The sequence below is a fragment of the Cygnus atratus genome, chromosome 6 (assembly GCF_013377495.2).
Source record: "Cygnus atratus isolate AKBS03 ecotype Queensland, Australia chromosome 6, CAtr_DNAZoo_HiC_assembly, whole genome shotgun sequence".
NCBI lineage: Eukaryota > Metazoa > Chordata > Aves > Anseriformes > Anatidae > Cygnus > Cygnus atratus.
This window is the reverse complement of record NC_066367.1, coordinates 23891998-24822500: the sequence shown is the minus strand read 5'-3', so window position 1 is coordinate 24822500 and position 930503 is coordinate 23891998. Positions and strand designations below refer to the sequence as shown.

Here is a 930503-nt window from a genome sequence, read left to right as displayed (position 1 = left end):
ACCTGAAATGAAAACGCATGTTAAGGTACCAAGTTTCCCTCATATTCTTGGTTTTCTTTGACAGACATTGTCTGAATATTAGCTAGTGGTGAAAAGATGCTGATCTGTTTCCTTTGACATAAGAAGTTTGCTCCAGTCATCTAAATTAACTACACAAAATCAGAATGAGTAAGGAATAGCAAGACAGAGCCAGGATATTTCTCATCAATCAGACTCGCTGAGCAATGCTGGAAGCAAGGGACTGTTCTGGGCTTACCCTCACAGCTGAGGCATAGCACTGCAAAAACATCTTTAGCAAGTCATTTGATGAGGCTTACAGCTAACTTCCCCAGTGTTTAATCTGTTGTGAATTGTCTACAAAGGTAAAAGTTGAAAAGGAGTCTACTACACATATTCTGACTCCATAGATCACTGAAAGAATATAGTTAAACTTATTCCCTTATTATTAAGAAAAAAAAAATAAAAAATTTCCAACTGACAAGAACCAACGGCTGGGTTAGTCAGTGAGGCTGTTAAAATTCATTATTATTCTGTCTCCAATTTTAACACAGACATTAACTCAAAATCACAATATACAACAAAGTGTGAATAAGGTTACCATTTCAATCAGATTACATGCCAGGGCTAAAAACTGCAGCCACTCATTTTCTTCGGTAAAAAAGTCCAATATTCATCACATTTGCAAGTAAGACTTCTGAGAGATTCAGTGCTTCCCACTGGAAATAAGCACAAATAAAATTCACTGCAGAAGAACGCACGCTATTTTGCCTCCATTCAGTTCCAGGAATCCAAAATTAGACCCGAATACTTTTTTTTTTTCTTTTTTTTTTTTTGAAGTGTACTGTGATGTGGTTAGGGATTAGATATATAGGGAGCATCGGTGATATCAGAGACTAACTGTATGCCTGAAGCACACATTTGGTGCATACAGTTAGGAAAGATTATAGCAAAAGTGCTACATAAAGAAGGGGTGGGGGAGTGGAAGCACATAATAATTGCAAGTTATAAAAATAGAGGTAAAATTAACAGTGTGAGTACAGCAAATAATTGCTTCTGTAACATCTGGAAGGAAGTTAATTTCACAGAAGTGTGTCCTGACTGTAATTTTATTTTTTTTCGTGGACATTTATTCATGCTCAGACTTTCTTTGGCTACATTGGTATGACTTGGGTGAGCAAGTGATCTGAGTATGAAAACCATCAGTCTTCAGAGCCAAAGGAAGCACAGCTGAAGAAATAATCTACTTTCTGCTATATAGAAACAGACAATTCATTAGTATTCACCATATCCATTATATTTTTATTAACTCTGTAGAATATTTATGGACATGGGGAAAGAAGATTATTCAAACTGAAAATGTAGTCAGTGTAACAATACTGATGGAATAATAAATATAACAGAAAGCCTACGGATGTAAATTACCAGTCTCTCATATATTTGCCCCAGAAGCAGGGAAGATGTGTCTTGCTCTTTGATGCAGGACTTTTAAGAGCTCTGCTGTGACATCTTTCCATTCTGACCAAGGCATGCCTTCCTGAGGCCTGGCTTTCTCAGGGAATATCACCACAGGCCACAGCGGGTGTTCAATAATGCAGGCTTATGGCATCAAACTTGAGGTGTCAAAATAAGGAAGGCAGGCCTAGAAGTCACCCGGTCTCTTCTTCTGCCCCAAAGCTGGGTCAGTGGTGTGCCCTTCCTGACAGGAGTTGGTCTAACTTGCTATGGAAGGCCTCCAGCCTTCCCACATGGAGTTCTACATGCCACGGCCTTGAAGGCATCAGTGGCCTGAATGGCCCTGGCCACTGTCCCCTGGGGCCTCAGCCACCCCTACCTCGCTGTTGGTGGCAGGACAGGCCCTGGCTGGTGAGGCCCTGCCCTGCCAGCTGTGGCATGGCACTTGGCTGCTGGCTTCCCACACCAGGGGAGCAGCTGGGCCTCATTCTGCCTTGGTGCTACTGCTCCCCTGAGCAATCTGCCTCAGTGCTTCACTGTGAGAAAGTCTGTCCTGTTCCCACCTTAAGTCCTTCTTGCTGTATTTTAGCCTACTGTTTTATTTTCTATTCTCCATGAACTTCATGACCATCGCTTGCCTTTCTTTGCAGTAGTGTTTGAAAGATTTGCAGACAATCACCACGTCACCTTTGTTTTTCTCTTTTCTGTTGTAAACAGCCTGAGAGTGCTCAGGCCTGCTTTGCGTGTGTTATGTTTCATAAAATTGTAGTTACTCTCGCCCGGAGCCTTCAGCTGATCTTTCTTGAAATACAATGCCCAAAACTGGACAAAACACTCCAGCTGAGACCTTACCAATGCTAAAAATAGCAGAAGGGTTACATCAGTTGGCTGTAAACGATCTCCATGTTTATACTGCCCAGTATGATGTTTTTCTCTTTTGCAACAGCATGGTGTTGTTAAATAATGTTGAATTTGTATTTCACAAGAGTCCTCAAAACTTCCTCTGCAACATTATGAGCTATCCAGTTATTCCTTAAATTGTATATGTTGCTGTTGATTCCTGACTCACTGTAAACCTTGCACATTCCCTGACTGAATGGCTATCATTTCTATACAAGATTAGACTAATATGTTAAAATATGTTAAGAGAATTTTTAATCTTAATTTCATCCCTGGGGTCCTTGAATTTTTTCCAGATTAGAATTTGCTCCCTTTAATCTGTCCTCATGTAGTTGGCTCTACCCAATTCTTATGACAAATACTTTCCCTTACTTTTTTGGATCAGCAAAATAATTAACAACACAGACATTTTGATTTTCATTTTGAGTCAAAATTAACACCATATTATGATAACTAAATTTTGTCAGAAGACTTTGTAAGAAAAATTAAGTATATCGCATCAGATGTTGGCTTCAGTGGGTTGGCTTCAGAACATGACAGTGAGATGACGGAGAAACAAGTTCATAACAAACCTTCTAATTGGTTGTATGTACATGTTTATATCATTTTAACTAATTAATGGGGATTATTTTTGTCAACAATTGTATTAGGCAAGTAGGATGTGTGAGACACATCGTAGTGTTCTCCTGAATGTTCTAATATTTCTGGAAAAATATAAACTTAGTCTAAAATATAGCTATCAAAAACTTCATTTACATGAGCTAGGAAGCAGACGTATTCCCAGTTTAGCTACTGGGAACTTTCTGAATCAGATCTTATCAGAGGTCTAAGATTTTAACCTAAAGCATTTAAATAATTAGAAAACTTACTATTTACTGGTTAGTAGACTTCTTTTTCTTCTCCTTGTTTTACTAAGTAAAAGTGAAAGTTTGTACAGAAAATATATCATTATCTGTTCCTTGGAACTATATAGGAACTATATAGGAAATGGCTGAAAATAAGTATCAGATAAGTCTTAGGTCTATGACTACAAAAAAGAATGGCAGTAACAGCCTGAAAGTAAAATGTGGCCTTCATCTCAGATTACTCAGTAGAAGTAGAGAGCATTAAATCATTGATATGGTCACCATCAAGTTAATTATCTTATTTGAGAAAAACAGCTATAGGTGTAAAGAAGACCTTAGTCATGGAAAATGACTGCTCCACCTGGACTGAGGGTGCTGAGGGAGTTGGTGGATGTGATTGCTGGGCCACTTTCCATCATCTATCAGAGTTCCTGGTTATCTGGAGATGTCCCAGAGGTTTGGAAGCTTGCTAATGTGATGCCTATCTACAAGAAGGGTTATAAGGAGGACCTGGGGAACTACAGGCCTGTCAGCCTGACCTCGGTGCCGGGAAAGGTGATAGAACAGGTCATCTTGAATGCAATCACACAGCATGTGCAGGACAACTGAGGGATCAGGCCCAGTCAGCATGGGTTCATGAAAGGCAAGTCTTGCCTGACCAACCTCATCTCCTTCCATGACTGGGTGACCCACCTGGTGGATGAGGGAAAGGGTGTTGTTGTAGTCTACCTAGACTTCAGCAAGGCCTTTGACACGGTCTCCTGTAGTATTCTCCTGGGGAAACTGTCAGCCCATGGCTTGGATAGGTACACTCTTGGCTGGGTTAAAAACTGGCTGGGCGGCCGGGCCCAGAGTGGTGGTGAATGGAGTGAGATCCAGCTGGTGACTGGTCACCAGTGATGTTCCCCAGGGGTTGGTGGTGGGGCCCCTCCTTTTTAATATCTTTATCGATGACTTGGATGAGGGAATTGAGTGCACCCTCAGTAAGTTTGCAGATGACACCATGTTGGGGGGAAGTGTTGGTCTGTCGGAGGCTAGGAAGGCCCTGCAGAGGGACCTGGACAGTATGGGTCAATGGGCAGAGGCCAATGGGATGAGGTTCAACATGGCTAAGTGCCAGGCCCTGCACTTTGGCCACAACAACCCCATGCAGTGCTACAGGCTTGGGGGAGAGTGGCTCAAAAGCTGTGCAAAGGAAAAGGATTTGGGGGTGCTAATCAATGCTCACCTGAACACGAGCCGGTAGTGTGCCCAGGTGGCCAAGAAGGCCAATGTCATCCTGGCTCGTATTAGAAATAGTGTGGCCAGCAGGTCCAGGGAGGTGATCACCCCCTGTACTCTGCTCTGGTGAGGCCACACCTCGAGTACTGTGTTCAGTTTTGGGCCCCTCACTACAAGAAGGACATCGAAGTGCTGAAGATCTCCAGAGAAGGGCTACGAAGCTGGTGAGGGGCCTAGAACAAAAGCCTTATGAGGAGGGGCTGAGGGAAGTGGGGTTGTTTAGTCCAGAGAAGAGGAGGCTCAGGGGACATCTCATTGCTCTCTACAACTACCTGAAAGGAAGGTGTGGGGAGCTGGGGTTCAGCCTCTTCTCACAGGTAACTAGTGATAGGACTAGAGGGAAAGGCCTTAAGTTGTGCCAGGGGAGGTTTAGGTTAGAAATCAGGAGACATTTCTTCTCAGAAAGAGCAGTCAGGCATTGGAACGGGTTGCTCAGGGAAGTGGTGGCGTCACCGTCCCTGGGGGTGTTCCAGGAAAGGTTGGACGTGGTGCTTAGGGACATGGTTTAGTGGGTGACATTGGTAGTAGGGGGATGGTTGGACCAGATGATCTCGGAGGTCTTTTCCAACTTTAATGATTCTATGAGAAGTATTTACCCTCTGAAAAGGGGTTCTCCTGACCTTGGTTTTATAGTATGGAGAACCATACTTCACGTTTTCTCTTCTAGCTCCAACACAGTCTGTACTTTGAAAGTCTACTTTGGACCTTCTATTTCATTTTCAGTATTTCTCAGCTAAAGTTCTCAAGCAAGGATTTTTACTTCCACATCTGGAACAGGCATGCAAGACCTTCAGTTATATACTCCTCCTCGTATTCCCTTAAACATTTGAGCAAATACTTACAAAATCTTTCTCAGGACCTATGTCATATCTCTTTTATATATAGAAAAATATTGTCTACAAATCTCTGTCTTAAATTTGCCCAGCCTGGTACTGAAAGTGACTGGAATTTTTTTCTTATCTCAGAACTGTTTGTTGTTTGATGAGAAATGATTTTAATGATCTCACTCTGTTTTCTAGTGAGTTTGTTAGCCTAATTTATGATTCCCACAGCAGAGAAGGCTGGAAATGTAAAGACTTGAAAACAGATTTTTCTTTTTCTAAGGTGAGTCATTTGGATGACTGCTGGGTGACCTCACCTGACTTAGGCCAGGGAAGCTTAAACTCTTGTTTGTACTTTTCCATATGAAAAGGCGTCTAGGAGCTATATAGGAGAAATATTCTGGGGTGATTGGTACATCCTCTGTCCTGCTCTGACAACTTAAGATGCCAATATTGGCTTTAAACCCAAACATGTTGTAGCATTTCTTATATCATGTGGTTGGCTGTCTTGTGAGCTCTGAGTCCTGCAGCCAGGTGAAGAAGGGTCTCCTTCTCAGGGCTGAATTAGGCTAAGGTGACCTGACATCTTGGTCATTCAGAGGATGTGTGACCAGACAGAGACTATCCTTGACTTTTGAGTAGAACCAATAGGATTTTTTTCCCTTGTGCTTCTGTCAAGATGCTGTATTTTCTCCCTTTTCGTCTTCTAGTCTTTTTAATTTCCCATATTTTATTCATGTTTCTTTGCCTTTTTCATGTACCAAAAGTTAATTTAATTTAATTTAATTTAATTTTTTTTTTCTGATGGACCTACCTTTACAGTGTTCAGATCTGCTTCTCTTCCAAACGATTAGCAAGTCTTTATCTTGAAATACCTCCCTGGATTCTTATACAGTTCATGAAGACACTGTCCTGTAGCAGATGATTTACTCCCATTCCATGACCAATATCCACACAGATATCACAGTTCTCCATAACTTTCCCACTTTAACAGGACTCTCTCTGCCACTGTCCTCTGCATATTAAGTTGTTTGTGCTCCATGCTAATCCTTACTCCAGTTATTTTGCTTGAGGAGGAGGTATGGTTTGAAACCGGCCTCCGGCGTGGTTAAGGAACAGACGAGATAGTCTGTAAGTGGAGTCATCTAAATGGCCGAGGAGTTGCCTGAAAAAAGCGTACTGGTTATGTCCAGTCTATAATACAGGGTGCCTAAAGGTAGCATTGTGCTAAGGGGTTGTAAACATAGTGGGGTGATGGGGAGCCCGCATGCAGTCTGTCAGACAGCCTAAAAGCAATAGCTGCAGAAGATCATCTGAGCTGTGAAATGTAAAAGCTTTCCCAGGGAAAGTAGGGTCGTAGTAAGGTCTGGTTCCTACCCACTTACCCTGAAATGACACATAATCTCCCCAAACCAGCAGAAAGGTATGCTATAAGTAGCTCACAAGGATTGCCTATTGCTTTTTTGAATGCTTCAGTTTAAAAGCTTCAAATGGAAAACACATTAAAGGATGAGGAGTTAGTGTCTAGAAGTACAGTACATACCTTCCTAATTATGTGTTGTCAGCATTTAACATGACAGATACAAATATGTAGATATAGCTATAAACTAAACTAGAGATCTGGCAAAAGAGCGATGTAAGAAATAATAATATACTGATATGAAAATGGGATAATTCAGGAATATGACCAGAACTATAGAAATTGTACATTTTTGTAATTATTACAGGAGAAAGAACTCAAAACTTTTCTATTGGAATGTTTTCATTCCTGCAGCCTTCCTCCAGGTTTATGGGAGACCAGTGCCACAGTTTCAGGTGACAGGAATGGTGCTTTATGTAGACTGCACCGAAGTCCGTCCAGAAGTGTATTGGCAATATTTCCTTATGTAATTTTAGTCTACGAATTAAATACAAATTATTTTTATTTCTATATAGAAAGTGTTTCTCCTATCCTGATGCTTTTGTTTGAATCCCATTTTGATGTATCTTTGAAGGCAAAAAAGTGCAGGGGAGATAGCTTGCTGCTTATGAAAGTGAAACAACATAAATATATAACTCTTTCAAGCAGTTCTTTATTCTCACAGATGTAAGAAGTTAAATAATCTTGCTAAATTGACACTTAGCTGGTTGAAGTCTGTGCTGGCTGGTTGCAGGCTTGCTGAGAATCCTTGTTGAGTTCTCAGGCTCTGATAAGTGTTCTTGTATCTGACTGTTTCAAGTTGTGATTAGGCTTTATATGTCCCAGAGAGATTTGTTGCTAACCAATTAGCACTAATAATATTACTTCCCCTTTCCTATTGATGTCAGGGTAGGCTTTTGTACTTGAATGTAGTGGGAATAGGATGGGCATCTTAATTACTGAGGGCTGAATCGTGCTTCCTTCTTGGAAAACCTGTGGGAGGAATGCAGAGGAGAGTGAGATTCTGCCAAGTTGCTCCTGTCTGAGCTTCCTTCAATTCTTCCATTGGAAAGGAGGAGCGTTACACCAACTTCTCCTTCCCCTGGCAGGGAGAAGGCGGCACAGGGATCCCTAGCACTTGCAAACCATGTGCAGGAGACGGTGGCCTCAGCGTCAGGGGGACTTTGTTCTCTTCAGGTTGGTGATAGCACTGCTTAAATAGAAGAGCAGAGGAGCTTGATATCAATTAGAGTCAGAAGATTGGTTTTATCTTCTTTGTAGACTCCCCATGGCACCTGGGAAATGAACAGCTATCTGTGGCATTCTTCACCTTCCTTCAGGATTCTCAGAAACCATTTAAGAGTCATCTGAAAATATTCACCCTGGCTGCATATACATATTTATTCATATCTAGATACACATATTTATTTTTAAGCTTATAGTTATCTCAACTCATTTTAACAGGCAGGTAAATTTAAATTTTAAATGCATTGTAGTAAGGCAAAATATAATGGCAAAAAGATCATTTTTTCATTCTGTTTTCCCTTTAAGGCATTTTTGATACAGCATTGTACCAGGGTTAAAAAAAAAAAAAAAAAAAAAAGGCAACGATCTGTAAATATAGAACCAATTGCCACCATGGAAGCTTAATAGCATTTATAACATTGCTGAGAGGATGCAAATGCAACAGAACAGAATGCACAGTAACTTTTTTCTGTGGATTACTAAGAGCAGAAATTAAGGTGAGCCTCTTACGGAGAATGAATTCAATCAGAGAAACTGCAAATAGAGACACTTATTCCTTGAGAATATTCAATTAAATAAGTTTTATTGGGGTTTGATCAAGTAATCCCCATGATTTTTGTTATGATTCACATTTCTATTTTAGTCTTTGCCATTATTTATTACTATGCAGAATAGTTCCTAAGCCTTATTTAATAGGAATGAATTTAATTAATCTATAGAGAAACACGAATTCTTGATTAAGCATAGCACAGTAACGTTGATTTAAATGAGAACTTAATAGCGACGAGTGGGACAAGGTGTGCAAAGGAACTGTCTCTCAGAAAGCGTGCTGCTGCGTGGTAACCACGTTCCCGCTAATGGAAGTAAGTAGGCAGCAGGTTGCTATGGGCATGCAAGCGTGCTGCAAGCATTAGGAAGACTGCTTATGCGCCTTCCTCCCCCGGATTGCTCCTAGTGGTCTACACATCTTTAATCCATGTTCCAAGAAGAAGGTGAGCAAAAAGGGGCTAATCATTCCTTTACGGACTGGAGCGCTGGCATCATTTGACAGAAACAAAATAGAAACAAATGGCTGGGCAGTAGAGGCATGCTGTGTTTGTGTCCTGTCTTATCTTTCAGAAAGAGCAAATAATCTGCAAGAGGTACGGGAGAAAGACAACAAAGAGGAGCTTGCTGTTGTTATGTCACCGTCTCCCTTAAATAGAGAGGGGGAGACTTGAATGCTTATTATTTCCCTATTTGTAGCCATAACCAAGGGAAACAATGTCTTGGATATATAGCCTAGCATATAGTGTTTGCTCTCGGACCTTAGCAGGGTGAAATATGTATTTAGGTGGAGGGTTTGGAATGCTGAATACGTTTTTGAAGCTTAGATTTTACCATCTTCATCCCAATATATCTTTCAACAAGCCTGAGAGGTCTCAATCAATTATTTAGTGTAAATTCCTTGTTTGATCTTGATTTTTGCCATCTAAACTGACAATACAAAGGCAGCAGAATTCACTAGGGTGTCTCCTTCAGACTTCAATTTTTTTTATTTCTGAATTGTCTGGTGCAAGTGGGTTAACACAGGGATGGCATGTGGGAATGACTGAACCAAAGTGCTCACTCCCTCATCCTAAATGACCCCTGAGCCTTTATAGCTTCCCGGTGCAACACTGGCTGCTCTGACACTTGGCAGGGGGAAAAAAAAGAAGAAGAAAAAAAAAAAAAAAAAAGAGACAGTTATGGCCTGATTGATGGGTTTTCTTATTTCATGGCCCCTAGGCTTACCTGAGTAGCAGGAGGGAGCCTGTTTATCACAGTTCATTTGGATCCCCTCAGCCTTTCCTCCCCTCTGCTTCTCCTGACAACTCCATGCTTCAGTGAGAAACAGATCCTAAAACAGCCAGAGAGACTAGTTTTGTCTCTCCCCTTTCCGTGACCCAGCCAGCATCCAGCAGAGAAGCTGCTATCCAGCTGCAGCTGGGAAGGGACTCGGGCTCAGACTGCCTCAGGTGTAGCCTGTGGCTGCTTCCAAGCTAGCTAGGGAGGAAGCAGGAAAGGTATTTTGAGAGGGGTTGCCAGCTACAGTGATGCTATCAAAAGCTTCCACGTTTTCAACTCATCATCAAATGCAATTTTTCCTATGTCAAATTGGCACCACAGGGACTACAAGCCAGCAGCAAGGTGAAGGCACAAAGCCTGGGCCCTGCTGCTGTGCAAACACATTTCCTTCCTGGCCCTGGCTCCACAAGCAGGGGAGAAAAGAATGAAGGTCACCAGGAGCTGAAGGACAGAGATTTGATGGGTGAGCTGTGGATAAAAGATGGCATTCTGCATCTGCACACCAGTTCTGTGCAACTGCCTCACCACCCACAGCTTCCCGATGAATTTCAGACTCTCCTTTCTCCTGCCCTCCATGGAGTCCTCATTCCCCAACCTGTATCTTTCTGTGTCAGGGAGGAAACTTCATGTCCTCATCTTTCTTTTCCTTGCCCAGGTATTCCTGGGCACGGAAAAGAGCAAAGCAGCCCACTGGGATGTTTTTTCCATAGAAGGGGCTGTGTGTTGAGTCCCCTGAGCAGTGATGCTTCACTGAGGGCAGTATGACACTGCAGAATTACAGGGTTGTATTGCAGCTTGGGAGACCACATTCTTGGGAGGAAATTCACTTTCAAGACATGTGAGGACCATATACCACCCACTCAAAGAGTCCACAGAGACTTAGCCTCTACAATCTCTACTGTAACCTCTTCTTGGGCTAGTTGGCAGATAACTGGGAGGTGTAAGACCCCAAACCAAGCACGCAGCGGAGCCTCCACAACCACTGACATGACTGGTAGGCGCACTGCCATGCACTGAGCCACAGCTGGTGAAAATCTGTCCTCAAAAATCAGCCATGTGCCCATGTGGTATCAGTCTGCATGCATTTATTTGGTTACTTCTGCCGCAGCTTATATGAAGATATAAGAGCACTACGGTAGTGCCGAGGGGCCGTTGATCCTCTGGTGTCAGAAGCTCAGCAAGCGCAACAGAGGAGGCCTCAATGTTACAGGCAGAACTCAGACATCCATCTCTGTTCTCTCTGTCACAGAGGTTTAAGCCAACGTGATTTCTGTCATGTTTTTTCCCAGATTAAGTGCAAACATGAAGAATGACTTTAGTGTGGTTGTTGTGCAGTAACTTGTTAAATCACTCAGTCACGTATCTTAAGGATGATGGTGACGTACACCCAAGTCAGTGTTGACACTGGGTTTTACAGCAATCAGGTCCACGATTAGTAACTTAATAACAAAAAATAGCCAGCAGAACTTCCACCCCATTAAAAGATAGGCTGTTTTAAACATAGCTGAGCACATAATCTTTCCGAGACCGGTGCCTTGACTTCAGGCATACAGTGTGAGCCAGAAAACTTGTGAAGGTGGAGCTCAGAGACTACCTCAGACAGCGAGGAATGTGGAGCACGCGAACTCGCCGAGGCTGTGCCTTGACACAACCCAGCAACTGAGAGCTGCTGTGAAACATCTCCAAGGCTTCTCAGCAGGTTCAAGGTGTGCTGCAATTTGCTTAGAGGGGCTTGGTGCTTGATGGAAACCCAACAACATTTCTCACATATGTCTGAGTTTTCATGTAAGCCTAGTAAGGTCCAAGGGTAAAATCAGAGCCCTGACGAAGGGCTGGACATTGGCTTGTGACAAGGTCTGGCTGAGCGCTGCCTCGTGCAGAGACCTCGCTGCAATGTGTGCCTTGAAACCGTCCCAGCAAAGCATGTGTGCCGAGCCAGTAACCTTGCACAGGCAGATGTCCTCATGTGATTCCAGGGAGCTTAAGGAGGTTAAACAGGGGTAAAACTGACGCTGGGAGAGTAAAAACCTACATTTTCTCTGCTGAAATTGTTAGAGGTATTCTTCTCTCCTTGATGCAGCTTTGGTAAAGATGACTTGCCTGTTCCAACCATGAGTTCTTGTGGTTTAACTGGGAAAACTGGGAACTTGCTGGTTGGGGGAATCTTTGAGAAGGACAGGGTAGTTTTGTGAGTCTTTTGCTACCAGTAGGTTGGGGGACATAAGTTCTGAGAATCCAGTCTGCTTTCCTTCTCTTGTAGGAAAAGCTCTCAGCTGCTTTCTTTCTATCCCACTCAAAAATTTAAGAAACATGCGGGCAAGGCAGAGTCCTCTTCTGTGCTTGCATCCCTCTGTGGGATCGCACTGAGCAGTCTGGGTGGCCCACCCCACCAAACCTGAGAGCTGAGCACACCTCACCCACCTATTGTGCTGTGTGCCGAAGGCCACTGGCATACATTACATTCCCTGACTCTTCTTCTCCCATTGTGCAGCTTGGCCAGTCCCCTGCCTACCAACAGAAAGCTGCCCATTTGGATAACGAGCTCCTGGTTTGCTCTAAGGTTTTTATTTTATTTTATTTTGTATTGTTAATGGAAAGAGACCATACAGTTACAGAGAGCGGCATGTAATGAAAAATGGAGATGCTGTGTGTACCCACATGCATGTCTATATCTGTATCTGAATCTTTACATAATCTTTGCTAATAACACTGCAAAATAGTTAAAATAGATACATTTTGCTTCGGCTTTTAATTCCTTTCAATTCCCTCAATTCTTAAATATGTGACTGGAACTCTGCTGATTCTGTGTCAGTACACTGTGAAGTGGTAAGCCCTAACAACTCTATTTTAATAGAATCCATACTGAAAATCAGAAAATAAGATGAAAGATGACATTTTTGGCTTCTGGGCTTTATCAGGCTCTAGGAAAAAATGTACATTTTCAGCTGAAGAGAAGAGAAACTGGGAACCCAGAGCACAAAGACGAAGAAAGATGAAAGCAATTGAGAAAGAAGAGGAGGAGGGGAATGAAGGAAAAGGGGGTGGAGGAAGTATGAAAGGGTCAGATGGCTTACTAGGAAGGCAAAAAAAGGATCAAAGGGTAGGAAGCCAAGTACTAGAAGAAAGAATTATAATTTTCAGCAGCTGGGAGAAGACTAGGAAAGAGGAGTCTTAATGGTGCGCAGTTGGAAAGGGAAACTGAAAGGAACTAAATCAAAAAATGAGAGTGAAACAGAACTTGGGGCGAAACAGCAGAGAAGAGCAAAGCAAAGTGGCTGCTAAATGGAGGAGCAGGCTGCCATTTATATCAAGGCATGGTGGCAGTGAAAGCATAAAAACAGTCATAGCTTTGGCTTCAGCTGTTCTAGGAGAGGTGCTGGAAATCCTTTAACAGTGGTGCAAAGAAAAGTGTGCTTCCTCTCAATGTTATGTTCAGCTGAGGATCTTTAGAAAACTGGTTGAAGCAATTCACACAGCTGATCGTTTTAGCATTCTTTGAATACTGTTCTGCTAGACCTCCTTCTGCCTAAAATATGTTAATTAGGGTCATTTCTTTCAAACTATTAAATTACAAATCAAGAACTACATGAGCAACCCCTGGTAAATGTGATCCTGTTTTCGGGACTTGAGCTTGGTAGCAGATGCCAGCTGATGATCTTAAGGTCATCGGGTGGGAATGGGAGAGAGTCAGGGTGACGTTTCTGATTTTCTGACTGTGGTTTTCTCTCTTGTCAGTTTTTGTTGCCATCTTACTCTGTAGCTAGTGGAGAGATTTGGGCTCTTCTCTATGGAATCCTACAGAGGAGTCTAATTTCCTAAATTTCTTGGCCATTTATGCTGAAAGTGAGAAGCAAAATCACTTTCCACACAAGTTTTCTTTTGCTTACAGGATTTTTTCTACTGTATTCTGAAGAGTTATTTCTACATTCTCAACTGTGTGACAGTCTTTTGTGAAGGTTTTTCCCCATATTATCTCAAAAAATAATCAAGGTTTTTATCACCTGTTCTACATTTTGTCCCAGCCAAGAGCCATGAGGACCAAACTAGGCTTCTCGTCCCTCTAATTTCTGTGATGAAAGTAAGAAAAAAAATCCAGAAAAAAAAATCCAGAAAAATTAGGCATAGACACAGTGGTTTCTTTGGAGAAAAAAGAGAGTGTCAAGAGAGAAAATGTATTGTTTTAAAATAATCTGTGTTCTCTAAATCAAAATCACTGTTGATTCCCAGCCTGTTTTCAATGAACTGAATAGCAACATTAATATTTGCAGGTTTAGTGCCATTAATGTGAATGGCAGCAGACCTCTAGTTAACCTCTCCTCCCCGCACTCAGTGTTTTGTCCACTAGCAGGGGAAATAGATAAGGGATGATGTATCAGTGGAGAAATACTGAAATCAGCCTCAGTCACAAAATATTGAAAATATGATGGAATAAATTATCTGGCATGCAGTCTGCAGAAAGGCCTCAGAGGTAGTTAAAAAAATCAGTGGTATTGTTTAATTTCAAAGCAGATCTTTTAGCATCTCCACAGGACTTTCTTGTTGGGGTGGGACTTGGTTTTGAACATAACCTAATGTAATGAAATGTCAGCAAAATGTGCTTCATGGGAAAACCTAGTTGCTTGAGATACCTAAAAGAAAACTGGTTAAAGTGGAAAACACTGATGGAGAATCATGCATCTCGAAATGGCGATGGGAATAAGGGTCTGACTGCTTTTACTGCTAAAAACCCTCATGCTATTGTGATGGTAAATATGGGCAGTAAAATGAGGGGACCTTTATGTGCATGTGCAGGAGGTGATATTTCCCTCCAGAGATGATTCTAATCATTTTTAACTGGTGAGCATCTCATTGGAGTTTGTAGAAGACGTGTGTGTGTGTGTGTGTGTGTGTGTGTGTGTGCATCTAGCAGAAAGGAAGCTGAAGAGAGCAATATTGCACAAGTCAAGAACACTACTCCTTTTGACCCCTTTTTGTGCTTAGCTTCAGTTATTATGTACCTGTCTCAAATTGTGAGTTCCTCTGTCTAGATGCATGAGTAGCAGTACTAGAACTCTGAAATGGGCCCTGCTTAAACAGCATTAGGAAAAATATATATATATATAACTTGCCACATGTTATAGTGGGATGTTGCATGCTGTAGGAAGTTCCTATAAAATGTAGAGATGGGCATGAAACTGAGCATGAAAAAGCCAAAGCTCCATGGCATCCTTCTGCCCAGGAGGGAGCAGTAACCAGAGAGTTTAGTAAGGGCTTCCAAGGGAGAGTTCAGGAGGGGACGGGTTGGAGATACTCCATACAGTGGCTTCCTTGGCATTTCAGAAACAATGCTGGTCAACTCCAATTTGGCACCAAGTGTTTCTTCTCTTATAGCCACTTGCCAGCTGGCACTTCCGGCAATCAAACAGAAGCACTCTGTAAGAATAATCTGTGGTTTAGGCCCATTGCTTGTGGGCATCAATGACCCCTTTGGTGCTGTCATCTTCCTGGGATCAGGGCTTAAGTCTGTGACCTTACCTACTACCTTTGTATACTTTGCATGACAGGCTGTCAGCAGGAAGGGTGTTTTCAGCTCTCTGCTCTACAATACAGCAGTCCTTGTGATTATGTCCTTCTTTATAACTTCCAGCCGACCATCTGGAACTGAGGACCCCAGAAGCATGGATGTTAAATTTCTTCTGTTGTTTTTCTTAGGTTTAGCTGTCCCTAGCATCCCACATTTTGCTCAGCATGACTCTTTTTTGCTCATTTTCAAAACTCCTGGAGTTCTGCAGCTAAGAGAGGACTTTTTGCTCTACCCTGCTGGGGAAGGAAAGAAATTCTGCAACAGGGGAGAAGAAATGTTCCCCTGCAATGGGAAAGGATGAAAAGGCAATAATCACCTTTGCAAAGTGTTAAGTGTTAACTTTTACCCTCCAGATAATTATCAAATCATTTGTTTAAATATTGTACACACTGGGCAATGATTTTCTACATTTGTCCTCAAGTATTATTTTATGCTCAGGCTTTGGAGAACGGGACTTCCTGTGGGAAGGGGAGATATCAGCATAGAAATAAACTACACTTCTGGGCAGCCTGCAGGCTTGCAGTAACCATGATCATTGGCAGTGATTTTGGGGTGGCCAACCTGCTCTGAATTTGTCTCTCTCTTTCAGCAATTGAGTAGACAAGGAAGGAAGGAAACTCTGGTTTTGAATGATAACATTTCTTATACAAATAGTGAATTCTTGTCTGTCCACAGAAGATGGGGGTTAAACCGCTTATTTCCAAAATTAGCCACAGGGCTCATTTCAGTAAGTGGCATTGTATATGGTCACATTGGAATTACTTCCTTCTGATCATGTAATTTTAATGTAATTAAGATTCAGAAAGACTCTGGAGCTTCTCTTAGATAAGCAAGAAGAAATGCAACATGACTGCAAACTTTGTAGTGAAAATAAAATAAAATCTTGCCTTTTCATGACCTTGAAGAGTATTGTAATGAAAATCTTCACCAACTCAGGTACTTATGATCGTAAATTCTTTCAGTCCAGAAAGTCTGCCTCCTCCTTTTGTCTACAAAAGATGAAATTAAACCAGGTTCCTTTTACAGTTTAGTATTAGACCTGGATTAGAATTACCTTGAAGAATGGTGAGAGCTTGAAATGGAGCCCAGGGTGCCTTGGCGCAACTGTGGGGCCATGGACAGGTGCCTGGGCGAGGAGCACTGGTGTGTTCCAGAGGTACATGATGGGTACAGAAAGGACCCCCCAGCCAGGAGGGGACAAGTTCCCCTTTTGAAGGTAGAGTGAGCAAGGTACTGCCTCCGGCGAGCCCTGCCAGTAGAGGCATTGACAAAGACAACTTCTGCTTAAAGCAAGGAGACAGAAATTTCAGGAATTGCCTTCAATTGCTAACAAGGGTAAAAGATAGAGTCTGATACTGATGCTTAAGTCACAGAAAACTCTAGCTGTAGAGTGGTTGTTTGCTAGGTAGGAAGACTACTAGATCACAGCTTTAATTTGGGAAAAGAGCTGATGTATTTGAACGCACAGCCAAACTAGAGACTCATGTAATCATGTCATTTCAGAGCTCGGCCCTTCTTTTCTCTATCCTGTGCTGTTTGTCACTTTTCACTTTTGGATCATTTGAAAACGAGACTCTGATTTCTCTTCCGGCACTGCGAAGGCGATCAAGTGTGCCTGCACAAAGCCCTTTCATCTGAGTCTGTCCTCAGACCTGGGATGTTGTCCTCGCATTGCCTACTGGTATTGGCAAAAGGAGAAGAGGCTTTTAGTTCTCCTGTAAGCATCTATCTCTGTACAAATAACAGCGTAATGACCATGGGAGGAAATAACTTGGCAGTGAAAACTGGAAAGAAACTACTGTTGATAGAATTAAAAAAATGCCGCTGTTTGGACTGGTTAGCCTGGCTGCAGCCAGTCTGCTTTCCCCCCTCTTTGTTTTGCAAAGTGCTTGAATTTCCTACAGTAAATAGAGGCATTTGTTGTAAAGACAAACTGTCTCTTCCCACACTATGTAATCTCCACATATTATCTATACAGGTGAAAGCTAAAAAAAAACAAAACAAAACAAAACAAAACATAAGGAATCTGCATGTACTATGTACTATGTACTGCGGGTGCAGTCTCCATCAAGCCCGAGAGGCAGTATTTCCACAGGGGACAAGCAAGTGAAGCAAGTTGCATGATGCCAATAAGAGAGATTCTGTATTGACTGAATCAGTTAATTTCTGCTGTGCCAAGAGCCTGTGAAAAGCTGGTGAAAAGGCATGCTTTGGATCAGGTTAGGAGTAGGGCTATGAAGCCTTGCCCAGGCATAGCACTCGTGAATTAACATAGAAATTGTGATGACTAAATCAGAGTCCTGAGCTTTGGACATACACATGACATGGAGGTTTCTTATCACCACAGACTTTTTCACGTCTGGAAATTTTTAAAGATTATTATTTGAGAACTATTTCTGAGTGATGAGAAGCTGCTGGTGCCTGCCAGCCTGCTGCTAAGCTCACGACAAATGTGTGAGTCAGTCTTGCCCTGGCAGTAGCAATGTTATGGTTGTGACAATGGGTGCTAAAGGTGTAAGCAAGGCAATAGTGTATCAGAAGGCACTGTATTTTAGTATGTCACATAGTATCACTGGAAGAGCCTGAAGGAGGCTTTATGCACCCAAAACCATGTTGCTGGTCCACCTTTAATCTGCCATGGGAGAAATGTCTGGCAAGTTTATAAAATACAGTGTGAGAGAGGGCTTTTAGGAAGAGCTCACTTTTCTCTAGCTGCTCTGTTCCTTGTGATTCCAGAGCAAGGGCTGGAATAGCTACAAGGTTTTGCTAAAAGTCTGAAGCACAAGAAGCACTAAGGTAATGAAAAGCTGCCTTGGTAGCTTTTCATCTCTCTTTCATTTTTTCCCCTTTATTTAAATAAGGAAAAAACAAAGTGGAAACAAGGTGCACGACAAGAAGGATTATTTTTTTCTTGCCTCCTTGTATTTTAATGTTTTCTCTCTACTCAGAATAAATGGCTGTTGTTAATTCAGTTGGTGGTTAAACATCTAAAATTCCACGGCTAATTTAACACAATAATCCTCGTTTCTAAAAAAAAAAAAAAAAAAAAAAAAAGCACACCTGAGTCTTAAATCTCTCTGGCCAAATGTCATGAAGACAGTTTTGACGTATCAGTTTTGGAAATATTTCCAAGCTTTGCCAAGTCTTTCCTTCACACTAAAGAAACCCCACCAACCAACCAACCAAAAAAAAAGCCAACTTTATTGTCTATGGATGTTTTTCACTTTAATGTGGTCCGAAACAGACAACTCTTCCTTTTATTTTATTTTTTTTTACCTTCTTCCTCAATAACGTAGTTCCTTCCTTCCCTACAATGAAAAACCTGTGTGGAGGAAAAAAAGTGTAACTGTACGTGCTCATTAATCCCTGGGATTCTAATTACACCCAGGGCAGGATAATTGTACAGTGAGCCTTGAGCTCGAGCTACAGGTCTCATTGAATTTTAAAATATGTTTCTGACAAATGGCTTTAACTAGATCCAAGTGATGATGATGCTATTTTGTGGATCTAATCTTCACAAGCTATTTGTCTGGGAATGTTTGTAAGAAAAAAATAAAATGTTTTTAAACTTCAGAAGAAGTCTTTATCCCTACAAAAACTGTCTGGAGAGTGGTCGGTCATACACTTTAAATATGCAGCAATGGTGTTTCATATTTGTTCTCATGATAATGTTGAATTCAGAAAAGCTTAGAAGGGATATTGAACTCGTGTGCTCTTTTACTAGCTCTGAAGTTTTAGGCTAATGATTCACATTCATATATTCTAAACTAATGCAGATTTATGGGACTTCAAACACAATGAGCCATATGCTTCCTCGAGCAGCAGAGCATGGCGTGAATAAGACAACTGAAACACACTTGCCAAAGTGTGTGTTGCATGCTTTCTTGCACAAAAGGAAAGCAATCTGCATGCTAAAATACTGTCACAGTTTCAGATCCTTAAAGGCTGCAGAGCACAACAACTGATCCATAGATGAGTGAAATTGGTGAGGATTTTTCTATCGGTTTCAATAGCTGTTAAAACAAGGAGTTGAGATTTGTCCCAAACAAAGAGCAGAGAGTGTGTTAAAACAAACCAGCTGACGAGCCTTATCCTGTGCAGTTAAAATTAGTAGAAAATGAAAGTTTCTTTCATTTCCTGGAAAGAAACAGTTTGGAGAAAGGCAAAAAGGGCACTGAGCTCTCCAAGGACTTGCTACATAACCAGGACACGTGGAGGTGTGTGTGAGCCTTCTCCTGCCTGGTGCTGGGCACCCGGGGTTGCGGTGATGCCATTGGGGTGAGTGCCCTACAGGTGCCTTGGTGCTTTTGGGGGTGCCTGCCCCAGCTTGGCCTGCACCATGCTGCACCCACTGCCGATGCTCGAGGCTTAGCAGGGCCTGGGAAAGGGGGAAGGCAATTTTAAATTGCCTCCCAGAACGAATTTTGCACTAAAGATTTAGCAGCTACATTCTCATTCTCCATTAGTATAATACTGCAAAAAAAAATAATATATATGTATATATATTTAGATTACAAATCTCTACTTGCAAAGGAATAAAGCCTCTGAAGGGAGCAATTTGGTGCTGAAGCATCTTCTTTCTGTCCTCTGCTTAAGAGGGATCTATTTTTAGGTGGTTTGGATGAAGTTATGTTCAGCCTCTTTGCTCTTTGCCAGAGGATCAGAGCTTGTTTGAAGATGCCCTGTGTAAGCCCAGCACTGCAGCAGGCAGAGAGCACTCGCTCCTGAGCTGAGGAACCAGGCTGCTCAGTCACTGAGGCTCTGCTTCTGTCACTCATCTGCTTGTCCATGCACCTAGAGTCCAGCTCTGTAAATCTCCTCATGAATCACCTTCTAGTTTATATTCCACTCTTCCTGATTAATTCTCTGAGTTCCTCAGTGCTGTTTGCAGTGGGAGGCTGCTGAAGACTCAAAATACCTCTCGCTGGACACCTCTAGCTTCTGCTTTCATCTCTTTCATGCCCTTTGCCACTAGAAAGCAAGGGCATAGTCATCAGCAGGTTTGCTCACCTCTTTTCTTTTTCTAAGTTAGTGGATGCAACTATATCTATCACTTATCTATGACTACAGCTAGAATTAGAACCATCAGATAACTTTTTTTTTTTTTTTAAAAAAAAGGAACAACAAATAAACAACATCTCATTTCGTTGGATCTTTTTCTGACTTCATTGCTAGGGAGCATAATCATTTGGTTACATCTCTCTGAAAACATGATTTTCTTTTTGATCAGTTGAATTATTTCTAATGACTTGGAGTGTATCACTTGTGGTAAGAAATAATGAATATTTACAGTAGAGGGAGCAATAGCACTGTTGCTGCTCTATTCCTCTGGCTATCTGTCAGCTGTGCTATAGCTTTATGTAGCAGGTATGTAGAAAAACAATTATCTTTATGGAATGATGTGGTCTCTTCTGTAGTAAAGTTTCCCTAATAGTTCATGTTAACTATTCAATAATGCTTTATTTTATAAGGAGCAGACAATTTTTCCTAGGCAGTTATATGTCTACTGCATGAACTCTGCAGCGACACTAGAGATTTTATCTTTCAAATGCTACCTTAAAAATACGAAATCAGAAGAATTTTAATTTCTGATGAGCATCTTTGGCACCTCCCTGTCAGAGCTCACAGAGCGGGCTAGCAACCTGCATGTGCCCTGTGTTGGGTATTGCTATGGGAATTGCAGGGCTACTGCGGGCACACGTGGGACCCTTTGCACGCTCAAGTGGAAGCAAGAGACATCAGTGGTTCAGCAAGGGTTTCTTGAAAAGAAGGAGACTTTGTAGGAGGCTCCAGTGGCTGCATATGGGAGTGGGGTTTGAGCTCCTGCCTCTTCGAGTGCATGGAGCTGAGGAGGGAGCTGAGAACAGATGTGTACCTAAATGCAGGTCTGAATTGTGACTTCTGCTCTGCCTTTACTTCAGGGGAATTACAGGAAGGATGTTTTTCCTCTGTGGTTGCAATTTCTGAACTGGCTGTGGGTCCTGCAACATATCATGGTGGCTTATTTAGGGCAAAGTTGTGTCACCTCATGGGAAGTAGATCAGGCTGGAAGACTAGATCTTAGATGAAAATGGAGAGGTAAGGAGTTTGGCCTGAAAAATAAATAAATAAATAAATAAATAAATAAATAAATAAATAGATTTTTCTGCAATAACATTGAAAAAGTGAAAAAAATGTAGGCAAGTCCAGAAATTTTGAATTTTGGAAGGCTCTTTTTCCTTAAAATGTAATATTGAGACTGAAACTTCCCAGTGATTCTGCTGTTTAGGCTGCAAACTCTTCTAAACCAGGGTTTGTGTGCACATAAGGTCTAGGTAGTGCATGGCAAGAAAAGGCTCTGATCTTAATGCAGTCTCCAGTAAAGTAAAAATGAGACATTGTAGGCAAAAAATGCAGGAATAGAGCTTTTCTCTGACGGTCACTGACAATGAAGAAATATTGATCTCCAGAGCGCTGTCTTAATGAAACCACTCTTCTTACCAGAAATGCACTTTATAATCTCTTTGGAAGGTGATTAGAGGAGGAGTGGAAAAAAAAAATAAAACAGTCTTATGGCTCAGTTCATGATGGAACTGTCAAAACATTTGTCAAAACGTTGTCATTTATTGTACCTGACTCATTTAAAAAGCCAAATCACAACTGCATAAATGGCTCCGACTCGTGATATGATTTAAATAGAATGTCACTGATTTTGTTTTATTTAATTTGGCCATTGTGCTCTCTTTACGGAGTCATGTTGGTGTCACTCCCATTTTCTTGCTAAAGGTTGCTCATCAGTGATTCACAGCAATGTCCTCCCAGTTCACTTTGACAATCCAGCATCGCCTCCAGATATGCACACTGACATTGTCCCATTCTGGTATCACAACATCACCTCGGTACAACCATGGAAATACGGTTTTATCTCCGTAATGGTGTTATAATTGCATACTAGAGTCTTGAAGCAATTAGTGGTACAATAATATGTTACAAAAATATACATGATGTGTGCTTGGTAGTCCGTGCTGTAACATTTGTTAAGATCGTACTGTTTGCAGGTCTCCAAAGAGTGGTAGTTGCTAATAAAAGTTTACACACTAATTAGTGTTTGGGTCCATTTCAGCAAAACAAAACAAAACTCCACGCCATTCCTACCTTGTCATAAATAATTGCCTATTTCTGTGTAAACTCAAAAAGAACTGATTTATTAACGCTATTTTTAGCCCAGAGGATGACCGCATGGTTGACAGTTTATGAACCAATTAACTCCACTTTTCTTTACCACTCCTTGAGCATCTCAGAACACTTTATAAACTGGAACAAGGGTTCCTTGCCATTCCTGTGAGGCAAATAAGTATCGCTATAACCATTTTACAGAAGTGCAAAAGAGAGGCACAAAACTGTGAATTGTTTGGGGTCATTTTGCAAACCTATAACAGAATTGTTACAAGAACCAGAGATTTCAGTGCGTGTGTAAGAATGCGTGTGCATGCACACACACAGTCACTCATACATACAAATCATCCAAAGGCTTTAAGTATGAAAAAAGACAGTATTTAAAATCTTAAAAATGGCAAAATATCTTTAGGGAAAAAAAAATATCCAACTCTTTGTGCTCTTTTTCAGTGCACTCACCCTGGCCCTGTGTCCCCGTTGCCATCAATGTAGCTGAGCCCAGGGCTGGAAGGGACTTTCTGGGTCATCAAAGCCTCCCACCTCTTGCTGACAACTGTGGCACACAGATGTTTTGTTTGATCAACCCCCAATTGCTCTTTTTGCCTAGATATGTTGTCATTTAAGATGGTAGAGAATAAGGTGGGAAAATGAGGCTTCTAAAACATGGGTAGAAAACTACCAGTCGCAAAGAATCAGAAACTACAAACCAGAGTCAAATCCTGCAGTTCTCTGCTTGAAATCTGGAAGAAGGCCAATGGCAATTTTGCTTTAGCCGAGGGTATTTCCAAAACGAATAAGGAAGTGACAGCCCCGGAGCTTGAGCTGCCTTTCTGTTGGCTTCTATGAAAGTTACACCGGGCTCTGAAGGCGTGTGCGTGTGCTTAGGGGGTGGCTACAGAGTGGAGTCTGTTGGGTGGGCTCAGCTGGTGGTTTCTGAAACCTTTTAATGGACAAATTTCTCAGAGGCTGCAGAAAACTCTCTCTCTCTCTCTCTCTCTCTCTCTCTCTCTTTTTTTTTTTTTTTTTTTCCAGAGAGAGACTCTGGGGTTGACTCCTGTTAGTTGAAAGTTCACAGCAGATTCTGAGTCAGTAGCTCCTCTGCCTGATGTTAGTGTCTAAAAATGTCCACCCACACTGTTAGAGACAAAACTACAGCACAGCGAGGAGGCAGCTCCATGCCTTGGCAAAGTGTGGCAGATATAATCATTTCTTTAGGGATTTTTAAAACGGTTTTCAGGGGCTTTGGCACTTAACTTCTACAAAATTGTAATAGGACTTGAGTGCCTAACTTCACTGGACTCTGGGCATCATTCCAGTGTGGTGATGTTTCCCTTCCCTCCTCTTTTCTTTCTCAGTTATTCCCTCTACCATCTCAGCTTGCAGGAGATGGCAGGAGCTCCTAGTGGGGTGGCAGACGTGTCAGCGTGTGGGACCAGCCTAGCATTACTCTTCCCGGGTACAAGGAGGGCTGAAGCAAGCACAGACAATGCTGATGCAGTGGGGATATTCAACTCCCATGCACTGGAAGGGTTGGAAGCATCAAGCTCTATTTTAAATGTGTGCTGTTTTGTTAGCATACCATAAACCACAGAAAGGGGTTTGGAGCCTGGGGAAAGAAAAGAAAAACAAAAAAGTAAAAAGAAAAAGAAAAAAAAAAAAAGCCCTGTGCCCTGGCAAGGATGAGAAGTCCAGCTAGCTTTTCTTTTCTTTAGGGACCCGTGTTAGAGTATTTTTCCTTTTTTAATGCTTTTTGGATTTTGTTTCTTGCACCACTAAATGTATCATAGCACAAGCCAATTCAATATTAAGAATAATCACTCTGTACTGTAGAGAATACAGCTTTCAATACAATTCATTATGATCTAGAAGATGAATTGAATAATGAAGTGGCAAAAGTAAGCAAGAAACCATAGAGGACTGGGAGGATGTCTGGAAGGATTAATAAAACTAGATGATGGGGCAGTATGATGGCAAATGAAATTCAGTGAAGATAAACACATGAAAATATATCAGGGGAAAAAAATAAGCTGTTTGTGTACACTGTGAATTCTGAAATTAGCTGCAACTTCGCAAAGAATGATCTTGGTGTTGTTAGGGTAAGGCAAGGTCTAATAACTGATGCAGAAGAAAGTAGTGAGGGAGATCCTGGAGCACGTTAGCATAGGGTGGAGGACTGATTTTCTGAACAATACACTTTACTGAAACCATTAAAATGTAACAAATGTTGATTTTAACTCAAGTACGAGAAATTGCGCCTGAGTAAACTTCCTAAGATTAGTTCCAGTTTCACAATCTAAATGGATGCTGTGTAGTATTTGAACCTGGGATTTTCAGCAATAAAAACATCTTACACTGATCAGACTAAAAAATGTTTGGATGAAATTTGGTCTCCTTTTTGCTATGGGGACTTTTGTCTTTAATTTTACCAAGTCCAGGATTTTATTTCAGTTCCATAGCTAAAGACAAAAGAGACTTCTGACGCTTATGTACTCTACTGACTGAAACTAAATGCTGATGTTGTGCTATGTCGCAATTACAAGACACAGAAAAACTCTTTAGTCTAATAGCTTAGACAAAATAATAGTCATTGGGAAATCTAGAAAAATGTTTAGTAGAGAACTTTTGTCTTCATTGCCAAAATTGGTCATAATTTGCTTCCCCACATCAAGGAAAAGAAAAAAAAAAAAAAAAAAAAAGAAGCATTCATGAAACTCCCCTTTCCATTGACTGGAGGAGAATCATCCCCAAATTTTCTGTATATACATGTGTATATAAAGAGAGCAGGAAGGACTGCCATGGCAAGAGATTAAAATAAAAGGATTAAAATGTCATTAGATGAACAAATATGAATTCATGGGTTTCAAATATTATTTGACTGTGAGAATGGTACCAATGACTGCAGTGCTTACTTCTGTTGTTTAGGAAAAGCAAGTACATTTACAATATCAGCATTTGAATCTTAAATTTATTTGTCATGTTGTGCTGCTCCATTTTCTGACTGATGATGAGATTTATCTTTGAGATAAAAGCTTTGTCTCGCAGAACCTCACAATGAGATATTATTTAGCACTTGCAGAATATCAGACTTGGAGTGGGGGGCTGCTTTTTGAGTGTCACTCCTATGACCAAATGGGGCCAAATATGGCTGTGCCCCAGAGCAGTACCTGCAGTGCTGGCTGGGAGGAGAAACCAGAAGCTGGAAGGGAAATGTGTGTCTCTTGGGCACCAAAATACCTTGCTGCAACTCCGTATGACTCTTCATAAATATGAACGTGGAATTCAATTCTGTGCAAAGGATTAGCTGAGACTTCTCATAGGAGTAAAATTCACCCTGAAGTAGTGTGTCATTAAGCTGTATAACTAAGAATATTTCACCGAACTATAATGAATTTAGCCTTTCCCTGAAGGTAAGAATATACTACTGCCCTGTTGCAGATAGGTTAATTATTATTTAGAGGGGTAATTGTTCTCTGAAAGGTCATAATTCATAGCACAAAGAAACTTCAGAAATTAGTCTAAGAATCCTTACTCCCAGTATTTGTTTCTATGTAATATGTATTTGTTGTTCTGTTTTTGGCACTGGAGTAAAAGTATTTTTCTTTGGCAGTGTACCAGAGTGAATATCACTGAGCACGCACCGCATGGACGCAGGTTTAGAATATTTCCAGTAGCCATAACTCCTTGAGCTGCACAGGCACCCTGTATTTGTTTCACTTTCAGGATGCTTGGCTTGTCTTTAACCACCATCCATTTAAAGAAAGAAGTCTCTCTGAAGCAAAAAGTACCATTTTCAGATAGAGGGTCAAAATGTCAAGTTTTGAAAGCAACACATCCTGAATTCTTTCTCCCGACTTCTGGCAGAACTGTTTCAGCCACTCCTGCCAAAACTGTGTGTTACAGCAAATTTATTAGATGTTAAAAACTGATATTAGCCCAACTTTACCTTGCACTGAAACAACAGAGGTTGCCCAGCCTTCCCTTTCTGGCTATTTGTTTGGTATCCTGAGCTCCCTAGCGCTGCCCCAGCTGGCTCTACCCAAGAAGTGAAGTCTTTCCGAAATGTGTTATGCCTCATCTAGCTACTGACAGGACAATGGATACGAAGCCCTTTGTAAACTTCTGTATGTGTCATACAGCAGGTCTGCTGGTCCTCTGGCAAGTTAAAAAACATTTTCTTCCAGGACCAATGAGACCTGATCCAAAGATGCTGAGTCTCAGTAGCCAGGTGGCCCATGACCTATAGTTTGGACCTGTTGCAGCTCTGGATCATGAGATGTCTAGTGATGTCTGTGAAATAAAGTTTGCTAACAGAGCATAGCGTGGATTTGGTCTCTTCCAGATGTTCACCAGAGCATGGGGAAGACGTACGTAGTCAAAGAAAGGAAAATGGTCGGTGCTTATGTACAGTGGTTGAAGTTACTAGATTCATGATATCAGCCATAATGATACAGAGAGCTTCCTTTTTAGCAGATATCAGAGTTTCTAAACAGATCCAGATGACCACTGAAGGTTTCCCCTTTGAAGGAATGGAGTACTCTGGCTCCAGCAGCTGTGAGGCATTAGGCTTTCAAAGATACTCAGAATCATGTGTGGTCCTTAAGAATTTATAGCTCAGCTTTCCTGGAGGTAATTTTGATACCAGCCCCTACTGGACTGACAGACTGGGCTGGAGAAATACCCACCTTGAAGGCAGCTCTTCTTCTGCAGAAAGTATGTCAGCCTTACCTTTTGTCATGTAACTGACCCCTCTCTTGGGGCAAGCACCACAGCGGCTAGGAACATGGATGTTTTGAAAATGCTATCTTCAGATACAGTCCTGCCCCTTCTGCGAAGTGGTATCGTCTGGGACTTCCCACCTGGATCCTTACTTTATCTCCTTGTAAGATCTCAGCACACCAGATCTGTACTTCTGCCTGACTCTGGGTCCCATCCATACCGGAATTAAAAATACAAAGTGACAAATTATACCAAAAACAGCAGCAATAACCATGACAACAACAATAATATGGAGGCTTTGGTGCGTCTCTGTGGTACTGAGGTTCCACTCTGAATCTTCTGCCACTGGAGCATTCTTCTGAGGTGAAAATCATTCACATCTGCAGTTGGCAGAGTGCAGTCAGCACCCTAGGGTGCTGAGGGAGCTAGTGGAGGTAATTGCCAAGCTGATTTCCACCGTCTATCAGCGTTCCTGGTTATCTGGAGAGGTCCCAGAGGACTGGGGGCTTGCTGATGTGACTCCCATCTACAAGAAGGGCCATAAGGAGGACCCGGGGAACTACAGGCCTGTAGCCTGACCTCAGTTCCAGGGAAAGTTATGGAGCACATCATCTTGGGTGAGATCACATGGCACTTGCGTGGCATCCGGGGGATCAGGCCCAGCCAGCACGGGTTCATGAAAGGCAGGTCATGCTTGTCCAACCTCATCTCCTTCTATGATCATGTGACCAGACTGGTAGATGAGGGAAGGGCTGTTGATGTAGTCTATTTAGACTTCAGCAAGGCCTTTGGCACGGTCTCCCACAGTATTCTCCTGGGGAAACTGTCTGCCCGTGGCCTGGACAGGTACACTCTTCTCTGGGTAAAGAACTGGCAGGAGGGCCGTGCCCAGAGGGTCGTGGTTAACAGAGTTAAGTCCAGCTGGCGTCCTGTTACAAGTGGGGTCGGTACTGGGGCCTATCTTGTTTAATATCTTTATTGATGATCTGGATGAGGGGACTGTGCGTACCCTCAGTAAGTTTGCAGATGACACCAAGTTGGGAGATAGTGTCGGTCTGCCTGAGGATAGGGTGGCCCTTCAGAGGGATCTGGATAGGCTGGACTGCTGGGCTGAGGCCAATGGGATGAGGTTTAACATGGCTAAGTGCCAGGTCCTGCACTTTGGCCACAACAACCCCATGCAGCGCTCTAGGCTTGGGGGAGAGTGGCTAGAAGACTGTGAAGAGGAAAGAGACCTGGGAGTGTTGATCGATGCTCGCCTGAACATGAGCTGGCAGTGTGCCCAGGTGGCCAAGAAGGCCAATGTCATCCTGGCTCGTATTAGAAATAGTGTGGCCAGCAGGTCCAGGGAGGTGATCACCCCCTGTACTCTGCTCTGGTGAGGCCACACCTCGAGTACTGTGTTCAGTTTTGGGCCCCTCACTACAAGAAGGACATCAAAGCCCTGGAGCGTGTCCAGAGAAGGGCAACAAAACTGGTGAGGGGTCTGGAACACAAGTCTTGTGAGGAGATGCTGAGGAAGCTGGGGTTGCTTAGTCTGGAAAAGAGGAGGCTCAGGGGAGGCCTCATTGCACTCTACAACTTCCTGAAGGGAGGTTGTGATGAGGAGGGTGTCGGCCTCTTCTCTCAGATAACTAATGATAGGACTCGAGGAAATGCCCACAAGTTGCACCTGGGGAGATTTAGATTAGACATCATGAAAATTTTGTTTTCTCAAAGAATGGTCAGGCACTGGAACGGCCTGCCCAGGGAGGTGGTGGAGTCACTGCCCCTTGCAATGTTCAAGAAGCAGCTGGACAAGATGCTACGAGATGATTTAATAGCTTAGTGGGTAGTATTGGTAATAGGAGGATGGTTGGACTAGCTAATCTTGTAGATCCTTTCTAACCTTGTGTTTCTATGATTCTATAATTGGCAGAACTGGAACAAAGCTCCTAAGGAAGTGGCAATGAACCATACACACACATCATCCCTGTCTGTCTGCTCAGGTCTCCTTGTGAACAATGGAAATCCATCCCTGACTTTTTAATGTATGGGAAATGTAGGGTACCCCGAGCAGGATGTGGTGGCAGCAGAGACCTACTTTTAGAGTCCAGAGCTAGGCTGGGCTTTGAGCTGTGTGAGATCTGAAGGAGCGCTGCAAGCAGCGAACCACCAGGCCTGTAAGGGTTGGGAGCGGGGTGGGAGCCTGGCCCTCAGCCCATGAGGCCTGGCAGCACCAGGATGTTCCTGGCCAAACCTTCCTCCTCGCCTACTGCTTAGTCCTTGGTCACAGTCATACATGCTTCTTTTGCACTCCCAGTGTCCTCACGCCTTCTCTCCTTCATGCTTACCTTCAGCGAGTGGTACTGGGAGCAAGCTGGAGCTACTCTGCTTCCTTGTGACCCTCTGGTCACAAGGCAGCAGTGAAAAGGAGACCCACTAATAGGCAAGAAAGAGAAAGCCGAAAGGACAACTAATTAAGCGGAATATCTGGAAACTCTCCAGCCATAGCTTTAAGCCAAGCTGCAAAGAGAGATGGGGAAAGTGGAAGAAGGGGAGTTCTGCTTAGCAGGACCGCTAAAGCTCTCTGGAGAAAAATAGTTGCCAGAAAGCAGAGACACTGAACTGCCCCCTGCCCTGGGGTTGGGAAGAATTAGAACTGCCCCTGAGATCTAGGGAACAAAACAAGTGTGTGCTTGTAGGAGTGTGGGTAAACAGTCACTGAACAATTCCAGTGCATCAGATTGGGCATCGGTAATTTACTGAGTGCAGCCTTCAGTAACAGTAATTCTGTTAAAAATAAATAAATAAATAAATAAATAAATAAATAAGTACAGCTGATGGGTATCTTGTGACAGTTACTCACATGAAGCTCTGCAGATAAGGCTCAACTAAATTTATTATATGACCGATGCTGTCATGTTCATTTAAAAAAAATGACCAACCAACAAACAAACAAACAAAACCCACCAACCCAACCCAACCCAACAAACAAAAAGCCCTAATTTGATTAGTAACCTTGCTCATTTGTGAAATTTCTGAAAAGATTCTCCAGTTACCAGTATCTGGTGCTGTGAATATTACGATGTTCTGTACATCAGACACTGTAAGACATGGAGCAGGGTCAGTGACCTCCTGGTATAGGGTCTGTACAGGTTGCTGGCAGGTTGTATGAGGACTTTATAGTGCAGTTTGCAGTAAGAGGGTCCAGGGGATTTTGAAAGGATGTCAGTGATGACATCACTTAACTCAATAAAAATACATGAATTGCTTGCTGTCCTAGGGATACTTTTAGTGTTTTAGCTGATTATTGTAAGCTTGTTAGGGCTTCTTTTGATAATCCAAATCTTAAATGCTGTAACAAATTTATAGATCCAATCTCAGATCCAATCATTTAGTTTTCTAACTTTCCATAGAAACTAAACTGAGCTCACATTGTTTTTGTTTTTGCATACACAACAACAGGGGAAAAGTCTTCTTACACTAATTTGTAGTGGTGAAATAGAAAACAGGTTAGTATTTATGCCCAACCATGTGTGAAATTAGTATCCTACAAGTGCACTGAAATGAATGCTTGTGGTAATAAAGTAGTAGTCACTGTTTAATTTTAATGCATGCTTCACCTTAAAATTGTTTTTCTGAATAGCTAATATGTGCATTTAAAATTCTCCCCCAAACATTTCAATGTTTAATATTTCCTTTTTCTAGTTTAGCTCTGTAACTCTTTCTGCACGGGGCAGAATGTGCCTGGGAGGTTGCAGGGAGTACAAAAACTCCTGGTAAATAAATAATTCTGTGTATCATTAAGAATCGGGCCAAATTGCAGAGCCAGGATTAAAAGTTTGCAAGAAATTTAGTAAGAAGAAAATGTTCCAGCTTAACAGTGCTTAAGACTGAAGTTCTTTGTGTACATAAAAATAGAGCGTAGACTTGGCCAATGCAAGCTTGTCTTGTCTGCCCTGCTGTAGCAAATGGGATCTGGCTGAAGGATACCACCTTTGCAATTAGTTTTATTTTTATTTATTTATTTATTTATTTTCCCCGCTATTTAATAGAAATGGTGATCCACTGGCACTAGCAATTTAATTAACAAGTGTAACAAAACAGCTACCATGGGAAAAAAGATTTTCAGTCACGATTGACTCTTTCCAGACTCAGATCTGTAAACTTAGCAAAGGACCTGTGCAAAACTATTATATAGTTTTTAAATTATCTTGCTAATTGTTGTCACTGTCTTCTAGATGGGGTAGTGTTTTTGAGGAGGAGTGATTATTGCTCATCTTCCTGCCCAAGTTCAGGGAAATTAGAGATAATGTTGACTCTTGAAGCAGGAGAGTAGGTGGCAACCGATAGACATTCCCACTTCAGCTTTGGAGGACAACAGCAGCAGGGATGATGCTGAGACAAACCCTTTGCCATGGGATTAAGGCTTGCTCCATGCCTACTCATACAGCTGTTCACGTCTGAGTAAAGGGTCAAGCTAACTTGCATGTGTAACGTACACATGGCTGCTGCAAAGCCAACCTCGAAGTGCGCATTGTCTATTGAACACAGCAATAATCTTTGATGTATGTGTGGGCATTTGTGTCTAAACATGTGAAACATGCCTTCTGCCTCCTCCATCCTGCCCTAGAGGCTTCTTTGTGCACCATGTTTCTGGGGGCTCACAGATTTTCCCCTGCAGGATTCCTAATAGTCTGGAATATGAGCGGACACTTCCACCCCCTGCACTCAGCCCAGTGTAAGAGCACCGTAATTTCAACTCTAATACCTAGGCATGGGTCTGAACAGCTCTCTGGGTGTGAGGAATTTTTCTCACATACCCCAGAATGTAACTGCAAATAACTTATTAATGAGGCAGCCCTAGGTGCTTTTAAGACTTAGGTTTTCCTGCTCTGCTGTTGAGGCTTTCTTTTTGATCCTACCCATTAACACTTTGCATTTAGATGGTGCTGTGACACTGACAGGGAGGGACTTTCTGCACAAGTAACGGTCTCTGCTTCAGCTGTAACTTCAGCTGTTGGCTGAGCCTCGCAGGATGGGTTTTCTCCCCGTCCCTTTTTGAATAAGGAGCCTTGGCATGGGTCCTGAGTGTTGCAGCAATTGACTCCTGATCCCTCCTGTGGGACACGAACATTGCATGTGCTTCCTCTGAGTGCTGCATTGTTTCCAGCACTGCAACTGCCCCACAGCCTTCAAATACACTTCTCCTGTCTTGGATCTGCCGTCTTGGTAAAACGAAATTTATTGATTTGTTGTTCAAATACTTTCCCCTCCTCCCATCCTATAGTTCGCAGGCTTGTGAGATCGAGCTAAAAAATGTTTTGTCTCTGATGCCATCTATTGCTGTCCTGTTGGAAAACTTGACTGTACTAGAGGACTTAAATCAAAAGCCTGTGAGACAGTTTCTGCTACTTGAGCAGCTTCAAGGCTCACACAAATAAGAACATTTGTACCCACCTAAACTAGTTTTTTGTTATGAATTGAAATATTTGCCAAGTAGAGCCATGCGAAAAATTAAAACAGTGTCTGTCAATGAGACTGGTGCATTTTGGCTTATGTAATTCTGCAGGTGGTTTTGTTTGTTTGTTTTGTTTTATTTGGTGTTTTGTATTACAAAGAAATTGGAGGTACCTTCAGCGTTATAACAAAAAGGTGACTTATAGATTGCAGAAAGTATTTTATTCCATATTTAACAGCTCTTCTTTGAATGATACAAATCATGAACTTGTTGCTGAGACTTGAACTGAAGTCATGGTGGGTCCAAGTGGTTGAGGATACTTTACAGTGACAGCCCTGCTTGTATCACAGTGGTAATGAAAATAGCAGCTCACAACGTCTGGGGTTGCACTGGAACTTACTGATATGTGTTCTCCCCATCCTGCATGGCCATGCTGTGTGCAAAACCTGTCAGCAGCACTGGTGCTTTGATGATAATGCCATGAAAACAGTGAAGATGTTGTGTGGGGCTTTACTGGCCAGTGGAGCTGCAAGCTCAGGAGTGCTGTGCCTAGCCCAGCAGAGGTGGCAACAGAAATACACAGCTAGGTCTTGATGTACTTGAATGAAACTAGATTAAAAAAAAAAAAAGACAACAACAACCCTTTATTCTTTAAAAAGTAGGAATTCCCATTTGTTTCAAAGCACGAGAAAGACCTAGGGCCATTCTTGTTCTAATGAAGTTGCCCTATGAAGAAAAAAGTAGTTGTTTGCAGAAACTATCTGTATTTTATACGGTTAAATCTAAGTGCCTTAACTGGTTTAATCATTAACAGAAATCGGTATAGTTATCAGCATGGCAGGTGAGTTAAACGAACTGCCCTCCATCCCTCAGCATTTTCTAAAGTGGTTGCAGGTTATGCAGACAAGGACATTTTCTGTTGCCTATGTGACTTCTACAATCAATGGTATAGGCCACACCTGCAGGGTTCATAATGAAAGGGGAATATAAATTTCTGTCACTGACATCATTAATTCTTTTTGCTGAATAATGCAAAACCTTCCTTGCTATAGGTAACTCCTGCCTAGCTTCTAAGGATGCTCCTGGAGGAGGAACCCTTTGACTCAGAAACCCACCAGACTGTACAAAATCCCAAGTGGACTCTAAGTGCTTCACGGGGAAGTCCCAATCTTCCCAGCTACCAAAACTTTAGCTCACGCTTGCACATCAGTTTGCATGTGAGAGTCTGGGGGGCAGAAAGGGCTAAGGAGTGAAGCAGGGCCATGCACAATGAATATTCAGAGAAGAAATCTCGAGGCAGGATTTGAAATGGTGCAGCTTGCTTAGGCCTTGAAGAGTGAAGGCTTTTCCCCCTTGTGGTGTGGAAAAGGGGTGAGCAGTTGCTGAAGAAGGCTGGTGCTTGGAAGACCGATTGTGCTCAGGTGTTTGTGGTGTGTTAATGCCCTGCTGCTGGAGTTTGGGCCAGTCCTGGTGTGCTGATGGCCCTAAGGAGGCAGCACAGAGGTCTGCACCAAGCAGATAGTTTTCTGCAGATAGTTGTGAAATGACCCTTTTTATCCCTAACCATAAAAAGGTAAATGGCTATACTTAAACATAGCTGGGGTGAGGCTTGGGAAACAGGCAGTAGATCAGAAGGGAGAGAATAAAACAACCAGGGGGAAACTAAATGCTAGATCTCTATAGGATGCTTGTTTATATTTCTGCCATCCCCAGGCCTGATGTATGGTTTGCTTCTGTTTCAGTTCCAGTAGTAAACAGTAAGGTTGGAAAAGATGTGACTGAGATGCGTCTGCTCAGCTTGCCTGCTCAATGCTGTTCTGATACCTCAACTTCTTCAGGGAAAGATTCAGCCCTCTTATCAAGTACAATATACCTAGTCTGTGGGTGCGCATCCAACTCCAGCCTTTCCCCACCCTCTGTTGGGAAGAGAGCTGATGGAGGAAATCCATTGTCCCGTGTTGTCTGAAATGCTCAGCGGTAGAACAGAAAAGGCTCTGCTGGCCTCAGCTGCTAACCTGCCCTACAGATTGAGATCTGATCCAGACAGTGTCGCTTACAACCAATTGGTTCTGAGATTTCTGCTACCCAGAGTGTTTTCTCTCCTGAGACGCACTAGACTGGTGCTGAGCTCTTCTGAAGTGCCCCTGCGAGTCCCTCTGCGGTGACCTGGAGACGTTTTGTCTGTGTCCTCTCCAGCACACTTCCTCCTGTGCACCTCAAGAGTCCCTCAAACGTCTGAGTTCTTCAGTGGCAAAGGAGCGGTGAGTGGGCATCATCCCTACAGGGACACAGGGGGACACGGGTATTCTGGGGGCACAGGGACCTGCTGGCTGAGACCTTCAGTTCTGAGAGTGGAAGATGCTTTTCTGTAACAGGGCTGGGTTATCCAAGGGTGATCCACCCAGAGGGGTGGCTGCTCCAACAGTTGCTTCCCCTTTCCCAGGGCAGAGGTAACAAAAAGATGAGCAACCAAGGTGTGAGAGCAGCCCTGTTTTACAGTGGGGCTTTGCCTAGGTGGAACATTTCTCCTTAAACAACGTTTCTCCTTAAGCAGGCTGCTAGTCGTAGGGCTGTTACGTGATTACAGAAGAATGAGGAGCTGGTGAGACTTCAAATAGGTGAACGGGAGAATAAAGGAAAGTGCCCAAATGGCAAATATCTGCCTTTCTGTCTATCTGTGCCTGTCTGTGCTTGAAATCTTGATAGCTGGGCTTAGGGAATAATATTTAACACAGCTGCTAGAGTACAAACAAGCATTCCTCATGGTGCTCCTTTGGGGACAACAATTATTGTCCCAAATCACAAATACTGCAGCTAGAGCAGAGAAATAAAATCATTTAAATAGCTGCATCAGCAGCTGAGCTGGGACCAGGATCTCGGCTTTTCCAACTCCTTTTTGCCTCTCCACCCCTGGGACCGTAAGGGGTAAGCCACGAAGGCGTACCTGCAGCAACACGCAGCTGCACCGAGCCTTTCCAAAACCCATGAACAGCAACCAGGAAAGGAAAAAAAAAAAAAAAAGGGGGGGTGTGGGGGTGTGTTTCCTTTCAACCAGAGGAGCTATTGCTCTCGATCCCCGACCACCTGCCCAGCTGACAGCCCAGCACCGCGGCTGCTCGCCCGGGGGGCGGAATGGCAGCGGCGCAAGCTGGCGATGCGCACCAGTAGGGCTGCCGAGCAGCCGGGGGAGGACACCCAGCACCAGCCCCCAGCCGGGGCTGGCCGGGGGACGCCGCAGGCTCGGGAGGTGCCGGTAGGGGAGCGGTGGGTGCCGTGCCGAGCCGTGCCGGGTTATCAGCGCGGAGAGGGGCAGGTCGGAACAATAGCGGGCGGAGGGAGGGACGGAGGGAGAGAGGGGGGCGGCGGCGGCGGCGGGGACTCACTCGGCGGGGACTCAGCACCCCGCCCCGGGCAGCCCAGCCCAGCCCCGGGGCAGCCGCCCCGCAGGCACCGCGGCTGGGATGAGCCGGGCGGCGCTCGGCTGGGCTCGCTGCTAAACGCGCCTCCATCCCTCTTCTCCTCCCTCCTCTCCTCCCTCCCTCTTTTTCTCCTCTCTCTCGCCCGGCTCTCCTCCTCCTCCCTAACTCACTGGATATTACCAGCCGCCGGGCTCGCCGCCTCGTCTCCCCCAGCCATGAATCCCAGCGAAGGGGCGGCGGAGGAAGGCGCTGTCCCCGACTCCGAGGTGGATGCTTTCTTCCGAACAGGTAAGGGGAGCCGAGGGGACGGGGAAGGGGCTGGGGCACCGCCGGGCCCTGCCTGGGATGCGGGGCTGGCGGCGGCAGCGCGGGCACCGCCGGCAGCGGAGCCGAGGGAAGGGAGATGAGAAGCGGGGGGAGAGCCGGGGGTCCCCGCCTGCCTCCTGGCTTTGTCCCCCGCAGCCCCCTGGGCTCGCTTCCCCGGCTCCCCCCCTCCATGTCCCCGGGAAGATGCTGCCGCGGAGCCGCCGCACGGGGCTGCCCTCCCACCGCCGGCCGCGTTGGGAGGGGACCGGCCGGGCCCCCGCACCCCCCAAAACCCTACAGGGATGCTTGGTGTGTCCCCCAGTAATCCCTTCCCGGAGGACCCTGCGGGTCGCGGAGCCGGCTGTCCGCCCTATGCCCTGCCCTGCCCGGGCTGCGAGGGTCGCCGGGCTCCGACGGAGTGGGGGCTTCATTAATCGCTCCTTCGTTAATTAAATTCTGCGGGCAGCGGGGACGTGCTGGGGCTCCCCCTGCGCCACCCGCCCGGGAGGTGCTGTTCCCTGGGGGCCCTCGGCTTTGCACAGGCTCAGCATCTCAGCTGAAACTACTTGTGGTCCCTCCCCCCTCGACGGAATCAGTGTCTCAAGAAAGTATTACGGGCTTCGTGGTAGATATTTAATTAAAAATTGTAAAGGATTAAATGCTTGTTTCATAAGGGGATTGACCCTTTTGGGCTGGGATTGCCACTTATTGCCACAGCTGTTTGTCAAGACTTTGCTTTTCAGCTGTCTTCCTCCTTCTACCTGCTCATTAGCTATGCAGAGTGCTTTGAGCTCCAGTTACAAAAAAACAACTATGTAATCACCAAAACTTTAAGCAGTTAAATCCTGAAGGCTGCAGCGGTTCCCTGCCATGGTAGACTGCACCCCATTTATGTGAAAACCCTTTGATCTAGAGGATAACTATAATAAGGTCTGGCTGTGTGTATCTTGTGATCCACAAGCCATTAAGGCATAGGATATTTGCCTGTTGATAGCTTACCAGGTTATAAGCTCATTTCCCAAGCCTCCTCAATATTAGCATTTGTAGGCAAATGAAGATTTGTTTAAAGAAAAGAAAAAACACACACACACAACAGAAAATCACAACAATTTTCCTTTTAGAAACACATTACTATAGGTTCTCCCCACCTTTTCTCCTCCCCCCTCCTTCCTCCAAAACTAAATCATTTCCCTGTGGCACTGCCTTCTCAGCATAAGCACATTAGCAGAATTGAATCTGGAGAGAGTCAAGTCTGTCTAGCTTTTATGAAAAAAAAAATCTTAAATGAGGAAAAAGCATAGAGAATCACTATGTGCTTCTTCTACTCTGTCTTCTTCCCTGGCAATTTCACCTGTAGAACCAGAAATACGCTGCTGCCTGCTTCAGCCTCCCGACACTTCTGCTCCCTGAGGAAACAAAATCACAGAAATGTAGGCTTGGAAGGGATGCTTAGGTCACAGCTGTGTGCTGAAGCATGTGTACACACACAGGCCATCCCTGTTGGTTGGCTTGTCTGCCTTGAAAAACTTCATCGAAGGAGATCACAAAATTCTTGTTTCTGCACTATTAATGTAGCTTTTTGTGTCCAAAAAGATGACATGGAAAAATATTAGTAATTCGTGTTGATTGCCAGCTGTTATAATGACCAGGCGACATCACTGAGGAATGGGGAGAAAGCAAATGATAGCAGGCATGACTCACGTGAAATTGCAACGTTGGTTTTCTGCAATGTTTGCGTGCTGCTTGCTTCTGTGTGGGCTGTGACTGTCTGAAGCTGGTGCTGGTCTCACTGGACGGCAGAGAGACCAGCACATGTGGGGCTCTGGGGTTTCTCTTGCTCTTCTTCTCCCCCATCAGTCGCAATCTTGCCCGAGTGAGGGCTGTGAGATGGGGTCTGGTCTGTAATAGCTGTGGAGACCTGCATAGGCTTAGCATTCCTTTTCTCTTGGTATTAGCTTTTTGCTTTTATTTCTCCTGTCCTGACTTGTATTCCGGATTTGTAAAGCCATAAAGCCATAACCATTGTGGCTTTCATCCTCTTGAATGGTCACAAAAAAAAAAAAAAAAAAAAAAAAGAATCCGTGTGGCTTAAAGATTAGTTGCTCCAATAGCATAAGCATACACCAGGCTGCCTAAACCCATCCTGAATTCACAGCTACTGCATGGAAAAGCACGAACTCATTATTCTCAGTGAAAAGATGGAGTCCAAACAACTAATATCTCACTCGGAGGCTTTTAGCAAGCAGACGGGCTCTGCACTGAGCCGGGAGGATCGATAGGCTGCTCCCTGGTACCAGCAGAGGAGGCTGATGCTGGGAATGGCGCTGCGCACGGAGCAGCTCCACCGGCAGCACCCAAACACTGGACGTAGCGGTCCCTTTTCAGTGAGAACAACCGAGACAGCAGGTCTCTGAGCTGGACCTGGGAAGTAAAACCAAGGGAATTAACACAAGGTAATAAAGGAGGGCCTCTTCTGGAGCGTATGTGGATGAGAACTAGGAAGGACTTTTCAGAAAAGTGTGGATTTAGCACCTGTGTGGTTGGTGCTGGAATTCATCCCTGGAAGCACGCAGGGTAGGGACTATTCTAGTTTTCACCATCAGAAGTATGCAGAGAAATTCTGTCTTTTAGAGAATCATTCACATGTAATTGGGATAAAAATCACCATGCAGAGGGACTCTAAGGGCAGAAATGACCATTGCAATCTCCAGCTCTGATTTCTGGGGTAACAGGCTGCTGAATCAAGGCAGTAATTTCTGCAGAGTCTATCACTCCTGTTTGAGCTTATGTTTGAGTGAGAAACCAAATTTGTGCCTAGGTCTACCTTATTAATTTCCTCATGTCTATTTCAGCGACAGATAATAAAATACAAGCAAGTTCTGTAGGGCTCTTAGTGGTCTCTATTAAAAGTGCACTGAGACTTTTATATTACATGGAAGCGTAACCAAATACCTGTTGTTTGAAACATAAAATGAGTCTCTTTGTAAAGTGTACAACTGACAGATCTCCCTCAGATATAGGCATGGAGGGAAAGCTTTGTCTTTGTGCCTAAGTTGCAGGAATTTCTGCAGTGTGTTTTGGAAGCAGAGGTAAAACATGAGAAAATCCTTTACCAAAATATTAAATATTTATAGAGGTCATTGACAGAACAGTTTAGCAAGCTACTGATTACTGGGAAGGTTAATCATCAATATTTCTTATCCACTAGTGGTACAGTTTTCTAAATTATTTTTCTGGCACTTAACATTGATTATATCTGATATGAAGATGCTGAATTTGTCAGAGATAATTCCTGTGGGTGAGTTGAAAATTGATATTTTTCCATCTCCTTTGACTACGATGAATTATTCTGTTTGCTTTCAGCTCTCCACCAGCTGCTTAGACTTTCAGCATTGTTCATTTGTGCACAAGTGACTGGCAGCTCCGCTACTAAATAACTTTAAAATGATGGGCAGTGGCCAGGCTGTTTGATCAATAGATGTGCTTGAAATGATGTCTATAGAGAAGTGCTCCTTGAGGTTGATGGAATCAAGTGTCTCCTCATAGAGTGGATAAATTGATTCAATCTAGTTGTCACAGAGAGTGAGGTGTTTGCATGACGCATGACTTCCTCACCTTGAGACTTCATAATTTATAAGGTCCGGTCCAGTAATGCATGCTGATAAAGGAGGCTCTGCCGTAGGAAAGGCTGTCAGGTTGTACAGACCACGTGGAAAGCTCCCATGCTCTTGATGGTGATGCTGTTAATTAAAATCCGTACTGCTCTCTGGGGGCTTTGACCTCTGACCCTGTCAGGAATATGAGGTTTGTTCCTTTCTTTCCTTATTATCTAATGTAGGTGTTTTTTCATGTGACTGATGTGGGGGAGAAAGCTGGTTATTTCACTCCATGTGAGGATCCAGATGCTCCCAAGTCCCTGTCATCGCATAGCCCAGTGCATGGGGTGGGCCATATGGATCTGCCCTGCTCTTCCCTGGTACCCTCAGAGGGAGCTCTGCTGGTCTGGGAACTGGCATGGAGACATGGCAAAGGACACGCCAGTGGATCCAGAGATCTTGGCAGGAGTGACTGTCATTTTCCCCCTCTGGCCCTGCTCAGAAATGAGGCAGAACCTACTGATTTGTGGGGTCTTGTGACAGAAGGGGAAGGATCTCTGTTGTCTGGTCCTGGAAAGGAGTAATTTAAATTAATGATTTAGTTCAGAAAAGGTGTTTAGAGGAACATTTCTTTCCCAATTCCTTCCTTCCTTCGTCACTCAGAAGTATGATGAGGGCAACAGGGGGTGACACCTGATGGTCATTTATGATGTGAGACACCTGATGGTTGTTAATAACGTGCTTCTGCTGGATGAGATTGCATTGTGTTACAGGCCAGTAGGAAGGTATTTGTTCTATCTGTTATCAATCAAATTAACAGGAATAGAGTTACTTCCAGAGGCAAAGGCTTGTTGCACCTAGCTTCTGGTCAGAGCTGCTAGGTACTGAAGTCACAATCCTTGCTTTCCAAAACGGGGTGAAGTAGGGCAAGTAAGATCATAGTGCAGACACCAGTGAAGTTCACAGGTGATGTGATGAGGTTTCATACAATACCTGTGATGTTACTGAAAGGGTGGGGAAAGCCCATTGCCTTCACTGGGTTTGGGGGCAAGGATCCCAAAGAAGGAAAGTGCTACCCCAAAGTCTTTCCATCAAAGAGGAGCCCCACACAACTCTCCTAGTGCTCATGGAGACCATTTTGCATCCAGCATAGGTGGCCACTTGTGTTTTGGGGTGATGGGCTCCGTGGATACAAGCAAGCATCCCACTGGGCCATGAAAATATAACTACTGCTCTTCTGCCAAACCCCCTGTATTGTGTCAAGTCCCATAATAAGGTGCTAGAGAAACACGGGGGCTTAGAAATGGGAGCAACTTTGTTTTTTTGCAGGTTCCTGCTCACTCCAAGCACACCCCCCTCTATGTTTAGAGGTCCTTGGGGAATCCTCTGGCTGGGCAGGTGTTATGGACCCCTTGAAGATTTGGGATGAAGTATTTTGTTGTTTCAGCTGCTGTGACCTTACAGTCCCTAGGAAGTTTGATTATGGACGTATAGCAGCTTTATAGCTCCATGGCGACCTGTACCATACAGTACCCAGTGGTATTTGTAAGTACTTCGTAGTTGCATCAAAGAAAATACTTATGGAGTATTAGACCTTATAAACCCATAGCGCTGTGCGTTTTATGGCTGGAACTTAAAGTAAGTCATGAAACAACTTAGAGGTATTTATGCTTTTGTTTGATTTGGATTGGTGTCCTGCTTTTAATATTTCTTTGGATAAACAACTCCCGTTTTACAGGCTTTTATGGCACACATGCCCTGCGTTTAACTAAAGGGACTCTGCCATTTGGGGAATTTTGCCTAGCCACTCTGGCAAGAATAACAGAGAATATTATGATACACGTGTTGCAAAAGCAAGCTGGATACAAAAAGAGAAGTCAAATATGATTGTCTGAATAGAGAGCCCTAGGATGCAGAGAGCTGTAAAACAAAGAAGTCATAATATTGTGAATTTTTTTCCCCACTTGGTTCTGGGACAGACTGTGTTAATGTCACACAGATCCAGAAGACTTCCGAGGAATTGTTTCGGAATTTTCACTGATGTAACCAAAACCAGCACTTGGTCCTGGCACTGCAAAAGCAGCCATAAATCTAGGTTCAAGTCAGTCACCTGTGCAAGATGCAGATTTCAGCATGTTGAAATAAGGTTTCATGTGTTGCAGGCTAAGGATGGAGTGATATTTCAGCAAAATATTTATGGTTTTTGTGTTGTGTTTCATGTCTGTTTCAGAATGAGCCTAGTGTTTGAAACTCAGGACAAGGACTTTTCTCTGTTTTAAGTCATTGCAAAAGTTATGCATGTGACTGCTGGAATAACATCATTTTCAGTCACTTTTCATTTATTTTGTTTTGCACAATACAGTTAAGGTTGGAAATGGTATATTCAAATTACATATGTTCAGTGCTGGAGTGGGAAATAGCAGGTAAGAAAAAGGTTCAAGTTTAAATAATTCCTGTTTCCTAATCAGGGGCTTAGGAGATATTTAAAAGTGGAAACAGAACTATAAAAATCCATTTGTATTTGCTTGCTTTCATTAACTAGTGCCTAGAATAAATTGTGTCTTATTGGGGTTCTTTCTCCCTAAACAATATGTGTGGCTTTGCTACTAAACCCTGCCTTCTGTTTCTTCAAAAATGACACAGTATAATGGCTGGGAACATACAGGTACATAGGCCTAATTTGTCACACTCCCACTTCAAGGCAACAAATTGCCTTTAAAGCTAAAAATGAAATTCCCTTTCTGTAACCTTAATTATCTGAACCAGCATTTCAGTCTCACTGATGGAACAAAACTACCATAATTAGGCAGACTTTAGTTTTTAGCGTAAGGTCACATCATGCTTTGCTGAGAATAATAAGAGGAAATGATCTTCAATTTAACATCTCCGTGACTGGCAGACCAGCTGCTCTGGTCATTTCTGTTAGTGAAGTGGCCTTGGGAAAAAGGGTGAGTGAGTGCTGTTTGTGAGAGAAATTAAATTAACCTCATGGCGTAATTGGTACCCATGCAGAGACTTAGTGGAGTTTTCAGTTTTTTTAAACCCTTTGGTACGCGTGTGCAATAAGCTGTGCTGAAGAGGCAGAAGATAAGGCGTATCTTGAAAATAAAAATTGATAAAAGGAAAGATTTCCCTCTCGGAAGTTGCTCTCTGCTGGGGATGGTGAGCCTGCCTTGGCAAGGAGAGAGCTGGGAAAAGCAGCAGAGGCGGTACGTCCCGGTGTAGCCAGGATATGAAGGGTGGTGGTTGGCCCAGGCTGGTTCATTACCTGAAATTAGAATAGATGCTGCAAAGAGAGCTTTGTGAAGGTTCCCCGCTAATACCGACACTGCTGCATGGTTCGTGACTCCCGGGGTGTACCCTGGTGCTCCTGCTGTTGTAATCGCAACTGGCAGCCTAGGCTGGAGCAGCATTGTCAGCTGGAAACAATAGTGTCTGATTCTTGTTTGTCAGCTGGGACAATAGCCCCGCTGATGGGCTGCGGTAGAGGAGAGCCGGCCCCCTTTGTATGGCAGTGCAGGCATGGCAGATGGCTAATTGGACATGATAAACCACGGGGGCAATGGGGAAGAAAAAGGAGATCTGCAGGGATTATCGGCTTGTGTCTCCCACGTTTAAAAAATGTAAACAAAGAGAAGTATTTTAAATATGCTTTTCATCAGCTCTATTTTTTTTTTTTGCCATGAATGTATCATTCAAGATCCACTAACTAAACTCCTTTTCCTAGCTAATGTGAGGCGTGCTTTATTAGCTGGGAGCAAAGCACTGTATGGGAAGGTGGGCAAACACATAGCCCCCAGAGACGCTGGCATGGCACTTAGGAAAATTAGCAGTGCGTATTTTTCACCAGTCTTCTAAGTGAATGTCAAACTGTTGTGCCAAACAGCGTCCAAGCTGAAAACAAAGAGCTTCGTGGTAGTGCTTTTTGGGAGTGGAAAGTTCAGCTCTCCTGTAGCTTGCCTGGGTGCCAATAGACAACCATCAGTTTTGCATCACTGAAAAGTTAAGATGATTAATGAGGGCATAATTTATGTATTTAACTGTCTTTTATTAGACTTACTAGAGAATATACTATAAAGCCAGGTCCCGAGGCCTTTATTCAGACAAACTTTTGCTTATTTAAAACAGCTTTATAAAAAATAGAATGAAAACTTTGAGGTATGTGTCAATCCCAGGTAGTTGTCAAGTTAAATGTCCTTTCGGTATGAGGTCTGTAGGGGCTCTGGGCTGCAAACTGTGAGCTGAAGGCTCATGCCCACAGCCTGGTAGCAGCAGTCCATCCCTTTGGACGTATTGTAATTCTGGTCTTGCCCTTCATTTACACCTTCATTTACACCTTCATTTACATTCACCCTTCATTTAATGGTGAGATGAAAAGCACACCCCTGTTGATATTCGTTATTTTTTTCGCTGTTCATGAAGATGGTTTAAGAAGTAAAGCTGTAGTGGGGTCATTGCACTGGTGGCTGCTGCAGCGACCCACGGTCCTCGCTGGCTTTAACACCCAGCTTTGTAAAATGGTATCAAGTGCCTAGGATATTTTACTATTTTAGTGCGTCTCGTAATACTAATGTTATGGCATATAACAGATACATTCAAATTGCAGTAAAAATAAATCTGCAAGAGGTTAAAAATAATAGCTAACAAGAAATATGCAGTACTCTGGTAGCAGATTTACTTTCTGTGGAGATGTCTGGATTGTGTTTCTCATGCACTGTTTACTACTGTCTTTTCCCACTGGACAGGTTTAGTGGAAATTCCAGATGAGAAGTTTCATGGGTTGCTGCTGGTTTCGGCAGGTCCCAGTGCTCTACCTGTCAGTCTGTGCAGGCCTTGAAGCCGTAGGTGCAGGAGGCCATTTGAAGTGAGTGGATGTAGGGCTGATCTCTTACAGGCCCGACAATGTTGCTGTTGTGTTATGATGACTCTCTACCGGAGTTTATTTCTCTAATTGTCTCTGTCGCTGATTAGTTCCTTCTGAAGCAAATGCTGCACGAATGCTGAACAAAAAGATGGTCCCTGCCACGAAGTGTTTACAATAAAAGCAGTTGAGTGGATTGTGAATTCATTTAACTAAAGACTTGTCTTTCGCTTTGATCTGCTTTCGAGCAGAGGACGAGCCAGTAGTGTTATTGGGGGCTGACACTATATGTGGAGCAGATGGAATGGCTGAGCGATGCAAAAATAAGGGGAGGAGAAACGAGAAAACTGTAGGGAAACCTGAAAATGTGGGGGAAAGCAACAAAGTTATCAATCAGGATACTTCAGAGCTGGAAGGCCCTTTGCTGGGAAAGCGATCACAGCCTGCATCCTTCGTGGAAGGGAAGTGAGTGATGTCAGCGTGGGGAAGGTCAGAAGCCAAAGGAAATCGCAGAAATGAGACAATGAGAGGTTTGATTACCTTTGGCTTTCCATCCTGAAAACTACAACTCTAGGTTTTCTCACATGTAAGATGAAAATATCAGCAGGCTTTGGCTGGGTACATAGTTAAAGGACGGAACAGGCCATGCCTATGCATGTGCCATACGCAGAAAGAGGAAGGTGGCCATGCAAAGCACAGGAAAAACAGCAAGATTTTCTCCACCAGGAGATGCCTCTCACCATCTATGACCATTATTATCACAGTGCAGTCTTTTAATGGTGACTGTACCGAATGCCTGTCTTGCTTTGATGCTGGAGAAATAAGACATTTGCCTCTGAAGCAAAGACATAGAGCCAAAATCCTTGGGTGTTCTCCTTCACGTTTAATGTCTCCTGTTCATAGAAACACAGCCTGAAGAGGCAGCCTCCTTGGATCTGACTGCCACTGTGTTCGCAGCCATTTAACTTTCCTGCTCTGCTTTTCTGTGCTGAAGCAGGGAGTTCAGGAGTGATGCTAATAGAGTCAGTCTGAAGCATTCAGATAAATTTAGTCCAAAGGAGCCAGTCAGGCCTGCCGGGTAAATAGTAATGATCTTGTGAACTTCCAGGACTGAGATCTATGGTGCATGGTTCTCTGGTTAGCAGCTTGCTCCAATTCAACTCAATCCTGCTGGAAAGTTAGCCGGGGTGTTAAATGGGTCAGCTATCTGTTACAGGTTCCTGATGGTCTGTTATCTCTGCTTCTTCAGGTTATTCATCAATTTCCTAATGAGGTGGTCTTTAATTATTAGGGGCCAGGAGAAAGTTGCTAACATTGGCTTGGTTTAAACCACCTCGGGTGCTAAATCTGACCAGAGGGAAAAGCTGGTTGGTTAGATGAGTTAAGATCGATTAAAACATTTTTGTGTGGTAATGAGAATTTGTAAAAATGATGCTTCTCAGGATGTGAGTCCTTATCATGGGAAAAGATTTAAACAACAACAAAAAAATGCTGCTTGTCTACATCACTGAGTTGGCCAGCTCAGACCTGGTTGCTGTGCCTGGGGTAGATCTCAGCACTTGGTCCAACTTCAGCTCCATTGCATTTTTTTTTTACCTGAGGCTTATGGTGGTCACATGTAGTAGTTCAGAACCAACAGCACAGCAGCTGTGCCTCACACAGGTGGTCAAATGGCAGCTTTCTGCAGCTTCCACCTCAGAAGTCAAGCTGTGCTCGAGACGTGCAGGATGAACAGAAATTGCATTGCCTGGCTCAGTACTCCTTGGTGTGGAGTGACAATGGTAATTAGAAATAGCACACAGATTTAGTAAAGCATTTAAAAACACATGAATAGTTACAGTCTTTATGTAGAATAGGGAAGTGTTACCAAGCTCATCTATGAAAGGGAGTTAATCAGACACAAAGCTGTAGTAAGTAGTTTTCTTGAGGTTATAATGGCTTTGTGTACTTTTTTTTTTCCTCCTTAAAACCCACATTCTGGTCATGGAGCACACCCTGCCAAAATGCTGTGTGGCTTTAACGTACATTGCCAGGACATGGACCAGGAAAAGCACACCAATCCCTTTGTACCTCAGGATTGTCAAAAGTCACGGCTAAAGTGACAGGTGAAATCAGATTGATGTGCAAACACTCGGCTCCTCTTAAACCTCTCGGTACGGGCACCTATATATGGATGCTGGTGACCTACTTCAGACAGGTTGTACAGTTTGGCCTTACTCCTGGAAATGGGATTAATGCACCTTTCCTGCGTCCACACTAGCCAGTCAAATGGTCTTAAGATTTTCATTACGCTGACCCTATTTTTAAATATACGTAGGTCATATCCACATCTGGCTCAAAAAATGGCCCAGTGCCAGTGGCAGCAGAGGAGCTCCAGTAATTCACACAGGCGGAAATTCTGGCCCGTGTTCAGCTGACAGACTCTTGTGGGGATGGGGCCAAAGAGGACTGGTAGCAGAGTAAGGATATTTCTAATTTAATGTGTTAAGACATCCAGATGATTTTTCTCATCACCATGGTATCCAAATGCTCAAAAAAATGAGGCACTTGGGCTCTGGGTCCATTCTGCTCGCTGTTTGGTATGGTCCCCCGTGCCTTTTTTGTAATGAGCGTGCTGCTGTGAAAGTTACATCTATTAAATGCTAAATGTAAGAGAGATTTAATGACACGCTATTAAAAAGTTCCACCTACCTAAAAATGCTTCGCTTTCCAGCCCAGGTTTGGTAATATATTCCATGTTTTACAGAGATCTCTTCATGAGGAGAATGCTGTCAGGAGCCATTTAAAACTCTGATCCTGCTCTTTTTTTTTGGTCTTTTACAAGTGCCAGATCCCCTTTTGCTACAGATCCAACTACTCCTCCACGAGGTTTATGCTGTGGATGTCTCCCGTGGGTGCGAGTTACCTGGGGGCACGGGGAGGTACCTCCTCGCTGGTTCCACACAGCATAGTTTAACAGAGCTATAAACATAGTATATGATTTCCTTCCCTTGGTCTCATTTTTCCTCATACTTTTTCCTCTTGGTGTATATATCTAGTGAATGTGAAAGCTGCATGTCACTCCTCCAAATGGGGCCTTTCATTTCATGTGGCGTTGTGCAGGGTAGAATAAATACCTGTGGCCTTCTGAGGAGAGCTGGACCAATTGCACTTACCACTTGTAACTGCTACATTCCCCGTGTACGGTGTGAATGAGAGAATTAGGAAGAGATGTGAATAAGCACTACTCCAAAGAGTCACTTTCGTGCTAACAAGAAATAAAGTCTGAAGCTCCCTGGCAAAGGTTTTCCTTTGAGAAGGTGCAAACCTGATCTCTGTCTCTGTTTTCTCAGTGCCCCAAATCCAAATGAGCTTCTCTTGTTGAATTGAGCAGGAGTGCTAGGGGGGCAATCTGTCATTCCTTTCCTTCTTTTCCCACTCCTGGGGTGCGCAGTGACCCCATTTGTACACAGAATGGCTGGATTTCGAATGGATAGGACAGAAACTTTATACAGATTAAGCTGAAAATCCTGAAACTAATAGGATAGTGCAGAGGGCAGACTTGGTGTGCCTAACTAGCAGGCACATGAAGTACACACATGAAAAAAGCAGGACTAAGTTCTTTTTTTTTTTTTTTTTTCATTATCTACCATGCAGCTATGTTAACAGCTGCAGCTAATGACTTCTAAAGGGATCTTCTCTCCTGGCTCCCTTTTTGCTTTTACTGTCTATGTATGTATTTTCCCTGGGAGGAGAACTGTGCCAGGAACTGAATTAAAGCTTCCCTAATTGTTATTTTTCCTTTTGGTGTACGGGCACCTTGCAAGTAGTGGCTCAGACAGCAGCCTGAAGCCCTTAGGTTTCCGAGGTAGCCAACTGTAGCAATCTATTTTAAAAAGGTTATTTTCATGAATTGGATTTTGTGACCTGATTTGAACTGGTCTTGGGCACACGTGTGTTGTGCAGCCTCAGTCTGAGCCCACAGGAGCCTCACTGCTGCCCATCTCCCCGTTGCAATCCCAGCTGCTTTCTGAACGTATCTGGCTCCGAGGCTCGCTCTTCGCCTGGCCTGGCAGGGGTAACATGCCAGCCACTTCTCGGGCAGCAACGAATTATTCTCTTCCTCCTCAGTGCTGCTTGTCCTGTGGCTTGATGGTGGAGGGAGTTGCAAAGCTTTGGCTGGGGAAAGCAAAACTGTTTGTAACAGTCCTGTTTCTTGGCTGTCCTGCTCCCCTTCAAGTGGTGGGAGGCTGGAGTTGTGGCTGTTTTCTTTTATGAAATGCCATTACGTTCTTGATTTTGGCTATCTGCAGAAAGTGATTTAAAAACCCTCCATGACTGCATAGTTACTTTATGTAAGTTTCATCCCTAATTTTGCCATTAACTTACAGATGTAGGTATTATGTAAAACCTTAAAGCATGAGTTACAAACACCCATGTTCCTCACCTACACCAAACAGAGCTTGAAAAGCCTTGATCTGGAGAGCCACCAGCTTTTGCATCATTTGTCCCTTATATCTAGCCTGGACACATCCCTGCTCAGTTTCTCTTAACATCAGTGGTACAAGAGTTTTACAGCAGAACTCTGGTGGGCACTGGCCTGGGCTTGTACCTCGTTTTATATGAGGCATTCAGCATGTAGGAGTGAATATAAACCTTGTATTCAGTCTCTTGAAACTGCCTCAATATTTCTATTGTGTAATTCTACACAATATTTCCACTGTGCTGGAGTAACTTGAGTTTATTCTCCTTCTAGAAACAAATGGGAAAGCTGTAGTGCATTGCTTTAGATTAAGTCATATTGATGCTCAAGAAAGCTGTCTGTTTGCGTCGTACTTTTACACACAGAAAAGTAAATGAATATGTTAATTTGGAAGCTTAAGACTTGTCATGGAGGTGTTTATCATACAGGAGTCCTGCAGGAACTCTGCATATAGACGGGGTCTTTAGATGGGAAGCCTGCAGGGATGTGTCGGTGCTGATGGATCTCTTGTTTGCACACATCCATTTGAGACAAAGAGACACCTAGGTTTGAAACTGCACTTTCTTTGAAGTCAAAACTTGAGGTTCACGGTTTTGAAGCTGTTGGAGCAACTAAAGGACATCCCCAAACCACAAGCAATTTTTGGGAAGGAAGGCTGGATTCCTAATATCCTGTCTAGATAACTATATTATTTGGAATAATTATACTCTTCTGTGTTCTTTGTGATAATTATATTCCTTTCTTGCTTTTGTGCATTTCTATTCTAAAATTATGCTTTCTAGTGGTGGTGTCTGTGAACAGGTATGTGCTGAATTTGACTGTACTAATTGCTGCATTTTTATGTTGAGAGACAATTCATATCTGTGACTCTTCCATAGGGCTTCTGGGTGAAGACTCTATTCTTAGCACCTCCAGTGTCTTTGCATCACCTCTCTTGCTTTAGGCGAGGTAAAATGAGCACAGCCTCTGGCAGCTCTGTGTCAGGATCAGCACATACAAGTATCACATCCAGGCACCCTGTCCTTCCCAGCTGCTGCCAAAGCAGTCCGGGAATACGTGGGCTTCCCCTGCGTCACGCCTCAGCCTGTACGTCTGGAGGAAACCTCCCTACATCTTCAGCTTTTCCTGTCCATCCGCATGTGGGTCCAGCATGTCGCAGCTCATTGTTTAAGATGGCAAAGTGTGTTGCGGTCCAGCAGCGTGAGGGGGGCCGTAAAAGGATGTTATTGTTGTTAAAGAAGTTTATAAGCTGTTAAACACCACGCGTTGGCCAAGCAGAGTTTTCCCATTTCCACTGCTTGATAACAGGCTCATAACTGAGCACCTGTTGTGCGCAAAGAAGGGGAAAGGCAGGCTCTAAACAGAGCTGCTGTGTCCCAGATGCTTGTTCTGGTGTTGGTTGGAGCAAAGTTTTAGCAAATCAATCTTCCCCATATCTCAGCTCTCTTCTGCTTTTCAATGTTTAATTCTCACACAGGGTAGATTGTGGCGCAGCAGCTGGAATGCAGTGCTTTTGACAGGAACTCCTGAGCTTCTGCATCCATAACTTCTCTGAGGCTCCCTTACATATAGCCTGGCCTGATTTATCTTGGACAACTCAGTTGGTACTTCTAATGGCTTAATGGTGGCTTCTGTGCATCCATATGCAGTCAGCAACTTTCATCCTAAAGTCATAGGTGTGATGGAGTTACAAGGGTCAGTGTAGTCACAATGGAAATGCCTCAGCAGTAAGCTTTTGATAAAGGAAGGAGTGTTGCATGCCTGGAAGGTGAAATGTTTGTGCCTTCATGGGTAGGAGCCATAATTTGAGTAAAGGAATCTTATGTTAAAGACCAGCATCTTTTACTAGGTTTTCTATTCTACGCATCTCATCTTTGCTGGCGTATGTCAGAAATGTAGATTCTTCAGTTTTTCGTGTTCATTTTAAATATCAGTTATCCCCTTGCTGTGATAACTGAGGAATTGCAGAAAGAGGATTTTTGCATTGGAGTAATCCTAAAAGAAAAGATTGCTTCTGTGCAAAGCAAAGCCCATGGTCCCGTTGTTCTGTGTTCCTCTTGTCGTCATTAAAGCTTTCCATGTTAGACCTCAAGCAGCCCACATCATCGCCAGCTTTTCCTGCTGCTGGAGCCTGCAGTGAGACCATAATCCTGCGATTGCCATCACAGTGTCTTCCCCTATAATGTGATTTTACAAATCTAACACTGTGCTTTCCCTGCAGGAACAACAGCAACAAGAAGATAGGCTGCAAATAGCGATGTTAGCAGAAGTAAGCAAGTATCCTGTTGTCTGTTAGTGCTGGACAATCAGCTAGCTCATTTTCACCTTGTAATACCAAGGTTGTAGAGAAGTTTAGTGGATAATGCAGAATTCAGGAGACGAAGGTCCTATTTCTGCTGTGGCCTGCTGGATGACATTAAGAAATTAGCATCCCTCCATGCCTCAGTTTCCCTCTGAGAATTGGGTAATTGGCTGTGGATGAAAAGCCCTGTACAATAACACTTAAAGCCGTGCACATAACGGTTATTAACACGGAGCGCTGTCATCATCTCCGCTTTATAAATGTGAGGAACTGAGGCAGAAAATGGTTTGCCAAAAGCTATTGATGCAGGCAGGGCAAGAGTCCTCATTAGACCTCTGGAGCTGGCGGCTGCTGGGCCAGCCTGCAGGCTTCGTGCTGCTCCTCGGCCTCCTGCCTCTGTGCGCCGCAGCGCTGGTCAACGCAGGGACGCGGGCGTGCGGAGCAGGTTCAGGCTCGTTCCTTTCAGTGGTCCTGCCGAGTGAATTGGAGAAGTAATAAACAAAATGCTTTTTATCTAGGAAAAAAAGGTTTTGAGCCCTCTGTTTCTAATGAGAATACATTAATAGTACACAATATATGGGACAGCACTGTCCTAATTAGTTTTCTGTTGAAATTAGCAGTCCTTGAGTTCAAGAGGAACACATTTAGGCCGACACAGTGTCATTGAAAAATTCTCAGGACATTTTGCTGTCTGGTTTTGAATATGAGCTGAAGCTTTGGCATCATGGAACCTCTTCTGGGCAGAGCTTTGCTCTTCATTTAAAATGTTCTCCCTCTTTAAGAGCCAGCTTCTTCATGTAATTTGAATCCATCTTATTTTAGGGTGTATATTTAGAATCCAACCATTTTTTTTGTCTCTAAAGTTCTTGGATAGCAAGTCCATTAAGAAACCTCAGTGTTGCCAAACCCGTTTAAGACATTTGGAACTTCAATTACCTGCTGAACTCTTAAAAAGTAATTTGGTAATGAAAGCAGTGAATGCATTCTGCAGTGTTTAAGGATTGCTTACAGAGATAAAATAGTTTTGGCTGGGTGTCAGATAAATACTTTTATTCTGAAGCATATGTAAAACATTTTTTTTAATGAATCTGAAGAGTCTAATCCTTCAAAACATCCCTGAACAAATTCTGGATTACCAGATCCTGTATTCTTAAATTAAGAAAATCTCTTACACTTCTCACCTTAGGAGCATCTTTCATTTCTTGATTGGGATGGATTGTACAAAACCAAATGAATTTAGTCTAACCAAACTTCTGTGAAACAAGAAAATAGCACTACCCATTTTACAGCAATGTTAGCCACCAGGAGGACATAGTCTGGACCACACGTCAGGCTGGTAGCAAAGAGTTCTGCACTGTGATACAGGGTGGTGTGCCTAGGTAAGAAACTTGGGGAAAAGGTTGTTGGAGTCCCGCTATTTTTGGCAGACTTGAATGTGACCCTGGACACGTGTCTGACTGCCTCTTGCAGGGCAACAACAGGAGGATGCAAAGCTGCTTCTCTCCCACTTTGACTTACAGATCATTTTTGTGGGTCTCTTGGTGAACTCTGCCTGTGCCTTGGAAGTCAGGAAGGGGCTCTGATGTACAAGACAGCAGCCAGTGCAAGGGGAGGGAGAGAGCTGGACTCCCCTGGTACCGTACAGACAACAGGTAGCATTTTGCTTATGGGAGAGCAGCTTTCCAGCTCTTTCAGTGTGCTTCCATTTTAAAGTTCATCTTTCTGGAGATGGATTGACTGAAACAGATGCACATTCAGCGCCAGTTCAGGAGGTGACTTAAGCTGTGCCACTTATTGTGAGATGCCATTTGTGTATGGCTATGCAGTACTAACAAGCCATACCTAGTTACCCTAAAAATAATAATTTAGTCTGAAAATGAGGGCCATTAGTACTAGCATCTTTTCTTCCTGTACTAATGGAATCCGAAGCTGAGTGGTATTTCCCATGAATCATGCTTCTTACAGTACATAGTTCAACTGTGACACTGAATTCAACCTCATATGCCTTTTTTTTCCCTGAACAGTATCTACAGCTGTGGCCAGATGTGCTCCTTGGCTTGCAGCTGAGCCAGGTTCAAAGGCTTTGAACCCAAGCCAGGCTCAAAGTGGCTGGGCCGTGTCCCCGCTCCTGTGGGGTTGGTGTCCGCAGATGTAGCTGCGTGTGCAGTCCTTCTCTAACCCAAATCAGTCAAAGTGATCTGGGTTAAAGAAAGCCCTCCACACTTTTAAATAGTAAGCCAACCTGGATCATTTTGACACAACCGGGTTAGGGAGTGAATGCGTACGGATAAAGAGGCAGGTTGGAGGGGGCTGTAACCCAGCTCTGCTACAGCTGCACCCAGCCTTTGACCACAGGCTGAGCAACTTGACTTGGGGGTGAGTTCAGTGAACTGCCCAGAATTTTGTCTCAATCACTTTTTTTTTTTTTTCATGGGAAATAATGTAATACTCTGGGGGCTAGAAAAGCAGCTGATTTTTTTCCAGGTGTGGTGTCTGTTTGTCAGAGTTTGCAGTCTGATGCTGTACACAGTAGATGGACTCATAGATGCATTCCTGTCCAAGGGCCTGGCAGGGGCTATTTTTTACCCTGCAGCTGATTTAAAGTGACTTCAAGGTTCTCCCAAACTGCTTGCAATGGCCATAAGGAAGCTTGTTACCCAGGCAATATTTTCTGGATAACAACAGTGATTTCCAGGTGTTTATGCACGAGTGACACTCATGTGGTCTTGACATGAGAGATGTCCTGCGTGTCTTCATAGCCTTCCAAACATGCTGATAAGGGGCAGATATAATGAGGCTTTCTGCAGAAACTGATTGAAAGCATTCAGGATATTAGTTCACAGCTTACAGTCTAAAAATCCCTGTAATTCCACCTTGGGCAAGTTTGTAAATGTGTGTGTCTGACATTGGCCTTGGCAGTGATCTCATTGATTTCTGCTGTGCTGAGACTCAATTACTCTGATTTAGCATCACTGTGTGCGTGAGAGCACAGTTAAGCCCCTCGAAAGGATGGAGACTTTTTCTTCCCCCTCAGGAACCTGTAGGGGGTGGACACACAGGTCATGCCCACGCTCTGCAACCCATCTGTGTGACAAGCCACCACTCTGTGTCACTTGCCAACAGACATTTCCAAAATACCCTCTGCTATAAAAAGGTATTTTCTTACCTGGTCTCCACTCCTCAGGAGACATAATCTCCTTGTTCCCACAGAGCATGCACTGGATGCTGTGATCCAGCTCCTCACCAGGAGGATATGTCCTGGCCAACATCTTTCAGTCACTGGTGGAGGTGACAGGAATCTTATTTTGGTGTGTGTTCACTACTCAGCACCCATATGAATAAATGGGTTGCCGCAGTGAGGTGCGTGGTGGTGAGGAGCGAGCCTCAGGCAGGGTACCCCAAAAGTCAGTGCCCATCTCTGCCATGAATTGTCCCATCTGGTGCCTGCTGCAGCTGTGCTGCTGATGGTGTGTGACAGCTTCATGTTGTCTTGCCCTGAAGATGATGACAGTCCAAGAAGTGACTTTCCCATGTCGGTGTTTATTTCCAAATGCAGTCACAGCATGACTCGGTGCTTCCCCAGCTCTGGCTGGCTGAGGCGAAGGCTTGACCTCTCTTTCCTTCTTTCAATTCACTTGACGTGTACTTGTAACGAACAGACCTAGATGTTGGAGTATGTTTTTCTGGGTCATCAACTGCATTATATGCTTGTCCTTCACTGAAGAAATACAGTGTCTTTCATCTCAGCCCATCAACCTGGTTTTGTTGCTTTTAATTTTGTTGTAGCCGTTTAAACCCAGTGATTTTGTCAATAAGTATGATTCACGTGGGGAGAAATAAATTGATTGATACTTGAAGCATGGTCCCTCACATGCACAGACCCGGGCAGGGCTGTAGCACGATGCAACAGCCCGTCCAGCCCAAAGGAGCTGACTCTGCTGCAGCACAGCCTGCGGGGCCACGAATACTCATGGACACGGCATGAGAGATCCTGTGGCTGTGCTCAGATGCTGGTCCAGCTGAGCAGTGCCTGGGCAGTCTGGCCTCAGCTAGCTGCATTCGGCAAATCTACAATTCCTCCTGCATTACCAATGTGTGCTCACAGACCAGGTTCCCCTTCTTGGTGTGTATTTGCAGAGCCAAAACTGTACACAGCCTGTCTTCAGCATTTTGGAAACCTCTGTGCATGAATGATTTATTTGCATTTCTGAAAACAAGCTTGGTAGACACAAAAACACAGGAAAAGCTGCATCCCAGATGCTTTTTCCTGTGATTTGATTGTGTTTTCTTGGAATACTTGGCATTCGTAGTGCTGCCTGCTCTCCTTCAAATCGTATAACTGCCCGGAGGCCAGGACTCCGTGAGCTCACGGCGTGAGCTGGAACTGGCTACCTTCAACCTTAAACACTGCTTTTCTGCAACAACTGTCTTTTATTTGTAGAATTTCAGTCCAATTTCATGGTATTCAGGCTGTTTCACTTACCAATTCTTATGCTTTTTTTCATGCTATCTCTGCATCCCAGTAGTCCCAGGTCTCCGCATCGTCTCATCCTGAATATTTTGGTGGTGACAGTAAAAATGTCTGTGTTCATGGGTGGTTTCAGGAAAAACTTCTTCAGCATTTTGTTGAGAGGAAAAAAAAAAAGGATGTTTTGATGAGGTTTGGACAAAAACATTAAACTGTTTTCTTTTGTTTGTTTGAAAACTTTACAGAAAGTGGATGAAATCTAGAAGTAGAAAGAATTAGAAATCTAGTGGATGAGTGGTTTGTGTTTTCAAAAACAAAAAAAAAGTGTTATTTTATTTGGAGGACAAGTAGTACTCTCACTGGATTATTTTGCTGAGTCAAAGCCATGTTTCTTTGTAGGAAGAAAGTTTTGTTGGAAACTTCTTGTTGAGCCCTGCTCCTCCAACTAGTTGGTTAAGTGTCTCCTATAAAACCATTCGGCTTCCATCCCCAGTAAATTTACCATGACAGTAATATTTAAGTTCCAAACACTGCTGATATATATTAAAAAACAAACAAGCAAGTCTGTGACCTGCACGTCCCAGAGTTAATGGAGCTGTCGGCTCTCCTCGTGCTGCAGTGATTGATGTGCGCTCTGATGGAGCTGCTTCTTCCCCCTCACTCTGTCTTGTCTGCATGTTAATGCCTCCACTTGTTGAATAATGATGCACTTTAATACAGATTTGTCTTATTTTTGTTTCTGAGTGCTGGCATGCCTCAGAACACGTGTCTGTGTTTCTCTGAAGCGTGCTTCTGGTCACTTGGAGTAATTCAGCAGGAAGAATTTGACCTGGAGACAAGCACGTTCCTGCTTACGGGAGCTCCACCCAGTGAAACAAGGTGGCACGTTGAATTTCAGTGAATCTTCAGATTTGGTGCTGGGCATGGAGGGGTCCATCTCTGAGTATTTGTTGAGCTGTACTTGCCCTTGGCTTTTACGCTTCACGTACAGACATCCAAAGCTCATGTAAACATTCTAAAACAGTTTCTCTCTGTGGCTGCGATTCCTTATGGAAAGATGTTCATAATGCCTTCAAAACAGCCCAAAGCTTTTCCTTGTCATAAAGATGCTCCAGATCACTATTTATTCACTTGTGTGTAGCATACAGGCAGATTAGTCTCTCTGATGCAGCAAGCCTTCTGTTTGTCCTACTTGGTACCGTCTCTATCAGTTATTTTATGGTAGGACCAGCTCAGCACATTATTAAACTTACAAGCCCGTGGTTATATCATTAGTAAGAATAAATATTTTAAAAGGCAAGGGCAATTTAGAGATCCCAGGTTAGATGCAGCAATTTAAGCAGCAAAGTCAACTGGGGAGCTTCTACCCTAAATAGAATATGTGAAGAGTAAAGATTTTACAGCGTGGGAGGAAGGGGGCTTCAGGGACATATGCCACCAGTGAATATAGGATAGGTTCAGGAACCAGAAAAAGACTCTTAAGATATTTGGATCAACTGCTGCCTATATGATTGCAATGTAGGAGTAGTGTATATCAGAAGCAGAAGGAAAAGCAAGAGTATTTCTAACAAAACATAGTTAATTCCCTGCTTCTTTTTATACTTTTTTTCATCTTTTTTTTTTTTTTTTTTGTATATTTGAGAGTCTGGTGGGTCAAAGAGATCCTGGTCCCACTGTCTGTGTAGGATACTTGGCCTAAGGATAAGTAATTCTTTCAAGATGGTGATCCACCCCTCTCTCTCTTGTTTGTTTTAAAGGCAAGAAATCTTGAGATTAAAAAAAAAATCCTTCTGCAATATATTTCAGTGGGAGCATATACTGTGAATGGGGGGAAGAACAACTTGCCACATGGCTGCAGTCCGTTTTCTAATGATCTGGAAATCATAAAGTATTATGGTTCCAGAAGGACAACAGAGGTTGCAGTTTGCAGACTCCTGCACTATTTATGCACAAAACTGCACAAAGTGCCATTAGCCGTTGAGGCAATTTGGGATTTATGTCCGTTGCTTTGTTTCACTAACTGATATGGAGCTTTTGTACCTTCATCATCGTATCTACTCCAGAGAGTAGGTTTTGTTTTGTAAATATGCCAGTGCATGGTACAGCTGTCATATTCCTGCTGCTCGAGCAGAAGTTTATGGCAAGGAAAGACAGATACACGTGGCATTGGGTTATGAAACTGACAGATTTGCTGTCATGTTTCATAGTAGTTTAGGTGAGATAAAGTTGTTTTTATATATCATGGAGTGCAAAACTTGAGCAAAAATAAAATTTAACAAGTAAACAGAAACTAATTTTTCTATTGGTCTGCATTTGGATTTTTTCCAGTGATTACAGGTGATTTAAAAGAAAATAAAAAAATTAAAGCTCATCTAAATGACTTAGAGGAAGGAGGCAAGGTACAAGGCAGTGATGAGCACAATCTCCAGCACGCTGGGGACGGTGTCCCACCTCTCCCATGGGACAACGTGAGCAGCGCTCATCCACAGTGGGGTTATTGCAACCTTATTGAAATTGTTTTCACGTGCGAATTTGTTGTCTTCCCTCCAGCAGCTGTCAAAATCCTGTCTTGGATAATGTCTCTCAGTGGTCTGCTCCTGCTGCATGAGCCCACCCAAGCACGGTCCCCCTGAGAGTTTGTTGCATGCGGCTGGCCACGCAGGACGATGCACTGCGCCGCATGAAAATGAAGCAATTGGAGAAAAACCTGGAAGCCAGGTTTTAGGCTGAGGTTTTGAATAGTTGTCACCAACTAACATTTTTTGAAGCCCACTGGTGGTTTCTAAATGGAGACCTGGTGTTTAGAAACTGGGGCTAGTCCATGCTGCAGCATCTTTTGTTGTTATTTTTGGTTAGCGTTTTCGTTCTGAGGCTGTAGGTGTGACTACTTGCATCAGAAGCTCTTGCCTTAAGCAAACCAGGTAGTAAATGAAGGTCAGGCTTTTTTTCCTCTTCTGTGCCTTGCACAGTAGGTCCGTATGCCCATAATCTGTCTGCTGAATGTGATTTAGGATGATTAAATGGAAAACAATATTTTTCTGTAAATCTGAGGGAAATTTTGTCTCTGAAGTAAAATGTGAAGAATTAAAAGGAAAAAAATCCATTCATTATGTAATTTCTTCTCCCATTTATTGTATTTCCTTTGAAAAATGTAATCCGCGTGACACTTGGATGTTGCAGTGAATTTGTGTTAAGAAAATCTTGCAGGTGATTCCAAATATTTATTACTTCCTTAGCGGAAAATCAGTTTCTAGGGACCTGATGAATGTTTTTCCGCCCCCTACATCATGGTCACACTTCCTTGTTGAATTTGCTGTCCAGCTCTAGGAAAAAAAATGAATCTAGGAAAGCTGGGTTTATTTACTCTGCTACTGGCTGGGGTTTCATTCAGTCTTGCTCCTATTTGGATAGTTCCAGGTTTTTAACTAGTCTTTACATCCTCTTTGTTTCCATGAGGCAGATTGTGTTATGCTCCTCCGTGCTTTTTTGTGTGTTTTGGTATTCACAAAGCCGTTCAGCTGAGGTTGGGCTGGACAGCATGGTGTAGCAGCAAGAGCAGCCACTGGCCTTGCCTTCTGAGAGTGCTCCTTACGCAGGGTGAACAAATACTGGACACTGTGCTCTGGGAAAACAGTGGTGTGGAGTAGGAAAGCAGTAATATGCTTGTTTGCATGGCTCGCAGAGGATGCTGCATATAGGTCGTGTTTATTCCAGGCATTTTAGTTTCATGTTTAAAAAATAAATTAAATCCGACATGCACTTTTTTTTTTTGACTTGTCACATTGGTGTGATCAGAGCTATAGGGAGAACATTGAACTGGTCACGGCTTAAAACATCAGCACAATGTGCTCCATCCTACAGGCTTGGATGGTTTCCTTGAGGTTGCTCAGAAGAGCTGGTAATAGCTGCAGCTCCAGGTACACCACCACGACTTTCATGCATGCGCTGGAGTGCCTTGGCATTCGTTGGGTTCTGCATTTGCCACCTTGCCAGGGTGGCACAATGTGTTGCTCCGAGCTGGTTTTGTACCGCTTAGCTTCATTCCATAGGACTTCTGCCAAATGCGTTTTTTGCTTTCTTTTACACTTCTGTATCCCAGCAGAGCAACAGGAAAGCTGCTCTGCCTGCGTATAGATCTTAAGGAGAAGTGGTTTTCCTCATTCAGATACTCAGCCCTTTAGAAACATGACCCCACTATTTCGGTTCAAGATAGATGGTCCAGAAAGAAAACAATATAAGCGTCATGATCACTTTGAAAATCTTGACATGTGCTGCCATATTTTAGTGAAGGGATTCCTTACCAGATGCCTTTGCCCATAGAGCAACCAGAAACTGAATGTGTGCAATATTTATTTGTTTAACTATTAGTATATGTATGTATATATGTTTTGTTTTTTTTTTTGGGGGGGGGGAGAGGGGAAGGCCTGAGATATTTTTTTCCCCTGCTCAAAGTTGTCAAGCTCCATTGTTTAAAATCTGATGTTAAAATATGTTGAACATCTGGTGCCCTTGGTTACAAATCAGCATCATTGTGCCCCAGGTGAGGCGTTTTATTCAATTTCTGCTTTGGGTGGAGTATTCCCTTAGCTATCAGAACCCTTCATGGTTATCTATCTTTTTTCCTTCAGACCAACAAGAATTGTTGACATCTGGGCACCTTTAGTTAAAATATCAAACCCCATTGCTTCATTCTGCTGAAGTGTACGTATGCTGACAACTTTGCTGTATTACCATGAGCCTTTAGTAACTAATGTATTGCATATCAACTGTTCAGAGAACAAAAAAGAACAACCCACAGCAGTCCTGTTGAGCACCTGAAGTAACCCAACTGTTACAAGCACCAGACACTCGGATGTGTAAGCAACAGACGAAAACTTCTACTCCATCATGGTGAAAAAGGGCTTTGTTACCAGAAGACTTCTGGACGCTTAAGCTAAAAGACTCGGATCACAGTTGCTAATATTAGATTTATAAGTGTGCTTTGGACCTGTATGTGAATCAAGACTACATTTTGGAAAAGAGTGATAATGCAGCTCTCTCTGACTTCTGCAAATGCAGTCACTTGTTCAAGAATGTGAGTTAGATATTTAGCATGGGTAGACAAGATGCTGGCTGTGGCTTTAGGGTGAATGAGGTGATGGATTGCTTGCACTGGTGGGCAGCTGGAGCATGCCTAAGTCCACCACGGGCAGGACTTCCAGGACTTGTGAGCAGCAGCCTGTGGCATTGTGCTCAGTGTTCGAGCAGCATAAATGGTGCAGTAGCTTTGTCTGTTCTGAACAAGTCGAGAGACAGAAATACTTCTGGTCTGATTCATTAATAATGGCATGTTTGAGCTTCCACACCAAATAAGGTTGTGGTAGCAACAAAAGGTCAATTTTCTGTGACTTTTGCCATCCATGGTTGCTGTTATTGCCTAGCTTGGTGATCAGGTGCTGTGATAGAGCAGTTCACTCAACATTTCAGACATTCAGCCTAGAGCCTAGTGCAGAGAAGCTTTAAGAAGGGAAAATGTTTTCTCTAAACAGTGTAATTAGGAGCACAGATAATACTTGCCAGAGCTCTGTTTGTCTAAATGGTGTGTCCTAGACCCTTTTCTGTCCCAGTTTGTTCTTCAAGATATGAATTTGTAACTGGTTAAAATGTCAGTGTTGTAAAGGGTTAACAGCCTTTAAAGAAGCTTGAAGCAGGGCCTTGGTAGGTTATTAAAATGTTGGTTAGAATCAGGGTTCCTGACACCTCCAGTGCTGCAGTTTTCAGTAATCCTCCTTCCAGTGAAGTCAATGGGAGTTTTGCCATTGCTTTTAGTTAGGTTAGATCATTCTGCAGCAGAAAGGAATAGAAACAGCAGTGATTTATTGAGCCAGCCAGGTCTGTTCCAACCACCAAAAATTCCCTTTCCTGTAGTCACCTGATCCTTTTTTTCATTGCTATTCTAGCAGAGATTAAAAGCGGTAGTGTACCAGCAATTTTGGAGACTTGTTCAAATGCACATCTGTCTGATGTATCAAAGCTCTGCACCCTGGTATCTGAAAGTTTTCCCCAAATTATAAAGTGTGTGCATACAGCGAGGTTTTTCTCCGTCTCTCCCCAGTGCCATCTGGGCTTTGTTTATCTGTCTGTGTTGTGGGGGATTTAATGTGGCATCCTCATGGGTAGCCTGGTGAAAGAAGTGGCTTTTGCATCCTGTGATGGAGGCACTAAAGCTCATGATCTTGATTATTTTATTTCCCCCTGACTTTCCATTGCCTGTGACTGAGGGAGCACTGCCTCCTGGGGAAGAAGGACCTCATCCTCGGTGGTGCAGTGAGTCAGGATACGACCTGGGATGAAACCTAAGGCTCAAAGCTCAGCGTCCATTTTCTCTGCACTGTCCCAGTGCATGTGAACTCAGGTAACTGAGTACTCAGGTAACTGAGTACTGGGTACCGTGAGCCATGGCCCATAGGCCCTGTAGCTTTTTCCAGGAAATCAAAGGTTTAGAGCATCCTGGTGGGGTTCAGCTCCCTTCAGGTCCAGCACCAGCCTCTGCCAGCACTGAGCTGCCCTCCAGATCTGCATTTTGAGGATGCAATATGAACATCCTGGGGGCTTGTAGGAGGGCAGCCGACATGTTGGAGGTTTTATCTGGTGTTTTGTGTTCAGGTGAGCCTAGATCTGCTCTTTCCTCTAGCTTCATCTATTTCAATCTGTGCTGTTCCCCAAGAAATTAACTTGATAGAGCTATGGCAGTTTATACAAGCAGAAGGTCTGCTACCATCTGTAATTCTGCCCTCATACTGTTGAAGCTCCTCATACACAGTGCTTTTTAAACTAATCCAACACCAAAATACTGAACTGAGTGTTACAAGAGGCCATTCTCTGTGTGAGAAACGAGGGGCTGCACGTGTCCCCCTCACAGTATTTGCAGTGCTACCTGTCCTTCCAAGTGCCATGATGGAAGACGTTTGTTCATGCTCTGTGGTGGTTTCTCTCTGCTACACCTTCCTGGGTTGGGTGGCTGATGTATCAAAGTTAGAATTTGAGCTTTAAGTTGTATTCCTACAAGGTGATGCAATTAGGAATAGCAAACTCCTAATAGTTATTTCATTACATGTTAACAAAGGCCTTGCTACAATTGTATTTATTTATTTTTTAATTGCAATTTTAGTATTTCCAATTTCTTCAATCTTCAGTCACTATTTCTACGAAGCACAGTATGACCCAAGCTGGACTGCAAAGGTTTTTCTTGCAGAAGTTGCAAAGAACCCAAATGTGGTCTCAAACCTGATCTTGCTTGAGTTCACTGAAAATCTCACTTTACCCCACACCATACTGGGCTGTCAGATTTACATTAAAGCTGATAAGATAAATTTATTTCTCTGGATTTCCTGCTCTGAAAGGAGCTGTATATTTCGCTGACATGCTCTGATTGTGCTGAAATTGTGACAGAAGCTGGACCCTTTCCAGGGTCCCCGCTGCGGAGCCAGCCAGCTGTGCGAGCCACTGTGGGGCTGGTGATCCCCTCCCGGCAGGGTACGTGGTGCTGGGGCAGCCAGGCGTGCAGACTGCCTTGGGGCTGAGGATCCTGGCATCATGGGATCTGTGGCTGAGGAGTAGGCTGCCAAGTTACTAGGGCCCCATTTTTTCTTTTGGAAGAAAACCAGGTTTTTAAACACTGAAATCCTGCATTAGGCAACAGCCTTTCTCTTCCCAGCTCCGGTTATTCCTGACCCTGGAGGAGGAGGACCATCCCAAATCCCATTCTCTCAGCTGTTAACTATTCCTTGGATGTTTCCCATCTAGGTATTTGTTTAATGTGCTCCTTAAATCCCAACAGAAGGAGATACAGCCCAGACAGTGAGAGAGAACTCCGTTTAGTCTAAAACAAAATGTATGAAAACTTCATTGGTTATTCCATGAAAAAATTCTGCAAAATCTACCATGACTGCTTTAATTTTCAAGATCTGCTGTGGTTATAAAACTGTTGCTGTCTCTTGTTCAAGAAGCTGAGTGAAATATGTAATATACACATGCACTCAGCATCTGCAGGCTTATCCGGTACAACTGAAGGATGAAGGGTTTGGGCTGGCATCATCTCGCATTACAGCACTGTTTAATCCCAGTCCAACAGGAGACAGCCACGGTCAGCAGTAGGTAGCCTGTAACACAGCAACGCTCATTAAAAGAGGGTGAAAATTATATATTGATTAGAAGTTTTGTCATATCCAAGAATGTGACAGATGGATGATTTATAGGCAGGGAAAGGTTATTTACTCTTATTTATTTCAGCCATTAAAACACCCGGAGTTGCAGAGACCTGGAGAATATGTGCAGTAATTAATAATCTGACAAAGAAAAGAGTTGACATTATGTATGTCCTGTTAGCTCCCATCACCAGAACCAAAACACTGCTAAACCCTGGTGAGTCAATTCCTAGAACAGCTGCGAGATGTGGGGGATTATTAGCATCCCTGTTTTACAGATGGCACTGAGGCATGGAGAGGTGGATGAAATGCTAGGATCTGACGGTGCTGGGGGAACAGAAATGGCTCCAGTTTTCTGAGGTTTAACTCCAGGACCTCCTTTCTCCCACTGCAGCCTCTTGTAATAGAAAGTAGGGCCTGGCTCTGACAAGGTCCAAGTTTTGCTCGAGCATTTTGTATGATACTGTTTGAGTAGGTAGTAAAGAGGGACAGGGAAAATCTTCCACGGAGCTCCAGCTGGAGCCTCAGAGGGATTTCTAGCCAGTTAATAGGTTGGATTACATTCAAGAAAGAAGCGAGAAGCTGGCAGACCTGGGCCACTTAAGCTTCCTCCTCCTGTTGCCCCAAGGAAGCAGGCTGTCGTAGGTGAAATAACTGTTCTGTCACCCACGTAGTAACCTCAGACAAGCTCTGGGAGAGCAATGGTCAGACAAGCTGTCTGCATTGATGGAAGTGAGATTTAAAGGGAATATATCTGCCTGTTTTGGCAGCCTACATGCACATTTCCAACAGCAAGATGCTTTCTCATATGTGATATATTGGTGCAGATCATAACAGCCTGAGCCTACTTGGTTGGATTTCCAGGAAAAGAACAGAAGCACTACGGAAATAATGGCTACCCTTATAAGTGTCTGCCAGGCAATCAGGAAAACCAGGCTTTCAGCACTAAGCCTTCGTGCTGCCCCATTAATATAAGTGCACTGCCTGGGCTCCTCAGTGAGCTTACTTGCTCAAAATAGCCAGAAGAGCCCCTGACCTATGGTGAAATAGTTATCCTAATGGTTTGATGGCAAGAAGAGGTTGATTGATGTATGTACGGTAAATAACTGGAGGCCTGTCAGATCTGGCTGTGTTGGGCGTTTGGCGGCAGGTGATCATCTCCACCAGCAAGCGTTTAGCTCACTAAATAGATGGGATGGAATGGGTGAAGGTGAACAGTTCAGGTGACACAGAAGAAATTGTGGATGACAACGGTTGGTCCATCAAATGATGTACTCAGTGGTTGTCTAAATGAACGACAGTTTATAAAAGTAATTTTAAAATCTCACCACCTCTGTTTGGGAATTGCTCCATGAGCTGGTGTGGCTGCCTGGCTGTACTATGATAAGCTACTCTCCATGGTTGTATCTTTTTTATAAAACTCAAGCTGTTTGGGTGGTGTCTGTGTTTCCCAAGTGCTGACATTAGCAACATGTGGTGCTAAGCAGTCATCGCATAAATAAGAGGCAGTGATCTCTAGAGAGCTACGTGCTGGTCTTACAAAATATGAACTGAGCTTTTAGGGAATAACATGTTAGATGTCCCTATGAGCCTGCCAAACTGGAGCATTTGGCATGTATGAGTGAAGTTCTGAAATTCCACTTATTGCCTTAGTCTTCATCAATCCCTCAATGATGGGAAAATAATATCCTGTCCTCTCAGGTGCTTAAGATGTTGTTATCAGTGGGACAACTGAGATTTCCCTCTCTTTTCTTTGTTGTCTTGTAGGTAAATTTATCCTGGGCACATCTGTCCTTTCTATCAGTGGTGGGTTTGGAGGGTGTTCTTTAACCATTGAAGGGCATCTGATGTCTAAAGAGCTGGCGGATTAAGGGTTCTTCTAAATCTTTTAATGGGGCTGCAATTCTCTGAGTTCCAGTTTCAGATTTCTCCTTTGGACCAACAGTGTTGGCTGAGATTTCTCGTTCACACTTGTGCTGGTACGTACTTCTAAAAACATGCTGAGGGAGGTAACCACTTCACTCTTTTTCTGGGTGTGATACAGTTAATCCCCAGTTTGATGTCAGATTCCATCTTCAATTTTGTAATTTGGAGATATTCAAAGAACAGTTTGTTCAGCACTCTCATTAAGTATTTCCACTTACTGATTGCAACTGCTGATTTAGACAGATTGAGCTTGTGAGGGGCCTCTGAAATCTTCAAAGAGTATTTACAAAAGGTCCAAGACAACAAAGTTCTTCTAATTGTATCCTAAATTCAGTAGGGACATTATCCTGCTGGTTTCATGCTAAAAGTATTAGTTGTATTCAACAAAAGAGATATGTCCAATTTGCACATCTATCACTTCTTGCAGAACACAGTTGTTTTCTCAGGATATTTTTTACCTGTGCACTAGTAAATAAATAACAGCCTGTAAAATGAGGAATAGCTTCTCTAGAAACACAAGGAACGCCAAGCCCGCTAGACGGTAATACCAGGTAGTGTAGAGGACTAAATGATGATGTATTAGATCCTCTAAAATGGCATAAATTAATGCTACTGCTTCTGATCAGAATTTTAGAGTGACTGGGTTGCGCAGAATGTAAACTTTTATAGCACTTCTTAAATGGTTGCCTTTGTCTGTGGCGCAATTTTAGGAAACTATAGCTGAAAGTAAAAGAGAGATAAAGACTGGAAATGAATCTTTTACATTTCGGTCTAAATTTAGATAAAGGGATACATTTTGGTGAACTTTGGAAGATGCATATTATTTGCTGAGTATACCAAGGCTCTATAGCACCAAATTTTATTCTGTTACAGCACTACTCATCTACAGTGAATCCATTTTTATCAGTCAAGTTACTGAGTGATATGTTAGAGCCAAATTTATTGCTCATGGGATTAAAACTGCATAACAGTGCAAAGCCGAAAGGAGTATTTTTCTGGTGTACTTTCAAGGTGTATGGATATCTAAACAGGGAAACCAGCTTTCCGTTGTCTTAGAATTCAGATTAAACAGCTTAATTACATTGAGGCGTTGCTACAAGGAGTACAAAAACAATCTTGAATGTGCTGCTTCAATTGCTCTGTTGGAAAGTACGAAAGTCAAGCTAACTAAAGGGCGTCATGAGATGACAGAGTAAGGACAGAAGGAGAAAGTAGTTGAAAGCAAGCAACCAATTACTTGTCCCTGTCCTCGCTTTGTAAGTGGTAAGAGTAACTGAGATCCTTCCGTACACTGTCGTGTTGAAACACACAGGATAAAACTCCAAACAACACCACCAAAAAACCCACCAGCCCTGCAGCTGGTTAAAACAGATTTGTTTGTACCAAGTGTTTGGGAATTACAAATTTAGGAACAGAAAGTCCTTACTGTGTTGGCTTATCCTTATTTTGGGGACATGAGTGAAAATAGAAATATTATGAATCCTGCAGGGAGGACATGATCGGTCCTCTGGCTCATTCGAAAATGTAGAGCAGCTTATCAGGTCTTGCATCTTCTAAGCTGAGGAGGGAGGTCTTTATCACATCCTAGTGAACCGTTTCAAAGATGCAGTGTTCATCCACTAATGATTTAAACCAGACAATGTGATGTTATGAGGAATTCTTTGGAACATGAGATTTTTTCCTCCTTTTACTGCGTAAGCTCAGCAAGCTCTTATCGAGTTACTGGTGATGCCTGATGGCAACCATCAGGGTGATATCTGTCCTGGGAAAAAAGCAAGGGAAGTTTCAGGGGTTGGCATGCATCACAGGGAAAGCAGACGGTGTCTGAAATGCATTGCTTGAAGACACCTTTGGCGTGCTGCATACTTGGCAGGTCCCAATAGACGTCTTCTGAAAATTGGTCCTTTCAGTAGTTATTCTGTGTAAAGGTATAAACAAGGCTTGCTTGTCAGGATTTTACATATGTTTCTCATAAACTCCGTGTCCAGGTATCTAAGGAACAGTTTACAACTTAGCAATATGTGAGAATGGAAAATATTATTTTTGTTGTAAGTATTATTGGCTGGGTCACTGAAGTTTCTCATAAAGCATCCAGTGCGTCTGAGGTGCCTGCGTCCCCAAGGATCCTCTGTGCTTGGAAATGGATGTAACTTGTGGCTCAGGACTGACTGTATCACACACTTAATGAGACTTTGAAGTTTCCATAGGAACTGAAATACTCTATGTCATTCCATCTAGACATTTTTGGCCTTTTCAAAGGGTTTGGTGTACACAGGCTTGTCTGATCCTCATCCCATAGAGGCTAATGGGAGCTTTGCCATTCAACTTAATGGGAGTAGGAAAGAATCTGTCACAAGTTGTGACTATCCAAGCCACGGATTATTTTGTACAAATCAAGGTCTTTGTCTTAGTTGCTATTTTTTCTTATTGCTAGTTTTCTCATTGTTTCTCCAAGTATATTGTACTCCAAGTATACCTGGAGACCCCAGCTGAGATCAGGGCTTCATTATGCCGTGCACTGCACCGACGGGTACTTGCAGCTGAAGCCTGCCCCAAATTGCTTGTAGAGCAAACAGGGAGACGGGGAAAAGCTGGCAGGGGAGCAGGGGTTTGCAGACGGGACACAGCCAGCTTGGAGTGGCCGGCGAGGCTGAGGGGTGAAGCCAAGGCTCTTCTGTCCAGGTTCAGTGCTCTGAACCACACATCTCTGGTTTGTGATGGACTAATTTTGGAGCTATTCCTATGGACCTGGGGGAGTTTTCAAACTGATTGCAGCTGGAGCTCTCTTTGTCCATTGCTGTCTGAGGGCAGCAGGAGAAGGGCCAGGCTCTTTCCTAATGGGGAATTACGGTGCCTGTTATGGAGGTGAATAGAAGCCACTTAGGCCATCTGGTCCTGTGAGTAACCATTTGCGTTCTCAGGAAAGTTCTGGCATTCATTGTTTCATTGTGCTGTGCGGTGGAGTTTCAATAAGATAAACGCAAATTGAGGTTTCCCTTACTGGCTTTTCAAAAATGCCAAAGATCCATGTTAAAACAGGAGGGAAGCAAGGCTTCTGGCAACAAAATACATCATTATATTCAGTATTATATGTTTTCAAGGTGGTGATTGTTTGGGTTTCTTTATTCATTATACTGTGTTGGAGAGGAGGCAGTGTATGTTTTCATCTGGTTTGTTATTAATAAGGGATCCTTAACTTCATGAAGCTACTGTGAAGTATTTTACTCCCATTCCTGTACTCGTTGACTTCATTTGTCTGCAGTTCTATGGCTTTACACATCCACAGCTCCTTCAGGAGAGGGGATTTCTTTTCTGTTGTTTTGCAGGGGCTGGTTTATTTCCTGGACCAGTTCTCACCCGTGGGAGAAAAGAATTCAGTAAAGCTTACAAGCTCTGGGTTTGCTTTAACTAATTCATCTAGTCTCTTCAGGGCAATATCCCAGGCTTTTTCTAACTATAGGGCAAACATGGTATCTCTTACACACCAGAACAAGAAGCTACCACTGTGAGCAAAGACTACAATGCCCACACAGGTAGATTTATTTTAAATGTATTGGTGCCAGACATTAAACCAGGATGAAAATCACTTTATGCTTTGCAAGGTTTTAAAATGGTTGAAAGCTAAAGCTTAATGTCCAAGTCTATGTTGGGGGACTCTTTCGTCCTAAACTTTTAGTGAAATTAATTCACTATTGAAATAAGAAATATTGCAAACCAGTCCACTTCTTCCCTGTAGCAAAAGTAATCAACGTGTACAACATGACAAGGTGGTATTGCTGCTAGGAGCTTTCTTCTGTATGTGATACTATTTGAGAAATGGAATGCTATGGTGTATTTAAAGGCTGTGTTGTAAAATGCATATGCACAGGGGGTAAAATTAAGGTTGCCCAGGCAACCTTAATTCTGGCATTTCCTGATTTTTCAATGCTATTTTGTGCAACCTTCTCGTTGCCTCAGAGTGGTGTTTGCTTGCACTGTGTTCTATTTATATGCACACGGTATAAACTAAAATAAATGTTTTGTAATGTTAGTGTTGGATTTCAGCTAGTTATTTGTTCTTTGTTTCATGCGGAATTGTTTCATCTTTCAGGTTTGCTTCTGAACGTTTTTAACAGTTAATATTTAAAGGAAAATATTATCAATTTTGTCGTTCCCATGCTGAAGACCACACTTTTCAGTCCAACCTGGTTGTACAAAGGTAAATCAGGGCAGGAAAGAATTTGGCTAAAGTGATTTCTATTTCCTTTGGTATTTTTCTCCCAGTTTTGCAGTATTTCTTTATGCAGCTTTTCAATGAACAATATGCTTCTCCTACATTTTGACTCTACTAGAGAGATCAGGGTGGAAACCATAGCATCCAATCAAAGTGATGATTCCCTTTTTCAAGGGAAAAGTTGCTTCAGCCTGCTATAAGTAGAAATTATGCTTCTTTTTAGCAGGTCCTGGATCAAGCTGTCTAGGGCTTCTAGGACTGAGTGCATCCAAATGGATTTCCTCCAAAGTAATTTTTTTTTTTTCTCTCTTGGCTGTGCTTTTAATAGCAGAAGTTATTTTAACCCTCATCAATTTCTAATAAGTCAAAACAATGAAGTTCACTGAACCATCTGAAAATGTAGCTGATAGGTAATCTTAGAAATCGAACCAAGAAAACAAGGAGCATAACCAATGGTGTACGGGGAGCTCATAGAAACAAAGATGAATGAAACGAGTTTTATTGGAGGGGGGAACAGGAAGGAAGCAGTTGGCAGAGCTAGCTCTAAATCAGATAGTTTTAAGTATGGTCCAGGTTATTTTTAACATTATACCAGTGGTTCTTCTAATGGTGGAGGAACTGTTTAGATTTCCTGAGGTCTGATTGATTGAACAATAAAACAAATGTTGTTTTTAGCTTTGACTGGTAGTGAAATCAGACTTGCAATATAACTGAGGGAAGAAACAGGTGAGTAATTAATTCATCTTTACTACCAAGCTGAGTAAATCCCATTGCCCTTTTGAACATGAGGGATGAGAGCGGGTAATTGCCTTCCCAAAAGTGTGAAGGGGCACAGTGCTGGGGTGGCACCTCTACCCACAAGTTCATGGGTTTCAGCAGCCCTGTACCCAACTCTCTAGGCACAACCTCTTTCTAAAAATGTTTCCTCAAATGATGATTTAAAATTAGCATTCCACCCCGACACATCATATGATTTTCTAGCAGCAGCAGCAGAGTGAATTTTAGTGTTTAGGACACTCCCAATATCAGCTGTTTTAATCTAAGTACAACTAAGGAGGGGTCTGATGTCCTTCTTGCCTGCTTTCTAGGCTGGAACATGCTGTTCCTTTCTCCCATCCTGAGCTTTGCAACATACTTTGGGCCAGATTGTCTGTGGATGTAAACAGCCAAAGTATCATTTGAGTTTATACAATCCCAGACAGGTCCTCCTCCCCCTGGGGGCTGGGGGAGGGTGGAGAGTATTGTATTGGCAGCTTCATAGTAATTTCCCCAAATCTAAGCACTGCGAACACAGGGAATTTGCAGTTACGGAGACATTCAAAGTAAATCACTCATATATAATAAGAAATGCACAATTAAGTTAGTTAAATAATCTACTTTATACTAATACCCCACAATAATGCCAAATATGTGATTAAGGTATTTTAGTGGTTGTGGTCCTAGAATAGGTGCAACTGATTATGAGGTGCATTTGAGTTTTCTCCTTGTAGTCTCCTTTTCCTCCTCCTTGTAGTGTCTTTTGAGGCAGAGATTTCTTGCAAGACAAAGGAATTGAATCCTCAATTTAATATACAAAATGAAATTCAGCCCAAGTATTGATTTGCTCAGAGTACTGTCATAATAAGATCATGCAATGACTTGCAGCATTTTGTGCCAGATTCTGTTTCTGTCAAGACTGCTGGGAGCTCTGGCACCGACTCCCTTGGGAGCAGCTCCGGGCCACTCAGGTGTACTTGAGGCTCCCACTTACCGGAGCCCGAGGACAAACTGGTCTTGGAGGTGACAGTTCATGGCTCAGAAAACCAGTGTGGATTGATGTGTGTTTTTTGATATGCTGTTTTCAGTCACTTCACAGGCCAGTTGTAGCCTCTATGCCATATGATTGTCACTGCTGGGCTCCTGTATCCAGCACGGCTCTTCTGGCCAAAGGCCTTTGCGCAGATGCACCTCTACCAACACAGCTGCGCTCATGCTGCCCAGGAAAAGACTAGAATAAATCTGACAAGCAGTGTTATCCTTTTCCTTACACATGCTGTGTCCACAGCCCCATCAGCACAGTTGTCCTGGTTTAATTGCGTTGACATGAAACCCTTGCAGTAGCACAGCTCTGTCAGCTGGAGTGGAGACCTCAACACATCCCTGACTGACACAGTGCACAGGCAAAAATATGTGGGCATTTAAAAACACCTGCTTTGTGCTGGGTTTAGCCTTTGCTTTCCTGTCTCCTTTTCTCCAAACCATGACAGCCCCAGTGATTAAAATACAGTTCTTGGTCAAGAAATTTATATAAAGCAAGTCTTGTTCCAGAGAGCTGCTCACTACACATTGTGAAAGTCAGGTCCTGAAGTCTGTTACTTTGCTCTGCAGACCCACCACAACTCTGACAAAAAAAATAAATAAATAAATAAATTCCTAGCTTGTACCTCTGTATCAAAACCTCTGTTATCTGTATTTTTCTTGCAAAGCTATCTGTAAAAAATCATTGCCTTCGAATTTACAAACTCATTGTCTTCCACTAATGCTCCCAGTGGCACATGTACAACCCCAAAGAAGGAAATAGGGTTGGCCAGATGACACAGGAGACATTATTCATGAGTAATGGATTTGCATAGTGCCAGACCTGAAAGGATTTGTATTATTCCTGATGATGTATGAACCAGAAAAAAAACAAAACAAAACAAAAAAAAAACCCTGAACTTGACTTCCAACCCAAGGTGACGTTTACAGCAGTGTTGTTTTACTTTTAATCTCAGCATCTTGCCATAGTGGTTCTTAATAGCTATTTGAGCCATATAGACCTGTCATGCAGAGCCACAGTGCAGGGCTGAACAACAGTGCATGGGAAGACGGCACCAATGAACAAAAGGAAAACTGTTCCTAAAGACGCAACAGTCCTCTGATGAGGAAAATAAAGCTTTCTTCTTGACCGTGAAAATGTGATGGGATCTGAAAGTCAGGAATTCTTTCCATCTCCTAATTTACAACTTTCAGATCAACATCAGGGTATGTCATTGTTTGGAAAATTAATAACTTCAAGCTGAGTTTTGTCACAACATCCACAACTTCTCCTTTAGAGACCAGCAAAAGCACAGAGAATGCTGGTTGAGTTATTCTCAGACAAGTCTGCTCATTTATTTACTTTAACTTAGTTTAGTTATCAAATGTAATTTTTAGGGCCTGAATTTTCCCTGTTAACACTCTGTTTTACTCTGTTATAATTCATTTTGAAGCCAGTGATGCTACACTGTCATAAGAATGAAGTAAGAGAAATCTTTTCCTTCAATCTGAAGAGCTATCGGGTGCTAAGAGTTATGAGTAGAAAAGGCCAATATTTCCATGCAGCATCCTAAAAAGACAGACATTTAAGCCCATATAAGGACACATGGTTAATACATGCCTGCTTTCAGACATACCGAGTCTCTGTAACCCCCATTGACAGAAATGGAAATGGAGATGTTTGTTGCTTATGCTCATGTAAGGCTTTGGGTCTGCTTCACACATGTGCGTGCCCACTACTGGAGCACCCAGGCGTTTGAGCCAGATGCTCAGCTCCCCAAACTAAGTGCAGATCCACTGCAGTCAGCAGAGCTTTGCTGATTTACACCAGCTGAAAGCGCGTCTCCCCATGTTTGGTTTCAGAGGTGTTCAGGTCTTGGCACACAGTAGGTTTGGTTGGTTTCCAGAAGGTGCAGCCATGTGATGTCTTCCCCCACTAGACCCAGAGCAGGGGAAGTGAGGCTCAGTCCACCGGGAGAGCTGAAATAAGGCTTTCTTCAAATCTTATCGGTGCTTTTCTAACTCCTGATCTATACGACCAGGGCCAACGTGGGCTATTACTGAACAACGTGAGATGTACCCTTTTCTGAAATAAACTGCTTCTGTTGCCTCTTGAGTGCTCTTGGCCTTGGGAGCTGCAGACAGGGATCATTATTCAGACTTGACTTGGCACAGAGACGCAGTCGCTAAGATTCTGGGCTGGCTTCAAGTTGGTACAGTTGAGCAATTTTATACAAGGCCAATGTATTTTTTTTTCTTGTAAGAGAAGAAAAAAATTCAGATTCTTTGAGCTTGATTGGAAGGAAAACGATCCTCTACCACTGGATTTCCCAAACTGCCATGTAATCCAAATAAGCCTGGATTTGACCAAATTCCTGTAAGAGGCTTATTGATATCTGAGCCATTATTTTAACTTAATGCTATCTGATGGGTTCGTTATACCAAGTGCTGCAATACTCAGAGTTTTGTCTTGTTTGTTAAATTGTGGATGAAGAGGTTCATTGGAAGATGAGGTCCCTTTCATCTCTTTTAGGAATGAACAAATCCAGTATTTGTTCATTTAATGAGTAAATTAAACAGTTTGTGGCATCTCTCACAGCATGGCCTTTTTGAGTTGCTTTCCAAATTTGCATGTCTAGTCAAGGCGATGTATTATTTTGGTGGAGCTGTGTGCATAAGATGTCGTGATCTCTTGGAAGTTTCTGTTCTTTATCACAGGAGTCAAAGTCCCTATTTCCAATGCTCCAAATTTATTGCAAAAACTGTTCAGTATAACAGATCCTTGCTTGCTTCTCATAATGGATTAGATTCACTGGCATAATGTTCCTTGTTTGTTCTTGGCTAGCGGTGTGACTTGCTAAATGATTACGTGTAGCTGCCAAGGCTGAATTATATCTTCTTACACCTTGTGAGGATGAAAACATGACAAAGCATCAATCAAAATGTTGAATCTGAAGCTTTTGCTAGTAAACCAAAACTGTCAAAGGGCATATTACTAAAGGCAAAGAATATTTCTGTGCAGATCTTGTGTTGCATACTAAGGATTTATTTCTTTTTTTCCCCAAAAAATGTTAACGGTCAACTGGGAGTATCAGGGAAAGATTATAAATCGGCATCATTATAGCTGCAGCACCCAAATCATGCTCCCAGTCCTGTTAGATCTAAATGAGCAGAGCACATTCACAGCGTAATGATGGGTTTATGAATGCTGAACCAGACTGCATCCTGGTGATTACCATTACAAATGGGCTCTGATCAAGAAGATATTTTGGGAGGTGACATGTACCCGTGTGGTCGCACGGCAGGAGCAGCACGCGGCTTGAACCCTTGCTGGGCTCCCAGGATCAGCTGCACATCCTGCCCTGTTGCCAGCCCCGTCCTCGAGATGTTGGATGGGAAGGAGAGGTGGTTTTACATCATGAAGGCAGTGAGCATCACAGAGCATTTATTCATGCTGATGCCTGGGCAGGAGAGGGTTGATACCAGTGCAACACGTGAAACTGAAAACCAAAGAGTCTGGAGAAAGAAGCTAAATTGATTCCACCTTCTTGTGCGGGTATCTTGTTTGGGATTTCAGTGAAACTTACAGTGATTAAATAGATAGAGAAGATCTGTAAACCTGTGATTTAAGTGTTTTTGGTTTTAAGTCATTGAGGATTTGGAAGAAAGGATGTAAGTCTTTATGGTCTCTTTGGATATCAGTAGGGGAAGACTTGGTACTACACCAAGTGAGAGACTGGCCTCAGGGCCTCTCTTTCCCTCTTTGCTAGCTCAGCTGCAGTTTGAACTAACCCAGAAAGTATTGTACACTGGGGAGCCGCTCTTTCCAGCCTCACTTCTTTCTGTCATTTGTATGAATTATGCTGCGCCTCTGACAAAAATGTGTCATATGTTAGCATAATATACTCCCCATGTTCTTACTGTATTTTGAAGCATTGACTTCATCTTTCTTTCCCCTCTCCTTGATGGTTTCAATGCTCTTGCATTCCTGGCATTTCAGATCAATCCCATTTGAGCTAGTGACGGCAAGAGAAGTTATAATTCTGATCATTTTATGTATCATTTGGTGACACTAAAACGTTGAGAAGAGTTGAAAGTCTTTCCCAGGTTGTGTACATGCACAGGTGCCTGCTGCCTGCCATCTAAGTTTGAGAATGTATTTAAGCTCCTAACTTTTACTTTAGGCTTCTAGGTCCCTACTGAAATGAAAAAGAATTCAGGGTCGAGATTCATTGGAATATTTTGGCTTTTATTTTCCACTGTTTTCAGTGGCTCTCGTGTCCAAACTTAACAAGTCAAGGAGTGAAAGTGAAGTGGGTTATGTGGGTTCACGTTATGGAGGGAGTGCTGTATCCTCACTTGTATTTTGGTAACAATTTTATGTAAACTCTTAATGGGTCGCATGTCAAAATGCCGTTTGAAATCTGTGCTTTGTTACATTAACTGCTGCTGCTGATGCACACATCCTCTTGATGGGGCCTGGCAAGAGTGGGGACAGTGCACCAGGCTGGGCTCCTGTTGGTTAGACACCTCCAGAAGTGAGAGGTCTTTCCTTGCCAAAACTGCAACCTCTACACCTGGACACTAGTGCTGTTACTGCTCCTACAGACACATATGGAGCTAGTTTTCCAATTGGCAGCAGCAGCTTATTTTTATTTGATGGCACTTGAGTCCTGAGTGGGGAATATGCTATTATTAATGACTTACTGAAAATCTTTTGTAGCAAATTTATTGCTAATGCAAAATGCATGTTTTTTTGGATTACCTTCTTTGACTGCTTGTTGCATACTGATGTATATATGTGAAATTTGGATTCACGGTAACAGTTTCTCTGCTGACTTTGAAGCATTTACACTGGAAACTTATTGGGTTCATTTTGTCATTGTTATTAACGTAAATCTGAACTGCCAAATGTTTCTCCCAGGTACTGTAACGACTAGCGGGATTCAGCAGGGAGGGGGTCCCATCCACCAACCCCAGGCAGCAGTGAGGTAGAGATGGTGTCACACACAGTTGTGTTGCTGCTGTTACAGGAGGTTCAGGGTCCTGTTAGGTGAGTGGCTGCCTTCACTCCTGAGCTAAGATGTAACCCTCAGCTGCTAGGAGGATCTTCACCTCTAACTACACAGGGCATACAAATTGTGGGGAAGAGAGATTGTATTATGAAGCTGTAAAAGCTGGCAGGTGATGCTCCTGCTGCCTGTACCTTGTTCTGAAGCATTTTGAGACTGATGGTGAGACCAGGGCAGGATTAGGAGATTTTGGTTACCAGCTAACTTTTGGAGGGGAAGAAGAAAACTTGAAGGACAGAGGAGCTGTGCTGACCCTCTAAATCCTGCACACGAAACTGCTGTTTCGTATTGACAAGAAGGGGTGAGGAGCAAAATCAGATAAGAAACCTGAGCAAACCTCCACTGATGATTTTCAATCCTAATAAACACTTTTAATATGATCTCTGACTGCTGGAGGAATGCAATGAGATGGAGCTAGAATACAGGGTTACACCTTTAAAAGGAAACAATAGCTAAATGTAGGAAACTAAAGGCAGGCTGATGCCCAGCTGCAGCTGGTTCGGTGGTAAAGAAGGGCTGTTTCATTAGATACTGAGTGTCTCTTGTGCTCTGAGGTGGAAAGTCATCTGTGTTAGCTCTCAGTTAGGCTCGTGTGCCGCCAGGTGCCTCTCAAAGCCTAGCGCTAGTTTTGATGCCATCGCAGCAGTGCGGTGATGCCCAAACCAATGGTGGGTGGTTGGGGTTGCCCCTTCAAAAACAGCCTTGAAACATGCAGATATTAATATCAATAAGACTATTTGTGCTTCTCAGCCTGAGCAAGGGGCCAAAGTGATAACTGCTCTTACAACACTCTTGGACCAGCAAGAGGAAATGTCTGAATTTGTATAGTTCAGCTTTGAAAAAACATTACCTTTCCCTTTACAGAAAAAGGATTTTGTGTCAAAGGAGAAAGGAAAAGCATTCCCAGACCTGGGTAAGGCCCTTACATAAGCCATCCTTTCTTTTCAGATGCCCAGCAGTAAATGATGCAAATGAAAAAGATACTGTGTGGGGAGTACTATTTCAGTGTAATCTTCCACCTCACGACTGATGCCTGAATGATTTTATTATAAGAACAACATGGTTTGGGGCACAGTGTCAGAAAGTCAGCTCTTGCCTGGAGCATGCATTTAAACATCAGTAACCCCTCTGTTGCCAATTGTCCAGAGAAATCCTGTTCCCTTACTTTTTCTAATTTACTTTTTTTTTTTTTTTTTTTTAGAAAACCTTTTTCTCTCTCTGTTCAGGATCCCACCACTGCATTTCAAGCACAAACCCACCTAAAAAGGGAATGCCCTCATGTGGCATCATCTTTCAGCATCGTTACTGAACAGGCTGTAGCATATGTTGATTACTTCTTGCTAGTGTAAATTAAAATGAGGCATCAATGTTTGCAGTGTGACCAGCTCTTACCAGGGTGTAACAGAAAGGCTTAGCCACTGTCCCTTGGTTCAGGAAAAGCCTGCAGGTGCTTTTTAGGCATGCTGTGTTAGGGAGCAGTGTGTTTTGTTTGCTTTGTGCAAGGTGCGAGGAGCATGGGGAGCTGCAAAGATGCTGCATGAGTGACCTTGGGTTTCAGCCTTCCCCCTAGAAAGGCTTTACTTTGGAAAAGCGCATGCTGTGTTGGTACTGCAGAATGGTTTGCTCACAGCAGGTAGAAAACACAGTCCCAGAGACCTTGTGGAGGGACATGTAAGCAGCAGTGAGATTTACCTCATGCAGACGTACACTAGGCAAACCGTCCGAGCCCTGCATTTTGTGCTGTCCTTCAGGGACTGCACCAAAACTCCTTTAATTTGGGAGAAGAGTTTCCAGTCTTGACTGAGGAGTGCCATCTATATTGAAGGATATAATTAATATAAAACCAGTCCGTACCATAAGTTACCTTCAGTCTAGTGCAGAAGGGAGTGTGAAGTGGCTGTAACCTGTAGAGATAATACCGGGGCCATCCACCTGCGGCAGCTTGGGTTGCCCAGTATTACTCCCTGCTTGGGAAATGGGGCTACTGACCCAAATTCTGTTAGTCCTCATTTGTCTTCTTATTCCATGTTTTAAGCTCTTTGGAGTGGATGCTGTCTTTACTGTGTGCACGGTGGCTCATAGTAAATGCTGGAGAACCTGGGCCAGGAAAGCCCAGACTCTGCACAGTGGGGGAAAAATGTTTCACTGGGACAAGAGTTGAAGCATAGATCAAGCAGCTGCATTTGTAAGTAACTCCTAAATGATAAACCTTGAAACTTGCAGTAACGCTTGTGGTCCCTTTGGAAGCGATGATGTGGGCTCCTCCATCTGGGCAGCCCAGGGGAGCAGCTGCCCCTGCGGGCTGTCCCCTGCCCCACAGAGGAGAGGAGTGCAGTGGAGCCTTCCTCGCCCTGCACCACAGCACTGGCCTTTGTCTTCTGGGATGGGATTAGAAGCAGAAGTGGGAGCGTGAGGAGGGGCAGGAAGTCTTCAGCTGATGAACAAGAAGAGCAGAGGGTTTACATCACCCTCGGAAGCACATGCGAGGAGAGCTGTAGTGGACCAGGCACTGCAAAGCAGAGGGTTTTGGGTGCTGGCAAGCTGGCGGGTTCAATTGTGATGCAGTGGCTGGTTTCTAATATTCAGAACTGCTCACCTGGCTGCTCTAGCTCATACATTCAATTAACACTTTCTCAGGTGTCATTTTTAACTAAAGCATGCTTCCTTGCCCTTTCTCCCTCTGCATCAGTTTGGTGCCCAGCCCCTGGCAGCAGTCGAGTGACGGGGTAGTTAGAGATGGAGCTCACAACGCTTTTCAGCTCCTGTGCTTTTAGACCTAGTGTTACTCTTGGCTGGCTGTGTTGTGCACAGTGCATTTTACAAGTCTGAGGGAGTCTTGCAAAACAGGGAAGTATTAAAGCGAAGGAAATGGTTTTCCTACCCAGCATATAATTAAACTAGGAAATTCATTGTCACAGGAGGTTGTAGGGATCGAAATTATAAATGGATTCAGAAAGGGATTATGTAAATTAATGAAAGACAAGTCCAGAAAAAAAAAATAATAAAAAAATCAATTTGAATCTCTTTCTAAAGAAACTCTGAAACCACAGCTTGCTGGAAGAGTATCCTGGAGAAGAGTCACTCCTTGTGTTTCTGGTCTGGTAGCCCCTCAGCGAGGTTCCTCACGCCATATCAGCCCCTCTTTGGTTTGGGCTTAGGGCTGAGCAGGCGGAGAACTGCAGCACTGACGGCGTGCACTGTGCTGCCTCTTTCTTGGTGATGTACAAAAATATTTTTGTTGCTATGTAAAGTGTGAGGATAAGAAGAAAATAATTAGTGGAATAACTAAAGGAGGGACACGTGCATGTACGTTCTTCCTTGCTTAATGGGACTAACACAGTGAGGTTTCTCCCAAAAACCAAAAGCGAATTCCTGGGACCTACGTGCATGCTTGTCTTGTGGATGTGGGTGCCCTGTTCCTGCTCATGGCTCTTTGTGTACCGGGCGAAATGGGCTTTCAAGACACTGTGGAAGCATTGTTTCTGCAGTAACTCACTGTCAGGGTATTATTTGGCAAATGGTTTTAAGCAGCAACACATTCGAGAAAATCTGCAAGGTTTTGTTTGAGTAATCCATAAGCAATATTACAGGCTTAATTTGGCAAATGAATTAATTACTTTAAAGCTTTTACTGGCCTCTGATTTTAGGGCAGATAGTGTTATTTTGATAGTGGATATCGCTTATGTACCTGTTTAAATGTAAGCATGCCTTATTGAACTCTGAATGTCACCTGTAGTAATGAGTAAGGAATCAGTGTGTTTTGTTTTTTTTTATCAAGCATGGGAAAATACTGATGTATAAACATCTTGCAATTTGATTTCCTTTACAACTTATTTAAGCGCTTAACAACTGCAAAAGCCCAACTTCAAACACTTCCTGCAACTACTTAGGGATTAATTTGAATTAAGATAATTCAAGTGTTGGCATATAACCACGAGTTGGGCTTTTAAAAAAAAAATCTTTGCAAAATGAAAGGATTCTTTTTTTTTTTTTTCCTAATAAAAACAAACAGCTGTGTCTCCCATATGGTATTCTCTTGTAAAATATTTACATTTGAAAGGCGCCCAGACTCCTTGCAGTAGAACACAATTTAAACAATGAGCGTAAGTGAACAAAAATCTATTGTTGTCAGCTCTGATCGCAAAGGTTTTAGCATGCACCTTCCCCCTGCTGACCTCTCCACGCTCGGCATTGGGCTATCGTCTTATTGTTGGAAATTTCCCTCACCGAGTACCTCGGTGATTCCCTTTCTTAAGAAACAATAATTTTCATCAGGGATCAACCTGGTGCAAGTGAAAAGAAGTGTGTGAGCAGAGAGATATTAAGAAGGAATCAAGGAAAAAATAAACCAGTGAAAGAAGGGCACAAGCTATTAGTACAAGAAGTTTTGCAATGATTCCCTGCTCTAAACTGCAGCAAAGTTGGCTGTAGGAGAGTCTCCCTGGAAGCACCATTGCTCCTTGGTTAGATGAAGCAGTTTCCTTGGCTGCGTGGCTGCCAGAGTCTGTCTTTTTAGCCTACTGCAAGGATAAATGTTAACTTTCCAGCTGGAATTGCTCTGTTTGCTTTCACAGTGAAAACAGAACTAACAATTCTGGTAATGTTATTAAAAAATATTTGTCATGTCAAAAAGTCTTGCTGCCTGTAATTACATTTAAACATCCCAAACTGAATAGCAACATTCAAACTCGGCTAGAGTATTTGATTAGGCTTGGTTAATAGTTACTAATGGGTGTGCAGCTTTTATGTGTGACTCAAGGGAGAGAAAGGGGGAATTAATGGTAGGCTTATTTGGAAAGCTGTGAATGACTGAGGAGCTCTGAGGTCTTGAACCTCATCCTGTCCCATGCATGGGAGAGGGAGGGAGGCTGGTGCCAGGCCTGGTTATAAAGCAGAAGGTCTGATTTTACCAGACTAAGACAAGATCTTAATAGGAAACAAAACAGTTTGTATGTCTGTTGAACACAAGGGTGATAGGAGGTTTTTTTTTTTTTTTTGCTTGCTTGCTTCCCTATTTTTTTTTAAAGCTTCTGCTTTGTCTCAAGCCCCCAGAAATCTCTTTGCTGGCTGTGTTTGCTGTTGATGTTATGTTCTGCAGTGCACGGGGACCTCAGTCTGTAGCGTTTCAGCAAGGAATGGCGATTACAGGCTCTTTCATGCTGCGGCACGCATCATCTCCTGGGTTTGCCAGACACCCACAGCAGTTTCCTAAGGTCTTGCCTCCTGGCGAGTTGTGTTACTAGTCACACGAGCAGTATCGTTGAAGCTGTACCTCACTCTCTGACATAAGCACAGTTTGCACAGGTAAAGGTGCTTTGCACGGAGCAGCTCTTCCCCAGGACCTGGTCTATCTATGTGGGGCATGGTGATCACACAGTGATGTCTGTAGCAGGCCTTACAATGGCACAGTGTATTTATAACTGTGTTGGTACAAAATCACATCCCTGACCTCTGGGAAACTGGGTGCAGACCTGGATTTAGCAATTAGAGAAATCCATGCAGCTTCACTTTCCATTTTATATAGCTCCTCTTCACCAAGCCCCTTGGCATAAGCTTCACATGGTCAATGAAGACGCAGAGGTGTGCTGTGAAGGAAGCTTTTACCCTATGCTATGTCATTGTAACATCTCCAAGAATTAGTTTCCAACACAACTTCTCCCTTTTCTCCTGGCTTTCCTGTTCTTTCCATTTTGAGTGAGGACTTTCCCATTTGTAGTAAAGGAGTATTTTGCTTTTGAATTATTTATCAACTCCATCTAGTGTGTGCTGCTCCTCAGGAATAAATACGAGCTCCTGATAGGAAGATAGTTTTATGCTTTTTGGCAGTAAGCCAACAGATGCTCCTAAAAGTTGCATCTTTTATTACATGTGATGTTTGGACTTTGAGAATAGTTTATATTGGGAAATAATATATCATCAGTGCCTTGAGAAAAGCCATGAGACTAAAGAATGTTTGTTTTTGTTGCTTAAAAGAAGATTGTAAGGATAATGTTTATGACACATCTGATGTTTGAGATAAACTCGTTATTGGGGTGTGAAGTAGTGTGCCGGTTTGCTAGCTATTTTGAATGGAGGAGTTCAAAGTCCTGGGGTATAACAAATGCTTAAAAAAAAAAAAAAAAATTGAAATCTCAACAGAATCCCAAGAAGTCAGGAGCAGATAATCTGGATGCTGAGCTGACAGTGTCTTTGCATAAGTCTTGACAATGGATTTCTCACACAAGTGCTAGAAACAAGTGACCATTTAAAAAGAAATGGCAGGAAAGGGGCAGCTATTTTAGATGGAAAGCACCTGGCATGCCTACGTTGGTTTCAGAGACCTCCATCGCCCTGCTGTGTTTTGGGGCAGGTCTGGAGGAGATGGTAGGAAGATAATAACAAGTTCCAAAGGGTGCTGCTTGAAGGAAAACAAAACAAAAATAACCTAAATCAATGTTTTTAACCCCTCGCTGGCTGCTGCATTTCTCTTTCACCATGTGTTGCCCTGGAACAGCTGTCGGCAGCTCTGAGCGCACCAGGCTCAAAGCACACAAAGGCTCAGCGACACGAGGGTTATGACCTAATGGTAATAGTGCTGCCATTTATTGTGCGGCTGCCAGGGGACTTCCCCTGCTTTGTCTGCAGTCCTGCCTAACCTAATATTCTCTTTAAAAGGCTTCCTTGCATAAGGAAGAATTATGAAATCAAACTTTCTCTTTTATTGAAGCAGCTTGTGTTTACTCGATGTGCTTGCTCAGAGAAGCTATTTTTGTCACCGCTGGGGAAAAGCAAGTAGGTTTCTGTGCACCCTATTTAACTGGTTGTTTCAAGGGGACAAAAAAAGCAGATCAGCAGTCAAGGGATCTTTTATGTTGACAGCAACTGTTATATTCTGCAGGATTTATAATCTAGATGAGGGAGACAAAAATACTTGGGGAAAGATATTCTGGCTCTGTAGAAAAAAAATGTTAAGTGTTGCTGCAAGGCTGACTGTAAGTCTTTTTCACTCTGGAGCTTTACTGTATTCATTCATGTAGCGGTGTAATTTTTCACCGCAGATTTTGCCTTCAGATTTGCCTGTTAGGTTCTGTTTATAAAGTCTGTGCACAGCTATTTTAAAACTAGCTGTAGTCTGTTGCTTCCTACTGATGGGATGGTGGGAGGCATGCATTTTTTTTACCTACTTGAGGGTGTCTATTATATTCCTGCAACAATAAAGTGCATAAATACTGCAGATCATCTGTGACTGGTGATAATGATAATAAAAACAAAACAAAACCAAAAATAAAGAAACGGTGATCAGTTCCAAGGATGCATTAGAAGGTAGGTCGAATCTCAAAGGGGCAGCAAGGATGCAGCATTGTCCTCCAGTTCTTAAAGTCCAAACTCTTTGCTACCAACATTGACTCGAATTTGTCTTTGGTTGTTAGCATATAGCTGACCTGTGGTGTGTATTTGGACAGTCCTTTTCAATACAGTGAAGGGCAGCATTGCATCTACAGGCTGGCCGATTCATTATATTAGTTTTGCAAACTGGGAAATCCAAAAGAGCATAGGTTGATTAAGCACAGGGCAATCAGAGCTACAAAATTAAATATAATTCTGTTAGGTCTCTACTGTGCCCAAGGGATACCTAGGGGAAAAGCAGATTATAGATATGCCATAGCAGAGGCAATGGGATACAGCCTGGAATTCTGTCCAGAATTATCCCCAATGTTTTTATTCATCTGTAGTTAAATTTAACCTTTAGTTAGACACATTTAACTTGAGATTCACATGCTAGAATGGACAACCGATAATTCAGGTTCTTGTATCTGTGGTTGCTAGCTGGTGCCTAAGCTGAGGTGCTTAAAGTAACTATTTGCTTGTTAAAATCTTTGTGTCAGGTTTTCATTCGGAAAATGATAAATGGATGGGCAGGAACAGGAAACGTTTAAATCCTATGAACATAAAAGCATCATGTGGCAGCAGGAACAAAATAGCGGCTTTTTGCCAAATGCCTGGGACAGACGCAGGGCCCTGAGCACCCCCACATACTTGTGATGCCGGCACTCAGCCACATGGTGAAATTCTAGCTCGCCAACTTTGTTTCATTACTTGGAGAATCTGTTTCAAATTTACTTATAAGAAAAAACACAGTGCAAACCAACAAAAAAAACCAAACACCAACAACCTATTAAATATGGCTCATTACCAAGTTTACAGGATATCTGTACTGGATATTTCTCAGGCTTGTAGGTAATAGAGGCTGCCCTTCAGAGAGTTACCTAAAATGACCCTTTCCATGTTTAAACCATTTGCTGCTACCACTGCAAAACGAATTACAATATTTTAAAGGAAATGTGTATTAATTAAAAGTCTCCTGAGATTCTTCAGCTGTGGTTCAGATTTGTCACAACAGTGAAGCTGTCAAGTGTCTGAGGTTTCCCAACTGCATGTTGCGTGGGGGGACACTTAACATTTTATGCCACAAGAGGTATAGGAAAGGCCAGTCTCCCAGGAAGGGGACACTCATGTGGCATATTCAGCTTCTGCAGTTTTGAAGGAATTCTTCAAATTCTGCAGGAATCTGCAGTTTTGAAGCTGTCCTTCAAGGTATTTGGTTGAATACCCTTAACATGTCTTTTCATAGTCCTCTCTCGTGATAACCGTAGTTCCCTCGGTCTTTCTCAAGAGCTCATGCTCTGGAGCTCCGCATATTTGCACTCTTCTCTTCTGGCCTTTCTCCAGTATGTCCATATCTTTTTTATTATTGTTATTATTATTTAGTTAGTGTTGGTTAGTTAGTGCTTGCAAACAGCTGATTGAGCAAAATAGAAGGCAAACCTGAAGAATTAACTTTTGGTTATTCAGCAAATTCAGCTTGTTCCAGGTGGCCCAGTGCCAACTTAATGAATTTCTTGTCGTCCTGATGCAAGTGATTGGGATGCCTTCATTTCCTGAAAGTTACAATTCCCTTATTCTCTCTTTATTCTCTCCTGCTCCAAACTATAGTATTTACTTGCTGCTAGGTTTCAGATGGGATTTTTGAGTAACCAAGAATGGAATGAAGAGATACAGCACAAGAAAGTGGAAATTTACTGGCTGCTGCATTCCATCCCATCTGCAGGGTGATTTATCTCTATCTTCATCTGCAAACCAGGTGCCCTCTCTACTTTCTAACTCTGATTCAGCCCTCCTTCCTATTGTGGCAGCAGGCTGGGACATCAGAAAACTCTTGTGTTTCCTTGCTATCCTAAGACAGCTGAAACTGTATCAAAGCTCCGTCTTTGTGTCCAAGAAGAAAAGTTTCAGCCACAGAAATAACATGAACTAAATTTTTCTGTGTTTTGTGAATGTAAATCTTGGATGGATGTTTGCTGAGAGCAGCGATCTTTTACGGCTATAAATGAGAACAGAAATATGGTCCTGCTTGTTTATAGAAAAAAAAAAAAAAAGAAAACCCACATGGTTTGGGCTTTTAGTGATGTTATCTTTTGGTTGCTGATCTGTCCAATGGTTTTCAAATTATGATTTCTAAAAAGTTACTCATAAGGCATCTGCTGAAGGATTTTTGGCCTAAACAGTTCGGCATAGTGCTGGTTTTATGGGATCTGTATCTGGGTTCTTGACTGTTACTGCTTCTACTGGCTTATCATTTCTGTGTTGATTTGCAGCTCTGAGCTGTGGTTACCTGCGGTAATAATCTTGGCCTATTCCCCTGAACAAATGGACTGGATTCAGAAGTGGAGTTGCAGAAAAGCTGCAAATCAGGCCCACATGTATAGACTTCTGGTTTGCAGGAGTGTGGCTCGAAGGCGCATTTCTGTCAGGGGGGATGTGCCGAACAGGCTGGGGCTCACAGATGCCAAAAGTTTGGGTTCTGCGGTGAAAATGCCCCAGTTGCAGCAAGGCTGAGGTGACTTGGAGGAACAGCTCTTACCTAAGCTGGCAAGAAGACCATGAGAAAAACATCTCAAATCACAAAGCCTTCTGTGAGAGGGGCAGCAAAATGCACAGCAACCTAAATTCCCTAGAGGCTGTGTAAGCCTGCGAATGCAAGAACAACTGTGATGACTGCATAGCTTCTTGGGGTATTCTTGGTTTTGTAGCAAAATGTGGGAGAAATTCCAGTTAATCTAATACTGTAAAAGTCTGTTGTATCTGTATGGCAAAGCAAACAAACACCAACAGCAACGAAAGAAAGGAAGAAGAAAGAGTGCTGAACTTTCCCAAAGCTCAGAGCGGTGTCTTGGGATGATGGAGACCTGTGCCTGACTGTTCCTACTTCTGCACATTTAGTAGCCACAGGGTGCAATGTGGTGACAACAGGCATTTCCTGGCTGGGTCTGTAGTTCTTAGAGTAGAATACTTTCCACGCCTAGAATACCAGATAAGATCTGAATTTCCTCTTCCTATAGCTGAAGAAAACCATGCATCTGACCAGTCATTTTGCTCAGCACTTTCCAATCCACAGCTGACTAAATGCTGGAGAATAGTTAAGATCAGACTTTCAGCCTCGGAAAAATGAGTCTGGTGGAAGGGAAAATGCTGTTTCTGCTTTTGGAGGCAGGACGCTGAGGAATGGTGAGGAATCCCCAGCTGGTATGTGCTGCTATGTGTGTGGTAGCAAGCAGTGCTGTGCAAGGAGGGGTGGATCTGCGCTGCGAGCTGCTTGGCGTGGCGGGGAGGATGTTTGCATGCTGCATGTTTTGGCTGGTGCACTTTGGGCTGACCCCACAGATGCTCAGATCACGCGTTCGTGGTAGGGGTGGATCAGCCATTTGAGCATCATCCGAAAGGATGCGCTTTGGGTGCCCCGAGCCCGCTCTGCAGCACAAATCAAAGCGCATTAAGCAGGGCCAACTGGGACGTGCCTTCAAAAATGCATTCCTAATCTGTGCTGAAGTAGTTGCACCTACCTTCACCCTAGTGAGTATGCCTGCATGCCCAGTTTACCACCTGCATTCCTCGGACCAGCCATAATTGTTATCCTGACTCTGAAGGGTGAACACTCCTCCAAGACTTCCTCCTCTCATGTTTCCCTTGCCCAGTATAACGCGTTTGCCTCTGGCACTCAGCTCCCCCCCCAGCCCCTCCACCTCCATCTCTCCCAGGGACATCCGTGTGCACATCAGCACCGCTCCCACTCAAGTGGTTGCTATTTTGGAAGAGAGCAGAGAGGATACCAGCCCCTGTGCAGAGCACTTACTGGAAGTGCCTGACTGAGTCACAGCAATTACTGGGGTATCCGAGGTTAAGGGAGTGATGAGTAATTGAGGTCTCTCATTTTAAGGATGCCAAATCCTGGCTCCTTGTGCACCCTATGGAGAGAAGCAATTTGCAAGCCTTAAGTGAGGAATTTATAATAGCATTTTTTTTCTTTTCCTTTTTTTTTTTTTTTTTTTTTTTAACGTGAGGCTAATGGTGTCTCTAAAGCATCCCTTTGTATTGATCAGAGGTGTTAGGGCAGAGAGGGCTGCACCCTGCATCCTCCATGTGAAATGGTGCAGGGCTGTGCTCTCTGCCAGACCTGCAAAAATTGTCCTGAGACCTGACCTTCCCTGCTTTTGCTCTGGGAAGGGGAAGCTTTGTCTCACATACATCACAAGGGCACGCCTAGAATTTACCTCTGGGTCAGGATCTGTGGAGCAAGAGCTCAGGAAAACCAGGGAAGATCAGATTCTCGCTGATAATCTTGCGAACGTGTCGTGTGCTCTTCTTTATCAACTGGTGCGCCACATCCTCGGCAGACTAACGATTGATGCCTGATAGCAGACGTTCCTGGGAATACAAATCCCCACGCTGCCATGTTATGCATTCATAAGGCAATTATCAAAATGGAGGTGATCTTTCTGAGCGTATAATTTGGATGCTGAATAACCCCACTCAAATGCAGTATCAGTGCAGAGAGAAGGAGTTGTTTTTGCATGCTTGAATATGTATATCTTAAAGCAGAGAATACAGTCCAGCAGATCCAGTAGGTAAGCCTTGTTAGTATTGTGCACCCACAGGCAGAGTCTAGATGTATTACTGTAATTGCCTCACCCATTTTTCCTGAAGCAGCTTATGTTGCAAAATGCTTGGCAATTTATCTGATGCTATATATGCCTATGAATTATTGACTCCTTTATGCCCTTCTCTCAGGTGTACCAGATGGTCACTCCTCCTTTCCTTTTTAGGCTCAATGGGGTTTTACTATGCGCTTTTCCATGCCTCTAAGAAATTCGAATTTGGCTGTCATTAGTCCCTTCCCTTCCCTTCCCTTCCCCAGGGTGCTTGCCCCAAGGGACCAGAGCTGCAGCCCATACAGATTTAATTCTCCAACTAAAACTACAGAGATGTCATCCCAGTCACTTCTACCCTGAGGCCAAACAGGCTTGTGGGGATTTTTATCATGTAATGAAAAGCTTTCAACGACACAGTCTAAATGAAGAATAATATTGTATGCATCCTGCAGAAATAAATTCAAAATCTAAACATAATTAAAATTGCTTTTAAAGGTGGACACATCACGCTGGATTAAAAATGTGCAAAATTTCTTTTTAAACACATTTCTGAAAAATGTTGGTTTTGTGTCTGATTCACTGAAGTAATAAGAGACTTTCAGAGCATTCAATGTTTGTCTAAAAAATATTGGCTTCCAGTAAAGTAGACCGCTTGCAACCTGCTTGGATGAAACCTTTTACAGAACAGGTCTTGGTATCATTCCTTAAAGGCCGGACAAGCAAAGAAAGCTTTGTTTGAATAGATGCTTTCATCCCAAACTCTGGGAAGGGTTGTTCTGGGACTGAAGGGTGGCTCGGAGGGTCACATCTTCGCCCTTCCTTCCCTTTAGGATCAAGACAAAGCGAGCTGTGGCAGCTCCTGATTTTTGATACTTTATGGGGCTGTGGATTGTGTGTATTCACAAGGCAAGCCTCCTCTGCCATCACACTTGTTACCAAAACTTTCTGAACTTGGAGGGTGTCTTCTGTCACACTCCTAAAGCTTAAGATCTAAACCAGAAATGAGCCAAATCAAAGCATTTTTTTCCCTGGTGGTGCCAAGGCCTTGTTATGTAGGATGGTTTTCCAACTCTATTTATTTATTTATTTATTTTTGCTTGGTTAAGCCGGGAGCCCATCATAGCCCCTGGTCTTTCCCCAGCACGAGCGGGCTGTGGGGTGCTGACCCCATTGCCTGCGCAGACCCAGCTCCGCCACGGTGCTTTCTGCACTGGCGCCCGCTCAGCCGCAGCCTGGTAATTGCGCAGCCAATTAGTCTTTGTTGCGAGCATCTGTGACAAAATATACTTTGTTTTAATAACAATCATTATTTGACAAACCACGAAAAAATTAAAACAGATGCAGTCATTATGTAGCTGCTTACATTTGCGTGGCTCTACCTGCTTTCTTCAGTCATGAATGAAATTGTAGCTTGTTCGGGGAATACAACAGATCCCTAAATATGGTGATCAGGCAAAATATTTTCACCCGGCTGCCTTCACATAGAGGAGCTCACACACCAGAGCTCCCAGTGGCTCAGGGTGAGACAGTGAGCTGGCAGATTTCTGAATTCAAAATAAATTCAAGACAGGCTCAAAGGCAGGGATGGGAGGGAAGCTTGCCGCTCCCCTCTCCTTCCCTCGTGTGAGTGTTAGGTCCCCATAAAGCTCCAAATTAAACTATAATATGCAGGTTATATTGTGTGAGCCTTTTAGCCCTTTTGAAAAATATTCTCCCAGGAAATTAATTAAAAATCTTTCCTCCATCTGTAATGGTGGGAATGTATTTCCTGGTAATGAAAGTACTGGCAGTTATCATTCTTTACATTGTTCAGAAATTATTTTCCAGGGAAGAATGCATTAAAAAATTGCAACATCTGAACTCCATTTGTATGAGAAATACTGTTTGAGAATGTCTGTCATGGTTAAGAAGAAAGCAATGTTTGTCTCAAAGCCTGTGATTATATTCTCCCATTTTCTTAACATGCTAATTTTCAGACCCACTGTAGTGGGTCACGTAAGGAATGGTATCTACTGTTAGGAGTAATGGGGACTTGTTACATGCTTTATGTATACCCTAGTCTGTAGAATATGAGACATGGAAAGAACTTAAGAGGGAGATGTCTCAGTTTAGGAGCCACACTTACTTCTTCCATGTTGGCACTCACTTCGCCCAAAGTTCCTGGCCTTTACATCAGATCCTTCTTCAGAAAGCTCTCTTCCTCATCTGTTTTTGATGCCTCCCTTTTTTCTGACTCTGCTACCTCCAGTTAAAGTTCTCAGTAACCACCTTACTTACAGATGAACTGCATCAAAGGGAGAGCCAGGATATGTAAAAAGAGAGAAATGCATGTCATGGTCTTTAGCTGTTCTCCATTCTCCTTTTCTTGATCTATCCTGCTGTGCCATGTGTCCTGTAGGTCCAGAACTACTCAACTGAGGAAGAACTACAGCATTACACTGAAATTGCAAGTTAGATCTCCTTAGGGTCCCAGTACCTTTTATGTCTATTTTCTTGATTTTGTAAGGCTAACAAATGGTGGTGACTTGATGGAGGTGAGGTAAGGAGATAATGCTTGCAAGCAAGCCCAAGTGCTGGATTGCTGGAGTCCGACAGCAGAACATGGAAGGGATGCAATGGAGCTGCTGCAAGGTGTGCACCAAGGTGTGCCTGAAAGTGCCGTCAGCCACAAGCCATCCCTGTGGTGCTGCCTCACGTGATGCGGTCTCATCAATCTCTTCTACAGGATGTTTGCAGTAGGAAAGAATCTTCTCAATTATTGTTCCTCTAGATGTCAGAGGTCCTTAAGATCCTTAAATAACTTTTATTAACTTTGTAAAAAAAAAAAAAAAAAAAAAGAAACCACAAAACCAAAAAAGCAACAAAGGGATGTAAAAGCAGTGTGCATGACTTTGGAAAGTTAATTATGAACAGTAGAAAATCTGTTAAAACTATATTAGGAGACTTCACTAGTGAATCACCCTGACTTTTTAAACAATAATTTCTCCTAACCATGGTTTTGTAGAGGAAGATGCTGAGTAGAAACTTTTTACACATTTTTCAAGTGATAATTTTGGGATGCAGTCATGTCAGTTGACTCGTCCAAAACACAGATGGTTTCAAAACGAGATTAAGGAAGCGGGAATTCCTGGCTCTTGGCCCTGTACTCAGACCATTTACCCTAACGGAGAAGAGGAAACCACAACACACCAGGCACTTGAAGTACATGCCATTAAAGAGAACACGAGACTTTTAAATTAGACCCAATTTCAGCAAGGTGCTTTCAGCGTGCACTTAATGTTGTGTGATTTATGTAACGACTTCACATGTTTTCCACAGGGTTACTCATACGTAATGTCATTTGTTTGCTGAATCAAGGCCTAAATCAGATCTTCTTGTAAAAGTTCCTAGTTAATTAGCGATCTCATATTATCTTGTGCCCAGAGCACTTTCCAAACTGGTATTTTAAAGCCTGCGGGTACAGTTAGCTTAAAATAATCAAGATAAATGCTACATTTGGAATGCTAGTCTTATCCAAATTGCACGTTCCCTAAAAATACTGTTTGAATAAGCACTACTGAATGCAAATAATGTTAAAGAACTGAAGCAGCCCATGTGTACAATTCAGGATACTTAAAAGATCAGGAAGAAGAAGGAATAAACAAGAAAGATGTTGACATATTGAAGAATAAACCACTTATTTGTTAGATTTGTGACACAAATTTCTGTAGTAGCTAGGGCCCAGTCTATTTCTCCAGCTGTTGTAACTTGGCGCGAACTTTAGGTTAATTTGTCAGCTGAAGAAGTAGCGTAGGATTATGGAGAAAGAGTGGTAATGTGTTTATACTACGTGACAGAAAACCTGCATTTAGTTATTGTCCTTGCTATAAATGTCCCATTGGACAGTGGGCAAGTCTCTTAAACTCTGTGAGCCTCAGTTCTCTGTCTTCTACTTCATATTTCTTTTATCCTTTGGTTGAATATTCAGCATTCAGGCTTTGCAGTCCAGAAGTTGTATGCGATTTCAGCTCGATAGACCCTGCATCTGATTAGTGCACGTAGGTGTTTCCAAGTTACAAACAATAGCATACAAATTACGGTACTTAAACCATGAAATGATACAAGCTACAATATTCTGTCTTTTTATTTTTTGGGGAAAAAAATAAATAACTGTCCTGGCCTCATTTCTTCTGGGCCAACATCCTTGTACAAGAAGCCATGTTGTTTCCCCAGGAGACGTGCTGATGTTCTCCAGCTCCTCCTCATTACTGCTAAGACAACCTGTGTTATCTAGGGCAGTGATCCAAGCTTTTAAACATTAAGTGCCACTGACATTTAAGGTGAATATTATATGGTAGAAGTAATTATTGTCTCGGGTGGAGCTGTGATTTGGAGCAGGTGATTTGTCTGCTGTGTACGCACTGAACAGCAACTATACTTTTCTGAGAGCTCTACTTTAGGAAATATTTTTATTCTCAGAACTAAGGGTTGTCCATGGTTCCTTATATAGAAAATATAAGATAAAATATAAGTTTAGATGGAAAATATACATTTAGATCTTGGTATATGGGAGCACCAGAAATAGTGAGGAAACTTTTGCAGCCTCAGCAAAATGTTCAGCTAGAAGAAACAATGGCACCAAATTTCTGTAGTACTTCTGTTTCAATTGCACATCTTTCTGGTCCCCATGTGATGGGATTAAATCAGTTTACTGGTGTTTGGTCTTGCCTTGAAATGGCAAGAAAAATAGGGCACTTTGTGGTTTGTAAGATTACTCCTCTGTATTTCTTTCAAATTGTTTTTTTGAAGGAGATGTAGCCTATGAAACTAAGTAATCCCAATTATGCCTTAGAAGCATCACATAGTAATTTCAGATGAAATGGTGAAAGAATTAATGCCATCTTGTCATCGTTTTAATATTTTTGATATAATAGTAAAATATATCTGTTTACTTGGCATTGGTGCTGACATAATGCTGTTGTGCATTAACTCTGAAAACATGAGGATTTATTTAAAAGTTCATCTTTATCACATAGGGTTTCAATTTCCATGTGATATAGCTTCCAAATCAATTAGGAAGCATGGAAAAATTTACTCACTGGGTAAAATATGTCTATTAATTTGAAGTGCAATAGAAGTCTGTGTGGATGATTTTAATCTGTTTTTTGCCAGTAGTTCTCTATGGTGGAGTTAGATGACATTTTATGATCTGCCAAAGTTGTTTGCATTTTTGACACAGTTACATGGCATTACTAAGGTTAAGTCAAGGCAACCTCAGGGAACTAAATAAGAAAAATATATTTTAGGCAGAGAGTAAAATGTTTTTAATATAAGTAAAATAACAGCCACTCATCACTGATAGTCAGAAAAGGTAGTAGATGGACATGATTGCAAAACAGTCCTGGAACTGTCCCACACTATTCAAGAAATCTCGTTATGGCAACGAGTATCAGAATGCACTGCAAATATTGTACGGCTTTTCAAGCTGTCATATTAAGCACTTCTAAGAGAAGGAATTTTCAACCATCCTCATAGTCAGCCTGCCTCACCCTCTCTGCTTATTGATTCCAAGCTTTAGCAATGATTTCTGTAGGGAAGCCTGACCAGCAGAGAGCTCTGAATCTTATCTAGTCAGCCTGATCACAGTGCTACTGGGTCATGATCATATATTCCTCCCAGGGAATTCACAAAAAAAGTACAATTTGCATAATGCCATATATTAATCTGAGACATGTAAATACCTCATTTGTAAGTTCATTCAGATGCAAAGAAAATTAAGTGAACTCTTCAGAAAAAGTTGCACGTGTTGAAAGGTACTTAGCTCTATTCCATGAAAATACAGTAATTAAACAGACAGCTAACTAATATAGCTTGAAATTGAGGGTCTTTGAGGTTTTTCTGAAAGTCCATTGAAGGTAACATAAGGATTCTCATTGAATTACCTAGGACTTGCATTTGAGTGCAAGTGTACGCCAATATCTTAGAAGTGTAAAATACATGTAATTGTCAAAGCAGCATACAAAACCAGCAAACAGTTTAAAAAGCTGATGAACAAATTGATTAAGAGAATCTTCCACAGCTTCTCTTTGTGTTACAGTGCTGAGAGTTTGAAGATAACAGTAGGTGAGGTACAATGAAAGGAGTTTTCAATTTAATACTTCAAAGTTTGAGGTCTGCATGGTAGATTACTGATTGCTTAGCCTTTATTTTATTACATGCCCTTGTGCAACTGACCAGCTTTTGACGGATACTAATTTAAATGCTCAGGAATGTAGCAATACAATACTAATGTATATCTTATTTGATTTGAAGACGGAGAGACATTTGTCTCCACAGTCTTTTCTCTGGATTCCTGTGGCCAATGTACGGTATGTTCCACCCACGAAGCAGTCATTGAAATCAACAGAGTTAGGCAGGCAGACCAAGCACTGGGTACATGGTGCTGCTCCTCAGGGGTCTCCCCAGCTTTGAGAAGACAAGCACTCTGTCCTGCCCTTTCAGTAAAGACGTTGCCAGTGGGGAAAAAATCCTGTTCTTGGTTAAACTTGTGTAAATTCATTGCCATCACTCAAGCTAAAGGGGATTTAACTACACGGGGAATTTAACTGCAGGCAGAAGTTGGCAAAAATTGGAAAATCATATGGAATGTAATAAGTTTTGAGCTTGGGAATATTTGTTTAGTCCTTGCAAGCATTAAGTGGACCTTTTTCCTTTGTCAGTCCCTTTTTTGCCACTTCTATAGATTGATTATGATGACTTATTTATTTATTTATTTTTGCATGCAAGATTTCTTCTCTCACCTGGTTCTTTTTCTTAAAATAACATAAAATAAAATTTTGCAGTGGTTCCCGGCAGGGGAAAGAGGTAGCATAGTACTGCAGTGCTCTTTGCGAGGCTGCTCGTCGGCACGTACCTAACATCTTAAAAACTGAAGCCCAGCACGAAGCCTGTTTGTAGATCTGCCTCTTTATCTGAGCTTCCAAATACACTCAGCTCCCAGAATAGGTTTTGGCCAGTGCTTTCCAGATCTGCATGTAGCGTGGATGGGTCCTGGTATAGATGATGTTCAGACACTAGTGCAATTGCACAGGTGTAAAATATTTCTCTGTTGTACAAAAGTGGCTCAAGCTGTTTTTTATTTTTTTTAAATTTTTTATTTTTTTTAATTGGGTATTTACAGGTCCTTCTTCTGCATTAACCCTGTATAGTATCAGTAAGGAGATGTAACTGCAGATAACAATCTTCTGCAGTGGCACCAACACTCAAGGGACTGGGATGATAAATGTTGACTAGAGTAAATGGACTGGATAGCAAAGGGCTTCTCTGTGAGAGGGTATAATAATCATTTGTACTTTGTTTTTACTTTGTGGGAAACCTCCAGTTCCTGAGGAAGCATTGTTCCTAGCATGGGTCTTCTCGTGTTGCATCGTGAGCTGTTTCTGTCTGTGTAGTGGGATTTTCACTATTTCCATTAATGAAGAAGTGGTTTGAAAACCTGTAGATCTCTGCATATTAGCGCTCAAAGTAGATTATAACAAATCAACAGGCTTAGTGGGAGATTTTGCATGATTTACAAGAAACAAGATGCAGGAGGGGCTTGAGCAGGCACTCAGTGTTGCATAACAAACGAGACTGTGGGATAAGTGGCCAAACAGCTTTAAGGTGCTTTAGGGGAATGGAGGAGGTTTTCAGCAGTGGAAGGAGTTGGGAGGGTTAATCATTTAGAAATGTGGGTGGGACTGTCATCGCCAGCCACCACTGACCATAAGAGCCCATTCCTGCAGCCCTCAGGCAGGGCTTTCCTGGCCTGGAATAGCTGTGTAATCACACCTGACGTGCCCCGACAGTGTTAATGTCTGGCAGGTCATTTCACAAAACAGCCTTGGCTATAACTATGTAAGCATCTTGGAGAAAGAAAGCGCCCGATAACTAAACGTTATTAGCTGATGGTTAGGAGCTTATATCTTGCCTGCCTTATATGTTGCCTGTCCACAGATGAGACTGAATGTATTTACATTTCAACACAGAGGCAAATTACGCTGGGATGCTTTGGTAAGCATTTATAGATAGGCTAACAGCTCCCATGCCATAAAGAACCACATAAAAAGGCCGTTTCTTGACATGGCCCACACAGTTGTGTTTGATGAACCTGAAAATGTTTTGTACAAAGAGACCTTGCAATGTTTTGTCTAATTGTCACAAAATACTAATGATAGATCCAAGTTGCTGTTGTCTTCCACAAGACAGCAGGACTAACTAACAGGGAACCAAATCTTCCCAGAATCTTGCAGAATGACATAATTTGTTTCAATATGTAAACTGCGGATGATTTGAAGGAGGTCTATAAAAAAAATTGGATGTCACCCTTGCTAGCCTTGTGCAGGGAAGTTCCTGCTCAGTGTTTCTGTCTGTCTGGGGTGCTGCAGGGTGGTCACCAGTGCTCACAAGGGACACCCAGGCTGGGTATGGGGTGCTGCCCTCTCTATCGCTCGGAAGGTTGCACAGAGGCACAGACCGTGCCAGCTGCCTGCTCTGCAGTCTCTCCATCACCCACAGGCTGGCTGAGTGATTTATGTTGTTCAATGGCCGTTTATTGCTTGCAAGAGCCCTGAGGGCTGAAGTCATTTATTTATGCACGGGGCCGTCCTGCACACAGCAGCATAGTGTTTGGGCCTATATGGGAAAGCCCCCGGGGCCGCGTATGAGGGACCCACTGTCCCAGGACGGACTGATGATTTTATGACATAGGTGTGTGCCCGGAGGAACTGGACCAAGGCCACTGATGCTTCTCCCACCCACCCACGGCTCCCAGCCGAGCTTGGAGGATGCTTGCTGATGGTCCCTTGGGATGGGTGACTCACGCAGCCCCGAGCCACCACTCCACTTGCAGCTGCTCAAGTGCCTTGTAGGGTGGCTGCAGGAACACTGGAGTTTTCCATGTAAGCAGTGGACACCCGCATGGATAGCATGGGAGGTGCCTCCTAAGTGTGAGCGAAAGGGAAGGCGACTGGGGAAAGTCTGGAAAATGTGAGTGCTACAGTACAGCCTTCAGGCAGCAAAGGCCCTGGGAGCAAAGGAGACCTGAGATACACTGGAGCCTGTGGTAGAAGTGAGAGTGCACTGCTCCCAGTGCCCAGAAATGTCCTGTTCTGCCTGAAGAATTGCTATAAATATATAGTGCTATTCCTTGTAGCTGTAGTGCTGGAAAACAGTTTCCTAAGGGAGGGCTGGCAGAACAGTTAGTTAATGTTTTTTTTTTTTTAATTATTTTTATTTTTTTTATTTTATTTTTTATTATTATTATTTGTTCAGTCCATATTCTGCTTCTCACTGGAAACAAAGATGTTTACAGTTGAGCTGGATTACCAAACTGTCACTGATGTTATCAGGAGTGATGATTTAGCATTTATTTATACCCACCCATTAAGAAGTGATGGACAGCTCTGCTTCTGGCAGTCCGCACCCACTACTATTTAAAGGAGCCAGTCACTATTTAATGCAATCATGGCTTCTTGTTGTCTCAGAAAGCAATTAAAAAGTTTAATTAAAGTCAGCACTGTCTTTATTGGCTACAACTGTAAATATCCTAAAATGATCAGACATGTGTCTGCAGCCCTTGGAATTGTGAATAGTGAACACTTGCCAAAACACTGAAATGAACGAAAGTGTTGGCATGCATTTAAAACCCATATAAATGCTAAATTAAATCTCTTAGATTGGATAATAATCTCCATATTTTAAAAAACTATTTTAAGTATATCTGTCTCAAAAGAAAGCAAGAAGGAGGCAAAGGGAATGACATATACTTTAGGCAGAACAGCATTACTCATCAGACTTTTAAATTTAACGATCACAAGCCTTTTAAAAGACTCTCTTTGCAATACTGTAATGTAGACCATATTTTCAGCTGGATTTTTAGGACAAATAGAGTCAGTTGCTACAAGACAGAATCAAGCGTCTACGAAAAAGCTTTTGAGAGGCACCAGGACTGCACTGTGGTGCAGAGAAGCTTGTTGTTTCTCGTGTGGTTCTCTTCTCCTCCCTGTGACACTGGAGTCCTGTTTTAAAGCTGTTGATTACAAAATTAGATGATGTTTTCTCTTTTAAGCTGTAGAAGATTTTTCTTGAATTAATTTTTCTTCTATTTTAATTTACGTCTTTAATCAAAGATGTTTTTGGCATATATTTTAGGCCAAGAGCCTATAAGTTGAATCTCTGGTTTAAGGAGGAAATTCTACCAGCATGGCCTGGGTGTAAGTGAGTTCAGATGCACAGATTCAAACTAATGAATGGATAATATGGATATATATGGTAAATCTTTCCTTATTTTGCTCATTAAAGGTTAAATCACAGGCTCAGTAGCTAACCTCTCCTTGATTAAATGAAGCTGTAGAGCCAAGAAACATCTGCATTCATGAAGTGCCAGAGTATGCACAAAATGTAAGAAGGAATTAGAGGATGTAAACTATTTCTTTGTGTGTGCCCCTTCCGTTTTGCATCCTTGAGCCTGTCAGTCTCACTAGGCCTGCAGAAGAGCATCCTTTGTTTTCAAACAGCACCTCAGTGTTACACAGCAGACCTCACCCAGGATGCTGTAAAAGCCCTTATGGTCCATGTCGTGGGATTTAAAGCTGTGGGATGCTTGAGTGCTTGCTTTGTTTTGTTGTGTTTTTCTTTTTTTTTGCATACAAAAACGAAACCTCAGAAATGCGCATAATTACTAATATTAAACAGTCAGTGTGCGGTAAAAATAACATTAGATCTTGGTAGAGTTACAACGACAGAGCTGTTCTTGCTGGTAACAGCCACACGCACAGCCACTCAACCAGATTACATCTGCCAAGAGCTCAACTATTCTGCAGTCTATATGTACATAGAGACCGTTGCTGTGGCCACAGAACTGTTTTTAAAAAGGCATAGAAATCATGCTTTGTGTTTCCCTGTCCCACCCTGAAATCACCCTCCCGGTGCCCACTGCAGGGAGTTGGTTGGTGTGAGAAGTCAGAGGCACAGAGAGGAAATGGTTTGCGTTTTCTTTTCTGTAAGAAAATGCTCTGCCTAGGGCAAGCAGTTGATTGCAGCATGATAGTGTTGTTTTTTCAATGTTAGGAGGTAATTTTTAGATGAAATACATGGCCTGAAAGCATGGAGAAGTCCACGTTTCTGCTGTCAGTGCTGCAGGTATTCTTAAAGAGTAGTTCTTCTGATATTCTCCTGTCCTACTTTCATTACTCATTATCATCAAAAGTCCTAAACAGGCCAAAAACATCATCTTTCAGAAACAAGAAAGTAGCACAATTCTTTTGGTCATTGATGTGTAAGAGGAAACATGAACAAAAATCCTCAACTTGATATTTGTGAAATGTAGAGGTGCATGTTTTGACACACATATAATATATGTGGCAGAGAGCAAGAGGAAAAATTGAACTCTGAGGGGATTCAAAATCTAAACTTTAATTTTGCATTTTGGGCTCTGCAGTGGTGCAGCTTCTTCCCAGATAGGTGTTGCAAGTGGGCTTCAGGCAGTAAATTTGGTTAATCATAAACCTGATAAGCATGAATAGTATCTTGGTAGCAGGATAAAACCAGTAATAGTAACAGAATAAAATGTCCAAAAATGGAAAACTTTAAAGAGATCATAAGTGTTCTATGCTTATTATTGTAAACATATCTTAAACTTAACTGAACCTCTGGTTAGAATCTTCATATCTGTAAAATGCTATCACCAGACACAAGGTTGTTTACCTCTACAAGGTTTCACCCTCCTTCCTGGCATATGATAGGGATTATTTAATACATGCAGTTAGCTGGAGGCCTTATGTAACATTGTGAAGCCCAGGCTTTCAAAAATTGTTGGTTGGGTTCACCAATGAATTACAAATTATATTTGCAAACAGGATACATTTGCTTCATTTTTATAGTTGTGTTCTGGACTTTAAATCTCTATGATCTGTCCTTTAAAAGTTTACATTGATAAGCACATTTCAAGGAAAGTTTTGGGCCACTCGTGGTAAAATCGGTAGCACTACAATCTCTGTTGTATCGTCTGTTAAGTCCAGAATGTAAAGTAATAGAGGAGTGAAGTTTTATAACATTTTCTCTTATGCGTAATATATGTACTTCCAGATGAGACACAAATGGGACTTCTTGATATTCATCCAACACAATGCACTGATCATAATTTAATTGCATGCAGTAATATTTCACAGATTTTATTGAGATAAAATTTTGAAGTTTGGAAACAAATTCATCCTGGACTTATTTGAACACATTCAAACAGACATTCTGGGAACATGCAGAGCTCTGAGCATTTTCCATTTCTTGTGTGATCTCCAAGGCTAAATTAGAGCAAAATGAATCATTATAAGGCTGCACAACTACCACAATGGTATCTCACCAACCTGTAATTACAAATAGTTCCCACCAACTTGCCCCACTGACCTCCAATGAAGACAAATGTGTGTTTAGTTGGCACTGCATTGCAAATTGTCCTGCTTGTTTCTTGTCATTGTGCATTGAGCTTTTTATTCTTTTTGCTTTATTTCTTTGTTTTTGTGGGAACCAGGAGTTGGTAATATTTACCTAAAAGTAATAAAAACAGGAGAAAGAAAAAAGTAAATCTGAAGAAGTGAATATGTTGGCAGAAAAATCCATTTGAAGCCACTGGGGAATTTCTACTGTCACTTGAAATGGCTGTTGTGGGGGAGAATAATACAAAGGCCTGGATTTTTAAATGTGATTAAGATAAACAAGCAGTGTTTCTTATCCTTTAGCTGGTTACAATCTAATCCAAGCAGCTCAGTGTAAAAGTGCATTTTTGGCCTTAATTGATATTTTTACTAATGTCAGTGCACAGTTTGGAACGATCACATTTTGCTTTGACAGCATAAAGTGTTGTGTAAGTTCTCATCCGTACCACTGAACTATAAACATTGTCTCAGCCAGCCCACCAGAGCTTGAACGTTTGAACTGGGAGCCTGCTCGCCATGAGGGCAGGGATGGAGCTATTTTTTGTGCTGAGAGCAGCGTTGTCAGTGATGGTTTGGGGGGACATCAGCAAGGGTGTTTGGTCCTCCGGGTCTGACGCAGCCTGGCTCTGAACTCTCAGGGGAGCAGAAGAAATTGCATGTGAAAGGCAGGTAGGACTGGACTCTGAAATAGTTTACGGTAAGCCGCCTGTCTGCACTGCAATTCCAGTTTTAATTGTGAAGTTCTGTAAGTACCAATGGACGCAAAAGCTCCCTGAAAATGCCTGTGGCAGTGTATCCTTCTTGGTTATTTGCTTTGCAAGTGTAAAGTCTATCCTATTTCTTTTTAAGTCTGAGGCTGAAATTTTTGTTGAAATACCCAACTGTGAGCAGTGCATCCAATACCTGTGGATTATTCTCCTTGGTCCTAGGGTGTGCTCACCTTGAGCCAAAAAGGAGTTTTGCCAAGTGTTTTCCCCTTAATCAGAGTCCCATTACCCTTTGCTCAGAGAGGAAACACAGAAGAAGTATCTCAAAGAAAAAAGGGAATCCTTATTTTTCTTGTCTGTGGTGCAAATCAAGGCTTTTTCTGTTTTGTCCCCCCAACATAAAGAGGAGGTAGTGGTTGGGGAAGCTGTTGTGGGCACTAGCAACAGTCCCAGCTTCTTTTCCAGGTTTAGATGCTCTTGGAAGCTTTGGACAGCAGAGCATTGCCCTCAGACAGCCACCCAGTGCAGTGGACCTTTCTACTCCAGACTTGACTAAAGTGATGCTGACATGCATGATAATATAATAGACTAAGGAGAGATACATAGGCTTTCTGCAGACCTTTCCATCACTTGAATTCAACTCTTCTGTTTCAATACTTTGTCACCATGGCTTCTGCTCTGTCCCCAGACCTGAGAGCATGGAGGAATATGCAGGTGAAATCTGCAGCAGGGAAAAGCTACAGCTTTTCCAAGCAACAGTATGGTTTTATTTAGAGTTGACTGAGGGGGAAAAGAATATCAAGCAGCAACAAAACCAAAGGAAACAAAAGCATAATGCAACAGCAACAACAACAAAAACTGAAACAAACAAAAAACCAGCAAGGGGAGATGAAATAATTTTCTATTTTATTTTGGATTTCAAATAAATATAATCAAATTTTCATAAGGATGCAAAACTAAATCAGTTTTATCATATTCAAACCATGTCATTCATCTGTAGTAGGAAAAGCTTTTTCTCATATTCACGTACTTTGACAGTTTTTATTTTGGTGTTACTAGTGTTTACGAGGGTGCAGGATATAACGCACTGGGTGAGGGCAAAGTGCTGCATGCAAACAGGGCAGGCTGCCCATTCCAGCATTCAGTGATGGCCAGGCTCCGAGCAAGTCAGGACATTTGTAACTCCCACTGAAGTCATTTAAAGTTCTGCTGTCCAGTACCTTCCACCTATATTGGTTTTCCTTCCAATACTTTTGCAGCATATCTGTCTTTGTCCTTTTAAAAGAAATTTCTCAGTGCTTCTCTTTGTTTCCAGAAGCACGAGATCATTGTTTTTGATGGTTAGGAGTTTCAAAAGAAAAAAAAAAAAAAGAGACCACACCAATTTACTTCATGTATTTTATTTAAAGAAATAAACAGTGACCTTCTTTTTATTATTACTGTTTAGTCCTAAATCTATATATCTCTTTTACAGTCTTTGGTGACCTAAAGTTTTAAATAACATTTTAGTTTGCCTGTGGGAAAAGAAAACTTGGGACAAGCTGGCTGCTCAGTCCTCAGGCCAAACCTACAGTGTCCAATGAAAGAGCTGAAGGCAAATTTTGGTGAGCAAAAGGAAAAGAAGTGAAGGCACAGGTGGGGTGGGAGAACACAAAGTGGGTAATGCTTCAAAGCTGCTGTTCATGAGAATAAATGGCAAATGACATGTGAAAATGCCATACCTCTGTGCCTATATCAATATAAATGCAGTTCATCTTGAACCTAAGAGCAAATGTTGACGTGACAGAGCACATCTCCATGTATCCAAAATGGGTCTGCACAGGGGAGAGCACAGGGCTGTTAGCAGCTGATCCCCTTCTGTGCTTTTCTGCCTCTGTGAGAGGAGGGGAGCTGTGATCATGGTTGGCCCTATCAAGGGAAAACTCAGAGCTCGGAGTGCTGAGCCACTTGGGCCTATCAGAAAAGGAATTGCTAGATAAATGTGTTTGCATCCAGTGACTGCTCCTCGTCCTGTCCTCCTCATCCCTCCTTTCAATGCTGTAAAGCATGGGTTTGCACCAAGCTTCCTCTTGCTTCATTGCTCTCAGTATACAAGTGCATCTGTTCCTTCAAAATCTCTCAGGACCAGTTCCTCCTTTCTTAGTAAGGTATGTGGTAAAACAAAGAAAAATTGGTACTACCATGTAAAACACTGTGCTCACAGAGTCTGTGCTGACTGTATCACCGGCCAGCTGGCTTCTCAAGAAGAATTTTAGCCCCTCTGAAACCTGTGAAACACTTCACAAGTTCACACAGTCTTAGTAGCCAGATCCTGCCAAGGTTGGCTGGGATCCACACCACCTTGCATCCATGTAGCTCAGCATGCCAGACTCCTGAGCAGCATATTCAAAGCTGGTTGACGATCTTATATTTACCAAACAAGCCATGCCTGGATATATTCATTCACATCCTCTTTGGGTATCATTGTCAAATGACGAATCATTCCCTCCTTAGTTTCCAGGACAAACATCTGATCTGGGATGGGGAGCACTGGCAACTGCATGTAAACTTTAGGTCTGAGATCCAGATAAAAATTGTCTTTTAAGACACAACCTTCTTATGTCTGTCTTGCTGTCTTCCATGTCAATGCAAAACTCTTTCTGCTGTCCAGTAAAGTTCTGACCAATGCAGTGATCTCTGGCAACATGACCACGATGTTGACTGCACAAGACCTTTTCCATCGCACCAGATCCCAGTTTGTTTCTCTGCAATTTCCAGATCATTGTCAATGATTGGTTCCCAGAAGGCACTCAGAGCTTCTGTATGTGCAACCTCCCAGCCCAGGGATCTTCAAGAAAATCAGAAAGCTCTTACCAAAATGGATTTAACATTGCCAACATGGTGAAGATATTTTGGTTCTTCAACCCTTGATATTTGCATTCTACAGTTTATTATAATCATGATCTTAATACAGAATTTAATCTCTCAGAAACGGGAGCCTCCATCTACTGCAGCCTCCATCTCGCCAAAGCTATGCTGAATAGCTCTTTGGAAAAGGGATTTCACATAAATAATCAAGACTTCCTCACTAGCAGCAGTGAAGGCTCAGTTAGAAACATTTACCTGGAAAGGTAGGAAAGGATTTCAGTTTGGCTCATTGACATCTTCTGTCTCTATCCAAAGAAAGTGAAGGTATTTTGGGCCTGCCAATGCTGGAGAAATCAAACCCCACAACAAGATTACCAGAAGTTCTGTTTTAGAAATGATTTGTTTTTACCTTCTTCAAAGATAAGAAGAGTTTAAAATACTTAAGTAAGAAGCATGCCTCTTCCTGGGACCATAATTCAAATCCTGATGGGACTTCTGAGACAAAATTTGCAACTGTTGTCTTCATTCTTTCCATTCCATTTATAGATGTGTGGGAGAGTTACAAAGTTTTAATGGCAGGGCTCCCTTCCCGTCTTTTACTTGCGTATGTTGCACAGAGGCCTCCCAGGTGTCTGTCAAAAGTGATCTTAGAATTCCATCCAAACCAGGCAATATATCCATCAATTTTCTTTCCAGAACTCGAAGAAACATGTAAAAGTTGAGTTTACAGGACATTTGGGTACAATGGCCCAGATACAGACATTATTTTAGATCCACTCCTTCGCATTTTGCACCTTCTGTAAAAGTAATTAAAAAATTAAGACTATCTATATTAGCTTAAGGTAAACTAAACTAAGCTCAGGTCAGTTTGTATACATCCTTTTCACCAGACAACTTGGGGCACATGTAGTCAGGGCTCAGTTCTGCGTGGGCTAATCAGAGGATGAGTGCTTCCCAAGATGTACTTATTCCAAGGGTGTTCATGTCGGAAAAGCTGGGGTTCCCAGCAGGCTCGTTTCTCAGAAAAATGTAGCTAACTCTGACTCCTGAGCAGTCCCAGCTTTAGTAATTTTGGTGCTCAGACTGTCTGATTGCACTGCGGAAATACCGTGTGACTTCTTTAGGCTGGATACAAATTCATGATAATTAGACACAGAAGCAAATGTAAACCTGATGAGCCATAGCTAGTGTGCAGGTAAATAACCATCTAGGTTTGCTTTGGTAAATTATCAATTTCATCATTTTCTGTTTGGGGAGTGTATGAGTCATGACTCAACTAATCTAAACTATTCACTATTGTGTTGAAATGTGCTCCCTCCAACCTACAGTTCATGGTATTGAAATTCTCCTACAATCAAATTTATTTAGTTATTCATTCTTCAGTGTCCAAATATACCTCTTTTACTGGCAACTGCAAAGAAATGAAGACAAGAACTGTTAGAAGTTAAAATATGCCTTTGTGACAGTTCAAATTAATGCTTAGCTATGAGTTTATCATCTTGTTTGTTTGTTTTACTCAAGCTATCAGAAGAGCAAGCTTACTTGGTGCATTTCAACTATAATCTGTGATAAAATGAAGAATATTTTCTTGACATGGGATCAGTTATGGTAAACTTGAATGATGTGTGTGTACGTGTGTGAGAGTGAAAGAAAAAGGAAAATTTAAAAGAAGGACTTAATGAATGGAGTGCTAGGAGCTGTGTTGGCTACAGTACAGTAACCCTTTTGCTTCAGACATAAGTGGCAGAGACTGATAAAGGGTAGTTGCTTAAGGAAAAAAGAGACTAAAGTTATTCAAAACATCCAGCAAGTGGGTAACTTCTTTGTTCATCACCATGCATTTCCCTAAATTGGTTTGCTTAGAGTGAGTTGTCTGATAACAACTTTGCTTGTTGTTTGAATGGGAAGTTAGGATATTTAATTTGTGTAATCACAGGTTAGATAATGCTAAATCAAAGCGACTGTGCTGACAGATGGGAATGCTTAAAGTTACAACCAGGTGCTCCTGGAGGCTGTAAGTCTGTGATCTATCAGTACAAGTTCATTTGTTTTCTTACAAATGATAAGGGAACAAGAGATACTCTGCAGAAGCATTGATTAGGTATTATTTTCTCTCCTAACACCTTAAAGTTCATCTGATCCTTGTAACAACTTGTGTTTAATTTAATGGAATACTTTAAACCATTCAAGTTGTCCGCAGGTAGTACAAAGCAACAGTTAAAAAGGTGATATAAGTGTCTCCTTCAGCAGCAAAATTTTATTTTACTGATGCCTGGAGGAGAAATAGATGCTGATACTGAGAGAAAACCCTGCTGGTATGCTGGATGTGTTCATGGCAATTAGCCAAGGAGCTATCAGCAGGAATTCTTGTGTTTCATTTGTCTGTGGCATCTTGAGAATATCCTTTCCCAAAGTACAATAAACTCTGGGAGGGAAAGAACAAGGAAATTCCAGATATGAAATACACAGTTTCTTCATTGTTATGGTGAGGAGAGTATTTGGGTTTGTAAGAACATGGGGCCTGCAACACCAGGTCAAACCAATAATCCCTTTAGTGCATATTTCTGGGTGTCTTCCTGTGCTTTTAACTCCCCCCCCTCCCCGGGTCTTTTTTATTTATTTCATCCCTGCTTATTGAGTGGCTATAAACCAAATTTCAAAAGCAGTGTTGCTACTTTATTTCAGGGCATTACATTTGTGATTTTATTATCTATCTATTCAGTGGAAGAGTTTAACATCATTCTTTGTTGGTAAGTGGCTGTCAAGAAACAGAGGTTTCTTGACATCAGCTTGCATGTCTACTTTCCTTAATGATTGCAATCCTCTGCCATTGAAATTCATTCGACTAACTTGATTTTAATGGAAGTGGGATTTCAAAAATTGAAGAGGGTCAAAAATTGAACGTTTTGAACTGTTTTGAACTGTCGTGCTCTTCCCAAAGGCCACAAGAAAGCCTTCAAGGCCAGATGGTCTCTCATGAAAAACTTTATCTGTCCCTGGTGCTATAATCAGGCTTTCCTGAGCTGGGGCTGCTTAGGAGCCACAGCAGAGGCCCTCTAAAGCACAGAAGAAAATATGCTCTGGTTTTGGACACTTTCAGGGGAGCAGAAGCCAAAGAGAATTTGTCTTTGGGGAAAGGGAATTTACTGGAGAATAGAGGAGCAAGTGGAGGATAACAGGAGAAAAAGGATTTATCTGTGGGCCTTGTGTTCTCCATTCATGATGTATTCAGGGGTTCACCACTGTAAAAACTGCAAAGTGCTGATGGGTACACGAGTGTCTGTTGGTGCACACAGGTTGTGGTGTAGCATGGCATCTGTATGCTCCCCAAAGCAGAGAGCTTTTCCTTTGTTACTGTCCTCTGGAGAAGGAATTTGCTGCCAACTGAGTGATATTTGAGTTCATTCTTCACCATACTCTTTTGCAATCTCAATTAAGAAAGTTCAAGCAAAAGCTGTGCATGCAACCCCAAGAAAAAGCCACTGTGGTCTTGAATCTTTCCTCCCTCTTCGAATGCTGCTGGGTACACATTCTTTCAAACGTTGATACTGTGTTGCTTCCAGACCAAGCCATTTTGGATTGTGATTAAATATCATCTTGTTGAAATTACTGCTGTTGATATTAAATTGGCTGGATGGTGACTCTTGCTTGGGGTTAGCACAAGAATAAATTCCTTCTCCAAAGATTGCTTTCAGGTTCAGCACCACTAACATTCTGCAGCAAATCTGTTCTGAATGTGCTTAACTAAACCTCTTGGCATTAACAGATGTCTTGCTTCCACTGGTGTACACACAAAACAGATCTTGCAAAATTTCTTTGTTTTGGGAAATCTGGACTCTAGAAATCAAAGGGGTGAACTGCATGTTTAGGATAGATTTATATATGTTTTAATTCCTGCCTAGTGGAAATACCATACTGTCTCTGAGATGAGATACCTCTAGATTAATGTCTAGTTCCAATGGTAACATGGCTCTTAAAATTTAATGTCTCAGTACAGTGCCACATGCTATTTCATTCTGGAATACTTTTCACTCATTTTATATTCATTTAAAACCTGCTAGTGCCAGCAAAGTACCCCTAAAAAGTGGCCCTTCTCTGCCAAAGTAAGCTTGGAGATACACTGGGGATAGAACATGAGAAATTCAGTGCTCTGCTCTACTCTTCCTCGGTTGCTTCTTAGATGTAACATTTTCATCTTGCTTTTATTTTTCTGTTTGGTTTGTCTGATGTATATGGATATTGCTGTGTATTTGTTTATTGTTTGTAATTCTCACAACGCCGTATGTGTTGCAAATATCAAAAGGATCCCTTCCTCGGGGAATTTGCAACCTAAAAAAGGAAAAACAAAATATGTGTCCAAGGCAATACAACCTAACTCAAGTGGATGGAGCAGCCCTGTAGAAAATTTATGTATGCACATGAAATGTATATTCTGATTTTGGAAAAGAACCAAGCCTTTTAGAAAGGTCAGAATAAATGCAAAACCTCAATTCTCTGTGCCAGTGTTTGGGTGAGGGGAGAGCTCTTGAGTTTTTTTGGTAGTAGCTGCAGAAGGTGAAGCAGGGATGCAGACTGAGCTGGGAGAAGTGGGACCTGGGCACTTCCTCAAGCACATGAAATGAAGGCAAGGCTGGTAAGTGGGCACCCAACTGTAAATGGACTGGTGGGGGACCCTCTTGAGAGCCTCAAGGATAAGCCATGAGATGGTAAGCAGTGGGGAGGCCATGGCCCAGCACAAGGTTGGGCTGGCCATGCTTGGCATTGGGTGTCTGTTTTGGGTAGCATTTTAGCTGTCTTGTTTACTGTAAATGCCCTCTTAGGGGATTTGTAGCCCTGTATCTTTTGGCAAGAGACCTTGTCTACTGAACGAAGAAAAGTTGTATTGGAGAGGTCTCAAAGCAGAAAGTGGTTTATTTTGATGATGACTTTTCTGACTGTTGCTTACACTATTGATAATTAAACCATCTTCTCTCTCTCCTCTGTTGTAGCATCTGCAATCTGCAGCATCCAAGTGTCTCTAGTTATATTTATTTTAACAAACTTATATATTCTACCCCACTTAGAGCTCACTTCAAGTCTCCATTTTCTTTCATGAGCCATTCCTAATCTTTGACTCCAAAGGGGAAATAATCTTCAGAATCATTCCTGATACCTGTAGCGACCTTTTGGGAGTCGCTGTCTTTAACAGACCATTCTAGAGTCTAACAAGTGATTGCCCAACCAAGGGGGATTTAACAGGGACACTCTGCATGCAGAGCAATTTTAGGGTGTCCTCTTAGCAGAGGGGATTGCTTCATGACAAAAGCTCTGCTAGAGGAGTTCAGCATGCATTAAAAAATGACAGATTTTTATTTATAATGTGAAACTGAGTAATTTGCTTCTTTCATTAACCTGTAAAATGCAATTGCCAGAGGTCTAACAAAATCAGCAGAGCTGAGGCCTCCCTAACAATTACAGTCACTTTCCAGCTTTAACTTTTGAAACTAACCACGATAGTATTATATGCAAAGCCATTATTAACTGGGTAAGCCTTTGTAATTAATTTTCTGCTTTCTCTTTAACAGTCTTTTTGCCTTGGTCATTTGCATTATAAATCTTTCATACAATGCCATGGTTTTAAATTTTTAAAATTGAATGTAATTAATGTATACATAAGCCCCCTTGTGTTGTAAACAACACTAGGAGTCCTGACTGAATAACTAAACAGATCTTTTAATTCTTCTGTTGTTACTAGACTACCAAACACTGTCAAGAATTTTAACGTCATCATTCCTAGTGATGGATCTGATATAAATTGCTATACAGAAACATATTAAAGCCTAAATTTTCAGTTGTTTATGTAGTCCCACTTAGCTATTCACAAAGAAGAGCATAATAAGTTCAGAAAAACCTTTGACATGTTTAGAAATACCTGGGATGTGCTAACAGTGACATCTCTATATAGAGCAGGAGAAGATTTAGAAAAAGTTTTGCAAAATGTATTGGAATGCAACTGAACAAATCCAGTTTGTTTCTTAGCCTGGTTTCTGAGGATTCATGTCATTGTGGTGGTTGAGAGATACTGGCAGTTCTGTGGATAATAATTTTTGAACCCTGTGGGGAAAGGCTGAGTATGAATCGAGTTATATCATTATTAGACCACAGAGAAGCCCTATTGTAAAGGATGGTTCTGAAAGCCTGAGCTGTAGAGAAAGCATTGGATCAAAATGTCTTACTCCCCAGGGAACCCCTCCACAAGACAGAAACCCATAAGAAATGGGACATTGTTAATTCTAGTGTTGATTGTATTTAATTAGAGCATAAGACTGGGAAGCATTAAATCTGTATTTTTTTTCCTGACTCTGACCTTGACTTGTTTCAAAAATTTTATTTTTTTTAACCTCTTGGATAATCTTGAAAAAGTTTTGCTGTTCATCCTACTCATGGCAATAACATTATGTTTTATCTAGAGGAATGGCATTTAGCTTTTGTGTCATCCAGACCCACTCATCAGTGCTAGGACTATGACATTCTCATTCAGCTGGGCTGTTCCCAGAGACTGTCTTCCTCAGCAAAACGAGAAGGGCAATGTTACTGAACTAGGGTACTTAAAACATATTTTACCCTACAGGAAGCTTTAGCTAACATTCGAAAAAGGCCCTTTCAGAAGCTGGAAGGGCAAAAACACTCTTTTGTAACATCATATTATTTCTAGGGAAAGCATGAAAACTAAGCCAGTATTAAGGTTAGAACTAAATCTTTCCATGTCGAATCAGTGGAAGCTTTCCCAATTGCTTTGTTAAACCCAAGCTCCTAACATATTGACTAATTAATGAGAGAAAATCTTCACATGGAAACTCAAGAAACACACATTACTTTGGAAGTTCAAAGACAATTTACACTTCGATGAAAACAAGAGAGTGTTGAAAAGTTTGGAAACACTGGAAATTAGCAAAACATAACCCTCTCCCTGACTATGCCTTTCATCCATAGCATGAGCTGCTAACCTAACAGGAACTAAATAAGAACATTAGAAAAAAAAAAAAAGATAAATTGTTAAGAGAAATGATGAAAATCATACAGGACTGGGAAGACTCTCTTCCCAGCTGCATATTGATCTTTAGATACTTTCCAGCCTCTGGAGTGATGAATCTGAAAAGCCATTTGCTTTTTCAGACATATCAGGATGGAGTTTTAACAGCTGGAGTTGAGTGAATAATTACTTCAATTAAAATGCATTCAGCAAGAGGTCACTGAATATTTGGTGTAACAACATATATAGTACTTAGCAGCTTAAATGCGTGCAGATTTTTCAGCTATGTATATATACAAAGTGTCATTTGGGGCTGGGTGCGAGAAGCTCAGGAGAGCAGCCAGGAGGTCTGGATTTTACAGCCTTGCTGTCCGGCGGTGGTTGTGCTGGGCCGTGCAGCTGGAGGTGTGCTGGGGGCCAGCAGCTGCAGGTGAGGCTCTGCCCTCCTTGGGACAGGTCTTGGTGAATCCTCGGTCTTCTGTCTTGGGCTTGGGCTGCAGACTTCGTGAGACCCGAGACATTGTTTGAATGATGCTGAGCATGCAGCTGGGTTGCCCTCTGTTATTGTGCAATAACAGCACAAAAATGCTATTAAGCTACATGCAAAATTAATTGAAGATAATATGGAACAGACCCACAAACTGTCTCTATAGTCTGTCTGAGATGCCATGGTCTAGTTTCCACGCTAAGAAATGTATTTCTAGTGCTTGCAACCCATTTTAGTTGTAATAAGTAATAAAGGCACCTGACAGAAGGATAAGAAAAAATGTGTCCTACCTCGGTGACCCACCTTTCCCATGTGGAATGTGGAGATACTGATTCTACTCATCCAAAGACCATAAACACTTTATCCAGGTGGAAAGTATTAATTTGAAAGCATTTTTCATCTATTTTAGCCTTTCACTAGAAGTATCCTTGTCTGCAAATCTTCTCTCCTTCCCCCCCCCTTCTCTCAAATGGAATAGTTTAAATCTGTTGAGCTTACACCATCCGCAGGCCAGGACATTGCTGCCCAGATAAGGGCTTTGGACCTGAATTCTTTATGCACCAAGTTCCCAGCAAGTCCTTTCTGTGACCACGCAGAGGATCACACCACTGAGCTTTGCTGCTGTGTGAACTAAGTTTGAGACTGTGAGTCAGGACACACCTGGTGACTTTCACATTGATGATACAACTTTTTTAAGGAATGTATTTTACTCAGCTAGGGTCTTTAAAGGTCTAAGCCTCAGCAGATCGGTTCACTAGGCAGCTTTTTATTCTAGAACAAAATCCCATTTGATAAAAGGTAGCAAGAACTGGTGAATTCATATTGGATATAGGTCTTCCTATTGTCAATACCATGGCCAGTCATGCTCTTTCTTTAGTCTTTCCCATATGAAGTTTTTTTGTTTGTTTGTTTTTTGTTTGTTTTTTTAATATATATGTATGTATGGAAATATACTCTGTAAAGCACTCAGATGTCTTCTTTCTAGTAAATTCTGTAAACTAAGGTTTCAAAGTCTCATTGTAAGATTTTTTTCTAAACCTGAAAAAATTTTTGATGGCCTTTTTCTGCATCACTTCCAAAATCTCAACCTCACTTTAGCAATAATGATTATAATCTGAAGTAATCTACCAGTTCTTCCAGTTCTCCTTTTACAGTCCTCTGTTTCCAGATGGATTCCCCGGCAAGTTGGGTTGCTGCTGTATAAGGCTGCCTTCATCACTGCCTACTACTTCACCAGATTCTGTACCAGTCACACATTATATTAGCAGCAATGTTGCCTTTACCTTCTCTACACTGATGAATATTTTCAGAGAAAAAATAATAAGAATTCCCAAAGAAGCTGCTGCAAACACCCCATCACTCATGGGTGATTCCCCACTGAAAAATATTTTGAAGATCTGTCAGTTAGCCAGTTCTGAATTCATTTAATGCATGCTTTATTGGTATTCTATCATGCTAATTTTTAATCACTGTCATACCACTCTAAATCAAACACTTTATAAAAAGAGAAGTGCAAAACAATAAAACCAGACTTCAACAACAAAATTTGCAAGCTCTTTACGTAATGAAGTCCGGTTTACTTGACAAGGTGTTTTAGACCTGAAGCATGCTCAGGTATTGACCGCATTCATCTTTATCAATCACATTTTGTACTAACTTTTGCATTCAGAATCTGCCTGAGATTGATGTCAGACTTTGTAGTTCATAGTTTTTCAGTGTTGGCACAGTATTAGTTCTGTGTGAAAGATTTTTCCCTAGTTTAATTTGCCAGGCAATCATATCTAGGTTTTGAGACCATTGTGTCTTGCCGCTTTCTTTCTTTCCTTCCTTCCTTCTTTCTTTCTTTCTTTCTTTCTTTTTTTTTTTCTTTCCCACGGATGCTGCCTGACATTGTTTTCAGATTTCCATTACCTGGAAAGGGTTCATCATCTTTGCATGATGGGAATTCATTCTCCTCTTTCTTTCAGGGCAGAGTGCTTTTGTCACTGGTAACAATTCATTTCTGCTGTCTAGCAAAGGGCCTACATAATTGCTAGGATTATAATTGCTAGGATTTCTTTTTCTGTAGAAGTTCATATCAAAATTTAAACTGTAGAGAAATACAGCTGAGGAAGAAAAATGTACTGTACGAAGTAGATGAGCACTCTGTTTTTAAAGAATGCTCATATCTTAAATGAAAGTTCAGCATGGTTTCTGGTGCAGCGTGCTGGGTAATTTTTCCTTTGAAGACTTTTCTTCTTTTTGCAGTGCAACCTTTTCATGTAGGGCTTTGCTTCCTTGAGAAGATCTCATGCTGCTTAATGTCAGTAGCTACACCTACAGCTGGTCAGGAGGTAGATGTCAGAAAGGCATCCTGCCGGGGCTGGATTCCCAAGGCAAGCCAGGCATCCTGCTCAAGGAAAGGAAAGCAGCTGAATGCTGCCTCGTGCAGCAGTCAATAATTTTCCCTGGTTAAAATGAGGATTTGAATATAAAGCCACACATTCCCTCCCCCACAAGCCTAATTGAAATACTTATTCTCTTTGTTTAAAAAACATAAATCACTATCATTTCATGTACTTGTGCATGGCATAGACTGAAGCTATCTGCCTGTTCGTTAAAAAGACCTGTATTATTGTGGCGTGTTTTGTTGTATTTGTGTTTTTTTTTGATGTTGGTTTTTTTTTTCTTTCTTTCTTTTTCTCTTTTTTTTTTTTTTTTTTTCCGTGTTTGAACTTTCAGTCTTTAACGTTACTGTGGTCTGTAGCGGCATGGCCAGTAATTCTGTTTCGTTCTGTCCTGTCCTATCCAACATTAGTGTACCATGCTCACGATATCCAGAGCTGACTGTCTTCCAGTGGTGCATTAGGCAATCCAAAGAAGAGCTGAAACTCATGACTGCATTACCAGAGCTCAAGGAAATACTGTGATGTAATGAGTAACTGACTACTACAAATACAAAGTAAGACAGTACTTCCAACCTCAAAGTAAGACAATGAAACACATAGAGAAGCCCAGACATCTGTGTGCAGAAAAGGTACTAAGAAGGGCTGCTAGGATGATCAGAAAATTGGAAAAGATATGTATGGGGATCTCATTGATACTGAAAGAGGAGACTTATTTATTTATCCAGAAGACTGAAGACTGAGGGGAGATAAGAATTGTTTTTCTACAAATACACAAGAAAGAATTACTGAGGGATACAGAGAACTACATAAACTATAAAACGGTGTTGTGCCAGCACCGGTGTGTGTCATTATACTCAATGTATTTAGGCCATATTTTCTCACCAGTAACAGAGTGAGATTTTGGAACAGTTCTTTAGCAGCTGAGGAGAAAACAAGTCTTGATACCGTGCTTTTGTCTGCTTTTGAGTGCATTTCTATTCATCTGAGCTGCCTCTGTCAGATGAAAGAGTGGTGTCCTATGGTTAGCTGCAGTCCAGGGAGAGGTGAATGGTGTCTTCCCTATTTCCTTTCTCAGGAGGAGATAATCTATTACTCTACCACTAACAGAGGTTGAACTTCATGTTCTTGTCTAATCCATATTATCCCAGTATATCAGGTGAAGTTAGATGGGTTAGGAGCTATTTTTTGAACTGTTTTGTGAGTTTTCTAAGAAACAGAAAGCTTAAACTTGGTCACAGTTTGAGAGAACAATATGAAGTTCTTTAAAGAACTTCCAGATAGATACTCTCAAATCATGGCCAGTGTCTGGTGGGCTGGATGACTCATCTTGGGATAACTGGTTTCCTCTGGCTTGCAAGCATCCTATAAATACTTTTAATAATAGACAAAAGGAGAAGATGGAGGGTCTTGTGTCCTACCAAACGCTAGAAGAGTGTAATGCATGACCTAAATGGCGCACAGATGTGATTTTTGTTTGTCAGTCTGTACAGAAATTGGGAGGCTATGGGAACTGTGGGCGGTCATTACCTAAGTGAGAAGCAAATCTTGGGCTGTGGCCAGTCATCATGAACTGGTCCTCCCCATTCCTACCAGGCTGACCCTCGTGGCCCGGGAGCTTGGTCTCTGGGGAGCATGGTTGGTGTTCCTTGGCAAAAGCCATGGTTACGGCTGTCCTCCTGCACTCCCTACATCCTTGCAGCTCTTACCACCGCTGGGAACACAGCAAAGCCAAGCACAAAAGTTTCAATGAGAGCAGCTTTACAGTGTTTTTAACTGTCATCCAGTCGATCATCTTCCTTCCCCTTCGGTGTTTTCTGGCTGAGTGGTAATTTGAAAGATTCAGGATGATCCTGGAAATATGCTTGGAAGACTTTTTTTCCTTTTGTTTTTCTTTGTTCAAAGAGAAGTAATTAATTCCCCTCCTGCTGAATTCAACTCTGTTGCAACTTAGTTTTCATGCCTTGTCTTACCACTTGACAGACAAATATGTTTGCATAAGAACTGGCTTATTAAAATGGGATAGCCCAATAAACCAGAAGTAAACTCATTGAATCCCACTAATATCCTTGCCTAACAAAAGCCAAATCCCATGCAAGTGTCTTTGTTTATTGTTCCAGATCACATAAAATTTGTGCCAGCGATTTATGGGAAATAGACTCTTATTTTGCTTCTGATATTTTAGTTTGTGGCTAAAAGAAAAGAGAAAATACCCAGCTCTTTGAACAGGAATTCCATCTAACCTCAGCCCTGAGGTAGAAGACAGCCATCTGGATGTTGTCTGTGTGCCTATCCTGGAGGTCTGGGGGGCTGGGTAATTTCAGGGCAGAAATGATCCAAATGTTGGCCTTTAGTTAGCTGGATACTGACCACAAGCATTCAGCCACATTTGGATGACTGCTGTTTGTGTTATTCTGGAGGTAGGTGTTTCTTTTTGTCTTTTCCTACCACCGGGGTCTTGCCCTTTCATGAACTTCTCTAGAGAGGGGGAGGCAGAGCTGTTGAGTGCAGGACGTCAGAGCAATTTCAACGTTTGGATTATTCTCGAGCTGTTTGAAGAGAATAACCTTCCTTTCTCCTTATTATATGCTAATACCAGACTGGCATTTGAAAACCTTTCTTTGCTCAGGTATTCGGCTGGCACCTGTGAATTCTGGTGTTGTATGGAGGTGGGCTGAATATTTTAGTAGCTGCCGAGTACTGTGTTCCCATAGCAATGCAGAAACCTTAGTACCCTGCACAGGCTCTTGTGTGATTCACAGTTCAGAAAGGCAATCAAGGCAAAATGGTAAATCCTGCACAGTCCTAGTTCTCTGGGGCAGATTGTTGTGTCCATTCCTTGTTGAGGGGGAAATGCTGATGTGGCAGCACTTGAATAGTTGATCAGAGAGAAATTAAAAGGAAAGTGGCTGGTTTGATTGCACCTACTGGGGGGTGATAATGCTCACCTGGATACATTTAGTATTCTGACTGTCCTGCTCACAGCTGACAACAGGAGGGGTGTCCTTTTTGGGTCTGACCACCACACCTTGCCTGAGGAGAAGCAATCTGGGGACAGTATTTTCTCTGTATGCCATTCTCCACTCAATCTTCCTTTTAATCAGTGCAGAGTAAATAAAAGGTACATTGTGAATACCAATACAGAGCTGTTGAGATTACAGCTGAATAATTATTGTTTTGCCAGCTTTCAGGATCAGCCAAATTTAAGATTCATTTGACACAATGAATTAAGAAAGAGAGGTATTGGAGTATATTTTCTGTAAAATAATCTTCTGTTACTTTCATAGCTTCTTTGCCTGATCAAACACTGAACCAGAGAAGTAGGGAAGAAAGGGTGTCTGCATTACATAGCCAGATTGGCATCTTCTGAAGAGTGGATCTTGATGGATGACCTGAAACAGGCTGGAGAGCCACCTAAGCTTCTCTGATAATGACCTCTTTCTGGTTGGGAACAGGGGGTTAGAGCCATATCACCTGGGTTGGCTTGCAGAAAAGCTTGTTTAGACAAGGACACCAAAGCCATCAAGTACTGGCAAGCAGGTTAGGGCCATTTGTGCCGTATCAGTAATGCAATGGAGTTGTGCCAGGATGCATTCCACTGGCAATACTTTGGCTTAACAGACAAAAATAATTATAGCCTCACATCTACGAATGTGGAAGAAGGAGCTTCAAGTGCTTCTAGACAACACCACTGTTGAGACCACAGTTTTAGTGACCTTTAAGTCACTACAGTGTCTTACACTGTGACTACAGTCACAGTGTAGTGAAAACATGGCTCAGAAATGACCTGTGAACACCTAGAGGAAGGTATACTCTGTTAAAGAATTGTTTAATTAGGAGGAACAGTCATATTGAGATCCCTTATCTGGAACTGAAGTCAGATATGTTGAAACAGGAAAGATGGATAACACTTTTACAATCATTATAGCAATTGCAGTAGCTTACCAGGGGATGTGGGAAGTTTTTAATTACCTTGAATATTACAATAAAGATTAAATATCTTTCTGAAGTAAATGATCTAATGTGACCACAGTCTGTAGCTCCATTTCTCAAGAAGCGATAGGAAGTATCTGCAACTTGTCTGAAGTGGAGGGTCTAAATTCCTGTGCTTGTGATGGTGTCTTTTTGCTTCAGAACATATGTACCTATGCTGCTTTGATTATTTCTGCCGATTCCCAAGTAACAGCATTAAGGGGTTGATAAAGCAATTGATTGACACCAGTTCCTGGTCTTCGTACTTTTAGACATAAAAAATTCTCAGGATGAGTTTCAAAGCACTTTTTGACTCAGACTTCTTTATTATACGTGTCTTACAGATGAAAAGAAAAGTAGCTGAGGTAAAATACCTTGCTTAGGGTTGCACAGGAGGGCTGTGATGTGACTGAGACTGGAAACCCATCTTGTTTCTTCCAGCGCTGAGGAGGGCCTATAGCATCTGTACTGATGTGCTCTCTCCAGGTAGATTGACTTGGTGATACCGACACCTGATCTGGAGAATTAGAATCCATTTCCCACTGCTAAGAAATAAAGGGGAAAAAGGCAAGGCAAATCTCATTCATTTTGCATCTGGTTTCTGAGCTGAAATTTAAATCTGTTAGGTGATGCTCTTAGCTAGCTTGGTGACAGAAATTGTAGTAAAAACAGATGAGAGATTGATGAATATTTTTTACTACATATAACTTTCTTGTTACACTCTCAACATCTATACATGTCTACTGATGGCTTCTGGCAAAGACAGACAAACAGAATCATGACATGTTTGTCATTTTTGTATCTAATAATACAATATTTCCTCTATCAAATAAGCAGAAGTAAAATTTGAAGCTTTTTCACATCATTCCATTGTGTTACTGAACAAAAATATATGCACTCCTGGCTTTCTACTACATTAATTAATAAACAGTATGCATTGGGAATATATATAGCAACTTTTGTCTTTCAACTTCACAGCACTTAACTGAGGTAGATACACCTTCTTCATTCACAAAGAGGGAGAAAAACACAGATGGGAACAACATAACCCAGAGAAACAAGCAGTGCCAGAGCTGACAACAGAGCTCCTCAAGCTCAGCTCTGCTTACGCGTAGCTGTCAGCTCCCAATAATCAAGGCATTCAATCATGACTTGTGGCTTCTGTTTTATGATATGACTAATGATAGTGGAACGCATAACTTGAGCATATTTGCAGAGTCCCAGGCATAAACATTTTTAAGAACAAGATTTCTTAAATGTCTCTCAAAATCACCTGCCATTTTAAAATATTCAGGCCTGTTTTCATGTAAATGTTGTTGATCTCTTTGTATTCCCAGGAAAATAACTTGTACTTTGGGGCTGATTCAATATGAGAAAAGCCAAGCTATTATAATCATTCCCTCTAGCAGAAAGAATGTGTTGTTAACTGAAGTATCAGAGGGATGAATTTTCATTTGTTGAATAATTAAATCTCAACCTTGAAATGTGTCAAAGAACACCATGAAGTAGCACAGCTTACCTGCAACCTTCTAAAAGTTCTCCTTTAATGTTCACTGAACTCCTGCTTCAGAAGGTATTTGAAAAGCCTGAGAAGAGGATCACTTTCCCTCTCTATGGAAACCTTTCTTGATTTAGCCCATGAGCAAGAGTTGTGAAGATCAATAGCCCATTGGTGGCAATGAATAAATTGTATTGGCAGGTTTTTTTAGCAAGAAGGAAAAAAAAAATACAGCTTTAGAACTGGAAGGTTGATAATGCATTTCTGGTAAATTAGTAAGATTTCCTAAGAGCTTCTGCATAGATACCTACAGACAGATTGGTGTAATTCTTAACCCAAGTGGATATTAGAATAAATATTTAATCAAACCGCTTATAGTGTGAATCAGAGAGTGAAACATAAATCTTATGTACAAACTTTCTATTTCTTGTTCTGAATTTGGATGCAATATTTATTAAGATCAAGTAAGTCATTTTGGCTAGTGTGGCTGGATTTCTGAGGTGATTTCCAGAGAAACATGCACTCTGCTGGTCATTTACCCAGCAGTCCACCTATGGGCATACCTTGTTCACTGTGTTTACTTCAGGAACAAATGTAATAAATAAATCTTCCAGTATTTTTGGCCTCTGAATTATGAACTTGGGAGCGAGTAAAACTAAATGTAGAGACAGCGTCAATACGTTGCTCAGAAACAAAAGGGGAAAAAAAATAGCTGTAATTCATTGTTTGCTGTTGTTTTGTTTGGTTTGGTTTGGTTTTGGTGGTGTTTTTTTCCTCATGTATCTCTTCAGCAGTCTGGTTCTGGTCTTACAGGTTGGTTGCACCATTAACAGCTTTAGTGGTGTAAACCACTGCATACCTGTATTGTTATTAGATCACAGGGACTTTCAAAATGAGTATTTCAGAAGACTGGGCTGTCCCTGAGATATTTGTTAGAGAAGGTATCACAGCTTGAGGATCTGATGCATGTTTACACAGTACACACTAAATGCCTTTTTGGTTTCATATACCTAAAGGCAGTTCTCTCTTCTTCCTCCCAGCTCTCTGATGCCTGAGGATGTCACCATTGCTGGTGCCTTAGCTCTCTCTTCAGATGCATAGAGCTCAAAGTCATCCACTGTCTTTGCAGCAACACAGCAATTTATTAACTACTATTAATATCTATAACATGAGACCAGAGCAATTGCATGTGATCAGTTTCTTGCGGAGGAGGTGTTCTGATCCTTGGCCCCTCACACAGTAATGAGGCAGATGGTCCAAACATTAAGAGGATACAGACCTGTTCTCTTGATGTGCTACTTACAAAAAAACATTTTATGCTGCTTCCAAACTAATTCCTGAAACTTCCTTGCACTTCCCATTCAGTGCTGTCACCCTACTGCTACAGGGGAAAGGGTGAAACCTGCTTTGTGGTGTGAGAAGGCGAGTACTGTGCGGTGGGCCCCTGTGTGATCCGGTGGGTGCATCTGAGCCCTGAAGTACAGCCGTTTGGCTTTTCAGTAAGTTGCCCCAACTCCCTTGCTACTCAGATACTTTCGTGATAAGCATAGTATAAGCATGAGGATCAAGAGATTAGACAGGAAAGAAAAAGAAGCAGAAGAAAGAATTTTGAGCACTTTGGAAAAAGAAAAAGCTTTTGAAGGATTAAAAAAAAAAAAGTCAATTTCACCATAGGGATCTCAGATATTAGATTTTGATTGGCAAAGTATATCTGTGCTTTATGCAGCACAAACATACAGAGCAGCAGTGACTAAACAAAAAAGAAATCTCTTCTCTTTGAATTATAAATAATATCTAACATATGCATGTAATTATGACCAGGATTACATTTATACAGAGAACCAAGGGAAAGCTGTAACATCTATGCTTAGAAAACCACCAAGATCTTTCTAGTTCTGAAGGGATTACGTGAGAGCATGTAGTACACACTAATTCATTTTGCAAATATGGTTAAAGTCCTAATCGGCCAACTTCTGGTCTTGTTCAGTTACTATTACCCTCTCTCTCTTCTTTACATATGTTTTACCTGGAGATCCTCAGTTATGTTGTCTGGGGGACCTGGAAAACTCAGGAGATAGATGAAGGGCTAAACTTCAAGGCCAGGTTGTCCTCAGCTGCCACGCGTACAGGTACCCTGCTGAATGCAACATTGACCATGGCGAGGGCTAGCAGAGTGAAAAAAGTGGAAGAAGAAAACTTGCTGAGAACTTTATCAAAACGATAACAGATTCACGGTTAGATTTGTAACTGATTTCTTCACATGTGACTAAATTACTGTGTACTTGACTGTTATTAAAATGGCAACACTCATACTACTCTCACTTCTCCACTGTTGGCAAAGTGTCAGAGGTTGCAGAGAAGCTCTGATGCCCAAGAGATACAAGGAATGCCTTTCACTTTTTAGCAGTCGAGTTGCATATTGCACATATTATTACTGATACTTATCCCTTAACAGCAATATACATCACTTCTTTAAGCAGGCAGTGAAATCCCATTAGTTTTCTCTGCTGCTGCATGGAATAGTGGAATTCAGTTGCACTTAGCTATTGTTAGGCGAGGTGGCCGGCTTGAAACTCTTTTCATCAGGAAAGTGCATCTTGACTTCACAAGACCAGATCCATCCTTCCTGTGAAGCATCATGCCCTACCCGATGTCCTGACCTCTTAGCACCTCATACTGGGAGTATTGCTTGCTCATAGGAACACAAGAGCAATGTGAGGAGCATGAGAGAGGATGGGGCCTCCTGCTCCCATTTATTTGGAAAACTGTTCTGATCCTTGCACACTTTAACTCCTGGCTGCTTTCATACCTAACCCACAAATGTTTGCAGTTATAATTTTTGAAAATCAAGTATTTGTTTAAATTTTTGGTCCTGATCATGCAAAACGGAAACAATAACAATTACCTCTAATTTTCCTTCCAGTATAAGGCAGGCAGTTTTCCCCTGCAGCTTAGTTGTAGCTCCCTAGGGACTAATAAAAATTATAATACTGTATCTTGTTTAAATCATTAAGTAACTTTATACAGTCTTGTAGAAGAAAATATTGTCAGATTATCTGCCTGCTTTGATGTAGAAACTTTTCCTCGGGTAGAGCTTTTTCTGTTGAAAGCTTATTCATGTCACTTTTATTATTTTATTGTTTTCACACGTGGACCCTATTATCAGCTTAGGGATGAAATGGTGCTTCTATATTCTTTTAAATAGAGAGTTCAATGAAAATATTATTAATCTTTCTGGGATATTTACCCAGCATTATGAGTAGCATAGCCATGGCGTCAGTGTTAATGATTTTATGTAGGAAGGAATGACATCTCTCTGCTGACCCTAAAGCACTGAGAGTTTGCCAAGTATTATTTTGCAGTGCAGACATCTACAACTGATTACTCCGGTCCCATGAAAGGGTGTATTAGCTGTAACATTGATTTTCTTGTGCTCTTACATAGATAGGAAAAAATGTGCTACAATTCATTTGAAGGGAGATAAAACAAGTTTTTTTGCACTCCCCTAGCCCCAGCTGAAAGGACAGTTTGGGTCCTGCCTTGCTCGGTGGTGGTGTAGGAAGGGGTAGGTTTTTATATCATGGGATAGTGAGCTCTGAGTGGAACTTACTGAGCCTGTGCTGCCTTGTGCTACTGGAAACTGTAGCGGAAAAGAGAAGTTGGCTTTAAGCAGGAAAAAGTATAAGTTGATCTCTGAAATGGAGTGTAGGAGTGTGAGCTGACCCGGCATCCTGGCCAGGACCTGAGCGCTGCCCATGGTGAAGGACTCCAGAGAAATACTTATGAGCATACCTGTCCTCTGAGCAGATCAATTCTGTAGCTGTACTAGACATGACAGACCCCCAGTGCCATAATTTAACGCTTGTCATGCCATCAGGCCTGAATCTGGCTCCCGAGTTTTATTTTTAGAAGTGATTTGACAGAGAGAGTGCTGAGACCTGCCCTTTCCTTTTCAGAGGGGAGCTCTGATTATCCCTTCAGCTGCGGCATTTTTGTTTGACTGTCTCTAATCTAATCTACCTCTGGAGGCATTTCTATCCTGCGTTCATTACTGTGGTATGAGAGCACTTTGTGCAGTGAGCTGAAGAGCAGATTGAAAAACAAAATTCCCCAGGGCAGGATCCTGCACCATGTTCCACTTGCTGCTGCTCGGTTTTTAGGGAGGTGGCTGGTGGGGGGCTGTTGAGTTTGCCATCCCCTTTCTGTACCTTAGGAAGGGGGTTGCCCCAGAGTGGTTACTGCTTATTGTGTTTCCAGTCATTGTGTTTCAACCGTGTGCTGGGAGGATTTCCTATATGGGGTTTTCCACCGGGACCTGTAGGTCCAACATGCTGTAGTGATGTTGATTGTTACAGGGCTACTTCAGCTCAGACAAAATAGGACCCTGGAGTTATGGATCAAAGCCGTGCCACATCAGCAGGAGCACGTTTCCTCCTTTGGACCATTTCAAAGGGAAGTGTGTTTTGAAGTCTCTTGTGTTTCATGTGCTTGGAGCTGCTGATTCTCCCTGCTTCTTGAGCATGGACATACCCATAGCTTCCTGTGACACATCACATACAAACAGCTCTACCTTTTTACTCTCATGAGTTTGCATGATCCTTTACTTGCAGGACTGTCTGCCCATGTCAGGGTTTAGTCATAAGGCCTGCTTGTGTGTTTGCTTTGCATGCTTAATACCTGGAGGAGAGCTGGTTTTGTCCTATCCCTTGGTGCAGAGGTGAATTGCTGCCAGATAGTGGAGAAAACCATGCACAGAAAAGTAGAAACACAATTAGCTCACACTCTTGGAAGCAACCTGGCATGTTAGGGTTGTATTTTCCTGCAGCTTTCCCCATTATATCCAGAACGTTAGGAAAAAGAAGAGGCTGAAAAGTGCTGGTTTGGTTTGGCCCCTGGGTTTCCAGAAGATGCAGTTCACTGCACCAACTACCCTTCATTCGTGGTGCTGCTGAGGTCCCTGTTCTTCCCAGTTACGACACAGTACAAAGAAACATGCTTGTCACTGATGGTTCAAGTGCTTCAGGAACTGCTGAGATGTTCCTTTTTTCCCTCTTTTTGGCAAAGGACCCCTGCGAGGTGGAACACTTTTGGCTTCAGTGGTGATGGAGAGAGTAAGAGGTACTTGTTTTCCATCTGCTGAGCTCCACTTCACTTGGTCTTCCTTCATGCTTTCTCTACCCTTCCAAACATAAAATTGGCAGAAACAAATGAAGCTGTAAAATAACAGCCCTGAATTAATAAAATGTAATTGTGCCAAGTGCTGTTAAAAAGAGCATTGCCCTCAGTATGCTCTTAACACTTCAGCTGTTACGGCTGGTGGGAAGAGAGGAAAGTAGTTCATTTTTACCTGCCTGGATGCTGTGGGGTTAATAGACCCCACACTGAGTCTGTCAGTATTAAAATCGTTGTCTGGAACAACTGGAAATCCTGTGGAAACAGCTATGAATGCAATTGAGCAGCACCAGCTCATGGCCTGCTAGTTAATACCTGGATCTACAGCGCTGCCAGTGAAAATACCCAGAAGTGGGCTGGGCACTGCTGAGATGAAAAACCAAGTAGGATCATGCACAGTGCTGCTGCGAGAAGCAGGGGGATTTTTATTTGAGTCATCAAAGACTGATGTGGGTGTCATGTCTTTTGGATGAGACCAACTGAGCTGTGCAGTGATCTACAATAAATATTTGCTTAAAATCTTCCAGGTGACTAACCTAAAGCCAGACAGGGGTCCCAGTGCTTTAGCTGACTGTCAAGCAAAACTGCTTTATATTCACAGGCAGGTAGAAGCGTGTCTGAAAATCTGCCAGATTTTCTGTTTAATTATCTATGATGTTAGCACCATTACGGCTGTTTCCTATTTTGCATTCTCTGAGGAAACACACAGGCTTCCTCTGCTAGTGACAGGAAAATTTGGGGATAGTAAGAAAGAGTGGCTTTGCTGGGGCTGCTGTTCTGTTAGAGCTGGTCAGAAAAATTGTGTTGGAGTCCATTTTCAGCAAACATGCTGTGCATTGAAACTGAAATATTTTGTGGTAACACATGGGTCTCAAGGATGTTTTCTAAAGGAAGAATTTGGGAACCGTTGTAGACCCTTGCTTCTGAAAAGGAGGAGCAAGATCACCCCCCTCACCTTTTCTACCTTGAAATAGGCATTTTAACACTACTAGTTTTCCAGTAAAACTGAAAAGGCTTTCAGTCCAATGAAGAACTCAAAAGAAAAGAACCTAACATTCTGTGCAAATTGAAATTATCCTTTGCTCAGTTCTAGGTTACACCTAGAAACACCTGAAAACCTAGAAGCCCACCTTTGTTTCTGTCAGTCAGAGGATGTATATCCTGTGAAGTACAGGCTGAAAAAAATCTCTTTACAGATGCACGCTGATTTTCATTGTGGTTGAAGTTGTTTTTTCCTTTTCTTGTCTTTTCTTTTGATTATCAATTGTTGGTTTCCTCCCAGGTAAGGAATACTGGTCGCTCCGAGCAATAATCTCAAGCCTGCGCCTGTCAGATAAAGAGAGGTGATTAACAGGAGCGAGAAGGGTGTCTCATTTAGATTATTAGTTTTGTGATACTGTCATGGGGCTACAGGTGAGAGAGCTGACCAGCTAATTACAGCTGCCTGAAGACCCTGGAGCGGGACTTTGTTGCTTAAAGGCAGCAATGGGTCTGGAAGCTGCATTTCTATTTTATTTGCATGTCAGGTCTATGCACTACGCATTATTTATTTGGAGCCTGATGGAAACATTAGACATCAGAATAGCATGAACAGTTCTAGTTGACAATTTCCCGAGTTATTTAAAAATTCAAGTTAGAGGTCTCAGAGTGCAATGCCCCCAAGAAGCGATAACATCCAAGAGGTTAAATCAAGAAGAGCTGCGCTCAGGTTCCAGCTCTACTGCTGGCATCATGGAAAGCACTAGGAAAATCATTTTCCACAACATTTTTCAAAGGTGGCCATTTGCTTGGGGTGCAGAATCAAATTTGCCATGTGCTTGGTTTTCAGTGCCACTGCTGAGAATTTGTCATGACCGTCTTCGTATTTGACGTGAGGAAATGAAAGAACTCAGAGTCACAGGTCCATTTTGAAAACTCAGGTGATGGGATTGCATGTGGATGAGCTATCCTTCAGCATCTTTCCATCAAGTACTGAGAATAATGGCACGTTAAATGGAGAAAATGGCAGCAAGGATTTTCATACCCTAAAGCAAGTAGAAAGATGAAATTTGCAAACTTGAAGGTGTTCCAGTCTCGAAAACCTTTGGAAATGAATGGGAAATACAAGATTCAGTCACATATTCATGCAAGCTGGGTTCCTGGTGCATCCTTTCCTTCCGAAAAGGGTGTTAGTGGTTGAGCTGATCACACAGTGGAAGCCTTGGTTCAAGAAATATATCTTAAGAATGAATTTTTAAGAAAGGGGAAAAAAAATGCTTTATGGACATTCAGGGAAACTTGGGGTGAGCAGGTCAAGATAAAAAAGAGCCACTAGGCTACCCTTTCCCTGCAACTTCATACTAATAATTAGAAAAATACATTAGCAGATGTTGCACTTTTCTGGGGAGAGTGAAAGATGCCATAATTAAGAGAGGGCTGATGTATTATTTAAGAGTAATTTTCAATTAGTGTTCCTAAGTGCTGTGCTATATTATTAGTTTCTTCTCTCTGTCTTGATCAAATGCAGTTGGATAATCTGCAAATTAACAGTGACGGAAAAATCACTGTGAGCACAGCTCTGGCTCACGGGGTTGAAAAGCGCTGGAAGAGGGATCAGCAGTTTGCTGCTCCGGTCACAGAAGGTGGCGGCAGCAGGAGGGTGGTGGGACGCTGGGACACCATGGGTACAAGAGGTCTAGACAGAAAATGTCTTGGAGCTTTTCAGCCAGGCCCAGGTCTTGATGGCACTGCCGGGAGGAGGGTTTTGTGCAAAGCTCCTGTGGGAGCACGTTTCTCCAAATACTTCCCTCTTTCTCCCTGTGCTGAAGAAAAAGCAGAACTTTGCTGTCAGACCTCTTGGGTGCTCACAGGGACAGCAACCCACCTGCCCCAGGTCTCTCATCCCTGCCAGTGGGGTGGGCTTCTCTCACATGCTCCTGATTTAGTTGCTGGATTTTCACTGGAAAAGGTCTTGATTGTGGTTCAGACACCCAGTTATATGTATTTCATGGGGTATTTATTTTCCTTACAGTTATAGGTGTTGAAAAAACTCTCTTCTCCACTAGGCTTCTCCACTTCCATGCTTTGAGACCACAGAAAAGTTTTCTGAGGCCTGTTGAAAGCCCTTTCTCTGTGCAGACTGAAGGAGTGATATGTTGTCACTGTCACATAATGCCAAATGAACAAGTTCCTTAAGCTCTTTGTCACCTTCTTGCATTGTCACATTTTCCTTTCCTTTGGCAAATTTATTCTTGCAGTAGCTGTGGCCGAGAATGATCAAATACAATTAATTATTTCAGTCTGTTTCCTACCATTCATGCCTTTAATAATGTCATAGGAAAAGAAAAGAGTTCAACCTGTAATGTCAGTGCAAGGAATTAAATATTTATCATATGTATGGTATTCCAGGGAGTGATTTGGAAATGATTAACATAGAGATTTGCATACAGGAGCATTAAGAACCCCCACAAAGTGGACCATTCATTTCTGAAAATATATGCAGAAACACGTTTTGTTTTCAAATTTTCAGATATATGCGTTTAAAAGCAACCTGAAGAACTGTGATCAACGTGGTCTTATAATTCTTATATATATTCTTATAATTCTACCAGCTTCAATGTCTGATTATGCTACCTATCCCAAAAAGGGATCAAAAGCTCAAAATCATTTGTCTCAAAAGCTTTTGGTCTATCTGTGACTGTCATTCTTGACTGTTTCATTTTGAACCAGCAGCAGTTTTAATTATTTGAGCTGGTGTCACTGTGAGCACCGAGTCTTTCAGAAAACGGTCTAATGGCGAATTTGCATGGTTGGAAGTGGTCAAATAGCTGCAGCTTAACAAATCCTGGTTTATCAGGCAGAACATGCTAATCTACTGTTAGCGTGCTCTTGGCTTACCCCATTCACTAACATGGTGGGTTTAAACCTCTGTGAAGCAGCTGCAGATATCCCCTGAAGCACATTTCCAGCAAATGTATTTTATTTCAGTATTGAAGTGGGCTTAAAGTGCACACATAGTTATTGCAACTCAGTGGATGGGCACTAAATTGCTGAGCTGTAACAGCTCAATCATTTTTAGTTATGGGAACATACATACACTTTCAGGTTTTATTAAGAGTTTGATTTTTTGTTATAGGCCAAATTTGACTTGGCAATGACAAGCTGGAAACACTTTTGATTTTTTCTCAAAATCAAGCAGAGCAACTTCACTTGCAATATTTTAAAGTATTTTATATTCGTTGTCCCTGGTGCTACCTGGCTACATAAGCAAAGCCTTCTAGGAGCTCATTTCTTCCATCTGCGCGAATAAACTTGCTACTCAAAATAGAAAACCAGGGAGACTTTAGACCTATTTTCACTAAAAGGGTATTTCAGTCTCTCCTGTGTTTAGGCTGGCAGTCAATGAGATACACACCCAAGAGTTAAAGACATGTTTTTTCTCTAAGCTGACTCTATTAATGCATTTCACACTGCTCTGGCTTGTAGAGCTTGTGCTGAATCCTGCTGTGGACCTGGCAGTTCTCTTGCAGAGATCACATCCCACTGACCTGATTGAGGTTACTGCTGATGGAAGACATGGCTGTTCTGTAGCTCTCAATTATCTTTCCCTCTCCAGAAAGATGGGAAGTAGCCGTCTTTGATCCCACAAAGCTCTACAGCTTTTAAAGGGAAACACAGAATAGAACTGAGCTAATTTACAGGTGTTGCAGTACCTACCTTGCCACGTAGTTTTAACAGAAAACTGTGGCTTTCAAAAAGTGCTTGCATTTGAAAGAAGTAAAGAACTGAATCTGGAGTCCCCCATCGTATTTGTAATTCTAATAATAACAACTTCCAGCATGTTTGCAACAGTTAGCTTGGCTTTAGGTATTTACAAACCATAACTAGTCAGAACTGCTGCAATCTCATTTATGCAGTGTTCTCTCCACTTCACCTTCCTCATCCCGTAGGGAGCCACTGGGTACCTGTCAATCACTAGAGGCTCATAGATGCATCTCATTGTCTTCTTTCCTGCCTTATGCACTGTATTGGTTCTAAATGGTGACTTCTCTTTTGTTTTTAAAACTGATTGTCCTTAGAGTTATGAGGTTTATGCATTGCAATAGGCATTTTGTTTGATAGACTTGGCTCGAGTGTCTAAGATTAGTAAATGTCAATAGAGATGTTTCTACTTGTCCTCTTTCACATTTTCATATTTCATGTGCTCAGAGCACAAATGTATTACAATGCCAGGAGTTTTGATACAAATAATAGATACAGTGATGCCACTCTGAAGATGATATTAGAGTCAAGGTACAGCCAGCAGTGTTCATTCAGTTTCTGGCTTTCTCATATGATTCAACCTAATGAAGAACAAAACTAATAGAGGGTTATCATTTGTATGTACTAAGCTGAGAGTGATGGGGGTAGCACGTTGTTGAACCAGCTGTTTTTATCACCCAGGTACCAATCCTGTGGTGTTGATGAAGTTCTATTAAAAGGCAAAATAAAAGAATAAAAAAAATAAAAAAAAAAAGGAAAAGAATAAAAACATGAACTAAAGGTTGAAATATTTTATGAAACACATGCTAAATCTCCCTGCTTTAGGACCAGCAGCCTACAATGGAGCACAGCATCAGGCCAAAAAGAGTAAACCTTACTGTAAATGAGTGAACTTGTAGACCAACAATTTCATGCACAGCATGAATTTAGAAAGGGGAAGAAGGGAGGAGGCCATAAGACCAAGACAAAGCGAGCCAGAACAGAAAGAGGTTGAATATGTCTGCAAGAGAATGCAGTCATAAAAGGATAGGAAAATTGACACGATATGAACAAAATATGATGAACTCACTTTTTTTGTGCTATTGCACTTTGTTTTCCATGTCAAAGCCTATTACACCATTACATCATTTGTGTGCTGAGTAGTAAACTGTGCTTTCATGGGATTGTGTGTTGTTCCCAGGAACTTTGCTACCAATTCAGATTACCTTGAGACTTGATTTTGCATTATGATGGTGACAGTGGGGTTAGTCTTGATTTATGTCATTCTAATCATATAAAAATCACTCACTGCATTGGTAACACTTAGCATTTCTATATGGTTTATCATTCATTGATCTCAGAGCACTCTGTGGCAGTTAATAAATATTATTTCCAGCATGTGGCATATGATTTAAAAAAAAAAAAAAAAAAAAAAACGGAGAACACTTGCATGTTTTGCCTGTGATCACATGGCATGGCGGAGAACACAACCCAGAGCTCCTGATGCCTTGCCTATGAGATCATACTGCCTCCCTAAATAAAATTAAAATGGAGTTCCGCAATAAAAAGGAATGGCTCTGCTCTGATACCAGTCTTAGTGAGATCAGCAGTGGGCCTCCGCTTAATAAGACTGCATTACTGCATGTTCGCTGGGACCCATTGTATAACTGGAGAAGAAAGCATGCAAGCTTTGGTTCCCATCTGTACACAAAATGCTCTAGCACATCGTATCAGCAGCACTTTAGCAGGTGAAAAAACAGTCACCTTACAGTTTACATAGCAAACCATGCATTTGCTATATCTACACAATTTATGTAGCAGCACCAAAACAAAACAAAATAAAAACACCTTTTTGTTTTGTTTTGTGTTTCTGTCATTTGGTAGTGCCCCTGTATTTATCGTTGACTTTCTGAGGCTCAGCTGTATTCAGTGGGGCACATGTGTATCCCACTGCCTCTCTCCCTCTCTTTCCACCCCACTCTGCTTGGAAAATATGTTTCTAATATTGTGAAACGGAGCTTGCGTTTCCACACTACCAGCACCACAGGAAATTCAGCCCTTGCTAATAATAAAAAAAGACTTAGTGATTTCACTTGGAAGGGAGTTCAGGACAAGTGCAGTGTGCTCACGAGCTGATCCGGTGTCCCAAGGACGTGGGACCTGGGCAGCAATGGCCAGCAGTAAGGGCTTTGGCTGTGTGGAAAATACACAGCAGGAGGGAACAGGAAAAGCCACAGTGGGATATGAAACAGCCAGGATGGCTGCCTGGGCCTGTCCCAGGCGCTCTGCTCACCTTCTGCGTTGGCACAGTGTTGTTGATGCTTCATGGAGGAATGGAGGTGAGAGGAACATGTTGCTGAAGGCCACTGAGCTGCTCAGTTCCCCAGCCAAAATTATTATTTTTGCTCCGAGGTGAGTAATGTACCCTCTAGAGAAAACCATTTATGCCAGTGTTGTCCATAGGAAAAAGAGGGAGAGAGAGAGATTCGAGGTTGCTGTGTCACTATTTTTAGGTCTACTGTTTATCTGATTTTCCCTGGAAATATGCTTTTTCCTCCTGGCTTTTTTTTTTTTTTTTTTTTGTCTTTCAAGAAATGCTCTACATCAAAAGGTCTGGACAAATGGTCCTAGCAGATGTTTAGGCCACCTTGGTGCACAGCTGTTTATTTGTGTTGGACCCGTTGAGCTCTGTGCAGTGTGTGGGCCCCAGATCCTGCACACCCTGGGCAGCAATATTTTGCGTGCAGAGAACAGGCAGTTTCTCTTCCTCCCGGTTCAGCTCCCTTTTTCCCTCTGTGGAGCCCAGGGCTAATTACAGAGGCACGAAGGGGCTCAACGGTTTGCAGCAAGCAACCTGAACCCAAGGTGTGTGCTGACATCTTCTGCAGTGAAGCTGCCTGATGTCAACGCGAACAGGAAGGCACCCTTAATTAAAGGGCAGTTTGCTGGGGAACAGTACACTGCACAGCAGCCTGGAGGGGCAGTGGAGGCTAGGTATGAGAAGATAAAGCATTTTTTTGATAAACGGCAGGGCAAAGGCATAGTGCTGTTTTCCTGAAAAGGCCCCTCTGTTTCTATACATTTAGAAAATACAGCTGTGACCTGGCTTTGTGGGTCAAAGCTTGGGAGCCAGTGGAGGAATACATAGGCAACTGGCTGTGAAGTATCTTAATATTGCCATATCGACCTGTAATTCTGAGCTCCTGTGGCGGTGTGCAGTGACCCACTGCACCTTCACACACTTCTTCACGGGTGTGCATGGTTGGGGCCTCTCTTGAGATGCTTCTTCTGCAAGGGTGAGTTCGATGCATAGCAAGCGGCCTCTGCAGTGCGCCTCTCAGGTACTTGGCAATGACCGGCCCTGAGGGATGTGTTTTCTTAAAGGGTTTTATAAGACATATTTAGTATACTTGATTGAAGGTAGTAAAATACTTTTAATTATTTTAAAACATCATAATGGGAACAAAAAGCAACTTTGATGTTGGCGTGGTGTTCTGGCCTTCCTCTGCTCCGGTACTTCAAGTTTATACAGAAAAGAAATACCGGGTTGCCATGGTAACTGCTTTTTCACAGGTTCACCCTGTGTAACGTGCTATAAATCCTTCTTATGTGCTAGATGGACAAAGAGAGGATAAGGACGTAAAAATCTGAGCTCAAAGATCAATGTAGGGAAAGATAAGTATAAAGTGTGCTCACGGGGTAAGCAATCCAAGCAGCGCGGAGCACGCAGGCTGTGCCGATCTGTCTGTATACCCCTCTCTCTATTTTCTGTAGTTAATATTCCTCTCTCGGGAATACCTGCTTCATTGAGTCCCCGTTATTATGTGTGCCGTGCAGTGGAACCAAGGCGGTAATATTACAGGTCTGTCACGTGCCTTGTGGTTTTCTTAATAAACATCGCAGCCGCCTATTTATTAATGGGGTTTGCTCAAAGCAGACTGATAGACAGTGCCTGTGATGACCTCAGTGGGAAGTCATTACTGCCTTGCGAGGCAGTTAGTGTCCCGTAAATCAGGGAGATTATAACTCTTGCCCTCCCCACAAAACACAGCTTCTGCCACCTCGGTTGCCCTGCTGCACTGGTAGGTTTGGGCTGGGGATCACCTTGCTGAGAAGGAAATCTCCCCGCACAACAGAAGATTTGCTGCTAAGTTTTTCAGATTTGTTCAGCATGCAATTTGTAACCAGTGTCTAAGTCCTAGTGAGGAAAAGCTTTAAAATACAGAGAAGCATCCATCATAACTGGCAAGCATCTCTTGGTTATTTTGGTATTGTGGTTGTGCTTGAGACTAGAGCACCCTTCTGTCAGAAGCAGTTTCTGTCTTGAAATAATTCCAGCCTAAACAGAAGTGATAAACAAAAGCTTTTAGGGCCAATCAAGACACGCAAGGGTGAAATAGCATCCAGGGGACAGCAACATAGCTGGGAAGAGAGGGATGCAGAGCTCTTGGTTCCCCTGGCTCCTAAACAATGCAGGATCCTGAAAATGTTCTGAGGTTGCAGGAGACAGAAAATTGAGCTGGTTGGTGTCTCCTGGTGATTGCAACATTGGTGTGCATTGCAGGGTGAAGCAGGCTGAAAGCTCCAGAGTAAGAATCTTTAGAGTGGTTTATTAGCATTTGTCCCAGATTTTGATGATAACCTGGGTGCTTACAGAGCAATGTGGAAAAAAAAATAGCAGTCCCTGCTCACACAGCCTTGTGTTGGTGATCTTACAGGTATTCGGGAACCTGATATCCATGCGTTTCTGTTGTTCATCCCATTTTTCACTGTTTTTCCCTTGTGGGGAATGTATTCATGGTGAAATTCAGCATGGGAGACAGCAGGCTAAAGCATGGATAACTAGGAACACACCGCACCTCTCTGCAACAGGTAGATTGAAAAAACCCAGAACCTCCAACAACAAAAGCCTGGTGTTCTGCTCCTTTTCTATTTTTACTGGTGGCATGAAAACCTGATGAGAACCTTGATAGAAAGCAAACACGAGTACCTGTTTGACTTCCTCTCTTTCTTAACAGAATCTGAAAAGCAATTTTGCTGGACCTCTGAATTCTTCATCTGCGCTTCACTGATTTGGTATCAAGTGAGAACTGACACCAAATACTGGTTTCAAAAGCTGTCCCATGTTCTCTGATGGTCTGCAGCACTGCAGTACCACATCAGTTTTCACCAGTGAGATTCCTTTTGCCTGGCAGTAAAATGGACTGAAGAAATTACCCCAAATTCACAATTGCCAGAATTACTATGGCAGAGCATAATATCCATATTGTCCTTAGTTATTCTGGACCCAGGGAACAGTTCAGACAAAACCCTAAGATTCAGGCCCTACTTAGTGAAGGAAGAAAGTTGGACAGTGTCTGATATTATTTGTATCGATTGCTTTATCCATTAAGCTGATGTACAGGAAAGCTTTTGTGAATGAGTAAGGGGCTGTAGGAAGGCAGCATGAAAGAGCTGCTAGCAGGATGCTTTGCTTATTACCAGACACACTATGGATGGGGGCATCAATTGCCAGGAAGGTATTGAACAGTGAGACAAATGGCTGACCTTCTAATGGGCAGTGTTAGGGACTTGTTATGGACCATTTCCTCAATGAGTCAGGTACTTTGGCACCAGAGGCATCCCCCACAGACACAGAAACATAAGGGTTTGAGAACCAGGGCTGGCCTGGGTCACTTGTCCCTACTGCCTGGGAGCTGGTGTGTGCAGAGGGAAGGAGCTGCAGCCTTGGCCAGACCTGAAAAGTCTGATCCTTCAATAAGGACGACTGGTATTATTAATAACAACACCAATAGTGTGCATTCTAGAGGATAAAGTTACAAAATGAGAGAGCAGAAGTGGTTGTGTCTTCAGAAACCTGTATGAGCTTCCTGGGTGCTGAGTTTTTTCAACTTCCTTTGAGGCTGAAGTCCCAAAAGCTGTAGTTGGTGCCAAAGCACGTCGGCTGTGTCCCACAGTCCTGGTCATGCAATGTGCCAGAGCACACCATAACTCAGGATTTCCTAAGTAACAAAGGTTTTCCTCCAGTTAAAACCAGGACCAGGAGGGGAGACAGTGGGACTTAGCACTTGCCCTGACATTAATTTGGGATGTGGCCAGAACATACATCCAGACTGGGAGCTGGGAAAATTTCCCAGACACCATAGTTTAGATGTGCCCATGTAAACACTGTCTGCTTTGCCTGATTTATTTGACAGTGTCACCTGGGTAAACTTCTGCGATGTGAGGCAGCACCTTTGAAACTCAATCTCCAATGGGGAATATTCGCATCCCACTTTTGCTAATTTGATCTGAGTACCTAAATCAGCAACGTAGGTGATCTGTATAAACCCACTGGAGTCTCCAGAGGCAGTCCAGAGTCTCTAAGCATCAAATAGAAGGCACTTTTAATAGGTAGGGGTTTTTTTACACCTTTTTTTCTAAATGCAGTAATGTTGTTTAACTGCACTGTAGGAGTTTTCTATGAACTCATTCAATGACCATTATTAGAGAGCTGGGACAAAAAGATAAAAAACTTTTTCACTCCTTCTGCAGCTGACCATACTGCACCCAGATGGAAGATAATTCCAGTTAACTGTGCTTCAACAAGAAGAGTATTAGGCTCCTAAGTGGTCTGATGCTAGAGGAAGCAGAGCACAGGGTGAAATTAGTGTCAGTGATGGTGAGGATGTTGACTTTGAATGTGTGCTACAGAGTAGAGATGAGGATTTTTTTCTAATAATTACATAAAACTCACTTAGAAAGTGGAAGTGTATACTACTCTCTAGTTGAGGTTGCTTGGTTTCTGCATTGAGATGAAGCTTTATCCAACTTTTGACCAGCTTGCAATGCTCCTTGAAGCATTCAGTAACTTTTTTAGCCTGGATTTCACGCAGGGCATGGCACAATGCAGTCCTCATCTGGGAAGGGATTTTCTGTTATCACTGTGCACGTAATATGCAGTGTTTCTTGGCTAAAACTTCTTCGGTTTGTATTTGGTTGAACTTCATGTAAAAGTCTGTGTTTTCACTAGAAAGAAAATTAAAACCAGTTTACAGACAGAAGGCATCCTTTCCCATTGTTACCATTCTTTTTAATGCACCAATAAAAGATAATAGAAAAATTTGAAATTATTCTAGCAAACATGTCTTTCATGTGCTAAATTTCACTCATACTGTCATTACTTCAAAGGAAAAAAAAATTAGTTTGTTTGGTTTTGCTGGATGCAATCATAAAATCATTAACAAAAAGGATAAAGCAGCAGTGAAATGGAAATAATATAGAAAGGAATTATTTTTGAGATTTATCATATATCTGCGTTACTACTGTTTATGGCTGTATTTTTCCTTTTTAAACTCTCATCTACTGGTGATTGCAAAAAAAAAAAAAGAAGTGGAAAGCTTTTCTGCTTTCTCCCCCTCCTAGAAATTTGTATGGTCGGCAGAGCATACAGGCACATGCTAATGAGTTTGTACCCGGTTTGATTTTAAAGAATCTATCAGGAGACAAAAAAAAAAATTATGAAATTGTGTCTTTACATGTAAATTACCTGTCAGATTTCCTCCGAAAGATTTAGCCCAAATGAAAATGATGTGCCCAAATCCTGTTATAGCCAAAGCACATAAGTAGTTTTCCTTTAAACTTTTATAGCAATTAAATGCAGGCTCATTGTGTTTTTTGAAGTGTCCGTAATTGATGGAAATTATGAAGTGTGACAGCAATTCCTCTTTTAGGAAAGTGTGTTGCTTGGCATTAATCATACTTGGTTGCAGTGAGCAGAGTGGGTGTGACTGTTCAAATGAAGCACCCACAGAGAAAAACACTTAGAGATTTTCCTCAACTAAGCTAATGTTTGGAAAAATATTTTAATTTGAAAGCAAACAATCTTGAAATCTGGGTTGGAGAAGGAGGAGCAATGCTTTATTTTTATTCTCATTTAGTGTTCCAGCCTCTTCCTTGCCATTTTTGTTGCGCTGAAAAATTCATTAACTTAATTGAGTTCATTTGGAAATAGTAACAGAAGGCTGACAGACGTGCTCGTTGCCCCAGTCTCTAATGAGGGAGCGTGGTCTCATTCAGGGGCTGCCCAGCTCTGTGTGTGGAAGGACAGCGGTGGGCCCCCTCCCTCTGCCTCTTAATGAGCGGAAAAGTCCCCCCACTTCATCAGCACTCTGTGACTAATTGCTCCCTTTAAGGCGCTCCTCCTGGTGGTGAGGCAAAATATGTGGCCCAGCTCTCTGGGTCTGCATCGAACAGCTTTTGGTAGAACAAAAATCATTTGCAAAGACAACTGATGTGAAAAAATCAAGAGGGATGAGGGAGATGTTTCCGATGTTTCCACTGGAGGCAGGAGGTGGATGCAGTCCTGTGTCCCCATTCCCGCTGTAAGGCAGGTGGGTGGCAGCACTGCAGATGCCCCCCTCCAGCTGGACATTGCTCTAGCTGTGTGTGTCCTGAGTTGTAAGTTCATCAGGCTTTTACTGTGCATTTGCACAGTAACATGCATGCTGGCTCCTGATTTCAGTCTGGGCCTCCAGGTACAACCGGCCTGGAACTAATTCGGCCAAATTCCTTAACCCTTCTTCCAGCTCCGCCAGACCTTCTAGAGAAGCACTGAGCTTACCCCATGCACCCTTCTTCTGTTCTGTACACCTGAGCAAAAAGCATCACCTGTTACAGGAGGTGTGAAGCTTTTACTTTATGCTGGGAATTTGATTGTGCAGTAGAAGCTGATGAGACAGAAGACTGAAATAATCACTCAGACATTTAGTCTTATTACTTATGTGCATTATCCTTTTACAAATATATTGTTTTTCAGTTAACTTCAAAGCTGAAACTGAGGTAACTTTTTTTCTTTTCTTTTTTTTTCTTTTTTCCTTTTTTACTCTCTAATCACAGTCCAAGGAGACAGCTCAGATGTCAGGAATGGGAATGAGGGAGTTCAGGGGTGTCCTTTGTGGCTCATCACCCTCTGGGCTTCAGGCATCCTCCTCCTCCTCTCTCCGTGTGACCCCAGAGGGCAGCTCAGTTGCCCACCTTGGGGAGCAGTACAGGTGTGGACAAGGGCAGCCTCTCTCCTGCCTACAGCTTCACACAAGCCTCCAGAGGTCCTAGTTTAGTCTGTCTCATCATTTATGTTTTCAGCCTGGATGTCAAAAACACCTGTTAACCTGGCCACAGGCATGAACAAGAAGGGGGATTTATGTGTAATAGTCACTTGATTTAACTTGATTTAAAGGGTAAGAGTTATGAGACAAGAAGGTGTCAGCTGTTCTTCCTCCTAGCAGGAGAACCACCACATGGCTGCAGTAAAATGTATTTTGCAAGAATGGCCAAAGTGCAGTAACGTGCATTTGCTATGAAACACACGGGGGATTGGCCATGAAAAATGCTGAGCAGCTCTGCAGGGGCAAGGCACACTTGGCTTTCCTCACTGCCGAGCCCTGTGCCCCCAGGGTGCTTCAGCTCCCGAGACCTCAGCTTTCCACACCTCCCCTGTGCAACAAAACACAGATGCACATGCTTGACGTTAAACCTGCTCCTAAGCCTTATATAACTCACTAAATACAAGCACATGCATCGAAATGCTCTCCTGAGTGACACCCTCATAGCACATGCCAGCAAGCACATATTTAATTTCTTGCATTTGGTGAAATGTTGATTTTATTTTATTTATTTTTGTGCCTGGTGATAGGGACCGGTTTTTTTTATTTAATTTTTCTGCCACTTTCTATATCAGGAGTGTTGAATAAAATGACTTTACATCATCAGTTAGAAGCTTTGCTACCTACTAAATCTAATTACTTCCCCCTGTGGATTTTCAAATCAATGGTGATTTCTAAATGAGTGTGGTATGTAATAAATCAGGTTATTTTCCTGGCAGCTTGTGTCTTTGATATCTGGCTACAAGATAAAAGGTGTTCACAGCTAGGCATGAGCAGTGAATGAAGATGCATCATGCCCACTGCTCAGTACACCTTTGAGCACGAATGAGCAGTTACCTTCATGCACTGGAGACGGAATTCCTGCGAACGAGATGCTACCAAACAGTCCCAGCTCAGCAGGAAACACCCTGGCTTTGCTAGAACATTGCGTGTGCGTAGCTTTACTGAAGCAAGGGCGGATTTGGGGGAAATTTTATATATGCTTCTCTTCCCAGTTAACACCAGCTTCCCCCTCGCATGAGCTGTGCGGTTTCTGTATTTAGATTGGGCTGATCGTTACAGACTTAGTTCAGCAAAGCTTTTAAGCATGTTATTAACTTCAGTGTGAAGTTAATGAGAGTGCTTTGATGACTGGGGGCTAATCACTGTCCTACCTGCCACTCTATGTGGAAGCAAGATAAAACTGTTGCTGAAACAGGGCTAGAGCTACCGTACTTCGGAAGTGTTGGTCCACCTGTGCTTTTCTTTATGTCTGGGAATTTCAAGTGCTTTGTACCTTTATTGCTGAACTCCAGGTGTCAGGTAGCCCTAAAAGTTATCCATCCTACACAGGGTTCCCCTACTTGCTCATCTGTGGCCACAAAGCCTGATGCATCCAGGAAGCATCCAAGACAGCAGCTGTAAGTCTGAGGGGCTACACGTGATGGGTCTGACACTTCTAGGTGCTGTGTGGCATTTCTGCCAGTTGTGCTGTGCATGAGCAGTGAACTTGGCACATCCAGAACACCTCCTGGTAGGTTTCCATCCTGGAAAACCCATGTAGGAGTGTTGGATGTATAAAAACTCACCTGCTGAAATTTCTGATCTCCAGGTGAATGGACGTAGGTCTTTTAAGAGTGGGGTAAGCAGTGTGGCTTCCTAGATCTCCCTGCTGGTAGGCCCTTTGTAATATTTATGTCAGTGATGGAAGAAGGAGGCACTGGCCTGATTGCCAAATGCTAGGTGTGAGCTGGCAGTATGCCTGTCACTGGGAGTGAACGCGTTAAATTTGCATCAGGGACTGGTGCAGTTTTAATCAGAGTCATAAACAATGGTGTTAGTCATCAGGCAGCTGAGAAAGACAACTCACCAAAGTCCTTCAAAATCTATGCCACTACGAATGTATGTAACTGCATTTAGTCTTCTCTTTCAGACACAGGAGGGAATTTTTCTTGTTCATCTGTAAAGGTCCTTTTCCCTAGTATAACTAATAACAAAATATTAATTAGGGTAACTAGTATAATCATCTTTCATCCCTGAGAGTCTTCTCAAGCCAATAAAATCTTGCAGGCTTACTGCCACAATTTAAGTGAGTGCAAAAGATGCCTTGGATTTGTGGTCGTGATCATTTCTTGTGCTGTAAATAAATGAAATGATCAAAATGCACAAGCAGCATCTGACATTAATTGCATGAAATACAGTCCTATTGAGAGTTAAACAGAAGAGAAATTCACTGCTGGAGACTCCTCATCTTTAAGATTGATGATACGTGGGACAACAGCCTTAAAGTTCATTACATCGGAGGCTGCTGACAGGGGAGGACATCTCGATGAAATGCACTCTTCATGGGGCATTTCCTAGTTTCCCAAAAGGGGGTCGGGGTCTAAGGGAAAGCGTGTTAATAGAAGTTAGACCTTTGGGGTTTTCCTTGTGTTCGCTGTAATCCCCAGCAAATCTCTGCTGCCTCCTCATATTCATGGATTCAGAAAGGAGATGGTGCAGGTATAGACAGGTGATTACTGGATTCTATTTAAAAAATGACATTTCCATTCCTGTTTGGAAGCAAAAGCACTGTGCAGCTTATTAGTGCTCAATTAGCATAATATATTGCAGTTATTACTCTCAGAATGATACCAGACATCCCATCGGAGGGGGTAAATTGAATCCTGATAACTGGCATTTAAACAAAACTGGAAACTAGCACTTAATAATAGGCGGCATAAATACAGAATATCATTGTTCCTCTTCTTCTGAATTCAGTTAGGGCTGGTTGTGGGTAAAGGACTAACCACAAACTTCCATCTTTTGTTTAGAAAAAGGGGGGAAAATAAAAACAAAAAAACCTTGGGCTGGAACAATCCTTATACTTCATAACATGGCTTGCTGTCCATATGGACCTTAGCGAGATGAAGGGGGTGGTATGGTTCTTGGCTTGGAGCTTGTTGGAGGTTTATGGACTTTATCAGTTATTTCTTCCAAGTTCCTGCTCTCATTTTCTTAAAAGACAAGGATAATCATTTTTCAGTCTGCTACAGTCTCCTAGACCTCTTAAAATAATCCTTTAGTGCTAATACAGGGGAAAAAAAAAAGAAAAAGTGTATTCCAGCTAAAGCCCTAGGCAGAATCCTGTGTCCTTTGCACCATGATGGTGAATTAAGTCCAGTTGTTATGTTAATGACCCAGAAAGAGAAATTCAATAGCTACTATGTTATCTTCAAATCAGTATGATTTCCAGACTGCTGAAGAGAGCTTGGAAACATTTTGGTGTTGTAATGAGCAGCTTATGTGAAACTCTTTTTGTGTATATACATGTTTTTCCATGAGCACAACGTCACGTTGTTCTAAACAAAATCATTATCACGGACACAGGTTTTCATATATTCAAGTGAATTGCATTTCATCAGTTCTTCCTTACGCCTAAGAGGAAGGTTGCCACAGCAAGCTGCCAAAGCTGTGCTCGCATACCCTGTGCCCAGCTGGCTTAGCTGGGAGCAGTGGAAGCAGGGCTGGGAGGACTCCTTGTGCCCATTAGAGAGCTTCTCCCATTGCCTCACCCTGCGGTGCCTCCCTGTTGTGCTGAGTGCCTCTTAGGCACAGAAAATCTGGGAGAGCTATCCTTGATTTGACATGTACTCTCTTCTAGAAAATGTCACCTGGAGGATTTGTCTGGAAAGCATACAGAGAGAGAAAGCTGAGTTACATGGCATGTTAAAGACGTGGTGATTTGTGAAACAGAAAAAATGGCACTCAGTCTGAGGGTATTTAGTTAATATCGCCACATGTGAAACATGAATAAAATAACTTATTAGGTTATTTCACGCCTAACCTGAAGTAATTATGGCAAATAGATGGGAGAGCAGTAGTGACTACGCTCTCCTCCGCTCCGCACTGTTTTACCTGGGTCCCAGCTCATTGCATGCTCACGTTCAACAAGGTGCTTGAGGCTGTGTGTACATCTGCGAAAGAGCACCTAACCATATGATTAACTGTTTTATTAAACAGAAATCTTTGCTGAATTGGGGTGGTCTGTGCCAGTCACCCTGAACCCCGATGTGCTGCAATTCACCCGGCATGGGGGCTGTGCGCCCGCGGCAGCTTTGTACGGTGGCGAAGGCTTCATTAGTGTTTGGGAAGTGATTTGAAATCTATGGAAGGAGGCTGTCAGATGAAGGCAAAATATTACAAAATATGTCTGTTAGGCTGTACTTATGAATAGGTTCTGGGATCCCTTGGAGATGGAAAGTGTTACATAAATGTGAAATTTTAATTATTTCATGCAGCATTACTCATGCAAAGGTACGGCAGACCTACTATCTGATTAACATCTGTGCTGCTTAATTTCAAATATGTTTAAATATCATTATCGGACACATTGAAACTACAGACAAAACCTAATTTGTTGTTTTATAGTGGTGGTAAAAGTCCGTTATTATTTGTTATGTAATTTAATAATGATTATGCGCATGTATTAATTACAAATAAAACCGTTGAATGGGTTGTGAGTGTCAGTATTTCAGTGATCAAAATAACAAAGCATGGTGAAAAGAAACATAAATAAATAGAGACACATTTTTAATTAATATCAGTCTCTTTTGAAACATTGTGCAGGTCCAAGAGTGGCGCTGCCGTTGTCCATTCTGGTTTAACATCCTCCTTTGTGTGGCTCCAATTTGCATGAGATTTCCTTGGGAATTGATTCTCCCCCAGCCCTGCTAGTTGCTATTTTAGGAAGACAAAAGGAACCAAGTATGGTGCTGTAGCTCAAGCACAGGGCAGGATTTCAAGAGCTGAAGGCCGATGGGCTTTGTATCGCTGTCAGGCTGCTTTGTTTTCCTTCCCTGCTCTGGTCCAAATGCTGAGTTTTTGAGCTTTCCATCTTGCAGAGCAGAAATAATAATAGTTCTATTATGATTTCTAAAAGTAGAAAAAGTAGAAAGTCCAATTTTTACTGGACCCCAGGCATTTACTTATTAATCTTATAATGATTTCTGGAAGTTCTGAAGATGGGGAATTGCAGCTTCTTTATAGCATGTGGAGCACATGTAAGTGCCTGCCTGAGCTCCTTTCTCTAGCCCTGGCAGCTCCACTCCTGGTGCAAGCAGAGGGGCAAACGGAGCCCCTCTGGGGCAGCTGTTTCCCTGCTGGGGAACCCAGCTGCCTCGCCTGGGTTGCACAGAAGGTCATGAAGTGTGTTGGGTAGCAGGCAAGAGCATGTAATGGGCACGGATTTAGTAAGGAGAGCTTGACTGTGTACTTGACACACTGCAGTGTAACTGTAGCCCACAGGGCAGGCTAGAGAAAGGGCTGTGATGTTGGAGAGATTGACACTGAATTATACTCGGGGCCTTTCCGGTCCCAGGATGTCAGGATTTGGAGTGAGCAGAGAGGGCTCTGAGCCACCCAAGGCTCCTCTGTCCCATCAGCCATTTGCTTTATGCTGCAGGTCATAGCATGGTATTATAGCAGGTCACCTTATTGCAGTGGCTCTGTGTAGGCAGCAAATTGCATTTTATTTCCCCAGGGACTGCAGTCTTCTGTTTTTCCCTTTCTAACACTGGCTGAAACTAACCTCCTGTAGGTGTGAACATGGCTGTATGTGCATGTAACACCAACTTGACAAGCCTGTGAAGGGATACAGGTATGTACCAGTGATGTCAAGGGCACCATCCAACAGGAGATCAAAGGTAGAAATTGCAGTTTTCATCCATAGTCCTTGGCACCTCTGTTGAGGCAGTGCTGGCAGTAAAGCAGTTTGGGGCTATAAAAACCCACTTAGAGGCATCTGCGCATAAAGATGACAGATCTGGAGTGGCTGAAGAGGTAAAAACTAAATAAACAGAAAGCTCAACTGAAAAACAGAGGGCACTGTGACAGGGCATTTAATACACATGCTTCAGAGTAGATACATAACTCAGCACCATCTGAGTCTCTAGGAGGGGCCAATCCTGCACGGTCCCGATTCCTGTAGGAAGCAGGGTGTCGGTGGGAACAGAGATGACAGAGCTCCTGGCAGGATCAGACCAGGAGCTGGCATGTTTCACAAATGGTTCTTTTTGCTGTTAGCAACCAGCTCCTCTTTGACGAGAAGCAAAATAAAATGAGTGATGTGCTTTTTTGGTTCAAAGAAGAGTTTTAAAATGTGATGGAGAGCTGCCAGGCTAGGAGCTGCACTCCTCGGTCGATTTGCTTTTGATGTGCGGTGAAGATGAAGGCGTTGCCTTGAAATAGTCTCCTGAACTGGGCAAAAAGGAGAGGATGAAAGGGAAGAAAAGTGGGAAAACTGTCCTGGTTTAGAGCATGGCAAAGCCACTGTGCAGAATAGTCTCTGTAAAATGTGCCGCGATAGGAAATCAATTCTGAATTACACTATGTGATGCATACTGTATTTTCCATCCTTCATTATAATGAGCAAGCATACCCTTACATAATGATGACTTTTTAAGAGATTGCCTTTGGCTGAATTTATTGCCAGACAGATCTATTTGATGGCATTTAAACTTTGTAATGCCATGAAACGTGCAAACTGGTTGAAGCAGTGGGAGGATGCTTGTAAACCTTCATGCCAGTGAGGGCTATCTTTCTTTCACTCTTATGGCTCATTGATCTCTTGCAATGGCTGAAAAACAACACAAATCAATTCTGCAGATCTTCTGTAGGAGGCTTTTCACCTCCCTTTCTCTGTACTGCAGCATCAGCAGCAATGCTGCTATAGCAGAGAGAAATGGCTTTCCTCAGCATTAAGGTCCTATGGCCACATAGCATGTCCTGTGTGTCGGCACCAGCAAGGACATCTGAATAGCTCGTGTGGCTGAGCATGAAAAGGTGATGCTGACAGATGAAAAAAAAACCCTCTTTGCACAACACTGGATAAAGAAACCCGTGCGTTCTCTGGGGAAATCCCCAAATGGTGTGGAAGTGACTTGCTGGATGTTGTTGGCATCTAACGCCTGCAGTTTCATGTTCCTCCTCGAGGCACATGGGCACATTTTCCAGCGTTGCCACTATTTTGAGACACAGCAGTTGCCCCGATTGAGCCTGTTGTGAGCAAATGGAGCGGGAGACACTCCATTTCTGTGCACATTTGCTTCCTCCCTCTCGCTGCTGGGACTGCCAGCAAAGATGCTGGTTGTGACAATGGCTTTTAGCATGTGGGCACCTGTCCCTTTGACAGCCTGCGGATGGATGGAGGTTGTAGTATTTGAAGCCAAGTACTGCATGTGGACAGTGACATTCACAGTCTGGGTTTGCACCAGACCACCATGGAGTGAGTGCTCTCCTAGTTGCTGCTGAGCCAGTGGACTTTTAGATGAAATTGCAATGAATTTTCCTCCTCATTTTTAAGGTATACTTACAATTGACATGACAGATGAGTTTTTCACTTTTTCTATATTTTTGTTATTAGCTCTATTTCTAAAAATAGTATAGTGAAATCCCCATGTGGTGAAATCCTCCCATCTCCTCCGTTCTTGTCAGGAATTGAAGTAATCTTTAATGAATACAAAATCTCTTCCAGCTTGATAGGTGACATTTTCATCGATGCCCAAAATGAAACTCAGTGATTGATTTGCTTCTGGAAATTTTAGCTGGAAATCACTAACTGTCCAAAATTCACCCTGCAATCTCAGAATGCTCCCTACTGACTCATGTTAAAACCTAGCTCGGCTGCTTGAGATGCTGAATCACTAAAGAAAAAGAAAAGCTGAGGACCAGGTTTCTGTTTTTATGCAGTGAATTAAAAATATAATTTAAATTAAAAATGTGTTTGAGTTTCCATATTGGAATCTAAACTGAACGTGTTAGAAGGTTCACTGTTTTTTGTAAATTCTTTGGAAAAATGTCAGTATTTGTTCTACACTCGTCCACAGAGGTGAGGAGGTATTTCCCAGATCTCAGGTGAATGAGAGGTCCCCAGCATGGGGATTTGTCCTAACTGATGTACAGAAACCCTTTAATATACGGATTCTCTGCTGCCTCGCTTCCCTGGCTCTTCAAGGGTTACTTCCCTCATGTTGTGAAGGTCAAAATGCCAGGAGGAAATTGAACACAACTTCTTGACATTTGAGATCATGAATTTTCCTTTTGAATAAAAGCAGTAAATTTGCAAGTTAGTAGGAATAAAACTTGAAACCCTTCAGACAGTTTGGGGTGCTAATTAAATCCTCCAGGTCAAGCAGTCCTCGCTCGCCTGGCTCGATCGTGGTGCACTGCCTGGGTCGGTGCGTACATATGTGCTCCGCTGTTTGCTTTGTTTTCCAAACAAAAAGCAAAGAAATACAGTGAGCTGGAGCTCCCTAGCAATAGAGCTGGTGAGATGCATAAGCACAGATCTGGTTTGTACCTGTAAGTTCTCCTGATCTCCTTCTCCCTGTCTCCTCTGCACCTCTGCCTCGTCCCAGCTGGTCCAGAGGGATGATGGGGCTCTAGCAGTGAGGGCATCTGGCTTTGGCAGCCCTTGTCTGTGATGATGCCCTTGGTTCAGCCTCCAAAGCAGGGTGGCTACGTGTACATTGCTCATGGGGAATGGTCCGTGGTCTGTGCAGTCCTGCTTAGAAACTGTTTAGTAAAGATCTACAGATCCCAAGCCACACTTGGGCTTTGACCAGCCTGCCTGGGATCCAAAAGTGCAGCACCTATACAGAAGAGCGAGGTTGTTTTATTAGGATTTTCCCACGGCAGCACGGAGTGGTCACTGAGGATATCTGGAAGCAGAAACGGGCTCTGTGTAATCTGCTGTGTAAACATGTGGTGGATGGGAAGCCAAATTCAGATCTGGTTTGCAGTTTATAATCCCCCTTGTCTTAGCTAGGGTTAACGAGGTCTAACCCTGGGCTGGTAATGGTCCCTGAGAGGATCTTTCTGGTGTCCGTAAGGGACCCTAGATTCTGCTTCACTCACTGATAATTATTTTCACAACAGTGCTGGGTCCAGAGCCAGAAGATCTATTTGTTCCACATAACAGAACAACTTTTCAGTTTAGGTATGTGTTTTCTCTTGCTATTTTAGTTAATTCAGGGCTTATCCAATTAGTCCCTTCCAGTTCCAATTTCTGAAGGTATTTACAATACAACTGTGCTGCAGATACAGATGTGACAGCATTCCTCACACCTCTAGTGTCTCCTACAGGGGGTTCCCCCAGGTTTGGGGTAGGTTTTGTTACCCTTTGCTGTACAGGTATGTGCAAGCTCACAGTCACTGCTCCATTCCGTGATCCGTTATGGGGTCTTTGGTCAGTGCCTGATCAAAGCAGGCAGCCTTCCTGACTCCTGGTCTAATGTGAGAGCCCTAGGAATATTAGGCACCTAAATTAAGTAATATGTTTTCTAAGAACTACTTCTCCCCTCTTTCCTGTATGTTATCACATCTCCCGAGATGTTAACTACTTTTTTGTTTGTTTGTTTTTTTAAAAAACAAATGATTCCTTTCCTTTTACGTGCTTCACGCAGCTTTTCACAGTCACTCAGGGGAGCTGGAAACACCAGCTGTTTCCTTTCCAAATCTCTTTGAAGCTCTCTGGGCCATGTGCTCTGCTCCTGGGTACCTGCAGGGCCCATGCTCCTTGCAGGCTGCAAGGGAACAGTTTCCATTCTTTCAGCCTCACCCAAGGCTACCTGGGGCTGTCTTGTCTTCAGTTTGTAACAACTCTGTCATCCTGCTCCCACAGTGGTGGAAGCAAATAACATATGCAAGGCAGTCATTGGTAAAAGTCCCTGTTCCTCATGCCTTGGGAGATGCGACTTCATGTTAAAGTGTGGCAAGGCAGGACATTTATTGACAGTGAGAGAACACATTTCCATGCAAGCTGCAGTCAGAATTTTGTTTAAAAATTATATAGGAGAGTTGGAAAGTATCACAGCTGGCCTGTCATAAAGAATGAAGGGCTACAGCTCAGCCTTCAAAAAGCCTAAAGATGTATGCTGAGAGCAGCCAGTGAGGAAGGGCAGGAATGGTAATGCTGGAGCTGCCTCTGGAAACATCCCATTACAGTCACAGGCAGACTGCAGTGGTTGTCAGGATACTGCCCTGACTGTCTCCTGGCACATTTCTGCATGTGTCATGCATTTGGGGACCTTACTGGGATCCTGCTGCTACCCCCATGAGCACTGCTCCTGCTCCCATGACACAGATGTGCCTGTTGTCCCCATCGCACCGACACCACCCTCGCCTGGACACAGTCCACCACCATGCAGTGCTGGAAGCTGTCCTCCTGAGTCCTGCCCCAGCAGTAAGCATATTATCACCAGGTGTAACTACTAAAGCGCAGTTATGAAATATTTGATCCAACGAGGAATTTGCAGCATTGCTTTTGTTGCTCTCAACAATGGTAATTGCTTGGGTCTCTGGAAGACCCTGCAGCTAAGAGATAACCATGGCCTTTCTACTGCAAATCTGCCTGTGGGTAACTTTTTACACACATGCAGCCTCATTAAGCCATCTGTAGAAAATTAGACTGCTTACTTGCATAATTGTTTGCAGGAACAGGAACTGAGTTCATCGCCTTTCTAACAAAAATTGTGTGTGTCTGTCTACAGACTGATGGCTTTATTTTAATTTGCATCAAGACCAGGGTAATGAAGTAGGCTTGATGAAAATGAAAATGAAAAGCAGACTAGGAGAACCTGGCATCGGTGGTGAGCTACTGATAACATGGTCTTGTTTTCAGTTCATCCTGAGACTGTGCTGTGCTAGTGCTGGGAAAGTGTCAACTCCTTAGTTGTATCCCAAGAACATCCATCTTTTAAAGACCTGTAAGCCAGTACTGTGCTGATTGCTACAGATGCCCATGTTCTCACTCCTTGTACTCTTACACCCAAGTATTTTCTTTTTGAAGAAAACATATTAGAATTTTCCTTTTTCTTTCCCTTTCTTTTGGAAAGGAAGGAAGGTTCTTTACATGAACCTATTGATTATGCTGGTTTGAGACAAATTAATTTCCAGCTTTTCATCTCTCTGGTTCTGCAGTATGCTCTTTGTATAAATAGGATTGTGCTCCTTCCCTTCTCCTACTCTGTGTGTTTTTAGGGATTGCCTTGCCCTTGGGAAGTACTAACTCCTCAGGTTCCCAGCTGGCACAAGCAGAGGCTGCCCCAGGAGGGCTGGTGTGTCCCCCCGTCTGTGCCCAGACCCTCACCCCATGTGCAGTCTGACATTGATCGATCCCAGGCACACCAAGCACCTGGGTTTGGAGCCCAGACCTGTAAATCTCAGGTCTCTGGAAAGCTCATTGCTGGGCTGGTGACCACGCTGTCAAACAATGCATGGAGCACTTAGATGTTGACCGTGTTTGACACCCAAAGTTTAGTGGCTTACGTTGGCCAGCTGAAAGATTTCAAACCTCTCAAATGGTTTCAGATGGTTGCTACACCATTCGATTTTGCCTAGACTGTTGAAAATCTTCCTTTGTGCTGTAGTTAGAGACCTGTGCTGTTTTCTGGAGTGTTCAGTCTATAAATCAGCGTGTGTTGTGCTACTGGACATAAACATGGTGGTTAGCTGCTAATGGTAAAACTCCAGGGGGAGGAAACTCAAAGAAACCAAGCAGCTCAGCTCTCTGAAAGTGCCGTGGGTGGGATCGATGGGTCCCACTTCAGAAGTTTACAGCATTTACACCTACATCTGGGCTAACTGGGGATCCCTTTGTTGTTAATTAAGAGAAACTAGATGTATCCCATGGTTTTAGATGTCTTCTTCAAATAAGAGCTGCCCTCTAGATCGCCCCATTTCTGTGTTTGTTCCTTTGATTCTGTGGTGAGACATTTGCATCCAAGGAGGGAAAATCATTGAACATTGCCCTCTACAGCTGTCTCCAAGATGTCTTCCAGCACCCTACTGCAAAGGGAGCGCTTGTGCCCGCCACTGCTCTGTGCAAAGCGACGGCTTGGTGGAACCGAGGAGTTGAGAATGCTCCAAAGTGTCAGTGGTGGCTGGAAAAAACAGTGATTGAAACCCACAATTGAATGTATTCCCAGACCCACAGAGTGCTTTAGGGTTTTACTGCTATCTGTGCAGTGCATCTTCACAACCTACAAGATTTCACTAGCTCGTTTTCTTTCCTCCTGCTTTATTTGATCAAGGAGCACCTCTGACTTGGAAGGAAGTGGTGAGAGACCACAGCGACCAGCACTCTTCCACTCTGTGCTATTTGGAGCTGAAAGGGGAAAGCTACTTGAGGTGGAAACCTAGCTTGCATTTTGCCACAACACATAGCCATATATTGCAGGCAGGGAAGCAGATACTGCAAATGGGGAACTGATTTATTTCATGCCACGCTCTTGCGAGGCAACGACGGACTGAAGTGGAAGCGCACAAATAAGCTGGCACCATTAAAGGGCTTTAATAAATATGACTATGAGCATGTGCTTTCCTGCTAAGAAAGACGGACTGGTGAGCAGAGTTCAGGCTGGCAGCTGTGCACTAATTAAGGTTTTCCATTTGTTAAGATCAGGCGTGGCCACAGAATTACGCAGGGAGGGGAGATGTACCAAAGTGGGCAGATGCATCTCTAACGCTGTCAGACCAATGAGCACATCTAGTCTGTATGATTAACATGAGAAGTATCTTTGTTTGTAATTTTTACTTTTTGATCTCATTAGAAATGAGGATTGGCTTGGTATTATTTAGTAAACATTAGGACATGATGATTACCCAAAGTATATAAATTACACCAAATCTGGCATTTTTTGCCATCAATAGGATATGCTATACGCAAATGAAAGTAATTACATACCTTCAAATCTATTTTTCATATTTTAAACTTTTCACTTTTTACCACTTAGAAAATAGTGAAGAACTTTATTTGTTTATTTATTTACTTACGTACAGACCTACTTTTCATTCATGGTTTATAGCAGGCTTGGTACAGATGCAAATTGAAATTCAGTTAAAATGCAGAAAACCTGCAGTGTAAAATTGTTTTGGTATTAGTTAAGTAAAGCTACTTTACTTGTGCTGGATGCAAGAGATTGTTATTATTATTATTTTTAAATTAATCCAATCATGTCGATATTTAGAAATATTCTGAATATTACTTTTAGGCAATAAACTAGACTGATTATTTTGGCAGGGGGGCTGGAACTAGATGATCTTTAAGATCCCCTCCAACCCAAGCTGTTCAGTGATTCTGTGATTTTTGGTCAACCTGTCCTTCTGAATGATTAGATCCCAGCTTTCCACAAATGTTTCTTCTTCATGTATCAGAAGGGGGAAATATCTTTTTTTTTTTAAATATTTTTTTTTATTTCCACACTCAGTCCTTTTCTTAATCCTAGGTGAACTGATTACACTGCCTTTATTGAACCAAATTAAACTAAGCTAACTGGATCATTCCATTGAGACAATGAGAGTTTCAAGGGTGGCAGAATCCAACCCTTGTGACAGATAAAGTAGTGTCAAAAAGATGAGGATGTGTTTATATTTTGAGCTATTCAATATCTGTTAATTGTCTTTCCAAAAGCTGAAATCTTTAAGTTTTCTATACAACTGAATATATAACTCAGGTGCTCCTAGACACCTAATGATTAATTGGGTGGTTTAGGATAACATTCCCAGTGCTATTTTTGACCTAAAATGGACAAGAATTTTAGAATGGTACATGACATTTTACATGAAAGTTGTTGTTTTGTTTTGTTTTTAAGAGGGGGGAAACATCTCCAAACTTTTAATGTCTAGAAATGCTCACTAAGAGATCTAGTCTAAGTGAATAACCTTCATAAGATTTCAGAAGTAAATATAAGTATAAACTGAAAGAGTTTTTTATTGTTAGCAAGAATAACAGTCAATTTTAATTGCAGAATTCTAATTACTTATCTTTAAGGTTTGTAAAGCTAAGGATTGTTTATACATTGGAATTCAAGTACAAAATAAGGATTTTATATGCCTAAGAAAAAAACAAACATGTAAATATATTAGGTTGGATTTAGTTGAGAGAGGTTATTAAATTATTCAATTCTTCATGTGATATTTAGATAAATAAAGTCTCATTTTCCACTGTGCAGCTGATCTCATTAAAGGGAGGAAAAAAAAAAACCCTTTAATGTTTAAACCACCCTCTAATTCTGAGCAAATCCCTAAGAATGTTCTAAGGAGAGAGAATTCTTAAATCGCTGGATTTTGTACCCTAATTAAATCTCTTGACAGCTCTCTGCATTCCTGCAGCAGTGGCTCTGTGCAGTACTGGAGGTGGGGTTCAGCTTTTCATAGTTCTCCTTTTCTTCCAAAATAAGGTTCATATTTTCCTTTTTATTTTGTGTACCATGGAGCCCTTTTTCCAGGTGGTCTGAGCTCAGTTACTCCCTCGAGGTGTTTTTTTTTCCCTTCGATGGGAAAGGGAGGACTGTCCAAAGGAGGGGTGGGTGTTGCCAGTAGTGCAACAAATTAGGAGGAGGAGTGGATCCATTTCTGAAGTTGTCTTAAGAATGAAGTATGGGATTTGGCTGATAGATTTTTAACTATAAATGGATTAATTAGACCATGACTGAGGTCACATATAAAAAAGGAGTAAGCTAATTAAGTCTGAGCAGTACTCCAAATGGCTTTTGTACTGAGGACTAGAGATCAAAGGCTAGAGCAAGTTTTTTAAGATTATATTGCTTTAAATAAAAAAATGAGTCTTGCTAAGGGTGGACAGGGTGTTCTTTTCTGAGGAGCACAAACAAACCAGGCGTGTTTTCGACGTGGTTGACCTGCTCAGAAGTGTCTGATTTTAATTGGTGCTTGGATATCCAGATATATTGTGCTTCCATGCATTATAGCAGAATAGACTTGTATTTTTGCATTTTCATACTTAATGTAAATGCAGGGATTTTCCTCCCATGCCTTGGGGTCAGATGTCAGAGGTTCTGGAAATTGTGTTTATTTTGGTTAGACTCTATTTCCAGTCTGTCCTTCTAAGAGGATTCATGCAGCTGCACCAATCCAGGCGTGGCATACATCCCAGAGACTCATTCTTCCTCTCTTTGTCACAGGGTAGAGTCAGGTACACTCCTATACTCTGTCCTGCTTCTCTTCTGCATGCTCTCCTTTCTTCTGCCACTACAGGGGAGGTGGCTGGGCATCATGCTATGTGTTATACAACCAGATTTGGGTTTAGTGGGCCTTTAATGGGGCCAAGATACTGTCTTCTTCTATCTCTTTGGTATATCATTTATGACAAACTGCATCCATGCCTTGTTCTGCTCGGGGCTTTTGAACAGTTATGATTTCAAGGCAATAATAATACCTTATAAAAAGCATTTCCTGTGACATTCTGAATGCCTGTATTCAATACAGAAGTCAAGGAAAACTAAGGGCATTTAATTCAATACAAGGAGTCTTGAATGTTGGTATAAATCAGGATCCTAAATGTCATCTTAGTTTTTCTTTCAAATTCCATTCCTGAGCAGAACAAGCCAAACCCAGATACAAACTCGTGGAAGTCAGGAGTCAGTAGCAAGGCAAGTTTGATGTGGAAGGACAGCCGTAAACCTCACTGAAAGCTGCTTCTCTCAGTAAACAGACACGATGAACCTGTTTATTATAGTTTTCATACACTGTGGTTGGAGATGGTTTTTCACAGTTATTTCTCATTGTTTGGCCAGGTACAGAGTAGTTCTCAAATGCTGACTTCAGCACTTATACGTGTGATGTTTATGTGACTTTTCTGTGTGGAATTTGAGGGAATTCTTTTGTCTGGAAGAGAAAAGACAAAGGATGGGACAGCTAATTTTTGACAACTCCATTTTAAAACTTGAGCACTTTTCATGTGGATTTTTAAGTGAAAACAGTTATTGTTAGGTTTATTTGAAGACCTACTTGTGGGGGTGGCATAGACCAGATGATGTCTTGAGGTCCTGTTCTTTGATTCTTGTAGGGATGTCTTAGAAATGAAATGACCATTCAGAGTTACACCATTTAATTCATGAGGCTTATGCCTTTTCCTGTCCTGTGGTTCAGCTACCAAAATTTAAATGATCGTTTAGGATGGTGAGAGTCCCTGGCTGATGCCCAGGTGGACATGCAGACTCTCCTGCTGAGGGTGTTGAAAAGCTGGACAGCAGCTGAGATTTATAAGATATTGCTCCCAGCAATCTCATCAGTCAGCTTTAGTCTGATGTGCAAAGACTTGTGAATGGGATTGAAGGAGGATTTATTGTCCTCCCACCCTGGATGGTCCGAGGCGGAGTACTGTTCTCCGGTCTATGGCGTGTTTGCAACATCCTTGTTGCTTCTCATACATCACAGCACAAAATGCTTCAGTTTGTAATGCTTTTAGAGAATTACAACCTTTTGATGACAGTAAACATGACTTGATGGATACTCCAAAAGAGGTTTTAATGACATTTGTGTCTTTATATATTTTCTGATTTGTTTCTTTTTCAGAAAATCTTGGCTGGATAATCCATAGCAGAACTATATAGTTTCAGAAATGAGCATAGCTGCTAGCTGGAGGCTTGAAAGCATCTCCTGTTACCATATTCAACCAGCAAGATTGGAAAATAGGAAATAGCTTGTTCATCAGCATTTTCTTCCTGGGTGCAGAGATCTGTGATCAGGATGAACTAATATTTGATCTCTTTCAACTCTCTGCATTGGATTAAGCTGAGAAGGGACTCCACCTTGCTCTCTGCAGATGGATGCCCTGCAAGCATTTCCTTCTTTTTCCACCTGAAAATGGATCACCTGACAAATGATTGCAGATGCTGACACGGATATTCAGATGCTGGTGAGCCCACACCACTGCTTTCAGGCAATCCTCTCCAGCAAACAGGACCATGTATTTGCTTGTGTGTGTGCCTGAGCATGTCCTTGTGTGCTTGAGGAAAATCTCTGCTGCTCATTGCTGATAAATACATAGGTTTTTAAGCAGCTGCATGAGGTCTCTGCAAACCAGTCTCCGGTTTGGAGACTCCCAGTAAGTGCTGAGCAAGGGCTTGGGCAAACTCTGCTCAGTAAGGAATTTCATCCCATCAGCACAAACCCAAATGGCATCATCCAGAAGGGTGCTGGACAAGATGAGTCAATAAGCTGGGAACACAGCTCTAATTCTCGCTGTACTCCCATCTCCCACAGTCTTATTTTTTGCTCTGTACCATTTTAGGGTGTTTTTCAAAGCTACTCAATAGCCGAGGGGGCCACTGAGTATCAAAATCAATAGCAGAACTCGTAGGCTCGAAAAAAATCCCAAATACATCTAAGAACAGATCTGTGTACAACGAAGTGTAAACATTACCTCGTGTGTCTTGCCAAAGCCACTTAAACAGCTTTCCTATATCTGCAAGCCGTTTTTATTTGGAAGACATATGACTATCTGCCAGTGCTTGAGCCATATCTGCCTTCCTCAGGGCCTAATTAAATGAGATGATGCTTCACAAGCATTTTTATTTCCAAATAAAAATTGCTAGAAAGCATATTAGGGACAAAGGAAGAATTCTGTGGAGGGAGAGATGGGTTTTTTATGCCTGTTCATAGAAATTTAAACTGGGTTATTTAGAGGGGCACAGCATGTGGACAACTGCCTGTATTATGGAATATTATTACTCTATGTAACAAAAAGAAATCAAGTGCTATTAGATAGAAACATTATGATCTCGGTTCTTTGAAGACCAGTGGCCATTTTGCCCAGATCGGGTGGTGCTAAACGGTGCTGGAGCCACTCTGCAGGCGTACAAAGGCATTAAGGTGACTGAAAGCTGCTTGCTGCTCAGTTGCTTGTTGCATGCTGAGGAACAGGTCTAGAGTAAGGTCGTGTATTTGAGTACATAGAAGGAGCGAATCTATTGTAAAATTGGGATGATATTTCCATTCTCTGCAAACCAGTGATGTCAAGTGAAAGTGCATTAGGGACTTTGTAGTTATCAGGAGTTATAGTGGAAAGGGCACTGCCAGCTCGGTCACTCACAGCAGCCGAACCAGCAGTCAGAAGGAAAGAGCCGTGCTGTTGGTGCAGCATGACCCGCTGCTGGACATGCAGCATGCACCACCCAGGGAGCCAGAACAGCACACAGCAAGTCCATGACCTGAAAATAGCCAGATGTCTCACAGATATGGGTGCCATCCGCTGAACCAGGACTGGTTCCTGGAGGAACTCCTTCCTCAAGCCCCTTCCATGCAACAGCATCTCCACAAATTGTCTCTGTTAACTCCCAGCAGTGTTGCACTTCCTTTATGCAGACCGGTAATCTGACATGTTTGTACCATGCAAGCCCATACACGTGTATGTAAATATAGGGGGGGTGTACATAAATTTGAGTATATATATATACACTGAACACGTGCGTATATATACACATATAGCTATAAACACTTGCTCAGCTTTCTCTGCCTGTCCTTCACAACTCCCTTGACTTTTGTAAGTTACCTATACACTGAAGTTATAAAGCAGGTTATGTGCTTTGAGTTTGTTGTTGTTGTTGCTCTGATTTTCTTCATGAGCTTCTCGCTGCTTTCTCTGAGCTGTGCTGGTGAGTAGGAGCTTGCTTTAACGAGCCACAAACAAACTTGAATTTGGTCTATGCTGAGTAGACAAAGCAATTTGAAATTATTCCATGGAAGAGGTGGTGGTTAATGCAGCACATGCTGGGGTACAGCTTTTGAAGCCCTCAGACTTTCTTGTGTTTTTTGACCATCTAAATGAATTTAAGGTACAAATCAGAATATTTTCTATATCTTTGATTTGCAACCACAAACAAACAGTAAGAAGTGTAAGTATTCAGCCCAGCTCTTTCTTTTCAACAGCCGGCACAAAAATAGGAGTGCCTTAATTATGGGGGAAGCAAAAATACACCTGCAAAAGGCAGTCCTCATTTGAAATTTAGCCTTGTATGAAATGCAAGGTGGAAAGGAAGTCTGATTTTGTCAGCGAATTGAGAAAATGTGGAGCTTAAGTCAGAGCAATTGTTCTTATATGTGCTGCTGCTATTTGTCTTTCACAGGAATAAAATTTAATATGAATATGTTTATTATTACCTCATAAAGCCAAGCAGCATTTTAGAGTGGAATAAGTGCATGTCTTTGATGGATTGCTTTCCCCCATTGGAATGAAATCCCAGTGAAAACAATAACACGGCTAAGGAGTCCTTTGGGAAGCAGAGGATGACGCGGCTGGAAAGCCTTCTGCTGTTTCACACTGGTCTGTAAATAAGCTTACATCTCTCTTCTGACTCTTCGTGTCTCTATCCATCTGGGAAGAGATTTATTTTTAGGACACTACCTATATTTATATTACTGTCTCTGGAACTAGAAGTAGTTGCACTTTGGGATTTATCTTTGAAACTGCTGACATAAATTAGAGTTGTCCTGTCCCTTTTTAGAGCTACTTGGGCGTGAAAGTCCCAGTGCGTTTCACACCTCGAGCTGCTGACAGAGCGGAGCAGAGCAGAGCACTGCGTGCGGCAGGCAGGCGTGGGGCGTGCTGGGGGCGATGTGCAGCCAGGAGCACGGGAGGGTGGGTCCTGCTCAGCAGGTGCAGAGCCCATGGTGGCCTCATTTGCTCCTCCACCTGCGTGTCTCACTCCTGGTGAGGTTCTTCTCTTCATCTCCTGTTGGCGTTAAGCCTGGTGGGAGTGCTACTCTCTCTCTCTGCTGCTAAGAATGAGGCAGGGACACAAATCGCTTGGAAATTTTAGTTTAACTTCGTTGATTTTAATGAACACTGGCTCTTCACCCCCCATTATATCTTCAAAACATTTTGAGATCTTCAAATGAAAAGTGCTGAGAAGGTGAATAGTATTTTCTACATGCACTACAGTGATCCTGTTTTTCTGCTCAGTGATTTGAACGGTTGGTTCTGTACCATTTGGTAGAAGAGCATCAAAATCTCTTCCTGTCTTTATGGAAATATAGGTAATTTCAGTTAAAGTAAAAACAAACAAACAAAAAACACAAAACACAAATAACCTTCACTATTAGCCATCAAAGGTGAGTAAACCAAATAAATATTACATGAGCTACTTGTGTTTAAGCGTTACAACCCCTGCAAGATCAGCTTCACTGTAAGGCTTGGCCTGTCTCTCTGTCTGTTGAAATTTTTATGGAACTGTAGCAATGCTCTGAGCAAGGATTACATGGGAGAAGCAGCTTAAATTACCTGGAGATTTAAAGATTAAATAAAAAAAAATAGATAAGACAAGGGAAAGCCAAACCCACTGCAGGAAGACTTAGGGGCAAGAAGGGGAGAACCTTTAAAAAGAGAGAAAATTTAATTAAAAATTGGGTTTGGCAACAGCAACTGAATCTGATTTACAGTCTGAAGATCCAGGACACTCCTGTATCACCCCTGGATCACTTGCCTGTTTGAAAGAGGGTCTCTGTTCTCTAGATGGTTTACTATCACTAAGAACACAGCTAACATTCATTAAGCAACAGTAATGAAAATGCTAAAAACAAACAAACAACAAAAAGAAAAAGCCAGCTTAGGGCAGCAGGGTGCCATGCCCCAGAGTTTGATGAAGGTCACCTTTGGTTGTGAAGCTTTCACTTCTTGTTGCATGCTTATATAAGGCCACTTTTTTGTTCATCCCCTCTGAGATGCCCATCTCCTCCAAGACAATCTCTGTACTGTAGAAGCTTGAGATGAAAATCAAAGTCCAGTCCTCCATCTGTCCCTTGGGGACCAAGTTGATCCGTGGTATATTTATTGTTTGCACCTTCGTTATGTTAAAACTGGGTAAGTGGTCGCACTGCTGGAGATCAAAGTAGTTTGAAAGTGCTGTCTTTTGAGGTGTTGAGCATCCTTATGTCCATTAAAGTCAATGGGAGTTGATAGCACTTAGCACCTCACAGGAGGCATTTAACGTTCTGGAGGGTTTGAGTTGAACATTACAGAGCCCCTGGGGAAGGTAATCTGTCATGATTTATTTGTCTTTGAATCTCCTAAGTCCCCTGTGGTGCTATATAAATAACATGCTTCTGGAAACACCAGACGCAGCCTTGTATAGTTGACCCACTTACCTTAAACATCTTACATCTTTTTGCTGCTGTTTGACTGTAGGGTGCAAGGTTTGAGCTCTCAGTGCGCTGGGCAGGGGGTGCTGGTGGGGATCTGGGGTGCCCGACCGAGGAACCTGCAGGTGCCTTGCTCGTCCTTAAAAGTTTAGCTGCAAACTAGTTTATCAAAGAGGTAACCTGCAAATGTTGAAGAACAAAGAATTTAAGGACAGTGTTTCAAACTGCTCAAAGACTGAGCGGTGAGGGAGGCTCGTTGCTTTTCCCCTGTCCTCACCAACAGACTGCTGCTTTGGGCAGCTGGTGCAGGAGGTGCTCTGCTGCCAGTGTCGTGACATCAGGGCAAGCTCTCCTCCTCTGCCACTGAACATTTGTGTCTCTCACGTGCTCCCACCCGGGGACACGGCCGCTTGACGGGGTGGTGGAAAAGAGCAGTGCTGCAGCTCATCTGGCTCTCCCCTTGGTGTCCTGTCTCCAACCTGCCATCACCACTGGCAGGGACATGGGCTTTCCCCTGGAGGTCTGCATCCCACGAGGTGATCCAGATGAGCTGCAGCACTGCTCTTTTCCACCACCCCGTCAAGCGGCCGTGTCCCCGGGTGGGAGCACGTGAGAGTCACTGTCGAGACTTGGAAGAGAGAATAAAAAAAAAAAGATAAAAAAAAAAAGATAAAAGCTGACATCTGTTAGGTGTCAGCTGCCCTCCTTATCCCTGCTGCTCAGTTCTTCCACTGTGCTGCCACACAGCTCTGAATTACAGATTTACTGCAGAGAGTGAAGGCTCCCCCTTTTAACCCAGTCCGACTGAGGCAGGTTTAGAGGGCTAATCTTTAAGCTAGCTCCTTCAGATAGAAAGGTCAAATACTCCTTTGTTTGTCCCAACGGGGTCCTCAGCAAGGGCAGAAGCACTGGGAGCAGCGCTGCTGGTGCGTACAGCACCAGGAGCTGCGCTTGAGGCGGTGATGCAGGATGCTGGCTCCTGTACAAACTGGGGTGCATCTCTGTGAAATGATGCCTGATATGGCTTCATATTTTCAGGGAATGACAAAGAGTTTATAAGGACTTCAGAGGAGGGGAGGGGGATTCCAGGCTCGACTCTGCAGCTGGAGGTGGCTGTATGCCCTCTGTTAAGCGTGGAGGTCACGACGCAGGCTGGGCACCACTGGCACTGTGCTGTCCCTGTGAGCCCCCTTTAGAGCAAACTCAGCTCAGGACAGGGTTTGTTTTCTCCCTGTCCTGTGCTGCAGCACAGCAGCAAACGTGGCTGGTCAGGACGGAGTTCTGCACTAGTTTTGCATATTTTGCATTCCCCAGTTTGAATCAATGTGTTCCTTGGTTATTTAAGATTTTTGCTTTTATTCTCTGCTGCCATTTTCTCAAGGGGTGCATGGAGACTAAACAGAAGCACCTTTTATTTATAACCATACCTTTGTAGTGATAGTGGGAGCACTGTAAACACTTTTATACACAACCTGTGAGAAGGTCGCTCCATACTACAGCGCTTTCTGATCAATGGCTGTCACGGTCAGCTATTACTCTGCAGAAAATCCCCAGCCTACTTGTTATGTTAGGAAATATTTCAGGCATGCAATCCTGCAAGTCCTGCAGATCAGGTGTGTGCAGTCCCCCGGCAGCAAAAGCTCCTAGTCTAACTCAGAAAAACTTAGAGAGGTTAATCTCTTTTTCATTTTTTCACAGCTTTTTTTTTTTTTTCTTCTTTATTACATGTCCATCACCAATTAAAAAAGGAGAAGCTAAAATCCAAAGTTCACTTCTGTGGTCACATAATTTTTTTTGTCTCATGTGAAAGATTTTGCTGCTAAATGCGTTATCGGCTGCACGAGATGGAGCTGACAGGCTCTGGGCTGGGAGCTTTACTGCTAAATCCCACCGACGAGGTTGTTGATGACTTTGACAGATAGCATGGCTTTTATGTTGTGCCTCAGCTTCACGTCCAGATTTTCTTAACCTCATAATATCAAGATCTTGTCATGAGGAGATGCCCTGACAAGCTGAAATATTATTGCAGTGAGCGCATGCCACACACACAGCTGCTTATCAAACCTAAATGCTTTCAGCTTTCCCTGTAATCGTGTGATGGGACCGGCAGGCCCACGAGCCACGCAGAAAGGGTCGGGGCTTGCTTGGGGCCTGCTGCTGAGCCAGCCTCTTGCTGAGGTTTTTCAGAGGCTTTTTTCTAGCATTGCTCTGTGAGGGAAATCAGGACGGCACAGAGGCTGGGATGCATCACAGGGTGAGGTGAGACCCAACCTGCAAGTGGGGAAAAGGGGCCTGGGGGCAAACATCTGTGGGATGCGTGCCCTCCTCACAGTGCCAGTGAGCCCTGCATAGCAGGAGCTCCTCATTCTCTCTTACACCAAGGCCCAGGATCATCCACAGATTTTGGAGATGTTGCTCTCCTGAGAGCCTGGCAGCCATGCCCTGCACAACCCTTCCTCTCCCCACATGGCCATTTCAGCTCCACAGCTGCTGTCTCCTGGGACAGGATCTGGCTCTGAGCATCCTGCAAATGCCCTCTGCCCTGCTGCAGCACATCCCCTGACATAAATGGGGATAGTGGACTCCCAACAAGTTGTCTGAATGCTGCGCCTTGGAACAAAAAGAGAATGAGACAAAGGGAGTAGCTGAGGGCCTGGTCTGTGAAAATATACGAGAGGTGTCATGATGTCTGCCTAAGCTACTCTTGCACAAAATACCTCGAGGTTCATCCTTGCGTGTCGTGCAGGTTCATTGTAAAGGTACTTCGCAAGCAGCTCACAGCCTTCTCCAATCATCACCTTGTGCTGGATTTTACAGAAGAGTAAAAAGGCTGTTTTTTCTCCTTTTTCTGTAAAGGGGATTCTAATCTGCAAAGTGCTGAGTTTTATTTAGGTCTCACTTGTGCCAGTGAATATATTACAGAGTCTTGGTGATGCCACTGGTTTGTATGCACTGGATGCTGTAATGTAGAAAAGCACATAGCATTATCCAGTGGGCAGAATGGTGCTTCAGAGTACAAAAGGATCACATGCAGGGCTTTATCTCCCTAGCCAAATGTGGTGCAGCACTGCACAGCCAGGTAGCAGCTTGCTGGGGACTTTCCTTCCTCGCCTCTCTTTAAAGCATCAGCCCCTCATGCTGCCGAGCCAGATGGCAGACTCGGTGGCTCCGCAGCCTTGCTCTCTGGTGAAGCTGCTTTCCATACAATGTGATCTGCTTCGTACCATGGGCCAGATCCTCAGCTGGGATAAATCAGAACCTGGGTCTCACTGAAGCTATGTGAAATTACAGCTGCTGACTCCAGCTGCTGAGGATCCAGCCGGTACCAAACAAAGAGCCCAATGAAAATCTTAGCTCATGGAGATGGCTGCCAAAAATTCAGATAAACAGTTGTGGATCCAAGAGCAAATCCAGGCTGTGATTTCATTGCTCACCATTGTACCATTGTACCAGCAGTTTAAAACCTGGCATTGTGATAAATGCAGTAAAAGTGCTGGCTACACCTGCACAAATCTCCTCCCAAACTGAGGGCTTTGCAAGCCTGAGCAGATGTACCTGAAGTCAAAATTTGCTGCCTACCACTGGCTTCCTTAGAAAGGCACCAGCTGGCAAAAAGCAAAGGCTTTTTGTCTGGTTGGATCTTGGTGAGCAAAACTTTACCACTGTGCTGTAGGTGGGCAGCCAGTTACGGCATGTATGGCGTTGTCGAACTGGTGAAGCGCTCAGTCAAGGTAGAAGTCTGCTGATCGATTTGGCAGGAGGAACGTGACCATTTCTCACGTTGTGCCACTCCGATGTAACATCCACAAGCCCTCCAACAGCAGCAGGAGAAGCTCAGTGGTACATCTCCATGAAGGTTGGGAAGATGCTCACCGAGTCATGAACAAAGGGCTCCAGTTGATTTCAGGATGGCTCCGGTCCCAAAGCATCCAGGGTTTCTGGCAGCAGGATTCTTCCAGCATCACACTTCATATATATACATAAATATATACATTGGATCTCACTTAGTCATGAGTGTTTTTCTTTTACAGGAAGGAGGAGATGCACAGAAAGGAAATGTAACGGCTGCATATAGAAAAAAGTTACTTTCTTTGGCTTTAAGAGTTGAGTTCCTACTAACCTCAGGAATATTCCTTTTCCCACTGGGAGAGTCAAGTTTTGTCTGGGTATCATGTCATCTGTCCACATTTATTTTGGATCCAGAAGAAATTATTAAAAGTGATTGAAAAATCAGGCTTTGAGACAGTTGGTATAGAAGTGTGAGACCTGTCTATCGCCTTCCATCAAGGAAGTCTTGGCACCACGCTCTCCATCTGACAGTTCCCCTCATCCTGTCTCTCTAAAACAAAATCTGGCTGCTCTGGTAGGGGAGCACAACCTAGCTGGTACCAACAGACACGCTGGGCTCAGCATGGGACCTGCTGGCAAGCACTGCATTAGCAGATTAGCCCCTTTCAAAGGGGAGACCAGAGGCTACCACTGTGCCCTGAAAAATATCGGTCTCTGGGATATGGCCCACAGAAAACCTTTTTGTACGTTTTGTAGACTACATGCTGTCTGTTCTCCATTGTTGCCTTTTTTTTTTCTTTTTCTTTTTCTTTTTTTTTTTTTCCTTTTGCACCAGTGACACTTTCTTGGTTAACATCCTACCCCATCAAGGTGTCTGGCTTTAGTCCTTCAGCTATTTGTTTTCCAGCATTATCCACTCTCTCTCCTATTCTCAGAAGAGAGTGACCTATATTCTTGTTTCTTCATGTCTCTGCATCTAGTCTTCCCCTGTGTTATTATTAGCAAGCTGAAGCATCACTCACTAATCTAGGAAAACAGCCTTGTCCCAGAGAGGCACAGCCATATGCCTCAGTGCCTGCTCGAGTTTAGACCTAAATCCATGTTTTTCTCCTGCTGTCCCCTGCCGAGAGCGAGCTGTTTCCAAACTAGAACTCACATCGTGAACCTGAGGCATCCAACGGCTGCTGCAGGATCAGTATGCAGTGTTGGTTTGGCATCCCCAAGCTGTGATTAGGTGGAGACTGGGCTCTGGGGCTGTCACCTACTCCACTAAACACCTCGTGGGCAGCTGAGTGGCCGGAAGATGGGAGCAGCAAATTTGGGCTCAGTGCTGATGCTCAGCCTTTCGATAGCCAGATGTCATGGGCAGATGTCAGCAAAGCCATGTGTACAATAAGGAACATTAGCTCACATTTGTTATTTTTTGCCCTTCCTGATAAGCGTCCATACTGCCTTCTCCATTTGCTGTCATGCTGTAGAGATCGCACTTGCCTGCTGAAAAACAAGTCAATGAGATTGGCTTATTCATCCTGGCTCTGTCTTTGGCATCACCACCCTGCAGGAAGAGAAAATAGGGCTGTCCACCCTGACATTCCTCCTGTAAATCTCTGTCACTCTTTATTCAAGTTACTCAAGTAACTTTTGCTGGTGTTAAGGCCAGGCTTAGAGAGCCGATCTTCCCTGCTCTCTGTCCTGAGCCTGAACTCTCCCAATCTCTCTTATGCTCCCCCTAGGGAGTTAAAGGGATTTCACCACACAGGTTCTTCAGGTTATCACTCCTGCCTTGCTGATCATCCCGAGCCCTTTAAAACACTGTCTGATTTTAATTGTTCTTATCCCCCCTTTTTTTTTTTCCTTTCACTTGACATACTCTGGTGTTGCTTAGCATTTCATTAATTTTTCATTTTCTGCCCCCGGGAAATTTCTCTCCATTTCTGGCATGTTTCCCTCATCCTCCCCACAGAACACTGAGTCAAAGAAATCATTTAGTTTCCTAGCAATATCCGCCTCATCTGTCATCAAGAGATAAAATTACTAAAACAATGAACAAAAGGTTAAAAAAAAAAGCTGGATGTCTCCTACTGCCAGATTGTAGGTCCCTGCAGTCAAATACTGGTCGTGCATGTGTTTTCCCCGTATGCCTTCACATTCACCTCCTGCCCGCTCCCTCCCCTGGGCTGAGACAGCTTGGTTTGATCTGATCCACCCTTCTGTCTGAAGAACTGGGTGGAAATGTCTCCTGAAAACGTCATTTTTGTTGATGGGGCAGCTGGAAGCTTTTGTGGGGGATGTCTCTCTGTTGACTGTCATTAACAGGAAGATTAAGGTGGTTTGTAGCACTAGAAATGTTATTGGGATGCATGTGAGTGGGAATGGGCAAGCGCCCGTGCCTTCTCAAGCATGCTGGTTGATGCCCAAAATATTGGGCAGGCAAAGCCAAAAGTAAGGAGGTACAAGAGGTGGGACTGCTTACTGGAAAAAGAGGAAATTCTTGCTCCTCTGCTCTTTGTTTGTTGCTCACACTGTAAGTGAAGATGGTTATCTTGACCAGAGATTATACACAGCACAGTTAGTAGTGCTGAAGACAAGGATTCCCAAGCGGACATACGTACTGTCTGTGGGTACATGGACTCCTTTGGGTGGTGGTGGCCTACTCTGGCGTGGTGTACATGGTGAATGACTGATGCTCCCTCTGCTTTGGATCTGGAGAGAGCAGCTGATAAACTGGCAGGTTTTTCAGAAACCAATATTATGTCATAAGTTAGTAAATTTGAACAAAAAGTTGTCTGAGTTATCTAAAATTTCTAGTAAGGAGATTTTGTGATTATACAATAAAGCTTCTGACAAAGCCAGACTGTGCAGGTCAGTGGAGGTGTCTCAGGGCCTGTTAGCAAATCGTAAATAATATCAAAATAATATCATATAAGTAATATAAGATAAATAATATCAAAAAGTAAAATGGAGGAAAAAAATTCTTGTCAGTTTTAAAACTTCTGCTGTTGGCTACTGGTAATTTTGGAGGTTATTTCAAAGGTGGACTGCAAAAAGTGTAGAAGTGTGTGCTGGCTTCATGATGGACAGGTACCAGCCAAAGCCACCCAGTCACCCCTAGAAAATGGAGAAAATGTATTTTTCAGGCCTTGACAACAAACTCTTTGTGTTTCTTGCTCAAGCTGCAGTTTAGTATTTTACACTCTTTGCAAATCTCCTCTGCGCTCCTCTGCATTGGGATTTTCTGTATCAATATATGACAAGGGACTTTTCCTGAGGAAAGGCCATGATCATATTCTTATATTCCATTGCCTTCTGTATTGTTTATGCACAGGCTTAAATAACCTCTCTGAGCAGAGAAGCATTACTGAATCATGACCTTTATTTGCAAGTAGGTACATACTGATAACCATCAGGTTTATACCGTGAAGTCAGAAGAAAGACTTGTGTCCAGTCATTGATTGTCCAGAAAGCATGTGTGTGGTCTGTCCTTTACCATATTCATTCTGAATTTGCCAAAACAATCAGTCCTTTTTAAAATACATATTTTCCTAAACTGCTATGGGAGCACCTAGACCACTTTCTATTCCATAACCCAGGTTAGCAATACACTGTAAGTTTGCTTTTCTCATTTTAGTTTGATGACCTGCGAAGAACAAAAATTGAGCGAGGTATTCCAGTTTATTTCCCATGTGCATTTTAATTCTGCATCTAATGCAGGTTACTCCATCAGTTTATATTTTTCCTAAATCAGGAGTTCCTATTTAATTTTTCCAGGTATTTCAGCTGTTTCAAATTTGCTATTTTTGATGCCCACTAAAGTATCAAGATGACAGTTGGTCAACACTTGGAAGTCCAGTTTTACAGAAAATTTGACATTACTGAATTTGTCTTTCAAAATTAGAATACAAATGTTCTTGTTAAAATTTCCCTTTGGAATAGAATTTGCAAAGCTAGAGGAGAAATGCCACTCCTTCCACCACATGTAAACCTGGCAGAGGGCTGAAAAGAGCTGTGGGAACTGGATCCCACCTATTGGCAGCACAGAAGGAACTCCCCTACTTTCTAAAAGACAAAGCAAGCAGAGAAGAGTTGTACGGGAGACCTGAATTTTAAATCCATCTCTGGCGTGTGCCCATTCTTGCTATTGCGTTGTTGCACTGAGCTGCAGAACAGGAGGACTGAGCAGAGCACCAACAGGCACTACAAGCACCTTGCTGGAGGACCTATCCAGACAGCAGAGGTCCTGGGGTACAAGGGTTTGTCGTTTATTTTCTTTTCTGTCTCACTCTCTTTCTCTTGTTTTAAATGGACAACTCCAGTGAACTGCTGTATTGTGCATCACTAGAAGAGAAAGTATGACTCCTTTTACATTTGTATTCAAAGGAATTGGGATTCTACGATGACATCTCTGGTAGTCCCTAATGAGCAGGTTTATGACACGCACGAGCATATGTATTTTCTAGTTTAAAATTCCCACATCATGCAGGAGCACCACATGACTTCACACTGTACATGTCATTAGTGCCTTGCATGTTAACAACCCTAACTGTTTTCAGTGATCTGTCGTGAGCTGTTATCCAAGGACACCAGCTCTTAACAGGAGAAGTTGCACTAATTGCCCAGTTTTCACAGATTAGCTAAAACCATTTGTTAACATAACTGTTGGCCTTTTGAAGTTTGTGTGCATGTGTATAATCTTTGTTAATGGCATATAGATCATTACTAAAGCATTCAGCTGTGCTCAAATCCTCTAACAGGGACTATAGACCTTAATGGTTACTACAACTGTGTTAGTTCTTGGGAATAGATAGCCAGATCATAACTTGACTCTGATCGCACTGTTATGCTCAGAAGCTCCTATAAAAAAAAAAAAAAAAAAAAAAAAAAAAGACCTCGCAGTCTAGCATATGTGTGAGTCCTTGTTTATCTTTGAATTATTTAGGATCCTGTTTCTGGGATCGCATTATACAAACACACTTCAGCCATAAATTCTGCAGATTTGTAGAAATGGTTACAAAAACCAATGGTCTGAAGTGGTGAAAGTCCTTACAAATCAGCTCATCCCTTTAAATGTTGTCTCAGTTATTTGCAGCTGGTGAAAGCTAGCTATAAAAATTCTTTTCTTAATGAAAGGAAAATCAGTAGTAATTAATTCTAGCATCTGTATAGCAACCCAGAAAAACAGCCATCATCAATCTAATGTGACTTACAAATTTCTGGTTACTCACAGCTTTTTGCCATTTTCTTCTCAGAGATATGGGATGCAGAAATCCAAGATAACTTGCTGCTGATCTGACTCTGCAAAATGCATATTTTCAGTTCCAGGATGAGAACCATGATGAAAAAGCTATTTCAGCATGGCTCTGAGCCTCTACTTCTGGCATTGGCTGGCTGTGGTGGCCTCACTAAATTGCTGTAATTGTTGGGTGCTATCGGACATGTGTGTTTGTTTTCACTTAGGTCATCTGCAAGGCTCAGACCATTGCTGTTAGCTTTCAGATGTTTTTTTTTGAGGGCGGAATGAGGGACAGATTTTTTTTTTGAGGGTGCTTTAGAGACTCGCATAGGACATGTTGATCCCTCTGCAGGGCATACGCTCTTATCAAACAGCTTCTGAGGTCTGGCAGTAATTAAACAACCCTCTGCATGTTCATGTCACTTCTTTGAACATACTGCTGCAGGTTTTGGGTAGGTAGGGTCCAAAAACAGATGAAAAGGTTTGTGAGGTGCAGTGATGAAGTGTGAGTGTTTGTCCTTCAATTACAGGCAGGATTTCTGCATAGGAAGATCGTAGAGATGATCCAGGATGGTGGAGCCATTAACAGATAACAGTGTACTGGCCAGCTCTCCTATTTCTTGAGTAAAGCTAATAGGGGATTTTCTAATCTGCAGCTCCACATGCCATGATGTTACTGTGGACCTGTTGGCATGAAGATCTCATGAGAGCATTGAGCGGCAAAAGGGAATTTGGTCCAGAAGAGCAGGAAAAACAGCTTAGGTGACAGCACACGTCTCTCTTGCTGAGCAGCTCCTCTCTGCTGCCTCGTTCAGTGCTTTCCTACCCCATGGTAATATTGCCCTACCATATTGAACCTGACCGTGAGGCCCACACAGCCAGCCTTGTAATGGTGATTTCCCTGTCCATGGCATCATTCCTCTGTGCTGCTCTGTGGAGACAAATAGCAAAGCAGACAGGAGATGCCTGGACCCAGGGCGATGTGCTGGCCAGCTGCAAGCCTGCCTCAAACTGCTTGCCTGGAGCCCTAGGATGGCAGAGACTGGGATGGAGCACACAGGGAAGGAGCCTGACAGGCAGGCATGTGGTACAGGCACAGATCTGCAAACCCAAGGGCTGCAGGCAGGAAATGAGCCAAGGTTGGGGGAACTCTTCTGTTTTTAAAGTAATAGGGAAAAAATGTTCTTTTTTTTTTGGCACAAATTTGGGTTAAACTCAGTTTGTATCAACCTTTGTTAAAAGAGCACTTGTGACTCCCTGGTATTTCTTGTGTATAATCTTTTTCATTTAAAAAAAAAAAAAATGATTCCAAGAATGTGAGATCTTGCAGTGCTTCTGTTTTGATTTATGGCTTCTAATGGTGAGGAAGCAATACTGTGTGAACAACTTATTCAGAGATCTGGAAAGTCAGTGAGGGGGTACAGAATGAGAAGCCACTGAAGAAATTTTGTTGAAGATGCACTTAAAGTGATTCCTGTTTCCCAGTACAGTACTGGGATAAAGCGGGCAGCACTGATGTGGCTGAGCAGGTCCCAGATGTATATTCAACAGTTCAGAAAGAGGAGGCAGAAATGGAGAGCAGAAACATCATTAAATGTAAGGCTACGGGGGCTGATTGAGGCTTGTTTTATTTTGTTTGTTTGTTTGTTGTTGTTGGTGTTGGTTTTTTTTTTTTTTTGGTAATGCTGTGCTTCTCCTGCAGTGGTAGGAATTGCGAGGCTGCCTGGTACAACAGCAGGTCTATTGAGGACTCCAGTGTGAACCAGTACTTTAGCATTCATGATACAGAGACCGAACTGCTGACAGTCCATTCAGCTGGGCAAGTGAAAAGGACAAAACTGCCCTGTGTTCTGCTCAGCTGCACTGCTTTCTTTTTGGGACTAACAGAAAAACTCCCCTTCAGTTTGCTCGACAGTAAAAGAAAACTCCCATCACACTCTACAGCATGTTTCTCACTAATGCTAGATACAGTGAGCCCTGGTTGTATCTGATATTCCAGTTGCTAAAATGTGGGGTGGGATGCCAGAGTGCTGCGCTTTCTGAATTAAAGGTTGAAAGAGTTTGTCATTCGATAATCCGATCTATACTGTTCTCTTTAATCTCTTTTCCTAGTGGAGTCGTTAAGTGCACGGCAATGTTTGGCAGGGAAACGATGAAGCGTGATATATCTTATTTTGGGAACTGACTTTCCTTTTTTAATAACAATGAACATTTTTTCCACCCATCACTTTAGAGACTGACACAGGAGATGTAGTAAAGCTCCTGTTTAGAAGAACTGTTAGGTCAAACTGCAGCATTTCCTGCAGACAGAAACAGCTAACATCACTGTCTGGATAAAACTCTCAGATTTACAGCCAAGTGCTTGTTTGAACTTCCAAAGCCCGCTGAAAGATTGATTTTAATGGAAACAGGGCCTACTTGCAGCACTGAGAAAAACACCTATGCTTTTTTTTTTTTTTAGGAAAAGGGACAACAGGTCCTTTTCTAAGCCTGCATGGCTAATACCAGTGAAGAAGAACTAAGGGGACAGAGCAAGGAGCATTTCCATCCTGAAGTTATGTGGCAGTATTATGGACCATTTTGAGCTGTTTCTGGTCAGGCTCTGCTTTTTCACCAACCTGAGTATATCAAGGAGTCATTTCCAGATAGTGGAGTTGTTCTTTTACGTACATCTAAGTTGCCAGTGGCATTGTGGCCAAGAGATTGCCTCACATGAGACTTACCTGGGCACCAGTGACAAGGCAGACTGGGGCATTTTGCTTATCTAGAAGCTCGTCAGTGGCTCTACTCAGCTTTTTACTGCTGTAGCTTCTCAAGTGCCCCTGCAGCTGCCTAATTATTTGTGCGCTTCTCTGCTGTTTGCAGTGGAGACATCCTCATGTGAGCTGTCCCCAGAACCCTTTTCTGCCTCCTCACTGTGCCCAGAGAAGTGGAGAGGCATCTCTCCTCTTTGCACCAATGTGGCTTTGTGTTCTCCTCCGAGAAAACAGACATAATTTGAGCCTTTTGATAGTCTCTAGACTGCTTCATTTTTGTTTAAAAATGCATTATCTTCAAAAATATCAATGGAGAGCTAAATTTATCTCTGATTTATGCATGCCACGCTACCACCTGGTCCTGAGTCTGTAATCACTCCATGTCAAGGTTTCCCATCTTTTTCAGAGGGCATTACTTGCATGGATTGCATGTACTGACTTGGCCTTGTAACAATATGTTTGCTTGCAGTATCTTATTTAGATGCTAGTTATCTTTGTGTACTGTACAGAAATTCAGATGAGATTTGTTTCTTGGTAAACAGGAAGGTAGAGTAGGAACCAAAGCCCTTTTATTCACATCAACTCCTTTATTGTTTTCCCTTCAACGAACACCTTCTGCTTAAGAAAACAATGTGTGACAGGAGTAAAATGGGTACAATGTGATCCTGAATTTTCAGCTTGAGCTAGAAATTGCATGCTGCTTTTATTCCAGATTCTGGATTTGAATATTATCTTGTCTGGAAAGGTTTGAAGAGTTTTTACTGCCAAAATATCAGTACATTTTTATCAACCCCACACCGTGTCTTCTGATCACCATGGAAAAATGGATCAGTCAGGCCTGTTTTGTATCCAAAAAAGCAGTATATAACTTGAGCAAGTTAGCCTGAAGTAAAGAATTATGGCTTGGATATATGTCTTCCTCATTTGCACGAATTTACAGTGTCCATTTCAACCAGCACTTTCTTATAGGCTTTCAAATAGTGCAGGGCATTTAACTGAGGAAGGCTGACGATATGCAGGGAATAAAAGGCTGTGAAAGGAATAATTGGTTATGAAGTTACATTGCTAGAGGTTTTTCTTTTTCATTGTAATTTGCCTTTGAGCCTAAGTAACATTTTCTCTTCTGTGCGTATAAGATAAGCAGTAGTTATCGGTCTTGTTTGAAAAGATACCTGGATTTCATTAAGGTTTCAAATCATCCTTCTGGAAAAAGAGTGGCACAGGCCTTGTGTCTCTAATACAGGAAAGGACAAAGGTCCTCCCCATGCATCTAGAGAAAGAATGTTGTGAATTTTCCATTTGAGACTGGGGCGTGGCTGTAAACGATGACCCAAGTAAATGCCAGGTAATTTACTAGTCTGTTCTTAAGCCAAGAGGAAGGGGAAGAAAAAGACAGGACGCTCCTGTTCAGAAGTTATTCTGAAGCTTTTTCCCATCATCCTAATTACTAGTTCCTCACCATTTCCTTCTCTAAGTAATTATGAAGGAAAAAAGGTCATAAATTATAACATAATTTGCCCCAATTAATGTTGAATGATCAGCGCAGTTTGCGGAATTGAGTGATTCAGCTGCACTAATGGACTGTGGTGAAAATGGCTTTCTGTCATGTTATATAATGTTCTGTTATTGTCTTTAGCCCAGCTTGGGTGATGCTAGAAAATCTCTTGTCGCTCTCTTGGAAGCTGGAGTCTGTCTCGGTTTGCCAAGCGAATTACGTGGGTTTTCTCCTCAATGCTGTTACCAGGAATCCTGACAAAGTCCAAACCAGGAAGTGCCAGATTTCTTATCCAGGGTTATCTTTATGGCAAAACAAACAAACATACAAACAGAATAAATCTGTGTGGACTCATTACATGGGAATGTATTTGCTATATACTTCTTTAGGATCAAAATATTAGGTGTATGAATTTCCAGGACTACTAATTTCCCAACTGTTTGACTGAGATCTGCAAAACCCATTGATAAGAGTTTATTTCCTGTCATGGGACTAGACTCGTTTCCAATTACCGTCCTATGGTTTTATCTGCAACAGATTGTTGGCTATTTAGAAGACAGGATTTAAAAAAAAAAAAGAAAGAAAGAAAGAAAAAAAAAGAGTGTATTCAAATATAATTCTTTTTACTTGTGCCACATTAAAATTTTCTTCTCTTGACTTTTAAGCATGCAATTTAGGATGATAATATTTTCATTAAATTGCCCGTGAGTCTTCCTTTCTGACTTCTCTTTTTTGATTTATTGTCCTCAGTTTCATTGATTAACTGTTTGCTTTCACCCCATCACGTTTTTGGGTGGAAAGGCCTGTGAGTTCTGAGCTCTCATGCAATTTTGTTCCTTTAGGAAAGTCCTATATATTCCATTAAATTCCTATAAATTCCAGGTGGGTTAAAGGCAGAACATGGGATAGCTGGATTACCCTATTTTCAAGCAATAATGTGTATCTGTGGCTTGAATAAAAAAGTATGCAGCCTGAATAATTGATAAGCATTGTTGCCCAGATGACTCAAATTCTCTAACAGAAATCTCCTATAGACAGATATGTCTCCAGCCTGGAGAGCTCAGAGATGAGCATGTCTCTTTATGACTTACTGACTTGCTTTCAGCACAAGTCCCCTCACAATAAAATCCAAGTCTTGGCATAAAAAAAGGCCTTGAAATTCAGCTGTCCGTGCCAGAAGAGCGTGTGTCCAGGACATGTTGTGGTGCAGATACATCTGAAATCTTGGCCAGTTGTCCTGTCTGGAGGAACAGATTTGACAAACAGCTAGCACAAGTCCTGCGTGAGACCTGGTTTCTCTCACAGGAAAGTAGGATGAAGGACAAACATCATCCAGTCATTAATATCTTCATGTAACATATCTCTGCTGCCCATTGCCATTTTTTTTCCCATTTTCAGCATGAATTTCCTTGGACACGTTATTGGTTAGCTGACCTAATTTAAAATCACAGACTCCAACAAACCCAATATTTCCAGAGCTGGAAGCTACAGCCCAAGTAATGTGTCTCCTCTTTAGGAATATTGGATTTTGTCTAGACATGGCTCTTTGACTGTGAAAGACTGTCAGCAGTGGGAGTCTTTCTTTCCCAAAGCAGTCTTTGTTTTTTAGCTACACATCAAACACTGCTGGTTGCCAACTTCCTTGCCATGCCCTGCTTAACACCTCACACACAGCCATAGGGGACAAGCACCTTAAATGTGAGGGGTAATTTGGTGTCAGTTCTGCTTCACCTCTGCATCTCATCTGAGCAGAGACCAGCAACTGATTACTCCATATCTCGATGTGCAGGTTTTCCTATGAGGACAGTATCTTCAACCTCATTTCACTGAAAATCACAGGAAGAGTTGGGGCACGTGTCTTGAAAGCTGAAGGTGACAGTTTTGGTAACCAAGTGTTCTTGCTTCTCGGGCAAAAAAAATTTTTACAAAAGACCTGTGCTTGCTGCCCCACACTGCAGCTCCTTTTTGCAACTGCGTTGGCAGCTTTCAGGCTTGTAGGTAGAGAAATTATATGCTCCAGTACCCAGGTGATTAAGTATGTGGTTTCATGTTTATTTTCAAGTCTGCCAACTTTCAGAGCTATTACTGCTCGGAAATTTGGTGCAGTTATTGTCTGATGTAGGGAAAGGCTTGAGGGGGAAGAGATTGGGCTAACACCCACTCTGTGTTTGAATGTGTGCTCCTTGTGCCACCCAGACTATGCATGGGCTCACTCCTCACCTTCTGACGCATGCTCACTGCTTGTGGTGGGAATTTCAGATTTAATGGAGTGTTTGAAAGCTCAGAAGTTGAAGAATGTGTAAACAGACTCCTGAGACAAGCACCTCGTTAAAGTGTTGGTAAGAATGCCTGTAAACATCTGCAGCATGGAGGATAAGCAAATGACTGATTCAGTCCTGTTTTTTGTCAGGGGAAGCAGTGCGGTGCATGGCACAGGGGTCTCTGCAAGGGATGAGGGGCTTATCCTGAGCCTGTGATAAGCTGATGCGTGACCTCGTACATGGCTTTCCCATGCTGCTCTTCCTTCACCCACACACTTTGGGACAAAACACGTCATTCTCCGTGAGTGGCTGCTCTGGGAAATGAATGTTCCTGCTCAAGGATGTATGTAGTGAAAGCTCAGGGACGACCAGACAAGCTGGTTTTCTTTTTGAACCCAATATTCTCCGTTCTTGTTTCTCATTTAAGAATTGGCAGTGGTTGGTCGGTGCACCTGAAGATCCTCACTGAGTCAAACCAGGACAGCAGGGCAGCTGAGAATAGCTCTCTGTAGCCAGGATGTGCTGGAGATGTCCCGTCAGTTGGCCTGATGTTAAGTTAGATGACACCCAGCAATGTTCAAGCAGTCAGCAAGCTAATTGCTCAAGGCTTGATTTGCCAGAAGTGCTAAATGAGTGGCACTTGAATATTTTCTCAGTTTTCTAAAGATGAACGTCTTCTTTTAAGAACAGCTTTACATCTTTTCTTTCTGCCTTTTTATTTCCCTTTGAGCAAACCGTACAGAGAAAACACCCACTTAGCACTGATGGTAAGAAATTTTCTTGGCCAGCAAAAAAACAAGATGCTGCTTCCAAGCTCTGAGGCTGCTCTGGGGAGGTAAGGAAATGCTGCTGTCCCCAGCATATGGGTGAACTGAGATGCAGGAAGAGCAGATGATCCGTGTTTGATCACAGGGTACATCTGTGGCCAGCATTAAAAGCAAATGTTTCAGGCTAACCCAAGTAACCGTTATCCTTCCTTATCTTGGGACCGTCAAGGAAAATGTCAGAGCTTCCTGGAGACCAGAGCTGGCACAGCAAGACCCAGTGAGCAGAGCTGCACAGAGCTGGGGGAACGTTTCACATGTTGGGCCACCCGCAGTTTTTATTAGCTTTGCTGTGACATGGGTTACTTTATTCACAGGCACCCAGAGACGGTACGCCAAGAAAGACAAGGCTGTTTCCTTCCAAGGGATAAGGTGCAAGCACAGGATCAGTGTTAATTTCTGGAGAGCTGTCTCATATGAGCCACAAAAAGGGGTTGGGACCTGCCCCAATGTCTGGGGATCTCTACCATCTTTTATTTTTGCAAAAGAACAGGTAATTGAAAGGTTAGGAACATCCTGTGCTTATGAGGCAGTGACTGTATCCTGGGCTAAATTAATTTATGGGCAAGGTTTGTGTAAGATATACATCTTGAGGCTCTGAGCCAAGGGATTGTCCATGATGTCTTTATTGCCACTTTAATATGGTATACCTCCATGTTGCTCTTAGCAGACAGATTTGTGGTCTCCTTTTTCTCATCCTAAAATAATTTAATAAGAGAAAGATAAAAAATGAAATGGGCTTTCAATATCAATTTAATCTGCAGCCATCAATAGTACTGCACACCAGCCATAGCTGTCCACCGATTTCTTGGTATCCCTGAAGGCTGCCTGCAACTTGCTGTGCCTCAGCACTGATTTCCGTACCTTGGCCATCTTGGTTTGCTTTTACATTTGACTCATCTCTCAGTTTTCTTGGATTTCTGTTGGTTGTCTGGAATAATTACAGCTTCCCACAAAATGCTACTTTTGCTTTCAGATATCTGAATTTTCTCTAAGTCCAATGTAATGTTATTTTTCTTGGGAATCCAGTAGTAAGCGTTCGGTTCTGAGTCAGTAACTATCTGCAATGTCTTGTGCTTTAACTGGCAAGGCAGATTGATTTATTCTAATAAGAAATTAAAATAATTCAGAGAGAAACTGTGAGGAAAGTGACACAGAAGCGTGGAACTGAAGCATGATTTAACAGGGATAAATCTACAGTTCTCTGAAAGCCGTGCAGAGAGGAGCAGCTCTGCACTGGCATGACTAAAGACAGGGTTTAATCCAAAGTCTAACACCAGTAGTATTTGGGAGAGCTCCATTTTTCCTCCAGCCCAAAACATTCCCTTGCCTACCATCACTCCTTGGGCAGCAGCACAGTTTGGCTTTTACAACACAGCATTGCCCATAGTGAGCACAATCTGGAAGAAAATTAGGGTTATTCGAGACCTGTCTCATTGCTACGAGATTGGGGCTTGGAACAATGCCCTTCCTGCAGCAAGGCACAAGGATTAGCTTTGGCAGGGCAAAAGTTTATTCTGCTTAAACATCAGACAAAACTGATCCATGGGCAGCCGCACTCACCTCCTTCAACCCCCATATCAGGGTCTGCTGCTGAGGTCCAGTTTTGTCCTGTGGGCTCCCTCTCTGCAAAGCACATGAAGGATGTACCTAGACCCTTCTCCCCAGCATCGAACGTCTGCTGGCTCTCCTGGACCCAGCTCAGCTTGAAGCATCGCGAGAGAAACCGAGCTCTAAGCCCGCAAGCAGAAACGCTGCATTACCAGTTGGGAACTATTTGCATTCTCAGATGAGGATGAGTCAAATAGCACGAGCTGTGACTGCGTGCTGGGAAAATATCATCCGGAGGACGGGATGAGCCACAAGTACCCCCGTACCTCCTAGCTGTACTCATTTCAGAGTTCCCGTGACTGTATGTAAAGACAAGTCAGCGGTGGTTTGTTTCCTGGAGCAACAACCCTGTCTTGCACGAATATAGCTTTCTAAAATCTCCAGGCAGATTTTATCATTGTGGATGAGACTTTGACTGGGGCTGGAGTGGGAAAGGGAGGGCGATTGGCCGGCACTAAGCAGCTCTGTGATGGAAGGGGCCCTGGAAGGAACTCCTTGGGAGCGAATGTGTCCTCAGCAGTGCACTTAGCGTTTGCTGCTGTATTTCCTTCATTTTGCACCTGAATACATAAAGAGAGCCAGAGAACAGAAACACATCTCTGGGCACCATAACAGCCATAATTGGCCTGATGTTCCATTGATCACAGCGCTCTTTAATGATGAAAGCCAGGCACCGTGCTATCCAAATCAACGATTTTACACTTAGCTAGAAATGATAACATTGGGATTTAATTAAACACCCTTGCTTGTCCTTGTTGGAGGGGGAAGGAGAAGGGGGAGAGCCAGAGTAATCCTGCCAGGATGGCCTGGCAGGACTGCCCCTGCAAGGAGGCATCTCCAGCTTGTGACACCAGCGTGAGAGGCCGGGTGGGTAAAACCGGATAATGTTTTGGAAAGTTCTCTCAAACTCGTTAAATCAGTACATCTGGAAATGCTGGCTGTGTTCCCAGCCTTTATTTTCAGCTTACTTTTCCTGCAAGCTCTTCTGCAGTATCTCTTGGGTTGCTGTCAGATGTTCCCATTAACTCCCAAAGGTGCAAGGCAGGAGGAGGCGAAGCCCACATCCAGCCGGGGTGGGCAGCGCTGATGCTGTGCTGTGGGAACCTTTCATGGCAGATCCTTAGTGGGGGCAAACACTGCCTCAGTTTACTCTCAGTAAATCCAGGTTCTGTATACAGCTATTAGTTAAGCGCCTTCAAATCCTCTGCAAGGCTTGAGGCAACCATCCTACTGGGGGTGTTTGACCAGTGGCAACCAGCAGCAGTGGGCACAGAAGTCCAGAAGGAAAGAGCTGGGTGTATGGGGGGAGGAAACGTGGAGAAGCAAAGACATGGCTGAGAAGTGGAAGTTTTTCTGTAGGGGAATCCCAGGGGACCTGACAAACAGCGCTGTAAGAATGGTGTAAGAACCTAATCCATCACAAAGAGGTTTTAAGAGTTCCTCTGCCCCTCAAATACCTTGCTTCTTTCACGTGCATAACAGTGGGGCTCAGACACCTGGTTATGACCTGTGGGAGCTGCCGTGACAGAAAGTTGGTAACCCCTGCAGTGCTGAGGTTTTGCAGACAGACAGACAGACAGCTGAGGAATGGTTAAGTCACATGCACACATGTATCTGTGTACGCAAGTTGGCTATGCCTCTAATGTAATAATTTGCAGCTGTCAAATAGTTAATGGAGACTCAGCTTGCGGACTCATAAATTTTAGTTTAACATGCAATTCTGCTCTGACAAGTGTCTATATAAAAATAGCACCTTCCTACTGAAATGATCTGCTATCTCTGTGTAATCATATGCAGATCTGATTAATTTGCTGACTAAATTAAGGGGAACAGTTTTGAAAAATGGGTGCCTAAAGTTAGGTACATAGTATAGCTACCTAAATACGCAGGAAGATTTTAAGTGGTACTTAAGTCTTGTCACTTCAAGTTGCCCTCGAAGTAGCTTTTAAAATCAGATTACCTTGCTGAGGCCCTAAGGCGCAGAATGAGATAAGTGGGTTTGAAAATATTGTCTTCATTTTTATTCCTTGTAATCTCTGTTGAAGCTGGAGATATGCAGCAGCTCCAGGAGTGGGCGAGCAGAATTCTTCTCTGTTCCTTTTGCAATTGTACAAGCCAAAAAGATGACAACTTAATTTCTAGATCCCAGCATGGGCTTGTAGACCTGGTAGTTGGAAAAACAAACCAAACATCTTTTTACTTGTAAACTGACTGCATTTGATCTGGAAATCATTGAGCTGCAATAAACATGAACTCCATGATCCTATTTTCATGGAGTCAGTTTTCAGAGTAGAACCACACTTAACAAAACAATCATTATAATTGAATAGCAGTGCTCGTGAAAAGTGCTGGATTGAAAACACTGATGACAGAAGCCTTCTGTTTATCCGTGGAGCAGCAGTGACAGTGGCAGTGTGAGCTCCAACACACTGTTCCTCAAGCAATTGACACGGAGGGACTAGCTGATGTTACAGCTCCAAGTGCTGGGTACGGTGCTCCTGAGCTAGCGTAATGCAAGTGGTTGCACGCCCCTGTTGCTGAGCAAGTTGCTGTGCGTTAGGGCACCTCGTTTTACTGGCACTTCTGTAGCTACACGATTGCTAAAAATATTTTGGAAGCAAAGCAGAGAGGAGGTAGCTTGGTTGCTGTTACTTATTTGGTCTCTGCACACGAGCTCACTGCTGTTTTGTCAATTAATGCCGCCTGTGCAGAGCTTGGACTTTTTTTTCCCATTTTTTTTTATGCTGACATCTGTCTGTTGGACATCAAAGTGCAATCTTTCAAAGCCACAAAGTCATATGACTTACCGAACACTTAAGTGACGATCTATACAAATGGAGGCAGCCTTGTTCCTGGAGAAGGCATTCTTCTGACGTGACGCGTTAAAACGGCTCTTTGTATTTGGGCAATAACAAAGGTTCATTTGAGGGTATTAGCTCCCATCAGGGCTTGACCTCTTCATAAAGTATTCTTTAGTGAGGGTTTTAAAGTGGATTTAGAAAGATAATTATTCTTGTCCTCGGGTAGAGTCTGGGCAATTTACGTGCTCAGCTGACTTGCCATTTTGGCTTCAATGGATATTTATTCCCATAATGTAGGGTTTCTGTGCATGGTTGTGTGGTGGCGGCTGAGGATGATAGTAATGGCTGGGTTAGCTACGTGCAGACAGAGATACTGCTCAGGGTGACACATCCTTAATTGTCAGTAGTCTTACAGCAGGCAGTGTGCTCAGTACTGTGGCTCTTCAGTGAAGGGGAAGAAGAGTGTATTTATCTCTTTGTTTTGTTCTTTGTGTATGAGTTCACAAAACATTTCCAAAGATGCATTTCATGGCTGTGAGAAGGTTGTTTGTCTATATCACTAAAGCCAGTACACCACGTGGAAAACTGAATTTTGTACCTTTTCTCCTGCATGGTAAATTTCTTTCCATAATATTTCAGTATGTATTTTTTATTCACAAGCATGTTGTTAATGCTTTATCCTGCAGCTTTTATTAGTAGTCAGTCTCATGTATCTTGACTTTCTGCAGTTACTATACTTCTTGCTATAAATGATTATTGTCACATTTGATAGGGCTTCCCAGGAAAGTGGCAAAGAGGGTAGATGTGTTTGCACAGGCTGAATTTTCATCAGATCACCAAATTTAAGCAGACATTGCCAAGAGGATATTTTCCTAGCCCTCTCAGTCCCAGGCAATATCCCCAAACACCCTGCTGGTGAGGACTGGTCCAAATACTGCAGAGGTATCCACTGCACGAGATATAAAACTGACTTGTGGAGCAAAATTGAGCATTTTCTCAGCATATTCAAGGAACAAGAGCTCTGGTTGAAAAGTCATATTTAGCTCCTTTTCCAGCACAGGTTTGTAAATATCAGGTTTTGAAAAGGTTATTATGAATGTCTTGCCTAAAATCCCTGTCCACGACACCTGCTGTCTGCAATCAGTCAGCTGCTATGAAAAAAGGAGATGTCATTACATGTTCGGTTGTCTCCAACTGTAGTTGGTTGTGGCCATTTTAGGTACTTTTGGGCAGAAATTGTTCTCCATGATGTGTTGGTGCAGCCCTACTGCTGACTTGACCCCAAAAGACAGCTGCAGTCAGGACAGGATGCAGATGTAAGATGGATGGAGAGGGCCATCAGCACAACTACTGTTTCCCATGACTGACACACACATGTTGTACCAGCTGGTGGTGGCAGAGGGGTGGAAACACATCTTCTTAATGTACACCTGCTAATATAAATTAATTATTATAATAATGAAGCCAGAGCATGATGAATCTGTTCTCTCCAGCCCATTTTTCATTCTTCTTTTGCTTTGGAAGCAGGTAGAAAAATATAATTATGTTTCTTTCTTTTCCTTTGTGCAGTTAATTTGCCTTTTTTGTTTTGTGATCGTTCCTAATGTTTTATTGACTTCTGACTGTGTCTTGTCATGTGTTCAAAGCTGTATTAGCATGGTAGAGCCTAAGAGTTATTGAACAACCAATATAATGGATAAATCATTCCAACTGTAGAGCTGGATTTTGCAGGAAAAGGTCATGGGAAGCCTGGGTTTACTTATAGGCTGGAAACGTTGACTAGGTCTGTCCTTTTATCAGCAAACCTAGAATGAAAGTAAGGGAAGGTGCTGGTGGGTACATGTTTGTGCTGGAGAGCAGGGACACTGAGCATGAGATGTGCATGCAGGTTGGATTACTGGATGGGGAAAAATAGAAAAATGGATTTTAAATGGGTTATGAAATTGCTGCAGCCAAAGAAGTGAAGTCTCACCTGCAGTAGGAGATGTGGGTGAAAGGAGGAACTCTTCTTCCCTCTCATCTTCAACTTACTGAAGGTAATCAACGTCTTTTTGTTGGCTTAGCTGAGTTTGGATTGGGGTCTGCTGCTCAGTACTGTACTCAAGATCCTAAAAGGAAACCTCAAGCTGCAATAGATCAAGTCTGTAATTGACGCATAATTTCACTACCTTTAGGAGACCTCTCAGATGAGCTTTGTGGATTATTACCAGTTCTTTGCATGGGGCAGTTTCCTCCTGCCTGGAATTGCTAGTCTTTGCAGAGCATGCTTGTCAGTGAAACTGGAACAGGGGGAGACACCAACCAATAAAATCCCTCTATAAGAAGAGAAGATGTATGTGGGAAAAAGATTTTATATTGCATTCTGTGAAGTTAAAAAATCGTTCCTGAAATATAGCTCTTTGGTCAGCTCTGTTGGGAAAAAAAAAAAAAAAAAAAGAGACATTGTCAGGCCTGTGGCTTTTTCTTTTACAACCTGGCAGTGGGCTGGAAAGAGAGGCCTTAAATTATTTCCCTGTGTTTTAGGGATGTTAGTGGGATGGTCATTTGACTCCAGCTGTCGGGCATCTGTAGAGCAGCAGCTTGCACCCTCTGGAGATCAGTCAGATCTCATTAACCTGTAGCCAGTTATTTGTGCTGCTCTGAGCTCCCCCTTAGTGAAAAGTAGCCAATTTATCGAGTCTAGGTGATAATCGTGTTAGAAATATTTTAGCCCTTTCAATAAAAAAAAGCATGTTTGGGATGAAGAACATGTCTTTGGTAACTCTTGTCATCCAGTCTCACAGTTTAATAGGATATGTGAGATGAGATTAAACGCATATCCTCTGTCTTTGAAGGCTGCCTGATGGCTTTGTGTACCTCTACCTTCTGTTGAGTACCACTGCAGTAAATTTAAGAGGAGTGCTTGTCCAAGAAGACATCCAGGCAGTTAGTGAGGCTTTAATCCCAGTCATCTCTTTATGTGTGTCTTTAGCTGGAATAAAACCAAAAGAAAGCTGCGTTTTCAACCTGTTGGTGATCCTTTCTGATTCAACATTACAATAACATTGCAGATTTTTACCACAAAAATTTCAAGCTCCTTACAGCAGTAAGTTTTAGGGCTATAAACATTTATGGTAGCATGCCAAGGAGATTTGGGCAGAAGTGACCAAACTGGCATTAGAGTGAAACGACTGAAAAAAGAAGTAGGCTAACATTAGATTAAACAGAGGCAGGCAGTAATATAATTGGTGTTTATATATTGAGAGAGAAAGAAAAAATAGGAAGTTAAAAAAAAATGGCTAGGAAGCTTTTAGAAATCAGGGAGGTAATTTGCTTTGCAAAATGATTCCCAGCCCCTTGTGTTTGGCAATTAACACAACAGCGGTCTGGTGAATTTAGCAGCAGTGGGGCTGGGGCTCGGTGGGCTCTGCTCTCATCCCTACATTCCCAGGGGATGCTGAGCCCCCTCTGCCCCCCAGCATCAGGGGGCTCCTGGTCCCATCCGAGGGCAGCGTTACAAGTGGCCGTGCTCCACCGTCGAGGCTGGATGAGGGAGAAAGGGGCAGGTGGAGAGGCAGAAGACGGTGCACCGACAGCGTGACTCAGCCATCCGTAAAAAGATTTCCATTAATGTTTAATGTGTGTCAAACATGTCAGTGTACCTAAGAGAGGCAGATGAATTATTTAGCTCTGGGAGTGCCATGCCCTCTCCTTCCTGCTGGTGTATGTAAAGCGTTTGCCCTGGTTTTGTTTAGGTTTCGGATGTGGCTGGGGAAGTAAAGCTGATGGCTGTTATACCTCGTGGGTCCCTCGGAGGAGCTGCTGTGGCCACCCTATACTTCGGTGCTTTGTTAGAGTCAAGCAGTCTGCGAGTGGGATATGCACTGTCATCATTGTGAGGTTGGCTTGAGGAGCAGCAGGTCCTGGGAAACTGAAATGGGGACAAAAGTGCGGGGTGCCAGGGGAGCCCCTGCTCCCCAGGTTGCTGCTTTTGGAGCAGTCTAGCAGGAGAGCAGAGCCCATGAGCATCCCCTGTGCCACCATGGAATCTGCTGCATCGGCTGTTGGCTGGCAGGTTCATCTGTCCCCTCTGTGCCAGCACACCTGGAGATGCACAACCAGAGACAGCATCTTGATTTATCCCTAGGGAAAATTCCCCTTTGAGTTGCAGGTCTCTGCTGTATTTTGTTTCTTCTTTTTTTTTTTTTTTTAAATCAGCTTTGCAGAATGACCGTATTGTTGCACACTGAAATCCTAAGCTCTAGCAGAAAGAAAGAAAGAAATACCAAAGGGAATGAGCAAAGGAAGACATGTATCTGATCAGATGGGATTTGAAGTGAAGTGAGGTGAGACAGAGGGAAAAGAAATCCTAATTAATAGTGAGGTGTTAGTTTGTGAATGCTGGATGAGCCACAATCACATTATGACCATTTTAAAATCCCCCCTGACACTTGCACAAGACACAACTGTCTCTCCAGGGCAGGGATCCTACTGAAGGCAATGGGAACTTTGTCAGCCTGTGCATGCATTAGGACAGGGTACACCAAACCCTGCCAGAAAAAATGCAGAGTGCCCTGCATTCAGAGAGAAAATGTACAGATTGTTTTTAAACACATGGGCAAATGTATTTGGTTAGTTTGTTTGTTTGTTGTTTGCGTTGTTTTTTTGCTGTTGTTGTTGTTTGTTTGTTTGTTTTTTAGTTTTTAGGGAAGTCACAGGCCTTGGGACAAGGCTCTCAACTGGCCTCTAATTAAAGTTGCTTTCTTACTGTCTGGCATGAAATCCCCCTGAGAGGCAGATGTTTGCAAAGCACACTTGAAGCACTGGCATATGGTCCCTTTGTATGGCTGGCGTTTCAGCAAAGTGCCTCCTGAATGTTGTATATAATTAGATATTTTATTTTATTTTTTATCCCAGATAAATTCCGAGCGGCTGGGGACCTCCAGGACCTGAGCAGGGCTTTTGGAGGGACAGATACAGGTTACAGGTGCTGGCTGATGCCCTGCTGCTGCTTTTTGGAAAAAGCCAGTAAACTAAACAAGTGCTGGCTAAAAGAAATTATTCTACCTACCAGTATTTAATAGAGGATGAGCCCCTGTGTACCCAGCCTCTCAAATTTCACAGAAGACTTGCATCCTTCCTGCAGAAATCCATCAGCAGATTTAAACTTTTTATAGGATTATAAAATTCTGAGGAATGTTTCCATAAGGAATCCAATTGTAATTGAGAGGGAAGTGAAATGTAAAGAAAATTTTCACGCACACTAGCCTGGGTAGAAACCATGGCCATGCTTAAAATGCTACTCCAGATTACAAATGGCCCATAGCTCTTTATTAACGCTGTAAAAGGCTGTTGCATGTGGGTGGTTACTGAAGCATACTGCAATCTACAGGAAGATACTCAATGACTTAAAGCTCAAGGTGCTAAATGTGATTATTTCCCTCTTGGGTAGCAGATCTGTCCCTTGCACGCTTAAGAAATAAAACACAGGATTTTGTGACATAATCTTTTCCATTTCTCTTAACATCTCCCTTTCCAGCCTAGAAAGTTGTGTTCACTGGGGCAAGTATTTACTACTGTCACTGCCGCATTTTGCCTATTTATAAAAGCAGACTGCAGCAGTTCCCTGTCTCAGAAAGGTTTTTTTGAGACAAAATTAATTCACATTTTTAAGGTACTTTTGAGGTCTGTGGACCTGACTGTACTTTACTAATGTGGGCAGTCATTATCCCCCTTCCACAGCCAGGAAAACCAAAATCTAGCACAGTTAAAACAGCCTGCTCAGGATCACAAAGCAGTTCAGGAGCAGAACCACAAACAGAGCCAAGTCTTTTGACTAACAGTCAGATGTGCTATCCACGGGGCTACCTATAATGTCTAATTATTTTTCTAAGGGTAGGAACTGAAAGATCTCAGCCTGGTTCCAAGTCCTGATGAAAATAAAAAGGAAATGCATAAAAGATTGGCTCACAGTCATTGCATTCTCTTAGCATCCCTGTTATTGTTTGCTTCAAATGAAATGAATAAAATCCCCCCTGGATGGAGATGAAGCTCAGCCTTTGCCACAGATTGTGTGTTAATTTGGTATCCTTCTGATGCTTTGACTAGTTTTGTGTCGTGTATGAGAAGGCAAAGCCTGACTGTTGGCTTAGGTGGGATGCACAGGGTGCAGTGTTTTAGGTTTCAGATGCTAAATTCAGCTTATTAGAGACCACATGTGCACAGAGGCTAATGAGTTTGCATGTTTGCTGCAAGGGGCTGTACCTTTGTTGAAGCCTTGCCTGTTCTTTGGCGTGCTTTCAAGCTGAGGCTACTGTTCAAATGTGTGGACATTCAAAGGCTGTGCTGGGAGGCTCGGTGCTGCCAAGTACCTCGTGGAAGGAATAACAATCTCAGCAATTAGTGAGCTCCCTGAACCCCAGCCCTGCCTTTCCCAACGTTGCAGGCAAGGGAGGGAAGGGGGCTGTGCTCGCAGAGGCTGTCCCTTTGGGAGCATTCGAGCAGTGGGAAATCAGAGGGACCAACTGCCCCATGTAGAGGGGATAGAAAAGCTGCTGGACCTCTGACAAGCACTGGCAAAACTTGGCAGCAGAGGAAGGAAGCTCTTAGCATCACTGCCCAAGAGCTGTGACCAGAAGGATGTTTCAGCGAGTAGTGGTGGTGTATAATTAATAGACGGGAGGACAATATAAAGAAGTGTGGAGAAAATAATGTTGGTCTTGGACTGAGGCTAAGCATTACGTATAAAAACAGCATTCATCTTTTCATTTTAGAATAAATGCAACAAAGTAGTGAATATAACTTTTGTCTCAGCTGGGATAACATCTTTGGCATGTGGTGCAGCGGTGTGAGTCTTCTGTGCAGCCCGTCTGTTTGGTTTCCATGGCTCTTGAAACTTTTGGGGAGATCACCTGGAAAGCAAGGCTAAGGCATAGGTCTGTGTGTCTGTCTGTGCACTACATGTGATGGCATAAAGACATTTACAATACACAAGGCTAACAGGAGTGCTGGAGATCAAATTCAAAGCAGATTTATGGTTGGATCCTCTGTCAGGTAGCTGTTAGGCACTTTCCATGCATATTTGTCTATAATCCTGTGTTTATATACACTCACACATGCAGAAATAAATAGACTTATTTCAGCATAAGCTTCGATGTTGCGTGGGTCTCCAGTTGTATAGCGGGAGAGCCATCATGTCTATGAAGGTCCCAGGGATTATTTGCATTTCCATTGCAGAGCTGAAAGCCGGCTCCAGCCCTTGCTCTGCATGGGGTGAGGAACACAGCCAACGCCAACTGTGCTTTCCTCGGAAAATACCCGCAATGTCCCCGTCAGCACTTGCTGGCCTCCCCAGCTCAGGGAGCACCATCCTCACCCCCTGCCTACGGTGGCTGGCAGCCCAACCTGCCTCACTCACCCCAGCCCTGCCACACTCTGACCTGCAGGCCCAGCACTATACATGCTTCCTGTGAGGGCAGTATCACTGTCTATCAATTAATAAGGAGAATAATAACCTTTGTTGGTGACGTTTATAGCTCAGTTTATAACTGCGGCCTGCAGCAGGGAAGGCTAGCAGGAGAGCCTCGCAGGCCCCTGGGGAGCTCGGGGCACCAAAACGCCCTTTCTTTGCGTCAGGGATCAGTCTGTCATCCGCAGAGGAGCGACCAGCAGATGCAGAGTGTCCGGGCCCATTTATCTCTGCCAGATGGTGCTAAAATACAAGTCCAGAGCACATGTTGCTTCTATTCAACAAAATGCTCGTGCCATGCTGTGGCCTTTCTGACTGTGAACCAATGAGCCCCTGCCAGGGAAATCCCAGCAGCAAAGCCCCCGGCAGCCCTCGGCTAAGCCCCTCTGTGTGCCCTGTGGAGCTCGGAGAAATCCAGCCAGGAAGGCTCACAGCCCTGTGGAGATGGACAATAGCATGCAGGAAGGGAAGGAAGGGGTTAAAGGGAGCTTAGCCCAGACAAGAAAAATAAATATTTGAGGAAGAAAAGCAGAAAGAAAGAATAGCGGAGAGAGAAAGGCAGGAGGAGGAAGCAAAAAGTATTAAGACGAGAGAAAGGAGGATGATATTCTTCAGAAAACAAAGGGATGGTTGTGTGAGAAAAGCATTGGGGAAGCACTGGGGAAATGAGGGCTCGGCTCTGCACAAACTTTCTGTCTGACACTGGACAAGTCAATTTTCTCTGTCTCAGTTCGAAAAGGCTACAATGGGAATAATAATGTCTCCTTTGTTCTGCCTCTCCGTGCTCACATCAGACATCCCTTCTGTTTGCACATTGTAGAAAGGCATGATGCTACTGTACTGTAAATACAAATAAAATCCACTGAGGCTTTGGGAGGGGGGAGGTAAATAGGCTGTGATAAACTTAGGAGATAAGTGCTCTGAAAACCTGAGGGGGGAAAAATGTAAGAAATATGGAAGAGGCCTTTACTCAGGCAAGAAGAAATGAACAATATGGACCAGATTAATCCTACTGTTGTCTCCTGGACTCCAGTGGAGTTCCTCAAGGGATGGGTTCAGCTGAAGGAGTTCAGTTTTGTTTGGTTAAAGAAACTTCATGCCAAAGTTTTTAAATAGTCAAATCTGTTCTGAGAACTATGGGAATGTGGGCTGACTTTCATGAAACATTGCATGGGACTTGGGATGAACTACTCCCGCTGAAGACATCAGGAGCCAAGTGATTAAGCCCCATGCAGTGCTCTGACAGGAGGCCTTCTTCTTGCCTACGCATACTTTTTTCAGTATAGAAAGTATTTCCATATTTCCAGCAGCTGATCTTTATTTGAAGCCAAGAGCACGCTGCTTTTTTCAGATTGGAGCTAGAGTTTTTCTAGGAAAAGCCACTCTGGAGCAGACCACGGGTTGGTCCATCTAGCCCAAGCCAGCGTCACCAACAGAGGCCACTGACCTCTTCTTAGAGAAAGAAATCCTAAAGCCTGCAGGGCTCCCTCCAGACATAATTTATATTTCACTCCAATAGCTAGAGTCTGGCTTTCACTCCAAAGTCTGTAGACTTATATTCTTTCCAAAACTCTTGTTTATTTTATTAATCTTTACTGTTCCCTGGAGATGTTTGCAGCTTGCAGATCTCTAGGCCTTTGGGAAAGCCCCTTGTGCTGCTGACCTCCACGTCCTGTAGCAGCAAGTTCCTCAGGCCAAACAGGGCCTTAGTGTGGGGAAAAAAAAACAAACCAAACCAAAACATATTTCCTCTTATCAGTTTCAAGTTTGCTGCCTTTAATGTGGAAATGTGCTTTAAGTTTCCCATCTCACCCAGCTGGCTTCTCATTACAGCATCTCACCTAAAACTGTGAGCTGCTTCTGCTGCGCAGGGAATCCCTGCTAGGAGACGGGCTGTGCATTTGCAGCATTGATCTGCCCTGAAAAGTGACTCAGCCATGCTGAGCATCCAGTTCTTAAATTTTTCAGTGTTTCCAAGTTTCCAAGAATACATTATTCTGTATGCTGCTCCTGCAGGCATGGTATGTTTTCTTCTTGTGTGCCTGGAGTAACAGAGGTTTGTGGATAACCAGAGCATCCCCACCATGTGGATAGCACACTAAGCCAAGGTGTGGCAAAGGAGTGAGGTGCTGCAGGGTGACTGGGACGTGGCACCGTGCTCTCTGCACCTCTGTTTCTCTTTTGATAAGGAGGCATTTGCAATGCTGACACTTCTTTGCAGAGCATGGTGAGACTTGCAGGTAGAAGAACAAGAGGGGCACCGTTGTGTAGACCCAGGCTTATAACGATGGTGAACCAGCAAAACAGTGCCCAAATGCTCAGATTTCAGCCTGCCCTTCCCTCATCCATCTGTCCTTCTCAGTTCGTCTGCTGCAGACGGGCTCCAGTCTCACAAGGGTTGGGGGGTGTGTGGGGCAGGGTACAAAGCATGGCATTCATCATCGGCTAGGAAGGCACTGCCTACACGGTTGTGTAACCGGGGCTCTGCGGCAAAATGAGATGGTGCTATGCAGACATGGCTTCGGATCCAGCACGCAAATAAACAAAACGAATGTATTAGAAACAGCTGGGGGTTAGGATGAAAATGAGCATTATTAGGAGTATGCTTATAATAACTCATGAACTGGGGAATGCATCATTGCTGCTTGGGGCCCTCCTGGAGACAGATTTGCCATTGCTTTTGGAGCCCTTATTACAGCCATTGGTTTTCCTGTTCAGGCATCCCTTCCCCCAGCCCTTGCTGTAAAACCTGCCAGTGTGCTCTGAGATGGAGCTGCTGGTGTGTGGCATTCAGCATAAGCTGCAGTGAGCTCTGTGGGCAGCAGCCACAGCCTGGTCTGCAGGTCATGAGCTGTTGCTCAGGTGAGCATGCACATCACCTAGAGCTGGGACCTTGCTTTAGGCACTGCTCTGCCTTTAGGAGTTTCATCCCTCATCCCGAGGGAAGTTTTGCAGTTTTGGGGAGCTTTTGTGGATTTCCTGGCTGAAGGACAGGGCCACGGCTTTCCAGTTCCTTCATCATTTTGGAGTGTGACTGATCTGTCCTGGAGAATACTGAGAAAGGTGAAAACACCTGTTGACAGCACTGTCCCCGTTCACGTCCTTTCTTGCCTCTCCTGCACACAGCCAGGACATCGGGGCTGTTAGCAGCAGGCCCTGTGCCTGCAGCCTGCCCTGCTGCAGCTCAGGAGGTGACCCGTCTTTAAAAGTCATATATCTTTCCCCTGGGCTTGAGGTGCATTGCCTCTGGGAGACGCACAGAGGTAGGAGAGTGTTTCAAGTTGTCCTTGAGCTCTCGGTGTAGCAGTCTACAAACACTTCTTGCTGAGAAGTCTTTATTATATATTTCACATAGCCACTGATTTCTTTTTATTTTATTTTTTTTGTAATGTGTTCACTATGACTTCAGTTATGTAATGTCTACTGCATAGTTAAGTGCCTAAGAACTGACTTTGCTGTTTCCCCGATGAATTTAACACGTATTGGCCAAAACTCAGCTTGCATTGACACTTGCTGATCTTGCAGCTAGGGGGAATTTGGCCCAGTACTCTGCTTCATTGTCTTCGAGCCATCATGATATGTCTAGCATATTGGCTGTTCTGGTTTGCTTCATGGTTGGATGAGATGCATATATACAAATCTGCTTAAATTCCAAAATATTACCTTTGGCTGAACGGTTCCTGCTTTTGATGTGAGAGCTAGCCAAAGCCCGGGATCTGTGGGGTTATTCTCGTAAAAAGGACAAGTTAATAGCAAAGACTCATGTCTTTAATTCAGAGTGCATGAAGCCCTGCTTACTTGAACACAGAAAGAATTCGGCAACCAGAACTAAATTCCTCAGTGCTTTTCTGACACAAAGGGCTCTTTAGGGATCTCTCAGGACTGTCCTCCAGTGACTGTTCAAATTGCAGTTACACTGGTTTCTGCTCCTTTTTATATCTCCCTCCAATTTATTAACCTTTCAGAACTTCTGAAGGATGAAGTGGGATGAGTTGATTCTATGTATTTTCTTTTCACAAGCATGTCTCTGTTGATGCTAACGATATTCATTTATCAGCCATAAGGGCCTAGCTCTTGGTGCCGTTATGTAATTTATAGATTTCCTCCAGTCTGATTTTGAGAAACATGGATTGTTGGTGAAGTCTGGAGCAAGAACATGGTCTCTTCTAATGTGGCTTTCCTGTCTGTATCTGTTTTGCAGGTTCATTCCGAAATGATGGCTTAAAAGCTGCTGATGTCCTTCCTATACTAAAGGAGAAAGTGGCCTTCGTGTCAGGTGAGCACACCCCTCCTGGTCCCTCTAGCCCAGCATGAGCGCTGCCTGTCACCCGCTGGTCCTTACAGTGCTGTGCAGGTACAAGGGACCGGTTTCATATTTGGACTTGGTGGTACTTACATTGGCTCTTCTGCCAAGAAAAGGGCTTTATGTGGAACAGGGCCACCCAGTAATACTCAGCAAGTTGGAAACTGGCCCGTGGTGATTTTCTTCCTATTCTGAGAAACAGGTAAATGGGCAGTGCAAGTGGGAAGGAATGTCAGCTCCAGCCCAGACCCGGGCTGTGTCAGGATCCAGGATGGTTCAGGTCAGCAACGCTGCCTTGGGTTCACGTCAGTGAATATAACTCAGTCCTGTCTGTAGGAAGCACTTGGTCCTGTAAATCACTGGTATTTGGTTTGCAATCCCAATCAATCTGCACTTAAAAGTGCCACTGATGTTACATTTTCATAACTCCAGTGCTTAAAGATCTCCTGCCATCCCATGCAGCGATTTACAGCCTTCGTTCAGGGGATGAATCTCAAGGGCCTGGGGGTGAATGAGGGCTAGACAATACGGAAAACACTGTGAGAATGGCTTAGGTTATATTGTTTCTGGGGTGAATTACAACTTGTCAGGCAAGGGGATGGGTGGGGAGAGAATGTCTGAAGTGATCATAATATTGCATGAAGTTACGAAAATCAGCAGTACAAAAAGAGGGTACTTCCACTGCCAGTGTTTCTGATGAGTGCAAGCCATTCAAGCTGCTTTTGGTGACCTTGCCTGATGCAACAAGAAGGCCAGTATCAAGCAGCCAGCCCACTCTGCCCCTCACCTGCAGTCTTTGCTCTTTGTTTCCGTGATCTCCTCAGTACTGCTGAGCGCAGAGGGCAGGAGAGCAGCAGCGAGGCCATGGGGTGCCTGGGTCCTTCCTCCTCTGCTCTCTGCTGGCTGCTGAGCCAGGCTGGGGGACGCCTGGATAGGAGGAGAAGCCTTCCCCTGGTCTAGCAGCTGGTGCGGGCTGTCCTCCCACTTAGCATCAGTGAAATGGCACAGGAACCAGCAAGGGCTTGGGCAGACGCTTTGTGGCTCTATAAACCCTCAACTTTTTTACCGATGATGTGAAAAATCCAGGACTTGGGAATTTTGTGTGACACCAAATGCACCGTATGACCCACCCAACGCTCTCCCAGCCATTCTCCCTTGCACCACTATTTGCCTCACACTGGTGTCTCATCCTGAATGTCACGAAGTATTTTATGCCCTTATTGTCTTTCACTGCTCTGAAGAGGGGAACACAGTCATAAAAAGGCAGTGTACTTGCAGACTTGTTGGTGACATAAAGCTGAACTGGGTGCTCTGGGGAAGTAAAAAGGAGGAATTTATGCAGGGACTGTACTGGAATTTAGTTCTTGTCTCCTGCTGTTGCTTCACATGGAAATGACCATGGGATCATTTGGTAATGCATGGAATATTTAATAACAACAACTTGTCTGGACTGTTTATACAGCCCCTTTCCTAACCATGCCTGGGTTCAGCTCGCAGCCAGAGGGTCTCACACCAAATCATCAGCTCCTGTTGATGCTGTCCCGGGCCAAGCTTGCCCTGGGGGGGTTGAACAAATGAGAGGTGCCAGCACACCCCCAGGGGTTTCTCACCATGATCTGCTGTGGGCAGGGGATGGCTTGTTCCTTGTAGACTCACCACTCTTCAGACTCATCTCTGCTCAAAATGTTCCTGTTCCTGACCCAGCTCACTAGATAGCAGTCCCAGGATTTCCACCTCCTTTCCATGGTCTCCAAATGCAATGGCTATGGGAACAAGTGTCTGAGCCTTTGTAGATAAAATGTGCTGAGGCTCTGGTGCCTTATTACAATAGCCCCAGCATCACCCTCCAGCCCAGAGTTTAAGAACTGCTCCAACTTTCCCAGGGTTGTTGTAATAAAGCAGATGAAGAAAAGGATTTGACAGCTTCAACTGAAGGCTAGGTTCTTTTTAATTAAAATGGAGTAACTTCCTAGAGTGTGCTTTCAGCACAGAAAAGAAAGTGTTTGCCAAAAAAAAGAAAAATCAAATTGCTGAACTTTGTGAGGATATATATATGTATTTGAGTTCGAGCTGTAGTTAACACTGAGTCTGTGAGCACATTGCATTTGCAATCAGGCTTCCTCGAGGAAAAGGAGAGTTTTATTGAGTCTTGTCAGAGTTTATACTACAGTTAATTTTAACGGTAACAGTACAGTAAGGATGTCAAGTGGGTTCAACTTGTCCTTACACCAGCAGAATTTATCAGCACACAAAAAAAAATCTGTTGAACATCTCAGTTACACACTTTCTCCTTTTCTCATCTGCTCCAGCTACACCACCTTGTCTTTTCAACCATGCCTTGACAGGACGGCTGCAAGAACAAACAAGCTCCTTGCGGCAGGGGCTGTGCCGTTCTGTGTTTCAGTGCTGTGGATGCTCCACACCTCAGCCACACAGAGCAGTGTGGAGAACGGGCTGGACACCGGCTGCTGCCTGCCCACACCGCCGTGTAATCTCAGAGGCACGCTTAGGCTTTCAGAAGTGCACTTAATTTCAGAGTTGCAACACAGCTGTAGCTAGCTGGGCACGGATTCACCCAGCCTGAATGCCGCCTGGGGCTTTGTGCCTGGCGCTTCCTGTGGTTTTATTCCTGCAACTGCTTCTTGATTTCTTTCAGTGACCTTGTTTATAAGCTGGACTGAACCCCCCAAGCAAAGTTCATATATGTGTGTATCTAAACAGCACCTGAAAACCCCATGCCATCTCTCATAAGCAAGGAGATAGCCTGAGCAGTGGCAGCATCCCGGCCATCGCAGCCTGATTGCTCCCATCGCTGACCTCGCTGAGGCAGATTCAGCCTGAGCTGGGAGGGAGGTTTTGGCCGCCTGCTTGTTGCCTAAACCCTGATAAAATCTTGGCTTTGCCTGGGTGGTTCACAGTGTTGTTTCCAGCAATGGAAAGGCTTTGGGAACCATTAGGGAGCGAGCTTCAAGCCAAAGGCTGATTTTTATATTCTGAGGAGGAGATGAGCACAGAGGAAAGGAAATAAAACAGGTTGTAGATTATTTCGGTATTTTTTTTTTTGTGAGAGGCGGTGAAAGTGATATTTTGGAAGCTGTGGCTATAGCCTTTCCTGGGAAATGCAGATGCTGCTTTGGAAGGGTGGTTTAACTTCAGATGTTGTTCAGCTGCTTGATTATAGTCATAGGAGATTTTCTATTGATCAGGGCAGTACAGAAGGAAGCGGATGAGGCTCTCGGGAGAGGGAGTGGAGCATGTTGCCATGTTGCCTTCCTGCACATGGAGCTTTTCACACACATGGCTATGAAAACCTTTTTAGCTGACTAGCATAGTGGGTGTTGCTGAAACCATTTGCCCTTTCCCCACACCCCACCCAGAAGAGTTTTGCAGGATCCCTCCCAACACTTCCTGTTCCCTATGGGACTCTTAAGACCCACAGCAAGTAGGCTCCCGCCTGCTATCCAGGTGCCTTCTGCTCCTCTGCTGAGGCAGGAGCACCAAGGAGGAGGTGGCCAGGTTGCTGAGAGGCTGTTTGAGCAAGGAGGAGTCAACAGCAAAAGGTAGAATGGTATCATAATTTGGTGATTTACAGGGGCACAGTGACCTCTGAGCCTGACTGAGAGCCTGAAGGGAAAACACAGAGATTTCCCAAAAGGTCTTTCAGAGGAAGAAGCTCAGTGTAAATAGACCAGATGAAACTTTGCAATTAGGTCTCACTAAATTTAGGCTGGCAAGATGAATCCAAGAGGAAGGCTTACAGGTTGTTTGGCTTCTGAGACTGGAATCTGGGAAAAAAAAAAAAATTGCTCCAGGGTAAGAACTGTTAGGGGGAAGAGACTGACCTTCCCAAAATCTATGGATCTGAAGTCACCCCAGGTCACTATACACCAGAGATATGTGGGACCACGTGTGCAGGAGCATGTTTTGCTTTCTGTGCGATGGATGTGCTTCACTCTTCAAAGAAGGGGTTGAAATGAGATTCCCAAGGCCCCCCAGGTGCTGGAAGAGTCCAGGTCCAGATTTCAGGAGGTCTCCAACACAGATTTGTGGACACTGGAATTTGTATTGGATAGGGAACAGAACTAACCAAAAATATTTAATTTTTCAATGATGTAAACATTTTGTATTTGCACAAAAAGTTTTGATTCCAATTTTAAAAGTTTCTATTCTCTTCCTCTATAATGGAAATTTCAAGTGAAACATCAACAATTCTTCTACATTTTGTTAGAGAAAAGTGTCTTCTTGTTTATACCATTCCCTGATGTAGCTTGAAATCTATGGAAATTCCAAAAAGAAGAAATATGCTATTAGAAAAATATAACATTGCTTAACTATTGAATTTTCATAGTGGTTTTGGTCCATCATCCTTTCATCTAGAATTTACTGCTGCATTGATGCACATTCTTCTTTGAATAAGAAAAAGAGGAAGTTTAGACTGCAAAGTTTCCAGGTCTTTTGATGAGGTCTTACCCCGTTTTTCTGTTTTGTTTGGTCTCGTTTTGTTTCTTTTGCCTTGTAAGATTGCTAGATCATTTGTGAGGATACAGAAGAACCTTTACCTATAGTGTTTGTTTAGATATCCTCATCAGGACTCTAAGGTCAGAGCAGAAATCAAAACATTCTCTGGGATATCCAGTTTCACTTACAGGTAGTGATGATACACAGCTAAAGCATTGTTAGGGTGCTGAATCAGTTGCCGTATTTCTTTCCATATGTTTTAACCGTAGCCATGGACTAAATTAAAGAATTTCTGTGGAGAGTGCCTAGTGACTGCCATCACTTACCGTCCTGGGTCTTGGACACCAGCAGCTTGCCAAGATCCACCACCATCTCCCTCCAGCAATGAGACTTCCCCTTTGTGTGCTTCCTTAATTAGCAGGTGTGAGAGTGGGGATGCTACCTATGATGCCTTGTGCAGACAAAAAGGTTCAAGTGCCTTACAAAACTAGGTAAAAAAACGAACCCAGTAAACATTTTTGTCTGAAAGGACTCAGAAGAACTTGTGGGATGTAAATGAAACTGTGGGTGCCATCCAAGCACGCAGAGCTCCTGACCGCCTCCGGGAAAAGCCTTCGGAGCCCACGGGTCAGTGGGTCTCTGCATCCAGTCACACGGGTTTAGCTTTCAAATTAATGATAGAGACTTTCAAAATAACAATAAGAGGAAGGAACTGAGCCTGTGAAGCAAGACGTTCTGTATACATCCCATCCTGTTCCAGCTTACAGGGTTTTCTAGTCCTTAAAGACACAGGGAGCTCCATATGTATCTCAGCAAAGGTCTCTGCTTCATTTACACAGGCAGGTAAGAGTTGTCCTTGTACAGAAATGCAACCTGGGAGCTTATAAATCAATATAAGGAACCAGGAAGACAACTATAACATCTGAGATAATTAATATGATAACAACCAAATGTTCTGGTCATTTTGCAGTAGGGTGTGCACTTGCATCCCACTGGCAAAACACATCACCTCTGAAAACTTCCTTATTTCTGTGAAAGCACTTTGCATCGTAGGCTTACGTTTGTTTTGCTTCTTTGTTTGTTTTTCCTAAGGAATCTATTTTAACATACAAGAAGCTCAGAAATTCACAACTGGACATCTCTGTATTAGCAAATGGTTGTGGGTTTTTCAATACATCTTTTTGTAGGAAAAACATAGGCTTGTTGAAATGGAAATACTTTGCTGGAATGTGCAATTTTAGAAACATTTTTATCTGATGGTGTTTTCCAGCTCTAGGCCAAATTTCTTCTCAGAGCCAAAGGAGAAAAAAACTTCCTAATAGCAATTGTGTAAGTCCGATAGCTTGAACTTTCCCCTGAACTTCCATAAATTTGCAGGAGCCTCTACTTGGCTGTAGCTGTCAAGGATTTCCCTGCTGGGACACAGCAAGCCTGAGCAGCCGCTTGTGTTGAATCCGTTCATTACATGTTTCACTTTGCTGAAGTGACATCAGAAATTTTCTATTTCTGATGTGCTCACCTCAAATTAGGAAGACAAACAGTGTGTGGTCAGGGTGAATGCAGCTTCTCTCTCTCTTTTTTTTTTTTTTCCTTTACTCTGTATAGCTTCTAATATGATGCTCAGAGACAAGAGTCTGGAGTGCATATTGGCACTGCCATCAGCAGTGTGACCGGCATGGTTGTTGGCTGTTTTATTCCCTTCCCCTCTCCATCAGGTTCAAGAGGGTTTACAGCAGAGTATTTTGTTTTAGAAAATTTGGGGTTTATTTTGTTTGTTTCTGCATCTTTTTATTTTTATTTATTTTTTGATAGAAGCAGGTATTCCCATATATCTGAGACAGAAGGGTGAAAGGAAACAAGGTTTGCATATGTGTGAGTGAGGGGCAGTGTTGAAGAGGACGCTTCGGTGCTGCCTTGATACTTCAAAGCAAATCTGTATCTTCCAGGGGAAAAAAACGAGTTCCTCTGGAATCTGCAAGTTCTGCCTTCCACACAAAGAAGCTCTTCCTTTATTGTAACGAGTTTCACCAGTTCTTAATTTTAGTTTGCTGGGACAGTAATTTTCTCAGTGGGAAATGAGACAATTTTCTCAGTGGCTTGTTGTCAAGAAAGCATTCATAATCAAAGAATTATCCCAAAATACTTGTAATAAATCAGAAAAGGTGTATTACAGACCACAACAAGTTGTCTCTTCAAATCCATGCACCCATGCTCTGGGTGGTTATAGAACAAATCCATCAGGTGGGAAATGGGCTCATCCAGCAGCTGTGCTGAGCATCCCATCTACAGCCACTCGTCTGATCTGTTCTGCCAAGGGATATCCTGGTGGGAACACACAGCCTTGTTTTTGGGGTCATTAACCCTAATGCCATAAGGGTTTGGTTCAGCCACTTGACATTTGTTTATGGGATGCTGCAAAGAGGAACACACTGGAGGATCGTTCTCTGCCGACGGCATTGCAGCTGTGTTAATTTGCAGGGGGGATTTGTTGTGGGAGGTTAAATTTCCTTAACTGTTGCACTGGAATCACCTGCTTTGGAATCAACTGAATTTGTGTGTGTTCATACAGACAATCCTATATAGAACCCTTGCAAGAAATTTTTGCCTCCTGAAGCTGGAAAAGTTTTAGTATGGAGGTCTGTTTACAGGAGGTCTGGTAGCAAGCAGACTCTCACAGAGCTCAGTTATGGCAGAGAAAGGAAAAGAAATATTATTTTAAGACTCTGGATATCAATTCCTTGATACTTTTCTTTCCTAGGAAGTCTGTCAATTAGATTTAGAAATCCAGAGCATATTGTTCCTCATTTTGTAGAGGCGCCTGACATCAGCTGAGCTCATTCTGTCTCTGAGTTCTCTTCATTATCATTCATTTTTTCACCATATTTTGGACTGAAATATCTTTTGAGGAGTATTTCAGCTTCTCTGGAAAGTTACTTATGGTCCCAGCACAGTCTGCAGCATCAAGATTGATCAGCTTATGGTCTGCAGGGGTCAGATGGAGCAGCACATCCGTTTGAGCTGCAGCAGACATCGGAATGGAGGCCAGAGGTGCTGTGTACTACTTCTGTCTCCACTGCTGATGCATGTTGCAGGACCTTAGACAAGGTACTCAGGAGCCTTTATGTGTGTGGGCATTTGTCTGTTTCTGTGGTTAATCCTTGTGAATTCCTGCTTATAAAAAGCATGCAGAAGGAAGAAAAGGGCTGGAATATCCTTAAATATAGATGAATGCAAGCAGGAAAGTGTCGTGGTAAAGCAGTAGATAGGACTGGAGTGACGTGGCTTGAAAACAGAGCTCTCCTTAGTCATTATCTGTTGTATACAAAAAGTCTGCATTAAAGGAAATGCCTTAGTTCCTTTCCTAAACAGGATTCCACAGAGTTGGAATTTCACCCTTCTGGGTATTATCAGGGATAGTTGTTTCTCAGGACTTGAAATAGGGAACCCATACCCACGGTACACATTAATAACTCTGGGCTGGCCAGCATCTTCCCTTACCTGTAGGCATTTGGAGCCACCCCAGACCACTGAGGTGATTAAAATCTTAGCTCAGACAGCTGCTAGAGAAAGCATCTTGTGGCTGGAGTCCCTTTTGTCTCAGTCGAAAGCCTGACCAGAAAAGTGCCCATCCGTAGGTCACTGAGACTTGCCCAAGTTGTCTGTTGCCTGCTTCCATTGCCCCTGTTTGCAGGTTTTTTGAGGTTTCTTTAATTTTTTTTTTTTGTTTTCTTTTACTATGTAGAAGTGGTGCCCATCATCATGCCTCATGCTATTGCTGCAGTATCTCCTGTATTATTGTATTATTTGTGGAGGAAAAATGATGTGATCCTACCTTTTGGGACCAGGTGCTGAACATAGCGGTGGTTTCTATACAGGTAGAAGAAAGGGAGATGGGAAGAATGGGCAAGCATGCCACTGACAGGCAAGACAGTCAACAAAGGATTTTGTAGGAGGGAGACGACATATATGGCTAAATATTTGTTTTCAGTGTACTTTGTGCCCTGAGGAACATGTGTTTTTCTGACTCCTTTATTCCAGAGCACTAATAACTAGACCATCTGTTTGCCTCTCTAAATCAGAACAAACCCCATGAAAGCCCACCTTGAAAACCAATTAGAAATTATCAGCTGTTTGTTTTAGCATTTAATAACTGTAATTAGCAAACATAATGATATGTTTGATTATTGCATCCCATGTCTGTGAGCCCAGTGGGAGGCAGAAGATGGGACATATTGATTAGAGCGATTGAGCTTCTTTGCTCCCCTCCATTTTTTTTGTTTTCTTTTAAAACAATATGCTGGGTAGTTCTCTGATGAAGCTGTGCATGTAAAATCAGTGTGCAAATCAGGGCTGACTTGAGGCAAGATTAGCCTCTGTGGGTGGGTTCCTTGCAAGCAAGGATAGAGCTTCTGTAAGGTTTCTAGTTGCTGACTTTTAGTCTAAGTACTATAAAGCCCTAATACAGTGAACTAGGGATCAGAAAACCTCATTTCTACTCCTTGTTCTTCAAGTGACGTGCTGTGAGATCTGGGGCAGATTTCCTCCCCTCACCATACTTCACTATTTCCCTCAGTTTAAAAAAATATATATATATAATGGTAGAGAAGAGGAGAGATATACATGAAACATTAGACTTCCTGCAGAGCAAATGCAAAAAGAATTTCTTCTTTTAGTAGTTCTTACTCCTTGTTTGGATGTTCTGTTAGAGGAGATGAGGGTCCTAACATAAGCATGGCAGGTGTCAAATTTAGATGGTGTGACCATTCTGTTTAGTCTGTCTGGTAAAGCTGACATTTGCAGTTATGAAGCACAATAGAAAAGGTACATTTTATTGGTATTTAAGAGAGTAACCACAGTTACTGGGCTCTGCAGGACCTATGGTGAATTAAACACACTGTGGTTGGTTCTGGAAGAAACCTGACATTTCGTCATGCAGGCTCTTCCTAAAATTGTAAATAATGCAGGCATTCATAAAAATTAGGGATTGCTCATAAACTATTGGAAACAAATGAAGGATTTTAATATGTATTAAAACTTGTAAACTTGTAATAATAAAATAATAATAATACTTGTAATAGTAATAATAAGAATAAAACTTGTAATAATAAAAACATGTAATAATATTTTCACCCTATTACTCAAAGCATAGAGCAGTGATTTTTATCACATTTGTTTCTAAAACTCATATTTCTTGTTTTGCTGTGCTACAGGAGTAGAAGGAATCATTCCAGGCACTTATTTATCCTTCCATCCTCCAGAAAACTCCATCTAGGTCATCTCATAACCTTCTTCCTCCAAAGAGAATTAACCCATTTTCTCTGGTCTGTCCTGGTAACTTCTGACTGTGTGCAAGCCTTATTTATCCTGCTCTCCTGAGGACAGTTCAGATGAACTGATGTAGGAGAAGTTCTGTCCTGGAGCAAAGACAGGACAGAAATGTTCTGATGTCTGTTTCCCTTTCTGCAGCTGACAGTCCTTCCATTACCATCAGCAAAACGGTCAAGAATTTTCCCCTTGAACTTTCTCAGTCTCCCAAAATTTAGTTGTTGTTATTGTGGGTTTTTTTTGTTTGTTTGTTTTTTTCAGAGCTCACTTTGGTGGAAATGTAGCTCGGAAAGGGGTCCCTGAACCCAAACACAATTTCTGGTCATGACCAAGCTGAGGTGAACAGGCAGCATTGGAGTGGTCAGGGCTGCTGGGCTGTGGGAAGATCATGGCCCTTTCTGGGCGTTTCATATCCTGGGAGAGCATTATAACTGTGTGCTTGGATGTCTCTTGATCTCATCTCTTAGCACTTTTTTTCACTTTGTAGAAATATTAAAATAGTTGGGACTGGAGGAGGAGGGGGAGCCTGACTAAGTAGTAGGTAGTGTGTTCTTCTGGGATGTAATTCAAGTTCATGTCTCTGCTTTAGTGAATATCTGGAAACTTTTGAAAGCCTTGGTTACATCTTGATATGATGGGAAATGTTTCAAAACCTTGAAAAGCTTCCTGTGTCAAAAAAAAAAAAAAAATCTTTCCCACCAGCTTTAGTTTCAATATTTGTTTGCCATTCTATAGGCTGGCTTGCTTTCCTGTTGGACACATCATGCATGATATAATGGTTTTGGCTTTGTTACCGTGTGTGAAATAATCCCAACAATGGGAGAACGTGCTTGAAATGAGATTTTTTTTATGCTTAAATGTAGGCCTGAAAATAAAAATGAGCTTGTTTCCTTGTAAATTGAATCCTTTTTACATTACACTCCCATTCTCGTGCCATGTGGCAGAGGGATGGATCAGCCAAGGTGAGACCAAATTCCCTTGGATCCTCCTGGCGTTTGTGGTGTGCTCATTGCAGCAGAGGCTCTGCCGTTTGAAGGCTGCTGCAGAGAGACCCATGTAAGCAGTTTAACTGGAAGCAGCAAGGTGCCTTTGAGAAATCACCCAGAGGATTTCCTGCAGTGCTGGGCAGCACACTGCCCAGCGTCAGCCAAGGGCAAACATCAGGCACACAGCTTTAGGTGGAGTTGAGGCAGGGCAGTTTTTGTACTCTGCGTGTTCCCCTGGCTGCGTGAGGGCTCAAAATGAAGAGGTCACCTCATCTTTGCCTCTCTGTTTGTACCTTTGAATATGACCTGAAAAATTGGAAGGTGTTGCCCTTCAGGTGTAAAGCATCCACTGAAAGCTACAGGAACTTCAAAGCAGACAGAATGTAACACTGGGTTACACTGGCATCTATATCTGTGTAGATGAAGTTTATCTATAATGTGACAGGCTTTGAGCTGTACAGCCCGCAGGGCTGTAGAAAACTCTTAGATCTTGGAATTTTGTAAAAGAAATAGAATATATATACATATAAAACAACGTTGCTATTTTTAGCTGCTTCTGCATGACTTGGATCATGTGGAGAGACACTTTGTGCTAGAAAGTGAGCTTGTACCTATCGTGGCATCAACTGAATGGGCACTTTCAGAGTAAAATGAACAGGGCCTGTGTTGTCAGCTGAGAGCTGCATCTACAAGAAACCTCTGTCTTGTAGTCAGGGTCAGGTGGAAAAGCTGTGCCTCAGGGTTATGTTCATATATGTCACCGGATTGATATGCACCTGCAAGAACTCCTGCTATATGAGACACCTCCTTGAGTCCTGATCTAAATTCTCTTCAGAGCAATTCTTTGTCCTGTGGTGAGCTAGGATCCTGTTTTTCCAAGCTCTCATGCCAGTCCTACTCTTACAGCAGAGCCTCCCAGGGCTCTTCCTACCAAACTGTGGTGGTTGGGACCCCTGCAGAAGTCACGGCCACACGGAGTGCAGGTGTCCTGCGTCCTGTAACAGAGAACACAGTGTGTGTGAGTGCTGGAGGTGCACGTGTCCTTGCATAGCTTTCCTTCTTTTTGGCCAGATAATTTAATTCAGCGGAAGCACGTGATTTCCCTTTGTCAGAAGTGATATTTCTCTTAAAGGGATTATACTTTCCATTAAAAAGTGAAAATTGATCTGCTTTTTTTACAGCTTATAGGCAAGGTGCAGTTCTGTGCTAGCTTTTTGAACTGTAGTTTTGATATGAATTTTTTCCTAGATAACAATGCCAACATATATCTGACAACACACAGTTCCTGAAAAACCCCTGTGATAATACATGAAGGAAGAACTAAACATTGCACAAGGAACTAGATTTCTGTTACAAGCTTATTAAACTTTATTCACAGCAGAGAAACAAATGAGGTGCAGTAGAATAGGTTGTATTCACCCCTATATTTGTGATTGTATAATTCAGGGTAGAACCACTCCTTTGTGGCTTTTTTGAGAGTTGCTGTAAAGCATTAGGTGCCAGACACCAGCAGTTTAAAAGGAGTGGGTTTTAAGACAGGAAAACTACAGGGGGAAAAAAAAAAGGCAACTCCAATTGCTGACAACACTCTCTAAATAGAAAACACAGGCACAAACTTTTAATCAGAACTTCAGTTTCTAATGAATTGCCAGATTAGTATGTCTGACTGCATAAACGTGGTGGGGGTACGCTGCATCCAGATGGCGGGACTTTATAAACTGCCTGGCAATGAGGGATGCAGCTCATTGGGTAACAGAAATATTTTCACTTTCTTGCTGTTGACCAGTCGCACTGGATTTGATGGGATTAGGTGAAAGCCAGAAGAAAAGCTAGTAGCAAATTTCCTTGTGGTTGGTGTTTTGTTTTTTTTTTTTCCTTTGGCGCTCTAACAAATGCAAACATGTCTTCCTCAATTAAGCAAGCCTGAAAGCTACAAAGAGTGCGCAGGCTCTTGAATGTGCCTTAATTTATGTTTATCAATTCAGTGCACATAGTTTTTTTGACATGTGCTTCCTGCCTGATTTTCTAACAATCCTCTATTTTCCGCAGGTGGCCGTGATAAACGAGGTGGTCCTGTCTTGACCTTCCCAGCCCGCAGCAATCATGACAGAATAAGGCAGGAAGACCTTCGGAAACTTGTGACTTATTTGGCCAGTGTGCCAAGGTAAAGCTAGAAAGAAAACACTTCAAAGCTCAATGTGGATGGATGGGTGGGGAACTTGTTCTTGGCAGTTGCTGATTTCCAAGTATTAACCTTTAGTACCTTCAGTTCTTGGGACAGAGAAACAAAAGTGTTCCCTTCCTCCTCCTGCATATGTTCTGATGGTTTTTATTGTACAAGCAGCAATACAGAAGTCCCCAAGAGCAGAGGCAGTGCTCGCAAACCTGGACTTCAGGCTTGCAAACCCAGCTTGTAACAGCAACAAGGAGCCGCTCTCATTTCTGATGTTTCTGTGCAGCTCTCCTAGAGGTGTGGAAAAGGAGGGGAGTAGTTGGAGGTGCTGGCACTTCCCTGAGCTTTCTCCAGGCTCAGGAAGGAAAGTGGGTGGACAAAAGGGGCAGTTTGCAAAGTGAGGCACTTTAAATGGCTCTGCATGCAAGCCAGCTCTGTTAGAAAGCGTCTTTCCAGGCATTAGTCCCCATGCCCCTCCTTCAACATGCAGGTCCCCATTCCTTTCCCAGGGATGCTGGAAGATGAGTCTATTGCCAGTGTGTATTTATCTTAGCAAGCTTCAGGAGACGGTTTGTCAGGCTCAGTGCCCAGGTAGGTATTTCTAGGCCAATGTTTAATGCCTTGGAGAGTACAAAGCTATGCACACCGTCATCCAGCTTCCTGTTCCTGTTTTCAGGCCTGTCCACTATCCTTACCCAATAACCACCACACTGGGTATTGAGGTGTGGGTACCCCAGGGTGAGTGAGGGGCTGAGAAGGGCTGCTCAGGGTTTCAGTGATGCACCCTGTGCCACCCCCAGGAATTCCTTATTTTTTAAAATGTGGGATATAACCCATTCAATAATGCTTATATTATTGTAAAGAGTGAAAAGCTAACATCTGAAAATGGAGGGCTGGTTGTATCTGGATAGAAGGAGGTAAGTGTCTCAGAAGTGCACTCAGTTCCTTAAATGTGTGATGTACAGAAATCAAAGTTCCTGCTTTTGGTACAGAAAGAAAGTGAGGGCTGTTTTGGGAGATTGCAGAGAATTAAGGGCAAAAGAAACCACATGTACCAGATCTGCCAGTGTTCACTTCATATTGATAGGACTTCACATGGCCTCAGGTGATGCATTTTTTGCTGCAGTAGACTTTTGCTCATCAAGCTTTTACTAATAAGTTGAATTGGTTTGCTTTTCCTTTCACTCCTTTTTTTTTTTTTTTTTTTCCCCCCCTCTCTTTTCCTCTAGCCAACTCTATTTTCAACTGTTTTGTGAGGGAGATTATGGACATGCTGTGGAGCTGGAAGAGCAGTAGGTCACTCCCTGGGAGTCTGTGTCCCACGGCTTGGCAATTCCCCTCCAGCTGCTCCAGTAATGAAACTGCTCCTTTACATTTTATCATCCTTTGCATGGTTGCAAGTACAAAGATATGACATTGCCTCTTTTCCCTCAGAGACAGGGGTTGCAAGCAATTGCACAGTTAAAATGACCTTCTAGTATGTCAAACTTTTTTATTAATTCCTCTTCTTGCATGGCAGTAATATCAAGATCCACCCATTGTGTTCCCCACTCTCACACAACTGAAAAGATTAGCTCAGTCTTTGATGCTGCTTTTGGTTGCCTCGCTGTGAATCAGTCCAGCAATGATTTTTCTCTAGTGATGCTGAAGTTGGGGAACAGAGGTGCATGCTACAGGAGCTAATACAAAACCCAGAAACATGGAAAAAAGCATTCTCCCTCATGACCCCCCCACTGCAGAGCCTTGTTCTGCCGTGATGTTTGACACCTTTGACGGACATGTCTCTAGTTACGCCAGATATTATTTGTTCCTCTGCAGTACAGCCTCCCATCATGACAATCAGTAAGGGGCTGACTACTTGTTCATGAAGGCCTTTCACTGGTTTCCCCAGGATACTTGCAGATTGGTATTTTGGAGCTGTTAACCAGAGTACTGCCTCCTGTTTGGGATATCAGACACTGAGAGATGGGGAGCAGAAAGTGATCGGAGGTCTAGCAAAAGCAGCCTGTCACGGAGGATTAAAAGGGCAGAGGCTGCTCAGCCTAGAGAACAGGAGAAAGTTAACAGAACAGTTTAAGCTGGACAAGAGGAAAAGATTTATAAATAGGAATGGTAAACACTAGAATAAATCATCTCATCTCTTCTTAAAAACCTCCATAGCTCTATATGAAAATCTCTAGCATGGGTATAAATGTTAGGGAGAAGAGATAAACCAGCAGGTGACTTTTTTAGGTTCTTCCCAGTCCTGTTTTTTCTGGTGCTGCGGTTGTGAACTCACTGTGGTGGGAGGAAAAAGTGATCACAGACTTTGAGGGTTTGGCACGTGGGACTGTGTAAGCTATGCAGTGTGAGAAAACACTGAAAACTCATCTTTCCCTAAACATCTAGTTTGTTTTAACTAGGTCAACCAGCAGAGCTTTCAAACTTATTTACTTTTTGGAAACAAATAAATGTGAGGAACAGCACTGAATTTGAATTCATATCACTGGCTCCAGTTTCTATCTATTCCAAGATGACTGCTGTAATGAATAACTGCATCAGCCATCTACAAAATAAACAGTTTCATTAGCCGAGACTCTGGGCACGATGTCAGGAGAAACTAGTCTGATGCTCAGAGTGCTGAAAGGGAGAGAGATTCTCTGTTGGTTGGAAAACTAGAATTTCTTGGTGGGGAAAAAAAAAAGCTGTAATTTATCTTATTGACACCAGTATAATAATTCTTTCTTTATTCCTACTGCAGTGGTTTCTGAGTGAGACAGATCGCTATCTACATTGATACTATCTGTCACTTAACCCTGGTTTTGTATCTTAATGGAGGGGCAGAGGTGGCACATTGCTGGGAGCAGGTATAAGGTTGGTGATGAAATATGATGATAGCTTAGGGTAAGTGAAACCAGGGCCTGACTAGCAGTTTTCAAAGTTTCTGATTCAGCTTTCTGTAATTCCTTCTTCAGAAACAGAATAATAATGTGGGTTTTCTGAAAGCAGCAATGTCTGCTTGAGTTAGAGCAGAATAGTGAGTGCTTTCATACAGCTAGCAGTGACAGCCAGGCGGGTGCCCGAAGTCAGTGGGGTTTCTTACACAGCTGAGGACTGCTGTGTGGGGGTGAGACTTCAGATCTAGGAACTTCAGGTCCTGATCCTACAGTCTGGGGAACTAGGAGGAGGAGGCAAGCAGTTGTATGGCGTTGCAAACGAATGCAGTCCTGGTTTGGTGCTGTACGCTGACTCTTATAGGCATACCGAGAGGTCCTTTTCTCTAAAGTGCTCCTGTCTAATTAGCAAGAAACTAAGCCGCTCTTCATTAGAAGTAAAGATAATTGCCATGGATGCCAGGTCCCTACTGCTCTGCCATTTTCTGCTTGTTTCACATCTGCACTAATGCTTTCTGGATAGGCAAGGCTTTATTTCTTGTGAATCAGGATAGCTCCCATTTACATGCAAATTTAAATGGGATGCAGTGTTTAGAAATTTGGAGGGCGTGACTGAATCTGGGATAGCATTGTGTTTATGATCAGTGGAGCCGAGCTAGTTGCCCCCTAATAAGGGGGAATTTTCTGACCTCACTGAGGATTTTATTTTTTAACACTAGCGTAGAGCCATTTATTCCAGTAGAGAGAGTTTTGATTTATATGTGTGTATATGAAACTAGCACCAGGCCAATCTCTGCTGTGAGCCCTTTGGAATTAAGAATTAAGTTATGCATAGGCTATAAGAAGATAACAAGGAGACAGAATATTATTAGCTTGAGTTATCTCCCCACATGGCGAAGCAATATGATGAAGGAAATGTTCTCTGTCAGCTATAGTGAATCTTCCGGATGAACACATCAGTCTGTTTTGGAGCCAAGATAAGCAGTCCTGTGTGCTCTCTGCAGAGGGGGAAACCCGAGATGCCTCGGAGGCCTGTATTTTTAAAGATATCTACTTTTATTTGTCCTCTGTTTAAAAACCTGCTCAAGTATTTCCTAGTTCTGGGGGACATCCAGGACTCATAACAGTAGCAAAGTGTTTCCAAGGGACAGCCCGGTGTGTTTGAACAGCTTGTCAGAGCTGCCTGAGCTGGATTAAAGGTGCTAGGATCAGTAAAACAACACAAGTGCCTCTAAAAATTAGTTCAATGATTGGGACTTTTTAAAATTAAAAGAACAGCACAGGGGTTGGCAAAATGTAGCAATACTCACCTCTCTTGGATTTATTTTAAGCTCTTCTCTCATGACCTGTGGTACTGTGTATATTAGCTCCTCTGGCCATGAGTAGTGTGAAACTCGTTTTGTTGATTGATAGGTATTAAACCCTGGAGCTCTAATTTCTGTGACACAATCCCAGCACTAAAGAAGCTTCTGAGGATGGTTTTTGCTGGAGGCTGTTGTAGATCTACAAAAATATCCGTGTATTTTAAAAATAACACCAGGGACTTCATAATAATTTTAGTAACTAAATATCTGGTGCCACGTGTGAGATAATTATTCCTCCATCCACTTGCATCAAAATACCACATTAACAAGTGAACTGAAGCTAATGAGGCTAATGGAGGTTTAATATTTGCTTCAGACATAATTTGATTTAAAAAAAAAAAAGTGTTTTGGAGAAAGAAGTTCATTAGGAGTATATAACTGACGTGAATGCCAGTAGATTTAAGAGCCTTTCCTTTCACCACTTGATAGCCAGTTCACATCCAGCCTCTATTGTACGTGGCATTGGTACACGATGCTGCTACTTATCACTGTCTGTTAGTGACAAGGGAGCCTATGTGGAAATGGCTGGGGGTCTCATCTTGTGGCCTTTCAAAGGGCTTCTGACTACATCCCTGCTTTGTATCTGTCTACTTACAGACCACATAAGGACCAGGTTACACATTCAAGTTGCACATTCACCTTTTGTTGGAAATCAGTTCTCCAAAAGAGAATTTCTGGTCTCCTGCCAGCTGTGTTAATGACCTGCTGAGAACTGGGCTGTGACATTTTATAGATTTTATAGATAGCTGGATGGTGTCTATAAATGATGTCAAATTCTGCAGTAAGTCATTACAGCTCCAGGATGGCCTGCTCCCCTGTGACCAAAAGCTTCTAGAAATGCAGAGAGCAACAACAGCAGTCAAAGACTGTGGAGTAGGAGTTACGAGAAAAGATCGAAGGTGTTGGGGTAGCTTAGTTTAACAAGAGGGAAAATAAAGACATATGATGACAATCCAGTATGTAAAACTGAGATAGAGGAAACAATGGTCCAGATGTACGTGGCAAATAGGGCAAAAAGAAAGAGGTTAAAAACACATAAAATAAATGAAGCACGCAGCAGGCTGCTGTGGCATCTGCAGCTTTGGAGACCCTGTTGGAAGGTTTATGAGGAATGACCCATGTATTGTTGGTGCTCCTGTTTTGCAGCAGAGGGATGAAAGTGATAGCTTCTCAATATCTCTTCTGACAGTGTTTTATATAAAACTGTGTTTTTTTCCAAATAGATACAAAATTTTCATTTCCTATGTTTGTTTATTTGTAATCCCCGGATTTTTTTTTGAAAACCAGCCCAAACCTAAAGTAAATGGGGGCTTTCCATATCAGGTTCCAAATAACTTCCTGATTTCATTGCCTGCTGCTGTTTTCTGGATAGTGTAAGGATTAATCTTGCAAAGCTCTGGATCTAAAGCAAATGTCCTCTATTCTTCTGCCCTTCGCAGAAGCCAGGAGCACTCTCAGGCTAGTTCTAGCTCTGTTTGCTGCTGAGACCTGCTCTGTCTTCCAGCTGGATAACTGTGCAAGTGTTTTCAGGCTGGTTTTGTGGTGAACAACACACATAGCGCAATACAGAGCTTCGTAGGTAATGTACTGTGAACTGCACAGCTCACACAGCTTTTTTTCTTCTAAAGACTGATAAAAGGCAGGGCAAGCTGAGCTCTGCTTATCACTCGTACCAGAGATCATCCAGTATGTTCTGTTTCATCTAGCAGAAGCATCCCTTATCTTTCTGATGGAAATATTTTGTGAAATAGAGGCAAATGAGAGTAATATAATGTTAATATTGAGACAAACCCATAGAGATTTGATTGTCTTGTGTCAAAACACAAGTTCAGAGACTTTTTTTTTAAAAAAAAGGTCATTGCTATTTCAAGACTGAATCCTTTATTTGAAATTAATTCCTTAAAGGACATGGAAAATACTTTGCAAATCCCTTTGTAAGTTGTCAAGATTTTATCCAAAAATATTTGCACTATTTTTGGAAGATCTGGAAAGCTATTACTGGATTTTCACACTAACTTCTCCAATATTTCTGTATTTTTTAAATAGTAGCTTGCTCCATTTTGTTTGATATAAATTGTATTTCAATAAATAATTGAAAGTACTGATTGCTACAAGCAGAAAAACTACGTTTTCAATTTGCAATTGTGTTTTAAACGTTCTAATCAGCACGTGACATCTGCTTAATTTTAGGCTCTAAATCTGCAATTGAAAACAGTTAATGTCAAGGAATCCTTCATTTATTGTGCCTGAATTATTTCCAAGGCAATTGTTCTTTTTTACAGTTAGGGGTGTGTGTGTGTGTCCAGTTTTCTCTTACTGCCAACCATGCAAACTCATGCTGAGAATTTCAAATGCATGTTGGGTTCTTTCTGGTTCATCTAATGTCTCCAACATAAAGGTTCTCCAGTGGGTTCCTGATTTGAAGATTTCAGATTGCAGAGGTAGCCCTGCCAGCCAAGTTTAATATACAAAGAAAGTGCATAGGTCTGGAAGAGAAGTTCCTTTCCTTGGTGCTCTGCTGCTTTTCTAGCCCAGTGGGAGCTCAGTCATGCCTTCTTCAGCAGAGGCAGTGGATAAGGCTCAAAGGGGAAAAAATCTGATGAAATTAAAGGTCATTGGTTTACTTTGTGCTCTCCCCAGCAGCAGAGCAAGTGTCTCTACCCGTTCAGGTCCATTGCCTTTTGGTGTTACTGGTCTGGCCCTTTCTGCTCAGAGCCCTGCCCTGCCCCTGCTTCTCCTCACCGCAGGCAGCGTGTTCAAGCTGGGAGTTCAAAGCCACCGGAAGGGTGGCAGTGAGTGGAGTCCTTCCACACAGCCCCAGTCTTCCCATGTCCACTGGGCAAGAAATAGGAAGCCCACAGGCTACTGCTGCCAAGCCATAGCTCCACAACATCAGCACACCTGGCTTCACTCTTCCTCAGAAAATGGTCATTCCTCACTGAGAAAGAAGGGTCTGGAGGGCTCCTAAAAACCATCAATGCAGCCTTGAGCAGGGGTAGAGATACCTGTGGCAGCACTTCCTGCCAAAGGCATGTCCACAGGGGAGCTGATGTAGAAACAGAGATCTCCTGTAAGGATGGTGACCCCACGCAGCAGCGTCTGCTGAGCCTCCTTAAGGCGTCATAAGGGGTTGATGGCACAGGGGGATGAGCTTTGCCAAGGTACTGGGAAAACCGCAGCTGCCTTTTCATGGTGACACTGACTGTAGTGACTGCATTTCTAACAGGGCTTTCAGGGCTGGGAACTATTCTGCTTGAGTTTCTCCAAGTCTGGGGTAAACAGCAAAACAACCCCCATTCGGAAAGGACAAGTGAGAGAAGATTTGAAGAAGTACATTTCCTTTGAATTTCCTGAACCCAAATCAGGTGTAGACAAAGCCTTTCACTGCTCTATGGCAGGCACTGCCCTGTCTCCACCAAGGGGCGGCCCCAGGTACGATCCCAGCCCTGGGATGCAGGAGCCACATTTGAGGGCTGTGCTCGATCCCATCCCCTGAGCTGCCTCACGTAGAGCTGTGCTGCCTCGCTCTGCTTTCTGGGCTCTGTCCAAGCCCTCGACCTGGGGATTAGATCAGCATTGTTCCTCCTTGCTAAATGGCTTTTGCATGTTGATTATACCAGCATTAGCTGCCTGGAAGAAGGAGCTGAGCTGATGGAGACAAGTGAGAAACCCCCTTGTAAGCTAGGATATAACCCGTGGCCATTCGCTGCTGAGGAAGCCAGTGGGCACTACAACCTGACGTTAATTCTATGCAATGTATCATTTTCTCCATCCTCTTCTTCAGTGGCAGAGAAGTGGTTTGGGAGTCTCTGCAGCATGCTTTGCTGTGCTGCTCTCTCTGGTCTTTCCCATGCTAGCACTGATTTAAGGCTGGTGCCTGCTCCTCGTGGGCTTTTTAGCCACCAGACCTGGGGTTCTGCAGTACTCAGAGAGGTGCGGGCAGCAGCGACCTGGAGACTTCCAAGAAGAAGGCAGCTTTGCGCTAATGTGAGCAGTAATTCAGAGGAGTTAAAATTAGCAGACAGAGACCTTTTGTGGGAACGACATGCTGGCAGCAGTCGGCACTGGTTTGCTTCCCTGCGGTTCCCTGGTGAAGCTGTCAGCAGCCATCAGCAGAATATGCAGCAGTTCAGCCAATCCTAACTTTTCTTGTTGGTGATCTCTTTCCTACAGCTTTTACAGAGACTGTAAAATGGTTTTGTCTCATTCCTGTATGGGTGCTTGTGTTCCTCATCAGTAACTTCAGTACGTGCTACTTCCTTTTCACTCTCAGGAATTATTATAGTTTGGAAGCATTTTATGCCACCCTCCTCACGGATGTCTCTAGGAGCAGGAAAACTGCCGCAGTGCTTTGCAGTTTGCTTCGTAATGGGAATATTGTCAAAGGTGTTTTAGTGTCAATGGAAAGATCTTGTAAAGTCCCATGGCGAAGGAATGAGACCTTTACTGCATCCCAGTATGGAGCAAATACTGGGAGATGGAAAAGCGGAGTCAGATAGTCAAGACTGCCTGGTCCTTCACCTCGTGGGATGGATAGAGGTGTTGGGGATGCTGCTGCAAAGCCTGGATTCCCCAATGCACAGCTTGAGGAGGACTGGAGATGTGCTTTCAGGAATGTATTTTTAGCCTTGTCTCCAAATGATACAAAGCTTATGCAAACATGCTGTCTGTCAGTCACTGTTTAAACCAAATCTGTCAGAGAAGACTCTCAAGAATATTAAACTCCTACAGGTCTAATGAAATTAGACAGCTCTGTCAAGGAGAGGAGACCTAATTAGTGTCCACAGAGAGGGAAAGGTGGGCACTAATTGGGACCTCACCTATTCCTAGAAACTGAAGGTAGAGGGGATATCTTGGAGCACAAGAGCTCCAGAAGAGGCAAATGCATTATTAGACATTAGAGACTCAATGCACAAACCACCACTGAGGATTCGGCAGTTCCAATGCTCCTGAAAGTGCGTGCTAGTTTATGGTCTTAGAAAATTGGATCATACTAAAATAGAACAACGACCAATTCATGGCAACATGTAGTATTGAGCAGGCTGATGCTCTTACAGCATGGAAAGTATGGGTTGGGACTTTGTCTCAGAGGTTGGGATGCTCAATTCTCTGCTGTTTCCAAACGGAATTGGTATCCAAGAGTTTGGTAGGCAGTTGTAAATCTCATCAATGGTTTCTTCTCATTTTCCACAAGGTGCTCCTTTAATGTTTTCCTTGTGGATCCTGGCACTGCTATGGAGTTCCCTATGGATCCTGTAATGCCGTGTACAGCAAAATGTAATTGTAACTATGTGGTGTGAGGCTGCCAGGCTACTTTGATTTAAAAAAAAAAAAAAAAAAGAGAGAGAAAGGGAAATACCTTAATTCAGAAGAAAACCATAAATAAGAAAAATAATTCTAGAAAATGCTGCCCTCTGCACCCCAAAAAAGGTGGAAAAGTGTAATTCAAACCTGCTTTTGGCTCGGCAGATATTTTCTGGTCTGCAATATTTGCCATGGTGCACTTTTCTATTATGAAGAAGGGAGCACTGGTTTCCCTGCCTGTGTACACAGAGCTTTATTTCATGTTTAACTTTAAAGAAAATCCTTAGTCTCTGGAGAATTTTCCAGTGATGTAATATTTTAGCAGGTTCCTTTGTAGTACTTTTTGCCAAAAAGTCAAACCTCCAGAACAGCTTTCCTTTGTTCTGCAGCTGCATTCAGAGAAGCCTCTTCCACTTCCTTGCTCTTCCCTGTACCCGCGTACCCCTGCAATGCTGCAATGCAAGCAAGAGAAAATTGAATCCTTCTGTAGGCTCTGTGTAATATTTCCAAGAGATGTCTTTGCTGAATGATCCTTCTGGTTAAAGTCATTGAATAGAGATCGAAGCGAAGCATTGGCTTTGTAGAATAAATGCATCTCTCTGCAACAGCAGCAGCAGTTCATCACGAGCCAGATTTAGGCTGTTTTTATACATATTTTCTGTGCACTACTCAAGTGTGTATGTGATGTTGATGTGATGCAGCTCTCATCTATCACGCTGTTTCCCATGGGAATAGAAGGAGAGCTGACAATCTCTAATATCTATGCAGTGATACTACCACTTAGTCTTTTAATAAAACGTTGAGTTAAGCTTGATTTTTAATTTATTTATTTGAGCATCTGGCTGGCCAGATGCTTCTGCTATTGATGTTGTCATTGAGGATCGGATAAATATTACTTTGAAATTCAGTTTGAAAGATTAAAATATTAAACATTAAACATTAACATTAAACATTAACATTAACATTAAAATATTTGACTGCTAAAATTCAACCTTTCTGCACTCCCCTGCCCCCCACCCTAAGTCAGGGTTGAAGACCCAAGCTGTTATTAAACATGTCCATTTGAGAAGTAAAAATAAAAAATATGTCAGCATAGCATTAAGTATGAAGATGGGTGGGATCCTTAGTAGAAACTTTATGGCATTTCAAAATACACATTGGACCAAACTAATCCTGGAGCAATGCCACTTATTTCAATGCATTAAATTCAACCGATCAGCACAAATTCCTACAGTGACATCGTAATGCATGTCTGTGACCAGATGAGCAATTCATACTCAAGCAAGATCCATCAGCAACCCCGGTCTGGGATAATACATGGGGCTCTGATACTTTGGAACTCCAGTTGGTGCTTTCGAATTACCTGCCCAGGTTACCATTCTGCTAAACAAGGTAATGGCTTTTGTGGTCCTGAGGGATGATGAGCAAAACAGTTTTGAAATACTTTGTTTCAGCTCAACTATGAATGCTACGTCCTGAAGTGCTGTTGCATGATATTAATTAATTAAGTGTTCAAGGTCAGATTGGATGGAGGAACCAAATCTAGTGGAAGACATCCCTGCCCACAGGAGGGGGTTGGAATGAGTTGACCTTTAAAGGTCTCTTCCAATCCAAACCATTTCATGATTAAGCAGCTCAGCAGGAAAACATCACTTTCTACTAGGAACAAAAGATTTTTTCCTTAGAGAACTCCAAGTGGGCTCACTGTACATGTTTCATCTACTATGCACTTACACTTTGTATGTCACGTGGAAAAGGTACCCAGTATCTTACCATCAGTAATAGTAGATGGAGACTTTCGTATTCCATATTTTCAAATATTCATTAAACTATATTAACATGAGATATAAATCTAAACTGATTCCCTACCGTTCTTTATTTGCATGTGAATTTAATGCCAGTGAAAGATTAGCTTCAAGAAAAGTAGGTTTATGGTATTGATTAGTATTCTTTCTTGGCAAAGTACCAACTACATTCCCACCTAGGATGATTAAATAGGTTTCTTCTATCTCAATCTTCTGTGATTCAGCATTTGACAGCCCTAGAGACCAAAGTCCTCTGCTAATGTAGCAACGTCAATTTTCCCTTCCATTGTTTTTCTACTGTGTGTCAGTCCTAACTTGAGACTAAAATTGTATTTCCACTTTAGCAGCTCTGCTTAGACCACCAACTAAGAATGGTGTTTATTAGTAGCTCTGCTTACGTCTTTTGTGCTCTTTGTAGATGGCAATCAAATGGGAGCCTCAGGTTTAATTTAGGCCACTTATTTAGGTCACATTTGCACTAAGGTATGTGCCATCCTGGAACACCAGGGAAAATATGCAGAGTTTCCTGAATTTTAGTTCTGGCTTCAACACTGAGTTATCTTCTCCCTTAGCTTAACCACAAAACTTGAATTTACCAGTCCATGCAGTAGGCACCTCACAAACTTTTAGGAAATTAAATTAGCTGATATTTTTACGTTTTGAAGATAGAAAACCCTAAGCATTTTTATCAAAGTTATGCTGCATGAGGCAAAAATACAGGTTCATTTAATAGTACACACTGAATAGACCTCTTATTTCTGGGAAGCAGGCTCTTTAAAGTTGCAATTCCCATTACTGCCTTGGGAGCACTGTGTAAGAAATTGTCCATATACTGTGTCATCTCCTGACCTTAGAAAACACACATGGTAAGAGGTCTTCATTATAAATGTACCATTTTGCCATTCAGCAAGTACAGGGAATGAGAAAGAACTGTAATTCCAAACCAAAATCTAAATGAAAAACAAGTACCTGATAAACCAACGGATCTTAAGAATAGGAAGAATGGCTGGAAATGCTGCCTGCTAATCATCTGTCAGTATAAGTCTATCAAATAGGCAATATGTACTTTTTCTTGAAGACCTCTTTTTAACTCCATTGTCAAGATGGAATTGACCTCTTCTAACAGTGATTAATCACATCCAGTTTTGTGGTTATGTCCACTTATTTCTCTGTTCTCCCGTTTTTACAGCATTTGTAATTCAGTTCAGAAACTGCATCTGGAGAAGCAAACATCTCTAGGATCACAGATTAGTTTAAATTTTGCTTCCCATTGGAGATTTGTGGGAAGGAGCCACAATTCTAACATCTAATTAAAAAGCAGCTACATAGGAAAGTAGCAGACAATCTCACCCATAGGAAGAGTGTCTGGAAGCTCTACTTTGTTAATGAACTTTCAGACTAGGAATAAAATACACAGGCAGTATGTGCTTTTTCTGTAGGGTTGCCATCTTCTCGGGGCAGAACCCACCCGCTACATCATGTCACACTTACCAGGCTTACTGGAAAACTCAGTTTCCCCTTAAGTTCCAGAACAGCCTCCCCAGCGATTTTGCAGTGTCAGATGCTGTAATATGGTAGGTGACAAGAAAATAGGATCAGATAAAAACTTTTCCTGGGATTTTCATTTAGGAATGAATTCTGTAGGAAACTTCCTCTGTGTAGTTTTATGGACTGTTAAATTGCATCTGTGGTACATTAGCATTGGTAGCAATTTTTCCAAAGACTTGTTGGGTACTACCAATTATAAGAATAAGGCACACGTTTTCATTAGGTAAGATCAACTCAATACCTTTGAGAAAGAGGCTACTTGAGGATCTACCTGCTCAAACTTTGACACCAGGTTTAGAAATATTTTGTTAGTGAAGAAGATGCTAATTGTTCTCATGTTAAAATAAATATTTTCTACATTCCCACTGGCACCAGCAAAATTTAAGCAGAGATACTTAGGTAAGGTAGAGAAAGTGGAGTTGTATAAATCGTATAAATGCATCAGATACAGTACCAGTACAAAGTTGCCTTGATCTTCATTTTTGAGCTTTTAAAATTGGTGACAAGTCAGTGTTTCCAGAAGCCGAAGTCCATCTTGCTAATATTGTGCTTGCTTTGCCCACTTAAAGGTAATTGACTTATAGTTGTATTTACAAATGAAAACACATTTTTTGTCTTTTTTGTAGAAGGACACAAATGCACAAAAGAACTTTAACTGTGTTCATGCTGCTTTGAAAAGATGCCAAAAATCAGATGTGTAATTAGGGATTCTGTTAAATGTCTAATTCCTGCACCTGTGAACATTTTTTGGCACAATAGTCCTTGCTTTTCTTCTGTTTCTCTTGTTCTTGGCCAAGAATTAAGTTCCTTTTCTAAGAAAATTGTCAAAGATCTTCTGGGGTGTGTTTTGTTCTTTGTCTAAATCCAATATAAAAAGGCAGTTTCCTCTGCTTTTGTTGTTGAGTGAAATATTCTCAAGCATAACACCTAATTACTCATAGCAAAACTCTTCAAGACCCTTCAGAATGAAAGATGATACAGCAGGTTATGACTGCCGTTTGTCCTTCCAATGCTAAAAGTAATGTATGGGGCACCTTCTGTTTCGCATCAAATAGATTGAAATGTTGGCCGAGTTCTATCATAGCCATTGATAAACTGTGTTAGTTAGATGGGGTAGAATGAAGAGCTAAGGTTCATTATCACCAGATGAAGTAATAGGACATTTTTGGCAGATTTTGTAGTTGAAAACAAATTCATATATCGGGTCATTTTAACAGTGGATCTGGGTTGATTTATCAAGCCATTAATTCTTCCAGCCTTTGATAGATGCCTTCTGTGAAAATGGTAGGATTTCATCTGTTGATTCTTCTGGCTACAGATGACTTCAACAGAGTCTGAATGTAACAGAAATGCACATCTGTTCTGCAAACAGACTCAGTCCAGAAATGTATCTCAAAACAATAGACTATAGCAGATCTGTCTATGCAGCCATTCACCATGCATAAGACTTGTGTAACTCTTACTTCAAAGAACATCTAATTACAAAACACAGGCATTTATGTGTGATGTAAATCATCAGGGACATAAGAAGGAAGTCATCAAGGTGGAAACATGCATTCACCATATTTACTGTTAATCACAAATGACTGGTGGATATCACTACTTTGTTAGGCTAACACATTAATTCACTAAAATAAACTTGGAAATTGATTGAAGAGGTCAACCAAAGCAGGAAAAGGCCTGCCTGGCCTACAGGCTTCTACTTCACATGTCCTTTCCTAGTTCTTATTTAAGGATTGTGATGCTCCTCCAGCAAAGCAGTCAAGTGTGTGTGTAAGTCCATCTGTACCCAGCAAGTGTAAACATGTGCTTCACGCACTGTCTTAATTGCTTAATCAAGCTCTTTATATTGTGAGGAACAAGGATACAAGCAGGAGCCAGATGGAAGATATTTTTATCAGACAGTCCATAGGATTAAAGAAGCACGGTCATTGAACATTGCTGTCCTTTAAAAACACAGTATCAGGATATGGCTACATCCATACAGTGTCCCCACAACATGATAATTCAGACAGCACCCACTGTCATAAACTCAGAGTCAATCTTAGCTCTTCGTTTTCTGATATCTATAGCCTGTGTAAGCTTGCTTGACTGATGTAAGCACACGTTGTCAGTGATTTTAAGACAGATGACATCAAGAAGTGTTGTGCAACAGTTATTAAGAATGACAATTTTAATATTACAGAAAATGCAGGAATAGTCCGTTCTTTTTAGAGTCATTAGCTTTGTGGGTGATCTTAAAAATTCTATTGAAGTGCTCTGAATTGGTAGTGTCACTTTTTAAAGTCACCAATGCAGTATTCTTACTATTTTCAAGTGGTAGGAAAAAGTCTGAGTCTATTTGAGCTTTGTTTTGTATGCTGTTTTTAAAGCATGCCATAGCAACAGACATCTTTTAATCTGTTTTCCTTAGTTTTATATCATAAAGCTTTTTAAACCATATATTAGGCTAGTGCTCCTGTGGGTTCTATAACAAATCCAAAATAATTGTGGGTTTGCAATCTTTTCCACTTTAGGCTTCTAATACTAGTTGTCTGATTATGCTGTGATCAATGCTTTTACTCCACATGTTAAAAAAGATGCAAAATACTTGATTATAATTGTAATATTCTATATTTGGCCAGACACTTGCCTGGTCCTAATTGACAGCCTGATTTTCCAGCACAGACATCAAAATGGGTAAAAGGTTAAGTGAATAAATCAGGGCTTTGACAAGCTTTTTTTTTTTTTTTTTTTTTTTTTTTTAGGTTAGGTGGCAAAATTAACAGCAAGGAAATAGTTAAGAATCCTGATATTAGGCAGTCAGAACTGGCTTTTTACTTAACACCCCAATAAGATGGAGAGTACAAGTTCACCATTCTTCTTTGCTCATTGTTTCTTTCCGCTGGCTGCAGACTCAGCAAGACAAATGTGCATTAGTTTATATTGTCAAGGCTATCTTTGCAAGCAGATGGGCTGGAAATCTAATTAAAAAAATCCAAAAGCTTTGATTCTGTCAAAAATAGCAAAATCTGTGGGACGACCCTAAATCCTCTGAATTAAATGGATGTTCTATGCCAATGCAGTTCTATTGTCCCACTTTATAAATAAAATATGAAGGGCTCTAATTTCACATAGACCCATAAACGTGCTCATTTATGAGTTTAATAAAGCATGTGTATTCAGTGCAATTAGATAAGCATATGTATAGAGCAATAAATGCTCCCTATATAAAATCAGCACACGTGTAACAGAGAATATAGCCCAGCATGGATAAATAAGCACATGCTTAGATTATTAAGTGCTCTATCTTAAGCTTCTGTGAATTAACCATGAAGCAGACATCACTATCTGCAATTTATAATTCACACACAATTATTTATCACACCTGTGCCTGAAAATATGGTAAATATAATGCATTCATTGGAATAATTCATTAGCCTCAATAAAGAAAAATACCATTACACCCATTTTACAGCCAAAAAAAATGGGGTAGAGTTGAGCTATAGCACAGAAATACAAGCAGGGGCCAATTAACCCAAAGCTAGGATCCCCTGACTCTTAGTCACCTGTCCTGGACTGCGGTGCTTCAGTCAGGTTTAAAAATGAATAAATTGTAAAACGATAATTGAAAGGAAGCTACTTGCAGTTATTTGTGTTTTCTTAGTGTCAGGGAGCTGTACTAGGTAGGCTTTTCTTGAAGTGGGCGGCTTGTCCAGCGTGAGCATTAGCTACAGGTTTGTGGTGCCGCTGTGAAATGTTTTCTGTTGTTTCTTGCCAATTGTTGCCCAGAGTTTGTGACGGTGGTAGTATTTCTTTCTACAGAAGCCTTCTGCATTATGCTCTTTTCTACCCAGGGTGTTATATTACATTAGTTTAACTCACAGGTAGGAAACCCATTAGTCTGGTGGAGGAAATGTGGCCGGTAGCATGTCTTTGATGTGTCTCTTCCAGATCATATGAGCCACTCAGTATTAGGACAAATGTCTGTAGGTGCAGTGCTCCATGAATCTACTCTGTGATTTTTATTACCATGGGCTGGCTGATATCTACAATAAATTGCATGAGTTTTTTGACTACCAGACTCCTGTCATTCCTACCCTGGCAGGCATTAATTTGTCAATACAATTCTCAGGTCTGGCAGCAGGGAAGGCACTACATGGGATATGTATTTCTTGATATGAACAGGTTGCTGCACATTCACATGTGGCACTTGTAGATGGATTTGCTTGTGATGTTTTATCGTGCTTTTGATAGAGAAGTGATATAGCTAATAGTGGAAAAGAGGCAGCTGAAATCAAGCAATTACTTGTCAGAAGATTTATCTGAACCTGCTTTAGTCGATAAAACAGTTATTCTGTGTTTTTCCAATTAGTGGTGACTGATGGGAAGAGGTACTGGTGGAGAACAGAAATGATTAGCAGTTGTGGAGGAAATTTGGGGTAATAAGGAGCATTTTCTTGGACGACTGCATGGAGTAACCTTAAAACTGTGTTGCTGTGATGCCAATCTGTGAGTTCCCATCAGGGTGAGAAAGTGCTTTATCATGATGGACTGTAAAGTTGGGGGGACAACACACAGGCATCTGAGGAGCTCAACATCCTACAGTTGAGAGCATATGAGGCTGGAGAAATGAAAGAAATACCTCATGTGCTCTTGGCAAGACAGACAGAATGTTAGCTCAGAGATTCAGCTGAGTTTTGCAAAGCTATCAGAGCCACAATGCCAATTTTTGGCTCCATTATTCAGCTGTTCGGTTCTTCTGCACTTTCCAGAAGCTTTTTGGATCCAGCCTTCTCATTCCTCCACTCTTTTTGAAATACTGAACTATTGACTCATTTGTGTTCAGTTTGCATCATTTTGGTCTACCACACATTTATGTCACCATGCATATAATAAGTGACACCTCACGTCAAGTAGCTTTAATGTCAAGGCTTAGCCTCCCTTGCTAAGAGGAGTGAGAGAGCCTGGCCTTGCTAGGAGACAGATTCAGAAAAAATCAGAGCTAGATGGTTTGAAAGTGGATTGTAAATAACACATCAGTATCCACTGTCTCTTGAGGACTCGGTAAAATGGACTTTTTCTCCTCTAAATGTCATCATGGTAGTTATTTGAAAGAATGAGTGAAGTCTGCTGTATAAAGAAATACACAAGATTTGATTTTACAAGTGTGTCTTAACACATAGTTTGATCCTGCAGCTTCAGAGCAAGCCCTTCTGCATCTAATACCCCAGGCACCCAATCTTCACCCAGTCTGGCACAGCAGGAAGTATCTATCTGATAAGTGAACTATTTGGGGATAAATCATTGTGACTACAAAGACTTGCTTTGTTTCTATATGGGTGGAGCTCAAACAAATGTACCACTAGATTTATTAGTCATGGAAACTCCCCATTTTCCAACCTGGGGAAAATGAGGACATCTAGTTTTAAACTATATATTTCCCAAAAGAACTCAAATTCTCACTAAGTGTCCTAGCAAAACAGAATCATTGCAGGGACTGCAGACTGTTTCTGGGCTGTAGCACTCAACCTCCTATGGGAGGCACCTGAATTCAGCATGTACCCTTAAACAAAATGAATTTGTGGATTCAAGCCAAAATCCAGTAACTCTCAAACAAGAGTTACATCAATTCTGCTAGGCAACTTCCATGCCGAACTATGCACTGCAGATGGGCAGACGCTAGGTTACTTATTAGTGGGAGAATCTGCTCTTTTGAAGTTAGGATTTTAAATGAGAAAAAATCCAAAAACTTCAGAAATTCCTTATCAAAAAATACCTCTAAAATATTTTGTTGATCAAGATATTTTGTTTTGATAAAATTCAAAGTTTGTGTTTGTTTTTTTTATTTGATGTCTGTTTGAAAGGTATAGAACAAAATGAAAAATAAAGATATTTCACATGAAGAGGCCCAAACAAAATATTTTGCTCTTATAAAACATTTTTTTCATTTTTTTATTTCAGTATACACTTTCATGAGACTGTGCACCCTTCATGAAACATCTCTTTTTGGACCAGTGTATTTTCTCAGCTCTCCCTAGTTCCTTTTTTCAATTGCAGCTCTTCTATACAGGGATGTACATTGCTCTCCTGTGCTGCCAGAAGCAGTGTGTGATAACTGATGAGTGTGTACTGCAAGAAATGTCAATACTACTTAGAAACAGTAATTTTAGCATCTTTGAAGAGTGTTTTTTGTTTTTCGTTTTTTCTTATCCTCATCTGTGAGCCCAACTGAGCCCTGGATCAAGTGTGTTATTCCCAGAGTACTTATACCTGCTTACATAAGGATGGAATTTGGCATGGTGTCTGTCTCTGGACATATATTGGATTTCACCAGGTGCTGCTGTCTATTGCTTAAACCTACATTAATCATTCCTTAAAAAAAATAAAAATGCATGAGCCAAACATGCTTGCAGGCTTATTTGTGCTATAAAAGGTCTTTCCACTGTGGGTAACTCTGCCTCCCACAACGTGTTTCAATGGAATGTGTGTATTTGCAATCTGGAGACTTTCCACTGTGGGGTAACTGTTTTACTACGATGACTGGAATTCCTGGAGCTGTTTGCCACTCTCCACTCACTCAGTTCTTAAGTTGCTGATGTCTTGAACTGATAAATCAGGATCTTAGGTCTAAGAGCCCTGAGTAGTCATTGCCCAGATGAAGTATCCTTTTCCTTAGATTAATATCTGGCAGTGTTGACTGTAGACTAAATGTTATAGTGACTGCACATGAAATGGACTTCATGGTCTCCTTGTGTGAACTATGAAGAGTACTTAAAATACAGGCATAACGTGGTTTTTTTGGTTTTGTTTTGTTTTCAATAAATCTCACTAGTTTGGCTGTGCTAAGCACAATCACTTATTTACTTCTCACCTAGAATCCAGTAAATTTGAATCTCCAAACATATTCTCGAATAGCATCTGCTCAGCCAAACTTTTTCAAGAATGGTGTGTTTATATTTCAATACAACTCTAATATTTATTTTTTCCAGCAAATGTCAATAACATATCATTTTCATTTAGTAAATCATTTTTGTTTTGTTTCTGCTAAATCATCCCAAATACAAGAGTTTAAATGCTCAAGAGAGAGTTGAATGGTACTTACTGTTCAAATATTTCTTTGTTGTAGTAACAAATCCTTAAATGTAGCCCAGCTTCAACAAAAACAAAGCCTTGATTAATTTCATATTTATCTCAGCAGCTGTTTCAAGGAAGACCTGCCAGATATTGATCCAAATATAGTAGACATGCAGCAACAAAAGGGGAAGAGGGTAAATGAGTTTGTATGAAGGCATCATTTACCAGCAGAAACTTAATAGGAATGTAAAAAACTATAATATTCATCCTCCGGCTTTGGCTTTAACAGCTGCAATCATGCATTCTTGGACACAGCTGTGTTTTATATCTTTGCTATTTAAATAAAGACAGAAAGCTTCTCAAATAGTGTTTATTTGCTCAATTAAATAAGAGGATGAATGCCTGCAGAGATCTGATCTGGGCTGTAATGGTATAGATCAGGATTTTTACCTGGGTAGAAGACAACACAGTACAACCCTGCTGGATCCTGGCAGATTCTCCTGAGATACCAGCTGTGATCAGCACCTCTCATAGTGACACTCAGGATCTCACGCGGTCATGCTTACGTGTTGGGAAAAGGTTTTCTTAGATCAAGCTGGTGTCTAAGTCTTTCCGAGCTTATATAATTTTACAGCAGAATCACTTTGACTCCAGAGATATCCTCTTAGAAGGAAAAATTGAATACCAAAATGAATTACTTGCTTGAGAATTGCAGGAGCACCCATTCTGGCACAAGTTAGCTTCTGCCAAAATATTTTTTTTATTTTTTTTTCCAGCCTTTCTGTTCCCTCCTGTTGACATGTGGCCAAAACCGGGGGTTGAATGTGGACATTGTGCAGCCCACGCATCTGCATTCTTGTGCCATTTGCAATCACACCTCTGTCCCCTAAGAGCAGTGGCTGGAAAGCAGAGACAGGAGGTTTGTCTCTGACCAGACCTCACTGGCTCCAAGTCTTTTTACAAGATGTCATTGAAATTTCTCTACATTGCTGCTTTATGTCCAGCTCCAGCCAGCGTGAAACTAGCTTGGGTTTCTTTCTTTCCCTTTCTAAAAAAGGAAAGTGAGAATGAATATTTCCTTTTCAGTGCTGCAAGAGAAGAAACAAATTTAGGTCACAATAAGGAACAAAGGATTAATTGGAAATGGAGGTTGGATGACTGCTTCTCCTCTAATTACAAAAAAAAAAAAGCATTGTGAAATGAAGTAAGAAAACATAAGAGGGAAAATTTAGGCTGAAGCCTGTCTGTCTATGGTCTTTTAGGTAGCTGAAATTCTCTGGTGGGAGAATTCCATGAATTGTTTTTCCAGAGTAATGGTATTCTCGGGATGCGCATCACTTACCTTCCCCCACTGGTCACTGGTACACCAGCATGTAAGGGAGATGTGAGGATCAGCAGGCAGAGGTGTCCTGAGATCTCTAAGACAGACTGCCCCACGCCAAGCAGCCGTGGTCACTGGGGGATGTAGGTGACAGCTCTTGACGGTGTGAGTTCAGAAACATACCTGGTAATTGAAATAATGAGCAAGGTACAATTTGCTGAGAAGTTTTAAATGTCAAGTATTTTAATAAATAATGCTGGTTCAAGAGTTCTTGATAAACAGGTTTATCAGAAAGGATTTTATCTTGTCCTCCAAATGTATTGGAAAGTGTATTATCACTACAGATAGCTGTTTCTGTTGACAAGATGATCTTCGGGCTCAATCTGGTAATGAAGAACCAAACTATTAAAGCCAGTAAGTGACACTGATTATAAACCTCCCCATCTAGCTTCATTTTCAAGCTGCGTTAACAAACCACAGACAAGATGAATAGAGTTACAGTAAATAAGAAATGTTAACACTTAAGTTACTGAAGTGATCCTTGGCACATTTTCATATGGAAACTAGGCAGAAGAGTTAGTTTGGTCTCGGTATGAAATGAGGCCTTTGGGATAATGGTCCGTGCTTCAAGGCTTTCACATACTCATTTTTCTCCTCTTCCTCTCCCTTTTCCACCCCCAGCTTGTGAATCAATTGGCTGATTACAGCCACATTTGTCAAAGGAATGGCGATCTCAAAAATAATTAAGTTCCTGCAGATTTTGTGCTTACAAATTGATGCTTGTAGAGTTACTTGTTATGCTGAGAGCGTCTCCTGACAAGGTTACATTGACCTTCCTTGAAGGAGATCTTTCTCTCACTGTAAACAAATCATATTTTGAATGAGATGCCATACATGTCAGATCTGTGCTTTTGGTGGTCCAACAGGCGTGCTAAATGTGCTGCTTTGTCATTAACTCGTGACTGCAAAACGGGCATGGAGATATTATGTTATTTCAGCTAATCAAGTGCTGAAGCTTCTAAATGCCAGAAGCTTTGGCCAAATTGTAAGGATGAAAAATATATATAATCAATGATAGGTATTTCAAAGATTAATCAGAAAGCATGAAGTGCTTAAACTTGCTTTGTACCCAGTAAGCCAGCTCTTGCCAAAGATAATATAATTTAGAATGTGCCTGAATTAAAGAGGAAATTTGAGAAAATAACCTTGTGAAAGTACCCTAGAAACCAAAATATGGGGGGTTACTTTGACAAAATTAGCATGTCTGCTTTTGAGTTTCTATTTTATTCTTTAAAACAAACAACCAGATCGTAAGTATTGTTTTCACAAATATTCTAGGATGTTTTTACTAAACTTCTAAGCTGGTCTCTGTCTTTGCTTAAAAGCAGTGTAGCAACTGAAATGACATATCAACTATCAAATATTTTCTGCTCACCATTGCAAATCTAGTCCAGATGAGCACAGCCAAAAGGCTGATGGATTGTCCAAATACCTTGATCTGAGCATTTTCTCCAGTTTCTGGTCAAATATCAATACCAGAAAAAAATTAAGCACCACAATCAACATTAATTGCCATCCTAAAATGATTACTTGTGCATAATAGATTGCTGTAGCCTCCTGAGAGTCAGGGATAAGGCATGTCTTGCTCGGACAGTGTGAAGGCAGCTTGATTGCTACTGATGCTTTTCCCGATCAATTGCTAAACTGGGGAGGGTTTGAGTTGTTGCTTTTAAACAATAAATTTAATAAGCATGGCTAGACTATTCAAAAGGAACCTAGGGTCATTTCCTCTACATATTGAGGTAACTGATGAAAAATGACTGACTGTCAAGGATGACAAATGTTCACAGATTGCTCTGAGTCGCCAGAATTTTTGTGTGCTTCATTATGTCTACAAATCAGGCCACTTCTTTTAGGACCTTATCAATGGCTGTATTTGGATATTGCAACTTAAATTTGAGGCTTTTCAATTATTTTTTAAACTGCATTGCCTATGGGGTTTCCCCACATTTATGTAAGCATTTTATACTTTCACATACACATTCAGTTGTGTTTTTACAGACTGTTTTTAAATATTTTATAAAATTATTTAGATTTGCATATATAGTTTCCTGAAAAGTAATTTTTTTGAATTGATTCTAGACAGCTGAAGACTGTGTAGGTACCTGGAGACATCCACCAAGGCAAGCTCCTTACACAAACACAGCATAGTAGATGGTTTCTGCCCCGAAGAGCTTACAATCTAAAGAAATAATTTTCTTATCTCCCTCTTCTTTGTCTGGCTACTGGATCTCTGTGCTGAGTGTCTGAAGAAAAATCAGTCCTTCAAAAAATCAGTTCAGTATAACAGGGATTGGTGACTTGGCAGAAGTTACAGAAGACCCCATAAAGCTTTGCAAGAAAAAACAACACAAACCCCCTATTCAGCCCTTTCTGATTTGATTCTTTGTCTCAGCTCTAGTTCCAAAGGGCAAGAGGCAGGAGCAACACCAACAAAGCTTCTTTGACAGCCTTTTTTCTTTTTGGCATTAGTTATAGAAGGATCAGATGTCTGACCTTTCAGCACTAGGTAAAATGAGAATAAAAAGATCTATATTCCTGATGGTGCTAGGAAGTGCCTGGTCTGCCTAGTTTTTCTTTGCACAGACTGTTGTAAGCAGCATGCTCTGAGTGTGCCAATAACATTAAGGCAGAGGACCAAGCTCATTGGCTTTGACTGCTTCTTCCTGGCACTAAGTGGAGACTGTTCAAGTTAGGAACCTCCCTTAACATGGCATGTACCCTTTGCCATGGAGCAGTCTGTCTGTGCACAGACTTTTTTAGATCTTGGTAAGGTCACCAAGGACTTTCATTTTTAAGTTAGATATGTTAATCCAATGAGCCTCCTACGAAAAATAGCCCATCTTCAATTTAGAGAGCTTTACAGAGTTGTTTTCAGTGAGATATGTGGGACTTGGATCTTACCAGCAGAGAGTGCTTTAAGGATGCAGGGAGGTAGAATATAGTGAAAATCATCCTCTGTGTATGTACTGAGAGTGTTCATGTGGAGGCTAAACAGTCTTACAGCTTCCGCATCATAACCATGCTTAATAATATCTGTCAAGCATATTTTTAATTCATTCTAACAATATCAACACTTGCTATTTTGAAGTATCTTCCACATGCCTTTATGTCTACATTATTGATCCTATTTATAATGATGGCCAGTTTGCAGAAAGGCCACAGGTGCTATATTCATATATTAAAGAGGATTTCTTGTTCTGTACCTCACTGTTGCACAAATTATGTTCATGTTCTGCCATGTTTCTCTTCTTATGCCACTGTTCTTTCAGTTAATATCTTCCTTTCTTTTTTCTACACTCCCTTTCTTCTAACAGCTTCTCCTTCTGGCTGTGACCTCTGTTCCATCTTTAAAAAATATATTACATTGGCAATTAGGCCATTCTGCCATTTTTAGTGCCTTGGCAATGAATTTTAGTAATTACCACGCCAATAATATTACTGCGGGTGGGGAATTCACATTTTATGCAAGTGCTTGAGGCCCACAAGAGACGCCAAAGCTCTCCAAGTTTAATGCCGTGCGTAGCAGTCAGAGGAGCAGGCACTTCCCAATTCTAATCCATGGTTTGGACAGTGCAGATGGAGGATGACGCTTTGGAACCATATCCCTTTTCCTAAGAAGCAGTACTATGACCCTGGAAAAGCTATTCTGAAAGCTACCCAGATTTGAGTTGAATCAACATGTCCATGTCCTTGTCCTTTCACCCTTTCTCCTCTCCTGTAAGTAAAAAGGGAAGGCACGTTTGCAAGCTAATGCTGTGGTGCTCTTGGTCCACATGCATCACTCAGGTGCAGGCCAGATAACCATCTTTAACATTTGAGAAGGGAGGAGTGCAGGCTGGAGGAAAGGTATGACTGCAGACTTTAAAAGACCTGCAACATTTGGAAGATCAATCAGGACAGAAAAGATGCAATTTTAACAGTGCACATGCGAAATCACGCAGACCTTCCTTTCATGGAATGATTGCTAGGCACTTTTATGGAAATTACATTTTTTTAAAAGTCCTTAAAGAGGCCTTTAAAGATGAAGATACACAAATTTACAGATGGCCAGCAATGTTAAGGCACAGGAACCTGCTTATTGGCTTTGGTTGTGGACTGAATTCAATAGGTTGGAAGCAGAATCTGTTGTGTACATTTACAGCTACTATATAGACACATTTGATTCTGGCTTTGATGGTAAGCGTGTATGTTTTCAGTGAAAATTTGAATTGTACATATTTGGGAGATAAGAGATTAAACTGTAATGTATATACCTGACTTCACGTAAATTAGATTATTGCAAAACTCTTAAAATTCATATAGCCTTTATGCTTTACTCCTTTGCCTTTCATTTTCAGTATATCATTCCTTGCTTTGCTCTCCAGCACTGAATGCTATCAGCAAAAGTTAAGTCTCAGTGTGACTGTACACAATATTAATTATCTTGACATGCTTTTATTCCTACAGTGAAGATGTCTGTAAACGAGGATTCACTGTTATTATCGATATGCGGGGATCAAAATGGGATTTGATCAAACCTCTCCTGAAGACCCTTCAAGAAGCCTTTCCTGCCGAGATTCACGTTGCCCTGATTATAAAACCTGATAATTTCTGGCAGAAGCAGAAAACGAACTTCGGCAGTTCCAAGTTCATCTTTGAGGTGAGAGCCATATGAGGGATGTATGGCAAAGCATCATCCCTGATAAGGAATGTTCTTCAGGGGAAAAAAAAACTCAAACCTGGAAAGAAAAATATGACATTTAGGACTGCTTCCCAGAGGGGTTTATGCCTGGCATCAGGTGGCCTTCTGAGCACAACTGTGGAATGGGACATACATTTCACCTCAGAGGTACACGTGTGGTTCACATTGGTGAGAGTTTTTCTGTGGGTTTTATTTTTGGTGGTAGCATTCAACATTCCTTTGTTTCTTTTAGAACAAACAAACAAACAAAAAACAACCATCAAATCAGTCAAAATGCTAAAGACAAAGTTCTCTAGCTGCTAATGTATGGGTTTGTTAGTTGACCTCTATCCAACTTCAGATAATGGCTCTTTTAATAAAAGACATTTAGATTAAATTCACCTATATATTGTCACCACTTTAATTTAATTGCAATTTACAATTCAGGGCTAACAATAACAATTCATGTTAATGATAAGGTGCCTCAGGCAGGTTCTCTGAGAGGTAACCAATATACAACACTGCATAATTAAAGGGAATTTTACTGACTTCGTCATCAGTGAAGACAAATCTGCTATGTTCTCTTAGTGCTTCTTAGCTTTCTGGGAATTTCAGCTTCTCACTCAAAGAGAAGCAAAGCTCAGGTGTGTGAAGTGCTCATATATCAAAAATGCCCAGCTACGGGTAAGTCATGTTGTTTGTTTTTTTTTTAATTCACTGAGAAACAATTCTATAGTTGACTGTCTTACCAGTGTATTAATTTCAGAGAGAGACTCTGAATTTGAAGCTCTGTAACTCAGAATAGAATTTGGATATAGTTCTTAATCTTGACTGCAATGGAAGAGTATATTTAAGTACATACTTGAGATCTACTGAAGGCAATGTGGTATTTTCAGCCTCTTCCTAAGAGCACTGTTTAACTACACTGGGCAACTAGATTATCACGAAGCATTAACAGGCTTTTACAGTATTACCACAATTCAAACATTTGTTGATTTTACCCCCAATTCATGAAAACTCAATGAAAATGATTCAACTCAAATTTTGCTAAGTTTAAATGGACTTTATCTTCGTTGGCTTCCTGTGAGGACTCAGACATGAAAATGACTTCCACTTGCTATCCTCTATGAGCCTTTGAAAGCAAGGCTGCCTTTGGCATAGGTTTGTGTCACCTCCAGAGATTGCTTATGCTTACTGAAATCGCTGCTCCTGGCAGAAGTGCCTGCCATTTCAGTGCAATGAGAGTGGCAATGCTACCTGTGGGGATTGAGAGAGATCAGGGCAATGGGAAGGAGAGGGGAGGTGCAGGGGCTACAGAGGAACGTGGAACAGGAGGGAGCTCATGCAGAGACTCATAACAGAAGAGCTGCTGGGTGTGGGGAGGCTTCTGTTTCACATATATGGGGACACCAAGGGGCAGTCTCACAGCAGCCCAAAGAAAGACAACTTATGCATGTATACCCAACACTGAATTTCAGTCCTTCAGTGCTTAAATAACCGAAACCTAGAGGTAAATTAACAGAGTTCAAATGCATATTTTTAGATCATTTTTTTGTTTTTAAAATGATTTAATTCTTTCTGAAGGCTTGACTTATATTTTGTATTGTGTGGGGTTGGTGTGATGATGAAGAGTAAACTGTGGTCAAGCTATTCTTCATAGTTACAGCTCCAAGCCTGTATTCTTTTAAAAACTCTGGACTCGTTTGCTGTACATGCTGGCACACAGTAAGGATATTTTTAATTTTGTGTGTGTGCCTTTGAGCCTTGGTCTGTCTGTTGGGCTGTTCACATGGATGCTTGTAATGGTGCACAACTTTTGGGGACCAGAGGAAGAGAAAGTCAGATCTCTTGGACAGTTTTATGATTTTAAAGAGATGCTTTAAGCCATGGCCCACAGTACAGTAGATCCACTGCAATACAGACTCCACAGTCCAGGAGCTTCTGTTTTAAAGGGTTTTTGTGGTTGCTCTTGCTTATCGGTAGCCTCTGACTCTGGGGCAGCTCGTGCTCTACATAAGAGCTGTGATTATTTAATAAGCATCCCAGGCCAATATAAGTCACATTTATTCAATTTATGCAAGGCAGCACACATGCACCCTCTTTGCACGGAACCACCCTGGTGATTTCCCACAGCTCGGATCAAACACTAGATACTCAGAAGGAACACACTGCAGTGGAAGGCAATGAAAGTCTCTGTTGAATTACCCCATGCACAAACTTAAGTTACCAGTGTCAGTTTTAAGGCCAAATTCTGCTTCTGGGCTTAAAGGAAGCATTATGCACGTGCCAGGGGAGAGCATGGCCCTTGGTGGAGGCTAATGCTCTGGATTTTGTGTTGTGAGCTGCTGGCAGAAAGATTCTGTTACAGTCTGGAGAGTGAAGCATGCCCCACAGTTCATCACACCCAGAAAAAAAGGAGAAAAAAAAAAGTTTGATTGACGTATGCAGACTCCAAAACTTTCTGTCATTTTAAGGAATAGACCAGGCAGCTTACAGTATTAACTCAGAGGTGCTTTCAAGATTTTCTTTCTCCTGCCAAAAGAGTTTAAATAGTGGGCAGTGCTTTTTACAGTGATTTTTAAAAGAAAGATGGGTGAAGCCCGATATACAGTTACTTTGTCTTACCACATACCTGCCAAACTAAGGTTGTTTTCATGAGAGTCTGAAGAACTCCTTAGAGAAACAAATCTGAATGAAGACATTTGCTACAGAATCTAATGAAAAGCCTTTCTGATATAGTCTCATGTCAAATTCTCAGTATGATAAGAGCAATGTTGCCTTAGTGAGAAGTACTGCAGGGGGAACGCCCAGGTATTAAGGGAAGTCTTTTCTTGACAGCTAAATTCTAAATTTAATTATCTTGAAAGGGTTAGTGTTCAGAGATTTAGAAATTTGAAATCCCTCTGAAGCTGCATGCTTACCTTCCCATTGTTTGTCGGCTCTTCCCCCTTCCCCAGACCAAGGAACATTGCAAAAGAGCTTTAAAATAATCTTTCTGCTGAGCATATGTTCAATAGAATCCCCATTTTTTACATTTCAGAATGCCTGATGTCTTTAGCTGGATAAGAATTGGAAGAAAGGCCTACTATTAACTTAAAACCAGTGGGCAGCCTGCTATTTTGGACATAGTTCAGGATAATGGACAGAACTTAAGTACTTTTCTTTAAAGATGACTTTTGTGAGATTGCTGTGATTATTGGGTGTCTCCACTTCTGAAGAGCAGAAACTCTAACATTCTTTAGAGGCACGATTTTTAGGGGATAGACATGCAGCCATTGGTGAACATTGCAAGCCTTGAAGGGTTACCAACTTGAGTGTTAACATGACAGTACCAAAAATCTAATATAACATTTGAAACCCTATGCTTATGTTTCAGAAAAAAATACTTTGTCTAAAAAAAAATGGGAAAAGCCGTCAGTTGTTGGGTCCTTAAACTGTAATCTGCTTTCTAGGCACCCAGTGCATTTCTCTATCACTGATTACTGAGTCTAAATTAATTAAAATCATTTCTCATTGTGTATGATTCATGATCAGTTCTTTCTATTAGCAATAAATTCTAATTGTTAATACTCCAGCGACATTCCGCTTTTACATTGATTTTGGTTTAATTGCATTTGAAATTACTAATATGAAAGAGCTCTGCCTGTGGCAAAAGCCAACTGGAGTAATCTGGAAGAAAAAAGAAAGTGCACATTGTATGTTTTAGCAGGTCACAACACCTGCTTAAGTTCAAGTGCCTAAAACTTTTGCTGCTGTATAGCCACTAGCTTGAATGTAATGTAAATCACAGAATCCCTGTAATACCATATACATGTTTAATGAATAATCATGTCCAGATATCTAACAGATGTAGGAAGAAATCTTCAGCGTCCAACTGGATTAAAGTAATCTATGGCAGAAGCATTCTCATGAAGGAGAGTCTGGTTTAAAAAGACAGGCATTATTCCAGTAAATACCATGTATTTAAATAAATAAATAGAGTCAGTGCTATTAATAGAAAGCTTTTCAATCCAATTAATTCTTCAAAGTTAAACATCATCCTCAGCATCTTTTACAATGTTGTTGCAATTATGTATTGATGAGGAAAATAATAATTTCATGCTATTTATGGATTGTGCTGTTATTTCTTCTTAGTCACAAATTATAATGCTGTCATTTGCTCTTCCTTAGACAAGTATGGTATCTGTTGAAGGCCTGGCAAAACTCGTAGATCCTTCTCAACTGACAGATGAGTTTGAAGGATCCTTGGATTACAACCACGATGAATGGATAGAGTTGCGTGTCTCCTTAGAAGAATTTTTCAACAGTGCCATTCATCTATTATCAAGACTGGAGGACCTCCAGGAAATGTTGGCTAGGAAGGAGTTCCCAGTTGATGTGGAGGGCTCAAGGAGGCTGATTGATGAGCACACACAGCTTAAGAAAAAAGTGATTAAAGCTCCTGTGGAAGAACTGGATCGTGAGGGTCAGAGGTTATTACAATGCATAAGATGCAGTGATGGTTTTTCTGGTAGGAACTGCATTCCTGGAAGTGCAGACTTTCAAAGTCTTGTGCCAAAGATCACCAGCCTTTTAGACAAGCTGCATTCTACCCGACAACACTTGCATCAGATGTGGCATGTCCGCAAGCTGAAACTGGACCAGTGCTTTCAACTTCGGCTTTTTGAGCAAGATGCTGAGAAGGTAAGGGAAAATCTGTTCTCTTCTTACTTTTATCCAGACTATCACAAGGGCTAATTATAGAAAAAAATGTGATCATTTTCTTCTGTAATTAGACACATGAGGTATTCATCACAGGTGTAAATCTCATGTTGCCAGATGATGTACTGTATGTGACTGGTAAACCAAATGGACTGAACTAATTGTTGGATGTAGCAGACATAATGACATCCAAGAATAACCTGCCTGTGTTACTTCTGATGAAAGTTAATCTGCTTTTTTTTGTGTCACAATCGGTACATTTGGTTGACGTCAGCACACGAATTGGGCCTTTTTTCAAGTCTCCTTTACTAAGCTTCTGAATATATTTATCTACATGTCGCAGCACCTAAAGAAGAATGATTTTAGAGTTTGATCCACTATGATTATTGTTTGCACTTCTTGTGAGGCTGTGGGAAATTTGTAGTTTAAATCATCCTAATTGTTATCCCAAACATTTTCATTTTCCCTGTCCTAGGAAAACACAACAGGTTTTGCAACTGGTAAAACCTTTAGTAATGGAACTGCGTACCAAGGACATGGCCGCTTAGTTCCCACAGCATGAGATCTGAGAATGTGTTTAGGTTAAACATATAAACAGACCTAGAGAAAGCATTCTGAAATGATGACAGCAAGCAAAACTCTCTGTGGCTGTTTTACATTAAATAACACATAAGGATGGCATTTGAGTTCATACCTGACGCCGAGTCAGCGGCCAAGATTCCTGTTCACCAGCGTAAGACCTAATTTGAGAAATGTTTAACATTAAATTATTCCATAGAGATTGCATGGCGACTTCATAGTTCTTAGACTTTTGTAATGTGGCGTATCAGCCTGAAAAGGACATAGGGTGTCTCAAAATGAAACACAGTACACAAAAGAATGTAGAGCAGCAGAAGCACTGGTGAGTAACATGGCTTTAGGAAGCTGTAGTGTGTAGTACTGCTGCAGAGTTACATCCCCACCACCTCCCTCTCCAGACGATACTTATTTGGGAACCTGTACTAGATAGAGAAGTCCCATATAAGCAAATCATAGCAGTTTGTCATGTTTGTTGAAAACACTGGCTAAAATCAGAGTTCCCTAACCAGGTTTCAGACACAACAACCCTTCAAACTTCAGCAATCCACAATAAAGTAGGCTTCTCACTACTACTATTTGTCTACTGTTTGTCACTGGAATCATCTGCAGGTACCAATTTTGGTGAATTTGTTTTAGAAAACCATGTCATGCTGGAGTCTTGGCAGCCTCACTTTCTTAATACAGATGTGCTTGGCAGATCATTAGGTGTTTTTGTAAGAAGTCCTTGCTGCACCTTTGAAATTCTAGGCCATAGAAGTAGGGTATTCTCAGGGGAAAGTATTGAGCTCTTAGGCTTTTTTTTATCTAGTCTGTATATCCATCAAAAGTCCCAGTCTCCAGATCTTCTCCCCTTAATGTATGAGCCGGTTGTTTCACTACCATGTCTGCCTGGACCTGGGAGGGTTAGCAAAAGAAATGCAGACATATCTGAAGGGGCATCCCATTGAGTATGATCTTTTAAATCAATTTATATTTATTTTAATTGAAAATTAATTTTATTTTTAAATGTCAGGGAGAAGCACCTTGCTGAAGCAAATACAGTCTTCAGTACTGCAGAGAAAGGCACAGGACATTGGTTTTCTGTGCATGTACTAAATATCTCTAAGGGATGCGAGGACAGAAAAGGCGCTATCATTGTATAATCAATCCTCCTATTGGGAAAACCTTGAATTCAGATGAGTCTCTCTAAAATGAGAATCACTGCAGAATCACTGAAGAATGCATAAGAGCAGAGTTTTTCTTCAAAACGCTACAGTATTTTCTTCCTCTCCCTTTTCCTTGTGTATGCCATGCTATAAGCAGAGCACTTACTGCTGTCCTTCTCAGTGGTGGCTGCATTTCAGTCAGCTTGGATTTTCCATTTCTTTGGGATTTTTCAGATGACAAGTGCTTGCTAACATAAGTTCTTATTTTTACTAATGATTACTTGCTGTGTTATTAACCTTATCAGCTGAAAGCTCTCAGATCAAGTCAGTGTCTGTGAAGTTTTTGTTGCCCAGCACTTTTCTGTAGTGTTGAAGGAAGTTTCTGAAATACTTTTTCATTTCTTTCTCCTGAACAAGCACAAACGGATGGTGTGATACAAGCCTGAGCACTGTGACAGCTGGGCTCTTTGCATGTGTTATTGTGAGGTTAAGTGCAAGGTTTAGGCAAGTCAGCAGGTACACGAAACTTTGAGGTGAAAACAGAAGCAGTTAGAACATGAATCCTGCCTTTTTCACGCTGGCTGTCTCGAGCAATTCCTGACTGACAAAACAGGTGTTTTGATCTTCTAGGTATCTCTTATTCATCTACCTCTCATAATCAATAAACATAAACTAAACACACAGTCTTGCTTTGGCTTTTCTGAGTAGCTCTCCTTGCCTTCCTTTGATGACTGCTGCATTTTCGCAAGGAATATAAAAGATTTTGTTGCATTATTCTCACAAGTCAGTGTTTTTAATCTTTTCGGTTTGTGAAATTCTCCCTAAAATTCTTCCAGTGAAGGTTGCAAAGCCTTTTACTTCACATTTCACATAGGTAGACTGATGTAAAATATTGATGTGCTTATTCTCCTTTTGCAGATCTCTTTGAAGTAGTCTGATCATCTGAGACTGGAATGTACTTGTCTCATAAAAAGTTCAGAGCAAAACCCAGACTGAGAGCTGTCTCCACTGTATATATATCCAGCACAGTGTGTCTGTGTTTTGAATTTTAAAGTTTCCGGGTACCTCCATTTGTTCACTTGAACTCTACCCTCTACTATTAGATATGGTAGCAGAGCCATGGTCTTCATCTCCTGGGGAGAGGTACAGCTCTTACCCTATCACCTGGATATGTCATTTAGTGTTAATCAAATGACAACTTTAATACCCGATAAAAGCTCAAACTCCAACACAAAATTCTGAATATGAGTAAGATGTTAGGGCCTTGAAAAATATCTGTATTGTCATTGGGTGGTATTTTAGGAAAACAATTCCAAAAGGTGAAAATGGACAAGGACTTTCCATTTTCTGGACACCTCTGATTTTAAAAATTTCAGCTGTCCTCATTGCCTGAAAAATTCTTAAAGATAAGATAGAAAAAAAGGGGGACACAAAATGGAAAAACACACTATTTTCAGGTAGGTTTATTTTTGAACCACTTGGTATTAAAATACTACATTTGTTCAAAGCAAATCAGTTCACTTTTTTCCCTATAGAGCTCCTCTATTGGAACATTTATAAATGACAGTCACTGGCTGGACACATGAATTATTCAAACTGCAGGTATCACAACTTAAAGAAGGTCTGCATGCTTCTCTGCTAAGCATCTCATAGCACTGGCAAATAAAAGGAGAGGGCGGCAGTCACAAACCAGTGGGTGAGAGCCCAGTTGCCTGTGGAGAAACTTTGTCTCCAAGTCAGACCTTTGGTGTTTTATTTTCCTGTGCTGGGGCAGAGGGAGCGGAAAAAATGGGCTCTGCCATCGGCACAGCGCAGTGAGATGGGATCACCAGATGGAGGCTGGAAGCTCCCCGAAGCTCAAGTCAGCAGGCAGGGCAGCCGTGCGGGGAGCTTTGGCAGGGCGCTGCGAGGAAGTTCACATGCTGTGCAGTGCCGACTGTAACGATCTGCTGATAAATAACACATTTCAGCTGCAAGTGTAGCCCCAGCTCTCACTGCCCGACAAATTAATTCCTCACCAGCTAATATACGTACATACATATAGATGTACACAAGTTGAAACGAGAGCTGAGCCTTTGCTGTGTTTTTAACTCGGTAACAAGGAAAATATTTTAGTGATCAGTTACATGAAAAAAATGTGGTCCAGTCCAAACTGAATATTGTTTAAAACAAACAAAAAAAACACCCCACAATGAACATAGATCCAACTATTAGAACTATCTGAGAAATGTTAATTGGTTGGTTGAAATCTGGACAGGGCAAAGAATTCAGGCAAGAGTCCACATGTTTAGCACTTGAATAAATACCCAAAAAAAAGCCAAAAAAATATCCTTACACTCTGCATTTTCCAGCCCTTCTGGAAATCATTTATAACTGGCACCCAAATTGACTTTTGTAGGAATTTCCCCATCATTTTGGGTTTGTTCCATATCAATTTTACTACCCCTGCATGTATGTGAATGAAAAACAGTTATCATGATGTAATCAGTGTTGTCCACATTAAAATAGATGATATAGTCATCAGCTGGACTGAACCTAGGGTCTCTATTACAAACCTGTAACAACAGAGCAAAGACAGAGCAGGCTGCTGTAAAATCACTGGGGTCAGCCTCTACCGAGAGCCAGAGGAGGCTTTGCATGGCTGTTTGGTCGCCCTCTCTCTTTCTGCTTTCTGCCTTTCCACAGAGTCCACAACACAAACTCCAAAAAAATGGCAACGGTTGGTGGAAAATGCAATGAGTGAATTTCACTGGAAGCTTGTGGTGGAAGAAATATTTTGTTTGGATAGGGCCAGCTTTGTGGAAAGTCTAGTGGCAAACCACTGGCCACATCAAGTCTTCAGGGGGCAGCAAAGCAGCGGGCTTGCAGTCAAAACCTTCTGCTCATCCATACTAAAGCTTCCCTTTGGAAAGGACAGCTCGGCCTGTGATTTTCCCTGCGGAGCAGCTCTGGGAAGCTGTGCTGGCTGCCAGGGGCTGCTGTGGTGCTGCTGCTCTGCGGGTGGCTGCAGAGGAGCAGAGGGCTCCCTGCGGCTCCTATCCCACCATGGCTGTCGCTCCCATTTCCCGGACAATGGGACTGGTCTGGGATGATGGGAAGATTTCAGTAAGTGTAAGAGTGATCAGAATGTGATAAAATGTGAAGTTCTTATGGTAAAAGACACTTTTAGAGAGGGAGAGGACTAAACAAAAGGGTCAAGAGGGGAATAAGGTGGAAGAGTAGTGGCACTAATTCCCCTGTGTCCCACTGCCATGAGGGACAAAGAGTGAGAGCACAGCACCAAGGAGCAGATGCTGCATCCCTCTCCTCACATGCTGTGCTGCTTCAGGCCTTTTCCTCTGCCTGGGCTCCTTAAATAAGGGAACTAATGAGAGCTGTTTTACCAGATAGGCTCTATTAGACTCAGACTCCATTTAGTCAAATAAATAATGGGGCATTTGGTTTCTGAAAGAGGAAAATCACAGACACACCGTCTACCGTTTACAATTATTCTGAAGTGCCAGATGAAATATAGGAGTTCCTGGTTTGGAATCTAATTTAACACCATGCAGAGTTAGTCTAGAAGAATACAAAGAACCTCTAGCTTCACAATGAAGTCAAAGCAAGAGAAGATTATCCAGTAAGTGTATAATCTGAGTATTTGAGCCATGCTCATACTATTATTGGAGTATTACATGTGCCAAGGGTTTATATTCCTCAGAAAGAAGGAATGCTGTGCAAGCTATTTGTTGTCTAAAAAGATGCAGGATAAGTTTGATGGAAAAAACAGAATGAAAAATGTAGAAATTTACCCTTTGGTTTAGGAAAGAAGGTGGTAGGAAGAAAGAACTATTGAAATACTGCTGTTTGAGTGAAGGGAGACTATCAGTGTATTTGTGACTGTGTGATACATATCCACATTAACCATTTCATACATTACTTCCCCTTATACTGCACTTTAAAATTCTGATGCTGTATCTTCTGTAATAAAATGCATTACAAATCTGATGATATGATCCTTCTTGCTAATAGGAGCCAGTTTATTTTATTACAGTCCATTAAGCAGGGGAATTGTAACTGCTCCTTTAGTCAAGTGATGCTGTTTGGAGAAGCATTTCTAAGAAATGGATCTTAGCTGACTTTCTGGAAGAGCAGCATTAGAAAGATTAAAAAGATCAGCAATATCTTCACCTCCTTCCTCATTTCCCTTCATCTCTACATTTCCTTCTTTCAGCAGTGTCAAAACACTCTGGAATTGATACATATAAGTAGATGATAGAATTTTCTTATTTATACTATGTCATTACTAACCCTTAAGGATTTGTGTAACACCAAAAGGCACAGCACCTGGGACAGACTCCTCTGACTGAGATAAAATCTACTCAGTGAAAGAACATTTCACCTCTCTTATTTCACTTCTGGAAGCACTTGCTTTCTTTGGTCTGTTCTACATGCCATATATGCAATTGCCTCCACAATTTTGTGTGAAATGTTGGCTTAGAAATTAGTGGAAAGGGGATGTGTCCCAGGGAGCAAGAATGGGAAAGTGGTGAGTGAAGCACTCAGAAGCTGACGGAGCTGTCGTGTGAAATGAATGCAAAGTCAGTGAGTTCTGGGACGTGGTTAATTAGGACTGGGGAGGAGGCATGTTAAGAGGGGAAAGAACCAGAACTGGGATAATAACAAGACCATGTCCTTAGTGTCTTGCACCAAGGAGACATATATATGCCCCCTGTGCTGTTTCATTGGGAAAGGATTTGTTATTGAATGAGCGTATTTAACTGTTAACAGTAATAATCATGCTGGCATAATAAGCATGGATTAGACATGGATTTTTGCGTAGGATTTAGATTTCATTGAAGCTCCATGAGTACCCCATTGGCGTACAGAACTCAGCGTGCCCTGGATTTTCCACCTAAGTACTTACACCATGGATATCACAACAGCACAGTAAGTGAGCATCATAGTAAGGAGCTTTCCTGGAGATTTTGAACACAGGGGGTGTTGTTAGACCTGAGGTAAGCTCCATAAGACTTCCTCAATAAAAGGAGTCAATAAGCTTAGTGTCTTCTGCAGAGACATTTGACTGAGGATCTACATGAGGCTCATTTGAGCATGTTACTTTCATTCTTAGCCCATCCCAAAGGCCTGTGCAGAGAAAGGGTAGTGGCCCTGAGGTACAGATACCGACTGGGAGAGGCACAACACTGGGGTCTGTGCTTGTGAAGATGCATGTGTTTGCAGAGAGCTTTGTAAGAAGAGTGACCAAGAATTTGACTTAGCACAAATGAAATCCCCTGCCCATAACCCCAGAAATAGAGTTCTCAGAGATCCCAAGGTTTCGATTTGTTGTTGGTACTTAGCCCTCATTCCAAAGCAGCTACTTCTCTCTTCATCAGGTGAAGCCACTCAGTTTCAGGCTGGTTTTAGCTGCATCCCTTGATCTGTTAACATGTTGATGTCTCCTTAAGAAAGCAGTGCCTGGTCCTGTAAAGCAGAGGTAGTCTTAGCTTCCATTGGAATTAGTGGAAGACTCTCATGGTCTCTGTAAGAGCTCCCACTGGCAGGTATTCAGCAAGCCTGTGTTGTTAGAGCTCTGTGTGCAGGAGCTGTGCACTTCTGTACGACTCCAGCATCTCTTGAAGCCACCATTTCTAGCTACTGTCTCTGGTGCCAGCCTTACTGATGGCTGGGTTAGCAGCTTTGCCACCCACTTATAGACACGGAACCTTGCTTCCAGCTGGTGCCCTACGCGATATTCCAGTTATGTAAGTGCACACTTTTAATGCTATGGGCACCTTGATTTGCCAGGGTTTGTATTAGTCCTAATGTAAGAAAAACAGGCTTTGAAAATGTTTCTGACACAATTGGTTTTATTTTTAGCTACACAAAAAATGCAGAGATCTCTTTATTTATGCATCTGAAAAGGAATAGAGATATCTTTGTGAACAAAGATTGCTTAATTGCAACATCTAGTCAAGGTATTTTAACTTGCTTTACTTTCTCTTTCTCTGCCTTTTCTCATATATATGGACTCTTGCACAGAGCACAGTGTCTGTTCTCTTCCGAAATCATGTTTCCATGTCTGGTGTCTACTCTCTCATACTGCTAGTGAAAAATTCTTTCTTTTCTAATCTGAAGTTTCCCCTGGCATATGGTGCCTTTTTTGGTATAGAGATTCTCACTAGATGGCTGTTCTTCCCCATTCATAAAATCAGGCTTGGGATGCCAGTGTGGGGAAGGGAAGTCAGCTATCAGTCCAAATAAGCTGCCATGTAAATAGAAGATCATCGAGGACTTACCGTCACTCCTGTTATCCTTATGCCATCCTTTGTATTTAAGCCCACCCTGAAACTAGGATGACAACAGAGGGGATGAGCCCCATGTTCAACATAAAGTGTTTGCTCTGATGCAGAATTGCTAATACAAGGCAGAACACAGAAAACGGGTGCAGTTATGTTCCTAAATTGTTGAACTGGCAGACACCATCTAAAAATATCAGATCTTAAAACATTGGAAGGATAATTATATAGATGACATGTAAAGGAGGTTCAACTTGAGACTGAGCTGGGTGCACAAACAACAGTTAAGTGCACGTTTATGCAGCACCTAGCACAGTAATAGACTGAATTGGGCTGGGGAATTGGCTGTTTCCAGCAAAGAAATGCAGCTTTGCAATTGTAAAAATGCCCTTGCAGATGTAACGGCACGGAAACGTTCCTTCTGAATACAGGTACATATCCACACATGATTTAGGTTGCTTTAGTATAGGACCGAGAATATTCAGCTTCACTTAAGATGTTTTGTGTAAAACATTTCTAATAGCATCAAGGACAAAGGACCAACATAGCAAATTCATATCAAAGAGAGAACCTGTGTATCCATTCTTAAAAATCTTTGTGTTTCCCTAAATGAACCTATGCCAGCTCTAATCACTTTTATTTAATTACATCATGCATCTTAGAAAAAAGGAGGCTTTAATAAAACAGGTGAGAATTGAAAGCATGCAACAATAACTCTATTGTGACAGCAGTTTTTCATTAATTTTCAGTGTGTTTATTCAAATGTGTCCTATATTGTGTTCTTTTTCTTTTTTTTTTTTTTTTCCATTTTAAGATAATAGAATTCCTGCTACTCAGTACTGCTTCTGCTCTGTCTTGAGGCAAGTCAGTGCTTTCTGTTTTGGACAAGCCACTATTAGATGGTCTGATGCAGCTGAATAAACAGTATTATATTCTGAATCCATCTTTTCTGATTTTTTTTTTTCTGAAGCTCGGTGGCAGCAGAAAAGGGCTTAGGCTCACGGATACCCCAAACTTCTAGGCTTGCATGATCTCAAACTTCTTATTTATTTATTTTTTTTTTAAAGAAACACAGTTTGCCTAGAAACAGAAAAATAACAAGGGATGGTTGCACACAGAATGTGCATTGACAGCCTCTTGTGATGCCGTGAGCATAGATGTTATGTGCTGAAGAGATTTCAGAGTGGGATCAACACCTTCAGTTTTAGTGGGCTCTGAGGATGCAGCTAAACTGTGTATAATCTGCAATGCCCCTCTCCAAGTCATGGACATGAAAGAATTGTTGGGGAACTGGGGGTTAAAAACACTTCAGCATCTATAAAGACAAATTATTTGCAAATATCTTTAATAGAAAGATGAATCCTGTGTAGCCTATATCTTGCAGTTAGAAACCTGCATGCTGGGACTTCCACTCGTTGCAGGCTATAGCTCTGAATTAAAGATGCAGCTAGCTGGCGTCTGCTCTGTTTAATATGAAGTAGGATTCTAGCAGGTTGCTAATGCCATCCTCAATTTGTTGCCGACAATCTAAAGTGAAGAGTTGTTGGAGCGGGAAGTAATCATGGGGGGCTCTGTGGGAACTGTTCACTACTTTGACCACTGCTGGTCACACTTAATAAGATCCTGTTCTTGGTATCTGTAGGAAAGAACAGATTTTGCAAGATCAAGAGGTCATTGTAGAAGATTTTAACTTCCCTCAAAGCACAAACAGAGCTCATTTCTGCTAATTAGATTGCAAAATCAAAATGTCTTCTTTATTAGTGGTGTACCAAAGGAGCTTCTGGATTTTTTAGTGTCAAGCTTCTATCCTGCTATATTCTTTTTTATCAGGCAAGGCCACAGGGGGTCTTCCTCTGTGTACCAATTGCACTATGAACATTTGCTTTTCTGCCCTTCCATCCACCAGTAGAAAGTTTAGGGACAAAGCTAATAACAACAGGACAAATCCACAAGTACGTGCCAATTGCTTTGTGTAGCTCCTACAACTGAAAGCCGCTACAAACCCATTCTTGCCATCTGGTTTGAGGAAGTGTGGGATTGCCTTGCCTGCTGAGCAGAGCAGTAGAGGTAATTGGATAAATACGCATCAAAAATCTTCCCAGTGGATTTTTTTCTAGTGGTGAATGTCACCTACCATGTTACAACCATCATTTGTTTCTCTTTGGAGGAAGTGACAGGACTCCTTTTGGAGCCCACCGTTGATATTTCTGTTTCTGTTGCAGTGAGTCTGTAGCTGGTCTGACAGATCAGAGGGTACAAACTTCCTTCCATAACATTTCCACAACTGAACCTGAGTTCAGACTCCATAAGCAAGGCACATAAGAATTTTCTGAATTCCATTTGCAGTGCTGATTTTTTAGATATGGACAGTTGTCCATCAAGAGGAGCAATCATCTGCCAGAGATTGATTGCTGTTGAGCTGGATCAGCATTGGAGCAGCAAAACGAAAAGTACAAAGAATGCAAGGTTCAAAGCAAAAAATGGGGAATTAAAAACCACAGGGGTTAATTGCCTTTCCTCCTGTCACACGGGAAGTCTGTCCTGAAGTAGGAGTCCTGATCTGATGTGTAAAATAGATATCTCAGTGCTTTCAATCTTTCTGTATCATTTCATCCTGCCCTGTGCTGCCAAATCTGTATATTCTTTTGTTGTTTTTTTCAGGCAGCTAAATATGTTGCCTCCACAGCACTTAGAAATGAACCCGATCTTTTTGATGGGTGTGTAAAAACAGTAACAACTCCTTGCTCCACTGCAACAGCTAGGGATGAAGAAGACCTGCACATTTCCTTCATGCTAAGTGTGCCCTATAACATAGTTATAGCACTCTACAGCACTTACTATCCAGCTTGCACTGGATCATCCAACACGGCTGTGACCTTTCAGAGTAAGAGGGCAGAACATTAGCTGAGTGATGGCGTAGTTCCTGCTTTGTTTCCTAACTCTGGCAGCGATCGCCTCGCAGTCCGTCCGCGCCTAACTGTAAGGAAACAGCTCTGAAGCCCACCGTTATTGGAACTGGAACATGGTGTGCTGTACTATTTGTAGTTTCCTGCTGCCGACATTGGATATGCAGTTACTATTCCTCTTGCTTCCTCCATGAACATTAAAATGGATCCAAAAATAATTGAAGGCAGTATGTTCTGATAGAATATTTTTGCATTTGCACAAATTTCCTCTTTATTTCTGTTGCCAATTTTGACATAGAGCATTTTGAAGCTGTTTCATCTTCTCCAACTTGGCACCACTGGGAGGCACAGGAATGCTCCCCTGATCAGTATGGCAAGAGAAAGTGTTTTGGCATCTGAATACAGACTTAAAACTCATTTTTTAGGCACAAATATAGGATATTATAACCAAGAAGTTCTGCTTTAACTAATGAAGGCAAGGAGACCCAAATGCTCTAAAGGGCAAGGAAGCCTACACATACAGAAAAAGAGAAGAAAGCAGCTTTTTTTTGTTGTTGTTGTTGTTGTTGTTGCTTTGATCCTCAGGAAGGTTAGGTGCTAAAAGCCTAGCTGTCAGGAAATAATGCAATTACATTGTGCATGAGGTTAACAGACCTATTCTGCAGCATCTTTCAGAGGTATCTGTGTGATTATTCCTAAATGAACATCTTCCTGGCCTGGATGAAATGCTTTAAATGGCCCACACTTGGCAGAGTTTAGGTTCTTAAAAGTATATCTTAAATTAGACTTCATATCTATTTATAGGGAACACATGATGGTGGGTATGCAGTCAAGAGGTTGCCTCCTCAGGAACTGGTGGTGGCTGAAGAGGTGAAGCCAAGAGCACAGTCAGTGGTTGGTTTCCAGCAGTATCAGTGTCACTTCAGACCAAGATGCTCTGGCTTTTCTTCTTGCATACCATATGCATTATGAAAAAAAAATCAGAAATGTTTTCTTGAGCCTTCATGTATTGCCAAAATCTTTGATGCCTTACTTCTAACACAGGTACTGAAAAGGTGTTGCAAGCAAACCAATCTCAAGTTGAGAAATTTTGCTTAGTTTATTGCTAATCAACACACATGTCTGATCTTGGTAATGGTGATGAGAGGCAAAAGTAGGACACAATGAAAGAGTCTCAATTTCCCCTATTTTTGTCATGGTTTATAGTCAGTCCATCAAAATACTTCTGGCAAGGAGACAGGCAGTGGAGGAAGTCAGGGATAATGTTTGCACAAGTTTCTTTCTGCCAATATTACAGCTACTCTCCGATTCTTAACATTTTCCTAATGCTGTGTTCCTTAGTGTCCCTGTCCCAGCATGGGTCACCTCTGGTCCCTCAGCGGTGTCTGTGCCATGGAGCCCCCCCACCCCACCCCACCCCTGAGAATGTCTTCAGTCCTCAGCTGCTGCCATTTTCTTCCCCAAATGCTGTATCTGCACACCCCTCTGGCTGACGGGCATTTTGGTGTGATGGTTGGGTGCTGGCACGTGGTGGTTTTCCCCGCTGGGGTGGCTCATGGCCTCTTCCTGCTGCCCCACTGTGCAGGCCCTCGTTGGTGCCTGTTGTACAGCAGCATAGGCAAGCACCATTGTTAGAAACCCCTGCTCCTCACCAAGTCAGCTTTCACAATCCTTGTGATTTGGAGTGAGCTGGATTTTAATCTTCTCAGCAGCAAAACTCTTCACTGAGGTAGGCCCTACGGCAGTCCTCTGAAAACTGGGGAGCTGGAGCAGCGGCAGCAAGGCCTAGTGCCACCTGAGCTTGTGTCCTGAGGTGGGGAACACATCCACCCTCGCAGCTTGCCAGGTTTGCTGGTGTAGAGGGGAAACATGGAGCTGTGTGGTTTATGGGATATGGAAATACCCAGGGTACAGCCCACCTGCTGCAGTGGGGCCTGCTGGAAACACCCCAAATTCCAGCAGGAAGCTGGTGCCTTCGGCTGTCCTTCTGCAGAGAGATGCTGGCTCCAGCCCTGACGTTTCATGACTTGTCGGGAGTTAAAACCTGTGATTACCCTACAGCTGTATCTCTGGGCTTCAGACACGGGTAATTTTGGTAGAGGAAATGCCAGGCTTCTGATACAAAACAGTAAACATCTGTCTGGCTGTTTCGTTTGTAGTGGCAGCTATTTGGAGTTGCAGGAATGTCACACATGCTGGGAATGGAACCAGAGCCTATAAAGTCATCAAACTCATACAGCATTTTCAAGTGAATGAAGTTTACTATATATCTCCGAGATTGTGAACATTGAGAGGAAGATTTCCTCATCTGGGAGAACCACTCTGATCTCTTCATAATTTATACTGGTTTTTTGTTTGTTTGTTTGTTTGTTTGTTTTTGTGTGTGTGTTTTTTGTTGTTGTTGTTGCGAGTGCTGTTTATTTGTTTCTTTTAGTATTACAATTGCTGTGCAGCCAATGCATTGATTTGCACTTAGGTAGCACACAGTTTTCTGCAGATGAGTTATGCTTGGGAAAGGCAGTTTCCATTCTAAGGAACAGAAAATTCTTTCCAAGAATGCCTGAGTGTTTGGTGTCTCCAAGTGTGGTGGAAAGGCACAATATTTCAAAAAAAGTGAAGCAAACACAGGGATGCATAAAATACGCCCAGATATCATTAGTCATATTTATGTATTCAGTATCTGTAATTTTCTCCCACCTTCAACAATAAAATTATTGCTTCTTATTCAGCATTACAGGAATCTCATGCCTTACTCTGTGCATGACTGTGCCTTCATATCTGTCAGGAAAAAAATACATATCTCTTACTCTGGTATTTAGTAGGAAAATTCAGAGTGAGTATGTTAGAAGGGGTGCTCTGACATTAATACAAAGCTATTTGTCACGTCACACATCTAGCTAATTTTCTAGTGGGTTGACAGTTGGGCCCATTGTCTGGAATAATTTAACGTGCTGTAGCTTAAACTTACTTTACTCTATGAATCATATACACAGATATTTATAATGGAAAAACTGTGTTCATGCAGTGTTGAGGTTACACAAATACAGCTGTAGGTCTGAATCTTCAGCTGGTGTAAATTGGCTTCATTGGCACAACACCAATTTGCCCTGGCTGAGGACCATGCCGAACACATGTGAAAGGGAAAGGTCTGGCTGAAGTATCAGCTTGTCCACCACTGTCTGTGAACAAGAGACATCATCACTGTGAACAAGAGACAAACACAGAAACAAGCACAAATTTGTGTTTAGGCCCTGGTTTAGCAAAGCACTTAAATGTACACTGAGTCTATTTTAAACCTGTAAGTATTTTGATTTAATTAAAGATGTATGTTACAGAGTGGAGATGGGGATTTCAGTTGGGAATTCTCATGTGTTGAAGCAGTTGTCATCAAAATTTTCATCAGAATTTCTCCTTGGGTCCAAAAATTATTCTGGGCCAGGACAGTCCCACCAGAGAACAGCCATTCTCCTAGTAGGCCTCTATATGACCTGCCTCATGTCAGGCCCTGTGGGCACTAACTGGTGTTAATGACCCTAACCAGCCTCATCTGGGTCCTCCCCAACACCTATTCATGGGCCCATAGCTTTGGCTCTGCTCAGCTGTAGGATATTGGTCTACATCCCTGCCCCAACCCTGCCCAGCCTGGCCATAGGCTCTGCTGAACACCACATGGATGTATGGCCTGGCTTTCTGGTATGACCTGGGAGCTGTTTTGCCCCTATGGACCTTCCCTGTGATGAACTTCTTGATTCAACCTGGCTCTTAGGTCTTGGGGGCTGTAGGGTGGCCTCTGGCTGAGGAGTCCCCTGCCTGCTGCTGGGTCATGGCTCCCAGCTCCTCATCCCGTAGGGAGTGACTGGCCTGGATACCCACCATTGACTCGCTGTTTGGCTGAATTTAGCCCTTAGGCTGGAGCAGGGAGGTTTCCTGTATTCTAGGTAAATGGGCTTGTTTGTTGGGCTGCTGGCTCTTTTGCAGTGGAAGACTTTTGGCTCTTCTCATATACCTCCTTTGTGGAGGTGTTGCATGCTTTCTTGCTCTTTCTAGATCTATAGGAGACCTATGTATAGCCTGTTCTGATTAAACTGTAGCTATGTTTCTTGTTTGGAGGCGCTAGAGATTTTTTAATATTGTTATTATTTGGTTAATTGCTTCTTATAAAGGTAGCTGATACAATGCTTTCTGAGACTGAGTCCTCCTGTGTCAGTATAGGTTGTGTATGTGCCACAAAAACGTTGTGTGGCCTTCTTCTTATTCAAATACTGGTGAAGTTCAATTGCAGGAGATGCAAGGCATATGGCTTGATTTATTTTTAACTGAATTGCTCTGAATGCTTTAATTCACTTAATGTGATAGGCATAGACCTTTTAGTTGGAAACTTTTTGTGAACCTCAGGAGAGAGGCTCTGGCAGTTACTGCTCTACGTGTGTTATTATTTTGTTTATATTGTGGAGGCATATGAAAATGAACTTGCTTAGCCTTAAATGGCTTTGGAGTGGAACTTTCCGCTTTCTGTTGTAGATTAGTCAACTTAATACTGGCTGGGTAGTTTTGAAATTCCAAAATACGCATGGATTCTTATATGGATGTTTCTTTAATAAGCAACACAGGCTTATTTCTAATGGTTTCCCACCTATAGACCATGGTTTCTTAGTAGTTGGTATTCGTTAAAGCTGATTTATTATTCAAAGATTTTGATTTGCTGAAACACCTTGAAAAACTTTATGGGGCCCACAAACTGGAAGGAGTACAACAAACACTGTTACAGTAGGGCATATTATTTGGTTTTCATCTGGCATATAATTAGTCATCTGTCCTCTACTCAACTACAGGCTTTTTTTTTTTTCTTCTTTTTAGATTAACAATGTTTTTTCTCTTTGTTAGCAGCATATGGAGGCATACTGTGAGAATATGTTTATGCCTGGTATGTTATATGTGAGACTGACTGGAGTTTATTTAAAAAAATTCCGCCTTCTATGCTTTTTCTGAGTGCTCTTAAATTTGCTTTTCTTATTTGGAACATAATTTGAGCTGTGTTTGTGAGAGCAAATCCGGTAACTGCTACTGTTATTTGTCAATATTTATGCTGGAGGTGACCAAGAAAAAAAAAGCCAGGTAATGCAGTAGGTACGGATGTTGATTCAGTAGCTGTTGCTCTCCTTTTTCTCCTTTTCTATGAGGCCAGAAGCACAGATGAGTCTAGATGGCATCAGCTAGAGCATTTCCAGGGAGAAGAAAAATGGTATTCCTCAGAGTCCTGTTAGGACATTACCTTGGATGGTAAGATGACCATCAACCAGAACGTGTACAGAGAGAGGCTGTGTCTTAGAAGGAAGGACTAAAAGACCTGGGCTTGTTCACACTGGAAAAGGTTTAGCACCTGGGAGGAGGACATGTTTTAACTTGAAGGACAATGTTGACAGAAGAGCAAATGTGTATAAACTACCCATGAGCCTGATTTAGACCTGGGAGACTATGAAAAGTTCATACTGAATATCCCTGAGAATACCTGAAGGTATTCTTGATGTGTATCCTATATTGTTCTTCAAGATGGTGTGGTTATAGTAGTCATCATTCTGCCTTTACTTACCTGTGTGAATTTGATATCTATGGCTCAGAACTACAGACGAGATGACTTGCTACAAGCAGGGTCACAATTAATTCCAGTTGTGTTATAGTGTTAGGTGGATTTGGTTGTGTATGTTTGTTTTTTTTTAACATGTATGACCAACTTCATTAATGAACTACATTTCGTTCACTTGCTGCCAAAAGATTTGACCATGAGGGCTGTAATCCTCCCACCAGTACCGCTTGGTACAGGGTGTGCTGTTGGCCACGTGATGGGAGCATCATCCTGTGGTGCTCTGCCCGACTCTTCCAGAATCCAGCACCAATGCTCAGTGAGATCTGACAAAAGCCAGAGAGCAGAGGTTGCTATCTGAAATATTACAAATCCCATTTTATCAGAGCTAGGGCAGGGCAGCACGCAATCTGCAGGCATGCTGTTCCACATCCGTGTGTTTCTTCTCTGTTCCCAAACAGCTGTTCTCACACTGTTCTCACTAGCCTGCCAGATGTTACAAATCCAAGGAAAGTGTGGGGTCCCCTTCTCCCTCCATTGGACTTATTCATGACCAGCTGGAGACCTGCTGTTTGGTCTACCACTTAACCTGGATTTTTCTAGTAACTTATCAACTTTGACAAAACATGAGGTTAAGAACTCATTGTTGCCAGCACAACTGATGTTGGAGATATAATCTGATATCCTAACTCTCAAGTGAAGTGGCCTTGAGATCACATGTGTAATAATTACAGGTGCATGTATAATCATTAACGAGTGTTGAGGTAGATGTTTTAGCAAAGCTTTCTGAGGAGACCCTTTGGACTGTTTTTGGCTCTTCTGACTCTCTCGTAAGGGATTAATTCTCTTAATTAAAAGTAGGTGTTGTTTTTTTTCTATAATTAACATTCTTCAATGTGTGTGTTTTCTTTCCTTTACATGTTAGAGACAGGGACTACAAAAGATAATCACACTGAAAGTTTATCTTCTGTTTTAAGTGTGCTTAACCCCTCCTGCCAGTTACTCAGTAACTGGAAAACTCCAGTCATTGGTCTCCAGATTAGCCACAGCAGTGCAGCAAAGTGCCAGTCAGGGAGACGTTGAGGACAGCTGGTTTGCATGTTTTAAGTGATAGTGTCTGATCTCAGTTATTCTGTGCTCCTGTTTAGTGTGAATTCATGACTGCAGGAATGATTAGCAGACTTAAGAGAATTAGCTCACAGGCAGTCAGCACCACTCCAACTAAGAAGCAAGTCAAAGGAATAATTCAAGATCCATTAATTTTATGGTGATCACGGGGCTAGGTTTGTAAGGGCTCTTTTTAATGAATGGGATGAGATCCATTGATACCGTACTGTCTAGCAATGTTATAATGACATGGAAATTCTCAGCTGAGACACCGTCTAGTCTAAGCTGATCTCACAGGGCACATTTTCTGGATTCTGCTGTTTACTGCATTAAAAACTCATTTCTTTGACAGGGAAACTAACTTATCAAAGGATGTTGAACATTTTTCCAGGAGCCCAAGTTAGGCCCTTGATACTAGAGCAGTCTTTGCAGGATGGAGTAAAACAGCAATTATAGGGTCATTGCCATGCTCACATCCTTACTAGTGTGATTTAATTAAGCAAAGAAAGCAACACGCTAACTTCAGGAACACAGGAAGCATCAGTGTTTCTCACGTGGAAAACAAGTTTAACTAGAAAGCTTTCAGGAAAGACTGCTAGTAGTGTGGGCAGGCAGGGCAGACAATGCGGACAGGCCTTCGTATTGAACCCGCTGGCCACATGTTGCCATCTCTCATAGCATCACCATGGATCACCCAACATCTGGTATATTCACAGAGCCTCAACTTCCAGTCATATTATGAGAAAATCATTTTAAGTCTGTTTATGGACTTTGTGGTTGAAGAGAAAACACAACCCATTGGATCTCACAAGCAACCAAGACTTTATTTATTTATTTATGTAAATCCCTGATTGTTAAGCAAATCTTGTGGTATGTAGGATGGTGATACTTATCATTCCTGTGCATCCTTGATTAGGAGGGTGAAAGCACAATTTTTCCCATGTTGCCAGAGATGTGTGATAAAGAAAACCTGATCCCTTCTCATGGTATTTGGAAAGTGACTGTAATTCAATGAGCATGAAGCAGAAATGCTTGAAATCTCTGAATGAACAAGCCCTGGAAACAAAAGCAGTATAGACAAATCAAACCACTACTGTGCCCAGGCTGTTCTGGTTTGGGGCATCAGACTAGTATTTCCACACAGCACTGGACTAGGCCATGCAGAGGTACCAGTTCACCTGGAACTCGTTTGGGTACATTGCCTTTAGTGATGCGTTGCGTAAGGTAGATGTGCCTACGGTCTTGCAAAGCTCTGGCTGTTGAGTAAGGCAGAAGTGATTGTATATACTGCTTATTAGTCATTAAGACAGAAGTGCAATGAATGCTTTTACTGAGCAAAGTGTGTCATTAACCATACTTCAGATCACAGTGAATCTGCATCTCTTCTTCTCTGTACTCCTTCCTGGGCATCTCGCTTCATTTTCTTCCTGCTTCAAACAACATGAAACTCAAAACTCTTTCTTCTGAGTTTTCAAGTCAGAGAAGCTTGCAGCAGCTAATGGGAGAGACTCCAGACAATATTGGTGGGGGATAATTTGCTACAGGCATAGGCTAGCTGAAACCAATGTTACCTTTTTTATGAAGAATATAATAGAAAGATTCAAAGTCTAATTTGAAGTGAAGAGTCTCTTCCAACATCTGCTGCTGTCCATGAATAGAAATTGAAAAAGCATACTGTTTTGAAAGGTGATACAGACCTCATCATGTGTCACTCAAAATTCCTGAAGGTCATCCTTTCAACTGCTTTGTGTATTTCAGTTGACTAAACAAAAAGATGATTCATCTTTTAAATTTCATTTTTTTCCTTGATAGTCTATTATTGTGTTTTAGAAGGCAGAAGCATGATTTAACTTAACCCACATTCTCGTTCAATGATGTGTGTATAGATTAGATGAAGGAAATGCTCTCTATCCACAGAATAATAGATTAGTAGTTTAAATTACTTGTCTTATAAAGATCCTCATTTGGCCTTGCTGACCATAAACTTAGATTTACTGTTTATTTTCAGTGGATTGCTGCCAGTTTTCTTCTTGAATGTCTTTAGATTGTTTAAAACACTAAAAAATGTTCACGTTGACCGTTTATCTACTTATAAGTAGTCTGTGTTCATTTCTAAGCAGAGATATAAAATCTTGTTGTTGGGACATGAACTTCACTGCTATGGAATCTTTCTTGTTTTATGGCATTTTTTTTAAGTCCACAAATGTGGAAAGTGATTTTGTGCTTATTTTTCTTGTTAAATCTTAAAAAATTGGGGAGAAAGGAATCCAATGAGAGAACTTACTATAACCTGAAGAGCCACCTAAAGCTTTCTTATTCTGTTTAATTGGCAGTAGTATTTGAAAGCCCTGATCTCATCCTTGCATTAAGTCTTATTTGCACTGTCTGAAAAAAATGGTGGTAGGCCTGAAATTGGATCAGCTCCATTGGTACAAATTGGAAAGCAGCCAACTTGAAGATATTACTTTGAACCTGCATCATTGTAACTTGAATCAAATTTACCCTTTAAGACTATTCATCAATATGAAATAGTGGAGACTCTGTAGTTGCAAGTGTATTCTTATAAATAGAAGATTAAGAAATCAGGTGTAAGTGACAGGTTTTTGGGACTGGCTCAGTGTCGTGTGTCTGGTGGCACTGGAGCACTTGCAGTGTTTATTTTCCTTCTAATGAAAGGGATACACAATATTTTTGCTGCAAATCCCCTGCACAGCAATTCATCCCTGTGCTGAATTGAGCACTCAGCACAAAATGCTGGGTTTATCTCAGGAATTTAAAGTTACCCAAACAGGGCCTTTTCTTTGCTCTTGGGAGCACCATCTCTACAGGGAACAGATAATGGATGCTGAGAAACTCAAGCAAAACATGGTGCTTTTCAGGTGTCACCGTCTGAAAATTGTTATTCAGTGCTACAGAACAAAATGTCTGCTGGCTGGAGGACTCATCAGTGGTGTAACAAAGATCTGGACTGATCCCTTGACCATAAGGTGGCTGCTTAGAAGCTGCCTTACTTTCCACTTTTCACCCTAAAATGCTTGCTTTAACACCTAGGACTATATTGACCTGCCTGACCTCTGCTGCCTCTAAAATTAGTTTTTCTTTTCCTTATAATGAATTGGTGAGTTTATTTTTTGTTGTTGTTGCTATAGAGCTCTTATTAACAGAGAGGTCCTTGGCTCGCTGGAGACAACATGAGGGAACGAGGGTTGAAGGGGTTCTCTAATGAAAATGTTTGCAGGAATAAAGAAATCCAAGATTGTAATGCCTGCACAGCTGCAGACAGGCATAAGGAATGAAAGGTTCCCACTTTGAAAGCATTTAGTCTCCAACACAACACAGAACAAGCCAAATTGTAAACGTACTATCTCCTATCTGTCCTGTGACAGTTATAATGAATGAACGTGCTGTGGATTGGAGTGTCACATTAACATGCTACAAAATAAGGAATGAGTTTAATCAGCTTTATTCAACATATTTCTATCTGTGCCTGAAGTACTGAACTATACATTTTACTTGGAAATAAATTTGGAAGTGGGAGAAGTTGGAATGTGTACTCTTTATAGATATTAATAAAATATTTTTTTCATCCCAAAAATAATAAGTGGAAGATAGACTTGGTTTTGGCATTAGAATTGGAAAGATCTAGGAAATAGGTGTAGGAAGTCAACTGGGTATTTGGATACAACATTTGGAAACTTTATGTATAGACTGTAAAGAAAGGGGACGAGAAAATCCCATCAATAATTATGGAATTTTTGGTCTGTTTCTGGATTAAGGGTACTTTATGAACTGTTAGATCTTTGGTAAATGAAGCAACCCCTGATTTAGGTCCCTCTGCTGCCATCTTTCTATATATGAAGTTACTATTACATGTAGGAAAAGACTGTAGCATCGGTTTACTGAGGAACATGCTTTATGAATTGTTTCTTATCCTATCACTCTGTTCATGTGGTGATAACTTAAATGCTGTCATTGCTTGAGCAGCGTATTTTGATAAGGAACATTTATTTGTAAGGCAACATAGGTGGGTGTGGGGTGGTGGTCACATAAAATTCTACAGTTCAAAGACATTTATATTTTGTGCTGTCTCAATTTTTTTCATTCCTGTCTAACGCTTTTTTCCTCCTTCTAGATGTTCGACTGGATCAGCCACAACAAAGAATTGTTCCTGCAGAGCCACACGGAGATCGGCGTGAGCTACCAACATGCCCTTGACCTACAGACGCAGCACAATCACTTTGCCATGAATTCAATGGTGAGTTGGGGGCACGCTGTGAACAGTGGCTCTGGGAGTGTGAGCAAGGAAGGAGAAGGCACTTGAGGCTGCCTCCAGGTCAGGGAGTGCTGAGGACCAACGAGAGGTGAAGCAAGGAAGGTCAGGCTGGGCTGTGGCAGCAGCCCACTTTCTGGGAAGAAAAGTGATGCTCTGTCTGTCCAGATACTGATATGATTATTTCCTTGACTTAAGATCAGTACAGTCCTGTGGAGTTTGTTTACATTTTGGAGATTGAATACAATATTTTTCACGTTTTTGACATTTCTTTGGGAATTAATGAGAGCTCTGTGTAGTCCTTTAATAATTTACGCTTCTTCCCCTATACCCTGCTAAGGTACTTTTCAAAACTTTGAAAAAGAGACACTAATTAAGCTGTCAGTTGTGGCCATGGTGGGATTTTGGCTTTTTCAATAGTTAATTGGTTAGTCCTTTTTAATGCAACTCACCTCACCTTAGGGTTATTTTACTTTCCTTTTTTAAAAAAAGGAAGAAGTGTCATTATCCATTTTTAAGTGCTTTGCCTTTTTTTCTTATTCTTTCCTTGCATAAGATATTTTTTCTGGAAACTGCCCTGCTTTCAGCACAGAAGTGAGGACTGCATGTATTGATGTTTTGATTGTTGCCGTGGGTTAGAGAAATGGATGCATACCTCCTGCTGCAATCACACAACACAGAGATGAGCTCTCTCTGAAGGCTGTCAGCTACACAAAAGCTTGCCCAAGTCAGCCAACGCCTGCAGGTGTACCCGTACACACTGCATGGTCAGACTACATTTGCATTGGGGCTGAGACTTCAAAGGTGGTGGTTGACATTTAAGTCACTAGAGAGCCACACCACACTGTGCTGCCAGAGGGCAAGGTGCTGTCTGAAATGTTAAAGACTGCCCACCACTTTTATAAGATTGCATTAACCCTGTTACTCGGGCCAAATTTCAGCTCAGGTAATTAAATTCCACCCAACATTTCCACCTGTCTAGCTATTCCTCACTAAAGCACTGTGCCTCACTAGGGCAAGGCATAAAAGCAGAGGATGAGAAATGTTTATAATGTCTGTTATGTATTTATTGTGATTATAATTGAAATGAGCACTGAAAAATAGGCTCTAGGCAACTGATTGCTAAGCTTGCAATCACAAAGCCAACTAGCAAAATGCAGGGTAGAGCAGCCTCCGGGTAGCAGTGCTGTTCACAGAATCCTAACGAATAAATGTGTCCTGGAGGTTAATGAGTTAAAAGGATTATGATAGATGTAAATTCAGTCATAATCCTTCACAAAGCATTTTCAGAAGAGTCAAGTTGAAAGACCTCCCTTCACCACTCTTGTGGTACTGCCTGGCATTACTTTTCTAAAAATATCCGGGAACTGAACTTGGAAAGAGATGATCGTTAATTGAAAATTAACGGGTGATCACAAGGGTGCTGTATAATGGAAGAAAACCTAATTTCCTCCATTATTCTTCCTTCTGTCTCCAAGTGAACTTTTGGGATGAAGAATGCAAGGAAGTGAGACACTTGCAAAAATCGTGGGGTCCCTTCTGAGGGTGGCCGTGGCTTCTAGCTGTGCCATCTCACTGCTGCCAAGCTCTTGTCTGATAGAGCTGCCCAGGAGAGAAACCTTTTCTGTTTTGGGGCAGATGATGTGCCTCCCTTTTTGCTGTCTCTGGTGTAAACCACACATGTATAGTCATATGGAGGCCCATATGGTCAGCATGAGTGATACTGCAAAGAAGATTGTCGTCTTCATCTCTTACGCGCACACGATCTGTGTGGAAGGGTGTCCATACTGGGCACCTTTAGCTTTCAACCTCTAAGTACAGTGAGAAAGGGCACTCTGTTCTGCACTAATTAACTGGGCTGAAACGTATGAGCATGTGGCAGAACCCCTTGCTGAAAGGCCTGTATTCCAGTTGTGTCTGCACAATGGCCTTTTCAGGGGGGTTTTCAGTTCCTGGGTTGCACAGGCTGGCAATCAAGATGAGTTTTCCAGCATGGTGACGTTTTCTTGCGGAATTAAACAGGGCTGCTGTCTTGCAGAGGGCCAATCATCCTCTTTTTGGAATAGCTGGCATGAGGGTGACTGTATCAAGCTGAAAGGACACTTGGAAATTAGTGGAAAAGGGGTAATAACCTTAAGCTGCAGGCTCCTTGCCTAACCTGGCGCTGCTGTTCCCATGTCAGTATAATGCTGCTGTCAGCAGTGATGCTGGTTTTTAGATGGAGTAAATTCTTTGTTAGAAAAACAGGAAGTGACTCCTGCTGTCCCCAAAAGTTGGCATCGTGAAGATGAGGGTGTTAGCATGCAGGAGGCATCGGCTTGCTGCATGAGGGTGTTGGGCTGCATACTAGTCATTCTGACTGAGGCAAAGCATGCAGGAAGAGCAAAAGGACATTGAAATTAAAGCAACACTTTCCTGGCCACAGCCCAGCTCCTGTGATAGATGGTAGTTGTCTCTTGGCACGCACGGGAGCTCTATGTGAGCACGTGGGAAGACAATAGGTAGTAAGGATGAAGCCTCTGCACTTCTTTAAGGCAAGAGCCAGTGATAGTCAGCAACAGACTTGGGACAGATAGACTTATTTGAACAAAGCAAATACGGAGGAAGGTGGGTGTTGATTCTGAGTGTGGTGGTAGGCCGTTGTGTGTCCCAAGCCTACACAGCAATCTGGTCTGTGTATTTTGTTAGGTTTTTCTGAACATAAGTAGAAATAAGTAGTCGTGTGATTGCTACCACACAACTGCCTTTACACAGCTGTCTTGTTTTTATAGTAGTATCTTAGCGTACTTATTCAAGCTACTGTTTGATTTCTGCCGAAGACTGTCTGAAAATGGCTAGTGCATGTGTGCCTATTTGATAATATTGATCTTGCAGTAAGAGGTCTAGGTTGTTGTGTTAGGTACACTGTTCTTTGCCTTGCAGCATCTGTTGCCAAAGGCTCTGCTTCTGCAGTTTTCATGTACGTGAATTACTTTTGCACATTGGGAAGCTTCTGTTGTTAAGTTCCCACTGATAAATATTTGTAAACTTAAGGATTAGTATTAAGTAACATGACGCAGAAGGTGTGTGAGAGAAATATAGCTCTGGTGACTTATACTTAAGTACTCATTAGGAATTATAATTCAGTATTTTTCAATATATTCCTGTCATACCCTTGGCTGCTAAGAGAAGATCACAGGAGTTCTTTCCTGTTCCTTTACCAAAAATGAGAGGGAGGGGTCCTTCAGACCTGTTTGCCATCCCAGGTAGAGTAGATTTATCCACCTTGGTCTGAAAACTGAAGATTTTGAGTTTTAATAAACACACACACTCATATCTGATGAGCCTTCAAGCTTTCTCATGCTAATAACAAAACCAAAATATTTAGCTACCACTCTTCAGGCTCAAGATGTAGAGATTGGTTCAAGAATAACAACATTACAAACCCAGGTAAATGGTACTGCATTTTTTTTTGTTTGTTTGTTTCTGAGTCTCTAGGGTGAACTAGATCATACTATTCACTTTTTCTCTGGATGTTTGCTATGTAATTTTATTTTTAATAGAAATTTGCTGTATAATTTAACTAGATCATTTTTAAGCAGTATGTTAGTCACAGCAACTGTTAGACTGAGAACAGTTCAGCTATCATGAATATGAGTAATGAAAAATGTGATCTTGAAGCACTCTTATTGGGCGTGAGGTTTTGGGTTGTTTGGTTTGGGGTTTTTTGCCTTTTTTTTTGCTTTTTTTTCTTCAATACATTAAAATCAGTATTGAGAGAAGATGTAGGTAAGGGTGGCTGTATGTTTTACAGGGAGAAACCATACAGATTTCAGCAGAAGTTGGGTCAGATCCTGGATCTTTTAAGGTCTTTTGTTTTCCTTACATTATGCTCAGTACACCGTAGGCCGGGCGTAACTAACAACATTTACAACATTTTTTCTCAGTTCCTCTAGAAGATGCACTCTCTGGGTGTTTATTAGGTCATTCCTTTTGTTGCATGCTCTTCCTAGGTATTCTGTGAACAAAGCTCCTTCTTGAATCAACAATGTTACTTTTTTAACAATAATAATTCTTTTTAAATGAACAATATGGCATATGAAATGTGAAAAAGTCATATTTGAGGTAATAAACTGTAGCATGGTAGTTTTCTTTCAAATAAGCACAGTAGGTATTTTTTTCTGTGATTCAAGACAGTGCTTGTTTTTATTTCAGTTTCAAAATAAATTGTTGGTCTTTATCACAGCTGTTTAATATTTATACTGAAGCAATGCTACTTTTCACTAAGATGAATATTCAGCTCCACCATTTTGTGAGTAATCTCATTCCTCTAGTCAGTTTGGTAGAGGAAAACCCTGGTGTTTCAATATGACGCAAAGCATATTGATCATAGCTCTGCACTTGGATATATGGTATGCGTATCACTTGTTCTGGACTGAAGTTATTTGTATTTCCTTTGCCAGAACTGTTCTGTGCCTGGATACGTTAACCTCCTGAAAGAGTGAGTTATCACTTCCCGTGGAGCATATGTAAATATGGCAGAGCTCACTGCTGCCCATCCTGCTGTCAGGGAGGCAGTTGTCTCTCACTAGATGGAGATGCATATTGTCCTAAGGAAGTCGCAATATATTTCATACATGTTACAATTTTCCTGTAAAGGCTAATAATGTATTTTGAAAACTCCCAACATTTGTCTTAAATGAACAGTATTTTTCTGTATGTAGGCTGAGCTAAAATGCCATCCAATATTATTCTGCAACACTCTAGATGTAATTGGCCTTGTTATAGAAACGTAAAGGTCTTAAAGATATCTCATGAGATTATTTTGTCACTGAAACATTCTGTTTTGGGTTTATGTGTTAGGTTCATTTTGCAGATAGTTTCTAAACTTACAGTAACACAGTGAAAGCTTTTCTTGCTTTTTTTTTTGCCTTTTTTAAACGAAGTCTTCAGCAATCAAACTTCACCTTCAGTTAATCTGCAAAACCCTTCTCTTGAAGCCCACATCCACTGCCACCACAATATCTCAGCTAGTTCTCTAGGAAATGAGATGAACACAGCCAAGTTTCTTGCAGACTTAATGCTTCTCACTGCTCATTTTTCTTTCAAGAGTGTAAGGTATTCTCAATATATGTGTAATAGAAGAAAGTAATGTTCCAGATAGAGTTGGAGGTTTTAATTAAGAGGGAAGGTCTCCCAGCACGATTGTTAGATGATCAGGTCTGAATTAGTGTTGTATTTCCCTGTGGGAGATCATTCCACAGCTGAACCACTACTACTGTCAGTGCTTACTGCTGATGGCTGTTATCCTAACAAGTGTTAGGGACTTTAGCAATGAACACATGCACTGGAAGGAACGGTTATGTTATAGACATTAGGTGTAAAAAGTAAGGCCTCGTTTAGGTTACCGGAATGGACTAAGAGATGGTGGACACACACACACACACAAAAAAAGGTATTCTGAATCTGAAAGGCATTGCAGGTAGCCTCCCTAAACCATCAAAGAAACTTGCGTATCATGATGCTGATGCAATATACAGAGAATTATTTTCTTCTGTTTTGTTTGTCCACCAGGTGTTCTTTAGGAGTAAAAAATAAGTGGATGAAAAATTCCCTCCTGTTGTATTTGCAGACTTTCCAAAAGCAGTCCCTACATGTAGAATAAAGCTTTATCAATGATAAAGGAAATACGTTAGTCAAAACTTGGCTGTACCCTAGTATCACTACAACGTCAACTGAAGTGTTTTTGTCCTTACTTCTAGACATTAATATGTTTTCTCATTGTTTGACCTATTGTATTCCTGTGTAGCCATAAATCAGCGATCCCTTGCAGTGCTCTTTGGGGCCACATCTCTGTTTTTGAAGAGAAAGAGAAAGGAGGGGCAGGGGGAAGGAGAAGACTTAGGTTATATTTAAGGTGAAATTCTCTATAAACCTGCTAGTTTCCTAAAGGAAAAATAAAGTCACAGACATTAGTTGCTCAATTTAATTTACATCCTGTTAGGATAAAAAGATCAGTGTAGTAATAATACAGAAGCTCTCGAATCATTCAGTTTTTAGAGATGAACAAACCAGAGGGAAAGGAAGGTTTAACTCTGTGAAATGTTGACAGTTGGCAGCACAGACTTTTGTTCCATTTTACTCGGAACATTACACATTGGCAGATAAAGATGAAAGCAGCCAGTTTACAACTTTATTCTACTTCACGATGGAAATGTCTTGAGTTTTTTTTTGTGGATTGTGGTCAATTAAATATTTCCTCCTAAAACTGAATTCTAGAGTGCTTTGAAGCTGTATTGCGTTCTATCTCAACCCACAACAGCAATCCAAATCTCCCTCACAATCCTGATCCCATAACTGCAACATCTGATAGGATGTGCTATTCCAAATTTCAGTTTTTAAGTCTTCCCTGTGTCTTGGGTATCTGTGAGACCTTGGATGAGTATTGTGTGTCCAAGCCCCACTTCAGTGTCACTGTCTCCCTGAGGTGTGACAGATAAAGGAGAAGGAAAGGATACCAGTGTTGCAGAGTAGAAGATATCTGCATTACACTACCATTAGGAGCTGTACAGAAGAGCACACCATGTGTGACAGTCTGCTCTTGAATCCATTTATTGCTCAGGAAGCACCAGGGGACGCTGTGGAGCCACTGTTTCCTGAACCAGTTCCACTTGGTGCAGTAAGAACATAGGGTGAGCAGGTGACTCTCAAACTGCTCCTTGCTGGAGGAGCTGTGGAGTTAGTGGGCTGGCTATGGGACAGCTTAGTACTTCTCCATGAGAAAGCTTCATCTAGAAAAGTGAAATTTCCTCTATAAAAATCCTCATCTTTGTGTAAACATGTAAAAAAAAAAAAAAAAAAAGACATAATATATAAATCTCCCTAACTTTAAAAAAAAACAAACAACAACAACAAAAAACCACCTGACTCTAAGAACTAGGACTCTATTTGCTATATTTCAACTAATTGTACCTTTATCCTTCTACTAGTTAGTATGGCTATATACTGTAGCTACCGGGATCCAAGGACTTCAGCTGTTTTCCTCCTATGGAATCATGCCCACTGTATTGCAGTGGCTGAGATAATTCTGTAGGGAAAAACAACAACAAAAAAGGAAACCTATTTTGACACGAAATCAAAAATTCTTCAGCAACATTGTTTATTCTTCAAACACATCAAAGGTCCATTTCTTCAGCTGGTGCACCTTGTCCAGTTTGTAGCAACTGTAGCGATACTATACTGCTTTCCACCAGAATTGCTGACCTGAAATGTTAAAAAGTCATCTTGGCTGAGGCTTAGTCATGAAGGCTTTCTGGGAGAAAAGCTTTAAATATTTATTATTCTAAATTATGTTTAGAGGTGTTTTTAGATCACCAGCCACAGTCAAATCATAACTTTTTTTTTAAATATATGTTAAACTCCAGAAAAAAAAGAAATTGATCAGTTTTCTACTAACCATACAGGAAAAAAAAAGTTTTTTCTTTAAAATTAATCTGACAACTTTTATTTAAATGAAATTTTTAAGAAAGGCTATGAGGTAAGGGAAAAACTAAAATTGGAGGCTGGGTACTGCTTTGTCTGTGTAATTTATGTCACAGCTTTCCCAGTCATGGTTTTACTAGGAGAGCAGTCTGGTTGTGAGGACTGAGGTCACATCCCTCATTACTTTAGCACCTACAGGTGTGGTTAGTATATATACTTTGTAGTTATCCTACAGGCTTTGCAGACATACATTGCCCTGCTTCACAACTTAGTTTGGAGCTGTGCCTGCCTCAGCCTTGCTCTGTTGTGTTTTATATTTGGATTGGCAGATACCTTTCCACATGGTGCTCCTACCCACTATGATGAGATCCTGCTCCAGAAAACATTTCAACCTCCAATTTATTATTTGCCCATGAGTAGTGCTGTAAAAATCATCAGGGCTCTGTCTGCCCTCGTGTGTAGGGGTCTTGCAGATTCCACTCTGAAATTCCTAAAGCCCTTTTGAAGTAGCTCAGCGAGATGAAAAGCAGGGAGTCGGTACTAGCAAAACATCTCAAATGCTGGGACGTTCCTTTCTTCCAGTGAAAGCAGAGAAAGAAGTGTTTACATCAAGTGACAATCCAGAAATCTGTACGACAGCTGTCATTTTTCTCTTGATAGTGCATCTGTGTATGACATTGTCATGGTGGCCGTTTATTTTTAGACTTATGTTCCAGTGCTTGGGGTATTGTAGTGTAGTTACTGCTGTCCACAGTCCAGTTTGAGAAAGACCTATCCTTCCACTGCTTTGAGGCTTAGTAAGAACCATCATGGAGAAGTCTTGTGAAGGAATAGAAAATAGCCTTTTAGTAGGCTTTATGAATCCTTCTAAATTCACAATGTAGTTAAATGGTATCTCTGCTGGAGAACAGCTTAAAATAACCTACAGAAAAGATACCATTTTAACTAAAGAATATAATGTAATAGTTATTTCTATGGAAACTTATTTTTCTATAGAATATCCTTATGAGCTCTTTTAAATTCTGTAACATTTTTACATCTGTTGACACTGCATGTCTATAAAGGATTGTCAGAGAGGTCTCAAAGGATAGAAAGCAAACATTTCATTTGTAAATATGTGGACTTAACACCCAGAAAGATTAAGTAATTCAACAGAAATATCAAGAATAAGGTAGAAGCGATGAGTAAACCCCAACAGGTGAGTAAATAGCTAATGTACGACAAATGGTTTTACCTAAATAAATACAGAAAAAAATAAACTGAAGAAGAAGTGGGGAGAGATAACAGTGGTAGATAATGGCATAGATGTGCAAAAAGATTCCTGGGGGATGTATTTTTAGAGTGGAAGGTAGTATGCCTGCTATTCATGCATATTTAAACGGGTGGTTGATTGCTCTCACCGAACTGCTCGGCTTTTCTCCAGCTAATGGTGTTTGGAATACGTAATGAAGGCAGAGGGTGGTCACGGTTCTTCCTGCTCGTTATTTATGTGTGCTTTTTAATTTTCAGAACGCCTATGTCAATATCAATCGGATCATGTCTGTTGCATCCAGGCTTTCTGAGGCAGGCCATTATGCATCCCAGCAAATTAAACAAATTTCTACCCAGCTGGATCAAGAGTGGAAGAGTTTTGCTGCAGCCCTGGATGAGCGCAGCACTATCTTAGCCATGTCTGCTGTCTTCCACCAGAAAGCTGAACAGGTGAGCTGCTTTTGTGACTGGCAAAGTGGTCCACTGCCACTTTGATAACAGTGATGCTGCAATTATTACCTGATGGCTTTTGGCTTATATACAGTGAGGTTAAAATTCTTGTTCCTGGTGGACCAGTGTCTCAAACACAAACAGCAATGTTCCCGCCCATTTCCCCCCCCCCCCACCCCCACCCTGCTCAGAATTGGCACGTGTTTTCTGAGTGGATAACAAAATATGTTTAGGCCTTGGTGTTGAGATCTGGTGATAACTGAAGTACTCTGGTGCAGTAATGTGCTGCCTTGTTTCTGTTGTCTAATATTTCATCAGTGCTGTGGATAAAGTCGGGATTATTATGGTCAAGAAAACAGTATGTATCTACATTCATATGTATATATAGTATGTGCACAGAAATATTCACAGGTATAACATAGACCTATACCAGCAGACAATTTCAAGGAGCCAAGGCATATTACTGTTAATGAAACTTACAAAATTTAGTCCACCATCTACTCCTGCAGCATTCTCCATTGCCCCAAATTTTGGTAGGCCTCAATAAGAGACAGCTAGGAGCGTCCCAGAGAATTTTCTGTCCCTAAACTCTGGTTTGCATCTTTAACAAGTACCACAATTGTTCCATAATTTCATGGCTAAAAACAGACTTAAAATGCGTCAGTGAATAAACCTGCTTTTTTACACCTAAACTAGATTCACTTAATAGTGATGGTTCAACTTTGGTTATATTGATTACATTCATTTTCCATTGACAAACGGTGCTTTGAGGCTCTCTTCAGTGCTGTTGTGCACTTGTTTTTTCCAAGTAGTTTGTTAAAGCTACTAAGTGGCTGTGGTTGATATTTATATAATAACCCATACTTCAAGTAGCTGAAGGAGAAATTATTACTGATAAGCCAGAAACTGTGCCTTGTAAGTCAGAATGTATGTATGGAAATGTTTAGCTAAAACAGTGAAGATTTTCTTTATTGTTTCTGAGCAGAGAATTATCATGGATTTTTCTTTATTTTCTGTTTCCTACTGTCAGCAGACCATAGCACAGAGCAATTACTCACCCTACTGGGCACTTACTCATGTAAGCATGCTCATTGGCTTTGAGACTGATACACTAACAAGATGACAAGTACAAGTACATTCATCTCAGTACAATGGGCACTGTAAAGTGTAGTTGTAGACTTAATACTGATAATTGCCTGTCATTGTATGTTCATAGAGAAAAAATCAAAAAAAATTATATCCAGTCTATAGTCTTAATGAGAATGATACAAGGTTTATTAATGAATTAGTTCTTTTTTGTTTGCTTTGGTTTAGTGTGTGTTTGTTTTGGGGGTTGTTTTGCTTGTTCACAAGCAATCCCCTATTTTTCTGAAGTGTCGGTCTTGTTTGCAATTTATGAGTAGTTGCCAAGGTATTTTGTAGTACAAAAAGCAATAAAACATAAAGCTGTACTAAGCAGTCTGTCAGCTAAAGGTGAATTTTTTTGTCACTCTACCCTTTGAACACTGTCAAAGTGGATATTTTGCTTCAGCCTTAACTTGAAAAAAAGCTCCACTAATGTCACTTTCAGCTTTGGTTCTTTTTTATTTTACAATTGAATGGATGGGGCTGAAAAACTCAGTCCTCCCTTGGCACCTCTATAAAAGGAACTGAATTTTCTTCTGCCTGACAGAAGACAGCCTCTCATTATTAGGCAGACAGGAGAGTTTGCTAATTCTGAACAGCAGTCGCTCCTCACTTGCAATAAGCAACAATTCAGTGGGATGTAAGTGCTGATCTCAAGCCTGTAGGCTCAGACTGCTGGAAGAAGGGGAATGTGGGAGTCAGTGTGTCCATTAGCCAAGGCTGAAGTGTTGGTCCTGCTTCAGTAACTGTGGTAGAATAAAGCAGTGACTTGTACACTAGTAATTTAGTCATCTGACCTCTGTATAGTATAAAAAGTGAGGTGTTTGGGATTTGCTCTCTAACTCAGACCAAATCTGTGATCTATCAAGCCTTCATTCCAAATGTAGTCCTTTATTATATGGCATCACCCAGGGTTGTGGTGGTGGTTTGTTTTTTTTTGTTATTGTTTTACTTTTTAAACTCAGATCAGAGCTTCCTCATTTTACAGTAAATATGGTTTATATCTCTGAAACAAAGATGTAGATAAACCCACTACTTCCTCTGCTCTAGATCAAATCTTGTTTTTGCTCCCTCTGTTCTTTTGTTAGTGGTAATACTGATGCAGATCCAACCATTTTTCCCACAGCATGCCCCTGCCTCCCCATACCAGTCTGATACGCAGATTGTCTTTCCATTTCCAGTGCGATAAGCCACTACCATCTCTTTATTCTGTCCCTCCTACTGATTGAAGTTCTCCATGATGCCAATAGGAAGCAAGTCTTAGTAAGATCATAATCTTTCAGCCTTTGGCACACCACAGCCTGCAAGGAAGTTGTTGGCTTGGGACAGAGATTTATGAAAAGCTCTGTGATAACTTATAATATGCAAGCTGAGCAGGAAACAACTTGTTTTTCAAGGTCTTTTCCTAAAGACCCCACACAGCACACTGTACAGAATACAATTTGTCTGGTTTGGAAGAATGAAAGGCTGAGTCAACCCTGCTGGGAACTGAACCTCACATCTGTCTTCATGTGCCTCAGAATCGCGTTGCTTGCCTGGCTCTCACAGCAGATACATGTGGCATGTTCAATTGAACTTGGCTGAATGAGTTCCTGGATCAAAGCTTGTTTTTTGCTTTGTCTCTTTCTTTTCCTTCTCTGTATGCGTTTTTGTGCACACGTGTGTCTTCCTTATTTTTTAAACATAATTTATACATACCAAATCATCATCAAGAAAATGCCAAAGAAAAGGGGGAAAAAAAAAGAAAGGAAGGAAAGAAAAGACAAGTGTTGCCAACTCAGCCTCCAGCCAAGCTTTCTTCAGCATGTGTGTTTGATCAAAACTAGTAAACTAAACTCCAAATACCTACTGTGTCCAGGTGAAGGCACAACTTGGGATACTCAATGGAGGTGTTTCCCAAATGTCCCTTAATTCTGCCTGGTACAAATCTTTCTTTTTTTCCTCTTCTCATGTGAGCATGGAAAGATATTCTAGAGCAAAAGAGAATCTGCTTCTGTATCTTTGGGTATATCTGAGGCTATTCAAAGTTGCAAGAGGATGTGTCTTATCTCACTGATTTTGAGAGAGCTGTGCTGAGTTACACCAGAGGAGACTCTGGCCCACTGAGTGCCAGATGGCAGAAGCAGACATACTACGTGTCCTCCCCTTTCTTGGTTGCAATCTCTGAAAGTGTGCTGAAGTATTAATAAGATGCTCACATCTCAGATTTTGTCAGAATGAACAAATTAATGTCTTCAATCATCTGAGAGATCCAAGCCAATTAATTCTGGGCCAGAGTCTACCCTCAGAAGTACACCAACAGAATTACTATTTAAAGTAGTTGGTGTGGGGTGCATACACTAGATATCCATGCTGATTCTCTGAAAACTGACCCCTGACTATTCATTTCATATTGCCTTACTCCCCAGCCAGGAATACGACTGTTCTCATCTCTATCTGGATCCCTCTCAGCACATCCTGGAGTTCTCTGTTTGAGGAAAGCAAATGAAAAGAAGAAAAAAAAAAAAAGGGAGGAAGAATTTGAAGAAAGGGAGGAAAGGAAAAGCCAGTTGACATCTGTGAGATGCAGGGATAAAAACAAGATAACTTCTGCATTAGGTAGGCAAAGGAAATTCCAGAAACAACATCAGGAAGCATACAGTTAACCTCATAAAAATAAAATTAAAAAAATCAGGGCATCAATAGATATTTTAGGCCACTGAAAAAACAATTCATTTGCTGCCTTCCCATCTTTCCCCACAGACCTTATGGATCCATCTCAGGATGACAAAGGCAGACTAGAGTCTGTTTTTTAATTTTTCTGGGCCTGGGAGAACCACCCTGGTTATGCTACAGTTCCCAGGTGGAGGCCTAGCAGCAAGTAAGGACTATGCAAAAAGGTGAAGGAATATGGACTACAAAATGACAGAGCTGTGTTTTGGAGCAGCCTTGTGATCCAGAATAGGAGTCACCACGGAGAACTTGAAAGAAGTTGCCTAAGAAGCCATTAGTACCTGACCTAATACAGAATTTGCGACTTAGGTGAATAGGTTGTGAGCTAGGAGTAAGTGTGGGTCGTTACTTTTGGATTACATCAGAGGCACAAAGATACCTTAGGGAAACTTTTAATTTTAGGAGAGATTTTTCTTAATCTTTCCTCAAGTCTTGAAAAACATGTAGAATTATTGGAGTCTGTCATTTCAAATCATATTTAGGCAGCTTTCATGTTCCCAGTAGGAGCTATTCCAGTCTAAGGGCTAACTAGAAACTTAAGCAATTAATTTAAATGATATTGAGTATCCACTAGACAGTAACAGCTCCTTTTCTGACCTCACAGTTAGCAATTTACAATTTTAAACTTCTTTTTTAACTCAAACAGTGACTGTTATATGAATGTGCTTCTAGCATGAAGGGTTACATAGAATAAAGTTGATCAGGTCCGCCACAGTAAGTGAAAAGTAATAAAAATTAACATAGCTGCTTTTTTCAAAATACCCAAATTCCAATGTTGTGAACTAATACTTTGCAAAAATTGTTTAAAAAAAAAAAAACTTGCTCTCTGCATGAATCTCCACATAGACCACCACTTCAGGGGTATCAGAGTAAAACACTGACAAGCTATATTTCTTCAAAATTCTTAAAAGAGAGGTTATCAACTGCTCCTGCTGGTGGTGGTACTAGTGAAATTGCTGATGTAATCGCTGATGTGACGTTCTCTATATACAATTGATATACAGAAGAAAGATGTGAGACAACCAGGTGTGAATGCACTTACATTCATCTTCTTGAGGTGTCTTCCACCTATGCTGCAAATCGCATTCTGGAGACATAGCAGTATATGAGAAATGGGTCTATAAGTGCTTGTACAAAAATTGGTAGAATTTGGCTATTTAGATAAGAGCCATAACTGTGTGATTTCAGCAGCAGGAACACTGGTCTATAAGGTGTAAAGATCTTTTGTTCCTTCTGTTCACCAAGAGGTTTATGTAACAGCTCTAGAAAGTATTGGTCTCGGCTCCATACTCTTAAAATTGCATAGGAAATTATGTGAATCCCACTAGCTTAGCAAAAAAGATGATGACTTCAGCTTCATGCAGGAGTGTTTGGGAATTTCATCTTAAGAGATTCAACAAATCAGTAGTCGAATCAACACAAGAGAACCTGCAATCCTTGATTCCAGTCTTCTAGAAAGCACGGTTTTCACTGGTAGATTTGTACCTCGTAGATATGAATGTTTAGGAATTTATCTTTGTTATTGAATCTTTGTACACTGAAAAGTATTTACAATGCAAACACTTTATAGCCTTGATTACACAGCAGTGTGGTGAATAGCTTTACACTGCTAATAAAAAAGGATGCTGGTGCCAGAACCAGAGTTGAATTGAAATTCTTTACTTTGAATCTCACAGCCCTTCATGCTGTGAGTTAGTGCTTTACTAACAAGCCACAGGTGAACGCTTCAGGAGTGGATAAAGCTGTGGTCCTGGGGGTGGTTTTGCAGCATTATACATTCACCCTACAGGGCACTGCATCTGTTGTATAATTAGCTGTTCTTTTTTATTTTTATAAATAGCCCTGAAGTATGGCAGGCTGGCTTAACAGCAAGATGGAGGAAGAGAAAATATTAATTAGTAATGAGGTGGCATTAGGCAGTCAGTATGGACAAAATATGAGCATGTTAGGTGCTGTGTTGTTGAAGTAGGCTCTGTTTAAAAGAAAAGGAGGATGGGAACCTTACAGACTAAATTCCACTCTTTTACAGAACAGGCAGCCTCCAGGAGAGCTTCCCCAATGTGTTCTGCCAAAGTGCATCAGCACTGCTCAGGAGGCCTTTAAGAGTGGAAAAAAATTTTTCCATCCCTCTGCTCCCCAAGCCTGTTCCATTTCTGGCTCTCTGTTAAGGCTTCCAACCAAGGTGCTAACCCATATCTATTGCAATGGCAATGACTTTTTTTTCCTCCCTTTTTGTGGATGTCTGCCCACCAGGAACTGGACTGAGACCAGCAGCTCATTTTGCATTGGCTGCCTGACAGCCATCAGATGGTAATGGTATCTGATCGCTGCTGACCTGGGCCAGAATCAAATGTGTGACCCAGAGGTTAAAGCCTTGGTATCCTATTAGCCATCCCACTGAGCTGGTGCTGAGGTGGGAGCTACTTGAATACAAACTGTCTGTCTATCACTGAAATGCATGTCAGCATTGATTTTAGTGGGAGTTTTGTATTGCCCAAATTAGCAGTGTTAAGTACAGGTAAGTGACCAAGGGAAGTTGGCAGCTGAGATGATGGCAAATACAGCTGGATGTGTAACTGTGTACTCCTGTGCCTCACGCTGATGTTTTTTTTCAAAATGTTGCAGCCTCCATGCTTGGTATGCAAAGTCTCTTAGAATGGATGTTTCCTTAACCTGGTTAAAGAAGCTAGTTTTTAATCAAGAAGAAACAGAATATGTTACCTTTGGATATAGGTGTTCTTCAGGCACTTGAAGGGGTGATAGGAATGTGCTGTTCCAGGGTGCCCATACGGATCCCTTATAACTGTGGTGTTCTCCTTGGTCCAAGCTACAGTCATCTGTGGCACTCTGCAAAGTTTTCTAAAGTTGACAGTGATGAGATGTTCTGTGTCGCTGTTGCTCATTGTTTCTGGAATTGTTTCAGTTCCTTTCAGGTGTGGATGCCTGGTGTAAAATGTGTAGTGAAGGAGGGCTCCCCTCTGAGATGCAAGACCTGGAACTGGCCATCCATCACCATCAGACCCTGTATGAGCAAGTAACACAGGCATACACCGAGGTACGTGTTTCCCAGAGGGTAATGTGAGTATCTAAGTGATAAGACACTTGATTGGGAGGTTGGCTTTTCCAAATAAGATAGGTTTGTATTCCATTGTTGCAACTCTTTCGAAGGAGGAGTCAAATCTACCTCTTCCCAGGCTGTAGGATTCTGGGGAGTCACAGTAATCTTGTCCCAAGGGCGCAGGGGACAAACCCAAACGGAAATGGAATCTGGAACTACTGTTGGCACCCCAAGGAAGAACAGTGTACCTGGCACCCCCAGGAAGAACAAGTAGCCCCTCGCTACAAGAAGGACATGGAGGTTGTTGTGGTTTAGCCCGGCTGGCAGCCAAACACCACACAGCCGTTCGCTCACCCTCCCCCCTCCCTCTCCGGGATGGGGGAGAGAAATGGGAAAGTGAAGCCTGTGAGTTGAGATAACGACAGTTTATTAAGACAGGAAAATTAATAACAATAATAATAATAATAATAATAATAATAATAATAGTAATAATGTGTACAAAATAAGTGATGCACAATGCAATTGCTCACCACCCGTTGACCGATGCCCAGCCTATCCCCGAGCAGCCGGCCCCCCCACCCCGGCTAGCCACCCCTATATATTGTTCAGCATGACGTCAGATGGTATGGAATACCCCTTTGGCCAGTTTGGGTCAGCTGTCCTGGGTCTGTCCCCTCCCAGCTCCTGCTGCACCCCCAGCCTGCTCGCTAGCAGGACAGAGCGAGAAGCTGAAAAGTCCTTGGCTTGGTGTAAGCATTGCTCTACAACAATTAAAACATCAGCATGTTATCAGCGCTCTTCTCATCCTAATCCAAAACATAACACCCTGCCAGCTACTAGCAGGAAAATTAACTCTGTCCTACCTGAAACCAGGACAGAGGTGCTCGAGAGAGTCCAGAGAAGGGCAACGAAGCTGGTGAGGGGTCTGGAGAACAAGTCTTACAAGGAACGGCTGAGGGAGCTGGGGTTGTTCAGCCTGGAGAAGAGGAGGCTCAGGGGCAACCTTATTGTTCTTTATAGGTACCTTAAAGGAGGCTGTAGTGAGGTGGGGGTTGGTCTATTCTCCCACGTGCCTGGTGAGAGGACGAGGGGGAATGGGATAAAGTTGCGACAGGGGAGGTTTAGGTTGGATATTAGGAAGAACTTCTTTACCGAAAGGGTTGTTAGGCATTGGAATGGGCTGCCCAGGGAAGTGGTTGAGTCACCATCCCTGGAGATCTTTAAGAGACGTTTAGATGTTGAACTTAGTGATATGGTTTAGTGGAGGACTTGTTAGTGTTAGGTCAGAGGTTGGACTAGGTGATCTTGGAGGTCTCTTCCAACCTAGACGATTCTGTGAACAGTTTCACTGCCTTTGCTGAAGTGGAAACCCATTTAAGATGGCAGTAGCTTTGTTCCTGTTGCATTCCTACTGTGAATGAGTCATGACACAGGTATGCAAATGGAAACTGAGGATGACAAAGGCTTCTTGCTTCAAAATATGAAGTCACAGAGATGCCAGGTCCTCATTATAAAAAATGCTGTGAAAGAAAGAGATTTAGATGTATTTAGATGTCCAGCTCTTGCTCTGTTCATCATGTTCTTGGAAGAATATATAGAATAAAATGCAGGAGAAAATTATTTGCTATTCGGGGGTTGGCAGTACACGTACATGGTGAAGTTGTTCAGATACCATGAACGTAAGTGATGTTAAATAGTAATCTATTTTCTGAGTAACTGGAAGAATTTGAGTGTTAATCATTAGAGCAATTCTGGGTTATAATCATGAAGGAGCAGTTCCTAATTCAGTACTCAGACAGGCTTCTCAGGAGCAGTAACTTGTGTGAGCAAACACAGAACAGCCCAGTTGACCTCCAGTTACAACCATGAGTTTTATACATGTGTCTAGTCAGAAACTAAGGTTTTCTGATAGCACTTAAAAATACTTTTAAAAAGTAAGTCAATTTGGGGTTAAATAAAAAACAGTGTTTGAAACTGGCATTTTGTTTAGGACCCCCAGTCTTAGTTTTTATGAAAATAAAATTGATTTAAAACACAAAAGCAACATTTAAAATGCATATTACTTTTACTGATGCTTCCTCAGAAAGCTACAGATTGTCACAGACACAGCTGTTTAAAACACTTCTGTATTATTTCACTAATAAGCACATTTTTAAACAGTCTGTAGAACTGTCAGAGAGGTTACAGTCTGTTATTTCTGAAGTGTTAATTCCTTTGACTACAGCTACATGGTGAGCTGAAAAGCCTAGATTAGACTTAAGAGTCCTGCCTCCTATCCACATGCCCGTATCTCCAATGCAGACAATGCCTCTTGTCTGTAGAATTTAATGTCTTCCCTCAGAGCTCTCTATGATGGGATGAAAATGGTAGCTTTCTCTTTCATTTCTTTTCCTGTGGAGTCATTGAAAATGTTTTTACTTCTGTAATTGTAAGATATTTGAAATGGAACGCACGTTGCATGGAATAAACATCTAAATCTGGATATAGGGGCCTCTTCTGTTCTATTACAGAGAAAAATGAAGTGTTTCACATACTCTGCAGGAACCCAAGAAGAAATGCCCAAGGAATTTTAGGAAAAAAAAAATCTTTTTTTTCCATCTTACCATGGTTATAGCCATAATTGTTTGCTTCTTTCCTTTATTGACCATGAGTGAAGCTCAAAAATAGTGAAGGCAGAGACCATGGGTCTGATATGCAATCCTCTTCTACCCTGCTGGTAACACCAAAAAGGTTCTCTTCAGTCAGGTTTGAGCTACGTTGATGGTAAGACTCTTGTTCAGTATGACTTGATTAACTGTATTAACTGAATTTTACAGTCTGTTCCCAGAGGCATGATATATTTGCTCTAAAGACCCATTTTTTTTCCTAGTGCAAATTGTAGCTGTCTCACAGATGGCACCATTAGTCTAGTCAGTGGCAAGGCTTTGGAGGTATTGCTGACCCAATATATAGGATGTTTACAGATTATAGCTTATTCACTAGTTATGCATACAACTTCCATGGAGATTATTGCATTAGCGCAATAAAATCTAGCTTTTAGGGTTAACTCAAGGACACACAATGTCTTACAGAAGCATTTACATACAGCACACCCTATTCCTTTTCCCATCATGAAGTCAAAATGCAGGAACATCACCAAATGACAGGAGTATGTACATCTCACATGATGAGTTAAACCTTTCCAGACAGTCCAGGCAATTCTGTACTTTTCAAAATAAGAAATAAATGGTCAAATTTGCTTTGACAAACAGCACTGGCACTTAGACATCACAGGGGCTGCAAGTTATGCTGGGTGTAGATCCATTAATGTTAAGACTTTTGCAGCACTTTTTAAAAATGTAAGTGATGCAACTAAACTGAGTTGTTGATGCTTGTGACCTTGCACAGTCCCTGAAAAATTCAGAAGATTCACATGAAAAGAGATTTTGTTTTACTTTTTGCAATTCTAAGAACATGGAAATGACTGTAAGAACACAGCAGGTAGCTCCTCCATTTGTGAAGCTGTTCATTTCTGTAAATTGTGCATTGCTGAACTCTAAGAGCACAGATCTTTTGTGCCCGTTGATTGGGAATGCAGTAATATTCACAACAAAAATACTTCCAGGAAAGAAACTTTTTAAACCAAAGAACTGCAGAGCTGTAGAAGACATGAAGTCCTGGAATATGTATGTATCTTTGCAAATATTGAACACCACTGGTTATCTGTTTGTCACCGTGCTGCTTGCCATGTATTTATTGTACGTGTCATCCAGCATGACAGGACAAGCCTGTAAGTTGGAGAGCAGGAGAACATTTCTAATAGCCTCTAACTTGTGTTAATGATTATTAGCAGGACAACTCAAGCACCTGGTGTCTGGCATTTATCTCTAGCTGTGCAGAGAATGACTGGAAGGCTATGCCCATCAGGGAAGAATCATAACTTGTAATCTCTGAGGCTTTTTGGACAGACAACAGGAACAAATACCTCATGGAATAGATAAAAGCCTAAATCCTATAGAAGAAGAAAGGAGTCAAAGAATGCAGAAATGCACTTGTCTCTCTTCCTCCTCCTTCTCATGCTGTGAGTCTGGGAGAATATCCTGTCTCAGCTTTAGATGAAGCAGGTGCATACACAGAAGTTGCTGTAACTCCAGCCAGGGACAGATGTGGACCAACTGTAAACCCAAAAGCCAGTACCAGGACAGTAGTGAATTCACATGGTGAATTTAGCCAGTGAAAAGAGTGAGTTCCAGGTCTAAGAAGCTGCTCCCAATTGTGTGCATGGCCATGGTTTCCTGTTCCCAGTGATTAGATTGTAGCTGATTATCTTCTCCCAGATACAATAGCATGTCATATGCCTTGTCTTCTTCCCTGTATGGATGCTGCTTCTTCCTGCCTAGCAGCTATTGCCACCTCCATAAAGTTGCTAAGGTAACACCTGTGCCTCGGTGTGCACTGCTAAAATCCCCAGCATCTCCACTGTGCACTGCTGCTGGCGAGTGCGACTCTTCCCTCTGTGGCCCCAGCAGGCTTCAGCATGTGCAAATTGTTCCAGCTGGTCCTCAGCAGCAACTGAATTTGAGTACAGAAAGCCTCTCCCTACGGACTCTCCATTTACTTCCTGATCTAATTCCAAGTTACCCTGAATATTTTAAAAAATCCCCAAGGATCTGCCTAAGCCCACCTAGTAGCTACCTAGTATGATGAGATTTGACTCCCAGTTTTTCCAGTATAAATCACAAAGGCTCTCTTCATTTCTCTGCAATTGCACCAGACATATGCTGCTGTAACAGACTGCGATGTGGCATGGCTTGCCAAAAGACTCAGTTTGGGATTAATGGGTATTTGCTATATTTGAACAAGCAATTTATAATACAGAGATAAGTGAGACTTGAAAATCCTTGAGAAATGTTTTAACTTTGACTGATAATGCTCAAAATTCAACCTGGATGGAAAATGTTCTTTAAACCATTCTCTAGCAAGGTTGGTGATTATGACTACATAGAAATGAAAACACTTTTCAGAAAATCTTGTCGTGTCATTGTAGTTTGTTTCAGAGGGAAAGGAGGAAAGTGGACTGGGAAAATAACAGATTCCAATAATGTCCTTATTTAGTGTTTCTGTTGAACAAAATATTCTAACGTTGTACTCTGCAGCTGAAAAATATTTCAAAAACATTTTTAGAGAATTAATGTGTGCATGCACTTATTAAGAATGTTTGTTAGGATTTTTTTTTGGTTCCACTTTTCATTTTGCCCCTGCAATATGAAAATGCTCCAGAAACATTCCAGAAAAATAGCTGGCTTTCTATTTTTTAATTCCCCAATGCCTTTGCATCTGAAAATGTGCTTTAATATGCACAAAAAAGGTTACATACATGCAGAAGGCTTTCCATTTGCCAACAAACTTTGTAGGCCATTGAAAATGGAGGCTATAGATGCCTCTGAGCTATCCTGAGGAAGAGAAGAATTGCTATCATATACTAATTTATTTTTCACTGTCGCTGAATGAAGTACAGAATCAGAATGTCACACTTCTCAATGTATATTCATACTTAGTAATCCTACGAAGAAAGGACTCTCCCATACCGTACAGAATATGACTGACTCTGCCATCTGTGGTTTTCTTAAAATGCCACCTCCTCACAAAAAATAGGCCTGCTATTGCAAATGCCACCTGTCATCAGCTAGTGCACGTCAAGAGTGTTCGATGCCCGAGTGTCAGAACATAACACAGCCTTGGGATCTCTAGTTCCATGCAGCCTCAGCAGCACAGTATCTGTGCTCCTGCTGAGTGGCACAGCAGGCCCACCAGGAAGTGAAGGCAGGTGCTGCATGTGCAAGTACAAGTCAAAAGGAGACGTTATGAGGTCTTTCTTCCTTTCTGACTAAAGGAAAAGACACGGGGGAAAAAAGAATCAGCTAGACTGTTCTTTGTCAGCTCTTGGATGTTTCAGTACCAGGGCAGTGCAGTAGATGTGTTTCTTCACTCAGGTGAGCCAGGATGGGAAAGCCTTGTTGGATGTCCTACAGCGTCCCTTGAGCCCTGGGAACTCTGAATCCCTTACTGCTACTGCAAACTACTCCAAGGCTGTTCACCAGGTGTTGGATGTGGTACATGAAGTCCTGCATCACCAGCGGCGCCTAGAGAGCATCTGGCAACACCGAAAAGTCCGGCTACATCAAAGGCTGCAACTCTGTGTTTTCCAGCAGGATGTTCAACAGGTAATGCCATTACGAAAAGGAGGTAAAGAATGGTCTTTTATTTGCAGACATAAAGATTGTTTGGTGCCTTATCTGGAGGATATTGCTACAACCAAGATTTCATGTGCAGCTCTGCCTGTGCTAGAACCATGCTGAAATACTAATGCACCTTTCAGTACCTCTCAGTTTCACATTGAAGTCATCAGTCAGTCCACTGATTATTGATCAATCCATTCCCCATGGGAATGCGACACTCTTTTCAGTGGTTAATTTGTCATAAGTGAGCAATTAGCTGTAGGTACTCTGCTGTTCTTGAGAAAACAGCATTTACTAGAAAAAGAAGGATTTCAAGTGTAAAAAGCAATTGAACCATGGTATATTTCAGCCTCCTGTGTGGAGGCAATACAGATACAGGCCTTTTAGTGGCGGTGCTTAGATGATCTTTGCATTATTGCCATTTGTGGAGGGCAGGTACCTGTGCTATGAGTTTGCTGGCTCAAATGAACTGCACACCCCAATGTACATAGCCCAGCTCACAAAAACACAGTTCTTACAGTACAGGCTCACCTCTGAGAATTCAGGCTCCAGGGAAATAACATTTCTGTCAAAAAGGAATCCTTTTGAGTACCACCACAACAGTGTAACTGACAGTAAGAATGAGATGCCATTTTCGTAGCTGCTAAATATGCAAACACAATCAACAGATGTTACAGGACTCCGCTCATTCCTCAGGGTGTGGTTTGTTTACGGGCCCCTGTACAGCCTGAAACAGATGTTGGTGGCAATATGGTACTTGCTTTAAATGAAGAGGCTGAACGCTCTAATTGTGTTTATGGAGCATTTTAATGTCCCTGGGGTTCTTTATGTCAGTGCCTTCCTCCCAGTGAAACATGAGGTGGAGATGGAGCGACAAAGCTATCACAGGCAAAATAGACATGAACCAGCAAGGAAGGGGGACAGGCCACTTGTATGCAACATGTGTATGTTTGTGGTCCTGTTAGTGCCATAGTTAAAGTGCACCAGCACAGATAGAACTGTGGCTGTAGATATCCTTCACAAATACATGTGACCATTTCTTTGGCGAACTTGAGAAGTTTGCTAGAATTTATACCTGCTCATTTTTTCCCATGAAACCACACAAGTATTCATGCCATATATATAATTAAAACTGAGATTTAATGTAACAGATGCTTAATTTAAGCAACTTCACTTTCATTATGTACCAGCAAACGTACTGCATGGTAATGAAATTCATAAGCCATATATTAAATAGAGCACATACTTGGAATTCAGCTAGAATGCTCTGCAAATTTTCTCAACTTTGATGTATTATCTTAATACAATTTGGGGGTTAAAATCTTAAAAAACGGGGTATAGTAAATTATGGTATTTTTACATTTTTTTCCAACTGTGGTATATAATGTCAACAGTAATCCATATTAGCTTATGTATTCTTCGTCCCCTAGGGTGATTGACGCTTTTGTTCAATACCTCCACCCCAAAGCTTTCTTTTCTCTTTTGAAATCAGTAGCAGTGCTTATGAGGTTCATTCGAGAAACACATTCAAACTTTTACTTCCCACTTAATTCAAGGCAACGAGACTGTGTCACTGGTTTTCAAAAAGTACAGGTCTTTTGTGTGTAATCTGACTTCTGGTGAAAGGAGAAAAAAAAAAAAAAAGAAGCAGTAAGAGTCGCTGGATTCCAATCGATTTAGAAAGCATCACTCTGTGTGAGTTCTGTTGGCAGCAATCTTTCCAAATTTTTCTCTTAATGGTTAGTTATTATCTGGGAAACAACAGCTTAATGACAGACGTTTCTGTCCCAGCACACACTTACATCCCTTTGTCCTACTTAGAAAGTATAGAGGAAGAGATGAATCATTCTGTTCACTAAACATCTGTACTATTCAAAACGAATGCTTTGTAACTCATAAATGAAATTAGCAGCTAAACAGAAATATGAAGTGTAGATTCCATGAGGAGGAGGAAGATATCTGAGTATGCTTTTTGGTTTGTGTTTTTTTTTGTTGTTGTTGATTTGGTTTTGTTTTGAAAGTAATCACCTCCTATGTATCTGTTGTGCAGTTCCTATTATGCTTGCTTTTTTAAATAGCTATCAGCTGGCAGGTGAAGCTGTCTACTAGTAAGTTGTCTGCTAGCCAAAGTAACATCTGCCTTATCAGTATTTAATAACTTTTAACTAGCTTCTTCCTGGTTCAAATCAAAAAAGAAAAAGGTGTGTGGGAGAACAAATCCTGACAGGAGAGTCCTGAGTTTGTTAGAATTTGCTGTCTGTCTTCTAGACCGGCAACGATACAGTGCAGTTTCTCAAAGGAAGAGCTCCTCTTCCCTTTCCACCCAGCTCTAAATTTAAGGTTATCGCTGCACATATCCCATGGCTCACCCTCTCCAGGGTTGGCCAATGCAGTGAAAATTCAGGTAGAAGATGATCTGTCAGACCTTACACTCACTCAACTTGTTCATCTCTACCTTTCTCTTCATGTCAGCTGTTCTGCATCAATCTTGTCTTAAAAGCAGATGTGAACAGGGACTGGTTTTGTTATGTTTCATGTTTCTAGTACAGATTCCAAGATTATTTTGCATGCTCTTGCTCTATGCTTAACTGCATTAATAGTTTTTAGTAAAGACAGATCTCCAAGAACAGATCCTTTTGGATCCTGAGAGATCAATTATTTTTTCACTTAACTACTCTAATTAGACTTGACAGAAGGTTCAAATACTTAGTCATGCAATGTCAACTTTCCATAAGTCTTGCAAAACTGGGTAGCTGGATGAAAGATTTATGTAGTCCACGTGTGTCCTTTGGACTGGATTTAAGGGTTATTCTGCATTAGAAGGGGCTCGTTCACTTCATTCTTGATATCTTCTACACCATTTGCAAGGCCAGAGTACACACTGCGTGCATTGCTAGCAGGTCAGGGCAATGTTCTGAGATAATCTCCCACCGACAAGGAAATCCTTTTGATTGTAATTTGGTTTCAGTTTGAACTGGACAAAACCTGAAAACATTGAAAATGACAAATTAAAAGAAACCAAAGTGATTCCTATTCTGAGAAAGAATGCATCTGTACAGTAATGTTGTAACCAAAGTAGTTGTGCCATAGAAAAAAATAGTTTGAACACTGTGGATTGCCAAGTTACAAGTATATGAAATGTTATGCTATAAAATGTCATTAAAGTAATCGCTACCTCACACCATCAGACATTTTCCAAGATTATTTGCTGTTAAATTTATATGTTAATACAATGATATCAGTTTGCACATGTGAACAAAGGTAAATAATGGTGTACTAAGAACTATGAGTTATGAAAATACAGCATTTTAAAGAAGGAAAGAAAATAAATGGAGTGAAACTGCTTTTGCAGCCTTCACAGGAAATGGAGCACCATTCACACAATAGAAATAGCAGATAAGACAATTTGTGGGCTGTTATAAGGCTCTACACAGGCATAAACTGACAAGGAACTCTTTTAATACCAGAAGTATTTAGGATCGTTATAAAAAAAATGTTGGATTGCCAACTGTGTAAAATACTTCATTGCTTCTCTTGTTTTTCAGAAGTTCTCTATCATTTCAGATAGGGAAGAGCTGTGCTGTTTGATCCCTTAACACAGCTGTGGGAGGAGGTGCTGAGATTCTGTCTTACATGCGAGGAAAAAAATCCCTTCGACATTCATACTGTTATTCTGTAATGGCTGCAGATGCTTTAGCCCATTTATGGTAGCTTTTTCTTTTTGTCCCTCTCTGCTCTGGGTCTTCTGCTTTTCCAGACTACTTACCAGTAAATTTACACCATTTCAATTTCTGTCGAAAATTGAAATTGTTCTAATGTTGTCTCCAATTTTGCCTGCTTTGCCCTGTTACATCTTGATTTACCCTGTCTGCCTTGGCATGTGTCTCTCCACTTTAATACGTTCCCTTTGCACTCTTGAACACCAACAGTGTAAAACAGCAAGGCACAACAAGTGTTGTACCATAAGCAGATGTTATTGAACAGCCTTAGAAATAACTGTAGTAAGTTTATAGCATCATCCTTCACTCCATTGCCTTCCCCTATCCCCTTGGTTTAATATACGCAAGAATTTTGTCTGAATTCTCTCACTTCATAAACTCATTCAAATGAAGCTGTAAAGCCCAAAGCATACCTATTAAAGTAGAAGGAAAATGGAGACCTATCAGATGCATTATTGAAATGGTCTGTGCATGCCTTGAAGTTGGTATTTTAAAGCACTTTGATGGTGGAATAGTCAAACTGCTGCTCTTATTCTGCAGGCATCATTCCTTCTCGTGGAAGTTCTTGGTCTTTCCACCCATCTGTGTATGCACAGACACCAACACCCTGCCTGACACAGCCAACCTTATTCTCTACAGATTCATGTGCTTCTCTCATTGCTGGTGCTGCTTCCTTCTTGCTTCACTTTGGTTGTGATGGTTGCCTGTAAAGGAGGAGCTGGAAAATAGGTGGATGTAGAGGTCCTGTCTGCACTGGTGGTGTTTCCTGGCTTTGTACAATGTCTTGAGTTACCTGGGATGTCTCTGCATGGAAAAATGGAACATGTATCTCATGCCAGGTGAAGACTCGCAGTAAGCCACAGGATGTCCATCACTAATAAACCCTTATTAGCAAGTGGGTACCAGTTTACTAGGAAAGCTAGGACTGTTGCCATACCAGTTACGGTGATGTGTCAAATCCCTCTTGTTATTAAAAAAGGTCAAGCTAGACCAGCACCAGGTTCATCTGGGTTTCTCTAAATTTGTGGATCTGTGTCCTGTTGGCTTCATGCCCAGAGACGTTAATGAGCATAGCTTTGGTTTCCCTGTGTGGTTATCTGCCTCTGGTGATGGATAAAAAGGCCATGTGGCCACACTGATATCATTACATTTACCAGCTGCCATTGTTGTGGGAGACTGCAAAGTATTGCAGAGGAAAGGCTGTCTCTCTTCATATCCAAGCACTTTAACTTGTAACATGTCTGGCTTTTACTGGCCGAGAAAACAGATCATTCCCTGTTCCTGCCCTGCTCCACTTGTATGGAGAAAAATGTCCTGCCAACATCTATCTGCCTCCATACACTGTCCAAAAACAGTGAATACTTCATGTGATGCATGTGATCTACATAGTCCATTTACAGAAGAATGCTGGGATGTTTGTGGCAGTTCATGATTCATTTAGCTTTCACAGAAGATTTTAGAGGATTAGGTCTGCACATCCCCCACATATGCATGCAATCAGATGTTTTGATCACTTCAAGGCAATGACTTCTCCAAAATTCTGTAGTTTTCTATCTTGTCACAGTTTGTTTCAAAGACGGAAGAAATCAGACTATATATCTCCTTTTATGATTTGTTTACAGTAAGTACCTTCACTGAGCCTTGTAAAACAAGAGATTTATTTGTAAACAAGAGCAAAGTAAAAAGAACATTAGAATCAAGTCAAGATTATATTTACTGCCATATGACTTCAGCCACAGCATCCTGCAAAAACACATCACTGCTCTCTGCACCATCTGAGCAGATTTAGCTTGTAAATTACTACCACTGACAGATAAATAATTAAAACATTAGAAGCATCCTAGAGAATTTTCACAGCCCCTTTGGTAAATTTATCAACTAATGTCATGCACTTAGTTTGTCACTCAAATGTTTGAATTGTCGAAGTATTACTGCTGTACTTTCTCTGAGAGTACAACGTGTATGTGATCTTACCACCCATAAGGTTGCAGTGGTACCTGATGGTGAGTAGAGGTTGAACTCTGGTTGTACCGTACCAAAAAATTAATGAAAAAAGGAACTCAGGAGTCAATACTGGTAAAACTACCTGGCAACCTTGTCCCAGTGGGAAGTGACAGAATTGAAAATGATCTTTTGTCATCCAAGACCGAGAGATAAATAAATAACTCTGCTTTTACGAACTGTGCCCTTCCAGATAATTGTTGAGGCTAAAGTGTCCACACCTAGTTTATTATCTAATATAAATATCTCACCACAGAATTTGGTAGATCACAGTAAAATTTACCTACATATCTTATTAAGTTAGCCCTTTAGAGATGTGCACATGCTTACAAACCCACATCGCATCCTCAACCGTCTCTTTCTTGGTGCTTGTCTGGTGTATTATTTATGCCGTAAACAACAGTAAGTCTGTAGTAAAAACGATTTTTGTTTGTTTCCATCCCCTTTTTGTCACAGACCATGCAATAAAACATCTTGGCAACTGCGTCTTTAGAGCAATTTTCATTCCATTCTTTTGTTCCTGCCAAAGCAACTGGCACCTTTTCAGGCAGCGTGAGCGTAAGTCCAGGCAATGAAGAGGTTTGTGGCCCCACATATCTTCCGAAGAGGGCTGACAAGTAACCAACACTGTCACTGATTTGAAAGTGAAATGGTGCTGATTAGTATCCTGCAGATCTATGAAATGAATTAATAATGGCATGGCCATTTAAATAACACAAGGCTTTGTGTTTCTGTTCTGGTAGTCATACTTGTACCCTCTAACCAGTGATCAGTGTCTCGTGTAAGAACACCTCAGAGATGTCTTAGGATACCAGCCCAAGAAGTTAATTGCTTTAAATACTTCAAACTCACATGAGAGAGCGAGCTCTGTTCTGAACTTCTGACAACACTTTTTAAATATATATCAGTATTATCCTATACTTTTTGTGCCAAAAGTTTTCACAAAGAAATATGGGTTTAAGTCATTACATTTTCATTTAATAATATTTTTTCAGGAAATTCCTTAAGGCTTGTTGATTAACAGTACTGTATCCTCTGCAAAATTTGTTTTAAAGTGTAACTTGAAATTATCTGGAATCAACCTTTTATCTTTCTTACTCTATATAGTTATTAAGCCAAGCAGACAATTGTTCTTTGTGCTTTTGAGGAGTCACTGATTAAAAAATAATAATGATCACTTTTTAATTTCCACACAGAGCAGAAGCGCTAGGGATATCAAACTTCAGGGGCCAGCTTCAGTTACTAACTGAAGTTTACTTAGTATTGATGTAAGAGCAGTGCGAGAACACTTTAATGAGCTCCACAGCTGTCTTGGGAAATAGGATCTGAAGAAATCTGAACCAGCCAGCTTGATCTCTGAACCTACTTAAGTGAGAAGAGGAACAGAAAAAAATAATCCTTTGTGCCCCCAAAACTGTTTTTCTTGTTTAGGATACTGTCTGTCCTTTAAGACACGGTCCTTACAAATGGTCTGTTTTGCTGCTTTCTGAACTGGAAAAGTTTGGATTCTTACTAAGAGTTTAGGAATCTCTAAGAAGGCCTTCCGAAACCTCTTGGAAATCCTGCTGACTCCCCCAGGCTTTGAATCTACCTCATAGTGAATGAAGAGGATGCAACTTGTATGAAGAAATGGAAAAGATGATATAACAATACAGTTAGCTCTCAAGAGGTAGAGGCAGCTCTCCGTGGTCTGGATTTATCCTCCCTGTCTTTAAGAATGTAACTGAATCATCCAAGTAAGGAGCCTAATGCATAGTCTCCTTTTATAGTCAGTGGAGAGACACTGGCATCTTCAGAGAATGACTCAGTCTATCTAAGATCTGAATTGTACCCTGGATACTCTTTCTGTCAGGGGAAATAATGAGAAAGTAGGCTCTCCAGGGAGGTCCTTCAGTTTGATATTACCTGGTGTTGGGTGAGATGAATTAGGATGTAGGAGACCAATCCTGTGTGGTACTGAGCACTTCTAGCCACCATGCCAGGCCATTCAGTGCCTGTCTGACCCAGAGTTCGCTTTGCAGCAAACTTGAGAAGTCAGTCCTAGGCGAAGTGCTAAAATTTGCTGTTGTTAAGCTCAAGCAGAATCATCCGCCTTATATAGCATATCCTCGTTGTTTAGTTCTATACCAGGATTGTTTGCACGTCAGCATCCCTGAAAATACGATGTTTAGTTTATTGTTTTTGAAAGGCATCGTTGGCTCCCATTGTCATGGCAAAGGGGGAGAAAGAATCAGGCTCGTCTGTTACTGATTAGGCCTACAAAAATAGTAGGGCCGCAGTGAAGGAAGAAAAATAGTTTTCTCTAGAAATATATATATTTTTTGAAAGCAATTTCTAGAATGAGTAATTGTCACTAAGAGTACAGAGAAAAATAAGGTCTCTGAATAAACATATTCTGGAATGCTAGAAGGCTTTTCCCCCTGCAACTTTAAGAAGTAACAATAACAGTAGTACTTCTTGCTTGTTGTGGTTTCTTTCATCTCAGGATTATGGGTCTTCTGAAAGGTTGATGTTAAGCGACTTGCCAAAGGTCACTGAAACCTTCATAGCTAGAACTCATCGTGTCAGGATGTCTGATTCACAAATCCTTGCTCTAAACCTTCAAAGTCATTGCTATTCCAGTTTTACCCCTTAAGAGTATGTCTTATGGGATTTATTTGGACTATGTGAAAATGAAATATGGGTCTGTTATGCTAAGAAATAAATATGCTATTTTGGGCATTGGTTTAGGAGTCTAAAATAGTCTTTCTTTCCTACTCCATTTGTTTCCCGTGATCTTTCCTCCCAATTACCTCCTCACATGATCTCCCAGCCTTTTCATGATTCTGCCAGTCACTCAGTGATCAATCCTTTTTCATATTGCTTTTGACTGATGGCCAACAAAAGGTATTTTCATTAAAGTTAGAAAACAACTAGCCAAACAAAGAGGATAATGATAGCTAGTTGCTGAAGTATAGCTGTAACGATTTCACAGTGTTTTCCTGCATGGGGCAGCTGCTCAGCCAGCTGGTTACTTTCTGCCTCTGGCAATGACCTGCACTCACAATTTGAGATTATTATGTCTTACTGTGTAGCGAGGCCCAATTTAGGTTGAGCTGATCTGGCACCATGACCTGTTTCTGCTAGCTGCTCCTCTCGAGGCTGGTCATTCCTGCTACCTCTTACTACTTCTAGCAGCTCTACCTCATCCCCTGTCACAAACTGCTTTTTCTAGCTCTGCTCCATATAACTGTGTTCTGTGCTCCTGTTGGCTGTACCTTCAGTAGCATCCCTACCCGACCAACTTGACTGAAAGGTTCTGGTATTTCTGTCCTTGGAAGACAGCTTGTGCACCGTCTAAGGCTGAACACAATGCTTTAGCTCACAGGAGACTTTTAAGCAACTACTTTTGTTTCATATTCCTCACAGGGAGCTCTTACAACAAAATCTCTTGTTTGTTTTTTAAAGTTGTAAGCTTTGGATTGCAGTTCTAGAAGCCATTGCCTAGGCTGGGGTGACCCCCAGGCACATTTAGAGCTGGTTGGTCCGAACTCTTGTATACTATTACATCTATAAACTTTCTTTTATGCTATGATTCCCTTTTTAACAAAAATGTCCTTCAAACATAAAAACCGTGTAAAACAAACATATTTCAGGCCTGTCCCCTGGTCTTTTATATTTCTCTTCCTGTTGGTCTGACAGTTCTTTACTCGTTTCTTCTTCCCGCCTTTTGGAGTTTTTTGGATGGGGGACGTGCGTTGAGGGATGGAGAAAATTACTTTTATTTTTGGCTTCAGCCACGCAAAACATTTTGACCTTGAGATAGTTTCCTTCCCAAACCAGCATGAAAAGTTAGGAAAAAAAAATCACCCACAAAACAAAAATAACTTTTTTCCTTTTTTTTTTCCCCCTCTGTAGCAAAAGGTAACTCTAAAAAAATCAGAATGTAATTGGGGGGTTGCTAGTGCTTGCTTGCCTCCCCAGGTTTTTCAAAGTGTTATGTGGTGTCAGGAAACCAGAATAGCAATACATTCAGGGTGAGGGGATGCCATATTCTGGGAGCTACAAAACTCCGCCCCCCCCCCCCCCCCCAAAAAAAAAAAAAAAGAAAAGAAAGGAGTTTTTTCACAGAAAACTTCATTTGTGAGGAAGGTGAATTTTTCATTAAAAAAGTTGGTCATGGGAAGTCCCCAACCACTTTTGTGCCTTGCTCTGCCCATGACTCTCACATCTGGAGTCCTTCAGGTGTCTTTTCTCTCCTGAACAGTTCAAGGTTGTTCCTTGCTGAAAGAGCTTTTCATAAGTCTTATCCTGCTTGCACATAAATCTTAGTTTATTTTTGCATCATCTCAACCAGTCTGCCAGGGGACTTAGGGCTCGGCATCCATTTGTTTGCCTCCCCACAAACAGCTCCTCATTGCCATTATCTGCAGCCTCCTTTGATCAGTCTGTAAGGTCGTTGGCCCTTCGCCCTTCAAAACCCTCGTAAGATCCATTTCTGCTGTGACCTTTAGAAGAAATCAGCCATATGGTTATGGGTAGGTTACACAGCAATGCAACTGTCCTGAGCTTTTTATTTTCAGTTCTGTTGTGTCTTTCACACTGAGTGTTTGGCTCAGCATGGAGCCTGTATGCCACATGCCAAACTTCTCACACATCTCAGCAACTCAGCCCTTTCCCTGCTTATTTGCAGCACCAAGCTGTGACTTCTCTGTTCGGGGAGACCATGTGTCACATGCAGCTGGTTGGCCTGAGCGGTGACTGACCGACAGGCGGTGTGAGCAGAAGGGATGCTGTGGTGCCAGTGTGAGTCCCTGAGCGGGACCCTGTGGTAGAAAAGCCCTGCTGGGAGGCCAACCCCCAAAGGCAGCCTTGTGCTGCCATCCTTTCTACTCTGGACACAGCCTGACACACAGAATATCTCAAACTGGGAGAGAAAACGTTTGAGGAGTTAGGTTAATTGCTTAAAAGACAAACAAGTGATCTTAGAAAAGTCTCTGATAGTTGGGAACTGCCAGGATGGAGAATAGCCACTCCTGGTATTCAGAGCGTTTCTTGTTTGTACTCATATTTTGCCTCAAGTTTCAAATCAGGTCAGAGCCCCACAGAGGAAAGGTATTCTCCTATGTGCTGGCACAATACCCAGCCCCAAGGGGCTCTGACCCTGGCAGGGGTGTTTGAGGCTGCTGCAGTGCTGTACCATCTTGCATAGTTTTTCCATTACTGAGATGACACTATGTACCAAGACCCATTTATCCCAGCTGGAGTTTGTTCTCTTACTAAACTTGTCTGTGCTGGGATTATAAGCCTTGTTAAATGAAGATGATTAAATCGTCTACTTCCAATAGTAACCTAAGCAGCGCTTTATTTAATATTCTGGTCAATCAGCAGTTTTCTCCGTGGCAAAGCAGACAACTCAGCACAGTGAGGATTGTCAACATTAGGCCTGGAGCATAGTGCTTGCATTAAAGACTGCTCTGTTGTAAAGCTCATCTTTGCTTTATCAGTCCTTTCTATTTGCTAATTGGCTTTAAACATCTTATTTAGTAACAGTTCAGGTGGGTTGATACTATCAAGCTGTCGACGTTACCATCTTAATCCATGTCTAAATTAGCAGTGCAGTCCAGGTTAGTAGCAGGTCCAAACAGTGACCCAGAGCACCAAAATTAGGAGCCAGTCATGTAGGTTGTTCCTTTCCTACGGAGTAGATGAGGAATTGTTACCCAAGGTAGGTGCCTAACCCTGCTTACCATTACGCTATTCCACTTCTGCCTATGCCAACAGCTATGCTCTGGTTACAGCTGGAGCTGAAAAACATGTAGTAAATATGTCCTCCAATAGTTTTGTTTTGTTTCCTCTCTTGAAGCCTTTAGGCACATCTGTCACTGGCAGAGTTAAAATCAACTGCTCTATTTACATACTTGAGGTTAATGTACTTTTCTAAAGAGTTCATGACACTCCTTTGGTCCCTCCTGTGTACGTGCTGTATTTCTTTAGCGACATTTTACATTTTGGACAGTCCCACTGAGAAAAAAATAAGTGAGTATATGCAAGGAATCTACTTCACAAGCCATAGAGGGCTACTCTTAAAAAAAATAAAAATAAAATTTAATAATCTCTTCAGGATCAGATGCTTTCCCTCACATACATGAAAATCAGCACTGGGCAATTAGCTGTGATGTTAGCAGTTAATAATAACTTCTGTCAACACCTTGGAGGTCTAAATCATAACTGCCTATCAAAAATCCAAATCAGCTGGGCCCTGCAGGTGTCTCTATTTACTATCAGGACTGAAAGCGCTGATGTTCTGTTCTGTTCTGATGCCAGAGAGGTCAAATACAGAGTTACTGAGGCGGGGGGGAAGATGCTGAAGAATTTATTGAGGAATTGAAAAAGCCCCTAGTATGTTTGGTCATAGCGTAGTCTGAGCACTGTTAAGTGTTTCTTCAGAGCTCTCTCCTCTGTGGATCAGCTGGCTCTCTGGCTCTGGGGGATGATGTGCAGGAGGACTTGAGCTTCTGGTGCTGTGTCTATGCCATTAGGGTTTGTGATCATCGTGAGACCTGAGATTTCTCTGTCTGTGTTGCTGGTTCTTGTTTAGGCTTCAGGAATCTGCACTTGCAGCAGTAACTGAGCTCAGTCCTTTGCTTCTGGGATGTTCTAATCCTACTTCAGTGCACGTGAGGAAGACCCTGGGTTTGGGCCAGACGTGGTGTTCAGGTGTTTCTCTTCTTGAGAGAGCTCCAAAGCGCATGCTGAAGTGGTGGAAACAACAGCAGTGGAAGATGGGAGATTGCTTGAGTAAAAAATTAGTAGCTTTTCAGGTTGCCTTTGCTTCAGTGACCATTCTGCCTGGCACATTGTTCTTCCCATCCTCTTGAGCTGAGAGAGGCCCAGGGTGTTCTTTCAGAAAACTCCGACTGTGTCTAAGCGAACAGCCTGAGGGAGCCAGACCTAAGAGTGTAGCTGGGGCCAACCTTGGCTGACCTGGTGGTTGTGCCCTGCAAAATTTGTCTGAGAGGACAAATGTGGGACAAGAAATGGGGACCTGGGGAAAGTGAAGTAGCCACTAAGAAAAGCCGTAAGAGGAGTGAAATCTGTTCAAACCAGTGCTACAGACAGCAACAACCAAAATATTCTAGCTGCTCTAGGTAAGAAAATAGTTCTGTATTTCTGCATATTACCCTTGATAGGAGACTGACATCAATTAGTTGTATTGCTAATTCATCGTGCTACAGCTAAGCGCCAGGTATGTTTCCTGAGTGTTGGAGGAAAGACTCACAAACAGCAACACCAGCAGTGTAATTGCAAAAGAAAAAATCTACCCACCAGCCTTGAGAAGCCTCATGCAGAGCACAGCAGCATCTTTCTGTGCTGATGCAGAGCACATTTTCTGTGTCTTGCACAGAAGGAACATGCACAAATGTCGTTATTTATAGCTTCTCCACCCACACGCAGCTTTGAAAACTTGCTCTAAAAGAAGTTAGCATTTAAAGAATACAACAGAGGGGTTTTTTTTAACCTGATGATTTTTTTTTCTTTTTTGATTTCCTTAAAAACAATGTTCTGGGAACATTAGAAACAAGCCAGGCATAAAGGAAGAAACATTAGTTCTTCATTTGTCTGTCTATTGTTATTTTACTTGGAATGTTTTTAGAGAGGCAGTTTGCAAATTTTATCAAGTAAAACATTTAATCAAGAAAATGAAAGATAAGTGGGATGCATTTGATGAATGGGAGCCTTACCAAAGGAAAGCAGCATTAAGTTGAAGGAATTCCTTTCTCAGGGTAAGAGAAGCATGTGTATTCACACTCCCTTCTGGGGAGCATGCAGCCTAGATGACCACATTTAGCGAAGGAGCAAGTTGGGGCTGCATGACCTCCGTCACTGCCCAGAGGAAATGGGCAAGTACTGCTCTCAAAATGCCCAGCCTACACCCAACCAACTCTGCCAGAGCCTTGAATTAAATGTGCCGTTCCCAGGAGACACATGACTAAATGCTGCATCTCCCTAATTACTAGGGCTGGGATCAGCTCTCTCCTTTACGTGAAGTGAAGGTGGATGGTGCCAGAACACATAACATTCTCACTTCTCCAAATACTTGTCAATTTTAAACCATCGGAATGTGGTTATAGATGTGAAAGGCTTGGGTGAAGAACCGTACAAGTACAAAATGGCAATCTGTAGAAAGTAGTGACAAAGTTATTTTTGCCATGTAAGCCTGTGAAAAAGTAAGGAGTTAAGTTGGAGCTGCTTCCCCTCCCGAAGTGAGCAGCCCTGTTCCTCCATGGGAGGGCAGCATACCTGGAGCAGGCATGAGTATTTGTCACCGTTGTACAGTTCTACACTCATCTGAAGGCTCTTGGAGTGATGTAGGAATGGAAATGGAAGAACAACATCATTGCAAGCTAAGGCCTGAAGCAGCAAGGAATGAGACTGCTAGAAAAAATAACAGTCTTGTTGGTGCTCAGGCCACAGCGCTGCGGGAGATATTTAGGATGTCTTCACTTAGTCATACTGTTACCTTTTGAACCTTTTCACAATTAATTCTTTTCGCACACTTGTGCATTAGAAGCTGCAAAGAAGAAGACAGCCAGGGAGAGTTTTTCTGGAGTGATTACCAGTGCAGAAGCTGTTGATGAACAGGGGATCATGCTGCAGGGACAGGCTTGTCTGGCCGAACTCTTACAGTCCTGTTTCTAGATGGGCTTGTAAACATAGGGTAGCTATGGGTACTGGAAGCAGTGAGGAGTCTGGAGTCTCTGAGTGTATTTTTGCTTATTGAGGACATTCTGGTACCTATTTGTCTCTTTTACATTTGTGGTCCTACCTTTCAGTAGTTGTTTAATTTGCTCAAGTACATTCATTAGTATCAGCTGTGCTGTGCAAGGCTGTTGCTACTATAAAGAGCAGAACATGGATGTCCTGCTTTTGGCAAAACAGTATTTTATTTTTTTAACCACCGAGGTTAGATTTTTGTTGTTAAAATGAGAAATTGTGCAGAGGTGAACCTTTCACATAGTGTCCAGGAAACTCATAAAAACACCTACAATCTGATTTCATGGGGACTTGTTTTTCTGGTTGAATGTAGACAAGGGAATAGAAGAAGTTTTTTAAATGTTGTAATTGGCTCTGCATTTAATTCTCCTTGTTAATTTAGTTGCTCTGTGCAGCAGAAGAATACTGATAGGTCTGTAAGGTTGCTTTTCCTTCCAAGGGTAAAGGGACTGCATGGCTTTTCTTTTTGAAAAGACCTCTTTAATTATGTGGTGGTATTTGGAATAACTACAATTAGAGGAGAAAAGCAGGGAGTGATTAAAAAATCATACTTAATAGCAGCTGCATTAGTTCTCTGGCTTTTGAAAGAGATGCAGGCATGGCTCAATGCATATTTACCAGATGGAGTTGTGGTGAAAAGGAAAGGCAAAATGGAGATGACAAACTTCTGAGTGACTTAAGGGAAGGTTGTCTGCTGTAACATTTTTAGAGTGACCTTTGTTGACAAAAGATTGAGGAAGTATCAAATTTTGTATTTGTTGTCCTAAGATCCAGTCCTAAGAGTATGTTAATCAGTGTAGCTCTGATGACTCAATTACACCTTTTCTACAAAAAAATAATAATAAAAAAAAAAGATCAACAACAAAAAACAGAACCCCCAGTCCTCAGATTGCTTCATTTGTGTGATAGCAGAATGCACCAATTAGGTCTCAAACCAATTTGAAAGAAGTAACATGTATGACCATCTATGATGAATTAAATAAAGATGAAGCTGGTTGGCTGGCCACATTATTTTCTGAAGATGAATTAGTTATGGACATATAAATAGGTCAAGCTATGGTGTTTCAGGTTTTCTAGATATATGCTCAGCAATTAGGTATTTATACTGCAGTGAATTTGGAGCAATTTTCAGCTGATTTTAAAGCCCTGCTTTTAAATTGATTGTCTGCTCACTTGTGTACAGCAGCCATGATTTAGTTTGCTATTTATGATATTTTAGTATGTTCAAGTATTGGAAAAGGTTTCTAGAATCCCAAACAGATTTAGAGCCACGTATTGCTAGAGGCTGCAAAAACTTAAAATAAAGGCAGCTTTCACTCCAAACACTTTCTCTGTCAGCCTCACTTGTTTTGACTATAAGTGTGGTTAATGTCATTTTACAAATGAGAATGGAGGCAGGGAAGTTGAGTCATTTGCTGAACTGCAGTGCTGGGCATTGAACCAAATTGCTTAAATTCCAGTCTACTTTTGATATGAAATCCTTGTTGCTTTTTGCTTATTTCTTAGAGCTCTCAAATGATTTGACATGATTAGCCAGAGTGAGCAGAGTAAGGCACTGTTCCCTTCCACCACGACAAAACTCCATTAGCAGAGCTATATCTGTACATTAGGAGTGCACTTATCCACATTAGCCTATATGCAGCTTGTAACGTGCTGTCAGAGGAACTAAATTTGTTCAGAAGTTGCTAAATGGGACATAGAATGTGGTGTTGAAGTGTGTGTTTGGAGGCTTGGATTCTGCTGGATGAGTAATTAGCCCCTGCCTATCTTTTACAAACATGGGGTCTTTATCAATGTTTACTGAAGTCAGTTGAAGTTTTGCTGAGGATTTTGGTGGGAGCAAGATCTAAGTTTTAGTGTCAGATTTAGATATTTCTGAATTTAAAAATAATGGCATGGGAGCCAAAATGATGATGATTCCACTTTTAAAAATGAGGTACGATCTAACTTTATTTCTCTTCTTAAAAAAAATGTTTTTAGAAATAGTGTATCACTAATGTAAAATTGTAATGAAAGAGGTGGAAAAAAAAAGGAGCTCTGTTTTAGTTGGGATGGAAAAACCACAAGTGCAATGGCTGACTTTTGTTTAGGGTTTTATTATAAACCATTAATAATGGCAGGAAAAGCCAGAGGATAAGTTCCTTTGTATTTTGGTGTATTTTCTCAGCTAGACCTTTACTTGACATTACCCTGCTGTGACAGGGCCAGGGATAGGAGAGAAAAGAAATCTATTTTCAGCTATGATTTGGAATGCAACAAAGAAACTATGTTTTAATTGAAATCAGACTTGGTGTGCATTTTAGTCATCAAAGAGGATTAGGATATATTAAGTCTCCTTGAGTCGTTGTGGGTTTGGGGGAACTTTTTTTTTTTTTTTTAATTTTCTTCTGATTCTTGGTGTTTGTTCTTTCTTTGCTGGTGCTGACACAAAATTCTCCTGGAGGGCCTGGTAGCAGGCCAGGGGTTGGGCTGCCCATGTCAGCCTGCACAGAATGACGTTATCCAGGAGCAGGTATAATTGCAGTGGATAGAAGTTGACAGTCACACAGTGTCTACTGCCTTCACAGAGATGCAGTGCTCCCCCTGGTAAATGTGCATGTTTTATCACTTGGAGGCCTTTTCCTTTTACCTCCCAAGGAAGGAGTGGTTTGTGGGTATCCTGAGAACACATATACTTTGAATTGTATTGCTCATAAATCCACATATGCTGTGCAGTTTCTAGTTCTTCTACTGTAAGAAAATGAGTTATCTTCTGCCACAACATTCTTTGTCGTATCAGCAAATTCCAGCTCAGCCAGTAAGTGTTGCTAACTAGGCTTGTATGATTTTGAAGGGCTTTGACAGAAAAGATCAGATTTTGTTGCTGTGCAGTAGAACAAAACGTTTACAATAATCTTTGGATGTAAAGTCTCTATGAAAGCGCAATTTGAAACATGAACCCTTTAACTACGCTTCCTGGTTACAAAACGCATGGTTGGCAAAGGCAGGGTTTTGAAATGGGGATTTCAGACAAACAAGGCCTTTGAGTTCCCGTTCATCATAGCACCTACAGAATAAGTAAAGATGAGTTTTGATTCCTGAGTGGAAATGGTGAAAATACTATAAAAACACAAGTTGTGAAGTGCCATATAAATTCCTGGTATCCCACCAGAACTCTAATTATCCCAAAGTATCTCAACAGCAAGCAATAAAGTGTACATAGTAGCAACTCGATACGGTTTGGCTATTTCTCACTGGCACGTTTAAGGCATGAGCCTAGTAGATTTTGGAGGCTTCATCCATGTGTTTAAAGTTAGGCAATGCTTATGCACCTATTTGAAATGGGGCCTCATTTAAAGCAGGATAAATTGAGTGTACTTCATTGGAATTGCTCTGGAATGTATTACAACCCTGCTAAAGTTACTAAAGAGTTAATCTAACCCCTTAAAGTTATGCTAGATTGGTACCATTGTAGCTGAGATCGAGATCTGACTCTTAACTCCTTAAAATGGAAAACAGTGTAATTTATTTTCAGTTTTCAGAGTAACCCAGTTTGACTCACTATGGCAACAACAGGGGGACATAGAGTAACAAAGAGTAATCATTCCCTCGGCCAAGACACTTCTTCAACAGGTCATCTTGTTCAGGAGCAATAAAACCGTTCAGAACAGGCCTGGGTCAAATGCAGAAGTCAGGATGCCCCATCACTGCTACCACAGCACGCTATGTCTTATTCATGTGTGTTTAATCAGCAGCTTATGCTCCTCATCTTCTTCCTGTATAGGAGCAGGGCAGGGTTCTTTCATTAGTATATTTCGCAGAATCACAGAATGGTTTGGGTTGGAAGGGACCTTAAAGATCATCTAATTCCACCCCGCCTGTTTTTTGTGTTTTTTTTTGTTTTTTTTTTTTTTGAGCAAGCCTCTGTGTTCTTCTCAAAGTCTTTCTCATTTCACCTTCATTCATTGCTACTAAAAGAAATACAATTTAAAAGAATACAAAAACACAGTTTTTCAACTAACTTCACAAACAGAAATGGTTCCTGAAAGTAACAGATCCATTACTCCTTTCACAGTTCGTATCAATGTAAAATAGGATCAGAGAATGAGGGTTTGCTAAGAATGAATCACAGAATCATCTACATTGGAAAAGACATCCAAGATCATCAAGTCCAACCGTAAACTTGACCTACTGCATCCCATCACTAAATCATGTCCCTTAGTGCCATGTCCACATGTCTCTTAAATGCTTCCAGGGATGGAGACTCAGTTGCTTCCCTGGGCCACCTGTTCCAATGCTTGATCACACTCTGTGAAAAAATTCTTCCTAATATCTAATCTAAACCTCCCCTGGTGCAACCTGAAACCTTGAGTCCCACCACCCATCACCTGCGAAAAGAGACTGGATTCCAAGGAGTTTTTAATTTAAAGTCAAATAAAGTTATGAGGTGCTTCTTAGTTTTCACTCTTATGAATTAGGAAAGATACCTATGGACAGTTTGCATTTTCAAAGAGCTGCATTGAACAGTCTGCCCTTTAAAAATAGTGCCCAACTCTTTTTTTTTTAATTATTTATTTAAAAATCAAATTAGCTTTTTAAGCTATTAAAAGAATTGACCTTAACTTCACTAATGCAATCATCTCACCATATTCCCATCATACAAATTAGCCTAGAGGAAGAACAATTATCCTAGAACTTTGCTTAATTATTGCCTGATTGCTTCTTCAACCTTCTTCCTTTAAAATCATTCTTCCACTTCTTTCTTGTCATGCTACTCTGTCTTCCTACTTTGTCTTGTAGAAACTATCACCATTCCCTGCAAATGGAGCGTCCAGTACATTTTTCCACAACCTCACCTGTGCGTTATTTATTTTGTCAGTCTAGGTATGCCCTAGGATGTCCCATAGGCAAGAGTTTTGCATCAGCAAAATGGACTATGGAGAGGCCTCTGGAAGAGTTTCTCTTCTGAACACAGGCTTCCTGATGCTGTGCTCAGATAAAACCAGTATGAATTGCCACTCTTGTTCTTTCTGAAGTTACACAGATCATTCATAAAGGGACAGTTACAGCTATTCTTCCTCCAGGTAGCATTTTGAATCTTGTGATTATCCAGCCATATAATGACTATAATAGCTAGCACAGTAAGCCTGCTGTAATTGTGCTGGAATTTTATTTAATTTTCTTGGTGACCTGGGTTTGCTGCTTATATTGTCGGGTGTGTAATTGTGCCCCTGAGGACAAAACGGAAGAGAGACAGGACATTCACATCATGATAGAAAGAAAATAATGCTCCTACCACTTTTAATCTTAAATTAGGTGACATACAGAAAGAGAGAGAAATTAGTGTCTTGTTTTTAACACGTGTGTGTATCCAGCAGCATTCCCACCAATAAATGTTACTGACGTCAGATGTGCTTCTTGAACATTTGGTTTGTGTTCTCCTTCTGTTAAACAGGCTCTTAGCAAACAATTCATGCTTTTGAGCCTAATGCTATATAAACTTTTACTATCTGGGAATTAAGCACAGTTATGAATCTCCATCCAGAAAAGAAAGGGAGTCTCTTTCTCATCTCCCAGCCTTACATGCACTCTTTCTGGAGTCCTTTGGAAGCTACCAAGGCACATAAGAGTAAACAGAGTGACTCTATTATTCCCTGTTGGCATCTTTTGGATTGGGTGGAGTAACAGCAGAAACAAAGCTACCCCAATCCACTCACCAAGAGCAATGGGGTCAGTAAGGTCTGGGATGGGCATCTGCCATGGCAGGAGGTAAAGTACCATAGTATTCTCCAGTCCTCTAAGATGTCTGTGAGTTATAAATTTCCTAGGTGATTCTGGTGGCATGCTTGGAGATGCCTTAGGCTTGGAACTCAGCATGTTTTCATTAAAATAATATTATTATCTGATGGACAGTGGCCTGGATTGGAAAACACTCTCCGACATGGGAAGCATCCCCACAGTGGTTAGCTTGAATGTACGCTGCAGTCATGCAGGATCAGGCTTTACTCTGCTAGGAGCTGCAAAGCAGGAGGGAGGTCCTGGCCCCTGCTCCAGGCAGCTTTCAAAGTAGTAGTAGTGCAGTAGTAAATGCATAATGGAAAGAGTGTTGACATATACTGGAGTTGCAGAGCATTTTTTGTTTCAAGAAACACCCCAGATGATGGACCTGTCTGGAGTGCGGTATTGTATTGCCAGCCGATTCGTGACCGACAGCCTTTTTCTAGCTGATTTAAGAAAAGAATAGCTTGGCAATAAAGGATAATTATGAAATTTGAAGATGTAATTTGGAAAACACTCTTAACTGCCTTTTTAACAGCATCTTCAAGCTGTTTATATTTTTAAGGCGTAATTAAATTATTTGAACTAAGCCACCATAAATTCAATGGCTAACTGTATCTCAGGATATAAATTTTCAGCAGTAGAGTAAGTTAAAAAGTCCATGCTTTCAATTAAAACGTTAACGTTTGTCTTGAATTATTACACAGTTATGCTACTTCTAAAAACGTTTCCTTTCTTCAGCATAAGGGAGAAAGTCTCCAAACCCACTGACAGGTAAATGTTTACAAGTGCTGGTGATTTCAGGTTTATGACCTTTCGGAGCTGTTCCTGTGTTTGCTGTAGATAATTGCTCAACATTTCTCATTGTTTTCTCTGGAAGTAAGTGCTGCTGTACCTGTCTTATTCTTGTACCTGATTTATGTTCTTGTTGTAGCTTTGCTCTGTTATTCCATATCTCAGCTCCTCGTTTAGTGCAAACTTTCCATGCCTCGTAGAATGGAAGCAAAGATGTGATATTTCTCCCTGCTTGCCAATTATTGTGAGCTTATTAGAGGGCAAATGCTTTAATGCTGAGGATTGTTTTAACGGTTAGGGCTGACAGATTAGTGGAGCCTTGAACTAAGATTCTGTCTTATGCCAACTTCCTGGGACATCTCAGCAATTCATTTAGTCTCTTAATCTCTCTCTCTTTTTTCTTTCTTTTTTTTTTTTTCATTCTAAGCAAAATAAAATGATAGCATTCACGTATCTGACAATGGCTGCGAAAACAAATAAACTGATGCCTGGAGCGGTCAAATATGCTATTGTGGGTTTCAGAGCCACAGAAAATATTGTTAAGCAAGTTATTCTTTAAAGTCATGATTTAGTTTTTCTTGTGGGAATTGTGACAGAATTAGAATTTATGGAGCAATTAGAATCAGAACTCTTGAAAGAGCAGGTAGGGGCTGGGAAATCTGGAATGTGGCACCCTCAGCAGAGAAATGGCATAGGAAAGAGGTAGTCAAACAGGGTGTTACACTCAGTGTCGTTAGGGGATGGTGTATAGATTTTTATCTTGTCTTCCCACCTAGTGCTGATTTGTTAAGTGGCTGTACAATTTTATCACCTCAGGGGGGTATATTATACCTAATCTCATAAACTAAAGGATTTGCAAACCTAATCAATATTTGAATAGAAGACTTCAGTGGGAAGCTTTCATGTTACAGGAAGGATTTGGTGAATCACCTTCTGCATCAGCACCACAGAATAACTGCCCAAATGCAACACAAAACTTTGCTGCAGGAGCTGCCAGCTCCTGAGTGAGACCTGGAAAAAAGGTTGATTCCCTGTGAATTGCGCTAGCACTTTTTTTTGTTTTTGTTGAGAGAAAGCATCCATATTTGGACCAGTACTCTCGTCTAGAGTCATTGTTTCTGTTGTCATCTTTGTTTAAAGTAAGCATCACATGTTGTATTACTTGTTTTGAATTGCAGCATGTACTGAAACGTCACTTTATAAAATAAAAGCAGCGATCTCTGTCAACAGTCGTCGAACAGTGACTAAAGCAACCCAACATAACATTGATTGGGTTGAAAATTTAACTGTTATGTGAGCACTACTTTTATGCTATAAACATGAAAAAGTCTTTAGAATAATTTACGGTAGAATTACAGTGCATGGCTGTCAAATGTTAATGGATGGAAAGCATACATACTTCATATGTAGCATTGTTTAAATTACAGCTATTTGCAATTTTTAAAATCATATTTAAAAATTAGCCCTCGTTAGATTTTTTTTTTCCAAAATTTAGTTTTTCTCTGCTTCCATTTTTAATAGATAAGTTGAAAACTCCTGACAAGAGGAAAGAGGATGTTAACAGAATTATTTGCAGACTGTTAATGACACAAATGCTAGAAGGCCACTTCAATAATTAATGTTATTACAAATAACATACACGTTCCTGGTCAAGAATATATTGTAGTCTTAGCAGACCAGCCAGCATCTGGCTGCCAAAGTTTGAAGGGATGTAGTTGGGACTCTATATCGAGAGCAACCAGGAGCTGAATTGATCAGATAAAGGGAAGCAGGAAGCGGTGACTGGGCTGCCAACACACCTGGTTCTGCTTCCTCATCCCCACAGTGATGCTTGTGCCAAATCCGTGTTGTTCTAGCAGGACCTGAGGTGTTTTGATACCCCACTTTGTGAACTGCTTTGTATTCTGTGAATGAAAAATACCTCGTAAGCACAAAATACTGATTAAAAGAATGCTTTTACCAGCAAAGAAATGGGAGTGAAAAACAATTATGCACATAAAGTTTTGTTTGTACTTGGAACTTTTTATTTATTTATCTATCTATTTAATTATTTCTTAAAATATGCTTGGGGTCTAAAGTACAGGCTGAAAGCCCAGGTAGTTTATATTCTCTACAACCAAGCCATCAAATAGCTCTGCTTGCCTAAAACAGAAAAAAATCACGTCTTCAATTTTTCCACTCTTAGGTTTCTAGGCTTTGTCAATAATATCTGCTCCTTTATCAGCCCCATACACAACACACGGCTCCTCGCACAGCTGCTCTCTCCTGTCCAGTTCTGTGCCCAGTAGCAGAGCCCCTCTCAGGCCAAGCTGGTGCAGCTCCTGCGCGACTCCTGCAGCCCCTGGCCACCATCACTGGGACCCGTGGTTGCAACCAGTACCGATCTGTTACCGTCATTCTCTTAGTGTCTGTGTATTGAGGAAGGGTGGAGATCATGTCCTGAAATTTCCCAAGATGACAGCGTCAAACACCATTTTTGAGGTATTGCAGCTTGTAGCAGACCCTGAATAGATTTAATCTAAATTTTGGTGGCTTAATAGCAGAATTGTGCCAGTGTTATTGTGTGAAGGAGCTCCAAATGGATGGCAGTCATACAGTTGATCTATTTTAAAAGAAAATTTTCTTTAGCTCTCAGTATATCAGATTTGCCACTTTACTTTTCCATAGGTTTCAGTTACATTTGGAACTGGAAACCTGATAAGACTTGAAAGGTGCATTCAGTCAATGTTCTGTGGCCTGCAGTGAAGGATTCTTAACCTTTTCATTCTACTTACTCTGATGTTTTCTCCCCATTTCAAAATCAATTTGAATTGATCCCTCCATCATGCTTTTGGACTCATTTAAGACGCTTCCTATTGGAATCTGCTGTTTATGTGAAATCTGCTATCATTGTTTTTCGGTTTACACAGGGAGCTTTAAGGGGAGGATGCTTACTGCAAAAGATTCCAGATTTCTGACTCCCATTCCCCAAAACCCATTTATGGGAAAGTAAATACTTAATATCTGTCAGGCTCAAATAACTAAGCTACACTTTAAAACAAATTGAATAGTAAAAATCCAATAATCCTAATTTACCAGTAACATCTATAAACATTTATCTTCTATCTTATTGGAACAGATCTTGACAGATCTCCATGTGTTTAGCTACTGCAAACATAAAGCTATACCTCTGCAGCTGTTTTATCCTCACTCCAACAATTGCTCTGTGCTGCTGAGACAGGAGAGGTAATTGGATGCTCTTCTTTTTTGACAGGTACTGGACTGGATTGAAAATCATGGGGAAGCCTTTCTGAGTAAACACACAGGAGTTGGGAAGTCTCTACATAGAGCACGTGCACTGCAGAAAAGACACGATGATTTTGAAGAGGTAGCACAGGTAAGAGTCTGAATCAAGGACTTCTGATTTCTGGCTTGATTTTTGTTACTCCTCTCATACATTAAGAAAAAATCTACTGGAATTTTGGGGGCCTGGTAAATTCACACTGCTCTCTTCAAACACTGGGAGCTGACCAGGATCCTTGCACAGTTTGTATGCTACGTGTGGTAGCAGCAGCAGTTACAATTAGAAAATCACTGCAGTGGGTGGGTCTGTGCAAGTACAGCCTGTTGCCTAGAAAGATTTTTGTTTATTTGTTTCAGAATGAGAGGATAGCTATTATCGTTGTTACAGGATCTTCCTCATAGCACAGCACAAGCAAGGCATGATGAGGAATTTTGGTATGAAGCCAAAATTCCTGCCTGAAAGCCCATAACTTTTCCTTGAAGCATGGTCATAGCAGATGTTTAAACATACATCTAGCCTTTATTATGGAATTCAAATGAAGGAGGAAACTTGATGAGTTCTTCCAGGGACCAATTTTTTATTTTTATTCTTTTAATAAAAAATAAAAATATGGCCAGAAATTATCCAGTCTCAGTTCTGCCTGCCAGATCATGTTACACTTTTTGTTTTAGATTGAAGTATCATCTGTCAGAAATTGGTCTCCTGTGAAGGTACTCCTGCATTGGGTATTTTAGATAAAATCCTGATTGATACATTCTGCTTTACATAGATGAAATGCTTTGCCTTCCTGATGAATGCAGGCAGGTTATTGCTCAAATATTTCACTGTGGCATAAGACAACAATGTTTTAGACTTTGGTTTCATTTTTCTATGATAACTTTCCCATGTGTTGGCCTAGTTTAGTTTTAGATGTTTCCAGCAACAGGGACATAACTCTTTCACTGTGCTCCATGGGAAATTATTTCACTGCCTGACAGCAGCTACTGGCAGGATTATTATTATTTTTTCTCTCCCTGATATTCAGTATATAGATATATATATAGATATATATATATAAACTGTTGTTTATATCCCTTTAGTCTTGCTTATCTCACTTAAGGAGGTAAATGCCAAGGAAGGAGATGAAATAACAGCTCTGCTATATCTGTTGAATGTTATCTTGTCTTCCCCTAAGTGCCTCGTATCCACGTTAAGCATATTTAAATCTGCTAACATGTTCTTATTAAATGCTCTTTTGTTAACTATTTCCTTGAATCCATTCAGTTTGCCAACATCCTTCTTTTAATTAGACATTCAGCTATCATTCTAAACTCATATTCCTTGGCTTGATAGTGAATTTCAGTGTTACCTTTCAGCTGTGATGAGGTATCTTTGCATACCACTGACAAATCACACGGTCTGAAAGCAGCAGTTCTAAACTGATGGATCTCTAAAATTTTGTAAGACCTCCTGTGGATTTAAAACTTCTGACAATAGATTTGAAATTCTAGAGTTAACTTATGCAAATGGATTAAAATAGGCCCTAGGCTGGAGGCTACAAACCACAGTCTTACAGGGCCCATCCAAAAGCAGGAGTTAGTGGGAGGTTTCATCCTGAAATCAACATAAGGTGCCTTCCCAAAGATGTGTTTAAGTCAGATAGCCATTATTGGATGCAATACTAATGGTAACTGAATGAGAATGAAGGTCTAGTAATACACAGGAGCTGAAACTAGGTGATCTAGTGTCTTTTGTGGCATTAATATTCTCTGAATCTCCTTCCCGTATGATATATTAGCTTCACAGTTTCAGTTATATCTCACATTACTGGATCAGTTTTGGTTTTTGTTTTTGTTTTTTTTTTTCCTTTTTTTCCTCCTCCTTGAGTACTACCTCACTGGACATGTAGGAAACAAATTAAGAACAGGTGAGGAAAGACAGAAGAATAACATTGTCTTGACAACAGAGATGGGAGCAAGCTGTGCAACTGAGTCTTGCAGCACAGGAGCTGCAGAGTATTTTCAATAAGCGTACTTTGAAAATGCACCAAACGGTTTTAATTCACCTGTTGCAGAGCAATTAAAAGTGGGTTCTGTAACACACATAGCAAGAAACAGAGGTAATAGCCAGATGACAGAAGGGAAACGTCAATTTACCAAAATAAAAATGGATAGGAACCCTGTCTAATATCTAGTTGAATAGCGGGTCTCCTAGAAGTGCTAAAATTGTGGCTGAATCTTAACCCTCAAGGTCTGGACTGGAACTTCACTTTCTATATGCCTTGACAACTCAAGAAGGACTCGAATGCTCAGGCCAGTGGCGGGCCGGCAGCGGCCGCCATTTTGTCTCCTCCCGTTGCAGTGAGAAGGGGACGAGGCGGAGCAACATGTTGCTGGTGCGTTGCAGTTCTCTGAATTCTGATTTTTGTGTGGTACTTTATTGAGCCAGGAGTTGGACTCGATGATCCTTGTGGGTCCCTTCCAGCTCGGGATATTCTGTGATTCTGTGAACTGTCTGCACATTGGAAACAACAGCTCAGATAAGGCTTACTCCACTGGACGATGTAATTTAGGGAGGTGTCCATGTGTAGGTACTAGGGTAAGTCAGAATGAAATTACTTCACCTAAGAGTTTCTTACCCCTCATATTAGTCCTCTTCATTAAATATCTCAGGCTGGATAACTTCAGATACATCTCTATTCACTTCACACGGCCAAATTCAGAGTGGAGTAAAGGGCTTGTGAATCTAGTTCACTGGATGTGAGGCCATGGGTTCAAATGAAGGTGGGTGTTTGGGGGAAGGATGGAAAGGGGAGAGAAAAATATAAATCATATGGGTATAGAATCCCTTGTAGGTTCCTCTGAATATGATTCCTTCACTTCTCCCGTGATCACCTTGCTTTCACTCACTTAGCACTAATGTGTGTCTTGTTCCTCCGCCTGGACAATTGTGAGCAGTCCTGTGCTCCGACTATGAACTTTATGGTTCTTCCTAATTAGAAATAATTGACAGAAGTCAAACCCAGCTACTTTCCCCCTGTCTTTGATTGGAATAGTTCCTGGGCCCTTCCTCTGGTGCATTCACACCACCAGAACACCACTGCTAATTTATGAAGCCTGTCTGCAGCGTGACACTGGAATGTGAGGCTGGCAAATGGACATGGGGACATGTGCTGGGGGAAGTGAAAGGAATCTCAGGCTTTATCCCAGGTCAAGGACTTGAGAATATAATATTCTTTGCTTTCAAAAGAGTAATAGCAAGGGTAAGAGGGAGGGCCATAAATTTATCACACCTGGAGTTTTCCTGCAGAAGCTTTCCATGAGGTCGATTTTGTGTTGAGGAATAAATCTCCTCCCCACTCTGATTATGACCAGTTTTTACTCTTCCTGATTCCCTTCCTCCTGATGCTTAACTCTTTAGAGTTGGTCTATAATTAATTCATTTTAACTTGTTTAATTTTATTTTTTTTCTCATGATAGTAAATAACTTTGCCATGGCTAAGGTGTATAACTGGTATCGCTTATTCATGATACAGCCACGTAACAAAGCACACATGCTAAGATCCTGAAACAAAAGACTGAAGAGTATGCCCACTCCCCTCATCAGGATGTCAGTTATTGTCTGCTAATGATTTTATATATATATATATATATATTTAACTGTAATACTCACATACCTGGTGAGACTGACAGTACAAGTCTTCTTGCTTCTGGCAGTTCTCTGAAAATAACACGTAGTCTGCCATACAGTATAAATTTATTCTTCAACATCTACTTTCTTTTGGCTCTGATATATTTGTTCTTATCTCCTACTGTTTGAGGAAGGCATTTGCAAAGGTCAAACTAAAAGCAATTTTCATGAGTTTTTGTGGTATTTGCAACAGTGGACAAAAAGTTCATGTTTTTGAATGCTGCCTAGCTGCATGTAAAGAAGAGAATTGTATCTGGGATTGCTGTGCTGAGAAGTGCTCTGATTGACTGACCTGCCAAGGCACTAGATTGAGAGGTGGAATGTATTCCCTCTGTGTCTGATTAGAAACCTCACAGATTTATAAATCTGGATGTAATGATCCAATCAGGCATGGCCCAAATAGATCACCTTCCTGCATACAGCTGCGCTTGGAAAATGTCAGTGATTTTCAAGCGGTGCATTGTGGGCAATAGGAAATACAATCTGGGGTCCCTTTCTCTCATAACTGCTGTTTAGACAATGCTCTAGCAATTTTTCTCACCGTATTTATTCTACACGGGACACACAGATGGGAAATGTTTGAATTTGGATGAGAAAGCCAGAGCTCCTGGGAGGGAGGTTTTTATCTTGAGTATACCTGTGACTGTTTCTCTGCCAGTGCTGATGCTGGTCTCTGGCTGCACCCTGATAACGCCAACTTTAGGCACTGTGCCTCCTGTACAGAGAAACTGAGCAGTTGGGCATTAATGGCAAGGTAGGTATCAAGGTAACCATCAACAAATAAACGCCACTTTGTAGATGTAGCTGTTCCTGCAACGACAGCTTCTCTCAGATTACTTTGTGTGAATCAAATAACCCTCGTTCAGCCAATTAGGATTGTAAATCCAGAGATAATTTCATTTTAGACTCTCTAGCTTTTCCTTATTCAGTGCTTTTATCTGAAAAACAGTGGGAAAATTGTGTTATCTGGGTTGCGCTCCCCAAGTCTCCCAGCACTTGAGCACTATTGAGTTGAGCTCTACATGTTGGAAACCCTTCTATGAGAGAGGGGCCACAGATCATTCTCTCTTCTGGTATTCCTGGCAATCGGAGGATAAGGTGGCTTTGTCATCCTCCTCTGCTCACAAAGAGCATCGCTGTGTTTGTTCTGGCAGAGAATTTGGAAAGATGGTGAGGAAACACCTCTGGGTATGCGGAACTCTGCTGCCGCAGGACTGGGTGGTTTGTGATTCCAAAGATCTGCAACAAACGTTCCTGTAGTCCTTTTCCGTTTCTCTGCTTTTCTATCAGGCAGGTTTATCTGCATTTTTAGCAGGAGGAGGCCCACCAGTATGAACTTCAGCCTGCAGATGGCACTCGCTGTGCATTTTAAAAGCCATCAGCTCAACTAATGGTAAACAGCCGGTGTTTCTAATTCAAACTAACCAAACGTTGTACCAAAGTGAAATGAAGCAGAAGTGGAAGCTGGCTCGCACGCTGTCCCCTTGGTGTTCTCCCTCTCCTGCCAAACCCTGCGTTGTTTGGGGTCACCCAGACAAACAACCCGCCTGGATTCTGTAAATGCAGAGCTGGGCGGTCTGTGCTCTCATGCAAGGTGGTGCTTGTCATCTGCATTTGGAGGATAAGCTGCTCTCAGGTCTGTGGAGATGCTTTCAAGCCTCCTGAACTGCACTGTACTCACAGCTACAGCTGAGTTTTGCATTTAGTACCTGAAAGTTCTACAGGCTCCATTTTGCCAAGATGCAGTGGGCTATTCTTGAATTATTATGGAAGTGGAGAGCTAGGTAAAACGTGAGCAAAAATGCAAGCAAAAGTGCTGAGGTTTGCAGTATGCTATTTGGGAAGCTGTTTAGTGTTCCAGTTCTTGGGTGTCTATGCTCGCTTCCCTCCAAAAGAACTTGTGGGAGATGATTAATCAACACCTGAACACAGGTTTTGAGCCATCAAAGCTAACTTATGTAAATGTGTATGGTTCATTTAAGAATCATCCCTTTCTTCTATTTTTCTGAGGGAGATAAAGGTATTTCCTGCAAGAAAAGGGTTTCAAAGGAGACCTAAAAAGCCAATGGCCTGTATCCTCTATTGGAAATCAAAAATTAGGTGATGTTCTTCATCTGAGATGCAATTTGTACTCTGGTGGTCCTGTCTTGAGTCTCCCCTTCCTCCATAGTTCTATTCCCAAGATGCTGTCAGTTCAGAGTTTTCAAATGGCTCTTGGAGATAAAAAGATCTTTAAGTGTAAATATATTGAATAATACGATTATAGTGTTTGTCCTGTGAAATATCCAGTGGATTCAGTAAGAATATCCACTGCGGGTAAAAAAATGGTATTCTGTGATCTTGCAGTCCCATGTAGTTTTACTTGAACTGCTTTAAAATTAAGTGAGGTAATGGAATAGTCAGGCCAAACTGAATTGCAAACAGCTACTTGTTTGGCCTTCAGGATAAAAACCTAGCGCTTTCCTATACAGATTCCAGCTCTGCTGGATGTCATTGTTCTAAAGTTTGGCATGAAGTTCAGTGCTGATGTAAAACAGCTAGGCATAAATTAGGAGCCCAGGTTGATAATGAGCACTTATGGAACATTGTCCCAGGGTGATTTTTTTATTATTATTAGTTTTTTTAATTTTGTGACCTACCTGGTTGTTGAACGGAATAGCTCACCAGGCATACTGGATTTCTCCCTTTGTGTTGGGTGACTAAAATACAATGTAGGATGAAATATTAGTCCAAAACAGGGAGAAAGCAGGCAATTAAACCTGGTAAAAACTATGCTCAAAGTTAGCAGTATAACTGTGGTTTCAATAATGCCAAATGCTTTTATAAAAAATAAAATAAAATAAAGTAAAATAAAATAATGAGACAGGCAAGAGAAAGAAAGCTCCATTTATATCTTCTTCATCATCCTTTGCATGGTCATGAGGGAGTTCTGAAGTTGTAATGCAGTTTCCTGTTCACTGCATTTATGCAAATGTATTCATTTCTACACAAAGAGGAAAAATGCCCACTGGCAGCAGATTACACAGGCATGTGTGCTGTGGTGCAGAGCTCTGGGCTCCAGAACTCTCGGTTTCTTCTGGCTGGCAGCAGACAGCATCTGGCAGTCATAGACAGCAGAGAAAAATGAACTGGTGCCTATATATAAGTTGTATGGGAAGGTTATCTGGGGACTTCTGGATCTAAAAACTTCTAAGAACATAGTTAAAGAGCCAGGTAGTTTATCATGGAAGCAATAGTGTAACTCTGTGTGAAGTCTAGCAGCCCCTGGGTGACTCAGGACATACCTGAGCAGCAACTGCAGAGATGCTGGAGCTGTTCTGCACAGAAAGGCTGGGAGGGACAGAGCCGTATAGCTGTGCTGGATGCACTTCTGTGCAAGCATGGGGACTCTGCTGCCAGATGTGAGCCAGAAGAAGGCCATGTAACTCATGTTCTCCCCGAGGAAGTGTGATACCTGTCAGAGTAGGCTGTGGATGTGTCAGTACCATGCTCCGTTGAGTGGTCTAGACATGCCCATGGAGACCTCATTAGCAGGGGTTGCTGAAAGAGCTTCTTGGCTAATCTTCTGAGAGTTTGGATAGCAGTGTAATTGAATTGGTAGCCACCAGTACTTTGCAAGCTAGTAGTAACGGGGAACTGTTTTTAGAGAGGCTCTGTAACAGCAGAGAAATCTTCCTGGCAATTGCCTGAAGAGCTGTGCTTATTATGCCATATCTCTGAGTTACATTTCAGTATATTGCTCGTCAAGCTAGAGGTGATTTTCTTTCCTATTTCTTCCAAAATCACATGACAGATGGATCTTTTCCTTAAGCTGCCTGCAGCTTGATTCAGAATCCAAATATTCCCTGTAAAATCTCAAGGATTGGTAACACAATACATTTTTGACAGTTGCCAGGAGCTAGCTTCCTATAGCTGGTTTATTTGGGTAGGTTTATTTTTGGTTCTTTAAAATGTGTTCCTTTAGTTTGCCTATAAATGCAAAATACTGTTCCCTTGACAGACTGGCGGAACAATGAAGCTATTTAAGAAATATCTATTTTTAATTCTAGAAGCTCTAGAAATTCGAATTTCTATTGTGTGGGGATATCTTAGTTTTTGAACTCATTTCATTCAGAATCAGAAAAGAAAGAGAAAATTTCCTACAGAAGAAAAATTCTGGAATTGGTTTTTTCAGGCCCCTGTATTTTTTAAGATAACATTGGAAAAATTTAACACTGATGTATTATATAACATGCATACTAGAGATATGTTCAACGTTGTGCTGATGTCTCAACTGAATGAGCATACAGCTAAAATAAAAGCTATTTAGTATTGGAACCACTAATGAACCACTGCTGTTTTGACAGCACTGTGTATGCTGGTGAAAACTATTGTCATCCGAAGGCTTTGGATCCCCTCTGATCATTCTCCCGTGTGCTCTTCTTATTGGGTTATCAAGCCGTGCCTATTGACTCAGGAAGATTAATTGCAGCAATGTCCGAATCTCATTTGTAATGATGGTGGACTAGTACTCTTCAGTTCAATTTCTTGTAGCTATTGATAGCAGGGGAAATTCAAGGGGAAGAAGGTGACACTATGAATCCATCTGAGATTTTACTTGCTGCTGCCTCCAGGCCAGCCAGTGGTGCCTTTGGGAGAACGGCACAGCATTAACACGGCAGATGTGGCTAGTCACAAATATACTGCTTTGCAAGTATTTGGTAATTTTACTTAGGTTAAGCCAATATCAAAGAGGTTTATATTCAGTAATGAAGCAAAATAGTTTTCGAGGGCAGGTTTTAGGTATTTATTATCATTGTGCAAATATTCTGGGAATAGACTAACCGGGTCTGATGGATCACTCTGCTGCACAAGATTTAGAACAACGTCACATTTCCAGTTTCAGAGAAACTGTTCATAATGAACATGTGCTAAAGAGTGGAGAATCCCGTTCAATGGCTGATCTATCCTGTGGGAAAGCTGCTCTGCAGTCTGGTTTCTCTTTTCTTTTCCTATCGCAGGTCCAGATGAGGGATGTCCTCTTATTTCTCACGTCAGGCATTTGGGTTGTCTGAGAACAACACTTGCATTATGTGACCATTACAAATGTTTTATGTCAGTATTCTACCAAAATTTTATTGCATATAAACCTATTTTTTTAATTTGTTGCCCTGCATAGGGTTCAGATCTCAGCTTCTCCTGTGTAGGAATAGGGGGATATCAGTGGATTTATAGAGGTCTTTTAGAATAACATGCGTGTGAACAGGGACAAAATCCTAATGTGTGTATAAATAACTTGTTGATTCAGTGTGTGTAATAGAGCCATTAATATTGCCCTCCATAGCTGCTGCCTGTGAGGTCTGGCTTTGTATAACCAAGCCTCAAGAAAGCGCTGGTTTGTGTCACTATGGAAATGGCATATGGTTTGAAGCATTTAGGCATCTTTGTTTAGTGTCTGCTTCAGAGCACAACCACATGCAAAAACACAGGTTCCTCTCCTGCCTCAGCCTTTGCGGAGGGAGGGAGGGAGGGAAACTCTTAAGACTGACACGAGAAAAGCAAGCTGAATTGGACTTGTCATGTCACTGCATTTGAAATGAAGCTTGTTTGGGAGGAAGAAATTGCAGAATTTGTGAAAAGCCAGGAAGGGAGACAGGAGGTGTTTCTGACCTGTCAGTGAGCATGTGCACGTGTTTGTCTGGCATGGTTGCCTATATTAGCATGCAGATAATACAATAGAAGCCAGCATGTGCTGCAAAACAATGGCAGTGTGCGTGCCCTATTAGCAAGCAACCCTCGTTAGTAGAGTGCTTTGTTCGTTGCATAAGGCTTGTTTTTTCCACGCAGCGTAGGTAACTCCTCGTGACATTAGTGAGATGCGGAGCTAGGCAGCGAAGGGAGAACAGAGCCTGCTTCTGCCTCCCCCGGTGTGATATTAGTCCTCGCTGCAAAAGTGCACAGCATAAAAGGGTGGTCGTGACTCATTCCCATCAGGGAATTAGCAGCGCAGCCTTTGTGTTAAATGTGTCAACTCGAGAGCTGAGGTGAATGCGCTGGATGCGGGGTGAAATGAAGGATGGTAGGGCATGGAGGTGGCTGTGTGTGCTAGTTTTTGGCACCTGGCTCCTGGTTGTCTTGCCTGTGGCCAGGATCTGTATTGACAACCAGAATTTGGATTTGGCAATGCCCACACATCAAAGTGGGGTGCAGGAAGGATTTGCAGTGCTCCCTGGTTTAACTTGGAAATAGATGCTATTGGAGGGGAGAGAAGGCTTATATGATTTCAGCGTCACTTTCTGTTGGCTCTGGGGTATATTTTAGGCTCCAAATAGACGTAACTGAATCCTTTTTAAAATCAGGGGTAGGTGTTTGCTCCCACCACACAAGTGGCTCAAAGAAATACCGCCCAGCCAGGAACGCATTCACGCCATTGCTGCCTCCTGTCATGGGGTGGCAAGCCGTCCCTCCCAGCACCAGGCCCTTTCCAAAAGGATTCGAGGTTTTGTCCCTGCAGGGTTTACACCGAGGGGTGGTCTCGCTTCCTGCTGCACCGTTGTGCCCCGAAAGCCGAGTGGGAGAGGAGGCAGCCCCACAGCACAGCCAGGGCTGCAGCCACATCAGCTGCTGGAATATCAGCCAACTCACCAGAGTGTGCGCTCCCCTCTGGGACTGGTAATTGGGTCACTGGGTCGTTTAACCATTGTAAAATTAGTTTTTTTTTATAGCGGCATGTGAATGTGGGACAAGGAAGAAAGATGGCACAGCACAGAGCAGAATCGGATTTGTGAGCTAGGACAGAGATACAAAAATAAGGAGATTATGTGGGGATGGGAATGGCAAAGGGAGTGTGAATTGCTGCTTGGCCCCGCTGGGTATGCCTCTGGCAGCAGGAGCCCAAATCTTGCTCCTTAGTGTCTGGCACGAAGCTGGGGCTCCAGGAGAGCAGGCAAAGAGAGATCAAAGACAGCTCGAGGAGAATTTCTCTGATCTTTGATTTTGTCTAATATCATGTCCTGTCTTACCATTTTGGGGCCTGGTTGGGATTTTTAGACGAAGGGGGGTTGGACGGGGAGAAGGAATGGTTTGGCAACATTAAGTAAAGAATACACTAGAAAGCTCAGGATTTGGACAATTTTTTATTATAAAAAAAAATAAAATTGGCAGAAGTTGACTATAGAGGCAGTATCTCATATGGCTGCAGTGTTCTTGGGGATCTACTACATGCCAAAAATCAATACATTTTTATAGCACAGTTCTGTACCAGGTCTCTCATTGTAAGTCATTATTAGAATATGTTTAGCTCAAATCATGTGTGGCCTTCTAATAAGAATCAGAAATTAAAAATATTATATTTCTAAATCTTTGTTGTGATTATAGGTAACCTGAATTGAATTTCGTACAGTAGAACACATTGTTAAAACGTACCCCATATGAATGCTTTCTGACCAACATGAAAAATGTTGGTCCCTGTCTGAAACTTTTCTAAAGTATATGAATGTTGGGTGTTTAAAAAAAAATAAAAACTTTATTTCTTCCAGGATAGTGAAAACTCCTTTTCTTTTTTCCACATTACCAATACGCAGTACATCTCACTAGCTGTTAGAGAAGATCTTAATCCTTATAAGTTGTAGGGAAGACAAAGCTCTTAGTCCATTTTTGCTTTCACAGCACCTCTGAAGAACTAATTTGATGGGTAAGCTGTACGGACATTTCACGTCACTGAAATAACAGCGGTGAAAAATGAGTTTATAAATCTAATAAGATTCAGAGAATGGTTTCTACTCATTTGAAACAAATTCCTATGTGTAAACCGTGATGGAGAGCTGAATTAATGCTGACAGTGAAGAGATTCTGAATCCCTTTGGATCTCACTGACCTGCTCCTAAGGACACTGAGCTGGAACAAGGAGGTGAAGTCAAAAGTTACTTCAGGTTGTAATTGAAGCTGGGGAGGCTGCCTTATTCTTGTAGATAGAGACTAGAGAAACTTGCCATCAAATTATCTGAGGGCCAGAGAGCAGGGGGATGGGGAGGTGGTGTGTTACCAGTCCTGCTCAAAGGGTGTGTTGGGAAACCTTCCCCTGCTACCAAATTGAAATGTCCAAATTGTCAGCAAAACAGAGGTGTTGACATTTTCTTCTCATCATGTTTTGTCTCCGGCAGGCAGCGTACCCAAGTGTGAGGTTTCCTATGGATGGAAATGCCAATTTTTAAGTGCATCTTTGCTACAAGTCAGATTTGCCTGGGCGAAGAGAAGGGACCCAGGAGAGTAACAAAGGACCCCCTGCTTCCCTCTGGGTCTAGGGGGTATGTAGACAGCGCTAGCATGTCGCAGCAGCTCAACTGCACCAGGAGACACAGTGCCCTCGCTGAGAAAATCTCCCACACCACGCCCACCTGGGTGTGTGCATGGGAGCTGATGCAGTGTAGCATGTCAGGGAGGCAATCTGTGTTACAAGGGAGCAGCAGCAAAAATTTCATTAAATCTCTTCATCCCTCCGGAGGCAGCAGCAGTGCATTGACCCTGCTGAAAGGCGGTGGCACATCTTTCGGCACGTTTTTTCCATCTGTGTTGTTCACAAATATCCATTTGCTTGTCAGAGGTGGCCTTTAACTTATGGAAAAATAGAGTTGGCTGCGAATCTTGAGGTCCTGTGATGAATTCTTGTTAGACCTGCCTTTTTGCAGAAGGTTACGTTGCATGCATAAAAAATACAATTGTTACCTGACGTATATACAATACTGTGTTGCAGTTAAGCCTGCCTGGTCTCCGTATTTGTCTATATAGGATTTTGTAAGCTGGAAGCTTTGGAGAATTCAGGAAAAAGTTCTGCTGAATTTTCTTGTGTTAAACATTATCTCGTTCTATAAACAGTCCCACCTCGCTCAAGATGTGCTGCAGGAAAGATGTATAACCTATCTCTACAATGATGGAAAGAGAGGCACAGCTGAGACAGTGGCTGTGGCTGTGGGGAAAGAAATGCTTTGCTGTCTTATTTAAAACAGGTTTCATAAAAACCAAGACACGAGAAACAAAGCCAGGCAGTTTGCAGAATTCATGTCATAGCTTTATTTCTGCCTCTGTTTTCATGGCAGTAGCACTGCCAGTTGGTTTTGGTACTGACTTTTCCCAGTGCTGCTGACAGTCTAAAGCCTTTTAATACTGTCATCACTGTTTCTTTGAAACCTCCAAATTGTGAGTATGATATTAAACCCAGAATGCCTGAAGTTATTTCAATTGAGAAGGCAGGCAGGACTTGATAAAACTGTCATGATTGCATTCATTTCTGCAGGGCTCAGAAAAGACACAAGCTGAGCCTTTGGGACAGAAAACAATACCGTGTCCTCCCAGATTGCTGCTCACCTCTGAGCTGCCACACAGCTGTCTTCCTCCACTCTCCTTCCCTTTTCCTTCCTATCATACAGAAGTTGGGGGGCTTTGCTATGGACTGTATGGGCTTGTTGATAATATTTATCATATGAGAAGCTTTCAGAACGCTCTGGTTTGCTCCTGACAGTTTGCCTTATTGTGCTCCCTTGTCATTTCTGCAAAACAAAATGCTTTCCTCACCTCTGTTGAGCTTGCTTCAAAGGCTCAGTTATGCAGTCACTTCAGCAGCTCTCATTCATACAGTCCACTAATCACTTGATTAACAAGTCATTTTGCAGTGATAATATTTCCTGGTACCCTCACCATTCTGCATAAAGCTAACCAATATCAGATGTTAATTTTTGGCTGTAAGGCCAGTTTGGTTTCACATCTGACCCCAGAACATTGTTCTGCTGTCCTTGCTTTCGCTTCCGTGGTTCCATACTTCCATGTGTCTGTTACTGTGCAAAGATGTTCTCAAAGAGAAGGTATCAAGCGTTTTCAGGCTAGGATAAAACTTGGCCAATAATTGTGCATTTCAGATATCTTCCACAATTCTTGTACGTACCTCAGTCCATAAAATATTGAAACAGCAACGGGAGTATTTCATCATCTCATTTTGATGTGCTGTTTAAATATGCTTTTCCTAGAACAGCAATAGGTTGACAGAAAAAGAGAAAAGTATTCCTAAGGGTATTAATTGATCTTTACCTGGCTCTCTATTGCATTTCATATTTCCTCCCCTATAAGCACAAAATGAGCCTACATAGTAAGTAGGCAATCTTTGTGTTTAAGGTGCTGTAGGATGCCGAAGTGAGGTATAACTGCTGGCTTTGAAGGGCTATGAGACCTCCTCAGTTAAAACTGTTAAGTTTTTTTCAATACAGTCTCTGAAAATTGTTTCCTCAGAAATTTCTTTGGTTTATAAACACAGCTGTTTGTGCATTAGACCCAGTGTATGAGCCTTCCTGGGGCAACACTGCTTTCTCAGCTGGCAACCTCTCTAGGTCTCAGGAAAGATACCAAAAGCTGGCTTTGTGGGATTAAAATTCCATTCTTGAGCCAAAGGGGTGTTCTTCCAGCTCCTGTGTGTGCAGTCTTGCAAATCAGAACTTCTTGAATCACATCTCACAAAGTGTATAGTATATATTCCTCGTGCTTCAAACTGCAACTTCTTTAAAGATGTGTATCAGACTCCTGTGTAATACAGCAGTGATACACACTCCTTACCACATGAAGTGTGCAGATTGCTTCTCTGGAAAGAGTAGGTTTATTTACATGTCTCATATTAGATGTGCTTAGATGTTTATTTAATAGAGGAACTTACACATATAAACTCATTAAAATAAAATGAAGAGGAAAGAGGAGGTTTGGCAGGCTGCGGGTGAAACCTTTCCTGAGCGTAGCCTTTCCAGCCAAAGAAAGAATGAAATCCCATCTTCCCCCCTGGAGCAGAAATTAAAATGAATCTTGCAATATTTAAAAAAATCCCAGCAGAGGTTTGAAAAGTCTAGATCTCAGCCAAAAATGCTTTTGAGCATTTGGGTATCGGAGAAGAAAATAGCTTTGGAAGCATTCCGTTTAAAGGCCTTGCATGGATGGTATTTTTCAGTAGTGACGGTAAAATTCAGTGATGGTTAAGCTGACCTAAGAAGTACTGGGTTAATAGTTTGTGATTTGTGTGTATGTGGTATTTGGGCATATCTACGTCTTTGCATACTTATTAATATTGGATATGATGTGTGATATTAGATGGTATTTAAAACATTAGTTCACTATGTGTATCAGTTGCATTTCATTGACTAATAGTTGTGATCACAGCAATGTTAATTAGTGTGATTGTGGCAATAGAGTATTTTTCTATACTGTGACTGCACTCCTGATTAAGATGAATAGTTGATGTGATTAAAATATAACATAAGTGACATTGTTTTAATCTAAAGCAAGCCCTCAGTATGAAGTAGGACAAAGAATTCTTTTACCTGATATATTTCCAGCTGTTAATTCTAATCTGACTTATTTGTTTAAAGGACTAGGGTAACTTTTAAACCATTTATCTGGGTTTGGGCACTTGATGTAATGTGTCAGTGTCATTCTTTTGAATTCAAATAACAAATTCATCTCACTTTGTATGTGAACCCTGAGGGAAAAGCATAAATAAAAAAATAACAAACAATACATGGAAAAATAGGTGGTTCTTGATGATGGTTAGTGAGGATGCTGTGTGATATCTACCTTGTCAGTTCTTGGGAACAGTTTCTTTCTCATTCATACTGAAAAATCCACTTGAATAATCCACAGAAATTGTAATACTACTGGAGGATTAAAGTAGTAATTAACATCAGTGTGGTATTATACATGGCCTGCTGACCATCTGAAATGGGAGCAAAATTTTCATTCCTGAAGCTTGTGGATGTTCCTGAACTGAGCTAAGTTTCAAATTCTGGTGAGGACAGTAACAATAGATCAGTAAATACGGGCGCTCAGCCAGAAAATGTCTGAAATAAAAATCATTTAAAACAGTATGAATTAGCCACAGTCCCTCAATAGGACATGAGAGGCAGGACATTGCAACCCCATGCATCTATCAGCTGCAAAAATAACTTTTCAAGGAGCTGGAAGAGGTTTCCTATGCAGTGCTTGCATGCTGAAATGACTTTCTAGGCACTCTGGTTCCTCAAATACATTGGCACATAGGATGCAGTCCTGAGAACAGTAGTAATTTTACTGAAATTATCAAGAGGTTGATACTTGGACACAAACTTGTACATGGTTGCACTCATAAGCTTACCTGAGACACTCGTTTGGTAAACTACTTAAACAGATGTGATTATTATTCACTCATTTAAAGGCAGGCATGGTCTTAAGTGTTCATCGAAAGAAATTATAACAGACTCTAGGATTTGAAGAGCTCAGACTTCAGGAAGGACTGAGTAAAGAGAACTGGTGCAGAATTATGACAAGAAAAGCCTTAGATGAATTGTCAGATTTAAGGAAAGATCAGTCTGCTAAAGATTATAATGGAAACTTCATTAATCTGGACGTTTTTAAGAAAGGTCTACAGTATCCATTCTAGTGTACAGTAGGGAGTGATCCTGTATCGATAGAGCAAGTGGCTACATGACCTCAGAGAGACTTTCTGCCTTTAAGTTCTGTAGCTGTAGTTCCTGGTAAGTCTGTTTTGAATTAGAGCAATAGAACACAAGTAAGAACATAGGTCTTGATTTGATTATGTGAAATTGAAACTGAATAAAATCACATTTTATATTAGATCATCATATACACTTAGCCTTTGCCCTTAAGGGAGGAGGAATTTTGACAAAGATGGATGCTTCTCTAAACCCCAGATTTATTTATCAAAGGAATCCTTCATCGTGGTCATTCATTTTACCTTTAGAATATCAAATTACTAAAGATATAATGCTCCAAAAAAAGCCTGTCTGTGACATCATTTAACCTAAACAAAAAAAAAAACGGAGCTACTTTTAACAAAGTGGCTTGAGCAAAGTATCTGATAGCAGTAACTGAACTTGGTAATTAAGGCTAACAATAGGTTATAAGGATTGAGAAGAAATGCAGAATCAGCTCCATAATCATTTTGTGAACGTGAATCATGCTGTAGTTTCTGCGAGGAGGAGGGCTTTCCGCTCTGCTATATGCACTGAACAGAGGTACGTGGCCTCTGGAGCTCTGCTTGCAGCACTTCACCATTTTTTGTCTCCTTCTCCATCTTGAGTTAATGACTCAGAAGCTGACCCAGTTCTTACTGAAGTTAGTAGGATCCTTTTTGCTGTTTTCAGTGAGAGATGGATCAGGCTTTGGTGTTTGTCTCAACATCCCATCCTCACTGCAGGAGTAGTAATACTGGAATTTCATCTTTGGTGTTGAAGAGGCAAGTTACAACTCACGGAGAAGATATCACATCAGAGAAAATCTATAATTTTGCTAAACTTCAGCTTGCAAGCATAAAATGGGATTCCCTTCACTTGTCTTTAGTCAAGAAGATCAGGTGTAAGCTAGTCATCTAAGTTCTCTCTCTTGTCAGTATTTACTGGCGTCTGGAGGTGGCATCTTTTCTGTATTATTTATGTGGTAAAACCCAGGTGACAAAACTCTGAAAGAATATGAGGAACCTTTGCCTGGAACTGCCTTCCACAGCCCCAGAACTTGATTAATATGGAATAAGGCAGACCAGTGCCGCCTCATTCCCCTTCAGCGTATCTAAACATGTTCTTACGAAGTGAGGTGTCTGAGGTATGTAGTTTGGGTTTGACACAATGATGTATCTGATCACGTGCCCCATTCTCCTGCCTCATGCTTCTGACGCATGCAACTAAATGTCTCTGGCTGATCAGCATAGTTCATGTCACCCTGGAGATCTTGGAGACAGGTACCATGAAAATTTATCAGATATAATAAACAGCTGTAAAATACCGTGAAAGGGGAGATTATTTGGAGGGGGGGACAAGCCCAACTTTGAGCCATAAATTCTTCCCTGGACGACTATTAGACACAGCCATTTTCAATGTAATCTGCATAGAAACATGCAGCAATAAACTCGTTACAAGTCTAATTGCTAGATCTGGAGGGAAAACTTTACATGGAATCATTTTGTGAAAACGCACTTGGGTCAAAAGCAAAATGCTGCACTAATTTGATGTCTTTCAAATGTTTTCAAAATAATTTGTCTCTAAGTGACTAAACTATTAGACTTTAGGTTGCAATAGATATCGTAAACAAGAAAGGCAAAATATTTCTGTTCTGATGCCTCTAACTTTTACATTGGGACAAGAACTGATGCATTATTCAGGTGTTGTTTTTTTTTTTTCTTTTGTTGTTGTTACTTGTTTGTTTTTAGAAAAAATATGCCAAAGTCTTTCAAAGCAGAATTGTTGGTACTAAGCATTGTAATGCAATTTTCTCTCTCCGTAGCAGGTGAGGCCAACGCTGGCTGCATGTAGCCAGTACTCTCCGATGTTGAGAATCAGTGCAATTCCTACTCTGAGTTAAATAGATTTGGAGAGAATGGTTGACAAAATACATCTATGATACAAGGATTATGGATACAGTAATGTTGGTTTCAACTTTAAGGAGATCTCTTGGGCAGTTAGCTGAAGGAGCTGTGTTTGGATAATACACTCCTGATGCTGCTACAGCTTCACACATTAACCTGGAGATGTGGTTGAATCTCAGATGAGATCTGCTCAGAGACAGAAATTGATCATGGCATTTTGGCATTTGTTGGTATGAAGTAAAAAGGAAAGTGTAGTAAGTATAACAGGGAAATTTCACATCAGCTTTTCTCATAAGTAGTCTTTTTTTTTTTTTTTTTAATTTGCTACAGAATGTCAAACTCTTAAAAATTAAGAACCAAAATTATGAGAATCTTATTAGCAAATATTGCCATGTGTTCAGACTGCAAGCACCTCTCATTCTGAATTGTGGTAGGGATTATTGTATGGGTTTTGCTAGTCTGTTTCTTTTCCATAATAGTGTTTCTTTTTTTATTTGCAACAAACAGAAGACAGATGAAAAAACGAATTCCAAAATCATATACTACAGCTGTTTCTATTCTGAAGCCTGAAGCATGCATTTACTATTTTTTTGTGTAATTGCAGACTTCACAAGTTGAGTAGCTGATCATGGAAAGATTAGTATAGAAAGATACTAAGAGATTTGAGATAGAAATTGTTTTTGCTCTTGAAATGGTTCAGAAGTACATAATGCCAGTTAGTAGATCACTGAGACAGAAATTCAAGGATTTTGAGTTTTCTCAGGGGTTAAAGCAACTTCAGGGAAAAGTACCACGCACCACTAAACTTTCAGAGAGTATATCATGTTACAGCTCCAAGATTTTTTTTTCTGTGTAATTAGTGCTATTATTGTTTAACAGGAACTAGTTTCCACAAATCCTTGTGCAGAAAAGAGATTCTGCATAGGTTCTCCCCTCTGGAGGGGACACATTTTTGGTGTCTTCTTCCTCAGGATGCCATAGAAAATATTCTGTGGGGTTGGGGCTTGCAGAAAAGGGGATGGCTATGAATATCCTTCTAGCAGCATTTTTTTTTCCAGTGGTTGCATTAGATCATAGTATCTTCCAAGGTTTTGTATCTTGGTGCCACTGTGGAGATGTACCTAGATCTGGTGCTCCGGGTACATCCTTCCAGGTCTTGGGAGGGCTGGGAATCTGAAGCACTCTTGTGGCAGGGGGTCAAGAAGGTAATTGTAAAGGAAGACCTATTTATTATATGCTTTTCTTCATCATGAGACTTAATTCTTTCTTGGATTCCCCGCGCCCTGATCTAGAACTTGTTATGTCACACCAAAAAAATGTACAAAGTGCTTCAAACAGATGAAAAAAGGACCTGTGCTCTGAAGAGCCTGCTAGCAAGAGAGGGAGCTCGGGATGGAAATGTGAAAGTGTGAAGCAGGCAAGCAGTGGAGCATTATGGTACCAACCAGGTTGAAGCTCTCAGGTTGAAGATAGCTTTAATACGGCACTTGTAGAGAAATAAGTGTACCTGAAAATATTCGATATGCATAACAACTCGATATGATTTATTTGCACTTGAAACAAATGAGCAGAACAAACAAAAATAGAGCCGGCTCTCACTAAAGAGCTAACCTCTAGCTTATTTGGCATATGCTGTATTTGTATTTCATCTGACAGTAGATGACAATCCGTTCACAAATACATCAAGCTCTGGAGTTCAAGGCAAGTGCGGTTAACTCCCAGCTGTGGTTGCTTATCTGAAGTGTATCTAAACCTCTTGAATCTGCATCACTGAGCTGGAAATCTCTCAGCACCAAGCCTTCCTTCTGGAATGGCAGGGATGAAGACATTAGTGTTTTTCCTACCATAAACTGCACCTGTTTTTAAAACCCAGATAATTAGCTGGAAGCTCAGTAGGAACAGATAAAAAGCAGGGGGACAAAGATTTCACTAAGCTCAAAATGTGCTGTGTTCAGGCTTGTTGTCCACAGTAAGTGTTCACAGCTATAGCAGTCTTGGCTAAATTTAGGTATGAATACCTTGCAGATGCAAACTTGTGTCATATGTTGACAGTGCCTGGCAGAGCCCTGGGCAGACACAATATACATCTCCATCCACACCCAGCCAGCTTCCTTGTAGAAAATTCCCTTTGCCTTTGGAGAATGTTGTGTAATCCAAAGGGGCTACTGCAGGACCACTGCATCCTTTAGTGTCTGTACACCATGGCCAGAGCCTCTTTTGAGGCCAATCTTCATTCTTTTTCTTCCTCAAAGCCTAGGGCTCTGCCCACACCCTTTTCGCCATCCAGGCCACTACTTGTAACTGATCATCACATCAGTGAACTCACCTCGTTCCGACTCACATCCTGGGATCAGTAAACTCACAATGGTTTTCAGCTGAGTTGGATGCAAGTATATAGGTGCTAGGATAAAAGTATGAGAGTTGTATTCATACTGTGTTTCAACAAGGTGTTTGTCTCTCAAAATTGTTCTATAAGCAGAGTGTGAATGTGTTTAAAAGAGTACTAAATATTACACAAAAGCAAGGGACAGTCTTATCCCTAGGGAGCTGCACTGGTGTTTCTGCTGTTGTAGTGGTAATGTGTGAAAAAAGCCAAGAGTAGAGTAGACTTTGAAAAACAGTGCTAGCTTTGGCACGTGCTCCAAATACTGTTGGAAGAGGATTATTCAGAAAGGATGCTGTTAAGTGAAACTGGACCCTAATTCAGATCATATTAAATGGAAAATTTTTTACAAATTCTCAGCTAAAGAGGTTTCCAAAAAATGGTTATTAAAACATAAAGTTTTGCCACTGTTAACAACCTAGCCATTACAGCAGTGACCTGAAAGTGAGGGAATAAAAATTTACTGTTGGTAACAAAACTGTCTAGAATGTGTTCTTCACAGTCCAAAAGGAGAAATGCAAATACTGTGTATTTATAGTCAGCCCTCAGAAACTGGGAAAATGAACAGTGAATGAGCTGTTTTCTTTCTGCTTTTTATAACTGGAAATATTTTTCCCCATTAAACACTTGGAAGCCAGTGTTCCATCTTCGTGTTCAATATTTTCTTTAGTAACAGCTATTGATTGTAGCAAGGTATTATCCCAGTAAGAACAACAGGACTTGATTTATGGCTTATATGTTTGACAGTGTTCCTTTAATGCTCTGAAGTACGTGTGTCCACAGTTTTGAAATGTCTTTTAAGTACATGTTTCAAGTTAATGCATTTTTAAATTGAGGAGGATTCTCAGTAGGATTTTGAAAAGGAAAGTGCTACAGTTCTGCTTCTATTGATGGGGAAGTTAAAATTCCCAGTGGGAGCAGTCGTAGGCCAAGGCTGAGCATTTCTGAAGATCCCACCCAGTACTGGAAACTCCTTACCTCAAGCTGATATTTTTGTCTCTCTGTATTAAGTGTTTAACACCACAGAGCTATAGCCCTCAACTTGAGATAAGAAAGCTTTTCTGTGACAGCAAGGGCTGACTATCTTTAACTCCTGGCTATGGGGAAGATGGCCTGCAATCCCATTACCTTTCTGCTGCTATTTATGAGAATCTCAGGTGTATTGGTTCAGTGGTGTTTTCTGCAAGCGTGAAAGAGGGACGGAAAGCATGAGCGGGTACTTTGAAAGCTGAGTTAAGTTTGGTGAAGTAGGATTCACCTCTCTTCCTTCAGCCTAGCGTGTTTTGAGTACTTCATGGAGCTTCTGCATTCTTCAGTTCCCCCTGTGAGGTCGGGGTAAGGGGTCTCATATCACAAAGGCCATGGCTATGGGGTAAATCCATTCAGGGCAGTGAAGTGTTCCAATCCTTTTGTAATGGATGGCAGGTACATGGCTCGGGCAGTCTGGAAATGCTACCCCTCCAAACCAATCTAAGCGTTGCATACTGGCAGCTGCCAGCTAATCAGGTGGACCTACTCCACTTAGAAATACAGTGCAGAACAGCAGACAAGAGGAAAAAATATAGAAGGAACTTCAAGACACCGTCTTTCAATTTATCTCACAAAAGCCATTGAAAGGGAAATGTTTCCTGGGGCTGAGGCATCTCTGGATGACTTGGTTTCATGCTGTAATGCGATAGCCATTGGGAGGCCTTTGCAGTGAGCTTGTAGCCCAGTGTCACATGAAGCACTGTTGGCTTCTGAGGTGGTGAGACCCCTTGCTTCATTACATTATCTTTGAGAAATTCCAGGGGACTTGGAAATAAACAAGTGCACAGTCCTGTTCCTGTGCCTGGCAGGACTGGGCTGGGGTGGTGTGTTTCAAATAAGAAATTGTTTCATGCCTACTCAAGGCTTAGTCTGTGTGGCTTTATACATTCTCTTTCCACAGATGGCAGTGCCTGTAGGAATTATTACTATTGTTTAAAACACTAGTAATCACTTGCTTTCATGCTTTTGAAAGTATAAACAGCCTGTTTCAGGGGTTTACTTGCTACAGTTGTATTACTCATACTCTGTTTCTTGCTTTGTTTGCCGGTAGAATACGTACACCAATGCAGACAAGCTTTTAGAGGCTGCAGAGCAGCTGGCTCAGACTGGGGAATGTGACCCTGAAGAGATCTATAAAGCAGCCCGGCATCTGGAAGTACGGATTCAGGACTTTGTCCGGAGGGTGGAACAGAGGAAACTTCTCTTGGACATGTCAGTCTCCTTCCATACCCACACCAAAGAGGTAAGATGTGCATGAGGGTTTTTTTTCTGTGTACTGCACAGAGCTGCAAGAGGCTGACTCTGGGTACAAACTGAAAACCCGGATAACATTGAAAAGGCATCATCGTTGTGCCAGACTGAAATCTAGTTCACTCGATACATAAGAATAGCTGTTGTAAAAAGGAAACAAAATGTGAATGAAACACATGAGCAAAATAGCACAGTAAAATAAAGGAACGACATAACAAACAGATCAACTGGTGCTTAATTCACAACTAGAATGTATGTTGTAAAGCAAGAATTTTCTTGTAAGAACATCAGTTGATATTAACACATTAGATATAAACATGCTTGCAGGATGATACATATCATCAGAGGAATTCTGTTTGAATGTAATGTTAATTAATGTAACCATTAAGTGTTACTGGAAATCTTACATTTTTTAATGAGGCAGACTTCACTTTTCAAAATTATGGGTAAAGAGCAAACAGCCACATACTGATACAGTGAATCAGTGAGGACCTGAATAAATGCAGTTTAGCATAATTGAAAAATATCCAGAGATAAGGCTGTCTCGACAGAGATACAGTGGACAGGCCATCAAATGGGAGGCCACTGGGGATGTAATTAAAGCATACTTCACATTTTTCTGCAGACCAAAGACCATTCAGTAATGAGTGACTTTTAAAGATAGGCTTTCTGCTGAGAGAGATGGAATTAGTCAGAATGGTTGTTTTCATGCTCTGTAGCATCTGTTTGCAACAGCACCTTTAATCAGAAAGATGCCATTAGAAACTGAAGCTTTACCTTGTGCTTGTTGATTTACATGTTACAAACAAGTTGTACATAGCACATTTTAATATGCTGGGGAGCCTCCTTAAATAGAGGATGTATGCACGCATTCATATATATGTGTGCCTGGAAGATAGTTGGAGATTCAGCATGTCTTTTACAGCTATTGATACATGAGGGTTTTCCTTTTATGTCCTGCTTCAGAAATACATCCAAAAAAAAAAATAGTTACTTTAAGCTTGTGAATAGTGCTATTGTTTCCAGTGTATCTCAAACGCTTGCAGCTATTTTCGTTTGCCACAGGGGAAACTTAATTGGTTATTTCCTCACTCAAATTATTTCATAACAGTTTCTTACTGTGATTAACCTCGCTTCACCTATGCAGATGGTGACTAGTAATGCCAAGAAGCTATCAGTATAATGTTTTCTATCATCTAAATTTCTTCTGATGATTCCTGGTACTGAGTGGCCTAATTCGGGTTTGGGAACTAAAGCCTCCCTGTGTGAATGGTTTTGGGTTGCAGTGTAGAATGCTCACCTCTAACCTTCTTCAACAAGAAGGGAGCTAGCCAGCTGCACTCACCTGGTTTCAATGAGCCACGTTTTGGGGGTATAAAAATGCAGATGTACTAAAATGCCAATCTTTTTTGAAACTATTAAAAAAAGAATCTTTTGTAACAGCATCAGTGCTGTTTACTAGGTATTGAGAGTGAATCCTAAATCTCAGCCTTATTGTCATTTACCCGTGGGACAGATGGATGCTGTGATGCCCCACAAGTACTTGCGGTCAGTTTTAGGGAGATCCAGAGTGAACAGACTCTTCTGGGTGCCTAAGCTCTCTCATACTCCAGAGGGACAGATGAGGGAGCTGTGGCATAAAAGTGGAATATAGCGAAGTCAGGATGGATCCAGAGATCTACATTCATCAGGGTAAATGATAGCTATTAGATTGGGTGCAAAGAGACTGCAAAAGTTATGGCAGTCTCCTGCAGCACCCTCCCCCCAGTATCTGGAGGATGCACAGTAGCTCTACAAGAAAAGTAAGTTTTCACATCTTCACCCCTGTGTTATCTCCACTCCTGGGGAAGCTGAACTCTCAGGTCTTTCGGCAGGTTCACTGAAATTCTTTGTGTGTCACTACCTGCCTCCTTCAGTGATGCGTTTCTGCATGCATATTTTAAAATGGTATGTTAACCAATGTATTTGTTGTTCTTCAACATGAAAAACAGATAGTGGAATTCGTCAAAAATGAAGAAATACAAACATCCTTCCTTTTCCACCTTGCCTCTGATAATATTATGTCCTTTCTCTGTTTCATATCTGAGCTCAGCTGATTTCTCCCCAGACTCTGACGAGGAGAGGTACCCAGCCATGGTGAGAACTCCCAGCCTACAGGGTTGGGCTGGACCCGATGCAGGTTCTTGCTCTAGCCACTTGTCCAGGCCAGATCTGCACCATCCATGCTAGTTTTCTGAAACTACTTAAAAATAAATCCACCGTATTAGCTGGCATTTCAGTCCAACAAAGATAACATTCTATTCCAATTTTAAAAGTAGGGTTTATCAAGCAAAATTCTGTTTGAGTCAATGGCAGTTTTAGTTGAGCTAAAGAAAGAGTGTGGAGTCAGATTTAAATTCTAGCAGATTGCAAGGCAAAAATCCTTTTGCTACAGCAGTGAAATACAGGAACATCTGAGATCCATTGCTGCTGTTTTACCAGGAGGCATTCCAGCTACAGTGCCAACACATGCCTCCCTGATTAACCTTGCCCTCCTACCTGCAGCGCTGTGCTTGGTACTGTGCTGTACTATGCCCGTTTAAACACTTCACCTGGGAGTGTCTTGGGGCAAGGAGAAAGCCGTTTGGCTGGCATGTTAAGGTGTTTAACACCTGACATGTTTTGCGTTATTCTAGAAGACGTTATTAATTACTTAATACTAACTGTCATTATTCATTTCAGCCTTTGTAATTCTTAAAGAAACCATTTCTTAAACTATTAATGAGTATTTCTCGTGTGTCCTTGGAAATGAATAAACAGTTGGCTTAGTGTTTTCTTGGCAATAATGCAGGAAACTATGGCCTAGATATATTTTTCATCTAACTTTCCCAAATTCTCATTATTTCTTGATATATTAATCTACTGTGAGACAGAGCTGGTGAAAGGGAGAGTTAAGTAGAAAGAATCAGTCTTACTGACATGGTTTTTAGGTTTTTATGGAAATATCCTAAATATCTTCCTGCAGCAAACACATTGCTTTTGACAATCTTCCTAGAGCAGATGAATTGTGTTTCTGATGCAGTAATTCCCAGACATGGCTGAGTGCACTGACAGTGAACTTCTCGCTGCTTCACCTGTACTCTGCTCACCTCTTCATCTCCATGTGTGACTACTAAGATTTCCAGCATCTGAGAAACTTTCAACAGCTCCCATTTTTAAAAAGCCATCTTGTCAAATAAATGTTTCTCTTTAAAATCTTCCTTGCTAGAATTTCTTCAGGACAGCACATAGTACTGAATTAAATTTAAATCTAGATATCCCATGAGCAATGAAAGCTAGGAGCAATTTTTTCTTAATACCACAGCAGACTTGAATCACTGCTCACTTCATGTCAAATAATCATGAGAGGATTCTTTATACTAAACATTGACCTATACAGCTGAGGGAATATGAAAGATTAACAATTAAACGTAACAATAATTCAGATTTTTTTTAAGCAGCCTTACTGTAAGAATACATGCAATAGGCTGAAATTATGACTTTCTGAAATGGGAAAAACATTTTAGAAGCACAATTTAGAGCAGTCCCCTAAGTGACTGTTAGTGTCGTAACTCATGAGTGAGGTAGTTGTCCTATTGCCTTTCCTATAAAAGAGATGTTGTGTCTCACTGTCCTACAGTATTCATGATGCTCTCAGTGTTTAATCAATATTTTTCTACTCGTTTAGGCCAAGGCATTCCTGATGGTGTGAGCAGAAACCTGCTACCTTGGGAATCAAATCCAATTATCTGTATGGCAGGATAAAGTTATAAATCATCAGTGGGAGAAATGCATCCAACAGACTTGTACCTGAATCATTTCTCTCAGGATTAAGTGTGATTGAATTCAGGATCTTATTTCAGATCTAAATCAATTAGTGGCAGAATTGCCAGATCTTGCAATTCTATCACAAATCTCATGATAGTTGATGTTCTTTTGTGAGCTCTCAGCTTCTAGGATCAAATAATAATACAAGATTCTTGGCTGCCATTTCATTTAAATGAGAATAGTTTTTGAGCCTCCTGGAGAAGATTTCGCAGATGTGATAAGATCTCACCCTGCAGACTGAAAAACCTCAGTGCAAATAATCACTTGTCTGAATCTTAACATTTCACATTGGTTTCACAGTTTTATATTTATGGTTCTGAAGTGGACTTTATCATTCCAAGTATAAAAATGTAAACAGAAAAGGGCACTATCAACATTCCTGTATCATTACAAACTTTTAAAATCTTTTTGCTTAATTAAATGCTGACTTAATATATTGTAGACGTCCCCACTTCCCATACAGATTTTCTGTTTAGCACTCACAGTTTTGTTTTCTCTTGCTTAGAGAAGCAGAACGTACTCCTACCAGCAGTTTCTGATTCAGCTTCAGTGTCACAGGTTTAAACAACATTATAGAAGGGTCCAGAAATTACTTTGGTCAAGTAAGTGTTGAGGTTAGGCTACGCTTCCATGTGTGTGATACCTGCATGCAAATAAAGTCTTGTCTCCATCTGCAGGATTTTAGATTTTAGGATTTGTGTAGGTGTTTAAGAGGAAGTATACGTGTATTCTGTATGTAGCTGAAGTCAAGGTTTGTTGCATTACTTGTGTTGGCTGATCATGAAGTCACTAACTTAAAAAACAAGGAGGAACTTCTCTGTATTTGGATCCATTTACAGCATATGGGTCTTAACCTGAGCTCCAAAACAGTTCTGCAAATGCCTCATAGCTCTTCGGGGTATGAAAAGCATGACTTACCACCTCTAAATTTCCCATTTTTCAGTGGGTTTCAGGTTTCCACCTTTGTGTTGCCCCAAGCCCTGCAAGAGAGCAGTGAAAACCAGGAAGAGTAGGAGAGGCAGGTCCAGGCTTTGTTGGCTCTCGGTTGGTCAGAGCAGTACGAGGAGGTGCTCAGCACTTGTAGTGCCACAAGGAGCCTGCCAGGCCTACCTGGCCCACAGAAGGGATGATGAGCAAGCTCAGGAAGTATTTAATGTTGAAAAAAAAAAATGAACTGCCAAACTCTTAGCAGGTTCTTACTGAACGTGTGCAAACTGGAATTTGACAGAGGTCTTCTGAGTGACCAAATTTGGGCAGATTTTCACAGGGATGACATAATATATGTTCTTTACATGAAGGGTATCCCTGCAAAATTTCAAACCCTTGCTTAAAAGCATGGAGTGTCTGGAGCATCTCATGCAAGCAGAAATAAGACTCCTTTTCTAACACAGACAGAATAACTCCTTTTACCCCTTCCTATCGTTCTGGACCTTTTACCTCAAAATTCATCAAGTTCAGCCTTAGGCAGATACCTGGTATGGAAAGTTTCACTCGGAACAACTTGTCTGATAAGGCCATGTGAAACTGAGAACAAAGTCTTAGACCATTAAGTGTCAGGCAGCTTCCTAGAAAGACTTACATTATTTGTGTTCGGCAGGTCACCTTGGTCACCCCACAGACATCAGTGGGGCTACTCAAGTGAGTAATGAAAGTGGGTTTACCCCGTCAGTTAGGAAGTGTTTTACTGCAGGCACCACTAACTTAATTTTGCTTGATAACCAAGGGCTGTGAAATTAAATTCTCTCTGCTTCGGTTGAATATCATGATTAGGAAATTATTTTGTGTAGGTCGCTAATTTTGACAGGGCTTGGCTCTCGCGTTGAGGCAGAGTTTCTGGGAAGCAGGGAGCAGAAAGCTCACTGGCTAGGGGTTGCTGCTATTGACTCAAGTCAGAAGAGCTGACAGAATGAATCAAAGTTAATCATGGAGCAAACATGGCAGTGGTTCAGGGATATATCGTATAATCCTGTCGTTCGTTGTAAATTGACCCAGGATTCACAGTTAATGTTACTGAACTTAATAATTGGTTGTTTGACTTTAACGGTTAATATTGACATTTCAGAGCAACCACCCATCAGATTATACAGATTTATGATGAAGGGGATAATCAATTTAGCAATTCCACTTTCTGGCAACTTCTAGAAGCTCTGAAAACGTCTCATTCTGGGCACATGGTTCCCACAAAAGCACTTCTTTCCTGAACTGCCATCCTGGTCAGTGCTTTTGTTGCTTTTCTCATATTATGGCCAGATTTAAAAACAGTGGAAGCATAAAACACTAAAGTGACCCAAATTATCTCCCTATGTTTAAAATGTGCTCTGACTGGGCATCTCATATTCCAACATTTTTCAGGGTGAGAATGAAGACCACGTGTCTGGTTGAAAAGATTAAAATTTTGTTCCTTCAGTGGGCTAAAATTCCCAGCTGAGATTTCTAAAGCAGCAAACAAAAGCGGACTGTGAAAATACCTGCTCCTTTCACTGCATGGCTGTGAAACATCAAACTTTGAATTTACGCCTCTTACAAGTGAGAGTGTGGTTCTTCTTGGGGGCTGAATCAGTGTAGTTTGATCAGAGGGAATACTGTAAAAAGAAAACTCACAAGATAAGGGGAGGGGAAGAAGCAAATGCTTTTACAGGGGATTAAGTAAATGCTGATTTAAAAAAAAAAGTGCTAGGTTTTTAAATGTTCTGATATTCCCATCAGAGGTGGATTTGCTGGCAGACAGCAGGAGATGTGGATGAAGGGAACAGAGCTCTGCGTGTGTTGGTAACATCTATGTATGTGTATGCTGTCCTTCGCCTGGAAGGCAGATGCCTTGGAGAAGACACGTGTTCCTTTACCTGCTAGCTTATTATTATGATTCTGATAATTGGGGCTATAGAGAGGGCTCTGCTAGTAAAACAAGCATTATTTTTGTGTGAGCTGTGTGAAAGTTGACTCTGAGTTACCACTAATCAATTACCATGAAGCAAAAAAAAATAGGAGCAAATCCCTCTCCCATCTCCAGAGCACAGCCTGTGGCTTTGACCCAAAAGCAAGCATTCACCAGTCATTGCTTTGTTGGTGGTTTCTTTGCAGGTTTAAATCTTTTCTGTAATGCTAGCAAAGCTCTGAAGCTGAGGAATGAGGACAGCTGGGGTGGTGCAGTGTGCCCCTCTTCCCTGTCCATTTCTTATCTAGAAGTAAGATTTTTTCATGAAGGATTAAGAAGCTGGGAGTGGAGAGAGTTGTGATCTCCTGGTAGCACATCCAGATCTCAAGCAGATGAGCTTGAAGCGTGGCCAGACCTCTGGTGAATAAAATTCTGCCATCTGTGATCTACCTTACAAAAAAAAAAAAAAAAAAAGTTGTGAGACAGAATCAAGTTAATAAAAATTAAATGTCCAACCTGCAGCAGAGCTCAGGCAGATGCATGGAAGATAAGTTCTTTCCATCTTTCTCCCATGTCCTTACCAAAGGATTCCTACAGACTTCCGTTCAATTTGTACATTGACAGCCACATTTTTCAGGCCAATCGCTGGTATTTTGACTGATTGCTTCCTATGAATCAAATATTACCAACTTTAGAGAGTCCTTGAATGTTTTTTGTGTGTTATGGAGATGGGGCTCCAGCCTGCACACCGTGCTCTCCAAGTACCAGCGGTTCATGCTGCAACCAGAAGGGTGTTTTATAAGCACCTTTAAACAAGGGGTGCCAGCTCTCTTAAAATACCCTATTATTAGTCTTATAATAAGGAAGGAAGGGCTTATAATGAGGAAGATGGGCTTCTCCTGTTTGCAGTGTGTGGGCTTGCAGCTCTTGCTGTTGTATACAAAGGCAACAGAGTGTGCAGCCAGTGCCTGTGACAATTTGTGTAGGGAGTACTCTTCATCAAAGCCTTACAGGGGCACTTCTGTAATTCACTCATCACTCAAAAGACATGTTCTGTTGCCTCTTAAGTGTACATGTGCAAGAGAGCCTATAAAACTAGTTTAAAATGGTTAATGTCAGTGTAGTGGTTCCGGTTGATGGATTCCGTAGGACTGTTTGGTTAGAGAAAGGTCGCAAGTTTGTTTAATCCTCAGCAAGTCTCAGAATGATTCAGAATTGTCAGAAGTGATTTATTTCTGAGCTTCCTAGATTCCTTTGTGGAGCTCAACGTTGCACAAAGGTCTCAAAGCAGCAGATCAGGGTAAGACTGCAAGTCATACAGCAAATCGCTTGAAAAACCACAGAGGGAAGAGGTAGTGCAACTCCCATTTGAGAAGTAATGAAATGTTTAGAGTCAGGGAACAATTTAGTGGAAAACTTAATGGTACCTGGATTTATTTAAGTGTACTGCTGAATTTGTAGAGCATAGTTTGCAGCTATGGAAAGCTCCTCCTGCACCAAATTGTACTGTATTACACTGGTGTAAATCTGAGTAAATCTTTTGATGTAGGAAGAACTTCTCCAAGCATGTATCAGTATGATGATGTGCAAAATTTGATTTGCTTAGTACAATTACTGCAGCTAATTACATCCAGATTTGTAATTACAAGTAACATATTAAAATTATACTAGAAGGTGAACATGTTTTTGCAATTCATGATGGTAGCAGAAGCATAGAACGCGTACAACTGATTCTTCAGTAATAAGCCAACTCTTCTCCTAGAGCAAATAGGCCCTGAATTACATTTACATGACCTTGGGCTGGGGATCTCACACTCCCTGATGTAAGTGTAGCTACCCAAATCACGTTTCCCTTGAGAGGGGATTATTTTGTGCTATATCAGTCTGGTCCATGCAGGACTTGGAAAAAGCATCAGATGTTTAGGCATTGCAAATCCTTTTGCCATAGGCAAGGTTACTAATTAAAACATGTTAGCATACAGAAGCACCAGATGCAACCTAACCAAGGATGAATGTCAAGAAATTGGCAAGGAAAAGGGAAAAAGCAAGAAAGAGGTTAGGAAGAGATCAGATTTTTATTTTTTTATCACAGAACGTTCCCTTTTTTTCCACTCACCATTTCTTCTCAACCGATTTGGTAATATCTGACATTACATCTTGCAGCAGGGTGTCTCACCAGCTGCATCTTACCATGGAAGTCGCATATTGTGGCATTTCATCATGTGTAGCGTCTGGTCATATCCTGTCTTGTCACATTTTATTAGGTATGCTGTCATCATGTGACACTTCACTGGTGGCATGCGGTCACATTACAGCTCATCATTACATACATTGTTTGATGTGTTTCCATTGACGTTTCCATCAGACCTTGAACATGCCTTTGTGACTTTAGAAAGTGTTGTTGAAGTATGCTCTTAATTTATAACCATCACTTCCTTCAATTTAAACAGCCCTGGATGCATTCTAAGTGCAAACAAACATTGACTATTGGAAATTAATTACGCTGAGAAGTTTTATTATCTTTACCATGTTGGTGGAGAGAAATCAAGGCAGAAAAAAAAAATTTATAAAGGCCACACAGTGAAAACAGATTCACAACAGGTACATGAACATATGCACATGCTGAAGTCCTGCCATAAATTAACCTGAACCAATACCTGAAACAGAATCTGTTTCCCAAACCTATCTCCCCTCCTAGGGTTTATGGGACCTCCTTCTGCGTATGATAAAATAGCTAGATGTTTTACTGCTCAGAATGGGTTTGTATAAGCCTGGCTTAGAAGGAGGGGGAAATAGCATTGATGGACATCTCTCTTCGGAACAAACCTGTTTTATTTTTCTCAGCATGCTGTTGGTTCTCTGCACGCTTCTGTGTGCAATGCAAGTCAGGTGGGAAAAGAGGACCCCCATATTTCACTGAATTCTTCTCAGTTCTGCTTTAGCCTTGGTTTCTGTGATGGACATCCACTTTATTGAGTTGGCATGAACATGCTTTTCTGGCATTCACGGTAACACATGGCACGTCGCTGACACTGTAAAGGAGTAGACCATATACCCTGGAAAGTTCCTTGTTTCCATTAACACCCTTGTTTTGAATGAAAAAATGTACAATGGTTGTTCTCATGGATTGAACTGACTGCTTCTTTGCTTTTCACTGGTCTCATTACTCAATGTTTTTAAAGTGTTTTGGAGGCAGGGGTTAAAACTCATCAGTGGCATTTGCACATCGCAGTGTACAGACACTGGGTGTTTAATAGTTATTCCAAACATAAAGGCAAGATTTCCTCAGCAATCTCTCTAGGTTTCAGTGTGGTTTTTTTTAAGTGTTCCCTTGTTCTAAGTCAGAAGCATTAATTTCTAGGTGACAGGCACAGATGTCCTTCAAACCTCCAGTAAGTGGTCTTATTAAGTACTTGAGTAAAATGAAGGGTATTGCATCAGATAAAGTAGCTGGGAGTAGAGAGCTGTATTGTCTCCTGGATGGAGAGAAACTGCCTGTGTTTTATAGCCAAGAAAGACAAAGAAGTTTTTACAGTGCATTTGAGAGGTGCCAGATGCTCCCCCAGAAGAGGTGGCTTTCATTCTTCCTTTCCACTGGCCTAGTAATAAGAAGAGAACTGCTTTTCTTGTTTAAAGCCATGGTTACTTTGGTAAATAAAGTCTCAATTCTGGAGCCTCTGTGGAGCAGCATGATCGTTTTAGGGCTAGATATTTGCCTTAGACTTTAGTGCAGTCAACACTTACAAAGTTTGTAGACTTCATTATTTTGCAGGCTTTTATATCTGTGGATTAGAATGTGTTAAGCAATACAATGTAGAGATAATGTATTCTAGACGTGCGTCACTGGTAAAGAGTAAAAGTCACTGCAGCTGGATGTGTAAATACTGTGTTAGTATTTGAAATGTCAGCATCTACCCCCACACACCTCCTTTACGGGATCAGTGAGAGACTAGCAGTAGTTTGGAACGTGTACGGGAATGGGACAGGTGCTCACAAATGCTGCTCATGCAAAGAATAAAAGAGAAAAGAGTTGGATTCTGCAAATATGACATAAAAGCTGGCCTGTGTACTATATCAAATTTCAACAAAAATTTGAAAGTGTGCATTCAGTCTGAGCTAGCTAGCTGTTTAAGAGAGTGTCACAGCTTGAATTAGGAAATGCACAAAGTGTCTGATGATTTGGCGTTTTAATAGTGAGGATTTTTAAAAGTAGTTGAATAGTTGCATTAGAATTAAACATCAAGCCTTAATAGGGACTGATTTTCTGAGTTGTGACAAACATGAAGAAGCCAGGATGTGATTTCTGTTTCATGATTAACAGCTCATCTGACTTCGGTGCTGCGGTGACGTGGAATTCATCTTCTCATTTCTGTGGCATTCACAAATGGGACTTGGTGGTAATTTATTTCAGGTGCCGTCAGTTGTAGCACATAACATAGGAGGTTTTTGAATCAGGTTCCTATTGTAAATTGTTCCTGAAAGATCTTCCTAATCTTATTAATACTGACTGATTCTTTGTATTAGGATTTCCCAGGGATTGGTGGAGTCTAAAGGATTAGAGGCCTCTGAGTCAAGGATGACCTACATTCTGATAGCTTTTATTATGCAAATCCTTACAATCAGAGGTCATTTATGGGAACATCCGAAGTTAATGTGAGTTCATATATCTGAGTGCTCTCTGAAATTCACAAGTGTTTCTGTTCCAGGTGAGTACAGTGCAGTTTATTAAGTATTTCAAAACTGCTTTGAGGTAGAAGCATACTCAAAAAGTGACGTAGGATCTTAAAGGTCCAAATCCTTTTGGCTGCTGCTGACAGATTGGTTCTGGAGACACTTTGAAAAAGCTGGGTTTCCTCTGAAGTCCCAGTGGGGGGGGGTGGAAGTTTTCTTCCCTGCCCTTTCTAACATGATAATTTCAGGAAAATGGAAGATTGCTACCAATAAAGCAAGTTCTTTATTTCACTTTCATTTTTGTAAAGGAAATTTCCCAAGCTTTTTTTTTCTATCTTAAGTGAAAAAAAATGAAATATGACAAAAAGCAGCAAGAAATTAAAAATATACTGGCTTTCCTAATTCAAAACAGAAAAATGATTTATATGCATGGCCATTTTTCTCTTCTATATTTACAAAGTGCTCTATGACTTGAAGATCTGATAAGCAGAGAAAATAAAATTTCCCCCAAAATGGTCCTTGCCTGTTATAGTCCAGCTGTCCCTGCTGTTTCAGCGGGAGCAGGGATCAGCTCAAAACCAGGATGATTCTGAATGTGACTCATAGATAAAGGCACAAATACGTTTTCTTTTACGGTGGCTTCTCAGAGTTCAGTACCCGGAACTCAGGCCACAAATGGAAAAGCTCTCTGCTTGGTTCTTTAAATATGCTCTCATTCTTTCTTCCATTTCATGAGGCTGACTACTTAATTATATTTTTCTTGTATTAATATTTGCCTTTTTATATCATGTCTTTCCTCTGAGAAAGTGAAAATATATAAATAAACTGAGCAGAGACATTCCATTTTAGGCCAGTAGTAGAGTAGGAATTATGATTATGCTACTTATGAATAAACAGAAGGGTTCACCCTAAATATTCAAAACTGAGTCTGAAAAGCTTAATGAAAAGCCTTCAAATTAAGCAGATATTTTAAAATGTGTGAGTGGCTTGTAGCCTATCAAGCAAGGAGTCAGAAGCAGAGGTGGGGATAGGGCACAGGGAGCTGGGCTTTCTGTCCTCTGTTATCACCAGAAGTGCTGGGACAGGTTCTGGTTTGTTTTGTTTTAGGTTGGGGTGGCAGCCTTAGGTTTGGCCCCTAATTGTGAAAAGCCCGATCAGCTGGCACTTAGAGCATCTCTCTCCTCCTCTCGCTGTGCAAGGACAGGCAGAATTCACAATCTCAGAAGAAATCCCGTAGGATGGGGATCCAGTGCGTCTCGTTCTGAACAGAGACGTTTTTACCAGCTCTCTTGCCACCCCCACACAGCGTCTGTCATCTGCTTCACGTGTACCTCCAGCTCCCTGTGAGACAAATTGCTTTGCAGCTCCCTGGGCTGGCAGCACGGCATCCTTTGACATTCCCCAGGGCCGTGGTGCAGCGTGGTGCGTCCTGCTACCTCGCGGAATAGACCAGCAGAATGTGGGTTAATGGGGCAGGCATGGCACAGAAAATAGTCTCTCTGGCGGAGTCATTAGGATTTGCTGGCAGATTGCCTGCTCGGTTGGTGCAATTTTACACTCACTTTTCAGAGAAAGCTTAAAGGGGAAACCTCTGTTCGCTCTGAGGCTTTACAGCCACCAGAGGCTGGGGCTTGCTGCCACTGTCCAGATATCTGATGAACAGCTGGCTGGAAATTCTCATCTGAGCACTTACTCAAATGATTTTTGTTGTTGTTGTTTTGAGATTGTTAGTCAAGACTGTTTAGAATGAATGGATCTGTGTGAGATAGATTGGTGAGATTGCTGTTTCCTATTTCTGGGATTTTCAAAAGTCAAAAAGCAGAGGCTGAGGTACATTTGGGGGAGAAAAAAAAAAAGAGAGAGAGAAAAAGCAGAACACAAAACCTTCTGCCTGGGAAGGCATAGCTGAGCAAGTACAGCTAGACTTCAGTCAGTACTATACACACATAACAAATATTTTAGGTCTCAGTCCTGCAACAGGCTTCAGCTGCATGTGAAATTAATAGGAGCTGATGGCACACAGCTCCTGAAAGGGCTAGGTTGTCACAGCTATAGGACATTGTAAGTTATAAGTTGTGTTAAAGAATTAATAGGAAAAATATCATTAGGCTAGTTGTTGTCATATATTAGACTGAAACACGTATTAGTTTGGGAAAAAAAATATCTGATACTATATTTATTTTACTTTGTTGCTTAAAATGGGATTGCACCAACCAGAATTGAATAACCAATGTACCTTTGTCTTTAAAAACTTCAGGTCAGTTCTCATGTGAAATATGCATCTCTGGTTAATGCTTTCTGATCTGGAATTAGAGAACAAAAGGGTTAAATCTCAATCCCTCTCTGATTTATATTTCCCTCCCCTCCTTCCCAGCTGTGGACATGGATGGAAGATCTGCAGAAGGAGCTCTTAGAGGATGTCTGTGCTGACTCCGTGGATGCGGTTCAGGAGCTCATCAAGCAGTTTCAGCAGCAGCAAACAGCCACCTTGGATGCTACCCTCAATGTTATTAAAGAAGGGGAAGATCTAATCCAACAGCTCAGGTAAGCATTCACCTGGAGGACAGGTGTTGAGAAATCTGGTCTTTGCTGTGGTTTGGGTGTGCATAAATGGGGAAGTGTAAGTTTAGGATTAATGAGGAGAGTTTATTCATTCCTTGCTTATTTATTATTCTTTAGTTTCTTTGAGTAATATATTGAAATTGCAAGGAGTGATTTATGTGAACTGATTAGAGTAGTCTGTGGATCAGCATGGGTTGCTGTTTGACAGGGAGATTATTTATAGGCACAGTGAAGTGAATTGAAACAAATGTGTTTCAGGTGAATATTTTTAGTTGGTATTTATAGAAGATTGTTAAATGGTTGTGAGCTGAGGCCTTGTGATTTATGTGGTTACTCCTGGTGTAAGAGAATTCTGTTCCTCATAGTAAAACATACATGTCTAACAATCTTTGCTCTTTTATTTCGCATGCAGCACCCTTCTATTTATCTTTGTCCATGTGGGGTTTACTCATACTGTCAAGAAGGGACCTGTGCTGCCAGCTCTATTTGCGTTATGAATTAAAGCTCATTTTATCTGATTTGAAATACACAAAGTGACTAGCTCAGAGAAGTTGGGTGTTTGGATTTTTTTTTTCTTTCCCAGTCTGTAAGTGTAATAGAACTAATATCTGCAGAGCACACAGTAAGCTTACCCCAGAGTTTTAGTTCTGAGAGCTCTCTCACTTGTTTTTACTTACAACAATTTTCTATACCTTTAATGTCGTTGACAGCAGTGGATTTTTCCTGCCTTCTAGTGATGTTACTGAGCTCAAAACCAAGACCATTAAGTCCCTTGTTCTTGAGACATTTCTTTATTTTGTTTGTATATTGTTACAGATTACCCTCATCTACCTGTATATAGTGTGAATATTCTTTCTACATATGTAATATCCAAGTGTTACAGGTCTTATGTTGTCCTCCCCAACCTGAGCCTTTTGAGTCTGATGCCTTCAGTTCTTGCATAGGAAGAGCCAAAGGTGCCTATTGCAAAGTAGTAATGAAGCACCCTGGTAGAACCCTTCAGGAATTGCTAGGTCTTCTACTACAGGCACACACTGAGCTTTCCTCTATACTTTCTCTTATCACCCTGGATGTGGAGTCTTCTCCACTGGCTTGGGGGGGGAGGCGGAAAAAGATAGATTTGAAAGTCTTTTCTAGGTTTTGATTGTCATTCAGTCATAGGCAGCCACAAGGAGAGACAGACTGTATAAATGCCTCTTCTTGGTGTATGAGGCTTACCTGCATCATGGAGAACATGGAACCCAAGTGGTACTGATTCCTGCAACCAGAGTTGGAAAGAAGGGATCAGAAGAAGAAAGAGCTAGGCTCCATCCAACTATGCATCTTTGCTGATAAGTAGGAAGGAAACGTGCTTTGCTTGGTTAGTGTGCTGCCAGATGGAGGCGGCTATAGATAAGAACATACGCATGGCTGCCCATGCCAGGTCAGCCAAAAGTCTGTGTGGCAGTTTCCCTTTGTGCAAAGAAACATTTTGCTAAGTTTAAGGGATATCTATGAGACCATGAGACAGGTGGTGAAATTTTGTACTAAAACATTTTTTTCTCGCTATCCCACCTATTGGTATAACATCATGAACACCTATGGAGAGAGAAGACCCTGGAAGGGGCCCTGTATAATGCCATCAGGTGGACTGCATGCTGTGTAATAGGGAAGCAGAAAGTGGCTGTATAGAAGTAGTCCTGGTGCAGGCTGTGGGATTGGCCTAAAGGTTTTTGCCTGCACCTGAGTCAGCAGGAAGGCAGAATGTGGAGTTGTACAGAGGCCAGGGCAATATTTGGAGCAGAGAAGTCAGCAGAGCATCAGTACGAATAGCAGTTATTGGAGAAAGCTTCCCGTAGTGGCTACAAGGTCATGCAGGCAAAGAGGTGAACTGGAAATGTGGGAGTTCTGCTTTTTTTAATGTAAACTTTGTCAATTCTTAGTTTCAGTCTTTCAAAAGTAATGGTGGCCTAAGGTTTGAGACTTTTTTTTAGAACTGGTGTCACACCTAGACATTTGTGAAATGTCAAGACAGGTTTTGAGACAGTTGTATTTAACCAAGAAATCATGTTTTTGGGGTCTGGCTTGTGTTCTGGGCAGTGAGCAAGGTGGTACAGGGTAAGCATCTTTGTGCGAAGTAATCCCCTACTTCTGGTGAAGTTAAGGTCAAACACAGAGAGAAGCACACAACTGTTGTCTGAAATAAAGCAACCCTGAGCGCACACAATGATTTGCAGAGCTGAACTGTCACAATGATCTCTGATTCCAGTATCGGTTTTGAGCACCCTGGTTAACTGCAAAGCCTGTAATGTGGTCCTGGACTCTTTCAAAAAGCGAAGAAGAACTGCATAAGAAAACCATGAAACCACCTGTGTGTATGTCCCCACTTGAACATCTTTTGTGGCTGCTGCCCAAAGTAAAGAATACATAGATAAAGGAATGGAGGAAAAATTGGAATTGCTGCAATCTTTCCTTAACATAGTATTGCATTTCACAGCGTGGGTCACCTAGTACCTGCTGTGAAGAATAGCTGAAGACTGGAAATGCTACAACACTGAAGAGAAAGAAATACACTGCTCTTATCAAGCATGTCATAGCATATGTTAAAATGAATAAAACTAATGGGGCCTTGAAAAAGTTTCCGTTTCTTGTCCTTTTCTCTGAGAGTACAGATATTGTTTTTTTAGAGAAGACCATTTGTGTGATAGCATGCTGTGTCTCCTTCAGCTAGCAAAGGAAAACCTCAGCTGCCCAAACCAGTGAGATACCATGTCTGGGAGCGCTCTTCACAGAAGATCATCAGGGCCTTCAGTGACTCTTTGAATCAGGAGACCATGCCCATCAGGAATATAACAGGCCTGGCTTGAAACATCGTACATATCATGGCTAGAACTGAAACCATTTTTTTCAGTCTTTGTTATCAGTATTGTCCTGAGGTGAGCATTGTTCTCTACAGTCAACACAAAGGAGATCTTTTGAACTGTGTTTCCAGGGGCACTGCTGGGGGCAATATTTCTGCACATCTGTGGAAGTCAAAACAACGACTTGCTCCGGTGAGATGTGAAAGAGCAGGAATGTTATGGCTGAAAATAAGGCAGTGAAGATGGAGATCTTTCTCAAAACAGACTATATAGGGATCTGAAGGCCTTATCTGAGGAGACTATGAAAAAATAACATTACTACAGCTAAATGTTTAGATTGCATCAGCCACAGAAATGCAAGTGTGGCTTGATTTGAAGAGTGAAATATTTAATGAAAAGGAATTTCTAAAACCAAATGTGCCTTTAGATCCCATGCGAGATCTACCACTCTTGAATAATTCATTGAGTCATTTAGATAATATATGAATAGTAATAATCCTGCATTTGAATGAAGACTTACTTCTTGTCCTTTTATAGAAGACAGGTGCTGATTGAAGGAAGCAGAAACTTGATTGAATGTGGCCTCACATTAAGCTGTAGTTTCAAAATCTCACCTTGTTATATCTTCATTCATCCTTCCTTTGTACAGCTAATGTGGTGGCAAAGAGAGACCCTGTAGTCACCAAGAAGGTGAAAGCGCAAGACTGACAGAATGGGGCAGAAACTACCAGATGAAGAGAGTAATGTTGGTGTAATATTTTCTTATTGGCAAAGGAAGTTGGTAGCATGTGCTTCAGAATAATGGTGGATCATTTCATTCCAACATTCATCTGGATTCAGATGATTGTTGAACAGAATCATCTCTTCATTGTATCAAACAGAAAGTATTTGAGGGAAAAGCAGAGAAACACATCCAAAGAGCAAATTACTAAGCAGTTAATAGTATTCTGTATTTTTAACTGTATTCTTAGTCTTCATATGTTTGGGAAAATGTGTGTTTTTTTCCTTCAAGACGTAATGAAATCAGAGTAACATGGTTTTTGTTGCCTTAGAACCTCAAAGATGTGTTTTAAACTTGCCTAAAAAGACTGTGTCAGTGCCTAGTTTCAATTTTAGACATCTGTAAAAGGTTGTACTTTTTGCCTCAATTACACTTGCTGACAGTGTTCAATTAACATTTAAGTTGACTGTATGTTGTTTTGATCTGACCCTACATGATGATAATGTGCAAAGAGCAAAGCACAAACATTTCAGACAAATTCCACAGAAAACTACCTGTACTTTGCTAGATGTTTATGGAAGGAAAATTCAACCCAGAAGAAGGAAATAGAAACCCAAAAATTGGGAACACTAGCACTGTTCCTCAGTGGGAAGACTCCATGGACACGTTTACTTGGCAGCCCAGGTTAGCTGGCCAGAAGAAGGGCTCCCAGCTGCGTTTGGTCCCTGTGGGACAATCTGGTGACCTGGCAGTGTTACCTGACATTGTCCTTGTCCTCTGATTTTGTCAGCCAGTTCCCTGCACACGTAGGAGTTGATAAACCAATAGTTCAGTGTATGCCATTGGATTTGTGATTGTCCCGCCACCACCACCACCTTCTCCAAAGCAGAACTAGAGGATGATAGGAAATCCTGATGGTAAGACCTGCTGGCTTACCCACATCACCCGGTTACACTGTGCAGGATATCTGATAGGGCTTTCACTTGGCTTGGTTTAAATACTCAAACAATGCAGCTGCTAACACATGACTTTAAGCAGGTTGGACAGAGAAAATCACTGCATCTAAATCTTGTTTTTGATGAAGTACCAAAGCCAAGCATTCAGCAAGTATATGGCCAAGCATATGGCTTCAGACTTTACTTTCTGGTTCTTGTTAATGTCAGGGGACCTTTTGTGGTACATTCAAGAGTAAGTTTCAGCTCATTGTGTCTGCAAAGGCCCTTTATCTATAAAACATCCACTTAAATTTACTGAAGACATAACAGACTGTAGGTGAGCTTATTAATATATGGGAGAGCACAAATAGAAAAGAAACTGTCAGGACTGTCCTATGTCCATGCTAAGACCTATTTCAGGTACAGCAAACTTCCCCTCGGTACCCAGACCAGTTAAAGGGTTTGCTCCCTTCTGTTCCCTGTATATGGGGAGCACAGATGGAGCAGTACCTGACCCCTCACAGGAACGTCTCATTTCATTTACTCTGGTGAAAGGACGAGTGGATGACACCATCTTACAGTATTTGAAACGTGTTTTCCTTCAGCTGAGGTTTTGCACTGTGTTCTGAGACTGTTGCGTTACTAAGAAATGCAGAGGAAATCAAAGCATCCCTGTGCCTAGTCAAAAATGCTGGCATTACTGATTCAATTAATCTATACTAGAGCAAATGCATAAAATTAACTTGTAAAGGCCCAGGTGGCTAAATAATAAGGTGGCTAAATAGCAGCTCTGAGCTTAGCGCCCCTGGGCAGTGTGAGCAGAGGCTGGAGCAGGTCACTCTGCAGGACTGGCCAGGATTGCTAGCCAGAATCCTTAAGAGAGCTATTGAGATTGATGTACCATTCTCTCCCCTCTCTGCCCCTCTAACCTCTCACAAGCTTGTAAGGTCACAGTGTCACGGCACAAGAAAGGGCGATCCCCTTGTTCAAACTTGGTGCCGAGCTCAGGAGCCGCAGGATTTCAGCAAGTAGCAGCGATCAGTGCTGCACACACCTTCCCTCAGCCCTTTGTGCTTGGGCTTGCTTCTCAGCGGCACGCAGAATCGCAAACGTGTAGTTCTTGCTCTTTTGCCTGCCTTGAAGCTCAGCTTTAACCATGCTCTCTGCCTTGCCACAGGGACTCAGCTGTTTCCAACAATAAGACTCCACACAATAGCTCCATCAGCCACATCGAATCTGTACTTCAGCAGCTCGACGAGGCCCAGGTACAGATGGAAGAGCTCTTCCATGAGAGGAAGATTAAGCTAGATATTTTTCTTCAGCTCCGGATTTTTGAACAGTACACCATTGAGGTAAGAGCTGGCTGCATGACCTGAGGAAGGTAGAGCAGGGGGAAAGGGGTGTGTGCAAAGGTGCTGTGTTAGGAAACACCCCCAGCTGCTTGACTGCACTCAGCTGTCCAGTGGGAAAGAGTAATAATACCAGATTTTAAATTTGGCATCTTGAAGGTAAAAATATGCTTTAGGATGTACTGCTTAAATGCAGTGAAATAGCTTCATGTTTGCTCAGCTGGCTGTACGCTGAGAATCTGCCTGCTCTGGGGAGAAGCTGTGTAAGGTGTCCCTGTTATAGGGCTTTATTGGCACTAGTCAGGGTTTGCAAGTTCTCTATCACTTGGCAGTGAGGCTTGCCTCTTCCAATACAAACATAGATGCATGCAAATAGATACATGATCGCCTTTAAACCTCTGAGAAAAAAAAAAAATGGAGAGGATAATTAAAAGCTGGGCTTTGAGCATAACAGTGGATTTTTATTTTTTTTATTTACTGGGGGGAGGGGGGAATAGAAGAAGCTTTTAAGTAATTTTTATGTGCCTGTGTAAAAAGGTCTTTCAGTTTGCTATTTTTACTGCTATTTTGAAATCAAAAGCACTGGAAGGAAAACTCATCAAAGCATTAATAATTGAGGTATTCTTGGACAGAGTAACTTTAAAGAGACTAGCCAATCTCATTAACTGCTTGCTGTAATTCTGATAGGACGTGGTACAAAAAGAACAACATGTAAATTAACTTGCACACAAAATCCATGAAAGCCATGTGTCAGCACACATGTCCTTCCTGGGACGTGTTCCTCCTACTATATCCCACCGGTCCTTGGTCAGGTCATGCAGCACTTTAAGTGTTTTATGATGAGATATTCCTGAAGATATCATTTGCAGATCTATCAGCAATCTCAAGGTGGGTACTGATAATTAATAGGAGCTTTAGTATGCTGGGTTACAGTTTGTGTGTATTTTAAAACATGGCATGATGAATTACAGTGGAATGGAAGGCTAGGAACAGGGGTTTGTATATGTTTTTTAATTGGATGCGAGAGATAGAAATCAGTGAGGAGTATCTGAGCTTTCTTGTTGTGACTGGTAAGTTAGGTGTTGTACTGAAAGCTGTTCTACAGTGCTTGTTATTAATGTAAATTAGATTAATTAACATTGTTTTACTCACCAGTTACATACAGGCTTCCTGATACTGGGAGGCAGTATTCCCTGTGAGTATGTGTGTATATGTATAAATGTGTGCACTTCAGATTGGGTGGCATTGCTGTGTGAGCAGTGCTGCCCTAAGACTGCTACATTCCCAGCTCAGGAGCCTGCAATAACTGTAGTATCTGCTGCACTTAAATGGAAGATATTTTGATACAATGGTGTGGTGAATGCTGAATAATTAAGACTTGGACTCTAAAGATAGGAATTAGAGGTGAATACATATATGTGTACCTACCTATAAATGGCACCTGTGTTTTCAAAAATGAAGCAAAACATGAATAATAGTATGTGCTTCTGGACACCCAAATATATCTGTTGGCAGTATATTTTGAACCTATGTGAGTCATTCATTAAGATCTCAGCCTGTCTGTATTTCACTGCAAATTCCAGGTGGTTTAAAAACCAAATCTCTGTTTTCAAATTCTTTTTCTTTTTACTTTGTCTCTCAACCAAAGATCACAAAGACCTTTACCAGTATAGATTGCTTTATTGATGGGACAACTGAGGCATCAAATGATGTGGCTTGTCCTAGCCCACTCCGTATGTCATGCCAGAGATGGGAATGCTGTGTGGATCCCTCTGTTTTGTTTCAGCATGAATCCTACTTCAGTGTGTTCAGAGATAACATTTAGACTGTCTGTGATACATTAAGATATTTAAAATTGGAAATGTGCTTCAGTCTTCTCAAATCAGATTAGCTAGAAAGGACTTTAAAGAAAATCATCACTTAGTTGTCAGTGTAGATTTGCTACTTTTTTATCATCAGAACATCTGAATTCCCTCTGCAGGATTAATATTACAAGGAAATATGAGAACGCATTTCATAGGGAGTTTATGGGCAGATGATTTTTATTTAGAAAGCTCTCTATTTCAGGGGAAAATATTTTTATTTTAAAATAATTACTACATTTAATTTGTAACTGAACACAGAGTAAAAGTTATCATATCCATGTCAGTATCTTAAATTTTATAAGTACATTTAGTGCTCAATCAAGAAAAACAGTCTGATTAATAAAAAGTAATTTGAAATAATATATTAAATGACAAATTTATGCTGTGCATTTCAAACAACAGCTGAATTAGCTCAAAGTGACACAATAATGATCTTTAGAAACTAGATTGCAGTCAGTTGCCTCAGCCATATAATAAAGATTCCAAGTCAGTAGGAAACTTATCAACATTAACACAATTATCTCACACCATTTTTAAGAAGCAAAAAGATGTTTTCATCCCCATAATTAAAAAGCATGTAGTATTTCTGATGGTTAGCTATTCTAAGCTTGTAAGGGAAAAAGATGATGAAATTTAAATTGAGAAATTAAATATCTTTTTTTTACTAAAGATGAGTAGCTTGGGCTATGGCTGGTAATGTATTTAGGTTTTAATTTTCCAAAATAGCCCAGATCCAGTGTAGATTAAGAACAGGGAAACAATGTGTACCAGTATGACTCTCAAATGAATTTCTCCTTCTCCAGTCTAGATAAGCCCCCTTCCATCTGTCCAAAGAGCGGTGCCATGTTGAACATACCCCTAACAAAACTCCTCTACCTGCTGCATCCATGTTAAATCTCTCTCCTTCCTGCAAATCATCTACGAAAGTGGGCCCAAGGCACAGTGCTGTTGTAGCGGAAGCTCTTCTCAGCATGCTGGAAATCTCAGTCATCAGCATCCTGTTTTAAGAAGAGCAGCTGAGGAAGTTAGAGTTTGATACAGGATCTTCCAGCCTCCTTGTCTAAGAACATTGTGCACATTGCCTCCCCAGAGAAGGAAGCGAGCAAGAAGAGCTGGCTGGCAGTGTGCAACAGCAGTGCTGCTGGGGCAGGTTTGCTCCAAGGGGACCAGGTTGCACTGGCAGCAGTTTCCTTGGGAACCCTGAAGCTGCTCTGTGCAAAGAAATTTGGTACATGGGTTGTGAGGTCCCTGTGCTTTCACAACAAAAGCACTTGATTGACATGGGTTTCCAAATGGAAGTTTCACTGGATTTCCAAAAATTAGCCAGCAGATCTTGGTCTGATAGCAAAACAGTGGCCTGGTGTTTCTATTCCAGCCATCTCTTTTTTTTTTTTTTTTTTTGTCTCCATCTCCCATATCTGAATGCTTTTGTTCTCTTTGTTGCTTCTGTCTTGTTAAGCATTGTGTTTCCCACTTTTCTTCCCGGTGTGTGTTCTCAGCCTTAGTTGTCAGGTTCTTGAGTTCCTGGGAAGCCCCCGTGATGAGGATCTTTTCCTGGGAACTCTGCTCAGAGGAAAAACTTGCCTCTCTTTAATGAAAGCCAGAGTTGCAACTGTGGGAGCCCATCTCCTCCCAAAAGCTTTAGGGAGGGTTTCACATTAGAACTCAATCTCAGAGAATAGTTGCATCCTGTGTAGTCTCTTTCCATCCAGTTTTGGTACCAAACATGTTTTCTTTCATTGCCTTTCCCTACTAACCTCTCTCTTTCTCTCTCTCCTTTCTAATTGATAATGCAAACTGAAAGTATTAGGGAATTTTTCAAGCTCACAAATGGCTGTGGACTGTTTGACCTTTATTTTTTTATTTAGAAAGTGTCTGACTGCCATTTGTTCTTTGGAAACTTTCCTGCTTTTACTGTTCTTCCCAGATATTGAAGTCCATGCCATGGACCACGTAACCCTTTCCTCTGGCGCTTCTTTCTGGACTTGCACTGTACCCATCCACTTCATAGCTGTTGTCATTTTTGAACTTTTCTATGATCTTTTCTTCCTGACAGAGGTTTGGAGTCCAGACAAACTTCAGAATTAATGGTACTTCATGAGCAACACTCACTTCCATCTACTTAGGCATCATTAACCTTCTCTGTGCTTCAGTGAAGTCTGCCAACTATTGTCTCATTTTGTCTTCAGGAAGAGTATTTTATGTAAAGAGAAGCCACCTGCCTTTTTGTTGGTAGGGCAGAGCAGCTGTCTTCATTTAGGACTTCTAAGGACTTGTGAGTTGCCTAGGCAGCTTTTGTGTTGTATTTGAGTCAAGGCAGGTTTGGCAGATATGAATTTGGATGTGAACCCAGAGGCACATAGCATGTGCTGCCTTTTATTTTTTTGCCTTAATCTCATTATATTGACTGATATTTACACTGTAGGTTCTTGGGGTAAAGTATGAAATCCAAACGATGACGACACCTGGAAACCAGCATAACAGAAATATGAGAGAGCCTAGCTATCCCAGTGGGAGGTTTTTCTGCCTTAGGTTTTAAAACCATAAAGTGACAACCCATTCTTTATTTAGGAAACGTGTCTAACTTTGATGCCTGATATGTTTTATTCCTTTACCAAGTCATTGCACATTCCAAGACAAGACGGGATCATTAGGATTATATGGTTGGGCTTTCTGCGTGATGCATGCTATGACTGAGTTCATGCAGCCAACCAAGTAACTCGGGAGATTTCATGCAATGCGACTGGGGTAGTTGATCCACTATGAGGAAGTAGGGTATAAGACCCCAGAGAAAATAGCTGGCAGGCATCAGCGGCAGCGCTGGCACCACACTGAGCACATTATATATATGAAACATAGTAGTATCCCAGAGATATAGCTTCACTAAAATCTGTCAAGTATTCTTTGACTTGTGCTTCAAAAATAGTCACTTAAAGGCTTATTAACCATTATTTGAATGGATGTTAATATTTAGTAAAATGTTGGGTAATTGCATAAGAAATGAATGGTAAAATGCACTGAGTTGCAACCCCTACCACAATGAATACCACCCAGAGCATAGACCACATCTTTCTGCATATGTTTTCTTTATATCTTTTGTACAGAGATGATCAAATTCACCTGTAGACCCCTATAAAACTCTGACTGAGAATAGGAATGATCTCACCTCATACCTGTCTGGCCACAGTTGTTGGTTACCTCCAAGGAAATTTCTCCCTCCACTTCCCAGAACTGCCCAGATCCTTCCCTTGTGTGTGTTGTTGTTTCCTGCAATGCACGTGGATCTGTGCAGTGCTAGGAAAAGCCAGTCCACTGTAGTCTTAGAGCAGTGCGCTTTCTAGGCAAAGACATAGTCCTGGAAGGGGTTATGGGGGTTCCTGCTGTACAATATAAATTGGATCTTGTATACTGTTATCTTTCAAAAAGTACCACAATCGCTAAAATCTTCATGTGCTGGTTGTCTAATTTTCCACCACTGCATCTCATTGGCTCCATTTCACCTGCTAATTAAATTTTTCAGCCTTGGTTTCATTTGCTGGTTCTTTTGGCTCTTCCCACCCATTCCTGTAGAAGGGAGCAGAAGCCAGCTTGCAGACAGTAGTTTGATTCACTGTTATTTACAACTCACTTGAGTTTCACGTTTCAGGTTTATAACATTAGCAGGATCTTTCAAGTGAAATAGCTGCCTGCTTGGAGGTACAAGATACTTTACAGCCCCTCACTGGCTTATAGCTGACACTCAGATGTGAGCTTCTCTATTAGAAATAAGAGTTGCTGGAATCTTATAATGCCTCACACTTAGATGTTTTTTGTTCTTTCGCTTTTTCATATGCATAGGTTTCAAACTGCACATCACTTCATTTTAAGGAAAGCAAGGCATGAGGCTCTCTTGGGTACCTTGTCTTTAGAGCTCAATTCCATTGTTTCTCTTGATATTTTTGGGACTCAGGAGCCAAAGGCACTGGAGCGGAATCATCACTGTGACAGCCTTTTCACATTTCAGTAGCTCAGGTCCCTACTAAGCCAGTGTTGTTTCTCTGCCACATGTCAAAAGGAATTTGTGACAGCATTGTCACACTGCACAGCGTCAGTCCAAAGCAAGACCTGAGAAGGAGGAACAGCGAACTTTCTGCATGTGTTGGTTTGTAGAAGTGACAGTTTCATTCACCCTTTCCTACCTACATCTCCTACCATACACCTGCAGTTTTAGCCTGCTCGTAGATCCAATTATACAGTCATGTCCAGTCTTCTGCTCTTCCAGTTTCCTCTGAATTCCAAAGCAGAGCTGAGTGCTGCAGCCCCGGCATGTCTGGTTAAAAATAAATAAATAAATAATAAAAGTATGTGCCCTGGAGATCTGTTTTCCCCTACTCTGTTATAACCCCTTTCTTTCTTCACTCACAGACATTCCCTTAGCATCCAGGAGTCAGATGATCTTCTTTTATACCTCCCTAGATCACATCTGACCTCCCATCTCATCCACCCCCTCTCTCTTCATATTCTTGAAGAGAGGTAGATATTCCCTTTCCTTGATTCTGAGCTCTGCCCTGTGCCTGTGTGACTATTCTTCCCATCCTGCCTCATCCCTGTGCTCTACCAACACTCCTCACCTTTGCTCCTCCTCCTACTTCCACCATCCTTTCTCTTGCAACCTACCTCCTACATTTGCTTGTTCTTCCCAATCGTCTTTACTCTTTTTCAGATCCCTCTCACAAGCCCACTCTCTTTTTGTTGATAGTGGCTGCTCCCAGGGTAGAACTTTCTTTTGCCTCCTCCTCATATGCCCATTCCCCAGCCCATACTTCAAAATATCAGCTTCTATATGATTCATTCACCATATAACATTTATTTTCTCTTGCTTGATTCTTCATATCCCTCTCCACCTCCTTCAATTGGCAAACATTTTTTGTTTCTGGCTGGCATTAAACAAGAAGACTTTAGGTGTCAAACACTGAATTTGGGCCAAGCAAGCAGCATTCAAGGCTCAGCAGCACCATTTTATAGAAAATTTCAGCAGTAGCATCAAAAAATAGATAGGATTTAGGTATGAAATCATTGCAGACATACAATTGCCTGCACAGCAGCTGTTTTAGCTTGGATAGGCTCTTTGGCCTAATCCACGAGCAACTGCAACACAGGAGTGAGATGGCAGGACTATTTCTGTTGTTATTACTGCTATTACTTTTGACCTGCCTACTACCTCTCTGTGCCTCTCCTCTCCCTCCAGAGTTGAAGATGAACATGTCTCTCTCCCCACAGTCATGTTATCTGCTGGCGTTGCAGCATGGTAAATCCAGGAAGCAGCAAAAGCAGCAGTTTTGTAGCAATAGGAATTTGGGTATATGAAGTTGCTGCTTTAGGAGGATGCCTGCCTAAAATATATGTGGTCTAGACTGTGGTTGCTGTGTCTGCACAAAACACAGACCTGGCTGATGTAGTCTGTATATCTGTTATGGTCTTGTGATAGTGGAGTTCAGCACAAACCCGGTATTTGCTCACATGCTGAAGTGAACTCCTGGGCTGTCCCTGCTGCTCTGATGTGGATATCTCAGGTAGCTCATTTAACGCTAGCTTGGGTTCTCTACCTGCATCATTTCTCCTCCCGTTATCATGACAGCAGGAGAATCTATTTCGGATGAAGAAAAAAGGATCATGCTTTCCATGCTCGTTGTAAATATACAGGTCTGTTGTGTCTTTCTCTCTCATTTGCACTCTGGGGTCATTTGACCTCCCTGTATTGCTTCGGACCTGTTTCTTGGCCACCAACCTTATACGACCTGCAAGGAAGGAGTGTGGCTCCTTCCAGAGTCAGCTCAAGAGCAGCTGACAGTGAGGTATGCATCTAGCTTTCCTTTGAGCGGTGTGAGTGCTTTGGGATGCCTGCCACTTTTGCTAGGCCTGTGCACTGCCGCTGTTGCTGCTCTCATGACCCTCCTGCTTTGGTACAATTTCTCTCTCATGCCACAGCAGAACAGAGCAGAGCTCAGGGCTTCTCTCGTGGCAGCGCTCTTCTTCTTGCAGGGCATGTGAAGGATGCTAAGGTCTGTTTAGAATCACAAACACTGTGAAGCAAAATGAATAAACATAAGAAGTGCCATCAGTTCTTCCCACCGAAAATCCAATAGATGAACAGAACAAACTCTAATCAGCCATTCTTCTGGGTCAAAAGGGAATTAAACAAGTTCATGGCCAAGCGAGCCTCATTTATGAGACAGTTCCTGACATAGGTTCAGTGTAATTGGCTCTTACCACAGTTCAAGAGATAGTATAGTTTCATCTTGTGTAGTCCCAAGATGTCTGACCTATTCTGTGAAAGCATCCAAGGTCCGTTTTTTAGACTTGAAAAATATACATCTGTAGTTAAAAAAGCTGCCTAAATACAGCCTCTTCCTAAAGAAAAATAATTTTTCCCTATACCCAAGTCAATCTAGCTAGGCACTCAGACTCTGGGACCATTTCCAAACGGTCCAGTTTGAAATACAGAAACTGCTGGGATTTTGAGGCATTGGCTGTACAGACAGGAAAGGAAGTGTCTTAATGAGATATGCCAAGCAGCACGGTCTCTGGGATAGGGCACCAGATTGGGACTCAGGAAACCTGGGTTGTTATCACAGCTCTGTTATTGCTTCTTTGCCTTCGTGTGCTTTAGATTCCCTTCTAGCCATCTGCTTGTCTCAGTTACTCAGAGCAACGTACCCAACCTTCCTGTGCACACACGTCGCCGGAGGAGCTTGGTGATGTTCCACCTCTCGCTGTGTCTGACTCCTTCCTCTCCTCCCCTAACCATGGGATTATTAGCACATGGGATAATTAGCACTGCTTCCCCAGCTCCCACTCGGAGACAGCTCCCCTCCTTCCTTCCTTTCTCCTCCCCGCTGCCTGTGGCTGAACTCAGGAGCCTTGCTGGACCTGACTGACTGTCCAGAGCCTCTCAGGCACAGGCAGAGCTCCAGCTTGTGGCCCTGACAGCACAACATGGAGCCCCCGGTCTGGCCTTGCAGCCTGACGAGCTTACCAGCTTGTGTCCTGGCTGCTTGTGCTGTCCTTTCCTCCGCCTGCAACCAGTGATTTGAACTGGGGAATGTGGATAATGGAGCATGAACCCCTCAGTGCCTTGCAGTGGATAGCAGGGCATGGAGATATCCACGTGCAGCTCCTTTCTGTGCTAGGAGCCTGGTGAAAGCTGGCTGCTGACATGAGCATCAGGAGCACGGGTTGCCCGGGAGGCAATCCCTCTCCCGAGTGCCTGTAGATGCCTCTCTGCTGTTCACCTGTCTTGGATGCTCAGGGACAAAAGCCAGTGCAGTCAGGAACAGCCATTTTCCTGTGCATGAGTGGAAATTGTTGTGGAATTAATGATAAAATCAGTGCTGCTCAGTGTCCCTTCTCCTGCAAGTGAAAAAGTTGCTGAGAGAAATGGCATCACAGCGGAGAGTCTTAGCCAGGCACCCGTGTAGTAGTGCTGGCTCCCAGCCTACTTGAAGATGTGGGACTATCTGTTGATTCGTTCATAAGTCCATCCTCAACTTCCCTGGCAGTCCAACCCTCAGAAAGATTTGTATTTTCCTGTCCTGGAGATGATGTCCAGAGACATAAGCACATGGAAAGAGATGGGTTTGATCAGAATCCCCGTATTGTAGCATGGCTGTAAGAGCAAACTATTGTAACACGTTCCTTGACTGTTTTAATCTTTTGTATTGCTGTCACTTACAAATGCTTTTAGACATCTTCCTGAGTGCATATACATGGGAATGCTTACAGGGAATTGGGAAGTACTTTGCAAGCCCCTGCAAAATTTCAAGTGATTGTTTTAGCAGCCTTACACTCAATGCAATGAATTTGAACAGACAATATTTTTAATACCTCATTAAAATAAAATAAAAAATCCTTTGGTTTGTTTATATCGCTACTAAATCCTGCAAGCAGAAGGGACTTTACATTGAACTGTAAATGTTATTGTCATGACTGTAGGAACCTGTGCTTACTCTAAATTCGTTCCATTTTTTACTTTGAAACAAGGTCAAGGCTACCTCAGTTCTGATTGCTGTTAGCCAAGGATCTTTCTCTAAAGTCAATGTATCTAGTAAAACCCTTCTCCAACACCTACTCCAACCATTCCTCCATAGCTGTTAAATCTGCCAAGAAGCCTCCACAGTCCAGGGACCCCAGCTATAAAATATAAATGAATCAGAGACTGCTGGAATCAGGAATGGGGCCAGAGAGACTGTAGAGATAGTTGTTATTTAAAGGTAATTGAGTGAAATGGGTGAAGGAAAAAGCTGAAGAAAAATAGAAGCTCCTCAGAATGTTCACACACTGGCTTCCACCCTGCAGCTGAGATCCCAGGTTCTCAGTTGAGTAAATCTGCTTTTTTGCTTCTCTCAAACAAGAGCCTAGAAATTGTGCTTATGTTTTCCCATCTGATGCGAAGCTCCCATCCATGCTAATGTGAGAGGGGCTGAAAGCCGGTCATTTTGGGTTCCCTTCCAGTGCCTGTGTTGGATTTAATGTTATGCTTTCTGGAACGGAAAACCAAGTGGGAAATTTTGAATCTTGGCTACTTGAGAAGCTAAGCATCTCACTGCACACAGGCACTGAAGAGTGCTTTTAGTGAGAAACAGAGAACCTCTCACTACATGATAACATGCTCAAGTGTGAATTTAGATACCTATTTTTAGCTCTCCTGGCTCTAGCTATGAGGAGCTGACCAATGAATGTGAATTCAGGCATATATTTAGTAGTTTTGAAATACTTTAAACAATTATATGCTGCACAGTACTAGCCTACGTGTGTGATTTAATTCCCATTCCCCTTGTCCCACTTCCCTCATTCATTGTCACTAGCACGTTCCCTCTTTTAGTAGCAGAGTCGAGTTTGAAGGGAGGCTGTGCTGTCTGAGTGGGGGTAGAGCTTGCATTAATTGTACAGGCAAAACCAGAGCAGGACTTTGATATTGGTTGGCTACTTGTGAGCTAAAATGTAAAACACAGAAGATCTAGTAAATAGACTGCTAGAATCATCAGTCTGCATGTTTAAATTAGGAAGCAGAGAAAGCAACAGAAGATTTTGCCTGTTCCCATGAGTTATTGGCAGGTAACACTGGTCTGTGGCAAGAACTGGGTCCTGCCTGTGATGCTACTGGTGTTTCACCCAGCCCTCGAGTGTGATGTGTCTGTGCTGTGCTTTCACCATCTGTAAAAATGTGTTCATAGAATATCCCGAGTTGGAAGGGACTGACAAGGATCATCAAGTCCGACTCCTGGGTCTGCACAGGACCACGCAAAAATCAGACCCAATGTCTGAAAGCGTTGTCCAAATGCTTCTTGAACTCCATCAGGCTGTGACCACTGCCCTGGGGTTATTATTTATATTAATTCCCCAGTATGAAATCTTTGAGATTCATAGAAGGAAGTTTATACGAGGCCTGTTCCCACTCCAGCTAGCAGAAAGACCCTTAAAAAGACAAAGTCCCTGAAAGCACAGACTGAAACAACTGCAGTCAGTGCTGTGGGGGTTAACTCACCAATTTCATAATAAAATTTTAGGTGTCACGATGCATTTTCTGTGAACAACAGGTAGATACTGTTCACAATGCATTATATCAATATATAATTTATAATATATAATTCATAATAGCATAATATTATATTATAGTATATTCTGCAAATGTATTATTTATCCCTGTTTTAGAGCTTAATGGAAGCATCTTATAATTTAAATTGTATGAAGAAAAAGAATAAACAATAATAATAAAAAATATTCCCATCTGTAGTATGTAATGTATAGGGTGCTACAAAAAGTTTTTAGAAACATTCAGGCAGTTTTGGGATTATGTAATCACACGTGTCAAATATTTTTTTGCAATTCTGTCAGTATTATTTCTTAATTTAAATTTTGATTTATTCATAAGCACCATCTCCACCACCCATGTGAATACAGTGAGTCTTCTCTTACAGTGGAATGTGGAAGGGAAAAAGAAGTTGTTGGATTTCTTGTTGGACTGATCGTCTTTTCATGGATCCTTACCTAAGTAAAATGTTAATTGTGACCATTAAATGGGTAGAATCTAGAGTGTATTGAGGCTGTGGTTTGAGGGGTTTCTGGATCACAGTCAAAATGTGAAGTCTTTCAGTGATCCGTACACAGTTTGAAAGTAAGATTTTTCATTGCTCTTGAGTGTTTATGGTGTCTATCTTCTGCCCATTAAGGTTACAGCAGAGTTAGATGCCTGGAATGAAGATCTGCTGAGACAAATGAATGATTTCAATACTGAAGACCTCACTCTGGCTGAGCAACGTTTGCAGCGTCACACTGAGCGGAAATTGGCCATGAACAACATGACCTTTGAAGTCATCCAACAAGGGCAAGATTTACACCAGTACATCATGGAGGTCCAGGCTTCAGGTCAGCAGAAAAATTTGTTCTCTGTTTTGTATGAGAAGAAACAAAAGAAACCAAGAAAAAATATCCTGCATATCAAACGAAAGTACCCCACTACATACAAAATACATCAACTTTTAACATGAGCCACTCTGACCTATAGCTGTCTCTCCACACCCAAAAGTGTTCCATAAGTTTGGGGAATTTTTGGATTCAGGATTTTATGTCAGAAATTGCCGTTTCTTTGAAACCAAAACTCAGTGTGAAAGTAAAGCTGACTTTCAAGTTCCATTCGGAAACTTTTACAACTGCAGGATGGAGTTTATTGTCAGTTCCAACGTGGAGGGAGAGGAGAGGGCAAGACACATTGCACGGGTAAGGACACTTGTCCTTGCACCAGCTCCAGAACAAGCACTGCAGGGGGTCATGAGTTATGAATATTTGAGCTGGCCAGTCTGACCTCAGGTCTGGATAAATTCTAGCTGCTCTAGACTCCTAAGCTTGTAAACCTTTCTGCAACTAGATTTTATCCAGAGGCAAGCTGACCAGATGTGCTGGCTCGGTTCTCCTCAGGCTTGAGTACCCCTTCCCTGTGCTATGTTTCTGGGTGCAGACATGCCCGAGGGAGAGAGAGAGGTGGGGGGAGAGAGGAGACAGCTATCCAGAAGCCCTCTGGAAAAGAATCCAAATATGAGAGCCTTGAAATGTATCATGGAATTGAATTCTTGTTTCCAGCCAGCTCCAATTGGAATTATTTTGTGTATAACAAGGCAATATGATAAACGATACTGGAATTTTCCTTTTCGATGTGCACTTGAAAGTTAAAGATAACTACTTGGATGCAAAAAACCTTTGGCATGTGCTCTGAAATGACAGACTTGATTCATGTTGATTGGGAGTCTGTCTGGTACTTCTACTCTGCTTCTCAGCAGTAAGATTCCGTTTCCAAGACATCCTATGAATCAGGATTTTTGTATCCTTGCATTCTGCATTTGGAAAAAGAGTGTTGTAATTCAAATTAATCACTGCATAAAGCCCAGAAGTGAATGTTACTTGCAAAGTGTTTTAACCTTCTTGAATGTCTGGAAAGAGTGCAAAGCAAGAGCGATTCCTGTTCTTTCCCTCCCCATATGCACTTTCAAAATAAAAAAAAAGATTTTTATGGTTTTATTCTTTGGCAAACATTTTACCCTTAGGCACCCACCTTTAAAAAAAAAAATCTGGCAGTATTCAGCCTGATTTGGCAGGCTGCACTCAACAGAGGCTTAAAGATTGCTACAAGAGTATGTTGTGAACTAGACAAGCCGGTGCATTGTGTGAACCATGTGTGTGAGCTTGTAGGAGATCTGCCCACACTGTGTCTGGCCCTGTGCTTCAGCACCATTGCTTTCTGGGGTAGCAAATTAGTCCTAATACATCAGTTAGTATGCTTTTTTTTTTTTTTTTTTTTTTGGTACATCTTGGAAGTATCTTAATACGAGTAGGAATCTGTGGGAGGTACAGAATATGATCCAGAACAGAGAAGAGTCAGGAGTCTCAGGGACTGCTTTTTTTTTTTTTTTTTTTTTGATTGCGGACAAAAGATCAACAGCTAAATGAAGTGACTTTTAAAATGCTTTTGTAAGATTATCTAAGATCTCTTTTCTATAAAGCTTACCTGATAAAAATCCATTGCTCCCAAAGGCAAGGAAATGGAACTCTCACGGGGGTGCAGAGTAACTGTAGTTAATCAAAGGTAACGGTCATGTCTGTCTTGCACAGAATGCTAAATGATGGGAGAATGGCAAAATAAGGGAGAGAGATTGCTCCTGGGACCCTACTGTTTCTTATTTTAATAAAGGAAAGCTCTAGTCCATAAAAAATTCATTTAATTTTACTCCTTCTTGCTGAATCCTATATCACAGTCACTCAGTGCATAAGTTAAGGGATGATTGTTCTTACTGTCAGAGCTGTGAACTTGTAGGGGTTCTGGGAGATCAACTGCCATTGCTGCTTCCCATTGTACAGTGTCACCACTGCTACAATCAAAATTCAGCTATAGCCACAGAAGTTAAAACAAACAAACAAAAAAAAATAAAGTGATTTTTCAGGGACATTCCACCTAATCAGGCACTCTTAATTGCCTGAGGTTTCTTCCCTTCCATATAGTTCTCTTTCAGTTTTATTCATTTTAACGTGTCACACAGGAACCAGATTCAATTTTGATCATTCTGGTGTTTGTCTTGGAGGTCCTTAGGCTAGTAAGTCTGTCAGATAAAATTACATCCAGGTTTTTCCAAGCATGACGCCTTTTCAACTTGGAAATCTTGGGCAGGTACATAAAGGTTTTAGACATTTGCCCATGAGTTTTGCACGTCTCATGCGTATTTGGAGCAGTGAGTCTCAGGCTGTGGAGTACCTGGAATTCTTTATGAACGCTGTGGTGTGGGTACAGTAAATCCAGTTGTCCTGTAATGGACCATGTCAGAATCCATGCAGATATTCAGGGCATCCATGTATGTGCCACATCTGTGCAAGTCCACTATTTCCAAAACACCATACAGCACAGGGTTATGTCCCATGTTTCCTTCCACTAGTCCAGCACATGTGGATGAGCCTGCTTTGGATTAGCCTGTTTTTCACAACAAGAATTATAACTCTTTGAATGTTAACAAACTCTTTTGAAACTCAAAGAAATGTTTGTTTTCGTTAGGGAATATGTAAGATCTGGAAGTCAAGTTGTGTTTTCTGAAATTTAGCAGTACTTTCAAACTGTCTTCCTGTCTGACTAATACCAGTGTCCTTCAGGAAAGAGGTTTGCATTAGAGAATGTTGTAACAGTATTCTCAAGAAGACTGGACTTCTTAATGACCCATCACTTTTTATTTCAATGAGCCTATCTTCTGTTTTTTCCAGTTTGATTGCAGCTCTATACTGATATCAAAGGATCCCCTGATTAAAGGGGATCTGTGTGCAAAAATCCATGCAAAAACTCTCAAAAATTGATGCTGATTTTTGGGTGTCTATCTTGATAAATTAAAAGGGCCTGGTGTTTCCAGCAGAGGCAGCTTGGAGATTTTTGAGAGTTTAGGATCACAGTTCATGGGTGGTTTAACACCTCAACCCAAGTGGCAGTGAGGACACATTCATGTCGTTCATTATCATGTGTCCCTCAGTCATTCTGCTTCTAGGTACTAAAAGCAGCTACACTCTGATAGCTGATTAATTGACTGCACATGTTTATTTTGTTATTAAAGTCCATTTGCATTGCTAATATCATTGTCACCACGAGCACCATGGTCAGGTGTCACTCAAGGTTTACAGAGATAGCTTTTTATGTGTTAGAAGCAATTTCTCTAAGCCAAGCCTGAAATACACTGAAAAACTGATGTCAGGGTAATTTACACAATCCCTGTCTGTTATGTGGAAAATTCAAAGCCCTTTTGTGTCCCGGGTGTCAAACTAACATAATTCATGTCTTTTCCCAGCATTGCATTGCTTAAAAGGGAAATGCAAATCTGTTTCTTTTTGGCTATGATGTCATTTCTGGGGTAGAAAATAGATATGATAAAAAGAGGACGCTGCGCTGTCCTGTTACAGGCTTGTAACAGTTTGGTCTAAGAAGCAGGTTTAGAGGAGCTTCAGAAGAGCTTTGTATAGGTCAAAAACGATACCCCTTCCTTACACTGAATAGTACACCACACTGCAAATAGCTCAGCCGTAACTCATGTATGTCTTGTAGGATGCTGGCCAATGTGGGTACTCTTTTTTGTAAATATCGTTTAAAAAAACATTTTAAATTCATTATCCTTCACTTGATATCTGCTGCAATGGTTGAGACATGAAGAAAAAAATGGCAACTGAGTTCAGTTTTATCAGAAAATCAGCTGTGCTTTTCTGTCTATCAAAACACAATGTAAAGATTTTATGTATGAAATTATTCTGAAAGCAAAGCTTTCCAATTTGCAAACCAATCTTTGAGAAGAATAAGTGCTCTCGCTGCGTGCACTGGCATGGCAGAATAAATCTGTGTGACATATGACAAGCAAGAAAGGGCAGATCATTCATCATGGGGAGTGCTGGCTGCCCTTGGATAGCATCCCAGTCAGTTCACTGGTTGCTGCTGATGAGTTAGCACAATCAAAACCATACCAGCTGAGTGTGCACGAAGGAAAACTGTGCATTTAATATCTTATAGGTATGGTGAAGTCAAGCGTACGAAAAGCCCATCATGTCCTAAGGATACAGAGCCATATGCAGGCTAATTGTAACAACGATGCCTCATGTCTGGCATTTGAAAGGAACTTCACTCCTAAGAATAGAAGCATATATTAAATTTCCTGGTCTTAAATGAGAAGCCAGGGACCATTCTGCTTTATTTGGTAATGAAGAAACTGTTTTGTTTTGTTTTGTCCAGGAAAGGGAATAAGCCAATCCCTTGCATTCCCACATGCTTTTTTTCTGATAAAACCAGAAACCAGGAGAAAGAGGATAGAGTCAATCGTAAGGTCATATTTATTTTGTGTACTGTCCTCTGTGGATACCACTGTGAGAGAGAATGAAAGTCACGAGTTTCTGAGGAGGATAAAGGGGAAAGAAAATAAATCTTTCTAAATGGATTTAAAAAATTATGTCCAGCCGTTCTACAGAAGCTTCTAATTAACACATTTCATTTTTAATGTCCTAATATTCCATGGAATCAAATGGCTTTGGAGAAAAGTGTAGTGTTTTCTCAGCATTACAGCAATTCGATTATTTTCCTATTAGGTTCCTGATCCTCCCTGTACTGAGGCCAGTGGCAAAATTCCAGTAGACCTCAATAAGGGAAGAGTCGGGTCTTTATTAGTTTATAAGGGATTACAGTAACGTAGGATGACATCATAACCCTTCCAGGCCAAACTTTCCCAATTACACTTGTAACATACTCACCAATGCTATCATACCAGTGTAATAAAGAAGGAAGATGTGACGCTCTGCGTTTGTATTTCATAAAACCACCACTTGCAAGGCCCATAGGGTCACAAGAAAATTCAGGAGGTGGGAAGGGTCCTCAGGAGGTCTCTCTTTCAACCTCTGATCAAATCAGGGTCAGCTGTGAGATCAGGCCAGGTCATTCAGGTGTTTATCCTTTTCATGCAAGATGCAAGGAACAGAAAATGTGGTACTAGGCCACCTTTTTTAGCTGGTATGTGAGGAATGGATGAAAGTCACTCTGTGGAATAATTCTGAATGAACTACAGGTTGGTTTAAACTAAATTGTTGTTAATGATCCCCTAAAGTACTCAGATGGAAAAGTTGTTTGCCCTGTGGAGTTCCAAGTACTCATGGCACTATTGTAAATCTGGTGACTAGAATTTACTTTATTTCACTTTCCTATTTTCTTCCACTTCTTTTTTCCTCTTCTAAGTTCTTTTCAACATGCATTTGTAAAGTATAAGTTAATGATTTACTGTAATGAAGGGAGATTTTTTTCTGCCTTTTTTTTTTTTTAATTTGATGTTCATGCAAGTTTTTGAGCAAAGCTGTGGTTAAATCATGTTCTGCTAGTCAAATGCTGATGGGTGAGATGAGCAATGATCACGAGAGAAACACTGCTTTGTAGAAGAGACGTAGTGGTGCAGAATAAGTAACTGTACAAGCCAAATACTGATGGTGAGAGTGTTCAGTGAGAAGGAGTTGCTAAACGAGTTACAAATCAATGTGTTAGGTGGCAAAAAATGTTTGTGCAACTATAATTGCAGATAAGTGCAATGATCTCTCTGCATGTTGTTCTGTTGTAGGCATTGAGCTGATCTGTGAAAAGGATATTGATCTTGCAACACAAGTTCAAGAGCTGCTGGAATTCCTTCACGAGAAACAGCATGAGCTGGAGCTTAATGCTGACCAGACTCACAAGAGGTTAGAGCAGTGCCTACAGCTTCGGCACCTACAGGCTGAGGTCAAGCAGGTGAGAGTTTTTAACCATGCTGCAGGGTGTTAAATGGGTTTTCAACCATTACAGCACATGCTAAACCATTATCTGCGAAGTCACACACCTTTAGGTGGACCATCTTAATCCCTTTTTCGTTAGCAGTACTTAATTTGCTGACAGATTGCATCATGACTTTTTTACAAATAATGAAGGGCTTTGTTCCTTATACTGCGCATATGTGAGGCTTCATGAATAGTTATGGGAACTCCATGCAGAATGGACGCCCTATCTTCTCAACTGGAGTGTGCCTCAAAGCCTGTGTTCTGGGAGTACAATGATTTCATTTGGGATCCAGACTGAAGTTATTACAGAGAATTGGTCCAAAGCAAAGGATAATTGAGCAGTGATGTCTAAGCATGGCATTACAGTAGTTTCACTTTTTCAGTTATTGCTACACATCTGTTGACCTGCAGGAACCTTTAAAATCTTCTGGGTCAGATAAAAACTTCAATCTGTGGTCTCTATTCTAGGATTTGCTTAACCATCTTGGTATTGTTATATTGCTTTTCCTCCAGAATTCATTCTAGCTTAGGCAATCATGTTCTGCCTCCCTTGTTTCCCTCCCTAATATTTCATTTGGATGCCTCACATTTCTTTGTTTTCTTGTGCTTTCAAAGCCCACTTTGATTTGAATATTTTGCAACCGTAATTGAAACTAGCATGGAACTCTCCTGAATTTTGATTTTGAAAATGTAGTTGATTTGTGTTTGTGATAAATTCAAGGGACCCTCCTCATAAAGCTCCAGAGCTCTACAGCGTACTTTGGCTTTCTTCTTAAGAAGAGACCCTGTGATATTCATAGTCACCATGTTAATGTGCAGAAAATCCTTTTTCCCATAGGTTCCGAAAGTTTGTTATACACTACTTAATAGCTAAATACTAAAATAATAAATACTAAATAATAAAATAAAAAATACTAAAAATACAGGTTATTGCTACCTGACCAAATCCCCGTACCCCTATTGACCCAGGATGCTGCGCGGGTCAGCCAGCCCAGCAGCTGTTCCTGGAGCCATGCAGTGGCAGTGCAGCACTCTCTGCAGGTACTTTATGTTACTTGCCTCACTATCAAGTATCTGCTGGGCTTTACTATTCTACAAATCAAAATCTAACCAAAGGAAGTGGTTTTAGGACTGAACTATCTAATACTTACTGTTAGAGAACATACAGCTGCCTTGAATTAGTATTTTCTTAACATAGCTTGGGACTATCCGAGTCTTTATTACTGTGACCTTTCACCAAACCAATAGTGAAGAATCATTTGTTCAGTTGAATGCTAAGGACTCCTTTGCTTATTAACCTATAAATTACCACAGCTACAGTTTCTCTTGAAAAGAGCCAAGTTAAAATATATCTGTGCCCTATCTGTTTGCTTTCCTGTAGATGAGTCATATTCCCAACCATTTAGTGAAATTGGGAAATATATTGATTTTGGCTTGTAGTTCATCTCCAGTCTGGTCCAAATTTCCTTCACTTTCATTTTAATGCATCTGAGACGATGGATGATCTCATTACCAAATTGCACTCACTCTTGCAAATCAGTTGAGATTTGGTTGCCACAAGACACCTACTGTAGCGGTGGTTAACTTCTGCTGACATAGTAAAATTGGTCAAGACTGCTACATGTACATGTGTTTGCATTTTGATGTAATGGCTCATGGAAATACAAGGTCTTTTAACTGTCTCTATCTATTTAAGTCTCATTTAGGAGGGGTTTCTGCTTTAAATCATATGCACCAAGGGTTCGAATGCCAAGACAATGAATCAAAGTTTGAGGCCATTAAAGCAGAACAATTCAAAGTGAGATGTTCTGTGAACTGCTTTAGAGTGGAAATAGTATAGATCAGTGATTCACAAACTCTTTGTTATTTAGAAATACCCTTCCCAAGACTGATTTCCCCTCACTTTCCCCACACATTTCCAACAGAAACTACAGAGCTTGGATTGCTTACATAAAAGTAATAGTAGAATAGAGTTGTGGAGATCAATTTAAAAAACAAACCCTCTAATGCTGTGCTTGCAGATATTTGGCTTCCAAAACCCCTTGCTTCTTGTCTGTGGGTTTTATTTCTTTTTTGATAAGTGTTGAACTTCCTGTAATATAGCCCCAGATATTGTCACAGTGTCCCACTATACTTACTTACCAGGTTGTTTCTAAGTGAATTTTGGATATATATTTTTTTTTCACATGCCCATTATTCATCCACTTTTGCTATTTTGGCATTAGATTTGCTTCCAGGTGGATATGCCCAAAGGATGATGGAAACCAGTCATTTGAGGGGCATTGAATGCACTTCTTTTTTTGTTGTGGGGTTGGGTTTCTTGTTGTTATTGTTTTTTTCCCCATGCAAATATGTCACAAAGTTCCTGGAAACTGGAGTACAGTTTTGAACACGGCTGAAATTTACCAGAAGGTGTCCCTGCTGGTGGTGGTGTATTTCGTGGTAAAAGCCTCTCAAAGAATCTTCAGAGGGACCAGAGATGTAAAAGGTTCTCTTACATTATTTAGCCTTTTAAACTTAAAAGTCTGTTCCAACCTAATTTGACTTGTATCATTATCAAGGCCTTAAAGTCTGTTTTAGGAACATCAAGAGAAGAGTTCTGACTAAAGTAAACCAGCAGACAGACTCACTACAGGACGCAGAGCTCTTGTTTCTTAAGGAAGGTTGCACATGAGGTGCCTCACTTTTTTTTTTTTCCTGTAAGTTCTGATGCTGTGCTCAGTGAAGATGTCAGAGTTTCAGGGTATGAATCTTATAAGAATTTGGAACTATTATTTAATTAAGGAGGAGCCTTATCCAGAAGCAGTCTGTTTTAAGCAAATTAGAGACGCAAGTGGGAATTGTTTCAGAACTGTGGTGGTTGCCGTGTTAGAGAACCCATGCCTTGAAGTTGTCCTCCAGGAAGACGTGGCTTTTATGTAAGTCACTGTTAATGCATTTCTGCTTCTCCATTGTAAAGAAAATTGTTAGGCTTTTTTTAAGAGTCTTTGGAGATTTATTTAACTCCAGGATTATTTAATCACTGCTTCTACAAAGTTGGTAAAATCTGTGATTTGTAGGATGTGTCTGTTTAAAACCATCCTTAAATAATTGGCTTGTCTGTGTGTTCCCAGATAGTAGTGAATCTATTAACACATGCAACGACCAGAGAAGTGTCTTGGTGCTGTATTAGCAGCTTCTATATGTATTTTAATGAAAAGGTATGAAGCACCATATAAGTTCTTGTTAACCAGATACAAACGTGTAAATGCTCTCTCTCAGTCATTTCAGTCTACTTCCAAACCAGAGGCACAATGAAAAGCTCTGCAGGTGATCAGATTTTGCACTTAGACTTAAGGAAGCTTTAGATATGCCACAAAATGTTTTCTTTCTATGTGAACCACACGCACACAAAAAGAGGAAACAAATAACAGAAAAACATTGTTTTGGAAACAGCTGATACAATCCCAGACGAGGTCCTGACATTTAAGTGTTGGACTTTTGGAGGTAGAACGGGGTCGTTTAAGTTCTTTCTAGCAAAATCTGCTGGGGTTTGGGTGCTCACTGGGCCTGGAAGAGGGAGCGCGTGGTCCCCCAGTGAGTGTCTGAACCCACTTTCTGGGGGAAGGAAGTGGGGGACACAACAGGGGGTGGCAGCAGCCTTGGTCAAGAAGAGCTCTGAGAGACTGTCAGGATAGAGAACCAAAGAGCCTGACCCAGAGTACTTCATTCTGCAAATTACTGGGTTAACGAGACAGTTGTAAAGAGGAATCTGCACATCCATTAACACTGGAGGAAACCTTGCTGCTTTCAGTTGCATAGTCCCTCTTCCTCCTTACTCAAACTTGTTGTCTATTAGCTTTTTGCTAGTTTAGTTCCTTTTTAAAGACTGAGGCTTCCAGTGTGGGTTTTGTGTTTGTTTTGTTTTGTTTTTTGACTTTTTGGAAACTTAGATGTTTATATAAAATCTGTACCAAAATCTCTATGACAAGTTTTGAAAATTTCAGATCAAATGAAAGCTGTTGCCCAGAGGACCCTGTCATGCCCTGATTGTATTGCTTGGGGGGAAAAAAAAAAAAAAACAATTCAGTTGTTGCATTTTTAGCATACAGACTCAGTGTTTTTTACACTCTAAATGGCCCAAGCCAGGATATATCTCAATATATCAAATGTGAAGTGATGCGTTGCTTTATGATACACTCTCCTCAACCCTTTTCCAGACACAGCCATCTTTTGGTTAACTTCAGCTTTTGGTACCATGTAGTGGGTAATAATGTAGCTTTCTTCTCTGATGGATTATACAAAATGCCAGCCAAAAAGATGATATAAGATATAAAAGATATGATAACCCGATTTCTTTTCCTTTAAATCTTTGTTGCATTTCCCACAGGATCAATAATACCTGCTGATGAAAGACAGAAAGGTGACAAATGAAATCTTCCACACTGTTGTACTGAGCAGATGCAATTTCGTACAAATTAGGGTCAGATACATGTGTAAATGTTTCCTCTTTCTTTGTCCTAGGGAAAATTCATTTTTCTACCCCACAGGGAACTGAATGGCTACAAGTAGGGTGATACTTGATGCAGGGATAAAAAACAAAACAACAGAAAATCCCTGTTTCTTTCAGACGATTTAATGGATCACTTGGTGAAAATGATGGCACAAAAGGGAAATTACTGTGTAGAATATTGCAGCAAAGTCAATTTGGGAGCTTTGTAAATCACAAGCTAAATTTAGGGCAGTGCCTGGGCAGTCAGGATTTCCTGTGCATCTGTGAATTGAATTCAGCAACTTGCTGGCTTTATTGGAATAATTTGACACCCACACAGGTAGAAGATAGGCTTTGAGCCAACACAGCAGAGAACTTGCACATGCATGTGGGTTGTTAATTTTCAAAAAACATGTCTTAAAATAGTAGAAAGTGTCACTGTTTAAATAAATAAATAAGAGCTTGATAGATTAATTACCTACATTTAGCATTTGATTCTGTAGTCATAACAGCATTCGTTGCATGTCTACAAATAATCTGAACATCCCTGAAGTACAGCCTCCTGACTAAATATAAAATGCAAGACATGGAGTTTCTTCCTAGCTCTGCATGCACCCAGAAACTCTAACTGCATCTTAACTACGTGCCAGATGAAATCAACTGCGTCTTCTCCTTACCCCCAAGCTCTGACTTTTGCATGAAAGAAACACAAGCACGAAGGGAGCTGCAGCATGACCCAGCAAGGTCCATAATTCAAGGTGGAAATTTGAAAAAGAGAGAGATCTTTATGTTTAATTTCAAATATCCCTTATTATACTTTGTGGTTTTGCCCTGGGGTATTTGCACAGGAGAATATTCATTTTTGTGATCAGATCTTCGAAATGAAAGCTCTTTGCCATCTGAATATCCACGTAAATATTTTGGGATTTGATTCCTTAATCAGTAGCTTCTGCAGTAAGATCTTTCCTTCTGACAATTTCTGTCATTGAGTCCTTATCCTAGGATTTCTTTCTGCTCACTGATTCAGCCTGAGACCACACTGGGCAAAGTACCTTTCTGTTAGTTAGGCTGAGCCATTGTTTGATAGCTGACTACAGAAACCTTTGTATGGAAGCATCCTTTAAGCACATACTTTCTTTGCAGGTGCTTGGCTGGATCCGGAATGGTGAATCAATGCTGAATGCAAGCCTTGTCAATGCAAGCTCCCTCTCTGAAGCTGAGCAGCTCCAGCGAGAGCACGAACAATTTCAGCTGGCCATAGAGGTAATACAAATAAATTAGCTTTGTTTCTTCATCCCAGCTGAAGAGCATGCAAAGGTTATCTCTTGGGCATCAGTCGTTGCTTGCTTGAAGGAGGGGAAGGAGTAAAAATTTTAGAAAGTCAATCTACCATTAAACTCATAAAGCAGCTGGAGGTTAATAGTGAGATAAATTATTTATCATCTGCAGCTAATTCTTCTGCTGTCAAATATCAGCATTTCCATTCATGAAAATGACATTCACACATCTCCTGATAATTTCTTTAGTAAAAAACAATAAGATTAAAATTCACGAAGTGATCTGAAAATGGTAGAGGTTCATGAAGTCAGATCATTTCAGAGCATTCATTTATGAATATCTTTGATTCTGGATAATGCTCTCACTTGTAATCTTTGATTCAGCGGCTCTGTTGGTGGCAGAGGAGATATTTATTCAAACCCACATTCTCAAACACCTTTGGTTTAAGCAAGAGGGGTGATTCTTAAGAATTGCCTGCTGAACTGAGCTCGTGCCCCTGCTTGCCTGTGAGGAGCACATCTTTGACGTGGCCCTTGAAAACCAATAGTGAGTCAACGCATTTGCCTCCCTCATGGTGTCAGGACATGGCAGGAGTAATAGCACATCCTCTGAGCTGCTGTGCTTTGGATAAGAAGTGGAAAGTTATAAACTACCCTGAGTAGAGGACTTCAGAACTCATGGTTTGGCTCAGTTCTTTATGTACCCTTGCTATTATGAACACATCCTACGCTCACAGGGTGTGCTCGCTCCAGTTATGTGTAAGGAGGTATGTTGCTTTCTCCTGTTCCTGCTTATGAAGGTGTATATGCTTCCCCAGTTTTCTGTGTTAATTGTTACCTTTTTACAAAGCAAAGAACAGGTTGGCAAATCACTTTCTGTGGTTTATATATGTTTGGGGAAAAAGAAAAAAAAGAGGAAAAAAAAAACACTTTATGAGAATAATATTCCCATAATGGAGATTTTAAAAGATGTCCAGCTTAGGGGGAAAAAAACTGTCTTTATGTCTTCTGATAAACTTCAAAGCAGTCAGTATACATTATAGTGTGGCTAGTAAGTATAGAGTTTAAATCTTAGTAAATGAACTGTTTTGATCTAGCTCCGCTCACAGTAAGGAAGGAGCAGCTGCTGTAGCTCCTAAGGGAACAGAAAGAAGTTTTCTATCAATTCTGTATGAGCTGGCTGGTACTGAGCCGTGCTGACCACATCTTGGCAGCCATCACCAGGCGGCGGTGGGGGACAAGACACCCACCAGCTGTGTTATCACAGCTTGCTGCCATTGAGTGAGTGCTTGTATTTGGTGGTAAATGCAAATCACAGAGGGAGAAGAGGGTTACACCACAGTATGGGGAAAATAAGTTTTCAAAGGGAGAAAACACTAGATTAAATATTTAAAGTGTTTAAACCTCAATATGGGGAAGAGATCAGCAAAGCACGCAGGGCAGACAGTCCTCTAAAAGCACGCTAGATGTGGAATTGATTTTCAGTTAAAGTCCTTTAAAGTCTATTTAAAACAAGTATTATGACTCTAACATCAGTAAAGCAGCTGGATATTAAATTTAACCAGTTGCTCTTGAACATCTTCCTAAATGTTTCTGCCAAGTATTAATCCTTTTTTATTTTATTTTTTTTTTGCTAATAGCTTTCTCTACATTGCATTATTCATCAATGTATTACCAGATGATTTCAAGCTTCTTTCCAGGTTCAAGGATTAGATCATAAATGTATCACATGAGAATTTGTCAGCAGCAGTTACAAATGGGATGCAGAACAGAGGAGTCTTCGGGAGATTTTAGGGCTTCTGTTCAGAAGATTAAAATCAAATATTGGGCCAAACCTGAACACAATTACTTGGGAGCTGGGAAGGGCCAGGGGCTATTTTCCCCTCAGTAACCTACAAAGGAAGGTGTAACCACCGTTTGGTTAACTGAGAGGCAGTGATGCAGGCTGGGGAATGGGGCAGATATATCAGTCCTGCCTGCAACTGAACCAACTGGGGAAACGTGTGGAAAATAGCTTGACTCCCCTCCGAGTTCTGCCCTTAAAGGTAGCACAATATAGGTCCAATGTGAGTGTACTGTCTGAAACCTATCTTATTTGAACTGATATCTGTGGCATAGTTCATGCTGTTAAATATATATATATATATATATATGGCTAAAGAAACATCATCATAATGGGGAAGGTTTTTTTTGTCCTCATGGTCCAAATAGTATTTTCGACATTTGTTGATGAAAGCCATTCCTAATATGTTTAATTTATGTGGTGCAGCAGTGTTCCCTCTAAGGCAGCCTCATGTTTCCTGGCTTGACGCTTTGTATCCTACAGACAGGACAATTGCATACGTGAGGAAAGCTGCTGATGCCAGCAAACTCTCTGGCAAGAGTCAAATCGGGGTGATTAGGCCTGTAGTTTGCCAACTCTTTGGTGTTTGCTTTTGTGCCTGCAGACTGTGTGGGATGCAGTCAGCACTGAGTACAGGCAGGGTGGGAGTTCGGCATGGTAGCTGCCTGCACTGGGGCGGCCACAAGGGATCCACCAGGACTCTCTCCCTTGCCTCAGGTTGTTCCCCATGGGGCAGTAGCTGTCCAGTGGAGCTAGCCCATTGTGGCCAGTACTTGCTTGTCCCAAGCTTTAATAACGTTGTAAATGTGTGTGAATAACTGAAACTAAAATGCTTTGCGGAAAGTAACTGTTAACTGGAGATAACTCTAAAAATGTTTCACTCTCTCACATCTCCATGCTCACGCCTCGCTCCACCTTTCTACCATAAATCTGGCGCATCTGTACAACCTCTCTTTCCTCCCCTCATACACAGTCCCTGTTTCATGCCACTTCCTTACAGAAGACACACCAGAGTGCCCTGCAGGTCCAGCAGAAAGCCGAAGTGCTGCTGCAGGCTGGGCATTATGATGCCGATGCCATCAGAGAATGTGCTGAAAAGGTGGCCCTGCACTGGCAACAGCTGATGCTGAAGATGGAGGACAGACTCAAACTGGTCAATGCTTCGGTGGCCTTCTATAAAACCTCTGAGCAGGTGAGCTGAACAGTGCCGTGTCCATTTCATGGCAATTGCCTACAGTCTTGCATTTAGTTCCCAGTGTGTAGTGCGATGGTCTCAGTAAGATCACTGGTGCAATCTCTCTACTCCTTTAGGATGTTGAACTGTTCCAAATATCTGCTCCCTTTTCCTTGAGCAGTCCCAGAAATAGGAAGTGTGGCACTTTGGGCAACCCTGCTTGCCTCGAAAAGCTGCCTTTTGCCTTTTGATACATTTGCATGTCTCCATCGACACGCAAAGTGCAAACTTTCTGTCACCTGAATAGGACCCATGTGTGTTCTCAGGTGCCCCCCAGCTAACAAACACCAATGTGATTGCACTCCACCCCATGACAGTGGTGGTACATGTGGGTTTTCTACTCTGATCCCAAGTGCAGAGGGTCTTTTACCAGCAAGGGATTGTACAGCATTAACAACATTAACCGAAAGGATGATTTATCCAGTGCAATAGCAGGTTGAACTGGCCAAAACCATGTTTCAAACAGGCAGTTTGAATTATGCAGTAACTTTCATCTTAAAGTTTTTATTGAAACTGTGTGGAAACAATATAATTTTTGATATTTTTTTAATTGTCTCCTTCCCAAAGGGAAAAAATTCTGAAATCCTATGATCTTATTTTCAAGTCCTCATTATACCAGAGTTCATTTTGAGGAATATAAATCTGCATTTCTTTGAGAACTGCTTGCCATTAATTACTTATTATTTTGTGAGCAGCACTAGCCAGTGTTTTCAATAGTAGTAAAACACCACCATGCCAAAAAAGATGCCAAGATACAAAGCGATTTCTCTGAAATCCATCTGCAGCACAGGTAATTATGGCAGTAACCATTATATGTTGACACAACTGTACCTCATTCCAGGAATCCATGAACTGTAAACCACATCCAGTTGGCTGCAGGTACAATAGGATCATTCATCTCTTGCATAAACAGGTGCAACTTCACTGTAGCTGGTGGTGAGAGTTAGTGTCATGGTATGGATACTCGAATGGCCTCGTGTGATATAATTTACTGCAGCCAGGCAGCTTGTGTTAGCTGTAGGAACCTGTGGTTTTGTGAAAAGCAGCAATGATTTCCATTAAAATTTCTATTGTTATCACCACACAGTTAGTTCCTCTATTAGAGAACAGGCTTGGAAAGTTTTTTAGCACAGCTAAATATGTCATTATGGACCAAGATAATTTTTCCTAAACATCGAGGCTGTAGATGATCCTTGGGCCACTTTTTGTTGTCATTGTGTAATGCATTTATAAGATTGTTTAAAATAAATTAATTCCTTATAATTAATGTCCTTCCCTGTGAAGGGTTTACAGATTTACAGTCCCTGATGCACTCAGGATTGGAAAGAATTACTGCTGGTGGAGGACTGTGAGAAATGGAAGCCATTAAGGGATTCATTAGTGCTTTAGACAGTCAAATGTGCTGGCCAAAATATGCATAGGCAGTCATTTATCAATTCAGTCTCTCTTCCTTTCTCCAAGTGATAGACAAGCGTACTGCAGTGCCCACCAGTTCATTCATGAGTGGTGTCTCTGCAGCAAATGTTTGGAGCAAACATCGCTCAGTCTTTAATGCTCATGAACTTGCTGCTGCAAGCAGTCTGTCATTCTCTCAGGCTGCAGGACTGATCTACAGCCCTTAGCAGTCTGGTCCCTGGCTGCATGACAGTGGATTGAGTAATTTACTGGATCCTGAGTTCTCTGAGTATCTACAAAAAACAGCTAAAAAGGTGGCCAGAGAGACTGTCACAACCAGCCAAACTTCTTCACGCCTGTCTTCCCCAATTCACTATGTTCGTGGTATAGCTGGTGGAGCCCTGGCTTTCAAATTGTCCAGTTTCTCTCTGACTTCATCGACAGCCTGCTTCCTGATAATTTCTCTCATCCTCTTAACAGAGAGGATGCACCTGAATGTGCAGAAACCGTCTTTCTGCAAAGATGTGGACCCAAGGCAGTCCATCTACTTTCATTGTTTTTAAGTCACCAAACCCCAGTAGAGTACCAAAGTTCTCAAGAACCAACAAATAAAATAAAAATGCTTTTCTGTGCCTAAATAACACGTGGGACATTTGTTCTCCAGCAAGTGGTTGAGGGTGAGGGCTGGTTTGCATCCAAGCAAGGAACTGATTTCAGATTGTCAAATGCCTGGCAGCAGGTAGGTCAACCAGTTAACAACAGTTCACCAGTCTTAAAATGGATTTTGATGTGTTCAGGAATGGAGTTTTATGAAAATGACCTGTAATAGTGGGGGGAGGATTGAGTGGTTCTGGAGTCTCTTCTAAACTATGCTCTTAAGCACGTGGGGTCCTCTGAATTATATCTTTGTTCATATAAAGATTGCAGGAGTGAGCAAGAAACGGGTGAGCATGGTTAGTCAGAATCCCAGCAATAACTGACTGGATCTTCAGTAATCTCAGTAGTGGAGTGTGTAGGAACAGCCCTCTAGGAAAGAAGAGGAAAGCCCCCAGTGGTCAGGAAAATTTAGGCAGTTTTTTCAGTGTCTGCACAGGGCACCGAGAGTCATTCTCAGGATCTGCAATGCAAAAGACTCAACCTTGTCCAAGGCTGCTGCACACACAATTTTCAGACTGTGCTGATTTATTTGCCTTATTCCCTTCATTCAACCAAGATAGAAGATCCTTCTGTAAGCCCTGTACAGTGGAACACCTGCATCCATCTATGTTGCAACACTGATTTAATGTCTGTTGGTATCCATAAGTCTTTACAAAAGCTGTATAGGGAGCAGCTAACATGCAGCTGAAGAGAATTAGTTCCAGCTTCAGAACTTGTTTCAGGAAAGTATTTAAGCATGTGTTTTTCTTTAAGTATGTGCTAATTCCCTTGACTTCAGTGGGATTTAAACACATCTAAAGCACCCTTCTGGAATAGGGATTGTTTCCTGAACGATCCACAGGGGCCAGACTGACCCCTGCCTTGGTTATACCTTTTGAGCTTCCCCCCTGCTATGCGTTGGAAGAGAAGGATTTATCACCCTTAAACCAGATGAATTGCATCCCAAACAGTAGAGATCCCTGTGGGCAAGAATAACTAATAGATCATTCTGTCCAGGGCCTGTTTCATACCTGGTTATCCTCCATGCCATGGCCTACAGTCTAAAATATTTGGGTTTGAAATGTTTTTGGTTTTTAGACGTTTTCTGAATATGTTCCTCCTCATTGTGATTGTGGATAACTAAGTTGTTTTGCTCTGGGCATGCTTCAGGTGTGCAGTGTATTAGAGAGCCTGGAGCAAGAATACAGACGGGATGAAGACTGGTGTGGAGGTCGAGATAAACTTGGACCAGCAGCTGAGATAGACCATGTCATCCCGCTGATCAGCAAACATCTGGAGCAGAAGGAGGCTTTTCTCAAGGTCTCATTTTAGTTCTGTAATAAATCAGAAAAAAAACTCCCCATTAGGTAGTCAATTTAGGGCACTGTTGGTAAGTTTGAGAGAAGGCTCCAAGGTGTAATTCCAGTTCAGATACAGGCTCTCTGTATAAGCCCTAGGCTAATTTCACACTGATATAATAGGAGTGATAAGCATTATCATCAATGTGTGTCTCCAGGAGATGTCATCAGGACTAATTAGGTGATGTTTACATTGCACGTGGAGAATGCTAGTTGTTATGGTGGTTCAAAGTATTTATTTTCAAAATTGCATACAAGGAGCATTATAAATGACAAGTGTTTATATGGTATTTTGGTGCTGGCTTATACAAACTGTACAGAATTTCAGACTCTGTCCTCCAAGCCAATACCTGAAAAACTGCTAACAACTGAAGCCGTTGTGTCTCTGTAGCATAGCACTGGGATGGAGACTGAGATTTCCTGCTGCCTTCCAGTTGTTGCTTGCTAAGAATCACAGAGCTGACAGGCTGACAAGTCAGCTGACAGCCAGCCTCCCACTTCCACTAACACTGGTGTACAACATGAAACTAGTCTGAGAGGCATCGCTTAAGAACCAATGCCTGTAGATTGCATGCTTTTGGAAGCAACGAGTACTCTTCTTGAGAGAGGGTTAGGATTGGTTAGATTGAAAATGTATGTGAGGTACAAGCTCTTTGCAACCAGTTGCTTGATTATTGTCATTAATTTGCCTTAAGATGTAAAATCAGGCACTGAATTCAAAATGACTCATGTATTTTAATACATTCATGAGGCTGTTAGTTTATTAGCTGGGTTTGTTGACTCTTAACTGAAGCCCCTGTGTTTCCATATGAAAGAGAACTTCTTGCAAAATAAGCAGACAGTTCCCTTGAGTCCTTTTTGCTTTCTTTGTTTATGTTTACTAACTTTTCTTGGCGGGGGCTGTTTTTCTTAGGCCTGCACTCTGGCACGAAGAAACGCCGAGGTGTTCCTCAAGTACATCCACAGGAACAATGTTAGCATGCCTGGAGTAGCAAGCCATACCAGGGGGCCTGAGCAGCAAGTGAAAGGTTGGTGCACCAATGCAATGACAGCATCGTGGGTTTTCCTTGCATCCTTCCTCCTCCCTTGCTAAGTTCTGAGTTGTTGTCATCCTGAAGTTTGTGCTTGCTGAGAAGGTACCTTAAGTTTTGGTATCTGCTTTCACTAAAATGACGTATATGCCTGACACCGCTAGCGGTGGTAGTGAGGCCTCTCAGAAGGTGATCCCTCTTCTGCTAAGCTCTTATGCAAAGCTCTGCTATTGCAAGTGATAGTGGGGAATAAAGGAAAGGGCTTTGAAACTTGGGCTCTCTCCGGCTTCCCTGGTCAGGGGAGTCCATGGGAGTGACACTGTGCCATTGCCCACTACACAGGTAGTCAGCTGAGATGATCATACGTTGTTTTGTCTTAATATCTAAAAATGAATAAACAAGTACATATCAAACACAAGATCTAGATGCATCCTACTTCTTCTGAGCACTGGAAGTAAAAAAAAAAAAAAAAAAAAAAAAGAGTCCAAGCTTGTTTGGTCCTAGGTTGGATCTGCAGTATTTTTGTCCCTGGAATCACCCTGCCACATCAAGCAATCACTAGCAAAAATATCTGCCTGTGGTTGTTTTCCTTTGGTCAGAAGAGCAGTTTGCAATCTTATGATACATCTAAGATGTTTGAAATGTTTCCACTTCTCTGCTTAATTAATCATTTGTCAACCTGTGGCTAGCAATGCTGCAAGGTACTGATAACAATAATCAAAGTGAATCTACAGAGCTAAATCATTTTTGATTATTATTGGCTGGCTTGCAAACTGCAGAAAGAAACAGCCATAGCAGTACAGCCGTTATGTCTGTGAAAGGGATAAGAACCTTGGTTATATACAGAAGGTGAAAATGGTGCATCTGAAAAGATTATTCCTTTCTGTTGATACCAGTTCTGCTGTGTTAATCTGACTTTGGTCCTCCACTTTCCTTGCTACCGTGTCAAATATTTTTGTGTTGTGGACATTTGTTTCCTACAGTTGAAAATCTTGGGGAAATTGCTTAAACCTTGATTCAGTGAGTCCCTAAATATGCACCTGATATAAGTTTGTGAGTTTCCCTCACTGAGTTTGTTTGAAATTACTCACACATTTATAAATCAGCTCATATGTTAGTCTTTTTGTAAGTCAAATGTCTAAAGCAAAGTTGTTAATATAGAACAAAATTAGTTTTATTTGGCATAAACTAGTTATTCAGAGACCTGATCTGGAACACCCATGACAAGTTTCCAGTTAATTTTGTCATTCAGACATAATTCCTGCTGTCTCCAGCAGGGACTGGGCTACATTTTACAGTTAACTTAAGAATTACAAATTTTTTGACCATAATAAGTGTCCGACTTGTAAATGCGAAGGGATGTATCCAAATCTGCTTTCTGCCAGTGGAGTGGATACATAATCTGTGGATGAATCAAGGCTCAGAAAGGGCTTGAGGTAAGAGATTATTTTACTGGGTGAAGTAAATGATCATAACTCACTGTAAGGGATTGACAAACTGGACTTAATGTTTTAATACAAAATAGTGTGGCTGCTGCTCAGACTGCGTGTGCCTAAACCCCCTCTAGTGGATGCCACATTTGATGCTATGGGAAGGGGCTGCGGTGCCATACCCAGGACTGCCTGACACAAGCTGCAGGGCTGACAGCCACAAGAGACTTAGCATGGTTTCATTAGAAAACAGAGCTTTAACTGAGGTCTGTGTCAGTGATAGAGTGTAAATATCTTTCAATTTCTGTGGGTGTGATTTTTTTTTTTGGGGGGGGGGGGATTAAATCGGTTAAATCAGACCCTTTCGTCAAGTTGATACACTCTGGCTGAGCACCCGCAGGTTTCAAAGAACATGTATATGCCAGACCCCAAAGAGAGGCCAGTCTCCTTCAGGTCTGTTCCTGAGCCTCAGTGTCTGCCACATCCCCTTCACACAGAAAAAGAGTTTAGAGGATCAATACCAGGCCCTAACCCAAAGTCCTAACCTGGCAGTTATTGCAGGTCCCCAGGAAGCACAGCTGTACAAAAACCTTACCAATATGTCAGACTGGAGGCTTAGGTCTGATTACATCTAATCATGATGAGTTCTGCTCAAGACAGCATTCTTTGGTGCCAAGTGCTGGGTAGCCTGTGGCCAGAACAAGGCAATAAAAAGGCAATTCTTCTGCGTCAACTAGCACCAGACCCCTAAAATAAGCAACAGAAGAGAGCAAAAGGACTAGAAATCAGGTACCCCAATGTATTTGCTGGGGTAAATTCCCAACTCTGTTCTAGCACCTCCTCCTTTACCAGATAACTCTGCAACTGCATCTTATTACTGTTGTTGTTTTTGTTATTATTTAAAGCAGTCCCATTGAATCAGTATTTTTTTTTTAGGAAGCACAAACTCAGGGGCTGTCCTTGGGTCCAGTCAGAGTGATTAAATTCAGATTTTAATGGCTTATTTCTTTATGTATTCCTATAACCACTAATCCTGCAGTTCCTTTGCCCTACAGCCATTCTGAGCGAGTTGCTGCAGAGGGAGAACCGGGTCCTTCACTTCTGGACCCTAAAAAAGCGACGATTAGACCAGTGCCAACAATATGTTGTCTTCGAGCGTAGTGCCAAGCAGGTAGTGTAACAACCCCTGTTTATCTTTCTGTCTTGGCAGTGTGTAAATAACCCTTGTATCCACATCGTGTGTCTATGTGGGGTTCCTATCGCAATCCTAAGTTATATTTAAAAACTGTAACTTTTGAATACATGGCAAATATATATTTTAAAAACAATTTAAAATAATTCCCAAGTCCAACAACAAAACACAGTATTTTTGCCAGGTCATATTCACTTCAGGATTTGTTCTTCAGTTAGAAAATAAATATAAGAGCAAACTGGTTTTATTGAGCTTTTATTGAATGAGAAAACTGATTTCGCTCTGTCCAGATTTTGCTGTATGTTGGTTGAATTCCCTACACTCCTTTTTCTCCTAGGAAACAGACAGCACCTTTTGTATCCTTTCCCATCTGCTTTAATTATTGTGTTCTTTTTATGTGTTCCTAGAAAGTGTATTAATACACACAGTATTATGTCACAGTTGCCCTGATATCCTTTATTTGGCAGATTTTTTTGTTAGTGGATTAGTTCTTGAAATACAAAGACTATTTGTTTTGTTTTTCCTTTGGTTGTTTCCGACATTCACAGGCCTTAGACTGGATCCAAGAAACAGGCGAATATTACCTCTCTACTCACAACTCCACAGGGGAATCGGCCGAGGAAACTCAGGAACTCCTGAAGGAATATGGGGAATTCAGAGTACCTGCAAAGGTAAAAGATGACATTAGTCTAATTACGGCATCTACCTTAGTCTGATTATTTATGGTTCTTTAAATGTCTTAAATCTCTGTAATCACATTCTCTTGATTTTGCATTTTCCTCCTGACGTTCCTAGCCCACAAGATAAATGTCCTTTGAGAATTGTGACCTTTCATTTTTAGCAAGACATAAGCACAAAAATGTGTTTTTCTCCCCCTTGGCTTGTACTGATTATGGAGCATTTTCGCTCTGATAGGAATGAAGAGAAAGTTCATTTGCATACACAACACAGCAGCCTAACGAGATATACCTAAATTCCATCCTCAGAAAATCATACAAGAATGACACAGAGTTCCTAATTGTTCTGCAGCTTCTGAATATACCCATGATCATCTTGGATTCCCCTTTCTTCTTCTTCTTAGCCTGGAGAAGAAGCTTGGGGGGCAGATCTCAGCAGTGTCTCCTGAAGGGAGAATGCAATAAAGACAGAGCCAGGCTCTTTCCAGTGGTGCCCAGGGACAGGAGAATAGGCAGTGGGCACAAAATGGAAAACAGGAGGTTCCCTCTGAACATCAGGGAGAACTTTGTGCCATGCAGGTGACAGAGCACTGGCACAGGCTGCCCAGAGAAGTTGTTGAGTCTCCTCCTTGGAGATCTTCAAAAGCCACTTGGAAATGGTCCCAGGCAAGCTGCTCTAGGTGGCTCTGCTTGAGCAGGGGGGATGGACCAGATGGCCTCCAGAGGTCCCTTCCAACCTCAGCTATTCTGCGATTCTGCGATTACAACCACAGTTTGTTTGATTCATTGCAGCTGGACTGATCACAGGCGGTAATTTATCTTACTAGAAATGTTCCACTGATCCCAACGAAATACTTTAAATAAATGGGTTTGTAAACTCTGGGGTGAGCATTTTTTAATACAAAGCTGCGCTACCAAGAATCTATTAATTTATATGGGGCAATTCTGAGAAGTCTGGTCAGGTTTACAGGGGAATAGTGATTGGATTTGCTTCAGACAAATTAATTCAAACCATAGGTAATTCACAGACCATGAATCCACAGGGGTATTAACAGTCATTGGTAAGGATCTAAATTGCAAAGTCAGACTGCAGTATGACCATGGCTTTGGTATGATGTAGCTTCATTTCAGTGTGTCCTGAAATTGATCTTCTGTAATCCTTAAATTCCTTATTGGGTTGTCCATGCTTGCATGGGTTTGATTCACAGGCTTTGTGTTCTTCATGTCCCCTTCCTTCTTACTGAGTTTGCACATTTGTGAAAATAGGAGATAAGAAGAGTGGATGGGAGCTAAATTAATCAGACAGGACCCATACAACATTCCTTTAACAGAACTATAGTCCTCTAACCATCAGCGTGCCTGTAGTTGTTCCAATTTATCATTTAATTGTAATCAGAATAATCCCAATTCATCCCAAAGTTTCCAAACTATTTCTATTCATGATTTAGCCTAGAGTTAAGTTTTATACGTTGTTGCTTTCTGACTGTTACTGGTCATTCCTCACACTGACACATCCAGTCCTGCTCCCTGGGACTCTACTAAATCACTATCCTGCTGCTGACCTAGAATATTTCCAGGGCCATGTGCAATCTGGTAAATGCAAGTCACTCCCAGATGATGTTATTCTCAAATTAAGCTCTAATTGAAAGCTTTCCTGATCCCAATTCCTTTCTGGCCAAACCAAATGTTTGGACAGCAAAAACACCAGTAGCTTTTGGGAATGAAAAACCCTTTAAATATGACAAAGTCAGATTTTTACTCCTCCATACCTAGCCTTGCTTAAGTACTCAATGTATTAAGATGGCCTCTGATTCTGCTGTTAGTTTATTTTTCTGGTAAATTTTCTATCAGGTTTCAAATATAAAACTAAATTGAAGAAAACAGTGGTTTGACAAGTGCTTGTCCTTTTTTGGCCAGATTGCTGATAATGTCAAGTACTTGACAGCATGAACCACTTCTGGCAGAGGGGAGGTTCTCCCTTTCTCTGAAAAGCAGCTCACCAGCATCTCTAGGGGTACAACTGATTCTCCTTTGCTTTTGAGGATTAACATGTGCATTACAGCTGGAGTTCAATCCATACAGTTGATAACTCTTTTTCAGAAGCGTTTTGCACTCGAGTTGGCTTAAACATAGGGTTCAGGCACCTTCAATTGCTGGGACAGATTTGGAATCTAAGCTAAAATTTATGACTAGCCCCTTTGTGCCAGATTTGCACAAAGTTCCTCAGTATGGAAAACCATGTTGACTGAGGGGCAATCTGAGCCCTAAAGGAATAGATAAGACCTCTGGAAGGTTTGAGGGCTTATTGTATGTTTTGGAGTTCAGGCATCTTTTACTTTGTAACGCTCCAACTGGAGCTACAATACTGACTGGGGATTTTATAATGGACAAGGAATTTGGATTTAAATTCTGTTTGTTTCTGAAGCAGAAAGTAGCAATTCACATTCACTTCCTGGATCGGTCCGTGATGTATTGATGACCTGTCTACACAGGTCTGCAGAACCACCTACATACAGATTCAGAGTAACTAGGTGTGTTTTATGAGGTATGATTCTGAAATCTCGTCTTCTACTCCAAGGCTCACAAAAATAAGTTTTTGGTTATGGGAAGGAGATGTCTCTAACTTCCAACATGTTTTTCTTATGCGTTTGTGTGTGTGGTTTCAAGTACTTGACTTTTTGTATCTCCTGCAGCTTCATAAATTTCATTATAAAAATATCATTTCTTTCATGTTTTACTGGGGAAAAGTTTAAAGCATTTTATTCTGCATAAGATGAAGTTAAATGATCTATATAAGATTGTGAGCTGTTTCTGAATGCAGTGTAAATTAAAATCAAAAGAAATAATAATAGTGTAACATAACTGAGCACCATGTTTTGGGCAGCAAACAAAGGAGAAAGTGAAGCTCCTCATCCAGCTGGCTGACAGCTTTGTAGAAAAAGGACATATGCACGCCACTGAAATCAGGAAGTGGGTCACCACTGTTGACAAACGCTACCGTGACTTCTCTCTCAGAATGGGAAAATACCGCTACTCCCTGGAAAAAGCCCTTGGAATCAATACAGAGGTACTGTAAGTCCGTGTCCTGCTGAGGTTTTATACCAAAGCTGAAAGTCACAGAGGGAAGTCTAGGCTACAGAATGAATGCTGCAGGTTATCACATGTCTATTATAACCACTTAAAACTAGTCAATACCAGAACTGTTCTTTCTGAAGAGAAAAAGTGTTGTGGTTTGTTTTGTTTGTTTGTTTTTGTTTTTTTGTTGTTGTTGTTTTTGTGTCATATCAGTGATATGAGGAGGAATCAGATGAAGATCAGAAGGATTTTCTAAACAAATGTTTGCAGTATTCTCCAGGAGACTATACAGCTACTGTGAAGGAGGGAGAAACATATTATTTGAACAAAAGTCTGTATTAATTTTATCATAAGTCATAAATATTACTGCTACACCATTATTTTGAATCAAACCCAGGCTTTGATTGGATGTTTCTATTCGCTCATCCTTTAACTAAATGAAAAAAATGATCACCAGCCTCATCTCTGAGCTCTTTTAGGTAAAATTGAGCAATACAAAAGCAACAAAATATAGAACCTCCTGGTATTCCCAAGCCACGTTATCAGGGGCGTGTCAGAAACAGAAACACTTAAAAACCTTTTGGTCAACCATCCTTTAAAATAAAGTACCAAAGAAAGATGAAAAAATTTCCTCACATCCTCAAGATAACTTAAATGTCCTGTTCCTTGTGGGGTCTTTAGTTTACACAGAGTTACTAACCACTTTCTGGAAAGGCATTTTCACAGCAGAAGGCCTTTGGAAGTTGGAATTGTCTCTGGGCTCTTGTTGGGTAGTGCCCCTCTTTTTCAGACTGTTTGTGAGGTCTGATACTAGGCAATTAATTGAGATGTGAAAGGAGTAAGGTAATATTTAGATGTTTGTCATCAATGTGTATTCCTAGATAGATAGAAGTAACAGCAGAGACTGTAATAAAGTTCATAGTGGGTTTGGTTGGGTGGGTGGGTAGTGGTGTGGTTTTTTTTTGGTTTGGTTTTTAAGATTTCTTTCTCACCTTCTCATCTTCTTCCCTCTCACTGTAGTTTTTCTAAATCTCTTTGAATTTCCTTCTTTCTTACACTAGTATCTTTATCTTCATTTTGTCCCTTCTTATCCTTTTATTCTCATGGACATGCTGCAATTTACACAACAGTAGTCTTACATGAACTTAAAATCTGTACTGTTACTTTTTCTAGGATAACAAGGACCTAGAGCTAGATATTATTCCAGCAAGTCTTTCAGACCGGGAGGTAAAGCTGCGAGATGCAAATCATGAAGTCAATGAAGAAAAAAGAAAATCAGCCAGAAAGAAAGAGTATGTCCCAAAACTCTCACAATGAGTCATGATACAATATCTACAAGTGATTCTGTGATATTTACATGACCAGAATGGACTGACATCCCTAAAACTCCTAGCAGTGGAGCTATTGAGATATGTTTACAGGTGTAGAGCTAAAGTTGTGGTGTGTAGGCAAGAGAATATCAGAACATACAATTTGAATTTCTTTTGTTTTTAATCACAAGTTACTTTTAGAAAGGGAAAAGAGTTAGTTGAGCACTTCGAGTAGACCCTGATGTCATGAAGATACTCATTGTCATGATTTCTTTCTGAAAAAAAAAAAAGAAAAGAAAAGCATCCTTGTAAGTCTAGGTATTCTTTGAACTCCACTGACATCCAGGGGAGTTATCTGGGCTTCAGTCACTTGAGGTTTAGGTTCAAATTTCAGTGGGTGTATAACTGAGAGGGATAGAAATATTTCATACAAGTGGAAATATTGTGAGAGTGCTTCTTGCACTTAAATCTAGAAATGCTTCACTTTTACAATACTTTGCCTTAAATTTTGTGTGAGAATATTCTGGAAAGCATTTGTATGTATGATCCTTCTCATCCCTCTGAAATAGTCATTACTCTGGACAACCTTAATAAGAAACCATTTCTCCTTTAGGGGACAGTGGTTACACTTGGTCCTCCTGTGGCACATTTTCAAAGCATCAAGCATTTGATTTTGAGCTTGAGGCACTACAAATGTGGTTGCTGGGCTTCTCAGCAGTTTGCATTGTCTCCAGTCAGATACCAAGCTGTTGTACCTTCTTCAAACTAGCGGTGTCTCCCAAATCCATTAGTATTCCCACTGAAATTCAAGTTTCAGGTTGACTTTTAATTGCATGTTAGTGAAGTTGCAAATGTTGTCAGGAAATCTCAAGTCTTTTCTTATGGAAAAAAATAGCTGACAATTGGTTGACTGCTATAGCTTGGTATGTAGATAGTAAATCATGCCTCAGCACTGCAGAAATACAACTTAACAGAATTTTATGCAGAAAAGGTATTTAAAAAATAATGCTACAAGATACTAGAATATCACGTGATATTTCATATATGAAACTGAAATGTGCAAAATGAGGCAGTTGGAGGTTCAGAGTAGAAGTACGTTGATTCATGAAGACAATAGAAAAATGTTGTGTTTTCTCTTCATTACATTGCCTATAATGCCCAAAGCACACAAAATACCTTTTTTTTTTTTTTTCCAGATTCATTATGGCTGAGCTGCTTCAGACAGAAAAAGCTTATGTCAGGGATTTACATGAATGTTTAGAGGTAAGTTACAGCCTGGGGAGTCTCCGGTGTTTTTAGGAAGGACACGCTGTCCTTTGTGGTGGTGGTGTGAGGTTACCCACCATTGTCGACTGACAGCAGAGCCATGTCTGGTGGTGGGAGCCTGGTGAGAGTGGAGGGAGCCTGTCTGCCAGTGGCAGAACAGTGCCCTGTGCTCCTCACATATATCTGTAAACGTCTGCACCTCTGGGGACACCTCAGTGTGCCTTTAATATCAAAATAGATAGTAAGAGAGTAAGAGCAATGTCTTGGGACTCAGTAAATAGCGGTATGTTCATGAGTTGACCTGAAATTTGTTGGATTCCATTCTTTTTTTCAGTCATGGAGCGTTTCCCTAAGAATTCAATTCTCTTTCTTTGGATCTTCTCAAGCTAGAGATCACCTCAAGCTAGACAAATAGCTGGATTTGCACTGTCAAATAGCTTACCTAGCTCTGCAGCAGGGTGGTTCTGAAGGAGACTGTGATATTCAAGGCAAAAAGCAGAGTGTTTTTCAGTGAAATCTGACAGATTTCACATTCCTGCAGTTTGAAATGGAGTTTTATGTGTCTAATGCTACTGAAGTGGCAAATGCAGCTTATCTTTCAACTGTTTCTGCCTGAAGTTCTTGGACACCATCAGTTGGACAGCAAAGACAGGTGCTATTGCCATGTTTTTGCCTTCTCCTCAGACAACTTCTCAGTGTCAGCACTTTGAATTTCTCTGGAGAGCTTTTTTGACACTGGAACATCTGTTTTTTTTACCCTGTTTGTTTAATCACAAAGTGTGTAGTTCCCTTGTCAGCCCGTGCCTTTGGCAAGAAAGCAAGGAGATCTATTCTTTTTCACTGCATTTATTCTCTCAAAGCTAAGAGTTTTTGCTGTCTTCCAGACTTACCTTTGGGAAATGACAAGTGGAGTGGAAGAAATACCCGCTGGGATTCTTAATAAAGAACACATCATCTTTGGCAATATTCAGGAGATATATGACTTTCATAACAAGTAGGTTTTCCTAACATTTTTGTTGATGTTTGCTGACTAAGGAAACCAAAAGTATACATATACCTACACATCTATGTGGTGTCCGCTCTGAACACCTACAGTAGAACGTACACCAGAGTGTAAAGTAATTGATCTAGATTTATAAAATAATGTTTGATTTCTTGTTTTGTTCATTTTTTGTTTTTCTTTTACAAAAAAAGAATTGCATTTTTGTTAAAACTGTGCCTACAGCTGATTAACAATGTTGAAGTCCTATTACACCAATACTTTGTAGTCTTACACACGTTTTCCATCTCACAGCACTGTATTTGTGCTTTGCATATCTTCCATTTGAGGAAGAATGGGGCACTGAGGTAGCAGGCATACTCCTTCAGCTTTACAGTTTAGGAAATGAGGTCTTCTTGATGGATGCATATTATGTTTCATATATATAGCATCACAACTTGTATCCCTATCAAAATGTGAGAACTGCAGCCTTTGGCTCCATTATAGCTGCATGTCTCAGACAGGTGGATGTGAATTCGTAGTAATGTTCAGCAAAATTAAAGGAGTAGAAACTTTGGAACTAACTTTTCTTGTTTCTGATGCTTGTGAGTGACTTAACTGAGGAACTCTGTGCTCTGAGGTTACTTGTTGCCTAGAGAGAGGCTGATAGGTTTCAGTAAATGTGATGCTTTTGTGTGAATTGATAGTGTTTATATTAATCAGATGGATATCAAGGTTATCAATGGTAGGACTTTGGTATCTGTGGGTAAAAAAGTCAGGTACTACCACATTCAAAGGATTGATCATGGCAAAATTTGGTAACAGCATGGTACCACAGCTGTGACTCTCTAAATCATGCTGGGGTGAGAGCTGATAAGTAAAGTGAATATTTTAAGTGGAAAATATGAAATAGAAAATAGATCAGGTCTGGAAGCTTGTCTGTCAAAAATACAATCTCTTGGAAAACACAAGGGGAGAAAAAAGGAATGGCTGACATGAGCTGGATTAAGAAGTAGCTTTCTTGCCACTTAGAGACTCACTGTGTTTAATCTGTAAGTAACAGTGCTTCCTTTTATCAAGATGAGACTGTATCAGATGTGCTTAGAGGGCATTGTTTCCCTGATAGAATATGAATGCAATGGGAGTTACAACACTTAGGGATGCTGAATCCCACAAGTTCAGCCTGAATTTCAAAGTCTGTCTTCAAGTTGTACATCAAAAGCAAGGCAGTTTGAAAAACAGCTCAGAAGACTGTTCTCTGTTGAAGTTCTGGGAGACTTTCAGTGCTTCAGACAGGTAAATGTGCCATCGTATGCACATGAATATGGTCGAGGAGAGGCTACTGTTTGCCTACTTCTGTGCAAGCAGCTTCAAAGCATTACAAAATAGTAGAGTCAAACTACATATTAGATTAAAAAGGCCTTTAATTAACAGATGAATTGACTTACAGCCCACAAGAATTGTGCAGTCGTACCAATAAATATTCTTCCTCATTTAACTATGCTGGGATCACCCAGTTGCCTTCCCACTTCCCCTCTCCTCTCTGTGATGTTGTTTTCCTTTTAGTGACTCTGACTGATGACATCTGATTACTCTTTTTGACTTTCCCTCACTCTCAGCTGCCACCCCCTTCAGACCTCAGTCATGCCCCACAGCTCCCTGTTGCTGCTGTTTCTCCTTTCTCTGACCTGTCCTTTACCAGCTTGCTGCATGTGCATCATCCTTTTCCCACCACAGCTTCTAACAACACTAAAATAAATTGTCCCCTCCATACCTGCATCCTCTGATCTTCTCCTTTGCGCAGTGATGTTAATGCATCCTCCGACATGATTCAGGGCAAGAGAAACAGCACACAAAGTTGCTTCTCCTTCTGCAACTTCTGTTTCATGTTGCTCTTTCCACCTAGGCATTGTATAAGGCTCTGTCTGAAATCAGAGATGTCACTCACAGTACAAGGTGATGGGAGTGAGTTGATTATGAAATCTGTATGTGGGGAATTTACTACTACCCACAAAGTGTCAAGTTTGTTTAAATTGTCCTTTGCTCAGAGTGCCGAGTTTCACAATGGGAAGCTGGAACATTTGGGCTCCTGTTTTTGAACCACTTCACAAGATCTTTTTGAAGATTTGGTCTGGTTCTTGAATATCACTTTGTCTTCCTGAACACACTGGACCCTTACCTTTTTCATTGTAGTTGAGTGGGGCATGTTTCTACTCAAATAGCAAAGCATGCCTTTGCAAGGACACACTTTCTTCACTGGCAGCACATTTGATTAGCTTCACAGTCAAGATACAACTATTGGTCATTAACACTGATCAATTCATTGGTCATTCTGCTTCCCCTGGGTATTTGACTGTAACTAATTACATCGGTGTCTTCTTTTTTTTAGCATTTTTCTGAAAGAACTCGAGAAATATGAACAACTGCCTGAGGATGTGGGCCATTGCTTCGTCACCTGGGTAATGAGCCTTCTTCTTTTATTTATTCAAATTAATTCCTCCAGTACAGACAGAAACAAGCTGAGAATTGGTGCAGGGGTTACATCCCTGGTGAAAAGTGAAATCAAGGGTAAATCTGTAATGAGGACTGTTTCTACCTTCACCCTCTCAGGGTGGAAGCTCCCTTCCTTAACTCTTTCTCTTCAGTGGTATGAAAGCCTTCCAGAGTCCCACTCCTTGTCCTGCACTGGCCAACACAGTACTTACCTCTGCTGGTTCAAGAACCTGTTCAAAAGGAATTTGTCAAACCAAATCTATATTTAAGGGTGACATTCATTCCTTTGCAAAGAACCCTGCAAGTATGAAACATTTAAAATCATAATCTACCCTCCTTAGAGAATTTTAGTCATGCATGAGGCCTTTACAAAGGCATGAACATCTTCTTTTATCAACGTTTTGCTTCAGAAATGAGTGTCAAATTGCTGAGCCACTGTACTCTCTCATTCCATTACCCACTGCCAGGAAAATTTCCAGCAGGACTTTGAAATCTTGATGCTAAGAGTCTTCATGAGCATAGGAGGCTCCAGGAATTGGCTATGGTAATTTATCTGTATGAAAACTGTTATCTTTTCAAAATATTTACCAGGCAATTCAGTCTTCTTCATGTTTTCTCTGCTGGTTTTATTGATATTTTAAAACTGTGAATTAGTATTTTTGAAGTCATTACAGAACCTTTTCACTTACCAAAAAAATGAGCATGTTTGGATGATTTTGAATAGGCTTTTAATTTGAAAACATGGCACAAATACTAATGAAATGGATTCAGAAATTTAGTTTACAAGGAAGAGGTTACATATTTATGAAAGATGAACGCATTTATGTATCATTCTGTGCAAAATATTCATGGTGCTTTTAAGATAGTACCACATCACCTCAGCAACAGTACTTGTCCAGAGCTGTGCTTATAGATGTACATGCAAAACTGCCTGCCCAATTGCAAGGTCCTGTTATTTAGATTCATGGTATCAAAAAAGCAATAGTAATCAAAGGAGGCCATCCTCCTCTGCCTGGCTCCCTCTCCCTGAGACCAGTGTTGAGTAATATAAAACTGCTCTAAGGCAGGACTGCACAGATGCTTCTAATTTCCTCTTAAATAAATTAGGAAATGAAATGCAAAACACTCTTAGCACAACATAAAGTTTGAGCCATTAAAGTCTGAACCAAGGTAGGAAAGGCAAGTTTGAGCCAGACATCACAAATCTGAGCCAGTCTTAAGACAAAAGTGTTGGCTCAAGCCACTTTCAGCTAGGTGAGTGTCTTGCCCGGAGTTCCCATGCTGGCTTTATCTGCAAGTAGGTGATAGAGCCAACACTTCATGACTGGGATTTGGATGCAATCTGTGTAACCTCATCAGAGCTCTTAGAAATTGTTTTTCAGCTGGATTAAAGTTTTAGGCCTTCCCTCTGTCGCATTTGTTAAAGAAAGCTTCCCATAGCTGTTACATGGTGCACCTCATACCCCTCAGAATTGCTCAGGTAAGGTGTGAACTGCCTCTAGGTCTTCCATTCTTAATTCATATTTCTCACATTGCTTCGAGAGGTGGGGGTTTGTCACTTGTATTTGTCCTGGTGAGCCTTAATGAGGGACTGTGAGAGCAGAGAAATAGCTTATCTTGCTTTTCCCTTGATGTTTGTTTTCACAGGCAGATAAATTTCAGATGTATGTCACCTACTGCAAAAACAAGCCTGACTCCAGCCAGCTCATCCTGGAGCACGCAGGGACTTTCTTTGATGTAAGCAGCCACTGCCTTTTTCCTTCAGCATGCATACTGCATCCGAAACACCTCCTCTTTACATCTGAGCAACAGATTCCTTTTTGTACCTTAACATTTGAGTTTTCCATTCCACTGCAGATACCACATGCCGTGGAAACTGATAGGCTGTAGTGTGATGTGTGATCTTCATCAGTGTGGCAAGTCATTTTTAATGGAGACAGGCACTCTCATGGGAACCTTTGTGCATTTTTCAGACACAATCCTTTCTGAAGATCTGGTTTAGATATACTCTCTGCTTCCGGGTTTAGCGGTAAAATGAAAAGCAAATCCCATTATATTTTATGACCTGAAATCCTTAAGTCCAAAACAAGATCCTGTTCTGCAAATCTAACCCACCGTACTAAACATTTGCCTCGTCATACTAGTAAGGAACTCCATTGCCTGCAATTAGACTGTTTCCCTTACAAGCAGTACACCTGGTTATAAACATTTGCAGGCTCCCATCATGGTTTTGTGGACTGAGAAAAAAATCATTGAAGTTTCTAGGTACTCTTACACTAAGCACTTCCTCTGATTTTTGGAACCTCATGCATTTTTCCATGCCTGTCTGCTAGCTTATAGCTTTAAGTAATTGTCTTTCTGAGGAAACACAAACCAAAAGCAATCCTTCCCCCTAAAAATAAATAAATAAATAAATAAATAAATAAATAAATTAAAACCTTAGTGTCTCTTTTCCAAAGAGAAACCCTTTTACAAATCGTTAAGACTCAGCAGTATCCAGCCTATGATGTGGTTGGCACATGACGTGATTCAGTTCCTCTGGGTTTTGTCTGTGCCACTGATCAGTTAAACTCAACACTGAAGGGACTCATGTGAGCCAGAAGAAATGTAACGAACACTTTTTTTGTTGTTGTTTGTTTGTTTGTTTGCCTTGTTAACTAATGGTGGAAGTAGAATTGAACCGAAATGGATTTTCCAGGAGGTGGCGCTTGAGCTTGTTGAATGGTGTGTACAGGTTCTCCATGTTTCTTATCCCAGGGCCTCTGTAAGGTCCTGTGCTGCTCTGCGTAGAGGATATTTTTGGTGTTTGCCTGGGCTGCTGTCATTGCATATAAGACTACATGTATAACCTGTTTGTAGCTCAGCTTGGTGCAAGACAACTGCTAGCACAGTGCCTCACACACCTTCAGTTCCCCCAAGCCCTTGGGACACTTTTCAACCCAAGTAGTAACTTAAGCTGTGTTTAATGGTGAGCCATTGTGTGCTATAACATGAACTAAGCTTGCTTCAAACAAGAACCAGAGCAAAGATGAGAGCACGGAGCTCTGTGGCTAGGCTGCTTCAAATCTAGTTCAGGTCTGACAGTCACAGTCAAGCAGGCTGCTGTCTTATTCAAGACTTCAGAGACCAAAGGGAAGAGCTGCAGGGAGAACGTCCCTCTCCAGCAGTGTATTTATCTGATTGCATGTAGCAGTGCTATTGCTTTCCAGCTGCAGGCTCCCACGCAGCAGGGACATCTGTTACTCCACCAACCTCCTCTGCCTCTGCCCAGTCTGACCAGGGAGCATCCTGGCAGAGAAGGGGGTGCCCAAGGGGGACACGTCTTGCTGGGAGCACGTCCTGCTGATCAGAGAGCTGGAAGGAAGGAGTAGTGCTGAATTAATCACTTAGATTCTACAAAAATTAGTGTCCTTAGCCAGCTGCAGGAAGTTCACAGGTGTGGCCAAAGCCAGGCTGGCACACGCAGTTACTAATTGAAGCCCAGCCATGTGCTCTGCAGACTCCACCAAACAGGGAGCCAGCTGTGACTCAGCTTCATGCAAACTCCCCTAAACCCCACACAGAGCTTCTTTCCTTTTGGGTCCTGTTCATGGCACAGGCATTTATTTCAGAAAGAAAAAAAATGCCTAGTACAAAACCCAACACCTTCTGTTGGCACCTTTTGTGAAAAAATGGCTATTTTTGCATCTCAGCATAAACACTAGAGCTAAAATAAATAAATAAAAAGTAGTATTCAGCAGAAAATCTGTATACAGAAAGAAAATCTCTGTTCTTGGCAGTTCTTCCCCCTTTATCTTGTGCAACTTCTTCACTGTATAGCCTAAAAGTTACCCTCCAGCCTCAGACAAATCCCATTCCCCCTTCCTATCTCTTCCCCTTGTACCGGAGTATATCCTGGCCAGAAGGGGGGCAGGCATGCCCAGAGCCTGGCGGAGGCAGAGAAATCCCAGCCTGTCCTACTTCAGCACAGAACCTGTCCCTGAAGGGCAGCAGGGATCAAATATTCAAAATCTTTTAGACGACTAAATATGTGCGGTAGGGTCTTGAGGGATTCTCAGGAGCTCCCACTGGAGTCCTTTGTAGACCTCACCCAATATCTACCTGCAATGACTCCAGAAGTTCATGAGCACGTCACGGTGATCGGCACAGACATTTGGCTGCCATTCAGAAGCACTCAGTGCTATAAGAGGTATCATAAGGGCCTCTCTCCCGGCCCCCAGCTGCCGCCTCAGAACAGCATAGGTCTGTCAGCACTGTCAGCTGCGTTGCTCCCATGTGGATATTTCAGCTACCTCAGGCCTCTCAGATGGTACTAGCTGCTTATGTTTAGACAGCTAAATTGCACCCTACTTGTGCAATTTAATTTAATGTCACTCCATTTTAATTGAACGTTAAAACTCTGCTTTCAGCCTTCGTAGCTAAGAGAAACCAGTTGACATGACAGATAAGTCATATTTAAATCAAAGCCTGTGTAGTTTACTCAGCGTAGCCTTAGCTCAACTTGCACACTGCTCCTGCTGTCTGAGTGGCCTTAGGGGGACACTGCAGTTTAGTGCCAGCCTCTCTGAAACCACACTGATATTTGTATGTGAGCTTGAAGAGATTTAAAATGCTAAACAAAGAAATGCAGAGATACAGAGCTGACGTTTGTTATGGGTGGATCTGTCTGGCAGGGGGTTAACAGTTTTCCATGACTGACTGCTGTTTTTATCTCTTCTAGGAAATTCAGCAAAGGCATGGTCTGGCGAATTCTATCTCTTCTTATTTAATCAAGCCTGTCCAGAGGATCACAAAATACCAACTCCTACTGAAGGTACCTTAGTGAGCTGCCCAAATCAGCTCACACAGAGCAGTTCACAGTTGTAAAGAGTTAGCTTTTATTCTAAAAGGAGCTGCTTCATCAAGTTGTCCGTGATCTGTAAGCAGCTACTACTGAGCTGCTGCTCCTACTACCCAGGCCTGAGCATGACAACAAAGTGTGAAATCAGGTTGCATATTTTAAAGGAAAATACTCACAGAGAGAAAAAAAAAGCAAACAGCAAACAAGTGATGGCTTGCTTCAGCTGGTTGTGGGTGTACAGGTGGATTTAATCCTGAAAAGCAAGAACTGGGAAAGGGAAATTGAAGGGATGACAGAATGGTTTTACTTTCCTTTTCTTCTTGCTAAGTTTGTGACATGTAATATTTTGATTAAAGGCTTCAATGACAGCAGTCATGAACTTTGGGAAAGGATTCTTCACCGAGACTCCTGTTAGATTCTGTTTGGGAATGGACACTTGTGTTTGAAAAACAGCAAAAACCTTCATATACAAAACAAAGACTTAAAAATGAAGCATTAACATTTCCCATTTAAAAATAAAACAACAACAACAACAAAAACTTTTGATTGGTTTCTTATAAATTGGTTATAGTTTTTTTGCAAAATCTTGTCAATAGCTGAATTTTAGATCTAACTTAACCAGCTGCTGTTCAGTTCTAAACTAGAAAAGCAAAGAAAAATATCTTTGGGATAATGGAAGAGACAGATTCTGACCTTGACAAGCTAGGACCATAGATGATACTTGCATCTCTTTAGATGCATGCTTCCTGTGTATGTACAAATGGAGTGGTGCACCGTACTACCAAGGTACTTACTGGATACAATGAGTGTTTCAACAAATCTGTGCTTCATACCAGTTTACTGAAACAACAGGCTTGCCATGGTCTTGTGAGTGTTGTGGGACAACAAGCCTGCACTGCGCAAACCAGAGCTACTGGGATGGCTAAAACAGCCCTTCAGTCGTCACCCTTTGGGTTCCTTCTCAGGTGACTCTTTCTAGAAGGGACCTGCCTGACCTGGGCACAGCGCCCTGCCAGCCCTGCCTGCATTGTGCCACAGACATGCTGCTGGAGCAGGCTGGGGTCCTGCTCCCTGACTAGTGTAGCTGGAACATGGGCATAAAACCTCAGAAACCCTCTGAGTGCAGTCTCGTTCAATAGCACCTTGACTTGTCTTGATTTATAGTCCTTCCCATATGATACCCCCTATTTGTGAGCATCCACAGTGAGTTTTGATGCAGTTCAGCTTTTTCCTGTCACTGTTAGTGACACTGTTCCAACTTTGCACTCTACATACCAAGAAGCACAACATGAGATAGAGACAGCATGATCGGAGTTTGCTTACAGGTGTTCTGCATTGCTTCTTAGGAACTGCTAACCTGCTGTGAGGAAGGCAAAGGGGAGCTCAAAGATGGTCTGGAAGTGATGCTCAGTGTCCCCAAGAAGGCCAACGATGCAATGCATGTCAGCATGCTGGAAGGTACAGGTGGATGGGTGGATGGGGAAAGGATTTGGGCGTGAATTGAGCCTTCTTACAACTTGTTTAGAAGGTTAACATAGGTTGGCTATAGCAGTACTGTTGGCTGGCCATCGCTTTCAGGAAATTCCTAGCTCCTTCTGAAATTTCACCAAAAGTCTTGGAGACTGGCTAGGAAGCTTTGGAATTTTGTTTATATTTGTGTATAAAATATTTACATATGTAGTATATGTATACGTTACGTATACATGTATTTATATATGGATATATACATCTGCATGTATATGTAGACATATACAATATATATATTTGCTGAAGAGTTTCCTACTTACTGAAACAAAAATACCTTCTGAAACAGTATCAGTTGAGCTGCTCACAGCTGTAATGATTATTGGATGAAAACATTTCTAACATCTAAAAGTCTCAACATTTCAGAAGAAAAAGTTCTGGTTTTCTGAGTCAAAACAGTTTGTGGTTCAAAATATTAGTATAATCAGCCCAAAGGACAAAAAGTATCACAAAAAAAAAGTATTTCAAATTTATAGAAAATGTTTTCTCTGGAGAGAAGTGTGACCCATGGGCTGCTGAGATAGCAGCGGGAAGGGCACCTTGTACCCAGCCCACACCTGAGAACTGTCCCCAGGACTCCCTTTTCCATCAGGCCTCCAGGTTATGTGGAGGGCATCCTGCAATCCTCAGATATGAAGGTTTTTGACATGCAGCTTGGAAGATCAGGAACTACTCCTGGAAAGCATGTTTCAGACAACCTACTGATTTGCTCTTATACATGTAGCTCCCCCAGCACACTGCTGTGGGCTCAGACGGGCCCTTGGAGGTTGGGTTAGCATGCTTGAGGGCATCATGTTATGACATGGTACTTCTAGCCACAGCATCTTAGATTCCTCTGAAGTTGTGGTGACATGCATAAGATTCCTTGCATTGCAGTTCTGTGTACAGTAACCACCACCGAAAGCTTTATAATATTTATCTTTAAGTAATTACTACTATTCTTAGCAGAAGTCTCATTTAGCACATATGACATATTTGGCTCTGGTGAAATAATTATGATTTGGCAGTAGACAAAAAAAAAATGTATTTTCACCAGCGCAGTAAATGCCCGTTAATGTCCTTTCAGAATATACATAAAAAACAGAAAGACTCTTTTATTCCAAATCCTCCTGGCTCTGTTGCTTCTGGGCATTACTGCCCCCAAGAACAAGTACTAGCCAATGTGTTTTGTGTGCTCTATTTAGGGTTTGATGAGAACCTGGATGTCCAGGGAGAGCTGATCCTTCAGGATTCCTTCCAAGTGTGGGATCCCAAGTCTTTAATTCGGAAAGGCCGTGAGAGGCATTTGTTTCTCTTTGAAATCTCTTTGGTGTTTAGCAAAGAAATCAAAGATTCTTCAGGACACACAAAATATGTTTACAAGAACAAGCTACTGGTAGGTGTGGCTGCAAAGAAAGATTCTGGGTGTTGCATTTCTTGTAGGTAGAAGTAGAGTTTGGGGGATGGCTTGTACTTCCCTGTCTTGGGTTGGGGATGCTCATGCCACCTGGGGGGGCTGGCTCTGGGCCCTGTGGGAAGCCAAACTCACAGTGAGTCTGGGGAGGTTTAAGAGAGTGAGATGTGATGGGTGGGTGGGAATTGCATGGAGGATCACTTAAACTATTCACTCTTTCTTGCCATACCCTGATGGTTTTCTGTCTTTTATCTGTGTGTAGCAAAGCAGACAAGATCTCATTCCCGTATCCATCCCTGCCTCCCCTGATTCTCCCTACAAATGTAAAGTTTTCTGGACTCATGAGGCTTCATTTATATGAAATCTCTTACCGTCTTTCCTCCACACTAGACCTCAGAACTGGGAGTGACTGAACATGTAGAAGGAGATCCCTGTAAATTCGCTTTGTGGTCTGGACGAACACCATCCTCAGACAATAAAACAGTGCTGAAAGTAAGTCTTTTTTGTTTCCTTTGCCTTTAGAGCTGCTAGTTGAGGCCTCGAGAGCCCTAAATGGAAGGTCAGTTTCTTCCATCCTTATACTCACATGGCTTCCATATCTGTCGGTGGGGTCATGCCTGCGTCAGGAGCAATTCAGATCCAAGGCCACAGTCTGAGTCAAGCCTTGCTGAAATTGCATTTCTTGCAATCTTGACTGAGCAGCTACACACTAACACAGGACACATCTCGGGGTGTTTTCTGGGAGGTGTAATTCCCTTAGTCCTATGCCACTGGGTTTGTTGACAGTCAACATTTTCCTCAGCCCTCCAGAGCTGCCAGCCATTTCTGTCAAGTGATTTTCAAATGAAGTTTTTTTTTGGTAGTTATTTAGTCTGAGGAAATCCCGCTGTGCACTGATAACCTATTTCCTCTCCACAGAGCATGCTGTATTGCTAGCATTAACTATATTTATCCAGAGCTTAGCTGCTTTGCTGTTGCTTGCCAAGTAGCTCTGGTAAAACACCCTCAGTTGGGATTACCAGGTATCCAGCAGCTAGAACAATACATCAGAGAGGAGAAGCAGTTAATCATGCATTTTTATCAGCCAACCACAATTCTTCTACGTAGAAGGTGATACGCTGGGAATGTGATAGAGTGTCTGTGTTTCTGCCTTGTGGAACTTCAGGCGTCCAGTATTGAAACAAAACAAGAATGGATCAAAAACATCCGGGAAGTCATTCAAGAAAGGATTATCCATCTGAAAGGAGCTCTGAAAGAGCCAATTCAGCTCCCCAAGACACCAGCAAAGCAGCGAAACAACAGTAGAAGGTAACCTCAGTCATTCCATTCAACATGAAATCATTAGAGGTTTGTCAGCCAACAGCAGTGTAGTGTCTGTGGACTCTTTACTGGATTCACTTGCTTTTCTTACCATAGTTGAAAGCAGTTTTCATCATCTTTGCATTTTATGTTGTTTTGGCAAAAGTAGCTTTTCTATTATATTCAGACAAAGGTCTTTAATTTTAGTACTCTGAAGTATTGGAGAAAAATGGACAGTAAAAATTCTTCAGTGTCCAAGGTTATGTTTCTGTCCCAAATGAGAAATGACATATTTAATTGAGTATTAACAGATTTTTATTTTTTTTCCTGTTTGGCATTTTGAATCATTTGACAATGAAAGTCATAGCTGGTCATGACAATATATTACTAGAATGAAGAATCTGTGTTTCATCATCAAATACAAATTCATTTCATCCTAGAAAATAATATTAAATTTTTTTGGTCAACCTCTTTCAGTCCTGGATTAAATAGAAATTATATAAAATCAATTATTCTTTTGTTGTCAGGCTGACATTCCCAAAAGCCACTTGTAGTTTGAGCATCTCCCCTTCCTCATCAAATATTATCATGTATCCAATCTCATAATGCAGGCTGTTTTATAGAGGTATCCAAAGAGTGAGTAAGCGAGGTCATCTAGGAGCAAGGCAGAGATCCAGAGCTTTCTTCCTGGGGACAAGTGCCAGTCTAAGAGCTTTCTAGTGCAGTGTTGTTGTTTACGTTATATTTTATTGTATTTTGTATTATTAAAATGTTTATTTTGAAAGACTGATAAAAATTTAGGAGAACTGCAAAAGGGAGAAAATACCCTCTGCTGGCAGATTCATAGAGGTAGTCTCAGAGAGCTCTACACTGTCATTATTCATATTTGTTTGGATATCATCTTTATGGCTTAATATTAAATTCCTGAAAGCGTGGTTCCTGTGAGACAGTAGAAATGTCCTTTCCTTCTGTGCCACATATAGCCAGGGCTGAATGGTTTTGCTTAAGGCAGAAATCTAATTTAAGGAAAATTTCTGCCTGACACCCTCATTACAGAGCTATTTTTGAACACCAGAGTCTTCTGTGCTGTAAATACGTAGGCAACAGCCATCCTGTTTCCAGCAACAAACGTGGTGATTATGTGCTAATCCCAACCCGATGGCTGAGGGTGACATCATTTTAAATTGCAAGCTACACAACAACATAGGCAGTATCAGTGAGGTAATTTTAGTGCAAAGCCAGCCCTGGCACGCTGATTCGGCACTTCTCAAATCCACCTATAAAGTTGTGAACATTCCAAGGTGGTGTGTTAAGTAAGCATGGTTGTTTCCCTCTTATGTCTTTTGCAGAGATGGAGTAGATGACGCAGACAGCCAAGGAGATGGCAGCAGTCAACCAGACACCATTTCCATTGCATCCAGGACATCACAGAATACAGTGGACAGTGATAAGGTAGGACTGAAATGTGAAAACATGCTGCAGCTAGTTGTCCCCAGAAAAAATGTAAGTGAAAAGCAGAATAGAAAAGACATAACATAGCAACCTGTCTTCTACTGAGTCAAAACTTGTATTCCCTTTTGCTAGGCTATTAAATCCAGCCTGTTTCTGGATGCTCATCAGTACCGCTGTTTTACATGGCAACATCTTTTGCTGCAGCTTCTTTGTGGTTAGTACACAGAGTTAGAATTGGCTCTGAAGAAACAGCCCAGAGCAACCTTTTCTTTCCCTGCTAAAACTTGCCTTTTGGGATCCAGCTTCTGAATCAGCAAACAGTTGGTTGTGTTCCACATTTACCCTTTGAGCTAAAATCACTAGTTTGTTGGAGGGAATGCAGGTGCTTACACACCAATTAATAGAGCAAAACTGGGATCCTGGCTGGTATCTTGAGAGCCTGGGAGACCTACCCTTTCCAGAGACTGTGATTCTGGACCCTACGCCTCGTGGACATATGGTGGAGCATATGGATGGCCCCAAGACACGCTACGTTCTGTTGGATTGCTGCATGCTGTCGGCACGTATGTACTCGATGATTTGTTTGTCAGACAATCTGAGTCCAGATTCTCAGCTCCACGAGGATGCCTGACTTGAATTTGTCACCCTGATACCTCCAACTGCTGTCTTCAGCAGTTGGTGGTAGGAGTAAATGAGCTGTTAGTGAGAATTTACGTCAGCTAAGGTGGTGAGGTTTGTCATATCCAACAAGAGAATATCCATATTCTCTTCGTGTGTTGTTTTGAAACGGTTTAGCTTGCAAAGGGATGAATTCTGCAGAATCATTCTGAATTTATCTCTGTGTCAGGGCTCTAATTATGTTGCTCTTTGCACAGAGTAGAAAGGTATCTTCATAAACTCAGAATTCATGTTTATGCTCATAAAGTTCACAAATGCAGTGTAGTGCAGCGTGTATTTTGAAAGTTGGACTCAGAAATAGGAATTAATTGAGTTAATTGCAAATTACCTTTGGAAGACCACCTGTTATATTTATCTCAAAAGCATGTTCCCATGTTGTTGCTTTTGTTTTTTTGAACTAATAATGTGCCTTAGAAAAGTATTACTCCAAAGGCCACTGTAATGTATGCAAATACTTTGCCTGATGTAGAAGAATTACTTTCTTATGTCTTTAATCCATGTGGAATCACCCTGCTTTTCCATGTTTTTCCCATTTATCATTCCTGACAAAGACCCTAGCTCAGTAGAGTACTTGAGCTCATGCTTAATTTTAGTCATTCATATAAGCTTTGCTGGTTTGCCCTGAGCCCATTGACTCAGTTGCATGAATTAGGGCAGACAGGCAAGCTCTGGGTAAGACGTAAGACACCCCACACTGTGTGCTGTAGCTGCATGCAAGATCTATAGTGCCAGCAGCACCAGAGATGTTGGGCTGTGCCTGGAAAGAGTTGTAGGAATTTCTGCCTACAGATCTTGTCTGAACTGAAAGGTAAATGTATATGGGATAAATTGAGCACCAAATCACATAGGCAAAAATTTGTTACCACTGGGGCCAGGCTAAATCAGTTCTAGGGTTGGGTCACATTACTTTTTAAAGGTGGATAGGTTCACTTGCTGATTTAAAACTATTTGTGGTCATGCAACTGTATATATACATTTACTGAATAGAAACAAATCCCAGTTTACTGTTAAAGCTTAAATATACATGTATGTGCTTTGTTGAGTCTGAGCCACTGGTGTAGCATCCATCCTGAGATAGAGAGGCAATTCCTGCTAAAGCACTTTCCTTTTTGTCACTGATGCTAGTGCCAGCGAACTGTGGAGAATTTAGCCCCAAAAGTGTTCCGTTTCCATGTCTTTGCTGCAAGGACAGTGAACTCCCCACATAGCTTTATGGTTCTCTCATCTTTTTCTACGCAGTGTTACCCCAGTTAATGACAGCTGGAGCTGAGTTGTCTTACTTCCCATTGCAGGCCCACCTGTGTTCAGTCTCAGCACAGGTGCAGGCTTTTCCACTGCTTGCTGTGCAAGGTCCTGAGCACAGACTGGCATCTGCTAAGAGGGAACTCTGTGTTAGCAGATCCCAAAGCCATGCAAGGAGCACAGAACTCCTAGTGGTGACATTTCAGAGAACTGGAATGTTTCGCTGTCATTCCAGGTTATTTAACTCTCCAGCTTTGAAAAGGGATTTCTTCCTCCAGTGTGTAGTTGAGTTTATCTTCTAGGGTGGTCTGACAACCTTGTTGGGAAGATTTACCTTCTCGCATAGACTGGTACTGAGTTACCAGTGCTGGAAGACTGTGTCATTTCGTGCTTGCTAGCTCAGGTTTCTTGACAGAGTTGACATGGTAAATGCTGTAACGTGCTGTAATTAACCTGTGTGGTACCGATAACAGCACCAATAGGTAAAGTCTTCAGCGGATGGCAGTTTCCCTGGCTATTAAACTCCAGCACAGTCACCAGAGTTATTCCCAGGAGTTCAAAGTCAGGCTCTGAGTGACCTCCCTCTGTGCTCTAGTGATATCCCTGTCCAGAAGAGCCAGAAGAAAGCTCCTACCTTTAAAAAAAAAAAAAAAAAAAAAACACTTGGCTGTTCAGAGCAGGCTCATTTACAAGCACATGCAAGAGCTTTGCAGTGCTAGTAGTGTGCCAGGTTGGGAACAGATTAATCATGTGCTGGGAACATCTATGTGTTAATTCAGTGCCAGAAACAACTCTGAAGCAACATTTAAGAATCAACATTACCTGAATATTACATCTGAAGGCAAAAGAATGCAAAGCTTTAGTTGACATGCTTTGTCCCTTTCCTAAATTTTGCTTTTATGCCCAAGGATTACCTAAAGCATGAGCTGAATTTTCAGAGAAGAGAATGCCAAAAAAACATTTTAGACAGAAAAAAAAAAAGTCTCAAAGACTCCCAAGTTCAAGTAGCGTTTTGGCTTAATAACACTCCTTGTGCCTCAAGTCACATGTATTTCTTTCAAATTATTTGTAAGCCAACTTCTCCTGGGTTGTGAGTAGTGCTTTCTCTCTCGTGTCTCATCAAGGCGCAGCCCTAGAGCAAAGCTTTACCTTTGCATTTCAAACTCAAGAAAGGCAGAAGATTTTTTGTCGTGAAGTGGGCATGAGATAACATTACTGTAAATTCAGAAAGGATTTTGCTTTCTCTGAAGACAGCTGAACCTAGCTGCAACATTTACCAGGGGGATCATTTGGTGTATAGAGTATACTTGACTGTGGGCCAGAAGTGCTGAGTCCTATTTCTACAGAGCAAAATCTGTCATGCATACGGTGGATGCCATAACAAATTACATCTCAGGGTGCACTGCACTTACCTTTTTTTTTTTTTTTTTTTCTCTGTTTGGATTAAGAATTTAATCCAAAGGCAGGCGGGAATTCTTCCAAACGTTGTGTTTGTACAACACCCAACATAGGATACAGACCAGAATTCAGACCAGTTTTTTATGTCGAAGGTAATTCACAGCAATATTTACGGTGGCAGGCTCCTCTTTGAAATTATTCTTAGTTATACACCTAGCTCCAAAACTGTTACCAAGTCTTTAAATGTTCAGGTTTTCCTGGCTGCAGGCAGGGGTCAGGCGATTATATGAGAGTCTTCAGATTAAAAAAAATTAAATAAAAAAATCCAAGTCTGTTTAAAAAAAAAAAAAAAGGAGAGAGAGAGATTACTCCTTTCTTTTAAATGAAATGCCTGTTTAAGTAGCTTCTTAAATCTGGATCTTAGTCCTTAATATCTTTAATTTTCTTGGATTTTTATCTCACAAAAATATATAAAGCTATTATTCCTGGGCTCAAATGTTTCATTTTCATTAAATATTGTGTAGCAGAACCACAGACTACAAGTCAGATCTGTAGGTCTGCACCTTTTTAAAAGGAAAAAAAAGAGAGAACATATAAAATATTACGATTTTTTTCTATATGCAATCTGTAACCTAAAATATTTAATAGACTGAAAAAAAGAATGATAGGGATTGTCATTTGGGAAAGTATTATGTAGAGGGAAAAAGTGGGTTCGTGAGCTGGTCTCACAGAATCAATAGATAACGAACACAATTACACTAAGTGTTATTCCTGTTCGGCATCCATGTCAGGTCCTAGGTAACCTACTATGCAAAATTTCTTCATCTTCTTCCAAAAGGCAGACTAGACGGCTTTTGTTCTGTACAGTAAGCCCTCTTCAACACGCTATCTGAAAACCATTTCTTCGTGAGAAATCCTCGCCCTATTCAGTTCACAACAGACAGGATTTCAGTCTTTATATTTGGATTCAAAGCAGTGGGGAATTGCATTAAAAATGCCAGCGTGCAGGGCATTCTCATTTGTTAAGCCCATTGATCTATTGGCTTGTAAAACAGCTGTTTCTGGTGATACTGCTCCATCTTCTAATAGCCTCTTTTTGTTGGCTTTTGCAAAATGCTGAGGAGAACAGCTTGTTTCCTCCTGTTGTTTTTGGATATGGAAAAAAGCACTGAAATGTGAACTGAGAACTTTTTGCTCTTTAAAAATAAATATACATGATATACTTTTATCTCTTCCATTAGATACTGGACTTAGCTCATCTTAGATTCATCATCAGAAGTCATGAGACTGAGATCTTGACCTCTTCTGCCTTGGTGGTAGAGGTAATTAGTGTAAGAGGGGAGCTTTTAGAACTAAGGCTTGTTGGAAGAAGTCACCCAGGGGTGGATTCTTTTTTCTTTAAAGGCTTCAAGTCAAGGCAAAATAGCTTTCTCTCTGCAATATTGTCACTCAAGGAAAAAATAGGATTTGATGCAGGAAGTACTACTTCAGATTCTTTGTTACAAAGGAAACTAGGGCACCAAGTATTTGGGCTCCCTTCTGTCCTTAAAATCCATCATTTCTAAGGGTCTCAGTGCTTGCCAGGAGTAGAGGTAATTACTCAGGTGTAATTCTCAGTTCCTTGGAAGTTTCATTTCCAAGTAATACAGGAATGAGGGGAGCCTTGATCCCCCACTCTCTTCCTTGATGCTACTGATCATTTGGAGCTTGAGCTCTGTAGAGTCGTGCACCAACGTGCTGCATGCTTTCCTAAATAGGTATACTTCCTGGGACTGTTGCCTAGTGTCAATGCGTTCTGATTAAGAAGTAAATTAAAAAAATAATGAACAGAAATGACCAGACATTCAATAGTAAAGGAAACGTCTTCTGTAATGTACCTCACAAGGAGAATATAGGGGAAATCACTAAGTTTATGAGATGCCACCTTCAACATATGCACTAAAAAGTGGTTGATAATTGCTTCCCAGCATAAATTAATCTGGAAATTAAGTATTGAAAGTGCCTAAAACCAAACTGAAAAACCAAAGATCCCACTCTATCCAGGGATCTTGTAAAAAAGTGAAATATGGTAAGGTGAGCAAGATGTTTATCAATACTTAAATTAACAGATTAAATTATGCTATTTAATCTCAAATAAATAAAAACACTTGCTACAAAATACTGAAACAACAGTAATCCTTTTATGAAAATCCCCTTGAAATAAGAACATCAACTTAAGGAAAAAAAAAAAACATTTTAAAACACTGATGCCTATATATAACATTTTTTTTTCAAACAGAGTAAGTCCAGATGTGGAATAAAAATAAGAGAGATTCACATTTTCAGAGGGGGAATTTAACAGGGAAATTAAAACAATACCATAAGGCAAATGCAGGCATTAATTAATTCTGCTAACAAGAGCACTCTCACTAGGACTGAGCTGACAATTTAGTTTTTGCTTAGTTCCTCAGCAAGGGAACCAATATAACAAGCAGATTTAAAAACTACACAGCAGATCTCTGTTTTTCTTCAACAGTATTCAAGTTTTCTGCAGCTTTCAGTTATTGAGTTTACTTTCCTGAAGCATTTTTTTTCTTTGAATCCCCTGGTACTGCTTTTTTTTTTTTAAATCATCTCCAAGCTCTTACAAAACAGGTACACAGCTAGCGATGCAAGTCCTCTATCCCTCTGGCATTGTTGTGGCACAGTTTGTGCATCCCATGATCCAAGTTCAACTTTTTCCTTCTCTGCCAGCCAGTTCCGTACCGAGTCAGAGCAGGTTTGTGGGCAAGAGGCACCTTTCTGCGGCAGCATGGGAGGAATCACAAGGGACAAGAACTGCTGACCCTCAGTAGTGCTTGTATCAAAGGTATCACTACAGGCTGGAGTCTTTACAGACCTAGAGCAGTGGGACTGAAGTGAATACAAATCACCTTTCAGTGGCAAGCCACTCTGTCAGTCATTAACGGCTGCTGCAGGCTACAGCTGTTGGGAAGGGAGTCGGAAGGCATGGTGGAAATTCTGGCTACAACAGAGCTGAGGGACAGCATGATCATGGGAACAGGGAGTGGGGAGGTAAAAGCAGGTTGCTGCTTAACTACAGCACTTGGAGTATTTCTTTAGAAATCTTCCTGTTTTCCAGAGCCCTGTGAAAGATGTTACATACAGAGCTGTCTGACAGGTGGGACTGGGCATTGGCTTGAAGAGATTTCTTCCTGTAACCTGTATATCTTACTCACAGTAAATTAGGTTAGATTTAGCAACGGAGAGTTTCTAACAGGGAAAGGAAGTGATTGATTTGGTCTCATTTAGCTAAGTGTTGTTGTGGTTATTCTGCACTGATCCTGTCCAGGCAAGTGACATTCCCAAATTCGGTAGTGCATTGTCTGGAGTGCTGCTCCCTTACAGTGGCTGATGAATTGTGGTACCACAGGTAAAACTATATTTATGTAATAGAAAATGACCTCTGACTGTTTAGTGAATTTTTCCCGTAAAGATATGATGGAAAAAAAGAGTGAATGATAACCCCAGAGAATAGATTTCTATCGCTTTGACACTGCCCAGCGTTGCTGCCATTATCACACTGAGTTCTTAGTGCCCTCACCTGTGGAACAGGGAGAACATGATAGCTAGCAAAGGCAATCCTGAGATAAAATATTTTGGCACTTTAATTAGCCTTACTGAGTGCTCACTAGCTATAGGTTGTTAACTCTTTTCAAGATACTGTCATGTGGTAGCAAAATGTTTATCTTATCAAGGAAATAAATTGTTCAGCCAGGAGCTGACATCTCCCCAATGGTCGTTTCTTCAGATTTCTTTAGGCTTTGGGAGGCTGCATCTGAATTCATGCTCTACAGGACCAGGCCTGAGCTCTGCTTTGGTATAACTCAATCTCTGGTTTGGAGACTTGAATGGCAGATCTCACATTACCTTTTTGTCTGTATACTAATCACTGTGACTTGCAGCTTTGTAGGAATTTACCTGCCTGTCATCTACAAGTGGAGTCAGTTGACAGCCCTTTATTCAGATGTGTAATGTATGTAGCACACAATCTGCAGCTCCCTCAACACTTGTATCACTACTGGCAATGCCTTCAGCACAAACCTCCCAGGGAAAATCTGGGGGCCCTGGCCTTCTGGTTTCTCTGAGAATTTTGAAAACATCTCAAAACAAGGGAAAAAGTAATTCTTACCAACCTTGGTTTTCATCCAGGTTTAATCCTGGCATGAACTATGTGTTATCTGTTTTTTCCATCACCCATTTCTAAATGTAACAAGTGGGTGATCAAGAGGTTTACCTCTGAGAAGTGACCTGTCCAAGTGTTGCTGAGGGTAGGGATATTTGCTTTCTGTTGTTGCCAGCAAGTATTTTTGGAGCTGTGGGTGGAGAGAGCACTAAAGGCAGGCTGTCTGGTTTCAAAGAGTTTTCTTAGAAAAGATGTACATATTCTTTTGAAAAACAAAGCAAAACATGAACAGCTCCTTTCAAAACATGACACTTGTTGCAAGCTTGTGGGAACTTCATAGTAATTGTTCAGGGAACCTTATCTAAAGTCCAGACCATGCAGTTGAGCCACATCTATTTCTTTGTGTACTGAGTGGCTGTACAACTTCCCCCACAGCCAAAAAAGAGATGATGACAGTAGATGAATTCCAGCAAAGACCCCATTTTTTAATCCAATAGTTGAATTTTAGCAAAGAAATTTCCCAGAGATTTTAGTGTTTCACCAAGCTTTGCTTCATCACTGTGAAAATATAGCAAAGCCAAAACAAAGAATAAGGCACAAGCTTTGCAAAGGGTTCCTTCTTTCTCCCCTCAAAAGACATTTCATGTGAAATGAATAGCATCAGATTTTTAATTATAATATATTTAAAAAGTTGTAATCCCAATGCAGTTGTTTCTAACGCACTCAGAAGGACAAAAAACTGCTGCCTATGGAGAGCTTGCTGACTCAGGAGCAACCTGTAGTTTCATTGCATGGATTCAAATGGATGAATATCAGGAAACTTGGAACATCTGTAGTGTATAGAATACAGGAATAGAAATGTTATTGCTCAGTGGCTGATATTCCCAGGGAATAATGTCATAAAAGGCATGCATGAAATTTGCCATGCATTTTAAATATCTTAGCTGGGATTTCTGAAATTGTTGTTGAATTTTAATGGGACTTCTGCTCTAAAAATGCTGTGTCCCCAAGGGAAGGCTATTCCTGTGGTGGTGTATGAACAGTAACTGCTCTGCACTCACGGGTTTATTTCCTTCAGTGCGGAAGCAGCAGATATTTTTTTTACACCTCTCTCTCTCTCTCTTTTTTTATTTGCAACTATAAATAGTGGCAGACATAAATCCAGATTCAGTTGGATGATTAGATGATGAGATCCAACTGAAAGTCCCTGAAAGAGCAGTCCTATGGAAAGGGATTTTTCAAAGATTTTTTGACAACATTTTCTTCTATGCATAACTGGCAGTTCTGCCCTGGACAAATAAAGTACGCTCTATTTCTTTTATAAAGTACATTCTTTTGTAAATCTTCATCTAGTTGCTGTCCGCTTCATAAAGAAAGTTTGTTATTGATTTTTATAGATTTTTTTTTCTTTTTAGGAAGTAAGGATCAGCATTTAGTCTGATTTCTGCCTTTTCCTTAAACCATTTCAATCTAATGCATCTTCTGGTAGATAATAAGTTAATCACATTGCAAAATGAAACTCAAGTCACTCAGATAAAACAAGTGTATGGGACTCCTTCAGGCTGAATCTCTCCTGAGAACAATGCAGGTATGAATGCCAAGGGTCAACACATACATGCAAGGGTATTAAGTGTAATTTCCGTGGCTGCCCACTTGATATCTCCGTTCCATTCCTTCATGCAGCATGAAAATCAGATTCCACACTAATGTGCTGATGAACACATTCCCCTTACAGGCACAAGGCACACAGCTAAAGGTCATCCTAGTGGATATACGGAGTGTTCCAAATTCACTGCAAATGTGGTGTCTCGCAATCACAAGGCATTTCTGAAGAACATGTGATTCTGCTTAGCTAGGATGGCTGTAATTTTAAAGTGCACAGGAATAAGGTGCAGAAAGCTGCCCTCATAAAGGTGGTTGAAAGGCTTAGCTGTGGTGTACACTATGGAGTTAAATGACAGGAAATAAATCATACTCCATATTAACAAATCTTTATTACCAAACTAAACATAAAAAAATGTTTTGATGCCTGCTGGGAAGAAAGAGGATGTTTAAGTGAATCAGTTTGATTCAATCAAAACAAAATAAGAAGGAAGGAAATGCTGTAAAATCCCTATCTTTCTTTCAAAGATCACCAACCTGAGTTTAGTACATTTTTAAATAGAAGAATTCAAAAAAATATATTGATTTGCACAGAAGAATTAAAGGATATTCTGTTTTTCAGCTCTAATTCCAGACCAGCTGTTGTCTGACTTTTATAAATATGTTGTGATTTTCAAAGAAACAAGATGTCAAAATTTGTTGCCATTTACGTTACATTAAAAGCTGAATTGGACTTTGAACGGTAGAGCAGTTTGAAGATCTCAACTGATCTTTGACATAGTGGGGAGCAGTTAAAATTACATGTTAATCTTATATAGTATTCTTTTCCAGCAAGATTCTGTTTGTAGTGGGAAGACCAAAATACATATGTGTTCTGAGGTCAAGTGGCTGAGTTGCTTTTTCTTCTAAATATATGATAATGAGAGTGTAAACTGAGCTGTAAATTATTAAACGGTATTTCTTTATTATTGCTTATCAAAATTAACATTCAGTGACCTGTAAATTATTTACTAACTCATTTCCCTTCTCCTCATTAAAGGCTGCTTTTCAGTTCTGTTCTCGCACAGCACAGAATACCAATATCGGGCACAAGACAGGTGAGGTGATCCCGTAGGCTGCCCTGAGACTCACTTGCATTGTCACATCAAATGGGATTGCACTGGCATTTCCTGAGACTTACTGTCTGTAAGGTCTGCACACCACTTTGTAAACAAGCCTGCTCAAGATGTGAAATGGGTCCTCCAGGTTCAGCATCATGCTATTTTTTCATGGATAGAAGGGACAAAAGGACTGATTAAAAATGGATAGATGATATAGATTATATAGTCCTCCCCCAAAATGAGGTCTTACATGGAATACAAAGCATCCATTAGAGATTTGGGGGTTGTCTCTAGCCATTCTTGGGTCAGGTCCTAGATAATATAAAGTGGCTTAGAAAGAAAGGAGCAAACAGGATTCAGAATTTATTTTAAAGGAGAGTTTTTTTATTTGTTTTTACTTCTTCTCAAGTTCTACTTTCAGTGTTGTCATTAAGCAAGAAGCAGTTCCTCATCTAAACCTGATCGTTCTCCTGTTGTTCTTCCAAGAACTTGAGTTCATATTTATTTGTCCTCTGCTGTTGTTTTGAGTTGTTTCTGAGGTTTCATTCTGGTGATTACAGCATGTTTGTTTGATTTGGCTGTACAACATTAAATGTATCTCTCTTGGGGAACAGTATGCTTTTTTTGTTGTTGGCATACATTTTTTTTTTCCTTTTAGCATTCATCATTTTTGTGTAGTTAACGCTTAATAGCTGTGAAGAGCTGGGTTTGTTCAAGGAACTTCGTTTTGGAAAGGCATAGTTCCAGCTGTAAAGAGATAACAGAATAACTGTTTAGAAAAGAAGAAAAGACTGTGTGTGATCAGAAATTAGTGTTAAGAACAGATTTTTGAGCAACACTGTTAGACTTTCTTGATCGAGGACATTGGAGATCATCCAAGTTCAAAGTTAATATTAGCAAGAGCTTTGATATTGAAAGCAAAACTGTGTGTGAGGAGGAGGAAAAGGGGAAAGAGTTGCAAATTCTCCTTTTCTTCATAAGAGATTGTCAGGGAGAACATAGATCACAACCAATATTTGTAAGAGCACTTTTAATTCAGGAGTGGGGGGTTGTACTGGTGTGCAGTAGCTCTTAGGAAGCTGTTCAGAAAGGTTGCTGGAAAGTCCTTTAGTTCATCAAGTGTGTTTTTATATTTGCTTACTGCAACCACTACTTTTTGGATGCAGCCTGAATTATACCACCGGTATGTGATGCTAGTGTGAGCTGGTCTTGTCCAGATTCAGCTGACTCTTGGTGCACTGAATCTATCCATTTCTGGGGATTCAGGGAAGACTGCTTGTCTCCAGAGCTGGTCGGTTCCTGGAAAATTTCACAATTTACCATCTTGACATGAACTTTTCCTCTCTTTAGCTTGCTGTCTGCTGGTAAGTGTTTCTCCACCCAAACTATATATAAAACCTATATAAAACTTATTTACACATTTTTCATACTTTACAAAGCCTGAGTGTGGGCAAAAAGGAGCAGACAGACGATGAGTGAATTGATTTTAACTCTTTGAGCAGGGCCACATCTAGCTTGGTCTTTGTATGTTGCCTGGCCAAGTGCAGCAGTGATGATCGAGCTTGAAGCATCGCCAGAACATAGTTACTGGCTGGGCTGGGAGGTGATCCAGGGAAACACAGAACTGAGCAGGCAGCCTAGGGAGGTGACAGCTTACAGGAGAAATGGGGAAGTTAAATATGAGGGGAGTGGAGGAAGAGATCACACCACCCAATGTATCGTTTTTTCTCTTTCCCCTTAGTTCCCAGTAAGGGCTTGTCTCCTCTCACCCCAAGATGAAGAAGGGAAGAAAAGCCTCTGAGTTATGCGGAGGTTCATGATGTTCATCTCTGCTAGTCCACAAAATCCCAGTCCTTTTAGTCATCTGAGGCAGTATTTATTCTGGGGCCAAGTCTCTCTGCTGCAGGATTCTTTAGGAGGCACTTCCCTGCCTTGGAGTCAGCGTTTTCCCCACCTTATAAACCACATGCATGCCTTGCTACTGGCAACCTACAGACTAGAGAGACATCCAAAGCTTCCCCCAAGCCTTGGTTTCCAGAATCACAGTGCTGCTGCTGTCCAGACCAATTTTAGTTTTTTCTGTTTGGATCTTGCATTAATTTAAAAGCCACCAACAATCAAAATCAAACTCACCCTCCTCAAATGTGCGTGTGGGCGAGAAACAGAGGGGTGTGAAATGTGTGGCGCAACTCCACAGCCCCGTTCCTCCCTGGGTTCATTTTTCCTGACACTACAGCATCACTTCCTGGCCGTACTTGCAAATAAACAATTATTGAAAGAACATGGCTGGACCACACATGTGTATTTTCCTCTCTTGTGGAGAAAAGCTGTGTGTTGGCTGGTTGTTATTTATTTTCACAAGAGGCGGTTGGGTTTGTTGTCATGTCTTCAGGGCACAATCTCTTGAGGTGCTGAGCCTTCTCAGCTTGCAGAGAGGCTGCAGGAGGAATTGAGGGTGGGAACCAGCTGTGTCCCACAGGTCTTGGGCCGTGGTTGGTGTTATTACTTCTAAAAGTTTTCCAGTGTTGATATTTGCTGTGTGATCTTGAGGAGTCAATAGAGAAGGGCAGCAGGGGATCTATCCAAGGGGAGGAACACTTTTATTAACCCAAGCATGTGATGTTCCTTTAAAACAGGAGTTGTTAAACCATCAGTCAGAAGTGTAGCAGCTATAGGGAGAGAAGAAAGTAAATTGAAACACACACTGAGAAACCCAGCCTGTGGGTGCCGTCCCCCAGCTTTGTGCTGGCTTAGGTGCTGCTGACTGCAGCCTACGGACCAGGGGCTGAGGGCCATGCTTCATCAGTCACTTTCTGGGTGTTGTTGCAGTGGCTGAACAGACTACCACTGCATCCTCACTCCCTTGGTGGTTGAAAAGTAATAGTGTATGAACCAGACCTTCACAGTTTTTGTTGTTGTTGTTGCTGTTGGTTTTGTGGGTTGTCATTTAAAATCTCTGGGGTTTCCTATTCTTCCGGAGGTGCTAGTCTCAGTGCTACTTGCAGGTATTTTGCAAAACATCTTTACCAACCCTGAAGTTGTGCTGTCCCGCCACAGCAACTGAATCTTCGATACCTTTTGCCTTTATGAAATATCTGCCCTTACAGCTTTCTGGGAGAGAAATTTCAGGACTGATAAATAACGTTAAAAATCTACCCTTTCTCAAGCTCATCAAAATGCTGCTTTATGACCCTGTCGTTGTGTGATGCCCATGTGTTATTTATGAGCACTTGGCCATCCTTTGCCACAGAAATGTTAACACTGTTGAAGCAGAAATGCAATTAGCTATGTGGTGCTGCAGAGAGGCAGGAAGAAGACGAGAGCTGTTGCACTGGGTTAGGCAGCTGCTAAGGTCAGAGATGCAAGGCAGAAAATATAAGTCATTGGAAGAAATGGAAAAAAAAAAAAAAAGGAAAAATGTTAGTCAGTTTTGTTTCACTGGGTCAAGGAAAGCACCTCACTGTACACCGGGTGAATATCTGAGCACAATCCTGAGCATCCCATCGTTCCACACCACATCCAGCCCTTCAGGAACCCATCGGCAAGTTGGGGTTTTGGTTCAGTGTTAGCAGGATTGGCCTCCAGCCTTTGAACAAAACTCTTTCCTTTTCAGGGGAAAGACAAATGATTAAAAATAGTCCAGTAAAAGCTGGGCCAAAGCAGATGTCTTCTAAACAAATATGCAACTCATTTTCCATCTGCTGGTTCCCAGTCCGCGGTTGCTGTGAGACAGAACAGCGTTGCTGTGTTTCGGGAGAACCAGGGTGTACATCCCAGGGTGCAGACCTGAAACAAGGCACTTGCATAGTCCATCCATGAACCTGGCATTTTTGTTGGATTAATGTTTGATAGTAATGATACAGGAACTGCTAAAATTGATCCTGTTGGTTGAGGGGGTTTCCTTTGCATTTCTTAATTTTATATCTGATAAATTCCTCAAAGAATTCTTCTGGGCATCCCATCCCTATGTAAAGGCTAAAGTTAAATGACTCAATAGGATAAGTGCTTGATAAAGCAGCTCTGTAGTATTTTGTCCCTTTTCATGTCAGTAACAAGCGTAAGGGATGCTAATGTCCCAATACACAGGGATTTGTAATCACCATTAATGGATATAATTCCCCTCATAGAAAACAATATAAAGTACCATCATAAGAGCTAGAACAGTTTTCTAGTTTTTTTTTCTAGTTTTTCTCTAGTTTTTCTCAGCAGATTGTGTCTCTTTTGCTAAATTTCTTTGTGCTGTAGAGGAGGAGGTAAATCTAGCAAAGAAAAGTGATTTTTAAAACCTTAAGATAAACTCTTGATGGGGCACAATAAAGGAGCAATTCTGAATGTCCCAAGGCACCATCTATATGGACGAGGAAAATGAAACCAAATCATGGCAGCCATTAGCAGTGAGTGAGCATTAAGTGAGTCCTGAATGATGGCAGAATTAGGAAGAGTTTTTATCTTTATCACATTATCATCACTAAAAGGAGAGGTCTCACTGTTCCTTCTATTTTGATGGTAAATCTTGATTTAACAAATAAGTAGACAAGCTGCAAAAGAGCAATGATTTCAACTGCATGTCATGTCTGTCTCATATTCTGTATTCAGAGATCTCAAAGCCTGCTGGAAAACAGCCAGAGTCATTTTACAGTTGAGAAAACCAGTTCACAGAGAAGTGATGTGATTTGCCAGAGTTCACCCTGCTGCCCCAGTGATCGCATCAGGAGAAGTTCTGGTTTAGTTCCACTTCGTGCTGAGACCATTGGGCATCCTTTTTTTATAGATCAATGGATAGTACTTGTTCAGAGATTTTCCTGACATCTTTGTGGTGGTACAACTCAAAATGTTATTTGTGTGTATCTTGTCATCTCTGCCTTCAGTTTTGTCTTAATTAGTGGTACAAATTTACCTCTTTTCATTATTCAAAGCTGAGATGGGCCAAATCTTCACAGATAGGGTCTGCATTTTTATTTTGAGAGAGGAATTCAGCCCATTTCAGGAAGGATGCCTGAATTCAGGTTGACTGTTCCGTAGGGAAACAGATTAAACTTATCTGCTCAAGGAATGTTATGGTCCACATTCTCAGGATCCATTAAAAAGCTAAAGAAGAGCCACAAAATAATTTCTGGATCCAAATGCATATTTTCCGAAGATCCTAGTCATTCCAGGCTGGGATTTCAGTTCAACAATTTTGTTAAGCATCTTGTTTTAGTGGCAAATAAGGTGAATTTACTTTAAAGCCTAATTTTATTAAGGAGGAATTTAACTTTCTGTAACTGGGCCCGAGCAGCTATGGAAAAGGTACAGTGAAGCAGCTATGAGCAAGGTTTACTGCCAAGAGAAGAGAGTGTTTCTACTGAATCTGATGGGAGCTTGGAATCCCAAGCCAGTGGCACAACAAATAGATTTTCTATTTTGCTTTGTAGGAAGAAGTGCAATGAACAGTGAATCAGACTGTGTTTAACATCATCCATAGACAGTGAGCTGTGAGATTTTTTTAAAAGTCCATGTTGAAGTTTTTCATCAAAACAGAATGTCTTATGGAATTTCTTGCCTTATTTCTTGAGACACAGCTCAAGTCAAGCTGTTACCTGCATTCATCTGCATGGTGAGCAAGTCCCCTCTGCTGTCAGATTTGTAAAGGAGTGCCAGCCATTGCTCATCAGGAGGGCTGAGAGAGGATCATTTGCCATGTTCTCCTACTTTTTTTTATTGGTAGTTTATGTTCATAAGAAAGCACTAAGCAAGGCTTGGTTTGACACTCTATAGTTTTAACCAGAAGTCTGTAAGTGTAGTGAGGACCTTGTTTTGTTCCTGGAAGCATTTTTGAATTGGGAAAAAATGCTCTCCAGGGCTGAATGCCAGGTTACAAATGAAATGTGCTGTAAGAATGGGAACATGCAAAGGAAGGACAAGCCCTTAAAAAGTGGATTTAATGTTATTTCTCCTTTCTTTTCAAAATGTGGAAGCAGCTTGTAGTGCTCAGAAGCTGTTAGAATCTGTTTTTCACATCGTTAAAATTTACAGCAGTGAAGATTAATACATTGGTTTGTTTTTTAATGAAGAGAAACTTGGAACTGGATTTGACCATTTACTGCAAACTCCTCTATTTCAGTGCTTTCTTATTTATGGGGGCATGTTTGGAATGTTATACATAGCATTATCTGACTATTAACTCCTACAATAAGATGGATTTGGGGATTAAATAAATTGCGTGCATTCCTTTAAACTGCTTGAGCCAAGAGGGTTAGGAGTGTTAGCTTATCCAGCTGCAGCCATTCCCCCTGCATAGCCCAGTTGCGCACTACAGGGGCTGTACTGCGTGAGCAGGAGCGAAGAAGTCGCTGGAAGCAGCAACTGCATGTGCAGCTTGAATCACACATCTTCTACTCACCATGTAGGGTAGGTGGCCAAACTGTTCAGCCTTGTACATAATTCAAGAGCAGCAGGCAGAGAGAGGGAACGGTAGCCTCGATTCAGCTCAATGTAAGCTCACTGTTGGGCTTATATTTATTGTCCTTTGAGGTCAGTGGGATTTAAACCTGATGTGCTTTTTTTGCTAAGTTGGGGGCTATGTGCAAAGTTATTGTATTTTATTTTATTTTTATTTTTTGGCATTGCCAGGTTAAAGCCAGCAATATGATCTGGTGCAGTGTCCTAAAGGAAATGATTATTCCAGGAGCTGTTTGAGGGTTGGCACATTTCTGTTGTGTGACTGGTCAAGGTTATCTTTTTTTGGTGCAGAAAGATGGATGTTTTCTCTTTTAGTCAATTGCAACATAGCAAATACACAACTCAGTCACCTGAAAGTGTTGTGTGAAAGTATACATAGGTATCTAGGACCCTAAGTGCCCCAGCCCATGGCAGGTGGGGTTGGAACTGGATGTTTTTTAAGATTCCTTCCAACCCAAACCATTCTGTGATTCTATGATATGAGCTGTGTGGATTCCAGCAGCCCATCGCATCTGTCTTCCCACCTCCGCTTTTGAAAACCAGTTATGTGTCCAGGACAAAGCCTGTACACAGGGACTGACATTTGTAGGACCTGATTTTGGCTCCCCTCTCAAGCAGATTATTGCTTTGAACCTTCACCCTGGAAAGCGGAGAGTTTTATGAGCCTGATACTGGCTTTGGGCCAAGACTAATCTTTTAGTCAAGCAAGGAGGAGTCATGATTTTAGATCCAAAGATTAAACATTTCCTTCCTGCTGTCACCCCTGTTTCCACTGAAGAGTGTTAATTGCATGAGGAGTCTCTACCATTTACAATCAGCTGTGCCTTGGAACAAGTTGTCTTCTGTGGACTCCTCTCCAGCTCCTGTTAAAATGTGTTCTTGGGTGATTAGGTCTTGGGCAAACAAACCCTTGACTGAATGATCATTTCCTTGCCTGATGTCTCATACACTTGTTATTCTCCTGTCTGCTGCGTATCGTGCACTGGTTCAGTTTGAACCAGTGGGAATCTTCAGTTGGAAAATAAATGAAATTTCTTATCCTTAATTTCCTGATGCATATAGAATGTAAGGTTCAACTTCTTTGTTGCCAGGAGCTGTGTTCATTGAGGCTCATTAGTCAATGAAGAGCTTTAAATCCACCTCCTAGTTGTAATTTCATCCAGTGATTTGGCTGGCTAAAATGACTGGTGCAGTTACTCAGGTTGGTGTGATCTGGTGGTATCTTTAGGCAGGAATGTTTTTTGTCATAAAGTGTAATCAGGCAAAAATATATGGTTTATCTTTATTTTATTGACTCCAAATCAATGTCAACTTAAATTTTATTGTTGAATAAGAATATTAAAAAGTTAATGGGAAAGGAAAAGGAAGAGGGAGAGGGAGGGCAATAAATAGTGAGTGGCTCAGTTCCACAGAAATAATAATGAGAGATGTGAATTTTGATAAGAGAGAACTAGCAGAAGGAAGAGAAGGTATCAGGTGAACCTGTCCCTTATGTTAGCAAACAAGTTGGTCATGTTCTGGCAAAATGAGCAAATAGGAATAGGTGATGCTGTTGTTTTTTCCTGGTCTGTCCTGTAAACAGCAATGTGACTGTTTTGTCTGAGATTATCTGTAAAGCAGAGCACGCAGGGTACTTGGGACATCTCATTGGCTCATGTTTGTGAAGAATATGGGAAATGCAAAGCCCTGTGTGGATGCAGTGCCCCAGTGGATGGAGCCCCTCAGAGCCCCACCAGGACCCGGCAGCCTGGCTGTGCCCCGGTGGCCATGTGGCTGGCTTGCCTGAGAGGAGCCTGGTGTCAGGGACCCGTGGCAAAGGGCCCACTGAGGCTCGATTGTCCAGGCATCCCAGAAATTAGATGGTGTCACATAAAGATGCACTTTGTGCTGTTGTATTAGTGCCTTTCACGGGAGAGTAGGAGATATTGTTGGAGTAGGCGCATTGCAAGTAAATTACCAACCACAAGAATGTATTTGACAGCAGAGCTTCTGATTTTACGACATATTCGTAACACCTTGGAGCACTTAGTACCTTGTTAACCCAATTAGCATATGCTAAAACTGCCAAAGCAATCTGAACAGCTATTAATCACATGCGAAACTGTCTGAGATCATTCTTTGTTATTGCTGCAGAGGCAGCTGAGAGTAGCTTGGGAAAGAAGCATCTTTAAATTTCTAAATGCATATGCAATCGGTCACCATAAAGCCAAAGAATTATGAATCAGAAGCTGATACCATAAAACATGCTGTCATTGTTTGTGTTGCCTCGCAAGCACAGGGAGAGCTATATTACTGTACATGTGGAAGTTGCTTATCCTAAAGGTATAAAAAGAGCTCTGAGTGATTTGTGCTGAGCAATTGCTGATAGTACTGATCCATCCCATAGGCTGTGGAGGTTCTTTCTAGCATGTCTCAGAAAAATGATGCATTAGCAAAACATGACTGCAGCATGCAAGCAAACAGACCCACGCCTATGCTTACACTCGGTACTTGTATTGAGCAACTTCAGATTACGCCCACTGTGAGTCATTTCCAGCCTCTAGGATTCAAGGCTAAAATTAGAGTGCTGTTCAACAGTCAGGTACAGGTAGTCCTTGGCCTCTCTTCCAAGACATCTTTGATAGGTGTTAGTGTAATGGAACCATTTGGCCCTAGCCTGAAGGAATGGGACAAGGGATCTATGTCACAAACAGGCTGCATTAACACATCCATTAGGGAGTTCCTTTCCAATTTCTGTTCGAGTTTACCTAGGATTCTCTTATCCTAGAAGAATTGTCTGATTTAGAGTAATTAAAAATTATATTGTTCCTAATGATTTAGCAATGGGAAACTGTGTTTCCTGCACGATATACAAATAATACAGAAGATTCTGAGAAACCTTCAGAGATCTTACTTGACCTAAAAATGAAAACAGTAAGAGGATCCATAGGTGTCCAATTGTCCCACTTCACCTGTGACTTGGTAAAGAGATTGCAGTTCTCAAAATCTGCTACATCTCAGTTTTAGTTAATACAACTGAACTGCATGCCTGCTATATTGACTCCAGGAGTAACAAAGAAACTACAAACAAAGAGGATGAGTTTTCAATGGATTAAATCAGGTTCATGTAAGTAATGCCAGCTAGCATCTGTTTATAGAAAATAAAATTAAACTAGTTTGCTATTTTTTGATGAGGTTTTAATTCAGCTAATAGAGGAAACAGTGTCTCAGTGATGGGCTTTTGTGGGCATTTGATTTGGGCCACATGGTATTTTTACAAACAAAGCAGAACAATAGAAAATAAACACAGCATGTATTAAATGGATTGAAACATGGCTAATTGAGAGATGTAGATATAAATAGAATTATTATAGGGCAGACAAGTTTGGAGAATATCCTGAAGAGATCTGTCCTTACTCTTGTGATAGAAGAAAGTTTTTAACTTAGTTTTCAAAGAAAACAAGGTTTTCTTTCATATTTTCCACATCTGTTCATGGAAATTTTCAACTAAATTGACAGAAAACTTCTGATCTCAAAGATGATTTCTGTGGGGTTCCTGGAGATCAGCATAAGGGTTAGGAGAGAGACAAAGAAACTGCTCTAATTAGGAGAGGTGTTGTAGTGTGAGCGTGTGCATTGCTAGAGAATCAACAGGGCTGAGAGACCTCATAGATGCTTGAGCCAAAAAAAAACTTCCACCACAGCTGGAGACTGACCACACAGCCCAGATCTGTGGGGAGTCAGGCTGCGCTGGTTCTGCTCCACAGGGACTGCTAGTTATCCATGGGAAACAAAAAGATTAAAAGCACACTGCTAATGCCTGCAGCTGGGTGATCCGACAGGAGCAAAGAGAACAGCCTACTGATCCAAAGAGCTTGGTAAGCTTGACAGAGGTATAAACAGGATGAGCCCTAATACATGCAGATCTGATTGTCGTGGAGGGAAGACTGCCAGCCTCAGGTATAGGCACAGACATTCAAAATGGGGTTGAGGAGACTTGTGATTTCTGCAGATTTGTGGTGATTTTGCATTGCTAGAAATGTGTATGTGAAACAGAGTGTTTCTTGCTACAAATACACGAGTTCAAATGCAAACTTGTGCTCAGTCTCATGAAAAGATGACTAGCACTATCCCTGTTTCCAAGGCACACAAGCATTATAGGAGAATGAGGTGGCCCAAGTCAAACACTGGAGAAGAGGCAGAGTTAGAGTTAAAACCAAGATCATCTGTGTCCCAGGCAGTGGCCTTCAGATAGGTTATTTTAGCTTCCCTATCTGTATGTCCCCATCTTTAAGCGGTAAACCAATCCCTCTGAATATAAAAAAGCACCCTCTTTATATGCAAGTTCATAATAGTTTTTGGCACTCAGCACTCTTGGTGCATACTTATGCACCTTTGCTAACTTTAAGATTTTAATTATTTTGAAAACACATCTGTAACGGCATATACAAGAGCAACAGGGTAACAATAACAATAAAGTTGTGCTGTGTTCCTGGGATAAACTCTTCGGTTTGGGGTTTACAATTTATGTGTTCTGGAACTGGATTATTGCCTCATAAAACAATGCAGCAGCCTTTTCTCATTTAGTTAGCCATCCATTTTTATTAGGGTGCTCTATAGAATGCCTGCAATAATATTATAAAGGTGCAGAAGGTTCATTATTTCACAACAAGAGGCTAGCCAAGACCATTATTATTTTTACAACAGCTAGGCTTGCTATTGAAATATAGTTTTGATTATAACCTTTTTTTCCCTCCTCCCTCTTTCTCTTTTCTCTCCCAAAAGCAGAGATGTGCAATTGTTCCTATTCAGATTGCTTTTCCACTGCCCCACAAACATGTCATTTCCAGTGAAATGGATGGATTATAATGGGAACAGATCAGTGATAATGCATTACTGGAATACAGCCATCCCCAAGAGAGCTTATAATAATATCCAGTCCTCCTAAGCTTTAAAATCTGCAGTTTGGAGACCCTATGGCTCTAATATGGAGCCTAGCGCTGAATTTTCCCTGCACGTACAATTCTTTGATGCTCGATTATTATTTGGGTTCTCCCCTCCCCGACAAGTTTCCATGACAACTGCCTTGCATAAAACCCAGCTCTCCGGCAATGCAGCCGCTGCTGCAGAGAGGGGTTCCAGCCTCATAAAAGTTGAAATTGTTGTTCAAAGAAATTACGGAAGATTAATGACTCCACTCTGAGCACCGCAGAGCAAATTTCTGAAAATGTTGGTAATTAAATAGAAATATGTGCAGGCGTCGTGTTCTCCGAGTCAGAAATGCTGGCACCTGCTGGGAGTGGCGGAGTTACTGTAAATCTGGATAAAAACATCTGTGGGTATTATTCCTGCATATAGTTTCTTTATGCTAAACAGCTAGGGTGTTTAATTAGCTGGGCTGGTTTTCACTCGCCTGTTTCGTGGTTGGGAATATTGAACATATCGACAGAGACCTGAGCAGGGTGGGTTGGATGGTCCTGGGCTGGTGCTGGGCACCGTGTTCATGCGGTGTAACAGCCCTGTCGGTGCTCCCGTCCCTGCGCCAGCCGGTCGTGATTTCCCAGGCACGTTACCAGTTGTAAGGAAGATGAATACAGAGCTGCAAATTGCTTACGCTGAATCATAAAACAAGGCTTGTTTCATAAGCCCATTAAGCACATGCCCCTAATGCTAAGCATATGCTGCGCTTCGCTTCATAGGAGCAGAGTTAGCACTGGCTTGAGGTTAAGCGTATGTTTTTAAGTCCTGCAATGGTTTGAAGGTCTTAGAGTTGTGAACCTCACTGGGACAATGAATAAAATATGTTGATTATATTTTCAAAAGCGTTAGGTATTTTCATATTTGGTAACAACATCTTTAGTATTACATGCCACATTGTAACCAGCTGTCCTGCAGCAGGATTTTAAATGGTCTTAACAGGAGCCAAAGGAAAGGTGTTTTGTCATCCCCAAAGACAACAGTACACAGTTGGTTTAGCGTTTGCCTTCTCTGAAGGTGAGCAGCGCTCCTCGGGATCAGCTCCAAAATCACATCTGTTCAAGAGCACTATATTACAACCTTATGTTACTAAAATCGGGAGAAACGTGTACCAGAAAAAGCCTAGCTTAGGAAAAAATCTTATGTATTCTGAGGGGATAAAAATATTAACTCAAACCAGATGTGTACAGGTTAGTGCCATCTTTGTTCACCACAGCAGATCCTTCGAAACCTCTTTCATACTGATGCTGTCTGCCACATATTTGTTTGTGCCCATCGAGAAACCTGCAAGCACAAGGAATTCATGAAAAACTCAGAAAGTATCCCCTCTAGCCAGCACGGAAGGAATACACACAGGCTGAAAGGGAAAAATAATTCATTTTGGAATTTAAACCTGTTTTTAAATAAGCAGTTTGTATGTTAACTTCCTCAATCAGAATCTTAGCCATCTGTTTCAGTTAATTGGTTAGCCTTTGGCTGAAGCTGAAGCGATGTAGGAACATGAGAAAGGGGAATCAGTAGGCCTGGAGGGGTCACAGGGCCTGTGCCATGAAATCGAACCAGCATCAGGCCCCAGTGCGCAAATACAGGGGAGAATTTGTATTGCTGGGCATGGTAAAACCCCTGTGGATCCAGCGTGGCAGTAAGTTTGGGGGGGATCATGGGTGTAATTAAGCATACTTCATTGCTCCTTGGTGGGTTTTGGTCCTGTTCCCACACCCAGGCTGTGGTCCTCCCTGAGGACTGCTAGATTCTCCCTCGATGCGGTGACAATGACGATAATAGTGAAATTTGGCCCAGTGACTTTGCTAACCTGGCATTCGCAGCCAAGCTGTGCTGGTCTTCTGCCTGTGGTGAGCCGTAGGCCTGGGGCAAATTGTAGCAAAAACCTAGGCAGCATTCGGGCTGCTGGGCCAGCCTTTTCCAGTGGGGTTATTTCATGTCAATTGCTGCAAATTAGAGGCATATAAAATTTATAATGTGTGGGTGCCTGTGCACAGAAATTTAGGTCCCTCAATATTTACAGAATATAAAACAATCCTCCTTGTTTAAGGCCAGGATGAACATTTCTGTCACATTAGGAAGGAAACCTTATTTCATTCCGCAGCTGCTATTTAAACAGTACGAAATCTCTTTTTAATCTTAGTCAAAGTTCAAAACGAGATGTTTCAGACATCTGCTAACTATTACGGGCCATGCCTGCTAGGAGAGGTAATAAATTACAGCCAAGAATCAAGTGACTTAATAGTGTTTTTGTTCAGTGCTTCAAAGTTCATCCTCTTTCGGTGTTATCTGTTCTCCTTTCTGTGGTGGGGTATGGGGGTGACACCCTCTGTTCTCGTTTAGGGGAGAAGCAACAAAGGACCCAGCTGCTTCTTCCCAGAGCAGACAGAAATCAAACTCAACCACGAAAATGCACCCGGTGTGCTACGTGCCAAATAAAAGATGGGTGGTTCTAGCACAACATGGGAGAGAGGGCATTTCGGTTTCCTCCAAAGGGGAGATAACAGATCGGCTTTCTGGTTTGTCATGGAAACCTTTTGTCAGCCCAGTAACAATGACGTCAAGGTGGCAGTGGCACGGAGACGGGGTTAGTTAACAGAGCACACACCTGTTGAACAGCCAGAGGGGAAGGAAGGTATGTCGGCTTTTACATTTTCCATCCCTGATTCTAAACAACTTTGGGTGAGCGCCTACAAAGTGTTACCTAAGTCCCAGGGCAGTTTTCCTGAGCTGTGGCAGATTCATGCTGTGAGCAGGTGGTGCTGGAGCTCAAGGTCAGGGAGAGACCCAGTTAAGAAGCATTTGCTCAGTCGGTGCTGTTCTACAAACCCTCCTGGTCTGGGTATCCTTCTGGAGGGTGCAGACTTCAGACTTGTACCTCTAAAGAAGAGCACTGCCCTCCTTCATTGTATTTGCTTTGCTTGGGAGTAAAGGGTTTGCTAGCATTTACCCAAGCAACTTTCTAGAAAGACTTCTATAAAAAGGGAAAAACAAACCTATATTTATCATGCCACATCTGTAGCTGTAGATGTGTAACTATAAGCTGTAACCTGTTTTTGGAATTACTGTTTTCCTTCCTTTTTTTTTTTTTTTTACTCTGATGCTTTTGTGCTTAGTGTTGTTGTCTGGCTACATTTTCTGCTTTGCAAAGTGAGGTTAGGCCACTTTTTCTCTTCATTCAGCGTTGCTTTGGTGACTACCTTCCTATTTTTAGTAATTAAAAAAAATGCTGTAAGAATTGCTTAAAAACAAGGTTATTTCTTTTCTCAAGAAAATGTTTTAGCAGAGAAAGTAGTCCATTTGTGCTGAACTGTTGATGTGATCAAAATCATGTACCTGGATGATGAGACTGCTGCAGACCTTCAATCAGTTAAATAATTGCACTATGTCAGTAGCTGATGCAGTTTTTGTTGCTGTGGCTAAAACATGACTTTACAACAGTTGCATTTCTTAGCTATCATAACACACAGTAATTTTGATAAAATTAAAGTGTTCTCTTGTTATTGCTAAATAGGCATTAATTAGAAATTTTTCATATGATACAGTTTGTGAGAGGAGAAGAAAAGCCAGTGATATGAATGATGATTCGAATTATATGGGGTTGCAGAATGGAATTGAGGCTGAGAAAATGTCGTAAAATGACATAGGGTGATCAGAAAAGAAAAATTGAGTCAGTCAATGTAAATGACAGTTACTGTACGGATAGAAACCAAACGTATGTAGTGGAGCCAGAGAACTGTAGAAATCTTAGCAAAACGGAGCAATCTGGGATTGTAATTGTCCAAATAGCCAAGCAATTAAGATAAGTGTTCAACTGATAATCCATGGCATCCTAATAGAGATGGATGATGTAAAAGGACTGCCAAGTTTTTAGGGGGTAGAATAAAGCTCAGCGATAAACTTTTTGCTTTCCGTAGAAGATGAAATTGTCCTTCATGGGAAAGAAATAAGGTTTACCTATGTTAGTACTATTGCTGTTGTGGTGAGAATGTGTAAATATTCCAGAAATGCGTACAAAGAACTGTAAATCTCTTTGGCTTCAGTTTGGAAAATGCTGCACACTCTACATTTTTTTCCTACTCCTTTCTGGCAATTTCAAATGTAACAGCCTGACAGAAGTGATTATTTTGTGTAATCCAAAGTCGCTGTAGTATCATTTAATTTTATTTGGGCACCTTGTGGCTGGAAGATGAGAAGAAGGCTTTGTAGATATTCTTGAAATAAGACTCGGAGTTCTTGCTACCACTGATAGGGAAACCAAGGCATGGCAATATGTATGGTCTAGTTTTAGAGGTGCCCCTTTTGCCTTCATCACTGATAGCAGTGAGATGTGGCCAGGGTCTCTATAACAAAGTTGCCACGTGGTAAATTAGACCTGCATTTTGTGCCTCTTGCATCAAATTCTGTAAATTGCAGGTGGAGCATAAAAGAAGCATTCATTAGGGTATTAAATCTCCTTTTCCCCCTCTACTTTTATTTCAGGCTTTCTGTGCTAAACTCTCTATTCAAATTCTGTCCTGATCCTTTTTTTCTCAATCATTCCTTTTTCTTTAAACTCTGTCTAGCGGAAAAGTGGATAGAAAGACTTGACTGCTCAAACTGCCTGAGCACTCTTCACTTTCTGAGAAGCAACAGCAAACTGTAGGAGTTCTTGAAAACGTTCAGGATTTGTCCTTTTTGATTGATATTTACCCTATCCCCCGTTAGGCACCAAGAGCAGGTCACTTGAGAGCCCGGGGAAGGGGGGTGTCTCAGAGAGCTGCCACAGGTCCTGCTCCCCATCCCCAAGAGCCTCCTGGGGTACAGGCACCACAGCCGTCCCCCACAGCCTGCATCCATTGGGATCAGCCCAACATCCCCAGGCACCAGGACGGGAGGAGATGGCTTGCTGCAGCATCTGGGCCTTGGCCAAGAGTGGGCCTGCCCCTAAATGCTATTTCCCCAGAGTTTGTCTGGTTTCTACAGGGACTTTTCAGATTTCCTTTGCCTTTTTTTTTCCCATGCCTCAATGGTGCATCTTAGTGAGGAAAATACCTTTGATATAGGAGAGAGGCAAATTCATTTATTGGCATTGTGGATCAATCCAGGCATTAGTTACGGTACAATATGGAGCAGTGTGATAAAGAGTCCCTTTTTTTTTTGCTGGAGGGATAGATAGGGGAATCAGAAAGGAAACAGTGCAGGCTGTGATAAATTATGTACATGCTCTTAATAGGGTCACTACTCGCTAAGGCCTTGTGTGCAAACCCTGAGAATGAAAGAAAGACGTTTTACACTGTTTTCATCATTTCCTTGCGGAAATTTATCTCTGAAAGAGCCACCAGTCCATAATTACAGTGTTTGGTGTGGTGGTGCCACAGTAAAATCATTTTTCATGCAGTAAAGACTAGGTTCATTCTCTTTTAGTTCAAGCATGTTTTCCTTCCATTTAGAACTCATTCTGGTGACCAGAGCATTTCAGCAGTTGTTTCTTTAGGTTGGATAGGGGTTAATGAGGTTTGGGCAGACAGTTCTGCTACTGTATTGCCTTGGATTGAGGAAATTGCTTACTTATTATTTATCATTATCATTCTTGTCCAAAATGTGCTTGCATTTTATGAAAGGAAACAGATGCTTATGCCAAAAATCTTATGGCAGAGATGAAGGAATAATGAATTAGTGAAACGGGATTTATTAAGAGAACACAATTTTATGAGTGGAAAAGGAGATATTCAGCCAAGGAAATGTCTTGTTGGGTATGCGGTTTAAGTAAGTGCAATTAATATAATGTTAATACTATACACACATGCATGGAAGACAGGCTGTGGGTGTTAAGAGTAGAAGTGAATGGCATTTAAGAAAGGCACAGCAAAGGTTAATCATTTCTTTCTTCATTTTAGAGTTCTCCAGTATGCAGTTTGGGAAACATCTCAGAGTCAAGGTTTTGTATGGGAATTGCTTGGTTTCATTCCAGTGCTGATCAGCACTGAGGACCGTTTGTCATCCTAGTTAGTTACTTCTTCTATCTGCCCCCGGGACCCCAGTTTGTCATCGGCCCCCCATCTCTCCAGCCCCAGTTCTGCCACAGCCCTATTCTTTTCCCAAGCCTCCACCCCCTCAGGTTCCTGTTGTCACTCTCATCTGCAGCTGGGATGCCACGAAATCCCGTGCTATCCCAAGGGAAATAGCAAGTCGGATCCACTGTCCAGTTCAATTCCTTAGGTTCTCTGTCTTTCTACAATAGATATCTTACACAGTTTATCTCCCAATTACTTAGTGAAAAAAAAAAATGTAGTTCCCCAGAGCGCGTATCTTTCTATCTGTCAGTTAAGGATAAGATAGAGATTTAGTCTAGGATTTTCCAAAGGAATCCAAAGGAAGTAAATGTTCAGTTCATGCTGAACGTCACTGACTTTAGCCTCAGCAGTGGCTCTCTGATTGAACTACCCTGAACACGTCCTCCACATAGCTTTAGAGACACACTGGATATGGTAATGTCAAATATTAAGTGCACTTGGATCTCACACTGAAAATGTCACACTCGGCTACCAGAACCTTTTGTTTATCCTAGGCACTGTTGTATTTTATGTTGTCAAATAGCCTGAGTATATTTTAAGCTCAGTTCTTGCCACCTTCCTTTACGAGTGTTGAGTGCAAAAGAGAAATGTGATTTTGGGGAACAAAAGGAACACGTGCATGAGTGTTGTGGGTAAACACACACACCTGTCTTTGAATTTTGAGGCTTCTGTATTGATCATGCTGAGTCTAGCAAGAACAGAAAGAAACAAATTCAACCGGGGACTATTTACATATAACAGCAATAGGACAGAGTATTTTATCTGAAGTGTTTTCAGTGAAAGAAATGAAGCGGGACTGGGAATGTGCTTATCAATAGACCTTATTATTCTGCTCATCCTTTGATAAATGAACATAGCAAGTTCTTTTAGGCTCCCCTCAATCTTTTACTTGTTTGTGCTGGACTTCATTGATCCATATTTAGCCGGGCCTGATAATGTGACAAGACAGCAAATGTAAATGGCAAAGTCAATGAGTATTTCCTTTCAGATGAAACAAAGCAAGTCAGACTGACTATCAAACTCTTTGGATTTATATTCTTGTTTGCAACAGAATTTATTACCTTGTTAGAAACTAAAACAAAACAAAAAGGGTGCAACCATTTTTTGTTATTGTAGTTAAAGAAGAACAATTTTATGGGAGGAGTGTCCTCTGGGCACACTCCAGTCAACTCTATCAAAGAGGCCAAGAATGATAAAATTCAAAACCTGCAGCTGCTGGTTCCTTTGGGAGTCACATTACAGTAGTACAAGCAACAGTCTTTCTTTTTAAAAAGGGAAGCATATGACTGCAGCCAAAGTCCTTTCAACGCAGTTTTAGGTAAGCTGATCTGCATAAAAGCCATTGTAATCTCTTGCGCTGGTCAGGTTTTAGGCGATATTTTTGTTTCATAATGCTGTTTCTGTGTCCACTGGAAACATCTGCTTAGACGTGCCAGGCTCGATCAAGCACCCTGTTACATCACTTTGCAAATGAGGTCACTTCAAGTAAATAGCAGTATTATGGCGAGGAGAATGAAAGCCCCAGGATTTAACTGCTAGGGCGCAAGCTGCAACCCGCCGTGATGCCTGACAATGATGCAGCAATGCTGAAAAGGCTCAGCGGGTGCAGTGGAAGAGGCAAGCAACAGGGGGGACTCAAACACAAGTAATCAGGTCCCTCGAGATCCTCTTTCCACTGTGCCAAGCACTGACTGAGGGCATGGGCATGCTTCACATGCAGTTCATCCCTGCAGCCTATTTGCAGCAGCAGTTGTGTGGTTTTACATGGTGATTAATGGGAACACTGAGCTGGAGCATATTGTTGGGATGAGGCATTAATGTACCAGCCATAAATACAGGCATTAGAGGAAACACCTTGGGAATGCAGGAGGGTGAAGGGTCTACGGGGTTGCCTGGCTGTCTCCAGCCGCTACCAGCCAACTGCAGCCACCTCACCCAAACAGGGGCTGAGCCTCTTAAAATGTCATTTAAATTTTACCAGAAACACTATTAGTCTTACTGTGACTCCCACAGGGGGAAAAAGGGAGTAGGAAAATGTGCCAGCCGTGGCCAGGTCTTCCTTGGGCAGTGAGATGAGGCACTTTGAGGTGAACACCAGTCACTGGCATCGATCCTCCGGATTCTGTAATCTCAGATCTGCTTTTGCCTCTACGATCTATTCAACCAACCTACTGAAAATCATTAAAAGCAACTTATCTAAATCTACCTTTGAGTTAATTTTGAGCCTAAGGCTCTGACTTACAGTAACAGGACCTAGGGACCCGCAATAAAAATGAAAAATAGCAGCTATTAAATCTGTAAAAAGGAAACAACTTGGAAAAGGTGAGGGATGCCAAGCTGGCCTCTCCAGCAATGGCAGAGGGGAGTCAGACCTAAAGGACCATATGGCTTAGGCATAGTTTGAATAATCCCTTCCAATTAAAAATAAAGCCAGTTTTATATAAAACATCTGTTCTCTAAATTCAACAATTTGGACAAAAAAACTGTAAATCTTTCATCATGTTTTTGTTTCTCTGTTCAGATCCTTAGCCCTTTTGAGACTGAAGGAGGAGTGTTTGTTGTTTCCTGTGATGCTAGCAAGTCTCAGTGCAGGCTTTTGCATTTTTCTTTGCTGGGCATTCTCGTTTTCACCCACTCCCCAACCACAGAGCCTGTGAATAGCCAGCCATCCTTGCAAAGGGTTGGTTGTTTCAGGAGAGCGCAGCACAGCCGAGGCAGGTCAGTGAAGATCAGCAATGGGTCTGGGCAGATGCAAGAAGACAGACGCTGCCTTCAGCCCTAGGCACTGCCCCCATAACGCTGCTGGCAGCTGGGCATGGTACTCCCCTGGCAGGGTATCTGTCTAATGTCATCAGGCTTACATGTATCTAAAAGAGTTAGCCACTAAATCCTGATCCCTGCGTGCTAGCAGAGGTAAAGGGAGTACAAGATTATCCCTTTTCTGCCTGCATGCATTCACTTTTTACTACAGGACCGTAACAAAACAACAACAAAAACAGCTTTGAAACAATCTACAAGTGCTTGCGCTGGAAACGTCTGCTTTTTATTTGATAAGGGGAGGGAGATCTGTTGCAGGTATCATTAGAAATTATACCACTTTTCATAACTCCATTGGAAATGTAGCTGTGCAGACGGCAACATACCTGTCAAAAATAATTATCCAGATCATAAAGGAAATATAAGCTGGGGATATGTATATCAAGCAAATTTGATCCAGTGCACAAACTGAGATTCGCTTTGTTCCAAAGCATCCCTAGGGTGATCTTATTGTCCTTTTCCTCTGAATATCATTTGCATCCTTTTCAGGAGGACATCAGTCTGACATCTCTCCTCTGCTGGCTGTGGCAAGCCATTGTTCCTGGTTCTTCGGGTAACTTTTTATTTCAGCGTAATGTAAAAGCAGAGGTGGCTATTCAGGGACCTGTAGGTCCTATTTGTTCCTTGTTGTTGATATCAGGGAGGCTGTAGGCTGTAGGTTCTCTGCTGACAAGCAAGTGGCAGGGGACATAGCTGGGAACACTCTCTGAGGAGAGAACAGGGCTGCTGGAAAATGATTTGATTCCACTCTTCTCAAAACTCTGGCCAAAACAGAACTCCTCAGTTAGATAAAGACAGATGTGCATGGTGCCTGCCTTTTGCAAGGGGTTGTGTGCTTGTCCCATTCCATGTGTTTGTTTTTCAGGAGCTTCTGTTGGATTTTAACTCCCCTTCTCCAGTGGTACCAAGTATTTGATGCAGACAACTGGGTTCTGGTTTTAAACTCATCAGCTGTGTAGACCTTTTACTGTGCACTCTTTGCTGTTTGTACCTGGAGATGTTTCACAAAGTTCCTGACCAGATTACATGACCAGATTTCGTGTACTTGCTAGCAGTGTCTTGGGAGTTGGTGCTTGATAAATGATATGTTGACTGAAACCCTTGACCTCCTGGGTCAAGACTGTCTGTTTTGCTCAGTATGCTGGACATACAAAAAAAGGCAACTAGTCATTACTGCCTAATTTCAGCCTACTCTCATGCTTTTGTTAACCCTAGGCGTGTTCAGAACATCTGTGGCTGCAAGAGGTGACAGCTGGAGCTTTACCTTGGGGTGTCCAGCCATCTGCCCTTCTCACCCTTGCTACACTAGTAGTAAATGGGTTTGGAGCAAGTTGTGCTGTCTCTGTGGCACTGAGGAAATACCGATGATATATGCTTTATTTTGTGCTTCTCCTGGGCAGGGAATGGGATTTTGATACCAGCTCTCTAAACCAAATGCCATGAGAAAACCTTCAATCTTAAAAGGCCAAACACAGACTCATGCTCTGGTTCAGTTTGTAGGGTGAAACAGAGTCTGGTCGTCTTTATCTTCAAAAGCATTTTTTACAGTTGCATGTGCTGTTTAATTGGGGCTGACTCTAGCCTTACTTTCTGGGGAAAAAAAAAGGCTCCAGAAATAATTCAGGCAGCTCCATTCAAGCTGTTCTGCAGATGTCAGCATATGCTGGAGTCCAAAATCCAGCACAGCCAGGATATGGTCGTACAGTAACGGACTCCAGCAAGATATGCTGGACAAGAAAGATTTGTGCTATTTGAGACCATAACACCAGATTTCCTTGCCATTAGCATATTTATATGTCCCATGTGCCATCTCTGTTTCTTCTTCCTGCTGCGGAATAGCGTACTGTGTCTTGATTTATGGAATGCTGAGCATCCAGATGCCTCTTGTTATCTCCTCGCTGAGAGGAGCAAAGCTGGTACATTTGGGCTACAGGCTGTCACCATCATCCTCACCATGTGTTTGACAAATAGCTTAAGTATGAAGAGACCTCCCCATGAAGCTCAAGCAGTGATCCTCTTTGTTTGGTCAGACAAAGCAAAGAGTGGGAAGCACCATCTCCATTTTAAGGGCAGATGAGTATAGGGGCCTGAGGATCAAGAAGGACTCAGAGGTGAGCCAGGTATTCTCCAAGGACTTTCTGAAGTGAGCTCAGTCTGGAGCAATTCTGCTGACCATGATAGGTTATTCCTGGTTCAGTTCCTAGCTCCTGAAATATAATCTACCCCACAGAAACACCTCCGTACTGATGCAATGAAGCAATCACCAAAATTGCCAGAGCTCTCAGCTCAGCATTCCTCAGAGGTGCAGAGCTTTTAGAGGGAGGAACGTGGGTGACTCAGTGTTCGCACCCCAAACAGAGCCTGTTACAGCACAGTAAAACTAAACCAATTCTCCAGGACTGAAATTCCTCAAAGGCCTTTTCTGGATTTGATCTTTCTCTCTAACTTCCCAGTAAAAAGAAAATCCCTATGGAATTACGGAAATTTTCACAAAGAATTCTCTGGGGGATAAGTTTTCTAGTGCCTATCCCCCAGCTCGAGTGACAGCTCCTGGATTTATTTCAGTGCAGACAGAATCGGCGTCTAAGTGGTCTTATTTGCTTTTTTTTTTTAACTCTCTTGATAAGAATGCAAATCCCATTCTTTCTCCTGCTGCCGCTCTCACCCTCTTGAATTAGGCTGTTATGGTGACTAAAATCTATCCAAAACTGGCTGTCATCCAAATCCAGATGGGCAGAAAGCCTAAAAGCAACAGAAAACTAGCAATTTATATTAGGACACAGAGCAGCACCACACAGAATGCTTTGTTTAAACTAGCAGAGCTCTGTGTGCTATTGAATATATGTAAATAACCGGCTAGTGTGGGTTTCTACAATGATGCTGGCATATTTTAAAATACTTAAATACTCTGAGCAGCTCTTCTGACCCTGATGGATTCATTCTCTGTTGCTGGTTCTTTGAGTGAAAATCAGATGTTGGCTTGAGATTTGTACTACAGAGTAAACGAATTCTCACCTACCTGAAATATATCGTTTTTTACCTCCATCTGTAGATGCTGTGCACTGCTGATTCTGCGTCTGAATATTCTGGATTTGTGATTAAAAATATACTGAAGGGATAACTGAAACATTCTAGGAGCAGGAAAAGGAGATAAATATGACCAAATGATACAGCAATTTTAATAACAGATTGGATAATCTAGAATAGTGGGTTGGGCTGGACACGGTTCTTTACACTATAATGTATTTTTAGATAGCTTAATATTGCATGAGAGGATGTTGTGTGTGTTGCATACTGACAGAGCATCTTTAGCAACCACAAGCGCTTAGGCCAGACAAATGACAGTCTAATACAATGCGTGGAGCAACAGTTTGAATTTGGGCTTTGCCAAAGTATGGCAGCTTCAGCTTGCTGTGTTTTTGTGGTGTGATTCTCCAAAGGAGCTGAGGCAAAGGTGAGAGATACATGTAATGAGCTGATGTTTATCCTCCTGCTTTCTGTTACTACTCTGTTATGAGAGGGGGCTGACCAAAATACAGGCGTATTTGGAAATGGAGAACCCCAGACATAACTCATCTGTTTGTGTCCCTTGGCAGTGAGTGTCAATGACCAGCAATGCGATTCCTGGAGCTGTAATCATTGCTCAGCGTTCAGCTCAGGGATCCAAATACCACACTGAGCATCAGGTATGAGGTATGAGCAGCATCTGCCCCAGAGCTGTCAGGGAGGAGACAGCAGCACTGAACCCCTGGCTGTGATGCTGCTCACAAGGACTGCCATGAGCATCAGATGTAGTTCTCTGACACCCCGCTGTGATGCTGCTCACAAGGACTGCCATGAGCATCAGATGTAGTTCTCTGACACCCCAGGTCCTCTCTGTTATGTGCCCTCACAGGTCACAGACCACAATATGCTTCGTGAGCCTCTGCAGCAAATTTAATATCTTACTTAAAAAAGGACTAAAACCTTAATTATGGCACTGTGTCACAGGAGGAAAGACCAAGCACACCAATATTTTGCACCTGTGTAGAAGCAGCCAATTGAAATGCCACCACATTTGCTGGGGTGACAGGTATTTATTCACCCACGCTGTTACAACCTCTGCGGTATCTCTGTTACCAGTTCTCAGCCTCTCTGAGATGGGTTCGTATTTAGAACCAGTGTGAGATCCATTGCAGTTTGCAGGATAAACCTGTCAGCTGCCTGTTTTTAAGAAGTGTCTGAGGTGTCCTTTTTCAGAGACCATCTTCCAACCCCCTGCTTGCCCTGTTGGAGAGCTATTAATTCCCACTAGACTTTAAACTGAAGTGGATTTAGTACTAGTTAAGCTCTATTTTAGCGGGAAGGAAGGCAGCCAGTGACCTGATAGGTCTTTTCCATCTGTAGTGTAATGATAAATGTTCCTCTGGTGTTCAGCCTTGCTTCCTCTGACTGCTGCTTCATGGCTGGAAATTTAACAGATGCAGCAGTGGCCATGCACACATACTGTGGCTCAGGAAAGGCCATCAGATGGTAATCCTGCCATAGTACACCAGTACCTCCTGATCCCTGGAGCTGAGTTGGCTCCCGTGCTTGGAGCAGCTGGGATGTCCCCATAGCAGGACATGTCCTTGTCTGGGATCTTTTTGGTGGCTTGCGCTTCACCCTCCTGAGACTGATGGGCACTCAGATGGGTGTTCCCAAGATCAAAAAGGCTCGTGTAAGTCACAAGAAAACTCCTTTACCAGGGTCAGTGTCTGCCATAGACGGCTCCCGTGGATGCTCAGTTTTGTGAGCAGTGTCCTGCAGTAGGGAGGGTAGCTGTGTGGCTGGGTCCCTGCCTGCACCGGTGACATAGGGCAGGGCTCTTTTCTAGCACAGATTTCATCTGTTTTAGCACATCCTGATGAAAACATTTACACACTGAATGCGTAATGATGCTTCCTAGCCCAGGCCCAAGCGATCAAAGAGGATGGGAGTTGGTTTGCTGGTGGCAGGCAGCAGCCATCTCTGCGGGGCTGCCTTTGTCGAGCAGTGCGGGGACAGGCTGGGGCTCCTGCCAGCTGTGCTCAGGACACAGCACATTCACTCTGGGCTGCTTGGGGCCCTCCTGCATCTTCGCAACATTTCACTATTTGCCTCTGCATTCCCTTTTCTTCTTGATTTTCAAGTCATTGCTTTCTGTGTAATTCATTACATTCATCCCTGTGTCAGATCTTTTGGCTATGCCTTATGCTCTGCAAAGGCATATTGCATCGTTATTTTTATTTTAATGTCTCTCACTGATCTTGTTGTACAGCACACAGATTAGACTGCTGTCTGGGTTTTAAATGTACCAGCCAATGGCTTTAATGGTGGTTTTTATCACAGGAATAACAAAAGTGAATATTATATGTTAAATTATGAAGCCATTTACCTATGAAGTGCAACCTTAAGGACATTCTTTATTTTCTTTTTCCAAACGAAATGCAATACGTGTGAGAAAGCAGCAGCCTGTCTGTATTCCAATTTGTATGCTCAGAGGTAGAGAGAGGCATGATATCCTTCTCTGACAATGCAAAGTTACTCTCCAAAAATAAATTAAGTAATTAATAGCTTGAGGGAACACTTCAGAGGTGAAAGGATTTCTGTCATCAGGAATCAGATGTATTTGCATTATTTGTAAGTGGCTGACAAATTGTACACGTATTAGTGTAATATAGTCTTTCCAAAGAGATTACTTTGCCCTGGGTTAATCTGGTCAATACATATCCTTTGTGGTGTGGTGGTAGGTAAGACACAAGAATAGGCATGGTAAAAACCTGGAAGTCCTTTGCAAAGGGGAGAGATTTCTGTTCTATTCTTTGTGGACAGCACCTAAAAATGACTTGTGGGTCCCTACCTGCATTAACTGCACCTGCAAAGGGACCCTGTTTAATTCCTCCTGCCAAAGACTGGGTCTTTCCTTACAAATTTTAGCGCTGGCTATTCCAGTGGTGAGCTGGAACATGGAGGGAAGTCCTGGTCCATGTTTCAATCCAGAGGATGCTGGAGGAGCAGGTGGTAGAAATTCATAGCAGGCAGCTGGGGAAGGGCAGCTCCCTCCCTCACATCCTCACATCAGAGGTGGGTTTCTAAAGCCAGGGGCTGTGAATGCCTCCCCTGCTGAGGAAGAGCTTGATCACACCAGGTGCCCAGCAGCAGCTAGAAGGTTTGATTTCTTCTGGTTCTCATTATATTAAATAGCTATTTTAATGAGACAGGGAAAACAGGAGTCTGGGGCTAGATGGTACCTGAGGGTCATGGAGTGCACCTGCCTCCTCTGGGATAATGGTTACAGGTGTTGTCCTAATTGAAGCATCTGCTTGTATCAGATGTTTAGTTGTTTGAGAAGGGATTGGCAAAGGCCCACGAGAGGCTGATTTTAGGATATCTGCCCCTCAGCCTGCTGTGCCCAGGGCAGCATCGCTGGCTGGGAGCGGGGAGCTGCTTAGGGCAGCCCTTCCTGAGCTGATGCTCCCTAGCAAGTGCCTAATTAGTCCCAAACTTTCCAAACTGCTAAAATCCCCAGACCGTGTTTCCTGGGATATTTCTGGGCTGTTTCACCTCTCCTCTTAAGCAATAAAAATGACTTATCTTTCAAAAATCAACCCAACCATGTGACGAAAGTTTTTGACTGCTCTGGAACATCTTTTGCCCGTATCATTGGAAACGATGGATCCTGGGCTCCTGTTTTGACCATCTTCTTCATGCCCGGATACCACGTACAGCACTTAGGCCCTGTGTCTGAAGGCAAGTGAGAGTTAATTCCTTGTAGCAGATGTTCCCTGTGTGATGGCAAACACGGACACCTAGTGGTACTTCAGTGCAGGGCATGTAAATGTTTGAAATTTGTCTCTGGAAGAGAAGTGCAACACAGTATTTGTTCATGTTATCCCCTAAAAGAAAGAGAGATTTGTTTATGTTCAGAGGAAAATATCATAAATAACATAATGTGGAGGAAAGAAAAAATATTTGGCAAGGAGTAGTGAAAGTGATATTCATCACAAAATTAATTTGATAAAATTTGTCAGTGTATTTACCACAAAGTAGTCAGGATTTTTCTTGTGTCTTAAATATCTCATACCATACCAAACCAGGTCCCGTACTGGATCAGAAAAAAATAAAAATAAAAATCTAGTTCTCAAATTAGCCCATAGCAAAGAAACCTCAGCAGGTATTATAGCAATATCTTATTCTTACCATACCTGTGAATGTCTGTATTCAAGTTACGGGGAGAGTGTGTCAGTGTGATGAGTGGTGGGTTTGTTGGTCAACTGCATAGCTAGGTGGCAAGCTGATCTTGTGTGCTTCCATCAACCCACTGAGCTCTTTCTGCCAGGATTAATGCTACCACTCTGTCTGAATGGCCTCAAACAGCTGCCATGGCTTGTTTTGTTTGTTTTTTTCCTATTTATTTACAAATAATCTTTCAGAGAAATATTTCCTTCTTCTTCCCCAAATCTAGCATTTCGTCTACGGCAGAGACACAGGACAGGTGAGAACCAGTCCTTGTCCACTGACCCCTTTCTGTAATTGTAAATATCACAACTGTGAATGGGATTTCTTTCTTGCCTGCATTAGACACACAAACCACTATGCCACTGAGTGGGGAGACAGGCTGTTCCCACGGGAGCGTGCATTCGGCCCAAGTGGGCTGCAGTAAGGGATTTTGAGGTTGTACCAACTTGAAAGTGAAGCCTGTAGAGATGGGTGTGCTCTCTTCAGGGGCTCACCCTGTCAAGCCAATAAGCACGTCCCAGTTCTCATTGATTTTACAAAGGTACTGTTACACCTTACAAGATTTCACCCAGTTCAGTTGGATTTACAACCAGATTATTTGAAAACATTTTATAAAGTGCCTGTTTTTAGCTTGATATCCAAAGAAAGTGAGGTATGTGGTATTACACTGCTTTGAATCAGCTTGTTGCTTCTCGTCTTAATAACTTTTGAATCAGTGGGCTAATTCAATCAAATTTTACATTGGAATAAGGACCTCAAAGATTCCTGCATGTTCCAGGAAGCAGGCAGGACATTCGGAAGGACCCTCATGAAGGCCCCTAATGACAGGCAGACAGCAAGGAATCCAGATTGGAGAGGAGCATTCACAGAGCTTCCTTACACCAGAAAAAAACTTAGATTTGTACTCACACCCTTTTAGACACCTGCAAATCCAACCCTGAGATCCAAATCTTTAAGAAAACAAGCTCCATTAGCTATGCTGCTTGTGCAGTCACTATTTCTGTTTTGTTCTGCTTTATACACAAACTCTTATATATCTGGTCTCTGGTTGTATAGAGACTGTGGTTAAGCAGAGACCAGTATTGTTCATTGAGCATTGCAGGGTGTGAGACTGAAGGAAAGCAGCAGGTTGCCAGCACTCAGTACGGAAGTAAGACGATACATTTATTCTTAGATACAAATCCTGGAAGTCAGCATATAATCAGTCACTCTGCGTTTATATATTTACACCTCTGTTTTCCATCAGAGAGCATGGGAGGAGCTTTTCTGATCTGCCCCGTCAGGATTCCCTAATATCCCAAGGGGTCCTTAGAGCAAGTTTGGGAAGATGAGGGCACATTTCTAGTCTTGCAAAAAGTTGTATCTGTATCCTCACTGCACTGGTGGCATGTGGGAATGTGTCTAGCTTATGCTGTAGAGGGGGAGCTGGAATTTGTTCTGCCATGAGGCACAGCGCCAAGGCAGCCTGGGCTATTGCCAGGCTAGAAAGTCACCCCAGAAGCTAAAGCAAGAAAAAAAGCAAGGTTTCTGATAGACACCCACAGCTAGAAAGTGGTGGCATTCAAAAGGTTACTGGGTGGGTAGCTTTGATTTCTCACTTAAGCCCAACAGAAGCAGTAAGAAGTAAAGGAAACCAGGGTCACAACATGTTGAACTTTGACAAAAGAAATGATTAACTTGGCTTCTAAGGAATACAGAGCCTGTCTTTGCCAGTGTAAATATGATGCACAGATGATTGCTTTAATCCTGCCCTCTCTAACTCTTATTCCATTTTTTTCTTTCCACTTGAACCTGGGCAGTTGTCTGGAGGGTGTGAACTAACCGTGGTGCTCCAGGACTTCATAGCAGGCCACAGCAGCGAGCTGAGCATTCAGGTGGGGCAGACAGTGGAGCTGCTGGAGAGGCCGAGCGAAAGGCCAGGCTGGTGTTTAGTCCGGACCACGGAGCGGAGCCCACCGCAGGAGGGTCTGGTCCCCAGCAGCGCTCTCTGCATTTCCCATTCCCGCAGCAGCGTGGAGATGGATTGCTTCTTCCCTTCAGGAAAAGGTAGGCAACACCCTGACAGGTGTTAAGACTGTTTCGGATTTCCCCTTTTGTATCATGTAAGTGCAAAGCTGCTTGGGCTGCTGCTGCAGTCGACGTGGGTAAAGGACTGTGTAGTCATGAGTGAGTTTTGTTACTGGATCTCTGTGAATCAGCACAGCGCTAGCCTAGCTCCATTCCATGAATCAATGTTGTACCTGTGTGTCTTTTGCTGTGTGGCAATTGTTACTGTCTTGAGATGCGGGATAAAAGCAAGAGCTTTTAAACGACAAAGGGACTGCTTTCAGAGCCTAAAAGCCTAGAAGGAGGGAAAGTCAAGCTGTATATACACCCAAGATTCCCCAAGTTGTGGATATGTTACTTTAGGAATGCCACCAGTGCGTAGTCTTTTAGTGTATCCCAGCTGACTGTCTATGACTACAAACACCAGTGAGTACTGGTACACCAGTACTGACTGACTGGTGAAATGGAGACTTTGTGCGTAATGCCACAGTACAAGGGGTGAAGAGTCCTTTACAGTCAGTGCACAACAAAACACGTCACCTGTATTACCCTGTGAGCCTGGGCGTTTACGTCAGTTTTCAGGGAAATGACCTACCCTTTCCTACAAACACCTGCACTGAAAGGTGAAATATTGTTCGTCTCTGTGGTGTCTGTGGCCTATTCCGTTGATGTTGTGTTCTGAGCTGTGTCCCACGCGTCACATCAGTGCAGCCAGACACAGGAGATGCCCCAGACTGCTAGACCAGGACCTGCTTGGTTCAGCGTGGCTGGAGCAAGTCCCCTTCTGGCTGCGTCCCTCTGGCTGCGGGTAGGGTGCAGGGGAATGGCTCCTAAGGTTCTGCTCCTGGCTTCAAACCTACAGCCTCAACTGGCTTTTAAAATTTGTTTGTTTCTCCCCCTGAGTTAGGGGAAATAGAACTTCATCCTTTCTTGTTTGAACAAGTTAAGCTTGGTGGGTTTGTTTGTTTTGAGAAAAAGCATTGAAATCGGGCTCTCGTCTGCCTTTGCTCCCTGCCCGCAGTCCCGTGGCTGCAGCAGGGAGAGGTGCACAGGGCACTGTGAGGGGTCCAGAGTCAGAGTTTCCCTTAAAGCCCAGGAGGCAGGAGGTGAAGTTGCAGCTGACTGTCCCCACTGCCTGAGGTGCAAACTCCAACTTGTCCCACGTCACGTAGACCTGCCACACCTCTCCTCCCCGCACGCCCAGGCCCTGCCGGCTCTCCTGGCTGCTGCTGCCCCAGGAGCCTGTCCTGGTCCTCAGCTTCTCCTTTCAGCCCTACAGGGCTGTCTTCTGAGAAGCACTGCCACACCTCCCCGCAGATTAAACGTGTGAGTAAAGAGGTGAAGCTGAAAATCAGCCTGGCCTGCGTAAGAGCAGCCAGCGCCTGACGTGACGTGACTCACAGGAAGCCAGAGACGTGCTTGCTGGGAGCGCGCTGGGCTTGGCTCCTCTGCTGAGGGATGCTGTGAAACGCCGCTCAGACCTCGTTGGGTTGAAGACTTTCTCCTCAAATGAAACAACACCAAAGAATTGTGAGTGTAGGCCATGGGCAGGGAGGCAGGCAGCCCTGGTGAGGATGGAGGCAGGGTGGTGTGGGGATGAGGGCTGAGCTCTAGGCCAACGCCACACGGTGGGCATGGTGCAACGGGCAGAGTGTGGGGCTGCGGCAGGCAGGCAGGAGCCAACCGATGTCTAGTGAGCACCAGGCTGCCTGAACATAGCACCCAGCCTGTGCCGGCACCCTCTGCCAGGCCATGAGATGGGTGATCCCAGGGAACTCACTGAGCTGGCTCACATCCCCCCTTCTCCAGGCAGGTGCAGAGTCAGTATGGGGCCAGCCGACTCCATCCGTGCATTCATTGCCTTTAGTTCCTTGCATCTCCTTCCCCCTCAGCCTCTGTTTTCTTCCTGCACACACCAAACCCGTATCAGGGAGACTCAGCATTAATGGGATCTCCAGAAGTGCTTCTAGAAATAATAAAAATAGCCACCCAGTCCACAGTTTTGGCCAGAGTACAGCAAATAGGTTCTTCTGTGTCTAATCAGTCCTCCTTCCACTAGGAAAACAGGAAATTGTTTAAACTGAATGTACAGATGCTTGGAATAAAGAAAGGGGAGTAAGTTTAAAGGGGAAAATGAACTATGCACTGGAAGAGCTTGCCAGTCTCATGAGATCCTGCAAGGATTAACATCGTAAACGGCTTCTAGCTGTTCAGATTTGTGTCCTTCTCTATTTCCAGTGTCTTCAGGCATGGTTTGGATTAGGAATCCCTTGGTCCAAGATTCCAAAATGTCTGGCCCGTCTCTACAATCCTTGCTTTATGTAGGGCAAAGGCTGGCACATCTTATGTCAGCATCAAGTGGTCTCCCCCCATCTGTTTCAGATACATAAAGATACACAGCTGCAGAATAGCTGAATTTTGCTTGCAGTTAACAAGGCACGCCATTCTTTGCTTTTACAAGCACGGTAATTTCAAGAATAGAAAGTATCTGTACTTAACATTTCTAGTAGTAAAATTTGCCATCTATGATATAAACATGCACAGTTTTTGACAAATGTAGAACAGTTGCATCTGCTTAATGAAAATGGTAAATAACTGTGTTTTGTCCTAAATAAATTATGGTGGACTGTAAATATAGATCATGAGGCTCACAGAAAGTACCTACCATCCTTAAAATGAAAGACAAAAGAAGCACCTGAAACATCAACATCTGAACAGAACACCTGTGAAAGCCACTGGAAATAAAATCAAACATCACAACTGAACATGTGCTCTGGCTCTCTTCCCCCCCCCCTTTTTTTTTAAAGCTATTCCCTTCTAAATAGTTATTGAGTTAACATAAAATATTACAAAAGGAAAAAGTTGGTGCAAATATAGGAGAAAAAAAAAAAAAACAAACAGAACATTTCCTACATTTCATACTAGAATATCTTTGTAGATTTCTCTTGTTGTTGATCAGTAAAAGCACAGAGACGTCAACGGCTAGTCTCCCAGCCTTCCGTCCGACTCCTGGCTGTGTTCCTTTGAAGGATACACACTTGGTTTTTTCATGACTTTACTACAGCTCAGAGCCCAAGTACAGTCCTGCCTGTCTGTGCTTTCCAGTGATCTGACGGCGTTTGCAATTACCCCCTGTAAAAAGGCAAACAGGTTTCTGGGATTCACCTTTTCGCAAATAATTTACAGATGATTCAGTAAGAGGAACTGGTCTGCAGCCTTGTTACTGTAATCGAGAATTTGTGTTATTATTTTTTTCCTGACTGGCATTCCTTAGGAAGGAAAAAGAAAGACTTGTGACACTAGGAATGAAGCTCTGTTTGAATTGTCTCACGGGGCTAATTACAGAAAACTGTGACTTTTATTCCTGTCTCTTTTACTCTATAATTGAGCTCTAAGGTATTAAACTATAAATTTCAAATTAAGGCAGAAATCTGCATGGATGGAAAGCGACCTAATGACCTAGTCAATATTCATTAAGCACACTGGGACAAGCATGTTCCTGGTGTCAGCCTATTAGCTTCAGCTGAGTGATTCCAAATTTGAATTTGGCCCATGAAACCTTTAGACGAAATCCTGATCTTACAAATCTTGTTGTATGACCACTCACTCAATGTTTTTGTTGTAATATCATAGTCACAATGTAATTCAAAGGCTATTTCTTGTAGTAATTTTAAACAATGTCAATCGTCACAAAAGAAAACATTAAAACAATAGGGTTTATAGCATTTGGTTTAGGCTGATGATATGCAGAGGGATCCCATTCAGGGCCCCAAACCAGATTCAGCCTGCAGGATGCTTGTTTCTGGTCCAAATCCCTGAAGGAGATGAGAAGTACATTGTTTTAAGATGCTATACAAACATCTTGCTGCGCAGGCAGATGGCCACTTAACAGCAGGGCTTTGGTGGCAGCGGTGAGTCCTTGTAACAGAGCAAACTGAGCAGTAGTTGGGTGTCTTCCAACTGCCGAGGGAACATAGGCCTCGCAAGGTGTGTGTTAGCAGGGGGAGCATCCTGCCTGCCTTTCCCAGCTGGCTCGTGCTGGCCTGGGTGCATCAGCTGGGACACCGTCAGACTTCAGGCAGGAGGGCCAGGGGTTTTGGTGCTGCTCAGGTGAACGCTTCTCCATTTAGAGTGTCATCTACCTGATCTTATGGCCAGAGAGAGCCTGTGGCTGGTAGGTGTGACTGCAGGCTGAGCTGCAGAGGAAGAAAGCAGAGGAAAGATGAATAAAATCTGGTGAAAAGAAGAATAGTATCAATGAAAAAGAGGCTACCCTGAAACCTGCATTTTTGTGACCACTCCTTGTGGGAAACAGCAGATCATTATATGGATTAGTGTGCAAAACCAGTGAGGCTAATGTGGCTCTTGTTGGGGTTGGAAGTCTCTTTCCTCTAGCCCCTGATCTCAGAAGAGCAACCTATGTAGGGAAAAGCGTGATCGTTTCTTCCCACGTCTCTGTTTTTAAGAACATCTTGGATTTTAGTAGGGGAAAAGAGTCCAGGCTGCTTTTGTTGTGTCCCTGTTCCTGGTGAGTATTAAATTGTGATCTACATTGGCTTGCGCACTTTCTCTGTTGTTTTAAACAATCTCTGTTGCAAAACATATTCGATGGTAATGATTCCTGATTTCTCCGGGGAGCTGTGTGAGGACGATTCAGAAGTTTTAGTGCACTGCATTAAACCTTCAGTTGTCCTTGTAGAGGCAGAGAAATTGTTTTTGAAAGTCTTAATTAAGAGCAGTCAATTAAAATGTTTGTATGGCTCTGAACTAAAAGAAACATTTTATTAGGTAATAGTTGATTTATCTGGCACGTAAACAGGTCATGGGGTTTCTATTAAATGAACAATGTTCAGGCTCCCATTGTCAATATAAATATGCAGTATTAAAACAAACAAACAAACCCCTTTCCTCTGTTCCTAATACTGTTCCAACAGGGGTGTTCAAAGTCAGAATTTCACCGTGACCTTTCAAGAGAGGTCACACAAACCCCTCCTACTAGTGCTTAGTGCCTCATGGCATCCTTGTTACAAGTTCAGGACATGGCATATGTTGAAAAATCCCATCAGGAAAGCTTTTACTGCATTTTCACTCTGTTTCAATTATGATAGAGCAGCTGGAAACAAGTCGGCTAATGAGCATTTAGTAACATGGCAGTTCTCTGTGGGCTGACACCAAGGGGTGCTGGGGCCCAGCTTGGGACCAGTGTTCCACCTCAATATACCAGGAAAAAAATGAATAACACTAAGTCAGAGATGAGTGTGATTATATGCAGTTGTGAAAGGAATGGGAATAGAAAGACTAGAGAACTCAAAACCACTTTGCTATTTCAGTCAGGTCACCCTTTCCTTTGGTTTTTCTCTGCTGTGTCTTCCTCCTCTTGCTCTTGAAATGATTGGTGGTTTTTTGCTTCACTTTCATGGACCTTCATAGCTTCTCCCCACCACATCACTTCTTTCTCCCTTAGAAGGCAACACCTGCTCTGGTGCTGGAGTGGTTGATGACGCCTCACTCCCTTATCAGCTGTTACCTTTTGGTCCTGGATCCTGTACTTTCTGCTACCTCATAGTCACCTGTGGAAGAACTCAGATAGTCATGAAGTGTCCATTCTTGGTGTTGTCAATGCTTACACCTTCTCCTGGACTGTGTTATCACCAAAATAATCAAAAATGAACAAATACTTAGCAACAGTTGGCAATATGGACGATGAAGTGTGATTGTTGTTGTTTCTAAGAGGTAGACCAAGATGAGCTAAAGCTGAATAGGAATATTCCTATCAGTATAGCTGTAGCTCTGCTACAAATGGCAGACACATTAGTACATCCAGAAGACATAACCATACTGATAAATCCTTCTGCAGCCAAGCCCTAGAGGCTGTGTCAGTCCAAGCAACCCTGGAGCAGCTAGATAAGGTAGGCACAGCCTGACCAAGCCTTGCAAGTACTTAGCCTCCGCGGTGAGTCTCAGCAGCTACAAGTCATGGAGGCAGATTGTGTGCAGGCTGTTGGAGCCTTATTCTGATGGCTTGTGAATGCCACTACTTCTCTGACATGGTGTTTCCATTTTTCTTCCTTTTTTTTTTTTTTTTCAGTATGGCATCACTAGATATTTAAAGCTAGATTCAGCCACGTGGTTTTGTTTAAGACGTATCAGGTACCACTGAAGTCAATTATACTTATTGCTTCAGCTGTTCTGTTATCTAATCAAAGCCCAAGGCCTCCAGTGCTCTACCTGAAACTTTATTTTTGTGGAGAAGTACAATTTAGATGAATGCTTTGATAAAACAGGAAAGGCTATTTTGGGGGAAGTTGCTTTGCTTTTGTTCAGTGGATTTTTATTATTTTAAACACAGGAGTCTTTGTTTAAAAGAGAGAAGGCCTGCAAATTTTCTTGTTTACTTTGCCTTTGCTTCCCCTTCTGACAGGGGGTAAAACTTCATCCACCTAATCCGCTGTCAGCTTAACCCCAAGTTTCACTGTACAGTGGCCATGCTGATTTTTTTTTTTCACTGAGAAAGAAGAAAAGGGGGGGCTGGGATTTAAAAATACTGCACTCAGCTGTGCTCATCAAGAATGTCAGAGGATTCAGCACCTGGTCTGGGGGGAAATTCAGCCGTGGTACACACAGAGCTGTAATCCACACCTGCTATGATCACAAATAATCCGATCAGAAGGATTAGACGTTTGGACATAGCATGTGTTGGGCCTGATTCTCTGTATTAATGTGGGATCCTTTGACAGGTCACTCTCACTGTACATGTACCAGGAGCAGCTTGGAGGGTACAGCATAAAACTGGACAAAATTCAGTAGCTGATATTGCACAAAGGTCAGGCACCTGAGCTGAAGGTTTATTCTGGCATTACAGTCTCTGACAGCTTTATTATTGTGCAACTCATGCTCAGTTTTCTAATGCGTCGTTTACTGCGCCTTTGGGATTTTTGCTTAATTTGGCTGGGAGGCTGTCAGAGAGCAGGCTTTCCTGGTAGCAGGTATAATATCGATTGCTCATACCTCTTCATTAACATACTGGCACCAGCATCTTAGGCTGTGGCTGAATATGGAATATAGAGTTTCTGCCGATTCAGATAATAAATCATTCTGCTTTTAGCATCGCATTAGTCAGCCAACTAAAACCCAACAAAAACTGGCAGAGAAACACTAACAGTGGTCAAACAGGAAAGGATCAGCAAAAATGTAGTGTGGGGTGTTTCCAAACTCTGCGTGAACCTGTAGGAGGACAGAAGCATTCGCACTTGGAGGGTTAAGTTCTGGTCTCTGCAGAAGGAAGCGAGGACCGTGGTGTATCGCTGCCACGCAGTGCCTGTCAGCACTGCGCCCAGTGGTGCACATGAGATGGCTATTTCCAAAACGAAAAATCTTCTCTCTCAAGATAAAGAGTCATTTGTTTCCTGTAGATATGCTTGTGGGCTTGTTGGAGAGGCAGGTTTTAGAAGAGGGTATGGTTACTTATTGCAGCGCTTCTGTTGTATGCAGATTGTGGCTTGGCAGGTCCAGGGTTGGGTGGTGGAGCCCAGCGTCCAGTGTTCTGGGCAGTCTGGGTCTCCCCATCGAGAGCTGGAGCTGTAGGGAAGGGAGAGGGAAAGCAGCTCTTGTGAGTCCCCCTGAGGCTCAGCACATCATTTTCTCCCACAGCCTCTGTGGAAGACCAGGGTCAGAAATTCTCCGTGCCCTCCTGGCTTTCCTGACAGGTTTCCCACAGGGCCACCCCTTGCTTTCCAGGGGCAAGTTAAACCAACTCACATATTCAGGGCTCTGTGCAATGGGATATGGTTGTATTCCTCACTGTACGTGTTGAGAAGCCCCAGAGCACCCGTTTCTCTATCCACTTTCTGCAGAGAAGCAGGAACCTCCTTCCCTGGCTGCATGCTCACAGGTGAAAGGGAGGGCCTAGCTGCTTCGGTGGGTTTTGAGGGCTGGCCCCAGCCTTCTCCTGGCCTCATGAGCCATCTGAGAGGGGACAGACTGGGAGTAGTTAAGCTGTGCATACCTAGACAAGCAAGACTGCTCTGGTCCTATTTTCCCACCTTGTCTTCAAAGGCACGCTGCAAAAGGAATCTTTAATTTTTATTACTAGCATACTGATTTCCCAATTGTCGGGACATCACAAAGGGCAAAGTCAGAAAGATAGGACTACTAAGTAAATATTATACTTTTTGTTCATTAAATGAGACTGCTTACTGGAGAAATCTGGGCTGTGCAGCATCCCATATTGCCTGGGGAAGACCAGAGGCATCTCCCATCAAAAGGACACTAAGCCAAGAATGGCCTGTCCTGCCCAGTCCCCAGTTCTCCTGGTGCTCATCCCAGCATGCGTCCTTTCATAAAACAGCTGAGCTCTGAACTTCCCTTCCTGTAACAAGGTCAGAGCAGACAGAGGGGCCTTTGAAGGGACTCTGAAAAGCAGTGATCGAGTCTGAGCAGCAGTTGCTCTACTGAGGAAGGAGCCAGGCTCCTGCTGTGGTGCTGGGGAAACCAGGTCAGAGCAGGTATTTTCCAGGGCTCCCCGTGTAGTTATCCAGGAGAGGAGTTACCTATTGAGAATGGTCTGAATTTGGGGCCAGTTTCTTTCTAATAACTGCCTAGGGACTTTCTTCTTCTCCTTTGAGCTGAGTGTGTTGTAGACACCAGAGCAAGCAGGCAGAGCAGAGTTTGCAGCAAGAGTTTTTGTACTGGCTCTGACCTGAAGCCAGCAGCCATAATATCTCCACGCCTCTGCCCCACTAGTGAAAAACAAGCGGCCTGGAGGTATAAAAATAGCCGTTTGAGTAAAATCTATTTCCTCTGTATGTAGTCGTGTGTCTTGAGATACGTGTAGCGTGGTGGGAAGGGGGGAGTTGCTGTGGAGCGCTTGGCCCGTCGAGCTAACAGGAAGGTCACCGGCCGCCTTCGCTGAAAGAGCGGCAGGAGCATGTGGACGGCTTGTGTCTTGTGTTTCCTCTGAGGCCAGACTAAATTTAGCAGATTCGCAGATGGAGGTTGGACCGTAATCCATCTGGGACTGCGGGGGGAAGAGTGGGATCTGGGTTGTTTGCCTAGGCTTTTTGCTGCGTAACCAGCCTCAGTGAGCCACCATTCATTATTATGTCCCTCTTCTGCCTTGCTGAATGCGCTGCAACCTCCTCCCTGGTCACTGGCCCTGAACCGTTTAAAGTTTAAGCATGAAGGAAAAATAAGGACTGCTGGTTCTGTGTTCGTACTAACTCCAAGTCAGACTGTGGATGTACTTTCTATAGTATCGACATGAGGGCTGAGCCTATAGCTCGTATCTGTGAGATTTGTAGTATAATGCAGATACTAACGATGAGGGCAAATCTCATTTAAGGCTTCCCAGCTTCCAGACAGTTAAAGGGATTAATCCTAAATGCAGTATTTACACCCTGCAAGATCTGTACGCTGCTGGGCTGGTCCTTCCGTTGCTAATCTTAAACAAATATTTTATGAGTGTGTTTTGAAGTGAACTAGCTCTGCTAAAAATCCCATTTCCCTGACCAGTCTGAACCAGAGCTAGGCAAACTGAAATGCAAAGCACATGTGTATTAAACAATGTATTTCAAGTAATTGAAATTATGTTTTTGTATATCTGCTTCAGCACACTGCGTGGATTTGATATATTGATCCTGACACAAGAAGACCGATTTTCCTGTCATTTACGCAAGCATTTTGTCAGAGCAGTTATTCCCAGGTTACACATTTTGCAAGAAGAGCCTGAACCCATGTCAGCTTCACTTAGTTCAGATTAATCCCAAATTCGAGAAAGTAGAGTTAATGTTGTTGCCGCTGTGATGATCTAAAAGTCTTAGGGCAGGAGGTTATTTACATAAGTGCCAGTGGTGGTTTTTTTTCCCATTCATATTAACTGGCCCAATAAAGGGCATTACCTCTTCTCACAAATGCTGCCTTGCTTTAACTCCAGAACTATATTTATCTTTTCTTCAAGGCAGAGCCCATGTTTGACTATATTTTCCCTAAATCTGTTTGTTTAAGTCTCTTGCGGTTCAGAACACCTAAAGAACAGTTCCCTCTTTTATTATAAGAGGTTAAACCGTTCTTGTTTTTGGTTGTCCTTAGCATTTATTAGAAGACTCTATTTTACATATGTATCACATATTCTTCATAAGAGCACTGAAGAATTATTGACTCTGCAGAATTGTAATGGAGTGAAATAAGCATTTCCTTTCCTTTCTAGAGTTTAAAAAATACAAATTAAATTCCATGCAGTCTCAAACAGTAGAGGGATAATTGCTTGCAGATTGCAGTGAGGGTTGGGATGGCCTCCAGTCTCTCTAAAGGTGTGCCGTCAAACAGAAGCAGCAGTGATACTCTGTCCAAGACTTCCCATAACAAAGCAGCTCTGATTTCATCTCCTCACCAATGCAATTTGCAACTCAAGTATGCTGGTGACTCGTGTTTTCATGAAGTGGACCTAGTGTTCCACGTTTCTCACCAATAACGTTTAACTGCCTGATGCCAAATTAAGTTTTTGTTGCCCTTTACTTTTGCAAACCAAAGAAATTAAAAGTTAGATAGTAGCACCCAGTGTTTCTATTTCAAGGGCATTGTTCTATTTTCTAGAGTAGGGAGGAACACTGAAATCTTTTAACTCAAGCTTTTTCTTTCCCATAGATCATCTTTTAGAAGTGTTCTTAGGTCCTCATACATTTCAGTTTTATTCCTTGCAGACTGTGCCCAGCTCGTTATTTTTTCTGCAGATTTCACATATCTTCAGATTTTTAAGTTAATGGTTGCATTTTGCCAAGGAACATATACCCAGTTTCCTTGGAAATCTATGGGAATTACATTTAGGTATCAGAGAACAGAATGCAGCCTTAAGAGCCAAATGTCATTCTTCAGAAAGGCACTGAGAAATTCATTAACTCTGCAGGACTCGGTGAAATAAGTACATTTTTACTTCCACAGACTGCAAAAAACAAGTTTCACGCGGTGTGAAGGAATCAAGGTGCTCTTGCTGCAAAGAAAGGCCTTTCTAACCTGTGAAAAAGCTTAGTGAAAAAAAAAAGGTTGTGCATGGATGGCAGGGGAAGGGCAGTTCAGGCTTTTCACTCCAGTAATTTTCATGGGTGTTTCACATCTGCTCAGATAAATCTGCCTCATGTGTGCTACACAGACATGCTGCTGCTCCATGGGACAACTGCTTTGGACAGAGCCTTCACCTGAAAGCTATACACCTTCTGCAGTGTACAGTCTTTCCTTATATTCAACGATGTGTCTTTCTGCCTGTAAAAATGCACATTCTACTCCCCATCAGCTCATTCACCATCCATCATAAAACGTGCTAGGGGACATGCAGGCACGCCAGAGATGGGCCTGATCTCAGCAGCACCAGGGGCTGGTGCTTCTCTCTGCTGAGCAAAAGATAGCCAGCCAGATGGAAGTACCCATTTTGTCTGACACAGAGAGACTGAATCTCTTGGACCATCAGACCTGCACACCGTGCCTGCCCGAGCAGTCAGGATCTACCACGGTGAGGTACCACTGAGACCAAGAGATAATGCAGGTGATGCATCAGTCACGTTCCCTGAGGCTCTTTCACTAAATTATTGCCAATAATGGCAGGAGAACCAAGGCAGATCAAGGAACTGATCTGGGTTAAAATGAACTTTTTTTTCTTTTTTTTTTTTTTCCCCCATCTTAGGTTAATTTTAACCTGGATCCATTTGTGGATCAGATTCACTGCGAGGCTGCACAAACATTTCTGTTGGCACAGGGAAGAGGCAGGAAGGCGCAGGCACCTGGGAGAGACAGAAAAGGCAACAATGAGTTTTGGCAGGGCGGTTGGCTCTTGACAATGCGAAGTGCTCATGGAACTATCATATAATGCAGAGCTGTTACGTACCAAGAGATCGGCTGAACATAGGAATGAAAAATTACTGCAGGATATCATGTCCTTGTCCCTCTTGCAGAAAGACAACAGGTTTTTCTGTCTTGTAGTGACTGGAAATGCCAATGTGCTGGAGTTCAGCTTTTGGTAATGTCTTATGGTACCAAGCAGAAGAAGGATTTCTTGAGTGTTTGGTGCTGAACCAGCAATCACTCACTGACATCCCCTGGAGCAGCATTTCTGTACAGGAGATCAGCAAAAATCCTACCTGCCAGAGAGCTAGGGTCCGAGAAATGCAGTTACTGCTGTTCTGTGGACAGTAAAGAACAAAAGTGGGCAGAGGTACTCCGCATTGTTCCAACATAAAGTTGTTTTCTAGCTAGTCATTCCGCAAACTGTTAAAAAATAGTTTAAAAACTATATATTCTTTTTAATTCTCCCCACAACAGGCTGCCTGTTACGTTTATCCTTGTTATTTTTATCCTCCTTAAGTTTTAATAACAGCTTTGCAGATTCTTTTACGCTTGTCTTAGATCTGGTACTGTAAACCAGAAAGCTTTGCCATCCTAAACATTGCCTGGTAAGAATTCCTCTACGTTCTCTTTTTACCCTAAGAAAAAGGAAGGTGGAAAATAAACTTACTCCAATAATTTGGCCCAAATAAATAAAGGCTTTGACAATATTGACATTGAATTTTATTTTAATTCCAATCCAGTTCTTCCAGACTGGCCAAACAGAGAAAGCTTCCTCTCTAGCAAATGGTGTTTGCTAGTTTTTTAATGTTTCTTCCAGTTTGCCTTGAACCATAATTGTGTTGGATACTGGATGGGGGGACAGCTGATGAATACAGCTTGCTGTTTACTGCGAGACATCTCAGACAAGTAGACTGAGATGTCTACTTCTCTTCTACCAGAAACAAAACAAAACAAACAAGAAAACTTTCTCTAAGGAAGGAGAAATCCCATTTAAAGAGAAAATTAGCTGTGGTTTCTAGCATCCAAATAGAACAACCTCAGGCAAGTTGAGACAGGCACATCAGGACTACTTCTGGTACACTATTAGGCTATAGTTGCTAAAACAACTCACCTTTGTCATGCACAAGTGGGTGAGGCTCCTGTTTGTCTTGGAAAGCAGACTGTGATGGGCTGAGATAGGCTCATGATTTCCCCACTGAGGCCCAACACAGTAACAGAGGAGCCAAAACATGTCCAAAAGGCAGTGCTTTAATGCTTTGCATCTTCCATCACTGCTTATTGCTGTAACTCCCAAAGATATGTCTCTGCTTTAATGGAGATAAGTGCTTCAGGAAATGAATACAAAAGCTACTTTAAATTTTTATTTCACTCTTTTCCTTCATTTTTTTTTTCTGAAGGTTTTATTTATTTATTTTTTTATTCTGACCAGGAGCTTGTTCAGGATGTGTCCACCATCTAGTGTAGTTCTCCAGAAACCAAGTAACCCAGTACTAACATCACCATCCCAGGGGTTGTTCAAGGTTGCACCTGGTGCTTAGGGACATGGCGTAGTGGGTGGCATTGGTAGTAGGGGGATGGTTGGACCAGATGGTCTCGGAGGTCTTTTCCAACCTTTATGATTCTATGATAAAGTGGCACATGGCTGCAGTGGGCCTCTTACATTAAACTGGTTGGTGAGGGGAGGCTCTTTGCTGACTCTTCTGGTGGTACAGCTCATGGGTCAGGGGAATCCCCTCTGCTGGCCGAAGGGCAGGCCTTTGCCAGAAGCTGCCCCTACCTTGCCGAAGCACTAGAGCCTCTGCTGAGGTGTCGGAGGAAGGCAGCAGGACAGGACTTCTTGTCTTGGGCTCTTCCTTCTTACGAAGTGCGGAAAAAGAAAAAGGATGAGTTGTAAATTAGGAAAGAGAGTTATGTTGTCAGTGCAGGGCTTGTGACACATGGGAGAGGTGGGTGACGTGGCACAGAAAGGTGAGGCACATCTCATATTGGAGCATTTGGCAGGAGAGACAGGTCTGGCTGTGGCCTTCAAGGCTTTTCAGAAGAGTTGGTTGGTCAGGATGCTCTTTGGCCATGCAACTCTTCTAAGTTGTCGTCAACCGATCCCATGCTGTTGTCTCGAGCAGAGGCATAAGGAATGATATACCCTAACATTTGCTGAACATATGCCTACACTGCAGTTCAGCGTGGAGTTTGTGCTGGGCTGTCTATATTTCTTTTTAATTTGTTTGTTTTAGCTAGTTGAGAATGTTCTTTTTTTACCTACCACTGTGCCGAATAGAGAAGCCAAAAAACGCTCCTTGGAGTTATGCTCTCTTGCGCCAGGAGGGAATGTGATTCAATTTATTTATTTATTTTTAATTTATTTGATCTGTTTTAATACCCAATAAAGTTGTTGTTTTTTCCAACTGGCATGACAGGGCTCTGGCTATTTTTAAAGAACGTGGTTCATTTGATTTAATCTAATGAATGTTTAGTGCTGTTGAAAATAGCTGGAGCCAGAGCCAAGAATAATGTACTGAAATGTACTGGTTGAGCAAGGACTGCTTCACTCTGCCAGTCTGCCTTCCCTCCAGTTGTTCTGATTTACCTGGTTTTGTGAGTAGCATTAGCAGGCAAGGCATATTGATCAAAGAGCTTTTTTAATACTAAATCTAACAGCTGATAACATCAGAGCCATATTTTACTTCCCTCGTTTCAAGACACATCAAACAATAAAAACTCTTCTTGTTCAGTGCAGGATGTCTAACCTCTGTTTCATATCACTTTGAGGGGAACAAGAAATGGTAGTATCCTTTTATTGCACACAGGGAAAATCAAGGTATGAAATGGTCATTTTTTCCCCAAAGTCACCCCGAAAGTAAGTGGGAGAGTTGGTAATGAAACGAGTCACCCAGTATCTCCTGGGCTCTGTGAGCTGCTGTGTAACTCTTGATTTCTCCATGAGCTGAAACTAGGCTGTAGTCAGAAAAGAAATGGTGCTGAGCCCTTGCTCCTGGTGTTTCTCACGTTCTGGTTCTCGGCACGTCCATGTTTACTGTCCTGCCCACACCATCTGAGTTGCTCTGTGGAGGTACCTAGCTCTCCGTATTAACTAAGCTTAAATTTCATGCATGTTCTTGCACTGTTTGTTTCCGCAAGTTTTATCGCATAATTCAATGATGTATTTAAAACTGGGCAAATCCATCTCCCTTTTGCCTTCTGTAAGTTATTTCTGTGAGACAGTTGTTTCCCTGTTCCTTCATAAGAAACGAGTGGCTAATACTTAAACTTCATTGGACTAAAAAAATAAATCGGCCATAATGCATCTCACTCCCTGATGGTGGTGCCTGTGGGGATGGATTTTCAGCAGAGATCGCTTTACACCCCAAAGCACGATGTAGGATTGACTCACATAAGTAACGAACAGATGCTCCTGATGGCCATTATGTTATTTATCTCTATCTTTATGTGATGGGGGAAGGAAGCAGCAGCTGTTACAGTGACAGAAACGTTGTCACTGCTGTCCTGCATGACAGACCTCTAGGGCAACCTAGGCCAGGCATATTTCTCCACGTTGTTGTTGACCCAGACGAAGCTGTTACATCCACTAGGTTTTTTGCCCTGTGTTTCCCTCAGATTTGTCCTTCAGTTTATAACCTAAGACAATTAAGCAGCCTCTTCAGGTATGACAGAGCACTGGATACAGTGTAAGGATTGACATGTTCCAACTTTCACCCCAAAATTTCCATGAGAGGACTGCGTAAAAGTATTGGGAGAACTTTTTTCCGCTCTACAGCGAAAGTCATTTCTGCAGACTCTCTCAGATTTCATACGAAAGCAACTCATGCCTGGGGAATTTTCTGAAACTGTATTTAAGAGCAGACAGAACTAATTTCCTCATCATCCTGACTCAAATGACTTCCCTTCCATCATCGGTGTTGCACAGGGCAGCGCATTTGGCCTGCGGTGCAGACACACTGCTAATAGCCTCAGCTTTAGCTGGGGCGAGTCAGGACCCCAGCGTTTCCTCAGTCACTGCACTGCAGATAACAGCGGCTGGGTTTAGAGCGTGGTGCCAGGAGGTGTTTCCTCAAAGACGTCCTGAGAGCTGGGCTGGTTTAGAGCAAGGCTGGGAATGTTTTCCTTGACAGGGGAGGCCATTCGGGGACCGCAGAGCCACACATTATTGCATCCTGTCCAAAAATAACATAAAGAATATAATGTGAACATAGGAAGTGAGGTTAAGGACCCTTTCTAATCCCAGGCAAAAGCCTCCTCAGCCCTCATTTAGGGCAAGTGAACTGTGCAGAATTATTTTTCCCAATGTGATCTCTGCCACACTGCTACCTCCCAAAGGCTGAGCTCCCAGTCTGAAGCTGCAGGCTCAGTGCAGGTGACAGTGTAGTTCCCACTCGTGTTCAGGGCAGAATTTGTTCTCATCCAGTGCTGAAGCTGAGCTAGACTGTGCCCACAGCACGTCTCTTCTTCTGCACTGTGGGAGCTAATTGGAATGATGTGATTATTAAAAATGTCTTTCGGTCATATCTTGCTTTATGAAATATTTATTGCATGTGTAATTCATCAGTGAATATACATATGTGTGTCTTTCTTAAGAGTAACTTTTCAGATATAGCCTTCACAATATTCCCAGCATTGTACATTTGGGGAGAAAGAAAAAAAAAAAAAAGCCTGCTTCCTCCCCACCCCCCCGAATAATGCCTTCAATTCTGTTTTAATTAAGCAAACAGTTTTTCAGAGCTGAGATTGCACCTTAATTAGGTTTTAAAGTTCGGTTGCAATTACAAGAGCTACAAACTTGCTTTAAAGCCCTCTTGAGACTCTCAAACTTCACCTGTAAGCACTGCTTCACTGAAACCTCACCTCTAAGCACTGTTTTATTGCTATGTGCCGTTGGTGGAACGTGCGCCGTGTCTCTAAGATGCTCTTTCTTGGCCTGATGGCTCAAGCGTTCCTTGAGGGAAATCAGAAATGAACTTTTTGGCTCCCTCAAGCAACGCTGGGATCTGTTCTCCGTGCCGCTAGGGTTTACCACTAGATGTCCCTGTGAATCCCTCAAACCTCCCGGGTCCGTGGGGTTTTGCAGGAGCCAGCTGGGGAAATCTCAGCGCTGCCGTGGGATGCTGCGCCCTCGTGGGATGCTGTGCCCTCATGGGATGCTGCACACTTGGGGTGCTGTGACCTCGTGGGGTGCTGTGCCCTCATGGGATGCTGCACACTTGGGGTGCTGTGCCCTCGTGGGGTGCTGTGCCCTCATGGGATGCTGCACACTTGGGGTGCTGTGACCTCGTGGGGTGCTGTGCCCTCATGGGATGCTGCACACTTGGGGTGCTGTGCCCTTGTGGGATGCTGTGTCCTCATGGGATGCTGCACCCTTGCAGGATTCTGTGCCTGCGTGGGATGCTGTGCCCATACACTGCTCAGCCTGAGCTCCTGCAGAGACAGATCCTGGCAGTGGTCAGCTCTGCCAAGAGACACGGGAATTCAATAGCAAAGTGCTTGTTTTAGAACGTTTCCTAGTTTCTTAAACAAGGAGACTTAAACTTTTTCTTGGGATGGCTTTTAAAACCCGCCAAGAGCAGGGTTCCAGTGTGCTAGGTGCTGTGTGGACCCTCAGTGAGGGACTGCTCCTGCCTCAGAGACCACACCTGGCCCAGGCTGTGGGGAAAGGGAGAGGGGCAGAAGGGCAGGGGTACCCCTGCTGGTTCCCCATCCCCATCTTCCTTCTCCAGCTGCTGCTGAGGCCGCTGTTCCCAGCGAGATGCATTATCTGCCTGCTGCAGGCGCGGGAGCCTTGCCTGTGCCCCGAGACATTCCCGTGCATCTCCCAGATAGGCAAAGCCCCAAGCCAGAGAAAGACACAACACGCAGCCAAGGGGAGACAGTGAAGGTTCACTTCATCCTTACATACTGAACAGCGTCGTGGTGCTCAAGGGCAGGAAAATTTTGCGTGCTGCAGGCTCGTTGTGAGGTTGCCAGTGCTTCCAGTGAGGCTGCAGTCAAAGAACAACTTGCACGCTGCAGGCAGAAGCGAGGCGAGGAGGTTTTCTATTGCAGTTGTGTTGGAGGCAGCCTCTTGGGGAGGGTCTCGGCCACTCTGCTGGCACAGGGCTGTGCGAGGTGCCTCTCCAGGGCAGCTCGAGGGTCTGAAGGATCCTGCCTGGCAGCAGCATGCAGTCACCCATCGTGTAGGCGCAACCTCATGAGGGTTCGTGAAGGCAGTGCTGAAGCCGCAGCCCCAACCTCCTGTCCAAAACCACCCCTTGGCCCCATAGAAGTGCTGCTTCCTCCAAAGCAGTTAGGCAGCAAACCAAAGCCTTAGTCCAGACACCCAGTGCATGGCATCGATACAGCCAGACGGCTCAGGCTGAAGTCCTGGCACGCAGAGGCACAAAGCACAGCAACATCTTTGCTCTCAGCTATTCCCTCCCCACGCGTATTCATGCCTGGGAGAAGCAGTTTGTTGGGTTTGTTCAGCTTTCGATACAAGTGTGCAAAAGCTATGATGCTGCCACTCCGGAATCCTGCCCGACCTCTCCTACCAGCTGCCTCCAGCGAGGTTCGGGCCATTTTGGCACCTACAGTTTTCTGTGCTTTAGGTGGAAAACCCTAACGTGACAGGTTGGCACCTTCCGAAGCAAGCAGCGCTTTCGGATCTCACGTGGACTGATCTGTGTTTTGGAAGGGTAAGCACCTAGCTTACCCTGAGCAAAAGGGCTTTGGTGCTTGAGGCAGGTGTCCTGCGGAAAGCAGGTTGGCAGAGCAGTCAGGCAGGGTGGTGCTTCCAACTAATCGGAAAAGGTTTTAGCTATCGGGTGCTTAAGCTGAGGGATGGTGCTTGGCGGGGGGGGGGGGGGGGGGGGGGGGGGGGGGGGGGGCAGTTGTGAACTTAAAAAAACCAGCAGCGACACAAGTTTTGCCTTTTGAAAACCTTGGAGGAAACCCTCTCCGCAACATATCAGAGCTCCGGCAAACTTCCTCCCAGGCAGCTCTTTATTCCCAACAACCTTCGGCTGCCTCCCCTCCCGCCCGCTGCGCGCTGCCGGAGCTGTTCCCAGCCCCCTGCCCAGCTCGCGGGGCTTTTCCCGGCGGGGGGAGGCCGCAGCCCGGCCGGCCGCGGACCCCCCTGGCTCCCTCCCCGGCCGCCCGCGGGTGCGGGAGCTGCGCGGCCGCGCTCCGCCCGCCGCCGCCCCGTTGCATAAGGCGGCCCCGCTCCGCCCCTGGAGGTGCGCGCAGGGCACCGCGGGGACAGCGGCTGCTCGGCCGCTCGTCCCCGGTCTTTTTTTTTTTTTTTAAATATATTTCTTTTCCTTTTTTTTCTTTTTTTTTTTTTTCTTCTTTTTTCTTTTTTCTCCAAGCGGGCCGGCGGCTCCTTGCCATGAGCAGCCCGAAGGCAGCATGAAAGCGGGCAGGCGCGGCTATCCCGCCCGCTCCGGTGTAGGATGGCTCTTGGCGAAGTGCTGCTGCTGCTGCTCCTGCAAAGGTCGGTGGGCAAAAAGGGGACAGGGGAGGGAGCGGGGCCCCCAGCCACCCCCCCGGGGAATGGGGCTCGGCGGTACCCCCCGGCAGCATCCCCGCCGGGCTGGCCCGGGGGGGAGCGGAGGGAAGGGGCGGCCGGCAGCCGGGAGCGGTGCCCCGCAGCCCCGCTGGGCTGCAAGGGGGTGGCTGGGACCCCCCCGGGGCTACCGGAGCCCCCTCGGCTGGGAGGCAGCCGGAGGGGCGGGTGGACAGGCTGCGGGCTGGAGTTGCCGGGCTGCGTGTTGGCGTGGCTGGTAGGAAACACCCCGGGACTGCAAGGTCAGCGGGGCAGGGAGAAATATTTGCTTAAATGAGATTTCTCTCCCTCCCTCCCCCCCGGTAGTCTTTCTTGGGCTCGGATAGAGCGCCATGCTCTGAGAACATCTGTTTCTCACAGTTCGCAAATCTCTGAATGGTGATGTGGGAAGGTCTGGGGACGCGGGCTGAGCGAAGACTGACTGCTGCTCGCAGAGATGTGGGAAAGCCAGAGCGCCTTGTAAAAACAAAATAAAAACCTGGCTTTTGCAAGGCACGCCGCAGCTGAGATGCACCGAGTGAAGGCTTCCCAGCCTGCAGCCTTTACGCTGTGATACTGGCTCTTGAACTCGGTCTGGATAGTGTGAGCTTGCTGAGGAGGAGTCACCGTGGTATTTCAGTGTTTCCTGCTCTCTGAGTGGCCAAGCATAAATGTCCCAAACAAAACTTGTTTTTCTCTTTTGTTTTGAGCTGTTGCTGTTGTTTAAAGACCAAAGCTTTTCAGTGCAGTTTTTGGTAATCCATCTGCGCACCCGCAGAGGAAGATGGCGTGAGGACGACGGATGGCTTGCTTATTTCACGAGGCACACATTTGCAGTGCAGAAGCCGTGTTTCCCCAGTTATTGACCTAGAGTCGCGCTTACTTACATGGTGACAGCAGCAAGCCAGAGCTAGCTGGTGTTCAGTCTGCCATGGGTTCCTAAGATGATCTTTTCCAGCCTGGGGAGAACATGCTACTTCACGCCAAGTAGGGGACTTCAACGGACGTAAGAAAAGACACGTAACCTGGTGCTCGGGGTAGGCTTGTAGAATTAAATCAACAGAAAGGTTGTAAAATTAAATCACTGTGAAAAGCCAAGTCTCTAGGACAGACTGTGCTTTAATGTGTTGGCCCACGCAGCAGGTTTGGAGCAGGCTTCAAGCTCTCTGACATGGCTCTGGTCTTTAAAATGTTGATTGTAACAGATTAACATCTCCCCGCCGCCTGTCCTGCCTGCAGACCTCTCCAGAAGGGGGAAAGGGAAGCAGCTGGCTCTTTTCTCTCCTCTTGAAATGTTAACTGTGTTTGCAGTTCTGGTTTACCCGGCTAGTAACAAAAGGTGTTTTGTGATACTGGTCGCTTTATTTCTTTCATGTCCTTGGTCATCAACTTTGAACAGGCAGAAAGTTGTAAAAGGCTATCTGTTAACGCTGCGTTTATTAAAGAAAACCAGAGGCAGTTGGATGGTGGAAGTACTCCGTAAGCATAAGCAGATACCAAACCTGACATTTGATGAGGGATTTGGGTGCCCCAGACTACAGCATCAGCGTGCTATTGTTGGCAGCTTCTGCTGTTAAGCGTGGAGATGCTTTTAAAGTGACAACCTGACTCTCGAAGCTTCGTGTATTGTGCATTGTCAGCGATCGTCTTTGCTTTTGGGAAGATGCTTCTTCCCCAGGGCTCCCCGATCTCAGACTTGCAGTAGGCAGAGGTGACTTGTTTGTGCTTAAGATGGATGTGAAGCACCTTGGGGTCGTTCTCGCTGCTGCCCCATAAACCACCTTCCCTTCGCCCGTGGGAAGGCACCTGTCCTTTTTCCTGGTGACAAATGCCGGACCTGTCTTGATCTTTACAACACCTGAGTAGGTTTTGTTGTGCCAGTAAGAACTTTCTGGTGAGCAAAATGGAGCAGCTGAGTGGGCAGCCCACTCTCAAACAGGGGTTATGTTGGTACAAACTGTCTCAGTGTGTTTTGTGCCGTGAGGCTTGGAAGTGATGTGGATGCTTGAGCTCCTAAACAGCAGTAGTAACACAGAGCTGTAGAAGAAACAGAGCAAAACACAAAAACAAACAAACAAAAACTAGGTCTTCAATATATCATGAAATACATAAATCTTGTGTAATTAGTCATTTTTCTGAAAGATTTTGACAGATAGCTCGAACTACTCTATTGCATAAATCTTATCCTGTCATTTGCAGCAGTAGCAACCTTGATCCTGCATTTTTGCTTGTTTCTCTTGGTGAGTTTCTGATTGCCCATGTACAAAGCTATTGGGATCCATACAGGGAAAGTGACTGACACTTAGTACTGTTCCCAGTTTTGCTCCGACCCAGATAGTCCTCTACATGAACTAAATAAGGACTACTTCTCTGTCTTTCAGTATGGAGAGATATGAATCCTAATATAGGAGTGCCTCATAGCAAGAGTCTGTCACTTGCTCTCAGCCATAAAAAGGGGTAGTTAAGAGCAGTAGGCTTGTACAGCCTTCAGGCCAATGGCCTTAATCAGCCAAGAGTGGACAAGCAAGGCTTTTTGCAGTGCTTCCTAAATGCACAAATGTAAAGTGACCTAGAGCAATGGGATGCTTCTCAGCGCTGCAGAACTGGCTTTGAAAGCAGACTGATAAGAGGGTTCGAGTTCTGTTGGTGTTCTGATAACTAGACAGTCATTGAACTCTCCTTAAAAAACAGACCAAGATTTGCGATTGAAAATAACTTACTTTCTTGTAATGCTGAGTCTGTCTCCTCGTTCCCTACATGGTTCAGGTTTGAGGCTCTGTTTAAAGGGTCACGATATGGGAAAGCAAGGAAACTGGAGGGACTTGTGCTTTGTGAAATGTCTTTACTGAAGCAAACGATCAGCTGCGTGCCTCGACTGTCACAAGGTCAAAGCTTCATTCCCTGTAATCAGGGAGCAGAGGCCAGGGTTCGGTGCCGTTACCCCGCACTCCCTCCAGCGCAGCTCTCTGCAGCATGGCCGTGGGCGCGCGGGGCTGGCGTCAGGTGGAAGCTGGATTCCAGGTTGTAATTAACGCATGAGGGTTGTAAAGAATTTATGACTCAGATTTAACCTAGACATTAAACTCTGGGTGTTGTATTATACCCATATTTAGAGGCCATCTCTTTGCAGTAGCCCAGCTCGTTCGGGTCTAGCCCTGCCTGCAGCACGCTGGGCTCTCATTGCCCTGCAGGGCACTAGGAGCATGGGAAGCAGTGACAACGTACAGGAATTGCTTCTCTTCGAGCACGAGGGAGATGTTCCCAGCTACTGGACCTGAGAATTTGGCTAAGAGTGCACCATGCGCATCCCAAAGGAAAGGGTCGGTGGTTAAAAATAATCTGTTGTCAGCATAATTTTGCAGTGCAACATCTTACACCCCTTTCTAGGTAATATTGTGTGCCTACAGGGTGGCTTTAGGGGAGGGCATAAAACACGTTTTACTTGAGGGTAGCCAGAAACAGGGAAGATTGATTTAGATGGATGTGCTTATTGGTTTCAGTGCAGAACATGTCCTTCTGCCTCCTTGAGCAGTTGTTCTTCTGAGCAGGCTGCCGGTCGTATCCCAACTTTTCTTTCCAGAGCAGAATAAAGCTAATCTGAATGTCAGACCTTTAATCTCGGTGCATTAAAAATGAAAGATGGGGTGGCTTAGTATCTGTGCTAAGCTCCTGACAAGGCTCTTCAATTCCCAGTCCCTCCAGCTCATCTCCTATCCACAGCTTTTCTCTTTCTTCTGCTTTCTTTGTGTGACTGTCCTCTGCTTCTTTCTTTCCTTTTCCTCTTCTTGCTATCCTTGCTTGAGTCTTTGATTCATTATTGGCTCGGTCTGATGAACCTCTTCGCCGTAAGATTAACAAAGTTCGCTTCTCTTGACAAGCGTGGTGGTGACTAATGTGCAGGGAAGGGAGCTCAGCCAGCCACCTTGTACATCTTTGTGAGCTGGTCAGAAACAGAGCCTTAACTGGAAGTTGGGCAAACTGGCATAATTACAAGGGCTGTCAACAGCATGTTAATAAAAGTTTTTTCTTCATTAGGTAAAAAGTGAGATCCGATGGTGCTTTTTATAGAAGGTGCTGACATTGTGTTAGAGCGAGCTGCGGGGCTTTGCTAAGGGAACTGGTACCTTAGTGCTGTGTGGTAGCAAGACAGTGATCTGCAGTAATATGTTCGAGCCCATAACATTTCCTAATTTGAACATATTTTATTTAGTGTTTCAGGCCGAGCCATGGTTACACTGTGTAAAGCGCAATGGAATGCGTGGCCAAGGCAGTTCTGTCAAAATTGAGGCAGAGGAGAAAACAATAGTAAAATGAAGGGTGTCAACCAAAGCTTGCTTTGTTTCCTGGTCCTTCCTGAATGAGAAATATGAGGAAACTGTTACCTTCTGCAAATCTACTCCGCGGGTAAAGTCAATCTGTTGCTTGTTAGCTGCATCTCCGTAAAGGCAAGAGGATCAAGTGTGCTGGTTTTGTGGGGGCGCCGGCACTGGGCTCGGCTCTTTCTCCTGGCAGGTTCACAAGAAAACGGCTGTGGTGAGGTTTGGGAGCACTGTTAATGTCTCCTTCCAGTTCTATTAAGAGAAAACCAGTAAGCCCATGACAGGAACATCCCTTCCAAGTCCTGCATTTTCCCACTTCTGCAGGCTGAGTCAGGAGTTGGAGCAGGTCGCAGCAGAAAGTTATTGTAGGGACAAAAGAGCTGATGAGAATGGTGCTCGGCTGAGCAAGCAGGATTAACGTGACAAGATGAACACTGTTAGCAAAGCACCTGTGCTTTCTGTTGGTGCAGAGCTGTGCTTTCTCGTGCCCGCTTTACACGCTCCTGACAGTGTCCTGAGCTAAGCGTGTCCAAAAGGTGCGCCTGGCAGGCCCAATAACAGTCTTTTGGGGTAAATGAAGACTCACGGGTCTGAACCTCTTAGCGTTTGTGTGTCCTCCCTTGAAAGCAGCAACAAGACCTACGAGGATTTTGGCAGGGGAAGTCACGAGGCCGATAAGCTGAACACGAGCAGTGGAACGGAAAGCACGGCCGCTGCCATCTGTGATCCGGTGTTGTGGCGGGCTGGGGGGCAGCAAGCTCTGCTTAGGATTAATTAGGTACAAGTGTGCTAAATCTTACCTCTTCGTGAGAGTATTTTTGGGGTAGAGACATGGCTCATGGATACAGCCTTTCAGTGCCTCTGTGCTGCTGCCGTACAGGCACGGTAGGTGTGGGGTATTTCACAGGGCTGGTGGCTGCCCAGGGCTCCTTTGCTCGCCGCACTTACCAGGTGCCAGCCTCTTTCTATAAACCTGATGTTCGCTGTGTCAGTGCCAAAGTTCAGGATGCTTCACCAACGTTCTGTCAGTTTCCAAGACCCAAGTAGTACAAACGTTATTTTTCTTTTTTCTAGTTTTTTGGCTAATTACACACACCACTAGATAACTCTAGCTCTCTTGCCATGATCTAGCGCCTCATCCCCCGGCTTTGTGTCTCCCTTTCGAGACGGATCTTGCAGCCTTATCTTTTGAGATGCAGTCATATACAGGATGTAACAGCAGTTGTACAGAAAATAAACGTTCAGATCTTAACTCATATGAGTAAAGTAGACAGCAAGAGCTTCTATAAAGATCAGTTTTCAGTTGCTAGTCTGGGGCTGAATGCGTGGGGGGATACTTATTATTCAGATTGCTGCATTGTTTTCAACTTTCGTAAATTCATCCAGCCTTAAAGAAACATGGGGTTTGCTTTTATTCAGTCAGAGCTCCTAAACTTTCCATTCACACCAAGAAACATGTAAGAATTCACAAGGCTTTATTCATCTTGTCAAAAGCCTGAAGAAGGGAGACTTTATTCTAAGGGAAAAAAGAACAGATAATTGTGAAAAATATAGCTTGGGTAACTCCCTGCTCAATTCAAGGAACATGGGGTAACTAAGCATGCTGCTTTCCTTTAAAATAAGTGCCAGACAGATGTATTGTTTAGGAATTCAATGCACGGATGCTGAAATAAAATCTATCCATTTTGAAGTGAAAGAAAAAGGGCAGCAATTTCACATGACCCAAGAAAGATTTTGTTGCTTTTCCAAATCGTTATGTTTCAGCATACACCTTGTTAAAACTTTTGTATGTATTAAGAACTCTAATTTATCATTTTTAAGTTAAAAAAAACACATTTGAGTCTAAAAATATCATCAATATCATACTACTCAAACACAACTGAGCACTGTTACTTTTCAGTGTAATTCTTTTCTGTTAACAGGCTCTATGAAAACATTTTGATTTTTTTTGCAAAAGTTCCAATTTCTTTTCAAAAGAGAGGAATTGTTTGGGTAGTTAGTGAATGCAGCGGGAATCTATAGAAGTGGTTTTCAATTTGTAGGGAAATCCAGTTCGCTGCCAGTTCAGTCACCGCATATCAGTTGCTATTGCAGAACAGTTCAATTGCAAATATTGCATCACACAATTCAGCGTGATGTAAAAATATTTTTAAAATAACTATAGAAGCACATCAGGCTGTTTCCTGAAAAATAAATAAATAAATAAATAATATTCTGTAGATTATAGGTAGGATCTGAACACATATGAAGAATTATTAGAAAATACCTAAGGAGAAAAGCTCAAAAATGTCTCCCTTGGCTACTTTGCCACTAGAAAACCACAAACCAAAAATCAACCTGTTTACTTTTAGTTCACGTTTGATGTGGCTGATTATGCTGAAACACAAACCATTCCTGGGATTAAAGGTAGCTAGTGCATCCCATTAGCTCTCCTGTTGAGTTTGACATGCCACGCGATCCGTCAGCCTCTGTCCTGAGCTGTCCTCATCAGACTGAGAACGTGGAAGTTACACACGTCACCTTGGCTCCTTACAGATAATTAAGATCAAATATGAAAATCTAACCAGTGAAGTCCTAATGACATGAAATGGAACCTGCAAACTGAATTACAGAAGTTAATAATAGAACAGCTATGGGTATTTCTTCTCTTTGATGGGGAGAGAGCCATTAAATATGGTTCAGTTTATGTATTTGTCATCGGCTTTTCTCTAAGGTAACATCCAGAGTATTGCATTGCAGAAAGCCCCACGCAGCTCTGGTTGCTCAGTACTTTTGGAAGATGGAACAAATACATCTCTTGTCACATGAGGAGTTGGTAGTTGCTATCCAGCTGCCCCTGTTGCACCCCGATGCACTTGGCTGCTCAGCGTGCTACAGCCAGTGTTAGTCCTGGTACAGCTCAACGGTTGTGAAATCTTGGCTCCCTGCAAAATTATTTGCCAGGCTGGGCAAGTCTATAAAGGGGTGAAGCCTGGGAGCCAGACCTGCTGGTAACCCATTAGCAAATGTGGTCCCAAGGAACCAGAAGATGGTTACTGGTGGAGGTTTTTATCTTCTGTACTAGGAGGCTGCAAATCAAACGTGAAAATGTTGCATACCTGTGTACAGGAAAGCACAAGAGGTTCTGTATGTCGGTTTTGAGCAAAGATCCCTTGTTCACTACCACAAGGCAGCTCTGAATTAAACATTTATGAAAGAGATGGACTCTCTGCCTGGAACCAGAAGGGACTGGGTTTAGTGGCCCTGGAGGTGTCTCCACTGTTATGTTCCTGGGCATTTTTCCGTGTTGAGATTTTACACGGAGCAAGTAGCTCTGAGCAAGGAGAGCAGAGTGACACAGCCCAAGTTATGGCTAAATCCTCTGAGGACACTTTTTCTTGCAGTTTAGGCTTGCTGACAATTACAGGTACAAAGTATAGCAGCTGAGGATGTGCCCTGGTGTGCTGTGTGGTTTTTTTTTTCCTCCTTCCTTCAAAAAACACAAGCGGCTTTAGTGAACAGACACTTCATATATCCCCAGGCGTGCAGTACAATCCTAACCTATCTGACAACACGCTGCACTTCAGTGAGTGCTGCAAAACTTTCTTGGGATCATGTGAGGGAACTGGTAACAAAATGGGCATCAAATAATTACCAGTTCGAGCTTCCAGATTTCTATCTATCCATTGATTTTGACCTTTTCATGGGCCCGCGTGTTGTAGTAAACAGACCACGCGCATTCCCAAGGTGATGTTGCTCAGCAGCACCAGAGTTAAACGTGGCTAAAACCACGTTAGAGGTGCAGGCAGCATTTGGGTACGTGTGTCCCCTCACATCAGCCAGGCTTTGCGGCAGCCCTGAGCCCCCCTGCCCGTGCTGAGCTCCCCTGCAGACCAAGGCCCCAGCTGCCACGGCTGCGTGCACCCAGGCAGGCTATGGGGAGTGTTGCACAACCCTGTATAATTTAACCACATGCTGAATAAATACACTTTTGAGAACTCTTTTGAAGAGATGTTGCCTAATTAATCCTGCAGGGGGTATAATATGTATATTTTTGAAATCCAGTTTTAGCATCATGCAATTAGCTTTTATGGCCTAAGGATTCTGATTTAAGACATTCTTTCATTACCAATGGTAATCTGTTTTAATTAGAAATGCAAATGTATTTTAGATCCAAATGTATCTGAGCAGTACAATGTAAAAAGATGATTCACAGCCAATGCCACTGAAGTGCCTCGAGCCTGGTATTCATTACACCTTCTGTAGTTTGAACCCTGAGGATCAACACGATACTCAAACACGTCTCTCAGCTGAAGTATGTGGAGGATGAATGGATTTCTTTAGGAAATAGAATAAGTATTAATCAACAAGGATCCTTATGAGGGCAGCAGAAGGAAAATCATAGCTTCAGGCAAAAAGGAGGCGAGCACTTGGAGTGTTCCAGGAGTGATTTCAAGTTGGTGAGAGCAGAGCACAGCTCCTGCCATGGTTCAGGTGCTGAGCAGACAGCAGCATCTTCCTTGGCTCCGTGTAAGGGAGCATCCGAGAGCTTACCAGGCCTGAGCATCCCGGGCTGACTGGGGAGGGCTGTAGCTGCTGAGAGCAGTGCTGCTGTAAAATTTGATCTGGCAGCGTGTCTGAGAAAAGCCGTGAGCAAGGCAGGCTCCAAACACCTAAAGATTGTCACTTGCTGAATATTTGCTGCAGTCTCTTGTCCCGGAGATAACAACTACCAGGTGGGCGGATGTCTGTGATGGGGCATTGTACATCGCAGTAAATGATTACCCATACTCAACAAAGTCTTTCCAGAGTCAAAGAGCTTCTGCTACTAGACCAGTCTACCCTTGCTGTTGTTTTCAAATAAAAATTTCTTTTTCCTAGCTGTTTTGAAAGATGTGGCTAAAGGAAGTAACTGCTCAGCAGTAGTGATGTAACTGTCAAGAGGGGGTTTATAATTATAATATCTCTTATTAAACATGTTGCTTGGTAGAGCATTTTTGCAGCTACTTGCAGTTAGCCACTGATGCAGTGGGGAACTAAGCAAGTGAGGTTTATGTAGTGTACCTCTCCATGTCTCTGCTAAACTGGACTTTGAATTTTTTCCCAAGAGGAACTTGCTGGTAAGAAGCAATGGTGTAGGCACTGCAAAAGCCACGGGAGGCTCCGTGTGGCCCTCCAGAAACCAAAATCACCCAGTTCCTCAGGACTAGCCTTGTCGGGAAGGCTGGCGGCTGGGTCAAGGCACTTGCACAGCTTCAGAGAGCTGAGAGCTTGGCAGGGTGCTGCAGAGAGCTCTCCTTTTCCGAAGCAGCAGATGCTCTCCAAGACTTCGAGTTCCCATCCCATCTTTCTTGCTGACGCAGATAGAGTGTAGTAGTGATTTCATCACCTGCTCTATGACAAGCGTGTTGACTGGTGCCACGGGGAAGGCTCCTTACAGAACTGCTCCCTGCCCTGGAGAGCTGTCAAATGCCAACTGAGACACAGATCGCGTGAGGCTGTTATATGGGGCGGCAAGTGATGTTCTGCATTTCCTGCTTGAGCTGAGTGAGCCAAAGCTTCCCACAAGTCTGATAGTCGTGAGTGTGCAGTTAAAAGTCTCTGAGCTGCTTAGCCATTTCCCTGTGCCGTGTTCAAAGAACCAAGCATCGCAAGCACCAGCAGTTCTTATCTGTGTGTTTTATTTCCCAACCACTGTTTGCATTTACTTCATCCATTACTTCTTCTAACTCATCACAACCAGTACCTTTGCTGTGAGCTTGTATTTTCTGCTAGTATTTCTGGAGGAGAAAGGTGTGGAGGAAGCTGCTTTGGGCACCAGCCCTGGAGGCTCAGGCTGCCGTGTGTCTGTCGTCCAGCACCCCAACCTCGTTGTTCTTGGTGGTTTCGTGGTGTCTGCCCTTGCCTGCACCACTTACAACTTATTCTTATTCCGTTCTTTTCTTTTCAGGGGCTGTCAGAGCCTGAATAATTTAAGAGTGAACAAATGAGAGACGTTCATGGAGGACTCAGTTCTTACCTAGGCACAATTTGACAAGCATGTAGATTGCCTTGGGTTTCCACTGCACCTACCACAACTTTACTAAGAGAAAAGCCCCCTTTCCTAGACATCTGTGTCACTCTTGCTTAGTAAAGTTATTCAAGATCAGCGCCTTTGGAATTGGTTGGTAAATGGACAAAGACTTTCTCTTTGCCCGGAGCTCCTGACAGCCTCCAAGTACCAAAGAGAACTCCACACCACTAGAAAGCAAGAGACAGCTGCTGAATGTTGGAAGCTACTGCATTTGGCAAAAGAAGCTGACGCTAAGATGCACACAGTTGTGTTTGTTTGTTCTGCTTGTTTTCTGTGCTTTCTGAGCCCTGTGTGTGCCTGGAAAGTTTAATGACCAATGCCTTCTTTATCAACATGCAGTTTTTCTTCCTATCCCAAAAAGCTTTGGGTTCTGTTCTTGCTTTTTTTTCCTCCCTCAATTCCAATTTATTTTGTCACTGATACTCCTCTGTTGTTTCCATTAGGAATTGTTTGGAAACATACGATTTCCTTTGAGGTAGGGAGATATAAATAGGACATTCAAATGTCCTCCTCTCTCCCCAGAAATCCAGCAGTGATCCACCTTGTCATACAGACTGCTGGCTTCCAGCGTAAGGCAGAGCTGACCTTAGCAATGATGTCATTTGACTGAGAAATTACTTCGTTAAATGTGGAAAAGTTCTTACAGTAGCTCAATTTGAAAGCTGCTGAATGAAGCTGACCCCTGACACTTTGCAAAAGAATAAGGCTTGTGTTGTATTAACAGCTGCTTGGAAACCATGTGTAATAAATTTTGTTTTTGTGCCCACTACTAGGATAAAAGATGGCATTCGCCGACTCTGGTACCCTTAATACTCTCAGCAGAGTGACACTGCTTAGATCAAAGTTTAAAAGTCTGCTTCTATGTGGGTGTCTAAGCATTTCACAGTTCCTTATGCTAAAAGTAACAGTGTACTTGCAAAGGCCAGCAAATGCTGCTCTTCTTGTTCAGCTTCAATCACGACATTTTTCCCCTTATCATCCCGTATAGGTTTCTATAAAGGTTCAGGGTTAAAACTTACTTTTTTTTAAAAGAATGTGCATAAGCCTCCTGTCAAAATATATCAAGGAGGTTTTTGCTTTGTGTTTGGAGTTCTGTTCTTTTCGCTGCTAGTGACACTTACTCTGGAAACTTCAGGGTTTGGGCTTACATTATTTTTGTCACAGAAAGAGGACAGTGTAAATACAAAATGTAAAGTAGAAGAACTTAGAGAAGTGCTTCAACAAGTTGTTTGACTAAATTGAAATAAATGTTGATTTGTTCAAAAAAAAAAAAAGCATGCCCTTTCTGGATCTTGTTAGTCTTGACTTTTTATTTCCTTTCTTTGCTAAAGCAAGATGCGTGCCTCTAGCCTTCAGAAATCCGCTCGCCCAGCTGTGAGGCGTTACCAGCAGACTGTTCCTACACACCTTCCCTGCAGACGTGGTGCGCTTGCTCTGGCTGGGCTGGTTCAGGATGTGCGCTGGGCGCAAACCCCAGGCAAGAGCATGGGTGAATGAAATCAAGTGCATAGACATACTGTGTTTGTCCTCAAACTCTGCAGTGGAGCAGTTGCTCTTTTTCTGAGCTTTTCCACACCCTTTCATTCAGTAAAAACATACTCTAGAAAGGAGTTGCTGTGTCTGGGGAGATAAGTGAGGTTCCACTGAAGGACTCAAGGTAGGCCAACAATGTACCTATCTCACAGTGTTGTGGGGTAGGAGCTGGCTGGGAGCATTGCCCCAGCGGATTAGTGGATTCACTCTGTGGGTGTTGTCCTCTTACTACTCTTGTCCTGAACTCACAGCAGTTTATATGAGAGGTTGTATGGGACTCTGAAGAAAGATGATTTTGTCAGGAAGGCTGGTAGTGGGACAGAAACCTCCCACTGGACTCGACACGGATACCCACCACGGTTTTAAGCAGTTACACAGAAACACGTTTCTGACTGGGACACCTGAAGAGGGGACCACAGATACGTCAGCTGCCATTGAATTGCTTGGTGCTGCCAGGTTGAGTTGCACACTATCCTGAGAGCCTCTTCAGAGCCCCAAGGATGTGCTCTGCCGTCACACACAGCAGCCCCTCAGTTAAATGTTCGTCTGTAGGAAACGAGATCCTGTCCTGTAGCCATCTGAGGACTCCTTTTCTTCTTCTCCCTGCGCCTTCCCTAAAGTCGCCTCTGGCAATAGCTTTAGGCCCGTATGAAACAGCAGATGTGGTGGCGATGACTGCTGTGGCTGTTCCTCTTACCAGGCACTCTTGGACAGAAACGAAGTCATGTTTTCATGCAGCAGGCTCTGTCACTGTGCCTCACCCTTGTGCTGTTCCTCTCTCTGGAGGCCAGGCTCACTCATTCAGCACGCTCTCCAGATTTCAGTAACTTTTCTTGCAAAGTCTCTTGAGACGGTGAGCCTCTGTGCTGTTTCTCCAGGCTTTTGGTTTTATCTCACCCTTTGAAACTTTCCCAGAACTGCAGTGACTTTTCTCTGACCCCCAGGAACCAGCGCTCTCGAGCCCTGACACTCTGACTGGCACAACCAAGACCTGGAGACTACTTTGGGATGTCAGCTTTCCCAGAGCATGCTGGATGAAAGCCTCATCTGAGCAACACCAGCTAAAAATAAAAGCTATTCAACTGGAGCTAATGGCAGGTTGCCATGAGTTATTGCTCATTAAAGCGAATTGTCAGATGCTTAACTTCAGCTAATCATTTCCTGCTGCGAGATCGGCCTGGTATGAAACATCCTCAAATGTGGGAAGGGGATTCACAATAACTAAATTTAGCTAAGGGTGTAATTTCCTTGGACTCCCTCTGTCGTTAATGGAAAGAGAGAGGGTGCTACAGGGGGCGAGTCCCTCTCTGCATCCCCCTCGGGCAGAAGTGAGCACAGCTCCTCGACTGCGAGGGCCTGGGGTGAGCCGCTCCCTGCCACAAAAATCACCAAACCCAAGTGCAGCTGCTTTGCCACCCAGCTAGGCGAATGCTTCTTGTCCTCCACTTCATTTCCTACCTGAAAATAATGATCAGAAGTTGAATATAAAAAGCTACAGATCAGTGGTTCTTTCCCCAAAACTGTAAGTCAAATGCAATCCTCCCAGGAGTGTCCTTCCTTCATTACAGCATAACTACGGGGATCTCTGCAGAACATCCTCGTTCTCCAACAGCTCTTCTTGCCCAGTTCCAAGAAATATCAGCTCTTCAATAACGAAACAGTTGCATTCTGAATTTCATGTGATTTATTTATTTTTTAGTCACATTTTTTCTGTTTAATTTTGGAAGTTAGTCTTGTTTTCAAGTTTGGCAGTGAACCCAACAGCCAAATTTTGAGTTTTTATGTTGCAGTGATTGGAAAGTTTGTCAAGTACGTCTGCTTTTAGCAACGTAGGTTTCTTTCTCTGTTGGCTTAGAAAATTTTGCATAAAATATTTCACTCCATACCACTCTCTGAGTTCAGACAGAAGCAATTTCGCCCATGTAAATGGAATTGCGACAGTCCTGCCAGACTGATTCGTGCCCTTTTGACACTGCTTCCAAACTGAAGCTTCAAGTGATACTCCAAGACACAAACAGAAAATTCCATTGAAACTTCCCAAGGCTGCCCATTTCCAGGAGACTGTGAAGTTCAGGAGAACATTGGAGCTCGGAGCAGAATTTGCATCTAAATTTCAATAGCAGTGTTTGAGGGTGTCCTTACCCTCGCGTGTGAAGTGGGTCCTACGGTGTGTCCTCATGGTTCTCCCTCGCTGGCATCTCCACACACAGCTGGAGGCGACCAGGGCCGGGTGCGGGTGGGGAGCTGGAGAGGACTCCAGACAAGTTTTGCAATTCCATTGCGAAAGTTTAGCGTACGTCTAATCTAAAGGGCTTTTCAAGCCAGTTGTCCTTTATCTTCGTCCGACACGGGCATTGAAAATTTCCTCATGTCCATTTGCGTTCTTTGCTGGGACCTTGTGTGGAGGCAGTGCCTGAGGAGGCAGTTTATCTGTTGACATTAAAACATGTCAGGTTCATTATTTACATGTCTTAAGAAGTAGTGTTTTCACTTGAAGAATAGCTGTAAAGTGACTTTGAATTATCCAGATGTCACTACCTCCCAAATTTTTGTAAATCCATGCCAGGTTTTACAAGCAGAATAGGCTCTAACACTAAAACTGGGAACTGTACTGTCATCTGCCTAAGCCACAAAGTTTTGTAACCCTGACTCGTGCCAATAAAAATGTTTCTCTGAGTGTGTTTTGAACATTTAATACAAAAGCACAGAAGAGACCCAGGAATCAGTGTTTGTAGCTCCTTCTGCCATCTTTGATCTCGCCGAGTAGAGCGTTGGCCCTGAAGTGCTGGAGCAGACAGGAGGTGGCTCCCACCGCACGGCTTCCCCTGGGAGCACATAAAGCCTCGAGGGGCCCAGAGTTGTGAACTGAAGCCCACAGCCTGCATGGTGAAGGAAATACGCTTGGAAAGGGCAGGAAAGGCAGCGTTTTGATGGTTTGGATGATCCTTGTTTGTTTAGTGGGAAATACTAACACAGAGGCTTTGTTTGTGCATAGGGTGAGTCTGGATGACTCCTGCTTTCAAAGATTTTCTGCTACAGAGATTCCTGTCCTTCAGGAAATAATAGCTTGAGGACGGACTGAGTTACTCTTTCACCCACATCTGATTCAATTCTGTCTTTGTCAAAAATGTTATTTTACAGCAATCACTAAATATGGAAAATGGGCTCTGCTGAGCAGAGCAGAGTTAATTTATGTGCTCATCGGTCAGATTTTCGTTATTGGCTTTCATTCATGAGTGGAATTATTTCTGTGAAAAAAAATGTTGATTTAAATGCACATGCTAATAGGATTACAGAGTTCCCATTCTGGCTCATTTTCTCTAACTTCTGTGGAAAAATCCTTTTCTCTTAGGCTGTTTTTCTGGGGTGAGAAATGGAGCCATACATAAATCTGCTGGTCCCATGTAATGATTCACCTCTTCTCACCTCGAGCAAGAGTGTGTCCTGCCATAGTCACGTCTTCATAGTTCTAGTCTGTAGTAACTTCTGGGTATCAAGGCGTATTTCCCTCCTATCGTATACGGTCTGTGGTTAGTGTGGATCAAAAAGACAAACCTTATGTTTTCTTCGGAATCTCTCTGAGAAGCCTTTCCCATTCCCCGTTAAAGACTTGGGTTCCTGCGGATGAATCCTCTGCTGCGTGAGCCTGGTCAGACCTCCTCTCCCCTGCATGCTCTGGGGAATGGCGAGGTAAAAATAAAACATCTTGTAGTTAAGTTCCAGCAGCAATTCCTACTGGCTCAAGTGGGAATACAGCCGTGCCTCTAAAATGTGTCTATGAGATTTTTGTTTTTCCTTTCACCCAAGGTTGCACAGAACTGGAACCTTCCATTTTCCAAGTAAAAGAGCTGTGCTTTTCTAGACGTCTGTTCATTTCAGCAGCAACAGCAAAGATTTCATGATTGCAGCAGTGCAAAAGCTCTGAAAGTTAAAGCTCTCTGGTCTGGCTGTTTGTCTGCCACAGTCATATTGCCAGAAGTTTCTCGGAGGTTTGCTTAGGCGTGTTTTGGAAACTGTCATTTCTTCTGTCTGAATGAATGGGTTGGCCAGGAAATCCATCTAGCCACACTAGTCTGCTGACCTCCCTGCACCCACTCCACTTTGCCAGATACCTTTTTTTAGATTTCTGCATCCCAGGACAGTGGTGGCAGGATGACCACGCACTGCAGCTCGCTGCCAGCCCTGCAGTTCCTGCAGACCCTTCTGGTGCTGCTGCTTGGCGGTTCCTGGTGGGCAGCAGCAGCTGCCTGAACTGCCACACAACGGGCCTCTGGCTCTTCTTGAGCAAAATCTGTCTCCAGACAGCTCTAACGATACAGTTTGCAGAGCACATACGTGCTGGTGCACTGGAAGAACACGGTAACATGTTCCACTTGATCCACTCAGCGTCTGGATCTCAACCTCCTACCACGTGTTTGATAAATGTGTTTGTAGCTGTATATGCCACAGAAGCGGTGCAGCTCACACCAGCAGGGCTTTGGAGCTTGTCCCAGAAGTCTTTCATGGCAGATTTTGTGCATAGCATGTCTATGTCTGTTGTTTTGGGAGCTCTGCTCTTTCTTGAGCTCCACTCCTGCCTCCATGGCCATCTCAGGGGTGACCTGTGTTGTGTGTAAAGCAAATCATTTTCTGCAGGGATGGCAAATAGCAAGTGTGGCTTGTTTTGGTACAAAACATGGTTATATTTGCGGTTCCTTGAAAAGAAAAAAAAATGGTTATCAATATTGTGTGTGGACTCATTTGCTTTTCAGACAGTTCTTATTTGGAGATGGTGAGAAATAAGACAATGAGGTGAGAGTGCTTTGTACAACCGTTGGGTACTGAATAGAGTGAATTCACCCAATGCTGGAGGCTCTCATGGTGGCTGCAGAGCAGGGAGATTTACACTGTCCTTTCCAGCCCCTTTCCCTGCCTTTGTTCCAACCAGAGAGCACACTGACATCTAACCACGAGATAAGGCTGGGGCAGGCTGCACTTCCAGCCTCGAGCTGTTGCGTGGCCAAGCCAAGCCCAGGGCTCTGCCTCAGGTGCCTTGCAGCGGTCAGTTGGGGCACTCCAGCAGATAAGGAGAAAGAAGGAGAATTAATATCTGCTAGGGCCACGTACAGCATGGCACAACTGAGATTCAGCAACCTCTGGCTGTTCCCAGGGGCATGGAAAACACACCATTGCTGGTAAATAGCCTTTTGCATCACCAAAGCTGTGTCCTTGAGCAGAAAAGTCCAGAGCCTCCTTCAAGTGGGATCGTTGTGCTGTGTAACACTCCCCACTATTCAAAGCTTTCCCTCTGGAAGCCTTTGGGTTGGCTTTCATCTCAGCTTGATGTCCTGGAGGCCTGATGTTCAGCCTGGAGAGCTTTCATGGCCGTAGCTTAAACTTCAGACAAAAACCCTGCAAGTGGGTATGGTGGTCGGCAGGCCGGCCCTGGAACTCGGAGCGTTTCTGCCTGAGTGCCGCCTTTTCCTGGGTGGCAGGGGACCAGGACTGACTATTGCTTCCTGGGGACCACCTCGATTGGATTGTGGTGGTGTGGGAGAAGCTGTGTGTCTGTCCGTGCCCGGGCTGTGGCTGTGCTGTCTGCTCATAAAACCAGGGGTGTTCCCTGGTGGGAATGGAGGTCCCTGCGTCTTCCATTCCAGACTTTGGGGCTCCTGGGTTTGGCCCTGCCTCGAGCCCACCCCAGCCTGAGGTGGGATTCCACGGCTCAATAACAAGTCCTTGGGGTGCAGGCTGTTGTCCCGTGCTCCATTTTGCCTCCTATCAGCTCCCCTCCAGTACTAAGAGGTAAATTGGCAAGGTACCTTCATCTTGAGGCAGGAGTTTGGCTATGCTACTTCCAAGCTGTAGTAAAAGCCTCTCTGTACATTAATCAACCGAGATATAGGAGACAGCTTATCCTCATTTTAAGTCCAACTATCCCCTAAGCCCAGTCCCCTGCAAAGTCTGTGATTTGCCTGCTTTCCCCAAATTTCACCCCCCGAAGTGGCAGCCTGCAGTGAGTGAATTCTTCCAGCAATTTTTCCCTGTGACTGCAGCCCAGCTCCCTTTGCACCAGGACCTCCCTGGCTTGGGGGATGGAAGGGAGAAGGTCCTTGCACCCTGCGAGCTGCCTAAGTGCTCAGAATCACCTCGTCCTGAAACCCTGAATTGTGCTGACGCAAGGTGTGCTGATAAACTGCCAGAGCATCACGTGGAGCCCGCCGGGGCAGGCTATCTAAAGCCTATTGAACGGAAGATAAGCTGGTCATGGACAAATATTATCTTGTGCTCGTTGATTTAACACGACTTCGCGCTCATGAAACATCAACAGGAGCTGGCTGAAACCAGGCTTTTTTGAGATAAGACTCCTACTTTGCCCTGATGGAGGAATGCCTGAAATTGGCAGATCAGCTGCAGGCAGACCCAAGCAGCTCCACCTGGGACCTGCCCTCCTCCCAGCCACCCTCGCCCCCACTCCTCCTGTTGTCAGAAGACAGACGAGTTAGATTTTCTGCTCTCTGGGAAATGAACTTTGACTTCTAACTGCTTACAATTATTTCCATATGTTCTAAAAACCTGACTTTTGATCCCAGGTACGTAACAAATTACTGTTGTAACTTCTGACTGAGGCCATCTCTGGTCGTGAAGCCTTGTAAGTCCCCTGGTCTGCAGGTTACAAGCTGACAGACGATACGGGCTGCGATCTCTGCTGGGTGTGCAGCCGGCTGTGAGCAACAGCTCTGCCCACCAGGGCAGGAGCTCTGCGTGCAGGTGGCAGAAACTGGCTCCTAAACCAGTATAGGGGACTGGGAGAGCAGCTCTCCCTCAGCACAGGCATTACCCAATATCTGTCACGGTATTTATTGTTGAACTGCGAATATCTGCGTGCACCAGGCTGTGTTTGTGTAACTTATGTTTTTGTTTTCTGCTGGGGTGGGTAGGAGGTTCAGAGATAAACATCTAAAAATGTTTAATAACATCAGGTGACTGCTTTCTGATGTTCAGTGTGAGATGAGCCTTACAAGAGTGTGACAGAATTTCTGAATTCTGTAAAAAAATAAAAAATAAAAAAAATTCTTCTTAAACTGCGTGGGATAAAGCACCTTGGTCCCTGATCCCTCCTGGGGAGGGAGTTGCCTTTGCCATAGTTTCAGGAAGGTGAGAGCAGGGCACTTGTTCCTAAAGGGCAATTGAGAAATGTTCCAGCAACTTGTTTGCTTTGTTTTTAAAGACTTACTGATATTGGCACATCTTTGCTCTGTTGCTTTGGGAGGGTAAGGGAGGTTGTGCCCATTTCTAAGGTGCGAGTCTGAACATGTGTATTGATAATTGCAGTTGGATATGGTTCAGCAGAATTTCCTGCTAGGATATAAAGGAAATCTTCTTAATTTTAAGCCTGTATCTCCTTCTTGGGTGTTTCCTTTGGTTTGGACAATTTGTTGTCTCTTGTAATTGTTCATTCCAATTCCTTAGTTCTAGGGAAGGTGTGAAGTCTTCTGACAAATTGCTTTCAGGGGCAAAGGAGATAATTTTAAGGTGTTTCAAATAACCTTCGAAAGTTAATATGTAGTCAAACTAACAGTAATGTTATTGAGGTCTGGCAACGGCTGAGAAACGTTTATGGCATCAGAACCTGACAAAGTGTTGGTGGCCGTCAGATCTCTTGTAGTAATCTGCTTTTTGTGCTTGATTTCTTCCTGACAATTCACAATGAAATCTGTGAGAAGAAGCTGAGAAATTCAGCATTTAACATGAAATTCAGGCTTTCATCAAAAACTAGGTAACTGTGATCTTTCTTAAGGACAGACAGTGCAGTAGGAGATGAGTGAAGTGTGTAAGATAGTGGAAAATGCCCTCTGCGTGGCATATTCCTCTCTGGTGTGCAAGAAATATTACACAATGTTCGTAGGTCACAACATTTTCCATTGAGGCACTTTGTATTTTCATGTTTAGAAATGTCAAGCGCTTGATGTACACTAGGAAATAGGGCAGGGGCTGGTCTAATCTCCTGCATGCACTGCTCTCTTGCAGAGGCATATTCAGTTTCTTCCAATGACAACGGGGGCAAGTCAGATTCGGTGGCCAACCTACAGCCTCAGCCATCCCTCAACTCCATCCAGAGCTCTCCCGGCCCCAAGCGCTCGACCAACACACTGAAGAAATGGCTGACCAGTCCTGTGCGCCGGCTGAACAGCGGCAAGGCTGAGAGCAACATCAAGAAGCAAAAGAAGGTGCGAGACGGCAGGAAGAGCTTTGACCTCGGCTCACCGAAGACCGGAGATGAAACCACTCCACAAGGAGACAGCGCCGATGAGGTGTGTGCTGGGGTTTGTTGCAGGGAAGCCTGATGTTTCTGATAGTCTGGGGTGTGTGATTCACACTTGAGCAAATGCAGCTCCCTGAGGGTCTAGAGGGAGCAGCGAATCATATGAAAAACTAAATTGATTAAAGCTGTCTTGCAAGAAGTATTGTCATCTAAAGAGCAGCGGAATGTGTAGGGAACAGCTTTTCAGTCTGCATACATTGTCATCCTTTAACTAGATTTTTTAATAGCCTACTGGGAGTCTGCCAAGGATAGAAATGAAGCCATTTCTGAGCAGCTGCTATCACTTTTTGCTGAGGTTCATATCACCTTCATCGTGCCATGGCAGTGTAATTCCTTATTGAAAGAGAATGCTCAGAGAAATAGCCATGTCTCTGTTAAATCGGCTGCGTGTTTGTAGCTGCAGTTTCTCTGCAGGCATGTTCTTTGCTAGAATGGTTCTTTCCTGACAAAGTGAGTAAGGAATTACAGGCAGAAAATGGAGAAGATATTAACTGAACACAAATAGAGCAATGCATTTTGAAAACTGTACATTGAGCTGTTTTCATTTAAATTAGAAAATACTTTTCCATCAGCACACAGACAGCTGTAGCTGCTGTAGCTGCTTTGGTGCCACAGTACTTGTGTTCCTGTAACTCGTAGAATTTAATAGGATTAACAGGCCAAACCTTGCATCTTTATCGCTTCTCTTCTATGATGCTTAGTATTACCTGCAACTCTCTCCACCCAGTGCCATATTGAGACACTGTTAGTATCACTAACAGATTCAAAGCCTGGTGGCAGGGCTCAAATATCTGAAAAGATAAAAAGAAACCCCTCCGTTCCTCTAATTATATTTCACTTTCCTTCAGAAGAGCAAGAAGGGTTGGGGGGAAGATGAGCCAGACGAAGAGTCTCATACACCTCTTCCTCCTCCCATGAAGATTTTTGATAATGATCCAACCCAAGATGAGATGGTAAGACCTCCTCTACTGTACCAATTTGCTCTTTAAGTGCTTTTCTCACAGAGCTGTCTTATAGTGGTTTCACAGTGGTGTTCTAGACGTGTGGTTACACTAGGCACCTACGTGTGAATCATAACCTAATACCTCTCACCAACTGGATTTACAAACAGTGCCTGATAAGCAGGGATTAGCCCTGGGATTGCATTTCACGTCAGGTGTGGTGTGTTTGTGCTGTGTGTGGTCAGAAACTCCACTCAGGCTGATGACGTGTGTTCTCCACGCGGGTTTCAAAAGTGCTGTTGGTGTCTGGCAGTAGCAGCAGAAATGGTATTTGGTGGCAGCCTGGGCCTGAGGACTAGGATAGATGCCGAAGTCTGCTTGAATCCCAAAATACCACCTTTACCAAGAGTTGGATAACTTGTGCTTTCCACCAGGCTTTCCATGTGGTTGGGCTCCAGGAACTTTGTCAGTCTGTATCCCGCCACACACCCTCTATTCTGAAGTGCCTTAAGACTTGCAGGTGGAGAAACCTCCCCAGTCCTAGCATTTGGTATTTCTGGTCGTAGATCTCTGCTGTTAGCTAGGGTCTGCTGAATGTTAAATCAGGAATTTGTTGTGGTAGATGGTGCAGTTGTTTGCAGCGTCCTTCAATTACTGTTTTGGACTTGAGGTGAGAATCTGTGAATTTGGCTATGGAAGGGGTTCACTTTCTCAGTTAGTGTGGGCCCTGTCTGCATGTGTCCTCCCCCACCCTCTCCTGCTGCTGGCATCTCCCTTGCAGAAATCCATCCTCCTGTCTGGCTGTTTCCTGCTTTCCTGCTGGCATCTGTTTTTAGCACTGCCACTTTTGTATCTCTATCCTCTGATTGTAATTACTGCATGCAAAGAAGCAAGGATAGGGGAAATTAATAAAATTAAAAAAAAAAAAAAAGAAGTGATAACCTAGAATGTTCCTGGGAAAGGTTCAGGCAGCAGTTTGGAAGAAGAGCGAGAGGAAAGGGAGCAAACGTTTCTGGGATGCAAAGTGATGGAGGAAAGGATTCGGGGCTCGCTGCTAATCTGCCAGGAAGCGCTGTGACATTGCGGTGGCAGCACGGCCAGGAGGAAGCAGCTGGAGCCCCGGACTGGTGCTCTCTGAGCGCTGTGTGTGCTGCTGGCTGCCTGCGAGGGGCAGGGGCGAAAGGTCTGCGAAGCAGAGCTCTGGTGGATCCGTGCCCAGCACAAGAGCAGTTGCTCCTGGCTTGTTCTCTGGGTCATTTAGCTAAATAGTTTGGGGTTAGTTTGTTTGTTTGTTTGTTTAAAGAGAAAGAAAAACAAAGCTGCTCTAGCTCTGGTCACTTCCTTTATGTCATGAGGACACAAAACTTCAGCCCACAAAAATGGCTCCTGAACTCCCTGGCACAGAAACACTAAGCAAGTGATGTCTGAGCCATTCTGGAGCCAAAAGCTCTTTAACTGTGTTAATTTGGCCATGGCTCCTTGCTCATGTCCTGTGACTGCTTACAGGTACAGCCTTAGGTTGGAAGAGCAGCAGCGTGGGGAAGCAGCGGTGGTAGGAGGTGACACCCTGTCCTAGCAGTAACAGTGCTTCGCCATTCCTGGCGGCGCTTATAACCACAAATCACCAGATACGTTCATATCAGAAATTCATAATTTACTTACTGGGAAATTGAAATACCATTTTTTGATTTGCCTCACACAAACTGGGCTCTTTGGTCAATCACCGAAGAGTTGTATTTTATCCTGAAAGACTTGTAGGCAGCAAATGTTTCCGTGCTCCCTTGAAAATCCCTTGAAAATCCCGCATTTATTTACTTTTTAGAGGTACTGAGCAATTTTGGGTAAAAGAAGCGAGAGCAACAGCTGTTCAGTGCCTCCAAAATTTGGATTCCTCCCACTAGAAGGGTTATGTTTGACAGTTATCATCTCTGTATTTGTCCGGTATCTCTTAGAGTCCCTGTTTTCAGTCTTTTTCATCCTAGACATGCCTGTCGCATTGCAGGTGAAGCCGTCTGCCTGAACTTTTACATTTGTATGAGGTTCCTGCATTACCAGCCTAATTCCTCAATTACCAGCCTGATTACCTGTAATTTTTGTTGTTGTTGTAATTAGAACTGTTGATTAGATGTATTATTTGAGTGAAAGAGGAGACTAAAAGTGGCACGCTGTTCACTCTTCTGCTTTGTCTTTCTCCTTTCCTTTTTTTTCCTGGGGCTGTGTCACTCACCATGAGCAGCATCCCCAAAGGGCTGCTGAAAGAGATGGCCAGCTGCCTAACTCCTGCCATCGCCTTTCCACGTCTTGTTCCCCAGCACTATTTACTCTCAGATGTGTGTATGTTGGCACCTGCCTGATGACTTCACTGAAATAGGTACTCTCCAGAAGACTTATATGAAGTAGCTGAGAGATGAATAAGCTTTTTAATAATTCTACTGCAGAATTTTTAAAAATTTAGCCATGTTTAGTCTGTGTCAGTCTGCTGAAAGCTGGTTATCAAAGGGTTTGGTCAGTATTTCGTTCAGAAGAAATGTACGTACAGGTGAGGTAATAAATATTAATTCCCATAGGTATCATCTGAGCTTTGGTTTTCAAACTGAGATTTCTTAGGACAAAGACCAAGGGGTGCCCACGTAGAGCAAAAACCTTCAGCTAGAGCTGAGCATTTCACAGAGAGGCCAGCCTTCACACTGCCGTGGGGATGTTTGGGCAGCATGGTGATGAGGTCTTAGCGTTTCTGGAGATTTGTAACAATTTTCAAATTTTCAGTTGAGACTGAAAATATTTTAACTAATGCCAGTAGGGAAAAGTAAGCATCTGCAAAGAGTGTTTCTGCCCCTCCTATGCCAGGTACCTAGGATAGATGATACACATAAGGGAATTTTCTCTCCACTGATTGCAGAGAGGGGAGAGAAAAGATACAAATTTTAGATGGCTGAAGTTGCATGAATGCGTGATATCATCTGAGTTCATTTGGAGTTGCGTTTGATCTTTGGGGAAGGAAGGAGGAAGGATTTCTTTGCCCCTGCCTTCCTCCCCTATTGCCTGTAACTCCACGTGTACCTTCACTTATTGCATCTATTAAATATGCATGTATGGGGGAGGGGGTAATTTCTTACATCTGCAGCAAGAAGATCAATTTTCTGGAGTCTGTAAAACCATAGATGTCCTTGGAAGGAGGAACCAGCAGACATTAAGAATATTTTAGCACGGTTGCAAATGAACTTCAGTTTTTTGATGCCGCTCCCTGTTTCCCAGCCTTGGAACTGCTGCAGAGGAATGTGCAGCCAGACTTTGATGGCAGTCCTGTGCTTGTCTGATACAGCAACACTCACTCACTTTACTGTGCATGTGTTCCTCTAACCCTCCTGCTCCCCTTCTACGTTTACTCTTCTCCTGTCTCAGAAGCTGCTTCACTGACCACTGGTTTCCTGTTCCCTTCTCATCCTCCTAACTTGCTTTTCCTTTGCAACCTGGTGTCTTGCAGTCCTCTTCTTTGCTAGCTGCTCGACAGAGCTCCTCCGATGTCCCGACTGCTGCGGATCTTGTCAGTGCAATAGAAAAGTTGGTCAAAAGTAAGCTGGTAAGTTTAGTGCTGTGAAAACTGTGTATACAACAGGCCTGATACAGCTCTAAGGAAGGGATTTAAAGTCTACTTCTGTTTCTGGTTTCCTTGCTTTCCACCTTCATCTGCTGTGCTTCTATTAACCCTGTGTGCTCTGCTTCTCAGTAGAGTATCTAATATTTTTGCTCCACATGTGAGACGAAGCCCATAGGCTCTGCACTGCAAAAGTCAAAAGGCAGTTTTGGAGAGGGCTTTACAGGGTATGAGCTACTGTACTGTCCTCTTCCTGGGGACTGTTCTTTCCCTGCAATGATTTAAAAAACAAAAAAACAAAATTGTTCTGAGGCAGAGGAGTTTTGATACCCAACGTATGAATTTGTTTGGTATTCTGGCTTCTCTGAAAAAACTCTCTGAAGAGTAAAACTGCTTGAAGTATCACAGCTGTGCTTTAATTTTCACAAAGATTCATATGTTGCTTTTAATCTGTTGTGTCAACGCTACCTGACAGGGTCTGGAATAAGCAATACAAATGCTCTGGGTTTAATTTCTTTGAAAATTTCAATATCATGCACTCGTGCGCTGTCATACACGACATGTACGGTCCCACGTCTGTTGGACAAGGAGTAAATCGTGTTTCGTGTATTGGCTTCTTTTAAGTTTTGCACCCAAAAGTACAAAATGTTAGTATAAAAGATAAACCTTTTTTTCTACATGTCCCAGGACCTCTAAAATTAGGAAAACACTTGCTTTGAGCAAGTTTTACTGATTAACAAACCAGTATTGAAGCAGAGTTACGATAAGCCTACAAAGGTTTATTTCCTTACGTGTGTGAAAACAACACACACAAAAAAAAAAAATCATTGAACTATTGTAACTGTGCAAGCAGCACTGTCTAGTGAATCATATCAGAAAGTTTTGGCATTTTCTCAGTTTGAGATGTTGTTACGAAGAGGTCTGTGTTAATAGGGTGCTCGATTGGTGTAAGTGGAGAAGGATCTCTTTGGGACATGGGAAACTGAGAAGGACATTCCCAGAAAATTTACTCAAAATAGTTTTATTCCATTGAGGGACTAAAAACTTTTAGTATTTCATTAACCCAGTTACATGTGTTTTCAGAGGATATTTTATTTTCTCTCCCCAGTGTGCACGCTGTTAGGTCAACTGCGATTACTTTCCAGGGATTTGGGGGAAACTTTAATTATTGTGGAATGTTGCTCTGTATCCATCCATTTGTTTCAGCCTGTGTTCTACTTTGCTACTAGGAATTCTTGCTCAGTCTTTGGCAGAGAAACACTGTCCACGTGTAGCCTAACCTTGGGTCTGATTGTGACACTAGGATGCTATCAGGTTGTTTTGAAATAATTTGGAAGAGTTTTTTCATCGTGGGGCTACTGGAATGTTTTTTTCACCTTCTGGCAAAAGGACATTTTCTCTGTTTTTAATCCTTTTTGGAGGAGGGGGCTTGTATCAATTTAAAACTAGTTTGGTTTTGTCTCATTAAGGCCAGGGGGAAAGCTGAATATTCATCTTGGTTTTAGACTGCACTGATGATTGCAGAATTGACTTGAAACAGAAGGTAACACCGATGCTGGAGTTCAAGGGTAATGTTTTTTCTGTTGTTCTTTGGGGTTTTCGTAGACCCTTGAAGGAGGATCTTACCGAGGAACCTTAAAAGATGCCACTGGCTGCTTAAACGAAGGAATGACGCCTTCAACTCCCCCAAGAAACCTTGAAGAGGAACAAAAAGCCAAAGCAATGAGAGGCAGGATGTAAGTTGTCTCGCTGGTTCTTATTTCTGAAATACTCACCCAGGGAGGGCACGTAGCTGCTCTGAAAGAATACTTTGTAGTCATTGATCGAGCACAGAAGTGGGAGTAAAACTGTGTCCTGGTGCATCTGTTTCTTCGTAACCTGCAAAATACCTTTAAAAAGTGCTTTCACACCCAGGAAGTTCATCTTCACTCTTAAAAATGTGCAGCTTTTACCCCAGATAGCAAATATCTAGTACTGTAGAAGCCTCTGGGCAGTTACACACAGAGTTACTGAGGTGTTTGCTTTGGAAATTACTATGCCAGAGGTGAAATCAGCTTGCAAAGGAGAATATATTGTTGACCTTGTTAGCTACTTTCAAGGAAAAGCAAAGAGATTTGTTTTTAATGAGATAATGATTTTTCACCCTAGCAAAGGAAGGGGCAGAATTCAGTGACATTTGCGGTGGGAAAATGCCACTGAAGAGAAAGTTTAATTTGGGAAACCCTCATGTTCGTGGTAATGGGAGAGGAAGCAGGAACAAAGTGTTGCAGGTCTGTGAAAGCCATCGTTATCTCCTGTAGTTTGTTGTAGGAAGCTGGAGAAGCACTACAGAGAGGGACAGGATGGGCTGCCAGCAGCAGGCAGGGGCACAGCACTCCTGGGCATGAGTGGAAGAAGCTTTCTGCTAAACAGCTGTCAGTCTTTCTGCAGGAAACCTCTCCGCCCATGCCTGTCTCCTAAAAGTTCCTCGATATTTCAATTTTTGGGGTTTTCTGGTAGCAGTTCATTCATTAGATAACTTCAGGTTAGTGCAGAGACCTTGCTGGTGTAAGCCCCCGTACAGTAAGGCTTTATAACTTGTGACGCTTCTGGCAGGCAGACTGGCAGCGTAATTAGCTGCTGCCTCCGTCCAGATTTCCGAAACGCCAGGATGTTTAGGAACACCTGCTAGTGGCTTTCAGCACAAGACATCTGTCTCCTCTCCAGCTCCCTGGTGTCTGTGCTCTGTGTCTGTGCCTCTGGCTGTGTGTAATTCCATAGCCATATTAGGCAGCCGGGCTCCAAACTCGAGCTGTGACCCCCATTTCCCACAAAACAGCAATTGAATCCTTGCACAGGCATGGGCGGTCATTTCCTCTGTCTCAGGCAACATGTGCCTGTCAGCAGTTAGCCTTGGCACTGGGAAACCCCTGTTCCATCAGACCCGATTTCAGCATCCCTGTGAGCAGCCAGGCAGCAGTCTTACTGAGCAGTGTCAGTATAGCCTGAGCGTGGAGTTACTGAGATACCCAGATATTCAGACTGACTCAGAGTGAGAAGGCTCTACCCCTGGTGTATTTAATGCCGTTTTAACTACAGCTGTGTAGACAATACCTGCCGGTGGCTGGGGCAGGCACTTTCTGAGCAACTGCCTGCCTGCCCTCGCTCTGTGTTGTCAGATGAGGAGATGAGTGATCTCGAATTTTGGCAACACACTTCTTAGAAATCTCAAATTTGGGACTGCCTGTGTCAGACAGGCTTCAGGGAACTAGCAGAGGACGAAGGCTGTTTTTTTTTTTTTTTTTTTTTTTTTGCTTTTTAGGGAGAGGGGAGCTGGGGAACCCTAGTGCCAAGTTTAACTTAAGTAATGGAGATAGAGACCCTGGTTCCTAAAACGGGTACAAATTGGCAGGTTTAATCTGCTGCTTCATTTTCAGAGCAGGCTTTGGCCAGCTGTACCCTCACAGCAGGTGAAACCGGGGAGATGGGGGTGGGTGGTGGCAGAGGTTCCCCAGCCTCTGGGCACCCCTCTGCTCCACCAGGAGCAGTGCTGACAGAGGGGATTTGAGCCTGTGTGGGTGAGACATGGCCAGCCTGTCCCAAGGGCACCAGGTCAGCCAGCGAGAGGGCACCTCACGGGACGCACTCGGCCAGGCCGCACGCGGCTGCTGTGTGAGGGAGCAGCCTTCTGCCCCGCTCGTGTTTACTACCCAGGCACGTAGCTTGGCAGGGCGCTGCCGAGAGCACAAGCATCTGGCACCACCGCTGCCAGCCCAGGCCTCTGCCAAGGGGGCTGGATTTCACTCTCAAATGAACATGGAGCTGTCTGACCTCTCTCTGCCTCGTGTCCGAGCATCTCCTCCCTGCATCCAAGCAGCTCCTCTGCTCCGTCCAAGCAAGGGACACCTCGGGAGCTCAGCCATTGTATTGGAGCCAAAAGCCAGCTTGTGTTTTTCTTCCCCTAGATATTCTCAAGCAGGCTTTTATCTTAGCACTGTTTGCCCTCAGACCTATCGCTTCAAGTGGGTCAGCCTGCTGATTGACATGAACAGAGCGATATTAGACATGAAAGCGCTCCTCTATCTTGTTAGCCTCGTTACCGCCGGAGAGAGCTGGAGCACAGATGGAGTTTATTTGTCATGTGCCAAATCCGTATATTGGCGTAATTGAGAGGAAAACTGTCTGCAGCAAGCTGTAACTTCTTGAAATTGTCCTCGAAAGAACATTGTGTGATTAGTCAATTTGACATACAAAGGAGGGTTGTTGTTTTTTTTAGCTCGGTGTTGTTTGCATGCATCAAGCCTTCATTAGCTGACTCTCCTCCCCGGGATTATTAGTTCTGAGATAAGTGGAAATCACTGGACACCCCCACAAGGATTACCTAGGCTGAGAGATTAAGCTCTGCATTAAGGCAGGAAGGAGAACTTGTTTTCCAATGTTTGAAGCTTCCAAATTACATCTTAACTGGGGCAAGAAACTCTTCTAAATGCTGCAAAATGGGTTGGGAAATGTCCCCATTGCTATCAGGAGGGCTGCATGGGGGGGTGGGACAGATGAGAGCAGGGCAGGGAGAGTTGGTTCAAAGCAGAGGCACCTGGTTGTGCTGCTGGTCTAGCACTGCCCTGGGACCTGGTGTGAAAGAGGGGAAGAATGAGAGACGAGTTAAGAGCACTGAAACTACTCTGGCCTGAAATGTGAAGTTTTTGTCCTTTTTGTCCCACTGAGCTATGAGCGAAGAGAGAGTCAGGTTGTGTTTCCTGGGATGGTGCTGGTTTTGTTTCAAGAGGTAATATGTCGTAAGAGGACCAAACAGTAACATCAAGGAACATGGTCAAATGCGTGTATTCTGTTTTAATTTAGGTTTGTCTTAAATGAGCTGGTGCAGACCGAAAAAGACTACGTCAAAGACTTGGGAACTGTTGTGGAGGTGAGCTGAAGCAAGCCCTGCTATGCAAAATGTTTTCTCACTAACAAACACCATGCTGCAAAGTGGCAACAACAAAAAATACAGCATGAGAAACAAACTGGTTTATTTCGCACACTGCTTCCGTGGTCCCCTCCTCATGTTGACAGAAACAAGAAGAAATGTCTTCGGAAACTATTTCTGTTTCCATCTAACAAATGTTGTATTTTAGGTTTCAACTCCATGCAAAGGTTTTTCTTGGCTACCCTGCATCTAACAATCTCTGCTGTAGCCTTGAGGGCAGTGGGAGAGAATAATTTATGCCCCTTCCATTTATTTCATTCCATTCTTGCTGTCATGCAGTGATACCACTTCAAATCAATACTGAGCAGTGGTAGCACATACTTTCCTTGAGTTTGCACCGGGGCTGCAGTGCTGTGTTTGAGTACCTTCCTGAAGTTTGGCTTCGGATCTGCGCTGAGTTGCGTGTGTGGCCAATGGATTCATGTTTTTGGGGAAAAAAAAAAAGAAAAAAAACCCACACCCACAAACCTTGAGATAACATAGAGGGAGTTTTTTTGTTTAGTTTTTTTTCCTATTTTTTTTTCAAAAGCAGTCATCGTTTTGTAAGTTTCAACTTGTAAAGACCTGGCTGATCCCTAGGGATCACCTGTCAGAGACAACTCACACGCATGGTCCGGTTTGATTCCCAGCAAGGACTGAGAACTGGAGGCACTCGGTTGAAGTGGGCTTTCAGGAATGCTTCTAGCATTCACTAGTCCAAGGAGAATTATCAGCCCGTCTAGCAGTGATTTTCAAGAGCTTCCAAACTTGAAGACCTTTGTGTTATCTTCTGTTTACATCACGCTCCACTGGCAAAGCTAACAGGGCTGCAGTGCTCCAAAGACTTATAAAGAAACTCTCAGGAGGTGTGAGAAATCCTGTTCATGTGACTCTTTAAACTTGCTGCATGGCTTTGTGCTCCCACAAAACGTTCATGGTGATGAACAGAAGAATTTTGTCTGTACAGAGTCTGGCTTCTCCCTCTTACCAGCAAAGCCAAGAGCATGATAAGCTACTTTTGTTTAACTTTTATCTTCTAATTGCACTTGTCACTTCAATGACATCTGACAAAGGTTCCTAAAACAACTGTAGTTATTCAGAATAAATCCTTTAAAGTTTTCTTTTAAGCAGACTATGTAATTTAGAGTATCTAGATGGGTTTCTGATTTTAAGTTGTAAAAAAAAAAAAAGGTATTTTAAGTGTTTTCAAAGCAAAAAGCCTGACATTAAACTTTTACTTTTTTTTTCAATGAGTGTAATTATTCTTTATTACTCTTTATTCACTATTCTTTAAGTGAACCCTTTGCTAATCACTGATCATTAATCCTAAAGGGCTTCATGAAGCGAATAGAAGAAAAAGGAGTTTCTGAAGATATGAAAGGGAAAGACAAGATAGTATTTGGCAATATTCACCAGATCTATGACTGGCACAAAGAGTAAGTCATCGGTTTAATTTGCTTTTAAGCACCCTTGTAACCACTCGTTTATGAAGGACTGGGGATGTAGTATCTGTACATCTAAGCTGCTTTTACTTGAACATCAGCAGGTCATTCAGGGCCGAGCTTCCAAAGGATGTTGCCTCACTTTAAATGGTCTCTGCTCGTTTGTAAGTGCTGCCTCCTGACTTTACAAATCATGGCTGCTGTGACTACCGAGAATGTTACAGTTCATGTGCTTTTATCCACAGTTCAGCAGTATACTAGATCCTGATATAAGGCTCTGTCTACCCAACCAAAAATGGCAGAGCTGCATGATGCAAAGCATCAATCCTACATAAAATCCTTTTTCCCAGTGAAAAAAAAATGCAGTGGGCTGCAGCTTTGCACTGGCTGTCTTCATGGGAGGGTGTTTGTGGTATCATCTCTGATTGCAGATACAGCTTCATGCTGGTTCACACCCTATGCCAGGAGTGCTGGTCAGGGTGACAAAGATGTTGTGGATCACGAGAGAGTCTGTGTCAGTGCTGTGCTGCCAATGGCTTTGCAATTCCTTGCTGGGGAGCCACAACAAGAGGCTCCATGGGAGACATCACTGCAGTCAGTCCAGGGCTCCTGAACCAATGCAGGGCTCCTCAGCTGTCCCAGCATAGCTCCAAGAAGGGTGTTGCTTGTGGGGTGCTTGCTGGATCCCCAAAAAGCTGCTGAGGCTGCCGTAACTCTCTTGCTTGGGTCACAGCTATAGGCTGAATTCATCCCGCCGCTGAGTGGTAGCAATGTTGGAAAATCATTGTTTCCTTCCTTTGTATGAACTACTACTACGTCACCCTCTTCTCGGCTCTCTGGGGTTTGTGGGCATGGATCTGGTGGTTCTAAGCAACACTAGCATCTGCACATGCAGCTGATAGGATCAAGAATGCTGACCACAGAAGCATTATTAGGCTAGGAGGGTGATGAGATACTTCTTGCATAAAAACTCTGACAGGCTTTGGCCTGTCTGATGCTTTTGACTCTGAGTTAGGAACTCTTTTCCTTGAAAATCTTATTCTGTCCCCCTTCAAGCAGCTTTTGAAAAGTTGCTGGAAATACAAGGGTTATTTCAAACCCAGAGCCATTCTACTGTAACTTTATGAACAGCAGGGTCGTGCTTTTGGATAATGTGGTCACCGTTTCAACTCTGCCACTCAGAAAAACCCCACGCCTTTGGCTAACTAGAATTGGAGCACAGGCAGTGTGCATATCTGAGCAATGGACACCAGACTAGGTATTCCTTTGGCTCTGGACATTTCCCTCATCAAGGAGTCACAGTGTCATTGCCATCATGCATCTCTTGGGTGCCTATCAGGTCCTGTCCTTATGTTCTGACAACAGCTCTTGGGAGCGCAAAGCATAAAAATACCAGAAAAATATTAAGTTTATACCAGCAATAGAGCATTTTAACCAGTGCCATTCATTGTTTAAATGTGATGATAAGAGTTTTCTGTAACGCACGGGGAGGGAGTCTCTATTTTTAGTTCTGCATATCTGGGTCAAGAAGTCTGTTTAAATGCAGATGAATTTAACTTTTTTTACAGGATTGAGTTATGAAAGTAGCTGTAGCTGATGGTAGTGATAGGGTTGTTCAGTTAGGACAGCCGTTCAACATACATCTTCTTGGAGGTTCTGGGATTTCTTGGGGCCAGACCATTGCTGGCATATACTCTGCAGCTGGTTACTGTAGCAAATCCATGGAGGCATTTGAGACAGAAATCCTGCAGTGAAAAAGAGGAACATCATGGAAATGGAGATTGTCAGGATTTACCTACCAGTTAGAAAAACCTGTCAGCATTTCTAAACTTTAGTTGAGATGATAATACCTCACTTCCAGGCACCTCAGTGTATTCTTGGAAAGGGCATTCAAGCAGGCACTACAAAAGGTGCAGGTCAAGATAGAGGCTGAGTTTATGAATAAAACTAATGGTAATATATTGAGAAACAGCATAAAATAGAACAGGCCGGTACTCTGTGACCAAAAAGGTGTTGATTTGTTTACTCAAGTGAAAACTTCTGCATCTCTTTCATGATGACCAGTATTGCAAATCTGCTCATGCAACTGAGAACTCCTGGTAAAGCTTCAGTTGAGTTTTCACAAGTGTTTTGATACACAGACAAGTCTTACTTTAGAAGTTCTCAGTGAAGGAATGCAACTCTTGCAGTTAGTCATTGGCAGTTTTAAAAACCTGAAACCTCTGTAAGTGTAACAGTAAAGAAGACCAGATAGTTTGCAAGACAAGATCTCCATATTTCACAGCTCTCATCTACTGTTATAGAAATGCCACCATTAAGGGCTGAAGCCAGGCTTGTCTTTTCATTTATTATTGAATACTCTAGCTAAAATTGCATTGATATATTACTGAAGGATGACTGATTTGCCCTGGTATGACCTAAAAAAAGTCTTCTGAAATGTTGATATCCTTTCTTTCAGCTTTTTCCTGGCTGAACTGGAAAAATGTCTTCAAGAGCATGACCGTTTAGCACAGCTTTTTATTAAGCATGTAAGTTTTATTTTGTTACCTATCTCTAGTCTAATCGTCATTTAAAGTGTGATAACTCCTTTCCAAAAGCATCTGCTTGTGTTGTCTTGATATTTTTACATGTCTAAACTTAATTTAAACATCGTTATTCATCTTCAGCGAGCAGATGGGTTTCCCTGAAACATTAGTCACCATCTTCTTGCAGACTTCTTATTTTGGGGGAAAAATTGGTCTCTCACTTAACTGGCTTCCCCCATGGAAACTTCCCTTGCCTAAGGGGCAGAAGTGGGAAACAGAACCAGTTATCAGTTTGCTTCCCCACTTCAGGAAACTAAATCTTTGATTAAACTAAAAAGAAAGATGACCTAGCAGAACATTTTAGCAATTTTCTACCAGCTTGTAATAGCAGAACCGTAGCCAGTATCTCACCAGGCTGCTGTGCATCTTGTTTTCACAGGAGCGCCGATTACACATGTATGTGGTGTATTGCCAAAATAAGCCACGATCTGAATACATAGTAGCTGAGTATGAGGCATATTTTGAGGTAAGCGTGGCTCATTATCCATTATTGCTACTTACAGCTGTGAGTCCTAGCAAAGAAGACTATTCTGTAACCCATGAGGTTTGTCTAAAACAAACTCCAGATCATGTTGGTATTGTGCATGCTGCTAAATTCTCTGCTATGGGGAAGAAAAGTTCATTTTGTCTCAATTTCTAATGTTAATTTCTAATACATACTTGATCCAGTGCTCAGTGTCTGTCGTCTTCAGAGTGCCACAACTGAATTCTGTCCAAAATAAAACAGACTTTTTAATCTGTAGCCTACAAACAGGGGAGGAGGTGAAAGTTCTTGGAGCTGGGTGGTGCCTCTCATAAATTTCCAATAATGTTGTTTCAAGAAATCTGTGGGACTAGACACATTTAGATATTAATGTGAAAGAAGCTTGTTTAGCAATGGGAAGATATTTTGTTTCACCCAAGGGCACAAGGCGTGTTCTGTAGGACTTGTTTGTGAGCAAATCCCTGCCGCAGTGGAGAGAGCAGTCTCCAGACCTTGCAGCCCTGCTCGGTCAGCTCGAAGTGGGAAGGAATCTTGTGCTTTCAAATGTCTTCCAGCTGGGTCATGACTTTTACCCAGTCCCTGCCTAAATAGGATATGCCAGATTTTTAAATCCTCTAAAATACCCTTTTGCAAACAAAAGATTAAGAACAGATCAGCTTTCTGTAGAAATAAGTCTCTGTGGAGACATTTTATCTCTGCCTTACTCTGTGCTTCTTTGCAATTGTTTTTTAATCCTCAATCTTTAGGAGGTTCAACAGGAAATAAACCAACGACTAACCATCAGTGATTTCCTGATCAAACCCATTCAAAGAATAACTAAATATCAGCTTCTTCTCAAGGTGAGTGGAAAGATGTAGTTTGGATCTTGTACTAGACACTGTTATTTTAAATCAGCCTTAGTTTTAATTGAAGAATAACTTCATAAAATTAGGAAGAAAGAATATTTATATGTGGGCATACAATGGTAGCATCCTGTGAAAAACGTCCAGAGAGCAGGAGGGTCCCATCTGTGGGAATAGTTTGTAATTGATGATAATCAGAAGATTTTTTAAAATAATTTTCTGTTGGAATATTTTTATAGGAAAATAAATTTCAAATATAAATTTTCATCCTCTAAAATTTCAAAGCAAACTTGCATTCAAGTTTTTTAAATTGCAGTACATGCACACGAGACGGTTAATAAAGCCATTCTTTGGTGCTGAATGGTATGTCACTATTTATTCTGAATGTCTCAGAGTATCTTATCGCTGAATATCTCTCTTCAAATTAGCATGCAAAACATATTTCCACAATATTCCGGTCTGAAAATCTGGGGAGTCCATGGTAATTTTTTCCCCAAGGAGTATGACCACTGTGGTTTCTGCTGACTTTATTCACTATGCCAATTACTCAGCATTTCTGAATATTCATCCTTAGGGGTCTCAAGGTAACATCCAAAATTAGGCATGTCTGAACCATACACTGTAATTTCCAGCAGTACCAGGACTCTGAGGTGGTTTCTCCTCTTTTTTGAACTAGTCTCAAGCAGGCTGCCATCAGCCCACAGTTTCATAACTGCACACTTGTGAAGAGACAGCAGCATGTTCCCTGAAATGCCAAAAGGAAAAGAAAATTCCTCAAGCATGTGTGGTCCTGTGGCTTAAGACAGGGACCAAGTCAGCATTCCCGAGGGCTAATCCCATCTTTGTCTTTTTTTGTGGTATTTTCAGCAACCATCCACACCCCTTTTCCATATCTACAAAGTGGTTATAACATTCAGCAACTTTTGAAGATGTATTCATTAATATTAGCAAGTTCCTTCTCAGAAACTCGCATGCTAAATACACTTTTTCTTTTTTAAAACTGACATCTTCTGTCTTCTCTTTCTGAAGTGCCTTAATGCAAATCTTTCTGCTTTCTCTAGGACTTCCTGCGGTACAGTGAAAAAGCTGGGCTGGAGTGCTCGGATATAGAGGTATGTTTTCATGGTCTGGACAGTGGTACTGCATTTTCTAATGGCACTTTATATGCAGAAATGAAAACCCCAGTAGTCTTTTGACAACGATTGAAGATCCCGCTGATATTTCAAATGTGATGTTTCTCTTTAGCTTCAGTCAGAAGAAAAGATGAAGGCATGGTCCTCTTTTAGACATTACTGTAAATGTTCAGTACATGAGGGCCTCAACGTGAATAATTTCTAGCAGTGACTATGCTGTCGGAGTCCATTGTTTGACACTTCGCTTTTAGGGACCCTCTGATTTCCTCGTACCAATACAACCTTTGTTTTCCTTAACAGAAAGCAGTTGAATTAATGTGCCTTGTACCGAAACGCTGCAATGATATGATGAACCTGGGTCGCCTCCAGGGCTTTGAGGTACGTTCTGCTTGTAATAACAACCAGGCTAGGAATGGTGTTTTATCTTTCTATGATTGTCTCTACAATCAGCCCCATCCCAGGCTGTTTATCTAGTGCTCGCTCTTCTCCAGTGGTGAGCTGCATGCTTTAGTGAGGTTTTGAAGGTGTCATTCTAAACTTATAACAATCAAGCTATTGTTTCTTCAAAATGTGAGGTCTGTGAAAGCTTCTGCAAGCCTGAATTAGACTTCTTATCTCTGTTGTCAGAGCAAAATAAACATTGAACCAGACCGCTCTGCCTGTTAGTAAGGTCACCTAACATTAACAGCTCCCTCCAAGTTTGGCAACATCCAGGAGGGGACTCGTGAGTTATAACCCCACAGGTTACAACTTGGGGTTTGTAACTAAGCCAGTGTAGTCTTTGGCAGACCCAGTGAGATGTCTTATCTCCAAAATGAAGTTTAAGTTTCTCATACCTTGTTATACATCACGGCATTCCTGCAAACAGGTAGGTCCTGTTTCGCACCTTCAGAGGTTGCCTCTTTCACTTCGGGTTTGGGGGAGATGAACACATGACCAGAGGGAATCCAAGGCACTACAGTAGCAAATTACTTAATGAGAACAGTGTTTGAAATTAAGTACAAAAACAGTCTACTTGCTTTTGGTTTTATATGTACATATGGTGGCGATGACAGTAAAGAAAACTTGTGTTATTGTCCTTAAACTGAGTTCTTGATTTAAAAGATTGCTGCTTTAATAAATTAGAGGGGAAATGTCTCAAATGAATTCAGCTCTGCTTGAAATATAGCAGATCATCTCAAGGGACCATGCTGGGTTGGGATCTGTAACATTGGTGCCTTGTCTGCTTCTCAGGGCAAGCTGACAGCTCAAGGCAAGCTGCTGCAGCAGGACACCTTCTATGTGACTGAGCAGGATTCCGGAGTTCAGTCCCGACCAAAGGAACGTAGGGTGTTTCTCTTTGAGCAAATAGTTATCTTCAGTGAACTGCTTAGGAAAGGATCTTTAACACCAGGCTACATGTTCAAGAAAAGCATAAAGGTAAGAAATGGAGTGGGAGAGGTTTATTCTATATGATTGTCACATAGGGAAATCTTATCAATTTTCCGTACTGTGATTCAGGTCTGTCCTGCCATAGCTGGACAACAATTTGCAGAAAACACTTGCATTTACTTTTCAGTACATCAGAAGCCATTTGAGACCAACAACACTAAATAAACCACTGGTTGTCTAAATTTACTGGGTGATTTTTAGAGGAAGCACAGCCAGGGCAGAGCCTCTGACACTCATAGCTCTAAGCTAGCAAATATTGCTACAAAGCCTGCAGTAGTCAAAGTAAGTGTATAATAGTTGCGTTTAAGCATGATTATAAAAGGTGGGGTAAACAAAACACTCGTCTAACTGTAAGTCAATATTAAGCCTGGATGTGACATTACTGGAAATACCTTTCCTGGGGTATTGCTCTTAGTGTAAATGTGAGTGTTGCACGAGACAGAACTATGTCAAAAGCAAACAAAAAAAAAACAGTAATTACAAAACTAGCTAAACTATCGAGAAAGTTTTAAGAAATTAATTTTATTTTTAAAATAACCTTTCTAGAGTATGGGATTGGAATTAAAAGTAAAAACTGAAAGTAACCAGGGAAAGCATGTTTGTTTGTGTTCTTTTTCAAGGGTTTTTATGTTTGTTTAACAAATGCAAAATTCCCCTCTGAAATGGTAGCTGAGGGTGAATGTGTGCTACACCTCTTTCAGTAGAACAGCCTTTGCTGTGGCTGCAGAAAGAGCAGAGTCACTGGTTCATCTGAATGTCTTGATTATTCAAAGGTGATAAACCAGTCTGGGACTGATTTCCTTTCCAAAGATATAGTTAAAATATAGGGAGAATGCATTGTGTTTGCACTGAATTTTAAATGGTGCATTAATATGAAACAGAAGAGAACAATGCCAGGTAAAATAATGCATATTAACCATATGATCTATGATAATAAACAATAGATAATAGGCATCTTCTTGGCTGACAGAAACTGCAGCATTTACTGAAAAGCATATCCATTTGCAAGTCGCTGTATTTCATAGTTTCCAACCAAGTAATAAGTTATAAAGGAAAAACCTGAAGTGTACAAATAAACATTAATCTTGATTTAGATGATCAGCTTTGGTTTTATCCTGCTGCTGATTTAAATCATGATTAAAGTTGGAGATAGAAATAATGTAAATCATTTTTGCTTCAGTTTATTGTATGTATAACAATGAAGCTTTTATCTGCAGGAAACAATTCCCGAATTGTATATTGTAGATAAAGAGAGAAAAATAAATCTCTTCTAATGTCAATAAAATTAGCTTGCCTCAAGGGTATGGGTTGCTTTTCTAGTTAAACAGCTTATGAACATAATGCTGTTCCCACTGCCTGAGTTGCTTTAAAATTTCTGTGTGACAATTCTCCATTCCCTGTTTTCTTCCATTTGGCAAACAGCTCGTTCTCCTGTGCCTGCAGCAAATGTGGGATCCCCTGTGGCTCCATGTGCATCTCCCCCACTGCAGCAGGGAGTCTGTGCACCAGCAGCACTCACAGCCTGCTCCCAGCCCCTGCTTCAGCTTCTGCCTGCCTTTGCTGTGCTCTCGTGCCTTCCTGCAGGGATAGGACCATTCCCTATATTGGCTCTTACCTGCTTTCTTTACTATCTTGCTATCTTTGCAGCAATTATCAGGTTGCCTAGCCATCTTATGGCACGTGGGCCATTGCAATGCTTCGGTACTGTCTTTGGTCACGCTTGTCCAGCTCCCTGGGAGACACTCCCTGAGAGATGTAGGCTGTTTCCCTGCTGAGCACATTCTCCCACACAGCAGGAGGACCTCGCCAGCACCAGAGGTCCCATTTCATTCCTCTGTGTCACAGCCACTGCTGAGCACCGAGGCCTCTCTGTTAGGGTAAGAAGTGCATATGACTTCAGATGGAGCCATTCAGGTCTGCCAGGGAGATTAGGTTCCCAAATACTTATCTCCAAGGTCTGCCACACTCAGACAGTGACAGAAGCTTCATCGTGATGGCCTACATTAGCAAAGAGCCCTTCTTTATGCAATGAGGTAGTTGGCATTCAGAAATAGCACATCCCTTCTTGGACGTTTCTCAGTTGGATACCTTTCAAGGTTTCAAAATACCTACGTGGGTAGCCTTGGTAAATGCGTCTCGCTGAGACACAAACAGTAGGTGTGGGACTCTGACCTGCGAGTCCTTTTCTTAGAGTCATACCAGGATTGACTTGCTTGCTTTGGCTGTCAGCCAGAAGAGCAAGAGATCAGAAGAGTCACTGGCCAGGCTCACTGTCCACTCCTTTCCTTGTCTTCATGTCAGAAGAGTTTCTGCCTGTCCCACTAACTCCACAGGGACCCCCAGAAGAGAAGGAAGAGGCTCCTTCTGTCTTGCAGTGTGAGTGCTGGACAGCATTCAGATGTGGGGTGGATTTCTCCATACCTTGAATGACGTTCAGAGCAATAGGAGAGAGACCTAGAGGCGTGTAATGATCTTAGTCTTCAGAGCTATCTGTCTTTGACAGTGAGGACCCTCCTTTTTTGGTTTGTGGGTCGGGTTTTTTGTTGTTGTTTTTTTTTTTTTCCCTGCATGGGACTAACTTGTGAAGTCACATGGATGGAAATTTCAGTTGCTGTCTTGTAAATTAAATTGTTCTTGTCGTGATTCCGTTATAGTAACCCCAAATTGCCCTCCAAAGCAGAAGGGATATGCCAGCCTATTCTTGTTTACTATCACAGATACAAATAACTCAGGAGAATTCAAAGTTATGAGTACACTTACTCAGACACCTCACAAGGACGAGGTATCTTACAGGACAGCAGCTGAAATTGCCATCCATGAGATTTCCAGGAAGAGTATCTGTGACTACAGTCAAGTGAAGTGATTGCACACAGATGATGGTGTAATCCTCTAGAAATAAGATCTGTTGGAGCGTCTGCGGAGAATTGCTCTTTTTTTGGTATATCCCCGTACAGTGTCCATTCCAGTCTTAAAATAGTCTAAAGATTGAGACTTTCTTTCCATGGAGGATAAGAAATGTAAACTCATTTAAATTGGGGGAATGATAGACCTTATTAACATCTTAATAGGAACAGTTTAACTATGTTTTTGTGTTACAGTAACTTTTTAGCACATCAGTCAAGTCTGTGTCACCTTAAAATAGAAATTGTAATTGAAGACAAGGCAGATGGATGTCTGGTACATCTGTAACAGCTTTATTAAGCATCGTATTTCAGTTTAAGATCTATCTGCCTAAATCTATATGAGCCAAGTTCTTCTGATTATAATCTGGCAGTCTGTTATTGGACTCAATTATTTTCAGGAACTTTTCACAACAATTTTATTCTGATTCTTGAGTAATGCTAAATCATGCTCCATGTAACACATGCTTACCTTGGCTTATTTCAGATGAATTACCTTATCATTGAAGAAAATGTGGACAATGATCCTTGCAAGTTTGCCCTAATGAGCCGGGAAACATCAGAGAGAGTTATTTTACAGGCAGCTAATCCAGAAATTCAGCAAGCTTGGGTACAGGACATCAACCAGGTTCTGGACACACAAAGAGATTTCCTAAATGGTATGTACATGGTCTTTGCAATGTTTCCCAAACTGTGACACTAACTGGGACTCATAATCTTTGCATCTTCGGTTCCTCTGTAAGAAAAACATTCAGCAACTTATTTTTCATAAGGAAAATCCCATGGAGAAAATGAGAGCCCGGTACATGCAGGAAGTTACCATAGGTGACAGCTAGTGATCAAGGAGACCACCTCAGTAACACCGTGCAGAGGTCTCAGTCCTGCATGCCAGATCGGCTGAGTGGGATGGGGAAAGAGGATGGGGCAAGCCTGTGCTGAACTGCTGGGTGGCTCTGGAGCCCACCCCTGAGGCTGCAGGAACTCCATCTTGCATTGAAGGTTGCAGATCATTCTGGCCTGCCTCCATTAGCGGTGTCTTGTGGGCTGATTTTGGCAGCTTGGTAGTGGCTTGCTGTGTGGTCGACCTGCTGTATCAGTCAGGTTCATGTTCAGATCTCAAGCCCCTTGTGTCAATGACATGCTGTGGTGGTACTTTCATGCAAGATCCTTTAAAAATGCAAGGCTATATCATCTGCTGCTTTCCATTCTATAAAGAGGCTTTAAATCTCATCCCTTCCCAAGACCATGTCAAAACCAGGATGCCATTGTATCAACACAGTATCTGCCACTTAGTCAGAGCAAGTCATATCCCCAGGAGCCTCTTACTTAATGTCACCATGTGCTACAAACTGAGGACATGAGGTGGGATGAAGGCTGCCTCACCATCCATCCACTCCCGTACTAAACTCCATGGGGCAGCAACTGCTTTCAACAACAACGACAAAAAGAGAGGGCAAGGAAACATCTGGGCTTGATTCTCCTGGTAACTACAGGAGCTCTGCATGAACACAGGTCTTTTCAAAATGTCAACTTTGCTTTAGGAATAGATTCAGGGTTGTTTGAAATACTATTTCAAATTAAAATAGTGTTTCTATTAAAAATAATAATAATAATAATGCACCCATGATCAACAAAAGTGTAGATTTTGAAAATACAAAGGAACCATTCAGTTAACAATTTTAGTTTGTTCTTGCTCACAATTGGGTAAGGGAAAGAGAAGCAACCAGGACTAGAGTCAAAAATTAAAAATAGTATCTCTTTTTGTTTGTTTGGAAGCAAGAAAGTGGGAATTATTTCTTTGGAAGTTTCCAGAATTGTTTCGCACTATTCATTTCAAAATTCTTTTGTACTATTCATTTCAAAACAGCTTATTTTTTAAAAAATGAAACTTATTTTAAAAAGCATTCTATATTTAAAAACTTAATACATGATCTATAAAGAAATTTACTAGCTTGAATCAAAACATTTTGGCTTGGCACAAGTTGTTAGATTTGGGGTGTTATGTTTGTGGATTTTTTGTTGCAAAATCTGAAGAGTCTCTTTCAATTCACATCCAAACAAAACTTCTCTTTTCTTCATTGTGGAGTTGCGTGTGTGTATATATATATATGTTAATTTTAATTTAGCACAGTTTTACTTCTCAAAAGTAAAATGGGAAAGGGTTACAAAGGCTGTTCGTGGAAGTCTGAAAACTATGGCTGAGCTGAGAAGAGAAAGTGTGTTTCACGTGATTCCAAAGCTTGCTGTTTGATTTTCATGACTTGGAATTGAAAGGGCCTCGTACAGTCACTGTAAAATGATTCCTTGAAGAGATTGGTGAGATGAGCAGCTTGAATTCTCCTGTTTGACTGGCTGATACCAAAACTTGCTGGTTTTGTGTCAGTGCCATTGACTTTGAATGAGGGCTTATTGGAATAAAAGTAAGTCCAGTAATGCTCAGCTACAGAAATTTTTCTGTAAACCTAGTGAGGACTCCATAGACACTACTGCAGTGGTTTTGTGTCCCTTCCATGTCTGTCTTTTTTTTTTTTAAACTTTTTCCCTTCTGTCCTCCCAGGACTTACTTCCCGGTGAGTCCCTTTTTCTACTGAAGCATCTTCATAGACCCTCTTTAGCCTCTGTTCTGTGAGGCCAGCAAGGAACATGATGGGTTAGGAATAAAATTTTCAGTATCTGTGAAGCTAGAAGTAAAAATAGATTTATATTAAAACACAGGCTTAAGGATTTACTTTAAACCTATAAATAAGATCCAAGAAAATGATATTGTATCCAGTAGAGCTTGTCCAGTTTAGAACAATTTAAGTGGCTTTTAGGAGGTAATCTCATTGAGGCTGACTAATCTTTAAATACGTTCTTTAGCTTTGCATTTCATTAAAGCGGATGTTTTCTGTCCTTAAAATCATATTAAATCCACACTGAGCCAATGCTACGTAAACTTAATAACAAGATATTCCCTGTGAGTTCTTGCCCAAGCTGTCTCTGATTTTCTGTCTTTAACTGGGAAGCCCTAGAGAGTAAGGCACCAAGCACAAACCATAGTATTTGCATAGTCAGTTTGTAAACGTAAAACTTGGTGCAATTACACTGTGATATTCAAGCTTTTCATATTTTCCCTTGGAATAACAAAAGCTGCTAAGCTCAAGAAACAGACTGTGCAGCAAAGGATTGCCTGTAGTGACTGCTCTCTACTTCTGCTTTTAAGAAGCAAGGTATAAAGAAAATATGTCACCAATGGATAAAGAACATACGTCAACAATGGATGTATTTCTTATGAAAAATGCGATTGATCTGTATATTTTTTTATCATGTTTTATGAGGGCTTTTTTTTGAGAGAGAGCAAGTACACAGACATTGATTTTTCGCCAGAAGCCTGTAAGAATACTAACAGGTATTGAATAGGAGACTGGAAGCCTGGCATCACTGTCATAGTTAACTGTGGAATTAGTAGCCACCAGTGGGCTCCAAGCTGAGCACTCTTTAAAGGCACTGATAAGGATGTATTGTTTCAAGATAGAGGAGTACTCATTCAGGTCTTATTGCTAAAGATCTTGCAGCCTAATCTGCTGTATAGATAGAAAAATGTCACTGTCAAAATCGCTGTCAAAGATGTCCCCAACCCTCCTCCTACTCAATGGCTGATCTGCAGCAGGACCAAAGCATTTTCAGCGGCTGTTGAGGTAAGCGAGTGAAATGGGTAGTCCCTGTGGCAGTCCCACGACTCACTTCTGTGGCAAGGGTCACTGCATAGGCTTTTGAGCCAATTAATCTTCCAGATTGCTACAGGTCTACGTTAAAACGTGTGATTTTGAAGAAAACAGTGGTCTGGCCTCCTTGATTTTTTTAGTCTCTTGTTCTCTAGTATCAAGTGGTTTCTTGTTGGACCAGCCCTGCCTTTCTCAAAGGGGAACATTAGAGAGTATGTTGTGTGGTGCTGAGCCTTTCTGTTTGTCTTTCCTTTTCCTCTTGTTGGGAAAGACATTCCTTCTGTTGTGGTTCCCTGGCTGGGCCGATGCTGTGACATTATGTCCTCCTGTCTGCCTCCTGCTAGACTAGTCTCTCCGCATTCCAGTAGGTTTAGTCTGGTGCATGTACACAGCATTAACTGCCTATAAATCAGCCATTAAAGCCACATGACATGCAGAAAACAAACCCATAGGTCTGGGGATGGGAGTCTGAGCCTAGTAAATCTGTCTCTTTCCCATCCCATGTGAGTCCCAGCCCTTGTCCCTTCTCCTCCAAATATATCAAATTCTTCACCATCTGGCATTTTTGTCCTTCCTTTTCCCAGAGTGTAAGCTCTATCCATGACTACAAAATGTACTCTTTCACAAGCAGTCTTTTTAAAGGCTTGTGGAGCTGTTTAGTATTGCTTTTTGGGTGTTTTCTGGAGAGGTCTGGGCTGCTGGGATTGATATTGTTGTACCATCTATACTTCCTAAATTGCTGGTCATCTCCAGTGGTTTCTTTGAGCCAAAGTAGTTAATACAGAAATTGCATAGGGAGAAAGGTTTCAGTGCAGCATATTTGAAGAGAATTTAGTAGTCAAGCTCTCATGGGAATACACAAATGAGATTTATGGGTCTTAATCTGTGTTTCCTGATGATAAGCAAAATTCACTATAAAAAAGCTGTACATCTCTTATTCAGACTTCTTTTTTTCAGGATTATTTTTCTGATACTTCATTTGTGCAATTTCAAAGAAACTGAGTGCAATTACGTGTGCTATGAATGGCAAATGGGTTAGCCCACTGTGCTCGTTAGAGAAGCTGTTCCTCCCAGTAGCATGAACTGCTGCGTTCAGTTCATGCACAGTACAGCGTGACATGCTTGCATCCTGTCTAGCTGTGAACGTGCCATGTGCTTCCATGGGTGGTATTTTCTGTGCCTGTTTGTTTTGCAATTTATGTATCTGCTCCGACTGAGTCACCCCACACACTCCCTACATCCCCTTTCAATGTCATTGAAAGCATATCGCTAATTCTTGTCCTCTTTTGCAGCGCTACAGTCTCCCATAGAGTACCAACGCAAAGAAAGTAGCTCAGCAGTGCTGAGGCCCCAGACCGGTAGGGTCTCTCAGCCCAACAGCAGACCCTATTCTTCTGTTCCAGTAGGGTCAGAGAAGCCTTTGAAGGCTACAAGCCGTAATCCCTCTCTCCCACCCCTGAAGATATCTACCTCCAATGGCAGCACAGGGTATGAACATTCACAGCCCGGAGACAAGTACGATCAAAGCAAGGTACTGAACTCATCTGATAAAACATGATCTCATAGTCCATTTCTTGTACCATAGACTATCAGTGACGTTAGCTTTAATTATAAGCTAACCAGGCCAACAGGAATCAACATACTGAAGCAATGGTGTGAAATGTGATTTGAAGTTAAATGGAGACTGCGAAAGCTCTGGCATTCAGGCAGGTGGCGCTTCAGCTGGAAATCTGGAACAGAACCTGTCCGGAGCCCTGACCCCAGTGTTCTTCAGGGCACTACGTTTGCAGACTTGGTGAACTGAATTTCCATTTGCAGTATCACCAACAGCAATATTCAGACCTCTTTAATGTCCATTAACCACCCATTCCTGAAGAGGTCTACTCCGATGGTTTAAATAGTTTAGACCTTTTCTCATGTAACAGCTCCAAAGATGCCAGCTGAAGGTTGTAATCCAGGTGCGTGTGCACTACCCCAACACAATTCACACAAACCAAGGAGGCAGTAACTGTCAGTGGTGTTTGGGCCCAGCTGCTGGCTGCGGTTAACCAAAGCCACTTTCCAGTATGACCTATATTTAAGATCAATGAAATGTGTGAGTATTCATTTGGCTTCTAATGTGAGCCTTCATTGGTCTTCCCCTGCATTTGGTTCAGCACAGGTAGTTCATCTGCAATACCATGCAAATGAGTACACTGCTAAGGCACTGTCACCTTCAGAACAGCTGTGAAATCTAATCTGAAGCAGGAGGCTGATTTGTATCAGGTTCCTGCTGATGCTTAAAATCCTCCTTTACCTATGTGAACTTGCATGTGTTTTGTATCTTTTTCCCTGGTGCAGTTAGGCTGGAAATGAAGTGCTTGCTGTGACTGCTGTCAGAAAAGGCAGGTTCCTCAGCACCGCCTGCTCACCAGGTTTCTTTTGTGTCCACTTCCACAGACTGATTTGGGAGGGTGCAATGGGACCTCTTCCATGGTGGTGATTAAGGATTACTATGCACTGAAGGAGGATGAGATCTGTGTGAATCAAGGAGAGGTGGTTCAGATCCTTGCTATCAACCAGCAGAACATGTTCCTGGTGTACCAGCCTGCAAACGACCACTCTCCGGCTGCTGAAGGATGGATCCCTGGCAATATCTTGGCTCCCCTCACTAAATCCACCACAGATAGTAGCGACGGAAGCATCAAGTAAGTGCCATGTTGGCTTCACTGGGAGCACTATGTGGATTTTTTGAGGAAAAAAATAAATAAATAAAAATAAACAAACCCAAATGGTAGGGAATTCCTGCTGATTTTTATCTACAGTGCCATTGGAACAAGTTGAGTGGTCAATTCAGAGCATCGGGCAACCATGGTGGATAGCTTGGGTTTGGCTTATTTTTGTTTTGTGGGATTTTGTTTATACTTTGGAGAGAAATAAAACCATAGATGGTTAAAGACATATTTTACGTTACACCATTTTACACCAACATGGACCTGCTTGGACTGGACTTATATTTATGTTGTATTAAGTTACTAATCTATATATTGGTTATAACAGCATCTAGCAAAAAAATAATCAGGCCCTGTGTTGGACTGAGGTTCGCTTCTCTAAGAGGAGAGATTTTGTTGTCTATGGCAATTTCCTTGTACAGCTTGTATCTTTTTTTTTTAAATTTTGTTTTGGTTTGTTCTTTTTTTTCTGTTCGCAGTAACGTTTGTAAAATATTTTTTGGTTTGCAAGACCCCCATCCAAGTACATTCCTGTATAAAGTATTTTGCACTATTTAAAAAAAAAAGAAAAGAAACAAACTCATATTGATGAAGTCAGGTTGTGCAATATAATGGATAGTCGCAATGTTCATCATTGTACCTGTAATGTAACTAATTTTAAATGTACTATTTTAAATATGTAAAATAAATTTTCACCATGAGCATGTTTTAATGAGGTAAAAGAACTAGTTTGACCCTTTTTTGTTTAGTTTTGTTTTGTTTATAACATTTTGTTGTTTATTTAACAAATGTGTGGATATATATTTTTCTTTTTTGATTTTTAGAAATTTGTCAGTCTGAAATGACTAATGCAAGAAAGTGGTTTTTTGGTATTAAATACAGAAGGTACAACCCTCTTTTCAGTAATACCGATTGATTTCTTTTAACATCTAAAATGACTACATGGTAATGCATGGTGTATGCTACAAATTCTGTTATCTTACGTGAGTGCGTTGAGGTGCAGAACTGAATGTGAGGAAAGATTTTGTGACAGATTCACTAAAAGTAATAATTTGGTATCTGCTAAAGATTCAGTTAAGAAATACGATGACTTGACCCACCAGTCAGTGATCTCAGGAATACTATTGAATGCTATTGCAAATGAAATGTTAAGCCAAAGAAATTGCTCAGCACATCTCTTGCTTGTGTGCCACAGCTATTCCTGGGTTCCCCTCTAACCACAATCTGCAAACATGTGCCTTTACATTCACCCCAGCACTGGGCTCCTGGTGGAAGGCTTTGATTTCATGGCAGCTGTGCAGTCAAATTCTGCAATATAGTCGTATGAATTGGGGCCAGGAAGGAATACCAGAATTGAAAGACACATGCGTTGCACTTCTCTCTGTCTTAAATCATGTTTTCAGACTCAGAGCTAAAACAACCCTGCGACTAAAAAGAAGCTTGAATGACTTTCTAATATAAATCCTATGGGTTAAAAATGCAGGTGTTTTCAGCCCTGTCTAGTCTGCCAGATCACATGGACTTAAAAATAATAAAACTGTTTCTTCTGTTGACAAATACTGTTCACAAAATGTGTTTGATCCAGTAGTGTTGGCATCATGATAGGTGAGGGTCAGGGAGTCCATCAGCCACATCCTTGACTCTTAATCATATCGTAAAGGAAAATATAACAGTCCCGAAGCACTGGATAATGCCCCCTGGTCTGCACACCTAATGCAGACCTCCCCCAAAAATGCCCAAATACCAAGCGACCCTTCCAGTCCAGCCAGGGCGTGCAGGGAGTGTTGGTGCTCCTTGTGCCAAAACACGATTGCCCGTGCCAGCCGCCAGCTCCATGCCACTGGTGGGGACCTGGGCCACGGTGCTGCCACATCAAAAACAGTCACTATGAACCATTTTGGTCTTATGTCAGTGCAGCCAGTTGCTGGGAGGCCCTTGGGTTTACTTTTTAAAAAATGAGCTATTGTACAGCTCCAGTCAAGTGCTGAAATACAAAAAGATGCTTATGAATCATCATCAGTGATCATGGGGGAGCATCGGCTGTGTGGGGTGTCCTTCGAGTCCTACCTTGCTAACATACTGCATTTTATTGGCATCGCAGGTGATCGTTGGATTACATGCAACTTGCTTTGTAAAATGTATCAAGGTACTGTAGACGTGACATGACATGTGCCAAACATTGGGCTTAAAACATGCAAATAAAATTTGCATGACTTAAAGGTGGGCAGATGCTTTGAACCTGGATCCCAGCTCATCACACTGCTGTTTTGAGAGCTTTCAGCTTTGGACAACATACCACTTCCCAAATCCCCCCCAACCTGCCCACTATTTAAACCAAATGAATTCCATATTGAGAAGTGTGGTTTTTTTTTCTTGATTTTTTTGTGTCTGCTTTGATATGCAATTTCTGTTGTCGACACAGCATTGCTCTTACAAAGGGTGACATGGTCTTTTTTCTTTTTTCCAAGAGTAAGGTCACAGGCACAGTAATGAGGGGTGAAAAATGTTCTGGAAATCATGCCTGCTGTGATTCTAGTCAAAAAGCATGGACTGATTGATGTTCTCTCTATCCGGATTGGCAAAATCAAATATTACACTAATGGGAAATTCTTGGTCTTGAGAGGCAGAGCAGAGCTTGTCATTCTAGGAAATTACTTACCTCTTGGAAAGTTAGTGATGTAGCTCCCATTTTCTGAGCTATTCATGTTCTGAGTAAAAAGTAGGGAGCAACACCTTCAATTTCTTAAATTTTTTTATTTGCTCGACAAAGTAATCTATTAAGATGGTTCTCGTTTATTTAGAAGATTTGTTTCACTGCTTTTAACCAACAAGACTGAGGACTGAATTGACCTTTTAACTATAGCAAAAATAAAATAAATCTCTGTTTGTGGCAATGCAAGACAAAGTCCCTGAAACCAGCTGACCGAGTTCTAGTTGCCTGCTTCCATCACGGGATATTTTTTCCTGCTCCATGCATTTAAACAGCAACTGTGGCACAACATCTGCTTTGCAGAACTCTTTGGTTTGTTTTTTAACTTCAACTCTCATTGCTCAAGTAGAGATAGGCGTATTGCCGGTGGCTTTCACCTTCTAGGGAATTGCAGTAATCGCAAATGTGGATGCTGGTTCTCCTTTCCAAATCTTTCCTTCCTGCTATGATTTGCCGTTTGATTGCTGCGTTTTCTGGTACAACAGGAAGTCATGTTCATGGCATACCCTGCGCATGAGAAAGCGGGCGGAAAAGGAGAGCAGTGGCAAAAATGAAGCCAATGGGCCACGTAAATCCAAGGATATTCTGGGGAACAAAGTCTCTGTTAAAGTGAGTAAGGCCATCGGAAAGCTGTGTGCCACTCTCCTGCTTCCCATCCTTTTCACCCCCTATAGCATCCTCTCCTGAGAGAGGGAGGGGGGCGGCAATTTTGGGTTTGTGTTTTTTTTTTCCACTTCAGTTATCTTTTTTTTTTTTTTTTTGTAGTATCCATTTTAGCAGGATTTTTGCATGCAAGATAAAATGCAGCCTTTGTTTTTCATTTTCTTTTTCCTGGCATCCCATATGCAAGTAAGTAATCTTCATTAAAAGACTATGTATAAGGTTAAATAACTGTTCTGTAAATAACTGAAAATAGTGAATGACTTACCTCTGATCTAGCCCAATCTGCAGCTCCATGAGAGCAACTGCAGCGGTGTGAAAGCCACCAGGTGAAATGAATGCCTTTTTAATGTTGATGAGTTTTCCTTAGGCCAATATTTCCCCACATATTATGGTAAGGGGTTCTCAACCTTGAGATGCTAAAGAAGTTTGCTCTGGGGAGGTGGTCTGAATGACCTTTTCATTTTCATATTACCAGACAGGGAAGAGATGCTGACTCGGTCTTTCCAGGAGAGGGTTTTGTGTGTGTCCGTGTGTGTGTGTGTGTGTCCGTGTCTGTCTCTCTCTCTCTGAGATCTCCCAGTGTGGAAAAGGTTGAGAACGGTGGGGTTAAGCTCCATCTTCTGCTCTGAGTGCCTGACTACTATGCTCCAATTGAGAGGATCCATCTCTATAAACCAACCATGAGGCCTGCTCAGGACTAATCTGGGGCTATCCCTCCCAGCAGAGGCAAGCAAACAAATACTCGTTGTGGTTTTGACACAACCAAAGCCCAGCCTTGATGCAGGAAAGCACTTGAGCATGTACTATGGATCCACCCCTCTCCAGGAGAGCCCATGATTAAGTGTTTTCTTTTCTGGAGGCTTTCCCTCATGTATGCCTCGTGAAACAGATGGCATATGCAAAGAGGAGCCCTGCCACTGCCACCCAGATGCCCCTCGCACCCAGAGCTAAGGGCAGCAGCTGCTGCAGCATGGTGGTCATGGGGCTTCCTTCTCCTGCTTCCTTGCTGTTGTACTGCCCGAACGATTTGCGGAATCACTGCCTCTCCTCTGGCAAAAGCATGTCTTCACCTTTGCTTCTCTTGTTTTGTTGTTCGTTTGGTTTGGGTTTCGGTTTTGTTCTTTTTTTTTGGAACGTTTTCTGTCCTGTTATCCACCTCCATGCTGCTCACAATTCCTTGCTGCTCTGCCCTGTCTAACCAATCTCTCCTCTAATCTCTTGTTCTCTTTCTTCCTCTTCATGCTGCCAAACAAGGAGACAAACAGCTCAGAGGAGTCAGAGTGTGATGACCTTGACCCCAATACTAGCATGGAGGTAGAGACAATCATCCTTGTCATTATTTTTTTCCAAGAACATGTGCCTGTTTTAAAATGCCTATGCTGGAAGGGGAGCTGGTGGGTCTGCATCGCTCATGGACATAGGTGCCAATTAAACATGAGTCACACAAAGCACCAATTCTGTTTTTGCCAAGCAGTGAACTGGAGTTCAGGTTGCCTTTGTGATAGCAGCAGTAGAGGAAGTTGAGGAACAAGTTCTTGCTGAGCTGGAGGCTTACATAGCCGCCCTCAGTCACTGCTTCCCACCTGGGACCTCGCTCAATGAAATGATCGTGCATGCTTGTCAGCTACCAATAAATGCAGCAGCTCTCTGTTTTAAAAACACCCACTGTCCTGGCAACGCATGCAGGGCTGCTAGTCAGGCTTGTGTTGTGAATTACTGGAGCAAACGATGTTGCACCAAGCTGGTGCTTTAAATCTAGATCAGAAAAGAAAAAGTTTTTTTTTTTTTCCTAGCAGTTGATGTCACTTAAAAAATGGGAAATTGCGTTTCTCTAAAGGTACTGGAAGACTTTGGTAAAATTAGTTGCTTTAATGTACCTGTATCATAGACAAGACTAATGCAGATAAGTGGACCCAACTTGTGATGCATTACACAACTTTTTTCCAGTGTGAAGCCACTGATTTTAGTGGAGTGACCAAGACATGCCTTGTTAAGAGAGCCAGAAAGAACTTAAAATCATGAGAGCTGTATGTCTGGCTCTTCTCAATTAATACCTTGCAGAGCCCATTTTTCTGTGTATGGTGACCACACTAAACAACTGTGTACATTGTACCAAGGCTGAAAGAGCTTCCTACTGAAACAGGCAATGAAAAGGTTCAGCAAAACCTCTGTGATTTTGTAGAGATGGTAGAACAGGTCATTGGAGAAGAGGGGTATCGCACCTACAGGAAGCTGTTAGCCAGATTGCACTACAAACATCCTGCAAAAGAAAGCTGACCTTCCTCCTGGGGTTAAAAAACAGCAGAAGTGTATTGGGATGTACCACCTCAGCTATTAACCTGAAGGTTCTCTTCTATTTTAATTGTGTTGGCATCAGTAAATACATCTTTGAGAAAGGGATGTGTGCTAAAGGAAAGCTTGTTCTCCCTGTCCCTTTATTATGAATGTTGTGATGCTCCTTCTCAAATGTGTTGTGAGAAATGTATTGGATTAAGGCCTCAGGAGCTAAAGCCTTTTCTCATTAAAACAGAAGCAAGGCAAGCTTTTTCCACAGCCAGAGCCTGATACAGGATTTCATCGTGCAGGAGAACTGTGGAGGAAGTCAGACAGTGATGGCAGAGCATCAGGAGGTCTATGCAGAGATGTCTAAACTGCAGTGCAGCTGGCTAGCACACCTCAACAGCACAGGTCTCAGCATGCACTGCGGAATCTCTTCTCAGAGGAACTGCAGCTGGATCTCTGGCAGCTCCCAGGGCTGGTGGGCTCTCCAGGCTCTTTCTAGTCTGCATTCCTCTCCTCTGGCGATGGTTCCAGTTTTAACGCTTGTCAGTGAGGGGAAAGGAACATTAGCAAGTCCTTTCAAAAACATTTATCACCACCTCCAGCTCCTTTCCTGAGGCAGGCTCACCATGGCATGGTGGAAGACTTTTGGGCGTGACCCAGTCCATAGGGGAAACATTAGTCCCTTGCTCTTGCAGGTTCTTGTGTCCCATGATTGTGCTTGTGCCTGCACATAGTATCGGAGCAGGACTGTCAAATCCTCCGTCAGCCAGCGTGTTTTCGGTCTCCCCTGGGGGCAGTACCTGATACAGAGGGAGTAGGGCAGCTGGTGTACATCCTTAACCATATTTTGCAGAAAAAAAACAAACAGCTGACTTTTCTGGCTTTGTGTCTTGTGCTTAAGTATTGCTAAAAAGCTCTGATACCCTCTACCCCAAGCTGTGCACGTAGTGAAAACCAGCCTCTCCACAGGCTCCCCCTTCTCTGTTCCAGGGGTGTGTGGTGAGGTGGCGAGCTCCTAGGCTGGGAGCATCACTGGCTGCCCGCGGTGGGGGAAGACCTGGCTCTGACACCTGGCTCAGCTTGTGACAATTTCACAGTCTGTGGGAGTGCTGGCAGGAGAGCTGTGTCCTGGCCCAAACACCACCATTTACAGGCCCACGCCGCCTACCTTTGTCATTAAGGAGGAGGCCTCTGTACTTACAGCCTTGGGCGAGTTACCCGGCTTCTTCTACAGGGCTGTCACCCCTAACACGCTGACATCCCTCTTCCCGTCATACGTGAGAACACGCTCCCAGTGCTAGAAGAGAGAGAGCAGGCTCTAAATGCAAAGAAGCCATATTAATTAGTTGGAAGTGTTAGTGAATTTTACCTCCAGCCTGTTTCCTGTGCGAGAAGTCAGTAAGCTGGTCATGATATATCCATGAAGTCCCACGGCTGCTGCAGTCTTTCAGGTCCAGCTTTGGTTGCTATTTATAAAATACCATGTATCTGTTCAGTAGATTACAGATTGTTGAAGCACTTTGACTTTGTTTTGTTTCAAGGGGAAATAGAAAGAAAGAAAGAAATGTGAAGAACATATAATGAGAGCAAAAACCTGGAATTGTGAGTGACTGTTTTCAAAAAGCTAAAATGTTATTACTATATTTTTATCTGCATAAATAGAGAACTTTCCATTATTTGTAACTTGGAATAGAAATCGTATCTCTTGGTGGCTGTTTCTTTTCTTGTAGTTTATCAATATGTAATGAAAGCGGACAAGAATGGAAACGAAATACGGTGGTTTGTTTTGTTGTAGTTTTTTTTTTCCTAGTTTCTATTTTGTGCAATTGTTACACAAAACAGAAGGTGTAATGTCACCTGTCAGGTATGTGGAGTGTAGGAGCAGGAATGTGAGGAGCAGCTGTAGCCACGTGAAGGATAGGAGTAACCTGTATTTAAGAAAGATCAGAGTGTCCCTTTCCACGTGTCTGTAGCTAATTACACAGGGACAGGCAGTTCTCCTTCTGGGAAGAAGGTGTATGTCCTTGTGAATCAGTGAATATCATCCACACCCATGTCTGGGGTCCTGGACAATGACACAACTAATTGTCGTACAATTCGGTGTCATAACACCTCGTGGGGTTTCAATATTGCTGAGGAGATCATAGGTCACCTGTGCAGATCCCATCAGGCCACCTCTCTTCTCTGAGCAGATGTCCTCCCAGCAGACCTGATGGAGCTGAGGCTCGCTAAATTCAGCTTCCAGGCTTTGGAGCAGACCTCGTCTGTAGGGATCTGACATCTTGTTTTGCACAGGGCGATGCCAGCTGCGGTGCATTGCAAATAATCCTGACCAACAGGCAGCCAACACCCAGTGTGTTTGTTCCTGCTTCTTAGCCCTGCAAAGGTGCGATGAAGTCCAGGCCCACCCTGAGTTGGTGGAAGTGCCATCAGTAGGTTAGTGAGCTGGGATATTGCCAAGGTATGTAGGTTGGGCTTCATCATCATTTTTTTTCAGTTATGACACTTTTGCACATTCAGGACTGCCCAGAGACTGAGGGAGATCAGCACTGGGAGCATGCTGCAGTCAAGAACATCGTGTTAGCATCCTCATGGTCCAAGTGGTTGAGTAAGCAATGGCTTGGTGGATACAGCATTGGCTTCACATCAACTCTCAGCTCAGGCCAGGAATTCCCAAGTGCTTTAGGCAAATGCCTTTATCCCTCTGCCTTGAATTTTGCATCTCCAGAGCATATCTAACATACTCTCTCTGCCCTCGAACAATACTGGTAAGAAAGCCTTTCCAGGTACAGATTATTTTCCCATGGCTGTTTGCGCGCGTAGCACAGCACTGCCTTACTCCGGGAAGAGGCTCTTATCACAGGTACAACAAGAGCAAGTGCAATCCTGAGAGCTTCCAGTGTCCCTGGGGTGGCCTCCACAGGCAATACCAGAGTCCTGCTGCCCTGGGTGGACAGGGATGCTGAGACGGAGTGGGCAGGTGGCTCATCAGGTGTCAAGCCTGTTGGCAGCGCAGGTGCTGCAGTTTAGCTTTTGGAAAAGAAACAAGTGATCTATTTAATCTGCAGGAAAACAATAGGGTGCCACAACACGGTGTGGTAGCCTTCAAAAGCAGAGACACCCTACAGCTACAGCCATTGAAGCACATCAGCTGGAGCCTGATGCAGGGAATAGGACTCCTGCCGTGCACAGACCCACAAGACATGGCCAGCATCCCTTGTGGCTCCTCTCAGTGGCAGCTGAGCCCATCCATGCTGGGTGCCAGAAGGCATCCCCTTTCCCCACCAAAGGCCTGGTACTGTGGAATGTTTCATCAGGTACCATTCTTTCATTTTAAATAATTTCTCCCATTGGTGGCACCTACCCACATACGGGGGGGGGATCCTTATTCGCTCCACTTATCAAGAGATTTCTCTTGTGAATTTTTTTTTTTTTTTGGGGGGGGGGGGGGGAGGAGGAAACTTGTTCCCCCTAAAACTTTCACATTAGAAGTTGACCTGATCAGAGAGGGACTAATATATCTTTTCCTGCAAATTGCAGTTGGTTTAATTCTTCTTCATTTCTTTATTATTTTTCTCTGAGAACCATTACTTTTTTTTTTCTTTTTTAAATGAAGGAGCAAGGAGCTTGCTGCTGGCTACCAGCATGTGCGAATGAGTCAATATTTTATTTTAACTTGATGAGCAAGAAGTGCTATGAGGTGTTTACCAAATGTAGAGCTGCTTGCCTTGGAGTAAACATGCCCTCTGCTGTTTAGCTAAAGCATGGATCTTTTAATGGAGGGCTTGGTTGGCAGTCCAGCCTTACGGCTCAGCAAAAGTGGGGAAAAACATTGTTTGTCCTGTTTGTGATGCACTTATGCAGCATGTGCATATACATGACAGATAAGCTCTGCTAACGAGTCAGAGGTTGGAGTCACTTTGCAAATGGACAGCATTGCTGTGGCGAATGCAAATGCCTTTCTGTGCTCATAACATGATCTTGGCAAACCAGGAAAAATGTGATGCAGTGGTGCAAAGTGCTGAGTTGCTGTATGCAGCATTTGTGCTGCTTTTCTGAAGTCTGACTGCAACACTAAGTTGCTTCTTTTGTCCTGTTTAAACAAACTCACAAAAAATTCAGCATGACACATCTGAAAGCCTGGTGAGCCCTTTGCAAGTAGGCTTAGGTGTTACAGGTGAATTTGGCAATCATCTCCAAACCCTGTTTTGCAACAAAAAAGTCACTTAGACCCACAAAGACATGTGGACCTTTCTTGGTCTGAGCCCTGAAACAACGCAGGCTGGAGAAGGGAGGAGCAAGGTCTATTTCTGTCTTTTCTATGGAATAATGCTGACCTGTCGTCCCATTTGTGTGTCTCAGCCCCTTCTCTCCAGCTTCCATTCTTTGCCTTGTCAGTGCTGGACCCCACATGGTGCGAGCAGAGACCACTTCATGGGCTGCCTTTGTCACTTTGCACAGGGTTTCCATTTTTAGCCATCACTGTTTGAGAAACAAACTCTACCAGCCATGCAGTTCGAAGATTTTGTCCACTCTGGATCCGGCTGCAGGTATTTTGTCTGACAAAAAAAGAAATCTGTCATCTCCCTTCAGCTCACTCACCTGCAGGAGGCTGTGCAAAGTTCTCAGAGGGTGAGGGGGCCACGCTCCGGAGCTCTCCTCTCCAATTAAAAGTCAATTTGGCACATGAAGAAATCACCTCCAAAGGCCTTTCACTTAGTTGAGAAGGACTTCATGGAGTCTGTCTTCTCCTGCCACGTACCCATTGCCCAGAAACCTGGATGCTCTGCAGAAAGAGGCACCATAACCCCATGGAGCTGATGTGTGGGTCAGGAAAGCTGGCTTCTGGCTGTGAATCTTTCATTTGCTATTTCTGCACTTCTCACTCTGTGATTTAAGCAAATCCTGTTCCCTTATCAAGTGATGTATTAAATCATTTTGGTAGCATTTAGCATTCTCTTGCGAAAAGGCTTTTATTTTTCTCTAAGCTTACAGCAGGTGAAAGCTGAGACATGGCTGTGGGGTGTCGTTAGGCAGCATTTTATTAATTAGCAGCTGAAGTTTTATCAAAGGAAATGTAAATTTTACCCCTAGACTCTTCCAATGTTATCTAGCAGCGGTAATTTTCTTTTATAATATTCCATCGGTAAGGCAATGGAAAACAACATTGGTAAGTCAATTATTATAAATGATTGTGCCTTAGAAAATATTGAAATTGTAGCATTATTTTTTTATAGATGTATCTATAACATATATCGCTGTAGCTGTATCTTCTAATGGATCCTTTAGCACTATAAAATTAATATAAAGTGTTAGGAGCGTTTCTTTCTCGGGATCTCTAATCTTACCAGGACAGAAATCAGTGAATAATAAGGGAATTTAGTGCACGCTGCAGGGAAGACAGGTGAGCGCTACAGAGGATGTATGTGTGCTCCAGTTAAGCCACAAACTACAAAAATGAAGATGTATGTGCAAATGAACTGCTGCCTCAGGTTACTAATCTGATAAATAGATGGTCTCATTTAGTGAAAAGTGGCAAGAGGTGGTTATCTAGCTGGAAATCTCCCTTCCTACAACAGCTTTTTCTTCCTTTGCAGTGCCACGTGAGTGCTGTAAGTTAATCACAAGTGCCGTCTTCCCTTTCCCTCCCCACAGGCAGGGAGATGTTTTCCTTCACCCAGTGCCCTCTTACACCCCGATTGCTTCCTGCCTATGGGGGCTGGAGGCTGTATGTGGATCCTGGGCCCCATGGGGCTGCAGTTGCAGGAGGAAGGGTGACAGCAGGGATGACGGATGAGACACAAAAGGCCATCAGGGTGCTGGGGCCCCATGGGTGCAACCAGGCCGAGCTGTGCCATCCCACCACAGTGGGGACACGCTCTGCTGCCACCTCCCCATGGAGGTGCCCCCAGGTGTTCCCGGTGTGGCCACACGAGGACTATAGAAATAGTCCTCAAAGGGACCTTTCCGGGGGTGTAGCAAGAGGTTGGCTGCTTCCAGGCTGCTGGGGATGAAACGTTTGAACTCTCTATGCTCTTGGGAGAACCCAAGAGCCCAAACCATCTTGCCTGCCAGGTCCAGACCTGAAGGATAGGCTGGCCATGTGGTAGCGACCGTAACCTCTGTGCCCACAACCACCAGCCCACACCCCTCCCTGGAGCACAGCACAAAGCACTGGCATTGACGGGTTGCTTCAGCCAGTATGGTGAATTTGGGTTCTCTGTACACATTCCCGTAGGACCAAACTGTCTGCTGCTTTGCCACAGGATAGTCTCAGTCTCAGACGATGAGGAATTTATGGAAGTTATGTTTCCATGGGAGAAAATGCCCATATGAGCGATGAGTCCACGTTGGACTCATCCATTTGTGATTTCTGTTGGTGATGGGGGAAGCAGAGCCTGGGGGCTGAATGCTGGTACCAGAGCTATGCAGAAGGGCTATGCAGCCAAAATTAGTCTGAATGCACTCCAGTGCCTCCTTGAATGGCACATTGAGCCATGCACCTTGGAAAACTATTTATAACTCTCCAAAATAAATATGAATCTCAAAGATGCATCTATGTGTTTGAAGGCTTGTTGCTTCTGCCTCGTGGCCTGGTTTCTGATCACTGCAATAACTCCCATCAGCTTTGGCAGACCATGAATTAGGTCACTGCTTCACTGACATCTTCCAAAATAGCTCTGAAATAGACAGTAGCAAAGAAACAAGGTGAGATAACCACACTGGTGTTTATGGTGCTTGATATTTATTAGTGTGACTTTGGATAACAAGACCTTATTGGATTATTAAACCAGTTAATGAGGCTAAAACGTCTATACTATGGTACACCATTATGTAGTTAGAGTTGATGCTGTGTGTGAGAACTTATCGCTGTTGTCTTTGCTATCCCCAACTTTTCTTCTAGGACTAGCATGATGTAACTAGCACACACATCTATGCTATGGTGAGACAGTAGCTTTTCAAGTCTTTGCTAACTCGATCAATTAACGAGTTAGACAAAATAACTCTCAGTTATCCGATTCCAGGTTCAAGTTATAAAGTTTCCAGCAGCCCAATGAAACAAGTGGTATTTTACTCATGATAGGCCATGAGCTGCTGCAGGACTGATATGTGTCAGTACGCAAAAATAAGCCAGTATTTCTGTTTTAGCACTTTACCTTTTTTTTCCCTGAAGCTGAGCAGAAGCTCCCCACAGCTGGTTAGTGGCTAGAGCACAGGTGAGGTGCCCCAGGTGCATGATGGCTGCAGGTGCTGTGTGATGTGGGTCTGGAGCTGGGCACAGGGGGCACAAACCACATCCAGGTGGAAAGCAATTAATGGCTTGAGCATCACCTAAGCAAAGAGAAAGCACGGTCACCTTCCTCAGCCTTGGTGTTGTGCCTGCTACCTGCGATGCAGCTCACACACAGTCTGCTTTATCAGCCTTCCAGAAACTGTAGCTGTCGTTTACTGTTTCAACTGCGCACTGGCTTGTTCAGTTGTCACCAGAGCTTGCTGTGTTTGCCAGTTGTTGAGACTGCTTGAGCCCACTGGTCAGTGTTTCTGCAGTTCGGGTCAGCCTCACCACCTTGCCTTGTGAAACCAGATGTCTCTCTGTAACTGTCCAGACAACTAAATAATTGCTTTATATGTATTATTTCTTTGTATTTTTCAGATAATCAACCCCAATTTCATTCAAGAAGGTGAGTTAAAGACAGCTGTGCACTGACTTGCATTGAGGGGTGAGCCAGCAGCTGGGATTTAGTCCCACACAGCAGTGCTCACAGCAGAGGCAACTCTTCTTCAACAATCTGCTGGTGGGCTCACAGAGCCTGAGACCACGCACTGAGTGCCCCAAACCCACCCCTCACCAAACACACCTTCGCCAAGCCTCACCTTCCTGCCAGAGCTCAGACCCAGGCACAGCCAGTCCCTGCTACCTCCTTCCCTGGGCTGCTGGCAGCTGGCTCTTAGAGAAGGTGGAGTTTTGCTAACAACGCTGGGATAATCCATTTGGGACCCAGATCTTCAGTGCTTAACCCTGACACATCTCCCCTCTATAAAAGCAAACCACAGCTAATCCTATAATGTGTTCTCCAGACTTGCATGGGGAACATCTCTCCTGTGCATTAAAAGAAGGTGTTCCCCCTATGTTCTTCTCCAGTGGCTCCAGAGTTTCTTGTGCCTTTAGTGGATATCACCTGCCTGCTCGGCGACACGGTGATGCTGCAGTGCAAAGTCTGTGGACGTCCCAAACCAACTATAACCTGGAAAGGACCAGATCAAAACATTCTTGACAATGACAACAGCACGGCCACCTACACGGTGTCATCCTGGTAAGGTCCTGTCTCTGGATCCCAACACATCTGGTCATGATGGTCATGTCCTCCTCAAATATGGCACCAGCCGGGCTACAAGACTCATTAGAAATGCAGTTAATCAAGGCTGGTATGGTGAATTGGCACATCACTGAGCCAGACGTCAGCTAGTAGAAAGGGTTGAACTTTGGGTTTTGGGTAGCTCTATAGTTTCCCAAGTTGATGTAGCCTATCTCCACTGAGCGTGTTGTGGGCAGTTGTGAGCTTTGGTTGTGCTGTGCCCCAGAAGGCCAAGACCTCTGAGCCAGCTGCAAGCCAGAAGCAATTAATGTTTCCACCATATTATTTTGGGTAATATTTCCTCCGCTTTGCTGGGGCTTATCTGCTTGGGTTTGATATGATGCTCACCTTTGGTAGGGACAGGAGTAGAGCAGAGCAAGCCCTCATCAGCTTGCAATATTCTTCATTTACTTATCCACACCATTGGGAATGTTCTCATCTCACGGGCAGAGGTGGTAACTCATGCAGTTTTCCTGAGCCTTTCCTCAGCTGCACCTTAAAGAGCCTACATGTGCTCCTGGGAAGGCTACATCCAGCTGCGCTTGGACAGAAAGATGCTTGTCATGATGTTCCTGGCCCATCTTTACAGCAAACAGTGGGATGATCTGAAAAGATCTGGAGTTGAATTCAGGTCAGGTAACAGCCTGCTGCTGGATGCTCATCTGCGGCTTACATAAGCTATTTGGGCCAAATTGAAGTGGAAATCTCCAGGAGGCAATCTTTCATGTGAACTTGTGAGCACTGCTGGCTCAGGCTGAGACAAACCCGGGGAGTACAAAGTCCATGGAAGTGACAAATGAATGCTAAGAGAGAAGGGATTTTACATGTTCAAAAAAAAAAAAAAAAGAAAAAAAAAAAAAAAGATGTCTGATCAAGAGCTTCCTTCAGAGACCGTTGCCTTGTGAAGCTGCCCCAGGGTACCCCAAATTGCTTTGTTAGCCATTAGATTGGTAGAGCCTTATCTTCAGGCTGCTGGTCGGGGCTGGGATGGGGGGGGTATTTCCATGTGGGGCTCTGTTTTACATCAGCCTTTCGCCTGTGCCGTCCCTTGCTGTGCGCTATCAGCACTTGTGTTGTCTCGTTCCTCCTGCTTGTTTTTCCGTGCAGGCGCTGCCTGCCAAAGAGAGGCCCAGCAGATCAGCATCTGTCTTACAAATCCTGCTGGCATCGGTGTCCAGATTGCGGGGGAAGGGGATGTTTCTGTCCCGTTCCTCAACCAGCACAGTCAGGCCAGCCAAAGCCGCAGTGTCCGTGCGGTTACACCGGCAGCCGTGTCCCTGTGCAGTTTCCGATGGCTTGCATGTTCAAGAACCGCTCTAGTTTTGCCATCAAAGAAATTTATTGTTGGCTCTAAGTGGGGTCTCCAGCACAGCTAGCTCAGTTACACAAGCAAAATCCTTTCATTCAGGCCAACTCCACTGAGCTGACTATCTGCAGACCTGCTATAAATTCAATAGGTTGAGTAGAGCTGTTTATTTGCTCAGATTGGCCCAAAGACCGAGTGTCTCCCAAGAACTCAGTGCTGACATTTGTTATCCTCAGCTGCTGTGAAATGTCCACTCTCCTGGCCACAGAGGTCACCATCACATGCTCCAGGGGTCTGAATCTCCTTTGAGACCACAGCAGAGCGGCAGATTTGCCCCACAGGGCCCCATTGGGACCATTCTGCTCAAAGGTTTTATGGCAACCTAATCCTGAGAGATGGAGGGGTTGCATTTGGGTACCAGATTGCTGGGGGTATGCTCCTTGAAGTGAGTTAACAGGATTTGTGTGCACATGTGTTTGTAACGAGACAGGACAGAAGCAGGGATAAAAACCATTAGTGGGCAAAGCAGTACTTTGTAATCCAGGCTTCTGCACCTGCAGTGACTCCGGGGAGCTGACGCTGAAGATCTGTAATGTGATGCCCCAGGACAGTGGCATTTACACCTGCGTGGCGGCTAATGAACATGGGACGGCATCGACTTCGGCCACAGTCAAAGTCCAAGGTAACGTGCCTGACCCTCACAGCCAGCCTTTTTCCTCTATGGGGCCGGGAACACGCCGAAATGCCTGGTGCAAAGGCAGCTGGGCATGGAGCTGTGCCAGGTGAACTGAGACAAATATAACCCGTCCTTGGCCAAGCCTCCCACTGCTGACTGAAGGCATCGCAGGATCTTTGCGTTGATTAAGTTGTCCAAATGTAAGCATCACATCTGGGCAATGGAAACGGACTGGCAGGGGCTCAGCTCCTGCGTCCTGCTCGCAGCGCTGCTTCCCCGGGGCTCAGGGAGCTTGGGCCAGGGCAAACCATTCTGCTGGGATTCAAACCCAGCCTGAGTCCTCAGCGCTGTGATTAGTGACCCAGCTAATTGTAATGAATAGGAAACCGTGGGCTGATGGCTTCTGACCTCCAGCTCCGGGAGGGATGTGTTAACGTGAGAGATGAGGGCTGGCTGCTGCGTCCAAGGGCACAGCGCAGAGACAAATGTCTGGCCGGTGAATTACAGACCAGGAGTGTCACCAGCATTGAGAAGTCGATTTGTTTCTTCTCCCCTTTGGCCCTAGAGATATCATTTCCCCAATTTATCCAAACAAGTTAGTGGCTGCGTTAACTGCTACAGTGCTGAAGGGAGCCCTGGGCAAAACACAGCAGCCTGGCTGGTCGTTTGTCAACCCACTGCCGCCACACCAAGCACCACACACACAGACGCACTCTGAATGGCTTTCTTCTGTCGTTTTCGGACACTTTGGGGGTACCAACCTCCCCACCTCACTGCTGCTTGGTGATGTCCACATGAATACTTGTTTCCCTCAGTTAAAGTACTAGGGCTTGCTGACATGATGCTGGACTGGGTGCCTGTTTTCTCTCCCCAAGGTGTCCCGGCTGCCCCAAATCGCCCCATTGCTCAGGAGAGAAGCTGCACCTCTGTGATCCTTCGCTGGCTGCCCCCCTCCAGTACAGGCAATTGCACTATTTCAGGCTACACTGTGGAGTACAGAGAAGAAGGTAAGTGTTTTCAGCTGTGCTCACTAGCCGAGAAAATGAGACCAAAGTAATTCTGCTTTATGGGACGATAGGTCCCAAAGCATCCTTGCCACCACTGGGGGGTGATTATCTGTTGCTCACAGATCCCAAAGTGGAAGGCCAAAAGAAGCCCTTCTGTCATGCAGCCCAACTTCTCATATATTACAGACTTTTCTGTTTCCTCCACTCTGTTAAGGCAAGTGTGTTCAGCTGAAATACATTAATCACTAAGGCATCCTTTCATCATTTGCATTCTGCCGCCATGGTATTCATCAAGCCGTTCTGGTGGATGTTTCCTGGTAATGCAAAGACAAAGCAGCCTCATTATTATTATTGTTATTATTATTATTGTTTTATCTGGATAGCACTGCAGATTCCTGCATGCTTTTCTAGCTCAGCTCCAAAATCCACTCATTCTTAAATCCAGCCATCTGAATGTATTTAACTCCCCCTGAAAAATTAAATAGAAGATAAATGCACTGTTGCCCCTGTATGCACAGGTATGTTTGCTCATCAAGGGCATTTGAAGCGATTCACATCCCCTTTTGCATTCTTCCTGCAATGGCATGATGCTCTCTGGGCAGTAAACCTTGCCTTAGGTATGTGGCCTCTGTTTTCTCCCTTCATCCTTCAAAAATCCCACCTCAGGTTAGCAAATGTGCATCTCCATCATGTTAATCACTCCATCACGTTAATACCTTCTCAAGGTCAATACTTTGCCTTCGCTTTCATTGTGCCATCAGTGTGTTTACCCATAGTACAGCAAATATACATATCATGGTAAATAAAAGAGCTCTGAAGCTCTAAAAAGCTCTGAAGCTACTAGTTTTAAGACAAAATTTGATATGTTATTGAAATAAATCTTGGAATGTGATAGGGCTCAGTGTCCTAGCAGTCCTTTTCTGTTCTGTGCCCCAGTGTGTTCCTGTGCAGATGAATGAAGTATTGCTCCTTTGGATGCCACAGGCTAGGCAACGTTTGTTGTTTTTTTTTTTTCTGTTAGGAGGAGAAACACATCATGGAGTCACACATTTCTTAGCTGCAATCCTGCATATCTGCAAAAAGCCCATGCCAAGCCTCAGAAAACTGGTTCTTTGCAGCTCCAGCTTTCACTGGAGCCACCAGGTCTTCTGCAGGCACTTTGCACTGGTGCCCTTCCTCAGCTTCACCTGGGGCTTGCTTCCTACCTTTTTTTTTTTTTTTTTCCCAGTGTTTCTCTCATAGCAGAGCCATCAGCAAGTCATTCCTCCTTTTCTGCCTTATCTTGTTGCCTGCAAACATCACTGGTAGCACACAGCCTCAGCTAGACTTCTGGACAGATCGGCTTGTCCCTGGGTTGTGGTTTTTCCATTGGTAGCAGTCAAGTGAGGGGCATCTCCTTCCTCCTGCATTTCAACAGACAGGGAGACGTCTGCAACACCAAACAGCTTCTCATGTCCCTTTCTGGTTTAACAGAAATAAATCAGCCTTAACTTTGCCTGTTAAAAACCCCAAGGATTTTAACCTGCCAGGGCACCACATTGGAGAGCCTCTGCGTGCTTTGTTCTCATGTTGACAGCAGTTTATGAAATGTCCTCTAGCATTTGGCCATATAACTTCTGGGCAGCAAGAACAAGTCCCCTGCTCTCCCTGCTCTGAGTTCACTCATCGGGGTTGTCTCCATCACCTCTCCTTCTCTCCCTCCCTACAACACAGGCTCGCAGGTCTGGCAGCAGTCGGTGGCCTCAACTCTGGACACCTACCTTGTCATTGAAGACCTGTCCCCAGGCTGCCAGTACCAGTTTCGAGTGAGTGCCAGCAACCCCTGGGGGATCAGCTTGCCCAGTGACCCATCCGAATTTGTGAGGCTCCCAGAGTATGGTGAGTGGGTATGGGGAGGAGGGGGTGATGCTTGCAGGGCATCCATGGTGAGCTGGACTTGTGAGGTCCTGCTAAGAACGTTGATCCTGGAGCTGGTGTGAATAGGAGAGAAAGCCTGGGAGATGCTCAGAGTCAGCTCCTGCCACTGGAAAGGCTCTCCATGCCTGTTCCATGCCTGTTCCTGCACCGCCTGGCTCACAGCTGCTGCTCAGCGTGCATGCATTTCCCCAGGTTTCAGTAGCTCCAGTACATAACCAGGTGTGTGACTGGCTTCAATAGCCTGTGCTAGATGAAATGAGATCTCACGTGGCATAGATCTCCCTTCCATTTGCACACAGATAAGCCCTGAGACTGTCCGTGTGGTCCCTTTCCAGCCCAAAATAGCAAGGACAGATTTGAATCCATCTTATCCACACCTTGCTCTGGGAAGCTCGGGCTTTTGGTGGTCTAATGCACTGGATGTGATAGAGCAGTGTGAAATTGGACTCAGTAGTAATGTTTGCTGTTCTTAAGTAATATATTCTCACCTAATTTAGAAATATGCGGTTTATAATCCACACTAAATTGTCTTGTATTTACACTCTCTTGCATGTGCTTTCTTCTCCTAAAGATTCTGCTGCTGATGGTGCCACTATTTCGTGGAAGGAAAACTTTGACCTTGCATATGCAGAACTGCATGAGATTGGGAGGTAATATTAACCCTGCTTATTGCTGCAATGAAACACTGAAACAATGGCTTGAATATGGGGCCTTGGAAGAGAGCTTAGGCTGCTTTTTGTAGTTAGCTTGAAAACTCCTTTCAGAGAGCATTGCACATTAAGTACTGATTACAATACAGACCGGCCAAAATGCTGGCTAAATCTTGTCTTTCAAGACCAGTTGTGATTTGAGGATTGCAACTGGGACGTGGGTGACCGAAAGCAAACCTCTCAACAATTAGGCAGCCAAATCTCTGGCAGCCACCACCAGTGCTTGCTGCTATCTCCTCTGACATCTCGGGTTTGAAGTGGGCTTTTGAAGTCAGGATGACTTGCTGGTTCTGGCTGTGCTTAACCTCAGAGACTGTTTGCAAAGCACTTAGGCATGTGACTGAATTAAATCAGGTGCTGAAGGGCTCTGCTGAGCGGCGTGGTCAGTGAGCAGGACCTTGTGCAGACAGCTGATAAGGGCGCAAAACAACGCAGGTTGATGTTCATGCGGTCATGTCTTATCCCAGAGGTCAGCGACGTGCTTCTGGGGCTGAAAGGGTAGGAGCCTGCCTGGTTCTGTGGAAAGAAGAGTGTATGTGTTACCAACAGGCCAAGTGCAGCACATGGCTTCATCAAGTACTCTTGCTTCCAGGAATGGTGCTAGGCACCAGTCTGTGTGACTTACCTAAATGCCTTCATGCCAGCTGTTTGCTCCTAATTTCTCACTGTATGCCTGAAACTGCAAGACAAAATGATTGCTTAGCGATTACTTAACAAGGGTTTTCTTTTTGTTGTCCGAGTAAGTTCGGGCTCATTATTTAAGCAACTAGAGAGGGGAGAACCATGTTTAGGAACAAGAAGGCAGAACCTGTAAAAGCGGCAGCAAATTGAACCCAGGGGAGATTGTTAGAGGACATCAGTAGGGCTACACGAAACAAAGTGGCTGTTTGCTGTCGGTGCTTGCTAATCCCCAAAGAATCCAAACAGCCAGGGCAAGAGACGGGGGGGTTCTTGTTGGAAAAAGGTTATGAACGACTAGTTAAGTGTGATTCTCTGTGAAATGTTAATGTACTAAATCAAATAACACTTTGAAAATCAGCCTGCTATTGCACTGGAAAACAAGCATGATTTATTTATTGGTCCCATTCATTATTCTGATTTTTTTTTTTCCAGGGGACGATTCTCCATAGTAAAGAAATGTGTTCACAAAGCTACCAGGAAAGACGTTGCTGTAAAATTCGTTAGTAAAAAAATGAAAAAGAAAGAGCAAGCGGCACATGAAGCAGCTCTGTTACAGCATTTACAGCATCCTCAGTACATCACTATCCATGATACCTACGAGTCTCCTACTTCTTACATCCTAGTTTTGGAGCTGTAAGTACATGGAGCTTCAATTCAAGTGTCTGGGTAGGAATCACAGCACTATTTAAAGCCAAGGATAAAATTCACCCTCGCTTCAGCAGGGCAAAGACTTTGTCATCTGTTTTTTATTGATTGTGACATCAAATGAAATAGCCATTTTCTGCTGACTTTCTGCTGCCTTTTCTTTACAGTAAATAAGATTCAGGGGTACAAATAAAACTGCTTTCTACTCTGGCGAGGCCTGGGTAATTGTATCAGCAGTTAGTCTGTCACACTGAATAGGATGAAATTTATTTGGGCAGTTTTGTCCACTGTTTATATGTGAGTAAACGTGCTTCAGCTGGATTGCAGCCTACATTGCTCTAATAGTTTTTGGTGAAAAAAGCTGCACAGGGACTATTCTTGTCCCCCTAAGGAGAAATAGCAACCAAAATCCAAAATGCTTCTTTGTTACAGAGTATCCAACAAAGTATATTTGGGCTCTTTGCTTATTTATTTATACACATAAATAAAACTAGGTGGAAAACTTTTATGGGGTTAGTTTTCCCACAGAACATATTACCAGCTGAAAATGCCAGTGATTCTTTCTGAATTATGCAATCCTCTCTGTAAATAAATAGACGAAGCCAAATAATTAAGTGGATCTGTTTTCAAAGGAATCTCCTCTGTCTATTGAATACATCCTTAAGCATATTACTTTACTTTGAGACTGTTGCTAATTTTTTTAGAACTGGGTTTAGCAATAGAGGATTAATCATTCTACCACTTCCACAGCCTGCAGTATCTTGAGATATCGTTAAATATCAGATCTCTCTTTTTGGTTTCCTCTATTTTTAGGTCACAAAGTTTCCATTGCAGTTTTGTTTTCAAATATTAGCTGTTCTGGAGATGCCATGTGATCTTTCACGTGTGGGGTTTGATTTGTTTGCAGGATGGATGACGGTCGTCTCTTAGATTACCTAATGAACCACGATGAACTCATGGAGGAAAAGGTAGCTTTCTACATAAGAGACACAATGGAAGCCTTGCAGTATCTTCACAATTGCCGAGTGGCTCATTTAGACATAAAGGTAAGACAAGAAAATGATGCTGTTAGTGCCCCGGTACAGACAGTTCCCAGCTTCACTGACAGCGCGGAGGTGCAGTCTGTGCTCTGAGGGATGATCACTGAATGGACAAGTGCTACTTTTCAGACCTATTGGCCAGAGAAAGGACCTGCAGCATGAGGTCTATATCTTCCTTCAGCTCAGAGATGCACTTTGTCCTTGATTCATTGGTTTGTTCTCAAGGGCTTTCTGGAAGAGGGATTTGATGAAGGAGAAGGGCAGGACTGCGATGTCAGCAGCTCCTGAGTGAGGACGAACAAGCTGCAGCCTCTAATGTCATGCTCTGTGAGACTAGCACAGCTCATTCCTCCCCGCGTTAGCACACGTGGCAGGAGGCACTGTGCTGTCCTGGATTCAGCATTGTGCTGCCATCCTCACCAACATCCCAGTGATCTGGGACGGCAGAAAACTGGTGATTGAAGTTATGATCAAGTGCTCTGGGCTTTGTGTTCTGCGGCTTTGATTCAAGTTGCCAGGGGTATCAGATAATCTATAATTTATTTGAAGACTTAAATGGAATTTAAAAATGGAGAATGAGAGATGGATTTAACTGTCTTGTATCATGGACAATCCAGCTCCATGGAGGTCTCATCTCAGCCCTGCAGCCCCCAGGCACGTCAGATGAAGTGGTGTTTTCATTCTTCTGCTGCCTACCACTGCTACTACAAAAAAAAAAAAGAAAAGATCCCTTTTGTGAAATGTCTTATGTGAGCATTAGTCCCAAAAGGCTATATTATCCAGGTTTCTTTCAGTAAGACTGCTTGTATTTTCTGCTGTATTTATAGGACTTGTCAAAAAATAGACATCACTTGTAGGTAAGAAACTGCACTGAATTCTTTATTTGATCATAAGATACCTCCCAAAAACAAGGTGGGAAGCCAATTTTCTGTGACCTATTTACAGTTCTCCTGAATGAGGCACGCTAAATAAAGTACCTTCTGTTGCTGAGTGGGAAGAGGGAGATGCATTGCTAGGGACAATAGACCTAGCCATGGACTGTCTTGTCCCAAGATCCTCTCAAGATTGTGCTAATTTTGTCTTTCCACAACAGAAGAGCAAGTGGAGAGGTTTGAACAGTAGTGTAGTAGACTTTGAGTTGTATATATATGAGCATGAGGAGCTATAGGAAAAATGCATGGAAAAGTGACTCTAGAGAGGTAGTGGACAAAAAGTTTAATATTTGCTTTACAGAGAACATTTCTCTCATACATTTATGTCAACCAGGTGTCATGTAAACAAGTGGAATCTGAATAAATCAATCAGAGTGTTGTAGCTTGTCTCAAAATTACATCTGTCAGTGCTCTTAATCTGTAGAGATTATTCTGAGAAAAATAAATTGCAAGTATTTGGGACTACGTATAAAATCACACTGTGTTGCACTGGTGTAAACCGAGGATGCTGTCTTTGCAGCTTCAGTGTTGATCCAAATTGACAGCAGGGTATACAGGCGCTGACCAGGTTCCTTGTCAGTAACTCTCCTGCTCTGTATGTCACACATACCGGATAAAATGTGATTTTTGATCAGCTCTTCAACATAAAACACACAGCTAAATATTTGGATAGGGGTGTATCTAGAATAAAGGCTACACCTTTTGCAGAACTAGAGCATAATTAAGTTTTTGTTATTCTCTTTTCCGCAGCCAGAAAATCTGCTCATTGATTTAAGAATCCCGGTACCTCGTGTCAAGATCATCGATTTGGAAGATGCAGTTCAAATCACAGGTCATTATCATGTCCACCACCTCCTTGGAAACCCAGAGTTCGCAGCTCCTGAAGTTATCCAAGGCCTTCCTGTCTCCCTGAGCACGGACATCTGGAGCATCGGGGTCCTCACCTACGTCATGTTGAGCGGTGTCTCTCCCTTCCTGGATGAAAGCAAAGAGGAGACTTGTATCAATGTGTGCAGAGTAGATTTCAGCTTCCCACCTGAGTACTTCTCTGACGTGAGCCATGCCGCCAGGGATTTCATCAACGTTATCCTCCAAGAAGACTTCAGGAGAAGGCCAACGGCAGCCACGTGTTTACAGCATCCATGGCTGCAACCACACAATGGCAGCTATTCCAAAATCCCTCTGGATACCTCCCGCTTGGCTTCCTTCATTGAGCGCCGCAGACACCAGTACGACGTGCATCCTGTCCCCAGCGTCAAGAGTTTCCTGATGAGCAGGCTGAACCCAGGAACGTAATGCCTGGCTCCCTGGGACAAGACACTGCTGGTGCTGAGGCACGGCACAGGGAGCGAGCAGGCACAAAGATCTTCTGTACATACTTCTGTATTTGGCATTGGCATTTGAGGGGTACAGATCTGTCTGGAGGCCACAGTCCTTGCCCAGTTACTGAGAACCAAAGCAAACAGGGTAACGGCGACAGGTACCTGCTCCGCTCCCTCGGCAGGCTCCTCCTGGAAGCATCTCCACAGGGCTGCGGGCAGCAAACGCCAACTGGAAACAAAAGCCAAAACTGCAGTTGCCTTAATCTTTGGGAGGCAGCCTTACGAGAAATCCTCTTGATCTTGCTGAACTGATTTCAAAGCATCTGAGAGATTAGGAGTAGGATAGCATGTGGAGGAGTAAGTCTAGGCCGACCTTAGCGTGTGCTGCAGGTCTGCACTGAATTCAGCTCTTGCTGAGGTCACTGCAAGCCTGCTCCAGGTTAACAGATGGATTTTGCACACCCTGTACACCCAGGTCTCCCATGATTTCAGTGGGGACTTTGCCTGCATGGGACATGCAAGATCAGGTCTTGTTGGATCAGCTTCTGTGGTGGCGTGGCTTAGGTACACTCTCGTTACATGGTAGTGCTCAGAATAAAATTCTGTGTTAACCCTTGGGCTTTCTGCTTTGTCAAGTCAACATGCAGTACCTTTTGGAGCTATGATTAAGGCAATGAATTCATTGGAGCATACAGCTGTTTCTGATGAAGCACAATGGGACTATGATGTGTTTTTTTTAAAGCATTTTATATACACTGTATAGAAATCTTTTGCGAAACCTGTGCATTGAAAAAAGGATGTGTCCAATTTTTGCAGTATCTGTAAACAATGATTGACGAAGACAATTTTTTCTATCACAGGTTTTCAGTATACATATATTGTATCATATATATATATATATATAAAGGATCCTGTTTCATTTCTAGCTTCAGAATTGCTTGGCCCAAAGTCCATCTAAAGCCTTTCAAAGTGCAGTTGGTAAGTGGTGAGTCCATCCTTGTGCTTACAGCTCAAAAATAGTTTTCAGTGTTTAAAGTATGTCCTTTGTTTCATTTCCAAACTTGTAAATATCTCTCAGCTGCCGTTAGCACCTCATCACCAAAGCATTCGTAAGGATATTTTTATGTCCAAAGCCTAGTTTGTAATAAAATAAAAAATATCTGCAATTAAAACATTTCTCTCTTGCAAGCCAAGTTGCAACATCATCACATTGATGTTACAGTGACGGAGCCAGCCTTAGTACAAGCAACAGAGTCTGCAGTGACAGATCAGCAGTTCGTAGGCTGGCCAAGTCTTCCTCTCTCTAACAGCAGGACTGGAAGGGGAAACACCTCCCTGGCTGGTGCTTCCCCATCCTGCTGCAGCACCATAAAACCCTACAGCCTTCCAGGCTGATGATCAGAGAATTTTTTTAACCCTGGCACGTGAGTACATTGCCTTGGTGCTGAGTGCCACTGCTGTGCCTGCAATAGGAAATGTCAGTTGTTACCAAAGGTTTTCCTAATGAAAAGGGCTAGCTCTGGCCATGTGTACTCAGCAGAGGCTCCCTTGAGATATCTCATAAGGGCAAGAGCCAAATTCAACTCGCCATCCAAGTAACTGCACTGTGAGCCTGCAATGTCTCTGCAGGAGCAAAAGCTGGCTCTGCCAGCAGGTGATGGAGATTCTCTGCAAGTGCTGCGCACTCTCAGGGCTCTGCTAGCCCTTCTTCTGATCCACCTCCAAGCTCAGTTTCATGGCAGGTAGGAGACCCAGCCTTTCTCTTTGTGCTTGCTCTACCAGGCACAGCAAATCACGATGTTCAGTGCTGCATGCACACAACACGAGAGCAGACCTTGAGATCTAGGAGCTGCAGTCAGAGGGGCAAGCCCAGGTGCCTGAGCAGAGTCAGAGGCAGCATACGGGGCTGTGTGAGTGATGGAGAGGTCTAATATTGGGGGAAGTTGTGGAAAGGCTTGAGTGTTCACAGAGGGCTAAAGCTTCAGTTTCCCTCTGTGGTGCAGCAGATAATTTTCTGAGCAACTCAGCAGCACCTCATAGACAAAGAACAGACTCTCTTCCTGAGCTAGAGTGTGAAGTATGTGATTTCTTAGCAACCAAAACTTCAGGCAGCAGTCATCAAGGGGTGTCTTTAATTAGCACCAGCCGCAGGTACTTCTCACTGCAGGACTGTTTGTGCTTCTTCCTATTTGTCGAAGCTGGCTCTTTGTGCTGTGATCGTGCTGCCCTTAAGAAAATGTTTATGGAAGTGTGGTTTATAAAACCCACAGCTTTTATTAGGCCCGTGGGTACAGTTTAAGCCGCAGTCTTTCTGCTTGGCATTAATACAAACAAATTCTCATGTATCACAGGAAATCTGGAGTTATTTATCATTTTATTTTGCTGCGTCCTGCATTCACATCTCAAACTGTGAAAACAGGCACTTTGGACATATAGGGGGAAAAAGCTGGATTGATTAAAGGAACACTTAAGTCTCCAATTGCTATCAAATAGCAGAAAAAAAAAAGGCTGAAAGAGGATACATGGTGCTCATATTCAAAAAAGTGATTCCTCTTGAAGCGAGAGCTGGAGCTGCTGAGCTCTGAAGATTTTGAGTATTATGGGGTTGCTTTCCTTTATGGTCCTGTTTTTCCCATGTTCATGTTAGACAGCTCCTCTTCCTGGGCACTGCTTTTCTTACAGCACATTCAGGAAAACTCAAACCCATTGGTACTTCCAGATGTGTCTGATTATAAACCTTGCATTTTACCTCAAACATTATATTTTTTTTGCCTGAATCATCATTCATGTCAGGTTGACATGAAACACTGCCATCTAATAAATACAGAGGAAGCATTCAAATATTGCTCTCCTAAGGCCTTTTTCAGCCTTTGCCACCCTCCGCAGGGAGCTGCTGGCCCCTTGGGAAGCTCAGGGCCTTCCCAGAGGGCAGCATCATGTGCAGTGCTGGTAGCCACCCCGGCCAGTACAACCAGCAGCAATTCCAGCGCTTTGGCTGCACAAGCTTGGTGCGGAGCAGCCCTCCAGGCAGGCAGCCACTGCCTGCAGGCTCCTGCACTGCCACTGGAATCCAAATTCGTGTCTTGGGTGAGCTACCGAGCAGCAAGTCCTGCGGGCAGGGCGGGCCAGGTTGACACACACACAGCGCCCGGGGTCTTAGGCTTGAAAACCCTAAAGCAATCCAGAGTCTGCATTTGCAACACTTCTCTTGTCCTAATTGTACCAACAAGTCTTGCTTAGTCCCATTGTCTTTTTATTTTAAATGGCTTTATTCTTTTTTCATTAACATTTACCTTTAAAATCATTTTTACTTTTAACCTACGATAATGCTGAGAGAAAGCCTGTGCCCTCAGCTGACCTTCCCAGGTTTTGGTGCCCAGCATTTCTGAAGATGCCATCAGGCCCTTGTTACAAATGCCACAGACGAAGGCTGAACGCAGAACAGCACAGTATGACTTGGCTATATACAACCGTATTTTAATACCCTTGCAATGAGAGGGCTACGTCAGGTGACCTGGGAGAATGTAAACTCCAGAGAGAAATGTCAAGGCTAGCCTGTATATACAAGTCTGACAGATAATTAACGTGCACAGGGACTAACAAGCTGGTTTTGTTCCTGTTCCTTTCCATGCAGCAGCAGATCCCCCCCCAACACAGGGCCTGGATCTATTTCCCTGCTTGTTTGTCCTCACTCCATCAGAAAATGGTGCTTTCCAGGGACACGAGGCCTGGCCCCGTGCCGCCAGGCTGGTTGTGCGGTGCCATCAAGTGCTGGGACGTGTCACACCGAGTGTCACCGCCACGTGTTGGCCATGACTGTGGCAGCCGGGACAGACGAGCTGGCCTCTGTGCAAGCCATACGGCACCACCACGTTCACCTCCTGGTGCTCTTCTCTTCCTACCAATCTCTGTCACCGAGACCTGTTTGCTGGTGACTTTTGGAAGGCAAATGCGGCAGAAAGGGCAAAAAATAATTAAAAAAAAAAAAAAGTGTCAGCCTTGTTCGCTAAGGGCAAAACTCAATGCCTGTCCACCGCTGCGACCACCAACTGGAGCTAGGGGGGAGCGGCACAGCCAGCGACACAGCGCTTTCAAGGTGCGAAGTATGTCCACAGCCTTAACAATTTTGGCGCGCCGCTGGCTTGCCTGAAGCGCCGTGTGGCTCTGGGGCACACGACTGCCCGCTCGCCATTTGAAAAGTCGGCCTCTTGCTGTGGGCCAGCACCTCCGCCATGGCTGCAATGCCCCTGTGTGCTTGGACTGTGCACCCTTCCTATAGACGGACTGTGCTAGCGACGTGTTTTCTGGGCTGTTCTCTATTTTGGATTAAAACTCGGTTGTTGGGAGAACAAGCGGCTCCGTCTCATTTCCCAACGCGGCCTTTTCTTTTTTTTTTTTTTTCTTTTATTATTTTTTTAAACGGGAGGAACCAATCGCACCCGGACCGTTCGGACCCGACCCGAGGGACCCGGGGGGGGGAGAACACAGCGTTGCGCATGCGCAGCCGCCCCGCCTGACGCCGCGTCCGCCATCTCGGGAGGGCGGGTAGATGGCGGCGGGCGGCGTGGCGGCGGCGCTGCTGGCGGCGGGCGCTCTGCGCTTCGGCAGCTTCGTGCTGAAGAGCGGCATCGCCTCGCCCGTCTACGTGGACCTGCGAGGCCTCGTCTCGCACCCAGGCCTCCTCAGACAGGTGCTGGCCCCTTGGGGGGAGCCCCTGGTGCGCTGGGAGGATGAGGAGGGAGTGAAGGAGGAGGAATAGAAGGAAGAAGGAGGAGGAGGAGAAGGGAGGAGATTGGACTCGATGATCCTTCAAGGTCCCTTCCAATCTCTAACGTTTTGTGAGGAAGAGGAGGAAGGAGGAGGGGGGATGCTGCCTTATCAGGGGCTTGGGGGTCCTGCCCTGTGGTGGCACCTGGGGCATTTGAGGCATTGCTTTGTCGCTCTGCTTGCTTGAAGGTGGGTAAATTTGTGGTAAGTAGCCAGAAAAAAAAAGGGTGCAGAGAGCCCCGAGCATCATTCGCAGAAGCATCATTCACAGCAGTGATGCTTTGCTGCGGGGAAGCCGCTGAAGACTGCTTACAGGTGTTAGGCAGCTTGCAGCTATCAAATAATACAAAGGAGAGAGCTTTTTGTGCCTTCCCTTCCATTGGTGGTGTACTTGTTGAGGAGTGGTCGCTCCAGTCTGATGCCTCACATACATGTATTTTTCAGGTTGCAGATCTTCTGTTTCAAACAGCAAAAGATGCTGGTCTCGAGTATGACTGTGTGTGTGGCGTTCCCTACACGGCATTGCCACTGGCCACAATTATTTGCTCAGAAAAGCAGGTTCCAATGCTTATACGGAGGAAGGAAGCGAAAGACTATGGTAAAACCTTCACGTGATGAATTTGTCTTTACTTGTTGGCTGGTTTGTGAAATAACTATATTTTTAAGGTTCTTCTCTAACGTGCATCCCTGTTTCGGTTTAAGACTACCACTTCAATGCAAATAGCTACGCCTTTTTCCCTGAAACATATCTCCCATAGCATCAGGCTCTCCCAGCTGGTCTCTCATTAGCCTGCAGCTCAAATCCTGCTGTAGTAGGTTTGGAAGCTCACAAGCTGCTTCTTTGCTTCCACGGTGTGTTTTTTTTTTCTTTTGGCACCGTTATTGTGGGTTACCGCCCTCTTACAGAAACAGTTGCTGCAGTTTCTGATGTGCTGAGACCAGTGCCATGTCTCACCCCCAAACAGAACTTTCTGCATATCGACTCCAAGAGGAATCTTTGTAGTCTGTTCTTGTTTTGTCTCTCAAAGCCCTTTTTCTTTCATATCCCGTAGCCCTGTAATCAGTGGGCAGGGTGTACCAGGTGAGCAGCAGTCAGTTCTCTACACAGGGATCAATTTTATTTTAGTTAGGTGGAAAGGGGATGAGGGGTGTGTGTAGGAGAGGGAAACTGAAGCATTAACATACTCTGTCAAATAGATTTCTGTGTGTGATAAACGCTATCCTCTTCCAACAGCGTTCAGTTAGAGAGGATGTTTTTCAAAGCTAAACATTAGCCAATGTGCTAGGCACGAGAACTGTTGCTATTACTTATTGTGAGGGACAAGTTGATTGTGACAGCAATTAACTGCCTGGTACAAGGGTTCCGGTGTCACACGGATTGCAGAGCTGTACTTACACTTGTGAGACCGTCATGGTTGAAGCACCGCAGTCTGTGTAATGTTCACCCGCTGCTCGTTGCTTCCTGGGAAAGCTGGGCTGCCTTTGTTGTTGCTCCCCGGGATGCCTTTCATGGACTTGTGCCTATTGTTCGTTATGGCAAAGGCATTTGGGGGGGTTTACTCTTCCTAATTGTTCTAACAACAGACATGTGAAGCATAGAATAATGCCTGTGAAAAATAGAAAATATGTTGAAGAGTATCAGTGGCTTTGCTACTTCAAAGACATTTAAAGTAACTTTTAGTTTAAAGACTTTTAAGTTACTGGAGAAAATATTGTTGGTGTTTTGGAGGTTTAATTCATAGTAATACTAAACGTGAATTTCTGTAGTCAGCTTACACAAAGATTATTTCAATACGTGCAGCTAAGAATATGTCAGATTTGTTAAAGAAACGTACAAAATGTGTTTATCCCCTTGGAGAAGTAACGGTCTTTATGAACTGAGTTACAAGTCAGTTACTGAGCTGTGATGAGAACTGTGATACCTGGTATCAGGTATTAAATAAAGAAATTCTCTCTACATACTGACAGTGAGCATGAAATTGCTACTTTCTTGGAGTCTGATTCGATTTTTTACTGCAACATATGCTTGTATGCAAAACAGATATGATCTTTAACATATCAGGTTAAAATCGTGATACTTCTGATGTGTGCTGTGGTCTTTTAAACCTTGTTCATTTAGTTAAGTGTGTGTCTCTTATTTTAAAGGTACTAAGCGGCTGGTAGAAGGCACCATTAATCCAGGAGAAACATGTTTAATCATTGAAGATGTGGTAACAAGTGGATCTAGTGTACTGGAAACTGCAGAAGTTCTTCAGAAAGAAGGATTGAAAGTCACAGATGCTGTAGTGCTGTTGGACAGGGAGCAGGGTGGGAAGGCCAGGTTAGAAGAACGTGGAATTCGTCTGCACTCTGTCTGCACGTTGTCTGGGCTGTTAGATATTCTCCAGCAGCAGGGAGAAGTGGACGTTGAGATGGTTGAGAAGGTGAAGAACTTCATTCGGGGAAACACGTTTGAGCCAGTGGCTCAGAATGGTCCCGCTCCCGTGAAAAGAATTTGTAAAGAGCTGAGCTTCAGGGCTCGTGCTGAGCTGCCCGGGGTGCATCCTGTTGCAGCCAGGCTTCTCATGCTCATGGAAAAGAAACAAACCAACTTGTGCCTTTCTGCTGATGTCACAGGATCCAAAGAGCTGCTGCAGTTAGCTGCCAGCCTGGGCCCCAGCATTTGTATCCTAAAGACTCATGTAGATATCCTGAATGATTTCACCCAGGAAGTAGTAAAGGAGTTGAGAGCACTCGCAGATCGGCACGAGTTCTTGATTTTTGAAGATAGGAAATTTGCAGACATTGGAAACACAGTGAAACATCAGTATGAAGGTGATTATCATCAGCCTTGGTTTACAATAACTTTGCTGCCAGTCTGTGTAACTGCAGCACTGGAACAGGCTGTCAGGAGAGACTGTGGGATCTCCGACCTTGGAGAAAACTCGTGAGCAACCTCATCTAGCTTTGAAGTTAGCCCTGCTGAGAGGGCACGACCTCCAGAGGTCCCTTCCAAAACCTAAATCTTTTAATGAATCTATGCTTGTGCTCAGTAAGTACTTCTGAATAGCTGTTTGCCACGAGAAACGCAGTGTGGCACTTAAAGCAGCCTGCTATGCTTGTGTGCTTGTTATGGCTTTCATTTGTTACTGCAGCTGTAGATGATCTGAATACTGTTGCACCTGTGACAGTAGAATTTTAGCTCACTGTAGATGACTTAATGAATAGTAAAGGCAAGTTACTAAAGGCAAGTTACTAAGTGCTTCTGTAATATAAAACTGGGAGATGCTTTGTGGTTGTGCAGCTGTCAGGAGTGTCTGATAAAACTGCACTTGTAACTGTTAAGCTTCAGTAGTAAAAAGTCTTTTTAACGTGAATGATTTAGTGTACTGCTTGTTTTGTTTAATTCATGTTTCTTGTTTAATACGTTTCTAATGACTAATTTCACTTTGCCTGTGTCTTTCTCTCTCTCTGCTCAGGTGGTGTGTTCAAAATAGCATCCTGGTCAGACATAGTTAATGCTCACGTGGTTCCAGGTTCTGGAGTTGTGAAGGGTCTGAAGGAAGTAGGCCTTCCTCTGCAGCGGGGCTGCCTTCTCATTGCTGAGATGAGTTCCCAAGGGTCGCTTGCAACAGGCAAATACACAGAAGCTGCAGTGAGTAGGCACTTCTGTTTCAGGTTAACAGCTTGTAAAGTTTTCTGACAAGGGAGGTTTTGTGTGCTGCTAACATCTATGCTTCCAAAAGTCTCTCCAGTTCTGTTTATTATAGGCTCTCTTTCTGTGGAGACTCAGGAATCTGACAGCGTAGCACTTAAAGGTTACATCTGTAGGCTGCTGGTGTAAGGTGGTTGTCTTTCACACCATGAGCCCTAGTGAACATGACAGGTTTGCCATTCACCACCTTTTTTTTTTGATTAGCAATAAAATTCTAATCAGTGTAAGTTCATTGAGCGTATAAATGTAACTTTTGCATTCCTGTCTGCAAGAAAAGCAAGATCAATGAGGGATGAGTCAGTTCTGGGTGACTTTACATTGGTAAAGCAAGAACTTGCTAGAAACACTCCAGTGTTTCATTCCCTTGCTCTGCACACCTTCAATGTGTCAATGTATGCATCAGAAGCAGATTAGTGGGCAAGCTTGATTTTAGGTATATCACTTGAAACTGTTTATTGGTCTTTTTCAGGTACAGATGGCTGAAGAAAACTCTGATTTTGTTTTCGGATTCATATCTGGATCTAGAGTTAGTAAGAAACCAGAATTTCTTCACTTAACTCCAGGGGTACAGCTGCAAGCTGGAGGTAACGTCTCCTGAAATATTTATAGTCTGTTTGTAAATGCAGTAAGTGCAAGAGCAGTGCTTCTTTGAGCATCAGTTCTATCTATTGGAATTGGTAAATCATGAAAAATGAGGGCTCTCTATGTCAAATTTGATCTGTGTCATTGTTGTGGAATTAGATTTTACAAAACTCTCATATAGAAGCAGTTAAGGATTTATTACATACCTTCATAGCAAATAACGAGGTTTATATTTTTTATAATATAGAATATAATGATTTTAACAGCAAGGTTAATTTTTTTAACAGCAGTTAATCAGTATCTTAAGTAGTAGTCAACTAATACAATGATCTAAAGAACTTGTTATAATAAAAACAGCAACTTAGTTAAGGATTCAAGGATGGCAAGGTTCACCTGAGACTTACTGTCCTGGGGGGTTTCTAAATCCAGTTGCATGCTTCCCCTTAGAGTGAGTTATTCAACCTACTACCTCGCTGGCATTTATCTGCAGACACGCTTGTTCCTCGAGGAGTCAGCCCTGAGATGCGCTTCCTCTCAGGGTTACGCTCAGAAGGGTCTCAGCTTGGGCACAGTTGGAGGCTGCAGCCCGCTGCAGTCCCTGGAGAGCTCAGAGTTCTTGTTTGGGATTACTATTTATAGGATTGCGAGGCTGTTGTCTTTTGTTCAGTAATTTTTCCAGGATACAAGGCTTTTGCCAATTTTTGCGATTAAGGTTGGACAGTCCCCTTCCCCTTAGCATTTAATCATGTCCTTGTCAGTTAGTTACACCACAGGATACAACGGGAGGGGAGGGCTGATTGTCTGGTGCCTATATGGCATAAACAACAGGTATAAAGGGGAGAGAGGTAGCATCAGGCTTTACCACACTCTATAAATAACAGAGGAATGGTGTCAAGATGACTTCTCCTTTGATTATACAGAGGAGAGAGATGAAGTACCGTATTTGTCTAGTAAAGTGATTGATTTGTAGTCAAGCTCAGATTCCTTCATTATTTTCCGTGAGAGAGCTCATGGTATAGAGGTCTGCCTGAGGCTCCGTTGCTAACGAGCTGTCTGGCTCGAGGAGCGGTCACGTTGAGGCCTGCTGTGGCTCATACGGCTGAGCAAGACTTATGTCAAGTACGGGAGCAGAGCATACCTGCCACAGTAATTGGTAGGTGTTCATTAGTTGGAGGTACCTGATGGTTTATTAGGGTGAGAACTGAAACAATGGACCTGTTTTCTGTTCCAACATCTCCTTGAAAGTTTTTAGAAGGTATAATTCTGCACAAACTGAAAAAATGGTGTCTGTTTCAGGTGATGATCTTGGACAGAAGTACCTAAGCCCCAAGGAAGTTATTAGTGAAAGAGGTTCAGACATCATTATCGTGGGACGAGGCATCTTGTCAGCTTCAGACCGCCTTCAAGAAGCAGAGAAGTACAGGAAGGCAGCTTGGGAGAGCTACATAAGCAGGCTTGGTGTTCATGCGTGAGATGGGATGCAGGTCGCTTCCCGAGTCAGTGAGCAGAGCTGATGGAGCTGTAATCATTGTGAGACTTCTACGTAAATACATTGACACTTCAGCCAGTAGAATACCGGGCCCTTCTGGAAAAAAATCTGTTGCTGGCTAAATTACTTTTTAATTGCATACATACAGACAAAGTTGTACCTGCTGTGGTTGTTTTTCAGTATTTTCAGTTGTTGAATATATGAAACCAAAATTTGATGTTCAGTTTTTAGTTTTAATAACTTTCTCTGCTGAAAAATGTTGAATGAGAACACTCCAAGGATATTTGCCTTGCTGTTGTTGCTCTTGCTTAACCTCCTCACCCTTGAATTCCTCTGGCTGTGGGTCAGGATTTTACTATTAACTTCACCTGCAGCACTGACCTGTCTCACTGTCACAGGATTGCTCAACTCCACAATTTCCAAGCAGCAAGTATCAAGTCTTGATCCTACACTGTGAAATTGAATAATATGTTCTCTAATAAATAAGTTTGCTACTATTTTCATGTAATTGGATCTGTAAGTCTTTTTTTCTGTGGCAGTGCGAAACACTGTTTATTTTCAGAGCCAGGGCATGACAAAAATACGTCATTCTGCTGTTTTTTGTGACCTGTAGGAATTACTGCTGATGGTGCTTACAGTCTGCTCTGACAAGAATCTTTATAGCTCCCAGCTGTTGTGCATTTAATTACAGTGGAATTGCTGATTGCTCTAATGAGAAACAAATACGTACTCTCTGTTGCTTGATTTATGAAAATATTTGTGGAATACTTCCAGGAATTACTTTCCACGCTTTGGCATTGTGAAGAAAGGTTAAGTTGAAATACCACGTATGATAGGATGGAATCACCTTGAATAGATTCAATATTTTCCAGGTGGAAATAAGCTTGAATTTTCGTTGCTAACATGAAAACGTGAAGAATGCAGATGCGTGGTGGTATGGTTCTAGACCATTGCTGTTTCTTTGCTGATGCAAAGTACACTAAGAAAGCTGGGTCCTTTTTAAATACATCTGCTTGTAGGCTAGGAACAATTATATCCAGTGAGATTTTTTTTTGGCTTTAATACTTGACACTTTCCCAGCCTTTCAGGAGATCAGAGTTATGCTGAAGTTCAAATGGAGAATTTGTGCTTGTTGTCAGTTGGATTAATGTATGCAGAGTGTCTAGGAAGAAGGGAAATGGGCTTGGATTTGAGGGTCTGTGGTATGTATGCTTCTTGTATTTGTGACCTAGTGCTGTGCAGGCAGTCAGACTTCAGAAACGTGACTGAAAAGCTTCCTGGCTGCCTGGGTAGGTTGAGGGTTATGACCTTATCCTTTTGCATTTCATGTTCCTTGGAAATGTTTCTCCTGTGCTTGACAAAGGTTTCTTACAGGGCTTATAAATGTGTTGCTGTGGAAAGAGTATTAGAATTTTCTCTATGTATGTTTTGTTTTTCCTTGGGGCTGCTGTTTGGTTCAAGATTCTTCTTGTGTGCCATGTTTAGATGGAGTTCTCCACACATAGGAAAGATGGAAGGTTCTCGTGGCCATCTTTCACCACTGGAACTTGATGAGTGTGTTGTCTCTTGTGAGCTGCCCTGCAATAGTCTGTGAGTCAGGACACTTTGCATCAACTTCTAAGAAGTTTCAGTCTTTTAAAGTGAATGTAGGTTGGGGGATTTGTTTGCTGTGTCTCATTAATTACCGAATATCCTTGAGGCATGTAGCAGAAGCAAGGCTTTCTCACTTAAACTGCTTTGCAGAAAACTACTCTGTCCACCAGGTGGAGCCGAGACTCTATTTTTCAGGATAGTTGATGCCCTAGTCTTTCTATAGCTGACGGTTTCCGCTGTTGATACCAACTTGAGATATGCTTAAGATGAAAACTTACCTGGTTTTCAACAACTTACTCCCTCGTGATGCTCTAACTTAAAGCAGTAGAGTTTGCTAGACAGCTGCCTCAGATTTGGGTTTAGCGCTGTGTGTTTTAGGAGGGTCACTGTTAGAGCACAAGCAGAACTTGGTGAGTTCAGTTTTTTCCACTAGCTGTGAAGTATGCGTCTGAAATTTATGCAGCTAAAACCATGAGGAAGATCTGAGAGCTAGTTTATCAGGCCTCTAGTGGAAAAAATAGCCACTGAATTTGGAGAGATGGATGTGATCTAGTATCTTGTTACTTTTAGAAGGTATTTGCAACTCATTTTCTTTATGAAACAAGTTCTGAGCAACAGATTGGAAAATTATTTCTCAGTCCTGCATTGTGCACTGAGTAAGTCATGGAAAAAGTTGTATTCCAGTGCTTCATTTGACACCAGCATCGCAAACATTTCAATTAGCAAAACAAAACCATGTTACCTCCTACATGCGTTCTTGTGTCAGGATGATTATAGTAAACAAGCATGTGTGTGTTTTTTTTTGAGGCACCTGAAAGTGGTTAAAAATCCATTTCAAATTAAGAACAAATGTTAATTTCCTTGCTTGCCTCTGCTGCTCACATTCATAGCATAGTTCCTGCTGTTGGTCCCAACTGTTTCCAACATGGGAACTAGGTCACAATTTACAAAACTAATTTGCATTATAATATATGAATCTGGAAGTCTTGCAGTTCATTCTCTGCTCCGATCAGAGCCTCATATAGAGGCATAAGGCTGTATTTGACTTTGTCGGTTGTCACATGATCCATATTATCTGTCAAGTAAGCATTTATACGAACTTGCTGTCCTTAATTCATTCTGGAGGATCATTTGTAGCAGGATGAAAAGATATTACCATTTTCATAATGAGTAAGGCTGTGGTCAAGTGATGTCAATGCTTGCACCAGGAAGGCGGCTAACTTGCTGGTATTTCTGACCAAGTCACTGGGGACTGCATGAGAGATCAGCCTGATCTGGAATCATTAAGGAATTGTTACGTAGCTGTCCTGGTTTCAGGTAGGGCAGAGTTAATTTTCCTCCTAGTAGCTGGCAGGGTGCTACGTTTTGGATTAGGATGAGAAGAGCGCTGATGACATGCTGATGTTTTAATTGTTGTAGAGCAGTGCTTACACCAAGCCAAGGACTTTTCAGCCTCTCTCTGTCCTGTTAGCGAGCAGGCTAGGGATGCAGCAGGAGCTGGGAGGGGACAGACCCAGGACAGCTGACCCAAACTGGCCAAAGGGGTATTCCATACCATCTGACGTCATGCTGAACAATATATAGGGGTGGCTAGCCGGGGTGGGGGGGGGCCGGCTGCTCGGGGATAGGCTGGGCATCGGTCAACGGGTGGTGAGCAATTGCATTGTGCATCACTTATTTCGTACACATTATTATTATTAATACTATTATTGTTATTATTTTCCCTGTCTTAATAAACTGTCCTTATCTCAACTCACAGGCTTCACTTTCCCATTTCTCTCCCCCATCCCGGAGTGGGGGGAGCGAACAGCTGTGTGGTGTTTGGCTGCCAGCCGGGCTAAACCACAAAAGTAGCACACACATTTGTAATTTTCACTGTATCTTTTTGTCCTGGGCATCTTTGCCTAGAACAAAGAGTGTTGTGCAAGGAGAAGCAGCATGGGTGCTTTAATCAGGATAGCTGCTTAAGTACAGTGCTTTACTCAGACTTAAAATTCTTGCAAAAATCTTGATAAACCCAGCATCAAATTAAAACAGTTTAAATTTTTATCCTTAAACGTACTTGTAAATAACAGTATCAACATTGCTTTAGTAGCCAATAGTAGACAGGTCATGTTATTGTTTCCATAAACTATTCCATAAAAAGTTATTGGAGACCCAAATTCAGAAAAAATAACTGAATCACTTCCCCTTAAATGTACTTGGAAAGCCTGTTGCTGTGGGTTCTTAGCAAGTGACACAAACACTGCATTTAGGAAATAGTTAGGACTGAAGGAATGTGAAATACCCAGAGGAAGTTTGTTTCCATTTCTGAGTTTTGGAGGTCACTGACTCAGGGAAATGGTCTGTTTTGGAAGACTTTTAATTGAACTGCAGACTAGACAGGGCTGGACATCTTGTTTGTTTGTAATCACTCTGTTAGGTCTTGGTTGGTCTATATCAGGGTGACAAGTAGAGCTTCATGCTCGAACTCTGCAACAGATTAAAAGTCAGTTTGGTGCCTGCTCAGGCTTCGGGTTTTTCTGTCTTTTGACAGGTTCCTGCAGGCTGAAAGCAGTGACCCTGCCTGCCTGTCTGGGTTGACTTTGTCCTCGTTCTTGATTCTCCGTTTCTGCATGACCCATGTTGTGCTCTGAACTCATGCTCATAATCTCATGCTGTCCACAGTCAGGCTGTGAAAATGCAGGGTTACGTGTGGAGGTTGGCCAATATAGAGAAGAGGAGGAAGCCCGAACGAGGATGTAGCTGTGAAGTTCTTGCTTACAGCACAGTTTCCTGAGCAGTGATGAAAAGTATAGCCTCAGATAAGCGTAATTGTATGGTCATAGGCTGTGCTTAGGTCAAATAGGTATTGCAGGAGCAGAAGATGAGCAGCGCAGTCACTTTTGATCTATCCCTGTAGAAATAATAGTAGCTATACAAGAGAGGCTTTAATAAATAGGACGGTTTAGCTGGGGAAATTCTGCAGTGTTCTCTGCAGCTGATCATTTCTGCTCTGCTGAGAGGTGTCATTGTAGAGCTTAATGGAGAAGTTTCTGTTGTGCTGGGACCAGAGGATGACACCACTGATAATGGGAACAGAGAAAGAGGCAGGATGAAATCAAAACCTCCCTTGTATTTGTTTTTTCTTTGCTTTTTTTGCAGACGGGCAGTGAAGAGAAGGAGGAACAACAGTGAGCTTAATTCCAGTGTGAAGTATGCTCAGATAAGGAAATGATACCGGAACCCAGACCAGGAGATGCTGCTGGGTTGCACATGTAGTTAGTTACCTCGCCTTGGTATTTCCTGCCAGACGTCTTAGTGACACTCTCCTCAGTATGCTAGCTCATTCGCTTCCCATGCAACTGGAGAAATGCAGGGTTGAATACGTGCAGAAGTGTGAGGCGTTCATGTTCTAAAGCTTGGGCTTAGCCTCTAGCTCTTGAGCACCTTCTTACTGCATCATTGTACAGGGCAAGGAGGCCGATCACAGGCTGCAGGGAATCTCCACGCTAGCAAAGCAATGAAGGCTGTGCTTAACCTTGACTTTTCCCAAGGTGTGACACAACAGCACTCTCCCAGAAATGGGAAAACACGTTGATGAGACAGCAGGGGAGCCCCCGATCCCAGGGCTGTGCAGCAGCAGCCTCCAGCTGTGGCTGTGGAAATGTGGAGCTGATGTTGCAATGGCATCTGGGTTCCAAGTTGGCCAGACAACCGCTGACATTTTCCATCACCATGTGACCTGCTGATGCCTCCTGCTTTAGCTTTCATTCAGGAATGCTAGCTGTGGTCAGGCTGCGTGCGTTTAGGGACACAAATAAACTGCTGCTGACTGAAATATACCATTCCTATGACAGAGCTTGGCACTAACCTTGCCAAGGGTACAGGCAGATCTGCTTACACAGGAAAGTAAAGCTTCTCACTCTTAGCATCGCTTCCTTTTTTTTTTTTATTTCTAGATGCAACCTTAAGTAGAAGCTGAACTTGGAGGGAGAGACCATAAAAATTAAGAACATACAATTAATTATTCATTTGTATAAAGTTTCTCTGGTATCTTCTGATACTTTTTTGGTAAAAGGCAAGCCTGGCCTACAGGCCCAATCCTTCCTCCACCCAGATGTGATAGCAGATGTCCCTGCAGGATGCAGTGGGTTGCCTGTTGTGCTGCTCTGCCTTCAGCGCCCCAGTGCTGCCAACCAGGGAGCAGGCAGCTGCTTGCTTGTCCCTGACAGCAACTGGCCCTGTTTCCTTCTTGCTGGAATTATTCTGCCCTTTCTCAGAAGGGTGTCACAGGACAGGTTCCCATCTTCCACTTGCTCTCCATGTTATATACCCTGGCAACTCTTCAGAGCAGTTTGTTTTACAGCTGATTCCCCCCCCAACCCCATGAGCAAGGAAAGAAGCAAAGCTTATCATCACATCTTCAGGTCCCTTCCTTTCCTTCTTTCCACCCTCCCTACCCAAGTAACCCCCTGGCAGGGTCAAACTTCACCTTGCTGGAGCTGCCATCATTGACTGTTCTCTCAGCACCAAACTAATGTGCTAGGAAATGCCGCAGCTTAAAGGCAATCTGCAAAAGAAACCCTGGAAAGGGGGGTGCTGGCTGCGCCTTTCCTTTCCAAATGCAAAGAAGAAAGCAAATGGTTTTCTTTCGTTTTTAAACTGCTTGGTCCCTCACAAACTAAAGGCAGTGGAGCTGTGTTCAAAGTGTTTGCTGCTGTGGGTGGCAAAGCTGGTGTAGAAAGTTCCTGCCCTGCCTTTCCCACCACTTTCCTTCCTGCTCTCCCTTTCCTTGCCTGTGAACCTTGCAAGTGAACCGAGCTAAAACTTGATCTGTAACAAGCAATCTGGCCTACTTAGGATGTTTTGTTTTTGTTTTTTGGATGCAGTATTTTTTTTTAACTTTGTGTTAGCAATGAATTTGTCAAAGCAGCGCTAGGCAGCCTGATGGTGGTAAAACCAGACCTTTTCCTGGATAGCCCTTCCCAGGTGGCAGCACTATTCCCAGGGATTCAGTATGCAACAAGGAGAATCACCTTAACCTGCCCTCATTGCCTCGCGTTAAAACACCGCGTAGGAAATGTGCAGTTAGCATTAGCTTCCCCTGAAGAGCACTTCTGTGCCATTGCTGGCTGCTGAAGCCAGCTTGCCACCGCGGCAGCTGCTGCTGCCCCTTTGCTGTGCTCAGACCTTTCCTACTTCTTGTGAAAGTGCAGGGAGAAGCCCCTGCACCTGCTGTGTCCTGGCTCTGGGCACGACATGGCCAGTGGTGCACAGCCTTGGTGTGCCCCGGGCGGCTCTGCTCTTGTGCCAGCCTCGTTCACTGCCCTCTGCATTTCTGCTACCTCAAACTGCCCTTGCTAGGTCGGATTCAGTGACCATCCGGATGCTGAATTAAAAAATGAAGTGTGAAGACAGAGCACTGTTTTGTTTTGGTTTTGAAGGCCACCTGATCAATTCTGACGCTGACAGCGTGTAACTTACTGTGTTCTTAATCCCTGTCCCTAGCTATTTTTAGTGTGGTTTGTTGTGCTTCTTCAGTGCTGCTGGTAGGAGGAGGGGGACCATAAACTTCTCGAAGGAGAGCTGTTTATACTGAGCAAATAAGGGCTCCTGTTTATAGAGGCAAAAACAAATAATAAAAAAAAAATCCAGAAGGATGGGCCAATGGCTGTTTTCCAATGAGCAAAGCAAGTCAAAACAATGAACGCCATTTGTTTTTGCTTTTCCCTGGCAAGCTTCCTTCAGCTGACTATTGCATGATCTGTTCAGGGTGAAGAGGGAAAAAAAAAAAAAGGCCAAAAAAAATAAAAAGCAGTAGCAATTGCTCTGGCTTCTCTCTCCTGCATTCTGCTGAAGTCCCAGAGCAGAGCTTGTGTGGGTTTAAAGCTGCAGCTGTCATCTGGGGTAATGCAAACCCCAGCTTCAGAGGAAAACAGATGGGGCAGGAGGAACGGTTTCAGGGTGAAAAAAACAAAATGTAAGTTCTGAAATAACAGCGCTGGGTCTTAACCAGCTCCCTGGTTGGCCAGAAGCTGAGGCTGGACCCCCCAGCTCTATTCTGCGTTCAGACCTTGGATGTGAAACGCTCAGAGGCAGATGTGTGGCTGGCATGCCATGCTCACAGCTCCCTCCTGCAGCCACCCAGGCTGGATGCCTGCTTGCAGAGCGCAAGGAATCAGTGCTGAACATTTCCTCAGCCTAAACTCCCATTTCCCTCGGGCTTTCCCCAGCCTTCCTGCTGCTTGACGCGGAGCAGCCGTGCCGAGCGTGAGCTCCAAGCGATGTCTGGCTGTCCCCACCCTTGGTCAACAGCGCGGCATTAAACCAACATACCTTCTGCAGCCGTCACCGCGGCTCCGGTTCCTGTTTGTGTCCTCGTGCTGGGACTGATAAGGCGCTACCGATAAATAAATAAGGCAGCACCCATTCTCCTTGCAGGAGCACGCCCCATCTCAGTCTGTCCCTGCGGGGCTCATTAAGGAGACAACAAACTCCGCTCACAGCATCATGTATGCACAATAGTTTTATTTTGTTTTTATATAAAAAAATCCTAAAGACTGCAAATTCTTGTATCCTAATTTCTTATACAAATGCTTCCAACACCCTCCTCTTTTTTAAGCTAATTCCCCCCTAACAACTTGCAATGGCACGGGGTTCCCCTGATTTTGGCCTAGTCACCCTTTCTAGTGGGATGGGATATGTCTAAAGCTGCAATATGGCACTTGGTTCACTTAGTTGGCAGGTTTAATACATCCGGAAAGCTGGGCTGCGGAGCCTCACATGGCTCGAAGTCCATGAGCAGAGGCGGCGAGCCTGCCTTGGCTTCGGCGTGTCCCCAGACAGCACGCTACTCTTCTCCTCACTGTGCAAATAACAGGCTTGCGTCATCGACCAGTCCTGTTCTAAGGTATTCCCTCCTCTGAAGAGGATCAATCCTATCTTCAAGTCGGGAGCAGCAAATACAGTCAAGCAATTGTTCACAGCAGTCCCACGCGCTGAGACCTGATCAGTCAACCGTACCGTTGTAGGACTTGTTGAGCTTGTTGAACGTAAACTCCACGTTATGCGTAGAAATGGGCTTTCGGTAGAGGGGGTTGGATGCCTTTGGAGAAATAAACAAAGGGAAAAGGTAAGGAGCAGAACCTGTGTCATGGCAAAGATGTGTGTAATCATCTCACAGGATTACAGAATGGTTTAGGTTGGAAGGTCACTTCCCAACAGACCAGGTTGCTCAATCCAACCTGGCCTTGAACACTTCCAGGGATGGAACAGCCACAATTTCTCTTCCATCCTCTACCACCTGCTCTAATTACTTCAGAGATAACTGCATTTGGCTTTGACCCACCTTCTGTCCCATCTGCAAGCACGAAGTGATGCCTTCAAACGCTGACCAGCCCCATGGGCAGGAAACCTCCCCACAATGCTTCCTTGTAGACCTGGCCACCTGAATTTCCAGACAGGACAGTACACACATCCATCTCTTTTCTCCATCACTGCAGAGCTCTTTGCTGCCAGCTATGCTGAGGGACCACCCCCCCACCCCCAGCAGCACCCCAGGGCTCACCATTTCATATCTCGCCCTGGAGCGTTCGCTCTGGAAGCGGTCGAACTCCCGCCTGTCGTGAATGGTGACGAGCAGCTTCCAGAGCCCCAGCAGGATGGTGCCGATCAGCACCACGCTGCCGATGACAGCCAGCACAATGGTCACAGCACTGGGGGCTGAGCTGCATGCTGGAAAGGAGGGAGAGAAGGAAATCAGCTCTGGAGCAGGTGTATCCAGACCAGGACACCGGGACGTCATGACCTGGCGTGCAGCCACTGAGCAAGTGGCCTCAGGGCACTGTGTGAGCAGCAGGGACTGAGTTAAAAAAAAGCAACAGTCCTCGCTGTAACGGAAGGGATTTTTTATTTTTAAATTCAAGAGCATTTATTCCTGGCTGGGGGCAGGGCAACAGCACAGTTCACAAGGACGTCACCAGGGCTGGGATGTCACACAGCGCGTCGGGGGACGAGCTGGGCAACCCATGTGGGACACAGAGGGCCAAGGCGCCTCTGGCAAAACTCAACTTGGCTCCTGACCCACTCTGATCTGGAGACAGGTAATTACTGGTTGCTTTAACTAAGCACATTGCCTGTCAGCTAATCAGCTGGTCTTTCAATTAAGTGCAGGCTGCAGACTAAATAAAATAAAATGTGCTTCCCTCGAGACTTCCCACCCTGGCCTGTGTCTTGGAGGAGCAGAGCAGAGCACAAGAAGCTCCTGCTGGGTGCTCACCAGCTCTTCCTGAAGTGCCACATGGGGTTTCCTTTGAGAAGCTGGGTTGCTGTGATTGAAGCAACATACAGGGCCCATGCTGGGAACTGCAGCTGTCCCAGGGGAGGGGAGGTGGGGCACACACACTGAGCTGCTGGGACCAGAACTACTACTTGGAAATGCAGAAATCCACAGCTCCTGTGGGGGCTTCCTAACATCTTGACTTAAAAGCAGCACCCGGTGTCCCCCCCTGTAATATATTTGCTCACAGTGGCTCTGTCCCCAAATCAGTACATGATCTACTTCATGCTATGTGAGCAGGCCAGTTTTAATCTCAACATCCTGCACATTGCACTCTCAGTCAGAAGCCTTTTTTACTAAGTTGGGAGCATTCAGCTCTGGGTTTCACCCCAGTTATTTGCTCATGCATGCAGCCCATGAAAGCAGCTTTCTGCCAGCCAGCAGCAGCCCAGCACCTCCTGCGGGGCAGGCTGCACTGTCAGAAGGAGGGCAAAGGAGGGCAGACCTGGCTCCTTGAGGACAGTGAGGTTGGACTTCCCACTGGCGAGCTCTGAGTAGGTGAACTTCATGACGCAGTTGTTCACCGGGTAGGCGCACAGGATGGCATTCGGGTCGTCCGTTTCTGGAATGAAATGAAGAGCAGCTCTGAGCCCCCACCAGTTACTTGGCCAGGACACCCCATGCCTCCATCACCCCACACACCAAGACAGCTCTGCACATGACGGCATGCCCAGCCCGGTGCTTTGCATGGGGAGGAGAGGCTCGTTTCCACCCATAGGCCAGCCTCGGAGCTGGCCCCTGCTCTTCTGGAGCAGTGTCATGCCGGGGACCTTGCATTCCTTCCCATCCGAGGGGCTTCCTGTCCTACATATGGTGCACATTACAGCTCGGCTCCAGCCGAAACTCAGCATCACGTGGGGGGAGGGAGAAAGCATTAGGAAAAGCTTAAAAGCCTCCACTATAGTGCCTTTGCTTTGAAGCTACCCCTGCTGCAAGGCACACCTGGCTGAGAAAAAGCCTGACGGAGCTGGGAAACAGCATGGGAAAAATCAGGAGGCAAGGTGGGCACCTCCAGGGGCCTGGGAAGGGAGGAAAACGGGGAAGAAAAGCAGTGCCTGGAAATGATCAGCACACTTTGATCTTGATTCATGTGAAAATACGGTTGTTAACTGGGACTGCAGCAACACACAGTCGGGAGCTGCCATGTCCCTGCAGCCCGGAGCATCCCAGGGTGCTGGAGTCAGCAAGTGTCACACTCTGCTCAACAAACAGCACACAGCAAACAGGAGCAAGCTCACTCATGCACACCCTTCCTTCACGCAGGGAAATAAATGCCTCTTTTCTTCTTGATTTGCTCAGCTTCCTAAGATATGAAAGCTGCAGGAAAAGTGATGGGGACACATCCAGCCCTGCTGACACACAGCAGCAGCCCATGGGTGGTGCTCCAGCTTAGCCGAGCTGCTCCGGCTCAGGAAAGGCTGGAAAACACCTCCAGCCATGCCAAGCCCTGCAAGAGCCCCTCTTGCCTTTGTGGGATAGCGTTTTCAGGAATGGGATTTGGGCACCCAGTCCTATTGGCTGGCAAGATGTGGCTTTGGTTTAGGCACCTGGAAAGTGCTTCCTGCAGCTTGTCACTAGCATCTGTGCCCATCTGTCACACAGTAATGGCCTGGCTTTCATGACCACGGCTATTCCAGCCCCTTATCTCCTGCCCTTCTGTTTGTCTTTCCTTTCAATGCCTTCAACCTGCCTTCAGTGGGAAGATTAATTCCTTCCATTTCAACAACTCTGAGCCCAGCTGCAGCTGCACCACTGGTGAGCCCCAGCAGGGTCCTGGTGCACACAAGCCTCAGCTGTTCCTGCCTCAGGACAGCAAAACCCACTCTCCACCTTCACCCACGGTACTGAAGGCAGGGCTGGAGAAGTGCACACTCGTACCTGGCAAGGTACTAATTAGACTAATATAGATAAAACTTGGTTTGGAATTCACACACCCCCAGAGAGCAGTGATGGCCCCTTTGAGCTTTCAGGTCCACCACCACGTGCGCTTGGCAGGGCAGCTCAGCACCGGACCCGTCACAGCCCATCATGCTGAAAGCCCCTCTCTGGGACCATCAAGAATGGAAACTCGGTATTACAGAAATAAAGGTGATCCTGCAGCACACAACACAGCTCATACCAGCCTCCCAAAAAGCATCATTCTGGCTAATAAGTCCAACGTTAGATGGCTCTGCTTTATGAAGCCTTGAAAGACAGGCTGCTGCAAGGGAACGGCCTCGGTTTGCATCGGGGAGGTTTAGTTGGGTATCAGGAGAAATTTCTGCATGGAAAGGGTGGTCAGGCATGGGAACAGGCTGCCCAGGGACATGGTGGCGTCGCTGTTCCTGGAGGTATTTAAGAGATCTGTGGATGAGGCACTTAGGGGCATTGACACCGAGTCAGAGGGACATATGGACCTCTCCCTGACAGAATAATAGAACCGAATCCAAAATGTTTTATGAACATATAGGCCAAACCTTTACTATGTTTAGTTTAGAAGGAAGCTTAGAAACTCTGTATCTCTGGTGCTACCATACTAATTAGTCAGCTTCATCAGTAAGACCATACAGAATTGTATCTCAGAATTAGGGGGGTTAAGCTGACCCAGGCCTGGAGGATGTGTCTGAACAGATTAGGTGAGGAACTCATGGTGTACCTATGTCCTTGGATACATAAATGACTTCACTTAGCATGCATGCCTGAGTTGAAACAATAAGATAAGAAAGAATGAGGTGGCCTGAGCATGCGCAGGAACTGGGCTCAACCAGCAAACACAGGGAGGAAGACTAGCGACGACCACCAGAAGACCCCCAAAAGACCACCAGTAGAAATAAATGTGCATGCATCAGGGATATTTAAATGCTTTAATGAGTTCTGGGAAACAGTGTGACTACGTTAATTATTACGTGGAAATCCCATTAATATGTATGTTTTGATTGTGTATAACCCCTGTAGCTTGAACAATTCGGTACACACACTAGGAAGAGCGATCCCCTGTGTGTCTGGCACCCCAGTTGAAGAATGCCTGCTTTCTAAAACTCCAAGCTGAGAGTTTCTTTGACCAGTTTTTACGGTATCAGTATGGTTTAGCAGCAGACTTCGTAGTGTTAGGTGATGGTTGGACATGATGCTCTAAGGGATCTTTCAACCTAAACAATTCTATGGTTCATACCCAGAGCCAGAAGGTGCTCAGGATCTTCCAGGGGATCTTCAGCACCGCTCGGTATTTAAGGTCCTAGCCTCCACTGTTGGGACAACCCAGGCCTGTGTCTTCCGGCTGCCAGTGACAAATACCAGACTTCAGCCTTTCAGCAGGGATTGTGAACATGTGCTACATAACGCAAAAATACTTGAAGGATTTGGCTGACTCTGCCTGTGAGGTAGCCTGCAGTCCCTGTGCACTTTCTCTAGGAATATTATGCAGCCCAGATCTCCAAGCTGCGCAGTGCTCTGAGGTCCCAGAGCTCTGCACCGCCCAGGATTGGACTGCGGCATTGCAGCAGAAGAATAAGCATAATTCCCCAGAATGTCTTAAAACAGAAATTTGGCCGTTTTCCTCTGAAAGCAATGGGGGGTTGGCCAACCACAGCCCAGCCTCACCTCCCAGGGTGCAGTCAGCACAAAGGCTGGCTTTGGCGTTGTGCAACACACAGGCAGGAGAGCTGAGCTTTAACCCCCAGTATGTGCTGGCTCCTAAGAAACATGGGCGAGCCAGGCATCAGAAAGGAGCTTCATGTGGTTTGGAAGCGTTTAAAAGGGACTTGTAACCTCTCACAGTGCACTGGTGTAGGTTCACTCCCCTGGTAAACTGCAGCAAGGATGGGGAGAACTAGAGCAAGCCTCCAAAGGAGAATGTACGAAACCCTGCTGGTGGTAATTTAAAAGCTGGGCACTGTGTATGAGAGGAGCCAACAGGAGGAACATCATCTGCAGGCAGCTCAGGAGGAAGGGAGAGAAAGGACAAGCAAGGTAGAGCACTTGTAATCTATGAACTATGAAAGAGAATGAGCAGTTGTCAGATGTGGATGGGAATTTATCCCAGCCTCTCTGACCCTCCTCCAAGAGGTATAGCCAAGGCCAGGGTAAGGACTGGGACTAAAGCTGTGACAGTTTGGGTCTCCTCTACTGTCTCAGACAGCAACCAAAGATTGCCAGAATGAAGCTTGAAAAGAAGGAGGAGAAAGTCATCTGCTGAGGGACAAGGTGTGGGGTGACCTCAAGCAGAGGACACAATGCTCAGGACTTTTAGCAGGCAGTTCAACCACAGCAGAACTCATCATTCCCAAAACAGCTTTGATATCTCTTACAAGCTCGCTTCTTCCAAGAGGAATTCTTGGGAAGTTTAGAGAACGCCTTTTTTGGGTGATACTTATTCCTTCTGCACCCTCTCACAGCTCATCTAAGCTCTCCTGTCATCTGATCTTATCCCACTCTCTTCGCTCCTCGCACTGGGAATTACGGTCCTCGTATACCAGACAGGGTGGAGGGAGGGCTGCTTTGGACACCCTCCACACCATCCCTGTGCAGAGGGTTACACGGCTGTTAGCTCAGCAAGACAGAGCCACAGCTGCTCACAGCAAACGCGTGCCCAGAAATACGTATGTAATGCCTAACCTTAGGATGGGGGGGACGCTTATCTCACGTCTCTAGCAAGCCAACATGTCCAATTCATAAAACTCGTAATTTCTTCTAAATTACTTCATTAAATAAAACTGATGTGTTTCCTTCCAAAAGGAAATGAGGTGGTTATGTTAGCATTATGTACTGCTGCTTGGATCCAGGTTTTAAGACATTATTTAAAATCAAGAGTTTTTTACCTAGCATTGACTGATGGTGTTTTATGTAGCTGATATAGAAATAATAACAGAAAAGCAATTGAGCTGCTAACATGAACACTCAAAGCGATGCAGATTACAGCCCAGACAGAGGGTCACACATTATGCTTTCTAAATAGTGTTTTCCCCAAGGCTTTCTTTACAGATAGGTCTTGGATGGGTTAAGAGGATTTGGAAGCCGCAGTCACTGGGCACTGCTTTCAGCTGCATACTTACTGAGAACATCCACAGTGGTGATGATCTCGTCCTTGCAGTGCTTTTGGCAGGTTTGGTTATCCAGTCTTCCTGAGTTAAACAGCTTGCATTCAATGCAGTCCCTGCAGAAAGACACACAGAGGGAAAGCCTGAGCACACGGACAATGCAGCCTACCACCTGCACCCCCCCGGAAAGGGGGGGTGTAGGTCTAGAAGCTGCACCACAAGGAAAGAGGAACTTCAGGATCAGCTATCTCCCCTTTCCACCAGCAAGAAGCCCCTCACGAAGCCGCCGTGAGTACCTTTTAGTGCTGCAGACGCCTGGGCAGGTGGGACACTTCTCACAGGTCTCTCCGAAAGCCCCGGGCTCGGTGCACTGACACCTCCCGCAGACGCAGGTGCCACGGCCGCTGCACATCTGCCCGTCGCTGGACACGCAGCTGCCAGTCTCAGTGGAGCAGTTGCAGTTGTCCCCGATGTAGCCCGCGTGGCACTTGCACTCCCCGCAGTGACACTCGCCGTGGCCTAGGGGACAGAGAGGTGACAAGGGCGTCAGCAGCGGCCGGAGCCAGCACTGGCGTGATGCTGATGGGTCTGAAAGCAAAAGGCCTACACGTCTGACCATTTCCTAAGGTCTTTCCTGTCCTGCTTTCCTAACAGCTTTATTTAAGAAGTAATCCCAAGGCAGTGTATTAAAAGAATTAAACCAGCAGCACCTCCTGCATCCAAAGGAGACCTCGGCGCCCCAGCCAGCCCCACAAAGGCTGCTGGGACCAGCTGAACCTCCTCCGGGGGCAGCTCACAGCAGAGATGAATAAAGGAACCGTCTCGGTGAGGATTCTTCCCTAACCAAAGCATCCTCTTGCAGCTATGGTGTTAAGCGACAGCCTGAGAAAGTCAACAGACTTCAAGGCTTTCAATTACAGTAAGTGGAGTGGCTGGCTGCCGAGCATCTGGTTTCAGAGAGGCATCCATCAGCTCGCTGGAAATACTGCTCAAATTCCTCCGTGGTCAGTCCCTAGGAGAAAAGATGCTTCTGAACGCACGGTTTATAGAGCTGAATGGTTTGTACACAAGGCTCATCAGAAACCTAATTACAGCTCAGCTTTCCCACTGGAAACAGCCTCAAGTGCCTCAGACAAGATAAATTATATATGCGCTCTTTTCATCAGCACAAAACCACTGATAGCTCTGTCTGTGAGATTACCAGAGGGGCTGTGGGTTGTCATGCTGTACCCCTTGCCAAATGCCAGATGCCCTCCTACAGCCTCTTCTGTACTCCCACCATTTGCTTTGGATCCAGCCTGAGAACTCAAACACTACTGGACAGAGGAGGCCAGGTTCACCAGATGTCTGAAGGTGACCTCCCTTCACACCACCCATGGTCCCAACTGGAGTGTGAGCCACCCCCTGCCGTAGGAGAGGGGCAGAGTCCATCTCGGAGCCCCTGCACCATCAGCCTTCACTCATCCCCTTTGGACACCACAGAGCCCAGCACAGGATGCAAATCCACAGGAAATCCGTCTCTGGAAGTTGAATTGCTTATGAAATGGTTCGGTTTTTCAAGCAGTTGGTGCCAGGCCAGCCTAGGAAGCTAGAGAGCCTGCACATTCCTTCCAGCCCTGGCACGCTGGGGATGGAGCCTGGAACAACTGCCCCAGGGAAGGGAAACAACCGCTTCCAAATAGCGCATCCTAGTCCAGTGCTGTGACTGCAAAATTTAAGAAACAGCCTCTTGAAGCAAATGGTTTTGGTTACAGAAGATCAAGAAAAAGCCCTTATATATGAAGGTGACTAACTGTGGGATGTGAGCCTGAAATACAAGAACACGTTGAAATGTGCTTTCTGCCTTGGCCACACTGGCTCAACATGCAAGAAGCCACTGGCTGAAGCTCCTCACGGGGAACGTGCCAAGAGTGAAAATTTCCATGTTGACTTTTAGCAGCAAAGATGTTAATATCTTTGGTGCCTGCACCAGCTTGAAAGAGCAGCCACTCCTTCCTCACCACAAGCTCCATTTGTAGTGCCCTCCATCTCCCGTCTACCTCCCACATGGCATGAAGGCCAGAGAACCGTGGGTGAATGGGATACATTTATTTCTCATATGGGCTTGACAAGAGCTGACCCACTTCTCTAGGTCCACCCGGAGCCCCAGGATGGGAATTCATGCTTGTGACTTGATGCACCTCATGTCCTCCTGCTCGGGACACAGTGTGACAGGGGCCTGAGGCAATTCATCGTGCTGGTCGCTGGGAGTCTTTAGATGACTGTGACCCAGACTTGAGGTTTGCAGCACGGAGAGTGCTCCATGGTGCTTGTGTATCACAGCAAAATGTGCTGCAGGTTCCCACTCTGAGCTATGCCACAGTCACAGACAAGGCTGACGAGGTGAAGCACTCCATATGGCACCTAAGATCATGCCAGTGGGAGCCCTTCCACCACTACATCCATGCCGAACCTAGTCCCAGTGTTATTTTCAAGACAAAAATGCAACCTCAGGGACTCCAGGGAGGCTGTGCTCCAGGACTGTGCACCAGCAGCAGGCTCAGGGTGCAGGATATTAGCCTGGACTTTAACCCCACCTCGAACCGTTTGGGCTTGTGCATTCTCTATTACAGCTGGTTCGTGAAGCCAAAGGACACTAATTATGTTCTCCAAACATAACAAGGTATGTTTTCTTCTGTTCCCATCCTTGAAACATGAGGATCTTAGATGTTTAGAAGATCCGGATCTAATTGGGAAATGAAAAGCTCCCTCTGAATTGATAACATAAGTTAGCCAGCCAACTCTTAATTGCTGGGGGTAACACAAAACACATGTGCGGGAGGCTGCAGGGACCCACTGGGAGGGTGTAGCAGAGCCAGACCATGCTCCTGGGGGTGGAGAGCAGCCCCAAACCAGATGTGGGCTTGCCTGGGCTCTGGGTGGGAGCTGCAGGGCATGGCACTGCTGAGTACTGACTGTCACTGTCACCTCTGACAGTCACTTACCTGGCTTTTGGAAGGATGTCCAGCCACCCTCGCCTCACCCCAGCCTGTGGCCGTGGCTGTGTTTGCCTTTTAGGAACTGCACTGAGCACTGGTGCACCAAGAGGTCAGAAACTGAGTGCACTAAAAGCCCTGTCACTGGCTCTTATTGTTGGGAATGTTTCTCCTAAAGCCCCCAGCTCTTGGGGACCACATGATTATGCAAAAATATCGTCTTTTTTGAGAGAAATAAAATGTGACCCCAGCTTTTATGGAGAAGGTGAGAGGGTCTGGAAACAAGCCCGTTTTCCCCACCTTTGAGCAATTCTCTAGGAAAATAAAATCAATATGATAAAAGAAAAAAAATCCTCATGATTTTTAAACCAGTTTCTTAGTTTCTGAGGCTCTTGGGACAAGAGAAGTTACTGCATTTAGTTCCCATTAAATCAGGCACAATAGTAAGTTGTGTGCCTCTGTGCTCTCAGATGAGCCTTTGGATCAGGACCTTCCAAATTCTGGGCACTTGCTTTTGTAATTTTTGGTTACCTACATGACTAATTAAAAAAAAAAAAAAAAAAAAAAAAAAGGAAATCTGGGAACTGAACCTACTAAGACAAATAAGTGATGGCAAGCAGCTTACAGCCTCGCCATGCCATGCCTCCCACCAGCGTGCCGAGCCCTGCCCTCCATGCTCGATGTCCAGCCAGCCCTGATGCAGCAGCCACGTGTTGTTTGCATTCCCTCGGGGTGAAGGCACCAAAAATAGCTGCCTTTGGAAGAGGGAGCACTCTAAACCCACCGATGCGGGGCAGTGCTTGAGCAGTTTTGGTGTCTGCCCAGCCAACCCTTTGGTGCCCGCAGCAGGTACAGGAGTGGAGCCCCCGGCACTGCACGGTGTGTGTGGGAGGGAGAAGGGCAGCGGAAGAAGCTTGGAGCACTTGGAAAACTTTCCACTTGGGAAAGGGCCCTGGTAAGACGCAGTGCCTGCTTAGGCAAATAAATCATCTGGCTTCCCACTCATCTCTTCCATGACTCAAAGAAGCCACAGGCTGCAGCGCCCGCCCTGCACAAAACCACAGCACTGCATGGGGATGGGGTTGGGATCCCATCCGCCCGTCCTGCAGGGCTGGCAGGGAAAACAAAGGCTGGCAGGGGCATCCCAGCCCCATGTCCTTGTCCTAAAAGGTTACTATCTAAACACAGACAGTGAGGGCATGAGGTCTCTGTGTAACTGAAGCACCGCCACTGACGGGCTCCGTTTACGCCAGAACTCGCCCACGCTCGTGTATCCACAGCGCTGTACCGAAACAACGAAACGAGCACTAAAAGGCAAATAATAATAGGAAAAGTGCTTTTCTATATATTAATTACACAAGACACCATGGACCTGTGCATCCTGCCAGTGCGTTCATTTTAAAGGATATTTATATTTCAAAGCATAAGGGTTTGACCAAGAATCGACAAGGCTTTAAATAATTCAATCCTAGCACTGGCTGAGCTCACCAGTTCTGTCACTGAAAATAGCATCAGAGATGCAGACTAATGAAAGCAAAGGCAAAGGAATAAATACATCTAAGCTGCTAATTCACCCTTGGGTACCACAAGCCACATCACATTACTGTCAGTATCCCACACGTCGCAGCGCTGCATTACAAAAAAACTCCCTCCCCCCCAAGTCCTCCCGCTTTCTCCCTCGTTTGGGAACTTCTGGGTTAATCGAGAACTGGGCAGGGAAAACAGGGCTTTGGAAACTGCTGTCTCACGAAAGCAGCTGAAAGTGATCCGGGGCAGAGCGGATTTCCTGCGGCAGCCCTGGCCAGCCTTTCCTCATTTTCCTTCTCTCCACCGCAGAAGTGGAACTGAAATGCAATCATGAGATACAGCTCCTGACAGAGATCTAAAGCTGAGTTTCTTAAAATAAAGCTGCCACCTTTTTTTTTTAAACTTATTTATTTTTTGTTTAAGCAACCTCAGCACGCCGCAAACCTCTCAGCTTTTGCTTACACAACTGCCTCGGCTGAGCCTGCCACACGTGGTCTTTTGGATGGAGACCCCGAGCTGGGAATTGGAGCTTTTGGGTCCTGCTGCCGACTCTGCTACCAATGCAGGGAGAGATATGGGGCTGCCAGACCCTCCCAGAAACAAGAGGAGGAAACTGGGATGGGTGTGCTGGTTCCCTTAGAGCTGTGTGTTGAAATAACACCCAGCCAAATCGGGTACATCCATGGCTTCATCACCCCTTTAAGGACCTGACATGGAAGGCACTGCAAAAATGGCTAATAATTCATACTATTCCTAAAGGCAGATGGAAAGTGGGGAGGGGAGCCCCATTTTTTTCCCCCTCCTGTGTTTCCCTCCAACCCTCTAACTCTAAGAGGGCTGGTGCCACTGCCTGCTTCCAGAAATCTCCATTCCCCTTGCTGCAGGTCTCCACAGGTCTCCCATGGGATGCGCTGACACCTCTCCCACCACAACACTCCTGCACTTGCCACCAAAGGCTGACAAAAGCCAACTCTCCAGCACCATGGGAGCATTCAGGGAACTTCATCTGCTATCACATAATGAATGAGATCCGCTCCTACGGTGTGCAGAACCTCTTGCTGCAGATGCTGTGAGGTCCGTGACCAGCTGCTTCTCCCTGCTTACGTGCTCCTTGGCCCAACCCTTTGCAGGCACAGCATGGCAGGCCAGCAGGGATGGACTTATCTCAAGCACACACACACAAAAAAAACAACACCCAACCCCCCAGATTCATTCCTAAAATATAAGTTGGCTCCAAAACAAAGCTGCAGGATCCCAAATGTCTGAACTTCGGGGCCAAATGGTTCAAGTCATCCTTAAAATGAAAAGCAGGCTAATTCCCAACCTACTGTGGCACGAATGGGCTGAATGTCCTTTCAGCTGGACCTCATTATGAGGAGTGGTCTCCAGAGCAAAGAGACATTCTTTCTCTGCAAAATCCAGTGCCGCGGGAGCCTTGCCCAGTTCTGCGTTTGGATGCAAACACATAATCTGGTGCAAGTTCACTGAAGGTCCATGGTTTTGGAATGGATTTCTCCCTTCCCAAAGAAGCTGGAAGAAGTCAGAATTTCATTCAAAATAAGACAAAGAGAGAGAGAGAGAGAAAAAAAGAAAGAGAGAGAGAGAGAGAGAGAGAAAGAGAGAAAGAAAGAAAGAAAGAAAGAAAGAAAGAAAGAAAGAAGAAAGAAAGAAAAGAAAGAAAGAAAGAAAAGAAAAGAAAGAAACAAAGAACGAATGAACGAACCTGCAGCTTACGTTGCACTGCACTTTCAGGTCTTATATTCAATTTTCTAAACCAAACAGAGCAAAATTCAGGGGCTGTCCATGCATGCCAACAAGAAATGCAGAGACCCAGAATTTCACTCACCTGCTTGTTTTAGTCCTTCATTTGCCTCTAAACCCAAAATACAGCATTCATCTCCCAAAGTTTATTTCTGTAAATTACTGTAATCAGAAAGGCCAAATGCAAACATCAAACGAGCTGGCCGTAAAAGCAGAGCACTGAAGCGAAACCATCCCAGCACACTGTCTCTCTCTGGGGAGCAAATGCGTGACACGGTTTTTGTTCAGTCTGTATTGTTTTTTATTTTGGAGCTTCCTAACCCCGAGACACAAGGTTACGGGCCATGGGGGTGGCTGTGCCTACACACAGGGTTTGGGTAGGTGCATGTGCCATCAGATGTCACCTCTCGCTGCTGCTTTAAGAGCAGACCTCCAGCCAGAGCTCTGGCTCCTGCAAAGATGTACGTGTCACCACTTTATTCTTTAATTCTGCCATGGCATTGAACGCCTCATTAGCATGCATTAATGGTTGCAGAATGCCCGCTCAAAGGGCAAAGAGAAACACCAGTGAAAAGCAGCCGGAAAAGCAGCGCTCTGTGGGGTCAGGTCCTCGAAGGAATTCGTGCCAGATTTCGGGAGGGCTGCACGAGTCTTTCACACCACTAAGGGCTGGGACAGAGGGAAAGGAGGGGTAAGAAAAGATGGCACTTCCCTCTTGTGCAAGGAAAGGACCTCCAGCAAAGCAGTGCTCAGTCCATTTGGGAAGGACAGCCCAAATCTTTTATAGTTCCCGCTGGCTTCTCCCAGACTGTGACTGCTTGGGGCTGATAAAACCAGCCTCAGCCCCTTGGCAAGCAGCAGGACAGGCAGGGCTGGAGGCAGAAAACCCCTAAGGTGGGGGCACGGCATGCAGACGGATGGTGGGGTCACCGGGGAGCACACCAACACTATATGGGCATGGCCACAGGGAGGGCAGCCAGGGACATGGGCTGAGAGGAAGCAGAAGAGAGGCTGGGAAAGGATGGAGATGCAGGGAGATTTCAGGAGCACCCCAGCGAGGGTTCCCCCTCATCTTCAAGAGCCACCAAGAATGTGCATGCCCGGGAGACCCCTTTAGCCCTTTCCAATTGCCCAGTGGCACAGGGCTGGGCATCCCTGCTGCCACTGCAGCAGGTGCCCAAGGGCAGGACGTCCTCGAGCAGAACGCGTGCCACCGGCTGTCCACAGCGGGTAAGCACGGCCCCTGTGCGTCCCTGCGGTTCCTCATCCTCTCCAGGCTGTGTAAGGAGCAGGAAGCATCTCGGTGACGTTCCCCACTACAGGCTGAGAGGTTTGGAGAGCTGCTCTCAGACCTCAAGCATCTGGAGCCTCTTCCCCAGGGCCAAGCATGGCTGGACCCGACCTTTCGGGACAACACCATGGGACGCAGCTGGGGCTGACACCGAGTGGTTGCAGCGACTCCTCCACAGCCACTTTCTGCACTTTCTGTAGGCAATAAAAGCCAAGGTGAATTAAACGCAGGAAGGAGAAACAGGCTTTTAGAGAGCTCGAGGAAAACGTGCAGCCTCAGTAACTCCTGACCACATCTTCAAAGAGAGATGGATGCTACAGCAGTGCCGTCTTCTTGTTACTTGCACTAGCCACAACATCCCCCGGGCTGTGCAGCAGCTCTCCAGGCAGAAGACCTCAAGCTGCCTGAAGCCAGGTCTGCTGGCTGGTAGGAAGGAGCGATGGGCACACAGTACTCATCTTTGCCAGGGTGGGGAGGATTCGAAGAGAGAAGGAAGAGAGATACTCACAGTCCTACGACACTAATTACAAAAGGAATGGGTTCAGCTCACCCCAAGCCGCAGCCCCACTGGCACAAGCAGAAGCTGCCTGGCACCATGAGGTTGCACCACAGTGTCCCAAGCTGAGACCACCTCCTCCATCACCAAAATAGGCCTAAAATAGGCCAAAACATTTGTTGGAGTGTGTACTCCCCCCGGCTCACCACAGCCTGGGATGGGAGCAGAAATGATGCTGAGGCAGCAGCGTACATTGCTGCTGCAGCAGCCCCTGTGCAGACACTATTTTTAACTTCCACTTCTTGTAGGGTCCTTTTGTCTCTCCCCTTCATGTCCTGCTTTTTCCTGGCAGTGACGTGCAGCTGCATTCAGATTCTGCATTTTTTTTTACATAAGCTTTTTTTTTTTTTAAATCCCCAAAATCAAAACCCCCAGAATAGCAAAACTTGACATGACAGAATAGAAAACATTGCAAATGTGGTTTAGGCTCTGTTCCCTGTATGGATGCCTCTTTCTTCCACAAGTCACCGTCTTCCCTTCTGGTCTATACAACATCTGCTTTGTATGGACACCCCCAGCACCACTGCAGGATGTCTGAGGCTGCAGGCACAGACCAGTTCCCCTTCCCTCCCAAACCACACTCAGCCATCACCTCTACCTCTGACATTACCCAACACTGCCCATTTTCTTCCTTAATAAAACACAGCAGCTTCTTTGCTCCTGAATCTGAGCCCTCCAGAGCCCAGGTCTATGCACTACCACAGGGCAGGCAGATGATTACTTCAAGGGAAAGTGGGGAAAAAAGTCTGTTTCCATAAGAAGTGTCCCAGTCCATCATCATCTGTGCAGTAACAGGCTGCACTAGGACTCACAAGGTGCAGATACCGGCGGTACCATCACATCTGAGCACTGCCCTCAAAACACGGGGCTAACATGCTTTGGGTCTCTCTTGCACCACCAGAAACTGCAGCGTCAGCACCGGGAGGCCCCTTGCCATGAGACCCGCTGAACCTCGACATGGCGCCTGGGACCAGGAACTCCAGAAACAAATTGCAGAAGCAGGAGTGTGATTTCTAATTTGTGGTTGTGTTAAACAAAACTCTTATGTCACTGGGTACCAGTAAGGGCTAAAACCTCACAGAAACCAAGAAAGGGAAGCATTCAGAAATAACTACCAAGTCCATGAAGGACTTGCACATCCTCAGCAGTTTTGAAGTGGTTTCCATAGGGCAGCTAGAGTTGCACTTCACGCTGGCTTGTCTACGTAGACAGAGTCTTCATGAAATAAACCACGGGTTTTCAATGAGTTGCCCTTTCCTAAATCCCATTTCAAAAGTGTTTTTGGCACTTGCATGTGTTTGCAAATCTGACACCTGATGCTGACACTAGCTGTTGTGTCACAGGGAGCACTGCACAGGCAGGCAAGGCCGGATCCTGCCTCTTCTGGCACATGGAGATGTCTTTGCACTTCAGCCAGCTGCTCACAACCTTCAGCTGCCTTCACAACGTGGTACGTGCTGTTTATTTACCCCATGGTAATTTACCCCATGGTAGCACTTAGAGGCTGCGATCCTACTGCACAGTCACAACACAAGTAACCAAGCCGGGGCTGAAGAGCTCACAAATGATACACATGTGGGAAGCCAGGGTACTAGCAGTGGTGCTTGAGACGACATTTCTCTAGAGACACCAAAGCAAAGAAGATGCTATACTACCCTTCCCCAGCAAAAGAGGGGTCTGAGCACTGAAGCTAATGAAGCGTGGCTTCCAGCGAACCAGTCTCTCTTCATTAGAGGCAAATGTGTGATGCTCTCACCAGGGCCTCCCCTCCTTCTTACTACCTCATTTTATGGAACCTTTAGGAATGCAATTAGCACCGAGATGTTTCCTCCTTTGTCAAATATTCTGGAAGGCAGCCAAGGGGTCCAAAAGTCACTGGGACGCGCAGCGATCCGCAAATTCCTGAGCCCAGGCTCCATGCGGGGAGGCAGGCTGAGAGCAGGACTCTGCCTCTCCATGGCAGCCATCCAAACCGTTGAGCAGAGGCCGGAGCACTGTGCTGAAGCTCCCAGCATGACGTACACCTATGTGCGGTGTTCAGAAACTCTTCTGTCTTCTCCTTCAGAAAGGCTGAATCCAACAGGGCAACTTCTTCCAGAGACAAGCTCGAGGTGAAGCATTCAGGGGTTTGCAAAGGGACCCCCTGTTTTGTCAAAACACCCGCTGCTATGAATAATCCATTCAGTTCTCAATGGAAAAAGTGTGGAGGGGCTGCGGAACAGAGCATGCCTGCGAGCCTTCCCGTGCAGTCCTCCCAGAAGCTGAATGATGGTTTGGAAAAGATATTCTGGGGCTGTTAGCTGGATTTGGGGAGCAACAGCACAAACACCACTTCCTTGCTAAGAAGTGGCATTTACTAATAGTCAGATGCAACTTCAGTCAACATTTACAACCTCCTATAAACCACTTCTTTCCCCACCCCATCTCATCTTAAGGTGCAAAAGGCACCTTATACCTTGCATTAACAGAGCACAGCCCCACTACAGACAGCCATCCCTGCAGAAGAGCTGAAGATCCTCCATGACCCCTTCTGACCCGCAGCAAAACTGTTTTTGCCTCTCCTTGAGGTTACCTCCCACCCAAAATCTGCTTCTCTACTTCACGCAGGCCACAAAAGGACAGGATCTGTACTCAGTCTTATCTGCAGTCCTCTCATCTCTCCAGCACTGACAAAATGAGGTGCCAGTATTCATAAACAGACCCAGGAATGAAAACACTTTTGCTGGCCAAAGGGCTGAGCACTGACAGACGAGAAGCTTGGAGTTCATTTCAGACTGTTCTGACTACTTCAAACCCTCCGTGCCTTCAGCTGCTTGCTTTAGTAGAAGCAACCACATTAATAGCATAACGCTGAGGAGCAGGGCAGACCCGACCCTCCAAAAAGAGAAAGTGCCTCAAAGCGTAGGGACACTTGGGTTTTTCTGAGGCAACAAGTCTTTTGGGAAGGCAGAGCACAGGCCTGCTTGCCTGGCTAGTGTGAAGCCTGCCAGCAGCAAGGAATCCTGGCAGCAGGGCAGTCAGGATTTGCTCCTCCGCTGCTCCCAGCAACCTGCCCCGTGCCACTGGAGCCTCAGGGGAAAGCTATTTCCTAAAACCCAGTGGGTCTGCTCTTGCCATGGGACCAGCCTGCAGGAACTGTGCCCAGAAGGAGACAGAAGGGGGCATGGTGTTGTTGCTCCCCCCTGTAGGAACAAAAGCAGCAAACAGAAAAATGTCCCCGTGCCACCACCCTGGGGGAAGCTCCTGCAGCCACGGCACAACTCAAGCTCTCTGGTTGTCAAGCGTCCACGTGTTCAGGTGGACTGAAATAGTCTTTTCCAGTAAGACCACACCGGCAGGGAGGAGAAAGCAAGCCATTTTGGGAGCACACCTGGGGGACTTATAGCTGATAGATAGGGGCTGCTTTGGGCACACCCCACACTGCTTTGGGCAGCCCTACTACGCAAGCTCAGGAACTTTTGGTGGGCTGGAGAAGCCCCAAGCCCCTTGGGCTGAAAAAAACACGTCTGCATGTCATGTCACTGGCACAGTGCTTGCTACAGCTCAGATTTAGCATTGTAATGGCTGGAATTTAAAAGAAAAAAAGCCAACAAAAAACAATAGAAATACCAGGAGGCATACCAAGAACTACCCCACCAGCCCATGCAGCCTTGCTGGACACCATCCCACCCTTAGAGCAACGAGGAGGGTGCTTGGCCTCTGCCTACTCTTTGTTTTCTTTCACAGCTTTAAAAAGGACTTTTAAATGACTTTTAAAATCTTGCACATCCCAAACCAGCTATGCTGTTCTTCCCACCACTAGAAGCTCTCCACAGGGACAGAAGAAAGCAGGTGCACTAGAGGACACGTAACTTGTTTTTCTGTGGACCAGCAGAGCTCTGGCTCTCCTGACAGCATGGAAATTGGAGCAAAGGGGTGTCCTTGCTCCGCTGTACCAACTGCTACACCGGGATCTTCCAACCTCTCCTTAGCACCGCTGCCCTGCTTGCTAATAAATATATTCCTTTTGGTGGGATGATGCTACCAGAGCAGGATGGTCATATGGAAAAAACCCAGGTAATACAGTTCTCAGTTAAGGTGCTGCTTCCAATTGCCCCTACCCACCTAGCAACATGACAGGCTCAAACAGCCAGAAATGCACAACCCAACCCAAGGGTGGCCCATTATTTACTGTCCATCTCAGAAACCTTTAGGGGAATACACCATGGGGAAAAAAATCTTCGACTTCCCCAGAGAACAATGAAAAATAGTTGTTTTTCCAAGCTTCGTTTAACAACAACAAAGCCAATACAAACCTGCATGGTGTTCTGGATATTTGGTCTGAGATTTTCAGCTGGGGAAATATTTCACTTGCTTGAAAACAGGCAAGTTTTGAAGAGTAACATTTTGCTGAGTTCCAAGTGAAGGAATTGTGTCCAAGGGCTAATCCAGGCAATATGTGCAAGGTAAATTACGTGACCTTGGGCTGACAAGGAATTAAAGCCATTTTAGCAAACACCACTAAATAACTCCTCTGCCTTTGCTTAAGCAGAACGGACCAGCTGCATCTTGAGCAGTGAATGATTGTTTTCCCAGTAGAAAAAATAAATAAATCTGTACGTAAAGTATCTTTTGGAATCTCCAGCAAAGATCTTCTCTGTTGAGTAACAGACTGAAATACAACCTTTCTTTTCACCTGTGCTGTACTAGTGGATTGCTTCATCTTTAAAAAAAAAGATGGTTTCTGTCTATGCAGGCAAGGATGGTTCATGTGGAGAAATCCAACCTAAGAAGTCACCATGAAGCTTGGGAGAATTTAAGCCTGTGATGTTTTACTCATTCCTAGGGCTGCACTTCAGCCTGCAAGAACCACATGTGGCTTTCTGACCCAAGCAACGTGGAGGGCGCGGGGCAGGATGGTACCTACCTGAGCAGAGGACTCCCTTGTACCTGGCGCAGGAGAAGTCGTCGCACTCGCAGAAGGGCCCGTAGATGTTCCCAAACTCGCTCTCGTAGCAGACGCACTGGTTGCAGCTGCACTCCCCCCGCCCGCTGCACAGGGGCTTGCCCTCCACCTCGCGGCACAGCCCTTGGTGCGTCTCCCCGCCGGCCCCCTCCTCGCACTCGCAGCGGGCCCCCAGGTAGCCGGCATCGCACTCGCAGAGCCCGCAGGCATAGGTCCCATTGCCACTGCACTTGCCGCTGGCTGGCTCGGCGCGGCCTGTGCACCCGCAGAGGCAGTTGTAGGTCACGGCCACCTCCAGCGTGTCGCGGAAGCCGGCCGGTTTGATGGTGAAGACATGGGAGGTGTCCTCAGCCGGGCAGCTGCGGGCCTCCACAGACACCTCGAAGGAGACCTGGGGAGGGAGGGTGAGGGGGGAGTTAGAGCATGGCCCAAAACTGCCTCCTGAGGGATGGCCAAGCTTCACTCCCCCATGTGGAAGAACCACCCCAAATCCACGTCTTGTGTGAGCACCTGCAGCTCAGCACCCAGACAGCCCGCACCAGGGGTTTTGGCATCCTTCAGGCCCCTTCGGTTTCCCACAGGCAACCCAGTGACCCAAATGGGACAGAAAGAGGCACAAAGCAGGTGTTTCATACCCACAAACTCCACATTGGGGGGAAAAAAGCACCAACAGGGAAGTGCTGGTGCTGTCTGAGAGGAGCCTTGGTGCTGTCTGAGAGGAGCCTTGGCCCTGTAGCCTCTTCCTGCCAAACCCACAGTTCATGCGGGCAACCCCAGCCCTAAGCAAAATGCTTGTTATTCTGTGAATGGCTCATTTTAAAAGACACCACAAGCAGTCAAGTGAAGTTTTAATACTTATTACGGTCACCTATTAGAGGTAATTTTCTCTATCACGGACCGCTGGTTTCCGTGAGGCAGGAAGGAGCCTGTTTATCCCATGAAGTAACTATGGCAAATGTCTAGCAAATAGCCAGGTTTTCATGACATCAAAAATAAAACATTTTCTTGAAACCAAGCACTAGCACAGAGCCAGTACAGCACAAGGACCCAAGATGCCCACAAGGTCAAGGATTTAGTGCGTTTTGTGGGAATCCTGACCTGCCTCACTCATAAAGCCCCAATTAGGGAACACACTCAAATTGCAGAGATCAGAAGGCAAGCCCAGGGACTGGCACAACCCTGCTCCCTTCCTGGTACCTGTGCCACCAGGACCAAACCACAGCAGGTCAGGGCCCGGTGCCAGTTTTGGGGAAGATTTCTCAGCAGTTTGCAGCAGCTAGATCTTGACCCCATGGATGCAATGGGGCCCAAAGCTGCTGAGCAGGAGGGGACACCGGAACAAGCTGCAGCAGCTCGGTGAGCTCCGTGCTCATGCCAAAGCCCAGATTAACGTTGCTGCCTCAGGAGCCCTGGCTTTGCTGGGGACACCAGGAGGGCACGTGCCTACGGTGGCACAGCTCCAAGGACTGCAATCCACTGACTTGAAATCCAGTCAAGTCAGCTAAAATTGCTGAGGCCACCTTCCTTTTTAACACTTTGCATGGCCCTTATTTGGAGGGATAAAAATTCAGCTACTGTTTATTCTTTCAAACTATTTTTATATGCCTCTGAGTGCTTAGCGCTCTGGTATGTTTTTAAAGACTTTATTCTCAAATAAGGAAATTGTCTTGCTAATGAGCACACGTGTGTCCTCACAAACTGCAAAGGCCAGGAGAAGCGGACAGGATTCCCAGCCAGGCTGAGCGACACCAGATGACAATGTGCCCTCCTTCCTTGCCCAGCAGTCCAGCTACATCTGCAAGAGGCTGTTTTTCTCTTTAGATTAAAGCAGGAGAGGAGAAGAACACGGTCCTTGCTGGAGGGAAGGGGCCATGCTGTCCCAGAGGCTCAGCACCCACTGGCAGCGGGGGCCGTGCCCGTTGGCATGTCCTCCAGTGCCATTCATCACCACCACTGAGAACTTCCCTCTCTTGTCCTCACTTCCATATCAATCATATTGCAACATCTCTCTAAACCACCTAAAAAAAGAAATGCTGAGAGAGCATGACATAAATATCTGGGATTAAAGACAAGCCCTTTCTTGACCATTGCACTCTGGTGTGTGATGAAGATTTTTTGACTGTAGGGGCTGAAAGCAAGACACCTGCATTCCCTCCTTCTGGACCACCAGGGGACCTTGGATTGATCTGTGCCATGCAGAGCCACTTCTGGCAGAGCTGCTTTCAGTGGGTTTCTGTATAAACGTGGCATGGCTCTGAGGCTAGCAGAGGAAGATGGACACTGCAGAGCGTTACAACAGCCTGTCCAAGGGATGTGCAGACAGGCAGACTCACCGTATCTCCTATCTTGAGATCCCCACACTTCCTGAGCCCAGGGTAGGACAAACCATCCTGGCATGTGGCAGTGAAGGTCAAGGCAATGTCCTCAGGGCTGTCCCAGACAGTCAGTTCTACTTTGGACCGAATACTCTGGAAACACAATGGAAAAGAAAGCCATCAGGTTACTACAGGTGGACTGGTTTCTTTTGCAGAATGTTCTGCTTTGGTCTCTTCTCCTGTTGTTTTCAGAGCTAGGACACCTGTGCACCAATATAAAAAATACCTGGAATTGGACTGAAGAATCTGGCAATGGTTTATGCAGTCTAGGAGGGTAATGATGACCACCATATTGGAAAGATATACATACACACACACACACACAAAAAAAAAAGGAAATATTCTCGACCACAGGTGGACCATATGCGTCATCTCAGAGCTGAAGGTCAGAAGCTGATGTGCACATCTGCACCTCCTCCATATCAAAGTCTGCTGGAGGAGTGCAAAGCCCAGTTCTCCACTGGCATCCACCCTTTGATGCCTTTCACACTGCATAAAGGCAGCATAAAACTTCACTGAGACTGAACCAGCAACTCTGTCCTACTTTCTTGATTTGACACGACTTGTCAGAGAAACGTATTTTCCCTCTTAAGAGAAAATGCCAGACAAAAAGTACCCGTTCAGATATGTCAGTAACAAACACCAGGTTTTCCACAGGAAAAAAAAAATAAATGAAATATCTCTGTGAAACATTTCAAAGTAAAAAGCAGTCTTCGTCACTGAGGTTTTGGTATCCTCCTATTCCGTTTTATTCTGCTTCTCATCTCTCCATCCTGCTGCACAACCCAGACTTTTAAAGTCAAAACAAAGGGAAAACTCTGTTTATAAGTATTAATGTGAAATGAGGTTGTTTTGTTTAATTCTTCCAATGGCTGGAACTGATTTTTGTGAGTGGTGTCCAAAAAAGACAAAGGCTTTCAAAATGGAGTTTTTTTGTATAACCACATTCATTTTCCAAAGCTAGCTCGTGACTCCATCCCTCTGCCCCTTGTCTCTCCCCTCACTGAAGTGGCCAGATAAAGGAGAAGTGCTAATTTAAACCTCTCACCAGTCAGTGTGTTAGCAAAGCTGGGGTCCATGTGCTAGCCAAGAGCTACCGCTTTTGGAAAGGGGCAGGAAATACATGACTTTTGACCAGTGAGTCATAAAGCTGAACATACTGCATGTGCATCTGCTTCTCTGCCCCAAATTATCATGGCACAACATGCTGTCACACAGATGTGCTCTCTTCTTCCTGCCCTGAGCCGACCTCACCAGCCTCCTGTAGCCTAAAAGGGAGATTAACTACCCGTGATGGAAAGATGCTGGCTTATCCCTTTGTCAAGTCCAAGTCTGTTAGAATGACTGGGGAAGCTGCAGAGGTGCACAAGGCGGTAACACATTTCACTGACCACACTGCTCACAGTTTTCCAGAGAAGGCAGGACACCAGGCCTGATGGACCTCAGCATGACCTCACCTGGGTCGTTCTTATGTTCTCACGCAGGCACCAAGATTTCTTATTAGCCTGAGAGGGTAATGCCATTAGCCTAATTGTAATGCCATTATTATTAGCCACTTTGCACCGTCATACAGCAGTATCTCCTCACAGCACTGCGGTCACTACCAGAGGGATTTTGCTGCTGTGCTGTTTGGTGGCCTCAAGCCTGCTACACCTTCAGGGATGAGCAGAGGACCCTGGAGAGACCTAGGGGAAAGACTTGGCCCTGAGATGGAGCAACTCCTCTGTCTGAAATAAAGCTGTCATAGCACAGGGAAAATTCAAAGGATGGAGCACTTCAGTGTAAAAACAAAGGGATCCTGAACCCACAGCTGCTCCAGGGGCGGTTGATGTGAAGGCCACCTGCCATGGGAAAGCCGTTGTGTTGTAATGAGAAACATGCCTGAGACCTGCTGGGGCTGGCTTTAGGAAAGAAGTTGTAAAAGAAGCGTCCTGTTCACTCCCTTCGGGCCAAATCCAGCTGGGAGTCTGTGCCAAAACCCTGCCGGCACCACGCCAGCCGGGCAGTGGCACGGCCTGCACAGCTCCCTGGAGCATCTCCACCATGCAGGTGTGTTGAGATTTTGGGGAAGCAGAAAGGGTTTTTGTGAGGGCGGACAGAAAAGCCATCCTGTTCTCTTTTGTTTCATGCCCCCAGGACAGGAGAGCACTAACAGCAGGTACACTGCAGCTGGGTTGTCACACCTGGGAGGGAGGAAAAAGTGAGACAGGAGATGAAGAGATGGGGGAGAGGGATCTCAGGAGCAACATAAGCCCTGAGCAGATCTGATGTTGAGCAACCTGGTCTGGTGGAAGGTGTCCCTGCCCATGGCAGGGGATTGGATTTAGATCATCTCTGAGCTCCCTTCCAAACTGTTTTGTGATTCTATGCTTCTATGTATGCATCATTGGAAGAAAGCAGAAAAGAGAGAACCAAAGATGGCCAAAGCACTGAGACGCGAGGCTGACCCTGGGCCCATGCGGCCAGCCCCCAGGAGAAGACAAACCCTGTCACAGGTGAAGGGTTTCTCCACGCTCAAGAGTTTCCATTCTGTAAGGAATAAAAAAGGGTTCATTCCCACTTGGGAAACAGAAATTTTAGCCTCCTCCTTTGGTGAGAATTCCCTCCTCAATTTCAGGACAAAGCAAGCTACTGAAAGGAAATGAACCAGGCAGGCTCCAGGACTCCTGCTGCCTGCAGCAGAGGCAGCAGCTCTCCCGCACCAGCTAACTGTGGCTGCAAAGATGAACTCAGAAGATGCACATATGAAGAACCCTACGTGAAGGCTGACCCATGACAGTGAAGCATTTTAATTTAGCCACAAAGAACAGAGAACATGTGTTGAACAAAGTATTTCCACAACCAACTTCCACGTATGGTCACTGGGAGTAACAGATCTCACACACCGAGCAAGGAAACAGCAGCATCCTTCCAGGAGCACAGAGTTGAACCATAAGAATCCAACGAGAAGGCCACAGAAATGATGAATGTAAATTGGCTTGCTATTTAGCTGCTTCTGATCACTCTGCTCTCCTATCTCCATAGAGATACACAATATCAGGTTAGCAGAACAGCTGCAGGTCCTTTGCTGCCTGCCCTACACCTCCAAGTGCCCCAGGGCTGCAGGGCAGGCTGCACTGACCACGCTGTGTGGTCCAGGACCATTGGCGACACCAGGAGACACACTGGGTGCTCAGAACTGGCTCATGAGGCACAAGGACCAACCCAAGGATGCAGCCTGAGCTGGAGCTGCATCATGTCCTCAGGAGGCCACTAGGCATCAAATTGCAAAGAAATAATCAATTTTCTCTAGTGGCAGGGTGGTCTGTGAGAAGTGCTTCAAACCAGGTTGAACTTAGAGTGCTATCCTGCACGAGAGATGTGGGGCCAAACCTCTGCCGTGCTCCCACTCCACCTCAAGCAGCTCATGCAGGGAGGACCCACAAAGTGCTCCACAGCCACACCAGCAGGGCCTCGAGCAGCCATCAGCCCAAGCACCGGCGTCATCTGAAGCAGGACGAGCTGCTCCCCTCCCTCCCCAGGGTGGGTGCAACCACACCAGTGGTGACCCGCTGCGGAGAGGACCCGGGCAGGGAGGCAGCCAAGCCTGGGTGGAGCACCCAAGGCAGAGCCGAGCTAGCTCAGCTCTTGGCACTTCCCACCCCAGCAGCTGTGACGCTAAAAGGCACTTACGTTGTAGGCCTTGACTATCAGCTCGATGATATTCTTGGAGTCCTTGTGCAAAATCTCCACCGTGGTCCCAGGAATCAAGGCGGTGAAGTTCTTGAAAAGACAACGAGCAGAAAAAAAACATGCTGCAACGTGCCACAAAAGCCAAGCTTCGCCAGGAGCGGGCGGGGAGGATGAGCTCAGCCCCCGGCCCCGCGGGGCAGCGGAAGGACTGCCACCGCCTCGCTGCTTGCTTGGCTCTGCCAGCACGGAGCAGAAGCATCCAGAGCTTCCTAAAAGCCTGATCCCCTCCCTGAACCCCTTCATCCTCATGAATGTGCTCCTTGCTCCTGCCGAGGGGCAAACCCTGCAGGGCAGCCCCAGGGAAGCCCCCCCGACATTGGGGATGGCGAGGGAGCTCAAACCGGGGCCATGGTGCTGGGCTCTGTGATGGAAAAACACAGCTGGGCAGCAGCCCTGTGCTGCATTAGGTAATGGGATTGAGTCACAGCAGAATGGGTTGAACAGGTTTCTGCTCCCTCGTCTGCTGCGCGGCTGGCAGCCCTCCTAAAATCAAGATTAGGCTAGGTTCTATTTTAGGTACACACACGCTCACTGACATATAGGTCTGTTTGCTCTAAGCAGCTTTAGTGCTTTTCTCTGAATGACCGCGCTCGGGGTGCTCACAGGGAGAGGGGACGGCTGCACCGAGCCTCTGTGCCCTGAAGGGCTGCCCTCATCACAGCCCAGCTGGAGGGGAGATGCTCTCAAGGAGCATAGAAAGCCCTGTCCAGCCAGGCAGCTCAGCAGTGCTTACCTTGTACAGGACATAATGACTTTTTGTAACAGCGAAAATCAAGTGGATGTTGTTTTCAGCCAGTTTCTCCCCGAGAAGCGCCAGCGAAGGATAATCCTAGGGGCAAAAAAAATAAATAAAAATCCAGAAAGACTGATGGGTAGCACAGAAACAAAGGTTCATTTCACTGTTCTCCTCCCAACAGCAAGACTTGTTATAGAAATGTGGTGTTTCACTGCAGCGCGAAGTCCCTGACGTACCACTACAACCGAAATAGCAGAAACATTCCGGTAATTCTGCCACCCCTTAAATATTTCTGCTGCGCCTATCACTACACAACACCATGACCTACAGCAACACCTGAAACACTGAATTGTTTTCTCTTCTCTTTCTGTTTTGCCATCAGCCAGTGTACATGTGTAATAACCTAGCTGGTATCTCCAAGAATGCAAGATGAGACCATTATGTAGAACTGCACTAAGTAGAAATACATGATTTTTCTCCAAAAGCAGAAATACCCATTGCCTGATCTTTCTGCATACTAGAGCCATGAAGACGTTGTGATAAACTCTTTATTTCTGCAGAATTCATAGACAGAGGGGTTGGCAGGAAGGTACTGTTCTAGCTACACACAAGCAACAAAATAATGAACCAGGGCTCATTTCAAGAGAGCAGCTTGAGTTCCAAACCACAGGCTGCTTCTGAAATGCTGCCCTCAGAAAAAAAGCCCCCCATTTACTTGCAAACTGGGGGGCTGATTTATGGAAGCACTGAGGCAGCATCCCCACACCAGCTCCCCAGCAGGGCTCCAAGTCAGTACGGGGGCAGTACTCTGCTATGCAATTGCTTGCAAGATTGCATGGGCTGGTGAACAGGGGGGTTCTCCAAGGAGCCAGAGGCAGCCATCCAGAAACACCTCTCATTATGGGGTACTGTGCACACAGGAGCAAAAATCCCTGTTGGTGCTTGTGACCTGCTCGGTAAGGCACCATTCTGCAGGAGCATGTGATAAGTATGCAGCAGACAAGTGTTCATTCACCCCAGAAGTTTCCTCCACTGAGTTTAAAATAAAATAAAAAAAAAAAGCAAGGGGCCCGCTGACACCCCAAGGTCTCCAGCAGCTGCCCCCCGCAGCCCCTGTCCCCTCTCACCAGCTGGCTGGAGGCGCTGTACTCGTTGGCCTCATTCAGGTGGCACTGGCCATCGTGGGGCTGCACCAGCCCCCCCAGTTTCCCATCCAGGGCGATGTGGGGCACATCATCTGTCGTGAAGACCAGCAGGTGAGACGCTTCCTTCCGCCAGCCGATCTTCTCCTGGGGGGGAACAAAACCTGTCAGACAGCCAGCCCTCCCGGCGGGCTGTGCACCCATCCATCCATCAGAGCCCCCGTTGCCACCAACTAGAAGAGCACCACATGTCTGTGCACCCATCCCTGGCAAGGAAACAAGCTGCTGGGGCCCTTCTGGCATTCCCCAACATCGCCTTCCAACGCACTTACCTAAAAAGGCATGAGGAGGTACATCGACTGTCCACCAGACCTTCTCTGCCCTGATCCAAGAATAAGAATTTCAGCTGCTTTTATGGCCAAAGGAGACCTGCCAAATTCCTCCACGCGCATTTAATCTGACCTTGTTTCCCCAGCTCGGTGGTACGGCCGCGCTGCTGCGCGCAGCACGAGACAGCAACAAGAGCTGCAACATCTCCGGTGAGTGCTTTCCTTACAGCCCGCTCAGAAAAGGATTCTCGAGCTGCATCACTTGAAGCAAGGTCCCTGCCTGTGCAAGGAACAGACATCGCCACTGCCTTTGCATGGACAGATCTGCAGGTCTTTTGTGAGGAGAGGCATAAGAGTTTGAGGATAATTGCCCCCAAATACTCAGGGCACGGAGCCTGCAGCATCCAGAAGCAACACACACATCAGTATACCCAACTCCTCCGTATTTCACTGCTCAGCTTATTTAGCAAAATCTGAAAGCTACCTTGTCCTACATTAATTAATATGCCAGCCAACAAACTACTGCAGCCTGTTTGCAGGCACTTCCTATGGACACCACTTGTGGGGTCATGGCGAGCAGTCAGAGTGTGCAGAAGGATGGTAATCATGATTGCCACCACAATTTTTGCCTGCAGATGTGAGTCACAGCCCAAAGTCTGCTGATCTTTCCAATAAATACAACTCTTACTTCAGGACAACTATTCCAGACTTTATTTCTTTTTCTTCCCTAATGCAAAAAGTATTTTTTTGTTAATGGCATTTTAAAGAGCCATGCAATTCAAGTACGGCCACAGGAAGCAATCTTTGGCAACACACATCTGTCCTGCACCAGCACGTTACTGTCCAGGTCATTACACTATGAGGACTTTTGTGGTCTGGGAAGCAGGAGCCATTCAACTGAAGCGACCCCACTGGATAAAGGGCAAGGCTCTTAGTGCCAAAATATGGTTTCTTACAAACTGAACCCAAAAGTGATTATGACTGACAATGCAAAAAGCAGCTCTTGGTCTACCTGGCCACCAGACAGTTGCCCACCCAGTGGTCCATCCAACTCATTTTTCTTTGGGTATCCAAAGTTGATTTCTATTAAGGATTGAGATGATAACTTGAGTTCCACTCGCTTAGAAATGTGCTATGCACAAAAAAAACAAGCTCAACAGTTACGAGGTCACTTAGGGAATGATGCTTCTGCTTATCTGCCTGCTAGCACCACCTTCACATCAAGGGCTGAGCACCCCTTCAGGCAAACTCTCCCCTATTCTTGCACTTAAGCCAAACCTGCAGAAATGCTGAAAAAAATCAGGGCAGGACACCTCAGCTAGGGGCACCCGACCCAGTGCCAAAGCTGCCTGGCAGGCGGGGCATGGCGCTTCGAGCCAACGCAGCGAACACCAAATTGATGCAACAACAGCACGGCTACTGGAGATCAGCAGGGAAAAATCCCTCATTTTTCTCAGGGAAAAATCACCCCAAGGGGGCAACGTGCAATGCCATGCCATGAACAGCCACAGCACCTCACACCGCTTCTGCCAGCAACTTCCACCGCCAAACACACAGCGCTCTGCTCTGCTTAAAACAAATAACCAAAGGGGCTTTAATTTATTTTTACTGGACAGAGAATTTTGAACAGAAATCTGCATTGATGCTGGCCTCATTTTCGATCCCCATGGGATATAAATGGTTTTAAACCAGGGTGGTACCTGACCCAAGGCAGAGTGAAGCGAAAGACATGTCTCCACAGGGCTGGCATGGACAGATCCTGCCCCCAATCCCACGACCAACTGGAGCTGCCCCCTTTCCCCAGATGACCAGCTCTTCGCTCCCTACTGCCTGCCGCCAGGGTCAAAACCACCACAGCTGGCTCACCCCATCCCAGCCCTCCAAATCCTATTGAAAAGGCTGCAAAAATTCCTATCAGCATTTCCAAGCCTGAAGTAAGTATCTAAATTTATGCTTTGGCCTCTGAATAAAAAGAGCTCAATTGCCAAGGCACTGACTGCCAGGAGACCCCCTGGATTCATCCGTATGCATAAAACTCCATTCGTTTCTTAGGTGCGGGCCTTCTTGGAAGAAGGAAACTGACACGTGCATGACAAGAAAGCCTTGGAGATTAAAAGCCAAATCATCCATTCTCCAAAGCCTCCTTAGCTCTGCGCAGCTCTGAAAGGCACCTCAGTGTCTCCCAGATGTCTTGGCCATCTCCATGCACCAGTGTCTAGCACGCACTCACCAAAAGTATTTCAAAAGACACTGTTTTATAAAACAGACTTATCTCCTTGCTGCAGTGTGTGCGACCTGAAACTTAAACATACCACCAAGCCATATGATGTTTGCACTTACAGAATGGCAGAAGACCAGAATACTGCAAATGGAAAATATAATTACAGAAAGTTGATTAATATTCCTGGCTAACCATTTTCACATCAGTATAAAGGCTTATTGTCTCTGGCTCTCTCATTGCCTCCAGAATAACACTTACCATATCTTCATCTTTCAGAGAGGAGCCAAGTGCTGGGCCCGGTTATTAGCCTGTATTAGCTGTACAAACTCTCCCCACTCCTGGGTTTAAAACCCAGGCCAAAAAATTGACTTGAGCTTTACAGAGCTCTTTGGACAGTTCATGCAGAAGAAATGCCTGATATGAATTACAGCACAAAACCACCTAGTCAGCAGACAAGGTATGGTTTCTCCTACCTCTCTGCATGAAGGGGAGGAGAACAGGTACTTGGACACCAAGGCTTGGAAACAGCCAGGTTCCTCCATCAGCTCTTCTGGGATGTCCCCCATGACACCACAAACTGCTGCTGACCACAACATATTTCACAGCCAACATGTGGCTACTGGTGGAGCTGGGGCATCTCTTGGCTGCTGCAAGGGAAAGGAAGCTCCTGCTTGGGCTGCAGGGCTTAGGAGGTATTTCTGCACCGTAAGGAAGTGCTATCCCCTTTCTGCAGTAAGAAAAATGTGCTGGAAAGAACCGTGAAGAACCACATGATGGGTGGCACAGCAGAGTCACCGCCCTGAGACGTCTCTTATGTGACCATCAGCGCCACCCGGCAGGGACACAAAGCGCTCTGTGCCTGGAGGAGCCCTGCGAGCAGCGCTGTCGTGGTGCCAGCGACAGCATCTGTGCCAGCCTGGGAGCAGAAAGACGACTGCTCGGAGGCACCAGATCCAATGGGGCAGGCTCAGTCCTGCCAGGACTCAGTCCTCAGTCCTGCCAGGAGCATGAAGTGTGCATGAAGCCAGCCCATGAGAAGGAAATTCTGCTTTCCCACTCAACCTGGTTGCGCAAACCTGCATCAACCGCTCCTGCTTATCTCCTGGCTCCCAAAATCCAGAGCCACAACAAAATGAGACCTACCAACAGGACTGCACAAGGCTGGAGCGCACAGAAACCAAACCGTATGTCAGAGGGGAAGAAGCTGACACTGGAGAGCAGGGAAGCCCAGCCGCACCACGCAGGGGAGCAGCATTACGTTTTCACCCCCAGCTCACAAAGGGATATGGAGCAACCCACCTACTTGCTCCAGGACGGTTCTGAGCAATTCTCTCCCAAACCTCACGGTGAGGAGAGCAACGTCACAGCAAACCCAGCCAGCCACTGCAGGGAGAGGGCTCATCCCTTGTGGGAGGGTGACGGGAGGAAATGCATTCCCCTTTGCTGCACGGGGAGCAAGAGCACGCAGAGGACCCCAGGCTGGAGAGCAGCCCCCACTGCACAAGCCCTCAGCACCCAGAGGTGCTGCCACCTAAATCTCCATCTGCAAAAGGTCCATTTTACGCCTTTAAACTGGAGAAGGTATCAAATGGTTTCTTTGCCTGTTCACGCACAAAAGCACATAAAAACAATAGTTTCTCCTTTTCAAGGCATTCTTGTTGGTTTCTGCAAAAAGAAATTAGTGGTTCCTTCCAAGAAACCATACACCAAAGCCTCACCAGGGTTCAAAAAGACAGCTGAAGAGCCCCTCCTCTTCTGCTTTGTGTTAAAACCCCAGCAACCAGCGTGACTCACCTTGCACACTGCAGCTTGCAAAATCGCATCGAAGCCGCCCTCCGGAGCATCCCTGTTTCGGGACACCTTCTGCTTCTGAACTTCTTCGTTAAAACGGTCGACTTTATCCGTCAGAGACAAGAGGTGGCGGAAGCCAAAGGACGGGACGCAGCTCGGGAATAGCTTGTAGCTGCAAGAGGAGCAGAGGGGAGCGGTTAGCTGGCACGAACCCCAGCAGGAGCCAGGAGCTGCAGGAGTCTGCAGCTCGAACAGGTTGGTCTCCAAACCTTTGTCCAGAGGGGTGAAATGCTTTCATGAGGTTTTGTGTTCTGGATGCTTTGATTTCTGGCCAGTTATCTACAAACAGTAGAGTCTGCCTTTCTGTCCCACCCAACCCAGAAGGTGCTTTGAGCAGCTGAAGTTTCCAGGTATCTCATCCAGACCAAAAGTTTCTCTCCACAGAAGGTCTGAGCAGAGACACCAAGCACCAGGGCCACATGGCTGTGGAGCTTCAGTGCCCATAAAGCTCAAAGATTTCCACACCTATATTTTGCAAAATATAGGCAACCGGGTGTTCAGTTGAACCCTCTACCTTTATTATCATTTGTTTTCTTCACTTTATCTACTTCGAATGACACTACACATTCCTTGCAGATGCATCCTGGCTCCCTGGGCCCAGAGGCACAGAGAGGAGGAGGAGGATGCCTGGACTAGAGGCAAAAGCCACCCACCGCAGCTTTTTCCAGATGCAAACAGGTCACTGGACAAGGACTGCTTTGACACTAGAAGTATCCGAAAACAAAACAAAACCTCTCAACCCATCTCACTGCCAAATCAGCAAGCCACCTGGCAGCAGTGACAGCCCGCATGCAGCGCTGCGAGGGGGAGACAGATGGTGACAAGAAGGGAGCACCCGCCTGGAGGGCTGCCTTTGGCAATCACACCTAAGTGGCTTCCCAAGACCAACCTTGCTTAATGTAACCCATAGACAGAAAAGCAATCAGCTGGCTAAAACCGAAAGGACATAAGGACAGTCTGATCACAAGGGCAGAAGGCAAGGCGACAGCTCTGGACTGCCTTGGTGAACGCAGCTGCAGGTGCGCCTCGCTGCAGTTCACAGAATCACAGAGTGGTTTGGGTTGGCAGGGACATTAAAGCCCATCCTGTTCCAAGCCCCTTGCCATGAGCAGGGATACCTCTCACCACCAGCCCAGGTTGCCCAAAGCCCCATCCAGCCTGGCCTTGAACACTTCCAGGGATGGGGCATCCACAGCTTGTGAACATCACCAACAGCCCCATCCTCTCCTCTGCCAGCACTGCCTCCCCCTCCCGCATGTCTCACCCTATCTCACTCCACAAAAGGCATGTCGCTTCAATTAAATCACACATAAGCCAAAGTTTCCGAGAAGATTTTGTAGCCTGAAGCAAAACCCTGTCCCCCCAACATGAGTGGCTGATGGAGATGAGGATGATGGAGACGACTGAGTGCATCCTTGAGGCCAAATTTCAGAGGGAGAAGACCTGTGAAGAGCGCAGACATGGTGCTGTGGTGGCAGAGAGCAAGAGCAGCCACGGGACTGTCCATGGGGTGGGAACAGCTCACACAGAGACACTCCTCCATGCCCGGCCATGCTTTTCAGCCAGGTGGTTTCCATTACAGCAGCATCCCAAAGTTAGGCGCACAGGGGATAGAGAATGGAAAATACTGTGTAACCCGAATGCTCGGAGCAAGAAGAAGTGTTTGAAGAAAAAGGGACAGACGTAAGTATTCCTCCACCAGCCAGGGCTTTCATCTGGGCACTGAAAAACTTTATGTGCTCCACACTCAGAGACTGAATCTATTCCAGCAGAACGAGCTCTGTATTTCTCTCTGACTTACCTAAATTCATCACACTATAAACATGTGCAGGGCCACCAAAGGGAAATGAGTTCCAGTTTTGTGGCTATGCTTCGTGGCCAAAGCACAAGCTTTTAGCACTAAAGTCACCATCCATCTGACTTTCCTCTTTGGGAAGAACTGATGAAAAAAGAATATGGGTAATTTTGTCCGGTCAATGGTCAACGTGTGATGAGCTGCCAAATGTTTGGTCAATGCCAAAAGATGGCAAGAAACTCATAGCTGATGACAGCTCTCTTTAATCTGCCTCTCATATGGCAAAATTAGAGCATGCATGCTCGCAGAGCTTGGCATCTGTCTTTGATGTGGCCTTACAATTTAAGAATCCATGAATGGCTCAAACAAAAGGGCTAACCCTACTGCCCTTACCCAACTAAATGGCAGCCCAAAGAGGGATGAGGTGAAGGGGCAGGACAGGGAACACAAAGGTAAGAGTCATTTATTGCTGTATCCACCCTCTTTTGCCAACATCCCAGCCCATCTGAGCCTGGACAACCTCCACTTCAGCCCATTTGACTCTGACACAATCCCTGATATGGTGGACTTGATCCCAAACTCTGTCTGTTAAAAGGCAAACAAAAAGACACTAGCAAAGACACTAATAAGGAAAAAGAAAAAAAAAAAAAAAGAGGAAGGCTCTGATAACATTGCACAGCAAATCGCATCATTTGTGTCTTTCGCAACTGCCAGTTTGCTTTCCTCCCACAGCAATAAAGATGAAGAAAAGTGCCTGAAATTTTTACAACACTTTACAAGTATTCATTAATCAGTCCCACAGGCCCTTCCAGATCTTACTTCCCTCAAACACTTCTGTTGGGAAAGACTCACACCGCCTTGGTCTCCTTATCTGTAAAATGGAGAAGAGCTTAATTAATCTTCCCAAGGCCAAACTATGACTCAGAGCTAGGATCAGAAAGCAGGAATTTCTAACTCTTGCTTCTTTTTCTTAAAGCCTGTAAAAATGCTTGCAATGTCTGCATCCTCTTCAGGTACTTAAAAATAGCATTAGGCTCCTGGTACAACAGTTTTGTGTGTCTAGATGCAGGGATCCCTCAAGAGCCACTGCAAAATCGGAAACTGCCCTATTTTGAATGGCTCTGGAGCATCGTGCATTCCCAAAAGCTGGGGCATAAATGTGGTTCACTATCTAAAGCCAGAACTGCAAGAAAAGACCCTGCAACCACCGTCTGTGCAGACTTCGGAGAACACCTACCACTTACCCAATGCAGGGATTGTTTTGGTATCTTGGTGCCGTGTAGGAGAAAGGAGAAATGTTTTTGTCCACAAAAGAGCCAAACCCCAGGCGGAAATTGCTAGTGAGCTTTCGCATCTCTTCAGCCAGCTTGGTCCCCAGATTGCGAATATTGTCTAGGTCGTCGTTCATGGACAGGGAGAGGTCCATCAGGTAGTAGAGGTCCACAGGATAGTCCTCCACTTGCCGGACCTGAACTCGGAAGGAGGTCTGGTCACCTGCACACATACAAGAGTTGAGAGCAGTGAAAAGCGCTGCCAGAGAACCCCTAGCACACACAAAATCCAGACTGCTGCCTTTGTTTTTTTTCCCCATGCAGAGCAGACAGCTCTCTTGGAAACAAAGAGAGCAAGGGGAATGAGCCTGTTCAAATCCATTCCTCAGGAGGCTAACAGAAAAGCAGGACATGATTTGGGGTCTTAAGCTATGTAGTGTACCAGCTGGCAAGATAAAAACACTTATCTATCGAGTGCGTGTCTCCATTTTACTTTGGAGATATGAGAAAGGGTCTTTCCATCTCAGCTGAGAGAATGTCTACGGATACACAAACACGAAAATGTTGCTGTCCCAAACTGGTCAGAACCCACGGGCATCTTCCTAGAAAACTGGAAAGAAAAGTAAGCAGAGTGAACCTCGTGGGATGTGTCATGGAAGAGGGACCCTTCACACTCTTGTTTGGGTATGTCCTCGAAGAAAACCAGAACAGTCACATAAGCCCTGCACAAGAGAGAAAGGAGGTGGAGCAGGAGAAGGAAGTGGGTCAGGAGAAAACAGCCGATGTGAGATGAATGCAAGATGTTCTCCGAGCTGTGCAGAGAAGTCGAGTCAAAGCAGACACAGAAGAAACACCTTTCAGAAGGAAATTTCTCCAGAAAAAGAGTCTTGCCACCATCACCCAGGAGAAAGTAGGGCAAAAGGGAAGCGAACTGGAAAAAGAAGGTTGTTGCAATCACATGGGGAAGTACCAAAACAGAGATGAAGCTTTCCGAAGTGATGAACACAAGGGAAGGAGCTGACAGGATGGAGTCAGGCTGTGGACGTGTGAAAAAGAGCTGAGGAAAGCTTTTCCCCTGACCTTCTCCAACTGCTTCCCTTTTGCAAAGCTGCCCTCAGCTGAAACGCTCTCCAGAAGGGTGTCCAGGAGCAGAGGCCATGCTGGCAGGAACCCACACGTTGAAAAAGGTGAACTGGCATCAAAACAAACTCATGCTCAAGCCAGGCAGACCTCGGTGGAGCCAGAAGGGACATGGCAAACATTTGCCTTACACTTTGCCAACAGCTGAGAGAGGGGACAAAATGAGACCCCCCAGATTCAAGCACTCAAGCAATGGGAAATCCCACATCTCAAGCTGCCACCTCAGCCTCTTTTCCAGCTTGATGGCTCCTCTGGGACTCAGACCATCTCCAGACCAAAGCTCCCCCTCCTTCCCACCTCTCCCAGCCCTTCCTGGCCACAGCTGAACTTTGGGCACCGGCAGGTTCTGCAAAAATCTCTTTGCTTCCTCTCTCTTCCCCAGAAATCAAATGCACATTTTTTATTATCGTGAAAACATTTCCCTATAAGTTTTATTGTTCTCCTCATTGTTCGCAGCAGCACAGCTGCTCCCACTTACTCCCAGCCCACGAGCAGGCAGCAGCAGCATCCCCAAACCACCGCGCCAGTGAGACGAGGCAGGAGGGGCTCTGCAGCCCCGTGCAGAGCTGGGATGTCCCAGTCCTACAAGCCCTGTGCCACCCCCAACTCCACGATCTCCTTCACAGCCCCTCTTGCTCCCACTCAGCTATCTCAGCTCCTCTCTCTCTCTCCTCTTCTCTTTCTCCCTCTCCTTCAATTCAATGCTGCAAGTCTTAAATGCCAGGAAAATCCACTCCTATGCCTATTTTTTTTTCATTCCTACATATTTTTCACCACTGTAATTCTCAGCCCTTTGAGAAAAAGAGGACATGTTCTTTGCACATGCTGCCCCAGACACTGCAGTTTCCAAACTGCCCTTCTTCTAGAGCAGGCCCTAAGATGGGAATTGCTGTGCTGGAAAGAGCACTTGGGATGCTCTAATGAACCTTCTCTTAACAGTTATGAATTTATTAGTCCATAAAAAAGCACCAAAAATAACAGGATCCCAGGCCTGGTTCTCCTTTCATTCCTAACTGTACAAATTGATTATCTCACAGAAAATATTGCTAATGTATGCAGATGTCAGTACAAAAGCATTTATTATTCTCTGTGCACGGTATTACTCTCATAGTTTAGGGATAATCCAGCCCTCTCGCTCCCCGCATACCGTCACCACCATCCTCTCCTTAGAGCTTTTATTGGGAAGTTTTAAAGTCAAAACTGAATACAGAAATGCTTCTTGGATACAGTCACACAGAGGCAGTAAAAGCAAATGGAAAAGCTGCTTTCGGCTAATTTAAGAATGCAAACTCAACAATCATGATTACCCACGAAAACCTCTTGCTTCTGCTTGCTGAGGCTCCAGGCTTAATGGACAGCACAACATGAACCTATTCATTGTTTTAAATTCCTTTTACACTATTCATGTTTTTCATAACCAGGACGCTCTGCCTTATAGCTGGACCCAAGGTTAAAAAGCAATGCTATGAAAACTAAGTGCTTGATCTGAAAGCTGCCCCAGGAAGACATCAGTTTAAGGCCTTTGGGAATTATCTCTGAGCACAGAGATTTGGGGATATGTCCTCAGCCACAGGATGCTTAGATCAAACTGCCTGGGTGGGACCAGCAAACAATTGACAATTTGCCCTCTTCTGCTTCTGCTTAGCAGTCTGAGAATAGAAGAGCACAATCACCATGACTGCTATGGGAACTCAGCCTTGAAATTCTACACTCTGCGTGCAAAAAAGTTTCCTGATGGAACACAAAATTGGCATTATGCACAAAATTAAATCAACATTGTCTCCTTTTTGTCTTGGGTCCACAGGCTGCAACTCTCAAGAGTTAATGGGTAATTTAAACTGAGGATGCTAATCCAAGGGTTTGGGAAGTCATCAGCCCTGAGTATGATGGCATGCACCTCAACATCAAAAAGACAGCAAAAATGGGAGATATTATGAAAAATACGTGCAGATACGTTTGTCCCCATGTAATGTCTCTGATGCTCTACAACAGGAGCACATGGAGGGGAGCTCCTGGGCTCAGCCCCACTCAGAGCACTGCACAAGCCCTCACAGCAATTTCTACTGCTCTGGGCACTTTCAAAAGCACTTCCAAGCTGCCCTGGCAGAGCTGCACACCCCAGAGCAAGTTGTGCAGCCGCGGGAGCAGCTGCCTGGCCACCGAGCCTGGGGCGGGACAGCAGAAAGCTGCTGGCACATCTCCTAACGCTCCCTTGCTCCTGCAGCTGTTGGGTACCCTGGGGAAGTCGTACGGCCTCAGCTTCTGCTGACCTGCCAAGCAAACCACAACCTATTGCAACCCACAGCATCCAGGTGAAGCAAGAGCAGTGTTGCAGTTCATCCCATATAGGAACTTGTCAGCACATTAGGGTTTCAACCTCAAACCAGACCTGCAGGGGCTTCTCTGCCATCCCACCAGAACCAAAGGCTGCCCAGCACGCCACTGTGCTGCTCTCAAGCACCTGGCAATCTGCTGAAACAAGGTCTGGCAGGAACAGCGGCCCCAGCATCCAGCAAAGCAGCCCCAGGAAAGCCTCAGGGAGCTGGACCCCATGTCCCACCTCTCCCCAGCCACCGGAGCCGTGGGCGCCTGCGCCTCCGGCCATGTCGAACAGCCTGGGGTTGGGAAAGGAATGTGCTGTGGAGGCGAGATGGAGAAGCTGAGCCAGCCCTTTCCCCCAGTGACTGCCTCAAGGAACAGGAGGAATAATAACTCCCTTCCGACGGGAGCAGACCTGCTTCAGAAGCGGCACTGAACTGCAGAAGCGCCGCTGCAGCAGAGCCACCGGCAGGTCTCTCGATCAGGCTTGCCATGGTGACTGACCCCAGGCACCCGCTTTTAACCAACAATCCTTACGTTTAGGGATCTGACCGATGACAGCAGTCCCGCTACTCAGGAAGATTTAATTAAGAGACATCATTACTATTCAACCTACGGAATTAAAACAAAAAGTCCTGCAGAAACTGGTCGGCTCTGGAAGAGTGCTGGTAGCGTGAACACCGGCTCAAGCTGCTGTTTTTCTTGGGCAAAACGTCGTATTTCATCTTTCTGTTTGCTCGTGAGAGCTGTCACAGAAGCATAAGCCCTCGAAACCCACACCAATCGCTTATAATGAATTGAGCTTTTATATTTGCTCCCTCACTTTGCAATAAAGAGCTTTTTTTTCCCCCTTCAGAAACAGCGGCTGCCAAATTTTTGCAAGAACTCTGAACCCACACTACAGCCTGCCCCCACCATGCAAGAGCTTTAGATAACAAGCACACTCGCGTGGCTCGCTCTAGCCCTTCACTTTTAATTTTTAATTAAAATGAAAAGATTTAAGAAAACTAATGGCTATGGGGAATGAAACAGGGACGTGGATACAGTCCAAGCTCTAAGTCACAAGTTCAAATCTTCATCTCAGGCCTTGATCCCGCAGCTCTTTTGCATCCCAACAGAAAACAGATATACTTTTTTTTTTTTGTCTCTTTCCTAAATTTATATGAGGAGCTGTCTCAGTTTAGAGTCAGATGAAAGTTTAGAGAGTTTAGAGTCCCAGCACCCTTCCTCGCCTCACCACGTGCCCGCAGCCACCCCCCTGTGGGTCTCGGAGCTGCTGGGACTCACCAGGACGCAGGCTCAGGGCGACCTTCTGCGGCGTGATCTGTGTGACGTCCAGGTGGGTCTGGCCAGAGCCCTTGCTGCTCAGAGGGACGTCCTTCACCACGCTGCTGCTGCTGCGAGGGTTTTCAATGGCACCCGCGCAGCCGTTCGCGATGAGGTTCTGCAGGAGGTCGCACCGCGACGGGACGGACCTGGTGCTGCCGAACTCCTGCAAGGTGAAGGGTGGGCAAAAGGGAAAGGGGAGGGAGAAATATCAGCCCTGCAACTGTGTGGATGTGCTAGGGTCTGTAGCAAATGTCAAGAGCCCCCAGTGGCATTTGAGCTAGCTGTGCCTCAAAAACAGCTTGCACTGAGCCCCGAGCCTTTCAAAGGGATCTACCAAGAGAGAAACGTCGCAAGGTTTGGTGTGTTGTGCTCCCAAGCCCTCAGCATTTCAGCACTTGGCCCGTAGGTCTGCAAACGGAATTTGGTCTCAGACCACAGCAGCATAAAGACACGCACTGTTCTGCACCCCCAGCAGCATCACTGGGGGGGAGCTTTGCAAAAGGAAGAGAGGACACGGAGGTGTCACCAAGGGAAGGAGGCCAAGTCCAGGTGTGAAGCTGGAGACCCAGCTGGGGACTCCCGGGACTTGTGCCCTGCTTCCTGGGTGAGACCCTACATCCCATCACATCCCCCCTCCGTCAAACCCCTGCACAGCCAGCACCGGCCCGGCTCTGTCCTGCAGGAGAAATCCCACCACAGTGAGTGTCCTCCAGGCTGGAGCACAGCTGACATAGGGCAAGCTGTCCCAGGAAACTTCGCTGGACAACAAGAGACTTGGACGAGGGCTGCCAGGAGCTGTTAGCACTAAACCACCACAGCTGCAGGCTGCAACAGACACCAACAGGAGCAGACCGGAGAAGACAGCGGTGGTTTGGGGCACAATGTCCCCACAGCCAATATGGGGCACGGCACTCCCCGTTGAGCATCTCCCCCCATACCCAGATGTCTCATACCCCCCCGTGCCAGCCCCAGCAGTGGCAGACAGCAGAGCTTTGTGCAGGGCGGGCGCTGGGGAACAACCCAGCCACACAACATGGCCTTTTGCAGCCAGCGCGTCCCGTTTGTCAGCGTGCTGGTTTTGGTTTCCTAAAAGGGCCAAAGGGAACAAGTTGCCCAAAGCTTACTGCATTCTCAACAGCCGATTTCTACTTGTTTCTGCGCTCTAACAAGAGACACAGCCATCTCCTACTCTGGGGCTGAGCTACTGAAATTACAGGAAATAATGTGGAGAAGATGCTCACAGCCACACCAGCCCCTCCTTCAGCCATGCAGCCAAAAACCAGAGCAGGGCTGAATAAACCCCACTTGTTGCTGATGATGAGGTACAGCAGGGGACAGGGCAGATGTTGAGGTTGTCCGATTGATGTCACACGCAGCTCGGGAGGGTCCCCCTGGACAGCCTCGGCCATGGGGTCCTGGGACGCAGAGCATCTCCGCTGCGTTTCCTTGCTACGAGGTCCAAACGCTATTGGAAAAACGCGAGGTTTGCATTCCTGCGTTGAGCGGCGGTGTCCGGCCAAGGCGACGGCATGCTGGATGGATGTGAACATGAATTTCTTGGATCGCCTCGTGTAAACAGATGGACTTCCAGAGAGGAGGACTGGGACTATGTAAATCATCTCCAGCATGACAAAACAGAAACCAGGGTCCCTCCCAACTGAGAACAACGCCCGGCATTTCAGAGCAGCAGGTTTAGGGCAGCCTCGAGGAACAGTTTGTCTCGGACCCGATTCGACCTTAAGTCAGTGAAAAGCCAGGCTTTATCAAGCACTTCCAATCATCCCCGCGGGGATGAGAAATACCTTCCGATAGTAACTGCGAAAGCTCTCGCTTCAGCAGCACCTCTGCACCTCCTCAGTTCCTGTTTCCCACCGCTCCTGGCTTAGCAGGTCTCTGTTTAAATTTCTTCTAAAACGGGCCCAGGGGAATTGCTACAGGATGGCAACTGCTGAGCTGCAGCTCTGAGCAAATCCAAGCCCTCGCCTGTTCAGTGAAATGCTGTGTTACTCAGGGTGGGGGAAAATAAAGCCCACCCAGAGGTGGGGATGCGCTGGGGAAAGCAAGGGGGGGTCCCGTGATGGGGCGAGGAGGGCAGCGAGCAGCATCATGGTGTTGCATTACAAAACCAAGCAAAGCCTAAGCTGCCCCTTGCAGCTTTGGCCACCCTGTCCCATCAAACCAAACCACAACGTTGTCTGCAACAAGGAAAATCCCAGAGATTAAATGAAAGGGGAAAAGGATGGGAAGCTCTGCGGGGTACAGGGTATTACGCAGGTCCAAATACTCCACAAGCAACCAAAGCAAAAAAGCCCTCGTTACCTCGTGCTGCACAACAGCATCCCCTCGGGGACTGTGCCCCACGGCTCTCGGGATCAACTGTCGCTGCTCACGGGCACGGTGCACCAACCAACGAGCAAAAGGCAACGCACGCGAGCAGATGGGGGAGTTCAGGGAGATGAGGCCAACAATGTGACAATTACACGCTCTTCAGTTTGAGAGTTTTAAGACAAATTGCTTGGCTCACACACGAACAGCACTGACCGTATCCAACTCCCGACTTTACATGTTCTAGGCTATTCCCTACAATTTTTGATTTAATCAGTTCAATTCTGCATTAAGTCAGCCTGAACGATGCCTTCTTTCTTCATTTAAAAAACCTGACATGTTCCTGGTAGGAAATCCATTGATTTTCCTTCCTCATCCTCCAGGCACAAATGCATTCAGAGAGCATGGGATACGTGCAAACCACTGGAAAACAGGGTGCCACAGGGGAAATTTCAGTGGAATTCATCATAAAGCAAATTTCATTTTAATTAAAAGAATTAATGTGCATCTCTGTTTTGCATGCACACACATACTGCCATGCCTCCTCTTTAGAGCATAATTTAAACGCATCGCCCCATTTAAGCCCTGCCTTTCAAGGTATTCATCCGAGAGCCAACAGAGTCGGCATTCACTTCCAAATTTCCAGCAGCCCAAAGCCTTGTGGTTAGCTCACCAGCCCCTGGGAGCTCCAGGCTGCATGGACACCAGCAGCTGCTCTCATCGGCTCATCCATCATCATCCTCCCAGATGACAGCGGGGGTGAGCAGAGGCTGATAGAAGCGGCGATGTGCATCACACTTGTGGGGCAGGAGGTGGCGAATTGGGAGTGGGAAACAGCACAGCCCTCCCCTCCCACAGCTGGGGCATCCTCTGAAGCACTGGCACAGGGGTGGCTTTGGGAAGTCCTGTGGGCTTCACGGGGCTGGTGTCACTGAGCAAGGTGTGCATGCACGTGTGGGTGTGCAGATACCCGACAAAAACTGTAATTCTTGCCTGTAAAGACGAAAACAGTTGGCCCAATTTAGTCCCAAATGCATTAAGCAAATGCAAGGCAAGCAGTAAATACATGCTAATGGGCTGATTGTGTTTCTACCACAACATAATTAGCGCCTGTGGAAACCGCTCCGGTATCCGAGCCTTGATATTTGAACGTCAGCAGAGCTACAGAATTTGAGCAGCATATAACGCTCCCGGGCACACACTGCTGTGAATGGCAGCTAATGGAAACAGGAAAGCAAAACAGACCGAAAGCCAGCAATTTTATAGGCATGACTGACGAGGCTGCAGCAGAGGGAAGGGGAAATAAGGTGGTGACATGACATGCAAAGAAAGCCAGTCGTGAAGAGTTTATAACATTATAAACTTCTGAAGTTGAAAACCCCTAGATATCTTTCACAATCCCATTACCTCATCTGATGATTTCATAGTTAGAAACAATTCAGTTTCAGACATGAAATTTAAAAAAATATTGAGTTAGGGTAAGAGCTTCCTAAGTCTTAGCATGTAGCGTATAGCAGGGACAGCAGCTTTTCAACACATCGCTCCTGGCAAGAAATACATTGAAGTGTATTTTTAAATAGCTGTGCCAGGCTAAAGGTCAGGACGTATTCCAGGACTTCCTTGTAAACACACCTTTTCCTTCACTTGGCCCCTCTGCTCCATTTAGGATTTTTTTTTTTGGTAACTCTTCTGTTTGCAAGATAAGAGTCAAGCTGCCAGTGCCAAGGGCTGACATACAATTAGTGGTCACACTGACCACCAGACAAACATTTCCACTGGCAGCGTTTGCCAAAATTGTCTTTTGATGCCAAGAATTTAAACAAAACAGAAAAAAAAAAAGGCAATCTATTGGGTACCCGTAGCTGACCAGCCAGCACTCCTGGATCCAGTATCACGCCACAGATGAGCTGGCTGGAAGAGGAGCTCTTACAGCTGTTTACAAGATGTCTCAAAAGCAGGATCTATTGCTTTACCCTTTCCCTTCTACACATCAGTCATCCTGCTGGGGGGAAAAAATAAAACAGGAGAACTATTCCGCTATCAGGTAACACGGCATTAGCAGCGTTAAGAGGTTTTCCTTGGAGAGCTGCAGCTGTGCAGTGGTCAGGCAGTTGGACGCGAGGATCTTTGCAGGTCCCTTCCAACCGAACCATTCTCTTCCATTTTACTCTATTATTTTCTGTTCTATTCTATTCCTTACTTCTCTCATCAACACCGAGGGCAGATGTAGGCGCTAAGCAGGCAAACACCGTCTATGCATCATGTATCATCAGGTCTTTCAAATACCTTAATCTCTAAAAATCATAAGTCTGCTTGATAAGACGCACATTTGATAAGAGGTATATATGAAAACCCATGAGCAATACTTAGGGAGCAGGGAAAGGTATTTGCAACTTCTTGCAAACCAAGGAGGGCCCAGGTAAATAACTGGAGAGAAGCTTCAGCACCGACATGGGATGCATTTTGGCCACGAAGCATGCAGTTAAGCTGCACAGCTCATCGCCTTGATGATGGTGCAGATGCCAGAAATGCTGGTTGCCTCCCGAAAGGACACAGTCGACGGGGGAATGATCTTTGTTGCAGCACGGGGCACGTACCGGGATGCCTGCGGCTCCCAGGGAGAAAACAGGAAGGGAACTGAAGGAACAGGAGACCTGAAGCACCAGCGCTGCTCCCTGAACAGGGTGGAGGATGTTTCCTACGAGTCGCATGTGCCCGAGCCATACTCGGCGTGGGAGCCCCCACTGCCCCCACCAGCCCCTTCTGGCACTGGGATAGGCAAAGGGGGGGACGCAGCTTCCTCTCTGCATTACAAAAAGCACCTGAGAACCGACTGCAGCATTTAAAGCAAAAATCAGAGTCTGCCCACGTACCTCTTTGGAGCACCAGGCGCACTTCGGGTGGATGAGGAGACACTCTTCGCAGGACGAGGCGCTCCCACTCGTGCACATGTTGAGACCTTCAGCAAGAGAGGACAGAAAACGGGCTGGGCTGAGCAGTTACAGCCTGAAACCAGGGATCAGGGGGGTCCTGATGTGGTTTTAACGCTAAACATCCTGCAAGTTCAGTGTCATGAGCAGGGAATCTCCCAGGAGCTGAAAAGGCTGGAGGAGGAACAAACCTCTCCTTCTCTCCTGCAAGGAAGTCCTGACTTCTCCTTTCCCAGGAAAAACGAAAAGGACAGAAACAGGCACCGGGAGGCTGAGAACACCTAAAATACAATTCTAGGGACTACTTCCCCCTCTTTTCCGGTGTTTTCTGGTTAATGAAAGAAGGAACCTGTCCATCTTTCTAACGAAACCCTGACAATGCGATAGCTGTTCCACTGCCCTGAAGGAGGCTGTCCCCAGATCCCCCAGATGCTGACTTTACAAGCCACACGAGGCACATCTTCTGGATGTTTCCAACTGAATATACAGGAGCCCCCACCCCAAAATTTTCACCTTAAAGCATCCTTACAAGATATTCCCCCTCCACACAGATGACGTCCATAGCTGACTCCCGTTGCAGTAAATTGCTTTAATTTACGACGAGAGTCACTTCCACAGGATATCCAGGTTATGCCGGCCAGCCTCTTCACCATGGGGTGCATCCAAGGCTGGCCCTGCGCCGTCCCAGAGACACTGCCTACTCCAGGGCTGCCTGCTTCCAGGCAAAATCCAGGCTTTGAGCTTAGAGAGGATTTAAAAATAAAGTGGAATCGCACAGATTAAACCAAATGTCACTGGTATGGGCTCTGAATGCAGCGGCTTGTTTAACCAAGCCTGTGGCTATGAATGTGCCCTTCAGTGGCACCGATGCCCCAGCTCTCCCTGGGGTGCAGCTATTAACGTCCACAGTCAATAAGTAATTAAAAAAATTTTCAGCCGAGGACTCGGCACAGAGGTTGCAGCCTCCAAGCGGAATGCTTTGGGCGTGAACTCCAAGCTTGCTTTACTTTTCCCTCCCAGATGTCAATAAGGGCTTTGTCCAGCCTCTGTTTTTGGAGGGCTGTAGCCGCAGCTCCCCCTGCCCGGCGCTGCTGCTGGATGTCACCTGCAGACCTTGGGGACACACTGACAGCTGCAGAAAGACCTCACCGAGCTTGGGCCTGTGGCAAAGACCTTCAGCAGCAGGAGCTCTGGACTGGAGCTTGCTGCTGTACTCCTTAAGAATAATTTACTGAAAACCTAAAGCTGCCCGGAGGGCGGTGCACCAAGCCGGACAGCTGCACAAAATCACACCATGCCCGAGGCTAGGCACAGAGGGAGGACAAGCAGTCCTGTCACTGCTCCTAAGCCACCCCAGCAGTGTGACCGTGCCCCAGCCCTGCGCTGACGCTTTCCCTGCCCTCCAAGGTGGTTAACCCTCACCCCGGGCTGCCTCTATGGTTTTCATTCAGACAGGCTGCTGGCTTCCCCCAGGCGGAACAAGAGGCTCATTAATGCCCTCTCACTGAGCGTTAGCACATGCCCCTTCCTTGTTCACATCCACAAGTCAGTCAGCCTTCAGCTCCTGGGCATTGAAAGAGCTCAAAATATAGAAATGTAATAGAAAGTACAAAGTGACTGGCTTTATAAAGCACATAGTTGCAGCCATACCCACGCTATCCAGCCCTGGCTATCCAGCAGGCTTCTCTCGCCTGTCTGTCTGTAAACAGGACAATATTTGCCTCCGTTCCCAACTGGTGGATTTTTGGAAGTTTATTTAGTGGTGGTAATATCTGAATGGAAACCAAGGTCTCCTCCTTTCCAGCGGGTGCCATGGGCAAAGCCCGGTGGCGGCCACGCTCCCGGGGGACATTGCTCCCAGGGGCAGCTTTTGGAGTTTCAAAGTATGCTTTTCTTTCCACTTTGGAGCAAAACCAAAACACTTCCAGCATTGTTGTGAAAACAGAGCTTTGAAAAGCTGTCTGAATTTGGAGTGAAAGCTGAGCTTTTTGAGCTGGAGTTAAAACACGCAGGATTTTCCCAATGACAGTCTTAGCTGCACTCAGTTCAGTGCAGTTTTTTGTGCTGGATCAAAATGAATTAGGCAAAGGAGGGACTTGAAGATGCCTGTGCTAGTCCAGATCCAGGGGCGAGACACCAGGTAAGGCTGGAAGAAACTGAGTCCTTCCCATACATCTAACGGGACCACTCCTCCCAACTAAACTTCCCACAATGGGAAAAATTCCATCCAGGATTTACTGGGATTACTCTGGAGGTTGAAAATCCGCCCCCTTGGACTGCCGAGCTCCCCATCCCACGTACACACTCGCGCTGATGCCGCCGGCTCCCAAACCCAATTTCATTTTGCAGAGCAGCATCCAGCGGGCACGAAGGCATCTCCAAAGTACGTCCTGCCCTCGGGCTGAGCCCCTTTAGAGCCCGAACATGCAGAGGACAACAGTGCATCCAGCAGACAGCCGGGACTCAACTACATAAAACTAACGATGCAGAGCAAGACAGGAGCCTCTCATGAGAGGTGTGCAACAGATTTATTCCTGAAGATGCTCCAGGCAATCAGAGCTCATTTTAAACCTGTTCTGCAAGAAATCCTAGTTTGGGCAGCTCCCCAAAGTGAGAGATGAATGTAGTGGGATGGTGAGGGAGAAAAAAAAAAAAAGAGTTATATATTTCATGCTTTATCCAGCTCCGTGTGAAAAGATCATTTTATTTTGCCCTTGCAGTAAGGGCTCTTCCCCGAAACGGTTTGCTGCCCCTCCAAGCATCGGAAGCACAAAATAAATTAAAAATAATAACAATAATAATTTAAAAAAGCTAAGAAAACCTCCTCGGAGATTTATCGCGGCCGTGTGCCGCAGCGCAGTGTCCCGGGCCACTCCGTTAAAGCGCCCAGCGCCGAGAGCATCGGCCCCGCAGGGACCCCCCCCGGGACCCCCGGAGCGGGGTGGGGGGGGGGTGGAGGGGGGCAGGAACCGGGGTGGGGATGGAAACGGGGCTGCAGCCAGCCGGAAGAGGGGGAAGCAAAGGAAAAGGAAAATAAGTAAAAAAAAAAAAAAAAAAAAAAAAAAAAAGGAAAACCTCGACAAAAAACGCGCCGAGGAGGCTGGGGGCAACTCGCCTTCCCCGGGGGCTTTTCCAGGGCCGGGAGAGGAGCGGGGGGAGCGCGGCGAGCCTTACCTCTGCCGGGCTGCAGCGGGGCGGCCACGACGAGGAGGAGGAGGAGAAGGAGGAAGGAGCGCGGGGGGGGCCGGCGGGCGGCGGCGGGGGCCGGCAGCCCCCCTCGGCGGGGCATGGTGCGGCCGGCCGGGGCAGCCCGGGCCCTCCTCCCGCCGCCTTTTGTGCGAGGAGGAGGAGGAGGAGGAGGAGGAAGAGGAGGAGGAGGAGGAGGAGGCGGTGCCGGGGGGGCGCCGCGCTCCGCTCGGCGGCTGCAGCCCGGGGGCTCCCCGCGGCGGCGGGTGGCGGAACCCCGCGGCTCCGGTGCGAGCCCCCGGGGGCACGAGGAGCTCCTCGTGGGGTTGCACACCCACGGGCACACGCGCGGACACGGGTGGGAGCCGCAGGCTGGCCCCGCACTGATTTCCCCGCGGCTCCGAGCTTTTGCTGCCGCGGGGATCCGCGCCGTGCCGGCAGGTCCCAGGCGGCCGGGATGGGACCTGTCCTGCCTGGTCCCCGGCACCATGGGACATCTGCACCGCAGGTCTGAAGGGAACGGCGGATTTATGACCCCATTATCCCGGCAAGCTCTCTTTTTCCTTCTGCTTTTAAAAGAAATCATAAATCAGCTCCGTGGCCGATGGCCCGTTTTAAAGGCAATTTATGGCACGCGTTACCTGCCGGCGGCCTGCGGACCTTTGTGCCAATCTGACATAAACCCTGCAAGATATCGCCTTGGATTTGCTCGAAACGCCCGCCCTCCATCCCCGCCCCGCGCGTCGCTGCTCTCAGACAGGACTTGTTAACTCTAACGCCACTTGGGAAAATTTCCCCTTCTTTCCACTGATTCCCAGCGCCACTTTCGGACACGCCGCTGGTTTCTCCGGTGTCTCCAGACCCTTGGGCCACACTTTCAATGTTTCAGGTGTCCTGGGGCTGCTAAGCGGCATTAATGCCTGGCGTGGCTGCAGGTGCATCCTGGAGCTCCTGCCTGCGTGCAAACCGGGGTTTCTCCAAGCCACGCCACAGCCTTGATCTCCCAAAGCACCCATCATTGCTTCCCGTGTCTTTTCACTCTTGACATCACATCTCCTGCCTACAAAACGCCATTCTTGAGGATCACTTAATCCAGGGAATTGAGACCTCTCAGTTTCTCTCAAGAATTTAGGAGCCACATGAACTTGTTTTTTTGGGTATAACTGCGCAGTTCTGCTGGAAAGGAGATGGCAAAACCCTGGGCTGAAAAGCCCTGATCTTTGTGCTTGCTCCCTTATCACTTGCATTTTGAAGCCATGGTGCAAGTAGGACATAACCTCGGTGTTTCTGACCTAGGCGTGCATTTGCAAGTGATGCAATTTTAAATTCGTTCTTTGATTCTTCCGTTATCAGTCGAAACAAACAAAATGCTTTATCAGAGATACTTTGAGTGTATCAAAGACATGTTTTCATTGTCATATCTCCCTTGTGGCAGAAGGTGTGGATGAAAGCATCTGAGTCACATCTAGATAATCTGCTGTGTCGCTGAAGCTGTTCTAGGTTCCCAGGGCTGACTCCCCTTCCTGCACCAGTCCGGCCAAACGCTGGTCCCACAGCCCCAGCCTGCTTCAGGGGTGACGCTGCCCCTCTGCCCACACGTCTCACAAAGCGTGGGCTTGAGCCTGGGACACCCCTGGTTTCTCATGGTTCGAGGCTCTGTGACGTAGCTTGAGGGTTGTTGCTTGCTAGCAGCTCCAGTGCCAGATGTCCGGAGACATCTCCCAACTGGATACAACTCCTTATAACTCCTTATAACTGGATACAACTCCGTATAACTGGATATAATGCCTTATAACTCCATCATTTTTGGATGTAACTCATTAAACCACCATATCTGCAGTAAGTTCAGAAGCCGTAGGACCTTGAGCACAGCTGTCTGCTGTGCCAGAAAGACCAGCTAAGACAGCAAACATTTCCATTTCCAGGAGTCACGGGGAAGCTGGTGGCTGCTGGAAGAAGGCTTCAGCCTGGCCTGGCACACAGGCAGCAGGTCCTGAGCATCCCTCAGCCCTTGGTCCGAGCAGCTCCCCATAGATGGGCAAAACTGGAATCTGGGTGATGACCAAGCTGGGCTGATGCCTGGTTAAAAAATAAATAAATAAAAGTGTTGTTTTTCTTTTCGGAGTCTGGGGAGGAGCTAGGGCCAAGCTGGGTGGTAGGATCAGCTATGAAATAAAAGGCAAACTCATCTAAGCCTTGGGGATTGAGAAAACACTTCCTCTCCCTTTCTGGCGCCGTGAGCGGCAGGGGGAGCGCAGAGAAGGCACCACGGGCACTGTGGGGCTTTGCTGATGGCCTCTTCACAGCGCTGGAAAAAGCTCCTCTCCTGCTTTTTGTATGGAAGCTACAAAAATAATAATAATAATAATTCCAACTCCTACAAAATCCATGTCAGATGGCAGTAACAGGCAACATGCCAAAACACAGCAACCATGAATTTCATTGTTAAACAGTATATTCTCCTCCGGCTGATGATGCAGCTCACGTTGCTGTTTCCTATTTAAAGGAAATAGCTATTTTTACCGTCTGAGGACCAGCCTCTGTTCTCAGCCTCCCAAGAGCAACACCAGCACTCTCTGCTGCCGGGAGGAAACATTGCAGCTGTGCTGGGAGGCAGAGGCGGGCACCTGAAAACTTCTTGCCAAGTTTTGTCCCTCTCCTGCGTGAAAATAAAATAAAAATTAAATTAAATTAAAATAAAATAAAATAAAATAAAATAAAATAAAATAAAATAAAATAAAATAAAATAAAATAAAATAAAATAAAAAAATAAAGGGGATTCAAAATAAATCTCTGTGCCTTTGGTCGGCAACCCAAGGGGCTGTGTGTGCTGTGTGAAGTTAAGGAGCATTAAAAGGGATGGGCATCAGGGTGCACGAGACTGTGACACAGGAGAGGGTTAAAAGTCAGCAGCACACTGGAAATATGCCTGTAGTCCCTGTTAATGCTTAGCCCTGACTAAAACCTGCTCATTCAAAGGTTTTGCATTTCTTGCGGCCTTTCCTGCAACTGCGAAGAGCCAGCACCATCTTGTGGCAGGGACTCTGCCAACTCGCGGAGAGGGGACAAGGTTTGATAGCCTGAAGGCTCGTCCATCCCTACCGCCCTGCCTGGTATATTGAAAACAAATATTCTCTCTTCCTGTGCAGCTCGTCCCACGTAAACTGGAACTGATTAATGCTACGGGAGAGCCACAAAAGCCAGGAGCATCTACTGCATACATTTAGCAGAGGGCTTCTCATAAAGCGTTATTGGAAAGAAAACCCCACAGAGGTTTCCTGTATGTGTATGTGTGTATGTGGGGCAATCGTCATTAAATATGATTTCCTGTGTCATCAGGTAGAGCCTGTTAGCCTTGGCTCCACTGAAATCTCTGGCAAAATTCCCACCAAGGTCAGTAAAAGCCCAGGTCCTGAGCACCCAGGCGAGTGGAGCACACGGGGGGCACAAACAGCTTGCCAAGGAAATTCACCCTGGGGCTGTGCCCGCTGGAAGTCTGCTTTTTTGCTTATTTTTCTGGAAAGCTGTTGCTGCCCAGTATTAGCTTGCTGCAGAGTGTGATGGAAATTGTACAAGGAAAGACCTTGCCATGAGAAGAATAATAACAGGTACGTGTGTGAAGCACAAGCCCTGCTTCATTTACAGGAACGATATATAGGGCCAGATCCACGGTTCCTCTTCAGGGACCCTGTTTCCTATTAATTTCAGTACAAGTTAGGCAGTGAAATATCCACCTGGATGTGACCCCTGATTCCCACCAATTTAACCGTTCCTCTATTCAAGAGTGAATTAGGCCCCTTAGCACTACAACAGTGTCTTCGGTTTGTTGCATGTCCCAGATATGGAATATATATATTTTTAAATATGAAAAATCAAATTCTTTAAAAAGCAAATGTGATTCTAAGACACCAGGGTTTCCTGCTGTGGCCTCTGTCATGGGCAGCTCCCTATTTTGGCTAACCAGCCTTATAAAAGGATCTCTGCAGATAAAAGATTTCGGAGAAAGTCTTTTTTTTCCCAAGTCTCCCTGATGCAGCAGACTTTCCTCTCCCAGCTGCGCTTGGTTGTCCATGACTAAAGCAGAGGTGGAAGTCCTCTAATGTTTAACCAGGTCATTTCAGAGGGCATGGGCAGGTGGCAGCAACACTCAGTGAGGGCCTTGGGGACAAGGGGGGCACCTCAGGGAGGCAGAGCTCTTCTCCTCCTCCCCACCCCACGAGCATTGCTCCGGGCAGACTTGAAGGTCACTTTCAGGAAGCTGACAGCAGACGACAAAGCAGTGGCCCAGCTGGGAAACCTTTTGGGACAGATGTCCCTCAGGGTGCTACCAGGGACGGCAGCCTTTCAGCCCAGACAGAAAGGTGGTGCCAGGGGGTCGGTGCCCAGGGCCTGGGGACAGCAGGGAGCAGGCGAGGCACAGCCCCTTGGCCAGCATCTTGGGCTGCACCAGGAGGTGCCAGCCTGGTGCTGCTGCTGGCCTTGACTTGCTTTTGGAGGAGAAGCAAGGACCAGCTCTGTGTCGCCAGGGCAGGAGCCAGCAGGTGGCTGGCTGGAGCCTACACGTGAAAGGCAGCACCTCTGGGGCAGCACCTCTGGGGCTGGCGAGCAGGAAGTGTTCTGCATTTGCCTAGTTATCTGCCGGATAAAAACATCCCTGGTTTCTGCTACAGGGCTGTTTTTACATGACCAATAAACGACCAGCCATACAGCATGTCACCCGGCCTCTCTGCGGTTTACCAACACCCCCAATAATTAGCGTCATTAGGGCACACAGAACACGCTGCACACATCCATCCACCCCAGCCAACCTCTTCAGCCAGTGCTGCCAGTGGAAAAGGCAGGGCAGGGGGGGGTGAAAGTGAGAGACACGGCCCTGTCCTAGGTTGTCCTCCCAGCACAGTGAAGTGGTCCCCGTGCCACTGTTGCACCGCTCCTTTGAGTCCTGGTGTCAGAGACACCGGGTTCAGGCCACTTATTAACGACCCCCATATCTATTAGACCTTATCTCTCCTGTTACCCATTTACTTCAGATACTTTCCTTTGCTCCTACTATCTCTTTACTCTGTTACTTATTTAATTCAGGCTGATCTGGGTCCTCTGGCTGATCCCGCTGCACAGACTGGGAGGGGTGTGGGAAGCCCCCCAGCAGCTTCAGCAGCAAAAACAGCCCCAAAGACATCCCGGAGCTCCTCTCCTACAGCTTCCTCATTCCCACCTGCCCCTTTTACACCCTCGTCATCAACAGTCCCACTGATTTCCTACCTGGTTTTGATGTATTTATAGAGCCTTTTACCAGCAGTCCTTTGCAAAGCACTTTGTGGATTCTTTTTTTAGCCTTCTGTCCAGTGTTTGCAAGTGGAGCAGTTTTGCCTAGTAAGGGCTTTCAGGAGAAATTAATTGACTTCTCCCAGGTTTTGAAGGTGCGAGCTGAACCTACACATTTTTGCAGAAATTAGTCAAAATAATAATAATAATAATTTCCAAACCAAGCTCTAAAAGCAGCGGTCCAGATTGGTCTAAGAACAGGGAAGCCCATAAAGCATAGCAGGTCACAGATAATGGGAAATAATGGCTAAAAAGAACAAAGAGATCTGCTGCTCCTACTGTTTGAAGGAGTGCTAGAGTTCCTTCGTTAAACAATAAACCATCAAAGTCAGAGGAAGCAGACAAGAAATGAAAAGTCAGGCCCTTGGGTCTAGGGTACCTTCTTACCTTCATTGCTCGCTCTCACTGGCTGATTGCAGCCTGGATCTTCATGTGCGGGATCCAGGTAAAACCAGTCTCATAAAGGAAATGGAGTGTTTTTTTTTCACCAGCAGATAACTAGAAAAATGCAAAAAGCTTCCTGCTTTCAGGACTGAAAGGAGCTGCCTTTCATGCTTTCACATAAAAATTTGGATGCTGGGTGGTCGTGCTGGGGAGTGCTTGGACACTGGGCCTTGTGGCTCAGTTTCGCGGCTGGTTCCAGCCTCAAGCGGTCCAGCCCGTCCTTACCCCACGTCCCATCACGTTATGCTGTGACAGCTCCTCTAAGGCAGCTGCCCAGACCCAGGCTCTTAGCCCACAGCGCTGAACCCCTCCCTGAGCATCCTGCATCACTTGAATATACCCAAATGTCTCCAAATAAATTCAGAATGGCACATGACTTAGGCGACCCCAATATCTCCATACAAGCATGTGTTATAACCCCGCAAACACCTGTGCCCAGCCTCTTTGGCACTATTTAGCCAAGAAATCTCCCTTCTGTCATTCTGGGTCTAGGACAAAAGCAGGTGGCAGACTCCAGTGACACCATCTTCCCACCTCCCCTGCAGCTCCCATGCCAGTGGGACACCCTGTGTCTCGGGGGAGCAGGAAGATGGCAGAGCCCAGGACCCCAAACGCTGCTGTGGCGGCCCCCTGGAGGCTTTCCCCTGCCTGCAGCGTGTCTCCTCTCATTGCACTCTGCCCTGTTTCCAGTGCCTGGCTGGGTTTGGCTCTCTTCCACGATCTCTTTTCCCAGCAGAATTACACGTCAGTGACAGCCACGGAGAAGCGAAACATCTGAGAGTTTGCCGTTTTGGTACAGAATTTCAATCCAGATAAAATAGCTGCAGCCGCCTTTGAAATGCTAAAGAGTAACACAGGCTTCCAGTAGTATCTGGTGGCCCCTCCCCAAGAGGAGCTGAATTGCACCTGGTTGCAGCAGCAGAAAGCATCTTTGAATCAGAGCAATGAAAATTCCCTTCCCATTAAATGATGCAAATATCTGCCTATTTTGAGGCTTTTATTGTCAATTACACTAAATTTCTACATGCTACACCCTCAATAAAGTTTTACTGCATCATAGTTTTCTGTGTTGTTTGTTGAGTTTCCAGTTGTATTTCAAACCTGTATCGCTTTGCGAAAGGGTGAGAGATAACATTTAAAGGGCTTTTCATGTACGTCTGTAACAGGCTACTGGCACACGGGATCCTTTAAGGGATCCTCGGCACTCAGTGGTGGAAACAGGAAATTTACTTCAGTGAAAGACCACGGTGCATGGGCTGTTACTCTTGATGTAGATAAATCTTTTTATTAGGCTTGAGGTAAGTGTAAGTTTCAGTCTGCCGTATAAAGAAGATGAGGAGGGGTGTTCCAAGCAGAAGTCAGTTGAACAAAGTCAAAGCTTACGCTGAACTTAATGACTTTTTATCATTTGCTCTCTCTGTATCCCATCTGTTTATCAGTGCCTCACCCCCTTGCACCTGCCCTGGCGTGTTCTTCTGGCAGCATAAACTAATCCTGCTGGTGAAAAGTAGGGGAAAAGGAAAGGAGTCCTCCTCCCTCAGAGGCTTAGCAGGGGAGTAGGAGCAGGGGGCCTGTCCCTCACCCAGGGAGTGGTGAGGACACAGGGCCCAGAGGAAAAGAGAGGGGCAGTAGGCATGGGGGGCACGCAGTAATGAAGCTGTTGGGGAAGGGACCGAGTCCCTTTGTCATGAGGCTAGTTCTCATCATACCTGAGGGGGGCTGCTTCCCTCCCTCTGGTCCCCCCCAGCAGGGCTTCCAGCTGGAGGAAGGAAGGGGTCTCCCCTGCCATTCAGAGAGCAGTGTGGACAGCTTTTTTATAGGAGACCTACCTGCGTTATCGACACAGTTCCCACTGAAAGTGATCACAGAAAATTGGTGCTAGCCTTACGACGGCAAACATTTTAGGTTCATTAAGATTTAGTAACATTTCTTATTGGAACCTCTGAGCGAAAGATGTTTGTCTGTGCAAGTCTCTGCACACTTGCATTTAAACTCTGCACAAGTTTTAACATAAAATAGTCTTTGGATTTGTTAAAAACAAACAAAGAAACACCACTTCACAGTAACATAAGAAAGACTTGGTACTGAGAAACAACAATGTTTAATAGGAAAAGTTAATCTAATACAACAAAAGCAAAAACACAAAACATAATATAGAATTTAATGATATTTTAAATGAATATAACCTATAAACATATGTACATTTCTGGGCAATATGTATATTATATATATAAAGAAATGCCAATGCTAGTCAACAGATAATGCAAATGCACACTCAGAAAAATATGGTAAAACATGGATTTTTTACAGTATCTATTGAGTGCACATAAGTAATGAAAAATAAAGACTTAAGATGATTCCATCAAAACTTACAGAGTGCAAGAGGGAAAAAAATAATGGTAATGCTTTCCACAACCAACCAATGTACTTATGCAAAACGGAGAAAAAAAGTGTTTGAAGTTACTGGGTTTTGTTGTTGTATTTGGAAGAAAGGCTGCATAAAAGGTCAGACAGTACCATTGTCTCACACAACAGGTGTCAGCAGAGATTTGAACTGAATGCTTTCAGGTGGGAAATGCTGCGGGGTTGAGCAGGTGAAAAAAGACTGTATCTTATATAGTACAGAGAGTGTTAGGTTCTCATGAAGAACAGTTTTGCTATTGCTTTGATCTGCCCGCAGCTACACAGGTAGCGTTTAGCTGCAATGGAGTGAGCACAAATATAGGCAAAGCTCTAGGAGCTGGTATTTATCAGCATCACACGTGTTGCATGGACCGTCTTTCAGAAGAACAGAATAATAACAGGATTAAAATCTTGGTATCTTGTCTACACTAACTTTCTCATCAATGCACTGGCCTTCTGAAGGGAGTTTAATGTTTACAGGACCCTTTTAGATTTTTTCAAGGTCGTCTTCTTCTCCCTACCTTCTGCTTCATTTTTATTTTGCTTTATTTCGGAAAGCTATTGCCCACTATTCTCCTTCAGGTAGGAGCCTTCATTTAGAAAATCTTCAGAGAATCTGGTGTTAAGGACTTTGTTGTCTCTGCTGCTGAAATAACTGCATTGGTAAGAGGCTGTGAAATTCTTTGGTCTGACCCACTGTTGCGGTGGTCATCCATCCTTCTACCACTCTGGCGACTTAGTTATCTGCGTTGCATCCTAAAGCCCTCAGGCTCCCGTGATATTTCATACTAGAGAGAATTTGGACAAGAAAAGGAAAAAAGAGTTGCTCATGGTCAGAAAGCTTCTTTCTCAGAATAACTCAGCAGCTCAGCATGTAACACACTGCACATGGTAGCCCTCTAAGCAACACATCAGCCCTCATGGAAAACCAAATGTATTTCACAGACAGATTTTCATCAACAAAAAGTTGACATCTTTGGAAAGTTAGAAAAGCCAAAATCCACATGACTCTGATCAGTTAACTAACTATATGGATGTTTTTCTTCTTTTACTTGGCAGCTTTTTAAAAGTTCTTTTTTTAAACATCAGGCTTCTGTGTTGCTTCTATCATGGCATAGGTCTCAATTCTGCAAAACATGTAAGTGTATTGCAATTAAACAGATTGTCTTCAGTAAACAGGGGTAGTTTCTCACACTGCAAAGGTCTAAAATGTTGTTTAAAGAGTTCTGAATGGACAAAGCACTCCCTATTTACTGGATACGTGCAGAACCCAACAAATCACTCATATCACTGTGCAACACTTCTCAAGTCCCTGCTCGCTTCACAGCTCCCTTGCAGAATAGAAGGATAAAACAGGCAGTTTTTCAGAACACACATGCAGCTAATGACACATTTTTGCTGAACAGGCTCCCCCATGCTACATGAATGCAAAAGCTGTGCTAGTTTTTTCATGGCACTTTGCACTTCACCCCTTTGCAGTGCTGTAGGAATTGCAGAGGTTTATCGCTGTGAACTACACAGCTCAGAGAGACAGGGGGAGGACGTTGACTGTCTGTGTAGCTGTGCCAGCTTAAACTGACTGTGAATCTTGCATGAAACTGCAACTGGGGAGCACCACTGCAGCACTTCTATCAAATTTTAGTGGATATTACAACATCTTAAAAGAAGCACAGGTTGCAATGGCTTGTGATGCTTCTATGTGCCCCTGTGCTGAAGGATGTTTGCAGTCGATGTAGACAAAGGTCCTATCATACAGCAGACCTCTGGGCAGCCAGACTGTTGCTTAGACCTTTGCTTTTCACCTATGACTCTTGTGACTCAGGAATGACCAATAGGGCTTTAAAAAGGTCTTCATGAGATGTCTGATGATCTTTGTGTTAAGGAACTTTTTTCAGCTGCAGCTACAGTCCTTTGGCTGCCTTTGTGACACTCCATCCCTTCAGATCAAGGGAGGACAGACAGAGTGGAGTTTAGGTTCCAACAATGTCAGTAGCCCACAACACCACAGTTCAGGAACACAGTTCCCATAGGCTTGCATGAAACACTTACCACATCATCATAATCCCCATCCAAAAAATGACTCCTGTTTGAGGAATGAGCCTCATATGGGTTTGGCTGATACCCTGGATTCGCATGGCCAGAAGTGGTCTGGACTCTGGGGAAGATCCTGGTCTCACTAGAGGTATCCGGACTGGAATATTTTGGCTTTATCAAGCTCTTTTTCTCTGGATCTTGACTGCGTTTGGCTCTTCAGAGGAAACAAACAAAAACAAAAAAGAATTTTTAAAAGATCTTTAAAAGTACCTTACCTATTCAGATGTCCCTCCACCTTATTTTGAATGCTCAGTCCTGTTCTGAAACATGCAATGGATTTTTCTAGCATACATATTGCAAAACCCCTTGTAATCAGTGGCAGAGTGCAAAGCTTGGCATCTCTTATCACAGATGGGGATAAGCTGCTAGGAGAGACAGAGGGGAACTTTGACCTCTCAGCTAGATCCTGAATTGAAGGAGTTTCCTTGACCACCACTAGCTCTGACTGACTATTCAGAGGAGGAAATGAAGCATTCATTAGGTCCAGTTTAGAAAAGATGCCTTCTTGCTGGCAGCGAAAGCTTCACAGTCAAATGATGTTTTTGAATTGCCTGTGATCACAAGTCCACATCTCTCTCACACACTCAACACCAGCTTGTGCACTGCAGGTGAAGTATGCTCATTATGGCAGGCCTTATGATAGTCTTTACCTGGGCAGCACTTAAAGCAAAGGCAGAGGAGGTGCTTGAGTATTTCTATATTTATTGTATGGACAGAGGGGAGGAGGTTCAACTGTAAACAGGAATTCACCAGTAGACTAGGAATAGCGAGAATTAAAGAGATGCCTGTCTACTGATGGCTACAGAACTTAAATGAGCTTGATGGCCCAAGTAGTCGTGCAACTACTTTTGCAGCCCTGTCCCTCTCTACATTTCTGCTTAGTTCTCTAGGAACACACAGCAACGCACTTTCTATTCAATTGTCAGAAATACTCTTACCTTACTGAAACAATTGAGACTGCTACCACTAAACTCAGGATAATGGCTCCAAAAATTGTGCCCACTATTATAAGGATGAGTTCACTATCTGGAAAAACAAAGAAACAGCAATTCAAAACTCATGGCAAATATTGAAGCTCTTGCTGTTAAAAGAAAAAAAAAAATGTTATTCATTCCTAGGCTCCTGATGCTGCTTTAGTCCAACTGTCTGTGTGGACACAGAAAGCTGTAAATTAATGCACTGATTTCTTCTGGATGGCTATTTTGATTCTATCTCAGGTTCCTAATCCCATGCACTGAATAGCTTCACATATGGTTGTTCCAGTATAACTGGGGGACAGGAAGGACCAGGAGGGTATAGGCGTTGCTTAAGCTAAAATTGCTGCTAACATGCGTAGTTATTTGACTCCCCACAGGCACGCTAGGTACTTAGGGCAGACTGATTTAGGGTGTCTATGATGTGGCACTATGAACACTGAAGAAATATTCAATATCTGAATAAATGTTTGGCAAAGAAAATTCAGTTTCACTGACTTTGCTGTAGAAGCAGGATGACTAAGGGAAGGAAGACCTGGATTCTGAATATCCCCCTTCAAATATGAATGGAATTGCTACTACAACCTACTTATAGCTCTGCACAGCCACAGTAAAGAAAAGACTAAGAATGGTGTCCTGTAGGGCATAATTTCAAGAAAAGGGTAGGATGAGTAAGACAGTCTCTTGAGCTGCCCAACCTTACTGGTAGTACCTGCTTGAGGATCCCAGTCTGAATTTATAAGTTTTCCGTTTAATATACTGAATGCCTACACTAGACATGCACAACGTGAAACCACCAACCAGCAGAGCAATCTAGCAAACTTTTAATCATATTGGGGGCATATATCAAGACACCAGGGAGTATGATTTCTCAGAAGAATATTACATCAAACATGTGTAAAGTATCCTTGATTACTGCTCAGCAACTGTTTACATTATTACACGCTAAGTGCCACATGGAGAAGATAGAGCTATTAATGGAGTTTATTATTAAAGGATCTCAAATTTATGTTTAAATTCCCAATGTCTGTGTTGATTTTGTACATATTTAGTATTTTCATTTGCTTTAAGAAAAAGGCATTAAGATTTCCAAAACTTCCCCAAAAATGCATGTTCCATAGGATGAAAAATATTCTTCCTGCCAGATATTTACACCGGGCAAGCTACTTTGTGCTGCAATACAACCACCATTAGCTAATCTACAAAATTTTAGGCATAGACAAAAGAATACCCTTGAAGATCTCACAGCTGCAAAGAATGGGATGTTAAGCATGTACTAGTTTAAGTATGCAGCAGCGCGAGAATCCAAAGGGCCACACTAGGATATACATTTTGCTCAAACAAAGCCAAGAAGTTGTGAGAAATGAAGAACCACAACCATTTGTTTTTCAATCTGCCTTTGACTCTAATAGATGTTCTGAATTTAAGCATGTGCAAACGCTAGCAGGGATGAAGGATGTCCTCTCCTAATTTATACGACAGTGGAATTTGGAGAAGGTGCAGAGAACAGCTGCAAAACAGACTCAGAAAATGGAAAAAGCTTTGGAAGACCAGTCCGGTTAGTTTGTCCCAACAATTACAATTATGGGACAACACAGTTGGGGCCATCATCTCTTCACCAGTACAGGATACTAGATATTAAACAGTGCTTGCAAGGTGAAGCACAAACGAGCTAGTAGTTGGATATTACAGCAGGAACATTTCAAATGAAAGCAATTCACTGATGTTTTATGAGAGTGAATAATTACAGGAAGTGATTAATTACAGGGGAAACTAATCTATCAGTGATGCTGAATTCAGCATTGCATATCTTCAGATGAGGACTAAAAGCTTTTCTGCCAAATAACCTGTGTTTGACTAAAAGCTATCAGGCTTAATGCAGAGGTTGATAAAAGAAATGCTACTATCTGTCTGAATGCGAGATTCAAGAATTTAGCCTTTCAGGCAACAGTGGAATTTCACTCATCTTTTTCTAACATCTTCCTGCTATCAACATAGAATGATCACACCTCTAAAGGCTACTACTTGTTATTTTTGTTATCTCAAGCAGGTTTAAACATTAATGGGTATTTTTCCATGCTATAATTCAAAATCAGAAATTCTTGTACTTACTGTTCTTGCAATTCTCTCCAGAGTAGCCCACTGGACAGCTACATGAGACAAAAAAGATGAAAAAAGAAAGACAATGTAATTCAGCAGGTGATCACAAAACAATAGTATATTACCACACTTTATCATAAATTTCTGCAAGTTTCGCTCATTACAGGTTTCCTTTTTTGATTCTATCTAAATATCAAATTTAGTTTCATGGTTAGAGGAAAACAATCTGAGATTTTCAGAATGATCGGTGAGCTGGGAACTCAAAGTTTCAGGTTCTCAGCCTGAAAAAATGCTAAAAGGGACTAATTTCTCCAAAGAACTAAGCTGTAGATCCCTAAACCACTTGTAATTGCAACCTGCTGCTGAAAAATATTCTTCATCAAAAGTTTCAATATAAGGTCTGTAAGGACTGGTTACTCTTTGTCTTCCTCCCATACTAGTTTCTTAAATTTAAAATATATTGACATTATGGTAAGAAGTGATTCTGTTCTGTGCATAGCAGCAGTAACAACAAAAAGTGGTGAATTAGCAGTTTAGGGAAGTAAGGTCCTACTTCTTATCCACAGGAGCAGAGCACAACAGACTACTCAGCTTTACCAGCAAACAACTCTGCTCTGTTCTGAATGTGAGCTGACAGCAATACCCACAGAGGGAAAACCAAGACAAAATAACATAGGTCTGAAACTTATCAGGGAACAAAGTCCCTCCTGATACCAGAGGAAATTTTCCAGAGATTTGAGGCAATTCTTGCACTACTGCAGGTTGCTTACTGAACACTTCAGCATACAAATTCCTGCGGCTTAGTTACTCTGGGAGAATAGTTTATATCTATGGGAGTATCCCACAAAATAAGTGTGAGGTAGTTTATCCTCTTCACTGGATCACAGGTGACCTTGGGCCTCCTTGACTTTCCTCTGGGGTATTATGAGTACATACCAACAGCTAATGCCAAGCAGCTAAACCACCATAACTTGTGACAATGTGTGAATTTGTCTACCTGCTAACCACCTCAGGCACCTCCCTGATTCACATCGCTGCAGACTGTTCTTTTAGACTGAGGGTGACCCTGTTTTAGATTTTTTTTTGACACTGTTTTTCTTCCCTAACTACCTAGAACACAGGAATGCAGAAAAAAGCTGAGTACTCACCTTACACATTTTTTGCCCTCCCTCTTAAAGTTAGTCATGCAATGGCATTGTGGAACCCCATCTTCTCTGGCACAGTACTCGTTGTCTTGTGCAGAACAGTCACTATTGCAATCTATTTTCAGAGGGAAAAATACAGTGAATTGAAGATAGCATCAAAACAAAAAAAAAAATAAACATTGTAGAACACCATCTTGGAAACATTTATATATTCTAATTATACTATAAAACCTGGGATAATTTCCACACACATACTTATTTTTTTTTAATTGCAATGCAAACACACACAACTTTGTTGTGCTTCAAAACACCAGAATAGATTTTTTTAGGGTTGTATGTATGTAGAACAGAACCTGAAGTACAAAAGCACAAAATCAGAAGTAAATGGCCCTTGTTCAAAACATCCACATTCGTAGTTCAGAACTGGAATCAGTTAGGCTGAATCTTGCATAGGCAATCCAATTATCCTGTAGTTTGATCTCACAATAGATGATCTATACTGCAAATGATCTAAAACTAGATCATATTTAGACAGGATAGGAGCCATAAAGGCCTACACCAGACAGCAACTCATTGGTCTTTATTGTAGCCAACTTTCATGATTTTATCACGAGAGTTTGTAATATTTGTTGTTTTTCTTAAAATGTCACATCTTTTCCGTAGTGTAAAAAATTTTAGTTTTCATAGCAAGAAAATAGAGTACATCTCAGGTCTCTGGAGAATTGTTAAAATACAGAAAGAGTACTGTGAAAATTCAAAACAAGCAATCAAATAAAAACTCAACAATTAAACAATTAATAGGTCCAAAAATTCATTCATTACACAAATATTTGTTTAAACACGGGTAATGCAATCCTGGAACTACCAACAAGGGACAAAGTTTTAATGGATCATTGTGGTGAATATTTAGACTTCCAGTTCTGTTTGCATTTCCATTGCTGCCTCCAGGTAGCATGTGGAGTTTGTTCCCAAAATATTGTCCTAGCAGAGAAGGCTGTGATACAAGATTAATTTTCTTCCACTCTTTATCCATATAGGTTTCAATTCTTACCAAGAGTTTAACAATGAATTTAAATAGTTGCCCAGTCACTTATTTCAGTGATACTTTTCTCAGGCTTTAGTGATTTATTTTACTGGAATAGAATTATGGATGTGTTCAAAGTGAAAGGTGAGAATGTGTCTCTATTGCTTGCTTAATACGACACGTATTTCCTGACTTTTAGAGCTTAGAGCATTTGAGAATTCAAAAAGACTGAGACGGGATGACCAGGTCAGCCTTTCAGGGATAAATAAAGTAGCAAGGTTCTTACCTGAACAAGAACGATCATCCCAGTCTGTCTTTGAGAAATCGCTTTTGCATGTGCATTGTGGAAACATACTTTCTTGGCAGTCTGTGGTTCTAGTATCACATTGAAAAACAGCACAATAGGTTGTACCTTTAAAAGAGAAATGGTCAGGAAGCAAACCCGAGTACTAATAATATCCTTTCATATAAAGTAGTACAATTGCTCAGTAAACCATAAACCATTTTTTTTAGCAGTTCTGAATAAAAAATTATAAGTCTTTTTGGGGGGGACATCACTTACTACAGGCATTTGGACCAGTCCTTTCTTTTCTCTTGCCCATCACCACTTAAGGCCCTGTTTCCATCACATCTTCTGACATTCTGTTTCTCAGCCTCCTACAACTGCCTCCGTATCTTCCTTCCTCCCCCCCACCCGTACCCCAAACCAGTCCAGGAAGATGGAAATTCTACCCATAAGTTCATATTCTGAACACTGATTTTCTAGCTCACCCTAAAAAAATAAGAAGACATATATAAATATATATTTAAAAAATCCCAGCACTATTTCTTTAGTATTTTGTACAACTGAACTGTGAGGGCCAGATCTCATACAGTTCTGCACAGGTTTAAATATTTATGGGCATGCAGCTCATTGCATGACAAATATCAGTATGATGTTTGCCAAGCAGGTTGCTCTTCAGATCCATGTTCCAATGGTGGCAACAGTTTACAGAGCTCAGTGGCTGGCATGCAGTGGAGGAATGGAGGGCTGTGATTGCACCAATACTTTGTGAGCTGTCAGGTTTTCTATTTTCTCCTCATGTTTAGGACCAGCACACAAGAAATGTCAAGGCTGAGGTGGATACAGTCAGTTTGGAGACCAAACTCAGGCTATAAGCTATGAACTGGACTCTTTTAATTATTAGCTATGCCTTTAGTGAAAGCTAATTTCAAAATGTGAGCACCTTAAAAAAAAAAAAAAAGAGAAAAAAATACTTACTTTATTACAAAAATACTCTCCAAGAATTACACTTTTAGTAATTCAGGATTTTACGGGTTTAGCATCGCCTAGCTGAGCATCTAATCAGTGAGGGTTCTTATCAATAAATATGGTCAATTATGGAAGAAAACATCTAAAGAAAGTTTCATCCTTTTTTGCCAGTAAAACACTGGTTTATCCCGAGAAGCAAAATCTATGTCTGCAACTGTTTTGTCCTGTTTTCTCCAGACACTTAACACTCATCAGATTAAAATCAACTTGCCATTGCTTATTTGGGAATAATTATTTTCCATCACTTGCATACACAGGAGGTAGAAAGCTTTAGTAAGACAAAAAAGCCCAGCACTGAATGTTTGATTCCTCAAAATCACCTTAGATCGAACACTCAGCTCCTTAAAATCAACAAGGTTTATGCTCTAATGGGCTTTGCTGCATACAGAAATGTTCTAATCAACTTTGAAGATAGAAACCTCTGCTTCTATTGATTATTTACTTCCATAGTAAGGGATTACATACTGCTGTACTGATCCACGTAGCTGGACTGCTTTGCTGCTGTCATTATTTTTTCAGCAACTGTTGTGTTGGTTTCATTTGTGTTTTCCGCAAATATGTTCATCACTGTTACTTTCACTACAGAATTTTCACTTCTGGCGTTTCCTGTACTAACACTGAGAAATACAGATAGCATCATTTTAACATCTCAAATAACTCATATAGGTAACAAGCTAGATGCAAAGACAGCAGAAGATTTCTTCCAAACTTCCCCCTCCCCCCTAACTTCTTTCATCCCACAACGCAGGTAGTTGCTAAGGCACCTGACAATGACTTCAGGCCTTACTCATGAATCCAGTAACAGCCATCTTCTTTCACATACAAATGTAAATGGAATGCTGGTAAGCAAAAGCTGTTGGGTTTAATGCTAACAGTGTAACTCCTTTGTGTGCTGTTGGCATGAAAGTGCCATGAAACTAATGTTTTTTATTGGGCTAGCTTCAAACCTGTTGCAGTGAGGAGGCTTTAATCCACTAGATCCCAATTTTTCATAGTCTTACAAGCCTGGGCTGTCATCCAAGACTGACTTGGAGAACCCATCCTGAAGCATGGTGAGGATAATTTGGGGTATGACCACAATGAAGTCAGAAGGGTCTGTTTGCACTATAGTTATGATAACTTCACACTAGCTGGATCGGGTTCAGCTGGATAGCGATCTCCTTAGCATGTGGTGCAGCGCAGCAGTGACTACAACCCTGTTCTTCAGCTTGAACTTCATAGCGCTTGGACATGCACACAAATAACTTTAAATGGCAGATTGCTGTAGTGCCTTAAAAAGTTACTGTGCCCATGTGTTTGTCACAATCCCTCTGATGGAAGTTACTGCCCTCACAACTCTTCTAGAACAACAGTCTGCTTAATTGATCAAGCCACAGGATTAGCTGAAAGGGTTTACACTGCTCCGTGTGTTATCATGCCAAGTTTTGCTTGATGTGGGTTAGGGAGTGTGTGCAGAGAAGATGGCAAAGCTCTCAGAACAGTAATCTGTAACAGATGGGGATGGGAAGAGAAGGACATCTTGAAGTGTCCATCTAGACCAGCAAAGGACCTATGCCCACAGCCCATTCAATAACCTTTTTGTTCAGCCTGCCATCAGGAGAGACCAGCAAATACGGAAAGAAATGCAGTGGGCTTCTGTAATTAGGCCATTTCTGAAATTAAATTGGGACTCCAAGTTGGACATATTCATTGGAACTTCAGTGTTAATTGTTACATTTTCAGAAGCATGTCAGCCATCACAAGAACAAACTGCCTAGTCACTGGCACAGTGCTGTATCCTACATGGTGATAAAAGTGGGAGATCTACTGTAGAGCTGTCACAGCCTGCCCACTTCACAGACCTATCGGAAATCTACAGAGCAAAAATGGAGCAGGGATTTTAAAAATAGCAAATGAATGGCCTGATTTAACAACAGTCATACTGAACTGAATTCATCCCATATTCTTTCTTGAACTGAGTACTCCACAGGAAACAGATTAAAATGGGGTCTGTGGGAAGCACACAAAGCAAGCTTCACACGCAGTGGAAGAAACAAACTGGCAAACTTACTTAACTTCCACGATGACGGTCTGTTGGAAGTCTGTTAAGTTAAAAGCATCCTCAAACTGTAAAAAGATACATGAATTGGAGTTAAAGCCAAGCAGAAACATAGACCATAATCCCATGAAGCACTGATTCTTCAAGCTGTGAATTTTTAACCCAGAACACATTACCATGGGCACAAATAAAATAAACCAATCAGTCACATCAGCCATGCAAGATACTGCAGGAGAAGAAGAGCTGTGGGGTGATGCTGCAAAACAGGAAATACGGGAGAGCAGTGGATGAATGGAGAGACATGAGTTGCATGAATGGCAAGCAGTGCATTTGGGCAGACTGGCTGGACAGCTACAGACACTGCCTTGCAGACTCACCACTTAGAAGGGAGTCTGCAGTACCAACCTACATAGATGTAGAGGGAAAAGGGAAAAGTAGACATCCTTACAGATGGCACATGTCCCTAACATGCAATCAAGTGGGATCATCAGGGGCTGATCTTGTGGGGAGAAACACAGCACTGGTAAAAGTACAAGGGGATGGATAGGGTCAGTAGAAAAGTCACTGCTCTCCCTCACACTGTGTGAAGCAGGGAACAACTAGTGGAGGCAGCCAGCTGCCACATACGCAGGAGGCACCATGAGAAAAAGTGCCTAAGTTAGCTGAAATGAAAGATAAACCTTCTTTATAATAAAATGAAAATTGTTTTTATGTTATTTTCACTTTTTATAGTATTACATATCTATTCTAGTGCTGCATGTCATGTAGCCATGACATGAAAAAATGTAGGACCAAAAAAATGAGCAAACTGTTTTTTTAACATTCTGAAGGGACAACTTTTGGTTACTCCCTGCTAAGAATTTCACAGGAAGCAATATAATAACATGAAGAATTTGTAAACCATGTGTGATGACTTCTGATTAATATTTCATTAATATTTCATATTCTCTGATCAGGCCTCTGGCAGAGGTGCAGACCTCTTCTTCCTTCCTTTTTTTTGGGGGGAGTGGTCCTTTGGAACCCTTGGGTGATCCTTGTGCGTCCCTTCCAACTCAGATATTCTATGGTTCTCTGATTCCTTACTTCCAGAAAACTGACCTAGGCAAATCCCCTAGTTTGCTTACAGAGCAGTGTGAATTAAACATTTCATTTTACTTACTTCTACGGGAAATCCATTACAAGATTTTATCCATAATCACAGAATGCTCAACATGTGTAATATCCATTTCATTAATATAATTAAAATACGGATACTGGTATGCTTATGGAAGAGACATTATTTAGGTATTTAGACACAACTAGACAGTCATTCTGAAAAGTTTGTGCTTTGTGGAAAGGATGGGGAAAGGACAGGGAAAGGACAGGGAAAGGAAAGAAGTTTTTTGTGTTTAGTCAACTACTGAGTATTACAGAGCCCTCAGAAAACAGTAAAGATCAGAAACTAAATGTTTTGGAAAACTTTGCCTCACCCAATGGTTTCTGGAGAGAGAATGGTGCTTTCATATACAGAGCAATTTATTTGAGGACTTCCCAGAACACAGGGAATGCCAATATTACTTTATCTCAGGTGCAACACTTCCTTCAGCAAGAGCCATACATATAGTCATCTGAGGGCAAAATTCAACTCTTTAATAAATAGGTCTAAGTGAGTGTGAAGTATTCTTTGAAAGTAGATTTCCTAACTGAAACTATCTGAGGCTATACCATAAAGGCAGCATGTATCCCCTCTGTCTGCATCACATTCAGTAAAGCATTAAATATGCAGGAAAGTTTAAAAATAAAGTCACTCACAAAATTTGTTATATTTTGGAACATCTCTAGATACAGTGTGGAATTTACATCTTCAACATCCTTAGAGTAAAATTGTTTCAGTGTAACAGTCCCTGGGAATATTTTCCCTGCAATGAAAACAGAGGTTATTAATTTATTAGAAAGCATTCAAGTAATTTGGGTTTCACCTTAGGGTTCTCCAGCCTTCAGAGATGAGGAAATAGAGCACAGAAATCAATCTTCGCTATTTTTCATATATCCATGGAGGATTTGGTATGGAACAAATGTGTGCTCAATCAGTTCAGCAACAATGGGGGACATACTCCGGCTACCTGAGAAGCAGGCAGGATCCTGGTCTCAATTAAACTGGCCAGACTGTGAAATTGAATGACATTAACTATAAGCATGGTCCAAAGCTAACAAAAGACTCCATCTGAGGTGTTACAGAATTTAGTGATATACATTAAAGACTAAATCTGCAGTCACAGCCACTAAGCAGCTAACATGGTTCACCATATCTAAAAAACCAATTCGGTGTCTACGTGTTTGCTTAGGCTCACACGTAAATTTGATAGTCCTACCTGCTGGCACTTAAATAACAAGCCCCATTTGCTCACATGCTTGTCCTTCAACAGCATCTCAGAGGTGCATTTCAACAGGACTGTGATGAAAGATTAGCAAGAGGGAAAATCAAGGCAAATATTCTGTCTTTATAGGCTTGGGCTCTTATAAATCTTGGCCATAAACGTAATGTCCGGCTTACACTTGCATTTCTTTCCTGGTTTTCACACATTTTGATCTCCAGCATGCCTGACACTCAGGGAATTCACCTTCTTTTCTTATTACATTAACCTCTTTGGCTGTTACTGTTTCGTGAGATAACAATCTAGGTCATTGTAGCAGTGGCTGCCTGCAAAACAAGGCATTATTCACCAGCTATTTTCCCAGACTGATTATGTTTTCAATTATAACATGAGAACCAGGCATGTGGGAAGAAAACTCCACTTGAGCAGTTATCTGTGAAGTACCTAAAATATAGATTGCAGTTATCTAAAATATAGATTGCTGTCCTGCAACTCACCTGTCTGACAAGTACTGTTGCTGTAGTAGAATCCATAGGGGCACTGGCAAACATAGTGGTAATACAGAGCAATACATTTAGCCAAATTTTCTCCACAAGGATTTGGGTTGCATTGATCCCCTGATACAAAGATGAAAGATATCGATGTCAAGATTTCTACGAAATTGCAATAGTCAAGCTTCATCACATTCCCACAAGAAGAGCATAATCCCCCAAGCTCAGGAACACAGGCTGGATACAGTTGGTCCAGTTATGCACACAACCTAGACTCCCTGCAGGATAGCTACCTCCACTTGACCAATGAAGATCTGCAGAGGTGATTCTAACTGCCAGAGGATGTCAAGGACACCCACCAGCCTCTGAAAGCACTATTCATGACGGCCTGCTCTGTGGCAGTCCTTTGGGGAAACTGTGAAGCAGCAACTATTTATACATGGGAAGGATGTGTGAAATAGATGTGGGTCTTTGAATCTAATTAAGGGGTCTGAGTACCTACTCAGAAAGGGACCAGGTTTGTGAAATCCTCCCCAGCACTTCTCCCTTGCAGCAAAGATCAGCCAGGAAGGAGAAGGTGTCAGGAGAGGACATTCAGCCTTGTCCTGAGGTTCTCTGACACCTCCTCCACAGAAACTCAGGCGAGGCTTGGCAAAAGAAAAGGCCATCCCCAATGGGACTGAGTAACCCCAGAGTGTCCCTATGAGGGTTGATTTGAGGGATTTTTCATCCTTACCTGCTGTTGGTTTTGTTGTAGTTGTAGCAGCAGGTGTCACAGTTGTTCTAGTTGTGTTTCCTGATGAGGGGAAAACAAAAGACATTGTAGTGCTACTTCATGGTGTGTGGAGAAGAAGTCTTGGGGAACCCTTGTGTGTGCAGAACAACCTCTGAGCAGATAAAGAGGAGAGGTGTGTGGGGTCCAATGCGGGGACGTCTGGCAGCATTAAATCCACCTCACTAAGGAAGCTCTGCACAGATAACTCTGACTACCAGAGTAGGTCAAGGGCACCCAGCAGTCCCTGAACTCATTACCCACAACAGCCTCCTTGGCAGCACTTTTGGAGAAATTATGAAGCAGCAACCGTTTCTGCATGGCAAGGATGTGTGAAATAGATGGGGGTCCTCAGGTCTGATCAAGGAGGCCGAGAGCCTCACCAGGAGGGGACCAGGTTGTGAACTCCTCCCCAGCACTCCTCCCTCACAGCAAAGGCCAGCCAGGAAGGAGAAGGAAGTCAGGAGAGGACATTCAGCCTTGTCCTGGGGCTCTGCAACTCCTCCCCCAGAGAAACTAAGGGTAAACCAGGCAGGGGAATACGCCACTGCCTATCGGGGCTCTGGAGCTCCGTGCAGTGAGTAAACCTAATAGGTCCCCATAAGGGGCAGCCTGCTGGATTTTTCATTCTTACCTTCTGTTGGTTTTGTTGTAGAGTTAGCAGTAGGTGTCACAGTTGCTGTACTTGTGTCTCCTGATGAAGGGAAAAGAAGAGACATCATAGGGCTACTTCAAGACCCATGGAAGAGCGTTCCAGGGAAGCAGTTTGTGCAGAATTACCTCTGCACATGTAAGGAGGGGAGATATGGGGTGTCCAGTGGGTGAACCTGTGGCAGCCTTCCCTCCACCTGGCTAAAGCAGCTCTGCACGGGTGACTCCCACTGCCACAGCAGGTCAAGGGCACCCAACAATCCCTGAACTCGTTACCCATCGTGGCCTGCTCTGTGGCAGTCTTTTGGGGAAACTGTGAAGCAGCAACCGTTTCTGCATGGCAAGGATGTGAAATAGATGGGGGTCCTCAGGTCTGATCAAGGAGGCCGAGAGCCTCACCAGGAGGGGACCAGGTTTGTGAAATCCTCTCCAGCACTTCTCCCTTGCAGCAAAGATCAGCCAGGAAGGAGAAGGTGTCAGGAGAGGACATTCAGCCTTGTCCTGAGGTTCTCTGACACCTCCTCCACAGAAACTCAGGCGAGGCTTGGCAAAAGAAAAGGCCATCCCCAATGGGACTGAGTAACCCCAGAGTGTTCCTATGAGGGTTGATTTGAGGGATTTTTCATCCTTACCTGCTGTTGGTTTTGTTGTAGTTGTAGCAGCAGGTGTCACAGTTGTTCTAGTTGTGTTTCCTGATGAGGGGAAAACAAAAGACATTGTAGTGCTACTTCATGGTGTGTGGAGAAGAAGTCTTGGGGAACCCTTGTGTGTGCAGAACAACCTCTGAGCAGATAAAGAGGAGAGGTGTGTGGGGTCCAATGCGGGGACGTCTGGCAGCATTAAATCCACCTCACTAAGGAAGCTCTGCACAGACAACTCTGACTACCAGAGTAGGTCAAGGGCACCCAGCAGTCCCTGAACTCATTACCCACAACAGCCTCCTTGGCAGCACTTTTGGAGAAATTATGAAGCAGCAACCGTTTCTGCATGGCAAGGATGTGTGAAATAGATGGGGGTCCTCAGGTCTGATCAAGGAGGCCGAGAGCCTCACCAGGAGGGGACCAGGTTTGTGAAATCCTCTCCAGCACTTCTCCCTTGCAGCAAAGATCAGCCAGGAAGGAGAAGGTGTCAGGAGAGGACATTCAGCCTTGTCCTGAGGTTCTCTGACACCTCCTCCACAGAAACTCAGGCAAGGCTCGGCAAAAGAAAAGGCCATCCCCAATGGGACTGAGTAACCCCAGAGTGTCCCTATGAGGGTTGATTTGAGGGATTTTTCATCCTTACCTGCTGTTGGTTTTGTTGTAGTTGTAGCAGCAGGTGTCACAGTTGTTCTAGTTGTGTTTCCTGATGAGGGGAAAACAAAAGACATTGTAGTGCTACTTCATGGTGTGTGGAGAAGAAGTCTTGGGGAACCCTTGTGTGTGCAGAACAACCTCTGAGCAGATAAAGAGGAGAGGTGTGTGGGGTCCAATGCGGGGACGTCTGGCAGCATTAAATCCACCTCACTAAGGAAGCTCTGCACAGATAACTCTGACTACCAGAGTAGGTCAAGGGCACCCAGCAGTCCCTGAACTCATTACCCACAACAGCCTCCTTGGCAGCACTTTTGGAGAAATTATGAAGCAGCAACCGTTTCTGCATGGCAAGGATGTGTGAAATAGATGGGGGTCCTCAGGTCTGATCAAGGAGGCCGAGAGCCTCACCAGGAGGGGACCAGGTTGTGAACTCCTCCCCAGCACTCCTCCCTCACAGCAAAGGCCAGCCAGGAAGGAGAAGGAAGTCAGGAGAGGACATTCAGCCTTGTCCTGGGGCTCTGCAACTCCTCCCCCAGAGAAACTAAGGGTAAACCAGGCAGGGGAATACGCCACTGCCTATCGGGGCTCTGGAGCTCCGTGCAGTGAGTAAACCTAATAGGTCCCCATAAGGGGCAGCCTGCTGGATTTTTCATTCTTACCTTCTGTTGGTTTTGTTGTAGAGCTAGCAGTAGGTGTCACAGTTGCTGTACTTGTGTCTCCTGATGAAGGGAAAAGAAGAGACATCATAGGGCTACTTCAAGACCCATGGAAGAGCGTTCCAGGGAAGCAGTTTGTGCAGAATTACCTCTGCACGTGTAAGGAGGGGAGATATGGGGTGTCCAGTGGGTGAACCTGTGGCAGCCTTCCCTCCACCTGGCTAAAGCAGCTCTGCACGGGTGACTCCCACTGCCACAGCAGGTCAAGGGCACCCAACAATCCCTGAACTCGTTACCCATCGTGGCCTGCTCTGTGGCAGTCTTTTGGGGAAACTGTGAAGCAGCAACCGTTTCTGCATGGCAAGGATGTGAAATAGATGGGGGTCCTCAGGTCTGATCAAGGAGGCCGAGAGCCTCACCAGGAGGGGACCAGGTTGTGAACTCCTCCCCAGCACTCCTCCCTCACAGCAAAGGCCAGCCAGGAAGGAGAAGGAAGTCAGGAGAGGACATTCAGCCTTGTCCTGGGGCTCTGCGACTCCTCCCCCAGAGAAATTAAGGGTAAACCAGGCAGGGGAATACGCCACTGCCTATCGGGGCTCTGGAGCTCCGTGCAGTGAGTAAACCTAATAGGTCCCCATAAGGGGCAGCCTGCTGGATTTTTCATTCTTACCTTCTGTTGGTTTTGTTGTAGAGCTAGCAGTAGGTGTCACAGTTGTTGTACTTGTGTCTCCTGATGAAGGGAAAAGAAGAGACATCATAGGGCTACTTCAAGACCCATGGAAGAGCGTTCCAGGGAAGCAGTTTGTGCAGAATTACCTCTGCACGTGTAAGGAGGGGAGATATGGGGTGTCCAGTGGGTGAACCTGTGGCAGCCTTCCCTCCACCTGGCTAAAGCAGCTCTGCACGGGTGACTCCCACTGCCACAGCAGGTCAAGGGCACCCAACAATCCCTGAACTCGTTACCCATCGTGGCCTGCTCTGTGGCAGTCTTTTGGGGAAACTGTGAAGCAGCAACCGTTTCTGCATGGCAAGGATGTGAAATAGATGGGGGTCCTCAGGTCTGATCAAGGAGGCCGAGAGCCTCACCAGGAGGGGACCAGGTTGTGAACTCCTCCCCAGCACTCCTCCCTCACAGCAAAGGCCAGCCAGGAAGGAGAAGGAAGTCAGGAGAGGACATTCAGCCTTGTCCTGGGGCTCTGCGACTCCTCCCCCAGAGAAACTAAGGGTAAACCAGGCAGGGGAATACGCCACTGCCTATCGGGGCTCTGGAGCTCCGTGCAGTGAGTAAACCTAATAGGTCCCCATAAGGGGCAGCCTGCTGGATTTTTCATTCTTACCTTCTGTTGGTTTTGTTGTAGAGCTAGCAGTAGGTGTCACAGTTGTTGTACTTGTGTCTCCTGATGAAGGGAAAAGAAGAGACATCATAGGGCTACTTCAAGACCCATGGAAGAGCGTTCCAGGGAAGCAGTTTGTGCAGAATTACCTCTGCACGTGTAAGGAGGGGAGATATGGGGTGTCCAGTGGGTGAACCTGTGGCAGCCTTCCCTCCACCTGGCTAAAGCAGCTCTGCACGGGTGACTCCCACTGCCACAGCAGGTCAAGGGCACCCAACAATCCCTGAACTCGTTACCCATCGTGGCCTGCTCTGTGGCAGTCTTTTGAGGAAACTGTGAAGCAGCAACCGTTTCTGCATGGCAAGGATGTGTGAAATAGATGGGGGTCCTCAGGTCTGATCAAGGAGGCCGAGAGCCTCACCAGGAGGGGACCAGGTTTGTGAACTCCTCCCCAGCACTCCTCCCTCACAGCAAAGGCCAGCCAGGAAGGAGAAGGAAGTCAGGAGAGGACATTCAGCCTTGTCCTAGGGCTCTGCGACTCCTCCCCCAGAGAAACTAAGGGTAAACCAGGCAGGGGAATACGCCACTGCCTATCGGGGCTCTGGAGCTCCATGCAGTGAGTAAACCTAATAGGTCCCCATAAGGGGCAGCCTGCTGGATTTTTCATTCTTACCTTCTGTTGGTTTTGTTGTAGAGCTAGCAGTAGGTGTCACAGTTGTTGTACTTGTGTCTCCTGATGAAGGGAAAAGAAGAGACATCATAGGGCTACTTCAAGACCCATGGAAGAGCGTTCCAGGGAAGCAGTTTGTGCAGAATTACCTCTGCACGTGTAAGGAGGGGAGATATGGGGTGTCCAGTGGGTGAACCTGTGGCAGCCTTCCCTCCACCTGGCTAAAGCAGCTCTGCACGGGTGACTCCCACTGCCACAGCAGGTCAAGGGCACCCAACAATCCCTGAACTCGTTACCCATCGTGGCCTGCTCTGTGGCAGTCTTTTGGGGAAACTGAAGCAGCAACCGTTTCTGCATGGCAAGGATGTGAAATAGATGGGGGTCCTCAGGTCTGATCAAGGAGGCCGAGAGCCTCACCAGGAGGGGACCAGGTTGTGAACTCCTCCCCAGCACTCCTCCCTCACAGCAAAGGCCAGCCAGGAAGGAGAAGGAAGTCAGGAGAGGACATTCAGCCTTGTCCTGGGGCTCTGCGACTCCTCCCCCAGAGAAACTAAGGGTAAACCAGGCAGGGGAATACGCCACTGCCTATCGGGGCTCTGGAGCTCCGTGCAGTGAGTAAACCTAATATGTCCCCATAAGGGGCAGCCTGCTGGATTTTTCATTCTTACCTTCTGTTGGTTTTGTTGTAGAGCTAGCAGTAGGTGTCACAGTTGTTGTACTTGTGTCTCCTGATGAAGGGAAAAGAAGAGACATCATAGGGCTACTTCAAGACCCATGGAAGAGCGTTCCAGGGAAGCAGTTTGTGCAGAATTACCTCTGCACGTGTAAGGAGGGGAGATATGGGGTGTCCAGTGGGTGAACCTGTGGCAGCCTTCCCTCCACCTGGCTAAAGCAGCTCTGCACGGGTGACTCCCACTGCCACAGCAGGTCAAGGGCACCCAACAATCCCTGAACTCGTTACCCATCGTGGCCTGCTCTGTGGCAGTCTTTTAGGGAAACTGCGAAGCAGAAACCGTTTCTGCATGGCAAGGATGTGTGAAATAGATGGGGGTCCTCAGGTCTGATCAAGGAGGCCGAGAGCCTCACCAGGAGGGGACCAGGTTGTGAACTCCTCCCCAGCACTCCTCCCTCACAGCAAAGGCCAGCCAGGAAGGAGAAGGAAGTCAGGAGAGGACATTCAGCCTTGTCCTGGGGCTCTGCGACTCCTCCCCCAGAGAAACTAAGGGTAAACCAGGCAGGGGAATACGCCACTGCCTATCGGGGCTCTGGAGCTCCGTGCAGTGAGTAAACCTAATATGTCCCCATAAGGGGCAGCCTGCTGGATTTTTCATTCTTACCTTCTGTTGGTTTTGTTGTAGAGCTAGCAGTAGGTGTCACAGTTGTTGTACTTGTGTCTCCTGATGAAGGGAAAAGAAGAGACATCATAGGGCTACTTCAAGACCCATGGAAGAGCGTTCCAGGGAAGCAGTTTGTGCAGAATTACCTCTGCACGTGTAAGGAGGGGAGATATGGGGTGTCCAGTGGGTGAACCTGTGGCAGCCTTCCCTCCACCTGGCTAAAGCAGCTCTGCACGGGTGACTCCCACTGCCACAGCAGGTCAAGGGCACCCAACAATCCCTGAACTCGTTACCCATCGTGGCCTGCTCTGTGGCAGTCTTTTAGGGAAACTGCGAAGCAGAAACCGTTTCTGCATGGCAAGGATGTGTGAAATAGATGGGGGTCCTCAGGTCTGATCAAGGAGGCCGAGAGCCTCACCAGGAGGGGACCAGGTTTGTGAACTCCTCCCCAGCACTCCTCCCTCACAGCAAAGGCCAACCAGGAAGGAGAAGGAAGTCAGGAGAGGACATTCAGCCTTGTCCTGGGGCTCTGCAACTCCTCCCCCAGAGAAACTAAGGGTAAACCAGGCAGGGGAATACGCCACTGCCTATCGGGGCTCTGGAGCTCCATGCAGTGAGTAAACCTAATAGGTCCCCATAAGGGGCAGCCTGCTGGATTTTTCATTCTTACCTTCTGTTGGTTTTGTTGTAGAGCTTAGCAGTAGGTGTCACAGTTGTTGTACTTGTGTCTCCTGATGAAGGGAAAAGAAGAGACATCATAGGGCTACTTCAAGACCCATGGAAGAGCGTTCCAGGGAAGCAGTTTGTGCAGAATTACCTCTGCACGTGTAAGGAGGGGAGATATGGGGTGTCCAGTGGGTGAACCTGTGGCAGCCTTCCCTCCACCTGGCTAAAGCAGCTCTGCACGGGTGACTCCCACTGCCACAGCAGGTCAAGGGCACCCAACAATCCCTGAACTCGTTACCCATCGTGGCCTGCTCTGTGGCAGTCTTTTAGGGAAACTGTGAAGCAGAAACCGTTTCTGCATGGCAAGGATGTGAAATAGATGGGGGTCCTCAGGTCTGATCAAGGAGGCTGAGAGCCTCACCAGGAGGGGACCAGGTTGTGAACTCCTCCCCAGCACTCCTCCCTCACAGCAAAGGCCAGCCAGGAAGGAGAAGGAAGTCAGGAGAGGACATTCAGCCTTGTCCTGGGGCTCTGCGACTCCTCCCCCAGAGAAACTAAGGGTAAACCAGGCAGGGGAATACGCCACTGCCTATCGGGGCTCTGGAGCTCCGTGCAGTGAGTAAACCTAATATGTCCCCATAAGGGGCAGCCTGCTGGATTTTTCATTCTTACCCTCTGTTGGTTTTGTTGCAGAGTTAGCAGTAGGTGTCACGGTTGTATTTGTGTCTCCTGATGAAGGGAAAAGAAGAGACATCATAGGGCTACTTCAAGACCCATGGAAGAGCGTTCCAGGGAAGCAGTTTGTGCAGAATTACCTCTGCACATGTAAGGAGGGGAGATATGGGGTGTCCAGTGGGTGAACCTGTGGCAGCCTTCCCTCCACCTGGCTAAAGCAGCTCTGCACGGGTGACTCCCACTGCCACAGCAGGTCAAGGGCACCCAACAATCCCTGAACTCGTTACCCATCGTGGCCTGCTCTGTGGCAGTCTTTTAGGGAAACTGTGAAGCAGCAACCGTTTCTGCATGGCAAGGATGTGTGAAATAGATGGGGGTCCTCAGGTCTGATCAAGGAGGCCGAGAGCCTCACCAGGAGGGGACCAGGTTTGTGAACTCCTCCCCAGCACTCCTCCCTCACAGCAAAGGCCAGCCAGGAAGGAGAAGGAAGTCAGGAGAGGACATTCAGCCTTGTCCTGGGGCTCTGCGACTTCACCAACAGACTCTTTGAAGTCTTTTAAACCCATGAAACTTGAACTCTTTGAAACCCAAACTCTTTGAAACCCATGCTAGAGTATGAGCCACTGGCTGTGGGAGCTTTGGAGCTTCTTGGTCTGTGTAACCCCAATGTGTCCTCATAAGGGGCAGCCTGAGAAATTTTCATCTTTATCTCCTGGTTTTGTTGTTGATGTAGTACTAGGTATCACAGTTGTTGAAGTTATATTTCCTGATGAAGGGGAAACAAAAGACTAAGAAGTGCTACTTCATGGTATGCGGAGGACAAGTCTTGGGGAACAATTGTGCAGAACAACCTCTGGGCAGATAAGGAGGGGAGGTGAGTAGTGTCCACTGGGCCATCCCAAGGCAGCCTTTCCCTGGCTCTGGGCTGTCCCAGGCCCTGATGACTCTGTAGTGTGATGTGTTTTTGGCTTCTCTTTAACAACCTCCTTTCTTGAGTACATTTTCCACAAGGGATGTACATCTCCCTACCCCTCCCCACCCCTGCCCCCCGTGGCTCAGCTGCACTTCCCAGCCACAGACAGTTCTGTTGCCAGCAGACATGTGTCTCCCAGTGGGAAAGTTCCCTCTGCCTCTGATTTTTCATTATTCTCTTTCTTCCTCATTATAGTTTTTTCTGAATGAAAAGAAATCTGGCTGATTCTAGGCAGCCGTTGAGGAAAAAGAAGTTTCCTCCATTTTGGTTTCAGCATTACCTGTTATTGTGTTAACTCTCAACTCTTTCATCTAATTATATTTAGAATGTTGTCTTTATTGTGCTTTTTTGATTTGTTTGTTTGTTTGCTTGCTTTTTTGTATTTAAAAAGTATCATTCTTAACTTTTGTTATAAAGATGTAAAAGTTTTTTGGGTGTTGGGGTTTTCTTGTTTCATTTATGTGAGAAGTAAAGAAAGCAACTAATAACACAGGCTTGCTGTTCAATTCGTTATACTGATAAACAGCCAGTTTGGATCACGTTATAACTTCAATCTGAGGTACTTAATTATTATGAGTTAGGAATAAATGTATTTAATCTCAATTAATGCTGATGCAATCATAATTTAATCTAAACTATAAACAGCACAGATGGAAGGCTAATGTTGTGGCTAACACCCTTGGCACTAGCATACTCTTACAGCTGGTATATTAAATAAAATACTGCAAATGACTCTAAAATCCCCCCTGCCCCCCCCCAAAAAAAAAAGAAAAGAAAAATTGGCACCTCCCTTCAAGAACTTTTACAGGCCTTCAAAAATCCCAAACAGAAGAAAATTTAATAGACTTTTTTCTTCTGATCAGTAAAGCTGATTTTGAAATGCATATCAAAAAGGCAAGGCCTAAGGTAATCCATTAGTATCCTCAGGGTGGAGAGGAAACACCAGAAACTGTGCCAGTTCTCTGCCAAGCCTTCTGCCTTCGCTTGTCCCTGAGTCCCGTAGGCTGTGGTTTGCTCCCTGGTCAACATGAAGAAATGTACATTTTGGCTGGAACTGTGATAGTATCTATGAGTCTATGCTGGCCACAGGCTGTGGGTTCGGTGCCTTGTTCTAGATTGCCTTCTCAAACTCAATGTTACAGCCTTAACGGCGTGTGGAGCTAGTCCTTGGCCTTAGCCTCGTACAGATTCTGGCTAACAGCTCTCCAGGAGTACCTTTGGACTCAGGAAGAATCACATCTGTGGTGACTGCAGTGCGCATGAGCTACCATTGGCCTTGTTGAAGGTAAATTGAGCAAAGGTGGCTCTTTTATGGCCATATCTGCCCAGACCCAACCTTCCACACAAAGAAACAGGATGTGTAATAGACTCAGACGTTTACCATAGAGATAAAGTAATGGATCTTAAGATGCAGGCTACGGAACAACAGACATCTGACTGCTGAGCAGAGCAGGGAGTTTGTAAGTACTCTGCAAATGGACACATGATACAAAGCTTTTACAATGTTTGCTCAGAATGAAAAAGGTTTCTGGGCAGGGCTGACCTAATGCAAAATCTGCTCAAGTCAGTGAAAGCCTCCCCTTGCTTTCAGTACTTCTTGGGTCAAGATTTTTCACATCTTGCTGTTATCCAGAAACAGAAAACCAGACAACTGACAGTCATGAAGACTTCTACACTTATAATTTATGGTTAAAAATCAGTCTGTAGCATGTTGTAGATGTTGCTGTAAATACTTATGTTCACTCACAGTACTCAATGGAGACTCACTACCATCTGTCACCGTCTGAAACAAGCTTGACAGCATTAGTGAAGGTCTTAGTTTAGCTCATATCTCTTTAAAGTAGCTGGGACTTCCTCTCACAGGTTCAAGTTGCCACAAAACTCTTCATATAACTGCCTTAACTTTGATACTAACTCCTCTGCTACCCTGGAACCATCACTGAATACCAGGGACAGGCAAGTTCAGGCTGATGCTCTGACCTTCAACCACCAAAATTGTCACAATGCTAGAAAAACAATTAAGAGATTTAAGGAATGACACCTGCCCTTGCATTTGAATAGACTATAGTGCAGCCCTCTGCCATCTGAGTTGGTGAAGTTCCGGTTAATTAGTTTTAATCGAAGGGGAACAAATGCTCAGAGCCAGCTCAGGCAGTACTGCATTCCATACTGATTGTTTAAGGAGACTCCATTCGGAAGGCAAGCGGCAGCACTCCTTTCCCTGGGTGCTGGGGTAGAACACACATCTTTTGTGATGACTGTAACAGAGCTTGAATTACCTGGGTTTAGTCTACAGGTCCTGAAAACTGCTCTTGGAACAGGCTAAATTAGGTTAATCACAAGCACCAGTGCTTTTGCATTGTTCTGTGAACAACTAAAACTGTTTTCCTGCAGTAACATTTTTCATCAGTAATTAATCAAAATCTAGACGTCCTGAATTGTGTTTGGCCATCGACCTTCAGTCTCTCAACAGCTGCTAAAAGCACTAAGCAATCCATTCACTGTAACAGAATAGCTTCCCCAACAAATCCCAAAGCAGAAGATAGTGTTTCTTACCGTCTGAAAGGCTCAACACCAGGCTGAGCAGCAACACAGTGAAGAATACACAGACTCTCATTGCTGCTTCTGTTGCTGCTGCTACTCGCCGTTAAACTTGAGAGAAAGTGCTTTTCTCTTCTAGCGGCAGCTCATTTAAGGTCTCAGCCACAGGTAGAGTTCAGCCCTGAGCTGACGTCATGGTGGCAAGTGGCAAATGATAGATCCAAGCTGTTTTTTCTCTTCCTCCTCTGGCTGGGAGGAGATTTCTGGATCTGCAATATTCTTCCTGTAAGTCATAAACACTTGAGACCTGTTGACACAAGGAAGTTAGTGCTAAATAATTTGACCTGTGAACTGACAGGACACTAGCTAGCCCCTGCCAGCTCTATGTACAGACACTTTCGGTGCAAGTTAAGTGGAGGTTGCAGTATCGCCTGTTCTTAAAGTGGAAGAAGCTATGTTATACCAAAGCATGCTAAGGACGCACTTAGAGTACTTGGGACATACGCACACTTCCTTTGCAATAAATTACCAGAATAGACGAGCTCTATGCCTCAGACCCCCAACTTCTCTGTCCTTACAAACTTTTACACCAAAGCACTTCTTACTGCTCAGCAGAGTAAAAAGCAACAGAAAATACCTACATCTTGGACGTCAAAGAAACCAAACTATCCTTGGCCATTGTGGCAATGATTATGGCTGTTCTGTTTGCCTACATGGGAGCCTGCAGCAGATCCGGAAATGGGAAATAGTGCAGAATGCCATGGAGCAAGTAACACAGCCATGACACAAGGAAAACTTGTGGGATAGAGAGACTTTTTGAAACTGCATCTAAGGAAGCCTCTGAAAATTGCTACGTAGAGACCAAGATGGGAAAAAAGGCCTGTGCGCAGGATCTGTTTCTCCCAAACCCTCTTATTTTCATCTGCCTCACCTATCCAACCTCTCTAGCTGAATAATACATTTACTCTAGTTTCTGCTCTAGTAAAATGCACTTCTTGAGAACAGCAGACATCCCATGGTGGTTTCCAGTTCCTCCTTTTCAAGCAAAGGTGCCATTTCTCCCACTTTGAAGGTATGGCTGACCCCGGATCCTGCCACAGCTGCTAGTAAAGCCCTTCTGTGAAATAAGCACAGGCTATCCTGTCATTCTCAGCCATGAACAAGAAGGGTGAGCAACCCATCTGTGTTTCCCCCTGCAAAGCCACCTCAGGAATCTGTGGAGCTGCTCTCCTCTGGTAAGCACCACAGCCAGCAACATCAGCAGGTTGTGAACAATTTCCAAATGCAAAATGATAGCTTTGCATGTGGAAGGCTTTTCCTCGTCCTTCACCTGCTTTTGTTTGATCTGCTGTACTAACAAGACATGCAGTCTCGTTTACTAATCTAATATATTCAGAGGGTGGCTCTCTTTGTATGCAAGAGGGTAGGCAGCATCGGAAGTATTACTCAAGTTGTTTGCGAGCATGGGGATGTCTTCAACTTTTAACTTTTGCTGAACCAGGACTATCAGTGGCTTGCAGATAGCAAATAACCAGTTGAGTGCCTCTCTGATACTGCAGGGAGCGACCGATCTTGTCCCTCTGTGCCCTGTCAGAGGGGCCATGACCGGGCTCGGGACCCAGTCATGGGGGCTGCCCCCAGTGTCCCTGAGGTGGTGGGACAGGCCCTGGCTGCAGGGCCTGGCACCACCAGGAAGCCTTTGTTGCCCCAGGTCCCAGGGATGTGTGAAATGGCCAGGGCTCAGGGTGCCCCGAGGAGCAGGCCCAGCCCCGTGACAGCCTGGGGTGTGCTCAGGCCCCTCACAACACCCCCCACCTCATGCTCAGCACGGCTGTACTGCCACCCCGCTGCCCCTCTGCCACTCACTCTGACGCCCACTTCCCAGCCTGTCCGTGTCCTCCAGACCCCTTCTTAAATCCCCCCTTCCTACAAAGCTGACAGAGAAAGAGGAAGACACGCATGAGAAGTATTTTGTACAAACCTCAGGTTACCACCCATCTTAAAGCTCTGCTTCGCAGATGGTAGGGGACACCTACACAAACCCCAAACCCTTGTCAGGATGGAGCATTTCCATCATCCCTGACTGCTGTGAGCCCCCAGTGAAGCTCAATGCCTCTAAAAAAACACTTGTTTGGGGAGATGCAGCCCATATTTCAGCCGGGAATCTCTGTGCAAACAGAGACAAACCTGGCCATGACAGGCATTCAGGAGAGTTGAATGCCACCAGTTTTCTGACCATTTTCCATTCCCATCTGGATTCCTGAGTCATCGTGATACATCCCCATTTCCCAATGCCACTTCAAGGTGTGATTGGACCAATCCAGGTTTTAAAATCTTATTGTTAGCTGTGAATTGAGGGTGTAGAAAAAAGGGACCTTCCCAGAGTGCTATCAAAAATGTGGGTTGAGCCTTCAGCAGGTGTAGATAATAATAGCTGAGAGCTGGCTACACCACCTTCAGCTGGTTGAATATATTGTCCTGTTCATTAAGACTGTTTTCTACAACAAGTACACAACGGAAGCTGGCATACCCTAATCCATGTCTATAGAGTTAACTTCCGCTCTTACTTGGTTGCTGCTGTCACCTCCGGGAAGTGTGACACATTCACTGTGCAAAAGACACCAGTTCCTCTAGGAAGCAAACACTGAGCAAATATGTGTAGACATATCAGATCTTCTTGTCTCTGCTTGTGACGAACCAGTGGTCACAACAGACTCTCTCAGTGAGAGATGGGGCAGTGAGGCTCTATGTGACTCCTTGCTTGCAAATCTCTGGACGGACTTAGAGATTTGATAGTTTAGGAGACCAGATGCAGAGAATTATCAAAAGTGGAGAACTGACGTCAGTGAAACATCAGTTCCTCTAATGATATTATTAATGAAGTTATTAAGCACATAGTTAGATAATAGGTAGTTGACCGTTAGTGCAGACAGGCTTGCACAGCCACAGCAGTTATGATATCCTGAAAAGACTCACAGACAAGTCTTTCTTTGCAGAGATTTCTAAATTACTTACCAGAAGCTGTAAAACCAAGCTGATATGCATTGAAGTTCAGTTATGGCAGGCAAAAACATTGACCAATGATTGTTATGATGTAAAAAGTGTGCTATATTTAGCAACAAACAGTAGTTGTTCATTGTCTTTATCCTTGTTTACGGCAGAAAAAAAGTTATCAAAGGTAAAAGGTCTTGTTTACCTATTATAAGCTGTATAGTCACGCATGGCCCAGTTATTTAACCATAAGTTGAATGTAAGCAAGAGGCACTCATACTATAAGATGTACATTAAAGTGTCTTTCATAGCTCTTCACATGCGTCAGCTGGGTACTTTTTTCCTGTGTATTTTTCAGTTCTATTCCTTACTAAATTCCTATATATTTTGCTATCTCATGTAAATTTAGTTCTTCCACTGTGTATTACACACACGTAAAAATATATGCTGCAATTAGCTAAAGGTTCAAACAAACCTGCAGGAAGTCTAAATCAAAATGATATACATACAGATTCACCCATGATCAGGGGAAATATATGCAGCTCAACTTCTTTTCTTGGGTAGTTCCCAAGATGGGACCCTGGTGTGACAAAATTCTTTGAGAGGCAGTTCTAAAAAGCAAAAGAGTCCAGCAAGTCTGGACATTCTTAAAGAATGAAATCTTGAAGGCACAGGAGCAGGCCATCCCTATTTCCCAAAAGATGAGACATCAGGGATGAACAGAGAGCTTCTTCTGGACCTTAGGAAAGAAAAGAGAGTTTGTGACCTTTGGAAGAAGGGGCAGGCAATTCAGGAAGACTACAGAGATGTTGTGAGATGATTCAGGGAGAAAATTAGAAGGGCCAAAGACCAGGTGGAATTCAACTTGGGCATTACAGTAAAAGACAATACAAATGTTTTTATAAATACATAAACAATAAAAGGAGGACTAAGGAGAATCTCCATCCTTTACTGGATGCATGGAGAAAACATAGTGATGAGAGATGAGGAAACGGCTGAAGTACTTAATGACTTACTTGCCTTGGTCTTAATTAGTAAGACTAATTGTTCTTGGGGTAACCAGCCCACTGAGCTGGAAGGCAGAGACGGGGTGCAGAATGAAGCCTTTATAATCCAAGGGGAAATGGTTAGCAGCCTGTTACACCACTTAAACACACACATCTATGGGGCCGGACAGGATCCACCCAAAGTACTGAATGAGCTGTCAAAAGTGCTCGTCAAGTCACTTCCAATAATTTACGAGCAGTTCTGGCTAACCAGGGAGGTCTCAGTTGCCTGGAGGTTAACAGATGTGATGCCCATTTACAAGAAGGGCAAGAAGGAGGACCTGGGGAATTACAGGCTTATCAGTCGGACCTCGGTGCCAGAGAAGGTCATGGATCAGATCACCTTGAGTGCCATCACATGGCACATACAGGACAACCAGGCGATCAGACCCAGTCAGCATGGCTTTATGAAAGGCAGGTCCTGCCTGACCAAGCTGGTCTCCCTCTATGATAAGATGACCCGCTTCGTGGATGACAGAAAGGCCGTGGGTGTCATGGTCTTGGACTTAGCAAAGCATTTGGTACGGTTCCCCACAGCCTTCTCCTGGAGAAACCGGCCACTCCTGGCTTGGATGGATGTACTGTTTGCTGGGTAGAAAAGTGGCTGGATGGCCAGGCCCAAAGAGTTGTTGCGGATGGAGTTAAATCCGTTGGTGGTGTTCCGTAGAGCTTGGCAGTGGGGCTGGTTTTGTGTAACGTTTTTATCGATAATCTGTATGAGGGGATCGAGTGCACCCTTGGTAAGGCTGCAGATGACACCAAGCTGGGCAGGAGTGTTGACCTGCTGGAGGGGAGGGAGGCTCTGCAGAGGCACCTGCGTAGGCTGGACTGATGGGCCACGTCCAGCTGCATGGCCTTCAACAAGGCTGGGGGCCAGGTGCTGCACTTGGGGCACACCACCCTATGCAGCGACACAGGCTCGGGGAAGAGTGGCTGGGAAGCTGCCCAGCAGAAAAGGACCTGGGGGAGCTGGTCGGCCGCTGGCTGAACGTGGGCCAGCCGTGTGCCAGGTGGCCTACAAGGCCGATGCCATGTGGGCCTGCATCAGAAACAGCGTGGCCAGCAGGACTAGGGAAGGGATTGTCCCTCTGTACTCAGGAGCAAGCTGTATATTATAACACTATTCTGTACTGTATCACTAGAGAAAGTAGACTCAAGTTTCAGGATGCAGCAAGAACTATGTTCTAGACTCACCGTTGCTCTGCTGGTGGCACTCACATCATTTAGTGCAGCTTTCTGTATGCGGGGTCATGCGGGGTCTTGTGACACCACTGTCAAGGTAGAGGGTTATCTTACCATGGGGTGAGTTACCTTCTGCTGATGCTTGTCTCTTTTCAGGGTACTGGAGGAGCCAGGTGGTGGGTTCAGACTGGCTGTCTCACTTTTGGTAGAGCAGATGTATCCCACCACGGTCCCATCCAGTTGCTGTCACAATTGAGTGTTGTACTTCTCTGGCGCAAAATAGGGAATGATCGCCCCAGATTAACATGCCTACCATTACTCAGGATTTTCTTCCACATCACACCTCTTCCCTAGACACTGTGTCCATCTGGATTCAAGGGATCAGCCTTCCTTCGAGAGACTCAGCTGCAGTCTCTTCTTAGTCTGCAGTGGCAGTTAGAGATGTGGGACCAACCTCGCTGTGGTCAAGTCTCCTGCCCTTGCAAAAAGCCCTTGTGCACCAACCTTTGCCAACTTTTTCCTTCCCTCCAGCATGCACATACACAATTTCACCAATTCTAGCATTTCCAGATGGGTGAAAAATTAAATTGAGGAAAATTTTTAAATTAAACTTTGAGTTGCTTAATATTACTGAAATAAAGATAAAGAACTTGCATTTAGGCTGAGCAAAAGTTTGTTTAGCATAACTAACAGAACATACTCCTTTTCTCCTTGCTTTACACTTCAGTTATTCAATCACCAAGCAACACTAGAAGAACAGAAGTACTATAAAATTTCTTATTTTATAGTTTAGACTTCTAATTATTGTTAAAACAATCTAAAAGTCAGATATGCATCTCTTTACAGGGAAAGCTTTAGACAATAAAAAAGCTGAGACAAACTAATATTCATAGTTTTATTGTATCCTTTTATAATACTGACTAGAACGCCAGATTTAATAATATTGGATGCAGGTATAAAAATAGTCCAATCCTTAAAAATTATATTTTGCTACTACAGTACTGTATAGTTAGTGAAGGCTGAAAATATGATACAACTTTAAATAATACTGGTTTGGAAAACGTCCTTAGAACCCCAGCAACTTGGAAGCGAACAATCAGAGCTACAGGGAGGGAAGCAGGACAATGTGAAGAACATAACGCAGGTTTACATTCAGGTTGATAGAGGAAGCACAAACAAATGCTTAAAATTTACCTTTTGAAACAGACTTCACTATGAAAGAATTAAATATTTAATCTGTCCTTTTTTCTTTAACATTAACCATCCTAATGTTTTTTTATAACAGACGTTTTATGTCAGGCAAATTCTGTGGCACTGTTCAAGAGAACTGATCACTTTTTACTGCATTCCCCAGGACTCTTCCATATTGGGTTTTACAGACTTGTGGGCCACCTGCTCCAGCAATTACCCGAGCAAGACTCCCATCCCTTTGAGCATTTTACCAGAAGGAAGACCAGGGGACTTAGCATTTACACATGACTTTTGAGGAACATTAGGCACCCACTTTAGGTTTTCCATCAACAAGGATATTACTCATACACAACAGAAACCACACATAGAAGAGGCGTGTCATCCCAAACATAACCTTACAGTACAGAAGCCACAGTATTACACTCAATTTCGATGTTTACTTCTGCAAAACAAGGAAGTATATTTCTTTTCTTCCTTTCTTTCTAAATTTCCTCTTTTTTTTTTTTCTTACCTCTTTACAGATTTCTGTCCTGCTTTTCAATTCCAACAGTTCAAGGGAATGAAGAATTAAATACACATTGCAAGACTCCCAAAATCTTACAAGCACACAGTGCATACCCCTTTCAAAACTGTGAGATCGTTTCATTTCTGAAGGCACAAGTACGTGAACTGATGGGTAGTTCTTATCTGTGAATGCATGAAGCATCTCTACATCCCTAGAAGATCTCACACAATGGGAAACACATTGGCTGATCAGTAAAAAAAAAAAAAAAAAAAACTTTACAAAATTCACATTCATCCTCTTCTCAGAAAGGTGTTACAGATCCTGAACAACCTGTTCAATCTCACATAATACAGGTTCTGCTACAGTAATAAGGATACATCCAAAAAATAAATACGACATGAAAAGGCAGCAACAATGTCACAGAAATGGGCAGAAAACAGAGCTGAAGGAATGCATGTTGTACACACAAGTGACCCTGACAGTGGAATGATTCAGGCCTAAAAAAACTTCATTAAAATCTGTGAAAGAGTTATCCCAGCCCACTAGAGTGGATGCTGGATTGGGTCCTTTATGTGTAAAGAGGAAAAAAACAATAGTCAGCATAGGAAGAACATTTAAGTAAAATGCATCTGTTCTTGTTAATTTATGGAAGAAAATTAAAGATTAAACATCACTATGAGGGAATGAGAAGTCCAGATGGATTTGGAACGGATATAGCCATTGACCAGCATTAGGAACACGTCCCGGGGAAGCACATCACGTGGCTGCAGCAGTGTCCAAAACCACTCTGCTGCTCTCTCAGGCCCTGGTGAACAACCTTTACAAGTGTTGGCACAATTTCGCAGTCACAAACACCTCTCAGTAAATGCAATTTATTGCTATTTTTAGATTTTTTTTTTCCTATTGCTCATTGTGGAAACAAATCACTTTTAGAAGGCAGGTCACAGGCAACGTCTCTGTACATGACTGTGACAGTGAAACTTTATGGGACGTGCTGAAAAAGCTTAAAAGATTAATTGCTGGTCTTTTACTTAACACTATAAATGTGGAGGGCAAAAGGCATCATACTATCCCTGTTCCCTATACTCCGTACGTCAGCCAAATTCAGTGCTTTGAGGTTTCAACAGTGTGCAAAAGCACTCTGGTTTTCCAATGCAGCGTGGGAGGGTCAGCCAGGATGAGCAGCAGTGCAGGACAGGGACACAGGGAGGCTGTTGCACCCCTTTTCAATGACCCCTCCAGCCTGCCTCTCGCTGCTCTGTTCATTCTGACTGCCTCTCCTAGGCTGACTGCCAGGGGTATTTCTCTGGGCAAGGGGCTTTTGTCAACACAATTGTCAGAGCACTATAGCAGCAAACATATGCCTCCTACATCCTTCTCTTTCAAGCAACAGAATTAGCTTTTTTTTTCCCCCCAAAGTTAATCAAAAATACTCCCACACACCTGCCCGTGGCCCCTTGCTGACAGCTCAGCTGGCCACAGCAGCCAGGAGTACGAGCAGATTTCCATGCAATGTTGGTGTGGCTTTACCTCCTTTCCCCACATCTGGCTGAGCCACTTGCAGTCTCCTTACAAGAAACATGCCATTTCTATCTCATCCTCTTGGATAGTTGAGAGCAATTCTCCTTGGCAAAAGCATCCAGTGTGCTCAAAATTTGCAATTTGGGGTAGCTAAGAGCAATCTAAATAGCCTGAGAAACAAGCTGCACTTACTTAGGCACCCTAGGAGAGTTAGGTACTGAACACGGAGGTATCCACATTCGAAGGCGGACTTGAGGGCCTGATAGGGCACATGGAGACCTGACTTATATCCAGCAGGATCAGCAAAACCTAAAACCACTACCAAAAGGCGCTTTGTTGATGGCAAACAGACAAGCAGATGGAGAGGATCCTGGTGGCAGTTTCAGCAGAGGCAAGCTGCACGGAAACGGGTCACATTCTTGCTGCAGCAGGGAGAGCCCTTTGCTACTGGGATGCGGTAGTAATTTATTGCAAATTAATTGCAGTAAAGCTACTGTCAAACCATGACAAAACACACTGTACTCCACCCATCCTCTCTGCCTTTGTGGAGCCGTTGGGTTTGGGTGCAGACAGAGGGATCGCTTCGCGGGGAGCAGCAGGGCTGGCTGACACTTCCTGGGTCCCCACGCGCGTAAGCACCTGCACTGACCTCGGGGCTGTCACCTCCCCAAATCCTCTCCTCTTCCCTTCCTGGAACACCAGTAAAGGTCTTGGCAGGGGCAGGTCAGCAGAGACCCCTTTCCTTCTCCTGTGGCATAAGCATTGACTTTTTTCTCACCAAAACCAAAAGGAAGCTGCAATGGGTTAATTTCATAATAATTTCCCCAACATTTACCTGTTCTGGCAGAGACAAAATTTCAGTGCAATAAAGTTTGTTCTTTTGAAAAAGAGCCAGGTTTTGCAGTCCTCACCTAGAAAATCCTGCTGGGTTTATTGAGACACTGACAATCTGCAAATTGCTGTGAGATGATACAGACCAGGAGTTTTGCTCATATAACCCATATGTTACACTTTATATAGAAGGATTAATCTGAATTTGTGAGCTGGTATTTCATACTTTGGTCTTTGCACCTGTCACACAAAGGAACATTTCACAGCCTTCAAACTAAACAAGTGATTAAACGTACCTTGTATAAGTAAATACCTAAACCCTTTCCTGTCTGAGGAAATGCTGGCATGCAGCTAAATCCTACCATCACTGCTGGGACATGCTTAGTTTTTGATAAGCTGCTTTAGTAGACAGGGACAGATTCTAGTGCTCATCTATGCACTTTGGATTTAGATCCAGCACAAAGCCCCAGCTTCCCCATTTTCATCTGTAACAGGGACAAAACCCTCCTCCATACCATGGGAGAGGCAGTCCCATCCGTCCTAGGCATGCTCAAAACTAGAGTTGGTGTTAGGTAAAAAACTCACCCCTGCAAGAACAACCCCACCAACATCCTCTTTGAAGGACCTCAGGACACAGCAGGGCCAAGCCCTTGCTTCACATCATCCAGTGGACCCTGTGTAATTAAGATGTTGGATGCTTATGACGGGGAGAAGAGTGTCATTCACAGGCTGAAAACACTGGGAACAGTCAATTCTTGTGCTTTACTTGTTACACTATTTTGGATACTGCAACTAGAATGTTCCTTAAATATAGTTCCTTTGGCAGCATAAGCATCCATTCCCTGCCTACATGTGACATAAGATAAGCAGTGTACTACCACCTGCAAGTTTGATTGTGGATTAAGTCTCATACATTGTCACCATAAAATGACGTCAGTGCACAGCCTACTGCCCCAGGCATCCATAAAGATCTGTTTTTCTGCAAGACCACACTGCTGTTATTAGGTGGTGTGTAAGGGGTGAGGCATACAGAGGCACTGCGGTTGCGATGACTTAGGTTATCTCTGCAGTAAAAATAAGTGGGAAATATACATCAGTAATAAGATCTCTTTTGACACCCTGCTCTGTAAAGAAAAAAAGTCAATAAACTTTTGATCTGATCTTTGGTGAGGAATATAATAACTTACATTCTTCAGCTTTTGCCAAGGTGATTGATATGAATTAACACCTAGATGAGGAAACCTGCCTGGTTTGAATCACTCGAAACTAGGACAGAAGAAATCAACCTATTCTGATATGAAATCTTTGCTCCACTAGGATTAAAAGCATCACGTTTCTCTCTGCCTTAAATGCAACCGACTACAGAGAGCCTTATTTTCCAATGTATTGAAAGCCTCCACAGCTCCTCCTGAAGTCAAGGTGGCTGTGGAGGGCTGAAAACTACGTCCCACCCACAGTGCCCAGAACTCACGTGCCGCCTGCCCAACCAGAGACATAGCCTTACTGCTCCTTCCTTGAGTTCCACATAAGAGGCACGGTGAATTCCCAGCTCATGTTTTTCTTCCTTATGAGCAAGTATTTTACATTTTATCGCTGTTTTTATAAGCCTTTAAATCCCTGCAAGTAAACAGCCTCATATGATCCTATGCAGAAGCACTGTGATGATGTGTAGTGTCATCACTTCTGAACCATGCTGGCTGACAAAACGACAACATACACAGACTCTTCCCTATATATGTAAGTTTTCAGAGCAGCACAATCAACTGTGCCTGTTTTCAGTTTAACTGCAGTGGTATGACTAACTTTCCCCTACTCCTTGGAGACAATCAACCCATGAATTCAGCCAACACTGCCAGGCACCAGCCTTCAGCAAGGGCCCGGCCATTTGGAGAACTTCTACCAGTATGAAGGTAAGGGCCAGAGGACTAGCCAATTTCCTGTCACATACGAAGCAAAAAGCAATGCAGCAAGGGGAAAGGGGAGTGGACAAACTTGTCCTACTAAAACCAGTCACACGGTGAATCTTTGCATGAAGGTTGGCCAAGAAGACAAGCACAGTCAACAGTGAACAAGATCTGTAAACAAAACACTCCCTAGTGGTATTCACTGGGTGCTGGGCACAGTTCATCTGCCTGTACTTATCGATGCTTGCCATGTAGCGTAAAGGGTGAAGAAGCAGCACAGAACAAAACCGGAGTACATGCACGAGCTTCCGCTTGGGTCTTTTACTGATGTGCACATTGAGCCATTCCCTCTTCCTCCTCTTCCTCACTGCTGCTCAGCAAGTGTAACCATTCCTCAGGTCAGCAATGCTTGGCATGGAGTTCAAAGATCGTCCTGTTATATGGGAAGAGTAAGATTGGTGTGGGCTGAACTGCCAGGAAACACATTGTACCTAGGGATCAAGGGCCAATTTGCGTCAGTCTTCCACTCCCTCTCTGTCCTGCTAAAAATAGTCTCTTCTTCTGGTTTCGTCACTAATGAAGGATGGATTGTATTGTCCAGGGTAGATGCATGAATGTCGAGATCCAGGCAAACCAGTGTAGGGAGGATAAAGTCCATTCCTTTCCAGTTCAGGATTTCTCAGTCCAGTTGGCTGTATTAGCAAAAATAAATAAATAATAAAAAAAAATTTTAAAGGGTCTTATTCTCATAGTCAAATCCTCTTTCCAACACATCCTTACCACCTTTCCCAGCAGTTATTTCAGTAGCTAGAAGGAATAATAATATGATCACTAATTATCTCTATAACTTAGAATGATTTTCACTGTGAGAGTTATGCATTTTCTGGAGGGCAGTATTCTGACGCAACTGAGTTTTGACATCTTGCCAATTAGAAGACTTGAAGTTTACCTGGTTGGAAGTTTACCTGACTCCATCAAGTGCAGCCTAAGTACACAGTTAATTTTTAATCCAAGCGAACTGTACTGATGATCTCAGGCACTGAAATAACACTCCTTAATTCAGGATATTGTCCCAGAGTCATCCTTAAAGGAAATGTTTGTAGAAAAGCCAAGTTTGTTTCCTTCTCTGAGTATTATCTGGAAGGACTTTTTTTCTCATTTCCCTTCATGCTGTGTAACCCAGTAAAATTGCTTTGGGAAAACTTCAAATACAAGCCAGAAAAAAAGTATTGCTCACTGCTCTCTTCTCTGGAAAGCAGGAGTCCAGAAAGTGTGATTTGGATGAAATCCTGCAACCTTCACTGAAATGAGTAACCCCACACAGATCTTGACTGCATCCAGTATATTGATGTGGGTTAGTGACAAACGATACACCAATACAACAGCTCTGGATATAGACATTAGCAGCTGGTACCAACCACGCAGGTATTAGTGTCCATTACGGCAGGTATTGTGACTCTTCCTCTGCCCTACACAGCCCATTACTCCTTCACCACCTCCTTCCTGATGCTTGTTCCCACAGAGCTGAAGGGATGCTTCTTATGCATCCTTCCGGCTTCAGAAAGGGGCCTGTACCCTGGAGAGGGGAGGAGTGGAAGAAGAGAGGGACCAGCATCTTCCCATTCGGGGGTGAAGAACCCCCAGGGAGAGGTCTCAACCTTCCAGCATCATCAGTGAGAGCGAAAGGGAGAAAACTGCCCACAGAGATTCCTACAAGACTGCCCCAAACCTTCAACTCTCCTTCTCTACTCTACAATAGGGCTTTTTAGGCATCTACCAAAATGTTCCTAGACATTTCCCTAGCACTCTTCCTAATGACACCTCCTTGTGGTATTCACCACACAAGTAATAGCTGGAGTCCACCGAACTCCCAGTGCCTTGCTGTCTATGGAAGCCATTTGCTTAGCTTTTTTGTTTTTCAGGAAAGGTATCTCTGATTCCCAAAATAAAGGAACGTGTCTTTGCTGTATCAGGTACAAAGGGTTAATAGTTAAGCTATGGATAGATACCGAGTAATACACATCTGTCATCTGCAATAGGTTCTTGGTGCTTCCGTTCTCCTGCATCTCGATGGTCTCTCTGCCCCACTCTTGTGCTCGGGGGTTCTTTGGATATTCAGCATATGGTGACATCTGGAAATCCCCACTCTTGAAAATGAGTTTACTTATGTCATTTTTATTCTTTCTGTTTAGAAAAGAATGAAGGAAAGCGAAAAGATGTAACTTATCCTCATATATTATGTGCATTTCTGACATGATCTCAGGAGACTTACCACATGTTGCAAACTTTCACTGGGAACTAAGATAACCAGGTGAGACCTCAGAAAGGCTACAGTCCACCTCCTGCTCCAAGGCACAGATAGGAGCCATATGACCATGCCATACAGAGCACTGTCTGGTGGGATTTGAAATCTCTGAGGATAGAGATAGCATAACATCTCTGAGCAACCTATTCTACTGCCTTACTGTCCTCTTGGTGAAAGAGTTTTTCCTTACATTCAGTTTAAACCTCTCCTGTTTCAATTTAAGCCCCTTGTCTCTTGAAAATGTGCATGTTCACTAGAGTCAATGAAAAAGCCTAGTAAGAATGAAAAATGCAAGAAAGCCCCCACACTATTCAAGTCTCCAAATGCTTAACTGTAGCACTTCCAGGCACCACATTAATTCCTGAGAAGAAAGGCCGGCAAGCTGCCAGTCTGAACAACACCAAAGACCCCTACATCACTGCCATGTTGTAGGAGCGGACTTTGGTGACATTCCCAGTTCAGAGCAGAGTACCCTCCAGGAAAGCACACAGCCTGTCAAAGGCCAGGACTGATGAGAAGACTGGTCTGTCCCCGCAGAGATCTGCACACTGGGACCTGGAGTGACCATCTCACCTCCCAGCTGGGCCTTGCTGCTACTGAGAAATCCAGCTGCTGACTTTAGTCAGAGAGCTTTGAAATCCTAGATTTGGGGGCTGGAATGGGTGGCAGAAGGTGTTACTGCAAGGCAGCCCTTTTTCATGGTATGTAAATCATGAAGCATAACTACCTCAGCAGCACATCTTGCCTCTACTCCGAAGCTATCTGCTAGTATGGGAACTACATGTGCGTGTGTGTGTCTGAGAGGGAAAGACACAGTGAGAGCACGTGCAGGACTTGTGCTTGGAGGAAAAGAGCATTGAATGCACTCCCACACCTCTTGAGCAATGGCCCAGAAGCCCTTCCTGCTGACTAAACTCCTCTCTCCTACTTAGCTTGCATTTTTGGAGGCTACTGCCTGGTGCCCTGTGGCTCTGAGTGGGAAGGACTTCTTTGCCCCTCCATCCATACAGGACACAATTGCCAGGCAATTAAGAGACACTGAGTTGAATTTATTAACCTGACTGCTGGAAAAAAAAAAGAAAAGGCACGTCCCAAATGAAAGTACAAGGCAATACTTAAATATTTCTGCTTAAACTGCTTGCTTAGCTGTACCTGTGCACCTATGTTTCTTTGATCCTTCAGGGCTCCTACATGGAGCGCTAGGTGAGGTGTAACTACGGCTGGTAGTGGTACCTACCGGCAGCAGGTGACAATCAGCGCTATGCCCATAATAAGCAGAAGTCCCCCTCCTGCAGCCGCAATCACCACAGTGATGAGCTGGTATGCTAGGGACAAGAAAGACATATTCTCACTTAGAGACAGCAATGCGGTCATAAGTATTCATGTAAACATATCCACAGTCCTCATACAAGGGGATTAACTGTTTGCTTCCTGCCTTCCCTCCTTCTGTAAACAATATTACTGCAATTTTTCAAGTGAAATAGATGGAGCTGGGAATCTCTTGCTGAGGAAAGGAGAAGCTCCTGTGTGCTGGGGGGAACAATTCCCCTTACTGATAAATCTCAGTAACTCATTTGATCTTTCATGGATTTACCTCCAAATATCTTGCTTCACGCTATCTGCGCTATCATGACAGAGTATCCAGAGAAAGATCTCCAAGGAAAATACTGATCTTGTTAGCAGATAACATTAACTCAACTCTGTCACAGAAATAATTTCTGTCAATGAAATATTTTGGTCGACAAAATAATTTTTGACAGAAATTGAGGAAACAGAAAACCCTGACAAGAGTAGTCTGCACCTACTGAGTTTTAGACACAGTTATTTGCAATTACTTGTTGCAAATTTCCCACTTCTGACACAGTGGAAATGAAGTGAAATGAAGTGAAGTGAAGAGAAATGAAACGAAACGAAACTCTGTACTTACGGTTTCCACAGTTGAACCCTCCTAAGCCAAAAGGGCAGCTGATAACAGAAAACAAGAGGGAGTTTCAGTAGCTTGGTTGTGCCAACAGGTCACCAAAGCAGGATTAAGAAGGATGGTGGGGTAGGAGGGGGCAGAGCAGTCACCATACCTCACACAGGTCTCGTTTTCCAGCTTATATCCATCTTCACAGGCTACAAGCAGACAAGAGAGAAGGGCCATGAGCACCGCACAGTGGTGCACAGGAGGCATTCACCATCGCTGCCTCCCTCGGCAGCTTCTCCCCATCCAACCTCGGGACTGACAGCAGCAGGACCACCACCCACTCTGATGCGACTCTGTCTCCTCTGTTTTAAGCAAAATGCTAAGAACTTAAACTCACCTCCCACTGGCTTCAACAGGGCCGCTTCAGCGTTTCCCAAGAGCTAACCTGGAGCCTGCCACAGGGTGGGCAGCTGGTAAAACAATTCCTGACACAATCCCTCCTTGCCCAAATGGAAACTCACCTCATGCTTGTATTGTTTCTCACAAAATATCAGCGAACAAAATCTGCAAGTGTCACCAGCTTTCATTCTGAAACCTCACTTAAGCTGTAGTACTTTAGCAATGATGCACGTTATTCATTGTTTTTAATTGTTAATACTGCCAGATAATGTTATCCACAGAGCTGCGATTAACCCAAAGTGAGATGTTATGTTTTACCTCATGAAAAATGCCACTTTCTTTTTCTCTTAAAGCTGGAACTAAATCAAAGTTTGAGATGTCATATTTCATGATAGTATAGTTGTATTGAATAGAAATAAAATTTTTGACTAGGTATAAATAACCAAGAAACTGCTACGTATAAAATGTTGGTTAAAAAACAACCCCAAAGCCATACTGCTGTGCTTAATGGACAGCTATCTCATCATCTGAATGACCTGAGAAAATTGTATTATGCTTCTGATGAACAGCAAAGGTGGTGACCCACTGGGCACACAACTACAAGTTTTGGGTTGCTGCTGAGATCAGCACTTTTTCATGCACTAGTCCCTCAGTAGGCATTGCTCGTGGATTGTTTTCCCAACACTTGTATGCTTAAAAACAGCAATACAGCAGCTCTTGAGCCCTCCTCCCTCTGCCTTGACCTCTAGCCGCAGGAATAAGGTGCAGCTGCAAGCATGGGGGCTCGCCAAGCCCCACCAAGCTCAGGGAAATCCCTCGGGGTGCAGGGGTCTGCCCCTGCAGAGCTGCGGGAGGGTGGCTGAGCGCTCGCCTCCTCCCCAGCACAGCACAGGAGATGCCATTCCCCTGGCACAGCTGGAGCCCACCTGTTTTCAGAAGCACCTAGAACAGGAGGGGAGGGAGGAGAAAAGGAGGGCAAATGTGCAGCTTATTATGATGGGCTGGCAATACCATAATAAACCAAGAGAGACCCCTAGTTTTCTAGCAGGACCCAGAAGTGTATGGCTCTTGCAGCACCAATAACAAGGGGTGTCAGTGCCAGCTGGGAGCAATGCGACCATGACCTCTCTCTCATAATGTAGGTCACAGAACTTCCCTAAATTCAATTCCAGTTTCAAATCCAATAGTTGAACTGGAACTACATTTTACAGAACCATCCAAGCTTGATTTTACTATTTCCAGCGACGGACAATCAACCACAACCCTAGGTCAGATGCTCATAAAGTTAATTTCCCCAGCCATTAAAAACATTCACCTTCTTTCTGTTCTGCATTATCCCCATGTCAAATTCCAGTCTTTGGATATTTTCTCGGTAGGCTGGAAAAGGTTTTATTATCCCATTTCTCCTCCTCGCCATCAGATCACTCCTTTGCCTCTTGTAAAGCCAAATGCTCTGAGATTTTCAAGCTTCCCTGGCTCTTGCAACTTTGCTCTGAACACTCCCATTCTCTCTGACCCTTTTGAGTTCTGGTTCCCAGAACTGGATGTCGCAAGCACAGGGATAACAAAACCTCTCTTCTCCTGCCTGCCCGTGCCCCTAAACTGCACCAGGCATGGCTTTAGCCTGAGCCAGAGCTTGGGACTCCTCTGCTTGCCAGGCCCCCTCTGCAGCTCTGTCCCAGTCCCGGCTTTTCAGGGGACGTGACCTGCAGGATGCCTGGCACTCTTCTCTCAGATGCTTGTGGTCATATGGAAATGCCGTTTGCTACATCCCAAAAGGTTTGCTACATCCAAGAGGTGCAGGAGCTGTGCCCAGCCATGCGGGCACACGCATCCTGAGCAGCCTCAGCACTGCAGCCCCCTTGGGCTGGGGCAGCCCTGGGGACCCACTGGCACATAGCTGCCAGCCTGGGAGCTCCACGGGGGCTGGAAAAAGGAAAAGCAAGGTCCTGAAGGTGTGTGTCTCTGTGTCTTATTTTACTTAAAGCAATGCAGAGCTTTAATGCTCAGAGTTTATGTCCTTGCCTCTCCTCACTGCTCCCTTTTCCTGCCACTTTGCTTTCTCCTCTGGCATCATTCCTGCTCCTCTGAATACACTCCCGGGGGACTTGTGCTGTCACGCTCACTTGGCAAGCTCTCAGATGCGAGCAGGGAGCAGAGGAGAGGTTTAAGTGTCAGGGGTCAAGCAAACCTATTGAGTCTTGCTTTTCTGCTCGGGAATCCTTTGCCTCTGCCTTCCCAAAAGAGGCTCAGGGGTCTCTCTGGAGACCTTTCCAAGGAGAGGACAGCTTGTGAGCTGCTCCTCTTAGTGCCGGGAACTTTATGTGCAACATTACGAGTTGTATGCCTCAGAAAAGCTGGCACAGTGGGGCTGTTGCCCTCTAGAAAGACTAGAGCAGCCCTGAAGACACCAGGAAGGCTGAAACCAGCAAGGACCCTGAGATGACTGAATGCACACCTTGACCCAAATGTCAAACTGCCCTGGCTCAAAGGGACCCTTCCTGGCTCCAGGGGACACCTTCCAGGCATGCCCCAGGTGACAGACAGAGCCAGGAGGGGAAAAGCAAACCCAAACCTCCCACAGGGAGGCCAGATGGGGCAGCACAATGGCTGTTTCCCTCCTTGCAAGGACATAATGGGAGTTAGCACTCCACGTCTCCACGATCCACAATGAGGGTCGGATGCTCAGGAGACCGCAGTTCCTGTTTAGTCACTAAGAGGGCAGAGATTTTAAAAGAGCCTGGCATATTACGTGCTGTATTGATGGGAGAGAATAGCCCTAAATTTCAAATAAGGGCCATAGCATGGCTTTTGAAAAAGACTTTAAAATCCTGATGGCCTGGCTTACCCAGATGGGGATAGTGATGCCAACAGTCCGGTACATCGCTGGAGCATCACACCGTGCGCTTGGCAGCAACCCCTCACCACCATCCCCAGGCTCACCTGGCCTCAACCCCTCACCATCCCTGTCCCTCAGGCACTCCCAAGCTGGTCAGTAAGATGTTTCCTAGTGCCAGCAGAGAGCTGAAGGTGGGAAATTGAAACCTCACAGTGTAGGGGTTGGTCTTTCTTATTCTGCACAGCAAATAAGACAAGTGGGTAGGAACTGATCACATCTCCCTCTCTACGAGACGTCACATCACATAGCACTCCATAACCATCACATTCAAGTGCCTTGCAGCCTTTTAGGTATTTATCTTTACACCACTACTTGGCACAGGTCATGTCCAAAACAAATGGATGGTTCCCCCCATAGGTGGTGGGGAAAGAATCGGGCAAAATCCTCCCAGGAGTCACCTCAGCTCCCCACTCACTGGATGAGCCCCTCTCTGCCTGTCGAGGTGGAGGCAGTCAGTATTTCCTAATAAAAATCCTCCCCAAAATACAAGTTGGTGGGAGGGAGGGAAGTAAAAAGGAGAAAGGTTTTGCCTGGAGCCACAGCGCAGAGGAGAGGCAGGACCACAACCCAGCAGCCAGGGATGCCCATCTCAGAGGGGCCCAGCCCAGAGCCTGCAGCACATGCATTATTTCCAGACACATTTCTCTCACTGATCGGATTTGGAACTGACAAAGCATCTCCTACTTCAACAGCAACCCTGCTGACACTGCCAGAAACAACATATAACCATTATTGAAATTATTATTGATATATCATCAGAAAACTGAATTTCTTAAGAAGACCTACCAAAACTGCTACAAGTAGGGAGTGGACGCCCTGATCCCACAAAAGTCACTCTGACTGCTGGCACAAGGACAAAGACCTTGTTTAAGATGTAGCAAAAGAAATTTCATGATATGAGGAGTAGCTAAAAAATAATATAACCCTGAAGCTTAAAATTTCTGTTAGGAACCCCGTTGAAAAATAAATTCATAATCATTTTCAGATACTTGCTTATTTAAAAAATAGTGATGATGTATTGATATAAGCTTGTGAGTTTAAAGCAATTATCTCAAGTTCGCCGAGAGTTCAGACAAAATCAAAACAGGCAGAGCTGCACTACATCTCTGCTCTGTGCCACTGAACTGGAGCCCAAAGCAATCGGGCCCCCTTCTCCCTCTTCTCCATCGTTGTGACTCACAGCATGCTCCAGAAAGAGATAATATTATTCCTAGAGAGAGACTGTATCTCCAGTGTCTGCTGAAAAGTCCCCTAACTAACAAAAAGAAACTTGAGCTGCTAATATTTATTCATAATATCATGCTTTTTGCACACACAGTGATGCACAGGGCACACACACACGCACAACTTTTTTAACTGGGGAAAAAAAAAAAAGTTAAGCAGAATTCAGGCCAAAACAAGAATGCTGCATAAAGGGCAATACCTCTGCAGGAATGGTCCATCTTGTTGTATTTGAAGTACCCGCTTTTGCACTGGCAGAGTGCAACCCCATCGAAGTCAGTGCACTCAGAAGTCTCCTTGTCGCATTCGGGGTCCTTCTGCTTGCACAAGCTGCCAACTGTTGGGAGGACACAGCCAACAACAGCACGTTTCTCTCTGAACACACCACCATGCACATTTGCTTTCCCCAGGCATTGCATTCAGCTGATACACGACTTTCACCTCTTTTTTTTTTTTTTTAAACAAAATTTGTTCCACTATGAGACAGTCGACATTACAACACGTCACAATTTCTTGCATATCTACTGTCATTTGTACAGGAAAAGAGAGTGGGTGAATAATAAATATTTCAGCTTGGAGGCAGAAGGGGAAATTAAAAAGAAAAATTTGTTTTGGCTCAAGCTGAAACACATCCTCCCCCCGAGACAGTTCAACAAATCATTTTTTAGGTTTATATCTAGCAAAACATTTTGCTCAGCCCAAAAGAGATTCTTCCATTTCAGTATCAAGCCCTGTATTCTTTTCACTTTTAAATCACGGAATCTGTCCTTTCATTTATCTTACTTTGAAGTGATGTTTTACTCTAAAAAGTCAGATTTGTTGAAATGAGCATTCAGCAAAACTGGGGGTAAACAACGGAAATTGTGTCACCAATCTACCTGTTTTACTGGGAGGTAGAATGGAACCAACAAATGAAAACATTTTCATGAGAAGCAGGAGCTCGTATGGAGTATGTGCCACTCACCTGAAGCTCCCCTTTTGCAAACCCCTTCCTGCTGGGAGCACCATCGTATTGTTTGATCTCACATCTTTTCTTTAAGTACTTACACAAGAATAGAATTTGTTTCTTAGTAGTTTTGCTTATTTTAAGTGAGGAAGTAGACTTTACCGGAAGCATTGTAACTGAGGTAACCACTGAGTATAATTTGAGCTGGTTCACTAAAGCCATTTAAATTGATTCAGTCCACAACAGTAGAGTGTGGCTTTAAAATACAGCATGTTAAAATGAAATCCCACATTGGATTTCTCGTCTCCACGTTTACTTTGCCAGAACGACTGGCCAAGGCTTCCCACCTCACCCAAAGTAGCTGCTGCCACCGACCATCCTCACTCCTGGCATCCCACCAGGATCACTCACGGCTACATCACCCCTCTCATTGCCTCAGGAAGGAAGGATCAGGAGGTGCAGGGCATGGGGGCAGCAGCACCACTGGGGCCAAGCCTGGAAAAGGTTCTGCCCAGCACTGGTGGGCTTCTCCTTCTGCACATTCAGCAGGTGGAGGACTTGGTACAGAAATGATTCTTGGCCCAAAAACTCCAAATGGTGAACAACTTTTATACCCCTCTGTTTCTCCAACTCACAGCCACGTGAGCAGTTTAAAACATCTACTTCAGATGATTCCCACTGAAATGAGACTAAAACTTTCAGAGGGGTTTTGCTAAATGCCAAAATCTTCCTCCCCCTTTTATAAAAGGAGCCAACCAAAACGTGTTCCCCCACCCTCCCATCACAGTCCCTCCAATGCTGTTTACCTCTGTGGAGTGGTTTCAAGCTGGAGATGAAGTGGCAGGGATCGGGGGGAGATTTGCAAGCCCGAATGTAGCTTTGCACGCTGCCGACAATGTCATAGAAAGTCACGTTGGATGCTAAAGAGAACGTGGATTGCACTGAAACATGCACAAAATTTGCCTCCCTAACAGAAAACAAAACAAAACAGCCCTGAGTACCACGGGTCAGTCTGATTCCATTGTTAGTACATTAACAACCTGCTAATTATTAATGCAAGCAATGTTTAACACAGACAATACCGCGTACAGACAGAGAAAGATGTGCATCATAGCAGACCTCTGTCTCACTTTAAAGGCAGGACAAACTTGCACACAGAGAGGCAGATTTGGGGCTGGATGGGGTGCTGGATGTTCACTGTGAAAACAGCCACAAACCCACCCTGGGCAGCACAAACTTTTTTCAGGCTGTTGCTCGGCAAGCTGTCCCCAGCAGCGGTACCAGGAGAGATGGCCAGGGTGCAAAGGCATTTCCCATGCCCTGCACTATTGCTGGGCTTGATTTCATTAAGTACAGCACCGCTGGGTCTGACTCAAAATGAGGACCTCAAGCTGATCACCCCGAATACTCAGGCAACCGTTGCTGTTTGTCGCTCTTCCTCATGGCCCCTTACCTGGTGGCTTTGACTGTGGAGTGGTGATACCCAGGCAAGCCTGACAGCGAGGCATCCAGCTGAAAGGAAGGAGAGAGCAGCTGTGAGGAGAGAGCAGCATGGCTCCGAGCAGGCCCCTCGGTCCAGGACAGCCCCCAGACACAGGCATTTGCTTTCCCTTTGCAGCAGAAGCAGTGCTGGCAGCACCCAGGTAGTTCATCCCAGCGCCCCGCTGCTTTTGCTACATCTCCAAACCACCTGCTCCTAAAAGAGCTGGGATGAACTGCAGCCAGGAATGGCTGGATGAACTCTTGCATGCAATAATCTGCCTAAATAATGCACAGAGATGTACATATATCCCCATCCCAGGGGTCTTTTTGCAACGGGTGAAGGCACAGCATATGGGGAACCCACCATCACCCCCAGAGCTTGCTCTGAACTGACTGTGATTGCAAAAGCATAGCTGGGAAATACTGCTGAGAGCACCGTATGTTCGGCTGGGCTCTGCTGCTGCCCTTCGTCCCATGGGATTTGGCTATGAGTGAGCTGCCACCAGCTGCAGTCCAAGCCACCACAGCCGGCAGGCACACGGGAGATTTACAGTGAGTGTTGTGAGCCCCAGAGTCACCATTCCAACGTCTGACCTCAGAGAAGCATTAACACCCTTTAGAAACCTGGGAAGTTTTAGAAGCTCCCACCACACCAGGATGGTTCAGCGATTAAAAGGGCTAAGCCCAGACCAGAGAGCCTTGTGGCTGCCTGTCCCAACCGTACGAGGAGCGCTGCCACCACCCAGCAGGGGCACTCACCATTGCCAGGATTTCACCCTCCACTTGCTTGGGATCTGAGTACTTCCCGTGGGTAATGTTAGGTTTCAGGGGGACCTGGCCGATGAATATTCTTACTAAAACGGAGATTAAGGTTAGTTGGAACACATTCATCCTTTCTATAAACCAAAGCTGTTTAAGCAACACAGGCTCATTTAAAAGGACCTCTGAACACAGAGAGAGAGGGGGAAATTTTGTGGCAAGGTGGTTTCAAGTGCCAAAGCTAATTTATAATAACTCAGGTTAGATGCATCAAATCTTTTATCCCTCCCTCCAGTGGAAGGAAAGCAAACCGACAAGTCAAATTGAAACACTGTAGAAAGGACATTTTCTCTTTTTAAATTGTTGGACAGAATGAGCAATGACGTTTGAAAGGAGGCCCAAAAGATGCATTTTTCCATGCTTAGATTCAGACTTGATTCATGGCAACAGAATGCAATAATCCAAGTTGTTCAGCCTCGGAGAGATAATATCCCTAAATCTTGTATTAAGTGCCATGAGATACTCAGTGGAAATGAGAACTCAGAGCTCAAGTTTTATGTTCCACCAGAAAAACAACTACAGTTGCAGATAACATTATAAAGCTTCCAATTCTTTCCCATTTTTTCCCATCCACAGAGTCTATCTTCACCACAAATTTTGTATCAGACAGCTCTAATGTAACAACTCCTGGTAAAAATGAGACTAGAATCACCTTCATGGTATCTGCATAATCTGCCCATATACCGGTCCAGGGCACAACCAAAACAACTCTCTAAATTAGAAGCTGACACATTCCTACATGAAGAAAGGTTTCAAAACACCCTTCAGGGACACCTCAGTCATGCCGCTTAGCAAAATGTCCATGCCTTTAAACCTCGCTGATTAAGGGTCAGAAGAAACTCCAGCAAAACAAATTCCCCTTTGCAACAGAACACTGCAAGTCCTTGGGATTCAAGACCTTTATTAGAAAGGAGGGAGCCAGAACCTGAGCTCAAATAATAACTGTGCTGCACAGAAAACGTGAAAGGTAAGAAACAAAACCTTGATCTTACAAAGGCTTTCACGGCTCCTAATTTTATGCACGTGGCTGAGCCCACTGAAGTCAGGTTGCACAACAGCCCTGCTCACTGCTCTGCTTTGGGGTTGTAAAACACATTAGAAACAGAAGTGGCACATCTGTCCTTACTAACAAGCCTGAACTCACTGCTCTGCTGGTGTGTTTTTAGGGCAGGCTGAGAAACTCTTACCTATCACTGTCTGGTCACGCGTTGGACACTGCACTTGTGTAAACGCTAAAGGCTCTTGTAAAAGTGGTAGTTGGGGGGTACCTTGAACTCTGAATTTGTCTGAGCCTAGGTTAGTTTATCTTAGAAGATTACAGGTAATTATTTCCATCTTTTTCTCCCTTGTTTTTTCACTTTCATTTTTCTTACCCAAATTGCACTTTCCCTTTTCCAGCTCATATCCAAGAGGGCACTGACAGACATAGGAGCCATGGGTGTTGTTGCAGGTGGCCAATGCAGGACAAGGGTTGGAAAGACATTTATCCACATCTGCGAAAGCAGGGAAAAAAAAAAAAAAAAAAAGATCAGCCTATAGTTACAGAATCACAAAAATCAACAACTGTTACGCTAAAAAAGATCAACTTGGCTTCTCTCCTGTGACCCCCTGAGCATTATCAGATGGTTCATTGCATCATTTGCACTTACTGTTTATCCTGTTTTTAATTATTCTGCTGGAGCTGAAAGAATAAATGCAAAACACTTTTCTCTTGAATATTCATCCAAAAGCCCTTGGGAACCAGCGTTGATCCATGTTAATATTAACGCCCAGCAGCACTGCTCCTCTGCAGGGCTCAGAACGCTTTTCAAAGACAACCAACGCTACAGTTCTGGACGAGGACATCGAACAAGGGACCAGCAGGCAGAGCTAGACACGTGGGAAAGGGCTCCTTCCCAAAGTCCTGGTAAGCCACTGCCTGCTGGGTGTGCAAGGGTCTGGGGAGCAGACGCCATCTGGAAACACGGTGCTTCAGGGAATTAATGGTGGCAGCCTCAGAAACTTTTAAGCAAGACAGCTCAGACTGCAAATTCTGAAGATACCCAATATTTCCCTTTGAAAAAAAACAAAAATTTAGAAAATGTCTGGTCAAAATGGCTCCTCTCACTGTGCATACTGCCTGCAGGAGCACAAGCACGCGTCACAGGCGTGCAAGGGCAGAGTGGGGGCAGGACATGTCAGTGACACGGCACTACGAGACGAGCAGGACGGCTCACGTGCCACCGGTACGTATCTGCTTTGCAGTTCCTGCTGAGCGCTCTAACAGAGGCAGGAAGGTTGGGCTTTGTGGTTAAAGCACAAAGCACAGGGGCCACAAGCTCACATGCACTATCTGTGACACCCCTGCGATGCCCGTGACACCACGCAGCCCCCGCAGCCCAGACAGTCCCGAGCTGACCCCTGCCTCGGGGCAACGACTGGGGATAATCCCCGTGCCTTGGGCAGTCTGGCAGGGCCACCTCAGCATCATCGAGAGGGCGACTTGGTGTCTCTGACCTGAGCAGTCAGAAACAAGTGGGTGTATTTTAAAACCTCTGCTGTTGCTTCCCCGTACTTCAGCACGCACTTTGCGTGGTGGGGCTGACAGCAGTTCCTTCTCTCGCAGCAGCAGATGCCCATGTACAAAGCATCCCACGAGGCAGCAGGAGGATATTTTTCATTCTGGCAAATGGCAAAACTCAGTATTTAGAGGGAAGAGTAACTTGGAAAGCATATGAATCACTCTGTAGAATGGATCCATTACGTTAGTTTTTGATTTAAAAAAATCCCCTACAGTTTTTTTTTTTTTTTGGTATGAATCCATACCTATAATTAAAACCAATCAGCCCAAGAAATAACCTTTAAATGCTTAATTACTTGTAGAATATACACTACTGCCAGTATTGCACTGAGATTAATGCAATTAGTACACACAATACCCTACACTGGCATTAGGGTCAGCCTCCTGAACTTTAAATGCAGAATCGATTTCCGTTCATATAAAACAGCTAAATATATTTACTTGAGAAGATAAGGAGCCTGGCAGCAGTGATAAATGAAAACCTTTGTTCCTCCACAGGGCTCTTCTCCACTAGACTCCTCGCAACGTGCTGCAGTTTGCCACTGCCACCTCCTGTACGCTCCCTCATCCCAAGAGCCCCCACTCCTGCTCAGGCAGCATCCCTTTGGCCATGCGAGGAGAGATGTCTGCTCGTGCCAAACCTGGGTTCTTCGGGGTGAACACTGTGCCCGAGCACAACCCTTCCCACCTCTAATATCACTATGGATTCACAGAACGCTCCTGGACCACAAGGTAATAAAAAAGCAAATCTGAAATGGTTGAATAAGATGTTTCTCGGCTTCTCTTTGACAATCTCGGTTGCCACAACGTGCTCAGCAAGACCATGGTATGTAACATGCTGGGAGAAGTGACAGGCCCCTGAGGGGTTGGTTATTTAGTGGGATGGGGAGAGACCGGCCATAGGTCACGATAACAGAAAAACTTCCAACAAAAATACTGAGTGCTGGCCAACTGAGTGCCTTTTCACCCGAATAAGAGAGAGATTGGTCTATTCTTCAATTCTTCATGACAAATATACAGTGCATCCTAAGCTTACCTGGAAAGCCAATCAGCTTTATTTTTCTGAAATTCCCAAATTTCAGCTTAACATTTCCATCGGAAACATTCACCAAGATGTTCATCTTTCTTTTTTTTTTTTTTTTTTTTTCCCAGCAGCTCAGCATGATTGCTAAACCCTTATCTTAAAAATACCAGAATGGAGACAGAATTCTTATTCCCAAATGCTGCTGAAAACGGACTTGTCATACACACATAAGTAACCCTTCAAAGACCCTTCAAGTGGGACCCAGCTACTGCTGGCCCCACCACTGATGAGGACCATTAGACACATTACCTGTTGCTGGAGATGTCCTCACGCCAGCTGTGCTACTTGGTGGAGGGATGGTGGTGCGTTTGGTAGCAGCCAAAGTAGTTCTTATGCTCACAGTGGTCTTAATGGTTGGAGGGACTTCAGGAGGACTTGTAGCAGGCACATTTTCCTTGGTGACTTTACTAGGTATTGCAGTGGTGAGATCCGTAGCTTCTGTCCTTTCCCCAGGGGTATAAACGTGTTTAGTGGCAGCAGGTGTTTGAGCTCTGTGGGTTTTCATGGTGCTAGCATCAGTCGGGGTTGGCCAGCGGCTGGCTGATGTTGTCAGCACAAGGGGTTTCACCGTGGTCAATGCTACTGCAGGGACGATGGCGCTGTGGCTTGTTGCACTTGGTGAGGTGCTGAGGGGAGCATCTGTCAGCACTGCCCGCGGGGCTTCACTGGCTGTGGTGAGCAGCGGCGGTGCCTTCCCAGCGGTGCCCCCCTGGGAGGTGGCGGCTCTCGGTGAGGTGCTCTCTGTTACCACCGTGGGAGCAGGCGTGGATGCGATGCGGCCACCGAGCTGCTCCGTGGGCGCCGTGGGAAGCGGGGGAGACGTAGTGGAGGTGAAGGTGGTGGTGTTTGGGGGCTGGCGAGTACCACCATGCTTGCTGGTCTCTCGGGGTGAGCTGCCAGCCACGGCGGCCGTGGAGGGCACACGCCTGACCACAGTCGTAGCTATGGGGGTGCTTATTCGACCGCTGTCGTCGGACTGTGAGATGGATGATGCTGATGAAAACAGAGGCAGTAACGATGGTAATGAATAAGATGAGGAAAGCAGTGAGGAAGTGGACAAAGAGGATGACAAAGCCTGCAGAGGAGCTGAAGATGCCATCACAGAGGACGAGAGCATCTCGGGTGGCTCTGATGTTGCCAACAGGTAAGTTGTTGGTGGTGTTGATGTGAGCGAGTGATGCAGCGGTGACGCTGAGGAAGAGGGTGGAAATGCTGATGAAGATAGAGATGATCTGCCAGTGGGCAACACCTCGGAGTCAGCATCGAAGAGAGTCGTATTTTGTGTGTTGCCTACAGAAGCAGAAGTCAATGGCTGGGACGAGTGCACCAACAACGGCTCCGTAGATGGTTCAACAAAACTGCCATTGCTGGATGCATTGCTCCTCCTGTCCTGTGCCATGGAAGATTTTGATGAGTCAGAAGGGTTGGAAATTTCTGAAAAAAAGGTGGAACTTTCAGAGGAGTCAGCAGAGGTGCTGCTATTTGAGATAGACAGGAGGGTCCTTTCTCCTCCTCTGGTGTACGTGGTTGAAATGTATGTGCCATCCGTATGAGAAACTGAGGTCCTTTTCTCAGCATCGAGGCTACTGACTGGCTGATGGCTACTTGAAAAGCCTGGAGTAAAGGACAAAATACACCAGAATGACACAATAAAATTAAAGTATTTTGATATCATATTAAAACTATGTGATAAATACATGAAATGTTCTTGTCTATAAATAGGCCCACACTCATCTAAAAGTTTAAAACACAATCCAAGTGTGGCTATTGAATTAGGAGTCTTCTGCACTCCTTAGCTCATTCTAAAACGATGAACTTTAACAGACACAAAACTCCCATGAAAAGTGCAGGTTTCTAAAAAAATCTCTTCTTCCAGTATTGCTTTTTTAATGTGATCCGAGCACTTATCGTTCTGTGATATTTTGTGGCAAGCTAAGCAGGAAAACCCATCTGCTCTTTCTATCTCTCATTATTTATAAAACTCATATAAAACCCTCTCCCTCTTATCCTTCTTTCCAAACTAAAATATATCCATCTTCTTAAGTCGGTTTGTTTTTAGACACTTTTTAGACACAGTGAATTCCATGCCTCTATAGGATGAAATTATTACATTACGTTAATTTGCAGCTTATCATGAACTCATTGACTGAAAAGTTTGCAGTCAGGAAATCCTAAATGAGTAGCAAAACAGTACGCAAAAATTCAGATTATTTAGCATTAAAGGAGCAGTCAATCTTATAATATGAATTTCAGGATGTACATATAATTTCAGCAATCACTAAAAATTAAAGAATAGGATATTAAAATTTCAAAATTTGGTGTAACTCTATTACCGACTCTTTAATTTATACTGACCTACAGCATGAAACACTTCTGAAAGCATTACCCACAACAAACCAGTTAGGATGCAAAAAAAATACCACGACCATCAAAACAGGAGAGTTTTCCTGCTACTGCTCAGGCTCAGGGCTTCACTTCTGGAATGAGTACCCTGCCAGGAGGGACCTGGCTCTGAGGCCTCTGTTTGTGTCAGCATTTGGAGACATGAGAACATCTCCCAGATGTTGCAATGCCACGGGTGGCATTGCACGTACCAATGAATGAGCGCTTTGAACACAACATAGATAAATGCAAGACAATGGGAACCCTCTTACCCTCAAAAAACACACATGTGGACACACTAACTTACTTGTGAGATCATTTTGGAAAGACGAATCAGTGGCTATCTCAGAAGAATGTGTGAAGAGAGTCTCTGTTGCGAAGCCCGCGCTGCCAACTGAGGCATTGACTGTCCCACTCTGGTCTGCTGATGCCGGCCAAATCGGCTCTGAAAAGCTGGCGGTCTCTGTGTAGGAAGCGGAGCTCTCTGTGCTATGGGCCAGATCACCGCTTGTCACCTGCGTCCCCTCTCCACCACCAGCTAACGTGGCTGAACGGTACGAGGGATCGGTGTAGGGGCTGGAAATCTCTTCCTCCATATTCAAGCTGCTGGGGGAATGATGGCTGCTTCCCACAGCTGAAATAGGATTGAAAATCGGGTGTTTGATTTTACCACCACAGATCAGACAGCACTCTTGAGCTCTATAGCAATTCTAGTTTGAAATGCAGATTAATAAAATTGCACATATAAATACAGATTAAACACAGATTAGGTAGTCCTCACATATCTATTACCTTAAATACGGATTTAACATACAAAGCGTACTCCAAGGGAAGAGGAGTGTTTAAATATACAGGCACAATCAGTACCCTTAGAGTCACAGTGGAATATTTAGGCTACTTATAATTGTCACCCCAACCCAGGCAGGTATTAGATGTCTCCTGTAGCAAGAAGATACAGGACACATTCCTGAGACTGCTTCTGTTAAACGCCAACAGCTGCAGACACATAATACCAATGAGCTGAAGCTTGTAAATAACATCCACAACACCCACAACAGCTCTGAATGGTGTTGGTAGAAACATCAGCCCATGGAAGAGCTGGGGGGAGAGGGAAGGGGGCTTTGTCCTAATTCAGCCACGACTGTGAAGTTCAGAAAGACTCACTGGAAGGTTCACTGGAGGCTGAGAAGTAGGTGGAGACTCTGGATGAAAGGGTGACCTTGGGCTCTGTGTACCCTGCATAGTCAGAGGAGACGTGTCCCCCTCCAGACCATGCTGGGAAGGATGGGAGGGGGCCAGAGTGGGGCTCTCCGACCGTGCCTGGGTGGGATGTGGGGCTTTCCACTTCTGTCCTCCATGTGCCACGGTTAGCTTCATCCTGAGATGTCCCCTCCCCATGGGTGGAGAGCACGGTCAAGACATACGTAGTCTCAGTAGGAACATCAGAAAGCCACCGCCCTCTCTCTGGAACTGCAAAGCAAAGATAGACATAGATACATATATTTATTATATTATTATCCCTGGCCAGGGAGTGCAGGATGTGCTGGCTCTGGGAAAAAGGCAGAATTTTAAATGTAGGGAGAAAAATAAATAATAAAAATAATAATAATAATAATAAAAAGATGTTTGAAAACGTCATGCTGGAATATTAAGAGCTGTGCAGTAGGAACCCAGCTGAGTTCATGCTTGAGTTCAAACACTTGCTCTATGTACATGTGGCCCTGAGAAGCTGCCAGGCTGTCTGCATCCTGGCAAGAGAAGTGTCGCCTCAATGCAGAGGTGAGTAACTCACCAGCCCTGCAATGCTCAAGCTTCCTTCATCAAAAACTGGGGTTATTAATATGGAAAATCTAGCTTAAAACCAGAAAGCAAGGGTAGGAACTTGGATGAGGGGCCCTTCGTGGCAAATCAGGAACCCACACAACCCACCTGAAGCACTTGGTGAGGATGAAGGCACCAAAACACCAGGAGGAAACACGGGCAGTGGCTTTGTTGGAAGCTCAATGAGGTCAGCATTGCTCTGTGAAATCTCTCTCTGCCTCCTGGGCTCTGTCACTGAAGAAAGCAGAAGGACAACGTCCAGGGAGCTGGTGCTGGCTTGAGCAGGAGCAGAGCTGCCTGTGCTGGTGTCCACCATGGGCTCCACAGTCCTCTCCCCACCACTGGTGGCTGTCACCAAGCTGGGCATGCTGGTCAGAAGAGTATCAGGCAGGCTTCGTCCCCTGGCTGATGTTATAGCTCCTTCGGCTGGAGAACAACAAAGCAAAATGGGTTTATACGTATTAAAGTATAAGCAGATAGGCACACCCTCTTCCCTCACCGCCCTCAGGAAGATACAAGGTGGGAGAAGATGCCAATTGCAAAGACAAGCCTTTCCAACCTGAGGGTCAGGGAGAAGGCTGCTCACAGGACGACACCCTGAAGAGGGCACCAAAAACAAGAGGTGGGAGCACTGGTGTGCTCACCGACCTTCCACACTGCTCCAGTCTGTCCTGTGCGCCCCATGATGCCCGTGGCAAAGTGAGATGGGGCTACAGCACCCTGTAACTCCCTGGTACCTGAAACAAAGCACGGCTGTGCTGTATGGGATCCATAAATATTGCCTTCGTTTGCCTGGGTGGAGTCAGGGCTGACCGGCCTTGCCTCCCACACAGCCAGCAGGCCTGCCGTGAAATGGTGCTACCTCAGAAACCACAATAAAGCAAGCCGGGAGCCAGGCAGCTCGTTGCAATAAGGCTGGGCTTTTCTGGTGACTATATGCAAAAATTAGCTAACATACACTGAAACATTCCTCCATAACACCTGATAGCGTTGTCCAGCACCTCGTAACATCCCCTCACTCCTCCACACAGCGGGTATTTGAGGCCTACGGGGTCAGAGCTCACCTGTGGCAGTGCTGCCTAAGGCAGATGATGACAAGTGGGTGAACAGCGGGGCTGTGGAGGATACGATGGCACCCGTGCCACCACCAGCTTCTGCTCCCACAGATGGGCCAGGGGACCGGGTCCGGTCTGGAGAGGTGATGGTTTCTGTACCAGAGGTGGAAATCTCTGCTGCATGGGCCAGTCTGGTACTGGCTGGCAGAGACCGTAACGTCCTCCCGGCACCTCTGGTGGCTGTCGTGGACATGGAGGAGCTGATGGCGTCAAAATCAGTTCTCCTCTCCGTTGTCAGGATGCTGAATGACACAAGGCTACTTCCAGTAGCTACGATACGATCAAGAAAAAAATTACGTATGTAAAACTTTAAATAAACAGATGAGCTTTCTTCCAGTAGCACCCAGAGGCAGTGAGTACATGCACAGGTAGAAGAATATGAGAAGACATAAATCCAGGGAAAACAGGAAATTTCCAAAGATGTGACTCCTTCCCATAGAAATCTGTCTCATAAAAAAATGTGTTTTGATGCCAGGAAAAGTGCTGTTATGTAAAAACTGCTGAACGACTATGCCTTGCACTTGATTTCACCATTAAGTGCCTGAGGGCACTCCTTGCTGCTAGAACAAACACATATCCTAACAACCCAGAAAAGGCAGGAATTTAGTTCAGACCAGGCACAACGCTGAGCAGTGTGTGAAGGTCATGGCTGAAGAAGTGGGCTCAGATTCCTTTAGCACCACAGCAGGGTCAAGGAGCAAAGAATGGCCTGAAGGACCTCAGAGACCACATCCAAAGCTGCCCTAAATCCGTTGAGCTGGTTCCATTTCTGAGAAGCAGCATGGTCCATTGGGTGCAACGCAGGACCTGAAGCCTAGTCCCTGGCACTGCAGGGACATGATTGAATCCCCACGTGCTTAGTTCCCTTGCTTATGAAATTGCAATAACAACTGGAAATGGTAAAAAAAAAAAAAAAATTACCATGATTTGAAAGTAACTTATTTTTCTTGGCCTAAGGAAACTTTTCATGGGTGCCTTTTAGGTAAAAACACTAAACCAAATTTTTTCCTCGAGAAAGAGCTGAATTCCTTCAGACCCAGAAATCATGCTACATCCTTCTTAACGGTATATTCAACATAGTTGTAATGTTTTGTGATACACAGGTAGTGCAGGATAAAATAACTACCCTCCTTTTACTCCCCATAAAAATGGGACTTCACCTCTAACTCGAGCTCACCTGTAGGACCTTCTGCAGGAGAGTGAGAGTGTGGCAGCAAAGGCTCTTCCACAGGCTGGCTGAAACCTGTGGTCTCTCTGGCCCCACGCGCTCCATAGGTCACTCTTACAGGAGAAGATGGTGAGGATCCGATGGTGCCCGAGGTCCTGGACACGCCACTGCTGGAAGCAGAGACTTCTGTCGCCCATCGGCTGCTGTTTGTGACAGACCTTGGTGGCCTCCCTCCGCTCCCGGTGGTGGCGGCTGAAACGTAAGCACTGGTGGTAGAGGAAGCTGAGGTTTCTTTCTCTGCTGTCGATGTGTCAGTTGGTTGACGGCTGCTTCTGATGCCTAAGATAGGATAAAAACAGATTTGACTTATGCATACAGAGTTGCACATATGATGAGTGGTCTTTTTTTCATATGTATTTATAAACAATGGCTGCTTTTCTCAGTATGGGAACTTCAATAGCAACTAGGGCACCGCTACTTTGCGGTTTTTCAAAACTGAAAACAACTTCCACCCTTCCCCTAGTTCCAGTGCAGCTAGTAATAAAAATACGCATACATCCAACAGTGATTGATGGTGATACCTATGGGAAAAAAATGAAGATCAGGGATGCAAAACCCACTCCAGCCACAAAGCAGGCATCTTTCAGACTAACCACATTACCTGTAAAAACATGTTCAGAGGCAGACAGCAAGCTGGTGAGCTCCTGGGGATGCTCAGTGAGGTCTGTGTCTCCCTGCAAGCCATCAGTTTGGTGTGCCTTGGCCACCGAGGAGGACAAGGTCTGTCCCAAACTGCTGGAGGGGTCAGGGCTGGTGGCAGAGCTCGAGGGGGACCCCAGTGTTCCCACAGCCACACTGGGGAGTGCGGGGGACACGTCTGAGCGCAGCATTGCCTCTCCTGTGGCTGGTATGCTCTTGGGTCCATGACTGCTGTGAAAAGCTGAAAAAGCAGAGAGGAAATAGAAAACCTCATAAACTAAAACAGCTGGGTAGGTTTCGTCCCGGTATCGCTAGGTACAGACAATGTATGTGTGAATATTCAATACAGAAATATTTACTACTGGGAAATCATTAGGACAAGGAAAAAAACGGTTTCTACATAGGAACTCCTGAAGTAATTGCTTGCAAAATTAACTGAAAGTTTTCAACAAAAAAATCTATCCTCCTCTTCCAACAAGAATAATATTTATCCATACTTTCACTTCTGTGAAATGTTTTTAAACGTACAGAATGTGCCAAGTACAATATTATTCCTCCTTTCTTTAAAATAGAAAGGATGTATTTTTTTTATAAAGACTCTTTAAATAATGTTCTGAGTTATACAGCTAGCTATCAAAACTCACACGTGGCAGCGCTGCCCGAGGCAGATGATGAGTGGGCGAGCAGCAGGGCTGTGGAGGATACGATGGCACCCGTGCCACCACCAGCTTCTGCTCCCACCGATGGGCCAGGGGACCGGGTCCGGTCTGGAGAGGTGATGGTTTCCATACCAGAGGTGGAAATCTCTGCTGCATGGGCCAGTCTGGTGCTGGCTGGCAGAGACCGTAACGTCCTCCCGACACCTCTGGTGGCTGTCGTGGACATGGAGGAGTTGGTGGCATGAAACCCCCAAATTCTCTTCTCTGATGCTGAGCTGTTGGACGGCTGGTAGCTGCTTCCAGCAGCTACGGCACAATAAAAGAGTTGGATTTATATGTATGAAATTATAAACAGATGGATCCATTTTCTTCCCAGATGCTTACACTGCATGTATGGATATTAAGCAAAGGAAGTTTTCAATCTGGACAAAATGCTCTTTTGGAAAGGCATGAATCCCCTCCATTCAGGAAGACCCGAGTTACTGCATGTGCAAGAACCGTGGCTTGCCGCCACGAAAGCACCGCGCTGAAGCCCCCATGGAAAAGTCTACGAATGGTGGAGTAACCAGCTTGCCTGCTCCAGGCTTCCCAAAGCCAGGCGAGATGTGGAAGGCCCAGGGAAAGTCAACCAAGGAGGCTGCAGAGGTTGGGGCTGATCTCTGTTCCCCACAGAACCCCTGTGGGGAACCCGTTATCGGGTCTGAAGCACAGGGCCCTGCTGCGGCGTGGTTTGAGTGGGAAGCTGGGCTTTGCTCTGCAGCCAGCAGTGGGCCAGTGGGGAGATTGTGCTGCTACGGGCCCCCACCCTGATGAAAAGGCACTGATAAGGTCCCAAGGTTCTACCTGCCTTTTTTTTGGGGGGGGTGGGGGGGTGGGTAATGGAAAATGTTGGGGTTTTTTGACCAAATGCTTTTTCCTGGTCTCTGCCAGGAATTTCAGCTAACCATCAGAACAATAACAAGCACTGAAATAAATAAATAAATCAGCATTTCTGTGGAAAGTTCAGATTTTCCATAAAATAGCCCATAACTGTCCTTAGAAGGCAGTAGGAACCATACACACCCCTACTCCTGTAGCAAGAAAATGCTTGTGATCATGGGCATAGCTTGTGCATCTGAAAGCTTCTCAGGCACGTAACCAGCACCACACCACGGGGGAGAGGAAAGGTAGCGCCTGGGCAAGGAGCATGGTGGGAGAAGGTCCCTGGCTTCCAGAGATATTTTAGAGATACAACACAGAACCGTGGGCCAGCAGAGCTCACCTCTGGAAGTGTTTTCAGAGGCAGGCAATGCTGTAAGCGTAGGGCTTGCAGAGCTCCCCGTGGCGTCCCCGGAGTGCAGCGTGGCACTGCTCACACCAGTCTGGGTGCTGGGAGCATGGTGGGAGGACGAGGGCTGCCCCGGGGAGTCAGGCACGGGGGTGCTGGGGAGCACCCTATGAGACCGTGAAGCTGGGGACAAGGACCAGGCTGGCCCCGCTGTTGGCATCGTCTCTGTGTCTGCAGGGTCTCCAGGAGAAGCCAGCGTCCTCTTGCCTCTCACCTGGCTTCCAGTGGCTACAAAGAGCAAGAAAGAAGAGAAATGAATATTCCTGCTGACCTGGTTAACGTGTCTCGGATGGGGTTGCAGCAGCATCACCCACAGCGGTACCCAGCACTACGACATGCACTAAGTAGGGTCACAGCAGCATTGCCCACATTTCCTCTAATTCTCATAGCGCATGCAACTAGGGGGACTGCTGGGAACAGAGGGCTTCTGTCATCAAAAAAGGGATTTCTGCCATCAAAAAAGGGATGTCAGGATTTCAAAATTTGTCTGTATTTGTCTGCATGGCAAGAGAAACCCAGACTTTTTTAAAACCACTACAAATGTGCGAGGCGTGGAGTGCTCCCACCAGGACAAACAGTGGCTGGCAGCCGGGGCAGCTGCCTGGGATGTGACAGCTCCTGTTCAAGTCCTCAAAGGGGGAAAAATGAGGAACAAAAAAATTTAAGACAACCTCTACATTCCTATCCCAGTGAGACACTTATTTCACCCAGAGGTGTTAAGAAAAAAGTGGAAATGGGGACAGGGCAATCAGCACAGCCCTGTCCTGCTGGTGTGGGAACCTGAGCTTCAGCACTCACCGGGAGGGGGGCTGCTCGCTGTGCCCCCCGCTCCTGGCAGGGGGAAAGCCCCAGTGCTGGTGGGGGAACCGAAATGGTCTGCCCCTGGCGCCCTGCTGCTGGCCAGCATCGTCACAAGCTCCACGTCACCCACGAGAGAGCTGGAAGTCCTCATTGCCGTGTCCGAAATTCTCCTCACCTGATGGCTGTCAACGACTGAAAGGAATAACGAGGAAAAATTAAAATCCCATCAGTGCTGGATGTGCAGGCTCAGCTTACTGCAGTAACAGCGAGGCCAAACTCTGAGCTCATTTGCACTAGAGAAAAAGTTGCATAATCAAAACACAGCCATGAAATTTATTTTTGGATTCACACCAGTGTGAATTAGACCAGTCAGCGGTGCCAAACATCGAAACCCATCTCTAGGTGCAGAAGCAGTGCCACTCAACACCCTCATGCTTTTTGTGTGTGATAGGAGGAATAAATCTTTAAAGAAAAGAAAAAAAAAGAAAAAGAAATAATCTTAAGCAAATAACCACTGGAGATTCACGTGGTGTGGCCAGCCGGAGCTGGTGCCAGGCACCACGTGCCCATCATAGGACAAAGGGGAGAAACTTATGGAGAGGATGACACCGGCCATCCAGGCACTGCCGCACCCTAAGGTGAGAGGCATTTTGGCATAACAGTGCCAGTGTCTATCAGAACTTAACGAAGAAGATAGGGAAGAGGTTTGATCTTCAGGTCTGTTTTCTGTGAGCTAAGGTGGCCAGAGCCCCCGTTCCATCCCAAAAGATTTGGGCTGTTGCTCCTGCGAAAAGGCCGCTCCAAACTCACACTTCTGTCCTCACCCAGAAGTGTTTCCTCAATTCAACAGAAAACGAACAAACAAGTTTGCAGAATAAATGCTTGTTCCCAGGCCAGCACCACCCTTTAGCTCAGCTTGCTCTGCCCTCAAAGCGCTTGCTGCCCGCCGTGCCCATGCGCTATCAGCAGCAAGCTCCCCCCTCCTTGCACAAGGGCCTGCGGTATCTTGGGGATGCAGAACTGCCTTCTCCCAGGGAAGGCAACAGGCATTACATGCTCTACAGGATTTCCAAAAGCCGCAAGCACCTCCGGAACACAAACACATCTCCCCACCAGGCTCCGGACAAGGGCTGAGGACGTGGCTCAGCAGCCAGCAGCAGTTTGGGGAGTGCTCTCCTCCCTCCATCTGCTATAGCTTCGTTGGGAACTCACAAGAAGAACGGAGACACATTTTGGTAGCTCACCCTGCAGGTCGTGGTGGGATGCTTGCAAGTCAGTACCTGGCCTGTAACTGTAGCCCACGAGTCCACCCGCTGCCAAAAACTCTGGGTGTGTTGGAGGGCAGCACAACAGCTTTCTCTCCCTTCCCCTCTCCATAAAAGCTTTAAAAAAGAAAAGTGAAGCAGCAGCAGCTGCTGGAAGGAACCCTTTTGGGCTGGGCAGACCTCCGGAGACCCACAACCACCACAACCTCTCTCTCTCCTTGACTCGCCTGGAGAGATGGCCCTCCCTGGAGAGGATGGGCCAGATGCAAAGTTCTTCCAACAAACCACACACGGGAGCACCTGGCCTCCTCTGTTCATCGCAGGCTTACAGCAGGGCAGCCCGTTAGCTCGGGTACAGACCCGTCACCACTCATTTTGTTGCAAGCTAAGCTGCCAACTGGGTTCTGCCTCTTAACTCCCCACGACCACAGCTGTCAAGAGAAATATTTTACTTTAGCCCAAAGCCGTCGCGCCACCTGCGGGCCCAGTGTTTGCGTTTCCCGTTAAAACCAGCAGTGCTGCTCCCCAGGCAGAGCAGGGCTGGGAGCTCCTTTTTCTTTGCAAGCAATAACAAGGCAGCTGGTTTGGGGGAGCCGACTCACGGCGTGGCCAGGACAAACAGATCAGGTTCCAGCAGATTTCCCAAGGCCCTGGCTTGGCTGGACCTTGTGAAACTGCTGGAAACGTGCAGCAACCTGCTGGGGACTGGTGATTTTGGGTGTCCAGCCACGCCGTGAGCAATCAAGGCACTGCCCTGGCCAGGAGGTGACTGCTGCAGGGATGGTGAAGGCTCAGCCCTGGCCACGTCCTCGGCCGTCGGACAGCACGATACCAAAAAACACAACGCCGCAAGCACTCAGCAGCGGCTGCGCCACCTCACAGGCATCCTCGGGAGGGCTGTGGCCACCCCAGGACCATCCGAGGGCGATGTGAACGCACAGCAGCCTCCCCAAGAGGCAGCGCAGCCACAACTGCGGAGCCCACATCTGCGGGGTTGCATCATCTCAGCATCACCCCAGGCTCGGGGTGGGGAAAAAAGTCATCTAAACTTAGAAAACTCCCGGCTGGCCGGAGGCGAAGCTGTGGGCTCGAGGGAGGAGGAGGAGGAGCAGGGGCAGAGCCGCAGGCAGGGCAGCGGGGGGCACGGTGGCTGCCGGCCCCCGGGCGCTGCGTTGGGAAGCGCGGCTGCGGATGTCGGGATGAAGGGCGGAGGCCGGTTCGGAGCCAAGCGAGGTTGTGTGAACAAAAGCCGCAGCCCTAAATCTGGACCGTCCAGGGCGCGCTGGGATTTTCAATTTCCTTCCTTGTTCTTGCCCTGAAAGGAGCAGCCCGAGGCAGGGGGGAGGAGGAAAACTGGAGCTTAAAAAAAAAAAAAAATGTTCGTGCTTGAGACCGGTCAGTTCAGCGTAAACACGCCGATAATATTGCTTCAAGCAGGTCCCTCGTGTGCACTAAGCACGGGAAGAATGCAAGAGGTTTTTAACCACATGCACTTAACCCTTTTTACTAATTCTAATTTTTTCTCCGGCATCGCGGCTCCCTCTCCCCTCCACGACGAGGAATAAATAGGGAGGATTTATCCAGCCACCAAAGGTGACGGAAACTTTAATACAGCAGCTCGGGATGGAGCTTAACACCAGCCACAGCTCTGCAGGCTGCGAGTTTCGAGGTCCCTGGCGTGGGTGGCAGCAGCTGGGATTTCAGTGTCTGCCTCTCTGTGTCCATCTGCCTGTGCTGCCCCGGGGCTGGGGACAGTAGCGTGGTCCTTGTGGGGCTCCTGTGTGGGACCACGACAAGATCAAGAGTGCTGCTTTTGCTTCCTACCTTTTTTAGTGGCTCCACACTCATGATCCCAAAGCCCAGGGATCTGAGACAACGTAAGAGAAGAAAAAAAATCAGTAATTGCTCTCAGAGCAGCACTGTGGAGCAGCAAAGAGGAGGTACTCCAAAATGAAGAGCACACGCCAGTCAGAGTCACTCCCAAAGGCCAAGGACAAAACATGTGCTGCAGAGGGACAGGATGCCGTCCTGCTTACCCAGTGCTTTCCAGCCTTTCAGTTTTGGTGTCCGAAGCACTGCTCCATGAAGGCACAGCCTCCCAGGCCTCAGCTCAAGCCTGGGAAACCTGCATTTTGTGCTCAACTTGCTCAGACAATTTGGGTTTAATCCCCAGGTCCCTAGGATCCCATGGACCTATATTTCTGGAAACCCACCATCCCAGGGCTCAGAGCAGCGACTTAAGCCTCTGGTCACAAGGTCTGGCTTTTATACAGCTTTTGGCAACTGAATTAACAAAACAACAAAAAAAAGTCCTGTTTTACTGCTGAATCTTTGGAAAACACTTTCAAATATGAGCCCACTTCTAATAGCAATAAGCTGTCTCGTGATTATTCGCACTCCCCAGAAGACCCCATACCCATGCAGAAACTCCACGAAAAACTCCCTGAGCAAGAACCAAGCAGCTTGCAGACACCTAATTCCCTCTCAAAATCCTCCAGGCTTTTCTGCTGCAGCGGTGCAAGAGGAAAAGTCACCCACGCACTACTCCTCGCTCCTCTTTCCAGGGATTTTAAAGTCCCCTCGAAGCTTTCCCAGGCGGGAAGGCAGCGGCAGGGCCACCAACGCAGGCAAGGGCAGAGCCAAGCTGTGCTGGACCCAGGCTGTTGTCGGTGTAACTCCTGCTCCCATCCGAGGGCAGTGCTGCTGGAGACTGTCAGACGGCGCGGGGAGGAAGTCTGCTGGCAGGGCTCCACCGCAGCCGAGTTGCTAGGTCACTGGAACAATAAAAAGGCAAGAAAAAACATCCTGGCTGCAAAAAAGAAAGGAAAAAAAAAAAAAGGGAAAAAAATGAAAAAAAATTCTATGGCAGCTCCACCAGCATGCATAGTGCTGGCAAAGGGGGGACGAAATGAGGCTTGGGAGAGCAGGACAATGCCACTGCTGGCTTTTATAAGCACGCGAGTTCATTTATAACCAGCCCTTTCTCATACAAATAAGGAAATAATAGAAACAAGCTTTGCAATTGTTAAAAATCTCACATGGGGCTCACCAGAACAATATTTCAGGGGAAGCCAGCCCACTGCTGGTACGGTGAGATTAATTACCCTCTGAATGCTACCGAGGGCATCACCCTGCATTGTGCAGCCTCCTGCAGCACTCTAGCACCCCAGCAGCTGCCCCCACGCATTTAAGCGGGCACGAGGTGGTCCTGGGGCTCCGGCTCCTCCGAAAGGAAAGGCAAGAGCAGCTCAGAAGTTGCAGGACCAAATTCTGCTTTCTGAGCATTTAATTTATTTCAGGGCCAGGAGGGAGCATTAGCTCATTCTGCCTGACCTCATGTGTAGCAGAAGTCACCGAACGGAGCTTATTTACTCCTGACATAAGCTCAGTGCCTTGGATTAGGCTTAAACGGAGCTTGCAGGGGAAAAAAGAATAAGCTATGGGTATTCGTGGGCTGGCGTGGATACCAAGAGGACTGCTTGGTTTGGGACGCTGTGTTTTCCCCTGCGAGGGGCAGGAGGGTAAGACCTTTAGCCGGGACGTGGGCTGTGGCCCACAGGGGAGAATAAAGCAGCTCGGTTTGACCCAGAGCCATGGAAGAAGTGGCACAAGTGCCACCTAAAGGAGCCAGAGCCACTGGCAGAAGTTCCTCAGAAAAGCCCAGCGCCCTTCAGCAAGCGATGCACAGGCCCCCAGGGAGCATCCACAGCTGAGGCGGCAGTGGCAGCCGTCAGCCCCAGGACCTGGGGACCACAGGCATCGCTTTAGTCTAAAAAAAAAAAAAAAAAAAAAAAAAAAAAATGTGACAGCGCGGTATTTCCACGTCAAACCCTGGAAGCAAAACAAGCGGGAGCTCTGAGAGCTGCTTCCCGCAGCCGGGAGGGACAACAAGCAGGAAAGCCACCACCCTGCCAAGGAAACCCTTCCCGCGGGTGCCAACTGCACCAGCACAGCTCCCCCAGGAAAGGGGAGTGGGTGCCACTGAACTGGGGTCAAACGTTTGGTCCCATGTTGGGGTTTAAAAAGGATTGTGCTTTCATATGTGTGTGTATATATATATATATATATATATTCTTTCAGAGGGGTTTTCTAAGCAGCATCTCACTGGGAGGGGAGGACAAGTTCTACGGTCACTGGATAGGAATGGGTTTGGGAGCAGACGGCCAACCCAGGAGCTCAGTAACCAAAGGATGTAGCAGGGACAAGAGGGATGAAGATCCCAAGGCCACCAAGGGTGGATGCATGTTGGAGACGCTCAGATACAAGGCTCGCTGGCTTCCCTCCTCCATCCAGGCTAGCAAAACTCAGAACCACCCCAAGGGTGAATAAGAAAAAATAAATTAATTAAAAAGCTTAAAGAGAAATGGATCCCCTGAAGAGATGAGGGCCCCTGCCTCCCTTCTCCCACCCGCCACGAAAGGACAATGATCTAAATCGCATTTCCTCGATGACACTGTGCCGAGCGGCCACCGGCCGCAGCAATAGCAGGGCTCAGGATGGTGCTGCACCTCCTTCTTCCCAGGGACGAGCCAGCTCCTTCCCCATGGCACACAGACACCAGCCCTGCTTCCCCACCACACCACCACCACCGGTTCCTCCCATGGGGATGGGATTCTCCCAGTTTTGGCTCCATGCAGTGGGATGCTGGGGGTGATGGAGAAGGGCAGGGTCGGGGAGCAGACCCATGCCCACAGCCTTGGTATGTGCCTGCAGAGCAGGGACTGCCATGGGCTTAGGTCTAGCCACCCCGTGTCCCTCAGAATAAAACCTTCGCGGTTACTCTGCACTCTCTGATCAAGTTTCCTCCCTAAGAAACATCCCTTCAAAGGGCTTTTATCTGCAGGGTTGGCTGCTGCTTTCATACCACAGCCCCATTCTGCATCTGTTGAAAGAGCTGATAACGTCCCCAAAAGAATTAACATTTAGATCTTAGTCCTGTAACCGAATCCCAAGCCGGCAATGATGAACATTCAATGCCTAAAGCTCCTCAGGGGTATTTTCCTTTGAGCTCTTCCAAGCCCCTACCAGGGCTGAGGAGCTCTCTAAGGATGTCTTTGTGAGCCACAGCTACTGAAACCCTGCTCCGTGTCCTGCAGACACAGACACAATTGTGCCCAGCTCCAACCCAGAGATAAAGGATGAGTTACAAGGGCAGGATTGTGCTCCACAATCGGGGCCCTTGATTCTGGCATACAAGGAAAGCAAATCATGCGCAGTTTGTTTGCTGAGGCTTCCCCTCCTGGAAATACACTCGCAGCACTGTGCTAGGACTTAGCCCAGCACACAAGGTTGCATTCCTCCCTTTTGTGCTCCCTCCTGACACTGCTCAGCTACCTCCATTTGTCAGCTCGAGAGATCTCACAAGTTGTGCAGGGACAAACCTGGCCAGCACTTGTACCTGGTATCGCTCCTCCCAGAAGGTTTAACTTCTGCCTGCTACAGTTTCCCTGATAAGAAAGTGTTTTCTTACCTGGGATGGCACCGATGCAGTGGAACCACTGTTCAGAGACGCTGTGAAACACTTCCCCTTGAAAACACGTTAGATAAACATCTTTTGGGGCGATCCTACACGGGGAGATGCTTTCAGCTCCCTTTCAGACCTGCCTTGTGCTTTTACAGAGAGCTCAAAACCGAAACCAAACCCCGAACCTCTCAAACACCCAAGCTCCAACCCGTCCCAACCTCCTCCCCTCAATGTACGCATACTCCAAAAAGTCCTGTCCTCCCCTGCTGGGCTGCAGCACCCTGCCACAAGGCTACCATCGGTTCTGCGGCCACATCCCCAGCACAGCGATGCTCACCACAGTGTGACGTTTCACGCCGGTCCTCGGGGCTTAAGAGATTTTCCACCAGAGGAAGGGTGTTAACGGCAGCGTCCCGGCAAGCGGTGACGTGGGTAATTGTGCCCTGCAGGCCCAGATTCCTCCTACAGGCCCGGATTCCTCCTGCTGCCCCAGCCGGTGCCTTTTAAGCAAGCGCCGTGCCGGGGAGCTGCCTGCATGAGTGGCAGCGAAGCCCAAAGCTCCAGGAGAGCAAATCCTGCACTTCGCAGGCCCCCGCCTGCACAGCCACTGCAGGGCGACCTTGCAGCCCTGCCCTGCACCTGGGGGAGCCTTTGCTTGTGATGAGCAAGTTCCTCCTGAAAAGGTTTTACTTTGATGTTTTGGTTTCAAGCACGCAGGCTGCTTTAGGAATAAGAGGTACGGATGTACATGAAAACCACTGAGTGAATCCCACCAAAAACACAGCAGCAAAACGAAGCCTTCCTTTGTTAGCCCCAAGGAGGTTGCCCATCAATCCCAAAGCCCCTGCATGGGTTTTTTTCCATGGTCTGGACATCCCAGAGCGAACCTTGGGGAAGCAAATCTGGAAATGCTGTACACCTCACTACAGGCAGGAGGTAGGCCTGGTCTCCGCTACAGCCTCTCAAATCCCTGACACCACATCATGAGGAAAAATGATGGGAAAAATGCCCCAAAGGTGCACATGCTGGCTCTGGGGGTATCACCACGACTGTCCCATGTCCTCTGGGAGATGCAGGGACCCCAGGACAGCCACCAACCTGGCCCAGTGAACCCCTCCTGGGACCCACGGCCACTTCTACCCCGGCAGGTAACATCACTCCCCAGCTGACTTCCACCTGAGCTAAATCAGCTTCAGGTTGAAAAGAAAAGGGCATTTTTCCCCAAAGTTCACCGGTGAGAAGCTCGCTGCCATTCTAATTGCTGTGCAAACAGTTACTAGCTTTTGGGTTTAGGTTTTTGCTTTCCTCAAACATCTCCGCAGTCACCTCAGCCGGCTGAATCCAAGCGGTGATCCAGGAGCCCGAGACCTGCAGCAGGGCAGTGCTCGGTCATGTCATGAACAAGGTGGCTGTCCTCACGAAAGCAGCTTTAAAAACCCTTTCAAGCTTCACGTCAAATGCCAAGGCCACCACAAGGTGCCCACAACACTGGGCAGAGAACAGCTGCGTTTGCTCCCAGCCTTCCTGTGGCATTGCCCCGTGCTTCCAGCACCAGCGCACTCTTTGCCGGCCTTCCCTTCTCCCAGTGGAGCGAGGCCATTGCAGTGGCCGAGCTGCTCTTGTGCTTCCAATGTATGCACACAGCATGGCCAACAGGAATGGCTAAAATTGCCCCTCAAACACCCCAGAGACCAGCTTTGCACTTGTGCTGCCTTTAAATACAACCAGCCTGCACTTCTCGTCTGTCTCCTGGATTCGCAGCTCACGTTTTTTTCTACCACCTCCACAGCCAGCAGCTCTCTTTCTCCCCCTCTAAGCGATTCTCCTGTAATGACAGTTCCAGGAGTCGGGGCTTTCAGGAGAGAAAGCCAAACCTTCCGAGGCACTCAGCACAGATCAGGACTTTTGGCAGCAGCGGCCCATCGCCCACAGCCGAGATGCTGAGTACAGCTGGGGCGATGCTCCAGTAACCGCCTGCAAAACCAGTTAGCGAATGACTCGGCGTAGGGACGCAGATTTACATACAGTTCTACACTTCCCGAGGAGCCCCACCTGCACAGGGGACAGGCAATGGAGAATTCCTCGTGGGACTGGATGGAGACACCACAGCAAGCCCTGTCTGGGGGAGACGGGTTGGCTTTTGCACTTCGGACACTTAATAAAAGGCTTTCTTATTCCTCGTGCATTTTATCCTGGCTTCTGAAGAGACAAATCACATGAGACAGCTTCATCTGAGCAACTTATCACACCTTTCCCTTGTGTGGCTTTGCCCAGACACTGACAGCTCTAAGAACAAACCACCTTCCCCCCCAGCTTCACACAAGCACACTTTTGACCCCAGCATCCCCATCAGTGAAACCCGGCAGGTGTTTCACCTTCCTGCAGCTGGTCCCACCCCTGCCCCTTCTTCAGGACCAAGGTAACTGCCACCACATACAGCACCCAGCTAGCACAAAGAGGCGATTAACAGCAAAGAAGGGATGGGACCCAGCATCCCGAAATCCGCACTGGAAACCACAGAGCATCCTGACGCTAGGAGGTCCTCATTTCAAGCAGGAGCTGGTTCTCGTTCCCACTTTGCCATATGATTTCCTGAGCACCCCGGCAGACAAGCTTTGACACTGCTCTAACACAGACAACGGCAATGCGGGCAGCTTGGAGGAGCTGAAGTTTACAGAGCTTCCTTTCCTCGAGGGAACTGCATTTTTCTAAGATTATATTATTACTTGGGCTGGTCGCTCAGTAATGCAACATCATTTCCCTTTTGGGTGGGAAAGTTCTCTCCTTGTCCTCTGACTTGAATGATTTCAGCCCGAAAGGATGACTGCAAACTCGCTGCATAATCGAAGAGCCGAAAGGGAACCGTGCCCCTGGCTGCAGCAGCGGGATGCTGTGGTACAACGCACAGGCATTAAAAATGTAGGGCCAGTCGTGTGCACGCCCCAGCTGCACAAATGCAGAAGAGGGTGAGAGGGAAGGGTGGCCAGATGTGACAAAAACACTTTCTACTGCTGTGCACCTACAGACTTCATTCTTTCACTGAGCCTGTGCTCGCAGCCCACTTGCATGTGCTCTGGCTGAATATCTCAGCAAATGAAGCTCTGGTATTTATGGAAACAGCAAATTACAATGCAAATGTTGCAAAAGTGCTCAAAGAAATAAAAATTTGAATTTGTAATCAGGCCTATTTCCACTGAAAATTGGATTCTGCCTTTTATGCTCAGCCGATCGGGAAAGAGAAAAACACACTGTATGACCTACATCTTCAATCGAATGTAAATAACAGGGCCTGGGTTTGGGGTATTAGAGGCTCATGACAAGCTTGCTCACCAGCTGCAGACTATGGATTATCTATCAGGCGTTATCAGGGGAATACAATGAACAAGCAACCTTTCATTTGCCCAGAGCACCTGCTGACCCTCTGGACAGCCAAACCGCCCTTAAAGCTTCCTTGCACCACTCTGACAGCAGAGAGATGCTAGAGCAGGTGCCGGGTTTTGGCCGTGCTTCAGGATGCATTTTCATGTTGCAAGAAGGCAAATTTTTGACCTTTTCATGGAAATAATTCTTTATTCTGCCCAGGCTCGGTCTCTGCTCTCACCCAGAGGACGGCTCAGTGCTGGGGTGGGCAGCTGACAGGGTAAAGCGACCCGCGGCCAGCACAGCCGACCCACCACGGCTTCTCTTTTTCATCATTTCCATTTCCTACCGGGGAGCATTTCTGATCACCAGCCCTAAAACTGGGACCTGTAACGGGGGAAAGAAGCTCCAGAGGACTTCCAGGATGGGTAGGAACTCTGCTGCTCGAAATGAAGCAGCATCAGAGACTTTTGACACCGAAAATCACATCCCCTGGGGAGGGTCCCCACCGCCCAGCGGGGCTGGCCACAGCCAGCGGAGGTGCTGCAACAGCTGCCCGCCTCCCTCGGCTTCCCAGCCACACGAAATAATTACAGCAAATTAAATTATCCGTCTGAAGTGGTGATCGCGGCTTGGGAAGAGAGATGTGCGAATGGCCGCTGAAGCGCTGCACTCGCGAGAGGCACGGACCAGCTCCAGCAGTTCGCTACAGGGAAACGAAAACTTCAGGTGAGCCCAGCACAACTGCGCCTTTCCTCCTCCTTTTCTGAAACCACTTCTTTTTTTTTTTTCTCTTTTCTTTTATGCTCTTCATTCTGTACCCCGAAGGAGCAGAGCTAAACCTATGCAACCCCAGGGACCTCTCGGCCCACAAAATAAATTCAGCACCCCTCCTGTGCCACCAGCTGTCCCCTGACATCATGCCGAAGCTCGTCGGCAGCATCCTGCACCGCTCTGCACCAGCATGACCGCACGGACAGCTGGGCTTCTGCCCCCGCAGAGCCACCCGATACGTACCGGAAAGTCTGAGGCAGATTTGGAGGCAACACAGCACTTTAGTGCGAACAGGCATCCTCGTGAACCTCTTCCTTTGCTCCTATATCTGCTTCTTCCACCCACAGACAGTTTCAGAGAAGGAAAGTTAATGAATAGGTGAGCGAGTACAGAGCGTGCGCCCCTCTGCCAGGGCAGGAGGCTCCTGACAGCCAGCCTGGCTCTCCCGGGCTGCAGGCAACGCTGGTTCCTTCTTGGGTGACCTCCTGCCTCATTTCCCGGCCTCGCACTGGGGAAGCTGCAAGGAAGGGCGGCAGCTGGCAGGGGAAGGAGGGAGAAAGGACAGGAGGGAAGGCACAGATGGCAGAAAAGCAGACTGAGTTATCAGGGCAGCCGCACGGCTGGCGTCCCCGCCGGGCATCAGTGCTGACAGAGGGCTGTAGGGAGGTGTGGGGAGAAAAGGGACATTGTAGGAGCAGGGGGAGGATTCGCAGAGCCAGAGACCCCATCCACAGGGACCTCATCAGGGGCTCAGTGCCACCTCTGCCCTCCCCACGGCACCACTGTGATGGCCTCTGCGGGGGCGCAGCAGGAGCAGCAGTGTTTGCCAAAGGGGTGGCCACGTGCCATGCACCCCATGCAGCAAGGGATATGGAGGTGTGTTATTCCCATTTTACAGGTGGGAAACCTGCAATAATGAGACCAGATGGAGGCAGAGCTCCTGACTGAGCCCACATATGCCCCAGCTCGGTGGTGCCCATCGGGTTGCCCGTCTCCGATGCAAAACATCTGCCAGGGAGAATCCCATGGTGGGCTTTGACACCAGCACCTCCTTTCCCCATCCTTCCCGCTCCCCAGGTCACCTTTTTTTTTTCCCACTCCTGCCTCCCCTCCCCAGGCTCAGCCTGCCCTTCGAACAACAAGCAGGAGCCACCTGCACTGTGGGGCCATGCCACACGCATTCAGAGGCACAGGCAGGCCAGGGAGGACAGCCGGGCTCCCCAAGCCCACTTGTACTCGCGCTGCTATCTGCTCGCTGATAAAGGGCCGCTGCCTCCCAACCTCAGAGCTGTCTCGAAGCCGCCCGAGATGTAATCTGTGTTTCCACGTAGCGGCGGCGCGACGGGTTCACAAGAAACGCTCCCCCCTTCAAACAAACATTTTCAAAGAACTCCTCAGAGCGGTGCAAGCGCCGACGAGACAGACAGCGGGGCTTTCTGCAGGTCGGCCTGAAAGCGGTTCAGGAGACCCCGTCCCACCGCGCCACTTCTCTTGACTGACGCAAGCATAGAGCTGTAGCTAACAGCGAGTGAACTGCAGCTGTCGGGACACCCCGTAATTTATTATGCCGTTTGCTCTGGATCGAGCTACTACTGTGCTATTTATCACTGCTCCTGGCTCGGGGCTGACGTGATTCACGAGCACCTGTAGCTGCCGGCAGCGCGGAGCAAACTGCAGAGCCCCATGCCCCCGGCCAGACCCAGGGTTTTGCAGCACGAGGACAGCCAGCTCGGGCTTTTCAGGCTCGAACAAAGGAAACGCATTCCTCCGCCGACTCTCAGGAGCCATCAAGGTCACAGGAAAAGATGCCAGATAGGAATCTGAGGTGAAATTGAATATATTTATTTTTTTTTCTATCCGGCAAGGGATCTGCAAAGGCTCTCGTCAAATAACAGCTGAGAACTTTGCAGACAGTTGCAGATTTTACCTCCGCGAGCCTCACAGCAGGAAAAGCAGTGTTATTTTCACCACTTCTGGAGGGAGAACTGACTTGAAGTGGCACCAAGAGCTCTGTAGCTGGGCCGGGAAGGGACCCAAATCTCCCTAATTTCAGCGCGGTATCCTGGTCACCAGGCTGCTCTCACAAACACCGTTAGCAGCTTTAATGCACTGCAGGGTGCGCCCCAGCCGGGATCCCCAGCCAAACACCTTGCATAGCGTGGACACATCCTACAAAGGCACACTTCAGCTACCCAAAGACAACCAAAACGTTCCAAATGTAGTTTTGCCACATTTCCTGAAGTTTCACAACTTGAGCTTTATAAACTGAACCCTGCATACCAAAGCGTGGTACTCTCCTCACATCAGGAACTAAGCCAAAACTCGGCGGTCCATCCCAGGCAGGTGATCAGCCGTCCGGACGCAAAACCCACGCAGGTCTGTGTTGACGTGCTGGATTTCCTCAGCCCACCTGCAGCCGCCCAGCACCAGCTCCCCCAGCGCATCAGGACTTAATCATCCTGTGAGCCCTGTCTCTTCTTGGCGCGTGGGTAAACCCGCTCACCAGGAGATGAAGCGAGCTCTGCTTTTCCTACAAAAAACCCAGCCTACCTGCTCCCTGTGCTGAAACCAGCCCCGGCATCACCTGCAAAGCACCACGCCAGTCCCCGCTCCCGGTCGCAGATGTGGCAGGCGAGGAAAGGCGCGACTTTGCAGGTGACTGATGTGCCGCTTTGGGGTGACACAGAGACACCCTGACACACCTGTCCCACGCATGGCGTGGGCTCGGTGCCCACCCGTGCACCCACTTCCCCTTCGCAGCTTTCCCCCCGGCTCCCTTCACCTCTGGAAGGATCCCAGCACTCGGGGGGGCTCCGGGAAGTCCTACGGAGCGGGGCAGGGGGCTCGGATAGAGCCCCCAGGACGAAGCCACCAGTGTGTCCCCCCGTCCCCATCCCGTCCCCACTCACCGGGGCAGCCGGCGTGTCCCGCGGCGGGCGGCGAGCAGGGGCGGCCGAGGCGGCTGCGAGGCGATGGAAGAGGAGGAGGAGGAGGAGGAGGAGGAAGGCGCCGGAGAGGGGGTGCGAGGGGCAGCGACCCGGCCGGCGGGGCCAGCCCCAGCCCCAGCAGCAGCAGCAGCAGGGTGCAGGCTGCCGGCATGGCGCTGGGGACGGGACGGGGAGGAGGAGGACGAAGGGGGGCTCACATGCCCGCCGGGGGACGGGGCCAGGCCGGCTGGGGGGTGCCCATAGCGCCCGGGGGGGGGGGGGAGGGGGGGCCGGCCAGCGGCGGCGGCAGCCTGCGGCCAAGTGCCGGCGGCCGAAAGTAAAAGGGCAGGCGGCCGAGGCTCCTCCTCGAGCCTGACATCACCCGGCGCGGCCCCGCACGGCTCGGCACGGCCCCCCCCGCATCCCTCCCCCGGGCCGGCCCCGCTCCTGCGCTGCTTTGACCCCGGCCTGGCCTCCCCCGGGCACCCGGCACCGGGGGGGGGGGGGGGGGGGGTTGAAGCCCAGGTCCCCCGGGGGGGCACCGCCGAAGCGGCTCCGAGCCGAGCCCGGGGGGCGTCGGGCAGCCCCCAGGCTCCAGCCCCCTCCCGGCTGCGCCTTCGAGCCCCCGCCAAGTAACTTGGAAAGCCTTTATTGGTCCTACAGCGAAGCCGCTGGCTTCTCCATGCCAGCAGCGGCTTTCTGAGGCTGCGGCTTCTTGCGGGGGTGAGTTCCCAGGCTGGGCTGCACGGGAGGCAAAGGATTTCCCTTTATTGTTCTGAAATTCCCCTTCCTCGCCCCGCGCTCCTGGTTCGGCGAGAGCACACACCGCGCAGCTGGGGCTCGGCCCTGGCTGCTGGCAGCCCCAAGGAGCCCGGCCGCAGCGTCCCCACCGAGCCCTCCATCCCCACCAGCAGCACCCCGTCCTTGGCAGCCTCTCCCCCCAGCAGCACCCGTCCTTGGCAGCCTCTCCCCCCGGGATGCTTGCACGCCCTTTGCTTCCCCCCCCCCCCCCCCCCCCGAGCTATTTATTTCAGGTTCAGGCTGAATTTCCCCCAGCCAAGCACAATCCGGTGTTCTGAACACGGCTGGCAAGCGACCACCCACCGAATCCAGGACCAAACACGGATTTGGTCTGTACCCCCTGCTCCCTCTTTCTCCCTTCACCAAGAGAGAAGCAAGCAGCCGGCTACCAAACACAAACTCTCCTGAAGGCCTCTTTCCAGCCAAAAGGTGGCACTGATGAGCCCACACAAGCACGCGAATGACAGGAGCTTGTCCAGTTAGTCCCGGACACGGGGATTTGGCATCCCGTTATTATGGGTTTCCCTGAAATGAACCGGCATATCGCAACCCCGCTTCTAATTACACAAGGCAACATCCCAGCCCTGGCAGCTGGGGCCACCTGAGCGACCCAGAAGATGCAGGCAGCTGCCACCAAGCTGCGTGGTCTGCACAGGACATCCTTGGGGTCCTCCAGCCTACGCCAAGGGACTCACCCGTACCTTACGGAACGGGTCGCCTAAAAAAAGGCTTCCTCCTCAACATGATGGAGATACCCACACTCAGCGAAGCGATGTGCCATCAAGAGTTAAAGCTGGTGTGAGGAGGAGCTGTAAAGTAGCTTGCTGCTTTGGGAGACGGCCCAGGGAATGCAGAGCAGCAGCTCAAATAGCTGGGGGATATCTTCTTGCATGAAGTGCATGACTCCCCGTTACCAACTCCTACAACAACAAGCACTCTGCATCCTCTGAAGCTGTAAATCCAGCAAGCAGGAAGCGCGGGATCGAATGCTCTTCCAACAAGTCTCAATAAATTCTTCCTACTGTTTTACTCAACAGGCACGTTGAGAACAAAATCAGCAGCGCGTAAATGCAAAATAAATGTCGCTGAAAGAACAACCTTGAGGAAGACGGGGTTGGTATCGGATGTCCCCACCTCCTGGTGGCCCTGCAGTGCACAGCAGGGTCCCTGCCATGCCCTGCCACTGCCTACAACACCCAGGCTGGGACAAAAGCACTGTGATGGGAGCTGGTACCATTAAACGAGTATTTACCATACAGAAAAAGCTATCCCCGCTCTGTCGCGGCTCCAGTCACAAACAGCATGTTATTCACAGGCACCTGGAAAGGAAGCGCCGATGTCCAGGCTGTTTTGTACTTCCCAAACACAATCCCTTCCCCTACCAGCTGCCCAATTTGCCAAGGCCTCATGGCTGTAAATGCCAAGCTACTGCCTTTTCCTGCCATGTCACTTCAGTCCTACCTTCGCCGCTTCAATGAGGAACGTCCCTGCACCGAAGAAGCCAACTCACGATGAGCTCCACTATTTTTGAGGTCCAGCTCACCAAGTGAGCTCATTCACTTCTCCCCACGTGGCCCCAAGCTGTGCGTCCCCGTGGCATTGTACATGGCACCAGCGCTTGTCGCAGGGCCGCATCCCGCTCCCCAGTAATGGGAGATTTAAATGCATGGAATTCATTTCCCCAGGAGTCAGAAGGACCAGGCAAACCCTGATGTCAAACAATGCCTCCTGAAAGAAGCTGTGACCTAAAAGTCTCCCCAAATTATGTATAAATACACTCAATGCTTCCATCCAAAAGCAGCACATTCAACTCAAAAAAGAGTTTAAAAAGAATAACAGCAACACAGGAAGCCTGTAACATTACTATATAAAACATGATTGATAGTAAAAGCTGATTAATTGAATCCCACCCCTCACCCTACTCTGGGGGAGGAAAACCAGTTTGTTTTTGTTTCACCTTGATTTCCATGTTCCAGTCTGAGGGGCTGGAGGCACACAGCCCAATTCACCAGGTTCTGCATTGTTTCGGCCTGAAATCACTAAAAAACACAGGAGTTTCTACAGAAGAGGCATCTCCATAACACCTCGTAAGGATTACGCTCACTGGTCACTTCTCGTCAGTTCTATAGGAACCCTTCACAGCCCCAGCCAACACCATGAAACTCCTGCAGCTCGCTTGAAACGCAGCCCAGATCTGTCTAAAACTTGGATCAGGCTCATAAACCTCAGACAAGTTTTAAACTGATGATGAATTAAGGTACAAAGTGAATATTTTCTACTCCTGGAATTTGTTATTAAAAGTCCTGAGTTTCCAAAGTGGACAGATAGTTCCTAACCAAGCAATTAATTACCTTCGCAGTCTCCTCTCGATGCTGTAAGCCATCCGTTAATGGATCCCAATCATCCAAAAGGCACTTAGCACCTGAACATTTTCTTGAAATTCTGGGGATAGTGGTGTTTGATTGATTTATTTTTACAAGAAATGCCTGCCTTGTACCTCCCCTTGCAAGCAGCTCATTCCAGATACTTGACATTTGGAAGTCAGGATGGATACGGGTCTTGTGCTCTCTTTTCATCCCTCACAGAAAAATGCACAACAAAATAAAGCCACTGGATCCAAAATGTTGCCTTTTGAATCCCATTGTTGGAAATAAACCCAATATTTTCTGGAAAAGAAGAAAAAAAAGTCAGCCATTTCAATCTATCTGGTAAGAAGCAACTCTAAACCTCTGATTTATTTCTTTCAGGACCCTTTTCAGCCAGCTCTGGTTTGGAGCGCATCAGGAACAACCCAGCCCTTCCAAAAGCCCTGCACAGCAGCACTGCCGTGATCCAAGAAGCTGCTGCGGCTGCCAAGGTTCACGAGCAGCATTTGGATCCCATAAAGTTACAGGTGCACTCCTGCACCACCGGGCTCTGCCAAGCGGCACCAAGGCTTCTGCTCACAAACCTCTCAAATCCGGGCAAATCCCAAAGCCACGAGGGGCAGAAAGGGAAGGAGCTTTTGTTGCACCCCACAGCTTTAGGGCTCTGTGTTTCCAGCCTGCAGTTGGCTGCCAGAGCCTCTCACCCACAGCTTTTAGGGCTTTTACCCAGAGGTCTCGCCTTGTCTCGGGTTTAAATACCATTACACCAGATCTAGGTCTCAGCACTGTGAAGTCAGAATGTAAGTTCACTGCGGTCCTGTTTTATACGGAGTTACCAGATTTACAGGTTGACTATAATCTTTTAATTTTCTCTCGTTTATTGCAGTAATTACCCTTTCTAGAATTCACCAGACAAAGGCAGTAATTCAAATAACCTCATTTTCCCGCTGATTTAAATGACATCCCTAAGCTGGCTGCTGTGATTCAGCACATCTCGTCCAGCCTTACAGGCGTAGGTATGATGCCGCACAAAACTGTGCCTGCCTGAACCAGAAAGGCAGGGGTGAGAACACACCGCCTCACTCTCGCAGAGAGCCTGTTCCTGCATTAGCCCACGCACAGAATTGTCCTTTGTTCAGCACATTTTGTCATGCTGCTTCTGTGACCGCTGTTACCTGCTAGGAACAAGCGACCATCCCAGCTGTGAGACCTTTTGGCCAACATACACACCAAAGAACATCCAAGGAAACCCAAAGCTGACCAAGAGAGAGCCACGAGGGGAGAAAAAAGAAATATGGATGTGGGTTAAGCTCTGGATTTAAGGGGTTTGGCTCTCCCAGAGCAGACTCCTGATGAGGGACACAGACAGACCTTAGGGGGTGATGGCAACTTATACAAAGCAGCTCTCGTTTAACGCCAATATCACAATGAAACTTGGCTTTCCTCCTGCCCATTCTCAACCCTATTTGTGTTGCAAGTGTTTTGAGGCAGAAGATTCTGATTTCTGGACACTTGTTAATGTTGCGGCATCACAAACACAGCATGAGCTTCTAGGCGAGACTGCAAGGCAAATAATAAAATATTTATCCTACCGTCTGTGCTTATATCTTCTGCAAATGAACCTGTCAAAACTTGATCTAGCAACCTACAGTTGAAGCCTTAAAAAAAAAAAAAGGCCCTTTTACATTCACATCTCTCTCAAAAACAAACGTCCTCCCTCCCTGCCCCATCGCTAAACATCCTCGTTTCTTAAAAACAATTCCATGAACTCCAAGGAAAGTAGATTGTACATGATAACAAAGCTCACACAGCTAAAAAGATAGAAGGATCTTTTCATAAGGACGTTAACCAAACTGCAACTTGTAGTGGACAGATAAGGCTCAGAGCTGGGCCCCAAACCGACCTTCAGGGATGCTGAGTCTTCACTAAAGCTGCAGCAGCCAGAGCCACAGTTTGGCTCCCAGGTGGGCAGAAGGAACACTTCCCACTCACAGTGGGAATTCCCACCCACATTACTTCCCTTCAACCACTAAATGTTAAGCTGACAAATTGCTATCCCTGATTTCATGCATCTTTAGAGTGCTACAAAAGCTACAGACGTTTTTGACAACGCACCCCGATGATCTGCTATGCAACTAGTCTTTCTCTCCTCCTAGAAAAGTTTCCTTGATACGCAAAGACCTGCATGCCAGCGGGGTCTGAACTCATCCAGCCTCAGAAGTGGACAAGTCTGTGGGGTTACAGGAGGGCGGACCAGCCAGAAACCCCAAATACGGTTGCTCTGAGGTTGATCAGGGTACCCCAAACCACAGGCCTTGTCAGGATTAAGTCAGTGGTTGGGAAGAAAATAAAGCACAAGCTTGATTTTCGACTAGCATTGGCTTTTCAAAAGCACAGGATGTGCGAGGAAGCAGGTCAGACTGCTCCAAACACCGTTATCCCCAACCCTTCAGAGGTGGTGGCTCCTGAAACACGCCTTCCCTCCACCGTCACTGTTAACTACGTCAAAGCTAATGCCCTGAGAAAGACGAGCGCATTCCTTTCTCGAGCACTGAAAAGGAAAGTTGCTCTACTTACAACACACAGCGGCAGCGAGGAAACCAGCCCCACACGACGCATTCCTCTCCTGCAGGCCCAACGGGAGGAAAAGACCAAGTGCCGGTCTTCCAGCATGGCGCAGGACCTGGTACCTGCCATGCTGGTGATGCCAGGAGGGGTGGATGCTTTGGGGAAAGCTTCTCCAGGAGCAGCACGTGGAGCCTAAAACCCAGAAAACCCAGACACAAGGTGTTTGGCAGACACACAGTGGCAGGTGCCTCGAGCATCCACAGGGCCGCAAGCAAAGCTGCGGGCATTGTCCTGAGAGGGCTGGCCAAAATCCCGGTAGCCAAAGGGAGGAGCTGTTTGTGTCGCTGGTTTTGGGGAAGAGCAGGAAGCACAGTGTCAGACACACGCATTCCCCAGCACGGCTCCCCTGTGGGGTCTGGTGAACACAGTACTTGCTTTCTTCCCTCCCCAGGTCTCCCAAGTACTGCCTGGCATTAAGAAGGGAACTAAATTGTGTGGGAGCTAACGAGGTTAACGTGGGGATTTCTACCCATTAATCACTTCGTGCTGGGCTCTGGGGTTTCCTTTAGTTTAAGCTGTGCTCTGAGGCTGCAGGGCTGGGCAAGCTCGTGCTGGGGAGGGCAGGCACCCCGCAGTGCTCACACAGGGGTGGCTCCGCGAAACACGAGGGCTCACAGCCCTGGCGCTGCGGTCGCGTATCAAACGCTAGCAGGAGACAGCGCAGCACGATGCGGCTTCTCAGCGAGGTGGATCAGCTCCAAGCAGAGTCTGAAAGCTTGCACAACAGCAGCAACTGCCAAGGTCAAAGATAAGTTAATTTGATCTTAATAGCTGACAATAAAAATTGACTGTTATCTTGCCACGCTTTGGACTGATAAGAGCAAAGCACCAGCAAAGTTTCTCAGATTTGTCTTCAGGGAAGAATCTGTAATTCTGCCTACCGTGTACCAGCACAGACATCCCCAAACTCAGTCCTGTGCCTTTGCTATTTATTTCTTCTCTTAATTCAGCACTGCGAGAGCTGTCTTGATGCTGTGAGAATGGGAAGGGCTCTCCTGAGCACACAGGTGGCCCCAGCGGACCTGGGGGAAGCTTCAGCACATCTAAACAGCAGATCCACACCGTTTGGAAATCCAACACAAAAAGACAGCAAGAAATCCTGACAGGACGGCTCCCAACAGAGAATGACGTGAGGTGGCTCAGCATTAGCCACCATTTTCCGCTTGCTTCTATTGACATAATAAAGACAAGGTTACAGATATTTAATGAAATACCTGCAACCTAGTAAAATGAATATGCTTTCTGCAGTGTTGCAGGATCGCTCTCTTCTTCATCTCAGCTGAAAGTCTCCCTTGGTCCCCTTTCTAAGAAACCTGGAGAGCCAAAGCCAGAGCAGATGAGACCACAAAGTGGGACAGAGTGTCCCCAACGCTGGGGCACAGCCCTGGTATTCAGAGGCACTGAACGGGCCCACAGCTAGCACAGAGAGGAGTTTCTGCTGTCTCAAGTTTTTATTGCACAGAAGAAATAAATAATTTAATGGCTGAAATGATCAGAGATTACAGGAAGTGAGAGGCAGTGATTTCCCCCTCCTTTTACTTAGGTGCATACATCTATAAAGCTCAGTACAGGATGAGCTTGAAGCAGAATTAGCAAAACGCATTTTGTTAAGGCACTTCTGAATCATCTCTCCTTTTATCCAAGAGATGCTCTATTTGGAGATAGCTTTGATTTTAGGTCTTGGTTCTTGTTTCAGAAAGGATGTGGGAAGCCACTATGAAAAGATGCTAAGGCATCACTTCATGGTTTCACAGTAGAGAAGAGTACATTATACTGCATTACTGCATATAAACGCGCAGGTTCGATTCCAGTTATGAATATATTTCATAATCCTCTTGCACTTGCCACTGGTTCTGGCCTATTGTCTAACACCTTAAAGTACTTTCTAAGACCTTGGTAATTGAAACGCTGAGGTAGAAAATTGCTGTATCACAAGCAGGCAAATTCACACTGGGAGGAGAAGTGAATTGACCTGGAAGGTTGCATCCATCGGTGGCACAGCTGGGACCGGGCACTCGGCTCCTGCATCTGAGGTCACTGCTTGCAAATACAATGCACACTGCTGCCCTGCTCCCCCAGAGGACGTCTGAAATTGGGTGTTGTAAGCTTTTACAGCAGCGACAGTATTCAGAGCTCAGTAGTGCTTATAATTGAATTCTTTAAAAGGATTATATCATTCTCAGTAACTCATCACTTCACTGGATCGGCCCTTTCATTTGCGTGTTGGTTTTATCCCCCTCCATTTTGGATAAGATTTGAAACCTGGTCATGCTGTAGTTTGCATAAACAAAGAAGCCTTGAATATGTAAATAACTATTCACATCCTTTCCATATACATTCAAGTATTTCACAAGGCCCCGTGGCAGTGACTAGCACTTATCAGCCCTTTCAGAAACGACAGCTTGGTGTTTTTTCTGTCCTCCCCCTTTACTGAAACTGATTCACAAACTCTTCTCTGCTGATAAGGGAGGACTGGTGATAGCGGTCTCGAGAGGCAAAGTCTGCGTTCTCCTCGGTGAGCTGCGTGGTCTCCATGCCAACTGTCGCAAAGGCCGGTGTCACAACGATCTGCTCCTTTGGAGATGGCCTTCTCCTGCAAACACAGAAGCAGAGGCATGACCCGCTGCTTGCCGTTAGCAGCCACGCGCCCGGCTGGGCCAAGGAAAAACGTGCCTGTGGCAGGGCGCTTGGAGAAGGGGCTGCATTGCCCTCGGAAGGCATAGAGTTAATCTGCATTCACTTTCCTAGAAGGCATGCAAAAACTATACTTCAACCTCGTCCCTCATAAACACTGGAAAATATACATTTTCTTAGCAAATACATTTCCTCTTTGGAATTGCTCCAAACATTGGCTATGCCAGTTTCCAGATGGTGCAGGAAAAGAAGGAGCACGAACTACTGCTAATGAAAAATATCCTTCTTATAGTTTTCCTAAGCTTTCGTGTACATTTCAATTACTTTTGAGACCAGGCTGGAAACTCTTTTCCTCTTTTAAATAAAAGAGGAGACTTTCCTGCAGTTTCTTTTTCCTGGAGGCCAACTTTAAGAAAACCTTACTGCACACCTGCAAATCAAAACTGGAGGACATTATAACACTGACTCAGCCCTCTTTGAGGTGCCAAGGATCCTTGGTTGCTTTCAGTGCTCTTGCACTCTAATGCAATGACTTCTTTACCTCAAATTCATTAACATGTCTTGCTTGGATTTCAAGAAATTGTGGCTGAGGAAAAACGTGCAAGTGATTTCAATGCAATTTCTTGCAGTGCAGCAAAGGTGGGCTTCAAAACAACCCACCCAGCCCCCAAGCAGAGCCAAAACTGTCCGTGCCAGCATGAGCAGGATCCCTGGCATTAGGACGAGGTTACCAAGCTGGCTGGCTCAGAGATTGCAGTCTTAGGGGAGAGAGAAGTCAGATCAGTCTCCATCTTGGGCTGCTGCCAGTTCCTCACTCCATCCTCCTTGGCAGAGCCTCTCCTCATCGATTGCACTGATCAAAGCGCTGAGGCCTGTGCCAGCCAGATAACCTGCAGGACAAAACGCCCGGCACCAGTAACACCTCTGCCCACGAGAAGCATGAGGGCTGCCTCTCCAGAAGGGCTAGCTTCATCTTTCCTACTCCCAGCCACATATGGCAGCTGTCTGTGAAGTTAACCAGTCTCCCACGGGGAGCATCTGACAACAGGCAGGGTTGAGAAGTGCCGAGGGGCAACCGGGAGGAAAAACTGCTCCATCATCATAGCTGCAACAAGGCAAAATTACAGGCAGTGGATGCGGCCGTACACCGAGGCAGAACAGGACAGCTAAATGCCTGGGACACAAAGCAGCAGGGTCTGACTCACCGTGCAATGAGTAATTCTGGCAGCACGTCCAGCACGGCCCCGTGCGTCCTGTTCTCCTCCTCACCCCTGGCTTTGGCTCGTGTTAGGAGTGCAGCAGACATGGTGAGTGAGGGGGAGAAAGGAGGGGGCAACCCCTTATTCCAAATGAGACACGCACAAAGCATAGAGCACACCCTTGACACCCCCTCGCTCCTCCTGTTCTGTGTAGCTTGTCTGCCTTGGGCTCTCATCCTGCTAACAGAGAAGTGTGCAGCTTTATGCAACTGCCATGAGAGGCAGCCGCAGCTGTGTGAACGAAGCTTTTCACAGAAAAAAAGGTTTGCAGGACAGGTGGGTCTTCAAGGCAGCCCCAGACACTTGGGGAAATCCACTGGTCTGGTAGAGGCAGTGATGGATGGTGATGCAGGAGACCTGACGTGTCTATTCTCAGCCATGCCATGGACCTTCCATGGGGATCTAAGAGAGGTCCCATCACCTCTGGCCACTCTCCTGAGCCACCTCTGCCACAAAAGGCATGTAGCCATATTATAGGGACTGTGGGCAGAGACAGGAGCTTGCAAGGCAGGCATACACATGTGCCAACGTGCCTAAGTGCCTGGACCTTCATTTATTTTAAAGAAGCCACCAAATTTGCACACCTAATGCCTGGCAGCTTATGTTATGCGGTCTTTACTACACTGCTCCCCCACTGCAACAGAAAAACAGACAAACAGATTAGGAACCCCAAATCCCACTGCTCTGTACAGCAGTACGGATGGTCATTACCCCCCATGGAAAACCCAACCATGACAAAATTAATAATTAATAGGATCAAAATAAATTAACGAAACCAGTTAATATCCAACCAAACGAAAACCCTGAGGCCTTCTGAGAAGGAAAACACCAAGATATTTTCTGCTGCAATCCCATACAAACTTGATACTGAATGGTTCCTTCACTGAAGACCTTGTTTATTTTATTTGCTTCTGCAGCTATTGCTGCTTCCCCCCAAATTTCCCCTCTGAAACTCCAGCCCAGCTGGCACATGCGTACCTGTTCCACCACCACCACAGCAGTTCACCACCTGCCGTGGGTGGAAGAGCTGGAGAGCTGGAGTCTCCTACTCCTCATTTACTACCACGTTTTTCAGTTCAAGCTGAGCCTCCAAGGTTGAGCACAGACCTTTGGGGTTTGGACAGTAAGATCAAGAAAGCTTCAGCAGCCACTGGGCTACGTCAGCACTGGGCTAACCGGAGCCAACAGCCCTATTTGCCTTTAACTAAGAACTTGAGGTCCCCAAGAAGGGCCAGACAGACTGCTTGAGGTACGAAGCAGGTCAACTCTTCCCATGCACATTAGTGGGAACAAGGAGCACTGCCTTGATCTCTGCCAAGTGACTGGTACCAACCTGCATGAGGTGATCAAAGCCGACTTAATCCAGCTGAACAAACTGAAATTCGCTGCTGCTCCTACAAAGAAGAGGCATGAAAAGTCAGTATGTTGCTAATTCCCTCGTAACAGCATTTCACCATTGAATCTTTGCATAAAATCCCAAACTGACGTGTTTGTTACTAGCTTTCAGTACACAAAGATTTAGCAATTGTGAGAACAATTCTGAAGTCTTCCCACTCACTGTGGCTTTTAAGTGATTGCCGAGAATCTAACCCAAAGTTCATATGGAGAACAGCTATTCCTTCCCAGACTGACAGCTTGTTAAAATACCAGCAAAGTGGTGGCCAAAGCAAAGATACCAGCTGCAGCACCTTCTCCTCCTTAGACTGCAAAGACCATTCCCACTGCAGGGATGGGGAGACTGAAAGAGCTGCTCAGCTGACCCAAGCCACGGTGGCCGTGGTCTCACTGCTTCCTCTTGGCTGTCCCCACGGAGAGCTGGTTTAACTTATTAAAACGACACCAAGGTTTATTTTGGGATTTCTTTGTAGAGTTAATTTCCTGCACTGGCTAACTGCAGGAGCAGACAAGTGCAGCAAAAGCAGCCCCCGAAGTCTGTGGTGAGGGATAGGGAGGACAGCAGAGACCCAGCAACAACTGCTGGATTTTTTTTTAGGCTGTTGGAGGGAAAGAGGGAGGAGGAGGGACCCATCAAAATCATGGAGCATTCCTGTGGCAGAGCCACTGCTCCTGAGGTTTTCCTCTAGTCCTTACTTCAGAGCATCTCTCAAGACACTGTCTCAACTTCTCTGTAGAGAATGGTCATGCAGTCTTTTGAAGAACAAAATGGGTCATTTGATGTGGTGTGACTGCAAAAATAATTTTCACTCACAACCAAATAAAAATCAGGCTGAAGTTTGCATGTTCATTTTTAACTTCTTTGCCATGTGCTGTTCTACAGTATGCATGGGAACGCATGTGCAAAGCAAACCAAGACAAAAATGTTTACTTTTGTCATTTCTCAAGTCACCTTCCATAATCACACACTGAGAAATTCTTTTTAAAGTCATTTTTGGAAATATTTCAAAAGGAAATAACAAGATATAACAGTGAGTAAGCAAAGGCAAAGAAAACCCCAAGGCCTGAAGACACTATTTGTGTTTTGTTTAGTATTTAGGGGCAGTACAAAAAGTTTGTTAAAGTAAAACTTACGTATTTCAAAAGATACAAAATGGCAAGCAGGAAAAACTAATTCACAGAGTCACAGAACAGTGTGGGTTGGAAGGGACTTGTAAGGATCGTCTGGTCCAACTCCCCTGCCAAGAGCAGGGACATCTTACGCTAACTCAGATTGCTCACAGCAACTCTTTTCCACCATCCCATACAGATAAATAAAAAAGAAATCAGTTGTAGTAGAAAGATTGGTGAGTGATACATCGATAGTTCCTGAATGACAACCAATTTTTGCTTTCTCACAGCATGGGTTTCTGAAATCTGTTACCTACTTCCCTAATGCCTAATAACCTTTTATCTAAATAAACACGGGTGGCTACCTCTGCATTGTTTAAAAGACACAAACTCAGGTTCTTTTGACTTCTCTCATCTAGGTTTTCACAGGTGCCGAACAAAACATTGCACATCCATGCATGCAGGTACGTATGCGTTATACACCTACATACACGTGTATGCATATGGACGTAAGCAGGCACCTACTGTGTGTTTATCACCCTCTCCCTTCAGAAGCAGACCAATGCAAACCTCTCCTGCCTCCGTGCCAAGGGGTATGCAATTATGAGCTGCTTTTTCAATGTGCTTCAATATTTAATTTTGAACTTGTTTAAGCCCATCACATGCACAGACCTTTTTAAAGCCCTTTGCCTAAGAGTATTTTCCCAGATTACGTTCCTAACATATTCAACCTGTTTAGATCTGGAATCAAAAGGCTCTCTTGTTTTGCAGTTATGAATGCTGAGATTTAATGAGATACTTGTCATAATTCCTGTTTTCATTAAAGTTTTCTCAGGTGGTTTTAGACCGATTAATTAAATTTATTAAAATGTATTTACAACAGATTTTTTACAACAGATTGTTCTCATTGCCACGATACTTTTGCAATCTGCCATCCCTGTTAAGTCTCAGTATCTGCTTTTGCCATTTAAAGTACAGTACAGCCGAAAAGCAAGCACAATGTGCAAACTATCAAGCTAATGCTAGTTACAGTTGGAATCAAATATTAAAGAGCCAGACATAAAATGCATTGAAACTACCAAAGAAATCAAATCTCACCACTCACTGTGCCACCTGCATATTAAACACAAGCATCAAAATTCCTAATTAAGTTAAATTAAAGCTTAATGAATTTTTAAGCAGATTTAATAACACAGAAAAAAATTACCCACCCAGGGGGAGTCCTGGACTCACTTGGCCAATGTAGAAATACAGAATAACTGCTGCTCCCAGGCTGACAAGGGTGTAGATCCACTGAATGACAAACATTATGATGAGGGACACGATTGCCTGTTGAAAAGACAAGGTTTAGGGTTGCTCCAGAGTGAGGTGGTATACTGCTGGCAATCTGACTGCTGTTCTGCAAAGTCCAGAGAAGCTCTGATCATCTTTTGCTCTGGCTCATGGGAAAGCTGGCAGCATGTGCCCGAGGAGGAATACCCACCTTCACACGCAGCTTCACATGGTTTCAGCAATTTATTCTTGAATCTTGCAATCCAAGCATGGTTTGCAACTCCAATAAAACCTCGTTAATAAGTGAGGCAGTACTGGGGTTCTCAAGCTGTTATGAGAGCATCAGTAACTGCATTTTTATTTATTTAGTGCTAGAAATGCTGAACCTCGTGTTTCACATTCATGTAAAACCAGTGCTTTGATGGCATCTCTGCACCTCCATCTTTCTTAGGCCCTCTCAGGAGTGCTGTGCACTGTCTAGACCTGGGATGCAGACACTCAGCTTTACCCTGATGAGTGTTTCTGTTGAGGTGTCTGCCTCTTAACAACGCCCCATGATGGGGACAGAGCCAAGGTTCTCCTTGCACGAGATCTACTGCACAGCCCACACCCAGCCCATGGGAGAAACGACAGCAGCCACAACCACATGGGTGGATGGACCTTCCTGGGCATCAGCAGCTGAGGACTGTGGTGCAGGTCCCTGGGGGAACCACGTCATCTCCTGCCTCCAGAGCACTCTATGGCGAGTGGCTTTTGGCCACACATGAAGTATTTCTATCTAGCGTTACCAAAAAAGATTTGGGTATGGCATGGCTGAGGTTTCTCTGCAAGGAGTTCCCCGTGCTATACGGAGCCTCATTTGGTCTCAGTCATAAACAAGGGACGGCACAGGCTTGCACTGTCACCTTCAGCAGCATGCAGGTAGCTTTTAGCGAGCTGCCTCAGGTCCTAGAGGCAGTTTTTGCTCGAGCTACTCAAACATACACCAGCTGTAGGACATGGAAGTGTTAGCTAGCCCACGGGGAGCTCCCAGCTGCATCAGCCAAACGGGTCATTATTTGGGAGCATGAAGCTGTATCTGGAGCCTCACCAGCTTGCAGGGTTAGAAGTAGCTCAAGGGACATATGAGTAGGGGCAGAAGCAGCATCTTCACAGATCAGGCTAGGCACAGACAAGGGACAACACGTAAGAGCTAAAGCAGTCACAGCTGACGTGGCTGGTGAAGCCTGAAGACAAGGCAGAGGACAAAGGAGCCTGGATGAACAAGTGTATCTGATTTTTCTTCTGCGATTTTATTTTGCATTGTTGATACCTTCTCAGCTCTGTTGCAAACTCATCCCAAGTCTGACTATTGACAGAAAACCAAATCTGCTTTAACGAGCACATCGGTCATCTCTTTGTGCCAATTCCCCCACGAAGGCAGAGCTGACCGCTCTGAACCCTACGATGACAAGCACTCGGGGGCCCCATTAGTTACTGAGCCCAGAGAGAGCATTAGCTTGCAACCTCCTAGAGATGTCATCAATAGAGAGGAGCCTCCAGCATCCATCCCACCCACCGCGCCACTGTCTGGCAAGACCTTTCTCCAGTAGTTGGCTGCTGGCAGCCAGAGCAGCAAATTTGAAAAGTAGGTGTCAAACTCTATCTGAGGATTAAATTAGAAGGGTTCAGTATGTTGTTCAAGGGTGTTTGTTATGTTTTACGTACAGCTATTAAATCCCCATCCATGCAGCAAAGCCAGATGGTTCACTCATTATCCATATCTGACCCTTTTCCTGTCATCTGCCCATTAATCCATCTTCCCAAGAAGAATTTAAATGTCTTAAACTCTTCAGTGGCTTAAGGAACAAGCTATTTAAAAGTTATTTATTCTTTAAAGTAACATGCTGGAGGAATGCTCCACTTTCCTCCCTCAAAATGTGGAATTTCACAGCCAGGCTGCTCTGATCAGGAGTTCAGTGCTAATGAAACCCCACCCCGAGCTCGCAGAAACTGTTTCATATATAAAAATAACACATCTTTGAAGCTGATGTCTCAGTCCATTCCATGGCAAGAAAAAGCAGGCTGTTTGATTCATAGCGAAAAGAGGGACACGGTGATTTTTTCCCAACGAGCCATGTATGCTTAATTCTAGAAAAGTCCTAGGATGTTGGAGTTTGTTTATTTATTGCTGTTGTTGTTTTAAATAATGTCATCTACCCTTCTCTTAAATTGAACCGCTGGGCCCATGGTCTCTGAAGTATTTAGTTCAGGTGACCTCCTGGGATACCAGAAACAAAAGCCATTTGAAAGTACTAGAGTGTATTTACACTAAGTGATGAATTTCCTTCCATTTTCGGCAGTCACAAACCAGTGCTCAAAATAAAAGAAAATTACTTACACCAGCAAAGGAAACCCAGTGATTGCAGAATCGGGAGTAGAATGATTCTGGAATTTGCTGAATTCCCAGTTCTAGATTTTGTTGCCTTACAGATGATTCTAAAGGAGAAAAGGAAAAAAAATGTTAAAAATGAGCTGAAGCATTGGTCTCTTTCTACTTTGCCAAAAACCAAACCAGAAATTCTAGCTGACAGTTGGGCATGGCACAATTTAACCAAAACTTCTAAAATGAAAGCAGAAAAGGCGATCAAGAAAAAAAAATTTACAACTTCGGTACTGAGTCTATCTTTAGGCCTCACAGATGTCATTGCCTATGATGGAAACTGAGGCACAGTTTCCATGTTTGTAAAAGAAGAGAAACAATTCTTTTCTCCCTCACATGGGTTTATGAAGCTTAATTGACTAATGTTGATAGAAGACTACAGATCTGAGACGACAACCTCTGTGGCAAAACACCCATATTGCCAATGAAATAAATTCAGATTCCTAGCTGTGGATGACAAATTACAGCCTCCGCCTGCAGCACAGGGATCATCTCATTTCCACAGACAGAGTTTTAGTCTCCCAAGGCTCCATCCCTCCTACTCCACATCATAGTGAAATAAGGCCCAAGATAACACTCAAAATGTTTTTAATGTACAGTGTTAAGATTGCATTTGTAGAATAATGAGTATGCAGTAAACAGCCCTACACTAAATACAGTCCTGCCTGCTTTCCTGTGATTAATCTTCCACGGGAAATTACATTGGAACTTCTCCTGTGATTCATTATGATGAACTCTACCCTCACCTGTAATAAAAGATATTATTGCTATGAATCACTGAATGACAGCCCCGTATAAAGCTAGTTTCTCGCCTGCCTCCAGCAAAGCACCAGGAGGACTAAGATTGTAGATAATTCCCTGCGAGCATGAAGATGCCCATCTTCTACACACTCACCTTCCACCTTCTGGCTGCAGAGCGCCAGCGCCTGGCTGCGGAGCTGCTCCCCCTGCTCCAGCAGCTCAGGTGTCCCCTGGGTGTCCGTAGCAGGCGACCAGTACGGACCCACCTCCAGCTGGTGGCCCTGCTCAGTGAGGTCCTGCCAGCTTTCGTGGTGGGACTCTGCAGTCTCATCCCAGCCATACTGAGCTGGAGGAGCATCGTGATCGAGATCCAGAAGAAAGCTGTCTTGTAACGTTTGCTTGGCTGGCTTCTTCACCTTTTTCTGTTTGACCTTTTGGGTTAAACTCTCGGCTCCTTTTTTGCTAGCACTTGGCTCGTTACGAAATGGTTTAAAAAGCTGGTCCATGTCTTTTGTGAATTCCAGCAAGGTGCCATTCGATCTGCTTTGAATTACTCCATCTGATGCGTGGCTGGAGGGCTTGTTGAAAATCAAAGGCTGGGAAGAGTGAGGCTTAGTGTTTTCCACTTGTGTCTTGCCAGCTTTTTGCTGATCATCGTAGCACAAAGAGATTGAGAAATAGGAATAGTCAACAGCAATATATGTCAACATGAAGTTGATGGTCACTATCGGAGCAAGAACGTTCACTTGCCCAATGAAGACAAAAGCCATGGTAATGAGACTTGTTAAGCAAATCGCAGCCACTGGAGTCCTGTTGGGTCCTTTCTATTACATAAATAAAAGAAACATATTTAAATTAATACTCGTGAGCTTTGCCATGAGGGTCCCTGGTGGCTCAGCTGTAAAGAATGGTTACCCCGGCAGTCTGCAGGTACATGCATAGTCATGAAATACACACCCCCATGCACACAAGCAGAGGCCCATTGGCTTAATAAATTAAAGAACAGACTGGAAGCCACAAGCTGCTGAGTTCCCACCTCACCTCTGATCCTCACTCAATCTTTGTCTTGGAAAAATTCATCAAGTCTCACTCTGTATCTCAGAGTATGTCATTAAAGCAGCAATAAACCTTCAGAGAGACATGTGGGGCCTACGGGAAGTCTGGGCTGTGTTCTGGCAACAAAACGTGTTAATTAGAGTTAACTGTTCATTTCTAATTTTTGTATTTTTGTGCCATTTTTGTATCAGTAGCTTCAGGCCCTGCCCTGACTCAAGGCTGAGCTAAATCCATGATCTGCTGGGACTCTGTACTTGGCATCTCCTCCTTCCTTCTACCAAAGCTACATCAGCCCAGCACCAGGAGGAAAGCAGCAGAAAGGTTTAGCAGCTAAAGGACGCTGGGGGCACCAGCAACACCAGGCATCGGTCAGAAAGGCAGGCAACCAGGAGAAACACAGCTTGTTCTTCTCCTGTGGGGTAGGGTTAGGGTAGGGAGACAATGAGAGAGAGAGACAAAGCAAAGCACATTCAGGGAGACTAAGCCATCAGCTCACAAATTTTAACCCTAAGTCTAATATGCCCTTTCTCAGTCATTGCTAGAGAGTCAGACGAAACGATGCTAAGTGTCCATCAGAGCCCCTGCCAAGGCCCTTTTGGGATCGGGGTTTGTCCCGTACTCCTCACCTCCAAGGACTTTCTAAAGACAGGTAGAAATTGAAACCATGGCAATGTCCCTTAAGAACAAGCTTCGGTTCTGAAAAGGATCAAAAGGAAATGCTTTAAGTTATCTTGGCACAACACGGAGTTCTGCCAGCACTGTGGCAGCTGAGGGATGCACTTCAGCAACGTGCTGGGAAGGTGCTCTTACAGCCCCCTCACACCAACACCAGCACGAGACAGGGAACATTTTCCATTCTACGTTTTCATTTACTGCATGTGCTTCTCCAATAAACACACAGCTCAAATGGAAACTATTTCTATTTCCTCCACACTTATTAATAGAAAAGGGGACTGGTTCTGGACCTTACGCCTTTTCACAATGAAATGAGAAATATGTCTCAGGGATAAGTGAACATGGTTCTCAGAAAACATCTTAGGTATTAGAAAGACTTAGTGAGATAGGGAACAGATGGTACGATCTCAGGATGCCTCTGGCTTAGGTTTAACACTACAGAAAACAATAGTGTCCTTCACATTAGCTGGGGTTATGTTGACTACAACACTTTCCTAAACCATGGAAAAGAAGAACTGATGTGGAACAGATTGTTAAGGGCAAATTACATTTATTAACTCTCCATGAACCAAATCTAGACAATTTTCAAGGTGGCAGAGAGAAGGAACGGGTAAAGTGATCTGGCTTTAACGTCTCACCTCTTTTTGAGCACTTCCACTGTGGCACTCTGCCTAGACAGAGTTCAGAGGAGAAAATATTACAGAAAGACAGAAAACCAGAGAAGAAAGGGAATCAACTTTGCAGTCCTAGGGCTAAATCACTGACAATTTGGCAAGTGTTGCCACATGGAGAACAGTCTGTTCTGGGATTGCCTGACAACTATCCTCAGTCGCTGGAAGTTTTTGCTGTTGTTACCATTCCTGATTCTCCTATATTTATTACTATTATCTTGACTTTAATTTTCAACAATTGCTTTGAGAAATACAAAATGACATAGAGGAGATAATTATACTTATAAAACAATCTTAAATATTACTATTGTGAAATATTTTCCCGTATTTATAAGCTGCTCTGAAGGAGTAAAACATCTTAAGATTTTCCCAGCTGCTCAGTACAGACAGTTAGATGCTGCAGGTTATTTAGAGCAATGGATTTTTTTTCTCCCTGTTTAGAAAAAGGGAAGTCCATAAGAAATACTTTGTTCTAAACGTATAGCCCAAGACTACACAATCCTTAGTGACTGGGACTTTGACTGTTCTCAAGGGAACAACTCATGTGAATGAGGATTAGTGACTGAGACAAGGAAAAAGCCTCTTGTCATATTCAAAGCAAGGCTTTGTTTTGAAGTATATCTAAAGCTTAGCAGCCCCCTAAATTAACCTTTCAGATCTACTCTCTTGTTATTATTTTTATTGAGCCCAAAAGGCACCTCACCCTGTAAAGAAACATCCTCTTCTCCAGCGTGCACAAACTGAATCCACTGCACTGGGACTAGCGATGTACTCAGCTCTGAGGTCACCAAAGAAGGTAGGAAGATTTCAAAGAGGAAGTGAAGGAAAGAAGAAGATAAAGAGGCAGCTAGCATCCATCTGACTAGAGTGGTTAGACAAAAGCTTCAGGCCTCTGCCCTGAAAGGGAGGGCACGGAAGAGCTAAGTACCTTGGGTCACGATTATGATCAGCATGGGCTTAGATCAGGTGTTTGCAAAAAACAAATCACAGGCAAAGTTGTACCATAAGTGGCTGTTTTCCTGGAGACATCTCAAAAGAAAAGGACCAAAAGGAGGAGGTCCCACAGCCCAGGAAGGGCTGTCCTGGCACGGCGACAGGACTGACAGCTCTGGGGCAGGGCATGGCTGAGACGGGGTGCACAGATCTCATCCTGCCCCACAGACACACAGAAATACTGCCTCCTTATATCAACAGTTTTCCCTCAGGTTAGGTTTTGACAGGAATTTCAGAGAAAGGATCACTAACCCCGTGTCCAAGAAAGGCAAGCATGGGGACCACGTTCTCCTGGGCGATGCACTGCAGGATTCTGGGTGCTCCGTAGAGCCCTCCCATGCAGGAGGCCAGGGACGAGATGTACAGCCCTAGCAAAAACAAGATACCCACCAAGGATACCTGGAGGAAGCAGAGAGGATGCAAAGTTGATTACTTCATTCTTTGAAGACCTGCAAGCGATTTTAAATACATATATTCAGAAACCCCCTGCATTTTGTAACATTGCAAAACGAACTGAGCGAGCCCTGGGAAAGCAGCAATTTAACTGGTCTGTGGTATAATGTACAAGCAATTAATACGGGAAAATTACCCCCATAGAAGTAATTTAATACCGAACATCCTGTACCAACAGAGCCATTTGACAAGCTCATATCCAAGAAATTCTTTGTCACTCGGAGCAATTGCAGCAAAGCAGCAGCTATTAGATTCCACTTAAGTAACTGGAAGTGAGTTTATTTCAGGAGAGATCACTTATATACAGAGCACATCGTACAGGAAAAGCTACCCAGGCTTCCAACCATCCAAAACAGGAAGACAAACCCCTGCGTCCCAGAGGGGAAAACCAATCCTGAAAGAAAATCTGCAGTAAAACCAAATCAAACTTGCCACTTAAACAAATGGCATCTCAAAAAAAAATACGCTCCAAGGGATATAATACAATGACCTTATTTTCCTGTCTTCAACGAGTAAAGAATTTCCTTCAGCCAATGTGAAACTTCAAACTCTTTAAAGCCACAGTGCTCCAAGGCTGGTTTTATTACCAGTTTGTAGTGAGCATCCCCTCGAGCTGCCCGTGCGACCACGTAGCACCTCCTGCAGGCGTGGAAACCTGGCGGGGCTGCAGCAGCAGCAAGCTGTGAGCCGGGCACGGCCACCAGCACCCACAGACTCTGCGAAGTTCAGCTGAAGCCTGATAGCTCTGACCTTTCTCAAGGAGAGCAAAGGGAGGTCCTCGTGAACCCTGTAGTTATGGGCAACTTCTACAGGCCAAAATACAAATTGTCTATACAGAGACTTAAGGGTTTTTCCTCTTGGTTTGCTAATAACAGGCTTTTAGCTCATTTTTCCATGGGAAGACTTGTTTTCACCATGTTTGCCAGATGTTTCCAAATGATTTTTGAACACGCTCCTTAATCTCAGCTCAGTCTGACACAGGTCTGAGTGTAGGAAGTTCCTACAAACGTCACACAAGCAGAGGGATGGCAGGGATGGGAGAGGGTGCAGCCATCTCCTGGGGGAGCCCCGAGCTGACATCAGCCTTCACCAGACTGCAGGGAGAGGCAAGCTGGAGGGGAAATGCCAAGTTCAGATGGAGTTGAAAGCATCCCTCTTCTCCCTCTGGGGACACAAAACGCTCTCAGGGTCTGTCAAACAGGAGCAAGGACTGGTGTACCACTGCGTGGGTCCCCAGCGTCAACTGCTGCAAGCACAGGTGGAGGTGCACACAACACGGTGCCAGGGAACAGCACCCGCTGCAGGCCCTTCAACCTTCACTCACTTCATGACCTCCACTCCTGCCCTCCTCCTCATGGAAAATAACATCTAAATGGACCTGCTGCCATTTTCTGCATCCTCCGAGCTTCTGCTGCTGTTGAAGTCAGGTGGCATATACTTTATTAGCAGCAATTACACAAATTTACATGTCTAAAGATGATTGCAGATACATCTGCCTTTTTCTTATCTATGAAATCAGCATGTGGCAAAAAGGAGACTGGGTAAAGAGACAGAAAACACTTGCTGCTCAGGGAAGACATGTAAAATTAATGTCGTGTTTCAGAACCGTACCAATCTGCTGCCACCCAAATACTTCTTTTCACCATGAAAATCCACTTGCCTTGGGAATTTTATCTTGTGGGACAGAACAAACTTGAGGGAAAGATTAGCAGGTATCAGCTTCCATCAGACAAATGGACAGACCCTGGACGTGGGAGTCTTACGAGTAGAACTTCCCTTCCCTCTCCTACAGTACAGGCCTGGTTTGAAAAATACTTGACAGAAACAATCAATTGTGCCATACATCATATATTAGTTTAGCTGCCAAAAATGCTTGCATTTAAATGTACTACTTGACATTCAAATCAGGGTCAGAGGGGAAGAGTCCCTTTCACTGAGGCTGATGAAAGGTTTTGCTGTTGGTTTTGAGCACAGAGAGTATGAATACTTCGTAAGAAATTGGCACTTCTGGCTCATTAAGAAGGGAAATTACTGAATCTCATTTCTGTGTTTAAAAAGCCAAACAAGTATTGAGAGGCAGAAAAGCAACTAAACACTCGTTCACCTGTGACTGATGAAAACGGGGAGCTTGCACGTTCAATGTATAATGAATGACCTCTTCTTCTCTCTGTCCATACAAAGTCATTAAAATATAAAGCAACTTGTAATAAAGAAACCACATGAGTATATGGATTGTACCATAGAAAGGGAAGAGAAAACTGATTTTGCTTTTTTGTTGTTTGTTTGTTTGTTATTTAACGTAACTGAATATCTCCAGATTCACTTACTGGGAGATTTTTCATTTTTTTTCCCTACAGAGGGTTTTGAACTTAAAACATAGCTTCAAAAATCTCTCTTCAGCTGGTTCAGTTATAAGTGCCATCTCGTTACTGTACTTTTCATCCATTAACTCTGTCTCATTTACATAACAAAGGCATTGCCTTAAAGAACGTAGACTCATTCTTTTTGTTCCCTGAAACAGATTTTTTTTTTTTTTTTTTTTAACCTTAGCAGGAAGTCATAGGAGCCCCACCAATAACCTGGAGCTTATTTTGGGGACTGGAGGAAGTCTAGGGCTACAATTACTTTGAGAGAAAACGAAGTCTAAGTCTCAAACTGACATTTTAGACTAAAATCATATTATAAATAAAATTAACGGAAAACATCTCCAATTAATTAGGAAAACAGTTATATATTGTAAGGCCATGATTTTGTATAATGCTGAATATTGTAAAATTAGCTCTTACATATCCCATTTAAAGTAAGACAGCAACACACAAAAATCTTTGCTCTCTTTTCAAAGGCCTGTAATGGTAACGTTCATTGTCTGTAACACTACAACCCTCCTTCATTTATATACACCAACGTGGAACATCTCGAGTTCAATAATCTTACTGCTCACACTGCAATTACAGTCCGCTCGATATGAAAACGTAAGCTTCGCTTGACTTAGTAAAGATAAGCAGCGTGGCTCTTTAGAGATTTCAATTTGGTCTGAGCTTTCACCAATGAGAAAGAATACATTGAATAAGATACAGCATTTATCACTGGACAACATTAGCATATTTTAGCTCTTCAAGCTATTGCCGGGTGATTACGCCAAGATTCAGCATTATTGGATATGCTGGCGAACGCAAGGCTATTCAAATCAATTGTACACTGGGATTTGCAATGGGAAAATCCCCCGAATATCAATGAGAGATGGGCACCCAAATTGCTCAGGATTTGGGAGAAGTTCAAGACTTCAACAATGCCAAAGGAAATCTGAAAGCCGCATTATATAACACCACGCTGAATCTTTTGAACAAGTTACCTTCTCTGCTATCATGAAGTCGTAGCGGAGGGACTGACGGGTGCAAATGGCTCCCAGCAAGAAAACAAAGACCATGTACAGAAACCACCTGCAAGCAACAAAAACAAACTACTTTCACCAACCAGACATGACCATTGAGAACTGTGCCCACCAGCAGAGCCAGAAGGCGGCCAAGAACCTGTAAACTGGGTCTTCAGTCACCCTGTCCTGGCTGCTCCTGCACGGCAGCCTCAAGGCTTGGTGTAACACCCACACATATCACTTGCCCACTGCAGTGCAGTGGGGAGAGCCACAGAGCGATGGCACGGTACCCTGAGGTGAGGACACCTGCACTCTTGATGTGCACACTGGGAATAACCCCATCCTGCCCGTATGCAGGTCCCCTCATCTGGCAGCAGTGTTGAATGTGTCAAATTTACTACCTCAGCCATGATCCTCCTCGGTATCTCTGGCTTTTCCAGCACTCGGTCAGAGGGATAAGCTAGGCTGTCTGCAAAGTCCGGACAGCAGAGATGTGAATCCCCTGACTCAAAAGAAAATGAGCACCAGTTTCAGCAAGAATCCCACTAAATTCAGAAGGTCCCTCTTTTCCGTCTGAACCTGGGTATGCAAATATATGTAATATTTTCATAAGTAGTTTAGTTGGCTATGAAAGCAGGCAGGAACTTACCAAAGTTATTTTAAACACATAACATTCTACTACTCCTGGAAAACAGCATTTTCCAGGGGGACTGCTCTGCCCAGGGATGCAGGGCACCTGTGCTCCCCTGGCCTTGCAGGCAGGCAGGTCATTTTACCTCCCTTGGTACCATTTTCTCCAATAACAACAACTGCATTTTCCTCTTTTGCACCGAGAGCGCTTTGAGACCAGCCGCGAGAAGTGACAAAACCACATGCTCCAAGCCTTGCAGCACATTGCATACTGCTTGGGAACAGCCGGGCTGCAGCAGCACAACTGCTCTAGCACCAATACGCATCCCATCCGGCAGAGGAAGGCTGAAGAATGAGGAAGGACTGATTGTATCCACATAACGAATCTCCTCTCCAACCCGCCCGGAGTAGGTGGTGGTAATGGATAAGGATTTGAATGAGAGCCAGACTTTAATTTTCCAGATGGCTGAGTAATAAAAGGTTGATGGGAGTATGAAATGGGTTGGTCACATCCAGGGCAGGCTCTAGACAGTAAATTCTCCCCAGTCTATTACTTACGAGGTGCCAATAGCAGCCAGAGACCCTAGGGGGATGTTGGTAGCAGGCTTCTGGAGATCTCCACTCATATTGAACCCAGCCATCACACCTATGTTTTGTAGACATAAATACAATTTAGAGTTAATCTAAGTTATAGCATACATGACATATTATAATATGCAATATAATTTAATCAGTCACTTAATCGATTACTTCAGAACAGTAACTATATCATTTCATTGCACTGCCACGGATAGGGTTACTGGCTCCCATCAACTGCTTGGTAAGTAACTGCTCTTGTCTTTAACAGAAAGGAGCTACTGCTAACATGGCTACAAAGAACCCTTTGTCCAGTTTGAACAATGCTGGGGGAGAATGGGGGATGAAAAAGCAGAAATCCAAACAAAACCCATCTTATCTTAATGCAACCATAGCAGAAAACAGTGCCATCTGAGTGTTGAAAAGAAAAACGCCACCGTTCATCACTGCAAGACATTCAGCAGGTTGTCCGATCCTGCCCAGACCCCGCTGGTTAGACCAGATCTATTACAGGTGCCCACATTCACAAGGGACAGCCGCGATGGCAGAGCAGCTTGTGCTTGTTAACGGCTATCACAGGCGCATTTAGAGGGCAGAATGAGAGGCTCCGCACGTAGGTGGCACCTTCCGTCCAAGGGCTGCGCGTCGCAGGCATCGCTCACGGCTCCGGGAGGCTGGCATTATCTCTGCTTTGCAGATAGGAAAACAGAAGCTGTGAGCGGGTAAGTGATCTTCCCAGCGTCACAGAAAACACACGGTAGAACTAAGAATAAAGTACTGACGTGTTATTTTAGGCCAGAGTACAGGGTACTGTATGACAAGGGACAGACCTCAGCCTAACAAATTAGCATCCAGCAACAAAGGAAAAGGAAACAGGATGGAGCAAAGGATTAAAATCTTTGCATTCAGACTGAGAACCCAAGCTACAAAAGGGTTAAGAGACTTTACCCACATTTGAAGAGGGAGTCACAACAGACTTGGCAAGAAAGCACACCTTTTCTCATCAAATTATCCCACAAATTTTGTTAGAATATTTCAGATACCTGCTATAAATAAATAGAATCTGCGATTTGGATTCCTGATGAGAATTTGGACAATCTGAAGGCAGGCCAAGAGCCTCCCTGACATATTAATTCCTGCCCACCTCTGTCCCATCCCTTGGATGTCGGACAAACATCACTATGCCGCGTGGGCCAGGTGCCAGTCCACAGCACCCACGGGACCCTGCTGGGAGCTCAGGTGAGACCAGTAACAAAGAGCAATGAGGATGAGGATGCCAACAGCACGGCACTCGCAGGCAGAAAGCAGGGAGCACGTAGGGCTGCCACTCAGCTGCCAACGCCAGCAGCCATTCACCGTTTCATAGGGCACAGGAGTGACCAAGTCAGCCTCTCAGGCTGCAAATGCAAGTGGCTGCAGCTCCAGACAAGGACAACTGGTCAATTTAACAATTGCATGTTAAAGCTCAAACACTGACTGCTGCTTGGGAGGATTTTCTCAGCAAAGGGTGGACAGGAGCTGTGGAACAAATCCCACGGCACAGGGGACAAACCCAGCTCAGCCGATGGGCGTCTTCTCTAAAGACCTTGCACGGCCACAGATCGACGGCCACCAGGGAGCAAACATTTGGTTGCTAATCAGGGACCCGAGGCTCAACTGCCTGCTCCATCCCAGGCTTTCCTGTGCATTTTCACAGCCCCGTGTCCCCATCTGTTAAATGGGAATCATAACACTTCCTCTGCTCGCTGTGCTGCTGTGAGGACAGCACGTTAATGAGCACAAGGCACTCACATGTTGCCAAACACATCAAGCTAAGGATCCAGAGCTTTATTTCTTTTCTTTTCTTTTTTTTTTCTCTTCCCCTTGATCATCCCAGGCCCATCCAGCAGCCATTCCTTTCTGTCATCCTCTCCCCCACCGAGGCCAGAGCCCCAGCAGCCGCTCTCAGTCCCTGCGCGCCCCTGGCACTTCTCTGCTCCCAGAGGAGCTGTCTTCCAGATTTAGACCAGATTTGAATCCTTGCGACCATACTGAAGACTTTAAAAATCAAAATGAGTTGTTAATTTTCTCCTGGAAGACTACTCCATGGACATAGATCTGAGTAGGGCTGCTAAAAGCCCATCAGCTGGTGAGCTTTTCCCCAGGTAAAGCTTCCAAGTGCTGTTCAAGCACTGCTCCTTTTTCAAGGGTTATACAATAAGCTTAGCTGGAGGTGAGACAAGTTAGGAAGGCAGAAGTCCATGGAAACAGTCAAAAACAGCAGACTAAATGGAGCATCTATAAAGCACCCTTTGGTGACATGCTACTTTGCATTTCAAGGGCAAAGCGGAGAACACAGAATGCCCTGAATTTTTCTTCCAAAGGGAGCAAGCTGTGGTCAGAAGGACAGCTGTTTATCTAAAGTACCTCTTGGCCAAGTTTCCCAAACATCTGGCACCACTTTTCTATCTTCCAGCTTGAGCTTGACTCACCTCTTCCTCATCCAAGCTCTTAGCTCAGCAAAGCACTGGGGAAACACCAAAATGGCGTTTTCTGGACCGAATATGAAAAAGTTGAAGCCATGTGAGTCACCCGTACAGTGATGACTGCACAGCCCCGCTCACCTCGCCGCCTCCCTCCCACAGACCCACACATACCGAGGAGCAGCCAGAAGATGACCTCCAGAACCCACATAAGTGGGATCTTGAGATCGATGATTGATCCCTGCCCCGCAGCGACATGGGGTCAGACCCAGAGCAGTGCACACCACCACCAGCTTTCCTCACGACCTCCGAGGTCACCAGGGAGTCACAGCTTCCACTGCCACAGGCCGAGGCCACCACAGAAAGAACTGACGTGGGTATTCCCAGCCACTCAGCCCAAAGCTGTCTGCTCCGTGCTGCGATTATGGGGAATCTGCTAGTGCAGAAGCACACACCGTGCCAAAGCCACCTTTCCACCACCACCACCCAAAAAGTAACTTTCCAGACAGGGTGTCGGCTGCCAAAGAGCAGTGCTGAGAAGATCATTGTGAGCAGCAGACTAATCAGCCCACTCTTCAATGAAAGGACAAAAGGAACCAAACAAATTTCACCAGCACTAGCTTCGGTCACCCCCCTGCCAAACAGCAAACCAGTCTGCCTTGCAAGTAGCCAAAAACAGGGTTTCCAGAGACTTCAGCTACTCAAGAGAAGGAAAAAAAAACTAACTCAATGAAGCAAAGAAGTTGGGACATTTCATTCTCCAGACACAGACCTACCCCTCAAGGAAACAGCCAATCCTGTCTGAACTCAAGCAATCCTATCTGCGGATTGTCCACGGAGAAAATTACCCACCTCTCTGTTCCAACGAGATAGCAGGCTGGATTTTCCACACTGGCTATTATCTCAGAGAGCAGCAGATAATGACAAAGCTTCTGGACAAGGAAGCATGAAAACACGGTCAGCTCAGCCAGGAAATTATGGCCGAGACAGTCTGTACATTGCTGCTATTCCCAGCGTAATCCTGTCCTGGGAGTCATCCAGACGGTGGATACGTGCACTAGGGGACCACCTACGTTGTAGGTTAGACACAGTCGTCAGCTCCACCAGCTCTGGCACACAGCTCTACCAGCTATGGCTTTCAACCTGCAGATACAACTGCTTGCAAACACCCATGGCATTTTTCAGCAAACTCACTATAAAGTGTAAAAGTGTTGTATTTTTTTTTTCCCTTCACCAAGAGATGAAGAATGGAAAATCTGAGATAGGAATTGCAGCTAATTTTTTTTAAAGGGCCAAACTCTCCACTGATGTAAGCTGGCACCCCTCCATAGGCTTCAGTGGAGTTGCGCCAGTTTACATCATCTGATAACTTAGCCCAAAACTTCTAAATCTATTTGCTGTCATTTTGCAAGTGCCAAGTATGGTGTTTTTTTTCAGAACTGGTGTCAGTACAACTACATTTTCCACTAACGCCACTTCAAACATCATCTTACTTTCTCGCATCACATGACAACACACTCCTTTCATTAAACAGTACACCTTGGGGGTTTAGTAGAAAAGAAAACCATTCGCTGCACCATAAAAATGTTTAACTTCATTTTGTTGCTGCACTGAGAGCTGTGTGGCTGCTGAGCAATCGCATGCGTGATGTGGGCAGGCAGCTCCTGTGCCTCCTTCCCCACAAAAACCCCTGCTTAGACAGGTAGCTGAGCTGCCTTTCACAACACGGCAGCAAAACATGCACGTTAAGGTGATTACAAATACTCAAAAAACATCTGGTTAACGCACAGCATCTCTATATGGTATATTCACATCTTCCATAGCAAGTGTGTTAGTCTCCGATTTAAGCCAGCAAATCTGAGTCGTCTTCTTCAATAGTTTCTTGAGCTATTTTGGGTAGAAATAGACAACTATAAAACACTTTCCAGCGCATCCCAGAGACCAAACTTAAACCAGCTGAATTCAGATAACGATTTCCGGGGGAGAATAAAGAGCTTATCCTGAGGACATCAAAATAGTTTCACTTCAAAGAGGAACATTTCATTACAGAAAGGCCCAAACATCTTGTTTCACAATTTCCTACATTAAAAAAACAACCAAAACAGCGTCTTAGATTGCAAACTAGCATATGCTAAAAATTAAAAAGAGCAAACAAAACTTTTAATAATAAAAGGTAAACATAACATTGAAAAATCACTTTGACCCAAAGCAAACGTTCAAAGGAAACCCCCAAACCGAACAGCATATTGTTCTGCTGAAACTCTCCCTAAATTTTGGTTGCACCCAGCTTAGTGCATAGGATTTTGATGCTGCCACATCCCCATCACCGAGGGAGTCCCAACAGAAGTGGGAACCACTTTGGGATGGTGCTGGGAATGGTGCAGGAGCACAAACCAGAGGTGTAGCCAGGCAGCAACGCTCACACATCCCTGCCACTCCTTTCCTTTCTGCCCTGCAGAAGAGGCCTGGAAATTGCATCACATCTATCTAGTCTGCTCTTAACACCACTGCCCAAACCCTCCCTGACATGTCACCTGGAGCCTCGCAGACAGCCTGTCCTCCTGGTGGGCTGAGGCCGACTCCAGGCAGGGAGCATCCTCTTGCCCACAACGCAGTGGGAAGCAGCTGTGCTGCAGCATGTGGGACACTGAGAAAGCTGGTGTCCCCTCTGCAGCCCCAGCACCGAGCCCCCAGCATAGGTAAGCATGCAAGATAAGGCATTGCACCAGCTCTTGGAGATGTGAGCTTTATTCCCAGTACCTCTGAAGTTGCACTGGGCTCCCAGCTGTGATCTGGAGCAGAGAAGCCACGACTCCCATCTCCTGCCTTTTTAATCTTCCTTAATCAGATCACAAGTTCTCCCATGTAGAGTACCTAACACAGCGCTGTGTTTTCTTTCACGAGGCTCCTAAACACTGCAGTGCTATGAACAGCACCAACAGGAACAATGGTGGTGTTATATGGCACCACTGCTCCAAAGAACAATTTAAATCCTCTAAATAACCAAGCAATTAAAAAGAACACAAGAAAAAGCTCTGCAGCAACCAAAGTAATTACACATCAGCCCAAACTGTATTTTGGGAGAATATTTAACATTATTACTGGTGTTACTACCACTAACTAACAAATTAACAGGCTGTCAGGGCTTTAAATAAATTATATCTATTAGCTTTGGCCGCCTTCCTAGCAGCCAAGCATTAGCAGTGATGGAGAACCATTTAATATGGTTAACCATCACAATTTTCTGCTTTGTCATAACTATTCCTTCTTCTGTAATCAGGGAACTGGAAAAAAACATTTTCCTGCATCAGTGGTAGGGCTCACGAGGAAGGTCTCTTTCTGTGGCTGGGGGACTCGTGTGGGCCAGACAAAACGATAAGGAAGAGGGCAGCAGCCAACTTCTCCACAGTGCCAACAGTTCAGGCAGGCTCTTTTTCCAGGAGGAAGCCTACCCGGAGGCAACAGCCAGCCAGGTAAATCAAGAGAGAGGATTTCAAAGGAAAATTTGAGATCCTGCTCTAGGTATGTCTGACTTTGTCTGGTAGAAGATTGTTCCTCCAGCTCATCTGTTTCACAAAACCTTTTAGTTTGTCTCTCTGTACTGCAGCAATTCTGCCAACAACTTTCAGCTAGTTGCTTAGAGCTAATCCTCTGCAAATTCATCCTATAATCCAAGGATTCATCTCTATGGAAACTGCTTATAATCAGTACTTTTTATAGCTTAAAAACCAGCATTAACAAAAGGTATTGTAACTCCAACTGATAGCTATTTCATTTCCACTACAGAGTGCCAGCTGTAGAGAGGGGACATCGATCTTCCTCTTAATTTAAGGGAAGGAATAACACAAAAGCATCCAATTAAACTTAACCAGCCTGAGCTCTGCTGAGCAGGCAGTGCAGATAGTCAGCATCCTGAGTGACAGCACCAACCAAGCTCAGCCACCGCGAGGCTGGAGGGAAAGCCCTCCTGTCCCCTTCCCACCTGTCCAGCACAATCTAATCACAAGGCTTATCGAGCAAAATAAATCATGATCGGCACTACTAAAAAGGCTTGGTATCCTGTGGCCTGGAAGCATTGGTCAAGATCGGTGCCTAATCCTTGGCAACGAGGGAATGATACCATCAGATCGACCCACAGACTTGAGGAGCAGTTTCTGGCCACAGAGAGAAAGCAGAGCACGTTCAAGCAAACCAGACAGAACTGTGCAAAATTTGAGGCTTTGCAGGAAAGGCCGTACATTTTGAATCAGCTGCATGAGTCTGCTCTGGCTGAGCGCTCACCGAAAGGGGCTGCAGAAACCCCCCTGGCTTCTACTCATCTGGAGATGTGCCTGTGGAGGAAAAGGGGAGGATAAAACTCACAGTACCTGTGGCAGCTGGGAAGAACACTCCAAAAACAGTGAAGAAGGACTCCCCCTGGCTGTAGTCCGGCAGCGTGTTGTTGAACAAAAGCTCTTCGGAGTAGCCAACGAAGCCGTGCTCTGTGGACACAGGGAGGGAGAGAGGAAAGCCTCAGATGCGACATGGATGTGGCAGAGCCACCAGGCCTGCCCCTGCGTGGTTATGCTACCCGCTTTCAGTGGTAGTTTGAAATGGCAAATGTCTTTTTTTTTTTTTTTTTTTTTTTTTTTTTTTACTAGGGGGAAGAGGTAAATGTGGTTAAATGGGTGCAAGTGCCAGGGAAGGCCATAGCTGATGGCGAGCACAGCGGTTGGTACTGCTCGATGTGGGCACTGCTGCCCCATATCGAGCCCTGCCTGCGAGCAAGCAGGACACCTGCCTGTGAAATGTCTCCATGGAGGAAAACTTGCTGTAGAGATCAGTTAACATCTATTCTCATTTGCCCATGCCGCTTTAATCCTTCACTTCCCAACAGACGTTTAGCATGGCACACGGGGACGCGGCCTAACACAGAGCAAACACCAGGCCGGCCTGCCTTGGGCTGTGCCCCCCGCCAAACTTCCGCCAAGTTTTTCCAAGGTCATACACACACACGGGTTTTACTTTCTAAACAGAAACTTTTTCAGGAGATGGGAGGGCGGGGGAAGCAACACATAGGACAGCAACATCATGCAGCCGCTTCACGTGTATTTAACGGTGTACCCTGCTCCCTCGCTTTGACGAGTCAAGTGCTTCCACAAGCCTGAATTTGCCAGGAACACTTGAGCCCAACGCAGTATTTAATGGGTGAGGTTTTAGATGTTTATAAGTAGAAAAGATAACTCACAAGAGGAGATTAAAGAATTAAAGATACATCTATGAAATAATTTCATTTTCAGCTGGTAATGCTGCTTTGCAATGGAGTATCTTCGTTTGTGGAAATTTCTCCTCCCCGTCAGAACTCCAAATGCTAGTGCTAGCTGTGGGGGGAGGTGAGCAGAGCTGGTTTCTTTTTTCTTCCAGCCACTCCAATCTATTTCCACAAGACATGTGACTGCATTAACTTGAATTTTCTCATTAGCAGGCAGGATGTTGTTTATGGCAGCACAGGGTGACAGCCAGAAATTAAAAAAGACTCCATCAAAGCTGTCCCATGCCTCAAAGACAACATTAACGATGTTTGGACAATAGATTAAACCGGAAAATTAAATAAGAGTTCTGAACACACTACATATCCATTTAAAGCCTCAGAATATAACTAACCACAGAGCTTTGAAGTTGCCACAGAAAAATCCTATAGATAATCAAAAGTTTCCTACTACATCTGCATTCATTGTGTTACCCAAACATGGATGGAAACACACTGATAGAAAAGGTCTCCTGCTGCTAGGCTTTTTAAAAGCACCAGCAATCTTCACGAGAACAAGCCACAGACGAGATTTAAAAGGAATACGCTCAGTGCAACACCCTGACCTCTGGGCCTCATGGAAGTCTGCATAAAGTGCTTCTGTAGAAATACAAGGGGAATTTGTGCACGTTGTACGTTCCTGCAAGACCAGACCCAAACCCCCTTTTTCAGGTGATGTTCCTACAGACTTCACTGCAGTCTGCGCCCACAGCTGCAGAACTTCCATCAAGCTGCTTGAGGAAAATGTTGGTCTACGATCAAACAATTCTTCACGGGACCCTCACAGCAACGTTAACATTTCATTATTAGAATAAAAGGGGTGGGGAAAATATTCACCTCACCCTGAGGAATCAGGGATATAGGCAGACCTCCAACTCATGCTTCAGAGCAGCATTGGCTGTCACTATGTCCCTCTTCATAAAAATTTGCCCAACAGTCTTAAAAATCCCCTGTGAAGTGGAATCTGGACTCTAACCAAAGAGTCTAACCAAAATCACCCTGTTTGAAGTTCATGCTCTGTTTCTTGCCTCGCCCACAAGTTACCTGCATTTTCTTTGTAGTGTTCTTTCACCTAATTGGAACAGTCCCATCCCACACTGGCACGGCCGATTGTTGCTGCCAGGCTGCAAAGCCTTGTTTGTCTTGACCAAACCGCAAATGTTTCTTTTCACACCACTCCCCCAGTTTGTGCAAGGTCACCTGGAAGTCTGATCCTATCAGCCCGGCTGCTGGCAAACCCTTCCCAGCTTGCAGTCATCTGCCTATTTAATCAGTATATTCTCTTTTCCCTCATCCAAGCAGTTAAGGAAAATACCAAACACCACCAAACCAAAGCCTTGCAGAACCTCACCACACACAACCTCCTCCTTTGCAAGTGGACCATCTCTAACTGGGGTCTTCCAAGTGGTTCTTGGGTCTGTATAATTCCATATATATTTTATTCCTCCAAGTGTAAATCTTGGATGGCAGAGACTGGCTGTATATATGCACAAAACCCCAAACAATGGCAGATGTTACTCGACCATGACAGCAAGAGATTTATTGCAGAAGTCACAGGATACACACACTGCTCTGTCCCACTTCTATTTCCTTTTCTCGCAGCTTTGGCGGGATGGAGGAAGCCCAGCAGTTCAAAATTTCCCCTTTATACAGAATCAGGAGCTTTCTCATCTCATTAAAGAAAAGTTCATCCAAATGTTACATCTCACAACGACCTCATTTCTCAGTCAATTATCCTCCTGTAAAACAGTCCCCCTATGTCCCTTTTGATCAGTTTTATGCCCCGGCTGGCAATGACCATCAATTTGAGCCAACCGTCGACACACACGACCTCGGAGCTGAGAACACCACGGGGCGAATAGCTCCTGGCTGCTGCTGTGAGCCATGGGTGACCTTTCGACTGTCCTATCAATGGTCCTAATTGTAGCTGACGGGGCAATTGGGCTGAAAATCATCCAAAACAAAACTGGAATCAGCAACTGAGACCAATCGGTTAAACCAACAGAGCACTCACTCGGGTGTTCATGGAGTCAATTATCCACATCCCATTTAAAGTGCACTTCAAAAGGCCGCGCTTCGGAAGGAGGAGGGAAGGAAACGCGATAGGGTCTATATTTGGCTCTCTGATCTCGAACAAGGCACGATCATTTTTTAAATTCTTGCAAGGGGATCTTTTCCCTCCATCTAGCTGCTGGGTATGTGAGATCCGAGTCAGATTCCTCCCGCATCGCTCAGGACAAAATTTGTGTCTGACAAGTTTTGCTCTCAATTAATTTATGAGACCCCACAGACTCTAAATCCTGCCTTTAATGAGCCTGATCCCTGCTGGTTTGTGGAGGAATGGAGCTGAAGTGCTATAAACAATCTTCCCAGTGTCATGCTAGAAGGAAAAGAATCTGGTTCCTCCTCTGTGCTGTGTCAGCCTTATGGGAAAAGAGTAGTAACAATTTATTTTCATCATTAGATACTCAATAAGAAGCTGGCAAATAATGGATTTCTCAAGTGGCTGAGCTGAAGTAAATAAACAAAGGGGAAAAAAATTGACTTAAACAACATCTGAATTATTTCTGTGACCTTTGACAAATTAAGACACTAAAAAGCTTTGTTTGGGTTCAAGTCAAATTACTTTGCTCAATCCCAAAACATTTATTTTCATTCTGGAATTCTAATTTTTCTTTGATTTTTACCTTTTTCTTTTCTTTTTTTCTAAAAAAAAAAAAAAAAGATATTTCAGGTCTATTTTAAAAGAAAAATGTCACTGCAAGGTAAAGAAAAAAAAAGTAGTCAGATTTTGAATCTAGATGAAACATTTCAGCATTTCCAAGGCACAATGCTTCATTGCAAGGTCAGGGTGAAATGTTTCATCATTTTCTGATTTCTTTTTTCAAATCTTTAGACAAAAACCTTCACAGACACAACCCTTTCCAGCCAACTCAATCCAAATCTAAGCACATTCTTTGGATCTCCTTACAATATACTGTAAGTATATTTGCTACGTTACCCGTTTCTGGCATGCTTTGTTTGTAGTAAAGACCTCACCTAGAGTCCTTCCCGTTGCCCTTATTAAAATGAGATGGTAAACCAGAAAAAAAAAAAAAAAAGGAAACAAGAAAAAAAACACACCCAGGACATTCCAGATGGAAGACTTTCCAGGATGAGTATCCTCCACCCCCCAAGCTCCACGAAGCCATCAGGGAGACAGCTGCGGAGACGGCTGCATCCTCCCTCCACCCCAGCTGGGTTTTGGGCTTTTCTTGCTGCATTTTCCCTCCCCACTGCCTCTCTCCCCATGGATGAAAGTATCTGAGCAGGTTTCCATCCCTCAGGACACACCTTTGCGGGCTGCCGCTCCGCAAAGCCCCAGGTTTCAGAGCAGGATGTCAAGAGGCTGGAGAAGGAGCGGGGCGTGAGGATGCTGCGGTGCAGGGGTGACAATGCTGGGTCAGCCCGTTACGCAAATGCACGCAGGACTGCCTCGACATCAAGCCTCAGGCAACCTGCAGCTCATTACGGATTAGTCAAGTCCTGGCCAAATTCAATAAGCCTGTTCACAAGCTTAAGGTTAAGTAAACCCTGACACGTAGGCAGGCCTGAGCACGGAGGAAAATAATGCAAGATGGAAAACTACCTTAAGAAACAGCTCCCAGAAGACAGTCATGTACCACGCTCTGCTTGTGATTAGGCGTTTAGTTATGCAGGTGGGTGCTGAAGGCTTGAAGTGCTGGGGTATTTTTTCTTTTCCTAAATAAGTAGGCCCACACATTCCCACCTGAAAAGCCACAGAGAGGCACTTGCTGAGATGTACTCACCAGGGAACAGCTAGAAGTGTTTATCTTGCACCACATTGCCCAGCTCTGACCCAGCATTTTCAGGATCCCGTGTGATATAAGATGTGGAGAGCCAACAAGTAACTATAGATGCTTGGCATAATTATCCCTTCTCTCTCTGTGTCCCTCTTCTCCTTCCACCTCTAAACCCTTTTGGCACAAGCTCCAAAGTCCAACCTTTCCCCTGGGTCACCACCGTGGTGGCCCCAGCCCAAGCACCCTCCCGGAGCGAGGTCCTGGTGTGGGGAGATACCCGGGCACGTCAGCAGGGAGGAGGCAGGGGCTGACCCCACAGCCCAGTCCTGCAGCTGAACACAGACCTTCACAGTCAGCCAAAGCTTCACGCCTCCTTGCACCAAGTTTGTATGGTTTTCCTCCAAACTCTTAACAGAGGGCAAGGCACAAGCCCAGGATTTATGGGCTGTGAACTCCCCCTTGGGCAAGTCAAGCCCTGTCGGGCTGGTAGCTCTCAGAAGTTGTGCTCAATCAGACGACCGTTGGGTGGCCTAAACCAAATTAATTTCTATACACATCTATATGTCAAAGTGCTCTACAGCAGAGGACTGAAATTCTCTCCCTTGCAGCACTAACTCTTCCCTGCCTGTGGAAGAAGTTTGTCCCTGCATGGTCTGGTGGTCACCAAACCACACTCACTACCCACTGCCAACCACACAAGAACAGCAGCGTCATTCACCAAGGGCAACTCAGGCGTGTCCTTTAACACTTGGACATCGAACCACCACCACCAGGATTTTCAGCACCTCCGAGTGCAGTTGCAAGACACACAGGATCAGCCACACACCTAGAAACGGTGGATGTGAAGAGATGGGTGCAAACCCGTAAACGTCACCCATGTCCTGTGCAATGAGTACATGAAAATGTAATTTGCCTGAGGCAACAAGCAGCTCAGGATCCTCAGTGGCACCAGCTCTGAATGTTTTTGCCATATCATCGACAAGGCATGAAGAGGGCACAGGGGTGATGAGTAATGCTTTAATTACCTTTCCCAACACAGTAAAAAAAAATAATAAAAATCAAAGCGGCGCAGCACCAAGCCCCACCTCCCCGCATCCCTCTGTGCACACATTTGGCTTCCTGTGTTTGGGCTTTTTTAACAACTGCATTAACAGTCAGATCTCAGACTCTCTTCCCAAGCCTTTGCAGCCGCTGAGCTCCATTTCCAGCTCCCGAGGTCCACCGCATGCCGACACCAAGCGACATGCCAAGTAAGCAGAAACCACACCATCTTTTTTCCCCAGTAAGTCCAAGGCCACCATCTGTACCCCCAGGCACTGCCCTGCTGCTGCCAGCCTGGCACAGGACAGATGGAGGCAAAGAGGTACGAGGGAAATGCAGAAAGGTTGGAAAGGAAAACAGCGCGAGGGGAGCAGCGCTGCAGGTGGACAGAGGACGGAAACAGTAGTTTTTCCGTGCTAACAGCTCGCTGCAACAACTTGCTGTGGGCTGAAACTCAAGTCGGTGAGATGCAGGAACAGATTTTCACCAGATCAGCCCCAGCCCTCCAGGAGATGGGGAGCTGGTGAGTCAGGAAAGCAGAGCACTGTAAGAGGCAGAACTGTGCTGGCAGGTTCAGAGAATGAACATAACTTCTCTGAACTCACACTGCGATACAAAAATGCTGTAACATTTTTTCAGGACATCTCCCGCTTCACTTTTGGATATACAAGTTTCAGCTCAAAGACCTGAAGAAACAGAAGAAGAGAAGAGCTGCAGGGGGGTGAGCTGGAGGTAGATGGGGAAGAGATTGGCGGCCCTACCTCCTGACTGGTACCAGTGGACTGATGTACCCATGGGGCCAAATGCACCAAATTTGGGTAGCCCTTTTTGGCAGCTCCCATGGGTCCCACCTGGCCTGATGGGATGTTGACAGTCACGTCTGTCTGTCCCAGAGCACATCAGAGCCCCCAGTCTCTTAGCCCCAACTCTGCCTCTCCCCAAACTTGGGGGATTTGGGCAGGCGGCTTTGGATGCTTGCAGGTCAATGCGATCAGGTCACAGCGATAAAAGCACAGCTATTAAGGCCTTAACACCGTAATTTCATCTCTAAGTTCCAGTTTGACACATCTGTCATCAGAAGAGTTTCCCTCCCCCAGATGCTCCTGCGAAACTGGGTTCACAGAACAAAAATTCCAGCTCGAAGCAAATCACACAGCCCCAGGGACAGTGTGAGTGGAAAAAGTGGGGTCCCACCACACTTTGGGATGGCAACAGCTGAAAATTAAGCTGGATGCCATAGCTGGCACCTCCCCAGGCCAAGGCAAGAGGCATCCCCAGAGCACGAGCAGCTCAGCAATGCGAGCAGCGGGGCCGGTAGCAGGTTTGCTGCTCCTGGCGCACAAGTCAGCTCCTTTTATCCCCAGCTTCTTGGAAAGCTAGCTTCTTAAATTAGGACAAGGAACAAAAATGCATTTCAAATGCGTCAGAGTTGCAAGGAACAAGAAGCAGAAAGGTTTTACTTAAAAAAAAAAAAAAAAAAAAATTGGCAAGAAGTAGATAGGGAGAAGGATCAGAGTATTTTTAAAGGAAGGAGGAAAGGAGTTCCCTTGTCCGAGACCTTCTCTGCACCCATAATAAGCCCGGCAAACCCAAAATGAGAGATTATATAAAGTCTGTAATTGAAGGAGTGAAAGCCACAGTTAAAACAATCTGAAAAGACCAAGCCCTGAGAAATGCAATCCGAATCCCTTATCTTTTGATGGAAAAGAATGTGCTCCCTTAGATTAATGACGTGTTTACCCAAAAGGAAATCACCGCCCTTCTGAAGCAGCGAGTGTTTGTTCCTCCCAAGTCCCTGTTTTCTGATCCAGCACTGATCTCCCAAACCTCCTGTTTAAAGCCAGCACACAATGCGGCTTCCTGCGGCGGCGGGCCCCGAGCGATCCCCAGCCTTAACCCTCTCCCCAAAACCGCCCTCGGCTGCACCTGTTGGGGAAGATCACAGGATATTTGGGTCCCGCTCCAGCCACCGCGCATCCAGCGCAGGGACAGGCATCACGCCGGCGGCTGCCAGCAAGGCTGCTGCAGGGCGATGAATCAGCCCCATTGCATAAATAGTTCTGTGTCAAGCAGACAAACAAACCAGCGTGCGGTGTGACAACGTTTGCAAGGGGAAGCACTCCTTGCCTGCTTTCTGTCTCACCAAACGGCTTGCTCTTCTCCAAGGTGGCCTCTTCTCGGGTTGCTCAGGGCTTCGGCAGAGCATCCTGCTGCCCGTTCCAGGACGCTCTGAAAAAGGCTGGACTTGGGATGCTACAATATTGTGCTCTGTTACGACAGGCATGGAGGAGCACGGGGTTTGTGCCCTGAAAACTGTGAGCAAGAAAGAAAGCCTAGAGCAGAAGTGCTGTGGGGTGGTTTTGGAGAAAAGCAAAAACAAACAAGAACACACAGGGATTATCAGTCCTTTGCATGCATGGCAAACCCAAGTATTTGCATCCTTCTCTTCTGCCCAGAGACCCCAAGAAGGGGGGACACAGGTCCAGGCGTGGGTGACCCCCAGTAGATGCACTCACTCTGTGGGTACCATCCCTGATCTCATGCTGCGGGGACCTCGGGGCATCCTGGCCACACCAGCCCCCAGGTCACAGGCATCCTCCTTCCCCTAAATCCAACAGACCTGCAGCAATGAGTGCTGGCCAGCAGCTAAAAATAGCACAAAAGCCGTAATAAACAAAGGGAGCTGCTTAAATCAGTCCCCGATGGTTGGATTTAGCTGATCGAGCACTTTTCATCCCTGGGACGCCCTCACCTCCTGCAGCCAACGCAGGAGCCTGTGCTCCCCCCAGCCCTGGGCAGCCACCAGGAGGGAGAGCTCAGCTCTGCATGATGCAGGGCTTGGTGGCCCAGGGACACACACCCCCTGCTCCATCCCCACCTTCTGGGGGATGGAGACCTGGAAAAACAACGGTGTAAGCCCTATGGAAGTAGCTCACAGAGCTGTTTGGCCTCTATACTGGCTGTGCAGGTTGGTGGTTTTTAACTATTTTTTGCAAAAAAAAAAGCCAAGGAAAATACAATAATGAAAGAGCATTTTCTGCAGGTAGAAAATCTGAAATGTTGGTTAGGAGAAAAAAAGAAAAGATTTTAACACGGGTATTTCATCATTATAAAGTCCACTTATGCTTCATATTACTTAATACTAAGTATAGTCTTGCCATAACATATAAAATACTTCCCTTACTATTTTATTTCTTGATGTGGTATCCGCTACCTGGCTGTTCAGCACTATTCAAACCTGCCAGCAGAAATGGTTTTATTCATTACAAGTCACACGAGAAGTAAAACATCCCTTGCTTCACCCTTTTTCTAGGGAAACATTTTGCATAAATGGGATATTATTATTAATTAGAGCGGTATTTCTTGGAAGCCATGCCCAAAGTCCCTGTTGCGGGACGCTCCGCAGAGCTTCTACGGTGAAAACTCCCAGCCTTAAGAAACGTGAATTTAGGCTGAGTCAAGGCACAACAATTGGAGGAAAATGAGCGGCACTGGAGCTGCAGCAGCGATGACACACATCCTTTGGGCTAGCTCGCTCCGAGCTGCTCTGTGTATTGCTTGGGACAAAGCCCAACCCATGGGGATCGACTCCCCATCTTCCGAGAGGCAGCAGACAGCCTCAGTGGTCTGCACGCTCTTCTGCCACACTCATGGCTAGAGCATCCCATACCTCCAAGTCACGGCTATATTATCCAGATGACAATGATACTTAAAAAGAAAACTAGTCCATTTGTTGATTCTTTGTGTCCAAAACGATAGTTTGATTTTATTTTGGGGAGGTTTTCATTACCCTTTGCACAGCACACACAGCTACAGCTATAAGTCTAGTTTCAGAAGTGGGAATCAAACAGCATTTGATTTTGGAAAGGCTGAGCAAGACACTGCCACATAAAAGGATTATTTTTGTTTTGTTTGAAACCATTCACTGAATTCAGTTCAAATCAGAGAACACATTTTCCCTACTAAAACCACATTTCTCAATGAATACGTTTCTTCTTTGAGTATAAAAGAAAACCAGGAACCACCATCAGGACATCCTCCAGGGCAGTGCAGATACAACCAGGCAGAAATCTTTCACCTACAGCCAAAAAAGGCCAAAAACTTAACACAAGCCAGCAGGGAAGATGATGAGCAGTAGATAAGAACCCATATCCTGCACAAAGTTTCCTCTTTAGCCTAGGATACGAATGCAAATTAGAAGCAAAGTGACTGTAGAAAGACTCCAATACCCAGAAATTACCTTCCTAAGTTAAATCCCTTAATAAGGAAAGCTGATTCAGGGCACAGCCAAACTGTGACTGGAATTAAACTCTGGGGGGATGAAATAAGAGAAGGTATCAAATCTCCATCGTTTGAAAACAATCATGTAGCGGCACACACACACACACAATCAATGCAATTCAATAAAACTGTCCAGCTAAAACACAGCAACAGGGAGAGATGGAGGGATTACGGGATGATATACATCTTTCCCGAGCCAGCCAGTTTTGGGAGGCCCCTAGCATTAAGTAAGTGGCTGCTAAACCTGAGAGCAGGAGGTTTTATCAGGGGAAAGCCCCTCTGAAGGCAGTATCTAGCAGGGGACAAAGCCCAGGGTACCATGCAGCAGCTGACCTGTCCCAAACACATGGGGACATGGACCAGCTTTCTGCTTCTGCACCCTGAACAGCATCCTGCAGTAGGCAGCACGGGCTGAGCACCACCTAAGCCACAGAGGTGTTTCAAGATTTATTTACAAGCTCTAGGAAGATAAGCTAAGCAGCATCTCGCAGGGAAACAGTGAAGAATTTAAAGGTTAAACCAACCACAAATGAAATCTCCTTTATTAATCGGGAGGGATATCACCTCCCCTCCACTATGGGGCTAGGCAGAGGTTTTTTTTCCATGCTAATACAAGCTGAATCGAAAGCCTAATTCCTACTATTAATGAGTTAAAAACTAACACCTACAAGATAAAAGCAAACCCTCTGCTGCCTCCTGGCCCTCTCCTGAGGGCAGCAGCCCGTTGTAGGGCATCGACTGATGACAGGACCATCCCCACCTCCGCATGCTCCAAGGACGACACAGCCGCTCACACAGCATAGCCCAGAGCAGAGAAGACTGAAGGGGAGCAGGAGGACTTAATGCAGAAAGGAAGGATAAAAGCTGGTCCCCAAGTCCCCAGGAGTACCAAAGCAGTGGGCTGTGGCTGCAGGAAGGGAGACAGCCTGGGACAGCTGTGACCAGAGCAGCGTCCCCGGGAATGCAGTAGAGGATACATCGCTGGCAATTTTTAAGAGCCAGTTAGAGACATGCACATACCAGGAGCAGTAACAGGGTGGGGACAGAGCAAGCAAGCTCTCAAATCCCCTCATAACCCTCTTACCAGCCAGGCTGCTTGAGGCCAGGGAAGTGACGATGAGGCAAGAGGACTGCAGGGAGGATTGCGGGCAAGGCGGTCGCAGGTTTTGAAGAAAAGCCAAACGAGAGGAAAGAGCGGCAGCCTGGGAGCTCTGACATTTTCCCCAATCTTAAGCAGCCAGCATGAGGAAAAGTGAGGGCATCCATGGGGAGATGCTAAAAACTCACTCCTCCACAGGGATGCTGCCAGCATCGATGAGGCATGATGCTTCGCGGCATCCCCAGCACGGCCCAGCGGGTGCGGGAGCGCAGGGACCCACGGGACCCCGAGCTCTCATCCCTTCCTCACCACCTCCGGGGAGATGCCTCAGACTGGTGGGCTCAATTTTTACTTTTTTTTAAAAAACCAACCGCCTTAAAATACCTACTTCAGAGAGACTGGTGTAGCTTTCCTGTCTGTATCTAAACAAGGCCCCTAACAATGTTATCACTTTTCAAAACACATCTGCGCTGCAGCTCCTAGCCCAGACAATTGGCAGGTAACCAGTTAATAAATTTCTTCGCCAGACTGTTGAATAGGCTGGCCCCGGCTCAAAGGTGATGTCACGCCAATTCAATGTGCTATAATTGGAAAAACCTGGGGAAAGCAATTGCATGTTTTTTAATAAATAAAGATCGCATTAGCAACCTCCTGCTTTTATTCACCACCAGGTCTACCTTGTTCAGTAGCAAAGTGGGATTTTCTGCTGCCGCTCGCTCACTGATTTCTACTTGGAATTCGATGCCAGTTTCCAGATGTGTTTCAAGCCAGGAAGTCAGCAATCAGCCTGGATAAAGCCTCTGGGATTAACTGCAGATCATCTTCTGACACACACATCCTTCCTGCACCCTCTCTTAGAGAACTGGGGCACACCCGTCGTGCCCAAAAATACAATAGAACAGCCCAGGCCAAGCAGAGGCCTCTGATTAGGACGCTTTGATCGTTTTCACATTAAATAGAATGTGTGAATGCATTTCATTAATTCAATCCACCAAAGCCCCTGAGGCATCATTTTAAGGATCTTTAGAGCTCCGGAGCGTTTATATGTACGCACCATCTTAACAACTGCAGGTCCCCTTTCTGCTGGAGCAGCCCCATGCACATGTCCCCCCAAGTCCCCTCCCCACGGCTCTTCCCCAGCAGTACCCACAGGAGAGCACCAGCTCTCCCAGGCAGCCACAGGACACCCAAGGGGAGAAATCCTTCACAGGACTCGCCATCGGAGGAAGACGTGAGGATAAATGTTTCTTTCCTAGGCTCTGTGAGAACAGCGTCAGAAAGCTAAAACAGAAGCGGGTGACACAGAGGATGTGGTTTGTGCGGAGAATGATCCCAACCAGAAGCACTCCAGCAGCAACAGCCTAGGGGCTGCAGCGGGCTGGATGCAGGCAGGGGCTGTGCTAAGGGCCTCGGTAGGCTTCGAAGCCTCCCCACATGCCTGGGAGATGAACTGCCCGGATTCCTGCCGGGAGAGGGGCTCAGCCCCGCTTGGACAGCTCCGTGCTCACCCTGGGCGAGCTGCAGGATGGGGGTCCCAGCCCAAGCAGTGCCCAGGCATCAGTCCCTCAGCCAGACCCCCGCCCTCCCATTATTTACATTATTTAACTCCCTGCCACAACAAAATCCTTATTTTTTTTTCCCCAGGAACATTCCAGGCATTTAAGAAGCTGTAGCTGGGGCACTTTTGCTTGCATTGCAACCCCTTTCATCTCACCAACAAAACAAAGCAGGACCAAATTAACACCAGATCTCCCCCAAAATAACCCCACCCCTCCCAATTTAATCCCACGGCCGCTTTGCTTTAGCAGGGTACCTGCGAGCAACTGCCAAAACAGGAAAGCAGGCGCCTAATTGAAGGGAGTATTTGGGAGTCACCCTACACAAAAATTAGCAGAGATATGCTAGGAAAATAAAAGTGTGGGCATTAACAGCAGTCTTATCTTCTTTTTCCATGACTCTAATGTTCAGTACGTGAAGTGGCCAAAAAGCTTCACATGTTGTTCTGAGGAGCTGCTCACGGACAGTGTCCTCTTTTATGCTCACGGCTTCCCCTGAAGTGACTCGGGCTGATTCTGAGGTGTGCACCTACAGAAGTAAAATGCAAACAGGCCAAGAAACCCCAGCACTGCTGCTCTGCCTGGAACCTGTTACTCGGCAGTGTAGCAAGCACAAGGTCCCAGCTGCAGGCCAAGAAGCTGAGCGCTGATCTTAATTCACCTGCATTAGGTTTGGCAAGAAAGCAAGGCAGGAAGGTAACACGGGGGTCTCCGTTTCTGGAGGTAAGACTGAGTTTTAAGGTGAAAGGCTGGAGACAGCTCAGAGCCTGGTTTTTGGCTAGCACGAGAGCCCCTCTCCTCAACACTGACCCTTGCAGAGATCCCAGTGTGGGACTACGACCCATCACTGGGGGAAGCACTGGCTGGGTCCAAGGTGGGGATTTAGAATTAACTCCAAAACCAGACAGTCCAACCCTGCTCTGCCTGCAGCCTGACCTGCAGCACCCCACACACTCTGGCTGAGCATCACGTTCACACATCCAGCATCACGTTCCATGGTGCTTCAGGCTACAGTCCCTGCCTGGGGTACGGCACCCAAAGGAGTCTCCAGGGCTTGGGACCACACCAGCACGCAGAAAGGAGCCAAAGTCTTTGGGGCCAGGAGCAGGGACACATAGGGTCATAGTGCTCACGTAAGGCAGGCAGGTTTGCTTAGGAATGACAGCAATCCTCGCCTTTCTTCTTCCTTTTCGTTTGTTTTCCCCCTTGCGTCTAAAATACACAAACACTCATTTTTCCTGCCCTCGCTCTTTACAGCTTCTCCCCGATGTGGTGCCACTGCAGCTTTTTGAGGTTCCTGGCTCCCCTCGGAGGCCAAGCCCTGCAGTCTCCGCATGGGACGACAGCATCTGGAGAAGGGATCGGCACTGCCCAGGCCTGGCTGCAGGACAAGCCACAGCGAGAGAGAGAGAGAGAGAGAGAAAGGAGAAATAGCAGCGAGAAGCCCTGCTGAGAAGCCCCTTTTGTGTAAATACTGCCTGTCCTCCGACTAAAAATAAAGGCAAACCACAGGAAGGGAGTGAGTGCTTGGCCCGCATCCCATGTCGTGTGTGCCTGGGTGTGAGTTTGGGCAACGGGGGAGACGAGCGAGGGGCCCCCATCCAGCGCAACCACACACAGGCTTCAGGCCTTCAGCATGGACAGGCATTCCTGCAGATTACTGCAATCCAAATAATCACTGCTTGGCAGAGGCACGGTTCTTCAGTGGTCACCGAGCACTTGGAGCTGCGAGCGAGGGGAAATGCTCCCGGCGTAGCGGCAGGACGACTGCTGCGGGCCCACTGCACAGGTGGGGAAACTGAGACCTGAAGCTGTGAGCGAAACTGCGGAGATCTACCATGAACAAGGAAGCAACGCAAACCTTTACAGCTCACAGGTCCTTCCTCCAAAACTACCCCTTCAGTGCGTGTCTCATGCTTTCCCTTGCATTTACAGTTACTGCTGTAGCCAATTAACCAGGCCTGAAACAACCGTACACGTGTGAAGCCTGCAGACAACCGATTACAGGTGCTCAAGGAGGGAAAGGCTGCAGCTAAGTGCTGCCCACAAACAAAAGGACTTCTTGCTGTCGCCCAAGGCCAAAGATAACTAATTTCTGTCCCCAGAGCTGCATGGTTCCCAGTGCCCCCCCCCCAGGGCAGCACTCGGACACACTGCGCCCCGCTGCCTGCGGCCGAGGGGCGGTGTGATGGCGCGGGGTTACCGACCCCAGCACATCCCACCTGCCTGTGGGGTGCTGGCAGGAGGCGTTTTGCCAAGGCGTGCAACACAGAGGCAGGAGGCCGACCCTGACCTGGCCAGCCGGGGAGGCTGAGGCTGGCAGAGGCCGGGGCTCACCGTCGGTGCTGACACACCACTCAGAGGCCTGCTGGGGAAATGCAACGCCGCGCCGGGAGTCCAGCCTGAGCTCGGGATCATTCCCTCAAACAGAAGCTGTCTAAAAATAAGACAAGACAGCGCAGCTCTTCCCAGCCAGGCCACAGACCCGGCCACACGGGCACAGAGCTGCTGGGCAGGATCTGGCCTTCCCTTGGGTCCCGCAGGCCCTCCTCTGCCACCCGACACAGCTCAGCCGCCTCATTCCTGCTCCTTTCCCTATTTTCTGTCAGAAGAAAATAACTCAGTGGTCAGCAGCGGATGAAATCAAAGACAGCTAACACTGACCTCAGCTTGACCATGCCTCCTGCTGACGCACGTACTCTTCTCTCTCCTCCTGGTCCCACCTTTGCTTCCCTATCGTCATCCCTCACCCTGAACATTCCCCTTCTGCCCCTTATCAGAAAGGTCTCCTCGGTGCACAGCTGGAATCTAAGCCCCTACAGCTGAATTCTAGCTGTAACGAGCTCGTCACAACCGGAGATCTTTCCTCTCCAGCTACTTCAGCGGGTTTCCTGAACCGCTGCCTAAGATCCTTTCGGATGCAGGGGAACCCAAGAAAAAGGTGACACCTTCTGTTTACTCAGCTAATTACACTTGGTGATTGCCGAAGTGCTGGCTGCAGTGCTCGTCAACTCCCTGCAGCAGGTTTCCCACATCCTCTCAGGATGAGGATGCAGGGAAGGGAAAGGGGGCTTGGGGAGCCCCATCCCTCTGCCTTGCCAATGCCCAGCTGCCCCCCACTGCCTGCCCCACACTGAAGACCCCACTGTGGGCTGCCATCAAGCTGGGGAAGGTTAATGGGGGAAACTCTCTGGAACCCCAGCAACTTCCTTCCCAACCCCACCTGTCCTTGTCCTGGAGCAGCAAATAGATGGTGCTTCCTCAGCTGGGAAGCCTGGGGCCAGCACTGACCGCACACCGCAATGCCAGGGCTTAAGGGATGCCACACACCTCCAGTGAGAAAACTTCCTCCGTGCCAAGTTGGAGCTGTAATAGTCTTCGTGCTGGACAACCTGCTCTAGGTGGCCCTGCTTGAGCAGGGGGTCGGACCAGCTGACCTCCAGAGGTCCCTTCCAACCTCAGCCATTCTGTGATTCTGTAATCTTACGTTTTCATCAGCACAATTCTTAATGCAAAGTCAAACAGCAAGCAGGTTACAAACCTCAATCACAAATGCAGCAGCTCTCAGTTGCTAGAAAACCTTCAAGGGCAATACAAGTATAACAAATGCACATGTTAAAAGCTAGATTCCTGAGGTTAGTTGCCCAAATTAATGACTTATCTTCTGGCAATGCTCTGGAAAAACTTATTCCTTGCAAAATTAGGGGTTGTCTCTTACAGGCTTAGTAAGAAAGCACAGGAAAGCCACATCTGGCAGCCCCAAGCTCTACCTCTGTCTGGATGCATACCTTCACAAAAACCCCTATGGAAAAAAAAAACAGACAACCAACATGCACTGATCCCAAAGCTCAGGACCCCCAGCTTTACCTGGATCAAGGTGCGAAAAGGACCCGATGACAAAGTCCAGCGTCGAGACAGCCAGCAGCAAGAGCAGCAGGAGCTGGAGGCGGATGATCCACTTCACCCCCGCCAGGTTGATCCCGAGCAGCCCCAGCAGGACAGCCAGGGAAATGCCCCGCACTGCCCAGATGTTGCTGAGGCTCAGCACATCTGCAATGGACTCCGCAAAGCCCGTGATGTACATGGCACCTGCAACACACTGAAGGACGGTGGGCTGTGAGCATCCTGTGGGTGCAGTGCCCATAGCAGGCAGATATTTGTTGCCATGCGACAGTATTTAAGGCAACTCTGACCTACAGGGACTGAACCTTATTACTACAATAGAGCCCACTGTCAGGGCAGTGTGGGGAAGGCAGAGTATGCACTGCTCGGGTAAACACAGCAGCAACCCGCAACTTCCCACTGGCTTTAAAATTTACCCTCAATTAACTTCCCAAGAGAAACCACCCTGACATAACCAAGGAAGAAAAGGATGAGTCAAGCTCTGTAAGCTTCTTCCTTTCTCCTATTTCTCTGAAAGAAAGGCTCTTGGTCAAACACCTGCCTGAAGAACGGCTGCATGCTTCCCCCTTCACTGCCTCTTAAGGTTTATTTTTAACTCAGTATTTGGTTTGGATGCATAGCCTGATGTTTCACCGGCTCCCCATCCTGCTACTGGAAGGCAGCCTGCACGTTTGAGGAGAGCGCATTGTGCAGCCCATGCCCCCCGAGCACTTGGGAAAGCTGTTTGATTTTCTTGCTGCAGAGCAGGACGAGCACCCTTCCCAGGGTGGCTGGCAGCCTGCAGGACAGGACAGCTGCAGTGCGGGAAAACCGCTGCAGGTTCAGGCCTCAGATCACCCTGCAGGGCAGGGTAATTCCTCCCTTGGCTAAGCATCATGCCTTCGGAGACCTGAGCCTCCCGACCTGCCAGCCTGCTCTTTTACTTAGGTGACAGCAGCCACGTAACAGGGAAGATATGAGCTGCATCGTGCACCTGGAAAAAGCTCCTGATCTGAACCAAGGAGCGAGCAGCATGCTCATGCACTATTTTAGGCAAACAACATACATGGGATTCACCTGTTCAGGCTCAGACACCTCCAGGACCACCAAGCTGCAGGAAGATTCACTTCCACCACAGGCAGACATCTCATTAAAAAAACCAGGGGCCACACGCCCTAAACTATGTTCTGATCATTTACTCTTATGTCAACTTAAATGCTTGCAAATGGTTAAGACGTAACATTATTATTTTTCTTCTCATAAATGTTGTTATCCAGATAGTCTAGACGAGAAAGTTAATTGTCCAGGAAGGTGATTAGATTGGCCTATATACGCTGGTTCTTCAAGTGTGAAAACGAGCTAGCTAGTCTCCACAGAACACATTTAAGCCTTCTGATTTCAATGCCCGTAATAGCTGTACGTCTTGGGGAGAACAAATTTATACAACAGTTCCAGCAGAACAGACCTAGCACAGATCAGGTGAACTACACCCTCAAAGAGTCTTCTTTTCCTTGCTGATAGCCCCACCATAAATATCTCCAGCAAAGACATATCAGGCCCTGCAAAGTGAATGCCTCGCTTGAGTGCCAATACATAAAAATTTGTTTGTTTAGGCCCATTCTGTAGTCCCCAAATAAGTGGATTTTCTCTTCTTTACTTGTGTTTGGCACAGCCTATACACCACCACTAAGAGGACAACACATGTACTACCCCCACACTCTCTTCTCAAAACAGGCTCTCTCCTGAGCTGGCTGAGGTTGAACCCCGAGCCCACACAGCTGCGAGGGGGCACACAAACACTGCACTTCAGACTTGAAGTAAAGACAAAAACAAACAAAAAAAAACCACCATAATCTCACTCCAATAGATGTATTAAAAGATTGAACACTTGCAACAATCAGCTCCTTAAGAGCATTTGCAAGCCACACAATTTGCTGGGTGAAGAACATAGTGGGTTTTCCACACCCAGACAAGTGCTGCCTCATCTTTGCTTTTAGCACAAAGAGATTTTATGGCTAGAAAACCCTTCCTTGCACGAACAGTTCTTACGGTGAGCCACTCCAGACAAGGAGACTGCAGAGAAGAGCACCAAACCCCGACCCTATAGTCGGGGCCACTGTGACCAAGCACACGTTGGTTTCTGTAGGACCTGGTATAGGCGTGCAGGATCCAATTAAACCTCTCCTCTGGAGCACCACAGGAGGACCCCAAGCTGCATCCCAGCTCAGCTTGGCTGAGGCAGCCCCAGCAGGCAGAATTGCAGCAGGATGCTGAGCAGTTCCTCATCACTGAGGGCATCAGCAGCACACAGGCAGTTACTGCCCCATTTCTGACCGGTTACAGCACTCCCTACACAGCTTGCAGTGGGGATGCAGCTCATAGCTGGTGCAAAGCACATCAGGCAGAAAGTCTGCTGAGTACAGCCAGAGAGAAGGGAAATGCATCAGCTTTCGGGAGCACGCAAAGAGTTTCTCTGCGAGCTGCCAATTCCCACCCCGCAGCCCCCCGTGCATGCTGGATGCCTCGCTATGGGCTGGGGCTGCCAGAGCCCAGCTTTTACGACCCTCGGGACAGGCTGCAACCTGATTGCTTTCCCAGACAGGGTCCGCTCGGAGAGCGAGAGTGGAAAATATTACAGGAAGGATTCTCATGTGTGGCCCATTTCCATATCTTGCCTTGTAACTGCATTCAATTTGTATTTTATGGACACTTGCTTTTAATCTGGAGTGAAAGGAGAAGAGGGGATTATTTTTGGGTTGTGTTTTTTAAGGGTTTTCAGAGATTGCTGCAAGCCAGTCGTTTAAGAACAAACCTCAATAAAAATTCTTCCCTGCTCACCACATTTTAGACTGTTCATAACATCTTTATGGGGGGGAGGGGGTTAAGTTACTACAGATTTAAGAGATTACTTTCCATTCCTTATGTTTACTGCACTTGCATTTCTGTGCTTCACCACTGGCTGCTTGGGGCCCTTCAGAAAACAGAGAAAATTTTGACTCCTGATCTCAAGAAGTCACTTAGCTGAGGTCCTCACCTCTGCCCAGCTCCCCTCCCATACCAGCTCCACTTCTGCTCTCTTTGGCTCCCGTGGGGAAGCAGTCACGGCTCGCCTGGCCCAAGTGCTCCGCAAGGACACAGTGAGTGTGCTGAGGCCAACATGTAGCCCAGCCTGCTCACTCTGCTTTAGGTGGCCACCCTGGCCTCTCCCTCTTCAGTTTAAGTCTCCTGCCAGTAAGGGAGTGTCTTGGCACCAGGGGTAATTTGGGATTGGAAGGGATGTCCCGCACAGTTTGCCTGCTCAGACACCCAGCTCCTCCACCATTTTGACCGTGCCAGGTGGTGGATTGCCATGCACAGGCCTGCTCTTATGGGCATATTTAGAAACACTGCAAAGTTTTAAAATTTTTTTTTCTTAATTACCTGGCCAAAAATATAAAGGAAACCAATGGTCCCCCCAACTTGACCTCCAAGGACAGTAGAAATCATGGAGTAGACGCCTCCACTTCCAATGCTGCACCTCTCGCAAACCCCAATTCCAGATAAGACTGTCACCAGTGCGACCAGGACCACAAATGACACCAGAAACATGCCCATTACAACTCCAGTGTTTCCCTGCAATGAAACAAACAAACAAACAAAGACAAAACAACAATTAAAAAAATTCCAACTCACACAACACAGATCAAATGAGATAAAAAAAAAGACCCATCTGCTTCTAGTTCCTTGTGATCAATGACTATGGAGTCACTACAGATTAAAAAACAAAAACAACACACTGCCACCTTAATTAAGGTAACTGATTGCCAAATTTGCAGTTCTTATTAATAGCCTTTTGAAGAAGGCCTGCCTCATCATGTGGCCAGACAGACCTTTGCATGATGAGGTCCTGCTCCATCACTGGGCTCCTGCATGAATCACTGATTTTGTCCTCTGGTTCAGAGAGAATGATGTCAAACAATGACTCAATGACCACAGGGAGGTCACTGCCTATTGCCATGTTTCATTATGTTTTAGAACGAAATGTGTTTTTTTTTTCTTTTTAAAAAAGCTTTCAGGAAAAAAAAAACAGTTTCAAAACTGAACATTTGGGATCTGTGACAACTGATTTATTAAAACCATCAAGACAGCATTTTAATTTATCAGAACATTTACCTTTGAAAGCTCTAATCCTCCCAAATGATGAGATAACAAAGAACAAAACCCCAAAGGAAACACTGCGTGGAAGATAAATAATACAGTCATAAACTGCCTCACGCTGGGCCTTATCTGCACAATATATGCAAAGTAGCAGGTGGTTCTCGCTCTCAATTTACTCGCACGTAGTTTTGTGTGGAGGATTTCGCCCTGCTGACAAAAACTTCCTTCCTGCTCCAGGCAGAGGAAGCGCCAGGGAGGAGTTGCTGCAGGGTGAGGAGCAAAAGCCTCTGAGCAATGCCAGGTGCGTGTCTCACGGGGGCCAGCACAAACCCCTGCTTCGGGGCACTCATTTTGCTATTTGGGGATGGACTTTCCAAGTAGAGTGGAAGGGCGCCTTCCACAGAACCAAAGGGAAGGTGCTGAGTACCTCCAAAAGCATTCAAGCGCCCCTTCTGCGCTCAGGACCTTCCGTTCCTCTCTCTCACATGGCTGTAATTTATTTTCCAGGGTCAAAAGTTTTTCTTTGTGCTCCAGCCCACCTTCCCTGCTGGCAAATCGCTTAGTCCAGTGCACGGTGACTCCAACTCATTGTCAGAAATCTCTTCCAGTGCCCAGTACTTCGTTAAAGTCTGGCTTCCTCTCCTCTGCCTTGACTCGTATTACAGGCCATGTCTCCATCACTCCGTTTCAACCTCACTCCCTCTCCTCCCACTCCAGCAGTTTCTGAGGTCATGCTAGCCTTGATACGAGTTTGTTTATTACCAGCACTAAAAGGCTGCTTCTCAGCTTTGGGGTTGGTTGAAATCCCAGATCCTTTTTTTTTTTTTTTCCTTCCTTTCCTCTTTTCTGCTTTTTGTGAAACAACAGAAACATATCCAGGATGTTGCTATCATCATAAAATCCTATTTTGGTTCAGTGTCCCGCTGCCTTTGACAGAGCTTTATCTGGTCAGTAGGGAACGGAGCCAAGGTTTGTTATAAATGCAGCTGCTGGCTGGGTCAGCACCACAGTCCACTAGGATCTGACACTCCTTTTTAAAAGGACAATTGTTCTTTTTCTTCCACAGCTTACCCGCTTACCCTCAGGTTAAAATGGTTAACAAATAAGACACGCTTCAGTTATAAAAAAAAAAAAAAAAAAAAGCACTCATGCAAACATACACATGGCCTTGGGCTTTCCCAGAACCTGCTGGAGGCACCAGGCTACGCGGCAGCTAGTTAATGCTAGCAGTTGCTGCAGAAGAATGGGTTAACACCAGGACCAGGAGAGCTGTAACTCATCCTTGCAGATCACCAGCAGGGAGAAAGGATGGAGTTGTCTCGCGGCAACAATAGCAAGCCGAGGAAGTAGGGAAAAAAAAGTCCAAATTAAACAGCAACGCTTATTTATGCATGCATGCTGGAAGGTGTTAAGATGGAGCGCGAGTGGGTAGTGTAGCAAGGCAGTAAGTGCCGAACATGTCTGTAAGATTAGGGTCCCCTGCTATCGCAACCTTTACCTCTGGAAATTCATAGCAAAAGCCTGACTGCGCATGGATCAACATATGACTGTGCTCTGCCACGTGAACTCTGCCAACCCTGACTTCTCCTCCCTTCCCCGTCATGCTAGCTTCCAGCTGTTACATTTTTTCTCTTATTTACTCACTTTATTTTTATTTGTGCTCGTTCCAGCAGTTAGCTCGCTTTCAGAGGAGACATGGAGGAAATCAGATCAAGAGGAAGAGGGAGCTAGGAAAATCATCCTGACTTCTTCACCAGAACAGACCGCAGTTCTCCTCAAGATTTGCGAGCCATGCTTCTGCTAGGAAAGGCAAAGCAAGCGAGCATAACACGCAGTAGCACTCCTCACACTGATCCGTATCCACTGGGGGATTCGCAGGATGCAGTTTGCCCCCTGCCATCAGCAAGGGAGCAGCCCTATTTCATCTCAGTTGTCCTATGGAGTTTCTACGGCTCTTCCTTCAGTGTGGGTCCCAATATTCCCTCTGGTTTTCTGGCCTTCAGTGAAGCAATTTTCAATATAGAGTGCAAGTTGCTTCCTGCTCCTTTTGGAAGATGGCCACCGTGCCTGTGACACGAACTTGTGCCTGTGACGCAAACTCTGCCTGAAGCTCAGATTCCACCATTCCCTGGAGATGCTTGCCTTTTATTGAGGGGAAATTTTAAGTGACAGTATAATGTATTGTATCAGGAAGAGTCCTGCATCGCACTGCAAGAGAGCAGAGACGGGCTCTGACCCCGAGTGAGATACTGCCCTGGATCCCCAAGTGGAAGTCCCTTTGGCAGGGATGACAATTTCACTTGACTGTGGACTCTCCATTCCAGACATAATGGGGACCCCAAGCAATACAGATGTGTTTGGAAGAAACCCCCTTCGGTGGCACTGGGAAGACAGCAGAGTAGCTCTAACTACATTTTTCTGGTAAAGTGGCTATTTTGCCTCAACAGCGCAAGACAAGGGTGTTCCTGTTTATTTTCTAGGTTGGTCGATGTGCTGTTTTTTCTTTTCTGAAAACTAAAATAGGAACACTTGAAGAAACCACTTAAGCTTTTGATTTTAGTAGAACCTCCTGAAAAGCTAAGCAATAACCAGAGGACTGAACCAAGGAAGTGTCTACGAGCATTACAGAACCAGAAACACCTGGGTGGTGATGGAGACAAGTGGCAAGGAGGAAGTTACCTAGTCACACATTCAACCAAATCAGCACTCACCACGAGCCATCCCGTCCTCAGGAAAAGAACCACTCCAAAAATGTTGATCATGCAGGAGGTGAAGACGCCATCCCACGTTCCAAAAAGCACCGGCTCCCACACAAACAGCTGAATCTTCCACCAGGGCCTGGTCTGCGTTTGAGATACCTAGAGGAAAGCAAAGCCTTCACAGTTTTACCTCTCATGCTCTACAGGCAGGCTGCAGAAGTGGTGCAACAGCCGACCAGTGTTACTGCAGCAGGGGTGGCCACCAACAGGTGCCAAGACATGACTTTGCTGTGAGTTCTCCAAGATCAAGGGGCTGCAGAGCTGTAGGGATCACTGGGCCCTAGAAGAGAGGGCTCCCTGCAGCACTGCATTTATATTATTGTAGGATAAGCAGCAACAGAATCCTACTCAGCCTCAGCAAATTAACCTGGTTAATGACGTTACATGAACAAAAAATGTCATTTGAGGGGTTCTTTGCAGAGACTGCAGCTATTTATTACCATGTCTTATGTCATGCCTCTCTTTCTGTCCCCACCAAGATGAGCAGGGTCCTCTCTGCACTGGAGAAGTCTCTCAGAGGAGATGACAAAGCAGGCTGGACAGCCTGGGACTGGAAGAGTAGGTTAAGAAGGCTTCCCCATCACACACAGCCATCTCCAAAAGAGCTGGGGATGAGGACACTGCATTTTGAGAGGAGACACAGGACTCTGGTACTCAGGGCACCTGTGAATTTAAGAGCTGCTGGAGCCAAGAGCTGAAACTTGGGGAAACTGCAGCTTTTCCCATTGCAGCTGCCCTCATCCTGCCCCTGCTGCCTGGGCAGGACATTATTCCGCACCCCTTCTACAGACCAAAACTGCTGCTATTTGCCTATGAAGAAACTGGACTTTCTAAAGGGAGCACCTCAGGTTTACATAGCAGAAAGAGGGGCAGCTTTGTTCAGTCCTGTTAACCTGCCACAGAGGTCAACAGGAGCAGACCACCAGAGACAGAAACCCAGGCTGTGAAGGGAGACGGCTCTCCGACATACCTGCTGTGCCTCCTCGTGGAACAGCTCCTGCACGTAGCCCTCGCTTCTGGCAGCACGCAGGCTGGACATGGCACCCTTTGTATCTCCTCTACCTGCCCCAGGCACAGCTGCGGCCCTCACAGCAGGCGGGACTGACCCGAGCAGGTCAGCTCTTCTCCTCCCTCAGACTCCTGCAGCGCTGGGTCCCCCGTTGTGGAAGAATCATGGTTTTATTGCACTTACTCTGGAAGAAGGAAAGACAGAAGACACCAGTGCTGCTTTCTGAGCCCACAGAGGCACAAGGCTGTTACCCGGAGCCAACAGAGGCTGGCAGCTGATGCTGAACAGCACGGCAGAGAGCAGCACTCCCTCAGCGACACTCCCAGAGCCCACCCGCGGCAGGGGCAGTATCAGCAGCCTGACACTTAATGGCCTTCGACAGGCTTTTCTGAGCCTGTTCATATTCCTGGCACCCTCAGCATCCTGCAGCACTAGCTCCAGAGCTTCGTTATGTGCTGCCTGGGAAAAGTATTTCCTTTCACTGCTTTTAAATCTGGTGCCTGATAATTTTATTCCACACTCCTGCACTCTTATGACACGAGACACGCAAAGTATTTACTTCCCAGCACCACTAACGATTACGCTGCCTTAACCATGGTCATACCCACCCCTGCAGGTACACTCTTCTTGTCTGCAGTGGCCCGGCTTCAAATTTGTAGCTGCCAGAGGCAGGCTCCACCAGAGGGCCAGCCTTAATTCAACACCACGTATGTTCCCAAAAGGGTAGCCTCAGGTTTTCTCTCAAGGATAACTTAACACCACTTAACAGAAGGGAAAAGCTAGCACAAGCACTTCTCTACCTTGACATCCCTGATTCCTCTCTTTGTCAGTCTGTTTTCTATGCTCCTAACTACAGAGAGCTGCATTTATACCCCTCCCTCCAGCTGGCCACAAGCCTTAACCTTCCCCAGGTGGCCCTGCAGTGGCCATCACCCAGTGGCCACATCCCCCCAACTGCCACTTCTCAGCATAGCTACATGGCACCTGGGGAGGGTAGCCCACCTGCCTCCTCTGCTCTCCCGGGGCTGATTCAGCTCCTGGCCAGCTGAGTTCACAGGTTTACAAGAACCAAACATTATCACCCACACCAATCTACCCAATTTACCACAGGCACAGTGCAGAAATAGACTCGTCACACTCACGAGCTAACGAGACAAGGCAAACGACAGAAATGTGCTGCTCCTATTTCATAGGGACTGAGACATAGAGAATCAGAGTGAAAACCACTTTAGATCCGGCAGGATTTTGGCAGCAGGGTGTGAATCCCAGCTTTTATCAGAGCTTTCACCACGCTGCCTCCATGATCCTGTCAAATCAATAACCAGTGCTGCTGCTGCTCCTCCAGGTGGCCGCAAGTCCCCTGCAGGACTGGGCACAATAGGCAGCATGGGAGGTGTTTCTGGGCTTTTTCTGAGGAAGAAAACACGCAACATGAACCACGATTACAACTGAATAGACATATTCTCCTAAGATTCCCCAGTGCAGCCCTTCCAAGCCAGCAATTTTATTCAGTAAAGGATTCCCTGTGGTCATCCAAGCTCCTGTCTTTTGCAGCAGTTCCAGCTGTATGCATGAAGGCCAGGAAGGCTACAGGCAGCCCTGGTCTTTTGACACATTCCCCTAAGGGAGCCCACAAGTGGCTGGCCCCAGCTCTTTGCAGTAGGTGGGGATGGCTGGAAGCACATCCTGTGTACAACAGCACAGGGAAGTTGGATGCATCGGTATTACGGGGCCAAAATTTGCACAACACAGAGAGGAGATCCATGGATTTCATCCCTGGAGCTGACCTTGTAGGAAACATTACCCTCTTAGATATTTAAAGCCCCACATCTGAGGATTTCCTTCCTTTTCCTCAGTGTTACAAGCTCTCTCCTATTCCGCTCCCTCGCCCTGTGCACAGCTCCCGGTGCTCCTTCCGCTTCGACACGTTCCCAGTGGCGTTGCTGCAAGCACTTTCTCCTCTGCAATTACAGGAAATTGCCTCTCCAACATTGCTCCTCAGTAGCGTTTCAAACCTCCTAATACCTTCCCCTCGCCTATTATTTAATTCGGCGACTGTTTACACGCACAGATGTACACATCCATTTAGACTACACGGTAACCGAAGCAAACATTGCTGAAGGAGCATGCCAGGACCTGGCACGCGATGCTGGGCGCACGTCTGTGGAAACTCGAGCTCTAGAAGTGGGAATCCTCCAGGCAGGAGCCTTCCTCTCACCGTGAGCACACCATGGTTTCTAAGTGACTGCAAAACACACGTATTTTGTGGCAGTATTATCTATCTGGGTTGCTGACTGGGCGGAAGCATGTTGAGCTATACAGGCGAGTCTGCCAAAACCACCAACCAGCTGTCATTTTCCTCTAATATAAGCGAGCATCTAATCCCAAAGTTAATTGATACTACTTTTCCTCAGGTTTCTGCCAAGGACACTAACCAGTCTATAAATTAAACGAGAATGCTTGTTTTAATCTTTCCAATGTATTTTGAGCTACAAGCGCATTAGAAACCCCCTCGCGGGGCAGTGAAAAGCCTCGTCTCCTTTTACCGAGACACTTCCCTGCTTAATTACAAAAGCATATTCCTCCAGATGAATTTTCTGTGGCCTTCGCATCTTTTCAAAGCAGCGATGTTTTATTAATAGTCCCATTAAAGGCGTCTCGGAGCTGCGAGCTCTCCAACAGAGGGCTGGCTTTACAAACACCACTGCGTGTGGTCCCGCAGCCTCCAAGGCCTCTGCTCCTGCCAGAGGAGGCACTTCCAAGGCCTCGCACCACCAAGGGACCCGGCAGCACTTCGGGTTTCTTAAATCCCCTCCACTCCTCTCCTGGTCAAGTTTTTAAAAACACCTGATTTAGGAGACCCTGAGGCAGGGATGGATTAAAGGGAAACGAAGCAGCCGCCAGCACCACAAACGTAACACCACACATAGCAGCGCTCGCTCTGCCCTCGCCCTCCCTGTTACTCATTTACCGTAACAGCCACGACAATTACCTGGCTCTTTTATTTTTTTTCACATATATATTCAGCACAAATAACACATGGAACACAGGAGGCAGAAAGCAAGCCTGGGCTCACCACAGCAGTGCTACCTCCATGGCACGATCAGCACGCTGGGGCTGCACCATGGCAGTGCCAGCAGTGCCAGGGGTGCCAGCATGTCCCTGCCACAGCCCCGCAGCGGTGGTGCCGGGCACTGAGCCACTTGAAGCCACCAGCCCAGCCAGAACCGCTCACCTGGCCGGCTCTGCCTGCCTGCCTGCCTGCCTTCCTTCCCTCCCCCCTTTTTCTTCCTCCTCCCTCTCTTTTCCTCATTGCCCTTCTTTTCCTTTTTGCCCCTCTTTTTTGCCTTCTTTTGCCCTTCTATTTTGCCCTCTTTTCCCCCCCCCTTTTTTTTTCTCTTTTAGCTCTTTTTTTGCCTTCTTTTGCCCTTTTATTTTGCCCTCTTTCCCCCCCCTTTTTTTTTCTCTTTTAGCTCTTTTTTTTGCCTTCTTTTGCCCTCTTTCTTGCCTTTTTTTTTTTGCTGTTTTAACTTTTTTCTTGCCATTTTTTGCCCTCTTTTTTTTTTTGCCATTTTTTGCCCTCTTTTTTTTTTTTTGGCCTTCTTCTGCCCTTTCTAACTCTTTTTTTGCCTTCTTTTGCCCTCTTTTTTTTTACCATTCTTGCCTCCTTTTGCCCTCTTTCTTGCCCTCTTTTTGCCTTCTTTTGCTGTCTTTTTTTTTCCCTTCTTGCCTTCCTTTGCCCCCTTTTTTGCCTTCTTTAGCTCTTTTTGACCCTTTTATGAGGGCTTTTTAGCCTTTTTTGTCGCCTTCCCCCCGCCCTTATTTTTGCCTCTCCCTCCCCCCTTTTTCCTCCCTCCCCGTCCCCGGGCCCTCCCCGGTGCCCCCCGCCCCGCACTCACGGCCGGTGCCTCTCCGCTGCCCCCGGCCCGGCGCTGCCCGGCGGCGCCTCCCCGCTGGGGGCCGGCCCGGCGCTGCCACGTGTGCCCGGGGCCCTCCTTCGTGGCCGGGCAGGTTCGGGGACCGCTCCCTTACCGCTTCGGCAGCGAGGGGCTGACACAATCCGGCGCCCCGACCGACGGCAGGCAGCGGGGCAGAGCCGTTTAGGCTTTCGTAGCAGGCTTCCCCTGAGCCCGAAATCGTCAGGAGTCTGAGGAAGCAAAGGAATAATTAAATAGCTTGATAAATACCAAGGTGCTCAGTGCCCCCCGAGGGGGAATGGGGATCCCCAGTGCCCCCCGAAGGGAAATGGGGCTCCCGTTCCACCCCGGAGCAGCCGCCACCTGCTCGCAGCCCTTGCTCACCTCCCAGCTTCCCTGTTCGGGGCTGCCAAGAAATGCCGTGTCCCGTGGGGACGAAGCTGCAGCTGGATTAAAGGCATGATCTGGGGTGGTCTTACTGGAAACGGGATTAATTCTAAAGCTAGATGCCCTTCCTTAGCATTCAAACACTTGTCATTGACTTAATTTGCTTCCAAAATGAAATAAAGTAAGCCAGGGCCCTTCTAACATTCACTGAAGTATCCGTACAAGACACCTGTTCAATGCAGCTGGCCCGCTCTGATTTTCCACAGAGATAAAGCATGAACGAGCCTGTACTCTCGGACAGAAATGGCAGGGAGTGAGTGGCAGAAGAGGAAAGCAGAAGTCCAAAGAGGAGAGGCGACTTCTCACAGAAGGACAAAGCCTAATGGCGGAAAGCAGCAGGTTCCTCCCTCAGAGATCTCCCATTCATGGGATGTTTCCGAAACTCCCCCCGTTTGCGTTCAGAGGCCAGTTTTACACCTGCCAGGGAACAGGCTCAGCCAGATTCCCTCACCTTGTGGGCCAGGGCAAAATCTGAAGTAAGTATGTGATTTGTTGCAAAATTGCTGAAGACTTGCTAATTCAGTGACCAGCCGAGCCCTGTGGCTTGCCTGCAGGCACCTCTGCCTCTACGTGCACACGTGCACCCCAAACAGGAGCTTAAAAACTTCTTGGGGCAGTTACCACCGCCATCTCCCACCGCTGAACGGTCCTTAAAGGCATCTTGCTTCCCTCCAAGCTAAAATCACGAAGCACTGATGCTAAAAGCACTTTCAGGAGTGCTTGGTGTTGCTCTCTGTCTGCTCCTATTTAAGTCATGGCAATTTTCAACATTTTCCTTCTGGGCAACCAAATCCAACCCACAGCACTCCTTCGATGGGTCTGGGTGCGTTCCTGATGAGCACACTGCTTTTCCATACCTAGCACATTAGCAGAAACACGGACTGACATCGCTTCTCTGAGCGTAACCGAGTTGCAGTCATGTGCAAAGTGTTTTTTTCTTAAATGACAGGAGGTGGCAAATGTTATGAGATAAAACGGAAGGGAAAACTACATACAAGCAGCCCTCAGAAAATGAGAAAGCAGCAGGGCATAGGTCAGTCAGCAAGATAAAACGTGCATTTTTGTCCACAGGTCTGAGAGATGACGTGAATTGTAGAAAAGGCTGATTCTTAGTGGAATGGATGTTAACCACCACACACCTCACCACCACCTGCTTCAGCTGCTCGACCCACCTGCATTGCCTGCCGCAGCGGTGTGCAAGCTGAGTTCCAGGTACACACACAGCCTGCTCTTTTCATGACGACAGAGCTGTGAATAAACTTCACGATTTAACTAGTCGCATGATTTAACTAGTCGCTCTACATAGCAGCCCTAGACCAACAGTTAAACAAAAAGAGCATGTTCCTAAGGAGCCAGCATTTTTCTATTGGAGTTCAGTCCGAGTGCTAAACTGCACAAACCTTGCTTTTATTGTGCATTTTACCTAACATCGTTCAGAGCGTGTATATAGCAGTTATCAACATAGCATCCAGGCACCACCACAAACGACATTGTTTCAGCTCCTTAAAACAGAACTTCGGGCAGCACAGGATGGCTGATGGAGGGCTAACGCTGCCAGAGCATTTTGCCACAGCTGACATCAGAGGGACTCCTGCTCCCGTCGTGGCTCCCTTCCAGAAGCTGCTGCATCCAAAAGTCCACTTGTGGGTTCGACTAGCTGACCAACTGCTCTGTAAGCTAACAAATACAGCCTTGAAGAAATGAAAATCTCTGAAAATCCTCCCTTCTGACTAGAAGCTTGGAGACAGATCACTTTGGCACATTGGTTACTTTGCACTTGCTTTTCCTTCTTTTGGAGATGCAGTGTTCTTAGGCTGTCCGTAATTAGCTTTATAACAAAGAAGCTTTCAGGAACTGGCAAAGAAAATGCAGGTCTTGAGAGAAAACATGCAGGTCATCCTTTCAGCTTCTGATGGCATCCTCTGCGTTGTTCTCACACGGTACTCCATGGCGAAGATTACCTTGCAACTACCTGGATGTATCCCCAGCAGCTATTACTTTATCATCTCCCACCACTTTGTTTCTCTTTTGACAAGACAGGAATCTCTTTTGACAAGAACAAGGAAGCGCTGCTACCAAAGAGCCTTCTGAGTATAAAAATCATACATTTTGAACAGTTGTTATTCATATCAAAGCACAGAAATAGTTTTAATTGCAGTGCAAAAATAATGATTCCTCTTGGTTCCACTTAGGCCAGACTCGTGCTTTGGTCTAACAGAAAGGCTGCCTCTCTGAAATGGCACTAATTATTGCATCCAGCCAGGAAAAAAGTACAGATATATACAGAAATAGAAGTAAAAACTATTGTGTTCAATGGCCCAGCTTGCTGTGCCAGCATACCTCTCTGGGGCAATGCCGTGGAGAAAGTACTGCCTCCTCCAAACACAGGCAGCTACGCACAATCTGTGCGCCGCCAGCACGCCGACCTAAGCCAGAAGGTGCCAGCACAATGTTTGATTTGGGACTAGGCAGCCGCATTTCCAGGAGGGAGGCTTGGAAGGTGCAGCTGCCGTGCAGACAAAAGCCTCCGTGCTACCAGAAGGCAGCAGTGTTCAGTCACCACGCAGGAAGCTCCTTCGGCTCTCCCGTGTAAGGCAGGCAGAACTGCCCGAAGTGACTCCAAGCAGAAAAACACAGCTTCTTGTACACCCAGCAAACATCCAGAAGTACGAATAATGGAGGAAGGAACCGGATCCCGTGCTCTTTTGCATGACACGCGTGGCTGCTGACACAGCTAACAGCAACTTAGCTGGCCAGGCTGCAGATCGCCACCATCACCCCACGGTGGCACCTCGTAAGATGGCACCTCACCAAATTGTTGCATTTAATTTCTGCCAGCGACTCGTATCCACGAGACTGCCTTTGAAATTCAAAAGCTAGAGCAGATGCTGCAGTAGGGATGTTGTGGACCCGAAGCTCAGCCTGACGTGGACATGGAAGGACGCTTGGGAGGAGGCAGCTTACCTGAGCGACCGCTGCAGGACTGCTTGCAGGACTTCGGGGAGGACAACGCATACGGGCTCCGTTTTAACCCCCCATGACCGAGTACAGCTCCAGCAGAAAGCTTGTTTCTTTACACTCCGTATCTTGACAGCTAAAGCAGACAAAAAAGCAAACAATATTCTAGAGGAAACTGCCCTCTGTTGATGTGGCAGGTGCAACACACAGGATAACCAACAAACTGGACGCTCTTCCACCCCATCTCCCTAAACGAACCACCTCCAAATCTCTCTGCTGTCGTGAACTGCCTGCTGTCCTATTTGGAGCTACAAAATAGATTATCCTGTGCGGTACAAGGAAAAATAAAGCTACATGGGTTATTTTTCTCATTCAACACAAAACGTAGGTCCTGGCAATTCTTTTTAGCATTAAAACATTTTAAAATCTAATTATGAGAGTCAGTAAGCAGAAAGTATCAGTTTTGATTCCTTATTTTCACCACATAATTAAAACAAATAAAAATCAGTGTGACTAATGTAAGCAAAACTAACAAAAACAAAGACAAGCAGGGTTGCTGAGTAAGCAGATGCTACTTACTAAGGTATATTGCATAATTCACCCACAATTTAAGACTATTGAACATAAAACAAAAGTAATTACTATACTAGATGGATGTCAACATACAACATTAAGTTCCTTATAGGTTATTTTAAAAACAATACCAGAACAGGCATACTGGAATAATATTGAAACAAAGTCATATGAAATTATACTGCTGTACTCATTCCGTATCTCAGACATATGTAAAGGGACTACGAGGCAGCAAGGCTTATGGCCTGACACAACTAACAGGAGCTGGACTAAGGGCAGCCCTACCAAGGCCAATTTCAGATAGTTCCTGCAGAAATGTCTGTGCTGATTTCATGTATTTCTGGATGTGTGCTCCTACCTCTGTTAGAGCTACCACCCCGCTGGCTGAGACATTAAAGCAAATCTCAGGAGAGCTCTTTCTCTGCTGCGATGAAAATTCAGTCACCTTGGCTTAAACAGCCTCAGAAGTGGTTTAGGCCAGACAAAAAAAGACCCTCACCCGCAATCTGTGCAGCCCAGAGGAGGTTCTCTGAGGTTCCTGCTGAAAGTCACCCCTCTGGGGACTCTGCGGGCTCCAGGACCAGGGCTGGAACAGACCAGAGGGGATCTAAACCAACACAGCTGTTTCTGCAGTGATCATCTGATCACGGCTCAAGTTTGAACACAATTTAACTCTTTTTTTTCTCTTTAAAAGGTGATGTGCGAGTTTTAACATTGTCCTACGTAAAACTTGTTCTTACACAAAGTAAAATCCAGACAGCCATGTATTTCACAAAAATCAAGTCTTTATCAGAAGTGACCTTACCAAAAGGTTCAAACGATACCTTTAACACTTGAATAAATAGAGGTAAGGAAAACTAAATTACCAGTAATTAATGCTAAGGGGCACATTTCTGGTTTTATAAGTGCATAAATGCTATCATCAGTATTTCTCACGTATTTGCTTCAATAGTACAAAACTATGCTGCATGTTAAATAGGTTGTATACTACACAGACTACAAAATGATGTAGCGCATACATGGCATATTTGTATCCAGGAGGCAAAAAAGTTAAATAAAGTTCACCTTTCTTACAACTGAGATTAAAACAGACAAAGTCCTGATCCTCATTTACACGAGGAGTTGCTGGCACCGTGTAGTAACGCCTCTCTGGGGACAAAAGAAGCACAAGAGGAAAGCTAGCCTAACACTACGTGGTCCTGTGCAAGTGACTCCACTGCTACCATCGTGCAAAGTCCAGGATTAAAATTAAGGTCAGATATGCGGTTTTCTCTAAACAAATGTGGCAAGATGGAAATCCACAGGGGAAGAAAACCCAAATAAATTTGGTACATCTCAAATCGAATACTTAAATATTTAATTGTTGAAAGCATCCACTTCAGTGCTTACACAGCGACATGTATCTTTACACGCCTTCATCTGTCTCGTTAAGATTTTATTTGAAATCACCTAACATGAAAAATACTGCTAAGTCTATTCATAAAACAGTATTCTATATTTTTATTTTTCAAACAGCAAGTGACCACATTTAAAATGCATCATTTGCAAATATAAATTATCAAACTATTAGTTTAATTAAAAATAAAGCAAAAACATAACTTCCCTTAGTATCACAATACATAGGAGGGTATTATAAACCCAAAGTGACTAAGTTAATCATAAGAAAACAGTAATGTCAAAAGTGATGGAACTCATTAAGTCACTTAATGAATAAATCAATCCTAATAATACAATACCATTCACCATGATTATGTAAAAAAAGCAATCTTTCATTGTATTATACAGATAAAACAATCCAATCCTTCATGCCACGTTTTGTAAACCATGATATAAATTACACTCACAGTCAAATGAACAGATAGAATAACTCCCAAAATATTTTTAAGTTGCTTTTAGGGCAGAAATAAAGGCAGAAATAGAATCATTTAAAATATATCAAGTTTAACCAAAAAATTCATTTGGTCAAGCCTGCTACCCAAATAGTTTTGTTTCCTGCAAAACTATTGTCTTTCTGAATTATGAAATCTATATGTTTCTTTCACGTATTAAATGTCAGGTGTTGAGCTACATTAAATCCTTTTATAACTTGTATCATTTTTGCCATGAGACCCAAGCATCTTTCGCGTACGTACACACACACACACACACACACTTTTTATCAGGAAGTTCCTCATTTCACAGGTATAAAGACAGACTCCTGTACTGATTTCTGTCAGAAACATAAGGAATATACAACTTTCACACTCTTCAGGTTCCTACAAAACCATCTCTATTTATATACATACTTTTATTGACGGAATTCAGGTTACGATCTTTTGCCTACTAATAAAGGGACGGAATAGATGTTGTAGGATAAAGAAATATTGTATAATTATTGATATAAACCTATTATCCTAAATTTATCCACATGGATTTTTTTTAATAGTTGAAATACAAAGAAGGCATATGGACTTCAGCAAAATAACACTATATCAGAAAATGCACTGTAACAGTGTTCCACTATATATATCATCAGGTTTTTCATAACACAACTTCTTCTGTACACTAGATTTTGTATTAATTTCTGTCTTCAAATTCATCGTGTTTCCAGATCCAATTCAGCACTACATAGTATGCCTTCAAAAGAAAAGGAGGTCACTTGCTTTATTGAATATTCCAAGTTGCCTTCCAGACAGCATTAAAAGAAAGACAAGACTACACAGACAAAGTCCAGTATAATTCATTTCTGACAATGAAAATTTCAACCCCTCATACTGTTGCAAAATTCCTCCTACTGAAATGCTTTACTACAATAATAATAAAAAGCATACATTACATATAAAAGATACCAGTGTACTAAAAGTGACAGAAGTGGACTAGCAAATCCTTCAAAGCACATATTATATAAATGACTAGCATTTAAAAACATTTTTTTTCTATAAAATGTAGGTCATATACATTTATAAATTGGGGATGGGGGGGTTCTAAAGCAGTGATGACTGTGTTCAAATAGTTTCGCTGCTCTGTACAGTCTAATACCTATTCAATTCAAACTATAAGTTTGACGTTGATTTATCAGAATAAACTCATCTCGTAGCTCATAATTTGAAAAATACGCAACTCAAATGAACGTGTGACTTGTAAGTTCACTGCTTATCTGCATATGAAATACGAAGAGAGCTACTCCTTTCTACTGGAGGCCCAAGTCTCATCAGTTCAATATCAGAACTTAAAGACTCCAAATTTAAGTAGAGGACTTGTCAGGAATCAGCACAGAAGCAGAATAGTATCTCTCATCCTTTAGAGACACAGCTATTCAACTTTTGCAGTCTTCCTCCTCTTGCAGAAGTGCAGCCAAGCCATTCATTTCTTACTCAAAGTGTGCACGGATGAAGCCATAGATCTAAAGACTGTCCCCTCTGTGTCTGAAATTGTGCTGTGTAAACAATGTTATATACTCCAGCAGGAGGACGTTTCAATTTATTTATAAAAAATGATTAAGAATATTCATTAACTCAAGGCTAATAACTCCCAAAGGTATTTTTGGAACTTATCCTTATGCTACTTGTAAAGTTAGCACTGTCATGTATTATTGCTTACAAACAGTACAACATCGTATGCCTTCTAACAGAGCGGTACTGTGTTCAGTTCGTATGTATTTACAGGTTTTTTTCTTTCTTCTTTAAACAAGCTATAAAAAACATTACATACTTTACAGACAATACAAATTTCCACATTGGTACTCAATTCAAACAAATGGAATGCATAACAATAATAAACATCATAAAGGAAGACTGACATAAGTCCTTGATTGTCAAGACACATTTATATTTATATATAAACTCTAACTGTGCAGAATCAAAGATTCAATCATAAGTACATCCTTATTTGATAAATCATATTTACAGCATGATATTGCATAAAAAAATAAAATAATGTTGTTTACACAATATTACCTTTCCATCCATTGGATTAAGGAAAGCAAGAAACAGCTCTTAGAAATGTTGCTTGCCTCAGTTTGTGTTTCCTACCAAAAGGTACAATTTTAAAAAGGAAACATAAGGTTCTTTAGCAGAGTAGAGCAAAAGCGACTATAAATGTATTTCCCTGACACAAAGCAATTTAAAATTGAACAAAGGTTTAAATTTTAACTTAACGACATTTCTTTTCATTAGAAGTAATACTTTCTTAGTACTTGCCCTTTGCAAAGTGAGTTTTAGCTAAATGCATCACATGCCTAACATAAACATGCATTACCGCAAGTTGAATGAACTTTCAAAGTTACAAGGCTTCATCTCAGGAGAACATTTAAAACTAGGAAAGTGTAACATCATGAGCTTGCTTTGGTACCAACCATGTAATTTAAAAGTTCACATGTATACTGGTACCGACAGCGTATTTCTGCCTATTAAAACTTCCAAACGTATTCCCAGGAGTATTAGGATTTTCCCTGCAATTTGTAATGGTATTAAAACAAGCAAACAAGAAGAATAAAAATCAAAGCTCTCAAAAACCAAGAAAATTTAGTTAGCAAATACGCATACATAAAGTAATCCAATACTGCAAAATGCAGAGCGAATTCATCCAAATATTCTGGTTCATTTCAAAGTTACTACATAGGATACAAACACCATAAAAATATTCTGAACAAGCATGGAATATAATGTATAGGTCCAGGTGGAAAGATTTCATAGGAGAACAAGAATACTTTAGAATAAACTCCAAAAGTTACAGTAGAACCCCAATAATTCGCAGCAGTGACTTAGAAACCCTTCACGAATGACAATTTTGAAAAGAGCGAAGAAGCAGGCAATGAAAGCAAAGATGTCACGTCACAAAAGGTACTTTGTTCATTTATTTTGACAACTGTAATTTAGTTTTCAATGTTCCTTGTACCTCCCAGTATACTGATATGGATTGTATAGTATACTTGGGTGAAGCAGTACAGTACTGAGACGAGACCTCGCTCCAGGACTTTTTGGAACGTTGCAGAGAGGTGGGGACAAGACCATCGGGGACGTATAAACTGATCGGATTAGCAGTCAGCGAATTAGCAAGATTTTACTGTACTTCTCAATTAACAATGAAAAGCTCCCTTCACGCAAAAAACTGACAAGTACAATATAAAAATAATGCAAGTGTTAATTCATGTGAATAGTTTGTTGTCCTATTTTCTTCCTCAAACACCTTTTTCCTAAAGACATACTAGGAGACACAAGATCATAAAACATAATTCCTTTATCATCCAATTTAAATTATGCTGTTATTTGTAAACCAACATACAGAGATACACATTGTTAATCCTTCTCCCTAGACCTTGTCGTGTATGGTTAATTCATTCTCAAATCAAAAGCAGAAAACGTAACTGGTTATTAGTATACCATCACAAGCTGATTCCTTCATTGTCTGTTACATTAATGGTAAAACATACCAAAGGACTCATGCTAAAAGGGACACTGTCAAGTAATTTAGGTCCAAAATATGGCCTATTAGTATGTGTCTATATATATAGACATATATGTATATATATAGTTTGATAGTAAACATTATGAATTTCCTTTTTTTTTTTGAAATCATCATCGCTCTATCACTAGGAGATAGCCACAAAAAATTCCATTGTGCACACACACACGGTGCCTGCATGACCTTTAAGAAAGAACCTGTATTGTTAGCTCTGTGCAATATAAATGCTAACCCCAAACTCATGCTGACCGACTGAACAATATCAGTACAAGAACAGAATAGAAAACAAGTCTTTTTTTTTTTTCCCGGCTCTTTTGGACATACATGGAAAACTAACAAACACTGACCAGGTCAAAACAGAGAATGTGCATCTGTAGCAGATTAGAAGCAGCAAAATAAGAGCAGTAGAAAATGTTATTAAATAATGTAATTATTAAAAAAAGCAAGAGCTTTTCACACAGAGAAATCTTCCAGAACTACATACAGTTTTTCCAGAATAAAAGGCCATGTACTCAGGAAATTATAGCAGTATTTTTGGTTAGCTCCTCCATCACAGAAAGCTTCAAGCATCAGCGGATCAAGTATTCACACCACCTCTTTAATTGTACATGTGCGAGAATCCTACAAGATAGTCCCTGTGGGCTAGGCTGGGACTTCACAATCTGTCCTAAGGCACAGAGGATAGCTGTAATGGCTCAGCAGCAGACTAGAGAATGAACTGCGACATAAGGAGTAACATTTTCTCAGACGATTCCCCTTTTGCTCTGGGGAAGAGCGAGTTCCTTCCCTCCGTACAAGAGCTTACTCACGTACCCAAGCAGCAATCCGTAAGTGTGAAGATGGCATGGAGCGATAGTTACTCCCTGCTACTCCTCAATCACTTTTTCACAGCAGAGGATCAATGCAATAACTTTTTTTTCTTTTTTTTTTTAATAAAGCTGAGTCAGTCTGCTTAGGGAGAAGCAGGCTTTTTATTCCTTTTACCTCTCTGTTGGAACAGGCTAATGCAGTAATAATCCTGCTTTTTTTCTTCTTCTTTTGGCATTTGCTGCTTGTTATATTTAACAAATAGTACTATTAATGGTCACCTACTTGCAACAACAGGGCACTAGAACAAAGATGTCAACACAGTATTATTATTCAGGCAGCACAAGCTAAGATGTCATGGAAATGAAACAATGAAAACGAAACATGCGTAACAAGAGGTGGCTTCCTGGGGAATAGGGGCCATATTTATTGTGTCTATGCAAAGTAGAACGGAACTTAAAAAACCCAAACTGATCATAAAGGAAGAAAAACAGAGACATGGAACAAATTGAAAATATTCTTTCAAATAAATTTCTTTACATGTATCATTAATAATCCATAAGGAATTAACTATTCTCCCTTGATGCTCAATTCTTCTTAACTCTGGGCCAAATATTCAGACCAAATTACTGGTAAGTGATAACATGCAGAAACACCTTCCTTATATCATACACAGGGTCAATGAATCAAAACATAATCTGTTTCCTTACACAAAAGTATTAAGTGAGAAGTTTACATAAATTGTATTTCCTGTCCATGTAGGAAGCAAGCTGTGGGTTACAAACACGCTTTCTCCCTGAACTGTACCAAGCAGAGTTAGTGCTTTAATAGCGATACTGTAAGGGAAAAGAGAGAGAGGGAAATCGGCTTCCTAGCAATAAAAGTTAAGAAAAATGTTGCTATGTTTTGGGAAGAGGTGGGGACTCTCGTGTGTCCTGCTCAAGTCCCTTCAAAAGACAGCGTGTATCTTAGCCCCTTGAGGTGCAGCCTTTTCTCATAGCTGATGGCTTCATCTGAAAATATCAGCTAGCAATAGTGCTGTAAAAGAATGTATGCAATCCTATAAAAAATACATATACATACATACATATATATATATATACACACACACACACGTGTGTTGTGTGTGAGTGCGTTTTTCCCTGGTTAATCAGCCTACATTAGGCTTAAACTGCCTTAAACTACCAGACAGTGTCCCTTTAGGGAAGGTGCAATATAATGAACATACAGTTCAAAAATCTGTAAATTGTTAACTTAAACTACACAATAGTTATGCTACTCAAATCTTACCACCTTAAAAATGCACACAGAACTACTTATCGTACCATACTGCATACATCAAGACAAAGTACTATTCAAAAAAACATATTCATGGTACAGGGATAAACTTTGTAGTTTTATTTATATTGTGAAATGCAATGAAAACTTCTGATCACTCATCTATGCTGAAAAGAAATCCTGTTCACTAATATTATCCAATGGTTTTGGTTGGTAAAATGGTAATGACTTTCACCAAGCAAACTCGAAAAAGATATATGGAATTTGAATGCCCACTTCTTCAGCTTTTGGGGATACTTTGATAAATTTAATGAGCTGAACTGTCAAAATTCTAGACAAAGAATTAAAACTGTTTTTACAGAAGCTCAGAATATTCGATTTCAATGTATGCTGAAAGTAATCACTGGAGTTGTATGAGATGAAAATGATGCAACCATATCAAACCTAAAAATCTAAAATGGTTTTATTTTTTGAGAAATCAAATCTATCAAATAAACTAAGTGCTCTACGTTAATCATTACGAATATGTAGGGTAAGGTACAATTAAACTTTGAAATTTTGGAACACAGTTTGTGTAAGCATTATGTAATTGGGAATGTCATCTACAGAGTATTTTAACTAAAACTTCAAAATCTTGATATCTGCGTATGAAAAAGTCATTAAAAAGTTACATCTAGATTCAGCTGTACAAAGAAATACACATTACTTCAGTAATGAAGTAAAGGCATTAGCAGTTATGTATTTTGCTTTAAAAAGTGTTTAAAGAATTTTAAATTAATTAGACTTTTAAATAGTAGAGTTAGTCTACCAGAATTTGTTTTTTGTTTTGTTTTGTTTTGTTTTTTTCCTCCAAACACAACTCAGGTAATGCAAAGCAGAAACAGGGCATATAGTCTAAAATTATTTTTTACAAGAGTTGGAAGAAAGATTATTTTTCTAGAAAATGCCATCTTTTAAAGCCTTATTTACTTGACTTTGAAACTTATAGTTTATTCTGTGTGTTTAATACACGTTGATTCCCTGCTGAAGAGCAATGACTACACTGACAAGCTTAAAAATGACAATATGAATAGTATCAGACAATAAACTGTCCTCCCAAAGCATACAAGGAAACCAGTAAGGAAGCAATCATGGGGGAAAGTCTTACCTGGGGATTTTGTTTATTTTAAATTTCATAAAAGATAAAATAATTACTGGATTCAAACAAGTGAATAATAACCTGCCTTTGATAGGGGCAACAATATCAGGCAGATCAATGACTGGTGACTAAACATTAAAAAAAAAAAAAAAAAAGAAAGAAAGAAAAAGCAGTTATTGGTCTTGCTAATATCAGCTTACTTTTGTTTTAACATAGCGCTCTTAAAAGCTGTACAGAACTCCATCTTATACAGAGCAACCCACTTTTGACAAATGTGTTCTAAAGTGCCAGTATTATTTACAAAGATTTCTTAGCCAAAAGTCTGGCCTGTTGTGGCATCAGGCGAAGAAGTCATCCCAGCTCTGGTATCATTTACATTCACCAAGGGAAATTCTGGGAAATCAGCACTTGTCCCTGGTCCCCGAAGGTTCACCTGTCCATTGGCAGTGCTAAACTGAGATGATATTCCAGCTCTTGCCCCATGGTACTGAGCTCTGAAGGGCTGCTCAAAGGAGCTAATTTGATATGCTTGATGAACAGGCTGTGCCTCTGCTTTCTTCTGAGAAGTTACTTGATCCAAGAAGTCCTGGGTAGAGGAGGAAGAAGAATGATTTGCCTCATCACCTGAAAAGGGAAAGGGGTGCTGCGAATCACCAACCATTAGTCCAAAATGAGACTTGTCTGGAGTTGTTCTTAATGGAGAGTTCATTCCCGATCGAAAGCTATTGACAGGGATAGACGTGTAGACCTGCTTCTCTATGGAAGGAAATGCTGGCTGGGTTGTAAGAGTCTGGTTATCAGTCACAAAATTAAGGCTCGGGTTGTTCAAATAGGCATCATTTTGGCTAGTTCTGTCCAAAGCTTGTTGTAAAAACTTTGAATATTCCTGTAACATACTAGCTTTATCTGATGAGGAAGCCTGAGAGCTTGTTCCAACTGTCTCAGATTGGGTGACCTCAGACACTTCTGATGAATTGATTGATATACTGGAGGTCACCTCAGTGTCGGCCACACTGAAGGATATCTCATGCTGTCCGTTAGCCTTGTGTGAATAATGATCTAACAGAGTTTGCAGTACCTCATCCGGAATGACATTTTTGTCATGGCTACCTTTAATTTCAACATTCAGTGCCTGCGTGTCTAATATGGAGGCTGTAGCAGTTTCATCGATGACGCTTGCCACAGCCGCCTGTGTTACCGAAGGCTGAGATGCTATGGTACTTACATTCAAGGCATATTCTCTACTGTTGTTACTAGCTGCTTGTAGATACCTCTTTTTCTTTAAAAACTGCATTGCATCATCGTAGTTAGTGCTGCTGTGTACAGGTTTACTGGGCCCTTCTTGTAATGTGTCAACTTGATCAATGTCAGCATTACCTTCAGAGTCCAGTAAACTCTGTTTATCCACAAGATCAAAGGCATACTTTGAAACCTTGCTGTCTTCATATGTAGATAAAGGTGAAATGGTTTGACTTTGCTCAAGTGGCTGTTTCAGACTTCTTTTGCTGTTAACTTTTTTGAGAACAAGCTTGGGTGGGTGTATTTCTCCAGAATTTGCTTCTTCTAAGTGCGTCCCGCTGACAGAAGAATGGGGCATCTCAACAGCATATTCCGCTACCATATATTCATCTTTTACTTTTGTACTAGCAGAGTACAAAGGCAAGTAGTCATTTTTGTCCTTCTTCTGTTCAGATTTATCTGTACTGTCCTTATCTCCAGATTTTGTTTTCTCTGTTTTCTGCCTTTTCTTCTTTGGCAAGGAGCTGTCTTTCATAGGCGTAGAGAAACCAGAATCTTCCTCCGATGGCAAAAAGCCAACTTTGGTGGCACTTCTGTTCGGTTTCTTGTCACGGTTCTCATGGCACATACGTTTATGTTTCAGCACACGATCAGTTCTGGAGAAATACTGCAGAATATATATATATTTAATTAGAGAAAAAAATACATTAGCACTAAGAAAAGAAACTAATTCTAACAAATTTACTTGACAGTCTATCCACTTTACTGACTTCTAATGATAGTGTATATCAGTAAAATCAACTGCAGACAGCTGCGACTCCTGTGCATACAGACAGCTCACTGTAACTGGAAAAAAAAAAAAAAAAACACGATTCTTTTGTATGTTTATTTGTATATGCAAAGCTACAGTATCTGGAGAAACTTCCACGTGTACTACTTGGGAACTGACTGGTATTTTGCTTTCTAATTGTGAAAGACTTCACTACAACATCTTACCTGCAAACAATATTCACACTGGTAAGGCTTCTCTCCACTGTGAGTTCTTTTGTGCCTTTCCATGTGATACTTCTGAATAAACCTCATACCACATTCATCACAACGAAATGGCTTCTCACCTGATAAAAAACATGTAGCAATATTAATCTAAAAAAACATCAATGTTCTTCCACACAATTACCAGGTCAAATATTACATTCTCTAATAGAAGTAATAAAGAGGATTTAGACTGTTGCTACTGAAAAACAAATCACAGCTTGCTCACATCACAGTACTCCCAGCACTCACAAGCTGATGCTTCCAAATTACTGTAAATCTTTACACTAAAGAAAATGATTTTAAAAAATCCACCTTTAAAATGCTTTTTCTCTTTTTTCTAATGCAGGTGCAAGTATCTGTCTTAAACCTAAAAAATGAAGAACTACAAAAATAACCTTCCTAAATCATTGCTAAATATTTTTTAGGGCAGAGGATTATCTAAAAAATACCTTAATTCTCTCACCAACTCATTTAACTCAATCCTTTCCCATCTAGAAGAGAATTATGTGTTTTCAAGCTGTTGATTTAGAATTTTGTAGGATACTCTGTATTTTCACTTTTTTCTTTCCCCTTATCTGTTTGTGAAATTGAAACAACTGCTCTGAAACAAATTTACTATTTCGGTTGGAACCAAAATTCATTTTAAAATTGCAATTAATTAAAAAAATAAAAAAGGAAAACCTCTGTAGCTGAACTGACACAGGCGAATAGGGTTTTGTTTGGTTGTTTTGTTTTTTTTCACTTTCATGAGATATTAGTTAAAAACCATTTATTGCCCTGCATTCACCTTTAGCACTCCTCCCCTTATTTTTTCTCACTAAGAAGCCTTCCAATGGTCCTTTCAGAACATGCAGTAACTGTTTTTACTTCCTTTAACTTTTGCCTTACATTTTCCTTATCATACGTTTACTTTCTAAGTTTCTCCAACAAAACTGAACAATTCCAAATGTGTTGAAAAGTCAGTTTTGATTTTACAAAAGTTCACTATTATTTAACAGAACTCATCCTGAAAAACAGTCATCTTTCCCCTTAGTATTTACTAAAAAGTCTTCTGAATTGATGCAGTCATAAGGAAATGTCTTGGCAAAATCAGTCAACATCCTCTTTGTTCTGGATGCTGTACTGCAGATTTTTGGGATATAAAATATCTATCTTTCATTTCCAGGAATATGCAGACTGTTATTTTTTTCTGAGGTAGGTTTTTTTTTTTCCCTGAAAAATTAATTTACTAAATAGCATTAACAAATTATTAATGATAAATAAAATTATATTAATTTTATTTCATTATTATTTTCTGTTTAGAATGGAAAAATTCAGCCACATCCTTCTATAAATAGAAATACTATTGATATGACTACACCTTAAAATAAGATGCCAGTACTTATAGAAACCAGAATGGAAAATAGATGCCTCACCCACACGTTTGCTCCTTGTCATATCATTAATGCCTAGAGTTTCAACCTTCTTAATTCCAAGCAACTTCTAAATCTCTCTCTGTAAGTCTATGCCCAATTTTCAGTTATTAATTCTTACCTCTCCATGTGGCTTGTCAACCAAACCTTTTCTTGGATGAAATAATTCCAATTTATTCTCTCCTAGATCAAATTATCTCCCCTCCTAAAATCTACCATCCATTCTTTTTCACAACCTCAGCATCCTCTCTCTTCTTTCACTTTCAGTCCGAGACCAACTTTACCATATCTTGCTTACTAATAACCACCATAAAATTTTGATCTTTTCAGCACCCTCTATGAATTGCAGCACCTACCACGTAATCCTCACTCGTACTGTCTACAAGCAAATCCTCCTCTCAGGCCTATTCCTTTACTTTCAAATTCCAGTTTCATTCTTGCCACGTTCCCTTTATTTGTTAGGCATACCTGCTACTATGGTGTTTTACTTGCACCAAGCCTGTCAAGGTTTTCTCAGTCAAATTCAAATTCCTGTCTGCACTTTTAAGAAAGATGAGGCAAGAGTTTTAGGTCTTGCTGTTCTACTGTTATACACCAACCCCTTCCATTCCCAAAGACTATTACTTAATCCTTTTTACTTTATGTTTTATTTTCCTTTTCTCCACTATTCCACTTGGTGCTTCGTTTAAATCACCCCCTTAGAACAACTCTTGTTATGTTGTCTGGAAGCCTGTTTTCAGTCTCCTAAACTCTTCCCAGAGCAGCACAATGCTGTTTGGGATGCAGACTGTCCTGAGCCTCCACAGAAGCTGAACCAAGCCAGAGAAGCGAGACAGCTCAGTCCTGCTGTAGTGCAGAGCAGCCCTCCGTGGAGCTCTCCTGTATCCCAGGGAGGCTCGAATGCAGACCGCTTCGTGGGTACACTTACCTTCAGCCTCACACCCATCTCTGTAAGGCAAGGGTCCCAGAGTCCTTAACAAGCTGGCTATTTACTGGCAAAAGACTACTGATATCTATTCCCTTTCCTAGGCGCAACTGGGCTTAAACAGGGGGGTCAGCTTTTTCACTGCAGCGTATTCCCACCAGCGATGGCGAGATGGCAGAGGCGTTACCTCTGGCAGCAGCAGTGCCTGTGCCAGACCGTGCACCGCTGCGAAACAGCTTCCAAACCCCAGGGATGGGACAGGAGCAGGCTGCGACTGCTGTTTTGGAGACCTTGAGGGGACGTATCAGGGCACTGCTAGCCATGCCTCAATAGGAAGAAAAGTTTGGGAACACTCCCTTCAACTAACTTGTACCACACAGAAAATAATACCTTCCAGTAGAATTCCAGAACACTGGAAGTAAAATTAAGACACATTTTGTGTAACTGATACCATGCTTAATTCTTGCTTTAATCTTCATAAGGAAGATAGTATTAGAAAAAGATTAAAAATTAGTATGAAGATAAGCATCCTGCAATACTTCCGTCCTAGCAGAAGCCTGAAACTTCAGGTGCATTCTGAAATTTTGTTGTACTTTTAGAACAGGATGTATTGCAAACGGAGTTCATTAATAAAAACCTTCTGGTAACGTAGGGAGAATCCAAAATATATTTTTCTGAAATGCATTAGTGACTAGGAAAAAATCATTTGTAGAAAAAAAAAATCAAAAATTTAAAATATAACAAAATAATTATATACATTATTTACAACAGCAGCCTATGTTTTGTGTCTAGACTGGAAATACGTTACAACTGAGCAGTAGAACTATTTATAAAGCATGGCTGCAACTACTATGTGTATGAAGTCTCTAACAATTATAGCAGCAAATCTCCAGGGCAGTTTAAAATCTAAACAAACAAAATACAAATGATAAAATATAAAAGAAGGCAATAAAAAGCAGCACGACAGAACAATAAGGCACTTGAACGGTTAGCCACCAATGCTGTTTTCTTGTTTGTTTGTCTTTTTTTAATGTAATCTTTTTTGTGTGTGTGTTTTAAAATGGAAAGTAGGGTGGCTTACAGAATTAGGACACATGAATGCATGAGTGGGTAACGTCTATGGAAATATCTCTAAGCAAAAACAAAGCAGATATACTTGAAAAAAAAATCTGATATCTTCATGAGCCTAGTAAACTCAAAATATGAAATTATTTGTGTGCCAATGACTGTTCATTTTCTCACAACTGCAATGGCAATTTTCTGTATCATTAGTGACAAGTTCGGCAGCAAGGATCTAAGCACTGCTGCCCTCCTCTATATACAATTGTTTCTAGAAAGTGAATTTTGTATTAATGTAATGTCTGCTTTTAGATGCAACTATTTAATTATTTACACAGAATAAGGCTGTTCATTGATTGCTTCCTACCTCCATCAGAACACCTCATTCGACAGAGTGGTTCAAAGAACTGAATTCAAATCAGACTGGAACTAGCTGGAGCACCTCTAAATTCAGGGCTTGTGAGAGGCATAAAATGGGGCTTCTATGTATAACTGCCATCTTTGATTCTCTTAAAATAATGAACTTGAAAATTTGATAAACATCTTTAAAAAATAAGAAGCATATGTTATTCATTGGTATTTTGAACAATGTACAAAAACTGGTGCTAAAAACAGGCAGATATTAAAAATGCAAAATAAAAAGAAAAAATACAACAGAATTTATAAGGAATTTTTTTAGAGTATAAGTAATACAAAGAGAGCTTTCCTTTACTTCCATCAAAGCAAAAACCATGGACCAGTGTTCACCTCCATGTCAGAGAAGCAAACTGAAAATTCCCCTTTTCTGGATGGGTTCAAATATGCAGTTCTGCAGAACAGAATACTACTAAGCAAACAGCTGTGGCCCAGGAGTGAATATATTATCACATCGAAGTGAAAGCACAGATGGGTACACAGAATGACAATTAGCTATACTGGGCCAGGCCCTAAAACAGAGCTCTAGTCAAATACTTACTAACGAAGTGAACTTCAAAAAAGTCGTTTTCTTTTGTTTGTTTGTTTTGTTTGTTTTTTGTTTGTTGTTGTTCTGTTTTGTTTTGTTTGGGGGGGGGTAAAAAAATAAAATCTGTGTTTTTCTTTTTTTTCAGAATAAGTTGTATATATCCAGTAACTACAATCTCACTAAAGATGAAAGATGTTTGTCTACTGGAAACTAGCGATGACTAGTGATAACTACTAGAAACTAAATAGGTAAGTTGTTAAATGGCAGATCTTTCTCTGCTAGACCGACTTATGTATATAAGAGCTGAAAAATAAAAGTCCCACCAACACCAGACCCAACCCTGCCTCCAAAGCTTACAGTCAATGCAGCAGAATTGTCATTTGAGCTAGAAATTGAATTTTAAAAGATAATCAAATGCAGCTAAAAAAATATTTTCAGCCAAGTGTTAATTAACTACATTGCCCATACTCGCATTTTCAAAGCCACGTACAGGGAATAATCATCATGAAAAAAAAAATAATGAAAAATGTGAAGAAAAAAAATTTGCCTTTTCTTTTCGGAGTCGGGGGCAGATAAACAGACAACCGAGAGTAAATGAGCATTCTTTTCAAGAATAATATCTACACAAAGTGAAGGCTGCATGGTTCACCAATTCAGGGCCAGAGGAAAGACTATGAACAGAACAAAGACTTGGGACAGAAGAATGGAGGACTCTTCTGTGGCTGACTGGTTGAAGGAAACCTACTTAGTCTGGACTCATGGCAACCTAGGATACAAAAATCCCATAAACAACAGGGCACTTGTGCATGCAACTCCCTGTACACTGCTCTGAAAATTCATTTTGCAGAGATTTTTCTTCCTCTTGACTCTTACACATGCACACACTGCGCTGCGTGTTAGTAGCTTTCATATCCACTTAAATGCTAGAGCCAAGAAACACTGTGCACATTCACCAGCTCTGCTTTTCTGTAAAAGAGGCTGAGGAGTTGGCATCTAGTCCAAAGGGACCATATTACAAAATATTTAAAGAGGGATTGAAAGGCCATGCACCAAAATGCCAAAAACCCAATGAAGCCAAACCTGTTAAAGAATGTGGTTTTGTGCGGTGCAACAAGATAAAAAATAAACATGTGTAAACTTTAACTCTCTTTGGCTTAAAAATTCAGGCCTTACTTGACCTACGATATTTTTAAACTAAAGCTCTTATTTTTAGAACAGTTCTGAATTAAACCTTTCAAAAAAATAAAAAAGTGAGAAGTAAAGCTGATACTAATACCTTTGGGGTTAGGCATTTTGGCCATTTTAGTCCTGGCACTTATCCATCAAATTCCAAAAGAAATAAAAAAAAAAAAAAAAGAAAAATCTACCAAAATATGATTTGGAAGTCCCTGTCATTCACATTAAATTGATACAACAAAAGATACAACTGCTTAATAAACCTTGTTTTTTATGAACACACAAACTTCAAAATTTGTCACTCTGGGATTATTTATAGAGACTACTTTCAAAATTGCTTATTACAGTTTATACTCACTTTACAGCCACAGAAAAGTGGAACACGTTGAAAGCACAAAGGTAATTTGTTTTTTAAAGTTTTATAACATTTGTTAAGTCAAAACAAACTACAACAGGGTCTTAGGCTGCATACTTGTTATCCAAAACCTTGCCTGAGTGGGGAAACAGTTTTTAAGCACGCCAGTAAAGATACTCAAGGCACTATACTCACCAGTATGAATCTTCTCATGCCTCTGTAGCAGGTACTTCTGTATGAAACGCATGTCGCACTGACTGCACTGAAATGGTTTTTCACCTTGAACAATATAATTCCACATCCATAAGTTAATAACTACACAGTGTTGTTTCTGATAACTACTTTTGAGGAATATTAAAATCTTTATAAGAAACCAGCATCTGAGCAAACTCCAAAAATACTCTAGTACCAAAAAACATTAGCCTTACTAAGTATATGAACTCCAGAATTGTTTCCATGATCCTAAGAATCACATTGAGACTAGCATGGAAGAGTGATCTGAAATGGCTGTAACATCCTCATGAACAAGATCAATCATGATGCTGGCATAAGACTGCATTCAGGATACTGGCAAGCTATTATAATGGTAAGTACCTTTTTCACTTCTCCGAACCAGAGAGATACCTCATCAGGCAAATAAGCAGCCGGAGCACATTTTACAAAGGGGTCAATTTTGGCACTTAGGCTACAAGTCAACCCATTACTTTCTGATAAAGAAAGAAAAGAAACCTTGTAAACAGTTAGGTCTTAAGTTGATTAAACATATGTTGATTTTTTTTTCCTGGTATTCTTTTGACACTTTGGTGCATGGAATCTCTAAGCTTAGATGCCAAGGTTGCTACAGTCTTAAAAATGAAATCCGCATATAGCTGAAAACATTTTAACATAAGTAAACAACCCTTTATATAGTAGAAAAGACAAATTTGAATTCAAGCAGTACCTGTATGAATGAAGACATGTCTCTGTAAATGGTAGTTGGTTCTAAAGGCAGCATTGCAATGCTCACAAACATGAGATTTGTGGGTTTTCAGACCAAGTGATCCATCCTCATTTATTGTAAGGATCTATTTTAAAAAGAGTAAAATTTGTTCTCACACTACCCTCTAAAGATGTCTTATTAACTACAAAAAAAAAAAAACAAAAAAACATTTTTTCGATGCAGAAAATTTAAATATTTCAGGTAAAACAATGCTAATTTCTATAAAGCTACGTGTTAGGCTTTTAGCTTACATTTCCAATTGCAGTCCAATCCAACTCGTGTCTCATTGTACGTTAAGAAGTATTTCAACAGGACGGAGGCAAAAGCATCTCAAAGAAAATCAACCTAGAGCTTCCCTATTCACAGCTGAGTCATTTTATATGCTACTGTTTACTTTGTCCGTCTGTTGGAAAGGACGCAAAGTAACCAAACCACCTCTGGGCACTGAACCATGGGTATTCACATTTTAAAACAAAAGTGAAAAGTTATGTTCTTTTTTCAAATCATTATTGCAATTTGCAAAGAAACATACAAATTATCCAGGATAGTCATACAAATTACCTACATCTACATAATACCAGCAATCTTAGAGACAACATTATATTTTAAAAACTAAAACCCCAAAGCCAAACAACCAAGAAAATGGTATTCTTCTTCTCCCAAGGTTTTCACTAAATAAAATATTGCTCACTCAATATACATGTTAGAGCATCTCCTTGACAAATTCAACTTTCCACACCCAACTGCTTTGATGTCAAAGCAGTTCTTTTAATATAAAGTTGAAAAAATTAATTGAAAAAAAAATTACACCATATCTTATTCAATAAAGCTCATTACAGGTTTGCTCTAATTTGTCAAAAAAACAAACAAACAAAAAAAAAAACACCCACACCCAAACTCTCTATCATCTCTGGCAAGAGCATAAGAAAACCAGTAAATAAATTACATTTCCAGAAGTCTTACTTAACTGAAAACAGAACTATAAAGAAGCGCTTAAATAACCTTAAATAAAACATTTAGTCCCTTGTTATTAAAAAATATAAAATAAAAATCTGCTGGGGAAACACATCTGCATTTTGATTAGCTATGATGTTTAAGGTTTTATGATAATGATAGCGATGAGAAAGGGAGTCAGAATAAATGAAGTATCTCTGCAACAGTAGCAAATACTATAGGATCTACTTAAAACAATTTTTAATTTTGCTGCATCAAAAAATCAGCAAGAGTGAAAGTCTCAGCTAGCAAATTCTTGCGCATTCACTCTGAAGGACAAGCACATTCATACGTTTGTAGGGTTGGTATGTTACAGCTCCAGTAAGTCTCTGATACAGACAACTATAAAAATTAGGTACTGCAACAGCATTCAACTAATGAAACGCTAACGGGTTATTTAAAATAAATTTAAATACCTGTTATGATTTTTTTTCATATATTGAAATTTTTAGAATAATTGTGCAAACTAACCCTGAGCTCTTCCACTGCATCCATTCATTGCACCATGTCTTAAATCAAGAAAACTTTGGCAGTTTTCATAATAAAAGTAACAAAAGCGCGTGTGTGTGTGTGTACACGCATGCATTTGTGTGCATGTGTGTGTGTGCATGGAAGGGGGAAAAGTAGATAGGATTCATAAGAGCTACTGACTTTTTATGTATATGATGACTAGATTAATAGAACAAAATTTCAAACGTTTTAGTATATTAATTGACTTCCATTTGTAAAAGTCCCAGCTGCTGTATGGATGGAAAAATCAACCCTGTTACCCTGGGAGCACTAACTCAAACTGCAGAAGGCTCTCACCTATGTCAGCCCTTCAGCTTCATCCTGCCATTCTACTCTGACAAGCTTGAAAAAAGGGGAAGAGAGACTGAAAAAGAACCTGTTTAACAATTCTCCTGATCATTTTTCAATCTTTTGTTATCTCAAAAGAATGGCACTGACAGACTGGAAGATAAAAGGAAGCATGCAAGTATATGTCTGTAGAAAGAGGGACACATGCCTCTCCTACCTTGCAATGTTTCCATGGAAGTGATCTGTGGAGGGGATTCGACCTACATCTCCTTTCTCTATCAAAGGGACAAATACCTAGATGCAAAGGATTTGGAACTTGCTTCCACACCCAATTTGATACAATTTGTCAACTTTCCAAGAATACCACAGTGCTTTGAGGAGGATTGAAGGGTCCCAATCCCTGGACAACAAGCAGGAGTTTTTGGAATTCTTCGTGGTGTTAGGCTGAGTTTTGCTTCAATGCATACGCAGTCTAGGTTGGTTTCAGAGTAGGCTTATTTTAGGGCTTCTGTGTGATGACATATAACTGATTTTTACCTATCAGAGCATCCAGTATATGTTCTATTTTAAATCTGAAGATGGATTGCAGAGTTGCTAGAAGGTATAACACTGCTACCTCATGAGGTGAAATGATTCTGTTTTTATCTGAAGTGGCTCTCAACAGAAGAAAATCTACATTTTCAGACATATAGGGATACATACTCTTCATGAATGGATCTACAAAACAATTTTTGAAGTAACAAACCAGCAGCTATCGTAAGAATTTTTGATATCAATAAATACATATATGAAGATGATTATGACCACAGGAATATTCCCTACCGGTAGATTATTTTATATATATTAGTAACTTTTTAGAATTTTCCAAACTACCATTTTAGACTTCTTTTTAAAAACTTTTCACTATGCATAAAGCATATAAAATTGTCAGGCTCACAGAAAAGCACAACTATTATTAGACTGATACAGAGTAATGATTTATAGGTTGTCTACAAAGCTACTGACTCATAATTTAAAAAAAAGTATTTGGAGAGAACTCCCTGGAGAGACAGATGTTAAAATATGTCAAGGGTTCATGTTGCTAAAAAGAGTTCAAAGAAAAACACTGTTATATCAGGTTTTGATTTGGGTCTCTGGTAAACTTCAGAACTGCATCTTTACTGAGCAAACAAACAATTTCCAGCCTAACTACTTCAAATGCTAATGAAATTAGTCATAGTCAACCCAATCTTCAGGTTCTTTTAATCTTGGTTTTGCCAAATCAATGTCTTACTTTTGCTGGTGAACGCTGTTTTCTTTTCTTCTTTTTCTGCAAATCTACTGGCTCTCGTATTTGTTTTTTGTCTCGTTTCTGTTGTTCAGATGCATCAGTAAAGGTAATTTCTTGCTTTACACTGATCTGTTAAGATACCAAGTGCCAGTTTCAGGTAAGGTTCTCACTACAGAAAAGCAATTTTTCAATTTTAGAAGATGACAAACTGCTGAAACAGAAAACCTTTTTCTAAGGGAATTATCTTGTGGCTTCATTCTTTCAGAAATTTAAGTGAAAGGAATAATAAGTATCTTAAGTAAAAAGGGCATAGTTAATTTCTACAGTGACATTTTGATGTATCCTTTCATTCATCTCCCAAAGTCTTTTTTCCTTCTGATCTGTGGTGATTTTGAGATCAGTTCTTATATTAAAATCACTTCCATCTGTAAAACCATTCAGCTTTTCACACCTATTTTACTTTAGTCCGTGTACTGTCAATGCAAGATTTAACGGAATAGTTTATTATATATTTAAGACAGAAGTACTTTTAAAGAAAATAAAAATATTGCTACTGATGGGATTTTTTTTTCCAAAAATATTTCTTGACCTACTGTGAACTTTAATGAAGAGCAAGATACTCTTACATTTTTCTAACAGCTGAGCTGCCTGATCTACAGCTAACAGAGTAGTGTTTTAACAACGCTACCTTTCCAAGGATTATTCTTCACAGATAAGGCTATCTGCTTTTAAAGTCCTTGTAATTATCCTTTATGTTTGACAGCTAACAGTGATGGTGTGCTGCTTTACACACAGACGTTCTGTTTTCAAAAGGAAGTCACCTGTATTCTCTCTGGACAAGATGAGGGAAACTTTCTATTAGATCTCAAGGAGGGGCATATTTATGGTCATGTATGAAGTGTCACAGTCCAACCTGCAGCGTGAATGCAATTGCTAAGCGTCCACATAGCTTGAAAACATATAAGAAGATGCTTCCTATATCAAAGAAACTAAATAGCACTATCAACAGCATAAACAGTATGCAACTTTTCATAACGCTATTTATTCTGGTTTGTAGTTACCCTTGAACATTAAATGTATTTAAAAGAGCACAATTTAACTCGTTAATTCTATGGCAACAGCCTGATTATAAAATATTTATAAAACAGATACTTAAAGATTATACTTAATTGGAAAAATTTGTCCACAGCCAGAAGCAAATGACATTTTCATAACCAGCATCTATTCATAAATATTTTGATAATCAAAATCCAAACAAGCAATTAATAGATTCTTGCCAGAGTAGGATAAGACTATCAGATCAAGCTCCCTAGTAACTTCTCCAATATTTCACAAAGAAGTTGCTTACAGGGACATTAACAGCATACTGCAGCCCTTGAGGAAGTCTATCTTGCGCATCCATGTCATCATCATTTTTTACCGTCTCCTCATGGACCATGAGTTCATCATGTGAAATCATCTCTTGCTGTCGAAGTTCACTCTCCTGTAACACTTCGTCTGTCGCAAGAATTTCTTGGTGTGCCATAGTCCGATCTTGAAGCACTGCCTCTTGCCGATCTCCCGATACTCCGGACTGGTCAGATACTGCACCCATCCCTACCATAGCCCTGGATGACTGCATTTGGTCTATGCCACCACATTTAAGAAATAATCCTCCCAGCTTGTCTTCAATGTTCATTCTTAAGTGCAATAACCTACAAAGAAAGTTTTAATAGTAAACATCTACAATCGGTGCTCTTGCTTCAAGTTTTTACTTAAAAACATTTATAAGACCCCGGTCAGTACTCAGCATACATACATGCACTCCACTCCTAACATCAATATCCGAACAGAAGCGGGGAGTTGGATACCTTGCTTCAACACGAAACGATTCTCCTTTCACACACATGCATGTGTACACCAACGAAGACTTTCAAACAAAAGGTTTATAACAAGGTGCCTGCCGATTGCTGCCAAAATCCTAAGATTAAATGAGACCTAACTCCTCCTCCTCATTCTTTCAAAAAATGTTTTTTTCTTCCCCTTTTTCTCTTTTTCTGCTTTGATTGTCTGAGAAATGCCAATGTCATACTGGTCCAGCTCTCCTTATTTCCTTGTTCTTTACGTGCTCTTTTGTTACAGCCACCCCAGGGCATGCTACAGCTGCAGGAACATCTTAATATCCCCAAGTGAGAGAAAAGAGAACTTTCTGGCTAAGCGTGCACGTCAACGAAGGGCTACAGAGAGGTACAATTTGTTTATGAAAAGGGCAGTCATTTTCACACCCGCTAAGCTGGCGCATTAGTCAGGAAACATTAATTCCAGTCGTGAAGAGCAATACCGGTAGTTACACTGATTCATGATGCACAGATACCGAAGTGGAATATTCCAACAAGTGTCATGGCTTTCTTCACTGTTGTCTAACACAGGGCAGCAGGCCTTTGTGGCTGGCGGTGGCAGCATCTACTTGTCCCCTCCCTGTTTCTCAGGTGATGTGACTTTGCTAGGACAGGACGCAGCCCTCTGGACCTCCCTACACACTGCGGGATGTGCGGCATGGCAGGGCTAAAACTTCTCCTCGGTGTCCCGCATGGGTCCCACCAGCCAGCCTCCTCCGTGCTAGTCCCCAGGCCCCTAACTCCTACCTGCTGCACAGTGCTCTGGTCCACTGCTCCAGACAGACCCACAGACAGACAGACATCCCTCCTGCAACCCTGCCTCGTCCCACAGCTGGCGGCAATGGCTACACAACAGCACAGGGTGGGAGTACAGCACAGCGGAGCTGGACAGCGCAGGGCAAAGCACAGACAGGAGCGTATCTTGGGGACTGCTACGCCAGCCCCGTGGATTTTGTCACATTCAGAATCACAATATAAACAGGATGGTGGTGCTTCACCACTCACCAGCTGCAAATTCGCTCCCCCTAAGCGTGCAGCATGGTCAAGTGCTCCTTTTCCATTCCAGTTTCAAGTCGGAGGCTATGCTTCCTTCCAGCCAGCTCTAGCTGACAGCTCACAACCTGAAGACCCTGCAACTCTGCCCAGAGCTGGCAGGGCCAGCCCCCTGCAAACCCACTGCCAGCCCCCTGCAAACCCACTGCCAGCCCCCTGCAAACCCACTGCCAGCCCCCTGCAAACCCACCGCCAGCCCAGCAGCCTGCCAGCTCGCTCAACGATTGGATCAAACGAGCGTACAGCAAATATTTAAATTACTAGTCTTGGTTTGATTGCTTTCCAAAGCGCTTTCTTCACCAGGAAAATCTTCTGAAAATTCTTGATGCATCTTAAACCTTTGTGAAGATTTGCTTGTACCGAACTACAGGGAGCTCACAAAACATGGAGCAGCCTTTCTGCAGGTAAGATCCTGGCGTACTGGGTAGGAACGCAAGCCACCAGAGAACCAGCTGAAAAAGATCTGGAAGTTCTGCTACATTATACTTTGCTTCAAATACTACTATTAGCTCTTCATCTTCTTCCTAAAGTAAAATTCACTAGTTTTTTCTAAAAAAAACAAAATTAAAAATTCCACGTTAACACCTTCTAGCAGCAACTCATGTCATATAGCACAGAATTGGAACAACATTTGTTCCCATTCCCTATCAGGAGATGTTCCAAATTTCTGACTGCATCATTGAAAAGCTGATAGCCAGCATGGGCTGACTTCTCTGAGTTTCAGCTATTTAAGTGGCACGCCAAAGAAAGAAGCTTTTCAGAAAATTACAGGTCTTTTTAATAAGCCTTCTGCTGCTGCTAGTCAGGAGGACACAGTCACCAAGCTAAATCTGTTTATCTATGACAATGTCATCAACAATTTTAATAATCTCCCTTCCTATGCAAAAAAAAACCCACATTTTAGAGACCCAAAAAAGCCTGTGATGGAAGTAGAAGAGGAAAAATTCTGTTAAGAGCATTTCTGTTTGTTATCTGTCCTTTTTTGTTCTTCTGCAATTTTAACACAAGGAAGTTTGGAGTCTTTCTCCTGATTTTCAAAGCATCTGTCTTCAAGTACAGACAACTCCTTAATGTCGTAAGCAAGCTCAGGTAGTGCTGGGTGACAAGCTTACTCCCAGTTAATCCACTTTATAGTAAGAGAATGGGATTTCACATCTTCAAGAGAAAACTGATGTCTGGTATGCCACACAGCCACCTAGAGACATTCTATAATCCATGAAGTATTTCGGGGAGGTAACTGGGAAACCATACTGATAGTTTCTCAGCAGTAATACAAACAAAAAAAAAACGTGGCATAGCACAAAGGCTGCATTTTTTCTACCAATGCAAGTCTCCCAGAGAGATCTTGCAACAGACCTTAGTGATCCTAAAAGAAAATAAGGGTGAATTTATCATCTGATCAGTGCAGAGGATCCTGTGTCAAGTAAGAAACGCGAGAAGGAACTCAAGTTCTTGAGAATCTGTCTTCCATGGAGTCACTATTTGATAAAGGATGGTGCGAAGGAGCTAAGGTTTCTTAGGTAGGGCATGGTAAATATGTAGAATGAAAGATAGACTCCAAGGAAAATGAGCAGATACATTTATTCGTTTCAGCCTTTATCCCAAGTTTATCCACTCTCAGGATACACCTTACATAGATCATCATCTGCTGTGCTTTTGTTCCATGCTACAGAAACGTGACAGCATAAGCTCAGTGCAGATTCTTTAGAGGAATGGTATGTGCAGGTACTAGGATACAAGAACTCAAGGTGATTTAAGGAAAAAAAAAACAGTATGAAGTCTGATAACACAGTGGCCCTGATCACTCTGCTCAAGCCACTCACGGAAACGGTTGCTCCACATGGAGCATACTGCCGTCTCACCCTGAAGTTAGGTATGAATTGAGGAAATCCTGGATACAAAGCTATTTCCTGGCAGGAAGATAAGCAGACAAATGAAAATAGAGAGACCCGAGCGTTTAAGGCTGCAGAAGAGCTGCTGCTCTCGCCAACAGACATGGGCAGACTCACGGCGTGCAGATTCACAGGGGAGCTGGCAAGACAAAGCAGCTACCCGGAAGACAGTTGAGCACTAGACGGCATGTACTGGTCTCACTAGTGCTCTGAATTGTCAGGGGTAGGGAAACTATTTCATTCTCACCCTGCCGAGTAGACCTAGCAGAGTCACGCAACTGAAAGCACTCGGTTGTTTTCCGATCATGATCTTGAGTCATATCAGCTGCTGGTACAGTGAGCGTGCTGCTTACTAAATCAGGCTTTCAAACATCTGGCTTTTCAGAGAGAAATAACGAGAACTCGTAGCGTATTCTTAGGCTGCGTACTCTAAGTGATGAAGCACGGTGTAAGTCATATGACATCAGGTACTGCTTGAAAAAGAAGAAATACAAACACAAATAAGCTACTAATTCAAATAAGAAGTATCCCAATTGCCACCATCTCAGTGAAACAAGGGTAATTTGTCATCTGACACCTTTTGGCTCACATAAAAGGAATCCCTATCATTTACATTGAAGATGAGGAGAAGTGTTCTTGGAAGAATGACAGTGTGATAAAGAAAATTTAAGTTAAAAGCATTCAAACCGGCTCACTTTACCAAGTCTGCAAAGATTAAATAAATATTTCAAGTGCAAGATGCATCTGTGAGATAAAGATCAACTCATTTTGAGATTATCTTGAGCGAAGTTACAATAACACAAAGCATACACGAATGTACACACGTACCTCCCTTGGCATAAAACATTGTTATCCTTATTGCAGAGATATTTTCCATGGAATTGCAGAACTTTTATTAAGCTCCACCAAATAATCGCATAATTTTAGCATTTTCTTTGAATATATAGCTCCTCAATACAGCAAGAGAAAAAAAGCCATCCACAAAAGCGTTGAAGTATCCATTTTGCTTGGCAGAGATTCTCCAAACCTTTACTTTATGCAGAGCATCTTACAAGAGACATCTACAGGCAAAACTTCCTGCACATGCACGCATTTGGGAAAAAAAAAAAAAAGAGGACAGGGAGGGACTGCATAGGAAAGGTCTCATCAGATCATCTCAGCATCTTCTCTCTTCACACAGTGCTCAGCAGCTGCTCACAGAACATCCACAGCCAGTGAACAACGTTGCTCCTTTTCAAAAGCCGCTGCCCTGCCAAAGCCTACGGCAGTCCTTCAGAACTGTTCCTTTCAGCACCCCTGACATCAGTTTTTCCAGAGATCCCTGGCGCAGCGAGCTGGAGAGCTGAGTGGGAAAGACAATATTCCTATCGAAGAAACAGTCATCTAAACCGCATCAGGGTAAATGAGAAGCGTGACAACCTTTCCAATTCAGAATCAAAAATTACAATACAATCAAAAGAAAACATTAATAGGTAAAAAATAAAAATAAAAAGACTGGTGGGATGGTGGCTGCTCTGCACTGAGGCTGAACAGACCTCCTGAAGGCAGGTGCTACAACTTGTTAGTCACCGGAGTGCCACGCACACTCTGGCACCTTCCACTTCTTTTTCGCCACTTCTTTCCACTTCTTTTTACACCACCTTCTTCCCTTCTTTTCTGAAGCAAGTAGCAAAGGATTATTTAATGATCAGCAAGCACCTAGAGATACTACTTGGGTTCACCTGTGAAATGAATTTTTATGTGCAGTCCTGGATGAAGTTTCTATGGGTAGGATTTAAAAGATTGAGAGATGAAAAAAGTATGTTGGACAATTAAAAACTGATAGACAAGATACAGAAAATCATCTGCATTTAAATATCTATTTGCATAGAGCTAAAGGAGCTACTTAAAAAAAAAAAAACACTGCAAAAGCATTAAGATGGATTTTTTCTATTTGTAAATAATTTCCCATGAAAGTCTCTGCTGTTCTAAGACTTCTGTATCTTTAAGCACTAAAAAGCAAGATTTGGTATATATCCCTCTCTGCTTCTTTCCTATATTAACTTCTCCCTGTACTTCCAAAGCAAACTAGAAAGAAAGAAGATTGAAGGAGACAAGAAAAGAAATTGGTAAAATTCAATTATTTTTCTGGATTGAACCGTAGCTCCTTCTGAAGGCTTCTAACAAAGACTCGAGGAGAAATACCACCACGACATACCGACACCAACTCCCTCTGACCTTGTTTTCCCAGGTTCAGCAACCCGAACACAGAGGTCAGCATGCACAACAGCGATCCTAGCGTGCCCGTAGCAACTCAACGGTGTCCTGATGAAAGCACCCACCTCCAAGATTCCCATCCCAAAAACTGAGACAGGGCTCAATTCAAGGTAGGAAGTGTTTTCAGGGTCACCTTACGCTGGAAGTAGCACAATGGCATTACTTATTTCATCTTTTTGGGAAGTATGCTTTTACTTAGGGTCAGACAAGGCGAGCGTCCTAATGAACAAAGACCTGAAGCTACCAAACATGCATCTGAGCCCATTCCTGCCACCTCCTTTCTTCCACAACAGCCTTTGGAAGAACAAGCCCAAAAAACAAACTGCATAAAGGCTAAAGTGCAAAAAGTACATACAAGAAACTTCAGAAACCAGCAATATTTGGGAATGCCTAGATGTATTATTGCCTCTTGGAGCTCACCTTTATGGCAGAACTACAATGGTTTGTGCTAAAACGTAAACTTTAACGAATGGAAGGTATCTGAATCTACAGAACTCGCTCAGAAGTCAGCCCGGTGCCCAGCCCCTCTCCTGGTGTTCTCGCTGCCTTCGCTGGGTTGAGCAGCGCGACTGTCACCATGCCACCGCGAGTGGAGCAGGACAAAAGGCCACCAGCAAAGCCACCGGCTGTCCTGCAGGTCACAGGGGTAGGCAGGCAGGGAGCACAGGAGACAGGCAAGTGAAGAGGCAGGGAGAAGGGAAAGGGGCCGCTTCTTTCTGCTGCAGGCAGTGCTTAGATTATAGACAAGTGTATGGGGAAACTGCAGCCCGAGTGCGATGTACACATGCAAATGAACGAGGTACAGCTGCCACGCAGACATACCTACGGGCTATGCTAAATTTAGACGTGCAGCGTATATCTATATCCCCAAGGCAGTACAAAAGACACCCGTAATTCTGCAATTCCTAATGCTAAAGAAGAAAGAAATAGCGACGTGGCTTAATAGCACATTAAAAACTACACGTGCCCAGTTCACGTTTTATGGTTAAGCATTCCTATTAATAAAACTGCCCTCAATGCAATGCTCTCCAAAAGAAGGAAGAAACTGGAATTCCACAGGTTCCTAATAGCCATTTCAAAACCCTATCAGATCTTGAAACATGTTGAGGATTTCCACCTCAGAAAAGATACTTAGCGGCATTATTAAAGTACAGATGCAGTCGAATGGAACGGGAAACACAGCTAGCTTTCACCATAGGAAAAGTTCAATTCTGAACATACACGTGGAAAGTAAAAAATACTACCCTCGTTAATGGTTCTAAATAAAGAACATTAAATTAACTTAGGATCCCTTCTCCCTGCTAAGAAAATAAGACACAACTGAAAGATTTTGAAATTACCACGCAAGCATTTGAAAGGATGAATTAAAACGATGACTTGTAAAACAGAAAAAGTGATCAAACATAAATCATTGTGAAAGGGTTCACAGATCATAAAATTAACACATCCTAAAATGTAACACACGATACAAACACTCCTAAGACTTGTTGCACAGCTATTTCCAAACGCCCCGTGTTGCTGAACACGTGCCAGCGCAGGGCCTGATCCCACCCAGACTTACACTCGCGCTGAGCTGTGAATAGTCCTATTACAATCAACAGGATTACTCACCGAAAATCTACTTATTGTGCATAAAATTATCCGTGCATGAAAATCCTTGCCACCTTGCTTACTCTAAATACAGTATTCGATCACGCCCAGCATAACCACGGTCTAACATCAAGCAGGCACATCAAAAGCTCTCCGGACCGTGTCAGCAAAGCCCAGTTCCACTGCAACACCCACAGGGATGTTACCAGTGCAGCAAACATACTTTCCCTATTACAGAAGTCATAGGCAGCATTGCTTTTTATCTAGAGAAAAAGCTGGTTTGCCACTGATTTGGTGGCACTTAATCCTAACCTGATAGAAAACAGGTAGTTTTGAGAATTTGTATCTGGATCTCTACCACTGTGCAGTTAACCCAAAAGAGCAGAATTTCTGCCCTTACAATATGAAACTCAATCCTCAGACGAATTTATACACAGGAAAGAAAGCCCTACACAAAACAAAGGCTAGCCAGCACCTTGTAAGTACTTATGCTCATTTATAACTTCATACCAACTTGTTAAAATTTTGTAAAATTGTGTATATTGCAAGCATACCTCAAAAGCTGAATTTTTGTAGAGGCATTTCAGATAATGTATAGTGCCTTTTTTTTTTTTTTTTTTTTTTTTACAGTGCAGTTGTATGACATAGCTGAGCCAACCTAACCGCTAACTGCCATCGAAAAAGACAACTCTGCTCCCTCCTCCTGGGACACGCCACCCTATGTTTTGTGCCTACCCCAATGCTCATCCAAATACATAATCATTTAAAAGTCCTCCAGCCTGGCAAAAAAAAAAAAAAAAAAAAAAGTTACTAATTTTCTGCCAGGTGAACTCACTGAGTTGGTGTACTGTAAAGAATCTGTCAGATGCAGCTCGAAATAGCGTGGGAGTGGGTCCTTCCCCATACAGCATTCAGAGGCTAACTGGCTCAGCCCTTCCCATATAATTTCACCATGAAAACAAACAGAAAAGGAAAATATGTTGCTTTTTAAAAACTGTGATTTGTTTTTTTTTTGACAAGCCCTTAAGTTCCTTGGAGAAATTCCTGGGTTTCACCACCCCTCTACTATCCGCAAGTATCTGTGAAGCATCTCTTCTTGTCGCTAGCACCATGCTAGTGTTATTTTACAGAAGATGACAACCTGCTGTTGCTATCAGTTACCCTCCTGGCTCAAATGGCAGAGGTCTCTGCATATGTATGTATGTACAACAGCACTTCTGCTGTTTCTTTCCAGATTGATTTTTAAAAATCCTTAAAACATTATACACAACAAGCCCTGGGAGAATACAAGAAGTTGCATGCAAACTTACAGAAGCCAGGGACAGCCACACTTCAGGTACTTTTTGTCATCAGGTTCATCATCATTTGCCTCTCTAGCCTATTGGCTTTTTCATATCTTTTCTTCTTTTTAATTAAAGGACCGTTTGTATTTTTCTACAAAGCACCATTTTGTTCAGCACACTGGATGAATCTGCTCCATATAAGCAGGTAAAGTAGTGAGAACGTTTATAATACCTTTGCTCCATTTGCTGCGATGGCTGAAATGTGTGTAAATGAGGCATGGATGGCAGGAAAGGAAAGTCATGACCACTCAACACTGTCTTACAAAATAGGGTCCTACCTTTGGTCCTTACAGAGGTCTTCTGCAATTCTACAGCTCACAGAGCTCAGTGGAGAGCCACACCAAACACAAATCTTGATCTAACTCCCACGCATCAGTTCCCCAACCATAAAATAAGAATGGAGGTATCCATTTCATTTCCCCGAGGCACACCGAAATACTCGTAAGAATAAGCAGCGTTCAATACAGGTAACCAGGGTGAACTAATCATTTCGTGGTGCTCTTGCTCCTGCAGCCAACACAGCTCCTGGGGGAAGAAGGTGGCATATGCAAGAGGGACAGGTGAGCCCACGCCTGTGGCTTAGGTAACTAGTGCGAGAAGGCAGACCGGAGGGGTTTAGCCTCCCCTGGGACCGAGGCACTGCTCGGAGGGCACAGCCAGCGTGTTTCCAACCCGTCCAGAAGAGCCGCTTTGGTGGAAAATCACCAGAGGAATCTGGGAGCACAGACACAGGGCTGCCATCAAGAAAAGGTAAGCACGACAGGACGACGGGTTACAACCACGATGTTGTAACAGAGCTTGGCTTCGTTTCTCAGCCGTGCCGCTGCTGTTGGGCAAATCTGTCATCTTGGCACATCACCTTCCCCTCCCGCGCTGCCACTTCCTCATCACCGCAACGGGGCCACTGACCTACCTAGGATTTGGGTGCGAAGACAGCAGTAGGAGCTATTCCTGAGGGCCTCACAAACCTCTCCTTCACAAAGAAATATATTCAGTCTGCCTTCCGAGCAGGATTAAGCGGAGCACAGTAAGAGGAGGCATTATGCAATGAGCAGAAAGCAAATTACCGAGCAGCTGCTTAGCCAACAAGCACTATGGATCCTGTACATTCAGAAAGGTAGGGGACTCTGCGGGGGGAAACGCCGTGTTCATGTACCACTAAAGACCACCAGATAATATTACTGCTGGATTAGTAACATAGCAGTGTACTTACACTTAAGATGGTAAACTTACGGTGGCATAGGTGAAGCTCAACGCTGCGATTTTAACATTTGTGTGCTTGACTTATAGCTAGAAACGTTCTTTTAAGTGCATCGTTTTCTTGCCTGAAATGACTTTACTTCATCTTCTCATTCTTTTCTAAAAGGTCATCCACAGGCATTAAAGAAAAATCATAATTACAGAAAAAATTCAAGCCAATTCCCTAGTAAGTCCACGTAGACTAAATAACATTGGACAACATGCTAATGGAAGTATAATCAAGAAGGTTTTGGTCCCAAAACCTTGAAGTTAACAGGGAAAGCTGTCTCAAGAGAATCTGGAGGACATCCCTCATGTACACACATGACAGCAGAAGGAAAACTTTTAGGAAAATACCAACAGTAACCTAAACCACAGGTGAGAAGGACACAAATAACAGACACAAAGCATCTCATGTAGCTCAGACAATATTTATTTCTACATCTTACTTAAGTGGTTGAAGGCATTATTTAAACACTGGCGCTCAGACTGTGAGGGCAAGGAGAATGTTTTGGAATACAGGAATCATTCTCCTAAGCTGCAATTTCAGTTCTAGGATATTGGCATGAGCTAAGTACACATTTTTTCCTTAACTTCATTACAGTAGACTTATTCAGGGGAAGGCTGCATTCTGTGTAACGTCTCGAAAGGATTTGTGAGGGATGCTGCGCTCTCTGTAGCCTGACTTTCCACACAGCGGCACCAGCAAGGAGCATTTTCTCATTTAACCCTGCTGAGGAGGCTGTGCAATATGCCAGTGTAACTTTATTTTTAATGTATATTTATTGCATTTTGGCTGCTTTTTAACCATACCTTTCACCTGCACACAGAACAGTAACCTCAGAAAATCCAATTAGCCAAGAGCATGAGAGAGTGAATCCCTCCTTTACAGAAAGAGGCACTGTGGGCAGACCAGGCGAATCCCCTGCTCTCTGTATTGTTTTTCAGACACCACAGTGTTACCTTCAGTGGGCATCTTTCAAAGCCATCTGCATGGGCCAAAATATCGGACAGAGGCCTCCCGAAAGCTCGGACACACCTCGGTTGACAGCTCCACTCCTCCCCAAAAAAATCAGGTCCTTTCTGGGACCCATTCCACAAGACTAATAGGCTCAGCAACTACAAGGTACTAAACAAAACATAAAGCATAGAAAAAACTAGTTCAAGCTCCAATAAGCTAACCTACCTCACTTCTGCTAATGTAAACACAAGGCACCACACACAACCTGGTATAAAAAATAAACCCATGTAATAATCCCCAGGGAAAGCAGGAGAGAACCACGGGTGGCAGTTGCTCATCCTAACACAGGAGACACTTCCATAAGGCAGTCAGACCCCTCCGAGGTGACAGCGGGATCAGAATACGAAAATAGCAAAGAGGCAACGGTCTCGGTACCATCGGAAGCAGCACCTCAGTCGGTACGTGCTGGTAGCCCTTCCTTCCCTGTGTAGCACGAGGGAAAAGCGAGCAGCAGAGGATCTCGCTAACCATTAGGGAGGCCCCAGACCAGTGGTGAAGGAACATCGATCGTTGTTTTGCAAAGGAGTCAGCCAGTTACGGAGCAGGCACCAAGGAGCAATTTGGGTCCCAGGAACTGGGGACTGTGGCCTAACCCACACCCTGCTTCAACGGCGTAAGGAGAGTACCAAGCACCTTCAGCAGGGGGAAGGAGAGGAGTCAGTACACCAACTGACACGCGTCCGTATTTACAGGCAGCAGGAAATCAGCCAGAGGGGAAGCCGTAGAAACAAATTCATAATTGAGGAAAGTGAGCAACAACTAGGGCACTTTCTTAAAAACCATGGCTGGAACACAAGCAAGTGACAGACCATGTAAAGTTGCCAAGAAAACAAAGAAGTTTTTGAAGAGCACGCTTCTGTACAGTCTGGACTTTTTTTTCCATGTTGCTGCAACAAATCCATCACCTCCGTCCTGATAACCGACATTTGTGGTCGGACTGAATCAACTAAGAACTATTCCCATCCTGCTTACACCAAATACCAGAACTGTAAGTCAGCCTTTTTTTCAGTCTGGCTGATCCTCACTCCAAAGGAAAAAAAAAAAAAAAAAAAGTCGAATCAGGTAATTCCTAAATGCACTGTGCTTCTGCAGCATGTCTGCTTCTCAAGACCAGCCACAACCCCAAAGAAAACTTCCAGGTAATGCCACCTTAGTGCCCCAAAAATTGCACGCGCAGGGAACCTCGCTGACTTCTATCACACTCCTGCAATTACCAGGAACAAAAAGCTTGAAGGTCCTTGATGCCATTAACTCCCAGGCCAACAATTCAGAGCTGCCATCCCTAGCAGGTCTGAAACTTCTGAGAAGCCCTGGTCAAGCAATTCCATGATGAAGCCTAGTCTTAGTAGGATACATTCGATACAATCCCATATTACTGCACGACCAGGAAACCAACCTGTAAAGAAGGAAAATATTCCTACAGGACTTGGGGAAAAGAGAAATCCAGCATGCCCTGTGTTCACGGACTGCTTTCCAGACACTATTTTATTGAGCAACCCTGCTAAGAGACTCCAGCCCTGCGCCCGCTGGTTCCCACTGGGCGATGGCACCAGGAGAAGCCCAAGCCAACTTGTGCCTAACCACAGATGGAAAAGAAGAGCTGCCCGACTTACGAGCAAATGTCAGGCACCTGGCACGTGTAAGTACAAGCGATCCCGTGCCTTCTGGACACGCGGCCATACACGCATTATCAGCACAACTGTGGGAAGCTCCACGCTGCCCCGTGGCACAGAAGGAATGCGAGCTGGGGACGACACAAAGGCTCCCTAAGCAGCGAACTGCAGGGTCACGCAAAGGATTGAGAGATTAGGTTTCGTGCCAATTTCCCCTTCTACAGCACAGTCAACCCCTGCTTGAAGTTTCCTCATATTTGACTCAATACGGAAGACACAGCGCTGAGCAGAGGCTCCTAACAGGCACCAGAAAAGCCCGAGCATGTCTGGTTGGCTTGATCTGCTTTTACCTGTCGGATTAAGAAAACAAGCTCACTGGGTTTGTCTACAAATTGCCATCTAGTCCACGTATTCAAGTGATATATTAAGACAACTGGATGATCATCCTCTGCATGGTCCTTTCCTATAAACATTTTATTCCCTCCCAATCCCTTAATTTCATGTCAAGTACAAATAACCTGTGCTCACAAAAATATATATTTTAAATACATCAAAATTATTTGCTATGAGTCATTTTAAAAGATATTACTGGCAAACTTCATAACCTCTAAAAGGAAAAAGCAAAATTAAAGCCAAGTAGCTTTCCATAACTCCCTTATACCCCCAAACTATCCAAGCTTCCCAGCTCCCCAGCAGACAACCACATAACTTTCCACGTCTTCTTTCTGGCCCACACAAAAACTCAGCAGCGTCTACCTGTCGAGTTCACCAGAGCCAGAGGGAGGTCCTGAGGACAGCAGCCTGATAAAGCTTTCCTTGAGGGATGACGGCAGGCTTCCTCCCACGCAACTTACTCATTTTTGTTCGATATTGTTGTATTCACACAAAGCACCTTTACACCAGATTTTACACCCCCCCCCCCCCCCCCCCCCCCCCAAAATAAAGTGGTTATAAGGTCACAAGAGAAGCTGAAAACCAATATTGTACAGACTCTTCTCGAAGACCTGCAAGTGACCATCATCTCAAACGAAAGTTACACCACATTGTGGTGTCCTCGGGATTGACCTGCTCTGTCTGCAGTGGTCATCACAAAAATTCTCCTGACCCTAAGACATGTACGATTATTTCAGCAAAAAAGGGGCTGCTTGAACTCAGCAATCTTTAGCCAAGAACCCCTTCGATAAAAGAAACTTAGGACACAACACGCAAAGACTTTTAAATTTATTTATAGCTCCTGTTGCGTCCAGAACTGCGCAGCGCTACAGACGACCCAACGTAAAAGCCTGACAATTGTCATCCACCTCAGACGTATTTCATCTGACAGACCCGCATAACAGTGACCTATGTCGGGACTCACCGTGTATGTGGTCAAAACCAGGGGAGAATCGTATTTCAGGAGGTCAGCAGCAGAGATGGTAATTTGCTTCAGAGCACTTTTATTTGAAAAACTCCGAAATCATCCGCTGCATCTGGAAATGCTGTTATAATGCTTACAGACTAAAACATCATCCACGGACATCAAGCCCAGTGCAATGCACTCATTTCTTGGCTTTCATATCCATTTTGCTCCCTCTTCCTCCCCTTTACGAAACTGAAGAATGTTTGCGATGTAATACTTCAGATTCACTTGGTGAAAGCCCGGCTAAATAGCTTGCGTCACCAAAGGACGCCCGCAGAAAGCTGGCGAATGCAGAAATTGCCCGTGTGCTCTGCCCCTTCCCAGGAAACAGCTACAGGTTCCAGCTGCATGCCAGGCACGCAGCGTGCTGCTGGGGCTGGCAAAACTCTCTCCAGTTTACGCCGAGCATTTCTCAGGCGCGGTGACTAAAGCCTCAGGCCAGAGATCATCACGAACAGATGCCAGAAGCGTTTTATGCGTTCACCCATACTTTTTAGGAATAGAACACTAAACTCTTCATTCAAACCTAATCCCGATAAAAGCAAAAAAAATATTTTGACTAATTTTCCAGGCAACCATGTAGAAGTTAAAACTCAGGGAGTGTACAACACATTTGTCTCCCCTTCTGTCTTAACCACTGCCAGTGAACATATGGCTATGTCAAACCCACCCGGCATCACTATTTGTCATTCCACCTCTTGCACTAAGGTAGCATGACCTGGTCACGACGTTACTGGCACTGTAAATGCTGCTAACAGCGGTTTTTACGTCCATGCTGGGGTACATACGTAGTAAAAGTTTGCATGGACTTTATGGGAAATTATTACAACACCACTAAGATACCTGTTAAACTGTTTATGAATGGGCATCTTTTTAGCTTACGGACACGACTGCAGTTTGAAGTCTTTTGTAAAATTGTTTATCGCTCCCATATCTGAGTTTATTTACACAGATACCACAACAGCTTTATGCAATAGTAGTATCACTTGTTGCATCAAGAAATGATTTTGTTTCACAGCTATTTCACAGGCACCTTGTGGTATTTTTTTGCCATGCTAGGCACCTAGACAGTTTATATTCGATAAGCTGTTCATAAATTACACCCTAGTGCTGTTTGCAGGTTGGAATGTCTTCCCACACAGATTTCATTTTATCATCAGACTGTTTAATTCTGCACTTACAAAAATGTTAGCCTAGTCATAAGGAGAGAAGCAGACAGTACTGCCTTAGAGTTTTCTGCACAGACTGTGACGAGACGCAGGTACTACAGTACTAATGTGCCCGCGGAGCGCATCAGTGGCACGCTAAGGCCAGCACGCAGAGCCAGGTGAAGAGCTGTGCCTCGCTGTTCCACAGAAGGGAATGAAATCACGAAGTAACATAAATTAGTAACACATTAACCGTATCACCTTATTTGTGAAAAAGCTGCCTCGCAGTATCAGGCTTAAATACATTAACACACTGACAATATCATAAAAGTACGCTAATAATTACTTCTGAGCAACTGTGATAACAGTCTCTGCATTATCTCCCAGCGTAAAATTCTGACGGCATGGAAGAAGTTATCAGGAGATTCAACCTTTCTGCATGTTGAACTTTCTGCCATCTTTCTAAAAGACGCTGAATTTCCCCTTAGGACACACTTATAACCAAGTCCTGTGAGAACTTATTATGGATTTTTCCAGATACTTTATCCAAAATGCTGAGCATCGGAATAATATATGAAAAAAATCTCTATATGCAGTGAAGGGCAGGCATTTTAATCAGAAATAATACTGGAACACTCACATATGTTACAGTTTTTTAATTTGTGTGATAATTTGTAAGTCAAATAGGTTTAACCTATGTCACTTGTGTAGTTTATGACATTATTGCTGGTGTATAAAATATTCTAATGAGATGATAAAAATGTATATTGAAAAACATATAGTGCACTAATGAACTAAACAGATGGAACTGTGCTTTTAACTGCACTGAAAAGTAACTGGAATGAAGTAACTAAAAGCATTTGTGTAACTGAAAATAAATCTCATGAAAGTCTGAATGGGTTTTCTTTTGTTAGCGGGAAGTTTGCGCTTGGCATACACCCACCTATGCTACAGCCAATGGCTGCTGCTTTCTGACACGTCCTGTCAATCGCTGTCTCAGCTCCCAAAAACTAGTAAGTTAAGTGTGTGTTAAAGTAAGTTAAACTTCACTGCTAGTTCAAGGGTTTCTGCACAGATTCCAATACACAGAAGTGCAAAAAAAATATTCTCATGAATGTCAGTATTCCAGGAAATGCAATTTTTCAAAAACGAATTTGTCCAAAAAATAAAATTAAATTAAAATATGAGTTAATCACTGTAGTGATGCTTCATATGAGCCTTGTAACCTGTTAGAAGCAGACACACACGTCTACTTACATCCGTGGAAGCTTTGTGGGACTTCATTTGTCTTTAGGCACTCAGCTCTGCAGATCAGACTGAGAGCTAAAGGCTCGAATCTATTTCCTTGTAAATTATGTTGATTTGAAAGGTAGATATCATTAAAATGCCAGACAGAGGCAGAAAGAGTGCTTATTTTAAATAAAACATACCTATGATTCTGTGATGCTATTCTCTGTTGGATCCACTTAGAGTAGTCTTTAAAATATTTTCAGTGGCATTTACTTTTCATTCCTTCTCACATTCACCCAGTGGAACAGATTTTTAAGTTTGGAAAACAAGATCAGACACTTTGGTTCCACATTCAAGAACTCCAGAACAATACCAGTAAGTTTATTTGTCAAAGATTTATATGTCACCATTTCTTATTTAACTTTAGTTACTTCACACAAAAATCTATTTCATATTAGAGCCAAAATTAAATCAAGCTTAATCCCAAACGATGCTAAACAATTAAAGCCTTTTTAGATAGATTGAGGCCCACTCACTCCATCAAGCTGCTCGCCACAGACAGGTCTCCCCTTGTAATAATTACAGTGGGACGGCAGCACACATAACGGTCCTCACAGGAGGAAGATTCACAGAGATCCCACAGAGATCCTAGTCACAAAAACATTGCTAATTCTAGCAGCAGATAGAAAAGACAATCCCACTCTGCTTTTCCCCACAATACGAGAAAGCAGCTAAACCTTTCCTCCCTGTTGGTAAATTTAAAATATTTTACCTAAGTCAACAGCCTAACACCTAATACCCTGATCTTCACCATTTCCAATTTTACATCACCAAACCTGTAGTGCAAAGAACCCAGCTAGAAGCGAGCTAAGCTCTTTCAGATGTACTGTTATTATATTTCACTAGAGTAATATATTCTTAATATTCTGGTAATTCAACTCTAACATTACTGGTACATAGAAGCTCTCAGCTGGAAGTAAGAATTTCCAACCCCAGTGGTTTTACCACACCAACTCTCTCTAGAATATACGCATGCTCTACAAAGCTTTAAATCCTCGTACCAATAAACTTAAACACACTGAACTGAAGAGTGAAAATTGTCCTTTAAGAAACTACATAATAGCATTACAGGAGGTTCCTTCAGGTCAACAATTTAGCCTGCAACGTAACCTTTAATGTTCTGAGTAGTTTTTCTTCCAGACAGTACTTTTTTAACCACTGTGGTCTTCACACAGCTACTTACCTACTTAAGATTTCATTTCATAATCCATTATATTAGGGATTTTCCATAAGTAGAATACGTTTGCAATACAACAACAATTAAACACACGTGGGCAAGGAAAACAATAACAGAAACATAGGTTATAAGTGCATCTGTTATCTCAGGCCCTAGCCTGAGGAGCAAAGACAGAATACGTACTTGTACACAGGAAAGCTACATGCAAGGGGTCAGCCTCGTCCTTTTGAGCTTTATTCAGCTCTATGAGCTCACTGCCTACACACGTTTGGGGAAGAAGAACACGCAGACATACAGAAACAAGAAAGAAAACACTTTTGGAAACTGAATACATGCATGCATTCAGCTGAACATTCAGGAGGAAAGGCGGTAAGAATTGCTTTCAGGGAAACAGTGCAACTGAAGAATTAACTTTTTTAGAATTCCCTTTTAACACTGCAACAAGAGCAAGGCTGTCTGCCCCCGCTATGAATCTGACTGCACCCCGTATCAGGAGCCTGCAGATCCCACTGGATCCACGTGTGACCAGGCCTCAGGAGCTCCGGAGCTTCCCAGCCCAGCCCCAGCTCCTGCAGATGACAGCTGTCACCGGCAGCGCCCCAATCCCCAGCGCGGGAAGCGGGGCACCGGGAAACCAACCCCGTCTGCAGGCACGCAACTTTTCTCGTGGCAGGAGAGACTTCAAGTCTGGGTTCGACCATTATCTAGTTTAATTCTGAGTACGGCTTAAGAACGCCTGTAAAAAACGATGTAGGTAAACACTACTTCTCCACCTCTTGTCTTCGCAAGGCACGCATCACCAAACGCATGGAGAACGAGCACAAAAGCTGTCTCGCTTACAAAGAAATCTGATATGGGCACTCCAAAATAGGTAAGCGTGACAGGCCCAGGTATATACTGCCAGCAAGTCTGAAAAGCCTCGCTGAAATCTGTAAGTACGGCAAATAAACAAGGCAACCAAGATCCCACTGGAGACAAAACTACAGCCCCCTGTAATTTTTCTTCCTGGTACCAAAGGCAAAGATGCTGCTGAACAGACGTACAACATCTCTCCCACCTAAAACTTCCTGGACCAGACTGTCACACGTGCACAGGTCACGCTGCCGGCAGACTTTCAAAGCAAAACCAAAGCCACGATCGCTGGGATCCACACGCTTGTCTCCTACCACTGCGCAAAACATCTCCGAGCTGCTCCGCACACTTTGTGAAGGCGAAGCGGTCGGAGAGATGATTTACGTCCGCGACATAAATGCCTTCCCTTTTTACGAGCCAGCTTAATCAAGACTTTGCTGCACCCATCCCAGCTGAGATTGGGCAGGACCCGGGGCAGGGAAGCCGAGAGGGAAAGCTTTCGGAGCCTGGACTCCCCGTGCTCCCGGCCCTCCCCAGCACTTCCCGCCTGGCACTTGTTAGAGGCTCCCGGCACCGCAGAAAGGCCACTTCCAAAAGCTTCCTCCGAGCAGCTGAGCGGCGACTCGGGAAAGGTTATTTAAGAGGGGGAGAAAAAATAAATAAATAAAAAATAAATCAATCTCCACAACTCCGCGCGCTTCACCTGCCTTACACCGGGAACAATGGGGGCGGGCAGGGGGGGATACGGCCACAAGGGGTAGGGGGGACGGGGATGGGGACGGGGTGAGGGGGGACACACGCTGTCCGTCGGTCTGTCGGCAGCTGCCCCGGCTCTTTGTCTGTCGGTCTGTCTGTCAGCCGGCCCCACCGCGGCCTGCGGCGGGGCCCGGCGCGCTGGGGGACGGCTGGGCCGGGGGGCAGCGGGGGGAACCGGGGCGGGGGGACCGTGAGGGACGTGGAGGGAGCCGGAGGGACGGCGGGGAGCCCCCCACAGCCCGAGCGAGCCGCGGGGGGCCTCCCGCCGCCTCCCCCCGCTCCTCAGCCGCCGGCGCGGCCAAGCGCGGCCCATGCGGGCGGGACGCGGCGCTGCCCCTTCCTTCGCCCGCGGCCCCTTCCTCCCTTCCCCTTCCCTCCCCGCCGGCCGGCCCCGGCTCCCCGGCACTTACCGGCCGCGGGGCTGCGAGGAGAAGGCGGGCCGGGGCCGGGGCCGGGGCCGGAGCCGGGGCCGGGGCGGCGGCGGCGGCGGCTGGGGGCGGCTCAGAGCGGCCGCGCGGAGGCCCCGGGCATGGCGGGGCGCGGGGAGGCGGCGGGGAGGCCGAGGGGAAGTTGGCGGCGGCGGCGGCTCCGGCCCCTTCCTGCTCCCGCTCCGGCTCCGGCGGCGCGATCGGCGCCTTCCCCTCAGCCTCCTGCTGGCGGTGACAGCGACAGAGCGCCGCCGCGCCGCGGTGCAGCATGGGAAAGGCGCCCGGAGGACCGCCGCCGTGAGCACCGGGGCCCGGGCGGAGGCCGGCTCCCGGCGGAGGCCGGCCCCGAGCCGCCGAGCCCGGGGCGGTGCCTGGCGGCGGGGTGACATGGCGGCCCCGCAGCGCCTGAGGGGGGGAGGCACGGCCTCGCCGCCTCCCTGCCTCCTCCATCCCTCCTCAAGCCGGAGCCGGGCGCTCGCAGCGTCCTCCAGGCGAAGCCCTCAGCCCCGCTGGATTGCGCGGTGTCGCTCGTTGCCACTAAGCGGGGGCTCCGCGGGGCCGAAGCCGCGGCGTGCGGGAGCTCCGCGCTCAGAAAGAGCGGTCAGGCATCGGGACGGGTTGCCCAGGGAGGTGCTGGGGTCACCGTCCTGGGGGTGTCCAAGGGAAGGCTGGACCTGGTGCCTGGGGACGTACTCAGCGGGTCGCAGCGGTCCTAGGGGCATGGTTGGACCAGGTGGGCTTGGAGGTCTCTCCCAACCCTAGTGATTCTGTTGGGTGAAGTTTACCGGCTTTGTAGGGCTCAGCTTCGTGAGTCAGCCAACCAACAGCAGCCCAAAGCTTTTCGCCGCAGGCTTGGTTGTGCCCAGGTTGCCCTACAGGATCGCCCTGTCCCCGCCACGAGGCTCACAGCCTTGGTGCGGGTCCTCTTAGGATTAAGATGCATCTGCCTGGTGAGTCAGCAGCGCCGAATGACTTCACGTAGGGTTCCCAGTTCCTTTTAACGAGATGCCTTAATAAGGTTCTGCATCCTCATGCGGGTCATAGATTGTGCCATTTAGTTGCGCTGTAATAAATTGCATTAAGAAAGTATTAATGACATTAGGACCCAGTTTGAAGGTCTGCCCTGACTTTATGCAATAACTATATTTCAAAATAATTGCACTGACTACTCACTCTAGGAACAGAGGAAGGAGTTAATAAAACGTGGCTACATTTCACACAGCCGTTTACAGTTTTACATACATACAAGAAGTGTCGTTAACCTGTTTGCTGAATAAAATGGGAAACTTTAATCTCCAAAAATAGAGTTTTAGAAACTGAGGGAAGATGTACATTTATGCAACTCTGATGTTTTTTTTTTCCTTCAAAGACAATTAATTTAGTAACTATTCATTTTTACCTGTCAAAAATCTTTTCAATGTCATTAAGTCTGAGTCAGGAAGCTCAGCACTAAAACCTTGTTTTAAAATACACTGAGGAATTAAAGCTTTCTGCAGGGTGAGCACAAGTCTTTCTCCAAGGACACATCAATTGGAGCCTGCTTTTCAAAAATTTTGTTTGGCAATTAACAATATAATAAGAAGACTGTCTTGTATTTAAAGCAAAGAAGTAAGACTCAGCATATTTAGTTTCTGTTCATTACCAATCTTCTCTGACTTTAATCAAGACATGCTCCAGTTTTCAAATGTCAGTTTGGGTTAGGGTGGAGTTTACTGTTGTTGTTTTAAGAGGAACTGAGCACCTACATCTGTGAGAATCTGACGGTGCTTTCTTCACCTGAAAGTCCCCCATGCCAAGGCAGCTGTGGTTACAGGGCATTGCAGACTTTGGGCCTTTACCCCTGCCACCCATATTTTCAAATGATGTTAATTTCTCACCAAGTCACACAGCTATTACACTGAAGTTGTTCGTATTAGTGTTTTGATGCTTTGATGCACATTTAATATTGCAGTGTTTATTAATATTGATGTTCAGACATAACAAAAATACAAAAATGTAAAAGTCTGGAGCTTGAGAAATTTAAAGGAGCACTTTGACTTTTTTTTTTTTCTTATGACTCTGGAAATAACAGACAAACTCTGCTTTTTCCTAGGGAAAAAATTTATAGTCTTCCCTCTCCTTTCTGAAATCCAGAAGTTGCCCACCCATGAAAAACCCTCCAAAAGGCAATGTGTGTGCCTCATTGAGTAGAGTGCATTTCAGTTTCTTCTTTCCTTTTGGGGTGCAAAATAATGGATATAATAAAAATAATAATGTTTCCCTTTTCTGTATAAACCCAGAGACCAAGAGAAATAAGAACCACATGTAAATTATTTATTAAAAAGAATGGCTACCAGGAATCTTTGGAGGGTGTGTGTTCTGAAAGTCTTAAACAGGAAGTGACTTCAGAAATAACTGTGCAGAGCAAGAACCACCTCGTTTAACCTCGTTTATTGATGAACTAAAGGATCACACTCAGGAATTTCTGCATCAGGCTAGTAACTTCTAGTGAAGCAAAAGCTAACCTGGACAGGTCTGCTCTTGGAATTGGAGTGAGAAGTCCACCAGTTAGGTATGCTATTGAGATGGCTGCTTAGCCTAACAGTTAAAATTATGCCTTTATATTTGTCTGACTTCATCAAGCCTGAGCTTCTAATCGTTAGTTTTAGATACTGGACTTACAGATTGTCTATCAGAATTCTTAATTCTGTTTTCCAAGTCTTGCTTTACCATTGTAACTCACTTTTAAAATACAGTTTTTCAAAAATATTTTTGTTTGCTTGAAAATGTCATTAGTGTGGGCCTTCTGCTCTGATGGTGTAGCACACAGAGAGAGGTGAATCAACTAATGTCAAGAGTAGGGTGTTGGTTTTCTTTGTGCCTGATGTAAATGTTCACATAGCTTATCTGTGGCTTTGGCATGGTGTACAAAACCTAGTGATGTGGTTTGTCCTACTGACTGGCTGGGATGAAAGCTCCTTGCTTCATTTCTGTCCTTCTTGGTGTAAAACAAGGATAAAACACATCTGTCTTCTCCCCTTCCCCATGCAGATGATGCCACTCAGTTAATAGTCCCATTCCTTCAAACACAAACAACTGTCTTTTCTGGAGTGGAAAAAATTCTGTCCAACTATTCATGTCTCTACATGGCTACAGAATAGGGTCAAAGGAAATCTGAAAAGCAATCTTCGTATCAAGTATCAATATCTTACTGAGTATTTTGTAACCATGCAAAATCTCAAAAGAAACATACTTTTGAGGTCATTGATGTTCATACCCATAACTTATAGATGGCAAACACTACCTGAAAGATGTTCATGTTCTACTTATGTCTCACCACTGTTCATGCTAGGTATGACCTACAATTTTGCCTGGAACCCCTTTGACAAAAATGAGTACCAGATCAGACTGTGACTGTAATAAAGGAACGGTAATTATAATCAGTAGTAAACCCAGAATGGACAGTGAAGTAAGTATAAACATGTTTATTGCAACTGGGTTGTCACTGCAACAGTGGAGATGAACACAGTTTGGTCCTCATTGCCTTGTTCCCCATTCAGCAAAAGAGCCAAGCACATCGAGCTTCAAAAATGCAAATATCCCATTTAATTAAATGGAGGTATCAGATATTGAATCAGAAATAAAACCAAATGCCTTCTTCAACTTCTCTCCTTCTTCCTTGGACCATTAAAAGTGCTGTAGACATAGTTAATACTAGTTTGTGCAAGCGATACAATGAACAGTGTTTCAGAAATGCCTAGATGAACACCTGACATTTCAGCAGTAGATGTAATCAGGGAACAATTGCTATTTAAGGGTAGAAAATCTTCCATCCATTTTTTCAATTCAAGCATTTCACCGGGAATTTAACTAGCACAAATACTCAATGCAGAAAATTAAATGTGCCCATTGTCTGAGTATCCACTCATGTTGTCTGTAAATTGCTCCTATTTATTTCAACAGCCCTAATTGAATTTGCGTTTTAATCATTTTTTAAGAGCAGGCTTTCAGGTCATGATCCTACAGAAGCCTGACTCAATTGAGGCTACATTACCTTATATTCCTAGCAGATCAGGAATCAATCACATTGCTATCAGTCACATAGTTGTCCTGACATTAATAAATGTGTTATGGTATGTCTGAAAATACCTGTGCATCTGATGCCTGCAAACAAAAAAATGCATTACAGAAAATATTGGTCAGAAGAAAGGTAACCCAGCTCTTTTCCTCATTTCCAAGGTCTTCTCTGCTCCTAAATCTCTTTAGAGGGGAACGCTGTTACCGATACCCTAAAGAAGTCTTCATATCAGATTAGTTTCTAATCCCACAAACATGCCTGACTCGACTTACTCATTTATTTTACAGAAAGGCAGTATCTTGAAGTGCTTTAAAACTTGATCCAAAGACATCATAAAAATCCCAAAGAAAATGAAAAATAGTAATTTGATATGAGATGTACCTGTCTGAAACAAAGAAAGATAGCAAGTCAGCATCAGTCAAGATGGTTTTATGTAGACGTTAGACATTCACATATCTGTAATATATTTGACTTGGTCCCACATGGCATTCCTATAAAATTAACATTATAAATCTCCAGATTAAAAGAAGAGAGGATGTTTAATGTCCCATGCTGAGATGTCTAACAGACAGAAAAAGCAACAAAAATGATGATAATGTAGTACTCTGCCTAACATAAATTGTCCAAATGACACAGTGTGGCAGAATTTAGAGAACGAATTTCTCTGTCTTAAAACACAAATTATAAGCAGAGCAGAAACCCACCTGCTCTTAGCTGAGATCCCCTGTCTACTTAAGACATTTAAGTTGAATTAACTGAAGTTGGAAAAGCAAGAGGGCCTTAAACCCTGGTGTGAACATTTTAGGATTAAGCCTTTCAGAATTAAATGTAAAGGAAACTATGGGTATTTTACGTGTTAAAAGGAGAGCATCCACACAGGGATTTGGTGGGCTTTAACTAATGTAATTTAATGTCACACCTTTACTTAATTCATCTTAATCTTTCCCAAGTGTCCCACTGCAGCTGAGTTCTTTAGTTTGAACTATTACAGTGAATCTAATTCAAAAGATAGCATTAGCTAAAGGCTTGTCCATATGGGAAGGTTACTTGGTGTAGATGTAAGACCAGATATGGCAGCTACTTCATATCTACTTTATTGTATACTCACTGACACAAAGTGTTGTAGGTTGCATCACACCACCTAACGTGCACTGAGAGTTCACACAAGGAACTACTGTATTTTAAAATTCAGAACCACACCTCTTCATGAGTCTAACATTTACCCAATTAAAAGCAAAACTCAAAGACTGAAAGAGCAGGTGGGGGACCTCTGCATTACCACTGCATTGCACTGGGATGCAGTGATAATGGTGGGAGATATTGATATTTATTAACCAGACATTCAAAGTTAAAACTTACAAAAATAAATAAATAAATAAATAAATAACAACAATAAAATCACCTTTTGGAGATGACATGGATACTGCTGAAAGCAATGAAGTCCAAGATGATGTACATTCCCACCAGAGACAAGGATCAAGCCGTTATGCTAAATGGGAAGTTTCCACGTTATTTGGGCCAATAGGAAGGCCAACAGAGTATGGAAATCTGAATCTACGAAAGCCAGTAGAAAGGAAAAATTCAAACTTCAGTTGGCAGTGAAGAGGAGGAAAATGAGAAAGGCACGAAAGGGCTTAGAAAACCTTAGGGTTTTGCAGTCTCATAATCAAAAATATCAGAGTTGCCCTCCCTTTATTGGCCTTTTCTGGTAGTACTCTCAAAATTGCATCTGAACAATACAGAAATATTGTAACAAAAGAGGCTATTACCAATTCTCCAAAGCACAGCATACCTAAGGGCTGTCAGAAGCTGAAATGGCTGGTCCGCCAGCAAAAATATGCAGCCACACATCCCTATCTGGCAAATCAGTCAGAATTATCTTTCAAAATATTTGGAAGATCATGTTATGACAAGTAAAGTTTTATGAATGAAAGTTTTTTCTCACTTATCTCTTAGAATTATTGATTGTATCAGTAAAGTAACAAAAAAGGTAAGGAAAAAGGAAAATAAAAAGTTTACTTTGTCTTTCAAAACAGATTTGACATTTTTGATGCCAGAATTTGTCCAGGAAACAGAAAGTGGAGAGTAGGGTTAGATGGTCATTTTTCAGGGTATGAGTCTTCCATCCTAAATCCATCTCATGTTGTTTGTTATAATACAGATTGGAAAGCAATGAATGGTAAACTGGGATATGACAAATATAAACAGAAAACAGAGATATGAAGTTACCAAGCTAACCAGGCCTGAGGGTAGTGAAGAAGACTTGAGAGAGTTTCAAAAAAAGCTGAGTGAATGAGCAATGCAACAATCAAAAAAGTTCATGGCATCTGTATGAAGCTGCACATTTGGGAGAACAGGCAACCTGCTAACACACCTTACAAATAAAAAATGGTTGATCTACGGCTTCGGGTGGGGTTTCTTTTTGGCAGATAAAGGCTAGAAGGTAAATTATTATCGTCAGTAAGCAATTTTCTCATGTGCCCTTCTCATTTTTATGGGAAATGGACTAGATGAAATTTCTCTGATTAGCAAACCTGTCTTGAAAGTAGTTACAACTGATTCTCTTTGAAAGGATAAGGATGCATTGAATGAAACTGCTCAAGATTTGGACCAGACTATTCAATGTTTCAACTAGAGAATGAACACTGCTCATTTTTCAGATCGCACCAAGCTGGAGATGGCCATGACAATGACTGGTGTCCAGGTTCAACTTCAACCTCCTCGGATAAGCTAGGAGTGAGCTGGAGAAGTTGGAGCTCCGCTCAGTAAGGAGGTAGGGAAAGGCCTGTATCAGCTGCGGAGCTGCAGGACAGCAGTGTTTCAGAAAATGGGCAGTATGGTCGCTCACAAGCTGGACACAAACTGATGTCATGCAATCACCAAAAAAGTTCTCATTATGCTGTTACATACAAACTGGCAACTGTGCAATACACAAAGAACTTGTTCGCATTCAGTCTACAATGTGCTGTTGAAATGTCAGCTGTAAGTATTGTGGCTGGTTTGGGGCATGAAGCTAAGGAAAGATATGTCTCAGTCAGAGAGGGGACAGTGAGAATGAAAAGAGATGAAGAAAATATGACCAAAAAAGCCTAAATGAACTGCACTTGTTCCCAAGAATGCTAGAGGAGAAACGTGATAGGAGTCTTCAAATATGTAAGAGGCTGTTGCACAGACAAGTGGAAAAAGCTGTTTTCCCTGTCCATGGGAGGTAACATTTATACAGGTAAATTGTAGCAAGGAAGCTTTCTTTAAGTTAGGTATTTTTCTGTCTTTCTAATAGCAAAGGTCACAAAACACTGGGAGAGCCTAGAGGGTTCTGAATGGTCTTTAGGAACAGATTGGATAAACGTAAAGGGAATGCTTTAGGAAGTAACCTAGTTCATCGCCTTTACCCTGAAGTGCCACCTAGCTTTGTTTTCCATTGTGCAACAGAAACCTTTATAACTTTATCCCTTCAGTGTGTAGGTAAAATAAGTGAGCAGATTATAAGCAGATAAAATAGGATGAAGAGCAATGAAAAAATGTGGTACAATCTCAGGCAGACTGCTGTGGACCAGCCATCTCAAAGAGACTGTAAACTTCAGAAGACTGAAAGAACAGCAAGCAGGAGCAAGGGCATGGCAATTCATAAAAGATGGAGAAGGTTTGGATTATTATCTTCAGAGAAAAACAATGGAGACAGAATAAAAGTACATGAAGTAACGTCTGGTACAGACTGATCAGTGATTTCTGTTCTTCTTCTCTCATACTGCCAAATAAAGGGACGTTCTCCAAACTATCAAGCTAAAGGTGGGATAGTCCAAACTAAAAAATAAAATAAAAAGAACAATAAAAATAAAAATAAAAAGCACAACAAGAGATTAAAGTATGGAGCTTCACTGCTATGGTACATCCAAAGCATCAATGCTGAAAACAAAAGGGGTCATAACGAAAATGTGTTACCAACCTCTGTATAGGAGACAACCATCCATTGTGCTCCCTCGAGCACAAGGACTGGGTCAGGGGCCACCAAACCCAGCCCAGCTGCTACCCCCAAACCAGAGGGAATGCTTGTTTTTAAGAGGACACCATCCACCCCAGTAGGCTGAGGACTGGCCATGGCTGAAAGAACAGAGGACAGGTCTGACCCAAGCCCTAAGCTGTACATGTCCTGAGCCCAAAAAAGTGCTCTGCCCCAAAGCAGTAACTTGAACAGCCTTCGCAAAATCATGGCCTTGTTATCATCCTAGGAAAACAGAATGTGTGTGTATCAAGGAGGTGTATCTAGCTGGTTGTGTGTGTCTTGTTTAGCCAATAATGAGCAGTGACAAACGATCTCCAACCCGGATGACAGCTCTGACAGTATCTATAAACAGAGGGGCAAAGGTCTTCACTGCAAAGTCTTATCCAAAGTTAACTTAACAAACAAATCTACTTATTACTGAGTAACTCCAACCACTAGCTTCCAATGTTATACATTTCAGCTAGCGCCTATGAAGAACTGAACTTGAGGGGGGATCCCAGAACAAGAGCCAACAGTTCAAGGACACATCAGAGACATGCCAGCAGTTTAGCCAGAAATTTGTTTAAAACACAAATGTCAAGAGGCCAGCAATTTCTGGAAGGAATGTGGTGCTGCATGTGCACGTTAAGAAAAACTTGACCTTTGAAATGCTAAATACATCACATTTTATACCTGGAAAGAGAGCCCTCCTCAGCTTCTCTCCGTGGCTCCACTTGGGTAAGGAAGGGATGCTGCACATGATACGGTCTCTCTGTAGATGATCTCATGATCTCAGTAGTAGCAGTTGTTTTTTTGGTTGTTGTTGTTTTTTGTTTTGTTTTGTTTTTTACCATTGAAACTAGAGATGTTGCAACAACATATTATTTTCAGCTAACAGCACTGATGCAGTTTTCAAACTACACCTGACTTCCAACTCGCCTGACAGAAGAGCACCATCTCTGCTCATCACAGCTGGCAGAACAGCAAAACCCTCTGCTAGCACTGTGCATGCCAGTCTGCAGCCTCTGGAGCATCACATCTAGCACAGCCTTCATGAAGCCCCTTTCATGCTGGTGTAACCCTCCAGAAGGCCTCAGCTGGGAACAAGCTGGGAACAAGGCACGAGAGCCTCTGAAGATGAAGACACCCTCATATTTCATGCCCAGGCAGATTCAGAAAGCCTGCCTCGGAGGTTGGTCAGATAGCCCAAAGGGTGCTAGCTCAGAAAGCATCCAGAATACCAATTACCACCTGCTTGGGAAATCCAGGGAGCCTGGGCCTTAGGGACAGTGTTAAGATGAAAGCGGTCAGAAGAACATCAAAATGGTTTGACTGGGGGCTGGGGATATCCCAGACAACAAAGGCTGGTTAGTAAGTGCTGCCTTCCATCTGCAAAACAGATGAGGGTTCACTGCTGAGGAAAATTTAAAAGTCAAATGTATGATTAAAAATTACATGTAATAAATAAAACCATGTTTCTTTGTAAAGCAAACTGGCCTTGTTTGCTGGCTGGACGTATCCACACCAAACCAGACAAGCAGATGAAGAAAAAACACTCCCTGTGTTTTTTCTTCATCTGGGTGGAAGCAGGGAGTCTTGCCCACCCTGAGAGGAGCTGCAGCAAAGAGTGGAAGAAAACATCCCATCAGTGCTTCAAAGGTCAGGTGAAAAAGGAGGTGGTGAGAGGGTGAGAGCAGAGTGTAACAACTCATAGTTGGAGAGGACAAATGTTCTCAGCAGACTGAGGTAACACTGATTTTTTTTTTTCTAGCCTGGGTCAAAGCTGTGGGTAAAGCCTTATCCCGAGAGAGAAGGCTCTTCCCCTCCAGTGGGCTGAGCATTGCAGAGTTGCTGGTTGCTGTGCTGCTGTCCCTACCTGTGACACAGAGCTGATTCTGTTTTCAGAAGCCAGTGGCATGGAGAGAATATACCCTGATAAAATACTGTGTTGAAGTACCTAGCCATTAACTTTGTCAATTGGCATAAATAAATAAATGCTGGAGATTCTGAATCATTCACTGAGTACAAAAGGGCAAACCCAAGAAGGTGACCCCAAATGCATGCATCCCTGGAGGAAAAATAGCTTTATTAAAAACCAGCATATTATCAAAGACTCCTTATTATCACCAGTAGATGCAAGCTGACAGGCTGAAATCAATGTCAGCTATTGGAATAAGAAGGCACCACAAAATTCTACTTCCTTTTAAAAAATGAAAATTTAGATGTAGATCAAGGATACTTTCATTTTGTCAGCTTGGCCATTTTTGATCAACTCACTTAGCATATTTAATTAAAGATGCAATAGTCAGTCTTATTCCCGACTGCATGCAAAGCAGCAATATTTTGCAGATCAGTTCCTGCCTGGGAAATGTATCTGTTTGTAGTTCAGCCCACTTATGTACTAAAATGGCTGCTTTTTCACCACAGTTTACAGAGAAGTTTACAAAGCTGAAGCTGTCAAAAAAATAAAACATCCTGTGCTATAGCTATGCATACCAATGAGTAATGTTAATGCTGGTGATTTTTTCATGGAGGGATCAGTACATCAGTGTCATTAAAAAGAAATAAAAACAGGTCTGATTTAGTGCCAAAGAGTCACAGAGAAATAATATCATTGGGGGGGGGGAGAGAGAGGGAGGTTGGAAAAAAAAACACAAAGCAAGCTCAAAACAGCATTTTTCTCTTAAATTGAATGTGTTTTCAAAGTAAATTATTTTGATGATACAAACGTTACCTGAGTCACAAGTAAGGAAAAGAAATAGAAGAGTAGGGAGTAGCATAGTACGACCCAACAAAAATACCAAAAATAGTGAATGCAAAACCAGCAGGCGGGCTGGGCCAAAACAGAAAGAGGATGTTGCTGCATCTTTACCACAGAAAGGCTGATCGTAGGCATGTAAAATATTGCAGTCTCAAAGTTAAGGCTAGCGACAGATGTTTTTTGTAGTAATTTGGACTATAAGAAGGTGTCCTTTGAACCTAAAATAGAAAAGGCAAACACACAACAATTTCACCTGATCTTGCAGAGCCCAGCATCCTGAAGCCGATGGGGAGCACCAGCCCCTCACTGTTCTGTCAGACTCATGTTCTTGCAGGTGGTAAGAACGGGCACAGCCCTTTATAACACAAAACAAAACCCAACAGATGCTGTTTGTTATTGGAAATGGTTAATCATCTAAACTTAGGAAATCTTTCAATATGTATCAGATCATTCCTAGTTGGTATTGTGGTATATCACCTGAGGGGTCCTGCTGGAACCAAAGACCTGCTTGTGCTGGACACTTGTCCTCAGAAGACAGAGATGTCTGCTAGTCCTTCCATCTGTTACAACATGAAAGGCACAGCCACCAACACAAGTACAGCGTTCTCAGTCTCTCATTTCTGAATTTGCACATCCTCCTAGCAGTCCCTGTAAGTTGTGTATTATTTATAGCTACAACTAAATTCATGAATAAAGGAACACTAACCTTAAATCATCCACTGCAGAAAGGAAACTTGGGCAGCAGAGAAGCGAGCTGCAGTGATGCTCTTGAGTGACATACCTGACCCTGCTCACCAGCTTGCCTGAAAGCAGCACCTTGCAGCAGCAGGCACTCCTCCGTAGCTACATAGGGTCATGGCTTCAGATGTCTCAGAAGAAAGGTGGAAGTTTTTCAGGCCCACAGTGAAGCCTGTAGCAACAAAAGAGATAGCAGAAACGCAGCACACATATGCCTTACTGAAAGCTTTTGTGCTTTGTCTTAGGCAAACTGTTTCCTTTTCCTCTTGGTGGATCTTCAGGTTAAAAAAAATGCATCGTAGTGTGGGAAAAGAAATCTCAATCACCCTCTAGAAAATGAGATCCTGGTCATTAAATATTGCACTTCACTTAATTGTTATCATGTTGCGAGGAAGAGCAGTCACGCTGGCACAAATTGCAGTTTAATTGTTCAGAAAACACTCAAAATACACAACATGTGCCCATTTAACCACAGTAACACTGGAGCAGCAGCTGGGGCCCAGAAGGCACTTACACAGCCTGGCTGCGCAGCGGCACACCCAGAGCAGGCCTCACAAGGCCCACACGGCCGGGTCTCCCCTGCACGCTGCCTTCTGCTCCCAGGCCATGTGTTCCCTGGGGAAGAGCCCCCCATACCATGCCCCCGTGCCCCCCACTGTTAGCTGGGACCCCATCCCATCAGGTGCTTTGCTCCCCTGTGGCCACGTGTCCCCTCACGCCGATGGCTGCAGGTTTAGCCCGGCCTCAGCCCCTTCCAAGCACCTTAAAACACCTCCTCGCACACGGAGGGTTGAGGGCACATCTCAGCCCACCAGAAGCTACCAGCAACCCAGGTTTAGCACAAAAAAAAAAAAAAAGTGATATTCCCCAGGAAGATCTTCCATCCTGGGTCCTGGGACAAGATGCTGCCCAGTGCTAACAGAGGCTGAGGTTGGAAGGGACCCCTGGAGATCATCTGCTGCAGCCCCCCCTTCTCAAGCAGAACTTGTGGCTGGGTTTTATTCCAGACCCCTTGTAAGATTCCCTGGCTTCACAAATAGCGAAGAATACAAACAGCAAGGACACAGCGAACATGGCATCAGGGGCATGGGGCCACACCAGCTGCAACACCCTCTTTGTGGTGCGAAACGAAGGATTTCTGGAGCAGAGCATTAAGAGGAGTCTTCAGCCAGCAACTCTACCTGCAGGAGCAAGGCACGTGCTGTGGGGACAGTGGTTTTTCAGGGGAGAAGATGTAAGAATCTGGGAATTGCCATACCCGCTACTTGAGAGTGCTGGCTGACTGCTGGGGGGACTCTGTGAGGAGGACTTTGCTGTGCTGCAGGCAACAGCTATTCATAAAAGGTTGCAAGCAGGGCAATCAACACAGAGCTAAATACAGATGGGTCTCAGCCCAAAGGAGCCCTACCCACCACCACATTAGTGGTATGCTGGCAGCATGCTTAGCTGTACTACTCAAAGTAGCATCCCATGGTGGTTTTTATAATTTTCTCCCCTAATTCACAACATCGGACACAAGTTTGAAACACAAGCATAGGGGACCGTGGCACAAAGAAGGAACTTGCCTTCAGCTTATTTCCTACTGCGGGGAAGCTGAAAGCGCCTTGCCACCAAGCGGTTCGTCTTTCCATTTCCCCTTCCTCCACCACTTCTGAAACCACCCAGCAGCTTCAGGCAGGTTTGCACAGGATGGGGGGACCAGGGCAGGGGTGGGCACCCCAGGGTCTTTGGAAAGGCTGAGCCAAGGTCAGGGAGGAGGAGAAGCCTGGATGAACCAGGGTGTCCCACATCTCCAGCAGCTGCTTCCACCCTTCCCATGGTCCCCAAAGGGCACCTCCTCCTTTGGACTCCCCAGGGATGCTCCAGTGCATCCTCCATGGAAAAGTGCCCCAGGAGAAGCCACCCCAGCCTTTGGGGACAGGTCTTACCCCATGGAGAAGGGCTGTCCCCAAGGGATGGAAAATGCAGGGAAGTTGACTTCGGGGTGGGGAGGGACACAAGTCTGAAGCCTCTTAAAATGGCCTTCAGGGATGCCAACAAGCTCCAGTGCAGCTCATATCTGCATTGGCTTCTGTTCGAGTGCCCATACATTACTCAGACATGATCAGAAGACCGTGGAGCATCCCCTCCAGCAGAGGAGGCCTGGCTCTGGGTGCATGCGGGAGCAGCAAGGCCGTGCAGCTCTATGGGCAGCATAGACACGACGGGGACTGCTCCCGTTCCTCTGAGCGCAGGACGCCCCAGAAGCCAGAGAGAGCCTTCACAGCTGCCTCTCCAGCATCTTAAGTCAACTGCCAGCAACTGAACCCATCTCATGTCCTTTCTGCTTTTGCGCTAAAAACACCCAAAGTGAGGGACAGAGGTGGCTGAAAAATGCATCCTCATTTTCTGCAGCCATTTCTGACTAATCTGCTCTTAGCAGCCTGACCTAATGCCACAAAGTGTTATTTGTGCGTACCAACCCCACCAGCATGTGGCTGTCATCAGACTAGCTCCATCTGAATTTCAGGTTCTATGGTGGCATGCACGATGTCAGTGCCACGGCCAGAACAGCAGGAACTCACCGCCAGCTGCTCTGAAGGATGGCAGAAATAATAGGAACAAGGCCAAAAACATGCCACAAGGAAAAATGAGTTTTAGATTATCAAATAATAGAAAAAAAAGTACCAAAGTGAAAAAAACAAGGACCTGGCTTTTGCTGATGAAGAGGAGGGAAGCAGCATCTCCAACCAGCCTGGATGAAGCTGCACAGAGAAGGGCTGCAACAGAGGAGAACCCTGATGGTTGGTTCTCTGCCCCGGGGCATTCTGTATTTTTCTAAGCAGAAGGTACAAGTTCAGGCTCTGCTCATAAAGTTTCTGTCAGGGATGGTCCCCAGCCAAGCGTGAAATCCAAAGAAACCACTCGGAGCAGCTGGAACAAAGCTTTGCATCTGGAGCTGTGTAAGCCAGAACAGCTCCAATCTGTCTGCTCCAAGCATTGAGGAAGTTTGGATTAAGATGTAAGTGTGATGGCCAAGATCTCTCCCTCCTCTGACAGGTAAGGGAAAAAAAAAGTCATTTCTATTGTTTTAATTCTCTGGGCCCACAATCAAAATGAGTTTCTCTCTCAAAGACATTGTGCAGTAGGAAAATCTTGAGCTGAAGGGTTTTGCTTTCATGGTTATAGCGCAGACAACACGTCGGGGCTTACAAAAAGCATGCATTAAATGACTTTTGATGTTGCTTTGCATTTCTTTCAAAACCCAGCTTGCCTGGCATGTTGTCCCTTCACTGGGAGTGCTGTCAGTGTCAGAGGCAGCTTCTCCTCCACCGCCCTCCCCACCGCACCTGGCTGTGATGCAGCCACCACGAGCACTTGTCCCACCACAGCATCTCAGATAGAAACTTGCCTTCATTTCCCTAACACAGGAAATATTCTGAACTACTGGCAACTGCAGATACCATGGTGATGGCTACTGCACAGCAGGTGAAGGTTTCCAGAGAATCTTCTCAAAATTCATGATGAAGGGTCTGATTTTCAGAGCAAAGCTAAGGGCTAACATAGAAAGCTAAAGAAGAAGAAACCCTGCAGCAACTGTTCAGCTTTTAAAGGTCATGCCCTAAATCCTTTTTATTTTCTTCATTTTTAAGTCTACTTTTGATTTTCTGTGCTGCAGACTTCTGAACCAAACCACACCAGTTTGAACACTGCGTGGCGTGGGCTCGCTGCGTGCAGCCGCTGCCATTGTGCCACCTGCTGCCTGGGCATGCTGCACCCATGAGCTTTTGTGATGAAACCCTGAAGTCTGAGAGGCTCCACAGGTAATCCTGCCAGTGCCCGGAGACAAACAAACCACCGCAGGGCTGTGAGTCACCAGGAACCACACACTCACCTTCACGACGACATCTGGAGAGCAGCGACTGGCACACGGCGCACAGTGCGGGCGAGCCAGCTCCCACGAAGGCACAAGCAAGGGAAGATCACATTGCAGGACCACACACAGGCTGTCACCTTCCACCAGAGCCTTCCCCGTGCTTGGCTTGGGTGCTCTGAGCCCGCAGTCCGCTTGCACGCAATGCTGTGAACCCAGCAGCAGCGCTGAGCAGGAACCAGGTAAGAACCGCAGCCGCTGCGATTTGGCTCCAGTGGGAGCCAGCGAGCGCAGGTACAGACAAGATTTATTTTTGCTGTTGGAACACGTTCTTTTGTGGATTAGCGGCTGCCTGGTGCAAACAGACGTGAGTTAACCCTTCTTTGCCAGAGGGCTCTGCAAGCCCGCACCACTGCCATTAGGCAAGATGCAGACGATACCTACCCCAGCACGCAGCACCGAGCTCTCCAGCTGGAGCCTTGCATCTCCGGGATCTGCATCCCATGCCTCAAGCACAGAGAACAGCTGCACATGGACCTGCGTGTCTTTCTCACTTACAAAGGAAAAAAAATATCTTCAAGACTGCTCTTCTTTAGCAAAAGGAAGCCCTAAGTGGATATTTCCAGACCACTTCCAAGAAGGATCTGTAAATGTCCCAGTTTCTGATTTTCACACACAAAAGAGGGTCAAAAATCTTCAAAAGCAGAACCACAACAATCCACCATGGCTTTTGTTCCTTATTTAGGGCAGACTACATCCAAGATCTAATTATCTCTCTACAACTCCCTGAGCAGTCGATGCAGACAGAGAGGGGTCCACGGGGAGCCAGCCGTTCAGCCCACCTGAAGCCCTTACCTTGGGACGTGACTGAATCTGTCTCGCATCCAGCACCCTTGGACAGACAGGAAAACTGCACAGAGACAACTCCGGATCCCCTCTTCAGTGACATGGGGGTCAGATTGCCCCTTGGCAGAAGGTAAGAGGTTATGCTTCCAAGCATCAGCCCCTTCAGACACTTTGAGGTAAAGGAATGTCCTTGGTGCACGTTGACCTCAGGGACCATCAGCTTCATTTTACCAGTGCTCTATTTTCTCTCTTCTTTCCCAGATTAAGGCAGTCTACTATCTAGATTTAGAGTTCAGATAAAGCCACACAACCATTTGCTTTTCCACTCATTGGATCCAGAACAGCTTCTGAGACAAACACAGTATTTCACACTGATAAGGACAGTCATGGAAATGCACCTCCTACCTGCTGCCGTGTGCCACATCTCCCACCTGAGGCAGAAGGATTTTCGTCTGTGAGAAGCCAACATTGGTCACTGTGCCACCAAGACATCAGTGGTTTGGAAGACAAATGCTGGCAAGCAATTGAGGAATTCTTGGACCACTGAGGTGGAGAAGGCTTGTCACTCCATCTTTAAGGAATGTGGGGAAAAAGAAAAGTGTCTGTGAGCAATATGGTTCATATCAAAGCTAAGCAAGAGTTTCTGTAGTTTTCTAAACATGAGACAAAAGGGCAAAGCACCGTTGGCTAGAGACAGGAGAGGAAAGGGCAGAGAGACAAATGTTGAGAGGAGCAAGCACTGCTGAACATACCTGGTCAACCAAGCATGAAAGGCAGAGATCTTTGATCAGCCACAAAAAGGAAAAAAAAAGCCACCACACTTTTTTTTGGAGACTGGAAGAACATTCTTTAAGGGACATCCCTAGAGCCAATAAATAAAACATAATTAAGCTCAAATCTCCAGAGACACCTGGATATGGACCACCAGTAAAACAGCAGCACCACTAACGCCCCAGTACCTCCCAGTAGACTGGGCTTGTTGGTGAGGCATTCAGAGAACTCTGCACAACACAAAGAACCTCAGCAACATTTCTTGACACCCTTCCCGTCCTTAGTCAATGGGTAGGAAGAACAGAAACAACTCATGGATGTAAAGTGGGAGGTTAAGGTTTGGTGGAACATCATTCCAATGGGAGGAGAGGCTGTGAGCGGATGGCCACCGTATCAGGAGAAGCCACCCCCATTTTATGAGCAGCAGAATGCCTGAACAACTCAAAGGCATTGGACTGGCATGAAGGGAGGCTGCAAGAGCAGCAACAGGATCACTGTTGAGCTCGGATGCTCAGAAAAGAAGTGATGAAAGGAAAGGGGCCGGTTGCCTGCACAGGGTTGCCAAAGGTTGACACAAAATCAGTACTAATGACCCATTTGTTTGCACAAACCTGGCACACTCATGTTACTAACACCCGGCAGACAGATTCACTTACCAAAAGTGTTGACACCAATGGAAGGCAGAAACGTAGCAGGCAAGAGAGGAGGTGGCACCATCTGGAAAACGTGATAGAAACCACTTCTGAACCAACAACCATCTGCCCAGGCAGCGTAACCTGCTCAGGACACCAAACCTCACCTTCCCACCGCACACCCAGGCCCCTTCCAACCCTGGGCGCCAGCTCCTGCACCCCAGACAGACAACGTACTGCAGCCCAGCTCAGAGCAGGGCCACCTCCCAGCCGCAGCAGGCGCACCTGGAAAAAAAGTGGGGCCTGGGGGGCAGGGGTGTGCACAAAGCCTCGCTGGCTGAGCTGCTGCTTTGCCAAGCTCCCAGTTGTTCTTGCAGAGCTCTCTGGTGTCTTCCCACACGCTCATCTCCAGCCCTGAATCTCTTCACAGATGGTTTCACCTCTCCATCCTCAGCAAACCACTCAAAGGACACAAGGCCGGCCGCATCCTGCCAACTGCAGGCGCTGGGTGGCAATGCTGCCACCCTCCCTAGCTTCCCCTTATCAGCTGCAGGGTGCGAAGGCCAATTTAGCATGCTTGTAAGACAGAGCAAACTCAAGGGCTGCATATCCACGCTGGAATTCAGAAAGGCTTGAACAAGCCTGGCTAAGCGAAGGGAGGCTGGCTGGCACCTCCAGGAGATCAGGAAATGGGACGTGAGGTGAGTTAATCCCCTATCTGTGTGGAACAGGAAAGCGATGCCATGTCTGATGCTGATCCCGGAGATACCTGCTAAACAAATGCTTTACACTTTCGAAAGCTGCAGAGATGCATTTTTATTTAACTCCAGTGGAGGAAGTTCTACGCTGGATGTCAAAAGGAAATGTTTTCAAATTTAAAAGTAACATGAAACTGAGCAGCCACTGAGTTGCCTTGTAATCACAATCATTGTATTTGTTAGAAGGAAACAGAAAAAGGCCCAGCTAAGCACTACATATTTAGCATTTTGAAGCTAAAAATAGTAGTGACCAAATCAGCTGGAAGAAGGAATTTAAACAGAACGGAAACAATCACCAGAAATTATCTGAGAATATTTTAGTGTCCTGAAATTGGAAAAGGCAACACCCATTCAAATCCCCATCATGTCTTTGAGGAAAAATAGAAACAGGTAAAGTATTATGGAGGGTGGAGGAACATTAAATCCAACCACAGGTAGGAATTAGAGGCTAGGAATGATCAGTTATCTATAAGAAAGCAAGGAGAAACCAATGGCCAGCAGAACTAGCAAAGAGAACAAACTTCTTAAGTAGTACAAAGAACAAAAAAGAACAAAAGCATTCCCAGCACAGGCCCAGAACACCCCAGAAACAGAAGAGTTGTTGACAACAACACAGAAATCAAATGCATAGTATTAAAAAAAATTCAGTTCCAAAAAAACAGACCAAAAAGCAGGTGAGACACAGCTATCAACCCCGTTAACAGTCAGTTCTTTTAGCTGTCACCTGCCCAAATCCGCTCCTTTAATAAACGCTGAAGGATAAATGCTGAAGGCTTGGGAAAACATTTGGACAACCACTGCAGCCGCAGGACTCGGAGCGCCGGCAGGAGGAACTCGAGGACGCACGAAGGCAGCAGCACAGTGGAGACATACCCGGAGCTTCTCTGCAGCTCTCCCCCAGCAGGAGCTCCCGGGTAGCAGCCGGTGCATCTGGAGAAGGCTCTCTGCTAGCAGCCCTCCAGACCAGCTTGCCCTGTTACTTGGCAGCCGTCACAAGATGTGCTCAGGGAAGACTTAACAGTGAGAAGGATTTTAGAAGGGAGAATTCCTCACCTCTAAAAATTCAGTTTAGATGTGCAAAATGTAAGGATATTCTTTTAATTTCATTCTACGAGGATGCTTAAAATAAATCATACTGTGTGTGCAGCCTTGCTCAACCATATCTGTGCATTATCTGTACCACAAGGAGGTAATTTCTCCTGAGTTGCATCCAGGGTGCAGCACTAGGGATCAGCTTCTTGCATTAATGCATCTGCAGGTCCGTACAGCTTCTCAAGCCTTACAGAAGTCCTGACGTGAGAGATCTCTGAACCACCGGTACCGATGTTCAGCAAGCCTTGAATTTGAGGAGAAATCCCACAAAACTGGAAGAAGACTAATATTTTGCCTATTTATAAAAACATATAATTAGAGAGACTGGATTATTATAGGCCTGTCAGTCTGAAAGTAATCCCTGGGAAAACAATAGTTGATGCTGAATTAAAAGGGATCAATGCCAATCATGATGTTCATGGAAAACAGACCGTGTTGGGTTGATTCTGGTTTTAACAGCTCATAGTTTCCTTGACGGAGCAATAGCATCGATGTAGCAGCCACACACAAGCAGCTCTTCCTGGCTGCCTCCTGCAGGCAGAAACACCCTCGGAGGGGAGCAGATGAAAGCCTCCCAACGCTTAGCCTGGAAGATAAAGTAGACAAATGAGCCTGGAAATAAAGCGTATGCTTTTAGCCTCTGGAACAACCAGCGTAAGATTTGGCCTCTGCCACCGTAGAGTTTCAAGGCTGGGATCAGAGCGCACACGCTTCAAGAAAACCCTAATTCAAAGCAGCGTCAGGCAAGGGCAACCTTCCCATCGTTTGCAGGGGAGGGCAGATTACATGAACGATCACAGATTGCTCCTGCTGACCGTGCGGCCAGCACCCCTTCCAAGCAGTTCTGAGGATCAGAAGCGTACCGCTAGCTCAGGAACCCACCTTTAAGCCCAAATCACGGCAGCGTTTGCCCCGGTGCGACGGCACCCGAGGAAGCTGCCCACGAGCTTCTGAAGCTCCTGCAAGTCACCACGCGTGGTTAGCAGCATCCTGCAGGAACGAGCGAACTCCTCGAGCAATCCTGCACGGAAACCTCTCCGGCTACACCCCCGGCCCCTGCGAAGCGGCGCTGGAGACCCACAAGAGGGCGGTCGGGGTTGCGTTTTCCTCTCCGCCGCATCCCTCCCCCGGCTCCCGGCGAGGCTCTCACCGCGCAGAGCCGCTCCCGGTCCTCTTGAGGCTTCTCTGGGAGCACAGCCACGAGATCTCCTGATTACAGACAACGCTTGCTGAGGATGGACGAGCTATTTAACGACCGCTGGTCCCGGGATTTCTGTGGGGCAGGCTGCTTGGGTTGCATCAGCCGCGTGGGCCCCCAAATGGCACGTGTGATCACACTGGTGTTTGCAGGACTGGGGTTTCCACCAAGTTTATGCTGGGCTTTCAAAGGAAGAAGCATTTTCTCCTATCTTATATATTCAATAATAATAATAAAAATAAAAATCAAAGATATTAAAAATAAATACAGCGTCAGACTGAAAATTAAATCTCTCCTTCCAAGCTGAAGAGATGTTATCATAGATGTTACACCGTTATTGGTGTTCAACTCAGCTTTGAGACCACGGCCACCACCACAAGTTTGATTCAGACCTGGGCTGACCATCATTAGTATTATAGGCAGTCCATTCACGTCTTTGACAGCTCTCAGGATTTCCTTATCTGCTGTTCTCATTTCCCCCTCTCTCCCAAACAAGGGCAATGCAGTGCTGCTTCCCCCCTCTGCACAAGGCATGTCACAGCTATGGATGCTTTTCCTTCTGTTCTCCTCTCCAGCTCTTCCACCAACCCCATCTCTGCTCTACATCTTACCTCTTCACTTTCTCTCTCCTCCTTACCCTCTCTGCGCATCTCTTCTCAAAACCTTTCTTTGCCTTTATATAGTTTAACCTCCCTTCCTCTCCCGGCGTGGTGCCATCTCACCTTATCTTTAACCATTGCACCACCACTACCTGCAACCATTCTCCTCCACATCCATCCAAGAATTTCTAATTTGGCTAAAATAAATAGAAAATTGATACCTTCTACGAACAGTCAAAAAAAAAAGACTTCTGGAAAGAAAATACATTATCAGCCTACAGAAGCCATTCAATAGCAACCAAAAGCCAGCAACGTTTTGCCTCTGCACCTGACACTGCAGTATAAGTCATGATTGCAAAATCCTTTCAGCGACGCTGTATCTTACCAGTAAGTATCAGAAAACAGCCGAGGAAGAATCAAGGAAGAAGTACGTTTGTGTGTGTGTTGCGGGGGGGAGGCTGCTTTTGCTGGCAGTACACAAGCATGCTATACTTGATTTTGGCACTGCAGCTGCTACTTCCATTTAGCAGCCCTCATTCCAGTTGTTTCCTTTGTTTGCATTATTTCAATGGCAGCGCTGTAGTAGGATTTTCATTGAAGAGATAAAGCTCCATGGGGAGGCACTAGGAGCAAACATAAGACAAGCTCCAGGAATGCACAGAACGTGAGAACAAAAACATGAATTAGACCATTGCCCTGCCATTGCAAGAAAAGTTGGGAGCAAGGGGAGAGAAAATAAGGCAACTGCCTTCCCTGTAATTCTTTAGGGGACATTAAAAAGTGTTTCTTGTTTCTTCAACACATATGCACACGAGAATTGCAGTAGCAGGGAGAAGCATACAGGAGAACAAGGTCTCTTCTAGGAGGCAGCACTCGCAGCCCAGCCCAGCCTCATACTCCAGGAGCTGCTAAGTTACTTCTGCTTTGGCGAAGATGTCAGATATTTAAATATAGCATTTTTAAAGAGATAAGACCCTTCAGAAAAACATCTTACCTTTCAGTTTCATCTGGTTCCCTTACCCTAGCTGCATTTCACAAGCAACAGTAGCCAGTAAAATGCACTGACAAATCAAGGTCCTGCTAGCAGTGGGGAAGGTTCAGGGACAGCGCCACCACTGATAATCCCTGCCTGTGGCAGAAGTGACAGCTCTGTCAGTGAGTTAGACTATCCACATAGGTAAGGTGTTTTATATATGATGAGCATTTGGGTGACATGAAGTTGAAGTGGTCTACCTGGTTGCTGTTATTTTCAGGGCCTTCCACCAGTTTTTGATGTTTACTGGATAAGAGAAGGAAGCAAGCCAAGGCAGAGGGGCTTGAGTTACAGAAGCTAAATCTGTATGGGAAAAATGCACACTTTGAGTGTGCATTGTCATGTGGACTCTATTAACCAAATGGAAACAGACATTAACAAGATGATTTCCTCTTAAAAAGAGAAAAAAATTAAAAGAGGGGGAGGAACCCTCAGTGTTTGCTAAGATCCACAAGTAAATGCATGCAAGACCGCATGCAATGCTAATCTGAAAACAGCAAAAGTGAAGGGAATAAAGCTATTTCAGATTACCCTTAACTAAGCTTTCACCCAAGTTCTGCCAAACACAAACCCTTTTGAAATGCATGTTCTCTTACCCAGATGACATATGTGCACTTCAGACAGCTAGTTCTGTTTGGGCAAAAACAAAGCAGGCATCAAAACTGGATTATAACAAGGATCTTATTTTGGATTTAGATGCTATGTTCTTCACCTAAAAGGCAAATCAACTAGTTGTGCGCAACTTACTTCTTAAATTTTAAACCAAATTTTGGAGATTGTTTGAGATGGCCAGGAACTGAACTCAGTACAGTGTGCAACATTTATCAGCATTGGGAAAATATAGCATTTTTACAAAAACAGCATAACAAAAATATCAAAGAGCAATTTTATTTAGCTTATTGGCACAAAACTTACAAGAACTGCGTTGATCCCTTCTTAAACTTAGTACAACTAGCAAGGGAAAAAAGGCATACTAATACATTTATAGTAAGCTGTACAGCAAGTGAAATATGGAAAGAGGCACCAGAAAGATCTACCAAAAATCAAAGTGCATGAAAAATACCTACTCTGAGCGCCTCATGGTATTGTGTTAAGGCACCACTCCTTTAGAAGGCTTACTGAATACGTCAAGTGTGCAACTTCTTGGTTTGGAATGTAAAAGTCCTTCCACCTGTATCAGAATTGGATACTGCAATCCTCTGAACAGAAAGAACACTTCTCCTTGTAAATATTAAATGGAAACCTCCTTCTGTCGACATCATCTCTCAGAAGTGTCATTGTCAAATGCTTTGAAAAAGCTAACATACGCTATCAAAGCAACCAGTACATTACTTCCATTTTGAGTTGTAGTGTACACCAGGTCTATGAATTCGTTACAATGATTTTATAGAAAAAATGCCACAGACAAAAGTGACATGGGACATGTCCAGTAACGATATTACTGATAAATTACCAAAACAACTTCTAGAGACTTCCTGGAGTATCTCAAAAAAAAAAAAAAGGATCCGAGTAGTGTTATAATCTGGAAAAATTAAATACACTCTCCAAGGGAATGTTACGAAGCTTCCTGTAGGATTAGCAATCAAGTCTGATGAATTCCACGAAACTTCTGGAACTTTAAGTATGTAGAAGAAGCCCCATATTAGACAGTGGTGAATGTTTTTCATAACTGGCAACATTTAATGCAAGTACCTGTAACTGCAAATTATGTTATACTGGTGATATGTTACAAACGTTACACAGAGAAACATCTTTAAAAGAGCCAGACAGATACCTTGGTTCATTGCAGATTCTGTATATCACTGCTCTTGATTACTACAAAAATCACACCAGGCTTTATACTTCAGCATCTCCACTAAGGACTACTCGTTTATGAGCCAAACCACTTCAGTTACAAGAAGAGGTACCACAAACCAGATTCACATCTAATGTAAACAGGTTCCAAACAACCAAACAGAAGTTGCAGAAGTTGCATCTGCTTCTTAACCAGCTTTGGCTTTGGTTTTGCTGCTCAGCTGGATCACCAGTTTCTTTAACTTGCAGGAAGAAGTTTGATAAGAAATCAATGCCCATATCAAAACTTAAGTGGGAACCAGTAAATGCAGAATATTGTATCAAACCATTGTACAACACCTCTACTGTAGAGAGTTTCAAACATCTCAGGAGCTTGAGACTGCTTAACCCGACCTTTGGAAAAGCACATTTCTTTATGGACATGCAAAGGCATTTAAATATGAACCCTAGGCATTACAATTTCATTTTTTGTCCCTCCTGTGGTGTAAACCTCAAGAACACAACTGTGTGTCCTATTATAAAACCAAAGCACCCTTGAGCATTACAAATTCTAAACAGCAAGAGCTGAAAAAAAAAGGGCATCTGGAAGTGATCTATACATTACGGAGCATGGTGTTTCACAAGTCTCAGAGAGAACAGCTCGGTTCATACTTTCTGGGATAACTTTCCCTACACCTTTGCCCAAGTACAGAGTTGTAGTTTTCAGTAACTCTTACCCCTGAATTATTTGCTACCACATATAAAACATGCCACAGTAGTGGCAGTCAGAGCTAAACATTTAATAACATAACCTTTTTGTCCTTTATTAGCAATTACAATCAGCAGAAAGAAAAACTATTCACTCAACTCATTTATTTCATGATTTATATGTAGGTCATGTAACAACTTAACATTGGTGTTAAACATTTGTGCTTCCATTCTCTGGCACTTGGAGGAGGAATTCATTTCCAGATAATCACATCTTGCTGAAGCATTCCTTTGCATTTGTCCAAACTTGAATTCCCTTAAAAAATAATAATAAAAAATTAAAAAGGCAAAAAATAGATGGAAATATAATTTGCTTGCAAACCTCATCAACAGACTTTTTTCCATGGAAGACTACAGAAAACCCCACAAAACTCCACACAACAAGGCAGAGACCACACTGGAATTGGACCACACTGCCTATTATATATATATCAACATTAACATGTCACAGAGTTAGAGTAGGATGGAATATGTGGGAGGTTTTACGCTAGTGACTTCCAACCTTCTGTGACTGCAACGCTCCTAGATGCTGAAAGTTTGCATCTGATCCCCTGCTGACATGATATATATACTAGCCTAGCCTTTCACAAGCTAAACATACCTTTTTGCACATGCTAATCTGCATAACAGCATAGCTTATAAGAGCCTCCTTCAAATCGCAATTCTTTTGCTCTTTAAACCGTTCAATGTCAGCCCAGGCACTTTTCACAAAGTCTCTGGAATTGAAAGCAACATTTCTGTTAGTGTTTTATACGTTACAACCTTAGCTCTTCTTCCTTCCTCTGAACCCACAGCAAGGAAGTTTTATGTATGATAAAGCACTTTATGTTTCAGTCAGCAAACCAAGTTCTGTATTTATTATTCATCCCACAGTGTTCTCATTTTATAATTGGCACTACCGCTTAATTCTCCATCTACTTCTAAAGATTTTTAAACCAGAACCAGTTTCACAGGATTTTTTTTTTAAAATACAGTAAGCGTCACTGCCATAGAACCAGCATAATTCAGAATACACTTTTCTCTTCAGATTTTCTCAGTGACAAAATATCTTTATGCTAATACTCGCACACAACATTCCATGTTTCTATTTCAATTGTCAAGTCTGAATCTTGGTCTTTCCAATGTGAAAACTCAGTTGTCAACAGGATTTGAGACAGCAAAGTGTAACAACATTTACAATGCAAATTTGACTTGGACAATTCACTTCAGGAATTAATTTTGTTGGTTTGGTGATGTGTCTTCAGGTCTCCTTAACCAAAATGGAAGTAGATTTCTGTAATTCATGGCTTTTCATTTGTGCTGGACTGTACACACAAGGCAAGCATTCACTTGAAAATTGCTTCCAGAGCTACAAAAGCAGATCTCCAGTACTTCTGTCAAAATGACTAGAAATTGCGTTTACTGAATGTCTTGTTGTTTTGAACTGCTCATGAACTAGGCTTATCTTTTCAGCTCTAATCCTAACATACCAGGAGATACCACATTAACCCCTTCTATTATACAATGAACATGTTTTGACACAAACACATTGCTTTAGGAATGCTAGTTCCTATTTTTCATATTTGCATTCCTGAAGAAAATTTCATTACAGCACTGAGAAGCAGTTACTCAAACACAGCTTGCCAGAACTTCTAATCTCTTTCACACAGGAGTCAGTTATCCCCCATATGAGGAGCTGTAGAATATTAGCTTAGGACCCATGCATATAAACCAAACTAAATACTGTATTTGAAGCAAATCAGCTTTTGAGTCTTAGGCTATTCAGCTGCAGACCTACAAGCCCACCTGCTAAACATATTACTAGCTGAACATAAAGGCAAGCAAGTCAGCCATTAGAGTGGGCTCAGTAACTGGGAAAGTCATCAGGTTTTACATAAGCCATATACTCAGACCAGAAGCTAACTGCATGTACTGTACTTTATTTCACAACTTGCAGCTGACAGGAGCTTTTATAGACAGCTCATAAACACCAAGAATATATTAAAAACACTTATAAAATGCAAACACCTTCAAGAGCATCCAGTCGATGACTTTTGCTAAGACAAGCTCCATCTCCTTTGAACAAATCAAGCCTGTTTACCTGCCTTCCAGATTTTTAGACTTCAGTTGTTCTTCTCCTTCCTGTATCTGCTCTTCTAGAATCTTTATCTTGGCTTCCCTCTGCTCAGGGGTTTCCTGCCCGAACAGCTTGCTGGTCATCCCTTTCAGAGAGAACGTTCTCATAGTCTATAAAAGACAAAAGACACTGTAGATTTTGGAACTCCTGAGCAGAGCCATGATACATTACATGATTTTTACCAGCATTAGGGCTTATTATTCAGTTCATTTTTGTCTTTAACTACCAGAAAATGGCACATTTCGTTTCTTGAATGTCCCATAGATAGGTAGCAATTGAAGGTATGGCAGCTCATATTATACAGAGACAAGTGAGGATGGAGAAGGGAACAGAAACCTGTATCTCAGCTTTTATTCCCAGGAACTCTGGACCCTTCAGACACCTTTAAGTAATTTGATGTTCAAACTCTTACAGCTTGTCTGTGGATTAGACCATAAGCAAGTCATTCCACTGGCATGGGTAAGCTTCCAGACAAGTTTTTCCTCAGACTGAGGTAGGAAAGAACTTAAAGCCTTGCATTTTGTATTGTAAAGAAAAACCATAAAGTAGTTCTCCACAGGATGTCAATAGATTCAATAGCAATATTAACAATTTTAAATACACGTTACTAGTAGTAGTTTCTTAGCCATTGTCTTCCATATAAGAGGAACTAACACCATGTATCAGTAATGTCCATGTTCCAAAAGGCAGTGGAAGCCTTCCAGAAATCCTACCATTTTGACCTCTAGGGTAGTTATTGTTATTCTGCTCAGTTCCTATTTCCTGCAACCCTTTACTTGCTCTCTATCGAATTCTCTTATTGAACACTAACAGCTTACGTCACCAAGAACCAAGTTACTTTTAAACCTCAGAGGCCTACAGCTCATAGGATACTGCTTCTCATAACCAGCGGCCAGCATGTTAGTGCCATTTAAATGTCATTCTAAGTAACTTGGCTCACACACACACACACAAAAAAAAGGCATCTTGGAGAAGAAAGTGGAAAAAGACTCACTCCTGTTGCCAGCTCCTCACACTGCTGTTTCTTAGATGTTAGGTCCTGTGCCGCCATTTCCAAGTCATATTGCATTAATTCATGTTTCCTGCAAACTGCCCTGAAAAGTAAGTAATGAAAGATCTGTCACATACTACTTTGTTTTGCTATGTTTCCCTCCATTTAAACTTTACAAACAGCAGAATGCTTTGTTTGGCAGGCAACATATTCAGTTATTTATCTAGCTCAAACTCAACAGCCCTATCACAGAATGCCTAACTCTGCAATTACTGTAGCTTGGATCAAGGTATAAAGAAAGCTCTTATTCCAGCAGCATTCTGATCTTCTGATCTTCTTTTTAGACTCATTCCAAGACACCCTCAGCAATATGAGCCCTGCCGCCTACTTAAGTACACCACTGTAAAATAATTTTATTCAAAATACATCAGAGAAAAATCACAACTACGACAAAAGGTAACCAGAGACAGAACATGTCACAGCAGCAATGCATCAGTCAATCATAAAATTCTTCACGTTTTATTTTTTAAACGAAACAAGAAACAGTGCTCTTAGATTCGCATAGTGCCTTTCATCTGGAAAAGAGGCAAGTTTCCTCTGACCACCTGCAGCAAGTCCCAGTCCTGTGTGGGCTGATGAGGCTACATCCGTACTCCACTGCCGGATGCGTGTTCATCTCCCAGGAGAGGCTACTTGTGCTCTGGGTTCCCTGACAGCAGCCATCACACTCGCCAACTTGATTCTCTACAGTATTACTGGACCTCTCCGAAAAGTTCAGAGCCAACCCAGGGAGAGCATAATAGCACTAGGTGCAATCTTACAGCGTAAAGAAATTTGCTTTCACATCCACGCTTGTAATGGAGACTGCCCTATGAAGTTTAGTCTAAAACAATTAAAAAAAAATCTGCGTTTAGCTGCATAGTAATGTACAGGATAAAAGTTACGCAGGGCACTTTGAAATCTGCTGGGACTTCTAACAGCTGTGGCAGCTTTATTTGGCCTCTTTTAAAAGCTGAAGCTTTCAGCACATTGGGGCACAACTAGCCAAGGAAACAGTGTAACCAGAGGAATAAACAGCATTATCTTCCACAGTATCCAGATCTTAACATTTCCATCATTTCACTTACTGACCAGCTAGCTGAGTTTTAATTTTTTATTGCCACCCACACAGCAATAAATACAAGTAAGCTAAATAAGCGGTAAGAATGTGAAGATTCCATAACACTGAAATTTCTACTTCTCAGAGAGCAGAAGATACGAAAATTCAACACCAACACAATATTAGAGGAAATCACGATAATTTTCACTTGATCTCTATACTTCTGTACATACCGTAGTGCTTCTGCATAGAAGAGATACTCTTTCAGCTGATCTGCATAATGTTCCTCTTCTTCCAGGATGTCATCAATAGAAGCTGCATATCTGGTGAAAAAAATGGGCACGGTCAAGTAGGAATTCATTAATTTAACCTTTATGGACTGCACATACAGTAACAAGGGAGGACACCTGTTTGACAGAAAGGCCAGTCACAAAGTAAAACAGTAAAACACGCTTCTAAAAAGGGGTTTTCCTTTGTCCTTTGTTTTTAATTAAACTCTGAATCAGCTAATATAAACATTCCTGCAGGCCTGTTTCTTTCGTTGTTACTACTATAAATCTTTTGATGAGTACAAGATTTATCATAAGTTTCCTGCTGAAGATGAGGCAGTTTTTATTACAGGAAAGGAACACAATTTATTCCTTGTCTTCAGTGGATTGTCAACAGGCAGCACCAAGGCAAAAAGGAAAGATATGATGCAGAAGAAATCCTGCAAGGCTGAAAGCACTACAGCTTAGAAACGTGAACATCATACCTTCTCAAAAGCAAAGGGGTAGTATTTAAAAGGCTTCTTTTATTGTTTTTTATTCAGCCAACTCATAAGCCCGAGAACAAAACTCATAGTGCCCGCTCTGAACGCCAAACCACGAAGTCCTTCGGCTCCTTGAAAATGGTGTTGCTTTGCCTGCTGTGAAAGTCAGGCGTATCAGTTCAGAGCAACAAGAAGTTTAAACCTGCCTTTTAGGGAGAAATCTTCAGAAGCACAAGGGTTTTAATTAATTCCACAGCTCTTATACTCAGTAAGTTTCATCATTTAGGCTGACGTCTACTAGAAATGGCAAAAAGCACTTCCTTTTTCTAACTTGTATTGCTGACTGAACAGTATTTAATAGGTTCCCACTAACCAACGTGACTGCGCTCAGATACATCTGCAGGAACCGGCCCACAGCTAAGAGATGTTCACATCTCACTTGGCACAGTGACAAAAATAGGATGCTGCTTTAGTCAGCAATACGGAGCACGTACCATTACCGATGAACAGAATGAATGAGAGCCTATCACAAACACTACCAATTCCGTTTGGGCTCTTGAGTCTGTGGCAATCCCTGGCACAGAAGAAATAAGTATTTCCACATCTACAGGCTCCCTGAAGTAAGCATGTGTCCATGTTTGTCTAGTGACCAGCACAATGCAACCAAATGTTAGTTACTGCACCTCTTTCCTTTAAAGTTTGTGCAAAGTCTTTGAGTTCTTCAGTTTCTTCTGGTGCTTCTCCACTAATTATCTCTAATAAAGAAGCGGCAGAGTCAAGCTGAAAGGCAACTGGTAATATGACTTGGTAGAGAACAGAACATTCTTCCTGCAAGTTCTAGAACAATAACATCACTTAGATACTGGGAATCTAAGGTAGGTGTATGATGGAGACACTTGTACTGAATGTTACTATCATCAGGCCCACTGCCCTGCTCAGAAGAACTGCATAGGTTCTTCATATACTTGCAGGAGAACTGGAAGAATGAGGAGCTTGAGGAAGTGTGGTAGATGTGCTCATCTGTTCAAGTATGATTTTATTTTATTTATTTATTTATTTATTTTAAGTTTGCAAGCAAGGTAAGTTCCTCTGATGCTCTGTGAAATCAAAGACATAGCACACCCAGGAAAAGTCCTACCAAGTCTACTTGTGATGAATAAGCACAATACCCAAGGTGACCAGCAACACTGGAACAGTTCAAGTAGAAGGGGTAAAAGAACAGAGAGAACAAGAATTCACATTGTGAATCAAAGCAAGGAAGAAGTCCAAATTGTTGAAAAACATGCATATTCTGAAAAATCCTACAGCCACACAGGTCATATGTGGCTTACTCTCCCCATTCTTAAGTTCTGAAGTATTTTTAGTGTAGCGGTCAGATTTCCCAGGGTAGCAGATGGACCACATTTCAGTTTCAACTAAGTACTAAGTTTGTAGAACTTTTAGAGCTTGTATGTGGCAGAACAACTCTCCCAAAATAAACAAACACACAAAACACATTACCTGGGCCAGACTTCCAAGACACTTAAGTTTGCTTTCAAAGTAGTAGTAAGACAAACTATATTCCTGACCGTCTAAGCTGAAATTTAGACACTGGCTTGTCCAAAGCAGATAGTCAAACCAGGGAAAAAACTTAAGGAGAAACACTGTAGTAGGTACTAAAGGCACCCAGTATGTTCCCACTCTTCTTGGGAATCTTCAACTAAAATCCTGTTTTAATTTAGACTGATTCCACCTGTAATGACAGTCCAGTTGATAAAGAGATAAAGGGCCACTCATTAATCACATAAAGGACAGAAGTCAAAGGTCAGACGTCTCTTTCATATTTTAAATGCCAGAATTACAGTCATTCATTTGAGCTTTCTCAGCATACTCAGTTGTTTTTATTAATCACTTTAGCAAGCCTCATCCTGTTATACAACATGCACCCAGAGGTACTTTGGGATGTCTTCTCCATATATTAAGCAGTTTTATATCATCCTAAACTTTTGAGATGTTATTGTTTAAATAAATAAATACTAAAGACTACAGCACATGGGGTAGATAGACAGTAATTAAATTTGTTTTGGAAGTTTATCAGGCAACCTTCCTGAAGTAGCTTTCTGTTGCAACAAAAGTTCTCAGTCTAACCTTATGAGAAGAGTAACTGCATTGGTAAGTTACACTTTCAAGAGATCATCAACGTGATCCTTGCTGGTAGGAGACTACATGAATCTTACAGCTGCCATTTCTTGACTGTCACTAAAAGATTACCGTTGTACAAGAATGTCAGAGCAGAAGAGATGACAGACAATGAAAGCTACCTCAGATGTCATGCAAAAAAGGTTAGCCAGAGTCACCACCATTACTCCGGATCTTTACTCCTAACCATATCACAGAAAAACATCTCCCATGTGTGGAGAAGGTTCAGCCGCCTGACTGAGAGGTCAGACCCACTTCAGTTGATTAAGCTTTTTCTAGGTGTTGACAGTTGTTAGGTTCTGTCTGTTTCAATTTACATTTAGGGTGATGCATCTCAACCACTGAGAACATACTTGTGCCTACCCAGCTTTTCCACATTACAGCATGTTTTCACAGTCTTCAATTTTTGCATATTGCAGTAGGTGCTGAACACTGCACTCCATCTCTACTTCAATTATTTTCTTCTAAAAGCAAAATGCATTGTCCATTTCTTTATTCTCACCAGAGCTTTCCGTTTAGAAAAACATAATAGTTTTTTTGGATGTAAACCATCATGTTAACAAAGCACAGAAGCGTGAATAAATTCAGAAGAGTCCAAATTCTTAAAGATCTAATTAAAACAGGGTTCTTCTGAAGAAACCAAGAGCAGTTTGGCATGGCTCTTCAAACCCTTCCATTTGATGAGGCATAGTATCAAATACAACCAAGCAGTAGCACCGCATACATAGATCTGCACTGTGAACTGATAGCTTTACTTCTACACAAATTATACTCTATAAGTAAAAAAATATATATATAAGGAAGTGTCAAATAGCTTTTATCTGTTGTTGGAGATGTTACTTTACAGTAGCACCTGATTACAGAAGAGGAATCAGAGTCACAAGAAGTTATACTGTTTCACTTATGGTATACAACTACCTGGAAAGCAAAAAGCATGAACCTAGAATAGCACTTCTGTGAGCACTCCGAAGTGGTAGACTCTTATTTTGAAGGCAGCGTTTCACGTACTCTGCCAACTGACTCTAGAGATGCAAAGAGGGAGGATTCCCTACTTTATTACATCCAGACAGTATTTGTTTCAAGAATCCATTAACGTTTTGGTGCTGAATAATTAAATTTCTTAGCTTTGTGTAATTAAGTCCAAATCTATGTACCATCCACTGCATGGTACGAAATACCACTACCAAAAACAAATGGAACTCATCAGGTCTGCAGTACATTAAAGTTGTATTCCACCAGTTTCTGGCATAGTAGCTTAAAAGAAAAGCTGGAAGAATTCCAAGCACTTCTACAATTTCAAAATAATAATAAAAAAGAAACCCCTCTGGTTCTCCTGAGACCTTTTGAGCTACTTAATACAGTACATGGATGCTAAAATTGTGCCTGCATCCAAGTCACAGAAAAGTTGTGCACCTAAAAACAATGCACCCCCAACTTTCTCGGTGCACTACTTGCATGCACTTTGGGGTTGAGGGAAAAGAGAGGAAAGAGGGAGAGTTCTACATCTGGCTTACATCAAGCTATCAGATATTCAGTCAGTACTTACACATCCATGTGGTGGCCAGCACTCTGCAACCCATCCCCCATCTCCTTTTCAATTGCACTCCACTCACTGTACGAAAAACAAACGAGAAACAACATCACACGTGAAGGGTAAGGGAAGTTAATAAGCTGCATCCTGTATATAGTTTCTTTCCAGGTGACACCTGAATGGAAACTGCCTTCAAGTTGGACTTGGCCAAACTGTTTTCTTCCTCTAAGCAGCAGCACTGACAGTGTAACTGCAAGGCTATTTAAGGCGCTCTGTTAAACAACTGTCCCTGCTGCCTAAACTCATCCTCACAAACATGCAGAGCTTGAAGTTGGTTTTGAGCCAAGAGGGTCTTGTTCAAATAGCTAAAACTAAATCCGAGAGAGACTAGAACTTAAAGGAGAGAGAGCGAACTTTCTAAAAACAGAATCTGGTCCACCTCATTTGCCAAGGAGAAACTGAGCCCTCCACACTTGCAACACGTCAGATAGAAGCCTCTCATTGCGAAAAAACAGAAGGTGGGATTTGACATTTGCAAGCCTTTTACCTCCTCTGAAATGGTTTGCTGTATGTTGTTTTCTATTTTTATGGTAGATTGCTGTTTAGTTCCATTCATTAAAAAAATATCAACTCATAACTGCCTCCTGCCTCATTACTGCAACTCCCTATTCACACTGGGGAGACCATTTGGATAAAGTAGGAAACAGAGCTACAGTAAAGAAAGCAAGATACTTGTTCAGGACACCCATGTACACTGCAAACTTAATTGTGTTCTCAGCTTTGTGAAACTTTATGAAACTTATTAGTTATAAGATTTACATTGACAATTCTTTATGCAAGAAAAAAGCAGAGGGGCAGACCCTTCTACTTCACATAATTTGTGCCTAATGTGTCTATTTTGTCCTTCACTTTTTCATAAACATTCCACTCCGTTAATGTTGACATTTGTTTGTCTTTGTGTTATTACAGAACTACACCTAATTTCACTTTAAAACCCCCAATGAGAAAGACATCTGCAATCCATTAACCCTGAGAATTAAATTTAGCACTTGAACAGTGTGTAGAAGCAGGAGGTTTCCCTTAACCAGAAGTTTAGATTCTTCAATTCTCCTGTGAGATGGAAAACTTGAGCATGCAATTCACTTATATAAATCAAAAACGATAGGCAAATTCACTTTAAAAAAGGTACTAGAATTGGATAGATACAGTTGTTGGGTTTTAACTATTTGAAGGACCTCGAGGTTTTTCAGATAACACCATGAAAATAGGCAGTAAGTTACGTCCTGAAGAAACAGAATGCAAATGACACAACGGAAGTCCTAAAGTTCTGGAATACAAAACAAAAAAACTAAAGTACTTAAAACTAAGCACAGCAGATTCAGAGAGAGATCATTGTATCCAACATACAAATCTCATTAGTTCTGCAAGACAAAATTTTTCAAGCCAGACATTTAAATATTGCAGACGTTATATGTTTGCAAAACCAAAACAAATTCACTACTCTCTTTACATATACCTGTAAGCACATTTAAAACCTAAAAATCTTACCTGAATACTCTTCCATAGTTGCCATGGACTTTATAGACACCATATAGCCGGTCTGCCACCCTCTAGAACATTTAAAAGTTAATTTTTGGTCATCAACATTAAAGAACTTGCGTTGTGAAAAATCCACACACAAAATCCAAGTCTTAATATTTTTACACAGGTAAATAAGATAGGGCCTAAGCCTAGTCTAAGCTACTACTGAAGGAAAAGATCAACAGCATAAAATCTTTGAAGACTGAAGTCACAGTCGAGGCTGTAATGAAGAGTAACATTTGAAGTATTTCTTTGGAAGCACTCATGTACAGGGTACATCAATGGAGACCACAAATAATCAGTTAATTCAGTTTTTGATAAAAAGATGTAAAGCATATCCTCCTTTACCTGAATAATGCTAAATTTATATACACACTTGCTTATTTAACATAAATATGGCAAGACAAAAATCCATCCTGACATCAAGACCGCAGGGAAAGCTTCACTAGCATTCTAACAAGTGACTTGATTTTTCCATCTAGCTCAGTGAAACGAAGGAAAGGAAATGAGCTATCCATTGCAGAGCTTATTGCTAGAGCTAGATATGTCATTTCAGCTGTTTGGAGAGTTAGTACCTACTGCAGCCAGCACTACAAAGCTGGCGACAACATCAGAAAGAGAGCGCACATGTACAATTTGAAGTGTGACTTGTAATCCAGATAATGCCCTTGTAATTGTGGTGTATCAAGGAATAAGACTGAAGTCGTGTAAGAGTTACAGAACCTGTTAAAGCAGTAAAAAGGAAATTTAAGCAAGTCACCCAATAGATCTCACGCACAGAGTCCTGAGAAAAAGGCACTGTTAGTACAATACCAGTGATTAATCCTCTCATGTACCTCGGTTCAACAGGGCAATCAATTACCAACCTTCCCCACAGCACAGTTTTCATCAAAAATTAAATCTCCGTGAAGCATACTAAAAAGGCAGTATCATGCTCCTCTTTATTCAAATTGTGATTTCCTGTTTACTTTGTCTTTTTTTTTAAAAAAAAAATCTTCCATTGTCAACCCACAGTATATTATGCACGACATAGTTGCTCTCATCATTAAAAAGAACGTTATTCTTCAGAGACTGAAGAACAAGCCAAAAAAACTGTGCTGGGAAGCATGCACAATTCATACTACAAGTTCTGGAAAACAAAGTTTTATATATCTGACCAGAAAATTGTGTTTTGAGTCCCTTCCTAACCCAGACACCCAGCAAAAGCCACTTGCCAGCTGAGTGGACATCTTGGTCCTCTTTGAAAGATCTCCTCCTGATATGTGACCAGCTGGGGGGTGGGCAGATTAGCAACACACATCATCCTAAACTGTCCTATGTGAAACTCTCCCCCACACACCTCTACCCCAGCCCCACAAAATCTGCACGAAGCCAGTACTCCCCTTCCCATCTCCTGCCCCACACTTGAGAGTTGGGCTCTCTGAGGCAGAACTGCCCTTCTTCTAGAACACGTATACCAGTTCTCTTGACTAAACAAGAAATGCTGCCTTACAAATAAGTTACCCTGTTTGTCACGACACACATGGGAAATACTTACAGCTCTGACTCGCAGAAGGTGTGATATGACAGACTGCAGTTCATCGCTATAGTGTTTTAGCTCTGTAAATCTCCTGGGAGCAGGAAACAGATAGTACATCATTAGCCATCACGAAAGCAAGCTGTCACAGAATGAATGCAAGATAGAGCCACAACACTACAGCCAGCGAGATGGAGCCCGGCTTACGCTGAGGACTCCTAAAGAAGTGACTGCAGAGTTTAGTTTCCCTAAAACGAACAACCCCAACACTTGCATGACTACTGCTTTTGAAATGCAAATGCTGAAGGTTCTGATCAATTTAAGAGACATTTTATGAAATAAGTAGTGAACTGAAATTACTAATTTATTTTTATGGGGTTTATAAGAGCAAGTGTTAGCGAATAGGAAAGCTTAAAATAAGTACAAAGCTGAAGTTTGTGAACATGTTTTTATGCAGTAATATGGTTCAGCATTTCTGACCTGACAAAGGTATTTACTTTCAAGCTGCCATCTAGCCAGTTTGGAGTACAGCCTTTCAGAAATTCAAGGAAGCTTTCATAATTATCACAATGCCACTAAGGTGTACAGTAACTAGCTGTGCGTGAAACCCCGTTGAGAACTAAAGCTGCTCGTGGCTAAAAGCAAGCCAGTTACCACAGCCTTAGAAGATATCAGTCCAGCTACTCATTGGGAGTGCTCATGTGCACGTTGCTGGCCTGCCACTACTGAAAGCAACAGGCATTTATCAGCCACCCCAATCAAGCCTTGGTGGTAATTTCAGTTGACACAGTTTGGCTCATCCTAATTAGAAAGCTGAGTCAGTTACCACATCTTTGCTAGTCACAGGTGACCAATTAGGCCACAGCAGCCACCACTCGTGCATAAATCCTCCCTGTTACACTGAAGTCTAACTCACAACTCACTCTGAAAGCACATGGCGCACAAGAACATGCTTCATTTTGATAGGTAAGGTTGTTTCTGGCTTCCTAAGTTACTAAACAACGATCTGAAAATAAACACTGAAGAATGCAACTGGAATGAAAGAATTAGACACTAAAATTAGCCTTCTAAAGCTGATGTTCAACCATAAATAAAACACACCTGAACTCCTCCACCTACTGCACGCACACAGCCAGGCTTTGTATTTCAGAATAGTTTGTACCCAAGAGGTCTTACTGAAATGAATCAGGTCACTTGCTTTGGGTGACCAAGTATGAAATTCCAGGGTTTTTCATTTAACACCTCTTCTTCCCCTGCCAGGAAGTCTTCCCCTAAAATATTCTCCTCCCTATGTTCAGGAAGTAGAAGCTTTATTACCATTTCTAGTATTTCTGATCTCCAAGGAGCATCTTTTATAGGATTATGACACACACAGGGTTAAAGTACATAAAAAGATTTAAAAGCCAGCAGAGAAGCTGTATGGGAAAAATAAATATAGTCATTGATCTGCTCTCTAAACCCCACTGTGCAATCTTTTCAGTTTACACTTTATAAAATACGCACCAGGGCAGCATGTCAGACAGCTGCAGACACAAACAGTGAAGATATTTGAAATAATTGAACTAAGAACAAAAGATTAAAAAGCATGCCTTCAGCTCAGGAAGACTCCCTTTTCCACTCCAGAAATTTATAATGAAAAGCGTTATTTATCCTGTTTTGTGGCAAGAAAGCTTTCAGGAATGCTGCACTCCCTTGAAGGCAAGGGTCAGGAACCCATGAGAACTCTCAGTATCCTGGGCTCCAGCAGCAGTATGTCTCTTATGCCAGTACATTAACAAAGTCACCTTAGAATCAAGCTATCAAGCTGTCTTCTTTTTGTTGTCTCATAACAACATAAACCAAACTGATGCTATTTTTTTGCCCAATGTTTCCTGAAGGCCAAGTCTTACAAATACCAGTTTTTGCATTGTGAACCAAGACCTGTTTTGGCACTCAATAACTGCCTAGCAAACCTAACCCTCTTCCCTTGGTTTTACTGGTTCTTCAACATTACCAACAGCCTAGATATTTCAGAAGTTTGAGCAATTAAGTAGAACTTTGGATAAAAATGATGAACAAATCAGGTTACATTTCTGTGAGTTTCATCTCAAAAATATTTTATGGTAAAGGCAAAGAAGAATCTTTCACTTACAGTAGAAGGCACTTTACTCAGCAGGGTTTTTTGTTTGCCTTCTTAATTCTGCCTTAGGAAAGGATTTAGTGTTTTCTAAAGAAATCTTTCACCAAGAAGAGAGCTATTGTTTTGATTCAAAGCACAGAAGGAGAACAAGAGGATGGGTGCCATGAGACCAAGTTAGAGAAGTCTGTAGGAGAGAAACTACAAATTTACCTCCGAGTACCAGAATATCACGTTTTTAATCACCATACGATTCCATCAGAAGAGATCTTAATTGCTTCCCACAGGAGGAGGTTTGCATTTGATCACCTGAAGCAGCATCATTTCAGCTGTTTAAAGTTCCTTACATTGTTTTAAGCTAAGGAGCACAGCTCCACGGCACCACAAGACAATCTGGACTGGGAGTTGCAGCAATTCTTCACCTGGACCCTTCCCAGCTCAGGAAACTGAACGTACCCAGAAAGCTTACACTCCACCCAGCAGGGACATCTTCTGTTTGGGCTAGGTGAGGTTGTTGAACCCACTTTACCACCCACTCATATAAGCAAAGGTAATGGAGAAGGGTAAGGAGTCAGACTGCAGGCAGCTCGAGCACAACTGTGCTAGGCAGAGTAAGGCACTGTGCCTCCTGTCAGAGCCACACACGCTGTATTAAAAGGCTCTCCCTGAATAAACAAATACAAGTTATGCTCATCAGTTATCAAGCAACTCTTAGAACTGCTTGCTGTTGTAACCGAAAGTTCAATTTGGAAGTTTTGTAGCTGGCAGAATACAATAGAAAGCACGTGCCATATCTCTCAAGTACTGTGAAGTCCCTATTGAGTTAGATACCCAGAGACTGTTTTTGTTACAAGTCCTTCCTCCTATTTTCCTTGTATTAACTCTTTTCCTGCTTTTTACCAAGCCACTTCTCACAACAGCTTTGCTTTCTGCAACATTAAGTTACCTTGAGAGATAACAGCAAGTTTCTCATCTCAGCATTAACCAGTCCTTCCTATCTATGAGCAGACTACTGGCAGTTTCCCTGCCACGAAAGCAGGAAAAGCAAACTCCTGCTGGTCACAAACAAAGATATTGGATGAAACATTCAAAAAGGGGCCAATTTCACCTGCAAATACCAAGAGAATTACTGTCTTTTATCTCACTCATGAACATTCATACATATTAAATGCTTGCCAAAAGCTTCCTTGCTGCCACAGAAGGCTGCAGAAACAAACACTACCAACAAATTCCAAAAGGGAGGGACTGGACTGGTTCACAGATAAGTCTACAAATTGATAACTAGGTATGTGCCCTCTGACATCCCTCATATGATACCCACAGGCACCGGGGAAGTACAAAGGGAACAGAAGAGCAGAAAGCAGTCAGGCACATCCTCTCCCTAAACAGCATGTCCTACTGCCACTACTGGACAGCAGATGAACCCAAAAGGGCACCGCATGCATGTCTGTTGTATATAGATGGCAAACAGCAAGATCTCCTGATCCTATTGCTGCATCCTGTTGTTTCCAACAACTGCAGACATAGAAACTCACATTTTACGCTCCTCACATCACCTAGGGTTGGATGATCCTCCCCTTGTACTTTCAGGTTTTGATCCAGCAGATACCTCTAGTGCCCGTCTCTGAGCTTCCTAAACTGCAACAGAGCCCAACTGACCTCAAGACTTCCAAGAGCATCTGTGAAACTTGGCAGCTTGAAGACAGCTATGAACTACAACAGCAGCGTACGTGCATCCAGAATTGTATGCTATTGTACACTTTTGGAAAGACCTACTACCAATCTGTATTCTGTTCACGTTTGGAAACGTTTCATTGCAAACAAATATTAAGAGGTTACTTTTCTGGGTCTTTTTTTAACCCTTCCTTTTAATCTAGCTAAAAGGAAAGACTCATTTTATGTGAAGTAATGGCATTTTTCTGAAAGTTTCCTGCTTCTAGAAATAGGATTTATCAAGTCTTTTCACACTGCCTCCTTATTGGGCTTCTGTTAAGAATTAAAATGCAGAAAGATCATTTTTCTTTTCTGAATTTACTCTAAGGAGATAGAATATTCTGTCACTTGAAGTTACAGTTGTAACTGAAAAGGGGAAAGGGAGGGAGGAAGGATGTGGAATCTTACTTGTCTGGGTTTTTCACTCTGAATGTTGCATTAAGAGCTTTTAATCTGGAATCTGCCTGAAAAAAGGGGAAAAAAAAGCTTTGTTAATTTAATGCAATTAAATTCCAGTGACAAAAATCTCAGCCTTCTGTCAGCACCATTAGAAAAAGTCCTGACTTCCTGGCATATTTTAATCTTCAGACATTGAACAAGTTGACACTAGCTGCCCTGCATGTCAGACTTTTTAATAAAAAGTAGAAAACTAAGATATTTTTGTGAACTAGGACGTAAACACTAATATTAAGCCGGTATAATCCTAAATCCCACAAAAACAGTCCCTTCTTAAAATGCTACACAAATCATGGAGTTAAGATACACAACCTTACATTCTTCTTAGATGAAGCAATTAGGTAACATAAGACCATATGGACAAACTATTTTATATTTTTCAAACCAAATAAAACCGGTGGTAGAGTGACCTCTGTATGCTCTTTATTACTAGGAACAGTTCCCTGGTGAAATCAAAACCTTATATATGGCGTTCTTATTTTATGAGTCGCTTTAGAGAAAATATGTGATTTGTATATCAGAATAGAACTATTTTAATGCAATGTTCTTTTCTATAATATAGCATATATAGGTATCTACAGAAGAAAGTACATACCTAATTATAATGTTAATTGGCTACTTTACTTTTTGAGATGTCGTTTCACTAGTGACTGCAACAACAGCAGGGAATATCTCTAAGAAGCTGGGTTTTTTTGTTTGGTTTGGTTGTTGGCTTTTTACGTTCAATTGAGCATTAAGAAGTGTGCAACGGTTATTTCCTCTTAAAAAGATGTAAATACAAATGAGACATCTCAGCCTCATCCACTGAGGTCCCGCATTACAGCTTTTCTGGCATTTCACATACAGCTTCATCAGGGCTCAGTTACACCACATGAAAACCACAGTGCATGTAAAATGGCTGAAGTTTACTTTTGATCAGAACAACCTCCTTTCCACTGAAAGAACAAAAAAAAAATATACCTTATGAGGTGTTCAAGATTTCCTATACTACACTGTGTCACAACTGCTAGCAGTGTTACTCCAATAGTACTTGTTAGTGCCAGTATACGGCACGGGAATATTTTGTGCACCGGTTTAGCCAAGTCAGATCTTGAAGAGCTGTTGTGAATTTTACAGCATACAGAACGCAGCATCCTCCCAAACCAAGAAGGAGAGTCCTTCCTTTAGGGCTCTCTCAGCAACTTCTACTGAGGAGGGAGGCACTGCTTGAGACTGTTCCACCTCCCACTGCATGGAGCCTGAGCAGAAAATACCTGTACTTGAATATCACTGCAAGTTCTTTCCATCTGGAACCACCGCCATATTCAGAGGGCACTTAGGACAGCATCTAAGCTGAGGGAAAAGCAACTGGGATGACAGCTACTGATGGAAGCCTTCTACACCATGATGGTCCTGTATCAGGATGGCAGCTTGCTAGCTTTAGCTGTCCTTCTCCCAGCAAGCAATAAGAAAATAAAAAATCCACAAACTGAACGGTAAATGAATGAAATCTGTAAGACTGAGACTGACTGATACTGGAAGATAACAGGCTCGTTATCACTGCTAAATGCAGCACTCCTCTAAAAATACCTTGCAAAGCGAATAGAAAGGCAGCACTGAGAAGCACAACGAAGACAGCACAAGGAACACAAAACCCTGCAGTATCTCCAGCTCCCAGCCCAGGCTTTGTATTTATTCAGAGTGCTCCACATGCTTGTACAGCCTTATGCCTTCACTGCTCTGTTCCCACGAGACAATACACATGCCAGCCAGATTTCAGACAGTGCAGATGCGCCTGTATGTCCTCTTTGCACGATCTCTTGCAGTACAAACACTACCTCGTTATGCTGTCATTAATCAGAGCCCTTTCCTGTAGGTAGCTTTCACAAAATACTATATTTATGTTCAAATGGCAGGCACCAAAGCCATTCATATTTGTAAGGACAGAGTACACATTCAACAGGCTTACACTTGAAAAGAATCACTACCTACATTACAATTACAGGGCAGGTTCCTGCCTTTTGTTACAGACATGCAATGCTCTGAAGGAAGAGGTCAGTCAGTATAAAAGCACTGTGAGGCAGGAACCAAGACCTTGCCAGTGCACAACACTATGCTGGATTATTTCCTTCTTGCCATTAACAGCACAGTAACTCCCACACACCACTTTTGAGCATTTGCACCACACAGTTATGCAGTTAGAAAATCATCTGTCCAGTCTTAAACTTGATTTAAGATCAATATGCACAAGCGTTTTAGGGGTAATACCCCATCAAATGAAGTACAAGCAAGGAGGTTTCAGACAGTTAATTCCTACTGTGATGCCATAATCGTTTAAGTAAACTAAAGAGGGAGGGAAGAATAGTTGCCCCTATTTTTTCATTCCCAAAGGAAGGGTCCAAGTGACAAATCTCCTAAAGAACAAAATTCGGTGTGGGTGGAAGGGAGGAAAGGCATGATTTAATGATATGGCTGGCAGAGTAAACAAAGCCTCCAACATTGACATTCAACTGTAACATGCCCGGCAACACTGCATTAATGCCTAATTTAAAGTCAAGTTAGCCTGGTTCAAACCCTTTGGGACCAAACACACATCCTGCTTTCATGCAGCAGCAGAGACAGCAGCAGCGCTTAAGCTAGTGGTCTGTACTCTAGTCCTAGACACACAGTGAATCATTTGTAGACTTCTGTCCTCCAGCATAATGCTAAACAACCAGGCAATCTGGGGGGTTTATACTTTGAACATTGAATAAAGGAAAGAAGCTTCTCCCCTGAATTTTGTGAAGATTTACTTTTCTTTAAGGAAACAAGAACTGGAAAAGGAAAACTACATCCACAATCCAATCCAGCAGGAAAATGAGACCACTCATCTTTCATTAGATCTGCAAAATGGTTTCTGGTAGTCAAATATTCTCAGCACTCTTCTCTGAGTTTTCTTTCCCTTTCCCCCACCATGTGCACTCCAGAAAGTTTGGATTGGCAGTGTGTGTTCAGGAGTTTGAGTATAGCTGAAATAAAGGTGTGTGGACTAGCAAAATTGCTTGACATTGTTGCATTACAAAGACTAGCAAAATGCAAGCCCTGCCATGACAGGAGGGAGTTACTGTCAACTGAAGTTATCAACATTAAGTGTCAGTAACAACGTCTTTTGGACGCCGAGGATAAGAGCACCAGTGATTTTCTTCAGTTCTCGCTATTCAGAAAAAATGGGCTTTCTCCAACTAGTTCTCAGTTGTGATTTCCTAAAAGCTGATCACGTTACAGCAAAACAAAAGCTTAGTATTTGTACCCATACAGCAACATTTCCAGGCATAGCCCTGCAATCTGCTAGATTCTCACAGATTCACATCCTGACCAGCCATGAAATCTTTGATCATTTATTCCTGCAAGTCCTCCACCAGTTTACCAAGTCATGAACTCACTGATGTCAGCGTGGATAGTACTACTTCAAGATGTGCTCCTGTTAAACAGTTAAGGGGCACCGCATCCATCTGTCTTAGTCCTTCTTAACAGAAACTCCTACAATTCACACTCCTCCTGCTTGCCTTTTTTTTTTTAAGCAAAGAAAAGACAACTTGTATGTCTTACCAGGTAAAATCTGACACCAACCTTTAAATTGATACTAAACTAAACTGACAACACCCAAAAGCACTGCTATGATCTCAAGGTCCTTAGTTTTAAAGCTTTGAAGGAGCATAATTCACATTACTAGCAGAATTATAAGGCTGGGCATCAAACACAGGCACATTTTAACAAACTTCCTACAGAACTTGACAACTGAAGTCTTAACCTACTACACGCCGAGAACACCACTTTTTTCTAGTTACAAATATACTTAAAGCACCGCCTTTAACTCATTCTAACAGCAAATAGCCTTTCATAGACAGCCTATAATGTTTGCTGAAGCATTTATTTGTGTGTCACAAGTCACAAAAGAAATGTCTACAGTAATTACCTTTAACTGAAATCCAGTCTCATTCACCATTTCCTTCCAACCACCTTCCTAAAAGGAAGAAATACACAAGAAAAAAAAGGTACTGTTAAAGTGACTTAGGAGTGCCACAGCTTTCCCAGCTCCCTGCATCAGGCCCACATCAGAGCTGAAAGAAGAGTCTCCCAGTGAGCCTGGGGCCTGCCTCAGGCACCCTCCCCATCTCAATTCAAGAACCCGGGTTAACAACATGCCCTTATGTTTCGCTCACACACTAACCTCCCCCAAAAAACCTCTCTCCTCACCACGTAAGAGTGTTCCATTGCCACGTTCTATCAACTGGGGGTGAGGGAGAAGCCTACACAGCTTCGTCTAAAGACTTAAAATTCAACTCTTCAGAAAGAATGGTAGTTATCTGCTGGCTATTAGACCATCAGCTGCACCAAGGACCTTTGCAGCTTGAGACAGAGCACAAAGAAAACGTGCAGGCAGTGACTGAAGTCACCTGTTTACCATGCACCCAGTCCTCTTGCTCATGTGTAGTGGTTGTTTCTCCACTGCTTCCATACTGCTATCCATGCTACTTCATCTGCATACTATATTGTGCTACAGTAAACACCTCTGTTCAGCCCACTGTTTGGGAATCTCTGATCAAAGCACAGATCAAAAATGCCCAAAGTTGAAAACTGCAGAATGAAATGCTCTGGCTAACAATCAGATCACAACGTTTGGGATAACATATGAGAGGAGCACAATTCAAAACACAACGCTAAAGAAACCACACACATCCAAAAGGCAAATTGGACACCAGTACACCCTCTGCAGCCAGCAGTATAACATGCTAGCTTTCCTAGCACTAAACCTGAAGTAGTTCTCAGCCAACACGTTAGCTTCTCAATATGCTGTTTGAAAGAGGTGAAAATTCTCTCTTCGAAGCCTTACAATTAGGCTAGAATAAAGTCATAAGGTACACTAGAAGGCCAACTGTACAACTGCAACAGGCTATTAAAGTGGAAAAGGGTCATCTGACTAAAAGCATCTTAAGTGTATTAACGTTGTCTGTCCTTCTCCAAGATACAGAACAAGCCACAGGACAGTGGGAGGGAAGAGAAGAAGAGGGCATTATCTTAACGAAACGATCACTACAAATACACATTTAGAAAGTACATCATTTTACTGTACCTGTGTTAAAAACGAATAAAAGATTTTGTCTTGGCAAAGAACAGGATGAGAAGCCACACGTAACAAAAAGTTTTCCAAACCGATTCTTCTTCTTTCCACAAAATCTGGATCCATGTTATCTGCTGATAGTTTGTGCCAAACAAAGTCAGCCTATTTGAAAAGAAGAGTGTAAATGGCAAATAAATAAGGAACAATACAAAGCAGGCTGCAGTCACAGCTTCCTTACCCTTTTTTCTGGCAAAGGTGGAACAACAATATGTGGATAGGTAACTAACAAATAATTCCTCAACAACTCAAATTCACTGTAACGTCGCCACAGGGAGTCCACTGGGGAGCACTGTCCCTCATTCTGGGACTCAACAGCCCTGAAAAATAAAACAGCATATTTGAACATTAGTAAGCTACCGCCTTCTTCCTCACACCATCAGCAATGAACCTAAAAAGAGTTTCTCAGTAACGATTACCACATAACTTGCTCATAATCTAATCTTAATTTTGTGTCTACAAACTCGATTTAAAAGAAAAATCATTTTGATTTCTGCCTGATAGCGCTCAAAACATCTGTACATGCCAGGAACACAGAAAAAGTCAATGCATTTTCACCACACCACAAACAGGTAGGTCACAGTCCAGTCATACAAGTGGCTTAGTTCACAGCACTATAGAATTAGATATATTTGTCTTGGAACAGTGCTGGGCTCCAAGCCAGCATGACTTCATGAGTCACTGAAGGATACAGTGCATTGCAAGAAGGAATTTACTGTTCATTGGGAGAGTCTCCACTTAAGACAAAAGTTAGATCATCTGTAACAGCCAGAATAATTCAAAATAGAAATAGCGTGAAATTTTAAGTTTTGTTGGTTTGTTTTCAAGAAAAAATAGTAAATTTCAAAGCACTTCCAATCTTTTGTTCTTCTTTTCACATGTAAGGACTAAGGATGTGTAGTCTAATAAACTGGCTCAAGATGCAGTACGCAGGTACAAAAATTGATGCATCTGAACATTTTGTTGAATAGAAAGCCAACATCATCTAGCAAGGGATTAAAGAATTGTATGTTACTAAAAAAGGAGAAATCGTGGAATCTTACGGGATTGAAGAGTCACTAAAAACCTGAAAAAAATAATTCTTCATACAAAACAGTTAAAGCAACCAAAATTCTTTGCGATATCATAAAATAAGTAACAGGTGGATAACACCTCTTGGCAGTTAGCATATGCCAGAATAGACAGAGAGAGCCTTCAGACATGGCACTTAACAGAACCCAGCAATGTCTATGCCTACCTTAGTTCTTACATTAAGTGACTACTTAACGTACAAAGCCCTGGCAAAAACCTATATGGAAGACTATTAACTGTGTTATGAGATTATCACAGATTAACTGAAGTTGAAAGGGAATCTGCAGGTCTGTAGTCCAACTCCCCTGCTCAAAGCAGGTTGCTCAAAGCCATTTCCAGTTGGGTCTTGAATATCTCAGAGTGCAGAGACTGCAACCATTCTGGGCAACCCATTCCTGACAGACTTCTTCCCTATGAAGACCTGCATAGTAAAGAAGTTCTCATTTAAATGGGATTTCCTGTATTTGAATTTGCGGCCACAGCTTCTCTTTCACACTACGCAGCTCTTGAATTCGTAAGAACTTTATGGACTAAAGTTTTAAAGATATTAAATGATACGTGATCTCTTTAGATATCTTAAAGCTATTCTTAAATCTACAAGGTTGGTTTTCTAGTGACCTTACTGAAAAACAAACAACCCTGCCGCAGAGCAGCCCCATGTATTTGATACACCTAAAAAAATAGAGGTAGTCTTTGTCATCCTTCTCATTCGTCTCATTTGTCATTCCCCTCATTAGAGAGGAACAGCACTGCTATATCCTCTCGCTTTGAAAAATAAATTGTGGTTCCACTTTGAGATTGAAGTAATATAATACAGAATTACACAATAGGAATTTTTAAAAATGAATAGGGTAGAACTTCAGTAAGGTAACTGATGTTGTAGGAAGAAAATTCGCAGGGAGAAAGAATAAAGGACAAGGCTGTACTCATAAAAACAATTCAACCTAAACTGCTGCAGATTCAAACTGTTTCAGACTGACTTAAGAAAAAAGGCCAGCACACTGTTGACAGCCACTAAGTCACACTGCAAACAGCCTACAGTATGTTTGTAGGAAGAATTTCCTTATTACAGAGTATTTTGACTCAAAGTCATAACTACAACCATGATATTTTGGAGAGAGTACGTTTAGCTTAGCACTGGGCTGACAGGCTGTGTGGCATTCCTCGCTACACAAACATTGCATTATTTAAACATTTCAGTTATCCAATTCTTGAAAAGCACGTATTTGCTGATTGTACTATTGCTGGGCCGGAGGTTAATTTATGTAGATAAGGAATTAAGCTATCAGGCCCCAGTAGATTAGTTGCCTGGCTGAAAGCTGAAGATGCAAACCTGTCTTTCCTAGAAAAGAAACTCCCAACAGGATTTGGGAAATAATTTGACCATTAGAGACACTCACATAGAAGTACTTCAGAATTAGAGAACCTTCAAATCTCCAACTTCAGCAGCTATGACTCAGTTACACGGACTTACAACAGAGGCTTCAAGAGCACTACTTCTGCATGGGTTATTACTGACACTTAAGCAAGACTGCCGCCATCAATACACCACAGGATTACGTAGACCCTGCCTGAGAACATACTGCACAAGCAAACAGGAATAGGAAGAGAATAAAAATGCAGGCCAGGCCAGCTCTGAGAACGCAGCCATGTTGCAAAAGGGTTCATCCACACTGAAGATGCGTCCTACTGGTAGGGCAGCAGCGTCCAGCAGAGACTTGCCTGAAGCCAGGCAGATGCACCACACCGAGCGAAGCTGACTGCAGCTACCCTCACACTGAAGGCAGGAGGATTTCTGATCCCAACCTCAGGTGTGGAACAAGGGGTTCTCCACAACAAAATAAATCAGGAAGAAACTGTAGGATGCATTTAGTCCACAGCTATTAAATATCTCTGTCACTCCTATGTACAACCAATCCTGGACACAACAAATGCAACCCAGGGATGGGCATATGTGTTAGTTCAACTGACTCCTCTTTCCAGTTTTTTTTTTCTGTAAAAGGAGAGCTTTGCTACTCATTTATTTAAAATCTTAAGCTCACATTTAAAACCGACTGCATCACCTTATAACTAGAGGCCAGCTAGGTATGCATACCCTACTGACAGTTTGTGGCAGCCTAACACAACTCAGACACACATCAGAGTGACAGAGGCTTAATAAGTCCCTCCCAAAGTAAACTGCAAAAAGGAAGTTTGCTTTCTATTTTTTTTTTTAATATCATTCTTGTTTTTCCTCCTTGTTAATATGAGCCCTACAGGAAAGATACTGTTGATTGCGGTTATTTTCACTTAACTTATTCTACACGTTTTTATTACCGTAAGCAACTTTGAATATAAAGTTTTCTATCTCCTGAATACTAACTCTTCAGAAAAGTCCATTTGGGTGTCTCATTTCAACACAGCATGTACTTAGAAGTTCTCTTCTGCCTATGATCCAACCAATTCCCAAGGCAGTACAGGTCTAATCTTACACTTATCACCTTCTGAATAATCTTGTGAGCCCCTACAGCATCGATGAGGTCAGCTCACAGAAGAAAGAAAAGTTCCTTTCTTTAAAGTTTCTGGTCCAGACATTCCTACTCCATTTTCAAGTGCACTTCTTTAGAAGTACAACTTCACAAGATGTTAGAAAAGACCTATCCAGAATTCCGGTAGCATGCATTTGGAAGTGGTCTCAACATAGCACTCTCATACCAATACAATAACAACATAAATAAGTAGAATAAAGTTAAGTAACTTGTTTTCCATAGCTGATCTGCCTTCACTTACCCAGCTCAGGCTTGCCATTCCTCCCCACAGCCATCTTTGCCAAGTCAGCTTTATCATGAAGAAGTTGACCTGTATTTTCCTTAAAACTCTCAATTCCTGCACTTTATTGTCATTAATTCTAGCACCACAAGTCTAGGAAAAGAACCAAAAAAAAGCACTCTGCTACAAACAGAAGAAAGAGAAATGAAATAAAGAAGAATCTATTTATAAATTTTAAAGTTCCTTCATAGACTCAGGTCTACTTGATAAAGAACATGTCCTCTACATCTGAAATATAGACTTCAGGTCAGAAGAGAACGCACTTATATTCCAGGTTCCTATCCGTTCCTACAAATACTGAAGGAAGGCAAATACATCAATAGGATCATCACATATTTTAATAGCATAGCACTTCATTTATCACTTGCAATGGCTCAGGTCAACACACCATCAGTAAGCCATCACTGTAAGAGAGAGCAGCCTTCTGACAGAAGAATGCTCCAGTGTAAATTATACCCTTAATGCTTCATGGCTGCTTTGCAGAGTTAACTATACACTAGAAGCCACAAAGACAGACCGTTTGGAGTCTTAAATGTGCTTTTTGCTTTTTCAAGCAGCCTGCTACAACAGCTTTATACCTGCCAGAATTAACAACACGTTCATTATCTAAAAAGAAAAAAATAACACAGTAATCAATAGTAACATCTCGGTCTACACACCAAAAGAAAAAAGAATCAAGAGATTAAATAGGAATTTTTTTTTTGAAAAGCTGTCTAGAAGCGTAGGGCTTCAGCTGGGAAAGACCACAGCTCTATAGATACCTTGCCCTAAGTCAAAGCCAACTTGTACTACCGCAGCGGTGACTCGGGGACCCTGTTACTTTAGTTTTGTGTCCAAGAGAGGCCTCGAGAACTTGAGGAGGAAGGAAGCAGACTGATGACGCCGCCCAGATCATGCTGCTCTCCACACCGAGGTCTGGCCAGTTGAAGGTCCAGCCTCAGTTTGTTCTGAGGAGATGGATCCGTGTACAGGAGGCTAGGCTACCCTAAACCCAAGTTAATCGAGCTTTACAGCCCTTATTAGGGGCACACGAGCCTCATTTTGCACCCTGAAGAAACAGATTAAATTGCAGTTTAGATGACTGCTAGAGAACCTTGCAGGCCAAACTTGCCTGGGCAGTTTGCTCTTTTTTGCAGTTCTTTGCCCAAATTCCCATTGCAAAAAGCAACACCCTAATCGCGGCACACCTCAGCAAGAGTCTCCCGTGCACGTACTACGCTCTGTGCCTTGTCTGCATGATGGGGATTGCTGCTGCCCCTGCCCTGGCAGCACCCACCCCAGCTGTTTTCCAAGAGGCAGTGAAACTTCCCTGGTAACAGCTGCAGGGAGAAGACAACATCTCAGGACAGCTGTGCAACATCCAAAAAAGCAGCTATGCTTCTCCAGTTAACCCATCTGAGTAAGTTTAAGATGCATTTTAAAGTTATTAATACTAGTTTAAAATCCCCCTTCCACCCAAGCCTTGACAAAGTCAAAGCAACCAGATTCTGCACAAGACTGCGCAGCTGAGTAAAGGACAGGAGCAGCAGTTCTTTGGAAAGCTGTGGCACGAAAGTACTGAACAGCCCTCAATTATAAGCCTACATCCACACAACTGCCTTTTAAACAAGGTTTAAATAAAAAAAAAAGAGTTTGAAACTGCAAGGATGGATTTGGGACAGGCAAGCACAATAAGAGAAATCCCTTTTTTTTTTTTTTTTAATTGCACCAAAAAATGTCCCCACCTGGTTACATTATGAGACCATAAAATATCACCAATTACAAGAGTGTTTCTCCCCAGGAACACCGCTCCAGAAAGGAAGTGGAAATCCACAAAAGTACTCGTTACACTTAATACCTTCATTACCATCTAATTTTTTAGACCACATTATGAACTCTACCATTAAATACAAGCACTGCAGACCAGTTTCAATTAAGATTATAATCACTTGTTGACGTTCAGTCAAACTTCTCAATTTGTTTTGGTTTTAAAAACACAATATAATACTTGTACAGTGTTCAGGCAGGAAAACCATATGTTTCCCCTCTAAGTACAGTTTTAACAATGCACGTTATTCATTGAATGAACCAACCTGCCTGAAAAAAAAAATTAAAGGACAAAATTGAAACCTCCAGCTTTTACATTCATAACTGATGTTATCGTAAGCGATTAGAAAATTACATTACTCCAAAAGCCGCGTTCATTTGCCTTAATTTGACGTGCCAATGTGAAAACTTCAGTCCATCTAATTAACCTCTTCCCATTTGCCATTTAAAACTAATTATCTTAAATGAGCCATTAAACAATTCCTAATGCAATAAAAGGAGGAATGGCTGCAAAATATTAAATCAGAAGAGAAGGAAATATATTAGTTTATTTCCCTGTAAAGCCAATCACCGCTTCAGTTGCGGAGGCAGTAAGTGAGCTTTCAGCCTTTGACCTTCCAGCTACTTCCACTCCCCTGCAGCGGACAACGTTCATGCTCTGTGAAGATGAATACCATTCAAGGGCGCTTTTTCTATTCGATATCTAAAAAACGGTCTATGCATTTCGGCCTCTCAACAAACAGAAAAAGGATTGTTACAGATCGACTATGTACTCTGTGAGTCACCGAAAGGTACCTGGCAAGCTGTATGGCAAAGAGGCAGTTCTCCTGCCAGAAGGTGACCAAAAAAAAGCCACCTCACCATGAAAATCATCAGCTGAAGAGTGCTGTTTTTAATTAAAATACACATCTACTAGGCAGGCCAATGATTCATAGTATCAATTGAGTAAAAGCCAGCAGCAAACTGAGTTTTCAACTCTTCCATCTTTTTTCTGCCTCCTGACTCTCCTGTTTAAACCTCATACTGAATTCGGACTTTCTTGTGTTCTTTCTAACACTTCCTTTGGATGGAGCAAACGATCTTCCCGACTCTCAATGACCAGAAAGCTGCATTTTTGCAGTTATACTAGAAGACAGCATGCCCCTTTTGGCATTTGTTCTGTGCTACCCCCACGAAACACATGCTGGGCAACATGGAACAGGAGACTTTGGGAAAGGGACTCAAAGAAAGCATAGCAAGGGATAAATTCTTGAAGTCCCGTGGTGCTACATCAGTGCCACTGAACTCTGACCTAGCTGGCTACTGGTTTCCAAGCCCATTTCTCTCAGAGTAGTCTTCATGTAGTCAGCTACCAGGCTGCACAAAGTTGTGTTATGTTTTCCTAAAGCCACACACACAAAAGAAAAAATAATTACATTCACTATCTTCACCCCAAGGACGAGGCTAGAGATCTGAAAGCCAGCAAGGACGGAAGCAGAGTTAGCTTGATGAAGTGCCCTACTACTACAGAAGAAGCTGTTTATGGAGTATGGGAAAGAAAGGCATCCCTGTATGGACTATAATTAAAACAAGCAAATTGCAGTTCATCAACACAGAGCATTCAGAGGTCCTTTATACCCTGGTTAATTTTCAGCCCTGTCACAAAAAACAGGAATGTACGAGACAGGGAGTCAAATTCTCAGTTTTATACCATTTCAGTTCTTGCAGCTTGAAGAAGATTCTGGTATGAGACACAGATGCCTACATTTCTAATAAGCAAACAACTGTGAATTTAGAGGGCCTGGATATTTGCATTTTCCCTTACAGGAAGCAAATGATACCCTGAGCACCTGCATTGCAAGAAGGAATATTTAGTTACACATCTTAATGATAAGAATTTGTACTTCCCTTAATGCCATTTCACACAAAGAGGTGGAAGTGTTCATCTGTTCTCACAGGGAGAATGTAAGAGCTGAGTTATTTTTAAATAACTGTATAGTTTAACGGAAGCTGTGAAACAAACTGACTTCAAGACTAATTGAACGGAAATAGCTCACCACAAAAATCCACTAAGCTAATGCAGAAAGGTGTAAACCAAGACTAAAGGAGATGCTTTCAGGAAGCATGACCCTTGGAATTTGCCGAGACTCTGGTGGTCTACAGCAGTGAAGTTTGTTTTGTCTCATAAAAAAAAAAAACTACATCGAGGTGCACTATCACTTACAAAAAAATCAACAAGTCACATGAAAATGTAAGAATAGTAATAAATCTTCTCATTTTGAAAAGAAAAAGGAAGCAATATCATCAATTATATTCTGAAAACAGCTTTGTCTGAGCTAGCAAAACTAACTTGTTAAAAGTTGAAGTAGTCAACTCCTGTTCTGTAACAAATATACGGTGGCTTTAATTGCATCCACCTTGTGCCTCATTCACCAAGTCGCACACAACTCTTCGATTCAAATCGAAGTTAAATCCTAGATAGCAGTAACAGCGGAACCCCAGTTCACATGAGTGTAACACAACTATTAAGTGGTCGTCCTTTTATATTACTATAAACTGAGTTTTATTCTTCAGCTCCAAAATATCCTATTACCCACAGACAAATTGCTGTGAAGCCCACCTACGGCTACAGGCTCAGCAGGAAGCACATTTAATAGTCAGCAATTATATTTATGCAAGAAATTTTGCCTTCTCAGCAAAAGGAATAGAGAAACTATTTTATCAGAGATGTGACAAACCCACATTTTCAATAGTGCTGTGACAAACATGTAATTGGTCTTGGTATTTGCTGACCACAGAACAAAATAAATCTTAATGAAAGAAGGCAATCTGGGCAGCAAAACACAGTTTTGCCACTAGGAAGGAACCACTGGGAAAGACCAGCAGGAGAGAGCTTAAAGTAATGTAAGGATGATTGAGAAAGGAGATGCAGTCAGCATGTTCTAGGGCTGCCTAAAGATGCCCCCAGAGTATACTCCATATCACAATTAGATACCAGTGATTCCAATTTCCTTCTCTTCCCACTGAGAAATACCAATAAAGGAAAAATAGCATTAGCTACGTGAGAAGATATGGTCTTTGATATCAATACACTGTAAAAGTATTCTTAAAACATCTTAACAAGTGTCAAAGAGCTACAGTATTTTAAAAACGTGACTAAAATCCAAAGCAGAAGTACAGTATGAAGTTTAGCAAAATACAGTAAATGTATCCCGTCTGCACCACGGTCAGTACGGCTGGTACGTCTCTGCATTTGAGCCAGCAACTAGAAAACTTAGGCTGCATTTTGCTAAGGCTGTGAAGAGTTCAAACTGTTTTGTTTCAGAGAGTTTTATCTATACAGCCCATCATTCCTGAGACAAGGCCCAACAGTTACAACTGTTAATGTACAAAAGACAGATGCAAAACTCCTAATAAAGTTTAATTTTGAAATCCTTGCTTCAGCTGAATAAGCTGACTCCTGTTGTGCAGGATCATCTGTGACTGTTTGGGAAGGAGCTATAAGTAAGAGATTTTTAAGCTTTGTTCACTACTCGATACTTAAAATTGCGAGTTGTATTTGGGGTACTAAGTGCGTTAACCATACTTGGTAATATTAATCTTACAAACAGAAGAGGACTGAAAGCAGTAAATTCTCCAGTGAAAGTTCAAACTAGTATGAAGGAAGGAAATAGTTAATTAACCCCTACCCTAGAACATTTACAAGGAGTTCTGCTTGATCTGATCACCACATACACTTCAAACGCTAGCGGAGCAGTAAATTTTGACCACATGACCTAAGTCAAGAGACTTCTTTATTTCCTTGTGATCCCAAACAAGTCTAACCATTACTTTAGACCACAAAGCACAACCTCTCTCACACACAGGCTGCATATACAACCTTATATATACAGATATAAATTTATCCAACCCATACAGTTGTTGACACTGTGTTAAAGCAATACCTTCCAAGCACACATTTTTCCACCTAGCTTCAGACGTAGAGTTACAGTGCAGAGTTAGGCAAAACCAGCGTTAGTACTGAACTGCAGATCAGATGCCAAGTTTTTGCAGGAAAAACTCCTCCAGAGTACATTGTTATCACGTAACAAATCATAAACCAACTAAATCCCCTCATCAGCTGTACCTGAATATTTTCATGGGGTAAGGAGGGACAACCTGTTTGGAATGGCACATCCAGGTCAACTGAGAGCAAATTCTCATCACCCACCTTGTCTCAATGAGGTAAGCAGTATATGTTTCTTGCATGTTCATGGCATTTCTCCCAGTCCGCTTTTCTGCTTCTGAAACAGTGATTTCCATTTTTTTTGCTAAACAGTCTTCCATCTTTTTAGAGGGAGGAAAATAAAGATTCATGTAACATTAGCCACGCAAAGCAAAAGCTACTAACCCTACCTCTCCTTCACCCACACCACTATCATTTAGTGGCAGGTCTCTACAGAATAAAGGCTCCGGCAGTGTTTCATTTTATAGCTCTGCTTTGTGCCACACTTGCAAATGAAAACAGAAAACCTGCTTTGGGGATAAAACAAAGTCAACAAACAGCTTTGAACACCTTTAGTCATCAGGAGCTGGGAAGACAGAGAATGAAGAAATTTTTCCTACAAGTAACAAAGTAATTTTTTTTTAAACACAAATAGTTCTCAGTACTTCCTACTCAGTCACTTCCCTACCACCAGTGAATTCCCCCACCAGACACCTGAGATGCATGCAGCCACTACTCCCCTTTCACAGGGAGGAGAGTACATCCTGAATGAGATTCCACTTTTGTTGTTGTTTTTAAATCTGTGAGGACGATGGTTCTCTCTCACACAACCAGGTAGAAGTCGGTTAGGACCGCACGCCCCCCCCGGGCAGGCAGAGAGCTCCGGGGACCTCTAGCCGAACCCAGCCAGGAGATGGATCCCTTTGTGCAATTCGGGGTGGCATGGGGGCGCAAGCCGAGAAGTAAAAAATAATAATTACGATTATCGCCACGGAGGCAGACAAGGCATGAACCCCTCTGACACCGACCAGAAAAGCTGGCACCCCCTGCTTGGAGGGGCAGCCGAGAAGAGCTCTTCCCACCTGTAGCCCCGCGGCGAGCAGCGCAGAGCCACCGGGCCTCACCTCCCCCCCGGGCCCGGCCTCCCCGCTCCGCCCGAGCCCCGCGACCCCTCCCCGGGCCGGCGGCGCGGCGGCCGGGCAGCGCGCTCAGGAAAGGCCGGTGCTCGGTCCTCCTGGGTAGGCCGCGCCGAGGCCGGAGGCCCGCGGCGGGGGGCAGCCGGGCCGAGGCCGCCGCCGCCGCCGCCGCCGCCGCCGCCCCCGCACCCTCACCGTGTCCGGGGGCTGAGGCTCGCTGCCGGGCGCGGCGCCGTCCTCCTCCGGGCGGCTCTCGCTCGGCTCGGCCTCGGAGCTCTCCATGGGGATAAGGGGCTCGGCCGCCTCCCTCCGCGCAGGCGCTGAGGCCGGCTCCGGCGGCCAAACTCATCGCAGGTCCTAGAGAGAGCGGCCGGGGCGGGCTCACGGCGGCACCGGGGGAAGGTGGCGCCGCTGCCGCGGCCCGCCCCGGGTGCTGGCGGTCCGTGCTCCAGCGCCGGGCGTATCGAGGCCTCTGGCTCCCTGCCCCGGCTTCACGGCCGCCTGCTGAAGTCCCCTCGTGGAGGGCCCGGCCGGGCATCTCGGCCGTGAGGAGGGAGAGACTTCAGTCAGTTCGCCCTGAAGCAGCTTTATGCCTCCCCTCCGCAGGGACCGGCCTTTAGCTGTCCCCTGGGTGGTCGTGCCTGCGCTCGTCCTCGTTCAGTTACATGTTTGTAACATGGAGATGCTTCTTGTCTTCCTCTCCTGGTTCTCAGGTCATCGAGGAGTTTCTGATGCACTCACATGGGTTTTCCATGCAGCATCCATCCTAGCTGACCTCTGTAGCAAGACAACTTGGCACTTTGCTTTACAGAGTTTCTCTCACTAGCTGTCAACTTTCCCGTGAGATGTTTGTTAACATTTGGCAGCTCGATTTTGCTTTTGTTTTTGTAAAGCCCACCAGCCTGTTATTTTTCTGCTCTTATTCCTTTACATCACTCCTTTACAGGCACCAAAGGACTCCTCCGTGCTCTGTTTGCTTTTACTTACCCTCTCTTCTGCCCTATGTTCTCCATGGGCTCCTTCCAGGCGGTGCTGTGAAATCCAGATAGGCATTCTTTTCCCTTCCCATTGTGCCTGAAGTGTGTCCCGTCATGGATGGACTGCCACCACGCTTGTCCGAGAGGTACCTGGGTAGTTAAAATCCCCTGAGTTCACCTCTTCGGAAGTCTCTGCTGTTATTTAATAAAAGCTTCAGCTATCTCCTTTCTTCTCATTGAGCAGGAACAAGCCCTCACTGTGCTTTCATGTGATGCCGTCTTTTCAGAGGGATGTTCAGCAGCTCTGCCCCTCAGCTCCTCCTGAACATCAGACTGCCAAAATGTTCCTGGTGTGTGTACATACATACATATACACATAGTGTGTATGTGACAAATCCATACCATTATCGCAGCCTTTGGGTTTGACAGATCCATACCATAGCCTTTGGGTTTATTCCCCCAGAACCCCATGGTGCCCACACAGTCCTTGTCCAGCTGGTAAACTGGACAAAGAGGTTCTTCCTATCTGTTCCTTGTAGTTCAAACTTCATTTCAGACTCTCAGCAGCTGCCTTGTCATTCCCCTAAGGTTTTCCATTTTTGCACCAGATTTGTGCCTTGATTCAGGCACGACATTTTTTATGTGCTTATGTAGCTTTTTTTTCCTACCTGCCCTTTTCAAACCCAGGTTAAAGGCCACTTCAGGGGACTGAAGAACTGATACTATGAGTTTCTTTGTTTTGCTTTCTTGTGCTTTGAGCAGGAAACATTTTTTTAGTGTTGACCAGGGCTGAATTTGCATACATTTTTCATCCAAAAATTAATCTTTCTCTTTCAACAACAATTAAAATAAATCACAAAATCCCCTTTGAAGATCCCATGAATGAATATTTGGCGTCTGGTTTCTATTCTGTTGTCTTCAATGTTTATTCAACTTTTTCCTCAGATTGTTTGAACTGATACCTCCTTTCCCACCCCTCCACCACTGTAGCTGGATGGAGTTTCCCAAGCTTTTTCACAAAAGGCTTGCCTAGAACAAAAGTTTTTTACAAATATGTGAACTCTGATTTGTCCTTTGAATAGGATTGATTTAAGATTTGTTTTCTAAACCCAAAGTCCAGTTTAGATGTAAAAGCATGATTGCACATTGTAAGACAAAGTCTGTTTTCCATTAGGGTATGGTCTTATGTTTACTCAAGATGTACATTAAGATACATACCTTGTATCAATTACACTCGCATTTGCAGGATGTGCATACTGAAATTTTTCAGATCCATATCAGCAGCGTAATGGAAATATTTATGTGAAGCTCATACAGGATATCATACTTTGCATTAAATATTTTTATTATGGAAACAACATTATCAATAACATACAGTAATATTTTGCAGTTATATCATCCAGTCATTTCAAAAACTATTTTCAGCTTTGATTTTTCTTATTACTCCTAAAAAGTAGAGATGTGGCGTAGTACAGATTTGGAGAAGAATGAATACACTACATAGGTTGGAAAAGGGTACCAGTAAGAGGATCCAAATCAAGATGATCAACTGCCTGGGAAACCCTCACGTACATTATAGCCTGGGGAGCATTAGAGGGAAGTGTGAGATGTCCTCATGACAAACTAGCGTGCAACAAAGAGCTCTTTGGTAAGCATCAAAGGCCCCACAGCTGTACAGAGTGCTCCTCCTGAGCCATGTTTCCCCCACACACAGCCTGCAAAGTGGGCTAACAGTCTTTTCTTACAGATAAACTGAGACAAAGTGAAAGGTCTCTCCATCTGGGTGATCGTCAGACCTGTGAATAAAACCCAACATTCAAGATTGTCTCTAGGTCTAACAAGCTGATCACGCAACTTTTCCTGAAGGACCTGAAAGGCTGAGAGTTGGTCAGAATTTATCACCAGTGTCCAGGTTGGGAAGGTATTTTTTTCAGTGCAGTATCATGGCACGGCACCCAGATCTTAGCCAGCTCTGGTCCCAGCACAGTAGTGCTTTTAAGAGTACTTCCAAGACTTCTATTTGGTCAAAATAAGCTTTAGTGTTTCCCCCAAAGCTAGACACAACCACTCTTGCAGTCAGGCTCTCTTTAGACCTGGCATCCATTCCATATCTATTTTAGGGGATGTTTTTTAGGGTTCCCCCAGCCTGCTCCCTGGGACTGGGCACCTCCCAGTTCAGCTGCTGCTGAAATAACCCCAGTGCGTGCCTGCCCTGAGCCAAAGCAGGATGGTCAGGAGTTTGCCTTCAAAGGCACATTTCTGATCTGCAGTTCAGGCTCCTGGATCCTATGATAATTTCACAATACAAAGATCATGAGTCAGGCTGTCAAACTGTTCATGCCTCCTTCTGCCAGCTATTCCCTCAGACCTGAAGGTGCTTGCTAACCGGAGGCCTCCAGCTGATGTGATGACAGCTTTTGGTCTCCAAAGCCTGATTCTCATTGAAGACCCTGGTGTCTGTCTGCACGTGGTGTCACTGGTACGGATGGTGCAGAAAAAAGTGTTTGTGTATGTTTCCCAAGAAAACACAGAGGGGAAATGGAGAAAGTATCACACTTGAATAGCTGCTTTAGCATGGAAGAGCGCGGGAGGAAGGAGGAAAAGTAGGTTGAAAAAGAATAAAAGGGAAATCCTTTCCTCGTATAGGTCCATCTTCCTCCTAGACATACTTCTATATCATCTAAATGGCTGTGTGAAATGGCCATTAAACAGTAGAAAAAGCAATATTTAGTTAATTATTCAGAGAAAAAAAAACTCATCGAAAGGAAAGTGGAGAGTGGAAAAGAGATTTGGGTGTTCTTCGGAGGGAGAAAAAAAAAGCAACTGAAATTGGTAGCAGTGTTTTCCATTAACTTTACTAATGGCAGAACTGTATCCATGCGTACAAGATAAAAAGCCAAAACTAATCCACATTTTTGAAAGAATCTGGACAAGAACATCAGCAGTATGAGTGAAAAATTACTGAAAGTGGCTCCAAAAACAGCAAAAAGAAAGCAGTGAGAAAAACCTGAAACTTCACATGAACAAATAAGCAGATTTGGTTCAGAATTGAACAAGAGTAACAACAACAACAAGGTAGTAATGTTGTAAACAGTAGAGATGAGCAAATTAGGCATTTACTTAATCTTGATGCATCTTTGGTCAAGAAGCCTGTTGTATGCAGCCTATGAGAAGTTAGGTCATCTCTGGAGGTGTCCCTGCCCATGGCAGGGGGTTGGACTGGATGATCTGGAAGGTCCCTTCCAACACAAACCATTCTGTGATTCTATGATCCTATGATTCTATGACAAATGCCTTCAGCTCCCACCAGGCAATGGCATCTGAATTTATTAAACCCTATTAAATTAAGCCAGTGTCCTTATGAACACAGGATGGGGATGCCTGCTGAATCAGATCTGCATTTCAGGGTGCACACCCATCCTCCTCAGGTGGCTGCTGCTAGTGGCACAGTAAAACTAACTCCACGTTTATAAGATTGAGGAGTGATGACACTGAAATTCACGGGGTTTAATTAACTGCTAGGACAACTTAGGAGTAGTTGTGATGTTTCAATACAACCACACTACATGCACATAAATTAAGAGTATGAGCATGGATTTATGCTCACTAATAGAAGCAAAGCCCCTGATCCAGTCGAGTAGCTGTTGTGCTTAGGCCTGCCTTTGAAATTTTTGAAGTATAGAACAAACCTCTTCACAACAAAAATACTCATGGACCTTATCCAAAGCCTCAGGACTCAGTCTTAGCACCACCACTGATTTCTACTGATATCAACAGATTTTAAAAAAATAGAAGAAAATGCAAGAGATACTAGTCCGGTCACACAACATGCAAACAATCAAAAGGGCTGAAGGAACACCTTCTGATTAAGAAGTAAACCCAGCATCTTTTTTTGGGTCTAGCAAAGTCCCTCATGATGGTGCCCTGCACAGGGGCGTTCAGTGTCCACATTGGGAGCTTCCAACCCATTGATGGATTGCAGACCCTTGCCTCCTGCAGTGGAAACCCAGGCTGTTTGAAACCTTTGTTTAAATATATGCTGTATTGTTTCAGGTGGCCACAGTTTTATTTTACTTCTCCAGTAAATATCTTCCAGCTCCTAAAGGAGAACTTAGGGAAAACTGCTCCCACAATGCAACTTAAAAACCACCCTGCAGAAACCTTACATTGCTCAGCTTAAATCCAGCCTTCAGTACGTCTTGAGTTATGAGGCTGTTCAGATCACTAATAGAGGAGCAGGGGAATTTACACCAAAAGGCATAAACAAGTCAACAATAAAAATAACCATTTATCTCTTCTTCCTCCCCTGTGCCTTATTCCAAAGGTCACTGTGTTCTCTCGTTGAAACAAAGCTCTATAACGTGAGTTTAGACACTTCAGGCTAAATCCCAGAGTTCTTGCTAACTTTTCTCTAAGTAACTCTGGTGGATTTTTAGTTTGCAGTCTTTCCTTGGATGAGGTCTGAGAAATAGGCAGGTGCTCTGGAGAGGAGCTGTTGGCTGGAGAAAGGCCCAGTTTGGTGGGGCACATGCTGGGGGGCTCCCACCCAACCCTGGGTGACACCACAGTGTTGGGAAAGAAACAAGCTCCCAGCCTTGTCTTCTTCCTATTTTGCAGTTGAGGTTTGCTTACAATACCCTCAGCTAAGCAGATTGAAAATTAACTTTACTGGAGAGTAGGTACAGCTGTTTAGGAAGAGCGGAACAAACATCATTGCCAAGAGCTTCCCATTGCAGAGCTTCCCGTAGAAACCCAACTGCCTCATAAAGATGCCACCATGTGGGGCAGCTGTTGCCTTTCCTCTCATTTGAGTGAGCTCAGGCCACAAGTCTTTCCCTAAGATTATTTTGCGTAAATGGAGAAGCATCACAGAGGATTTGGGTTGGCCCAGAAGCTGTCTGGGATGCACTGGGCACCTGGAAATCTCCCCACTGCCTGTGGCTCAGGCACCTGCCTGAGAGGATGCTGCTCAGGCTTCCTGCTGGCTTCCCAGGTCCTGCGGCTCAACAAATAATATCCAGCACTTCAGCCTGCCCACGCTCACACTTCCAAGCTGTACGGCGTGTTTTCTCAATGTCCACCATTGTTTAAAAAGCCCCTCTGGGCTCCTGCTGAGGACATTATTTCTCTCCAAGTTTCCCGGCGCAGCAGGGGATCCTTCCTGGTTTTAAAGAGGCTCCCATTGATCATGAATAATCTGTGGCGTTCCCAGCAAAAGCCTTGTCCAGCTTCCTCATAACGCGCAGAAGGGCTCCCATTTGAAAAATCCAGCTGACAGCCCGAGTGAGCTGTGGGCATGCTGAAATGCTGTAAGCCAGAAAGTAGAAAGCTGGCAGGTCACACAAAGAAACCACCGTGCAAACTGCAATTTCAGTATGCTGATTGGAAAATAATGTCTTTCTGAAAGTTGACTAAGAATTTGCTTGTCCTTTATTCCTAAACAACCCTACCTCAACTGTCGTAACTGAGGCCAACCCATCCCTTCTATGTTAATACTACTTAGCACATGTGAAGATGTCCAGCTTGATCTAAAGACAACTAAGTGATGGAGAACAATTTTGGACCTTTCCCAGGACGTGAGCCGATGGTAAGGACAGAAGGCCATTTCTGCATGGAGGACAGGCTAAGCTGTGTCTGGGCACTCTGAAGCAACAGGGAGCACACCAAGCAGCTCTCTGCAGAGGTGTGCTTCTGTGGCCATGGCATAGCCATGTATTTATTGGCCATATCTGTACCCCATCTAACCCCTCCCCTTTTGTTATAAGTACAGATGAAGGGAAAAAATACTGTAACTTAATTCCCTAGGAGCATAATTTACATAAATAATACACAAAACAAGTGGGTGCAGTTTATTGGAAAAATTCATATAAAGAAAGGACCATACAAATCCTGGCCCTCCAATTCCAACTGAGCAAAATGCTCACTGGTCACGCATCCACATACACGCAAGCGTATGCGTATCCACATCATGTATACACCATACACTGATTAATGAACTAAAAAGTGAAATGGGCAAATAGAAAGCTGGAAACTCACTGACAGAATGCTGAGCAATAGCTGTATTTATCAATAGCTATAAAAAATTAGCCTTACCCTAGGGCAGGCTTTTGGCTGCAAAAAATCTTAATAACATCGTCTCTTTCTCTGCCCCACTTGATTACATTGATCATTATCTTAACATGCTCTGAAGGATGGGGATAGATCATAGGGCAAGAGTTTGAGGATTTTACTCCTACTTTTGCCACTGATTGATTGTGTTAACAACCAAGGCCAGTCAGATTTCTGCCATGTTTCACAGTTTCCCTTTTGTAAGTGGGGATAATATTTCTCACAAGTTTTTGTACAGCAGTTTGAGATCTTGGGGAGAAAGCAGCTATTTAAAGGCTCCGAGTTATTATTTTAGGCCCTGATTCAGAAAAACATATAAGGATATGTTTAAATCCTGCTGCTTTAATGGGTTGAAAGCACCTACTTTAGGCTAAGCTCATAGTGATGTGGTCTTTCTGAAGAAGTTGCCCTAAACCTTCCAGTTATCCCTATGAAAAGCAGAGCCCGTTGAAGCTTGCTTAAAAGACAGAGTTTATGTCTAAAAGGGGAAAAATCAGCAAATTAATGACAGCTCAGCATACAGAAGCGTTCCCCTCCGCGTTTTGTTCAGATGAAAGAGGTGTGCAGCTGTGCCCACGCTGCTCTGATTAGATGCACGCAGTAGACATTAGATCCCCTCCGAAGCTTCCTGGGCTGCTCAGAGCAATTCAGCGCCGTTGTTGGAAAAATCAAACTCTTTTCCTGGAGCCAGAGCTCTTCCCCCAGCTCCCCCCCTCCCATATCTGTATATATTTCGCGAGGAGAGCGGGGCTGAGTTTCTTCATGAGCTGCAGTTCCTGGGCGGACCCCACGCACAGCTGGGCTTGCTGCGCCTGGGTCCGCCTTCCCAGCCAGTCCGGCCGGCAGCCTCGCAAATTCGGGGCTGCCGAGTTGACAGCAGCGAGGCAGGAGAGCACGGGAGGATGAACGGGTCAACACCGTGAAGCTGGGCTCCTGGTCGCTGGTGGAATCCAGAAAATGGGTTGCTGGAGGAGACCGGGTCTGCTTTCCTTGCTGCTGCTGTCCTTCTGTGAGTAGAGAAATGTTTCTGCTTAGGCGACGTTAACCAGCGTACGCAAAGAAGTCGTTTATTTTTCCTTCCCCCAGAAAAATAGCAAACCTTTGATTTATCCCCTGATGGCAGTTAGTCAGAGGGTTGGAAATAGAGGGGAATTTCGCAGCGAGCTGGTTGTAGCCCTGCTCCGACGGCATCAGCTGCAGGTTTGTTGTACAGCGAAGGGCGAGCGCTTGGCTTGGTGGAGATCGCTGCGTGCTCACCGAGAGCGGCTCCCAGATGTCAGTGTTTACAGCGCAGAAGTATATGCGTAGGTCAGCACGATTTGGTGGAAGTTTTTACTTTCTCGAGGGAGATTAAAGGCGACTAACGTGCACCGTTGAATGATCTGGCTTCAACAGTGTCCAGATGTGGTGGAGTTTGCAGCTCTATCAGCCCCGGTTTATGTGCAAAGTTAATCGAACTGTTAAAGTCAGAAAGAAGCGGGGAGAGGGGGAGGAGAACTGTCTCTGCAACAACATCTGGCTATTCGGCAAACCTTTCCAGCACTTACGTAAAGACTTCTTTGTAATAAGTGCCCTGTTTAGGTTTTGATAGCACTTCTTCAGGACTGTAGATAAAACCCTCCAGCAGCACTTGAAAACGTGCCCATCCATGGCTTAAATTCTCTTGTTTATATCTCGATGATTGTTTCATAACAGGGAATAGATTTGTATATAAGTGAGTGTTATATACACATCTCCTAAGTATGTGTGTGTGTCTTTCTGTATATACAATGCCGATGTATGTGTATACACACATATATCCCTATATAGTATATATTTATATATTTGCACGGACAATGGCACTTTCTGCAGTGAGCTCTTTTACAAACACAGACCCGTTCTCCTCACTACAGAGCTTTCGATGCAAATAAAATTGCTTTTTGCTCAAAGCAATGAAGTGCTAGGATTATAGTGCCCGTATATTTGCATGCAATTGAAATAACTGGGGGCAGGGATCTTTATCTGCATCCACTTTCCATGGGTCCCCCTATCTACAGAAATAGGGAATGAAGGAATACGGTCAGTCAGTAATTTGCATGTATTAAATACAACCCTTGGTGAGACTGCTGAAGCAGGGAGACCCAGATGGGTCTTACAACATAAGCTTAGGCTGACTTTCCAAAGAGTTGCAGAAATATGTAGTAGTCATTACTGTAGATAATACCCTAAAGTATGGGTTGAAATGTAGGATGATATACTGATAACATCCTGCTAAATTAATCACATTTGGAACAGCACTGAAGGAATTACTACAAGGCATTATTTAAAGCACAGTCTTGGGTTGTTTTTGGTAAGAAAGAAGACCACTAATTATCCTTCAGAAATGCCTAATTTTGGAGTTATTTAACTTATGGTTTCCTTTTTCTGAAAGGCAGGGTTTTAATCTGAAAGGAGCCAAACCAAAACGTATCATGATTACTAAGTTCATCTGAAAGGTTACGTGAATGATATGACGACAACATTTGTCTCGGTACAGGGAAAAAAAATAAGCCAAGGCACGCTCTCTCTCTCTCTGATTCAGCTCAACAGTGATAAATGTTTACTGGGGTTACCTCCCATCCATCACATATAGTGTTAGTATCAATCCTACAGTGACTCTGAGACAATAAAAGTGCCTGGGGGGCCCACTTTGCATTGACATTAAGAGAAGAGGAAACAGCAAGTTTCCCAAAATGGCAGAAAATGCACATTTGGTTGTTCTTCATGCAACAAATCCCACCAGTCATTCAGCCTCTCTGCAAAGAGCGACAGCGGTAGGTTGGTGACAGCAGCAAAGTCACTCGTCCTAGCACAGATTTAGGAATTACTGTAGAGAAAATGGCCATGATGGTGTCCCAGCTATCCCAGAATAGCTCCCTCAGCACTGGCTGTGCGTCCTCAGGGACTTTGTTGTTCTCTCTAAGGGGTAACACCAGTATGGCTGAGACTTTAATGTGGGCTCTGTGCTGCCTGTCTCTATCCTTTCAATCACCAGCATGGTTGAGCGGTCATCAAGCAGTGTCTCTGACCACTTTGGTCCATACATGATGGAAAAAAGGGCTGTAGCCTGACCGCTGAAATTTCAGCTGCTGGATTTCCCTGACTCCCCCTGGTCACCTCCAGCAAGTGGCTCTGGATTTACCTAGCAGAGGGACCCGCAACAAAATAATACAAAGATCGTTCAGGATGGGAAAATCTGTCCTACAGTAGGGACTGAAAGCTTTCAGTGCCTTTAGTTGTTGCAGGAGGGAGCTGGGAGGTGAGCTAGTAGTAATCGCTCACAAAAAACTCCCAGAGAGGTGCTTTCTGGCAGAGGGCTTCCTCTTCTATCAGACAAAGGAAAAGCAAGATTTACATGCTGGAAGCTGAAACCGGGTGCTTTTGTGTTAGATCACAAAACAGCAAAGTTGTTCCAGCAGGTAATTACTCAGACTCAGGATGTGGTGGGCTTTTGTTGCTCAAAGCCTTCGATGACTGCAAGACTATCTGCTAGATGGACTACGACCCATCCAGAAGTCACAGACTGGATACAGAGATTACTGTACTGCGCACACAGAAACACTCTGGCCTCTTAATTAGGAGTTTTCCTGTCCTGTTTTGCATCAGAATCTGGAAAGCCTCCCTCATCACCACTGTGACGACAGCTCAAGGAGCGCGGCAGCTCACCTTTGGGCATCCAGCCTCCAAAGGAGGACATGAAACTTGAAGCCTGCCAGGGCACGTAGCACTCGCCAAAGGAGAGCTGTGCCCCGTGGGATACACTAGAGCTCCAAGGAGAACATCTGCCCAGGAATTTCAGCAAGTACGTTCGCTCAGGACCTGCGGTCGTACCTTAGATCTGTGGTGAGGAGCACAGTGATGGCTGCTGAATGAACACCTCTGCACTGTGATGGCTCTGCAGATGTGGAGATGGTACCTCTTGGTGGATGGTGGCTCTCTGAAGCCACACATCCTTTCCTGCTTGCACAAACAGCCCCTGTTCCCCCTCTGAGCCTCTTTGGCTAAACACGTGGAGCATATATAATTCATAAATCATGACAGGGAGCCCCAAGGCTGTCAGAAAAACATCTCTGGCTTTTGATCTGCCCAAGAATTCTCTGACCTATCCCATGCTCCTCAAGCAGCTTGTTCAAGAAGTTGGGCTCTTATTTCTAAGGTCAGCAGAGCTAAAACCAGGGGCTGCACTGCCACCAAAATACCAGCCTGGTCCTCAGGCAGGAGACCTACCAGGATTACACCCCAACAGCAACACACAACAACTCAGAGGCAGAAACCTGGGTGAGAAGATGAGGGAAGGGAGGAGAAGAAGTCACCCTCTGCCTCACAAGCAGATACATCCGTACACAGAGCGGGGCTTTACAGTCCAAGGCTGAAGCACAGGGCTCTTCTCCCAGGCCACACGGTGGTGCGTGGACATGGGCTTTGCCCACCACAGCAGCCGGGCTGGCTACAGCAATCCTTCTCAAGAAGCACCTTGTTTTGCTTTGACTTTGTAGCAATATATTTTCCAGTAAATAAAGGGGAAAGCACAAGGAAAACCCTGACAATCCAAAACCAAAGTCCTCTGCAATGTTTTAAATGGCATGAGACTCAGCAAGAGCATGATTCATCCACCTTAACACTTCTCCAAGCCTGATACTGCTTTTTCGGTTGTTGGTACAAATTGGATGGAGACTCAAGGCCAAGAAAGTTGGCAGTGTACAGCTCTGTCAAATTTAGGAAAGTGGGCATCTCCTTTCTCCTTGCTTCTTAAACTTTTCTCAGACTTGAGGCAGGCTGGTCGTCATTAGAGCTGCTCAAATCTACATTTTAGTGTTTTTGGTTTTTTTTTTGCTTGTTTGTTTGTTTTCAGGGGAAAGTCCTTTTTGAGATATAATCCCATGGCACTTGAAATTAAAACACACTCTTTTCTAAAACAAGGCAAAACTGATTTTTGCTCTTGTTGCTGTTATCAATATTGGATGATGATCACAAAGACATTTTTGTATAATGGTGGTGAAAAAAAGTTCAGCCAGCTGCAGTCGTGATATTTGTTGGTCCTATTAGAGGTGGACCTAAACAAATGTGTCCCATGTATTCACTGAACAGGCAGAGAGCAATCGTTGCCATTAAAAACAGATGACTGGGGGCTTTCACTCTGAGGAAGTATTCAACCCTATTGCCTGTCCTCTACAGCTTTATATTGTTCCACATTTTGTTCCATCAAGTTTATTTCCATGGGACCATGTTTTCCTCTCTCCTTAGCGATAACTCTTTGCAATAACATTTGCTTTCCACTGGCTTCCTCAGTGCTGCAACTTGCCACAAACTAATGAACTCTCCTGTGGATTGCCATGTTTTTAGGGAAGTGCCACATCTGATCTCGCTATGAAAAAAAAACTAAAGAACCACCAAGAGTCCCACCAAGGAGATGAAACCAGCAGCTCCCCCACACTTTGTTCTTTCCACATCTAACACTTAACGCTGTGTGCCAAGTGAAAGCCTCAAGTGGGAAGAGGCTCTGTTGGCAGCGGAGGTAACGCCACGGACGGCTGCCTACCTTATCAGCCCTGGGGGTTAGAGCGACATCTCCTCAGTGCTGGACCCCAGCTGTGGGATGGCATTTCCTTAGGGACTTTCAGAGGAAATGAAGGGGTGGCTGCAAGCTGCCTCTGCCCGTGTGCATGTCCCTGGATTCGGAGAAGACCGCTGTGATCCTGCTTCCAGAAAGGCTCTGTAAGGTCCATCAGAGTCATATTTCTTGTTCTCTGGTTGGTTCGTCTTCTTATTACAGCCCATGTAGGGCTGGAATTCTCCTGCCAGCTGCTGGTAGCTGTCAGGCTTTTAGGAGAAGTGGGAGAGCCTGCTTATCTTGTAATCCCCTCCACAGGCCATGCTCCCACCAATTGTGCCTCTCCAGGACACGGCCTTTCATGGAGCTGTTACGCTGCAATGTTTTGCTTCCCATTGATAAGCCAGGAACATGCCTGACAAGCGACAGCTGATTTATACTACAGCAAATGCATCTCATCTGTGGGGCAATTAATTCATCCAGCTGCGCCCTGCAACCTTCCCGTCTGCACTGAACGCAGGGCTACTGCCCACATGGGCTTGAGAAGCTCTGGGAATATATCTTAACCAAAGTCTTACCCTTCACTAGACAGGATTATTTACAGCTGGATTCAAGATTTAAAGGGAAAAAAAAAAAAACAAACACCTTTCCAGTGTGCAATTTGCAGCTATCAGCAGAAAGGAGCTGCAGAGAAGAGCTGTGGGGGTCACTCTGCAGAGCCCCAGCTTGACCCACACCTTGGCCATGACTCCCAAAGTGGTTGGAGCAGCGTCATGCTGGACACGCTGGCCCTGCTGCTGTGCCTTTCACCTTGCCACACTGGGGATGGAGATGTTCCCTTTAACTCCACGGTTCCAAAACTCCTTTTGGGAATGAGAATCTTTTCTTACATCTCTTCTTCTGGGAAGCCTAGAGACATTTGCTGAAGTTCCTGGCCTGCTGGTTGTTACAGTCCTGTGGGGCTTTTTCCTCCAAGTAACAATGCAAACACTGAGCATTGGTCCCCCTCAACTTCAGCCATCCCAAACCAGATGGCTTTCCTGTGCCCATGCAGAGCAAACACCCGTGTCCCCCTTGACAAGGGTCTGACACAACAGGTCGCCGCTCTGTGCAGCTGGGACATGACATGGGACATCTGCCTGATGTCACTGGATAACTCTCACTGCCTGGGAGCATCTGAACACCAGCATCCATGTGGAAGAGGCTTAATCAGCTGCTGTCTTGCTGCATAAAGTATTTTTTTCCACGCTAGATCGATCCCAAAATTAGCCCCAGCCAGTCCACGATAGCAGACAAGACCCCTCGCCTTACAGTGGGAAGTGACACAGAGCCCTAAGCAACGAGCAGCCGAATGAATCATTCTGCTCCAAATAGACCCAGGGTACAAGCATCCACAGAAATCAGACCGATGGATCCCCTGGGAGCCCAGTTCCCATCATGTCTTTAATATGTCGAAAGGCACTTGGTGGTGCTGGTAGAAGATGGTGGCAGACATTCCCACCAGAGGCACAGCGTATTTTGGGGGGGGGTTCGACTCGCCCCAGCGCATGGTTACGATCGTTTGGTACATTTGCTGAATGCTCTTGGCTCTCTCCTGAGGCACTGCACACATGCACGAGCTCCCACTGCTTTCACGTGCAGGAAAAATGCCCCTCAGGCCTCATCAACAGCTCTCCTGCAAAGCCCTGGTCCCACTCCTGCAAAAATCCTCACAGTCTGCGTTCAGCCCAAACTGCATCCCCTGCCCTCTGACCAGGTTGCAATTGGTCTCTTCTGTTTCGGAAAAATATTCAGGTTGAATTCAACCTTATTGGACAGTGTTTTTCAAGAGATTATAATACCATTTTCATAAAAGAGATTTTTTTTATGTCTTCAGGAAAGAGATGAAAGAGGAGACCAGACCAATTTACCTACTTACATGCTTAACAGGGGATGCCTTCAGAAAAGCGAGGAAGATTTTAGCATCTGTATCCAGGCTACCCTCAAGTTCAAGTTCCCTCTGACAGTACAAATTACTTAATTACTCTCAGATCCGGTCTAAATGAGGGCATAACTTGACTATACATAATAATGTTAGCAGACATAAAGAACAGGCAGTGCTGGAACAAGATGATGACAGCGCACTGGCGGAGAACGAGCAGTGCATCTCTGCCCCAGAGCTCAGCACCCAGCCCCCTGCAAGCCCCACTCCCTCCAAGCACTCAGGGAATCAGAATAATGCAAACATAGAAAATACAAGCTGGCCAGTCACAGGAGCCCACACGAGATATGAAATGCAGCTCTGGTCAAATGTCTCTTTGTGGGCTCATCAAAGTCCTCCTAACAGATGGCAAATCGAACGTGTGCCAGGAATTTCAAACACTCCTCAGGAAGTTCAGCTAAACCATCAGCAAGCCATTTGCACTTAAAACAGAGTGAACCCTGTTGCCCAAATGTGACCCTGATAATGTTTCTGACACATTTACCTATTTGGATGATATCTTTAAATTGGGCTTTGATCTGCTCATGAAGATCCAGGTTCCTGCAGAGCCTGTAAAGCATACACAGAACTAAATTTTAAGGCATAATATGATGATAATTGTATAAAAAAAAAAAAAAAAAAAAAGAAAAGCTGTGCTTTTTCTTGGATAGCAGTAGTCAAAGGCCGAGCAATGTCTGCAACAGACTCACAGATTTATTCTGCTGTCAGCTTTGTCGCTGCTGCTTTTTCTGTGTAGAGCGGGGACTCTCTGCTGCATCTTCCTGAGGGAGAGGTGCAGAAGCTGCAGTTAAATAAAGCAGACAAGATATGCTGTTGATGGCCCTGGAGAAACGAGAACAACAAAAGTAATGACAACAACGTCATGCAGTTGGTTGGCTCTTACCTTCTGCCACCCAGCTCCCAAGCAAATGCTCTTACGTCCTCAGCGGTCTCTGCGGTGGCTTGCGACAGGATGACCCCAAATCAGCCCTGCATGGCCAGGCTGTGCCGGGAGGCACCTTCTTGTCCTGAAAAATCTGCTTCCATCTGCCCCGGGCAGGCACCTTCTTGTCCTGATCTGCCTCTGGTGGGCAAGGAGGGGCTTTAGTGCCTGGCGAGGTGCCGGTGGCACTCTCAGGCACAGGAGGGCTGCCCGCCTCGCTGCTCATCCGAAAGCTGGGTTCCCCGTCTCCTCGCTGTTCACTTTCTCAGCCTGGCAATTAACCGAGTGCTTAATGGGATAAGTACCGTTATTGCTGGACCTGCTCACAGTTGTTTTTGTCTGCCAAGGCAGCGCTGCTTGGCATGGTAGCGGCTCTGGAGGTAGTGACTGTAATTACACAGCAACAGCCAGCACTCACTCAGTGTTTAGGGGGCAAGGAAAACAGCGTAGTTATCGTCCTGTGCAGCTCAAGGGCCTCCTCAACCCTCCCCTGGGTCCCATATAAGTGAGCCCCAGGACAGGGAACGAGCCCTGGCTTGGGGCTGCCTCCTGGTTTTAGGACAGCTTTGTCCTCCTCGTGGGACTGTGCAAGGCTGCACGCAGTCGTGGCAGCCACATTGGGCTGGGTGAAGCAGGTGGTGTTTGGGGTTACTGACAAATGGCGCAAATTGCATGCAATGGGGCCATCCCCCAGCCACTGGCTTACTGATGTTTAAGTGCAGAAATACAAAAAGATATTTTGGGGCATTGTTGAAGGTTTCAAAGACACAGAGAAAAAAAATAATAGCACAGACCCATTTTACCCATTCCACTTCTCTGCACACAAACTGGCTTTAGTGGCAGGGACAATGTCTGTGGTCTGTAACAGCAGCAAGAAGAGCCCCTGGAAGAGCTCCTTGCAGATACTGCCCAGTACCAGCATCATTATTGCCTCACCTGATGCTTATAATCCTTCCTAAGCTGAGCAATGCGGAGAGTCCTTCCCGTCACTTTAGATGGGGTCCTGCTGAGCTCCAGGACCTCAGTACTTCATTTGTTTGTTTCTTTTTGAAACTTTAACGCCAAACCTTCTTTGGTGAGTGATTTTCATATTCAAAGGAATCCTCCAGCTGAAAGACAAGCAACATGCCAGCATAACCCATTTCAAGGAGTATCAGAAAATCCACAAAGATGCTTAAAAATAATTAAGAGAAATAACCTTATCTTAATCACTTCGTGCGGAGAGTGAGCAGAGAGGATTTGTTTATAACACCTTGTTGTGTGCAACATGCAAACTTTCCATAACTCTTTTCTGATGGGTTGCAGCAGAGCCTGGATGCAAACTGGTGGCGAGGAGATGGGGAAAATCCTCCACGGGTTGCTTTGAACGTGGAAATGAATTTCAGCCCCGCCACTTCAGAATGCTTTTTGTTTACTTTCCACTGACGTGAAATCAGCAGCGATTTTGTAGCATGCGGGATCGGTTAGCTGGTTACATAATGCTTAATAAATCCAAGAGAAATAATATAAAACACATCGCCCAGTCCGGGAAGAGTAACAGTATCTCAGCTGTGTCACCAACCCACCCGGCCACTGGCTTTTGGCAAAAGGGCTGACCTGGTGCTGGGGGCTGCAAGCTGTATGAACAGGAAAAGGGGTTGTGCTGTGCTTGTGAGCCTTGAGGACGCGCAGACTGCAGGCGATACTCAGGGGGCATCTCCATGCTGCTCACCCCGTCCTGCTCTCCCAAGCACGTGCTTGCATACCCAGCTCCAGCTGCATCTGCTGCCCCTGTAAGCGGCACCACTGCCCCCGCTGATTGTCCTCAGGGTGCTCTGTAATAGTGTAAAAGCCCTGTAAGCAGCGAGAGTGGGGTTTGGTGGTTAGTTAGCGCAGGCTGTTGCTGCAGGGTGGTATGGAGGAGAGTGGACATTTGGCCAAGGTGTCAGCACTGATCATCCCTGCCATCTCCAAGCTTCCCTGCCCATTCTGTGCCCCGCTCTGCATCCTGCCACCTCTGCACCCTGGACATCACCCCGCACGGTGCAGGGGCTGGCATTGCCTCTGCCCTGCGGTGGTTTCGCAGCAAAGAGAGCAGAGCTGGGGACGCAGGGGTTAATCCCAGCAGGCGCAGTGCTGGGGCCAAGTCTGTAAGTGACTCCCTTTGCTATTTCGAAAAGAGGCTGCCTGGAAAGGGAAAGGAAAAAAAAAAAAACAGAAGAAAGAAAGAAAAAAGAGAGAGAGAGAGAAGGTTTACTTTACAGCCATCGTTATTTCATCTGCACAGTTTATACAATGGAAAATAAAAGCCAGGGTATGCGAAGTCAAGTCATTTCTGTTTCATTAATGGTATGGAAATCGTTTTGTTTTTATAGGGGAAAAACAAATGTGAACTTGATGTGTGTGTGTGTGTGAGTGTGCATGCAACTCCCCTCATTGCAAAGGGCAGAGCAGTGAAATCCAGAAATAAGAAATGACTCAGAGGCCGTAGGATCTATGAGTCAGTTGAGCTGTTGTTGTTTTTAAACACAAGCGGTAGCACAATATGGGCGACAATCGCCCGCGCAGCCCTCCCGGCCGGCCCCGAACCCAGCTCCAGCAGCCCCGGGGGTGGAGAACGGGGTCTGGGGCAGGGAGCTCGAGGTCCCCCGCAGGGAACGTGCCCTGCCCAGCTCGGTGCCTTGGGCACGAACGAGATGGACGTGGAGGTGGCCAGAGGAGATGAGCAGCTCCAAGAGCAGATGGAGAACTGCTCGCCCTGTCCTCACCCACAGGCAAAGACACTGACTGACCAAAATCGAAGAGAAACCTCTCCTCGCTGGCTCCAGGTACCTCGCCATGAAGTGACCCAGCGTCCCAAAACAACACGAGGTCACTCTGCCGACACGTAGGTAGTTTGCAAAAGGTACCCCAGCAACACCGGAGACTGCCACAGCAGAAGGATGGACAATATTCAGCAGAGCTCGTCTGCCCCCGGGGTGAAGTTTGATCGTGATGTAATTCAAGCATCTGAAAGAGATTTGAGAGGTCTGCTGGTACAGTCCATACCCAATTTACTTTGTAATAGGACTAAGCATTATTTGCTAAACACTTAATTTAAAGGGTTATTTTTACAAAGAAAAAAATAAGTGGTAGAATAAGTCAGTTACCAGCCTGTTTGAAGAAGGTCCAAATAAACCAGAAATGTATACTGTGTGTCTTTTTGGCACGGGGAAGCACTGATGTCTAATGCAATCAAAATCAGCCCCTTTTTATTCACCAGGAAACATTACTGGCTCGCTCCTCGCTCCACACGTCCGCTGCCAAGTACAGTATTTGTTCTGCGGGACTGCGCAGGACCACAAACCTGAGGGCAGAGCTGCTCCCCTGAGCCCAGCGCAGTGTGCACGCTGCCGCTGTCCCCAGAGAGCCTCACATGCAGAGAGTGGGGTGATGAGTTCTCTCAGCTCAATTTGGGCTCCCCAAATGAGGAAACCCAGGGCCCCTGCTGGGCAGATCACACCGAACAATTGCAACGGGGACGTCTGGCCCTGTACGGATCGCCTGGAAATCAGGGATGTAGGAATTGCCCTGCTGCATCCTGCCCGTGGCAGCTCGGAAGTAATGGGGGCAGATCCTCAAGGTCTCACGTGTGGGCCAGCGAGCAACCACAGCAAATCAGCCCCGCTGCTGTTTTAATCTCGAAAACAAGTACTGTATATAATAGGGAAGGAATTTGTTTGTTCTCATAATAATTTTATGAGCGGCTCTGTTATTATGCAGTCATGTCATTAGCCATGGACGAGGGCCCGGTGAAAAGCCTGGTCCTGAGCTGGGAGTGGATGGAGGACTCATGGCCGAGCCCAGCATCCCGTGCTGCACCCACATCTCCAACTCCATCCACCGACCTGCCCGAGGGTCCCTGCCACATCCCAGCCCTGATATGAACCCTCAAAACAGTGGGCATTCCCAGCGGGTGCACCCTCTGTGCCCAGCCCTGCAGCTGCGGTGCCAGCTGAGATGCCAGAGCTCCCAAATCCCACTGGTTAGAGTGGGATTTGTCTCCCCCCAGCACAAAATCTTGGGCTCAGGGCTGACCTGCTGGGGAAAGAGGATGCAGAGAGCTCCTGGAGCGGCAAGGAAGCCTTGTGCAACTGCTGGCCGAACACCAGCTGCGCCCCGATGCACACAGACACACAGAAAGGAGGAGGCAAACCTCACTGCGAAGTGCTTATGACCCCAAAATGATCAGTTGTTCTTCGTCCTTGAATATTAAGTGCAATTTAAGGGCAATTTACTAGCAAAAGATGGAGCGTAATGTGCGTAAGGAGGAGACCTGAGCAGGTCCTGCCTGGCAGAAGCCTTGATCCCTTCCACCTCAGGAGGAAGATGGACAGTGTGTGCCTCAGCATCTCGCACTGAGTGCCTTTGCTTACACCCATCTGCCGTTGGGTTGTCACAAAACACCCCAGCAGATAAAATTTGAGAATGAAAACCACTCATTCTACTCTGCAGTGAAGCAAATTGCCTGTGCATGCCATCGCTTCGGCTGCGAAGCGCTGTCTCCTTCCCCGTAACGAATGCACCGTGCTTTCACCTCCTCGCACCCAGGTTTGCTCCTCGCCGATACCGCTCGCACCCCGGTGGCCGTGCTTCAACGGGCCCTGCAGGAGAGTGGGGATGCCCTGTGGGCAGCAGCAGGCAGGAGGAAAGACGTCCCAACATGCTTGGATGGTGGTATTAGCACTGCTGCTCTCGCAGGCACTTTTGGTGTAGTTTTTCCCTTCCCTTGCCTGCTTGAAGATGGTCTTGTATTCCCCCCGTAGCCTCTCCAGGGTCCTGGTTATAGATAGCAGGAGATTTGATGCCGTTCTTGTGCACAGCAGAACAAGCCTTCCTATTGATAAGAAGCCAAACTCACTGCAAGCCCACCTCATCGGTGACTTCAAACCATCTTTCCAACTGTTGTTCCACAATAACTTTGACTAACTGTACTATTTATTGGCTCACATCACATCCTTATGGCTTCAATTTATTTTTGGAAAACTCAACCCACATTTAATTAGTTTATAGTTTGTTCCAAGTTTTGCTTATCCAGCTCTTTTTTCTTTTTTTTTTTTTTTGAAGTTTATATTTTGATGTTTAGCATTTGCCTTGGCAACATCTGGAACCCCTTTATGGAAGCGTATTGTTACTTTTACTGCTCGTGCAGCTTTATTAAATCATCCACGTATTAATATTGAAAGTGTTCATCTGGGTCTAATCAGGGCCAAGACAAGTGATGTGGCAGTTAAATTGTACCTACGAGCTCGTGGTTCAAGGACACGAAGTTCTGAGGAAACTCACAATGGGCTTTGTGCACTTCTGTTGAGCTTACTAAAAGAATAAGGAGAGGGGGAAAAAAAAAAAGAGATTCCTGCTCTGACCTTTCTTGCAGAGCAGATAACAGCATCGCAGGCTGAGCTCGTTTAGAACAATTTGTCTCCAAAGAATTTTGTCCAGTTACTGCTATATTTCTGACTCTCGTTTCCACATTTAACTCTTTCATCAGCTCTTGCTCCTTGCAGCGCAGGTGACTGCAAACCCAGATCCTCACCGCATGCTGGGCGTTGTGCTCACACCCTGAGCCCTCCAGCAAAGCCTCACATGGGGTGTTAATGAGTAAATGACAGCCCCATGAGTGTGAATAAATAAATAGCACAACCTTAATGGGCATCAAGAAATAAGGGCATTGCAGGCAGGGGATGAAGGGACTCACCAGCGGGCGTGGATTTGGCCACAGCAATCCCCTTTATCCCACCAGACCTTCACGCCTTGGTAGTCCAAAATAAACCTCAGCTTTGAGGCTGGTGTGGAGCAGCCCATTTTTGCTGGGGCACTGCATGAAGGGAGCCTTGGGGAGAACAGAGGTGCTGGGCTCCATCTCTGTGTGCCATGACTGGGCACCAAAACTTGTCTTCCTGGACAAATCCAGCTGGAAAATGCTTTTTTTCCCCTGGACCATTAAGATTTATGAAGCAGCAACCTAAAACTGGACAGACTTTCTATAGAAATGACTATTTTTAAGCCCTGTTTGGGGCTAAAACTTCCCATGCAATCCTTCTCTGTGTGCAATAAAAATTCCCCATGAAGTACAGGTAGCCCACACCTCTGAAAAATATCTGCTGTAGTTCAAGTTCCCACCTGTGCACTCCTGCATGTGTCTCTTAGACTAAATGTTTATTAGTATGTACTTCTACATAAGCCATTTAGTGGCTTCATTTTACTTTTTTTTTTGGAAAAAAAAAAAAAAGACATTTAGCAGCCTTAACAGGAAGTTTAAATTTAGCCGGGATTTATTCCTTAACTGAGAATAGTTCCTACAAAAATAGAGATAACTTGCTGCCGTCCGGTGGGAGCTGCCACCGCGGGGCCAACAGAGCTGCATCTGCTCGCTGCAAGCTTTGCCATCAGCTAAAGCACGTTGGACTGAGCAGCTGGGCAAAACAAAAGCTACAAATCCATGTAGAAAGAGTCATTTTCGGCTCCTTCCCCAACAATGTGTGAATTGCTGAAATCAGATGGATGCTGCCCTCTGTGCCCCGCAGCCTGGTGCGCCGGTGCCCGCCGCAGCCTGAAGACCAACCTGTGCAAGTGGTGCGACTCCACGCCGCCGGCCTGCGAACAGGAGGTGTGCTACAGCAACTGCAACCTCAACTCCTACTGCGAGGACCCCTATGAGATCTGCGTGGCCATATGGTGAGCTGCAGCCCCAGGGAATAGGGGGATGTGGGGAAAAAGGGGTTGTGGGAACGAGTTCATGGGGACACTCATGCTTGAGCTATTGGACATCAAAATCATTCAGGGCCTTCTCTTTCTCCCCCGTTGACTCCGCTGTAATCATAATTGCAACGTGATTTGGTCTTTCCTATAATTAGTACTGGTTTATTTTCTAAATAAATTACGCATATAAATGCCTGATTCAGTGCTGCAGTCAGGACCTCTGCACGCACACAAACCTGAATTTAGCTTTGCAGGCTGAGCCTGCTGGGCAAAGCCAGCAGACCTGACCCCAAAAGCCGTGATGTCCTCCTGCTTCAGGCTGGGAAAAGCCCACTTCAGGTGCAGGGGTGCGGATGAGGATTTACAGCCCCAAAGGTCTGTCCCCATCCAGGGAACTGGGAATTTGAGCTGGTAGCAAGCTGCTGGTATCATCCCCAGGGAAAAACCCTTTTTTGCTTTTCCTGGAAATGCCTGGAAAGGAAACATGATCCTGCATTTCGGGTCAAACGTACACCCGGATGAGCGCCTCCCCCAGCTTTTTGGTCCCCATGAGCAAAACTAAAACAAAAGTCCATTTTGGGTCTACCCAAAGTGATTTTCTTCTCTGTCCCTTTTAATTTGGCTGCCAGAGTGAGAGCCAGCTAAGCACATATCACTGGGCTTTATATCAACCTGCTAATTAGTGTGAACACTGGACTGCCCCACTTTCAGCAGGGTTTTGCCTCAACATAATTGTTGCATTATGGACTGAAAAAAAAATAACAAAAACACAAGACCAGCAAGAAACCCAAACAAACAAACAAAATATGCCCTTTACCACCCCCACCCCCAAAAACAGAAAAATCTGCCACTCTGCCCCAACTACCCCTGCACGCAGATGGGGAGAAGACCTTAAATTCTGCATAGAAAAGCCAACATCTTTCAAATTACCTGGGCTTCCCAAGAAAATGCTGGGAGCACTAAGGCCAGCGTTGTTTCATTCACTCCAGTGGGATGAGGATGACAAATCTGGGTTCTTCAGTTTTATTTCCAATTTCCTAGCTGACCTGCAAGGCATTGTGAAATCTCTCTGTACCTCCATTTTGCTCCAGAAACAAGGGTCACACCCTGGTGTTCTTGGCAGCTGCTCTTAGCTCCTCATTAGCCCTTAATTACACACTGGCTCTAGAGGAGTATGCACTGATCCTCCTTAGGTGAAGGTCTGCTGGGCCCGGTGCAGCTGCCACCCCTTGCTCACCATGCAAACCACCTGGGTTAGCTCTGCTCCAGCTCTTCTTCATGGCAGCTCATCCCAGCTCCTGTCTCCAGCTCCTCACAGCTGCCACCAAAAGCTCTGGAGGGAATATACTCGGCCACTGGGGGAAAATTGTCACCCAGGCTACCAATGGGACTGGCCACAAGGTGCCCAAAGAGCCATGCAGTTTGAACACGCTCCTTCCCTGCCCAGCTGACTCTTCTCTCAGTCACCCCATTGTCCGTGCTGCCCGTGGTGATGGCTGCTGGTGGTGCTCCATGACCTTAAACCGAGGGGTGGAGATGAGCTCGTGCCTGGGGTTTGGATGGTGATCTGCATTTTTCTGGATCTGTGGTGGGAGTTTCACAAGTGTGATTCTAGTTTGGGCTTATCTCCCCATAAACTAATGCAGAGGCCAAATACCACGGGCCCAATACAACATTATTAAAAATAACATATGCTCTGTACCTTACCCCATCTTGGCCGTCAGAACCACGCATCCCCACGACCCCCACACCCAAAGCAAGCCGCCTGCCCCGTGTGCTGCACCACTGCCAAAACCCGCTCGGGGCATGGCGAGCATAGGAGACCTCACAGCAAAGCACTTCCCTGATGGCTTTTCTGGGCTGCTAACCAGCAAGGATGGCTTCACCGTGCTCTGAAATAAGGGGCTCCCGTGTGCCAGGACACAGTTTTGCTGGACCCTCTTGTTAAGCCAATGTTGCCTGCATCGACATGGAGAATGGGGAATCTCCAGCAAAATGAGCACCCTGTGCTTGAAGAGTCAGACCACAGGCCAAAAACAAACCCCTCCTTTCCCCATACGTGTGACAGATTTCCACAGCTTAGAAACTGACACAGCCGTACAGTCCCTATGTGCCCAGGAGCTGTATCAACATCACAGTATTTCTATAAACGTTCTGACCTTTGGAGCTGCTAAATTATAGTCCCCACCAGCTACCCAATGGCTCTGCTCCTGCAGCTGGGCATAAGTGGTCACACAAGGACAGTGCTTGAAAAACAGCATTTAGCCCAGGAATTCATCAATGAGATGGGGCCAACCAGCTCCGCCAACACATGCATGCCGAGAGGAGGAAGATGGAGGCACACAGCCGAGCCATTGCTCGAGGGCAGGCATCACAGTCACCGTGTCCCCTGCCTCTCTCCTGCAGAGGTGATGGGGGTTTTGGAGCCCTGCCGAGGCAGGGATTGTGGCAGAATAATGCACTAGTTGGGAAGAGGCTGTCCTTGCTTTGGAGGTTTCCTTTGGACTGTGCAGCAGCAATGTGGAGGGAGTAATTCCACCTGCACCTGGCTTGGTTGCTGGCACTGGGAAAGGAGGGATTTTGCCCCAGATCCCACGCAGGGCACTGAGCCTTAGGGCTGGCACTACCTGATCCAACACCTATTAACTTGTGAATTATCTACAGGAAACAGAGTCCCTGGCTCAGATCCTACTATTGACATGTATTAGAAATTTCTCTCCCACCATTTGGAAGAGATAAAGAGATTTAACAAAGCCCCCCGCAGGCACATATAATAAGAATTATACCAGAGCCACCACAAACAGGTCATTCAATACACAATTTAAAACTGATGCTCAGGTGATGTTGGGCTAGAAACCCCGTGCTGCCTGCTCTCTGAAGGCTGCACCGCTAGGCTAACGCTTTGTTGGTTCATTTGGCGCCGGCAGGAGACAGGACAACGACAGCATCAGGATCAGCACGCTCTGCCACAACCCACATCGTCCCATAGAAAACCTCATGGTCCCGAACTACAACACCTCACGCTGCATCATGACCCACCAGCCCAGTGAGGAGGGGATCATCTACATCTGTGGCTGCGTGGATGAGCAGGAGTGCAATGACAAGCTTATCTTTGAAAACCATACCAACGGTGAGTACCTTTGCTAGCGTTATTTAAAGTGGGTAGGAGCACTCAAATCTAACAATAAATAAGTGATGCGTTGGGCTTATGCACGTGGCTTTGCATTTCCAAGAAACGGTAGCAGATGCAATGTCTTCTTTGACCTTCTGTGTGAGGTGGGTAAAGTTTGTACCCCCTCACTGAGCCCAGCAGTTTGCCAGTGGCTCACCCATCCCTCCAAGAAATGCCTCCTGAGAACACCAGATGGAAAATGCACTGTGTCCTTCAGTAGGTTGCGCCCTTTGACATGAGGCAAATCAGCCAGGGAACCCAAAAGCTGACGTAACCCACAGTGACTCAGTCTAAAAGCTTTGAAAAAAATCACATCAGATCAGATCCTGCACCAGACTGCTGCCCAGCAGCGTAGTGGTGCTGGGGAGATGAGGCTCAGCAGGCGGCGGTGCTGGGCATCACCTTCCCCACCTCTCCTGGGGCTTCTGCAGCAGCATTCTCCCTGCACATGGCTGCAGGCCCTACAGCAGCTGTAAATCCATGCTGGGGAAAACAAAGAGGCAGCTCATGTCTGTTCCTCAGGAGGGTGGTGTGCTTTGGAAAAGCTACCAGCTAGATCGTCAGCCTCTGGAGTCTTGTCCAGACCTCCAGAGCTCCAACTGGACCAGGTCTATCCAAGTGCCCATCAGGCATCTGACCCATAACAGAGGCAAAGCAAATCCTCTCTAATTTTCCATAATTCATGAGATGCTGAAAATGATACTAAGTATAACCTACGATCCAGCAGCACTGCTTCTCCCACAATGCTAGGGGGAAAAAAGAAAAAAAAAGCATATAAAATGCAAATTCTCAGAACAAACAAGCCACTTTTAATGAAAGTAAATGATGTTAAATTTGGCAGTCCTTTGCTGCTCGCTGAGCCAAACATAACAGGTACACACACTTCTAAAGAGAGATAGTCAAATCCCAGAGCCGATGCTGGGATATATAATTTCACACCAAAATGACAACTGGCTCATTGGAAATGCCGCCCCCAGCCAGGACTTTCACAAACAGCCTCCTTTTGCCAACCAGCACGCAAAACGCCGAACCCCAGAGCTGGGCAATGCGTGGGCTGAGACCCAGGGTATTTTGCAGAGAGAGTAGAGCCACTGCCTCTGCTCTCGGTGGCAGGGGCGGGAGCCGTGCTGCAGCCCTCTCATTGCAAGGGTTTTGCATTGGGAAGGGGCATCCTCATGAAGGAATTTGCTGAAGCTGTGGTAACTTACTGCTTTCGGGACTCGTGCACGCGATGCCCTTAAAAATATCTTCTCTTTCTTCAGCGTTTCAGAGATGGGATCTTAAGCATCGGGAAAAGCCATTAAAGCAGTAGGTGATATCCAGGCCTCACGCTTTCCAAAATAAACATATTCCTGAGTTAGTTATTGATTTATATCAGTTTAGGTTGATCTTGTGGTTTGAACCTGATGCCTATTTTAGAAACGCTTTCACAGCCTCGCAGAAATTAGCTGCAGCACGTTTTTTGAAATTTGCCAAGTAAAATAGCGAAACGCTCTGTTTTTCCAGAACCTGAATTATGATCTGCACACACTGAGGTCAAGCAGCGAGAGTTTTGCTTATGGAATGATTCTTATCCCTCTTCCCCTGGGTTATTATACTTGGCAGAAAAACCTCTGAGTAAGATTTTACTTGAATATCTCTACTGAAGTCAGCATGTTTATTCCAGGAATTGCGAACATCAAAGCATCAGACAATTACATGTTGCGCGAGGGTTAGGGTTTTTCCCCCCACACTCCAGTGATCTGAAGGCAGACAGGGGCTTAGAAGACATAAAACAAAAGCGAGTGTGCCCAGAGTGGGTAGATGGGTGCCAGTGCTGCAATGTGATGGTAAACAACACACAGACAGCACTGAAGCAATGCTCCTTCACGGCAGCATCGTTCGTGGTCCTCCATGCCATCCCATCCTCCCCTCCAGCATCCCTCCTCACCCTCTGTGCGCAGAAGGGCTCCAGCAAAACCCCAGCCCCTAACAATCTCAGATATTTCATACATGCAAGCCTTGCTTCAGCTTTACCATCATTATTTCTGCCCCGGCACGGAGAAGCTGTGGCTGCAGCAGGGTCTGGCGCCCCCAGCCCATTGAGTGCAGGCCGGCCTCCCAGGCCCTTGCTTGACAAACAGGCCTGAATTCGAGACCTAAAATGAACAGCCCTCTCAATAATTGCATACATCTGGGTTCTTACCCTTTGCTCAGATGGGATTTGTGTGCAGCCTCCATTACCGCCCCGCGAACGGCTGCGCCTTATTAACCGCTCCACATATTTTCCTCCTACCCGCGATCAAAACAAGATGTCGCCGGCCCCTCACGGCACCGCCTTCCTCTCTGCTTCCCTCCCTGCAGGCTACTCCATGCTGCAGAGCAAGGAGGTCATCCCGGTGGCTGCCATCAGCCTCCTGCCGCCGCTGCTGGTGGCGGTGATGATCACCGTCATCTTCTACCTCTGCCGCACACAGAAGCGCCGCAAGAGAGCCAAGGCATGGGGTGGGAAGCAGGGGCAGCCCCCGGCACTGCCGGAGCCGGGCAGGGCGGCGGAGCGGGACGAGAAGCTGTCCGTGATGATGGACGACGGCCCTGCCAGCTTGAGCCCAACCTGCGCCAACAGCCTGAACCACAACACCGAGCTGCTGCCCATTGAGCTGGACGAGATGGTGGGCAAAGGGCAGTTCGCTGAGGTGTGGAGGGCCAAGCTGAACCACAGCAGCTCGGGGCAGTACGAGACAGTGGCGGTGAAGATCTTCCCCTGCGAGGAGTACTCCTCCTGGAAGAACGAGAGCCAGATCTTCACAGACGCCAGCCTCAAGCACGACAGCGTCCTGCAGTTCCTCACAGCCGAGGACCGGGGCTCAGGGCCCCGCAGGGAGTACTGGCTCATCACAGCCTACCACAGCCGGGGCAACCTCAAGGACTACCTGTCCAGTCACGTCCTGAGCTGGATGGACCTGCAAAAAATGGCAGGGTCACTGGTGAACGGGGTGGCCCACCTCCACAGCGACTACACCGCCTGCGGCCGGCCGAAAATCCCCATCGCCCACCGGGACATCAAAAGCACCAACGTCCTCGTGAAGAACGAGCAGGAGTGCGTGCTCTGCGATTTCGGCATCGCCATACGCCTCGACCCTTCCCTGACGGTAGATGACTTTGCCAACAGTGGGCAGGCGAGTACGACCCCTCAGCACCCCCCTGGATGAGGCTCCTTGCAAGCCACGCGTGCCATCAGATACATGGCACCGGGTGGGAGATGTGGCCTTTACAAACGGGACCTGGGGTGGTCAAAGCTTAAACCTATGGGATGAGCCCCATTACACAGGGCAGCTCTGCCAGGTGCTGCTTTTGGGTACATTAAGGGAGTCCTCACCTCCAGAGCCCACAGAGAGGGCAGCCCCACAGCCACAGCAGACTGATGGAGGCAGAGCAGTGGTCTCTACACCTGACCATCCACACCAGGAGACCTCACCCGTGTGCTCCCCTGCCCCTGCTAACACTTCTCTTGTTTGCGGGTAGGTGGGCACCGCCAGGTACATGGCTCCTGAGGTCCTGGAGTCCAGGGTAAACCTGGAAGATCTGGAGTCTTTCAAGCAGATGGACGTCTACTCCATGGCCCTCGTTCTGTGGGAGATGGCCTCCAGATGTGAAGTGGTGGGAGGTAGGACTGCCATACCCAGGCTTGTCTTGTACATCGCAGCTCCCTTCCTCCACGTACAGGGACCATCCTAGCCAACATGTCCCTGGTGGTGACACTGCTCCACCTTGACGCAGGGCTGTTGGCACAGGATGTGGTTTCATGTGGTCACCAAGAGCTGGTGGCAGATCCCATCAAGGGCCGACATTTGCCCAGGCACTCACTGCATGTGCTGTCGCTCAAAGGGGCTGACACCATGGTCGAGGAGCAGCAGAGGGGACCCCAACACCTCCGGCTGCAGCTGCAGAAAAGCTTAGTGGGGGTGGATGGCTCAGGGAGGTCTCCAGCTCAGGTCTTCAGGGCGCGGGGGTGGTTGTCCCAGGGCTCAGCATCTCCTAGTAATGAAGTGTTACAAAGCAAAGAGAATGGGAATGAGGGGGGTAAGTTCAGTAAACGCAGACCCAGAACCCAGAATTTCACTTGGGGGATCAGAAAGCCCCCAAATCAGGCTTCAACTGCTGTCTTTAAAGTATAAACACACCCCCTGCTGCAGCTGCACAATGTAAGCAACCGAGCATCTTTGCTTGGCCCGCAAGGTGCTGGTGAGTGGCCAGAAAATTAAAGCTAATTAAAGCTATTGGGGTTGGGAAAGACAAAGGGTGGCCTCTGCATTGTGGGGCTCCTCGTTGGCTTGCCTTGACTTGGGGCTGCTCTTCTGCAGGGGCCATTTCTCCTCTTGCCCGACCCCTGCCCACAGGCCAATTGGGGTTGCCTCTCCTGTCTTTCACCCCCCATGGCACATTTTACCTGCTGAAAACACACTTCACCCAAAGGAAGAGCAAGTCCTTTGCAGCACTCCTACATTCAGGGAAGTGGCCAGGGGGTTTGCCCAACCTGTCTGAGAACCACCTTTAAAACCTGGCACTATACTTGTGTGTTCAAATCCTAAATTGTTTCCAGATCAGTTTTTGCAGACTGATAAAAACACATTTATTCATGTCCAGTAGGCCACACCAAAGTAAGGCAGTGAGCGTACAAAAACTGTCCTATTACACTGCTGTCACTTCCTTGCAGAGGTAAAGAATTACGAGCTGCCTTTTGGGTCAAAAGTCCAGGAGCAACCCTGTGTGGACACCATGAGAGACATCGTGCTGCATGGCAGAGGGCGGCCTGAGATCCCTAGCAGCTGGCTGGTACATCAGGTAAGGCAGGAGCAACCCACCTTGCCCCACCTCACTGACCCATCCTGAAAATTAGTAAAACTGCAATCAAATCAGCATGGCTGCCTGAGCTCAGATAAACTCTCTAGACCCACTTAAAACCATCAACCAGAGGTAGAGAAAAATTAATTGGTGAATAAATGGCCACAATCAGAAACTAGGAATGCCAAGCGATGGCATTCAGTTATCCTGTGGGTGCTGTAGTGCAGCAAAGCAGAGCACTTCAGCACAAGTCTCCTGAAACACTAACTCCTCTGAGTCTGCTCCAATTCTGCCATCACCATTGCATCCAGAAACCTGTGGCTCAGGGAACATGCCATCCCTTGCATCAAGCCTTCTCACAGCAGGCAGGGCGGGGAGGAAGGTGCATCCAGGCTTCTGCCCACTTGGTTGAGGAGATCTCAAGCTCAGAGGTAACCTCGGACCTCTGAGGGCAGGACCTGGGACACGGGAGGAAGGATGTCCACTTCTACAAGAAAAGGGAAGATGGGCAGCCTCTCCCTTGAGTGACACAGGCAGAAAACGCGTGAAGCTGAGAAACAGGGAAACTGAAAGGCTCACGTCTTCCCCAGGGAAAGCCTTCCAGCAGCCGTTAGCTCAGAGGGTCTGAGAGCACAGCATCTTAGCACAGGAAGCATAGTCCAGCACTCTAGAACAGAAACACTTCAGCAATAATGAGATATGCTGTTAAAGGCACCCACAAACACACCCAGAACAACCAGCTCCAGAAATATTGCCCCCACACAGCTCCCTCCTGGCCCTGACACGGTGTCCTCTTCCCTACATCCAGTACTCTCTTCCCTGCATTGAGGACACGAGGGGTAACGCACCAAGCGTGATTTTTATATCTTGGCCGAATGGCACTTCTTAAATTTCATATCTTATAGAAAAACACCATAAACTCATCAACATTTCAGCTCATCTGAAAAACAAGCTGAAACATTGGGACCGCTGGCTCACAGGGCCCTGCAGTGCTCGGTCATCGGTTGTTGCAGATCGTTCTGCACCATCTACCCCTAAAACACACTGCTTCCACTGACTGCACAGCATACAAAGCCAGACTTTTTGAGAGGAAAGATACAGTTTCATGATTGCAGAAGGCCACATATTCCCTACATCTCTCTCAAAAAGGTGTTTGTCCAAAGCCCCAAGGTACCTGGCTGACCAAAGCTGCAACCAGCATCAAATGAATCCGTGGTTTCTGTTGGACCATCGGTGAGTTTATCAGTCAGCAAATTCACAGCTGAAGTTCACCCAGCCTTTTCCCTTGATGTAGTAAAAATACGGGAACTTAAATCAGCAGTGCTGCATGTTTGAAGCCTTTGAGTATTCATCTCAAACATTCACCTCCCAGGGTCCCTGATAAACTTTGAAACCACAAGAAAAACATACAGAGGCTTGGGTTGTCAAAAATCACACCCTGATAGAGCCTAACCATAACTGCGCTGTTTGCGGAGCTGGAGAAGGGCCGACTGCAATTACCTCCGAGAAATAATGCCGCTGTAGTTGGGTTGGTCTAGCACGTGAACAGAGCGAGGTTTATAAGCCAGTGACTTTTATTAGACCACCTAAAAGTCACTGGGGAAGAGGAACAGAAAAGCCATGTTGTATTCCTGAAAGTTTGCCTCTGACTAATATTAGCTGGTCTAATAAACATCTCCCTACAAGCCTGGCTTTAAGGAATACTCCCAGCATTTCCCAACGAGCCTCCCCAGGATGCAGCACAGGGCAGCACCATCTGCTGGGAAACAGCAGAAGTCCACCAGTTCCACCAGTTCCTGCCGCTCGGTGCCTCCAGCCCCCGCTGCTACCTCCAAGGTGCGCTGGGCGACACCAACATTGGCGAGACAAGGTGCTCGCCTGCAGGAGAAGCGCCCACAGATCGTCCTGTCGAAGAAAACCAGTTTGTTACATCGCTTCAAAGGTTGCTTTTGCATTTCAACATAGGGCTCCCTCTCACTCAAGTGACTGCTAGTCATGGGTTAGGATTTTTCAGCTGCCATCCTTGGGGTCACAGCACTAATTTCCCCGAGAGCTGACTCACCCAGCGTGCCGCACAGCTGCTTGCAAGGCTGCACAACAAAGCCCATTAAGTAACATTATCCCCAAAGTATCCCAGACAATTTGTAAACGCCCATGCTTCTACCTCATTTTGTCATTAAAAAAAAGTGATTATTTAGGCCAGATAAATTCCCAGAGCTAGTTCATGAGGCAGCTGAGCAGACTGCTGTACTGTCACTGCTGAAGGGCTGGTGCAGGGCAGGAAGGAGCACTGGGAGCTTAAGTCAATATTGTTGCTAAAAATACACTTGTAAAACTAACTATAGCCAGACAGAGCAAGCAGCATCCCTCAGAAACCCGGGGTATCAAGTACCAAACCCAAACCAAGCCCGCTTCACGAACATAACAAAATGCAGCAGTCAAAAGAGCATTACCACGTTTATGAGGCAAGCTGCAAATAAATGTCCTGATTCCAGCGTAAAGCAAGCACAGAGAGGGATGGTGACTAAACAATCTAACAGTGCCATCAGGCTTATTTTAAAGAGCTTCAGCTAAACTAGCTCATTTTCACATGTTAATCAATTATCTTCAAATCCTCTCGATTAAGCTAGCAAATGAATGATATCAGAAGCACTGAAATGCACCATCTGTCAGTTTCACTGCACAAGCCCCTTCCCTCTAATCTGGGTCCATTACAGAAGAGTTAGTACAACATTCAGTACAGCAAACCTTGGCACAGAGCAGCGGGTTCAGAGAAAGGTGCAGGACAGACAACACTCATGGCACACCACTGAGACCATTTTCTTTCATCTTCATGAGGTATTTTTGTTTTGTTGTTCTCTTAATTGCAAATTAAGAAATGCACAAAACCACTGAAAAACATGACGCTTTATTTAGAATAATGATTTTTCCACCGTGGTGCAACCTTGGTTGACAATGATGAGAAAAGCAATAGCACATGATAGGAATCACAGAGTCAGAGGGAGGTTCAACAGGGCTTCTGGTGCAGCTGCATTACTGGCTTAAAAGGGGGGAATACCAGCAGAACACTACTGTTTAATTAAAAGTATTGGGACTCTCTTCACATCACTACACCAATGGAGGGAAAAAAAGCACACGTTATTGGGGGTTGTAACCATTGTAGCCAAGAGGAACTGAACGTGTTCTGAAGCAGGTAGAAAAGCACCCAGCCCCACATAACACGCTATTTTGTGGCAAGAAAACAAAAGTTCAGCTGCACACTGCAAGGAGTATTTGGCATGGCTGGCCCTTTGAGGAAGCTGCTGAAACAAGGAGTCAGTTTGAAGAAGTTTAATTCTAAACTTCTAATTCCAAACTTGCCTTCAAGCCGCCCCTGCCCGCCCCCTCCGCCCAGCCCTGCAGGTCACCACCTGCACCCCCCCTCGCCCTCCTGGTTTTAGGGAGCTCCATGTGAACAGCCAAGGCAGAGAGGAGATGGAGGGCGTAAGTCCCTTGGGGCCCTGGTTAAAGCCCCCCAGTGATCACATGCCAGCTTTCAGGAAGGATTTCCTGGCAGGGTGAAAAATGCTTGGGACCAGACTCCATGTCAGCAGAGGATGCTGCTGCGACCCAAGCGGTGCCAGTACCAGTACAAATATTGGCATTTGCCACAGCTTTCCAGTGCTTTTTCCTCCTGTGCTTAAGCTTAGGAAAAAAAGAAAAAAAGCATTTCCACAGGAAGCTGCCAGAAGTCTACTAAAACACTTGCTTTAGATGAACTTCTAGCTTCCCTTCCTCCTGCCTTCAAGCCCTTAATTTCAGCCCTTCCACCCACAGGGAATGCGTTTTCTGTGCGACACCATCACCGAGTGCTGGGACCACGACCCCGAGGCTCGCCTCACCGCCCACTGCGTGGCCGAGCGCTTCAACCTGATGGCGCAAATGGATTGCGACGACATCCTCAACAACAACACGGACAACGAGGCCGACAAAACGGCCTCCTCCGGTGGGGAGCACCAGGACAGCGACGGGAGCAGAAACGTGCAGTGACACAGCAGGCAAAAAGCCTCATCGCGAGAAACAGGAGGATATGCCAGGAGCGTTTAGCTCACGGGGAAAAAGCCTCCCTTCGTTTTTCCAAATGGAACTAAGATCTAGTACATAACTTATTTATGAGATCTGTTTCCTCCCACAGATACAGTGAACTGTGGAATCAATACTTTGGTTAAAGTGCAACAGTGTATAAGAACTGATTTTGTACTTACTTTAAATGTATAATGATGCAAAGCATTTCTTTTATTATTTTTTAAAATAATGTTTAATCTTTTATTAATAAGCACCTGAACTCCATGTTCATCTTTTGAAGTCCTTACATGCAGTCATCATGAGTTTCTCCCCTAACTGCTTATTCCACAGAAGTCAAAACACTTTGACTGTTTTTAATGTCCCTTCCCCCCGCCCCCTCCCAAAAAAACCCACAAAACTGTTGTAGCAGCAGCAAAGAGATGAGGTAGTGACTTGAAATGATTCTCAGTGGAACAAAAGCCAGCACCCAAGAAGTTATTCAGTTGATCAGGCAGTCCTTAATACATTGTGAAGATACCCGATATCCAGTTTACCAGAGCCTGATTTGCTGCAACTCCCCCACACCTTTTTTTTTCTTTTCAAATGGGGAATTCCTGGGTGTCCTTAATGATTCAGGTGGCCATGTGGAATTTCTTGAACAGAAGAAAAACATGCATGCGCAGGCACTGCTGTTCCAGCCTAAGAAGTCTCCATTCAGGATGTCTGGACAGTTCTTTCCATCACCACCACCCCTCCCACCCCCCTGGTACCCAATCTGGTTTCCAGCCACCTCCAACCAGCAGGTCCGTACCACAGTAATCCTGTCAACACGGGCACGCTGGCCAATTCTTCTTGCAGCTCTTTCACACACACCCCGCTGCGTTACTCAACCTGAAGAAACATGATCAGGCAGAGCTGGGACCTTTCCTTCCCATAACCACCGGACCAAGCCAGATGGCCTCTGCAGTGGAAAGGCAATTAACCCAACACAAAAGGTAAGTCACACCTCACCGAACCCTGGTGCTGCAAATCTTAATCCTTGCAAGCAAAAGGCAATAAAAACCTTAGCTGCTACTAAGAAGCCCTGCAAGCCCGTACCTGACATGCACCTACACAGAGGTTCTCCCAGGAGAGCAGGAAAGAGGAGTAGTTTGCTTGCCAGCACGGCATGGATCAACCTCCAGACGCCAGGGGAATGGAGTAAACCACGTAAAGGCCACGAGCAGCCTCCAGCCGAGGCTCCCCGATGTGGAGCAGCAAAGGAGATCTGCAGGGTTGCTTTGGTTTCTCAAAACGCACGGCCACAACAGCGCCAGCACATACAAAAAGCTCTTCTCGTCTCACTGTTGTTTCTGCCTTTTTGGAACACTTCCACAGCCCCTAAACTAAAGGTAGCACAAAAATGTCTCTAATTCCCTCAGAAGGGGAATGAATTAGGTTGCATCAAATCTGAACAACAAAAAGCTGCATCAGCTGTGATGTACAAGTTTCCACTTGCAACTGTTACCCTACCTGTCATTCTCCGCAGTCGCCCACCTGGTTGCTACCTCTGTCATCTTACCAAGTTAATCCTGTCTCTTGAAGCATATCTTCTCTGGTTCACCATAAACACCACCCTTTCCACCCACCCAACTTCAGTCTTATTTATTTAATGCATTAATCACTGCTCTGTCTGTATGCCCAGGAGGAACAGAGGGCATGATGCAGCTTTTCTAATAGAGAGAGAAACTGAGAACACACCAAACTCCCTCTACGCTGTCAAATCCTTCCTTCCGGTAATATTCAGTGCAAAGTTTCCCCACCGATTTTTTCCATGAAGTTGTTTGGATATAGCACTGGTAAATATATTCACTTTTTCTTTCAAGTTCAGTTCAAGAGGCTTTAAAATGCACTCTGACCTGGTCTTCTTCCAGAGGCGACCAGGACCCAGAGGGGATCAGCCTGTATGAACTGAAAGCTGAAGGCTGCAGCTCCGATTCTGAAGGCTGAAAATTCTCCTAGGGAGACAGATTTTGCCCTAGGCTCAATAGTTTACACTGTAGATAACTCCACTCAGAAGAGTATTTTAAGAAATGCCTCCTAATTTATTCCCCTCCCCATGCCTGCAAACAAACTCTCCCATTTACATATTCATTCCACCCACCCCCCAATGAAAAACAAGTCAATAACCAAGCTTTCAGGATCATACACTTGCATTCACATATTAAATAGCGACACGCCACACTCAGCTCTCCACGAGCAGCAGGATACCCAGCACCTCTGAAGAGGGCCAGTTAAGCTCCAAGATCTACGTATATCTCCAGAAGCCCAAAAACCACCGAGATCAGTAAGAACTTTGCTCTTAAATTCAGTAGATCCCAACCAAGCCAAAAAAAAAAAAGGGGGAACATGCCTAAATCCTAAATTTTGCCATGCTCCCCATTTAACACGTTGTGGTTCTATACAATACCTATACAGGAAGCAGCAGCGATCCCTTCCCTTCACTCCAGAAATCACAAGATGGGAACAACAGTAGTTATGCAAGAGAATCAAATCTGGTCAGTGGGAAAAATACATGGCAGTCTGCTGAGTACTCGCAAGTCTTAGAAGAATCAAATGTCACATAATTTATGTTGGGTATTAGGTGGCTAGATTTGTTTTTTTAAAAACGGTTTTCAGCTACATCCTCTGTTTCCAGAAATAACAAGAAATTTGCATCATTACTAAACTTGTGATCATCCGAGCAAAGGAAGATTTTACCTTTTTTTCCTAGCAGCACCCACATGTTAAAAGGATTCATCTCATGTTTTAAGACTACTACTTCAGCATTGCTGTATTTTTTTTAACACAACAAAATTAGTAACAGCTTTCTCAATGTGAAACCATAAGCATCCCAGACAACGGTGGAAGAGAAATAACCTGACTTTATATAATATGAGGAATGCAAATGGGTTTAGGGTCAATAAGTGAGCTTTTCAGTCTGCTTTACAGCCATCACCTTGACACACTCACAAATCTAAGTTTCAACCAGAGCTCAGCAACTGAGTCATGGATCTGTATTTTAATAAGCACAAGTTTATCAGCTGAGCATACACTAGGGGAATAGGTTTGGACTTTGCACCAGAGCCCTTGCTGTTTATTTAAAGAGCATCCACCGTGTGACAGAGATAAAACAACTAGGAAACATACAAAGCATTGTCAATCTATGTTCTTCCCCTCTGCCCATCCCCAGCTTGGTACAGGTACCGAAGAATTCCTAGACAGAGGAGGCCCACATGCTGCCACCATGATTCCTACCCCCAAATCCTTGAATTGCCTGAGAAGCATGTCCCAAATGTGCTGCAGAACCAGAAACAAGGAGGAACTAATCCCATTGTTTTCATTTTTATTTTTATTCCTGGTTGAACATGAAAATGCCCAACAGATAACCAAAACTAAGAAGACAGGGTAGTTGTATAGAATATCACAAACAAGACAGCAGGGTCTAAAACACATTCTTCTGCTGGAGAATAGAGTTACTACTGAAGTGCACAGTGCCAAAATATCCTGCTTTAAGGGCCAGTGAAAGCCCTGACAGACAGATCTCCAGCATAAAAGACAACAATCAATTCTTCCTGGCCACCTGATCTCTAGGAAAGCAAACAGAACAAATTATTTATTTTGTAGTTTTATTATCCCCACCCCCACCTCTCACAAAGGGACTATGACTCGCATGGAGATCTCAGTGCATTTCACAGCAAAAAAAAAAATCCAAATAGTTGTGCATAAATGCAACTTTTTCTTTTGCACAATTTACAGTCTGTGTTGAAAGTTAACATGGTTATTTAAACCTTCTGATGCATTCTTACACTTGTATCTTCTCCACAGAAAACATCTTACCAGATCACAAAGATGTGAGTTCTCATGAGGATGGATCAGGTGCAGCCATTGCCATGGCTGGGAAGTGGCAGATAATGTTATATACACTGACTGGAAGACTACATCAGAAGAAAAAACAGAGTAAGGCACCACTGTTGGAAAAATTAAGGTAGCTTGTAGTTACAACAATAACGAAAGCCATAGTAGGTACTATTCTTAATTGCCAGCAATTCTTAGACTTCAATAAAATAGTTATAAAAAACAAAGGATGTTTGTACCTGAATACAGTTTCCTGATATCTGATTGTGTTTCAAATCAATACCCAGTCTTCAGCATAATCAGCTTTTTGCTTTTTTTTTTTTTTAATGGTAAGATGAAAAACCAAAGCCTACAGTCCATGTATTCACAGGCCACATTTCACTGCTTTGTTCTGAATAACACCACAGGAGAAAAACCAAAACAATCCAAAGGATAGTTTGTAACACTGATACTTCACCTTTGCGATGATTTGATGGGTAGAGAAGTTTAAATACAAAATTGTGTGGTTTCTGTTCTGTTTGAAAGCCTTAGTCCTTAGAAGAGAAGGTGGAGGAGAAAAGGCCAAACCTCAGTACATTACAACATGAGGAAAAAAAAAAAATCAAAGTCACTCAAAGATTTAATAAAACTAGGAGTTGAAAAGTGTTCAAATTACTTTTCCAATTCAAGTCAATTATTTCAAGTATATTAAAATGTTTCAGAGGAAAAATTTCTCCATGGTTACAATTCTAATTGCTTTTATAAATCCATAAAAAAGAAAGGTAGTCTCTACATATATTCCATATTCCTCTGATGCATGCACGCATTCTCTCTGAAGAAAAAAGTTGTCACAATCCAGTTGTTTCTTAACACTGATTTCAGGCACGTCTTCCAAACACCTCTCCAGTTTTTGCCAAAAAAGTTTAATGCCGGGCATAAAAGCAGCAATTTGTTGTTGCTGTTGTCTACACGGGTACTGAGCATGTTTCAGTTATTAGAGCTTGATGTAGAAAAAAGTTCCCACGTCACTCCAAAAACCAAACAGTTCCTTCTTCTCTTAGGCAGCTTTTGCAATCAGACCTACTTAGAAGAATCTTATAGAAGTCAGATAAAATCTTCTGGATCATACAAAAAAACAAGTTGGTTGAATGTATCTGGCAAGTTTGTCTCTACCACCTCGTTTTGAATAGCTTTAAAGTGCCCTAGTTTATTTCTTTACGCTCATTTAAGCTTTCACTATTACATAAAAAGGGGACACTCAGTGTGATTATTGTGTTTCGAGAGACAGGGAAAGAGAGAATATCAGAAACAGGAAACTCATCTGTAAGCAGCTTTTCTAGTTAGTGTCCGTTTGCTGAGCTTGCACAGCAGAGACTGCTTTCCAGAGGGGTTTATGATAAACCCAGCCGTCTCCCTGCAATTTAAAGAGAAAACACAGTTATAATACAGACACTGCCTCGGTAGAAGTCTCTTCACACAGCTAGTAGACTGATAGCTGTGAAAACCAGAGGGACATAGCTTCTAACTTTAACTCCCACAGACTAAGACAGATAACTCTGCAGGCTTCTGAGACTGCTTCAGAACATGCACGACTCCCGCTGAGCTACAACGCACTCTGGGAACTGGCTGCACTTGCAATTAACCCAGATAGAAAGCCATTCTTCTCAACTCCATGATCCAGATTTCTTTAAAAAGACAAAATAAGGCACCAGCAGAGGGGCAGCTATCCAGTGACTATCAGCTCTAACACAGCCCAACTGTTTTCTTGGAAATAAGTACCTCTGGACTACATTTAAAATTTTCTGGGTAGATCTCTCTCATATTAGTGACAGAAGTTGACCTCATCTAAATCTAGATACTAACAACATAAATGTCTAAATCTGAGCTGATCACGCTAACATAGCTTTATGGAACAAAAAAGCTTATTGGAGCTAATGGTCCTAAAAAAACCAACCACATACACATCACCTTTTTAACCTATACTTTAAAACCTTGCTAGACCACAGATACCTTGAAGAAAAAGGCAGGGGAGTCACATTACTGCAATTTAGTAGGTAAAGGTTCCACAGTTAGGTTTTAGCTGAGTCCTAACCTCTTGCATGGGTCTCAAAGATCTCGATGCAGTTCCATTATCATCTGGATCACAAGGAAAGCCTATTTTAAAGTTACCACATCAGCAGTCTCCTGTCTTTTGGGCAGCCTGCAGTTCAACTTGTTAAGTCTTACTATGTTATTATTACTACCATTATTGCAATGCAGGATAAGCCACTGAACAAATACGCTCCATCCAAAACATAATGTGCAAGAACAGAAAGTTCAAAATACAGAATAAATTCCTCTTCCTTCCTAACAATAATATTTTGTGTTTACATGGACACAACATAAGCGCAATCAGTACCGCTGATTCTTTTCCTCAGGTATTTACTGTGGCAGTCTGCTTATACAGCACGTACGCGTAAAGCCATTTTCCACATGCCATGGGGAAGAGCTCAGTAAAAGGGAGAATCACAGAACAGGCAAATATTTCATTGTACAGTATTACAAAACAAGAGCATTTGGGAAACGAAAGGTAAAGTCACACTTGGGAGCTGGTATGTCACCTTACTCCTCCGGATCCCACAGAGCTAATCTATAAGACCCAAGGCCAAATACTCTGTTCTGACGGGACACATACCCACACGTGCACCTGCTTTGACTGTAGTTCTGCCTTTGCCTTCATCGACAGCTATCTACTTTGGGACTTACTTCTTTGAGGAAGTATTTAGTACACCAAGGTGTTTCTGTTTCAGCACGAAGCCTCTCTTCATTCCTCTGTCGTTCTTCAAGGGCTCGCTTGTGCTCTGTAGCCTTATCGATGTCTCCATCCCGCAGAGACTCTGTTACGCGTTGCCACAGCCTCCTACAAACCAAGTTTGTAACTTCAGTTTTTGAAAGTTTTCTCAGTCTGCAGCCTCACACTGCAGAGCAGGATCATTGCACACTCCCCTCCACTTACACAGGACAAACTAACACAGGACAAAACGTAATGGTGCAGCGCAGGTGGAAGGGCTCGTGGCCAAGCCTTACATCTACAGCAGCAGTAAGGAGCAGATAAGAATGGCTCCGAGGTTTTGGCCGCGCCAGTCTAACGTCTGTTTGCACACCCTTTAGAAGCTGCTATGGAAGTGGAATTCAACAGGCAGTTTCTTGGGAGGACCTCCCTTGGCAGGAACTGCCCAGCTGCATAGCTGATGGTTAAAAAACAAAGCAGAAAATGAGGCTTTGCTCTAGCAGCACTTCAACTCATAAGACTCTGTCCATGAACAAAAGGGACAAGGTAAACAGCCAAACACCTGTGGTACTGATTTCTCATCACTATTATGCACTTAATTTCAGGGGTTTCATTGTTGTTTTGTTTTTTTAGAAGCAAATAAAGATCGCTGCTGCTAAGCATTATTCACAAATAATATCTCCATTTGCAAATCCTCCCAAGGTATTCACCAGACTGCTCAGGACAAAAAGGGTCAGATGGTAATAAATAGATATTTTACCTAGATTCAAATGGTCCTTGTTTCTCAATGGGCCGGACTCGTTTTCTTGTCACCAACAGTTTTGTCAAGTCCACGTGTTTTGTCTCCCCGTTGCTGTAGGTGAATTCAAGCATGCTGTTCCACTCTCCTTGCACTCTGCACACCACTGTGTTTGTCGTGTTCTGCTTCACTTCACCCGTGACTCTAGGAAGCGTTACTTTTTATTCTTAAAAGGTCATGGCCAAAGCCACCTTAAGACTATTCATTGCATTAATCACAACTCCATTCTGAATGAGTTTGTACACTTGTCACACTGTCTTTACAAATGTCAGTTACTTGAATTGCATTTGCATGGAGAAGCTCAAAGAACAAAGTGACTTTCGCTCATTGCTCCAGATTCTCTTCATGTTACTCAGGAAACTCAGATTTTGGCTGCAGCTTAAACTTGTTTCAAACCTTTTAACAGGATTTGAAGTGAAAAAGGAACTAACACAAGGTACTTCACGTGTAACAAGGAGTTGATCATTTCCACTTGAAATATCACATCAGGTGTGTAGTTCAAATTTTAAAAATACAAATAAAAATGAAGCTTTCTACCGGGACTATCTCCCTACCTGCTGGCACTTTATTTTATGTCACTGTTCTCCATACGTAAGTGGTCTCATTTCTGTGTTGCTCACATAAGCATTACACACACAAATGCAGAAGGGAAGGTAGGAAATTCCGCACTACCAGATGAACCAGAATAACAAGGTATTAAAAATGTCTTTCTAATATCCAACATTTCATCCAAAGTCTCGCTCAGATGTTCAAGCATTGCCATAATCACACACGCATTTTTGTTTTCAACATCAAGACCTGTCCAAAGGCCACCTGACACTCATTTCATCATGAACTGAAGAGCAGAAATTTACCGAGCATGTTGCAATTGCCACGTTCAAGCAGAAGTTGTGATTCTTCCTCCCAGAAAGAGCAAACTATAGTGTTTGCAAACTGTGCAAACAATGCCTAAGACATGCTCTCACTTGTCAGTGTCCTTTGAAACATTGAGCAACTATCTCCAGCTTCAGTTAAACTCTGATGACCTTTGCACAGCTTCTATAATCATATCCAACTCCACACCGCTGGTCTGCTCTTATTTACCCTGAGCAGCCGCACACAGAGTAGTGGAAAGCAGCTCCTCTGTGCTCCCACCCTGCCACACAAAAGCACCAGAAGCTCCAAGGAAGGAGGAGAGCAGCATGCAGCTGTGCCCCGTTCCCTCTTTCAGATGTACTGGTCACCTCCATCTGCATCTGTATCTACCTGTCCCCTAGTGCTCAAGCACACAGTTCTCTATTACAAAAATTTAAGATTCATTCATGAAAACAGGACGGAGTTAGTGTAACATGGGCAATCAGAGCACATTTCCATTCAGCTGTTTTATCCTGAAGTTAACATATGGTAACAGTTTCTGAAAATAACTGAAAGAGCAGGCCACAAGCAAGCAGCCGTCATTTTGTGTTGCCTTCTCACCCTGTGGCTCTCACCCCTTGCTAAAGCCCGTCCTCCTTCCCGCAGATCTGCAAATAGGCTGCATCCACAGAACGGCAGACCTGAATGTCCAGGCTTTGCACTTACATGTCCCCAAGATAAAGCTCTTCGTCTTTCCAAGTGCTGTGTGGTGACAACACTGACAACCCAGTACTTGAATATTAACCATAAAATTGTCGTCTCTGCTTAGCTTAAAGCAAATAAGGTATTATCACTCGTGCAGCATTACAAGGTGCAGCACTGAGCAGCTAAATGAAACTCTTATTGTGACCTCTATTTCCTCCTGTTGCATTACTCTACAGCATACAGCCATTCCCAGCACTGCAGATCATGATTATCTGCCTCAACTAATGGTGATTAAAAACCTGGTAGCGTTTATTTGCTATCTTGGCATGATTGCTATAAGCCTAGTTATTACTAAATCCTCAGTTTCAGCAAGCTGAAGGGGTGCAGGACAGAGGAGCCAATACCTAGCTGAGGTCTAACAAGGGTCACTACAAAAATCTGTAACATTGCCATGGCAACTCACTCACGTTCTGCATAACCATGACAACGCTGCTGCTTCCCCATCAAGAGGTTCCTTTTGGAAACGTCCAGTCATAGCCATGTCACATTTCCAGAAGTTACAGCACCTTGAACAGATCTGGCCAAGAAAGCCTCTATATCCATGCATAATTTCATAGACACAAATAACAGAACATTTTCTAAAACCAAACCATTAAAGTAAAAGTTGTGGCTTATATTTATGGCATAACAGGAGCTATCAAAAGGTGGAAGGAATAGTCTAAACAATGGAAATAAGGATCCCAAATGATATATTTTTGCTCTGTTTCAATCATGATGCTTTTTCATCACACAAGCTTCAGTTCTCCAGATGCCACTGGGATGGGGAGCTATGGCTGCAAGCTAAATTCAAAACACGTATGGGAGTCTAAGGGCAAAGCAATTCAAGACGCAGGCTTGAGTGCTTTTTGATTGGTTTTAACACTAAATGGAGCTTTACCCTAATGTTTCAGAAAAAGCAATTTATAGAAGACTGATGATTTTTTTTTTTTTTTTTTGCAATCTGTGAAAGCAACCAACGTTTAAAACGTCCTGATGATCTAGGCAGTTACATACTTCATTATTGCCTCAGACATTTACTTTAAGGAAAGGTTTAAACAAGTGCAATAAATGGCTGAGAGCAAAATGTTCTGCAATCAGATATTCTGTGTGACTACTACTTCATTTTCTCCTTACTTAATTTGTTGTCACTATATTAGCACGAGGCTAATCTACACCATGCAGTCTTACTATAAAAATCTCTGAAAACACAACTGTTAATGAGTTTCAAAAGATTTTGTACCAAGCATGCAGATGTTTCCTGGAATTTGCTGGAAGTAACCCCAAGCAAAATTTTGCTGGGTCTTCTTTCTTTCACCAGTTAGTCTTTAAACATGGGCATACATGAAGAATGAAGAATCACTGTTACAAGAGCTAACATTCTTGTCTTTGAAAACAAAAGAGAAAAACAGGTACTTCTACCTGGAAGTTTTTCCTAAGTTGCTTAAATTTGATAGGATTTCCGTATAAGAAGCATAAGAGGAAGACCACTAACTAACAGAAGACTATTTACTAACATTCTCTGTGGTATTTTTACCTTTTCATTAAATGCCAGCTGAGGACTCCTTCCATATGACAAGTAATACTGCTGAGGCATTCAGTGAGGAAATGCAAGGCAATACAACTACAAAGCACATTACAAACACGTAACCCTTTATGGCAGTAGGATCAGCCTCACTTCAAACAACATGCAAATGGAAAAACAAGAAATACTAAGCAACTTATGTCAGTATTAAGAAATCTGCAGCAGCCAGGAAGAAAAGCCAGGAGCCCTGTTTTCCCAGTGGTTTGAACCAAGAGTCAGAAAACATGGAATTCCCTTACTGCCTCTACATACAATCTAACTTTTCCTTGAGGATCACAGGAAGCAGGGATATTATTTAAGAGCACAGTGATACCTCAAGTATTCATGAGCAACAAAACCACCTAACCCTCAGACTATCAAAACACTGTTACTCAGCACCCAGAACAGGGCAGCCACACAGCTACTGGAGTTCTAGAGCGCAAAACTATGTGGAAAAATAGAAAAAGTGTCCTCACCGATGCAATTTGCCACCGTACAAGGGTTTGGTGTGGAAGTTAATACTTGCAGAATAGCCAGTCTTCGCACAGTTAATGTTGACTTTTCCTCCCAGTTCTACCCAGGGAACAGTTAAAATTGATCGAGCATATGCACAGGGCAGAGAGAAAGTATATTCCTCCTCATGTTCCAAGAGACTTAAGAGACCTGTGTGAAGAAATTTAGAAAACCTTAATTAGTACCATTTTAGAAATGATCAAGTTAGTTATTGAAATATATCCAATACTGCATCTGACTACATTTCTTCATAGACCCCTCACACAAATTACACTTATTACAGATTCAGGAAAATGTTTCTATCTAGAAAGTACTAACCTGAGTACCACGTCATTTCAAAAAAGAAACAAAAGCATTTATCCTAACAATATTGATCCATGAAGTACAATACCGTGCTGTGCAACATACTTTTCAGTCATATGTGAAAGGGCTGTCACTGTCTTAAGAACAGTTCCAGAACACAGCAACACAAGATTTATGCTGCCAAAAGTAAATAATGAGTGAGTACCCTGAACTGCAGTTCTTGAGGGAGGGTAATATTCCTGTTCCATTTCCCCTACGTCTAATATATCCTACCCTATCTGAAGGCAGCTAGCAGAGAACCTTCCCTGCTGCACTTACCTGCCAAGATAAACTCAACTCTTTCCTGACAGTAGCTTTTGCAATAAATGTCAAGAATCTCATAAAAACTAGAATTTTTCTTTGGGCATTAAGATACATGGCTTTGTTTGAGTCCTACTGAAAAAAAAAAAAGTCGTACCACACAAAATCTACCTCTCAGCATTACAAAATCATAGTGTGACAACTGACTGCTGTCTGCATCAACCCGTGCCTCTGCAGCATGCCATCACTGTGCACCTCTGACGTTACTTTTCAGAGTTTCTCTTGTTCTTCAGACTCGTGACATGATTTGAGAAATACCCTAGAGGAGACATGGGCTTCTGAAGTTACCTGCTACAGGCAAAGCATCGAGATGTGCCTTCCACATCTCCTGCCATGCTCACTCTCTTGTCAGGTATGCAGTTTGCAATTAAGTGCCTGCCCCCTGTATATTGCCGGTGGCTGGGCAATATACCCGAGGAGCACAGGGTGGGCAATGCTATCTCATCTCTTCCAGGAATTACTAGCACCAAATGGAAGTTACAGCTCAAGGGCAGTTACCCTTCTCTGTCCCTAATAGACCCAATTTCTGCGGCAGAAGAAAATTAAAACTTAAATAGTAAGATACATAAGAGCAATACATGTAAATGAATAGCACTTGTATTTAATAAATATCTGATGGAAGTTAATTCATCCAATGCTTGGGAACATTCACAAATACTGATTTGCAGTAACTGCCGTTCGGTTCAAAATTCAAAATTTTATTTCCAAATACAATCCTGATTTTTGGCAAAGAGTAAACTTATGTAGTCGTCGTCCCCTCCCCCGCCCCCCCCAATATGAAAACCTGTTGTTTATAATGAGAGCTTGTGGTATCTTCTGTGCTTTGTAAAGTACTAAATCACCAAACAACTGTACATTAAGGCTCTCAGATCTGAGATTAACGGAAAACCAGAAGTACAAGAAAAAAAATGAAAACCCACACCAGCAACTGACACCTCCGCAAACAGATTTTTCTGAAAAGTCTTTGAAACAAAACTACCAAGCAGCATTCACTTGTACTTTTGCCAGAGGCATACAACATCAAGTTTTTCTCTCAAATTAGCATTTTAAACAATATTCTAAAGCAAAAAGGAAAAACGTTACGCTTACCCTCACCAACCATTGTCACTCCTATTGACATTCCTAAGAATTTACTTTTTGTCCAGACGTGAGCATTGACACACATCTTCCTCTCCACACACTCAGCATAAAACCCTGAGACGGGAGGATGGTGGGACACTTGCTCAGCCACAAATTTTACTGTATAGTAGTCCGACTCTGTTTGGCCTTCCGGATCTTTAGACAGAGTTACTTGCTCTGCGGGGGAGTGAGCAGGTAAGTTACTGCCAGCATCAGCAGCTACTTCACTCTTCGGCATCCTCCAAGAGCAGTGAAACGTTTCCCCGATGATTGGATTGTACGGTTTCTTTGCGATAGCTCCTTTGCGACCTTCGTGAAACGAAGTGAGATAATACTCAACAAAGCGGATCATCCTCTCCTCAGGGGTGGTGCCATTTGTGATTGCAATGAAGAGATCCGGGTGAGACATGAAGTCCGCATACATCTCCAACAACGATCGCTTCTCTAAAATAAAAGTAGGAAGAACCACCTGAAATAAAACAAAACCCCAGAACACCTCGTAAGTGAAATGAAGAGGCAGGCATTTTTATAAGGGAAGTTTTCAGGTGGAAGATTCTGTCTTGCTTTGGACACTGTATTTTCAGACTGAACCTTATTGTCCCTCTTCAAAGGTATGAGGGAAACGGAGTTGATCAGAGGTCTCAGAAAATTAATTTACAAGGAAAAAGAACATAACAGGTACAATTAGGACAAGTATTTGAAAGGGACTAAGCATCCCTTTAAAATAAATAAATAAATCAACTGCAAAGAAAGGGATAATATGTTCCACGTCTGCAGAGAAAACAAGCAGGAAGGAGCTCAAACTATAGCAAGGAAGGTTCAGAATAGAGGTTAGGAAAGGTTTTGTCTAATGGAGAGAAAAGCATGCAAGCTATGCCAATATGCTTGACAGCCTGCGGAGCCTCTCACCACAGAAAACAGGACAACCATCAATCAGAAATTAACTTTAAATTAATCCTTTACCTTTGAGCAGAGGATCTTATAACTTTCTCATATTTATCCACCACTACAAAAAAAGAAGTGGTATCTTTTGCTGGGACATGAAAATATTTTAAAGAAAGAGACTGTATCAGTCTTTTCCTTCCCCAAAGCGGCAACTAACCTCACATAATTTACCTCTGTTGTAATGAGCAAGACAGGGTGTCTCAACCATGAGATCCAACAGTCCATTTAAATCAGTTGCATTCAAAGAGGTGTCTTCACACTTTAGTTACTTACTCTTGTTAAGTCCATGCCAAGTTTCAGCTGAGACAAGAGATGCAAGATAACACTGCGCTGCTCTTCCACTGCTCCTACATTATCTTCTTTATCATCACCGATATCCTCCAGCTCCTCATCTGGATTTATTTCTTCAGGTTCCTGCAATAAGAGCCATAAACATCAGCTCAGAGATGGGACTGTCCACACAATATCCAAAAAAGGATTTCATATTGTAACTATCCCTGTACGATAAAAGAGACTAACCAAATCCCTGCAAAGACCTACAGAGTAGAATATTCTCCCAAGATGCTGAAGAACTCAGAAGGCCATTGAGATCACTCAGTGCAGATTTTACTTAGAATATTCTGGCTAAGATTTCTCATCATCTCTCACACAGGTCAGAAAAAAGTATAAAAGCAAACATGACTTGTTTTCCTGTAGCTTTGTGAACTAACAGAATGGCAAGCCTTTAACACATACACAAAAATAGTGAAGCAAAAGCTAGCAGAAATTCTGGCCACCTTGATGACACCCTTCCACCTCTACACTACTACCTCAACTACTTCCAGTGTTGTTGCCATCATCGCTCCAAAGGTCGCAGCAAATAGTAGTTCCTAGTTACCTGCATTCTGTCATGCAAGATGACAAACAATTAACATATCTACAGGCTTCACAAGCATTATCCATGTTGCTGATAGTTCCAAAAGTGTAACAATAAAGGAAAAAGGAAAAGCAACTTGGAGAAGTTCAACAACAACAAAACACACACAAAGCCACCACCCACACACCACACGTCTGTTAGTATAACTGAAGTACCCAGACAGACTAGCAGAAATAAAATGAGCACCGTTTTAATGACCACCATCCTGCAAGCAGGATGGACGAATGCTTCAGCAGAAGGGAGGGTGAACTTCCAGCTCTCTGAGTAGCGTCTTCTTGCGACAACCAGCTGGAAGGAGGCAGATGCAGAGGGGAGATGCACTGAATGCCACAAGAGGGCAGCGATATGCATCTGCCCAAAGGAAGACCTTTTCCCTGGATCAGCAGCCATCGGCTCAAGGCAAGTTTTTACACACCCAACCACGACAGAAAGCACAAAGGTCCACAACCTCGTGCAGAGCCCACAACCTGATGAAAAACGTAGTATCACACAGGTGAGTCCTTTCCAAGGATGCTACACTGTTCTGCTATCGTAAATCACAGAGCTGAAAATATCCATGGAGCGTGATAATACTAGTCATATCTCAGCTACAGACAGGAGCATACTTTAAGCGCTTGGCCTCATAGAATGGCTCGGGTTGGAAGGGACCTTAAGGATCATCTAGCTCCAACCCCTCTGCCATAGGAAGGGATGCCATCCACTAGATCAGGTTGGCCAAGGCCCCATCCAGACTGGAATTAACTCCCTTAATTATTAGAAGAAGGAAGGAATCAAAGTGATAAATTTGAAAGCTCTTGGTTCGTTTGCTTTTTGTTTGTTCGTGTTTTGGCGTCATTTTTTTTTTTTTTTATACTTCATGACAACTAGTCTAACTATTTAAAAACATATAAACCATGGCAACTGAAAAATCTTCAGCTTTTATGTTGCTAAAAGATAGCAAAGTGAAACAGATGCTGCTGCAGGGGCATACAACAGCACATTGCCTTTTCATAACGATACAGTCTTACGCAAAGAACTGTGTGAAAACAACTGGTATAGAAATAACGTAGTTACGATTTTCTACCTCAGTTGGGAAATCATGTTCTTTTTAAATAATCCTGTTCTTTTACTTTAGTGTTTTGCACTTCATATTCTTTTTGACAGTTGTAATGGTATAGGCTATAGCTGTATTTCAAAGCAGTAAGCCATCCTGAAGTCAAGTGATGAGAGTTGCTCAGATTAAGAAAAACAGATGCAGTAAGAACTGGAAAAGAAAGACTGGGAGATTTAATAGCTGGAGACTGGCAATTTTGTCTCATCTACTTAGGCAGCTCTTCTTGGGCTTATTTTGAGAGCATCATGAATTCCAATTAGTTTTTTTGCACTTCAATTTCCGGTTGTTTTAGATCAAAATGCAAAGGAATAGTGCCTATTTCAACACCTTACATTACCATCCCAATTGGCTCCCTCTTTTTGACAGCTTGTTAGAGAAAACAGCAAAATGTATTGAAAAAGCAAGGTATGAGACTTTTAATTTACTGCAACTGCACTCACTCGTCCTCTAAAACAGCTAATTGAAAAGCGTAAGAAGAATTGTATTTAAATCATATTCACATAATATGATCAAAACATTTACAGATATTCCTCAAAATAATTCCCCACAGAAAGAGGATTTTCACATTACCTTACCCTTGTTAGCTGGCAGGGCTCTGCAATGGACTGCTCTTCTCTGACAGATGCTGGCTTGTTTATCTCTGCTGGGAAATTCTGAGCTGCTCCATTTTTGAAGTGGTTTGACAGAGATATCTTTGGTTCCAGCCAATTGATCGTTGTTCCTGAAGCAAAAGAAAGTTTGCGCTGAAACTTGTTCATCCTCCGGAAGGTCAGTAAACAGCAGTTTTCACAAAACAGCTTTTTGAGGAAAAAGCTGAAAGCAGATAGTTCCTTTTGCAGCCAATCCCTTCAGCAGCCACTGAACAAAGGTGGTGCAATGAGACACCACCTCCAGTGATCATTAGCACAAACCCTGCGATTGGCGAGCTGTAATATGTGCAACTTGTACTGGAGGAACTAGTTGGTGTCAGGAAAGGTGTAATCAGACACTTCAGGAAGAACCCAATATCACCTGAACGTAACCCTGACAGTTTTCTTGAACTGGAAGTAAGCAGTGCACTTTTTTGTACCTTCTCAAACCCAGCTCAATTCTAGACTAAAAAAAGCTGGAGCAGGAAAAGTTTCATTGCCAATGTTTTCTCTGGAGAGGGCAGTCACCTTTTCTTGGCTGCAAAGGAGGCAGGCACACGCTGTTGAATAAATAATAGTTGCTTAAAAAAAGCTGCAGGGCTTGGAAAGCTATTACCCACTCAATGATTCCAGCATCTCTAGTTACTCCCAGCTAATTTATCACAATGGATCAAGTTCCTCATCAATAATGCAAATGTTCCATTCTTTTTTAAAGACTAATAAGTGTACAGGTGACTCCAGTGAGGTTTGATGAAGAAAAACACAAACTGTGACAAGCCATCTCGGTTAGGTTGCAAACACAGAAGTTATTAGGAAACCAGAACTTGTAGCACCAATAAAACAGCTTCCTGGGCTTAAGAACCAACACTGGGAAGGCTGCTGTCCCTTCCTATGTTATCCACAGTCCTTTCTTTCCAGATCTCTGTTGCCTGCAACTAGGTCACATCCTCAACCACCACTGACTAAAACCAGATAACAGCAGCAGTTCCACCAGGAAAGTACTGGGACAGAAAAAGTACAGCTTTACTAATGGTACCAGAAGACTTTTCCGTCAGCAAGGGAGCTTATTTCCATGAAGTCTGTTCCTACTGAATTCACTAACATAGTCAGAAATGAGAAACCCTCAGTTTAAGTTTTAGCCTGAACACAAGTTTCAAAGAAGTCAAGAAATAGATGTTCAGAATGACACTGACACCTTTTTGAAAAGGCTTTACTCATTTTAAAATCCCTTCATGAAGAACCCCTACTCTGAACCATAACCTTCAATGTAAGAATCTCTAAATGCATGTTCTAAACTGCATTTAATGCACACTCAGTGCCTATACATTAGCTTGAATTTAACAAGCATTCCTCCTTTTATGCTCCCTATCAGCTTCTTCTAAAACAACCTTCGTTATTTAGTTCTGTTTAATTTCACTGTTGAATTCTGTAAGTTGTTTTTTTTTTTTTTTTTTTAAAAGTGATTTGAGATACTAATTGTGCTTCAGTGATGTGAATGGACAAGACATCGCACTAACACCTCTGCCACTGGAAGATCATATTCAAAATCTGTTCTCAACTACTGCAGGTAGCACAAGCTATTCTCTTTTCTTGTGATCTCCTCATCCCCTAGAACTCTCCACCCTCTTTTTTTTTTTTTTTAAAAGCATTTCTCAGCATGTCCCCTCTGCTACAAGATGGACATTTCAAACTTTACAGCAGTCTTCTCTTTCAATATTTTTCTTTGAGTTGCAAACCGTTATTGCAATTCACCTTTATGATAAAATACTTTTTAAAAATCCTGTACGTTTTCATTATTTAACTTCTCCTAAATTCAAGTCAACTTTACCATTCTTCTTTAAGTCTGATTTTTGATACACCTTGATGTCACTGGGCTAATACTCTGTTTTCTATTTTTTTTTCCTTCTAAAATTTTAGCAAACCAACACTCTTACATAATTTCTAATCCTTGTGTTTTAAGCTTGACAAGCACTTGCCCAACACATTCCTAGCAGTGAAGTACCATTTCTATCAGACCTGGAAATAAATTTAAACTTGAAGTGGAAAAAAGTATGTTCTGTTACACAAGTTTCCTCTTCATCATCGCTCCTTGCTGCATCTCACTCACATCTAGTGCAGTGTGCTTTTTGATCCTAGGAAGATTAAACAGTGCATGCATACATTTTGTTAGATAGTACAGTCTCTGTTCAAGATTTTTTCCTACACATTAATATAAAAGTGCCTTGAATTAATATAAAAGAGCATTTGAATTAAACCACAATTCTTTTCCGTTCTATATGAACTTCTGAGGACTCCACTTCTCAAACCAGAAAGATAAGTACCTCTTCTGAGTTTTGGGGGGGAGGAAGGGGAAGGAGGAAGGGTAAATCTAAGCTAAAATGGCCAACAACAACAACAACGGAAAAAAAGAGAAAATTAAGTTGTTTTTGCAATCCTTAAAGGGGACAAATGAATTATGGTGTATCTCTAGAAAGGTCACACCAGTGACAGAGTGGAATTCTGCAGAAAAACAGCATACATGCTTTTAATGTTCTGTTTTTAACTCCAGCCTCAATTACGCATCATTTTAAACTCCAGCATCAATTACGCTGGTCCTCCCCTTTCCATCCATCTCTACGATTTAGCAATAACTTTAGCTTTAACTATTTAACAAACAATATAAATTCTTTATTTCATGTTAAAAGCTCAATTAATTACACTTTTGAACTAATATGCATTGGCAAAGCAAGTACTACAAATACGATAAGAATATGGGAAAGGTAAGAGATAAATTATGAGTGTACTTTTTGGCATACTTATCATGTCTGACATATCTGTTGTATAATACAAGCATGAGTATCCACAAAGCTTCTTGTTTACAAAAAGGCACTGAGTAAGCTCTTGTAAATTCTTTGCATCTTACTGCAATTTCTCAAATAGAAAAAAAGACATGCTCAGTTCTGTACGCTGCACACAAATTTGGTGGAACAATTCTAGTAAGCACCTACTTGCTCTAATTGACTGTGCAGGCATAGCAACATATTAGGCTTTGTGTTTTGTTTTGGATATTTGTTTGTTGTGGCGTGTTCTTTTTGTAGGTGGTGGGTGTTTTTTTTTTTTTGTTTTAACCTTTAGCCAATTTGTATTTGCCTACAAGGCTGTCCTCGCCTCAGAAAGGAATTCAATATTTATCTTAGTTCATGTTTTAGACTAGTATGTTAAGCCAAAATATGAATATTGATACATAAACAGTATTAGTAATATCCCATGCAAATTCAGAGCTTTGTATTTGAATGCTTAACTAGAAATAAAAGCTACACACATGTAAATGCTTACAATAGGCATTAAGTATGTAAAAGAAGTCAGAAAAGCATGAGATTCAGCAGAGCTCTGCTGGACAACACATATCCTTAGAACCTGCGACCCCATAAAGTTCCCCCTCCACTATTACCGTTCCTGAGCTGCCAGTTACATCCCAAAGGCAGCCACCTTCTCGTTGTGCCTTATGTACTTTTTTCTGTTGTGAGATGATCCACAACAATTAGAAATAAAGAAATCCAGAGAAAAAAAGGAAAATATTTACAGGAGTTCTAAACAATACCAGTAAATGAAACACTACAAAAGCTCAGAAGGAAAGAGGCAGCCAGCAGTTTTCTCTGCCCATAGGAAACTGGATTTAGTGGAACAAGCATTTTTCACAACTGAAGAAGGAAAGACTTCTTATCTGTGATAGGGTCCAGCTCTCTGTGAGCATCTATACCCACCTGCTGGTAAGGATCCCTTTTGTTGTGAAGCATGTTGTAACTGGAGAATATGGAAGCAGTCATTTAAGCAGTTCATGGTTGCCATGGAAGTTGCTTTGAGCATTAATAGGTCTTGATCCAAGGACGTGAGGTGACCGGAGACAGGAAGGCATTCTATGCTCCTGATCAAGTCTCTCTGCTGGCCCTCAGCCTGAGACATCATCTACCAAACAAAGCAGGTATTTTTCAGAAGGTGCTGGAAGTGTGCTGCATGATGTGTCAGACACGCACACAGGACCTCAAATGATAAAAGTTTTACAATGATAAAACTAACAGGTAATAGGTGTGTATAAATTTAACCACACTTTTTTTTCTTCATGCAGCCACTAAAACATCATTAAATACATGACAAAATAACCACTAAAATACATGGCACCTTACTAATGAACAGAAGAGTATCACAGTTACTTCAGTAATAAGTGAAGAGGAATTGGAACACAGTACTTGCTGCAGTAAATAGCAAACGCTTTCAGGCTTGGCTTGTAGGGACACACACCCCATGTGAAAAGTAATTAAGCTCTGTGATCTGCACAGCCCGCAAGAGAATCTTAGATCCTTTCCATGCGTACCCAGATCTTTTCATTCCCTACAAGAATGGATCCAGCCTTCTAAAGAAAAAGAGCTCTACCACTCAGTTCAGTTCAAACTGCACAGGATTCCCATTTATCATCAGCACTGCTATTATGCCTATAGGATCACTATCTCACTGTTTACTTTGCAGAGGGAGTAAGAAGAGTGGCAGAATTTTCACCTTAATTACACGTTGAAATTACAGCTCTCCTGTTGTCATTTTTGCCCTTGTTCTCCCCCAGGTCCCTTTCCTGCTCCCTCTGGAACATCACAGAACTTGCAACAGCCCATTTGCCTGCAAGAGGTAGAGCTGAAATGCACACCAGCTATCAAGCATTAGTCTTCAGAAAAAAAAAAAAAAATTTGAATTCCTCTTTGAGCTTACAGAAGCAGAAGATTGCCTGACTTTGAATCATGGGGATGAAAGCAGACTCCTCTACCTGCTAGTCACTTTTCTGAGGAGGAACAACAAACAGCATTAATGCAACTGGATACCGTTAACCCTTTGATCATTATGCATTCTGGCAGGTAAGTTAAACATAAAAACAGATTGATTAAGCAGAGCAGAAGAAGGATTTCTTAAAAGAATCCAAGATGCATTCATGCATTTCACTGCTATGGTACTATTTAGGTTTTTAATTTAGCAATTCTGGCAGTATTTTACTATTTTTGCTGTACCACTGCCTGCAACCTCCTCCAGGAACTGCTTTTATGCTTTTAAGGTTTTACACTACTCAAGCAATAGGTATTCATCCAACTTCACAGTACGTGGTATTTGGAAAATTTAAGGGCATGGCTACAGAGCACGCTACGGTGTGAATTTGGACATAACTTGGCTCTTTGGAAGTAGAGTTCACTGTGCACAGTCAGACTGAGCCTGTCCCAAGTACGGCAGTCCAGAAAGCTAGCAAAACGGTGATGTTTTGCATAGACAAGGCTATGTAACTAGCAGAATACTTGCCTCGTCTTTTTCCAGTCATAAATGCAATTCAAGTCTTTGTGTTTTTTTTCCCCTGATGTTTTTTTAAAACTTCTGCTGGATTAAGAAAAGGACAGAAAATTGATTGACAAACAACCACAGCCCTTTTGGTGACCTTTGCTCTTAAGTAATTCACCACGCAGTAGCACCCAAGTGCCTCATTCTGGGATCAGGTCACACAACAGGACAACCCATGCCATATTCAGCACTGACGTCCAAACAGACACATCTCCGCTTTCACAGAGCACACTTTGAACAATCCTAAATTCTTCTGCTTATTCAATCAGATTTGTATAAAAAAGAAATGGCGCTGGGGGTGAGAGAGCGAAGCACTGCTGTCGAAAACTGGATGTCAGAAGTGTGCAAGCTATAGCTCTCATTTTGCAAACACATGCACCTGTATTTACTGCAAGTCAGCACAAAGATCCTCTTAGAACTCCTGTTCTGCAAGGCATTCTTTTCGAGTCAGCAGCATGATGTACTCAGTCAAGAACAAGTGGAAGGAGAAGGGAAAGGGACTGACAGGAGAACCAGCTACAGTGCAACTCGTGGCCAAATTAAAGAATCGCCCCGCAGCAGATAATTTGAAAGAGAAGGGTTCTTCCCACAGCTTCTCAAACTGAATTTGCAGTATTCATGCTGTATTATGCTCAAGTGTAACAGGCACGCACCTGCCCTTTGTAATTTCAAGTATTTTAACAGTATCTAAAAAAAAAAATTGTGGGTGTTGTATCCACGCATTTTATCTTCAAAATGGTGAGCAAACTGACTGACATTTACAAGGGATACCATTACTGAGCATTGTCTGTACAGGTCAGAAATTAAAACTGACACATAATCATATCGTGTCACTAAGTAACAACAACAACAAAGTTTTCTGCACTCTTTGCAATGTTAAGAAAAATCATTCCACTTTACTCTGAGAAAACCTCCACAGTGAGAATCCCAATTACAGGACGCAAGGCACTGCTTCAGTGTTCCAACTCACACACTCTCCTCTTTCCTCCCTCAAATTTAGAAAGCTGTATTGCCATCTGAGAAGTGAAAAATATATTTCTGAAGCAAGTCTTCACCTTTCTAATTATCCATGCTTGCTAGACCCTTCTTCGCTAAATTAAAAAGCCTGCCATTTGAGACTTTTTGTTTTACCAAGAAATGTATCATGCTACGCTAATTACGCTGCTAACATGAAAATACGCATTAATAGCAGAACTGCTACAAAATCACACAGGTTCTCAGTTCAGCAACCAACTGTTTTAGAAGGAGCTTTATATTTGTACGCTGTCAATACTCATGAGTTAAATCAACCAACAGTCAGTCCATTCTGTCAGACAAGATGGACAGGTAATCTCTATTCCAGGACGAATGGTAATAATCAGGTAATAATCCCCAAGAGACACTACATCTGAATGTGCAGTGGGGAAAAAATATATATACTTCTAAATTGCTCGTTTTCTTTTGCTCTTTTTTTTCCAATCACATCAATCCCTGGACACATGAATTAGTATACCAGATAGTAGTATTAGTATTCTTAACCATCAGTCATGACCAATTTCTCTTTAGCCATACAAAGTACAAGAACAGCATAGCCAATTCTTCTGTAACTCAACAAAGGAAGAGCACAGTAAGCGACATAACAGTTAAACCCTCATTACCTACACTGCTAGGACTTGCAAAGATCAGAATACACAAGTCCATTTTGAGCACAAGGATACTCTTGCAGAGCATGAAAGTCACAGAGTATACACCACATACCACTACAACAAGCCAGGGCAAGTTAGTTAACCTCATACGGCTTGCAATAGTAGTTTGAGACATGCAACTGACAATATATATGTCCAACTAAGAATAGCAGGCTTCTCCACAATCCTAAATATAAGATGGCAGTTCCTTCAAAGGACTATTAGGTAATTTAGAAGACAAACCTCTCGAACATCTACAAGGTGATCTGGCTGCAGAATAGGAACTCTTTTTCCAGTTGACAATCTGTGATGTCCAACACTGAAAAAAGAAACTGCGTTTTGACTGGGTCTTCTTTGCACACCAGGAGAGCTGCCACTTCCTTGAGATGCAAGAGAGAAGCTGCGAGATTTCAGAGGAGGGTTGTTCTAGTGAATAAACAAACATATTAAGAAAGAGTTACTTCCTAATAATCAGCAAATATTCTAATTTGAGCCACAGAGCAGAACATTTAATTCTAAACTTGTATACAGCAAGGACAGATGACAAAGTCATAGTAATGTACTGGCAGCAATCTCTAAATAGAGTATTTTGTACCATCTGTTGACAGTTGCCCTGTTTTACAGTCTAATTATAAACAATCAGTGAAATGAGATGGATCAATACTTTTCACTTCTGACTGGAAAATTAGCCCTTGATCTGCAACAGTTCTAGAAACTGACTGCTAATGGATTCTGCAAGGATAGAGTTCACATTTGAGAGAATGGAATTTCATTCACAACTATTAATTGAAGTATACATTAACTCAGGATCAATCTCTTGTAGCTTGCTCTATCTTAAAAGCAAGATTTTATACAGCTACAATATAGGTTTTGTGGTTACTAAGAGTTTCTACAAAATGTATTATGTTCTCAAGCACCACATGGTGAGCAAATGTAAGCAACACTCAGATACATTCTCAAACTTGAGAATTCATCCTAAATGCATTTGTGAGCTGTTGAGTGGTTCAAAAAAAAAGTTTAAGAAAAACTCCCAAAGTGGAAGGGCTTCAGTAAGACTAAAGACCTGTCTCCTGTTACATTAAAATAAATAAATAAATAAATAAAATGCAGAACTGCTGGAAAGCACTAGACTAGTACTCTGACCTTTAAGCTCCACTTCCTGTTCAAACACCAGCTGACCAGTACCTGGCCAGGGAGGGCTAATCAGCTCTTCAGAGCAAAGTGACTTCACTTTGTCTCATTCCTAAAGCATACTTCTATTACAAGTTAGCTATTACTCAGAGGAATTTTTCTTGTCATGAGTTTCAGGCACAACCACACACCCTTTTTCTAGTATTTGTCTTAGATAACAGAACAGTTGCATTTGCAACTACCTCTACCACCACCCTAAATTATTTTTGCCCAAGAAAATATCAATCGTACAATACCTTTCCAATAGCTTCTGTGTGATGCTGCGTGCATATTTGTAGCCTGCTAACCCAGTGTTGCCGTTCTTTAGCATCAGTAGCTGAAAAAAAAACAAAAGAAATACATACATGAAGACATTTAAAAGTATGTGCAAAAAAGACTGCTTGATACTTTGAAATAGACACAGGACATTAACAGTACAAAACTTTTTTTGTTCTAAAACTTGCTCAGCTGATCTGTAATTAGCTATAACATTAAATCAAGTTCAACAGAAGTAGCAGGTACTGTTTTTTTTAATTTCATAACACAGAAAGAACTGTAACACAGAAATAACTTCCGTATATAAAACTAAAATAACTTCATCAATTACTCCCTACACACATTTTAATTTATCAACGTGCCATATTTTCCTGGAAGCAGAATAAGGTGCCCTGAATTTAAAAAAAGACAGCATATCTTCAAAGAAAGAAGTACTAAAATATATTAGCCCAGATTTCAATAGCCTACAAAATCAGAGAACGGGCTTCTCTAACTGCCACAAGAAAGCTAACACACAGAACATTAGGAATAACATAATCCGTTACAAGTGTCAACATAGTAATGTTACCTACAATGAATTAGAAAGCTCTGCATCAGTACAGTTTAAAGGACACTATACATGAAGGTTAAACCCCCCACCCTACACATCTTAAGTTCATGGTCTTCTGGACATCATCAAGCCCAAAGAGTATGGAACCATCTGTACGGAAGGTTAGCTCTTAACTAACTGAAGAGCAGGCTGAAAGTTTCACACGCAACACTCATTACAGCAGTCAGTCAAATAAATTCTTTTGCTTTTGGACATGCAGCCAAGCCCAGAGCAGCAGCCACAGGTGAGAGCCAGGAGTGCCTCTAGCGGAAGAGTCCCCTGGCCAAGAACAGAGGTCCTACCTCTTAGTTTATACTGCTCCCCACTGGCAGCATTGACTGTAAAGGTGTGAGAGTCTTCATCACTGGGTGAAATTACAGCTCCTGCTAGCTGCAAGGTACCCCTGGGCTTCAGATGTCTCGACTGCTCGTTCACAAAGTACTCCAGTAGGCCAGCATCATTGTTTAAAACAAAAAATCTGCAACGGTGATAAAGCAAACACACAAAACAAAGTCAGCATTTTCCTCTTCTTTAAAGAAGGGTAGGTGAGAGCAAAGATGTGAGAAGTCAAGACTTGCATTATAAGTTCACAGAGATTGGACTGAGACTTAAAGACTTGTGTCAGTACAACCCCAAACACGTGAAATATTTTCCCAACATGACTGCAGACAAATTAAGTTTGTACCAAATTTTTCTCAAAGATTAGGATTTCTATAGAACGAGAGAACAACTGTGCTCACAGAAGAATGCTACTGCAAGATTTTGAGAATTAAAAGAACATTTTCTTAATCATTTTTTAACTTCTTAATCATGCTTTAATACAAATATTATTCATCTACATGACAGCTCAACCTATATAGAGAAAAGGATAAGACACTTTCATCAAGTTTGCCTAATAACACTGGAATTTCCCATTTTCTACTTAAAAAGACTGAAATACGCTCATTTAGGTGCTGCCAAGAGTCTACGTTACTAAAAACCACCAGGAAAAAAAAAACTTACCGATATTGCCAACCAGTGACGAGATTGGTGTATTTCATTAAGTAGCCATAAATATTTTCCATGTGATCACTATCACAAAAAGAAAAAGAAAAGCAATCAGATAATATCAAGTAGTAAATCTTCAGTTTCTAAGCATCATTATCTATTCCCTGAAAATGAATTTTCACCTTCATTTTTTTAGAGTGGCACTATCTTTTAAAAAAACTACCAATACTTAACAGATTTTTCAAGCTCATTTCTGAGATTATTTCATAAGACAGTTTAAATGGACTGACTGAACTCCAAACAATTTCCAGGCATAACTAGTTTCACCAACACTTGAGATTCATTCAGTCATTCTAGCCTAGTTTCAGGTAAATATACTCAGCATGCATATTTTTGTTTTGTGTTCCCCCACCTAAGTAAGCTTTGTAAACAAAATTAACTTTCTTTAGATTATTAAGAGAACCTCGATCATGGTCACTAGCCAAAACCTGCCCCTGGGTACTCCTACGGATGGTTCTGCTCATCTTTAACTTCCAGAATCCTTCCTGATTGTACAGGTGCTGTGCAGAAGACAACATGCATGTACAGGCCATATCAAGATATTCTGAAATATAAAACAAGCCTGAAATGTCTCCTTCTCTGGCCTGGCAGGAAAATCCAGTTGTTTCGAAGTCTGAACTTGCAACATCCACCAAAACTAAGAACCCACAAGGGGCACTTAGTGTAGAGACTTAACATCGCTACAGACAAAATACATTGGCGCTTCTGAAAATCCATTGTCCAAAGAAAGGTTTACAAGTCTTACGGCAACAAACTAATCTCCTTAAAACCACAGCTTAAAACTCAACTTTATACAGCACATTCCCGTAACTCTAGAAATGCCACTGCAATGCCCCTGACTGGTGCAGCAGAGCACAGTCCTACCGCGAAACGCACACTCTGAGACACAATTCAGGTCCAACATAAGAAATAAGTTCCTATTTTATCCCAACAAAGAACTGAAACAACAACCCAAACATCAGACACTAACCATTTGCTTTTTAAAAGAATCTAACATTTAAGCTATCTTATTAAATTTTAAATTTTCTGTAGCTCACAGAATGTTGAAGATTAAGGGAAAATTATTCTGAGTCCATTGGAGCAGCAGCCTGTGTCAGTCATTAAGTGGTCAAAGTGCCCCCTTATCAGAAAGGGTGGAAAGGTGGGGACACACGGGACTGCTAGAGCCAAGGGAACACCTTCATTCATGGATTTGGGTCCCAATATAGTTGGACTAAGTATCAGTGTACATGTTACAGAACAGCTGAAGCTGCTGTCCATGCTTCATTTCTAAACAGAGTCAGTATCACCAGATAACGTTTATTGAGTTGTCAGGTATCTAATATGTTACGCTAAGTTTCATCCGAAAGGAAGCTGTTTAGGACACCACTACTGAAAACAACCTCATAGTAAGTCACTGCCATATGAGGAAGCCCCTGCATACAGTAACGTTATCCGAAGAGATGCAATGCACGTTTTTGAAGAAAAACCAAGTAGCTGATTTTTCACGTTACATTTAAAAACAGAAAAACACATACACTAGCTGTCAGTATGACAGTACTACCCTGCAATGGAAAGCAGCCAGTGGGACTAGCTAGGAATTTAATTAGGAATAGCTCATTAAGTGGTACTATGCAGACAAAAACAAAACCCAGGAGAGCAGAGAGTATTTGGGCTATCATACATCTTAAACTCATAAAAACGTTATGGAGCATGACCAAACACACCCTCATTAGCTGTTACGGCATACAAGGGAAGCGCAGTTTAGACTTATTCACCATCACAATTAGGCTGAGAACTGTGAGATTGTAGTCATAGAAGTGCATGAACTTGTCTTTAATGTTCTGAAAATTGTCCCTAGTCACAGCTAATTGATTTCCATTTTGCCTAGCAAATCCAAACTTCACCGTTGCTTTTCAATCACAGCCTGCCGAGCTCAGGGAAGAGCTGCTGCCCTGTCCCGCTGAGGGCCTGCCCCAACCAGGGGTGCGCTTAACAGAAGGGAACAAAATGAGAGAAGTGGCTTCAGACTGAAACGAATACAGCAGGACCGTGTGCATGGCCTCAGAAGTTCATTCACTGGACAACAGTGGAAAGTTTAAAGTGTCTTTAATTAAAATTATTACACAGCTTTGAGTGGGAATGATGAGACAACTGATCCGTCTGTCTGTAGGAAACACCACCTGCAGCACTGCCAGAGCGGTACCGCCATGTCACCTCAGCACCTGACTAACTTCTCCTTCACCCGCGTCTCTCTCCACAGGGAGGAGCCCTCCGGCCAGTCCCACAGCTAAACAGGACACAGCAGCTCCTCCAGGAATACTAGCCTCCTCTTCACCAACTCCCTGTGGCCTGGGTAGTGCCATGACTGATGGCTTGGCTGAAGAAAATGGACAACAGCCCCTCAGAGAAGCCCGAGGAAGTGCCCGAAGAGAGCCAGTGCCCATCTTCAAGGTGACAGCAAGTACACGCATGTAACGCAGCCTTAACTTTGACCCCACATCTCAGGCATGAACTGTAACTCAATGCAAAGCTGATTTTGTCAGACTAGGCAATATTGGTCACATTGTTTTCTACCTTGACTGTGTCCCTCAACAGAACTGTGAAAGCCATCGAGACTATATTGAGGTTTCACCCCACTAAAGGCTGAGCTAACTTTTAGCAGCCATGCGTGCCACAGATTAACCTGCCCAAAGGGTATGAGAAACTCGGCCGGTATTTAAAACATTTCCTTGACAGTGTAAGAGCCTGGAAGCAAACAAACAAACAAGTAGAAGAGCAAGAACGTAGCCCTCATAGGCATCAATCACACTCTCCCAGCACAAATTCACACACCATGGGCCTCAGAGTTTTCAACACTTGAAGAAAGGTTTATTTTTAAATAAGTAACATTTTTATACTCTAAAAAAAAAAAAAAGTTTAAATTCAGACTGCAAATCATAATACACAAAAGATAGATTTTGTTACTATCTTGTAACTGTCCACCCCTCTTACAGGAACAGAGCTAACCTCCTAATCTTCTTTTGTGTAAACACGAGTACTTTCCTGGGAATACAGCTAAACATGCTCAACATTAATAACAAACAACAAGGCCACAGAATTGTAACCAGAGCATTCCCCTCAATAATTTTAAGGTAAGTGCCTCCAGAGCAAGAGTTAAAATTAAATGTTGTAACGTCAGCTAAAGCAGTGTCATAAGGCAGCTAAGACCCTGCTTAAAAAAAAAAAAAAAAAAGTAATATTACGCAAGAATGGAATAAACAGGGCTCTTCAGGGAGCTACAGAAAGCTTCTGAGATGGCAGATTTTGAGAGCAAGTGGTTTGGGTGCTGGCTCTGCTCAGATAACCACAGCACCAGCAGTGGTAAAATGAGTAACATCCTTAGAGCCCTTGCCAGCATTTATTCCTATGAAACAATAGTGAAACTTGTTTTAAAGTTGTCTGCAGAACTTCAGAAGCCCCTATCATACCCCACTTTGGGGTTTCTGACTTTTAGAAAATAGGTTTCAGAAGTGACCATAACCACTAAGCAACTTCGCACAACACTCACAGCAAGGCCTGGCTGCACTGGGATCTTTCTCCCTTTTAGCAAAACCTGCTGCTAGCTACACGCATACATGTGTACCTACGGGTAGTATATCTTTTAATAGCCAACTTGCTGCTGCTGCTACTCAAAATGCTCACAGCAGTTTCAGATTGTCAAAGGAACAGGAACAGTTCAGCCACAATGAGTCCACAACTTACATAGAAGTTTGTGTCCTTGTTTGAAAAGATGACAAAAAATGAGTGCAAGTGTTGCACCAGTTTATGTTAAGCATTTAAAAAAAAATTGACAGTTGCTTTACTACTTTAAGTAATTACTCCTTGCAAATCATAATCCAAGAAAAAGCTATGCAGGAACTTGTGGTACAGCACCTGAACCTCAGCCCAGCACATCTACCCCTCAATAAATGTGTTGTTTTTTTTTTCCTGAAGGCTGAGCACTATTGAACTTTGCTGCCCACCTATCTCACTTTTTCAGCCCACTCGACAATATTTATAAACTAAAATTGTCCCTGTAAGCAAGCGATTAAAGTTTATGAGAAATTACAAAATGGTTCGTATTCTTCTCAGAGGACAACCCCACCCCATCTCCAGTGATGTCTTCCACAAGCCATATTTTTAGATACCCAAGCACCACTCAAAGATGAGAGGAATAAAACATTCACCAAGGATTACCGTTAGTTTATTTATCCTTTCTCCTCTTACTTGTCCTTTTCTGCTATGCCCCTTAAGCTGCAGCAGCTGCCGGTGCCTTGCAGGCTGGTTTCCTCCTCGGGGGAGGAAGGAGAGCGGGTGATGGCAGGGCCAAATTCCTCCTGTATCCTGTTTACATGCAGCACCCAAGTCTTGAACACAGATGCTGAGGCACAGCAGCCCCACGATGACGTCTTGCAGGAGCTCCAGCCAAGCCACCTTGCACCTGATGGGCACAGAGCCAACATCTTCTCCAAGAGGAAGGCTCTGCGCAGACACCTCCCCACCTCTTCTTCTCACCCCTCACAAGCAGGGTGCTGCCAATAGCAGCACGAAAATTCACCTATCCACCAGGACAGGGCTCGCAGCACACTTCAAGACTGTCCCTCAGCCAATTTTAATTTTGATGGGGCCCGGGCAGCACCATGGGGGACACTCAAAGCGGCCAGGCCTCTGCAGGCCCTGCAGCTGCTTGAGGAGCACAGCAGCAGCCAAAGGCTTCCCCGCGGATTTCCGTAAGCTTCAAGCAGCTGCTGGCTGCACGTGAATCTGAAGAAAGCACAGTCATAACAATGCAAACCAATGAACGGCTCTGACTACACAGTTCGAAACAACAGCAGGAACCTTTTTTTACTGAACTTGGTCTGTAATACCTAGCTTATTCCTCATATACCACTGCAAAGTGCTTGTCTACAATGTATTAATTCCCCTTTTCGTTAAAAGGAGGCGGGGAGGAGGAAGAGAAGATAAAGGGGAGAAAAAGTTATGTCAGTGTGGAAACTTTGCACATTATCTTCTGTGACTGCAAAGATCACTGGGTCCCGAGAAGCTGCCAGCATGCTCAGCACACCCCAACTCCACGGCTCTCCGGGGCAAAAGCAGGTTTGCCGGCACACCCAGCAAGGCAAGGCAGGAACCTTCATCCAGCTTGCAGCAACACATTAGCTCCGCTTTTCCGAATGATTTTGGAAGAAATAAAAAGCTAACCTGGCCATGCAACTCACCAACAATATCATGCAGTCAACTGTGGAGTAGCCACAAGAGCTGCTGTTTGTCAGCTCATCTGTTTCTACTGCGTTCGACTGCGAGTTTAGAAACCAACAAACAAGTGCAAAGACGAAAGGTCCAACAACATGACAACAACACTGACAGTAAACCCTGTGAACTGAACGACTGGCTGCAAGCATGAAAACATGCTAGCAACACACATCTGTGTTAAATATAAGAACTTCTCCGCATATTCCTGTAAACCGTTAGGAGCGCACATGAACTGGAAGAGAAGCACAGATCTGCCATGAAGGACACAAAATGAGCCCAAGCCCTGCAAGCCCAAGTTACTGACAAGGCGGTTGCATTTACACCTAAATTTTCTACTGGCACTAAGTTCTCCAGGTGAACGTGACAAATCCAGCTTACAACATTTTCTGCTGTTGTTGTGTTGTTTTTTTAAGGCCATACTAATTAAACTTGCAGTTCTCTTTTCTGCGTTAAAGGCCACGGATCAATTATACACAAATGAAACAATACTGTAACGCTTTTGTAGGGTAGCAATGGGAAAAAGAAAAGGAGAGAGACCATTTAATGAATAAGAATCAAAATACTGCTCTCACTGGACTACTGTAAAGCTGGTAATATTTAACTACTTTATCATTTAAAGAGCTCTTTAGCTCTCCTCTGCCTGTAAAAAAAAAAACTGCAGTGAGTTTCAGCTAAGCAATTTCTCTTGCATGTATGTAAAGAGCTCAAGTCAGCATGAACTCTACCCACACACAATTTATTTGTGGGTTTGCATCAGCATAACACAATTGAAGCTGGACTTGAGAGTCAGCAGCCAGCCCTGCAGATTATTCTGCAAGGATAACCAGTACTCAAGCTATTGCTGAACAAGTAACTGTAGATTTAACTCACAGCAATATCTTAGAGGTGGAAGGTACAAAAACCAGGCAGCTCAAGAGGTATGAACTCTCCACCTTATGTCCCTGGAGCACAACTATTGCTTCCTGTAACTAACAGCATTTATGTTATCACCATATGCACACCATAATGCACAACTTCATGTATTATTGTTAGCAGAAACCAAAACTCTCCCTTCAAGTCTAGTTTCATAAAGCTCAAGCAGCAGACCAGTTAAAGCTGCTCTGCTCAGCAAATAGCAGCAACATAACATAACAACGCAACGTAAGCTGGGCAAACACACTGATGGATGAGCAGCTCTGAAGTTCTGCAATATCTGCTGTCTACAGCACTTCAGAAAGTGGCAGACCCTGGTAAGTACTAGTCACAGACACTGGTGTTAAAACCTCTGCATCAGGTAGTTACTCTAAGCACACTCCAGCACGTTTTAGCTCATCAACTGCTATGCATATTTCTCCCTCGGGCATTTTGGTCTGCTTCTAACCTAGGAGCTCTTAAACGTAGGTACGTACACTGACTAGCTATCCGGATGAAAAGTAGAGACATTTATTATTTTTGAACAATCTTTGAGACATTTCAGGTTAAACACAGGATAAAAATTACTATTTCCAAGCAAGCACAAATATATCCATCCTTGGATATGCTCAAAACTCAACTGGAGAAGGCCCTGAACGACCTGTTATAACTGTGAAGCTGGCCCTGCTCTGCGCATGAGGCTGGACTAGAGATATCCCAACCCAAACCATCCTATACCTTTTAGATATCCAGAAATTAACCCAAAATATTCCTACATTAAACTTGAGGCATGAGGTACTCAGCAGGTTTAAGCGCTAATTAAGAAAGCATTTGTGTTAGTTTAACCACTCATGGTTATCGCAATAAACAAAAATAGCAGGACTACTTTCTCGTTCAGTGCTTTAAATGGACAGTGACCCCCAGACAAGAAATTACTCAAAACCGTTCCTGTTCATCATACAGTGAACATCAGGCATTATTCATTTGATATTCATGCTCCAGCAAAAAGCTTTCCTATGATTTTCTTCTCCTGTGCTTGTTAGCGATGTTTATGAAGGAGTGATGCACCAAACAATAAAGAAAGAGGATACTGTCATCCCATTTTACTGACAGGGAACTGATGTACAGTGAATTTTCAGCCTTCCTAGCTTTGAGCTCGCTGTGGCCCAATTTTTTTTCCCTACCATATCTTTGCAGTTGATATTTTCAAATCACAGCTTCTGGTGATTTCAGCTGCAGCTGTGACCCTGCAACAGTTCTGCAAAATCAGAGCCAACTGTTCCAAACTAGGCCTCTGAGAAAGAGGAACATACAATTAGTGATTACAGAGGAAAAACAGCTTAAACAGCATGACTGTTAGCACAGAGGAGGTCAGAGCCAGGGTGAGAAACGAGCACATTAACACAGCATCCTGCAGCTCTATCCAGAAGACTTTTGGCTTTCTGTTGCAGACCACTCGTTCCTTGCACCTCCACTGCAAATGACGTCAACTTCGGCAAACAGAGCTCTGTTGGAAATTAATGTCAGTGCCTAAACACTAATCACATTTTAAAAGATTTTCAGACACAAAAACTTAGAAATTTACATGTGAAAGACAGAAAGGCACATCCAAGGCAAAAAGCCTTCCCCATGACACTGATGTTCCTGCTCCAAAGCAGAGAGGCATCTCAGGTTGTCAAACATGAGGCTGTCAGCTTAACACACAAAATAACAACACTTCTCCAACCCCATTTCAGCCTGTTGCATTTCTTCGTTAGACGTGCAGTACAGAAAACCTGAAACCATATAAGCTTTGCAAGCACCCTAAAATGAAAGTTGTCAGACAGCACTATCAGCAAGCAGTGATCCCCTACAATAAAAACTCATCAGCACCAGCTGATGATGGGCATGTGTGTCAAGGCAACATCCTTAAGTAAACAGGGGTCCATGCACAGGTGCTGTGATTTTCATGGTACTGTGAGTACAGCACAAGAACCAGCCTAGGACAACCTACCAGCAGCAGCAGGCACTTTCTGCTTGTACATTAAGTAGTGTGATTAGGTCACACGCAGTTTGTTTTTCATCTTCTCTCTAGGGAGAGAGTGTGTGTGGCAGAGGAGGATATTAATATTGTAGGCGATTTTAATTAACATGCTGCTACACAATTACATTAGAAAAGACAAGTTGAAAAAGTACCCTTCGCGCTTCCAGGATTGGCGCTTGTAATGGCCATTAGCTCCTGGAGAGATCTGTTCCAGGAAAAAGCACCAATTATTTGATGGTTAAAGGCTATTTAAAGTTTCTGCTTTTTCTGTTCAGCCTAATTTTTTTTAACTCTGAATGAATATCCCAGTATTAAGAAAAGTATCCCGCATGTCAGAACCAACTCCCACGTTTGTTGCTCCTGCCCCAGCAGCTTTTACAGCCTGCTCTGGGAAGCAGAAAAGGGATACGGCTCTTGAGAGCTGCTCACAGAGCAGCCACAGGGCTGGAGACACAAACTCAGAGCTCGCCACCCCAGTTCAGGTCCCTGCTGGAACACCAGCCATCACCACAGACTATTTAAGTTGCCCAAACCTGTTTTTCCCCAACTGTACCCACTTATTACACACTCACACACACACTTCTTTCAATTCACAATGAATCTGAGCTGTCATCTGCTCCACCTCTGTTCTTCCAGTCTGTGAGCGCCAACGGCTCACCTGCCTTTTGAGAAGTGCTTGGGGCTTCAGCAAGAACAAAAATAAATGTGATAAATAATTATCTTAACGTTTTAATAACAAAGAACGGATCGTGGGGTTGATATAAGCAGCTGAGCATTTTAAACATGGCCTTCTTGTGTGTTGTGAAGAGACAACTACGTTGAGCGCAGCGTTTCTCAGTCGGTGCTATGAACACGGTATACTCGTTAAGCAAGGACTCAAACGAGGATAAATAAATCCAGGCACGGGGGTTTTCAGCCACTTCCCACCACCACGGTAAATGAACGTGACAGCCATCCACGTCTGACTTCTGGCACCAGAACAGAGGGCAGCACGCACGACCACCGGCGCTGTGAGATCCCCAGCAGCCGGGGCCTTCCACCGCCAGATGGCTTGGGTGCCATCACAGGCCTTCAGAAACAAGCTGAGGTCACTGTGACGCAAGCATGACATCAGAGCCATCATCCAATGGGCAAACCCCCCACAGAAACGTAATAAGTAATAAATAGAAGCGGTGGGCTCTGCCATGATGTCACAGAGCTGGGCGGCAGTGGGAACGCCGCACGAGCTGAGGAGCCTGAGGTAACGCCATGTTAAGGCCTGGAGGGGGCTTGGGGACACCCAGTACCAAAACCCCACGTGTGACCCCAAATAATTAGCTCCAGACAGCACATGGAGAAACCCCAGGACATGGGAGACAGGGAATAAAAATGCTCGCACTCCTGGTACTTCCTTACTGGGAGCTGTCCCAGCGTGACATTTGCATAACGTTTCTTTTTTTATACTTTTCAAGTGATAGGGACTTAAATTCCAGCCTGTTCTCAGGAGTCCAAAGTTAATTAGGCCAGCTAATACACCGTATGGCAGCCTAAGCAAGAATTAGATGCTTACATTAATGCTATAATGAGAAACGCTGGTTCAGAGACAGGAGTGAAGGATCAGCAAGGGAGAGGTTCACTGTAGGATGCGTTGTTAAACATTACGTTGCCGTTACCCAGTTTATCTGCTTCTGCCAAGCTGGTTTCAGCTTTAAAGGGCGAAACACATGAAATTTATCCTCCAAGATTAAGCATTCTTGGAATGAGAACAGAAAAACACAGAAACTAGAAAAACTCTACATATTTTCCTCACAACTAAGACCGACATTAACTCCACCCTCAATAAAAAGGGCTCTTATCAACATCTGCTCAAGATGGTATCAGTTTCAAGACACTTCCCTTTGTTAGAGCTAATTAATTCACTTCACAAGACAGCATGAACAAAAATAATAGTAATTAAGCACTTCCACAGTCTAGCTCAGTCTCACACACTTTGCTTCCGCTTGTCCGAAGCGCAGCAGATTGTTAGTCACCCCAAGTTAACTGAGAACAAACTCACAAGTGCAACAACCACCTCATTTAAAACACTATTCCCATGGTATTATTTTATGGAGAAAGGTCCACAATCATCTTGAAATATAGAATTAAAATGTACCCATGTGTTTCAGCTGCCTGTTCTATTTGAGCAGATGAGCATGCAGTAGTGCAACAGAAGAAGACTGACGTAAGGTCAGTAACTCTATGTTTTTTGGTTGGTTGTTTTTGGGGGGAGCGCTTGTTGTTGGTTTGGGTTTTTTTTGTGTGTGCACGTTTATAAAGAGCAGTCAGTGTCAATTGCAAAACAAAGCCCTTAAAAGACAACTGTCACCCAGCGTTAAATTTCTTAGCTTTCTGAATTTGACTTTTAAAAGAGCAGCATTATGATGCTATAATGCTGCTCTTTTTGCCAAAGCCCTCTCTCTGCAGTTTGTTTGCATTGCTGTTTACTCACTCTCAGCCTCTTTTACTCAGGCCCAAAGGCCCATGGAGTAATATAACAAGAGAAACCATCTTAAGCTGATAACTAATAGCACGCAGAATGCATCCAGCATGAGGAACTCTCTTACCTGTCATTCTCACCCCTCGAGGGAAAAGTCTAGGAAACTGACTCTCTGCCTTAGAAACTACTTCCACTGAAATGTTCTTATACACTAATTCACAACCCTGCAGCATTTAGTAAACTTTCAAGAACAGATAAAGTTGACTTGCTTCCTTGAAAAACAGCAAAAGACATCTGACCTGTAACACTTCATAAATATCTGTGGCAACATCCATAGTGAACGGATGCCTAAGCCGTTTAAGAAATAAGGAACAAAGACAGTTACCAAAAAGACAACATGAGGAACTAAAAAGCAAACAGGTTTTGAAATATAACTTGTAATCTTAAAATCAGCTATCACTAGGAAATTAATGAGCACGTACATATATTTCTACCAGCAAGGGAAGAAGTGCTGTGAGCTCTTTTAATAGAAACTGAATTGATTTATGCATTTGAGAACAGAACCATGAAGAAAAATGTGAGAGGACAGCACATTAGCACATCTACAATGGGGAAAGACAATCTCATTTCTCTAGTCAACTGCAGTGCCTTGAACTTTTAGCTTCGTAGATAAACGAGAACCAATTATTGCAAGTCATTTCTCTCAAAATTATCTGAAATTCCCTCAAGGCAGGCTGAGAGGATTTGTTATATTTCCTTGGCAAGTACTCTGACCAGCTTTCTATTTAGCTCACAGATACAGATTCTGCTTGTGAAATTTTTATGTTATTTGAATGACTATGATTCACACATCATACGAGTACCTGCCAAAGCTGTCCCCTTTCTCTCACTGCTTTGAAGCTACTCTGTTCACTCAATCTAGAGCAATGCAAAAATTAATGAAGATGGACAAGATTAAAAGTGGAATTGCTGAATGCAAATGCGAAATGCCACTTCCTAAATTGATAACTGCTGAAAATAAAGAAGCAGTTTTAAAACAAAAAGTTATAATTTTAAATTACTTTACCAAGTAAACTTCAATAATTTGAAGCTATTCAGTAGTCTCATCTCACATTAACTGTTTTTCTAAATGGAAACAGGGATAAAGAGTTGAGCATGCAGCACAGCCTCTCAGACTCTTTCTTATCTACTTCACTGCAACTAAATGTTCACACTGTTACTGGTATCAGTCAAGAAAAGGCAGCTTAGCATTGGCTGCTCTCAGACACACTCTGAGACTTATCACACATCCATAAGTAAGCAAGATAATTTCCTGTCAGATGTCTAGAAGTGCAGTTTCTCCAGACTCCCATACTCAACTTCTGCTAGGTCAAAACATAAAAATAAAAAAGTACCTTCCTTCACTCTGAAGAAACTGAGCCGTACAACCTGCAGAAGACACCACTGTATGGGCTGCCCAAACTCATCACACACACAGGCTCTGAGTAGCGCACGTCTGCAAAGAGATTTATCTATACTTCTACATAACCTGAAGCATTCAGCTGCCTCTGGTGGTTTCTCCTCCACTGAAAAACATTAGGCCTAACCCTTTACTACAGCTCTTTAAAAACCTCCCTACTATTTCCCTACAAAAAATATAAAGTTAGACTTTCTGCTCCATTTTTTAATATTCTCTGGACGTGCACCGTACACCAAGGAAGCATGACTTTCCAACCCTTTGAGATTCAGTTGCCATTATTTCAGGTTCCAGCAGTGCTGAAGATTTCTGTCCCCTTCCCCCCCACACACCATCATAATTCCCCATTCATAGCAGTGGGGTATGAAGTACTGGTCCTATTTGTCTTACAACCATGCTCCAGCTGTTTTGGAAAAGACACTTCACCAAATACAGAGTTACACTTCTGCACCAGATACAGTCTGTGCTGACACAGTACTTCAGGACCTTACTTCTGCTACAGTGCATGACCATGCATTGCCCACATCCTGTGCCAGGAAAGTTAAAATGAGAGAACTTCCACCACCAGAAATCTGTTTCTAAACCCAGTATTTTAGGTACTGACCCATTTACTACTAGAGAGGCCTTCCTTTACTCAACAACATTCCATAATAAAAGTAATCCACTGAGCAAAAACTAAACTGTAGCATCCCGACAGGAAACCATCCTAGGGAGGCAGGGGGAAAAGGTGATGTTTTGTCCCTAATTAAATATAAAAAGTCAAACAGAGCTGTAAATAGATTTCCAACAGAGCGGAGATTAACAGCAAGGTACCTCAGCGTCCACCATAACACAATTAATATATTAAACTTGTCCCAAAGACCTACAAAATAAAAAGTTTCCACTACAGCATCAGAGCAATTTAAGCCACACACTGGTAGTCGCAAGGCTTAACATGGGCAATTCCTGCTGGCTGCAGTGAGCCCGGCAAGGCGCAAAGCAGGCAGGCTCAGCAGGTCAGCACAACCTCTGTCCTACAAGCCACAACACTGAGCAAGAGCAACAGAACAGCGGGGTGGGTAATCTTGAAAAGGGGACTTTCAAAAGGAAGTTACTTACGACCTGGATGCTCAGAGATGCCTGCGCCGCTCGCTCCCTGTTAAAATCATTAGGCATGAAGCACCCTTGCAAGCTGGGCCTAGGCGTTTGTTTCTCTAAGGCAAGTGGGTGACCCCCTTCCATCCCGTGCAGAAGCACAAGGCACCCCTTCTCCTGCCCCCAAGGAGCAGGATGCAGGACACAGCAGAGCGTCCACTGACTGCTCTGGAGGGTCTCCATTAGCAGGAGAAATGTGCAAACTTCACGCAACTGCATTGTTTTCAATGGCAACACAGCCCAACTCCAGTCAAGGATGAAAGTCCTAAAGCAGTCACAAGTCTCTCAAACCTTAGATGTCCTTGATCTGGATGGGAGCAGAGACTCCTTGAACCAGAAAACACATTAGGAAAAAAAAAAACACATGAAAACCCCCAAATCCCCTTAACACACAGGGGGATCGCTCGTTCAGAGGAAGCATTTTAATTTGAATCCATTTCTAATGAACCCTCTGTGGTCAGCTTTCCCCACGCTTCTCTCACCCTACCTGACTAACCAGGCTGGCGGTGAGCAGCCACCCCCAAAACATGCCAGGCGAAGCCGTGACACTGGGCGAGTTTCTGGCAGGAACTGAAACACACTGCTTCAATGAAAATACCGAGGTTACAGTCTCAAAGAAGGCAGGCCAAGCTAGAGCTTAGCACAAAGTTGTTGGTTTTTTGTTTTTTTTTTTTTGGAAATGCCGAAGAGAGGAAGGAACGTCTCCAACAACTTTGAATGGGTTTCCATAGTCTAATGGGGGTAAAAAGAAGGAGCAGCAGCAAGCAGGGCGCGTCCCCCAGCAGCACCCACACCGTGAGCATGTGGCTCTGCTCACCCCCGACCACATGAGAGCCGCCTCAAAGCGAAGGCGCACACCCCCACCGAAGCCACGAGGCGATCTAACAAATAATAATAATAATACAAATTAAAAACTATAACAAGAGTCGGCTTGCAGCTGGCTGCCGCCTCCCCGGACGCTGCCCGAGCTATCCCGGCGGAGGGCACCGCCAGCCCGGCACCAGCCCCGGGCTCCGCGGGCTCCGCAGGCAGCGGCGGCTCCCGCAGCCGCCTCCCGCCGCCCCGTCCCCGCCGTGCCCACCTGTAGTGCCAGCTCTTGGCGCCGCGGCCCCCGCCGCTCTTGCCGCTGCCGCCGCCGCCGCCGCTCTGCCCCGCCGCCACCGGCGGCTCCGCCTTGCCCTCGCCCTCCGGCCCCTTCATGGCGGCCGCGGGGTCGGCGCACTGCATGGCGCCGCGCCTCCCGCCCCTGCTCAAGCCGCGCCGGTGCCCGGCCGCGCCAGCCCCATGCGGGCTGAGATGGCGGCGGCAGCCCGCGACCCCCGCGCACCGCTCGGCCCGGCTCCCCGCACGGCCGGGGAAGGCCGGACGGCTCCGCACCGCCCCGTTCCGCCCCGCACCGCCCCGCTCCGCCCGGCCGCCCCTTCCGCCTCAGCGCCGCCGCCATCTTTGGTGCGGGCAGCGCCCGGCGGAGGCGGCAGTCGCCATCTCCCCGCTCCGTCATGGGCAGCGTGGGGCCGCTGGGAGACCTCTCGTCTCTCAGGAGAGGGCGAGCACACCTGTACAAAACTAAATGAGTTTAAACAAACATCAAAGTACGCCCGCCCGCCCCAAGGGACGCGGGAGCGAGGAGTCCAAGCTTTGTCGTGTGAGGGTTGTTACAGGCAGCACCGTGGAATACAGCCCCCCGTGCCTTGCTCTTTCAGGTGGGTTATCTAGGAGGAAGGCAGCCTTCCTCTGTGTGAGTACACTGTCACTGCAAAGAGAAGACAGGGAATCACTCCCCTTCCAACTGGGCAAAGCCAACCTATTTGGTAGTTACGGTCATTACTTACACAAAGAGTTTAGGGCTGTTTAAGATACCTCGGTTTAAAGGACGTTTTTGTGGTAGCTTGCCAAACAAGTTTCTGTCAAAGACCCGGTGAGCTGCAGGCTTGCATAAAACACCTCTCGGGTACCAGGATTTTTTTTCAGGAAAAGGTTTTCTGCCTGTGGGAGCGGTTCTCCTGGCCGGCTGATGCCCTCTAGTGAAAGATTTAGGCAGTCTTCATGGAAGAATATTTCATTTCAAATCAAACGCCAGACTTGATGCCAAGCTTGATATCAAATATTCAAAGAAACCCACATCTGTCCTCCAGTTCAACTTCTGCAGAGACCAATACAACAGGGCCAAATTTAGAAGTTCCCAGAGCCTCGTTCACCAAGCAAAGCCTGACCTTGAGAGGAAGTACATACCTCTTCCTATTTTGCCACCAAATACTGCATGTGGGCAACAGTTAAGTATTTTTTTTCCTTCACAGAATGACACAAAGCTAACTGGGAAAAGTAGTTTTTGGTTTGTGTACTCTTTCAGGCCAGGCATCACTTTTGCAAAACCAAAATGCAGTTGATTGTGGCTGCATTACTTAAAATCGGGTCGAAGGATACTTGCCTTGGTTAGCGAGGCTGTGGTTCTGCTCCACATCCCATTTCATCTGATCACTTCTTCATCCTCTCCTCTCCAGCTCACAGGCAGGTTGCTTGGACACACAACTACCTACCTTTTTTGTGGTCTCACTTTCAGCACAGCTATATTATGGTAAACAACTGTTACACAAAAGATGCTAAAAGTGCCCTACATGAGAATACATGTAAGTCAGACAGAAACAAAAATGCAAAGGAGACGTTATTTCAGACAAACAGTTCATTTGGCCAGTTGCAACCCTTCAGTACAGAGAACATCCCTCCCTGACAGCAGCTTCATAACCCTGAAGGCTCTCTTGGTCTCTCCCGTCAGCACATTCCAGATTTCCCAGCAACATTCAAAACATTTTTGCATTTGGCCATCAGATGAGGATATGATTTTATAAGTATCGTGTCTTTAAAATGTATTTACAAGTACCAAGCCAGCTTTAAGTTAGCCTGTATCGTTCCTCCTTGCCAAGCACACACACACACACACCATCTTGGCTAACAGACCCCAGTGAGGACTGCCTGTTGCACCTACAGCTATAATATGTCTTACAGAGACATAATATATTACCACTGCACAGGCATAAAATCTCCCACTTCTGCCTTTTTACAAGCACACTCATCACTGCAGGAAAATAAAGGCTTTTTCAGCTGTGTGTTTCTCCTGTGGAACCACAAAAGAACAGATCAGCAGAGTCAGATTGTCCATTGAAGAACATTTGGGCCAAAACTGCATTCCTCTTGCCCTCTAAACATGTTAGTTCCTCTCCTGCTGATCACTTGCAACCTTAACTGGAAATATAATACCATTGTATTGTATCGTAATGCATGCCAACACCACTGAAATGTTCCTGGGAAAATGTGAAGCAAAAGCAACTCAGGCAAGAGTCCCATGTTTCCATGTTATTTCCCCTTGCTTGAGGACCACTGGTCCCAACAGAAATGTAACTTCACCTCTGCCAGACGTTCTGTTGCTGTCAGACAGGCAGCAGGACGTTACACCACCTACGACCTCCCCAACACAGGAGACAGGCTGGTGTTTTTACTGTGTGTTTCTGCAGCCTCTCAGGATCTGATCCGAGAGTACAGAGAGTAAACTCTGATGGCAAACCCCATGCATTTGCATTTTTCTTTTTAAAAAGTGCTGCACTTGCAATACCAGAGATTATCGTAAGGTGGCATTGACAAAATGCTTAACAACTGCATAACCGGTTTTGCTAAGGCACTGTTAAAGATGTCCTTTACCTTTAGTTTACATTTATTACTAGTTATAACCTGTGGTCAGGTTCACTGCTCTTAGTCTCCTTCCCCACTTGTAATTTAATGGCTCAAAAGGACCAAAATCACAGCAGAGCACCCTGCCACGAGCATGCCTGGCCCTTACCCATTACTGTGATTTCTGGTGCTGCCGGTTTCTTTCCGGGAACAACTCAGAAAGTGTTGCAGCTCTGGGGGAGGAAAGCATGAAAAGGATAATACATATTTATCAGTTTTTGTCTTTGTAGGCCTGATGATGGCTACAAACGGAAGTGAATTGCATTTTATTGTAACTCATGTTAAAGCAAATTTGCCATATTTGCTATAATTTATCACTCTGATACTCTTCGAAATCCAGGATCTGATGAAAACCATGGACCGCTCCTGCAGATTTCTTCCAAAGCTTATAGTCTGGCTATATGTGCTTAACATTTCTTCACATCAGAATCATTTCTTCAGAGTAGCAAAATCTATCCATGTTCAAAGACTAAAGCTCTAAAATCCAACATATTTCCTCATCAATTGTATTCCTAAATATATATATATATATATTATTTTTTTTCTAAATAGAAATGATACGGATTTTCTATCACTCCCTTGTTAGTTGGTCAGGACTTTTTCCTGTCCTAAAAACTATCTTTGGATAAGACCAAGCTTAATATAATTTTAAACCTGTATCCTAGCTGGTAGCCGGTGCAAGGGAGATAAGCAATCACTGCTGCTATCTGCTAAGGGAACTACATCCCCTACAGGCCCTTAGAGAAATAACATAAATCCTGGAAAGTACCACCTGCCTTTCTTGCACGAGGAGTGCTATTTCTCATAAGCATCATAAGCATTTAAAAAAACAAACAAACAAACAAACAAACAAACAAAAACATACTTGTATCAAGAATAAAAGCTACCCACCCACTACAGCAGTAGCTAACATGACACGAGAACATGGAAAGGAACACAGTTATAAGACCAGCCTTTCTCCTATAGCAGACTGAATTCACAGCTCTAATTTTCTGACCATAGGTGAAAATGGCCACGGAGGTCAGGTAGAGGTAATACAATTTACTTCAGCCTCTGGAGTGTTTTATACTGTTGAGATCGTTTGAGAATCTCGAATCTGGAGCTTTACAGACATCACTGTGTTACTGGGTCCGTGGCTTTGCTGTAAGTTAGCTTGTATGTGAAACGCTGCACTGTTTGACGTGCAGGGTCACTGGTGCTTGCTTTTAATGGCTATTCATCACTCCTGTAGTCTTAATGAGTCAAAACCTTTATTTGTTTGGGCTTTTCAGTCACCATCAATCATCTCATAATTTCCTTCCCCTTCTCTATCCATCACTGTGCATTGTATTCTGCTGTAACACAGCTCCGCTGAATCTCAGATGTCCAGCTGAAAGGACCAGAGTCACAGACGGCAGCAGCTCAGGCTGCCTACAAAGTTTCCCTCCCCGCTTGCATCCCCCACAGTCACATTTGGCACCATTTCCAGTTCCACGCAGTGTGACTTTGCATTGAGTCATGCTCCAGCCTCCAGCGTTACATCACGCAGCACGGCCCAGACTTGGAAATGTAAACTGGGGCTCAGTCTGGCTGGAAGCCGGGAACCCGGGCTGGAATATTGTGTAATCCCAGCAGGGCACCCTCTGAGGAACGGATTGTGCCCTGGGAGCTCAGGGAGGACAGGACTGAGGGGCCCTGCTTCTGACTCTGGAGCAGCTTCTTCAGAGTTGCTGCCTGGGCACGGCTATTTCTCCTTACTGCTCCTGCATGGAGAGAGCCCAGAGCTTTTCCTCAAGCAGGCACAGGGCAGCTAACACAGCCAAAAGATGCTCCACAGCCAGCACACAGGGTTAGAGACTACGGCAGCCCCACCGCTCTCCACACTTGTGTGTTGTGACCACCACGCTCACGTTGCATTTTATCTTCTGCTGCCAGCCTCGCCAGCCCAGAAGGCGGTACCTGTGCTATGACCGGAGGGTGAGACATTTCCGTAGCCACAGCACCGATGAGCATTGCAGCTGGATCCATTCTCCTGTGCTCACAAAGCTGCTCGGCACACTGCAGCAGGGTTCCTGGAAGCAGGCACTGCTAGAAGCAGGGCGACCTCTTGCACACCTATGGCCTCCCTGTGGGGAGGGGGGAGGCCAAACACATCCCCTTCTCACCAGCGTGCTCACCAGGCACAAGGGAGCGAGGGCTGTGGCTGTGCTCCAGGCCTTCCCACCCGTTTCAGCCACCTCATTCACCTCTGACCTTTTTCCAAAGGCTTTTTCTGCCCTCCCCTATGGCACAACATGGCATCGCTGCTTTCCGCTGTTCTGCAGCTCACTGTTAGGACTCCTGCCCTCCATGGCTCTCAATCCCCTGTAAAGCTAATGTGTTTTTGTTAATGTCTCGAAAAACTGAACGGCTGCTGAGCGAGTTCAGTTCTTCAGTCTCTAACCCCTTCTCTTTTTGTGCCTTGCTCCACTCCTACACGCTTTTTCTGCATGGTTTCTATGGCAACCTGTGTATCTCTCCATCTGCTGTAGGACACTATTATCATGGTTTGCTTCTGGTTATCTCAGTCAAGTGCTATTTCCAGGTGTATCATGATAACAAGATCAGTTTGGAAACCAAGCCAAAGCACTCAGTAATTTTGGTAGGTGAAGCTGTCCTTTGTAATCCGACCGCTCCATCACTATATATATAAGATCTGCATATGGGAGACCGATACTGAGCTCTTCTTGCTACCAGTTGTCCTACTTGTACCTGCATGCTCCTCTAATCAATTCTGCATCCACTTCATAATTTCCAGATGACATCCTTCCTTCTCATTGCTGCCCCTGCTGCCTACAGAGTAGGTATATTTGGATTCTGGAAAGTCTCTGTAGGTCTGCTGTCTGGGCTTTGAGGTCTATTTTGAAGACAATTAACAATAAGTTACCGGTACAGTTTTCCTTCCAGAAGATGCATTTTTCACTTCTGTTACAGTCCTGTAATATTTTACTTCGCCTGAAAACCTTATCCATTGGATTGCAGGAAGACCTAAACACTACAGACTGTTTACAACTGGCTTCTTGGTCCATTCTGCTTGGATTATGAAAATTGCTTGGAGTTGGCTTTGATTTCTATACGGCTAAAATTCAGTCTAATTTTCTGCTAAGTACCTTTTTGGAGAACTTATTTAAGTGTGGGAAAAAATAATAATAATTAAAAAAAAATCTTGCTATCTAATCTAACCAGAAGGTGCAGCAGAGAACTCAACTGAATAGAATGAGTGGAGTAAGAACTTCACTGTTGATTTCTGTATCCCATGATCCGGTAAAGCCAGACTGCAAGAAATCCATGTGGAAGCTGGAAATGACTTGGACCGTGAGTTCTTAAGGACATAAACTGGCATTGTTTATTTGTATCCAACATCCTGAAGGAGCTACGCTGAGCTACAGGCTGCCTCTGTATAAATGGCTACTACTTAACACCTACAATTAATAGCAATTTTGCATGCAATAATCTAGTATTTATATATACATTTTAAATTCTGCAAACCTTCCATTTAGAATATAATTCAGGGAAAACTTGTGCCAAATTTTTTTCCACTGGAAAACAAAGAGGCCCGTGTTATATCTGTAATTTTGATGCTAATGCCAGCCAGCAGGCTGTCTGCCTCAAGGCGTGGGTCAGGTGTGGTGCTTGCAGTTTGGGTAGAGGCAGAGTATTAGCTTGAGCTCCATATGCCCATCTAGGATGTGAACTGCAATGCAGACAGAGCAGAACATCTCAGAAAAATACAGAAAGCCTAGTTAAGAAAAAAAAAAAAAGAAAAAAAGAATGATATACAGAGAAAACTGCTTCAAGCATCAACAGTTAAAGGTATAAACTCAGAGCTGCTCAAAACTGAAACAAATCAGAAGGAAGGAGATCAAGAGGAAAAGGTTTTTAGCTACATCAGTACAAAGCAAACAAAGGAAAGGATCACCAGCAATGACAGCAGGGTAGAGAGCTGGATAGCTAGAAGCTAAAGGGATATGTTGCTTCAGTTTCCATAGGAAGATAATGCAACCCCGGAAGGCAGAGGCAGCACTGTCAACAGGCTCCAGGGCATGGGTATGGAAATTGCCACATGTAACACTGCCACAAAACTCAAAGCTTCTCACCCTTCAGTTCTGAAGGCTGAATAATCGCTATCAGCAAAATCTATAGGCTGCTTAGCACAAAACCTTTTTGCACACGGGCTGTAGGGCAGATGAGTAACAAAAGTCATGGAGGGAAGGCGAAAATGGGTTAAAGTGCAAGATAGGCCTGTTAAGTGCAGACCAACCCACTATCTTTCTTTGATAAGATAATTGCTTTTGTGGCCAAAGGAAAACTGGTAAAATCTTATCAGCTTGGACTTTGGAAAAACATTTGATTTGGTATTACTGGGAAACTTATTAGTTAAACTCAAGAAGATGAGGATTAACGTAAACACTATAAAATGCTGAAGGAATCTAGTACAGGGGCGAAAACTGCTGATGGTGCTGATAGCAAAGTTACTGGACTGGAGGAATCTGTCTTACTGAATAATGTCATTAAGTCAGCTTGGTGCAAAAAATGACAAGTGGGGTAATGAAGTTTGCTAACGACAAAGTTGGGAGACATTTTCAATAGAGAAGAAGTCTTACAGGGAGGACCATATGATTGCTGTGCCCTGGGAACAGACATGGGATGAAATGTAACCATATAAAATGCAAGGACGTGCACTGAGAGACTAATAACCTTTCTGTAAAAATTAAAATTCATCAGCTATGAACAGAAGAGGAAAAGCCAATGCCCGATGTAGTTATTAAAATAATAAATGCAGGCTTACATGTAGCAAGGCGAGTATTTCCAGGAGCAAGAAGTAAATACATACGAGGCACTGGGTGAAATTCCACTGAGGTTTTAGGGCATCATTCAGGTTATCAGTGCTCAGCAAGCCGGGGTTCATGCTGGAACAGGTACAGAGAAGTGTCACCTGAATAATCACAGAAACAGCAAAGAGGTGATGAGAGGGCATGAGCTTAGCTGGATGAGTGCTAGGAAGGGATACAATTCCTCACCGTAAATGTGTTTGGGGTGGGCAGAGAGGGAGGAAAAGCACCAGTTGGTACTGCACTTTACTCTGCCCTCGGTTCGCTCCCCACAGGGCAGCCAGCCCCACATCTCCTCCCTCCCCACCTTCTGCCTGGTGCCTGCCGCATTTGGCATTTCTCATTCACAGCTGTAGGGATGTTAAAAGACCACATCATCCCCACAGAAAGAGCGCACCACTGACAGCAAGTCTGTTTTTTTTTTGTTTGCAGCAGCTGTTCAGCTGATGAAAACCCGTCGGCTTTGTAAACTCCGACTGTTGACACGTGCACAACCTATTAGGTGCTGAAACAGACCAGGTGAGCGTGGGTGCGGGTGGCTTCGGGAGGGTTGTCTCTGTCCTCCCTACTAAGCGGACCAAGCTTTTATGTCTGCTATGTACTAATGACTCACACTCGAGAGCTCTCCTGGGCTTATGGGAAAAATAAACACTGTGCCTATGTCGGCAAGAACAGATCCTTCTTCTTGCCTGAGGAAACAAGTCATCAGCATAGTCAGTGCTACATGGCTCCAGGGCTCAAATCTGAGAACGGACCCATTTCTCGTGGCAGTTCTGTGTCCCCGGTTAAAACTGCTCGCCCGCTGTCAGTCTCACCCCTGGTCAGTGCAAACCCCGTGTGAAGGTCTCATAAATCAATTGATCAAGAGGCTACTGAACTGATATAGCAGCATTTTGTAATTAAAAACTTGCGCTTTAATTTAGATGGAACCATTACAGTTTGCAATACTCAAGTACTCCATAGACTAGGGACATCTTATGGGGAGGGACTCTTTATCAGGGAGTGTAGTGATAAGACAAAGAGTAACGGTTGGGTAGATTTAGATTAGATATTAAGAATAAATTACTGTGAGGATGGTGAGGCCCTGGCACAGGCTGCCAAAAAAGCTGTGGCTGCCCCATCCCTGGAGGTGTTCAAGCCCAGGCTGGATGTGGCTTTGGGCAACCTAGTGTGGTGGGAGGTGTCCCTGCCCATGGCGGGGGGTTGGAATTAGATGAGCTTTAAGGTCCCTTCCAACCCAAACCATTCTATAATTCTGTGATCTTCGGTTGCATGAATTAGATCCAGAAGACAGTGCTTTGGTGATTGTGTCCACACCCTAGGGCCTGAGGACTGCCCACCAGGACTGAAGAGGTTATGACAAGCAGAGAAGTATCAGGAGGGTTGGTGGCTCCTCTTCACCTCCACATGAGATCTTCACAGGAAGGGGATAAGCTAAAGGGAGAAGAAAGTCACGAGGCACAGAGGAGCTATCCAGCCAGGGAAAGAGCTAACCATGGTGAACAGGCAGGAGAGTGGAGGAAGGTGCACCTAGAACCGCACAGAGCTCCCTGTCAGGCCCCAGACGCGCCCAGGGCCCCAGCTTTCCCTTCACCTTCAGGAGGCTGTACCCTCAGTGCATCGTTTTGTGGTACTTTCTGTGAGCCCCAGGCACTCTCCCCACCAGCAGGATGCACCAGGCAAGCAGCTGAGCTGCTGTAGCTGAGAGCAGCAGGCGGGCT

General features: G+C 43.8%; 10 protein-coding genes across 25 annotated transcripts; 3 read left to right on the top strand and 7 right to left on the bottom strand.

Annotated features, from left to right (window-relative positions):
- The first annotated feature begins 36124 nt into the window (after positions 1–36124).
- KALRN (kalirin RhoGEF kinase) lies at positions 36125–533394 on the top strand. Of its 5 annotated transcripts, XM_050711733.1 has the most exons (60): positions 36125–36354; positions 192901–192975; positions 205821–205935; positions 231725–231917; positions 236109–236621; positions 258371–258493; positions 267479–267670; positions 274431–274562; positions 280538–280768; positions 305066–305188; positions 327590–327781; positions 341556–341725; positions 347417–347591; positions 359662–359857; positions 365593–365759; positions 371400–371519; positions 374350–374568; positions 377812–377961; positions 378913–379027; positions 381516–381631; positions 382201–382323; positions 385214–385396; positions 386578–386696; positions 387911–387977; positions 388865–388974; positions 391349–391418; positions 393100–393189; positions 396173–396265; positions 397639–397750; positions 399001–399191; positions 399600–399701; positions 400375–400517; positions 401858–401960; positions 439884–439913; positions 441457–441703; positions 480981–481264; positions 482124–482228; positions 487417–487547; positions 490651–490717; positions 492089–492192; positions 494657–494726; positions 495163–495249; positions 496014–496106; positions 497171–497221; positions 497543–497620; positions 498476–498661; positions 502061–502232; positions 506570–506808; positions 507717–507964; positions 511184–511307; positions 512616–512675; positions 521299–521326; positions 521788–521959; positions 523868–523989; positions 524859–524990; positions 526704–526868; positions 527479–527557; positions 528731–528931; positions 529851–529989; positions 531666–533394. In XM_050711733.1, exons 1-60 carry the CDS (start codon positions 36282–36284, stop codon positions 532209–532211), a joined length of 8856 nt encoding a protein of 2951 aa, XP_050567690.1. In that variant the 5' UTR covers positions 36125–36281; the 3' UTR covers positions 532212–533394. The 5 variants fall into 5 exon arrangements, with proteins under 5 accessions (XP_050567690.1, XP_035392642.1, XP_035392640.1 ...); XM_035536747.2 differs by lacking the exons at positions 36125–36354; positions 192901–192975; positions 205821–205935; ... (30 more) ...; positions 439884–439913; positions 441457–441703 and adding an exon at positions 460639–461015; XM_035536748.1 differs by lacking the exons at positions 36125–36354; positions 192901–192975; positions 205821–205935; ... (30 more) ...; positions 439884–439913; positions 441457–441703 and adding an exon at positions 460650–461015 and having other exon boundaries at positions 482127–482228.
- Positions 533395–536736: 3342 nt separating this feature from the next.
- UMPS (uridine monophosphate synthetase) lies at positions 536737–543277 on the top strand. The gene is made up of 6 exons (XM_035536727.2): positions 536737–536927; positions 537449–537602; positions 539150–539818; positions 540463–540638; positions 541168–541282; positions 542577–543277. The coding sequence occupies exons 1-6, from the start codon at positions 536787–536789 to the stop codon at positions 542750–542752; spliced, it is 1431 nt and encodes a 476-aa protein (XP_035392620.1). The 5' UTR covers positions 536737–536786; the 3' UTR covers positions 542753–543277.
- Positions 543278–550852: 7575 nt separating this feature from the next.
- On the bottom strand, positions 550853–599559 carry ITGB5 (integrin subunit beta 5). Its single transcript, XM_035536726.2, has 15 exons — positions 599422–599559; positions 596191–596276; positions 590951–591155; positions 586178–586427; positions 583082–583250; positions 578723–578884; positions 577593–577688; positions 576800–576889; positions 573086–573220; positions 570714–571143; positions 557994–558216; positions 557713–557813; positions 553128–553244; positions 551912–552078; positions 550853–551449 (listed from the first exon to the last, which is right to left on the bottom strand). Exons 1-15 carry the CDS (start codon positions 599534–599536, stop codon positions 551354–551356), a joined length of 2442 nt encoding a protein of 813 aa, XP_035392619.1. The 5' UTR covers positions 599537–599559; the 3' UTR covers positions 550853–551353.
- An 18741-nt stretch (positions 599560–618300) lies between these two features.
- On the bottom strand, positions 618301–628149 carry MUC13 (mucin 13, cell surface associated). Its single transcript, XM_050711663.1, has 12 exons — positions 628146–628149; positions 627853–627912; positions 627184–627243; positions 626519–626578; positions 625849–625908; positions 625182–625241; positions 624515–624574; positions 623845–623904; positions 623193–623252; positions 621144–621263; positions 620084–620190; positions 618301–618360 (listed from the first exon to the last, which is right to left on the bottom strand). Exons 1-12 carry the CDS (start codon positions 628147–628149, stop codon positions 618301–618303), a joined length of 771 nt encoding a protein of 256 aa, XP_050567620.1.
- Positions 628150–638807: 10658 nt separating this feature from the next.
- HEG1 (heart development protein with EGF like domains 1) lies at positions 638808–683614 on the bottom strand. Its single transcript, XM_035536741.1, has 21 exons — positions 683247–683614; positions 669472–669666; positions 668608–668901; positions 667332–667652; positions 666650–666928; positions 665998–666327; positions 664770–665090; positions 663814–664131; positions 663049–663354; positions 662192–662518; positions 659752–661116; positions 657232–657351; positions 655799–655893; positions 655011–655069; positions 654364–654524; positions 652814–652948; positions 648259–648301; positions 648111–648148; positions 647421–647508; positions 645888–646062; positions 638808–644570 (listed from the first exon to the last, which is right to left on the bottom strand). Exons 1-21 carry the CDS (start codon positions 683434–683436, stop codon positions 644421–644423), a joined length of 5310 nt encoding a protein of 1769 aa, XP_035392634.1. The 5' UTR covers positions 683437–683614; the 3' UTR covers positions 638808–644420.
- Positions 683615–690496: 6882 nt separating this feature from the next.
- Positions 690497–743708, bottom strand: SLC12A8 (solute carrier family 12 member 8). 5 transcript variants are annotated; one of them, XM_035536769.2, is made up of 15 exons: positions 743535–743630; positions 739597–739819; positions 738579–738725; positions 735151–735342; positions 731716–731947; positions 715149–715262; positions 708302–708389; positions 707093–707180; positions 705845–705907; positions 703540–703686; positions 700047–700716; positions 699110–699207; positions 696669–696786; positions 694286–694346; positions 690498–691652 (listed from the first exon to the last, which is right to left on the bottom strand). In XM_035536769.2, the coding sequence occupies exons 2-15, from the start codon at positions 739663–739665 to the stop codon at positions 691487–691489; spliced, it is 2253 nt and encodes a 750-aa protein (XP_035392662.1). In that variant the 5' UTR covers positions 739666–739819; positions 743535–743630; the 3' UTR covers positions 690498–691486. The 5 variants fall into 5 exon arrangements, with proteins under 5 accessions (XP_035392663.1, XP_035392662.1, XP_035392664.1 ...); XM_035536771.2 differs by having other exon boundaries at positions 690521–691652; positions 700047–700539; positions 743535–743708; XM_035536773.2 differs by having other exon boundaries at positions 691505–691652; positions 696691–696786; positions 743535–743707.
- A 5256-nt stretch (positions 743709–748964) lies between these two features.
- ZNF148 (zinc finger protein 148) lies at positions 748965–789911 on the bottom strand. Of its 2 annotated transcripts, XM_035571447.2 has the most exons (7): positions 789296–789383; positions 769728–770073; positions 768383–768508; positions 765280–765403; positions 764535–764618; positions 758431–758549; positions 748965–758101 (listed from the first exon to the last, which is right to left on the bottom strand). In XM_035571447.2, exons 2-7 carry the CDS (start codon positions 770055–770057, stop codon positions 756506–756508), a joined length of 2379 nt encoding a protein of 792 aa, XP_035427340.1. In that variant the 5' UTR covers positions 770058–770073; positions 789296–789383; the 3' UTR covers positions 748965–756505. The 2 variants fall into 2 exon arrangements, with proteins under 2 accessions (XP_035427340.1, XP_035427343.2); XM_035571450.2 differs by lacking the exon at positions 768383–768508 and having other exon boundaries at positions 789296–789911.
- Positions 789912–812501: 22590 nt separating this feature from the next.
- On the bottom strand, positions 812502–846933 carry SNX4 (sorting nexin 4). The gene is made up of 14 exons (XM_035569710.2): positions 846340–846933; positions 845234–845349; positions 835541–835679; positions 835315–835464; positions 834157–834204; positions 830175–830230; positions 825959–826031; positions 824389–824450; positions 822856–822921; positions 818614–818703; positions 817285–817384; positions 816255–816400; positions 814776–814890; positions 812502–814430 (listed from the first exon to the last, which is right to left on the bottom strand). The coding sequence occupies exons 1-14, from the start codon at positions 846424–846426 to the stop codon at positions 814383–814385; spliced, it is 1296 nt and encodes a 431-aa protein (XP_035425603.1). The 5' UTR covers positions 846427–846933; the 3' UTR covers positions 812502–814382.
- A 7058-nt stretch (positions 846934–853991) lies between these two features.
- On the top strand, positions 853992–880568 carry LOC118260847 (TGF-beta receptor type-2-like). The gene is given in 7 exon segments (XM_035571377.2): positions 853992–854238; positions 868247–868397; positions 871349–871551; positions 873790–874751; positions 875098–875239; positions 876290–876417; positions 880234–880568. Coding segments are annotated over 7 exon segments (2046 nt in total). The 3' UTR covers positions 880447–880568.
- On the bottom strand, positions 874395–921487 carry OSBPL11 (oxysterol binding protein like 11). Of its 7 annotated transcripts, XR_004782318.2 has the most exons (16): positions 921291–921487; positions 906953–907021; positions 906253–906428; positions 905343–905422; positions 904159–904341; positions 900646–900847; positions 896849–896994; positions 894538–894678; positions 893290–893788; positions 891501–891687; positions 887847–888029; positions 887062–887215; positions 884795–885730; positions 884320–884417; positions 875440–875610; positions 874395–874535 (listed from the first exon to the last, which is right to left on the bottom strand). XR_004782318.2 is itself a non-coding variant. In XM_050711641.1 (13 exons), the coding sequence occupies exons 1-13, from the start codon at positions 911458–911460 to the stop codon at positions 885653–885655; spliced, it is 2334 nt and encodes a 777-aa protein (XP_050567598.1). In that variant the 5' UTR covers positions 911461–911847; the 3' UTR covers positions 883834–885652. The 7 variants fall into 7 exon arrangements, 2 of the variants coding, with proteins under 2 accessions (XP_050567598.1, XP_035427229.2); XR_004782312.2 differs by lacking the exons at positions 874395–874535; positions 875440–875610 and adding an exon at positions 883835–884069 and having other exon boundaries at positions 884577–885730; XR_004782315.2 differs by lacking the exons at positions 874395–874535; positions 875440–875610 and adding an exon at positions 883836–884069.
- Between the last annotated feature and the right edge of the window lie 9016 nt (positions 921488–930503).

What these genes read in the sequence shown, in the direction of transcription:
- ITGB5 (XM_035536726.2), bottom strand. Translation starts at nt 599,536, where the DNA reads ATGCCCCGCCGAGGGGGGCTGCCGGCCCCCGCCGCCGCCCGCCGGCCC. An exon ending in CCCGCTGCAGCCCGGCAGAG is followed by an intron (nt 596,277 to 599,421) that starts GTAAGGCTCGCC and finishes CTCTTGCTGAAG; the next exon opens with GTCTCAACATGTGCACGAGT. An exon ending in CAAAACAATCCCTGCATTGG is followed by an intron (nt 583,251 to 586,177) that starts GTAAGTGGTAGG and finishes CTCCTCTTGCAG; the next exon opens with CTACAAGCTATTCCCGAGCT.
- KALRN (XM_050711733.1), top strand. Translation starts at nt 36,282, where the DNA reads ATGAATCCCAGCGAAGGGGCGGCGGAGGAAGGCGCTGTCCCCGACTCC. An exon ending in TTGAACAGTACACCATTGAG is followed by an intron (nt 347,592 to 359,661) that starts GTAAGAGCTGGC and finishes CTGCCCATTAAG; the next exon opens with GTTACAGCAGAGTTAGATGC. An exon ending in TCGAGCGTAGTGCCAAGCAG is followed by an intron (nt 381,632 to 382,200) that starts GTAGTGTAACAA and finishes CGACATTCACAG; the next exon opens with GCCTTAGACTGGATCCAAGA.
- MUC13 (XM_050711663.1), bottom strand. An exon ending in TACAACAAAACCAACAGAAG is followed by an intron (nt 623,905 to 624,514) that starts GTAAGAATGAAA and finishes TCCCCTCATCAG; the next exon opens with GAAACACAACTAGAACAACT. An exon ending in TCCAAAATATAACAAATTTT is followed by an intron (nt 618,361 to 620,083) that starts GTGAGTGACTTT and finishes ATCTTTTTACAG; the next exon opens with TTTGAGGATGCTTTTAACTT.
- SNX4 (XM_035569710.2), bottom strand. Translation starts at nt 846,426, where the DNA reads ATGGAGAGCTCCGAGGCCGAGCCGAGCGAGAGCCGCCCGGAGGAGGAC. An exon ending in GTGAGGAGCTGGCAACAGGA is followed by an intron (nt 816,401 to 817,284) that starts GTGAGTCTTTTT and finishes TGTCTTTTATAG; the next exon opens with ACTATGAGAACGTTCTCTCT. An exon ending in AGATTAGCATGTGCAAAAAG is followed by an intron (nt 814,431 to 814,775) that starts GTATGTTTAGCT and finishes TTATTTTTTAAG; the next exon opens with GGAATTCAAGTTTGGACAAA.
- HEG1 (XM_035536741.1), bottom strand. Translation starts at nt 683,436, where the DNA reads ATGCCGGCAGCCTGCACCCTGCTGCTGCTGCTGCTGGGGCTGGGGCTG. An exon ending in GATGGACCATTCCTGCAGAG is followed by an intron (nt 648,302 to 652,813) that starts GTATTGCCCTTT and finishes GTCTGCTTGTAG; the next exon opens with CCTGTGAAGATGGATATAAG. An exon ending in CTGATTGTCACCTGCTGCCG is followed by an intron (nt 646,063 to 647,420) that starts GTAGGTACCACT and finishes TTTTCTAAACAG; the next exon opens with AAAGAATAAAAATGACATAA.
- ZNF148 (XM_035571450.2), bottom strand. Translation starts at nt 789,702, where the DNA reads ATGTCACCCCGCCGCCAGGCACCGCCCCGGGCTCGGCGGCTCGGGGCC. An exon ending in AGTATGCTGTTAATGTCCCT is followed by an intron (nt 765,404 to 769,727) that starts GTAAGCAACTTC and finishes TTTTTAAAATAG; the next exon opens with ATCCTTACAATAAATGAGGA. An exon ending in GCATGAGAAGATTCATACTG is followed by an intron (nt 758,550 to 764,534) that starts GTGAGTATAGTG and finishes GTTTTTTATCAG; the next exon opens with GTGAGAAGCCATTTCGTTGT.
- UMPS (XM_035536727.2), top strand. Translation starts at nt 536,787, where the DNA reads ATGGCGGCGGGCGGCGTGGCGGCGGCGCTGCTGGCGGCGGGCGCTCTG. An exon ending in ACCCAGGCCTCCTCAGACAG is followed by an intron (nt 536,928 to 537,448) that starts GTGCTGGCCCCT and finishes TGTATTTTTCAG; the next exon opens with GTTGCAGATCTTCTGTTTCA. An exon ending in GAAGGAAGCGAAAGACTATG is followed by an intron (nt 537,603 to 539,149) that starts GTAAAACCTTCA and finishes CTTATTTTAAAG; the next exon opens with GTACTAAGCGGCTGGTAGAA.
- SLC12A8 (XM_035536769.2), bottom strand. Translation starts at nt 739,665, where the DNA reads ATGTCCAGCCTGCGTGCTGCCAGAAGCGAGGGCTACGTGCAGGAGCTG. An exon ending in CTTTTCGCACCTTGATCCAG is followed by an intron (nt 715,263 to 731,715) that starts GTAAAGCTGGGG and finishes CTGTGTCCACAG; the next exon opens with AGCACGGCTTCGTTGGCTAC. An exon ending in CCCGTTTTCATCAGTCACAG is followed by an intron (nt 703,687 to 705,844) that starts GTGAACGAGTGT and finishes TGCTTCCTCCAG; the next exon opens with GTATCCTTGGTGGGTATCTT.
- OSBPL11 (XM_050711641.1), bottom strand. Translation starts at nt 911,460, where the DNA reads ATGTTGGCTCTGTGCCCATCAGGTGCAAGGTGGCTTGGCTGGAGCTCC. An exon ending in GGAGCAGTATAAACTAAGAG is followed by an intron (nt 905,423 to 906,252) that starts GTAGGACCTCTG and finishes TTTTTTTTTCAG; the next exon opens with CTACTGATGCTAAAGAACGG. An exon ending in AGTGACAATGGTTGGTGAGG is followed by an intron (nt 891,688 to 893,289) that starts GTAAGCGTAACG and finishes TTCTTCACACAG; the next exon opens with GTCTCTTAAGTCTCTTGGAA.